At 45.0% G+C, this 1,153,433-nt stretch overlaps 2 protein-coding genes across 5 annotated transcripts; both read left to right on the top strand.

Moving 5' to 3' along the window:
• The first annotated feature begins 108,955 nt into the window (after positions 1-108,955).
• Positions 108,956-263,095, top strand: CSNK1E (casein kinase 1 epsilon). Of its 3 annotated transcripts, none has more exons than XM_033929421.1 (11): positions 108,956-109,144; positions 206,246-206,333; positions 234,934-235,044; positions 236,300-236,448; positions 239,352-239,580; positions 246,186-246,356; positions 246,466-246,614; positions 247,910-248,102; positions 248,395-248,534; positions 248,766-248,829; positions 261,626-263,095. In XM_033929421.1, the coding sequence occupies exons 2-10, from the start codon at positions 206,258-206,260 to the stop codon at positions 248,796-248,798; spliced, it is 1,251 nt and encodes a 416-aa protein (XP_033785312.1). In that variant the 5' UTR covers positions 108,956-109,144; positions 206,246-206,257; the 3' UTR covers positions 248,799-248,829; positions 261,626-263,095. The 3 variants fall into 3 exon arrangements, with proteins under 3 accessions (XP_033785312.1, XP_033785313.1, XP_033785314.1); XM_033929422.1 differs by lacking the exon at positions 261,626-263,095 and adding an exon at positions 251,003-251,127; XM_033929423.1 differs by lacking the exon at positions 108,956-109,144 and adding an exon at positions 205,978-205,999.
• Positions 263,096-402,332: 139,237 nt separating this feature from the next.
• Positions 402,333-1,114,493, top strand: TNRC6B (trinucleotide repeat containing adaptor 6B). Of its 2 annotated transcripts, XM_033929420.1 has the most exons (24): positions 402,333-402,545; positions 455,700-455,787; positions 470,048-470,115; positions 550,148-550,235; positions 589,048-589,069; positions 638,657-639,001; positions 663,041-665,398; positions 730,365-730,526; positions 740,898-741,073; positions 760,226-760,300; positions 791,135-791,180; positions 830,048-830,196; positions 911,802-911,927; positions 918,655-918,786; positions 924,098-924,208; positions 961,415-961,589; positions 986,673-986,810; positions 993,179-993,355; positions 1,004,095-1,004,241; positions 1,024,988-1,025,083; positions 1,053,893-1,054,114; positions 1,074,201-1,074,271; positions 1,091,457-1,091,596; positions 1,098,174-1,114,493. In XM_033929420.1, the coding sequence occupies exons 2-24, from the start codon at positions 455,743-455,745 to the stop codon at positions 1,098,556-1,098,558; spliced, it is 5,454 nt and encodes a 1,817-aa protein (XP_033785311.1). In that variant the 5' UTR covers positions 402,333-402,545; positions 455,700-455,742; the 3' UTR covers positions 1,098,559-1,114,493. The 2 variants fall into 2 exon arrangements, with proteins under 2 accessions (XP_033785311.1, XP_033785310.1); XM_033929419.1 differs by lacking the exons at positions 402,333-402,545; positions 455,700-455,787; positions 470,048-470,115; positions 550,148-550,235; positions 589,048-589,069 and adding an exon at positions 873,121-873,291 and having other exon boundaries at positions 638,808-639,001.
• Positions 1,114,494-1,153,433: the final 38,940 nt, after the last annotated feature.

Here is a 1,153,433-nt window from a genome sequence, read left to right as displayed (position 1 = left end):
TCTACACTCTTCCCTCAATGTTCGTGGGGGTTAGGGGCAGAACCGGCCCGCGAATATTGAAAATTCACAAATAACTTTTGGGCTGACTCTGACCCACCCCCCGCCTCTCTCCCGCCTTCCCCCAGCATCCCAGACTTTACATGGTGGTCTAGCAGTCTTTTGGGGCAGGAGCAATCTTCCTATGCTCTTACCCCGTGCAGATCACTCATCCAAAATGGTTGCCGTGAGTTCCTGTACTCTAACCACTGTGTCACACATTCCACACACTTCATGCCAGCTCCAGCTTCAAAATGACTGCTGCAACCTCTATAGTTTCACGATACTAAATAATACGATGAATCTGTAGCCAGCATGGGCAGGAGCAACTAGGGATCACTCGTGCCTGGTCTACCTCCCCTAGACCACCAGGGATCCTACAGGTGGGTGGGTGGATAGGAGGGTGCTTCATAAGAAGCAGAGGATCAGCGAGAGGTCCGGGTGGGGACTGATGCTCATCAGGCCGACCAATGATCTTAGGGGGGTGCAAGAAAAGAGTATAGGAAGATTCAGGCCACTACCCAGAAGTTATGCAGGTGCCAGCACTAGGATAGCTAAGTTGTCAAAGATAGAGCAATCTTTTGTGTGGTCCTATCTGGTCACTTAGCTATGTGGGCACAGCACTGAATATCACCCAGTTCCTTCCTACCTCTGCACCCAGACCACCCCTGTACTGGCTGCATTTAGATTAGGCAGTATATACTTATATTTAGTGGCACTGCCTAAGTGCTGCTAAATATGTATTTATTTATTTATTTAATTTGTTTTCTATCCCATTTTCCCAAAAGAGCTTAGAAAGGGTTACAGGTTAAACATACATAATATAAAGTTAACAGGTTACAATTTGTACTGGATTTGACATAATTACAGTACAAGTTTATGATACAAGATTTTTTCCTAACGACACACACTAGGGGGTCTAATACTAATATACATAACATACAGTGTACAGGTTACAAATAGTGGTGGCTGGTCCACTCAGTGTGGTTTAAGCAGGGAAGAGCCCACTTACGGTAAACCATGCTGAATATTAATTCCATGATGTCCATTTATAACTTTTTATACGATCAGTCTGGGAGAAATCGTGTTGGAGTGATAAGGATTGTTGAGTTTATCCAGATCTTGAGGGTAGGAGCCTAGGGCCCTGAAAGATAATTGAGAGGAGCCAAGGCTGAAGTTTCACTGAGGACATTAATAAGCCTTGCACAGACCCTACCAAGAAGTAGGTGACTGTTGCGCTTCGCTAGGACCAGTTTCTTGGATCGCAATCCAACTGACAATGCCTGATGGTAAACTCCTGGGACGCTAAGTGCTGGTTCAAAACCATGAGAAGTGAGATCACTAACTCTCTTCCCCTTTCCATCAGTGTCAGTCGGTCTGGAAACGAAAGCCTTTGGGCATCTCCTGACCCCGCTGAGAGCCACCAGCAGCCTGCCTTGCCTTGACACCTGACTTCCCAAGCAGCAGACTTTGCATGTCCCTGCTGAAAGGTTCTGGTGGTACTTTCTTGTTAGGTTAATGAGTTGGTAATGTCTACTGTTTCCATGGCAACACCACAGCTATATTTATAGGAAAGTGGTAAGGTCACTGGGGGGGAGGAAGGGGGTGGTGAATTCCATTAAAGGAAAAAAGCAAACTCAAATTGTGCTTCTTATAAAAGCACAGATATAGTTTTTATCCCAGGACAAGCAGGCAGCTATTCTCACATATGGGTGACGTCATTGACGGAGCCCAGATGCAAAAGCCTCGCAAGCAGACTTGCTTGTAGAAACTAGAAGTTTCAAGTCAACCACACCGCGCATGCACGAGTGCCTTCCCGCCCAGCGTAGGGCGCGTCTCCTCAGTTCTCAGTTTTCCGCGGAGCCGAGAAGTCCGTCTTTGACTCTCTGCGTTTAACTTCGTTACTTCGTGCCTTCTCTGAACCGCGGTGTGTATTTTTTTTCGTCACAAATCGCTGTTCTTGCTTTATTTCTAGTTTAAAAAAAAAATAAAAATTTTCAATCCTTCTATGTCCCGGCCTGTCACGGGCTTCAAGAAGTGTAGCCAGTGCCAGCATGCGATTTCCCTTACGGACCCACACCATAGGTGCCTCAAGTGCCTTGGGCCGGAACATCACCCGAAGTCGTGCCTCTGCTGTGCTACGCTTCAACCTCGAGCCCTTAAACATCATCATCTTTTGGTGGAGAAGCTGTTCGGGATGGATTCTTCCTCCGATCCTTCGACATCGAAGGCGCCCTCGGCCTCACCTTTGACCAAGACTCCTCCTGCTTCTACTGCTTCCACCTCGAGCCTCATCAGACCTTCGTCCTTTGCAGCGGCTATCTCTTCGACGACACCTGCTGTATCTTCCCCTGTTTACTCAGGTCAGATAGCTCAGCAGAAAGTTCCAGCGGTGGTGCATAAAGTGCCTAAGACTTCCAAGTCGAAACACATTTACACTGCCTCGGTGGAACCTCCAGCCAAAGTAGGTGGTCCGGTTTCAGACACGGATCCATCCTTGCCGGCTTCTTTCCAGACCATGTTGGAGAAGCAATTCATTCAGTTCCTTACTAATATGGGACCGAAGCTTCTTCCTCTCATCCAGCCTGGCCATTCATCAGACTCCCGCGAGGTCAAGCCGCTTCCTTTGCCTCAGTCTGAGCTTACACACTCTTTATAGGGAGCAGAGTCTCTGCGAGTGTCTGGTCTGGCATCCAAGCACGTGAAGCAAAGTGCAAAATCTTTGCAACTGCCTCGGCAGGAATCCTCACACTCTATACAAGGAGCAGAGTCTTTGGGATTGCATTGAGGTTCCTCCATCAAGCCTCTGGACTTTTATCTACAGCCTCCAGTCCTATCCATTCTTTGGTGGCATTGGCTGCTTCTGTCTCCGAGGCGAAGTCTCCTCGATCTTCGAGATCTACTTCCAAGCACCGTTCTCACCGACAATCGAGGCCTTCATCGAGGCATACTTCCAGGCATAGTTCTTCTTCTAAAGAACGTCCCTCTTGAACTAAGCCTCGCTCTACTCCTACTTCGACTAGATCGCCGACTCCTCGCTCGAGGTCTCTACTTCCGAACCTCGAGGATGCAGCGGTTTCGATTGCTTCATCCAAGTCTCCATATTCTTTTGATGCCTTTTTTCCTGCCGAAGCTTCATCTTCGACCCAGGCTGCCTCGACGTCCTCGAGTCCTTCTCGAGGCAAAGCGTTGGTGGATCAGCTATCTTTCTCATCTTTTCTTTGTCAGATGGCTGTTACCTTGGATCTTCAATTAGATGCTGGTTCCAAATACTCTAAGGAGTACTTCGAAGTCATGCATCTCCCTCAACCTCCGGCAGAGTCACTTAAGCTTCCTCTTCACAAGCTTTTGTCTCAGATTTTTGGTCGATGCCTGGAGACCCCTTATACCATACCGGCTGTTCCAGGCAAATTGGACTCTAGGTATAAAACTGTACATCGCAAAGGGTTTGACAACTCACAGTTATCTCATCAGTCCCTGCTAGTCGAGTCCTCCTTGAAGAGGTCTCACCCTTCCAAGGTTTATGCCACCATTCCTCTTGGAAGGAAAGGGAAAACTATGGACAAATTCGGACGTCGCATCTATCAAAATACCATGATGTCCTCAAAAGTCCTCAATTATAATTTTCATTTTATTACTTATTTTGAGTTCCTCATTTCTCTATTACCAAAATTCTTGACTTATTTGGATACTCAAAAGCACTTTGAATTTCAAGAAGTCCTTGCTTCTTTATCACAACTCCGATTACATCTCCTCCAGTCATCTTATGATGCCTTCGAGTTGTCTGCCCGGGCAGCTGCTTGTTCTGTAGCCATGCATCGCCTTGCCTGGCTTTGTACCATTGACATGGACCCTAATCTTCAGGATCGCTTAGCTAATATTCCTTGTGCAGGCAATGACCTCTTTGATGAATCTATCGAGGCAGCCATCAAGAAATTGTCTGAACATGAAAAATCCTTTGCTTCTATTGTCAGACCTAAGCCAAAGCCAGCTCCTGCCAAATCTACATGCCCTACACCTATCTATCAACGGCGTTTTGCTCTGAGGACGGCTCCTTACAATCGCCCTCCTCTTAAAAAACAGCAGCCTCAGAAGCAACAAAAACCTCAACCTTCTGCTGCACCTAAGGCTACTCAGCATTTTTACCTGTTTAAAACAGAGCATAACCTCCAGCGTTCTGACTCTGCCTTTTTTTCCCCCTATAGGAGGTCGTCTCCACCTTTTTTTTACCATCGATGGAGGTCAATTACATCCGACCTCTGGGTACTGACCATCATCAGGGAAGGATACTCTCTTCATTTCACTCAGGTTCCACCAGAGTTTCCTCCAAGAGAGTATCCTTCCAATCCTTTCCAGACCACCCTTCTTCTTCAGGAAGCTCAAGCTCTGCTTCGTCTCCATGCCATCAAACCAGTTCCTCTGGACCAGCAGAACAAGGGGTTTTACTCCCATTACTTCCTTGTTCCGAACATAACGGGCGATCTGCGGCCCATTCTGGATCTCAGGGCTCTCAACAAATTTTGGGGTCAAAGAAAAATTTTGAATGTTGTCCCTGGCATCTCTTTATCCCCTTCTAGAGCAGAATGACTGGTTATTCTCTCTGGATCTCAAGGAGGCCTATACTCACATATCCCATTCATCCGGTCTCCTGTCAATATCTCAGATTTCAGGTGGGGAATCTGCATTATCAATACAGAATGCTGCCCTTCGGCCTGGCTTCCTCTCCCAGAGTATTCACCAAGTGCCTGGTTGTGGTAGCAGCAGCTCTAAGGAGCCATGGTCTTCAGGTATTTCCCTACCTCGACGACTGGCTCATCAAAGATTCAACATCCCAGGGGGTTATTTTAGCGACCCAATTGGCTACCTGGTTCCTACAAAGCTTGGGATTCAAAATCAACTTTCCCAAATCCCATCTTCAGCCCTCACAGAATCTACAATACATCGGAGCTGTTCTGGATACTATCCAACTCAGAGCATTCCTTCCACAACAACGTCTGGAAGCTCTTCTACAACTCTGTCATACATTGTCTTCCCGCTCTTCCATCTCAGCGAGACACATGATGGTACTTCTGGGTCACATGGCCTCCACAGTACACATGACTCCTTTTGCCAAACTTCACCTCAGAATTCCTCAGTGGACCCTGGCATCTCAATGCACGTAGTTTTGCGACCCTCTTTCTCCACACATAACAGTTACTCCTTCATTGAAGCAGTCTCTCCATTGTTGGATGCTCTCTTCCAATCTCTCCAGAGGCTTGCTTTTTCAAACACCCCCCCATCAGAAGGTCCTCACAACAGATTCTTCGACCTATGCTTGGGGTGCTCATCTCGAAAGTCTCCATACCCATGGCCACTGGACCAGTACGGATCGTCGGTGTCATATCAATCTATTGGAACTCAGAGCGATCCTCAAGGCTCTCAACGCTTTCCAACATCTTCTTCATGACCAGGTAGTCCTCTTTCGGATGGACAACCAAGTCGCCATGTATTATATCAACAAACAGGGAGGGACGGGATCTGCCTCCCTTTGTCAAGAAGCTCTGAAGGTTTGAGACTGGGCAATCTGCCACAATACCTTCCTCAAAGCTGTCTATATCCAAGGGGCAAAAAATTGCTTGGCGGACAACTTGAATCGTCTTCTGCAACCTCATGAATGGACACTCCATTCCTCGCCTCTTCATCACATTTTTTCACAGTGGGGAACACCTCAGATAGACCTCTTTGCAGCTCTGCACAACTACAAACTGCCTCAGTTCTGCTCCAGGATTTACTCTCCTCATTGCCTCGAGGCAGATGCTTTTCTCCTGGAATGGACGAATCTCTTCCTCTATGCATTCCCTCCATTCCCTCTCATTCTCAAGACTCTGGTCAAGTTAAAGAACGATCATGCCACCATGATTCTGATTGTTCCTCGGTGGCCTTCTACTTCAGCTCAACAGCAGTGAGCCCTACCATCTCTGCTTACACAGAGTCAGGGATCTCTGCTTCATCCCAACTAGCAGTCTCTACACCTGACAGCTTGATACCTCTCAACATGACTCCTCTGCAGTTTTCTCAACCTGTCAGAGACATTTTAGAGGCTTCTAGGAAACCTACCACTAGACAATGCTATCACCAAAAATGGACTAGATTTTCTATGTGGTGTTTTTCTCATGATAAGGAGCCCCAAAATTCCTCCTTATCTTCTGTTTTGGATTACCTTTTGCACTTATCGACTTCTGGACTCAAGTCTACATCGATCCAAGTCCATCTCAGTTTAATTGCTGCATTCCATCAGCCTATCGAAGGAAAACCTCTCTCTGCTCATCCGGTGGTTTCCAGATTCATGAAAAGACTTTTCAATGTCAAACCTCCTCTCAAACTGCCTCCTGTGGTTTGGGACTTCAATGTTGTCCTTTCTCAACTGATGAAGCCTCCATTTGAACCAATTGACAAGGCTCATCTGAAATATATCACTTGGAAAGTGGTGTTCCTCATTGCCCTCACTTCTGCTCGACGAGTCAATGAGCTGAAAGCTTTAGTTGCTGATCCACCTTTCACGGTGTTTCATCATGACAAGGTGGTCCTCCGTACTCATCCAAAATTCCTCCCTAAAGTGGTCTTGGAAGTTCATCTCAATCAATCTATTGTTCTTCCAGTTCCAGTTCTTTCTGAAGCCTCATTCTCATCCTGGAGAAGTAGCTCTTCATACTCTGGACTGTAAATGTGCTTTGGCCTTCTATTTGGAACGCACCAAACTACACAGAACTGCTCCTCAACTTTTTGTCTCCTTTGATCCAAACAAGTTGGGACATCCTATCTCTAAGCGTACCATCTCCAATTGGATGGCTGCTTGTATCTCATTCTGCTATGCCCAGGCTGGATTGCCCCTCCACAGTAGAGTCACAGCCCATAAAGTCAAAGCAATGGCAGCTTCCGTAGCTTTCCTCAGATCTACTCCCATTGAGGAAATTTGCAAAGCTGCTACTTGGTCCTCGGTTCATACTTTCACATCTCACTATTGTCTGGATACTTTTTCCAGACGGGATAGACAGTTTGGCCAAACAGTATTACAAAATTTATTCTCCTAAATTGCCAACGCTCCCACCATCCCATTCTGGTTAGCTTGGAGGTCACCCTTATGTGAGAATAGGCTGCTTGCTTGTCCTGGGATAAAGCACAGTTACTTACCGTAACAAGTGTTATCCAGGGATAGCAGGTAGCTATTCTCACAACCCACCCACCTCCCCTGGTTGGCTTCTTTGCTAGCTATCTGAACTGAGGAGACGCACCCTACGCTGGGCGGGAAGGCACTCGCGCATGCATGGTGCGGTCGACTCAAAACTTCTAGTTTCTACAAGTAAGTCTGCTTGCGAGGCTTCTGCATCTGGGCTCCGTCGATAATGTCGCCCATATGTGAGAATAGCTGCCTGCTGTCCCTGGATAATACCTGTTACGGTAAGTAACTGCTATTTTTCAGTGTGAGATCCTTTAACTCAGGTTTGTCCAATTTTTTTTATTTTTTTATTTAATCAGGGGACACATTTAATATTTCATAACATTCAGATGGCCAAGACACCTTTGTGAGCACACATACTTTCTCTTTCTCCCCTATGCACCCTACCCCTCCTGCCTTTTCCTAGGCATTGCTTCTCTCTCTCTCTCTCTTCCCTGCCATCCAGTATCTTCTGTCTCTCTTCCTCTCCCCTGCACCATTCAGCATTGCCTGTCTCGGTCTCTCTAACCCCCCACCCCCCCCCCCCCACACACACACACACACACATACACACACACTGTAGCAGAAACCTTCCAAACTGCCCCCCCCCCCCCCCCCATTTTTCCATAGACAACAATAGACTGTTCTCACAGTTAGGGCAGGATTAATTCTTCAGTGGGCCCTAGGCACCCAAGTACACTGGGCCTCGCTGGACCTGCCCCACCATGGCCCTGTCCCCTCCCTGCCTCTGCCCTCCTATGTCCTCCCCCAGCTCCGGAAGTCCAAGTAGCGCCTTCTCCTTCCTTCTCCATTATTCAATGCAGTCGAATTTGCAGTCTTCAAAAAGCCACGGGCAGCGGTTCCTACAAGCTGCCCACAGCTGACCCAGAAGCCTTCCCTCTAATACAAAATCCCAGCATCAGAGGAAAGGCTTCTGGGTCAGCTGCGGGCAGCGTGTAGGCACCGCTGCCCTTGGCTTTTTGAAGACTGTGTGTTCAGCTACGCTGAATAATGAAGAAGGCAGGAGGAAGCAATACTTGGACGTCTGAAGCTGGACACAGAGGCAAGTACACTGATGTCATCAGAGCAGGCAGTATTCTGGACCCCCTGAACACTTTGGGCCCAAGGCACGTGCCTACTTGGTCTACCCTTTAATCCTGCCCTGCTCATAGTTCTGTTGCAATACTTTTGGTACTGTGTCTGCTTCAGTTGAAAACAGCAGCTGAGAGATGGAGAAGATGGAGAGATGGAGAAGATCTCAGATAAGCATGAAATTTCACTCCAGATGTTTGTTTCTTTGGGCTGCTTGTCAGACCCTGAACGAGCCTAAGAACCCAGACCCCCACAGCTCCTCAAGGGGGAGAAAACATAGCCAGCACCTCATAAAGCCCTCAGGACTGGCATGGGGTCACACAGCCTTTGCTTAAGCTCCAGTAATAACCAGAAGTGAGTCTTTCTCCCAGAGGAATGGTCCCTTAGCCACCAAATCATTAGGGCAAGGTAGTCAGGCAGGTGCCCTTTAAAAGGGTTGCCCTACTGGCTACAGACCAGAAAGTCTGTCTTCTCTCAGGCCGAGTTGCCCCAGTAACACTGGGGACATCTAGAGCACCGCAAGCCTCACAGTTCGGCTAAAAACCCGAAAATTCAATTCAGAGCACATCAGAAAGACACCTTCCAATTCACTTGTCAAAGAAAAAACTGAGGAGATGGGGCAGGAGGTGGAGCTGAGAGAATAAGGTAGATGATGCCTTCTACAAACTCACAAGTAAAGGAGAATTACTACTACTATTTATCACTTATATATAGAAACATAGAAACATAGAAAGATGACGGCAGAAAAGGGCTACAGCCCATCAAGTCTGCCCACTCTACTGACCCACCCCATTAAGTCTGAGTGCTGCTCGACCCACGTAGGGATCCCACATGGATGTCCCATTTATTCTTAAAGTCGAGCACGCTGGTGGCCTTGATCACCTGCACCGGAAGTTTGTTCCAGTGATCTACCACCCTTTCTGTGAAGAAATACTTCCTGGTGTCACCACTAAATTTCCCTCCTCTGAGTTTGAGCGGGTGCCCCCTTGTGACCGAGGGTCCCTTGGGAAAGAATATGTCGCTTTCCACCTCGACACAACCTGTGACGTACTTAAATGTCTCAATCATGTCACCCCTTTCCCTGCGCTCCTCTAGAGAGTAGAGCTGCAATTTGCTCAGTCTTTCCTCGTATGAGAGACCCTTGAGTCCGGAAACCATCCTAGTGGCCATTCGTTGGACCGACCCAGCTCAAAGCACATCTTTACGGTAGTGTGGCCTCCAGAATTGCACACAGTACTTCAGATGAGGTCTCACCATGGTTCTGTACAGTGGTATTATGACTTCAGGTTTGCGGCTGACGAAGCTTCTATTGATACATCCCATCATCTGCCTTGCCTTGGATGAGGCCTTCTCTACTTGTTTGGCAACCTTCATGTCTGAATTGATGATTACTCCCAAGTCCCGTTATTCTGAAGTCCTAGCTAGTGTTTCTCCATTCAAGGTGTATGATCTGCATGGATTTCTGCTGCCGAGATGCATGACCTTACACTTCTTAGCATTGAAGCCCAGCTGCCATGTCGAGGACCAGTTTTCCAACTTGATCAGATCCTGCGTCATACCATCCGTGAGATTGCTTTCACCTACTATATTACACAGTTTGGCGTCGTTGGCGAACAGCGTTACTTCACCCTGAAGCCCTAGGGTCAAGTCCCTTATGAATATGTTGAAAAGGGATGGTCCCAGGACTGAGCCCTGCGGCACTCCACTAGGCACCTCCGATGTCTCAGAGAGGGTGTCATTGACCACCACCCTCTGAAGTCTTCCACTCAGCCAATCATTGACCCATGCAGTTAGTTTCTCACCTAACCCCATCGATTTCATCTTGTTTAATAGTCTACGGTGTGGGACACTGTCAAAAGCCTTATTGAAATCCAGGTACACTATGTCCAGAGACTCTCCCGAGTCTAGCTTTCCTGTCACCCAGTCAAAGAAGCTGATAAGATTGGATTGGCATGACCTGCCCCTAGTGAATCCATGTTGACAGGGATCCCTCAGATTCCCCTCATCCAATATCGTGTCTAATTTCCCTTTAAGTAGAGTTTCCATGAGTTTACACACTATTGATGTGAGACTCACTGGTCTGTAATTCGCAGCCTCCGCTCTGCAACCCTTTTTGTGCAGAGGAACAACGTTGGCAGTTTTCCAGTCCAGGGGGACTCTTCCCGTACTTAGGGAGAATTTGAAGAGCATGGCTATCGGTTCCGCCAAAACATCGCATAGCTATCTGAGCACTCTTGGGTGCAAATTGTCCAGTCTCATGGCTTTGTTCACCTTGAGTCTTGACAGTTCTCTGTAAACATCAGCTGGTGTGAACTCAAACTTCTGAAATGGGTCTTCCATGCTTTGCTTTGCTTCCAGCCGAGGCCCGTGCCCTGGTGCCTCGCAGGTAAAGACTGAACAGAAGTAATCATTTAGTAGTTTGGCTTTATCGGAATCTGTTTCCACATAATTCCCGTCTGGCGTTCTAAGGCGTACTATCCCGTTTGCGTTCTTTTTTCTGTCGCTAATGTACCTGAAGAAGGATTTGTCCTCTTTCTTAATGTTCTTCGCTAGAGTTTCCTCCATACGAAGTTTGGCCTCCCTGACTGCTGTTTTGACCGCTGCAGACTTTGTCCTGTATTCAATGTTTGCTTCCTTTTTCCCCCGTGCGTTTGTATGAGAGAAATGCTCTTTTCTTCTCCTTGACGAGGTACGATACCTCCTCTGTGAACCATTGGGGTTTCCTTTTTCTTTGTTGTTTGGTTATCGATTTTATGTAGCGGATAGTTGTCTCATGAAGGATCGATTTTAAGGTTGACCACATAGCTTCCACATTATCAGTTACTTCTTGAACCTGCAGCGTCTGGTAGACGAAATCTCCCATGCGTGCGAAGTCAGTGCCCCGGAAATTGAGTACCCTTGTTTTTGTTTGTGATCTAGGGAAGCCTTTCTTAAGGTTAAACCATACCATGTTATGGTCACTGGTGGCTAGCTATAGTGCTGAAAGGCTTAAGCAACACTGTACATTTTGGCATTTAATAGACAGTCCATGCTCGGAAGAGCTTACAATCTAACTTGGACAGACAGACATGACATATAGGATAACCCACTGGTTTAGGAAGACTCATATGCCTTTTGCACAAGAAGAGAAAGATTGAAAGGAAGGAACATAGGTAAGGACACTGGAGTACTTGGGGTGCAATGTTTTATTTTCAGGCCAGGAACTTTTGGAGGGAACTGTCCTTTGTTGACATACTTCCTTTCCATTTTTTGCTTTGGGTTGTTGTTGGGGTTTGTTTGTTTGTTTGTTTGTTTTGCTTTTATTGTACACCGTTGGATTAGACTTTTTGTCTTTTAGGCGATATATTAAGTAAAATAAACTTATAACCATCTAAGAAGAAGGAGGAAAGGCAGGATTAATGAATACTGGAGAAGGAAACAGATGGGCGTGGGGGAAGGGAAGAAGAAGGCAAGAGGGCAGATATCAGGGGCATGGGGATGCAAAAGAGTTTGGACTTGAGCTTAGGTGGAGACCAGATGAAGGACAGACTAATATTGACCGGGTATTTAGAGTGTAAGTAGGAACAAGGTTTGGATGGGATCGTGAGTGAGGATTCAGAAACTGGGAGAGGGATAGTTGAGACTAGGAAATAGAAGAACAATGGAGACTACAGTATGCTGGTTGGATGAAGGATCTGAGTATGGCTGCAAGACTGCAGAAATGTGAGGAGGGAGATGGTCTGAAGAACTAGGAAGGTTTTGGGAGGGATTGGAGGCAATTGAAAAGGACAAAAGTTTTGGAGTGATTGAAAGACAAAGGAAGGGAACAGATCTTTGAGAGAGGGGAGAAATGGGGGAGAAAAATGTAGACATTAAAGCCAGGATGGGGTAAGATAAAAGAAGTGGACTGGAGATGGCAAGGAGATGAGGGATAAGGAAGGAGCTGGGGCTGATTAGGGGATGAGAGACAAAATGGTAGATGAGGCCAGGAAGGAGACAAGAACAGAAGGAGATAATGGGAGACTAGAAAGTGGCTGGACAGGTGACTGGGAGGCTAGCAAAGGAATGAGACAGAGGGAGGATCAGGGAAAAAAGAGTAGGAAATGGAAATCCGGTGAATAAGTAAAAGGAGACTGAAGGCTTGGCAGGGAGAGGAGGAAAAATAAAATCTAGCTAAAGTTAGATTTTAAAAAAGCAGATGGAAGAAACAGAGAGAAAAGGTGGAAGGGATCAATGTCAGAGACCAATGTAAGGTGGGAAGGGATGGTAAACAAGACTAAGAATGTTATAATCCCTCTGTATCACTCCATGGTGCGATCTCACCTGGAGTATTGCGTGCAATTCTGGTCTCCATATCTAAAGAAAGATATAGCGGCACTAGAAAAGGTTCAAAGAAGAGCGACTTTTGTATTGCAGGAGCGGAGAGGCAGAGGGGAAGGCAGAAGGAAACAGCCAGAGCAGGCTGTTAGACCGGGGTCGCGGCGAGAGTTAGCTCCGCCCACCCCCACCCGCGTCAGAGGTTACATCGGGCCCGGGCTCCCCCTATAAGAAGAAGGGAGCCAACGGCGCCCAGCCGTTCGGCGCACGGCGAAGGCGAGCGGCAAAGGCGCTCGCCTTAGCGAGAGCGCCTTTGCGAAGGAGCCTTGAGAAGGAGCCCAGACAGCAGCAGCAGCAAAAATCTTTTTTCTCACTCATTACTCTCTTCTCTCTCTACCCTTTCAGCTAGCTGCACGCCGGACACCACTCATACACACCGAGGAACCAAAGGAGCAGGGAAAAAGAAATGGAGGCTGCAGGAACCCAGCGGAGCTACCCAGTGTACTGCATCGAGTGTCATATGTATGACTACCTCCCCTCCGGGAGGCAGGCGTACATATGCGGTCGATGTCAGGAACTGGATAGCCTGAGGAAGGAGGTCGGGAGACTGCAGGCCAAGGTCCAGGATCTGGAAGGACTGTGCACCTTAGAGGAACCATGCTGGACAACGGAGGATACCACCGGAGAGAGTCACGTCACGGAGCAAGTAAGAGAGCTCGAGAAATTCATCGAGGAGGCCTGCAGGATGGTGGCGGCTCAGGACAAACAGCACATCGGAATGGAACCAACAATTGGACAGAATCCACCAGACGCCATGAGAGTAGGACCTTGCGGAGGAGCTGGACAGACAGAGGAGATAGTGACCCAACCGAACCCAGAGGAAATTCTAACGGATCGCGACACGGACCTGAGACCAGAGAGACAACCAAGGAAGGGGAAGTCTGCAATTGTAGTGGGAGACTCAATCCTGAGAGAAGTGGACAGTCACATAGCAGGAGGGAGAGAGGACCGACTAGTGACATGTCTCCCGGGGGCGAGAACGAAGGACGTCATTGACAGAATAGAGAGAATCCTGGACGGAGCTGAAACAGAGGAGACAGCGGTGATAATCCACGTTGGAACCAACGACATCAGCAGGAGGAGCTACAACAGGACTACACTAACTGAGCAGTTCAGGATCCTGGGGAGGAAACTGAAGCTGAGGACAAGGAGGATAGCCTTCTCGGAGATCCTGCCAGTACCGAGGGCAGATGCTAAGAGACAGACCGAGCTGCAAGCAGTAAACGGTTGGCTGAGGAGATGGTGCGAAGAGGAGGGTTTCCAATTTGTACGGAACTGGACAACTTTCTGGGGGAAGAACAAGCTCTACAGGAGGGACGGACTGCACCTGAGCACGGTTGGGACGAGGTTGCTGGCACGCAACGTCCAGAGCAGCATAGACTTGGCTTTAAACTGAGGAGAAGGGGAAAGCCGACAGTCGACCTGACCTCGACACATCGGACCAAAGTATCAAACAAGGATACTGAACCAGAAATTTGTAAAAGAGGGCTCGGGACTGAGAGGGAACTTTTGGGAAAAGGATACATGGATGCAATGCAGGGAGCCAATGCACAAACGAACCTAGCAAGCAGAATTAAGAGAGAGCAACAGGAGCCAGAGGGTCATCCAAACATGGGGGAGCAGGCTGAGGACAACATATACACACCGCAAGATGGGGATGAACACAACAAAGCTCCGGGGCTGGCAACCCATGAGGAGGTTGGCAGGGGCGCCAAACCACGAGGAAAACCAGCGGAAAAGGCAAACAACCAGGACTTAAATTGCCTATACACTAATGCTAGGAGCCTAAGAGCCAAAATGGGAGAAGTCATAGCCAATACAAAGGACCTGGACATAATAGGAGTCACAGAAACGTGGTGGACTGACGACAACAAATGGGATGTGGCCATACCAGGGTACAAACTCTACAGGAGGGACAGGACACACAAGAAGGGTGGAGGAATAGCGCTTTATATAAAGGACTCCATACCTTCAACCAGGATAGAAACAACAGTAAGGGCGGACGACTTGGAATCACTATGGATTAAGCTACCTGGAGGAGCTGGAGCAGACATAAAATTGGGCCTGTACTATCGCCCACCTGGACAAACGGAAGCACTCGACCAGGACCTGGAGGCTGAGCTGAGGCAGATATGCAAAAGCGGAAGCGTGATGGTGATGGGAGACTTCAACTACCCTGGGATAGACTGGAGTATTGGACACTCAAACTGCACAAGGGAGACCAAATTCCTGGAAACCACGAGGGACTGTTTCATGGAACAGCTGGTCACGGAACCAACACGGGGGGATGCAACTCTCGACCTAATCCTCAATGGGCTAGGGGGACCTGCAAAGGAGGTGGCGGTGCTAGAACCCCTAGGAAACAGCGATCACAACATGATCCAGTGCAAGCTGGAAATTGGACCATCAAAGGTGAAAAGATCCACAGCGACAGCACTCAACTTCAAAAAAGGGAATTATGATGGCATGAGGAAACTGGTGGGAAAGAAACTCAATGGTAGCGAAAGGAAGATGGAGTCTGTAGAAAAAGCCTGGTCCCTACTCAAGGGCACGGTGCAAGAGGCACAGAACCTGTACATCCCCAGATTCAGGAAGGGGTGCAAAAAAAAACCGAACAAAAAACCCAGCGTGGATAACAACTGCAGTGAAAAAGGCGATAAGTGACAAGAAAACATCGTTCAAAAAATGGAAAAAGGACCAAACAAAGGACAACCAAATGGAACACAAAGAACACCAAAGGAAGTGTCACCGTGTGGTTAAAAAAGCTAAAAGGGAATATGAGGAGAGACTGGCGGGGGAAGCAACAAACTTCAAATCGTTCTTCAGATATGTGAAGGGGAAGCAACCGGCAAGGGAAGAAGTGGGGCCATTGGATGATGGAGACAAAAAAGGAGTGGTAAAAGAGGAAAAAGAGATAGCAGACAGGTTAAATAAGTTCTTCACGTCAGTCTTCACGAGGGAGGATACATCCAATATTCCGGAACCGGAGGACATCGTAAATGGGGATCGGGATGAAAAGCTGGTCCAACTAGAGGTAAGCCAAGAGGATGTCCTCAGGCAGATAGACAGACTAAAGAGCGACAAATCGCCAGGTCCGGACGGCATTCACCCAAGGGTACTAAAGGAACTAAGGAACGTAATAGCAGAGCCACTTCGCCAAATATGTAACCTATCCTTAAAGACTGGAGAGATCCCGGAGGATTGGAAAATTGCAAATGTCACGCCCATCTTCAAGAAGGGTTCAAGGGGGGACCCAGGGAACTACAGGCCGGTGAGCTTGACCTCGGTCCCGGGAAAAATGATGGAAGCACTGATTAAGGACAGTATCTGTGAACACATAGAAAACAATGGACAGCTAAAGACGAGCCAGCACGGCTTCTGCAAGGGTAGGTCATGCCTCACAAACTTATTGTACTTCTTTGAGGGAGTAAATAGACAGGTGGATAAAGGAGAATCCATTGACATCATTTACCTTGACTTTCAAAAAGCCTTTGACAAGGTACCGCACGAAAGATTGCTTAAAAAACTGTGGAGACACGGGGTGCAAGGGGAGGTCCACCGATGGATCAAAAACTGGCTGGCAGACAGGAAACAGAGGGTTGGAGTGAAGGGCCATTACTCAGACTGGCATGGGGTCACGAGCGGAGTTCCGCAGGGGTCGGTGCTGGGACCGCTCCTGTTCAATATATTTATTAATGACCTGGAGGCGGGAACAAATTGCGAAGTTATTAAATTTGCGGATGACACCAAACTCTACCGCAGGGTTGAAACCATGGAAGACTGCGAAGATCTGCAAAGGGACCTAACGACGCTAGAAGAATGGGCCAAAAAATGGCAAATGAACTTTAATGTAGGGAAATGCAAGGTCATGCATGTAGGGAAAAAGAACCCGATGTTCAGCTACAAAATGGGAGGATCACTGCTAGGGGTAAGTAACCTTGAAAGAGACCTGGGAGTGATGGTGGACACGTCTTTAAAGGCGTCGGCACAGTGCGCCACAGCCTCAAGAAAAGCAAACAAAATGTTGGGTATCATTAAGAAGGGTATCACGACCAGGACAAAGGAGATCATCCTGCCACTGTATCGTGCAATGGTGCGACCGCATCTGGAGTACTGTGTCCAATATTGGTCGCCGTACCTCAAAAAGGACATGGCGGTACTTGAGGGAGTCCAGAGAAGAGCAACTAAACTGATAAGAGGTATGGAAAACCTCTCATATACTGACAGACTGAAAAAGCTGGGGCTGTTCTCCCTGGAAAAGCGGAGACTTAGAGGAGACATGATAGAAACCTTCAAGATCCTGAAGGGTATAGAAAAAGTAGACAGGGACAGATTTTTCAGATTACGGGGAACCACAAGTACAAGGGGGCACTCGGAAAAATTAAAAGGAGACAGGTTTAAAACAAATGCCAGAAAGTTCTTTTTCACCCAGAGGGTGGTGGACACATGGAACGCGCTCCCGGAGGCTGTGATAGGCCGGAGCACGTTACAAGGCTTCAAAGAAGGTTTGGATAGGTTCCTAGAGGATAAAGGAATTGAAGGGTACAGATAAGAGTAGCGGTAGGTTATAGGGATAGTCTGGGACCATTGCTCAGGCAATGGGCCTGATGGGCCGCCGCGGGAGCGGACCGCTGGGCGAGATGGACCTCTGGTCTGCCTCAGCGGAGGCAACTTCTTATGTTCTTATGTTCTTAAGTTACAGGGAAATACTTTTAAAACCAATAGGAGGAAATTTTTTTCACTCAGAGAATAGTTAAGCTCTGGAACACGTTGCCAGAGGTTGTGGTAATAGCGGATAGCGTAGCTGGTTTTAAGAAAGGTTTGGACAAGTTCATGGAGGAAAAGTCCATAGTCTGTCATTGAGAGACATGGGGGAAGCCACTGCATACCCTGGATCGGTAGCATGGAGTGTTGCTACTCTTTGGGTTTTGGCCAGGTACTAGTGACCTGGATTGGTCACCATGAGAACATTAAGGCTATTCTTAACTTCTAAAGAAACAAACAAACAAAAAAAATGGAAATGAGATTCTGGAAAAGGATATAGGAGAAGATCAATGAGAAAAAGTGATAAAAATACAATGATCAGACAACAAAGGTACAAAAAAATTGTATTGTTATTTTTTAAAGAATGAAATATATCAGCTGTGAAACAGTGCATATCTTTAAAGTTTCCTCAGTACAGGAGAAAATGTTTATGTTTATTTTTGATATACAGCAATATGCCAGGCATCAAAGCAGTTTACAAACAAAGAGTGAAAAGAACTCTATATACCTAGACAGAACAGAGTAAGCAAAGTCTCAGTTATAGAAATCATCAACAATAGTTTCTTATTCTTTGCTAGGTGATGGTCTGGGTTTTGCCAAGGACAGATCTCAACGACAAGACGAAAGCACCCAACAAGGGAGTCATGAGGGCAGGATGTCCAAAGATCAGCCAAGGGTGTATTGTTCAAAAAAGTCACTTTATTGATGGATATGGCTCGATAGACTCAACACTGGCAGTGTTTCAGCATCTGTGCCTTTATCAAGAGTCTAAAGGACCATATAAAAATAGAATAAAACATAGATAAACAAAACATAACATGGATACAACCATGGTACAATTAAAAGCATGTTTAAAAACATATGTATAAACATATAAACACGAAAGCATATGTATTCATAGCTAAAATATGTTCTGAGCATAATGTGAATAAAACTATTGCATAATTAAAAACAAATGCATATAGCAAAAGCATATGATGAATAAAAACTAGAGATGAATGCAAGATAAAAGAAAACCATAAGGAGGCCAAGATGGCTTCGAATGCAGACGCCTGAGAGAGATGCTCCGTGCAGTTGACTCCCTACTCACGTCGTTGTCAGCGGCCTTTCCCGTATGTTATGGGAAAGAGGAAGGGAACCCCTTGCTTCAATCCTCCAGCGGTGGTGGCAGCCCCACAGCATTTGAGGCAGATGACTCTGCCAGCAGCTTTTTCTCCCTCTGGCGAACCTGTTTGCCCTACTTTGGGGGAGAGCCCGATGTCTTCTGGGGATCCTGGCTTCCACTCTGACCGGGCGTCTCTAAGCCCAGAGCAGCGGCTGGCCCCATCCCAACCAGGAAGCACACCAGTGCCTGGAGAGACTGAGCTAGCCGAGCCCAGAGTAGAGATCTCGGACCTCAGCATTGGAGGATCTCCCGCACCAACTTGAACAGGAGAAGGAGTGATAGGAGAGTCATTTCATCTACCAAGCACCGGAGCAGAGGTGAGAGGTGCTTCTGGTGTATCTTCCGTCCAGTTTGGGGTGCTTGAAAAGCCTAAAAAGATTGATATGGAAGCGTTATGGCAAGCCATATCAGTAATGGATGCTAATCTCAAACTATCTTTTTCAACTTTAAGTACTGACTTTGAAACTATTTTTTCCAAAGTTGAGCAACAAGGTTGAGCCCTTACAAAGGTAAATGAAAAGTTGGAGAAACAGGAAGAAAAGACATGAAGATAGTTGAAAATGAATTGGTAAAGGGAAGATCTTTTATGGCAAGGAAAATAGAATCTTTTGAAAATCAATTAAGAAAAAATAACTTTGGAGATGGTAAGACAATATTTTACAGAAATTCTTGCTATTCCAACGGACAATTTGCCTCCGATTGTGAGAGCTAATTACCTTCAAATGAAGAAACCCGCAAGGGTTTCTACCCCTAATGAGACTCAAGTTGACAAAGTGGTGGATATGAATTTAACAACATTCCTGGAAAGGTCACTTGAGGTTATAACGGAAAGAAAAATCTTGCTGATAATTCTTGCTTTGGAAAGTGATAGAGAATATGTTTTGTGTCTTTATTTCCAGCATATAAATGATCCGTTTTTAGGCTCTAATGTGCGAATATTTCCTGACATGTCTCAGAGGTCCCAGAGGTGAAGAAAGGAATTCCTGGCATTAAGGCCAAGAGTCCTAGCCCTGGGAGGAACTTTTTTGTTGAAGTTTCCCGTGAATTGTTTTATTACATATCAGACAAATAATTTCTTATTTTTGGAGCCTAAACAGCTGTTAGAATTTGTAGAATCTAGGGAGGGTGCAGTATCTCTAACTTAAGATATGTAACTTGTCATAATACCGGCTGTAGGATTAACGGGGTATTGCTGTTCTCTTGTTCGATTATAATATTCTCCATTTAATTCTTTTTTTATTTCCTGTTGTCCTCTCTCAAATTATTGTGGTCTATATAAATGAAAAGATATTTCTTTGTCCTTTCCTTTTTATTTCTTTCTTCTTGGAAATTATGAATCTGGTTCAAGTTGAAATTATTATACTTGATTGTAAATAAGAAATGCAATAAATAAAGAATTATAATAATAATAATAATAAAAAAAGGAAAACCATAAGGATGAATCAATATAAATATAAAAATACAGACATAGAAGCATAAAAAATATATAAACAGGGACATGGAAGCATAAAAATATATATACATATAACATAATTGACCAAAGCATGTTTAGAAGCATGTGCAACCAAGGTGATTCTGTTAACATGTAAGTTCTGTGTAGAAATCTGTAGCAGTCTAGCATGTTCTCTTTTCTGAATGGAAAGTGTACTGGTGTTCCAGAATATTTGAGTGGGGATTTTTTATAGGTAGTGTTGATGCAGCTGGGGTTCTAGGACTTAGGGCTCCTTTTACGAAGGTACGCTAAAGCGTTTTAGCGCATGCACCGGATTAGCGTGTGCTAGCTGAAAATCTACCACTTGCTCAAAAGGAGGCGGTAGCGGCTAGCGCAAGCGGCAACTTTAGCACGTGCTATTCCGCGCATTAAGTCCCTAGCGCGGCTTTGTAAAAGGAGCCCTTAGTGATGGTAAGGTATGCAAATCTGCTCAGTGTGAATTAGCATGGGGTTTGCGTCACTTCACGCTTGCAGGGCTGATGCTCAAAGCCGAGTGCAGAAGAGCATAACGCAGAAAGGAATGCAAAAAATACATTACATTAGGGACTTCTATTCCGCCTATACCTTGCAGTTCAAGGCGGATTACAAAAGAGCTAACTGGACATTTCCAGTGAAGTTACAACAGTTTTGGGGTTTTGTTTTGGGGTTTTTTTCGGTTACAAGGGAGGAGATTAATTCCGGAAGAATTTGCAAATTGGATATTAAATTGACTGTACGTTACTGTGTGATATAACAAATAGATTACAGTTAGAGTACAAAAAAGATTACGTTACATTTCAGGGATCTGAATACTTGGTTGTGTTTTGGGGAGGAAGAGATTATTTAAGTGGAGGCTTTGGGGGAGAATTTATCTAGGAGGAGGGGAAGGGTTGGGTTAAGATATCTGGATAAATTTTTTGAAAAGAAGGGTTTTGATTTCTTTTCAAAAAGTTTTGAAGTCGCCCGTTGCCGTCAACAGGTTGGAGATAGAGTGGTTAAGTTTTGCTGCTTGCGTCGCCAGAAGGTTATCAAACATCTTTTTGCGCTGAGTGCCCTTGAGTAGAGGGAAGGCAAAAGGGTTCGGAGTTCTTCTTTGTCTTGAGGTGAGGATCTGGTTTAGGCGGTTGTTTAGATAGGGGAGGGCGGAGCCGTTTAATGCTCTGAATAATAGACAGTAGTGAAGCAATGCTCAAAAAATCTTATGTGCAGTGCATTGGCACTACTAAACAAGGATGAAAGGGAGGACCATGCCTGGCACATTCACACAAAGGGTTTTCAGTAAGCACGGCTCTTGTGCAGATGCCCAGAGAAATCCTGAAGTACAGCACACATCGGCAGTGTGCTTCTGTACCTCTCAATATGAGCTTTCAAACACTATTTGAACTTAAATTTTTTTGAAATGCTCCTATTAGGGAATGCCACGGTGAGAAAATTCATCACTGTTCCCGCGGATAACCGTGGGAAACCATCCCCATGTCATTCTTTAAGGAGAGAGGGAAGAATCAGAGCCACTGACCCTCAAGCCTTGCATTGAAGAATGCTGGTGTAGAAGGGCTGAGGTTGAGATAGACACTAAAGAATGACATGGGATGGTTAGAACATAAGACCATAAGCGTTGCCATACTGGGAGAGACCAAAGGGCCATCAAGCTCAGTGGCCAACCGAGGTCCCAAGTACCTGGCAGCAATTCAAAGAGCAGCAACATTCCAGAACTGACTGTGATGTCATAATGCCTCATTCCACCAATGCCTCAGAGCCAAACTCATCAGTGATGTCACGATAGCTTCATTATCCTATACTTGGCTCACATAAGAATCAGAGTATGAATGGGCACAGCCACTGATCCTCAAAAGCCTTGCATTAAAGAATGTTGATATAGAAGGACTGAGGTTGAGATAGACACTAAAGAATGACATGGGATGGTTTCCTGCGGTTATCCATGGGGATAGGAACTGTGATGAATTTTGGCACCGTATTATTCTCTAGCTCACACTTGTCAAACACAAGGCCCAGGGGCTGAATGTGGCCCGCGGTGACTGTGCCACCTCTAAGTGCCTGGCTGGGCAGCCCCGGTCCCAGTGGCGCTCCAAGCACCTGAACGCACTGCCCTACTCCCAGCAGCGCTCCAAGCTCCTCACCACACTGCCTCAGTACCCATTTGCAGGCAGAAGGACCCAGTCCCAGTATAAAAGCTAGGTTGGAGCAGGGCGTTCCACAACAAGTGCCTGACCGTGCCACTGGTGTCTAAGGGTGAGGAAGGATCTATATTTCTACTAAGACTAAGTATCTTAATAAAATATTTGACCCGCGACTTAGCCTGTGTTTTGATTTTGGCCCCTTTTGTGATTGAATTTGACAACCCTGCTCTAGCTCATATATTAAGCACAGAAAAACAGGTGCCAATCTTTGCTTTCACTTTCAGTTTTCCTCGGGCTCATGCACAAGCTTGGTTCTGATTAGCAGTCTTCAAAACTTGTACTTCCATTTGCAAAAGAAAATAAAAACTACAGTGCAGTGTGAAAAATTGACAAAAAACTCTTCCCCTGAAAACCTTCTACACTACCCCTGAGCTGGCAGTACATTTTTGGCGTTCTGGGCCATCATTTCCTTCTGTGCTTTACAGCGCTTTCCTTGTTTATTGGGAAGGAATATAAACTGTGCACAAGGTACATGCAAATCAGGCACTAACCATTTAACATTGGTGTTAGATTTGAGCATCGGCACCTATGTCTGTTCGTGGAGGGAGTCTGTGTTGCTGTCTTTGATAAGACTCCAGAATTTGAGAACAGAATCTTTTTTTTGTATGTTAAGTTATAAAGAGAAACATTCAAGGTCTGTTCTTTACCTGTTATTAGAAGTTTTACTAGTTCATCTGGGAATGTTCCCTATGAATGAATAATTATACTGTACTTTTATCAGCAAATTATGCTTTTGCTAGTGAACAAGTAATTAACTGCTCCAGGATTTCCATAAATATACCGATATCGGGTCATTTACTTCAGAAGTTCCCAACCTATGGTATGCATACCTCAAGGGCTATTCGTGACATTACCAGGGGGTATGCACAGGGTTACCATATGGCTCCAGAAAAAGGAGGACGGATTGAAACATACGGGTTTTACTTCCATTGAAACTCGGATGTCTCAATCCGTCCTCCTTTTTCTGGAGCCATATGGTAACTCTAGATATATGCAGCACCTCTGCAACACACACCAAGCTAGCATCTCCCCCCCCCCCCTTCAGGTCCAGCAGCATATCTTCTTTTTTGTCCCCCATCCTCGTGATCCATCCTTGACATTGAGCTTGATTATTGCAAGTAGCAGCAGCAGCGCAGCGATTCAATCGGGCAGCCTGGGGGGGCAATGCCAGACTCAGACATAGTGAGGCCTTAAGCTATATAAAGCTCAGAGATCTCTTGTTAATTCGAGGGGGTACTGAAAAGTTCTCAGCCCAACCAACTTCCTATGTTATTTTGCCACTGTAGATGAAGAGTGTTAGTTTATTTCGCAAATTGGGACTTTGTAGTTTCTATGAGCATCAGAACATTTATCTCACTGGCCCACACTAAAAACATCTAGCACCGTTTATAACACCCAGCGTAAATTCATTACCTATGAAGCCAGATGAAAATAATTCCACCTCTCAAAACATTTAAATGTCTGATTAAAAAAACATAAAAATTTGAAAGCCACCTCCCCCCCCCCCCCCCCAAAATAAAAAAATTCTGAACTTTTGTGAGGCCTTAAGCTGCAGCTTATTTAACTTATAGGTAAATTTAGCACTGCTGGGGACCTTGTCTAGGTCGCACCCCACCTCCAAGGAAACAGAAATTGCATCAGAGGAGGTGGGGCATGACTTGGCTTAACGAAGGCCCCAAGGCTACCCTACTATTGTCACATATAATGATCATGGCAAGAGAGAACACACTGCTTGAAGGAGGATAGAAACGTAGATGTGTTGCTGGACTTGGGGGGAGTACAATAGGTTCTGCTGGAGTGGGTTCAGGGAAGGAAGGGAGATGGAAAGGTGCTACTAGACTTGGATCAGAGGAGGGAAGGAGGGAGAAGGAAAGGTGCTTCTTGACTTGGTTAGAGGAAAAGAAGGAGGGGAAAGTGCTGCTGGACTTGGTTTAGGGGAGGGAGATAAAGGTGCTGCCCGATGTGGGGTGAAAGGGAAATATTGCCCGACGTGGGGTGGTGGTGACGGGGAGGTGCTGCTGGACTTGGGTCAGAGGAGGGATGGAAGGAAGAAGGGAGGGAGAGAGAGAGAAGGAAAGGTGCTTCTTGACAGGTGGAGGAAACGAGGGAATAGAAAGTGCTGCTGGACTTGGTTTAGGTGAATGAGAGGTGCTGCTGGACAAGGGGTGGGGGGGTGAAGGGGAGGTGCTTCTGGATGGGGGGTGGAGAGGAAGAAAAAGAAAGAAAGTGAACAGACTGGGGGAGTGGAAGAGATGCTGTATGGAAGAGACTCGAGGGGGAAGAGTGGGGAGAAACAGGGAAGGAGAGATGCCAGATTGCCATGGGGAGGAAGGAAGAGAGAATGATAGATTATAACCCCAGGATGTAGATGAAAGGGAAAGAGAGAGGGGAAGGACAGAGGAGAGATGCTGGATATGACAGATAGGGAAACAGAGAGAAGATGAATGGTGGATAAGGAGAAAGAAGAAATATCCAATGAACAGGAGACCCGATAAAAGACCATAAAAAAAAAAAAGAAGAAGAAGAAGAAAAGCAGAAGAAACACACTGGGACTAAAGCTAAGGTTACCAGACATCCAGTTTTACCCAGACTTATCCTCTTTTTAGAGTTCACGTTCAATTTATTTAATATACCACAAATATAAAACAAAAGTTAAAATCTAAGCAGTTTACAATGAATGTAAAATGGGGAAATAAAACAATGCAAAACAAACTATTACAATTAAAGGAAAGAACAATAAGGATAAATTACAATAAAATTTGCAAAGGGATATTAGGGAAAAGGAAAAAAAAGGGAACCCATTTAATATAATAAAAACCCTAAGTGCGCATGCGCACTGTTACCTGTGTGTTCCATTTTCTGTGAGCTGTAGGTCTCTGGCAGGTAGGAGTGCGCATGCCTGTTCCCTGCTCGCCTTGTCGTACTGTATTTTTAAGTTGAAAGACGCGGTGGTGGTTTTTCAGTGCTGTTGCTTGGTCTGGCCTGCTCCCTGCTCGCCTTGCCATACTGTATTTTTAAGTTGAATCAGTGTATGAATTTACGGAACCTTGGATGAATAAAGACATTTGGTATTTAACAGATGAGTTGAAAGACAATCTTTTGGTGCACCGTTTGGTTTTGCGCTTTTGAGTTTTGTAGTTTTGTTTCCCCTGTCCTTTTGGCCCTTACTGAGGTGACATCAAAACTTTAATATAAATAATGTAATGTAAAATAGATAATTCTAAATCTAATAGATGCTGGCATTGTCATATTAATATAGGGACTTTGGATCATTTGTTATATTTTTGTCCTTTGATATTTGTATTTTGGAGGTCAATTTGGGGACAAATAAATCTTGTTCTTGAGGCGGATATTCCATTAACATATGAAGCCATTATATGTGGAACGATATTACATGTTAGGCCCACTTTAGACAAATATAAGAGCCGTCTTTTTATGATCATGACAGATATAGCTATCCAACTGATCACACGTAACTGGAAGAACCATGACAGACTAAATTACACCTTTTGGTGGGTGAATGTGTGTACTACGTACAAATATGAAAGAATGAACGCGGAGTGTTTGGGGTTTAGTAGCTCATTTAATAAAGTGTGGAGCCCATTGACTAAATTCGAGACTTTATAATAAAGTTTATTTATCTTTTCTTTTCTCTTATTATTAGATATCTTTACACATCCAGGGTAGGGGGGTGGGGGTTACACTTGGGTAATTTAATATTATCATTGCATATTATGTCCTATATTATAAATAAATAAATGAATGAAGAATGGGAGGATTTGATTGTTATATGAATTACCTGTATAGTTAATAGTGCAATGTATGCAGTATTTGTTGTTCTTTTATTTGTATTGCACTGTTTTAGTTTGAAAGTCAATAAAGATTTTTTTTAAAACTGTAATATAATTTTAGTTTTTCCAAAACCCTGCCTAATGTTATGACAATTTTACAGTACCTGAGATGTATTCAGGTGCAGTAGGGCTTGTTAATCTTGCAGCTTCCAATCTCAAGAGACAGTCAAACAAACAAGCTCTCAGAGAGAGGGAGGAAGGGAAGATTGGTTGAGGGCAGTTGTGATGTAAATGAGTGTATGCTTGTGTGAGAAACAGAGAGAATAAGCAAGTCACCCAAAGTACATACATCACCAGTAATCCTCCCACTGTGCTCACTGCTGCTCACACTGGCTTCCAAAGGAATCCTCCTTTCGATTTTCAAATCTTGGTCACACCGCCACTTCTGAATCTGGCCTCATCCTCCTCCTCTCAGTCACCGGTATCATGGCCTTTGGGGGACTCGGGCGGCTCACTAAATACAGGCTGTCTTCCCGCTCTAGCCTTGCACATGACACTGCCCAACCAATCAGCAGTAATGCAGTGAGCTCAGCACGTAGGCACTCTGAGAGTGCCTACGTGCTGAGCTCACTGCTCAGCATGGCTGTTCCTGCTGCGGCACCAGACCCAGACTGATCTCATCTTGAAAATTTCAACTGGATTGACATTAGGTAGGCCTCAGAATGGGAACTCCAGTTCCATCCCCATGGGAGTCCTGTGGGCCTGGGAGGGGTCCCCATGGGAGTCCTGTTGACCTCGGGGGGGGGGGGGAGGATTTCTGTGGGAGTCCCATAGACTTGGAGGGATCCCTGCGGGGGACCTACAGGATCCCCGCAATCCCCGTTCCCATGCAAACCTCTGCTATGAACACTTTTTTAATCTGCTTTAATTCAGTTATTGCTTTTCCTCTACCACAATGAAGCACTGTAAAATGAAGGCCTAGGAAATATTATAGCATTTAGGTAGAGACAGAAAAGAGAATATCTGCAGGTAACAAAATTGGCCTTTACAGAATTTTTGTTTCAATGTACTCATTTGAAACCAGCTTCTCTCATCTAACAGTAATCAAAACTAACATGAGAAACTGCTTGTGTCTGGAAAATGACCCTATTGTGGGAATCAGTGCACTGAAAATCAAGATTCAGAATGCTTATTAAGGTTTATTTACATGTGATATACCGTGTTTCCCAACGAATGGATCAACACAAGTTACATCCAATAAAGCCCAAATGTCTCATTCAAACTTTAAAAGCAAAATATAACCTCCTGTTTCTCCCAGAAGTTGGTTAGGGGCATGCAAAGTTATTTTTGTTTAGGGGAGACCTGAGCAGGAGCCAGCTTCCTTGGCTGGACTCCACAGCAAGCTGGTGCCAGACTTGCTCTCCCAATGATGGTAGACTACATCAGTAAGTTGCCGAATTACTCAAACCTTTACTTCTCCTTGGAACACAGAAGAGGCAATAGTCTTGAGCAGTAATAGTTTCTTTCTATAATTCCAACTTAGATACAAAGTCCCACTTAGATGTAAATAATTCGGATGCACAGAAATCCTCTTTGTTGGATGGATTCTATTTCAAGCCCAAAGTCCAGGTCTAAATAGTGGACGATAGACCCAAAATGAACATATAACATAGAAGCATGATGGCAGATAAAGGCTAAATGGCCCATCCACTCTGCCCATCCACAGTAACCATGATCTCTTCCTCTCTCTAAGAGATCCCACATTCCTATCCCACTCTTTCTTTAATTCAGACACAGGAGCGTACCATCTTATATCATTAAAAGTAGTTCAGTGCTCTCTATCTCCTCCTGTTGGTAGATGGACACAACCCACTCGTTTGGATTCATATGCTGGTGATGACAGGGAAGAATTAAATTTAAGATTCTCTTTTTTACTTTTAAGGCCCTACAATATGGCCTACCAGAGGATCTCCATTGCCTGACCATTCTATATATACCATCCTATAATCTCCTTCCTCTAGATAGACAATCATCGTTTAGTTCTACCTCCCTCCATGCAATGCCCATTTGAAATCAATTTATTGCCCCAGCACTTTGGAATTCTCTGACATTGTCCATCCATAGTGAATCCCTGTTAAAAATATTCAAAATTGCAGTTAAAACCTGACTAGTTACCCAGGCATTTTCGGTCTGATGGGATGGTCTTCTGGTTTCTGGCTGTAGCCAGTCCTGCTACCTTTGTTAGTTATGAATGGACTTGATTGTGACTGACTCTGTCCTATCTGCAATTGTAGTTCTTTCCCAATACTTATGGTACAGAATAGATTGTACACCGCCTTGCTCTGCTTATGCACCTAAAGGCAATATAGAAAGTCCTCCATAAATAAGTTAAGATTTAATGCTAAAAAATGCAGGGTTATACGATGAGCTGCAAAAAAAATAAGTGAGTTTAAGGAGTGAAGAACTTTTATGCATGACTTGGATGTGATTGTATGTAAGGTTTCAAGGTTTATTAAAAATTTGTTATACCGCTTAATCTAAAATTCAGAGCAGTGTACAATAAAATTTGTTATCAGCGTACAATGGCAGAAAAACAAATGATTAAAAACAGAACATATCATTACAGGGGATTTGTCAGTAAAAACAAAAATACATACACCAGACAAACAGAAGGAAAACAAGAGGAAAAAGGGGAGAACTAGAACATAAGAATTGCCACTGCTGGGTCAGACTGGTGGTCCATCCTGCCCAGCAGTCTGCTCACGCGGCAGCCACCAGGTCAAAGACCAGTGCTCTAAATCAGTGTTCTTCAACCTTTTTACACCCGTGGACCGGCAGAAATAAAAGAATTATTTTGTGGACCGGCAAACTACTAGGACTAAAATTTAAAAACCCCGTTTACGCCCCATCTCCGCAAGCTTGGTCCCTGCAAACCATCTGATCCCATCTGCACAAGCCGCAATTATGATTTTATATTGAACGTATTTTATTAAAGTATAAAAAGAAACAATATTCTGAACAATTGTGATTTTATAAATACAAATATACAGAGCACGGACCAACAAAACCCCTGTCTCCCCTCCCCTTCACATATATCCCCTCTACTATCAAGAAAACTGAACAAGCCAAGTTCATAGAAATATCATGCTAACAGAATACTGCAGTCCCCATTATGTCTCTAGCAGGATATATATTTCAAATCTGATATATTCTAATCACAAAATAGAAATAAAATTATTTGTTTATACCTTTTGTTGTCTCTGGTTTCTGCTCTCATCTTCTTTTCACTCTCTTCCTTCCAGCGTCTGTCCTCTCTGTCTATTCAATCCAGCATCTGCCCCTTCCATCTACTGTCTGACCTCTCCCCCTTCCCTATGGTATTTGTCTTCTTTCTATGCCCCTCTCCCCTTTCCATCCAGCCTATGCCCCTCTCTCCTTTTTATACGATTCACTCCAGCTTCACTGCTCTCTTCATTTTTATCTCTCCTACACCAGATCTAGCATCTTTGTCCCTCTCAATTTCTCTGCTGACCCCCCTTCCCATCTTATTCCTGTCTCTCCCCATCCCCTCCTCTAATCTCCCTGCAAGCTGTTTCCTTCCTTTTTTCTTCGCCCTTCCCTCCTCCCCCTGTCCAGCAGTAACTCTTTTCCCTTTCCTTTCCCTCCTCCCCTCCCAGCAGCATCTCTCCTTCTCCCTCCCTCCAGGTCCAGTAGCAGCTGTCCCTTTTTCCCCCCTTGCCCAGCAGCTTCTCAGACTCCTTTCCCTCCTCCCCTCCCAGCAGCATCTCTCCTTCTCCCTCTCCAGGTCCAGTAGCAGCTGTCCCTTTTTCCCCCTTACCCAGCAGCTTCCCAGACTCCTTTCCCTCCCCCCTCCCAGCAGCATCTCTCCTTCTCCCTATTCAGGTCCAGTAGCAGCTGTCCCTTTTTTTTTTTTTCACCATGCCCAGCAGCTTTCTCCCCTCCCAGCAACTCTCCTTACTTGCCAGCACTGCGATTCAGTAAGGCAGCCTCGGGTCCTTTGTTGGGTCTCACCGCCTCTGAGGAAAGCGGAAGTTGCATCATCAGAGGCGGCCCGACTCAGCAAAAGCTCCAAGGCTTCCTTCTTCAATCGCTGCGTTTGTAAGGAGAGCCGCTGGGAGGGGAGAAAGCACAGTGTGAGGCTTCCTATTATCTCTCCGGCCCTGCACAAAGGACAGCTCCTCGATCTTGCCGGTCCTGCGCAGACCGGCAGGAAATTGAGAAGTTGATCTCACCGGTCCTGCGTGGACCAGCAGGAATTTTCTGCGGACCGGCGGTTGAAGAACTGTGCTCTAAATGACACGCAGCACCTAATTGGTGAGGCCCGACTTTATTGCAGGAAAAGACGGTTGGAGCATACGAGTGATTTCCTTCACTCGCCGGCGCTCTGGCTGCCCTCTCCTGCCAGGTCATTCGAGGTCAGAAAATACCGCGAATGACCGGGACCACGAATCACCGATCACGAATGACTGGGGAAGTACTGTACTATTAAGCTGTATTTTCTTGTTGGATGTATTGCATTATTGCACAATAAAGTGACCTCTGAAGTTTTTTTTTTTTTTTTTTAAAGGCTGTCCCAACTTCATTAACGCTGGCTTTTACAAAACTGCGATAGAGGTTTCTACTGCAGGCCATCAAGATAGATGCTCCAACGCTTATAGAATTCCTATGAGCGAAGGAGCATATGCCTTGCCGGCCCGCAGTAGAAACCTCTATCGTGACTATGCAAAAGGAGCTCTCAGTTACTTATCCAAGTACTGAGCTGAATATCACTCGTACCTGGATAAAGATTACTTCACTACATCAAGATTTACAAAGACTAGGGGTCACTCGATAAAGGTACACAGTAATATTTTTAAAACCAATAGGAGGAAATATTTTTTCACTCAGAGAATAGTTATGCTCTGGAATGCGTTGCCATAGGGTGTGGTAAGGGCAATTAATGTAGCTGGTTTTAAAAAGGGGTTGGACAAGTTCCTGGAGGAAAAGTCCATACACTGCTGTTGAGACAGACATGGGAGAAGCCACTGCTTGCCCTGGATCGATGGCATGGAATGCTGCTACTATTTGGGTTTTTGACAGGTACTTGTGACTTGGATTGGCCTCCATGAAGACGGGATACTGGTCTAGATGGACCATTGGGTCTGATCCAGTAAGGCTATTCTTATGTTCTTAAATGCTTGGGGCTGGATTATCCCTGGATATTCACTGCCAATATCCAGGTAAGGGCCAGTGGTTAATACCCAGGTATAAAAACAGCCCTTGAAGCTGCGGTTTAAAAATACACTGTCCACACAGGCTAAATATTGCCTCCTATATATCACATTAGGTCTCAAGAATAGCAGATAGGCTGCATACTGAACACTAATTCTATAAAAGCATTTTGGCACTAAGATTCCATTATAAAATACCAAGGTAAGCTTACTTCAAAGCACTTACATTTAGGCGGACTCACTTATGCCAGGCCTATGTCTCTCATAAGCTGGTGAACCTATATTTTCTATACGGTGTATGCGCTCCATCAACTTGTATGTCCCTCCTTGCAGTTAGACGCCATGGTACTCCCATATTGAATAGTACTTAGTGTGCATATGCATGTAAGTGCCAAGGGTCCCAGTTATAGAGTTGCCCATTTAGGGTTACCAGATTTCTTAATTTAAAAAAAGAGGGCATATGGCCCCCTCCCTGTACTGCCCCCATCCACACACCAGCCCCGCCCCCATACAAACCATGTCTCTTCTTCCCTGACCTCATGGCTGCATCTGAAGGGCCTCTGAGCATGCGTGGATGTGATGCGATGACATCACATGTATGCTTGCATGCATGCGACATCATTGTGTCACATCCACGCATGCTCAGAGGCCCTCCAGACATGGCCCCGAGCTTGGGGCCTTCATTAACCTGGACAAACTGCTGGGTTTTGGAAATCTGTCTGAGCACACGGACAATCCTCTAAAAAGAGAACATATGGTTTTTCCCAGACATCTGGTTACCCTAGTCCCACTGTGTATACAGTGTAGGGTTATCAGATTTTCCCGAAGGAAAATCCGGATCCATGGCCCCGCCCAATTCCACCCATGACACTTTCTGTATCATCCCGCCCTCAGCCCAGCCCCCAGCTTCACCCCCTTAACCTCTTCGTGCGTTGGGACAGCGTCCGCTCATCCACGGTACCAGGGTAAAAATTGGCTTAAACTGATTTTAAACTTGCATAAAATTTGGGAATTTATTTTGGGAAAATTTTAAACTAAAAACAAAGCTTTCCATACTAAGAACTTTTTCATGGCATAGTCTCGCAGGGGTGTCCAACCTTTTGGTTTCCCTGGGCCGCATTGGTCGAAAAAAATGTTTCTGGGGCTGCACAAACGAGCAAACGCTGCAGCAAGACAGAGGAGGGAGCCGGCAAGACAGTAAGCACCTGGGGGCAGCAGAGGAAAACACTGCATCGCCCTCGACCGGGGCCGCGCAAAATACTCCACTGGGCCGCAGGTTGGACACCCATAGTGCTTGAGAAGCATTATTTTGTTAAGTGTATCTACTATAGCCACCTATTCCTACATTGCCATCTAATGGTCATATTGCATATTGCAGCTGTATGGACAACCCAAGTTTTTCATGCATGATTCCTTGCCATAGATAAATACGTTGTAAATTGCATGCTAGTCCAGAAGCATTGCAAATGGGCACATTTTGCTGGATGGGTAGAGTATGCAGCAAGGGTTTTAGCACACACAAAAATCAGCTCTAGTCATAAAGTGTTAACTGTAGCATAATTAGCATGCTAATGAGCCGCATGTGTAATTATTTCTGATTCAGAAACTGTGCTATAAGTTTAGCATACTTTATGGTATTTGAAAATTATAAGCAAGTACATACTTGTTTAGGTAATATAGAAGGAATCCTTAAAACAAGAATTTTACAGGAAAAAAGGAAAAATTTACAAGCTTCCTTAGACCTCAATCATAACATAGGTCGGAGGATCCAAGTGAAATTAAAGAGGAGAATAGTACAACTAGAAAACAAATATGAAGAATGGCTTAACAGTTATCCCACTTTCTATAAACTGTTCAATTACACTAAACATTTCCAGTGACCAATTTCTTCATATCAATGAATACCCTTAGTTGATCTGGGGATAAAACCATATATTTAACACCAAGTATCATATCATACATTTACAAGGATATGAGAGCAAAAATGAGGCACCAATAGAAACCACCTCAAGTCTCATGGCAAGAAATAACTTCCTTCTCTCTTGAGTTCGTCTTGAAATGTCCAGGAATATCCAGACTTTTTTCCCCCATAAAATGGTAACTGGGATTTTCTAAAGAGCATTCTAAAAATAGAATTAACATCCTGTTCAAATACGAAAGATACTAATAGGGTCGCTCTTTCAGTATTTTCGGTAATAGTTGAGTCCGTAACATTTAAAAGATCAAGAATATTTGCTTGTGAAGTTTAGCATACATTTTTAAATTCTAAAGTTTTAATTCCCTCCTCTTTCTCATGAATGCAAAAATTATGGCCTATCTGATAATTTTCTTTTCTTTAGATACAGCAGATGAATCCAGAGGACTAGTGGGTTGGAGATAGAGTAGGTGGAGATAGAGTACCGAAGTGAACTCTGTCCTATTGGATACACATTCTCCTGATCAACCAGTATTACTCGTAACAAAGCATGAGGACTTCAAATCTACTGTATGTAGAAAAACTCTTTTCCCATTCACCTAAACTCAAACTATTAACAATTCATAGCACAGAAGTAAGCCAACTGCTAACTCGGAGCTAGAGATTCCCTAAAAATTAACTCTGAACATGGAAATTGACACACAGGGTGGGACCCTGGATTCATCTGCTGCATCTAAAAGAAAGAAAATTAACAGGTAGAACATAATTTTTCCTTCCTTAGCACCTGCAGCAGATGAATCGAGAGACTAGTAGGATGTATTGAAGTAGGCAAGTACTGATTTAATATAGCATAACTCCTATTGTTTTATCCTTATTTGTTTTCTTTCCTATATCAAATTGTATTTCTTCCCTGATTTCCTGATGAAGTGCATGTCTGTCTATCCCTATATTGTATGTCCCCCTTATTTGAAAATTATTTATTATCCATCGCTTTGTAATCTTTGAAAAAAGCAATTTTTATCAAATACAAAATAAACTTGAAATGTCACAAAGCAGGTAGGGTGGGAGGATGCCACAGCCCGTGCAATTACAAATGCGCCAAAAACAGCATCCATTCTCGCCACCTCATCCAGTCAGTAATGTTTAGCAACCAGCAAACAGCACAAATAGATGATCCGTGCACCAGAAATCGTTGGAGACCAAAAGATATCTACAGAGCACCCCTGTACTCATCCAGAAGACACAGAGTGCATGCCATAATCTTCCTCTTTGAAGGCAAGAAAAGTGAAATATTTGATATGAAAGGCCAAGCCCACCTTGGGTAGAAAGGATGGAACCTCCAAGAAATGTAGAAATGGATCCCTGCAGGAGAGTGCTTGCAACTCTGAAACCCTGCGAGCAGAAAATAAAGCAACTAGAAAAATGGTCTTAATTGTGAGGTCATTGATTGTAGCTGTTCGCAAAGGTTTGAAGGGACTGTTCTGCAAGGACTTAAGCACAAGATTAAGATTCCACTCTGGGTATGGTCTCCTAAGTGGAGGTTTATGTCAATTTAACCCCCCTCAAGAATCTTATTATATTCAGCTGCGAGGCCAAGGATGTCATAGAAATCATTTCCTTAAGCAGGTAATTGCTGTCACTTGAACCCGTCGAGAATTATAAGATACCCCTTGGAAAGACCTTCTTATGGAAAGAAGAGAATCTGTGACAGAGTTGCCTGGAACAGGGAAACTTCCTGTTGACCACGCCAGGATTCAACACTCATGTATAAGCAGAGGAAGCAGAACGCTTCTTGGCATGCAGCAATGCAGCGATGATCACTAAACTAAACTAAACCTTAGGTTTATATACTGCACCATCTCCGCAAGCGCAGAGCTCGGCACGGTTTACAGAGGTTGAGAGGAAAGGAACTACAAAGAAGGGATATAGGAGAGGGACTGAGAAGATAGAAAGGGACAGGGTGCTAGAGAACGGGAGGTGATTAGATTTTTGAAAAGAGCCAAGTTTTCAAGTGTTTGCGGAAGGATTGGAAGGAGCTAGAATTTCTGAGCGGGGATGAGAGGTTGTTCCAGAGTTCTGTGGTTCTAAAGAGGAGGGATGTTCCAAGTTTTCCTGCGCGGGATATACCTTTTATAGATGGGAAAGATAGTTTCAATTTTTGGGAGGGTCTAGTGGAGAGTGGGTTTAAGGAATTCCAAAAGAGTGGGATAACGGGAGGAAGGACGCCATGTAGAATCTTGAAGGCTATGCAGGCACATTTATAGAGGACTCTGGAGTATACTGGGAGCCAGTGAAGCTTGGAGAGGAGTGGGGAGACGTGATCAAATTTGCCTTTTGCGAAAATAAGCTTGGCCGCAGCATTCTGAATTAGCTGAAGTCTATGGAGGTTTTTCTTAGTTAGGCTTATGTAGATGGAGTTGCAGTAGTCCAGTCTAGAGAGGATGGTGGATTGAACGAGGATGGCGAAATGAGAATGATGAAAGCAGGTTCTTATTTTCCTCAACATATGGAGGCTAAAGAAGCATTTTTTTACCAGGGAGTTGAGGTGATCATTAAAGGAGAGAGAAGAGTCTAAGATGATGCCTAGGACTTTGCTTGAAAATTCGAGCTGAAGAGTGGGGCCTGAAGGTAATGGGATGGAGGTGGGTAAATGATCTGAAATTGGGCCGAGCCAAAGTAGTTTTGTTTTGGACTCATTCAATTTCATTTGTACAGATTGGGCCCAGGATTGGAGGTTCGTAATACATGTGGATATGTTCTCAGCGAGGTTAGAGAGAGGTTCGAGTCGGTCTCGAGGAGGATGAGGATGTCGTCAGCGTAGGAGTAGAGAGTTTCTAGGGGAGATAGATGAAGGAGTTTCAGAGAGGACATGTAGATGTTGAAAAGGATAGGGGAGAGGGGTGAGCCTTGCGGGACTCCACAGTTTGGCTTCCAGGGGGGGGATGAGGTACCGTTTGTGTTAACAGTGTAGGAGCGGAAGCGAAGGAATTTCGAGAACCAATCTAGGACTGTGGAGCTTATGCCAATTTCGGAGAGTTGGAAGATTAGGATGTCGTGGTGGACGACATCGAAGGCTGCGGAGAGGTCGAATTGAAGAACAGCAAATTTGTTGCGAGAATGGAGTTGTTGCACCTTAGAGATTAGTGAGGCCAAGAGGGATTCGGTGCTGAAGTTGGGTCTGAAGCCAAATTGGTGGGGTAGGAGGATAGAGAATCTTTCTAGGTAGGATGAGAGTTGGGTGGATATGATGGATTCTAATAACTTGGTTAAGAGAGGGATATTTGCTATAGGACGGTAATTTGATGGAATGGAGGGATCAAGGTCAGCCTTTTTCAGTAGAGGGGACAATGAAATGTGTCCCATGTCGGGGGAGAAAAGGCCCGATGTTAGGGCAGAGTTTATGAGTTCAGTGAGGGAAGCGATGGCCTGTGTAGGGATATTCTCGAATAGATAGGAGGGGAAAGGATCCAAAGTGCACTTGCAAGTTTTTAGTTTGAGGCAGAGTTTGGAGACTTGCAATTCGGAGACAAGCTCGAAGGCGGTCCAGGATCTGTCGGCAGGGATGGGGGAGGATACAGGTAAGGTAGGGTTGAGGTCAGTAGAGATCAGGGAATTGTAGGAGACTGTGGGAGGGAAGGAGCGTCTTAGGGTGGTAACCTTTTCATTAAAGAAATTTGCAAGGGCATCGGCTGATAGAGATGGTGGGAGCAAAGATGGGTCTTTTTTTGTAGTTAGGGAGCGCCAGATGTTGAACAGCGCACTGATCTGGTTGTTGGATCTAGAGATCTTGTCTCCAAAGAAGTTTTTCCTGGCTTTTTTTAATGTTGAATTGTAAAATTTAATATTAACCCTCCAGGTCTGTCTATCAGAGGGGGATTTAGATTTTTTCCATTTGCGCTCCAAAGCGCGACATTTCTGTTTCAATTCTCTTTGTAGAGGTAGGTACCAGGGGGCCTTTCGGAGGTAGGAGATGGTTTTACTGGATAGTGGATCAAGGGAGTGGTAGGTGGACTTGGAGAGGGCGGTCCAGTTGTGCCAATGTGATTCGGGGTCTGTAGGTCTAGGGTTGGAGGAGAGTTTGTTGAGGAATTTGGACCAGAATAGGTTGCTCGAGGTTTTTTTGTGGAAGGTTATGGAATGAGAGGAGTGGGGTGGGGAGTCAAGATGTGACATGAAGATGGGGAGGCAGGTAGTCCCTAAGAAGTGGTCAGACCAAGGGACTTGTTCCCAGCGAGTGTCGTCGGTTGAGGTTTTGAAGGTGGTAAGATCAATGAAAGTGGTGAAGTCTAGGGTGTGCCCTTTTTCGTGGGTTGGGGATGGGGTGGGTGAGGGGAAGCCTAGAGAGGTAAGGAAGTTGTTGAATTCAGACGTGTCATTGTTATTGGTGTCGTCGAGGTGGAGATTGATATCACCAATGATCAGAAGTCTTTGAAATTTAAGGAAGGCATTTGTTATGGTCTCATAGACGAGATTGGAGGATTTGGTCCAAGGGGTGGGTGGTCGGTATAGTAACAGGATGCCCAATGGATGGGTGCGGAGTTCGTCATTGACTGAGGCAAGCAAATATTCTAGAGAAGCATGGGTGCATGTCTCAAGGAGCTGGACGTCAAAGAATGATTTGTAGAGGAGTGCCAGACCACCTCCTTTTCGATTGGGTCTGGGGGAGAAGAGGCCTTGGTAACCGTGGGGGAGAAGTTCGTTTTGTGTGAATAGGTCGTCTTTGGCGATCCATGATTCTGTGATGCACAGGAATCCAGGGTCGAGCTCGTCTAGAAGGTCTTTCAAGATTTGGGTCTTATTGCACGCGGATCTGGCATTGCAATAAAGTGTTGGGACTGGGGTGAGAGAGTCTGGGGCAGTGTTGGGAAGATTGGCAGGGGGCAGGGGCTTTAGAGAATCTTGGTTGACTTTTCGGGGGTTTTTCTTGGGAGGGGGGTTTCTGGTGCGTATCAGTGTGAGGATTCTGAGTCCAGGGCAGATGGTATTGGTGTTAGTGGGGTCGAGTAGGTTGGGGGAGGAAGGTTTCAGACAGAGGGAAGGATAGAGAGGTGAGCAGAGTAGGAGGAGAAGGATCCAGAAGGATGGGTTCATGGTGGGGTGGTTGGTGTGTGAGAGTCTGCAGCAGGGGGGGAATAGAGTTGGTTGGGCAGGAGCAGGGGAACTCAAATTAAGCTTGCTAAGTGCAGGGCCGAGAGTAGGGAGGAGAGCCTTTTTTTTTTTTTTTAATTAGGTCTAGAGGGGGGCTGTATCGGTGAGGACAATTAGCGGCTAAGCGCTTTCCATGTGGTGCCTAGAACGGAGAGACTTGGGGCAATAAATGGGTGATAAGGAAGATTGCACAGTTAGGGAATGTATGTAGCCCAGGATGTGCTGGGGAAGCGGGGCAACGGGAAATATCCTTTCAATAAACAGGCCGTAAGCCCAAAACAGGAGGGATCTTCCATTGGGCTGGGCCCCTGAGATAGCAGATCTTGTGTCATTGGGAGTCTCAATGGCTCGTCTACCAACAGATGAATGAGATCTACATACCATGGATGATGTGGTCAGTCTGGAGACATCAAAATCACTTGTCCTGAATGCTGACCCACCTGGTGTAACACTCAGCCAATCATAGGCCATGGGGTGAAGACATATAACAGAGACGCCGTCAGCCACTGTGCCTGCTGTAAAACCAGGGCACCTTGGCATTGTGTTTCATGGCCATGATATCTATGTGGATTAGGAATTGGTTATTGGCTAGAAAACAGAGGGTAGGGTTAAATGGTCATTTTTCTCAATGGAGGAAAGTAAATACTGGAGTGCCGCAGGGATCTGTACTGGGACCAGTGCTATTTAACTTATTTATAAACAATCTGGAAATTAGAACGACGAGTGAGGGGATTAAATTTGCAGATGACACTAAACTGTTCAATCCCAGAATTGCTTTAGTGACATTACAAAGACCAATTGCGGAGGGAGGGGTAAATTTTCCCAACTTCTATAGGTATCATCAAGCCTATATTTTACGTCAAGGTATGTATTGGATCCTCCCAGAGCCCACTGATAATATTCCAGATTGGTTCTGGGTTGAATGGAGACTCATGTTTCCTTTACGTCTCAGTCATGTAGTTAGTATCAAAATGCCAAGGCTATACAAAGAACATAAAATATTCATGGATACATGGAAAACTTTAAGATATATAAGTAATCTAACTCCTATTCCAATTAGTAAATCAACAACTTAAACGATTTGGTTAAACCCCAAGATCAAAATAGGCGGTTTCAAAATAATCTGGAAAAACTGGATGACAGCAGGTATTCGTATTTTAGATGATATAATAAAAAATGGAAAGTTGCTGGAGTTTTCACAATTGCAACATAAATTTGATCTTAAAAAAACACAATATTTTAAATGGTTGCAATTGAAGCAATCCATTCAGGTAGGGTTCCCTGAATGGAAAAATCTTACTAATTCCTGTGTTTCCAGATTAATTCAACAGGTCATGAAGCTGCACAGTGGTATAAATTAATATCCGATTATATAAATAAAAAACCAAAAAATGGTCTTAGAGACATTTGGAGCATTGAGATAAAGCACCAAATTAGTGCATCTCAATGGCCACGACTTTGGTCTTGGAGGCTAAAATGTACGGTATCAGCATCTATGAGACAAACTTGGTTTTTTCTTTTACATAGAGCTTTCTGGACCCCTGTTCGATTACAAAAAATAGATAGCTCTAGGTCAAATAGATGCTGGCACTGTCATGTTGAAATTGGGACATTAGATCATCTTTTATTCTATTGTCCATTCATCTTAACATTCTGGAAATCAATCTGGCCCCAAATAAATAGGATGTTAGAAAATCCGGTAGCCTTGACATATGATACCATATTATTTGGAACAACTATGAGAGCAAAAAGTCAAATATCATCAAGTAATAACAAACTTCTTTTTATTTTAACTGGAATAGCAATACAACAAATCACATTCAATTGGAAAAAACATGACAGATTAAATTATACATTCTGGTGGAATTCTGTATGTCATATATACAAAATGGAGCTCACTATAGCAACACAAAAAGGACATGTAGATAAATTTCAAAAAATATGGAGACCATTAACTGAATATTGTAAAGAATGATTAATTTTCCCATGTATAGAATTTGATTAGAAGAAAAAGAGATCATATCTCTAAATATTATATAATATAGTAATACTAGATTTATAATATGAAATATGGATAAAATAACATTTAAAAATTTTATTCATGTATTACTGAATAGAAGGGAGGGGGGAGGGGATGGGATATTATTATATTAACTAAGAATTATATAAATTTAGTTTTCTGAAATATTAGTATGAATTTATATTGTTGATGTAACATATGAAAATGAATAAAGATTTCTCATTCAATATTGATAGGGAGGGAGAGAGGGAGGGGAGATTATTATATTCAATAATAATTATATTAATTTAGATTTCTTACATAATATTATATTGATTTTCTAAAGAAATTTTAAATTTGATATTAATCTGTAAGTTAATCAAGTGTGATTATTCAAGTTTATAATGAATTTATTTGAAACACTTGTTGTAACATAAGAAAATGAATAAAGATTTATAAAACAAAATAAACTGTTCAACGTTGCTAAAATGCATGCGGATTGTGAAACATTGCAGGCAGACCATAGGAAATTGGAAGACTGGACGTCTAAGTGGTAGATGAAATTTAATGTGAACAAATGCAAAGTGTTGCATATTGGGAAGAATAACCCAAATCACAGTTACCAGATGCTAGGATCCACCTGGGGGGTTTTCGCCCAAGAAAGGGATTTGGGTGTCATTGTAGACAATACAATGAAACCTTCCGCTCAATGTGTGGCAGCGGCCAGAAAAGCAAATAAGATGCTAGGCATTATTAAAAAAGAGATGGTTAACAAGACTAAAGATATTATAATGCCTCTTTATCGCTCCATGGTGTGGCCTCATATTTGGAACTCAAAGACTTAAATACAATAGCAGTTTCACATCTAGGAAGGCTCTATGAGCTGATCCACCACCTGTATGTACAAACCTTGGAAGTGGAGAATGACACGGGGACTGGTTCCTGCGATTAACTATGGTAAAATCACGGGAAAAGGAAAAAATCCCAGGCAATTACTGCAAGTGTGGGAGCACCACCCCATGGGAGCAGTAAAATGCCATCTTCCCGTGGTGGAAAAACCCTACTGTTTATCACAGCTCTGAATCCTGACCCGAGTGAGCTCTCCTACCTCCACTTGCGTTGGCCTTGTCCTCCGCTTCCTCCCCTTGACTCCTCCCCCTCAGAGTGCAGCATCAGAAAGGCCGCCCAAGTGACCCTTGTTTTCTCTTTACATATTATTCCTCATTATTTATTGTTCATTTTTATCATTCATTTTGGCATTCATGTTTCTTTTAAGCTGATGTCACCACCCTTCAGCATTGGGTGTCAGATATTACACTGTTTTTGCTATATTGTGTTTATATACTGTATTGTGTTTATATGATGTGTTGTGGTTATATGATGTGCTTTATTACTACCTTTCAGCATTGGGTGTCAGATTTTATATTATTTATGCTGTATTGTGTTTATATGATATGCTTTATTACCATATTTCTCATTTCATGTTTGCACATTATATATGTATTCACATCTACATTCCACTGGTTCTAAATTAATATTTTATTGCACGATATTATGTGGTTCATCACTGTACCCCTTTTGTTTGCATATGGTACATGCATTTTCACACGCATTTCACTGTAGTCCTTTTTTATTGTGTTTTTATATGTTTATATGTGTTTATGCGGCTTTGGTTTTTATATGATGATGTGTACTATCATATCTCTTATTCCATGTTTGTACAATATACATGAATCCACTTTAGCATTTCATTGATGGATTCAATCTATAAGTCAATGACAGATATTGTATTTTACCTTTGTACTTTCCTTTTTATGTATGCATACTGTATATGTATTTTCAAACACATTTCTATATGTAATCATATATCTTTTATGTTTTTTTATGCCTTTTTAGCCACATGATATACCATGGGAATTTTAACAATATGTATTTCATCATCATCATTATCATTTTCTCATGTTGTTCAAGTCCTGTACTTTTCATGATTTTGATGCCAGTTTCAGCTACACGACAAGACCCACCAGTTCTCTTACATATCACGCAGTGCTAGCACATATCCATTGGTTCACTTCCCATCACATCATTCCCCTCCACCCGTTTTTCCAACAATTGTCAATCATTTCACACTTGCTCCTATTCTGTTTCATTCACCACATTCACAACGCACTATCGCTTTCACTTTTTTCACTATTGACCACTTGGTCAGCGATTCTCTAGTTTTTCCCTTCAAGTTTTTGTTTTGAGACGTCACCGGCCTACACGTCATTATGCTCTTTTTTTCCCGCCATGCGTCCTTCTTCTTATACCACAGTTTCCCACTGTGTTTTTTCACTTTCAGTCTCGCTGTCCGCAAGCACTTTGTGCAGCTGCTGTGCAGCTCTTTAAAAAGTTTTCTGCATAAGGATGCCTTTGAGATATAGGGCTCCTTTTATCAAGCCGCGCTAGCGGGGTTAACGCTTGCGACTTTTCATCACGCGCTAACTCCCATGCTGACCTAAAAACTACCGCCTGCTCAAGAGGAAGCGGTAGCGGCTAGCGCAGCTGGTGGTTTAACGCACGCTATTACGTGCGTCAAACCGCTAGCGCGGCGTGATAAAAGGAACCCATAGACAAGATGATCATTCTATGTTTAAAATTTTATATTTTAATTTCCAATTTCTAATCCGTCTTCATTTGCAGGATTCAATTTTTTATCTTCCCCCCTTTTTTATTTCTTTCACTTTTTGCCCCCCCCCCACCCCCGCCGATGTATTACCAATATGTGTTCTCTCTTTGCTTTAATTATTGTAGTTCATCCCCTTCTCCTTTTGAACCTGTATCGAATTTTGTATGTATATATTACTTTGTATTAATGTACTATATTGTTTTTCCCCCATTTTTAAATTTGTAATACGCTTTGAAATATTTGAGAATGCGTGCACATCAAATTTTAATAAAAACTTGGAAACTTGATTAGAGGATTCACCTGCCTTACAGGTATTGATTTCTCTTTTTTTCTATAATTTTTGCAAATCCATGTAGCAGTTCTTTGGGAGTTATGTTCTCTGCACAGTCTGTCAGTCTGCTTTCTCGCTGTGTCAAGGGCTGCCCGATTTGGTCGCTCCCGTCCTGTGCAGGTTTCATCTTGGCTCTTTCGTCAGCTGTTGTAGTGCAATTTCTCCTATGGTCCAGCTGCACTAGATTTCATCTGTGCCACTCTGGCTTGTTTTTAGTCTCCCAAATTTCACTAGTGCTCTCACGCATGTTTATTTGGGTCTTTCTTTTACATATTACTTCTACTGTCATATTTGATGTCCATTTTATTTTAAGCTTTATTTGGTTTGTCAGGTTCTCTGGGTAGTCGCATCACATTCCGGTATGTATTCCATGAGTATTTCCTCATCTTCTGCCATGCTATCTTTTCATATCACTCACAGACTCTTCCTTTCATTCCTTTTTTCACTTCATTTCATTTTCACAATGCTCACCTACCCTCTCTTTTATTTCATTTCAAAGTACTTCATTTCACAGTATTCCATTTCATGTTTTGATACAGAGCGTGTTATCATATTATATTTATATATGGTATACATTTCACATCTATGTTTTTTCTTCTTTGTCTCCTGATCATTCTATTTATCTATACTTCTCCATATGTTTTCACGTAGCGCCATTCTACACTAACTTTATTACAATACATTACATTGGTGTCTTCTATCCCGCCAATACCTTTCAGTTCTAGACGGTTTACAACAAGAGTTGGCCTGGGCATTTCCAAGGAGAATACATGGTTAATAGATGTGGTATGTGTCGGGATCTGTGGAGGGTCGATCAGGTTTAGTTACATCATTTGATAAATTTATTGAATAGAAAGGTTTTAAGTTCTTTCCTGAATATTTTGTAGTTGGGCGTCATAGTCAGCAATTTGGAGAGATGGCGGTCTAGTTTCACTGCTCTGGTGGCTAATAGTCTGTCGTATATTTTTTTGCTTTGTGTACCTTTGATTGGGGGGTGGGTAAAGTGTGCATAAGTTCTCCTTGGTCTGGATGTGTTTTTCCTGTTTAGGCGATTGCTCAGATTGCTTGGTCCATTTCCATTTAGGGCTTTGAATAGGGTGCAGTAGAATTTGTATTATATGCTTGTACTGGGAGCCAGTGTGAATCTCGGAAGGCGGTGGAAACGTGGTCATATTTTTTCAGCGAGTAAATCTTCACTTAGGACCCCTGAGGAAGGAGTATTTTCCGAAACACGGACAGTGTCAGGTCCAGCGGACTCACACCCGAGGGCCATTTTTTATACTTTTATTTGGTTTTATTTATTTTTTTGAATGCTAACACTGAGGGCTCCTTTTACTAAGGGGCGCTAGCGTTTTTAGCGCGCACTAAAGATTAGCGCGTGCTAACCACTCGCTAAATGAAAAATACTAATACAAGCTCTATGGAGGCGTTAGCGTTTACTGCGTGCGGCATTGTAGCGTGCGCTAAAACCGCTAGCGCACCTTAGTAAAAGGAGCCCTGAATCTTTCTTAATAAAGATTAGTTTTACACCTTGTACATCATATCTGCAGTTTTTTCTTTTGTTTTCGACTTTTAGCTGCAGTTAGTTTGGATATCACTTTTTTGCTTTTGCTCTCCTTGTTCTCGCTCCACCTCCTCCTCCCCTTGACTCCTTCCTCCAGTGTGGCATCACAAAGAAGAGAGAGCTGCCTGATTGCCCTTGTCCTCTCTTCATCTCCTCCTTCCAAATGCCAACCCAACACCGAAGAAAAGGGCCCAGTTGTCGCTGCCACACACATGCAAAAATCCTGGCAATGAGCACCATTTTGTGGGTTCTGGATGTTAAGGCGGTGGCAATTAGGAGCGTGTCGGAGACAAAGGTGGAGGTGAGCGAAGACAGAAGATCAGTCCTTGTTGAGAGTTCTCCTAATAAGGCTTCTTTTTTTTTTTTTCTTAAAAAAAAACCAAAACTTATTATCCTCTGCCTGCTCAGCTGATGCTGGCAGGTAAGAGTTTTTCTCTTTTTTTTTGTAGAGGGCTTGAGAGGAGGTGGAAGAGATGTGCTGCCAGTGAAGAAGAGCAGCCACTTTGGGTTAGGAGGATGGGGAGAAGCAGGCAAGCTGAAAAAGGAGAAAAATCGGGGCCCAGGTTTGGTTTTTGGTTTTTTTACCTGTGCAGACCTTCTTTTTTCTTTAAGAAATATCTCCCTCTTTAACTTAAAAAAAACCCGAGGGCCTTTGTTCCCTTTTCTGCTTGCCCATTTCTCTCCCAGCCCAACGTGACTGCTATTCCTCCCCTTCCCAACCCCCAGCCCCAAAGAGTGGATGCCAGTGAAGAAGAGCAGGCTCGGTCAATTAGACAAAAATAGGGCAAAAAGACTCTCTAAACTGCTGAGAGTAGAGTGATTAGAAGGATATCCATAATGCAATAAAGTAATCACTCACTAAAGCTCACAATAGCTTGATTTCAACTGTATACAACTGTTAGTGAATTAAATGCTCAGAGAAATGGAGGTGATAACAGGGGGGAAACCCCAACACTACCACCTCACCGCCCAATCATCGCATGTTCAAAAACTTGTCAGTTGTGCAACTATTTGAGATATTTTCGTTTGTGCTCTAAGGCTACACTTTTCGCTCTTAGAAGCTTTATATTATAAATCAGAACAGCAAACTTATCTTATAGACACGATGGGAGGAAGTTGGTAAATGAGCTGATGTATGCGCTAGAAGCGCTTAAACCTTTGAGTCTATCTCGCCGATACGTTGAGAAAATACACACTCCGTTGGTTCCCTGAGGCAGGAACGAAACGTGTCACGTCGGAACCAGCAAGCTATAAGATAAGCACTAGCACTTTATTTTTCATGAAGCAAATGAATATTATAATATAAGAACATAAAAAGTCCTAAAGAAGGGAAAAATTTCACCATATATATGCCCCTAAGAGGAAGGCTACCGCACTGTATACCTAAATACTTGACTGGGTTAGTGTGGCTCTCTGAGGAGCATGGTATTGTTACCTATTGGACTAAATTAAGGTGGTAACTAAAGAATTATTAAGTCGGTGGAATGAGAGGCCAGCATGACTCTTTTTTTTAATATGGATGGGGACAGATATTGTATGTGGGTAACACATGCACATCTGTGTCCATTTAAAAAAAAAGGTTTCCTGCCCTGATCAGCTGAGTGGCAGAAGGCTGCTTCAGAGCTTCCTCTGCCTCTCAGCTGTTCGGGCTTCCCCTGCCAGCTCTGTGCATGTGTGAGAGTCGCTCTCACAGCGATTTATCAGCGGAATCGTATGGGAATTATGATGAACCTCTGCTCAAATCATTTGCATGCAAATTTGTTTGAGCATCAATTACTCTTTTGAAATCAGCTAAAAATCAGACTTCAGCGGACCTACGCGGTCTTAGCTAGGGTTACCAGGCGTCCGGATTTCCCCGGGCATGTCCTCCTTTTGAGGACAAGTCTGGACGGCTTTTCAAAACCTGGCACTTTATCCGGGTTTTTAAAAAGCTTCTATCAAATCACCATCAGCCAGGAGGACATCTGCGCATGCGCAGATGCCCTCCTGCCCAATGAGAGCAGGCAGCAGGGGGGCGGGGCTAGGGCAGTCTTGGGGACCGGACTAGGGCATTATGGGGCAGGGATGGGTGGAACTTGGCAGGCCTGGGGGCAGGTCTAGGGGTCTGGATTTTCCAAACGGAAAATCTGGTAACTCTAGTCTTACCAACCCTGTTTAGTGCATCTAGCTCCAAAAGACAAATCGCTCACCCAAATCCAGTCCCTAAATCTCCTCTGGAGTGAGGTCGCAAACAGAGACACCCTCCAGAAAGTCCCAAGAACTGGCTGGGCTTCTCAATGGGTTTTCTCATGCTTCTGGAAATTGCTGAGTTCCCGGCAGTTTGCAGAGGTGCCTGTCTGTGTGAATGTAATCTGTGGTTCCCATGGAGACATTACATTACATTAGAGATTTCTATTCCGCCATTGCCTTGCGGTTCAACCCAGGTACATGAACATTTTTCAAACTCCATAGGTCACCAGGCAGCTCTAAACTGCATAGGGCTGCCCTTCATACACCAGTACTTGGCACTGATAATTTTAAACTACAAGCTTGCAGCTCTGAGAAGTACTGTAGATGCACCCCTAAGCTCCTCACTAGTGCACATTTACTGCCAATTCTTTCCCTCAGTCTGCAGCAGACCTTTCACAATTTTCCCTATTTTTCTTAAATTCCTATTTCTTTTCAACAATCCAGTTCCCCCAGAATACTCACTGGTTTCACAGCCCTCTCTAAAACTGGACACAGGGCTCCGCGTCCACCTGGCCTTCAGCCTTTGCTGCTCAGTCCCTCCTTCCTGTCACTAGAAGACTACCCCATTGACTGGATCCTACCACATTCTCTGCACTGGAAGGGGGGGGGGGTGAATTAGAGTGTTACAATGGAATAAACTGTGAAAAATATCCAGACACTTTAGCTATCATTCTGACTTTGAGCCTGGTAATTTACAAATTTGTAGAGTCCTAAAACAATCCAGCCAGTTGGCAATCAAAGGCTCCTGAGTACTCAGACCCCCCTAAACTTTTGGGCCTGAGTAGGGTTACCAGATGTCTGGGTTTCCCTAAACATGTCCTCTTTTTGAGGGCTCCATCAGGTATCAGGGTGACTTTTGAAAATTCTTTATTTTGTCTGAGTATCCAAAGTGCTCTAGTCCGCTAAGGCAAGCCTGCAATCTTCGGGTCGCTGGCAGCATCAGTCAGCTGCACACATTGCCTTCGGTGGCACAGAAGCTTTGCCTCTGTGAGGACAGGAAATTAACATTGAGGGAAAGCTTATGGGGCCGCCAAAAGCAGCATGTGCATCTGAATGACACTGCAGGCGGCCCAAAGATTGGAAGCAGAAGCTCTGCCCTGGAGGAGAAAATGGATAAGTACTCATCCTGGGAGAGCAATGTTGCACCCAACTGGAGGAAGGAAGTCCAGGGAAAGGAAGGGAGAGGGGAGGGAAAGTTGCCAGATCACAGGGTGAGGGAGGGAAGGGAAGCATAGGAGAGAGATTCTAAACCACAGAGAGAGATGGAAAGGAAGGAGACAGAGATGCCAGACCATGGGGTGGGGGCAGGGAAGAAAAGAAAAGGGAAGAGAAGGGTGAGGACAGAGAGATGCTGGACCACAGGGAACAGATGGAGAGGAGAGAGATGCATGAGGGAAGAGATGGAAGGAAAGGAAGCAGAGATGCCAACCATGGGGTGGGATGGGGTGGAGAGGAGAGGGAAGGGAAGGGAAGGAGACAAATATAACAGACCTGGGGAAAGTGAGAGGAGAGAGATGTCAAACCATGTGGGAGGGGAGAGACAGTTTGTGGAAGGGGCATAGAAAGATGGCAGATGCTGGATGGAAGAAAGAAAGTGAAGAGAAGATGAGGAAAGCAGAAACCAGAGACAAAAAAGGGTAAAAAATTTTTTTTTCCTTTTTTCTTTAGGATAAAGTAGTATTGTATCTGTATTGATTAACATTTATAAATAAAAAATGGAAATAAGGTGATCTTTCTATTGGACTAATTTTAATATATTTTTGACTTAATTTTGGAGACCCCCCCTTCTTCATATCTTGACAATTGCAGTGTACTGTATTGACCTGAAGAAGGAGATCTTGGCCTCTGAAAGCTAATTGAAAAATGTATTAATTCATCCAATAAAATGATATTACCTTATTTTCCATCTTTTGCTTTATTGCTATTTGTTAATTTATAAAGTAGTGATTGTCATTTTTTTTTTCAAGTTTACATATGCTATATTTTGCACAGAATCAGGGGTCATGCATCACTGTTTCTGTGGAGTCTGGTTTCTTGGTGGTTCAGTTTAACTTTTGTCTACATATTTCTTAATTTTAAGGACATAAGGACGTAAGCAGTGCCTCTGCTGGATCAGACCAGAGGTCCATCCCGCCCAGCAGTCCGCTCGCGCAGCGACCCATTCAGGTCAAGGACCTGCATAGTAATTCTCTATCAGTAACCCTCAACCCATTTTTCCTGCAGGAAATCATCCACTCCTCTATCTATACCCTTCAATCCCCTTATCCTTCAGGAATTCATCCAAACCCTTCTTGAAACCCTGTAGCTTACTCTGTCATATCACACCCTCTGGAAGTGCATTCCAGGTGTCCACCACTCTCTGGGTGAAGAACTTCCTAGTATTGGTTCTGAATCTGTCCCCTCTTAACTTTTCCGAATGCCCCCTCGTTCTTGTATTTTTTGAAATTTTGAAAAATCTGTCCCTCTCCACTTTCTCCATGCCTTTCATGATCTTGTAGGTCTCTATCATGTCCCCTCTAAGCCTCCGCTTCTCCAGGGAAAAGAGGCCCAGCTTCTCCAATCTTTCGGCATATGAAAGGTTTTCCATATCCTTTATCAGTCGCGTCACTCTCCTCTGAACCCTCTCGAGTATGGCCATATCTTTCTTAAGGTACAGCGACCAGAATTGGACACAGTACTCCAGATGTGGGCGCACCATAGCCCGATATAGTGGCAGGATAACTTCTGCCTTTCTGGTTGTAATACCCTTCTTGATTATACCTGTTCGCCTTTTTTGAGGCCGCTGCGCACTGTGCCAATGGCTTCATTGATCTGTCTACCATTACCCCCAAGTCTTTCTCAAGGCTACTCTCACCCATTACCAGCCCCCCCCCCATCAGGTTTCTATGTCCTACATGCAAGACTTTGCATTTCTCTACATTAAACTTCATCTGCCATTTATTCGCCCACTCTCCCAGTTTGTTCAGGTCCCTTTGTAAATCTTCACAGTCCTCTTTGCTCCTAACCCCACTAAAAAGTTTTGTGTCATCTGCGAATTTTATAACTTCACACTTCATCCCTGTTTCTATGTCATTTATGAAAACATTGAACAGCAGCGGTCCGAGTACTGATCCATGCGGGACACCACTCGTGACCCCTCTCCAGTCCAAGTAGTGGCCCTTCACTCCTACCCTTTGCTTCCTACCTGCCAACCAGTTTTTGATCCATCTATGTACATCCCCTTCTACCCCATGGCTCCTTAGTTTCCTTAGCAGGCGTTCATGTGGTATCTTGTCGAAGGCTTTTTGGAAATTCAAGTATACAATGTCTATGGGGACTCCTTCGTCCATTTGCTTGTTTACTCCTTTGAAGAAGTGCAATAAGTTCGTTAGGCACGATCTTTCTTTGCTGAAGCCATGTTGGGTTGTGTTCATCAGATTATTCCTTTCTAGATGCTCTTCGATGCTGTCTTATATCAGTGCTTCCACCATCTTCCCTGGCACCGATGTCAGACTTACCGGTCTGTAGTTCCCTGGCTCGCCTCTCGAACCTTTTTTAAAGATGGGTGTACCATTTGCTATCTTCCAATCCTCCGGGATCACCCCTGTTTTCATGGATAGATTACAAACCTGCTGCAGTAACTCCGCTATTTCCACTTTTAGTTCTTTCAATACCCTAGGGTGATTTCCGTCCGGGCCCGGAGATTTGTCAGCTTTTAATCTGTCTATCTGCTTGAGCACGTCTTCGAGGCTTACCTCCATGGATCTTAACTTATCTGCCTGATCACCTTTAAAGATCCTTTCAGGTTCTGGCACGCTGTATGTGTCCTCTTTTGTAAAAACTGATGAAAAGAACATGTTTAATCTATCCGCCATTTCTTTTTCCTCCTTCACAACTCCTTTCGTATTTCCGTCATCCAGCGGTCCCACCTCCTCTCTTGCCGGCTGCTTCCTTTTAACATATCTGAAGAACGGTTTGAAATTTCGTGTCTCCTTGGCTAGCCTCTCTTCATATTCTCTTTTTGCTCTTCTAACTTCGCGGTGGCATTCTTTTTGATGCTTCCTGTGCTCTTTCCAGTTTTCCTCGGTTTTGTCCTTTTTCCACTTCCGGAATGACTTTTTCTTATCTCCTATCGCTTTCTTCACTTCCTTAGTTATCCATGTCGGTTCATTTGTTTGGTCTTTTTTGCATCCCTTTCTGAATCTGGGGATATAGAGAATTTGCGCAGTGTTTATCGTGTCTTTAAATAAAGACCAGGCTTTCTCCACAGTCTGCGACTTCTTTAAGCTGTTCCTTAGTTTCTTTCCTACCATTGCCCTCATCGGTTCGTAGTTTCCTTTCTTGAAGTTAAAAGTTGTCGTTGTGGTTCTCTTCCCCTTTGATGTCCCTGCATCGACTTTGAATTGGATCATATTGTGATCAGTGTTTCCTAACGGTTCCATTAATTCCACTTCCTTTGCAGGTCCATTGAGCCCATTTAGGATCAGGTCCAGAGTTGAATTTCCCTCTCGTCGGCTCTCTGACCAGCTGCTCCATGAAGCAGTCCTGGATTGCCTCCAGTTTGGGATTACTTATTCCATACTGTGTGAGGGTGTATCTGTGTTCTGTGTGTATGAAAAAGATATGGTCTTCTGTTAGCATTGACTGTGCAGGATTCATCTGTACTAATCTGGCTTGTTTAGTTTTACAATGGGTTTATTGATGTTCTAGTGCCCACTGCAGTATTTAAGATGCTGCCTTTTCCTAGGTACACCCTAGTTATGTGACTCGTGGATTATTACTAAAAATACATTTTTCATGTATAAAATGTTTGGCTCTAGCTGTCAAATATACTAGGTATGCCACCTCAGTCACCTGATCTACCAGCATGTGTGTATGGCTCAGTTTGTGCATGGGTGGAGCCGGACAAGGTGGTGCCATGTGTCCTCTTTTTTATCTTCACAAATATGGTAACCCTAGGACTGATGTAACTAACCCAGAAATAGTGAAAACTTCAGTATCAACAGATAGAACCATCTTTTTTGTATTAGGAGACATGATTCAGCGTGCCTCGTTTTGAAAGCTCACAATCGGTTTAATAAACCCTGAGGCAGCATTATGTGAAATGCTAGTGTTCCGACCGGGCTTGACAAACGACTACATAGAAAAGATAAGTTTGAGTCATTTTTGCACTTTAATTTATGACTACTGGCTATTTATTGATATTTATATTGCACAATATAGAGCTTTATTAAGCCCCACTGGAGGTTTTTTGCCAATGAGGTTCTCCGCCTGAACACCTTGTACCAGTATTGTGGCGATGGGAGGGCTTTGTCTGAGGCTTTTCCTCCTAACAGTGGCTCTGCTGGCTCATGTTGTAGCAATACACATTCTCTTACATTTCATGTGAACGTGTTCTTTTTTTTAATATCATTTTTATTAAAGAGTCAACAAGAGAAACAAGCAGGGTACAATGATGAAATAGGAAATATGCAAACAAAGGCATCCAGTACAAGAACACAATATCCATCAACAAGAATATATAGTATGCCAGGAAAACACAGGACTGTCCAAGAGCAAAAACAGCCCGCTGTCAACTACTTGACTTTGTTGATGGTTAAACAAACGATCTTACAATATTGGACTCAGGAAGGGTCTATTCCCTTGGACAGTTGGATCACTCAGATGATTGAGCTGGCACGTTTCGAACTCTGCTATCATAAACGCTCCACCAACCCTGAGGTGTTGGCCTACTTGGCCCTCTAGAGGGTGTTTCTGCAACTAGAAACATAGAAACATAGAAAAATGACGGCAGAAAAGGGCCATAGCCCATCGAGTCTGCCCATACCAATGACCCACTCCCTGATTCTTACTCTTCTAGAAATCCCACATGAATATCCCATTTTTTCTTGAAATCTAATACGCTGCTGGCCTCAATCACCCGCTGAGGCAGCTCGTTCCAATGATCGACCACCCTTTCGGTGAAGAAGTACTTCCTAGCATCACCCCGAAATTTCTCACCCCTGATTTTCAGCGAGTGTCCTCTGGTTACCGAGGGCCCTGTAAGACTGAAGATATCGTCTTTCACCTCTATACGCCCAGTAATATACTTAAAGGTCTCAATCATGTCCCCTCTCTCTCTTCACTCCTCCAGCGAGTACATCCGCAGTTTTTTTAACCTTTCTTCATACGTGAGATCCCTGAGCCCCAAGACCATCCTGGTAGCCATTCGCTGAACCGACTCAATTCTCAACACATCTTTTCGGTAGTGTGGTCTCCAGAATTGAACACAATATTCGAGATGAGGTCTCACCATGGATCTGTACAGTGGCATTATGACTTCAGGTTTTCTGCTGACAAAACCCCTACGGATACAGCCCATCATTTGTCTTGCCTTGGACGAGGCCTTCTCTACTTGATTGGCAGCCTTCATATCGTCGCTAATGATCACTCCCAAATCACGTTCCACCTTGGTCCTGGACAAGGTTTCACCATTTAGTGTGTAAGTTCTGTGTGGATTTTTTTTGCCTAGGTGCATTACTTTACATTTTTTAGCATTGAAGCCTAGCTGCCAAGTTGATGACCACTGTTCAAGCTGTCTTAGGTCCTGCGTCATAAAGTCAGGCACACTGCTTTTGCCAACTATGTTGCATAGTTTGGCATCGTCTGCAAACAGTGATACTTTTCCTCTCAGTCCTTGGGTTAAATCTCCTATGAATAAACTACCTCTGGTCTCCTGGCTTGGGGGAGGTAGGGAGGGGGAAGACTGACTGGGGAGTGTGAGTGGGGTATGTCTGATTGTTTGACTGATTTGTGTTGCCTGGTATGCGTGCTGTCCCTCATGTGAACATGTTCTATCCACTATCCACTAACACATGCCCAGTTTGCCTATTGCCTATGCCTTAATCCAGCTCTAGTAAAACCAGCTCACCTTATCAAAAACTTTTTCAGCATCCAAAATTAGGATCAATCCATGTTCCATGGACAGAGCTGCAACTAGTTCATGACATGTTGAATTCCACTATGTCCCCACACAAACCCTATCTGGCCATACACAACCATGTCCAGAATTACTGCTTCCAATCTACTTGCAAAGACAAGACTTTAACGTCCACATTTCTAATTAGATAAAATCCTACCTCCTGTAAATCTCTTCTCTTTTTCTGCAACACCAAGTTTCCAAGTTTATTCGGCACTTGATATCCATTTATCATGAAAATACACTTCTCCCTCCGTGTTCGCGGCGGATGCGGGCGGACCATAGGCGCGAATATGGAAAAACCACGAATAATGTTTCTAATGTTATTCACGGGTTTTAGAAAAAGCCTTTGTTTTTATTATTGAAACCGCGAATAACTTTTCTACTGGGCTTGGATTAGGCAAGCCTGCTGGGAAGAAGCCTTTCTCTCTATGGATGCTGGGAAGCAGCATTTTTCTCAGTGTACACTGGGAAGTATGGAAGCAGCAAATTTGTGGGAGAAAGCATGGAAGCAGCGATTTTCAGAGTGAATGGTAAGCGCTAAACTTTTTTATCGGTACAGTAAAAGGAAAAAGAACTTTAGTGATGAAGTAATTTGGGGGGCCGGAGTCAGCATCCGAAAAATCACGAATAAACGAATCCACAGATACAGAAACCGCGAATATGGAGGGAGAAGTGTACCTAAACAACACCTGACCCATCTCCTCTAAGTGCCAGCTATTCTGTAAGGCAACATTGTACATCTCCTGCAGGGGGCCTACAAGCCAGAATCCTATAGAACTCTGCCCCAAATTTATCTAATCCTTCCACCTTCCCTAGAGTTAAAAATCCTTAGAATGGCATAGATTTCTACCTCAGTCAATGGCCCATAAAATTGTTTCATTTGCTGGAATTGCAGCCATACTGTCTGACTACAAAAATTGATTTTTGCCTCTTCCCCCACCCCCCACACACACACACTGCTTCCCATACAAGCTTGCATAGTATTCCACAAATCATTTGCTAATTCCTACTAGCTTGGTCTTTTATACTTGATTTATGTGTATGTATGTTTCCTTATGAGTGGTACAGTATATGCTTTGTTCACCGCTTTGTTTTAAAGTGGTTTATCTTACCCCACCCCCTTTCCCACCCATGGTGCCCCGCCCCTACCTCCTTTTCTGTCAATCCCAGTGCATAAGTTGGGCATGGATCCCCCAAATTCTATAACTGTACACATTTAAAAATGCCCCTGACCTACCCATGCCCTTCCCATGGTCACACCCCCTTTGTATATCTGTATGGAAACACTTAAATGCTTTTCTATAAATGGACACGTAAGTGTGCTTTCATAAGGATCTGCCATTTTTTGCCCCTTTCAGCATCTTGCATCCATTAGAATGTTTTTCCACACTGAAATTTTGGAAGTAGCACCTAACATTTGGTTCCTTTTATAGAATTTTCCCTATTATGCATAAATTATAGAATATTATGATTTTTACACACTCTTTCACAGTCTAGGCACAAGTATTTATACCAGCTCTTTGGCTGATATAAGATCTAATATTCTATACTTTTCTTTAGAGAATTTGCTCCAAACAGGTTCATTCTTGGTGCCTAAATAAAGCAGGTTGAGGCCGGTGCCATTTGCAGCACAAGTTTTTCCATCAGGGCAGGCAGCCTCTGCAGCAGCCCGACGCTAGCCAGCGTCAAGGAGAGGGGTCCTGGAGGACTCCTTTAAAACTCCATCTAACCGCAGCCCGCAGTCACAAGCCCGGGGCTGCGAGTCCTTAGGGGCGTGGCCCAAAGGGGCAGGACACGCCCATTTTTAGCCCCTTCGGAGCCTGTGAGGAGTCAGGAGAAGGCGCATACTATTTCCTTCCACTATGGGCAAAAGAAAGGCGAAATTACATTCTTTACCTTCAGGAATGAGACCTTTGGACCAGTATCTTTTGGCTCCTTCTATGCCACAGATGGAAAAGCAGGTAACTTTAAGTGTGCAGTCGGTCTTCCTCTCCTCAGGAGAGCCGTCACCACCTCCCCAGCCATCAACCTTTGCTGGAAGAGAGAAACACCCTCTAAGGTGGTGATTGTAGCCTCTTCCTCACAATCTTGTGATCAAACTGGACTTAATGTATTAGATCAGTCTGGGGGTGTAAGATCAAAAGGATTGACTCCTGTCCAAATGGTTACGGAGTTAACCCATGATGTTCTCCCCAAGGACAAAGTTATCACTTTAAATGATATATGGCTTCCTGTGAACAGAATTGAATCTTCATTGTAGAATACAGTTTTGAAACTGGGTCAGTTCTCCACAGATACTTCAGTTAAAGTAAAAGAGCATGAAAATCAAATAACAGAGCTAGGAAATAAACTAGATAAATTGAATCAACCTGTGGATAATTTACAGAGTACTGTTCTTGCTAATGTTAAAGATAGTATATTGTTTCATGCTAAGATGGAAAGATTGGGGAATTATATAAGAGTTAGGAATCTTCGTTTTCTCAATTCCCCTATTACACACCACCTATCTCCATTGGAACTAGTAAGAATGTATATGAAGGAAATTTTTCAATATGTTAATGTGGAGACATTTGAATCTGATAACCTTTACTAAATTCCGAGGACTTCCAAGGAAGAGGCAGATGAAGGGGAAATTGATAAATTTGTTTCACCTGATAGCTTGGACTTATCCCAATTCTTAGAGTCATCTAAAGACACAATTACAAAACGGGCTACACTCTTGGTGCTTTTCAAAAGGGAGCTAGAGAAGCAAACTATCTATCTTGAAGTTATATTTTACTAAAAAAAAACAAGCTCAGTTTTGTGGCCAGCAAGTGATGATTTTTCCTGATGTCTCTAAACAGACTCAGTTCAAAAGGAAGCAATTCCTAGCGCTCAGACCTAGAGTTTTAGCGGTGGGTGCGACCTTTTTTAAAAAATTTCCCTGTAAATGCCTTCTCATATTTAAGTGATAAATATGTCTTCACAGACCCAGTCCAGTTAGATAGTTTTCTAAAGGATAAACCAGTGCAGATAGTATTTTAGTTTTTCATTTTGTTTTCTTATCAGGGAGGATAATTGACGACAAGTAAAATTTATGCCACTCTTGGCATGTGGGGCTAGATCTTAGCTTCCTTAGACTGTAAATTACGCCAAGATACAAATGCTTGTATCTTGGCGTAATTTACAGACCCCCAAGACAACAGGATGACCTGGATATGGAAATAATCGAAGATATAGAAAATATCACCTTGCGTGGGGACACAGTATTGCTAGGTGACTTCAACATGCCTGATGTGGATTGGGTTACACTTACCTCTGCTTCCGGCAGCAGCAGGAGGCTATTAAACTCTATGAAAGGAGCAAGCCTCAGGCAACTGGTGTTGGAACCGACAAGGGATCAGGCAATACTGGACCTGATACTTACCAATGGAGAAAGTGTCACAGAGGTCTCGGTGGGCGACACATTGGCCTCCAGTGACCACAACATGGTATGGTTCAATATCAGGAAAGGTTTCACTAAATCTACTACACTAACCAAAGTCCTCAAATTCAAGGACACAAATTTCAAAGAAATGGGAGACTTCGTTCACCAGGCGCTACAAAGCCAAGAAGAAACCGATAACGTGGAAGACATGTGGTCGACTTTGAAAGCAACCATACAAGAAGCAACAAACCACTATGTAAAATCAGTAAGTAAACGGCGAAGGAACAAGAAGCCACAGTGGTTTACTGCGGAGATCTCAGACCTGATCAAGGAGAAGAAAAAAGCATTCATCTCTTACAAACAATCAGGGAAGCAGGACTCTAGAGCAGACTACCTGGCCAAATCAAAAGCCGTCAAAACAGCAGTCAGGGAGGCTAAATTCCTCATGGAGGAGTCTCTAGCAAAGAACATCCAGAAGGGAGATAAATCCTTCTTCAGGTATATCAGTGATAGAAGAAAAAACTCAGGCGGGATTGTACGTCTTAGGAAACCAGACGGAGACTATGTGGAAAAGGATTCGGAAAAAGCCCAACTATTAAATGAATACTTCTGCTCAGTCTTCACCCGAGAAGCGCCAGGGCTCGGCCCTCAGCTACAGACAAGGGTTGGCTCAGTTGACCCGTTTAGTAACTTTGAGTTTACGCCCAGCAGTATCTACGGTGAGCTGTCAAAGCTCAAGGTTAACAAAGCAATGGGGCCGGACAACCTGCACCCCAGGGTGCTTAGGGAGCTGAGTGATGTCTTGGCGGAGCCACTGTCCGCGCTCTTCAACCTCTCCCTTAGTACAGGCAGCGTCCCGTTGGACTGGAGGATGGCTAACGTCATTCCACTCCACAAGAAAGGTTCAAAGATGGAGACAGCAAACTACAGACCAGTGAGTCTAACATCGATAGTGAGCAAACTAATGGAAACTCTAATCAAACACCAATTAGATAAGATCCTGGATGAGGAGAATCTACGGGATCCCCGACAATATGGATTTACTAAGGGGAGATCCTGCCAATCCAACCTGATCAGCTTCTTTGACTGGGTAACGGGGAAGCTGGATATTGGGGAGTCCCTGGACATCGTGTACCTGGACTTTAGCAAAGCATTCGATAGCGTACCACACCGCAGGTTACTGAGCAAGATGAGTTCTATAGGATTAGGTAACACATTGACGAAATGGGTTGGGAGTTGGCTTGGAGGTAGGCTCCAAAGGGTGGTGGTGAACGGCACCCCCTCCGAAATGACGGAGGTGATTAGTGAAGTACCACAGGGCTCAGTCTTGGGCCCAATCCTATTCAACATCTTTATAAGAGACTTGGCAGAAGGGCTTCGAGGTAAAATAACATTATTCGCCGATGACGCCAAACTGAGTAATGTAGTGGGCAAATGCACAACAGACGAAGATTCAGTGCCCGACAACATGATGCATGACCTACTCCTACTGGAGCGATGGTCTAGGACATGGCAACTCAACTTCAATGCCAAAAAATGCAAAGTTATGCACCTGGGCAGCCAGAATCCATGCAAGTCTTATACCCTTAATGGCGAGATCCTAGCAAAAACGGTAGCAGAACGAGACTTGGGGGTAATCGTCAGTGAGGACATGAAGTCTGCCAATCAAGTGGAGCAGGCTTCGTCCAAGGCAAGACAAATCATGGGCTGCATACGAAGGGGTTTCGTCAGTCGTAAGGCGGAAGTCATTATGCCATTGTATAGATCCATGGTGAGGCCCCACCTGGAATACTGTGTGCAATTCTGGAGGCCGCATTATCGCAAGGATGTGCTGAGACTGGAGTCGGTGCAAAGAATGGCCACCCGGATGGTCTCGGGACTCAAGGATCTACCATACGAAAAACGGCTTGACAAATTACAGCTATACTCGCTCGAAGAGCGCAGAGAGAGGGGGGACATGATCGAGACGTTCAAGTATCTTACGGGCCGCATCAAGGCGGAGGAAGATATCTTCTTTTTCAAGGGTCCCACGACAACAAGAGGGCATCCGTTGAAAATCAGGGGCGGGAAACTACGAGGTGACACCAGTAAATTCTTTTTCACTGAAAGAGTGGTTGATCGCTGGAATAGTCTTCCACTACAGGTGATTGAGGCCAGCAGCGTGCCTGATTTTAAGGCCAAATGGGATCGGCACATGGGATCTATTCACAGGGCAAAGGGAAGGGAAGGGACAGTAAGGTGGGCAGACTAGATGGGCCGTGGGCCCTTATCTGCCGTCTATTTCTATGTTTCTATGTATTATTGAGCATTTTTATGCTAATGGCTGTAATTGATATTCATTTATGTTTGTTATATAATTTGTAGCAAATTAATAAATAAGGCAGGTTTAGCCGCTGGCTGAAACCACTCTGAGGTTATTTAGTCTCATTTGTGGTGATGCAGTAAAAACAGAGGATGTGTAGGAGCTTCACACTGGCTAAGGATCTGAAGCATGATATTCTCTAGTTTTGACAGTAGATGGCAGTGTGGGTCTAGGTAGGATTTAGCAGAAGCTTTTCTTCACTTTAATAATAATAATAATAATAACAGCTTATAAACCGCAATACCGTGAAGTTCTATGCGGTTAGGATTATACTGTATGATTCCTTGTACTATTAACATCTTGTACCACCGACTGTTGTTTATATACTTTTGAATGTCACTTCTTCTTTTCTCTATTTTGACTTGTTATCATTATGTATGATTCGGTCATGTATTTCTTTGCTATTAAACTGAAAATAAATAAACATATTAAACTTTAAAATACTGTATGATTCCATGTATGAAATTATCATGTAGATTTTTTTTTTTAAATTTACACACATATTTACCACCTACCTGCATCTAGGCAGCTTCTTATAGAAAACTAGCAGTTACTTGGGCAAATGTACACTTAAGCATATGTACTAGCAAAGTATTTGATGGCATTCTATAATGAGCATGCACAAAAATTTTAATGTGCAGATTTAAGTGGGGGGGGGCACTCATAAGAACATAAGAGCTGCCATATCGAGACAGACCAAAAGTCCATCAAGCCCAATATCCTATTTCCAACAATAGCCAACCCAGATCATGAGTACCTGGAAAGATCCCAAAGAGTAAAACAGATTTTATGCTGCTTAACCCAGGAAACAGCAGTGGATTTTCTGAAGTCCATTTTAATAATGGTTTAAGGACTTTTAGAAATTAATCCAAACCTTTTTCAAACCCTGCTACGCTAACTGCTTTCACCACATTCTTTGGCAATGAATTTTCCAGAATTAATAGAAAGGACCATGGATCAACATTTCTGCACATAACTTACAGAATACTGTAAGTTATGTGCTACATTTAGGCCTGCCCTTAGACCTAGATTAAGTGGGCCTAAATGTAAGCACGTGGATGCCAATTTACCCTAGCATTCTATAATAATAATGGGTCCAAAATTCAAAGGGATTGTAATGGGCAGGAGAGGTTCCTGTCCACTTAAATTGTGCTTAGCAGACCAGCCACCAATATTCAGGGGCCCTTAATCAGGCAGTGCTGCTAAATATTAACACTAGTCAGCCATTTTTAAAGTAGAAGCAGGCATGGAGGATTACACAAATAACTGTCCTAACTTTGCCTGGTTAGCTATGCAGGTGCCAGCACTGAATCACCAGGTCTGCAAAGCAGTGGTATAGCCAGACAGCCAATTTTGGGTGCAACCTGAGTCCAAGAAGGGCAGGCCTTTTTCTTTCCCTCTCTTCCCACCCCCTCAGCCTGTGGAATTGGGATTGGATATACTGCTTGGACAAGATGTATTGAGCTGTTTATAATCAGGTACTCAGGCATTTTTCCCTATCTGTTCTGGTGGGCTCACAATCTATCTAATGTACCTGGGACCAGTGGCATAACAAGTGTGAGAGGTGCCCGGGGTTGGAGATGTCCCTTCCCTTCCTTCTTCTTTGCTTCCCCACCCCCATCCGCTCCTTCCCACCCCACATCAGGCTCAGGCCCCCTCCAACTCTTTGGCAGCCAATACAAGGCTGGTGGGGTAGCTCAAGCCCCGCCAGCCAAAGAGTTTCTCTGACAGAGCCCAGCCCTCACTGCTTAAGCAGCAGGAAGTTGACAGGGTGCTCCAGTGACTGATGTGGCACTTCATTGCATGCTCAGTTCATGTATTTGAAACTCTTCAGATGGCAGGGTTTGAGCAACCCTACCAGCAAAGGTATGATGGGGGTATCCAGCACAAAATAGATCCAACTAACCTGAGAAGAAGAAAAAAGCTCCTACATGGGAAACACCTTAAGAGGAGAAGTAGGGGTGGACCAAATAACTTCCAGCAGCCAGGTATGAACAATCAAAAGTTTATTTCCAAAACACCCAAAATGCACTCAAGATGGAGCAATGTTTCAATGGTAAACTGCCTTCTTCAGGGGTCCAATATGGAATTGTGTTTTGGCAGAAAACCTCCTGCTTCAGGGGGTGCAACAATAGTGGGGGAGGAAAGAGGAGAGTAAGAGGACTTGGACCCCTCCCCTCAAATCAACTTCTGGCTATGCCAACTTAGGCTATAACGCAATCTGGGCACCCAGTTACTGTTATAGAATACTATCTTAGTACACAGATTTTGGGCGCCCAATTTTTAGAACTCTTTATATGAGGGTCATTTCATAAATAATGCACACTATTTTTTTATTTACATGTTTTGTTTTGGGTTGTTTTTTTTTTTTCAAGTATTTCTTTACAATCCTTCAATATACTGTATTTGCCGGCGTATAAGATGACTTTTTAGTACCTTAAAATCCTCCCCAAAGTTGGGGGTCGTCTTATACGCCGGGTACAGTTTACATGCCCTTACTTGCGGGGCTGGATGTACTCAGTCGCGCGGCTCTTCTTCTCCCTACCTTCTCTGCTTGCAGCACAGAGCCGAACGGAAGTCTTCCCGACGTCAGCGCTGACGTCGGAGGGGAGGGAGGGCTTAAACAAAGCTTAAACAAAGCCCTCCCTCCCTCCGACGTCAGCGCTGACGTCGGGAAGACTTCTGTTCGGCTCTGTGCTGCAGGCATGGCAGGTAAGGAGAAAGAGAGTAGCCTCGCGGTACCAAGAGAGAGGGGCGGCCCGCCCCGCCCCGGTTGCAGCACAGCCGGCCAGGTTCCCTTACTTTTGTGGCACTTCCCCGACCGACCGATAACAGCCCGGGTCCGACAATCCTCCCTGCCCTGTAGCCGCGAATCTAAATACCTTCTTACAGCAGCTGTAAGAAGGTAATTTAGATTCGCGGTTAAGGGCAGGGAGGTTTGTCGGACCGGGGCTGTTGTCGGTTGGTCGGGGAAGTGCCACAAAAGTAAGGGAACCTGGCCGGCTGTGCTGCACCCGGGGCGGTAGAGAAGGTGTGCGGAAGAAGGGGTCGTCTTATACGGCGAGTATAACACAAAACTCTATTTTTTAACTAAAAGTTGGGGGGTCGTCTTATACGCCCAGTCGTCCTATACGCCGGCAAATACGGTAGTCTCCCTGCTTTGCAATGACTGAGTCCCACTGTCCGGGAAGCTTCATTATTCCATCCAAGACACTGTTTTTGTTCAGTTGCCGAATGGCTCGGGTACCGGCGAAAAAAAGCTCTTCAGAGATGCAAAATGATGTCCACACATAGGTTGTTTCAACTGTGGAAAAAGGTCAAGTCTGGTGGACTTATGTCTGGACTGTAGGGAGCATGAGGTAACACCTCCCAGCTGTATTTGCGTAGCTTTTCAATGACGAGTGGAGAGCTCCATCTTTCCCATTGCCAAAAAAATTTCGAAGAGCTCAATCAAAAGTCAAACAAATGATTATTTTTGCTTATGATCATGAAGGCATCATCATTACAGACAAAGTTCCAAAAAATGCACAAAACCTGACCTCAGTTGCTCTTGGCTGGGCTACTTATTCTTCACAACGCTCGCCCGCACATAGGGAATACTGTCATTGAAAAACTACGCGAATACGGCTGGGAGGTGTTACCTCATGCTCCCTACAGTCCAGACGTGAGTCTACCAGACTTTGATCTTTTTCCAAAGATGAAATAACCTATGCGTGGACATCGTTTTGCATCTCTGGAAGAGCTTTCTTCCGCCGTTACCCGAGCCATTTGGCAACTGAACAAAAACGGTGTCTTGGATGGAATAATGAAGCTTCCCGGACATTGGAACTCTGTCATTGCAAAGCAGGGAGACTATATTGAAGGATTGTAAAGAAATACTTGAAAAAAAATAAAATAAAACGTAAATTAAAAAAAAAAAAAAGTGTGCATTATTTATGAAATGACCCTTGTAGAATTACCGTTCATTGCATGTAGATGTGCACACAATGTTATTGAATTAGAGGCGTGTGCACCCTGATCCTGGACTGGTTTAAAGCCTTTTTCAAAAAAGCTTGCACTGTAACTGAAGCCTGAATTACATATTATTTCACAGCCTGCAGGGTGTAAAAGCCAGATCCTTCCTGAATTACAGCTAATATGTAAATAAAACTTTACTGAGATGCTGCCGCTGACTGTGACTTGTCACTCGGGGGGTCCCAACCTAACATTAGCTGAGACTCAATTAGGATTTAGAAGAGGAAAAGGAGCATGAGATTGTATTTGTTTATTACAAATGATATCTGAGAGCATATTTCTAAAGAAAAAGACCTGTTTGTTCTGTTGATAATGAGAAATCTTTTGATAGAGTGAATCACAGTGAACTGGCAGCAATAATGTAGGAATTACCTAAGGGCTCCTTTTACACAGCCATGGTAGAGGTTTTACCGCAGGCTGTTTCAAGGGAAAAAATTAAGAGAAGATAAATAGATTACATGTGACCTGTAAGGTCTAGGGAATGAGCTCGAATGTGATGAAAATAATGATCATTACAAAAAAATTACACTCCTGCCTCAATATTCGCAGGGGTTAGAGACAGAGCCGGCCCGCGAATATTGAAAATTCGCGAATAACTTTTGAGCCAGCTCTGACCCACCCCCACCTCCCTTCCGCCTTCCAGGACCTTACCTGTGGGTCTAGCGGTCTTTCGGGACAGGAGCGATCTTCCTTCGCTCCTGTCCCATGCAGATCACTCATACAAAATGGTTGCCGTGAGTTCCCGTAGTCATCATGCATTATGGCAAATGCATATCCATAGCTGATACCCAAATTTTCAGCCAATTGAGACACCATTATCCATCAGTCTTCTCTAATCAAGGCATCCACCGTGGTTTATATGTACTTGAGTTTTTCCTGGGACAGTCTACATCTTTCTATGGTAGAAAGGAGGTAACCTGCTGAGAAATTCAGAAAGTATGGGGCTCATAATCGAAAGAGAAAAATGTCCAAAAACTAGCCTAAGTCGGCACTTGGACGATCATCAGTTAAAAACGTCCAAGTGTGATAATAAAACCGGGTTTTGGATGTATTTATAAATGACCTAGGCCTTCCTAGTGCCGCTGAATGACCTTAGCTAAATGGGGCGTGTCAGGAGGAGTGTTGAGGGTGGGATTTGGGCGGGACGTGGGCAGGCTTAGACTAAAGTGACCAGATAAGACTCTGATTGGCCCAGGTTGTAAAAGGCCCCTCCTAGGTTCCCTCCTAGAGGTTCCATCTTCTGTCTTCAAGCTGATCCCTAATGTTTCTTCCAATCCCCAAGACTCCTGTATTTCAGCTGCTTTAATATTTGTTTTCAGATGTAGTGCCACTCCTCCATCTTTTTGGCCATGTCTATCCTTTCTAAAAAGGTTATATTCTGCTATGGTTACATCCCACTCATGGAAATCATTGTCTCTCTGATAGCAATGATATCCAATACAGTACAGAAAAAGGGATCCAAATACACCAGTCAGTAGCACCCACAAAGAAGTGTACACGCCTGGTAACATACTGTCTGAATTTCTCAGCAGGTAACCTCCTTCCCACCATAGAAAGATGTAGGCTGTCCGAGGAAAAACTCAAGTACACATAAACCACGGTGGATGCATCAGGGAGGGGAAGGCCCATTTTGGAAGAGGCAGACCAGCTGATAAGGGAGTAGGCATCCCTCTGGTCAGCTATCTAAAGGTACGGAGAAGAGGGGTCAGAAGAGGGGGGTGTTGTGATGCAGCGGGAGAGAATGGACATCTTTCCCGTTGCTGAAAGGGAGGGAGCACTTGGCAGCGAGAGAGAGTAAGTCTTACTCCTGCTGCTGGGGGGGGCTTGTTTGCAGTGGGAGAGAGGGAGCATCTCTCCCACTGCATGGGGGAGACATTGTGTGACAGCGGGAGAGATTGAAATCTCTCCCACTGTTGTTGTGGGGTTTTTTTGGGGGGGGGTTTGCATTTTTTCTGCACATGTGCCCATTGCTATCACCAGCAATGGGCACATGCAAATTTAGCGAGTCTTCGTTACTCTCCGCCAACCTCATGAGCATTTTTTTGAAGAATGACTTGCTTTTTTAAATTCACTATCGGAATGGCTGCTATAGCAGACTGTCGCTTTTTAATACGTTTTTTTGAGAATCTAGGCCTGAGTCTGAAAGGGGAAGTGATGTTACTAGATTTCAACCTTCCTGATGTGGACTGGACTGTCCCAACTGCAGAATCAGAAAGAAGCAAAAAGATTGTGGATGCCTTTCAAAGCGCTCTGCTCAGACAAATGGTGGTTGAACCCATAAGGCAGGGGTGTCAAAGTCCCTCCTCAAGGGTCACAATCCAGTCGGGTTTTCAGGATTTCCCCAATGAATATGCATGAGATCTATTTGCATGCACTGCTTTCATTGTATGCTAATAGATCTCATGCATATTCATTGGGCAAATCCTGAAAACCTGAGTAGATTGCGGCCCTCGAGGAGGAACTTTGACACCCCTGCCATAAGGGAAGGGATAATGCTGGATCTGATGCTCACAAATGGAGAAAGTGTTTCAAATGTCCAGGCTGGCACCCACCTTGGTATCAATGATTATCATACAGTATGGTTTGATGTAAGAGCTACAGCAGACAGTGGACACACAAAACTCACAGTCCTGGATTTCAAGCATGCAGATTTTTTTTTTTTTTAATAAAAATAAAAAAATAAAAAAAAAATGTTATTAGGATTTATATACCACCTATCAAGGTTATCTAAGCGGTTTTTACAATCAGGTACTCAAGCATTTTCCTTATCTGTCCCGGTGGGCTCACAATCTATCTAACGTACCTGGGGCTATGGAGGACTGAGTGACTTGCCCAGGGTCACAAGGAGCAGCGCGGGGTTTGAACCCATAACCCCAGGGTGCTGAGGCTGTAGATCCAACCACTGCGCCACACACTCCTCCATTTCAGTAAAATGACAGCGATCCTGAAGAAAGAACTGGTGGGATGGGAGGATATAAGGGAAGTGGAAAAGACTGTGGTCCAAGTTAAAAAGAGCTATACAATTGGCAACTGAACTCTATTTAAGGAAAGTTTCCTTTAAAAGCAAGAGGAAAAGGAAACCATTACAGTTCTCTAAACAGGTGGCTGAAAAAATAAAGGCAAAAGAGGTTGCATTCAAGAAATACTGTACAAAGGAACTTAAGAAAAGAATACCATACCAGATAAAACTCAAAGAAGAGAAGAGAGAAATGCGATTGACGGAAGTACAGGTGGAAAAAAACATGGCTAGAGATGTATAAAGAGGAAACAAGACTTTTATACTGGAGAAAGGAGGAAGACTAAAATATACTGAGAACTGCTATGTGGAAAGTGATGAGAAAAAAGCAGATGTACCAAACAAATACTTCTGTGTTCACAGTAGAAATGTCTGGAGAACGTCCACTATTGGTTGGCAAAGTTATAAATGAGAATGGAGTGGATACCACACTGTTCCTGGAAAAATTGTTTATGAAAATCTGAAGGTGGACAAAGCCATGGGACCAGGTACATCCCAGGATATTGAAGGAGCTCAGAGAAGTTCCGGCGGGTCCTCTTAAAGATTTGTTCAATAAATCCTTGGAGACAGGAGATGTTATACAGAATTGGAGAAGAGTAGATGTGGCCCCTCTTCACAAAAGTGGTCACAGAGATGAAATGGAAAACTACAGGCCGGTAAGCTTCACTTCGGTTATTGGAAAAATAATGGAAGCAATGATGAAGGAAAGGATAGTGAATTTCCTAGAATCTAATGCAGGGGTGCCCACACTTTTTGGGCTTGCGAGCTACTTTTAAAATGACCAAGTCAAAATGATCTACCAACAATAAAATTTAAAAAAACACAAAACACACTGTACACAGAGAAAATGTTAATTATTTATATTTTCAAAGAGGTCAAGGCAGATGACTTTATGCAATGTCACTTCAGTAACAACTATACAAAAATAGACAAATATACCCCCTCCCTTTTTACTAAACCACGATAGCGGTTTTTAGCGCAGGGAGCTGTGCTGAATGCCCTGCGCTGCTCTCGATGCTCATAGGCTCCCTGCACTAAAAACCGCTATTGCGGTTTAGTAAAAGGGGGCCATAGTGCAAAATATAGACAGCAGATATAAATTCTGATTTTGATCACTAAATTGAAAATAAAATCATTTTTCCTACCTTTGTTGTCTGATGATTTCATGAGTCTCTGGTTGCACTTTCTTCTAACTATGCATCCAATATTTCTTCCCTTCTTTCAGCCTCCTGAATGCTTCCTCTCCTCCAGACCTCATTCCCTCCCCCAACTTTTTCTTTCTCTCTCCCTGCTCCCTCCCCTTTCTTTCTTTCTCCCTGCCCCCTTCTTTCTTTCTCCCTGTCTTTCTCTCTCCATGCTCCCTTTCTTACTTTGTCTGTCTTTCTCTCTCCATGCCCCCTTTCTTTCTTTCTCTATTTTTTTCTTTCTTTCTGTTCCCCCTTTCTTTCTGTTCCCTTCTTTCTTTGTGTCTCCCTGCCCCCCTTTCTTTGTGTCTCCCTGCCTGATCCCTTTCTTTCTTTGTCTTTCTTTCTCCCTGCCCTCCCCCATGCCACCGCCACTGCCATCGGGGAACAGGCCCCCAAGCCACCGCCACCGAGTTCTGCTCTCCCTGCTTCCCAGTGCCATAAAGAGGACGCAGGAGCTCCGGGCCGAACAACCTTCCCCACCCAACGTCAATTCTATCGTCGGAGAGGAAGTTCCGGGCCAGCCAGGCAGCGATTGGCTAGCCCGGAACTGCCTTCCGACATCAGAATTGACATCGGGTGGGGAAGGCTGCTCGGTCCGGCGCTTCTGCATCCTCTTTACAACATCGGGAAGCAGGTAGAAAGCGAAGGCAATGCGAGTCTATCACGGAGCCTGGGATGGGCTCCGCAATCGACTCGCGTTGCCTTCGCGATCTACTGGTCGATCACAATCAACCTTTTGGGCACCCCTGATCTAATGGATTACATGATCTGAGGTAACAAGGTTTTACTAAAGGTAAATCGTGCCAAATGAATCTGATTGAATTCTTTGACTGGGCAATCATAGAATTGGATCAAGGGCATGCACTAGATGTAATTTACTTAGATTTCAGCAAAGCTTTTGACATATGTCATCATAGGAGGCTCTTGAATAAACTTGATGGGCTGAAGTTAGAGCCCCAAGTGGTGAAATGGATTAGAAACTGGTTGACAGACAGATGCCAGAGGAATTCACTCAAGGATCGGTGCTGGGGCTGATTCTGATCAATATGTTTGTGAGCTACATTGCCAAAAGGTTAGAAGGTAAGGAAGGAGTAGCAAACATGAAAAAAGATCTGCAAAAGTTGGGAAGAATGATCTAATGTTTGGCAACTAAAATTCAATACGAAGAAGTGCAGAGTGATGCATTTGGGGGGTAGAAATCTGAGGGGCATGTATATGCTGGGAGGCAAGAAGCTGATATGCACGGGCAGGGAGAGAGACTTTGGGGTGATAGTGTCTGAGGATCTGAAAGTGATGAAATTGTGTGACAAGGCAGTGGCTGTAGCCAGAAGGATTCTAGGCTGTATACAGAGAGGCATAACTAACAGAAGAAAGGAGATGTTGATGCCCCTGTACAAGTTGTTGGTGAGTCCCCACTTGAAGTATTGTGTTCAGTTTTGGAGGCCATATCTGTCTAAGGATATAAGAAGAATTGAAGTGGTCCAGAGGAAGGCAGCAAAAATGGTAGGGGATTTGAGCCAAAAGATGTACGAGACTGGAAGACCTGGATATGTATACTCTAGAGGAGAGGAGGGATAGGGGTGATATGATACAGACATTTAAATACTTAAAATGTATTAATATAGAACCATATCTTTTTCAGAGAAGGGAAAATGGTAAAACTAGAGGGTATGAATTGATATTGTGAGATAGTATACTTAGGAATAATGATAGGAAATTATTTTTCATGGAGAGGGTGATTGATGCCTGGAATGGCCTCCCGAGGGAGGTGATGGAGAGGAAAATGGTGATGGAATTCAATAAAGTGTGGCATGAACACAGTGGATCTTTAATTAGAAAATGAATGGCATTAATTAAAAAACAAAGTCCAGTACTAGGCAGACTTGCTTGGTCTGTGCCCCTTATATGGCAATTCAGTTTAGGATGGGCTGGAAAGGGCTTTGATTGGAACTCCAGTCATTTAGAACACACGAGGAAAGTGCTGGGTGGACTTTTACGGGCTGTAACCCACAAATGATGTGGAGTGAGCTTCGATTGCAACTCTAGTAGTTGGAAGTGGAACCCAAGGTATCGAGCTTTGACAGTAACTCCAGTAATTCCAGGCAGCCTTCTACAGTCTAGCACCCAATAATATCAAATAAAACTTTTTTATTTGCTAAACATTTTGAAAATTAATCCTCTTGTATTTTAGCTTATTTTTTTTAACTTATTGTTAACCGTGTCGAGCTTCTTCTGGTTGAAGACCCGGTATGTAAAGTTAAGCTTTAGTTTAGTTTAGTTTAGTTTAGTTGGGCAGACTGGATGGACCATTCAGGTCTCTATCTGCCGTCATTTACTATGTTACTCTAGGTAAGTACCTTGCTAAACATTGAACTTTGGACCTCTCCTCATTCTATCGCTTGTCATAAGGCACAAGGAAAATCCAAAGATTTATCAAAGTCAGGAAAATTCACAAACATTCTCAAAATCCTAACTCACTGTCTGCTCAGTCCTTCACAAGTCAGTGTTGTTTCTAAGACAAGTTTCGGCTTTTTTGATATACTGACTATGAAACAGTGATAATATTATAGTTATTTTTCTTATGCTTTTCTTATGTACTTTAGTTTTTAATTAGTAGTTCCTTCTCCTATGTTTTCTGCTATGTACTCTAGTCTTAATTATATGTGAACTGAGTCGAGCTCCCCTGGGAGATGACACGGTATATAAACCAAAGATTAGATTAGATTAATTCTTGCGCATCAAGTTTTTTATTCATAAGAATTGCCACTGCTGGGTTAGACCAGTGGTCCATCCTGCCCAGTAGTCCGCTCACACGGTGGCCCCCAGGTCAAAGACCAGTGCTCTAAATGAGTCCAGCCTCACCTGCGTACGTCCCAGTTTAGCAGGAACTTGTCCAGCTTAGTCTTGAAACCCTGGAGGGTGTTTTCCCCTACAACAGACTCCAGAAGAGCATTCCAGCTCTCCACCACTCTGTGTGTAAAGAAGAACTTCCTTACGTTTGTACGGAATCTATCCCCTTTTAACTTTAGAGAGTGCCCTCTCGTTCTCCCTACCTTGGAGAGTGTGAACAGTCTGTCTTTATCTACTAAGTCTATTCCCTTCAGTATTTTGAATGTTTCGATCATGTCTCCTCTCAGTGTTTAGGCTCTTTACAATTCAATCAAGTATAACATAGGCCACATAAACTCTCTAAGTCTCATTAACCTCCCCAGATATCCAAAACCTTAGGTAGCTTGAAATCTTCAGAAACACCTGGAGTGAGTCTTTTCTATGTCTTTTTACTATGAATACCTGCTGTCCCTCTATGGTCTGTATAGCTCTCGAACTCCTCTTTCCTTGATTAGGTGGTCCCACGTGGGCAGCCTGGTCTTCCTAGTTCAACTCCTAGTCAGCCACGAAGAGAGGCAGCTCCCTCTGCTTTTCAGCAACCTTGGTCTCCCTGGGCTCTAACAGCTCACTGGGCTCAGAGCTGGCAAATCCTTCCAAGCACAGATTAATAGGAGTTTTTTTTATAGATCCTTCCAAAATACACACAGGGAAATTCCACTAGCAGTGACAGACATGTTGGCCTATCTTTTATTACATCACACTATTACTACAGTAAGCACATAGGAAGAGGGGCTCCAGAAATGCCCTCATTATAAAGTTAGAGGAACATTTTGTGCCCCTGCTACATAGGTACAAGCAATGAGGACAAGGAGAGTGTTTGTGCAATCCTATGAAAATGTATGCCAGTGAGGGAAAAATACAAGCCAGCGGGTGGAGAGAGGTGGTACAATTGCACCAGGCTGACAAAACTCCTGGAGACACCTGCACAGAGTGGCCATTGTAACAATCCTATCAGTATTAAGCTTTCAAGAAGGCTGGAGTAATGATCATGGTGCAGCCATGGTTACAACTTTAATATCAGCTATATGACTGCATTAGGGTTCATAGACAAAATCGCGTGAGACAACGGCGTGCCGACAACTGAGCACAGACAACTGAGCGCAAGGTTGACGGCGCGCCGAAGAAAAGCACTATTTTAAAGGGTTCCGACGGGGGGTGTTGGTGGGGAACCCCCCTATTTTACTTAACAGATATTACGCTGGCGTTGGGGGGGGTTTGGGGGGTTGTAACCCCCCTCATTATACTTGAAACCGAACTTTTGCCTGTTTTTTTAGGGAAAAAGTTCAGTTTTAAGTATAATGTGGGGGGTTCCACCCCCCAAACCCCCCACAACGCCAGCGCAATGTCTGTTAAGTAAAGTGGGGGGTTCCCCCCCACCCCCCCCATCGGAGCCCTTTAAAATAGTGCTTTTCTTTGGCGCGCCGCCAACCTTGCGCTCAGTTGTCTGTGCTCAGTTGTCGGCGCACCGTTGTCTCGCGCGATTTAGTCCCGTCACCCTGCATTAGACCTCCAAGAAGGCTGGGATTAGAAAATGACACAGGGACAAATTTGTCCCTATCCCCGCAGGAACTCAATTTCCCCATCCCATCCCCATGAGTTTTGTCGCTGTCCCTGTCCCATTCCTGGAAGCTCTGCCTTAACCACACAAGCCTCAAGCCCTTATGATTTAAAATGCATAAGGCTTGTGTAGATGAGGACAGAGCTTGCAGGAATTGGGCATGGACATGAAAAGAACTCGCGGGGACGAGACGGGAAAATGAGTTCCAGCGGGGATGGGGGAAATTTGTCTCCGTGTCAATCTCTAGCTGGGATAACCAGCATGGAATCACCATATGAACAAATGTTGCACCTGCAGCTGAGCACTTTGGACAGGAAATCCTGTTGGTCATCTTGCAAGATAAGCCTATCATGGAGAAATAGTTGATTGTGTGCTCCTTTTTAAATCTTTCATAAGCAAATGAAGTCTTTACCCACTAATTTGTCCCTGCCCCTTAAAATTTCTATTCCAGAGTTCCACAGTACTATCAACATTGCTTTTTATTCCTGCTAGTATGCACCTTTTTTTTCCCCTGTCTTCCAAAAATGTCTTATCCATCCCTTTATATTTCTCATTCAAAATCTTACAGCTTGGTTTTTCCCCCATTGATGCATTTGCCAGCCTTGAACCTGTGACCTTCAGATTCAGAAGCACCCTAACATCAGTGGTGCAAATGAAAAGATTTCCAAGAAGATTGACTAATGTAATGTAATTTATTTCTTATATACCGCTAAATTCCGTTAGGATTCTAAGCGGTTTACAGAAAATAGACAATAGGGTGCATTAAAATTATAAGTAAGATAGGTACTTAGAAATTCCCTTACTGTCCCGAAGGCTCACAATCTAACTAAAGTACCTGGGAAAATGACAATTAGTAGAGTAATGAAGAAATAAAAATAGAGATAGATGAGAAAAATAAGAAAATAAACATTCTAATAAGACTACAATGATCTAAAGGACTTTGAAAGGTTGAAAAGAGGGGAGATAGGAATAGATGCAGAAGGGAGAACCGTTAAAACTATAGAATTCTGGGGAAATTTAAATGAAATTTAAATAATAAAATAAAAACAAAAACAAGTGGCAAAACAATGAATGAGATTTAAAATATATCATAAACTAAAAAGAAAGTGAAAAATAAAAAACAAAAACAGCCAAGACTGAAGTCCAGCTTGAAATGACTTCACTGCTTTGGCTGCCAAACTTCTCCAGATGTCATCCGATCCTTGTCAGCAAACCGGAAGCCCCAAATCCAGTGTCTCTGGTCATCAACTCGTCTAAAACATTCACACTCGCCTCCTGCATACCAAATTTGCTGAATCTGTCTCCTTTGTGGACAGGCACCGCCCGCGCCTCTCTGACCGTTTGCGGCGCCTCGATGACTGTGTCGTCCGGACCAACCATGGCCTCCCGATGGCGGTGGTGGTCGTGGGGGTCGCTCCTATTCATGGCCGAAGCTAGCGGAGTGTTCCCGGCTGCTACTGGGGGGCGGAGCTTGCACTCACACCGAGCCCCGGAGGAAGAGAGGTGACCTGGGAGCCCTGGAGATGTTAGCTGTGGTGAGAGCAGGCAAAAGGCAGACTAACCTGCACAAAGAAGCCATGGCTACAGCCCTATCAGCAGTTGGTACAGTGGCAAAGCAGCCGCAAAACACAAAGAAAAAGACCTGTGTTCCACGACAACAATAGTAAATCCAAGACAACAAAAGTCCCTGGATGTGACAGGAGTTGTAAAACTTCAAAGTTTATTATCATCGTAATTTAAAAAGAGTCTTAAATGTAGACAATACAAATATTAAAAATTCTCACAATACACCAATTGCTCTCAGAAATAACAGTGGCAAAGGGCATCCAAGAAAGCATAAGAACAAACTGAGACACTCAAAGGTTCATCAAGCCCAGTATCTTGTTTCCAATAGTGGCCAAGCCAAGTTACAAGTACCTGGCAAGATTCCAAAAGAACAAAACAAATTTTATGCTGCTTATCTCATGGACTTTCTCATGTCCATCTTAATAAAGGCTTATGGATTTTTCTTTAGGAACTTGTCTACATTTTTTTTTTTTTAAACCCTTCTATACCGACTGCTTTTACCACATTCTCTGGCAATGAATTCTGGCAATGAATTCCAGAGATTAATTACACATTAAGTGGAGAAATATTTTCCTCAATTTGTTTTAAAGTTGCTACTTAGTAGCTTCATTGTGTGCCCCTAAGTCCTATACAGTGGAACCTCGGTTTGCAAGTAACCCGTTTTGCGAGTGTTTTGCAAGACGAGCAAAACACTCAGCAAACTTTCGTCTCGCAAAACGAGTGTTGATTCGCTACACGAGCTCTCTCTATGGTGGCCCAGGGGTGGGTACCTGCCTGTGAGTGCTGCAGCCCTTGTAGTGTGGTGGCTTCCTTTCCCCGGGGTCCCCGTGCGGCTCTCCTCCCTCTTCGGCCGATGCCTCCGCCGTTCACCCTGCATGCTTGTATGTGGTGCACGTGTTGTTGGAGCGGTGCCGGCTTGATGGGGGAGTTCAGAGGTCCTGCACATGAGTCAGAAGGATGGCGGCCGGCTTGAATCAGAAGCCGGGAGGCGCTGGTGAACGGTGGAGGCATCGGCCGAAGACGGAAGAGAGCCGCACGGGGACCCCGGGGAAAGGAAGCCACCACGCTACAAGGGCTGCAGCACCCACAGGCAGGTACCCACCCCTGGGCCACCATTGTAAACCTTGGTTGTGGAACGAATTGTTTCAGTTTACATTGTGGCCTATGGAGACATGTGCTTTGATATACGAGTACTTTGAATTACAAGCATGCTTCTGGAACGAATTATGCTCGTAAACCAAGGTACCACTGGTATTTGGAATGAGTAAACTAGCGATTAAGGTCTACCCATTCCATTCAGTATTTTCTAGACCTCTATCATATCTCCCTGCAACCTATCATCTCTTCTCCAAGCTGAAGAGCCCTAGTTTCTCTAGACAAGGGGTGCCAAAAAGGTCAATCGCAATCGACCAGTAGATCACAAAGGCAACGCGAGTCGATCGCGGAACTCCGAGATAGACTCGTGTTGCCTTTGCGTTCTCCCTGGTTCCCAACGCCACAACAGGCCAGCAGCAACTACAGAAGCACCGGGCATGCCAGCCTTCCCCCTCCCCCCTGAGCATGGGTATTGGACGCCAGTGCACTCATAAAGCTGCAGTTACCAATTACGCTGCTAGCTTTCACTCAAGGTGTGAAAAATAACAAAAAACATGGAAAATGATGCTAACGCAAGATTTACCAAAATATTTCATTTTATTATTTCTATTTTTCTATCATGGACATCAAAAGGCTAATTGCGTTAGTGGGAGGTCGTTATAGTTGCAAAAATGCTGGCCTTCTGATAATGAACTCAGCTCAATACTTCGAAACTCTTCATTATATACCTTTGGCCCAGTGTGACATCATTGGCTTGTCAGCCAATAAAACTAACAGAGGTGGTGTTTAAAGTTAGACAAAGAAAATTCCTCTACGTTTAAAAGTTTCAGAACTCATATTTGTTTTGTTTACATTCATTTCTGAATATACATTAACATTTTATTACATATCCAATATTCTTTTTGTCATTCTTAAAACTTATTTCAGATAATCTGTCTAGTATCAGGCAAGGTACTGAAATGTTCTAAGCCTGCTTTGAACAACTAAGTTTCATGTTACACCTACAAACAGTGCTGAAAATTGGTCAGCCTTAGAGGAAAGGAGGGGCTGTCTCCCCCTCTCCCTGAGCTGACTGCTACAGATCTCTGATTCTAACTTAACCATTTCCAGATGTTGTGTTCAGGATTTTTTCCTTGGTATTCTTCCATTTCATTTTTAATACAAAATTCCTTCATCCATCCATACTTGAGCCCAACATTCATACATTCATAGCTTGGTCATTCATATTTCATACATGTTTGGGATATGTAATCTCATATACTTTTTCTAGCCAGCCTAAGGCACATCTGGTATCAATTAGAACCACGATGTTTTTTTAGCAGCGGGAAAACTCTGAACAAAGACAGGGAAAAAGTTGAACACAAAATGGAGTTCAGCCAAACAGATACAGAAAGACAGAGAACAAATGGAGTCCATGTATATCCTGGTTTCCTTTATGATCTAGCCTAATATGCTTTCCCTTAATATTAATCTGTAGTGTGTTTTTCTGGCCTTGGCTACATCCATATTCAAATTTTTATTCACTAATTTTTCGTACGCTTCTATTGGGCGTGGCCTTAACTAACACATACGCTTATATCTAACTAGAGTTACCCAGAATCATACGAAAAACAGGCTCTTTTGTAGAAACATTCCACAAAAATACTGCACTATCATGTCCTGACGTCCATTCCATTACCATCCCATAGACATCACCCCCTACTGGCCACGATCCACTACTGCTCACCCCCCCCCCCACCCCGACATCAATTCTGATGTTGGAGAGGAACTTCTGGGCCAGCCAATTGCTGCCTGGCTGACCCAGAACTTTCTCTCCGATGTCAGAATTGACATCGGGAGGGGGGGAAGGCTGCTAGCCTGTTGCGGTGTCAGGAAACAGGGAGAACTCTGCGGCAATGGCAGTGGATTGAGGGCCTGTTCCTAGATATTGGTAGTAGCTTGGAGGCCTGTTTCCAGACGACAGCTCCAGTGGTGGCTTGGGGAGACAGAAAGACAGACAAAGAAAGAAAATAAGAAAGGGGAGCAGGGAGACAGAAAGAAAGTAAGAAAGGGGGCAGAGAGACAGAAAGATAGACAGAGAAAGAAAGTAAGAAAGGGGGGCAGGGAGACAGAAAGAAAGTAAGAAAGGGGGCAGGGAGACAGAAAGAAAGACATAGATAAAGAAAGTAAGAAAGGGGGCAGGGAGACAAAGAAAGTAAGAAAGGGGGGCAGGGAGACAGAAAGAAAGACAGAGATAAAGAAAGTAAGAAAGGGGTCAGGGAGACAGAGAGAAAGAAAGTAAGAAAAGGGGGCAGGGAGATAGAAAGACAGAGAGAAAAAAAGTGCAGGGAGCCTATGAGCGTTGAGAGCAGCGTGGGGCAATCAGTGCAGCTCCCTGTGCTAAAAAATGCTATCACGGTTTAGTAAAAAGGGAGGGGGTATATTTGTCTATTTTTGTAAAGTTGTTACTGAGGTGACATTGCATATTTTAAAGTCATCTGCCTTGACTTCTTTGAAAAAAAACCCTAATGTAAATGATAATTAATATTTTTTCTGCATACAGTGTTTTTTTGTGTGTTTTTTGTCTTTTTTAAAATTTTATTGTTGGTAAGAACATAAGAATTGCTGCTGCTGGTTCAAACCAGTGGTCCATCGTGCCCAGCAGTGCACTCATGCTGCGGCCCTTAGGTCAAAAACCAGTGCCCTAACTGAGACTAGCCTTACCTGCATACGTTCTGGTTCAGCAGGAACTTGTCTAACTTTATCTTGAATCCCTGGAGGGTGTTTTTCCCTATAACAGCCTACGGAAGAGCGTTCCTTTTTTCCACCACTCTCTAGGTTAAGAAGAACTTCCTTACGTTTGTATGGAATCTATCCCCTGTTAGCTTTAGAGAGTGCCCTCTCGTTCTCTCTACCTTGGAGAGGGTGAACAACCTGTTTTTATCTACTAAGTCTATTCCCTTCATTATCTTGAATGTTTCGATCATGTCCCCTCTCAGTCTCCTCTTTTTAAGGGAGAAGAGGCCCAGTTTCTCTAATCTCTCACTGTACGGCAACTCCTCCAGTCCCTTAACCATTTTAGTCACTCTTCTTTGGACCCCTTTGAGTAGTACCATGTCCGTCCTTCTTCATGTATGGCGGCCAGTGCTGGACGCAGTATTCCATGTGGGGGTGTACCATGGCCCGATATAGCAGCATGATAACCTTCTCTGATCTGCTCATGATCCCCTTCTTAATCATTGATCATTTTAAAAGTAGCTTGCAAGCCAAAAAAGTGTGGGCAACCCTGCTCTAGTCTAGACTTTCTTCACAGTAAAGTTATCCCATCCCCTTTTTCATTTTCATCACCTTTTTATGTATCTTTTCCAGTTCCACTCTTTTTCTGAGATGGGCTGGAATGATGTGCATGGAGCAGCCATAATTACAATCCTAACATCAATTAATTCATGTTTACATAACCAAAACATCAATTAGTATGCTTGGGACAGATACAGAGTGATGGGAACAGGGTTGGGAGATTGGGTAGAAGACAAACAAAGAAGCGCTTGTTGGTTTAAGTGGGTTAATTTATATGTTGCTGCTGCAGTGGCAGCAGGAGGGGAAAGAGAAAATACCTAGCTCCATCAGTCTACCTTTGCCACCCCCCCCCCAAATGGATTTTAAGCTTTACCCCTGCTTACGAGACACTTCTTCCATTTTCTAATGGTTCAATATATCAAGGCTTCCATGATGAATACAGATATTAGATTCCACAGATAAAGTAGAAAGTCCATAGCGTCTTTCAATTAATTATTGGTCAAGCAAAGAGAAATCAGAAATAAGCTTCAAGCAGCTTTCTCCAGAATAGAAGGTAGATGTTTTGTGGCACTCAGAACTATCATAGATTCCAATATTGCAGGACTCTAGTTTATTATTAGTCTCCCTCTTATACGTCTATAATTAAAGAGGTAAACACATCATAGGTCAGAAAAACTTCATTCTTATATTAATATATTGTTGAGATGTACACAGTATTCAAAAATTCTTGCATATTAATAATTCCTATTTCTAGTGCAAAAATAGTCCTAACGTTCACTTATCTTAAAGAAAAGTCCATAGTTATAAAAGTGGCAGAAATAATTTTGTTTTCTCACGGCACAATACCGCTAATCCTCAGTATCTTCACTCATTATATGAATTCCTGACAAGGGCCCCTGTTTTGCTGACACTGCCTGAGGGGAACAGCAGAAAACTGCCCTCAAAAAAATCATTCAATGAACATATTTTTAAAGTGATATTACCAAAGGGGCTGTCTAGTAAGGTTTGCCTCTTTGCAGTGATACCCCTAACGGAATGGATAACAGGAGGAAGAACCTAACAAATCTTAACAAATAGTCCAGAATGTGGCAGCTAAAATTTAATGCTACAAAAATGCAGGATCTTGATGAAGGCCAGAGGTCTTTATCATAAAGCTTATGGGGAAGATTTAAAACTCTCAATTTGTATACTCAGGAAGAAAAGCAGAAGAGAGGAGACAAGACAATGAAGCCGTCGGCACAGTGCACAGTGGCCTCTAAGAAGGTGAACAGGATGCTAGGTATTATCAAGAAAGGTATTACAACCAGAACGATAGAAGTTATCCTGCCGTTGTATCAGGTGATGGTGCGCCCGCATCTGGAGTACTGCGTCCAATATTGGTCGCCGTACCTTAAGAAGGATATGGCGATACTTGAGAGGGTTCAGAAAAGAGCGACACGATTGATAAAGGGTATGGAAAACTTTTCATATGCTGAAAGATTAGAGAAACTGGGGCTCTTTTCCCTGGAAAAGCGGAGGCTTAGAGGGGACATGATAGAGACTTACAAGATCATGAAGGGCATAGAGAAAGTGGAGAAGGACAGATTCTTCAAACTTTCAAAGACTACAAGAACGAGAGGGCATTCGGAAAAATTAAAAGGGGACAGGTTCAGAACCAATGCTAGGAAGTTCTTCACCCAAAGGGTGGTGGATACCTGGAATGCGCTTCCAGAGGGTGTGATAGGACAGAGTACGGTTTTGGGGTTCAAGAAGGGATTAGATAATTTCCTGAAGGAAAAGGGGATAGAAAGGTATAGATAGAGGATTACTATACAGGTCCTGGACCTGATGGGCCGCCGCGTGAGCGGACTGCTGGGCATGATGGACCTCTGGCCTGACCCAGCAGAGGCACTGATTATGTGCTTATGTACATTTGAATACCTCCAGGAGAAAAGTAGAAGGAAGCATGGGTAGAAGGAGGTGAGTCTCTTTCAACTGAAAGAAAGCTCTCTGGAAAGAGGGAGCATAGGATGAAGGTGAAAGAGGCAGACTCAGGAGTAATCTGAGGAAATACTTCTTCACAGAAAGGGAGAAGAATGTATGAAATGGCCTTCTAGTGGAAGTGGTAGAGATTAAAATTGTATCTGAATTTAGGAAACTTGGGACAAAACATAGGATCTGTAAGGAAGAGACTGAAGATGCCATAGGTGCTCCTTCGTTTTTCTCTGGTTTTCAAAGTTTCTATGGATTTCCACCACAATTTAAAATCCCTTCAACTGATACAAAACAGGGCAGTTAAGATTTTAACCCATGCCAAGCATTATGATTATGTCCTTCCACTATTAAAAGGGAGTTTATTCTTCCTTTGACCTTTAGGACACTTCAATCAGGATTTCCTATTTATTTGATCAGTAAGCTTAGTGATTCTAGCCCTAAATCCTTAAATTCTCAATCTCTGCTTGTGAGAGCTCAATGGGAGTATTACCTGCCATTCAGATTTTTAATGGAGTGGAAGAGTAGCCTAGTGATTGGTGCTGGTGGACTGAAAACCTGAGGAACTGGTTTCAATTTCCGCTGTAGCTCCTTGTCACTCTGGGCAAGTCACTTAACCCTCAATTGCCCCAGGTACAAAATAACGTAAACTGCTTTGATTATAACCACATGTCATCTGTCAGATCATTCTGGTCACTTGATTCCTCTCTGTAAAGGGTCCTTAGACTTGCTCTGGCCTCATTAGTTCAGGTTTACTGGGAGTTAGACTTATGTCTGCATTCCTCCTCCCTTTTAGAGTCAGGGTGGGTCCTATTCCCCTACCTATACAAACCCCCTCCCCCTTCTCTACTGTTGAGGAATCCATTATTCATCTGTGGTCAGGTACACCTCTCCTCCCCCTATTAAATGTCTTTTATCCTCTCAAAACAGTCAATTTTGTACAACTAATTCATATGCAAATTGGATCTTTTGCTAGGGATCTTGGTCAAACCCAGGTTGTCTTCTGAAACTAGATTCCTGTGAGCCCCCTAGTGGCCAGTGACAGAAAATACACCCCATCACACCACAGAAAGACAGTATTTCAAGTCCCATTCCCTTTCCCTTAATGTTTAACTCCCCTTTTAGAAATTCCTTACTTCATACTTGGTTGTCTCCATCAGTGACATAGTTTAAGGACCAATTTTTTTCATTAAAGCATTTGATGTTCATTAGGAATGTTCTGGCGGTGATGGTGGACATGGGGATATAGGAGGTTGTTGATATGAAGATTATTTTCTCTTTCCTTCTTTTTCTTATTTCTTTTATTTATATAGTTTGCATGATTGTTAACTGCATTGCAAAGGCCAGTATATCAAGTTTAAAGAGACAGGAGACTGTTTAAAAAACCAGGAATTTCTTTTAACTTACAACACTCTGGCTCTTCTAACTTCTCCTTGAAATCCAGTTCTATATTTCCAAGTTCATTCTATATATAGCCCAGCATCCACATACAAATCAACTCTTATCGTGGCATTTTCCTGTTTTAGAAAACAGTATAATAGCAGTCAGACAATAAACCTTGCAGTGTCATTGTTCTTTTCCTTTCCTGTAGACAAACAGTCATTTCTATAACAGGTTCTATAGATGAAACCTCAGTACAGGCTTCATTTTGCAACCTGAATGGATGACATTTGGAATCATCAGAACAATGCAATTTCCCTTCACTGTTCTATCATGGGCAGGAACTGGGAAGGTTCGAGTTCATTGCAAGACTCACAGCACCAACATCATCCATTTCCTTGTCCACTTTCACCACCAGAATATCCCTAATGACCAAAAGCTTGTGTGAAAAAAAATAGGTCCTTAAAATATGTCACTAATGGAGATAACGAAATATGAAGAAGTATGATACTGTATTTCATAAAAGCATTAAAAAGCTTAATAGAAAGTATGAGGGATCTTCAAAACGTTTCCACACTTTTATTTTTTTATAACTATTTATTAAATATTTCAAAAGCAAATTATATCTCTTATCCACTGGCTTGCCTGACTGATTAATCACATGACATTCTACAGCATTCTACGCCCCAACCATTTCCCGCAAAAATATGAAAGTGCTGAAACGTTTTGAAGAACCCTCGTATATTCCCATTGAGCTTTCACAGGCAGAGATTGAGAGCTTAAGGATTTATATAAGGCACCATCATCATATTTGACAATTAAACAAGAAATCTTGAGTGAAGTGTCCTAAAGGTAAAAGGAATAATTTTAAATGTAATACCATAAGGAACCAGAAGCCAATAAGCCCTCTTTAATAGTAGAATGGCATGAGCATAATGTTTGGCATAGGCAATTTGATGTCTTATACTTAGTATTTTGTATGTTTGAGGTTTTATTGTTGACTATTCACCCCTTTTACAAAAACCGCGATAGCGGTTTTTAGCGCAGGCCAGAATGCTCTGCGCAACACTCATAGGGAGCAGCGCAGAGCATTCAGTGCGCAGACCTGCGCTAAAAAATGCTATCGCAGTTTTGTAAAAGGGGGAGTATATGTTTTAAATTGTGAGTGTGTTCCTGTAACTTACTCAGAATTGTAGGATGTCAGCGAGAGAGAAAAATTTTAAATAATAATAATTTAAAAAAAGGTTAGAATCTTTACTGACCTCTTTTGTATCAGTTTTTTGTATCAGTTGAAGGGGTCCAAATTGTGGTGGGAATCCACAGAAACATTGAAAAACAGAGAAATATTAAGGCAAATAAAAACCATATGGCCTATCCAGTCTGCCCACTCATGCCATCTACTATCCCTTCCTCTCCCTTAGAGATCCTTCATACTTGCCCCAAGTTTCCTAGACTTTAGATAACAGTCTTTATTTCTACCACCTCCACTGATAGTCTATTCTACACATTCCCCACCCTTTCTGTGAAGAAGTATTTCCTCAGGTTACTCCTGAGTAGAGAATGACACAGGGATGGGTTCCCTCAGTTAGCCCATGGGAATGGAAAAACAATGCCAGTTTACGGCAGGAATGGGAGCAAGGCCTTCTATTGCCCTACAGGAGCGGTATAAAGCCTTATTCCCATGACAAAAAAAAACAACAAAAAATTGCACCAGGGTCAGTAATAGGGGCAACAACCTCTCTCCCCACAGGTCAGCATCTCCTCTCAGCTACTCTTGCGACTACTTTATCCGAATGAGACAGCCACGCCATGCTGAATTCAGAGGCCTGTTCCAAGGCCTTCCTTCTGCCGAGCCCCTTTTTGATAGAACTTCCAGTTTTAATAAAATAATGTAATGTAATGTAATGTAATTTATTTCTTATATACCGCTACATCCGTTAGGTTCTAAGCGGTTTGAAGAAAATATACATTAAGATTATAAATGAGAAGTAAGAAGGTACTTAAAAAATAAGTTCAATATAAAATCATAATTATTCAAGGCTTGTGCAGATAGGGCAGGGACTGAGCTCGTGGAGACAGGGTGGGGACGGGGACCAAGCTTCTGGGGACAGGGCAGGGACAAATTTATTTCCCTGCATCATTCTGTACTGAGCCTACCTCTTTCACCTTCATCCTATGCCCCCTCATTTCAGAGCTCCTTTTCAAATGAAAGAGACTCACCTCCTTCTACTCTTGCATCTTTCTAGCTTTCTCCTATTTGGCTACCTTCAGATCATCAGATACAATCACACCTAAGCCCTGCTCCTCCTTCATGCACAAAAGTACAGTGGTACCTCGGTTTACGAGTGCACTGGTTTGCGAGTGTTTTGCAAGACGAGCAAAACATTTGCCAAATCGGCGCCTCGGAAACTGAGCGTGGCTCAATTTATGAGTGCCCCCCCCCCCCGCGAACCGGCACCCTCCCCCCGCGATCCGGCACCCCCCGATGCGATTTGGCACCTCCCCCCGCCGCGATGGGGCACCCCCCCTCCGTGATTGGGCACCCCCCTGCCGCTTCTTACAATCATCTGGGCACCGGCACCGGCACCGGCATGTCCTGTGATTAGTGCCGGTGCCCGAAGATCGTCCTCCTCCTTGCTGGGCTGCATGCCGGTGCCGGTGCCCAGATGACTTTAAGAAGCGGCGGGGGGATGCCCAATCGCGGCAGGAGAGGGGTGCCGGATCGCGGCGGGGGGGGGTGCCGGATCGCGGGGAGAGGGTGCCGGATCATTGGGGGGGTGCCAGATCGCAGGGGGGCCTTCGGGGGGAGCAATGCCGGTTCTCGGGGGGGGGGAACATATCAAAGCGAGTTTTCATTATTTCCTATGGGGAAACTCGCTTTGCTAAACGAGCATTTTGGATTACGAGCATGCTCCTGGAACGGATTATGCTCGTAATCCAAGATACCACTGTACTTCACTCCCTAAACCAGTGTTTCTCAACCCTGGGTTTTAGAAGCTCAAAATGAACACCCAAAATCTGCAAAGAAGATGTGAGCTTAATGCCTGCCCACTCAACAAAGGAGGTATATTAGGAGTTTCCTTGCAACCTGTAATTTACAAGCTTACATTCAGAGGGATTTAATTTTAGGCCATCGTTATCTAACCAAACATTTTATACCGATACGTAAGATCAGAAGTTAGTGGATGTGGTTGTAGCACCTGTTCCTCCACATGGGGTTCTCAACCCAGTCTTTGAGATACACCCACCTAGTAGGGTTTTGAGCATCTCAAATATTTATACCTCAGAAGTAATAACTGAATAATTTATATGCTCAAACCATAAGAAGAAAAGAGGCTTTTATTTTAATTAAACATCATTTGTATATTGAATTACAGATCAGTTAAAAATTATTGCAAAAATGGAAAAATTACATTCAAACTACTATATATACAACAGCACACCAAAACTGCAACTTTGTGTGATGAGCACTATAAAAAACAGCAACCCATGAGTACTACTACTTATACGTGACATTCATCAAGAATTAGGCCCAGATTCAGTATAGGGCGCCTGTTCTCAGAAGCCACCCTAAGCTGTCTAACCACCTCTCTAACCAGCGCCCATATTACAGGCACCGGTTAGAGAATTACGTTGCCGCTGAACTGATGGTGGCAAGGGATCTCCCTGCCACGATCAGTTTAGTGCCTACAGTCTGTCCCCTCCCCCCCCCGCGAAGACTACCAGAAGGAGGAGGGATGCCCAGTCCCTCCTGCTGGGACCCCCGAAGTCGGCCCCCCCCCTGAATGTCTCCAGCAGGAGGAGTGCCCAATTTCTCCTGCCACCACCCCGCTGACACATACCCATAGGAGGGGCCTAAGGGATCTGGCCAATCTTAGGCCACTCCCAGCGCATCCCACAATGCACTGGGAGACAGGCCTAAGATTTTGCTTGGCACAGGTGCCTAATGCCCCTACTATGGGAGGGGCCTTAGGCTCCTGGGTCAATCAGCCCCTTAGGCCCCTCCCCGGTGCATCCCACAATGCACTGAGAAGGGGCAGGCCCGCCATTCAGATGAAGGCAGACGGACAGACGGACAGAGGAAACATCCATCCGTTTGTCCAACTACTAAAGGTAGTTTAGATGGGCTGAGGAGGAGTTGGTCCCCCTGGGCTAGGCAGGGGAATTTTTCGACTGGGTCTGGGGGGGTTCCTGCTAGGGGGGTGGCAGCCTACTTTTACAGGGGGGTCCATCCTGGGTCATTACAGGGAGGTGGGTGGTGTACAGCAGGAGGGACTAGGCATTCCTTCTGCGGTCATTATGGGGGGTGTCCAGCAGGAGGTATTGGACATCCCTCCTGCCGCATTCATTAAGGTGGGATGGGGTTGTGTCCAGCAGGAGGGACTTGGCATCCCTTTTGCAGGAGGATATGTCAGCAGGGTGACAGCAGGAAGAATTGTGCACTTCTCTGCTGCAGACATTTGGGGGTGGGGGTGGCCGGCTTCAGAGGGGCATCCCTTCTGCCGGTATTGGGGGGGGGAACAGGTCCATGCTGCAGCCACTAAACTGATCATGGCAGGGAGGTTCCCTTGATGATCACTTCAGCAACCGCATATACTTGAAGGCTGGCCTACATTTCAGATGCCTTCCACTGGCCTAGGGAGGCGCCTAGGGCCACCTAAGCTCACCTAAGGCCACTTCCAGGCAATACCATGCCTAGCCTTAGGCGATGTTAGGCGGCCTTATGCACCTCACTTGGTTCCCAGAGGTACCTACAATGTAGGCAGCCTGCCTCGTGAGTTATTTTTTCAAAAACATGCTTCCCAATTGGACTCCATTTATAGAATTTGCTCCTAGGAGTCTTACAAGACAAACATTACAAGTTAATTTAACTGTGTGTTGAGTAGGGTCTCTTATAGACTATGTCGATGACATACAGCTGTTTTTCCCTATTGAAGAAAATTTTGAAGGGGCAGTGGAGCAGTTAAAGATGGTAATGATAGGGGTAAAGGGCTGGATGAATCACAACAGGTTAAAACTGTTCAGAAAACAAAAGTTATGAGGGGCATAATCAAAAGAAATTTCTAAGTCCATTTTGGGCCTAAGTCGCTAGTCGCCCAAAGTCGGCAGTGTCTAAAGTCCATTCTCAAAAAATATGTCCAAAATATTTTGTTTTTCGAGAGTTGTCTAACTGTACATCCAGCTGTTTGATCACCCAGACCGCTAAGTCATCTATCTCTACACCCCATTCTCGTCCAAAAATTCATCCAAATCAATAACACCTAGAAAAGGACCTTTTAGACATGGGAGGGGCAGCAAAGTAATGGACTGGACACCCAGACATGGCAACAGAGTAGTGGGGCACCTTACAAGGCACTGCTGCAAACTTCATAGAAAGGGTGCCACAAAAACATCTCACCATAATTCCCTTATAGGTCATGGTGAGCCCCAAAAACCTACTAGACCCACCTGTCTACCACCCTAATAGTCCTCACGGCTTAATAGTCCTCACGGCTGCAGATGGCATGGCTGTAGGGTTGGGGGGGCTGGGGTGTGCACATGTTCCACCATAAATGCAGTGGTTAGAGTGGCTTATGGGCCTGGGTTCTCCTCTCTATGGTTCTCTAGCCCACCACCCCCACAAACACACACTACTTAAGCCACCTCTATTCTGCTCTACTAGGCTTTGCTATGCCAGGTGCTAATGTTTTGGAGGCAGGTATGTATGTTTTTATTCCAATTTTTATGTTGTTGGGGGGGAGTCAGTGATCACTGGAGTAGTGTGTGGGGGTCTGTACTTTGTGTCTGCAGTGCTTATCTAGTCACTTTTGATACCTTTTTGGCACTTAGACCTGGTTTTCCATGGCCTAAGTCACAACGTACAAGTTCCGTCCAGGCAGCCTCATTAAAGTTTCGGTTATACTTGCAGTACAACTAAGTTTAGATCAACCCACATCCTGCCCAAATTCCGCCCTCACCACTCCTCCTACAACACCCCTTATAGCTCTGGTTGTACAGCAGCACTGAAAAGGCCTAAGTCATTTTTATTTTTATTTTTTTTATTTTATATTTATCAAATTTTACATTTTATAAATCAAGTATCCACTTGTACAGAAAGTTGAAGAAAAGCAGAAAAATAATACTCATAGGTAAAATACATAATAATCAACTAAATAAAAATAAATGTTTAGCTTAAATTCAGCTCAAGTCCTCTAAATTAGATCCAAGATGGATGAGGCGGACATATTAACAGATGCTGACAAATATCAAATCAAGTATTAGGAAAACAAAGTCCCTTAGCTGAGGAAGGATATCATTTATTCAATTGCACCTCGCTTGATTTCCCTTCATCCAGTCGAAGGCCTAAGTCATTTTTAGATAAGTCTAAAACCCCGTTTGATTATCAGCACTTGGCGACTTGTCTTACTGATCGTCCAAGTGCCGATTTAGGCCGATTTTTAGACTATTTCCATTTCGATTATAGTAACATAGTAACAAGTAGATGACGGCAGATAAAGACCCGAATGGTCCATCCAGTCTGCCCAACCTGATTCAATTTAAATTTTTTATTTTTTCTTCTTAGCTATTTCTGAGCAAGAATCCAAAGCTTTACCCTGTACTGTGCTTGGGTTCCAACTGCCAAAATCTCTGATAAGACTTACTCCAGCCCATCTACACCCTCCCAGCCACTGAAGCCCTCCCCAGCCCATCCTCCACCAAACGGTCATATACAGACACAGACCATGCAAGTCTGCCCAGTACTGGCCTTAGTTCAATATTTAATCTTATTTTCTGATTCTGGATCCTTTGTGTTCATCCCACGCTTCTTTGAACTCAGTCATAGTTTTACTCTCCACCACCTCTCTCGGGAGCGCATTCCAGGCATCCACCACCCTCTCCGTAAAGTAGAATTTCCTAACATTGCCTTTGAATCTACCACCCCTCAACCTCAAATTATGTCCTCTGGTTTTACCATTTTCCTTTCTCTGAAAAAGATTTTGTTCTACGTTAATACCCTTCAAGTATTTGAACGTCTGAATCATATCTCCCTTGTCTCTCCATTCCTCTAGAGTATACATATTCAGGGCTTCCAGTCTCTCCTCATACGTCTTCTGGCGCAAGCCTCCTATCATTTTCGTCGCCCTCCTCTGGACCGCTTCAAGTCTTCTTACGTCCATCGCCAGATATGGTCTCCAAAATTGAACACAATACTCCAAGTGGGGCCTTACCAATGACCTGTACAGGGGCATCAACACCTTCTTCCTTCTACTGACTACGCCTCTCTTTATACAGCCCAGCATCCTTCTGGCAGCAGCCACTGCCTTGTCACACTGTTTTTTCACCTTTAGATCTTCGGACACTATCACCCTAAGGTCCCTCTCCCTGTCCGTGCATATCAGCTTCTCTCCTCCCAGCATATACGGTTCCTTCCTATTATTAATCCCCAAATGCATTACTTTGCATTTCTTTGCATTGAATTTTAGTTGCCAGGCATTAGACCATTCCTCTAACTTTTGCAGATCCTTTTTCATATTTTTCACTCCCTCTTCGGTGTCTACTCTGTTACAAATGTTGGTATCATCTGCAAAAAGGCACACTTTTCCTTCTAACCCTTCAGCAATGTCACTCACAAACATATTGAACAGGACTGGCCCCAGCACTGATCCCTGAGGGACTCCACTACTCACCTTTCCTTCCTTCGAGCGACTTCCATTAACCACCACCCTCTGGCGTCTGTCCCACAGCCAGTTTCTGACCCAGTTCACCACTTTGGGTCCTAACTTCAGCCCTTCAAGTTTGTTCAACAGCCTCCTATGAGGAACTGTATCAAAGTCTTTGCTGAAATCCAAGTAAATTACATCTAGCATATGTCCTCGATCCAACTCTCTGGTCACCCAATCAAAAAATTCAATCAGGTTCATTTGGCACGATTTACCTTTTGTAAAGCCATGTTGCCTCGGATCCTGTAACCCATTAGATTCAAGGAAGTACACTATCCTTTCTTTCAGCAACACTTCCATTATTTTTCCAACAACTGAAGTGAGGCTCACCAGCCTGTAGTTTTCTGCTTCATCCCTGTGACCACTTTTATGAATAGGGACCACATCCGCTGTCCTTCAATCCCCAGGAATCACTCCCGTCTCCAGAGATTTGTTGAACAAGTCTTTAATAGGACTCGCCAGAACCTCTCTGAGCTCCCTTAGTATCCTGGGATGGATCCCATCTGGTCCCATCGCTTTGTCCGCCTTCAGTTTTTCAAGTTGCTCATAAACACCCTCCTCCGTGAACGGCGCAGAATCTACTCCATTTTCTTGTGTAACTTTGCTAGACAATCTTGGTCCTTCTCCAGGATTTTCTTATGTGAACACAGAACAGAAGTATTTGTTTAGTACATTCGCTTTCTCCTCATCACTTTCCACATATTGGTTCCCAGCATCTTTTAGCCTAGCAATTCCATTTTTCATCTTCCTCCTTTCACTAATATATCAGAAAAAATTTTTGTCTCCCTTATTTACATTTTTAGCCATTTGTTCTTCCGCCTGTGCTTTCGCCAGACGTATCTCTCTCTTGGCTTCTTTCAGTTTCACCCTGTAGTCCTTTCTGCTCTCCTCTTCTTGGTTTTTTTATATTTCACGAACGCCAACTCTTTCGCCTTTATTTTCTCAGCCACTAGGTTGGAGAACCATATCGGCTTCCTTTTTCTCTTGTTTTTATTGATTTTCTTCACATAAAGGTCCGTAGCCATTTTTATCGCTCCTTTCAGCTTAGACCACTGTCTTTCCACTTCTTTATGTCCTCCCATCCTAACAGCTCTTTCTTCAGGTACTCTCCCATAGCATTAAAGTCCATACATTTGAAATCTAGGACTTTAAATATCGTGCGGCCGCTCTCCACTTTAACCGTTATATCAAACCAAACCGTTTGATGATCGCTACTTCCCAGGTGAGCACCCACTCAAACATTAGAGATACTCTCTCCATTTGTGAGGACCAGATCCAATATTGCTTTTTCCCTTGTGGGTTCCGTCACCATTTGTCTGAGCAGAGCCTCTTGAAAGGCATCCACAATCTCCCTACTTCTTTCCAATTCTGCAGACGGAACATTCCAGTCCGCATCCAGCAGGTTGAAATCTCCCAACAGCAGAACCTCCTCTTTCCTTCCAAACTTTTGGATATCCACAATCAGATCCTTATCAATTTGCTGCGATTGAGTCGGAGGTCTGTAGACTACACCCACATAGATAGAAGTTCCATCTTCTCTTTTCAAAGCAATCCATATCGCTTCTTCCTCTCCCCAGGTCCCTTGCATTTCGGTCGCTTGGCTATTGATTTTTACATAGAGAGCTACTCCTCCACCTTTTTGACCATCTCTGTCCTTCCTAAAAGATTATATCCCGGTATGTTTGCATCCCATCCATGTGATTATGAGCCCCTATGTGTTTTAGAAGGAAACAGCGGGATGATATTCCAGATTCGGTTGAATTTCTAGATACAATAAGGATCTCAACTGAGTTCAAGTATTTGGGTGTCCTTGTAGATTCCTGCTTGACATTTAGAAGCCATGTTCAAGTAATGATACGAAAAATATTTTTTAAGCTGCATCTCTTGAGCAACCTTAGACTGTATTTGTCAGGCAGCATTTTTAAGATTGTCTTGCAAACAGTAGTCTTATTAGGTCTTGACTATTGTAATCTAGTTCTTTAAGGCATACCTGCGTCAACACTATGTGCTTTGCAGGTTGCGCAAAATTTGGCTGTCAGGACACTTTTCAGATTAGGGAAGAGTGAACATGTGTCAGAATACTATGTAAAATTATATTGGCTGAAATTGGAATACAGGTTATGTTATCAACTGTTGTTGATTTATCTTTATGTGCATGGATTAGCTCTGAAGTGTTTAGTAGATAGTATTCTGTCATATATTCCGCTTCAAAAATTGTGTTATGTGAATCGTGCTGATCTGTATATTCTACTGTTCAAGCAATTGAGGTTGAAAGTGTCTAGGACTAGTCCGTTATTGAGAAAGACATGGGGAAGCCACTGCTTGCCATGGATCAGTAGCATGGAATGTTGCTACTCTTTGGGTTTTTGCCAGGTACTAGTGACCTGGATTGGTCACCGTGAGAATGGGCTATTGGGCTTGATGGACCATTGGTCTGACCCAGTAAGGCTAATTTTTTTTCAGAAACATATTTTATTGAAGAGCAAAAATAAACAGGCAATAATGACCAGAGTTCAACACCAGAACAAAAATAGAGAATTTGCAAACAAACAATCCGGTTTAGGTATCTCTCCACCCAACCCAACAAAAAGCAAGCAAGGATAGGCATGGAGGTAAAGACAGCAAAACTATATAGATTCATAAGTTCAACAGTCTACTGTGAGCAGATGGAGTCAAAGAATTCCAAAAGGGTTCTCACACAGACTGAAACTTACAACCATTAGGAGAGTCCAATGCGGACACCCGTCGTCATTCCCTCTGCAATTGATGAATGAAAAGCACCCTCCATTGTGCCAAGGTGGGAGATTTCAGGATAAGCCAATGCAGCAATATAGCCTTAACACCAAGGAGAGAGGCAAGTTTTTAAAAAGCCCTCATGCCTTTAGGTACCAGGGCTATGACAGGACTCTGGGCAAATAGTATATGCGGAGACAAGAGACAACGAGAATGCCATAGAAGAGATATGTGATCAAGAATATTCTTCCAGAAACGATGAATCACCAAACAATGATAGAACATATGGCCCAAAGTAGCACCACCAGAATTGCCACATTTAATACAAACAGAATCCATGTGGAGAGTCATAAAGTAAGCTCAAGTAGGCGAAATATGGTAATACATCACCCAGTAAGGCTATTCTTATGTTTTCCTGCATAGGGCCTTGAGAATGGAATGAGATTCCAATGTACATATGCCAGCAGGAAAATCTGCTTAATTGTAAGAGATTATTGAAGAGGTACTTATTTTGTAAGATGAAGTATGAGAATTGAGCCCTCTGTGGTATATCTGAGTACTGGCCACTGATAAGTTTATTAATTTGTGTTTAGTCTGTTGTGCATGTATTGATGTTTTTAATATTGTGTATGTATTTGTACAAAGCAGGATACAAATAGAAACATAGAAACATAGAAAGATGACGGCAGAAAAGGGCTACAGCCCATCAAGTCTGCCCACTCTACTGACCCACCCAATTTAGTCTGTGTGCTAATGACCCCATTCTTTAACTTGATCTTCGTAGTGATCCTACGTAGGTGTCCCATTTATTCTTAAAGTCAGGTACGCTGGTGGCCTCAACCACTTGCACCGGAAGCTTGTTCCAGCGATCTATCACTCTTTCCGTGAAGAAGTACTTCCTGGTGTCGCCATTAAATTTCCCTCCTCTGAGTTTGAGCGGATGTCCTCTTGTGGCCGAGGGTCCTTTGGGAAAGAAAATGTCATCTTCCACCTCGACACGTCCTGTGATGTACTTAAATGTCTCAATCATGTCGCCCTCTCCCTACGTTCCTCAAGAGTGTAGAGCTGCAGTTTGTGCAGTCTCTCTTCGTATGAGAGACCCTTGAGCCCCGAGATCGTCCTAGTGGCCATCCGCTGAACCGACTCGACTCTGAGCACGTCTTTGTGGTAGTGTGGCCTCCAGAATTGCACACAGTATTCCAGATGAGGTCTCACCATGGCTCTGTATAGTGGCATTATGACTTCAGGTTTCCGGCTGACAAAACTTCTTTTGATACAACCCATCATCTGCCTTGCCTTGGATGAGGCCTTCTCCACTTGTTTGGCGGCCTTCATATCTGCACTGATGATTACTCCTAAATCTCGTTCTACTGAAGTCCTAGCCAATGTTTCTCCATTCAAGGTGTAAGTTCTGCATGGATTACCGCTACCAAGGTGCATGACCTTACATTTCTTAGCGTTGAAGCCCAGCTGCCAGGTCGAGGACAAGCATTCCAATGTAAGCAGGTCCTGCGCCATACTGTCTTGCAAGTTGCTTTCACTTACTATATTGCATAGTTTGGCGTCGTCGGCGAATAATGTTACTTTACCTTGAAGCCCTCGAGTCAAGTCCCCTATGAATATGTTAAAAAGGAGTGGACCCAGGACCGAGCCCTGCGGCACTCCGCTGGTCACCTCCGAAGTCTCAGAGAGGGTGCCGTTGACCACCACCCTCTGACGTCTGCAACTCAGCCAATCGTTGACCCATGTAGTCAGTGTCTCGCCTAACCCCATCGATTTCATTTTGCTTATCAGCCTGTGATGTGGGACGCTATCAAAAGCCTTACTGAAGTCTAAGTACATGACGTCCAGAGACTCTCCCGAGTCTAGCTTTCCTGTTACCCAGTCAAAGAAGCTTATGAGATTGGATTGGCAGGACCTACCCTTGGTAAAACCATGTTGACTGGGATCCCTTAGGTTCCCCTCATCCAAGATCGTGTCTAATTCACGTTTAAGTAGTGTTTCCATGAGTTTACACACTATTGATGTGAGACTCACCGGCCTGTAATTCGCAGCCTCTGCCCTGCAACCCTTTTTGTGCAGAGGGACGACATTAGCTGTTTTCCAGTCCAGGGGGACTCTCCCCTTACTTAGGGAGAGATTGAAGAGCATGGATAACGGCTCCGCCAGGACATCAGCCAGCTCTCTGAGCACTCTTGGGTGCAAATTGTCCGGTCCCATGGCTTTGTTCACCTTGAGTCTTGACAGTTCGCTGTAAACATCAGCTGGTGTGAACTCAAATTTCTGAAACGGGTCTTCCGTGCTTGGTGTTGCTTCCAGCTGTGGCCCATGCCCTGGTTTCTCGCAGGTGAAGACTGAGCAGAAGTATTCATTCAGTAGTTTGGCTTTATCAGAATCTGCTTCCAGATAATTTCCGTCCTAAGGCGTACTATCCCGTCTGTGTTCTTTTTCCTGTCACTAATATACTTAAAGAAGGATTTGTCACCTTTTTTGATGTTCTTTGCTAAAGTTTCTTCCACTCGAAGTTTGGCCTCCCTAACCGCTGTTTTGACCGCTGCAGACTTGGTCTTATATTCAATGTTAGCTTCCCCTTTCCCGGGATGTTTGTGGGAGAGAAATGCCTTTTTCTTCTCCTTGACGAGGTACGAGACCTCATCTGTGAACCATTGGGGTTTCTTATTTCTTTGTTGTTTATTTACTGATTTTATGTAGCGGACAGTTGCCTCGTGTAGGGTCAATTTCAGGGTTGACCACCAATCCTCCACACTATCAGTCACTGCTTTGTCCTGCAGCATTTGATGGACGAAATCTCCCATGCGTGCGAAGTCAGTGCCCCGGAAATTGAGTACCTTCGTTTTTGTTTGCAATCTAGGGAAGCCCTTCCTAAGGTTGAACCATACCATGTTGTGGTCACTGGTGGCTAGCGTTTCTCCTACTGAGACCTCCGATACGCTTTCCCCGTTTGTGAGTACCAGGTCCAGGATCGCCTGGGCCCTAGTGGGCTCATCAGACTTCTCCTACCTGTCAACAGAGTCTTTCCTTCAAACAAGGCCTCCTCTCTAAGTCCCCCCCCCTACCCCTTTAACCCTCTCTGTAAGTCGCCTAGAGCCTGAATAGGTATGAGCAACACACAAATGGAAGATTAGATTAGATTAGATTAGATTAGAACAATCCAATTTTTTGAGTTATACTAGTTTTTTTCCGACCAATGGATGATGTGTATCTACTACACTTGCTTTGCTCTAGCAGAGGATGCCTAGCTAATACTAGCTAGTACTGAGGGCTTTTATCTGCACTTTTGAGTGTACTGTATACTCCATTCTATGGTACCAGTTGTTTTCTTCCTACATTGGAAGAAAATGGATATCGTGTTGCATATTTTGATTTTTTTCTACTCTGCCCCTTTTGTTTGTATTTCTTGTGTGAAGTGGTAATTGAAATCACCCATTATTATACTGTTGCTCAATTTGCCAGCTTTCCTAATCTCTGAAAACATTTTTGCATCTGTCTGCTCATTCTGTCCCAGAGGAAGGTAGTATAACCCTAGCCATATGTTCCTTCCCTTCACACATGGAATTTCTATCCATATGGATTCCACACTACTATCTATGTCATGCAGAATGCTTATTTTGGTTTGATTCAATTCCCTCTTTAACATATAGCACAATCCCCCTCCAATTGGATCTACTCTATCCTTGCGATATAATTTGTACCCAGGTTACACAGAGGGGCATTTTCAATAGAACATTCATATCCACAGGCTAGACATCCACCACAAACAGGTCATAACGGAGCAGCATTGATTATAAGAGAACTGGACGTCCAAAATCTAAGTGCCAAGGGATGACTATATTGGAAGTCCAGACCCAAACAATAATACGTCCCGCTAGATGTATAAGTTATCTATTAATTGTTCAGGCAAAGTCCCAGATGATCTCAAAATGTTCCCGCACAGGTGTGACTAGCATCCATATATAGCCCTGCATGTGGAATGGCGATTCTTTGTGGGTATAGTGGAGAGGAGTTTGGAGTTGTGGTGAGGCGGTTGTTGGACAGAAAAAATATCTGAGTTCTGATTGAAGGAGTGAGAGAGAGAGATTCAGAGAGCGCCAGGGTGAGAGAAAGTGAGAGAGACTGTGAGAGTGGCAGTCAGGAGAGATTGAGAGAGTGAGAAATGTGACGTGAGAAAGTGTGTGATAGAGTGTGACTACCAGAGTGAGTGTGTGAGAGAGCTAGAGTGGGTCAGAGTAAGAGAGTGTAGGATTGAAAGTGGGCGTGATGATGAAAAGGTGTGAGCCTTATTACTCCCTAAGGGAGACACAGGATCTAGTAGAGATGTGCCTGTGCCATGAGAGTTGTGTGTCCGGACACCATAACCGCAGACCACCCCATAGCATCTCCATATGACACCCTCTGTAACACCTTCCATAGGTGAGCATCAGCCACTGCCCTCCACTATGTAGGCCCACACAGGTAACCTGTGCTCTTTAAGGCCCAAGAGCTGTCAGGGGCTAGATAATATCAATGGCCTTGTGAGAGATTCTTGGCTGGGTTTTCCAGGAACCCTGCACATTCACCTAATCAGCACACATAAACCCCTTTAGAAGGTGCAACAAAATGTTTTATTGAAACATCTACCTCAGCCTATTCCCTCATAGGCTCAGGCTTTTAACTTTTATATCTCATGTCTAGGACAACAGCCTGTACACTTTAGGCAGTTAGCCACATCACATTCAGTCCAGCAACCTTAGCAACCTGATCAATTTCCCCAGTTCTCATAGGTTTAAAGCACCATAAGTCTGGTTCCTACTTCACTTATTAAATAGTCCAAATAGAAGAACATTTATGAGAAACACCTTTTCTCCAACAACAGTGTCAACTCGCTTCAGCTCAGCTGCCGCACCCCAAACCAGAGGCGTACCTAGGGTATGTGACACCCGGGGCCCATTGTTTTTTGACACCCCCCTGCCATCATTTTTTACACTCCCCCAATGTAAAAAAAATATTTTTAGTAATGTTCCCCCCCAGGTGTCAGCCTAGGAGTCATGGCCCGGGAACTTCCCTTCTCAAGGCCCGGTGCCAAGTCTCTGGACAGTCCCCATGGCCCAGCATGTTCCCAGCCTTCTCTCCCTTTACCTTATGTGAAGTTGAAAAAACTGCCAGCCTCGGCAGTGATTCAGCTATGTCGCCTGTGGCTCCCCTTCCTGCTTTCCCCTTGGTACGCCACTGCCCCAAACACAGGACAGTCACCTTTAAACAAGCGGGTTCAGTTTACAGAGGTCTTGGATCAGAAGCTCATCTCTCTAGTGTTTTCCTCGATGGGTTTTTGGCTAGCTTTCTCACTCCAGTCCTCCCCAAGTCTTGAATGCAGCCACAGCTAGGGAAGGTTTCTCTCCTTCGGGATCCTCTCACTCTGGTACCTCCCTGAATGATTCTCATCTATGGCAGATAAACACCTCCCTGTGAATCCTGCCCCCTGACTCAACAGGGTTACCTTGTTAAGGTGGCTCAGTACTGAACTGTAAAGTCCAGTGCGGTCTGGGACATGGAGTCCACTCAGTCTTAGGCTAGCAGCCCCTGCTGTATGGAGGTGGAATGATAGCATTAGTGGAAGATGACCCCTTACTCTTCCACAACCCCTCCTCCTCAGCTCAACACTACAGGATTGAGAGCCTGCTTCTATTTGGGGACTCTCCCCCAAGGGCTATGGAATACTTAATCTAAGGGCATCTAGAATCCCCCACCCACAAATCTCCAAGACTGCCCCTGGATTCTCATCACACATACACCAGCTTCCACCCTCCATTCCACACACATACTTATGTGAGCGGGGCACAGTAAGCATTGCAGCCATTGGGCCCCATCACGCCAATGACCTTGCGGTTTGGGATCTGGATTGCCCATACTGCTCCTGGAAATCGCCTTCTTGGCCACCAGGTTCTCCAGTGTCTTCATTGCAGCATCATGCGTTTTCTCTTCAGGCGCCCCCACCAGTACCATCGTGGCCCTTGATAAACCCATTTATTCTTTTTCCTGTAGCCTCTAGTCCTGTAGCCAGTAGTCCTTGGGTTACTGGCTGTCATTTTCTGGATTCCCTCCACCATTGGAGAGTCCTGGATGAACGCCCTCTTTGGCATCGGGCACACGACCTTTGGACACTTTACCACCTGGGTCTGTAGACTTGGATTTTGGGTTAAGGCAATGGTTGTTTACATCAGAGTCCTTTCCCCAACTGGTTTCAGTCTTCTCTCAGTTCTTTTTCCCAGAAGTTGAGAGTTTAATTTTCCTCCGAGTGGGTCTCCTGCCCCTTCTTTTAGTTTTGGCCTTTGAGGCTACCATAACTGTTGCACTAGGTTCAGTAGCTGTTAAGTTCATTTTAGCCCTAAAGCTAGTTTCTTCCACTGGCATCCACTTATTACAGTCAAGTTGTACTTTGTCTGGTAAGAAATCCATAGGAACAATATCATTCTGACAAACTACACCTTCTCCCCTGGTATTCAGTCTTTTTGGGGGGAACTTCACTTCATCCAGGGAGCATGTTTAGACAGGGATTTCTTCCCATCCATTGCCAATGTATTGGGTAATAGTGAACAGCAAACCCCAGGGAGTATCCACTTCTGGAGAACTCCACTGTGGCACTGTTTATCCTCTTCCCACCACCAGGCATGCATGCCTGCAGTACCTCTTTCCAGCACTCTGTGGATGCCAAGTCCCCCTCTTTAGGGTCATCCCAGTTATCCATCTTCTGGCTGGCCTTCCTTAGCCCCACCAGGGCATCATGAAGCTCGTACTCTGGACCTTGGGCTTGGTCATCTTACATTCATGGGACATCTCTCTGCATCGGTTGCTCCCGCACGCTCTTTCTGTGAAGCCTCTCCTAGGCTGCCTTTAAATCAGATTCCAAAGCAATAATCCTGGTTTCCATTTCTTCGGAAAACCTTTGCTTCTCATTGAGAACTTGAAGAGTCTTTTTTAAGTTCTTCTAGTTGACTCATTTTCTCAACTTTCAGTCATACTGGCAGATGAGGGTTTCTCTTTCCTTCTTTAATTCCTCAGTGGTTTTCTTCAAACCTTTGTCCCTGAACCAGATTCCCTATAAATCCTGCTCTGTTCCCCAAAGCCTGTGGTTTAGCATATCAATTTCCTTTTCCAAAGTGACTTTTGATGCTGCAGTCTTGTCACTTTCAGACTGAAGCACCTGGCAGCCACTTTTAACTAGTAGCACTGGTATAGTTGCTCTTTTATTTGATTAAACTGTTAGTTCAGAGTTTTGAGCTGGCATTGTGCCTCCAGCAGTTGCTAAAATACCGCATTATTTCTTTCTGTGAGGTTGCCAACTTCTTCCTCCAGTTCCTTAACAGCTTCGGTCAACTCTGTGTTCCTAGCTTCAGAGTCCTTGGTGGCACTCTTGTATAGGTCAGAAAGGTTGACATGAGCACTCAGCTCATCCTGGAACCTTGCTTCCAGACATGACTGCTGTTCTTTTGTCTCATTTAACTGAGCAAGCAGGTCCATGGCCTCCTTCTGCAAACCATCATTCAATAATATCAGTCTGGTTACTTGCTCCCTCATTTGAGTGATCTCCTCTTCCTTGTTGACCAGACTGCGCTTTAATTCACAAATTTCCTTTTCTTTTCCTCTAGTCAGGGATAACACTTTCTCTGTTTTAGCCAACCAGGTACCAGGAACCAACCATGTATTCTGGATTCTGCAACCATTCTTTCTCCTGTTGCAGCTGTTCCACTTTGGCACCTGCAGCCTCAGCTTTGGCCTGGAAGTCCTCCCTCTGGACTATTAACAGGCTGATTTGGGCTTGCAATTCCTGCAATCTCAGGTTATTTCTTCCTTCGCTTTTCCCCAGCTGGCTTTCTCTTCCACCAGTGGGCAATAATCTGCCTTAAACTGAGCTTCCTTACAGCACAGTTTTTCAACCAGCAGTTCTAGCTGCTTGCACTGTTCATGTGTCTGGCTGACTTTAAGCAAGGCACCCTCCCGTTGCTTTTCTGCAACCTGGGTGAGCTCTTTTGCCTTCTCTCCTTCCACAATTACTTTGCTACCTGCATCTGCAGTGTTGCATTTGAGAACTTCACATAGATTACCTGCTCCTGCAGCTGGGTAACCTCCTCTGCTTTCTGCTTCAGGCAGTCTTTAACATTCACCAGCTCTTGTATCTTGGCTTTCAATTGGGCTTGTAGCCAGGTATTCTCTGTCTTTCTCCAAATGCTCCTCTCAGTAGTTGACAGCAAGCTCTAAGGAGTGGAGCTCCTCCAGCCTGACTGGTATTTCTATTATTGCCCCATCCCCCTCCTGGAACTGGGTATTCTCCTTTATCACCTTAGACTTTTGATCTAGGGCAATCTGGAGTCTGGTCATCTATTATATATTCAATAAAGTGGTTAGCTGCCTCTAGTCCCATAGCTAGGTCCCAAGGCTGGCATTGAACCTCTACCTGGTGATGTTTCAGGGTTTCTCTTTCTTCACCTGACATTGATAACATGGCATAAAAAGAGGGGGGGGGAAACAAATATATGATTCAATAAATAATAAATTTTAATGAAGTTTTAAACTAATTTTAGCCATTGTAGCAACTAATAAACCATATTTGAATAAATAAATTCATGATATATGTTAGTACATCTACTTCAAAGACAATATCAACTAATTTCCTTGAGTATTAAGGTGAAGTAGTGGTGGACATATCATCAATTATACAGACGTCAGTCTTTGGAACCTCTTATGATGTATACCATTCCAAGTTCCTGTCTTGTATTTCGTTATAATCATCTATGTCCACCACCTCCTACCAAACTAATTGATTATTAAACTTTATCATCAATCAACCTTATTTGAATATATACTATGTAAATTAATTTAATTTATTAATTCATTTTTAATATTTTAATCTTTTAATTAATTTTAATACCCTATGTTCATCTTCCATTAAAACTTAATAAATGTAAGAAAACATGTTAAACCCATGAAATTCATCTAACTAAGAGATCTTAGAGATATAATTAATCGTATTCGAATTCCAGCTCTAAAGGAAAGGCAACACTTAGCTTTAGGTGGATCCTGCCACCATCAATGTTGATGTTATGAACAACTCCCGACGCCCTCTCCTTTATTGGGCGTTTCAACCCTCACCGGGTCTTCCTCGGGGGATAATGAACATAAGCTGCCTCTCTAATACTTGTGGAACTAGGCACAAATATCCAATGTGTATGCTAGTGAAAAAATCTAAATCACAGGTCGTGAACAATGTGGCTTACGAATTTTAAAAAATGAATTGATAAATTAAATTAATTTACATAGTATATATTCGAATAAGGTTGATTGATAATAAAGTTTAATTAATAATCAATTAGTTTGGTAGGAGGTGGTGAACATAGATGATTATAACGAAATACAAGACAGGAACTTGGAATGGTATACATCATAAGAGGTTCCAAAGACTGACGTCTGTATAATTGATGATATGTCCACCACTACTTCACCTTAATACTCAAGGAAATTAGTTGATATTGTCTTTGAAGTAGATGTACTAACATATATCATGAATTTATTTATTCAAATATGGTTTATTAGTTGCTACAATGGCTAAAATTAGTTTAAAACTTCATTAAAATTTATTATTTATTGAATCATATATTTGATTTCCCCCCCTTTTTTTGCTATAAATTATTTGAATATATAAGATTGATATATTTTTAAGGCCTTACTATGTAATATCTGATTGATAACATGGCAGACAACTAATTAAATTCTTCAGTCTCCCCAAAATCATCAAGATTGTGGTTCTCCCCCCTCACGGGCTGTACTTGAGACCAGCACTTAACCTCTACCTGGAGACCATCCTAGCTCCCCTTTTCCTTCTTGGATTATTTTTTCCTGTTTGACTTTGCAGCACTCCTGGGATCACAAATTGCTTCTCTCTGTGGCCAAGCCTCTTGGCTCTTTCTTGCTTGATTACCAACTCCAGGATACTTAACCTCTTGTGCTTCTCTGGGTTTGCCAGGACCCTGTTGCAAGAGCAGCTAAGCTTCCTGCTATCCTAGCTCCATAAACCCATTATGGAGTCTCTTTTAAAACAGTGTTTCCCTGCTAGAAGTCCACTGATTTTATTCCACTCTTAGGCAGCAGTCACAATTTCTACAGTTTCTGGAGGAAGCACTTTTTTCTGGCCTTTCCAGTATACCGGAGCACTGATTTTACCAACTAAATCCATACCAGGATTTCCAGAAACCCTGTTTTATATTTTGGCTCTCTCTGTAGAGTCCTTGTAGCTCTCCAGCTGTCTTCAGTGAGGTAATTCTCTCACTGCTGCAATGCATGGAAAGGCTGCTGGCTGAGCAGGTGTCCACAGTGGCTTAATTAAGCCTGTCACCACTTTCATTTTTCTGTCTGCCTTGGTTAAAGCAGAACTCAAAATAAAGCAAATAACCCAAATAAAATCCTGCTTATCCAGCCCTATACAATATTCCCCTGAAATTTGCGGGGGTTCTGTTTCAGGAACCCCCACAAATTTCAAAAAAACACAAATGCAGTTTTTCGCCTGTCAAAAGGCAGGAGAGGGCAGCTGGAGCACCGGCAGGTGCAGAAAATCACTCACGGTATGCTCCAACCGCCTCTTCCTGTTACTAAAGTAAGGCTACACCAATCAGGGGCTGTTTTGGCATGCAGCTCCTGATTGGTGTAGCCCGACTTTAGTACAGGAAGAGGCGATCAGAGCATACCACGAATTAGTGAGTCCGCGATTCGTGAACCGTAAATTCACGGGGGAACACTGTATACCTGTTATAATGTTCTTTACTATCCTTGCCACAGGGGCTAGTCCCCTTTGGCTGTTCCAGCAAAAGTTAAAAAGAACTTTCTATATTGAGGTCCCACCATCTAAAGGTGTCTGGATCAGCTTCTTTGTGGCTCTGGGTTTCAGCACCATAGGTGAGAAATTCCTGGCTGGGTTTTCCAGGAGCCCTGCACATTCACCCAGTCAGCACACATAAACCACTTTAGGTGCAACAAAATATTTTATTGAGACATCTATCTGAGCCTATTCCCTCAAAGGCTCAGGAAAGACAAAAATATGCTCTTAACTTTTATATCTCATGTCTAGGGCAACAGCCTGTACACTTTAGGAAGTTAGCCACATCACATTCAGTCCAGCAATCTCAGCTTTTGATCAATTTCCCCAGTTCTCTCAGGTTTAAAGCACCATAAGTCTGGTTCCTACTTCACTTATTAAATAGTCCAAATTGAAGAACATTTAGGAGAAAGAAACACCTTTTCTCCAACAACAGTCTCAACTCGCTTCAGCTTAGCTGCCACACCCCAAACACAGGACAGTCACCTTTAAACAAGTAGGTTCAGTTTACAGAGGTCTTGGATTAGAAGCTCATCTCTCTAGTGTTTTCCTGGATGGGTTCTCAGCTAGCTTTCTCACCCCAGGCCTCCCCAGAACTTGTAGCCATGGCTAAGGAAGGTTTCTCTCCTTCGGGATCCTCTCACTCTGGGACCTTCCTGAATGATTCTCCTCTGTGGCAGATAAACACCTCCCTGCTGAGTCTTGGCCTCTGACTCAGTAGGGTTACCTTGTTAAGGTGGTTCCAACATTGAGCTCTAAAGCCCAGTGTGGTCTGGGATATGTAGTCCGCTCAGTCTTGGGCTAGCAGCCCCTGCTGTATGGAGATGGAATGGTAGCATTAATGGAAAATAACTCCTTACTCTTCCAAAGGCCTTCTAATATGGTTGGCCCCAATGATCCCGGCCTCAATTAGCCCCCACTAACCTTCCCTGCAAGAAGCTTCTTGCTATATGTCTCTAAGGCCATGTGTGCAGCATTACACAGCATCTCTGCAATTCAAAAGGGACAAAGTCAGAAAACCACCTGCATTGCACAGGATTACATAATTTTTGTCAATATATTATTATGTAAATAGATCATCAAAATATTCATGAGAAATATTGTATAATGTGCTCAGTACCCTCATAACCCTGCATACTTTTGATTGGCGGAATCAAAGACCTGTCACCTGACCCCATTCTCCACAACTTGTGTCTTACAGGTGCTTTGAGATATACAGGGACCTCAAATCCGTCAGGCGGCGATGCAGGAGGGTGCGCTATGACAACCCAGGCCTCATCTGGCGTCCACAACAGCTCTATTCCAATTCATAAATCCACGTGTCAGTCCCTTTGGCTGAACTCCAAGATTCAAATTGGCGGATTTAAAATCATTTGGAAGCATTGGATGAAGGCGGACATTCATATGTTGGATGATGTGGTATTAGATGGAAAGCTGCTTGACTTTTTACAACTACAGCACAAATTTGGTATTGCTAAATCTCAAACTTATAGGTGGCTGCAGTTAAAGCAGGCCATTCAGGAAGGGTTCCCTGAATGGCGAACTTTTAAAAATTATTATAGCTTGCAGATCTTATGCTTTCAGATAGATTTCCTGGGTCACCAGTCCGCGCAGTGGTATAAATTAATATCTGACCTTTTGATTAAGAAACCAAAGAATGGTCTTCGTGACATTTGGAGCTTTGAGATAAAGCATCAGATTAATGTGACTCAATGGTCACGAATTTGGACTTGGAAGATAAGATGTACGGTGTCGGCATCTATGAGACAATCTTGTTTTTTTTTTCTATTACATAGAGCAGTATGGACTCCTGTTAAGTTACATAAGTTGGATAGTTCTAAAACTAATAGATGTTGGCACTGTCATCTCGAAGCAGGGATGTTAGATCAGTGTTCTTCAACCTTTTTACACCCGTGGACCGGCAGAAAAAAAAGAATTATTTTGTGGACCGGCAAGCTACTAGGACTAAAATTTAAAAACCCCGTTTCCACCCCATCTCCGCGAGCTCGGTCCCCACAAATCATCTGATCCCATCCACACAAGCCTCAGTTATGATTTTATATTGAATGTATTTTATTAAAGTATAAAAAGAAACAATATTCTGTAGAATTGTCATTTTATAAATACAAATATTTCAGAGCAAGGATCAACAAAACCCCTGTCTCCCCTCCCCTTCACATATATCCCCTCTACTATCAAGAAAACTGAACAAGCCAAATTATTACAGAATGCTACACAGAAATATCATGCTAACAGAATACTGAAGTAACACATGACAGGAATAGTTTTAGGGGAGTGCAACTAGGGCAACTGCCCCCTGGTCAGAGAGCGCCCTAAGCCAGCTGGAAGCTAAAGAAGCACTGCCTGGGTTTTGCAGTCCCCAGTTATGTCTAACACCAGCTCTAGCAGGATATATATTTCAAATCTGATATATTCTAATCACAAAATAGAAATAAAATTATTTTTTTCTACCTTTTGTCGTCTCTGGTTTCTGCTTTCAATCTTTTTTTCACTCTCTTCCTTCCAGCGTATGCCCTCTCTGTCTCTTCAATCCAGCATCTGCCCCTTCCATCCACTGTCTGTCCTCTCCCCCTTCCATATGGTATCTGTCTTCTTTCTATGTCCCTCTCCCCTTTCCATCCAGCTTGTGCCCCTCTCTCCTTTTTACATGATTCATTCCAGCTTCACTGCTCTCTTCATTTTTATCTCTCCTACACCAGATCTATCATCGTTGTCCCTCTGCTTATTTTTCTGCTGACCCCTTCCTATCATCAATCTCTCTACTTTCTCATGCCTGTGTCTCCCCTTCCCCTCCTCTAATCTCTCTGCCAGCTGTTTCCTTCCTTTTTTCATTCTCCCTTCCCTCCTCCTCCTGTCCAGCAGTAACTCTCTTCCCTTCCTCCCCTCCCAGCAGCATCTCTCTGTCTCCCTCTCCAGTAGCAGCTGTCCCTTTTTTTTCCTTGCCCAGCAGCTTCCCAGATTCCTTTCCCTCCTCCCCTCCCAGAAGCATCTCTCCTTCTCCTTCTCCCTCTCCAGTAGCAGCTGTCCCTTTTTTTCCTTGCCCAGCAGCTTCCCAGATTTCTTTCCCTCCTCCCCTCCCAGAAGCATCTCTCCTTCTCCTTCTCCCTCTCCAGTAGCAGCTGTCCCTTTTTTTTTCCTTGCCCAGCAGCTTCCCAGATTCCTTTCCCTCCTCCCCTCCCAGAAGCATCTCTCCTTCTCCTTCTTCCTCTCCAGTAGCAGCTGTCCTTTTTTTTCCTGGCCCAGCAGCTTCCCAGATTCCTTTCCCTCCTCCCCTCCCAGAAGCATCTCTCCTTCTCCTTCTCCCTCTCCAGTAGCAGCTGTCCCTTTTTTTCCTTGCCCAGCAGCTTCCCAGATTTCTTTCCCTCCTCCCCTCCCAGAAGCATCTCTCCTTCTCCTTCTCCCTCTCCAGTAGCAGCTGTCCCTTTTTTTTCCTTGCCCAGCAGATTCCCAGATTCCTTTCCCTCCTCCCCTCCCAGAAGCATCTCTCCTTCTCCTTCTTCCTCTCCAGTAGCAGCTGTCCTTTTTTTTCCTGGCCCAGCAGCTTCCCAGATTTCTTTCCCTCCTCCCCTCCCACATGCATCTCTCCTTCTCCTTCTCCCTCTCCAGCAGCAGCGGTCCCTTTTTTTTCCTGGCCCAGCAGCTTCCCAGATTCCTTTCCCTCCTCCCCTCCCAGATGCATATCTCCTTCTCCTTCTCCCTCTCCAGTAGCAGCTGTCCCTTTTTTTTTCCTAGCCCAGCAGCTTCCCAGATTCCTTTCCCTCCTCCCCTCCCAGATGCATCTCTCCTTCTCCTTCTCCCTCTCCAGTAGCAGCTGTCCCTTTTTTTCCTGGCCCAGCAGCTTCCCAGATTCCTTTCCCTCCTCCCCTCCCAGAAGCATCTCTCCTTCTCCCTTTCCAGTAGCAGCTGTCCCTTTTTTCCCCTGCCCAGCAGCTTCCCAGACTCTGATAGTGGTTTTCTCCCCTCCCAGCAGCTCTTCTTACTTCCCAGCGCAGCGATTCACGAAGGCAGCCCCGGGTCCTTTGTTGGGTCGCGCCACCTCTGAGGAAAGAGGAAGTTGCATCATCAGAGGCAGCCGCGACTCAGCAAAAGCCCCGAAGCTGCCTTCATGAATCGCTGCGCTGGGAAGTAAAGGAGAGCTGCAGAGAGGGGAGAAAGCCACTGTCGGAGGCTCCCCAAGATCTCTCCGGCCCAGCGCACGCTTCCGATGCTGATCTTGCCGGTCCTGTGCGGACCGGCAGGAAGTTGAAATGAGTCAATCTTGCCGGTCATGCGCGGACCGGCAAAAATTTCCTGCGGACCGACACCGGTCCGCAGACCGGCGGTTGAAGAACTGTGCGTTAGATCATTTATTGTTTTACATTATTACAGAATGCTACACAGAAATATCATGCTAACAGAATACTGAAGTAACACATGACAGTAACTCAAATTTTGGACATCTATTTGGGATCAAGTAAATAAATTATTGGAAAATCCAGTTGCTTTACCGTATGACACTATATTATTTGGCACAATGATGAGAGTTAAAAGTCAAATTTCATCTCACAACAATAAACTCCTTTTTATAATGACAGGAGTTGCTGTACAACTAATTTTGAGAAATTGGAAAACCAAGGATAGGTTAAATTACAATTTTTGGTGGGAATCATTATGCCATACTTTTAAAATGGAACGGATGTTGGCTGTACAACAAGGCTGTAAAAAATTTTTGGTGGTTTGGGAGCCATTGATAAATTATTGTAAGGAATGATTTTATTATTGGTCATTTATTATACACATCCAGGGGGGGAGGTTTCCATGGAAATTTTAAAATGGTCGCACTAACTGTCATGTATCTTTCCTTGTATTTGATTTTCTTACATATCCAGGGTAGATGGGTGGGGGGAGGGAATGTATTTGGATTACTAAAATTACTTAATTATAATATTGTAATTCCATAGTATGTCTTCATCTATTAATTATGGGGAGGGGGGAAATGATTGTTTTATGCATTAATTGTGTATTTAAAGTGCCTTATTTGTAGTGTTTATGTTTACATTAATTGTTTGGCATTGTTAAAGTTTGAAAATTAATAAAGATTAAAAAAAAAAGAATCTGGGAATAAATTTAAAAAAAATAGGGGTGTACATCAGTCACACATGTAGCTAAATATTACAGAAAATCAATATTGCCAACAGTGTGCCAATTTAGCATCATTCATTAAATTGTAGGTGCAACTAGTGCTATTCCATAGTATAACTACACACACCTTACAGAAAATGAGCACTTTAGAATACAGCTTAAACGAAGGGAGCTGAGATCCTGATGGAGCAAGAGTTTCTGTGTCTTTCTTTAATTTGGAAGATGCTTTGAAAGAAACGTCACCACTATCCCACTTGACAGAATATGTTGTTTGTACATCCCAAGGTTAAAAAAAAGCAGAAAACTAAAATAAGTAAGTTTAATTTTTTTTTTTAATAATCAGTGCAGCTTCTTGCTTGTACCTGTACATCCGAATTCAACCACAGACTCAAAGGTTAACAGCATTATAAATGTAGGGGCGATACCTTTTCAGGGGACTGACTTTAATCCATTTCTTTTTCCAAAGCTAACGCCCTCTTGCTGCCGAATTATTTTTTTTTTCGGGGGGTGGGTCTGACGATTTCCAAAGCGGACCTGCTCATTTTACAGGATGCACGTATATTCCCCCTCCGAAACGCAGGCACTCGCCCTACAGCTGTTTCCGAGAATATAGCGTTTTTATGTTGAAAGCACCGCCTGAAAGGTGAGTCGGGAGAGCAGTCCCTAAAAGCTTTCAAGCCGTCTGAGGGCACTGCTTAAAGAGGGTGACGTCACTGGGCTCGGCCCTTCGATTCAATGGGAGAGAGAGTGTGTGTCAAAGCGAAAGAGGGAGTAACACAGAGCCCGTCACACACACACACGCGCACACGCAGTGACTGGCTGCAGGGGGAAGGAGAGGCAGCGGCAGCAGCAACAGCAGCAGCAGACGGAGGAAGAGGAAGCTCGGCGCTGCCAGGTAGGACCCGCTCTCCCCAATCCCCCGTCATCCTGCCCTCCCCGCCGCCCCCGGCCCCCGCCACCCCCGGGAGCACAAGCAACGCACCCCCCTCTACCCGCCCAGCCCCGTATTTCGGGGATCGGTGCTCTTTTCGGGGTTGAAATGTAAGGGGAAAGCGAGCTGGTTCCTCTTTGTGTTGGGGTGTTTTGTTGTTTTTTTTTTTCCCGTCTCTTCCTTTGCTGGGCGGGGGAGGGGAGGGGAGGCCGGAGAGTGACAGGGGTGAGCTCGCAGGCTGTCCGATCGCCGCCTCGATGATCGGGGGTTGGGGGTGTTAGCTTGGGGGGGGGGGCTCCCGTTTTGCAACCCCTGGGAACTGAAGGGCTTGTGGATACGAAGCCTCGCTAAAGGAAGGGGTTAAAATAGCACTTTGATCGGTACCCCCCCTCCCTCTAATTTCAGTTGGTGGTGAAGGTGAGAGACTCCCCTACCCCACCCCATACTTTTGGGGCCTGATGGGTGAGTTTAGGGGGTTTGGTATTAAAAAATAAATGGTTTTGTGTGTGTGGTGAGAGCCAAACAGGGAGGCTGAGTGCAAGTCAGCTGTTGAATTGATTGATATCTCTCCCTTTTGTTCTCTTGGGGGGGAGGGAATCCTTTTCGTTCGTTATTTTAGGTATTTCGTTTGACTATTATTCTTTCACCTATATAGCAGGAAAAAAAATCGCGATTAAAAGCTAATAGAAATACAGGTTTTGCTCAGCAACAGAAGCTCTGCGATTGGTTGGAAAGAGAAAGCAATTGGGCCTTCTTCTTTTTGGAAGGGGGGGGGGGTGTTATTTTTCTTATGTAATGATCAAAACGGTGAATTTGATTCTTACGCTTTTATTGTCTTCCCTGTTATGATTTTTGTTAGCAACGACGTAACAAACGAGCTGTACCCGAGCTGCCTTTGGGATAACTTTTATTTGTTTATTTGGGGGTTTTTGGGGGGGGGGGGTTTTCCAGCTCTTGAGTTTTTATTTTCCGTTTGCTTCCTGTTGCCATTGTGTCATCTTGATGTATATTTTGAGGAGACCTGTGTGAAGCTGGGGGACGAGGAGGTGTTGCATCTAGAAATTAAACCTTATCAGCCAGGAATGAAAACGGCCTTACTATACTGTATGCAGTTGATGTGAAAGAGAAGGCCTCCTTTACTTGCATTGTACTGGGCAATGGCTGTCCTGACCCCTCTGTTCTGTCTGCTCTTGCAACCCATATATAAGAGACTAGGGAGCTCTTAGGGCAAGGGGGTACTACATCGATTGCCACAATGCACGTGTGTGTCTGGTTAAGGACCACTGCAGGCCAAACGGGATGGCATATTTAGATGTTTGTTGTGAAGTCTTAATTTGGATAATTCTTCTTGCTGCATCTGTTCTTGGGAGAGTTCTCCCACTGGTATTTGCTTCGTTTCCTGTCTCATCCAGTGTTTGGTATCTTCTGGGTTAAAATAGATGATAGGATAGGAAGGTGAAAGGGTGGCCTACTTAAACCCTGGGATTGAATTATACACCTGAATAAATGTTGAGTGCACCTGTCCAACTAGATAAATGGTTTATTAATTTTCCCAAGTAATACTGGTCCTATTGCAGTTGAAAAAAATGTAAAATTCACCGGTTGTAATGGCTGCTAGTACTGAATTTTAATGCAGATTTTCCTTTGGCCAGGTGTGTACACTTTTCTACTAGGGCTGTACCAGGCTTTAACTGTGCCCTGTGGGACTCGCCCACTGGCACCCCGACCTGCTTCGCCTCTGCCATTGGGACTGGGAGCAGCTCTTGCACCCTTCTAAATTTGCACCCTGTGCAGTCTCGCAGGCCTTGGTGTGACGTAGTTCTGTAGTGACACTGAATTTTTCCTGAAACCTCCATCTCAGGAGAGCTAATGCTAAGGATATTTGGTACCAAAAGTAGAATAAATATTTTATTTACATATTGCAGGGCTAGACTTTGTGGAGTGCATTACCCCATTAATGCCAGCTACTAGTGAATAGGTCCCATTGTCGGAAACAAGGCCTGTGGTAAAATAATGCATATTAACATAGTAATAATAATAATAATAATAATAACAGTTTATATACCGCAATACCGTGATAGTAGTGCGTGTTAAATCTGGCCTCTTGTGTTTTGGGATCAGAATGTACAGTACAGTGCTGTGTTTTGGTAGAAGGCTCTGAGGTGATCATGTAATCTGTCTTTGAAAAGAGAAACTAGGTCATTTTTCTCTCAGTCTATGTCGGGTACTTAGTTATGTTGACCCAGAAGAAGGCAGAAAGCTTATAGAACTTTTGCCAGCTATGTTTTGCAGATAAAAATATATTTTTAAAAGCTCATCCAGTTGGTAAGGTGACATTTGGACCGGTGCCTGTCATAATCTCACACTTAGCAGTGCTTTTAGATTACTGAGAGAAGTGATCTGCACACATTCAGCCTAGCTATAGATCACATTGGCATTTAAATAAAACAGCTGAAGAATGAAGAAAAAAAAAAAGAAATTGCAGGCATAGTAAATTCATTTTTTTGCTTTGATATATTTTTAATTCAGAAAGATGAGGCAATAAATCCAAATCTATCAAATACTTTATTAAGATCTAATGTTCATGATGGTGGATTTCATAATTTAGGTTGTGTTTGTGGTTGGTTTGCTTTTTTTGCTGAAATACTTAAGTGGAGATTGACTAGCTGCTTCTGGTTCCCCCAAGTTTAACTGGAACAGCATTGCATGAATAACTTAGTGACACTGTTGCCAGCTTTTGTGACAGCTGCTCTCTTCAGACTTGACTTTGTAATATTGCTAATCAGGTTGAATGGATGACCACGGTTCTGTATTCCAGCACCCCAAAGCATTGTGACCTCTGTGATTGAGGCGTGAAAAGCTTAAGTGCTGCCTGGTGCATTAATAAATAAAAACCTGTTTAGGTGGAAAGACTGTTAGAAATGTCCTCAACTAGCTCATGCCTCTGATACTGCATGTTTAACTGTGAACTTCACGGTATAGCGGTATATAAGAAATAAATTATTATTATTATTATTAAATGTTGCTTTGTTGACTGGAAAGTTCCTGACTCTTTGCCTCACTTTTTGCATTTTTTTTTCTGATAATTGGGGAGCAGTCACTGATTTCCTGTTTATGGTTTATCCTGGGAAAAGACAAGTATTTGTCAGCACCACTGGGATGCAGCATATTTACAGCCTTGCTGGGCAGTAATCGGTGGCAGCAGAGCAGTTTTCCTGGTAGTTGATGACATCACAGTGCAGCAACGCCAAACTTCAAGCTCGCAGCTCTTTTTTTTTTTCTTTTTAATCTTGGCATGAGTTTGCAGAGGAGGATAACTAATGGGTCTTAAATACGTAACTACACTGTACAGACAGATATATAAAACACGACTCATCTGATGAGAACTCCCTGTTCTTGGCTGTGGTCCCTTCAGCATTGCTTGGGATGTTATGAAGGCCCACGGGTAGCATGTTTAAAAATTTTTTTAGCTGTCCACCTTAAATAAACCTGTACAATCTCCTTCACTGTAAATATTTACATCTGAAGATAGCGTGACCAGTCACTGACACCATGTGAATGTTCAGCACCTCCCTCTGACAGAGATTTTTTTTTGGTCCATTGATAATGAGACCAATCCTGGACCCACATAGGAGAGTGCACGTGAAAACAGGATGTTAGAAGTTGCTGTTAACCTGTTCTCTTGGTTTCCAGATTTTGGGTGGCCGAGTGACATAGCTGCCCCAGGGTCCTCCCCCCCAGATGTGGAGATTTAGCTTGCAGGTGTTAAGATTCCAGATTTAAGGGCAGCCTTAAACACAATGCGGTCTGCCCAGTAACATTTATTTAAATATAGTCCAGTCTGGGAAGCAACTTTAGGACACAAAAGGCTAAGCGGTTAGTTCTACTCACATATTCGTAGAGATTTTGTAGTTCCTTGCCCAGTGGGGGAAGACCAGGCTGAGCCAGCCACAGCTTTGTGTGTAGGGAGATGTTTGGCTTTGAGGATATTGGAATGATATCTTGCTGCACTCAGTGGGGCAGACTCGGCTTTGCATCAACTTGACCCCTTCACACAGACCCATCTGCTCAGCCTGTATCGATGTGATGTCTGCTTGTGACGTACTCATTAATATTTCTGTAGGTTTAGTCAGTGGGCTCTGGCTACATGTGATGACCAGCTAATCTACTGAAGCATGATGATATAAACAGCTTTCCTAGAACAGCATATCAAATCTGATCTTTGCAACCTTCAGCGGAGCTGAGTTTTCAAGATAATCGGGTTATGCAGATTAGGAATTTGACACACACTAAGGGTTATTTCACAATGAGGACACCTATGTCAAATGTCCTGAAAGGCATCTGCTTTCAAAAAGCAGCACAAGCGTCTGTGCCCTGATAAAATATGCTCCTACATCGACACCCATTCTCCCCTCCCCCCCCCCCCGTCCCACTCAAATGCTCTTCCATAAGTGTGTAAAAATCAGATGGATTTCAAAACTAATACAAATTAGGAGATTATTTCAAACTTTAAATATAACAATGGTTCTCCCAATATCCACACGATTGTCAGCACGTATAGCATTTGAATAATCAATGTTCTTCAAAGCCTCGGTGCCCCCACTCCACCGATTAGAGATGAGTCTGATGGTGGTGGCTCTGGGAGACCCTTGAGACAGCGGAAGCGAAACATGACAGGTCTAATGGTTCCTGAGCTGAGCTAAAGAACAAGATAAGTTAAATTCCACTATTTATTCTTTATAAGATTATAAGGGAATTCAATAATAAATTCAGAAATTTAAAAAAAAAAATTAAAAATTTTTTAAAATTAAACTATTTTAAGAGTGAGCCGATGAGGAAATACCCCTTAATGCTTCCCGCAATCAAAAGTTTATAAGGCGGTGGAGTGGGGGCGCTGAGGCTCTGAAGAACATTGATTATTCAGATGCTATAAGTTACTAGTGCTGACAATCGTATGGATATTGGGAGAACCATTGTTATATTTAATCTTTCATAAGTGTAGGCATGTATTTTATCTTTGTGTATTTCTAGATAGTCACCCCCCATGGAGGGTAATTATAGGGGACACCTAGTTTAAGAGGGAAAATAGATGCCCATTTAGCTATTTTATAAAGACACATAACTCTGAATTTTATATAGGGCGTTGAAGTTTCAGTATGGAGTAGAGATGCGCATGCAAATAAATTGTTTAACAAGCCATTAATTAGCAGTTCAGTAATGTTAACAATTATTGCACTTAATTAGCAATAATTGAGACTTGCGCATCTGTCTGCATGTTGTTCAACAAAATCAGGCGCCTAGCGTGCAACTTCAAAACGGGACGGGGTATTCCAAGACGCTGCACAAGGTTTTATAGAGTGGTGCCATTTTTTTTTTTTGCACCCAAATGCCATAACTTGGGCACTGACGTTTATACCAGGTTACAGCTGACCTTAATACCGGCATCCCAGCGTTTGGTGCAATTCTATAAGGTTACTCGACCTGCAGCTCCTTGTATGGAATAGTACCTAGCGCCAATTTTTTTTCAGCGCCACTTAGAAAATTCCCTCAAAGTGACTTCGACTGTAAGTAGGTGCCTGTGTCTTTATACATAATAGTGTAAGCAGCAGAAATTGTGCCTACCTTGACAGTGCAGCCAGTGACCCGTGCTGTCAAGATGATGTAAAATGTCCACACCTAGATTATTCCAGTAGACATGTAAATTAGTGCAGTTCACAAATGTGCATATTTGCAAATTGCCCTTGGTCTGTCCTGACTACATCTAATGGAAAAGTATTGTTTCATGGCACTTAATTTAACTACAGCTGTAAAATTATAAGAGCCATTTACTCACGTATGTGATCCCTTACAGGTGCAAATAACTTTTATTTTTTAAAAAAATAATAATAATGATAATTCAAGTCCATACTGGAATATTGTAATATATCTGGGATCTCATAAAAAGCTGCAAAGGAGATTGAGACTCGTAAAGAACACTGCAGTCCGTCTAATTTTCGGGTTAAAAAAGTATGACCACATTACTCCATCTAGGGCAGGGATCTCAGTCCCTCCCCGAGGGCCGCAATCCAGTCGGGTTTTCAGGATTTCCCCAATGAATATGCATTGAAAGCAGTGCATGCACATAGATCTCATGCATATTCATTGGGGAAATTTTGAAAACCCGACTGGATTGCGGCCCTCAAGGAGGGACTTTGAGACCCCTGATCTAGGGGTAGGGAACTCCGGTCCTCGAGAGCCGTATTCCAGTTGGGTTTTCAGGATTTCCCCAATGAATATGCATTGAAAGCAGTGCATGCAAATAGATCTCATGCATATTCATTGGGGAAGTCGTGAAAACCCGACTGGAATACAGCTCTCGAGGATTGGAGTTCCCTACCCCTGTTATAGACAGTTGCATTGGTTGCCTTTTGAGGCAAGAATATTATTTAAATTTGGTTGTACTTGTTTCAAAGTATTGTTTGGCATGGCACCTGCTTACTTGTCTCTATGCTTTGAACATTATAAACCTAACAGAATCACTCGAGGGCAATATTTATTTGTTATTCCAACCATAAATCTTGTCGATACAAGAGATATTTTGATAAAATGCTTGGTTTTCAGGCAGGTAAAATGGACCAATGGCTAAGTACTACTATCTCCCAGGCCTACTCTTATATGTCCTTTAGGAAATTACTAAAAACGGATCTATTCGATAAATTTGAAAACTGATGTTCCAGAATAATGACAGGCAAATAGCATATTGATCTTATAGGCAGAAGGTTCTTGAGGACTTTCATTGTATTTTAGCAAATTGTATCTTATTCTTCTTTTACTGCATAATTTTAGAATTTTTGCTGTATAATTTTAGTATCTTTATTTTATAATTTTAGTACTATTTAGAGTACTATATTTTTATCATTGTTTGTATAAAGTTATTATTGTACTAGTATTTAAGCCCGTTACATTAACAGGTGCTAGAATAGATGTGTGTGTCTGTCTTTCTCTCTGCTTGGCTGCTTTCTGTCTCTCTGTCTTTCTTTCTTTCTGTCTCTCTCTTTCCTCGGCTGTCCACCACCACCCCTTGCCTGCTCCCCCTGTTCAGCAGTAGCCCTTCTCCCTTCCTTTTACCTCCCTCGTGTCCAGCAGCACCCCTTCCTTGCTCCCCCTGTCCAACAGCACCCCTTCTCCCTTCTTTTTACCTCCCCCCTGTCTAGCAGCACCTCTTGCCTATTCCCCCTGTCCAGCAGTAGGCCTCCCTTCCTGTTATCTCCCCCCTGTTCAGTAGCACCTCTTCCTTGCTCCCCCTGTGCAGCACCTTCTCCCTTCTTTTTACGTCTCCCCCTGTCCAGCAGCAGCCCTTCTCCCTTCGTTTTACTACCCCCTGTCCAGCAGTACCTCTTCCCTGCTCCCCCTGTCCAGCAGTAGGCCTTCTCCCTTCCTTTTACCTCCCCTCCTGTCTAGCAGCACCTCTTCCCTGTTCCCCCTGTCCAGCAATAGGCCTTATCCCTTCCTTTTATTTCCCCCCCTGTCTAACAGCACCTCTTCCCTGCTCCCCCTGTCCAGCAGTAGGCCTCCCTTCCTGTTATCTCACCTCTTCCCTGATTCCCTGTCTAGCAGCACCCCTTACTTGCTCCCCCTGTCCAGTATTTGACTTCCTGATTGTTCGTGTCTGCCCTCCTCTTCAAAAAAGCCTACTGAGGATTGCAGCCGGCTATAGTAAACATTGCAGGCGCTATGCATCTCGGTAGCACGTTCCCTCTGACGTGATCCGGTGCTTCGGAGGGAACATGTACTGAGGTGCAGAGCGGCCTGCGAGATTTGGTACTGCCGGCCGCTATCCTCAGTAGGCTTTTTGAAGAGGAGGGCAGACAGAAAAGCCGCTTTGGTGGACTGGATGGAGGACTGCCGCTCAATGCCTGGAGGAGCTGGAGAGCATGAAGGTCTGCACTTTACAATTTCTCTGCCAGTAGCACGCATGCGCACTCCTGCCTGCCACAGGCATACAGATCATGGATCACGCAAGAAGGAGTGCGCATACGCGCTTAGCGTTTTATTATTATAGATGTGAACCGCCTAGAACTTTGCAGTAGGGCAGTATATAAATAAATTAGTATTTGTATTAGTATAGATAACTTTATAACTGGACGGCTCTGTCAATGTCCAGAATAGTGTTGCCCGATTCAGGGAAAAAAATTTGATTCGATTCAGCCTATTGGATCGATTTTTCGATTCGATTTTCCTGCCCAATTGGGTGGTGTTTTTTTTTTTTTGTTGTTTTTTTTTTAAACATCCTGGTGGGTTTATTTTATAGCCTCTTCACCCCCTTTGCCTTTTCCTAACCACACTGGCACTGTGATGTAAACAAAATAAACAAACAAAAAATACTTTTCCTCTCTCTATTAAATCCTAGCTCACGTTTGTGGTCCAACACCAGCTCTAGAAGGATACACATTTCAGATCTGACATATTGTAATCACAAAACAGAAAATAAAATTATTTTTCCTTCCTTTTGTTGTCTGGTCATTTTTCAAATGGTTGTCTTCTGATCAGGCTCTCCTTCTTCTTTCTCTGTGCTAACCATCCATCTTCCATCTCTGTCCTCCCCTTCTGTTTCCCTTTCTTCCCCAGAGGTCTGGCATCTTCCCTTTTTTTCATTTCCATTCCCCCGCAGCTGCAGCGATGGACCCCCACCATCCACAGATCCACCATCTCTCCTTTTCTCAACTACCCTTTCATCCAGCATCTCTCTTAGAAGAACTGTGTCCCTGTCCCTAGTCTCCTCTCCAGTACTGTCCCCGTTCCTATGCTCCCTCCATGCCCAGCATCTTATCTCTTCCTATATCCAGCTTCTTTCTCTCTTCCTTACCTCTTGTATCCCCCTTCCCCAGGTACAGGCTTTCTCCTACTATCGCTTCTGCACCCTACCCACCTACTTTGGAGCAGTATCTGTCCCTCTTGTACCCTTCCCCTTGTGGTCTTGCATTTCTCTCTCCCTCTATCCCCATTAGTCCAGCACCTCTCCTCTGCTTTTCTCCCCCTCTTTTTGGTTTGGTCTCTCTCTTCCCTTCATTTCACCCCAGGTCTGGCATCTCCCCTCCCCTCTCTTACTCCTTCCTTCTCCTCCCTCTGCACAGGCCTGCCTCCCTGCCCTGAAGGCCTGCTCCCCCCAGGAAGGCACTTTCTTTCTTCCCGCGCTAAGGCCTACTCCCCACCTGCCACGAAGGCACATTTTCTCCTCCTCCCCACCATGTAAGATCCTTACAAACAAAGAATGATTAGAGTTAGATAGCGACGGTGTTGGGTAGACCCCTGAAGAAACTTTTGTGAAACATGTCGGGTCTTACCGCCAGTCTCCCTTGAGAACTGAAAATTCGCCATTACTAAGATAAGTAAATTTAAGCACAAAAATTGGAAGAATGGTACAATATTTAAATTGAATAGACCGGTGAGGAGTACACCACTTGCATCTCCCCGTTATTACACTTTTGTGGGACGGAGGAGTGGTGGTTCTGAGGTCTATTAAATAGATTAGAAAATCACTAAAAGCACTTATTAAGGAGAAATAAGATGTTTATTGCACCTTAGAAACCATTTATTAATATATTGAGCATTGATTAGTCTAAGGTAATATTCAAGCCAAACAGTTTCAGTCAGAACAGAGCTATTCAAAGCAAAAGCATTGGAGCTTAAAATTCTGTTATCCACAGGAAAAAAAAAAATCAAAATTTTGCGAAGTCTAAATAACTTTTAATTTTGTAAACATTTTTTTCTCCCTGAGGACTCCTGGCTTTTAACAGACACTGTCCATGTCTAAATGATGGCATGTCGCTTAGGGTTTTATTTTGGGTTGGGTTTTTTTTTTTTAAATTTTTACTAAGCTGCAGTAAAAAGTGGCCTCAGTGTGGCGTAGTAGTTAGAATTAGAGCCTTAGCACCCTAAGGTTGTGGGTTCAAGCTTCATGCTGCTCCCTGTGACACTGAGCAAGTCACTTAATCCTCCACTGCCCCAGGTACATTAAACAGATTGTGAGCCCACTGGGACAGAGAGAGAATGCTTGAAGTAAGTAAACAGCTTTGAGTGGTTGTATGTATGTATGTATTTATTTTAAAATTTCTATACCGTTTAAACCTAAATGGTTTACATATCTTTACATACATAAATCAGTAAAATAAATAAGATCAAACAAACATAAACAAATAATCCTCAGATCCCTTTCCCTTATAGTGCCCTTATGTCTTTCCTCTGCACTCAAACCATTTTTACCACAGTACTATTTTGAAACCTTCTTTATTTATTCACTGGTTTTAGTTACGGAGGATTGAATGATATATTATGATTTTCCTGCCAACATTTGCAAATCTATTATTGTTTGTAGTTTGTGATTGATGGTTTATGAATTTTATGATAATATCAATATTTAAATGTAATAATATGAATTAAAACAAATTTTGTTACTACATTAATGAATTTGGATTCTCTTGTAATAATATGGTAGTGAAATACAACCATATAATACAATAGTATTAAAAAAATTGCTGCGTGCCATTTTGTAGGCAGTAAGGCTCTGATTCTGTATAGGATGCCCAGGAGAGGTGTCCTATACAGAATCGGTCCTACACTAAACCCCGATTCTGTAACCATCGTCCATGGTACAGACGCCGGTTAGAGAATCGGGTTAAATTAGACACAGTCGCTGCACTTATCGCTGCAAGGGATCTCTCCCTGCTGCAATAAGTATAGCGGCCGCGGCCGCCTGGCCCATTACCGGCAGGAGGATGCCCAACTCCTCCTGTCAGAACCCCGAACCCCCCTCCCCCCTAAACTCGTAATGGCCAACAGGAGGATGCCCAACTCCTCCTGTCAGAACCCCGAACCCCCCTCCCCCCCAAACTCGTAATCGCCGACAGGAGGATGCCCAACTCCTCCTGCCGGAAAGCCCGACGACCAACCGCCCCAACTAATCTCCCTCCCCCAACTAACCTTTAAATGTTGGTCGGCTGGACGGGTCTTGCTGCCGTCCAGCCGACAGGCCCGCCTCGTGGAAATGAGATGGGCCCGCCCCTTCCCGGCCCATCCCCACTAAATCTAAGACCTGATTGGCCCAGGCTCTAGAAGCCTGAACCAATCGGGCCTTAGGCATAGCGGGTCCGCCCATCCCCACTAATCCTGATTGGCCCAGCTGTGAGGTTGTGCGGTTCGCCAAATAGATAATTTATTTATCGAACGTTAAACTTTGTTGGGCAGTACTAATATCGCAGTATGTGGAGAATAAATTTTGACGTGTGTGGAAAGGTTTAGGTGGAGGGCTCCAGATATGTTTTTTGAGCACAGTTGAACGAGCCGATGCCTTCCTGCGCGCGGGAGGCGCGAGCTTGTTCTCATGCATGGGCGGGAGAGTCCTAGCATTTACAGCTTGTTCACTGAGGCTGCCCTTTGCACAGCGTGTGCCGCAGCTGTGTTTGAATTAATAAGATGGACACTGTTTGTGGAGCCCGTGCCTTTCAGCGATCTGGAGGTTCGCGGTTGTACTCCGACGCTGGCGGGAGCGCCGGGGCGTTCTTGGAGTCTTTTTCAGCAACTAACATGCATGCCGCGGGTTCCCTGTTCCTGGAATTAGCTGTGTCTGCGGGTTGCAGCTGCAGTTGCCTATAATGCAGCGGTTGGTATTACTTCAGAGGCTGTTAATTGGGCATATCTACTTTTGCACCACAAAACTGGAGTTTTCTCAGGGCAGTTCTTTTCTTTCATCCAGGACTTGCACCTCTCATCCAGTCTGTTCCCCAACCTCCTGTGTGTAGTTCGCAAGGGGTCTGATAACTCATTAGGTTTTCTAGCGGAGGGGGGTGGACGAAAAAATGTCTGATCAACTTTGATTCCTCTTCTCCCTTTTATGATTCTTTCTCAGACTCGCTGTATTTTGGGCTCGCTGTATATTGAACAGCCGAAGGTCATATGGGTGCAAGGTCCCTTTCAAGGCTTCCTGGAACAAGAGACAGTAGTTCCAGTTCCTTCAGAACATGGGCGCAAAGGATGTTATACAGTTTTCTTCGTAGTGGCCATGACGGGGGGGGGGGGGGGATCTGTCGGTCAGGGGCTGAATCTCCTATGGGTCGATTGGTTTCTCAAAGTTAAACTTTTCTGAAAGAAAATTGTGAGATTGGCCATTACAGCGGGACATAAGTGAGAGTTCTTGTCAGCGCTTGGTCTCATACATGTCTACTTACATTTCCCCTATGGCCATCCTGTCACCAGGATATTCGCTGTGACATCCTTGGCACAGCCAGGTCAATTTGTCAGACACAAATGGGTGATTTCTGTTATTTGAACTTCTTTCCTTCAATTTTTTGGATGTGAATCTTCAAATTTCCAATGGGCTCTCTTCTCCTATGCTACTTCTTGGACTATCAGGTTTCCCTTCTTCAGTCACCAGAAACTAGAGTATGGGATTCTGTGCAGGTTCTTGAATCTATGGTGGTGACTCCACTGGTAACTTCGGCTACAGTGGTTGCTTTTGTTCCAGTGGTTCCCTGTATCTCAAGGCTCCACTTGTAGTGTCTGGTAGGCTCCTCATGCATTGCTCAATATAATGTGGTGACTCAGCGAGGTTACTCTGTTCAGAGGCATGCCTCAGTCTTTGCTGGACTGGCTCAAAGTCGCCAAACATTCCAGGCTTGTCAGGTTGGGGGGCTCAGTGCCTTCAATCCTCAGCGCAAGGAGTCGGTACTCGTTCATTCTTCTGGACTGAAGCACGGTCAGGCTACCGTTTCAGGAGTTTCAGACCTTTCTTCCGGAATAACGATAAAGGTCTTTCAGGAAAGTGTTATGACAGGGGTATTTCTCTACTGCCGGGATAGTACGTGATGTACTGGCAAATGAAGTCATGGTTCTACTTCAATGGGTGGAATCTCATTTTCCTCTTCTGTCAGCCCATCATTTTACAGGACAGGAAGTGGGTTTAAATAGATTTTCTCACCACCAAATCTGAGCATGGACCATCTCTGGATTGTTAAAATGTACAGCGCTGGGTGCGCCTTTCAGCGCTTTAGAAATATTACATAGTAGTAGTAGTAACATCGTTTTCCATCCTGGAAATTGGGAACTATTTGCTCAGGCGTTCCAGCTCTTTGTATAAAGGTGCGATCTCCTGGAACTAGACCTCATGGCCTCGTCTCGAAATTCAATGCTTCCTAGCTTCTTCGTTGGGCGCAGGGACTGGCGGTCAGAAGGGGTAGCGGTGTTGCTTCTTTCTCACCTCTGGTTTCTCTCTTCCTGTGTTTTCCCCTGGTGATACTTGGATGGATTTGCCATCTCCCGCTCGCTTTCAGGGCACAGTAACTGGAGAATCTCCATATTGGCTGCGCCCTCCTTGCTATGCGGATCTGATGAGTCTTTCGTGGGCTGACCTGTTGAGATTCCTGGTGTCTCCGGATTTCCTCACCTAGGGTCCAATCCACATGGATATTCATCCTACTTTGATATTACGACCTGGCTTTTGAAATGTCATAGCTGCCATGTAAGAGTTATGGGAAGCAGGTTTTTCTTCTCTTCTCCAGGCGATAGACATCTTCACCTGTGGCTTATGCTTCCTTTTGGAAGCTTTTCCTTTCTTGGGTACTTCTCAATGTTGGCACCCTTCATGAGTTCTATGTTTTATATTTTTTCTTTTGTGGAACAAGCGTATTGCCAGGGGCTTGGTTTTCAATTCCCTTCAGCTTCAAGTGGCAATCTTAGTGTGTTACAAGGGCTAGGTATCTTGCTCTTCGCATACTTTTCAGCTTCATGTAGTTCTATTCCTAAAAGGAGTACAGTATATTCATACACCTCTTAAGAAACCCTGTCCAGAGTGCAGTCTTTGGTACTTCTTCGCAGTTTCCTGAAGGATTCATTTCAACCTTGTCTTCTGAGACTCTAACAGGCTGTGACGTTCAACACAGTGTTCCTTGTGGCTATGACTTCAGCTCGGTGGTTTTCTGAGTTGCAGGCCTTGTAAGGCGGGGATTCTTATTTCTGATTTACAAATTCTGGGGTTTTGGTTCGGGCGGTACCTCAATTTCTTTCTAAGGTGGTGCCATCCTTTCTTGGATGCCGCTCTCACTTTTCCTTCCTTCCGGGAGGAGGAATGGGGAGGCGAGCTTATCTTCACTGTATTTTTTAAATGTGCATAGCATTCTCCGCAATCTGTAGGCTTCTAATGACTTTTAGTCGTTTGGATCACCTCTTTGTATTCTTCAAGGGATGCGACATATGTATGGCAGCATCCACAGCCTCCCTTGCTTGAAAGGTACAGAAGGACATTCTTTCCACTTACTTGATGGCAGGGAAACGGTTGGCAGAGGAACTTCATGTTCTTTCAGCCAGAGCAATGGCGGCTACATGGACTCCGTCCATAGGTTTGTTCCTTGGAGGAGTTTTGTCACTTGGTCTTCTGAGAGTGCTTTATCTCAGCATTACCGGTTGGATGTGAGGGCGCATGCGGAGGATGCGTTTAGTGCTTCAGTTGTTGCGGAGGCAGCGTTTGCTTCCCACCCAGATTGAGGATTGCTTTGCTACATCCCATTGGTCTCTGGATTCATCTGCTGCTGTTGCTAAGGAAGGAAAAATTATGTTTTTACCTGTTAATTTTCTTTCCTTTAGACGCAGCAGATGAATCCAGAGCCCCACCCTTTCTGGATATTGACTGTTGGTTTTTTTCTTTTGCAACTTTCGAAGTTTGTTGTTTTGTATTCTGTATTATTACCTTTTGATATTTGTTATGGAAAAGAAGTTTTTTACATGCTATGCCTATTGTTGGTTACGGATGCTTGGGCAAGGAGCTATACTGAAGGTGCAGGAGGAGTGCCAGCCAATAGGACCACCTGTTAATCAGTTTCTCTATCTCCGCCTGCTGGTAGATGTGGGCTATCCCATTGGTCTCTGGATTCATCTGCTGCGTCTAAAGGAAAGAAAATTAACAGGTAAGAACATAATTTTTCCTTCCTTTCTATTTTTATTGTAATTTTGTAAACCGCTCTGTTATTGCCTAAGGAAAGGTGATATACTAAATAAAATTAAACCATATGTGAAATACTGACCACTATTTGAGCATGAACAGTATTGTTTAAAATCTGGCATGTTCAAAATAAGTTTAAAGGCTTCACAAATTTTGATGGAAGGTTTTGGGGGTTTTCGGCTGCTGCTGATAGAATTTTAAGCTCCAATGCTTTTGGGTTGTTTTTTTTTTTAAAATAGGTCTTTCTAATATAAGACAATAACATTTTCTACAAATATAAAGGTTGAAGATAAATGTTCTTTCATATATCTGTAGTTTGTAAAAGCAACATAGCGTACAGATGGCTCTTAAACACCTATATATACCCTTTCTGGAGACAGAAGGCATGAGTGCTTGTGTGTATTGTATCTGCGTTCGTATGCATTTTATAAAATGTATATATTGCAGTTTCACCCAAACTGTATCCTGGAAATGCCTGGGGGGCAGACTGCATAAAGGTAGGCTCAGTCTGGCAGTCCACCCATGCTCAGTTTCATAAGAGACCGTTTCTGCATGATACCTGCTTTACTCTAGGAAAAAGCTTTATAAAATGATCCCAGTAGTGTTCTAATAGTTCTCATACATTTTCATGCTGGATCAACTGCAAATCAAATCTTATGTGGGCGCTCCAATTGTGTGTTTGTATTTTCTTGGGGGTTGGGTTTTTTTTAGAAGTTGGTGTGGACTTGATTGCACCGAAGGCATATTTTCTAGCTGGAAAAACATGTAAAGAAGTGTGAAATGTCTGCTGATTAAAATATATAGCAAGAGCTCCTGTTTGTCAGGGTTGGTTGTTTTTGGGTTTGTTCTGGGTTTTGTTTTGTTTTTTTTAATGTTGCATAATCCAGGACCAGAGTGTATCTCAAACTCATTGAACTAATATGGAGCTTTCTGAGGAAGAAGAGCTGTGTAGTGGCATGGCCTGTGTGCTGTTTTCTCTTTCATATACGTGTGGTCCGGGTCATTGCTGGCTGCTCAGAAGTCCTCTGCTTTTAGATGCCTTCAGTGAATATTCAGTGGGTTGTTTTTGCTTACACTTGGGCCTGAGAGCCAGATTAATTTGCACAGGTTGGTAATCGGAAAGCAAAATCCTAGGTTTTGGCCTTTGAGACAGAATGATTGTGCCTACTGCTTTCTTGTGAAATCTAACATGCAGAGATGAAAACTAATGAATAGCCATCTGAGGTGCTAGCCATTATAAAATGCAGCTTCTCATCCTGGTAGGTCATGTGACTGCTGAGGTCTTGTGATGTAACTGGTCCCTTTGCTTTTTTTTTTTTTGGAGGGGGAGTTCCTTCATCTTTTTAAAAAAATTAGTTTTATTTAATAAAAAGTAAAGCAATACAGAGAAAAACATAACACACATCAAGAAAAGGCAGGAACACATGGACTCTTAAGTGCTCCCACCCTAGTATACAAAAACAGTGCATCAATATTCCCCTCCCCTCCCTTAAGCTAGTAGTAGTCTGAATTGTTCTCCAATGCTCAAAGCTACACCAAATACGGTGAAAACGTCCCAGTTTATCAGATTTACAAGCTGTCAGATAATACAAAGTATACCACTCATCCATCTTGGTAAGCCCCTTAGTAGAGTTAAGGGACTGCGGCAACTTCCACGAAGCAGCTAATACAAGCCTGGCAGCAGTCAGAAACTGTTTACAAAAAATGATCTCTTCCTCTTCAAAGTCAGAAGAATAAAGATGTAAAAACACTAAAGAAGGCTGAGGTGAAACCCGCCTCCCAAAGATAGAAGATAACTAACCAAAGATGGTAGTATAATAGCCCCTCACCACCCTACAGTCCCACCACATGTGATAGTAAGTCCCCTTTTCATCACAACCTCTCCAACAAAGTCCCATACCCCTACCCCAATGCTCAAACCTAACTGGGGTATAATACCAACGGAGCAAGGCTTTATAGCCATTTTCAGTGATGAGGATAGCTAGGCCCAGAGCCTTTGCATGGCTCCAGGTGGTCGTCCAGTCCCCCAACGTTGGCTGTCGGTCCAAATCCCTCTCCCATGCTGCTATATAAAGAGAGTGAACTCCCCTTCGAGTTATGAGGCACTTGTAAATCCACGTTAGAGCCCCTTTATGCAGGACAGGACCCAGAAGGAGTTCAAACTGTGTCTTACCCTGAAGCAAAGCACTCAACAAACCAGACTGAGATATGTAATGTTTAACCTTTAGGTAAGGATAAAGGTCTCTAGGCTCCAAATCATACTTAACATGGCATGAGGTTGACATGGCAAATGAGGTTCAACGTGGATAAGTGTAAAGTGATGCATGTCGGTAACAAAAATCTCATGCACGAATACAGGATGTCCGGGGCAGTACTTGGAGAGACCTCCCAGGAAAGAGACTGGGGAGTTCTGATCGACAAGTCGATGAAGCCAACTGTGCAATGTGCGGTGGCGGCGAAAAGGGTGAACAGAATGCTAGGAATGATTAAGAAGGGGATCACAAACAGATCGGAGGTTATCATGCCACTGTACCGGGTCATGGTGCGCCCTCACCACTGTATCCAGCACTGGTTGCCATACATGAAAAAGGACATGGTACTATTCGAAAGGGTCCACAGAAGAGCGACTACAATGGTTAAGGGGCTGGAGGAGTTGCCATACAGTGAGAGATTGGAGAAACTGGGCCTCTTCTCCCTTTGAAAAGAGGAGACCGAGAGGGGACATGATCGAAACATTCAAAATACTGAAGGGAATAGACTTAGCAGATAAAGACAGATTGTTCACCCTCTCCAAGGTATGGGGAACAAGAGGGCACTCTCTAAAGTTGAAAGGGGATAGATTCCAGTCAAACGTAAGGAAGTTCTTCTTCACCCAGAGAGTGGTAGAAAACTGGAACACTCTTCCGGAGTCTGTTATAGGGAAAAACACCCTCCAGGGATTCAAGACAAAGTTGGACAAGTTCCTGCTAAATTGGAACGTATGCAGGTGAGGTTGGACTCATTTAGAGCACTGGTCTTTGACCTGGGAGCCGCGGTGTGAGCGGACTGCTGGGCACAATGGACCACTAGTCTGATCCAGCAGCGCCAATTCTTATGTTCTTAATCTGTAGGTCCCCAAATCTCCTTATTAAAGAAATCGATAAATTGCCCTACACAAACCAGCCCCTTGCGGGCCCAGGTCTCAAAATACTGCCCCATCCCTGCCCGGGGAAAATTCCCAATTATATAGTAGTGGGGTAAACCATGAGTATTTTCTACCCCCCAGTAAGAGAGATCGAGTATCCCTCCATACCCATAGGTCAGATCAACCGTCAGTAGGCCACCCCATCTAGGTCCCCCATACATGCCCAGGGGCGATGCAACAAGGCACCTTGTCCCAACCCATCCTGTTCTATGGCAACCCAAGACTTACAAGACTGCGCTTGCCATTCCACCAAAGCATGCAATTGAACTGCCTGATAATATTTAAGCAAATGGGGCAATGCTAACCCCCCTTCAGGGACACTAAGATATAAAGTCTGTCTGTTAATCCTAGGAGAGGCATGTCCCCAAATAAATTTCCAGAGGGAACGCTGAGCCCTAACAAAAGAAACTGCTTGCCTATCCAAATGGGCAAAGCTTGAAAAAGGAACAGAAAGTGGGGCAAAATCATCATTTTAATAATGGCGATTCTCCCTAGCCAAGAAAAAATCCTACCCCTCCAGCGAGCCAGGTCTCTCTGCGCCCTCCTGAGGACTGGGAGTTAATTAAGCTCAAATAACTATGTCCCTGGGGGTCCAAAGTAAACACCCAGATTTTTCTTCATCTTTTTAATGTTGAACACTGCAGGGGGAATGAGGATTTTGACTGTATGTGCAGTTTGGCTCCCAAATCTATGAGGGATGGTGAAGAGGAGACAGAGGAAGACGGAAGGGTGGCGCAGTACATCAAGAGCTGAAGGTGGGGATCCCTCCGTGTAAGGCCAGGGCTTTTTCTCCATCTCATACTTTCTTATACAGAGCCACTGCTGGTATAAGCAGACTTCTGCCTGGTCTCTTTGCTTTTCATCTTAGTGTGCTATTATTTCAACAGTTGGGCCTTTTTCCTGCTTGCTGCCTCTGACTTGCTCAGTTAACTTGAATCCCAAATAAGCCATTTAATAACAGCATTTGGGCACTTCAGAGGATGAATCTAAATTGATTATTTGAACACCTTTCTCTCTTGTCCCTTGAGCATCACTTTGATGTATTTGTGCAAAGGAGGGAGTTCAGAATACCATGTCCATCAGCTGTTCGTTCTTACCTAAATAGCTTCTGCAGTCCCTTTTTTGTTTTTGCCTAGATGTGTTCTGTTTCACTTGCAAGCCTCGTTACTCTTGAACTAAATGTGACTAAACAATCGATTTGGCTTCACTTGCTACCTCCCTGTTCTGTTCCCAGAGGAGATCTTCTCTGGGATATTAAATTTGGACATGTTAACACTGATGGTTAGTCTTGGAATCAATTCTGTTACTGTTTACATCCATTTAATTCTATATTAGCTGCACTTGGAATTAGTCATTCAAATGTGAATCCACCTAAATGAATGAAATTCGTTAGCTTGGGATTGATGTGGGAGCTCTGCCTGAGCCTGAAGTGAATGCGCATCCAGGACCAGATTCTCAAAACTTTAACGCGGTCACTAAATTGGTTTCTAACAGTTTAGCCTACATGCATTTTAGCGGTGGATTATCAAAATGGCTTATCTCTGTCTTTAGTGAGCTTTCTAGCAGTCTCTGACACTGCCATGCAAATGGACTCTTCAAGATTGAAATGAACACTCCGATGGATTCTTTAAAATCGCCGAGCCATTCTTCAAAAAGTGACGTCAGCTTTTGCCGGCAAAAATCAGCAAATGTTCCAGGGGTGCCGGTACAGTTACAGCACTGTTTCAAACCCCGGCAGTGGGAGAGATGCCCACTAAGTTCCCAAGTTTATGTAATTTTTGATATACCGTTTAACAAAAACATACCTAAACGGTTTACAAGTAACAGAATTTTGTTAAGATATAAGCTTAAAAGTAAAAAGTGGGTGGGACGACAATAAAAATAGACTTACTGGAATAAAAGGGAAAGTGGGGAAAAGGGAAGAGCTTAAATACAATGAAAAAATAAAATCTTAAAAGGGAGGGAAGGAACGGAGGGGCTTTAGCACACTAGAAGAATCAAACCGAGAAGGCGTCTTTAAAAAGGAATGTTTTTAGTTTAAATTTAAATTTTTTAAGAGATGTTTTTGCCTAAGATCGGACGGAAGGGAGTTCCATAGCGTGGGAGCAGTGGCTGAGAAAATAGTATTGCAGGTAGGATGCAGAAATAGTTCACGAATAGAGGGGACAGAAAATAGGTTTTGAGTGTGGAACGCAGATTCCGGGAAGGGGCATATGGAATGAGAAGTTTGTCGATGAATGCAGGTGAATTGGACTGCTTGGTTTTAAATGTTAGCAGAAGTGTTTTGTAAGTGATACGATGAATGGGTAGCCAGTGAGTTTTGAGCAAGAGGAGAGTAACATGATCAAATTTTTTGGTTTTGTAGATGAGCTTGACTGCGGTGTTTTGTAATAGTTGAAGTCGGTGAATTTCCTTTTGTATAATTGCTTGATACAAGGTGTTGCAGTAGGCAGTGTTGGAAATAACAAGGGAGTGAATTAGGATGTTGATGGAGGGGGGGATCCAATAAAGAAAGAATAGAACGAATAAGTCTTTAATTTGTAAAAGCATTTCTGAGTGATATTGTTGATTTGGTGATAAAAGTTAAGATCTTCGTCAATAATAACTCCTAGGAGTTTGATTTTATTGCCAAGTTGAATAGTGCATGAATCAATGCTGATTGGATGGTTCAGAGTACTTTTTGGAAAAGTAGAGAAAAATACGCTCCTGGATTTGGAGATGCTTAAGGAAAGCTTGTTTTGCCGAAGCCAAGAGTTTTATCTTGTTGAGTTTATTATTGATTTCTTCTATTTCTGCTGATATAGTAGAGTTCATGGGGTGAAGTAATTGGATATCGTAGGCATATGCAAAGATAGTAAAACCTATAGATTGTGCCAGAGTAAGAAGAGGGCTCATAAAGATATTGAAAAGGAGGGGAGAGAGAATGGATCCTTGTGGAATATCATAGGTTTGAGTTATTGTTGAAAGATGTGGTATTATTAACTTGAACTTTGTAATTATGATTCTGAAAGTATGATGTGAACCATTGTAGTGAGGTCCTTGTGATGCCAATGGATTGTAATCTTTTAAGCAGTAAAGTATGGTCAATGGTATCAAAAGCAGATGTTGGGTCAAATAATATCAGGAGGACTGACTTGTGGTGGTCTTGGAAGTAGCAAATGTTTGTAACTAGCCCGATTAGTGAAAGTTCAGTGGAGTGGTGAGCTCGAAAACCTGTCTGTATGTGTGGAGAGCGTTGGTTTTTTTCTACAAAGTTAGAGAGTTAGTTAAAAACCAGCTTTTCAGTTAATTTGGCCAGAAATGGTAGATTAGCAATGGGTCGGTAGTTGCTAATTTTTTTTTTTTTTCAGAGATATTAGGTTGTTTGATCCTAGGGAATACTACTGCTGATTTCCATCGATTGGGCAAGAAACCTATAGAGAGACGACTTGTTGATCATTTTGTGGAGAAAGGGCCAAATATCGAGAAGTGTTTTTTCAGGATGTTAGGAGGTATGGTTTCTAGCAAATTGTTTGAGATGTTTAGAGTCTGGATGGTTCTCTGAATTTCATCAAGTGAGGGTTGGCAGAACTCAGAGTGAACTGAAAGGGAGAGATTCTCTGGGACTAAGATTGAATAATTCATGTTCAGTGTTTTTAGAGGTTTTTTTTCATGTACAAAACTGATTTTATTTTTGAAATAATTTGCAAGATCCTGAGCGGTAGGTTGATTAGTATTTGGGGTTGGTTTTTTAGCACATGGAGAAAGGGCCCCCCCCCCCCCAGCAGCAGGAGAGAGTCCATTCTCTCTCGCTGCCACACAACATCCCCTCTGCCTCCGGCACCCTCTTCCCCTTACCTTGATTTAGATGGTTGGCGGGAGGGATGTCTACTCCCTCCTGCCAGCTAGCTGACCTCTTCAAAATGGGCCTTCCACTCCCTGGTGCATCCTGGGATGCACCGGGGAGGGGCCTGAGGCTCTGATTGGCCCAGACACATAAAGTCCCTCCCATAGGAGAAGCCTTAGGGATGCACCAGGGAGGGGCAGGCCCATTTTGAAGAGGTGGGCCAGCTGGCCAGAGGGAGTAGGCATGCCTCCGGTCAATCATCTAAATCAAGGTAAGGGGGGTGGGTGCCAGGTGTTGGTGGCAGGGGAGGGGTGTTGGGTGGCAGCGGTAGAAAATGGGCATCTCTTCCACTGCAGGGGGAGGGGGGTTCGCTTGGCAGCGGGAGAGAATGGGCATCTCTTCCACTGCTGGGGGGGGGGTTTGCTTGGTAGCAGGAGAGAGTGGGCATCTCTTCCGCTGTGGGGAGGGTGGGGTTTTCTTGGCAGCAGGAGAGAGTGGGCATCTCTTCCACTGTGGGGAGGGTGGGGTTTGCTTGGCAGCAGGAGAGAGTGAGCATCTCTGCTGCTGCTGGGTGGGGGAGGGGTGTTGGTTGCTAGCGGGAGAGATTGAACATCTCTCCCATTGTTTTGGTTTGTTTTTTCTTTTTGCGTTCTGCACATGTGCCCATTGCTATCGCCAGCAATGGGCATATGCAAATTTAGCAAGTCTTCGCTACTCTCCACCACCCTCATTTGCATGAGCCTTTTTTGGAGAATGACTCGCTTTTTTTAAATCACTACCAGAACAGCTGTAATAGCAGCCCGTTGTTTGTTTGTTTGTTTTTTTGAGAATCTAGTCATCTGCCCTTAAACTACAAGGGCATGTGAGAACTGTATTGGGTGTGACCAGGGCAGGATTTGAAAAGACCCTGGTCTCTCATAGGGAAGATGGTATTTTTTTCTTTTTTTAAGATTTAGCTCATGCCTTTTTTTCAGTTACACTACCTGGGAGGTTACGTTCAGGTACATTATGCTTTCCTGTTCTCAGAAGGCTCAACGCCTAACATAGAAGAGTTTCTCAACCCCAAGCTAGACAGGTTTTTAAAATAAATTTGCATGCACTACCTCCTATTATATGCAAATACACTCCTCTCTCAATATTCACGGGGGTTAGGGGCAGAGCCGGCCCGTGAATATTGAAAATTCGTGAATACTTTTGGGCCGACTCTGAACCACCCCTGCCTCCTTCCCGCCTTCCCCCGGCATCCCAGACCTTATTTGGTGGTCTAGTGGTCTTTCGGGGCAGAAGCGATCTTCCTACGCTCCTGCCCTTGCAGATCGCTCATCCAAAATGGCTGCCGTGAGTTCCCGTAGTCTCTTGAGACTATGGGAACTCACGGAAGCCATTTTGGATGAGATCTGCAAGGGGCAGGAGCGTAAGAAGATCACTTCTATCCTGAAAGACCACCAGGTGAGGTCCGGGAGGGAGGAGGGGGTGATTTCCGGTTTTCGGAAATCACGAATAATCAAAATCGCAAGTCCTAAAACTGCAAATCAGGAGGAGGAAGTATCCACAAAACATGCATGAGATATCTTGGGGCAACCCAAAAGGACTGGGTTGAGAAATTCAGCCCGCAGCAGTCGTTGGCATTTTCAAAACGCCAACCAGTGTAGGTGAATTTAAGACCTGATATTCAGCACCAACCTTTGGTCTGCTTTCCTGCAGAGGATGCTATTTTAACAGCTCTTTTCTGGAAAAAGTTTGAGGCTCTGAAGATATGAATTGGGCCTTCTACTTTCAGAAGATTCCTCTTCCTACTACTATGCATTCTGTAGCCCTGCTAGACTTATGCAGTGCTGTACACAAACAGTTAAGAGATGGTCCTTGCTTGACAAGCATTTAGAATCTATTCTAGACAGATGAACAGGACAAATAAAGGGTTAGGGAGTCTATTTTGTTATGGGAATAATTAAAACATGAATATTGAACAGGTGAATTTTTTTTTTAACCCCCTTTAGTTACAAATTGCATCATTGTTTATTTTAGCGTCGAAAGGCACCCTGGAGTTCTTCTAACTTGCCCACATGGTACATTAAATTCCCAGAGCTAAATGTACAGAGAACTTGGAGAGCCCCTGCAAGGTCTTGGAGGCTTGTGTAATGGCTGTAGTGGAGCAAGCTGGGGTTTTTTTTGTGCTGGCGTTCTGTCTGTTTTATTAGGTTCCCTTACCTGGAAGCTGTGCAGTGGATGGGTTTCAGTGGATCCATGAGGGTCAATTAAAAATTAACATTTATATTCAATATTAAAAATTAACATTTATATTCAATATACAGCCCAGTACTGTGTTTTCTCGCAGATAATGAGAGTAGTAGAAGTAGTAGATCTGTTTTAATTTGCACAAGATGATTGTATTTCATAATTATGAGTGGCCATTACTTTTTGCTTAAAGGAGTGGGTTTTTTTTTAGATTGTTTACTTTAAAAGTTTAATACTTTGTGTATGTCATATGTATGAGACAATCAAATCTCAATTAAATAAAGGACATTATATTCATTGCATGCAAAGTTTGTGTTTGTGAATATTTCTGGTGAAGGTGGTCCATAGCTTTCATCAGATTCTTAAAGGGGTCCATGACTCAAAAAAGGTTAAGAATCTCTGATCTAGATGCTTGGAAGTGAAAGCCAAGCCTCCAAGAAAATTTGTATTCAGTCAACCCTCTCTTAAAATAAAGCTCTTATAAACAAAACAAAAACACTCCCTCAAAAATCTCAACTAGAATTTGCCGCAGTCATATTTGTATTTTCTTTTGACAAGCTGCTGTCTTTTCCTGAGTCATCATGGAGGGACATGGTGTTTCGAATGAGCTGATTCCCCCCCACTCCCACACCACCCACTGGCTGCTCTTAGAAAATAAATCAGTATTTGGCTTGAAGATCTGTGAAATTTTAAAAAAAGAATTGGAAAAATATGTTCAAGCCAAATGAGGTTCTATGTTAAAAGTACAGTACTGTATATATTTTTTGAAGGTTTCATTATAATTAACATTTTATTGTGTTGTCCAGTACTAAACTGTAGGTAACCTTAAATTTACAGCTATTGAGGCTGAGGCTGTAACTAGCTGGGAGCAGGTGGGTGAAGCTGTCTTTGTTCTGTGTTTTTCTTTTCTTATTTTTTTTTTTTTCTTATTACGGTACTGTGCTCTCCCAGCTTTGCTCTGGCTGAATGGTAGCAATAGTTATGAGCTCTGTCAGGGATGTGGGAAAACAGGATGTCGGAAGACAGGGATTTTCTCTTGGACTGCATCATGGAAAGAGAGAGGGATGACTGGTCTGACTTTTTTTAACATTAGGAACATTTTTTTAATATAGTGCTAGAGCTATTGGTTGGAACACTAATAATGATCTTTGAGGTGTCTGTTGGATTTTGCTTTTAAACTAAGCTGAGAAATTACTGCCTTGTCTCTTACCCCCCCCCTCTCTGCTATAGACTGGCCCTATTGATAGGGCGTGATATCAAACTGGGAGGGGGAAGAATGTGCCTTTAGGGTGGAGAGAGAGGAGGAGGGAGAGGGAATACTAAGCCCCAGGATTGGTTGCAATGCTCCCATTACCTGCTGGTTCAGGCGTTGCCACGGCAACCAGCCCAGGTGGTGACAGCAAAAAATAGTTTAGAAAAAAACCTATTTGTGAGTGTGCTTATCGCTGAATGTTTGTTTTTATATAGGACTGGTACTACCAGTCTCTGGGAATATTTTCTTTCTCAGTGGAGCATTTCTACTTGCCTACAGCCAGCTATTTGATAAGCCAAATACCGTAGTACCTTTATGGTTTTTACAACACAGATGAAGAAAATACCAAATCTGAATAACATTTTGAAATCTGCTGCACTAGGACTGTGGCATTTAGCTTTTTCATTCTTCCCTTCACTTCCCCTCAGAGTGGAGTGTAGTTTCTCCTGGGAATGTGAATACCTTGAAGTACAGGTACTCGTCGAATTACGACCGCAATTGGTTCCGACTGACGGGTCGTAAGTTGATCAGGATGTAAGTCGGCCTATGATAAATTAAGGCAAGAATATTAGACTGGGTAATATTTTAATCATCTTAAAATAGCGAGACTTGGTAGTGCGGGAGACTGGCGCTGCTAACAGCTGGCAGGGTAAACTGTCAAAACGCATTGTAAAGTAGAACAGTCGTAACTTGCATAGGTCATAAGTCGGCTAGTATCTGTATAGGGAAATCAAATCTTTGGATTTTTTTTTTTTTAATTTTTGCTAGGAAAATATATTTTTACATTTTTAAGGTTTTTTTTGGTAACGGACAGGCCAGACTGGTTACAATAATGGTTCAAAGGGTGCAGGAGTCTGCAGTGTACTGTGAAACCTCAGCTAGGGTTACCATATTTGAGAAATCAAAAAAGAGGACACATGACCCCCGCCTCTCACTAGTCTCACCCCTGCCCTGCCCCCCACCTTTCACTCATTTCCTTAGTGTCATTTCCCATCTTCTTTACACTTTTAGTGCTTCTCTCTTTCCTGTCTTCCAACCCTCCCCCTGTAGGTTCTTTTCTCTTCCTCTCCTGCCCCCCACTTACCTCCTCACTGAAATTGCAACAGCAGCGAGGTGAGTCTACTGCCATCGGCATGCCCTGGCAGCCTTCTGTAAGGCGCATCCTGCCTATGTGAGAACAGGAAGTTGCTCTAGAGAGAAGGCTTCTGGGGCAGATGAATGGCGGCAGGCTCACCTCGCTGCTGCCGCCAGCCTGCCCGCAGATTCAGTTTCAGCGGAGCCGGAGGTAGGTGGGACAGGTTTGGGCTCTAGACACTTTCTCCTTTGATAGGGAAGAAAGCTGTCCGGATACCCAGACAGTCCTCTAAAAAGAGGTCATGTTCAGGTAAATCTGGACAACTGATAACCTTAGCCTCAGCTTTTCACATGCACAGCACAGTTGAGCAGATTGTTGAAAGATCACATTGCAGGCCTCTTAAGGTCAATATTTTGAAACAACAGTCTGCATTTATCTTAAAAGCCAGCCATGATGATTAAACATTTACACAGATATCCAGATTATCAGCCATAGTTAAATATTTCTCTTGAATATTAAAATACATAAAGGAGCAACCGCTGCCATTATTTAGATCACAGGCAGCAAGCAGTCAAGTATAGTGGATGAAAACAAGAAGCGGTGCTTCAATTCAGAGGCTGCAAAATTTATTGATGCACCCAACATGGCCTGCATTGGGAGGTCATACAATAAAAGCATCTTAGAGCTTCTCAGGTCAAGACATCCAAGTATAAAACGATGACAGTGTCACATTCACCTCTCCTAGGTTGAAGTGCCACTTGTTTCCATCCAGGCCCTTTATTTATTTAAAAACACTTTTATTCCACATATCCAAACAATCTATGTGGGTTACAGAAGTACATGCACAAATCAATAAACAAACATAAAATACAATTTCTTTAAAAAAAACCCCAAAAAAACCGCTAAAATCGTATATGAAAAAAAGCAAAAGCTAATGATCCAACAGCTCAGTTGAACAGAACTCCATTTCCAAAAGCTTTCTGGAAAAAAAAAAATAAGCCTTCAACGACTTTTGGAAGGATAATAGCACCGGAATCTGACAAATATTAATAGGTAAAGCATGCCACATACACGGACCAGCAACACTAAATATTCTTGTATTGTGGTTTTGGCAACAGACTTCAATGAAGAAATTCCCAACAAATATTGTGACTCCAACCTAAGCGATTGAGAGGGCATATATGTAGATACCAGAATACTAACTCCCTTTGGCAGAACGTCTTGAATGGCTTTGCTTGACTGTGCTGCCTGTTTGGTTTGTATTGCTGTTTCCCTCTGGTTTTGCTTTTTTTCTGTTGTTCAGAAAAATCTACTTACACAGACAGCAACCCCCAGATAATGTCACTAACACTGTTAATAGGATAGCTTAGGATAGCTCTTTTGCTTTCCCAAGTTATCTGAGTAGCATTGAATGTCACTGCACTAGAAATGGGATTAGCACATGGGATAGCTCTTTCCCTATCAGTAGTAACAGACAAATTCAGATGCATTAGAAATCCCTAATGTAATGTAATGCATTGGTTAAGTCCACCCACCAGCAGGCAGAGATGGAGAACAGCAGAGTTGTTGTTAACTGGTACGGATGGCATGTTGCATACCTCTCCAGTATACTCTATCTCCAATAGGCCGATGGATAGACTTTTCCATGCTCCTGGATCACACTGCAGGCCTTTTAAGGTCAAATCTTTTGCCTTGGTTGCAGCCTCAAGGGTTTAGAGGTTTAGTTGTGCCTATGGGATATACCTGGTGGAGCCAGGTCAGTACCTCTCCCCCCTTTCTTTGTTTCTCCCTCCCTACCTCTGTTGCTGCTCAGACTTCCTTCTCATTACAAAAAAAAAAAAAAAAAAAGCATCCGACTTGAGCACAGTGCTTGCCAGGATTTACTATTTGTGCAACCAGTAAGCAGAGTGCCAGGGGTTTCCCTCTTTGGCAGGCAGTGTGGGTGAGTTTCTGTCTCAAGCCATGGGTGAGGGAGAGAGTCAGAGGTGTTTGTCATGGCTGGGGCAGAACGAAGGTTGCAATGCAGCTCCTTTACCAGCGCCTCGTTTCCTGTGCAGCCCTTGCAATTAGACAGCACCTGACACTTGCATGGCTATCACATGCTCCATTACCTGCCGTGCGCTCTTTTAGGTATGATCCAGCCTTTAGCCTCATCCGCATGGCACGCATTTATTCCAATTTTTTTTTTCCACTTATGGCAGAGACTGCCAAGCACTGTTCCCACTGTGGTAAGTGGTGCACAGCCGAAGGGACCTATAAGGGTTGCAGACAGGATGAACGTGCTGTAGTTTCAATCCTGGCTTGGGATTTGACCTCTGACTCTGCTGCTGGCCTAGTCTCAGCCCCCACTCCCACCCCACTCCCAATATGACGGTTTTTCCTAATACTACTACGGAGATGCCTCAAGTCTTGTAGTCGGGGCAGGATCGGCCTGCTACAAGGAGCATTTTTCTTTAGGAGCCTGCAGTTTAGGGTACTGATGCAGGATAGGGGGCTCTGGCATTACCTTTTCATCTTGCTCCTCCACCAGGCCTTTTTGTTGAAGTAAGCTCAACTTTCTACGTCCTTTCTCGGTCCAGTGACTTTATGTTAGACTCGGGACGCCTCTTCAGCACCTTTACCTGGTGATACCTCCATTCCAAAATGGCGTCAGCTGCAGGGTGCTGGGGACAAAGTGGCCTCTCTCCATCTTCGCCAGATCCTTCTCTTTTAGGGTTACTGCTTCTGGCCCTCTACTGATGAGTTGGAAGAAGGCGAGCTTCCCCTGGGATCTAGCGGATGATCCCATGGCAGTGCAGGTATTCCATAAGGAAGAGCTCCTTTCCCTCATTCTTACAGCACTGGAGGCCCTTAATATCAAGTTTGCTGATGCTCCTTCTGAATCTACCATGAACCCCAAAATGGTGAGCACGAAGAGATCCTCCTGGGCTTTTCCCGTTCATGCGACCATTCAGGAGCTTGTTTCCACTCAATGGGACTCTCCAGATTCAGAATGGAAGGTGTCTCGGGTGATGGCCCACCTCTACCCATTGCTGCAAGAAGAGTTGGATAGGCTTCACTTGCCTAAGGTGAATGCCCTTGTCACTGTGGTGACCAAAAAGACCACTATCCTAGTTGAGGGAGGGGTGGCTCTGAAAGATTTGCAGGACCGGAGGCTAGAAGCTATCCTTAAGCTATTGTATGCGGGGTCGGCATTGTCCTTTCTGGCTGCCATCTGCAGTTCCTGTGCAGCCAGAGCCTGCCTGACTTGGGTGCAACAGCTAGCTGATTCCTTTGAGGAGCAAGACTTCTCTGACCCTCCTCTGTCAGCAATGGAGTCTGCCTTTGCTTATGTGGCGGACTCTTTGTATGATCTGGTTCAGACATACATCAAACAAATGGTGTCCATAGCTGCCTAAAGTTCTCTCTGGCTCCTGAATTGGGCTGCAGATTTGGTGTCCAAATAACTCATCTTTCGAGGTAAGCTCTTTGGTGAAGAGCTGGAGAAAACTGTTAAGGATTTGGGTGAAGTCAAGCCTCAGTGGCTGCTGGATGACAGGCCCTGATTTTCATCTGCATCAACGGCAACCCAGAACACAGTTCTGGGACTCCAGATGCTATCGTCCTGGTAAATCTCAGTTCTTCCAGAACATAACATAAGATCATATTCTATACCGCATAACCATAAGTTTAATGCAGTTTACAAAATTACATAATCTACAAAATAGGGCCATAGATAACTACTCAGACAAGTAATTTCAACCCAGGTCCTCCTTTCATTCTGATAGGAAATCTTAGGGTCACCAACCCCCGTTACTTCTCCAGTGTCCGTTCCACCCAATGATGGGTGGCTGGCCCACTTCCCAGAATGTTGTCGCATTGGGGGGTGGCTGTCCCTCTTTTACAAGGAGTGGGCCAAAATCACTTCAGACCAATGGGTCCTAATATCATTCACGATAGTTACAAATTGGAGCTCGCCTCTCACATCACAAATTCTTTTATGAAGTCCATTTGTCTCTCCCCAGGGAAATGAACAGCGATTGCTGCCACTCTCGAGGTGCTGAAGGATATTGGCGTGGTGGTATCAGTCCCTCCTTCTGAATTCAGAATGGGCAGGCATTCCATTTATTATATTTGTTCCAAAGAAAGGTGACTCCGTCCACCCGGTTCTGGACCTCAAAAAGGTCAACGAGTTCTGTGAGTTCAGCACTTCCGAATGAAAACTCCTCAGTCTGTCATTGCAGTCGTTCAACTGGGAGAATTTCTCACCTCCCTAGACCTGACGGAGGCCTATCTGCACATTCCAATTTGGCCCCCCAGCATTATCAATTTCTCAGTTTTGCAATTCTCAGCCTTCACTTCCAGTTTGTCCCCATTCAGTTCGTCCTCTCCACCATCCCCAGGACATTCTCCAAGATCTTGGTGGTGATGGCGGCGTTTCTGCGCAGAGAGGGAATCTGGGTACATCCATATCTAGATGGCTGGCAGATTCGGGCCAATTCAGTGCAAGATGCCATAGTAGCCCTTTGCAGTGGCCAAGAGCCACCTCGAGCCGATTCAACATCTGGAGTTCTTGGGAGCATTGTTCAAGGGCTGGTCATTCTTCCAGACGCCAGGATTGCCAAGCTACAGAACCAGATCCGCCACTTGCTGTCAGATCTGTGCCCCTCTACCTGGGACTATGCACAAGTACTCTGCTCCATGGCGGCAGCGCTGGATATGATCCCCTGGGCCAGAGCCCACATGAGACCCCTGCAGTGGTCGCTTCTGTGCCGCTTTTTGCCTTTGTTGGTCCACAAGAGGCCAGGGCCAGCATGACATGGTGGCTCTGCGCGTCCAATCTCAAGAAGGGTGTGCCTTTCCAGCATGGGAACTGGTGACGACCAATGCCAGCCTCCTGGGTTGGGTGACTCACTTCTGTTATGGAGCGGCTCAGGGGCAATTGAGCATGACATAGAAACATAGAAAAAGACGGCAGAAAAGGGCTATAGCCCACCAAGTCTGCCCACTCCAAATACCCGCCCTCTGATTTCACTCCCCTAGGGATCCCCTGTGAATATCCCACCTTCTCTTAAAGTCCGACACGCTGTTGGCCTCAATCACCTGCAGTGGGAGTTTGTTCCAATGATCCACCACTCTTTCAGTGAAGAAGTATTTTCTGGAGTCGCTATGGAACTTCCCTCCCCTGATTTTTAGCGGATGCCCCCTGGTGTTCGAGGGTCCCATGAGGTAGAAGATATCTTCTTCCGACTCGATACGGCCCGTGATGTACTTAAACGTTTCAATCATATCACCCCTCTCTCTTCGTTCCTCAAGTGAGTACAGCCTCAGTTTATTCAGTCTTTCTTCATACGTGAGATCTTTGAGCCCCCAGACCATCTTTGTGGCCATTCGCTGAACCGACTCGATTCTCTGCACATCCTTCCGGTAGTGAGGTCTCCAGAATTGAACGCAGTACTCCAAGTGAGGCCTCACCATGGTCCTGTACAGCGGCATCATAACTTCAGGTCTCCTGCTGACAAAACCTCTACGAATACAACCCATCATTTGCCTTGCCTTGGAGGTAGCTTTCTCCACTTGATTTGCAACCTTCATGTTATCACTAATGATCACCCCTAGATCTCGTTCCGTCGTGGTCCTGGCCAAGGTCTCACCATTTAGTATGTAAGTTCTGTGCGGGTTTTTCTTTCCCAGGTGCATTACCTTACACTTTTTAGCATTGAAGCCTAGCTGCCATGTTGCTGACCACCGTTCCAGCAGCAGTAGATCCTGTGTCATATTATCAGGCATGGTGTTTTTACCTACTATGTTGCAAAGTTTGGCGTCGTCGGCGAACAGTGATACCCTTCCTCTAAGTCCTTGGGTCATATCTCTTATGAATAGGTTGAATAGAATCGGGCCCAAGACCGACCCCTGCGGCACTCCACTGATCACGCCTGACATTTTGGACGGGGTACCGTTTACCACCACCCTCTGAAGTCTACCACTCAGCCAATCCTCAACCCATGTAGTTAGAGTGTCCCCTAATCCTATCGACTTCAGCTTGTTCAATAACCTTCTGTGTGGGACGCTATCAAAAGCTTTACTGAAGTCTAGATATACCACATCCAATGACTCTCCGGCATCCAATTGTCTAGTAACCCAGTCGAAAAAGCTGATTAGGTTAGATTGGCAGGATCTGCCCTGGGTGAATCCGTGCTGGTGGGGATCACGTAGGTTTTCCTCGTCTAGGATTGTATCAATATTTTGTTTAATCAGTGTTTCCATGAGCTTGCACACTATAGATGTGAGACTCACCGGTCTGTAGTTTGCCGTCTCTGTTCTGCAGCCCTTTTTGTGGAGTGGGATAACGTTGGCGGTTTTCCAGTCCAAGGGGACTCTTCCTGTGCGTAGGGAAAGATTGAAAAGAACAGATAGTGGTTCTGCCAGGACTTCTCTCAATTCCCTGAGCACTCTGGGATGTAGGTTGTCCGGTCCCATGGCTTTGTTCACCTTGAGTCTTGATAGTTCGTAGTAGACGCTACCGGGCGTAAACTCGAAGTCCAGAAACGGGTCATTCTGGCTGTCTCCCGCAGAATCTGATTCTACAAGGTTACCGTCCGATTTCTTCAGGCGTTCTATCCCATCTTTGTTTCTTTTCCTGTGACTAATATAGCTGAAGAAGGATTTATCCCCTTTCTTAATGTTCCGTGCTAGATCTTCTTCCATTTTGAGTTTGGCCTCCCTGACTGCTATTTTGACAGCTTTTGACCTGTCCAGATAGTCTTTTTCCACCTCTTGTTTTCCTAAATGTTTGTAGGTGATAAATGCTTCTTTTTTCTTTTTAACGAGGTCCGAAATTTCTGCGCTGAACCATTGGGGTCTTTTGTTCCTCCTGCGCTTACTTACTGTTCTTATGTAGCGGTTTGTTGCTTCGTGTAGGGTGGACTTCAGAGTCAACCACATATCCTCTACATTGTTAGGTTGTGCTTGTTTTTGCATCTCCTGATCGACAAAAATTCCCATGCGGTCGAAGTCTGTGCCTCTAAAGTTGAGAACCCTCGTTGCTGTGTTTGACCTTGAGAAACCTTTCTTAAGGTTAAGCCATACCATATTATGGTCGCTGGAGGCCAGTGTGTCTCCAACTGAGACATCTGAGACGCTATCTCCGTTGGTGAGTACCAGGTCCAGTATCGTTTGGTCCCTGGTGGGCTCCAACACCATTTGCTTGAGTCGTGCACCCTTTATGGAGTTCAGAATTCTTTTACTGCCACTCGTAGTCGCGGAGAGTGTGTTCCAATCTGCATCGGGCATGTTGAAGTCCCCTAACAACACTGTGTCTCCCCGTAGAGTGATGTTCTCTATGTCCTCTATCAGTTCTAAGTCTTTGTCTTCTTGTTGTTTCGGAGGTCTGTATATCACACCAAGATATAGGCATTTTTCATTTCCTCTGGCCAGATTCACCCAGAGGGATTCCCCAGTGTATCTAATATCCGTAATTCTGGTAGTTTTGATGTTATCCTTAGTGTATAGTGCTACCCCTCCCCCTAACTTGCCCTCTCTGTCGCGACGTAGTAGGTTGTAGCCTGGTATAACCATATCCCACCCATGTGAGTCCGTGAACCAGGTTTCTGATATTGCTACCACGTCTAGGTCAGCGTTTATTATCTCAGTCTCTAATTCTAGAATTTTATTGCCCAAGCTGTGTGCATTGACGTACATAGCCCTCCATATCTGTGAAGAGATTCCCTTTTGGGTTAGAGTGACTCCTAAATTTTTATTGATAATTCCCTTTAAATTATCGTGGATAGCATGAGTACTTACCTTAGACTTAGAAGTGTGGGTGTGACTCGCCTCCTCAGGGTGGTTACTTACTGCTCTGGGATATAAATAAGTGCCCTCCCCCAACTTACCTAGTTTAAAGCCCTGCGGAGTAGGCGGGCCAGGCGATGTCCGAATACGTTCTTACCTCTCCTGGTTAGGTGTAGTCCGTCGGGTCCCTGCAGTCCCTGGAGTGTCTCACCGTGGTCTAGGAATCCAAAGTTCATCTCTGTGCACCACATGCGGAGCCATTCGTTAGTCCGTCGGATATGCTCTTCTCTAGCTCTGCCTTTGTTTCTTACTGGGAGGATCGATGAGAAAACCACCTGCGCTTCTATCTGCTTCAGCTTCTTTCCCAGGGCTCCAAAGTCGTCGGGAATGTTCTCCGTGGTACTTCTGGCAGTGTCGTTTGTACCTACATGGATGAGAAACATGGGAAAATGATCATTGGGCTTTATAAGTTTGTCTAGGCTGGTGGTGACATGACGGAGGCAGCATGGTCTATAAACCAGCTAGAACTTCGAGTGATCTGTCTTGCCCTACTGGCCTTCGCCGAGCACCTTGCAGGGAAGCCAGTCCTGGTCCTGTCGGACAGCATGACAGCGGTGGCTTACATCAACAGGCAATGGGACACAAGACGTGAACGCATGTCAGAGGAGACCTCTCTCTTCCTCCAGTGTGCAGAAAGGACAGTGTCTCCTGTCTGTGGCCCACATTGTGGGTATCTCCAATCTTGTGGTGGGCTTCCTCAGCAGGAATACATTGGATCAGTCAGACTGGGAACAGACTCCAATAGTATTTCGGCTCATCTCTCAGCGCTGGGTCCTCCCTCTGCTGGTCCTGATGGCATCAAGATGCAGCTCCAAAGTTCCCAGGTTCTTTAGCCAGAGGAAGGCTCTGGAGTCCGAAGGTATTGATGCTCTCTAGCTCCCTTGGCCTCCCGACTGTCTCTCCTATACGTGTTTCCACCATGGTCACTGATCGGTAGAGTCCTCAACAGAATTCGTCGGTACTGGGGCCAGGTGATTCTGGTCACTGGACTGGCTGCATGGTATGCCAAGCTAATCTGGATGCTAGAGGACAATTTGTTGCACCTTCCGGTGTCACATGAACTCCTTTGCCAGGAGCCAGTACACATGCCGGACCTGTCCTGCTTTGGTATTATGGCCTGGCTCTTGAGCGGACCTGCTGGAGGAAGAAGGACTTCTCAGAGTCTGTTATTTCTACCCTCCTCCTGGCCTGTAAGAGCTCCACATCAGCATACACCTGTTTGTGGCTTGGTGTTCCACTTCGGCCATTTCTCCTTTCCAGACTCAGTTGCCCACACATTTTGGCCTTTCTGCAGGATGGCTACCAGAAGAATCTTTCTGCCTGTTTGTTGCAGGTTCAGGTCGCAGTGCTGACTTGCTTCCTCAGCCACCTTAACAATTTCTCTTTGGCGACTCACCTGGTTGTGGTGCACTTCCTTAAAGGGGTAGGCTGGTTGCGGCCTCCTCTAAGTCACCCTTGTCCAGAGTGGCATTTGAATTTTGTTCTCCAGCGACCTCTCTTCAAACCTCTCCGTCGAGCTATGGTCGAAGACCTTACCTTGAAGACAGCCTTTTTGGTGGCTATCTCTTTGGTGTGTCAAGTGTCTAACTTGCAGGCTCTCTCATGTTGCAACCCCTTTATATGCTTCACTGAGGCGGAGGTCTCGATTCACATAGTTCCTTCCTTTTTGCCGAAGGTGTTCTCTGTGTCCCTTCTTCTGGGAGGAGGACTACCAAAGGTTTTCAGCAGTTGCATCTCCTTGACATCAGACACACTTGTTTTGGCATTTGGACCATATTTTTTTTTTGTCCTCTTTGGGGGATCCAACAAAGGGGCTATGGCCTCTAAAGCTACGGTGGCTCATTGGATTTGGGAAGCAGTTTCCTCCAATTTATGTCCTCAAGGTCAAACCCTCTACGCTTCACTTGCGGGTTCATTCTACCAGAGCATTGGTGGTGTCTTGGACTGAAATGCATGCTTTTTCCTTGGAAGATGTTTGTTGGGCAGCCACTTGGTCGTCTGTCCATATATTTGTTCATCATTACAGAGCGGATGTTGCGGTGCGGGTACGGGTCAACTCTTCCTTTGGGACGTTGGTTCTTGAGTCTGCGTCTGCCCACTCTGCTTGAGGACAGCTTTGCTATATCTCATGCATCTGGATTTGTCTGCTGCTGCTGACAGGGAAGGTAAAATGTCTTACCTGGATGATAATTTTCGTTCTCTTAGTTGCTGCAGATGAATCCAGAGCGCCACTCTGCATGTCTGTAGATGGGGGATCCCTCTGCACCTTGTTCCCTGCTTTTACATTTGCTTTGTTCTCATTCTTAATGTTTTAACCGGAGATTCACTGATGTGAGCAGCCTGTTCACCACTGTTGCTGTTTCATGAGGCCTAAAAGTTGAGGTCTCAAGGGGAGGGGGGGTTCGATCAGGAAGTGCTGCACAAAGGGATTGGAAGGGAGAAATGGAAAACTACTGCAAAGGGGTATGGGAGGGAGGAATGGAATTCCCTTTTCTCAAATATAATCTTGCTGCTGCCAGATACGTTGGCATCGAATCTTGTCGTGTCATGGTATCGGCATCAGTTCCCACATGCTGCCTGCCACTGACCTGGAAGTCTCTTCACGGCAAAGGGGGGAGACTTATGGGTTAGCGGCAGGCAGCATGTGAGAGTTATGCCGAAACCACAACCCAAAGAAGCAAACCTTGGAGAACAGGGGAAGAGAGGAAGGAAAGTTTGTGGCCCACGGAGAGGGAAGAGGGGTAAAAGGAGCTTCAAGATGGAAAGCTGGTGGCACAGGGAGTGGGGAATAGAAAGTGAGAGGAAGGAAAGATGGTGGCACAGGGGGAGGAGAGGGAGACATACATGGTGAGGGGAGATGATGAAATTGCACATAATGAAGGGGAGGAAAGGAGAGATGGTGCATGGAGGGGGGATAGAGAGATTTGACATAGGGCACAAGCAAGGGATAGAGAGAGGTGTTGGACATGGAGGTAAATGAGAGGGAGAGAGGTGGAAGGGGGGAAGGAGGGAGATGTTGGATCCAGGAACAGATGCCTGGAAGTGGGAGTGAGGGAAGAGAGTGTGAAAAATGCTGTACCATGGGGTAGAGTGCAGCAGGGAAGAGATAGGGAGATGTTAAGCTATAAGGATGGAGGAAGGAAGATGCGGAGAATGGTAGAATCCTGAGGGGGAGGAGAGGGTGGCAAGGAAATGGATAAGAGGATAGATATAACAGAGGGTAGAAATATGATAATGGAGGTATATTGAAGATGAAAGGGAATGGAGGGTTGAGGAAGGAATGAGATGGGGAATGAGAGAGAAGATGGAAATTTGATAGCTGAAAAATGAAAAAGAGGAGAAGGGTAGGAGAAGCAGAAAAAAGCTAAAAAGGAATGATGAATATGTCTGAGGCAGGTGTAATGAGGAAATAGACAAGAGAGAGTAGAAAAGACAAATTGATAGCAGCCACTTGAAGTAGACTTGGCAGACAACAGGAAAGTAGAAAAAAGAAACTGGAACCATCATGATGGAAAAATAAAACATCCAGACAACAAAGGTAGAAGAAAAACATTTTTATTTTAACTATTGTTTTAAATGGAATATGGATAATAATTAACAAAAATATTCTTTAAATTTTGACAAACTTACAGAATTTGCTAATTTTGTGCGCTGAATTTTGATTTTGGTTTTTTGCACAGAATTGTACCTGGAATAAACAAAGAGGTGGGGTGAGAGGGAGAAATCTTGCATATGGTGGAGGGAAGGGAGATATGCGTAGATGAGAGAGAGAAATGTTGGGCATAGGGTGGAGGGCAAGGACAGATGGTGCATGGGGAGAAAGAAATGTTGCACATCATGGAGGGGAGGAAGAAAGATGCTGCATGGAGGAGAATAGAGAGGTTTGACCCAGGGCACAAGGCAGGGAGAGAGAGAGATGGTAGATAGTGGGAAGGAAACACAAATGTTGGATGTGGCAGAGGAAAGTGCAGAGCTAAAAGATGAATGAGGAGCACGGGGAAAGAAGAAAATTTCAAATGGGCAGGAGACCCTGGTGAACAAGTTAAGAGAAGATAAACAGAAACTATAGTCTGGGACCAACATGATTTGAATAATAAGATGAGATAAACAGAAACTAGAGCCTGGGACCAACATGATTTGAATAATAAGATGATCAGACAACAAAAAGGTAGAAAATTAATTTTATTTTCTATTTTGTGATTACAATATGTCAGATTTGAAATGTGTTTCCTGCCAGAGCTGGTGTTAGCGAGCATGAGCTAAGACCTAACAGAAAGAGGAAAAGTCTTTTTGTTGTTGTTTTGTTTACACTACAGCACCGGTGTGGGGTTGGAGAGGGCAAAGGAGATGAGGTGGTGAAGAGGCTACAAAAATAAAACTGCCAGGCCGGTTAAAAAGCCCAATTGGGCAGGAAAAGTGAATCGAATCAAAAAATCAATTCCAATAGGCCAAATCGAATTGAAAAATATTTCCCTGAATCAGGCAGCATTACTAGACACCACCCTTTAGCAGGGGACATAAACCCAGCCCCTTTCCCACGTGAGCTGTACGCACTTCCTCTTTAGTATTCATACGTACATGTAACTCTAGCCAGCTTGGGGAGCAGAAAAACCGGTTCATAGACAACCCCGCGAAAGACAAAGGTGCGCGCCGACAACTGAGCGCAAGACGGAGGCGTGCGCCGAAGAAAATTACAGTTTTTAGGGGCTCCGACGAGGGGTTTTGTTGGGGAGCCCCCCAATATACTTAATAGAGATCGCGCCGGCGTTATGGGGGGTTGTAACCCTCCACATTTTACTGTAAACTTAACTTTATCCCTAAAAACAGGGAAAAAGTGAAGTTTTCAGTAAAATGTGGGGGGTTACAAACCCCCACAACGCCCCCACAACGTGGTGCGATCTCTATTAAGTAAAGTGGGGGGGAGTCCTAAAAACAGTAATTTTCTGCGGTGCGCGCCTCCAAGCTGCGCACAATTGTCTGCGCGCGCCTTTGTCCCGGCACGCTTTTGACCTGACACCGAAAAACCAGGATTGAACCAGAGACCTTCTGCCTTGTAATGCCCGGCACTTGACCCTGAGCCACCTGGCCAGATCTTTCGTAATTTCTTTTGAGTGCTGCGGCTTTTTTCATATTCTAGTCATTCGATCTAACCAGAATACTTTAAATGAGAGAACCTCTTGTTTCTTATTTTATCAACCTTGGAAATTACACAAGGGAAACGCCTCACAGAAATAGCACATATGGTAAGTAACATAATATTTTTAACCCAAGTCCAGATAGCAATACACCCTCTAAAGGGTGTGTCTCTTTTCTGGTAAACCCCCTCATTAACTGTTTAACACACTACATAAGGAATGATTGAAGTATGGTGAATGCACTTTCTGACAGTGACCCATCTCCTTTGTATGTTTGAACTGTTAAGTCTCTTCTTTGGCATGGTGATTAGGACTATGGCGTGTAAATGAAACAGTTTGAACAATATAATCTACTTTACTACAGGAATGTGCATGGCATATAATAGATCAGAGAGACAAAACATACACACCTAGTATAGGGGGCTTTGTGAGCTAACGGTGATATGTGGGAAATTCTGTGTCTAGAATTAAAAAAAAAAAGCAAACCAAAACCCTATGGCTGTTCTGCAGTATAACATGCAGTATGGAATACATATATGCTTGGAAAGGAAACCGGTTTTTACGATTAGATTTTTGTATAATAAGCATGTGACAATGCTAAACCTTATTTGATGCTCTTTATATTATATCATAGTTTTCTTAATACTACTGGTGCTGCTTGACATGCAGTGCAAATGTGAAACTCCCCATCTCCCTAGCAAAAGGGAACCCTCTAGTCTGACTTATATTTTTGGTGATACTGTACCCTGCAGACATTTCACGTGTTTGTACAGTTCTCACTTCCTGCTGTCTGAAAAAAATATGGTGTGAAAGGCACTACTATAAGAGTTTGGTCTACATGACATAATCTGTACTTTTAATGTGAGAGAACAATTATAGAAGTAGTCAAAGTAATTATGAATAAGAAAACAAGTAGTATTGTGGAAGGGCTGTCCAGTAAGGTTTGCCTTTTTGCGAATGAAACTATATAGCTAGGTAGACATTCCTGCTGGTAGGAATAACATTAAGGGGGAGGCTTAGCGAATATTGAAGAATGGTCCAGAATTTTGACAGTTAAGATTTAATTCTAAAATATAAGGTCGTGCATATTCTCCCAGATTGAAGCCTCAGAGATAGGCCCTCTTTCCATATCGGACCATTGCCCGATATGGATGGACATACTTACAGAGATATCTCATGTTTCATGTGGGTGGCGCTTCCCATCTTATTTAATGGATAATCAAGACTTTATAACGTACTTAATGGAGAAGTGGGAGGACTACCTTCGTTTTAATGCTCAACATCGGGAGACACCTCTCCTATTTTGGGAAGCGGCCAAGTCAGTCCTTCGAGGAGACATTATCTCCTATGTAGTGGCTTATAGAAAACGCGTGGCACAGGGCATTATACACCTTGAGCGGCAATGCATGACGCTTAAAAAACAACACCTAGCACATCCTACACCACGCTCTAATGAACTATTGACTTCAGCCCAGGTCGCCCTAAATGCTCTGATTCATGAGCGCACTAAAAAATATTTATATTATGCACAACACAAATACTATAGATACGGGAACAAACCGGGCAGATTACTCGCTTCGCTCACTAAATCAAGGAGGCCTGATAGATATGTTCCCTGTTTGCATTTGCCTGATGGAACGAAGGTGACGGGAACAGGGGACATATCTGATAGTTTTTTGCGTTATTATAAACATTTCTACTCTTCGGTGGAGGGTGATCAGGGACCAGAGGCAGAGGACTTTTTAGAGGATGCGGGGATGCCAAGATTGTCCTCTCCTATGCGTAATTCCTTAAATAGGCCAATACAGGGGAAGGAAATACAAATAGCTGTGAAACAACTAAAGAACCAAACATCCCCGGGCCCTGATGGGTATTCCCCGGAATTTTATAAACTCTTACTCACACAACTTTGTGGACCCTTGGAGGCGTATTATCAAGCGGCAGAAGAGGGGGGAGCATTTCCGGAGGGTGCTAATCATGGATACATAACATTAATTCCAAAACCAGGGAAACGAGAAACAGATATAGAATCCTATAGGCCTATCTCTCTACTTAATGTAGATATTAAAATATTGGATAAGGTATTAGCCAATCGACTGGCTACACTGCTTCCCCAATTGATTGTTTCTGAGCAGGTTGGCTTTGTCAAGCAGCGCCATTCGGTCCTCAATGTTCGAAGATTATTGACGGCCATACACAGAGCTCAAGTAACACGTACGGATGGAATATTGGTTAGTCTAGATGCGGCAAAAGCTTTTGATAAAGTCAACTGGAATTACCTATTTTCAGTACTTTCCTACATGGGTTTTACCGGTTGGTTTTATGATATGATACGATTGTTATATACGTCACCTACTGCTAGCATTTTAGTGAATGGTACGAAGACGCCATCTTTCCAGATAGCGCGAGGGACGAGACAGGGCAGTCCTCTCTCTCCCTTGTTGTTCTTGCTCTATCTGGATCCCTTTCTGCGATCGCTGCAGAGAGATGATGGAATATTGGGTCTTCCGGAAGGGGACTCACAAGTACGTGTCTTGGCATATGCTGACGATATGTTACTGACTTTACCAGACCCACAGGCTTCCCTGAAAAGAGCATTAGCCATCTTAGATGAATTTAGCTTATATTCCGGATTGATACTCAACCTTCAAAAATCATTGGTACTTCACCTGTCTCGAGAACTCCCTGCTAGGTGGAGGGGGCCTTTTCCCCTAAAATGGGCTACCACTTCCCTGACGTACTTAGGTATAAAAATCCAATAGACATCACCAGCCTATATTCAGAGAATGTCCTACCACTCTTGACTCTTACACGACAGAAATTGTCACTTTGGAGGGACTTTCCTCTATCATTAATGGGTAAAATTGCTTTATATAATATGTTGTTGTTGCCCCAGTGGCTATATATATTTCAAATGCTCCCTCTCTTATTGTCCTCCAAACATGAGAAAGAGGTGGGGAAATACCTAACTTCTTATTTATGGAATGGCAAACAGGCTAGGATTTCACTGTCTATTTTGATGCTTCTTAAGGTGCAGGGGGGACTGGGCCTTCATAGCTTACGATTGTTCTCTCAGGCGTGCCAAATGAGACACCTGAGTGATTGGTTCCGGGGGACTAGCCATTTTTCGGCAACTTCTTCAGAACTAGTCCTATGTTCCCCATACCACTTTAGTTATTTGTTGCACACTTTACATCTCCCTGGGGGACCACCACCAGTTGGAAAATTTCTTTTTCAACCGTTGCGTCAAGTGTGGAGACGTTTATGTAAAATGCTAAAGATTAACCCCACAGCTACAGCTTACCTACCTTTCCTGGACAATAAAGACTTTCCACCTGGGACTTCCAAATTTCCGGTATCTGTGTGGAGAATGTCAAATTTGCAATATATCTCACAGTTGGTAACAGCACAGGGCACGGTACCACCATTCACGGTGATGCAGACTGAATATCATTGGACACCTCGGGACTGGTTGGCGTATGCTCAGATGACATCTTACATTCGATCTCTCCCACCAGCAGGGCTCACAAACCATTGTCAGGAGACGACTTCGGAAGCGTTATGTTTAACAGCACAGACCCAAATCCCATTGAAATTTCACTTACGCTTCTTACGTGAAAGTTTGGGGTCAATTTCTTATGAAGCCTATGCGGCCCGCTGGTCAGGGGATTTGCCATGTGAGGTGACTGGTCATCACATTCAACAGGGTCTTAAAACTATTCACACTCTTACCTCTCAAGTGACCCTCATCGAATTGAACTATAAATTCTACCTACGTCTTTACAGATCACCAACATACCTGTATCGTGCTAACCTCAGTACATCAGATGCGTGCATTAAATGCGCTCAACCAAGAGCAACACTGGGTCACCAGTTTTGGTCATGTCCACTGATATTGGGCTTTTGGATACAACTACAGCGGCATATCGCCTCCATGTGGCAACAAGGTTATGTTAACTGTCCGGAACTGTTGTTCACGATGGAATCACTCCCCCGGGTGTCCCCGAAAGGCTTCCGAGGCTTTTTGGCCCGGACTTTCCTTATGGGAAAGAAAACAATACTACATTGCTGGATTGTATCGGACCCACCAACGTTGTCATTTTGGAGAATTCTGATGCTTCGTCAAGCATCGATGGAACGTATGTCCTTAACCTCTTTGGACTCTCCTAGAGGCCGTATATTTTGCTCTGTTTGGGAACCCTTTTGGTTAACGTTGACTCATAAAGCATGTAGTCACTTGTTGAACCCGTAATAAATTGATTGCTGGAGGATGATCATTGTTATAGAGGGACCTGGGGAGGTGGGGTGTTGGGGATAGGGAGGGGGAGGGTGGGGGGATGCTATTAGTTTGACTTGTGTATTTCTGCTTTTCTTGCAAAATCAATTAACATATTTAAACATAAGGTCGTGCATTTGGGCTACAAAAACCAGAGGGAACAGTACAGTGCATGGAAAAAGAGCAGGACGTGGGGGGTGATTATATGTGATGATCCTAAGGTGGAAGATTTATAACAATGGAAACCATTCTGTATACGACATGTGTCAAACAAAAGGCCTGCGGGGCAAATCCGACCAGCCTGGCCTTTTTATGTGGCCTGCGGTAATGCTCCCGAACTTCCCCTTCTCAGAGCCCAGCATGTCCTCCCTCTTGCGCCAGTCCGATGTAACCGTCATGCTGGAAAGTCTGTCGGCTTCGGCAGCAAATCGGCAGTGTTGTTCGTGGCTCCCCCTCCTGCCTGCCATCTGCCGCAGTCCGCCCGGGCTCCCTAATCACTGAGGCCAGCAGATTCCTCAGCTTGGCGGTGACATCAGACCGGCGCCGGAGGGAAAGACACACCGGACTTTGAGGAGAGAGGGACCAGTGCTGGAGGGAAAAGCAAGCTGGGCTGTGAGGAGAGCAAGATGAAGGGAGAAAGGTTGGACCTGGGCTAGTGTGGAAGAAGAGGGAAAAAGATACTTGAAGGGAGAACTATTGGGAAGAGAAAGGGAGAAATAGTGGACCTGGGGGGAGGGAGGGAGGCAGACAAGGGGAGAGATGGGATGGGGGGCAGTTGGGAAGAGAAAGGTAGAGAAGTTGCATCTGGAGATGGGAAGGAGGGAGAAATGTTAGACCTTGGGGTGGAAGGGAGAGAGAGATGCAGCATCTCCTTTTTTTTTCCCCCCCCCCCTTCCATCTCATTGTTCAACATCAAGAGGGGAGGGAAGAACAGAAAAGAGAGGGAGCAAAATGTTAGACCAAGAGGCGAGATAGAAGGAAATGGGAGGCTGGGAAAGGAGTGAGATGGGAGAGCTACAAAATAAGAGAAGATAGAAAATTGATAGGTAGCTGAAGGAGAAAGAGGACAAGATTTGAGTGGACAGAGGCAGAAAAGAAAAAATGAGAAAAGTTGAAAGGGAAAAATCAATATTTGGAGACAGGGACAGGAGCAAGAGAGAAGAGGAGGAAAAAAATGGACAGCAGGCACTGGAAAGAGAATTAGAAGATAGACACAATCAGAAAGAGAAACTGGGACCAAAAGCAAAATGACCAGACAACAAAAGGTAGAAAAAATGGAGGATAGTAGTGTTGGGATTGTGCGACGTGGCAGAGAGAGTAGGTATCTCCCGCTTCCAGGGGTGGGTGTCCAGAGGTTGTGAGAGTGGGCATCTCTCCTGCCAATCTTCGATTTGGCTTTTTTGTGTTTTGTTTTTTTTTAATTTGCATTGGGGGGGGGGGTCTGAGTTGTCAAACCTTACTTCCATGTCAGTGCCTGAGCCAATCGGCGCTCGGGTACTGATCAGAAAGGCTACAACAGCTCGGACCTGTCAGCAAATTTTAGCTGCAAATGTGGCACAATGAGGTTAGGGAATCGCTCTGAGTGCGATTAATATTAATGGCAACCTACTACATTTGCGTGGCATTATCAGAGACTGCTAGGAAACTCAGAAAAGACCACGATAAACTGTTTTGGTAATCCGCCGCTAAAATACATGCACGCTAATCCGGCTGGAACTGTTTTAGCGAGCATTTTAAAAGCACACATTTAAGTTTTGAGAATCTTCCTCTTAAGTATCTACCAGCTCTCTACAGCAAGATAGTGCTGTTCTTTTCCAATTCTTTTCAGCAGAATAACTTTCAGGTTGGCTGGAGATGATCTACGCACTGCAGTCTTCAAGACTAGCCACAGATTTTCTATTGGATTCAGGTGTTCACTGGGCCACTCGGGGACATTCACTTTCTTCTTGCTCTGCTGCTCCGTTGGTTTTTGCTTTGTGCTGAGTATCTCTGTGCCACTGAAAGGTGAATCTTCTCTCTCCAGACCCAGGCCTTTGGCAGACTAGAACAGGTTTTTCTCCAGGATTTTGAACCATCAATCATCTTCATAAGTTTCCTTACTACTTATCACTTATATAGCACTGAATGCACATTTTGACATTTATAGATGGTCCCTTCTCCAAAATGCAGCAAAGCATCCCCACAACATAATGCTCCTGCCACCAGCATGCTTTATTCTAAGGAGATGTTAGCAGGGTAATATCATGTTTGGGGGTTTTTTATACATTGAAATCAATGGACTTATCGAACCACAAACTCTCTCACATGCTTGCAGTTTCAGTTTTTCAGGGGCAATTTCTCCAAATGGGTTAATTTTGTGTATAATCCAATATAAAAGGTAGCAAAAACTAATGTTGCAGCTATACTTAAATTGTTACCAAGCCAGGACATAGAAGGAACCTACAGAGTATCTAGCAATTGCAAACGTGGAGAAAAAAGCCTCAAACTTTAGTGGCATAAATACGTAACCTTGTGGCTGCCTTAAATTTTATCACTGGCATATAAAAACTCCACAGAGAACTTGCTCTATATCTCAAAAAGGTCCAAGTACAGGAAAGTTAGAATATCACTTAATCTTCAGATGGATACCACAGGCTTGATAAAAAAGAACTTCCAAGAGCACCTGGAAAAACAGCGCCTCTTATGAACTCCAGAATAGAGAATGACATGGTGACTGTTACCCGCGGAATGGGGAGGAAAAAAGACTGGTTGCTGTGGGTACGGGGACAAAGCCATTCACCGCCCCATGGAGCAGTTAATGGCCTTGGCCCTGCAGTAAAGTATCCACTGGGTTGCTTCCCTTCTCACCCCTCCCAAGTCAGCAGCCCTCCTCGCGATCACGACGCTCCCTCCCAATCGCCAGCAGCAAAAAACAACCAAACCTGCAATTCTCCTGGGCTATGTTGGTCCCTTCTCGGCTCCTAAGGTGGGCCTACCAGCCTCTTTGAAGCTTCCTGCAGGCAGGGCTGCTCTGACTGGAACAGTCTTACCGCCGCTAAGTCCCTCCTTCCTGCAGGAAGCTTCAAAGAGGCTTAGTCCCACCCCGGGAGCTACGAAGGGACTGACACAGGCAGCGCCAATGTTAGGGGAGGACAGCTGCCTGGGCCCCACAGCTCCAGGGGGCCCTGTGGTCCGGGCATATTATCCCCTCATCGGGCTATCTCCCTCCCTTCCCCTCACTTTTGCGGATGCTTTTCAGAGTTTTCTCTTTCTGAGGTGTTTGGATGTGGCAACCATTCTCGCAAGTCCAGCGTGACTGCCCTGAAGCTTCTCCTCTGACGCGAGCCGCCCAGGTGGAAACAGGAAGGTGCGTCAGAAGTGTAGTTTCGGGGCAGTCATGTGGGACTTGTGAGAGCAGTTGCCACGTCTGGATACCTCAGAGTGAAAAGCGCCCGTGAATGTGAGGGGAAGGGAGGGAGATGGCCTGACGAAGGAAAGAGGTTGAGTGGCACTAAAGGGAAGTGGGCGGAGAGTTCATGGAGACGGGGACAAATTTTCCCCGTGACATTCTCTACTCCAGAAGAAAGCTCTTTGGCACAAGGCAAGTTGGAGAATGACATATGGGGAAAAATTTGTCCTTTTCCCTGTGGTTAACCACGGAAAACCAACCCCATGTCATTCTTTAAGGAGAGAGAGAAGAATCAAGTATGAATGGGCCCAGCCACTGACCCTCAAGCCTTGCATTGAAGAATGCTGGTGTAGAAGGACTGAGGTTGAGATGGACATTAAAGAATGGCACAGGATGGTTTCCACAGGTACGGGAACAAATTCTAAACTTCAGACACTGAGATCATACTCCTCTTGCCCTGGCATAGGAGTGATGTTCATTCCTGTCATGGTATGCACAAAACTAAAATTGTTTTCAAGCCAGGCAATGGAAGGAACCTACAGGTGGAGAAAAAAAAAAGCCTCAAACTTAAGTAGTGACATAAATAAAGCAACTTCAGTTGCCTTAAATCTTAAGCTGCACATCTGTCACAAGAGTGTCAGTGATGTGATATTATGCAAGAAGGGGCTGAAATACGTATTCTTGGTAGATGGACTGTGCATTTAAGATTCTTTACTGCATGTACTTCCTCAAATGTAATTTATGTACTATATGTAATGTAATTTATTTCTTATATACCGCTATATCCGTTAGGTTCTAAGCGGTTTACAGAAAATATACATTAAGATTAGAAATAAGAAAGGTACTTGAAAAATTCCCTTACTGTCCCGAAGGCTCACAATCTAACTAAAGTACCTGGAGGGTAATAGAGAAGTGAAAAGTAGAGTTAGAGGAAAAATAAAAATAAAATAAACATTTTAACAAGACAGCATTGATCTAAATACTTTGGAAGGTAGAAGAGAGGAGAGAAAGGAATAGAACAGTAGAATTCTGGAGAAATTTAAATGATAGAAATAGAACAAAACAAAGACAAAAGGCAAAACAATAGATAAGATTAAAGATAAATCATAAGCTGGAAAGAAAAATAAAATAAAACTTTGTCTTCAATCCACGGTTTCAGCGTCAGTGATGAAGTGGAGCAAGTAAGTTTAGGAGGAGCGATTGACGTTTCCAGAAAGGACTTCTTCAGGGAAGAGAAATAGCGTGCTCATGTCAACTGGAAAATCAAACACACTGTTCATAGTCCCCAAATGTTCATAAAATCTTAAATTCTTTAAAAACTCCAATAATTCAAAAAAGTCACTGCTCTAGCAGAAGAATACATAATTCCTACAAGGGTTCTTGTTTCGCCAGATTACCTGGCTGCATCAGGGGAAATCTTTCAAAGCCGAGCATTGTCTGCTTTCAATATGGCAAGCCATAAAATGTGAAACACCTTTGTATCTGCTTCCGGAGGAACTATTTCTGGGACACCACCACAGTCAAAAAGTTCCCAAAATGCATCATGCCTTAAATCACAGAATGCACCATCCATACCTCAAAACCATTCCACTTTTTGATTTAAACCACGACCATATTGTATTTAAAGGAAAAATTCATTTCTGTTCTGGCTGATGTACAGTAATCTCTTAATATTGTGTCAACATGGAGATGATAGTCTCTGTCTTACTCATCTTGTGAGCAGCGCTTTTCTCACAATACATAACAGTCCAACACGTGCGAGTTTTAGTATATGTTTATTTGAACATGCAGGTGCATGATTTTATAAAAGCCCTTTTCTGTGTAGAAAAAGGTTTATAAAATTGCTCCCTTAGCATATCTGTGCAAGCAGGTCCTCTGGGTTTGTATCTTGCTTGGTTTTATTTCCTGGCCGCCTTCAGATAGTGCTAGTGTTTTGCAGTGAAGGGGTGACACTTCCCTGCACTGTTTGACCAGAGTCTTGTGAAGCGATTGGGTGTCAGTTGCTTTCTTTGTGAGCTGGATTTGGGGGAAGTGCTTGCCTGTAAAGTTCAATTTCTGCCATGGTTGCTTGCTTAGCTGTTCTCACTTCCTGTTTTCAAGTCTGTATGCAGCGAATGGCTTCCTGCAGGGTGTACCGTCTTGGTCTCCTTTCCTGCTTATTTTAGCATTCCCAGTGCATTGAATTTGCAGAGGAAAGTTGTTTGAGCATGCTTAGGTAACCAATGAAACCAGAGTTCTTGTTTTTTATGGATCCATTTCTGTGTGTGAATGAAATCTTGGCTTCAAATACAAAGAGGCTGCAAACTTGAACATCTTGGTTTGAGACTACATCCTTTAACTGTTCTTTTTAATTTAAAAAAAAAAAAAAAATCTCCCTTCCCCCCCCTCACCCCAAAAAAAAAGCCCCTTAGTGTGCAGCAAACTTTGCTAAGGCTGTGCTGATAAACTGGTTTCACAAGTAATTACTTGGCGGTTTGGATACAAACACATGCATACACACCCCTTTTTGTGTTTTTACATTTGAGACTGCGCTTAAACCATAGAGCCTCTCCTTATATCTGAGATCAGGGTTTCCTTGTAGAATGAAGGGCTCTAATCGGTTAAATGACCTTTCAAAGCATGACCTGGGCCTGTGGATGTTGCACAAGGTGGCAGATACTTGCACGGCTGAACTGATTGTTACTTAAGTCTGTGATGTCATATGATTGCATCACAGTTGCTATAGAATTTCTGGCATCTATTGTGAGCTTACTTGACGGAATTTCTGTTGGATTGATCTTCTGAGGCTGGTTGTCAGCTCTCCGGAAGATGCAGTATCAGGCAATACATCAACCAAACTCATCACAATGGGGCAAGTAGTTCACAATACCTAGCGCCCCCCACTCAAGGGAAAAATGTAACAGCCAATCAGAAGCCAAGGAGTGTGTGGATTCAGATACCCCCCTGACCTACAGTCGGCTAATCTGAAGACAGCACGAATAGCAAATGTATGCCAAGCTTAACCAGAACTGGACACGGTGTTCTCAAGACAGGCACAAAAATGCACTGGCTAATGGGAAGTACGATGCCTCCTTTCACATTCGAGTTCCGTGGCCGAGATTGGACAGCGTGGAAGCATTAGCGTCCCAGAGTGCTTGTGCAAGGAACCGGCAGAGTGGGGGTAGGGACTTGCAAGACTTGTCCGATAGTGTAAGTGCTATTTCCCTGCACATGGAGTTCTTGGATCTGGTGGGTGGGTAGGGGAGGGAAGAAGGATTATTAGTCTATACTACTATATGACTGACAAATGACTTATCAGATGGCCTGAGCCACTCCTCTAATTTTAACATCTATCCCCTTCTTGAATCATATGACTTCTAATCCTGGTATTCCCCAAGAAGAGCTGGGTTACTAATCTTTGGCCAGCTCCATTTCTCCTGGATAACCTGTCAATCCTGTCACCTGGGTCATTGTGTGTGTGTGTGTGTGTTGGAGGAGGGGTTCTGTTTTCAAAATGTTAGCTTCCATTCTAAAACACCTTTATGTTCAATGTTTCCTTGTTCAGAAACATACTGTACTATACCATAAGAGCTGTGATTTAACTGCTAGACTGGAGGAAATGAGGTCTACGGGCAAGAGGACTTCTGGAGATTGAGCCATAGAAACTTGAGATACGGTAGAATTGTTGACTGTAGCTAGTGTCCAATCTTTATAGTGTTAGAGGAGGCAAGCTTGGCAGGAAGTGACATCATACAGCCCGCTGCTTAGAGCAGAAGTGCGCAATCCTGGTCCTTGAGGTGTTTTTTTAGGATATCTGTGACAAACATTCATCGGGTATATCTTGTATACATGGGTCCTGAGAACCAGGTTAATCTACTTTGGTTACTAGGAAAATGACACGTCTGTGGTCCTCGAGGATCAGAGTTGTTGGGTCGTTGTTATAGGTATCCCATGATGACCTTTTTAACTAGCAGGAGTCAAAGTGTGGCTACTGATAGATAAAGGAGGAAATGCATCAAGGTTTCTTAAATAGACTTGGTGAAAGATTAAATGTTAGATTTACTTATTTGTATCACTGTTACTGCAAGCTAACATATTTAACCCATATTATTAAGTAATCCTGCTGCATAAAGGAGATCAGCAGTTTAAATAAGTGCACAGTAATGCAGTCTAGGCCAAAATTCTGTAAAATGCACTATATTTTGAATGCCTAAGTGAATGTATGGTATAGTATGTCTCTCTGCATGTAATCCTGGTGCTATGACATTATAGTTGAGCATTTCTTACTTTTTGGGGCCACAGCTCCTCGTATACAATACGAGAACTGCTTTAAACAGATTTCTGCAGTAGATTCTTGAAGCATAGACTACAGTGGCAGGTAAAGGACTTGATGTCCATCGGGACTGGCATGGAGGCGTGGCCTAGTGGTTAGAGCAGCTGTTTCAGCTCCCTGAGGTTGAGAGTTAGATTCCCACTGCAGCTTCTATTGACTCTAGGCAAGGCACTTGACACTTCATTGCCCCAGGTACAAAATATGTAAACCACTTTGATTGTAACCACACAGAAAAAATGGTGTATCGGGTCCCATCCCCTTTATCCTATTTTTGGTCCTCTGTCATAGATCCCAGTTTGTTTTTATCTACCGAATATACTCTAATATAAACTGATCTGAATATAAACCGAGGTAACTGTTTTCCCCCCAAAAGGGGGGTGGGGGAAATGGTTGACTCGAATATAAACCGAGATTAGAAATTTGGGTGAGCATGGTGTGGCCTCAATGTCCTATCAGCTTTTGGCTCCTACATAGCATGAGCAGACTCCGATACTGGGCTGCCATTGAGGTTGGGAGGAAGAAGAGTACTGGTATGGATAGGAAAGGGGTGAGTATAGGAGACCAAGGATTTAGGGAAGATACAAAAAGATAGAGAGGAAACATCGGAGATTTGAGTGCATGTGATCTCGTATCCAAATCATATAATTACACACTCTTGAAAATTTCTCTGATCACCAAAAGCATCATGAGAAAAAGGACTGTACCAAAATCTCATGTGTTCCTCAGCCCAGATACCATTCATAAACCATGAATTGGTACAGACTTCTTCCTTCTAAAAACAAACATACACACACAAATAAGACAACTCCATCTCAGAATCAGAAGTAAAAAAAAAAAACCCAAAACACAAACACCCTACCTGGAAAAAAAATAATAGGAAATTCGGTAAGATTTCCAAGAATTTCTTACTATTAAAAAAAGGGCTATGATTTATTTTTAAGCAAAGAATTAAAGGGTTAATTTTATAACTGTATGTTTATGCAAATAGTATGTGTATACTATTCCCTGTCCAAGTACCAACACATCTTTTAAAGTATGGATGTACTTTTAACTTTGAACACTACCCCTGCAAATTTATGCAAGCTGCTTCTTTCCTCCCCCTCCCCCCCAAATGGCCAACACTATCATCTTCCACAAACCCAACTCCTTCCTCAATGAAAGGTGTTACTTTCCTCCACAGACCCCCTCTTCCCCGATGACCGGCGCTACCGTTTTCGCCCCACCCAGCTGATATTATTAGACTTTTATCCTCCCCACCTGATCTGATCATCAGTGGCACTTGGAGAGGGCGGGAGCTGAGAGGCTCTGAGTATCCACAAAAGCTCAAGTCTTTACTCCGGCATGGCATGGAACATTGAAGTCAGCTTCTTTTGATCACGGGAATGTCGAGCCTAATGCTAGCTGGGTGGGAAGTAGCGTCAGGGAAGAGGAGTTTGTGGAAGAAAGGGCTGAGACCCGCTGGCTGCCGCTGTTCCCAGAGGTTGTGAGTAGAGAATGACACGGGGACAAATTTGTCCCATCCCGGAGGAACTCAATTTCCCTGTGAGTTTTGTCGCTGTCCCTTGTCCCTGCCCCATTCCTGTAAGCTCTGCCTTAACCGCACAAGCCTCTGAACACTTATGATTTTAAAGTGTTTGTGGCTTGTGCAGATGAGGACAGAATTTTCAGGAATGGGACGGGAAAATGAGTTCCCACGAGGAAATTTTGTCATGTAATTCTCTAGTTGTGAGATCAAATCCCGGTGCTGCGCCTTGTAAACTTGAGCAAGTCATTTAATCCTCGAGTGCCCACCACTTTAAATGTCGGCTTTGAAATGCCAAAGTGATAAAAAGTGGTGTATACAAGTCCCCGTTCCTTTCCCTTTGTGGAAGATGGTAGTGTTAGTCATTGGGGAGGAGGGGGGTTGTGGAGGACAGCAGCACTACTGGATCTGGTGGAGAGGATAAAAGCAACAGTCATCAGTTGGGGGACTCGAATATAAACTGAGACACACACACACACACACACACATTTTGGGGCCATTTTTTGGCCCAGAAATCTGGGTTTATATTTGAGTATATATGGTAATCCCCCCCCCCCCCCGCTGACCCATCTTGCCATCTCTTTCTCCCATCCGAACCTCGCCGACCGCAAGACCTACAAAGAGCAGCGTCAGCAGCACTCTAAACAGGCTGTTTTGCAGCCTTCTCCCACTGGGGCATTCCCTCTGCCGCATCACTGATGTCATCAGTAACACGGCGCACGGAAGACCCTGGCGGGAGAAGGCTGCAAAGCAGCCTGTTTAGAGTGCTGTCGATACCCCTCTTGGAGGGAGGTATGTATACAGTAGGTCTCGCGGGGTTTGGATGGGAGGGAGAGATTGAAGGATGGGAGGGTGAGTGGGGGTTCTGCTGAAGGGTTCTGCTGCATGGAAGGGAGAGCTAGAAGCTGTGCAAGAGTTCTGCTGCACGAAGGGTAGGAGGGAGGGATAGAAAGATACTGTGCACAGTGCAAGGGTTCTGCTGCACAGGGGTATGGGAGAGAGGGAGGGATAGAAAGATTCTGCAGAGGAAAAGCATAAGGGGATGGGTGAGAAGTGGGATAGAGAAAGGAAAGAGGAAGAATTGGGATGAAGGAGAGGAAGGGAGAGATGATTATGTACATGAAAAAAATAAGACCTAACCCGAAAATAAACCCTAGTGCAATTTTGGGCCCAAAATTAATATAAGACACTTGTCTTATTTTCGGGGAAACACAGTAGCAGTAAATCAAAATATAAGCAACTAAAAGATAGCCTAATAAAACAAAACTGTCAATTTACAAACCATTATGATAAAAGCATGAAAAATAAGCCACAAATGTCAGGTAAAATCAAACCAGCAAGTAATCAACATCCCGTAGTAAGGGTTGGTTTAAGGAAAAAAATGTCTTCCATTGGTCTATACGGTAAATAGGATATATCATCTCTAACTAGGATGCAATAGGATTAAGAGTTCCAAAGGCATGGTGCTGCATAAAAGAACGTACAAGATTGGGATCCAACCAACTTCTAGTCCCTTGAGGAGAACTTTTAAATTTTGCTTGGGTAAGTGCTTCGGAAGGTGATCCTTAAATAGACTGGACCAAGATCATTTAAAGGGCAATTCACCAGTTACATGCAGTGTTCTGCCTCAAATGGGAAGATATTTGGTGGCTCTCCTTTGGTTCATTTGGATCCAAAGTGGCCCAGGCTTAAAAATCGGTGAAGACCACTGTTAGAAGGATGGGGTAACCAAAAAGTTTAAGAACACCCACTCTAGGGCTAGACTGGCCAATGTGATGCAAAGGAGAATGCATAGGGAACAACTGGAGGAGCAAAGCCTGTAGCAGTTATCTGCATGTGTGCACTTGTCTGATTCTTTCTCTATCAGTTTGAACTTATTAGACACAAAAACTGGTAGTAAGGGGGAGCCATAAGAAGAGCTTTCTTATCTAATGCAAGAGCATCAGTTTCCAAAGCCACTGAAATGCTGCACTGTGGGTCTCTCACACTCACTCTCTCTCTCACACTCACTCTCTCTCTCACACTCACTCTCTCTCTCTCTCACACACACTCTTTCTCTCTCTCTCTCACACACACTCTTTCTCTCTCTCTCTCACACACTCACTCTCTCTCTCTCACACACTCTCTCTCTCTCTCTCTCTCTCTCAGAATATGTACGAGTCACTTGGGTCGTGAGTCATTCTGGACAAGTGTATTATTTCCCTCAGACTACAAGCCACTGCAGAAGGAATCCACTCTGGGGGTTTTGTTTTTTTTTCTGTAACCCTCCTACTTCACTGAGAGCTCCGCTGCCACCTACAGTTTTTCCCTTTTGCATGCGAGTGTTTCTGATCTGGTTGTTATTGTATTAGAGTTATTTTAAGCTGCGATAGGCATGCGCTAGTATTTACCACAGCTTAATAAAAGGAGGCCTTAGTAAAGAAACTCATTACCGTATTTTCACGTAGATAACGTGCACCCGTGTAAAACGCGCAGACGGATATAGCGTGCGGGAAACCGAAAATATGTTTAAAAAATTTTGTATACCGCGCACACCCGTATACCGCACATGCTGCCCCGACTCTCCCCTCGCCGCCCGACTCTCCTTTCGCCCGCCCCGACTCTCCTCTGGTCACCCTGACTCTCCTTTTGTCCGCCCCGACTCTCCTCTCCCCCTTGAAGTCCTGTCCCCACCCTGAAAGCCTGATGCCCCCCTCCCCGACGTCCGATTCACCCCCCCCGCAGGACCGCTCGCACCCCCACCCCGAAGGACCGCTCGCACGCACCCGCACCCCCACCCCGAAGGACCGCTCGCACGCACCTGCACCCCCACCCTGAAGGACCGCTTGCACCCCCACAGCCTCCCGACCCCCCCCCCATCATGTAGACGCTCCTACCGGTGTCCTGCTGCTTCCTCTTGGCGGTCCTGGCCCTTCTGTGAGCCCTGCGCCTGCGCTGCTTCCTCTTCCGGCGGTCAAAGGGCGGGACCGCTGGAAGAGGAAGCAGCGCAGGTGCAGGGCTCACAGAAGGGCCGGGACCGCCAAGAGGAAGCAGAAGGACACCGGTAGGAGCGTCTACATGATGGGGGGGGGTCGGGAGGCTGTGGGGGTGCGAGCGGTCCTTCAGGGTGGGGGTGCGGGTTGGAGTGCGTGCGAGCGGTCCTTCGGGGTGGGGGTGCAGGTGCGTGCGAGTGGTCCTTCAGGGTGGGGGTGCGAGCTGTCTGCGGGGGGGTGAATCGGACGTCGGGGGGGGAGGAACTATGTAAAAAAAAAATTTGTACAACGCGCTCACGCGTATAACGCGCAAGGTTTGTAAAATTGTGTATAACGCGCACGTTATATGCGTGAAAATACGGTAGTTTAGTTTATTTGCTTATAGTCTGCTTTTTCCAAAGCGGGGTCCAACAAAACATATACTGTAAAATCAACATACATACACAAAATTACACAACCCATAAAATACATGTAACATATGGTAGATTACAACACAATCTTAAATCTTCACCACCCTAACAGCTTCAATACAGCAATGTCACATCTTCCTCCTTAAGATTACACTACTATTCTGGATACTTTATATGATAAAATAAATACCGCCTCAATAGCTTTTAAACATAAGAATGTTCTCTTGCTTTCTGATATAAAATGGGAGTTAATTCCATTCCTGGGACCCTGAACAGGAAATAACCCCTGATCTCACTGATTGTAGTTTTAGCTCTTTCCTTGTTGGAATTGACAAATTATTATGAGTGGCAGAGTTTATATTGGAAGCATAATGTTTCACACCACTGGCATCATGTGAAGGACTGTTTAATGTGGATCAGGAGTTATTGACAAGGCCATCCTTGGCTTTCTTTTCAAAGTCTGGATAGAAGAATGCAATAATGTGTGCATGTCACAATTTCTGGTCTCCCTGCAAGGTAACCAAATATAAAACTGGGATAGAAAATAACCATGTGGGTGATAACGTGCAATAGATAAAAATATGCAAACACCCACTCTATGCTTTAATATAAAACAGCTAAGCTTAACGTGGTTTAAAGTGTTCAGAACCAACCATCTGATTGGTTCTGAGCACTTTTAACCACGTTAAGCTTAGCTGTTCTATATTAAAGCAGGGGTGTCCAACCTGCGGCCCAAGGGCCGCAAGTGACCCGGTGAAGTATTTTATGCAGCCCCGGTCGAGGGCAATGCAGTGTTTTCCTCTGCTGCCCTCGGGTGTTTACCGTCTTGCCGGTTCCCTCCTCTGTCTTGCTGCAGCGTTTGCGCATTTATGCGACTCGAGAAACATTTTTTGGGAGGCCAATGCGGCCCAGGGAAGCCAAAAGGTTGGACACCCCTGTATTAAAGCATAGAATGGGTGTTTCCATATTTGTATCTCCCTGCAAGATAAGGGGAAGAAAATGGTTTCCCTTCTGGGGGACCTGCTCCTCTTTCTCTTTTTCTATTTTGATAATTTTGAGATTGCTTTATTTATTTCGATTTCTATCCCATTCTCCCAGAAGCTCAGAAAGGGCTACAAGTAGACATTCACAATCGTTTGAAAACAGACTAGTCATGACAACAAATAGGTTACAGTAGACAATAACAGAGCTTAGTCTAGAGACCAGACTGGATGTCCCTTAGATATGTCCTTATCATTTTCCCAGTTTTTCAATTCAGATACTCTGCCTTAGGACCATATCAGCCAGGTGATTGTTTCCTTAATATTTTTGTGGCTTTTAGAGAGAGTTTTTCAGTTGTATAAAACACTATAAGAAATCCATACTTTCTGTCAAATGTAAATATATGACTTAATTGGGATTTCTGAGCAAACAAATCAATGACACTTGGGTTCTAGATTCAGCAATATATGTTTAAGTGCTTGCTATCATGCAACTTACATACATCTACATCATTGGTCTCAAACTCGTGACCCGCCAGGTACTATTTTGAGGCCCTCGGTATATTTTATCATAATCACAAAAGTAAAATAAAACAATTTCTTGATCATATGTCTCTAGCTATAAATGACAATATTATTATTATTATTAAGACTTAGCCAAAAGGAAAGATTTATAAACTATAAAGAGTTTTACCTCATGCGAAATTGTTGTTTCTTTAATAAGATATTAACTATATTTTCTGAGGCCCTCCAGATACCTACAAATCCAAAATGTGGTCCTGCATAGGGGTTTGAGTTTGAGACCACTGATCTACATCATAATTCTATCATTTTGTATAAATGTATAAGGAGTGAAACCCCATTGTGCCGATGCGAAGAAATGGGTACATTTGAACGTGTGTTAGGAGTGCAAGGAAGTCGAGGAAAGTTGCTGAATGAACGGTTCATAAGACGATTTCATTGCTTATGAATTTTGAGATATTTGGTTGGGATCAAGCACTTCAGTTTTCTAAACATCCTGTTTGTCTTGGCTGTTTAGATTGTAAGCTCTTTCGAGCAGGGAGTGTTTTCTTCTTTGTGACTGCACAGCACTCCGCGCTTTGGCACAATCTCTCCTGTTGGCAGCATGTTGTGCCATCACTAAGTTTTGGAAGCGATAGTGGGTTCTTGCTCAGGGGGAATGGTTTTAGTAAATCTGAGATGCTGTAGTTACAGGTGAGAGATCTTATATGCTTAAAGGAAAAATGGCCGCCTTTGAGAAAATATGCAGCCCCTTTTTTCAACAGATATAAAATGCCATATAATTTACTTTTTTCTCTAGATTTTAATGGGTGGGGAACCCCATTTTTTTTAAATTTAAGACTGGATCTGGTTGAATGAAGGGGGGAGGTACAACTGTAGACTAAATGCTTATATAATGGGGTATCTTTTGGGGTATAGCCAATATTATGTTGACATTTGATTCTGTGGTACTTTATGAATGCAAGATTGTGTGATGATCTTTAGATATATTTTTGTATTAAGCTTGAGTAGGGCAAATCTCGGCTATTTTTTTTTTTTTTTAATTTATTTTCTTTGTGGGCGAGACTGATGCGTTTCCAAATTTCTTTTTGCTTGAATTATGATGTAAGCTGAGGGATGGACTTCAGGAAATTTGTTTTGATGTTTCTATAATTGAAATGGTTTGGAATGTAGATAATAATCGATGGATATTGTCACATTAACACCCCCCCCCCCCCCCTTTTTACTAAGCCGTGGTAGAGATTTCTACTGCAGCCCGGAACACTAACGGCCTCTTTTACAAAGCTGTGTGGCAACAGCCCTGAAGCTCTTTAAATCTCTATGGGCTTCGAGGCCGTTAGCGCAGCTTTGTAAAAGAGGCCGTAAATGCTCCAATGTTGATAGTATTCCTATGAGCGTCAGAGCATTTAACATCCCAGGCCAAGGTATAAACCTCTACTGTGACTTAGTGAAAGAGGGCCTAAGTGGGTTCATTGATTTATCTTGTTTAAAAATGTAATTTATTTTATTGCGAAACCGTGTGCGAGAGAGATGACTGGGGCTTTCAGTGCTCCCCTTGCTGCTCTTTTGGCCGTATGAGTTCTCTTCATGATGCTGGTGGCCACACAATATTCCTGTTTTAATGTAGGCATATTTTGGCTTGACGCTTAAGACACATTGGATATACATATTTAGGTCTCTTGTACCATTTTTGGTAGCTTTTTTTCAGGACAGCCTCTCTATTTATATCCATTTGGAGGTATGGCATGCAGATTTCGGAGAAGTACAGAGGCAGAAGGTGATTCAGTGACCTAACAGGAGGTCGTTTCATCTCCTTGGGCTAGATTCACTAACCTGCCCCATCGTGACCGATCCGTGTCCGATCCGGGCAGGTCCGATGGATTCAGAAAACAGTAATATTCTAAAGGGGTCGATCGGAGGAATGTCCCCATCTGATGACACGGATTGCTAGTGTGCGATCCCGACACATGCGCAGACCATCTGTAGATGGTCTGCGCTGCAACTTTTTTTTTTTACTTTACTTTTTAGCCCAGCGAGCCCGTAGTTTTTATGTGCTTTAAACCCATGGGTTAAAACCACAGGCTCGCTTTGCGGGGAAGGGCAGGAGAGATTCGGGGGAGAGCAGGGCGGCAGGCAGGAGAGATTCGGGGCAGCAGAGAGCAAGGCGGCAATGGAGCTAGAGAGTCGGAAAGGTCATTTGTGACTGGTCCCCAGCAGTCGCTTCTTGGGTTGATTGGCCAGCCCAGTCGGATTGCAAAATTTGTTTTGTGAATCGTATCTCTGCCTACTTTGCATGCCGTTCCCCCTCATTTGCATGCACAGATCGGAATCTGATCAGCAGAGAGGTAAGTGAATTGGGCCGGAGTAAAATCGGATCGCAAACCGATCTGTACACGATCAGTTTGCTTAGTGAATCTAGCCCTTTGTGTCTTAAGGATCTAGTTAAAAATTAAAGTGAGAGAAGAAGAGAGATGTGCCACACACATGCTGTTGTCTCACTCATTGATGTGGTTAGTTTCCTTATTAGCAGCAGATGAATCCAGAGACGTATGGCTTATAATCAGATCATATTTACCTGCAGGTGGAGATAAGAGAGAATCAAATTGAGCTCTGTCTTAACAGTATTCTGGGTCATTCCATGTCAAGTGATCAGATTCTTGGAAAGTGCCCTACATGACCATCACAGATTTTGATGAAACTTCATATGCAGAGTCCACCATGTCTCAAACGAACTTTGGTAAAGTTTTAGTTTCGCCTGTGGAATATTTGTGGAGATATAGCCATTTCTTGACAATGACATTCTGACAACTTTGAGACACAATATCTCCCGAGCTGTGTTTCCAAAAAAACTGAAACTTAGCTACCCTGCACAACTTTTTGAGCTCTGTTCATTGCTACCAATAACAATTTTTGCCAAGCACTGATTGAATGCCTGAATTACAGTAAACTTGGCCGAAAAAATTAGTGCTCCAAAAAAAGTCAAAGTTTGACATTACTTAGCTCCCACAATAATTGAGTAATAAATGCGAAATTTGGCACATAATGTCTCAGTACAACGTTGTTTTCAAAAGTACAATTTCAACCTCCAAGCTCTTTCCATTAGTTTACAAATTAAGTGTAAAGTTGCTAATTTGAGTAAAAAGGCCAAAAATAGGGTATTTTCAGCCTGCTTTTACAGAAAAATACCTTTTAGAAACTCTTTCAAATCAGTCTCATTAGAAAGAGCATATTTCAAACCCCCTAGAAAAGTGGACTTCATTTTTCAACACAGGTTAACAATGGCTGAAAAAGGGGGACAAAATTGGGAGATGTTGCCACGGCAACAACCTCTATTTCAACATAGTTCTGTCATTTTTAAAATTACAGTTTTGTATTGACGTAGTATTACTATTACTCTATTGCGTTGGTCCATGGTGACATTGTCACTACCAGTTCAAGAGTTTGAACTGGCAACCCCATCGCCATAGGGGTCACGCCCGATAGCTGTGCAATACCAGCCACGGGTGGGCCACTTCGTCCAGGTTCCCAAGCCTCGCATTTGGTTTCTTTGTCAAGGTTCCAAAGCCTTTTGTTGGTATCTTTCTGGTTCCAAAGCCAATGATTAGGGTGTCTTATCCTAGGTTCCCAAGCCTAAATTGGGTATCTTATATGGTTCCCAAGCCGAAGTGAAGTCCACTTTGATTTTAACTGCCAGCAATCTTTATAACATTCTGTTAAATTTTTGAGCCACTTTCTTCAATGCAGTTTCTGGAAATTGATATTGGCGGCCGGATGATGTAACTGAAGGGGCACAAAGCATGCAGATGAGGTGTTGCTCTGGAACCCAACAAACGTCTTGCCTTTCTGGCCAATAAAACGAATGAGCTGGACCGTGAGGATGCATAAATTTTATCAATGCATCATTTTGTTCAATTGAGACTTCAACAACGTTGCCTATCCACCATTGATTATCGTAAGTACAGGCAACGTAGCAACCAGGAAAGATTTCGGACACTTTCAAATTAGGAATGGCAGTATCAGAAATTTTGGCAACAAAATTTAATTGTGTCATTTGAAACTTTGCTGACACGAACCGAGTTTGAGTCGACTGGTACAAATTGGTGGTACTCTCTGGTACCGGCTACTGTGCTGCTTTCATGCCATCTTTCTTCTTGAAACTTTTTGCTTTCTTCAATTTCTTCTTTTGGAACATAAATGTATTTAACTCCGTGTATATTTTGGTCACAAAAGTTAAATAGATCCTTTGGCGTCAATATTTGATCCGTTGATGGTCTTTGGAGGCTAGCCCTGGCAGCCAGTCGTTTAGTTGTTCCACCAACTCCATCGCAGGGTGATTTTCCGTGGCTAGTTCCAAAAAAATTCCATTCAGCCTCAATGTTGAAATCATTTCTGTGATTGCACAAATTCACAAAGTTCTTGTAGTTTTTATATTGTGCAGCTGAGCCGTCACTGAAGTAGTATATTTTGGTAATGTTTGTTTGAGTTACCAAAAATTTGATCAACTTTTGAATAAACACGTGTACAGATATCGTATCATGTTGCATATGATCAGAAATAATGCAACAGTTTACAACTTGCAATGTGCCCACTTCATTGAGGTAATATGCAACAAAAGGATGTACTGTAGCTTGTGAATTTTCCCAGTGAAAGCCTTGGGCGGCATCCTGTACAACAAATGAGTAATTTTCAGCGAAATCCATCAAAACGATCATTTCCGTTTCTTTTAAGCCTGTCTTCAACATCTTCAAATATTCACTTTGATGTTTTGAAATGAAATGGTGGCTTGTCAACTTCCAAATCTTGCTTGCAAGTCTTTCAATAAAGTTGTCCATGGTTAGTACGCTTGTTTCTAATGTTTCACGGTCAGCGTGAACCCATTGCTTAAATTCTATTGATTCTTCTGGATCTAAATCCTTGAATATTTCTTCCAGGTATGCTGTTAGTGCTTCTTCACCAGGGCAGTTTTGACATCGTTGTAGCATACAGTCCTTGACATTTAGGTCGCACACAGTTTTTTCCATAAGAACTTTGTAGTTCTCTTTGACATTGGCGCCTTGTAGCATGAGCTTTACATTTTGATGTATCGTGCAGACACACACAGAGTGTGCATCTGATGCACCAACGGTTACACACCACTTTGGCCTGAGCTCACATAATTTGGAAAAACCAATTTCAGTTCCGTATTTGTTACAGTACGCCACGTACAGCTCTTTTAAATTACACAACAGCAGCCGCTTTTGCTTTTGTACTTTTAAACCATTGAGGCGGACTGAAATGCAATCTTTTTTGCCAGGACATATTCTGCTGAATTCATCGTCTTCGTAAAAATCTTGAACTCTATTTGCAATTTCTTTTGGAAGGGACTTGCCAATTTTTGCATCAGGTATAGAACAAATGCCTTTCTCTTTCTTTACTTTTTGGGCTGTTCTGACCATGCGCTCTGAAACGCCAAACTTCATTGCTGTTTCCTTTATTGACCAACTTTTTGGGGCATTCGTCAATAATTGAACTTTCATTGACCTGTTGGATATTGCAATTTTCGTTTTCATTTCTTCAATGAGGTCAGTGTAATCTTCGCATAACTTGCATTCTACAGACTGACGAGACGGCCCAACTTCTTCAGCTGAAACTCCAGCAGCAGATGTAATCTTCTTGGCTATCACATTCTGCACACGTTCAATTTTTCGTATCACATAGCCGGCTTTATCTCTACTAGCTAACCTTCGAATTTTCAATGGAGAGGTTCCTAAAGCAGTCAAGCTTTGATCAACTGCATTGGAGATGCTGATATCAAAATCGTCTGAAGATGAAGATGCTGCAGTAGCTTCACTCATTGAAACGTATTGGGCTTTGCACCTACTGCAAAGTTTCTGACCTGGCTTGATATTTATTTTTGCCACTTTTCTAAAATCATTAGACATGGCAAGATCGACTTTTAACAATCCACTTTGAACAATGTGATTTTTCTTTTCAAATGGATTACAACACGATGTTTGCTTTAATTCGTATTTGTCGAGATACTTTGCTTTGTGGTGGAGGCAGATTTGGTCTTTATCCATCAGTTCAACTTCAGAGCGCCGAGTGATAAGCAATTTTTCATCAGTTGACAAATTATGTAAAAAAATGAGCCCACATTTTTTAGAATAAAATGTGCCATCATGACACTTTGACAACAATTTTTGCCCAATGGCACAGTCTGGCAGAAAAGGATTATTATTAGTCGATTCGTTGGCATCCATTTTAAACTGAATTAATAATAATGTGGATCTGAAAAAGAAAACAAGTTGTAATTTGTGATCTGCATGCAACAAAATTATCACCTCAATTTCTAGTTAGGAATAATCATTAATTAAGAACACTATAATTGTACCCAAAGCTTGAGTAAAAATAAACAGGGAAAAACAGTGTGAAAAGTGACATAATTTAAAACATAGGCCGTAGCCATGGTGACATCTCCCAACTTTGTCCCCCTTTTTCGGGCATTGCTAACCTGCGTTGAAAAATGAAGTCCACTTTTCTAGGGGGTTTGAAATATGCTCTTTCTAATGAGACTGATTTGAAAGAGTTTCTGAAAGGTATTTTTCTGTAAAAGCAGGCTGAAAATACCCTATTTTTGGCCTTTTTACACAAATTAGCAACTTTACACTTAATTTGTAAACTAATGGAAAGAGCTTGGAAGTTGAAATTGTACTTTTGAAAACAACGTTGTACTGAGACATTATGTGCCAAATTTCGCATTTATTACTCAATTATTGTGGGAGCTAAGTAATGTCAAACTTTGACTTTTTTTGGAGCACTAATTTTTTTCGGCCAAGTTTACTGTAATTCAACCATTCACTCAGTGCTCGACAAAAATTATTATTGGTAGCACTGAATAGAGCTCCAAAAGTTGTGCAGGGTAGCTAAGTTTCAGTTTTTTTGGAAACACAGCTCGGGAGATATTGTGCCTCAAAGTTGTCAGAATGTCACTGTTGTACTGTATGTCATTGCAGTATGGGGTCAAAGAAATGGCTATATCTCCACGAATATTCCACAGGCGAAACTAAAACTTTACCAAAATTCGTTTGAGACATGTGGGACTTTGTGCATAAAGTTTTATCAAAATCCGTGATGGTCATGCAGGGAGCCCTTGATCACTTGACATGGAATAACCCTTCTCTATCTCCAGCAGGCAGTTGCTCACATGCTACTGTTCTCTTATCATGAAACTTCATTTTTGAAATAGAGAAAAAACATTTTGTGGAGATCAAGTTTTGATCTTCCCTGATGTTTCAAGAGCTACACAGCTTAGGAGGAAAGTCTTTTTGGCACTGAAACCTAAAGCTATCGAGTTGGGAGCAGCTTATTTCCTTAAATTCCCTTTCAAATGTCTTCTACATATCCAAGATAAAGATTACGTTTTCTGGGACCCATTACAGTTAGAATCTTTTCTTCAGGGTAGGAAAACCTAGCTGATTTTGTATGATTTTTTCAAATAATGGGGTGCTAGTATATGATACCGCTTTTTGATAGTAAGGAAAATAGAGGGGGAAGGGTGGTCGTCTTTCCTCCTCCCATACTGGTTTTCTTTTTGATTTCCAAGATGTTTCTAGTTTCAACAAATGAAGGTTTCCTCCCAAAATTGTTGGGCTAAATGGATTTTTCTTTGTTGATTTATTTTAAACATTGTATTATTATTTCTTACTATTATGTTTAAATGATCCATGTCTTTACTTTGTTTGTAACATTGTAAGAAATATTTTCAATAAAAAAAAAAAATGCATTGCAACTGTTCTGGGTTTCCCAATTCAGTTGAGCAGGGGGTAATTTAGGTTCCATCTGCCTATTCTCGGGATCCACCTGGTGGTGCCAGGTCCCTCCCCACCCCTCCCTCCCCCACCCCCTCCCAGCTACTACTGCTTCCTTCACCCTCCTCACCAAAAATAGATTGAGCAGTATTCCTGCTGCAGCTTTATTAGAGTGGAGAGTTTGCCTGCACATGGACAGTGCTTCCTTCAACAGAGCACCAACTTTAGGGACCCTTGCTTTTGTTTGACTAGAACAGGGGTGGGTACTCCGGTCCTCGAGGGCCGGAATCCAGTCGGGTTTTCAGGATTTCCCCAATGAATGTGCATTGAAAGCAGTGCATACAAATAGAGCTCATGTATATTTATTGGGGAAATCTTGAAAACCCGACTAGATTCCGGCCCTCGAAGACCGGAGTTGCCCACCCCTGGACTAGAACCATAAATGGGCACACTTTATACTATGCTTATTCGAAGTACATTTTTAGAAGCGACATGTCCATCTTCTATCTAGTATTGGATACCTGAGCCGGAATGCAGCAATGTTGGGGGCCCCCACACACATACATAAAACAAACATCCATCCCTTTTTTTTTTTTTAGTTTATTGGAATTTATTAACCACTTATTATGGAGGTTCACCCAAGGAGGGTGTAGAGCAAATTTAGTTTAATGTGAAACTTTTTTTTTGTCAACCTCATAATAGTAAAAATGACCAAATATACAGTAAACATAATAAATGGCACATTCAAACATAAAATGCAGTGCTGCAGTGTTGTTAAACATGTATATTTCTGATAGTTTCATTATGACATAAATATGATACCATAATAGACAACATGGAGGAACATTCAATCAGAGATATAATATGATACACTTGATAGAACATTCAAATAACAGAGTTATGATGTTAATGCTGTTCCTACATTACAAGGAAACATCCTTACCGGGAGCCGAGGAGCCAAGTGCAGATATATAAAGTCAGTTGGGAAAAATTAGGAAAGGGATTGGGACTTGATAATACCACCTTTCTGCGATTACAATCAAAGTGGTTTACATATTATATGGAGCAGTGGTCTCAAACTCCAACCCTTTGCAGGGCCACATTTTGGATTTGTAGGTACTTGGAGGACCTCGCAAAAAAAAAAAAAAAAAATGTCTTATTAAAGAAATGACAATTTTGCATGAGGTAAAACTCTTTATAGTTTATAAATCTTTCCTTTTGGGTAAGTCTTAATAATATTATTGTAATTTATAGTTAAAGAGACAGAAACATAGAAAGTGACGGCAGATAAGGGCCAAGGCCCATCAAGTCTGCCCACACCAATGACCCTCCCCTACCTCCCTTTGCGAAGAGAACCCACCATTCAATCCCATTTAGCTTTAAAATCAGGCACACTGCTGGCCTCAATCACCTGTATCGGAAGACCATTCCATCGATCTACCACCCTCTCGGTGAAGAAGTATTTCCTGGTGTCGCCATGCAATGTCTCTCCCCTGATAAGATCAAGAAACTTTTTATTTTGCTTTTGTGATTATGATAAACATACCGAGGGCCTCAAAATAGTACCTGGTGGGCCGCGAGTTTGAGACCACTGATATAGAGATACTTATACCTGGGGCAATAGAAGGTTGCAGTCACAAGGAACTGCAGTGAAAATTGAACCCAGTTTCCCCAGAGTTCCAAGCCGCTGCACTAACCATTAGGTAGCTAAACTTAAACCAAATTATACAGTATGTGCAATTAAATAAGAGAAGGAACTGGTCCAAGTTACAGAGCGTGCAGCAAGCTAGTCTGGGTACGGAGTAGTGCTGCCTGATTCACGATTCGAATCAGGTGAATCGATTCGAATCAATTCAATTTTTTAAAAAATCGGCCTCAATTCAATAGCCGACCCTTCCCCCATGCCTTCATAAAAAAGGAGCTGCAGCGCTGCCTCTTGCTGGCCATCCGCTGCTGCTCCTGCTTGAGGGGGGAGGGTCGATCAGAAAGGCCTCCCCCAGCTTGCCCGCTTTTGCCTCCTCCAGCTTCCCCACTCTTACCTCCTTTATACTAATAGGGCAGCTTGCAGGCTCGCTGGTGTTATAGCGATCCCTGCAACTGCCCATGGTCCTCAGTGGCATGTTCTTTCTGCTACGTCCTGCCCCTGCTCTAACATCAGGGGCAGGATCACGGCAGAGAGAACGTGCTGCTGAGGACCACGGGCAGCTGCAGGGATCGCTATAACACCAGCGAGCCTGCAAGCTGCCCTATTAGCGTTAAGAAGGTAAGAGCGGAGAAGGTGCAGGCTGCAGGGGGAGCAGGCGTTCGTTCGCGGTGGGGGGGAGGAGAAAATGTGCCTTCGCGGCGGCAGGGGCAGGCGTTCGTTTGCCGGGGGTAGCAGGCCTTCGTGGCGGGGAGGAGGAGAAAATGTGCCTTTGGCGGGAGGGGGGAGAGCAAGCCTCATGGAGGGAGCAAGCCTTCGCGCGGGGAGGAAGAGAGAAAGTGCCTTCGTGGGGGGGAAACAGGTCTTTGTGGCGGGGAGCAGGCCTTCAGGGCAGGGAGGCAGGCCTGTGCAGAGGGAGGAGGAGGAAGGAGTAAGAGAGGAGAGGGGAGATGCCAGACCTGGGGTGAAGTGAAGGGAAGAGAGAGACCAAAAAGAGGGGGAGGAAAGCAGAAGAGAGGTGCTGGACTAATGGATAGAGGGAGAGAGAAATGCAAGGGTACAAGAGGGACAGATACTGCTCCAAAGTAGGTGGGCAAGGTGCAGGATGGCAAGAGCGATAGTAGGAGAAAGCCTGTACCTGGGGAAGGGGATATAGGAGGTAAGGAAGAGAGAAAGAAGAAGCTGGATATGGGGAGAGATAAGATGCTGGGTATGGAGGGAGCATAGGAACAGGGACAAAGAAGAGAGATGCTGGTTGAAAGGGTAGATGAGAAAAGGAGAGATGGTAGATCTGTGGATGGTGGGGGTCCATCGCTGCAGCTGCGGGGAGATGGAAATGAAAAAAAGGAAAGATGCCAGACCTCCAGGGGAGGAAAGGGAAACAGAAGGGGAGGACAGAGATGGAAGATGGATGGTTAGCACAAAGAAAGGAGAGCCTGATCAGAAGACAACCATTTGAAAAATGACCAGACAACAAAAAGAAGGAAAAATAATTTTGTTTTCTGTTTTGTGATTACAATATGTCAGATTTGAAATGTGTATCCCTCCAGAGCTGGTGTTGGACCGCAAACGTGAGCTAGGATTTAATAGAGAGAGGAAAAGTATTTTTTGTTTGTTTATTTTGTTTACACCACAGGACCAGGGTGGGTAGGAGAGGGCAAAGAGGGTGAAGAGGCTATAAAATAAACCCACCAGGATGTTTGGAAAAAACCACCCAATTGGGCAGGAAAAATTGATTCAATAGGCTGAATCGAATCGAAATTTTTTTTCCTGAATCGGGCAGCACTAGTACAGAGGAAAGGGATAAGTTGGTCACCGCATGTATTTAAGGCTTGGGAGAAGAGCCACTCTTAAAATCACACCCCCAACCCACACTTCTCTGTTTATAGAGCAAAACGTATGGAGAGAGCCTTCAAAAATATCCACCGTAATAGCCTTGTACATGAAAAACAGTACGATTTAACTGTTGCAATGAGTTCATTTTCTGGAGATAGCTGCAACTGGTGCTGGTTTAGTGTGGTGTGCACAGAGGTGCTTGCAGTTGAGCTGTATGCAGTGTCTTAACATAGAAACATAGAAAGTGACGGCAGAAAAAGGCCAAGGCCCATCGAGTCTGCCCACTCCATTGACCCACCCCCCTAGTTAATCAATGGTTTTCAACCCTGTCCTCGTTGACCACTTGGCCAGTTAGGTTTTCAGAATACCCTAACTGAATATGCTTGAGAGAGATTTCCCTGCAGTGGGGGGAAGTGCATGCTAATACATATCTGGCTTATTCCTTGTGGATATCCTGAAAACCCACTGGCCGGGTAGTTCCCGAGGACTAGATTGAAAACCACTGTTATAAAGGACTTACGCACGTTTCCTGTTAGCAGCCTGAAAGTACAATATTACTTTCAGCTAGAATCCCGTCCCATGGATAACCGCAGAAAACCATCCCCATGTCATTCTTTAAGGAGAGAGAGAGAAGAATTGGTCTATGAATGGGCTCAGCCACTGACCCTCCAGCCTTGCATTGAAGAATGCTGGTGTAGAAGGACCGAGGTTGAGATAGACACAGGATGGTTAGCCGCGGTGATAGGGACAGTGACAAATTCTGTCACATTGTTATTCTCTAGTATGATTTATCTGTAGAGATAGATGGAGATTAGCTAGTGCTCCAGGGTAGTACGTGTGTGTGCCCTTTGGAGTTCTGTTCACTCCCCCTCCCCTGGTGAAGGGGCTGAGATTCCCCACTGACAGAAGGCGGGATAGCTGACTGCCACTGAAGCCAAGCCCTTTCATGCCCTCTTTGGTGGCATTTTAGCATGTTTCTGTCAGCCCCTTCTGTGCCCGAGCACATCCCTGCAGGAATGACTAATGACCTGTGGCATTTCGGCTTGAGGAGTGTAATTAAGACCAGACGCTTGAAACCGAAAGCTACCTCCTGCGACCTCTCTTCCTGCACCACCTTCACACAGTCATATTATCACAGATGGGCTTGCTGGTGGGGGTTAAGATGACCTCCTGGTTATGTTTGAGAGGATAAGATCAGTTCTCTAGAAAATATTTTTGAATCCCATAAAGCCCACATGGATTTATAATCTTGCTTTTTATCAATGAAAACCCAAGACTGAGTCCATATATGAGAAGGGGGTATTCCAAGACTGGAATCTGCCTCTCTTACCAAAATGGAGCCAACTCGTCACCCCTAGCCAGCTGCCCTTCTAATTGTGGAATATGACTTGCAGCTAAGAGGCGGCAGCCACCCCCATTGAAACAAACCAAATAGAAAAGCCCTCCTTCATCCAGTAGCTGAAGTTCAACTTTTGCAGTGTACCGGTATTTTAATTTTGGAAAACGGTGTGTAGCTGAGCTATTTTAATAGCTCAAGTCTTGCTTGTTGGCAGAGTTCGGTATGGTAAATTCTGTTCACTTCCTCTCACATAAGAGAAGTTATATGTTACCTGCTAGTGATGATAAGGTTGATACTGCCAAAGCTCCTGCGCACCTCTGTGAAGAATAAGCCACAGCAAAATGTGCTTTATCAGCTGGCTTTCCCTACTGCAGCTACACAGTTAAATTATCTGTTGCTCTTGTGCTGAAAACAGCTGCTGCTTCTCCTAACCAAGATTGTGCTGCAGGCTGATAATGAATTTGCTGTCAAACAGGCATAATTTGCTGCCTTAGTTTGTAGACAGAGGGGCAAAGAGTGGGGAGGCCATATTGATGGGAGGGGGAGATGTTGGTTTGGTAAAGTATAAGAGCATAAGAATAGCCTTACTGGGTCAGACCAATGGTCCATCAAGCCCAGTAGCCCGTTCTCAAGGTGGCCAATCCAGGTCACTAGCACCTGGCCAAAACCCAAGGAGTAGCAACATTCTAGAATCTCAATGATTAGCAAGATTCTGGAACCCCAAAGAGTAGCAAGATTCCAGAATCCCCAGAGTAGCAACATTTCATGCTACCGATCCAGGGCAAGCAGTGGCTTCCCCCATGTCTTTCTCAATAACAGACTATGGACTTTTCCTCCAGGAAATTGTCCAAACCTTTCTTAAAACCAGCTACGCTATCTGCTCTCACCACAACCTCTGGCAAAGCGTTCCAGAGCTCAGTTGTTCTCTGAGTGAAAAAAATGGTTTCCTCCTATTGGTTTTAAGTAAGGGAGCAATGGCTCTGAGTACACTCGCTTTGAGTGCTGTGGTGCCTAGCAGCCAGTTGTCGCGCTGTTGATTTCACTCAGGGTGGTGGCACTATGTTTTTCAAATGGAGAATGCTGTTTTCTCTTCCCTCTATCCTTGGGCCAGAATGCACTGCATCTGTGGGACATCCCCTTGCCCTGTAGCTCAGAGCTCTGTGTGCCTGGATCAAGATGTGGGCTGCAAAATATTTTCAGATTTTACAGTGCCAAAGAGTCACTATTTCATCATTTGTTGGTAAAAACAAAAAACAGATGTCTATATAATTTTAGAGCAGTTTGATAACATATAAAGCTTTGAATTTGTTTCAATGTGACATTGAAACTACAGTGAGCACAATTTCTAAAAAGGTACCTATGTGCCCTTTATAAAGCAGAAGGCTGTAATGAGCTCCAGTTGTGTGCAAATTATGGCAGTTCTGGAAATGTTCGTTACACAATTCTGCCCAAACCACACCACTTGGAATGGCCTGTGCAGACCAGAAAACTTGAAATAGTCTCACTTAAGTTTTTTTTAAGAGCCCTTTTAATAAAACTATGCCTAGTAAGAGTGTGTGTATATGTATATAGATATAGACAAACATTTCTCCCCCCCCATCAAATACTTCAGTTTAACTGCTTGAAACAACTTTTGAGACAGTGTGGGGTGATTTTTTAAATTATGTAGAGCTTTTCTTGCATAATATATAGGTCAGACTTGGGAGGAGTGAGCAATTTGCCATTGGTGTCTTCTGTGAAGGTGATGTTGAAATGCTCCTAAATCCACCCCATAATAAACTACAGTGGCTGTTAGCCTAATATACAAATAGGTTGACACTGGTATTTAACTTTTCCAAAGAATTTTGAGAAGATATGTATATTGACATCCTTGGCTCTCATCTCTGTTATATTAGTGGGAGGTTTATTTTTAGCTTTTATTCAAGGGATTCATTATACCCCAAATGTGTTTGTCAAAAGAGACAGGATGGCATTTATAGATTGTGTGAGGTATAGGGAATCTGCTGTGAATAGAAAATGTTGCTCCTTGTTTTGTTACCATTTTTTATTGATTTTATTGGTAGTTATAAAAAAAGTTTAAAATCAATAAAGAAATGTCTGAAAGTACTTGAATATAAACAGATTTTGGGGTTAAACAAATGGCCCAAAAATGGGGGTCTCGGTTTATATTTGGGTCAGCGCTGGCCCGCCCCCTCCCAAACCTGCCTGGCCTCCCATGAGACCTGGTGGTCCATCAGTAGGCCAAGACAAGTGGGTTCCCTTCTGTCTCCTGTCCTGACCGACTCTAATAACTTTTACCTCCCTCTCCCTGCCCGGCGTACCTTGTAAGTCCCCGGTGGTCCAGCGGTGGGTCATGGCTAATCAGCTAGCGGCTCTGCACAGGTAGGAGTAAAGGAAGGTCGCTCTTGCTACAGTTCACCGCTGAACCATTAGGGATTCTAAAGGTAGGTAAGGAAGGCTAGAGGAAGGTAAAAATTCTTAGAATCGGCTGGAACAGGAGGCTGAAGGGAACCCTCCTGTCTCGGCCCACCACTGGACCACCAGGACTTACGGCAAGCCCGATGTAGGCCCACAAGGCATCAGGTGGGAGGGGGGCTGGGTACAGAGACTGGCAGGGGAGGGAGTAAGTGATGGGGCAGGATGCTGAGCCTGGCAGAGCAGGGAGGGAGGAGGAATAGAGTGCAGAGCTTGATAAGTCACTGCTCTTGAATATTAACTCCCTGGTTTATATTTGAGTCTTTTATCCTCCTTTTTTTTTTGGGGGGGGATAGGTTACATCGGTTTATGTTCGGGTCAGTTTATATTTGAGCAAATATAGTATGTAGGTCAAGTAAAATGCCAGATTAGATAACGGATCTGCGTAGACCATAGTAAAACTTTTAAACACTTAACAAGTATGGCATTTTGGATTGTCCAGAATATAAGTATTACATTATATGCAATGGATCAGAGAAGGTTATTATGCCGCTGTACCGCGCCATGGTGCGCCCTCACTTGGAGTACTGCGTCCAGCACTGGTCGCTGTACATAAGAAGGACACGGTACTTTTCGAAAGGGTCCAGAGAAGAGCGACTAAAATGGTTAAGGGGCTGGAGGAGTTGCCATACAGCGAGAGATTAGAGAAACTGGGCCTCTTCTCCTTTGAAAAGAGGAGACTGAGAGGGGACATGATCGAAACATTCAAGATACTGAAGGTAATAGACTTAGTAGATAAGGACAGGTTGTTCACCCTCTCCAAGGTAGAGAGAACAAGAGGGCACTCTCTGAAATTAAAAGGGGATAGATTCCATACAAACGTAAGGAAGTTCTTCTTCACCCAAAGAGTGGTAGAAAACTGGAACGCTCTTCCGGAGTCTGTTATAGGGGAAAACACCCTCCAGGGATTCAAGACAAAGTTGGACAAGTTCCTGCTATACTGGAATGCACGCAGGTGAGGCTGGACTCAAAGCACTGGTCTTTGACCTAAGGGCCCCCACGTGAGCGGACTGCTGGGCATGATGGGCCACTGGTTTGACCCAGCAGCGGCAATTCTTGTGCTCTTATGTTATTATCAACAGCAGATGAATCCAGAGACTAGTGGGATTACATCCATCAACCAGCAGATGGAGGTAGAAAGCACTGAGTTGTCCTCAGGTATATCTTGGTTACACAGCCTCCTGGCCAACCAGTATACTCTATATCCAGCAGGCTGATGGATGGGTTCCTCACAGCTCCTGGATTCTGCAGTGGATTTCGAGCCAGCCTTGGCTATTGGAAAGAGGGGTGTTCTAGCTGATGGTGCCAGCTTTGGAGGTATACCTGGGCCCTCCCAGCGTCCCTACCTCACCCTCTTCAGGGTACCACCTGGACCCTCCTAGGTCCCTTTCCCTATTGGACGGCTGAATGGATGGGTTCCTCTCAGCTCCTGGATTCTGCGGTGGATTTCAAGCCATTCTTGGCAGCTACTGGCTTCAGTTTCCTAGATCAGAAAAGAGACAAATTCCTGGTTCTGTGGCTCAGGCCTCAGTTAAGCTGCGGGATGTTGGTTGTATGGTGCCAACTTTGGGAGGCACACCTGGGCTCTCCCAGGTTCCTTCCCTACCCTCCTCACCTGTAGAACCCATAAGCTCACTCGTTCTGTGGGCGTGGAGCTACAGAGGTCGCCGTTCTCTTCGGAGAGGCACCAGTAGGAGGAGTTTTGTTATGCCTTTCATGCATAGGGAAGGGCTACGAGGCCCAAGTTGCTCTTCATGAGCTTCGGCAGGGCGGGTAGTCACGGTTCCCAGTGCAGGTGAGTGGAAGACTGTCAGTATGCTGCGATGTTGCTTCCTGCTCCCTGCTCCGGTCCAGGTTGACTGTTGTGGTATGGGTGAGTGGTGTCATGGCACCTGTGCTTTGCCAGAGTCCACTTGTTGCAGCTAGGTTGGGTAGCAGCGGGCAGTAGGAGGCCCTGAGGACAGTCGGGCCAGGACCTTCCCTCCTGACGCAGCTTGGGGGGGGGGGGGCTGGCACCGCCGCCGTCAGACCTTCTCTTGAAGAAGGGATGCTGCCTCTAGCAGTGCTGCCTTTACTGCCTCAGACCAGCTGGCCCCAGTCGCCACCGCACGGTCGGTGGGTTGACTTTGGGCAGGGCTCCATTTCACTTACGGCCTGAGTGTACCTTGTTTAGTCCTGGCCGGCTGACAGCTGTGGCTAAGTTAATTGCGGGCTATTTTTCAGCTCTTTCTCTCTTGCTCAGAGTTTGTTCTTTCCACTCCTTCTTGGTTCATCCATGTGGAGGTGGACACTACAGGTTGGACCAGCTATCTCAGTGCCCTGAGGTTGCCACTGTATCTATCTCCTTGGGACTCTAGGAAAGCCACTTGACATTTCGTTGTGCAGGTACAGAATAGTGTCTGGCTACAAGGGGATGCCTTGCCTCTCCTCTGGCATTCATCTTGACTTTGGTCAGCAGTTTGCCTCCTGTGAGAGCCCTATGGTCTTTGTTCTTTGAGAGGGCTTCAGTTAGATGGAGAGTCATCTCTTGTCACGATGGGATGCTGCTTGGTACTCATACTATTCGTGGAGTGGCACTGTGCCTCTGAATTCCATTGCATGGTGCTCTCAGGTGAGGATTGCTCCTGCTCACATGTGCTATGAGGGTTAGCTTGTTTATTTCCCTCCCTACGTTTGGACTGCTTTTGTACATCCCACTAGTCTCTGGATTCATCTGCAGTCGATGACAAGGAAGGTAAAATTATGTCCTTACTGATCATTTTCTTTCCTTTAGTCATAACAGATGAATTCAGAGCCCCACCCTGTTGGAGGGTTTGTTGCTCTCAGGTGCAGTTTGGGCATTCTCGATTTTAAAGCATCAGTGGTTCAGGTAGCACATGTGAGGGAGAGGAGTTTCATGCCTTTTAAGTGCTTAGTTCAACTGTTCTGAGAAGACCTATACTGGTTGGCCAGGAGGCTGTACATCCAAAATGTACCTGAGGACAACTCAGTGCTCTCTATCTCCACCTGCTGGCTGATGGATGGAATCCCACTAATCTCTGGATTCATCTGCTGTGACTAAAGGAAAGAAAATTATCAGGTAAGGACATAATTTTACCTTAGTAAATTTTCTAGAAAGCCTTTTCACAAAAGTTACCAATTCAGAATGTTCCAGAAAACTCTGCTATATATAAGTATAACACATATTTAGCATAAATAGACATTTTGGATGTCATTTTTATAATAGAAGTGCAATTTTTTATATGCCTACAATTCGGGCACAAGCCATAGAGCCGATTTAAAGCTCTCTAGGCTTAAGCATTTATACAGTAGTAAGTACTCTGTAACATGCAAGAGCACTCCACCTAGACTTCACCCATGTGCTCCCCCTTCAAAATTCATACCATGTTATAGAATAGAATATTGGTATTTACATGATGATTATTGTGGTCATTTGTGTTTTCTTGGTCATTTGTATTTTCTTGGCACCTTCCTTATACAATTATCTCCCAAAATGCACAATCTCAAGAAAAAAAACATGGCCCCAGTTACCCGCAGCTAATCATAAGCTGGACTGTATAGCTGTAGCTTGTTTTTCAATTTTTAAACACTTGAAAGTACATTAAAATCCTGTCATTATAAGAAGTTCCATGAGAGAACCCTCTCATTTCAAGCCACTAAATTGAATGTATGGCTTGGAAAAATTATGTTAGAGGTCTCTTCCTATCTTGATTTTAGAAAATTGTTAAAGACTCAACTCTTTGATAGGCTGGTATCTTAATGCATTCTGCTTCATTTTTTCAATCAAGTTTTTTACATTTAACTTGATGTATTTTATCTGTTCTATGTATTACTTCTTTCCCTGCCATGCTGGTATTTTTTGCATTATAAATGTTTTCTGTCTTTATAATAATAATAATAATTTTATTCTTATATACCGCCAAAGCCATGATAGTTTGAGGCGGTTTACAACAGGAGGTGGTGGACAATCAGCAAAGTGGTCACCATACAAAGTCATCGAATACAAGCTTACAGAATGGAAGAAGTGAAAAACTATAAAATTCTCTGTTTTTAAGTCCATCATTCTAATTTGTATTTTATCTGTATCCTATGTATTAGCTCACCTTGTTGTGAACCGCCTAGAACTTTTTCGGTATGGCGGTATATAAGAATAAAATTATTATTATTATTATATTTCAGTCTGCAGGAAGTCTATGAAATTTTAGTTTAGTTTTGAATTAGAAAAAAAATTCTCTTTTCGATAAATTTATGTATTCTAGATCTTCGTGGCATCTGTAGAATTTGTTAAAAGTACATTGTAAAAAAAGAAAAAAGAAATTTTAAAGGTAAACTTATTCATACTAGGGGCTAGATTCACAAAGCAAACCAATCGTGTACCGATCGGTTTGCGAGCCCTTTGCGACCCGATTTCCCTCCGATCCGATTCACTAAAGTGTTTAGCGATCCCATCCCGATCTGTGCATGCAAATTTGGGAGGGCAGTGATTCACTAAACACTTTGGCTAACACCGATTGGGCTTGCCAATCGGAAAAGAAAGTGACTGCTAAAGACCAGTCACTTCTAGCGGACTCTCCTGCCCTCTTCTGCCCTTTAAAACCACGGGCTCGCAATGCTTTTTAGCAGAGCAAGCCCATGGTTTTAACCCAAAATCCGCTGCTGCCAAAGGGCCCAACACTGCCCACCCCATCCCCGCAAATATGGCAGGAGGGATGCCAACTCCCTCCTGCCATTGCAAAACCGCCATCAGCCTAGCCAGACCCGGCCCACCCCTCCCCGTACCTTACTCCGGGCTCTTAAAATTATGGCAGGAGAGTTCCCACTCCCTCCTGCCATCTCTACTACTTCTAAGCTCCTTCCCCAAACCCCCCCAAAAATTTGCCCTGCAGCCGTGTTTAAAAAAAAAAATGATAGCCCTCCTGCCATTGGTCCCACCCAAAAACTAACGTAACGGCAGGAGGGATGCCAACTTCCTCCTGCCACACACACACCCGGACGCCACCTCCCCATTCTCGGTTCCCTCCGAGAGCATATTCAGCAGGGTAAGCAACTATGAGCCAAATGTGGCCCATAAGACTGTGGGATGTATACCCAGAAAATGTCATTGCATTGGAGTTTTGTTAATACTGTATATTTTCAGAATAGCCACTCTAGCAATTCCCATTGTTTTTAGTTAAAATTTTACTTATCACTGAAAGTCTGTGGAACTCTCTGCATTTTTGATTTTTACATTACATAATGTTATATATAGCCCGCCAAGGATAGAAGTGACATTCATGCAGCTGTTTGTGTATACAGCTTTCCCTCCCCTAATATTCAGCCTGTGTAGCCATAACTTGCCCAGACTGCTTGGAGACATTCGTGGGGGTGGATTTTGAATTTATGTGCATACACTTCTCCCTCCGTATTCGCTGTGATAGGGGATTAACAGAACCGCAAATACAGAAAAATCATGAATAACTTTTTCATATTGTTTTCTATTAAAAACCATCGTGAATATGGGTGAAACCGCGACTAACATGGTGGGAGACCTGGCCTGTTCCTGAAGGAGAGGCAAAACACGGTGAAGAAAGTGCTGGGAATCAGTGATTTTCTCTGTAAACGCTTGGCATCAACAATTTCTCTATGCAAGCTGACGTAATTGGGGGGGAGGAGCCAGCAAGCTAAAAACCGTGAATAATTGAAACCGCGAATGCTGAAACCGGGAATACAGAGGGAGAAGTATAGTCTAAAATTTATTTATTGGGATTTATTAACTGCCTTTTCATGAAGTGATTTACCCAAACAGTTTATAATACACTGACTAGTAATCGGGTACTCTTTTTAAGTACTTTCCCTATCTGTCCCAGCTCATGATCTAACTGTGGTATCTGGGGCAATAGAGTTAAATAGCATGCCCAGAGTCACAGGGAGCAGGCTAGGATCAAACTCACAACATCAGGATGTTGAGGAAGCAGCTCTAACCACTAGGCCACTTCTCAATTCCACTCCTTTTGAGGACATAATGAGTAAATGAACCCTGAAAATTTGTTAATGAAAGTTGCAGGTGTAACTATATAAAATTTCTCTGAAGTAGTCTTCAGCTTTTTTTTTCCCATTTTGAAATTCCAGCCAAATCAGCAAAGATTAAACTATGCACTTGCTTTATACAGATGTATGCAAGGTAGAGTTACCTACCACCTGGGTGTGCCTGTGTGTGTACTCTTATTTAAAGATGAAGAATATACATGTTTTGGATGGATGAGGACCCTTCTAGCAGTGCTGGCTCCTGGGCAGGTTTAATCTCCAGATTCTTTTTTTGTTTGTTTGCTTACAAAACAGTTTAATAAAACCCTGATTCCAATGCAAAAAACACACGAGTCCTGGACCTGTAGGTAGTGCATCTTCACATGTGAGTACACTTCTCCCTCTGTATTCGCGGGTTTATTACTCGCAACTTCAATTATTCGCTGTTTTTTGCTTCCCAAACGATAGTAATTTTTTTTAAAAAGCTGCCTCTGATCCATCCCTGCCTCCCTCCTGCATCCCGGACCTCTCCAGACCTTACCTGGTGGTCTAGTGGTGACGCGGGGCAGGAGCGATCTTCCTGTGCTCCTGCCCTGTGCAGAGCCATCAACAAAAATGGTTGCCATGAGTTCCCGTGGTCTCACAGCAGCCATTTTTGTTGACGGCTCTGCATGGGGCAGGAGCGTAGAAAAAGCGCTTCTGCCCCACTTCACCGTTAGACCACCAGGTAAGGTCTGGGAAGGTCCAGGATGCAGGAGGGGGAGGCAGGGTTGGGTCAGAGTTGGCCCTAAAAGTTATTTGCGATTTTCCATATTCACGGGCCGGCTCAGCCCCTAACCCCCATGAATACAGAGGGAGAAGTGTACTGCAGAAGGAATAATCTACATTTTCAAATCCGCCTCCCTGCATCACTGGGCACTGCCCTATCTCCTCAGTTTTTTCTTTCTGCAAGCAAGTGAGAAGGTGTCTCTTCATTTGCTCTGTTATAAATTATTTTGGGGTTTTATCCAACATTTGTTTGAGACTTTGGGTGTAGTAGAGGTTCTCGGTAGTCCTGGGACAACTTTGCCTGGCAAAAATTATGGAGTCAGTGATCTGAGATCTCTAGCTGAGCGGGCCACCCTTGCTACAGGGAACCTGTCTGGCCAGCCTGCCCTAACACGTGATCAGCTTGGGGTTCAGCCCTGGGGAGTCTTCTCACCTGGATGTCTTTGAGGCACATGAGCGCAGGCTGAAATTGGCCCTACACTGGTCTGGAGACCTTGCGGTTGCCAGCTGAGTTCTCCCCACCCATGAAGAATTGTGTGGAGACTGATGGAGTAGAGGGTTTCTGCCTTTTCAGCCTGTGTAAAAGGCAGCTTGAAGAGACAAGCCTCTGAACATTCTGCTTGCAAAAAGCTTTTCCTTTCTCCAGCTACAGTGAGAGCTGATGCAGGCATAGCCCATGGCAGCACTATGAGTACATCCCATTAATGTCTTTGGGAGACATTGGGGTGGAGTAGATGTGGGCTTTTTAAAAGTTACTGGGGCTTCCTAGAGACCAGTGAGAGGATCCAACTCTGTGCAGGCTTTTCGAGCCCGCTGACTTAAATGAAGTCATTGCAGACTCTCTATAGCAGGGGTGTCAAAGTCCCTCCTGGAGGGCCGCAATCCAGTCCCCAATGAATATGCATGAGATCTATGTGCATGCACTGCTTTCAATGCATATTCATTGGGGAAATCCTGAAAACCTGACTGGATTGTGGCCCTCCAGGAGGGACTTTGAGATCCCTGCCCTATAGGAACTAGATTTAGAGCTTCTGCAATCTGCTCGTGCACATGATATGGAGAGAGCATTGGGAAGCACCATAGGGGCCCTTGTGAGGGGCTAGGGCAACGACAAAGCTATACCCCATGGCTCCCAACTTCAGCAATTGTTTATGCCACCTAAGGTTGCTTCCTTGGTGGTACAGGTTACTAAGCGAACTTCTCTTCCCAGTGAAGGTGGAATCGTACTGAAGGATGTGCAGAACTGCAGGCTGGATCTGATCCTCAAAAGGCAATTTGAAGCTTTGGCGTTGGATATTAAGGCAGCAGCACTGGCTTCCTTTGTGGTATGCAGTCCAATTGGGTTTTCAGGATTTCCCCAATGAATAAGCATGAGATACATTGTATGCAAATAGATCTCATACATATTCTTTAAGGAAATCCTGAAAACCCAACTGGATTGTGACCCTCATTCTCCACCCCTGCTCTATATACTCTCATCATGCCAAATAAAGATTCAGACAACTGGCGTAGAGAATGACACAGTGGCTGTTACCCGCAGCTAACCCGCTGAAATGGGAAGAAAAAATAAGTGATCGCCATGGGTACGAGGATAATAATAATTTATTTTCTTATATACCGCCCTAGTTCTGGGCGGTTTACAACAAGAAAAAACTGAAGCATTTCAGTGAAGAAATACAGTTCAATAAAATACTTATACCTATTTAAAATACAACATCACTAATATATTGTTAAAAGTTAACATAAAAATTTGTCGAATAAATAAGTTTAGGAAATTGTTGAAAATTTGAAGTCCCATGGAGCGGTGAATGGCCTTGTCCTCCGCAGTTAAGTGAAGGAACGTGTGCTGTCAGCGATCACGGGGTCCATCAGCCTCCTTCCTCCCGATCGCCACCATCTGGGCATCTTCCTCCCTCATCTTTGCACAGTCCAGCAGCCTCCTCCATCCCTTCTCCTCACCATCCGGGCATCTTCCTCCCTTCTACTCACCTTTGCTGGCAAGTTTCATTTTTCTTGTCTCCGAGACACTGCTCGAGCCTTTAAACAAGTTGCACATGGCTGCTTAAAACTTCTCCTCTGACGCAACTGGAAACAGGAAGTTGCGTCGGAGGAAAAGTTTAGGGCAGCCTCACGCGACTTGATGAAAAGCTCGGAGACAAAAAAAATAAAAATCATCAGCAAAGGTGAGGGGAAGTGAGGATACCCAGACCGCGGCGATTGGGAGGGAGGGAGCTTCTGGTCTGCGCAAAAGGCACTTAAAGGGAAGTGGTGGGAGAGGGGGAGGGAAGTGGAGAGAGAGGGGGAGGAGAGAGAGGAACAGACGCTGAAGGGACATGACTAGGAGAGAGAGGGGAACAGAAGCTGCATGGAAATGGGTAGGAGAGAGAGAGGGGAACATGCGGAAGGAAATGGAGAGAGGGGGAAGGGAGGAGCAGATGCTGCATGTTAGTGGGTAGGAGCTCCTGATTGGTGAGGCCCAACTTTAGTACAGGAAGAGCCGGTCTGAGCATACCGCGAGTGATTTCCTTCACTCGCCGGCCCTCCATCTGCCCTCTCCTGCCTCCCCTTCGTGGTCAGAAAATACCGTGAATGACCGGGACCGCGAATTCGTGAGGGAGCACTGTAATGCCCTTGTATAGCCGCACCTCAAATACTGTGTGCAGTTCTAGTTGCCATATCTCAAAAAAGATATAGGGTCGACTTCCCTATATGGAGAGGATAAATTGGCTAGGGTTCTTCAGCTTGGAGAAGAGATGGCTCAGGGGTGATATGATGTGGAGTGGAAAGAGTAGATGTGAATCGCTTGTTCACTCTTTCCAAAAATACTAGGACTAAGGGACATGTGATAAAGCTACTAAGTAGTAGATTTAAAACAAATCTGAGAAAATATTTCATCACACAACATGTAATTAAACTCTGGAATTCATTGCCGGAGAATGTGGTGAAATCAGCTAGCTTAGCTGGGTTTAAAAAACATTTTTGGATAATTTCCTAAAAGAGTTGTCCATAGGCCATTACTGAGTTGGCTTGGGGAAATCCACTGCTTATTCCTAGGATAAGCAGCATAGAATCTGTTTTGCAACTTGGGACCTGGGTTGGCCACTGTCCCAGTATGGCAATTCTTATGTTCTTATAAGCTTTATATACCAATTTGTTACAAGTCTTCCATGGTATGGCATTATCTATAGTTATTGGAGTGTGTGGCAACAACAGTAGGCAATAGCTCATCTCTGACATCTCCAGAGCACACTTTGGCCCCACTGGTCACCCCAGACAAACTCCCTTCAGATGCCTTCAATTTGGACTTGTTAGGACAAAGAGGATCTGAAAGTCAGAAATCATTTGTCACTTCTAGGTAATGAAGGCTTAACCTTCCGACATCTAGCTGTACCAGTATTTTGTCCTGCTTTGCCTGTGGCTTGAAATGCAGGCAGTCGGACTTCCTGATTCACATGGAATAGTGCCGACAGCACCTTCACGAGGTGGTGGCACTTTGAGCCCCTGAAAGGCACACTTGGAGAGCCAAGTCAGGATTTTTACAGTTGGTGGGGCTTGGAGATCCCTGCCAGCTATAGAAAGGTGCATCTGGCTGCTGGGTGGGCCTGAGGTAAAGGTAGATGGGCCTAGGCTAGCTCAGACCCACATGTGGCTGCGCTCCTACTCTGTAATATCTGTTGTGGGCCTGCCCTGCAGTTTACTGCAGAGAAGACACGATACTAAGTGGTAGTAGGGGGACAGAGCTGCAATTTTCCCTTCTACTTTGTTCCTCACTGGTTTCTGTAACTTGAGTTAGCTGGTTTTAAGAAAGGTTTGGACAATTTCCTGGAGGAAAAGTCCATAGTCCTGTTATTGAGACAGACATAAGAACATAATAATAGCCTTACTGGGTCAGACCAATGGTCCATCAAGCCAGGTAGCCCAGTTCTTACGGTGGCCAATCCAGGTCCCTAGTATCTATCCAAAACCCAAGGAGAAGCAACATTCCATGCTACCTATCCAAGTCAATCAGTGGCTTCCCCCATGTCTTTCTCAACAACAGACTATGGACTTTTCCTCCAGGAAATTATCCAAACCTTTCTTTAAACCAGCTACACTATCCGTTCTTACCACAATCTCTGACAAAGCGTTCTAGAGCTTAACTATTACCACAACCTCTGACAACGCGGTCCAGAGCTTAACTATTACCACAACCTCTGACAACACGGTCCAGAGCTTAACTATTCTCTGAGTGAAAAAAAATTTCCCCCTATTGGTTGTAAAAGTATTTCCCTCTGACTCTATAGAGTGTCCCCTAGATTTTGTAATTTTTGATGGGAGTGAAAAATCGATCCACTTGTACCCATTCTACTCCACTCAGGATTTTGTAGACTTAATCTTTGCCAAACTGAAGATCCCTAACCTTTTTAGTCTTTCCTCATACAAGAGAAGTTCCATCCCCTTTATCGTCTTGGTCGCTCTTCTTTGAACCTTTTCTAGCACTGCTGTATCTTTTTTGCAATAAGGAGACCAGAATTCAACGCAGTACTCCAGATGAGGTCGCACCATGGAGCGATACAAATGCATTATAACATTCTTAGTCTTGTTAACCACTGCTTGCCCTAGATCGGTAGCATGAAATGTTGCTAGAAGAGGATATAGTACGGAGACCATCCTGACTTCAATGCTTGATTATCTTCATGGTGTATTTAACATAGTAGATGACAGCAGATAAAGACCCGAATGGTCCATCCAATATGCCCAACCTGATTCAATTTAAAAAAATTTTTCTTAGCTATTTCTGGGCAAAAATCCAAAGCTCTACCCAGTACTGTTCTTGAATTCCAACTGCCGAAATCTCCGTTTAAAACCTACTCCAGCCCATCTACACCCTCCCAGCCCATCCCCTACCAGACGGCCATACACAGACACAGACCGTGCAAAAGCACTTGTGCTTTAATTCTTTATCTAGATTTTAGTAGTGCCTTTGATCTAGTAGATCATGAAATATTGTTGAGTTTAGACACAATACGACTTTCAGGAAGGGTCTGGAACTGGTTTCAAGGTTTTTTGAAAAAAAGAGCTTGTCGAGTGATTTGTGACGGTAACTGTTCTCATTCATGGAGCAACCCATCCGTTGTGCCCCAATGTTCTCTGCTATCACCTACCTTATTCAGCATCTACATTTCTCCTAAAGACCAAACTTTTCTTGGCTAGTCCCAACGACAAAATAACAAACTTACTGCTTCATCTTAATGGTCATGACTATCCAATTATTAATCTATCAAAATTCTGGGAGTCGCACTAGACTGACATTTAACACTAGCAGAACACACAACTTAGGGGTCCTTTTATCAAGGCACGGTAGGGGTTTAACGCACGGAATACCGCGCGTTAAACCGCCTGCCGTGCTAGTCGCTAACGCCTCCATTGAGAAGGCGTTAGTTTTTTGACTTGCCGCAGGGGTTAGCACATGATGAAATGTCCGACGCGCTAACCCCCATAGCATGCCTTGATAAAAGGAGCCCTTAGTGGTACAAAAATGCATTTTTACATTGTGGAAATTAAGAACCATAAAAAAATATTTTGATCCTTTATCGTTCAGGCTATTGGTGCAGGCATTACCGTATTTTCACTCATATACCACGCACACGGGTATAGCGCGCGGGAAACTGTAATTTATGTAAATAAATTTTTATATAGCACGCACACCCGTATACCGCGCATGCCGCCACGACTCTCCCATCACCGCCCGACTCTCCCATCGCCGCCTGACTCTCCTTTCGCCCGCCCTGACTCTCCTCTGGCCGCCCTGACTCTCCTTTCGCCCGCCCCGACTCTCCTCTCCCCCTTGAAGTCCTGTCCCCCCTTGAAGTTCTGTCCCCACCCTGAAAGACTGATGCCCCCCCCAACGTCCGATTCACCCCCCCACCCCCGCAGGACCACTCGTACCCCCACCCCAAAGGACCACTCGCACCCCCACCCCGAAGGACCGCTCGCACCCCCACAGCCTCCTCCCCCCCCAATCATGGAGAAGCTGCCTACCTTTGTCCTGCTGCTTCCTCTGCCAGCGGTCCCGCCCCTTCTCTGAGCCCTGCGTCTGCGCTGCTTCCTCTTCTGGCGGTCCCGCCCTTTCTCTGACGTAGTAGTTGTAAGTGGAGATGCCTTTTATCAAGATAAATGTTTTTGGACTGTTACCCAGGGAAGGGGCTTTATACTAGTGCTGCCCAATTCAGGGGGAAAAAATTTTGACTATTAACCCTGTTGAATCGATTTTTTTTGCTTTCAATGACAAAGCTTTTTATGATTAAACATTTTATTTAACCAAGGCAATATCATGAAAAAATTGGAACAAACACTTTCATTGGGACTTCTTTTTTCGGGGGAGGGGTTGTCAAATCACAAAACCAATACTGTTTGTTATTGAATTTACTATCCTAATTATCGAATAGAGTGTCTATGCTGCTTGCATATTGGTTTGACCCAGTATGGGTCTTCTTATCTTTGACCCAGTGTGGCTCTTCTTATCTTTTTCTTTTTTCTACTCTTTCCACTCAAATGTAACTCTTGCTTTATTCCTTTTCACTTTTAATCTGTCAACTTTCTATCCCCTAGCTTTCACATTTCCCATCTTCTTATTCCCTTTTATCTGCTCCCCATTACCACATTTCTACCCTCCGTACTCATTATTCTCTTCTCACTCATCTCCTTCACAACTCTCCCATATGGATCCACCATTTTTAGCATCATCCTCCTTGTCCTTTACCCTTGTAACCCAACATTTCCTTCCTCTTTCTTTCTCTCTCCCTCTCACAATTCTAACATCTCTCCTTACTGCCCTTTTACCCCCCTCCTCCCAAGACTGACCGCCCTCTTCCTTTCTGGTCCTGAGTCCATATCCCTTCCGCCTTTCCCTATCTGTCTCTCTTTCCTCCCCCCTCTCCTATCTCTGAGTTGTTCATATACCCTCCTCCTCAATCAAGTCTATCTCTCACCTTTCATACCCTCTATCATCTCTCCATCTCCCAAATCTATCTTTATTGAATTTTGCCCTTTATTCTTTTACTGGTCGGTTCTCTCTGCTTCCCGGCATCTAATTCCTTCACTCTTCTCCCCCAAAACAGCATTTTCCCAATTCAACACCCCCCCTCCCAACTTCCCATTTTCGCTGGGGTGGGCCACAGTGAAGAGAAGACTGCGGTACTGGTGGCAGGGTAGCTCTGTGAATCACTACCGCTGCCCAGCAGCCACTCTTACAACAACTTAAAGGTAGATGGGGCAGGAGATTGGAAAAAATGCCGTTTAGGGAAAAGGATGAAAGAATTACATGCCAGGAAGCGGTGCAGCAGAGAGTGCCAACCAGTAAAAGAATAAAGGGCAGAACTCGATATAGAAAGCCAGGGAGATGTGGGCTTAACTTTGCCGCAAATCTGCGCACACATGCACACTCAAGCATTCCCTCTGCTGAAGTCCTTCCTTCTGATATAACTTCCTGTTTTGTAAAACAGGAAGTTACATTAGATGGAAGGATTCCAGCAGAGGGAAAGCTTGAGCGGGCCTCTGCAAAATAGATTGGCGACGAGGGGGCTGGTGCCAGTTCTAATGAATTGGTGAGTCTGTTTTTTTGTGAAAACGAATCGATTCAAATCTTCACTCAAAATGAACTGATTTGAATTGAGCACCTCTACTTTATACCCCAAACATCTGCATGTTTTCTAAAGTGTGCCTTGCCTTTTTATTGTAAGACATGTCAATCTTCTAAAACTTGTTCTCTGCTTTTTGTTTTAAAACTTTTTTTTTTTTTTAAGAGCTAGCTTTATATTTATCTCGGAGAAAACTAGAATAAATTGGATGATTTTTGTTGTTTTTCATTCCGCTGAAGTGTTTCCTTAAACTGGATTTAGTTTGTATGATGAAATAAGCTCCTGAGTAATTGGGTTGGGGACTTTTTGTCTCAAGATAGCTTAGCCAATGTGGTGAACATTATATGCTTTGAAAGAGGACCTCCCAAAGTATTGTGGGATACGGTTTATTAAAACAATGCAATAACTGTGAAAGGAAGGAGCCCAATGGGGGGGAGGAAGATATTACCAGCAGTTCCTTCCACCTCCTTTTAGAATCGGAGCTTGGATCAAATGCTGCATATCTTCTTTCATAAATGTCTGGAGACTTATTTATTTATTTTCTCTTTATATTTCCTTCCAACTGGTTTTAGTCTAAGCATTGGAGTGAAAGTTCTGGGGGTGTGGAAGACAATTAATATACCATGTCTCTTACTGCATAAAGGGCCTTTTAAATCCAGTCACTAAATGTCGCCATCCTGATTAGGCTTCTTTCCCCAGTGAGTGAGTAAGTGCTGTTTCTGAGCATCCCCAGCCAACCCAAGGAACAAAAATCTTACCCTAAAATCAAATTCAGCCCTTCCAGATCTGCTGAGGTAGGGTAGCCCTATTAATATGTTTTAGCAGGCTCTGCCTCTGGTGTCAAGCTGCCACCAAGATTCCCTGCTGCTCAAGTGTTTGAGGATTTTTTTTTCCAGTATTTTTCTTTGTGTGTGTGTGTGTTTTGGGTTTGTTTGTTTTTTTCTTGGGATTTCCTTACTCCTGTCATGTCCATTGCAGACATGCCCAGGCAGCTCACCCCTACAGACATTGATTGGCAAACAGAACTTACAGATCTGCTCACACACCTTTCACTGGTCCATTATTCTGCCCGGTAGAGAGCAGCAGAGGTACCAGCGATCTGCAGACTTCACACAAGAAGTAAGAAGGATTGAAAACATTCAGTATAGGGCATTTAGGCTAGGATTCGGGCAGGTCCGACAAATTCATCAAACTCCAACATGCAGATGAGGGCGATCGGAGGAATGCCCCCATCTGCAGGCACGGATTGCGCCATAGCAATCCCTGCGCATGTGCAGACCATCTGTAGATGGTCTGAGCATGTGTGGGACCTCCGGGCCGTCTGAGTTGGGATTTATTTTGTTTCTTTTTTTTACACTGAGCAGGAACTGTTAGGCGATGGAGGAAATAGGGGAATTAGGCGGATCGAGGAACTTTTGGGAGCCTGTGGTTTTAACCCGCTTAAGCCCACGGGTAAAAACCACGGGCTTGCAGTGCAGGGAAGGGTGGCAGAGTTGGGGCAGGCAGGTAGGGTGTTTGGGTTCAGGGATGGAAGGCAGGTGTGTTCAGGGCAGGCAGGCACATTCGGGGCTGCAGGAGGCAAGCATATTCGGGGCTGCAGGAAGCATTCGGCGCAGCAGGAGATCGGGGCTGACAGAGCAGAGAGCAGGGCTGCAGCAGGCAGGGCAGTTGCAAAAGGCTTCAGCGACTGGTCCTCAGTAGTCGCTTTTTTTTTTGATCAGCCAGCCCAGTCGGTGTTAAAGGGTTTTGTTTAGTGAATCGCGTCCCTGCCTACTTTGCATGCCGTTGCCCTCATTTGCATCCGCGGATCGGAGGATGGTCGGAAGACAGGTAAGTGGATTGGGCCGGGGTCGCAAACCAATCGGTACACGATCGGTTTGCTTTCTAAATCTAGCCCTTAGTAAGTTAGTTTTCTATCCCCTTGTCCCTAAAGAGCTCAGAACGGGTTACAGATTAAACACTTGCACTGGATTTGCCATAATTTCAGTACAAGTTTTTATCCTAACTTCACTCATACTAGGGGTCTAATACTAATATACATAATATACAGTTTACTGGTTACAATTTCACTGTGCAAGATCTGTGCCAAACAAATGTTTTGAACTCTTTATATGATCTCCTTTTGACCCCTTGTGTGCAGGTCTGCAGGTCTCTCCCTCTTTCTCAACTTCCAGTTCAGGCGGACGCTAGAGCCCCACTAAACTTAACTCGGCACACGAACACGGTGCTGGTCTTGGCTCCTAAGCACATTTGTACACCCTGTTTCCAAAAAAAGGGCTTGGCGTATACAGTAATCAAACTTGGCTTATAAATAGATGTATGGCTATAAAATGATCATACATCAAATTTGTGGTATTAAATATTCTTTGAAAATCATAATATAATTATGGCTTCGTTATTTATAGTAGGTCAATGTGGGTTTTGGTATATGTTTTATTATGTCTGTTAGTCATAATTATATGTATTTATATTCTTTGTATATTGCTCGGAATTTTGATAAACGATTCAATCAAATTTTAAATAAAGACTAGGGGACACTCGAAGTTACAAGGAAATAACTTTTTAAAAATCAATAGGAGGAAATGGTTTTTTTCGGTTTTTTTTTTTTCATTTAGAGAATAGTTAAGCTCGGGAATGCGTTACCAAAGGTTGTGGTAAGAGCAGATAAAGTAGCTGGTTTTAAGAAAGGTTTGGACAATTTCCTGGAGGAAAAGCCCATAGTCTGTTATTGTGAAAGACATGGGGGAAGCCACCGCTTGCCCTGTACCGGTAGCATGGAATATTGCTACTCTTTTGGTTTTGGTCGGGTACTAGTGACCTGGATTGGCCACCGTGAGGTTGAGCTAATGGGCTTGATGGACCCTTGGTCTGACCCAGTAAAGCTATTATGTTCTAAACTTGAAAATAAGCACATAATGAAGCATAATGTTCTGGAGTGAAAAGCTTCTTAAAATGCTTCCTGGGAGGACAGTGGTCACTTGGTTGACTGAAGAACACAAAAATAGCTATATTGCGTCAGACCAATGGTCCATCTAGCCCAATATCCTGTTAACACAACAGCCAATCCAGGTCACAAATACCTGACAAAAACCCAAATAGTAACAACATTTCATGGTACTGATCAGGGCAAACATTGAGGCCCTTCTAAGCTGTGTTAAGTATTAACATGCGCGAAACACAGCTTAAAATGGTTTACTGTGAGATGCCATCCTATAATAACTACATATGCTTAAAAATGTTTGGAGATTTTTGTGGGGGGTTTTTTTTAAGGTTTCTGCCACATCCTGTAGGGTCCCCCCACCTCTAAAATCCTGTTTTCTGAGTTTACTTTTAGGTTGTTTTTGAGCTGTTTTTTGGCACCAAAATGCTGCCACAGTGGCCATCTTGGATTTCTCAAAGCTCTTTTTCCCCCCCAAAGTTCTCCAGATCCTTCAGATCATCTTGTTTAGTCTCAGAACTAGCAGGGATGGAGTCCTCAGGTTCTTTTACCCCTAATTTATGCCAGATTTGCGCTGATTGGATGCCAGAAGAGCACCTTTGTGCCACATATCGCACAGCACATGAAGGGTGGGTGAGCACTTCAGACTTAGCCTCCCCTTTGGTCTCTAGAACTGAGGAACTTTGGGGGTGGGGTCTGTCTACTGGGAGAAAATTCCTTCCAGAACTTCAGAACAGCGGCGTACATTAGCATAAGACTGTGGAAGCTGCGGAGCCCAAGAGACGTAAGGTGGAATTACCTAAAGGTGACTCTTTGCTGCCTAGTAAAGCCTTTTCTCCTAAATTTAATTTGATATGGAAAGCTTATTTGGCTAGCCAGGATCCTCATATGAGGTCTGGCAGCAAGCCAGGGGTTGCGCAAGGGTGCTTAGGCTCCCAGGGCTCTTCTGTGTCATTGGCACAGACTGACCAGGATCCTGTGGACCTTTCTGACAGGGACTGGGAAGGCGAGTGGTCAGTCAGTATGCACTTGCTGTCACAGAGTGATTCTTCCCTGCTGGGCGATAAAGGGTCACAAACGGGAGCAAGTATGCAAGAAGCAGTGGTGGCCCTCAACCAAGGGGAGGATCCCACAGTATGCCAGCTGTTCAAGCCTTCAGTGCTATTAGAGATCATTACTGGCTTTCTGCAGGAGTTACAATTATACTCCCAGCAGACCCCTTCCACTCGGTGTTCTATCCTGAGGATAGTGAAAGTGCAGCCCACAACTTTACTCTGGTATCCTGATAAGAGAGTTTTTTTAGTCACGGAGCTCCTGAAGGGCTCTTTAAAGGTAGCCATTACAATGACTAGGTTGTAGCCTATTTGCCAGAAGTGGCAATAGATGTTCGCTCAGCCTAAGATGGATTCCTTGGTAGCTCAGGTAATCAAGTGCATGTCCCTGCTGAGTGAGGGAGGTGTAGTATTAAAGGATCCGTAGGTTCGCAGAATGGATGTGGCCCTAAAAAGGTAGTTTGGAGCTTTGGCCTTAGGGATCAAAGCAGCAGCAGCAGCTTTTGTGGTATGCATTTGTCATACCAAAATGTGTGGGCTTACCCTGGCAGAGTGTGAGTCTTTGCCCTATCTGATGCTAACAGGGGTAGATTATGTGGCTAATGCTTTCTAAGAAACCTCTCTGTTTCAGAACACAATATCAATATCAACCTTTTTCACAATTATATTTTCTTTATTTTTATTAGTAATAAAAATTAAAAAAATATAATCGTGAAAAAGGTTGATATTGAAGTGAATAATGCTTTCTACGACATCAAAGTTATAAGCCAAGTCTCATCTATTTCAGTCTACAGAATACTCTGGCTCAGGCAATGGACAAGAGATTCCACCTCCAAAGCTACTTTCAGCAGATTCCTTTTCAAAGGACAGATGTTGTTCGGAAAGGGTCTGGACAATCTGATGGCCAGCATGGCAGATAGCCAGCCAAAGTCTCTGCCTGACAGCAGATGGCATACCTCTAGAGGTTCTGGGTGGTCCAATTTCATAATTCCAGTTGCTTTCAACAGGATCTCTGAGATGAGGCTCCTCTGAGTACTATTAGGGATCAAGACAGATTTACAGGACCTAGGCACATCAACCTTCAAGAAAGTGCAATGATGCCAAGGCTGAAATCTTCCCCGTGAGGATAGGAGGAAGGCTTTTGGCATATGCGGAGGTCTGGGCACAGATTTCTTCAGACTATTGGGTGCTGGAGATCGTTTGGGGAAGGTGCAAGCTTGAGTTTACCTATCCCTTAACATGACTGGTTTATGGACTCCCCCACTGGGGCACCCAGAAACGTCATGCAGAGTCTGGGCCGCAGTGCAGAGACTTGTAGTCATTCAGGCCATACAGTCAGTGCCACCAGAAGAATTGGGCTCAGGCAGATACTCCATATTACAGTATATTACATTACATTGCATTACTGATTTCTATTCCGCCTCAACCTTGCAGTTCTGGGCAGATTACAAAAGAAACAACTGGACATTTCCAGGATAATTACAGAGAGAATTATGGTAATTTCCAGGAGAAGTTACAAGAATAATAGAGCTATATATTTCAAGAGCTACAAGATGCTGTACAAATAGGAAATAATGCAGATCCAGTATATATACCGTTAGGGAACAGTTGACATGCTTGAGGCTAAAGAGAAGGGAACTGGAGGAGGGGGGAGTTGTCCAAGAAAGGCTCAGAAGATTGGAGACCCAGTCTGGATCTCGCACATGTCAGTGAGGCCCTGAAGGTTCCACGCTTTTGCATGGAAACAATGCGGTCAGTTATCGTAGTGGTAGCTACAGGCAATTTCTAGCTTCTCTAGACTTTGACAGAAGCCTACTTGCATGTTCCTATATATATAACACTTCCCCCCTCTTAGGCCTCTCACCTTCCCCCTTTACACCTAACTCTTTAATCTCTCCACTGTAGTTCTTCTCTCATCTTCCTGTAAACCGTGCCGAGCTCCGCATTCGTGGAGATGGTGCGGTATATAAACCCAAGGTTTAGTTTAGTTTAGTTTAGGAGATAGAGATTCCATGTGCTGGAGAGACATTATCAGTTCTCTGTACTTCTCCTTGGATTGGCAACAGCACCCGCACGTTCACCAAGGTGAGGTGGTGGTGGTAGCGTATCTCTGCAGGGCAGGAATGCAAGTGCATCATATTTGGATGACTGGCTAATCAGAGCTCCATCATTATCAGAAGGGAAACGAGCAGTGGCTCAAGTGGTCCAGGTCTTGGTAGAGAATTTTTGAAAGAGTCAACTGATTCTGTCCCAATACCTGGGAGTACTATTCAACATGGCAGAAGGCCAGGTCTTATCTTCCAGAGGCACGCAGACAGAAGCTTTGTACTCAGATAACAGACATGATGACCAAGCCAGCTCCGTCTATGTGGCATTACCTCCAAGTATTAGGCTCCATGGCAGCCAATATAGATATGGTCCCTTGGGCAAAGGTTGACATGTATCCTTTCCAGAATGCACTACTGTCTTGGTGGTCTACACAAACGGACTCTCTTCAAATGACTCTCCCGTAGATTCCGGAATCCCACCATATTATGATTTGGTGGCTCTGGCTACAGTTGTCATTATGGGGCATACCCCTCAGAATAATTTTGAGGGGGTGATTCTTACAACAGATGCTAGCTTGTTTGGCCTGGGAGGCCATTGCAGTGGATACTCAGTCCAGGGGCAGTGGTCGTCGTCCTAAAGAAAGTGGTCCATCAACAGACTGGAACTTCTGGCCATTTGATTGGCATTACAGAAGCTGGAGAAAAGTCTGAATGGCAACAGATCAATGGAACAGAGCAAGTCTGGTCTTAAAATCACACTTTAATAGCAACCAATAAAATACTTGCAAAAAAATGTCTTGTCAATCATAAAAAAATCTTGGCGATGTTTTATGCATGTGTGTTACTATTCGTTGCTATTAAAATGTGATTTTAAAGACCAGGCTTGCTCTGCTCTGTTCCATTAAAATGTCTGGAAGGATAGGCGGTCCGAGTCTTCTTGGACAGTGCTACAGCAGTGGTGTATGTATGTCAATTGATAAGGAGGCACCAAGAGTGTGTAGCTGAGCCTAGAAGCCCACTTATTGTTCCGGTGGGTAGAGCTACACCTATAGGTGATCTCCGTGGCACATGTAGCAGGAGTGGGCGATGTCCAGGCATTTACTCGGTCTGACTACTGTCTCAATCAAGAAGTTTGTCAAAACTGATATTTTGATGTCAGTCAGACCTTAAGGGTATGAAGAATAATTACATTACATTACATTAGGGATTTCTATTCCGCCTGTGCCTTGCGGTTCTAGGCGGATTACAATAAAGATGATATCTGGACATTTCCAGTAGAATTACATTACAGGAGAAGAGTAGATTACAAGTAACAGTGAAGAGTTACAATACATTCAATATCGCAGCAGATATAACGTAGCCACGGATTACAATAAGGAAGATATCTGGGCATTTCCCGTAGAATTACATTGCAGGAGAAGTGTTAATTACAGGTAATAGTGAAGAATTACAGTACATTCAATATCACAGGAGATGTTACATAGCATAATCTTTTGCTATAACACATTGGGGGAATGTTTGAGCTCCATAAATATTTCTGATGTTTTGATTGTTCAATTAAAATGTTCAATATGTTTATTATACTGTCAGAACAGAGCAGATTTATAGTTAAGAAAGTCTCCCCATACCCCTCCTTCTTATGTGTTCCTATATAGTGTCATTGCCTGCTTTGGTACAAACTGAAGGGGCAGCAGAGCCCTCTGGAGAAGGAGGAGTTGAAAACCTGGAATGGATTCCTTCTGCATGGCTTGTGAGCATGGGGAGAATACCCTACTATCCAGAATGACAAGAACCTTCTCTTTTTTTTTTTTTTTCCACAACTTAGTAAAAAGGCCCCTTTTATTTGCAAAATTGGTATTGCTGGCACTTTTCAAATACTGCTCCAGTAGCGTTTGACGGCGATGCGTGTGCTTTGGGGTTATTGACTAAGTTGAAGATCTGATGTTAAGTCGGGAAGACGCTCTGCAGACCTGCTCCATGCACTTTAAACTGTCATGGCAAATAGCTTAAGTTCAGCAAATATTCATTTTCAAAAACAATTTGCATACAATGTTCTTAGTATTCCACCTATATATCGGTTTCATTTGCTCACATATCATTTTGATGTATTAATGTGAAGGTTTGCAAAGAATGATTTCTGGGCTTGTAAATCGCAGGGAATTCAGGTGACCGTGTGATGTCACAGAATGCAGAAGCAGAGTTGTGCAAAGACTTGCAGTATTTACTCCTGAAGGAATTCTTCACAATGCGGAATTCCTCACCTGCACAGACACAGGATTGGAACTAGTAGCTCTTCTCAATCTCTCTGCCACGCAGAAAGGTGATTGCACAGCAAGAAGGGGGAAGTGAACAGCTGCACATTGAGCCACCTTCTCTATAAGTCTAGGCCCAGTGGTTTGTTTGAATTCTATGACTGTGGACTGTATGGAGGTCTGCATTGTTCATATAAATAGCTGGACCTAGAGCTGCACAGGAGATGGTGGTGGCCTGATGTGCAGTTATGCTTCGCCTCTTCTTACCACATAATTGAGCAGGGCAGGGAGGGAAGGCAGCCCAATCTCTAATGGGGTAAGTACCAGAGAGAGATAGGGTCACTGGAGCAGGTTGTTGGAGGTAGGGGGGGGAGCAAGGTTGACTTCATGCCATGAGAATGAAAGGGGGCAGGCAAGATGAATGTGCCATGGGGATTGAGGTGGGAGGAGAACAAACTTAAGTGTGTGCCATGGGGGTGAAGATAGGGCAGATGGAGTTAGAGAGAGAACTTTAGTTTAAAAGTGAAAGAGAGAGCTGGAGAGGCTGGATCTGAGGTAAAAGGTGGGAGGGGATTTCAGGTCTTAGCATGGAGTAATTCTGCACAAAAATACTACAAGGAATTTTAAAATATGATGCAGAGAATTTGTAAATATTTTGTGCAGATTTAAAAAAAACAAACAAACCTGTAGAATTCTCCTAGGAGTAAAAAATTTTCATAATGCTGATAAATTTTGCTAAAATAAAACACCAACAGAGGGATAAAAAAATGTTAATGAAGTTCAGAATAGATAGAATGTTAGAAAATGTACAAATTGACTGTAAAAGTTGTGGTTTTTATAAGGTTCTGATTTAAAAAACCAGGATGTAATCCAATGACTTGATTTTACCAAGACTTCTTTTTGTGGTATGTAATAATGTAAACCATTAAACATTTTTAATACCCAAGAGTCTTGGTTTTTCTTACCCCCTCGGACTTCTCTAACCCTTAGCACCTTGTGTCTCTGGGAAAAGTCACTTGACCTTCAGTTGCCTCGTACAAATTATGTACCTGTATTTGATAATGTAAAACATTTTGGTTGTAACCTCAGAAAGGCAGTACATCAAATCCCATCCCCTTTCTCTTTCCCTTAGATATTTATCCTTGTTAATACTTCTGAAAACACAGACTGCGGGTGAGTGTTTCTCTCCTGACAAAAGGCAGCATTGCTTCGTTCTTGTATTTGAACATTTACTTCCTGCACAGGGAGTCCTTGGTTACTTGTCTGGACAAGTTATATAATCGGTTAATTTACATGGGTGCAGTGTGGCAGCTGCTGTGGAAAGAGGGGAACTTGATTTCTGAGCTGAGCATCTGCCAGTTTTTGAGTCTGATGTTGATGGGTTTTGTATATATTTAATTTTCTTTGTTCTCTTTGCAGAGAGATTTAACCATGGAACTCAGAGTGGGGAACAAATACCGGCTGGGGAGGAAGATCGGCAGTGGGTCCTTTGGGGATATCTACCTTGGTAAGTGTGCTGGAACTGGGGAGATATGGAAATTGTGTTTGGGGGGAGGGGTCTGCTGTTTTCCTGCCTGGCTGTCCAGAAATGGCACAGTTGTGCCCCCTTCCCCGCCTTCTAAATTTTGGGAGCCACTTGGGCCCAGATGCACTAAAAAGGATCGGTAAGACTGTGTGGGTCTGCTCCGATCTGATTTTTGGCCAATTCAAAATGAGCTATTCATACACTAAAATGTTTGCATGCAAATGATTCACGTGGAGGTTCATCATAATCCCTGACTCTCCTGTACAATTCATCGCTGTGAGAACAACTCACACATGCGCAGAGCAAGCAGGGGAAAGGCTCCTGCCATTCTGTTCAGGGCAGGAAACCATTTTTTTTTTTTTAATGGGCACAGATGCTGTGCGTGTTACACATGCGCAATATCTGTCCCATTTATATAAAAAAAATTTTTTTAAAAGACAAAGCCTCCACCCCCCCAGCCGATGACCACCCTCCCGGACAAGCCCCAACAAAGCCTCCACCCCCCCAGCCGATGACCACCCTCCCGGACAAGCCCCAACAAACGCGGCATGGAGAATCTCCTCCTCCCCGCTCTAGCAAAAATCGGCAGGAGGGATGCCCATTCCTTCCTGCCATGCCAAACTCCTCCCCCAGTGGGAGAAAAAAAATGGTAGAAAGGATGCCCACTCCCCCCTGCCTTGCCGGCCACCTCCCCTGTGGAAACGAAATGGCAGGAGGGACGCCGCCACCCCCCCATCAAAAAAAAAAGACAGGAGGGATGCTTACTCCCTCCTGCCACTGGATGCTCCCTCAAACCCTTCCCCTATACCTTTTTTCAAAGACAGAAACAGGAAGGAAGCAGTGATTCCACCTTCAAGACCCACTGATCCAAAAATGACAGGCTTTCCCTCCTTGGCACATCATTTGAAAAGCATGTTATAAGAAGGATAGCTCCATATGGAGTTTGTGATACAGAACTGTAGGTGCAGAGTTCATATTGAAATCTGAGATTCTAATTCTCTAGAGAATCCAGATTCCCACGTAGCATCATTCAACTTTCTTCTATCAGTTATAATGCCAATTTTACAGAGTAATTGAAACTGGCTGGAGGGGGAAGGGTCTCTTTATGCAGTAAAAGATCTAGTATCTTATATTCATTTTAAAAAGGAGGAAGGAGGAGTTTGATGGGGGGAAACGTTGGTTTGACTTGCCCCCACCCATTGCTACCCCAAATATTTGTTCAGGGACATCACTGTCTTTTTTTTTTTTTTTTTTCTCTACCCTTCCAGTCCAGTGAAACTGGTTCTCACCATTCAACTCCCATTGTTTTTAAATTCCACAAAGTAGCTATGCTTCTTGAGCATTTGGACATCATTGTTTAGCATCTTTGCTACCTTCATGGAAGGGAGAGCAAAGATGTACATAATGGGAAAAGCTCCATCAACGCTGAGGAAAGAGAGGGAGCTCTGTGTGACCTTTGTGGCTTGTAAACATCGCACATGGACTCTCCAGGAAAGGAAAAATAGACCCTGTTTTGACCTTAATTGAGCAAGTGGTAAAGGAAAACTTATTACAGTGGTACCTTGGTTTGCGAGTATAATTCGTTCCTGAAGTATGCTCGTAATCCAAACACTCGTATATCAAAGCAAATTTCCCCATAGGAAGTAATGGAAACTCGGACGAGTTGTTCCACATCCCAAAAACATGCCTATGTTGGACTCAATTTCAGTGACTTTAGATAAACCAAAAGTACATCTCTCCTCCCCCCACCCCCGACCCATATCCCTTCTTCTCTGTGTCTTCTTGTGGTCCAACACTTCTCCCACTTCATGTTTCAGCATTTCTCCCTCTCCAACTAGATCCAGCATTTGTACTCCCCTCTCTTTCCATCCCCACAGACCATCTTTCCCTTTTCTTATTCCCTGTCCATCATCTTTTTTTCTTCGCTTTCCCCATCCCTCCTTTTTTCTTTCTCTCCTCCGCGGTTCACCTTCAAGTCTGCCTTCAACTGAACAGTCACAGTCGTACAATTAATCCAAGCTATCTCCCGCCAGCATCGCAAGCATTCCCTCAGCGAAGCTCCACCCCCTTATGATTCCACGTCCTGTTTCCGGCGGAGCTGGATGCGGCATAGGCAAAGCGGTGGTGCTGGCGTGAGTTAGTGGTGCTGTTTGCCGATGTCTGCTAGAGGTAAAGATTTTGAAGGTGAACCACAGGGGAAGAGAAGCCGGTTCCTGGGGTGGGGTGGGGCTGAGGTGAGGTGAGGTGGTGGGAGCTCGGTTTGGGGAGTGATGCACACGTACGCGCTCGTTTTATTGAGACAGTGCTTGTTTCGAGAGTTAAAATTTGCTGGAGTGTTTTGTTCGTCTTGCAAAACACTCGCAAATTGTGTTACTCGCAAATTGAGGTTTCACTGTATATGAGACAGAGAGAGGGTATTTCTCTAACATACACATATGGGGCTTGATCTTATAACAGTCCAAAAAGGTGTCTTGTATAAAGACATATTCTTACGTAAATGTCTCCAGACACAGAATTTTTAAATATATACCTAGCTTTAAATCACTGTTTAGAGCCTCAGCACCACCACTCTACTGCTCAATACATTCTCATAGCGGCTAAGATTTATGCCGCTATGAGAATGTATTGAACGGTGGAATGGTGGTGCTGAGGCTCTAAAACAGTGATTTAAAGCTGGGTAGATATAAAAATTCTGTGTGTCTCTGGGAAAATTATTTTGAAGCAATTATCATCTAGTCTGGAACATATTGTATAAAGGCAACATAGGCTCCCAAATCCAGCCTCAATATGGCACAGATGTTATTCACTAATTTACATCTGCTCTGAAAAAGAGCTAAATGTGCCCTAGTACTTGAATATTTTATTATACAGTACTTGTATATGTTGCAGCTAGAGAAACACCTACATGCAGATACCACTGTGCAATTATGTAAATTGACTTTTCTGCATATGTAAAACAGGCCTTTACGCATGGGGTAATTTTATAGCGATTTCTCCATGTGCCTGTTTGTGACCACATCTGGGAAAACATGACCAAGGTCTAGTCATGTTTTCCAGAGATGTTCACATTTCATCAAGGCAAACTTCAAATTCCACCTTGATGTCAAAAACATTTTTATCCAAACTGTTTTGAAAAATTATTATTATTTTTTTTTTTTTTTTAGAATACTTGTGCATGAAAAAAATCTGTAGAAGTGGATTCCTTTGTCTCTTGGCCTTTCTTTCCCTCCCCTTCTCAGCTGTTCCCATCTGCTCTGCTGTGGTCATGCTTTTCTGTCAGAGAGCCAGTGAAGTGCAGTCCTGCTCCTGTCAAATCTTTGTGGAGGGCTTTTGTTAAATAGAGGTTAGCCTCTAGGAGGAAGAGAGTGACAAAATTGAGTCTCTGTCTAGGTTGGGTGGGGGGAGGGTGACAGTGACATTCAGATCAAGCTCCTCCTCCTCTCTTGTTCCATTTTAAGATGGTGAGTAACTAGAGAGAAAAAATGGGACACTGTGGTACTTTTATAAAGAACCTTTACAGTGTCTCTTAAAGCCTTCTAGGACTTGTGAACCTTTTCTGAGAAATAGCTATTTATTCATTCTCAAGATGCTTTGGGTTAGTACTTGAAAAATCTAAGACTGGAGGTCCATCCTGAACTGTGTGGTTACCCCCGTATAGTATCCCTGCAGAAGGTGTACACAACTTTGTTTATTCTAAGTTTTAGACTTAAAATATTACATCAGAACCTCTTTGGGACAGCAGTATTGCACTGACATGCCTGAAGGTAGATGAACTGTTATGTACTGTGTAAAGCAGCTGGTAAGTCCCTCCAATCTGTACCCTTCTCTTCAGCTGCCAACTCCAGACTCCGTTCCTTCTGCCTTGCTGCACCATATGCTTGGAACAAGCTGCCCAAATCCAAACAGCGGGCTCTGTCTCGAGCAGTGTTCAAGTCCCAGTTAAAAGCTTACCTCTTTGAGATTGCTTTCGACTCCTAACTCCTCTCACCTTGGGTTCTGCATCCCCAACCCTATATGTCATGTCTGTCTGTCCATGTTAGATTGTAAGCTCTTCTGAACAAGGACTGTCTATAAATGTCAAAATATACAGCGCTGCGTATGCCTTTCAACGCTATATAAGTGATAATTAGTAGTAGTATTGTTGTAGTATAAATTCTGGAATATTCTTTCTTACTAGGCTCTGATTTTCTTTGGGGATTCCCTTCCATGTATTCCATGTCCAAAAAGCACATTGGGATTTGTAGTCCTCCTATTTCCATGGCTTTTAGGTTGCGTTTTTATTCATTTAGGACAAGAATAAAAAGTTGCAGTGTTCATAGTGACTGCTAGTAAATAGATTGGTGAAAGAATGTTGCTACTATTTGGGTTTTTGCAAGGTACTAGTGACCTGGATTAGCTACCATGAAGATGGGCTACCATGAAGATCTACCTATCTCTTTCCTTCCCATCTATCCATGAACAGCATCTCTTCTCTCCCCCATCCATGTGCACCATCTTCATCCTCTCTCTTCTCTTCCCCTCTACTCCACCCATGTGGACCATCTCTAACTTCTTTCTTCCCTTCCCCTTCTCTTTCCATCCATGTGCACCCTTTGTCTCCCCTCCATTCATGCACACCACCACCTCCCCCTTGTCTCTTCCCTTTCCATCCATATGCACATTTCTTCTCTTCCCTTCTTATCCCCTCTATCCATGTGCACATCTCCTCCCTCTTTTCTTCATTTCTCCTTCTATCCATTTATGTGTACCATTTCCTCCTCCACTTTTCTTCCCTTCCCATTCCCTCCATCCTTGTGCACCATCTCCTCCTTCTATCTTCTTTTTCCTCACCTCCATCTATATGCTCCATCTCCTCCATTCATGTGTACCATCTGGGCTACATGGACCATTGGTCTGACCCAGTTCTTCTGTTCATATATACTAGTTCACAACATGTGCCACTGGAACCTTCAGGCTTGTCCAGACTTGCGATTACTATAATTCCCTGTTTGGGACGGGTCAGCAGAACTGAGGAAGAGAAGAGTGAAGGGTCTCATTCATATATAGAGCATTTTCTAAATTTAATTGTATGTCTTGATTGTGATCTTGATTTCTGTTAACTATGCTTCTGTATAGCATCGCTGTCTTCTAGAATATAACGTGTTCTATCGGCATCTTGAGATGGGTAAGAAGGGGGTGATGGTGGCAGCATTAATCCAGAGAAGAGGCTAGGGTTCTTCATGAAGGATGGGAATGATTATTGAGTAGACTAGTGGGGATATTAGGCCGGAATAGTCTTTTTAAATTATAATTTATTTTACTACTTGGAGTTTTTAGTTGGGATGATAAATTATCTGATGCCACCCTCCCCCCCCCACACACACTTCCCACCTTTACTGGATTTCTCTTCAATAATGACTTTACAGCGGTTCTTTCTGATTTGTACCAGTGTTAGTAATATACAAGCTTCTGGACATGCAGGTCATTTTGATTGGCTGAACAATTGTAGTTGATCAATTTTTCTGGATATTGAAGAGAAGCATTGCTTTTTTTTAATTATATGAGAAGGAAGTAGATAAATGATTACAACTTTCCTGTTAGGTAAATCATTTTCTATTAGTCAAGTACAAAGAAATACACTTAGCATATTAAGACTTTGCTATTCTGGGTTCTTGTTAGTACTTTTAAGTGTCAAGATATATAAGGTTTCTGCAGTAAGTGAAGCTTGTTTTGCAGCTTGGGTTGCACTGGTGGAAAACAGTTCCCTGGACATTATTTAAATTAGTTGCTAACTTACAGAAGCTCCTTGATAGCATCCACAGGCTGTCAAACTTACACTGGCTTCAAAAAATGGGTACATACTTGCATATGTTTTGTGATCTCTAGATGTAGAGCATGGCTCCACTGGCATTCTGGGCACAGTGCCACCTCTGGAGGTAGAATTTGGCTTCTCCTGCCTCCTTTTCATTCCTCCATCTCTGGATGTAGCCGCCGCTCCAGAAGCCTGCTTGGCACGACACCATCTCTAGATGCAGGCTCAGCCCCATCTCTGGACGTACAGCAGCAACCTGGATGCCAACCTGCCACTGCTCCATTTCTTGATGTAGGATGCTGATTCCGAAGGCCTGCTTGCTACATCTCCAGCTCTGGAGGTATAGAGCCACTCTGGATGCCTGCTTTCCCTAGTTCCATCTCTGAAGGTAGAGCACTGCCCCAGATGCCCAGGTGGTCTACCTCCATCTCTGGTGGTCCCCGCGCTACTACTACCACCATTAATAATAATAATAAATTTATTTATATACCACAGTACCTCACGGTTCAGTTCGGTTTACAATAAGAGGTAAGAACTGTAAAAACACAGCGAATTTACACCACAAAACACAGTACATTCAGTATATATAAAATATAACATTAAGAAACTATTAATTTATCTAGATTATAAATATTTATTAAACAGATAAGTTTTTAACAATCTTCAAAAGGCCTGGTAAGAAAAAGAATTTAAGATCAAACCACTAAAACTTTTGTTCCAAAGTCCTGCCTGAAAGGATAGGGTTCTATTAAGAAATCTTTTGTATTCACCACCTTTTATTGAGGGTGAAAAAAAATAAGATTGTGTTTCGTGAAGAACGTCTGTTTTCTACTAGTTTAAAATGATCTAAAGGGTAACTTGGTATAAGACCATATAATGTTTTATAACAAATACAGGCAGATTTAAAAATTATTCTTGCCTCTATCTGAAACCAGTACAACTTTTGTTAGTATGGTGTTACATGTTCTGATTTTTTTAGAATGAAAATTAGACTCACAGCCGTATTTTGGATGATTTGCATCCTTCTAATGATTTTTTGATAAGAACCTAGCTAAATGATATTACAATAGTCTAAAGTACTCAAAACCAAGGACTGCACAATCAATCTAATTGGACATAGGGTGTGACTGCGTTACTGCAATCGGTGCCAAGCAAGTCCCTCATTGGGCTGTTAGGCACAGCCCCTTCACTCAGGTGCACATTATTTGCTAGCTGCTGAGCAACGATGAGGTCCCTTCTTTGGCTCTCGAATCCATATCCATGGCGCAGCTCCACCCTGGGGAAGGGGGATGGGTGCACTTCCTTATCTGAAGTCTGGATTTTCAACTCTGTTCACCGTTTGCATCTCAAGAGGCCATTCTCTTGTCTCCTCTAACCACCCTGACAGCCTAGATTTGGTGTATTTGATGCCAAGCTCTTGTAGGATTTTCCTGCCAATCGAGTTCTTGGCATCAGGCAAACAGATTTTACTCATTTAAGGCTTGGGATGCAGCCTGTGGGCATTCCTCAGTAGGGCAGCTAGTGCTGTCCAGGGTGGATCTCCTTCAGATCAGTGACCTTGGATTGCTTCTTGGAGACTGAGGTCCTACTTTGTTCCCTCCTCTCATTCTTCAGGGGATGGCGAATCGCGTGGCTTCATATATCCTTCTATATTCTATTCTCTTGTCCTGCCCTACTGGTCACTGTTTTGCTACATCCCACTCGTCTCTGAATTCATCTGCTGCTGATGATGAGAAATGAAAAATTATGTTCTAACCTGATAATTTTCTTTCCTTTAGTCACAGCAGATGAATCCAGGGTCCAGCCCTTTATGGTGGGGGGAGGGGAGGGTTTACCTTTTCTCTAAAGGATTTGACCTGGTTGTTGGCTCAATGTGGTGGCAAGTAGAGGAGGGAGTCCTTTGCTAAATGGCCTGTTTGGTTGATCCTACTGCTTGGTTATGAGGAATACTGGATTGCTAGTGAGCATGCCATCCTATATATGACGCATTCTCTATCTCTGCTTGCTGGTGGATGGACTTAACCCACTCATCTCTGGATTTATCTGCTGTGACTAAAGGAAAGAAAATTATCAGGTAATAACATAATTTTTCATAATGTATTCCCCGTTCTAGGTCTCAACTGATTTGCAAGTGGAACTGTGTATTAATTTAAAAATTCTTTACTGGGTCTTTCAGCCCTTCCTTTTAACGGCTCTGCATTTGTGGAAATTATTGAAGCCCTATGAACTATCAAGGAGCTTGAGGTCCTTTAAGACAATTTTTGATGTGGGTCCTGAATGGCATTTGGTCTCGGCACGCAAAAGTGAGGGCCTTCATGATCTTAAGACTCCCAAATAAGAAGTTATCTTCCTTCAGATCTGCAACTTGAAAGGTTTTTTCTTATTTTCATGAGGACTGAAAACTTGGCGTTAGGTTTTGGGATAATCTATAGTGGGCTGGGGTTATCTTGTGTATCTAATATAATAAAATGCTAAGCGCGCATGCGCACTCCTGTCTGCATGTTGCCTGATCTGTATGTCCATGTAGGAAGGAGTGCGCATGTGCGCCTACAACTGAGGAGAACAGAGATTCCTGCACATGGACAGCAGGAGTTGGGTGGTTGAGACTGAAAGCATGGAGGCGGCCACGGAACGTACCCGGGACTAGAGGTCGCCTCGGGAACTCACCTGTCTGCAGTGTCCGCGGGATTCTCTTCCGTACAGGGTCTCGAGCCCCGGATGTGCTTGCGGCTGTGGACACTGCACTGTCCCTGCAGAGCGGACCAGCTGAGATTTACCCGCACCATTGTTTTTCGGCCGCCGCCAATCAGCAGGAGAGAGAAAGAGCGAAACATGTTCCCGCGGTGGCTTCTTAAGTGAATTCCAAGTTCATTCATTTCCCCGATACGATTCATTAGCTACCGTCAGCTCTTTCTCGCCATCCTCATGCTTTTTTAGGTCTCTCTGTTTCCCTACACTGCCTTCCTTTAGTTTTCTGTCTACCAGAGGTCCATTATTTTCGAGGACTCCCATTTATTTTTAGATAATTTCAATAATTACATTACATTAGGGATTTCTATTCCGCCATTACCTTGAAGAAGCAACATAAGTTCCTCCAATACATACCATGGAACGTTTGAATTGAGGTGTATTAATAGGGGGAGGCCTGGGGGGGGGGACATTCTAAAGATTATGTAAGAATGCCAACTAGCTCCAGGTTTACTCATTAGGGTTGATCTGTGTTATATAATATAATAAAGCCCTGAAGTCTATCTCTCCCGGTCCCCCTAGTAGCCTCTCTGTCCTTCTCATCCATCTGTCTCTGTCTCTCTCTCTCCTCACCTCCTGCCTCTGCGTAGCTCTCGCAGCTCCTCCTCGTCCTCCTCCAGCCAGGCTTCAGCCATCTTCCGCCGCGGCCTTCAGCCGCCGACAGCCACCGCGGCCGATATCCGGCTCAGGGGATTCTCGTGCATGCGCACTCCCACCTGCGTGCTCCCGTTTTCCGTGTGCTGTAGGGCACCGCAGGTAAGAATGCGCATGCACGAGAATCCCCTGAGCCAGATGTCGGCCTCGGCAGCTGAAGGCCGCAGTGGTGGCTGTCGGCGACTGAAGGCCGCAGTGGCGGCTGTCAGCGGCTGAAGGCCGCGGCGGAAGATGGCTGAAGCCTGGCTGGAGGAGGAGCTGCGAGAGCTACGCAGAGGCAGGAGGTGAGGAGAGAGAGAGACAGAGACAGATGGATGAGAAGGACAGAGAGGCTACTAGGGGTCCGGGAGAGAGAGACTTCAGGGAATGTGGAGGGGGCAGGAGAGAGAGATGGTCTTGGGGAAGGACAGAGGGGGACAGGAAAGGGAAAGATGGCAGAATCGGTGAAACAGGGTCAGAGAGAGATGGTAGAGGGTGTGAAAGGGGGAAAGGGAGAGATGGAAATGGTAGGACCACTGCTGCTTTGGGGCACTGAGGGAGGAAAGGTTGGTACGTCAGGACTGCTGCTGCCGCCTCGGGTAAGTAAAGACCCTGTCAGGAGGGCCAAAAGGGTACAAAGGAAATGGTGAAAGGTGAGGTGGTGGGATTGGGATCAGTGGGAGGCAGGGTCTGGGCATGATAGAGGTGGGGCATGGATGGGGTCAGAGTCAGGGTATAGGTGGGGCTATTCTAGCACCCGTTACTGTAACGAATGTAACGGGCTAAAACACTAGTCTGGCTATATTATTTTGAGGTGGAGAAGGTAGGTGACAAGCTGGGTCAGATGTTTTGTGGATTGTGCTTGTGTTGTATAGGGAATCCTGGTATATTTCATTATTGTAATCCTGGTATATTTCATTATTGGAGATGACTTTCAAATTTGTACCACACTTCTTGGGTTTGTCTGGTGAGATGTTTAATCAAGTGTTAGAATAAAGAAATAAATAAATGGCCCTCTTACTAAAGCAACACTGCAACAATATTCATCACCTTAACTGAATGGCCCTAGCTGCATCCGGGAAATAACTGCAATTTTTGTAAACAAAAATTTTTTATAAACATTTCTTTTTCTTCTTAAAGGAATTTTAAGACAGTAATTTTATTGATGCCAGAGATGAAAATAACAAAAAGGGTGGCATGAGATGTACTGTAACTTCATCCTGTGAAGTTCAATTTAAGGTTACAATCTAATATAGACATATCCACGTTGTTATGCCACACCACCTTCTGCTGCCTTAAAACCTTTAAATATTCAATGTAAGGATTTGTTCAACATTTCATAGCAAGAGGACTTGTATTTTCTAATAAAATGTCTGGAGATAGTCTTATACCAGGAAAATTAAGAATGTGTAAATTTCTGGACTTAGAATATCTCTCCAAATTCTCTTTCTTAAGATGCAAGAGCAGTGTCCTTAATCCCTGAGGAATTTGGTGGCCTGTAAAGTCAATACTTGAGGGTCCAAGGACCCAGCTTTGTTATTATAATGGTATATCAAATAAAAATAACCATATAATATATAGTCTAGGGTCCACATCCTGAAGCTGTTGGTTATTTGTTTAGAAAAATAGCACTGCTGAGTTATTGAGCTCAACATATTCTCCAAGCAGGCCTCCAAACATCCAGCAAATAAAAGTCCAGTTTATATTGTTCTTCATATATCTCACTTCACCCACCAGTGTTAGGAACAGGCATAAGTACTGATATTCTAGGAGCCAAATTGCCCATCAGAGAACAGATATTGGGGGGGGGGGAAGAACCCCTCCTTGGGCAGAGCATCCATGAAGGAGGTGGGGCAGGGCAACCCTCAAAACTAAGAGAGGGACCAGTCACCAGACTCAGCTGGAGAAGTCGCAGTATCTGCAGGTACCAATGTCCTACTATAAATTGGCTGAATGTTTGTTTGGTGGGCTCTGAATCATTGTTGCCACAGGAATGGAGCGTTTACTCTTGTCCTTCTGTCTTCCTGTTTAAATAGTCCTGGGTTATATTCAGCCAGCCATCCCATTTAGGTCTCTTCTCTTTCTCTTTCTCTTTTTTTCTCTCTCTCCTCTAAAGGGGCAAGAGATGCAACTTTGGATATGCTCCTTCAGACCATGCGTCTGTATCCATACACCACAACCTGCCCAAGTTAAACTCTTCTAGCAGTTGCTTTGATGTCCACAGGATCTTCAGAATTCCTGAGTAGCTACCCAGAGACTTCCAGCACAAGCAGATGGTACTACAGGCCTCCATGAAATCGCAGCTATGGCCCTCACAGCTATCTAACTCAGCCACAGCTGGCACAGGTTAAATACTGTCAGCGGCTGCTTTTGATACCAGAGGGGTGTTCAAAATACTCAAGGAGCTGTCCAGTGATAGCTGGCAAAAACAAATGGTAAGACGACACGAAGTTATTCAGAGTAGTGAAGACGCAGGGGGATTGCGAAGATCTACAACGTGACCTAATCAGGATCGAGAAATGGGCATCGACATGGCAGATGAGGTTCAACGTGGATAAGTGTAAAGTGATGCATGTCGGTATCAAAAATCTCAAGCACGAGTACAGGATGTCCAGGGCGGTACTTGGAGACACCTCCCAGGAAAGGGACTTGGGAGTTCTGATAGACAAGTCAATGAAGCTGTCTACACCAGTGGTTCCCAACCCTGTCCTGGAGGATCACCAGGCCAGTCGGGTTTTCAGGATAGCCCTAATGAATATGCATGGGGCAGATTTGCATGTCTGGCACCTCCATTATATGCAGATCTCTCTCATGCATATTCATTAGGGCTATCCTGAAAACCCGACTAGCCTGGTGGTCCTCCAGGAGAGGGTTGGGAACCACACAATGTGTGGTGGTGGCAGCGAAAAGGGCGAACAGAATGCTAGGAATGATAAAGAAGGGGATCACGAACAGATCAGAGAAGGTTATCATGCCGCTGTACCGAGCCATGGTGCGTCCTCACCTGGAGTGCTGCGTACAGCACTGATCGCCGTACATGAAGAAAGACACGATACTACTCAAGAGGGTCCAGAGAAGAGCGACTAAGATGGTTAAGGGGTTGGAGGAGCTACCGTACAGCGAAAGATTAGAGAAACTGGGCCTCTTCTCCCTCGAACAGAGGACATTGAGAAGGGACATGATCGAAACATTCAAGGTACTTAAGGGAATAGACTTAATAGATAAGGACAGGTTGTTCACCCTCTCCAAGGTAGGGAGAACGAGAGGGCACTCTTTAAAGTTGAAAGGGGATAGATTCCGTACAAACGTAAGGAAGTTCTTCTTCACCCAGAGAGTGGTAGAAAGCTGGAACACTCTTCCAGAGGCTGTTATAGGGGAAAACACCCTCCAAGGATTCAAGAATAAGTTAGACAAGTTCCTACTGAACAAGGACGTACGCTGGTAGGGCTAGTCTCAGTTAGGGCGGTGGTCTTTGACCAAAAGGGCCGCCACGTGAGTGGACTGCTGGGCATGATGGACCACTGGTCTGACCCAGCAACGGCAACTCTTATGTTCTTATGACACGCCTCCTTGAAATCTCAGCTGTGGCTCTCAGCTCTCCCTGTTTTAATATTGTTTTATGTGATTGTAATGAGTCTGTTGATTTGATTGGGTGGCACTAACAGCTCTCTAGAGTTGCTATTTTGTTAGGTAGGGTTTAGGGTCTACATTAACCAGGGTCCAGTAGGAGCCTGGTTGGGTCCTCAGCCAAATCATATTATTATAATACTTTTTAGCACTACTAAACATACAGTATTTATCCTGAATATGTATAAGGATGCTGCTATGTTCTTTCCCCAATCCAGGATCACAAGGAGTCATAATGACCTGGTTTGAACTGAGTGTGGGATATACAAACAGGAAAACTTCCCTCATCCCTCCGGCAGATAATTGAAAATCCAAAGAAACTAATGCCGATTCAGTTAGAAGTCTAGCAAAGTAGAAGGAAAATGGCCAGGCCCCCCTAAAAATATGAAAGTGAATTTTAAGTAATGGAAGTGCTCACAAGAATACATCGTGTCCAGGGTGAAAAAAAATTGTGACACATGGTGCTTGCTTACCTTCTGATATTTGGCATGCTGCTAAGAAACGTTCTGACTTTTTATTTTCTTTAAATAATATATTATGAATACACCAGTTTATTTATATTCAGTTTCCTCCTTAATTATCACCCAAAACATTGCATGAAGTCATGTGTTTATCCCTTCTGCTACTCCTGCCTAGCAAAACTGTCTGAAATGCAGCTCCTGCTCTCCTAGCTCTGTTGGGGGAACAGCAGTGACGCCTGAAAACAGGGACTAAGGATTTCAGGGAAGGATCTACAGGAATGGAAGTACTGTGATGAGGGCTGCCCTGGCAATGAATGAATCTGAATCCGATAAGGGGATTTATTCTGGCTGTATGGGTGATTTGTCCCCCTTCCCCCATTTCTCTCTGCCTGTGAAATTGGAGACTTTAAAACAGGTTTGGGGCAGCGTGTAGGAGGTTTTTTGGTGTGTGGGTTTTTTAGGTTTTTTTTTTTTGCAAGTGTGACCATTGGCGATGGGGTTGTGACTTTTGACATTGCTATGCGACTGCTCAGCCTGAATAGTGATAAGAGCGTGTCAAGCTGGGGCTGTCTCTTATGTGTTTGTGCACAGTGCCGTCGAGGCCTGCTCCAGAGACTGGAACCCTGAGCCAACTTTTGCATTGATGCCTCCCCCTCCTGCCACCTGTTTCTGTCGCTTCCCCCTCCGCCTGTGATCTCGTATCTCCCCTTCTCTCTCAAGTCTTCTCCTGCAGGACCAGGTGAGGCACTGGGTTAGGGCACTGATAAAGGATATCAAAATCCCAGTCTGGCACCTATCCCTCTAGGAAATTGAAAGTAGACTAGACTGGAATTTTGGTGCTTGGGCCAGGGCCTCACCTGCTCCATAGGTTGAGCTGCCCTTGAGTGCTGTGCATGTCCTGTAGCAGTAGGGTGTCAGGTCAAAAGCGCACCGGGACAAAGGCACGCGCAGACAATTGAGCGCAGCACGGAGGTGCACGCCGCAGAAAATTACTGTTTTTAGGGCTCCGACGGGGGGGGGGGGGGGGCGGGGGAACCCCCCCCACTTTACTTAATAGAGATTGCGCCGCGTTGTGGGGGCGTTGTAGGGGGTTTGGGGGTTGTAACCCCCCCATTTTACTGAAAACTTCACTTTTTCCCTGTTTTTAGGGAAAAAGTTAAGTTTACAGTAAAATGTGGAGGGTTACAACCCCCCAAACCCCCCACAACGCCGGCACAATCTCTATTAAGTAAACTGGGGGGGCTCCCCAACAAAAACCCCCGTCGGAGCCCCTAAAAACTGTAATTTTCTTCGGCGCGCGCCTCCGTCTTTCGCGGGGTTGTCTATGAACCGTAAGTAGTACAAAAAAAGGTGGACTAACCCAGGGCTTCCAGTCCCAGCTCTCAGTGGCCTTATTTATTCAATTCATTTTCTATCCTGTTCTCAAAGAGCTCAGAGGTTAACATACATACAGTTAACAGGTTACAATTTGCTATAGTTAACAGTACAAGTTTGTTTTTTGATACAAGTTTATATCTTAACTCGACACATACAAGTGATCTAATACTAATATGCATAGTATACAGATATTTTTCTTCAGTACCATGGATTAATCTGCTTCCCCAACCTGAATGAGTTGAGATGCACAGGGCAGGGCGTGAGGTCTGTTGCCAGCTATAGGGTTGTTAACAGGTCCACTACATTCTGGCTTTTTACTGCTTCCTGCGAGCCAGCAGAGCCAGCCAGCAGCAATGTGCTGACTCAGACCTGCTTATCCATCAGATCTGGCTGAGTCATACAGTGACATGGAATCCTCTTCCTGGCATGCGTCAGCCACTGCCAGGCTGCTGCAGCTGTGTTCAGTCCGCACCCATCACCCTAGGCAGTTTCTTAAACAGCAAAGCGTTGGTGGCTTTCTCATTCATTTAGTGGATTTTATTTACTGCCCTTTTGAAGAAATTCTCTCCCCAAGGCAGTGTACTGCGAGCGTAACAGGACACAGGCAATTTACAATTATAGTGATAGTGAGACCATCATGTCTAAGAGATCAGCATTAGAATTGCAAAATAAACTTGGGCGTATTTAGAATTAAATAAGGTATAAGCTGCTCCTATGTGACAGTTTGTTCTGTAACTGGATGTGCTGTACATGTACAGCAGACTGGAATTCACTACTGCTAAAAGATTACTACCACTTGCAGGTGGTGATTTGTGTACATGAATTTATTATTTATCATTATTGAACATTTCAAAAATATTCTCTCTCCCTGCCCCCCCCCCCCCTTTTTTTTTTTCTTTAATTTAAATCTAATGGAGCTAATATTGCCTTGGTTTATTTGGGGAATTTTTTCCCTTTAAAACTCTCCCTCCCCTTCTTAAACTGCCCAGCCCTATATTCCTGGGAGGGGAGGGCTGTCTCTCCCATACCCGTAACTGGGGTTGCCTAACAGGTGACTGACTATATGAATGTGGTAAAAATGTACATTCATGCTCCTGTTCCATATTGCCACACACGGGACACAGGCTGTAGAAGTCCACCTGGCATCAGCCACACTGCCCTCCAAGCTAATTGCCATCCAAGCTAATTTCAGCCTATCCTGATCTGTTTTGCCACACATATTAGACCCAGACTATAGAAGACCGTCCAGCATTGGCTTCACTGCTGGGGCTGTCATTTTGCATGCTCCAGTTCTTTATAGCTCTTGTTCTGTAGAGTTTTCTGTCAATACTATCCTCTTTTTTTATTCAAGGATCCTTTGTGTCTATCCTGTGCAATTTTTTTTTTTTTTTTTTTTTTAACTCCATCGCTGTTTTTGCCTCTACCACCTCTCCAGATCCCAACTCAGGACTGGGATAAAGGTTGCAGTATAGGAACCAAATGAATATATATTTCAGCACTTAAATCCAGATTACTCTTTCTGGTAGGCTGCCCTAGTGGTCCAGGCAATCCCAAACCTACCCATCTTTTGGGATTGGGTGGTGAGAACAATGCCCAGTCACTGCAGCTTCTAGCACTGCCACAATGCAAAATGTCAGTGCTTGACACCCTAGAGGACTGCTTTTATAGAATTTGCACTTGTCATCTAGACTGCACCATTCTGGTCAAGTGTGTTATCCCCTCCTACCAGCAGATGGAGCTAGAGAAAAAGCTGACCTTTACAGTGAACTCACTGGTATACTGGAACATTGAGAGTTCCAGTATCTTTCTTTACCTCTAGCAGATGATAGGTTGCTTAGGCTGGTGCTTCTGTTTCCTGGCCTAGCTCCCTGCTCTGCTGCACACTGAGGTTGAGCCTTAGTTGCTTTCAGGTATCGGTGACATTTAGTGAAAGAGGACCGAGGGGGCAGTCCTCCTTAGGCACCGCACCTCTCCTCATTACCCTCCCATTTCTTCAAAAATCTTCACCAGCAACATATAACTGCTGCTCGCACCAGCCTTTGCTTTCCCTCTGATGTCACTTCCTGGTCACAGGACCCAGGAAGTGAAGTCGGAGGGAGAGCCGAGGTTGGTGCAAGTGGCAGATACTGCACACTGCTGGCAAAGATTTTTGAAGAAAGTATGCGGGGCCGAGTGTGACCAGAAAGAGTGTGGGGGATGGGAACCTGGCATGGTGATACCTGGTGCCACCGCCCTGGGCACCGCCTCCTCTTGCTGCACCACTTTATCCAATCGAACCTAGTTGAGGGTGGCATCTTATCCCACTGCCCCGAGTTAGTGCTTTTAGCGTCTCCTTGTAAAATGATGGTGTCTAATCCGTAGTGGACTACCTGCATAGAATTTGTGCTTAGGCACTGGATCAATGCGCAGTAACTTTTGGTGACCATTACTGAATTCCTCTTACGTGTCTATGGTGGGGCTTCAGTCGCACCCACAGTCATGATCTTTAAAAGGCAGTGATAAAATTAGGGTGAAAATCTATGAAAATAGAGGTTCCTAACCATAAATATGCCTTATTGTTGCTATGTGGCTTCTGCAGTATATGGTCACATAAGACAGTGTTTTTCAACCTTTTTTGGGCAAAGACACACTTGTTTCATGAAAAAAATCACGAGGCACACCACCATTAGAAAATGTTAAAAAATTTAACTCTGTGCCTATATTGACTATATATAAAGTAATTCTCTTGAATAGGAATCAAATAAACACAAAGAAAGTATTTTATAATTACTTTATTATGAAATATTAAGTAAACAGAATAGTGAAAAATTATAAAATACTTTATTCAGTGCGAAACCTGGGCCTGTTTGGCTGAACACAAAGCTGATATTCTGGCTGGAATCGAAGAAAGACACACACGTAGCTCTTCGTCAACAGCCGTCACCGTCACCGCCATCCCTTTCACCGCCCCGTCACCGCCACTGCCATTCCATTCACCGCCCCGTCACCATCCCCGCTGCATCCATATAAGCCTTAGTACTGTAATATTTAGCTTATTCCTTTCTTATAAATCAAAGTTCCTGCTGCTGAACTAGAGAAAGAGATGTTCAGCTGGCAGGGCTTTGTTTATAAATTTTTATCAACACAACTAATATACTATTTTATCCTAAAGCAAAAAATAAATAAATAAATATAATTTTTTTTTCTACCTTTGTTGTCTGGTTTCTGCTTTCCACATCTTCTCATTCAATTCCTTCCATCCACTGTGTGTCTTCTCTCTACGTCTTCCATTTGCTGTTACTGTGCCTCTCCCTTCACCCCCCCCCCCCAATTGGTCTAGCACCCATCTTCTTCCCTCCGCTCCCCCATAGTCTGGCATCTGTCTTCTTCCCACTCTGTCTTCCACATTTCCCTTCGGGGTCTGTTCCTCTCCACCCTCCTTCAATGTCTGTCCTATTCCTTTCCACCACCACCCTTCCCTCCCTCCTTTACCATCTGTTCCTTTCTATTACTCTTCAGCTCCTCTCACGTGGCTTATCTATCTACCTTCCTCCCTCTTATTTTCATGGCACGTTACAATGTAATTTGTGCAAGCCACTGGGGCCTGCGAGCTCGATCCCTGTCCCATCCCCACAAACCATCTCGCTTCTGTGCTCCTATTTTCTCCATTTCTAATATCTCCCCTATGTATCTGTCATTGCCCCCCCCCCCCGTGTACATATACCATCCCCATGGCATGTCCCCTTTATGTCTCTGTCCCTATGCCCCATGCACATAATTTCCCCTCTTTCTGTTACCTTCCTGTGTCCAGATTTCCCCTATCTTCCTCTTCCATACCAGTGTGTCTCTTCTTTTCAACCCCATCTAGCTTTTTTCCCTCTTTCTTCCCCCCCCCCTGCTTCTAGCATCTGGCTCACCTGCCTGTCCTTCCCTTTCTTTCCTGCTGTGGGTTTTTCTTTCCGTCTTCATCCCCTTGGCCCAGAATCCTTTTCCCTTTCACTCCCTCCTTCCAATTTGAGCCGGGAACACGAGCGATCGCACGGTCCCGGCAGCCACCACTCGCCTGCCCAATCAATCCTACTGTTTAGCCAGCTCTCTCCCTTCGCATCACCTTAGTTTGTAGGTTTTGTTTTTCGGCGACATGCACGCTTTCCCAAAGAGTCGCGCACGCGCGGCTGCTCAGTGTTCAATCTTCTGCTCTGCTGCAACTTCCTGTTTCCAGTTGCGTCAGAGCAGAAGATCGAAACTGAACAGCAGCGGGGACCGGGGGAGTCTCATGGGAGCGCGTGCGGGACCCGGCCTGAGGCCTAATCAGTGTCTGCACCGTCTAATCTCCCTCAAGTAGTAGTCAAATTTTAATTGGCACTATTGCTAAAAAGCCCTACCACCATAGATCTAAAAGAGCTTCCCCCCCATCAATTCTAGTACCACTTGCCCCATGAATTAATCTGGTTTGTCATCTAAAAATTTTAACTCCATAGCATGAGAAATTTACTTATTCTGTACAAGAGTAATTGAAATCCCTTATTCTATTGCTAGTTTTGTTGTGGAATGCTAATAGAAGTTAGGAAAATGTTTTTTCTTCACCCTGGCTAGGTGGATGGTAGTATACCTCCATTTCTGTTCTCTCCCCTGGCATGTGCTCAACTCCCCAGAACAGATGTTAGTTAAGTTGCTGACCCTTTATATATGCCAGCTTGCTTAGAGAAGGTTTTTTGTTTTTTTTTTTGTAACTATCCCACCCTCCACCTTGCTTGAGGACTCGAGCACAGTCACTGAGAGCAGTATGCACAAACACTCCGACATCATGGTAAAAAAATACAGTGGTGAGAGTGATTTTGTTTTTACTGGGTGATGCTCAGCACAATGGCATGCAAATTATACATATGCTATTTGTGCAGAGCAGCACCGGTTAAAGGGGGAGGAATGGTGCCTGGTGCCTACTCAGAAGAGCAGTTGCTAAGCATAGCTCCTTCCCCACATCCTTCCTGTCAAAAACCCAAAAATCTTTCTGCCACTGCTGTTTGATTATCCCTGATCAGCTGAGCTGACAAGGCTCTCTGAAGCCAAGAGGAGAGGCGGGGCATCAGGCGCCTGAGTCAATCGGGGCCTTAGGCCACTCTCAGTGCATCCCAGAATGCACCGGGCAGAGCCGCCATTTTGAAGAGGCGGGCCCTGAGACATGAGGGAGTGGGCATCCCTCCAGCCATTTTTCTATTTAAGTTGCAGAGGGGGGCAGGGGGGTGTTGGCTCGTTCAGACAGTTTGGGGGGGAAGCAGGAGGGAGTGGCCATCCCTCCTGCTGTTCTTCTATTTAAGGTATTGCGGGGGTGTCAGCTGATATGGTTAGGTGGGAAGGTTGGCCCCTAAGCAGAGGAAGGCGGCCCAGCCCACTAGACCACCAGTTTTAAAGCTGTAGGGGGGAGTTTGGCAGCGACGGGAGGAGTGACAGGGAGCTAGACCTGCTCTCCTTGCAAGCTTATCTGACTTAGGCTGGTTTTAAAGTTTTGATTATAAGCCCCTTAGTGTATATTTTACAGGTAAGCATCGTGAACATAAGAAAATAGGGTGAAGAAAAGCGGTCGCTTCCCCTTCCTAATCTTTATAAATGTTGATTTTCAAATTTCACTGTTTCACTGGAGGAACGAACCTCGGACACCCTGCTTGTTACGCAATTATGCTAGAAGCAAAGGGTTGTAATTGTATATGGCAATCATCAGTCAAAAACCTCCAGTATTTGTTTTAATGAAAATTATGCTGGTGCTAACAAAAATCAAATCAAATGTCAACCCCTCCCCCCCCTCCAATTTAAAAAAGTACTAGTCTTGAATAAGAAAAACCTAATGAGGCCATCGTTTCACAATGGCTTCATCAGAGGTTTATTATCTTACTATCACTTAACTTCAATTCAGTGTCCGGCTTGATTAATGCCTCAGATGTCTTTTTACTCTACAAAGCTGCCAACCAATGAACTTCACTCTCACCCAAACTTGCTTGCATTTACATATACTTTCTCAGTTGTGAAGCAGTGGCCTCACTGTGTTTTTCTTAGTCAAGATAAGGGTTTAAAAGTTTTGGGGTACACATGGTTTGATTTTTGTTAGCACCGGCATAATATTCATTAAAAAAAATACTCCAGGAAAATAGTGAAATATTTGAAAATCAAATTTTATAAGGTTAAGAAGGGGGAAGCCAACTGCTTTTTTTTTTTTTTTTTTTCACCTTGCTATTTTCTTATTTATGTAATTCATAGAACTTTATAATATGTTAATTTGCAAGTGTTTTCTAGGTAAATGTACAATAAGGCAGAGTCTGAACAGGGCACATATTTACACATCCAACTCATAGAACACCAGTTAACTTGTATACCCATCTTTTTGTACTTTTACAGCCACACTCAAAGCAGTTTACATACAGGTACTTCAAGCATTTTCCCTATTTGTCCTGGAGGGCTCACAATCTGTCTAATGTACCAGGGGTACTGAAGGATTAAGTGACTGACTTGCCCAGGGTCACAGGGAGCAGCACGGGGTTTGAACCCACAACCTCAGGGTGCTGAGGCTGTAGTTCTAACCACCTCATCACACATTCCTCAAATGCATATGACCAATGCTTAGGTGTTCACACTTATGTCAACTCTTTGGCTGATGTAAGTGTTCCCGCCTAAGCCTGTGGGCATGTACTGTATATATCTGGGTATACAGTCAAACCTCGGTTTGTGAGTAACCCGGTTGCGAGTGTTTTGCAAGACCAGCAAAACATTCTCGCAAAACTTGTCTTGCAAACCAAGTGTTGACTCGATTTGCGAGCACACCCCCCCCCTCCCGAGAACCAGCATCGCTCCCCCCCACGCAAACCAGCACCCCCCGCCCGAACAACTTGAAACTTAACACCCGTCTGGCACCGGCACGCAGCCAACAGGAGAATTAGAAGGCCTTGAGCTTGCACAGATGCATGCTTAAGGCCCAGCAGAGGCAGGAAGTTCTTCAAGCGGCACCGGCACGTGCCGGTGCCAGATGGGGGGTAAGTTTCAGATTGTTTGGGCTGGGGGGGGAGAGCAGCACCACTGGCCTCGGGGGGTAGGGGGGGTGGGAACGTTTCAAGCGAGTTTCCATTATTTCCTATGGGGAAACTCGCTTTGATATACGAGTATTTTGGTTTACAAGCATGCTTCTGGAACGAATTATGCTCATAAACCAAGGTTCCACTGTACTAGTATTCCGTAAAGGAAGGTAGATACCCTACCTTATAGGATATGCACCTAATAGTGTTCCATGTGTAACTCTCGCATGTAAATGAGATGCTAATTTTGTACCTGACATGACTTGACTTTCCCAAGCCCAGAAGGGACAGAAGGAGAATTTAATTTAGAAGAAGCATTTAATTTAGAAGAAAACCTGTTGTCTTTCCTCTTCATCAGTGCTCTAGAAGCCTGCCACTTCAGGATGGGAGAAGGATCTGAAGCTGCCAGACAGTTTCATCCTCCCTGTTCGTTTGCCCACCATTCTCCATTTGGAGCTGGGAGTCCAGACCAGCTGAGTGTGTTCTCACACTGAATACCACCTAGAAATGTTAATTGTTTAAGGACTGAGATTTCCCTGCCCCCATCCCTAGCAACTCTGTTAGTTAGGAGCAGAGATTCAGTCTGGGAATTTAATCTGGGTCTTGGCCACTAGTGACTGTATTTATTGGCCTAAAAGAGGTATCTCTCTTGCATTTCAAGAACATAAGATGGTCCATCTAGCCCAGTATACTTAATGTGACCATTTTTTTTTTTTCATCAAAACGGGACATCTTTTAATTGTCAGTCCCTAGCCCCGCCCCCAATTTCTTCCATTCAATTTTCATGTACACATAATAGCTTATTAATTCATAATGATAACCATAAAATTAAAAAAAACAACACAAAGCACACTATACTTGGAGAAAATGTTAATTATCATTTATATTTGGACGGTTTTCAAAGATGTCAAGGCAGATGACTTTAAAATATGCAATGTCACCTCAGTAACTATAGAAAAATAGACAAATATAGTGCAAAATATAGACAGCAAGATATAAATTCTCAAAACTGACACATTTTGATCACTAAATTGAAAATAAAATAATTTTTCCTACCTTTGCTGTCTGGTGATTTCATGAGTCTCTGGTTGTGTTTTCTTCTGACTGTGTATCCTTTCTTTCATTTATTTCTTTCTTTCTGCACTCAGGCCCAACAATTGTCCCTTTCTGTTCCCTCCCTCCTTCCTTCCCATGTCCTTGGTGCCGCCTTCCCATGTCCTTTGTGCCCCCAGTGCTCCTTTCTCATGTCCTTAATCCCCCCAGTGCTCCTTCCTGTGTCCCCCTCACTGCCTTCCAGCCTCTCTCACCCCCTTCCCCTAAGCCAGCCAGCCTACCTCCCTCCCTTCTGCGCTAAACCCAGCTTGCCTGTCTGCCTCCCTCCAGCGCTGAAGCCTGCCACCCCACCCCCCCGGACCAGACCATCTGCTGCTACCTACCTGCCGAAGCCTAGCCCACAGCCGCTTCAACCCCAGCCCCCCTCGGCCCACCACAACTAAAAAAAAGGAAGGTCTAGGCAGCGGCCCATAAACCTCCTTCCCGACGTCAATTCTGACATTGGAGAGGAAGTTCCAAGCCAGCCAATCGCTGCCTGTCTGGCCCAGAACTTCCTCTCCGACGTCAGAATTGACGTCGGGAAGAAGGTTTATGGGCAGGCACCTGGACCTTCCTTTTCTTTAGTTGTGGCAGGCGGCAGCGGTGGCGAACTGGGGGGGGGGGGGTTGAAGCGGCGATAGTCCAGGCTTTGGCGGGTAGGTAGCAGCAGTGGAGTCCGGGAGGGAGGGGAAGCGATCACCTGTCCCGTTGTCCCTACGCATATTTTCAGGACGCTGTCTCTGAAAACGTTACATTTCGGCATCCCTAAGCTGTGCATGGGGACAACGGGACAAGGGATCTAAAAACGGGATGGTCCCATTCAAAATGGGACGTATGGTTACCTTAAGTATACTGCTCTCAACAGAGGCCAGCCTAGATCATAAGTACCTAGCAGAATCCCAAAGAGTAGTCTGTTTCCCTGCTTCCAATCCAGGGATAAGCAGTGGCTTTCCCCATTAATAGCAGATTATGGACTTTTACTCAAGGAATTTGTCCAAAAGTTTTTTAAACGTAACACTATCTGCTATTACCAAATCTTCAACAATAAGTTCCAGATTTTAACTATTTGAATATAAAAAAAATTTTCTCCTATTTTGTTTTAAATTTATTATTATATAATAACTTCATGGAGTGTCTACTCATCTTTGTGCTTTTTGAAAAAGTAAACAACTGATTTTACAGCCACTTTTGCTGTACTAGTCAGGATTTTGTAGACCTCTATCATATTCCCTTCCTTCAAATGTCTCTTCTCCAAGCTGAAGAACCCTAACCTCTGAAGCCATTCCTCATATGAAAAGAGTTCATTTGGTCACCTTTCTTTGAACCTTTTCTAATGCTGTATCTCTTGAGATATGGCATCCAGAATCATACACAATGCTCAAGGTGAGGTCAAACCATGGCACAAGTAGAGTCGTCATAATAATCTTTGTCTTATTTTCTATCCCTTTCATAATAATTCCTAGCATTCCATTTGATTTATTTTGTGTGTGTGTGTGTGTGTCACTTCCCTCATGCTTGTACTTTGTTACCTATCAACAGAAGAAGGTAGCAAACAAACCAATATTCACTGGCAGAACAGGTTTCATCCAACATAGGGTCAGATGTCCTTTCTTCACACACTCACTCCGCTTACCTATTGTTTGAGCTTCAGCAACTAACATGTTCTGGTTGGGTTTGTTCACACATAGCCCCCAGGTCATATTTCCTCAGACCAGTGAGGGGGAGCAGCCTAGTAATAAGAACAGTCACGCCAGTGAAGCCAGGGTTCAAATCCCGCTTCTCCTATGGATCCTTGGGCATGTTACAGCTTGAAGCCAAATTTATTATTTATTGTGTTAAAAAACATTTGTATCCCGCATATCCAAAAATATATTTACTAAAGTGCATTAGCTCTGGCCTCATTGTCATCAGTGGGACCTAACTGTGTACATAACGTACATTAATTAAATTAAAGTCTTTGATTGTAATTCTGGGTATAGAGGAGTAGGTAACTCACATTGACTGCTGATTTCTGAGACAGTCTGCTTTTAACCATGCTGCCAGCTTCGTTCTACTATTGAACACTGTACCATTTGGTCGGGGGACCAAGTATATTAGGAGTGGGGGCTTTATGGTGTCTAGTAGTAGTCATTTTTGTTTCTTGGGAACCATATGCAAGGCTGTACCAGTTTGAGCATACCTGTAGACCACGTGCTTGTGGTTTGTATTAATGGCCGACATATCTTTACAGAAACCAGGAGTAATCATCTCAGGGAATATGAAAGGAGGCTTGCACCAAGGCACTTCTTGTCTAGGAGGCTTCCAGAAACAGGATCTTTGTTATCAAAGAAACCTGGAGGAGGGTATACTCGCTATTAAATATGAATTTTTCCCATTGATCCATTTTGGTCATTGAGGCCTAGATTCTCAAAAAGTTGAGTTAGAAACCGAAAGACCGCTGTTATAGCGACAGGCTCCAAAAATATGCTCCTGCAAATTAGGTTGGCAGAGAGAAGCGAAGATTCACTAAATTTGCATGTGCCCATCACTGATGATGGTGATAGGCACATGCGCAGAATACACACAAAAAAGGAACCCCAACAAATCGAGCTGCCAAAGTCAAGCAACCCTCCACCCAACAATGGAAGAGATGCCCACTCTCTCCTGCTGCTAAGCAACACCCTCCCTGGCAGTGGGATAGATGCCCAATCTCCTGCCAATTAATGTACCCCCAACACCTTCTCAGCAGCAGGAAAGATGCCCACTCTCTCCTGCCACCAAGCAACACCCCCCCCTCAACATCCCCGCAGAAGTGGGAGAGATGCGTACGCTCTCCTGCCGCAAACATCTCCCCCAGTCACATGAGAGATGCACACTCTCTCCCGCTGCTAAGTAATGCACCCCAACACTCTCTCAGCAGCAGGAGAGATGCCCATGTTCTCCTCCTTCCGCCACGCAACCCTCCCCCCTCCCCCCCGATGCTTACAACAAACCCCACCCTCTCCCCCTTAGCTTACTTAGATGGCTGGCCAGAGGGATACCTACTCCCTCCAGCCAGCAGGCCTCTCTCTTCAAAATGGTGGGCCTTCCCCTCCACAATGCATCCTAGGATGCACCGGAGAAGGGCCTGAGACTCTGACCCAGGTTGTTTAAGGCCCCTCCTATGGGTGGGGCTTTAGGTGTAATGTAATGTAATGTAATTTATTTCTGGTGTCTGGACCAATCGGAGCCTTAGGCTCCTTGCTGATGCATCTGGGGAGGGCCTAAGGCTCTGATTGGCCCAAATGCATAGGAGGGGCCTTAAACAACCTGGGCCAATCAGAGCCTTAGGCCCCTTCCTAGATGCATCACATAGGAGTGGCCTTAAGCAATCCGGGCCAATCAAAGTCTCAGGCCCCTCCCTAGTGCATCCTGCTGCTGAGGGGGGCTATAATACACGTGCTCAAGACTATAATTTATGAGAATCATGTAATTTTTTTTTTTTCTTCCATTAGCCACAGTCAAAATATATGCCACAAGATATACTTTTTTTAACAGTGCTGGCACTGTACCGGCACCCCTGGACCAGATGCTGATTTTTGTCGCCAAAAGCAAATGCTGCTCTTGGAGAATGACTCAGTGATGTTTAAGAACCAATCGAAGTGCTCGTTTCAATATTCAAGAATCCATTTGCATGCAGTGTCAGAGACTGCTAGAAAGCTCACTAAAGACCGTGATAAAGCCATCTGATAATCTGTCGCTAAAATGCATGCAGACTAGACCATCTAGAACAGGGATCTCAAAGTCCCTCCTTGAGGGCCACAATCCAGTCAGGTTTTCAGGATTTCCCCAATGAATATGCATTGAAAGCAGTGCATGCACATAGATCTCATGCATATTCATTGGGGAAATCCTGAAAACCCGACTGGATTGCGGCCCTCAAGGAGGGACTTTGAGACCCCTGATCTAGAACCAGTTTAGCGACCACGTTAAAGGCAACATTACATTTTGAGAATCTGGTCCTGAGTGACAATATTAACTAGAAAATTTAGGGCTCAGTTTTCAAATGGCCTTACATTTTCACTGACAGCCAGTGAACATATAAGCCTGCAATATATAGATTTTCAGTTGCTAAACAGATGTGGGGTTTAAAAAAAAAACAAATAAACCCATCTAACTAAAGACCACCAATATCTCTGTAGTGAAAGACTGAAGGGAAGGCAGTATGGTAATATTACTCAGCTACTATGAAGATAGGTTTAGTCCTGTTGTTCAATAGGCCTCAACTAAACAGATAGTGGCCAAGTTCAGTACCACTACAAATATAAATATATAATGCTGCTGAATATGAATGTTAATTTAAAACTTGGCATTTAAATGAAGCTGCTCGCTGCAGCTGCTGAAAATTACTCTCTTTTGTAGAACTGAGTGAAGTACCTTTGAACAATAGCCTTCAATGGTTCTACTATCAAAAGGTGGTTGTGAAACTTGTATTTCACCAGAAAATGTGGATTCTGAGCTTCCCTTACTGGAGACAGACAGCTGCTGCTGCATCCGGTGTTTCAGTTCCACAGGCCTGAGAATTCAGTGCTGGCCAGTTGCACAAACCCATCCTTGGCATCTTCATTTTAAATGATCAATTCTTTGGGTCGCAGAGACCTTTCTCCATAATTAAGGAAAACATATATATACACTTATGGATTCTGAAGTTGCTCCTAGGAACTGCCAAAAAAGAAGCAAACAGGGCCAGAATGTGAAAATCACTTCTGGGTTATTTTCAAATCCTGCCCAATATATTGAAGGTACAGATTCTGCCCTTTTGCAAAAAGAGTCTGATGTCCAGCTAGGGGCCAAAGCTCCAAAAATGTAATTAAAATTGTAGTGTTGCTGAATATCTTGACTTGTCTTGGCATCATCCAGGCAGTTAACCAGATAGTGGTGATATTCAGCCTGCTACCCAGGTACTTAATGAAAGAGTTAGTTTTGCCAATGCCCCTTCCTAAAGCCCTCCCCCCTCAGTAAGCCCCCTAAGCCTACCTTAATGATGCTCAGATGATATATGATAGGACAAATAGGAGTGATCCTCCACTTCTGTCTTTGCTGATTCCAAGTTCAAAATGGCAGTCACAAAATGTAGCAGTAGTCTTACAGCACTGCCACTAGGAATCAGCCTAGAACTAGAACCACAAGCTGTTGTTTTGAGCTCAGCCGCCAGAGCCGAGTGAGGGCTCTCTCGTGTCTGTCCTACTATATACCACCAGGGCATCGTTAAGACAGGCCTAGGGAGAAAGGGACACTGGGGGGGGATGCAAAGGTCATGGTGATCATCATCAACGATGTTAACCTGGAAAATAACAACAGGTAAAGACCAGAGAGGTGACCAAAGTTGAACATGTGACTCATGCAGGTTAACCGCCCCCACCCCCAATGCTTTAATGCGCATTGGTGATTAATTGCAGCTAACAATTTTAATTAAAATTAATCAACAGCACGAATAAATTTATACCTTTATGGGCTGGTGTGTCTAGGTCTATATAGCTATATATATCTATATCTATATCTATCTATCTAGATAGATAGATAGATAGATAGATACACATACATACATACATACATATATATACCCAGGTGTTTTATGTGGAAGTGCACTTATGCATGTCTGTACATGATTGGGTGTGTTAGAATATGTATGTGTATATGAACCTGCTTACCCCATTTGTTAATCTTGTAAACCATTGACAAATGTGTGTATTGAAGAGTCGAATCCTGACACAATAGATAGTTATTGGCAGGTATAATTATTGTTGGATGATATTGAATATAGATGGTAATATCATTTTATTTTTTATTTTTAGGTGCTAATATTGCCACAGGAGAGGAGGTGGCAATCAAATTGGAGTGCGTAAAGACTAAACACCCTCAGTTACACATAGAGAGCAAGTTTTACAAGATGATGCAGGGAGGAGGTGAGACCTGGTGTGCATGGCGTGGAAGGGAGGGAAAGGACCATAACTCATGGCGCAGTGGTTGCTCAGTACTGTTGTTGGAGGCTTTCAGGGCTGCTAAAGAATAGGGAATGTCAACCTCTCCATGCACACAAACAGCCAGTCCAAAGGAGCAGAGCAAGAGCAGTCCAGGACTTCAAAACAAAGGAAATTTAATAAAAATTGTACACAGCAATATCGTGACTCAACTTGACTCGACATAGGCTGTGTTTCAGCTGAAAAGCCTACCTCAGGAGTCTGCGATTAAAAATTGTAAAATTATATTACAATAAATCTCTAGACATCAGATGTAGCAGCGCAATTTTTTCAAGGTTTTTTTTCCCTCTGTTTACAGTTTTATTTTCACATATTGGGCGTACTTGTAAAACTTCACTTGTCTCTTTTAACATTTGCAAAAGCAATTTAATCTTATTGGCTTGTTATGTTATTTTAGTGTTTTATTTCTTCGTGAATTGATTCAGCTCATGAGGTATGTTTTTAGTCTTTTTAATGTTCATTTTATGTTTATATTTTATGCATTGATGTCTAGAGATTTATTGTAATATAATTTTTAAATTTTCATTGCAGACAAGAATCCTGAGGCAGGCTTTTCAGCCGAAACACGGCCCAAGTCAGAGTCACGATATTGCTGTGTATGATTGTTATTAAATTTCCTTTGGTTTGAAGACCTGGACTTCTCTGCTCCTTCGGACTGTCTGGCTTTCAGGGCTGTACATGCAGCCCTTGTTTGAACCATTCATCCTCACTTGTTCAGCATAGTTATCTACCTTGATGCACAGCTCCTCCTCATATCAGAATCTGGGAAAGATGTTTAACTTTAAATTAAAAATGAACCTGCCAAACAAAGTAAAATGATAGATGTGCAGGGCTGCTGCCTGGCTTGCTGCACAGCGCTAAGGCTCCAATAGATTACAATCTGAATTTTCAGAGTGTTGGTGTGGAGACCACCATAATGGTGTTGCGCTCCATCCCAGCCGAGACAATAGCTGTCACTGCTGCTGTGACCTTGCTAGCTATGAAGTATTGACTTGAAGGCTGCTTGCTTCAGCCCTCAGGGTCCCACGTAGGATCTTGTAAGATTGCTATGGCCAAAAGACAAATTTTGTTTTTATCAGAAAAAGGAATTCATGAAATATTGAATAGATGGAGTAGTTAATGTTTTACGTGTGTTTTGTCTTCTTTCTGTCTCTGAAAACCTTTTGTGCTCATTGACTAGTGGGGATCCCATCTATTAAGTGGTGTGGGGCTGAAGGTGACTATAACGTGATGGTAATGGAACTGCTCGGACCCAGTCTGGAAGATCTCTTCAATTTCTGCTCCAGGAAATTCAGCCTGAAGACTGTGCTGCTCTTGGCTGATCAAATGGTAATTTGCCTTCTGTGGGGGATGGATATTGATTTGTGGTAATGCTGTGGAACTTCTAATCCAGTCCATTTTCATGTCAGCATGCTGAAATAAATGTTAACTATGTACAGTAAAAATTTTAAAAAATTGTTCTGAACCCCTCCCCCCAATCCCATTTCAGTTACTAGGTTGGTTTTAGGTGGGTTTATTTTCAAGTATAATTGTGCAGAAGTTCTCAAATACCACCAACGCTGATTTTAATCCTGTGTATGTTCTCATGTAAATATCAACTGGAGACACAACTCTTTAATCTGCCTGGTATTTGTTAGCAACAGGGCTAAAGAATGAAGGTGGGGGGACGGAAACCAGTGTCCAAGTTGTCACATCATTAAAACCTGTTAAATTGTTGATCTGGTTCTGATCCTTCAATCACAAAATCTTAGGGCTAGTTTTGCAATCGTTCCCTGACCCTGACCTGATTCAATAAACAGCTTCCCGATCAATCTCCTATTCGATCCACCCATGCAAATGAGGGGAAATAATAATAAACTTTATTTTTGTATACAGTAGACCATTGCGAACCGTGGACTCAGTCATTTGCGGTATTTTCTGACTGCCTCTTCCGGTCAGAAAATACAGGGAATGACTGAGTCCGCGAATCAGCCTTCTGCACAGCCTATTCCTCCTCCTCCTCCTCTCCCCCTCCTCGGTCAGCCAATCAGCCTTCTGCACAGCCGGTTCCTCCTCCTCCTCTCTCCCCCTCCCCGGTCAGCCAATCAGCCTTCTGCATAGGCGATTCCTCCTCCTCTTCCCCCCCACCCCTGCCCGGTCAGCCAATCAGGTTTCTGCACAGCCAATTCCTCCTGCTTTCCCCTCCGGTCAGCCAATAAGGTTTCTGCACAGTTGATTCCTCCTCCTCTCCCCCCCCCCCCCCCCCGGTCAGCCAATCAGCCTTCTGCACAGCCTCCTCTGTTCCCCGCCCCCATCAGCCTTCTACACAACCAAACTGCCTGCCAGCCTAAATATTGGGGTTTTTTTTAGCATCCGCCACCGCCCCTGCAGCCCTCTATTGCCTCTGATCCGCTCCTAAACTGCATTTGCAGTTTTTTGAAATTCGCAGGTGCTCCTTGAACTGTACCCCCGCAAATTTCAGGGGAGTACTGTACCGCCATACCAATGAGTTCTAGGCGGTTCACATCAAGAAAAGCTGAACAATCAGCGAATCGTATAAATACACGGCATATACATGTTAAATGCAGTACTAAACGATCAAGGTATAAATTTATCACACAAATAGGTTTTCAGTACTTTTCTAAAAGAATGATAAGATTGTGCTTGAGTAATTAGAGTACTCCACCAGGTGTTCATTTTATTAGCCTGGAATGCAAAAGTTTGATCAAAAAATCTTGTATAATGACAAGATTTGGGTGATGGAAACACATGCAAAAAGTAGGAAGTGATTGATTCACTAAGCAGAAGAAGAAACACCGATTGGGTTTGCCGATCCGAAAAGAAGCAGTTGCAGAGAACCAGTTGCTTACTATCCTTACCGACTCTCCTGCCCAGAAATATTAGTATCGAGGTTACAACCCCATATAAAACAACCATTAAAAATAAAACACCAAAATAAACTTTGCATTTGCGTAAGAATTCATTCCTGTTTTATATATTCTGTAAAAAGTGCATTGTGAGCCCGTGGATTTATCCTGCGGGTTTAAAGCATGTTCTGTTTGATAAATGTCCATAGTCTGGCTACACAAAAATCCAATTCACTGCGTCGGTCACAAATCATTCCTTTTTAAAAATGTCCAGCAAGTAGGACCAGCAAAAGTAAACTGCAGCCATCCCTCCCCCTTTCTTTTGAGCTCGCTTGTGCTTTGCGGGCAGCGCATTTGACACCCGCCAATGACGTGCAGGAATAAACCCCACCCATTAACTACGTAGTGCGAAGCGCATGCGTAATTGCATCGGTAACCTACAAAGATACTCTGCACATGTATTTCGATCGCTTTTACAGCAATCCATGGGATCGCTATAGGGTGTGCATCCGATCAGATCATTTGCATGTAGAATCGGTTGTGAATCGGTCGCTCAGCAAAAATCAGCCAAGAATCGCCCAATGATTCAGTTAGTAAGTTTTAGTGAATCGGTCCCTAAATCGGCTGAAGCTGTTCTGAGTTTCAAGTTTATTAAAAATTTAAAATACCACCTAGGCACAGTTCAAGGCTATGTACAGTTAATGAAAAACAGCTTAAAATAGACATAAATATATACATAATCCATGGGGGGAAAAAATACCCACAAATAAAGTTTATTACACACATTAACAGAAGCAAAGGGAGGCAGGGATAAAGTTACAATGATTTTAAAGAAATTGAGGGACCTGTAACACTTGCCACACTACTTTGGAGTGGATTAAGTCTTTTAGACTTGGGTTAGGTTGGGGTGGGGCATGGTAAAGTTCTGTTAACCAAGCTGAGGGACTCATCTCCTAGAAGGACAGAAGACATCTTCAAAATAAACCAGCAAGAGACAATGCAGTGGTTTGTGGGTGCTTTGTACATGTAGAACTTTATTCTTCTGCCTTGTTGGCCTGTTGGTTTTGAGGATGATGTAATAGTAGCATCCACTCTGGTATAAGAATGGACCAGTCTCGGGGATGTGATTGGTCTCTGATTGCAGTCCATTTGACTGATTAAAGGAATGCCCCTATAGGACTAAAACCAGGTGGGGAGAAGGTTTGATGGGAGGGAAAAGCCCAAAATTTTTCCCAGGTGGGAATCTGTGGATCCAATTTTTGTAACCTTTGTACCATCTTGGTGGTCTTCAGAGCTGACTTGAAAGCTTGGAAAGGAATGCTAAATGGTCTGAAATCTTAAACTCTCACCATTCTTCACACACAGATTATTTATGTTTCGTTGTAGATCAGCCGCATTGAGTACATTCACTCCAAGAATTTCATCCATCGAGACGTGAAGCCAGACAACTTCCTGATGGGGCTGGGCAAAAAGGGGAACCTCGTGTACATCATCGACTTTGGGCTTGCTAAGAAGTACCGTGACGCCCGGACACACCAGCACATCCCTTACCGGGAAAACAAGAACCTGACGGGGACTGCTCGCTACGCCTCAATCAACACTCACCTGGGGATAGGTATGCCAATACTTCTAATACACAGAAATTCACATAGCAGTTCTCAAACTACCTGAACATCTCCAAAGTCTGTGCACAATATTTCATTCTGGGGGCTTTTGCAGTTCTTTTCCACTGCAAGACCAGTTTGACTTTCATATTGAAAACTGCCTGTTGGAAAAGAAGAATCTGCCCTTATTTGCACCTCTGTTTTTGTGTGGATACTTTTTCCAAGTAGATTAATGAGCATACGTTTGAAAATATAAACGTGTGATTTACATTATCAAATGCCATCCCAGCCATGCCTCCTCCTACTGCATGTAAAATTATACATACGATGATGGGACAGTTTTTACAAAACTTTTTTCCATATGTAGCGCATGTTTTTACACTGGAAAAATTGCACAGGTGATTTCTTTAAGAGGGTGCATATTGTATGTTGTCCTTATATTAATGCTCCTAAAGGCTGTGTTTGAAAAGTGCTGGCATGGCACACAATTATAATTTATAAAATATACACAGAGTGCATTGAAACTACGTTAATTCCCACTTATGCGCAAACTTTTTTGCGTCCTCTGTGTACAAGCAAATTTTGCACACACAAGCTAATCCATCCATAAAGCCAGGATAGACAGAACAAAGCACACTTAAATTCATCCTAATGAAGCTTTAAGCCAATGGTCTCAAACTCAAACCCTTTGCAGGGCCACATTTTGGAGTTGTAGGTACCTGGAGGGCCGCAGAAAAAATAGTTAATGTCTTATTAAAGAAATGACAATTTTGCATGAGGTAAAACTCTTTATAGTTTATAAATCTTCCCCCACTCCCCGAAGGCTTGCATGTTCCCCCCCTTCTTTGCGGCATACTCCAGCTTTCCCCCCTGGCCTCAGTTTCAGCTAATTATCACAGCCTGCAGAGAGAATCGCCGGTGCTGTAGCGTTCCTTGCAAGCTGCCATTGGCCTCCACAGCACATTCCCTCTGTTGCAGTCCCACCCCTCCTCTGACAGGGGTAGGATCGCAGCAGAGGGAACATGCTGCTGAGGACGACGGCAGCCTGCAAGGATCGTTACAGCACCGGATATCCTCTCTCCAAGCTGAAGGTAAGAGCGAGAGGCCAGGGGGGAAACCGGAGTAAGTTGCAAAGAGCGGGCAGCACTAATACAGACCGCAGGCCGCAAAATAGTACCTGGCAGGCTGCATGTGGCCCTGGGCCACGAGTTTGAGACCATTGCTTTAAGCTATTCTGCAAAAATGCAGAGAAGTACATAGAAGACGAGAAGGCTGAGCCCAACGCCGGGTCTTTAACACAAGATCTGAGGTGATGTAATAAGTTAGCTTATTCTTCGGCTTTGTTCCTTTCTTCTCTTTTTACTGTCAGCATGGTGATATCGTACTAATCCTCTTGAGTGCTGATCCTGTGCTTCTGCAGGTGCATCTTTTATGCAGAAACATATCAGAAGTGTCTTTTCAAGCCACGATAAGCATCTTGATTTGCGATTGGTCCATGCCTAATTATTGCTAAATTGCTTTGAATATCAACTCTCAATATCTTTAAAAGGCCAAGGGAGGCTCCTGGGAGAGTGTGGGGCAGTGCTTAAAGCTACAGCCTCAGTACCCTGAGGTTGTGGGTTCAAACCCACACCGCTCCTTGTGACTCTGGGCAAGTCCATTTCCCCAGTTACCACAGTTATTAGATTGTGAACCTGCACAGACGGGGAAAAATACTTGAGTACCTGATTAATATTCAGTGTATTTTAACTGCTTTGGGTGAATCTCTTCATGAAAAGACAGTTAATAGATCCCAATAAATTATTTATTTATTTCTTTTAAAAAACTTGATAGACCGCCCAGCTTTCTCAGATCAGGGTGGTTTACAAAAATAAATATCTAGAATAATAAAACGCTAAGTGCGCATGCGCACTTTTAGCACGTGCTTCCCTGATCTGTCGCGCTGTGCCGGCAAGAGTGCGCATGTGCGCTTACTACGTCGCCACAGCCTCCCTGCTCTCCACCTCGCGCCGCTGCAGTAACGGCCACACACTCGCGACTCGCCTTCGTTCTGGAGCCGGCAAAGAAGAGCTCTCCCCAATCGGAAAAGCTACAGCACAGATCGGGAGGGAGGCTGTGGCGGCCTTCCTACGCCATTACCCAGGCGCACCTACCCAGAGTAGCCCAGAAAGATAGCCCTTCTAATGATCCCACCAAAAAATTTCCTCTAACCCCTTCTCTGTCTTCTGAGAGCCCACTGGGGTGGAACTTCAACTCAATGCAGTGCTCAGTATTCCCTGTACAGCCCCGTGGGTTCCCTTCAATCAGAAGCAGTGCAGCAGCATCCTGACAGAAGGCAACAAGTCTCAAGCAGCTTTGTGGGGGAGACTTGATTTTAAGAAGCAGCCTGATGATGTCAAACTGGGGTGTGATTTCTACTCGATGTAGCATTCAGTGCTCCAGAGCAGCCCAGCAGACTCTCCTCAATCACCAGCAGCGTAGCCGAGCCCAGACAGAAAGTAACACGCCTCAGTTTCAGTATTCTATATTGAATAGATTCAAGTGCTATTGTATTTCTCCCCATTTCTTGGATTCAGTTAGGGCCTCTACTAAACAAAACATTCACTGTCTCTCACGGTAGTATTCAAATGGCCAAAATCATTAATGATATTTTCTTAGATCATTAGATATATTAAAAATTGTACTAATAAAAAAATGAAAAACTTAAATAAAACAAATTAGAAAATAATGAAGTAAACAATCCAAACAGAACCCAAAACAGAACAATAAATAATATGAGTAATGTAGATGACATCCTGATTGGATGTCATCTTGAACAAAAAATATATGGAAGGGAGGCCTACTGCTGAACAGGGGGAGCAGGAAAGAGGTGCTGATAGACAGGGCATAAGGTGCTGATGGACGGGGGGGGGGGAAGGGAGGCCTACTGCAGGACAGGGTAGGTAAAAGGAAGGGAGAATGGACAGGGGGAGCAGGCAAGGGGTGGTGGTGGACAGCCAAGGAAAAGAAAAACAGAGAAAAAGAAAGACAGAAATACAGAAAGCAGCTAAGGAGAGAGCGAGAGAAAGAAATAAAGACAAGACACACACACATATATTCTAGCACCTGTTAATGTAACGGGCTATAAGACTAGTAAATTAATATTAAAAGAAAAGAACTCTTATTAGTGACATCAATAACATGTTATTGATGAAAAGCTTTACTTGAAAGATGAAATTTGACCTTATCTATAATAATAAAACGCTACGCGCGCATGCGCACTCGCGCCGCGTGTTCCCTGATCTGTCGCGATGTGGCGGCACAAGTGCGCATGTGCTAGATGGCGCGGAGTGAGGGGCCGGGACTTAGGGGAAGGAGAGCAGGCCTGGAATTTGGCCGGGCCCGGCCAGGCAAGACCCCCCCCCTTCCTCGCCGCACCCAGGCCCTGGCGGTCCCCGCCGGCAGAGGCAAAAAGACAGCGGTCGCTTTCTGTGCGGACATGTTTCCTTAAATCCCGATCCTTTCCGTCGTCTTCGCACCCTTCCCCCCCCAGCGCACCCGAACTCCCATCTGACACACTGCTTGAAAGGAGCCTGGTGAGGATCGCCCTGTGTCTCTGGAGCTTCCCCCCCTCCCCCACCCACTCACCAACCGCTGCCGACGACGCGAGTCCAGAGCCACTTGCTATCACCACGGCGGCCACTCCCAATCTCTCTCTGTCTGCCGAAAAAAACCAAAAGAAAATAAAACAATCGCTGGCACGTAAGGGGAAAGAGGCACTTATGGGTACAGCAGGGAAGGGAAGGGCTTCTCTCTCCCCCCAAGCAGCAAAAAAACCTCCCAATGTCCGCGGCTGTGACCCCCCCTCCCAAAGTGGTAACCCACAGAAGAAAATCATGAATGTCTTTGCAGACTTAGTAACAGAATATAACTAGAATACCGAGTTTAGTCTGCTGAATCCTGGAAGCTGTGGTGTTGGACATTTAAAAGGGGTCCAAACAATGTGGCCAGTTTTTGTCTTCAACCTTCAAACGTCCATCAATACCAACATCATCTACCACCATGTCCCATACTTAGAAATAAAAGGCAGATCGATTGTATGAGACTGCCACAGCACTTCCCCCTGACAAGGAGGAGAATGATATTTGGGTGGGGGAGTTGGGATTGGAGTTGGGGCCTGGGTTGGTGAGGAGAAGAAAAACATGAGATAGCCACTAGAGAGAGAGGCTTTGGGTGGGTGAGAGAAGCAGGCATTTGGAGGGTAGGTAGGAGAGAGAGAATACATGGATGGGGTGGGCCGCCAGCACCTCGGCAAGCGAAGGCTAAAGGAGCCCTCCCCCCTGCCCCAGAGAAAGTGAAAGCGCGGAGGAGTGCAGAAGTGCACGCTGGGGCTCGGTTTGGCTCGCCATAGCCCAGCAGTTCGCGAGCTTCCTGCGGAGCAGCATCAGGCGGTGATCCAGCAAGGTAAGTGTATCATAGGGATAAGAAGGAGGAGGGGGGAGAGAAAAAGGAAGGGAGGCCTACTTGCTGGACAGGGGGAGCAGGAAAGAGGTGCTGATGGACAGGGGGGGTGAAGAAAAAGGAAGAAGGCCAGACCGCGGGAAGAGAAGGGGGGGGGGGGAAATGCTGCTGCTGCTGCTGCACAGGGGGCAGGGAAAGACACAGAAAGACAGACTAAGAAAGGGGGTCAGGGAGAGAGAAAGACAGAGAGAGACAGAAAGAAAGACAGACAGACAAACATATATATTCTAGCACCCGTTAATGTAACGGGCTAAAAGACTAGTATAAGCATAAAACAGTGACTGAAATTTAAAGAAGGTATGAATTTATAAGAAATAATATGAATAAGAATTTATGCTGCTTTCTATAGTGGGAAAGACATTATACTGCTATTGAGGGACATCGTTGAGATCCTGAAAATAATATAAAACTGACTTAATTTTTGTAAAGTTTTTAATTGTTGATATAGTTTAATTTAATATAGTATTCTACTATATTGATATCTAATAATTTTAGAGCCATATTCTGTAGTATCTGAAAACGTCTCTGATTCAAACATGAAATACCTACATAGTCTACAGTAATCAATTTTTGATGTGTAAAAAAAAAAAGCTTGAATTACTGTACAACAATTATAGACATTATCAAGTTGTAACTTGGATCAATTTTGGTAACTAAGGGCTCCTTTTACGAAACCGTGTTAGCGGCTTTAGCGCATGCAGCTTTTTAGCGTGCGCTATACCCGCGCTACGCGGCTAGAACTAACGCCGGCTCAATGCTAGCGTTGGCGTCTAGCGCAGCCGGCATTTTAGCGTGCGCTATTACGTGCGTTAAACCGCTAACGCGGTTTCGTAAAAGGAGCCCTAAAGCTTGCTAACTGATTTAGCGCACGCTAGATGCTAAGGCGCCCGTTATATTCTATGGGTGCCTTAGCATTTAGAGTGCGCTAAATTGATTAGCATGCCTTAGTAAAAGGACCCCTATCTTTATTTTATTTTCTATATCGTTCTCCCAGAAGAGCTCAGAAAGGTTTACATGAGTTTATTCAGGTACTCAAGCATTTTTCCCTGTCTGTCCCGGTGGGCTCACAATCTATCTAATGTACCTGGGGCAACGGGAGGATTAGGTGACTTGCCCAGGGTCACAAGGGTTTGAACCAGGGTGCTGAGGCTGTACCTTTAACCACTGCCACACTCTCCCCACTATCTTAATCCCAAATTCTTGTATTATTGTTAATATTGGAGCTATAAAAATGTTGGGGACAATGCAGATCCCTGTGTGATATTGAGCTTGCCACTGAAAAACTTCTTCCGTTTTGAAGAAAAGATGACAACCAATCAAGACTCTTTCAGTTATTCCTATAGAAACGAGTTTCTTTATCAAAAGGTGATGATCAATCAAGTCAAAACCAGAAGTGTGTTTAGCATGACCATAATTTTTTTTTTTTTTAATAGCAGACTTCTGCCCTAATGCTAGCCAAAAGAAAGCCCTTTCCCTGGTAATAGCCATTCTAAAATCTTGTAGTATATTTAACTACACCAGGCATTTCCCTGTCCCTGGAAGGTTTACAACTTAAGGGGCCCTTTTACTAAACATGCTAACGGGCATCTAACGCGACTTAAAATGGCATACCACGGGACATGCCCTCCCCAGATCCCACTGCATTGGGAGAGAGAGTGTTTTAGGGGCCTATCTTAATTTTTCTGCCTGGGGCCCATTCAATCTTGGCTTTGCCATTTCCAACGATCATGGTTGACACTATTTCAGGAGGGGCTCCTGCTCCCTCCTTAGGCCATTATAGATCACTGACTCACTTTTGAAGTCCCACTGCCTTTGCTGCCAGCCAGAACACCACCACCTTTTATAATTTACTGTCAGGGCATAGGCCTGAAGGGGCTTGGGCCCCCTAACCTTCAGCTCGGGACACCTCTACTTTCATGGTTGGCTGAGAAGCCACACCCTTCCAGCCAAAGACATCTCCTGCCTGGGTTGTACCTGCAGCAGCACTTAATTCAGCTGCTAATGCCAGCTCTCCTGATCATGCTCAGTTAGACCTGGGCTGGATGGACCATTGGTCCGACCCCGATTGGCTATTCTAATGTTCTTACATTTCCCTTTGTATTTTCCCTCTCATTAGAGCAAAGTCGTCGAGATGACCTGGAGAGCTTGGGCTACGTCCTCATGTACTTCAACCTGGGTTCACTGCCCTGGCAAGGGCTGAAAGCAGCCACAAAGCGTCAAAAATATGAACGGATCAGTGAGAAGAAAATGTCCACGCCCATTGAGGTCCTTTGCAAAGGGTATCCTTGTAAGTAATGGTCACCAGGCCTTTGACTGTGCTTAACACATTTCTGGATATGCCTTTGTGTACCTCTGAATCAGTTACTTACTGGCTTTGTCTCTCTACTTGTCTGCAGCTGAGTTTTCCACATACCTGAATTTCTGCCGTTCCTTGCGGTTTGACGACAAGCCTGACTACTCATACCTGCGACAGCTTTTCCGGAACTTGTTCCACCGACAGGGCTTTTCGTATGACTATGTCTTTGACTGGAACATGCTGAAATTCGTAAGTAACATACAGCCAACCTCCTTCTGTAGGGGGATACTACGAAGATCCTTTTATTGTCTGGTATAAAGAAGAGTGTCTGACCCAAACCCTACTTTGGAAAGGACAGCATTATCAGCCCTGTTTGCTGTTTTGAAACCCACTAGCTAGGGCTAAGAAAACAGCTCTTCTTAATGTTGTACACTTCCCCCTCCGTATTTGCGGTTTCCATATCTACGGATTCACTTATTTGCGATTTTAAATCTAAAATACCTTTTTCTTTTTTTCAAGCTATTTTAAGCCCTGTAATCCCACCTCAAGCCTTACCTGGTGGTCTAGCAGGTTTTTGGGGCAGGAGCGATCTTCCCACGCTCCTGCCCTGTGCAAATCGCTCACAGGAAATGGCTGCCTTGAGCTCCCTTAGTCTCTCGAGCCATTTCCTGTGAGCGATCTGCACAGGGCAGGAGCGTGGGAAGATCGCTCCTGCCTGAAAACCCGCTAAACCACCAGGTAAGGCTTAAGGGGCGGCTTTCAGGGCTTAAAATAGCCGGGGAAGCGGGGTTAGGGGCAGAACCGGCTGAATATTATTCGCGTTTTTTTTAATATTCACAGGCCGGCTCTGCCTCTAACCACCGCAAATATGGAGGGGGAAGTGTAGTTCTTTGGAGGGGCTCCAAGCACAACAGTGTGAGCAGTACTGTGCTCAACCATCTAGCCAGGATCTGAGAATTTTGGCCAGCCTTGGAATTAGGAGTTGAATTGGGCCTGGAAACTGAGGCTCAAAGGTCTTCCGGGATTTGTTTGTGTTTTTTTGGGAAGGGGGTCAAATTTTATTTTACTGTTCCCCCTTCTCCCTTCCATCTTGGAGTTTGTTAATGTTCTTCTTTGATTTTTGTTGCTTGGGTGGATGGCGATGGTTGTACTGTGGGCTCTGCATCACAAGCATGTATTCTCTTTCTAGCTAAACTAACATTTTGGGGCGGGGAAGGTGTCGGATGACTGTTCCAGCACTCAATGTGAACCTTCAAGTCCATTGTACAGGGAATTAATTTAAAGAACAAATTAATTCTTACCGTTTAGAGGAGATCTTTTGTGAAGTTTACCAGTGTCTTTGTACATTCTACTGATCACACCAGATATAAAGTTTATGAGTTTAAGGTTTATATGTTGGGGACATTGCTGTCTCCAGCTGCAGGTGTTCCAATCTGGGTAAGGGATTTGGAGCTTTGGTGGTTTTATGCCTATTGAGTGCTGGGTTTTCAGGCGGGTAGGGCCTCTCTGCATCTCTCTCACTGGGAGGGTGTCTCTTTCTACAGGGAGCAGCTCGAAACCCAGAGGACATGGATCGAGAGAGGCGTGAGCATGAGAGGGAAGAAAGGATGGGGCAGCTGCGTGGTTCAGCAACACGTGCCCTCCCCCCAGGACCTCCCGCAGGAGCCACTGCCAACCGCCTGCGGAATGGCGCTGAGCCTATGACAGCCACACCAGCATCACGGATCCAGCAGACTGGTGAGTAGAGGGACTCCAGTGAATGTGCAGCTGTGTCTTCTCTCTCTGCTACCAGTGGGAGGTTCCCACTGCAGGCCCTACTATCTTCAACATCCCAGGACTAAAAATGCCATGATTGTACACCAAAGTTGTCTTTTTCAAAAGTTTTTGAAGCCCCTGTGCATTTGTGATAGATGGGGAAGGGTATATTTGTATCTGCATATACTTGGGTCAAGGTGGGGGAAAAGTTAGGAGGGGCAAGAAACCAATCCCCTGTAGTAGAATGAAGTCCTATTTATCGTTCCCTCCATAGGTAACACATCTCCTCGTGCAATTTCTCGGGTGGACAGAGAGCGGAAGGTGAGCATGAGGTTACATCGAGGAGCACCAGCCAATGTGTCATCTTCTGACCTGACAGGGCGACAGGAAGTGTCACGGATTTCAGCATCACAGGTAAGTGGTCAGTCTCTCCCCTCCTCCCCACCCTCAGGTTTGGTTTAACTTTCCTGCACTATACAATGTTAATCACACTTGCATGCAGTGATGCAAATAGTGATGGAGTCTGAGATCTTACAGCTTTGCATCACATTGTCTGTGCCAGTCTTTTGTACTTCCTTAACTCCGACTCTTCTCTTTCCGTACATCCACCTGCGTTTCATGACTGTCATTTTGATCTCTCCCTAGGCTAGTGTGCCATTTGACCACCTTGGGAAGTGAACTGGATGCCACTGGACCAATGTTTGCTTAGGTAAGTACCCAGTTTCACTACTGCCATCTGGTGGCAGGTGTTAAGTATTTATGTACATTAAGGCCTGATATTCAGGCACAGAGATCAGCGTTTTGCAGTCTGCTGCTAGCGTTATACCCAGAAATTCATTGCCCAGCCATGTTCAAGATAAAACGTTGAATTTCCAAGTATACAGGAGTGGTGTAAGTATAGCTGGTTAAATTTTGATATTCAGCTCTTAATCGACTCTGTGATCTGCATAGAGATAGGACTTTGTTTTATGCGGTTATCTTTGCTGGTTAAGTGCTAAATATTTGCACTTAATTGACCAAGCATTGACTCTGAAATTGCCAGTTTCAGGTTGGGCACTAAGTGGACATTTTCAGCAAAACCATCTGATTAAGTGTCACTGAATATGCCCAGTTAGCCCCAGACAAACGATTAAACAACCATTATCCTCTCCTGGTCATTTAAATTGCTTTTAAATATTGGGCTCTTTGTAATCCACCCTGGGATTTATAGATCAGGTAAATAATCAAAATAATACATAAGACTTAAAAACATATGAAAAGAAACATTATTACAAAAAAAAACCAACAAACCTACCAATGCTGTGTGCATGCTTGCCCTTCCGTCTGCACGAAATGCATCCTTTTTTTTTTTTTTGAAAATCATTTTTATTAAGAAGGGAACAACAACAAATGCATCCTGATAGCACCTTGGGCTGCCTCTGGCTGGTGGTATTTTGGAGGAATAGCCAAGTGCAGGGGTGTCAAATGTCGGTCCTCGGAGGGCCACATTCCAGTCGGGTTTTCAGGATTTCCCCAATGAATATGCATGAGATCTATTTGCATGTGCTGCTTTTCATTGTATGCTAATAGATCTCATGGGGAAATCCTGAAAACCCAACTGGATTGCGGCCCTCAAGGACTGACATTTGACACCCCTGGCCTAGTGGTTAGCGCAGCAGCCTGAGAAGCTGGGGAACCGGGTTTGATTTTCCGCTGCAGCTGCTTGTGACTGGGCAAATCACTTGACCCTCCATTGCTCCAGGTACAAAGTAAATACCTGTGTATAATATATAAGCCACTTTGATTGTAACCACAGAAAGGCGGTATATCAAGTCCCATTCCCCTTTACCAAGAGAGAGCTATGTATTTGTGTAGTTAGTTTCTGAATTGGTAGCAACGTAGAGAAATGATTAGGAAGAAAACCTGTCCCCTTGTCTTCAAATAGGGTGCAGTGGCCAAAATAACCAAAGGAGCACTGTGGGTCTTGTTTGGAAGGATGCTTGAGTAGTTCATGTGTTCTTTTTTGGTACCGGGGTTTGTTTTAACCCTTTATTTGGCATTGTTGCTCAGAAGCAACATGTGCTTTCTATGGTTCTTATGGGAGATCTGGATCTCCAAATGCCTGTTTGCTTGGCACTGTTGTTCTTGTTCAACATCAAGTTACATAAAGTAGCCATATCACAATCTGCCAATTAAAGGGTCAAGAGGAAAAAAAAGAAAAGAACCCCCCCCCCCCCACACACACACACACACACTTATAAAGATCATTTTCATTAAGAGGTGATGCTGTCTGGCCTTCAGATCCTCTGTTTTACTCACCAGTCCCACAGCATGGTGCCATTGGTCCTATGTGGGATTGCTTTTAGCAATGAGCACGTGACCAGATCAACATGTCCTCATCCTTTTAGTCCTGGAGAACACTAAACATCTTCGCTGGTTGCAATTCATTTTCTAAGATCAGCGCTCTCTTTTGATGTTCGTGAACTTTCCAGACCTCTTGTTTCTCCTCTTTGATGTCTTCTACTTTCGAAGAAGGGCTCTGTGAGCCATTTGTGTTATTGGATAATGTATGCTAACTTTTGAGATATCTTTGGAACCTGCAAAGATATGCCTGCTAATTGGGATCTGAATTAAAAAAAAGCATTTTCCATTGGTGATCTTCATTTTAGAAATTAGGGTACCAAAGCACAATATTTTCTCCAATTTTTAAATACATTACATTTTGGATATCATTGTGTGGGCTTGGGATGAATCCCAAAATATCTGGAATGTTGCTTGGTTTTTAATTTACTATTTATATACCTAGGCATTTTTTTTGTGTGTGGATTTTCATTTTTATTTATTGTTTTTTATTTTTTTCTCACGTTGGTTCTAAATAAAATACTGATTTTGTTGCTTGTCAGATGCAAAATCAGGATTGAATGAAGACAGAGATATTACGTGTGGCGTTCAGTATTCAGACACTACCCAAGGACGGCCCTGCAAAAAGTTCACCCCAAAAATGATGCATCTAGCTTGCAGTTTGTATGTAGGAGTTTACTTAGCTCTTTCTGGATTAGTGATACCGCCCAGCTTTTTTTTCCCAGCTATTACTTTGATTAAAATTTCTTTGGCACAGTCCAGCAACCAAGTGTCTCTCCTTTTTAAGAAAATTATGAGTTTATATATTTTTTTTTGGTGGGGGAAGGATTAGCTCACACCTATTCAGTAGTACCTTAAAATAATTACATTCAGGTACAGCAGGTATTTCTCTGTCCTGTAGGTTTATATATCTAGATCAACAAAGGATTAAGGACTAGATTCTCAAAGCTTTAACACCATCGCTAAACTGTTTTCTGGCAGTTTAGCCTGTACAAAGTTTAGCGACGGATTATCTCCCTCTTTAGCGAGGATTCTAGCAGTCTCTGACACTGACATGCAACCATTGAAATGAGCCCTCCAGTGGATTTTAAAAAATTGCTGAGCCATTTTCTAAAAGCAGCATCGTCTTTTAGCTACGAAAGAAAGCTAGTGGTCCAGGGGTGCCAGTCAATGTCAGAGACTTCTAGAAAGCCTTGCCTAAAATTCCGGCTGTGACCCACCCTGCTGCAAGAGATGCCCACTCTCTCCTGCCTGCAGCACTAGTAAAAAAAAAAATCCTGTCGTGACTGCGCCCCCCCTCCCCCCAGCAGCAGGAGAGATGCCCACTCTTTCCTACTGCAGTAAACTACCAGCAGTGACCAAACCCCCCTCCCCCTTACCTCAAGAGCTGAACCAGAAGGACATGGACATCATCTTCCCAGCAGCTCCTGCTGCTGCGTCATCTAAAATGGTAATTTCCTTCCCTGGTGCATCATGGGATACATCAAGGAGGGGCTTGAGGCCCCTCCTATGGGCGGGGCTTTAAACACCCTGGGCCAATCAGAGCATCAGGCCCTTCCCTATGGGGTCAGCCTAATGCCCCACCTGTGGGGTGTCCAGGTCAATCAGAGCCTTAGGACCCTTCCTGATGCATCCGGGGAGGGGCCTGAGGCTTTGATTGGCCCAGGGTGTTTAAAGCCCCGCCCATAGGAGGGCCATAGGCAGGGCCTTCAGAACCTCAAACCCCTCCCCATTGTATCCCATGATGCACCTGGGAGGAAAATTACCATTTTAGACGATGCAGCAGCTTTTGGGAAGATGATGTCCACGTCCTTCCGGTTCAGCTCTTGAGGTGAGGGGGGTCCAAGGTCCGGTCACGACAGGTAGTTTACTACAGTAGGAGAGAGTAGGCATCTCTCCTGATGCAGGGGGGGGGTCGCAGTCAGGGGGGGGGGTCGTATCAGGATTTTTTTTACTTGTGCAGCAGGCAAGAGATAGTGAGCATCTCTACTGCTGCAGTGGGGGGGTCGCAGCCGGGATTTTAGGCAAGGGGTGTTGTAATGCAATGGAAAGAATGGGCAGCTTTCCTGCTGCATCACAACACAGGGGCAGTGGGAGAGTGTGGGGTGTCTCTCACGCTGTTGTTTTGTGTTGGGTTTGGGTTTTTTAATGGCGTTGACAGCACATTTTTTCTACGCATGTGCCCAACAGCGATGGTCATAGGCAAATTTAGGAAATCTTCGCTGCTGTCCGCCGACCTTATTTGCATGTGCTTTTTTTTTTTTTTAAAGAATGTCTCTGGTTTTTACATTCGGTATTGGAATGGCTGCGTTAGCAGACCATCGCTTTTTAACGTGGTTTTTTGAGAATCTTCCTCTAAAGTGATTTGATTAAAGTCATAAGGAGTGGCAGCAGGATTTGAAACCTGGCTTTTTTTTTTGGGTCTTAATGCTCTGTTAAATCCACTGGGCTACTCACCTACTCCACACATATTAATCAGTGGTACAGATAGATTAACTAATCTTATATTGAGTTATGATATTTTTATGCAAGATAAGCCATTTTTTGGCTCAGTCACTTATGAGAAGGGAAAAGTAGCTTTGAGTATTCCTATTTGCCTTGGTACCCTAATAGCTGAAATAGCCAGTTTGGTGGGTTTTTTTTTTATTTGCATAGAAAAGAGAGCCCTTATTTAGCGATTGCTGAGTACCAGCTTTCATCCTGAAGGGACTTGATATGCTTAAATTAAACCAGGTCTTCAAGAGTTGTGGACAGGTCTGATTATACGAATAACCAACTGTTCGCACTATTTTTATTTGATGGGGACAGGGTTTCTCAGTCCAAACATGCTAATATGTCTGATAAAATGTACTGAAAACCAGACCTGTTTATGGCTCTTGGGGTTCATATTTCCTGATATTTTTTTTTTTCCTCATTGTTTTCATTTGAGCTGTAAAACCAATAATCACCAGCTCTGGTATGCACATAGCATATGAATAAACCTCTAATACTGAAACAATCCCAACCATAAGTAATATGTATAACAAAATCTTGCCCTAAGCTCTCCCACCATCCCTCCCTCTGTTGTCAAACTAAACTAAACCTTAAGCTTATATACTTACTGCATCTTCTCTATAAGGATAGAGCTGAACACAGTTTACAAGAGTTTAAGAAAGGAAAATATAATAAGAATTAGTGGTTATATAGAGAGCAGCGGAATTTACATTTTTGAAAATAGCCACGTTTTCAGATGTTTTCCAAATAATTGGAAAGAGCCCAAATTGCGCAGCTAGACAAGAAAGTTATTCCAAAGCTCAGTAATTTTAAAGTAGAGAGATTTCCCCCCTCTCCCCACCCCCATCTAAGATAAGAGGACATGGACATGGATACAACAGTTTAGGAAAAGCATTCCCATCCATAAGTTTAAAATGCAAAATTCCTTTTCAGATTGAGATTAGATAGCATAATACTCCTTTATACATTTATCTCGTTAAAAAGCTGTGGCCCGAGAGCAATATTTGGGTCTCGTGTCTCCGATATGCATGGAAAATGCTTGGGCACCTACAAGGCTGCTCAGTCATAGCCTTAAGCACTGGGTACCAGAAAACATAGCCAAAAAATGACTTTTAATCCACCAGAGCTTACTAGGGACTAGAGAGCCTTCTACAGAGAAAAAAAAATACATTGTGAACATGCTAAGAAGATTCCCATTTGCAGTGTCCCTGGGTGTCAGGTCAAAAGCGCGCCGGGACAAAGGCGCGAGCAGACAACTGAGCGCAGGGCGGAGGCGCGCACCGAAGAAAAAGACTGTTTTTAGGGGCTACAACGGGGAGTGGAGGGGAACCCCCCCCCACTTTATACAGATCGCGCCGTGTTGTGGGGGCGTTGTAGGGGGTTTGGGGGGTTGTAACCCCCCACATTTTACTGAAAACTTAACTTTTTCCCTGTTTTTAGGGAAAAAGTTACGTTTTCACTAAAATGTGGGGGGTTGCAACACCCCAAACCCCTCACAAAGCCGCCGCGATCTGTATTAAGTAAAGTGGGGGGGGCTCCCCAACAAAAACCCCCGTCGCAGCCCCTAAAAATAGTCTTTTTCTTCGGCGCGCACCTCCGTCTTGCGCTCAGTTGTCGGCGCGCGCCTTTGTCTTCCGCGTTACTGTCTATGAACCGTGTCCCTGCCACCAAACAGCTTGACATGTAAATGTGAATGCAGGAAGGGTTCACAGCAAGGGATGGAGAGTGGGAGGATGGTGACTGATCAGTCAGACCGGAGGTTGAGGTTCAGCACCATGAACAATGGCCCAGAGCATCCCCCTTATTCCAGAGTTCTCCTCATCTGGAGGTCATCAGCCATGGTTATTTTCAGAGTCTGAAAGCAAGGACCCAAACTCTGGACCACAGGTATCACTGGTCAAAATGATGGCTGGAGGGGCCTTTTTCTCCCTTCCTTCCTTCAACAGCAAGAAAGATTTCATTCTGAGAATTAGTTACCAGCCTGTGTAAAGAGAAAAATGCTTGTGATTTGCCCTAAATGCATTTTTTTAACAATAAAAAGTATGGTTAAGTAATGAAATGCAGAGTTGAGAATAAACATTATATAAGGCTTCAAAATAGCAGCATCTCTTCTCCCCAGGAGCATTGAACTGCTAGTCATGGCCTGCGGTTCCCAAGGACCTTCTTTAAGGGGCTGGTGCTGAAAAGAATTAACGCCCTCACCAAAAAAAAAAAAAAAATCATCCCCATCTGCTACCCTGGCCCCTGTGGCATGAGTGGTCCTCAAAAGCTCCTGCCCCAGTGGTTCCTGTCTCTTAAATGACAGCCAAAACCCCTTTGCACTAATTTCTCTTACCTTAAAATGGGATACCAAGTTTAATAAAAAGATACCAAACAGCCCCCTCCTCCCTAGTAAGATTACTCCTGATGCCCCCTCCCTCAATTTTATTCTGTTCTGCTTAGCTCTTTTTAAAAGATAGTGGGTCCCTAGTAGGGCTCACTATCATTGTGTTGCTGCAGGCAGGAACACTTGATGTCCCAGCTGTAGCAGTGCAAAAATTCTGTTTATCACATACGTACCAGCAAATTAGAGCTTTGCATGGTAAATTTCACTGCAACTTAGTAACCCCTCCTTAACCCCCTTAGAAAATCAATAAATGGTTTTCCTGTGCAAAAAGCACATGAGTCCTGAACCTGTGGGTAGTGCATCTTCACCCGCAACATATGCAGATGGCATCATCTATATTTTCAACTCCACCTCACTAGGCACTGTCTCCATATGCTCTACCTAATTTCTTATTTTTGGGTATTATCTGACACTTTTTCTTAGAGGCTATGGGTACTATAGAGGTTCCCAGGAATCCCGGGACAGCTTTGCTTGGGAGAAGTTGCAGACTCTGTGTTATGTAGCTGAGTGGGCCACACTTGCTGCAGAGCACCTGTCTGGCCAGCCTGCCTAACACTTGGATCAGCTTGGGGTTCAGCCCCTGGAAGTCTGCTCATCGAAGTACATGAGCACAGGGTGTATTTAGGCTCTGCAGTGGACGGGAGACCTTAAGGGTGTTGAACATACACACACACACGATGGGGGCACAGCATAGGGCAGTACAGTGAGTACAGTCCATTACTGTCTGAGACACATTGAGGTGGAGTTGATTTAGGAGTTTTCAAAGAGTTTCTGGGGCTTCCTTGAGGGCCCCCTCCCCTAAAATCTGACTTTGAAATTTTTTTCTCCATTTTTGGTGCCAAAATTGCTAACACAGCAGTCTCAAAACACCTTGTTTGGGACCACTAAATCATGTAAATTTTGCACTGGATGAGCACCTGTGCACTGTGTGCCATGTCACATGAGGGGGGGGGTGAGCTTTGGGCTTAGCCCTCATTGAACTTTCCAAAGACATAGAAGGCTCAAGAAGTGGGACATAAATCACTACTAGAGCTCTCCACTGGTGATAGGTAATGCCAGCAAAGGGAGAATGCACAGAGGCCACTGCATCAGGAAAGTCCATTGGAATCTTAAAAAGATCTCCTGGTGACTCGGGTCAGGTTTTGGATGCTGATTTTGTGGCTCTCATGCTTAATGCCTATGTAAAATACAAGCAGTCCCTAGGTCCAGCTGACGCTATGCCAGTTAGCATGCAGAAGGGTTTATCCCTGCAGTCTCTGGCTCCTTTACAAGAAGAGGATCCCCAGGAAACTGAGGTCCAGTCATAGGACTGGGACAATTGGGAATCCAAATTGATGCCTGTTCTCTCCAGAAGTGCTTCCTTTGTAGGAGAAGCAGGTTCTCAGGGTGAGTACAGCCAGGATGCTGTAGCAGTCCTGGACCAGGGAGAAGACCTGACATTGTGCAGGCTGTTTAAGCCAATTAACTTAAATGAGATCATTGCAGTCTCTTTGTTGGAACTATATTCTGCAAGCTGCCTAGACACAGTGGTCACTGCTGAGCAGCTCCAAGACTCAGTCCACATTTTTTCAGCCACATTCTGAGATCACTATGATGCAAACGGAGCATTGGGAAATGCCAGAGGGGCCCTTGCATGGGGCAATGACTAAGCTGGCTCCCGATTTTCCAGCAGCTGTTTACTCCACCTAAGGTGGATTCCTTGGTGGCACAGGTCACAAAACATCTCTTCCCAATGAAGGCGGTGTGGTTATGAAGGATGCACATGACTTCAGGCTGGATCTGATTCTTAAAAGGCAATTTAAGGCCTTGGCTTTGGATCTTGAGGTATTTGCTGATTTTGGAGATGAGAGCCTACCCCCAGATGGTTCTGTTAGAAGTGGATTATGTAGCAAATGCCATGTATGATGTGTTTCGAGTCATGAGCAAAGTGTCTGCATACTCTATTTCTGCCTGCAAGATGCTTTGTGTCAGACAGACAGTGGGCGAGAGTGTTGGTTTGTAAAGCCACACTGCGCAAACTGCCTTTTAAGGGGGAGATGCTTTTTGGCAAAGGGCTAGACGACCTTGGTAACCAGTGTGATGGACAAGCATCCTAAGTTTCTTCCGGATAACAAGCCACATGTACCTCAAGGGGCAAGTTGTGGTTCTTTCAAGGCTACAGGTGGCTTTGGCAAACTTCTCTTCACAGAGGTCATTTCAAGAGTATAGGCAGAGGTTTAGTATTTCTGGCAGAAACTGCATCAGGTACCTGCTCAGTATCCAACTTCAAAAAGTTCCAATAACACCAAATCCCTCTTATCTTCCTCATATAGGAGGGAGACCAGTGGAATATCAGGAGGTCTGTGAAAGGATTTGCATGGACCAGTGGGTGCTAGATATCATTCGAGAGGGGTACAAACTCAAATTTTTTTCAGCCTCTCGAGATTTTTTCATAGATTCCCTGAGTACGAGCAACAATGAAACCGCTGCTACAGATCCAAGTGGTGGAAGAAGTCCTGGCTCAGGTAAATACTCTATATACTTCATCATGACAAAGAAAGATTTGGACGGCTAGAAACTCATTCTGAATCTCAAGTTGGTTAATGCAGCCTTAAAAGTACCCAAGTTCCATATGGAGACAGTAGGATCAGTTATTTCCTTGGTTGATCCTGGAGAATATCTAGCCTATCTGGATCTGACAGAGGCTTACTTGCATATCTCCATTATTCCAGTTCACAGGTTTCTCAAATACCATGTACTGGAGAGACATTTTCAGTTCTCATCACTTCCATTTGGACTAGCAACAGCGCCACGCATGTTTACCAAGGTAATGTTGGTGACAGTAGCACATTTGCACAGAGCCGGGATTCAGGTTCATCCGTGCTTGGACATTTGTCTCATCAGGGTGGCATCCCAAGCAGAGGGCCGTAAGGCAGTGATGCAAGTAGTCCACCTATTGCTGGAACCGGGCTGGATCATCAATTTTCAAGAGAGTCATCTGGATCTTTCGCAAACCCTGGAGTACTTGGGGATTATATTCAACACGGCAAAGGGCCATGTCTTCCTTATGGAGGCTCGCCAGCAAAAGTTGAGATGGCAGATTTTTTTTTTTTTTTAATTCTAGCAATGCCAATCCCCTTGGCATGGCAGCATCTTGCAGGTATTGGGGTCAATGGTAGCAACAATAGAAGTGGTACCTTAGACAAAAACTCATCTTCAACCTCTCCAGAATGCATTATTACCCCATTGGTCACCACAGTTGGATTCCCTTCAGATGCACTTTCAGTGGAAGCCCATCACAGTTTGTGATGGTGGCTAAGCCTGGAAACACTGTCCAAAGGATTGCCTCTACACATAGCAACATGAGTGATCCTGACTACGGATGCCATCCTTTACGGCGGAGAGATCATTGCAAAGGTCATCCGGCCAAGGGCTGCTGGGAGCCTTCACAGAGAACATGGTCCATCAACAGATTGGAACTGAGAGCCATTTGAACAGCATTATGTGTTTTCCAGGAGACCTTGGAAGGGAAAGCAGTCAAGAGTTTTCTCGGACAATGCCAAAATGGTGGTGTATATCAACAGAGAAAGAGGCACCGAGTACATAATTAAAATTGGAGGCCCAGCTGTTTTGCTGAGCAGGAAACCATCTGCTAGCTATTTCAGCAACAAATGTAGCAGGAATGAACAATGTTCAGGCCAACTTTCCAGTCGACAGACGCTGGATCTGGGGAGAGTGGTCCTTGTCCCAGGAAGCATTTGACAGGATTGTTCAGCACTGAGGGCATCCGATGTTCGACCTGATGGCATCAGCCTGAAATCTAAAGACTGTGATACTCTAGATGAAGGAGTGAGCAAGGAAGCACCAGTGTAGATGCTCTAGTACAGCCTTGTCCCACCAGGGATCTCTTGTATGTGCTCCCTCCTTGGCCAATGATAGACCGAGCCATCCAAAGAATAGTGATGTATCAAAGGCTAGTGATCCTCATGGCTGCGTCACCCATAGTATGTGGATCTAGTCTGGCTACAGAGAGACCAAAGTCTGCAATTCCTTCTCCATCCAACGCTGCTCTCGCAGGACCCAGTCGCCTTAGAGAATCCAGAATGCTTTGGGCTTATGGCATGGCTCGTGAGTGCAGTGCCTTAGTACAAAAAGAGTACTCGGAGGTGGTCATAGCCACACTCCTTCTCTCCAAGTAACCAACCACAGTAGCAACTTATGTGAAACCCTGGAAATTATTTCAGCACTGGTGTTCGGAAGAGTAGATGGAGCCAGTGAGGGCTCCAATAGCAGAAATCCTTTCATTCCTTCAGGAAGGTCTAGAGAAAGACTTGGTAGTTAGACTGGCTACCTGGACCTTTAAGGAACTATCTTGTTTTCAAGCTCAATTTGAGAGAGGTTCCTTGACCTCTCACTAGATAGTTCCAGGATTTTGAAGGGAGCAATGCTGTTGTGTCCCACCTGTGCGTCAAACTTGTCCTTCATGGAACCTTAACCTCATGTTGAAGGCCCTAATTAAGGCCCCTTACAAAATCCTTACAAGAGGCCATGCTGAGGGACCTCACTGTAAAGATGGTTTTCCTGGTAGCAGTCATTTATGCTAGAAGACTTTCAGAGCTTCAAGCCTCGTCATGCAGGGAACTATTTCTCAGAATCACAAAGGCAGAAGTGTGTCTGCGTACCTTTCTACCAAAGGTGGTGTCTGCATTCCATGTGAATCAGGAAGTCCAACTACTGGCATTCCAGGCCACAGGTATAAAGAAGTAGGACAAAATACTAGTACAGCTAGATGTCAGAAGGGTTCTCCTTCATTACCTGGAGGTGACCAATGATTTTTGGTTGTCGTATCATCTCTTCATCCTAATGGGCTCTGGTCATAGAGGAAGGCTAGCTTCAAAGGCCTTGATTGCCAGATGGATATGGGTGGCAGTTTCCTCTGCTTACCATAGGATGGGGTAAGTTACCACCAATTTCCTTGAAAGTGCATTCCACCAGAAGTGTATTATCTTCATGGGCAGAGTCCAGAATGGTTTCGCTCGAGGAGATCTGTAGAGCAGGTACATGATCCACTCTATTTATATTTACTAAATTTTTTACATGGTGGATGTGGCAGCAAAAAGGAACTTCGCTTTTGGGTCTGTGGTGCTAGCAGTAAGCTCTTCTATCCCACCATAGGCTCAAGGAACTGCTTTGATACTATCTCACAGGTTCAGGATTTGTGTGCTTTTTGCACTAGATTGGAAGATTAGGTTCTTACCTCGATAATCTTTTTTTCCAGTAGAAAAGCACACAAGTCCTGAAGCCCCGCCCTTTCAGTTTTGAGTATAGCCTACTTTTAGCCTCAAATAGGTATGTGACTGCAAAAGCTAGTCCAATCACACTCAAATAAGACTAAGCCATACAAAGCTACAGCTTTACAGGGACAGGAATGTCTATATACAGGGCTGCTCCTGATAGTCAGAGATGAACAAGTGTTAATGCTGGTTGAACTCAGGTGGTTTTAGTTTCGCCTTGATGCTATGTGCATTTGTTAACAAGTTGTGTTTTCTTGCAGATCAAAAGTATTTGATTGGGGAGGTTCCCTGTGCCCCAACTTTGTTGTTTTTCTTCTTTTTATCTGTGCTTTAGAACAAACAGAGGGCAATGCTCAGTGATGCACGGAGGTGAAGTTGAAAATGTAGATGATGCTTTCTGCATAACTCGCAGGTGAAGATGCACTACCCACAGGTTCAGGACTCGTGCTTTTCTACTGGAAATAAAATTATCGAGTAAATCTAATCTTCCATTTTCTCAGGCTGATGCTTGTTTTCTTCTGTGTTCTTGATAGATGTTTGGGCGTCACACATGACTGCCCCACCATTAGAGCTGATTTGGCCGGTGTTGAAAATCATAAATGGCATTAACTAGTCAAGTACCATGGTATGCAGTAATCATTTGTGACTCTTGCACTGTTTCTATACTCTTTTTAAATAGAAGGGCAAAAACTTATTCAGTCCATTTTACTGCTCTTTAGTCACTGAAAGGAGGTTGACAAGTAAGTTCTACATTAATTCTGAAATAACTCATTGCAGATGCTATGTATGTTGCTGCCAGCATGTCTTAACTGGCTACTCCTCATAGGAGAGGGTCACGTTATCTCTTCTCATGATCCCAGCCAAACCTGTGCTCTGTGCCTTTTTTAAACGTTACTACTGCAATAACATTTATTAATTTCTAGAAGAAATGTTATATTAAATGAAGCAAATGTTTGATAGTTTGAAGTATTTCTGAACTGTTTCTAAATTTCTTTTTTTTTTTCTTTCCTCAGTGTCTTCACTGTACTTTTTTCCCTTTTTTTGAAGAAATTTTTTAAATTTTTTTTCTTTTTTTTTTTTTAATTTTGTTTTTTTTGGGTTTTTTTTGCCAACGGATGGAGGCGAGTCCCTGTGTGTATGTAGACTTTTTATCGCTGTGTTTTGGAAACAGGGCAAAAAAAAAATACAAAAGGGGGTAAGGGGCCTCAGAAGAGCCATGACTGATGACGACGGAGGAGATACCTGACATCAGTGACACCGCTGCCTCTGATGATTCCATATACACGGCCCTCCTGTTCCCCCCCCCTGCTTACTTGGACACCGGCAGGCTGCCAGCGTCTAAACATGCTCATCTTACTACACTCCACACATCTGTTTGGGTGGTGGGTCCCCCCCCCACACCTTTTTTATTTAAGGTTTTGGGTTTTTGTTTGTTTTTTTTATTTTTATTAAAACAAATAGTTTTAACTGTATATGATCGTTTCTTGGCTGGCAGGGCATGATGGAGAGGAAAGGTGTTTGGAATAAGCATTGGGATAAATGAGAAACCAGTAATGATGAAAAGAAAGGTGTGGAACTGAAGGACATGGAACATTTAACGAAACAAAGTTGAATTAAATCAAATTTTAAAAGAAGCCAAACATGAAAGCAGATCCATTAAAGTTTACTGTTTTGGGAGGCATGTAATAGTGCAGAGTTTTTCTAGCAAATTTAAGTATATCCTGGGTTGGGGAAGAGGGGAAGACTGGCAGGCAACGAGGGAGAAATCCCTGAGCAAGAACAAGTGTGATTTCTTGGAAAATGGGGGGTTATTTTACTCTCTTGTTCAAGTTTTACATGGGTGGGGCTGGAGGGAGTGTGTGGGATGGTATTGAAGGACCTTTGATTGCTTTCTGTACCTTGAGGGAGAGCTGAGGAGAAGAGGAGCTCACAGTTTACTATATGTTAACACCTGTGACTCTAGCCTTAGAGCTGAAAGAGGGATTTGGGGTGTTATGTTTGGATTTATTTTTGACCAACGGTGTGGCCACTGCATTTTTTTTAAAGCAAAACATGTTTAAGGGGAAACTGATAATTAAAAGGAACAGCAACAAAGCTATTGCTGGTTATTCTGTTTTGTTTAAACAAAACAGAGTAGCTGCAATGTTGACCTTTTTTATGTTACTTTTTAAACCTCTAGTTGGCGCACCAAGGCCCTCGCTCAATCTCAAAGCCATTTTTTTATATTGAATGTTCACTGTTTTGTTTTTTTTTCCTTAATTTATTTACCTCCCCCCCCAATACATACTTTATTCTTTTTTTTTTTTTTTTTTTAATTAACCGTAACTTTTATTACTTCATAACTGAAAACAAAAAAGAGAGCGAGCAACTTTTTTGGGGGGGATTTTGTACTTCCTGTGTAAATATTGACTTTTTTCAGCTTCACTGTGACTGTTCATTTTGAGGTAATAAAGTAGAAAACAAGTGATTACAAAAAAAAAAAAGACCACTTATCCCATTTTTGGGTGTGTGAATTTTATATCTAATTTGTTGTCGTCCCTTCCTTCCCTGCCTTTATTGAGCTTTTCTACCACTGACCTTATCCTCTAGTCAACTACCTTATGACTCAAGGCTGCTGGCAGCTGATTGATTTTTATTTCTCTGGGGCCCTTTTACTAATGTTTAGCGTGCGCTAACAAAATGCTAAGAAGGTCATAGGTACAAAATATATACATATATTTTCCAAGATTAGTATTTCATAGGAGTAAAGATATATTATAGAGGAAATAGATTCAAACATGCTTAAAATGTTTCTAAATTAGGATGATTAATAGTTCCAGGTCATGAGGGACAAGGTGAGCAGTGCCTGGTTTTATTGACGTTGTATGCAGGATATTGTATTTCTCATTTTCATAAAATGTAAAGAACTGTGGGGCCTTTTATGAGCTGTGGGCTGGTAACCTTGGAGTCATCTGGTGATATTTGATATTGGATTTATTGTATTGGTTTTTACCAAGACTCTGTAGAAAAGGAGTTGATTAGAGGAAAAAGCTCCTGGGGCCCTTTTACTCAAGTGCACTAAGCAGTTACCACCCCCCCCCCCCCAAATTCTATAAATGAAGTTAGACAATTGCACACTTTGTTACAGAATAGATTAAGTTACACATTTAATAGTAATAGGCACTAATTATCAGTTGTACACATAACTGACTTATATCCCTATTCTGTAAATTGAACATGTAATGTCTCTCACATGGCATGTAACTGCAAAGGGGGGTGTTAACATGAGAAGGGAATGGGGGGCATGTTTTAAAGCCGTGATCTCCAACCTTTTTCATGTAAAGGGCCACAGTGTGAATATGAGAAAGCTCTGAGGGTCACCAAAAGATTTCAAGCTTATACATACAGTTGTGCTCACATACCCCTGGCAAAATTTGTAAGATGTGTACCATTTACAGAAAATGAGTGATCCTGCAAAACATCATTCTTTAAATATAGGAATGTTGGTCGAGTGAAGCTATTTATCATCACAGAATTGCGTGTCCTTTAGTAATCATCACAACTGAACTCGCACAGATTGCCCTATTCAAAACTTAGCATACCCTTAGGCCCAGATTCTCAAAACAGCTCCAGAATCAGCCAGCATCTAGAAAAAATAGCACCGGTCACACATCACTAAAAACTACGGTGCCGTTCTGAGAATCGTGGTCTGCAACAAAGATAGGCGCCTGAAATGTAGGCCAGGGTTTTACAGGGGTCCAGCCATTTAAACTGCTCATAAGCATTATAAGATTGAGCTAAGTTAAAAAACATATTTTTAAAAATTCACAAATTATTTAAAAGATGAAATTATTTATAAAATTATTTTTTTGTGTGTTCAATATTTTTTATTAAGTTTTTCACAGAAAATAACAGAACCAAGAAAAACAGTAACTGTAAGTGAAAACATGTCAATGCAGTATATGCCAAAACAGGGACAGTCCTTTCATTACCATGTTATGTTATTGACATTATAATATGGATTATCCCAGGACAAGCAGGCATGATATTCTCACATGTGGGTGACGTCATCTACGGAGCCCCGGCGCGGACAGCTTTTCAAGCAAACTTGATAGAAGTTTCAAGTTTGCACACTGCACCACGCATGTGCGTGCCTTCTCGCCCACTAGAGGGCGCATCCAACCTCGTGGTCCTCAGTTCAAATTTTTCCGCGGAGCAAGAAAGCCCTGTGGATCTGAGCTCCAGTGTTTTTGCCTTCTAGCTGCCGCGTTTAGTTTGTTTTTCCATCGAATTAGTTCGCGGTGCTGCCTTTTTTCTTTTCGGTTCTTTTCAAAAAAAAAAAAAAAAAAAAGTATTTCGTTTTCGTCTGGCTCCGGGGGCTCCCGGAAGCCGCGGCCGGGGACGTCGGTACGTTCCCGGCCTTCTTCTTTTTCTTCGTGGATGTCCCGTCCTGTTACGGGATTCAAAAAGTGCAGCCGGTGCGAGAGGTTGCTTTCCATCACTGACCCTCACCGGTGGTGCATTGTCTGTCTGGGGCCCGAACATCCGACAGAGTCGTGTGATCGCTGCTCTACCTTCCAAAACAGGGCCCTACGTCGCCGCAAGGCCAGAATGGCGGATTTGTTCGCCGTCGACGCGCCGCCTAAGGCCTCGACGTCGGCCCCGGCTTCGGCCCCGGCCTTGACCTCGGCCTCGGCGTCCTCAGGGGCCTCGGCCTCGCCCCGACCCTCATCCTCGAAGGCGTCGTCAGTGAAGCAAGCTTCGGGTAAGTCCTCTGTTCCATCCCCTTCAGCAAAGAAGCCATCCTCGAGTCAGGCCAAAGCGGGTGGGTCGACCCCGGCCCCGCATCGGACCTCGACTCCGCACACCCCGAGGGAATACTCGAGACCGAGGTCGCCCTCCAGGGAGTGTGCCCCGGACTCGGAACTCCCCACCTTCGTGGGGATTCCGGCCTTCCAGGATCTCCTCCGGGCTCTGATCTCATCGGAGCTATCGGGAGCCCTGGAAGTGTTACAGCGTGCTGCGGTCCCGGCAGCCTCGACCTCGGCCGGAGCGCCTTCGGTCTCGGAGGCCCCGGCCTCGGCCCCCTCGACCGCGGGAGCCCCGGCCTCGGCGACCTCGGTCTCGGGTACAGTGACCCCGTTCACCTCGGTCTCGGCCCCGCCCCGGACCTCGACCTCGGGGGAACCCCCTGAGCGGAGTGTAAGGCCCAAAGAAAAGTTGCGCAGAGTGCGCCGTCTTTCCTCCTCTTCCTCCGGGTCTTCCAGACACGCCTCGCCCTCGACGCGACCTCGGACGGGGCGTCGATCGAGGAAGTCTAAGCGACCTCGAGGCTCGCCTCGGCGCGACCGTTCCTCGTCGTTCGGGGGCGAGGCGCTGCAGGTGTCGGAGTTGCGCCTCGACAATCCGAGGCTCCTCCGCTCACCTCGTGGGAAGTTTTCCCGGGCCGCCTCGCCGAGAAAACGGGAGAGTGTCCCACGAACCCCGGGGTCCTCACCCAAGGGTTCTGCGAGGAGGACAACTTCCCCTTCCCCCTCGAGGGCCCTCGAGAGGGGATCCTGGGATTCGGGATCGGTTAGGGATCCTCATTATTCCCATGAGGCCTCCCCCCTCTCCTCGGTGGGGCGGTCGAGAACCCCGTCTCCCCAGGCTAGGCCGTCCTCATTTTCATCCTTCGTTCAGGACATGGCCCAAGCCCTGGGGATTGACCAGATGGTATGTTCTCGGTATTCCAAAGAATTTTTGGAGGAACAGGACCTCCCCACTCCTCCTAGAGAGGTGCCTAGACTCCCTCTCAACAGCGTCCTTCTGCAGACCTGGCTGAAGAACTTGTCAAACCCTCTTACAGTCACGTCTGTACCTTCAAAAATGGAATCGAAGTATAGAACGATTCCCCCTAAAGGGTTCGATAAGGCGCAGCTCTCACACCAGTCCCTTCTGGTGGAGTCAGCTCTTAAAAAATCACAGCCCTCACGGGTTTCTGCGACGGTTCCACCAGGCAGGGAAGGGCGGACCCTGGACAAGTTTGGCCGTCGCCTCTATTCAAATTCCCTGATGGCCACCAGGGTTCTAAATTACGCCTTCACCTTTTCCTCCTATTTGCGGGGTATGGTGAAGGATCTTCCTCAATATCGAAACTCGTTACCGGACTCCCAAAGAGCAGGATTCGACAAGTTTATGTCCAACCTGTCTCAATTGCGATTGTACCTATTCCATGCAGTGTACGACGCCTTTGAGCTGGTTTCGAGGGTGTCGGCCCTCGCGGTGGCCATGCGCCGCTTGGCCTGGCTTCGCACCCTCGACATGGACCCAAACCTGCAGGAACGCCTGGCAGACTTGCCTTGTGTGGGGTCCGAGTTATTCGACGAGTCATTGGATGCGGCGACCAAACGCTTGTCGGAACAGGAGCGCTCTCTAGCATCCCTGGTCCGCCCCAAACCTAGGCCCCCGCCTCAGAAACCCTTTCGGCCTCCGCCGCGCCGATACCCTCAGAAGTCGACCCCGGCTTTCTCGAGACCGCCTCCGAGACGTCCGTCTCAGCGAGGCAGAGGGGGACAAACCCAAGCCCCGGCGCAGGGCCCTTCTAAGCCAGCGCCTTCCTTTTGACGGGCTGAGCGGACGGGGCGGGTTCCCCTCCGCACTTTCACAGGAATCCCTTCCTATCGGGGGCCGTCTCCGGTCCTTCCGGGAGGCATGGACCGGGATTACCTCAGACGCTTGGGTGCTCCGGATCGTCTCCGAGGGCTACTCGCTCAACTTTGTGTCCTCGCCGCCGGACAGCCCCCCGAGTTTAGTCCCCTGCAACCGTTCACAGCTACCGACCCTTATAACCGAAGCCAAAGCCCTCTTGAAGCTTCGGGCGGTCGAGCCGGTCCCCAAGGACCAGTGGGGTACGGGGTTTTACTCCCGCTACTTTTTGGTCCCGAAAAAGACCGGGGACCTGCGCCCCATATTGGACCTCAGGAAGCTCAACAAATTCCTGGCCCGGGAGAAGTTTCGAATGCTATCTCTCCCGGTTCTGTATCCCCTCTTGGAGGAAGGGGACTGGATGTGCTCCCTCGACCTGAAGGAAGCATACACCCATGTTCCGGTGCACCCCGCCTGTCGAAGATTCTTACGATTCCAGGTGGGGGACCTCCACCTCCAGTACAGGGTACTGCCCTTCGGCCTGGCCGCGTCCCCACGAGTATTCACGAAGTGCATGGTGGTGGTTGCAGCAGCCCTCAGGTCACGGGGACTCCACGTGTTCCCTTACCTGGACGATTGGCTCATCAAAGCCCCGACCAGGGAGGGGGTTATCTCAGCGACCCGACAGTCTATTACCTTCCTGCAAACTCTCGGGTTCGAGATAAACTTCCCAAAGTCTCAGTTGAGGCCGTCGCAGTCTCTTCAATTCATAGGTGCGGTGCTGGACACGGTGCGCCTACGCTCCTACCTGCCGACCCAGCGGTTGGAAGCCTTGGTACGGATGAGTCGCCAGTTCTCTCAACTGTCGAAGGTGTCGGCCAAGCACATGATGATGCTGCTGGGCCATATGGCCTCGACGGTACATGTCACGCCGTTTGCGAGGCTACACCTGAGGATCCCCCAGTGGACCCTCGCATCCCAGTGGCGTCAGGAGTGCGACCCGGTGTCTCGCCTCATTTCGGTGACTCCGCTTTTGCGGAAATCGCTACGCTGGTGGACAGACTCTTCAAATCTGTCCAGGGGGCTATTGTTCCGCACTCCGCCTTTTCACAAGGTCCTGACCACGGACTCCTCGGAGTACGCGTGGGGAGCCCATCTCGACGGTCTTCGCACGCAGGGCCTGTGGTCGGCAGAAGACCGGCGGTGTCATATCAACGTGCTAGAGCTGCGGGCCATCTTCCTAGCACTTCGAGCCTTCGTTCACATGTTGCTGGACCAGGTGGTCCTCGTCCGCACGGACAATCAGGTGGCAATGTATTATGTGAACAAGCAGGGAGGAACGGGGTCATGGCCCCTCTGCTCCGAGGCTCTTCGCCTCTGGGAGTGGGCGGCCTCCCGGAACATCTTCCTCCGGGCGGTCTACATCCAAGGAGAACGGAATTGCCTGGCGGACAAACTGAGTCGACTTCTGCAACCGCACGAGTGGACTCTACACTCAGCAGTTCTACGCGAGGTTTTCGCTCGCTGGGGAACGCCACAGGTGGATCTGTTTGCCTCTCCGGAGACACACAAACTACCACTATATTGTTCTCGGATGTACTCGCAGGACCGTCTGGAAGCGGATGCCTTCCTACTCGACTGGGAAGGGAGGTTCCTGTATGCATTCCCTCCGTTCCCTCTGATCATGCGAACGTTGGTACACCTAAAATCGTCCACGGCCACGATGATTCTCATAGCACCTCGGTGGCCGCGTCAGCACTGGTTCTCCCTGCTGCTCCAACTCAGTGCCAGGGAGCCTCTTCCCCTGCCTGTCTCTCCTTCTCTGCTGTCTCAGAGTCAAGGATCCATGTTACATCCCAATCTGCAGTCATTGCACCTGACAGCCTGGTTTCTTGTTCCCTGACTCCTCCGGACCTGTCTCAATCGGTGAAGGAGGTGTTGGAAGCCTCCCGCAAGATCTCGACAAGGCTGTGCTATGCGCAGAAATGGACCAGGTTTTCCACCTGGTGCTCGTCTTTTCACCTGGATCCGGTATCAGTTCCGGTATCCTCGGTTTTAGAATATTTGTTTCATTTGTCGCGCTCCGGCTTGAAAACCACTTCGGTGCGAGTTCACCTCAGTGCGATTTCTGCTTTCCACCAACCTCTGGAGGGACGCCCTCTGTCACTCCATCCCTTGGTGACACGCTTCATGAAAGGGTTACTCAGGGTTTGCCCCCCTCTCAAGCCTCCGCCCGTCGTGTGGAATTTGAATGTGGTTCTGGCTCAACTGATGAAACCCCCGTTTGAGCCACTCAACAAGTCCCTCTTGAAATTTCTGACTTGGAAGGCGGTGTTTCTAATTGCCCTCACCTCCGCCAGGCGGATTGGGGAGTTGCAAGCCTTGGTTGCGGACCCTCCTTTCACTGTCTTTCATCACGACAAGGTGGTCCTCCGCACCCATCCTAAGTTTCTACCTAAAGTTGTTTCTGACTTCCACCTCAATCAGTCCATTGTCCTTCCTGTGTTCTTCCCGAAGCCCCACTCCCATCCAGGCGAGACGGCGCTTCACACTCTTGACTGTAAGAGGGCGTTGGCATTTTATCTTCAACGCACCAGGCCTCATCGAAAGGTTCCTCAATTGTTTTTGTCCTTCGATCCCAATCGATTAGGGCACCCAGTTTCCAAGCGCACTCTGTCTAACTGGTTGGCCGCTTGCATTTCCTTTTGCTACGCTCAGGCTGGCCTTCCTCCCCCGGGTCGAGTCACGGGGCACAAGGTCCGAGCGATGGCAGCTTCAATAGCTTTCCTCCGATCCACCCCGATGGAGGACATATGCAAGGCTGCCACTTGGTCTTCGGTTCATACATTCACCTCTCATTACTGTCTGGACACCTTGTCCAGAAACGATGGCCGGTTTGGCCAGTCGGTATTACGTAACCTGTTTTCATAAATTGCCATCCTCCCACCTACCCTTTTTTGGTTGGCTTGGAGGTCACCCACATGTGAGAATATCATGCCTGCTTGTCCTGGGATAAAGCACAGTTACTTACCGTAACAGGTGTTATCCAGGGACAGCAGGCATATATTCTCACAACCCGCCCACCTCCCCGGGGATGGCTTCCTTGCTAGTTATGGAACTGAGGACCACGAGGTTGGATGCGCCCTCTAGTGGGCGAGAAGGCACGCACATGCGTGGTGCAGTGTGCAAACTTGAAACTTCTATCAAGTTTGCTTGAAAAGCTGTCCGCGCCGGGGCTCCGTAGATGACGTCACCCACATGTGAGAATATATGCCTGCTGTCCCTGGATAACACCTGTTACGGTAAGTAACTGTGCTTTATTCACCCTTGCAATAATCTAGTACAGGTAACCAGACTTTCCGAAAAGTTATGAGGGAATTAGTTTTATCCCAGGACAAGCAGGCAGGTATTCTCACTAGTGGGTGATGTCATCAGACAGAGCCCCGGTACGGACGTCTCACAAGCACGTGTTGCTTGTAGAAACTTAAAGTTTCTAGATGCCCGCACCGCGCATGCGCCGGTGCCTTCCTACCCGGAGATCCGGGCGTGTCTCCTCAGTTCTTTCTTTTCCGCGGAGCTGAGAAGTTCAACTTCATCATGCGCTAGCTGAATTCAGTTAAATTTGCCTTCCTTGTCCGCGTTTTCGCTTTCTTTTAATTACAGTTAACAGTTCTTTTCTTTTCGTAAAAAAAAAAAAAAGAAGATTATTTCCTCCGGCGGGTCGAACGGGCCGGCCACGTGGCTCAGGCCCACTGGCTTCGACCTCGCGGCGGAGATTTTCCGGCCTATGTCCCGGCCAATCACCGGTTTTAAAAAGTGCAGCAAGTGCCAACGCGCGATTTCACTCACGGACCCTCACTGGCGCTGTTTGCAGTGTTTGGGCCCTGACCACATTCCGAAATCGTGCAGGCCTTGCTCTACCCTTACGGCACGCTCATTCAAGCGGCGTTGCCTATTGTGGGAATCGATGTTCAAGATGGACGCAGCTAAGGATCCCTCAGCCTCCACTTCATCCGATACCTCCCCGGTTCGGGCAAAACCGGCATCGACCCCTCCTGCATCGAGCGTGGTGAAACTGGCATCGCTCGCCCCGACACCATCCACGAGCTCGACGTCGGTGCCTGCCCCGGTCTCCTCGGTTCAGGTACCTCTTCCTTCCACAGTGCCACCAATGGTCATCAAAGTGCCGAAAGCTACTAAGCAGAAGCACTCGGCCTCGAAGGAGCGCGATGTCCGTGCAGGAGGACCCCCTTTCGGTGCGGATCCCTCCTTATCGGCTTCGCTACGGTCCGTGCTGGAAGCTCAATTCGTTGAGCTCATGCAGACCATCGGACCCGGGCTCATCGCTGCCATACAGGGTGACCTCCCGGCACCGATCCAAAGGGGCGGCCCGCCCCCTCCCCCTCCCCCACACCGTTCGACCTCGACAACCGACGAGAACGAACGGGGGAGGGCGGCGATGCACACGCGGCAAGCCTCGCTTACCGATATGCCGCCATTAGAACCCATTACGCCTCCGCGCCAACATGGGACCAGACCTCCGATCGATACTCGAAGCCCTGGGCATAGTCAGGAAGAGTTCTTCCGTACTCCTTACCAGACTTGGGTAGCATCGCAAGAACCCGCATCGCAAACCCAGTTACGATCCACCGCTTCCAGCCCTATCCACTTGGGGGCCTCGGGAGACCATGCGATGCACAGACGATCCCGATCCCCGTCCCGCCACCGAGACGGGCACCGATCGAGACACTCATCCTGGCACTCCTCACGCCATTCGGAAGTGTCACCGCAGAAAAAACTGCAACGTAGGGGATACTCCTCATCAGAGGTGTCCCCTCCGAGGGGCCCGGAGTACGAGGAGACACCGGTGTCTGATTCTCCTTGTCACTCCCCGATGTCCACAGACCTGGAGGCCTCATCATCCTCCAGCCCGTCCCACAGACCGACGCTGGCGGAACAATTGTCCTTCTCATCATTCCTCCGACAAATGGCGGATGATCTGGATGTGACCCTTGACACGGGCTCCAGATACTCCAAAGAGTATCTGGACACCATGCATTTACCTAACCCTCCAACGGAGTCGCTTCGGCTCCCCTTGCACAAATTACTGGACTAGACCTTCATGCAGTGCTTCGAAACGCCGTATTCCATACCGGCGATCCCCAGCAAACTCGATGCTCGATACCGCATCGTGCACCATAAAGGGTTCGAGGGCCCTCAACTCTCCCACCAATCCCTACTGGTCGAGTCCTCCCTTAAACGCTCTCACCCCTCCCAGGTCTACGCCTCTGTACCGCCGGGCCGAGAGGGGAGAACGATGGACAAATTTGGTAGAAAATTCTACCAAAACTCCATGATGGCGTCACGGGTGCTGAACTACAACTTCTTTTTCTCTTCCTATCTGGAGTTCTTCTTGCCGGTGCTCCGCAAGTTCACTCCGTTCATAGACAACCAAGCTCGATTCGAGTTCGAGGAAGTAGTAGCCTCCCTCTCCCAATTACGCCTCCAGCTGATGCAATCCTCCTTCGATGCATTCGAACTCTCGGCACGCGCCGCCGCAAGCGCGGTAGCCATGCGTCGCCTGGCATGGCTCCGTACTATCGATATGGATCCCAACCTACAGGACAGACTCGCCAACGTACCATGTGCTGGAGCTGACCTGTTCGATGAGTCTATCGAAACTGTTACCAAGAAGCTGTCGGATCATGAAAAATCTTTTCAATCCATCCTACGGCCCAAACCCAAACCTCAACAGTCTCGACCATCCAGGCCACCCCTGATTTACCAGCGGCGTTACATGCCCAGACAAACGCCTGCTGCGAGACAGCCTGCGAAGAGACAACCTCCCCAGAAGTCTCAGCAAAAACCTCAGCCACCGGCTGTTCCTAAGGCTCCCCAGCCCTTTTGACGCCCCTCCCGGGAGCATAACCTCGGCCTCTCCCATAGGGGGCCGCCTCCATCTTTTTTACCATCGATGGGAGGCCATAACCACGGACCTATGGGTCCTCACCATCATAAGAGAAGGATACTCTCTTCAATTCCATCGGGTCCCCCCGGACCATCCTCCAAGAGAGTATCCTTCAAGCTCGACGCAGACCGCCCTTCTTCTTCAGGAAGTCCAAACCTTACTTCAGCTTCGGGCTGTCGAGCCGGTCCCGTCAGACCAATTGAACCGAGGGTTTTACTCCCGGTACTTCCTCGTCCCGAAGAAAACGGGCGACCTGCGACCCATTTTAGACCTTCGGGCCCTCAACAAGTTCCTGGTCAAAGAGAAGTTCCGCATGTTGACCTTGGCTTCTCTATACCCCCTCCTCGAGCAGAACGACTGGTTATGCTCCCTGGATCTCAAGGAGGCCTACACTCACATCCCCATTCACCCGGCCTCCCGAAAGTTCCTCAGATTTCGGGTGGGAAATCTGCACCTACAGTATCGAGTGCTACCATTCGGCCTATCTTCATCCCCCAGAGTCTTCACAAAGTGCCTGGTGGTAGTGGCCGCAGCACTCCGGGACAGGGGTCTACAGGTATTTCCATACCTCGACGACTGGCTCATCAAGGCCCCGTCAGCCCCAGAGGCCACTTCGGCGGCCTTGGCTACAACCTACTTCCTCCAGAATTTAGGCTTCGAGATCAACTTCTCCAAGTCTCATCTACAACCCACCCAGTCCCTCCCCTTCATCGGAGCGGTCCTGGACACCACCCGACTCCGAGCATTTCTGCCCCAGCAACGCATGGAGTCCCTTCTTCATCTCTGCCAGTCGGTGGCTACTCGCCAAACCCTACCGGCGAGACAACTGATGGTGCTCCTGGGCCATATGGCCTCCACAGTACACGTGACACCCTTTGCCAGACTCCACCTCAGGATCCCCCAGTGGACCCTGGCATCACAGTGGAATCAGACATTCGATCCGCTGTCCAAACGCATCGTAGTCACACCTGCTCTTCGGCAGTCTCTACTTTGGTGGATGACCTCTTCGAATCTATCCAGAGGTTTGCTGATGCACTCTCCCCCCCATCAGAAAGTTCTCACAACCGATTCGTCGAATTACGCATGGGGGGCCCACCTGGAGGGTCTCCGCACCCAAGGATTCTGGACCAGTGCGGAAAGACTACACCAAATCAATCTATTGGAACTCAGAGCCATCTTCAATGCGCTCCAAGCTTTCCAACACCGACTCCACGACATGGTAATCCTCATTCGCACAGACAATCAGGCCGCCATGTATTATATCAACAAGCAAGGAGGCACGGGCTCGGCCCTCCTTTGCCAGGAAGCTCTACGAGTCTGGGACTGGGCGGTGCGCCACAACGCCCTACTCAGAGCAGTATACATCCAGGGGGAGAACAACGTCCTAGCAGACAAACTAAGCCGTCTGCTACAACCGCACGAATGGACTCTCCATTCCAACCCCCTTCACCAAATCTTCACGCAATGGGGGACGCCTCAGATAGACCTCTTTGCGGCTCCCCACAACGCCAAACTGCCTCAGTTTTGCTCCAGGATCTACACTCCTCATCGCCTCGAGGCAGATGCTTTTCTACTGAACTGGGGGAAACGATTTCTATATGCGTTCCCACCATTCCCGCTGATCCAGAAGACTCTGGTCAAGCTGAAACTCGAACGGGCCACCATGATTCTAATAGCTCCTCGGTGGCCCAGACAACCTTGGTTCTCCCTCCTACTTCAACTCAGCAGCAGGGAACCAGTACCACTTCCAGTGTTTCCTTCACTACTTACTCAACATCAAGGATCACTACTTCATCCCAACCTGCAGTCTCTCCACCTGACAGCTTGGTTCCTCTCAACGTAACCCCTCACCAATTCTCACAAGAAGTGAGGGAGGTCTTGGAAGCTTCCAGGAAGCCCGCCACTCGACAATGCTACTCCCAGAAATGGACCAGATTCTCATCATGGTGCGTTTCTAAGTCAAAGGAACCTCAGCGAGCTTCCTTATCCTCCGTGCTGGACTATCTCCTACACCTATCTCAATCTGGGCTCAAGTCCACATCCATACGAGTCCACCTGAGCGCTATTGCGGCGTTCCACCAGCCTCTACAAGGGAAACCCCTCTCGGCCCATCCGGTGGTCGCCAGATTTATGAAAGGACTCTTCCATGTTAACCCTCCTCTCAAACCACCCCCAGTAGTTTGAGACCTCAATGTAGTCCTTTCCCACCTCATGAAGCCCCCGTTTGAACCACTCAACAGGGCCCCTCTGAAGTATCTCACCTGGAAAGTGCTTTTCCTTGTAGCCCTTACGTCCGCTCGCAGAGTCAGCGAACTCCAGGCATTGATGGCGGACCCACCATTCACAGTATTCCACCATGACAAGGTGGTCCTCCGCACTCACCCGAAATTCCTGCCTAAGGTGGTCTCCGAATTTCATCTCAACCAATCCATTGTACTTCCAGTATTCTTCCCTAAGCCTCATTCTCACCACGGAGAATCGGCCCTTCACACTCTAGACTGTAAACGTGCCTTGGCTTTCTACCTGGATCGCACCAAGCCACACAGAACCACTCCTCAACTTTTTGTCTCCTTCGATCCTAACAAGTTGGGAAGACCCGTATCAAAGCGCACCATCTCTAATTGGATGGCGGCTTGTATCTCTTTCTGCTATGCCCAGGCTGGATTATCACTTCCTTGTAAGGTCACAGCCCATAAGGTCAGAGCAATGGCAGCCTCAGTAGCATTCCTCAGATCAACACCAATCGAGGAAATTTGTAAGGCTGCCACCTGGTCCTCGGTTCACACATTCACCTCACATTATTGTCTGGATACTCTCTCCAGACGGGATGGACAGTTTGGCCAAACAGTATTGAAAAATTTATTCTCTTAAGTCGCCAACTCCCCCTCCATCCCACTGAGGTTAGCTTGGAGGTCACCCACTAGTGAGAATACCTGCCTGCTTGTCCTGGGATAAAGCAATGTTACTTACCGTAACAGTTGTTATCCAGGGACAGCAGGCAGCTATTCTCACGTCCCACCCACCTCCCCTGGGTTGGCTTCTCAGGCTAGCTACCTGAACTGAGGAGACACGCCCGGATCTCCGGGTAGGAAGGCACCGGCGCATGCGCGGTGCGGGCATCTAGAAACTTTAAGTTTCTACAAGCAACACGTGCTTGTGAGACGTCCGTACCGGGGCTCTGTCTGATGACATCACCCACTAGTGAGAATAGCTGCCTGCTGTCCCTGGATAACAACTGTTACGGTAAGTAACATTGCTTTCTCAGCAGCAATATGCTCATACTTGGAGTAGAGACATACTGTGTTCCACCACATAGTGTAATTAAGTGAAGAAAAATCTTTCCAACAAGAGAGTATGGTTTTTATCACCAACAGCAATAAAGATTTGAGTAATTTTGCTTCATACTTATCTAGAGGTACCTGCAGTGCACAAGATCCAAAAATGACAATCGCATAGGACAGCTCCTCTGAAATGGGGAGCAACTTACATATCATAGACCAAACTTCACCCCACAATAGTTGTAAATGAGGGCAATAGTAAATCATATGACTCAGCATGCCTCTTTCCTTAAGACAAGACCAACATCGATCAGAAACAGTGTCATTTATTTTAGAGAGTCTGACAGGTGTCCAATAAGCCCTATGGCATAAATATAAGACCATTTGTAGAATAGCAGAGGACTTTAAGGCTTTAAAGGACAATAACCAGTTATCAACCCAGACTGTATGATCAAGATCCATTTTGGTTTCATAAGCCCAAATATCATATAGAGCAGGTGAGGGCACAAACTTCTTGCAATGAAGAAACTTGTACCAATAGGAAGCCTGACCAGGTTGTGATATTATAGCTGAGGCCCATACAAGTAGGGAGGGTGGTGCTGACACAAGCTTGTTCAATTTTAGATGAGCTCTGACACTATGTTTCAATTGTAACCACTGATATTGCTGGGAAAGTTCCAGTCCACGAGAGGAACAGAGTGCAGTAAAATCAATAAAACCGGTAGATGACAGCAGGTGATGAAGAGCCCAGAGTCCACACTTACGCCAAGATTTCCACTCAATGTACTGTCCCTGAATCTGCACTTGAGGGTTTCTCCAAAGGGGCGTATGTAAGGTAGTATTCCATTGCACGGGGGTAAGGTAGTCAATTTCGCGTAGAGCCGCCCTAGTAGAAGCCAAAATTCGATGTTTTTTGATCAGAGTATCAGGAGTAGCAAATGGAATATAGTGCAGGTAGTTTGTATCAAATAGCTTACGTTCCAGTTTGAGCCAAATCGGACAATGTATCTCAGAAGAGTCCAACAGCCAATACGATCCTTGTCTACATAGGAAAGCCAAGTGGTACTCATAGAGGCTAGGGAAGTTAACCCCCCATTTTCTTTAGAGCATTTCAGCTTCTTCAAGACTATGCGAGGCACTTTGTTGTTCCATAAAAACTGTACCATCAAAGACTCAAACTTCTTATAATCCGAAGCAGGCAGCAGAAATGGCAACATTGACAGAACATATGCAAGCTTGGGTACCAGAACCATCTTTATTGAATCAAGCCGGCCCCACCAAGAGAGTTTCAATGGCGTCCATCTGGTGGTAGAGCGGATTATCTGTAGAATATAGTCAACATTGTACAGCAGCATCTCTTCAAGGGACGTTCAAAAGAATACACCCAGGTATTTCATTTTAGTAGGAGTATACTTAAGATGAAGGTCAGTTATAATATCACTACATGGAAAATCACCAAGCGGCATGATCTCTATTTTAGTGGAGTTGAGTTTGTATCCCAACACATGCGAGTAAGACTCAATACAACGTAGAACTGACAGTAGGGACTCAACAGTGGTATAGATTTGGATATCATCCGCATAAGTGGACAATTTAATCGTGAGATCCTCTATTTCCAGGCCCAAAATGGAGGGAGTAGATCTAATACTGATGAGAAGAGGTTCCAAGGCCAAGTTAAAAAGGAGCGGCGACAATGGGCAACCTTGTCTTGTGCCTCTAGTTGGTGTAAAGGCAGCAGAAAGTACATTGTTGATTCGTAGTCTAGTAGTTGGACTAGAGTGAAGAACTTTGAGCATTTGAAGAAAAGTTTCTGGAAAGCCAAACCAACTCAGAACGTGAAACATAAATGACCATTCCACGCGGTCGAACGCCTTCTCGGCATCCACCGCCATACTCACAAATGATGACATTGTAGAGGGGACACAAGATAGTATATGAGAGAAAAGTCTGGTATTATCATTGGCTAGCCTCCCCTTCATGAAGCCATTCTGGTCAGCACAAATAATTTTAGGTAGAACATGTTGCAATCTGTTAGCCAGGACCTTGGCAAAAAATTTAGCGTTAACATTTATAAGGGACAAGGGACGATAGTTTTGAACTAGTAGAGGATCTTTGTCAGGTTTCAGCAGGACTATGATCAGTGCTTCTGTGAAGGTACCACTTGCAGAGCCTTGAGAAATGAGATGATGAAGATAAGACAGCAGAATAGGCAATAGTAAGGCCATCTGGTCCAGGTGATTTGCACTTGGCCATGGATGATAAGGCCTCCTTCAGATGCTCCAACTGTATCGGTTTATTTAAGACTGTAACATCTTCCAAGTCCAGCTTGGGACCCTCCAGATCATGTAGATATTCAATTATGGAATTCACATCAGGGGAGTCCGTGGAATAAAGATCCACATAAAAAAAGCGAAAATAGTCACAGATCTCTGAAGTGTGAACTAATGTGACACCAGTGGAGGTACATATTGCCGGTATGGTGGTTCTTTCAGCCTTTACCTTTAGATAGTCAGCTAACTGGTGCCCAGCTTTATTTGAGGTGGCATAGTAATGCGCAGCTTGTAGAAAGACTTCGGAAGCTGCAACTTTGCAGAGTTGCAAATTATAATCATACCACAATTTTCTCAGTAGTTCCTGCAAGGGCAAGTTAGTCATGTTTGCTAAATGAGCCGCTTCAATACCAGCTATCTTATCCTGTAGTTATTGGAGTAGTAATCTATCCATTTTGCGTTTTTTAGATGCATAGGAAATGATGATTCCCCTGATATAGGATTTAAAGGCATCCCAGGTATTTTGCCAATAAGTCTGGTCAATCTGGTTAATATTAAAGAATTCCACTATATGCGAGCGAACACAGTCAATGAATAGTTGGTTGGACAGTAGTGCAGAATTAAAATGCCAGATACATTTTGCCTGAGGTGTAACAATACCCTGAAGTGACAAGAGAATTGAGGCATGATCAGAGATTAATATTTGGTGGAGTTCAGCAGAAACCAGTTTGTCCACCAAGGAACGGCTTACCAGGAAGAAGTCAATCCACGAGTATGATGAGTGAGGTAGTGAAAAGAAGGTAAACGCCAGCTCGTCAGGATGTAGCAATCTCCAGGGGTCTAACAATTTAAATTGACACATCAAATCCTGAAGTGTAGACCATGAGTTTGATTTTTTAATAGTATGCCCTTGACTTCCTATCTTTATCAGGATTAATTATTAAATTGAAGTCTCCTCCTATAATGCAAGGTTGGTCACCACAACCCAAGATCTCGAGCGCCAGGAAGTCAAAAAAGGATGGGCAGTCTTGATTAGGAGCATAGATGTTGAGTAGATGAAGAGGTTTGTTTGCTATGGTGACAGAGAGCTTAATCCAGCGACCTTCAATGTCAGTAGAAGATGAAATTATGGAGAAATCAGGACGACTTCTGAGTAATGTTATAACTCCATTCTTTTTTCCAAGCGATGTTGAGATCAAGGGTGGAAACGCCCAGGAGGGTGCAATTTTGATCGCTTCAGCTATAATAAGGTGGGTCTCTTGATAGAACACTATGTCTGGGGTATATTGGTTAGTATAATTTAATATTTTGCATCTTTTCACTGGATTATTAAATCTCTTCACATTCAGCGACAAGCATGTTATAGACATATGATAAGATCAGAAAGTGATATCATCAGTACATACATTAAGTTAGCAAGGTGTGGAAATGTCCCTAATAAGACAAATAACATAACACAAAAGCATGTAAATAATGTTGCTATCCTGAGCAGAAGCATCATTAAAATCATGGACTGCGGAGACATAAACAACAGTGTAAACAAAGCAAGTGACCCCGTGGGTCTAAAGGCTGACAGGAAAAAGAAACACACTAGGCTGCTCTCCGGTGTCTAATGAGAACATTGGGAAAACGACCTGAAACAAGAAAGTGTTAGTTCATAAAACCCAGGAAACAGTGCATCTAAATAACAGTAACCTCAAGTATTATAAAACAGTACATGGCATACATTTAACACATTCATTCAGAAAGCAAGTAGAAACCTCAGGTTTTATCAATAGAGGTAGGCTTTACACTCTCTCTGAAATCAGCAAGTTCTGTAGGACTAATAGTCCTTGATAGCATTATTGTATGTTACCCTCAGTAGGGCTGGATATAGCATCCCGAAGCGTGCCCCCAGATATTTAAGTTGGGGTCTGTAGGATAAGAGAAGCTTCCTCCGTTTAGCGGTTTCTTTAGTGAGATCAGGTAGGATGATTAGTTTACTACCCTCAAATGTTATTGGAGCGTGCATCTTAGCGTGCTGCATAATCTGCATGACTTGCTGGTGTCGCAGCATTGTCACCAGAATGGGTCTGGGAAATTTTTTGTGCAGGTTATTAGGTTGTGGGAGACGGTGCGCGCTGTCGAATTCCAGCTTGATATCGTCATTCATCTGTAGTAGTTGAGGTAAGAGCGCAGCAAAGAAGTCAACCAAATCGCAGGCTTCCCACCCTTCCGCCAGGCCCAGCAGTCGGAATCCATTTTTCCTTGCGCGGTTGTCCGAGTCTTCCAACGCACGCTCTAACACTGTGATGCGAGCGGATTGCCGGTGTAATTGTCTGATTGAGGTTTCAGCTACAGTGACCCTAGCATCCAGGGCGTCTGTTCTGGACCTTGCCGAGCTGCAAATTCCTTGTTCAGGGCGGCTAAATCAGATTTCACATCAGTGATTTCCTGCTTCGTTTCCACCAGCAGCTCCTTGATCGAACGGAACTCCTCCAAGATGGCGGACGAAGCAGTTTCGTCGAGCTTAGCAGAGCTGTTCTTTGTAGGTGATGAAGGCTCAGCGCTTTTTCGTTTACTCGGCTTACCCGAAGCCATATTGAGCCGAGTGCAGGTGACAATTTTCAGTCGGGTTCGCGACAGTAGGAACGTTTTCTTGAGTTTACAGCGAGTCAGCACACCGGAGCTCGTGCCTATGGCGTCTTATCCCATTGGGCTCTCTAGTGCCCCCCTATTTATAAAAAGAAAATTTATTCCTAGACCTATGAGGAGTTAACACCTAAATCTCTCTGCTAAGAAAAATCATATATTGGGCGGTGGAGTGGTGTTTCTGAAGTCTCTGGTTTATTAGGTTAGTCAATTGAATTGAATGAAATCTGTTCTAACTTGAAGTGAAGATATTAGGGGATTGTATTTATTGCTCTAAGTATAAATAGTGATCAGGGCCATTTAAAGAAGAACTAGGGTTTTACAGGCCTACATTTCCGGTGCCTATCTTCAATGTAAAATCACGCTTAGTGGTGCCAAACGTCAACTCCGCCTCTTTTGACGTTAAGCGCTGGTAATAATAATAACTTTTTTTATATACCACAAACAGAGCAGTTTACAGAGGAAGAGACTGTATACAGACAGCAATATTACAAAAAACTTTCATTACATTAGCGTGGTAAGATTAATCAAATTTACCAAATTTATCAAAGAGATAAGTTTTGATTGACTTCTGAAAGTTTGATTAAGAAAGTGTGTTTCAAATTAAGTTGGTTATACATTTATTCCATTTGCCTGCTTGGTAAGTGTCTGTATAGATGCGATTCAGACACCCTTTTTTTTCCTTGGTGCCTACCTTTTTTTTTTTCTGTCTTTAATGGCGCGGTCAATTACTGCACCGTTAATGGCCAATTAAAACACTTAGGTACCATTCGGGTGGCTACCAGTGCCTTCCGAATTATGCCATTTTGAGACTCTGGGCCTTAGTTCTTATCACCTATTGCTCCCCTTTTATGTTAATTTTTCTGATATTTGTTAATGAGGCCCTTTATTTTTTCATGTGGTCAAGCTGCCCATTCTTGACAAAAAGCCTCCAGATCATGCTGTAAATTTTTTGCTTGTCTAGCATGAAATGCATGTTTGAGTTCTGTCCAAAGTTGCTCAGTGATGTTGAGGGTAGGAAACTGTGATCGCCACTCCAGAACCTTCATTTCATTATGCTGCACCACTGAAGGGTCAACTTGGCCTTACTTTTCAGACCATTGTCATGTTGGAAAGTCCAAGTGTGCCCCGTGTGCAGTTTACTGGTTAATGAAAGCAAATTCTCCAATATTTTCTGATAAAGATGCTACATTCATCCTGTCAACAATTTTCACTAAATTCCCTGTGCTGCTGTAGCTCACATGCCCCCAAAACAGCAGAGATCCATCTCCATGCTTCACGATGGGGGTGGTGTGCTTCTCTTCATAGGCCTTGTTGACTCCTCTCCAAACATAGCGTTTATCGTTGTGACCTTTATAGTTCAATTTTGTCTCATCACTCCAAATTGTTTTGTTCCAGAAGTATTGAGGTTTCTTTAGGTGCTGTTTGGCATTGGTGCAGCAGTGGCTTTTTTTCTGGCAACTATCCCATGACTAGAAATCGGCTGCAAGTAGTACCGTATATACTCTAATATAAACTGAGGTAACCTTTTCCCCCCAGAAAGAGGGAAAAAGGTTGACTGGAATATAAACTGGGATGTTATATTCAAATGCCCTGCCTTGCCAGGCTATGCACCCTGTCTCCCCTCCCAATGCCTTGCAGGCCTGCTGTAAGCCATGGTGGTCCAGCGGTGAGCAGGGACAGGAGGGATCTTTTCCACCTCCTGTCCCGGCTGACGCTTTAACAATTCTCAACTCCGTCCCATTTCCCCAGTTTAGTAAAAAGTGTACCTTTAAAATCCCTGTTGATCCAGCGGTGAACCGGGGTAGGATCGATCTTCCTACACTCTTGCCCTGTGCGTAGCTGCTATCTGAATGGCTGCCACAAGTTCTTGCAGCAACCTCACAAGACCACGGGAACTCACAAGGTTACTGCGAGAACTCGGGCAGCCATTCAGATAGTGGCTCTGTACAAAGCATAGGAAGATCGCTCCTGCCCCGGTTCACCGCTGGATCACCAGAAATTTTAAAGGTACACTATTTACTACTCAGGGAAGCAGGAGGGGCCCCAGTTCCAGCCCACAGCTGGTTCACTAGGTCTTACGGCAGGCCCGGTGGAGGCCTGTAACATGTCGGGAGGGAGCAGGTGGGTGCTGACCCAAATATAAACTCAGATCCCCCGCTCCTCATTTTTGGGACAATTTTTTAGCATGCAAATCTTATAGCAGGCAACTCAAAAGAGGTGTAGCCATAGGATGTAATGTAATGTAATTTATTTCTTATATACCGCTAAACTCCGTTAGGATTCTAAGCAGTTTACAGAAAAAATAGACAATAGGGTACATTAAAATTATAAGTAAAATAGGTACTTAGATATTCCCTTACTGTCCCGAAGGCTCACAATCTAATTAAAGTACCTAGAAAAATAACAATTAGTAGAGTAATGAAAAAATAAAATAGAGATAGATGAGAAAAAATAAGAAAACAAACATTCTAATAAGACTACAATGGTCTAAAGGACTTTGAAAGGTTGAAAAAAGAGGGGAGATAGGAAATAGAAGCAGAAGGGAGAACCGTTGAAACTATAGAATTCTTGGGAAATTTAAATGAAATTTAAATAATAAAGTAGGATGGGCATGGGCAGATAGGAGCATTTGTCAAAGGTGCATACAGTATTATGGAATACCAGGGATCCATGCCTAACTTGCACACCAAAAAAAAAAAAGGTGCAACACAAAAAAAAACAAAAAGGGAGACCCAGTGATCCACAGTAAAAACAATCGAAAGATTAAAAACAGACTGGATGTGAATGCCCTGAAAGATGATTTTATTCGCTCTTCACAATAAAAATACAAGTTAAAGTCTGAATTAGTAATACACGTATGATTGTCCTGACAGACCCTACACGGTCCGTGTTTCGGCGAGACTGCCTTCCTCAGGGCTCCGGATGATGTAGGGTACAAAGATAAAAATATGAGCAAAACTATGTGTCTTTGAGCATAAAATCTGAAAATGGCTTGAAACAAGCAGAGTGGCGTGTAAAATCGCAGTATTACTAATTCAGACTTTTATTTGTATTTTTATTGTGAAGAGCGAATAAAATCATTTTTCAGGACATCCACAGTCTGTTGTTTTTAACTTAACACACCAGGCTTCAGTTGGTATAAATCCTCATGTCCAAAGATTGGTATGGAAATTGGCTCTAGGCACTGTTCTGTGAACAGTGCACAACTTAGAGCGCTGTTTATAGAATAGGTGTCTGAGCTGATTTTTTTTTTTTTTGGGGGGGGGCACAATTTTTCAGTATCATTTATTAAATCTAGTCCTAAGGGCATGTTGTGTTAGGTCATAGGTGGAGGATGGATGTGGACTGCATTCTACAGTTACTCCCCTCCCCTCTTTTACAAAACCATGAAAGCGGTTTTTAGCGCAGGCAAGCGCACTGAATATGCTGCTCCCGCCACTCATAGGAACTGTGAGTATCGGGAGCAGAGCATTTAGCACACTGGCCTGTATTAAAAACCGCTCTAAATTTGCCACACACTGGCCATCAATTTTGTAGTTGAGGTTCACTTGGTACCTCTGTGCTAATTGTTTATGCATTAGTGTAGTTTTCAGTGTGGTAATTGCTGCGAACATGCTGGGCATGTGCTCAAGAAGCACTACACAGCTTTTGCACTTGGCATGTTTTAATCTTCACTGTTAAGGTGCTGAGTACAACACTCTTTAGTAAAAAAGCCCCTGTAGTTAACATTTAAAAATGGCTCTCAAAAGCACATTCTTACCTAGAGGCTTTATATGGTGAGAGAAGGTTGTTTTTGGCTTTTTTTTTTTTTTTTTGGGGGGGGGGTTAAACCCATGCGTGAAAACAGTATTGAAATATATTTAATATCCCTCAAGTCCATAAGTTCAAACTATCCCAAAAATATTGTGAAAATCTTTTTTTTTACCTTTACCATGACACAACTTCCAAACTCCCATAATTCATGTTCCAAGATATTTTATAAAAAGAAAGATTTGAAGATAAGTGTGTTATCAAGAAGAAATGAAAATTATTACTGTATAAGGAAGAATTAGGGACTGTGAGTGCTATGATGGTCCCTGTTGTACAACCGGCACTTGTACTTTTAACAGTACTTTATGCACAGATCGGTTGGTGACTGAGCGCTTCACTTATATTAATGAATATTTATTACTAGTACACAGCATATTGTGTTTTTTAGATATATATTGGTTCTATAACTTGTGGAGTATTTTCATGAAATTGACCTATTAACACAAGTAATTACTATTTACTGGACGGATTCCTGAGGGATAAAGGGATCATGGGATACTGAAGGAGGAGCTGGGATGTAACACAAGTATAGAAAGTTAACCAGGTAATGAGTAAAAACCAACCAGGTCGTGCATGTGAAAGACCGGAGGGCTAGGGCTTCGATAGGAAGGCAGGACTTAAATGGGAAACCAAGGTGGCAAAGGAAGCTCCTTCTGATGATTCTGACAGGTCGTGACCTGTTTGGGCCGCCGCGGGAGCGGACTGCTGGGCAGGATGGACCTGTGGTCTGACCTGGCGGAGGCACTGCTTATGTTCTTATGTTCTTTAACTCCTTCATATTATTGAGTTTGATAAAAAGAAAAAACCTGAATGCTCAAAAGCCACAAGATATGTCATTCATAGGGACAACTCCCAACCGTGGTATTTGTTCACTCATCACCTTCATTCAAAAAAAATCTAAATCCTTAGAAAATTAGTGCCAAATAACTTCACCAAAAATGGTACATACAATATGTATAAGCAAATCGTATAACAGACATTTATCCAAAGGAAACCCCCCTCCCAAATAAAGGCCCCTTTTACAAAGCCATAGTAGCACTGTTGCCATGGTAAATGCACCAAAGCCCATAAAAATTACCCCTCTCATCTTTATTAAGCTGTACCAGAGGTTTATTTTTTTGCACAGGGCCAGCAAGGGAATTCTATGAGCATTGAAGCATTTACCACTCTGACTTGTGCTAAAAACCTCGAGCAGCTTGATAAAAGGGGCTGTAAATGAGCTTCAGTGCATTTACCATGTCAGCATTGCTACCGCAGCTTTGTAAAAGAGGCCTTAAGTTGCTTAGCTCACTGACAGTGCTCTTCATATGTTTCTAAAGTCCTCTCCACTATTAAGGCCTCGATAGGGCTTCCTCTGACTTGCTTCAGATACTTAAAAGTGGAGCAAGTGTGCAGGAACCACCATTGGGGTTGTTTCTTGTGGTTTCTGTATATTGCGGTTTTTCACCTATAAAAAATATCTTGGCACACAAGTAATAGGACTTTGGATGTCGTGTTTTTCTTTTTTTTTTTTCTGTCTTTTTTAAATTCTTCATTTTCAAAACTGATAAAGTGCCATCAAATACACATGCAATATTATAGAAACACAGCACTTATACTCTTACTTACATACATTAGAAAATCTATTAACCCCACCTCACCCCACCCCTCCCTGGATGTGTGTAGGAATTAGAAAACATAAATTAAGGATGCAATCAATCTATTGTCTAACAAAAACTTCTAATGGACTCCAAATATCCTTAAATCTTTTACTAGTCCCCAATTGTTCTGATAACATCCTTTCATACCTATAATATTGACAAAGAGTTTCCCACCAAAAAGCAAAGTTTTGTTGTTGTTTTTTTTAAATCTTTATTACTTTTCCATTCGAAAACAGTGCATGAAATATACCTACAATTGACTTCAAGACAGCACGGACAATCAAAGAAGTACTACAAAACATTTCCCCCTTCCCACCCTAATTCAAGAACAAAAACAAAGTGCATTGTTGCATACATACAATTAAAATCATAAAAAGCTCTTTCCATTGGTCAATTAATACAACAGAACATAATACCCACCCTCCCTGGATGTGCAAATCAAATAGTAAATAAGGGGATAGTCCAACTAATCATTGTTAACAAAATTTGTCAATGGACCCCATGTTAATTTAAAAAGCTTAAAGCAAAGTTTAATCTGTCCCAGTTCTTCCAATTTCTTATTATTAACTGCATGTTTTTCTGAATATACAAAATGATAAAACTTCCACAATGTTCTTGGGATAGTAAGAAACAACTTTGCCAGGCTACCTTTTTCATTTGTGTTGGAGATATGATTTGGAAAATCATGCTTTTGTGGTCTGAAAATTTTGTTACATTATCATGAAGGTGAAGCTGTCTTGTTCTAACTTACATAAAGAGCAATAGAAACAGCTTTGACAAAAAAAAAAAAAAGGACGACTCTGAACTGCCAAACCATAACAGTACTGGGCTGGTACTAGAGCAAAATCACCTCGCTGCATCCCAGTCTCCAATCCTCTTCTAGTATATCTCCCAGAACTGTTAAGTCATAAAACCATACACTGGCTTCTTTGTTGAGCTAACAAGATTTCCATCGCCACCTTCTCCAAATCTCTGAACACCTTTAATTGCAGTTAGGGTGGTGTGGTGAACTCACTTGAGGTGTACAAAGACAAGTGTTTTTGATGACATTCAATACATTTTGAATTGACACTGTTAAAGACATTTGGGGGGTCATACTTCTTGAAATGCTACAAGCACTGTCCTGCTGTTGCATTTGTCTCCAAGAGAAGTGCAAGACTACCCAGCACAGGTTGTAAGTCTAACCAAGCAGGCTCTTGGGTGTAAGATGGCCTCAACATTTTTAGATTTAACTCATCAGGACCTGTATACTATCCTGTGTCCTGTTGAAAATCCCTGCTGGCACTATGACGGAACCATGAAACTCATCTCATTAATAAATTACTTTTGGTTACCACTTGGAACCGTTGTCCTCTTGCTTTTAGTACATAAATGTGATGGTATTATGTGGCACGTCTGCATGTAATTCACAAAGCATTTGTTTAATTGGAGAGATTTAAAATCATTGGAAAAGTGTATGCTTCAAGCGTAACAAAGTAAACAAGTATGTCCGGAATTGTTTTGGGGTTCAATATTGGTCTGCCAGCAGGGTTCTACAGGCACTGCACAGTGTGGGTGGAGTCCTAGGTAGAAAGGGAGGAGCCAGCATTGTGACATCAACAAGATAGACGTATAAAGCATGACTGGAATTAGCACAAAGGCAGGGTGGAAGCAGTAAGGACCCAAGGCAAGTACTATTCTGCATATACAATTTTAAGAGGCATTTTTTACTAAGGTGCAATAAGGAATCATTAGCACTAGCCAACACTAATACCTTGCTCATGTTAAAACAGCCTGTGCACTAAAAGTCTGGCATTAACGACTTAGTGGGGGATGAGGTGAGGACCAGACTTCACATTGTAGTTAGTGTCTAGTAAGTAGTCTGCACAGGCAAACGTACAATTAACGCAAGTTCACTTACTACCACTCCATTTATGTATTGATTGTCCAAAGTTGGGTGCAGATAGCAGATCCGTGCATAAGCTTGTTGGCTAACAGTTATTAGTGTTAACAATTGCTGATTGATGGTAGTTACACATGGATCTGCCCTGTACACTGTTTTATAACCTGTGGCCCTGATTCTATAAACGGCGCAGACATGTAGGCACTGAAGAACACAAGTGTCGGTCATAAGTTAGGCGCTGTTTAGAGGTGCCAGAAGGCGGCGAAACCTTAGGCACACTCTATGCCAGGGTTTTCTTGGCATAAATGAGTGCACCTAAGTTTTGTCGGCAGAAGAGTGGCCATGTTCCTTACGGGAGGAAGGGGCGGGAGCTTCGGACTCTGGCACCGAAGTAAAAAAAATGCCTATAATGCACCTCTAAATGCAAAACACACCCATGATCCACCCCATAACCAAGCCTACTTTCTGGTAGGCATCTTAGAGTAGGCACCTTGAAGTGGTAGGTCATTACTAAGGCACCTACCATCTAATTGCAATTTTCAATTAACAGCCAATTAAGGCTTTTTAAATAGTTATATGCCTAGATAATAATAATAATAACTTATATACCACAATACCGTGAAGTTTTATGCGATTTACAAAGATTAAGCAAAGGTACAAATTGATTGACTTCAAGAGGGGAGGAAGAAAGAGGGTTAATAGGACAGGAAATCCATTTTTGAGGAGAGAGTGATCAATAGAACAAGTTAATCGCTATAGAGGGGAGAGAGAAGAGAGGATCAGTTGTCTAGATACTTTAGGAACAGGTGTGTTTTCAGACGTTTCCTAAATTCCTCATAAGTAGTGGGCGAAAGCAATTGTTCTAGGTCTTTACCCCATGATGCTGCTTGGTGCAAGAGAAGATGTTCATGGTGTTTTTTCAGTTTACAACCTCTCACTGGGGGGAAAACGAAGTTGGAATGTGAGCTTCTCTTGTGTCTGTTGGATGATATAGCCAAACAGAAGTATATACACAATTGCTAAGGATCAAGTGATGACATAAAAACAGAGGGGAAGGAATTTGTATTAGCAATAACCCTTAAGAAGGCCTTACCAGGCAGTAAATACCTCTACCCAGATGGCAAAACTGCTATCCAGCTCAGATCATTTTATGCCCAGTTCTGACCTGGCACAGGCTCTGCGACATGACTGTACAATGGGAAAAGAGGGTGTTAATGTCTCCACACCAGCCAATCAGATGATCTATAGAAAAAGCAAGTCTTCTGTTCATTACTATTGCACAGGATTCTGGGATGCAGGCAGATGGTACAGGACAAACTGGTATCATTCAAGTTTTGATTTATATTTGCCAAAGCCAAGAAAATGGCCTTTTCTTCCCCAATACTCGGTCTGATGCTTTGTATACATGGTAAAGTAAGAATATAGCTTTAAAATAATAGCATGTTTTCTTTCTTGTAATGTAATATAGATGTTGGTCAGCGGCATACTGCAGTGTATGCATTGTCATGCCCAGGTTTCTGCAGAGCAGATCAGCTAGCTACGTGAATCTGTGCACTTTAGGTGCCTTATAGAATCTTGGCCTGTGGGCCTAACTTATCTTGCATACACTCCAAAGGGGGCATGATCGGGTTGTGGGTTTTCCTGGGGTTTAAGAACATGGTTATAGAATACTTGCATTTCTGTATCTTAACAGACAGTAGTTGGGCACATGCAATTATGCTGATCTTTGGCTTGCACCCAAGGTTAGGTGCAAAATTGTGCACTTAACTAGGAAAGACAGTTCAATGCAGAACTATGTTTATAGAATCATTCATTCTTAACACATATCATCTTAATGCTTAACTTTCTGATCTTTGCAAAATACCTCCCCACCACCACCACCTTGTGCCTAAAATGTTCAATAAGGGAGTTGCACTGTGCATTTTTTTTTTTAGCAAATAATTACAAGTTACACCACTTGTTAATGCAATACAGTGCCTAACACAGTACTAGAACTCAACATTTTTAGGAAAAGTTAAAAACAAAAACATAGACATTTCCTCAGGCCACAACAATAGAGAAAAAGGGAACTAAGAAAAAGATTTGGGAGAATCATTACTAAACTAACATCAATAAAGGGACATGGCAAAGACGGTTAAACCTTGGGCCTTCATTTCTCTTTATACAGTGTTTAATGTTATCTTCTCAGATGTTCAGGCTGGAAAAACATATCTTAAGCTAAAAGTGTAATCGCAAATTTGCATGGCTATGCACTTGTGACTGCTTGACTGTTAACACACAAGAACTAGAGAATCTGTCCCCATCCCTACGGGATTTCAAAATTCCCGTCCCTTCAAGTTCAGTCACTGTCCCACTCCTGCAAGCTCTGCCTTAACCGCACAAGCCTCAAACACAAAGTGTTCGAGGCTTGTGCAGATGAGAGCAGAGCTTGCAAGAATAGGACAGAGCTCATGGGGATGGGACGGGGATTTTGAGATTCCATGAGGACAAATTTGTCCCCGTGTCATTCTCTAGTTTTTTTAGTAAACATGCTTTCTCAATGTGGATAGCGCTTCTCGGCTAGTATGTTATCAAAATTGCTGCAAATCTGTCCCCCAAAAAATGTGCAAACCTGATTGAGGAGCAGTTGAACTGCTGAAAAATGTACATTTTCATCCATTTATGAAGGGTACCTAAAAAGTTATTACTAAGTCATGTCCCTACTGTACTTAAATCTTCAAGCCTCAAAACAGCACTGTGATTCATGGTAAGGAGAAGAGCTGAAGAGTAATAGAGGGAAGTAGCAGAGGAGAAGTTTGCGTGAAAAGGGAGCAGTACAATTGCTGTGAAAAAATGAAGCTGGCCAGTTGAAGGTTACCTCAAGAAGAGGGTGCAAACTGACTAATCTAATCTGGTATTTGTGTGTCACGCATACCTGTGCAGGCTCAAGACAACTTTACAGTGTAACGTCCTCTACTGCAAGAAGATGGAACCTCATTCTAAATGAACTGTAAAAGGAGGAGAGACATTTGGATTGCAAAACTAGTTTGAATCCTGCTTCTCTCATGGACACTTGGGGCATTCAAGTTGAGCTGCTACTGAAAACCATGAGCTAGAGCTAAATCCAAATTCTAGTGCAATGTGTCTAGTAGTCCTGAATGGCAGGGTTTCGTCCCTGAACCCACAAGTTGCTGCAGAAGGATGTTGTATATCTTTTGACTCTGCCTCCTTCCCAGAGGGCTGTGCCATCCTCCCTCAGTTTTCCCTTCTGCAAGCAAATTGAAAAGGTGTTTTTTCTGATCTGCTTTGCTTTTTTTTTTTTCACATCTGAAGATCCAGGCTTTCGTGCCTAGAGGTTCCCATGTGATGGGATCTCTGCCTGAGAGAAGATGCAGACTCATACAGTAGAAGTCTGCTGCTAGCATGATCAGCCCTCAGGGACACATGTCTAGCTAGCCTGCTTTAATATTTTTGGAGCTCAGAGTCCATTCCTCATTAGCTTGCATCCCTGATTTATCAGGAGCTTGATCTCAGGCTGTTTAGCTCCATGTCCGGCTATTTGGGTTGTTAGCTGTGTTTTTTCTCCTCCCCCCCTTGTCGCCATGCAAGGACTGTAGGGGGTTGAGTCTCAGTTTGACATTTGGTCAGACTGACAGAAGATCACACTTTCTCTAGAATTTGAGGCACAGTCTTCTCCAGCTTCCCAGCTGCAGGTTCATAAACAGGCTCCACATGACACTGTAAGTAAGGCTATGATAGACTATGGGAAAAATTGGGGGAGGGGGGTCTAACTTTTGTGGTTTTGGAGGTTTCTGGGACCAGGGATAGGATCCACCTCCAAAAACCCTTTTTTAATTTTCTCTCCAGGCCATTTTTTAATGCCAAAATTGCTGCTGCGGCAGACATCATAGATTTCCCAATTTATTTTTTAAAAGCCTCTTTGCTTCAGTCCCCCTCGATTTTGCTTAAAATCGATAGGGTTGATTCTTCAGGCCTTTCTATTCCTATATTATGCCAGGTTTGAACTGGATGTTCAGTTGAGCGTTTATGTACCGCATGCAAGGGAGAGGACAGAAGCAATGTACTCAGCCACATCTGAGTCCTTTAGGACAGGGGATCTACAGGAGACTCGTTTTTCAGGGGAAAGAACCCTTCTGGAGTCATATGACAATGAATTGGCGAAATACAGTTGCATATTCGCTGTAGAGCCCAAGAGGAGAAAGAGTGCATCCAAGGATCCTTTAGCTTGGTCAGGGGTTTACTCCTGATTTCATGAATCTGATGTGGAATGCATATTTAAATTGTCAGGGTTGGCCTGCATCCTCTGCAGGCACATCCAGGAATGAGAAGGTAGGGGACTTCCCCCAGGTGGTTTCCTGATCGAAGGCAGGCCTGCCACTGGAACCGGAGGCCCAGTCAAAGACTGGAATGAGGGGTTCTGGATCCATGGCCTTATCCCAGAGAGCTGCTGCTTTCCTGGATGATTCTGGCTCGCAGCATGACGCCAGCGGGCAGGAGGCATTGGTTGCCATGTACCAAGGAGAGGCTCAGACAGTGCGCTGCCTTGTTTTTAAGGCAGCAACACTTCCTGCCCTTATTGCAGATTTGTCATGGGAATTGAAACTGGAATCCCCACAAGCCTCCACTTCTCAGTGCTCGGTTATGAGTGGCTCCATAGCTCAGACCATGTACTTTCCCTCTCATCCAGACATCACAAAGCTCATCACCATGGATTACTGGGAGGCCCTGGAGGACTTCCTGAGGATACTTAGAACTATGGCAAAGCCTAAGGTGAATTCACTGATAACCCAAGTTACCATGCGGACCTAATTACCCAGTGAAGGGAGTGTGATGTTAAAGGGGACACAGGATCGTAATCCTTAAGAGGCAGTTTGAAGCATTAGCCCTTGTGGTGGTGGCTTCATTTGTGGCTTGTGCTTGCTATACTTGGCTTAGCCATCTTCCAGTGTCGGATGATAAGGAATCCTCCCAAATGGTTCTATTGAGAGTGAATTATGAGGTGGATGCTCTTTATGACATTATTAGGGTAATTGAACAAAGTTTCTACTTTTTCTATTCCACCCACCAAATGCTCTGGATCAGGCAGTGGGTGGGAGAATTGGCCTTAAAGGCCAAGCTTAGCAGGCTATCTTTTCAAGGACAGATGTTTTTTTGATAAGGGCTTCAACAACCTTTATGGCTAGAGTGTAAGATTGACTGAAAACCTGACTGGATAGTAGACCTCAGGCTGCTCCAGACGAGGGAATTTTCAGGTCTCAAAGATTTCACTTCATACTCAGGCAGTTATGCCCCCCAGAGACCTTTTCAGGGGTCCAGACAGTGATGTGGGATCTGACAACTACAATCCTCTGGCTCTCACTCAGCCCCAGCCTCCAAGAAAACACAATGATGCCAGGGAAGGCTGGGAGCAAATTTGCTCAGATTGCTGGGTTACAGAGATCATTCAAGAGGGTTACAAGATGAGCGCTCTCACCCTCTTTCAGACCTTTTCGTACATTTAGTGGTTAGCCAGAAAAGGCAAGCAGGGTATAAGCAATAGTAAAGAGACTCTTGGATATCCATGCTGGATGAAGAATTGAGTTTGTGCAGATATTCCATATATTTCATAGTGCCAATATTGTATCTGTAATCCATCAATACAGCGCTGAAAGTGCCTCATTTCCGCATGGATACCGGTCAATTATTGCGGTTGTGGCACCGGAAGAATTCTTAACATCCCTGGATTTGACGGAGGCCTACCTTCATCTTTCCAACCCACAGAAAGTACTTAATAATTTTATGTCTTGGAACATTTTCAGGCTTCCATATTGCTGTTTGGACTAGCCATGGCACCTTGCATCTTTACCAAGGTGATAGTAGTGGTGCAGATCATAAGGTGGATGTGGTTCTTAAGAGGCAATTTGAAGTATTAGCTTAAAGCTGTGGTAGGGGCTCCACAAGGCAGGGATCCAGGTGCACCTGTAATTGGACGACTGGATGATCCAAGCCCCATCCAGAGAGGAAGTAGAATAGGCGTCATAAGTGGTCAATCTTTTGAAGAATCTGCACTGGATAGTAAATTTCAAGAGGAGCCATTTTGGTTCCAACCCAACAACTAGAGTACCTGGGAGTTTGGTTTGACATGGCAGTGGGTCATGTTTTTCTGCCAGAGCCATGCAAACAGAAGTTTCAAGTTTTATTTAAAATTTGATAATCACTTAATCATACTGCTACTTACTGCTACTGCTCCAGCAATCAACATAGAGATTTAGCATTTGCTAAAAATCCGGATAGTTCTGCTCTCTCTGACCCCGACCCTGAAGAAAATCTTGAAACGTGTCAGTGAGGAATGAAGCAGACCCGGTTTAAAGCTAAGTTATTTACTATGCACTAAATAGAACTATAGAGACCATTATGCTTTATAAATAATGCACTGACACTTTATAAATTTTTATAACTTATTACAAGACATAACAAGAAGTTGCACATTAGTTCAATATTCACAAAAAAATGTTCCAGTGAGGACGGCTACCACACTACCTTATTGTGTGGCATTCTGAGGAACTATTGTGATTTGAACATATATATAGTGGAGATCTGACTTTGGTTTACATTATTTTGATATCTTTGTGCAAGTTTGCGATTTTGCATGTTCAGTCATTGTGCTTTTGTCATTACATCAACGGGCTCTTCAACAGTTTGTCACAAGTGCATTGTCCAGATGCATGGCATCCATTGATTCTTCACAGAGAAGCTTGAAGGCAGTGTTACTACACAATGGAAATTCCAAACCAGGTATACCAATTGCCCATTCTGCTCATCTAAAGGAGTCTTATGAGAATATGAAGAATTTACTAGAAGCAATCGGTTATAAAACACACCAGTGGAACATCTGTGGTGATCTGAAGGTCATTGGCATGCTAATGGGAATGCAAGGAGATTCACTAAATACTGCTGTTTCCTGTGCTTGTGGAATAGCAGTTCTACAGCTGAACATCATGTCAAGTGTGTCTGGCAGCTGAGGGATTCCTATAACCCAGGGACAAGCAGTGTGAAATTTATGCTATTGGTGGGCCCTCGTAAAATATTTCTTCCACCTCTTCATATCAAGCTGGGGTTAATGAAGAACCTGGTAAAGGCCATGGGTAAAGCAAACGCACCATGTTTTCAATATCTTGTTAAGAAATGTCAAAAAATCAGCACTGCAAAACTGAAGGAAGAGATATTTATAGGCCCACAGATCCAAGTCCATTATGCAAGATGAAGATTTTAAGCAATCACTCTCAGCAGCTGAGCTTGAAGCTTGGGAGGCATTCAAGTGGTTAGTGGAAAACTTTCTTGGCAACCATAAGTCTCCTTCATAAAAGGAAGCAGTTCAGAATCTCCTTGACTCATATCAGAAACTTGGCTGTTGCATATCATTAAAAATACACTTTTTGCACTCACATCTTGACTTTTTTTTCTAGAAAATCTTGGTATGGTGAGTGACAAGCAAGGAGAACATTTTCACCAGGACATTCAGTTAATGGAGCCTCGCTACCAAGGTTTCTGGAATGAGAGTATGATGGTCGACTACTGCTGGATGTTGTGCTGTGACAATCCAGACACAACTCACAAAAAGAAATCATACTCTAAGCATTTTTGAAGAAATATTGTTTGCTAAGTGATGCAGTCCAGTATAATTCTGCTATGCTATGTGCTTATTTAACTGTGGACCGAAGATACTGCTTCATTTCTTTAAGTTGATGCTTAAACCCCTATATGCTAAAGCGTGAAAAACTGATTTAGAAAAATGTGCTGTTGTCATATGATTCCAGAAACAATTTTTTTGTTATCTTATATTACCTGTTTCATCCCACAGGGTCAGAAAGAAAAGATCAGATGATGAAACTCCTGGATGTTCAAAGAGCTCTTCTCCATTATCTGGAGGTGGCAATGACTTTCGGGTCTCAGATCTCCTGTTTGTGCTCAATAGTCAGGCCAAGCACAGTAAGAAGACATCTAAGGCTTCTATTTCTAGATGGATCAAACTGACAATATCTTTGGCATATATTAAACTGTGGTAAACAGCCATCGATTTTGGTGTAAGCGCATTCTACCAGAAATATAGCTTTTTTATTGGTTAAGTCATGGGTGGTCTCACCTGAGGAGATCTGTAGGGTGGCTACATGGTTCACTCATCATACTTTCACCAAGTTTTATAGAGTGGATGTGGCAGCCAGGAAGAACACCTTTGGGTCCTCTGTACTGAAGACAGAAATGGGGGTCCTACCCTAGATTCATACATTCCTACTAAACACAATGCAGTAGAAAGAAAGATTAGGTTCTTACCTTGATAATCTTTCTTGTAGATGTGCTTAGTAGTTCTGATGCCCCATGCTGTCATTGTTTTGAGCCTGCTTTCTAAGAGTCAGACTCTGTTGAAACTGGAAATTGCTTCTGCCACTCAGCTAGGTTGAATCTAAAAAAAAAAAAAAAGAAGGCATTTTTACCTGATAAATGGCTTTGTGAGTAGTTCCAACCTCCAAGAATATTAATGCTGATCTTTGTTAACCTTGTTAGTTATACTCCATTACAGAACTGGACAGTCAGGGATATCCCCTGTACCCCTCCTTATGTCTTTCTTTAAGAGTATTTTCCACTGCTTTCAGACGAACTGAGGCCCGGATTCTCAAAACTTTAACACGGTCACTAAACTGATTTCCAATGGTTTAGCCTGCATGCATTTTAGCGGCAGATTATCAAAACAACTGAACTTGGTCTTTAGCGAGCTTTCTAGCAGTCTCTGACACTGCCATGCAAATGGGCTCATCAATAATGAAATGAGCACTCCTGTAGATTCTTAAAATCGCCAAGCCGTTCTCCAAGACCAGCGTCAGTTTTTGGTGACAGAAATCAGTGACTAGTCCAGGGGTGCCAGTACAGTGACAGCACTGTTAAAGTGAATCTTGTGGCGAGTGTTTTGATTAATGAAAAAAATTACATTAATAATCCTGAATTGTAGTCCATTTTATTTTTTAGTGGGAGTAGTAAAAGCACATTTCTTGAGCACATGTATTATCCCAGGACAAGCAGGCAGCATATTCTTTACGCATGGGTGACGTCACCGACGGAGCCCTCGGTACGGACCTTTTTACTAGAAAGTTCTAGTTGGCCGCACAGCGCGTGCGCGAGTGCCTTCCCGCCCGACGGAGGAGTGCGTGGTCCCCAGTTTCTTCGTTTCCGCGGAGCGAAGAAGACGTGCGTTTTTCAACTCCGTTGAAATCCTCTTTTTGCCTTCCCGCTCGCGTTCTTTTTCGTTTTTATTCACCTTCGGGTGCTTTTTTCTTTCACTTACAAAAAAAAAAAAAAAAAATATTTTCTTTTTGCTTCGTTTTTCGTTCCTGCCCCGGCGGGGCCTGTTGTCACGATCCAGGCCTCGGGGTTTGATTTTGCGGAGGCCGTGTTTCCATTCATGCCCCCGCAGCCCGGTTTTAAGAAGTGCCAGCGGTGTGCACGCCCGATCTCCCTCACTGACCCACACAATTGGTGTTTACAGTGCTTGGGACCGGAGCATCGGGCGGACTCCTGCACCCGCTGTGCCACTCTTAAAAAACGCACTTTGAAGAATCGTCAAATCCAGCAAAGTCTACTTTTCGGCACCGGCCCGACTATGGACTCGACTTCTTCACCTGCGGCACCGTCGAAATCGGCACCGACCACTTCGACACCGCCTGAACCGACATCGGCGCCACCGGCGCCAGGTAAGCCGGCTAAGAAGCCTTCCACCCTTGAGCGCCCTCCCACCTCGGTGGCGACACCAGCCCTTTCGGTTCCACGCCGAACCAAAAAACGCTCCGCTCCGATATCGGTGAGTGCCTCGTCATCGGCCTCCTCATCGCCGGAGCGTAGAGCGGCACCCATGGAACCAAAGCAGAAAAAAGTGGTTCCGGTGCCACTCCTGGATGACCGCATTGCGGCCATCCTCCAGGATAAGTTGCAGGAACAACTCCAACAGCAACTTAAGCAGCTCTTGCCCTCTATCCTGGCACCGCTGCTTTCGGTACCAGACCGGCCCGAGCCCCGCACCGTCCAACCGGTATCCACGCCATCGGTACCTATGGACTCCTCCATGCCCATTCTCTCGGCGTCACATCTCCATACCCATGCCGAGACTGTCACCTTGACGACGACCGATCCTCCTCGGGACCGAACGGGGCACCGGTCTTCCCGCGAACCTGACCGGCACCGTTCTTCCCGGGACCGAGACAGACACAGGTCTTCATCCTCCGGTACCGTCTCGGTACGCTCAGGCAAGTCTCGGTCTAAAACTCACCATACCGAGCCTTCCACTCCGGTCTCTCGACACGCGCACACCGATGTCAGAGACCCGGACCTCTGGGAAGAATCCCCTCTCGGTACCGAGGAGGATGCATCGTCGTCGGACGAAGAGCCTTCGGCCCCCGATACCACATCTAAACCTGAGCAATCTTCCTTTTCTAAATTCCTCAGGGAGTTATCGGGGGCCTTATCTTTGCCTCTGGAATCTGACTCTAAGAAGTCACAAGCTTTCCTGGAGGCATTAGATTTCGATCAACCCCCTAAGGAGTTCCTGAAGTTGCCCGTGCATGACATCCTACGGGAAACTTTTTATAAAAATTGGGAGAATCCGCTGACTGTCCCTGGGGCACCCCGTAAACTGGATAGCCTTTACAGGGTTATTCCAATCCCGGGATTTGATAAACCCCAGCTGCCCCATGAATCTCTCCTGGTAGAGTCCACTTTAAAAAAGACTCAGGGCTCTAGTGTTTATGCCTCCACCCCTCCTGGCAGAGAGGGCAAAACTATGGACAAGTTTGGTAAGCGGCTCTACCAGAATGCCATGCTTGCCAACAGGGCAAACAACTACTCTTTCCATTTTTCATTCTACCTGAAACATCTGGTAATGCAACTCTCCGCCATGCAAAAGTACATGCCGGAGCACAAGGTTCCACTATTCCAGCAGCACATCTCCAGCCTGCTTCAACTGAGAAAATTTATGGTGCGCTCTATCTATGACTCTTTTGAGCTCACCTCCCGTGCATCTGCCATCGCTGTGGCTATGCGCCGTCTGGGCTGGCTCAGGGTCTCTGATCTGGACGTCAACCATCAGGACCGACTAGCCAACGCCCCATGTCTGGGAGACGAATTATTCGGAGAGTCCCTGGATACCACCACACAGAAACTCTCCGCCCATGAGACCAGATGGGATACTCTCATTAAACCAAAGAAAAAGGCTCCTCCTGCTCGTCCTTACAGACCACAGACCTCATATCAGCGCAGGTTCTCCGCTAGGCCGCTCAACCCACCTTCACAGCAACCTAGGCGGGCCCGCCAACACCAACACACCCAGGCTCGTGCCCAGTCTAATCAACCTGCCAAGCCTCTTCCTCCTGCCAAACCATCTCAGCCCTTTTGACTCCTCTCTCCAGGGCTTAGCCAGTCTTCCACCCTCATTGCCTCTTCCTCAGCCGTTGGGAGGTCATCACATCGGACCAGTGGGTCCTCAACATCATCCGCCACGGCTACTCTCTCAACTTCCAGACTCTTCCACCAGACAATCCTCCCGTAGAGTCTGCTTCTCATTCAACTCAAACCCCCCTCCTCCTGAGGGAGGTCCAATCCCTCCTTCTTCTCAATGCCATCGAAGAAGTACCTCCGGAACAAAGAGGCCGGGGATTCTACTCCCGTTACTTTCTAGTTCCAAAGAAGACAGGAGACCTACGTCCCATTCTCGATCTCAGGGACCTCAACAAGTGTCTAGTCAAGGAGAAATTCAGAATGCTCTCCCTTGCCACGCTTTACCCTCATCTCTCTCAGAACGACTGGCTATGTTCCCTGGACCTCAAAGAGGCCTACACTCACATCCCAATCAATCCAACTTCACGTCGCTACCTACGATTCCAGGTGCACCATCGCCATTATCAGTACAAAGTGCTACCTTTTGGCCTCGCTTCATCACCCAGGGTGTTCACCAAATGCCTCATTGTGGTGGCGGCCTTCCTCAGGTCTCACAACCTCCAGGTGTTTCCCTACTTGGACGATTGGTTGGTGAAAGCACCTACGTCTCCACTTGTGCTACAAGCCACTCATCATACCATCTCTCTCCTCCATCTTCTGGGGTTCGAGATCAACTACCCCAAGTCGCATCTGCTTCCCACACAGCGCCTTCAGTTCATTGGAGCAGTTCTCGACACCACACTAATGAGGGCGTTTCTCCCCTCCAACCGTCAGCGGAATCTGCTCCGCCTGTGTCGTCAGGTGCTCCTTCATCACTCCATTTCTGCCAGACAGATGATGGTCCTCCTGGGCCACATGGCTTCGACGGTGCATGTGCTTCCCCTGGCACGACTCCACCTCAGGACACCTCAATGGACTCTGGCCAACCAGTGGTCACAGACCTCGAATCTTCTTTCTCATCCCATCTCTGTGACATCGTCTCTTCAGCGATCTCTACAATGGTGGTTGAACTCCTCAAATCTTTCCAGGGGCCTTCTTTTTCATCTGCCCCCGCATTCCATGATCATCACCACGGATGCCTCCCCTTATGCATGGGGAGCTCGCCTGGGAGACCTACGCACCCAAGGTCTTTGGACCCCACAGGAGCGGCTACATCACATCAATTTCCTAGAACTACGAGCCATGTTCTACGCTCTCAAGGCCTTCCAGCACCTTCTTTGTCCTCAGGTTCTGCTCCTGTGCACGGACAACCAAGTCGCCATGTACTACATAAACAAACAGGGCGGCACCGGATCTCGCCTCCTTTGTCAGGAGGCTCTTCGCATTTGGACCTGGGCCACGGCCCGCAGTCTCTTCCTCAAGGCTGTCTATATCCAGGGCGAACAGAACTCCCTGGCCGACAATCTCAGTCGCATCCTGCAACCTCACGAGTGGACTTTGGATCCTCCCACGCTCCTCTCCATTTTTGCTCGCTGGGGCACTCCGCAAGTGGACCTATTTGCAGCCCCTCACAACCATCAGCTGCCCCAGTTCTGCTCCAGACTCTTCTCTCCTCACCGTCTGGCCCCGGATGCATTCCTTCTCGACTGGACGGATCGGTTCCTCTATGCCTTTCCTCCTCTACCTCTGATGTTGCGGACTTTATCCAAACTCCGCAGGGACGGAGCCACCATGATCCTCATAGCTCCCCGGTGGCCTCGTCAACACTGGTTCTCCCTCCTGCTTCAGCTCAGCTCCAGGGAGCCCATTCCTCTACCTGTGTTTCCTACTCTACTTACACAGCAGCATCAGTCTCTACTACATCCCAATCTGTCTTCGCTCCACCTGACAGCTTGGTTTCTCTCGGGCTGACCTCTCCAGGAAATCTGTCTCAGCCTGTCCGTCTCATTTTGGACGCCTCCAGGAAACCGGCCACCCTCCAATGTTACCATCAGAAGTGGACCAGGTTCTCCTCTTGGTGCCTCCGTCATCATCACAATCCCACCTCTTTAGCGGTGGAAACTGTTCTGGACTACTTGCTCTCCCTGTCCAACGCAGGCCTCAAGTCTACCTCAATCAGAGTCCATCTCAGTGCCATCACGGCATTTCATGAGCCTGTCCTAGGAAAACCTCTCACGGCTCACCCTCTGGTTTCCCGATTCATGAGGGGCCTCTTCAACATCAAACCACCTCTGAAGCCTCCTCCGGTCGTCTGGGACCTGAATGTGGTTTTGTCTGCCCTCATGAAACCTCCTTTTGAGCCACTTGCCACAACTTCGCTCAAATTTCTGACATGGAAGGTGCTTTTCCTCATTGCCATCACCTCTGCCAGGAGGGTTAGTGAGCTTCATGCACTGGTTGCCGATCCACCGTTCACTATTTTTCACCATGACAAGGTGGTTCTGCGCACCCATCCAAAGTTCCTCCCCAAGGTGGTCTCAGCTTTTCACCTCAACCAATCCATTGTGTTGCCTGTTTTCTTCCCGAAACCTCATTCACATCCCGGGGAACAGGCATTGCACAGTCTTGATTGCAAGCGTGCCCTGGCTTACTATCTTGATCGTACAAGGGCTCATCGCTTGTCCCCTCAGCTCTTCCTGACCTTCGACCCGAATCGGTTGGGTCGACCGGTCTCTAAACGGACGCTATCCAACTGGCTTGCAGCTTGCATCGCGTTCTGTTATGCTCGGGCCGGTCTGTCACTGGACGGTGCTGTCACGGCCCACAGGGTGAGAGCTATGGCCGCTTCTGTTGCTTTCCTCCGTTCCACACCCATTGAGGAAATCTGCAAGGCGGCCACCTGGTCCTCAGTTCACACATTCACTACTCACTACTGTCTGGATGCTTTCTCCAGACGGGATGGGCACTTCGGCCAATCTGTACTTCAGAATTTATTTTCCTAATGGCCAACCATCCCTCCTCCCTCTTTGTTAGCTTGGAGGTCACCCACGCGTAAAGAATATGCTGCCTGCTTGTCCTGGGATAAAGCACAGTTACTTACCGTAACAGGTGTTATCCAGGGACAGCAGGCAGATATTCTTACGTCCCACCCTCCTCCCCGGGTTGGCTTCTTAGCTGGCTTATACTAACTGGGGACCACGCACTCCTCCGTCGGGCGGGAAGGCACTCGCGCACGCGCGGTGCGGCCAACTAGAACTTTCTAGTAAAAAGGTCCGTACCGAGGGCTCCGTCGGTGACGTCACCCATGCGTAAAGAATATCTGCCTGCTGTCCCTGGATAACACCTGTTACGGTAAGTAACTGTGCTTTATAGCCACCTTTGGCAGCGGGAGAGAGACCCAGTCTCTCCCACCCAACTGACACACACCCAGGCATGCCCACTGCCAAGGGGGAATTGGAGGGTGTTGATTGGTGGCGAGAGACATTAGTTATCTCTCCCATAGCCGGGGGCTGTGCATCGGTTGGCAGTGGGCAACATTGGGCATCTCTCCCGCTGTTATGGGTTTTTTTTTGGGGGGGGGGGTTGTTTATTCTGTGCATGTGCCCATCACTATAGCAATGGGCACATGCTAATTTAGCAAGTCTCTGCCAACCTCATTTGCATGAGCTATTTTATTAGAATGACTCACTTTTTTAAAATCACTACTATAACAGCTGCAAAAGTAGCCTGTTGGTTTTTTACGTGTTTTTTTTTTTAAATCTAGCCCTGAGAGCGCATAGCAAAGCCCTCTGGGAAGGAGGCAGTCAAAAGATGTGTGACATCTTTCTGCAGCAACTTGTGGGTTCAGGAACAAAACCCTACTGTTTAGGACAGTGGTCTCAAACTTGCGGCTCGGGGGCCACATGCGGCCCGCCAGGTACAATTTTGAGGCCCTCAGTATGTTTATCATAATCACAAAAGTAAAATAAAACAGTTTCTTGATCATATGTCTCTTTAGCTATAAATTACAATATTATTATTAAGACTTAGCCAAAAGGAAAGATTTATAAACTATAAAGAGTTTTACTTCATGCAAAATTGTAATTTCTTTAATAAGACATTAACTATTTTTTCTGAGGCCCTCCAAGTATCTACAAATCCAAAAAGTGGCCCTCCAAGAGTTTGAGTTTGAGACCACTGGTTTAGGACTACTAGACACATCTACAAGAAAGATTATTATCAAGATATGAACCTTATCTTCCTTTCTAGCCACCTTGGATAGGTCCCTTCATTTTCTGATGCCTCAGGTGCAACTTGCATTGTAAGCTCAGTTGGACCTGGAAATAATTTGTGCAACACTTAAGACTTCTTCTATTAAACTGCGCTAGCAGTTTCTAGCGCGGGGAGCTGCGCTGCTCCCGACACTCATAAGAACTCTAAGCGTCGGGAGCAGCGCGGGCCATTCAGCGCAGCGTTCTGCGCTAAAAACAGCGCAGTTTAATAGAAGAGGGAGGTATGTTCAGAATTGGACTTTTCGTTTGTTCTTGGTGCCTTAAGATGGACACCACTTTAGCAAATTACCCTCTCTGTCTACAAAATAGACTCTTTATTGTAGAAGCATCTCTACATGCAAATAATGGTGCTAACACGTGTAGATTGCATACATGTGTGCGTGGCTGGTGATTTCAGAAAGCTGCTCTTTACACTTTTACAGATAGGGATTTCAAGGAGGGGTTGTTTGGAGCATGCCTTAGGTGGGACAGAATTCTACATCCTATTACAAAGAGAATATACTCTCCTAAGAAATTGCCTCAAAGGTTTTATGCTGACTCAAAGGTACACAGATTAAGTGCTCATTTGGCTGTGGCTTAACATGAAAGATTATCAAAAGGTGGTAATTATCAACACTACAGCCAGTGTTTTCTTAGCACAGGTCCTATTTTACATATACAATGAGACCTAGGGCCTCTTCTCTCAAACTGCGCTGGCAGTTTTTAGCGCAGAGAGCCGTGCTGAATGGCCCAACGCTCATAGGAAGTCTATGAGCGTCGGGAGCAGTGTGGGCCATTTAGCGTGGCTCACCGCGCTACAAACTGCCAACGCAGTTTGATAGAAGAGGCTCCTAGTTACTAATAACTGGAGTTGAACAGTAAAATAGCATTTCTTAACGGTAGCCTATATTGGTAACACCCACCACCACAATAATATAATTTTCATTACACAGCTAGAAGTCGCTTATTATACTGATATACTCACATGATTTGTTTGGTGGTGTGGCTGTTCCTGGGGAGGATGGGGGTGGGAGTGGTTGGTGGGTGGGTGGGAAGGATTTTGTTTGTTGTGTATTGCCTTTTTTTCGAGTGTTTGTACACTGGTTGGTTCTTGAGAATTTAATAAAACAGATTTAAACATAATTTTCATTAATACCCTGTTTTCTGCCTTCAAAATTAAAGGCCTCGCTATTTAATTATAAGCACATCTTTAAGCTTGTAAAATTACATTTGGGATTTCTATTCCGCCATTACCTTGCGGCTCAAGGCAGCTTACAAAAGATTTATAAATGGGGGTTACAAAGGGAGAACAATTGATTTATTAGAGTAGTAAAGAGTAGGTCTTTTGACAATTCTCGGATTGTTGAGATTAGAGGTGGTTTACAGGAGATTTATGAAAGGGGGTTATAATGGAAGCAAAATTATCATAACTAGGGTAGTAAAGAGTAGATCCTTTATCAGTGTTTGCGTTGTTAAGAGTACGTGAGGTTAGGGTTGTTTCAGGAATTTCTTGAAAAGTATTGTTTTTATTTCTTTTTTGAATGACTTGTAGTCTGGGGTGGTCATCAGAAGGTTGGAGATCTGGTTGTCTAGCCTTGCGGCTTGAGTGGCTAGGAGGCCGTCGTGTAGTTTAGATCGTTTTACTTCTTTGATCGGGGGAGGTATGAATGGGGAATGCGTTTTTCTGTGTCTGGTTGTGGATGCTTGGATGAGGATGGCTACACATGGTAGTAGTGCTTTTCATATGTGGAATTTGTGAAACTAAGTGGAAGTGCTGGCATTGATTCAACTGCCGGGTTCAGGTTGAGTTAGTTTGATTTTTTTTTTTTTTTTTTTTGTAAAATGGCCGCTCCTGCTACACCTGCAAGGAAGCTATATTTGCACTCCTCTATATCATGTTATGTAGTTTAAAAGAAACCTAAATAGAACCTTCATAACACACCATGAAATTGAGTACATCCTGACCTGTTCTCCATTCTGATTTTCATGTTCTATGTAACATTGGCTTTTGTGGGTGGTTCTAGAATACTAGGGCTAAACCAGCAGAAATCATGGCTGAATTAAGTTGCAGACATTTGTGCCCACTTCAGGAGCAGGCATAAAGTATGTAAATATGAATAAGGGTTGGTTGGGTTGGTTTTTTTTTTTGTAAAGTACATGTGTAAAGCCTACACACAGATAAGACCAGAATAAGACCCCCTTTTACAAAGCCATGCAGCCAAATGCCACGCAACAAATGCCCCAGCGCCCATTCTTATGCGTATCAAAGCATATACCGTACCAGTCCACACTGCCAGCTGTAGTAAAAAAAAAAAAAAAAATTGGTAAATTTATGTTCAAAGATAGGCACTGTTAAGATCCACACTGAGCACTGATTCTATAAAGGTCACTTAGAGCTAAGCAATCTTTATACAATAACAGCATGGATTCCCAGGCTCTACTTTGGGCATGAGAGCCTGCATTTTCTCAGCACAATTTAAGGTTCGCCTACAAAATTTCAAACAAGTGCCGAGTCCAGCTATACGCCATTTTAACATCAGAGAGCGGGGGGCTGTCGGTTCTCACGGCCCCTGCGGTAAATGCAAGAATTGTGACATCATGGTGAGATGTAGCGAGTTCATTCATCCATTTGATGGCATTTGTCACCAGCTAAAATTTCATACTTATGAGTTTGATTTTGTCGTCTTGTGCTGTGTGCCCCTGTAGGCTTGGGTACGTGGGACAAACATCACGCCCCTTGAGATTGCACTTTCGAGCATAGGAGCGCATTGAATAGGGGTTTAATTGCTGCCCCCATGGTACAGCATTGTGGCACACACAACCATGATTTTTTTCAGTTACAGTGTTTGGTGTAGGTTTTTAGGCCTTTATGAAAGTTTTGGTAGGAGGAGGAGAGATATTTCTTAATTGTGCAGGTAGAAGATTCCACCATTTTGCTTCCAGGTGTGGAAAAGTTGTAGCATGTATAGTTTTGTATTTGGTTCCTCTAGGATTTGGGGATCTTAGTCTCGTATAGTTGCTTATCAGGTTATATATGTCATTGAGTGGCATTTCTATTAAATTCAACATGTAATCTGATAACTTCCTAAATGAATAGTCCATAAGCCATTATAAAGATGGACTTTGGAAATTCCACTGCTTATTCCTAGGATAAGTAGCATAAAATCTGTTTTACTTTTTCGGATCTTGCCAGATACTTGTGACCTGGGTTGGTCATTGTTGGAAACAGGATATTGGGCTTGATGGACCTCCTGTCTGTCCTAGTATGGCAACTCTTATGTTCTAACATTGTATCTAACTTCTGGGAATCCCCCCCCCCCCGCCTATGCCCCCTTTTAAGCTGCAAGCGATGAAATATGGGTGCACGTGATATGCTCACATCTGCCCTACACCTTATTCTATAACTTCTAATTACTGCCAATTAAGTGCCAATCTACTATAATGCCAATAGTTTAGTGACTAATTAGTTTACAAGCACATCTGGGATCAGTGACACACATCATCTTGTTACCACACGTAACTCTTGGGCTAAGTTCTAAAAGCCTTTTTATGCATGGAAAAAAGTTTATAAAAGTACCTGTGATAGGAATGTATCCAAGTGTGAGAGGTGAGGTGTTTTTCAGTGAAAGAGTCCAATTTGAAACACAAGGCATGAGGCTGAGAGAGGACTAGATTCTGAGGTAAAGAAAAGCATTTTCCATTAAAAAGCAGCAGATGCTTGGAACAGAATAAATGGTGGGGATAAAACCAGGCAGGGGGAGGATCCAAGATGGCCACGGATGCAAGCCGCTGAAGCAGGTCGCCGAACAGACGCTACAGCTGAAAGTTTCTGAGCTCTACTGAGCTGTTTTGTTTGGTTTTCTTGCATTCTAAAAATGCCAAAAAGAAGGGGAAAGAGCACCGGTGGGGCCTCCCTGCGCTCTGGAACACCTACCTCCGGCAACATAGAAGCGCTGTTTTGGCGATTCCAGGGCACCATGATGACGTCGAGATTGCAGTTAGAGACGCCCCGTGGGAACGGAACGGAGGTGTCTCACCGAAGTCTTGAGACCACTCTGAGCCCCCGACGTAAGACCTCCTCCTCTGCACCCCCGTGCAACCAGCTCCCCAGGGGTTGAGAGCTCACCGGAAGTCGGGATGAGCTCTCCCCTAGAGGCTGCGCGGAGCTGTGTTGAGGAAGCCGATTCAGGCTCACAGGTTTTGCAGGAGAGCCTGAATATGGTCGGGAGTGCTGTAACAACTGAAACTGGACCTACTCAAGCGGAGGGAAGTGGAGGAGAGCGGTCGAATGGTGAGCACAAACTTTTGATTACTCATTTACAAATTCCTACCATAGTTAAGCCCCAAGAAGTCACTTTAGATGCCTTGTGGGACCTGGTGGCAAATATGGCGAAAACAATTAATGTCCAACAAGTGCAAGTGGAGGGGAAAATGAAAGACCAAGAAAAAGAAATTACCTTAATAAAGCAAGATATTGCTGACTCAAATACATCTTTAGACAGTATCAAAAATGAATTAAAATCTTCCAAACAGCTTCAAGAGACTTTAATTAAGGACAATGTAAACTTAAGAAGGAAGATTGAAACATTTGAAAACTTTTCAAGAGGCAACAATATCAGATTAATTAATTTTCCACGAATTACAACAATTACTCCGCGAGAGATGTTAAAACGATACCTGACGGAAATATTAGAAGTTCCTGAGGGTTCATTACCTCCATTTACACAGGTGTACTACCTTCCCAAGAAAAATCAAATTCAGCAACAGGAAGATAGCCATGGACCAATAGATGTATCAGCATTACTGGAACTATCAGATAAAGAAATGGCTACTCCTGCAACATTAGTGGCAACTTTAGCTCTAACAATGGACAAGAATTGGATTTTGAGACTTTTCTTTAAAAAATAGAGCAAAAGAATTTATGGGACTCAAAATACAAATGTTCCCAGATTTAGCCAGGGACACACAACGGCGAAGAAAAGAGTTTCTTATGTTAAAACTGGGAATTATAGCTCTTGGAGCAACTTTTTTCCTACGATATCCATGTAAATGCGTTATACAATATAATTCCCAAAAATATGTTTTCTTTGAGCCTTACCAGTTGACAACTTTCCTTTCTCTTTCTCGGCTAGAGAAGGAAAAGAATGGAGGAGTATAGAATATTTAAGATGTCCTTACCAGCTGACTTGCATTATTTTCTTTAATAATATTTCTTTGTTTTTTCCGTTTATAATTACATTTTGGATCTTTTGTGGACTTGAGCTGATTTAAGTTAATTGGTATTCCTGAATTTATAATATTGTTGTGGTTTTATTTTCTTGACTTATAGCTTTCTGTACAAGTTAATCTTGAATTGTATTTTGAAAATTGAATAAATAAATAATAATAATAAAAAAAAACCAGGCAGTGGAATGTAAGAAACAGGAACCAACTCTTGGGTACTGAGTAGAAAATGGCACGGGGACAAATTTATCCCCTTCCCTGCAGGAACTCAATTTCCTTGTCCGTCCCCACGAGTTTTGTTGCTGTCACTGTCCCTGCCCATTCCTGTAAGCTCTGCCTTAACCACGCAAGCCTCAAACACTTATGATTTTAAAGTGTTTGAGGCTTGTGCAGATGAGGACAGACCTTGCAGGAATGGGGCAGGGACAGGAAAAGAACTCGCTGGGATGGGAAAATGAGTTCCAGCAGGGATGGGGATAAATTTGTCCCTGTGTCATTCTCTAGTACTGAGCATCCCTTCCAACATTGAGCAAGCTCCTTCATTGTGGCCAGAGAGGGGTAATTGTATTATGCTGGGCACCCCCAAATCATTTTTAAAGTTTGGCATGTATGGTAAAATAACCTAAAACAAGTGCACCTGAATGCAAGTTACATGGCAGCCAGTTGGAGAATCTGAATGGCAGTGTCTGTACATGCTTCCCAGTGCCCTTTTGTGAGCAAGACATGATAGTCGGAGTGCCTCGGTGGGAAGTTTGTGGATTTTTAATGTATAAAAGTGCGGGAAAGTTCTGACATTTTTTATTGTGAGGCTGATTTGTCTACTGGAGAACATTATATGAGAATAGGGTTATACATATATAGACATATACGAGGTTCTCTTCGAAAGGTTTCAGCACTTTCATATTTTTGTGGGAAATGGTTAGGGCAGGAAAAGTGGAAAGAGAACGTGTTGTAGACTGTCATGTGACTAGTTGGGCAAGCCAGCTCACCTGTGGAAATTTTATGTCATTTGCTTTTGAGATATTTAATAAATAGTGTTCAAAAAGTTTACACACTTTTTTTTTTTTTTTTTAAAGATCCCTCATTTGTGTGTATGGATATATATAGATAGAATAGTTTCCCAGACTCTCCCCAAAAAAGCCAGTAGAACTGATTTAATACTTGGAGATTGTGGACTTAAACAGGAAAATATATCGATGAAAAATAATGTGGAAAAAATAGATAAAAAGATAATTGAAGTAACTCAAATCCAAACGACACTGATTAAGGATAATCTTAACCTTAGGAGAAAGGTGGAAATGATGGAAAATAATATGCGATTGAATAACCTTAGATTTTTGAACTTTCCAAAGATCCCTTCTTTATCAGCAAAAGAAGTTTTGAAAAAGTACTTTTGTGAAGTTCTTAATGTTCCTAATGATGCCTTTCCTCCCTTTTCCAAAATTTATTATTTACCAACATCAAAAAATTTGGAAGAACAGCGACCACCAGAACAACAAGGTCAGGGTGAACAAATGGATATAACATTATTATTGGAATCTTCAATGAGGGAGGTAGCTATTCCAGCTACCCTATTAGCTACGGTGGTTTTATCACCAGATAAAAATTGGATATTACAGCTTTATTTTAAGAACAGACATAAAGAATTTCTTGGACATAAAATTCAAATATTTCCAGATGTGACAAGGGAGCCTCAGAAACGAAGGAAGGAATTTTTGCTTCTTAAGCCTGGGGTCACTGCAATGGGGGCATCATTTCTTTTACGATATCCTTGCAAATGCATTGTAAAGTATAAATCTTGTAATTATATTTTCTTTGAGCCCTCTCAGTTGACAGGATTTCTCTCCAGGAGGGGCCTTGAAGGGGATAAAAAAGATCTCAATGTATAAATTTACTCTTGGTCCACTCTCATCTGACCGCCTAATTGCAATTTGAATTTATTCTTTTTCTTTTAATAATTCTCACTCAGGAACATCTTGGATCTCAATTTAATTTTGGGACTTTAATTTTGATGAGTAAATAGTAATTTTGTCATATAATTGTTACTTCTTTTGTTTTATATTATGTTGACTCAATCATATTCTGTACAAGAAGATTATTCTTGATAATATGTTTAAAATATAAATAAAGATTAAAAAAAAAAAAAATACTTGGAGATTGACAAGCAGTTTTGCTAACTTTTCAATGCGCAATATGATTCTGAAGACTCTTGCCCCCCCCCCTCTTTTATGAACGCATAGCGTGGGTATTAACGCCGGCAGTGGCGGTGACGGCTCAGACGCTCATAAGAATTCTATGAGCGTCAGAGCAGTTACCAGCGCTAAAACCCACGCTATGCATTCGTAAAAGAGGGGGTTAGCTTTGCTTTGGAGCACCAGTTTATTTTTTACACTTCACTGTGACCTTCTGTATGTATTTTTGTAGATTTGGCACTGAACAATTTCAACCCCTGACGAAGCCTGGAAGTGAAACAGGCATTAAGAAATAATGTGTGATGTTTATCAGAACGATGTTATATCAAAATTGTATTTAAATGATTTTTATGGTAGGCTTTTAAGACTAATGCTTTGATCAATTTAGCCCATTTGCTCTTGTTGAACACTGAGGCTTTTGAAGTCTTTTTCCTCCATTTTAAGATTCTTTTATTGATTTTTAAAAAATAACATTTAACATTCAAAAGTTTACATAGGCATGTATATTATATTTTTTGATTAAAAAAAAATGTTTTGCTGAAAGTCAATATACTGTATACCAGGGGTCTCCAAAGTCCCTCCTCGAGGGCCGAATCCAGTCGGGTTTTTGGGATTTCCCCAATGAATATGCATGAGATCTATGTGCGTTTACTGCTTTCAATGCATATTCATTGGGGAAATCCCGAAAACCCGACTGGATTCGGCCCTCGAGGAGAGACTTTGGAGACCCCTGCTGTATACAGTGCATCAAACTGTTTGGTTGAGGCTCTAGCGGCATTTGGAAAGAGTAAGCTGCCTACAAAAGTGGTGGCAATGATATACCAGGTTTGGGTTTGTTTTTTTTGTTTTGTTTTGGGTGTTTTTGTTTTTTACTGTACACTGATTCTTGAAGGCTTATCTTCAACAATAGAGTGGAGTAGCCTAGTGGTTAGAGAAGAACTGAGCATCAGGACGCCAGAGTTTAAATCCCACAGCTGCTCCTCTAGACCTTGGGTAACTCACTTAGAACTAGATTCTATAAATGGTGCCAAAACCTAGCCCTGGGTATAGAACAGTACTTAAAGCTAGGCACTGTGTCTAACTAGCTCTGGCCATTTACACCAACTGAAATGTGGTGTAAATCCTCATGCCTAAATTAGGTGCAGATCGTCCCTTATTCTATATGTGCATAAATTGCAGGAATGCCTCTGATATGCCCATAACCCTCCCATCACCATGCCCCCTTTTTGGATCCACATAATAAAATTTAGGCACGAGTCCCTTGCCTAAATTTACATATGTAAATTTTAATTCCAATTGGCACCAATAATTGTCATAATTATTGGTGCTAATGGCAATAATGACATCGGTTTCAAAATTGGTGGCCGAAATATAAACACATATTTGCACTATGCGGATGATACAACGCTCATCACCAACAGCAAGACATTCTATATCTATTGAGAAAAGTCAAAGCTGTACATAAACAAGACAAAGATAACGAACACAGATTTTGACCTTGAGGATGATAGAAGTTGTAAAGGATTTCAATTGCCTGGGTTCTTTTGTAAATAAGCAACTAGCAGGGAGGAAATTCTCTGCAGAATAGCACTTGGTCGCTCTTCAATGAAGGCTCTCGACAAAGTATTCAAAGTCAAGGAGGTAATGCTCCAAACAAAGATCAGATTTGTCCACATGCTCATTTTCTCAGTGGTCAGTTATGGATGCGAAAGCTGGACACTGCAGAAACGAGAGAAAAAAGATTGACTCATTTGAGCTTTGGTGCTGGAGAAGGATTTTAGGACCACCAGAAGAACTAACAAATCAATTCTGGAAGAGATCAAACCGGCTATGTCGTTCGAAGCCTAAATTATTAAGTTACGACTGTCTTATTTTGGTCACACCATCAAAAGAGAGATCACTGGAGAAGCACATCCTGTTTGGAAAGATCGAAGAAACTAGATGAAGAGAGGGTGACCTGCAATCAGATGGCAGGAAACAACCATGGGGATGACGCTGAAGGACCTTTCCAGACTAGCACAAAACTGATTTCTTTTTAGATCCACAATTCAAGTCACTAGGACTTGAGCTCAAGTCGATGGCACCAAACAACAACAATGGCTCGTTAATCAATTAAGTTGTACATACCCAAATTTGTGAATGTAATTTTTAGAGCTTTTTAAAAAATTCAGGGGTCAAAGCTCTATTGTCTTAGTTACAAACATAGGGGGCTTGTGTTATAAGCTCTGCACACATTTAGTATAGCAATATACTTTATATTTTATTGTGCTACAGAGAAAAGAGTTGCATGTGGAAAAATATAAACTTGTACAATTTTAAAAGTATTAATTTTTAACTGTATGTGTACTTTATTATGATTACATTTCTCCTTATGTAATAATTTTTTCAGCTCAAGGACTAAAGTGCAGATTTTTAGAGGTTTTTACCACAGCCCAGAGCGCTAAATGATCCAACACTCGTAGAATTCCTATGGGACCTGGTTTTGATGTAAGGTGGATGCTGCTGTGGGTGTGTCCAGAAAGAAGTTCTTTTTGGGTTAATTCTAGTTAGAACTTCTGAATGTTTGGGATTTAAGGGGCTTTGTGTGAGGAGCTGCCTGTGTGAATTTAAACAGATTCGGTGGTGGTCTTGAGGGAGAGTTTAAGGAACTAGGCTTGCAGAGGGAGAGAAGTTCCTTTGCCTGAAAAGTATTTTTTTACCTGTTTTTGATAATTTTTTTTGTATGATTTTGGGGCTTATGGTGGTAGACTGTCTGGCTCCTGTGAGGAGTGCCTTGTTTTATAGCCTGGTTCTCCATTTCAAATAGCCAGTAAGGGTTATCTTAGAAAAGAGAGGATATTTTTATTTTTCCTCTGGGTGACATTTTTGGTTGGTGTGGACGCAAGGGAAAGGAGAGCAGCCATGAAACCCTGAAGCAAAGGCTTCAGCACTACTTGAAAGTGAGGAGTTTAAATTTGATAGTGCTGAATGATGATAAAAAGGTATAAAGGGATGTGCTTGATTAATACTGAGCTTGAATGACTGGCTTGGAATTTGTGAATGTATTGATATTTAAAAGGGATTTAGGACTCCCTAGTTAGGGTTTACTCTCAATTATATTTTTGTGGGAGTAGCTATAATCACTTTAGGTTACTGCAGAAGAAAGGCATACTGAGACATCACTATTAAGGGAGACAGGGTTTTACTTCCTTTATTTTTTCAAAGATAGGCAGTGGATAGATCATGCCACCAAGTTGGCCACCGCCTCATGGCAACACGCATAGGCAACAGAATACTTTTTTGTTTAAGGGGTTCAAAAGCTCCATTGTTAACCAATACATCCGTTATGAAATGTTCAGTGGCCTAGTGGCGCATAAAGTGGATTTAGGTACCAGTAGGCATCCTAACCTTAGGCACCCCCTATTTATGCTGGGGTTTTCTTGGCTTAAATACCAGCACCTAAGTCCAAAACAGGCACCTATATGCTAAACTTATTATCTGCCCTGTCTTCTTCCTGCTAGGCACCTTGAACTAGGCGTGTACCTGAAAGTGGTAGACAGCTACCATCCAATTAATTTTAATTTAAGCCAATTATGAGGTGTGCTTTTTAATGACACCGATTAATCTTTTTAAATAAGGCATTGGCTAGGCATGACGATCTAAGTGCCTAACTTTAGGCATCTTTTATAGAATCTGAGCCAAAGTACATTAAACATAATATAGGACACGTAAGATCTAACTATTAAAACAATAAGTGTGCCTAATTCTTTAGCTCCCAACCTGAGACATAGAATCCTGCACACTGTACTCGTCTACTGAGACTTTTTTCAACTCATTTATAATCGCAAGCAGCACAACTCAACCTGCCGATTCAAAGCAACCTTCATCTCCAGCTCTCAAAAAGCCTAAACAAGATTTCTCTCCTATACATAGCATGGCAGAGGTAAATGCCGCTGAAGAAATCACTTTATAATGCATTATGGCCGAAATCTTATCTATAAAAGGAATGCTCCAAGATAACCACAGCTCACTCATTTAATTAAAAGAAGAAATAGTTTTGATTTTATATTATTTATCACAGGCAGACACACATATTGATATGCTAACCCAGAAATGTGAATCTAATGCCAACAAAATTTCATCACTGCAGCAAAAATCAAAAGAAATTAGCATCCTGAAAAAATAACTAGAATATCTTAATCGTGCTCAACCAGAATAATATCACAATTCTTGGAATTGGAGAAGGAGCCAAAGGGTCAGACCCAGTCAAGTTCTTAGAAAAGTTACTACCTTCTCTCATAGATCTCTACTTTGGAGAGCCATTTGAAATTGAGAGGGCCCATAGGTTTCCCTCGGGTAAACCCACCAAGCAGCAACTCCCGTGACTGTGCTCCAGATCCTGTGTAATCCTCAGGCCCTCTCCGTTTTCCAAAAGGTCAAACTCAAATCCTAACCTATCATAATGGGATGAAGATTCTCATATTTCCAGACTTGAACAAGACGACAGTCCATAGAAGGAAGCAGTTCTTGGCCATGAGAGACCATCTAAAATCACTCCAAGCCTAATATGGTTTAATGTACCCAGCGAGGATGAGAGTTACAATCCATAACTTGACCCAATTCTTTCAAAATTCTCATGCTTTAAAACAATTTCTGGACAATATTTGACCCCTTTTAACTAACCAGGTTGGTCTCTTCATCTGCTTATATATGCCACCTGTAATCTCCATTAATAATAACCTTATACAGCTCTTATTGGTTAATTATTGTTGCTGATCGCAATTATATACTGCACCTGCTTGTATGCTTTATTCCATTGCTATAATCCTTATGCAATTACTAGCAATCTGCATAGATCTTTATTGATTATTATGGCTGGTAATCTTTCTGGCTACCTCATCCCACTTATTAATATTTAATTACCCGCAAGATGTCCTTTTATAGTTCATAGGCATTAATTTCTCCTTTGTGTTTTACAGGTTCTGTCATTTGTGTGCTGAAATAATTTCTACCCTAGATGAAAACCTTCTAATTACACTCTCCTATTATGAATCCTTTAACATAAAGAAGCTGAACAACCCTATTAAAAAAGGGAAAAAAATATATTTTTATATCTGTCTAATCTTAATGCAGAGACAGCTGTTGTTCAAGAGACTCACTTGAATGAATCGGGCTTCAAACATCTCGACCCTGTCCTAGGGGACCCCCCAACCAGTCGGATTTTCAAGATATCCCTAATGAATATGCATGAGAGAAATTTGCATACCTGTCGCTTCCATTATATGCAAATCTCTCTCATGCATATTCATTAGGGATATCTTGAAAACCCGACTGGCTGGGGGGTCCCCTAGGACAGGGTTGAGAACCACTGCTTTAGTGGAGGCTACCTTCTAACTGCTCTACTACTACTATTTATATAGCGCTGAAAGGCATGCACAGCGCTTTATATTTTGACATTTAATAGACGGTCCCTGCTCGGAAAAGCTTACAATCTAACTTGGACAGCCAGACATGACATATAGAATTGGGGATGCAGAACCCAAGATGAGAGGAGATAGGAGTTGAAAGCACTCTTCAAGAAGTGGGCTTTTAACTTGGTCTTGAACAGTGCCAGCGACAGAGCATACCATAGGGATTTGGACAGTTTGTTCCAGGCATATAGCACAGCAAGATAGAATGGACAAAGTCTAGAGTTGGCAGGGGAGGAGAAGGGCATAGATAGGAGGGACTTATCAGCTGAAAGAAGCTTGCAGGGGGAGGGGGAGATAAGTGAAGAGAGATAGCGAGGGGCAGCCGAGTGAATACATTTGTAGGTCAGTAAGAGGAGTTTGAATTGTATTCGGAAATGGATGGGAAACCAATGAAGTGACTTTAGGAGAGGAGTAACATGAGTATAGTGGCTCTCCCAGAATATGAGTCATGCGGCCAAATTCTGGACAGATTGAAGGGGAGAAAGATGAGAGAGCGGAAGACCTGAGAGTAGTGAATTGCAGTAATCTAGGTAAGAGGTTGAGGGCGTGAATAAGGGTTTTGGTAGTATGCTCTGAAAGGAAAGGTTGGATTTTGGTGATAATATAGAGGAAGAAGTGGCAGGTTTTAGCGATATGTTGTATCTGGGTAGAGAAGGAAAGAGGAGTCGAAGATGACCCTAAGATTGCAAGCAAACAAAACAGGGAGGACGATAGCACTGTCCACAGTGACTGTAAATGGGGGAAGTGGGGAGGTGGGTTTAGGCAGGAATGTGATAAGCTCCGTTTTAGCCATATTCAGTTTTAGATGGCGGTGAGACATCCAAGTGGTAATGTTGAACAGGCAGGCTGAGACTCCGATCTGGGTTTCAGTAGAGATATCTGGTGTGAAGAGGTAGATCTGGGAGTCATCAGCATAGAGGTGATATTGGAAGCCTTGGGATGAGATCAGCACTCCAAGTGAACAGGTGTAGATTAAGAAAAGGAGTGGACCCAGATCAGAGCCTTGATAGCAGGATGGCTGTGGAGGAACCACTGTTGCATACACCGAAGGTGCAATGGGGGAGAGAGGAAGAAAACCAGGAGAGAGCACAACCATGGAATCCTATCAAGGACAGTGTATCAAGAATAAGGTGGTGATCAACAGTATCAAAAGTGGCAGACATCAAGAAGGATGAGGATAGAGTATAGCAGTGTTTCTCAATACGCAGTATGCGGGCCGCCTGTTGGGGGTATGTGGCCTGACCACCACAAGGGATCCCTGCCTGCCCCCTCCGATGAAAACGCTGCTGCTGATGATCCCTGCCTGCCTCCCTATCTGCCCACCTGCTGCACAACCCCCCACCCCCGAAGCTGACCCTACCACCTTGATGGAGCCAACATGCTCCATCCCCCAACTCTGTGCAGGGATGGAACACGGGTGTGTGCAGTGACTCTCACACTGCATGTGACCAGCCCACAAGCCTTCCCCTCAACGTCAATTCTGACATCAGAGAGAAGGTTCTGGGCTAGCCAATCGCTGCCTGGTGGCCCAGAACCTTCTCTCCGACATCAGAATTGATGGGGAGAAGGCTTGTGAGCCAGCCATGTGCAGCTTGTGAGTTTCTGTATGCGCCTGGGCCCGTCCTTGCACGGAGTTGCTGCTGAGGGAGAATGGAACATGGCTCCAGCGAGGTGGCAGGGTCAGCTTCGGGGGTGGGGGGTGGTGCAGAGGGCGAGCAGACAGGGAGGCAGGCAAGGATCTCCAGCAGCACCTGCGGCTTCTGTGGACAGGTCGGTTTTGGGAGAGGGGGCTCGAACTCGACACAGAAGGAAGGGAGGAAGGGGGCACTAACTTGGGACATAGGAAGGAGAGAATAGAAAAGGAGAATTGGGCATGAGTGGGTGAATGAGAGATGGTGCACATTGGGAAAGGAAGAAAGGAAAATTGGACATAGAAAGAGGAGTGAGGTAGAGATGCATAGGGAATAGAAGAATGAGAGGAAGAAATGTTGGATATGTTGGTGGAGAAGGCAGATTGAAGGGGATGCAAAACGGAGGAATGATGGACATAGTGATGAAGGGAGAAATGTGACATTATGTTGGAGAGGGAAGATAGAAAGAGAAATGGGCATGGGGCTGGTGGGCAATGGTGAAAAATGCTGCACATGTTCGGGGGTTGAGTGAGGGAGAGATGTGGGAAAGATGCCTGGATCTCTCAAGACAGATGGACAGTGAGAGAGAGGGAGACATGTTGCCAATAGGGGTGGAAGAAAGAGGAAGAAAAGTTGGACTCATGGAGGGACAGAGAGAGATGTTGGTTGGGGAACAGAATGAGGTCTGGATGAGAGGAAGCATGCGGGAGGCAGAAAGAAAAAATATTGGAAATGCAACCAGAGACTCATGAAATCACCAGACAACAAAGATAAGAAAATAATTTTCAAAAATGTGTCAGTTTTTGTGAATTTATTTCTGCTGTCTATATTTTACTCTATATTTATCCATTTTTCTATAGTTGTTACTGATTGCATATTTTAAAGGCATCTGCCTTGACCTCTTTGAAAAAAACCCTGAATATAAATAACATTTTCTGTGCATACACTTTGCTTTGTGTTTTTAAAATTTTGTGGTTACCATTATGTATTATGTATTAATAAGATGATTTTGTGTATAAGAAAAATGAATGGAAGAAATTGCGTTACAATTAGTGCTATTATTATGGGGGTGGGGGTCAGGGGCGGAGCTTGGGTGGGTCTAGGGTGGAACTTGGGCAGGGGTACTCAGTTGGTATTTATTTGGCTTAGGGGGTACTTGGCTTGAAGAAGTTGAGAAACACTGGAGTAGAGGCCTGTGGATTTGACCAAGAGCAGATCTTTGGAAACTCTAGTAAGGGTAGTTTCTGTGGAATGCAGTGGGTGAAAGCCTGACTGAAATAGATCAAGAATAGCTTAGGATAAGAGGAAGTCCAGGCAATGGCGGTGAACAAGCACGTTCACATGTCTTGGATATGAAGGGAAGAGGGAGATATGGCAATAGTTGGAGGGGCATATGGGGTTCAGTGAGTTTTTTTGAGAAGGGGTGTGACAACAGCATGTTTGAATGCATTAGGGACAGTTGCAGCCAATAAGTTGAGAATGTGACAGATAGGAGGGATGACAACAGGCGAGATCATGCTCAGAGGTGAGTGGGATTTGGATTGGAGGAGCAGGTAGTCGGTTTGGAGGATGAGAGAAAATGTGTGGTTTCCTCCTCTGTGATTTCAGAGAAGGAAGGATAGGGTGGTAGGTGTTGAGGTGTTAGCAGAAGGGATAGATGGAGAGAGGAGAGGGGGAGGCAGTCTGGCTGAGAGCTTGAGGTGAATCTTTTGGATTTTTTTTGTAGAAGAAATCTGCTATAGTTTTGGGAGAAATTGAAAGGGAGATAGGAGGTGAGGGTGCTTTGAGTAGGGAATTTAGTGTGGTAAAGAGGCGGCGAGGTGGTTAAATAGGTGTGGTTTATTTTATTTATTAATTTTTCTATACCATTCTCCCAGGAGAGCTCAGAACGGTTTACATGAATTTATTAAGGTACTCAAGCATTTTTCCCTGTCTGTCCCAGTACACTCACAATCTATCTAATGTACCTGGGGTTAATGGAGGGATTAGGTGACTGGCCCAGGGTCACAAGGAGCAGCATGGGTTTGAACCCACAACCCCAGGGTGCCGAGACTGTAGCTTTAACCACTGCGCCCCACTCTCCCCCTTTGTAGTATTCTTGTTTGACCAGCAAGAGGGAAGACTGGAATGATGTCTGCATGAATTTGAAGTGCATGAAATCAATGTGCACATGGGATTTAAGCCAGAGATGTTCAGTGGAATGGGCACAGGAATGCAGGCAACGGATGCAAGGAGTCAGCCAGGGTTGGCATTTGGCATGCTTAACAGTGTGTGAAATTGAAGGAGCCAGGGTATCTAGAGCAGAAGAGAGAATGATATTGTAGGGGAGGACAACTATGTTGGGGAAGGCTCTAGGATCAATAGGCTAAAAGTTCCTGAATGTATTGGTGGCAATTGGCCGAGTCTGGGGGATGGAGTGATGGACTGTGAACATTAACAGATGATGGTCAGAGGGGGGAAGGGTAGTATTGCAGAATTTGGAGGCCGAGCAATTAGAGAAAATGATTAGGTCCAGGCAGCGTCCTTTCTGGTGTGTAGGGTTTGTGGAGCACAGCTAGAGATTGAATGAAAATGTTAAGGCGAAGGAGCTGAAGGGGTCATCGACATGGATGTTGAAGTTGCAGAGGAGGAGGACTGAGGAGGAGAGCTTGAGGAAGGAGGAGAGCCAGGAGTCAGTTGGTGAGGAAAGAAGAGCGTGACGTATAAAGGGGTCAGTAGTTTACTACTCACTCTGCATCTCTTAATCAGGAAAATAGTGTAGCAATTTTATATTATAAATCTATACCATTAACTAACCAAACAATCTCATGATAGAGGGTAGATGGATTACTGTATATTAAAGATTTCCATAAATAACTTTCCCTTAGCCCTCTGCAACTTGTATCCCCCTAACAAGGACTCATCTGAATTTTTCCACATCTTAGCATCTGAAATCAGTAATTGCACTTCTAACATAATTTTGGACAGCGACTTAAACCAAATCCAAGATCATATCTTAGACAAACATTCCTCATGTAGATTTCATTAAACCAAATCTAGTATTGCCATAAACAACATCAAACAACCCTAGGATTAGTTGTCCATGGAGACTCATTAATCCCACTGGGAAGGATTACACTTTCTTCTCCCCTCCTCCTCACCTAAATTTTATTCCTGGATAGATTAAATTTCTGGTCCCTTTAATCACTCAATCCCAAATTCATAGTATGACTATTTTTGATCTTTCAGCAATTTCAATAGCTCTTTCAGATATAAATCCCCCACCAAAGAAATGCCACATGGAGATTTAACCCCTCTTTACTAACTGGATTATTTTGTCCAAAACAAACCAATCCATTGAAGAATACTACAGTCATAATCCTATCAAAACTACCCATTTGGTGGGATGCCTTTAAGGCATCAGTCCGAGAAGAAATTATAAATTAATGATGTATATAAACTTGAAAGAAATTAACCTTTTTGAACACAAAAGTAAAGCTCTGGAAAATTTGTATCTAATAACTCCAGCACTTATCAAAAACTTCTAGCCAAAAAATCTATAATAATAAAACCTAAGCGCGCATGCGCACTCTTACCTGCGTGTTCCGTGATCCCTGATCTGTAGGTCCATGGCTGGCAAGAGTGCGCATGCACGCTTACAGCTGCCCCATACTCACGGACCTCCAGATATTTCCTCCACATATTTATTGTTAAAAAATGCCCACACTCGCGGACCTCCAGATATATACATCGGAGTCAGACGGAAGGGGGGAGGCAAAAAGCTCGGCATCAGAGACACCATCACGTCTTTATTTACAGCTCCAAGCTGCTAAAGACTCCCCAAAGCCCTGGCGGAGGGTTGGGCACTGCCCCCACGCAGGACTGGCGAGCTGACGGTGTTCCGGGCAGCAGCCACCGGGGGCTCGAACCTGCACAAGCAAAAATCCCTCGCCAACTTCTCCTTCCTCAATGACGCTGAAAGGAAGCCCCGCTGCACCTCCTTGGCCCCTGCCCCGGCCCCATGCTCCCTCTCACGCTCCGAGCACTCACTCCACATAGCTGAGAGGAACGCCTGGAGGGTGTCGTGCCAGTGCTGCAGGTGAAAGGGGTCTGCTTTTGGGGGGAGGGGTGTGCTGGAGGGCAGTCAGCTTTGCTCTGGGGGGAAGACAGAAGGGGGCCACAGAGAGTCAGGGAGAGGGAAAGGGGGCTGCTTTGGGGGGAGGGGTGTGCTGGGGGAAGACAGAAGGGGGCCACGGAAAGACAGGGAGAGGGATAAGGGCTGCTTTGGGGGAGGGGTGTGCTGGGGGGCAGACAGCTTTGCTCTGGGGGAAGACAGAAGGGGGGCAAAGAGAGACATTCAGGAAGAGGGAAAGGGGGCTCCTTTGGAGGGAGGGGTGTGCTGTGGGGAAGGCAGAAGGGGGGACACTGAGAGACAGGGAGAGGGAAAGGGGCTGCTTTGGGGGGGAGGGGTGTGCTGGGGGCAGACAGTTTGTTCTGGGGGGGAAGACAGAAGGACACAGACAGAAAGAATGACAGACAGACAGAAATGAAGACAGACAGACAGCGTCCAAGGAGAGATAGACAAAGAAAAAAAGACAGACGGTGACCAAAGAGAGAGAGAGAAAGAAAGAATAACAGACATACACAACTATTCTAGCACCCGTTAATGTAATGGGCTAAAAGACTAATATAATTATAATACAATTTTAATCAAAGAAGCAGGTATTTTTTATTGTTAGCCTCTCACCAGTGGACAGTTCTAGGTCTGTGCTCGGCAACAAGTTGTAATCTCCAAACCATAATATTCTTGTCTTAGGGCTCCTTTTACAAAGACGCGCTAGCGGTTTTAGCGCACGCTAAAATGTCCTGCGCGCTAGCCACTACTGCCTCCTTTTAAGCAGGCGGTAATTTTTCAGCTAGCGCACGCTATAGCGCACACTAATCTTCTGCATGCGCTAAAAACGCTCGCACACCTTAATAAAAGGAGCCCTTAGATTTGTTCAGTTTAAGAAAGTTCCTCATCATCCAAGTACTTGGGTCGTTGATGGTATTTTTCAGGTATGTTATGCTGCGATTGAAGGATTCTTTGGCTGTGCAGAGAATGAAGATATCATCTGCATGATATCGTGGCTTGAGGAAATGTTATTCCCCAGTGTTCTTAAGCAGAGGTTAAATAGCGCAGGAGATATTGGTGAGCCTTGTGATCTTTGTCTTCTTTCCAGACTTCGTAAATTCTATTTCTTAGGAATTGAACACCACTGCAGTACTGCACCCTACTTTCCAACTTCATTTAGTTTGCAAAGTAGGAGAGAGTGATCTACTACATTGAATGCTGTAGATATGTCAAATTGTAATAGAACGGATTGTTTGCCTTAGCTGAGTTGATATCTATCTTTAGATGTTCGTTCCAGTAGTTAAGGATTCAGTGCTGTGTCTAGCTCTGAAACCATGTTGTGATCTGTGGAATCCATCTGATCTATGAATTTAGCTCCTTGTGTACTTAAGCAGAATTCTAGGAGTTTGGCAGGCCATGGGATACCTGCTATGTGGCTTTAGGTATAGGTGTCGGTGCTATTCTTGATACTGTTTTGGGGTAGAGCCCTTCCTCTAAGCATCTGTTAACTAGTTCATTAGCCAATTCCAAAAGTTGGGAGGAGCATGAGTTAGTAGATTAGCTAGACGCAAATCCAAACAGCATTTCTTGGATATTTTCTTCAGCCAATCTGTGATCTCTTGAGTGGTTACTGGGTTGAACTTCGACCAGCATCTTTCAGCTGGGGATTCCTTTTCTCTCATTATATTCAGTCGGGTATGGACCAATTATGTCTTCTAGGCTATTTGTAAATGATGCTCTCACTTTCTGATTTTCTCTTGAAAAATGGTGTGCTAGGCAGTGGCATACCTAGCATATGTGACACCCGGGGCCCATCATTTTTTGACACCCTCCCCATCTGTATGAAAAACATGATTTTTAGTAACAATCCATGTCACACAAGACTGAACCTAGGAAAAGGCAGCATCTTACATACTGCAGTGAGCAGTACGTCAATAAACTCATTGTAAAACTAAACAAGCCAGACTAGGGAAAAATGATTGAGTACCTGAATAAATTAATGTAAACCATTCTGAGCTCCCCTGGGAGAACGATATAGAAAATTGAATAAATAAAAAAATAATAAATAAATAGTACAGATCAATCCTAACAGAAAACCATGTCTTTTCGAACACAGAAAACACCTTCACCTAGTATGTAATCACAAACTAACCCCTCCCCCTTTTACAAAACTGTAGTGTGGTTTTTAGCCATGGTGGTAACAGTTCTGATGCCAACGCTAAAAAACACTCTACAGTTTTGTAAATGGGGAGATAGAATAAAAATACGTAAACAAAGGTTAAACTGAAGCACCAAGAAGCTGGACTCTGCATACAATGCAACATCACAGAAACAGCGATGCATCTCTCCTAAAGGAAAAAAATAAATAAATAGAATTTTTTCTACCTTGTCTTCTCTGGTTTCTGCTTTCCTCATCTTCTTGTCAATCTCTTCCTTTCATCCACTGTCTACCCTCTCTACCCCTTCTATATGGCATCTTCTCTCCTTCTATTCCCCTTCCAGAAACTTTATGCAGCCCCCTTCCATTTCTGCCTTCACTCCCATTAGTCTGGCATCCATCTGCTTACCTTCCCTCCTCCAATGGTCTGGCATCTCTCCTCTCCTCTTCTTCCCTTCCCTCTCTCACACCCCCATGGTCTGGTATTTCACTCTTTCCTCTCCCTTCTCCCCACTTCCATCAGCATCTGCCCCCTTTCTCTCCCTCCCCCACGTTTCCATACCACCCTGACCCCCTTTCTCAGCCTTCACCATGAGTCCATACCACCCTGACCCTCTTTCTCTCCCTTCACCACCCTTCCATACCACCTTGACCCCCTTTTTCTCCTTCAACCACCCTGCTATACTCCTTTCACTCTCCATCCAAATCAGCAAGGTCCCGCGATGACTGCTTCTGCTGCCTCTGCTCCGGAAGAGGTAAGTTACGTCGGAGGGGGCTGGGCTGGCAGATGCAGGGAATTGCGGCAATGTCCCACGATGACTGTGGCTGCTGGTCCACACACCCCCCCCTCGTCACTTACCTCTTCCAGAGCAGAGTGGTAGAAGCAGTCATCGCGGGACCTTCGTGCACTTCAGTGCAGCTGCTGACTCTGCTCTGGAGTAAGTATGACCATCGCGCTGAGGTGCTGTTTAGAGCAGCGCGAGAAGTTCCGGACCCGGTTGGCTGTGCACCCCCTTGAAGTGTGCACCCGGGGCAAATCTCCCCCCTCCCCTTGATACGCCACTGGTGCTAGGTTGTCTGTGTCCGGTTGTTATGATCCTGGTTCTTCTGTTGTATCTTTTGTAGAGATCAGTGAGTTGTAGGTTCTGAAGAGACATTTAGAGTTTTTAAGATTGGGTAATCAGATTATCGTAGTATGAGGTTTTCACTTCTGTTTCTGCTACTAGGCATTTTATTTTTTTTCCTCCAGTTGACGTAGAATTCTAGACTTTGTTCTTTTATCCAGATTCTTTCCTCTCTTACTTCTTTTCCTCATGCTTTTTAACTGTTCTGTGAACCATGGATTATTTTGTTTGATTTTTTTTCTTTCTTTTAATGGTTCAATTCTATCTAGAACTGTGTTTGCTAGATTTTGCCAGGTTGTAATGTTGTCTGTCTCCAATAGCTGTCTGTGTGTATTTTACTACATTTTGTAGTGTATTATGTTTGTTTTGGTTTTTTGTATCACTGTTTTTGAGTATTCTTTAGAAAGAAACTCAGAAGATAATGATCTGACCATATAACTGGCTCCCACACTATGAGATCTATTAGTTTGTGGTCTGTTTTGTGTGCTGAGGGTACGATAAAATCAAGACAATACCCACCTTTGAGTGTAGGGACCTGTGGGGAGGTAGTGAGTTCTAGTTGTTCCATTAAGCTTTGGAAGTTTTATACTTAGATCATCATGTGTTTCTATGTGTAGATTTAGATCTCCTATAACTACCAGGTTGGGCAGTTAGTGGCACAGTGTGAGATCAGGTAAGTGATTTTATCCTCTACTGCGTCCCTGGTGGCTGCTATATTACAGTACCTAAGAGAGAGGTTGCATTGATACTGCCAGAACAGAACCTTTAGATCAAGCCAGGGAACTTTGCTCCCCTCTGTTGCATAAGATTCAACAAACAATATTTAGAAAAAGGGCCCTTCAACTCTGGAGCAAAGTACAATTAGATTTAAGAGTTGAACAGAGGCTCATTTCAGGGGAAATTTTTTTCAGTTTTTTTAACTGAAGCAATTGCTTGAATTTATAGTAGCTAGAGAAGGGGGGAGGGGTGATTATTGGTTCAATGGCTATGTCTGCAGTTTAACGAACCAGCTGTCTGGGGGGAAGATCATGCCTTCTGATCTGTCCAATTGAGATTTTATAATTTTCCTTCTTTTTCTTTTTTGTATAGGTTTCATTGTTCTTGGATCATATTTGTAATGTAATGTAATGTAATTTATTTCTTATATACCGCTACATCCGTTAGGTTCTAAGCGGTTTGAAGAAAATATGCATTAAGATTATAAATGAGAAGTAAGAAGGTACTTAAAAAAAATTCCCTTACTGTCCCGAAGGCTCACAATCTAACTAAAGTACCTGGAAATTAATAAAGAAGAGAAAATAAAGATGGTTGAAAAAAGAAAAATTCTGTGTGAATTTATAGGATGGAAATTAAACTGACTGTGAAGAACTGTATGAAAAATACATATGGAATGCAGTTAGAGAGGGTAGGTTACAATCTATTTATGGTATTTGTTTAATTGGAAGGTGTTAAGGTGGGTAATTTGGGGGAAGGTTATCTGAAGGTAGGTGAATCTTCTGGAGGTAAAAGAGGAGGGGTTAAGATATTTGGATGAATTTTTTGAAAAGCAGGGTTTTGATTTCTTTTCTGAATGTTTTGAAGTTGTCTGATATTGTCATAAGATTGGAGATGGAATGGTTGATTTTTGCTGCTTGTGTTGCTAGAAGGTTGTCAAACATTTTCTTACGTTGTGTGCCTTTGAGTGGGGGGAAGGCGAAAGGGTTCGAGGTTCTTCTGTGTCTTGAGGTGGAGATTTGGTTTAAGCGGTTATTTAAATAGGAGGGGGAAGAGCCGTGTAATGCTTTGAATATCAGGCAGTAGAATTTGAATTGGATTCGTGCTTGTATGGGTAGCCAGTGAGAGTCTAAGAAGGCAGTTGTTATGTGATCATATTTTTTGAGTGAGTAGATCAATCTGAGGGCGGTGTTTTGTATGGTCTGGAGTTGTTTTATCATAGTGACTAAATAGTTTATTTTCTTATTTCCTGTTTAAAAAAAAAAAAAATTCAACCTGGAATAATCATTGTGACTTAGGGTGTTAATTTTTCGCAAGTTGTTACTTGTTTGATATACTTAAAAGTTTGACTAAAGATAAAATAAAAAGTTGAACAGAGGCATCTGGTTTATAGAAAAGTTGTTGGGAAGTGGCTACTTGACCAGTGAGGGGCTTAAGTAAGAGGGATTCGGCTCACAACTTTTCCGAAAACAACTGAAAACCTGGCTTTTCTCTAACATATAACATCTCTTCTCCTGTTTACATCCCCTCTATTTATATGCTCTTGTAAATCTTTCTCCTCTCTCTTCCTATATTTTTAAGCTTTGTAAACCGTGTCGAGCTCCACTTCCGTGGAGATGATGCGGTATATAAACTTAAGGCTTAGTTTAGTTTAGTTTAGTTCAGTTGTAGTTCAAGGTGATTTATATTCAGGTACACCAGGTATTTTCCTGCTTACAATCAGTCTATTGCTGGAGATAATAAAAAGTTGGGTAACTTGATCAAGATCCCAAAGAGCATCTGACCTCCTTCATCCTCGGCCCACTGATATAACTACTAGACTAGACATTTTGATTGAGACTTACTTGCAGATTGAATATATGTGCTACAAATTTTGAAATAGAGTCAAGGGACTGATAAATAGGACTCATGTCTTAACCTTCTGCTATCGGTGGTTTATTTTCTCTTCAAATAAATGTGTGTATTGTGTTCACTTAAAATAATTGGATTATATTGTAATTTTGTTCTATATTGTGTATTGTAGTTTTATGTATGCAATTGCATATCAAAATGCTGAATCTGCTATGAAGGACTTTGCTGAAATGGCAGAAAATACATATCAATATGAAACTAAATTACAATTAAATCATCATAGATGGTGAAGAGAAATTAAGCCTGATGCTATAAATAGTTTTAAAAAGGTATCTGGGGTGGGGTTAGCAGCAGAGCTGCAATTGATATATAATTAAGCTAAAACTGCTATGTCCTTTTGCAAACTACAGAAGAAAAGTGCAGAAAAGAACTGAGATATTAAGGAAGAAAGTTGCTTGCGTAGGCAAAGCAACATTAAAATATTAAAGAACACTAAAATTGTTTACAGCTGCTTTAATGCCTTGTATTATAACCCCAGGATTCTGTAAACTGCAGCCAAAGTTGCATGTGTAGATCTGTGTGTATTGCTAATTTGCACATGCAACTCAATTATTTAGCAAGTCAATCAGTGCTAATAATTGCCAATTAACAAGCAATTATTGGCATTAATTAGAATTTATATGCACAACTTTCTAAGCATACAGGCAGTCCCTGGATTACAAACATCCAATTTATGAACGGGGTTCCTGCTTCTCCCTTCTGTGTTGCAACACACCCCTTTCCCCCCATGTCCTAATGCACTCCTCTCTCTCCCTCCCTGCCTCCTGTCCTAAGTTTGTGCTTCCTTCCCATGGATCTTTACCTTTTTCTGGCTGGCTCCCTCCTCCTCCTTCTTCCAGCCACACTAATTTCTCTTCACAAAGCTGCAAGCAGTAGCTCCTACATATGGCCCGTGGCTGATCCAGAAGCCTTCCCTCTACTGCTTGTATTCTATAAAATGGTATACATACATTCTAGTGTATGGATAATGTGACCTTATGTCCCGTTTTGAACGGGACCGTCCCATTTTTAGATCCCCTGTCCTGTTGTCCCCACACACAGCTTCATGATGCTGAAATGTCCTGTTTTCAGAGACAACGTCTTGAAGCTGTGCGTGGGGACAACAGGACAGGCTATCGCTTTCCCTCCCTGCCATGCCAAAGCCAGCCTTGCTCCCTCACTCCAGCGCTCGAAGCCTGGCCTACCGCCAATTCAAACACCCCCCCACACCCCAGGTCCACTGCCGCTGCTTGCCGCCCACTGCAACTGAAGAAAAGGAAGGTCCAGGCACCGGCCCACAAGCCTCTTCCCGACGTCAATTCTGATGTCAGAGGAGAAGTTCCAAGCCAGCCAGGCAGCGATTGGCTGGCCCGGAACTTCCTCTCAGACGTCAGAATTGACGTCGGGAAGAAAGCTTGTGGGCTGGTGCCTGTACCTTCCTTTTTTTCAATTGCAGCGGGCGGCAAGTGGCGGCAGCGGACTGGGGGGATTGAATCAACAGTAGGCCAGGCTTCAGTGCTGGAGGGAGGAAGATGGGCAGGCAGGCTGGCTTTGGCGCGGCAGGGAGGTAAGCAGGCAGGCTGGCTTTGGGGGAGGGGGTGGGACAAAGGCTGGAAGACAGTGAGGGGACATAGGAAGGAGGGAGGAAGGAAGGAGAGAAAGAGGCAGAGAAGGGGGGGGTTGTAAGCAGACAAAAGACTAGAGAGAGAAAGGCCTGGACCAAAGGGGAAAGAGAGGAGGCAGATTCAGGACTATGGGAAGTGCAGACAGGGGGGGAGTCCCTGAGGTAGAGCAGAGAGAGGCAAGATCATAACAGAGGAGGAAGACCTGGAACAAAGATACAAAGAAGAACTGACACTGGATCTGGGGAGGGTAACAGAGGGAAAATAGATAGAGAACTGCATTATATATACAGTCAGAAGGAAGTGCAACCAGAGACTCATGAAAGCACCAGACAACAAAGGTAGGAAAAATGATTTTATTTTTAATTTAATGATCAAAATATGTCATTTTTGAGAATTTATATCTGCTTTCTATATTTGTCTATTTTTCTATAGTTACTGAGATGACATTGCATATTTTAAAGTCATCTGCCTTGACATCTTTGAAAACCCCCCAAATATAAATAATTAACATTTTCTCTGCGTACAGTGTGCTTTGTGTTTTTGTTTTATTTTATGGTTACCTTTATGAATTAATAAGATGTGTACATAAAAAATGAATGGAAGAAATTGGAGGCAGGATTGGGGCGGGGCTAGGGCAGGATTGGGGGTGGGACTGACAATTAATAGATGTCCCGTTTTGATGAAAAAAAAAAATAAATGGTCACGTTGTATATGGATCTTAAAAGAGAGGTGTGGCCATGGGAGGAGTATGGGCAAGATGTAGTCATTCCTAAAACTTAGCACACTGTTATAGAATGCACCCGATCCATGTAACTGGTGACGGGATTAGGGTATTAGAGTGGGGATGGGCAGAACTGTGCGAGGCAGGGCTAGGGGGTCTGGATTTTCTGATTGGAAAATCTGGCAACCCTAAATAAACGGCACCTAAGTGCTGACCTTTTCTTTAGGCAACATATATAGAATTTACCCCTAAGCCCAAATAGAAGAAACATTAAGCCAATTATCAATTCTGCCCTGAGAAATGATCTTGATGTATCCTTACATGGGTCCTTCTGCATTCTAAGCCCATTTCTAGTGCGGCTGTAAATTTGGCCTTTTTCTCTCATCTTTTGGCAATTACTGCCTCCTATTTAGGATACGGTAAGGGCTCCCTTGTTATGCATTATCTAACCAGTCGGCGTACAGTGATGTCAGCATGCTGATTAGTGCATTCACACCGATTCTCTGTCCCTAACACACATACTCCCCCAAAAATGCAAAAAATAAATACCTTTGCTCAGTGTGTGCAGATGGCAAAACTAACACAATTCCACTGATTCTCCCCCAAATCAAATATAAGAAGATTCAGTGATGTTACTTTATAGTTAGTTATATACCACTTACCAGTATATCCTAAGTGGGTTTACATTTGATCGGGTACTAGGATTTTCCCAGTCTGTCCCAGTGGGCTCACAATCTAACCAGAGTTAAAGCAGCAAAGAACAAGACTACACTAGGCATCATTAGTGGGAAAATTCTGCAGAGGCAGAAGTGACAGCATTCCTTGACCCTTACTGCCCATAATCGCTATTACAGGACAATAGGAGGCGGTAAACAGAAGCCAATTGGGTTACATCCTCCTTCTTTGCTTTCCTGGATCCAACTGCCTATTTGAACCATGGTTCTATATGGAGTCCCACGCACAGGGCCGGATTTTCCTATAGGCTAACTAGGCTTCAGCCTAGGGCCTCAAGATCAAGAGGAGCCTACTTTCAAATTGTTAGCAAAATTAAAATTACACTATTCTAAAAACAGTGAACACTAAAACACTGAACCGAAAATAAGGAGAAATTCTACGCTTCGGGATCGGAACAGGCTCTGGCCGCAACGGGGCGCCGACTCGGCTTCTCCCTTTCTTTTTCTCGCCCTGGGAGGAGGATCGGGGAGGGAAAGACGTCAGTCCGGAAACAGCTGGGCAAAGCCCAGCCCCGCGGGGAGAGAGGCAAAACGAGGATCCGTCAGGACAGGGCAGCCCAAACTGGCATCTGAGGGGGGGTGGGGGGGTTTAATGGAAGGCAGGCAGGCAGGATGGCATGGGGGGGGTGTTCAATGGAAGGGGGATGGGAGGCAGGCGGGCATCGGAGGGGGGATGAGGTGAGGAAGGACGCACTGGGGGCTTTATGGACATAGGAAGGGGCAATGTTGTGTGTTATGTTTGATTAGTTATTGTTACAAGTACTATAATAAATGTCCAAATAAGTGTTCTCGACTTTTTTTTATTTATTATCCGTGTCACATTTTTTATAAAGGTTAGTACCAATAACAACATGTTTCATTTAACATATTGATATATATATATCACAGTAATGATGTATTTTATTATCTCTCATGTAATTTACAAACTTAAAAATGGGAGGTGAAAGGGCCTCATAAGTGGAATAGCCTAGGGCCTCTTTTCATCTAAATCCGGCCCTGCCCACGCAGTTCAAATGAGAAGTCTAGCCTGGGGAATAAGACAGCACAATGAACAGCAGTTTGCTACATTCTCTTACCACACAATGGGGAACAAGCAAGGGTATGTGCCACAGGGAAATGGACAAGGAAGGAAGGAAAAGGGAGAATTTGACGGGACAGACGGAGCTGGTGGTCTTGCTGGGAGTTGGGGAAAGAGAACTGCAAAGGACACAGAGAATGTGTTGGATGGAAGGGAGAAAAAGAACAGGAGGGGTTGAAACAAAAGTAAGGGTGAGAGAGCTGGGGAGGGTCATCACTCAGAACGGTGAAGGTTGAGAAGGGAAAAGGCTGGGGGCTGAGTCAAGCCTTATGATGGAAGAATTCTGCACAAAAAATTACAAATAAAGTATGCAGAATTTTGAAATATTGTGTACAGAATTTTACTTTTTTTGTGCAGAGTAGAGAGGTAATTATCCAGTAGCAATTTGAATGTGATGGTGATAAGGCACACGGAAGCTGTGCTCTCCTGCTTTGCTTTTCATTTGGGAAAACCTTGGAAGTAGGAGGGCTGCAGGCGCTCACTTGGCAAAGGGAGAGTTATTAGAGGGCAGGCCCTAGCGGCGAGAAAATTCAAACCAGAGGCCCACAGATTTTTTAACTTATTTTCAACTTTAGGTGTGATAGGAAATCATGTGCTACAGATATTAACTTTTCTTAGTAAAGACAAAAGATAAGCCAGGATCCAACAAAATGAAGCTATACTACAAGCTACCGGCAAAACTAATTAAGTAGGGGCCGCCTTTCTCTCCTCTCTCCCACACCTGGATCTGGCATTTGCCCCAACTTACCAACCCACAGTCTGGCAACTTCATGGGCATAGCCAGTGGAGTGCAGTTGCACCCCCCCCCCCTAACTGACTAAAATCGAATGCAATGCTAAATGGTTGCGACCAGCCCCACCAGGGCCTTTCTTCTGCAGCGTCTCTTTTGCAAGCAGCCTGTTTACAGCTGGCCAGCTGCTACTGCTGCTTTGGGAGAGTCCGTGAATAAGAAATACCAGCTCCATATGGGGTGGGGGGGTCAATTGGAAGCCAAACCCACACAGGGGAGAGAGGGGGTTGTCGGGTAAGGAACAGGATAGCATGGAGATGCCACAGGGGAGGCTGAGAGAGGGCAGACCCACAGAAGGAAGAAGGGAGGGGAGGGAAAGGAGACAGGTGGTGAACCATAACTTGGGGGAGGAGGGGCATAGATGGCAAACCCACAGCATTGAAGAGGAGAGGATGGAGATGGATGTTGGACCTGTAAGTGAAGAAGGAAGGAAGAAAGTGACCCATACAAGAAAGAAGATCGAAGGGTATTATCCCAAATTTTAATCTGATCACATAGATTAAGGTCCGGAAAATCAGCAGGAAATGGGTCACAATTTTTGAAAACTGTATCTGCAGTTAAAGGCTGGAAATTTATGTTTAAACAATTTTTATTGATGACAAATGTAGCAGCAAAAACAAGAACAAACACTACCAACAAAATATAGGGCTCCTTTTGCAAAGGTGCATTAGGACCTTAACACATGGAAGAGCGTGCGCTAAAATGCCCCACACGCTAGCCGCTACCACCACCTCTTGAGCAGGCGGTAGGTTTTTGGGTAGCGCACGCTAATCTGGTGTGTGCGCTAAAAACGCTGGCGCACCTTTGTAAAAGGAGCCCATAGACAAATGCAAACAGAAAAGCAGCTAATTCCAGGTCATCAAATTTTTCCATAATAAGAGAATAGAATATCCCCCTTCCCACAACCCCCCTCCCTTGACATGTTTTATGTTCAAATCTGTTCTAATCATGGATCAGAAACAAAACGGAGAAGAGAGCAAAGTCCATCTAGATCAGGGGTCTCAAAGTCCTACCTCGAGGGCCGGAATCCAGTCTGGTTTTCAGGATTTCCCCATTGAATATGCAAGATCTATTAGCTTACAATGAAAGCAGTGCATGCAACTAGATCTGATGCATATTCATTGGGGAAATCCTGAAAACCTGACTGGATTCCGGCCCTCGAAGAGGGACTTTGAGACCCCTGATCTAGATCAAGATCCAACAATATACAATTTTGTGTTTCATACAGGCCTCCCCTTCCCATCCAAACCCTTCCCCAACTAATCAGTTCACCCTGTAAAACCAAAACTAGAATATGAGAAAGAGAAAAATAAAAAAAAACATCACAGAAGGTGACCAAAAGGTCACAGCCCTGCCAGGGGTCCGTACTCTTGTGACTCCTGGCATTATTGAGAACTCTTCCCCAGCTAAAATTTAAAATGGTTCAAACCCACGCTGCTCCTTGTGACCCTGGTCAAGTCACTTAATCCCCCCCCCCCCATTGCCCCAGGTACATTAGATAGATTGTGAGCCCTCCGGGACAGACAGGAAAAAATGCTTGAGTATCTGAATAAATTCATGTAAACCGTTCTGAGCTCCCCTGGCAGAATGGTATAGAAAATTGAATAAATAAATAAAATATATAAAGCAGTATCTGATCCTAAGGAACAACTTGATGCCCGCATGACTTTAAGAGATAGTGTTCAAGATTAAACTACGACCTTGAGGTGACAAGGAAGCCAAATAAGTCCCCCAAATAAGCAGATAGTATTTACATCTGCGAATAAGGCCCACTGCTTCTGCACCAGTGATCTCCATCTCCAAAAAGATGGGGGTTCTGAGGCAGTCCAAGATTGCAGTATACATTTGCGAACAAAGAGGTGCACCTTATGACATCACTGGGGACCCCTCTTAGGAAGGCCTCAAAAAGCTCCCGGCATATCAAGTACCAATTGTTCCACAGTGCTCGGAAGTGTACACTTTAGTAGACGTTGTGTCTATCTCACTATAGATGTCTAAAAGGAACGAATAGTCCAGCAGTTCCAAAAGGAATGGGTGAAGGTCTTAGGTTCTCTACCACAATTAAGACAGAGAGGAGAATCAATACCCCCAATTCTATGCAACTGCACTTGTGTATAATAGGCCCTATGTAGCACTCTGGCATAACACTCCTGTAATATCACTCCCGTTATCAACCTAGGGATCCCTTGTACAGTATGGAGCTCAAAATATTCCAATTACTGAGTTGCTTGAAATGTAACAGAAAAGGCAAGTGAGATGTCCAAATCAACCAGTGGAAATGTTGTTGAATATATAAAGTCACTATAAGGTTGTTTGCTTCGTCAATTAGAGTGAGCAAACTATGGTCCCGACTAGAATCCAAGTTTCAGCAGTGTAAACTGCCTTCCTCAGGGGACTTACAAACAACAATTACATGCTGGCCAAAAATGCAGATCGCTTAGAAAAAAGAAACGAAAGTGTGTCAGTGTCTCATAACTTTTTGCGCGCCAAAAAGAAGTTGGGAGACACTGAAAAGGATTTAGGTCCCAATTCCTGCCCCATACTTTCTCTGTCTCTGTCATTTGGAAGTCAGGTACCTGGGGACACATCTTAAAGACCAGAAATCGTCTTCCAAAACATGTCCAAATTTTATTATGAGTTTCACATCTTTTATATGAATCAGGTTTGTCAGCATGTGACGGCATGTGACGTAAACACAAACCATATATGGACACAGGTCACATGAAACTTCAAACACATCAGCATTTTTCCTATCTGGAGATTGAAGTCCACAGAGGGTCAGAAAAAGCCTTAACCAGCAGAGACCCTAATCTAAATCTGTCTGTAAATACGGCTTAACAAAACAATTGAATTCACTTTACAGCATCTCTGTTTAAACATTCTTGTCCTTGTATTCTCTTCAAGGAAGGGAAAGACAAACAACCAGGGCCTGGTTTTCTTACAACTTTAAACAACAAATGCCTAAGGAAAATTATCAAGGTTCATGATACGTGTCCCTTCAAATCCCCTCTTACGTCATGAAAATGACGTCATGAATACACAGCATGTCTCTCAAGGAGGGGTTTTTTAGGAGCTGTAATACGAATAACACAGTACATGAGCAGTCAAGACAAGAGTGCAAATAATAAGAGATTATAACAATTACCCAACCCTGCATTCAACTAAAGTGTTGATCCCAAGAATTAGATAAATCAGATAAATCAGAGTTACATTTGAGCTCAGCAAAGAGGTCTGCTAATTTCTGAATGTCCATAGTAGGACCTATATTGTCAAAAAGAAAAGTACAACAGCATAAAATACTGAGGATAATTTAACAGAATTCTCAGCTAGAATCATATCTAGGGCCATATGATTTTGAGAACCATCTGAGAAGTGGAGCCTAATTGACCTTGCAAGGCGTCCCTAGAATAGTTCACAAAGCGTTGCTGATTATAATAATTTTAACTAATCCGATCAACATTCTTATTAATAGTAATAAAGGGAATAAGGAATTCAAACCCAGCCTTAACCTGAGCTCGGGCCTTAAATTCATCTGGGACCCCTCTTGGGACCCCTATAGCATCTATGTATACATGCGATCAGATTTATATCAAGACAAATAAAAGGAAAAACCATGTGAATAGGAAGGATGCCTATCAGAAAGAATATGCAGAAGCATAGTAACCTTAACTAAAGTGCACTGGCCTATCCACTGGCTGGGTAGCTTAACAGGGAGCCAAAAGTCTCCATAAAGCCAGTAAATATCAAATCTGATGCAGCAACAATGGGACATACCTATGAGCCAAGACAGAACAATAACCTGGGGGTAAATTACCTACAAAACTACCCTGTGTCAGATTAGAAACATGACATGTGTAATTGCCCTTATAGATGGTAACGGCAATATCAAGCTTTTGCTGTTCTGGCAACAAAGGGTATTTAGAACACTACAGTGCACAAAGAGGATAGGTAAAATTAGAGGAGATACTGATAAATATCCCAAAAAAGCATGGTTGGATACCAAGAGGGAGGTCCAGATGTACGGTTCCTAGATGGGGTCTAGCTTGAGCACATATGTAACAATTACTCTTATTATGTTGATCAGCAGTGAATTTCATCCATTCTAACCAAAGGTTAGGTTCTGAAAACCCTACCTCAACAGCCACAATATCTTCAAAAGTGGGATTGGCAATAGCCATCATGTCAGTAAGTTTATTGAATGTAGGGGCCAGTGGGTTAGTATTTTTTGGGGCCCCCACAAAATGGCGGGAGAAGATGAGTGGAGGTAGATAGATCCCGTAAGAAAACTGATGGGTCGGATAGCTAGACCCACCCTTAAACCTCATGTCCATAATGTACATACCTTCATCAGTAGGTCTAGGGTTGTCAATAGTAAGAGAAAGCTTAATAATTTGTGCAGGAACACTTTTCCTATAACAGTGTCCAACCTTATGAAGGGTCATACAAATAAGCAGTGATTTACCATTTTGGTCCACTATATTTCAGAGTACTTTCTAGTTTATAAACCTAGTCAGTATCAATATTCCACCCTACCACTCCCCAGAATGCACACTTAACCCCCCCAACGTGAGTCAGTAACATAGTTTTAGGAATTTCTGAGGACCAATGGCACAGCCTTGGAATATCAATTGATGAACAGTCCGCAATGTCACAATACTCAAAGGAGAAGGTGGCAACTTGCACACTGCTGGAAATGTACCAAAGGGTAGCATACTATCGGTCTTTTCTGGATTCCAATTGAAGGACAGCCTTTGCGAGGGAGTAGTCCAGCTTGACGTCGTGTTCGCAAAGAGGTGTCGGGGGTGCTGTTTACAGTAGGAGTGTCATTTACAATTGGGTATGGGCAGAAAGTGTCGTGGACCCAGAACACATCATCCCTGTAGACCCAGTTAGAAATGATCCATACAGGGAGAAAAACTAGCAGCAGCGGTGCCAGTAAGAGAATGATAAAGTTGGTAGAATGCTACAATGAAATCATCATGTTGTTACACTGGAGGAGGTGAAATCTGCGCAGGGAAGACTTGCTTCTGGGGTTTTAGGTTAACCCTCTTCAAGCGACTTGTGTGGATCCAAACAGGAAACTCCTCAGTGAGTGCAGCGGGCCTGGTCACAGCGATCACAGTAGTGGGAAGGCCAAAGGGGAAATCCGTCTGCTTCCGATCCTTGGAAAGCTGCTGGATAATCACCAGGCTGGAAAAAATGGGTAGGAATCTGTGGAGAGAAAGGAGAAGTGCAAGACACGTTTCTTTGAACAAGCCCTAATATTTCAATTAGCTTTTGGACGTATTCCTCCTGTATCAAGGGAAAATCCACCCATGGGGCGGGGAAAGGTCATCCCGTGAGAATCTCAAAGAGAGAGCAGCCAGATGTCTGTGCATACAGAAAGAGATACTTGGAAAGCATTCCAAATATCATTCAGCAGCTGTACTCCAATGTGATCCAAATAAGAGATAGAAAACAAGAGAAACCATGTTGCCTGTACTGAATGTGGCAACATGTAACAATACCAATTCATGTATTTGATATAGCTATGGCAAAAGAGAGACAATACTCAGTTACTTAAGGTTCTTAATTGAACAATCCAAAAAGATATGTGTTTTCGTGCTTCATATAACTATTATGCACTTCAGAGAGACCATACTGATGTACTGAATGTATTCAGAAATGTATGGATCATATGTAGGGAACACCACGAAATAAACGCTGCATAAAGTAAAACTTTTTCTTATAACCCCTAACTAAACTATATTCAGAATATAAAAGCTAAAAGTAAAAGAACATTGCGCAGTTAGGCTAGTAAGAAGTGGAAAAAGAGCTCTAAAAATGGCCAATGTTATGTATCCTGGGGTACCCACTAAACTAAAACAAGTAGACATGACACAGACAAAACATAAAGTTTTAAGCGTGGAGCTATTTCTCCATCTGTCAAGTGTGCAGGGCTGAATTTAACTCTGCAAATAAACACATTGATATAAAAAAACCAAAACTACAAATAATGTATATCATAACCATCTCATATTTGGAAAAAGGGCATAAAGCTAATGTCTCTTTGGAGCGTCTCTATCTCTGCAGTGATAAAGAGGACCCATGGAAAACATTAGAAATATCTGTGCCAAAACTGATCTGGGATGGCTATGTATAAATCCGGAAAAAACATTTTAAATTAGCAACATCCTAATTTCAGCTAAAACAATAGAAAGGAATTGTATTTTCCAATTTATTTTCAATTCACAACCGTGCCAGCTGTAATTATCGAGCTATATATATCTGTATCAAGGAGCAAAAGGTCAAGAATGAAAATATCACTAGCAAGAAGTTAAAATGTCGAGCGAGCACTACGATAACCAATACCATGATATTGGGCAATGAATAAGGGAGAGCTAGCAGCTGGTATCCAGGGTTTCCCCTCTTTGCACCAAAGTCCGTCCAAAGGGGCGGCTTTGGGCACCTGCCAAACGCCAGGCATCAAATTCAGAGGAAGCTGTGAAAAAAGAGAGGAAGAGAATCCTGTTCACCCGTGAGACCCAAAAGCCCATTTAAAAGAAGGGCTTGTACATCGTAAAGAGTGTGAAGGGTAATGAGGTGACCAAGGGTCAAAGAAGTAACCATCTCTACCACCATAGCACAAGCAGCCAGGGCTTTCTTGAACAGGAGTGACTATTAAAAAAAGGCAACAGAGCGTAACTTACCGCCATGTTCTCCCTTCATGGTGTTACAATAGTTCCAAACAAAGAGATAAAACATGTGGGCATAAGCAGGGAAACCCAGACTTGAGCTAGAAACCAAAGCACATCTTAAATGTCCAACATTTCATAAGTCCATCTGATAAGAGCAGTCATTTCAGAAACCAGGGTCTGTCTCAAAATCTGGTCATAGAAGGAACAAGCAGAGATCCATTGGCGGCAGTGACCAATCATAGCAAGAAAAGTAAGCATGTCTTTCTTGGTAGCTGGGCGGGGCAGACCCAGAATAGCAGCAATGCAGAAAGTGCAGATTTTCCTCTGACCATGAGACAGGACAAAACCCAGGTATTTCACTTCAGATGTACACCAGTGCAGTTTATTTCATGACACCTTGTGACCACACACAGACAACCATTATAAAAGGTGCAAACTATCAGCCTGACAGGTCTCCTGAATTATGGAACACAAAAAGTTGTACAAAATGAGAATAGGACCATGAGGGGCAGTGCATGACTTGTAGAATAGCCCGAAGGACATTCCACACTAGGTATACTGTTGCTTAAAGGTGAAGGCAGCCTCACCAAAGGGACTAAAAATAAAACATTCTTTAGGACAATGACAGAAAAAAATCATTGGCTGCCGGTGGAATGGTGGAAGAAACATAAGTGCAATGAGAATTACCAAAACACTAACAGCCCTAAAATCTAGGACGAAACGGAGAATGCCATCAGCTTTGACGACAAGAGCGATGGGCGTATTATAAGAAGAGATGGTGGTTTTGATAATGCCGGAGAAAAGTCAAGAGACAAGCAGTGGAATCTCACCTTACTGCTTGATAAAACCAAGAATGAGTAACTTCAAAGAAGCACTATAGGGGGTCAGTGGAAGCCCAAACAGAGAAGTCTGGGGGAAGGGACAAAAACATTCATGCACAGACCCTGATAATGAAAGCAAAGAACAGATTAGCTTTGCTCTGCACAAGAAAGAAAACCTTTAAAACTGAATTTTTTCTTTTTCTTGTTTCTTTTTGTTTATGATCCAGCACAGAACACAAAGGAAGCAGCCGTAGAAGAAACGCACAAAATTAGTCAGGATCAAAAGGAAGACAAGAAATAGTGCTTGTGTACAAACTACAAGGGAAAGATCTTAGACTGATTCAAACAGCGCTTTCACTTCATTCCACATAACAGCATGTCCTACCTCAGTATTAAACATTGGTGACACAGAAAGATGTAAGCTGAAGGAAAAGATGTCATACATACACACAGCCGTACAAGTCTCATTTGTCTAGGAGTAACCTAAGTGCCTTATGACTCATTACAAAGCCAATATAACAATGCAAAAATATTCGCTTATCTTACCTTATAAGCGAGGTACAGTAATAAGAGACAATAAAATCTTATACTCTATAAAAGTTTTAACCTTACAAATGACAGAGTGGGCAGGGGGGTTCTATAAATAATTTCATTCTTCCCGAAAGAATGGCAGCTGCTTATATTTATGAGGGGCGCTTACCGAAAGTACCCCGAGATTTTTCCCAAAAAAACTCCATAATAGAACCCAAAGCTTGAACTTAAAATAAAGGGTGGGTACAGGTCACCACTACCCAGTGAGTATTAAAGAACAGAAAAAATTCAGAAATACTCACAAAATATTGGTGATATCATCTGCCCATCGCGGACGTGCCCCCAACTGAAAAGGATTTAGGTCCCAATTCCTGCCCCATACTTTCTCTGTCTCTGTCATTTGGAAGTCAGGTACCTGGGGACACATCTTAAAGACCAGAAATCGTCTTCCAAAACATGTCCAAATTTGATTATGAGTTTCACATCTTTTATATGAATCAGGTTTGTCAGCATGTGACGGCATGTGACGTAAACACAAACCATATATGGACACAGGTCACATGAAACTTCAAACACATCAGCATTTTTCCTATCTGGAGATTGAAGTCCACAGAGGGTCAGAAAAAGCCTTAACCAGCAGAGACCCTAATCTAAATCTGTCTGTAAATACGGCTTAACAAAACAATTGAATTCACTTTACAGCATCTCTGTTTAAACATTCTTGTCCTTGTATTCTCTTCAAGGAAGGGAAAGACAAACAACCAGGGCCTGGTTTTCTTACAACTTTAAACAACAAATGCCTAAGGAAAATTATCAAGGTTCATGATACGTGTCCCTTCAGACACTGACACACTTCATTGCTTTTTTCTAAGAGATCTGCGTTTTTGGCCAGCATATAATTGTTTGTAAGTCCCCTGAGAATGGCGGTTTACACTGCCGAAACTGGGATCCTAGGTCGGGACCTTTATTTGCATACTCTAATTGATGAAGCAAACAACCTTATAGTGACTTTATATATTCAATAAAATTTCCACTGGTTGATTTGGACATTTCAGTTACCTTTCCTCTGATGTAGTAGGTACAACAAATTTTGTTTGTGAATCGCAGTGGAGCAAAGACCAAAAGTATGACGAGTCTCTATGAGTTGATGAGACAAACTTAGTCGCTCAAGGTCTCAAATTTTCCTAACACGACTAACATAACTGTTGTTTTTTCAAAGGGGAAGGAAAAATTTAACAAGGAAAATTGTTTGAATGGAAAATATATTGTAGTATAAAAAACATTGAACAATCACCTTATTTTCCGTTAATTTTGTTGTTTGTTATTCTAGTACAGCTAACTAACATCTAGAACTACTGAGACCTTAACCTAACACTATTTCTAACCTTTCCCTTTAAGGTTTGTCCATTTCATTCATACAATTCTGAGATGAAAATTTCTTCCATTTCATTCATAGAATTCTGAGATGAGAAAATTTGAAAAAAAATAAATCAATCTCATTTAAAAGCTAGAAACGTTTCTTCTAATAGGATTTATCAATTCCAGCCAGCAGGGGGCATGATCAGATCACACTATCATAACCAAATCTCAATATTAATTACATCTTTATAAGCATGGTCTATTCCAGTGTATCTCAAACTGTGTGCCCCCTGAGATTCCAAGTGTGCCGCGGCATACTGAGGAGGAAGAGAGGCGCCTGCCAGCTGACTTCCCTATGCGGTACAGCGCCAGCACTGCATGATTCGCCAAAGGCCTGCATATTTCTCCCTTCTCTCTAGTGTCCTCTGGCTTCTCCCCTGGCCTCCCGATCTCACCTTTAAAGCTAATTACAGCAGCCTGCAGAGGATCGCCGGTAGGTAAAATGATTTTATTTTCAATATAGTGATTGAAATGTGTCACTTTTGAGAATTTATATCTGCTGTGTATATTGTGTGTTTATGAAAAATGAATGGAAAAAATTGCATTAGTAAAGGGGATGGGATTTGGGGCAGAGCTTGGGTGGGCCTAGGGAGGTCTGTGGTGGCGTATTCAGTTGAGATTTGTTAGACTTAGGAGGTACTTAGCTTGAAGTAATTGAGAAACACTGTTGTGGGCATTGGGGTACTCAGTAGAGCTAGTACATTCAGCAGACTTTATCATTGCCGAGGCTCGGAGGGGGTACTTAGCTTGAAGTAATTGAGAAACACTGCTGTGGGCATTGGGGTACTCATTTGATATTTGTTAGACTTAGGGGGTACTTAGCTTGAAGTAGTTGAGAAACACTGCTGTGGGCATTGGGGTACTCAGTTGATATTTGTTAGACTTAGGGGGTACTTAGCTTGAAGTAGTTGAGAAACACTGTTGTAGGCAATCATCTGGTACCAGTGCCTCTCCTTCTCTCTGGCCCTCTTCCCTGCTGGCACCCCCTACTGGTGTCTCAGGTCTCATCTGGAGGGCCTCTGCACATGCGCGAACATCAACATGATGATGTGACGCATATGTGTGATGTCATCACGGTGACGTCCGCACACATCTGGGTGCCTCAAGCCATGGCCACTACCTTTAGTGTGCCCCGGCTCAAGAAAGTTTGAGATACACTGGTCTATTAATTGAAACTGTGGCCTACACACAAATACCCAGAATGAGTGAGAGAGTGGACAATTAACAGAAATATCAAAACTTGAACAACAACAACAAAAGTTTAGGTGACAACCAGATCTTCAAGTAAATTTACACAGAGCTACAAAGATATTGATCTGGGCCCTGAAAATATACTAAGCTTTAAAGCAGGGGTCTCCAAAGTTCCTCCTTGAGGACCAAATCCAGTCAGGTTTTCAGGATTTCCTCAATAAATATGCATTGAAAGCAGTGCATGCACATAGATCTCATTCATATTCATTGGGGAAATCCTGAAAACCCGACTGGATTCGGCCCTCAAGGAGGGACTTTGGAGACAAGCAATGCCTCCGCTGGGTCAGACCTAAGGTCCATCGCGCCCAGCAGCCGGCTCAGCGGCCCAACAAGTTCAGGACCTGCACAGTAATCCTCTATCTATACCCTTCTATCCCCTTTTCCAGCAGGAAATTGTCCAATCTTTTCTTGAACCCCAGTACCGTACTCTGCCCTATTACGTCCTCTGGAAGTGCATTCCAGGTGTCCACCACACATTGGGTAAAGAAGAACTTCCTAGCATTTGTTTTGAATCTGTCCCCTTTCAGCTTTTCCAAATGCCCTCTTGTTTTTTTATTATTTGAAATTTTGAAGAATCTGTCCCTCTCTACTCTCTCTATGCCCTTCATGATCTTGTAAGTCTCTATCATATCCCCTCTAAGACCCCTGCTTTAAAGCCTAATTTTGCTTAGAGTTCCTAATAGGAATTAAGGCATCCAGATAGGTAGAATTCCCCAAGTATTTTTTCATAAGGCTCTGTTGAACAGAGCATTTTTGAAAAATAAATACATATGAAAGTTTAGCATCCCTAAAATGATTGTCACTGGATATGCCAAAGTCAGAGAAGTCTGAATTGTTATGCTTTTCAGATGTGTATTGCTGTTGTGTATATTCACTGCTTCCTTTTCACAAAGGATGTCATATTGACCCTTAGTACATACATTCATAGAAAGAACAACTTTGCATTGGCATTGGGACGTGTAAGTGCCAGAACTGCACCTGGTTCTTGCCCTGTTCCTGGTTGCTTCAGTATTTGCTGAACTCCTATTCCTGGCCCCCGTCTAAAACTTCTGGTCCTTTCAGCATCCTGCCAATAGAGGGCAAAAGTACCCCTCTGGCGAGGACAAGCCCTGATAGCTCCCTCCCTATAATGCCATGATTATGCTATAATGTATAGCAGTTCTACAAGTTTTATTTTCAGCATACTGGTGTTTTAGGTCTGTTGTAATACTTGCAGTAATTAATTTTCATGACTAAGTTTACAACTGTTGGAATTCTGTTGTCAGTAATTCCCGTTTAATTAGCTTTGGGTATACCAGTTACTGGGCAGACTTGTACGGTCTGTGTCTGTGCATGGCCGTTTGGAGGAGGATGGGCAGGGGAGGGCTTCAATGGCTGGGAGGGTGTAGATGGGCTGGAGTAAGTCTTAACAGAGATTTCGGCAGTTGGAACCCAAGCACAGTACCGGGTAAAGCTTTGGATTCTCGCCCAGAAATAGCTAAGAAGAAAAAAAAAAATAAAAAATTTAAATTGAATCAGGTTGGGCAGACTGGATGGACCATTTGGGTCTTTATCTGCCGTCATCTACTATGTTACTATGTTTAATGTGAGGAATTAACTTCACCTATAAGCCAAGATAGGGCTACTATATGGCTCCAGAAAAAGGAGGACGGATTGAGACATCTGGCTTTTACTTCCATTGCTTTCAATGGTAGTAAAACCAAGAGTTACCAGATTTTACACCTGTAAAATCCGGACCCATAGCCCTATGCAATTCCACCCAGCTCTACCCTGTTACTCCCAAGTCATGCCCTGCAACCTATTCTCACCTGGGAAGAATATGTACAATTTAATTATAATGATAATACTCATCTATTCACTTTCTGGGATGCTGGGAAAGCAGTACTATATGGACACATATTAAAGATATCTTCAGATATTAAAAAAACAAAACAAGCTGCAGCATATTTAAACTCGTTACATAACTCTTTGCCAATTCTGGAAGCTAAACATAAACAAACTTGTAAGAAACATCTTTTAAAAGACATACGAGAAATTAAACAACAAATATTTTACAGACTGAAAAAACAGTGTACTATCTCAATTTGACCAAAAGTTTCCTTTTTGAGGGGTCTAATAAATCCCCCAAACTCTTAAAATGGCAGTTACGCCAAATTAAACTAAAAACACGCATTGAAAAGATCAAATTGTCTAATGGTACTGTATCGTCTAATACTTATGATATTTTAAATGGCTTCACTGTTTTTTCAGGACATATATAAATCTCATTCTACGAGTACATCAGAACACATTGATGCCTGGCTGCATAATATTGACTTGCCTAAGTTAAAACCTTTATTTTAATTAAACATCGATCATCCATTTACTATCCAAGAGGTGTAACATAGTAACATAGTAGATGACGGCAGATAACGACCCAAATGGTCCATCCAGTCTGCCCAACCTGATTCAATTTAAATTTTTAAATTTTTTTCTTCTTAAGCTATTTCTGGGCAAGAATCCAAAGCTTTACCTGGTAATGTTCTTGGGTTCCAACTGCCGAAATCTCTGTTAAGACTTACTCCAGCCCATCTACACCCTCCCAGCCATTGAAGCCCTCCCCAGCCCATCCTCCACCAAACGGTCATATACAGACACAGACCATGCAAGTCTGCCCAGTACTGGCCTTAGTTCAATATTTAATATTATTTTCTGATTTTAAATCCTCTGTGTTCATCCCACGCTTCTTTGAACTCAGTCACAGTTTTACTCTCCACCACCTCCCTTGGGAGCGCATTCCAGGCATCCACTACCCTCTCCGTAAAGTAGAATTTCCTAACATTGTCCCTGAATCTACCACCCCTCAACCTCAAATTATGTCCTCTGGTTTTACCATTTTTCTTTCTCTGGAAAAGATTTTGTTCTACATTAATACCCTTCAAGTCGTCTGAATCGTATCTCCCTTGTCTCTCCTTTCCTCTAGGGTATAAATATTCAGGGCTTCCAGTCTCTCCTCATACGTCTTCTGGCACAAGCCTCCTATCATTTTTGTTGCCCTCCTCTGGACCGCCTCAAGTCTTCTTACGTCCTTCGCCAGATACGGTTTCCAAAACTGAACACAATACTCCAAGTGGGGCCTTACCAATGACCTGTACAGGGGCATCAATACCTTCTACTGACTATGCCTCTCTTTATACAGTCCAGCATCCTTCTGGCAGCAGCCACTGCCTTGTCACACTATTTTTTCGCCTTTAGATCTTCGGACACTATCACCCCAAGGTCCCTCTCCCCGTCCGTGCATATCAGCTTCTCTCCTCCCAGCATATACAGTTCCTTCCTATTATTAATCCCCAAATGCATTACTCTGCATTTCTTTGCATTGAATTTTAGTTGCCAGGTATTAGACCATTCCTCTAACTTTTGCAGATCCTTTTTCATATTTTCCATTCCCTCTTCGGTGTTACAAATCTTGGTATTATCTGCAAAAAGGCACACTTTTCCTTCTAACCCTTCAGCAATGTCACTCACAAACATATTGAACAGGATTGGCCCCAGCACCGATCCCTGAGGGACTCCACTACTCACCTTTCCTTCCTTCGAGCGACTTCCATTATCCACCACCCTCTGGCGTCTGTCCGACAGCCAGTTTCTGACCCAGTTCACTACATTGGGTCCTAACTTCAGCCCTTCAAGTTTGTTCAACAGCCTCCTATGAGGAACTGTATCAAAGGCTTTGCTGAAATCCAAGTAAATTACATCTAGCATATGTCCTCGATCCAGCTCTCTGGTCACCCAATCAAAAAATTCAATCAGGTTCATTTGGCATGATTTACCTTTTGTAAAGCCATGTTGCCTCGGATCCTGTAACCCATTAGATTCAAGGAAGTACACTATCCTTTCTTTCAGCAACACTTCCATTATTTTACCAACAACTGAAGTGAGGCTCACCGGCTTGTAGTTTCCTGCTTCATCCCTGTGACCACTTTTATGAATAGGGACCACAACCGCTCTCCTCCAATCCCCAGGAATCACTCCCGTCTCCAGAGATTTGTTGAACAAGTCTTTAATAGGACTCGCCAGAACCTCTCTGAGCTCCTTTAGTATCCTGGGATGGATCCCGTCTGGTCCCATCGCTTTGTCCACCTTCAGTTTTTCAAGTTGCTCATAAACACCCTCCTCCGTGAACGGCGCAGAATCTACTCCATTTTCTCGTGTAACTTTGCTAGACAATCTCGGTCCTTCTCCAGGATTTTCTTCAGGTGTGATCAGCCATCACCAAATAAAATAAATAAAGCTGCAGGACCTGATAGATTACTGGCTGAATTATATCACAGTCTAGTGGCCTACTTTGCCCCCTATTTAACAGAGGTGTTTAATAAAATAACCACAGCCCACCGCTTACCTGAAGCATTCTACTCAGCTGTGATCATGGTCATCACAAAGGAAGGAAATAATTCCACTATTTGTACTAACTATCGACCTATTTCTTTATTAAATATAGACTGCAAAATATTTACTGCAATACTTGGCAACCGTATAAAATATTCTATGATGGAGTGTGTTCATCCGGACCAAACAGGATTTATTAACAATCACTATGATTCAGATAACTAAAGACGTTTAATTAATGTTCTTTTCCATGCCTCTTGAAATTCCAAAGATTTGATGATTCTTTCTTTAGATGCTGAAAAAGCATTCGACAAAGTTGAGTGGCCATACCTATTTTGTGTTCTACAGAATTTTGGTTTTGGTCCTAACTGTCAGTTGGGTACAGGCCATTTATCTTAGACCTTCAGCATCTATTTCTGTAAATGTTACCCTTTCTTTGTTACCTGCCAGGGGTGCCTCCTCTAACCCCTACTGTTTGTGTTAGCACTCGAACTTTTGCTATTGTGCTTCGAACTTTTGCTATTGTGCTTCGTACATCTAATATGTTGCAAGGTATAAAAACTGGAGCAGAAACTCACAAAATATCTTTATATGCTGATGATACTTGAGTAAGCTGACCTCTGGGTGAATTTGGCCTGGGGGAATGACAAATGCCTGTATCTTGGCATAATATACAGATCTCCAAGACAACAGGATAACCTAGATATAGAATTAATCGAAGATATAGAGAATATCACTTTGCAAGGGGACACAGTATTGTTAGGAGACTTCATTATGCCTGATGTGGATTGGAACAAACTTTCCTCTGCGACCAGCAGCAGCAGAAGGCTATTAACCTCTATAAAGGGAGCAAGACTCAGGCAAATGGTATTAGAACCCACTAGGGACAGACGAGTCTGGACCTGATACTTACCAACGGAGAAAGCGTCACAGAGGTCTTGGTAGGTGACATGTTGGCCTCAAGTGACCACAACATGGTATGGTTCAACCTCAGGAAAGGTTTCACTAATCAACCACATTAACTAAGGTCCTAAACTTTAAGGACACAAACTTCGAAAGCATGGGAGATTTCATCCATCGGGCGCTGCAAAACCAAGCAGAAACAGATAATGTAGAGGTAATGTGGTCAACTCTGAAAACAACCATACATAAGGCAACCAACCGCTACATAAAATCAGTTAGTAAACAGTGAAGAAATAATAAACCACAGTGGTTCTTTGCGGAGATCTCAGACCTCATAAAAAAGAAGAAGAGAGCATTCATCTCCTACAAACAAACAGGGAAGCAGGAATCTAGGGAAGACTATCTGGCCAAGTCAAAAGCAGTCAAAACAGCAATCAGAGAGGCCAAATTGTGAATGGAGGAGAATCTAGCGAAGAACATCAAGAAGGGCGATAAATCCTTCTTCAGGTATATCAGTGTCAGAAACAGAAACACAGATGGGATAGTATGCCTTAAGAAACCCGACGGGAACTATGTAGAATCGGACTCCGATAAAGCCAAAATCTTAAATGAATACTTCTGCTCAGTCTTCATTTGTGAGGCGTCGGGACAAAGGAAAGCTCGGAAGACCCTTTTCGAAATTTCGAGTTTACACCCAGCAGTGTCTACTGTGAGCTATCAAAACTCAAGGTGAACAAAGCTATGAGACCAGACAAACTACACCCCAGGGTGCTCAGGGAGTTAAGTGACGTCTTGGCGGAACCGTTATCCGCGCTCTTCAACCTTTCCCTAAGTACAGGAAGAGTCCCGTTGGACTGGAAAACGGCTAACGTCATTCCACTCCACAAAAAGGGATGCAAGACGGAGGCTGTGAATTACAGACCGGTGAGTCTCACATCGATAGTGAGCAAACTAATGGAAACTCTGATCAAACGCCAATTGGACACAATCCTGAACGAGGAGAATCTACGAGATCCCCATTAACACGGATTTACAAAGGGAAGGTCCTGCTTATCCAATCTGATCAGCTTCTTTGACTGGGTAACAAGAAAGCTGGATATAGTGGAGTCCCTAGACATCGTGTACTTAGACTTCAGCAAAGTATTTGATTGCATCCCACATTGCAGGTTATTGAACAAGATGATTTTGATGGGATTAGGTGACACATTAACTGCATGGGTTAAGGACTGGCTTAATGGTAGACTTCAAAGGGTGGTGGTAAACAGCACCCCCTTCGAAATGACGGAGGTGATCAGCGGAGTGCCGCAGGGCTCGGTCCTGGGCCCGATCCTATTCAACATCTTTGTAAGAGACTTGGCTAAGGGGCTTTGAGGAAAAATTGTTATTCGCCGATGACGCCAAACTATGCAATATAGTTGACAAGAGCACAACAGACATAAGCACAGTGCCTAACAAAAGCTCAATGCCTGACAGTATGACGCATGACCTACTCCTACTGGAGCATTGGTCCAGGACCTGGCAACTAAGTTTCAATGCCAAAAAATGCAAGGTCATGCACCTCGGCAGCAAAAATCCATGCAGGACTTACACCTTAAATGGTGAGACCCTAGCAAGGATTGTAGCAGAACGAGACTTGAGGGTGATCATTTGTGAAGACATGAAGACTGCCAATCAAGAGGAGAAAGCTTCGACCAAGGCTAGACAAATCATAGGTTGTATCCGTAGAAGTTTCGTCAGCCGTAAGCCCGAGGTTATAATGCCATTGTACAGATCCTTGGTGAGACCCCATCTGGAATACTGTGTACAGTTCTGGAGGCCACATTACCACAAAGATGTGCTGAGAGTTGAGTCGGTTCAGCGAATGGCCACCCGGATGGTCTCAGGACTCAAGGATCTACCGTATGAGGAACGGCTGGATAAGTTGCAGCTATACTCACTCGAGGAACGCAGAGAGAGGGGAGACATGATCGAGACGTTCAAATATGTCATGGGCCGTATTGAGGTGGAAGAAGATATCTTTTTTCTTAAAGGTCCCGCGGTTACAAGAGGGCATCCGTTAAAACTCAGGGGTGGGAAATTTCATGGTGATACCAGAAAATATCTCTTCACCGAAAGGGTGTTTGATCGCTGGAATAGTCTTCCACTACAATTAATTGAGGCCAGCAGCTTGCCAGATTTTAAGAAAAAGTGGGATTGGCATGTATGATCTCTTCACGGAGGAAGTTAGGGGGTGGGTCATTAGTGTGGGCAGACTAGATGGGCCGTGGCCCTTTTCTGCCGTCAGTTTCTATGTTTCTATTTATAACCCAATAGTTTTAACATCATTACAGAATTTAGTTCTCTTTTGGGTTTCACTATTAATTTTGGGAAATCTGTTAAGCCTTGTAACCCTAACTCGCGAACTATAGCACAATTTCCCTTACCGTATGGATTAAACTGGACTTCACAATTTCGGTACTTAGGTATACAAATTTCTAATTGGCTGGACCACCTTTTTGCGCTTAATTTTTACCACTGCTCCATCAATTACTATCCAAGGATTTGGCAACCCAATTTCCAGATCATTTTTTTTCTCTTGGCTTGGAAGAATCAATATATTTAAGATATTCATCTTTCCTAAAATTCTTTTTCTATTCATTAACCTGCCCATATTAATTCCTCGCTAATTTTTTTCTACACTACAGTCTTGCAATGTGCATTATATATGGTATAATAAAAGACCATTAATTAAGGCTCCTATACTATTTCTTCCTAAAATATCTTGTATTGCCAAATTTACAATGGTATTATTGGTCAGCTTGTCTTCAAGCACTACATTGCTGGGACAATAGTTTTAATAAAGACTTTATCACTGGTTGAAAAGATGTCTCCCTTGCCTTTTGTAAGACTGTCTATATCCTACGGCGAGGTGTTCTTCTTTTTGCATGTCTGGATAAATCCTATGGCATATTCTACCTGAGTAAGACTCGAAGAAACACTTGTTCATCCGTACACTCTGCTTCCTTTTCTGACACACATAATTAGTCTCGGGAATTGAAACATCATCTTTTTATTTCACCAGCTCTGTGCAGCTAGAAGAAAATTTGCTCTTTGAAGGCTATATTTCTAATTTCACTCCAATTACACCTCTTTTGGCCTACTCTCCATTTCAAAAGACACAAACATAAAGGCAGTAAATAAGTCAATAGGTTCTGAGAGTGGTATTCAATACCACCTCTCTTTCTGCTCCCGTAGTTCCCCACTGCTTGGACAAGGGCCATGAATTTTATGAACTAACTTGGTTTGTCCTGGAACAACTTCCTGGGGATTTTAGAGGGGACAAGATGTCTCGCATCCAACTAAGAGAACAATTCTGGATTTTCCACTTGCGTTCTGTACAACCCCATGGACTGAATGATAGCATTGAGTGGAACACTATCATGTAGTGCTGTCATTTTTTGCTTTGTTTTTTTTTATTGGTTCTCCTCTTCATGACGTATTTCCTGTTTGGCTTTTAAGCACGGCGTGCGTTCCACTCTGTTAGCTCCGCCCTCTTCCCAGACAGCTTGGATTGTTAATCTGCATGGCCATTGATTATTTTTATATATTTTTTTCCAGCTATTCAGTACCGATGGGTTCCTGATAAAGGGACGCTGAGTTACTGAAACCGGGCTTGGTTGAACCCTGCCATAAGGGAATCTTTGAATGTGGTGATTCCCTGGACTTTCCTATTAAGCTGAAGGAAATTGTTTTCATCTAATCCAAGCTAAGTCTGAGTTTATTGTGGGAGTTGGTTGGGGGGTTCTCAGAGTAGTTTTTCTGCTTGATTTTAATTGTGTGATTATTATAATTATTTATTACACTGTTTTTCACTATTTCTGTTGAGGTACACGTGAGGTATCCGATAATGGTGTGCTGGTAGGGGTTTGTTTAGCCTTTGCCTTGCTGTTCAAAGCGCTGGAGGTTCTCCTCCCTTCGCTGACCTCTCACTGAGCATATCCCGTTTCACAAAAATTTTATATACTGTATATATATAAAATATTCTATTTATTGCCTTGTGTCCACACAATTTTCTAATCTTCAGAATACCACTCTCAGAACCTATTGACTCATTTACTGCCTATGTTTGTAACATAGTAACATAGTAGATGACGGCAGATAAAGACCCAAATGGTCCATCCAGTCTGCCCAACCTGATTCAATGTAAATTTTTTTTTAATTATTTTTTTATTTTTTTCTTCTTAGCTATTTCTGGGCAAGAATCCAAAGCTTTACCCTGTACTGTGCTTGGGTTCCAACTGCCGAAATCTCTGTTAAGACTTACTCCAGCCCATCTGCACCCTCCCAGCCACTGAAGCCCTCCTCAGCCCATCCTCCACCAAACGGCCATACACAGACCATGCAAGTCTGCAATTCTAGATCCTTTGTGTCTTTTTAAGTTCTTCTGGCAGTCTTTTTTTTTTAGTCTTTTTGTGCTGCTACTCTCCATTTCAGCAAATGTCCTTAGATACTGACTTAGTCAACTTTCCTCTGATTAATCTACTATAAAATAATCATCTTCGCTCAATGGCTGGCTTTTCATGATTCCAGTATTTCCAGATTCGCCATCACATCATTCCATTTCTCTTATGTCCTCCCATCCTAACAGCTCTTTCTTCAGGCACTTTCCCATTTTATTAAAGTCCATACGTTTTAAATCTAGGACTTTAAGTATTGTGCAGCCAATCTCCACTTTAACCGTTATATCAAACAGTTTGATGATCACTACTTCCCAGGTGAGCACCCACTTGAACATTAGAGATACTTTCCCCATTTGTGAGGACCTGATCCAATATCACTTTTTCCTTCATGGGTTCCATCACCATATGTCTGAGCAGAGCCTCTTGAAAGGCATCCACAATCTCCCTACTTCTTTCCGATTCCACAGACTGAACATTCCAGTCCGCATCTAGCAGGTTGAAGAAATCTCCCAACAGCAGCACTTCCTCTTTTTTTCCAAACTTTTGGATATACACAACCAGATCCTTATCAATTTGCTGCGATTGAGTCAAAGGTCTGTAGACTACACTCTTAGAAGAAAACATAATTGACAAAGTAGCTCGACTCTTACATCACTGAGGAAATTCTTTTTAAATATATTTCTCTTAAGAATTTCATCTCGCTGTTTATTAAAAATACTTTTCATACTCTTACCACCTCCTCGCTTTCAATATATGACTACATGGGAACCTTTGTTGGGAAACTGTAGTTTGGATACTTTCTGGACTGAGATTTGGGCTTATTGCTTCAGGTCCTCTTTATCTCTGTCACATGTTAATATATAGTTGTGCATATTATATAATGTATATCTTAACTCCCCAGTGTCTCCACCATTGGAATTCTGATATTTCACCTTATTGTTAGTGGGGTTGTAAGCTACCTGGAGATATGATTTATATGTGGTTGGCTTGTCCACGAATTCAAATTTTTTGGGAAAGCTATAATGAGATATATCTCAATTCTAGTTCAAAAGGAACTTCTTCCAAACCCTGCTCTTATTTTATTGGGTAAACCACCAGATCAATTGAGCTCTTTTGCACATTTTGATTTTATACAAAAACTTTGCATTGCACAAAAATAGAAAGATCCTACATTACCCTCACAGCATTTCTGGCTGGATAAAGTCTGGAATGGAAAAATTAATATGGCCTCAAAAACACAAATTATGTAAACATTAACTGTTTTGGGCTTCTCTCTTTCAAATTATTGCAATGTCTCTAAATTCCTCTTAAATCTCCCGCATTATCTGCACTCTCCTTCAATCCGCTATACAGAACAGCAGCCCTCCCCCGCACAGAGCTGGATGGGTCAGGTCAGCACACAGAGAATTTGAAGCCTGGAAGCCTCAGTTGGAAAGGCAGTCCAGGGAAACAGACACATTTGGAGAGGCTCCTGATTCACTGCAACCTGAAGATGTGGTAATGCAGGAACCTGAGGAGAACCAGCAATTCCTCTGGTATATCTCAGAGCCTCAGAGAGATAACTCAGGTCTCAATACATTCACAGCCCTAAGCTTCACATGTTAACTCTTAACTGGTTCAATCCATCAATATAAATACTTTAGAATAATTTATAAATAACAACACTTATCTTTGTGGTCTGAAAAATCAGGGAGCAAGCAAACATGTTTTGCTTCCTGCTTTTTCAAGGCTTTCCCCTTTTTACCATTGACCATCATTCTTGACCACTTCCTCAATTAACCAGAGGAATCAGTTATCCAAGGTATTATAAATTAATATACTGATTTATTGCCTTGGATTTAAAATAGAGCCTAAAGGTAAGAAGGAACCTGAGGAAGAGAGAGATAACCCAGGATAGTGCTGGAGAGCCTATGGAGATTTTGGACTCACCTGAACCACTTTGAGGAGACAATGGAAGTGAGTTGATTTCCTGAATGGAACAGAACTATTTGTGTGTTGCTAAAGTCAAAGGCTTTTCTAAGTTTGGTGTGAAAAGCTGAGTTTTTCTTTTTGTGAAAAGGTCTATGGACAAATGCAGAGACAGGGAAACTGACTGGCAGGGTGTGGCTCAACAGGAATGGAGTTTTTTTTTAATACTAAAAAGCATATTTTTGGTTTCACTCTGTCTGCTGAACAGTGCATAATATGGCTGTCATAAGAGAAGGCAAGTAATGAACTCTGCCAGCACAATTTGAAAGCTAGCTGATGAACTGTTGTTATTTGAAGCATTTATTTTATGGTGTCTTTTTTTTTTAACTGTTTATCCCAACACCCAGGAGACTTGAGGGAATTGGGGAGGATTTGCCTATCATCTTTTGGAGTGGGGATGTGAGCTGCATTTTTGATAAAGTACTGATATTTTGGCAAATCCACTAATTCTCCTTCCTGCAGCTTTGTGGAAATGAGATTCAGCTGTGATGTAGCTTTGGGCACAGTTATAGGAAAGACCAATGTAGTTTAAAGTGAAAAATTTCCTGTATTTTTTGTTATGTGTTTTCTGGTCTGTTTTTGAAAGACTATGTATTGCTTGAACTCTCATGTGAGGAAATGTTTCATGGACTTTGAAAAGGATTAAACCTCCTTTGTACTGAAAGAAAACTCTGAGGGTGGCAAGTGAAGCCCAGAGGTCCTGCTAGGCCAGGGCACTGAACCTTTGGTGAGCATCCTGAATATTTTTGATTTTGACCAGTTTGCTTTTCCTGTTAAAATTGCAGTATCAAATAAACTTGACCCTGTGAAATGCTTACTTCTTGATACTGCCTGAATTGATATTGAAATAAAGAATTCCATCTTAACAGGGACTTCCATCTTGGGGAAGCACACCGGGGCCTTTTTGAAATGGTGTGTGTCAGTCCCTAACATTGCCTGAGGGATGGCTGAGCTACAATATATATATTTGGGTTTTTTATCTTTCTCTTCTCTTCTTTTCTTTCCTATGATCTCTGGAATATTGTTGCTGTTCTAATATCTTCATGTGATCTTTTTATGGTCCATTTCCTGGTTCCTGAGCTTGTTGCTCGATTATGGTTATTGACTTGATAGCACAGTTACTTACTGTAACAGTTGTTATCCATGGACAGCAGGCAGTTATTCCCACATATGGGTGACGTCATCCACGGAGCCCGGATGTGGACAGCCTCGCAAGCAGACTTGCTTGTAGAAACTCAGAAGTTTTAAGTCTGCCGCACCGTGCATGCACGAGTACCTTCCTGCCAAGCACAGGGCGAGTCTCCTCAGTTCAGATAGCTAGCAGAGAAGCCAACCAGGGGAGGTGGGACGATTGTGAGAATAGCTGCCTGCTGTCCCTGGATAACAAGTGTTACAGTAAGTAACTGTGCTTTATCCCAGGACAAGCAGGCAGCCTATTCTCACATATGGGTGACTTCCAAGCTAACCAGAATGGGATGGTGAGAGTGTTCGCAACTTGGGAGAATACATTTTGTAACACTCTCTGGCCAAAATGGCCATCCCATCTGGAGAAAACATCCAAACAATAATGAGAGGTGACTCGGAAAAAGCTCAACTGTTAAATGAATACTTCTGCTCAGTCTTCACCCGCGAGGCGCCAGGACTCGGCCCTCAGCTACAGACAAGGGTTGACGCAGATGACCCGTTTAGTAATTTCGAGTTTACACCCAGCGGTGTCTACTGCGAGCTGCCAAAGCTTAAGGTTAACAAGGCAATGGGGCCTGACAACCTACACCCCAGGGTGCTCAGGGAGTTGTGTGATGTCTTGGCGGAACCGCTATCCGTGCTCTTCAATCTCTCCCTTAGTACGGGTAACGTCCCGTTGGACTGGAAGACGGCTAACGTCATTCCACTCCACAAGAAAGGCTCCAAGATGGAGACAGCAAACTACAGACCGGTGAGTCTCACATCAATAGTGTGCAAACTAATGGAAACTCTAATCAAACGCCAATTGGATACGATCCTGAACGAGGAGAATCTACGGGATCCCCGTCAACATGGATTTACTAAGGGGAGATCCTGCCAATCCAACCTGATCAGCTTCTTTGACTGGGTGACGAGGAAGCTGGATGTTGGGGAGTCCCTGGACATCGTATACCTGGACTTCAGTAAAGCATTCGATAGCGTACCACACCGCAGGTTGCTGAGCAAGATGAGTTCTATAGGATTGGGCGACACATTGACGAAATGGGTTGGGAACTGGCTTGGAGGTAGGCTTCAGAGGTAGTGGTGAACGGCACCCCTTCCGAAAAGACGGAGGTAATCAGTGGAGTGCCGCAGGGCTCGGTCCTGGGCCCGATCCTATTCAACATCTTTATAAGAGACTTGGCAGAAGGGCTGCGAGGTAAAATAACATTATTCGCCGATGATGCCAAACTAAGCAATGTAGTGGGCAAAAGCACAACAGACATAAATTCAATGTCCGACAACATGATGCACCACCTACTCCTACTGGAGCGCTGGTCTAGGTCCTGGCAACTCAGCTTCAATGCCAAAAAAATGCAAAGTCATGCACCTGGGCAGCCAAAATCAATGCAAGACTTACACCCTTAATGGCGAGATCCTAACAAGAACTGAAGCAGAACGAGACTTAGGGGTGATCATCAGTGAGAACATGAAGACTGCCAATCAAGTGGAGCAAGCTTCATCCAAGGCAAGGCAAATCGTAGGTTGCATACGCAGGAGTTTCGTCAGCCGTAAGCCTGAAGTCATTATGCCATTGTATAGATCCATGATGAGGTCCCACCTGGAATACTGTGTGCAATTCTGGAGGCTGCATTACCGTAAGGATGTGCTGAGACTGGAGTCGGTCCAGAGAATGGCCACCCGGATGGTCTCGGGACTCAAGGATCTCCCGTACGAGGAACGGCTGGATAAGTTGCAGCTGTACTCACTCGAGGAACGCAGAGAGAGGGGAGACATGATCGAGACATTCAAGTATCTCACGGGCCGCATTGAGGTGGAAGAAGATATCTTATTTTTCAAGGGTCCCACGGCAACAAGGGGGCATCCGTGGAAAATCAGGGGCGGGAAACTGCATGGGGACACCAGAAAATTCTTTTTCACTGAAAGGGTGGTTGATCGCTGGAATAGTCTTCCACTTCAGGTTATTGAGGCCAGCAGTGTGCCTGATTGTAAGGCCAAATGGGATAGACACGTGGGATCTATTCACAGAGAAAGGTAGGGGAGGGTCATTGAGGTGGGCAGACTAGATAGGCCATGGCCCTTATCTGCCGTCTATTTCTATGTTTCTATGTATGAACTGAGGACCAGGTGGCAGCTTTGCAAATTTCCTCAATAGGAGTGGATCTGAGAAAAGCTACTGAAGCCGCCATGGCTCTGATTTTGTGGGCTGTGACTCAACTCTGTAGATGCAGTCCAGCCTGGGCATAGCAGAAAGAGATACAAGCAGCCATCCAGTTAGAGATGATACGCTTAGAAATTGGATGTCCCAACTTGTTTGGATCGAAGGAGACAAAAAGTTGAGGATCAGATCTGTGTGGTTTGGTGCGTTCTAAATAGAAGGCCAAAGCACATTTACAGTCCAGAGTATGAAGAGACGATTCTCCAGGATGAGAATGAGGCTTTGGAAAAAAAATACTGGAAGTACAATAGATTGGTTGAGATAAAATTCTGAAACCACTTTAGGTAAGAATTTTGGATGAATACGTCTTATGTGGAAAACTGTGAAAGGTAGATCAGCAACTAAAGCTTGCAGCTCACTGACTCTTCGGGCAGATGTGAGGGCAATGAGAAACACCACTTTCCAAGTGAGATATTTGAGATGAGCCATAGATATGGAGGCTTCATCAATTGAGCAAGAACAACTTTGAGATCCTAAGCCACTGGAGGTGGTTTGAGAGGAGGTTTGACATTGAAAAGTCCTTTCATAAACTTGGAAACCACTGGATGAGCAGAGAGGGGTTTCCCTTCAATAGGCTGATGGAAAGCAGCAATTGCACTGAGATGGACTCGGATAGATGTAGACTTGAGGCTAGAGGTAGATATGTGCAAAAGATAATCCAAGACAGAAGCCAAGGAGGAGAGATGCACCATGTAGAAAATCTAGTCCATTTCTGGTGGTAGCATTGTCTAGTGGTAGGCTTTCTAGAAGCCTCTACAATGTCTTTTACAGGTTAAGAAAACTGAAGAGGAGTTATGTTGAGAGGTACCAAGCTGTCAGGTGTAGAGACTGCAAGTTGGGATGAAGTAGAGACCCTTGACTCTGTATAAGCAGTGATGGAAAAACTGGTAGAAGGTATGGCTCCCTGCTACTGAGTTGAAGTAGAAGGGAGTACCAAGGTTGTCTCAGCCACTGAGAAGCATCCGAATCGTGGTGAAATGATTGTTCTTCAGCTTGACCAGAGTCTTGAGAATAAGAGGGAATGGAGGGAATGCATACAGGAATGCATATTGTCCATTACAATAGAAAAGTATCTGCCTCGAGGCGATGAGGAGAGTATATCCTGGAGCAGAACTGAGGCAGTTTGGTAGTTGTGGAGAGGTGCAAAGAGATCTATCTTAGGAGTTCCCCACTGAGAAAAAATGTGATGAAGAGGCGAAGAATTGAGGTCCATTAGTGAGGTTGCAGAAGACGATTCAATTTGTCCTCCAGACAGTTTTTCTCCCCTTGAATGTAGACAGCGTTGAAGAAGGTGTTGTGAAGGATTGCCCAATTCCAAACCTTTAGAGCTTCTTGACAAAGAGGAAGCAATCCCATTCCTCCCTGCTTGTTGACATAGTACATGGCGACTTGGTTGTCCGTCCAAATGAGGACTACCTGGTCGTGAAGAAGATGTGAAAAGCTTTCAGAGCATTGAAGACCACTCTGAGTTCCAACAGATTGATATGACACTGATGATCCAAGCTGGACTAATGGCCTTGAGTACGGAGACCGTCGAGATGAGCCCCACAAGCGTAGATCGAAGAATCTGTCGTGAAGACCTTCTGATGAAGTGGTGGCTGAAACAGTAAACCTCTGGAGAGAGCATCCACCAGCGGAGAGACTGTCTCAAGGAAGAAGGGACTGTAATGTGTTGAGAGAGTGGTTCGCAAGCCTGCGTCCACTGAGGAATTCTGAGGTGAAGTCTGGCAAAAGGAGTCACGTGAACTGTGGAGGCCATGTGACCTAGTAGTACCATCATGTGTCTCGCTGAGATTGAAGAGAGGGAAGACACTTTGTGACGGAGCTGAAGAAAAGCATCCAGACGTTGTTGAGGAAGGAATGCTCTGAGTTGGATAGTGTCCAGAACAGCTCTGATGAATTGTAGATTCTGAGAGGATTAGAAGATGGAATTTGGGAAAGTTGATTTCAAATCCCAAGCTTTGTAGGAACCAAGTAGTCCGTTGGATCTCTACAATAACCCCCTGAGATGTTGAATTTTTAATGAGCCAGTCGTCTAGGTAGAGAAACACCTGAAGACCATGGTTCCTTAGAGCTGCTGCTACCACCACTAGGCACTTGGTGAACACTCTGGGAGGTGATGCCAGGCCAAAGGGTAGCACTCTGTATTGATAATGCAGATTCCCCACCCGAAATTTAAGGTATTGACAGGAGGCCTGTTGAATAGGAATGTGAGTGTAAGCCTCCTTGAGATCTAGAGAAACATAACCATAGTTCTGATCTAGAAGGGGATAAAGGGACGCCAGGGGCAACATGCAAAAATTTTCTTTGGCCAAAAATTTGTTGAGAGTCCTGAGTAGAGAGCTGAACGGGAACGGGGATGACGGGCATCCCGCGGAACCCGCGGGCATCCCGCGGGTTCCCCCTTCGGGTCGCGGGGATCCCATGGGATCACCTCCGAGGGTCGCGGGGTTCCTGCGGGGCTGGATGTACTAAGTCACGCGGCTTTTCCCCCTACCTGCTCTGCTTGCAGCACAGAGCCGAACGGAAGTCTTCCTGACGTCAGCGCTGACGTCGGGAAGACTTCCGTTCGGCTCTGTGCTGCAGGCAGGGCAGGTAAGGAGAAGGAGAGTAGAGTAGCCTCCGGGCTCGAGTGGCTACCAAGGGAGGGGGGCAGTCCGCCCCGCCCCGGTGCAGCACAGCCGGCCAGGTCCCCTTACTTTTGTGGCGTTTCCCCGACCGACCGACAACAACCCCGGTCCAACAAACCTCCCTGCCCTTAACCGCGAATCTAAATTACCTACTTACAGCAGCTGTAAGAAGGAAATTTAGATTCGCGGTTAAGGGCAGGGAGGTTTGTCAGACCGGGGCTGTTGTCGGTCGGTCGGTCGGGTGGGGGAAGCACCACAAAAGTAAGGGGACCTGGCTGGCTGTGCTGTACCTGGGGCGGGAGAGAAGGAGGGGGGAGAAGGACGCTGAAAGCACTGGGGAAGACAAAGGGGTGGAGAAGGACGCTGAAAGGCCATGGGGAAGACGGGGGGAGGAAGGTCACTGAAAGCACGTGTGGAAGACAGAAGGGGAGAAGGATGCTGACAGGGCATGGGGAAGACGGGGGGGAGGACGCTGAAAGCACATGGGGAAGACAAAGGGGTGGAGAAGGACGCTGAAAGGACATGGGGAAGATGGGGGGGGTGGAGGACGCTGAAAGGACATGGGGAAGACAGAGGGGGGATAAGGACGCTGAAAGGACATGGGGAAGACATAGGGGGGAGAAGGACACTGAAAGGACATGGGGAAGACAGAGGGGGGAGAAGGACACTGAAAGCACATGTGGAAGACAGAGGGGGAGAAGGATGCTGACAGGAAGATGGGGGGAGAAAGACGCTGAAATTGGGAAGAGAGATTGGGGAGAAGACGCTGGCAGGTAAGAAGACAGAGATGCCAGACTATGGGGGAGCGGAGGGAAGAAGATGGGTGCCAGATCAATTTGGAAGGGGGGAGAAAGGGAGAGGCACAGTAACAGAGCAAATGGAAGACGCAGAAGGAAGAGAGACAGTGGATGGAAGGAACTGAATGAGAACATGAGGAAAGCAGAAACCAGGCAACAAAGGTAGGAAAAGAATTCTATTTCTTTTTTTTTTTTTTGCTTCAGGATAAAGTAGTATATTAGTTGTGTTGATAAAAATTTATAAACATTAGAGGCTCTGGTAGAAACCCGTTTACAAAGTATGTATTCTTCCCAATTAATATTTCCAAATTAATAAAGTCTTTTTGCTTATTTGTAAATGGGTTTCTACCAGAGCCTTTAATTCAGTAGCATAATTAAATGAAATAACTATTTCTGAAGTTTATAGGGACGGGCGGGGACGGAGGGGATTCCTCACGGGGACGGGTGGGGACGGAGGGGATTCCTCGCGGGGACGGGTGGGATTCCTCACGGGGACGGGTGGGACTTTGGCGGGGACGGGTAGGATTTCTGTCCCCGCGCAACTCTTTAGTCCTGAGATCCAGTATGGGTCGGAGATGAAGCAGAGCTTTAGCTTCATGAAAAAGAAGGGCGGTCTGGGATGGATTGGAAGGATATTCTCTTGGAGGAAGCTCTGGTGGAACCTGAGTGAAATGAAGAGACTATCCTTCCTTGATTAGTGACAACACCCAGAGGTTGGATGTAATGGTCTTCCATCAATGGTAAAAATTTTATACACAACTTCCTATGGGGGAAGGGAGGACAGAGACAGAACGATGGAGGTTATGCTCTGTTTGAGACAGCCAAAAAGACTGAGCAGCCTTAGGTGCAGCAGAAAGCTGAGGTTTTTGTTGCTTCTATTGCTGCTGTTTCTTGGGGGGGGGGGTGCTCAAGTGTATGGAGCCGCCCTTGGAGAATAGCGCCTCTGGAAGAATGGAAGAGGTTGAGAAGGTTTTGCAGGGGCTGGCTTTGGCTTTGGTCTGACAATTGAAGCAAAAGATTTTTCATGCTCAGACAACTTCTTGGTGGCGGCCTCTAAGGATTCATCAAAGAGGTCATTGCCCTCACAAGGAATATTAGCCAGACAGTCCTGAAGACTGGGCTTCATATCAATGGTATGAAGCCAGGCAGGCACATCGCTACTGAGAAAGCAGTGACCCTGGACGAAAGTTCAAAGGCATCATAAGATGACTGGAGAAGATGTAACCGAAGTTGCGCCAAAGTAGCAGAAAGCTCTAGAAACTCCACATGTCTATGTTCATCCAAGTTCTTCATAAAACTTGGAAGATGATCAATCAAGAACTTAAAATAAGTTGTGACGATAAACTTGTAGTTGAGGACTCTGGAGGCCATCATGAAATTCTGATAAAGGCAACGGCCAAACTTGTCCATGGTCTTTCTCTCTCTTCCAGGAGGTACTGTGGCATAGACTCTGGAAGGATGGGTTCTCTTCAATGAGGATTCCACAAAGAGGGATTGGTGAGATGTGAATTCTCAAACCCTTTGCAATGTAGAGTTCTATACCTCGATCCAATTTGCCTGGAACAGCAGGTATAGCATAAGGAGTCTCTAGATTTCGTTTGAAAGTTTGACACAAAAGCCAGTTAAGAGGAAGCTTGAGTGACTCTGCAGGAGGTTGAGGCAGATGCATTTCTTCTAAATACTCCTTAGAATATTTAGAGCTAGCGTCTAACTTAATATCCAGGTCATCAGCCATTTGACGAAGAAAGGAGGAAAAGGACAATTGATCTGCCAGAGCCTGGCCTCGAGAAGGACTCGATGACCTTGAGGCATCTCGAGTGGAGTACGAAGGCGAAGCCTCTCTGGAGTATTGATAACCCAAGGAATAAACAGACTTGGAGGAGGCATTGGAATCAGTTGAATCCTTGGGGTCTGGAATTGGAGACCTCGATCGAGGAGTTGGAGGCTTCGAAGAACTGGAAGGTCTGGATTGAGGCCTGAACGAGGAAGGCTTTTCTGTGGAAGAAGACCTGTTCCTCGATGGATGCCTCATTGAGGGCCTCGATCTATGACGAGAGTGCTGCCTGGAAGTAGGTCTGGGGTGAGATCAAGGAGACTTCGCCCTATGCCTGGAAACGGGCAGTGCTGCTGGTGAATGAATAGAGCTAGAAGCTGTAGATCGAAACCCCATAGACTTAGTGGTTTGGATCGAGGAATCTCGAAGCACTCCCAAAGACTTGGCTCCTTGTATGGAGTGTGAGAATTCCTGTCGAGACACTCGCAAAGACTCAACTCCTTGCATAGAGAGCATAGTCTTGGCTCGAGGCACAGGCAGGAATTTGACCTCACGGGAGACTGCCGATTGCCCAGGCTGGACTGCAGGAGGCACAGTCGAGGCAGGACCATATTTGTTCAGTAACTGAACATATTGTCGCTCTAACATGGTCTGGAGAGAAGCCTGCAATTGTGGACTGAGTCTGAAACTGGACTACTTGCTGAGGCTATATAGGCTCCGAGGTGGAAGTAGAAGCATGCTTTGACTTGGATTGATGCTTGGATAACTTGAGGACCACCGCAGGAACCTTCTGCTTAGGTATCTGGCCTGAGGGAAGGTCAGGGGAAGATAAAGCAGGTGTACTCGAGGCCAAAGACGATCCAAATGAGGAAGGTCTGATGAGACTCGAGGTCGGAGTTGTGGAAACAGGAGGACCCTCAGTTGAAGTCTGGACCGAGTCAGAAATCGAGGTCGAGGGTATAGCTGAAGAGTCCGTCCTGAACAGCTTTTCCACTTGAACCCAATGATGTTTAAGGGCTCGAGGTTGAAGAGTAGCACAGTGCTCGCACGACTTCGGACTATGGTCAGGCCCAAGACAATGCTGCTAGGGTTTGTACATGAGGGGATTACTGGTAGTTATAAATTTTTGCCCAGTAGGTGGATGACTGCCTGGTGCACCCCACACTCTTTTTTTTATCCTTATTGCATGTGTCACCCCAGGCTGTGTCCAGGGCTGGTCCTCGGTTCCAATCTTTGAAACCTTTCCGTCTAGTTTGGTGGTAGTGGTGGAAATGGCAACGGCGTTCACCTCAGGCATCCCCTTTCCTCCCTTTGTTGGGGAATGTGGCCTTTCCTCAGGGGATGGGCCTCTTGAGGTTCCAGTTGTGGGAGTCCCGGGGCTGTGTCAGTCTGCGGCATCTTGCCAAGGGGGGCATGGAGGTTTTCCCCACTTTCTCTCAATTACAGGCCAGATGGGAGCTCCCAGCTACGCATTTTTTGGCATATTTACAAATATGACATTATTATTTATCCCTGGTACACAAATGGGAGGAACAGTGGTCCCTTTGGCAGCTTAGACGCACAATTGGTGCTGGTTCCCTCACAGCTGAACAAGTTGGCCACATGGTATAGAATTCTTAAGCTTATCCCCAGGGCCTTATGTCTAGAACGAGTAGTTGGCCAGTGGTCCAGGGACCTGGCGGTCGACTTCACCAGAGCTCAATTTCTGGACCTCTTTGCTAATCTCTCTCTTTTAGTGGGTTCCACAGACTTTAGAGAACCACAGTTTAAAATCCTGCATCGTGCTTATGTCTCTAGAACCCAGAGAAAGGCTATGGGTCTATGGGAAGATGCCACTTGCTCACACTGCCAGAAGGCAGAGGGTACCCTGGTCCACATGTTTTTGGAATACCCTCATTTGGCTCTTTGGCTTCTGGTCCTTCCCTTTCTAGATGACTTGGTGGGGCTCCGGGTGCCACGGGACTACGGCCTGCTGTAGTTGGGTGATCAGAGGGAATTGCTACACGGCAGATTTACTCTCCCACCCTGGAAGTTTTTGTACATAGCTCTCTTGATGATGAAAAAACTCTTGCTCAGGCATTGGGTGGAGTCGACACTGGTCTCCTTTCCACAATGGCTATAGCTGATGAAGGAGGTGGCTATTTTTGAAATACATACCTACCAGACTGCATTCTCTCTTGATAAACGCCTTTATGTTTCTTTGTGGAAGGCGCTCCAGAGGGCGGCTGAAGGGGCCGCCCCACGGGTCCGTGAGTGATCTTGATTGGCTGGATCTTGGGGGCACCATACCTTCTACTCTCAAGCCGGGATGTTTGGTGTGTATATGGCTGGTGTATGTGGGGGGATGTGTGGGGGGTTCACATGGTGTGGCTATTATGGTACACCTGGCTGGTTGTTGCCTGTAAGACTTGGATATGAATGTATGTGTGGTGTCTGTTCTTTCTATTATACAATTGTTATTGCAGCCTTGGTTAGTTCACCAAGGGGATCTCTGCCATATCATTCCATGGAGTCTGCTACAAAACTTGCTATTATATTCTTGCTTTCTGTGGGTATTCTGCTGGCAGGCAAGGCCTTGCAGATTCCTCTTGATTGTTTACTGTTCCCTTTCCTGGACTGTTTGCACTGTACTTGTATAACATTGTATTACAAATTTTGTTTCTTGTTATGGCTTTGGCTGCATTATCAATAAATTAAAAAAAAAAAAAAAAAAGAACATAAGAATTGCCACTGCTGGGTCAGACCAGCGGTCCATCGTACCCAGCAGTCGGCTCACGCGGCGACCCCTAGGTCAAAGACCAGTGCCCTAACTAAGACTAGCCATACCTGCGTACATTCCGGTTTAGCAGGAACTTGTCTAACTTTGTCTTGAATCCCTGGAGGGTGTTTTCCCCTATAACAGCCTCAGGAAGAGCATTCCAGCTTTCCACCACACTCTGGGTGAAGAAGAACTTTGCAATCCCCCTGCATCTTCACCACACTGAATAACTTCATATCATCTGAAAATTTAATCACCTCACTCGTCGGATCAATTTCCAGGTCATTTATAAATATATTGAAGAGCACGGGTCCAAGCACTGAACCCTGCGGCACTCCACTCGTGATGTTTTTCCAGTCTGAGTATTGTCCATTCACCCCCACATTCTGCTTCCTACCCGCCAGCCAGTTTTTGATCCATGTGAGTATTTCACCCTCATTTCCTGGCTCGCAATTTTCCGAAGTAGTCATTCATGTGGAACCTTGTTGAACGCCTTCTGAAAATCCAAATATACAATGTTGACTGGGTCACCCTTGTCTATAGAAACATAGAAACATAGAAGATGACGGCAGAAAAGGGCCACAGCCCATCAAGTCTGCCCACTCCAACAACCCTACCCCCTTGAATTTACCCCCCTAGAGATCCCACATGTGTATCCCATTTCCTTTTAAAATCCTTCACACTGCTGGCCTGAATCACCTGAGGTGGAAGTTCATTCCAACGATCGACCACCCTTTCGGTGAAGAAGAACTTCCTGGTATCGCCATGAAATTTCCCACCCCTGATTTTCAGCGGATGTCCTCTTGTGGCAGAGGGGCCTTTAAAAAAGAAGATATCATCTTCCACCTCAATACGGCCGGTGATATATTTAAACGTCTCTATCATGTCTCCTCTCTCTCTACGTTCTTCAAGTGAATATAGCTGCAATTTATTCAGCCTTTCTTCATACGGGAGGTCTTTGAGTCCCGAGACCATTTTGGTGGCCATTCTTTGAACTGACTCAACTCTCAGCACATCCTTTTGGTAATGTGGCCTCCAGAATTGTACACAATACTCCATCTGCCTATTTACTCCCTCGAAGAAGTGCAGCAAGTTCGTCAAGCAAGATCTTCCTTTGCTGAAGCCATGCTGGCTGGTCCTCTTCAGATAGTGTCCGTCAAGGTGATCAATGATGTGGTCTTTTATCAGCGCCTCTACCATCTTTCCGGGTACCGAGATCAGACTCACTGGTCTGTAGTTTCCCGGATCTCCCCTTGAACCTTTCTTGAAGATTGGTGTAACATTCGCCACTTTCCAGTCTTCCGGAATCCTTCCTGATTTGATCAACAGATTGACTATTAGTTGAAGCAGTTCAGCTATAGCCCCTTTAAGTTCCTTGATTACCCTCGGATGGATGCCATCTGGTCCCGGGGATTTATCATTTTTAAGCCTATCAATCTGCCTGCATACCTCTTCTAGACTGACCATCAACCCAGTCAGTTTCCCATCTTCATTTCCCACGTATAGCATGTTGCACTCAGGTAGGTGGCCTGTTCGTTCCACCTTGTTTCAAGGTTAAATGTTTCATGTTTATATGTTGTCATATAAGCAAAACAGACTTGTCCCCCTATCCCTCCCTGTTGTGTTTCCTCTCTAGGGCTGACCATTTGCTTTGATACAACCTGAGGAGTTAACAAGACAACCCAGAGCGAGGAGAGGTGGAGCAGAATAATGTAAATGAGGTTTGCAACCCATCTGTTTCAGAATTATGTGTCTATTTACTAGAAAGAAGAATATCAAGTTAAGTACCTAATCTTTCCATAAACTCCAAGGCAGTTTTTCTATAGCAGGCACTGTAATTTTCTGGTGATATTTTGTCCATGTATAGAGATGTCTATTCACAGGCCTAGACTGGAGGAAGGGTATGGGGCGGGGCGGGGGGGGGGGGGGACGGACACCAGGTGTTATTACTGAATTTGCTATACTTGCCTCCTCAAACTAATCAGGGAAACTTCACAGATGCCTTCTTTAGGAGCTATTATAATTGACCTGCAGAGCTGAAGTGATTAAAGGAGACTCTAGAAGTCATTAAAGAGTTAATCTTTCTCCCTGTAGCAAATAACCCCAGTATTAAATTTCTTTCATGTATGCCTATGACCAAATGAGCTCGGTAGTAACTGAAAAACCCAGAGATCTGGCATTTTCTTTCCTTGGATAATTCAGTGTCTACAGGCATCTCTCCTTTTCTATAGCATTAATGCCAATAGGTCAGAAAGAAGTCAATTTTATTCCCTTCAAAGTTCCCAGAGTTCTCACTTTCAACATGACTTGTTCTTTAATATGATTAGTCATGCAATCATGCTATGCCTCAGAGTCTGTCATTCCATGAGGGTCCTAGTGACCAGTATGCACTATTTTTATATTCCTGGTCACTGATCCTTCTTCCTTGACATTCAAAACAGCTCCATAAAGCTTCTGAAATATTTGCTCACAGGGTACTTGCTATGCTCCAGTACACACCTCACATGCATTATTTTCCCTTCTAATGTGATTTTCTAGTTTCTATACTTTGTATAGTATTTCCCTCTTGTTATCAAAAATATAAAAGTAGACAGTTTCAGCTATCTCCATGTTCTCCACACAGCAATATTCATATCCCCTTTAGGTAAAAAGTCAATGAATATTGCTGTTTGGAGGAAGTCTTGGATGCTGTGGTTCCCTCAGGAGTGGTGCCTCCCACATTAATGCAAATGCATATAAATAGAAGATACATCAATGTAAATTTGCCAGTCTTGCTTAAGTAGGCCCAGCCTCCCTTTACTCCAAAGTAGAAGCACAGGGAAAGTTCTTGGGGAGTAGACAGTGAATATCGAGGGAAGAAAAAAATGTTCCAGGCCCCGTGACAGCCACTGCTGCTACACAAATTCCAAAGACAGTAGGAGGGGCCAAGAAGAATGCAGCAGCTCCTCTTCCTGCCAGGGGCATAGCCACAGCGTGGGCGTAGGTGGGCTTGGGCCACCCAGCCATCACAGGCTGCCACAAGTGTTTGTACATTTGTGTTATGCGTCAGAGGGAAGGCTTCTGGGTCAGCTGCTGGCAGCATGATGCCAGTGACCTGAAGAGAAAGAAAGAGGCTACATGGGCTGGGGGTGGGAAGGGAGGGAGAGGTTTCACAGGCTGGAGGGGGTAGGAAGGGAGGGAAAGAGAGAAGCTGCATGGAATGGGGGTAGGTGGGAAGGGAGGGAAAGAGAGTGGCTGCATGGGATGGGGGGGAGAAGGGAGGGAAAAAGAGAGAGAGATGCTGGTCCACTTTGGGCTGAGGCCTGTCCAAAATTGGCTATCTGGCTACGCCATTGCTTCCTGCAGCAGTGACTTATCCTTGGCCTGGTAGCAGCTAGAGAGTTAGCACTGGGATAGAAATCAAACCTATCCCCGCCTGACCCTGCAAGTAATCTCTTCCATTCCCACCGGTCGTCTCATAAACTTCAGAAGTAGTAATTTAATTTAATTATGCTACTGAATTACATTAGAGGCTTTGGTAAAGACCTATTTACAAATAAGCAAAGAAAAATACTTTATTTTGAAATATAAATTGAGAAAAATACATGTTTCGTAAATGGGTCTCTGCCAGAGCCTTTAATGTTGAATATAAAATATAAATACTCTAGCTGATGATAATCCTCAAGCTATGTTAGCTGAAGACGTTCTCTGAAGGTGGCCAAAACTCCTTTTTGCCAAGTTTAGCAGGCAGCAGCAATGTCCCTAAGCCACAGTGGCTCAAGGATGCTGCCAGCAAGTGCCACACTTGGTAGAAGGGAGTTCTGATCAGCTGGCGGTACTTGGGGATCACCACCAGCTACAGCAAGGGTCAGGGCCAGTGTTAAGACATGCTAGTGCCCAAGGCAGAAAATAAAGGAGGGCCCCCTGATCCCTTTTTCTCCAAACTCCCCAAGTCTTTCATTACTATCATGCTGACAGACCCTCACCAAATACAGAACAAGAGATCACAAATTAGAAACAAAAATAAAAAGACAAAAATTGAACTGGGAACCACCAAAAGTTAAACTCAGCGAGTACTTCAACACTGGAGAAATAAAAATAGAAATACATTTCCTTTTCTAATGAACACAATACAAAGACATCTGCTATATATATTTCCCAAAGCTAACATATTTCAGTAAAAAAATTCAAAATAACATTTTTTTAACCTTTGTCTGGAGATTTATTTTTCCATCAACTTTATTCCAGTTTCTCTTTTATCTGTCTTCTGCATATTCTTCAAGCAGTTGATGTCCATTGGTCTTTTCTTCTTTCTCCTGTATTGTTCCATTTCCTCACTACAACTGCCTCTGACATATTAACCTTTCCATTTAGCTTTTCTTCTTTCCTCCCTGTCCACTCAAATTTCACCCTTTCTCCCTTCTCTTCACTCTTCAGCTACCTATCAAAATTTCAACTTTTTCCACACCCATTCTTCCTTTCCCTTTTATCTTCAGTCTACTCCACATTACCATATTATTTACCCATTGTAATCACTATCCTGTTCTCATTAAGAACATAAAAAGTTGCCTCAACTGGGTCAGACCAGAGGTCCATCGCGACCAGCGGTCTGCTCCCGCGGCGGCCCATCAGGCCTATGACCTGTGAAGTGGTCCCTGACTATTCCTTTAACCTACCTCTACTTCTATCTGTACCCCTCAATCCTCTTATCCTTTAGGAACCTATCTAAACCTTCCTTGAACCCATGTAGTGTGCTCTGGCCTATCACAACCTCCGGAAGCGCGTTCCATGTGTCCATCACCCTCTGGGTAAAAAAGAACTTCCTAGCGTTTGTTCTAAACCTGTCCCCTTTCAATTTCTCAGAGTGCCCCCTTGTACTTGTGGTTCCCCACAGTCTGAAGAATCTGTCCCTGTCTACCTTCTCTATGCCCTTCAGGATTTTGAAGGTTTCTATCATGTCTCCTCTAAGCCTCCACTTTTCCAGGGAGAATAGCCCCAGTATTTCCTACCTGTCAGCGTATGAAAAGTTTTCCATACCTTTTATCAGTTTAGTCACTCTTCTCTGGACCCCCTCAAGTACTGCCATATCCTTCTTGAGGTACGGCGACCAGTACTGGACACAGTACTCCAGATGTGGGCGCACCATTGCACGATACAGCGGCATGATGACTTCCGCTGTATCGTGCAAATGCAAGCAGTGTCTCACTTCCGGCTCACCACACAATTGTTTCCCACGTACTCACCTTTATAGGACACCCAGGGACCCCTGAAGAAGACCTTTTGTCGAAACGCGGACCATGTTGGGTCCTGTATCCCTAGCGGACTAGGTCCTTTAAGGCTCTTATGTGGATGATTTACTTTTATGTGGATGGAATTATTTTATGTGGATGATTTTAGTGTACCTTTGGAACTTTGATACTTTCAAATAAAGTCCATTTAGGAACATCGTCACTCCACAGAGTTTTTTTGGTTTTCTCTGGATTTTCTTCTTTGTGGATATTTTAGGGTCAATTCCTTTTGTTTTTTGGCTTGTGAGAATAGCTGCCTGCTGTCCTGGATAACACCTGTTACGGTATGTAACTGTGCTTTTTCCCAAGACAAGCAGGCAGCCTATTCTCAACATGTGGGTACCTCTAAGCTAACCAGAATGGGATGGTGTTGGCAATTCAGGAGAATAAATTTTGTAACACTCCTGGCCGAAATGGCCATCCCGTCTGGAAAAAGCATCCAGACAATAATGAGAGGTGAAGGTATGAACCGAGGACCAAGTGGCAGCTTTACAGATTTCCTCAATAGGAGTAGGTCTAAGGAAAGCTACTGATGCCGCCATGGCTCTAACTTTATGGGCTGTGACTTGACTCTATAGATGCAGTCCAGCCTGAGCATAGCAGAAAGAGATGCAAGCAGCTAACCAGTTGGAGATGGTGCGCTTGGAAATCGGATGTCCCAACTTGTTTGGATCAAAGGAGACAAAAAGTTGAGGAGCAGATCTGTGTGGCTTAGTCCTTTGCAAGTATAAAGCCAAAGCATGCTTACAGGTCAGAATATGAAGAGCTGTTTCTCCGGGATGAGAATAAGGGCTTTGGAAAAAACACTGGAAGTACAATGGATTGATTGAAATGAAATTCTGAAACCACTTTAGGTAAGAATTTAGGATGAGTACGGAGGACCACCTTGTCATGATGGAATACTGTGAAAGGTGGGTCTGCAACTAAAGCTTCTAGCTTGCTGACCCTGCGAGCAAATGTGAGAGCAATGAGAAAAATCACTTTCCAAGTGAGATACCTGAGATGAGCCAAAGCCATTGGTTCAAAGGGAGGCTTCATCAATTGAGCAAGAACATTGAGATCCCAAACCACTGGAAGTGGTTTGTCATTGAAAAGTCCTTTCATAAATCTGGAAACCACCGATAGGCTGATGATGAAAAACAGTAATTGCACTGAGATAGATTCGAATGGATGTGGATTTGAGGCCTGATTGAGACAAATGGACCAGGTAATACAAAACTGAAGACAAGGAGGTAAATTGAGACTCCTTGTGATGAATGGTACACCAAGCAGAAAATCTAGTCCATTTCTGATTGTAGCATTATCTAGTGGTAGGCTTCCTAGAAGCCTCTAAAATGTCCTGTACAGATTGAGAAACTGTAGCGTGGCAGTTAGGTTGAGAGGTACCAAGCTGTCGGGTGTAGACTGCAGTTTGAGATGAAAGACAGACCCTTGATTTCTCTGTAAGCAGAGAGGGAAAAACTGGTAGAAGGTATGGCTCCCTGCTGCTGAGTTGAAATAGAAGGGAGTACCAAGGTTGTCTCGGCCACCGAGGAGCTATCAGAATCATGGTGTCATGTTCCTGTTTGAGTTTAACAAGTGTCTTGAGAATGAGAGGGAATGGAGGGAACGCATAAACTGATTTGTTCATTCCAGGAGAAAAGCATCTGCCTTCAGTTGGTGAGGGGAGTATATCCTGGAGCAGAACTGAGGCAGTTTGTTGTTGTGGGGAGATGTGAAGAGAACTATCTGAGGAGTTTCCCACTGAGAAAAAATGTGTTGAAGAGGCGAGGAATTGAGTGTCCATTTGTGAAGTTGTAGATGACTCAATTTGCCGCTAGGCAGTTTTTCTCTCCTTGAATGTAGACAGCTTTCAGGAAGGTGTTGTGAAGGATTGCCCAATTTCAAACATTCTGAGCTTCTTGGCAAAGAGGGAGAGATCCTGTTCCTCCCTACTTGTTGACATAGTACATGGCGACTTGATTGTCTGTCTGATTAAGGATTACCTGGTTGTGAAGATGCTGAAAAGCTTTGAGAGCATTGAAGATTGCTCTGAGTTCCAACAGATTGATGTGACACTGATGATCCGTGCTGGACCGATGGCCTTGAGTACGGAGAACACTGAGATGAGCCCCCCCCCAAGCGTAGGTCAAAGAATCTGTCATGAGAACCTTCTGATGAGGGGGTGTTTGAAACAGTAAACCTCTGGAGAGATTAGAAGAGAGCATTCACCAGTGGAGAGACTGTCTCAACGAAGGAGTCACTTTGATGTGTTGAGAGAGTGGGTCAAAAGCCTGAGGCCACTGAGTTGCCAGGGTCCCCTGAGGAATTGAGGTGAAGTCTGTTAAAAGGAGTCACATGAACGGTAGAAGCCATGTGACCTAGAAGAATTATCATGTGTCTTGCTGAAATCTAAGAGAGGGAAGACACTTTGTGGCAGAGCTGAAGAAGAGCTTGAGCTTCCTGAAGAAGGGTGGTCTGCAATGAATTGGAAGGATACTCTTTTGGAGGAAGATTTGGTGGAATCTGGAGGAGAAACGAAGAGAGTATCCTTCCCTGAGGATGGACAGCACCCAGAGGTCTGATGTAATGATCTTCCAGTGTTGGTAAAAATGATGAAGACAACTTCCAATGGGAAGGGGAGAGGACAGAGGCAGAACGATGGAGGTTAAGCTCTGTATCAGATGGTCAAAAAGGCTTAGATTAAACTTGAAACTTGAAACTTAGAGGCCTTAGGTGCAGGAGTCTGAGGTTTTTGCTGCCGTTTCTGTTGTGGTTATTTCTTAGGAGGCGCTGATGTATAAGGAGCTGCTCTCTGTGGAAAATGCCTCTGGTAAGATGGAAGAGGCCTGACGCTTTTAGAGGTAGAAGGCTTAGGCTTAGGTCAAATGATGGAAGCAAACGATTTCTCATGTTCAGACAATTGTTTAGTAGCCTCGATGGAGTCATCAAACAATTCATTGCCCTGACAAGGGATGTTGGCCAGACGATCCTGAAGATTGGGGTCCATGTCTACAGTGCCAGGCAAGCCGGTGCATTGCCACTGAGAAGGCAGTGACACTTGAGGAAAGTTCAAATGCATCATAGGAAGATTGAAGAAGATGCATTTGGAGTTGAGCCAGAGTGATAGTCACATGCTGAAACTCAGGAAGACGATGTTGAGGAATATATTTGAAAAATTCAGGCAGGATGTCAACCAAATGCTTGAAATAAGAAGTGAAAACAAAATTGTAAGTCAAAACTCTAGTTGCCATAAGAGAATTTTGATACAAGCGACGACCAAACTTGTCCATAGTCCTGCCCTCTCTTCCAGGAGGGACAGTGGCATAAACTTTGGCAGGATTGGTCCTTTTCAGAGAAGACTCCACGAGAAGGGACTGATGGGATAACTGAGATTTCTCGAAGCCCTTGCAGTGGACCATCCTGTAATGAGACTCCAGTTTTCCTGGCACAGCAGGAATGGAATAAGGTGTTTCAAGATTCTGCTTGAAAATTTGAGAAAGAAGTCTATTGATGGGCAATTTAAGAGACTCTGCAGGAGGACGAGGCATACCCATTTTCTCTACATACTGCATAGAGTATTTGGAATCAGAGTCCAAAGTAATATTGAGGTCCTTACTCATTTAACGTAGGAACGAAGAAAAAGATATCTGCTCTGAAGAAGTGCGACCTCGAGGGGAAGAAGGTGACCTTGAGGCACTTCACAAGGTAGAGAATGAAGGTGAAACTTCTCTGGAGTACTGATACCTGAGGTCTGAATATGCAGGTATAGATGACTCACTGAGAGAATGGATAGAATCCCTCGCAGGAGAAGAAACACAGATGTAAGGCTCTGGAGATGGTGTCCTCGACTTTGGAGTTGGAGGCCTCGAAGTCTTGAGGCCTGGAGAAACGAGGCCTGTCTCGAGAAGAGGACATGTGCCTCGATGGATGCCTCGACTGATGTGGAGAACTATGCCTTGAACCAGGCAGGTCCCGCTGAGAGGAACGTCAAGAAGTCTTTGCCCTATACCTCGGAAAGGGCGACGCCTTATGCGAGGAAGGAGGGCTGGAGATCGAAACACCAAAAAGGACTGGCAAGGACTCGGCTCCTTGAGTAGCATGCTTATACTCCAGAAGAGACACTTGCAAAGACTCAACTCTTTGCATAGAGTGTGTAGAATCCTCTTGAGGCACTCCCAAGGACTCGACTCCTTGTATAGAGTGGGTAGATTCAGCTCGAGGCACTGCCAAGGACTCGACTCCTTGTGATACTGCTAAGTGCTCAGACTGGACTGCAGGAAGCAGAGTTGAGGTAGGAATATGTTTGGCAAGCATATTACCAAACTCCTGAGCCATAATGGTCTGGATCATAGCCTGAAAATGTGACACCGAAATTTGAGGATCTGGTACATTTGGTGTGGCTATAGTCACACCAGGAGGAAGAGGAGGAAGAATGACTCTTCGACTTGGAGACATGCTTCTTGGGCAGCTTGATAACCACTGCTGGTACATGACCTGAGGGAGGCAGCGAGGAAAGTGGCTCCTCAGGAGAAGACTTAGCAGATTTGCCTGAGGACGAGGACCCCCCAAACAAGGAAGGTTTGATTAAGGTCAAGGTAGAAGGCGGGAGCCCCATAGAAGACTGAGTTGAGGTCGAGACTGGGGTTAGTGGACCCATACTGTCGAAGATTTTCTCCATCTGAACTCAACAAAATTTAATGTCGAGGTTGAAGGGTAGCACAGAGGGTACACGACTCTGGACGATGGTCAGGTCCCAAACACTGAACACACCACCTATGTGGGTCAGTGAGGGAGAATGCGCGCTGGGAACGGCTACATTTCTTGAAGTCTGTGACTGGCCGGGACATGACTGAAAAATAGCCATGGCAAACTCAAAGCCCGCAGGCTAAGGCTGCAAGGCCCGCCGTGACACGAAGAAAATAAAGGAAAATTAAAGTTTTTTTTTTGTTTTAAATTGAAATGAAAACACACAGAGAATACAGCGGCCCTGTAAGAAAATATACGAGCCACAGTGAGAGAAGGTATGAAGTGAACTGAGTCTAGTGCAGAGCGTCGAAATAGAACTTCTCGGCTCCGTGGAGAGCTGAGGAGACGTGCACCCTGTGTCAGGCGGGAAGGCATTTGCGCATGTGTGGTAGTTGCGAACTTTCTAAGGTTCTTCAAGCAAGTCTGCTTGCAAAGCTGTCCATATCCGAGCTCTGTGGATGATGTCACCCACATGTTGAGAATAGGCTGCCTGCTTGTCCTGGGATAAAAAAAACTTATTAATTTTTATAACCATTTTTTTGTAGATCAATTCCTGATAGTCATAGGTTTCTTTAAAGTGTGGTCGAGTTGACAATGCAATGAGTGAAAGCAATAAAAAGCAAGGGTAACTAAATCTTCTAGTGCATTGTATCTAGTGGTCCTGAATGCTTGGGTTATACAACTGAACCCACATGTTGCTTGCAGAATGCTGTCAATCATCTTTTTAACTCCACCTCCTTCCCAGGCAGCTGCTCTGCAGTTTTAGTATTTTTGGATATTTTTTCTTAATGTTCGGTTGGAGGCTCAGTGCCCCGTTTTTCCACATGTTGGGACCTCTGACTGGGAGAAGACAGACTTGTGTTGTGGAATTCTGCTGCTAGCAGGAGCAACCGTCAGGAACACCTAGTTAGCCAGACTATTTTTGTATTTTTTGTTTTTGTAAATTCTTTATTGAAAAATTGTTCTGAACCAACAGAGAGACAAGTACATCACAAAACAGTTGTAACATGACTCTTTGAAACAAGGCAACCAGCTCAGCAGTAGAAAGTACTAGAATTTCCCCCTGTGCTTTTGTATTTTTTTTAGCTCAGGGGCCATCCCCTGTGTAGCTGCTTGCATGTACTGGGATTTGAACCCATGACCTCTAGAAAATGAGCATAGGGCTTTTACTCACTGAGCCACAGTAGCTTCTTTTTAGTCAGGGGTTTCCTATCATGAGAGCTTAGGATATCCTAGTCATGTGATGGTACTTTAGCATATCACTAAGCTATATCCCAGGGCAGTCAGAGACACCTGACTAGAAGCCGCTGTGGCTCAGTGGATAAAAGCCCTATGCTCATCTTCCAGAGGTCATGGGTACAAATCCCTAACAACTTCCCCCAGCACATGTTCCTATTTTAATTGTGGTATTCTATCTTGTAGGTGCACCTTGATAATCTCACAATTAGGTCAGCATTATGCAGCTGCACACCTCCATTTGCAATGAACTAGAAGCCATGCTAAGGTCTGTACCTCTTTTTAACCTTTTGCAAATGAAGTTATCTATGCAATATATAAATTAATTTAAAGTGGTTTGCTTGCTGAATGTACCTGTTTCAAGAATCAGCTGATTGGAGCACTGTTCAATGAGAAAAAAAGGGTTGTTTTTTAGTAAGAAGCATAAAGTTGTGTTTTTTCATGTGCTGTAATTAGCAAATAACATTGCTGTTTGGCCAGAAAACTTGTAAGTTAAGCATGCAATATGTTTGTATTGATGTGCCCTGTTTATGTGGTGCCTTATTAAATGTATTTTGAGCTTAATAAAGCAAAAATAAATCTCTAAACCCTATTTACAAGATTGCATCAACATTGTCCAAAACATGCCTATCAAACTCGGTGTCAGGTCAAAAGCGCACCGGGACAAAGGCGCGCGCAGACAACAGCGCAATGTGGAGCTGCGAGCCGAAGAAAATGACTGTTTTAAAGGGTTTTTGTTGGGGAACCCCCCACTTTACTTTATACAGATTGCGCCGCATTGTGGGGGCGTTTAGGAGGTTGTAACCCCCCACATTTTACTGAAAACTTCACTTTTTCCCTAAAAAACAGGGAAACAGTTAAGTTTCCAGTATAATGAGGGGGGTTACAACCCCCAAACCCCCCAATGCCGCCGCGATCTGTATTAAGTAAAGTGAGGGGGGGGTTCCCCAACAAAAACCCCATCGGAGCCCCTAAAAACACTCTTTTTCTATGGCGCGCGCTTCTGTTTTGCGCTCAGTTGTCGGCGCGCGCCTTTGTCTTCGGTGGTTTTGTCTATGAACCATCAAACTCACGTCTATCTGAAGCCCAAACTATGCTCAAAGGTACACTTCCTTACAATGCATATAAGTCCTAGTTTTACAATTACTATGCAAATTGTTAGCTTCCTCTGTTGCACACTGGTTAAAGCTACAGCCTACACTGATGTTCCAGAGATCGAATCCAACTCTGTACCTCTAACAGAAAATAAATAAATAAGAACATTAAACTAAGCAGATTTAAAAAAAAATGGTATGTGCTAACATTTTACAATTATATTTTTAAAAATAACATAAATTTGCCATTCTAATAACAACAGAATTATAACGTTAAGGACACTGATTGGACGTCTAACTCCCACCTAAAAAAAAACCCCATTCTGTAAAGGACGTCTGACGTCCATCTGATGCTGAGCACGACTCAGCATTCTTAGGCACGATTCTGCAAAGTGTGTCTAGTGAGGATGTCCAAACTACACCCAAAGTTAGACGCACTTTGCATAATCAGGGCCTTGATGTTTTGTTTACTTTTTGTTTACTTTCGCAGCTATTTTCTATAAGTATTCTGCTGTATGTGCATTTCTTGAGGTATCAATTGTTTCTGCAAGAAAGACATTCCCGTCTTGTATTGTACAAGCAAATACAACAGGATCATTGTGGACATTACTCTACCCTTCAAGACTTAGGTTAACAATTTTACTCTCGAGACCTTTTGCACATTGCTCCATTTCTCTGTCATACATTTTATGCGGCAGTTTGCCTGCAACATCTGCTTTGGTGGGTGGACTGTATCCTGATGTCAGTGAACCATATTAATGAAATGTGGATTTTTAAATCAGACAGAAGTTTGTTGCATAAACAAACTGGGCAAATTTTTTTTCATCAGTTACCTCTTTTTCTAATCTGCTGGCTTTTACTCACAAACCTATGGTGCTTCTTCCTGTATGTTTGGATATTTTTTCCTTTTAGGTGATATACTGTGGATATGTGATGTATATGATATGACTGAAACACTAACTGAAACTGTAGAACAGGAGGATGGTGATATCAAAGGTGGATAGTTTCCAGAATCCTTCAGGTTGATGATAGGTTCCCTTAAACAAAAAAGTCAATACTGTTATTTTATTATTGATACAATTTCTTATATAAGAACATAAGACTTGCCATGCTGGGAAAAACCAAAGGTCCATCAAGCCATCTAGTATCCTGTTTTCCAACCGTGGCCAACCAAGGTTCCAAGTACCTAGCTAGATCACAAGTAGTAAAACAGATCTTATGTTGCTTATCCTAGGAATAAGCAGTGGATTTTCCCAAGCAATCTCAAAAATGGCCTATGAACTTCTCTTTTAGGAAATGTTCCAATCCTTTTTAAACCCTGCTAAGCTAACTGATTTTACCCTATTCTTTGGCAGCAAATTCTGAGTTTAATTATATGTTGTGGGAAGAAATATTTTCTTCAGTTTGTTTTAAATCTAATACTCAATAGCTTCATCATATTTTCTCTGGTCCTAGCATTTTTGTAAAAAGTACATAAGTGATTCACATCTACCCTTTCCACTCCACTTCGTATTTTATAGACCTTCTATCATATTGCCGCTGAGCTCTCTCTTCTCCAAGCTGAAGAGCCCTAGTCACTTTAGCCTTTCCTATTAGGAAAGTCGCCCCATACCTTTTATCATTTTTGTTGCCCTTCTCTGTACCTTTTCTAATTCCGCTATATCTTTTTAAAAATATATACAGCAACAAGAATTACACACAGTATTCAAGATGCAGACATACCATAGAGCAATATAACATTTTCATCTTTGTTTTCCATTCTTTTCCTATCATTCCTAACATTCTATTTGCTTTCTTATCTGCCACTGCACATTGAGCTGCAACGATGACACCTAGATCCTGGTCCTGTGCAGCGACTCCTAACGTGGAACCTTGCATCATGCATCACGTAGCTATAGTTCAGGTTCCTCTTTCCCATATGCACCACTATGCAGTTACTTACATTAAACATCATAAGCCATTCTGATGCCTAGTCTCCCAGTTACAGAAGATCCTCTTGCAATTTAACAACTTTGTGTCATTGGAAAATTTAATTATCTCACTAGTTATTCCCATTTCTAGATCACTGATATATGTGACAAAGCAGTGGTCATTGTAACATAGTAACATAGTAGATGACGGCAGATAAAGACCCGAATGGTCCATCCAGTCTGCCCAACCTGATTCAATTTAAATTTTTTTTTTTTTTTTTTTTTTTTTTCTTCTTAGCTATTTCTGGGCGAGAATCCAAAGCTTTACCCGGTACTGTGCTTGAGTTCCAACTGCCAAAATCTCTGTTAAGACTTACTCCAGCCCATCTACACCCTCCCAGCCATTGAAGCCCTCCCCAGCCCATCCTCCACCAAACGGCCATATACAGACACAGACCGTGCAAGTCTGCCCAGTAACTGGCCTAGTTCAATATTTAATATTATTTTCTGATTCTAAATCTTCTGTGTTCATCCCACGCTTCTTTGAACTCAGTCACAGTTTTACTCTCCAACACCTCTCTCGGGAGCGCATTCCAGGCATCCACCACCCTCTCCGTAAAGTAGAATTTCCTAACATTGCCCCTGAATCTACCACCCCTCAACCTCAAATTATGTCCTCTGGTTTTACCATTTTCCTTTCTCTGGAAAAGATTTTGTTCTACGTTAATACCCTTTAAGTATTTGAACGTCTGAATCATATCTCCCCTGTCTCTCCTTTCCTCTAGGGTATACATATTCAGGTCTTCCAGTCTCTCCTCATACGTCTTCTGGCGCAAGCCTCCTATCATTTTCGTCGCCCTCCTCTGGACCGCCTCAAGTCTTCTTATGTCTTTCGCCAGATACGGTCTCCATTCACTGCCACCCAGTACTGCCCAAAAAAAGGAATATCTGCTTGTTTTAAGTCTTTATTTCTTAACTGTATCAAATTGACAGTAACATGCAGTAATAACAAATATACTTTTGCTCAAATATGACAATTACTCAAAAGCAATCTTTAAGGAACATGATGAAATCCATACTATATACGTTCTTCTATGCCACAAGTTTCAAGGATTCAATGCGGTTTACAAAAAATTTATAATTAGCAGTCATGAGCAAGGAGCTGCAGGATTGAAGAAACAGAATGGAAGATTAGGTTTTCACCTTCGATAATCTTCTTTCTGTTAGTACCTGTAGGATTCAGTACGCTAGGTGTTCAATCTCAACCCGCAATCTGGGAGTTGCAGAAAGCCACACACTTTTCTTATCATATGCTCCTCCTCCTTAAAGACAGAGTTTGATTCAGTTTGGCCCCAAAGCAAGCAACATACCTGAACTCCATGACAACAAGGGGTTACGGGGAAGTTCCCCAGCAACATAACAATTTCTGTACAGGTCTGCTCTGCAGAACATGAAAAAAAAATAATTTACAAGCCCAAGAGCAACACACACAATATTGATGAACAATGTAAAACTATGCTGCTGTGTGCAACGAACACCCACATGAAACAGCCTTCGGTAACTTGCATACTCACAGAAAGGCAAAAACTCCCCACAGGATCTGTCAACTGACTGGAAGGCCTCTGCCTACAAGGAGAATAAGCGAGGCAAAAAGCAGGCAATTCAGAACAATTTAAGTTACAGAGAGGGCAGGTTGTACTGAATCCTATAGGTATTAACAGAAAGAAGATTATCAAAGATGAAAACCTGATCTTCCATTCTGTTACGTACCTTCTGGATTCAGCATGCTAGGTGACGTATCAAAGCAATGGCAGCATCTAGGGAGGGACAGAAGAGCCTGCCCGCAATCGCCAGGTTCCCCCCGAAATCTTTATCTAAGTGAGCCGCCCCATGCATCCAGAAAAAAACAGGTAAAAATAGGAAAATAGGACCAAGGAGCTGTCCAGCAAAGTACCTGGGAGGAAGTGTGTGAGGCTTCACCCATGAAACAGCAACACTGCTAGCCCAGTGGGCCTCGAGGAAACTGTTGGCTACTAGCCACGGGAGACAGCAGCTGCAGAAATGGCCCAAGAAACCAAAGGGCAATCAAGGTCTGAGATGCCAGCCTACCCCGCCAAGGCAGAGAAGATAGAATAAAGATGATCAGACAACCGAAAATCAGGCACCCACTTCAAATAGTGGAGCAAAACGTTCTTGACACCCAATGTATGGAAGAGATAAGCCATCTGCATGGAGTGTGAGGAATGAAACTCAGGCAAATGAACCCCATAGGTGAGAGGAGAAGTGGAAACTATTCACTGTAGAAAGGAAGGTACAGTGCAGAAAACTACTTCTGCATCCTGAATACAGAGAAAAGGTTCCCAGCACGAAAGAGCTTGAATCTCCAAAATATGCTGTGCTGAGACAATGGCAACCAGAAAGACAGTATAGAATGTCAGCCCCATAATAGTAGCATCCTTCAGTGGCTCTAATGGGGCTTTCAAGAGGCCCTGAAGAACAATGTTAAGATTCCATGAAAGGCAAGAATGGATCATATAGGGCATCTGCCACATAATCCACACCCTCTGGTACCAGCAGAGGACAGGCATGTACCTTCACAGAGGATGCACTGTGCAATCTCATACGACAGATACGCCTCATAAAGGAAGTGGCCACCGCCGCATTGATACCCACAGACGCCACTTCAAAACTTTTTTTCAACATAATGTCAACTCTGCGATCCTGAGAATTCTTAATCATCACTCCCCTATCCCTAGGGAGGGCTGTGTGCTGGATAAACTTGTGCCATGGCGGAATCTACCTTAGGCTACAAAGACCTGCTGAAAATCAGTAGCCAGCGAAAAAGATTAGACATAGCTTTAGAAAGGGCTTTCTGGGATATCCCATTGTTCTGTAACCAAACCAAGAAGCTGTGGATGGAATGGAAAAAAGGAAGATGGCACATTAGAATGGTTCATGACCAAAGCCTGAGATGTGGAAGACAGAGAATCCAATTTGCGCTCTTTGAGAACATCAGCGATAAAAAGATGGACAGGAGCCATGCTTAAAGAGTTTGCGGACAGAAGGGTAATCATCCAAATCCGGACTCTCAGGGCGGCTAAGGTGACTAGTCCCGGCAAGGGTATCAATGGGATCCAATATAGAAGCAGTGTCAGGATACAGACGAGGCATAATATCTGAATGGCAACTACTGCAATTGAGGTCTGTCACAACCAGATAAGAGGGCTCCCTAATAGGAATCTCTGCCACCGCCACCACTGGCTGAGAAAGACCAGACATGCCCAGCAGATGTGTCAAACTAGCAGGGTTTGAAGAATACGCTTTCCAGAAGAGCTGAATAAAGTCTGATGAAATGTCATACCCCACAACCATGCCAGGGCTTTGTTAAGGCACATGCACTGTGCCAAGTGTCCCCAGCCTCGGAACTCAGGCGTTTTGTGCCAGACTTCAGAATGGCAGCTGGGCGAGATTTTTTCCTGAAGTCATGGACTAAGGCCAACTCCCCAGCCCTAGACTACCTGAAGGAGGTGAAGTCCAAAGCGCGCACCCCCGTCCCCCAGTACGCTATGGCATGCGGTACAGTGTCACTAACCCAGATACTAATCCGGCGCAATCAATGCACACAGTCAACAGACTGGGGTTGGGGAGTCCATACCAAATGATTTTGAAGCAAATCGAGGGCTTTTGAGGCAGAAATAAAAACTTTGGAAAAAAAGATAATTTAAAATTCAAGATGGACACCACCAGTGAATTTGTACCAAAAATGGCAAAAATAAATAAAATCTGAAAATAAAAAATAGCGGTGTGGGGAGGTGGAGGTCCTGAACCCTACCCTCAGAAATTGTGAAAAATGACTTTTAAATCGTTGAACAAGCCACCTCTGAAGTTCCCATAAGATCTCTACATTCCGAGGATTTCCAAAGATCGGAGAACAAAGAGCAAAAGAGAACCGGCATGGCTTACCATACAGGTGAAGGAAGCCATAAAAGAAAAGAAGGACTCTTTCAAAAAATGGAAATGCATAAAGACAACCGAAGCCTGGAACAAACATAAAGATGATCAGAAGAAATGTCACAAGGCGGTGAGGGATGCCAAACAGGATTATGAGGAAAAAATAGCCCAGGAGGCCAAAAACTTCAAGCCCTTCTTTAGATACGTGAAAGGGAAAAAACCTGCAAAAGAGGCAGTGGGACCCCTGGACGACCAGGGAAGAAAAGGGTACATCAAGGAAGATAAACAAATCGCAGACAAACTAAATTCCTTCTTTGCGTCTGTCTTTACGAAGGAAGACACCTCAACAATACCTGAAGCAGAGAAAGTGTTTCCAGGAGAAATAGAGGACAGCCTCACCACAGTTGAAGTGGACTTAGACCAGATATACTATCAGATCGACAAACTTAAAAGTGACAAATCCCCTGGACCGGATGGAATTCACCCGAGAGTCTTAAAGGAATTGAAGGTTGAAATCGGAGAGTTATTGCACAAACTTGCAAACCTGACAATCAGAACTGGACAGATACCGGACGACTGGAGGATAGCGAACGTCACGCCAATTTTCAAAAAAGGATCGAGAGGGGAACCGGGCAACTATAGGCCTGTGAGTCTTACGTCGGTCCCCGGCAAGATGGTTGAAGCACTGATCAAGGATAGCATAGTCCGGCACTTGGACGCACACGACTTGATGAAACCCAGTCAACATGGATTCAGGAAAGGGAAATCATGTTTGACGAATTTACTCCAATTTTTTGAGACTGTAAACGAGCAAATTGATAGTGGGAAGCCTGTGGACATAATATACTTGGACTTCCAGAAAGCGTTCGACAAAGTTCCACACGAAAGACTTCTCAGGAAACTACAAAGCCATGGCATAGAGGGAGATATACAAAGATGGATAGGCAAATGGCTGGAAAACCGAAAGCAGAGAGTGGGCATAAATGGGAAGTTCTCCGACTGGGAGAAAGTGACTAGTGGTGTACCCCAGGGCTCGGTACTTGGGCCGATCCTTTTTAATATTTATATCAATGACCTGGAGGAAGGAACATCCAGTGAGATCATCAAGTTTGCAGACGATACAAAACTATGCCGGGCAATCAGATCGCAGGAGGATAGAGAGAAACTCCAGAGCGACTTGTGTCGGTTAGAAACATGGGCGGAGAAATGGCAGATGAAGTTCAATGTGGAGAAATGCAAGGTAATGCATTTAGGCAATAAGAATAAGGAATACGAGTATACAATGTCAGGTGCAACTCTGGGGAAGAGTGAACAAGAAAGGGACCTGGGTGTACTGATAGATAAGACCCTGAAGCCGTCGGCACAATGCGCGGCAGCGGCAAAGAAGGCAAATAGAATGTTGGGCATGATAAAGAAAGGAATCTCGAGTAGATCGGAGAAAGTTATAATGCCGCTTTATAGGGCAATGGTCAGACCACACTTGGAATACTGCGTCCAACATTGGTCTCCCTACCTAAAGAAGGATATAAAACTGCTGGAGAGGGTGCAGAGACGAGCAACAAAACTGGTGAAGGGTATGGAGAGACTGGAATAATAATAACTTTATTCTTATATACCGCCAGCAATCTTGCGACTTCTAGGCGGTTTACATTAAATAGAAACTGTAAATACAATAAATAATAGCTGTAGATACAATGAATAGAGCTGTACATACAACGAATTGAAGAGAATAGCAGTGTGCATCTGATAATGTCATCATTAATAATAGTACCAACAGTTTGTGTGTAGGGTTAGGGTTAACATTTTACAAGTTCTGGTATATGATGATGTTACAAGGGGGGTTGATGGCCTGGTTCGTTGTCTAGGTATTTCAGGAACAGGTAAGTTTTTAGGTGTTTCCTAAATTCTCCATAATTGTTCGTGTGTGCAATTAGTTTTTCTAGGTCTTTACCCCATGTTGCTGCTTGATACGATAGCAGTTGTTGATGATATCTTTTATATTTGCATCCTCTGGCCGGTGGGGAGACAAATTTCAGGTGTGTTTTTCTTTCGTGTCTGTTGGTTGGGAATGAGAAGAGGTCTGTGATGTATTTAGGGGTTAGCCCATTTAGTACTTTGAAGCAGAGACATCCTAGTTTGAACTTCGTGCGTGCCTCCATCGGCAGCCAGTGTAGGAGTCTGTAGGAAGGGGTTATGTGGTCGGATTTTTTTAGCCCGAAAATCATCCTGACTGCTGCATTTTGTATCAGTTGTAGTCTTTTCTTTTGCTTCTGGGGGATTGTCAGATGGGTGATGTTACAATAATCCAGATGGCTCAGTATTAGGGATTGTACTAGAATTCTGAAAGCTGAAGTGTGGAAGTACGCCTTGATGGACCTAAGTTTCCAGAGAGTGAAAAACCCTCTTTTGATTAGGGAGTTTATATAGTCTTTCATGGTTAGACTTTGGTCTAGTATTACTCCTAGGACCTTCATCGTTGATTGAATGGGGTAGTCAAGATTGTTAATGTGTAGAGATTTTGTCATGTTATGCGTTTGTGGCGAGGCTATAAAGAATTTAGTTTTATCCGAATTGAGCTTCAATTTGTAATCTGTGGTCCATTGTTCCATCATGTTTAGCGCTTCAGTTGCTTTGGGGGTGATTTCGGAGGGAGACGCAATGAATGGGATGATGATTGTGAAGTCATCTGCGTAACTGAATACTTTGATACCTCGTTGGGACAGCTGCGTACCTAGTGAAGCTATATAGACATTGAAGAGTAGTGGGGATAGTGGGGACCCCTGTGGTACGCCTGATGGGTTTCTCCATGTTTTAGAGAGATTGCAGTTGAAGCGAACTTGATAGGTGCGAGTCGTGAGGAATCCTCGGAACCAGTTCAGCACCTCGCCTCCAATGCCAATTGCGTCTAAGCATTGTAGTAACTTTTCGTGGTCTACCAAGTCGAAGGCCGAGCTCATGTCGAATTGCATGATTAAGGCTTTATGACCTTTGCTGAATAAGTTACGTAGGAATTCTAGAATCGCTGCAATCACTGAGGATAGACTTATAACACTAGGATTGTTCTCCCTTGAGAAAAGGAGAATGCGTGGGGATATGATCGAGACCTTCAAAATACTGAAAGGAATCGACAAAATAGAGCAGAGAAGATTATTTACACTGTCCAATTTGACACGGACTAGAGGACATGGAATGAAGCTGAGGGGGGACAGGTTCAGGACTAATATCAGGAAGTTCTGCTTCACTCAGAGAGTGGTTGACACCTGGAATGCCCTCCCAGAGGAGATTATTGCGGAATCGACCGTCCTAGGCTTCAAGAGCAAACTAGACGCATATCTCCTTAAGAGAGGCATATAAAGATATGGTGGACTATAAATTACGCCAGGTGTACACCTGGTGGGGCCTCCGCGTGTGCGGATCGCCGGACTTGATGGACTGAAGGTCTGATCCGGTGATGGCAGTTCTTATGTTCTAAATAATGGAGGGTTGCTTACCATCACTGAACTGCCTTGTCTGTCAGCATTTTCACACAGCAGCTGAATGGAGAAAAGGATTTTCTACCTCAGAATAGCTCCAAATGGACCAGACTTTAAGATCTTTGGAATTCCAGTTGGCTGGCCACCGACTGACCTCCGCTCTCACAGATCTTTGTCACACGCTCAGGGGAGGAAAATGCAGCCTGCGCCCTGAAACCTGGGGAGTGGGGTTTCACTTCAGACGCATACAGCCTGCGCTTAAACCCATGACAAGGTCAGCGAGCAAGCAAACTCCCAGGGGAATGGACCCAGAGTCTAAGAAGGGTAGCACACTGCAGGCTAGCTCCACAGATCTACCAAAGTTTCTCAGAGAAGCAGCAGTCTGGCTCTGTGGGACTGCGTTCTTTCCTCTGACCGGGGACCAGCGGAAAGGGGTTTCAAGGCACTGAAGCCAGTGAAAAAATAAGATAAGAAAGCAGAGCAATTCAAACAACTTCTGCACAGATTGCTTGCAGAAATTGAATCTATCTTTGTCTGTAAGGGGAAGGTGCATCTCATGTGTTCAGAAAAACGTGGCTTTCTGTAACTGCCAGATTGCAGGTTAGGATTTAACACATAGTGATGGAATCTGGAAGGGACATAGCAGAAATGCCTGAGACGCATGCTTTTGAGATTTTTTTTTTCCTCTATTATACAACTATAATTGGTGAATGCAGTATTTTTAAAAAACATTTTTATCATGAGCCACAGCCAGACACACACGCCTGGCATGTGATTTTCACAGTACAGGCAGCTCCGGCACAGCTGGTAATTTTTGGTCATCAAAAGCCGGAGTGCTAATTTAAATATTAATGAGTCCATTTTATTACCATTTTATTATTTATGGCCTCATTATAATACATTTGCATGGCAGATTTGGAGGTTGCTAGGAAGCTCGGAAAAGACCATAATAATAATTAATAATTTATTTTTTGTATACCTCTATACCAAGAGTTCAAAGCGGTTCACAACAGAAACAATATATACAATCAATATATGTAATATACATAATAAAACAATCAATAAAAGGTGTATCGTAAAAGGTGTTATCCAGGGACAGCAGGCAGCTATTCTCACATATGGGTGATGTCATCGACGGAGCCCGGATGCGGAAGCCTCACAAGCAGACTTGCTTGTAGAAACTAGAAGTCTTGAGACAACCGCACCGCGCATGTGCGAGTGCCTTCCCGCCCAGCGCAGGGTGCGTCTCCTCAGTTCAGATAGCTAACAGAGAAGCCAACCAGGGGAGGTGGGTGGGTTGTGAGAATAGCTGTCTGCTGTCCCTGGATAACACCTGTTACGGTAATTAACTGTGCTTTATCCAAGGACAAGCAGACAGCCTATTCTCACATACGGGTGACCTCCAAGATAACCAGAATGGGATGGTGGGAGCGTTGGCACTTTAGGAGAATAAATTTTGTAATACTCTCTGCCAAAATGGCCATCCCATCTGGAAAAAACATCCAGACAATAATGAGAAGTGAATGTATGAACTGAGGACCAGGTGGCAGCTTTGCAAATGTCCTCAATAGGAGTGGATCTGAGGAAAGCTGCCATTACTCTGACTTGATGGGCTGTGACTTGACTCAGTAGTTGTAATCCAGCCTGGGCATAGCAGAAAGATATACAGCAGCCATCCAGTTGGAGATGGTGCGCTTAGAGATTGGATGTCCCAAATTGTTTGGATCAAAGGAGACAAAAAGTTGAAGAGTTCTGTGTGGTTTGGTGCGTTCCAAGTAGAATGCCAAAGCACGTTTACAGTCCAGAGTATGAAGGGCTGATTCTCCAGGATGAGAATGAGGCTTTGGAAAGAACACTGGATTGGTTGAGATGAAATTCTGACACCACTTTCGAGAGGAATTTAGGATGAGTACGGAGGACCACCTTGTCATGATGGAAGACACTGAAAAGGTGGGTCAGTAACTAAAGCTTATAGCTCACTGACTCATCAAGCAGAAGTGAGGGCAATGAGAAACACCACTTCCCAAGTGAGATACTTCAGATGAGCCGTAGACATTGGTTCAAATGGGGGCTTCATCAATTGAGCAAGAACAACATTGAGATCCCAAACCACTGAAGGCAGTTTGAGAGGAGGTTTGACATTGAAAAGTCCTTTCATGAATCTGGAAACCACCGGATGAGCAGAGAGGGTTTTCCCTTCAATAGGCTGATGGAAAGCAGCAATTGCACTGAGATGGACTCGGATCGATGTAGATTTGAGGCCAGATGTGGATACGTGCAAGAGATAATCTAGAACAGAAGATAAGGAGGAATATTGAGGTTCCTTAGCGTGAGAAAAACACCACATAGAAAATCTAGTCCATTTTTGGTTTTAGCATTGTCTAGTGGCAGGCTTCCTAGAAGCCTCTAAAATGTCTCTTACAGGTTGAGAAAACTGAAGAGGAGTTATATTGAGAGGTACCAAGCTGTCAGGTGTAGAGACTGCAGGTTGGGATGAAGCAGATACGGAAAAACTGGTAGAAGATATGGCTCCCTGCTGCTGAGTTGAAGTAGAAGGGAGAACCAAGGTTGTCTAGGCCACCGAGGAGCAATCAGGATCATGGTGGCATGAGTGTTCTTCAACTTGACAAGAGTCTTGAGAATGAGAGGGAATGGAGGGAATGCATACAGTAGAAAAGCATCTGCCTCGAGGCGATGAGGAGAAAATATCCTGGAGCAGAACTGAGGCAGTTTGTGGTTGTGGGTAGCTTCAGAGAGATCTATTTGAGGCGTTCCCTACTGCAGTGATTCCCAACCCTGTCCTGGAGGAACACCAGGCCAATCGGGTTTTCAGGCTAGCCCTAATGAATATGCATGAGAGAGATTTGCATATGATGGAAGTGATAGGTATGCAAATTTGCTTCATGCATATTCATTAGGGCTAGCCTGAAAACCCAATTGGCCTGGTGTTCCTCCAGGACAGGGTTGGGAACCACTGCCCTACTGTGTAAAAATGTGATGACGGGGCGAGGAATGGAATGTCCATTTGTGAGGTTGCAGAAGATGACTCAAGTTGTCCGCCAAGCAATTGTTCGCCCCTTGAATGTAGACAGCTTTGAGGAAGGTGTTGTGACAGATTGCCCAGTTCCAAACCTTCAGAGCTTCTAGACAAAGGGAGGAAGATCCTGTCCCTCCCTGTTTATTGACATAATACATGGCGACTTGGTTGTCCATCCGAATGAGGACTACCTGGTCATGAAGAAGGTGTTGAAAAGCTCTGAGAGCACTGAAAATCGCTCTGAGTTCCAACAGTTTGATTTGACACTGATGATCCGTATTAGTCCAGTGGCCTTGAGTACGGAGACCATCAAGATGCGCGCCCCAAGCATAGGTCAAGGAATCTGTTGTGAGGACCTTCTTATGAGGGGGCATTTGAAACAATAAGCCTCTGGAGAGATTGGAAGAGAGCATCCACCAGCGGAGAGACTGTTTCAAGGAAGGAGTGACCGCAATGTGTCGAAAGTGGATCTCACACCTGTGTCCACTGAGATGCCAGGGTCCACTAAGGAATTCTGAGGTGAAGTCTGGCAAAAGGAGTCACGTATACTGTGGAGGCCATGTGACTTAGTAACACCATCAAGTGTCTCGCTGAGATAGAAGAGCGGGAAGACACTGCATGACAGAGTTGAAGGAGACTTCCAGAAGTTGTTGTGGAAGGAATGCTCTGAGCTGGATAGTGTCCAGAACAGCTCCGATTAATTGTAGATTCTGAGAGGACTGAAGATGGGATTTGGGAAAGTTGATTTCAAATCCCAAACTTTGTAGGAACCACGTAGTCCATTGGGTCGCTACAATAACCCCCTGAGAGGTTGAATCTTTAAGCCAGTCGTCCAGGTAGGGAAATACCTGAAGACCATGGTTCCTTAGAGCTGCTGCTACCACTACCAGGCACTTGGTGAACACTCTGGGAGATAAAGCCAGGCCAAAGGGTAGCACTCTGTATTGATAATGCAGATTCCCCACCCGAAATATGAGGTACTGACGGGAGGCCGGATGAATGGGGATATGAGTGTAGGCCTCCTTGAGATCCAGAGCATAACCAATTGTTCTGATCCAGAAGGGAATAAAGGGACGCCAGGGACAACATTCAAAATTTTTCTGACTATAAATTTGTTGAGAGCCCTGAGGTCCAGAATGGGCCGCAGATCGCCCGTCTTCTTCAGAACTAGGAAGTAACGGGAGTAAAAACCCCTGTTCTGCTGTTCCAAAGGAACTGGTTCGATGGCATGGAGACAAAGGAGAGCGTGAGCTTCCTGAAGAAGGGTGGTCTGGGATGGACTGGAAGGATACTCTCTTGGAGGAAGCTCTGGTGGAACCTGAGTGAAATGAAGAGCATATCCTTCCCTGATGATTGACAGCACCCAGAGGTCGGATGTGATTGTCTCCCATCGGTGATAAAAATGATGCAGACGATCTCCAATGGGGAGAAGAAAGGGCAGAGACAGAACTGTGGAGGTTATGCTCTGTTTTAAACAGTTAAAAAGGCTGCATAGCCTTAGGTGCAGCAGAAGGTTGAGATTTCTGTGGCTTCTGTTGCTGCTGTTTTTTAAGAGGAGGACGAGTGTAAGGAGCCGCTCTCGGAGCAAAACGCCTCTGGAAAATTGGAGGAGGGCGTGCAGGCTTGGCAGGAGTTGGCTTAACCTTTTCCTATTGTAATAAATTTTACGTTATGCTGGTTCCAATTGCAATTATTTTAGCAAAGTTTTGTATTATTCACCGTTATCATTTACGGCTATTGTATACACAATGGCCCAATAGATGGAACAAATGATAAGTAGAAGGTGTACTGTATGTCCCATGCCATGGGACATACGATGACAATGACATTTTTGGGAATGTCCTGTCATCCAGGACACACGATAGGAAAAGGTTAAGCTTTGGTCTGACAATAGAAGCAAAATATTTTTCATGTTCAGACAATTTCTTGGTGGCTGTCTCGATAGAGTCATTAAAGAGGTCATTGCCTGCACAAGGAATATTGGCCAAGCAGTCCTGAAGATTAGGGTCCATGTCAATAGTGTGAAGCCATGCAAGGTGGCGCATCAGAACAGAACAAGCAGTTGCTGTAGCAGACAACTCAAAGGCATCAAACGAAGACTGAAGTAGATGTAATTTGAGTTGTGATAGAGTAGCTATGACTTCTTGAAACTCGAAGTGCTTTTGAGTGTCTAAATAGCTGAGAAATTTTGGAAGGAGATCAATGAGAACTTGAAATAAGTGACAAAATGAAAATTGTAATTTAGGACATCATGGCATTTTGGTAGATTTGACGGCCAAACTTGTCCATGGTTTTCCCTTCCCTTCCAGGAGTAACAGTAGCATAAACTTTGGAAGGATGGGATCTATTCAAGGAAGACTCCGCAAGCAGGGACTGGTGAGACAACTGCGAATTCTCAAATCCTTTGCAATGAAGAGTTTTATACCTGGAGTCCAAGTTGCCTGGAACAGCAGGAATTGCATAAAGAGTCTCCAGGCATCTTGTAAAAGTCTGAGACAAAAGCTTGTGTGGAGGAAGCTTAAGTGACTCTGCAGGAGGCTGAGGAAGATGCATGACTTCAAGATACTCCTTAGAGTATTTAGAACCAGCATCCAATTAAAGGGCCAGATCAGCAGCCATCTGCCGAAGAAAAGAAGAGAAAGATAGCTGATCTGCAAATGTTTTGCCTCGAGAAGGACTCGAGGACGTTGAGGCAGCCTGGGTCGAAGATGAAGCTTTGGCAGGAAAATAGGCATCAAAAGAACCAGGAACATAAGCAATGCCTCCGCTGGGTCAGACCTGAGGTCCATCGTGTCCAGCAGCCCGCTCACGCAGTAGCCCAACAGGTCTAGGACCTGAGCAGTAATCCTCTATCTATACCCCTCTATCCCCTTTTCCAACAGGAAATTGTCCAATCCTTTCTTAAACCCCAGTACCGTACTTTGCCCTATTTCTTCCTCTGGAAGCGCATTCCAGGTGTCCACCACACGTTGGGTAAAAAAGAACTTCCTAGCATTTGTTTTGAATCTGTCCCCTTTCAACTTTTCCGAATGCCCTCTTGTTCTTTTATTTTTTTGAAAGTTTGAAGAATCTGTTCCTCTCTACTCTCTCTATGCCCTTCATGATCTTGTAAGTCTCTATCATATCCCCTCTAAGTCTCCTCTTCTTCAGGGAAAAGAGACCCAATTTCTCCAATCTCTCAGTGTATGAAAGGTTTTCCATCCCTTTTATCAGACGTGTCGCTCTCCTCTGAACCCTCTCAAGGAACGCCATATCCTTCTTAAGGTACGGCAACCAATATTGGACGCAGCACTCCAGATGCGGACGCACCATCGCCCGATACAACGGCAGGATAACTTCTTTCGTTCTGGTTGTAATACCTTTCTTGATTATACCTAGCATTCTATTCGCTCTCTTAGCAGCCGCTGCACACTGTGCCGTTGGCATCATTGTCATGTCCACCATTACCCCCAAGTCCCTTTCTTGGGTACTCTCATTCAATAACATCCCTCCCATCGTATAGTTGTACCTCGGGTTTCTGCTTCTCACATGCAATACTTTACACTACTCAACATTGAACATCATCTGCCATCTTGTTGCCCATTTCCCTAGTTTGTTCAAGTCCCTTTGCAATTCTTCGCAGTCCTCCTTTGTCTGAGCTCCACTAAATAGTTTGGTGTCATCCGCAAATTTTATTATTTCACACTTCGTCCCTGTTTCTAGATCATTTATGAATATATTAAATAGCAGCGGCCCAAGCACCGAGCCCTGTGGAACACCACTCATGACCTTCCTCCAGTCCGAGTAGTGGCCCTTCACCCCTACCCTCTGTTTCCTATACGCTAACCAGTTTCTGATCCATCTATGTACGTTTCCGTCCACCCCATGGTTCTTCAGTTTCCGGAGTAGACATTCATAAGGCACCTTGTCAAAGGCTTTCTGAAAATCTAGGTATATGATGTCTATGGGGTCTCCTCTGTCCATCCGTTTGTTAATTCCCTCGAAGAAGTGCAATAAGTTAGTCAGACATGATCTCCCCCTGCAGAAACCATGTTGGCTGGTTATCAGAAGTTTGTTTCTTTCAAGATGTTCATCGATGTTTTCTTTTATTAGTGCTTCCGCCATTTTCCCCAGAACCGAGGTCAGACTCACCGGTCTGTAGTTTCCCGGGTCACCTCTTAATCCCTTTTTAAAGATGGACGTAACATTGGCTATTTTCCAATCCTCTGGGATCATGCCTGTTTTCAGGGATAGGTTTCAAATTTGCTGCAGTAGTTCCGCTATCTCCTCCTTTAGTTCCTTCAGAACCCTTGGATGGATTCCGTCCGGACCCGGGGATTTGTCAATTATTAGTTTTTCTATCTGCCTGCGCACATCTGCGAGGCTCATTTCCATGGATGTTAATTTTTCTGCTTGATTTGCATTGAAGAAGTGCTCAGGTATGTTGGTTGTGTCTTCATTTGTAAATACAGACGAGAAGAACATGTTAAGTCTTTCAGCTAGCTCTTTCTCCTTCATCACTTCCTTCCTGTCTCCGTCGTCCAGCGGTCCCACCTCCTCCCTAGCCGGCTGCTTACCTTTAACATATCTAAAGAACGGTTTGAAATTTCGTGCTTCCCTGGATAGCCTTTCTTCATACTCTCTTTTGGCTCTTCGAACCACACGGTGACATTCTTTTTGATACTTCCTGTGCTCTTTCCAGTTTCCCTCAGTTTTGTCCTTTTTCTGAATGAATTTTTCTTATTGCCTATCATTTCCTTCACTATTTTAGTTATCCATGCCGGGTCTTTTGTTTGACTCTTTTTGAACCCCTTTCTGAATCTGGGGATATACAGATTTTGTGCCTCGCTTACTGTGTCCTTGAAAAAAAAACCAGGCATGTTCTACCATTTGCCATTTTTGGAAGTGTTCCTAAGTTTTTTCCTTACCATTCCCTTCATTGCTTCGTAGTTTCCTTTCCTGAAGTTAAAAGTTGTCGCTATGGTTCTCTTTCCTTTCGGTATTCCTACCTCCATCTTGAACTTGATCATATTATGTTCGCTGTTTCCCAACGGTCCCACTACTTCCACTTCCTTTGCAGGTCCCCTTAGCCCATTTAGGATTAGATCCAGAGTGGCATTTCCTCTCGTCAGTTCTCTAACAAGCTGCTCCATGAAGTAATCTTGTGTAGTCTCCAGGAATTCTGTCTCCCTAGCGCATCTTGAGCTTCCAAGACTCCAGTCTATCCTGGGGTAGTTGAAGTCTCCCATGATAACCGTGTTAGCGCTTTTGCATTCTCTCTTCATCTCGGCTTCCATTTCTTCATCGATATCTCCAGTTTGCCCAGGTGGACGATACTATAGGCCCATCTTTATTTCAGGCCCTTTCCTTCCTGGTATTTTAACCCATAGCAATTCTAGCTTGTTGGTTGTCTCTGCTGTGTCCATTCTTGTTGATTGTATGCTTTCTTTTATGTAGAGTGCTATTCCACCTCCTTTCTGTCCTGACCTATCCTGGCGATAGAGCTTGTACCCCGGCAGTACTGTATCCCATTTGCTTTCCTCATTTCACCATGTTTCAGAGATTCCAATGATGTCTATGTCCTCTGCATTGGCCATGGCTTCTAATTCCCCCATTTTGTTTCTTAGGCTCCTTGCATTAGTATATATGCAATTTAGATCCTGGTATTTTGTTGTCTTCATTTCCATTCCCTGTACTTCGGTCCTTAGGTTCTTCTCTTTTGCTGCAATCTTTCTAACCTCCTCATCTGGGTTAGTCAACTCCTGCAATTTGTCCCTTGTTTCTTCCCAGCCTTTTTTCCCCTTAGTATCTTCACAGGACACCTTCTTCCGAATCGTCGACGCTTGGTTGACTGTCGGCTTTCCCCTTCTTAGTTTAAAGCCTGTTCTATTCCTCTCTTGACATTGTTTGCTAGAAGTCTAGTTCCCGCCGCGCTCAGGTGCAGTCCATCTCTCCTGTAGAGCTTGCTCTTGCCCCAGAACGTTGTCCAGTTCTTCACAAAGTGGAATCCTTCTTCCTCACACCATCTCCTCATCCACACATTTATTGATTGTAATTCCTCCTGCCTTTTCACATCTGCCCTCGGTACCGGTAGGATCTCTGAGAACGCTATCTTCTGGGTCCTCATCTTCAGCTTCTTTCCCAAAATCTTGAACTGTCCTATCAGCGTGCTTCTTTTGTAGTCTCTCCTACTGACATCATGCATCCTGATGTGGATCATTACTGTGGTCTCTTCCGTCTCCGCTCCTTCCAGGATCTTTCCAATTTTGTCCACGATGCCTCCCACGATGCTCGCTCCTGGGAGGCAGGTCACCAGTCGATCCTCTCTCCCTCCTGCTATGTGGCTGTCCACATGTCTCAGGATCGAGTCTCCCACTAGGATCGCTGACTTTCCCTTCTTCAATTTTCGCTTCGGTCTCAGGTCAATGTCCTCGGTGTGCTTCGCTCTTTCTTCTTCTGGGCATCGACTAGCCAATTCCTCCCCCTCATGCAGTATTCCTCTGTGGGTGTCTTCTTTGAGGTCATCTGTTTCTTGTTCTCCCTTCCATGTTGGTGTTGGTATAACTTCATCTTTCATCTGAAGTTCGTTCTCTTCCACCTTCCTCCTGTATGCTTCCTCAATGAATTTCTTGAGTTCCCCGACTTCCTCCTCGATGTGTCTCTCACTCATGAAGTCTTCAGCTGTCCTGATTGGGTCCTCCGTGGTGTAAAGTCCTTCTAGCTCCTGTATCCTGTCCTCTAGTCGGCTTGACTTCCTTCTTCAAGGTTTTCAGCTCCTGACACCGACCACATACATATGACTGTCTCCTCGAGGGGAGGTAGTCATACATATGACAGTCTGTGCAGAACACTGGAAAGCTCATCTTCTGGCTTCCCTCTGCTTCCATTGTCGTTCCTACTTTAAGATAACAGTTAAGATTACGTGTTCCTTGTGTGCCCGCTTCCTTCTGTGCCTACTTCTTGTCTTGCTGCCTTTTTGTGAGTGCTGCCTTCGCTCTAACTCACCTTACTTTTGCTTGTGCGTTTGTTCCTTGTGTGCCTGCTTCCTTCTGTGCCTTGCTGCCTTTTTGTGAGTGCTGCCTTCGCTCTAACTCACCTTACTTTTGCTTGTGCGTTTGTTCCTTCTGCCCCTGCTTCTTGTGTGCTGCTTTCGCTCTACCTTACCTTACTTTTGCTTGTGAGTTTGTTCCTTGTGTGCATGTTTTCTGCGCCTGCTTCTTGCCTTCTTCTTGTGTGTGCTGCCTTTGCTCTACCTTACCTTACTGTTGCTTGTGTGCGTGTTCATTCCTTCTGTGCCTGCTTCTTCCTTACCTGTCAGTCTTTCCCAGGGTGTAGTGACTTAGCCCTTCGCAAAGGCGCTTTCGTTAAGGCAAGCGCCGTAGCCGCTCGCCTTCACTGCGCGTCGAATGGCTGGGCGCCGCTGGCTCCTCCCCTTTTAAGGGGAAGTCCGGCGCTGCCTCTGACGTGGTGGGGGTGGGTGGAGCGAACTCTCACCACTTCCCCGAGCCTTCTGTTTCCTCCTGCCTTCCTTCTTCTGTGCTCGGCACTGACGCTGCTCTTCTCCTCCCGGAACAAGGAACCCCTAGGTACGCTGCTCCTCTCCTCTCTTTGGCACCACGTGTGCCGTGCTGGCTCCTCCCCTTTTAAGGGGGAGTCTGGCACTGCCTTTGATGCAGTGGGGGTGGGCGGAGTGAACTCTTGCCGCTTCCCCGAGCCTTCTGTTTCCTCCTGCCTTCCTTCTTCTGTGCTCTGCACTGACGCTGCCCTTCTCCTCCCGGAACAAGGAACCCCTAGGTACACTGCTCCTCTCCTCGGAGACTTGGACAAAGCAATAGAAATCGCTGAGTCCTTGAGGTCTGGAAGCGGGGACCTCGATCAAGGAGTCGGGGGTCTCGTAGGGGTGGAAGGTGTAGATCGAGGCTTAGTTGAAGGACGCTCTTTGGAAGAGGAGCTATGCCTGGAAGTATGCCTCAATCGTCGGTGAGAGTGGTGCCTGGAAGCAGATCTCGAGGATCAAGGAGACTTCGCCCCGGAGATCGAAGCAGACATTGCTACCAGGGAATGGATAGGGCTAGAAGCTGTGGATCGAAGCTCAGGAGGCTTGGTGGAGGAATCTCGATGCACTCCCAAAGACTCTGCTCCTTGTATGGAGTGTGAGGATTCCTGTCGAGGCACTTGCAAAGAAACTGCTCCTTGCTTCAAGTGCATAGATGCCAGACCAGACACTCGCAGAGACTCTCCTCCCTGCATCGAGTGTGTAGCCTCAGCTGGAGGCATAGGAAGAGGCTCGACCTCATGGGAGTCTGCAGAATGCCCAGGCTGGATTAGAGTAGCTAGCTTCGGTCCCATATTAATAAGGAACTGGTCTGGAAAGAAGCTGGCAAGGATGGATCCGCATTTGAAACCGGACCACCTGCTTTGGCTGGAGGTTCCAAAGTGGCTGTGGAAAGGTGCTTCAACTTGGAAGTCTTAGCCACCTTGATGACCACCGCTGGGACCTTCTGCTGAGCTATCTGACCTGAGGGTGCAGGGGAAGATACAGCAGGTGTATTCTAAGCAAGAGCCGCTGCAAATGAGGAAGGTCTGATGAGGCTCAAGGTCGGAGTCGTGGAAGCAGGAGAACCTTTGGTCGAAGGTGGGCCCGAGGTCGCTTTCGAAGTCAAGGGAGTGGTTCAAGAATCCATCCTGAAAAGCTTCTCCACTAAAATCTGACGACGTTTAAGGGCTCGAGGTTGAAGAGTAGCACAGCGCTTGCACGACTTCGGTTGATGGTCTAGCCCAAGGCACCAACGGTGTAGGTCCGTGAGAGAAATCGCATGCTGGCACTGGCTACACTTCTTGAAGCCGGTTGTTGGCTGGGACATAGGAGGAAAGATAGCCGCCGCAAAGTCGAAGCCCATGGGCTGCGGCCAAGCAGCCTGCCCCGGCAGACGAACGGAAGAAATAAAAATTTTTTTTAACGATAAAATAAAAGAACACAGCGATTCGTGAAAAAAAGAAACACAAACCGCGGTGAGAGAAGGCACGAAGTAACAAAGTTAAAAGCAGAGAGTTAAAGACGGACTTCTCGGCTCTGTGGAGAACTGAGGAGACGCGACCTGCGCTGGGCGGGAAGGCACTCGCGCATGCGTGGTGCGGTTGACTCGAAACTTCTAGTTTCTACAAGCAAGTCTGCTTGCGAGGCTTATGCATTCGGGCTCCATCGATGACATCACCCATATGTGAGAATAGGCTGCCTGCTTGTCCTGGGATAAAAGAAAACATCTGTTAAAAAACAAGAAGTTAAAAACAGTAGCACAACTAAGATATAAACATATCAAAGAGGCGTGTCTTTAAAGATTTTCTAAAATTAAAATAAGAAGTGGCCTCAAGTATAAGTTTTCCAAGCCATGCATTCAGTTTGACAGCCTGGAATGACTACATTTAAATCTAATAAATTGTAAATTTGGCATAGAACTCCACCCTTAGATGATGAGAAACTGATTAGAGTTCAACAGAATATGGCTGCCCACAGACGTACAGTATATTTAAAAAACAAAACAGGATGACTAGAATAGAAATCAATCGTATTGACCCTAGGGTAAACTTAAAAGGAGGCAGATCTCGAGTCTAGTCCACTCCACAGTGCTCTTTAACGTACAAAAAAGCATTAGGAATACTGTTCAGGCCCACTGCCAGATACTACTCCAAAAAAGCAGTACTCATTCACTTTATGGTGTAATACTTTAAAAACAGCACTCAAGAAGATCACCAACACTATGGATAAAAAAGGAGGACATTCCACCATAAAGCAAAACTAAACGCTGCTTTACAAGCGTGCCACTGCAGCAGTGTAAACTCCCTCCACCACTGCGAGGCTTGAACAGCAGCAAGCCTGTCCAGAAAAGGAAGTGGACAACTTCCTAAGTTATTTTCATACGTCTGCTGTGTCTGACGAAGAGTTCTAGCGACCAATCGGAGTAGAGAGTCCTATTTGGCAGGACTGGCACGATTGACGGCAAAAGTTACCCAATAGCCTTCCAGATCTTGGATGACAAACAGCTCACAGTCCAATTGAAGGGAGGAATGAGAGCAGAAAGTGGGGTGTTATGTTTGGTCGCCAGTGAGCGGGGTGGTTCCTGTGGCGTGTGTGTATATGTTTGTGTTTTGGTTAGTTGGGGGAGGGGGGTGGGCCAAAGAAACAAGACGGATTAAAAAAAAAGTTTATTTTTTGATTTACTCTCGTATTTATAGTGTGACACGATTTAAAAAAAAAAAGGGGAGGGGGGAGAATCATAATAGAATTACTACAACATTATCCGGAGGTAAACAAGCCACCTTCCTAGAAAAAGGAGAGCCAACATTGGAAGGAGATAAAATACCAGAGTTTTGTTAATTGACGAGAAAACCAGCCAGGATCAGACCTTGGAGAGGTTGTTTCGGTGAGTAAAATCGTCACCCTCCAATATTACGCCCCCTCCCTCCCCCCCCCGAAAAAAAAAAAATCTCCAAGACATATCCATACTTAATTTTCTTATGGAGGGATCAGAAGAAGACGAACAGGTTGGATTGCGGGAGAGCATTATGGCTCGCTGAGAGGAGTGGTCGCCCTTTGCCGTGGTAGCCGGGGTCGGAGCAGCCGATGGATTTGTGCTGTTCAGGTTGTCTAGGTTAGGGCTCGGTGGGCGGTTGGTTGGTTGCTTCGTATTCTCTTCACCCCTCCTCCGCGCGGCGCGTCTCGCGCTCCCGTTAGGCGGAGAGGGAGCGTCGCGTGGACCCCAGCGCCCCTCTGTGGAAAGAGAGCGACGAATGCGTTGGCGGATATTTTTAATCGCTTATATATATACTCTGACACAAGTTGGGCTACTTTTTGCCATGAGTTTGGCTGGAAATTTTTTTTGCCACCTGGCAACCCTAGTTAGAAGAGCCATGACTGCTGTTTTTCCTAGAGAAGCTCAGAACAAATCAAGAGAGCCTAATCGCCTAGGCTTACTGGGTCAGACTATAATATAGTTCGTTTTGCTGTATAATGGGAATGATTTATAGGCTATCTTTGGTTTTTTAGGTTGGGCAGGCTGTTATATGGTAAGAGCGGATAGCGTAGCTGGTCTTAAGAAAGGTTTGGACAAGTTCCTGGAAGAAAAGTCCATAGTCTGATATTGAGACATACACGGGGGAAGCCACTGTATCGGTAGCATGGAATATTGCTACACTATATAATATAGTTCGTTTTGCTGTATAATGGGAATGATTTATAGGCTATCTTTGGTTTTTTAGGTTGGGCAGGCTGTTATATGGTAAGAGCGGATAGCGTAGCTGGTCTTAAGAAAGATTTGGACAAGTTCCTGGAAGAAAAGTCCATAGTCTGTTATTGAGACATATACGGGGGAAGCCACTGCTTGCCCTGTATCGGTAGCATGGAATATTGCTACACCTTGGGTTTTGGCCAGGTACTAATGATCTGGATTGGCCACCGTGAGAACGGGCTACTGGGCTTGATGGACCATTGGTCTGACCCAGTAAGCCTAGGTGATTAGGCTCTCTTGATTTGCTCTGAGTTTCCCTAGGAAATGCAGCAGTAATGGCTCTTCTAACTAGGGTTGCCAGGTGGCAAAAAAATTTCCAGCCAAACTCATGGCAAAAAGTAGCCCAACTTGTGTCAGAGTAGCCCAAACAATTGCCGCTGGAAACGCCTCTAATTTATTAAACAAAAGAGTCATACAAATACAAAATGTTTATTTATACACTGCATATATCCCAAATGCACATGTCCTGCAAGAAAAATCTTACCCACTGGCTTTTTACCCCTTGTAGATATTAGTCTCCAGCTTTGGGATGAGCCCACTCTTTGGCATCTTGAAAATCCTATTGACATGCACTTTCAACAAATATTTTTAAAAGACAAAAAAAACCCCTTGTATAAAAAAATAAAAACAGATAGTTGCTCTAGTTAGATTATTGCTGATTGACTAGAACAGTGTTTTTCAACCTTTTTACACCTGTGGACCAGCAGAAATAAAATAATTATTTTGTGGACCGGCAAACTACTAGGACAAAAATTTAAAAACCCCGTTTCCACCCCATCTCCGCGAGCTCGGTCCCCACAAATCATCTGATCCCATCCACACAAGCCTCAGTTATGATTTTATATTGAATGTATTTTATTAAAGTATAAAAAGAAACTATTCTGTACAATTGTCATTTTATAAATACAAATTCTACAGAGCAAGGATCAACAAAACCCCTGTCTCCCCTCCCCTTCACATATATCCCCTCTACTATCAAGAAAACTGAATAAGCCAAATTATTACAGAATGCTACACAGAAATATCATGCTAACAGAATACTGCAGTCACACATGACAGGAATAGTTTTAGCGGAGTGCAACAGCCCCCTGGTCAGAGAGCGCCCTAAGCTAGCTGGAAGCTAAAGAAGCACTGCCTGGGCTTTGCAGTCCCCAGTTATGTCTAACACCACCTCTAGCAGGATATATATTTCAAATCTGATATATTCTAATCACAAAATAGAAATAAAATTATTTGTTTCTACCTTTTGTCATCTCTGGTTTCTGCTTTCATCTTCTTTTCACTCTCTTCCTTCCAGCATCTGCCTTCTCTGTCTCTTCAATTCAGCATCTGCCCCTTCCATCCACTGTCTGTCCTCTTCCCCTTCCATATGGTATCTGTCTTCTTTCTATGCCCCTCTCCCCTTTCCATCCAGCCTGCGCCCCCTCTCTCTTTTTTACATGATTCACTCCAGCTTCACTGCTCTCTTCATTTTTATCTCTCCTACACCAGATCTACCATCGTTGTCCCTCTCTCCTTATTTTTCTGCTGACCCCATCCCATCATCAATCTCTCTACTTTCCATAGCAAAGCAGCAGATGAATCCAGACTAGTGGGTATAGCTCACATCGACCAGCAGGTGGAGATAGAGAACTGATTAACAGTTGGCCTTAAAGCCTGGTGTTCTTTCTGTTGATTCAGTTTTGCTCTATCTCCCAGCAGGGACTGAGCTAGCCCTCTAGCTCTTGGATTCTGGATGCTGCCGGAGATAGTGATGTTCAGTGGACTTCCTCTGTTGAGACTATGTCTCTTCAGTAGGATAGGGGTGCCTGGCTGAGTGGTGCCGGCTTTAGGAGTTACACCTGGGCCCCCTCAGGTCCCTACTCCACCCTCCCCTCCGGGTGATTGAGGGGTTGTTGGTCCTGCAGGAGTCGTCTTTCTTCATTCCAGTAAAAAAAAACCAAAAAAAAAGAGAATCGGCTCCCTGTTCGTGCTGAGCTTGGCAATTTGTGCTTTTGCTTGCAGTACACTTACCAGCTGTGTCCTGGCGTCTAGGATCGCGGGAGCAGAGGGGTGAGTGTTTTCCCTGCCTCGGGGCTTGGGTGTCGCGTTCCCGACTGTAGGGGCGGTTGGGGGCGGAGTCGGGAGTCGGCGGCGTTTGCCGCGTGTGAAAAAAAAAAAAAAAAAAAGAAACAGCAGCCGCGCTGAAAACGCGGCATGGCAACGGAGGCCGGTCAGAGGTGTTCGCGCTGTGGAGCGCGCAGGACACCGTCGGGCCTTTGCTCGGCCGAGTGTGAGCTGGCCCTGGCTGAAGGGGCTTTGTTGCAGGCTTGTGAGCTGGCGATTTCCCGGGTAACAGAGGCACGGGACATGTCCCCGGCACGCAAGGGTGAGTCAGAGCGGCGAGGCTCTTCCTTAGCAGGGGGGAGTTCAGCGGCGGTGGGGGAGATGGGAGCAATGGCGGAAGTCGCGGCCCCGCTCCCCGGCCCGGAGCAGGGCGGTTCAGCAGCCCTTCAGTGGGGTTCTTTTTCGCCGGAATTTGTGATGCTGCTGCACAGGGCATTTTTGTTACAGGGTGCGCAGCCCGCCCCGCCGGTGCCAGTGGTCGAGGTGTCCCTTCCGGTGCCCTCAACGTCGGCGGTGGTGCCTGGGGAGACAGGCAAACCTGCTGAGGGCACGGTGGGGTCGCCAGCGAGGGCGCTGGGTGCAAAGAAGCGCAGGCTCGCGACCGTGGAGGCAGAGGATATTCTGACTAGATCCCCTTTTTCTCTTCCAGAATCGTTGGAGGAGGGGGAGGTCCTGGATTGGGATGCAGGGGATCCCCCGGGTCAAGAAGTGGATGACCCGTCCGCTCTACGGTTATTTCATAGGGAAGAATTGTCTTCCTTAATTTCAAAGGCTTTACAGGGGCTGAATATTTCTCAGGCTGATACTGTAGTATCAGGTAATCCCCTGATGGCGGGCACACGGAGACCACCTAAGTCTTTTCCGGTGCATGAAGCCATGCAGGAGCTGATCTCGGCGCAATGGGATACGCCGGAAGCCAGTTTAAGGGTGGCAAAAGCCATGCGGCTCTTGTATCCGGTGGACCCGGCTGAACTGGATAAGTTTAGATTGCCCAGGGTGGATGCTTTGGTGGCCGCGGTAACCAAACGGACTACCTTACCGGTGGAGGGGGGAGTGACGTTGAAGGATGCGCAGGATAGGAAGATTGAATCTTCCTTAAAAATGTCCTTTGAGGTCGCGGCACTGACCTTGCAGGCCGCCATATGTAGTTCTTATGCGGCACGAGCATGTCTGCAGTGGTCGCAAGTGGTGTCAGATAATTTATCGGAGTCTGGTGGTTCTGTCCATGCGGAGCTGGCAGATTTGGAGTCCGGCTTGGCTTATTTGGCAGACTCCTTATATGATATTGTTAGGGCGTCTGCGAAGCAGATGTCTCTTTCAGTGGTATCTCGCAGATCCCTATGGCTACGGCATTGGGCGGCCGATGCTGCTTCTAAGCTTCGGCTGGTACGGCTCCCTTTTAAAGGGGGTTTCTTGTTTGGAGAAGATTTAGATAAACTGGTGAAGGATTTTGGGGATACCAAAACTCAGCGTTTACCGGAGGATAGGGCTAGGCCCCCGGTGAGGCCCTCATCGTCGAGACCGCGCTTCAGGGATGTTCGGAGATCCAGGTCTGGTAAGCCTTTCTTCAGAGCGGCTGCTGGTTCGTCCTCTGCTTCGAAACCAAGGTTTCAGCAGAGGGGTTCCTTTCGTACGATGAGACCCTCGTCGGGGCAGTCCACGCGTACCCCAGCCACTCGCACTCCACAATGACGGGGGCGTGGCTCCCTCCGCTTTTCCCTTAGGGGGCCGGCTTTCGGAGTTCCGGGCGGAGTGGGCCACAATCACGTCAGATCAGTGGGTGTTGGACATTGTTCAAGAAGGGTACAAGTTAGAGTTCGCCTCTCCCGTCGTAGATTCTTTCTTGGTGTCCCCGTGCAATGGGGCGGCCAAGGGAGACGCGGTCCGGATGACTCTTCAGGGGCTGCTCGAGCTAGGGGCAGTGGTACCGGTGCCCCCGGAAGAAGTAGGCACCGGTATATATTCCCTTTACTTCATTGTGCCAAAGAAGGGGGGGTCCTTCAGGCCGGTGCTGGATCTCAAAAGAGTCAACAAATTTCTCAGTGTTCGCCATTTCCGGATGGAGACGGTGCGCTCGGTTATTGCGGCTGTACGACCGGGAGAGTTCCTCACGTCCCTCGACCTCAAGGAGGCATACCTCCATATTCCGATCTGGCCTCCGCATCAGCGGTATCTGCGGTTTGCGATTCTCGGCCAGCATTATCAGTTTCGGGCAATGCCCTTTGGCTTGGCAACGGCCCCCCGCACCTTTTCCAAGGTCATGGTGGTGGTAGCCGCCTTCCTCCGCAAGGAGGGGATTCGGGTACACCCTTACCTAGACGACTGGTTAATCCGCGCCTCGTCCAGCCAGGAGAGTGTGGCGGTTACTCAGCGAGTGATTTCGCTCCTACAGTCGTTGGGGTGGATTGTCAACTTTCCCAAGAGTTTTCTGTCCCCGTCGCAGTCGTTGGTGCATCTGGGGGTGCGGTTCGACACGGCTCTGGGGAAGGTGTTTCTACCCCGAGACCGGGGGGAGAAATTGCAGGCTCAAATTCGCCTACTTCTCGGGACGGCCAGACCGCGAGTTTGGGATTATGTACAAGTGCTGGGTTCCATGGTGGCGACTCTGGAGGTGGTCCCCTGGGCGCGGAGCCACATGAGGCCCTTACAACAGTCTCTGCTCTCTCGCTGGTCCCCAGCTTCTCTGAACTACAATGTGCGTCTCCCATGGAGTCGTCGAGCAGCTCGCAGCATGCAGTGGTGGCTCCACGAGTTGCATCTGTGGAAGGGCATGCCGTTGGCCACGCCAGACTGGGTAGTGGTTACCACGGATGCCAGTCTGCGGGGTTGGGGGGCCCAGTGCCTGCAGGCGTCAGTGCAGGGGATGTGGTCCTTCCAGGAGGCCCAGTGGCCCATCAATTTGTTGGAATTAAAGGCGGTCAGGCTGGCGCTGTTGGCTTTTCAGACACTAATTCAGGACAAGCCGACCAGAGTCTTTTCGGACAGTGTCACGGCGGTCGCCTATGTCAATCGGCAGGGGGGCACCCGGAGTCCGCAGTTAGCAGAAGAGGCGAGAAATTTGTTTCAATGGGCGGAGAGGCATGTGCCGCTTCTCTCGGCGGCATACATTGCAGGTCACGAAAACGTGCAAGCGGACTTTCTCAGCAGAAATCTTCTGGACCCAGGAGAGTGGGAGTTGTCTCCTCGAGCGTTCAGCCGGCTAGTCAGTCGGTGGGGCTTGCCGGAGATGGATCTCATGGCCTCGTCCCGCAATGCGAAGTTGCCTCGGTTCTTCAGCAGACGCAAGGAAGAAGGTTCGGAGGGGGTGGACGCGTTAGCTCTCCCATGGCCTCCGAATTCCCTTCTGTATGTGTTCCCGCCGTGGCCCATGATAGGGCGAGTGTTACAGCGCATCTCTCGCTTTCGCGGCAGAGTCATCCTGGTGGCTCCGGATTGGCCGCGTCGGCCGTGGTACGCAGATCTGATTCAGCTGTCGGTAGGCGAGCGGGTGACGTTCCAGGTAACGCCGGACTTACTGACGCAGGGTCCGATATGGATAGAAGATCCGGCCCGCTTTGGTCTTACGGCCTGGCTATTGAGCGGGCAAGGCTAAAAAAGAAGGGCTATTCAGAGAGGGTGATCGCCACTCTGCTTAAGGCCAAGAAGCTTTCGACGTCAGCCTCCGATGCGAGAGTCTGGAGGATTTTTGAGGCATGGTGCGGTCGCCAGGGAGTGGCGCCCTTCAAGGCTTCTCTGCCGGCTATTCTTGCTTTCCTGCAGGAGGGCGTCGAAAAAGGGTTAGCCTATAACTCTTTAAAGGTTCAGGTGGCGGCCATTGCCTGTTATAGGGGCCCGGTGGATCGATTGGCTCTCGCGTCGCAGCCAGACGTGGTCCGTTTCCTCAAGGGGGTGAACCATCTCCGCCCGCCGGTCAAGCGTATTTGTCCAACGTGGAATCTTAAGCTCGTCCTTGGGAAGTTGCAGGGGGCACCTTTTGAGCCCCTGGCAGCGGCCACGTTAAAAGATGTCACACTGAAAACAGTTTTTTTGGTGGCAATGGCTTCAGCGAGGCGAGTATCGGAGCTGCAGGCGCTTTCTTGCAGAGAACCCTTTTTGCGTTTTTCGGAGACTGGGGTGTCGGTGCGTACAGTGCCGTCCTTCCTGCCGAAGGTTATTTCTGCCTTTCATGTGAACCAGGGTTTGTTCCTTCCATCCTTTCGGAGGGAGGATTGGGGGACACGATTTTTGTCTTTACGGCTGCTAGATGTACGCCGTGTGCTTCTCCATTATTTGGAAGTGACGAATGACTTTCGTCGGTCGGACCATCTCTTTGTCGCTTTCGCGGGGAAAAACAAAGGGATGGCGGCGTCTAAGGCGTCCATTGCGCGTTGGGTCAAGGACACTATTGCTTCAGCGTATGTGCTGTCAGGGAAGAAAGTACCGGAGCACCTTCATGCTCATTCCACTCGGGCTTTGGCAACCTCTTGGGCGGAGTCCGGGGGGATGTCTTTAGAGGAGATTTGCCGAGCGGCCACTTGGTCGTCGACAAATACTTTTTCACGGCATTATCGTTTAGATGTGGCGGCCCGTTCAGAGGCGAGTTTTGGCGCGGCAGTGCTGGCAGAGGCGGCATTGGCGTCCCACCCAGTTTGAGTTTGCTTTGCTACATCCCACTAGTCTGGATTCATCTGCTGCTTTGCTATGGAAGGTAAAATTATGGTCTTACCTGTTAATTTTCTTTCCTTTAGAAGCAGCAGATGAATCCAGAGCCCCTCCCCAAAAGGCACTGGTTGTGTGTAGGGTGTTTAGTTGATTGGGTTAGTTGGGGCTATGGTTGGTAAGTGTATTATTTCATTGCTGAAAGAAAAAAAAAAAAAAAAATTTTTTTTGGTACAAAAGAGAAACATAGGATAATATCAAGAAGAGAAAGACACATTTTCTACTGGAATGGAGTTTTGTTGCGGCTCATTCTCCTTTCGGGATGCTTGGGCAGAGTGCATAACTGAATCAACAGAAAGAACACCAGGCTTTAAGGCCAACTGTTAATCAGTTCTCTATCTCCACCTGCTGGTCGATGTGAGCTATACCCACTAGTCTGGATTCATCTGCTGCTTCTAAAGGAAAGAAAATTAACAGGTAAGACCATAATTTTACCTTCTCATGCTCGTCTCTCCTCTTCCCCTCCTCTAATCTCCCTGCCAGCTGTTTCCTTCCTTTTTTCCTTCTCCCTTCCTTCCTCCTCCTGTCCAGCAGTAAATCTCTTCCCTTCCTCTCCTCCCAGCAGTATCTCTCCTTCTCCTTCCCGCCAGGTCCAGTAGCAGCTGTCCCTTTTTATCCCTTGTCTAGCAGCTTCCCAAACTCCTTTTCCTCCTCCCTTCCCAGAAGCATATCTCCTTTTCCTTCCCTCCAGGTCCAGTAGCAGCTGTCCCTTTTTTTCCCTTGTCCAGCAGCTTCCCAGATTCCTTTTCCTCCTACCCTCCCAGAAGCATCTCTCCTTCTCCTTCCCTCCAGGTCCAGTAGCAGCTATCCCTTTTTTCCCCCTTGCCCAGCAGCTTCCCAGACTCTTTTCCCTCCTCCCCTCCCAGCAGCATCTCTCCTTCTCCATCCCTCCAGTTCCAGTAGCAGCTGTCCCTTTTTTCCCCTTGCCCAGCAGCTTCCCAGACTCCTTTCCCTCCTCCCCTCCCAGCAGCATCTCTCCTCCCTCTCCAGGTCCAGTAGCAGCTGTCCCTTTTTTTTTTTACCATGCCCAGCAGCTTCCCAGCCTCTAACAGTGGCTTTCTCCCCTCCCAGCAACTCTCCTTACTTGCCAGCGCAGCGATTCAGGAAGGCAGCCTCGGGTCATTTGTTGGGTCGCACCGCCTCTGAGGAAAGCGGAAGTTGCATCATCAGAGGTGGCTGCGACTCAGCAAAAGCCCCAAGGCTGCCTTCCTGAATCGCTGCGCTGATAAGTAAGGAGTGCCGCTGGGAGGAGAGAAAGTGCACACTCGGAGGCTCCCCATGACTACAGCTCGTCGATCTCGTCGGTCCTGTGTGGACTGGCAGGAATTTTATGCGGACCGGCACCAGTCCGCGGACCGGTGGTTGAAGAACAGTGGACTAGAAAATGCCAGACAAGCCTCTACTGATGAAACACCCCCCTTCATCAAACATGAACGTTGTCGATGTGTGTCATGCACACCTAAACAGGCGCTAGGCGACTTGAGGAAAGGAAAGAAAAAGGGTTAGGGTGGGCGGAAGGGGGATAGGAAACATAAAACTTAGGCGAATTGAGTAAAAGTCAGGTGCTTATGATGATCCTAGAAGAATTAATTGTCAAAGAGTGGAGTTTTCAGTTTCTTTCGGAATAGGATATAGTTGGTTTCTGTTCCTATAGTCTCTGTGAGATCATTCCAGATTTTGACTCTGAGGAAGTTGAACATGGACTGGAAGATTCTTTTGTACTTGAGATTTTTTTGTCGAGGGGAGGTTCAGTTGGATCCTGTTGAGAATTCTGCGCAAGTTGGACTGTGCATCAGTTAAGAGTTTGATGAGTGGGACTGCTGGGTTGCCATAGATAATGTGATGCATGATACTGGCTGGTTTGAATTTTATACGAGATGTGATGGGTAGCCAGTGGAGTTGTTTGTGATAGGTTGAGATGGAGTTGTATTTTTTTCAGACCAAAGATGAGTCTTACTGCAGTGTTTTGGATAAGTTGTATTTTTTGGGTGAGGGTGGCTTTGATTCCCAGGTAGGCGGAGTTGCAGTAATCCAGTTGGGATAGAATCATCATCTGGACAAGGGTGGCAAAGTGATGCTGGTGGAAGTATGGCCTGATGAGTCTTAGCTGTTTCGTGGTGAAGAGGGCTTTCTTTCGAAGATGGGATACTTGAGGTTGTGGAGTCTAGTATACAGCCTAGAATTTTAGAGGTTTTTTTACACCAAGTATGCTACCCGATTGGAGCACAATGCTTGTTGGTGCTGTTTGTTGGACATTATGGAAATAGAAGACCTTGGTTTTGGTGGTGTTTAGTTTTAGTTTTTGAGCGGTTGCCCATGCTTGGATATTTTCTGTATTATCAGAGATTTTCTTGGGAGTGTCAGCCTGATTTCCTACCTCTGGTATGAGGAGTAAGATGTCGTATGCATATGACATTATGCTCTCATTTTCAAGTTGGTGATCCCTGCGGAACTCCACAGAAGGCCCTCCAGTTGTTGGAGTAAACACCGCACCATCTTTTCTGTTCATGAGGAAGTCGGTGAACCAGTGCAGTACCGTCTGTATCTTGTTACCGCTATCTTAGAGAGTTTTGTTAAGAGTAATTGATGATTGACTGAGTCAAAAGCTGCGGATATGTCGAATTGAAGGAGTATGGCCTGACGGTCTGTACTTAGCAGTTGTTTGATTTTGGTTAGTAAGGTCAGGATGAGGAGTTCTGTGCTGTTGTCTGAAACCGAATTGTGACTGATGAAGTCATGAATGTTGTTCTTTGTATGCTGTTAGTTGTTTGCTTATGTGGGTTTCAAGTAGTTTGGTGAGAATGGGGATGCCAGGGATGGGCCTGTAATTTGAGGGAGTGGCGAGATCTGTGTTACAAGATTTAAGAATTGGGGTTAAAACTATTTTTCCCATTTCTTCCGATAGGCATCCTTGATTTAGGAATTTGTTCAGAAGGGACTTGATTCATATGATTTCCTTGGACGCTGATGTGAGGAGGTGGGGGGGGGGCAATTGTCTAAGGGGCTGCATCGGGTGACCAGTTTGCCTAACAGTTTTTATGTGTCATAGATGGACAGGGTAGTGAATGTGGACCAGATGAGATCGGCCTTACTGGTTTCTGTGGATTGTTTAGGTGCCATTCTGGGATGTGTTTGTGCTGGTGATTTGCTGGCTACTTCTGTTTGCACAATTTTGATCTTGTTCAGGAAGTAATCTGCTAGCTCTTGTGCTGTGGGTGTGTTGAGGTGATCTGTAGTGTTTTGTTTGGAGGGGGTGATAAGCTGTTTTACCAGGAGGAATAGTTTTTTGTGGTTGGTGGTTCCGGTTCCTATTATGTTGGCGTAGTAGCATTTCCTGGCTTCTGATATATTGAACTTATATTTGTTGATTGCTGCTCTCCATAACGCTCTGTGGTTTGGCGCTTTGTTCTTTTGCTATCTGTTTTCTAGTTGTCTGCATAGTTGTTTTTCTGCTCTTAGTGATTCAGTGTACCAGGGGGAGGTCTGGCTTTGTTTTCTCTCAGTTGAGGGTGGTGGACCAGCTCTTCATTGACACTTGAAGCATGAGGTTCTTGCTCGCCGTTTGTGTGTAAGTATGCATGCCTGAGCTTACCACCACTTTACTCCTCCCCCCCCCCCCGCTCCTCTAGCCACCACCTCTTTGGCTAGTGGGTGTCACGCACCCCTCCCATCCCCGGAGTGACCGCATCTGAAGGAAATATGGGGAGACCTGGGGGTGCCACGCAGCGAACAATAGAGTGAGTGAATTCTGAGAAAAAATTGGGAAGGTACCTGGAAATACTGACCTTGGGGGTGCAGTGGGCAGTTCAAGTTCGTAGCTGGTGTGCCGTGTTGGTTATTTTTTTCTCTGTACGAGAGCACAGAGAGGGGACGTGCACTACAGGTTTCTCCTCCCTTCAGGCCAGCCCTGCGTGTGTTGTTCCCCCTCCTCTACCAGAGTGGGGTCCCCGCTGCCTGTAAGGGAACATCGGCCCCTCCTCAGCTGCTATTTAAGTCTGCTCATTTGCGGTGAAGGTGGGTCTCGACTTGGGGCTCGGATGGGCGACAGTGAATTTTGTGCTGCGGCGCCGGAATTTGATTGGCTCAGCTAGGTGCCCAATGGACCAATCACAAACGACCTCAGAGTTCTAAGGTCATTTGTGATTGGCCTGTTGTGCTGCAGCTGAACCAATGAAAAAAAAACCCCTCAGCTATAGGAGATCCGAAACATAGCCCATTTGCCTCAAAGTAGCCCAAAAACCCACCACACACCAAAGCCTTTTATTTCCTGCCGAGGGCTTTAAAGAGTAGCCAAATTGGGCGGGAAAACCGCCAAACTGGCAACACTGCTTCTAACCGCAGATAAGAAAAGACAACCCTTCCATCTTGGCTGCCACCATGTGGTGGGAGCAGGAGGTTATTGTGCTTGAATATCTCGGGTCGGTGCTACTTTTTAAAACATACTGTGACCTTCAGAAATAATTTAAGATACCTGTGCTAAAAAGTCGACATAAGAAATTCGGGATGGGGAGACAGAAAGTTTTGGTTTCCATCTTTTTTTCCTCTCTTTTAATAAATGAATGTTAATAATGTGCATTTTTCAAATACTGCACACATTTCACGCTTTTTAAAATTATTTATTGAATTTTTAAATTATTACAGTGCAAAAGATTCATAAACAAACATATCAAGAAATGTATAGATGCTTATATGGAAAAGATACTGTACCAAGAAAATGAATAAAAATGTTCCTGAATTATGAAAGAAAACACTCTCTTGACTTCCATTTTCTGAGTTTTAAAGAGTAATTTGGAGAGTTATGAGAAAGGTTTGTCTTTAAATTTTTTGTACAGTGATATCCAGTTCCACCACATGTGCAAAGATAAATGGGAATTATCTTTCTAGTTATTAATGATAAGTTTTAAAGCTATGGAAATAAGTCAAAAAAGCTTTGTCTTCATCTGAAAGTTGTGTGGTAAGAGCCAGTGACTTGTAGAGTATATGACCAGGGGAGAGAGAATCTGGAAATTTAAGAATAGCTTGCATTTTAGACTATATGTCGGTTCAAAAATTTTGAAGATTGCCGCAGTAATAAATTTGATGCATAAGAGTGCCAGCTTCCTTGACATGACCAGCACAAGTCAGTAGGTGCGGCAGAAGAGATTGGGCATCTCTCTTGTCGGCGATCATTTTGAGGGGGGGTTCATAGCAGGTTCCGGCAGGAGAGATTGGGCATCTCTCCTGCCGCGATTGTTGCCGGGGGAGTGGGGGGGAAGGTTCCACGATTCTCTAACCGGCGCTTATGACATACATCGGTTAGAAAATTGTGCTTTTAGGTAAAGGACTGGTCCCTCCCACACCTAAAAGGTCTTGTTTTGGGCATTTGGGACTTGGACGATTTTTTTTTCGTGAATAGGGCTTAAAGGTAGATGTAGTGGCGGTCTGGGCAATTAAGCGCCTGAATGTACAGGTAGGCCATTCTCAAAACCCTACACACACATTTTGAACGTTTTTTTTGAGAATGGACATTTCCCTGCTGCTTACTTGGGTGCTTAAAGCCTTAGGACAAAAAGGGACAGACATTTTTTTTTTTTTTTTAAATTATGCCCCTCCACATGTTTTAAGAACACAAGAGTCGAGTAAACTCACATTTATGTTATGTTATTAGGTAAATTTTGAATTAGCAGCACATGTGAAAGTTGATACAACTGAAAAAATTGAGTCTGGTAGGAAGAATTCCTTTTTCAGCTGGTCAAAGGTTTTTAAAATACCATTTGATAATAATTGACTTAAGTACCATATGTCATACTTTTTCCATACAGACCAATTAATTGGAGATTTGTCAATTAGAACAGAGGAATTGTTTTAAACGACCCTGTCATAGAAAGTGTCAGAAGGGACAGGCAAACATTTGCTCAAGTATGTAAAAGAGAAAATGGTAGCAGGTATAACATGAGAAATAGTAGATTTAGATAAGGCAGACTTTAGAACCAATAAAGGAGTATCCCGATTTAGGACATTTTCTAAAGATACCCAGGAGAGAGTATAATCCTTATAGTGCTTGGATATCAGTGGAAACCTTTACTGTGAATATAAGCAGTTTGGTAGTTTTTAAAGTCGGGAAAATTAACTCCTCCAGAGAATTTTGGTAATTTCAAAATTCAAGCAGCAATTCTGGGAGGTTTGGAGTTCCAAATAAATTTTAGGTGTATAATATCTATCTATTGACTTATAAAAACAATCAGGAAAGGGAGTATAGATGATAAATAATTAACTCGAGGTGCCAGAGTCATCTTTATCCCTGGACAAGCAGGCAGCATATTCTCCCATATTTATTTATTTATTTATTCGATTTTTTTAGTCCGTCCTCCCAAAAGAGCCCAGAACGGGTTACAATGAATATATTGGTGCATTAAAATTATAAGTAAGATAGGTACTTAGAAATTCCCTTACTGTCCCGAAGGCTCACAATCAAACTAAAGTACCAGGAAAAATGATAATTAGAAGAGTAATAAAGAAAGAAAATAGAGATAGAGGAGAAAAATAAGAAAATAAACATACTAATAAGATTACAATGATCTAAAGGAATTTGAAAGGTTAAAAAGAGGGGAGATAAGAATAGATGCAGAGGGAGAACCGTTGAAGCAATAGAATTCTGGGGAAATTTAAATGAAATTTGAATGATAAAATAAAACAAAATAAGTGGTAAAACAATAAGTGAGATTAAAAAATATATCATAAACTAAAAAGAAGTGAAAATAAAATCAAAACAGTCAAAACTGAAGTCCAGCTTTAACGGGCCCCCGAGCCAACCGTTGGTCCAATGGCCGGACTGCAGCCCTCCTCCGTCGGCTCTCCCCTGCTGGAATGGGGGAGGAGCGAAGACAGTGTCGGGTGTCCCGCTGGAACGGGCCCCTGAGCTGACCTTTGGTCCGATGGCCGGACTGCAGCCCTCCTCCGTCGGCTCTCCCCTGCTGTAATGGGGGAGGAGCGAAGACAGTGTCGGGTGCCCCGCTCGAACGGGCCCCCGAGCCGACCATTGGTCCGATGGCTGGACTGCAGCCCTCCTCCGTCGGCTCTCCCCTGCTGGAATGGTGTTAGATGGTGTTACAGGGTTTGGTTTTGGTCTTTTACTTTTCCCATCTGTAGCAAATACAGTATCCAATGTAAGTTGTTTTCTTGAAGCCATCTGAAATCACTTTAGTTAAACTGAAGGGATTAAATAGTTATAAAATCTTTAGTGAGAATGTCCAGGGAGAGGAGCTCTGCACTCAAACTGTCATCCTCCTCGCCTCCAAGTTCCGGAACCTATGGGTGACGTCACTGACGGAGCCCCGGTACTGACCACTTTAAAAGTGCATCGCCACTTTAAGAGTTTAGAAAGTTTACGATAGCCCGAACCGCGCATGCGCAAGTGCCTTCCCGCCCGATGCAGGATGTGTGGTCCTTCAGTTTCTTAGTTTCCGTGGAGCTAAGAAGTCGTGTTTTCAACCGCTGTTGAAAATTTTTTCACTGCCTTTCCGTTCTCGCGGTTTCTGACTTTTCAGTCAGTTTTTTCTTTATTTTAATTTTAGTAAAAAAAACCCAAACCCAACAATATATAGTAAACCAATTTTTTTTTTTCTTTTGCCGTCATTGGTTTAACTTCGGTGAGGCCTTATGGGTCGCCATATTGTTATGGCTGTTTTTCCATTCAGGACACTCCTGATAATTTTTTATCTGGGCGGTTGCTTTACTGGGGTAGTTGTCTTCGCCAACATCCTCCAATGGTTCTCGCAGTGTCGGGACCTTGGCCTTGCCACTTTCTGCTTCCCCTGCTCTTCTCCTTGTCAGTGCATTCTCATGTAGGTTCTTCAGAAGCAGTTTCCCTTTGGCGCCATCAGTAATCCGGCACCCACCGACGTCTGTAATCCAGTGCCCAGCGTACTTCCGGCACCGTTACTCCAGCCCGCATCTAGATTGAAATCGCTGCTCGTGCCTGCTCCTACCTAGGTAAGTTGGCTCACAAGTTTCTTCTTTGGGCTTCAGGTCATTGTAGCAGTGAGTCAAGTCCTGCCAACCTCGATCAGCCCCATCTCTGGCTCCGCTTCGATATCGATGAGTGCCTTGATATCGACATACTCATCTTCAGAGCGGCACCGATGGTACCGGTTAACAGGCCAATGGTATCGGTGTTTTTTCTTTCCTGCTGTAGTTTTTTCAAATCCGCTCCTGTGTGCGCCTTGATACTGCCATTTTCATCTCTGGAGCGTAGACCCGCACCGATGGTACTGGTGTTTTCCTCTTATGTAGTAGATTTCACAGTACTTCAAGTATATGTCCAGCTATATTTTCAGTTGTTCGTGCTGACGCCTTTGTCGACGCTGATTCCTCCGGTGCCGGTCAGGTTTGAGTTCTCGATACCGGTAGCACTTGCCAAGGAGTCTCCAACGGTTCTGACAAATCATATGAAGCGACAACGGTCCTATTCAGTTCCTCATACATTGCTGAGAGCTCATCACCTTAGCTCTCTGGTTTCTCACCTTCATAGGGCAGGGTTATATACTCAATGTTTTCACTCTGCTCTCAGACCCTTTTTTTCCAAGAGAGTCTGTTTTGGATCCTGCACAGTCCTCCCTTCTTCTCCTGCTGATTGCCATCGAAGGGTCCTCCTTGATTAGTGGAGTCAGGGATTCTAATCCCGTTTCTACTTGATTCCCAAGAACACCTGAGGACTAAGATTTTTCCTGGATCTCAGAGCTCTCATCATTTTTCTACTTGAGAGGTACTTCAGGACTCGTTTCTCCTCATTCAGAACTACTGGCTATGCTCCCTTGATCTCAAAGAATCCTTCACTCATATCCCAATTCCTCCGGCTTCCAGAAAATACCTCCGATTTCAACTCAATTGCTGCCATTACCAATACAGGGTCCTTCCTTTCGGTCTGGCATCTTCTCCCAGAGTCTTCACGAAGTGTCTGATTGTGATGGCCGCATCTATTCGATCACAGGGCCTTCAGGTCTTTCCTTTTCTGGACGACTGGTTAATCAAGGCTGTTTCTTTTCAGGAAGTGGTTCAAGCAACATCTCAGACCATCTCCTTTCTTCTGGTTCTCGGCTTCAAAGTCAAATTCCCCGTATTCACGTCTACAATTCATTGGGACAATCCTAAACACCACTCTCATGAGAGCGTTTCTGCCTTCAGATCGCCTTCAGGCTCTCATCCGTCTGTCAGCAGTTGCTTCCTCTTCAAACCATCTCTGCCAGTCACATGATGGTTCTTCTAGGCCACAGGGCTTCAACTGTTCATATCCCACTAAGGGCAAGACTACATCTTCGCATCTTGCTCCCCAGTGGTTTCAGGCAACGGATTGTCTCTCAAAGCATATATATCTGTGACATCGTCTCTTCTGCAGTCGCTTCAATGGTGGATGACCTCCTCTAATCTATCCAGAGGTCTCCTTTTTCATTTGTCCCCCTCATTACAAGGTCATCATGACAGATGCATCTTCTTATGCATGGAGGGCTCATATGGACGATCTTCAGGCTCAGGTCTTTGGACCCCAGGGAACGGAAATTTCACATCAATTTCCTAGAATTCAGAGTAATGTTTTATGTCCTCAAGGCTTCTACTCTGTTCACTCAGACTCAGAAATCACTGATTAATCCCAATCTGCAATGCTTTCTCCTGACAGTTTGGTTTATCTCGGACTGCGTCCATCTCACTTACATCTTTCTCAGCTTGTTCGTTAACTTCTGGATGTCTCCAGGAAACCAGCCACTCAACAATGCAGTGTTCTCCCTAGGGCCTTTTAGCAGGGCGTTCCGCTCAGCTAATTTAGATGAGCACCCGGCTGTCATTTCGGTTGCAAATTCGCCTAAGCCTGACTTTTTTTTTTTTTAAAGCCCAGCAAGCGGGTTTTCAGCTTTACTTTTTTTTTTAATTTCCTACTGCTGGTTAGTTTTTACAGTTGCAGTTGGAGGCAGGGACTGCAGGCTCATTATGACGAGTGCGCCTCTTTCTGCTGCTTATCCTGCAAGACAGGCTGGACATTGGTTCTTCAGAAAGAGGAGAGGCGGAAGCTAGTAGCTGCGCTTCAGTAACTGCTGCTGGCACACAGAAAAGGAGGGAGAAGGTGCCTAAGAGGTAAAAAGCAGGTCCGAGAAATAGATTCGCTACAGGCTAAGACGGGAGATAGGTCAGCGATGGAGGGAAGCTTGCTTTCTTCAGGCCTTGCTTTCTTCAGGCAAAAACTACACCATCCCACTGTGCAAAATTAGTAGACACCTATTATACTAGTACAGAACTCAGAATAACCTCCCACATTTTATTACACTGGCCCTTAAGGATTGATTGCTGGAAAAGGATGAAAAATAATGAGTATGGCACAAGTCTAGGGCAGGGAAGAACAAGGGAGAATTCTGCTTAAGAATTATTACAATTAAAACATACAGGATTTTACACAGAACTTTTTTTTTTGCATAAAATCCCCAGGAATATTCCTTGCACAGCTGTGACCTTAACACAAAATGTCATTGTGAGGTGGCATACTGTATCGACCCAAGATAAATCAAGGCATTGTCCCATTTCAACTTCATTTTCCTACCCTTCTGCTGCTAACCTACTCAGACTCTCAAGTGTAGCCCGACCTGATTACACCGGTGAAGACAGAGCAAAAATAGTAAATGAAATAATAATTAAAAAACAACACATTTAAGACGACGATGGAAATAATATTCCAGCAGCTACAGAATTTGATATGACTAACAGCCTGCACGTTTTTCTACTGTTCTTGAGGTGTTTTGTTTTTTCCCTTTTAGCTTAAACAAGATACTAACGTGTAAGAAATAAATAATTTGATTCATCAGATTGGTACACTGGATAATGTTTTAGCCCTGCCAAGTTTAAAAGCTTCTTACTTTCCCACAGGTTTCCAAGCTTCTTTAGTTTTCCAAAGATGCTGTAAAATACCGTCATATGAGCAAGTGTCCTCCTTCCTTCCTTTCCCCTGGTCTGGCATCTTCTTCTCTCCTCCCCCCCCACCCCCCGGTCAGCAGATTCGCTACAGGCTAAGGCGGGAGATAGGTCAGCGATGCAGGGAAGCTGGCTTGCTTCAGGCCTTCCTCGCTGCCGGGTCCTGCCTTCAGGGAAACAGAAAATAGGCAGGACCCGGCAACGAGGAAGGCCTGAAGCAAGCCAGCTTCCCTGCATCGCTGACCTATCTCCCGCCTTAGCCTGTAGAGAATCTGCTGACCGGGGGGTGGGGGGGGAGGAGAGAAGAAGATGCCAGACCAGGGGAAAGGAAGGAAGGAGGACACTTGCTCATATGACGGTATTTTACAGCATCTTTGGAAAACTAAAGAAGCTTGGAAACCTGTGGGAAAGTAAGAAGCTTTTAAACTTGGCAGGGCTAAAACATTATCCAGTGTACCAATCTGATGAATCAAATTATTTATTTCTTACACGTTAGTATCTTGTTTAAGCTAAAAGGGAAAAAACAAAACACCTCAAGAACAGTAGAAAAACGTGCAGGCTGTTAGTCATATCAAATTCTGTAGCTGCTGGAATATTATTTCCATCGTCGTCTTAAATGTGTTGTTTTTTAATTATTATTTCATTTACTATTTTTGCTCTGTCTTCACCGGTGTAATCAGGTCGGGCTACACTTGAGAGTCTGAGTAGGTTAGCAGCAGAAGGGTAGGAAAATGAAGTTGAAATGGGACAATGCCTTGATTTATCTTGGGTCGATACAGTATGCCACCTCACAATGACATTTTGTGTTAAGGTCACAGCTGTGCAAGGAATATTCCTGGGGATTTTATGCAAAAAAAAAAGTTCTGTGTAAAATCCTGTATGTTTTAATTGTAATAATTCTTAAGCAGAATTCTCCCTTGTTCTTCCCTGCCCTAGACTTGTGCCATACTCATTATTTTTCATCCTTTTCCAGCAATCAATCCTTAAGGGCCAGTGTAATAAAATGTGGGAGGTTATTCTGAGTTCTGTACTAGTATAATAGGTGTCTACTAATTTTGCACAGTGGGATGGTGTAGTTTTTGCCCATTCTTGGCAGAATAGCCCAGTCTTGTTCAATTTGATTGAGGATTATAGCAATCTTGCAGTCTTGACACTGATTTTCTGTTAGATTAGGTGTTATGACTGGGCTATCCAATGACATTCACTTATGACCTAAGGGCCACCACACGTGCAGACTGCTGGGCACGATGGACCACTGGTCTGACCCAGCAGAGGTAATTCTTATGTTCTTATAAATAAATGGCTAGATTGAACCTAATGACTTCATTAACGTATTTCCCTTTTTTAAACCTCTATACGTGTTCTTCAACTGCCAGTCCATGGACCGGTGCCGGTCCATAGGGCCGGCACATGCATCAAGTCTCAGACAGTGCGATCGATGCGGCGTTGTCTTCGGGCCGGCTCCCTCTTCCTCAGTGCTGCTGTGCACAAAGCCTTGGACAGAGGCTCCTATGCGCGTCCTGTGCCTGAACTGGAAGCCTTCTCTCTGAAGTTGCAACGTCAGAGGGAAGGCTTCCAGATGAGGCGCAGGACCTGCGAGAAGCCGCTGCCCACGGCTTTGTGCACTGCAGCACTGAGGAAGAGGGAGCCGGCCCGAAGATAACACCGGGGAGCAGACCAGAAAGCAAGGCACAGCAGGGAGGGAGGGAGACAACAACGGTAGGGGGAATGATTTTATTTTTGAATTTAGTGATTGATTTACATCTGCTGTCTGTTCAGGAAGAAATGCATTTGTTTCTTTTTCTCTGGGGTTGTACTGCAGGCAGAGTCTTGCATCTTAGGGTTTGTTTGTATATATTAGTACTTTTAGTTTTTTATCTGTGTTCTGGTAGGAATTAATATTGAGAAGCATATAGTGTGCTTTGTGTAGTTTAATTTTGTGATTAACCATTATGTGTTGTTAATATGATTATATTGTGTGTGTGTATATATGAAAAATGAATGGAAAAAAATGGTGTTACAATTAGTACTATTATGGGGGCGGGGTCTGGAGCGGAGATTGGTTGGAGATAGGCGGGGTCTGGCCCACGACTTAGCCCAGTGTGCTTCAACTGCCGGTCCGCGGACTGGTGCCGGTCTACAAAATAATTATTTTATTTCTGCTGGTCCATAGGTGTCAAAAGGTTGAAGAACACTGCTTTATACCATTTGTAAGAGGGTAAATATCTAATTATTCACTTCTAGAATTGGATACTTCTTAAATTTAATAAAAATATTCTGGCACAAGTGTCAAACCTTAAAAAAGGAAGTCATATTGAGCATTGGAAAATAATTAATAAAAATTAACTAGTAAAATAGTACACATTTAATTTTCCCCACCACCAAATTTCCCCGTCCCGCCCCACCTGGCTACTTTTTCATGCCACCCGGCTGGAAAAAATTTCTGGGGAGAACACTGCAATGTTACCATCAAAAGTGGCCTAGGTTTTCTTCCTGGTGTCTTCTTTATCTTCATGTTCCACCTTCCTTGACAGTGGAATTCATCTTGAAATATTTTCTTCTTTTGTTTGACTCTAGTCTCGAGTCTATATCTCTCAGACTTCTTTTAAGTGCTCTTGCAGCTTTTCCTTTGTCAGTCAAGGGTCAACCTCTTCCTGCTTATCCTCTGGTTTCCAGATTCATGACAGGGATTTTTAATGTGTAACCACAACTCATTCCTTTCCCTGTCGTTTGGGTTGTAGCCTTTTTTACTTGGTTTCTGGTAGGATTTTTTCCCTGTGAAACCACCTCTACAGTCTCCACATGTTGTCTGGGACTTTACTGTAGTTCTTTCCAGTTTTTTGTAGCCACCATTTGAACCAATGGCCACAGCTCATCTTAAGTTTCTTGCCTGGACAGTGATCTTCCTTATTGCTCTCACCTCTGCTAGGGGGGTCAGTGAGTTACAAGTATTAGTAGCAGATTAACCCTTCACAGTTTTTCATCATGATAAGGTGGTTCTGTGTACACGTCCAAAGTTTCTTCCAAAAGTTGTCACTTTTCATCTCAATCAATCAATTGTTCTGCCTGTGTTTTTTCCTAAACCTCATTCTCATGCTGAAGAAATTGCTTTGAATACTTTGGACTGTAAGCGGGCTTTGGCCTACTACATTGACTGGACAAAGCCTCGGCGAACTTCTTCCCAACTTTTCATTTCTTTTGATCCAAACAAGTTAGAGCATCCTGTATTCAAGCGAACGTTTTCCAACTGGCTGGCTGCCTGCATCTTGTTCTGTTATACTCAGACTGGACTGGCACTGGAAAGTCGTGTCACAGCCCATAGAATTAGAGCTATTGCAGCTTTTGTTGCTTTCCTTAGATCTACACCATTGAGGAAATCTGTAAAGCTGCCACCTGGTCCTCAGTTCATGCCTTCACTTCTCACTACTATCTGGATTCTTTCTCCAGATGGGATGGGCACTTTGGCCAATCTGTATTTCAAAATGTATTTTCTTGGGCAAACACTCTCACCATCCCATCTCTGTTAGCTTGGAGATCACCCATACGTGAGAATATGCTGCCTGTTTGTCCAGGGATAAAGCACAGTTATTTACCATAAAAGGTGCTATCCAGGGACAGCAGGTGGATATTCTCACAAGGACCGCATGCCTTGCATCAGGCGGGAAGGCACTCGCGCATGCACGGAGGGGTGTTCTTTCCTTGCTACTGAGTTTGGTTGAGCTGATTCCAGGGAATCAGCTGATCTTGGATTCTCTTGCGATCAGCTCAACTGGACACTGGAGCAAAGAATGACCGCCCCCCCCCTCCCCCGGGAACCCTGGGCAGGCAAGCAGAATGTATGGGGATGCGGCCCACCTTACCCAAGTTTCCAGGGAGCAGGGAAGGATGCAACAATTTCTCCCTCGATCAGAGATCCACCACGCCACGTGTTGAAACTGGAAAGCAGTGTGTATATCCAATCCATTCCCATGGGTTACATACTGAACACGTGCTGGATTCCTCCATTCTTGCAGCACATGGATACACAGCACACTACTACACTAGTACTCGGATAAAAAAAAAAAAAAAGAACCAGCTCCCAGCTCAGTCAGTCTCCAACCGGTCACCGGAGCAAAGAATCCCCCACCCCCCCGCCGCCGGGAACCCTTGGCAGGCAAGCAGTAGGAAAGTGTGCACCTTACCTCTACTTGCAGTGCCGAGCTGACAAAGTTTTCAATGGTATTTTCAGCTCCTCCAAGTCTGCAGCAGTGATTCCTCTCCAATCTAGGCAGCGACTCCAGCGACTCCAAAAAAATCCTGGGCTCTCAGCTCTGAAATCCCGATTCCCAATCGCTACTGCAACCCATTAAATATCATGTGTGGCTAGTAGCGATTGGTCCCCTTCTTGAGCAAAAAGAACTGACTAATGAGGAGCCAGAATATTGAAGGGGGCAGAGTCAGGCAACATGCAAGTCGGGTGGAGACGAGTTGAAGGAGACAACATGGCCGAGACAAGCATGGCCGCTGGAAAAATCAGACACCTGAAGTGAACCGAAGACACACGGTGAAGACCCGGTAAATCGTGGTACATAGAAGGTTGTACATTTGCCTGCGGGGACAAATCTTTTCACCGTTTTTGTGTGCGGTGAAAACTTTTGTCCTCGTGTCTGCGGCGATTTGGCTATGGAGTCTCCATAGCCCGCAGCCAAACCGCAGCCATGCCACGGCTCCCCGCAGGGATTGCTCCCTGTGGGGATCGCTCCCCGTGTCATTCTCTAGTATAAACTATCCTTCCCCTCTCTATACGGTATTCGCTATGCAGGCAAACTGGGAAAATCCCTTCTCTTCAGAATCACAGGTCTTTGGAATGACCTTACTACCCCGCTGCAGAACCTGGGCTCCCTCCAATTATTCCGCAAGCAACTGAAAACCTGGCTTTTCACTAAAATGTAATTCTATCCCCCCTTACTCTTCTCTTCTATATATAAGTTCATGTAAACCTTTTTTTCCTTCTCTTCCTATATTTTAAGTTCTTGTAAACCGTGCTGAGCTCCACATCCGTGGAGATGGATGCGGTATATAAACTTAAGGTTTAGTTTAGTTTAGTTTGTGAGACGTCCGCATCCGGGCTCCGTCGATGATGTCACCCATATGTGAGGATAGCTGCCTGCTGTCCCTGGATAACACCTGTTACGATAAGTAACTGTGTTATCAGCCGATCTCCAGGATCCGGACCCATGTGGAGCCCATGATTTTAGGGGAGGACACCATGGTGCACGGATTCTTTAAATCCACGCACCTTATGGATTTAATCTCTGAATTAGAGAATGACACGGTGACAAAATTCATCACTGTTCCCGTCCCTGCGGATAACCGCGGGAAATAATCCCATGTCATTTTCTAGTGTCTATTTCAACCTCAGTCCTTCTACCCCAGCATTCTTCAAAGCAAAGCTTGTGGGTCAGTGGTTGTGGCCATTCATACTCTGATTCTTCCCTCTCTCCTTAAAGAATGACACGAAGATGGTTTCCCACAGTTATCCGCGGGGACGGGAACGGTGATGAATTTTGTCACCGTGTCATTCTCTACTCTGAATCTCTGCAGGAATTGAAGATACAGTCAGAACAGCTGGTCTCTGCTGAATGTTCTCTCATGAGTGACCAGAAGCCACAATCTGCCTCTTTTCCTGATCATAGTGACGTTGTTTGAATTCTTATAGATATCTGGGACACTCCATAGGGTCCTTTGAAATGTGCTCGGGCCATGGCATGGCTTTATCTCATGGCAGATGGATTTAACAAGCGCTTTGTTTCCCCAAAGTTGAATTCTTCAGTGGCACAGGTCACCAAGCGCTCATCTCTCCCCAGTGATTTTTTTTTGGGGGGGATGTCTTGAAGGATGTCCAGGGCCAGCAAGTGGATTTCATCCTTAAGCGTCTGTTTGATTTGGCTGCAGCTGGTGTTAAGGCAGCGACGGCCTCTTCCTTTGTGGCACAGGCATGCTATTTCAAGCTGTGCCATGATCCTGACACTGTAGTGCTTCGTGATTTGGATTTTCTTATCTCTGGAGTGGATTGCATGGCTAATGGCCTTGTACAACATCTTGAAAGTTTTTGCCAAGTTGGGCGCCTATTCTGGATTTAGAAATGGTCTGGTGAGTCCTCTTCTAAGACCACGTTGAGTTAGTTGCCCTTTAAGGATCAGCTTCTGTTCTGCCACGGTCTGGTTGACCTTATAACCAGTGTTCAGGATTGTAAACCCAAGGCTTTGCCTGGGAGCAGGTCCCGCCCTTCTAGGAATTCGCACCCCAGCCAAATTCAGTCATCCCTCATAACCCCCATCCCCAGCCCCCCAAAACCCAAAAGTAACAAACAAGAGCAGCCCTTAAAAGAAAAGGCAAAAGGGCTCCTCTTAGAATAGCGAGGATGGACCCCCCCCCATGTCTCACCCCACATGCAAAATAAAAGTTTCTGTCTCAGCATCGTCAAATCAGACTGAGCCAATTAGGTAGTACCTCTATAAATTAACATTGAACCACATAATATCCTGCTAGTTCAAAAATCCAGTTAAGCAAACGGTAAAACGGAAAAAAAAGCACCAAAGCCTAAACAGCTCCACTAAGCAGTCAAGAATATCGAGGAGCATAAGTCTTGCAGCAAAAAGAAAACTAATCAAATATAAAAGTCTCAAATGAACTGCTGCCCACTCATGCTCTGCTAGGAATGCCAATTCAACAAAAGATACTTAGTCCAAACATTGAAGCCGGAATAAACCAGCTATATTCGAAGCCAGACATCCGTCACTGCCAGCACCAGGACTGACAGTCATTACCCTGTGGCAGGATCCACCAGTAGATTGTCTTGTCAATCTGCCTCCCCTCTGAGCCATCTTGAATGGTGTCCTCTCTGCTTACACGGCTGAGAGCTCTGTTGTTTATTTTTATTTATAATTCTTTATTCATTTTCGTATGTTACAACAAGTGTATCAAATAAATTCATAAAAAAACTTAAATATACACACTTGATTAACTCACATATTAACATCAAATTTAACATTTCAGAGGGAGAGGAGGTACGTGCAGTAAATGTCTCTGACGGAAATATCAAAGCTGCTTCCTCCAGGGAATGAACTGTGCAGAGTTTGCCCTCCAAATAAAATAAAAGAGTAAAGGGGTGTCTCTAATGATACTTAATATTAAGCCACCTGAGATGAGCTAGCAGAGGTCTCAATCTGCTCTCCTTTGTGTCCGCTGCAAGATTTTGATAAAGCTCAATGCCATAGATGTCCCACATTATAGTCTCATGCTTCATGGCAGATAACATAAGCGCTTCTTTAATTTTAAAATTTTGAAAACAAGCAATAATGTCCCTCAATTTATTTCTGTGGGGAGCCACTGGTGCTCTATGTGCTCGCTCAATACAAATAGATTCTGATAGAACCAGAGAGGTCTATGTTGAAAGCATAGTAGCAATCTGTTGCACAACAGACTCGTATAATTGGCCAATTCAGGAATACCCCTAATATGAAGATTAGAGTGCCTCCTCCAATTTTCAAGGTCTTTCACCTTATCAAACAAAAAGGTTTGTTGAGCAAGCAGTTCCTTCGAGCAAGTGTCTAAGTCGAGCAGTTGATTTTGCTGGTCTTCCAAGCATTCTTCCGTGTCAGATACCCTGTGGCCCAATTGAGCAATCTCCTCCTGCAGGTCCGCTGCCAATGCTGCGAATTCTTCCCTCACTGATTTTACATCTCCACTTATGGATTGTAATAACAGCTTTACCTCCTGCATCGGCTCCACCGATGCGAGAGCCAAATTGCCAGCGGGGATGTCTTGCTGGGGCACTGCAGGCCACGTCTAAGTAGCACCCTGCGCCGCCATCTTGGAAACTCTGGGGACGCTAGGCTGGTAAGCAAAAAGTAGTAGATTCGGATGTGCAGGCTGTGCCATTCATTTCTTCAACAAAGCAAACTGCGTTTTTCCGCTGAAGCTCACAAATAGAGGTGCTGTACGCCACTTATAAATGCCGAAGAGACATGCTTTTTCGGCGAGACACGTGGCGCTTGGCACTCAGCCGTCCATGCAGGCTGGTGATGTTGCTTCCTCTTTTCTTATCAGGTTTTAAGTATCAGTAGAACAAGTGTGTAAATGGATGCAGTTATCAGGAGTAGGGATGGGGTACTGGAAGAGATGCACTTTTAAGTAGCTGGGATACCATCTTGGGATTTGAAAATGAAATTACATATATCGCAAGAACTATGTTGTTAATCTTAATTCTTTTACTTCCAGAATAAATTTCATAGGTTATTTACATTTTTTTGCTTTAATCCCCAGGACACCAACCAGTGGTATATATAGCGAGGGTAGGAGATGCCCAGAGTGGTGGCACCCCCTGTGCCCTCCTCTCTGCCTCTCGCCGCTCTTTCTGTGCCACCCTCCCCTGCTCCATCCGCACCACACTCGTGCCCTCCCTTCCGACCCCCATACCTCTTAAAATCTTTGCCAGCGCAAGCAGCTTCTCCAGCCTGCTTATCGTGCTACTTTCCCTCTGATGTCACTTCCTGGACCCATGAAGTAGAAGTGATTTCAGAGGGAGGCAGGGCGGCGCAAACAGCAGGCTAGAGTACTTGCTTGTGCTGGCAAAGATTTTAAAGAGGGGCGGAGAAGGGAGAGCATAAGCTTAGCATGGGGTGGCAGAGAGGTACTGGTGCCCCCACCAAGACGGCGACTGGGGCGGTGTGCCCCCCCTTACTACGCCACTGATACCAACACAATTGCCTAAAAATTGTGCTTCCTTCCCAGCCTATCTTTTCTGGGACAATCGCATCAGCTCACATCACCAAATCAGGTCTGTCTTCCCCCTCCCACATAATTCTCTTACTCCCTCCCACCCACCTATACTATTTAGTCCACAATTCCACAAGCACAGACTTGTGTTAATTCATTCTCTTTATTTTAGAAATTTCAACTTTGAGAAACTTCTCTGGTAATTCATTAAAGTATTGCATTTGAAGAATAGTTATGGCAAGTAATCATTTGTCTTATGGGGCAGGTCTATACATTGGCACCTCAGTTTAGGTGCCCCAATTCTGTGCACATATCGCAAAGTCTGTAATGGTGTCTTGGCATAAAGATGCCATTAGAGAATACATGCAAATTCAGTGTTGCCTGTTAAATGGCAGTTTCAAGTTGGCATGCTAAAGTGTGCCAAGTGATTCACATAAAATTTATAGTATATAAGCTACATGATATAAATAGGAGACGTGCCTATGGCCTGTCCCCACTCTACCCACATGTACTCCCTTCTCCTCCCCGCAGTTGGGCATTATGGCACTTAGGCAGTACCTCTAAAGAATAATATCTAGTGTGCACAGGTACCTAACTTATCAAGTAATGGTATCTTTGATGTGCATCTCTAGGCATCAGTTTATAAAATTGCCCTATTAATGTTTTCTCTAACAATGTAATGGCTGATAATTTCCTTTTTATTTTTCAGGATTTTTTTGTGTTGTTTTTTTTTTGCACTGAATGTAGCCAGAACTAATCCTGGGCTTCCATCATCCTTGGAGCCTATCACAAGGTAAACAAGATCCATAATACACAAAATTATTTGTCATAACAGGGAGAAGTACTGTAATTAAATCTAGCTTAATTTTTTACCTACATGCTTGTCTGAACTTTTGGCTATTTCTCTTATGAGTTGGAGTGCCTTTTCCAAGGTCAAAGCAGAATACCAGTTCACACAGATGGGTAACATAATTGGACAGACCCAGAGTTGGAGCAGCAACTTTAAAGTTACTAAACAGGAATAGGTAATTCCATTGCTCAATTACTACAAGCTGATCAGGTTTTCAAGATATTCCTATTGACTATGTACAAGATCCTTAATTATTTATTAGCATCCAGAATCTGTGGGTTATGTCTGTCGACCAGAAGACTGAGACAGAAACAAAGTAGTTACTATTATTAATTATTTCTAGAGCACTACCAGACATATGCAGTGCCGTATAGGGTCATGGAAGAGAAAGTCCCTGCTCAAATGAGCATACAGTTTAATCCAATCAAGACAGACAAACAGGATGCCAGGGTAGGGATTATAGTTAGCAGGGGATGGTTAAACTGCTGGCTAGGGTGATGGGCAGAGAGTTATGAGTTGAAGGCAATCTCGAAAAGGTGAGTTTTCAGCCTATTTTTGAACAAGGGAAGGGAAATGGTGAGACATGTGGACTTGGGTTGACTATTCCAGCATACAGGGCAGCGAGGTGAAAAGAACAAAGTCTAGAATTAGTAGTAGAGGAGAAAGGTATGGATAAAAGTAACTTATCTGAGGAATGGAGTTCTCGGGGAAGCATATAAGGGGAGAGATACTGAGGGTATGCAGAGTGAACATATTTATAGATTAGTAATAGGAGTTTGAACTGTATACGAAGGTGGATAGTGAGCCAGTGAAGTGATTTGAGGAGATGGGTAATGTAAGTGTAGCGAAGTTGTCAGAAGATAGTTGTGCAGCAGAGTTTTGCATAGATTGCAGGGGGATGAGGCAGTTCAGTGGGAGACCTGTTAGAAGTAAATTGCAGTAGTCTAAGCATGAGGTTATGAGGGTGTGGACAAGGGTCTGGGTAGTGTGTTCAGAGAGGAAGGGGCAAATTTTGGTGATATAGAGCAGAGTTTCTCAACTTCTTCAAGCCAAGGACCTCCTAAGTCTAACAAATATCAACCGAGTAACCCCACCTAGGCTCCGCCCCAGACCCACTCAAGCTCTGTCCCGATCCCCGCCCCAATAATAGTACTAGTGGCATACCTAGCATATGTGACACCCGGGGCCCATCATTTTTTGACACCCTCCCCCCATCTGTACAGAAAGCATGATTTTTAGTAACAGTTCACACATCACACATGAGTATCTAGGAAAAGGCAGCATCTTACATACTGCAGTGAGCAGTATAACATCAATACACCCATTGTAAAACTAAACAAGCCAGACTACTACAGATCAATCCTGCAGTCAAGCCTAACAAAAAACCATGTCTTTCCAACACACAGAACACAGAAAACACCTTCGCCTAGTATGGAATATGTAATCACAAACTAATCCCTCCCTCCTTTACAAAACTGTAGTGTGGATTTTAGCCACAGTGGTAACAGCTCTGACGCTCATAGAATTCTGAGCATCAGAGCTGCTACCACCACGGCTGGCGCTAAAAAACGCTCTACAGTTTTGTAAAAGGGGGGATAAAATAGAAATACATAGACAAAGGTTAAATTGAACCAGTAAGAAGCTGGACTCTGCATACAGTGCATCACAGAAACAGTAACACATGTCTCCTAAAGCAATAAATAAATATAAATTTTTTTTCTACCTTTGTCTTCTGTGGTTTCTGCTTTCCTCATTTTCTTGTAACTCTCTTCCTTCCATCCACTGTCTGCCGTCTCTCTTCCCCTATATGGCATCTTCTCTCCTTCTATGCCCCTTCCAGAAATTGTATGCCTCCCCCTTCTATCTCTCCTTTCACCCCCATTGGTCTGGCATCTCTCTCCTCTCCTTCCCTCTCCCTTTCCCTTTTTTCCCTCATTTTCCTTTTCAATTTATTTTCTGCATCTGTCTAGATTACGTTCTTACTACCCTCTCATCAATGTCCTTTTTTACTGTCTACCAAAAGCTTGCCACCTCTTTCTCTCACCCCTTCCAGTATCTAACTCTATCCTCGTCCCTCAATCCAGCATGTGCCCTTTTTTCTTTCTCCTTCCCACTTCCTTCCAGCGTCTGCTCCCCCTCTCCCTCACACTTCCATTCAATGGCTGTCCCTCCTCTCCCCCACACTTCCATTCAGTGTCTGTCCCTCTCTCTACCCCTTCCATCTACTGTTCACCTTCTGTCTCGCCCCTTCCAGTCACTGCCCTCTCTGCCCTTTCCATCCAATATCTGCCTTCTCTCTCTTCCATACAACATCTTCCTTCTTTCTGTGCTCCTTTCATAACTATCTATCCTGTGCCCCTTCTCTCCTTTGTACATGATTGATTTCAGCTCTGCCACCTCTCCATTTTTTCTCTGTCACCAACCCATCCCCTGTGCTTTGGCATCTCTCTCTTCTCCTTTCTTTCCTTCGCACCCCACAGTCTGGTATCTGCCCTTCCCTGATTCTCTGGCATTTCTCTCCTTTCCTTCCATCTTTCCCTCCCCCTCCATGCTCTGAGATCTCCCCCTTCCTTTTCCCTTAGTCTAGCATACCTTCCTCCTTCCCTCCAAGCCCTGGCATCTCCTTTCATTCCCTCCCTCATCTTCCTTCTCCTTCCAGCTGGGTACAGCTACACTCTTCCCTGCAGCTCTGGACTTCCCCACACCTGCTCCCCCCAAATTGCCAATGCTTCGGTTACTCTTCTTTCTTCCTCCCTCCCCCCAACGCAGGACCCTGCGGCACCATCAGCTCTTAGTCCCTCTAACGCTGGCCCTGCAGCTCCAGACTTCCCCCCCCCGATCGCTATTATTTTAAACATTATGGCAGCCGCGGGTCTGTATCCATCGAAGGAGACTTCTAACCTCGGCCGGCCCCGGAACTCTTCCTGCAGCCACCGCCCGCCTAGGCGGGAACAAGAAGTTGCTGTTGCAGGAAGAGTTCCGGGGCAGACCGAGGTTAGAATTCTCCTTTGATGGATACAGCGCCGCGGCTGCCATAACGTTTAAAATAATAGCGATCGGGGGGGGGGGGGTGGAGCAGGTGTGGGGAAGTCCGGAGCTGCAGGGCCAACGTTAGAGGCAGTGAGAACAGCCGACTGTGCACCTCCCCAAGGTGTGCACCCGGGGCGGAGCGCCCCCCCCCCCCCCTTTGGTACGCCACTGAATAGTATTAATTGTAATGCAATTTCTTCCATCCATTTTTCATATACACACAATATAATCTTATTAATACATAATGGTAACCAGTGTTCTTCCCAGAATATTTTTCCAGATGGGTGGCATGAAAAAGTACCTGGGTGGGGTGGGGCGGGACAGGGAAATTTGGTGGTGGGGAAAATTAAATATGTACTATTTTTATTAGTTAATTATTATTATTTTCCAATGCTCAATACGACTTCCTTTAAGATTTGACACTTGTGCCAGAATATTTTTTCTAAATTTAAGAAGTATCCTCTTTCAAATGATATAGAGGTTTAAAAAAGGGAAATGCGTTAATGAAGTCATTAGGTTCAATCTAGCCATTTATTTCTGCATGAATTTAAACAACTAAAAAATAGATAAATATAGCTCATCCAATCATACAAGAAACGGCTCTACAGCACCTCTAATAATGTTTTGATCACTAGGTTCCTTCCTGAGGCCTCACTGAGGATATGAAATAGATGCCATCCCCACTTCCAGACCTCTTCCACATAATTTATGGAGAGGTGTTACTGAGCCTTGAAGGAGACCTGTGTGATTGCACTACAGCAAAATAAAAAAAGTAGCAGATAAAGATCAAAGTGAGAGCTAGGGCAAAACAGTTTAGATAAAGATGCAGGTAATAATTAGCAATGTATTAAAAATATTTTATTTTTATTTGCTTATGTCACTAGTCTTTAAGCCTGTTACATTAACAGGTGCTAGAATAGATGTGTGTGTGTCTTGTGTCTGTCTTTTTTTCTTTGTCTCTCTCTCCTTGGATGCTTTCTGTCTGTCTGTCTTCCGTTCCTTTCCCAGAGCAAAGCATGATTGCTGTCTGCCCCCCAGCACACCCCTCCCTCCCCAAAGCAGCCCCCTTTCCCTCTCCCCCTGGCCCCCTGTTGTACCATGCCTGCCTGTTCCGTGGCCCCCTTCTGTTCTCCCCTCCCAGAGCAAAGCATGATTGCTGTCTGCCCCCCAGCACACCCCCTTCCCCTCTCCCCCGGCCCCCTGTTGTGCCTGCTCCATGGCCCCCTTCTGTTCCCCCCCAAGAGCAAAGCATGATTGCTTTCTGGCCCCCAGCACACTCTTCCCCCAAAGCAGCCCCCTTTCCCTCTTGCCCTGGCTCTCTGCCTGTATTGCTCCCTCTTTATGCTCCACGGCACGAACCGGTACTGCTGCTCCTCTTCAAAGCAGCCTGCTGAAGATCACCGGCCAGCTGTAGCGAACCTCGCAGGCTGCTCTCCACCTCGGTAGCATGTTCCCTCTGATGCACGGGATCGTGTCAGAGGGAATGTGCTACCAAGGTGGAGAGCGGCCTGCGAGGTTCATTACAGCCGGCCGGCGATCCTCAGCAGGCTGCTTTGAAGAGGAGCACCAGCAGCGGCGGCAGAGGTTTGTTGTCTGGGTGTGTGAGGGCGGGAGTGGGGAGTCGACGGCTTATTCCCTGCCTCTGTGTTCGAAAATGGAATTCAGCCGCACTGCGCATGTGCGAGTTCCTTCCTGCCCAGCACAGTGCGCGTCTCCTCAGTTCTCAGTTTTCTGTGGAGCTGAGAAGTCAGTCTTTGACTCTGTGTTTAACTTTGTTTCTTGTGCCTTCTCTCACCGAGGTTTGTGTTTATTTTCTTCGCGAATTGCTATGTTACTTTCTTTCTTTACAGTTAAAAAAAAAAAGAAGACTTATTTTAATTTTTAATTTTTTCTTCAGTGACTAATTGGCGGGCCTGGCCGCGTGACCGCAGCCTGCGGGCTTCAACTTCACAGCAGTTCTCTTCCCTCCTATGTCCTGGCCGGTCACGGGCTTCAAGAAGTATAGCCACTGCCAGCGTGCGATTTCTCTCATGAATAGGGCCTGCCTATAATCCAAAGTCGTGCGAGCGCTGGGCTACTCTTCAACCTCAAGCCCTTAAACGTCATCGAGTTTTCTTGGAGAAATTCTTCAGCATGAACTCCTCGGTGACACCCTCGACCTCGAGTGCTACCTTGGTCCCGCCTTCCTGCGAGGGTCCTCCTGCTTTCACCGACCTCGAGCCTCATTAGACCGTCCACGTTTGGATTGTCTTTCGCCTTGAGTACACCTGCTTTATCTTCCCTTGAGCTCCCCTCAGGTCAGATACCTCAGCAAAAGGTTCCTCTGCTGGTCCTCACCACTGCCACCTTCGAGCCTTTAGCCTCAGCAAGTGGTCCGGTTTCAGACGCGGATCCACTTTTGCAGGCTTCTCTCCAGACCATGTTGGAGCAGCAATTTGTTGAGTTATTGAGCAAATATGGTTCTGCCTCGACAATGCCTCCTGTAATCCAGCCTGGGCAATCAGTCTCCCGCGAGGTCGAGCCCCTGCTTAGAAACATAGAAACATAGAAGATGACGTCAGATAAGGGCCATAGTGCATCAGGTCTGCCCACTCTACTGACCCACCCCAAGTCTACTATCCTAGGGATCCCACTCCTGGTGGCAGGTTCCCTTGGCTTAACCCTCTAAGGGATCCCACATGGGCATCCCATTTGCTCTTAAATTCTTGCACGCTGTTTGCCTCGATCACCTGCACTGGGAGTTCGTTCCAAGGATCAACCACTCTCTCGGTGAAGAAATATTTCCTGGTGTCGCCTTGAAATTTCTCAGGGGCGGGAAATTTCAAGGCGACACCATTGTGCCTCGAGCTAAAGCTTCACACTCTATGCAAGGAGCAGAGTCTTTGCGAGTGTCTGGTCTGGTATCTACACACTCGATGCAAGGAGTAGATTCTTTGCAAGTGTCTCGATTGGAACCTTCACACTCTATGCAAGGAGCAGAGTCTTTGCGAGTTTCTGGTCTGGCATCTACACACTTGATGCAAGGAGTAGATTCTTTGCGAGTGTCTCGATTGAAATCGTCACACTTTATGCAAGGAGTAGATTCTTTGCGAGTGTCTCGACAGGAATCCGCACACTCCATACAAGGAGCAGAGTCTTTGGGAGTGCTTCGAGATTTCTCGATCCAAACCACCAAGTTTCGATCTACAGCTTCGAGCCCTATCCATTCACCAGCAGCGTTGTCTGTTTCCATACATAGGCTGAAGTTTCCTCGATCCTTGAGACCTGCTTCCAAGCACCACTCTCATTGCCGATCGAGGCCTTCATCGAGACATCCATCGAGGTGCAGATCTTCTAAAGAACAGCCTTCTTCATCTGGGCCTCATTCCAGACCTTCCAGTTCTTCGAGGCCCCAACTCCTTGCTCCAGGTCCCCCCTTCTGGACTCTGAGGAATCAGCTATTTTCATTACCTTCTCCAAGTCTCTATATTCTAAGGATTGCCATTTCTCCAGAGAGGCTTCACCTTTGTTCTCCGCTCGAGGCATTGAGCCCTTCTTGAGGCAAGGCCTTGGCGGATCAGCTGATGATCTATTTCGAGGTCATGCATATCCCTCAACCTCCTGCAAAGTCACTTAAGCTTCCTCTTAACAAGCTTTTATCTCAAGCTTTCAAACGTTGTCTGGAGACTCCTTATGCTATACCTGCTCTTCCAGGTAAATTGGCCTCAAGGTAGATCTCTATCTATATCAAGTTCCTTATTGATCTTCTTCTAGGTTTTCTGAAGAACCTAGATTTACTTCGACATATCGAGTTCTAAGACATCACTACTACTCTGTCACAACTCGGATTGCATCTTTTCCAGTCATCTTATGATGCCTTTGAACTGTCGGCTAGAGCCACTGTTTTTTCTGTAGCACTGTGCCACTTGGCCTTACTTCGCACCATTGCCATGGATCCTAAACTTCAGGACCGTTTGACTAACATTCTTTGTCAGGGCAATGGCCTCTTTGATGAATCCATAGAGCAGTGGTTCCCAACCCTGTCCTGGAGGAACACCAGGCCAATTGGGTTTTCAGGCTAGCCCTAATGAATATGCATGAAGCAAATTTGCATGCCTATCACTTCCATCATATGCAAATCTCTCTCATGCATATTCATTAGGGCTAGCCTGAAAACCCGATTGGCCTGGTGTTCCTCCAGGACAGGGTTGGGAATCACTGCCATAGAGGCTGCAACTAAGAAGTTGTCAGATCATGAAAAATCTTTTGCTTCCATTGTCAGACCAAAGCCAAAGTCAGCTCCTACAAAACCTTCACACCCTACTACAGTTTTCCAGAGCCGTTATGCTCCAAAGCGGCTCCTTACACTCGAGCCCCTTCCAAGGAACCGCAGCAACAGAAGCAACAGAAACCTCAGCCTTCTGCTGCATCTAAGGATTTGCAGCTTTTCTGACTGTATAACAGAGCATAACGACCTTTTTCAAGAACCTCAAGCTCTGCTTCGTCTCCGTGCCATCTAGGAAGTTTACTCCCGTTACTTTCTAGTTCCGAAGAAGACGAGCAATCTGAGACCCATTTTAAATATAGATCAGAACGATTGGTTATGTTCTCTATATCTCAAGGAGATTTCTACTCGCATCCCCTTCCATCCGACCTCCCGTCAGTATTTCAGATTTCGGGTGGGGTATCTGCATTATCAATACAGAGTGCTACCCTTTGGCCTGTATTCATCTCACAGAGTATTCACCAGGTGCCTGGTGGTGGTAGCAGCAGCTCTAAGGAACCATAGTCTCCAGGTGTTTCCCTACCTAGATGACTGGCTCATCAAAGATTCAATATCTCAAGGGGTTCTTGTACCGACCCAAAGGACTACGTGGTTCCTATAGAGTTTGGGATTTGAAACCAACTTTCCTAAATCCCAACTTCAGCCCTCTCAAAATCTACAGTTCCTCGCCTCTACATCACATTTTTTCACAGTGGGGAACGCCTCAGATAGATCTCTTTGCAGCTCCCCACAACCACTGCCTCAGTTCTGCTCCAGGATCTATTCTCCTTATCACCTCGAGGAAGATGCTTTTCTTCTGGAATGGACGAATCTCTTCCTGTATGCATTCCCTCCATTCCCTCTCATTCTCAAGACTCTTCTCAAGTTGAAGAACGTCTATGCCACCATGATTCTGATTGCTCCTCGGTGGCTGAGACAACCTTGGTACTTCCTTCTACTTCAACTCAGCAGCAGGGAGCCATACCTTCTACCAGTTTTTCCATCTCTGCTTACACAGAGTCAGGGATCTCTGCTTCATCCCAGCCTGCAGTCTCTACACCTGACAGCTTGGTACCTCTCAACATAACTCCTCTTCAGTTTTCTCAATCTGTAAGAGACATTTTAGAGGCTTCTAGGAAGCTTACCACTAGACAATGCTATCACCAAAAATGGACTAGATTTTCTACGTGGTGTTTTTCTCATGATATGGAGCCTCAACATTCCTTCTTATCTTCTGTTTTGGATTACCTTTTGCACTTATCCACCTCTGGCCTCAAGTCTACATCGATCTGAGTCCATCTCAGTGCAATTGCTGCTTTCCATCAGCCTATTGAAGGAAAACCCCTTTCTGCTCTCCCGGTGGTTTCCAGATTCATGAAAGTTTCAAGTTTATTGAGATTTTGATTTAAACGCAATATCAAGTATTTTCAATGCTTATAACAATAATAATTTGGGGGGGACAAATAAAACAATTTAAAACCATAAACATACAGTTTTATCCATAGTTACATTAAAGATACGGAAGGAATGAAAGGTTAAATTACATTTGATTTAAAATAAACAATTAAAAATAAAATAACAGTTAGGGAAGAACAACTTTAGGAGAGGTATTAAAGAGAAAAGAAAAAAAAAATTTTTTAATGAAGATTTAGTCTGAGTAATTGTTTAGGTAAGACCTGATCCAAAAGTAAATAGGAGAGTCAAAAGGATTGTCTGATCTAAGATTCATAAGCATCTTTATAAAGATAGCTTTTAAATTTTTCTAAGGAGGTTTCAGCGCGCAAATAGATTGGAAGTTTGTTCCAAAGCTGGGGTCCCAAGATAGAAAAGGTTGTGGTTCTTCTGGTGCCAATTACTTTCAGTGATGGAATGGTCAACAAATACTGATCTGTTGATCTAAGAGATCTAACTGGGGAATAAGGTATTAAATATCGATATAAGAATATTGGAGTATTAGCTTTCTAAATTTTGAATGTTAACAATGCGATTTTATATGTTATTCTATGTGAAATAGGTAGCCAGTGTGCTTCTTGCAAAAGAGGAGTGACGTGATCATATTTTTTAGAGTTAGTAATAATTTTTATTGCTGTATTTTGTATAATTTGTAGTGTTCGTATTTCTTTCTGTGTTATGCCTTGGTATAATATATTACAGTAATCTAGCTTAGAAATTATCAAAGAGTGAATTAGGACATTAAGAACTTTTGGTTCTAAGACTTTGGCTAAAGATCTAATGAGGGTAGTTTATAAAAACAACTTTTAACTACAGAACTGATATGATCATGGTAGGATAGTTCATGGTCCAATAATATTCCCAATATTTTTGTCGTTGTCACTTTTTGTAGTGGAAAATTGTCCAAAAAAATTTGTGCTGCAAATTTAATGTCCTTTTTCCATGGTAGGAACATTATTGAAGATTTAGATGGATTTAGTGCTAGCATGTTATCTTTTAACCATTGACTAATTAGTTTTAACTTGTTATTTATGTTCATTATCTCAGTAGAATCAGCAGTGTTTAATGGATGTAATAGCTGGATATCGTCTGCATAAACATAAACAGAAAATCCTATGGACTGGCTTAGTGTGAAAAGAGGAGGAAGGAAAAAGACTTTTCAATGTCAAACTTCCTCTCAAACCGTTCCAGTGGTTGTTCAATGTTGTTCTTACTCAATTGATGAAGCCTCCATTTGAACCAATGTCTACGGCTCATCTGAAGTATCTCACTTGGACAATGGTGTTTCTCATTGCCCTCACTTCTGCTCAAAGAGTCAGTGAGCTGCAAGCTTTAGTTGCTAATCCACCTTTCACTGTGTTCCATCATGACAAGGTGGTTCTCCGTACACATCCTAAATTCCTACCTAAAGTGGTTTCGGAATTTCATCTCAACCAATCCATTATTCTTCCAGTGTTTTTTCCAAAGCCTCATTCTCATCCTGGAGAATCAGCTCTTCATATTCTGGATTGTAAACGTGCTTTGGCCTTCTATTTTGGAACACAACAAACTGCACAGAACTGCTTCTCAACTTTTTATCTCCTTCAATCCAAATAAGTTAGGACATCCTATCTCTAAGCGTATCATCTCCAACTGGATGGCTGCTTGTATCTCTTTCTGCTATGCCCAGGCTGGATTAACCAACAGAGTAGAGTCACAGCCTATAAGGTCAGAGCAATGGCAGCTTCGATAGCTTTCCTCAGATCTACACCTATTGAGGATATTTGCAAGGCTGCTACTTGGTCCTCGGTTCATACTTTCACTTCTCACTATTGTCTGGATGTTTTCTCCAGACGGGATGGCCATTTTGGCCAGAGAGTATTACAAAATTTATTCTTCTAAGTTGCCAACACTCCCACCATCCCATCCTGGTTAGCTTGGAGGTCACCCATATGTGAGAATAGGCTGCCTGCTTGTCCTGGGATAAAGCACAGTTACTTACTGTAACAGGTGTTATCCAGGGACAGCAGGCAGCTATTCTCACAACCCACCTACCTCCCTTGGTTGGCTTCTCTGTTAGCTATCTGAACTGGGGAGACGCGCCCTGTGCTGGGCGGGAAAGCACTCGCGCATGCGCGGTGTGGCTGACTCGAAACTTCTAGTTTCTACAAGCAAGTCTGCTTGCAAGGCTTCCGCATCGGGTCTCCATTGGTGACGTCACCCACATGTGAGAATAGCACCCTGCTGTCCCTTGATAACACCTGTTACAGTAAGTAACTGTGCTTTATGGCAGTGGTTCCCAACCCTGTCCTGGAGGACCACCAGGCCAATCGGATTTTCAGAATAGCCTTAATGAATATGCATGGAACAGATTTGCATGACTGTTATCTCCATTATATGTAAATCTTTCTCATGCATATTCATTAGGGCTAGCCTGAAAACCTGATTGGCCTAGTGGTCCTCTAGGACAGGGTTGAGAACCACTGCTTTATGGTATCTTGTCCTGACCTGAGGAAAGTGATTTAGTCCAAACGATACAGAATCCTCACTTAACAGGATAATGGTTCAAAACAGAAGAACAAACCAACTTATGTCGTTCCTCATATTTCTTTATTAAGAATTCTTCATATTTCTTTATTCTAACATTCTTGCTCCAATGCTAAAATGCCCGACGGGACCCGTTTCGCCAACACTGGCTTTTTCAAGGGTTCCAACAGGGAGCAAAAGTAAAATCAAGTCCACTAAGAAATCATTACTTCATTTGATGTTCTTATAATGTCAAATTCTCAACATCCATTGGCAATACCCCTTATTTTGGCTTCCTCTTACTTCCAGGACTTCCTCTTACTTCCTCTTACTTCCACGGCCTGGCATCTCTATCTCCTTCCCTTCTCTCCCCCCATGCCCTGGCATCTCTCTCTTCTCCTATCTTTCCCTCTCCCTCCTTCTCTGGTACCTCCTCTCCTTTCTTTCCCTCTGGCCTGGCATTTCATGTCTCCTTAGTTCCCCTTCCCTCCTCCCATGCCCTGGGATCTCTCTCCTCTCCTCTCCTTCCATCTCCCCCTCCCACTCCATTATCTGGCATATCTTCTCCTTCCTTTCTTCCTTTCACCTGGTCTGGCATCTGTATCCTCCCCCTCCCCCATATGCCCTGACATCTCTCCCCTCCTCCATGGTATGGTATCCCCTTTCCTTTCCCTTCCTCCCATGGTCTTAGCATCTCTTTCCTTTCCTCTCCTCTCCTGGTCTTTCTTCTCCCGTCTCTCTCCCCAATTGGGTGCAGCAGCAGCACTTCTCTTCCCCCTCCCCAATTGGGTGCAGCAGCAGCACTTCTCTTCCCCCTCCCCCTCCCTAATTGGGTGCAGCAGCAGCATTTCTCTTCCCATCCCTCCCATCTCACAAACCTGTCGGCAGAGTCGCTACAGACTAAGGGAAGTTGCAAGCTTCCCTCCATCGCTGACCTATCTTCCATAGGTCAGCAACGGAGGGAAGTTTACAACTTGCTGCTCTTACTTGCTTCGGCCCTTCCTCGTTGCCAGGTCCTGCCTTCGCGGAAATAGAAAGTAGGCAGGACCCAGCAGTGAGGAAGGCCCGAAGCAAGCAAGAGCAGCAAATTGTAAGCTTCCCTCTGTCGCTGACCTTTCTCCTGCCTTAGCCTGTAGTGAACTCATACTCCGGGGCTCTAACGTATGCATGCTGACTTCCCTTGTCTTCTCTCCCCCCCCTCATGACGTAACTTCCGGTTTTAAAGGGAAGCCGGCACGCACACGTTAGAGCCCCATAGCATGGGTTCAAGTTGGTTGCTGGCGTTAAAAAAAAAAAAAAAAAGTCAGGTAGGAGTCAAACTCTTTTGGTATTCAGGTTGTGCCGAGTCAGCCCGGGAAATCTCCAAGCTGGTGAGAGGGTTTAAAAAAAAAAAAAAAAAATGTTGAGCAGCTACGGCAGCAGCAGGATTCGCAATCGAGATGACAGCCAGGCGGTCATCTAAATTAGCTGGGCGGATCACCCTGCTAAAAGGCCCTAGGGAGAACAACAAAATTAACAAAGCACACTGTACGCAGAGAAAATGTTAATTACCAAATTTTTCGCTTCATAAGACGCACTTTTTTCCCACCCAAAATTGGTTGGAAATTTCAGTGCGTCTTATGAAACAAAGGTAACTTTTATTAAACACCCCTCTCCCACCCCGGTGTACTTTTTTAAAATGACCCACTTATTGAGGGTACGCGGGCTGACTGCTGCCCACCGCTGCTTCTGCTCCCTGCTGCTGCACATCGCCGGCCCACAAGCTTTCTCCCGACGTCAGAACTAATGTCAGTTCTGACATCAGGTGAAGGCTTGTGGGCCGGTGACGTGCAATCGCTGCACGCTGACCCTTCCCTTGTTTGAGTTGTGGCACAGAGGCAGTGGACCGAGGCAAGAGAAAGAGGAATCGGCGGAGGATAGGCAGATTTCAGCACGCAGGGAGGGAGGAAGGCAGTTTCTGGCTCAGAGGCGGCGGACCGGGGCCAGAGGAAGAGTAATCGGCAGAGGGTAGGCAGGTTTCAGCGTGCAGGGGGGTGGAAGGCAGTTTCTGGTGCAGCAGGGAGGGCGAAGGACAAAGGCTGGAAGGCAGTGAGGGCATGGGAGGGAGGGAAGGAGAACAAAGAACAAAGGCTAGAAGGCAATGAGGGGACACGAACTCGGGACATGGGAGGGAGGGAGAACGAAGGACAAAGCCTAGAAGGCAATGAGGGGGCACGAACTCGGGACATGGGAGGGAGGGAGGTCAAAGAACAAAGGCTGGAAGGCAGTGAGTGGGAGGGGACACGAACTTGGGACATGGGAGGGAAGGAATAGAAAGGGACAATTCTTGGGCCTGAATGAAGAAAGGAAGGAAGGAGACTCTTGAAATCACCAGACAACAAAAGTAGGAAAAATTATTTTATTTTTCAATTTAGTGATCAAAATGTGTCAGTTTTGATAATTTATATCTGCTGTGTGTGTATGAAAAATGAAATGAACAGCCTAGCAGGGAAGGGTAGACAGGGTGCAGAGCCTGGTATATATTAGTACACAATTTGGTTCATAATTTTTTTTTTCTGGTTTTCCTACTCTAAATCTAGGGTGCGTCTTATGGTCCGGTGCGTCTTATTGAGCGAAAAATACGGTATCATTTATATTCGGGGTTTTTTTCAAAGAGGTCAAGGCAGATGACTTTAAAATATGCAATGTCACCTCAGGAACAACTATAGAAAAATAGACAAAATATAGTGCAAAATAAATATAGACAGCAGATATAAATTCTCAAAACTGACACATTTTGATCACTACATTGAAAATAAAATCTTTTTTCCTACCTTTGTTGTCTAGTGATTTCCTGAGACTCTGGTTGCACTTCCTTCTGACTTTGCATCCAGTATTTCTTTCTTTATGCCTCCTGCAAGCTTTCTTTCCTCATTCCCTTCACCCAATCAACATCTCTCTGTCCCTCCATGAGTCCAACTTTTCTTCCTTTCTCCTCCACCCCCATGGCAACATGTCTCCCTCTCTCTCTCACTGTTGTCCTCTCATTCCCTCCCTTGCTGCAAAGGGAGTTGTGAAAGAGAGAAAGAGATCCAGGGTTCATCTCTCCCACTCCCTCTACTGCCACATCCAACATTTCTCCCTCTCTCATCCCCCGGATCATGTGCAGCATTTTTCACCACTGCCCACCAACCCCATACCCATTTCTCCTTCTATCACCCCTCTTCAGCACAATGCCACATCTCTCCCTCCATCACTATGTCCAACATTCCTCCCCCTTGCTTCCCCTTCAATCTGTCCCTCTGTTTCCTCTCCACCACCATATCCAACATTTCTCCCTCTCATCCTTCTATTCCCCATGCATCTCTGTCTCTTTCCTCTCTCTATGCCCAGTTTTCCTCTCTTCCTTTCCCCATGTGCACCATCTTTCCCTCTCAATCACACACTCATGCCCAACAATTCTTCCTTTTTGTTCCCTTCCTTCTGTGTCCCATGTTCATGTCCCCTCCCTTCCTTCTGTGTCCCGAGTTCATGCTCCCCCTCCCTGCTTTCCAGTCTATGTCCAGAATTGTGCCCCTCTCATGTCCCAACGTGCTCCTTCCCCCCCCCCTTTCTCCCTTTGTCCCAGATCATGTCCCCTCTCTCCCTTACTTGCTCAAGCTGCACTCGCTTCCTTCAGGGCCATCCAACTGGGCTGTTCCTTCTGCCTTCAGCGGCACTTGTTGCAGGGATGTGCAGATAGCGGTTCATATACGACATGTGGCTGATCCACAGCCTTCCCTCTGACGTCAGCTCTGACATTGGAGAGAAGGTTTCCGGGTCAGCTACATGCAGCGTGAAAGAGCTGATGATGCATCTTTCCAACAAGTGCCACTGAAGACAGGATCCCCCGCTGATCCGGAAGGCTTTCCTCCAATTTCGGCTCTGACATCGGAGGGAAGCCTTCTGGATCAGCTTCGGCGGAGGGGGGCGGGCAGGAAGGAGGTATCCCCGGCGGCAGCTTTGGCGGAGGAGGGCAGGCAGGAAGGAGGTATCATCAGCGGAGGCAGGCAGAAAGGAGGGGTCCCTGGTGACAGCTTCGGCAGGGGGGGGCGGATGGGCAGGCAATATCCTTGATGGTGGCCAGTGCCGTGTACCCCCCTCACAAGCGGGTACCATGTGCTGAGAAACACTGATGTAGAGATAGCTATTGCATGTGCATAGAAAATGAGAGGTCAGAGTCTAAGACAACTCCAAGGTTATGAGTTCTGTGTGATTTACGCTTAAAAGCCCAGTGCAATAGGTGAGTCATTCTAGACATGTGGGTAATCTCCCAATGGCTGTGAGCCATCTGCAGAAGGGAATCCACTCTGGATTTTTTCTGTGTCCCTTCTCTACTTCATTGGGAGCTCTACTTCCACCTGTACTTTTTTCCTTGTGCGCATGAGCTTGAAGGAGTATTTCTGTTCTGCTTTCTCTTTTTTCTTTTTCTGTATGTTCCCCTGTGGTCCCCCACCTGTAAAATCTTAAAATGCCATTTTTAGACTTTGATTTTTATGTTTAAATTGTGATTTGTGGGCCAAATTTCTTTGCGGCAGCCATCTTGGATTTTAGCAATCTTTTTTTTTTTTTTTTTTCCTAAAGTTCCCTGCACTTCTAGAACTGCAATTTTTGCCTCAAAACATGTTGGGATAGAGTACTTGGGCTCTTCTACACCAGATTCATGCCAGGATTGCGTAAATCTAGTGCCTTGTGTGGTGCAGCCAGAAGAGGCAGCAGTGTAGCGCTTAGCCTCTCCTCGACTAAGGTGACAAAACAAGTGGCCTTTCCTCTTTTCAGTGCCCAGTAATGCTGACAGTTCTTGTTGAAAGAATGTGGATGCCCCTCAGCCTGAGAAACGTAAGGTTAAGTCATCTAAGAGTGACTTTATACTCCAAAGACCGAAGGCATTTTCAGATTTTATGAATTTTCTGTGGAATGCATTTCAGGACAACCGTGCTTTGCCTGTGCAGTCCCACTCTGCCTCGGACTTGTTTCTCAGTGACTTTGCCTTTTCAGACACATTTTATTCTTTGACAGCTGCTGGTTTTGATCTGGCAGACCCTGATCTGGGCAATGCATCTGATAATGATCAGTTGCTGACCCCTTATTTTCTGGGGATGCTCTACCCTTGGCTGGGGACCTGGGACAGTATGCTGGATCTTCAGCTCCTTCTCTGGCTTTGGAACCTAGGGACAATCCCATGGTTCTACGTTTCTTTTAAGTCTGCTGCCTTACTAGATCTCGTTTTGGAGTCTGCATAAGTTGAAATTGATCGCTCAGCCAGCTCCTTCTCCTTCTCTCTCCTGAGTGGAATGTGAACTCAATCTTCAGTATTTCCCTGGCATCCTGATATGAACATTCTGATCTTGGAACAGTGGGACTCTCCGGAAGGTGCTCTCAAAATGGCAAGAACTATGTCCTGTACCCTGTGGCACAGGAGTGCCAGCAGCTTTTGTGTCAGCCTAAAGTGGTCTCCTTTGTTGGGCAGGTGACTAAGTGCACCTCCCTTCTCCACGAGAGTGGTGTGGTGTGGTGCTCGAGGACATGCAGGACTGCCATGTGATTGTGCTTCTCTGGAGACTCTTTGAAGCTGTAGCTTTGGGAGTCAAGGCTGCCTCGGCGGTGTCCTTTGTCACTCATGCTTGTTTGTCCAGGCTGCTCACTTTAGAGAATAAGGATGTGGAGTCTCCTTCTCAGCTTCTCTTGTCTAGTGTGGATTATGTCACTTGTCATTCTGTATAGCCTTATGCGGGTCCTGGGTAAGGCATCAGTATATTCAATTTCTTCTCGCAGAATGCTCTGGATCAGATAATGGGTACATTTTTTTAAAAAACGTGATTCTACGTCTAAAGCTATTCCTGTGAGGCTCCTCTTTAAGGGGCAGTTATTATTTGACAAAGGCCTGAATGGCCTGAAAAAATTCTGTGGTGGACCGTTATCCTAAGACCCTTCTTGACAACAGAAACAGAACCTCGAGAGGTTCAGGACTCTCTAAAAGAAAGCATACAATCGACAAAAATGGACATAGCAGAGACGACCAAGAAGCTGGAATCGCTATGGGTTAAAATACCAGGAAGGAAAGGGCCTGAAATAAAGATGGGCCTATACTATCGTCCACCCGGGCAAACCGGAGATATCGATGAAGAAATGGAAGCCGAGATGAAGCGAGAATGCAAAAGCGGTAACACAGTTATTTATTATGGGAGACTTCAACTACCCCGGGATAGACTGGAGTCCTGGAAGCTCAAAATGCGTTAGGGAGACAGAATTCCTGGAGGCTATACAAGATTGTTTCATGGAACAGCTTGTTAGAGAACCAACGAGAGGAAATGCCACTCTGGATCTAAATGGGTTAAGGGGACCTGCAAAGGAAGTAGAGGTAGTGGGACCGTTGGGAAACAGCGATTATAACATGTTCAAGGTTGAGATAGGAATACCGAAAGGAAAAAGAACCATAGCGACAACTTTCAACTTCAGGAAAGGAAACTACGAAGCAGTGAGGGAAATGGTAAGGAAGAAACTTAGGAACATTTACAAAAAAAGGGCAAATGGTAGAACATGCCTGGTCTTTTCTCAAGAACACGGTGAGCGAGGCGCAAAATCTGTATATCCCCAGATTCAGAAAGGGATGCAAAAAGAGTTGAACAAAAGACCCGGCGTGGATAACTAAAATAGTGAAGGAAGCGATAGGCAATAAGAAAAATTCATTCAGGAAATGGAAAAAGGAGAAAACTGAGGGGAACTGGAAAGAGCACAGGAAGTATCAAAAAGAATGTCACCGAGTTGTTCGAAAAGCCAAAAGAGAGTATGAAGAGAGGCTAGCCAGGGAAGCACGAAATTTCAAACCGTTCTTTAAAGGGAAGCAACCGGCTAGGGAGGAGGTGGGACCGCTGGACGACGGAGACAGGAAGGGAGTGGTGAAGGAGGAGAAAGAAGTGGCAGAAAGACTTAACATGTTCTTTTCGTCTGTATTTACAAACGAAGACACATCCAACATACCGGAACCTAAGCAATTCTTCAATGGAAATCAAGCAGAAAAATTAACATCCATGGAAGTGAGCCTTGAAGATGTACGCAGGAAGATAGAAAAACTAAAAACTGACAAATCCCCGGGTCTGGACGGAATCCATCCAAGGGTTCTGAAGGAATTAAAGGAGGAGATAGCGGAACTACTGCAGCAAATTTGCAATCTATCCCTGAAAACAGGCATGATCCCGGAGGACTGGAAGATAGCCAACATTACACCCATCTTTAAAAAGGGATCAAGAGGTGACCTAGGAAACTACAAACCAGTGAGTCTGACCTTGGTTCGGGGGAAAATGGCGGAAGCACTGATAAAAGAAAACATCGATGAACATTTTGAAAGAAACGAACTTCTGATAACCAGCCAACATGGTTTCTGCAAGGGGAGATCATGCCTAACGAACTTATTGCACTTCTTTGAAGGAATTAACAAACGGATGAACAAAGGAGACCCCGTAGACATCATATATCTAGATTTCCAAAAAGCCTTTGACAAGGTGCCCCATGAACGCCTACTCCGGAAACTGAAGAACCATGGGGTGGAAGGAGACGTACATAGATGGATCAGAAACTGGTTGGCGGGTAGGAAACGGAGGGTAGGAGTCAAGGGCCACTACTCGGACTGGAGGAAGGTCACGAGTGGGGTCCCGCAGGGCTCGGTCCTCGGGCCGCTGCTATTTAATATATTCATAAATGATCTAGAAATAGGGACGAAGTGTGAGATAATAAAATTTGCAGATGACACCAAACTATTTAGTGGAGCTCGGACTAAAGAGGACTGCGAAGAATTGCAAAGGGACTTGAACAAACTAGGGAAATGGGTGATGAGATGGCAGATGAAGTTCAACGTTAAGAAATGTAAAGTATTACATGTGGGAAACAGAAACCCGAGGTAGAATTATATGATGAGAGGGATGTTATTAAATGAGAGTACCCAAGAAAGGGACTTGGGTGCAATGGTGGACATGACAATGAAGCCGACGGCACAGTGCGCAGCGGCTGCTAAGAAGGCAAACAGAATGCTAGGCATACTCAAGAAGGGTATTACAACCAGAACGAAAGAAGTTATCCTGCCATTGTATCGGGCGATGGTGCATCCGCATCTGGAGTACTGCGTCCAATATTGGTCGCCGTACCTTAAGAAGGATATGGCGTTCCTCGAGAGGGTTCAGAGGAGAGCGATGCGTCTGATAAAGGGGATGGAAAACCTTTGATACGCTGAGAGATTGGAGAAACTGGGTCTCTTTTCCCTGGAGAAGAGGAGACTTGGAGGGGATATGATAGACTTACAAGATCATGAAGGGAGTAGAGAGGGACAGATTCTTCAAACTTTCGAATTATAAAAGAACAAGAGGGCATTCAGAAAAGTTGAAAGGGGACAGATTCAAAACGAATGCTAGGAAGTTCTTCTTTATCCAACGTGTGGTGGACACCTGGAATGCGCTTCCAGAGGGCGTAATAGGGCAGAGTACGGTACTGGGGTTCAAGAAAGGATTGGACAATTTCCTGCTGGAAAAGGGGATAGAGGGGTATAGAAAGAGGATTACTGCACAATGTCCTGGACCTGTTGGGCCTCTGCTTGAGCGGACTGCTGGGCACGATGGACCTCAGGTCTGACCCAGCAGAGGCATTGCTTATGTTCTTATGTTAGTTTCTTATCATATTCCAGTTCCACGATTAAGAAATTTTCCCAGTGATACAGGCAGAGTGTATCACTGTTATCAGTCTTCCACTTCCTGTACTGCTTCATCTGCAAGAAGTCACAATGACGCCAGGCCGAAAGAGCCCCCTTTGCATATAGGGGTTAGGCTTTCAGTGTTTCTGCAGGCCTGGGTTCAAATTATGTCTGACTGGTGGGTTCTGGACATTATTCATACCAGCTGCAAGCTGAAATTTGCATGTCCTCTGACAGATTGGTTGGTGGATTCTCCTGAGGGGCCCAGACAAGGCGGTCAAAGTGCAGGCCTCTATATAATGCTTGTTGGACATTCTGGCCATAGAACTAATGCTAACGGAAAACTATGGCTCGGGCAGATACTTCATATACAGTGGAACCTTGGTTTACGAGTATAATTTGTTCCAGAAGCATGCTCGTAAACCAAAGTGCTTGTATATCAAAGTGAGTTTCCCCATAGGAAGTAAGGGAAACTCACTTGATTCGTCGTCCCCCCCCTCCCAAGTTCACCGGCCCTGCTCCACCTCACCCACAACCCCTGAGGCCAGTGGCATTCCCCCCTCTCCCGAGAACCAACATCACCTCCCCTCGGCCCACAAACTCTTCCCCGAGAACCGGCATCGCCCCGCGAACCGGCATCCCCCGCCTAAACACAAGCCCTTACCCTGATCTGGCACCGGCATGCAGCACCAACCCACATGACGTGCCAGTGCCCGAAGATCCTGCTTCTTGCTTGGACTGGTCCTTGAGCATGCACAGATGCTCAAGGCCCAGCCCAAGCAAGAGGCAGGATCTTCAGGCACCAGCATGTCCTGTAGGTTGGTGCTGCGTTCCGGTGCCAGATCGGGGTAAAGGCTTGTGTTTGGGCGGGCAGGGGATGCTGGCTCGCACGGTTGGGGAGTGGCGGTGATGCCGGTTCTCGGGGGGGAAGGGGGCTTGCAAATCAAGTCAATGCTCGGTTTGCGAGGCATGATTTGCTTGAGTGTTTTGCTCATCTTGCAAAACATTCGCAAACCGCGGTTTGACTGTACTTTATCATGCCAAAGAAAGACTCTGACTATTGGAGGCCCATCCTAGACCTTACGCATGTCAATGCAGCAGTCGAGATCCTGCGCTTTCACATGGAACTAGTGCAATCTGTCATAGAAGCAATGGCCCCAGGAGAGTTTCTGGCCTCTCTGGATCTTACAGAGGCTTACTTGCATATTCCATTTTTCTCCGGAGACAAGCAGAGGATATGCAGACACATTTGTTGGTCTTTTGACTGAGCCTGTGTGCCGGTGCTCTCCCTTAGCTAGGTAAGCTTTTGCCTTACTAGGCATGTCCAGGAGTCCCTACACCTAGAGCCCCTCCCCTTTGCTGTAAGTATGTCTCTAGCTATGAACAGGAATGAGACAAGGGGATGGAGGGTAGGCAAGTGTGGCTGCATTCCCCTGATGTCTATGGAGAACACCTGTTACAGGTAACCAACTCTACTTTCTCCAGAGACAAGCAGGGGATATATGCAGGCATACTTGTTGGCGAATCCCAAGCTGAAAAACTGAGATGGGTGGTGCTGTCAACTATAATTTCTATTTTTCCTGCTATCTGAAACATCTCATGAAGCAGTTTCCCACGTATCAGAAATATATTCCCTCTCGAAAGTTTGAAGGGTTTCCAATATCTTATGAGCACTACTCTTCAATTAAGAAAGTATCTGGTTTGCTCAGCTTATCAAATGCAAAAAATTGTTAAGTGTCCCTGCAAAACCAACACTGGAATAGAAGATGCACCACAAGTTCAATCAATGAATGAACTTAATAATTCAATAAAGGGATTTCAGTACGGGCTCAATTATCCCTACGAGTAACCAAAAGCTCCGGGCAGGTATTCATGAGTGACTAGCTCTTAGACCAAAGGTCTAAATAAATCCTGCCCAGTACATCATAATGCCTTTATATTTTTGTGATAACCTTAATCAATAAATATAAAGTGCAAACGTGCATCCAGTGTGGGAACAAGGAAACTATAAGAATGTTTAAAAAAAAATCCAAAAAGGAATTGAGAACAAAAAAATTCAAAAACTAAGTGAAAATAACATCCCCTAATCCATAAATAGGTGAATAAATAGATAATTTCAAAAAATTTCAAAAATTCATATAAAGAGTTCATATAAAAATTCAACAATTCATGTCAAAGTTCATATCCAAGCACCATTGTATCACCGGTATTAAATAAATAGAAAATCAATAAGAAAAAATAATGAACTATATGTGTTTTGGCTGAGGCGCATGGAGATAACCCGGATGCTGATTCTCCCTAAGTATTTATATTTTTTCAAGTTTTGCCTATAGAAATCCCTTGGCAGTATTTTCACCGGTGGCAGCGCAACCTGCTACGGTTTGTGTGGGGAGGCAGATGTCCCCAGGTGGTGCGGTGGGCCAAGTTTAAGTTTAAGGCGGAAGAGGGTCTGGGTATCCCTCACCTGGAGCATTATTACCGTGCGGCACAGTTAAGGGTGGGAGTGGAGTGGCATGTGACCTCTTTAAAGCTGTGGGTGCAGGTGGAGCAGGGTGTGTTGGGCAGTTCCTGGGGGGCATAGACACTTGGGTCGCTCATGTGGGGGGAATTGGGAAAAAGAGCTGGGGACCATCTCTAATCCGTTCACTAGGTGGATGCTGCGGGTTTGGAAAGGAGAGGCCCGCAAATTGCTAGGTAAAAGTAAGGGGCTGTATCATTTGCCGTTGCGGTATGCTTCTGATTTTATGCCTGGTAGAGATGGGGGGATATTTGTGAAGTAGGCAAGGAAAGGGCTGCAGTACTTTGGCCAATTTCTGGAGGGGGAGTCCATTCGAGCTTTTCCTGAGCTTCAAGCTCTTTACCAGTTAGACTCTAAGGATCTCTTCCCGTATCTACAAGTGAAAAGTTATTTACAGAAGGCTAAACAGGCTGACGCTGCAGTTTATAGTTGTTCAGAATTTGAGCATCTGTTGAGAACACAAGTACAGCGAGGTTGCATTTCTTTGTTGTACAAGTGGGTACATCAGGAGCGAGGCCAGAAACCTTCATACCTATTGGCTTGGGAGGTGGACTTGGGGCAGGTTTTTGATGATTCTACCTGGTAAACCATCACATTTAGGATACATCACATAGCGGTGGCTCCAGTCTTGGTGGAGAATGCTCTTAAACTGCTGGTTCGCTGGTATATTACCCTGGTTATTTTGAGCAAGATGTCTGCCACAGGCATAGATTTATGCTGAAGGGGGTGTGGACAGCGGAAAACATTCTTTCACATGTGGTGGATTTGCCCTCAGCTTCAGGATTTGGGGTGCCCACCGTGGAAAGGGCGGAGGTGGCCTTACTGGGGTTTCCCACGGGAGGGGAGGATAACACCCACAGGAGGGGAGGATAACACCCAGGATAGACTGGCTCGGCTGGCGTTCACAGCAGCTAGGCTCACTGTGGCTCGCTACTGGCAAGGTACTAATACACCTACTTTGACCTTAATGAGAAAGAAATTGGGAAGGGTATGTGAGCGGTACCAGCTTTCGGCCTTAGTGACTAGAAAATGGCAGCAATATCATGATATTAGGGGAGATACCTGGAAGTGGAGGGATTGGATTTGGGGAGGCCTGCTGTGGGATGATTTGATGGCATTGGGTATGATCTGGGGGCACTGCTTATTATTTGCTATTTTCTCACTTTTGCTATTTCATTACTTCTATTTCCAACTCCTTGGTTGCTGAGCTACATATTGGTTTGCGGTGTTGTATGAATCTTGGGGGTTGAGCATCTGTACTTGCTGTTACAGGAGGGGGGAGGGGAGGGTTTTTTGGGAGTTCTGCTGCTTGTATTACTTTTGTGATGTACTGATCGTTTTTTGTACTGTTTTCTGTTATAAATAAATAATTACAAAAAAAAAAAAAATCTTACCTGGAAAGTTGCTTTTCTCATTTCATTTACTTCTGCCAGAAGAGTAAATGAACTTCAGGAATTGGTGGCAGATCCACCATTTACTATGTTCCATCATGACAAAGTGGTTCTTCACACACATCCAAAATTTCTGCCGAAAGTTGTCACAGAATTTAATCTCAATCAGTCGATTGTGCTACCAGTGTTTTTAAATAAGCCTCATTCTCATTCAGGAGAAGCGGCTCTTCATACTCTGGACTGCAAATGAGCTTTGGCCTACTAACTCGACAGAACAAAGCCGCATAGATGATCTCCTCAAATTTTCGTCTCCTATGATCTCAACAAGTTGGGGCATCCTATTTCCAAGAGAACGAATTACAATTGATTAGCTTCATGTATATCGTTCCGTTATGCTCAGGCTGGGCTGCAACTGGAGAGTCGTGTCACAGCTCATAAAGTTAGAGCTATGGCAGCTTCAGTAGCTTTCCTTTGATCTACCTCTGTTGAGGAAATATGTAAAGCTTCCACCTGATTCTTGGTTCACACATTACTGTCTGGAATCTTTTTCCAGATGGGATGGGCACTTCGGCTAGTCAGTATAACAAAATTTATTTTCCTAAGGCCAACTCTCCCACCATCCCATTCTGGTTAGCTTGGAGGTCACCCACATGTGAGAATATGCTGCCTGCTTGTCCTGGGATAAAGCACGATTACTTACCATAACAGATGTTTTGCAGGGACAGCAGGCAGATATTCTGACAACCCATTCATCTCCCCTGGTTGGCTTCTTAGCTGGCTTTCTGAACTGAGAAGCCGCGCGCCTATGTTGGGTGGGAAGGCACTCACACATGCGCGGTGCAGTCAGTCGCAAACTTTCTAAAGTTCTTAAAGTGCAAGAGCGCTTTAGCAGTTATATCTGTACCAGGGCTCCGTGGATGACGTCACCCATATGTGAGAATATCTACCTGCTGTTCCTGGACAACACTTGTTACAGTAATAACTGTGCTTTTTGTTCATCTAAAATGTGTCCTTAGTTGTTTGACCTAGTTTCTGCTAATGTATTTTTGGGTATGTATGTATTTAATTTTCTTTTCTGTTATGATCATTTACCCTTGTATGTTTCAGGCAGTATTTGTACGTTTCTGCAGTTTTTGCACAATCCTGTCTCATGCAGACGGATGAGGACAAGATACTTGAGGAAAACAATCCCAAGGTGGGTTCTAAAACATTTTATTGTTAAATTCAGGACAATATCTATTAATAGAATAACGCGTTAAAAGGATATACTAGAGTAGTGGTCTTTGCAAATTTTTAAGTTGAAGCTGCATTGAATCCAAAAGGGCTGATATAAAGCTGACAAATATCTTCCCATCTGAGCCACAATACTGATTAGTGTGTGTCTGTCTCAAATGCCCCCTTCCCTGTCATCAGCAGCAAAATAATCCAGATGAAGGTTTCATTTTTCTGAAAAATAACTTTTCAGATAAGTTTTATGATTATATAAAAAAAATTTTGATTTGGTTCTACTATTAGAAATACATAGATAAATAATTATGAAGTTATTGCAAGGTGAACTATCTCCAGGTTAATAAGTTAATCATTCATATTGGGACAACTTTTCTGCTCTTTATTGAAATGAGATCATTACCATATATACTCGAATATAAATTGAGATTTCTGAGCCAAAAAATGGTCCAAAAGGGCAGGTCTTGGTTTATATTCGAGTCAGTGTCCACTCGCCTCCTCCCGGACCTGTTGCATACCTCCCCCATGCCTGCAGTAAGCCCTGGTGGTCCAGCTGTGGGCTGGGATGGGAGATCCGTTCTACCTCCTGTCCTGGCTGACTCTGACATATCCTACCTCCCTCCTAACTCCCAGACTTTTAAGAGAACCTACCTTTAAAACTCTGGTCATCCAGCAGTGAATCAGGGCAGGAACGATCTTCCTATGCTCCTGCTCCATGCAGAGCTGCTATCTGAATGGCTGCCACGAGTTCTCATGGCAACCTCACGAGAACACCGGCAGCCATTCAGCTAGTAGTTCTGCAAGGGGCAGGAGTGTAGGAGAATTGCTCCTAACCTGAGTTCACCACTGGACCACCAGGGCTTTAAAGGTAGGTTTTTAAAAGTCTGGGAAGTGGAGGGAGGTAGGATGTGTCAGAGGCAATCCCTCCTGTCCCGTCTCATTGCTGGACCACCAGGGCTTAGAGCAGTCTCGGGGAGGCCTGCAAAGCATCAGGGATGGGATGGAGGGAGGGAGGGAGAGGGTACAGGGTGCAGAGGCAGGGAGACTAGGTGCAGAGCCTTGCAGGGCACTTGAATATAAACCCCCCTGGTTTATATTAGTCATTCTTTTTTCCTTCTTTTTGGGGGATAAAAGGTCACCTCTGTTTATATTTGGATTGGCATATATATGAGTATATACAGTAAATAGTTTTATTTAACCAAAATATTAACATAGCAAATGTATTCTTGTATTTATTTAAACATCCATGTTAACTGATGTGGTTAAACAAAATATCTTAAAAGAAAACAACTGTCAGCCAGGTTCACACATGAAAAACTTAAAATACTGTCTTCTGTAGCTCACTCGTCTTCATCTTCTTATTTGTTCATAATCTGGAAATGAAAATAAGCTTTTTTGCTTTATCAGGTTCCAAAACGATTTCTCAGTTTAGAATGAATTAAGTTCAAAGGAAGAGAATAATAATGTAGAGCGCTACATACATCTAGCAGTACTATAGAAATGATAAGTAGTAGTAGAATAGTCTTTCTATGTCAGTAGAAGAAGCTACTTCTGTTAAAAGTGAAATCATTACGTCAGCAGTCTCTAAATCCCAAGTACATAAGTGACCTCCACCAGTTCTCTGGTCACTGGTGTGACTTCCTTTAAAACATCATAGGTAAACATATATTTCGTGAATATTTCCCTCTTAGATCTGAAGTTTATTATAATTTGCATTATCCCATGACAAGCAGGCAGCATATTCTCACATAAAGTCATGTCATCTACAGAGCCCCGGTACGGTCAGTGCAAAAGTGTATTATCACTTTAAACTTCTTCAAAGGTCTCAAGACTTCTGGTACTGCACATGCACTGGTGTCTTCCTACCTGACATCAGCTCACGGGACCATCAGTTCTCAGCTTACTGTGGAGCTGAGAAGCTGAGTATTTTTGGATTCTTCACAGCATATCAAGCTGTTACCTTTTTGTGCCTTCCTGAGTGTATTTTATTCAGTATTTCATTTTTCTTTTAATTTTTTTGTTTTTTGGGCCTTCTGGCTCCATGGAGCCTGATTTTAGGCGGGGGAAATTGCTCAAAAAGGCCCAAACTCCTACCATCACAGAACTGAAAATAAAAAATACCAAATACCCAATACAACCCGAACTCAAACTCCTAGGAGTAACGATAGACAGATGCTGCACAATGCCTTCCCAAATCAACAAGACAACCCAGAAAGCTTTTCTAACTATGAGAAATCTACGTAAAATCAGAAAATTTTTCAATCCAGCACAATTCAGACTAATTGCCCAATCCCTAGTCTTAGGTTTGCTGGACTATTGCAACTCCCTCTATCTACCTTGTCCTGCCATGATGATAAAACAACTTCAGACCATACAAAACACCGCCCTCAGACTGATCTTAGACTCTCACTGGCTACCCATACAAGCACGAATTCAATTCATATTCTACTGCCTATTATTCAAAGCGCTAAATGGCTCTTCCCCCTCCTACCTAAACAACCGCTTAAACCAGATCTTCACCTCAAGACACAGAAGAACCCCGAACCCTTTTGCCTTCCCCCCACTCAAAGGCACACAATGTAAGAAAATGTTTGACAACCTTCTGGCAACACAAGCAGCAAAACTCAACCATTCCATCTCCAACCTGCTGACGACAACGGGCGATCTCAAAACATTCCAAAAAGAAATCAAAACCCTGCTTTTCAAAAAATTCATCCAAATATCTTAACCCCTATTCACCTACCTCCAGATAATTCTCCCCTATAAAATCCTCCCCAAATCACCTACCAAGTAAACAGATCCCTGAAATGTACTGTAATCTTACCTACTCTAAATGTAATCTAATTGTTTATATCACACAGTTCTGCACTGTCAATTTGCTATCCAACTTGTAAATCCCCTCGGAATCTTTCCAACTATATCTCCTCTGTTGGGGGAAAAAAAAAAAAATTGTATCTTCACTGGAAAATGTCCAGTCAAATCTTTTGTAATCCGCCTTGAACTGCAAGGTATAGGCGGAATAGAAATCTGTAATGTGGGGGGGGGGGGGGTGGGTGTCACATGATGGCTGGTTCCTGAACGGACGCCTGAGCACGGAGCTCCGCTCTGCCTTCCCCGATTTCCTCCCCTAAAAGAGCGTTCCTGACCGGCAAATGAAAATTTCTTAGAAGCGCAGCCGTTGCTAGGCACCGGGAACCAAAGAGCGTTCCTGACCGGCAAATGAAAATTTCTTAGAAGCGCAGCCGTTGCTAGGCACCGGGAACCGGCGGTGAGTTGGAGGAATGCGGATTGCTTTAATTAGCGGCGGGGCATGCCGCCAAAAGTTTCACGGCCGACGAAAGTCAGTGGGAGCCCGGCGCGCAAGATGGCGGAGACACAGACAGACGCTGTGGCGGCCCACTCCCCGGATGAGGTGCTGCAGGTCTCCATGAGGCACCTCTCGCAGCTGCTAGATGACAAACTGGCCAAGCTGCATGCCTCTATGGACGACCTTAAAGATTCCCTGGTGGGGCAGGCTGCACAACTACAACAGGTAGAGGAGAGACTATCAGCCCAGGAAGATAGAGCTGGAGTGGCTGACGGCAGGCTTGCTTCTCTGGAGGCCCGTGTCTGCCAGTTGGAGGAGAAGGTGGAAGACCAGGAGAACAGGGCTCGTCGGAAGAACCTTAGAATCATTGGAATCCCGGAGAGTGTAAAAGATTCGGAGCTCCGGCACTTGGTTGAACAATGGCTACCCAAGGAGCTCGGCTTGCTGGACACTGAGGGCCCTGTGGTGGTGGAGCGTGTTTATCGTGTGGGGCAACGACGTGATTCTGATGGCAATGGCAGACCTCGAGCTGTGCTGGCCCGTTTCCATAACTATGCTGTTAAGGCTCGCTTGCTTGACCTCTTTAAGAAGTCGCAACATCTGCTCTATGGGGGCGCTAAACTATTGATTTTTCAGGACTTCTCTACTAAAGTGGCGGAGCAAAGAAGAACCTTCACGCCTTATTGCTCTCAACTGGTCTCTAGAGGAATTCGATTTGCCTTTCTCTACCCGGCTAAGGTGCGCTTGACCTATGAGAACCGCACCTTTACGGTGTCCAAGGCAGAAGAGTTGAAGCGCTTCATTGAGAGCCTCCCTGCTCAGTAATGTGACTGCTCAACTGGGGGGCAATTCCTGCCGGAGGAAGAGGAGAGTTCTGGTCTGGGGGTGAGCTTTTGGGCCTCCCGTGCTTCCCAGGGGTTTCATTTTGGACATGGACCAATACTGCCTGTCTGGAATCCTCCGCTGCCCTTTGGTTGGAGCTTCTCTGCTTGGACATGCTTGACATGCCTCCCGATCCGGGGAGGGGGAACCTTGGCAGCTTGCAGAGAAGGTATTTGTGGAGGGGATGCCTCTCCGAACCGGCTTTAGAGCAGGCCTGGACATCTGATAGACATTTTTTGGACTCTCTTTTTGACTTGATCAGGAGAGCTGGATGCCTTCTTTTGTTGAGAGGGTCTGGCTTCCTTTGTTTCTCTTTTGCTACTTTCTGACCTTTTGCTTTTAGTCCTTCTGTCTAGAGTTCTGGACGTCTTCTTGTCCTTAGTTCCTTAATGTTTTATTTTACCTCGGTCATGGACGAGACTGGTATCTGATGTTGGACTTGTTTATGGGAGGGGGAGATTGGGGGAGGGCGAGGGGTGAGTGTGAGTATCTGTGTTTGCTTGAAGTGGGAGTTGGTGATATGGGGGTGTGGTTGCCAGTATGGATGGGGGTTGGGGTGGTGGGGCTGCTGGGAGGGAGGAGGGCGGGTCACTTTGATTGTGAGGGGGGGATTGTTTGGAAGAGTTGGTAGTTGAGTTGGGGGGATGGGTTGCATCCTGGGAATCTGGCTCAGTTTGAGTTTCTGTCTGAGTGGGCTGAGCACCGGCTCGGCTGGGAAGCCGGTGCTGCCGTCTCGTATGATCTTTGGTCTTTTTTGTGCTTTATGAACATATCCGGTAATTATGTCCGGGGTTAGGGTTGCTAGCTTTAATGTAGATGGGTTACACTCTCCTGTTAAGCGTAGTAAGGTACTTCAGTACTGTAGGAAACTGCAGGTGGATGTTTTGCTTCTTCAAGAGACACACCTCAATGCTACTGAGCACGCTAAGCTCCGCAGGGACTGGGTGGGTGAGCTTGCCTTTGCTTCCTTTAATAGTAGGCAGAGAGGTGTAGCTGTGATTTTCCATAAGAAACATACTTGTACTGTACATAAAGTGATTTTGGACTCTGAGGGCCGGTATGTAATCTGGGCAGGGGTGTTTCTGGGAAAGAAATATGTTTTTTGCTCTCTATACGCCCCTAATGTGTATTCTCATCGTTTCTTTTCTGTTTTGGTTGCTGCTCTTGCTCCCTTCTCTGAGTACCAATTGGTGCTTGGCGGAGATTTCAATATTACTGCTGATCCTCTTATTGACTGTAAGCCTCCTAAGCCTCGTTTGCATCAGGGGGAACACAAGGGGGTCAACTTTGTTAATTCGCAATTGGGCCTTGTGGACCTGTGGCGAACGCTCCATCCAGACGAATCTGATTTTACTTATTATTCCCCAGTGCACAAAGTACATAGTAGATTAGACTACTTGTTAGTTGCCCCACCCCTTTTGTCTGGAGTCCGGAGAGTGATGATTGAGGATGGGGTACTTTCCGATCATCATGTGGTCTGGATGGAGCTCCTTGATCAACAGGCGCCCCAGAGGACCTTGTCTGGCTGGAGAATGAATCCCACATTGTATGAAGATAAGGACTTCTGCACTTTCTTGGAAGACCAATGGGATTTTTATCTAGCCGATAACTCCTCTTCTGATGTTTCCGAGGTGGTATTTTGGGAGGCCAGTAAAGCTGTGTTACGGGGTAAAATTATAGCTTACACCTCCCATAAGCGGAAGGTACAAGATCAGGCACTGGTTGATTTGGCCCGTCAACTAGGTCTGGTGCGGGGGGAGTTACATAGGAAGGGGTCCACAGCCCTCAAGAGCCAATACATGGAGCTGCGATGGCAAATTAATGACTTACTGGCGCAGAGGGCCCTAAGGGATATTCAGCTGTATAAATATCGACTACATCGGTGGGGAAATAAGGCAGGGAAACTGTTGGCCTCCTTGGTTAATCACAAGGCCCGCAGGCGTCATATTCCTAAAATTTGGGCTCCTGATGGCTCTGAGGCGACTTCGCCCGCGGCTATTCAACACAGCTTTGTAACGTTCTATCGGGCCCTATATGACCGGGGGAGCTGTGACACTGAGCAGAGGGCAGAGTTTTTTCGTGACCTTCCTCTTCCTGCTTTGACCCAGGCCCAAAGAGATGCGCTTAATGCTCTGGTACGGGGAATTGAGATTCAGAGAGCTATATGGGCTTTAAAGCTTGCGAAAGCACCTGGCCCAGACGGCCTGGGCCCTGAATACTACAAAATGCTTGGAGATCGGGTGATTGGTCCTTTTCAGGCTCTATGTCAGGCCTTATGTGTGGGGGGTTTGCCTCCGCATCGACTTACTCATGCTCATATTGTTGTGTTACCGAAGCCGGGGAGAGCGGAGGACCGACTGGGGTCTTATCGGCCTATATCTCTGTTGAATCAAGACATCAAGCTTTTTGCGGCCATTATGGCTGCGCGTCTTGGCCAGGTTTTGCCCCTTCTGGTTCATCCGGATCAGGCCGGTTTTGTCCCAGGTCGGTATTCTTCTGCTAATGTTTTGCGAGCACTTTCTGTGTTGCAGAACCCTGCACTGTTACGGGAACACCCGGGTCAGGAGAATGCCCTTATTGTTAGTCTGGATGCTGAAAAGGCATTCGATAAGGTTCTCTGGGATTATTTGTTTTGGATTTTACCTCAGATGGGTATTATGGGGCGCTTTCTGGCCGGGATCCGTTCGCTTTACGAGCAGCCGACTGCACAGATTTTGGTGAATGGGATGCTCACCTCTTCCTTTTCCTTGGCTCGGGGTACGCGTCAGGGATGTCTGCTCTCTCCCATGCTGTTCGTGTTGGCCCTTGAACCTCTAGCGGCTAAGATCAGACATATGGGGGAACTTCGGGGTATACATTTGGGGACGCAAGAATTTAAAATCAATCTATTTGCAGATGATATGCTTATATTTTGGGGGGGATGCAACTACGGGAGTGCCTGTGTTAATTAAGCTTATCCAACAATTTGGTGCGTTCTCAGGTCTGAGTATTAATTTTGATAAGTCGGAAGCTTTAGCGGTCCACTCACAGTGTGCGGCACATCATGATTCTTCCTTTCCACTAAAATGGTCTGGGGGCACGCTTAAATACCTGGGAGTTTTTCTACATGCGTACCCTCGGGTAGTCTATAGGAAAAATGTGCTGGAAAAACTGGATGCGGTTAAAGTGCTCTGTAAGAGGTGGATGGACTTTCCGATTTCTTTTCTCGGTCGTATTGCTCTTATTAAGATGGTCCTCTTGCCAAAGTTGCTCTATCCTCTGCAAATGGTGCCTATGTGGGTCACATGTAGAGATATAAAGGTTTACAAAGGTATTGTTTCTTCTTTCATTGGGCGATCTAGAAGGGCGCGAATTGGTTACCTTAAGCTTATTAGAGAGCGGTCTCAGAGGGGTGTAAATCTTCCAGATCTTCGTCTTTATAACGTGGCAGCTCTGCTCCGCTGGGTGCATGAAGCTTACACGGGTGCGACCAAGTTTGCTCCGCCGGGGTTTTGGTCCTTGTTGGCAGCTCCGGTGTCGGTGTTTAACACCTTGAGACCCGGGGCTGACTCTTGTGCTTCCCTGTTACGACCTTTGCGCAGCGCTTGGGGATGGTGGCGCAGGGAAATGGGGGGCTTGTCGGGCCCCTCGCCATTCCTGGAGTTCGTGGCTAACCCTGCCTTCCCTGCGGGTGAGCATGTTTTCTTTGTGCGGGCTAGTCAGTCCGGGTGTCGATTTGTTGGTCAGATTATCGAGTTGGGTTCGGGGCGGCTGCCAGGTTTTCTTTCCTGTCAAGATCAATGGGCGTGGAGTGTAGGGTCCGTACTGTTCTATCTACAACTACGCAGTTATTGTTCTTCGCTTTGGTTGCCGACCGGGCAGTTGCCCATTTTTTCCCCGTTGGACAGGGCTTTTCTTTCCCTTTCGCTTGAATTTAATTCGTTATCGGCTTGGTACAAGCTAGGGAGGGATTGGAAACCTGCTGAGGCTTTTTTGTCCCGGATGGCAGAGGGATGGAGCTCTGAGTTGGGAGAGGAGGTCACGGTCGATGAGTTGTCTAAGTGTTTTGTGGACGGTGCTGGGGCGACTCCTAACGTTGCTTTACATGAAATTCATCTTAAGATCTTACATAGGGCGTATATAACCCGCTGCGCCGGGCACGCTATAGGCCTGTGGCCTGATGCCTTTTGTACCCGGTGCCCTGCTCTTAAGGGGACGATGGTGCATCATTTTTTGGAATGCTCTTTAGTGGGGCCGTTGTGGGTGCGTGTGCTTCGAGAGTTGGAAGAGGTTTTGGGGCGCTCCCTGGAGTGGTCGTACAAGACTCTGCTGCTCGGTGTCACGGGTCCCCTGGCTGAGGCGGGTATTAGTGAGCCTTTGCGACGCTTTGTGTTATTGGCTCTAGGGCTTACTAAGAAGCTTATCTTGCAGCACTGGGTAGGGAGTGTGTGTCCTACGTTCCAACAATGGAGAGCTACTATGTCCCAGATGGCGGTCTGGGAAAGGAAACGCAAGAAGGGTGCCACTAGCTGGCAATCAGTGGCTTATCTGGAGTGCTGGAACTCTTTCTAAGCTGGGTCGGTTCTTTTAGGAGGCAGGGGGGTTGGGTGGGGGTGAGTTTGGGAGGGTGGGAGATTTGTTTTCTTGCTGTTCTGTCTAAAAAATGAAAATTTTGGACTTTCATGAGAGAGCTTTGTTTGATTGTTTGATTTCTTGCCTAGCTGTATTGCTTATTTGTATTATTGTTTCTACAGTGTTGTTCCCTTTTGGCTTGGTTGCTGATTGTGTCTCTTGTGATTTGTTCCTACAATAAAAACATATTCAAAAAAAAGAAATCCGTAATGTAATGTATTGTAACCTTTTTCAATACATCATCTGCTGGACCCCCGTTGGACCATTGAGTCCTTCAACTTTGCATCAGTGGTTTTTCCCACAATGTCCAAGGCTTCCAAGGGTTTTAAACTGTACACGTGATGCAATAGGACCTGCACAGTTGGTTCCTTCAGTGTTTATGCCCTGACCACCGGGTAGAGTCTTGTAAACACTGCCACCAGTTGTAAAAAAAGATCCCTGATGGCTGGACAGCTCCAGCACGAAAAACTCTGATTCATCGTCGGGATTAGAGAATGACATGATGGATGTTACCCGCGACTAGCCACAAGTAGCCACAGGTAACCCGCCAAAACGGTGGAGGGGGGAAAGGTGCTCACCGCAGGTACGGGGACAAGGCCATCCACCGCCTCGTAGAACGGTGAATGGCCTTGTCCCCGCAGTTAAGGGAGGGAATGTGCGCGGTCACCACCCTCCTTCCTACCTACGCACCTGAATCTATCTATCTCCCTTCCTCCCCCTTACCTTTGTGGCGTGGTTTAAAGTTTCAGACTTGTTGAAAGCTTCCGGAGCATACATACAGTCGCGTGCGTGTGTGGGCAGAAGCTTCTCCTCTGACGCAACTTCCGGTTGCGTCAGAGGAAAAGCTTCCGCCCACACACGCACGCAACTGCACAAACACTCCGGCGGCTTTTAATAAATCTGAAACCTTAAAACATGCCGAGAGGGTAAGGGGGAGGGAGGGAGATGCACAGACTGCGCGAGGGGTGCTGAAGGGCAGTGAGGTGGCGAGAGGGAAGGGTGTATGCTACAGGGATGGGGGCAGTAAAGGGGACGACGGGGACGGGGTGGTGAAGGGGACGGCGAGGATGGGGCGGTGAATGGGACAGTGGTCCGGTGACGGAGACAGATTTTTTTCCCTGTGTCATTCTCTAGTCGAGATCATTAAGGGATATCCACCCCTTCAGACACTGAAGCCACATTGGCATTGAAGCCAGTATGGCACCTCGCTTGACATCGGCTTCATCTCCTTTGGCTTCGTCGGGAACGCGAAATAAGAAAGCTAAGATGCGCAAGCATGCTTCACCTCCCCTATGGGTCCGGGTTCACCAACCTTTGTGGATACAAACTGTTTTATGATTATATTTATGATTAAATATGTTTGTTCATTACAGGGCCCTCGGTCACCAGAGGGCACTCGCTGAAAGTCAAGGGAGGGAAATTTCATGGTGATGCCAGGAAATACTTCTTCACCGAAAGGGTGGTCGATCATTGGAACGAGCTACCTCAGCAAGTAATTGAGGCCAACAACGTGTCAGATTTTAAGAGAAAATGGGATATCCACGTGGGATCTCTAGGGGAGTAAAAGTCAGGGAGTGGGTCAATGGTATGGGGCAGACTTGATGGGCCGCGGCCCTTTTCTGCCGTCAATTTCTATGTTTCTATGTTTCTAAAGACTTGGCTTCTTGTACACATTTCCTTCAGTTTTTTCTTTTGTTTTTCGATTTGATATATCACTGCAGTTTTATTGGGTTCCTTGCTTGTGTTCACTTCCCCAATGAGCATCGGAGTCTTCTCAGATGTCCACTCCATCGGCTTACTCCAAATGTCAATGCCAAGAAACTCGCTCTCCTTCCCTGCAAGTGGTGTCCTTGCAAAGGCGTGCCTCTTCATCAAGGTCACCAATGCCTAGACACTTTCTGGCACTTATTGTACCGATGACCACCATGGTACCGGTGCCTCGATACAGGAGCAGATTTGAGAGCTACTGCATGGAGAGTTGGCTTCTATGCTGCAGACACAGGCAGCTCATGCCACCACTGTGACACTGCTGGTACCGGCCCAGCCTGAGCAATTGCTCATTATGGGTCTCGAAAACTAGATCATGCACTCCCCATTGACACCAATCAACAACCGTAGCATCGCATTGGAGCTCATCTACTCACTTGACATTGGACCGGCACTATCGGTGCTCTATGAGTGCTTCTAGACACACCATTGACACAGCTGACGTTCCCAGCACCGATCATCTTGAAGATCTTCCAATGCTTCCACAAGGTATTGAGAACTATGACTCGGATTTATCCCACCACACCTTGTCTGAGGGCCTAGACCTCTCGGCAGAAGAATCATATGGCCTTTCTTCTAACTCATCACCATCACCACCACCACCATGCAGATCACCTCTAGAGAGTTTGTCATTCACAAAATTCATATGTCAAATGGGTCAAGATCTTCCAATAAAAAAGGAATCAGAATCTGATGTTTTCCATTGTGAATGTTGGCTTGTAACCCTTTCTGAGCTACTGGGAGGACGGGATAGAAATCAAAATAAATAAATCTGCTACTAAATCCACTGCTAAAAATTATAGGCCTCCTCCATCCTATCAGAGGCGTTACCCTCCAAATTCAGCACCGTATTCCAGGCCACCGCCTAAGATACAACAGCAACAACAACAAAGGTAGCGTAAACCTCAGATTCCTGCTACACCAAGTCCACTCAGCCTTCTCACGTAGAGCATAACATCAATCGTTCTGCCTCTGTCCTCTCCTATTCCCATCAGGGGACGGCTCCATCTTTTTTTTTTTTTTTTAACAGCGATGGCATCTAATTACATCTGACCTCTGGGTCCTCACAATAATCAAGGAGGGTTACTCTCTTCATTTCCTTCAGGTTCTACCAGATCTCCCCCCAAGAAAGTATCCTTCCAATCAGTCACAGAACTCCCTTCTTCAGGAAGCCCAAGCTCTGCTTCATCTCTGTGCCATCGAGGAAGTTCCTCTGGAACAGCAGAGCACAGGGTTTTACTCCTGTTACTTCCTTGTCCCGAAGAAGACAGGGGATCTCCGTCCTATCTTGGACCCCAGAGGTCTCAACAAATTTCTTGTCAAAGAAAAATTTCAGATGCTGTCTCTAGCATTCTTGTATCCCCTTCTGGATTACAACGATTGGTTATGCTCTCTGGATCTCAAAGAGGCTTACACTCACATTCTCATTCATCCAGCCTTCCACAAGTTTCTGAGAATTTGGGTGGGAAATCATCATTTTTAATACAGAGTGCTACCTTTCGGCTTGGCCTCATCTCCCAGAGTTTTCACCAAGTGCCTAGTGGTGGTAGTAGCATCAGCTCTGAGCTGTCTTCAAGTTTTCACGTACTTGGACGACTGACTCATCAAAGATTCAACTTCTCAGGGGGGTTATTGTAGTGACCCAATGGACTATTTGGTTTCTCCAAAGTTTGAGGTTTGAAATAAACTTTCCAAAATCCTAGCTACAATCCTCTCAAACTCTACAGTTCATTGGAGCTGTACTGGACACTGTGCAACTCAGAGCATTCCTTTCTCAACAACGTTTGGATACTCTCAAACAACTTGTCGCCCCTCACCTCTCTTTCAGCGAGGCACATGATGGTTCTTTTGGGTCGCATGGCTTCTACAGTTCACGTGACTCCTTTTGACAGATTTCACCTCAGAATTCCTCAGTGGATCATGGCTTCTCAATGGGTACAGGCTTCCGATCCTATCTCTCAACATATTGCACTGACTCCTTCGGTCAAACAGTCTCTCCACTGGTGCATGCTTTCTTCCAATCTCTCCAGAGGTTTGCTGTTTCAAACGCCCCTTCATCAGAAGGTCCTCACGACAGATTCCTCAACTTAGGCTTGGGGGGGCTCATCGCGATGGTCTCTGTACTTAAGGGCATTGGTCCAGCACAGATCGTCAGTGTCACATAAATATGTTGGAACTCAGAGCGATTTTCTTTTCAGCATCTTCTTCACGATCAAGTAGTCCTAATTCGTACAATCAAGTAGCCATGTACTATGTCAACAAGCAGGGAGGAACAGGATCTCTTCCCCTGTGCAAAGAAGCTCAGAAAGTTTGGAATTGGGCAATTTTTCACAACATCTTTCTGAAAGCCGTCTACATTCAAGGAGAGAAAAACTTCCTGGCGGACAAATAGTCGTCTTCTAAAGCCTCACGAATGGACCCTCAAATCCTCGCCTATGCATCACATTTTTTCTCAGTGGGGGACTCCCAAGTAGATCTGTTTGCGTCTCCCCACAACAACAACAATCTACCTCAATTTTGTTACAGGATCTACTCTCCTCACTGCCTGGAGGCAGATGCCTTTCTAACAAATTTCTGTATATGTTTCCTCCATTCCCTCTGATTCTCAAGACACTCATCAAACTCAAACATGACCATGCCACCATGATTCTGATAGCTCCTCGATGGCCCAGACAACCTTGGTTCTCCCTTCTACTTCAACTCAGCAGCAGGGAGCCACTACTTATACCAGTTTTTCTGTCTCTGCTTACACAGATTTGGTGCTGCTTCTCGGCGCTGAGTGGCTTCCTTACTGGGAGTGCTGAAGTTAAGTGTCCATTCATGGCAGTGATATTTCATTCTTTGCTGCAGTTGGATCAATTTTGCTGGAATCTAAACCAGGTTGCACTTTAAATTTGAGCTTACTTATGGCAAAAAACAGCCGTTAATCAATGTAAGACATGACGATAAATTCTTAATAGCTGCCTTCTGATCAATGTGGAGCTGAATAGTGAAAGCGTAACAGAGAACTCCAGATAGCTGGATTATCTCTAGTAATGGTGTCAGATGTTCAATAAAATAGATGAAAGCGCCATGCTATGAGGAATTCCCCAATGATAAGGCAAGAGAGCAAATATCGAAGTTCTCCAGTACATTGGAAATATTCTTTCTTACAAGGACTCAGATCACTGCAAAGCTGCTCCCCTGATATCAGTGACTTGTAGACAAGCTAAATAGTAAATGGTGAACCATGGTATCAAAAGCATGCTTTACTTTTGGCCTGTCAGCTGTCTCACTAAGACTGTCCACAAGAAATGGTCTTAAAAGTGTCACTTTGTGCTCTGTCACCCTTGTCTTCTGCCCAAAATTAATATCACCACCTCCCCATCTTTATTTCCTCCCTGATCCTATCCATAGTGCTCAGCATCTGTCATTTCTTTATATTTAGTCATGATTTAGTGAGAAACTGGATGAGAAGAGAGGAAATACCAAGGGATGTATCTTGTTTCCCTTTAAGAAATGGTTTTGATCAACAGATTTACTTGTATGCGTGTTTATGCAGTCAAGAGTGCATTTTCTTGATATACTTCTATTCTTTCACTGAAAATGTCATGCCTTTTATAATGCTTTGAGCATTTTTCATGCTTTGAGTATTGCTGACCTCCCATTCTTGTATTAACAGGTGGAACAGGAGGATTTTGTAATGGAAGGTCATGGCAAGACACCACCTCCAGGGGAAGAAAACAAACAGTGAGTAATTTATTTATTTAAAATACCAGATTTAGGACCAGATTCTCTAAAATCACCATGCATTTAGTGATGGCGCTATATACCAGTGTTTTTCAACCACTGGACTGCAGAAATTTACTGCCGGTCCAACTGCTGGACTGGTGCTGGTCTGCAGAAATTTACTGCCGGTCCACAGAGCTGGCACGTGCATCGGGCCCGAGATAGTGTTCTTCAGCTGTCGGTCCGCCGTGCGATCGATGCAGCGTTATCTTCGGGCTGGCTCCCTCTTCCTCAATGCTGCAGTGCACAAAGTAACGGGCAGCGGTTCCTATGTGCGTCCTGCGCCTGAACCGGAAGCCTTGTCTCTGACGTCGCAACATCAGAGGGAAGGCTTCCAGATGAGGCGCGGGACATGCAAGGAGCCACTGCCCGCATCTTTGTGCATTGCGTCAGTGAGGAAGAGGAAGCTGGCCCGAAGATAACACCAGGGCAGCATAAAATGGCCAGGCGGGAGCAGGCCAGAAGGTAAGGCATAGCATGGAGGGAGGGAGACAACAAAGCTAGAGGGAATGATTTTAGTTTTAAATTTAGTGATTGAATTGTGTCAGTTTTGAGAATAAGAACATAGAATTGTTGCTGCTGGGTCAGACCAACTGTCCATCGTGCCCAGCAGTCCACTCACGTGGTGGCCCTTAGGTCAAAGACCAGCACCCTATTTGAGTCTAGCCTTACCTGCGTATGTTCTGGTCCAGTAGGAACTTATCTAACCTTTATCCCAGGACAAGCAGGCAGGTATTCTCACTAGTGGGTGATGTCATCCGACAGAGCCCCGATACGGACATCTTGCAAGCATGTCTTGCTTGAAGAAACTCAGAAGTTTTGAGATGCCCGCACCGCGCATGCGCCAGTGCCTTCCCGCCCGATGGTCCGGGCGTGTCTCCTCAGTTCTTTTTCTTCCGCGGAGCTGAGAAGTCTATCTTCAATTTGCGCCCATTGAATCTCTTTTTTTTGCCTTCTATTTTGCCGCGGGTTGAGTTCTTTTGGCTCTCCTGTGCATTTATTTCTTTCTTTGATTTCTTTTTTCAAAAAAAAAAATAAAAAAAATTTTTCCTTCCGATACCGGGTCGGCCGCGTGGCTGGGGCCCCGCGCCTTCGACCTTGCGGCGGAGCTTTTCCGGCCTATGTCCCGGCCGATTACCGGTTTCAAAAAGTGTAGCAAGTGCCAGCGCGCGATTTCGCTCACGGACCCTCATCGACGCTGCTTACAGTGTCTGGGACCGGATCACTTCCCGAAATCGTGCCGGCTTTGCTCCACTCTGACGGCGAGAGCGTTTAAGCGCCGCTGTCTACTGTGGGAGTCCATGTTCAAGATGGAAGCTTCATCGGATCCTGCAGCTTCGACATCGACGGGTGCTTCGACTCCTTCAGCGAAGCCCTCTGCCTCCCCGGCTGCTTCGGGCCTCCTGAAACCGGCATCTTTCACACCGGTTTCGGCCCCGGCTTCGGCGCCGGTGCCTTCCTCCTCAGAGCAGGTATCGACCCCTACAGTTCCACCGGTGGTGCTCAAGGTGCCGAAGACTGGCAAGCAGAAGCACGCAGCACCGAAGGAGCGCGGAGACCGTGCGGAAGGGCCCCCTTTTGGTGCGGATCCCTCCATAACGGCTTCGTTGCGGTCCCTTCTGGAGGCTCAGTTCGTGGAACTCATGCAGACCATGGGGCCTCAACTGATTGCCACCATCCAGGGTGACCTCCCAGCTTCGGCTTCGAGGGGCGGACAGCCCCTCCTCCTCCTCCTCCTCGCCGCACGACCTCGTTGCTTGGCGAGGAGGAGCGGCGAGCGGTGTCCGGGTCCTCGAGGAGGTCCTCCGTTAGTGCTGTGCCTCCTTTGGAACCGATTCCCTCGAGGAGGGCCTCCCTTAGTGATATGCCTCCCTTGGAGCCCATCCCCTCGAGGAAAGCCTCGTTTAGTGACCTGCCTCCCTTGGAACCGATTACTCCGCCCCATGACTCAGTGTGGCGTCCACCTTCGGGGCCACCCAGTCCTGGGCATAGCAGGAAGCAGGACGAGTTCTTCCGAACCCCCTATCAAGCCTGGGCGGCGTCAGGGGAGGCACAGACTCTTCCGCCTCTGCGATCGACGGCATCGAGTCCGATCTGCTCCTTGGAGGCGTCTGACCCAGTTTCTCACAGATGGGCTCGATCCCCTTCCAGGCATCGATCCAGACATTCTTCGAAGCATTCCTCTCGGCACTTGACCGTCTCGCCTCAGAAGAAATTGCCTCGGTTGGGGTATGCTGCTTCGACTGGGTCTCCTCCTCCAGGCCCGGAGTTCGAGGACCCCGAGGTTTTCTACTCGTCCTGTTGCTCGCAGGCCTCTCTGGAGCCTGAAGCCTCTTCTTCTTCTAGTCCGTCTCGCAGACCGGCGACGGCGGACCAACTGTCCTTTTCATCGTTCCTCAGGCAGATGGCAGATGACATGGACATTACTCTCGATGCTGGGTCTCGATATTCCAAGGAGTACCTCGATACCATGCACTTGCCTCGTCCTCCGGCAGAGTCCTTGCGGCTTCCCCTGCACAAGCTCCTCGACCAGACCTTCATGCGATGCTTCGAGTCTCCTTACTCTATCTCTGCGGTCCCTGGCAAATTGGATGCGCGGTACCGCACGGTGCATCATAAAGGCTTCGAGGGTCCTCAGCTTTCTCACCAGTCCCTCCTGGTCGAATCCTCGCTCAAGCAGTCTCATCCTGGCCAGGTCTATGCTTCAGTGCCTCCGGGCCGCGAGGGCAGAACCATGGATAAGTTTGGTTGACGCATCTATCAGAATTCAATGATGGCGTCTCGAGTCCTGAATTACAATTTCCACTTTGCAGCCTACTTGGAATTTTTTCTACCTGTGCTTCGGAAGTTCACACCATACATCGAGTCCCAGGCTAGGTTTGAGTTTGAGGAAGTGGTTGCTTCGCTGTCCCAACTTCGGCTTCAGTTAATGCAATCTGCCTATGATGCGTTCGAGCTCTCAGCCCGAGCGGCGGCCTGCTCGGTGGCGATGCGCCGGTTGGCCTGGTTGCGGACCATTGATATGGACCCGAATCTTCAGGACCGCCTGGCGAACGTCCCGTGTGCTGGGGCGAATCTTTTTGACGAATCCATCGAGACTGTCACGAAGAAGTTGTCTGACCACGAAAAGTCCTTCCAATCTATCCTTCGGCCGAAGCCTAAGCCTCAGCAGTCTCGACCTTCTCGTCCGCCGTTGATTTATCAGAGGCGTTATCAGACGAGGCAAACTCCACCTGCGAGGCAACCGGCGAAGCGTCAGCCTCCCCAGAAGGGACAGCCTAAGTCTCAGTCGCCTGCTGTCCCTAACACCACTCAGCCTTTTTGACTGTCTCGTCGAGGGCATAACCAACCTCGTTCTGCCTCCCCCTGTTTTTCCCATCGGAAGGCGCCTCCATCATTTTTATCATCGCTGGGAGGCCATAACAACCGACCTCTGGGTCCTTACTATCATCAAGGAAGGATACTCTCTTCATTTCCATCGGGTCCCTCCGGACCACCCTCCAAGAGAGTATCCTTCCAACTTGACTCAGACCGACCTTCTTCTTCAGGAAGCTCAGGCTTTGCTCCGGCTTCGTGCCGTGGAGCCGGTTCCGACGGACCAACTGAACCAGGGGTTTTACTCCCGGTACTTCCTTGTTCCGAAGAAGACGGGCGACCTGCGACCCATTTTGGACCTCAGGGTCCTCAACAAATTCCTAGTCAAAGAGAGGTTTCGCATGCTGACACTTGCTTCTCTCTACCCCCTCCTCGAGCAGAACGACTGGTTATGCTCTCTGGATCTCAAGAAGGCCTACACTCATATTCCCATTCATCCGGCCTCTCGCAAGTTCCTCAGATTTCGGGTGGGACATCTCCATCTGCAGTATCGAGTGCTTCCATTCGGCCTGTCTTCGTCCCCCAGAGTCTTCACCAAATGTCTGGTGGTGGTGGCTGCGGCCCTCCGGAACCAAGGTCTTCAGGTATTCCCCTACCTCGACGACTGGCTGATCAAGGCTCCCTCGGCCTCGGGGGTCCTCTCAGCGACCCTGTCAACGATTCTGTTCCTGCAGAGTTTGGGATTCGAGATCAACTTTCCCAAGTCTCATCTACAGCCGACCCAGTCTCTTCCCTTCATCGGGGCTGTCCTGGATACCGTACGTCTCAGAGCATTCCTTCCTTCTCAGCGCATGGATGCTCTTCTTCATCTCTGCCAGTCTGTGTCTTCTCGCCAGACCATCTCAGCGAGACACATGATGGTCCTCTTGGGCCACATGGCCTCTACAGTTCATGTGACGCCGTTTGCCAGACTCCACCTCAGAATTCCTCAGTGGACCCTGGCATCTCAGTGGACTCAGGTGTTAGATCCGTTGACTTGACACATCACAGTCACTCCTGCTCTTCGGCAGTCTCTGCTCTGGTGGATGACCTCTTCGAATCTATCCAGAGGTTTGCTGTTTCATTCTCCTCCCCACCAGAAGGTTCTCACAACCGATTCCTCGACCTATGCCTGGGGAGCGCATCTGGATGGGCTTCGCACTCAGGGATTCTGGACCTGTGCGGACCGACTCCATCAAATCAATCTTCTGGAGCTCAGAGCCATCTTCAATGCTCTTCAAGCTTTTCAACATCTGCTTCACGACATGGTGGTCCTCATTCGCACCGACAATCAGGTCGCCATGTATTATGTCAACAAGCAAGGGGGCACGGGCTCGGCCTCCCTCTGCCAGGAAGCTCTCAGAGTCTGGGATTGGGCGGTTCGCCACAACACCTTCCTCAAAGCTGTCTACATTCAGGGGAGGGACAATGTCTTGGCGGACAAACTGAGTCGTCTTCTCCAGCCTCACGAATGGACACTTCACTCCAAGCCCCTTCATCAGATCTTTGCTCAGTGGGGAACGCCTCAGATAGACCTCTTTGCGGCTCCCCACAATTTCAAGCTGCCTCAGTTTTGCTCCAGGATCTACGCTCCTCATCGCCTCGAGGCAGATGCTTTTCTGCTGGATTGGGGAAATCGCTTTCTGTATGCGTTTCCGCCATTCCCTCTCATTCAAAAGACTCTAGTCAAACTGAAGTCCGAACATGCCACCATGATTCTGATAGCTCCTCGGTGGCCCAGGCAACCTTGGTTCTCCCTTCTACTTCAACTCAGCAGCAGGGAACCGTACCTACTTCCAGTGTTTCCTTCACTGCTTACTCAGCATCAGGGGTCTCTGCTTCATCCCAACCTGCAGTCTCTCCACCTGACAGCTTGGTTCCTCTCAACGTAACTCCGCACCAGTTTTCCCAGGCGGTGAGGGATGTCTTGGAGGCTTCCAGGAAGCCTGCTACTCGTCAATGCTACTCCCAAAAATGGACTAGATTTTCTTCATGGTGTATTTCCAATTCTAAGGAGCCTCAGCGAGCCTCCCTATCCTCTGTTTTGGACTATCTTTTACATCTGTCTCAGTCTGGTCTCAAGTCGACATCTATACGAGTCCACCTGAGTGCTATTGCGGCTTTCCATCAGCCTCTACAAGGGAAACCTCTTTCTTCTCATCCTGTGGTTTCCAGATTTATGAAAGGACTTTTTCATGTCAATCCTCCTCTCAAACCGCCTCCAGTGGTTTGGGATCTAAATGTTGTCCTTTCTCAGCTTATGAAACCTCCTTTTGAGCCTCTGAGCAAGGCTCCACTAAAGTTTCTCACTTGGAAAGTGGTTTTTCTGGTGGCCCTCACATCTGCTCGCAGGGTCAGTAAGCTTCAGGCCTTGGTGGCGGACCCACCTTTCACAGTATTCCATCATGACAAGGTGGTCCTCCGCACTCACCCGAAATTCCTGCCTAAAGTGGTCTCTGAATTTCACCTCAACCAATCCATTGTGCTTCCAGTGTTCTTTCCAAAGCCTCATTCTCATCCTGGAGAATCAGCTCTTCACACTCTGGACTGTAAACGTGCTTTGGCTTTCTACTTGGATCGCACCAAACCACACAGAACTGCTCCTCAACTTTTCGTCTCCTTTGATCCAAACAAGTTGGGACGACCTGTATCGAAGCGCACCATCTCCAACTGGATGGCGGCTTGTATCTCTTTCTGCTATGCCCAGGCTGGATTACCCCTTCCCTGTAAGGTCACAGCACATAGGGTCAGAGCAATGGCAGCCTCTGTAGCCTTCCTCAGATCGACACCTATTGAGGAGATTTGTAGGGCTGCCACTTGGTCCTCGGTTCATACGTTCACCTCTCATTATTGTCTGGATACTTTCTCCAGACGGGATGGGCAGTTTGGCCAAACTGTGTTACAAAATTTGTTCTCCTAAGTTGCCAACTCTCCCTCCATCCCATTGAGGTTAGCTTGGAGGTCACCCACTAGTGAGAATACCTGCCTGCTTGTCCTGGGATAAAGCAATGTTACTTACCGTAACAGTTGTTATCCAGGGACAGCAGGCAGCTATTCTCACGTCCCACCCACCTCCCCTGGGTTGGCTTCTCTGCTAGCTACCTGAACTGAGGAGACACGCCCGGACCATCGGGCGGGAAGGCACTGGCGCATGCGCGGTGCGGGCATCTCGAAACTTCTGAGTTTCTTCAAGCAAGACATGCTTGCAAGATGTCCGTATCGGGGCTCTGTCGGATGACATCACCCACTAGTGAGAATAGCTGCCTGCTGTCCCTGGATAACAACTGTTACGGTAAGTAACATTGCTTTCCTTGAATCCCTGAAGGGTGCTTTCACCTATAACAGCCTCTGGAAGAGCGTTCCAGATTTCTACCACTCTCTGGGTGAAGAAGAACTTCCTTACATTTGTACGGAATCTATCCCCTTTTAACTTTAGTGAATTTACATCTACTGTCTGTATTTTGCACTGTTCAGGAAGAAATGCATTTGTTTCTTTTTCTCTGGGGTTGTACTGCATGCAGAGTCTTGAATCTTAGGGTTTCGTTTGTATATATTAGTAGTACTTTTAGCTTTTGGTCCTGTATTTGCATGGGGTTATCTGTTTTCTGGTAGGACTGAATGTTGAGAAGCATACAGTTTGCTTTGTGTGTTTAATTTTGTGGTTAACCATTATATGAAAAATGAATGGAAAAAATGGTGTTACAATTAGTACTATTATCCCAGGACAAGCAGGCAGCATATTCTCACATGTGGGTGACATCATCCACGGAGCCCCGATGTGGTCAGCCTCGCAAGCAGACTTGTTTGTAGAACTTTAGAATGTTTGCGACTGCCGCTCCGTGCATGCGTGAGTGCCTTCCCGCTCAACCTAGGGCGCGTCTCCTCAGTTCCCAGTTTTCCGCGAAGCCGAGAAGTCCTCTATTTGACGCTCTGCACTAGACTTAGTCTTTTTGTGCCTTCTCTTACCGTGGCTCGTGTATTGTTTTTCTTACAGGGTCGCTGTGTTTTCTTTTTTGCGTCTTATTTAAAAAAAAAAAAAAGATTTAAATTTAACTTTTCTTTCGTGTCACGCTGGGGCCTTCTCCCCGGCCTCAGCTTGCGGGCTTTGACTTGGCCATGGCTATTTTCCCTTCTATGTCCCAACCGGTCACAGGTTTTAAGAAGTGTAGCCATTGCCAGCGCGTGATATCCCTCACTGACCCACATAGGTGGTATGTTCAGTGTTTAGGGTTTTTAGAGCCTGACCATCGTCCAGAGTTGTGTACTCGCTGTGCTATTCTTCAACCTCAAGCTATTAAACGTCGAGTTCAGGTAGAGAAGATTTTCGGCAGTATGGATACTCCAACACCGGCTTCGACTTTGACCCTGAATCCGGTCAAGTCTTCTACGGGGCTCCCGAGGTCTACCTCGTCCTCAGCCTTAATTAAACCTTCCTCGTTTGGAAAGTCCTCGTCTTCAAGCAAATCCTCTCCTGAGGAGCAGCTCTCCTCACTGTTTCCCTCAGGTAAGGTAGTTCAGCAGCCTCCTTCGGACATGCCACCCTTAGAACGGGTAGTCATGAAGCTGCCCAAGCAACATGTTTCCAAATCAAAGCGTCATTCTTCATCATCTTCCTTGGAGTCTATAACTGCTGCAAATGTACCAGATCCTCAAGTCTCAGTGCCCCATTTGTAGGCTATGATCCAAGCTACTATGTGTCAGGAGTTTGGTAGCATGCTTGCTAAATACTCTGCTTCCAGCAGTAACACAAGGAGTCGAGTCCTTGCCAGTGCCTCAATCTGAAACTACTCACTCTGTACAAGGAGCCGAGTCCTTAAGAGTGCCGCGATCTGAATCTACACACTCTACAGTGTTCTCCCCAGGGCCTTTCAGCCGGGCGCTCCGCCCAGCTAATTTAGATGAGCGCCCGGCTGTAATCTCGATAGCAATCCTGCTGCTGCTGCCCCCTTCTGCTCAACATTAAAAAAAACAACCTTCTCACCGGCTTGGAGATTTACCGGGCTGACTCGGCACAGCCTGAATCACAGGAGCCTGACTTTTTTTTTTTTTTTTAGTTTTTAACGCCAGCAAGCGACTTGAACCCATGCTCCGGGGCTCTAACGTGCATGCCGCTTCCCTCCGAAACCGGAAGTCACGTCCCGAGGGGGGAAGAGAAGGGAAGTCGGCATGCAAACGCCCCGGAGCATGGGTTCGCTATAGGAGACAGGTCAGCTTATAACTTGCTCTTGCTTGCTTCGGGCTTTCCTCGCTGCCGGGTCCTGCCTACTTTCTGTTTCCGTAAAGGCAGGACCCGGCAACGAGGAAGGCCCGAAGCAAGCAAGAGCAGCGAGTTGTAAGCTTCCCTCCGTTGCTGACTTATGGAAGATAGGTCAGCGATGGAAGGAAGCTTACAACTTGCCCTGCACAACATGCGGCCTAAAACGGATCTCACTGCCGATATGGCTCTCACTCTGCTCTCCTTTGAAGATTAGCTCAGGAGGCAAGATTTAGCCCGAGATCAGACGAACATTAAAGGACATCTGAGCAGATTGAGGAGAACATGTCCTGTTTTTCCTTGCCTAAAAATACCACCTTGTCTAATGTAATCTCTGATCAGATCCTTAAGAGTGATGCAACTATGTATGCTGGACAGTCTCCTCCAGTAAACAGAGCTTTAAAGCCTGCAGCCATACAGAACCAGATGGTCAAAGGGCTCCAAAGTGTAGTATTGCCAAGGGATCTGTCTCACAAGTTTCTGCTGCTGGCAGATGTAAACACAGCACAAGAAATAGAGACTTGTGGCATTCTGTGTGGAAAGCTGATGCATAATGAATTTACTATTACCCATGTAATAGTGCCAAAGCAGTCTGCTGGACCAGACTACAGTACAGTGATATGGGGAATATGGAATAATTATTCAGTGTTCAAGATCAACATGATCTCCTCACAGAAGAAAGACGGAGAGAAAGAGAGAGGCAGATACTGGAGAGGGGGGGGAGAGAAGGGAAGGAGATAGAGATGTCAGACCATGGGGTAGAGTGGCAAGGAAGGAAGGAAGGAAAGGAGAAGAGAGAGATGCCAGAGCATAGGGGAGGGGTGGAGACAAAAAATGGAGAGGGGTTGAAGGTGAAGTAAATCATGTACAAAGGAGAGAAAGGGCACAGGATATAGAGTTTACTGAAGAGACATAGAAAGAGGGAAGATACCATATGGAACAAAGAGAGGGCAGACACTGGATGGAAAAGGCAGAAAGGGTGGACAGTGAATGCAAGGGGCAGAGATAGGGTGGACAGTAGATGGAAGGGGTAGAGAGAGGGTAGAGGCTGGGTGGAAGGGGCAAAGAGAGAGGACAGATGTTGCATGGAAGGGAGCAAGGACAAATGCTGAATAGAAAGAAGTGAAGAGAAGATGACTAAAGCAGAAACGACAAAAGGTAGAAAAAAAAATATTTTTTTTGCTTTACGTAGAATCAAGTAGTATCGTAACTGTATTGATTAAAATTTATCAATAGGAAATGGAAATAAGGCAATTTTGGAGGGGACTAAACCCCTTTCCTCAGATCAGGACAGGATACCATAACAGCTGTATACTGTACTGTCTTGAAGAAAGATTTGGCCTCTGAAAGCTAATTGAAAAATGGATTAGTCCAATAAAATGGTATTTTCTTATTTCTCTTTATTTGTTTTATTTCAATTTGTTAATTTGTAAAGTGGTGATTGTTATGTAGCAGTTTTTTCAAATTTACATCTACTGTCTTTATATTTGCACAGTATTAGAGGACATGTCACAGTTTCTGTGGTGTTGCATTGTATGCAGAGTCTGGTTTCTTAGTGGTTCAGTTTAACTTTTGTCTACATAGTTCTATTTTTAGTTTGTGATTATTCCATATTGGGCGAGGGTGTATCTCTGTTCTGTGTGTACGAAAAGAACATAGTTTTCAGTTGGCATTGACTACAGGATCAATTGACTGTGCGGGATCTGGCTTGTTTAGTTTTACAATGTATGTGTTGGTGTTCTAGTGCTCACTGCAGTGTTTAAAAAGCTGCCTTTTTCTAGGTGCACCCTTGTTGTGTAACTCGTGGATTATTACAAAAAATATCTTTGTTATATAGAGGAGGGGGTTGTTAAAAAAAATGATCAGCAATGGCTGTTATATATAGTAGGTATGTCACTGGATTTAATGACCCTATTCTAACATTACAGTTGGTTTTGACACACACACACACCCCCTACACCTACACACACACACACCTACCCCTACACCTACACACACACCCCTATATCTACACACACACCCCTACATCTACACACACCCCTACATCTACACACACACCCCTACATCTACACACACACACACACACCCCTACACCTACACACACCCCCTACATCTACACACACACACACACCCTACACCTACACACACACCCCTACATCTACACACACACACACACACACACCCTACACCTACACACACACCCCTACATCTACACACACACACATACACCCCTACACCTACACACACACCCCTACATCTACACACACACACCCCTACACCTACACACATAGTAACATAGTAACATAGTAGATGACGGTAGATAAAGACCCGAATGGTCCATCCAGTCTGCCCAACCTGATTCAATTTAAAATTTTTTTTTTTTTTTTTTTCTTCTTAGCTATTTCTGGGCGAGAATCCAAAGCTTTACCCGGTACTGTGCTTGAGTTCCAACTGCCAAAATCTCTGTTAAGACTTACTCCAGCCCATCTACACCCTCCCAGCCATTGAAGCCCTCCCCAGCCCATCCTCCACCAAACGGCCATATACAGACACAGACCGTGCAAGTCTGCCCAGTAACTGGCCTAGTTCAATATTTAATATTATTTTCTGATTCTAAATCTTCTGTGTTCATCCCACGCTTCTTTGAACTCAGTCACAGTTTTACTCTCCACCACCTCTCTCGGGAGCGCATTCCAGGCATCCACCACCCTCTCCGTAAAGTAGAATTTCCTAACATTGCCCCTGAATCTACCACCCCTCAACCTCAAATTATGTCCTCTGGTTTTACCATTTTCCTTTCTCTGGAAAAGATTTTGTTCTACGTTAATACCCTTTAAGTATTTGAATGTCTGAATCATATCTCCCCTGTCTCTCCTTTCCTCTAGGGTATACATATTCAGGTCTTCCAGTCTCTCCTCATACGTCTTCTGGCGCAAGCCTCCTATCATTTTCGTCGCCCTCCTCTGGACCGCCTCAAGTCTTCTTATGTCTTTCGCCAGATACGGTCTCCAAAACTGAACACAATACTCCAAGTGGGGCCTCACCAATGACCTGTACAGGGGCATCAACACCTTCTTCCTTCTACTGACTACGCCTCTCTTTATACAGCCCAGAATCCTTCTGGCAGCAGCCACTGCCTTATCACACTGTTTTTTCGCCTTTAGATCTTCGGACACTATCACCCCAAGGTCCCTCTCTCCGTCTGTGCATATCAGCTTCTCTCCTCCCAGCATATACGGTTCCTTCCTATTATTAATCCCCAAATGCATTACTCTGCATTTCTTTGCATTGAATTTTAGTTGCCAGGCATTAGACCATTCCTCTAACTTTTGCAGATCCTTTTTCATATTTTCCACTCCCTCTTCGGTGTCTACTCTGTTACAAATCTTGGTATCATCTGCAAAAAGGCACACTTTTCCTTCTAGCCCTTCAGCAATGTCACTTACATACATATTGAACAGGATTGGCCCCAGCACCGAACCCTGAGGGACTCCACTAGTCACCTTTCCTTCCTTCGAGCGACTTCCATTAACCACCACCCTCTGGCGTCTGTCCGATAGCCAGTTTCTGACCCAGTTCACCACTTTGGGTCCTAACTTCAGCCCTTCAAGTTTGTTCAACAGCCTCCTATGAGGAACTGTATCAAAGGCTTTGCTGAAATCCAAGTAAATTACATCTAGCATATGTCCTTGATCCAGCTCTCTGGTCACCCAATCAAAAAATTCAATCAGGTTCGTTTGGCACGATTTACCTTTTGTAAAGCCATGTTGCCTCGGATCCTGTAACCCATTAGATTCAAGGAAATACACTATCCTTTCTTTCAGCAACACTTCCATTATTTTTCCAACAACTGAAGTGAGGCTCACCGGCCTGTAGTTTCCTGCTTCATCCCTGTGACCACTTTTATGAATAGGGACCACATCCGCTCTCCTCCAATCCCCAGGAATCACTCCCGTCTCCAGAGATTTGTTGAACAAGTCTTTAATAGGACTCGCCAGAACCTCTCTGAGTTCCCTTAGTATCCTGGGATGGATCCCGTCTGGTCCCATCGCTTTGTCCACCTTCAGTTTTTCAAGTTGCTCATAAACACCCTCCTCCGTGAACGGCGCAGAATCTACTCCATTTTCTCGTGTAACTTTGCCGGACAATCTCGGTCCTTCTCCAGGATTTTCTTCTGTGAACACAGAACAGAAGTATTTGTTTAGCACATTTGCTTTCTCCTCATCACTCTCCACATATTTGTTCCCAGCATCTTTTAGCCTAGCAATTCCATTTTTTATCTTCCTCCTTTCACTAATATATCTGAAAAAATTTTTATCTCCCTTTTTTACATTTTTAGCCATTTGTTCTTCCGCCTGTGCCTTCGCTAAACGTATCTCTCTCTTGGCTTCTTTCAGTTTCACCCTGTAGTCCTAAATCTACACACACACACACCCCTACACCTACACACACCCCTACACACACAACCCTACATCTACACACACACACACCCTCCTATACCTACAAACGCCCCTACACCTACACCCCCGTACATCTACACCTACACCCCCCCCTACACCTACACACACACCCCTACATCTACATACACACACACCCTCCTATACCTACACACACCCCTACACCTACACCCCCCGTACATCTACACACACAAACCTACACCTACATACCCCTACACCTACACACACCTACACCTACACACACACACACACACATCTACACACACACACACACACCCTCCTATACCAAACACCCCTACACCTACACCCCCGTACATCTACACCTACACACACCCCTACACCTACACACACCCCTACACCTAAACACCCCCCTACACCTACACCCCCCTACACCTACACCTACATACACACCTACACCTACACCCCCCTACACCTACACCTACATACACACCTACACCTACATACACACCTACACCTACATACACACCTACACCTACACACACACTCCTACACCTACACACCCCTACATCTACACACATCCCTACACCTACACACATCCCTACACCTACACACACAACCCTATATCTACACACACACACACACCCTCCTATACCTACAAACACTCCTACACCCCCGTACATCTACACTTACACACACCCCTACACCTACACACACTCCTACACCTACACACACCCCCTTACACCTACACAAACACCCCTACATCTACATAAACACACACCCTCCTATACCTACACACACCCCTACACCTACACACCCCTACACCTACACACACACACTCCTACACCTACACACCCCTACATCTACACACATCCCTACACCTACACCCACACATACCTACACACACCTCTACAACTACACACACACCTACACACCACCCTACACACCCCTACATCTACACACATCCCTATACCTACACCCACACATACCTACGCACACCTCTACAACTACACACACACCTACACACCACCCTACACCTTCCCCCCCTACACCTACACACACACCTACACCCATACACACTCCTACAAACACACACACAAACCTACACACATACACACCCTACACCTACACACACACACCTACACCCGTACACCTCTACACCTACACCCGTACACCTACACACCTACACTCACACACCTCACTACACTACACTACACTACAGTAAAATAAAAAAGTAGCAGGTAAAGATCAATCACACAGGTCTGAGACCTAATTGAACCTAATGACTTCATAAACGCATTTCCCTCTTTTAAAAATCTCTATACCATTTGAAAGAGGGCAAATATCTAATTATTCCCTTCCAGAATTGGATACTTCTTAAATTTAGTAAAAATATTCTGGCACAAGTGTCAAACCTTAAAAAAGAAGTCATATTGAGCATTAGAAAATAATAATAATCTAATATAATAAAATGCTAGGCTGCGCATGCGCACTCAAAAGTCGTGTTCCCTGATCCGACGCGATGGCACGAGTGCGCATGCGCGCCAAACAAGCTTCCCTGCTCTCCACATCACAATACGGAAGTTTCTTTACACGCTGACGCTCGCCTCCACAAGCCTGCTCCCAGCCAGCCGACGATCGCCTCCACAAGCCGGGACTGGGATACAAAGAGCGCCTCCTCCCCCCCCCCCGGGACGAACCGAAAAACTGACCCCACCGCCCGGGACCCGAGTCCTTTGCCACCCCACCATTCCCTTCCCGCAGACCCGACTACGAACCTTGCGATTCCAGCGTGTGCAGCAGTCTTCACACGCTGCTTCGGGCCCTTCTACTGCCCTGATTTGCTCTGCTGCGTCTCTGATGATGTCATCAGGGACGTGCCAGAGTAAATCAGGGCAGTAGAAGGGCCCGAAGCAGCGTGTGAAGACTGCTGCACACGCTGCTGGAATCACCAGCTTTGTAGTCAGGACCGCGGGAAGGGAAAGGGGGTAGAGGAAACGCTAATGCTACTGCATAGGGCACCCGTTAATGTAATGGGCTTGCTTTCGGGAGGGGGTAGGGAGACAGAAGGGGGCCACGGAGAGACAGTCAGGCATGGAACAACAGATAAATACAGGTAGGCAGAGGGCCAGGGAGAAAGACAGAGAGACATACAGAAAGAAAGGCAGGGGGCCAGGGAGAGAGACAGACATAAAGAAAGACAAACAGACAGGGGGCCAGAGAGACAACAGATAAATACAGGTAGGCAGGAGGGCCAGGGAGAAAGAAAGAGAGACATACAGAAAGAAAGACAGGGGGCCAGGGAGACAGATAGAATAAACACAGACAGCAGAGAAAGAGAGAAAGAAACCTCCCCCTCCCCAGACAAACACTAGCCAAGGATATAGAGAGAGAAAGAATGACAGACAGGGGGCCAGAGAGACAGACAGAAAGAAAGACAGACAGACATCTATTCTAGCACCCGTTAATTTAACGGGCTTAAAGACTAGTTAACTAATAAAAATAGTACACATTTAGGTCTCCTTTTTCTAAACTGAGATAGCGGTTTTAGTGTGCGCTTAGTATGTGCATAATTGCCGCACGCGCTGGACACTAACGCCAGCATTGAGCTAGCGTTAGTTTTCCTGCTAGCGTGGGGGTTTGCGCGCGCTAAAAACACTAGTGCACCTTAGTAAAAGAGGGGGTTAATTTTCCCCACCACCAAATTTCCCCATTCCGTTCCACCTGGCTAATTTTTCATGCCACCTGGCTGGAAAAAATTTCTGGAGAGAACAATGAATTTCATCTCAATCAATCCATTGTACTTCCAGTGTTTTTTTCCAAAGCCTCATTCTCATCCTGTAGAAACATCTCTTCATACTCTGGACTGTAAGTGTGCTTTGGCTTTCTATTTGCAAAGAACTAAGCCACACAGTTCTGCTCCTCAACTTTTTGTCTCCTTCGATCCAAACAAGTTGGGACATCTGATTTCCAAGTGCTCCGTCTCCATCTGGTTAGCTGCTTGCATCTCTTTCTGCTATGCTCAGGCTGGACTGCATCTACAAAGTTGAGTCACAGCCCATAAAGACAGAGCCATGGTGGCATCAGTAGCTTTCCTTAGATCTACTCCTATTGAGGAAATCTGCAAAGCTGCCACTTGGTCCTCGGTTCATACCTTCACCTCTCATTATTGTCTGGATTCCTTTTCCAGACGGGATGGCCATTTTGGCCAGGCAGTTTTACAAAATTTATTTTCCTAAATTACCAACACTCCCGCCATCCCATTATGGTTATCTTGGAGGTCACCCACATGTGAGAATATGCTGCCTGCTTGTCCTGGGATAAAGCACAGTTACTTACCATAACGGGTATTATCCAGGAACAGCAGGCAAATATTCTCATAACCCACCCACCTCCCCTGGCACGCGCGCATGCGCGGTGTGGCAGTTGAGAACTTTCTAAAGTTCTACATGGAAGTCTGCTTGCGAGGCTGTCTGCATCGGGGCTCCATGGATGATGTCACCCACATGTGAGAATATCTGCCTGCTGTCCCTGGATAACACCCGTTACGGTAAGTAACTGTGCTTTATGTGGGCGGAGTCTAGGGCTGAGATGGGCGGGGCCTGACCCACGACTTAGCCCAGTGTTCTTCAACTGCCGGTCCACGGACCAATGCCAATCCACAAAATAATTATTTTTTTTCTGCCGGTCCATAGGTGTCAAAAGTTTGAAGAACACTGCGCTTATACCATAATTAAATGTACGTATTTTACCTCCTGATTCTCAAAAAGCCTCACCATGGTCTTTTCTGTTCTTTCTAGCAGCTTCTGATTGTATTATGGAAATGTAGTACAACAAAGTCACTAATATTAAAAAGGTAGTACAATGAGGTCATTAATATTAAAATGAGCTATCCTTGTGATTCTGTAAAAGGAATGCCCCTCCTTTTATGAAGATTCAGGGCTCATATTTATTTTCAGGGTTTGAGCTGTCATAGCTTTAGTTTCCTGTCGGTGCCTGAGCACTGATTGGCTCAGGCATTAACAGGAAAACAAAGGAGCTCGGACCCGCCACTGAAAACAAATGGCCCTGATTCCCTCCCCTTCTTCAGAGCCCAAAAATAAGCCTGGTGGTCTAGTGGCCTTCTGGCAATGCTCCCCCCCCCACTGAACTCCATGCGGAAGATTGTCTGGAGGGATGCTCACTCCTTCCTGCAGTCAGGCCCCCCACCCCCTTACACCACATACCAAAGATTGGCAAGAAGGATGCCCACTCCCTCCTGCCAAAGGGTTTCCCACTCTGGTGGTATAGTGTGGCCTATGACACTGCCCTCCCTCCCCCCAGCCTCATACCTTGTTAAGAAGGCCAGCAGGAGAGATGCTCAATCCTTTTTTGCAGCAGACCTACCTCTTGAAAATGGCAGGCCACCTAGCGCATCCTGGGATGCACGGGGAGGGGCCTAATGCCCTGATTGGCCCAGGCGCCTATGACCTTTCCCCCTGGTGATTCTTTGCACAAATAGCATGCATATAATTTGCTTCTTTAGCACTCTCCAGACCGGTATAGGATTAATCTTACAAGTGGGTATATATCTCTCATCATGACCAGCAGGTGGAGACTGAGACAAAACTGTGGAACTGTACATATCATGTAACCCCTCCCTAATTACTTCAGTCTTCTCTCAGTCTCCAGCAGGTGTGGTGGTGAGCTGTACCCATCTCCCTTAGTAGGGCTGTTGGAATTTATTTAGGAATTTTTGTCGCCGGATTGAACTTGGGTGGACCCTGTTTGGGGGTCTGTCAGACCTCAGGAGTGTCAAACTCGGCGGATCTTGAACAGGGTCCCTCATTCCACCTTCCTCCACCACCCCATATTTTTGTAGAGGTGCCTCAACAGTAAGCCTTACCCCCTTGTTATAAGACATATTGTTTAGAGAACCAGTGGAGTCTGTTCTGTGGAAAAAAAAAATCCTGAGGCAGTGCTGGTGTAAAGGGTTGCTTTCCCTTTAAATATGCTATAAATTGCTGTATTTTTCAACTAACCGGCACTTTCTCAGGGGGAGAGGTGCACAATTTGGTTCAGACACAAGGCATTCGCGGCCTGCCTGAAAACAGCTGTTCGGGCCGGTGCGGTTGTGAAAGTCTCATCAGCATTGGTTGCTGGTGTCCAAGGCTCCCCACCACTAGTGCCTCGTGGCCGGCAGAGCTTTGCAGGGAAGCCCGGTCTTTTCCTGCCGGCCACGGAGGGATTTCATGTCAGCTGTTTTTTTTTCTCTCAGCTGATGCTGGCTTTTGCCTGCTTTAGCAGCTGGGACGGTTCAGTCTTCTCAGCCGCTACAGGCCCTGCAGGGGCTATTTTTGGTGCATTTTTTTTCTGTTTTTCCTTAGATAGCCCCTCCATCTTGTATTTAGCCTCAGATGCCTTCTCCCTGTTTTGACATAACAGGGACCGGTTACAGCAGGGTCCCCTGCTGGGGCAGGGAGTCCCATGGGGTCACCGGGGGGAGTTCCCCCCCTCATTTTCCAGGGGTGTCCAGGGGGTCTCAGGGATTTGTTCCCTCTGTGCCCCCTGATGTTTTGACCCCTTAATTATTTTCGCATCCCCCCTCCTCCTCCCTCTTCCAGACGCCCGTGTACCGCTTCGGACGAGGACTTGTTGTCTGAGGAGAGTTTTAACTAATGCATGAGGACCTGGACCCTTGGGGACACCTCCAGGATCCTTTCGAGGGGACGGCCACTGGTACTGGGGACTTGTTTTATTTCTGTCTACCAGTGAGGAGGCGTTTGAACATAAGAACTGCCATCTCCGGATCAAACCTTCGGTCCATCAAGTCCGGCGATCCGCACACGTGGAGGCCCAGCCAGGTGTACACCTGGCGTAATTTTAGTCACCCATATCCCTCTATGCCTCTTGTAAGGAGATGTGCATCTAGTTTGCTTTTAAATCCTAGGACAGTCGCTTCCGCTATAACCTCCACTGGGAGAGCATTCCAGGTGTCCACCACTCGTTGCGTGAAGCAGAACTTCCTGATATTTGTCCTGGACTTGTCCCTAGAGAATGACACGGGGAAAAAATCTGTCCCCGTCACTGTACCGTCCCCGGCCCACCATCCTCTGCACCGCCTTTCCCTTCACCGCCCCGTCACCGTCACCGCCATCCCTTTCACCGCCCCATCACCGCCACTGCCATCCCATTCACCACCCCGTCACCGTCCCCGCAGCATCCATATAAGCCTCAGTACTGCGAAACACCATGAAGACAGAAGAGAGTTCTGCCACTACTACTACTGCACTGAGAATCTGTTTCAGTGCCTCTGCCCTGTAGTAAAAACCGAACATAAAATAAATCAATTAACTTGTCCTCCCTTTCAATGACGTGTCCTCCATGTTCACCTATAGCTCAAATCAGGTCAATTGTGCACACTAAAAATGCAGGAGGATCTGGAATATGAGCGCAGGCAGGCAGTGATACAAAAACAGCAGACACCCGACCGACTGCAGTGTTCCGCCATCTCCCTCCCTCCATCTCACCTTAGATGTAGAGTATGCCGGCTTTCTTTTTCGCCCAGCCGCATGTGCGGGTGCTCATTTGTTCAATATTCTCCTCTGAAGCAACCGGAAACAGGAAGCTGCAAGAGAGGAGAAGATTGATCAACGCGAGTGCGGCTTGGCGAAAAAGAAAGCCGACATACTCTACATCAGTGGTTTTCAACCTTTTTACACCCGTGGACTAGCAGAAATAAAAGAATTATTTTGTGGACTGGCAAACTACTAGGACTAAAATTTAAAAACCCTGTTTCCGCCCCATCTCTGCAAGCTCAGTCACCTCAGTAACTATAGAAAAATAGACAAATATAGTGCAAAATATAGACAGCAGATATAAATTCTCAAAACTGACACATTTTGATGGCTAAATTGAAAATAAAATCATTTTCCTACCTTTGCTGTCTGGTGATTGATTTCATGAGTCTCTGGTTACATTTCCTACTGTCTGTGTATCCTTTCTTTCATTTCTTTCTTTCTGCACTCAGGCCCAAGAATTGTTCCTTTATATTCCCTCCCTCTTTCCTTCCTATGTCCTTAGTACCCCCGATGCCTCCTTCCCATGTCTTTAGTGCCCCCGGTGCCTCCTTCCCATGTCCTTAGTGCCCCTTCCTGTCTTTAGTGCCCCCGGTGCCTCCTTCCCATGTCCTTAGTGCCCCTTCCTGTCTTTAGTGCCCCCAGTGCCTCCTTCCCATGTCTTTAGTGCCCCAGTGCTTCCTTCCCATGTCCTTAGTGCCCCTTCCTGTCTTTAGTGTCCCCAGTGCCTCCTTCCCTTGTCTTTAGTGCCCCAGTGCTTCCTTCCCATGTCCTTAGTGCCCCTTCCTGTCTTTAGTGCCCCCCAGTGCCTCCTTCCCATGTCTTTAGTGCCCCCAGTGCCTCCTTCCTATGTCCTTAGTGCCTCTTCCTGTCTTTAGTGCCCCCAGTGCCTCCTTCCCATGTCTTTAGTGCCCCTAGTGCCTCCTTCCTATGTCCCTCTCACTGCCTTCCACACTTTGTCCCACCCCACCCCTGAAGCCTGCCTGCCTGCCTGTGCCTGTCTACCTTTCTCCCTAACTAGCCAAAGCCAGCCTGCTGCCTCCCTGCCGCTCAAAAAAAAAAAAAAAAAAAAAGCCTCTGTCCTTTTCCCCTTCTCTTACCGCCATGCTGCAGCTGCTAAAGCCGGAAGTCTTCTTTCCGATTCAATTCTGAAGTCGGAGAGGACGTTCTGGGCCAGCCAGGCAGCGATTGGCTGGCCCAGAACGTCCTCTCCGACGTCAGAATTGACGTCGGATAGACTTCCTGTCGGTTTTAGTAGCTGCAGCATGGCGGAAGGAGCAGGAGAAAAGGAGAGGCTTTTTTTTTTTTTTTTTGTGCGGACCGGCAGAAATTTAACCGGCGGTGCTCTTCCAATTCAAAGGTGAGGTGGAGGGAGGGAGATGGCGGGGACCGCGCGATCTTGATTGCCTCACTGCGGGGACAAGTCCATTCACTGCTCCACGGGGCGTTGAATGGCCTTGTCCCCGTCCCGCAGAGGCCACTATTTTTTCTTCCCCGTTTTGGCGGGTTACCCGCGGCTAAACGCGGCTAGCCGCGGGTAATCGCCACCGTACCATTCTCTATTTGTCCCCCCTTAGCTTCAATCCATGCCCTTGTCCATGTCACATTGGACATTGTAAATAATTTTTTTTTCCTGCTCTATTTTGTCGATTCCTTTCAGTATTTGAAAGTCTCGATCATATCCCCTCCCAGTCTCCTTTTCTCAAGGGAGAACAATCCCAGTCTCTTAAGTCGTTCCTCGTATTCCAAGTTCTCCATATCTTTTATTAGCTTCGTTGCTCGTCTCTGCATCCTCTCCAGCAGTTTTATATCCTTCTTTAGGTTGGAAGACCAATGTTGGACACAGTATTCCAAGTGTGGTCTGACCATTGTTCTATAAAGTGGCATTATAACTTTCTCCGATCTACTCGTGATTCCTTTCTTTATTATGCCTAACATTCTATTTGCTTTCTTTGCTACTGCCGCGCATTGTACCGACGGTTTCAGGGTCCTATCTATCAGTACACCCATGTCCTTTTCTTGTTTGCTCTTACCCAGAGTTGCACCTAACTTTCTATACTCGTGTTCTTGTTCTTTCTGCCTAAATGCATTACTTTGCACTTTTCCACATTAAAATTCATCTGCCATTTCTCCGCCCATTTCTCTAACTGACACAAGTCACTCTGGAGTTCCTCGCTATCCTTCTGCGATCTGATTGCCTGGCATAGCTTTGTGTCGTCTGCAAACTTGATGATCTCACTTGATGTTCCTTCTTCTAGGTCATTGATGAAAATATTAAATAAGATGGGCCCAAGTACCGAGCCCTGGGGCACACTGCTAGTCACTTTCTCCCAGTCTGACAACTTCCCATTTATGCCCACTCTCTGCTTTCTGTTCTCCAGCCATTTGCCTATCCATCTTAGTATATCTCCCTCTATTCCATGGCTTTGTAGTTTCCTGAGAAGTCTTTCTTGTGCAACCTTGTCGAACGCCTTCTGGAAATCCCAAGTATATTATGTCCACCGGTTCTCCACTATCAATTTGTTTGTTTACGGTCTCAAAAAATTGAAGTAAATTCATCAAACATGATTTCCCTTTCCTGAAGCCATGTTGACTGGCTCTCATCAGGTCGTGTGTATCCAAGTGCCGAACTATGCTATCTTTAATCAGTGCTTCAACCATCTTTCCAGGGACAGATGTAAGACTCACAGGTCTGTAGTTGCCAGGTTCTCCTCTTGATCCTTTTTTGAAAATTGGCATGACGTTCGCTATCTTCCAATCATCTGGTATTTGTCCAGTTCTAATTGACAGGTTGGCAAGTTTTTGCAAAAGCTCTCCGATTTCAACCTGCAGTTCTTTTTTAAGACTCTCGGGTGAATTCCATCAGGTCCAGGGGATTTGTCGCTTTTAAGATTGTCGATCTGGTAGTATATCTGGTCCAAGTCCACTTCTACTGTGGTGAGGCTGTCCTCTATTACTCCTTTGAACACTTTCACTGCTTCTGGTATTGCTGCGGTGTCCTCCTTCGTAAAGATAGATGCAAAGAAGGAATTTAGTCTGTTTGCAATTTGTTTGCTTCCTTGATGTACCGTTTTCTTCCCTGGTCATCCAGCGGTCCCACCGCCTCTTTTGCAGGTTTTTTTATTTTTACATATCTAAAGAAGGGCTTGAAATTTTTGGCCTCTTGCGTTATTTTCTCCTCATAGTCCTTTTTGGCATCCCTCACCGCCTTGTGACATTTCTTCTGATCATCTTGTTCCAAGCTTCGGTTGTTTTCGTGCGTTTCGTGCATTTCTTCTGATCATCTTGTTCCAAGCTTCGGTTGTTTTCGTGCGTTTCTATTTTTTAAAGGAGTCCTTTTCTTTTATGGCTTCCTTCACCTCTCTAGTAAGCCATGCTGGTTCTCCTTTGCCTTTAGTTTTCCTTTCTTTGGAAATCCGTGGAATGTAGAGATTTTGTGCTTCCGTGATAGTATTTTTCAGTAGGGACCATGCCTGATCTACCATTTTAACTTTGTCCATCTTTTTCTTGAGCCATTGTTTCACCATGGCTCTCATGCTATCGTATCTTCCCTTTTTAAAGTTTAAGGTTGTGGTTAAGGTTTTGGTACGTTTCCCTTTCCCGATGTCAAGTTTAAAGTTGATCATGTTATGATTGCTCGTCCCCAGCGGGACTGTGATTTCTACTTCTTTTGTCGGTCCCGTAATGCCATTTAGGACCAAGTCCAAGGTGGCGTTTCCTCTCGTCGGCTCTCCCACCATTTGTTCCAGGAAGCAGTCCCCAAGCGCTTCCAGAAACTTGGCCTCCTTGCCGCAGTTCGAGGTTCCCAGGTTCCAGTCCATCCCCGGGAAATTGAAGTCTCCCATGATTATTACATTACCTGTCTTACATTCTTGTTTAATTTCCTCTATCATTTCTGAGTCTGTCTCCTCCGTCTGTCCTGGGGGTCGATTAGTAAAGGCCAATTTTTGTGTCTGCGCCATTGTGTCTAGGAATCTTGATCCAGAGGGACTCCAGCTTCTCTGTCCTTTCCGTCATAGCCTCTCTAACAGTTTCTACTCCATCCTGAGTTGCGCCTTTTTCAGAGGGACAAGCTCTTGGATCTGATTCAGTAGATCTCCTCGGTGTTGCGCTTTGAGGAGGCGCCGCCTGCGACCCCGAGTGTGGAGGACCCTCTTCTTTGGTTTCCCCGCTGTCCGTCCTGCCCAATGACTCAGTGCCCGCGCCCCCTCTGATTCCGGTAGGTGCTCAGCTGGAGGTGATTTGGGTACGGTTCTGCTCTGCAGTTTGCCCGTTCCCTGCCAGATCATTTTCTAGCTTCTCATTATCATGCACCGTGGAAGAAGCAGGTTTTCACCAGATCCTTAAAAGATTGCAAGATCTCAGAGATGTGGTTCAGGTGCCCCCTCCGGAGTCAGGCACCAGCAAGTACTCAATTTACTTTGTGGTGCCCAAGAAAGAGGGGACTTTTTGGCCCATCTTAGATTTGAAGGGGGTCAACAGGGCTCTCACAGTTCCGCCTTTTCGCATGGAGATTCTGCAATCGGTGATTCTGGTGGTTCAGCTGGGGGAGTATCTAACCTTTCTCGACCTGATAGAGGCCTACTTGCACATTCCAATCCAGACCTCTCATCAGTGCTTCCTTTTTTTACAATCTTGGGCCAGCACTTTCATTTCTGTGCGCTCCCTTTTGATCTGGTCACGGCTCCCCGGACGTTCACTAAGGTTATGGTAGTTATCGCGGCAGCCTTGCGGGACAGAGGACATTCTGGGGCATCCTTACCTGGACAACTGGTTCATTCGTATAATCCTTCCATGAGAGCACCCGGGTCACGGCTCGGGTGGTGGAGTTCCTGCAGTTGCTGGGATGGGATGTTAACTTTGCCAAGAGCCGGTTGGCCCCATCGCAGTGCCTGGAGTATCTTGGGATGGTGTTTGACACCTCCTTAGGGAAGGTCTTCCTCCCAGAGGCCCGGGTAAGCAGATTACACTCTCAAATTCACCTGCTTATGGCGTCCCGGTGTCCGCGGGCGCAGGATTTCTTCCAAGTCTTGGGGTCAATGGCGGCTTCCCTCAACATGATGAGGTGGGCTCAGGCCCACATGTGTCCTCTTCAGTATGCCCTACTTCGGAGGTGGTCGCCCCAGACCCTCAGTCTAGATCACCCTGTTCCTCTAAGGGGCTTGGCTCGCTCAAGTCTTCGTTGGTGGCTCCAGACCTCTCCCATCTTGTTCAAGGAACGAGTCTGGATCAGCCACAGTGGACGGTGCTTCTCACGGATGCTGGTCTTCTCTGTTGGGGAGCTTAATGTCTAGGTCACTCAGCTTAAGGCACCTGGTCCACGGGAGAAATGTCCTGGTCGATCAATGTTCTGAAAACCAGAGTCATCTGTCTGGCGTTGTTAGCCTTCCACTCCTTGTCAGGCAAATCGGTCCGGGTTCTGTCAGACATTGCCACGGCAGTGGCCTTTGTCACTCGTCGGGAGGGAGGGCACCAAGAGCACGCAGATGGCGCAGGAGGTGATGCTCTGGGCAGAGTCGCATCTTCAGGACATCTCGGCCTCCCACATGGCCGGAGTGGAGAATGTTCAAGTGGACTTCCTCAGTCGTCACATATTAGATCATGGAGAGAGGTGTCTAAGCCACATGGCCTTTCAGTTGGTAGTGCAGTCTTGGGGTCAGCCCCTAATGGATCTGATGGCCACAGGAGTTAACTCCAAAATTCCCCACTTCTTCAGTCATCGCAGAGATGGTCAGGCCAAGGGTCTGGATGCTCTGGTTCAACCATGGGCAACGGAGGAGCTGTTGTATGTATTCCCTCCGTGGCCATTAGTGGGCAGAGTTCTACTCCTCATGGTTCGTCACCTGGGCCTGGTGGTTCTGGTGGCTCTAGATTGGCCCAGGCGACCGTGGTACGCGGATCTGGTAAAGCATCTGGTGTCCGATCCTCTGCCTCTTTTGCACGATCTTATGACTCAGGGCCCCATTCTCATGTTCGATCCAAGTCCCTTTTGTCGTACGGCTTGGTTCTTGAAAGGTCTCGCCTAAGTAAGAAGGAGTAGTCAGACAAAGTGATCTCCACTCTCTTGGGGTCACGCAGACTTTCCACTTCTCGGGCTTATGTGCGAGTTTGGCGTATATTTGAGGAGTGTTTGCTTTTTGTGCTTTCCTACCTAACATTTTAGAGTTCTTGCAGGATGGCCTGACAGGGGCTTGGCTTGGTCTTCTCTCCGGGTTCAGCTTGTGGCCCTTTCAGCCTTTCGTGGATTATTACGGGGTCAGCGTCTGACTACCATTCTTGATGTCGGTCCTTCTTGCGGCTAAGTTGCTCAAGCCTTCCGTGCGACCGTCTGTTCTCTCTTGGGATTTGAATCTGGTCCTGTCTGGGCTTGTGCGCCCCCTCCTCCCCCCAAGTTTGAGCCTTTGGGTGGCAGCATGTTGAAGAACCTTACTCTTAAAACGGTCTTGGTGGCTATTACTTCTACTAGATGTGTTTTGGAGCTGCATGCTCTCTCTTGTCGGTCTCCCTTCCTCGAGTTTTCTAAGGAGCGGGTAGGGAGTGGCCTATCCCTTCCTTGCTGCCAAAAGTAGTTTCTCTTTTTCATGTCAGTCAGTCAGTGGTCTTCCCTGTCCTGGGTAGTCAGGCAGATTCTTCTGAGCAGAAACAGTTGCGCAAATTGAATGTTGGACGGGTCCTTCGCGCCTATTTGCGCAGGACCCTGGAGATCAGGAAATCAGATCATCTTTTTGTCCTTCTAGCGGGTCCTTGTAGGGGGGATGGCGCTTCCAAGGCTACCATTGCGCGTTGGATCAAGGAGACTATTGCTTCTGCTTATCTTCTTCAGAAAAAGACTCTTCCAGATTTTCTCAAGGCTCATTCTACTCGGGGTCAGGCAGCTTCTTGAGCTGAGTCTTTGCTGGTGCCTCCTGTGGATATTTGTAGGGAGGTGGTCTGGTCTTCCCTACATTCCTTTGTCAGTCACTATCGTGTGGATGTTCAGGCACGTCAGGATGCAGTGTTCGGTATGTGTGTTATGATGTCTGCCTTTCAGGGGTCACACCCTTGATGGGGTCTGCTTGTAATATTAATCCTATTTCGGTCTGGAGAGTGCTAAAGAAGTAGAAATTAGGTTCTTACCTGCTAATTTACTTTCTTTTAGTTTCTCCAGACCGGTATAGGAACCAACCTGTTCTATTGTCGTGTTCTTGCGTGCAGGTTTTCATTTTTCGATCAGTTTCTAGTATTTTTCTATGGCCGGGGAGATTAAGAACAGCAGCTGTGGCTTGGCTGGCTTAGCTGGCGAGCTGTGGGGACCTTTGCTATTAGCATTTGTTCCTTTGCATTTTCCAACAGCATTTCTGTTTTTATTTGTTGATTCTCCTGTTCGGAGTCTAGTTTGTTTTTTCTGTATATAGTTCTTAGTTCTGCTTGGCTATTCTGCAGACAGGTAATTAGGGAGGGGTCTCATGATATGTACAGTTCCAAAATTTTTTCTCAGTCTCCACCTGCTGGTCATAATGAGATATATACCCGCTTGTAAGATCAATCCTATATCGGTCTGGAGAAGCTAAAAGAAAGTAAATTAGCAGGTAAGAGAACCTAATTTCTCCATACTATTGTGCTGAGAATTGGCTGTAAAACAAAATCGCTCTCACCCGGTATTTTTTTACCGTGGTGTCAGAGCTTAGAGAATCTGGCCCTTACTGGTACAAGCAGCATTCTGGTGAGCTTGGCTTTGGACTACCACTTTCCATTTTGCTTTTCTCATTTATGGTTTGTTTGTTTGGGGGTTTTTTTTTTTTGGGGGGGGGGGGGTTTGCACTTTTCTCACTAGGGAAAATCCCTTGTGTCTTACATTTGTGACATTCCAACTCAAATCAACTGTTTACCCTTACTAGCTTACCATGTCACATAATATTTTTTGTTATTGAATGACCTTTATTTGTGGTTCACAAACATTTTTTTTTTATTCTTTCAAATGTCCCTTCTTAAATCTAAGTACATTCAAGAGCCTCCTTCATTGGATGCTGTAATTAGACACATTGGAGTGCTTGATTCATTAAGAATGGAAGAAAAGCCTATTGAATCAGGTGATAATTGATTTTCCAGTGTAATAAGTGAGACATTCTAGACATGTGGGTTATCTCCTAATGGTCACTTCTTGTACAATCCCCCTTTATGCTGGGAACAGGTGGGAAGTAGTGTTCCCCTGTTGCAAGGGGCTGTAGGAACTTCAATTAATTGAAATTCAGCCCCTCCCACTGTGCTAATCTCCTGGACATGCTCCCTGGACATCAGTTTTGTATTCCTACAAGCCAAGCTGTAGGAGCTCTTCTCTTCTGCTCATGTTCCGTTTCTTAAATATAGTGTAATTTTAGTCTTTTTTTGCGGGTTTGCCCTTGTGCTGTGGAAATACCCTGTGGGGACATCCTTTCAATGGGAGATCACAGACTTTGGAGTAAAGTCTGCCTCTGGGGGGTTACTTCCACTGCAGTAAGCCCCCCAGACAGCCAGCATGTCAAATCGGGGCTCCAGAATTGGGAGCTAGCTCACCCTAGATTTGTCTGCTAGTGGGTGGAGCACACTGTGCGGTATAGAGAATGACACAGTGGCACAATTTAATTAATGACACAATTTAATTTTAAAACTAAAGTGGTGCATGATTGTTTATTCTTATATCTCCTTCCACCTCCCTCCCAAGACATGATTACATTACTTCAGTCCACAATCTTTGACTTCTGTACTTCCTCTAATAACCCTGAAATTCTTGGTGAATTTAACATCTAAATAAATTTCTAGATCTAAATAACACATGCATCTCAGATATGAGGACATGCTGTAATGACCTTAACTTTCTTCCATTAATATCTTCATCTACTCATAAAGCAGGCCATACTCTTGACATGGTCTTGGTATCTAATACTGCCGCTCCTAATTTTTTATTGATCTCAAACACCGGTTCCCTGGTCCGACCACTTGCTGATTATTGTTTCCCACTATTGGTCAATAAGTACTTCTTGTAAGAACTCCAAACAAATAAGCTTCTGAGACTACTCAATATTGATGCCCCAATTATTTAATCTAATTTTACCTTCTGTAGCAATACTAGCCCAGATGCCAATATTGATGACCACCTTGCAGCATGGAATAAGTCTGCACTCACTTTCCTGGATAAATTTGCTCCTTGCCAAACCCAACTTATTTCTCACCATCATCATAAGAACCCATGGTTCTCTCCTGAACTAAGTCTACTACTAATTAAAAAGCAACTCCATTCTTTGGAAAGGAAGTGGAGGCATAACAAATCCTCCTCTGACCTGAACAACTACAAAGAACATGCAGCCTACTACAAATCAAAAATAGTCAAAGCTAAATCACTCTATTATTCCAAACAAATCTCTAGTGCCAAAAATATGTCAACACTATATAGGATTGTTTGCTTACTGACCACATATCATTTAAACCATTCAGACTCATTACAACTCCCTTCTGCTCAATCCCTGGCAAATTACTTTACACATAAAATCCAGAAAATCCAAGCTTCATTCCACTCTTCTCCTCAACCCTCTTTTGCTACCCATTCTCCCTTTGATACTCAAACTTCTTGCCTATTACTTTCCAAATGCTCTAATTTCAAAATTCCCTCACTCTGAGATTCAGCAAATTATTAACTCTGAACATCAAAGGTTCCAATACAGATGCCATGCCCCCATTCATTCTCAAACTATATTTTGCAACCTTCGGACCCCATATTCTGAACCTAATTACCACTAGCCTTACCACAAGTTCTATCCCAAAACCTTGGAAAGAAGCGATTATTCTCCCGATCAATAAGGATTTCAAAGTGAGTGCCGCTGAAACTGTAAATTATCGTCCCATTTCTGGCTAAAATCACGAAAAAAGGTAGTCTTCAATCAAATTTCTGACTTTGTGGAAAACACTAATGCACTTCACCCAAATCAAACTGGATTTAGAAAACTCCATTCTACTGAACTCTCTCTCATAGATCTTCTAACTATCATTTACCATTTGGACCATCATAACTCTGTCTTACTCATTTCTCTGGACCTGTCCTCAGCATTTGATACAATTGATCACCACTTAGGGGACCTTTTATCAAGCTGTGGTAGGGGTTTAACGCGCATAATACAGCGCATTAAACCCCCTGCCGCGCTAGCCACTAACACCTGCATTGAGCAGGCGTTAGTTTTTTAGCCGGCCGCGGGGGTTAGCGCATGATGAACTGTCCGACATGCTAACCTCGCTAGCGTGGCTTGATAAAAGGACCCCTTACTCATCAATCGATTATAGGAAATAGGAATATCAGATCAAATACTAAACTGGTTCATCTCATACTTCAAAAATCTCATTTAATGGTTTTGTATCTGCATTTACTAATGATTTCGGCATTCCACAGGGTTCCGACTCCTCTACTCTTTAATATATTTCTGGCCCACTGATCACACTTGGACAGTCAATTGGATTTACTGTTTACACCTACGCCGACGATATCCAGTTAATCCATCCCATCAATTTGGAAAATTCAGAATATATCACTACCATCAACGAAAAACTGGAGAAAATAGGTGACTGGCTTAACTCTAATATGTTGTCACTCAATGTGAATAAAACCAAAACTGATTTTCCCAACCAAGACAGGTTCTTCTCTACTCTCTCCCATAAAATTCAAATCAGCACTGCTTCAGTCAGTCAATTCACTCAAGCTTCTAGGATTTACGTTTGATAAGAATTTCACTTTCCATGTTCACATAAGTACAGTTGTCCTTAAATGCTTTTATTGCCTTCGCATGATCCGTTCGCTAACTAAACTCCTCGACCATTCTGCTCTTAATATTCTCATTCATTCTCTGGTCATCTCCTGTCTGGACTATAGAAATGCTTTATATCATGGAATCACCAAGAAAGAGATCAGACGCCTTCAGATAGTCCAGAACACTGCTGTTAAAATCATCTTCAAAGCCAAGAAGTTTGACCATGTCATTCCTCTCCTAATTAGAAGTCATTGGCTCCCTATTGATCACCGTCTTACTTATAAAACATTATTGCTGACATTTAAAACAAGGAAAACGGGACAGCCAGAATTCATCAATAGACTACAGTGTTCTCCCCAGAAATTTTTTCCAGCCGGGTGGCATGAAAAAGTTGCCGGATGGGTGGGATTGGGAAATTTGGTGGTGGGGAAAATTAAATTTGGACTGTTTTTATTAATTATTATTATTATTTTCCAATGCTCAATATGACTCCCTTTTTTAAGGGTTGACATTTAGGCATTGTTCCAGTAGCATTTAAGCCAACCTTGTAAAAAAGTAATGCAGATCCTTTTATTCCGAATAACTACTGGCCAGTATCAAACCTTCCATTTCTTTCAAAGCTACCGTACTTGAGAGAGTGATATTCAACCAACTTCAAACTCATGTTGAATCAGTTAATGCTTTGCATCCCCGGCAATATGTTTTTTGTTTAAGACATAGCACAGAGACAGTAGTTCCTGCCTTAGGGCTCCTTATACAAAGCTGCGATAGCAATTCTGCCACAGCAAATGCACTGAAGCCCTTAGGAATTGAATGGACTTTGGTAAATTTGCCATGGGAAAATTGCTACTGTGGCCTTGTAAAAGGGGCCTTTACTGCGTGAACTCCATAGTCACCTAGACCAGTGTTTCTCAACTTTTTCAAGTCAAGTACCCCCTAAGTCTAACAAATACCAACCAAATACCCCAGCCCAAGCTCTGCCCCTTACCCCACTCCCATTTATAATAGTACTAATTGTAATGCAATTTCTTCCATTCATACACAATATAATCTTATTAATTCACAATGGTAACCACAAATTTAAAAAAAAAAAAAACACAAAGCGCACTGTATGCAAAGAAAATGATAATTATCATTTATATTTGTTTTATTTTTCAAAGCGGTCAAGGCAGATGCCTAAAATATGCAATGTCACCTCAGTAACAACTATAGTTTAAAATATAGATAGCAGATTATAAATTCTCAAAACTGACACATTTCGATCACTAAATTGAAAATAAAATCATTTTTCCTACCTTTGTTGTCTGGTGATTTCATGAGTCTCTGGTTGCACTTCCTTCTGACTGCATACAATATTTCTTTCTTTCTGCTTCCTGCACGCTTCCCCTCCTCGGACCTCATTCCTTACCCAACCAACATCTCTTTCTGTTCCTCCATGAGTCCAACTTTCCTTCCTCTCTCCTCTACCCCTATTGGCAACATGTCTCCCTTTCTCTCCCTCCTCTGTTATGATCTTGCATCTCTCTGTTCTTCCTCAGGGTCTCCCCCCCCCCCCGTCTCTTCTCTGTCCGCACCTCCCATAGTCCAGCATCTGCCTCATGTCATAGAAAAATTATGGCAGATAAAGACCAAATGGCCCATCCAGTCTGCCCCTTTGGTCCAGGCCTCTGTCTCTCTGTTGCTTACAAATTCCCTCCATCCCCAGCATTTGTTCTCCTTTCTTCCAGGTCTTTCTCTGACTCAAAAAGACATGGGGTATACACACAGCATCCCCCATTTGAGGATAACTTACATGGATCGGCAGGTTCAACTCTAGAGAACTTTACAAAACCCACTGAACCACTGAGGCTGTCCCGCAGGATTAAATAAAGGGGATGGCTGACAGTTTCACTGCCATAGCTCCTCCTCCTCAATTATCTTCCATTCGACCCCTCTACATACAAAATAATAAAAAGGGGGGGGGGTTGAACAGAATTAAAATAAATGCAGGATTGGACTTAGAAGTAAGTGGCCCATCAGTCTGCCTTAGGAGGCCTGCATTCCATCTTCAGCTCATCTCCCTCTCCTTTTCCCTTACAACTTTCTTTTTGGCTTCCCTATGCTGTGAATTTCGACTTTTAAAAAAAATTTTTTTTTTTTTTTTTTACCAAAACTGGTGGGAGATGGGAAAAAAAGACTGTACAAGAAAAATCTCTCCTGGCGAGGCAGTTAGTAACAGGGATCTGAATCGCCAGCGCATTCTCTCATTACATAAAGGCTGTCACCGTTCAGGGAAGGAAACGCAGACGGTACAGTTGGCGGCAACATGTGCACACACACAGACACCTACACATGCTTCTCATATTGATGAAAACTACTGGTAAAAAATAAATAAATAACCCACCGGTTCATCTCCAAACCTCCTCCCTCACTCTTCAGGCTCCTACCCCAGCTGTCCTACGTCCGCCCCAGCACCTCTCCACTCCACGTGTTGTAAATTAAGTGCTTCCAGTCGGCGCAGGTCTGCCCAAAGGTTTTTTGCTCTCCTCTTTGGCCATGGTGGGCTCGCTAGTGTTGGCGCTCTTCCCGTACCGACGGCGGCACGGCTTTTTCTCAAAGTTGAAGCTCCTGCTGCGGCGCCGGAATTTTCATTGGCTCAGCTAGGGCACAACAGACCAATCACAAACGACCTCAGAGTTCTAAGGTCGTTTGTGATTGGTCTGTTGTGCTGCAGCTAAACCAATTAAAAAAAACCCTCAGCAATAGGCGGTCTGGACCCAGCCAAAAAGTAGCCCAATAAAGCGGAGAGATTTGTGAGCTCTTGTAATGAGAACCGCTAGTACTGTCCTGTCAACTAGATTTTGAAGGGTAGTTGTGGTTTCAGTATTTAACAAGTGCCGTTCCAGACTGTCTGTCTGAAATTCACAGCCGGGCGCTCACTTAAATTAGCTGGGCGGAGCGCCCGGCTAAAAGTCGGGAGAACACTGGACTACTTATCCCATACTCCCCATCATGCACCTCCGTACAACTGATCAAAATCTGTTAGCAATTCCGTCATTGAGACATATTAATACCAGGAGAAATTCTATTTTTTCAGTTGTCGCCCCCTCTCTTTGGAATTCTGTTCCAAACTCTTTAAGAGAGACAACATACCTAGAGAAATTTAAATCCTTCCTTAAAATGTTCCTTTTTAAGGATGCTTTCCAAGTTTAACTGTCCTTGTAAGGATATTTTAAACTTTACTTAGTCCATACTTTTGGACGGATCTGTTGTTTCCCCTTCCATTTGTGTTTCCCCCCTTTCCTTTATTTCCTTTAATTATATTGTGGTTCTTCCCTCCCCCTCTTGTTCCAGTTTGTTTAATTCTGTTTCATCTGACTTATTGTCTTGTTAGATGTTCAGTTTTTGTGTTCTCCCTTTGATTTTATTGTACATTCACCTTGAAATCTATGATAAGGTGATATAAGAAATCCTTAATAAACTTGGAAACCTGTTCGATTCCTGTCTCAGCCTGACTTTTTTTTTTTTTTTAAGCACCAGCAAGCAACTTGAACACATGCTCTGGGACTCACGGTAACACTATGCATGCCGGCTTCCATTTTTCTCCTTCAAAACCGGAAGTTATGTCCCGAGGGGGGGAGGGAAGAGAAGAGAAGCTGGCATGAACAGTGTTACCCCAGAGCCCTGGAGCATGGGTTTAATTCGCTACAGTTTAAGGCAGGGGATAGGACAGCAATGGAGGGAAGCTTACAACTTGCTACTCTTACTTTGCTTCGGGCCTTCCTTGCTGCCGGGTCCTGCCTACTTTCTGTTTCCGCGAAGGCAGGACCTGGCAGCGAGGAAGGCCCGAAGCAAGCAAGAGCAGCAAATTGTAAGCTTCCTTCCATTGCTGCCCTATCTCCCGCCTTAGCCTATAGCGAATTGTGAATGATGCACTGCCGATGGATATGTGAGATGGGGGAGGGGGGGAAGAGAAATGCTGTTGCACCCAATTTGGGAGAGAGGGGGGAGGGGAGAAAGAGAAATGCTGCTGCACCCAATTGGGGAGAGAGAGGGAAGGGGGGGGGTCAAAGAGAAATGCTGCTGCTGCACCCAATTGGAGAGAGAGAAAGGGAAAGGGGGAATAGAAACATTTTCTTGGCCCCTCTGATCACCCTTGGGCAGTCTGTCAGCTTCTCCATCTTTGCATATGCAGACGACATACAATTAACACACCCGATTGATCTCACTAATCTTGATGACATTCTTACTATCAACAAAAAATTGGAAAAAATAAGCGACTGGCTCAACTCTAGTATGCTATATCTCAATGTAAACAAGTTCAAATCTATGATCTTCCCAATAAGGCACAGTCAATCACTACTTTCACTCATAGAATTTAGGTCTATTCCAATTCAGTCAGTTAAAACCATAAAGCTATTGGGAATTATTCTAGATGAGAAACTTCCATTTCATGGTCTTATCAGTTCAGTCATAAGGAAATGTTTTCACTGTCTCCGCATGATTCGCTCTCTTGCAAAATTTCTAGATCAAGCTTCGCTTAACATTCTCACTCATTCTTTAGTAATCTCTTGCTTAGACCAGTGGTTCCCAACCCTGTCCTGGAGAACCACCAGGCCAATCAGGTTTTCAGGATAGCCTTAATGAATATGCATGGGGCAGATTTGCATGCCTGCCATTTCCATTATATGCAAATCTCTCTCATGCATATTCATTAGGGCTAGCCTGAAAACCCGATTGGCCTGGTGGTCCTCCAGGACAGGGTTGGGAACCACAGGCTTAGACTATGGCAACGCCCTATTTAAGGGAATTACAAAAAAGGAAATTCGACGCGATCTTTGTCAAATGATCTATGTCAAAATGATCTTTAACGCAAAAAAATTTGACCATGTAACAACTCTGATGGTCAAAGCACATTGGTTGCCTATGCCCCATTGTATCACCTATAAAATACTGCTGTTAACCTTCAAAACTAGACAAACAGGGCAGCCTGAATTCATTAATAGACTTTTAATACCCCTCACTTCTCAACGTTCTCTCTGGTCATCTAATCATCTGCTAACAATTCCATCACTAAAAATTATCAATACTATATGCGATAATATTTTCTCTGTTACTGCCCTCACATTCTGGATTTCAGCACCGGCTTATTTATGAGAGATTTACGTGTTAGATAATTTCAAGACCAGCTTAAAAACAATGCTTTTTAAAGATGCATTTGCAGTATGACTGAACTTATAATGACACCTTAATTGATCACTAGCCCAGTTTCCCTGGCAATTATAGCAGTTCAGATTAAAATCTTAGTATCCCTTACCTTTTGTTGTTTCCTTAATTGTTCTTATATCTCATCTTATTGTAGTTCTACCCCTTTCCTTTCGTATCAGTTTGATATGCGAGTCTTTGTACTTGTCTTTACTGGACACTAATTAGCTATTAATTTTAGTGTATCTGTATTACCCTGTTATCCCAGGACAAGCAGGCAGCATATTCTCAACAGTGGGTGACGTCACCGACGGAGCCCCGCAGCGGACAGCCTCGAAAGCAGACTTGCTTGAAGATCTTTGTAAGAGCTTCCGGGTGCTGCACTGCACATGCGCGAGTACCTTCCCACCCGAGTTAGGGCATGCATCGCCTGTGAGGTATCTCAGTTCAAAGTTTTCCACGGAGCCGAGAAGTCCTCTTCACTTTAGCTCTGCAGCCTTCGTTGCCTTCTCTCACCGCGGCTTTCTTATTTTTTGTTAGTCGCTGTGTTCGCATTTCTTTTAATCTTTCTTTTCTACAAAAAAAAAAAAACCCAACACTTTTTTATTTTTATTTTTAACTTTCTTCCAGCCAGGGGCCTTTTGGCCTAGGACTGGCCGCTTACCTCGTTCGTTATGTCGGCCTTTATTTTTTCTATGTCCCGGCCTCTTACCGGGTTCAAAAAGTGTAGCCAGTGCGCCAAGGCCATCTCAATAATTGATCCTCATAGTCGGTGTATTCCTTGCCTGGGTTCTGAACATTGCCCCGACGCCTGTTCGCGCTGTGCTACCCTTCAACCTCGAGCCCTTCGCAGACACCATGCCAAGCTTCTTCAACTATTTGGCACCAAGGAACCATCTGCTGAGAGGGTCTCGGCTTCGGGGACGGCCTTGACCTCCAAGACCCCGACCCCGACAACCCCATCTTCCTCCACCAAGGCATCGACCTCGACACCTCCGGTCTCGAAGGCCTCGTCGGCAGTTCCTCAGAAATTTTTCTCGGTGGGTAAGTCTCCTGTCTCTCCTTCAGGTACCACTCCTAAGAAGCCTCCAGAGTCTCAGGCATCCCAGGCCGTGTCTGCGGTCCTGCCAGCCTCTTCGAGACCTCCAGCTAAGCGTGCCTCCAAGCATCGGGAATACGCATCCTCGAGGTCGCCCTCCTTGGAGCGCACTGCTGCACCTTCGAGACTTGATCCTTTTGTCTCGGTGCCCATGTTTGAGGACATGTTTAAAGCCATTCTGACCACTCAGATTTCCTCGGTCGTGGCTCAGCTCCTCCCGGCCTCGACCCTGCTTCCTACAAGCCAGCCTGAGCGTCAGTCTGAGACCCCTGTGGAAGCACCTCGAGGCAAGCCTCGGAAAGTCTCAACGTTTCTCATCCAGTGACTCTTCGCCTACTCCTCGGACACAGTCTCCTCAGCCTCGATCGAGGCATCGCTCAAGGCATTCGAGGCATCTCACTTCCAAGCTCAGTCAGGAGACATTTCTACAGCAGAAACCCTCTCCTCATCCGGATATTGAGTCTTCTATGCCTCGTTTATCAAAGGCTACCGAGACTTCTACTAAATCTAAACATAAGTCTCACAAGGCTATTACACCGGCTGCTTCTCCTCACAGTCCATCGAGGTCGAAGACTCCTCCATCGAGACAAACTCCAAGGGAGCCTTCTCCTCCTGCCTCGAACCCCGGGAACTTCACCATCGAGGTCTTTGAAGCGCAAGCACTCTCTAACTGCTCCTGTTGTGGGTAGTGGAGCTTCTTCAATCACTGTATGTCTGGATTCTGCGCCTCCTTCTCAGTATTCCAGAGAGGCTTCTCCTTCCTATTCGGTGGTTCCTAAGTCTCGCACTTCTTCTCCTGAAAGTGCCTCAACTTCGAAATCTGCCTCTTTTGCTAGATTTGTCTCCACTCTGATTCCAAGTACACTCCTGAATACTTGGCCAACATGGAGCTGCCTCATCCACCCAAGGAGACCTTGAGGCTTCCTATGACTCCAGTATTAAAGCAAACTTTCTTCAGGAATATGGAAACTCCTTATTCCATTACCGCCATTCCATCCAAGCTGGAATCCAGGTATCGCACAGTACCCTGCAAAGACTTTGAGAAATCTCAATTGTCCCACCAGTCCTTGGTTGTGGAATCTTCTTTAAAGAAAGCTCAACCATCTAAGCTCTATGCTGCGGTCCCTCCAGGCAGAAAGGGCCGTACCATGGACAAGTTTGGCCGCAGGCTATATCAGAATTCCATGATGGCTAACAGAATTCTAAATTACAACTACACTTTCACTGCTTATTTTAACTATTTCCTTAAATTGATGCCTAAGTTCTACCCTGCTCTTGAGGAGCAGTGTCTTCCAGAATTCAAAGATTATCAGAACTCTGTCTCAACTTCGACTCTTCATGCTACAAGCCACATACGACGCTGTTGAGCTTTCTTCCAGGGTCTCTGCTTTTGCAGTAGCCATGCGTCGCCTAACTTGGCTTCGCATTGTTGATATGGATCCCAATTTGCAAGACCGTCTAGCCAACTTACCTTGCCAGGGAAATGAACTTTTTGATGATTCTATTGAAGCTGCTACAAAGTGTCTCTCTGAACATGAGCGCTCTTTTGCTTTCTTGATTCGGCCGAAGCCTAAGATTCCTCCTGCTTGGCCAAACAAACAACCACCACGTCGTTATCCTCAAAAAATGACGCCAGCTTTCTCCAGGCCTCCACCTCGAAGGCCTCCACAGCAGCAACGATAGCAGAAAGCTCAGACTCCTGCTGTGGCTAAACCAGCTCAGTCTTTTTGACATTCCCAGTCTGAGCATACCAACCTCCCTTCATCAGACTTCTCTTCTGCCAATAGGAGGTCGTCTTCACCATTTTTATCACCAGTGGGAGATGATCGCCTCAGATCTCTGACTTCTCACCATCCTTCAGGAGGGATACTCACTTCTCTTTCTTCAGGTGCCTCCAGATTACCCTCCAAGAGAGTGTCCTTCAAATTTGTCATAACTTCCTCTTCTTCTTCAGGAAGCTCAGGCTCTTCGCCTTCGAGCTGTCGAGGAAGTTCCCTTAAACCAATGGAACATGGGCTTTTACTCCTGTTATTTTCTAGTCCCAAAGAAGACGGGGGATTTGCGACCCATTCTGGACCTCAGAGCCCTCAACAAATTTCTAGTCAAAGAGAAGTTTCGGATGCTTTCTTTACCAATTTTATATTCCCTGATGGATCAGGGAGATTGGCTATGCTCTCTGGATCTCAAAGAGGCTTATACTCGTATCCCGATTCATCCAGCCTCTCGCAAATATCTTCGATTCTGGGTGGGGAATCTTCATCTACAATACAGAGTTCTTCCTTTTGGCCTTGCCTCATCCCCCAGAGTCTTCACGAAGTGTCTGGTGGTGGTGGCTGCAGCCCTCCGCGTCCAGGGTCTTCAAGTTTTTCCATACCTGTACGACTGGCTCATCAAGGCCCCCTCTCAACAAGGGGTTATTGCAGCGACCTAACAGACTATTATGTTCCTCTAATGTCTGGGGTTCGAAGTCAACTTTCCAAAATCCCAGTTGACCCCATCTCAGTCTCTTCAGTTCATTGGGGCCACTCTGGACACTGTCCAACTTAGAGCGTTTCTACCTCCACCACGTCGGGATACCCTCATTCGCCTTTGCCATCAAGACAAATGATGGTTCTCCTCGGTCACATGGCTTCTACAGTTCACGTAACACCTTTTGCCAGATTTCACCTTCACATACCTCAGTGGACCCTGGCATCTCAGTGGCAACGAGCTACCGACCCACTTTCTCAACAAATTACAGTAACTCCTTTGTTGAAGCTGTCTCTCCACTGGTGGATGCTCTTTTCCAATCTTTCCAGAGGTTTGCTGTTCCACACTCTCCCTCATCAGAAGGTTCTCACAACAGACTCGGCAACCTATGCAAGGGGAGCCCATCTAGGCGGTCTCCGTACCCAAGGTCATTGGTCTCCTACGGACCGTTTTTGTCACATCAATCTGTTGGAACTCAGAACGATTTTCAATACTCTCAAAGCTTTTCAACACTTTCTTCACAACAAGGACTCTCTTTCTCTATTTCTGAGAGGGCCTGTACTTCAGATTTCCATGTTTATCACGCTGGTTTCTTCTCATGGCACATGCTAGATGGACCCCCCGACCAGACAGGAAGGGCTGTGCAGCTCCTTCTAACCAGGAGCCAGTTACCTAATTTATCAAACCCACGGAGGAGCGCGCGCTATGTGGCAGTTAGCCTCATCCCCGAAGCTCTCATTAGCGATGTGAGCTTTGTCTGCTACCTGTTAGGATGCTGTTGTTTTCCACGGGGCGGTAGATGCAGCATCTTGATTGCGTCTAGTACGTATTCACTTTAAAGGCATACCTATTTCGCTCACATTGCATGGAGTTAGTACTGTTTTCATGGTTCCAGTATATTCCTCTTTACATTGCAAAACTTGATTTTTCCTAGGAGAATTTCTTTCTTCTTACAGATCCTTCAGTTCTCATCCTGCCATTCCCTGACCTTCTGCACTTCATTCTGAGGGGATCTTGACTTCTTCCAATGACTCTTCAGGCTTTCTCATGAGGGAGAAAACGCTATAATGTCAGGTCAGGGGGCTGTGAACATTTTTCAGGATGCTTGCAACTTTGCATCCTCCTCAGGTTTCCGGTTCATTCTTGGAGTCTCTATGTTTTGTGTTTCCCTTTTAAGTGTTACTGGTTCTCAGGGTAGTTCTTCAGGAACTAAGGGACGTTGTTCCACTTACTGCATGGTGCCCAAGATGGGGGCATTGGGCAGGCTGGATCCCATTCTGCTGAATTAGTTTCTCAGGGTTACATATTTCTGCAGAAAAACTGGGAGAATATTTACATTTTCACTATGGACTCTGAATCTGCACTAGGTTTGCTTGCCTCTCTTGGAGCAGCGCTTTCAGTTTTGGCACATGCCATTTTGCCTACCCAAGGCTTCACGAACATTTTAGAAAATGTGGGCAGTGGTACCGTTTTGGTGCTACCAGGCGATTCGCCTAATTTCTTCTTGACTGACTGCTTGATTCAAACGTCTTCCATTCGTGCCATTTGACTGACATGAAAAGGGTGGTTTCTTTTCCTCAGTTCTTTGGACGTGAATCTTCGAATTTGCACAGCGCTCTTTTCTCCTGTACTATTTATAGGTATATCGGGGAGATGTTTTTATTCATATAGGAGAGAAATGTGTTTCTTCCCAGAGACTAGGGCGATGAGTCACAGTCTCAGGTTTGCATTCTTCTTCGGTCATCATGACCAAGAGAATGGGATTCTGTACAGGTTCTATGATCCATGTTGCTGACTGCACTGGGAACTTCGGCTTGCTTTCCCCTTATAACGCTACAGCAGTCGCTTTTTGTTTCGGTGATTCCCGATATCTCAGGGCTCTAATTATTTGGTAGGCTCCTCAAGCATTGCTCTGTATGATTTGGTGGCTCAGCGAGATTTCTCTTTTCAAAGGCATGCCTCGGTCTTTGCTGGACTAGCTCATGGCCACCAATAATCCCGTGCTGTCGGGTTGGGGGGCTTCCATCCTCAGCTCCAGGAGTCTGGTCTTAAGAAGTGTTCATTCTTCTACTCTGGAGCATGGTCAGGCTTCCGTTTCTGGAGCTTCAGACCATTCTTCCAGAAAGACGCTGAAGGTCTTTTCAGTCAGTATTACGATGGGGGTGTTTCTCTACAGCCAGGGCAGTAGGTGATGTACTCAGTTGACAGGTAAAGTTGTGGTTCTACTTCAATGGGTGGACCCTTATCTTCCTCTTCTGTTGGCAGATCATTTTATGGGTTAGGAAGAGTTTGGATAGACTTTCTCTCCGCAAAATCTGTGCATGGCCCATTTATTGTATGTTACAGTGTACAGCGCTGGGTACGCTCTAGAAAGTGTAAATGTTAGTACTAGTGAAATCTTCTACATCCTGGATATTGAGAATTTTGGCTCAGGCGTTCCAGCTCTTTTTATGGAAGTGAGATCTCCTGGAACTAGACCTCATGGCCTCGTCTCAAAATTCTAAGCTTCCTAGCTTCTTTGGCGGGCACAGGGAGTGGGAGTCAGAGGGGGTAGCTCTTTTTTCAGTGTTTTCTCCTGGCTGATGATGGCTTGGATTTGCCATCTCAAGCTTGCTTTCAGGGCACAGTATTTGTAGAATATCTGGATTGGCTGCGCCATCCTTGCTATGCGGATCTGATGAGTCTTTCGACAGCCGGACTGTTGAGTTTCCTGGTATCTCTGGATTTGCTCATCTAGGGTCCGATCAACATGGATATTCGTTCTACTTTGGTATTGCAACCTAGCTTTTGAAAAGTCAAGGCTGATGTGTAAGGGTTATGCGAAGCAGGTTGTTTCTTCTCTTATCCAGGCGATACAGACGTCTTCACCTGTGGCTTCTGCTTCCTTTTGGAGGTTTTTCCTTTCTTGGGTACTTTTCAACATTTGCATCCTTTCAGAGTTCTTTTTTGGCACAAGTGTATTGCCAAGGGCTTAGTGTTCAATTCCCTTCAGCTTCAAGTGCCTTTCTTAGCTTGTTACAAGGGCTAGGTATATTGCTCTTCGATTACTTCTCAGCTTCATGTAGGTCAGTTCCTAAACGGAGTACGGTATATTCGTACACCTCTTAGAAAGCCCTGTCCGGAGTACAGTCTTAAGGTACTTCTTCGCAGTTTACCGAAGGCTTCATTTCATGCTTGTCTTTTGAGACTCTAAAGGGATGTACTGTTGAACATGGGGTTTCTTGTGGCCATGGCTTCAGCTCGGCAGTTTTATGGGTTGCAGGCCTTGTTTGGCGGGGATTCCTATTTCTGATTTACAAAGTCTGGGGTGTCAGTTCGGCCGGTACCATAATTTCTTTCTAAGGAGGTGTCATCCTTTCTTTTATGACACTCTCACTTTTCCTTCCTTCTTCCTGGGAGGAGAAATGGGGAGACGTGCTTTTATTCACTGTATTTTTTGAAAGTGCATAGCGTTCTCCGCGAGCTAGGTTTCTAACGACTTTGAGTTGTTTAGATCACCTTTCTGTATTCTTCACGGTACGCCTCAAACGTATGGCAGCGTCCAAACCCTCCATCGCTCGATGGGTCCAGGAGGACATTCTTTACGCTTTCTTGATGGCAGGGAAGCAGTTGGCGAAAGAACTTCATGACCATTCCGCCAGAACGATGGCCACTTCTTGGACTCGGTCCAGAAGTTTTTTCCTTGGAGGAGTTTTGTCTTGTGGCTATTTGGTCTTCCGATAGTGTTTTCTTTCAGCATTACTGGTTGGATGTGGGGGCACATGCGGTAGATGCGTTTAGTACTTCAGTTGTTGCGGAGGCGGCATTTGCTTCCCACCCAGATTGAGGTTTGCTTTGCTACATTCCATTGGTGTCTGGATTCATCTGCTGCTGTTGCTAAGTAAGGAAAAATTATGTTCTTACCTGTTAATTTTCTATCCTTTAGACGCAGCAGATGAATCCAGAGCCCCACCCTTTCTGGATATTGTCTGTCGTTTTTTTCTTTTTCAACTTTCGAAGTTTGTTATTATTGATGGTGGTATTCTGTATCATTGCCTTTTGAGATTTGTTATGGGAAAGAAGTTTTTCCATGCTATGCCTATTGATGGTTACGGATGCTTGGGCAAGGAGCTATACTGGAGATACAGTAGGAGTGCCAGCCAATAGGACCACCTGTTAATCAGTTTCTCTATCTCCGCCTGCTGGTAGATGTGTGCTATCCCCCTTCCTCCCGCAATAAACCGACACCCTCTACCCTCCACCCCCCCTTACTGCTCTCCCCTTCCCCCTGCCCCTATCTGGTCTCTCTCTCTCTCTCTCTCTCTCTTTTTCCTTCCTACCTCACCCTCTTCATTGCCTGCAACTCTGATAACTATTGTAAATCCGCGTGCCATCTCGGATCTTAATTAATTGATGTGAACCGCCTAGAACTCCTTGGGTATGGCGGTATACAAGAATAAAATTATTATTATTATTATTGGTCTCTGGATTCATCTGCTGTGTCTAAAGGAAAGAAAATTAACAGATAAGAACATAATTTTTCCTTTTTAGCTCGCGCTGCCCCTCCGCGCTATGTGTAAAAACTAACGCTAGGTCAATGGTGGCATTAGCGTCTAGCGCGCATTAAAACCGCTAGCGCAGCTTAGTAAAAGGAGCCCTTAATTTTCCCTACCACAAAATTTCACCATCCTGTCCCCCCCCCCTCCCCGGCTACTTTTTCATGCCACCTGGCTGGAAAAAAATTTCTGGGGGAACACTGAATATAATGTTGGAAGAGGGTGTGATTTCCGATCTATTCAAAATATCAACAATTACCGTATTTTTCGTTTTGTATAGATAGACACCTATCTATAAGAACGCACCCCCCCCCGTAGAGGAGGAAAAATCAAGGAAAAAAAGTTTCCTCCTCTACAGGGGTGTGCGTCTGGTGGTCTGGTGCGTCTGGTGCTGGGAAGCCTGAAGCAGCCCGCAGCCGAAGGAGCCCACCCATAGCCCACAGCTCGAAGCCGCCCGCAGCCAAAGCAGCCCACAGCCCGAAGCCGCCTGCAGCCCCCAGTACCTTTTTAAAGTTGCGGTGGTCTAGCGCACTCTCCTGCTGGTTGGCTGGCTTTGGTTGCAGAGCGGCGCAACACAGGAGCATGACCTTTGCGCTTCCTGACTGGTCCCGTGCCACTCAGTGATTGGCTGAGGTACCGGGGGGGGGGGGGGGGGGGAGAAGGTGTATTCATTCCATAAGATGCACCCAATTTTCCACCTTCTTTTTGGTGGTGGAAAAAGTACATCTTATGGAGCGAAAAATGCGGTAAACCACTGATGAAGGATAAATTGGGGAATAAAATAGATTTGTAATTTTCGACCAGTCACCTGTGGTTGTGAAAATAATGGAAAAATTATTGCAGGGTCACCACATCCTTGATGACCATCAGTAAGCATTTAGGAAGCATCATAGTACAAAGATGTTGATGTGAATGCTTGATGAAATGAGAGAAGGACTAGATGAAGACAAACATTTTGTGGTGGTTTTCTTGGATATCTCAGTGCCATTTGATACCGTGTAGACCATTCTGGAGAAACAGCTCTTCATACTCTGGAGTCTGGACTGTAAGCGTGCTTTGGCTTTTTACTTGCAACGTATTAAGCCACACAGATTTGCTCCTCAATTTTTTTGTCTCCTTTGATCCAAACAAGTTGGGACATCCAGTTTCCAAGTGCACCATCTCCAACTGGATGGCTGCTTGCATCTTTTTCTGCTATACTCAGGCTGGACTGCATCTACAGGGTCGAGTCACAGCTCGTAAAGTCAGAGCCATGGCGGCATCTGTAGCTTTCCTTAGATTCCTAATGAGGAAATTTGCAAGGTTGCCACTTGGTCCTCGGTTCATACCTTCACATCTCATTATTGTCTGGATTCTTTTTCCAGACAGGATGACCATTTTGGCCAGACAGTTTTACAAATCTATTCTCCTAAATTGTCAACACTCCCACCATCCCATTCTGGTTAGCTTGGAGGTCACCCACATGTGAGAATATGCTGCCTGCTTGTCCTGGGATAAAGCACAGTTACTTACTGTAACAGATGTTATCCAGGGACCGCAGGCAGATATTTTCACAATACACCCACCTCCCCTGGTTGGCTTCTTAGCTAGCTATCTGAACTGAGGAGATGCTGAGGAGACGCATGCCCTATGTCAGGCGGGAAGGCACTTGCGCATGCGCGGTGCAGCAGTCGCAACCTTTCTATAAGGTCTTCAAGCAAGTCTGCTTGAGAGGCTGTCTGCATCGGGGCTCCGTGGATGACGTCACCCATATATGAGAATATCTGCCTGCTGTCCTTGGATAACACCTGTTACAGGTAAATAACTGCTTTTCTGGAGATGTAATAGTGTCCATCTAGAATTCTAGACCTGAGTAAAATGTTATCAGCCTGACATAAAAGTAGGAGTCAGTATATTCAGTTTCCAGAACACCTTGTGGAGGAAGAAGTGTGCTATAGGAAAACAAAACAAACAAACATCTGTGATGTAATACTGTGTTAGGTAGAAATGCAAATGTTTTCTACTTATCAATTTAAAGAAACTAAAATGTAACCCTTAACAATATTGTGAATCGTTATTCTGTATTTCTTATCACATTTTAAAATTAAGAAGCAGGATTTAGTATTGGGGATTTTGATATGAGTAGCTGATTTGTTTCTTTTCAATCTTTGATCTTGCTTGTCTCACAAAAGAATTGTGAAAAGAGCTCTGTTTGATTGAGGTGAAAAATAGTGGTTTCCCCTTTAAGGAAAGCTCAACCCTTCCTCACTTGAATGACAGTTTGCCCTAAGTCACATGATCTGCCTCTATTTGAAGGTCACAAAAAGCAGCTTCCTTTAGCGAGAGAGCGAGGGGGGGGAGGAAGGAGTGAGAGAGAGACGCGACCAGAGCTAGTGAGCTCAAGCCAAAATGGCCGACGGTCTCGTCTGGTTCCTGAAGAAAGATATTTAAAAAGGAAACACAGATATATAAAAAATTTGTTTTGAAGGTTAACCTCCACTCCTATTTCGATTTTACCTTACATGCCTCAATTTGCTGGATATAAGCACTGCTGCACTTTATAAGGTTAGTAAGATGTTTCAAATCTGCAGGCGATTTTATAAGCGATTTCTGGCATTATGACTACTTTAACTTGTCTCTTTGCTGCTGCATCTGGTTCAGCTTGGGGATGTAATTTAATGATTAGCAGACTTCTCATTTTGTAAGCTGTTTTCAAGCATTTATTACTCTTTCTGCTGTCCGTTATGCATGTTTAAAGATGGTTCTGACTGCTTTTGGATGCTAACGTGTTTTTTTTTTCTAAGCATAATGGTATGTATTCCTGAAAATACCTTGTTTTTTTGAAATCTTGGTCACTTATTTCAAATAAGATCATTTTGCACCTTTTACTAAAATCTCTGCAAAGATTTGCATTTATATAAATGGCTTTGAATTATTTTGGCTGCTAGGACCTAAGAGAAGGGGGAGGGGAAGCTTGCAAAGCAATGGGGGGTTGGGAATCTATTGCTTGAGCTACGGGAATATGTAGTAGCTGCTGCAGTGGTCCTCTCTTTCAGATATCAGTTTTGGGGGAAAGTTGGGGAATGCTGTTTTTAAACTACTGTAATCTTCAAAACTTCCAGTGTTCTGTTTTTGTTAGTACTGTGCAGAAAGTGTTTTCTCTTATCCCCACCTCTTGTGAAACGTATATATAAACAGATGAAGTCCAGGTTCTGTCCCTTTTAGGATGGCATACTGCTGTCCAAGAAATGTTCAATGGATAGTAATTAGGTGATGATTTTTATGATATCTTTAGAATATTTTTAAAGGTCCTTTTATTTGTAGAGATTTGTGAGAAGCATTCAGTTCAGAATGGTTTTAAAATTTGTAGCAGGTTGTAGAGCTACCTCTGTTTGTTTTTCATCTTTCCAGTGAATTTTGTAATTTGTAATTGTTTAAAGATTTTTTAATGGGGTTTCTTATTTTTTTTAAATGCCTTGCTTTACTGTGGATTAGTTTCATTGTCCAAAAATTATACTGTTAGGTAGGAGATAGTACCAAAGGTGCCAGCTTTGTAGGTGCTGAGCACAGCCACTGTTGAAAGCTCTGTCACTGTGTCCAGGGAGGGGCGATCTGTGTTGTGTTCCACTCCCAATTGTTTTGAAAAGTGGACACCTGTGGATAGTACTGAAATACAGTACAGTTTAATACAGTACTTACTTTTTACATTAGGTAGAATGGATTGAAAATACTTATTTTCTATTGTAGATTTGAAATGATCTGAAGAAAAAATGTTGGATATGGTATGCAGGTGTATAACCAGCTGAGAGTTGGTTGAATGTTGTTTAGACTGGATTAAGCCAAATCAATGTTGCAAATAAATTGTAGTTCACTATAGTTTGTATACTTGATGATTTATATGTTACTTGTAGTTTTGCGTGGATTACATGATACTAGAAGAGTTTTGTGGTTTCCATACTGGAGAAAACAATTGTATGTTGGAAAGAAATTCAGTTGTTGCTGTATTCCTGCTTTCACTTTTATACTGTCATTTTGTTTATCCTAGGACAAGCAGGCAGCATATTCTCACATGTGGGTTGATGTCATCCACGAAGCCCAGTATGATCCGTCCTAAAGTGTAGTATCACTTTAACTCTTGAGATAGCCCGTACCGCGAGTGCCTTCCTGCCCGATAGGGCTCGCAAAGACTATGAGTTCTTTTTATTTTTCCATGGCACTAAGAAGGCCTATTTGGCGCTTAATCCAAAGTGATTTTTTTCCTCTATTTTTGTGCCTTCTCATTAGTTCCCTTCATTATTTTCTTTCTTTGTACTTATTTCTTTTAAAAATGTTGAATTTTTCATCTTTTTATTTCTTCTAGAGTTAGGCTCCATGTCACCTCTCAAGCTGGGGTCCTGGCGGGGTGCCTCAATCAACTTTCAATCTTTTTATCATGTGACCCTCGATAGCGATTGAGTCCTTTGACTTTGTGTCGGCGGCTTTCCCGTCCATATCAAAGCTTTTTAGAGGTGTTCAAAAGGTGTTCTTGGTGTAACAGGACCATTTCAGACACTGACCCCTATAACTGGAGTCTTCAGTGCCTTGGTCCTGAGCACCCAGTCCTTGAAGGCTCGATGTTTACAGCAAGAAAAGTTGTTCGAGTCTCCTCTAACTTTTGTGATGTTGACTACATTGGACATCGATAAAGCTGCATTGATGCTAGTGTCTGGACCTCGTTCAGTGTCTGCCTCATCTGTGCCGGCTCCTTCTGGTAAACACCAGCTCATTCTTCTCACCATTCGGTGCAAGCATCTCGAATAAGTCGTTCCCTAGCAACAGCAGCAGATGAATCCAGAGACCAATGGGATAGCCCACATCTACCAGCAGGCGGAGATAGAGAAACTGATTAACAGGTGGTCCTATTGGCTGGCACTCCTCCTGTTTATCCAGTATGCTCTATCTCCCAGCAGGGGAAAATCGCTATTCAACTAGCTCCTTTATTCTGTCTGTGGCTGGAAACTCATTTTCTCCTGTTGAGATTTTCTCTTCAGTGAGCTTACGATTCTATCTCTCCTGTTGAGATTTTCTCTTCAGTGAGCTTACAATTAATTCTATTTCTCCTGTTGAGATTTTTCTCTTCAGTGAGCTTACAATTAATTCTATTTCTCCTGTTGAGATTTTTCTCTTCAGTGAGACAGGGGTGTCCGGCTGAACGGTGCCGGCTTTAGGGGTTACACCTGGGCCCCCCCAGGTCCCTGCCTCACCCTCCCTCCTATGATAGAGGGTCTGTCTGGGTCTCTATTTTTCTTCTTTCCTTGACAAAAAAAAAAAAAAAAAAGAGAGACTGCATTTGCTTTCCATGATTGGGTACTCTCAGTGGTGCTCAACCTGTTCCTGCCAGCGTCTGACAGCCCTGTAAGCCGGGTTGTGAATATGCCTTTTTTTTTGCCTTGCAATTACAAGTTATATTTTCTGGTTGTTGGTGTTGTGTTTGGTGCTTCGGGGGACACGGTGGCTGTGTGGTTGTGTGGTTTGCCTGCTGTTTAATTTATTTCTCATCTGCTAAGCTTTGGTGAGCGGTACATATTTTGCAGTTTGTGGAGGCTAATTTTCTTTTTTTGCATATGTTTGAGTGGAGTGAGCCCCCGCGTTATAGTTTGGGCTCGGTTGGAGAAGCCGCTGTCTTCGCAGGGGGGGGGGGGGTTCTCGCGTTTGCAGCCTGTTTCGCTGAGGCTGCCCTTCGCTCGGCATGTGCCGCGGCTGTGGTCGGGGTGCTACAGGGTGGACACTGTTTGTGGAGCCCGTGCCTTTCCGTGGGCTGGTGGATCGCAATGGTGCTCCGATGCTGGCAGACGCGCTGTGGCGTTCTTGTGGTCTGTTTCAGCGGCTTCTTTCTCTCTGCGCCTTCCACGGTCTCCCTGTTTTTCCCTAAACAGTTGCATGGGGCCGGCGAAACAGGCAAAGGCTTGTTCTCTTGCTCGGCTGAGCGCGTCACAGCGTGGCTTGAGTTTCCCGCTTGCCGCGACTGTGTTTGATTCTCCGGCTGAGAGCCGCGGTCTTTCGGTGAACAACAGATTAGCGCTCCTGCACTGGGGGGAGGGCACCATAGCGTTCAGTGGTTTCTCTGGTAGCTGGCTTATATGGGCTCTACCGTGGCTTCTATGCCTTCGAGGTCAGATGCAGCAGAAGTTGCTTGCAGTTTTCTCCTGCTTTCATGAGATATTGGGGCCCAGTGTGTGGAGGTCTCCCGAGTTGATTGATTTGCCGCGCTGGTGTTATCTCCTGTGGGAATCTCTGCAGACCCATTAGAATGCGGTTTGGCTCTATACTTCACCACCCAGTTTCGGCTTCCCTCCGTACTGGGTTGATAGAAGCCGTGTCTCAAGGTACTACTTGGGTCAGTCGCAGGAGAGTTCCCAGATTTTTTCTTTTGGGGATCTCTTCATCTCTCTTGAGGTCTCCAATGGGTGACACTATATAAGTTTGGCGGTTTCCTTACTATTGGTGCCATTGATGCTGCGCTGACTGTGTCTGGTAGCGCTATTGAACTGCTTCCTGCCCTTTGAAGCAGTTTTAGGGGCATATTGGATATTTCCGATTTCCATCAGGCGTGACTATCTTTTTCTGTATAGCGTTCCAGGGTCTACGGCCGGGGTGTCCCATCGTTTGCCTTCCCTGGGCCACATTGAACTGCACACACGCTGTCAGCTCTTTCAGCTTTCTCATGGACAGGGAGCTGTCATATGGGCAGGTCACGACGCTTTTGTCTGATACCTGTTAAGTTGCTGTTGTTTTCCAAAGGGCGGTAGGTACAGCATCTTGATTGCATCTAGTACGTATTCCCTTTATAGGCCATACGTCTTTCGCTCCTGTTGCATGGAGTTAGTATTGTTTTCATGGGTTACATTACAAACCTTGATTTTTTTTCCTAGGAGAATTTCTTTCTTCTTCCAGTTCCTGCAGTGCTCATCCTGCCGTTTACTGTCCTCTTGCGCTTCATTCTGAGGGCATCTTGACTTCTTCCAAGACCTCGTCAGCCTTTCTCATGAGGGAGTAGTCGCTATACTGTCAGGTCAGGGGGTTGTGCACATTTTTCAGGATGCTTGCACCTTTGCATCCTCCTCAGGTTTCCAGTTCGTTCATGGAGTCTCTCTGTTTTGTGTTTCTCTTTGAAGTGTTACTGGTCCTCAGGACGGTTCTTGTAGATCTTAGAGAACCACTTAATGCATGATGGCCAAGACGGGGGCATTGGGCAGGCTGGATCCCATTCTGCTGCATTAGTTCTCAGGGTTATATATTTCTGCTGGCAGCCTGGGAGTGTATTTACATTTTCTCTATGGACTCAGAATCGGCACTAGGTTTGCCTGCCTCTCTTGGAGTGGCGCTTTCGGTTTTGGCACATGCCATTTCGCCTACCCAAGGATTCACAAGCGTTTTAGATGCTATGAGCGGTGGTACCGTTTTGGGTGCTGCCAGGCGATTCATCTAATTTCTTCTTGACTGCCTGCTTGATTCGGACGACTTCCAGTCGGGCCATTTGACTGACACGAAAAGGGTGGTTTCTTTTCCTCAGTTCCTTACACGTGCATCTTCGAATTTGCAGCACTCTTTTCTCCTGTACTATTTATAGGTATATCGGGATGATGATTATTCATATAGGAGAGACATATGTTTCTTTCCGGAGACTTGGGCGTGGGGTCTCGGTCTCAGTCTCAGATTGGCATTCTTCTTCGCTTACCATGTCCAAGAGTATGGGATTCTGTACAGGTTCTAGGATCCATATTGCTGACTCCACTGGGAACTTCGGCTTGCTATCCCCTTCTGATGCTACAGCTGTCACTTTGGTTATCCCAGGACAAGCAGGCAGCTATTCTTGACTGATGGGTGACGGCACCGACGGACACTTTTAGAGTGATTGCACTCTAAGAACTTGGAAAGTTCTGGTAGGCCGCACCGCGCACGCGCGAGTGCCTTCCCGCCCGACAGAGGCGCGCGGTCCCCAGTTTTCTTGTTTCCGCGGAGCCAAGAAGACGCACGTTTCAACGGCTGTTGAACTTTTTCTATTTTTTTCGCCTTCCCGCTCACGTAAACTTCTTGGGAAATATTGTTTCCCTCTTTTTATTTATTTATTTTCTTTAAAAAAAAACAAAAAAACCCCGAATTTTGGTTTTCTTATTATTTTTTCGTTTTGCCCGGCGGGGCCTGTTGCCACCATCGAGGCCTCGGCCTTCGATTTGGCAGAAGCCGTGTTTACGTTCATGCCCCCCCAACCCGGCTTTAAAAAGTGCCAGCGGTGCGCGAGGCCTATTTCTAACTCTGACCCGCACAACTGGTGTTTGCAGTGCCTCGGACCTGACCATCGGGCATCCACCTGCACACGCTGTGCCACTCTTCAAAAAAGAACCCTAAAAAACCGTCAAATTCAGCAACGGTTATTATTCGGTACCGACATGTCGGACACGGCGGCACCGGTCCCTACTTCGATCCCGACACAGTCGGCACCCGTCTTGTCGACGCCGCGCGATACCGTGTCGGCGCCGCACCAGTCAGGTAAGCCGGCTAAGAAGCCTTCCCCGCTGGAGCGTCCTCCGGTCAAAGTAGCAGAGAGCCCAATCCTGCCGACCGCGAGGTGCCCACGGAAGCGCTCCGCACCGATAGAGGTAAGCCCCTCGACATCGGGTTCCTCTTCGGAGTGTAGAGCGGCACCAAAGGTACCGCAGAAGAGAAAAGCGGTACCAGTGCCTACTTTAGACGAGCGCATTGCTGCCGTCTTACAAGTGCAATTGGAAACTCAGCTAAAACAAATCCTTCCTGCACTCCTGGTACCGAACCTTCCGGTACCGGTCCGGTCTGAGCCATCGGTGCCGATAGTTACACAGCCTATGTTCTCGGCTTCCTCTTTGTCGGCACCGACACAGTCTACTTCCATGCCAGTCCTAGCACCAGAGTCGACTGCTCAGCATCAGGCTGTTCAGACTGCGGCACCGGTGCAACGGCAATCTCCCGGTACCGTCTCTATGAGATCAGGAAAATCGGTACGCAAGTCCCGACACCTTGATCCCTCCACTCCAGATTCTCGACGCAGTTTTCAAATTCGAGATCCTGATCTGTGGGGTGATTCAGAGGACCCTATGCTCTCTGAAGGGGAATGTTCATCTGGTGATGAGGATCCTTCTACTTTAGATCCATCCTCTAGACCAGATGTATCTTCATTCTCATCCTTTTTAAAAGAGATGTGTGACTCTCTCTATCCCCTTGGAGGCTGAGTCGAAAAAATCCAAAGCTTTTCTTGAAGCACTGGATTTTGACCAACCTCCAAAGGAATATCTCAACGCTACCCCTCCATGATATCTTGAGAGAGACCTTTTACAAGAATTTGGAGACACCCTTGACTATTCCTGGAGCACCTCGCAAATTGGACTCCTTATATAAAGTCATCCCAATTCCTGGGTTTGACAAACCACAGCTCCCACATGAGTCCCTCTTGGTTGAATCCACTCTGAAAAAATCCACGGGAGCTAGTGTGTACGCCTCAGTCCCTCCTGGCAGAGAGGGAAAGGCCATGGACAAATTTGGCAAACGGCTATACCAAAATGCCATGTTAGCCAACAGGTCAGGGAATTATGCATTCCACTTCTCCTTTTATCTTAAACATCTAATTCAAGATCTCACTACTTTTGAGAAGTACCTCCCTGACCGTAAAAAATCTGCTTTTCGCCGCACTACTTCATCACTGTTGCAGCTTAGGAAGTTCATGGTCAGGTCGATCTATGACACCTTTGAGCTGACCTCTCGGGCTACAGCTATGTCGGTGGCTATGCGTCGACTGGCGTGGCTCAGAGTGTCAGAACTAGATGTCAATCATCAAGATCGACTAGCTAATACACCGTGCCTGGGGGATGAGCTGTTTGGAGAATCCATGGACTCCACCACTCAAAAGTTGTCGGCACATGAAACTAGGTGGGATACTCTCCTCAAAACCAAAAAGAAAACCCCACCTTCCAGGCCTTTTCGCCAACAGTCGGCCTACCAACGTCGATTTGTTGCTCGCCCTTTGCCACAAGCTCAGCAACAACCCAGACGTCAGCGACAACAACAGAGGCCAGCTGCTAGACCAGCACAGCAGCAACAACAGGTGAAGCCTCCCCCTTCACAAAAATCCACTCAACCCTTTTGACTTAGTTCTCCAGGACATAGCCAGTCTCCATCCTGCTACCCATCTTCCACAGCCCATAGGAGGACGCCTTACTCTCTTCATCAGCCGTTGGGAATCCATCACCTCGGACCAGTGGGTCCTCAACATCATCCGCCACGGCTACTCTCTCAACTTTCGCACTCTTCCGGGCCAAAGTATTCCAAAAGAGTCTGCTTTGAACTCTCCTCAGTCCTCCCTCCTTCTTCAGGAAGTTCAATCCCTCCTCCTTCTGAACGCCATAGAGGAAGTTCCTCTAGATCAAAAGGGGCAGGGATTCTATTCACGTTATTTCCTGGTCCCCAAAAAAACAGGAGATCTCAGACCTATTCTAGATCTTCGGGACCTCAACAAATGCTTGGTCAAAGAGAAATTCAAAATGTTGTCTCTGGCCACTCTTTACCCCCTTCTCAATCAAGGCGACTGGCTATGCTCCCTCGATCTCAAAGAAGCATACACTCACATACCGATCGATCTAGCATCCAGGAAGTATCTCCGCTTCATGATCAATCGTTGTCACTACCAGTACAAGGTTCTGCCCTTCGGTCTTGCCTCCTCTCCAAGAGTGTTCACCAAATGCCTGATTGTGGTAGCTGCTTTTCTTCGTACCCACCACCTTCAGGTGTTTCCTTATCTGGACGATTGGTTGATCAAGGCCGATGCGCCTCAGACAGTTCTCACGGCCACCAACCAGACCATTCTGTTTCTCCGTTTGCTGGGATTCGAGATCAATCTACCCAAATCTCATCTCATTCCCTCTCTGAATCTTCAATTCATTGGAGCAGTTCTAGACACAGTCCTAATGAGAGCGTTCCTACCCTCCAACCGTCTTCTCATGCTTCAATTTCTATGTCAACAGGTACTTCTGCAGACGTCCATCTCTGCCAAGCAAATGATGGTTCTCTTGGGTCACATGGCGTCTACAGTTCATGTCACCCCTTTTGCACGTCTTCACCTACGCACCCCTCAATGGACCCTAGCCAACCAGTGGTCCCAAGCGATGGATCCCTGCTCACGACACATATCTGTAACATCATCTCTTCGTCAGTCTCTACAATGGTGGTTGATATCCTCAAATCTATCCAGAGGTCTTCTGTTCCATCTACCTCCTCATCAACTGGTTATTACTACCGACGCCTCCCCTTATGCCTGGGGGGCTCATTTGAACGAGTTCCAAACTCAGGGTCTTTGGACACCCCAGGAAAAGAAACATCAAATCAATTTCCTGGAACTCAGAGCGATGTTTTATGCCCTCAAGGCCTTCCAACATCTCCTCTTTCCTCAAGTTCTCTTGCTGTGCACAGACAATCAGGTGGCGATGTACTACATCAACAAGCAAGGTGGGACGGGCTCTCGCCTCTTGTGCCAGGAAGCCCAGAAGATCTGGACTTGGGCCATAAATCACCATCTATTCCTGAAGGCTATCTACATTCAGGGAAAACAGAATTGTTTGGCGGACAAACTCAGCAGAGTTCTCCAACCTCATGAGTGGTCACTCGATCCTCTCACTCTGCAGTCCATCTTCACTCAGTGGGGCACTCCTCAGATAGACCTCTTTGCAGCCCCTCTCAATCACCAGCTGCCCCTCTTCTGCTCTAGACTCTACACTCCTCACCGTCTGGCAGCAGATGCATTTCTCCTCGACTGGTCCAATCTGTTTCTATATGCTTTCCCTCCTCTGCCTCTCATTCTGAGAACCTTGTTCAAGCTCAAGAGGGAACGAGCCACCATGATTCTGATTGCTCCAAGGTGGCCCAGGCAACATTGGTTCTCCCTTCTACTTCAACTCAGTTCCAGGGAGCCCTTTCTTCTTCCTCTGTTTCCTTCTCTGCTTACACAACAGCAGGGGACCCTTCTACATCCCAACCTCCAGTCTCTGCACCTGACAGCTTGGTATCTCTCGGGCTGACTTCCCATGATACACTTATCTCAGCCTGTTCGTTCAATTCTGGATGCCTCCAGGAAACCTGCCACTCTGCAATGTTACCATCAGAAGTGGACACGTTTCTCTTCCTGGTGTTTCCTCCGTCAACATAATCCCACTTCCCTTGCAGTGGAAACTTTATTGGATTATCTACTTTCTTTATCTGACTCTGGCCTCAAGTCTTCTTCTGTCAGAGTCCACTTAAGTTCTATTGCGGCATTTCATGAGCCAGTCCATGGAAAGCTCCTCTCAGCTCATCCCCTGGTGTCCAGGTTCATGCAGGGTCTTTTCAATGTTAAACCACCGCTTAAAACACCTCCTGTTATCTGGGATCTTAATGTGGTTCTTTCCGTCTTAATGAAGCCTCCATTTGAACCTTTGGCTACTGCCACTTTCAAGTTTCTCACTTGGAAGGTACTTTTTCTCATCGCCCTCACCTCTGCCAGGAGGGTCAGTGAGCTACATGCACTAGTTGCAGATCCACCTTTTACGGTCTTTCATCACGACAAGGTGGTTCTGCGTACTCATCCAAAGTTTCTCCCTAAGGTTGTCTCTGAATTCCATCTCAACCAATCCATTTTTCTGCCTGTCTTCTTTCCAAAACCTCACACTCATTCTGGAGAACAGGCTCTGCATACTTTGGACTGTAAGAGGGCTCTTGCTTACTATCTTGAGCGCACAAAACCCCACAGATCAGCTCCTCAGCTATTTCTGTCTTTTGATCCGAATAAATTAGGACGTCCTGTTTCTAAACGTACGTTGTCTAATTGGCTGGCAGCGTGCATTTCATTCTGTTATGCTCAGACCGGACTGACACTGGAAGGTTCGGTAACAGCCCATAAAGTCCGAGCTATGGCAGCGTCTGTTGCTTTCCTCCGGTCCACGCCCATTGAGGAAATCTGCAAGGCTGCCACTTGGTCCTCAGTTCATACTTTTACATCTCATTATTGTCTGGACGCATTTTCCAGACGGGATGGACACTTCGGCCAATCTGTTTTGCAAAATTTGTTTTCCTAATGGCCAACCTTCCCTCCATCCCTCTTTTTGTTAGCTTGGAGGTCACCCATCAGTCAAGAATAGCTGCCTGCTTGTCCTGGGATAAAGCACAGTTACTTACCGTAACAGGTGTTATCCAGGGACAGCAGGCAGATATTCTTGCGTCCCACCCACCTCCCCGGGTTGGCTTCTTACCTGGCTTATCATAACTGGGGACTGCGCGCCTCTGTCGGGCGGGAAGGCACTCGCGCGTGCGCGGTGCGGCCTACCAGAACTTTCCAAGTTCTTAGAGTGCAATCACTCTAAAAGTGTCCGTACCGGGGCTCCGTCGGTGCCGTCACCCATCAGTCAAGAATATCTGCCTGCTGTCCCTGGATAACACCTGTTACGGTAAGTAACTGTGCTTTCCGGTGGTTCCCAGTATCTCAGGGCTCCAATTATTTGGTATGCTCCTCCTACATCGCTCTGTCTGATTTGATGGCTCAGCGAGGTTTCTCTTTTCGAGGCGTGCCTCGGTCTTTGCTGGACTAGCTCATGACCACTGACCATTCTGGGCTGTCGGGTTGGGGGGCTCGATGGCTTCCTTCCTCAGCTCCAGGAGTCTGGTCTTCAGAGGCGACTCAGTACTTGTTCATTCTTCTGCTCTTGAGCAGGGTCAGGCTACCTTTCTGGAGCTTCAGATCATTCTTCTGGAATGCCGCTGAGGGTCCTTTTGGTCAGTATTAGGATGGGGGTATTTCTCTACAGCTTGGGCAGTAGGTGTTGTACTCGGTTGGCAGTTGAAGTTGTTCTGCTTCAATGGGTGTACTCTCTTCTTCATCTTCTGTTGGCAGATCCTTTTCTGGATCAGGATGTGAGTTTGGATAGACTTTATCTTCGCGGAATCTAAGCATGGCACATATCTTGTATGTTACAGTGTACTGGCGCTGTGTGCGCTCGGGAAAGTGTGCATGTTAGTAATTGTGTAATCTTCTGCATCCTGGATGTTGAGATTTGTGGTTTGGGCGATCTAGCTCTTTTTATGGACGTGAGATCTCCTGGAACTAGACCTCATGGCCTCATCTCTCAATTCTAAGCATCCTAGCTTCTTCGGCGGGCCCGGGGAGTGGGAGTTAGAGGGGGTTGCTGCGTGGCTCCTTTTTCGCCTCTGCCTTCTCTTTTTCAGTGTTTTCCGCTGGCTGATGACAGCTTGGATTTGCCATCTCGAGCTCACTTTCCGGGCACTGTATTTGTAGAATCTCTGGATTGGCGGCGCCATCCTTACTATGCGGATTTGATGAGTCTTTCGACAGCCGGACTAAGAAGTTTCCTGGTATCTCTGGCTTTGCTCGCTTAGGGTTCGATCTCCATGGATATTTGTACTACTTTAGTATTACGACCTAGCTTTTTGGAAAGATCTTGGCTGACGTGTAAGGGTTATGCGAAGCAGGTTGTTTCTTCTTTTATCCAAGTTCTATGGACGTCTTCTCCTGTAGCTTCTGCTTCCTTTTGGAGGGTTTTCCTTTCTTGGGTGCTTCTTAGCGTTTGAACCACTCCAAAGTTCCTTTTTGGGCACGAGTGTATTGCCGAGGGCTTAGCGTTCAATTCCCTTAGGCTTCTTTTTTTTTTTCAATTATCTTTATTAACAAAGGAACATACAACCATGAGCAGAACAAGCAAAAAATAAAGCATCCAGAATCAGCACGGAAGATAATGACAACAAGTGGTGCTCAGTACAAACCCCCATGGGTGGATGCCCATCACAATTGACATTTTGAGATATCAGACCCCTCCAAACAAACACACACAGACCCCAAGCCCTCACCACAGACCACAACAAACACTCCGCACTCGAATCTCCAGACATCCATACTCCCAGATGCGCACTCCCCCACACACACCGATGCAGCTACCCAGGGAACAAAAACAGAAAGACAAAAGGAAGGAATAAGAGAGAGCAGCAGCCCCTCTAGAAGAAAAAATCAAGGGGAGGATTCCGTGCCCACTGTCTCCAAGCTGGAACAAATCTTCAACGCCCGCTGCCACAGATCTCGATAGCATCGGTGGGCCAGAGTCCCAGATCCAGGGACACGTTGAAGCTCGTACCGCCCCACCTCTACCAAACGAGCCCTCCACTGCGGAAAGGATGTCACAGAATCATCCACCCAATGCTGCAACAGGAGCTTTTTTACTACCAAGATAGCCATGTAGAGAACCCTGCGTTGGGGAAATGTGAGCCCTCCCTCAATCAATTCACGTTGATCTCCCAAAATCAGGAAACCATAAGACCAGGGCACAGCTCGTTGGAGAATGCGCTCCAAAAAAGGGAGAGCTTGCAGCCATAAGGCAGAAGAAGGGCATTCCAAAAAATGGTGGGTAAAGGTACCTAAGAAACGATTGCAGTTGGTACAAACTGCGTCCTCCCAAAGGCCCATACGAGCTCCCCAAGCCCGAGATATATAAGCCCGATGCAAAATTTTAAATTGCATTTCCCTGAAATCCGTGGAACCTTCCAAGGCATGCACAGTGGCAAAGAGATCAAGAAAGGCCTTACGATCCAGGGTAGTGCCAAGCTCTAATTGCCACTGGGAAGCCAGTCGATCAATAGGTCCCAGGTCTGATGCGTTCTTCAGAATCCGATACCAGGTAGCTAATTAATTAGAAGCGGGAGATACCTGAAAAAATTGAACATCCAAGGGACCACAGAGCCAAGCCTCCCCCCAGCGGTGGTCCAAGGACAAGTAATAATGCCGGGCCTGAAGGTAAGCCAAGAAGTGAGTCCGAGGCAGTTGCCAGTGAGTCTGCAGCTGGGTAAAGGAAGGAAAATGACCCCCCCCTCACCGTAAGAATATACTGAAGAGTTCTACCCCCCTCACTGCTCCCACTGCCGAAACCAGGCATGACCCACTCCCTGGGGAAAGTCAGTATTGCCATACAACTGTAACAAAAGGGAAGCTACCGGAGTCTTCCCCTGCCGCCGCCGCCACCACCGCCACACACGCCGCAGAGGTAAAAGATATGCAAACTTAGCCCCTCCCCCCGGTACAGCCGACAACGGGGCATGGAGAAGGGAAAGGACCGAGTGAGGGGCACACCAGGACTCCACCCAACCCTGTGAAGAGAATTTATAACATCCCGACCATCCTTCATGAATAAAGCGAAACAGAGCGGCGACATTATAATAGCGAAGATCGGGAAGATTCAAGCCACCCCTATATTTATCCAAGGCCAAGGTGGCATAGCTAATTCTGGCCCGCTTATGATGCCAAATGAAAGAGGAAATAATCGAACGAAACAGACGCACCGCTTTATCAGTAACCCAAAGGGGCACAGCCTGCAACGGATACAAAATCTTGGGAAGAAGTACCATCGTAGTCAAAGCCACCCGCCCCCAAACCCCCAGCGGAAGATCTCTCCATTTGTCACACAAGTGCTGAATCGCCTCCAGATGACGGGTCACATTGGAGCGGTACAGAAGCTTGAGGTCTGGGCTTAAATATACACCAAGGTAACGCATCGGCCCCTTCACCGGTGGTATCTCGAGACTCGCATGCCAGGGCTCCACCATAGTGGACCGTAAGGGAAGAAGTTCAGATTTATCGCATTTAACACGCAGACCAGAAAGATCTCCAAAGGAACGGACTAGAGCGAGAACCCGCCCCAAATCCCGTTAGGGCTGATCCAGATAAAGGAGAATATCATCAGCAAAAAGATTAATGCGACTCTCCAGGCCCCCAATACGAATACCATGAATATTCGGATCACCGCGAATCCGAGCAGCCAGTGGCTCAATAGCTAACACAAAAAGTAACGGGGACAACGGGCACCCCTGTCTCGTCCCCCTACCCAAAGCAAACGGCGCAGTAAACTGACCATTGACTAGAAGTCTAGCCTGCGGCTGTATATATAAGCTACTGATCCAGTGATGAATAGAACCCTCTATGCCAAACTGACGCAGAACCCAGAAGAGATATTGCCAAGAGATACTATCAAATGCCTTCTCCATGTCCAGGCCAATAGCCGATTTGCCCTCCAGCCCCCGCCTGGAGTGAAGGGCCATCAAAGCTCTGACCAGATTCATCGACGCATATCTGCCCGGTACAAAGCCTGCCTGGTCCTCATGGATCAACAGCGGCAAAAAGGCATTCAATCTTTGCACCAAAATCGCAGCAAAAAGCTTAGCATCATGATTAAGGAGGGAAATAGGCCGATAAGAACCCACCTGGGCCGGGTCCTTACCAGGCTTAGGCAACAGCACAACGTGGGCCATATTAGGAGTCCCCAATCCCCGAGTCTCCGAGAGCGCATTAAACGCCCCCGCCAAAGCAGGAGAGATCTGATCCGACAAAATCTTGTAATACTCAGAGCCAAACCCATCTGGGCCCGGTGCCTTTGTCAACTTAAGCTTCTTAATACCAGTCTGTACGTCCTCGGAACTAATAGGAGCATTCAGTTGCTCCAACTGTGCTGCTGTCAACCTAGGGAGCTTGAGCCCCTGAAAGAAAGCATCCCTATCAGCTTCCGCGAACGGTCGGTTAGCATACAGATTCATAGAAATGAACAAATTGCTGTTGGATCTGCCGGTCCTGCGTGTAACAAGTACCCTTCGGGTCCTGGATGGACAGTATGACCTGACGAGTACGTGGAGGCCGGACCAAATTGAAAATAGATATCGTGGGAAGCTCGTTGCGTCAAGATGGTATCTATCTGCTGCCGGACGGTCATCAAACGGAGTTTATCAGCCGCCGAAAGAGAAGTACAGTGGCGTGCTCTCAACTGCCGAAGCTCCCCCGATAAAGCCAGTAACTCCGCATCCAGGGACTTCCGCTTGCGAGAGAGATAGGCAATAATGAACCCCCGCAGAACCGCCTTGGAAGCCTCCCAGTAGGTCACGGGATGAACATCGTCAGTGTTATTATGAGAACTATACTCCAACCACTGTTCCTGGAGATATTTATGAAAGTCAAGATCTCTATACAGTTATCACGGAAATTTCCAATGGCGCTCCTCAGGTTCCGGCGTACACTGAAGCTCCATGACAACAGGCGCATGGTCCGACAAAGGAACCTCCTCGATAGCTATCCCAGATACCTTGGGGAGCAGAGAGGGCGAAACCAGCAGGTAATCCAACCTAGCATAGACATTATGGGGGTGGGAATAAAAGGTATAAGTGTGTTCCATGGGATGCAAAATCCTCCAAATGTCCAACAGCTGCAACTGACTAAGCAGAAAATTTACTCCCTTAGCTTCGTGGTCCCCGGCCACTGTCTTTGCCGGGCTACAGTCCAGGGCAGGATCCACAGTGATGTTAAAATCCCCTCCCACCACCGGTTGATAAACAGGATACATGGCTATCTTGGCTAGCAAAGCTGAAAAAAATTTATGATTATACACAATAGGAGCATACAAATTGCAGAATAACCAGTTGTGCCCCCATAGTTCCCCCAACACTATAACATAACGTCCCTCCGGGTCTTGGAGGACCTTTTGAAGGTGGAAGGGCAGTTGTTTATGAACATGGATTGCAACCCCGCGCTTCCTAGTATCAAATGAGGAATAATAGACCTCTCCCACCCAATCCCTGCGAAGATGAGATGTTCTGCCGAGGAGAGATGGGTTTCTTGCACAAATGCAATATCCGTTCCCCTCCGTTTGAACCAGGTCAGAACCTTCTTCCGCTTAACAGGAGAGTGGATCCCATCCACATTTAAAGTGGCTATAGTCAACTTAGTCATGGAGGAAAGAGACTTCCAGACTTCTTAGTGAGAAACCAAACTATAGAGTAGGTAGAAAGCCCCCCAGCTAGGCCTCCCACCCAGATGAACTGAGACACCAACACCCCAAAAAAGCCCCATAGACTCAAGATCAGAACCAAATCCTCCCAAAGGTAAAGCACCACCACACATCCATTCCGCCCCCTCAACCACATACACACCCACCACTCACACCAACAGACATACACAGCTATCAAAACCCCCTACACCATTCCCGGACCCCTCCCTCCCTAGTCCCCAACCAACCCCACCCAACCCCCCAGAGAACCCCATCTCCAAAGGCCCCCCCAAAACTCCAGCCCCCCCCCCCATAACAGAAAGAACAAAGAACTGCACTCCCAAAAAAAGGAGCATCCAGGCCAGGGCTGAACTCTCATAGACCCTCAGTCTCCCGCAAAAACATTCTGTGCCATTTCGGGGGACCAGTCAGCCGTCCCCGAAACCCCCGCTGATCCCACCAGCAGTCCAGACCCACTAGGAACCAGTCCAAAAAAACGTGCAGAAGGCATGGACTAAAATCACTGTATCCAGGAGCAGAAAATCCATCTCCCAGGACCAGAAACAAACCAATGGCCCAAGCGGAACACAAGGTCCAAACAGGGCAACGAATGCTGATCAAAACTATCCTTAGCGGTCCGACGAGAACCAGGAACTGTCGCACATAGAACAGCATGGTTGACAACAGAGAAATTTAAACAGCTGGATCCGCCGCCGGGGCCCCGCCATTCGCTCTTACTGGCAGGGAGTCCATAAATCGCTGTGCTGCAGCTCTGTCAGTGAAAGTTTGTGGCCTCCCATCTCTCCAGATGTGCAGAGACGTCGGGTACACAAGCGCAAACCTCATTCCCCAGCGATTAAGCGTGGAGCAAAGTGGCGCCATTTCCTTGCGAAGAGAAGCCACATGCAAGGAATAATCATTGAACAGCAATAACTTGGTGCCTTCATATTCCAGCTGCCCAGATTTTCTAAAGGCTTGCAGGATACGCTCTTTGTCTTTCCAATTAAGGTAGCGAGCAATTGCTGCTCGGGGACGGTTGTTATCCCCCACGCTCCGGCCTATGCGGTGTGCCCGCTCGCAGACAAACCCAGCTGCCGGCATCTCCAAACCAAGCCGCGTGGGGAGCCACACTTGAAAAAAGTGATAGAGATCCTGGTCCGCCCGCAGCTCAGGCAACCCCACAACTCGTAAATTATTCCGCCGCTTGCAATTCTCTTGGTCATCCAGCCGGTCCATCAGTGTAGTCACCTGGGACTGCAGAGCAGCCACACTCGCTCGGTCCTGCAGCGCAGCATCCTCCCCATCAGACACCCTCTGCTCCACCGCCGCTATTCTCCCCGCTTGTGCCTCAAAGCGCTCATGGATGCCGTCTACAGCCGACTGTAGTTTATGGAGCCTGTCCTCCAGGGCCGCGGTCACCATACGTGATATCTCCTGGGCCCATTCACCCCAGTGCGCCGGAGCGGGAGTCAGGGACGCCGCAGAGAAACCGCTGGCTTATGCTTCGGCGTTTTCGCCAATATGACCGGCATTCCGGACCGAAAGAAGCTGTCCACACACACCCTCCCCTGCGCGAAACGGGCCGGGGAGCGCAGATGCTGAAGAACAGTGCAAAAACATGAGTTAAGCCGGTGTGTGAAGACTGAGGGTCGGAGAGCTCACAAACTCACGTCTGCTCAAGTCAGACGCATCACATGACCCCCTCTCTTCGGCTTCTAGTGCCGTTCTTGGCTTGTTACAAGGGCTCGGTATATTGCTCTTCGCTTACTTCTCAGCTTCATGTAGTTCAATTCCTACACAGAGTGCGGTATATTCATGCACCTCTTAGGAAGCCCGGTTTGGAGTACAATGTTCACGTACTTCTTCTCAGTTTTCCGAAGGCTTCATTTCATCCTTGTCTTTTGGGACTCTGAAGGGCTGTGCCGTTGCTCATGTTGTTTCTTGTGGCCATGGTTTCAGCTCTGCAGATTTCTATGTTGCAGGCCTTGTTCAGCGGGGATTCCTATTTCTTATTTCCGAAATATGGGGTATCAGTTCGGATGGTTCCACTATTTTCTTCTGTGGGGGTGTCATCCTTTCTTTTCTGTCATGCTCACTTTTCCTTCCTTCTTCCTGGGAGGTGAACTTGGAAGCAGTGCTTTTATTCATTGCATTTTTTTAGTACGTACGTAGCGTTTTCCGCGAGCTCGGTTTCTAATGACTTTTAATTGTCTATATCTCCTTTTTTTGTATTCTTCAAGGGACGCCTCAAACGTATGGCGGCGTCCGAAGCCTCCATCGCTTGATGGGTCCGGGAGGACATTTTTTATGCTTACTTGCTGGCAGGGAAGCGGTTGGCGAAAGAACTTCATGACCATTCCGCCGGAGCGATGGCTACTTCTTGGGCTCGGCCCAGAGGTTTTTTCCTTGGAGGAGATTTGTCTCGCGGCTACTTGGTCTTCTGAGAGTGCTTTCTCTCTGCATTTCTGCTTGGATGTGGGGGCGCATGCGGTAGGGGCGTTTTGTGCTTTGGTTGTTGCGGAGGCGGCGTTTGCTTCCCACCCAGATTGAGGATTGCTTTGCTACATCCCATTGGTCTCTGGATTCATCTGCTGCTGTTGCTAGGGAAGGAAAAATTATGTTCTTACCTGTTAATTTTCTTTCCCTTAGATGCAGCAGATGAATCCAGAGCCCCACCCTTTCTGGTTATTGTCTCTCGGTTTTCTATTTTGCAACTTTCGCAGTTTGTTATTTTGGCGGGTTGTTTTCTGTATTATTGCATTTTGAGATTTATTATGGGAAAGAAGTTTTTTACATGCTATGCCTATTGATGGTTACGGATGCTAGGGCAAGGAGCTATACTGGATAAACAGGAGGAGTGCCAGCCAGTAGGACCACCTGTTAATCAGTTTCTCTATCTCCGCCTGCTGGTAGATGTGGGCTATCCCATTGGTCTCTGGATTCATCTGCTGCGTCTAAGGGAAAGAAAATTAACAGGTAAGAACATAATTTTTCCATGCATGCCAAATGGTGTTGCAAGCAGTCTCGATTGCAGCCATACAGCAGTTGTCACTTTTGAGGCGTGCCTCTACATCGAGATCCACAATACCTCAACACCCTGTTGCACTAGAGCAGGGGGCTCAAAATCCCTCTTTGAGTGCCGTAATCCAGTCAGGTTTTCAGGATTTCCCCAATGAATATGCATGAGATCTATGTGCATGCACTGCTTTCAATGCATATTCATTGGGGAAATCCTAAAAACCTGACTGGATTGCGGCCCTTAAGGAGGGACTTTGAGACCCCTGCACTAGAGGTACTTTTGGTATCCTTGGTACCACAATTATCCATTCAGGATCAGCTTGAGAATTGCTCCACAAGTTGGCAGTCATGCACTGAAACGAATCAGCACCAGTTAAGAGCAAAAAACCAGCATTCTTATTGCGATGCCAACATGGGCCCATCATCCCTCCCTGCCTATATCCCACGTGCAAACCATCATGAAGCCCCAGGGCCAATCAGGTGAGCACGGGCAGAGAACTTTTTGGTGTACAACAGATTCGCAGGCAGTGAGCAGGCCACGTGAACAGCACGGGGTTCATTCTTGGTGTGCACCATTTAAAATGGCCCTACCTCTTCCTGTCCTGATTTGGCATCAGCATCCGGGTTCTCTTGATGACCGTGCTAGGTAGGCATGAACTCCAGCAAGGGAGCATAGCTGGGGATCAAGGTCTACTTCATGGGACCATGGTCCGCTTCCCTTGTAGGAGTTTTATTCATTGCCGCAGTTCAGGCTGGCTACCTCCTGCAGGTCCAGTCAAAATCCATGCAGGACTTACACCCTTAATGGCGAGATCCTAACAAGAACTGAAGCAGAGCGAGATTTAGGGGTGATCGTCAGTGAAGACATGAAGACTGCCAATCAAGTGGAGCAAGCTTCCTCCAAAGCAAGGCAAATCATAGGTTGCATACACAGGAGTTTCGTCAGCCGTAAACCTGAAGTCATTATGCCATTGTATAGATCCATGGTGAGACCTCACCTAGAGTACTGTGTGCAATTCTGGAGGCCGCATTACCGTAAGGATGTGCTGAGGCTAGAGTCGGTTCAGAGAATGGCCACCCGGATGGTCTCAGGACTCAAGAACCTCCCGTACGAGGAGCGGCTAGAGAAGTTACAGCTGTACTCACTCGAGGAACGCAGAGAGAGGGGAGACATGATCGAGACGTTCAAGTATCTCACAGGCCGCATCGAGGTCGAAGATGATATCTTCTTCTTCAAGGGTCCCACGGCAACAAGGGGGCATCCATGGAAAATCAGGGGCGGGAAACTGCACGGTGACACCAGGAAATTCTTTTTCACTGAAAGGGTGATTGATCACTGGAATAGTCTTCCACTTTAGGTCATTGAGGCCAGAGTGTGCCTGATTTTAAGGCCAAATGGGATAGACATGTGGGATCTATTCACAGTGACAGGTAGGGGAAGGTCATTGGGGTGGGCACACTAGATGGGCCGTGGCCCTTATCTGCCGTCTATTTCTATGTTTCTATGTTTATTGGCTGCAATGCTCTTTCTTGTGGACGTTGGCATTGGAGAGGTTGTGAGGTTTTCTCTGTCTCCGGCAGTGATTTTTTTGCCCCATCTTCAAGTGGTGGCTTCTCTTCCACAGGTCACAAGATAGGATGGGAACCGTTGTGATCCGTCCTCCTTTGGATTCGCTTATGGCTCACTAGAGTGCCTGCTCACATGGTACCATTGCATCTGTACGCTGTCTTGTTCACAAATGTTCGCAGGTCATGCTGCTGTACTGAATTCCTTTGGTCCGTTTCATTTGGTCACATCTTGGACCATGTACCATTTGTATAGGTGGCGCCTCTTTCCTTTTTCTTGCGTATCCATTTCGTCCTTCACTTTTCTGGGAATTCTGGAAGAGTCTCCTTCCTTCCAGTGCTGTTCTATCAATGGCTTCTTTTCCAATTCTGGGGCAGGATGCATGCTTCTGGTGTCCCAGATTCTCCCATAGTTCCCACCATTTCTGGGATTAGGTTGTAGCACCTTGGTGTAGTGCCTTACGCATGTTCGCAGTGCTCCATCTCTGGAAGTTGTTCAGGGCGACTGTGGCCTATTTGGTATGGCCCCCATAGCGTGTAGGGGGCTACGGCTGTGACTAGGTAGAGGCCACATTTTTTTCCCTGTTAATAGAGTGTAGCTCTGGAAGTAGGTGATACAGTTCCTTTGGACTTGGGACGCAGATGTGCCAAGATTCCATTGTTGGGATGTGAAGTACAGTGCCTACTGCTTGTGAAACCTGGCTCCCTCACTGTTATTGGAGCGCAGATCCAACTATCTCTGTGCCGGAGTGCAGTTTCAGTTGCATCTGTGCCTTGGCTCTATTGTGGAGCACATCTTATGTTGCACCTGTGCCAAACTGTTTCCCCGCAAATAAGACCTAGCATGATTTTCGGGGTAGGTCTTAATATAAGCCTTACCCCCCAAATAAGTCCTAGTTCCTGGATTCACTGCCGGCAGCAGCGCTTCCCCCGCCCACCTCCCCCCTGCTGACCCTCCATCCTTCCCACCCATCCGAACCCTGCTGATTGTCCTTGTGAGCCATAAATACCTTCCTCCAGAGCAGCGTTGGGCCAGTAGCATTCTAAACAAGCTGCTTTGCGGCATTCTCACCGGAGAATTCCCTCTGCCGCATCACTGATGATGTCATTAATAACGCAGCACATGGAAAGCCTCGGCAAGAAGGCTGCGAAGCAGCCTGTTTAGAGTGCTGTTGGTCCGACGCTGCTCTGGAGGAAGGTATTTATGGCTCATGGTCGGTGGGGTTCAGATTGGAGGGAAGGATGGAGGGTCAGTGGGAGTACGGTGGGGGGGTGCTCAAGAGTTCTGCTGCACAAGGGATGAGAGGGAGGGGAGGGAAGGATATAGAAGCTGGGCAAGGGTTCTGCTGCACAGAGGATGGGAGGGAGAGAGGGATAGAAAGATGCTTCAGAGGGAAGGCACAAGGGGTTGGGTGAGAGGGAAGGAAAGATGTTGCACATGTGGGGGAGAGAAAAGAAAAAGGAAGAATTGGGGTGAAGGAGAGGAAAGGAGAGATGATCATGTATATGAAGAAAATAAGCCTCATCTCGAAAATAAGACCTAGTGTGTGTTTTGGGCCCAAAATGAATATAAGACAGTGTCTTATTTTCAGGGAAACATGGTAGATACATTGCTGGACATCAGGAGCAGTTCCAACTGTTCCATCTGTGGTTTGATCTACAGCAGGGGTGTCAAACTCAATCACATTAAGGGGCCGAAATCCAAAACACAGGCTAAGTTGTGGGCTAGACCCCGCCCATCTCTGCCCCAGACCCCACCCCCATAATAGTACTAATTGTAATACCTTTTTTTTTTCCATATAGACATAATAGAATTTTATTAACATAGTAACATAGTAGATGACGGCAGATAAAGAACCGAATGGTCCAACTAGTCTGCCCAACCCGTTTCAATCTAAAAATTTGTTGGGTTTTTTTTTTCTTCTTAGCTATTTCTGGGCAAGAATCCAAAGCTCTGTCCGGTACTGTTCTTAGGTTCCAACTACTGAAGTCTCTGTCATAGCTCACTCCAGTCCATCTACACCAGTGGTCTCAAACCCGTGGCCCCCCAGGTCCTATTTTAAGGCCCTCGGTATGTTTATCATAATCACAAAAGTAAAATAAAACAGTTTCTTGATCATATAAATGACAATATTATTATTAAGACTTAGCCAAAAGGAAAAATTTATAAACTATAAAGAGTTTTACCTTATGCAAAATTGTTATTTCTTTAATAAGACATTAACTATTTTTTCTGAGGCCCTCCAAGTACCTACAAATTCAAAATGTGGCCTTGCAAAGGGTTTGAGTTTGAGACCACTGATCTACACCCTCCCAGCCATTGAAGCCCTCCCCATCCAATCCTCCACCAAACGGCCATATACAGATGCAGACCGTGCAAGTCTGCCTAGTACTGGCCTTAGTTCTTCAGTATTTACTATTATTTTCTGATTCTAAATTCTAGATCCTCTGTGTTCATCCCATGCTTTTTTGAACTCTGTCACTGTTTTCCTCTCCACCACCTCTCTCGAGAGCGCATTCCAAGCATCCACCACCCTCTCCGTAAAGAAGAATTTTCCTACATTGCTCTTGAGTCTACTACCCCTCAACCTCAAATTATGTCCCCTGGTTTTACCATTTTCCTTTTTTAGGAAAAGATTTTGTTCTATGTTAATACCGTTCAAGTATTTGAATGTCTGGATCATATTTCCCCTGACCCTGCCTTCCTCTAAGGTATACATATTCAGGACTTCCAGTCTCTCCTCGTATGTCTTTTGGCACAAACCTCCTGTCATTTTTGTCACCCTCGTCTGGACCACTTCAAGCCTTTTTGTGTCCTTTGCCAGATATAGTCTCCAAAACTGAACACAATACTCCAAGTGGGGTCTCACCAACGATCTGTACAGGGGCATCAACACCTTCATTCTTCTACTGGTTACGCCTCTCTTTATACAGTCCAGCATCCTTCTGGCAGCAGCCACTGCCTTGTCGCACTGTTTTTTCGCCTTTAGATCTTCGGACACTATCACCCCAAGGTCCCTCTCCCCATCCGTGCATATCAGCCTCTCACTTCCCAGCATATATGGCTCCTTCTGATTATTAATCTCCAAATGCATTACTCTACATTTCTTTGCATTGAATTTTAGTTGCCAGATATTAGACCATTCTTCTAACTTTTGTAGATCCTTTTTCATGTTTTCCACTCCCTCGGTGTCTACTGTGTTTCAAATCTTGGTATAATCAGCAAAAAGGCAAATGTTTCCTTATAACCCTTCAGCAATGACACTCACACAAACATATTGAACAGTATCGACCCCAGCACCGAACCCTGAGGGACTCCACTACTCACCTTTACTTCCTCCGAGTGACTTCCATAACCATCACCCTCTGGCAGTCCGTCAACCAGTTTCTAATCCAGTTCTCCACTTTGGGTCCTAACTTCAGCCCTTCAAGTTTGTTCAAGAGCCTCCTATGAGGAACTGTGTCAAAGGCTTTGCTGAAATCTAAGTAAATTACATTAGCATGCTCTCTGGTCACCTCATCAGAAAATTCAATCGAGTTTGTTTGACAAGATTTACCTTTAGTAAAGCCATGTTGCCTCGAAATCTGTAACCCATTAGATTCTATGAAGTTCACTATCCTTTCTTTCAGCAACACTTCCAATATTTTTCCAACAATCAAAGTGAGACTTACCAGCCTGTAGTTTCCCGCTTCATCCCTTTGACCACTCTTGTGAATAGGGACCACATCCGCTCTTCTCCAATCCCCAGGAACCACTCCTGTCTCTGAAGATTTTGTTGAACAAGTCTTTAATAGGACCTGCCAAATCCTCTCTGAGCTCCCTTACTATCCTGGTATAGATCGCTTACTATCCTGGTATAGATCGCTTACTATCCTGGTATAGATCAGTTTTTCAAGTTTCATAAACACTTTCCTCCATGAACAGTGCATAATCTACTCCATTTTCCCGTGTAAGTTTGCCAGACAATCTCGGTCCTTCTCCAGGATTTTCTTCCGTGAACATAGAGCAGAAGTATTTGTTTAGCATGTTAGCTTTGTCCTTATCACTCTTCATATATCGGTTCCTAGCATCTTTTAATTTAGCAATTCCATTTTTCATCTTCCTCCTTTCACTGATATATCTGAAAAAATTATTGTCTCCCTTTTTTACATGTTTAGCCATTTGCTCTTCCACCTGCGCTTTTGCTAGACGTATCTCCCTCTTGGCTTTTTTTAGTTTCACCCAGTAGTCTTTTCTGTACTCTTCTTAAGTTTTTTTTTATATTTCAGGAATTCCAACTCTGTTGCTTTTATTTTCTCCGCCACTAGTTTAGAGAACCATGTTGGTTTCCTTTTTCTCTTGTTTTTATTTATTTTCTTCACATAAAGTTCCTTAGCCATTTTTATCACTCCTTTCAGCTTAGACCACTGTTTTTGCACTTCTCATATGTCCTTCCATCCTAATAGCTTTCTTGAGGTACTCTCCCATTTTATTAAAAGTCCTTACGTTTGAAATCTAGGACTTTAAGTATTGTGCGGCCGCGGTCCACTTTAGCCATTATATCAAACCAAACCGTTTGATCGCTACTTCCCAAGTGGGCACCCACTCGAACATTGGAGATATTCTCTCCATTTGTGAAAACCAGATCCAATATCGCTTTTTCCCTCGTGAGTTCCATCACCATTTGTCTGAGCAGAGCTTCCTCCTGTATCTCCAGTATTCTCTATCTCCCAGCAGGAAATGGTCGCTATTCAACTAGCTCCTGAATTCTGGCTGTGACTGGAACTTTATTTTCTCCTGTTGAGGTTTCTCTTCAGTGAGACTGCCATTCTGTTTCTCCTGTTGAGGTTTCTCTTCAGTGAGCTGGCAATGCTATTTCTCCTGTTGAGATTTTCTCTTCAGTGAGACAGGGGTGTCCGGCTGAACGGTGCCGGCTTTAGGGGTTACACCTGGGCCCCCCCAGGTTCCTGCCTCACCCTCCCTCCATTGCTAGAGAGTCTGACTGTCGCGATTTTTTCTTCGTTCCCTTCTCTGTTAAAAAAAAAAAAAAAAGAGACCACAGTTGCTACATTCTGCCCTGCTTTTGCTGCACTGCTAGCTCTAACTGGCTTCAACCGGCCCTAACAACAAGCTTGTGAGTATGTCTCTGTTTTTTAATGTTGGTTGAACTTCAGGTTCTGTTTGGGAGTCTTAATAATGTGGGTTCGGTCAACGTATGTTTAAGGAATGGATATTTTATTGAGGCTAAGTTTTATGACTAGAAATCCGTGGAGGGAGCCGGGACTTCCCGCCCTTTGCATGCACGCTCTTGGTTTCCTTGTTGGTTACAGCGCGGCAGTAACGGTGCGATTTCATGCTCGCAATTGTTCTCCTTGTTGGGTTTCAGTGCAGCAGTTGTAGTCCTGTTTATTCTGAGGCTCTCTTTCATCGGTGTTTGTCACGACCATGTGCAGCTGATTGTGCAGGTGCCGGTTTATAGCAGCGCGCATGAGATGGGACATGTTTTTTCCGGCGCTGTGGGTCGTTCTTCTGGTTATTCCCCGAGTCTGATTTTCTTTCTATGCATGCCGCGGCAGGGTAAATTTTGCGGGGCTTGAATCCGACTATGTTTCTAGGAGCGTTGATGCAGCGGCCATGTGTCAGCGAGAATCAGGCGTGCGCTTGGGTCTCCGGCGATGGCGGGAGAGCTGCAGCGTTCCAGTACTTTGTTTCCAGCTGACTTTGGTCAGGGTATGCCAGGGCTTCTCTCCTTTCTGGTTCAGACAAGTTGTATATGTTTCACCAGCTTTGGGACAAGCTTGAGTAGATTTATATGTCTATGTTCCTGCTGTACTCCCTTAAAGGAAGCTGCTTGTTTAATCGGACTCTGGGATTAGCAGTCACTGGGTTTACTAGAGAGACTCTGTGCTAGGTCACCCAGTCTCGGTTTGTCTCCGGACTGGGGCGACATATGGCAACTCACGGCACTGTGAGATCAGCAGTAAGATAGTGCCCTGTATTTCACACAGGTAGAAACATAGAAAAAGACGGCAGATAAGGGCCGCGGCCCATCTAGTTTGCCAACCCTAATGACCCTCCCCTATTTAACTCTGTGTAGAGATCCCACGTGACGATCCCATTTCTTCTTAAAATCAGGCACGCTGCTTGCTTCGATCACCTGAAGTGGAAGTTTATTCCAGCGATCAACCACTCTTTCGGTGAAAAAGTATTTCCTGGTTTCGCCGTGCAATTTACCGCCCCTGATTTTCCATGGATGTCCTCTTGTCGCCGTCGGACCTTTGAAAAAGAAGATATCCTCTTCTATCTCGATACGGCCCGTGAGGTATTTGAACGTCTCGATCATGTCTCCCCTCTCTCTGCGTTCCTCGAGTGAGTATAGACGTAATTTATCCAGCCGTTCCTCGTACGGGAGATCCTTGAGTCCCGAGACCATCCGGGTGGCCATTCGCTGGACTGACTCAAGCCTCAGTACATCCTTGTGGTAATGAGGCCTCCAGAATTGTACGCAGTTCTCCAGATGGGGCCTCACCATGGATCTATACAACGGCATAATGACTTCAGGCTTACGGCTGACGAAACTCCTATGTATACATCCTATGATCTGCCTACCTTAGATGAAGTCCGCTTCACTTGATTGGCAGTCTTCATGTCTTCACTGATGATTACCCCTAAATCCCATTCTGCAACAGTCCTTGCTAGGATCTCGCCATTTAGGGTGTAAGTCTCGCATGGATTTTGACTGCCAAGGTGCATGACTTTGCATTTTTTGGCATTGAAATTCAGTTGCCAGGTCCTAGACCATTGCTCCAATAGGAGTAGGTCGTGTATCATATTGTCCGTTGTGCTCTTACCTATTATATTACATAGTTTGGCGTAATTGGCGAATAACGTTATTTTACCCCTCAGCCAAGTCCCTTATAAAGATATTGAAAAGGATCGGGCCCAAGACCGAGCTCTGCGGCACTCCGCTGATCACTGCCGTCGTTACGGAGGGGGTGCCGTTCACCACCACCCTCTGAAGCCTACCACCAAGCCAGTCTCAACCCATTTTGTCATAGTGTCACCTAATCCTATAGAACTCATTTTGCACAACAACCTGCGGTGTGGGACACTATCAAATGCTTTGCTGAAGTCCAAGTATACAATATCCAAGTATACTCTCCAACATCGAGCTTCCCCGTCACCCAGTCAAAGAAGCTGATCAAGTTGGATTGGCAGGATTTCCCCTTGGTAAATCCATGTTGACAGGGATCCCGTAGATTCTCCACGTCCAGGATCTTATCTAATTGGTGTTTGATTAGAGTTTCCATTAGTTTGCTCACTATTGATGTGAGACTCACTGGTCTGTAGTTCTCAGCCACCGTCCTGCAACTTTTTTTGTGGAGTGGAATGACGTTAGCCGTTTTCCAGTCCAACGGGACTCTACCTGTACTAAGGGAGAGATTGAAGAGCGCGGATAGTGGTTCCGCCAGGATGTCCCTTAACTCCCTGAGCACCCTAGGGTGTAGGTTGTCTTGCCCCATTGCTTTGTTAACTTTGAGTTTTGACAGCTCACAGTAGACACTGCTTGTTGTAAACTTGAAATTTCTAAACGGGTCTACTGAGCCATCCTTTTTTTGTAGCTGAGGGCCGGAACCCGGCGCCTCGCGGGTGAAGACCGAACAGAAGTATTCGTTTAACAGTTCAGCTTTTTCCGAGTCTGCTTCTACATAGTTCCTGTATGGTTTCCTAAGGCGTACTATCCCTCTTGTGCTGCGGTTTCTGTTGCTAATGTACCTGAAGAAGGATTTATCGCCCTTCTTGATGTTCTTTGCTAAAGTTTCCTCCATTTGGAATTTGGCCTCTCTAACTGCTGTTTTGACGGCTCTTGCCCTAGTCAAATAGACTTCTCTAGAGTCCTGAGATCCTGTATGTTTGTAAGAGATGAACGCTTTCTTCTTCTCTTTTATGAGGTTCGAGATCTCTGCAAAGAACCATTTGTGGCTTATTGTTCCTGCGCCATTTACTCACTGATTTTATATAGCGGTTGGTTGCCTCCTGAATGGTAGCTTTCAGAGTTGACCACAGTTCTTCTATGTTATCTGTTCCTGCTCGGTTTTGTAGCGCTTGATGGATGAAATCCCCCCATACCCTCAAAGTTGACGTTCTTGAAGCTAAGGACCTTGGTCAATGTGTTAGTTTTGGCGAAACCCTTCCTGAGATTGAACCATACCATGTTGTGGTCACTGGAGGCCAACTTGTCGCCCACTGAGACCCCAGTGACACTTTCGCCATTGGTAAGTAATAGGTCAAGTATTGCCTGTTCCCTTGTTGGCTCCAATACCTGTTGCCTCAGTTTAGCTCCCTTCATAGAGTTCTCAATAGTCTCCTGCTACTGCTGGATGCAGAGGAAAGTGTGTTCCAATCCACATCAGGCATATTGAAGTCTTCTAATAACACTGTATCCCCACGTAAGGTGATATTCTCTATGTCACCGATTAATTCCATATCCAGGTCATCCTGTTGCCTTGGGGGTCTGTATATTATGCCAAGATACAGGCATTTGTCATTCCTCCTGGCCAAATTTACCCAAAGGGATTCCCCTGTGTACCTGATATCTGTGATTCTGGTGACTTTAATATCATCCTTAGTGTATATTGCTACACCTCCTCCTATTCTGCCCTCCTTGTCTTGGCGAAGTAGGTTGTATCCTGGTATGACCATTTCCTACCCGTGGGAGTCTGTGAGCCAGGTCTCAGATATCGCCACCACATCCAGGACTCTCTTGGGGTCCCTGCAGATTGAGCCTTTGTCTGTTGGTAACTGTCCTTATTTGGGCCTCTGTGCTAAGTTGCATGTGTCTAGTAGCGGCACAGGATGTATATGCCTAAAGGTAGTACAAACAGTTTCCAAGTTCGGGCTGTCTCTATGGGCATAATGACACTGCGCATCTTCCTGCGGCCAGGACTCTCTTTCTCTATTTCTGAGGGGGCCTGGACTTCAGATTTCCATGCTTATCACGCTGGTTTCTCCTGTCGCCATTTTCTCATGGCACATGCTAGGCGGGCCCCCCGACCAGACAGGAAGGGCTGTACAGCTCCTTTTAACCAGGAGCCAGTTACCTATTCTATCAAACCCGCGGAGGATCACGCGCTATGTGGCTGTTAGCCTCATCCCTGAAGCTCTCATTAGCGATGTGAGCTTTGTCTGATACCTGTAAGGATGCTGTTGTTTTCCACGGGGCGATAGATGCAGTATCTTGATTGAGTCTAGTATGTATTCACTTTAAAGGACATACGTATTTCGCTCATGTTGCATGGAGTTAGTACTGTTTTCATGGTTCCAGTATATTCCTCTTTACATTGTGAAACTTGATTTTTCCTAGGAGAATCTTCTTGCAGATCCTACAGTTCTCATCCTGCCATTCCCTGACTTTCTGCACTTCATTCTGAGGGGATCTTGACTTCTTCCAATGACTCTTCAGGCTTTCTCATGAGGGAGAAGACGCTATAATGTCAGGTCAGGAGGCTGTGAAGATTTTTCAGGAGGCTTGCAACTTTGCATCCTCCTCAGGTTTCCAGTTCGTTCTTGGAGTCTCTATGTTTTGTGTTTCCCTTTTCAGTGTTACTGGTCCTCAGGGAAGTTCTTGTAGCTCTTCGGAAACTAAGGGACGTTGTTCCACTTACTGCAGGGTGCCCAAGAGGGGGCATTGGGCTGTCTGGATTCCATTCTGCTGAATTAGTTTCTCAGGGTTGCACATTTCTGCAGAAAAACTGGGAGAATATTTACATTTTCCCTATGGACTCCGAATCGGCATTAGGTTTGCTTGCCTCTCTTTGAGCAGCGCTTTCGGTTTTGGCACATGCCATTTCATCTACCCAAGGCTTCAAGAACATTTTAGAAAATGTGGGCAGTGGTTCCGTTTTGGCGCTACCAGGTGATTCACCTAATTTCTTGACTGACTGCTTGATTCAGACGTCTTCCAGTCGGGCCATTTGACTGACACGAAAAGGGTGGTTTCTTTTCCTCAGTTCTTTGGACGTGAATCTTCGAATTTGCATAGCACTCTTTTCTCCTGTACTATTTATAGGTATATCGGGGAGATATTTTTATTCATATAGGAGAGAAATATGTTTCTTCCCAGAGACTAGGGCGATGGGTTACAGTCTCAGGTTTGCATTCTTCTTTGGTCACCAGGACCCAGAGTATGGGATTCTGTACAGGTTCTAGGATCCATGTTGCTGACTCCACTGGGACCTTCGGCTTGCTTTCCCATTATAACGCTACAGCAGTCGCTTTTGTTCCGGGGGTTCCCGGTATTTCAGGGCTCCAATTATTTGGTAGGCTCCTCATGCATCGCTCTGTATGATTTGGTGGCTCAGCGAGGTTTTTCTTTGCAAAGGCATGCCTCGGTCTTTGCTGGATTAGCTCATGGCCACCAAACATCCCGGGCTGTCTGGTTGGGGGGCTCGGTGCCTGCCATCCTCAGCTCCAGGAGTCTGGTCTTTAGAGGCGACTCAGTACTTGTTCATTCTTCTACTCTTGAGCATGGTCAGGCTACCTTTCTGGAGCTTCAGACCATTCTTCCGGAATGCCGCTGAGGGTCCTTTCAGTCAGTATTATGATGGGGGTATTTCTCTACAGCTTGGGCAGTAGGTGATGTACTCAGTTGCCAGGCACAGTTGTTGTTGTTCTACTTCAATGGGTGGACCCTCATCTTCCTCTTCTGTTGGCAGATCATTTTAAGGGTCAGGAAAAGAGTTTGGATAGTCTTTCTCTCCGTGAAATCTGAGCATGGCCCATTTATTGTACGTTACAATGTACAGCACTGTGTACGCTCTAGAAAGTGTAAACGTTAGTAATAGTGAAATCTTCTACATCCTGGATATTGGGAATTTTGGCTCAAGCGTTTCAGCTCTTTTTATGGACGTGAGACCTCATGGCCTCGTCTCACAATTCAATGCTTCCTAGCTTCTTCGGCGGGCACAGAGAGTGGGAGTTAGAGGGGGTAACAGCGTGGCTTCTTTCTCACCTCTGGTTTCTCTTTTTCAGTGTTTTCCCCTGGTTGATGATGGCTTGGATTTGCCATCTGAAGCTCGCTTTCCGTGTACAGTATTTGTAGAATCTCTGGCTTGGCTGCGCCATCCTTGCTATGCGGATCTGATGAGTCTTTTGACAGCCGGACTAAGAAGTTTCCTGGTATCTCCGGATTTGCTCACCTAGGGTCCGATCAACATGGATATTCGTACTACTTTGGTATTGTGACCTAGCTTTTGAAAAGTCATGGCTGACGTGTAAGGGTTTTGCGAAGCAGGTTGTTTCTTCTGTTATCCAGGCGCTACAGACATCTTCACCTGTGGCTTCTGCTTCCTTTTGGAGATTTTTTCTTTCTTGGATACTTCTCAACATTTGCACCCTTCCAGAGTTCCTTTTTGGCACAGGTGTATTGCCGAGGGCTTAGCGTTCAATTCCTTTCAGCTTCAAGTGCCATTCTTAGCTTGTTACAAGGGCTAGGTATATTGCTCTTTGATTACTTCTCAGCTTCATGTAGTTCAGTTCCTAAACGGAGTACGGTATATTTGTACACCTCTTAGAAAGCCCTGTCCGGAGTACAATCTTCAGGTACTTCTTCGCAGTTTACCGAAGGCTTCATTTCCTCCTTGTGCCATTGAACTCGGGGTTTCTTGTGGCCATGGTTTCGGCTCTGCAGTTTTCCAAGTTGCAGGCCTTGTTCAGCGGGGATTCCTATTTCTGATTTCCAAAATCTGGGGTATCAGTTCGGACGGTACCACACTTCTTTCTAAGGAGGTGTTATCCTTTCTTTTATGACACGATCACTTTTCCTTCCTTCTTCCTGGGAGGAGAAATGGGGAGACGTGCTTTTATTCACTGCATTTTTTGAAAGTGCGTTGCGTTCTCCGCGAGCATGGTTTCTAATGACTTTTAGTTGTTTAGATCACCTTTTTGTATTCTTCAAGGGACGCCTCAAACATATGGCGGCGTCCAAAGCCTCCATCGCTTGATGGGTCCAGGAGGACATTCTTTATGCTTGCTTGATGGCAGGGAAGCGATTGGCGAAAGAACTTCATGACCATTCCATCAAAGTGATGGCTACTTCTTGGACTTGGTCCAGAGGTTTTTCCTTGGAGGAGTTTTGTCTTGCGGCTACTTGGTCTCCTGAGAGTGTTTTCTCTCAGCATTATTGGTTGGATGTGGGGGCGCATGCGGTAGATGCGTTTAGTGCGTCGGTTTTTGCAGAGGCGGCATTTGCTTCCCACCCAGATTGAGGATTGCTTTGCTACATCTCATTTGTCTCTGGATTCATCTGCTGCTGTAGCTAGGGAAGGAAAAATTATTTTCTTACCTGTTAATTTTCTTTCCCTTGGACGCAGCAGATGAATCCAGAGCCCCACCCTTTGTGGATATTGTCTGTTGTTTTTTTCTTTTGCAACTTTCAAAGTTTATTATTATTGAGGGTTGTATTCTGTATTATTGCCTTTTGAGATTTGTTATGGGAAAGAAGTTTTTTTTTCTCCATGCTATGCCTATTGATGGTTACGGATGCTTGGGCAAGGAGCTATACTGGAGATACAGGAGGAGTTCCAGCCAATGGGACTATCTGTTAATCAGTTTCTATATCTCCACCTGCTGGTAGATGTGTGCTATCCCATTGGTTTCTGGATTCATCTGCTGCGTCTAAGGGAAAGAAAATTAACAGGTAAGAACATAATTTTTCCTTACTGTAGGATATTCATGCCTGATGAACTTTCCAACCCCCTACGTGTCGTGTTTGTCTGTTGATTAGATTGTAAGCTCTTCTGAGCAGGGACTATGTCTTAAATGTTCTAATGTATAGCGCTGCGTATGCCTAGCAGTTATATAGAAATGATAAGTAATAGTAGATCGTACATACAATCTTGGAGCAGGTTCTCCAGTTGCTTTTCTGAGATACTGCTGTATTACGCTTAGGTTTAGGTATCTAATAAAGTTTGTGTTTGATTTTTGACACAGAGAGAGAGAGCAAGAAAAGGAAGAACAGTTAATGGAAGACAAGAAAAGGAAGAAAGAGGATAAAAAGAAGAAAGAAGCTGCTCAGAAGGTGGGTTGAATTTGCATGTGTTTATTCTCTTCCTGTCTTGTTGAGATGCATAATGTTGATTATATCCAACTATAGTTTCCTTAGCAACAGCAGCAGATAAATCTAGTGATCAATGGGTTAGCACACATCTACCAGCAGGTGGAGATAGAGAAACTGATTAACAGGTGAACCTATTGGCTGTCATGCCTCCTGCATCTTCAGTATGCTCTATCTCCCAGCAGGTGATGGTTGTTACTCAGTTAGCACCTGGATTCTGGCTGTGACTGGGCAATTATTTTCTCCTGTTGAGGTTTCTCTTCAGTGAGACAGAGGTGTCCGGCTGAACGGTGCCGGCTTTAGGGGTTACACCTTGGCCCACCCAGATCTCTGTCTCACCCTCCCTCCAGTGATAGATGGTCTGACTGGGTCTCGATTTTTCTTCTTTCCCTTCAGTGTAAAAAAAAAAAAATAATAAAGAGACCACAGTGACTATTAAACATTTCTGCCCTCATAGAGCTGAGCAACCGGCATCTTCTGGCACTATCAACAAAATTGTGAGTATATGTTTTATTTGAACTTCTTTTCTGGTTTCTGGTTGTGGTGAAGGTACGGGCTCGGTGTGAGTCTACAGAAGGAATATGTTTTTATCAAACGCTATCTTTTGTAGAGTTGTGGAAATGGTTTAGCGACTGACAAGTAAATTTACATTTGTATAAAGTTTATTCAGTAAAGGGCTTCGGGTGTATGGATAGAGCTCCGTTGACGAAAATGGTTCCCTCCTGCGCGTTGTAGGCGCGCACTTGTTTTCATACTCTGGCAGCAGCGCCACAGCGGTAGTAGGATTTCTCCACGAGGTGGACTCTGCTTGTCAGTTCCTGCGGTCGGGTGGAGGTGAATATTTGGACGGCTCCGGGTATGTTCTTCACATAGCCGATTCCTGACTGTGCGCAAGAGGTGCACACTTATTTTCCTAAGTTGAGGAGAACGAAGCAGCATTCATTTATTTCTCTCCAATGTTCATTTTATGCCATGACAGTGGGAAAAATATTTTAATGGTTGGCTCCGGATAGGTTTTTAATGCATTTTTGATAGAGCTGGCTCATTTCGGCATGAAACAGGCAGGTGCTTGGGTCTCCGGCGCTAGCGGGAGCACCGCAGCATTCACGGGGTTTATTTTACAGCTGACTTAGGTCACTGTATCCCGAGGTGTGCCTGTTTTTGAGGTTCTACGTGTCGGGAGTGTTTAAACAGCTTTTGCCACTGTTGCAGTGATACACCTTGTGTGTGTTTCCTCACTCTCTCTACTTGTAAAGACTTAACTACTTTACTCAGTACTGTACTGTTACACCTCACGGTGCTTAAGAAAGAGATTTTGCCCTGTGCTCAGCCGCTCAATCTCGGTTTTTTTTCATTATGTGTCGGCAGAAGGCAAATTGCTGCACAGCGGCATGAGAGTACCCTGTGTTTCATATAGGTATCTTCTTGTCTCTCTCGGAGTCCCTGAAGGGTGAGTCTATGGAGGTTTAGAGGTTTTCTTATTCTTTGTGCCTCTGTGCAGCGCTGTGTGTGTCTGGTAGCACTAAAGTGCTGTGTGTTTCTGGTAGCACTATAGAATTGATTTCTGAATGTAGTACGAATAGATTATGAATTGGGGGGAGTCTCTAGGGTCATAACAGCATTTCACATCTTTCTGTGGGCAGAACTGTCTTTTCTATTTCTAGGGTGCCAGGGACTGCAAGTTTCAAAGCTTCTCGCACAGATTTCTCAGGTCGCCATCTTCTCATGGCACCTGCTAAACAGTCCCTCAAAACTTGCAGGAAGAGTTGTTTGGCTCCTTCTAACCAGGGACAAGTTACCTATTCTCCCAAACCCACAGAGTAGCAAACGCTATGTGGCTGTTGGAATCATCCCTGAAGCTCTCTTTAGGGATGTGAGCTTTATCTGATAATAATTAGGGTGCAGATTGTTTCCCTTGGGGCGATCAATGCAGCTTCTAGAACATCTAGTATGTCTTCACTTTAAAGGCAGTAGGTTTTTGGCTAACATTGCATGGAGTTAGTACTGTTTTCAGAATTCCAACATACTTCATCTTGCATCGCAAAGCTGGATTTTTTTGTGGGAAAGTTCCTTCCTTCCTTCCAGGATTTACAGCTCTCGTTCAGCTGTTCCTCGACTGCTCTTAATTCTGAAGAGGTCTTCACTTCCTCTGGTAACTCTTTATGCTTTCTCATTGGGGGGGGGAGACACTATGATGTCAGGTCTGGGGACTTTGGGCATTTTTCAGGATGCTTGCAATTATGAATCCTCCTCCCATTTCAGATTCTTTCTTGGAGTCACCGTGTATTGAGTTTCCAAAGGTTACGTTTGTGCAAGACCCCCTTTTAAGTGTTACAGGTACTAAGGGAGGTTATTTCATTTACTTCATAGTGCCTAAGACGAGGGAATTGGTCAGACTGAGGATGGATCTCATTCTGGTAAATTAGGTTCTCAGAGTTAGACATTTTTGGAGAAAAACTGTGAGAATATTTACAATTTCCCTATGGACACCAAATTAGCACTATCTTCGCTTGGCTCTCATCGAGCAGTGCTATCAGTTTTGGCAGATGCCATTTGGCCTAGCTACGGCTCCACGAACATTTTAGAAAATGAGGGCAGTAGCGGCATTTTGGCGCAAACAGGAGATTCAGGTACTTTCATTCTTAGATGACTGCTTGATTCGGATGTCTTCCACCCAGGTCAATTTGTTAGACACAAATGGGTGATTTCCTTAGCAACAGCAGCAGATGAATCCAGAGACCAATGGGATAGCACACATCTACCAGCAGGCGGAGATAGAGAAACTGATTAAAAGGTGGTCCTATTGGCTGGCACTTCTCCTGTATCTCCAGTATTTTCTATCTCCCAGGAGGAAATGGTCGCTATTCAACTAGCTCCTGAATTCTGGCTGTGACTGGAAAATTATTTTCTCCTGTTGAGGTTTCTCTTCAGTGAGCTGACAATGCTATTTATCCTGTTGAGATTTTCTCTTCAGTGAGACAGGGGTGTCTGGCTGAAAGGTGCCGGCTTTAGGGGTTACACCTGGGCCCCCCCAGGTCCCTGCCTCACCCTTCCTCCATCGCTAAAGGGTCTGACTGTATCTCAATTTTTTCTTCTTTCCCTTCTCTGTTTAAAAAAAAAAAGAGACCACAGTTGCTACATTCTGCTCTGTTAGTGCTGCACATCCAGCTCTAACTGGCTTCAACCGGCCCTAACAACAAGCTTGTGAGTATGTATGTGTTTTTTACTGTTGTTTGAACTTCAGGTTCTGTTTGGGAGTCTTAGTACTGTGGGTTCGGTCAATGTATATTTAAGGCATGGATGTTTTGTGACTAGAAATCCGTTGAGGGAGCCGGGACTTTCCCGCCCTTTGCATGCACGCGCTTGGTTTCCTTGTTGGTTACAGCGCGGCAGTAGCGGTGTGATTTCATGCTCGCACTTGTTCTCCTCATTGGGTTTCAGTGCAGCAGTAGTAGTCCTGTTTATTCCAAGGCTCTCTTTCGTCGGTGTTTGTCACAGCCATGTGCAGCTGATTGTGCAGGTGCCGGTTTTAAGCAGCGCGCATGATATGGGACATGTTTTTTCCTGCGCTGTGGGAAGCACAGCACCGTTCTTCTGGTTATTCCCCAAGTCTTTCTTTCTATGCAGGCTGTGGCAGGGTAAATTTTGTGGGGCTTGAATCTGACTGTTTCTAGGAGTGTTGATGCGGCGGCCACATGTCAGCGAGAATCAGGCATGCGCTTGAGTCTCTGGCGATGGCGGGAGAGCTGCAGGTTTCCAGTAGTTTATTTACAGCTGACTTTGGTCAGGGTATGCCAGGGCTTCTCTCCTTTCTGGTTCAGACAAGTTGTACGTGTTTCACCAGCTTTGGGACAAGCTTGGGCAGATTTTTATGTTTATGTCTGTGTTACTACTGTATTCCCTTGAAGGAAGCTGCTAGTTTAATCGGACTCTGGGGTTAGCACTCAAGGGGATTACCAGACAGACTCTGACCTGTGCTAGGTCACCCAGTCTCAGTTTGTCTTTGGACTGGGTCGACATAAGGCAATTCACGGCACAGTGAGATCAGCAGTAAGATAGTGCCCTGTATTTCACACGGGTATCTCATTGTCTCTCTTGGGGTCCCTGCAGATTGAGCCTTTGTCTGTTGATAACTGTCCTTCTTATTTGGGCCTCTGTGCTGCGCTGCATGTGTTTAGTAGTAGCATAGGATATACAATGGTACCTCGGTTTACGAGTGCACCAGTTTGCGAGTGTTTTGCAAGACGAGCAAAACACTCAGCAAACTTTTGTCTCGTAAACCGAGCACTGTCCTGATAAACGAGCACTCAGCAATGATGGCCCAGGGGTGACTACTTGCCTGCGGGTGCTGCACAGCGATTCCAAAGTGGTGCTTTCCTTGCCTCGGGGTCCCCATGCGGCTGCCCTCCTGCTTCAGCGATGCCTCTGCTATCCGTCAGCGCTCTCCCGGCTCCCATCAAAACTGGCCATCCTGAATGAGCATGCGCGCGACTTCTCTCTCCTCTCCTAAGTCAGCCGCTGCCCCGACAACACGCTCACCAGGTACAAGCACGCAGGACATCCCTGTACGTGGTGAGCGTGTTGTCGGGGCAGCGGCTGACTTAGGAGAAGAGAGAGAAGTTGCCCGCATGCTCATTCAGGATGGCGGCCGGTTTAGATGGGAGCCGGGAGAGCGCTGACGGATGGCAGAGGCATCGCCGAAGCAGGAGGGCAGCCGCATGGGGACCCTGAGGCAAGGAAGGCACCACTTTGGAATCGCTGTGCAGCACCCGCAGGCAGATACTCACCCCTGGGCCACCATTGCAAACTTCGGTTGTGGAACGAATCTTCTGAGTTTGCATTAAAGCCTATGGGGAACTTTGCTTTGAAAAATGAGCATTTTGGATTACGAGCATGATCCTGGAACGGATTATGCTCGTAAACCAAGGTACCACTGTATATGCCTAAAGATAGTACTAACAGTTTCCAAGTTCAGGCTGTCTCTAGGGGCATAATGACACTTCGCATGTTCCTGCGGTCAGGACTCTCTTTCTCTATTTCTGAGGGGGCCTGGACTTCAGATTTCCATGCTTATCACGCTGGTTTCTCCTGTTGCTATCTTCTCATGGCACATGCTAGACGGACCCCCCGACCAGACAGGAAGGGCTGTGCAGCTCCTTCTAACCAGGAGCCATTTACCTATTCTATCAAACGCGCGGAGGAGCACGCGCTGTGTGGCGGTTAGCCTCATCCCTGAAGCTCTCATTAGCGATGTGAGCTTTGTCTGATACCTGTTAGGATGCTGTTGTTTTCCACTGAGCGGTAGAGGCAGCATCTTGATTGCGTCTAGTACGTATTCACTTTAAAGGACATACGTATTTCGCTCACGTTGCATGGAGTTAGTACTGTTTTCATGGTTCCAGTATATTCCTCTTTCCTTAGCAGCAGATGAATCCAGAGACCAATGGGATAGCACACATCTACCAGCAGGCGGAGATAGAGAAACTGATTGACAGGTGGTCCTATTGGCTGGCACTCCTCCTGTCTCTCCAGTATGCTCTATCTCCCAACAGGTTATAGTCGCTATTCAACTATCTCCTGGATTCTGGCTGTGGCTGGATAACTATTTTCTCCTGTTGAGGTTTTCTCTTCAGTGAGACAACAATTTTATTTCTCCTGTTGAGGTTTCCCTCTTCAGTGAGACAGGGGTGTCCGGCTGAACGGTGCCGGTTTTAGGGGTTACACCTGGGCCCCCTACAGGTCCCTGCCTCACCCTTCCTCCGGTGATAGAGGGTCTGCCTTGGTCTCTCATTTCTTCTTTCCCTTTAGAAAAAAAAAAAAAAAAGAGACCACAGTGGCTAAATTGCATTTCTAGCCTGCTAGTGCTGAAAGACCGGCATTTACAGGCATCTACCTGCACTGAAAGCGAAGTTGTAAGTATTTGCTTGCTCACTTGGTTGGAGCTGTGCAATTGCGGGTTTTGTCCTTTCGTGGTGTTGCACGGCGGCCTTGTGGTTTCTTGATGCCATGCTGAATTTGGTGCGGTAGTGGCATTGTTTTCTTTCATGTAATTTATTACGGATTGTGTGTATTTTCTTAAAGGAAGGGCTCAGGGTATGTATTTCGGGTTACTTTAAGGAGCTGTTCCCTTCCTGCGCGTGGGAAACGCCCGTTTGTTTCCTGCTCTGAAGAGCACGTCGTGGCTCCGCGCCGTTGTGTTTACTGCACACTCCGGCGGTGTTGAATTGTTTGGAGGTTGGCTCCAGGGGTGTTTTTACGGCATGGTTCTATGGAGCAGGCACATTTCTCCGTGATCACATGCACACGCTGGTTCTCAGGCATTGCCGGGTTCATCGCTGTGTTGCTGGAGTTCTCATCGGACCTGCCTTGCGTCCGTGTGTGCTGCGGCTGGGTTTACATGATTCAGCCGGTAAGTTATTTTTTACAGCATGCTGGGGCTGGTGTCTTATTGCGAGCATGGGGCTCGCGCTCGTGCTCCTGTGCTGGTGGGAGCGCCACAGCGTTCAGTGAGTTCCCTTGGCAGCTGACTTTGCTTCCGGACTGCCGTGGCCTCTGTGACTTCAGGGTCGGTTGCATGGGCGGTTTCCAGAAGCTCCTGCATTGCTGAGCCGTGTGAGCTCGGGTTGTGTTGTTCTCCCGAGTTGTTTACTTGCCTCGCTAGTGTTTTGTCAGTTGGGGGCCTCTGCAGGTGCTTATGAGAGAGGAGCTACTCCTTGCTTGACCGCCCAATTTCTGCTTCCCTCTGTGCTGGGTCAGTAGGGGGCAAATCGCTGTGCAACTTTGGTAGGTCGCAGGAGGGTACCCGGTGTTTCATTCGAGTATGTCCTCGTCTCTCTCGAGGTCTCCAATGGGTGAGACCATGTCATTTTGGATGTTTTCTTAAGTTTGGTGCTTTTATACATCGCTGAGTGTGTCTGTTAGCGCTTTAGTGGTTATTAATGCTCTATGGAGCAGTTCTATGGGGCATTATGGCTATTCACATTTTCCTGTGGGCAAAACTGTCTTTTTTTTTCTGTTTCTAGCATAGCAGGGATGTCCGACATTTGGCCTTCACTGGGGCCCGTTTTGAAAAAACCCCCCAACAAAAACAACAACAACAACAACAACCAAAGAAACCAACAAAAACCACAGGGATACGTTTCATATTCCTCCAAGCCCACAGGATGCCATCTGCTAGGGGGTTGTTGGCTTCGCCCCTGAGGTTCTCTTTCGTTCTGGCGGTCTTTTTTTATAGCTCGCTAGGTGTATCTTATTGCATCTAGTGTGTTTTCTCTTTAAGGGCAGTTGGTTTTTGGAGAAGCTTGCATGCAGTTTTCAGTTGACACAGGCTGCCTAAGCTTCCTCTTGTTTCAGATTTCCTTCGTATTCATTATTTCATTGCAGACCTGGTCTATTCTCTGGAGATTCCTTTCTTCTATTCCGAACTTATAAATCTCCTCCAGCTCGTTTTCTGCCCTCTGTTTCACCTTGAAGGGATCTTTGCTCCCTCTGACGGCTCTTTCTGCTTGCTCACGGTAAGGGACTTATGTTATGGACAGGTCACGGGACTTTGGATGTTATTCTGTTGATTGTTTCATTGCATTCTATTCTCACATTTCATATTCTTTCTTGGTGTCGCTGTGTCTCGAGTGCCCTGAGGTTCCACTGGTGCGAGATCTCCTTCACGGGTTTCTGGGTCTGGGGACAGTAGTTTCGGTTCTTCTGGACCTAAGGGGTGTTCTTCCTTTTACTTCATAGTGCCCCAGATAGGGGACTTGGTTACTCTGGCGATGGATTCCGTGTGAGTCACTTTGTTTCTCAGCGTTGGCTTTTCCCAAAGGGAAACTGTGAGATTCTTTACATGTTCACAGGTGACCTCCACATCAGCGGTGTCTTAGCATGGTGGTTTTGGAGCAGTGCTGTCAGTTATACAGACGAAGTTTGGCCTCGCCACGGTTCCACGAACATTTTGGAAGTTGATAGTGGTGGTGCTGGCTTTTTTTTGTCGTAAAGAGGTGCTTTCTTTCTTGGACGCCTGGTTGCTTCGGTCATCTTCCGGCTGGGTCACTTTATCAGACACAAGTCGGGGATTTATTTTCTTCATTCTTTGGATGAGGGTAATCAAGGTTCCGATGATTTCTCTTGTTTTGTGCCATTTTCTGGGGATGTTGTTTGTCCTGCGCATGAGGGATGTGTTCTTCCCTGAGATGGGGGCGACGGATTACCAAGTTTCCAAGTTTATTAGTTTTTAATATCCCGACCATAAAACAAATATCTGGCCGGTTAACAATATAATTTAAAAGAGGGAGTAAAAAGGGAAGAATGTATAAAATATTTAAGTGAGACATAAATGACAAAAACCAGACAGACTTGACTGTGAGGATAGTAAGGGAGGAGGGGAAAAAGTTACATTTAATAAGAAGAAAAGGGAAGAGTGGGTAGGGAAAAAACGTGAAGGTGAGGGCATATTGTAGTAGTAATTGCTTGCAAGAGGAGAGAAAATAGAAATAAAAGAGAAGAGAGAGAAGATAGATAGTAGAAAATCTAGGTTAGGTTAAAAGCGTCATGAAATAAGAAAGTCTTTAGACAAGATTTAAATTTAACAAGTTGTTGTTCGTCGCGGAGGTATTGTGGCAAGGAGTTCCATAATGTAGGGGCAGTTACAGCAAAATTTGTTTTACGAGTATAATAGAAATCTTTTAGAGGGGGGATGAAAAGAAGTTTTTGATCAGAGGATCTTAGAGTGCGGGAGGAGCATTGAGGTATCAGGAGTTTGTCAAGGAATGAAGGTTGATGAGATTGTTTAATTTTAAAGCAGAGTAAGATGATTTTATAGGTGATACGGTGGGTGATAGGGAGCCAGTGAGCTTCTTTTAAGAGTGGAGTAACATGGTCAAATCGGCCTTTTTTATAAATAAGTTTTATTGCAGTATTTTGTAGTAATTGAAGGCGACGTAATTCTTTTTGGGGAAGGCCATTGAGAAGGGAGTTACAATAATCTAGGTGGGAGATTACTAAAGAATGAGTCAATACAGTAATAGAGTCAGTGTCCAGGATAGAAAGTAGGGATCGAATAATGCGCATTTTGAAGAAGCAGACTTTAACGATTGAACTGATATGATCATGGTAAGTAAGATCTCTATCAATAATAACACCTAAAAGTTTAATTTTACTTTCCATGGGAAGTGGAATAGATTTAATAGAGATAGTTCCTAATAGAGATTCAGAAGTTTTAATTGGAAGAAGCAGACCACAGGATTTCTCGATGTTGAGAGAAAGCTTGTTTGTGTAGAGCCAATCATATATGTTATCTAATTTATTGTTTATGTCTTTTATTTCTGAGATGTTGGTGGTGTTGATTGGATGAAGGAGTTGTATATCGTCTGCGTATGCAAAAATCGTAAATCCTATTGATTGGGCTAATGTAAGAAGGGGGGAAAGAAAAATATTAAATAGCAAAGGGGATAGAATTGACCCTTGAGGGACTCCGAAAGTTTGTGGTAGGTTTGTGGTAGGTTCTTCTTCTTCGTCTTCTGTCGCCAGGAGCAAGTGTATGAGATTATGTACAGGTTCTGGTGTATATGGTGGGAACTTCAGCTCGCTTTCACGTGAGCATGCTCCGGCAGTCACTTTCGTTCCGGTGGTTCCTGGTTTCTCGCAGCTTCGCTGGTTATTTCTAGGGTGCCCCTCGAAACTCGCTTAATATGCTTTGGTGGCTCAGCGAAAGTGTTCGTTTCTGAGGCATGCCTTGGTCTTTGCTGGACAGGCTCTTGGTCACCAAACATCCCTCCCTGTTGGGTTGGGGGGGGGCTCAATGCCTTTCGTCCTCAACGCAGGGAGTCTGGTGTTGAAAGGAGACTCAGTGCTCGATCGTTCTTATAGGCTGAAGCATGGTCTTGCTCCCTTTTCATGAGTTGCATACTTTTCTTCAGGAATGGCGTGACAGGTCTTTTAGGACAGTGTGTTACAGTGGTATTTCTCTACAGCCAGGGAAGTACGTGATGTTCTCAGTGGGCGTGTGAAGTCCTGATTCTACTTCAGGGATGGTATCTCATCTTCCTCTTCTGTCCACGCGTCATTTTCATGGTCAGGAAATGGGTTTAGATAGCCTTTCTTTCCAGCTGCATTTGAGCTGGGCCTGCCTCTCGTCTGTTGGAGTGTACAGCGATGCGTACGCTTTTCAGCGCTTTTGAGAAAATATATGGTAGTGGTAGTGAGATCTTCTACATCCTTGAATTTGGGAACTGTTCGCTCAGGCATTCCAGGTCTTTGTGTGAGGTTGTGTTCTCCTACATCTCGTCTTGGAATTTAAAGATTTCTAGTTTATTCAGCAGACGCAGGGAGTCACAGTCTGGTGGGGTAGCAGCTTTGCTTCTTCCTACTTCTGTTTTATCTTTTTCTATGTTTGGCCCTGGCAGAGGTTTGGATGGATTTGCCATATCAAGCATATCAAGCTTGCTATGTGGATTTCTTGAGTCTTTCGACGGCCATTCTGATGAGATTCCTGGTATCTCCGGATTTCCTCACCTAGGGGCTGTTCGACATGGATATTTATACTACTTTAGTATGGTGACCTCGCTTTTGAAATGTCATGCGTGTCTTGTAAGGGGTATACGAAGCAGATTATTTTTTCTCTTCTCCAGGTGCTACCCCTGTGGCTTGTGCTGCTATTTGGAAGCTTTACATTTCTGGGGTACTTCGCACTATTGGTACTCTTCCAGGCTTCTATGTTTTCTGTTCTTTCTTTTTGGCTGAGGCGTCATGCCAGGGGCTTACTGTTCACTTCCCTTCCGCTTCATGTGGCAATCTTGGCTTGTTACATGAGCTTGCTATCTTGCTATTCGCTTACTGCTCGGCTGCATGAGGTGCTATTCCTTACAGGAGCGAAGTATATTCCTTCGCCTCTTCAGCAGCCCTGTCCGGAGTGTGGTCTTTAGGTACTTCTTCGCTGTTGCGGAAGGTTCCGCTTCACTCTGGTCTTTTGAGCCTCTAAGGCTGGGACTTTGTGCACGGGGTTTCTTGTGGCCTTGGCTTTGGCTCAGCGGTTTTCTGAGTTGCCGGCCGTGTATGGCGGGGATTCTTATTTCTGAGTTATTGCTTCTGGGGTATCAGTTTGGACAGTGCCACCCTTTCTTTCTGGGGTGGGGTCATCATTTATTTTATGCCGCTCTCACTTTTCCTTTCTTCTTCCTGATAAGGGGATATAGGGAGGCGAGCTTTTCTTCACTGCGTTTCTTAAAGGGGCGTAGCATTCTCCGCAATTTGTTGGTTTCTCATGGCTTTTGGTCGTTGAGATTAGAGAATGACACGGTGGCGGTATACCCACGGCCACCGCGTTTAGCCGCGGGTGACCTGCCGAAACGGGGAACGAAAACTAGCAGTCGCTGCGGCGACAGGGACAAGGCCATTTACCGCCCCGTGGAGCGGTGAATGGTCTTGTCCCCGCAGTGAGGCATGAAGGATCGCGCGGTCCCCGCAGCCCACACCCGCCTGCCCAATCGATCCTAGTGATTAGCCAGTTCTCTCCCTTCTCCTCACCTTAGTTTGTAGGTTTTCTTTTTCGGCGACCCGCACGCTATCAGAGAGCCGCGCACCCGCTGCTGCTCAGTTTCGATCTTCTGCTCTGACGCAACCGGAAACAGGAAGTTGCAGCAGAGCAGAAGATTGAACACTGAGCAGCCGCGCGTGCGCGGCTCTTTGGGAAAGCGTGCAGGTCGCCGAAAAAGAAAACCTACAAACTAAGGTGAGGAGAAGGGAGAGAGCTGGCTAAACACTAGGATCGATTGGGCAGGCGGGTAGTGGCTGCGGGGACCGTGCGATCGCTCGTGTTCCCGGCTCACACTGGAAGGAGGGAGTGAAAGGGAAAAGGATTCTGGGCCAAGGGGATGAAGAGGGAAAGAAAAACCCACAGCAGGAAAGAAAGGGAAGGACAGGCAGGTGAACCAGATGCTAGAAGCAGGGGGGGGGGGGAAGAAAGAGGGAAAAAAGCTAGATGAGGTTGAAAAGAAGAGACACACTGGTATGGAAGAGGAAGATAGGGGAAATCTGGACACAGGAAGGTAACAAAGAGGGGAAATTATGTGCATGGGGCATAGGGACAGAGACATAAAGGTGACATGCCATGGGGATGGTATATGGACACAGTGGGGGGGCAATGGCAGATACATAGGGGAGATATTAGAAATGGAGAAAATAGGAGCACAGAAGTGAGATGGTTTGTGGGGATGGGACAGGGACCGAGCTTGCAGGCTCCAGTGGCTTGCACAAATTACATTGTAATGTGCCATGAAAATAAGAGGGAGGAAGGTAGATAGATAGGCCCCGCGAGAGGAGCTGAAGGGTAGTAGAAAGGAACAGATGGTAAAGGAGGGAGGGAAGGGTGGTGGTGGAAAGGAATATGACAGACATTGAAGGAGGGTGGAGAGGAACAGACCCCGAAGGGAAATGTGGAAGACAGAGTGGGAAGAAGACAGATGCCAGACTATGGGGAAGCAGAGGGAAGAAAATGGGTGCTAGACCAATTGGGGAGGGGGTGAAGGGAGAGGCACAGTAACAGCAAATGGAAGATGCAGAGAGAAGACACACAGTGGATGGAAGGAATTGAATGAGAAGATGTGGAAAGCAGAAACCAGACAACAAAGGTAGAAAAATAAATTTTATTTATTTATTTATTTTTTTGCTTTAGGATAAAATAGTATATTATTTGTGTTGATAAAAATTTATAAATAAAGCCCTGCCAGCTGAACATCTCTTTCTCTAGTTCAGCAGCAGGAACTTTGATTTATAAGAAAGGAATAAGCTAAATATTACAGTACTAAGGCTTATATGGATGCAGCGGGGACGGTGACGGGGCGGTGAATGGGATGGCAGTGGCGGTGACGGGGCGGTGAAAGGGATGGCGGTGACGGTGACGGGCGGTGAAGGGAACGGCGGTGACGGGGCGGTGCAGAGGATGGTGGGCCGGGGACGGGGCGGTGACAGGGACAGATTTTTCCCCCGTGTCATTCTCTAGTTGAGATCACCTCTTTGTATTCCTCAAGGGTCGCAATTAGAAAAAAATAAATAACATAAAATAAAAAGGGGCAGTTGCCCATGCCTCCTTCACTCATGAGGTCCAGGAGGACATTCTTCTGCTTGCTTGATGGCAGGGATGTGATTGGCAGTTAGGTTTTTTGGATATTCCGCCAGAGCGTTGGCTACTTCTGGGACTCTGTTCAGGAGTTTTGTCAAGTAGCTACTTACTCATTTACGAATGCTTTATTTCGGTCTTATTGGTTGGATGTGGGGGCGCTTGCGGAGGCTGCGTTTCGTGCTTCGGTTGTAGCGGTGTCGGTGTTTGCTTCCCACCCATATTGAGGATTGCTTTGCTACATCCCATTGGTCTCTGGATTCATTTGCTGCTGTTGCTAAGGAAGGAAAAATTATGTTCTTACCTGTTAATTTTCTTTCCTTTAGATGCAGCAGATGAATCCAGAGCCCCACCCTTTCTGGATATTGTCTGTTGGTTTTTTCTTTGCAACTTTCGAAGTTTGTTATTTTTGATGGTTGTGTTCTGTCTTATTGCCTTTTGAGATGTGTTATGGGAAAGAAGTGTTTTCCATGCTATGCCTATTGATGGTTACGGATGCTTGGGCAAGGAGCTATACTGGAGAGACAGGAGGAGTGCCAGCCAATAGGACCACCTGTCAATCAGTTTCTCTATCTCCGCCTGCTGGTAGATGTGTGCTATCCCATTGGTCTCTGGATTCATCTGCTGCATCTAAAGGAAAGAAAATTAACAGGTAAGAATATAATTTTTCCTTACATTGCAAAACTTGATTTTTCCTACGAGAATTTCTTTCTTCTTACAGATCCTTCAGTTCTCATCCTGCCGTTCCCTGACCTTCTACACTTCATTCTGAGGGGATCTTGACTTCTTCCAATGACTTCTTCCAGGCTTTCTCATGAGGGATAAGACGCTATAATGTTAGGTCAGGGGGCTGTGAACATTTTTCAGGATGCTTGCAACTTTGCATCATCCTCAGGTTTCCAGCTCGTTCTTGGAGTCTCTATGTTTTGTGTTACCCTTTTAAGTGTTACTGGTCCTCAGGGAAGTTCTTGTAGTTCTTCGGGAACTAAGGGATGTTGTTCCACTTACTGCATGGTGCCCAAGATGGGGGTATTGGGCAGGCTGGATCCCATTCTGCTGAATTAGTTTCTCAGGGTTACACATTTCTGCAGAAAAACTGGGAGAATATTTACATTTTCACTATGGACTCCGAATCTGCACTAGGTTTGCTTGCCTCTCTTTCAGCAGCGCTTTCGGATTTGGCACATGCCATTTCGCCTACCCAAGGCTTCACGAACAATTTAGAAAATGTGGGCAGTGGTACCGTTTTGGTGCTACCAGGCGATTCTCCTAATTTCTTCTTGACTGACTGCTTGATTCGGACGTCTTCCAGTCGGGCCATTTGACTGACACGAAAAGGGTGGTTTCTTATCCTCAGTTCTTTGGATGTGAATCTTCGAATTTGCACAGCGCTCTTTTCTCCTGTACTATTTATAGGTATATCGGGAAGATGTTTTTATTCATATAGGAGAGAAATGTGTTTCTTCCCAGAGACTAGAGCGATGGGTCACAGTCTCAGGTTTGCATTCTTCTTTAGTCACCATGACCAAGAGTATGGGATTCTGTACAGGTTCTAGGATCCATGTTGCTGACTCCACTGGGATCTTCGGCTTGCTTTCCCATTATAACGCTACAGCAGTCGCTTTTGTTCCGGTGGTTCCCGGTATCTCAGGGCTCAAATTATTTGGTAGGCTCCTCAAGCATCGCTCTGTATGATTTGGAGACTCAGCGAGATTTGTCTTTTCAAAGGCATACCTCGATCTTTGCTGGACTAGCTCATGGCCACCAATAATCCCGGGCTGTCAGGTTGGGGGCTCGATGCCTTCCATCCTCAGCTCCAGGAGTCTGGTCTTAAGAGGCGACTCAGTACTTGTTCATTCTTCTACTCTGGAGCATGGTCAGGCTACCGTTTCTGGAGCTTCAGACCATTCTTCCGGAATGACGCTGAAGGTCTTTTTAGTCAGTATTATGATGGGGGTATTTCTCTACAGCCTGGGCAGTAGGTGATGTTCTCAGATGTCAGGTAAAGTTGTGGTTCTACTTCAATGGGTGGACCCTGATCTTCCTCTTCTGTTGGCAGATCATTTTATGGGTCAGGAAAAGACTTTGGATAGACTTTTTCTCCACGAAATCTGTGCATGGCCCATTTATTGTATGTTACAGTGTACAGCACTGTGTACGCTCTAGAAAGTATAAATGTTAGTACTAGTGAAATCTTCTACATCCTGAATATTGAGAATTTTGGCTCAGGCGTTCCAGCTCTTTTTATGGAAGTGAGATCTCCTGGAACTAGACCTCATGGCCTCGTCTCAAAATTCTAAGCTTTTTAGCGGGCACAGGGAGTGGGAGTCAGAGGGGGTAGTAGCGTGGCTTCTTTCTTGCCTCTGGTTTCTCTTTTTTCAGTGTTTTCCCCTGGTTGAAGATGGCTTGGATTTGCCATCTCAAGCTCGCTTTCAGGGCACAGTTTTTGTAGAATCTCTGGATTGGCTGCACCATCCTTGCTATGCGGATCTGATGAGTCTTTCGACAGCCGGACTGTTGAGTTTCCTGGTATCTCTGGATTTGCTCACCTAGGGTCCGATCAACATGGATATTCGTACTACTTTGGTATTGTGACCTAGCTTTTGAAAAGTCATGGCTGACGTGTAAGGGTTATGCGAAGCAGGTTGTTTCTTCTCTTATCCAGGTGATACAGACGTCTTCACCTGTGGCTTCTGCTTCCTTTTGGAGGTTTTTCCTTTCTTGGGTACTTCTCAACATTTGCACCCTTCCAGAGTTCTTTTTTGGCACAAGTGTATTGCCAAGGGCTTAGCGTTCAATTCCCTTCAGCTTCAAGTGCCATTCTTAGCTTGTTACAAGGTATATTGCTTTTCGATTACTTCTCAGCTTCATGTAGTTCAGTTCCTAAACGGAGTACGGTATATTTGTACACCTCTTAGAAAGCCCTGTCCGGAGTACAATCTTCAGGTACTTCTTTGCAGTTTACCGAAGGTTTCATTTTATCCTTGTCTTTTGAGACTCTAAAGGGCTGTGCCATTGAACATGGCCATGGCTTCAGCTCGGCAGTTTTCTGAGTTGCAGGTCTTGTTTGGCGGGGATTCCTATTTCTGATTTACAAAATCTGGGGTGTCAGTTCGGACGGTACCACAAAGGATTGTCATCCTTTCTTTTATGACACTCACTTTTCCTTTCTTCTTCCTGGGAGGAGTAATGGGGAGACGTGCTTTTATTCACTGCATGTTTTGAAAGTGCATAGTGTTCTCCGCGAGCTAGGTTTCTAACGACTTTTAGTTTTTTAGATCACCTTTTTGTATTCTTCACAGGATGCCTCATACATATGGTGGCGTCCAAAGCCTCCATCGCTCGATGGGTCCAGGAGGACATTCTATACGCTTGCTTGATGGCAGGGAAGCGGTTGGCGAAGGAACTTCATGACCATTCTGCCAGAACGATGGCTACTTCTTGGACTCGGTCCAGAGGTTTTTTCCTTGGAGGAGTTTTCTCTCATGGCTACTTGGTCTTCCAAGAGTGCTTTCTCTCAGCATTACTGGTTGGATGTGGGGGCGCATGCGGTAGATGCGTTTAGTGCTTCGGTTGTTGCGGAGGCGGCGTTTGTTTTCCACCCAGATTGAGGATTGCTTTGCTACATCCCATTGATCTCTGGATTCATCTGCTGCTGTTGCTAAGGAAGGAAAAATTATGTTCTTACCTGTTAATTTGTTTCCTTTAGACGCAGCAGATGAATCCAGAACCCCACCCTTTCTGAATATTGTCTATAGTTTTTTTCTTTTCCAACTTTCGAAGTTTGTTATTATTGATGGTTGTATTCTGTATTATTGCCTTTTGAGATTTGTTATGGAAAAGAAGTTTTTTACATGCTATGCCTATTGATGGTTACGGATGCTTGGACAAGGAGCTATACTGGAGATACAGGAGGAGTGCCAGTCAATAGGACCACCTGTTAGTCAGTTTCTCTATCTCCGCCTGTTAGTAGATGTGTGCTATCCCAATGGTCTCTGGTTTCATCTGCTGCGTCTAAAGGAAAGAAAATTAACAGGTAAGAACATAATTTTTCCTTTTTTTATCCCAGGACAAGCAGGCAGCATATTCTTTACATGTGGGTGACGTTATCTATGGGGCCCCGATCGGACACTTGCAAGCAAACTTGCTTGCATCTTCAAGCTTGCAAGTGTACCACGCATGCACGTGTGCCTTCCCGCCCGAGTCAGGGTACGCGTCGACTCAGCGTGGCCCAGTTCTTCGTTTTCCGCGGAGCCAGAAGCTCTGTTCCTCTGCTCTGCGAGATCAGAGTGCCTCTTGCACCGCGGCTTGCTTTGTTTTTTGATTTTGGATGAGTCGCTGTGCGGCGTGTTTCAAAAAAAAAAAGAAAAAAAAAAAAAGGCTTTGCTTTAACTTTTTAGTCATTGACCTGGGGCTCCAGGTCCGACTAGTCCAGCGAGCCTCGCGCAGTTGCAGCGACGCTCTGACTCTATGTCCCGGCCGATCATTGGATTTAAAAAGTGCATACAGTGTGGTCGGGTGATCTCTATTACTGACCCCCACCGTTGGTGTATCGAGTTCATCGGGGCCGACTATCAGACTGACTCCTGCCCACCCTGTGCTACCCTCCAGTTGCGGGCGCTTCGATGGAGACGGCGTGGGTCCTTGAATTGTTTGGAGCCATGGATCCTGCGGCCAGGGCGACCTTGACCTTGACACCGACTTCGGCCTCGAAGGCTTCGACGTTGTCCAAGTCACCTTCTTCTATCAAGGCTTCGGTGGTTGCCCTGACGAAACCGGTGGCCTCGGGTAAGTCTCCTCTTCCTCCCTCAGGTTCGCTAGCGAAAAAGCCTTCCCTGGAGTCTCAAGGGAGTGTGGTGGATTAGGGCCCATCGAGACCTCCTTCTAAGCGTTCCTCCACACAACGGGAATACTCTTCATCGAGATTGCCCTCGTTGGAGCGTAGTGCTGAACCTGTAAGGCCTGATCCTGTGGTCTCGGTGCCGATTTTTGAGGACATGCTGACGGCCATCCTGAAAATGCAGATCTCCTCGGTTCTGAGCCAGCTGGCTCCGGCCTCGACCTCGCTCTCGGCAGGCCAGCCTGAGCGCCTGCTGACACCCCCAGGGGCGGTCTCGACGGTCTCGTAGGCTCTCTTCTATTGGCTCTTCCCCTGCTACTTTGAGTCTTGGGTCTCCGGCCCATGCACCTCGATTGAAGCATCCCACCGAAGCCACTTCTTCAAGGCATCCACCCTCGAAGCGGCTGAGGGACTCGCCTCACCAGAGTAGGTCTCTGGCCCCGCGGACCTCGAGGCGCTTCGAGGCTCCGGTGCGGTCGAGACACACCTCGCATTCTCATTGGGGGCCTTCCCTGTCAGTCTCCCCGAGGCGGGGTTGTTCGAGGTCGAGGACTCCTCACTCGAAACCGTCGGGCAGTTGGTTTCTTCTGCCTCTCCAGGACTTTGGAGCAAGACATCCTCTTTATCCTTCTCTCGAGACTTGGACATGCCTGCTCTCTATTCTAGGGAAGCGTCCCTGTCCTTTTTTGCGGCTCGACGTTCCGGATCCTCCTCGCATCACGAGGTCCTTTCTTCCTTGTGGACCTCTTCCTTTGCGAGGTTTGTCTCGGACATGGGTAAGACTCTTCAGCTGGACCTCCAGTCTGAATCCCGGTACACTCAGGAATATCTGGATGAGTTGGAGCTCCCTCCACTCCTATGGAATCTTTGTGTCTTCCCTTGAATCGAGTTCTGAAACAGACCTTCTTCCGCAATTTGGAGACACCTTATGCCATTCCTGCCATCCCTTCCAAAATGGAATCTCGATATCGCACGGTTCTGTGTAAGGGTTTCGAGAAGTCGCAGCTTTCCCATCAGTCCCTGGTTGTGGAATACTCGCTGAAGAAGTCTAACCCCTCCAGGGTCTATGCTGCCATCCCCCCGGGTAGGGAGGGTCGGATGATGGACAAGTTTGGTCGCTGGCTCTACCAAGATCTCCATGTTGGCAAACCGTGTCCTTAATTATAATTTTACTTTCACTTCTTACCTCAAGCACTGCCTGAAAGTTCTGCAGTCTTTTCTTCCTGACGTTCCCTCTCGCCGTCAACCGGCGTTCTGTCACCTTCTTGAGATGCTATCCCAAATTCGCCTTTATATGCTCCAGGCCGCGTATGACGCTTTTGAGCTGTAGTCCAGGGTCACGACCTTTGCAGTGGCGAAGTGTCACTTGGCATGGCTGCGCATCGTGGACATGGATCCCAATTTGCAGGATCGTCTGGTGAATCTTCCCTGGGTGGGGGACGAGCTCTTTGACAACTCGATCGAGGTGGCTACGAAATGCCTTTCGGAGCATGAGAGATTCTTCGCCTATCTGATACGTCCTAAGGCGAAAGCCCCTCCTGCTAAGCGATATAAGCTTCCTCTGCGGCGCTATCCACAGAAGTCCACCCCACCCAGTGGCGTACCAAGGGGGGGGGGGGCGGTCCACCCCGGGTGCACGCCCCAAGGGGCTGAACAACTGGCCACCCACCGGAGAATAGGCTGCCACTCCGCCATCGGGAACAAGCCGGTGCCGAGTTCTCCCTGCTTTTCTTTCCCGCAGGGCTGACCAATTCTGACCAATTCTGACGTCGGAGAGGATGTTCTGGGCTAGCCAATCGCTGCCTGGCTGGCCCTGAACGTCCTCTTCGACGTTAGAATTGACGTCGGGTGGCGACAGTTGGTTGGCTCCGCGGGGAAGAAAAGCAGGGAGGGAGAACTCGCCGCCGGCCTGTTCCCGATGGCTGCAGTGGTAGCCTTTCCTCGGCGGCGGTGACAGCAGCATGTTTCCCAATGGCGGTAGCATGGGGGAGGGCAGGGAGAAAGAAAGAAAGGGGGCAGGGTGAAACAAAGAAAGAAAGAAAAAAAATGGGGCACGGAGAGCGAGAAAGACAGACATAGAGAAAGAAAGGGGGCATGGAGAGAGAAAGAAGGGGGCAGGGTGAAAGAAAGAAATGGGGCATGGAGAGAGAGAGAGAGAAAGAAAGGTTGCATGGATAGAGAAATAAAGAAGGGGCAGGGTGAAAGAAAGAAAGAAATGGGGCACAGAGGGAGAGAAAGACAGACATAGAGAAAGAAAGGGGGCATGGAGAGAGAAAGAAGGGGGCAGGGTGAAAGAAAGAAAGAAATGGGACACAGAGAGAGAAAGACAGACATACAGAAAGAAAGGGGGCATAGAGAGAAAGAAAGAAGGGGGCAGGATAAAACAAAGAAAATGTTGGGGGAGGGAATGAGGTCTAGAGGAGAGGAAGCATACAGGAGGCGGGATGAAATATTGGATGCACAGTCAGAAGAATAAAGTGCAACTAGAGACTGATGAAATTACCAAACAAAGGTAGGAAAAATGATTTTATTTTCAATTTAGTGATCAAAATGTGTCCGTTTTGAGAATTTATATATGCTGTCTATATTTTGCACTATGGCCCCCTTTTACTAAACCGCAATGGCGGTTTTTAGCGCAGGGAGCCTATGAGCGTTGTCGTAACCCGCAGGCTCCTGATCACCGCAGCGAACCGGGTTCACTGCGACGGTAACTACTCCCAGCGCGTTCCCTTCAACTAGGGAATCCTTCAGGCTATCTAGGCAAACGCCTAGGGTGAAAACAATAAGTTCAATGTTCACAGTGAAGACAAGCAAGGAAATCACACACACACACAACAGGTTCAAAATTAAAGATGTACTTTTATTTCTGACCCTGGATCAGAAAATTCTGGTATTTACCAGGAGGTTGTAATATACTACAGTACATTCTTTCAAAACTCAAAGTATACAAAACAGGGACAATCTGGCCACCTTGGCTTTACCAGCACTAGAATGAATGTGTTATCAAAATCAAGAAAAATAAAGAAACCACAAGAATCATGGTTGGACTTCAGTCCCCTTAGCATAGTCCTCTTCACCAGCCTTCAAAGACAGTGGTAAGTTTTAGCAATGTTCTTGTCAATGGTGAAGCAGTGAAGAACAAAACACAAAGTTCATGACAAAAAGACTTTTCAAAATTATAAAGTATACTATCCACACTGACACTCGGGTGCAGGCTGCCTGCAGCTAGGGAATTATGCAAACGGAGCTCCTCTGTATCAGCTCACGTTCCCTGCAGAGCCTTATCAGTGGTAATTATTCTCCAGCTGTGTGGAGGGAAATGGTTCCAGCAGTTTGGAGCCAAAACAATATAACAAAATGCTTCAGGGGTTAGTTTTTCAAAGTTAGAAAGTTCTGCTGTACACTCATAAAGCTTAGCCTCAGGATTTCACCAAGCCAGAACAAACAGGTAAGAAACAGTAACAAAATTCTTCCCACCTCTCAGCTTGTGTCCATAATCTCTAACCTCTCCCAAGGTTCACTGGTCAAACCAATATCCATCACAAACTTCCAACTGGTTCTTAATGGTGGATTCAGATTCTTCTGAAAGATACACCATTTCACATTCTTCTCCCAATTCCCCAGCATTCAGCCTGGGAGAGAAATCACGCTTCCAGTTCCTCTGCACCTACATAGGGGTTTCCTGCTCTTCCTATCTAACCCTGAGACAAAGCTAGCAGGAGAGCTAGATTTGTCACAGCGTTGAGAGCAGCGTGGGGCATTCAGCGCAGCTCCCTGCGCTAAAAAACACTCGTGGTTTAGTAAAAAGGGAGGGGGTATATTTGTCTATTTTTGTATAGTTGTTACTGAGGTGACATTGCATAAAGTCATCTGCCTTGACCTCTTTGAAAACCCGCGGAATATAAATTATAATTAACATTTTCTCTTCTTACAGTGTGTTATGTGTTTTAAAAATTTTATTGTTGGTAGATCATTTTGACTTGGCCGCAAAGGTAAGGGGGAGGGAGGGAGGGGAGCTGCTGAAAGACATCTAGTAATCCTTGCAGGCTTGACTGTGCAGGGAATTATTTTTGTAAAATCATGTTTTGTTATGTGACTGGCATTATCTAGGCTTTAATTTCTATGAATGAATAGAATGAAAATGATATAAAATTACTTGCTTGTTTTTATGTGCGTGCGCTGAAGGAAAGTGGAAAGAGAGTGGGCTGAGGACGCTGAAGGGAAATGGGGAAGAGAGAGTGGGGAGAAGACGCTGATTTATAAATTGACAATTGTACAGAATATTGTTTCTTTTTATACTTTAATATAATAAGTTCAATATAAAACAATTCAAGGCTTGTGTGGATGGAATCAGATGGTTTGCGGGGATGGGGACCGAGCTTACAGGAATTAGTCAAATAAAATGGTATTTTCTTATTTCTCATTATTTGTTTTATTTTTATTTTGTTAATTTGTAAATTGGTGATTGTTATGTATCAGTTTTTTCAAATTTATATCTACTGTCTTTATATTAGACAGTAGATATATTAGAAGACATGTGTTACTGTTTTTGTGGTGTTGCATTGTATGCAGTCTGGTTTCTTGGCGGTTCAGTTTAACTTTTGTCTACATTTTTATTTTTAGTTTGTGATTATTCTATATTGGGCGAGGGTGTATCTCTGTTCTGTGCGTATGAAAAGAACATAGTTTTCAGTTGGCATTGACTGCAGGATCATTTGATTGTGCGGGATCTGGCTTGTGTAGTTTTACAATGTATGTGTTGGTGTTCACTGCAGTGATTAAGATGCTGCCTTTTCCTAGGTACACTTGTGCGATATGTGGAGTGTTCCAATCTTTCCAGAGGTTTGCTGTTTTACATCCCCCAGCGCAGAAGGTCTTGACAACAGACTTGTCTGCCTACGCTTGGGGGGCTCATCTCGACGGCCTCTGGACGCAGGGGCCTTGGTCCATCGAGGAGCGGCACTGTCACATCAATCTGTTGGAGCTTCCTCCATCTACTTCGCAACCAAGTGGTCCTCGTGCGGACGGACAATCAGGTGGCCATGTATTATATGAACAAACGGGGGATTTGGAAACGGGTGATCCGTCACTCACAACATCTTTCGCAGAGCGGTCTACATTCAGGGCCAGACGGAACTGCCTGTTTGCTTCCTCCCTAAACCACGAACTGCCTCGATTCTGCTCCAGAATCTATTCTCCACACCGACTCGAGGCAGATGCATTCCTCCTGGACTGGACGGGCCTGTTTCTCTATGCATTCCCGCCATTCCTGCTGATTCTGAAGACTCTCGTCAGGCTCAAGTCCGTTCACGCCACCATGATTCTGATAGCTCCTCGGTAGCCCAGGTAGCCCTGGTTCTCACTGCTCCTTTGACACAGTGCCGGAGAGCCTCTTCTTCTTCCTTGTTTTCCTTCTCTGCTTTCTCAGAGTCAAGGGTCTCTTCTGCATCCCAACCTGCAGTCCCTACATTTGACAGCTTGGTATCTCAGCACCTAACTGCCTCGTTCCAGTTCTCCCAATCTGTTCGGGATGTTCTCGACAGTGTTATTCTCAGAAGAGGACCAGATTTTCCTCTTGGTGTTCAGCTCTGCATCTGGAGCCGAGTTCTGCCTCCTTGTCTTCCGTGCTGGACTATCTGTTGCACTTGTCTTGGTCTGGCCTCAAATCTACTTGTATTCGAGTCCACCTCAGTGCCATTGCTGCTTTTCACCAGCAGCTGGAGGGGAAACCTCTCTCCGTTCATCTGATGGTTTCCCGGTTGATGAAGGGTCTTTTCAATGTTCATCCTCCTCTTAAACCTCCTCCGGTGGTTTGGGATCTTAATGTTGTCCTTACTCAGTTGATGAAGCCTCCCTTTGAACCTATCGATCGGGCTCATCTAAAGTATCTCACTTGGAAAGTGGTGTTTCTTAGTGCGCTCACGTCTACCCGCAGGGTCAGTGAGCTGCAAGCTTTGGTTGCGGATCCACCTTTCACCGTCTTTCATCAGGATAAGGTGGTTCTCCACAGCCATCCTAAATTCGTGCCTAAGGTGGTTTTGGATTCTCACCTCAACCAATCCATTGTTCTTCCTGTGTTTTTTCCTAAGCCCCATTCTCTTCTAGGAGAAGTGATTCTCCACACTCTTGACTGTAAGAGGGCGTTGGCTTTCTACTTACATCGCACTCAAGCTCATCGGACTGCTCCTCAACTCTTCATACACAACCAAAAAAACCGAAAAAGCCCTACATTAGAAACCCCCTCCATCCATCTCCTATATCATACATGCAATTCCAGTCACAAGTAGGAGCCCCCCCAGGAACTCTGGCTACAATTAACAATTATAATCATAGATTCTAGCAAGATTATAACCCCCTTCCATGGCAAAAAGAAAACCCTGGTATACAATTCCTTATCTCCCCAAGATGCCCTCCTCAGTATGCAGGCCCCATAACTAAGAGGCAAACAAAGATAAAGAACAGAAGAGAAAGTACAAAAAAAACAGAAAACAAGGAGCTGCATAGGATAAATACAAAATAATCCAGCTTAGATCCTAACCAATATCCCAGCGGCCCCAACTATACATTGCAAAGTAAACCAGCCCGGCCTGTGAGAGACGACCTCCCAAGGAAGGTCTACCCAGCACCTACACAAGCCTGCCAGCCATACTACAGTTGCAAGAAGCATGAAAACAAACCAATGCTATGCAGTAGGGAATAGCAGCAGAAGCAGTCTCAATCCTTGCAAGTCAATAAATTTAGCCATCAGTCCGCTCTCCCTCACTGCTCCCCAAGTCAGGCAGCCGTGACAAACAAATCAGGAAAGTGCCTTTCAGTCCTGGGAACACTTAAATCTCCGACTCCAAACTCAGAAACAACTCAAAGCACCCCTGCTTCCTCCGGCAGCAGAGCCTTGAGATTCTTTGGCTTGTCAAATGACAATATTTTCCCCTGATAGGTCAAACGCACCCAGGCTGGGTACTACAGAGTTGCACGGAAGCCACATTGGTAAAGGGTCTTACAATAGGGAACCATCTCCTTGCGCTTCGCTGCTACCGCCGAAGAGAAGTTCTGGATCGGGCACTGCGCTCCTGATATTTCCGCAAGACTTTCTCCTTTTCGACAAAGTTTATAAACTTCATTATCCCAGGACAAGCAGGCAGCATATTCTTGACTGATGGGTGACGGCACCGACGGAGCCCCGGTACGGACAATTTTAGAGTGATTGCACTCTAAGAACTTTAGAAAGTTCTAGCTAGGCCGCACCGCGCGTGCGCGAGTGCCTTCCCGCCCGACAGAGGCGCGCGGTCCCCAGTTTTCTTAATTCCGCGGAGCTAAGAAGACGCGTGTTTCCAACGGCTGTTGGAAGATTTTTTCTATTTCACTTGCCTTCCCGCTCGCGCATATTTTTCTCTTCATATTTTATTTCTTTCCTTCTTTTTTTTACCTTTTGTGTAAAAAAAAAAAAAAAATTCTTATTTTTCATTTTTTTTGTCGAATCTGACCCGGCGGGGCCTGTTGGCACCATCGAAGCCTCGGGCTTCGATTTTGCTACAGCAGTATTTCCCTTCATGCCCCCGTCACCGGGTTTCAAAAAGTGTCAGCGGTGTGCACGCCCTATCTCCCTTTCCGACCCACACAAGTGGTGCCTCCAGTGTTTGGGTCCGGACCATAGGGCTGAAACCTGCACCCGCTGTAGTTCTTTACAAAAAAGAACTTTAAAAAATCGACAAATTCAGCAGCGGATCCTTTTCGGTACTGCTATGGAAGTTGCACCGGTATCGACGTCGACGACTTCCTCCAAATCGACTCCGACTACCTCGGCACCGCCAGATCCATCGTCGGTGTCGACTCCTGTAGGTAAGCCGGCTAAGAAGCCTTCCCCTACTGTTCTAGGCCAGCCAGTCGAGCATGCAGTGAGCCAAGTCCTGCAGACTGAGCGCCGGCCCCGTAAACGCTCCGCTCCCATTGAAGTCTCTGCCTCGTCATCGGCATCGACTTCACCCGAGCGTCGAGCGGCACCGAAGGTACCGAGCAAGAAAAAACCGGTACCGGTGCCATCTGGACCAACGTTGGATGAGCGCATTGCCTCTATCCTCCAGGTCCAGCTTCAGCAGCAACTCCAACAGTTGCTCCCGGCTCTATTGTCTCCGAACCTTCCAGTGTCGGTACCGACTGAGCCTTCGGTGCCGTCTGTCGAACAGCCTCTGTTATTGGCATCGACTGTTTCGGCACCACATAAATCTTTGTCCATGCCTGTTCTGTCAGCAGAACCAAAACGGCGTGCTATTCCTACGGGGTCGGAACCGGTACCGTTCTCTGAACCCCGTACCGTACTACATTCCCTTGGTACCGTCTCCACTCGGTCTGGTAAATCGGTACGCAAGACTAAACATGCTGATACATCGACTCCACTTTCCCAGGGCCGTTTACAATCGGTACGGGACCCTGACTTGTGGGACGATTCGGATGATCCCCTCGGTACCGAGGAGGATTACACATCTGATGAGGAGGAACCATCGGTGCGGGATACTACTGCTAAGCCAGAGCACTCCTCCTTCACAAAATTTTTAAAGGAGATGTCAGACACCCTGTCTATTCCTTTAGAGTCTGACTCTAAAAAATCCAAGGCATTTTTGGATGCCTTGGATTTTGACCAACCTCCTAAAGAGTTTTTAAAGTTACCCCTCCATGACATCTTGAGGGAAACTTTTTATAAGAATCTTGAAACTCCTTTGACAATCCCAGGAGCCCCAAGAAAACTAGAATCTCTATATAAAGTGATTCCAATTCCTGGATTTGACAAACCCCAACTTCCCCATGAATCCCTGTTGGTAGAGTCAACCCTAAAGAAGACTGCAGGAGCCAGTATGTATGCCTCTGTCCCTCCTGGTAGGGAAGGAAAGGCCATGGACAAATTTGGAAAGCGTCTTTACCAAAATGCCATGCTGGCCAACCGTTCGAGTAATTACGCTTTCCACTTCTCGTTTTACCTGAAGCACCTCATTCAACAGGTGACCTCTTTTCAAAAGTATATTCCGGACCGTAAACTTCCTGCTTTTCAGCAATGTACCTCTAGTCTTCTGCAACTCAGGAAGTTTATGGTCCGGTCTATTTATGATACTTTTGAACTGACATCTCGAGCTACTGCTATCTCTGTAGCAATGAGAAGGTTGGCATGTCTACGGGCCTCAGAACTGGATGTAAACCATCAGGACCGGCTTGCCAATGCTCCTTGCCTAGGGGATGAGCTGTTTGGGGAGTCCATGGATACCACCACACAAAAGCTCTCCGCCCATGAAACTAGATGGGACACCTTGTTGAAAAACAAGAAGAAACCTCCTCCTCCTCGTCCATTCAGGCAACAACCTTCATATCAAAGGAGGTTTTCTGCTCGACCGGCTCAGCCTCATCCTCCTCAACCTCGCAGACAGCGTCAGCAGCTACAACAGGCTCGTCAGCAACAGCAGCCTGCTGTCAAACCGGCTACTCAACCTAAGTCGACACAGCCCTTTTGACTCCTTTCTCCAGGACATTGCCAGTCTTCCTCCCTCGTGTCCTCTACCTCAGCCCATAGGAGGTCGACTACAAGTTTTTCTATCTCGATGGGAAGCAATCACCTCCGACCAGTGGGTACTTGCTATCATCGCCCACGGCTACTCCCTAAATTTTCAGACTCCTCCACCTCTAAGTCTGCCAAAAGAGTCTGCTTCCAACAAGGCTCAATCCCTCCTCCTCGCTCGGGAGGTTCACTCCCTCCTTCTTCTCAATGCCATCGAACCAGTTCCTCTGGACCAGCAAGGCCTGGGATTTTACTCCCGGTACTTTCTTGTACCCAAAAAGACCGGAGATCTCAGACCAATATTAGATCTCAGGGATCTCAACAAATGTCTGGTCAAGGAGAAATTCAAGATGTTATCTCTTGCCACCCTATACCCTCTTCTTTCTCAGGAAGACTGGCTATGTTCCCTCGATCTCAAGGAGGCGTATACTCACGTTCCAATTCATCTGATGTCCAGACAATATCTTCGCTTTCTTGTCAATCAACATCATTACCAATACAAGGTGCTACCCTTCGGCCTAGCCTCCTCGCCCAGGGTATTCACCAAATGTCTGATTGTGGTCGCAGCTTATCTCCGCTCCCACAACTTTCAAGTCTTCCCTTACCTGGACGACTGGCTCATCAAGGCTCTTTCTCCTCAGTCCGTTCACAAAGCCACGGATCAGACCATTTGCTTCCTTCGACTGTTGGGGTTCGAAATCAATCTACCCAAGTCGCACCTCATTCCAACTCAGCGACTTCAATTCATTGGAGCCATTCTGGATACTGTTCAGATGAGGGCTTTTCTTCCTCCAAACCGCCTTCACACCATCCTTCATCTCTGTCAGCAGGTGTTCCAGCAACCTTCCATCTCTGCGAATCACATGATGGTGCTCTTGGGACACATGGCCTCCACAGTACATGTCACTCCCTTCGCACGTCTCCACCTGCGTACTCCTCAATGGACCCTAGCGACTCAGTGGTCACAAGCGACGGATCCTTGTTCACAACACATATCTGTGACCTCGTCTCTTCGACAGTCGCTTCTTTGGTGGTTGAAATCATCAAATCTATCCAGAGGTCTACTGTTCCATTTACCTCCTCATCAACTGGTCATCACCACGGATTCCTCCCCCTATGCTTGGGGAGCTCACTTGAACGAGTTCCAAACTCAGGGATTTTGGACCACCCAGGAAAAGAAACACCACATCAATTTCCTGGAACTCAGAGCGATGTTTTATGCCCTCAAAGCTTTCCAACATCTCCTTTTTCCTCAGGTTCTTCTCATTTGCACAGACAACCAAGTTGCAATGTACTACATCAACAAACAGGGAGGGACGGGATCCCGTCCCTTATGTCAGGAAGCTCAAAAGATTTGGACCTGGGCGACTGCTCGTCACTTATTCCTGAAGGCAGTCTACATCCAAGGGGAACAGAATTGCTTAGCAGACAATCTCAGCAGAATTCTTCAACCTCACGAATGGACTCTCGACCCTTCGACTCTCCAGTCCATTTTCTCTCAATGGGGCACACCTCAAGTGGATCTTTTTGCAGCTCCCCACAACCATCAACTGCCCCTGTTTTGCTCCAGACTTTACTCTCCTCACCGTCTGGAACCCGATGCATTTCTCCTAGATTGGACCAATCTCTTCCTTTATGCATTCCCTCCTCTTCCGCTCATGCTGCGCACCTTATTCAAGCTCAAGAGGGAACAAGCCACCATGATTCTCATCGCTCCACGGTGGCCCAGACAGCATTGGTTTTCCCTTCTACTTCAACTCAGTTCCAGGGAACCCATACCTCTTCCTCTGTTTCCTTCACTGCTTACACAGAATCAGCAAACACTGCTTCATCCCAACTTACAGTCTCTGCACCTGACAGCTTGGTATCTCTCGGGCTGACTTCGGCTCAAGCTCTCCTTTCTCAGCCTGTCCGTTCTATTATTGATGCCTCCAGGAAACCGTCTACTCTTCAATGTTACCAACAAAAGTGGTCTCGGTTTTCTTCCTGGTGCCTGTTACATCACCATAATCCCATGTCTTCAGCAGTGGGACTGGTGTTGGACTATCTTTTGTCCTTATCTGACTCTGGTCTTAAATCCTCTTCGATAAGAGTTCACCTTAGTGCTATTGCAGCTTTTCATGAGCCGATTCATGGAAAACCCCTCTCAGCTCATCCCTTAGTTTCAAGGTTCATGAAGGGTCTTTTCAATGTGAAGCCACCTCTTAAGGCCCCTCCTGTTGTATGGGATCTTAATGTGGTTCTTTCTGCGTTAATGAAGCCTCCTTTCGAGCCTTTGGCCACAACGCATTTTAAATTTCTAACTTGGAAAGTGGTCTTTCTTATAGCTCTCACTTCTGCCAGGAGGGTCAGTGAGCTCCATGCACTGGTGGCTGATCCACCTTTCACTGTTTTTCACCATGATAAGGTCGTCCTCCGTACACATCCGAAATTCCTTCCTAAGGTTGTGTCTGAGTTTCATCTTAACCAATCCATCGTTCTACCTGTTTTTTTTCCCAAAGCCTCATTCTAATCCAGGTGAACAGACTTTGCATACCTTGGATTGTAAACGTGCTCTGGCGTACTATCTTGATCGCACCAAACCTCACAGATCATCTCCTCAACTGTTTTTGTCCTTTGATCCTAACAAGTTGGGTCATCCTGTATCTAAACGCACCCTGTCCAATTGGCTTGCTGCTTGCGTTTCATTCTGTTATGCTCAGTCAGGCCTGACACTGGAAGGTTCTGTCACGGGCCACAAGATTAGAGCTATGGCAGCGTCTGTAGCTTTCCTCCGTTCCACTCCTATTGAGGAAATCTGCAAGGCTGCTACTTGGTCCTCAGTTCATACTTTTACATCTCACTATTGTCTGGATGCATTCTCCAGACGGGATGGACACTTCGGCCAATCTGTTTTACAAAATTTGTTTTCCTAATGGCCAACCTTCCCTCCATCCCTCTTTTTGTTAGCTTGGAGGTCACCCATCAGTCAAGAATATGCTGCCTGCTTGTCCTGGGATAAAGCACAGTTACTTACCGTAACAGGTGTTATCCAGGGACAGCAGGCAGATATTCTTGCGTCCCTCCCACCTCCCCGGGTTGGCTTCTTAGCTGGCTTATCCTAACTGGGGACCGCGCGCCTCTGTCGGGCGGGAAGGCACTCGCGCACGTGCGGTGCGGCCTAGCTAGAACTTTCTAAAGTTCTTAGAGTGCAATCACTCTAAAATTGTCCGTACCGGGGCTCCGTCGGTGCCGTCACCCATCAGTCAAGAATATCTGCCTGCTGTCCCTGGATAACACCTGTTACGGTAAGTAACTGTGCTTTATTACCGGGCGCGGTCATTGGTCTCCGTCCTTGCGCTGCCCCAGTCGGTGTGCATGCTCCAGGCACAAGCACAGGAGGTCCTCGCCCATCTCTAGTACCGATGGTAGCCATATTTCTAACCAGGACCGGAGATACCCCTCCTTGATAGATTCAGGGACCCCTATAGCCCGCAGGTTATTCCTGTGGGCTCGATTATAGTGATCCTCCTTTAATTTTTAGGCTGTATGTTCCAAAACTTGGAGCCGGTTCAAGTGAGAATCCGTTTGCACAAGGCACTCTTCCATGTGCATCACCCTGGTGTTATCCATTTTTAAGCTCCTGAATTACTACCTTCAGGCCAGACATTTTATTGTCAAATATAGCGGTTAAATGCTTTTTGAGTTCCAGCACCGCTGCCTCCCCAAGAATTACCGTGAGGTCTGCGGCAGGCCTGTCTTCTGCCCCCATTTTGCGTACAGGCTTACTTTGTGCTGTACGATGACTTCGGGCTCCTTTATGTGGCATAACATGCTCAAATTTTCTGCTGGAACATGGATGATATTCGTCTGCTTTGAATCGCATAGATCGTGCTAGTTTGGGAAAAATCTGTTCACCAAAAAGCAGAGAGACTTGTAAATTTTATAGCACGGTTCCCGGAACTGCTCCTCAGGGCATCTTGTTTAGACTGTGCACATCACGTGACCCCCCTCCAAAAACATTTTGCTCCGGTTCTTCCTGTAATAGAGCCGTTTTTGAAAGCGTCATTTCCACCAGTTCGCCTGCATGAAAAGCAAAAGCTTTGAGATTTGGTCTAGTTTTTTTGTTTGCCATATTTCCAAGTCTGTCTCAATTAAAGTCTAATTATAATGTCCAATTCCTGCAACCCAGGACAAAAGAAACAGTCCTCTCTTGCTGGTAGGTCTCTTTATTGAGGGCTAGTTCTAATCCACATACAGATTGTATTCTTTCCCTTCTTGTTCACAGTAATTCCCTCATTGAGAGGCAATAATTATGTCCCAAAAGAAAGCAGTTGCCAGTTGTTCAAGCATATAAACTACTTTCAAACCAGTGTCGCTTTTATCACTGATTGTTTTCATCAGTCAATTCAATTCTTATCTAACAAGACATTTCACCTCTCACCTCCGAGTTGCCAGTATATTCTCCAGAAAACATTGTTAATTTTATCTCGAGGGTAATCTCAGCAAGCAGCAAATCCCAACAGCATACAGCTCACCTTTTCACTCTACCATACCAGCAGTTTAACTGAGAGACATGGGGCTAGATTCACTAAGCAAACTGATCGTATACCAATCGGTTTGCGAGCCCTTTGCGACTAAATTTCCCTCCAACCACAGTCACTAAAGCCTATAGCGATCCAATCCCGACCCTCCTATGCAAATTAGCAAAACCCCATGCAAAATAGCCAAGTGATTGATTCACTAACAATTGCTTGGCTATTTTGAATTGGGTTTTACTATTGGCAAACCTGACTGCTGCAGACCTGTCGGTAACAGTTACTAACAGGCCTGCCTGTCTTTTTTTTTATTCATTTTTTTTCCATGGCACAGATATTTTGCATGTGTTACACACACAAAATATCTGCCACATAAAAAAAAAAAAAAAAGACAGGCAGGCCTGTCAAAAAGCGGCTGAGGGCCCCCCCCCCCCGGCGACCCTCTCCCTCCTGCCCCCCCTGACATTGCCCTCCCCATGGGCTCCCTGCATGACAAAAAAGTAAAAAGTAAAAAAAAGTCGCGATGCCCCCCCCCCCCCCCCCCCACATGCCAGTGCCCCACAAAAGGCACGAGGGATGCCAACTCTCTCCTGCCATGTTAAACCCCTCCTGGTCTGGCTGGGCAGGGCCCGGCCCACCTCCCTTCATGTTTTAAATCTAGTCTGGCTCGGCCCACCCATCAAAATCCAAACTGCAGGAGGGATGCCAACTCCCTCCTGCCTCCCCCCCCAGACACCCCTTCCCCATTATAGGCCCCCTTTCCACCTCCCTCCCCATACCTTTAACGGAGCAGGAAGGATGCTCAACCCCTCCTGCTCCAATGCCTCCTACGATGACTCTGAGGCCTTAGGCCCCGCTCCGGCGCATCATGTGCTGCACAGGGCGGGGCCTAAGGCCCTGATTGGCTCAGGCTCTTACCTTGGGAGGGTCCTGAGCCAATCAGGGTCTTCCTTAGGGCTGAGTCTTAGGAAGTCTCTGATTGACTATTGCTTTGACCAATCAGGGGCTTCCTTAGGCTCAGCCCTAAGGAAGTCCCTGATTGGCTCAGGCGTCCCAGGCCCCTCCTATGGTGGGAGCCTGAGCCAATCAGGGCCTTAGGTTCCTCCCCGTGCATCACATGATGCAACAGGGTGGGGTCTAGAGCCTCAGAGTGTCGCTGGAGGCATTGAAGCAGGAGGGCTTGAGCATCCCTACTGCTCTGTTAAAGGTACGAGGAGCGAGAGAGGAAAGGTGGCCTGGAATGGGTAGGGGGTGTCCCAGGGTGGGTGGATGGGTAGCAGGAGGGAGTTAGCATCCCTCCTGCAGTTTGTTTTTAGATGGGTGGGCCTGGCCCGGCTAGCCGGTCGGACTAGATTTTGTAACAGGGAGGGAGGTGGACCCGCCCCAGCTAGGCCAGGAGGGGTTTAACATGGCAGGAGGGAATTGGCATTAGCACGGGGGGGGGGAGGGGGGGCATTGCAACCTTTAAAAAAAATTTTTTTTTTACTTTGTGTAGGCCAGGGAGCCCGTGGTTTTAACCCGCTTTAGCCCGCGGGTTAAAACCACGGGCTCCCAGTACGGGAAGGGCAGGAGAGATTTGGGGCGAGAGTGAGAGAGTCGGGGCAGCAGAGAGCAGGCTGCGGGGCAAATTTTTTGTGGGGTTTGGGGAGGGAGGGAGGGGTGTCGGGGCAGTTGTTGGGAGGGGGGATTAATTTTTTTTTTTTTCAAATTGGGCAGATATTTTGCATGTGTAAAACACGCAAAATATCTGCCCGATTAAAAAAAAAAAAAAAAATTTAAAAGCCGGCAGAAGACCTGACAGCAGTGACAGGAAGCTGTTTCTCCTGTCACTACTGTCAGGGCTTTAGCGTTCTGTGCAGTTGGCTAGGGGCATGCCAATGATCGTCTTCATTTGCATGTAGGCCTTTAGTGAATTCATCGGCCTGCATGGAAACAGAAATGAATCGCACATGGATTGGAGGGTTAATGAATCTAGCCCATGATCTGTCAAACGATGCTTCCCGGACGTTGGGACTTGGTCATTGCAAAGCAAGGAGACTATATTGAAGGATTGTAAAGAAATACTTGGAAAAAAAAAAAGAAACATGTAAACAAAAAAAAGTGTGCAATATTTATGAAATGACCCTCGTATAATAGGATATTACCTCCTGTCTCATGACTTGCCATTTGAAAATCCAAATACACAATATTAACCGGTTCATCTTTATCCACATGTTCATTCATCCCTTCAAAGAAATGCAGTAGATTGGTGAAGCAAGATTTCCTTTGACTAAATCCATGTTGGCTTTCTTATATATATGTTCTGTCATTTTGTTCTCTATAATAGTCTCTTATCATTTTTCTTGGCACCAATGTTGGACTCACCGGTCTATAATTTCCCGGATTATATATGGAACCTTTTTAACCCAACTGACCGCTTCTTTTTGCTGGCATAGTAGGTTGTGTCAGAGTTGGAGAGAAGCTCTTCTTGCTTGGAGCAGGTCAGATGGCGATGAGGAGCCTCTACTATTTCCCACTGGTGGGGTAGAGCCTTGAAAGCCCTGCTCAGCATTTTTGATGTCAGCCCGGATGGCTCAGCTTGGCTTTATGGTTGTGGTCCTGACCAGTGCTCCGTTTCTCCAGCGGCATTCAAGGGTTGAGCTGCATGTTACTTTTTCGCACCAAAACTGTTTCTTGATGGCAGAGATTGGAAAGTGCTGTTCTTGCTGCAATAAGTGGCGATCAGCTAAGGGGAGATGTAGCGGTTACTGATATGGCAGGGGACTGGATCGGATCCCGGCTCCTCCTGCCTTTGCAATTATAGTTGTGTTGGCGTCCTTGTCAGTGTCATCTGCTCCAATGTTCTCCTCAGATGCTCTTCTCGCATCAGCTCCACATGGAGATGTAGGCCCTCGGTTGCAGGCACGGCCTACTCATAGGGATACGGCAGTATGTGGGGATGCAGCACCTCTGCTGCAGGTGCTGCCTACTCACAGGGACACTCAGCTTGCTGGTCAGCCCTTCTCTCCCAAGTTTGTTCTGCTGCTTCAGGCCTATCTACTTAAACAGTTTCATCCTGCTCTCCCATCAGGCTTTTGTGGGTTTTTTTTTGCAGAAACTTTAAATTTATCTGGCCTGGGTGACATGGCGCTGTTCCAGGACGCCTTAGCATTGGTGCTGGCTGGGGGCACTGTACCCAAGCATAGGCGCCTGGCAGATACAGAGACACCGGACTCCATCTTCACTGTTTTCTTCTCTTGGGAGAGGACTGGTTTCCTCCCTTTCTATGGGATTTCTCAAGAACCTGGAAGAGGTGGAACTTCCTCTCAATGTAGTAGATGATCGCACAGCCAAGAGGTTGTTCTGGAAGGAGGAACTACCTTCTTTAATAATTATGGCACTAGTGGCTCTCAATATTGAGTCTCCTGAAACTCCCTCTTCTGCCATTGTGAACCCCCAAATGACTAGCACTTGGAAGACCTCCAGGACATTCTTGCTCCACACTGCCATGCAGAAACTGATCTCTGCGCAGTGGGTTCTTTGGACACAGGTCTTTAAAGTTTGTAGGGCCATGGTGCGTCTCTACTTCCAGAGGAGTTGGATAAGTTTTACTTGCCTAAGGTCGATGCCTAGGTTACCGTGGTTACAAAGAAGTTACCCTTCCCTGTTGAAGGGGGCATTGTGCTGATATACATGCAGGACAGAAAGCTAAAGGCACTGCTAAAACATTCCTTTGAAGGGGCATCCTTGTCTCTCCAGGGCACTGTTTGCAGTTCTTATGCTGCCAGGTCATGCTTTACTTGGCTTCAGCAGATGGCTGTGAAGTGGAGCAGGGTTCTGCTTAGACACTTCTTTTTCCTTTCATGGAGTTAGCACTTGCCTATTTTGTGGATTCTTTGTAAGACTTGGTCAGGTCATCTGCCAAGCAAATGGCCTGGTCAGTAGCAGCATGACATTTTCTATGGCTCAGGCATTGGGCTGCCGATGTGGCTTCCAAATGTTGTCTCATTAGCTGCCCTTTAGGGGTAGAATCCTTTTTGGTGAAGACCTGGACAAGATTGTTAAGGACTTCTTCAAGGTTCACCCATAGTGTCTGCCTGAAGACTGACACTGGAGCCAGCCACGGCAAGACTCCTCCAAGACTAAGCACTGGGACTCAAAGTTCCATGTTGGGAGGTCTCAGCCCTAGCAATAGACAAAGTTCCAGCCCAAACATTCCTTTTGCTCTGACGGGAAGCCCAGAGGTCAGTTCTCCCATGCTCAGGCTGGGGCCCAGACCGCCCAATAATGAACAGCAGATCTGCTCCCTGGAGTCTCATTGCATAGGGGGATGGCTGTCTCTCTCTTATTGGGAGTGGGTCAAAGTGACCACAGATCAGTAGGTACCATTTGCGACGGATGCCAACTATAATTTGTCTCCCCAATCTCAAACTCCTTGGTTGAGTCCCTGTCACTCTTGGGCCAAAAGGGAGACGAAGGTGGCTGCACTCTTTGTTTTGAGGGAAATAGAAGCAGTGTCCCCTGTGTCACAGTTCAAGCTTGGAATGGGTAGGTACTCAATCTATTTTATCTGTTCTTTCCTTTTTGGCATTTGCGTTCTGGAAAGGGTTTTGTGTTCAATTCCCTTCCGCTTCAAGTGGCCATCTTGGCTTGTTTCCAAAGCTCGGTATCTTGCTCTTTGCTTACTTCTCAGCTTTGTGTGGTGCTGTTCCTGGATGGAGTACGATTTATTCGTGCACCTCTTAGAACCCTATCTGGAGTACAGTCTTCAGGTACTTCTTCGCCGTTTATTGGAGGCTCTGTTTCAAGCTTACTTTTTGAGCCTCTTACAGGCTGTGACTTTGAACACGGTGTTTCTTGTGACCATGGCTTCAGCTCGACAGTTTTCTGTGTTGCAGGCCTTGTATGGCGGGGTTTCCTATTTCTGATTTCCAAAATCTGGGGTGTCAGTTTGGATGGTACCACGATTTCTTTCTAAGGAGGTGTCATCCTTTCTTTTATGACACTCTCGCTTTTCCTTCCTTCTTCCTGGGAGTAGAAATTGGAAGACGTGTTTTTATTCACTGCATTTTTTGAAAGTGCATAGCATTCTCCGCGAGCTAGGTTTCTGATGTCTTTTAGTTGTTTAGATCATCTTTTTGTCTTCTTCGTGGGATGCCTCAAACGTATGGCAGCGTCCAAAGCCTCCATTGCTCGATGGGTCCAAGAGGACATTATTTCTGCTTGCTTGATGGCAGGGAAGTGGTTGGCGAAAGAACTTCATGTCCATTCCACGAGAGCGATGGCTACTTCTTGGACTCGGTCCTGAGGATTTTTCCTTGGAGGAATTTTGTCTTGCGACTACTTGGCCTTCCGAGAGTGCTTTATCTCAACATTACTGGTTGGAGGAGCATGCAGTGGATGCGTTTAGTACTTCGGTTGTTGCAGAGGCGGCGTTTGCTTCCCACCCAGATTGAGGATTGCTTTGCTACATCCCATTGGTCTCTGGATTCATCTGCTGCTGTTGCTAAAGAAGGAAAAATTATGCTCTTACCTGTTAATTTCTTTCCTTTAAACGCAGCAGATAAATCCAGAGCCCCACCCTTTCTGGATATTGTCTGTTGGTTGTTTCTTTTGCAACTTTCGAAGTTTGTTGATGGTTGTGTTCTGTATTATTGCCTTTTGAGTTTGGTATGGGAAATAAGTTTTTTACATGCTATGCCTATTGCTGGTTTCGGATGCTTGGGCAAGTTATACTGGAGATACAGGAGGAGTGCCAGCCAATAGGACCACCTGTTAATCAGTTTCTCTATCTCCACCTGATGGTAGATGTGTGCTATCCCATTGGTCTCTGGATTCATCTGCTGCTTCTAAAGGAAAGAAAATTAACAGGTAAGAACATAATTTTTCCATATGCAATGTAGCAAATGCAACTCTATTGTGTTTTGCTCACTTTGTTGTTATTGTAGCTGCAGTGGTTGATGGGGGTATGGGTGCATTACACAAAGGGATCTTCGATCCTCGCAAAGGTTGCCATGAGAACTTGTGGCAGCCATTTTTTTCCCTACGGAAACTGCCTGGCAGGAACGTAGAAGGATTGCCCCTTCCCTGCTTTACTGCTGGACCACCAGGAAGGTAGGCTTGAAGGGAGGTATGGTGAGGGGATTGGCTGGCTAGCTTCTTGCACAAGCAAAATAGCCGTGAGGGAGGAATTGACAGCAGCTCTGATTTCCCCCACCACTGGATAACCAGGAAGTACTGGAGGCCCATTATGGGTTCGGAAAGGGGGGGGGGGGGGAGATTTGGACTGTTTTCCTTCAGCCAGCAGACTGAACACCAGGGAAGTGAGTAGGGGTTGCTTCTGCTCTGGTACTTGAATATAAACCATTGGTTTATATTTGAGTCAACCGTTTTTTTGTTTGATTTTTTTTCTTTTTTTTTGGGGGGGGAGGGGGGTTGGCTACCTTGGTTTACAGCATGTTAGAGTATATATGGTAATTTCCACTTTGTTATCATAGTTGCTCTCATATGTTTTGGGGATTTTAAGGAAAAATCTTGAAGGTCTGTAATGTTTGATTTTAAAATATTTTCAATTTTTTTGTGAGGTAAATATTATCAACTTGCCATATGACCTTTTGAAATCTGCTCTGTACACATTTACTACTAAGGGGATCCTTTACTAACAGCATGTACTGTATGTATCATTAGTGATTTATTTATGGAAAAGCCCATTTTGTTTTTACATACTGTTAGAAAATGGTTTACTGATTGCAGATGGGACTAAAATTTTATTTTCTTTATTTTATTCATAGGTCACAGAACAAAAAACCAAAGGTAAATAAGTATTTTCATTTTCATATTGGGATGGTGATATTTATTTAAACAGAAACAAATGTTTTATTTTATTAGCTTCAGCAGATCACACATGAACAGCCTTGCCAAGGATATTTTGCACATTAAGATACTTTCAGCATTTAAAACTAATTTGAAAGGTACTAGCACATAAAATTGAAAATATTGTTATTAAATACCGTATTTTTTGCTCCATAAGACACACTTTTCCCCCCCAAAAAAGTGGGTGGAAATAAGGGTGGGTCTTATGGAGCAAATATAACAACACCCCCTCCCCGGGAGGGACAATCTTCGTCTTATCGACCTCCTCAAAACGCTATCTTGGTTGCTGGCATTGCTGCCGTTGCCCACTGGCCAGGTCCGTTTGGAGTGCGCTCACAGACTGGGCAGGCAGACGAAAGACAAATAGCGGCCGAGAGCAGTCGTCATAAAAATGCACAATTATGCTTAAACAGTACAAAATGTGCAAGGAACTGCTCTGCTTTGAGAAAGAACCTGTTCCAAAGTCTCAAAGGATCACCACAAGCTAGACTTCATGAAAACTTTTAACACAGAAAGGTACAGCAGCATAAAACGTTGCCAGCGCATGTAAAGCTCAGAGCAGATCGGGGAAAAACTGCGGTGCTTTTTCAAGAGCGCAGCTGAGTAGTCCTGAAATAGCCGAACAGGTTCTCTCCGATCTGCTCTGAGTTTTACATGTGCTGGCAATGTTTTATGCTGCTTTACCTTTCTGTGTTAAAAGTTTTCACGGAGTCTGGCTGGCGATCCTTTGAGACTATGGAAGCAGCGCGGGATTTTCTGAACACCCTGCATAAAGAGCCTGCTCGATCTCTGGACACCAGCTGGAATGATTTTTTATTCCTTCCAAATGCTAGCGAGTGCCTTTGTTTAAATGGCTTTTTATGCTGTTCCTCGCGTGTCCTTAACTTCTCTGGTTGTCTTCAGCGCAGACTTTTGCTTTTTACATTCTGGAGAGAGACCCGTTGTGTTTTGAGTGGACTGAGCAGTATATTTTCCTGTTTTGTTATTCTTACTGGTTAATCTTGAATGCTATGGATGTTTTGGCTTGCTGTATGTCTGGCTATGATTGATTTTGGGAGAGCGTATGTGGTGTGGCTGAGCCTGCAGACTGCTTTTGCCAGTTCGATAGAGATGCCGTATCTGTGAACTATTACTGTTTCCTCCCACACTGATAGGCCTAGTGTATATTTAAGGCAGATCAACAGTTGGATGGTTATATGGCTGTTGAGCTTCTGTTTTGGGCCCACAACAGAAGTAGTGTTGCTATCTGCTTTTCTATTTTCTCCTTCCTTGCTAGACACTGCTTTGGGACCTGGCAGTATTGGTGACTATTCTTTCTTTCTACAGAATGAGTGGTGTAACTTTCTGTTTAGTAGTCCATTAGGATGGCTATTGAGCAGTGTGGGTGTTTGGGTGTGCTGTTTGATTGTGGGAGTGTGATGTGGGTTGACTATGTGGGAATAAAAAAAGGTAAAGGGGGGGGGGAGTGCTTGATTGTGTGCTCTGTTCTGGCCTGCCACTAGACCTGCCCTGTCTTGGCCTACCACTAGACCACCAAAGAGGGGACAGGGTACACCATTTGGTTCAGAATTTTTTTTCTTGGTTTTTCCTCCTCTACAGGTACGTGCATCTTATGGTCAGGTGCGTCTTATAGAGCGAAAAATACGGTACATCTCCAAAGTTTAGGACCATGATAGTTCTGCATGTGACTGAATTTTGCTTTCATTCTTGACATAGTTAATAACAGATTATCCCAGGACAAGAATGCAGCCTATTCTCACATATGGGTGACGTCATTGACGGAGCCACGATGCGGAAGCCTCGCAAGCAGACTTGCTTGTAGAAACTAGAAGTTTCGAGTCAGCTGCACCGCGCATGCGCGAGTGTCTTCCCACCCAGCACAGGTTGCGTCTCCTCAGTTCTCAGTTTTCCACAGAGCCGAGAAGTCCCTCTTTGACTCTCTGCAGTCAACTTACTTCATGCCTTCTCTCACCGCGGTTTGTGTTATTTTTCTTAATGAATCGCTGTATTTAGTTTATTTCTTTTATTTCTCGTTAAAAAAAAATAAAATTATTTCTTCTGTTCGGCTGCCGGGGCAGGCCATTCGGCCGCAGCCCAGGGGCTTCGACCTTGCAGCGGCTGATTTTCTTCCTACGTCCCAGCAAACAACAGGCTTCAAGAAGCGTAGCCAGTGTCAGCATGCGATTGCTCTTACAGACCCACACAGTAAGGGCCTGATTCTCTAAAAGTGCGTCCCGATTTTAGGCAGCTGTAGGCGTCCTACAGCTATCTAATCAGCCAATCGGGATGCATTTTTTTTTTTTTTTTTAAATGCTCCCCAGGCAGGCCGCCTATATTGAAGGCGAGGCCTGCAAGACACCTAGGCCCTGATTCTGTATAGGACGCCCGGGAGAGGCGTCCTAAGAATCGGCCTAAACTAAACCCCGATTCTGTAACCGGCGTCCATGTTACAGACGCGGGTTAGAGAATAGGATTAGATTAGACACGGCCCACTACTCTTATCCCGGCAAGGGATCTCTCTGCCGCTATAAGTATAGCGGGCCGTGGCCCCCTGACCGATCGCTGGCAGGAGGGTGCCCAAACCCTCCTGCCCGAAGACGCACCCCCCTCCCCGACACTACTGACCGCCCCCCCCCCCGACACTACCAACCGCCCCCCCGACATTACCGATCTCCCCCCCCCCGACAATATCGATTGCTGGCAGGAGGGTGCCCAATCCCTCCTGCCCGAAGACGCACCCTCCCGACACTACCGACCGCCCCACCCCCGACACTACCGACTGCCCCCCCCCCCCGACATTACCGATCTCCCCCCCCCCCACGGACAATATCGGTCGCTGGCAGGAGGGTGCCCAATCCCTCCTGCCCGAAGACGCACCTCCCCCCCTGGCGCTAACAACCCCCACTCCACCAAACCTGTTCTTACAGATGGGTCTTGCACGTCGAGCAAGCAGGCAGGCACGCCTCGTCGAAATGAGGCGGGCCCACCCCTTCCTGGCCCATCCCGCCGAAGCCTAAGGCCTGATTGGCCCAGGCTCTAGAAGCCTGGACCAATCAGGCCTTAGGCATAGCGGGTCCACCCATCCCTACTAAGTCTAAGGTCTGATTGGCCAATCAGGCCTTAGATTAAGTGGGGATGGGCGGACCCGGATGGTATCCTTCCAGTCTATACCAGACTGTCCTTCTTCTTCAGGAAGCTCAAGCTCTGCTTTGTCTCCATTCTATCGAACCAGTTTCTTTGGAATAGAAGAACAGGGGGTTTTACTCCCGTTACTACTTTGTTCCGAAGAAGACGGGCGATCTGCGTACCATTCTGAATCTCGGGGCTTTCAACAAATTTTTAGTCAAAGAAAAATTTTGCATGTTATCCCTGGCATCCCTTTATCCCCTCCTAGATCAGAACGACTGGTTATCCCAGGACAAGCAGGCAGGTATTCTCACAAGTGGGTGACGTGATCCAACGGAGCCTTGATGCGGACGTCTCACAAGCAGCCTTGCTTGAAGAAACTCGAAGTTTCGAGTCGTCCGCATCGCGCATGCGTGAGTGCCTTCCCGCCCAGCTTAGGGCGCGTCTTCTCAGTTCTTTTTTTTTAATTTATTTATTTATTCAATTTTCAAAATACAATTCATGATTTACTTGTACAGAAAGCTTTTTTTTTTTAGGTGAAATCTGTTTTTTATTAAGCAACAAACCACAACAGGTACAAACAGCAGGCAAAGTCATATGTAAAAACAGGGCTCCCCTCCCCCAAGAGGACTGGACTCTTATGTCCTCTCAGGTTACAAAACGACCCACCCTCCTAATCCCCTCCCAAAAGCAGACCCCTCCCAACACCCCCCCAACACCCCAAACCCCAGGTGAAAGGGAATACAACTGTAGTCTATTCAAGATACGACTACGAACCCGGGGAGACAAACTGTCCAAATAAGGAGTCCAAATATGAACAAAGTCTCTGCTCCGTCGACGGGAGGAAGAAGCCAGCGCGGCCTCCCATCCTAGAAGAGCATGTAATTTATTCCTCCAGTACCAGAAGGAGGGAGGGACATCCGCCAGCCAGAAATTCAATATACACTTTTTCCCCAAAATATAACATTTGCTCAAAAACAGTTTTTCCGCAGAGGTATACACAGAAAACAAAGAAAAATGAGCGAACAGCATATGGTATGCAGAGACAGGAACAGAAACCTGTAGGAGACCCTGAAGAAAGGAAGCCAGAGCCCCCCAAAAGCTCTGAATACTCTCACACTCCCAGAGACCATGAAAATAAGAGTTCACCTCCGCATGACAGGTGAGACAGTATTGGGTATCAACACATCCCATATGGTAGGCCCGGCTCTGGGAGGCATACGCTCTCAACAAGGTCCTGAAGTGGCACTCTCGAAGCTCCGCACTATACACCAAAGTAGGGATACGGCGAATAGCCCGAAGCAAAAAACCCACCCCGAGCTCCCGCCCCAAATCCCTCTGCCAAGCCCTCAGCACCAAGGTAAAATCCCTCGGAGGCCCAAGAGCCCCAAGCTGTTTATGATATAAGGAGACCGAGATCCCCGAGACAGAGTCCTCCCCCCCCTCCAAAAAGGCGCGAAAACTAATCCCAAAATCCAAAGAAAGAGAACTCCGAGGAAGGGACTGTAAATAATGCCGTAGTTGACAATGAGCAAAGATAAGACCCGAAGAAGGCAAACCACATCGCAGCAACTCATCGCAAGAGAGCAACGTCCCATCATCCCGTATCATATGAAAAAGAAACTCAAACCCGCGAGCCCGCCAGCGCCCGAAGATAGAGGGAAGGAGCCCTGGAAGAAAGGAAGGATTACCAGTCAGAGGCAATAACACACTAACATGAGGATCCTGCCGCCAAAAAGGCAGCACCTGTCGCCACACTTCCCAAAGGGGGCGAAACAAAACACTACGGCGACAGAAAACCGGCAGAGCCGCCAACCGAGACTGCAATAGAGAGAGAAGATGAGAAGGATAAAAATAATCTCGCTCCAGGAAAACATCAGTATAAAGGGCAGTACCCAAGACCCAGTCCCTGACGTGGCGTATAGACACGCCTGATTATAAAGAGCAATATCCGGCACCCCAAAACCGCCCCGGCCCCAGGAGCCCACCAGCAACTGCCATCGCAACTTAGGTCTCCGACCTCCCCAAAAGAACCTGGACAACAAGGAGGAGAGAGCCCGGATATCCTTACGCAAGAGAAACAAAGGTAAAGTCTGTAAAACATAAAGCCACTTAGGGAATAAAACCATCCGAAAAAGTTGCACCCTCCCCATCAAAGAAAGAGGCAGATTACGCCATGCGGCCAACACGGAACCTGTAGTGGAGAGCAAACGAGCGACGATCAACCGGTAAAGCTCCCGAACATCCATAGATAGCTGAACGCCCAAATAGCGAAAGGAGGAATCTGCCCAGTGCAAGGGAAAGGCCCCCCTCCAAGAACGCCGCAGACCCTCGTCAGAGGCCAACGCCTCCGATTTCTTTAAATTTAAGGTGAACCCGGAAAAATCCCCATACTCCCGAACACTCTCCAAGAGAGTAGATAACGAATGCTGCGGGTCAGTCAGAAAGACCAAAAGATCATCGGTGAAGGCTGCAATCTTAAAATGAGAGGCACCCAGATGAAGACCACTAATGTCTACATTGGATTGCAGCTCCCTGATCAAGGGATCCATCCAAGGAAAGCACAAACAGCAAAGGCGACAGGGGACAGCCCTGACGGATCCCCCTATTAATGGAAAAGGGCTCCGAAAAGCCACCATTCACCGAGATCCTCGCCACCGGATCACTATAAAGCGCTAAAAGGGCGTTAAGAAAAAAAGGGCCAAAGCCATAGGCCCGCAGCGTAGCAAAGAGGAACCCCCACCACACCCGATCAAAAGCCTTTTTGGCATCAAAACTTACAAGTAAAGCGGGGGTACCATCCATTCCAGACTTCTCCAGGGCCAGCAAGATACGACGAAGGTTCTTAGATACCGGCCGATCACGCACAAAACCTACCTGCTGGTCCGACACTAAGGAAGGCAGCACACGGGCCAAGCGATTCGCCAAGACCTTAGCCATCAATTTCGTCTCAAAGTTCAGCAGGGAAATGGGTCTATAGGAGTCCGGCAGAGTGGGGTCCTTACCCAGCTTAGGAAGAACAATGATCTGAGCTGAGTTCAAGTAACGGGGCAAAAACCCCTTCGCCACATTCAAATTAAAGATTTCAGACAACGGAGCGACCTCATCCACCAGCAACTTATAAAATTCACCACAGTAACCATCGGGTCCCGGAGCCTTGCCCAACGGGCTAGCACGAATCACCCACGCCACTTCCTCCGCCCCCACAGGGCGCTCCAACAACGCCGCGTCAGCAGGAGAGAGATGGGGCAAATCCAAGCTGTCCAAATAGACCTCCCCAGCAAGATCATCCGGGCCCGGCGAAGCATACAAGTCAGCGAAAAAGTCCCGCAAAATACGACTAAGATCCTCAGTCTTATGGTGAAACGTGCCCTGTGCATCGCGCAAAGCCGTGACCCCCGCGGATCCACGAGAGGAGCGAGCTAAACGCGCCAACATCCTGCTACTCTTATTGGCGAACCGGAAAAGCTGAAAGTGATAATGTTCCCGAGATCTCTGAGCCCCCCTATGCAGGAGTTCATTCAAGGCCTGTTGCGCCTCCAAAAGCTGCGTCTTAAGCGCCAATGTGGCGGCGCTAGCAAAACGGCGCCGCAGAATCCGAACCCTATGCTCCCAGGCCAGAATCTCTCTATGACGCGCTCTAGCCTCAAAGGCAACAAACGACACGATTTCCCCACGCAACACGGCCTTCGCAGCCTCCCAATAGAGGATGGGATCCTCTCGATGCTGCAGATTTGCGGTTTGGAAATCCCTCCATTTAGCCAACAAAAAGTCGTGAAAGCGGGTATTACGGTATAAATGACAGGGGAACCTCCAAGAAACACCTCCCCCCCCCGAGGCGCCCCCCCAAAGCCAACGCAGGCCCACCCATGCATGATCCGAGATCTCAATCGGACCCAAGATGGCTTCCTGAACCATAGGGAGGAGATCCCTGGAAAGGAGAATAAGATCAATGCGTGAAAGCGTCCCACGTGCGCGAGACAGATGGGAATAATCCCGCTCCACCGGATGAAGAACCCTCCAAACATCCAATAAGTTCAAAGAGGAAGCAAGCAGGCCAGCCCCAGTACAGGCCCTCAATGACTCCCGTCCCACCGAAGAAGAACGATCCAGCCATGGATCAGGGACCTCGTTGAAGTCACCCCCAAGAATCAAAGGAATATCCCAAAACGGCAACAAAAGGTTACGCAACTTCTGAAAAAATTTGGCAGAGGGATTTTTAGGAGCATACAGATTACATAGCAATAAGGGTTTATTGTTAAGAGAGACAGAAGCGATAAGGTACCGACCTTCAGGATCCCGAAGCACCTTGCGAGTTTGGAGGTGAAGGCCCTTGCGAAAAAGTATCACCACCCCTCCCTTCCCCCCCAGAGCCGGAGCCTCCAAATGTGTACCCACCCACCAAGAACAGAGCTTAGCATGCTCCACAGAGGACAACCTGGTCTCCTGGAGAAAAGCAATAGAGACCCTCCTACGATTCAAGGCTTGCAAAATTTTATACCGTTTAATCGGTGAGTGTATCCCCCCCACATTCCAAGAAAAGACTAAAAAAAGAACCAAAAGCAGATACAGAATATCCCATCTGAAAAGGCCAGAGGAGCATCCCAGCCACCACCCCTCTAACCACACACTCAAAAAACACCGCCAATCCCCCACCTGTCGAACCCAAAAAAGATCCCGGTCCCCCCCGATCCCCCCACCCCTCCCCCTGGTCCCCCCAACCGCCCCCCACCCCCCCGTAACCCACACCAAACCATATACCGCACCCCAATTGGTGCCACTTCCACACACACACACACAGCAAAAGAGAACAAACTCATAATGCAGGAAACCCAACAAGTGAAAAACTGTGTGCAATGTGCGGTGAAATCAGCAAAAGCCCCCACATCCAAGGGGGAAGGCCCTCGAAGGAGACAGCGCAGCACTCTCGAAGCCTAGAACCACAGCATCCAACTCCCAGCGGGGACAACTCTACCAACGAAGCTCAGCTGAAGATCACGGCGCCACCTCCGGGAACTTCTCCTCCACAAACCGCTGAGCCGCCTCTGGAGTGTCAAAATGGTGCGGCCTGCCGGAGTGTAACACCCGCAACCGTGCAAGGTATTGAAGAGAGAAAGGAATATTGCGCCGGACAAGACTGGAACAAAGGGGAGAAAACTTGCGTCGAGCCTGCGAAACCTCCGCTAAGTAATCCTGGAAACAGAGGACCGGTTTGTTGTTGTAGAGCAGCTTCTTCCCCTGGCGCAGCGCCCGCAGGACCGCAATTTTGTGGCGATAGTTGAGCAGGCGGCAGATAACCACCCGCGGACGCTCCACTCCATCTCGCCGGGACCCTAGACGATGCGCCCGCTCAATATAGATGGGACCCAATTGTTGCGGAAGGGCCAAAGACTCCAGCAGCCAGCTCTGCAGAAAGTCCCCCAAATCAGTGTCCCCCAGAGACTCAGGCAAGCCCACGAACCTCAGGTTATTCTGGCGGGACCTGTTCTCCAGGTCCTCCACCTTGGCCCGGAGCGCCGCCAGAGAAGTAGAGTGGTCCACCTGTTCCTGCGAGATCCTCTGCACCGCATCCTCAGTAGAACTGACCCTCTGCTGCGTCTCCCGAACATTCGAGGTCAGGGCTGCAAACCTCTGGTCCAATGAGTCCAGCTTGTCGAGAATACGCTGCAGTTTATCTCCCAGCGTGCCCTCCAGCGCGGCCTGCACCTCAGCAGTGACCTCCGCGACCAACAAAGAGCTGGGGGTTTCGGGCGATTCTGGCAATGCAGATGCCACGTGCGCCGCCATCTTGTGATCGGGCTGTTTTCGGCGCTGACGGTCCGTGGCTCCCTGACGCGCGGCCATCCCCCAGACAGCCGCGAGATCACTGCAGGAACGCCCGACCGCACTCCCCTGCACACCGACACCGGAAGCTGAGATCTTCAAGGCTGATTATCGTTCGAGTCTGCAGCGGGCGCACCGGAGCCACGAGCCTGTCCTGCTCACAGCCCCATGCTTCCGCCGGAAGTCATCGTACAGAAAGCTTTTTAAGTCTTCTCAGTTCTTACTTTTCCGCGGAGCCGAGAAGTCCGTCTTCGACTCTCTGCATGAAATATTTTCACTTGCGCCTTCTTAAGTCCGCGGTTTTGGTTGATTTTTTCTCAGAATCGCTGATTTTCGTCGCTTTGTCATTCGGTGTCCTCTCGTCCGTCCATCTCGGCGAGACACATGATGGTTCTTCGGGGCCACATGGCCTCTACAATACACGTGACTCCTTTTGCCAGACTTCACCTCCGAATTCCTCAGTGGAATCTGGCATCTCAATGGACGCAGGTTTCCGACCCTCTGTCTTGACACATCCAGGTCACTCCTGCTCTGACACAGTCTCTTAGCTGGTGGATGCTCTCTTCCAATCTATCCAGAGGTAAGTGTTTCACACTTACCCCCATCAGAAGGTTCTCATGACCGACTCTTTGACTTACGCTTGGGGGGGCTCATCTGGATGGTCTCCGCACTCAAGGCTATTGGACCAGTACAGACCACCAGTGCCACATCAATCTCCTGGAACTCAGGGCGATTTTCAGTGTTCTCAATGCTTTTCAACATCTGCTTCACGACCGTGTAGTCCTCATTCGCACGGACAACCAAGTCACCATATATTATGTCAATAAACAGGGAGGCACGGGATCGGCCTCTCTCTGTCAGGAAGCTCTGAAAGTTTGGGATTGGGCAATTCGCCACAACACCTTTCTCAAAGCTGTCTACATTCAAGGGCGGACAATGCCTTAGCGGACAACTTGAGTCGTCTTCTGCAGCATCACGAATGGACTCTTCATTCTAAGCCCCTTCATCACGTTTTCTCTCTGTGGGGAACACCTCAGATAGACCTCTTTGCAGCTCCCCATAATTTCAAGCTGCCTCAGTTCTGCTCCAGGATCTACACTCATCATCGCCTCGAGGCGGATGCTTTTCTTCTGGACTGGACAAATCTCTTTCTATATGCGTTTCCTCCATTTCCTCTCATTCAAAAGACTCTAGTCAAGCTGAAGTCCGATCAGGCCACCATGATTCTGATTGCTCCTGGTGGCCCAGACAACCTTGGTACTCCCTTCTACTTCAACTCAGCAGCAGGGAGCCTTACCTTCTACCAGTTTTTCCCTTGCTGTTTATGCAGCATCAGGGATCTCTGCTTCATCCCAACCTGCAGTCTCTACACCTGACAGCTTGGTTCCTCTCAACATAGCTCCTCTCCAGTTTTCTCAAGCTGTGAGGGATGTTTTGGAAGCTTCACAGAAGCCTGCTACTAGACAATGCTATCACCAAAAATGGACTAGATTTTCTACTTGGTGGTTTTCTTATCATCAGGAGCCTCAGCACTCCTCCTTATCTTCTGTTTTGGACTATCTTTTGCACCTTTCTCATTCTGGCCTCAAGTCTACTTCAATACGAGTCCACCTTAGTGCAATTGTTTCTTTTCATCAGCCTCTTCAAGGGAAACCTCTCTCTGCTCATCTGGTGGTTTCCAGATTCATGAAAGGACTTTTCCACATCAATCCTCCTCTCAAACCGCCTCCAGTGGTTTGGGACCTCAATATTGTTCTTTCTCAGCTTATGAAACTTCCATTTGAACCCATTGACAAGGCTCATCTGAAGTATCTCACTTGGAAAGTGGTGTTTCTCATTGGCCTCACTTCTGCTTGTCGAGTCAGTGAGCTCCAGGCCTTGGTGGCGGATCCACCTTTTACAGTGTTCCATCATGACAAGGTAGTTCTTCGCACTCATCCGAAATTCCTTCCTAAAGTTGTCTCGGAATTTCATCTCAACCAATCCATTGTTCTTCCAGTGTTCTTCCCAAAGCCTCATTCTCATTCTGGAGAATCAGCTCTTTATACTCTGGACTGTAAATGTGCTTTGGCTTTCCATTTGGAACGCACCAAGCCGCACAGAACTGCTCCTCAACTTTTTGTCTCCTTTGATCCGAACAGGATGGGACATCCTATCTCTAAGCGTACCATCTCCAACTGGATGGCGGCTTGCATCTCTTTCTGCTATGCCCAGACTGGATTGCCCCTTCACAGTAAAGTCACAGCCCATAAGGTCAGAGCGATGGCAGCCTCTGTAGCTTTCCTCAGATCGACACCAATTGAGGAGATTTGTAAAGCTGCCACTTGGTCCTTGGTTCATACCTTCACTTCTCATTATTGTCTGGATACTTTTTCTGGGATGGACAGTTTGGCCAAACAGTATTGCAAAATTTATTCTCCTAAGTTGCCCACTCTCCCACATCCCACTTTGGTTAGCTTGGAGGTCACCCACTTGTGAGAATACCTGCCTGCTTGTCCTGGGATAAAGCAGAGTTACTTACCGTAACAGTTGTTATCCAAGGACAGCAGGCAGCTATTCTCACATCCCACCCACCTCCCCTGGGTTGGCTTCTATGCTAGCTATCTGAACTGAGGAGACGCGCCCTACGCTGGGCGGGAAGTCACTCTCACGCATGTGTGGTGCGGGAGACTCGAATCTTCGAGTTACTTCAAGCAAGACTGCTTGTGAGACGTCCGCATCGGGGCTCCGTTGGATCACGTCACCCACTTGTGAGAATAGCTGCCTGCTATCCCTGGATAACAACTGTTACGGTAAGTAACTGTGCTTTATGCTCTCTGGATCTCAACGAGGCTTATACTCATATTCCCATTCATCCGGCCTCCAGCCAATATCTCAGATTTTGTGTGGGGAATCTGCATGATCAATAAAGAGTGCTGCCCTTTGTCCTGGCTTCATCTCCCAGAGTGTTCACCAAGTGCCTGGTAGTGGTAGTCGCAGTTCTCAGAAACCATGGTCTTCAGGAATTTCCCTACCTGAACGACTGGCTCATCAAAGATTCAACATCTCAAGGGGTTATTGTAGCGACCCAATGGGCTACATGGTTCCAACAAATAAACTTTCCCAAATCCCAACTTCAACCCTCTCAGAATCTACAATTCATCGGAGCTGTTCTGGATACTATCCAACTCAGAGCAAACTCTGTCATACAGTGTTTTCCCGCTCCTCCATATCAGTGAGACACATGATGGTACTCTTGGGTCAAATGGCCTCCACAGTACACGTGACTTCTCAGAATTCCTCAGTGGACCCTGACTTCTCAGTGGACGCAGATTTGCGACCCACTTTCTCGACACATTGCAGTCACTCCTTCATTGAGTCAGTCTCTCCGCTGGTGGATGCTCTCTTCCAATCTCTCCAGAGGCTTGCTGTTTCAAACGCCCCCCTCAACAGAAGGTCCTCAGAACAGATTCCTCGTTCTACGCTTGGGGCGCTCATCTTAATGGTCTCCGTACTCACGGCCACTGGATCAGTACGAATCGTCAGTGTCACATTAATCTATTGGAACTCAGAGCGATTGTCAGTGCTCTCAGAGCTTTTCAACATCTTCTTCAAGATCAGGTGGTCTTCATTCGGACGGACAACCAAGTCGCCATGTATTATATCAACAAACAGGGAGGGACAGGATATTCCTCCCTTTATCAAGAAGCTCTGAAGGTTTGGGACTGGGTAATCCGCCACAACTTCTTTCTCAAAGCTGTCTACATCCAAGTGACGAAAAATTGCTTGGCGGACAACTTGAGTCGTCTTCTGCAACCTCACGAATGGACACTCCATTCCTCGCCTCTTCATCACATTTTTTCACAGTGGAGAACACTTCAGATAGATCTCTTTGCAGCTCCTCACAACCACAAACTGCCTCAGTTCTGCTTCAGGATCTATTCTCCTTATCGCCTCGAGGCAGATGCTTTTCTTCTGGAATGGACGAATCTCTTCCTGTATGCATTCCCTCCATTCCCTCTCGTTCTCAAGACTCTTGTCAAGTTAAAGAACGACTATGCCACCATGATTCTGATTGCTTCTCAGTGGCCGAGACAACCTTGGTACTCCCTTCTCCTTCAACTCAGCAGCAGGGAGCCATACCTTCTACCAGTTTTTTCATCTCTCCTTACACAGAGTCGGGGATCTCTGCTTCATCCCAACTTACAGTCTCTACACCTGACAGCTTGGTACCTCTCAACATAACTCCTCTTCAGTTTTCTCAATCTGTAAGAGACAATTTAGAGGCTTCTAGGAAGCTTACCACTGGACAATGCTATCACCAAATATGGACTAGATTTTCTACGTGGTTTTTTTCTTACGATGAGGAGCCTCAACATTCCTCCTTGTCTTCTGTTTTAGACTACCTTTTGCACTTATCCACCTCTGGCCTCAAGTTTACATTGATCCGAGTCCATCTCAGTGTAATTGCTGATTTCCATCAGCCTATTGAAGGAAAACCCCTTTCTGCTCATCCTGTGGTTTCCAGATTCATGAAAGGACTTTTCAATGTCAAACCTCCTCTCAAACCGCCTCCAGTGGTTTGGGACCTCAATGTTGTTGTTACTCAATTGATGAAACCTCCATTTGAACCAATGTCTATGGCTCATCTGAAGTTTCTCACTTGGAAAATGGTGTTTCTCATTGCCCTCACTTTTGCTCGAAGAGTCAGTGAGCTGCAAGGTTTAGTTGCTGATCCACCTTTTACAGTGTTCCATCATGACAAGGTGGTTCTCCGTACTCATCCTAAATTCCTACCTAAAGTGGTTTCGGTTTTCATCTCAACCAATCCATTATTCTTCCAGTGTTCTTTCCAAAGCCTCATTCTCATCTTGGAGACTTAGCTCTTCATACTCTGGACTGTAAATGTGCTTTGGCCTTCTATTTGGAATGCACCAAACCACACAGAACTGCTCCTCATCTTTTTGTCTCCTGCGATCCAAATAAGTTAGGACATCCTATCTCTAAGCGTACCATCTCCAACTGGATGGCTGCTTGTATCTCCTTCTACTATGCCCAGGCTGGATTACTTCTACAGAGTAGAGTCACAGCCCAGAAGGTCAGAGCAATGGCAGCTTCAGTAGCTTTCCTCAGATCTACACCTATTGAGGAAATTTGCAAGGCTGCTACTTGGTCCTCTGTTCATACTTTCACTTCTCACTATTGTCTGGATGTTTTCTCCAGACGGGATGGTCATTTTGGCCAAACAGTATTACAAAATGTAGTCTCCTATATTACCAACACTCCCACCATCCCATTCTGGTTAGCTTGGAGGTCACCCATATGTGAGAATAGGCTGCCTGCTTGTCCTGGGATAAAGCACAGTAACTTATCGTAAAAGGGACAGCAGGCAGCCATTCTCACAACCCACCCACCTCCCCTGGTTGACTTCTCTGCTAGCTATCTGAACTGAGTTGATGCGCCCTGTGCTGGGCAGGAAGGCACTCGCGCATACATGGTGCGGCTGACTCGAAACTTCTAGTTTCTACAAGCAAGTCTACTTGCGAGGCTTCTGCATTAGGGCTCCATCGATGACGTCACCCATATGTGGGAATAGCTGCCTGCTGTCCCTGGATAACAACCGTTACGGTAAGTAACTGTGCTGTTTCTCATAATCTACAGCCAGTAAAGTTTGCAAGTTTCAAAGATTGAGTGCAGTAACAGAGCTTGTGTGAAAGCAAAAGTATCATGACGATATAATACAGTATTTTATATACCACAATTTTTTGCAAAGAATTTGTTTGGTTTACAATAAGGTTATTTGGTTTAAGTTTATTTGGTTTACAATAAGATTTGGATCAAGTTCTTGGAGATGCATTGTTAGAAGGAAGAGTTTGTTAAAAAGGAGATTTGAAGGATAAGAGAGCGGCTATAGAAAGAAGAAGTATGTCATAGGTTGCTTCTGGATATCAAGGTAGGTGATGAGTTGTCTTAGGTATGTTGACAGTTTGTTCCAAATGAGAGGTCCTTGATATTCAAATGTAGCTTCAAACATCTTCTTCCGCTGAACTTGTTAAGATAATGGGAAGGATAGTTTGAAAGGTTTGGCGATATACATGAATTGAAGGGGTGTGGGACTTAAATATCTGAAATTAATCCTACTGAGATAAGTTCCTGTTTTTTTGTGAAATTTACCATAAATTGAAAAGATAGTTGGTTGATTTTCAATCTGATTGCAGATTCTCCGTGAACTACATGAGAAATTATCAGCAGTATAATTGACTTTCAATTGAAATTTGATAAAATAAAAGAAAAAATATAAAGCGAATTGAAAAAGAAATAAATAAAATTAGAAAATTCACTTAAACTAAACAGAGGTTTTTGATGGTGATAGTACCCTTAAACCCCTAAATGGTGTCCTGCAATTGATTTTGGCACCTGGAGTTCTTTGAGGTATTTTTACCTCTGTTTAGAGCACAGGTGTCAAACTCAAGGCCTGTGTGCCGAATCCGGCCTGCCTGGCTGTTTTATATGGCCCATGGTGCAATCGATGCGGCATTTTCATTGACGCCCCCTGTGTTATCTACTGGCGTACTCCCTCCTCCTCACTGCCGCATTGCATAAAGGTGCAGGCAGCAGCTCCTACGCCTGAACCAGAAGAATTTTGGATGAGGTGTGGTATGCGTGAGAAACCACCGCCTGTTTTGTGTACACTGCGGCAGTGAGGAAGAGGGAGCCAGCCAGAAGATAACACTGGGGGCGGCAATGAAAATGCGCATCGCACTGTGGGCAGCATAAAACGTCCAGGTGGGAGCCGGCCAGAATGTAAGACACCTGCCAGAGGGAGGCACTTAACTGAGGCATAGCATGGAGGGAGGGAGACAACAAAGGTAGGGGGAATTATTTTATTTTCAATTTAGTTGAATTGATTGAATTGTGTCAATTTTGAGAATTTATATCTGCTATCTATATTTTGCACTGTTCAGGAAGAAATGCATTTGTTTCTTTTTCTCTGGGGTTGTACAGCATACAAAGCCTTGAATCTTAGGGTTTGTTTGTATATATTAGTTCTTTTAGTTTTGGTCCCGTATTTGCATAGGGGTTATTTGTGTTCTGGTAGGAAGTAATGTTGAGAAGCATACAGTGTAGAGAATGACACGGTGGCTGTTACCTGGTTAGCCGCGGGTAACCCGCCAAAACGATTGGGGGGGGGGGAGTGCTCATTGCAGGCACAGGGACAAGGCCATCCACTGCCCTGTGGGGCGGTGAATGGCTTTGTCTCTGCAGTTAAGGGAGGGAACGCGCGCGGCCTTCTCCCTCCTTCCTACCTACCGAATCTATCTCCCTCCCCCCTTACCTTTGCGGTGCATTAGTAAAGTAACTTGGTGAAGCCGTCCGAGCCTGCCTGCAGTCGCATGTGTGGGCAGAAGCTTCTTCTCTGACGTAAGCTTCTCCCTCAAGTGTGACATCCCTCCTTCCCACCCCCAGTCCATCTCTCCCCAACCACACTCACATGTTTTTCTGCATGCCCAATTTCTCCCGCTCCTCACCATGTCCATTTCTCCCTCTCTCATCACTCTCTCATCCTGCAACAATTTTCCTTCCTTACTTCCCCCATCCCCTCACAGTTAATATGCTCTCCCCATGCACATCTCATCCTTCCCTCCAGCATGCAGCACCTTTCCTTTCCCTCCCCTTCTTCTTCAAGTCTAGCCACACTTTTCCCTTCCCCTCCCCTCCCATTCTACCAGGCCCAGCAGTACCTCTTCTCCCTTTTTACTCCCCCTTGTCCAGCAGCACCTCCCTTCCCTTTCCCTACCCCTCCTCCTTGTCCAGCAGCACCTCTTCTCCCTTCCCTTTCCCTCCCCCTTGTCCAGCAGCACCTCTTCTCTCTTTCTTTCCCTTTCCCTCCCCCTTGTCCAGTAGCACCTCTTCTCCCTTCCCTTCTCCTTTTCCAGCAGCACCTCTTCTCTTCCTAACGGCTGCTCACTGTGTACTTTTAACTTCCCCACACAGCTGCCACTAGCGTTAATTTAGCTGTGGTTCCATCAGGCAGCCTTGGGGTCTTTGCTAGGCCGGCCCACCTCCAATGATGCAACTTCCTCTTTTATCGGAGGCAGGCTGGCTTAGTAAAAGCCTCGAGGCTGCTTGATGGAAACTAGCACTAGCGGCAGCTGTGTGGGAAGTTAAATGCATGCAGTGAGCTTCCGCTAGGGAGAGGAGAGGTACTGGTAAGCCGGCGATTCCATCAGGCAGCCTCAGGGCCTTTACTAGGCCGTCCTGCCTCCGATGATGCAACTTTCTCTTTTTTGGAGGTGGACTGGAGCTGTCTGATGGAATCTCTGGCTAAACTAATGCTGTGTGAAGAACTATCACTAGCGGCAGCTGTGTGGAGAAGTTAAAAGTATACAGTGGGCTTTCGCTGCTCTTCCTGGGGGGTGGGGGTGGGGGTGCTGGTGAGAGAAGACAAGGAAGGTGAGAGATATGTGATGGCAGAAGGAAGTTGGGAGCCTCATACCTTCTGACAATGGTGCGCGTGTTGAGAAACATAGCTCTAGTCTAGATAGTGTTATTGGCTCCATCAGGATATTGTATGTGCAAGACCAGTGCACTGTTATCCCAGGACAAGCAGGCAGCATATTTTTAATGCATGGGTGACGTCACCGACGGAGCCCCGGTACGGACCTTTTTAACTAGAAAGTTCTAGTTGGCCGCACCGCGCATGCGCGAATGCCTTCCCGCCCGACGGAGGAGAGTGTGGTCCCCAGTTTTTTCGTTTCCGCGGAGCTAAGAAGACGCATGTGTTTTCAACGGCCGTTGAAAAACTAATTTTTACCTTCCCGCTCGCGTATTTTTTCACTTTTTCCTTTTTTCTTATCGGATTCCCTTTATTTTTGTTTTAAAAAAAACAAAAAAAAACTCGTCGAGTTTTCCTTATTTTTTCAGGCTGGCCCCGGCGGGGCCTGTTGCCACCATACAGGCCTCCGGGTTCGATTTTGCGGAGGCCGTGTTTCCATTCATGCCCCCTCAACCGGGTTTTAAGAAGTGCCAGCGGTGTGCACGCCCGATCTCCCTCACCGACCCACACAATTGGTGCCTCCAGTGCTTGGGTCCAGAGCATCGGGCTGACACCTGCACCCGCTGTGCTACGCTTAAAAAGCGCACTTTGAAAAATCGGCAGATCCAGCAAAATATTTTGTTTGGTACCGGATCTGCCATGGAACCGGCTGCGACGTCGACAGCACCACAAAAGTCGGCACCGAAGACATCGATACCACCGGACCCTTCCTCGGGGTCGTTGGGCCCAGGTAAGCCGGCTAAGAAGCCTCCCACTTCCCTTGAGCGCCCTCCTGCCACGGTTGCGACACCGGCCCTCCCGGCATCGCACCGGCCCCGCAAACGCTCCGCTCCGATCTCGGTGAGTGCCTCCTCATCGCCGGAGCGTAGAGCGGCACCTATGGTACCGAAGAAGAAAAAAGCGGTACCGGTGCCTCCCTTGGACGACCGCATCGCGGCCATACTCCAAACACAGTTACAGGAGCAGCTGCAACAACAGCTCCAACAAATGTTGCCGGCGTTGCTGGTACCGCACCTTCCGGTACGGGACCGGTCCGAGCCTCACACTGTCCCATCGGTGTCGACCCCCTCGGTACCGATTAGTACTTCCATGCCGGTGCTCTTGGCAGAAACACCTATAGTACATACCCGTGATGCTGCCAACCCTGTCCGGTCCCAGGAACGACATCGGTCTTCCTCACCCGGTACCGCCTCGGTGCGCTCAGGCAAATCTCTTTTAAAGACCCGCCATGCCGAGCCCTCCACACCGATGTCCAAACGTACGCACCCCGACGTTAGGGACCCAGATTTGTGGGAAGACTCCCCTCACGATACCGAGGAGGACGCTTCGTCAACTGAGGAGGACGCTTCGTCAACTGACGAAGAACCCTCCATGACCAACACCATCTCCAAACCAGAGCAATCCTCTTTCTCCAAATTCCTTAGGGAGATGTCAGCAGCTATTTCCATTCCCTTAGAGTCCGACTCTAAAAAGTCTCAGGCTTTCCTTGATGCCCTAGACTTTGAGCAACCTCCCAAAGAATTTCTGAAGTTGCCCGTCCACGACATCTTACGGGAAACTTTCTATAAAAACTGGGAAGCTCCCCTCACGGTTCCTGGAGCCCCTCGTAAATTGGATAGCTTGTACCGGGTTATTCCAATCCCAGGATTTGATAAGCCTCAATTGCCCCACGAGTCCCTCCTGGTGGAATCTACTTTGAAAAAATCTCAGGGTTCCAGTGTATATGCCTCCACCCCTCCTGGCAGAGAGGGAAAAACCATGGATAAATTTGGTAAGCGCCTTTTCCAAAATGCCATGTTAGCCAATAGAGCCAACAACTACACCTTCCACTTCTCCTTCTACATGAAGCATCTGGTGCAACAGCTCTCCTCCTTACAGAAATACCTTCCTGAACGTAAGGTCCCTCTTTCCCAGCAACATATTTCCAGCCTCCTCCAACTCAGGAAATTGATGGTTCGCTCCATCTACGACTCATTTGAGCTGACCTCTCACGCATCTGCGGTGGCCATGCGACGTTTGGCATGGCTGAGAGTCTCTGACCTGGACATTAACCACCAGGACCGCCTGGCTAACGCACCTTGTCTGGGTGATGAACTCTTCGGAGAGTCCCTGGACTCAACAACCCAGAAACTCTCAGCACATGAGACCAGGTGGGACACTCTGATTAAACCTAAAAAGAAGACTCCACCTGCTCGCACCTACAGACAGCAGTCTTCCTACCAGCGCAGGTTCTCGGCCAGACCTCTCAACCCGCCTCAACAGCAGCCTTGCCGACCTCGTCAACAGCATCAATCTCAGGCTCGCTCACAGTCTCACCAACCTGCCAAGCCTCTCCCTCCGTCAAAACCATCTCAGCCCTTTTGACTTTTTCCTCCAGGGCATAGCCAGTCTCCCATCATCATTGCCTCTTCCTCAGCCTATCGGAGGTCGCCTCCAAATCTTCCTCAGCCGTTGGGAGATCATCACATCAGCCCAATGGGTCCTCAACATCATTCGCCACGGCTACTCTCTCAACTTCCAGACTCTTCCACCAGACAATCCTCCCGTAGAGTCTGCTTCTCACTCCTCCCAAACCCCCCTCCTCCTGAGGGAGATCCAATCCCTCCTTCTTCTCAATGCCATCGAAGAGGTGCCTCCGGACCAAAGGGGTCAGGGATTCTACTCCCGCTACTTCCTGGTTCCCAAGAAGACCGGAGACCTTCGTCCCATCCTCGATCTCAGGGACCTCAACAAGTGTCTGGTCAAGGAGAAGTTCAGAATGCTCTCCCTTGCCACGCTTTACCCTCTTCTCTCTCAACACGACTGGCTATGTTCCCTGGACCTCAAAGAGGCCTACACTCACATCCCAATCAATCCGACTTCACGTCGCTACCTACGGTTTCAGATACAGCACCGTCACTATCAGTACAAAGTGCTACCTTTTGGCCTCGCTTCATTGCCCAGGGTGTTCACCAAGTGCCTTATTGTGGTGGCGGCCTTCCTCAGGTCTCACAACCTCCAGGTGTCCCCCTACTTGGACGATTGGTTGGTGAAAGCACCTACGTCTCCACTTGTGCTACAAGCCGCTCATCACACCATCTCTTTCCTCCATCTCCTGGGGTTCGAGATCAACTACCCCAAGTCGCATCTGCTTCCCACACAGCGACTTCAGTTCATTGGAGCAGTTCTCGACACCACACTAATGAGGGCGTTTCTCCCCTCCGACCGTCAACGGACCCTGCTCCACCTCTGTCGTCAGGTGCTCCTTCATCACTCCATTCCTGCCCGACAGATGATGGTCCTCCTGGGCCACATGGCCTCGACGGTCCATGTGCTTCCTCTGGCGCGACTCCACCTCAGGACACCTCAATGGACTCTTGCCAACCAATGGTCACAGACCACGGATCTTTTTTCTCATCCCATCTCTGTGACATCGTCTCTTCAGCAATCTCTTAAATGGTGGTTGAACTCCTCAAATCTTTCCAGGGGTGTACTCTTTCATCTACCCCCTCACTCCATGATCATAACCACGGATGCCTCCCCCTATGCATGGGGAGCTCACCTGGGAGATCTACGCACCCAGGGACTCTGGACCCCGCAAGAGCGTCAACATCACATCAATTTCCTGGAACTCAGAGCCATGTTCTATGCTCTCAAGGCCTTCCAGCACCTTCTCTGCCCTCAGGTTCTTCTCCTGTGCACAGACAATCAAGTCGCCATGTATTACATAAACAAGCAAGGCGGCACTGGATCTCGCCTCCTTTGTCAGGAGGCTCTCAGCATCTGGACCTGGGCCACGGTCCGCAATCTCTTCCTCAAGGCTGTCTATATCCAGGGCGAACAGAACTCCCTGGCCGACAATCTCAGCCGCATCCTTCAACCTCACGAGTGGACTCTGGACCCTTCCACACTCCACTCCATCTTTGCTTGCTGGGGCACTCCGCAGGTGGATCTCTTTGCAGCACCTCACAACCATCAGCTGCCCCAGTTCTGTTCCAGACTCTTCTCTCCTCATCGTCTGACCCCAGATGCATTCCTGCTCGACTGGACGGATCAGTTCCTCTATGCCTTTCCTCCACTACCTCTGATGTTGCGGACGTTATCCAAACTCCGCAGGGACAGGGCCACCATGATTCTCATCGCTCCTCGGTGGCCTCGCCAACACTGGTTCTCCCTCCTGCTTCAGCTCAGCTCCAGGGAGCCCATTCCTCTTCCTGTGTTTCCTACTCTACTTACGCAGCAACGTCAGTCTCTACTGCACCCCAATCTGTCTTCGCTCCACCTGACAGCTTGGTTTCTCTCGGGCTGACCTCTCCAGAGAATCTGTCTCAGCCTGTCCGTCGCATTTTGGATGCCTCCAGGAAACCGGCCACCCTCCAATGTTACTATCAGAAGTGGACCAGGTTCTCCTCTTGGTGTCTACTGCATCATCACGATCCCACCTCATTAGCGGTGGAAACTGTACTGGACTATTTGCTCTCTCTGTCCGACGCTGGCCTCAAGTCTACCTCAATCAGAGTCCACCTCAGTACCATCACTGCGTTTCATGAGCCTATCCTCGGAAAACCTCTCACGGCTCATCCACTGGTTTCCCGGTTCATGAGAGGCCTCTTCAATGTCAAACCACCTCTGAAGCCTCCTCCTGTCTCTGGGACCTGAATGTGGTTTTATCAGCCCTCATGAAACCCCCTTTTGAGCCTCTTGCCACAACTTCGCTCAAACTTCTCACATGGAAGGTGCTTTTCCTCATTGCCATCACCTCTGCCAGGAGGGTTAGAGAGATGCATGCACTGGTCGCCGATCCACCGTTCACTGTTTTTCACCATGACAAGGTGGTTCTGCGTACCCATCCTAAATTCCTTCCCAAGGTGGTCTCGGCTTTTCACCTCAACCAGTCCATTGTGTTGCCTGTCTTTTTCCCTAAACCCCATTCTCATCCTGGGGAACAGGCGTTGCACACGCTGGATTGTAAGCGTGCCCTTGCATACTTCCTTGACCGTACCAGGGCTCACCGCTCGTCCCCTCAGCTCTTTCTGACCTTCGATCCTAACCGTCTAGGTCGTCCTGTCTCTAAACGGACGCTTTCCAACTGGCTTGCTGCCTGTATTGCGTTCTGTTATGCTCGGGCCGGTCTCTCACTGGAAGGTGCTGTCACGGCCCACAGGATCAGAGCTATGGCTGCTTCTGTGGCTTTCCTCCGTTCCACGCCCATCGAGGAAATCTGCAAGGCTGCCACTTGGTCCTCAGTTCACACGTTCACTACTCACTACTGTCTGAATGCCTTCTCCAGACGGGATGGACACTTCGGCCAATCTGTGTTACAAAATTTATTTTCCTAATGGCCAACCATCCCTCCTCCCTCTCTGTTAGCTTGGAGGTCACCCATGCGTTAAGAATATGCTGCCTGCTTGTCCTGGGATAAAGCACAGTTACTTACCGTAACAGGTGTTATCCAGGGACAGCAGGCAGATATTCTTACGTCCCACCCTCCTCCCCGGGTTGGCTTCTTAGCTGGCTTATCTTAACTGGGGACCACGCTCTCCTCCGTCAGGCGGGAAGGCACTCGCGCATGCGCGGTGCGGCCAACTAGAACTTTCTAGTTAAAAAGGTCCGTACCGGGGCTCCGTCGGTGACGTCACCCAAGCGTTAAGAATATCTGCCTGCTGTCCCTGGATAACATCTGTTACGGTAAGTAACTGTGCTTTTTCACCAGAAAATATCTGTAAATGTGAGCCACTTTTTTTTTGTCAAGTGATGGTAAATGTGCATTCGAGCGTTTTTACATGTTACCATATGATGCTACTTATCCTAGGACAAGCAGGCAGCATATTCTCACATGTGGGTGATGTCATCCATGGAGCCTGGTAAGAACAATATGAAAAGTGTACTGTCACTTTAAGTTTTAAGAAACTTTGACTGTCCACACTGCGCATGTGCAAGTGGCTTCCCTCTCAATGTAGGCTCGCGGTACCTCAGTTCTTTGTTTTCCATGGAGTAAAGAAGTAGACTGGATTCTGTTAAGTCTGTGTTGCCTTCCCACTTTCACATTTTTTTTTCATTTTAATAATTTATTTTTCATTATAATATTTTTTGTTTTGTTCGTATTGTAGAAAATAAAAAGTATATTATACTTTTTTTCTTTTCGTTCATTTCCGGACTTTGACCTCTGGGGCTTTTTCTTCGGTGGGTCTTTCGTTCATTTCAAAAATTGAGTTTAATCTTGCCAACAAAATTTTTCCTTCCATGTTGGAACCTTGAACAGGTTTTAAGAAGTGCTGTAGGTGTCAGCGGTCTATTTTCAGCACCAATCCTCATAGTTTGTTTCTGCTGTGTTTAGGCCCTGAACACCATGTCGAAACTTGTGCTCAGTGTTCCACCTTACAAAAGTGCTCTATCAAAGCCCATGACATTCAACAGGAGAAGCTGTTCGGCTCGGCCATGGACTCTGGCAAGTCTTTGGAGCCATCAACATCGAAAACTACTGTATCGACATCAGAAGATCTTACAGCATTGGGGAAACCATCCACTTCCCAGCAAATGTTGCAGGTTTCAACACCATCGAGTCCCTTGCTGCAGACCAAACAGCGACGCCATCGTTCTCTAGTTTTGCAGCTTGTCTGTCCTTCATGGTGTGCATCCTCTTTGAGGTCACCCATGCTGAGACAACCTGCTACACCGATGGTACCGGCTGATGAGCCATTAGTACCGGTGTGTACTTTCAGGAGAAACTCGATGAGTTCTTCCAGAGGGAGCTTGGTGATATGTTCAAATTTCACTGCAAGCCCGTGCTAACTGACTCCCTTGGAACCGACCCAACCTGAGCATAGCACTACGAGGCCTCAAGGTACTGATGTCAGCTGTCTGTTGGAACATCGACGTACTTCTCATGGATCTTCTACGAGGCATCGTCAATCCTTATTGCATCGATCTTATGCTTCGAAGCGAAAAAGGGATACTCATAGATCCTTGTCATCGTCTTTATCGGATTGGTACCAAAGATGTCGTGAAACATCTCATAGACATTGTTCTCCTCGACGCTCCAATTCTTCTCTATGATTTAGATTTGAGATCTGATTCGGAGTGTGAATTTGCTTTATTTGCGACTGAGTCTTATGATTCATCTTCAGAACAGTCACCACAGAAGATGTCTCCCAGAACTAGATCCCCTCCTGAAAGACTTTCCTTTACTAAATATATTAGGCAGTTGAGCAAAGCCCTACCTGTCAAATTGGAAACTGATATTGGACCAAGTGCTGAATACTTGGACTCCTTGGACTATGATCATCCTCAAGTTACCATTACATGGCATTCTTAAAGAGATGCTTCTCAAAAATTTGGAAACGCCTTTAACTATTACAGTAGCTCTAAGGAAATTAGATTCCATTTACAGAAACATTCCATTTACAGAATCATTCTTGTCCAAGATTTGATAAACCACAACTTCAGCATCAATCATTACTTGTGGAATCAACCCTTAAAAATCTTCCAGTGCAAGAGTTTATGCTTCAGTCCCACCACGGTGTGAAGGCAGTAGTATGGACAAATTTGAACGTTGCCTTTATCAAAATTCTATGCTGGTGAGCAGGGTCCTTAATTACAATTTCTACATATCCTGTTATCTAAAACAACTGGTAAGGAAATTTCCTAGCTTTGAGAACTTTATTCCTTCACAACACCTTGCAGAATATCAGCAAACCATTTACAATCTTTCACAAACTAGAAAATATATTGCAAGGACAGCCTACAATGCTTTTGAGATGTCATCTAGAGCAGTGGTTCCCAACCCTGTCCTGAAGGTCCACCAGCCAGTCAGGTTTTTGGGATAACCCTAATGAATATGCATGAGAGAGATTTGCATTTAATGGAGGTGACAGGCATGCAAATCTGCTCCTTGCATATTCATTAGGGCTATCCTAGAAACCTGACCGGCTGGCGGTCCTCCAGGACTAGGTTGGCAACCACTGATCTAGAGCATCTGCTTTGTCGGTTGCTATAAGATGCCTAGCTTGGCTAAGAGTCTCAGATATGGACATTAATCTCGAAGATAGATATTCCATGTTTAGGAGAAGAACTTTTTGGTGATTCAATAAACATAGAAACATAGAAATAGACGGCAGATAAGGGCCCACGGCCCATCTAGTCTGCCCACCTTAATGTCCCTCCCCTACCTTTGCCCTGTGAATAGATCCCATGTGCCGATCCCATTTGGTCTTAAAATCAGGCACGCTGCTGGCCTCAATCACCTGTAGTGGAAGACTATTCCAGCGATCAACCACTCTTTCAGTGAAAAATAATTTCCTGGTGTCACCTCGTAGTTTCCCGCCCCTGATTTTCAACGGATGCCCTCTTGTTGTCGTGGGACCCTTGAAAAAGAAGATATCTTCCTCCGCCTCGATGCGGCCCGTAAGATACTTGAACGTCTCGATCATGTCCCCCCTCTCTCTGCGCTCCTCGAGCGAGTATAGCTGTAATTTGTCAAGCCATTTTTCGTATGGTAGATCCTTGAGTCCCGAGACCATCCGGGTGGCCATTCTTTGCACCGACTCCAGTCTCAGCACATCCTTGCGATAATGCGGCCTCCAGAATTGCACACAGTATTCCAGGTGGGGCCTCACCATGGATCTATACAATGGCATAATGACTTCCGCCTTACGACTGACGAAACCCCTTCGTATGCAGCCCGTGATTTGTCTTGCCTTGGACGAAGCCTGCTCCACTTGATTGGCAGACTTCATGTCCTCACTGACGATTACCCCCAAGTCTCGTTCTGGGCGACCACGCAAAAATTGACACAACAAGAAAAGAATTGGAATTCTTTGATCAGAACAAAGACTAAGCCTCAAGCTTCACAGCTGTCTGCTAAATTTTCCAATTCATATCAGAAGCGATATTCTTCTAAACTTTCTGCTTCTAGGCCACTACCGCAAAAGAAGCAAAAACAACAACCTTAGAAAGCTCAGGTGGCAGCATCTCAAAAACCTGCTCAGACCTTTTGACGTATTTCTAGAGAGTATAGCTGCTGTTCCTTTATTTCAGCCTCTTCCTCAACCAATCGGAGGTCGTCTTCAATTCTGCCATCAACATTGGGCTCTGATAACAACCAACCTGTGGGTTCTCAAAGTCATCAAGGAAGGTTATTCTCTTCATTTTATCACTATAGCTCCAAATCATCCTCCAATATATCACTTCTTATTCGGGAAATAGAGGCTCTACTTCAACTAAATGCCATAGAGGTAGTATCCCCTTCTCAGAAAAATCAGGGGTTCTACTCCAGGTATTTTCTCATCCTAAAGACGACAGTTGGTCTATGTCCAATTTTCGACCTCTGAGACCTCAACAAATTCGTAATCGAAGAAAAGTTCCGAATGCTTTCTCTGGGAACTTTATATCCTTTAGATCAAAATGATTGGCTACTCTCTCTAGATCTAAAAGAATCTTATACCCATTTACCAATTCATCCTGCTCACAGAAAGTTTCTGCAGTTTTGGATAGCCCATCAACATTTCCAATACAAAGTTCTGCCTTTCGGCCTGGACTCCTCTCTTAGTAGTAGTGGTTCCAAGTGTTTCCCTGACTCAGTGATTGGCTCATAAAAGACGCCTCTCCTCAAGGTATGCTCTCAGCAACACAGTCAACAATCCTGTTTCTACAACAGGGTTTGAAGTCAGCTTTCCAATATCTCAACTTCAACCGTCTCAAACTCTACAATTCATAGGGACCCTGCTCAAAACCATTCAACTCAGGGCGTTATCCCAGGACAAGCAGGCAGGTATTCTCACTAGTGAGTGACGTCATCCAACGGAGCCCCGATGCAGACATCTCACAAGCATACTTGCTTGTAGAAACTCTTAGAAGTTTTGAGTTGCCCACACCGCGCATGCGCGAGTGCCTTCCCGCCCGATGCACCAGGCGTGTTTCCTCAGTTCTTTCTCTTCCGTGGAGCTGAGAAGTTTGCCTTTGAAACTCTCTGCGCAAAGTTCCTTTATTGTGCCTTCTGTGCCCGCGGGTTTGGGTTTTTTTTTGGGTGTTCATTCTCGTTGGCTCACGTTGCGTTTTGTTGTTTAAAAAAAATAAATAAATTAATTTGATCGTTCGACTGGGCAGGTTGCGTGGCTGCGGCCCCGCGGCTTCGACCTTGCGGCGGAGCTTTTTCGGCCTATGTCCCGGCCTATTACCGGTTTTAAAAAGTGTGTCAAGTGCCAGCGCGCGATTTCGTTGATGGACCTGCATCGACGCTGTCTTCAGTATCTTGGGCCTCAACACCTTCCGAAATCGTGCCGGCCTTGCTCCATGCTTACAGCATGTGCGTTTAAGCATCGCTGTATTTTGTGGGAGTCGCTGTTTAGCATGGAGGCGTCCCCAGTGCTGCCCTCTTCACAGAGCGCCACGCCTTCGACTTCCGATTCTACATCTTCAGCCTTGAGTCTGCTCAAGACTGCCTCGTTCGTGCCGGCTTTGACTCCGCATGCTGCTGTGCCTACCGATGTCTCTTCAGGTCAGGTAGCGCAGCCTCCTATCCCTCCAGTGGTGCTTAAGGTGACCAAGGCCTCTAAATCCAAGCCCCCTGGTGGCCCAGTGACCGATGTCCGTGCAGGAGGTCCCATTGCTGATGCGGATCCCACTTTGCCGGCGTCGTTCCACGCCCTGATGGCGAAGCGATTTGTCGAGCTCTTTACCAAAATTGGGCCGTCGCTTCTCTCCTAGATCCAGCCTGGGCACGCGGAAGCCTCCCGCGAGGTCGAGCCGTCTCCGGTGCCTCCTCGGCGCACACTCTCGCTACTGGGAGCAGAGTCTCGGTGAGTGTCTGGTCTGGCTTCGGGGCATGTCTCGCAAGGAGCAGAGTCTTTGCCCATGCCACCTTTGGAACAGATACCCTCGATGCATGGCTTGTCTGGCATGGACCCTTCCTCCGTGATGCCAGGCCTTGAACTTTGGGGAGCGCCTCGGGGAGCCTCATCTCAGCCTCTGATGCTTCGATCCACTGCCTCCAGTCCCATTTACTCGGTGGCTGCCTCGTCTGGGCGTTGCTCGCCTCGTCGCTCGAGGACTCCTTCTCGACACAGCTCCGGTCGTCGATCGAGGCATTCATCGAGAGACGCCTCACCTCGTCGGAAGCAACCTTTCCGGGAGTTTTCTCCGGAGTATTCGCCCCCTCCTCCTATGCCGGACTTGAGGACTGCGGGGGTTCGTTCTCTCCGTGCCAGTCCTCGGCATCGGTGGACCAGGTGGCCTCATCTTCTTCGAGCCCGCCTCGAGGCCCGGCCCTGTTGGACCAGTTGTCATTCTCGTCCTTCCTGAGGCAGATGGCGGTGGATCTGGATATCACCCTGGATTCGGGTTCCAAGTTCTCGAAGGAGTATCTGGAGACGATGCATCTTCCTCAACCTCCTGCCGAGTCTCTACGCCTGCCTCTACATAAGCTTCTGGACCAGACTTTCATGAAATGCTTCGAGACCCCATACTCCATCCCGGCAGTCCCGGGGAAGTTGGATGCTCGATACTGCACGGTGCACCATAAGGGCTTTGACGGGGCAAAGCTCTCGCACCAGTCCCTCTTAGTTGAATCCTCTCTGAAGCGGTCTCATCCCTCCCAGGTCTATGCTTCCATTCCTCCTGGCCGGGAGGGCAAAACTATGGGCGCATCTACCAGAACGCGATGATGGCTTCTCGAGTCCTGAATTACAGCTTTCATTTTGCAATCTTCTTTGAGTTTTTTCTATCCATTCTTCAAAAGTTTTTACCCTATCTGGACTCTCAGGCTCGCTTCGAGTACTCGGAGGTGCTGGCATCATTGTCCCAACTCCACCTGCAGATGATGCAATCATCTTACGACGCCTTTGAGCTCTCGGCCAGAGCGGCTGCTTGTTCGGTGGCCATGAGACGCTTGGCGTGGTTTCGCACCATTGATATGGACCTGAATCTCCAGGACAGGCTGGCGAACGTTCCCTGTGCGGGAGTGGACCTTTTCGACGAGTCCATCGAGGTGGCAATGGAGAAGCTGTCCAAACATGAAAAATCTTTTCAGTCTATTCTCCGTCAGAAACCCAAGCCTGCTATCTCTCGTCCTCCTATGATTTATCAAAGGCGCTACCCGCCGAAGCAGGCCCCCGCCATTCGGCCGCCAGTAAAGAGGCAGCATCAGTAGAAGCCCCAGCAAAAACCTCAGCCTTCTACTGTCCCTAAGGCTCCCCAGCCTTTTTGACTGTCTGGTAGGGAGCATAACTTCCATCGTTCTGCCCTCCCCGCTTTTTCCCATCGGAGGTTGTCTCCATCATTTTTACCATCGATGGATGACTATTACCACCAACCTCTGGGTCCTTTCCATCGTAAGAGAGGGATACTCTCTTCAGTTCCATCATGTTCCTCCAGAACATCCTCCAAGAGAGTATCCTTCCAACTTAACCCAGACCGCCCTTCTTCTTCGGGAAGCTCAGGCTTTACTCCGGCTTCGGGCCGTCGAGCCGGTTCCTGTGGACCAACAGAACAAGGGTTTTTACTCCTGGTACTTCCTTGTTCCGAAGAAGACGGGCGACCTGCGTACTATTTTGGACCTCAGGGTGCTCAACAAGTTCCTCGTCAGGGAGAAGTTTCGCATGTTGACCCTGGCTTCTCTCTATCCCCTCCTCGAGCATAACGACTGGTTATGCTCCCTGGATCTCAAGGAGGCCTACACTCATATTCTCATCCATCCGGCCTCCCGTCAATACCTCAGATTTCGAGTGGGACATCTTCATCTTCAGTACAGAGTGTTTCCTTTCGGCCTAGCTTCGTCTCCCAGAGTCTTCACCAAGTGCCTGGTTGTGGTGGCCGCAGCACTCAGGAACCATGGTCTGCAGGTGTTTCCCTACCTCGACGACTGGCTCATCAAGGATTCCACGTCTCTGTGGGCCGTCCGGGCCACTCAGAGGACAATCTGGTTTCTACAGAGTCTGGAATTCGAGATCAACTTTCCCAAATCCCACCTTCAACCTTCATAAACTCTCCCCTTCATCGGAGCTGTTCTGGATACTATTCAACTCAGAGCGTTCCTTTCTCCTCAGCGCCTGGCGGCTCTTCTTCATCTTTGTCACTCGGTCTCTTCTCGCCCTTCAATCTCGGCAAGACACATGATGGTGCTCCTGGGGCACATGGCCTCTACGGTTCACGTGACTCCTTTTGCCAGACTTCACCTGCGGATTCCTCAGTGGACCCTGGCTTCTCAATGGTCGCAGATCTCCGACCCTCTGACTCGTCACATTCAGGTCACTCCTGCTCTGCTGCAGTCGCTTCGCTGGTGGATGCTCTCTTCCAATCTTTCCAGAGGTTTTCTGTTTCACATGCCTACCCATCAGAAGGGCCTCACGACTGACTTCTCGAACTATGCTAGGGGGGCTCATCTGGACGGTCTCCGCACCCAGGGCTATTGGACGAGTGCGGATCGTCTGTGCCATATCAATCTCCTGGAACTCAGGGCGATTTTCAATGCTCTCACTGCTTTTCAGTAATAATAGTACTCAGGATACCTTATACACTCCAATGGGAATTCAGATTCCACTGTACTCAGAACAAGACAGTGGTGTTGGAATTCTTCACCATTCCCTTTACATGGAGAGTAATAAATATCTTTTTATGGAGATAAATATTTTTTCTTTTTTCATTTCTAATTCTTTTACATCCTTATATATTCTTACATCCAAATAACTTCTTATAGCTTAAATAGCTTATAAATCGAAAAGGAGTTAAAAGTGTATCACTTAACTTAAGATCCTTATCGGTTCCCCTTCCCGACGCGTTTCGGAGTTCTTTTTCAAGGTCGGGGGAACTGAAAAACAGCACATATAGCATAAGTGAACACACCAAAATAACATAAAGAACTTAAATCATTCTAAATCTGTCACTCACCAAAAGATAAGGTTAGTCCTTAACCGTACATTATCTGCCACTGGCTATCCAACAAGATGGCCGCGGTGTTCACTGAGGGAAATATATAGTCCCTCCCCCCTCCGTATCCTAGCAACCCAGACGAGCCGAAAAAAAATTCACCACAAAAGTCCCTACTTGTAAACCTCAACAATCCACTTGGGCCATCCAATCCGAAGCTTCATTTAGTCCGGATGGAGCCATAGTTTGAAGTTGGAACATCCAGCGCAACTCCCGCAAATTTAAGGTGCGCTCAATGTTCCCTCCCTCCCACCCCACAGTGATCTTATCTAATATTCTCCATTTCAGGTCCTTCAAACTATGTTTACATATCTTCCAATGTCTAACTAGAGGAGAAACTTCACAGCTAGTATTCACTCTAGATTTGTGCTCTGTAAGGCGGATCTTAATGGCCCTAGTGGTCCGGCCCACATACAATTTGGGACATGGGCACTGGATTAAATATATAACATAGTCTGAATTACAATTGGTGTTATGTCTAGCATTGTATTTAGTTCCTAAAATGGGATGAGTCCACGTCTCCCCTGCCATCACAAACGGACACCACTGGCATTGACCACACGGTTCATGACTACCCTTGCTTATAAGTGGAGAGTCTCTAAGGATATAATGTCCTAAACTTTCCCCTATATTTTTCCCTCGGCGATACGAGCATATTGGATATTCAACCAGGGTAGGGATGGCAAGTTGAACTATGTGCCAGTGGTTACGCACAAGACGGGCAATTTCAGGAGCAAGGGTGGAAAAGTTCTGAACAAATGTTACTATTTCAGAATCTTCAGTGGAATTCTTAGTAGAAGGTTTCAGCAACAATTCTCTCTGAGCAAATTTAGCTCTTTTATAAGCCCTTTGGACCACCTCAACAGGGTAACCCCTTTCATAAAATCGTTGTTTCATTGCTCTGGCCTGTAGCCTAAACTCATCCAAGGAGTGACAAATTTGTCTCAATCGGAGGAACTGGCTAATAGGGAGACCTTGTCTCAATCCTATAGGATGGAAACTGTGGAATCTCAAGAGACTGTTCCGATCAGTTGTTTTACGATAGATGGTGGTGATTAATTCACCATCCCGTTTCATGATGTTAAGATCAAGAAAATTGATTTGATTCTGATTGGTGGACATCGTAAACTGAATATTTCTATCCACTTGATTTAGCCAATCTAGAAACTCATTCAAGTCCTCCAATGAGGATGACCATAGGCAGAGGATGTCATCCAGGTAGCGTTTCCAAATCCGCACATGTTCAAAGAGTGGGCTTTTATAGATATATTCTTCTTCCAACTGTGCCATGTACAGGGATGCCAAAGACGGAGCTAATGATGCTCCCATTGCTATCCCATGCGTTTGGAGAAAGAATTGCTGGCGAAACCAAAAATAGCTCTTTGTTAGAACTAGATTGGCTAGTTCCATTAGAAATGAGGCCGTGATGTTAGATCTTATTTTTTGGCGTTCGAACACCCCCTGAAGCAATACCAAAGCCCCCTCAGTGGGTATCATTGTGTATAGAGCTGTTACATCGAGGGTAACGAACCACCATGAGGGCTCCACCCCCTTGATCTCAGCTAACATGTCAAGCATATGGGTAGTGTCCTTGACCCGTGACTTAATTTCCAGAACCTCCTTTTGTAGGAAAATATCCAAAAACTTCGATAGAGGTTCAAGAGGGGAGTCCCTCATAGAAACAATCGGTCGACCAGGCTTATAAAAGAGCAAAATTTGCTCAGAGAGAATTGTTGCTGAAACCTTCTACTAAGAATTCCACTGAAGATTCTGAAATAGTAACATTTGTTCAGAACTTTTCCACCCTTGCTCCTGAAATTGCCCGTCTTGTGCGTAACCACTGGCACATAGTTCAACTTGCCATCCCTACCCTGGTTGAATATCCAATATGCTCGTATCGCCGAGGGAAAAATATAGGGGAAAGTTTAGGACATTATATCCTTAGAGACTCTCCACTTATAAGCAAGGGTAGTCATGAACCGTGTGGTCAATGCCAGTGGTGTCTGTTTGTGATGGTAGGGGAGACGTGGACTCATCCCATTTTAGGAACTAAATACAATGCTAGACATAACACCAATTGTAATTCAGACTATGTTATATATTTAATCCAGTGCCCATGTCCCAAATTGTATGTGGGCCGGACCACTAGGGCCATTAAGATCCGCCTTACAGAGCACAAATCTAGAGTGAATACTAGCTGTGAAGTTTCTCCTCTAGTTAGACATTGGAAGATATGTAAACATAGTTTGAAGGACCTGAAATGGAGAATATTAGATAAGATCACTGTGGGGTGGGAGGGAGGGAACATTGAGCGCACCTTAAATTTGCGGGAGTTGCGCTGGATGTTCCAACTTCAAACTATGGCTCCATCCGGACTAAATGAAGCTTCGGATTGGATGGCCCAAGTGGATTGTTGAGGTTTACAAGTAGGGACTTTTGTGGTGAATTTTTTTTCGGCTCGTCTGGGTTGCTAGGATACGGAGGGGGGAGGGACTATATATTTGCCTCAGTGAACGCCACGGCCATCTTGTTGGATAGCCAGTGGCAGATAATGTACGGTTAAGGACTAACCTTATCTTTTGGTGAGTGGCAGATTTAGAATGATTTAAGTTCTTTATGTTATTTTGGTGTGTTCACTTATGCTATGTGTGCTGTTTTTCAGTTCCCCCGACCTTGAAAAAGAACTCCGAAACGCGTCGGGAAGGGGAACCGATAAGGATCTTAAGTTAAGTGATACACTTTTAACTCCTTTTCGATTTATAAGCTATTTAAGCTATAATAAGTTATTTGGATGTAAGAATATATAAGGATGTAAAAGAATTAGAAATGAAAAAAGAAAAAATATTTATCTCCATAAAAAGATATTTATCTCCATAAAAAGATATTTATTACTCTCCATGTAAAGGGAATGGTGAAGAATTCCAACACCACTGTCTTGTTCTGAGTACAGTGGAATCTGAATTCCCATTGGAGTGTATAAGGTATCCTGAGTACTATTATTATTGAGGCTACTATTTCTTCAGAAGTGAGTCATAAAAGTTTGGTAGATGGCTCACTGCTTTTCAGCATCTGCTTCACGACATGGTGGTCCTCATTCGTACGGACAATCAGGTTGCCATGTATTATGCCAACAAGCAGGGAGGCACGGGATCGGCCTCCCTCTGTCAGGAAGCTCTGAAAGTTTGGGATTGTGCGATTTGCCACAATGCCTTCCTCAAAGCTGTCTACATTCAGGGGGCGGACAATGCCTTGGCGGACAACTTGAGTCGTCTTCTCCAGCCTCACGAATGGGACACTCCATTCCACGCCCCTTCATCAAATCTTCTCCCTGTGGGGAATGCCTCAGATAGACCTCTTTGCAGCTCCCCACAACTTCAAACTGCCTCAGTTCTGCTCCAGGATCTACAGCCCTCATCGTCTCGAGGCAGATGCTTTTCTTCTGGACTGGGGGAATCTCTTTCTGTATGCGTTTCCTCCTTTTCCTCTCATTCAAAAGACTCTGGTCAAGCTCAAGTCCGACCGGGCCACCATGATTCTAATTGCTCCTCGGTGGCCCAGACAACCTTGGTACTCCCTCCTTCTGCAACTCAGCTGCAGGGAGCCCTTCCTTCTGCCAGTGTTTCCATCTCTGCTTATGCAGCATCAGGGATCTCTGCTTCATCCCAACCTGTAGTCGCTACACCTGACAGCTTGGTTCCTCTCAGCGTAACTTCCCTTCAGTTTTCACCAGCTGTGCGGGATGTTTTGGAAGTTTCGAGGAAGCCTGCTACTAGACAATGCTATTCCCAGAAATGGACTAGATTCTCTACTTGGTGTTTTTCTCATCACAAGGAACCTCAACATGCCTCCTTGTCCTCTGTTTTGGACTACCTTTTGCACCTGTCTCATTCTGGTCTCAAGTCTACATCAATCAGAGTCCATCTTAGTGCAATTGCTGATTTCCACCAGCCTCTTCAGGGGAAACCTCTTTATCCCAGGTCAAGCAGGCATGATATTTTCACATGTGGGTGACGTCATCTACGGAGCCCCGATGCGGACAGTTTTTTCAAGCAAACTTGATTGAAGATTTAAGTTTGCTCTGCTGCTCCACGCATGCGTGCCTTCCTGCTCCACTAGAGGGCGCATCCCCTCCTTGTGGTCTCCAGTTCAAATTTTTCGGCTGAGCCTAGAAGTCGTTTTTTTCAGGCTCTGCCCCAACTGCCTTCAAGCACCGCGATTTTTTCTTGTTTTTTCGATTAAGTCGCTGTGCGCATTTTTTCCTGTTCAATTATTGTTCCTGCTTCGTTTTGATTGACCCAGAGGCTTCCGGGTCGCCACGGCCACGTGGCTACTTGGGCCGCGGCCAGTTTCATTTTCTATGTCCCGGCCTTTGACCGGCTTTAAAAAGTGCACCCAGTGCGAGCGGCTTCTTTCCATCACAGACCCACATCGCCGGTGCATCCTCTGCCTGGGGGCCGCCCATCCAACCGACTCCTGCCCCCAGTGTGCTACTTTTCAGAACCGGGCCCTCCGTCGAAGGAAAGCCCGCATGGTGGACCTTTTCACTGCCGACCAACCCACTACTTCAGCCTCGAGGTCGGCCCTGGCCTTGGCCCCGGCCTTGACCTCGGCCCCGAATACCTCGGCACCACCTCGAGACTCGACCCCGAAGTCCTCGGGACAGCAAAAAGCCTCGGCTCCGGGTAAGACTCCTCTTCCTTCTTCAGGTTCTGCACCGGCGAAGAAGCCAGCCTCGGGGACGCCGGCGATGCATGGTGGAAGTCCCATGCTTTCAGCCCCGGCGAAGTCTTCCAAGCCTTCGGGCCGTGCCTCCACCACATGGGAATACTCTGATACGAGGTCGCCCCCGGTGGAGTGCACCGAGGCATCGGACATGCCTTCAATGCTGTCCATGCCCGTTTTCCAGGACCTGCTCCGGGCGATGATCTCGTCGGAGCTGTCCGCTGCGCTGGCCCATCTACAACCGGCCCCGACCTCGACCCCGCGTGCGCCGGACCAGCCTGAGCCTCGCGTCGAGCCCCCTTGGGGCAAAGTGCGCCAGCTTCGCCGCATCCCATCCTCCTCGGATTCCTCGCCGAGGCGCCCGAGACGCTCTCCCTCTACGGACCGCCGCGGGGCAAAGCGTCACGCTAAAACGACCGAAACTTCAAACCGCCGTACCTCTAAGAAGGCCCGGAGTTCTCCCACACTACGAGGCCGTTCACCGACGCCTCGTGCAGGACCGCTGAAGGTGGCTGAGTTATCACTCTCCAACCCTCACATCCTCCTAACTCCCCCTCGGACCGGGGCTCCGAACCGAGGTTCCAGGCTTTCGCCGAGGGAGTCCGGGTCGAGGTCACCGATTCGACATCGATCGGTACCCCGTACCCCGGCATCGTCTCCGAGGGGCTCCTCGAGACGACGTAGGTCCTCGACCCCGGAACACTGCCACAGTGTTTCCCCGGTCTCGGAGCGCGGGTCGGAGCATGAACCTCGATACTCGAGGGAAGCCTCCCCGTCCTTCTCCGCCCGATAGAGGTCTCGTTCACCGTCCCCACACGGGGCCCCGGGAACGTCCCGCCCCTCCTTCACTCGCTTTGTCCAGGACATGGGCCACGCTCTGGACTTAGACCTCCAATCCGACTCAAGATACTCTAAAGAGTACCTGGCGGAGCTGGATATGCCGTCACCGCCCAGAGAGTCCCTTCGCTTACCGCCCAATCCGGTACTCCAACAGGCTTTCTTCAGGAATCTGGAGACCCCCTATATGGTAACAGCTGTCCCCTCCAAAATGGAGTCCAAGTACCGTACAGTACCCTACCCGGGGTTTGAGCAACCGCAGCTCTCCCACCAGTCGCTGTTGGTAGAATCTTCCTTGAAAAAGGCTCACCCCTCCCAGGTCTCAGCGGCGGTCCCCCCAGGTCGAGAGGGTCGGACCCTTGACAAGTTCAGCAGGAGACTGTATCAGAACTCTATGATGGCCTCTAGGGTGCAAAGTTACACTTTCACCTTCACGTCCTACCTGAAACATCTCATTGGACTGATGGGATCCTTTGCGACTGACTGGCCAGCCTCCCGCCAAGGAGCCTTTGGCCTGCTCCTGGAGGTTTTCTCCAACCTACGCCTCCATTTGTTCCACGCGGCCTATGATGGCTTCGAACTTTCCTCCAGAGTGGCAGCCTTCGCTATCGCCATGCGCCGCCTAGCTTGGTTACGCCTCGTCGACATGGACCCCAATTTACAGGACCGGTTGGCTAATCTCCCCTGTGTGGGCAAAGAACTTTTTGATGACACTATCGAGGCAGCTACGAAACGCCTTTCGGAACACGAACGCTCGTTTGCCTCCCTCGTTCGGCAAAAGCCTAAACCGCCAGCGTCCAGGCCGTTCAGGGCCCCTCCAAGCCGCTACCCTCAAAAATCTACCCCTGCCTTCTCACGGCCTCCACCCCGATGCCCGCAAGTTCACCATCGGGCCCCGCCCAAGTCCCAGCCGCCTGCGACCGACAAACCATCCCCGTCCTTTTGACGGGATACGCGGATGGGGGCTGGCCTCCTCCGCCACAGTCCCAGGCCCCCTTCCCATCGGGGGTCGCCTCAGAGTCTTTTAACCGCGCTGGGAACAAGTCACGTCGGACGCATGGGTCCTTGACGTGATCTCATCAGGATACTCTCTCAACTTTCGGGAAATTCCTCCAGACAGCCCTCCAAGGGTGTGCCCTCCCAACCGAACTCAGTTACCCCTCCTTCTCTCAGAAGCTCGAGAACTGCTTCGCCTACGGGCAGTGGAGGTGGTTCCCCCCGACCAACTGGGGAAAGGGTTCTACTCCCGTTACTTCTTGATACCGAAGAAGACGGGAGACCTGCGCCCAATTCTAGACTTGAGGCGACTCAACAAATTTCTGGTGCGGGAAAAGTTCCGGATGCTTTCCCTACCGATTCTCTACCCTCTCATCGACGAGGGCGATTGGCTCTGCTCCCTCGATCTGAAGGAAGCCTACACACATGTTCCAGTGCACCCCGCTCACTGCAAGTTCCTGCGCTTTCAGGTGGGGGACCTGCACCTACAATACCGAGTCCTCCCCTTTGGCCTGGCATCGTCACCTCGGGTCTTCACGAAGTGTCTTGTGGTGGTCGCAGCTGCCTTACGCTCTCAGGGTTTCCAGGTATTCCCCTACCTGGACGACTGGCTGATCAAAGCCCCGTCCAGGGAGGGGGTTATCTCAGCGACCCGACAGACTATTATTTACCTTCAGGGTCTGGGGTTCGAGGTAAACTTCCCAAAATCCCAGCTGCGCCCCTCTCAGTCCTTACAGTTCATCGGGGCCATGCTGGATACGGTTCGCCTCCGCTCCTTCCTCCCCCCTCCACGTCAAGAGGCGTTAGTAAGTCTGAGTCGAAGGATTTCGCTGCTGACCTCGGTATCAGCTTGGCAGATGATGACCCTTCTGGGCCACATGGCCTCTACCGTCCACATCATACCCTTCGCCCGCCTCCACCTGAGGATTCCTCAATGGACCCTGGCCTCTCAATGGCGTCAGGATCGGGACCCAATCGACCGTCCCGTGACAGTGACTCCTTCCTTGCAACGATCGTTCCGCTGGTGGGCCGACTCTTCAAATCTTTCCAAAGGTTTACTTTTTCTCGCCCCTCCACACAGCAAGGTACTCACCACGGATTCGTCGGAGTACGCTTGGGGAGCTCATCTGGATGGCCTACACACTCAGGGGATGTGGTCAACAGAGGACCGCCGCTGCCACATCAACGTGCTGGAGCTTAGGGCCATCTGTCTCGCCGCTGTGGCTTTTCAACATCTGCTCCACGACCGGGTGGTTCTCGTCCGAACCCACAACCAGGTGGCAATGTACTACGTAAACAAGCAAGGGGGGACGGGGTCTCGGTCCCTCTGTCGGGAAGCCCTGCGTCTCTGGAAGTGGGCAATCTCCAACAACATCTTCCTTCGAGCGGTGTACATACAAGGAGAACGGAACTGTCTGGCAGACAGACTCAGCCGCCTCCTCCAGCCCCACGAGTGGTCACTGCACTCTCAGACCTTACGACAGGTGTTCGAGAAGTGGGGGACACCTCAGATCTGTTCGCCTCCCCCCTCAATCACAAACTCTCTCACTTCTGCTCCCGGATGTACTCCCCGGACCGCCTCGAGGCCGACGCCTTCCTCCTAGATTGGGAGGGAAGGTTTCTGTACGCGTTTCCGCCGTTTCCTCTGATTCTGCGGATGCTGGTCCATCTCAAACCGGTGCGAGCCACGATGATCTTGATTGCGCCTCGGTGGCCACGCCAGCCTTGGTTTTCCCTCCTACTTCAACTCAGTACCAGAGATCCTCTGCCTCTGTTTCCCTCTCTGCTATCACAGAGTCAGGGTTCGCTGTTACATCCCAATCTTCAGTCTCTTCATCTGAATGCTTGGTTTCTCTCCCCCTGACTTCTCTCCCTGTGTCGCAATCAGTCAAGGAGATATTGGAAGCCTCAAGGAAGGCATCGACAAGTACCTGCTATTCCCAAAAGTGGACCAGATTCTCGTCCTGGTGCTCCTCGCACAGCCAGGACCCGGTGTCGATCCCCGTCTCCTTGGTCCTGGAGTATTTGCTTCATCTATCTCACTCCGGCCTGAAGACCAACTCCATTCGAGTACTTCTTAGTGTGAATGCTGCCTTTCATCAGCCCCTGGAAGGGAAAGTCCTTTCACTCCATCCCTTAGTTTCTCATTTCATGAAAGGTCTTTTGAATGTCCACCCCCCTCTCAAACCTCCCCCGGTGGTTTGGGACCTTAATGTGGTCCTGGATCAACTCATGAAACTTCCATTTGAGCCGTTAGACAAATGCCATCTGAAATTCCTCACTTGGAAGGTGATCTTCCTGCTTGCACTCACTTCCGCTCGGCGGGTTAGTGATCTACAGGCTCTGGTGGCGGACCCACCTTTCACTGTATTCCATCATGACAAGGTGGTTCTCCACACTCACCCTAAGTTCTTGCATAAAGTGGTGTCTGATTTTCATCTCAACCAGTCCATCGTTTTGCCAGTATTTTTTCCCAAGCCCCACTCTCACCCCGGAGAGATGGCGCTCCACACGCTTGACTGTAAGAGAGCGTTGGCCTTTTACCTCCAACGCACTCAGTCTCATCGGACAGTTCCACAATTGTTTTTGTCCTTCGACCCTAATCGGTTGGGTCGCCCAGTTTCCAAGCGCACCTTGTCCAACTGGTTAGCTGCTTGTATTTCTTTTTGCTACGCTCAGGCTGGTCTTGCGCTGCATGGTCGAGTAACGGTACATAAGGTCCGAGCGATGGCAGCCTCCGTAGCTTTCCTCCGGTCCACACCCATTGAGGAAATCTGCAAGGCTGCCACGTGGTCTTCGGTTCATACTTTCACCTCCCACTACTGTCTGGATACATTGTCCAGGAGCGATGGCCGTTTTGGCCAATCGGTATTGCGTAATCTATTTGCTTAAATTGCCAACTTCCCTCCATCCCTTTTCAGTTAGCTTGGAGGTCACCCACATGTGAGAATATCATGCCTGCTTGTCCTGGGATAAAGCACAGTTACTTACCGTAACAGGTGTTATCCAGGGACAGCAGGCATATATTCTCACAACCCGCCCGCCTCCCCGAGGTTGGCTTCTTTGCTGGTTAGGTGAACTGGAGACCACGAGGAGGGGATGCGCCCTCTAGTGGAGGAGGGGATGCGCCCTCTAGTGGAGCAGGAAGGCACGCATGCGTGGAGCAGCAGAGCAAACTTAAATCTTCAATCAAGTTTGCTTGAAAAAGCTGTCCGCATCGGGGCTCCGTAGATGACGTCACCCACATGTGAGAATATATGCCTGCTGTCCTGGATAACACCTGTTACGGTAAGTAACTGTGCTTTCTGCACATCCTGTGGTTTCCAGATTCATGAAAGGACTTTTCCATGTCAATCCTCCCCTCAAACCGCCTCCAGTGGTTTGGGACCTCAATGTTGTTCTTTCTCAACTTATGAAGCCTCCATTTGAACCTCTTAATAAGGCTCCTCTGAAATTTCTCACTTGGAAAGTGGTGCTTCTCATTGGCCTCACTTCTGCCCGTCAAGTGAGTGAACTTCAAGCATTGGTTGCGGATCCGCCCTTTACAGTGTTTCATCATGACAAGGTGGTCCTTCGCACTCATCCTAAATTCCTCCCCAAGGTGGTCTCGGAATTTCATCTGAATCAATCCATTGTTCTTCCTGTGTTTTTTCTGAAGCCACATTCTCATCCTGGAGAATCAGCTCTTCACACTCTGGACTGTAAGCGTGCTTTGGCTTTCTACCTGGAACGCACCAAGTCTCACAGAACTGCTCCTCAACTTTTCATCTCCTTTGATCCGAACAAGTTGGGACGCCCTATCTCTAAGCGCACCATCTCCAACTGGATGGCGGCTTGTATCTCTTTTTGCTATGCCCAGGCTGGATTACCCCTTCACAGTAAAGTCACAGCCCATAAGGTCAGAGCAATGGCAGCCTCTGTAGCTTTCCTCAGATCGACACCGATTGAGGAGATTTGTAAAGCTGCCACTTGGTCCTCGGTTCATACCTTCACTCACACTATTGTCTGGATACCTTCTCCAGACGGGATGGACAGTTTGGCCAAACAGTGTTGCAAAATTTATTCTCCTAAGTTGCCAACTATCCCACCATCCCATTGTGGTTAGCTTGGAGGTCACCCACTAGTGAGACTACCTGCCTGCTTGTCCTGGGATAAATCAATGTTACTTACCGTAACAGTTGTTATCCAGGGACAGCAGGCAGCTATTCTCACATCCCACCCACCTCCCCTGGGTTGGCTTCTCTGCTAGCTATCTGAACTGAGGAGACACGCCCGGTGCATCGGGCGGGAAGGCACTCGCGCATGGGCGGTGTGGGCAACTTGAAACTTCTAAAAGTTTCTACAAGCAAGTATGCTTGTGAGATGTCCGCATCGGGGCTCATTTGGATGACGTCACCCACTAGTGAGAATAGTTGCCTTCTGTCCCTGGATAAGAACTGTTACGGTAAGTAACATTTCTTTCCTGCCTCAACAAAGACAGGACAATTTGATTCAACTTTGCAATCAAGTCTGTCATCTCAGCCTGACAAATAATTGGATCACATGGTGGCTACAGTCCACGTTACCCTCTTCGTGATATTTCATCTCAGGATATCTCAGTGATCTCTGGCATCTCAAAGGTCTCAAGTTCTTGATCCATTCTCACAGAAAATTACAGTCACGTCATTGCTTAATCAAGCTCTTCAGTAATGGATGTATTCCTCAAATCTTTCCAAAGAGCTGCTGTTTCAAATCCCTCCACATCAGAAAGTTCTGACCACAGACTCATGCAAGTATGCTTGGGGAGCTCACCTGGATGGTCGTCGCATACAAGGTCACTGGTCTGCTCAGGAACAGAAGCTCCATATCAACCTCTTGGAACTCGTAGCGATTCATAATGCTCTGAAGACTTTTTAAAACAGTATATCCATTCAAGACCTTCTAGTATGCATGGGCAATCAAGTTGCAATGTATTACATAAACTAGCAAGGAGGTACAGGTTCTCTGACACTGTCAAGAGGCCGAGAAGTTTTGGAACTGGACAATTGCTCAAAACATATTTCTAAAAGGTTTATGCTCAAGGAGCGCAAAATACTCTCACCAACAAACTCCGCAGATTTCTTTGACCACTCTAGTGGATGCTGAACTCCGCAATTTTGCATCATGTATTTTGACTTTGGGTGACTCCTCAGATAGACCTATTTGCGTCCTCTCACAATCACAAACTACCTCAATTCTATTCCAGACAATACTCTCATCATTGCCTAGAGCAGGGGTGTCAAAGTCCCTCCTCGAGGGCCGGAATTCAGTCGGGTTTTCTGGATTTCCCCAATGAATATGCATTGAAAGCAGTGCATGCAAATAGATCTCATGCAGATTCATTGGGGAAATCCTGAAAACCCGACTGGATTCTGGCCCTCGAGGACCGACTTTGACACCTGTGGCCTAGAGGCAGATGCCTTTCTCCTGGAATGGACTAACAAATTCCTTTATACGTTTCGACCAATTCCCCTCAAAACGGTAGTCAAGCTCAAGCGACAGTCATCCACCATGATCCTCAAAGCTCCTCAGTGGCCCACACAACTATGGTTCTCCCTTCTACTTCATCTCAATATCAGTACCCCTGCAGATCTTTTCATCCTTTTTCACGCAGAATCAAGGGTCTCTTTTATATCCCAATGTACAGTTGTTCCACCTGACAGCTTGGTACCTCTCTCGATGACCTCAGCAGATGCTGATCTTTCTGATCCTTTCAGATTCATTTTAGATGCATCCAGAAAACCATCTACACAGCAGTACTACCAACAGAAGTGGACATGATTTTTAACGTGGTGTACTTTTTATCAAGATGTTTTATCCTCCTCTATATCTTGGGTGTTTGATCACCTTCTCCATTTATCCAATTCAGGTCTTAAAACAACTTCAGTCAAGAGTTCACCTTAGTGCTATTAGTGCTATCAGCGCTTTCCATGTGCCAGTCAACAGTAAATCTCTGACTGCTCATCCTTTTGTTTCCAATGTCGTCTACTCATCTTAAATATCTCACTTGGAAAGTGGTATTTTTAATCTCCATCACTTCTGCACGTCGAGTGAATGAACTTCAAACATTGGTGTCGGACCCACGTTTTAGTTTTCCATCATGATAAAGTACCGTATTTTCACGTAGATAACGCGCACCCGTGTAAAACGCGCACACGGGTATAGTGCGCGGGAAACACAAATTTATGTAAAGAAATTTTTATATACCGCACACACCCGTATACCGCGCGTGCTGCCCGACTCTCCTTTCGCCCGCCCTGACTCTCCTCTGGCCACCCCGACTCTCCTTTCACCCGCCCCGACTCTCCTCTCCCCCTTGAAGTCATGTCCCCACCCTGAAAGCCTGATGCCCCCCCCCCCCCCGTGGGGGTGCGAGCAGTCCTGCGGGGGGTGAATCGGACGTCGGAGGGGGGGAGGACTATGTAAAAAAAACTTTTGTACAACGCACTCACGCGTATACCGCGCAAGGTTATGCACGGTTTGTAAAAACACGTATAACGCGCGCGTTATATGCGTGAAAATACGGTAGTTCTCTGCACCCAACCTAAATTCTTGACGAAAGTAGTCACAGAAGTTCATCTGAATCAATCGATTATGCTTCCAGTTTTCTTTCCAAAGCTTTATTCTCACCCTGGAGAAACAGCTCTTCATATTGTACACTTTTCCCTCCATATTCATGGTGGATGCGGGTGGACCATAGGGGCGAATATGGAAAAACCACGAATAACTTTTTAACTGTTATTCACAGTTTTTGAAATAAGCTACTATTACTACTATTGAAATTCTCAAATTTTTATTATACAACAATACATGTACAATTATATTCTCAGTGCAAACAAAAAGTTCAATACAATATAGTGTACTGTACAGTCGTATTCTATCTAACATCCCCTTTTTAGCAAAATTAATAGAAAAAATTGTTTTCAACCAAATTTCAGAGTTTGTAGAAAAAACTAACGTGTTACATCCGAATCAAACTGGTTTTAGACAGCACCATAGCACGGAACACTCCCTGATTGGCATGACAACTTCTATTCAATATTTCTTAGATCATCATCAATCGGTGCTGTTAATTTCTATTGATCTTTCAGCAGTATTTGATACGATTGATCATCAACTTCTTCTTAGCAGACTCCAATCTATTGGGGTTACAGATGAAGTTCTTGCTTGGTTTACATTTTATTTCTGTGATCGCACAACCACAGTTCTTTTCAAGGAATCTTCCTCCAAACCTTCACAGATTGCACATGGGGTCCCCCAAGGATCTATTCTTTCACCCTTACTTTTCAATATTTTTTTTGCACCACTAATGACATTATGCCAATCTGTAGGCTTTCATGTTTTTGCCTATGCTGACGACATTCAGCTACTGCATCCTCTAAGTAATAATAATATAATTGAAATCTCGGCTATTAATGAAAAACGACCAAATTTATCATTGGCTGGATAAAAACAGATTGGCACTTAATATAAAAAAAACTAATGTCATGCTTTTTCCACGGAAGGATAGTTTCCCTCTTGTTACTCCTATCTCTATTCAAAACGTCCCCCTACAATCAGTCAAAAATATTAAAATTTTAGGGGTAATTTTCGATAATAAACTTAATTTTCACGACCATATTAGTAACATCATGAAAACTACCTTTTACAGGTTACGTAAAATTTGCTCTATTTCTAAATTTCTATGTCCCAAATTACTTAACATCCTGATTCACTCTTTGGTGATGTCTAAAATCGACTATTGCAATTCTCTATTTAAAGGAATTGCTTTACATGAAATAAAATGTCTTCAAATTATACAAAATGCATCAATTAAACTAATAACCAAATCCAGAAAATTTGACCATGTAACACCACTTCTAAAAAATGCTCACTGGCTTCCAGTTATTCACAGAATAACTTATAAACTTTGTATAATCACCTTCAAAACCCTATATAATATGACCCCCACTTTTTTATTCAAGTTATTAATTCCATATTCTGCAAGGAGAATTTTAAGATCTAACGAACAAAACTTATTGTCTATTCCTTCGCTGAAAATTATAAACACAAGACGACAATTTATTTTTTCATGTACTGCACCATAGACTTGGAATGCCCTCCCTATTTCTTTAAGGGAGGAGAAGGAATTTGGAAAATTTAAAAGTAACTTAAAAACTTTTCTTTTTAAAGATGCCTTTGCAAACTAATTTTATTATCTTACTACTCCACTTCACTTTATTATATTTTTTATCTGTTACCCTCTTGTATTTTCCCTTAATGTCTCTTCTTTACTTTACTGAATTGTATTTCATCCCTCCTTACCTAATGTTAAGAATATGTTAAATTGAGTGTAATTTAGTCCTTTTTAAGTATTCGTATGTATTGTATTGTCACATAACAAATGTAAATTTTAATGTGTACATCGCTTAGAAGTTTGATTAAGCGATTAATCAAGACACCTAATAAACTTGAAACTTGGCAAACAAAAAGTTCAATACTGAGAGTTCAATAAAGTATTGAAAGTTCAATACTGGAATACCTGTATTGTACTGTACTGTACTATTGTACTATTGTATTGTACTGTACTATTGCACAGTACTAAACAATACTCAGGCAGTGTCTTCATCCTCATTGTCCTATACAAGTATTACAGGAGGAGGAGACGAAGAAGAGGATAAGTGAGCACCAGGGGCCTCCTCATGCAGTGGAAGTAGGTCTTCAGTAGGAGGAAGATGAAGAGACAAAGGGGATGCCTCCTCATGGGTGGAACAAGTGGATTGTGAGGCAGTGGATGGAGAGGCACTGACTGTCTGGGTCTTCTGCTTCATCATCTCTTTGTATATATTTTTGTATGTAGAAATCGCTGCTTCTGCTAACTCCCTCACCTTTTTAACGCACGTACCATGGATGGGTCGATGTCATAGAAAAAAATCAATCGCACCATTGAGCCTGCGTATACCCTCTGAAATATTATCCAGTGTAAACTTGTCTTCTAGCACTTCTTTTAATCCTCCTTCCTCCTCTTCATCTGGTATTGCCTCTCCTTCAGGAGCAGTCAGGTCAATGAGATCATCTACCGTTAGTTCATTTTCTCTGGTGTCTATTAAGTCTTGACTATCCTCCATATCCATATCTTCACAGCCTTCCCCACCTACCTGCTTTGCTAAATCAATGATGTTTTCCATAATTTCTTGGCCTTGCTCTATTGATAGTGTTATCCCTTTTTACACATTCAGGCCCAAGATTCTTCCAGCACAAGTTCACTGATTCTGGCTTGACAGCTTTCACCGCTCTTTCAATAATATTTATGGCATCCGCAATAGTGAATTCCAATTTTTCATGATGTTATCAACTTTGGGGCCTTCATCCATAGCATGGACAATCCTCTCTAATGAATACCATGTATAGTGTGCTTTGAAGGTCCTTATTACCGCCTGGTCGAGAGGCTAGATGATAGATGTTGTGTTGGGGGGCAAGTAGACGATCTCAACACCCTCAATGTGGAACTCAGGTGTGTCTGGGTGGCCAGGGGCATTGTCCAATACCAACAGAACCTGAAATTCAATTCCTTTATTGGCCAGGTATTTTCTTACTTCTGGCACAAAATAATGATGAAACCACTCTAGGAACAGAGCTCTGGTTGTCCAAGCCTTCTTGTTGTTCATCCAGTAAACAGGCAGCTGGAACTTATGTTTTCGGCTGTCACTTTCACATTTCGCAGGCCATACCTATGATGGAATTTATCAAACCACCTTTTACTGGCTAGAAGGTCGGTAGATTGCGACATTTCACCTTCTATGTTCTTCAAGTAGTCATATATAGACTTAGCCTTTGCTCTTATCATCACAGAGTCTAGGGGGATTCTCTTTTTGTAGCAATCCTGCACCCACAGAAATGTTGCAGCTTCTGTACGGGAGAGATTGGCATCGCACACAACATGTAATGTCTTCGCAGCTGCTGGTGCCGCTGCCGCAACAGCTTCACGGATTTGTTTTTCATTCTTTTTTATGTACCTAACAGTTGACTAATTTATGCCATAATGTCGAGCAACAGCGGAGGATGACTTTAGTCTCTGAAGCATATTCAGTAATTCTACCTTTTCTTGTAAGGTTTTCACTTTTTTTCCCCTTTTGGGAACACTATCGATACCACTTGAACTCTTGCGCTTTGTAGCTATGGTGGGATCTGTTCCTGAAGGAGAGGCAAGCAGTGATTTCTGGGCTTGGATTAGGCAAGCAGCGATTTCTGGGCTTGGATTATGCAAGCATGCTGGGAAGAAGCCTTTCTCACTATGGATGCTGGGAAGCAGCATTTTTCTCAGTGCACACTGGAAAGCATGGAAGCAGCGAATTTGTGGGAGAAAGCTTGGAAGCAGTGATTTTCAGAGTGAATGGTAAGTGATAAACTTTTTTTATTGGTTCAGTAAAAGGAAAAAGAACCTTAGTGATGATGTAATTTTGGGGGGTGGAGTCAGCATCTGAAAAATCGCGAATCCGCAGACCCGGAAACCGCGAATACGGAGGGAGAAGTATAGACTAAACGAGCCTTGGCATATTACTTACAACTTACTAAGTCACAGAGATCATCTCCTCAACAGTTCATCTCCTTTGATCTCCCTCCATCCCTCTGTAGTAAACTAGGGATTCCTATATGTGAGAATATACTATCTGCTTGTCCTAGGATAAAGCATAGTTACTTACCGTAACAGGTATTATCCAGGGACAGCAGGCATATATTCCCACATCCCACCCGCCTCCCCTGGTTGGCTTCTTAGCTTGCTTACGGAACTGAGGTACAACGAGCCTACGTCTGGCGGGAAGGCACTCGCTCATGTGCGATGCAGGCAGTTGCAAAGTTTCTTAAAACTTAAAGTGACAGTACATTTTTCATACTGTCTGTTCTGGGGCTCCGTGGATGACGTCACCCACAAGTAAGAATATCTGCTTGCTGTCCCCGTATAACACCAGTTAACAGTAAGTAGCTGTGCTTTCCAAGTTGGCTATGTTTTCTTGTTCTGCATAAATGACTGAACAATCTTTTTGACTATGGTGTTGAGCTTAGAATTAGTGCAGAAAATAATTTTACTTGAATGTGTTGCATATTATTGGAAATTTTTATTTGCTGTTTTGAGAAACATCTCCATTTTCTACCTCCATTAGACATTCTGATTATGCGGTTTACCTGGATGCTAAGGTAGATGTAGCTTGTTCTGCCCATAACACAGATCAAATTACTGTACTCTCTGCACTGCAACTCTCAACACACACATCATATATTGAACAATTTTTTCAGAGCAAATTGATGAGCAAACCCCCCCCCCCACCTCTGTCACCCCATTGCTGCAAAACCTGCTGTTATTGTTCATAATTGGAATAAATGTTAAATGGAATAAATCTTTGAGTAATAAATGTAGTTTTTGGTTTGAAGATAAATGAGTAAATGGCACCATTTTTGCTATTTAAGAAGTCAAGTAGTGTTAATTGTATTCTAGACATCATGTTGTAATAGAGGTATTTTAAATACGTATGTACAACATGAGGCAGTTGGGAATGATTGTGATCTTATTTCTTCCTCTCCTTGCTTCCTAGTGCCCGAAGTGACGAAACCAAGTTTAAGCCACCCAACGGCCGCCAGCCCAATTGGCAGCTCTCCATTGCCGCCAGTCAATGGTGGCAGCAATGCCAAACGGGTGGCAGTGTCGAACGGACAACCGCCAAGCGCCGCCCGCTACATGCCTCGGGAAGTGCCGCCGCGATTTCGTTGCCAGCAGGACCACAAAGTATTACTGAAACGCGGGCAGCCTCCTCCGCCATCCTGCATGCTCCTGGGCGGTGGGGCAAGTCCTTCTCCCTCCCCAGCATCTGGAGTAAATCCAAACAACGCACAACCAGCAACAGGAGCACTGCAGCAGGGTGACAGTGGGACTGCACCAGGTAATGAAGTATAGGTGGAAAAGAACCATTCTGTGGTGCTATGTTTTTTTGGTTTTTTTTTTTAATGTCTGCAAACTAATAAAATGAAAGCTATTCCTTAAAAAAAAATGGCAGCTAGTTGAGTGTAACATGTTTTTTTGTTTTTTTTACATATAGAGCTGATCATAGTTTGTGACCCCTATAGAATGGTCTATATGTTAACACATTTTATATTAAAAAATGATTAGATGCTACTGTAACCCCTTATAAGGGGTTTATGTTCACAATGTAACACTGGCATTAGAGCCGACTAGCGCAGTACTAATGCTGGCATTAATATGCTCAGAGGGCTTTAACGTAGGAAACAACGTGTACTAGAGATGGCCGAAAGTTCTATTTAAATGTAGTCAAACAGATGTTAATGAGGTCATTTGCTGTGTCCTCTCAATGCTCAGAGAACAGTCTACAAACAAACCCTGCTCTTACTGCTGGAAAAATAATGCCAGCTCAGAGCTGGCATTCACGGGGGTTTAAAGAGAGGATTTCTTGTGATTTCTCTTTAAAATCTGCTGGTTTTCATTTGTTTTGGAAGTGAAAGAAAGCTTTTAAGCTCTGGTACTGAAACAAATTGATGCGAGTCTGAGCAAAAGAGAGCACATGTTAGTGCCTGTTTTCTGCATTTAAATATAAGCCTGTTAAGTGGGCAATACATTTTAAAAGCAATTCCTTAGCAACAGCAGCAGATGAATCCAGAGACTAGTGGGATAGGACACATCTACCAGCAGGCGGAGATAGATAAACTGATTAACAGGAGGTCCTATTGGCTGGCACTCCTCCTGATTCTCCAGTATGATCTATCTCCCAGCAGGGGAAAGTCGCTATTCAACTAGCTCCTGGATTCTGGCTTTGACTGGAACTTTATTTTCTCCTGTTGAGGTTTCTCTTCAGTGAGACTGCCATTCTGTTTCTCCTGTTGAGGTTTCTCTTCAGTGAGCTGGCAGTGCTATTTCTCCTGTTGAGATTTTCTCTTCAGTGAGACAGGGGTGTCCGGCTGAACGGTGCCGGCTTTAGGGGTTACACCTGGGCCCCCCCAGGTCCCTGCCTCACCCTCCCTCCATTGATTGAGGGTCTGACTGGGTCTCCGTTTTTTTCTTCTTTCCCATCATTGTTTAACAAATAAAACTTAAAAAAAAAAAAAAAAAAGAAAAGAAAAGAGACCTCAGTTCTTCTATTCTGGCCTGTTTGTGCTGCAAACCGGCTCTCACCGGCTTCAACCGGCACTATTCAACAGCTTGAGAGTGGCTTTGTCTGTCGGTGTTTGCAATGCAGGTTCGGCGTCCTGTGAGTACTGCATCTGTTATTTTGTGTTTTGTGCAGTTAGGTTTCAGTTCGGGCCGTACTAATGTTTGGTATTTCCAGTGTGTGATTATGTTTTTTGGCGGGCTCCGGTTTTGTGTTTTGCAAGCCGTTGCATGCCTGCCATATTTCCCGCGCTCGGACAGTGTGCACTTCTTTTATTCTGCTATCGGCTGGGTCTTTATGTTTCCCGCGGCTGTACTTTTCAGCGGGAATGAGCTCTTTTGCTGTCGGCAGGGCCGCAGCGTTTTCTGAGGCCGGACTTGCGGCAGGACCGAGCTCCTTAGCTGTTGGCAGAGCCACAGCGTTTTCTGTGGCTGAAATTTTCAGCGGGCCCAACTTCTTCGCTGACGGCAGTGCCGCAGCGTTTCTCGAGGCAGTTGTTTTCAGCGGGCCAATCCCCTTTGCTGTAGGCAGGGCCGCAGTGTTTCCCGGGCTGTCATTTTCAATGGGCCGATGTGTCTGGGTTTTCAGACTTCGCTGAGTTGGCTGTGAATTTTTGTTCTGCATTACAAAAAACAATACGAAAAAAAAAATAAAAATAAGCATCAACAAACTCATGATAATACTAATTTGGCAGGTATTCTCACTAGTGGGTGATGTCATCCGACAGAGCCCCGACACGGACATCTTGAAAGCATGTCTTGCTTGAAGAAACTTAGAAGTTTCGAGATGCCCGCACCGCGCATGCGCCAGTGCCTTCCCGCCCGATGTACCGGGCGTGTCTCCTCAGTTCTTTTCTTTCCGCGGAGCTGAGAAGTTTGTACTTCATTCTGCGCTGACTGAAATTCAGTTTTTGCCTTCTAATTACCCGCGTTTCTGTTTCTTTCTTTGATTTTATTTCAATTTTACTTTATTTTTCTAAAAAAAAAACAAAAAAAAACAACTTAAAATTATTTCTTCCGGCGGTTCGGCCGTGCCGGCCTCGTGGCTGCGGCCTAGCGGCTTCGACCTTGCAGCGTCGATTTTCCGGCCTATGTCCCGACCAATCACCGGTTTTAAAAAGTGCAGCAAGTGCCAGCGTGCGATTTCGCTGACGGACCCACACCGACGCTGCCTTCAGTGTCTTGGTCCGGAACACGTTCCGAAATCGTGCCGGCCTTGTTCCACGTTCACTGCGCGCTCGTTTAAGCGGCGCTGCTTGCTCTGGGAGTCGATGTTCAAGATGGAGACTGCCAAGGACATCTCTGCTACTGCGGCTGTTGAGGTTTCGCCGGTCCGTTCGAAACCTGCATCGACGACTCCTGCATCGAGCATCGTGAAGCCCGCATCGTTCACACCGGCTTCAGCATCGTGTTCAGCATCGGCGCCTGCTTCCGTCTCCTCGGTTCAGGTACCGCCTTCCACTGTTCCTCCGGTGGTCATCAAAGTGCCTAAAGCTAACAAGCAGAAGCACTTGGCCACGAAGGAACGCGAAGACCATACTGGAGGACCCCCTTTCGGTGCGGATCCCTCCATATCGGCTTCGCTTCGTTCCCTGCTAGAAGCTCAGTTTGTCGAGCTTATGCGCACTATGGGACCCCGGCTTATCGCCAACATTCACGGTGAGCTTCCGACCCCGGTTTCAGAGGGCGGTCCGCCCCCTCCCCCTCCTCCTCGTCGTTCAATCTCTCTACTCGACGAGGGGGATCGGCGGAGGGCGGCGGAATCCTCCAGGGGGGCTTCCCTTCCTGAGATGCCACCTTTGGAGCCCATCACACCTCCACGCCAACAGGGTGCTAGGGCGGCTCCTGATAATCGTAGTCCTGGGCATACTGCATCGCAGGAGGAGTTCTTCCGCACTCCATAGCTCCTCGGTGGCCCAGACAACCTTGGTTCTCCCTTCTACTTCAACTCAGCAGCAGGGAGCCCATACTTCTTCCAGTGTTTCCTTCACTACTCACTCAACATCAAGGTTCACTACTTCATCCCAATCTGCAGTCCCTCCACCTGACAGCTTGGTTCCTTTCAACATAACTCCTCACCAGTTTTCTCAAGCAGTGAGGGAGGTCTTGGAGGCTTCCAGGAAGCCTGCTACTCGACAATGCTACTCCCAAAAATGGACTAGATTCTCTTCCTGGTGTATTTCCAATGCCACGGAACCTCAGCGAGCTTCCCTTTCTTCTGTATTGGACTACCTTCTACACCTATCTCAGTCTGGTCTCAAGTCTACCTCCATACGAGTCCACCTGAGTGCTATTGCGGCTTTCCATCAGCCTCTACAGGGGAAAACTTTGTCTGCTCATCCTGTGGTTTCCAGATTTATGAAAGGGCTTTTCCATGTCAACCCTCCTATCAAACCTCCTCCTGTGGTTTGGGATCTCAATGTTGTCTTGTCTCATCTCATGAAGCCTCCGTTTGAACCTCTCAACAAGGCTCCACTTAAGTATCTCACCTGGAAGGTGGTTTTTCTGGTGGCTCTCACGTCTGCTCGCCGCGTCAGTGAGCTTCAGGCCCTAGTGGCGGATCCACCGTTCACTGTATTCCATCATGACAAGGTGGTTCTTCGTACTCATCCGAAATTCCTGCCTAAAGTGGTCTCTGAATTTCACATCAACCAATCCATCGTGCTTCCAGTGTTCTTTCCAAAGCCTCATTCTCATCCTGGGGAAGCTGCTTTGCACACTCTGGACTGTAAACGTGCTTTAGCTTTCTACTTGGATCGCACAAAGCCTCACAGAACTGCTCCTCAACTTTTCGTCTCCTTTGATCCAAACAAGTTGGGACGACCTGTATCGAAGCGCACCATCTCTAACTGGATGGCGGCTTGCATCTCTTCCTGCTATGCCCAGGCTGGATTATCCCTTCCCTGTAAGGTCACAGCCCATAAGGTCAGAGCAATGGCAGCCTCTGTAGCCTTCCTCAGATCGACACCGATTGAGGAGATTTGTAAGGCTGCCACTTGGTCCTCGGTTCATACATTCACCTCTCATTATTGTCTGGACACTTTTTCCAGACGGGATGGACAGTTTGGCCAAACAGTGTTACAAAATTTATTTTCTTGAAATTGCCAACTCTCCCACCATCCCATTGGGGTTAGCTTGGAGGTCACCCACTAGTGAGAATACCTGCCTGCTTGTCCTGGGATAAAGCAATGTTACTTACCGTAACAATTGTTATCCAGGGACAGCAGGCAGCTATTCTCACGTCCCACCCACCTCCCCTGGGTTGGCTTCTCTGCTAGCTACCTGAACTGAGGAGACACGCCCGGTACATCGGGCGGGAAGGCACTGGCGCATGCGCGGTGCGGGCATCTCGAAACTTCTAAGTTTCTTCAAGCAAGACATGCTTTCAAGATGTCCGTGTCGGGGCTCTGTCGGATGACATCACCCACTAGTGAGAATAGCTGCCTGCTGTCCCTGGATAACAACTGTTACGGTAAGTAACATTGCTTTTTTGTCCAGCCGTTTCCTGACCTTCTGCTCTTCATTCTGAAGGGATCTTGGCTTCTTCCACTGACTCTTTGGGCTTTCTCATGTGGGGGAACACGCTATGATATCCAGTCAGGGGGCTTTGGACATTTTCAGGATGCTTGCCTCTTTGCATCCTCATCCGCTTTTGGTTCGTTCTTGGGGTCTCTATGTATTGCGCTTCCCTTTTTATAGGTTACTGTTCCTTGGGGCAGTTCTGTCAGTCCTTCCGGAACTACGGGGAGGTTCTTCCTCTTACGTCCTGGTGCCCAGGACGAGGGAATTTGGTCAGCCTGGGGGCTGGATCTCATTGTGCTGGCTTAGTTTCTCTTTTCTGGCGTGTCACTGGGAGAATATTTCCATGTTCGCTATGGACATCAAATCTGCCCTAGGTTCGCTTGCTTCTCTTTGAGCAGTGCTTTCAGTTTTGGCCCTTGCCATTTCGCCTGGCCAGGGCTTCCCGAACCTTTTGGATCGGGTGGGCAGTGGTGGCGTTGTGGCACGAACTGGAGCATCACCTCCTTTCTTTCTTGGCTGACTGCTTGATTTGGGCATCTTCCGGCCGGGTCAGGTGCCGTACACCTCGAGAGTGATTTCTTTTCTTCAGTTCTTTGGATGTGGCTCCTCACGTTTGCATGGCGCTCTTTTCTCCTGTGCTGCTTATTTGGATATCGGGCTGCTGTTCTTATTGTTCTTGGAGAGCGATGTGTTTCTTCCCAGAAACTAGGACAATGGGTTTCGGTATCCTGTTTGCCTTCTTCTTCAGTCACTGAGACCAACCGTATGGACTTCGGTTCAAGTCCTGGGCTACATGGGGCTGCCTCCACTGGGGTCTTTGGCTTACTTTCGCATTGGACCGCTTCGGCAGTCGCTTTTATTCCGGTGGTTCCTGCTTTCTCTGGGACCTAGTTGTGTTATTTCATCAGCTCCTCCAGCGTCACTCAGTATAATTTGGTGGCTCGGCGAGATTACTCTTTTCAAGGGCATGCCATGGTCTTTGCTGGCCTTGCTCGCTGTCGCCGAACAGCCAAGGCTGTCGGGTTCAGGGGCTCAATGCCTTCATGCCTCAGCTCATGGAGTCTGGTCTTAAGAAGCGCCTCGGTACTTGTTCTTTCTGCTACTCTGCCTCCTGATCAAGCTACCGTTTTCAGAGTTTCAGATCATTTTTTCAGAATGCTGCTGACGGTGTTTTCGGTCAGGATTAGAATGGTGGTTGTTCTCTACGGCTGTGGCAGTTGCCGAGTGATATTGTGGTTCTACTTCAATGGGTGGAATCTCATTTTCCTCTTCTTTTAGCGGATCATTTTATGGGGCAGGAAATGTGTTTGGATGGACTTTCTCGCCACATACTCTGAGCATGACCATCTATTGTAGGTTTCAATGTGCAATGCTGTGTATGCCTTTCAGAACTTTCACTATACTATTTGGTAGTGGTACTGCATTCTTCTGCATCCTTCTCTCTGTATAAGGGTGAAATATCCTGGCCTTGTCTTGATATTCAATGTTTCCTGCCTTCTTCCGCAGGCGAAGGAAGGGCCAGTCAGAGGGGGTAGCAGGGTTGCTTCTTTCTCCTTTGTCAGTATTTTTCCCTGGCTGATGATTGGATGGATGTGCCATCTCATGCTCACTTTCGGGGCGCAGTTCTTAGTCCTTACGGTGCGGCTCTGAGTCTTTCGTCGGCCGAGCTGTGAGCTTCCTGGGTTCTCTGGATGGATTTCATCGGGTCTGATCGACCTATGGCTTCGACCTACTTTGGTGTTACGACCTCGCTTTTGCACAGTCATGGGTGACGTGTGAGGGTTCTGTGATGCAGATTCTTTCTTCGCTTATCCGGGCCATACAGACGTCTTCCCCTGTGGCTGATACTTCCCTTGGGTGGCTTTTCCTTTCTGGGAGGCTTCTCACCATTAGCTCCCTTCCTGAGTTCCAGTGAAACAACCTTTGATGACAGATCTGGCTGCTCATTTAGCGGGAGCTATGGCTGCTTCTTCGGCTGAGCCTCGAAGGTTTTATGTTTGGGGAGATATGTCTTGAGGCTAATTGCTCTTTTGATCATTCCTTTTCTATGCAATCCTGGTTGCATGTGTCAGCGCATGCTGAGCCTGATGTTGCTCCGCTCGTTGTGGAGATGGGGTTAACTTCCCGCCCAGATTTAGGATTGCTTTGCTACATCCCACTAGTCTCTGGATTCATCTGCTGCTGTTGCTAAGGAAGGAAAAATTATGTTCTTACCTGTTAATTTTCTTTCCTTTAGACGCAGCAGATGAATCCAGAGCCCCACCCATTTCTGGTTTCTGTTTCGTGAGTTTCAGTAGTTTAATTGTGGTTGTTCGTGGTCTTCTGTGTTGCTACCTTTGCATTTTCTGATGGGAAAGAAGTTTTTTTTCTTACATGCTAAGTATATTACTAATTCCGGATGCTTGGGCAAGGAGCGATACTGGAGAATCAGGAGGAGTGCCAGCCAATAGGACCTCCTGTTAATCAGTTTATCTATCTCCGCCTGCTGGTAGATGTGTCCTATCCCACTAGTCTCTGGATTCATCTGCTGCATCTAAAGGAAAGAAAATTAACAGGTAAGAACATAATTTTTCCTTTGAAAGGCTCAGAAGAACAGCACTGATGTGTGCTTTACTTTAGGATTTTTCTGGCTCACATGGACAAGAGCTGCACTTGCGGGACTTTTGCACACCACTGTATCACTTGGCTTGTTTGATGCATTATCTTATTTAATTTTCCATTCTACTATCATATGTTCAGTTATCCTAGGACAAGCAGGCAGCATATTCTTGACATGTGGGTGACGTCATCCATGGAGCCCCGTCAGGGACAGCTTTTCAAGCAAACTTGATTGAAGATCTCAAGTTTGCTAGTGCTGCACCGCGCATGCGTGTGCCTTCCCACTCAGCTAGAGGGCGCGTCTCCTCAACGTGGTCTTTAGTTCTTAGTTTTCTGTGGAGCCAGAAAGTCCTGTCTCTCTTCTCTGCGATCCTAAGTGCCTTTATTGCACCGCAGCTTCTTTTCTTGTTTTCGAGTCGGAAGTCGTTGTGCTTTGCATCTTTATTGTTTTATTGCCTTTTCAAAAAAAATAAAAATAAAATAAAAATAAAATTTTTTTGTTTTTGTTTTTCACTTCTTACGCGACTTGGGGATCCTGGTTCTTCTGTGGCCGCTCGGCCTCGAATGTGCCATGGCCCTCATTCCATACCTTATGTCCCAGCCTCTAACCGGGTTTAAGAAGTGCACGCAGTGCAGTCGGGTCGATCACCCTACGGACTCCTGCCCTCGTCGTGCCACCTTTCAGCCCGGGCTCTTCGTCGGCATCGGGAGAACATAACATAAGAACACAAGCAGTGCCTCTGTTGGGTCAGGCCAGAGGTCCAGAAGTCCGCACACACGGCGGCCCATCAGGTCCAGGACCTGTATAGTAATCCTCTATCTATACCCTTCTATACGACAAAGAAACAATAAACCCCAATGGTTCACCGCGTAGATTTCGCACCTCATTAAGGAAAAGAAAAAAGCGTTTCTCTCCTACAAGCTCATGGAGAAAAGAGAGGCAAAAGTAGAATATAGGATCAAATGGCAGTTAGGGAGGCAAAACTTCGAGTGGAAGAAATTCTGGCAAAAAACATTAACAAGGGGGACAAATCCTTCTTCAGGTATATTAGTGACAGAAAAAGGAACACAGGCGGGATAGTACGCCTTAGAAGACCGGACGGAAGTTACGTGGAAGCAGATTCCGATAAAGCCGAACTACTGAATGAATACTTCTGCTCAGTCTTCACCTGTGAGGCACCGGGACACGGTCCGCAGTTGAAGGCAACACAAAGCACAGAAGACCCGTTTCAGAATTTTGAGTTCACACCAGGTGAAGTTTACAGTGAACTGGCAAGACTCAAGGTGAACAAAGCCATGGGACCAGACAATTTGCACCCAAGAGTGCTCAGAGAATTGAGCGATGTCCTGGCGAAACCGTTGGCTGAGCTATTCAATCTCTCCCTAAGTAAGGGGAAAGTTCCCCTGGACTGGAAATTAGCTAATGTCGTTCCTCTGCATAAAAAGGGTTGCAGGGCAGAGGCTGCGAATTATAGACCGGTGAGTCTCACATCAATAGTGTGCAAACTCATGGAAACACTAATTAAAAGCAAATTGGACACGATCTTGAATGAAGGGAATCTTCGGGATCCCAGTCAGCATGAATTCACCAAGGGTAGGTCCTGCCAATCCAATCTCATCAGCTTCTTTGACTGGGTAACAAGAAAGTTGGACTTGGGAGAGTCTTTGGATGTCGTGTACCTGGACTTCAGTAAAGCTTTTGACAGTGTCCCACACCGCAGGCTGCTAAGCAAGATGGAATCGATGGGGATAGGAGAGACACTAATTGCATGGGTCAATGATTGGTTGAGTGGCAGACTTCAGAGGGTGGTGGTTAATGGTACCCTCTCTAAAACATTGGAGGTGACCAGTGGAGTGCCGCAGGGCTCGGTACTGGGTCCACTCCTTTTCAACATATTCATAGGGGATCTGACTCCAGGGCTTCAAGGTAAAATAACACTATTCGCCGATGACGCCAAACTATGTAATATAGTAAGTGAATGCAGTTTACAGAATTATATGGCGCAGGACCTGCTTACATTGGAAAGTTGGTCCTCAACCTGGCAGCTAGGCTTCAATGCTAAGAAATGTAAGGTCATGCACCTCGGAAGCGGAAATCCATGCAGGACGTACTTCTTGAATGGAGAAACTTTAACTAGGACTTCAGCAGAACGAGATTTAGGAGTAATCATCAGTGCAGACATGAAAACTGCCAATCAAGTGGAGAAGGCTTCATCTAAGGCAAGGCAGATATTGGGTTGTATCAATAGAAGTTTCGTCAGCCGAAAGCCTGAAGTCATAATGCCGTTGTACAGGGTCATGGTGAGACCTCATCTGGAGTACTGTGTGCAATTCTGGAGGCCACATTACAGTAAAGATGTGCGCAGAATTGAATCGGTTCAGCGGACAGCCACCAGGATGATCTCGGGGCTCAAGGGTCTCTCGTACGAAGAGAGACTGAACAAATTGCAGCTCTACACTCTCGAGGAACATAGGGAGAGGGGAGACGTGATCGAAACATTTAAGTACCTCACGGGACGTGTCAAAGTGGAAGATGATATTTTCTTTCTCAAGGGACCCTCGGCCACAAGAAGGCACCCGCTCAAACTCAGGGGAGGAAAATTTCATGGCGACACCAGAAAGTATTTCTTCACAGAGAGAGTGGTTGATCATTGGAACAAGCTTCCAGTGCAGGTAATCGAGGCAGACAGCGTGCCAGACTTTAAGAATAAATGGGATACCCATGTGGGATCCCTACGAGGGTCAAGATAAGGAAATTGGGTCATTAGGGCATAGACAGGGGGTGGGTAAGCAGAGTGGGCAGACTTGATGGGCTGTAGCCCTTTTCTGCCGTCATCTTCTATGTTTCTATGAATTTATATCTGCTGTCTATATTTTGCAATATGGTCCCCTTTTACTAAACCGCAATAGAGGTTTTTAGCGCAGGGAGCCTATGAGCGTCGAGAGCAGCGCTGGGCATTCAGCGCAGCTCCCTGCGCTAAAAACTGCTATCGTAGTTTAGTAAAAAGGGAGGGGGTGGGTATTTGTCTATTTTTGTATGGTTGTTACTGAGGTGACAGTGCATAGAGTCATTGCTTTGACCTCTTTGAAAAAAACCCCGGAATAGGAATGATAATTAACAATTCTATGCGTACAGTGTGCGTTGTGGTTTTTTTAAAATTTTATTGTTAGTAGATCATTTTGACTTGGTCATTTTAAAAGTAGCTCGCAAGTCCAAAAAGTGTGGGCACCCCTGGTCTAAGGCTACTAAGTCGAAGCACACTCACACTGCCTCGAAGGAACCTCAAGCCAAGGCAGGTGGTCCGGTATCATACGCGGCTCCCACCTTACCGGCTTCTTTCCAGCTTCAGTACCTTACTATTATGGGTCCTAAACTGCTTCCTATTATCCTGCCTGGGCATTCAGCAGACTCCCGCGAGGTCGAGCTGCTTCCTATGTCCCAGTCGGAGTCACACTCTTTGCAGGGAGCAGAGTCTCTGTGAGTGTCTGGTCTGCCACCTAAGCACGAAAGGCAAGGAGTAGATTCTTTGCGAGTGCATCGACAGGATTCCTCATACTCAGCAAGGAGCAGAGTCTTTGTGAGTGCATCGAGGTTCCTCCCCAAGCCTCTGGAGCTTCAATCTACAGCCTCTAGTCCTATTCATACATTGGCATCGGCTGCTCCCGTCTCCGAGGTAAAATCTCCTCGATCCTCGAGATCTGGTTCTAGACACAGTTCTCACCATCGTTCGAGGCCTTCATCAAGGCATTCTTCCAGGCATCGTTCTTTGCAGGATATACCATCTTCCTCGAAGCCTCGCTCTACTCCAACCTCGACCAGACCACCGACTCCTCATTCGAGGTCTCTGATGCTGGACCTCGAGGATATTCCGGTCTCGATTGCCTCGTCCAAGTCACCAGGTTCCTACGAGACTTTCTTCCATGCCAAAGCTTCTTCTTCGACATATGCTGCCTCGATGTCTTTGAGTCCTTCTCGAGACAAGGCATCGCCGGATCAGTTATCTTTTTCATCTTTCATCCGACAGATGGCTGTGGATTTCGATGTACAATTGAACACTGGCTCTAAATATTCTAAGGAATATCTCAAAGTCATGCGTCTTCCTCAACCTCTGGCAGAGTGTCTCAAGCTTCCACTTCACAAGCTTTTGGACCAAACTTTTGCTCGATGCATGGAGACCCCCTTTTCCATCCCAGCAGTTGCTGGAAAATTGGACTCGAGGTATAAAACGGTGCATCGCAAGGGATTTGACAACTCACAGTTATCTCATCTAGTTGAATCTTCCTTGAAGAGATCCCATCCTTCCAAGGTCTATGCCACAGTCCTTCCTGGAAGGGAGGGGAAAACTATGGACAAATTTGGACGTCACATCTACCAGAATGCTATGATATCCTCTAGAGTTCTTAATTATAATTTTTATTTCATTACTTATTTTGAATTTCTTCTTTCTCGTCTGCTGAAGTTTTTGACTTATATGGACAATCACATGCATTTTGAGTTTCAAGAAGTCATTGCTTCTTTTTCTCAGCTACGTCTCCATCTCCTGCAATCAATTTACGATGCCTTTGAGTTATCTGCCCGAGTGGCTGCCTGCTTTGTGGCTATGCATCGTCTTGCATGGCTTCGTACCATTGACATGGACCCTAACCTTCAAGATCGAATGGCTAACATTCCTTATCAGGGCAATGACCTCTTTGACGAGTCCATCGAGGCAGCCACTAAAAAATTGTCTAATCGTGAAAAATCGTTTGCTTCCATTGTCAGACCTAAACCTAAGCCAGCTCCTGCTAAGCCTGCACGCCCTGCTGTCATCTATCAAAGGCGTTTTGCTCCAAAGCCGGCTTCTAACACTTGCCCTCCTCTGAAAAAACAGCCATCTCAGAAGCAACAGAAATCCCAACCTTCTGCTGCACCTAAGGCTTCTCAGCCTTTTTGACTGTTTACTCCAGAGCATAACCTCCACCGTCTGTCTCTGTCTTCTTTTCCCCCTATTGGAGGTCATCTCCATCATTTTTACAACAGATGGATACTAATAACATCCGACCTGGGTACTTTCCATCATCAGGGAAGGATACTCTCTTCATTTCTCTCAGATTCCACCAAAGCTTCCACCAGAGCTTCCTCCAATCCATCCCAGACCGCCCTTCTTCTTCAGGAAGCTCAAGCTCTGTTTCGTCTCCATGCCATCGAACCAGTTCTCTTGGAACAGCAGAACAGGGGGTTTTACTCCTGTTACTTCCTTGTTCTGAGGAAGACGGGCGATCTGCGACCCATTCTGGATCTCAGGGCTCTCAACAGATTTCTAGTCAAAGAAAAATTTTGAATGTTGTCCCTGGCATCTCTTTATCCCCTTCTCGAGCAGAACGACTGGTTATACTCTGGATCTCAAGGAGGCCTACACTCATATTCCCATCCATCCGGCCTCCCGTCAATACCTCAGATTTCGGGTGGGGAATCTGCATTACCAATACAGAATTCTTCCCTTCAGTCTGGCCTCATCTCCCAGAGTGTTCACCAAGTGCCTGGTAGTGGTAGCAGCAGCTCTACGGAATCATGATCTTCAGGTATTTCCCTATCTCGACGACTGGCTTATCAAAGATTCCACATCTCAAGGGGTTATTGTAGCGACCCAACGGACTACCTAGTTCCTACAAAGCTTGGGATTCGAAATCAACTTTCCTAAATCTCAACTTCAGCCCTCTCAGCATCTACAGTTCATTGGAGCTGTTCTGGACACTGTCCAACTCAGAGCATTCCTTCCACAACAACGCCTGGATGCTCTTCTTCAACTCTGTCGCACTGTGTCTTCCCGCTCTTCCATCTCTGCGAGACAATGATGGTGCTTCTGGGTCACATGGCCTCCACAGTACACGTGACTCCTTTTGCCAGACTTCAACTCAGAATTCCTCAATGGACCCTGGCATCTCAGTGGACGCAGGCTTGCTATCCTCTTTCTCGACACATCAGTCACTCCTTCTTTGAAGAAGTCTCTCCATTGGTGGATGCTCTCTTCCAATCATTCCAGAGGCTTGCTTTTTCAAACGACAGACTCTTCCACTTACGCTTGGGGCGCTCATCTCGATGGTCTCCGTACTCAAGGCCTCTGGACCAGTATGGATCGTCAGTGTCATATCAATCAGTTGGAACTCAGAGCGATCCTCAAAGCTCTCCAAGCTTTTCAACATCTCCTTCACGACACAGTAGTCCTCGTTCAGACGGACAACCAAGTCGATATGTATTATGTCAACAAACAAGGAGGGAAGGGTTCTGCCTCCCTTTGTCAAGAAGCTCTGGAAGTTTGGGACTGGGCAATCCGTCACAACACCTTCCTCAGAGCTGTCTACATTCAAGGGGCACAGAATTGCTTGGCGGACAACTTGAGTCGTCTCCTGCAACCTCACAAATGGACTCTCCATTCCTCCCCTCTTCATCACATTTTCTCGCAGTGGGGAACGCCTCAGATAGACCTCTTTGCAGCTCCCCACAACTACAAACTGCCTCAGTTCTGCTCCAGGATATACTCTCCTCACCGCTTCGAGGCAGATGCTTTTCTTCTGGAATGGACAAATCTTTTCCTCTACCCATTTCCTCCATTTGCTCATTCTCAAGACTCTGGTCAAGTTGAAGAACGATCATGCCACCATGATTCTAATCGCTCCTCGGTGGCCGAGACAGCCATGGTACTCCCTTCTACTTCAACTTAGCAGGAGGGAGCCATACCTTCTACCAGTTTTTCCTTCTCTGCTTACACAGAGTCAAGGATCTCTGCTTCATCCCAACCTGTAGTCTCTACACCTGACAGCTTGGTACCGCTCAACATAACTCCTCTTCAGTTTTCTCAATCTGTAAGAGATGTTTTAGAAGCTTCTAGGAAGCCTACCACTAGACAATGCTATCACCAAAAGTGGACTAGATTTTCTACATGGTGTTTTTCTCATGATAAGGAGCCTCAGCATTCCTCCTTATCTTCTGTTTTGGACTATCTTTTGCACTTATCCGATTCTGGCCTCAAGTCTACATTTATACGAGTCCATCTCAGTGCAATTGCGGCTTTCCGTCAGCCTATTGAAGGGAAACCCCTCTCTGCTCATCCGGTGGTTTCCAGATTCATGAAAGGACTTTTCAATGTCAAACCTCCTCTCAAACCGCCTCCTGTGGTTTGGGACCTCAATGTTGTCCTTTCTCAACTCATGAAGTCTGCATTTGAACCAATTGATAAGGCTCATCTGAAGTATCTCACTTGGAAAGTAGTCTTTCTCATTGCTGTCACTTGTGCTCGACAAGTCAAGTTTGAAGGAAGTTTATATAGATTTGATAAATCACTTATCTATAATTTACTAAGCGAGTTAAAATAAAATATAAAATAAACATTCAATTCAACGAACTGTTTAAAATGGATTAGACGGACAAACATACAGACAAACTAATACATAAGGAAAAAGGGAGAAAGTTACGAAGTTAATGTTTTTTAAAAAAGAGATAAGAAAGAGCCATGAGTGGAAGGAACATGAGGAAAGATAAAGAAATTTTTTTATTTTTATAAATGGTGTTTGCTGCGCTGTGAGTATGTCAGTTAAAGATTAAAAGCGTATCTAAAAAGAAAAGTTTTCAGGTTGTTTTTAAATCGATTAAGGTCCTTTTCTTCTCTTATATGTTGTGGCAGAGTATTCCAGGTCTGAGGGGCCATCACCGAATATATGTCATGATGTCTAGTACCAATAACTTTTAAAGAGGGAACCGCCAACAGCCTTTGAGCTGTGGAACGGAGAGAACGTGATATGTTATATGGAATAAGCATTCGGTTTATAAATTGTGGTTCGTTAGTGGACAATGTTTTAATTACTAGAAGCAGGATTTTATAGGTTATACGGTGATTAATGGGGAGTCAATGTGAATCAATCAAGAAGGGAGTTATGTGATCATATTTTTTTCTGTTGTGGATGATTTTAACAGCGGTATTTTGGATTATCTGTAAACATTTCTTTTCCTTTTGAGTGATATTTAATAATAAGGAATTGCAATAATCGAGCTTAGCAATGACAAGTGAGTGTATTAAAATATTTAACAATTTAAGTTCCAGAAATTTGGAAATAGAACGAATCAAACGTAAGCAATATAAGCAGCATTTGACAACATTACTTATGTGTTCGTGATACGATAGTTTGTCATTGATAATAATCCCAAGCATTTTTAACGATGATACTAAGTCTAGATGTATGTTATTAATGGTAAATGGAGCACCCAAATTTAACCCCTGTTTCCATGGAAAAAGTAGAGCTTTTGTTTTTTTTATATTTAAAGCTAATCTATTTAAGGTAAGCCAGTTTTTAGCTTTAGTTGCTGACCTACCATTCACTGTGTTCCATCATGACAAGGTAGTTCTTTGTACTCATCCGAAATTCCTACCTGAAGTGGTTTCAGAATTTCAACTCAACCAATCCATCGTACTTCCAGTGTTTTTCCCGAGGCCTCATTCTCATCCTGGAGAATCAGCTCTTCATACTCTGGCATGTAAACGTGCTGTGGCCTTCTACTTGGAACGCACCAAACCACACAGAACTGCTCCTCAATTTTTTGTTTCATTCGATCTAAATAAGTTTGGACATCCAATTTCTAAACGCACCATCTCCAACTGGATGGTAGCTTGTATCTCTTTCTGCTATGCCCAGGCTGGATTTCCACTTCACAGTAAAGTCACAGCCCATAAAGTCAGAGCAATGGCAGCTTCTGTAGCTTTCCTCAGATCTACACCTATTGAGGAGATTTGCAAGGCTGCTACTTGGTCCTCGGTTCATTCCTTCACTTCTCACTATTGTCTGGATACTTTCTCCAGACGGGATGGACAGTTTGGCCAAACAAATTTATTCTCCTAAGTTGCCAACACTCCCACCATCCCATATGTGAGAATACCTGCCTGCTTGTCCTGGGATAAAGCACAGTTACTTACCGTAACAGGTGTTATCTAGGGACAGCAAGCAGCTATTCTCACAACCCACCCACCTCCCCTGGTTGGCTTCTCTGCTAGCTATCTGAACTGAGGAGACACGTCCTGTGTTGGGCGGGAAGGCACTCGTGCATGCGTGGTGCGTCGATTCAAAACTTCTAGTTTCTTCAAGCAAGTCTACTTGTGAGGCGTCCGCATCGGGGCTCCCATACGTGAGAATAGCTGCCTGCTGTCCCTGGATAACACCTGTTACAGTAAGTAACTGTGCTTTATGGGTTAAGTTACCAGGAAGAAATGGACCTGACATAAAATTGGGACTTTACTATCGTCCACCTGGACAAACAGAAGCAAAAGACAAAGAACTGGAAGCAGAACTAAGGCGGTAATGCAAGAACGGAAATGTCACGGTAATGGTGGACTTTAACTACCCCGGGATAGACTGGAGTATTGGAAACTCAAACAACGCAAGGGAAATGGAATTCCTAGAGGCTGTGCGGGACTGCTTCATGGAACAGCTCGTCAAGGAACCAACGAGAGGGAATGCAACTCTCGACCTACTACTCAACGGGCTGGGGGGACCTGCAAAGGAAGTGGAAGTAATAGGACCACTAGGAAACAGAGATCACAACATGATCCAGTACAAACTAGAAGTAGGAGCATCAAAAGGGAAAAGAATCACAGCGACAACGCTCAACTTCAAGAAGGGGAACTATGATGCTATGAGAGCAGTGGTGAGAACGAAACTCAGGAAAGGCTCAGGAAAAACATAGACTGTGGAGCAAGCATGGTCCCTATTCAAGGACATGGTACAGGAAGCACAAAACCTGTATGTCCCCAGATTTAGAAAAGGGTGCAAAAAGAATCAAACAAAAGACCCGGTGTGGATAAGCAATGCAGTGAAGGAAGCGATACGGGACAAGAAACAATCGTTCCGGAAGTGGAAAAAGGACAAAACCGAGGAAAACCAGAAAGAGCACAGGGAACATCAAAAAGAATGTCACCGAGTGGTCAGGAAAGGAAAAGGAGAATGCGAAGAGAGACTGGCCAAGGAAGCAGGAAATTTCAAATATTTCTTCAGATATATTAATGGGAAGCAACCGGCGAGGGAGGAAGTGAGACCGTTGGACGATGGAGACATAAAAGGAGCGGTAAGGGGGAAGAGGAGGTGGCTGACAGATTAAACATGTTCTTCTCGTCAGTCTTCACAAGCGAGGACACATCCAATATACCGGTATCCGAAGAAATCTTTAAGGGAGACTAAGAAGAAAAACTATCGACATTAGAGGTAAGCCTCCAAGATATCCTTCGACAGATAGACAGATTGAAAACCGACAAATCCCCGGGTCCAGACGGGATCCACCCAAAGATATTAAAAGAATTGAAAACCGAAATAGCGGAAATACATCAAAAAGTTTGCAACCTGTCCTTGAAAACAGGGGTGATCCCGGAGGATTATAAAATAGCAAATGTCACACCTATCTTCAAAAAGGGATCGAGAGGTGATCCAGGAAACTTCAGACCTGTGAGTTTGACCTCAGTGCCGGGCAAGATGGTAGAAGCACTGATAAAAGACAGTATCTGTGAGCATATAGAAAGGAATAGGCTAATGAAAACAAGCCAACATGGCTTCTGCAAAGGAAGATCAAGCCAAACAAACTTACTACACTTCTTTGAAGGGATAAACAGCCAGATGGACAAAGGGGACCCCATAGACATCATATATCTTGACTTCCGAAAAGCCTTTGACAAGGTATTTCATGAGCGACTACTTAGGAAACTGTGGAACCACGGGGTGGAAGGGGACGTACATAGATGGATCAAACACTGGTTGACAGACAGAAAGCAGAGGGTTGCAGTGAAGGGCCACTACTTGGGCTGGAGAAGGGTAACGAGCGGTGTCCCACAGGGGTCTATTCTCTGGCCACTGCTGTTCAATGTATTTATAAATGACCTGGAGGCAGGGACCAAGTGCAAAGTTATAAAGTTTGCAGATGACACTAAACTGTAGCAGGGTTAAAACTATAGGGGAATGTGAAGAACTGCAAAGAGACCTTACAACATTGGAGGAGTGGGCGAATAAATGGCAGATGAACTTCAATATAGGGAAATGCAAGGTCATGCATATAGGGAAAAAGAACTCGATGTTCAGCTACAAAATGGGGGGGGGGGGTTTGGTACTGGGGGAAAGTAACCTTGAAAAAGACTTGGGAGTGTTGGTGGATATAACAATGAAACCAACGGCGCAATGCGCGGCGGCCTCAAAGAAAGCAAACAGAATGTTGGGTATTATCAAAAAGGGTATTACAATAAGAACGAAGGAAGTCATCCTGCCGCTGTATTGGGCGATGGAAGGATATGGCGATACTTGAGAGGGTCCAGAGAAGAGCAACACGAATGATTAAGGGTATGGAGAACCTTTCATACGCTGAAAGGTTAGAGAAACTGGGGCTCTTCCCCCTGGAAAAGCGAAAATTCAGAGGTGACATGATAGAGACTTACAAGATTATGAAAGACATAGAGAGGGTGGGGAGGGACAGGTTCTTCAGTGTACTAGGAACAACAAAAACAAGAGGGCACTCGGAGAAATTGAAAGGGGACAGGTTTAGAACCAATGCTAGATAGTTCTTCTTCACTCAGAGTGTGGTGGATACCTGGAACGCACTTCCGGAAGATATAATAGGACAGACTACATTAAAGGGTTTCAAAGAAGGACTAGATAAATTCCTGAAGGATAAGGGGATTGAAGGCTACAGATAAATTGAGGACACAGAAGCAAAAAAGGGCATAGATAAAAGGGAAAAAAGGGGTTTTTCAGGATATAAGGGAGTAGGAATCAACGGGTTAGACAAGAGATCACTCTACAGTTCATGGACCTGATGGGCCACCGCAGGAGCTGACCGCTGGGCTCGATGGACTCTTGGTCTGACCCAGCGGAGGCAAATTCTTATGTTCTTATGTATTTAACGTTGCTCCGTTTGAGTGAGCAATTTGTCTAGGTCGCCACCTCTCTTACTTGGGATCACCCTGTCAGTAACTATAGCTTTGAAACAGCTAAAGCCATGTCCTGTATCTTGGCAATGTTGCACTAACGGAGCCCCGATTTTGTGTGTGTGGATTGCCGACCGATGTTCTGTGAACCTGACGTGTAAAGTCCTAGTGATTTTCCCAACGTAAACCCTGTTGCAAAGGCAAATTAAAATGTATACTATTTTGTTGGATGAACAAGTGGTAATATGTTGTAGACGATATTCCCTGTTATCATAGGGATTGATAAAATTGTCTCTTTCTATCATAACTATGCAGGATTTACATGTGCCGCACTTGGAATGTGTGCCAGATGGCAGTCCATCAGGGACAGAAGGTAAAACTGCCGGGCTTAACAATTCCAAAAAAATAAGGAAAAGTCACTCTATATTCTTTTATAGTCAAATATATTTATTGAGCTCAAGATAAACAACAATCATGAGGACAATGGTAACAGCAGATGTGCTCACATTTTGGCTTAAACATATCAATAACCCCACCCCCCAACTGAAGCACCCTACCCAACTCCCCCCCCAACCACCCAAACCCCCCCTCCTTTGGTGGGTCCTCCTTCAAATGGTACAATAATAAACAGATAAGAAACCAATAGAACAGGCATATCGGGTACATGAAACAGTGCAAAGACAAAAGTCAGCAATTAAGCAGACGGCTGCGAGCCACTGAAGTCATAGTAGTCCAAAAGGGTTCCCAGACATATTGGAAAGTACGGCCTGAGAGGGAGGAAAAGTCCTGCACATCACGCCTCTCCCACATCAAGAGAGTAATCATCCTGCAGCGCCAAATAGTATAATCAGGTGCGTCCCCCTCAAGCCACTTCAGTAGAACACACTTTAGGGCAACAAGGACAGTCCATTTAATAAAGGTAGCAGCCCCCCTCGGGTGAGGGCAATAATGAGGAATAGCTCCAAACAACAGTAAAGGCGAGCGTTGAATCGTAATGTTCCAAATACGCTCCACAAATGTAAACACAGCATGCCAAAAGGTCTGTATATGGGAACAAGTCCAGAACATGTGACCCAGGCCTGCATCAGGAGCGTGACAGCGGGGGCAGGCAGCGGTGTCACGAAAGCCTGAGAGATACGCCCTCCTAGGAGAAACGTACAAGCGAAAAATCAGCTTATAATGTTGCTCCCAAAAGGTAGTATATTTTCGAAAGGCAGGTAATCTACGGACTGCCTGGTGAATCACATCATCAGGCAAAGCAATTGCAAGGTCACTTACCCAAGCTTCCCATGGGCCAGTGAAATCAAACATGGGGGACTCATCTTTCAAGTGGCGATGATGGAATTTAAGGGGAACAGAAAGTTGGGAACTAATGGTAAATGCCGTGGATAATAACTCATGGCAAGAGGCCTGTAAAAATCTAAAAGGCAAAGAAGAAAGGTAATGATGAACCTGCATATAAGCAAAGTAATCAGTGGGCGGGAGACCAAATTCCTCGCTCAAATTAGCGAAGGATTTAATTTTACCAACATCATCAACTAGGTGAAATACATAATGAATGCCCCTTGTTTCCCACTGAGCAAAGCTCATCCCATCAATCCCTGGTAAAAAGGAAGGGTTAAAACGTATAGGTAGAAAGGGAGTGACGGAGGCAGAAAGAGAGTGAAACTTACAGACCCAGCGCCAAACCTTCCGCAAGGGACGATGCAGCACCTTTGTTGAAAGAGATTCAGGCTCAGTTGAGGGAAGCGAGTGGAAATAAGCACTAAAATGAGTAGAGCGAAAACAATAAAGTTCCAAGTGGGTAGCAGTGAAAATAGAAGTCCCTCTGAAAAAATCATTGATGTGGCGCATTCCACAACCAATGGTGAGATAGCGAAGATTCAGTAAACCCAATCCGCCCTTGTACCACGGTATCGTCGCCCGTTTATAAGGGAGATGGGGCTTCTTCCCTCGCCAAAGAAAGCGTTGGACTAGGCGTTCTAAGCGGTGTTCATCCCGAGATGTCAAGAACAAAGGAAGAACCTGGAAAACATAGAGCCAACACGGAACAATAAGCATATTGTACAAATACACACGGCCCAAAAGAGAAAAGGGTAGATTTCCCCAAAGTTGCAACTTATTTTGAAGAGCCAGAAATAAAGGCTCTACGTTCAATCGATATAAAGTGGACAAATCCAAAGGAAGGAGCACTCCCAAATATTTCAAAGAAGAATCAGCCCATTGAAGGGGGAACACCCCCCTCCAAGAGCGACGAAGGTCGGGAGAAGAGGGCAAAGCGAAGGACTTATCCAAATTAAGTGTAAGACCAGAATAAAAACCAAACTCAGAAAGAAGATCTAGCGCAGTAGGCAGAGAAACCTCAGGTCGAGTGAGGATTAAGAATAAATCATCGGCAAAAGCAAGAGTCTTCAACTCGATCCCCCCAATTTGGAGGCCCTGAACAGCAGCAAATCCCCTAAGAGTACAAAGCAACGATTCCAGAGCAATCAGAAAAAGAAGGGGGGGAATGGGGGCAACCCTGCCGAGTACCCCGAAAAATAGGAAAGGAATCAGTCCTGGTTCCATTAATCAAAAGAGAAGCCCTCGGGTTACAATAAAGTGATCTAATCGCATCAAGATAAAAGCCACCCAAATCTATTTTCTTTTATAATGAAATGAAAGCAAATGTCCAGCAACTGCTGTAAAACTAATGCTCAGAGACATGAAGGCAAATAAAACCGCCTCACCACCCAATCATCGCATTGTTCAATACAGTGTCAGAACAGTGACAGTGGTAGGTATTCAACTTGCAATTGCCTGAATGGCTATAAGCTCTACATCTTGAATCAATTACTTGAAAAAATCAGACTTAGCTTGAAATTAACTGGTACCAACATGCTACATTTCGGTACTGCTTCAGGGAACCGACATTGCACTGCTAAACCACCTCAAACTTTGAGTGATGAAGTTTTTTGGCTCTGTTGTTCTTACTAGAAGTCTGGCAAGTGCACAGCCCATCTTTTATGAACTTGCCAGACTTCTATTTGAGTTCCAATTGATAAATTTTGAAATCTTCATCTATATATGATTAAACTGCTATTTTTGCACAGAATTGCCGTTTTGCACAAAATTTCCATGTTGCACAGAATTTTTTATATGACCTCATACAACACTATTATTAACTTTGACAATCACAATAACTTATTTACACAAAATTATAAAGTTTATTGAAATTTTTTTAAAAAAATATCAATTATAGCATTTAATGAATTATTGCATTCATATAAAAAAGATGGAGGCGGACCAATGATTGAAACCATAACATTGCATTTGTCAATAGCCTTTGGCTGTTACACAGCAATATGGTCTGAGGTTTTGCATTCTTCCATTTATGATCTATCAGTGCAATTGAATTGACAAAGTTAATTTTTGTTTCATTCCACTTGTTTTGATATTTGGTTATGGAATTACTGCTTTTTTGTTTTGTTACTTGAGAAACAACATCCATGGAAGAGATTTGCAGGGCTGCAGTGTGGACATCAGTTCAATAAGTCACATCTCTTTATTGTTTGGCTTGTCTGCTCTCCAAAGCTTCTTTGTGTTTTTTAATCTAATAGAGAATGACACGGGGAGAAATGTGTCCCTGCAGGAACTCAATTTCCCCATTCTGTCCCCGCAAGTTTTGTCGCTGTCTCTGCCCCATTCCTGTAAGCTCCCTTAGCCGTACAAGCCTCAAACACTTAGGATTTTAAAGTGTTTGAGGCTTGTGCAGATGAAGTCAGAGCTTGCAGGAATGGGGCAGAGATTGGAAAAGAACTTGGTGGGGATGGGATCGGAATATGAGATCCTGTAAGGACTGGGAATAATTTATCCCCGTATCATTCTCTAGAATCTAACTCTGCCCCCCAGGTCCAATTTTCTAAATTTCCAGGCTGTTTTCTGAAAAAAAGGCATATTGCTATCAAACATGTCTCATTCTGTGTAAAGCAATTTATAGCTACAAAGCCCCATCTGTGAGGGATTGAGATCTTGGTTGCACTATGAGAAAATTGAGTTTCTTATCCTGTAGCAGTTGATCTATGAACAGCAGCATAGAAGTTCTCGCATTAAACTATTATAAAGAAGGAGATTGTCCTATGAAGCAGGAAATTGTTTGTATGCATGGTAAAGCTTTTCAAAAGCTTCTATAATTTTTCAAAGCTGGAAATGTGCTACACATGCTCTGTTTGATATTATCTTTCTGGAAGGACTTTTATCCTGGTGTCCATAGATAACATCTGCTACACGTTAGGAAATTGGTCTTCTTAAACAGCAGTATCTCACACAGCCCATCTGCCTCTTCTTATGGAATCATATACATATTGCTATGGCATTTGCAACAAAAAAAAAAAAAAAAAAATTTATATGAAATCACACAGTGCCTGATTGTCTAACTGATCTCAGAAGTTTGCTTGTCTAATTGTGAAGCTTTTTTAAAAAAAATTTGGTTTGGTTGTTCCTGAAATAAAGGAGTTTGCCACAGCTCACAGTATTTTAATTTATTCAGTTGCAGCAGCTGGTGTTTGTGCATGAGACTCCTTCTTTTTATAGTAAGATGATATCTTATAAAGCATGTTGAAGGTGTCTAGTTGTTTGATGCCACTGTTCCAGCATGTGCTACAAATTGTAGGCATTTTGAGGAATGGAACATTATAATGAACTGTATGTGTAATAATTTATGCATAATATCGGATCTTTTTAGAAAGTTAACTAAGGAGTATAACTGACCACTTTATTTTTTAACCTAGATTCAACGACTGGTGGTGCTGCTACTTCAAATTATGCAAATTCTACTTGGGGCCCTGGAGCTGCCTCCAACAATGGCACCACCGCCAACTCTCCTCACATCTGGGACAAGGTGATTGTAGACGGGTCTGATATGGAAGAGTGGCCTTGTATCGCCAGCAGAGACACTGAGCCACCTTCTGAAAACACCGACAGCAACAACAGTGCCTCAAACTCCAGTTTGGAGAAAAGCTCCTTGTCGGGAAGCACCACTAGTAACAAAGGAAAAGGAAGCCAGTGCCAGTCTGCAAACACTGGGAATGAATGTACTCTTGGGGTCTGGAAATCTGACTCCAAAGCTAAATCTGTTCAATCTTCCAATCCTACTACCGAAAGCAACAATGGACATGGAAACTGGAGGAACATAAGTGGACAGGACAAAATTAGTCCAGGTTCTGGTTTCAGCAATTTTAATCCAAATAACAACCCATCTGCCTGGCCAGCTTTGGTCCAAGAAGGCAATTCCAGGAAAGGGATTTTGGAACCTGAAAATGGAAACTCTAATGCACAGCTTAGCACATTAGGTCAAACCTCTAGGGAACTGCAGTCAAAGATGGAAAATGCGGGTGTTAATTTTGTCTCGGGCAGAGAGCAGGCTCAACTTCATAACACTGATGGACCAAAAAATGGAAACACTAACTCTTTGAACTTAAGCTCACTTAATCCTATGGAGAATAAGGGAATACCCTTCGGAATGGGCTTAGGGAACCCTTCCGGGAACCCTTCCAGGAACACTGATGCCCCCTCTCAATGCACTGGAGACAGGAAAACTCCAAATGTTGGATCCTGGGGTACAATTAGGGGGCCTTCTGGAACTGATATGGTCTCTGGGCAGAATAATTCTGGAAACAATGGGAACAATGGAAAAGATAGGGAAGACTCTTGGAAGGGACCTTCTACTCAAAAATCTAATGGGTCAAGAAGTGAGACTTGGGATAATAGCAGGTGTACAGGTGGCAGGTCTTGGAACCTTGGACCTCAGGACCCAAATGAAAACAAGTGGGGTGAAGGCAGCAAAACGGCACCTAGGGTGTCTCAGGGAGAATGGAAACAGCCAACTGGGTCTGATGACCTGAAAATTGGAGAATGGAATGGTCCGAACCAACCAAATTCTAGCACCAGTGCATGGGACAATCAAAAGGGCCATCTCCTTCCAGAAAATCAAGGCAATTCCCAGGCTCCCTGTTGGGGAAGAGCTTCTAGCTCTACGGGAAGTGAGGTTGGAGGTCAAAGCACTGGAAGCAATCACAAAGCAGGAAGCAGTGACAGTCTCACTTCTGGCCGTAGAACTCACCGGGTTCCACTCCCTGATTGTCAGGCAGTCTTGCAGTCTATGCTGAACAGAACTGACTTGGACCCTCGAGTGCTTTCCAACACTGGTTGGGGCCAAACTCAAATCAAGCAAGACACAGTTTGGGAGACTGAAGAGTTGCCAAGGTTGGAGGTGAAAGCTGATAAAGGGACTGAGGGATGGGAGAGCTCCACCACACAGACAAAGAGCTCAGGGGGTTGGGCTGATGTACCCAGCCAGTGCAATCAAAACAAGTCTGGATGGGGAGAGCCCAGTACTCCAACAGAATGGAAAGACTCCAAAAATACAGCTGGGTGGAGTGATTATAAAAATTCCTCCAGCTGGGGTGGGGGTATGGGTGCTGGTGCTGGTGGAGGAGGAAGACCAGATGATAAAACATCTTCTTGGAATGACAGTACTTGCAACAAAGAACAAAGTTGGAGTGGACGACAGCCAAATCAAGGGTGGTCTTCTGGAAAAAATGGCTGGGGAAATGGAGAAGACACAGACACAGTGAAAAGTGGTAGTGAATGGGATAGTTCAGGAAATAAAACTGCACCAAGTTGGGGTGATGGTGGACAACATGAGATTGGGACTTGGGGCAATGGGCCTAACAACAATTCTGTTCCAAAAAGTGGTTGGGATGACTGCAAAAGATCCCAGGGCTGGAATGAGTCAAGTAGGCCAGCAAGCTCTTGGAATAAGCAGCAGGAAGGTGCTGGATCTTGGACTGGACCCTCACAGCCACCTCCATCAGGCAGTAGCCGACCAAATTCAAGCTGGAAAAGTGGGCCGCAGCCAACTATCCTAAAAAATGAGGAGCCTAGTGGCTGGGAGGAACCATCCCCTCAGTCAATCAATAGAAAAATAGACATTGATGATGGAACTTCTGCTTGGGGAGACCCTAGCAGCTATAACTATAAGAACGTGAACTTGTGGGATAAGAATTCGCAAGGCGGGCATGGACATATTGCACGAGAACCGAACCTGCCCAGCAGTGCTCAAATGGCTAACAAAGCAACACCATCTGGTATTTTTTTTTCTCTTTTTACTTTATTCTTAGCTGTTGAATAGATTGATAACGGATGAATTTGTTATTTTTGGTTTAAGGATTTAATTGTTGTTTGTTGTACAAAATACATTACTAAGAGAAAAGTATCATGTCTACAATGTAATTAAAATATACCACAAGGCAAAACTTTTTTTGTTTCTCTGTAGAAGTAAATTTAAAATTTAGGGGGGTGGGGGGCATTATCAAAATGTGCTACTGTTAAGTTGGGTATTATCTTACCACTAACTCTTGCTATTGCAATACAGGTCCCATTTTCTGCAATGAGACATAGTTACGCAGGTAAGGCTAGTCTCGGGGCACTGGTTTTTGACCTAAGGGCCGTCGCATGAGCAGACTGCTGGGCACAATGGACCACTGGTCTGACCCAGTAGTGGCAATTCTTATGTTCTTATGTAACCAGGGTTAACAGTTAAATAACCCTTCTTCTGTTACATCCTCTCTGGAGTCTGTACCTATGCCCGCGAACCAGGACTTGCAGAAATCCACACATTTTCTTTATCTGCTCCACTCACATGATTGAGGAACACAGAGCCCCCTGCAATTTTCATTTCTGGAAGCGAACCATGCAGAAGTCTTTCTGATTTGCTCTGCTTTTTTTTCTTATTTTTTCATCTTAAGTTCGTTTGTTTGTGTTTGTTTCGGTGGCGTGAGATCCCCTTTGAAATGGTTCTCTGCCCGGGAAAGGAAGCAGTTTCTGCTGAACTGGACTACAGCTTCACAGTGCAAGCTCTGCATGAACCTGTGGAGCCAGCCTGCAGTGTGCCACCTTTTGGGCTCGGGGCCCATCCTCCTTGGAGCTAGCTTGCCTTCTGACTTTGCCAGAGGCTTAAGCACAGGCTGTTTGCATTCTGAGTTACAGCCCTTGGGGTATCAGGGCATAGGCTGTGTTTTCTCGCCCCTGGTCATGTAGAAAGGTTTCAAGGGGGTGGAGGTTTCGGTCTGGGTCCGTCTGACTGGCAGTCCGAAGATCTTGAAGATTGGACTGTCTGGAGCACTTTTGAGGCAGAAATTCATTTCTCTTCAGCTGCAGTCAATACACCTCCATTATATCCCATGGGAGAATCGGTGTAGTCTTAAAACAGCATTTTTTTTTTTTTTTTTACAATTTCTGGGGGTAGAGTTCATGTCTCCCACCTCCAGAACCCCAGTTTTGGTGTGTTTTATTTTTTCAAATCAAATTTACTGATGCTGGCCATCTTGGTTTTTATTGATCTTTTTTTCAAAGTTTTTATTTTCTGCCTCAATACCACTTGATTTTGCATAAAATCATTAGGGATAGACTCTTCAGCCCTTAATCTATGAAATTCATGTGAGGATTGTGCCTGTCTGCCAGCAGAGAAGTGTCTTTGTACTGCATTCTGCAACTCATGAGGGGAGGGGGTGGGAGCTTTGAGCCTCATCTCCTCTGGGTCCTCTAGGGCTGAGGAGCCAAAGTGAGTCTAGAATTGAGAAAATATCCCACCTAGTGCCCGTTTTTGGTAGTAGTGCGAAATGCAAGCACTCCAAGGACTTTTTATAGGCCTTGTTGGAGATCCATTGAGACACTGCTTCTGCCCAGGTGTGTGGCCTTTCCCTGGGCTTGATCCAGCTCATGTGGAGAGCTTATCTTATGGACCCGGCTCACATAGTGCAGCCAGCGGGCTTGCCACATTCTTCCAAGCCGGTGCCTTTTTTTGCTGGGGTCCTTGCATGAGTCCCTTCTGCCCAGGCTCCTATGGACCCAGAGTGCCTTAGTTGGCACATTGATACTCTGCCTCTTTTGTGGTCAGTCACTGCCTCCATCCTGGATGATATTGGTACCCTTTGTAGAATGGTTCAGCAGGATACCTAGGGGAGCCATGATCTAGGTAATGACCCTCCATACGCTGGCTCTCAGTCAGTGTCCACCCACTATGTTGTGGATGCCATAAAGGTACTAAAGCTGGAGATTCAGCCCTCCACATCTCAGTGTACTGTCATGAGTCACTTTAAGACTCTGGCATATTTTTTCCTGCACATTCAGTTCTCACTGCCCTAGTCTTGGAACAGTGGGACACTCCTGAGAGTTTTTTTTCAGACTGATCTATGCTATATCTAAGCCTTATTCTATTAATAGAATTTCAGCAGCTGTTTGAGCAGCCCGAAGCTGATTTGGCAGTGGCTCAGGTCACCAAGCGCACAGCCCTCCCTAGTGTAGAAGGGAGTGCTGTTTAAAGACTTCCAGGATCACAGGGTTGACATGGTTTTAAAGATTTTTTGAGATGGATTCTTTGGGCATTAAGGCAGCAGCAGCGGCCTCATTTGTGGCACGTGCCAGTCACATGGGAGGACGCCCACCCACAGCTAGTGCTGGAGGGCATAAATTATGTGGCGGATGCCTTGTAATCCTACAGAGCTCTAGTCAGGTTTTTGACTTATGCAGTGTTGGGCTTGCAGGACGTTTTGAATCTGCTACTGGGCTGGAGATTTGGCCTGTAAGGTGATGTTGAGCAGGCTTCCATTCAAAGATCCAGAGTGTTGTGGACTGCCATTCTAACTCTTTTTCCAGATAGCATACATCCCTCACGCAGGTTTCTCTAGAATTCAGCATCATCTGCCCTGTGGTAATCGCACAGTGCTTTAGTATCTCAATCAGGGCAGCCCCTCTTCTAAGAAGTCCCTATGTTGCCTGGTTTTCAGCTGCCCCTCCTTGTATTGGAGGTTGATTGTTGGGGTTTCTCTAGGACTGCGAGACACCAGGAGTACTCTCTTGAGTTGGGAGGCTCAGATGCTGTTCCATTGGATGGAGCTGCACCTTCAAGCTCTCTCTGGTGCATGTGTCTGGAGTGAAAACTGGGCAAGCAGTCTTTCTGAGTCACTGAGAGATCACCTCTCGCAGGGTGCATTTTATCTCATTGTGTGTTGTTTTGGCTAGCTGAAGATAGACTTGATGGTTTCAGTCAAGTGCTTCTTCAGTTGTTGAACAGAGCCAGGAAGCTTATGCTTAGATGCCTTGGTTCAGCTCTGGCCAAATCTGGATCTCCTTTACATTTTCCAGCCTTGGCCCCATGGAGTGTCAAGTCATTTGCAGGATAGCCTAGCCACTCATCTGGACCTGGTGATCCTTGTGACCTCGGACTTGCATCGCCATTCGTAGAATACAGATTTTGTCCGATTTCAGAGGGATGGAAAACTTAAGCTCTCTCTTCATCGTGACCTCCTCATTCAGTGTCCAGTTCCCATGGAAAGCCTCCAGCGCATGGCTCTTGAGCGCCAGGTCTTGATTCGGAGGGGTTACCCTGCCATGGTCATTGCTATTTTGTTGAGGTCCAAGAAGCCCTCTATTATAGCAACTTAAGCCAGGACTTGGAAGGCTTTCTAGCTATGGTGTGCCAGGGCACAAGTGGAGCCCATTATATGGTCTCATTCTGGTTGTCTTGGCTTTTCTCCAGGCAGGTCTAGAGAAGGGCCTAGCGGTAGTTTCCCTCATGTTACAGGTGGCAGGTTTTTCCTGATTTAAGAGCGCACTACGGTTCCAGCGTGCTTACGAGTCATCTAGATGTGATTAGAGAATGACACGGTAGCTGTTACCAGTGGCTTGCCGCGGATAACCTGCTGAAATGGTGGGAGGAAAAAAAGTCATTGCCGTGGGTACGGGGACAAGGCCATTCACCGCCACGTGGAGCGGTGACTGACCTTATCTCCCGCAGTTAAGAGAGGGAACGCGCGCGGAATCACCGATTGGGCATCTCCCTCCCCATTACCGTGACGATTTTCTTTTTGTCTTCCAGCTGCCTGAGCCAGCTTTCATCAAGTCACATGTGGCTGCCGAAACTTCTCTGATGCAACCGGAAACAGGAAGTTGCATCAGAGGAGAAGTTTCGGCAGCCATACGCGACTTAGCCGGCTCGGGCAGTTGGAAGACAAAAAAAAAAAGAAAAGAAAATCGCCACAGTAATGTGAGGGGTGGGGGGGGGGGGGCTGCTGAAAGACATCTAGTAATCCTTGCCGCAAGGAAAGCCAACAAAATGTTGGGTATCATTAAGAAGGGTATCACGACCAGGACGAAGGAAGTCATCCTGCCACTGTATCGTGCAATGGTGCGCCCGCACCTGGAGTACTGTGTTCAGTACTGGTCGCCGTACCTCAAGAAGGACATGGCGGTACTTGAGAAAGTCCAGAGAAGAGCAACTAAGCTAATAAAGGGCATGGAGGACCTCTCATATACTGACAGACTGAAAAAGCTGGGGCTTTTCTCCCTGGAAAAGCGGAGACTTAGAGGAGACATGATAGAAACCTTCAAGATCATGAAGGGAGTAGAAAAAGTAGACAGGGACAGATTTTTCAAATTATGGGGAACCACAAGTACAAGGGGGCACTCGTAAAAATTGAAAGGGGACAGGTTTAGGACAAATGCTAGGAAGTTCTTTTTCACCCAGAGGGTGGTGGATACATGGAACGCACTACCGGAAGATGTGATAAGCAGGAGCACGCTACAGGGCTTCAAAGAAGGTTTGGATAGGTACCTGGAGGACAAAGGGATTGAGGGGTACAGATAGGAGTGGAGGTAGGTTTAGGGCTAGGATTAGAGGTAAGTTACAAAATTAGTCTGGGACCACTGTTCAGGCAGTGGGCCTGATGGGCCGCCGCGGGAGTGGACCGCTGGGCAGGATGGACCTCTGGTCTGCCTCAGCGGAGGCAACTTCTTATGTTCTTGTGATTTCACCACTTTTTTATAGCACCCAACTGTCCCTCCTAGTCCCATACATCTACTGTATTTCTACTTAGTGTTCAGGAAACCCTGCGACCCCGGTGTGCCTTGTGGGACGAGGGAGGGAGTGGAAAGAGGAAAGGAGGAGCAACATCGGTTCCACCGCCAAGCATGCAAAGAAAACTGCGAACCCCTCCTTTCATATTGGACAATATTTCCCGCCCATCATAATAATAATAATAACAACAGTTTATATACTGCAGTACCGTGAAGTTCTATGCAGTTTACAAAAGATTAAAAGAAGGTACAAATTGATAGAACTTAAAGAGGTGAAAGAAAGTTGTTAATAGGTCAAGAGAACCGTATTGAGGGGAAAGAGATGTACGGGTCAGCTGTCTAGATGTTTAAGGAACAGATATGTTTTAAGGCGCTTCCTGAATTTCTCACAGGTAGTGGGCGAAAGCAATTGTTTTAGATCTTTACCCCATAATGCTGCCTGATGTGAGAGAAGGTGTTCATGATGTTTTTTCAGTTTCATCCTCTCACTGTGGGGGGAAACGAAGTTCGAGTGTGAGCTTCTCTTGTGTCTGTTGGCTGAAAAGGAGTATTTAGGGGCTAGTCCGTATAGTACTTTAAAGCAGAGGCAAGCGAACTTAAACTTTACGCGTGCATCCAGTGCAACTGCTGGTAGTAAGGTATCACGTGATCAAATTTCTGTAGCCCGAAGATTAGTCTGACCGCTGCATTTTGCAATAGTTGTAAACGTCGCATATTCTTTTGGGAGATTGCTAAATAGGCGATGTTACAGTAATCAAGTCGACTTAGTACGAGGGAATGTACTAGGATTCTGAATGCTGATGTATCAAAGTATGATTTGATGGATCTAAGTTTCCAGAGAGTGAAAAAACCCTTTCTGATTAAGGAGTCCACCTGGTCTTTCATGGTTAGGCATTGATCCAGAGTTACACCCAATATCTTCATGGTAGACTGAATAGGGTAACTAAGTTTATTGATGCATAATGGTGTTTTGGTGTCAAGCAGGTGTGGTGAAGCAACAAAAAATTTGGTATTTTCTGAATTAAGTTTGAGCTTGAAGTCAGTCATCCATTGCTCCATCAGATTTATAGCATCTGATGCTTTGGGAATAGTTTCCGAGATAAAGTTTGCAAATGGGATGATAATCGTAAAGTCATCTGCGTAACTGAATAATTTTATCCCCAGCTGTGTTAATTGCACACCCAGTGAGGACATGTAGACATTGAAAAGCAATGGGGATAGCGGTGACCCTTGCGGCACACTGGATGGATTGCTCCAGGTATTGGAGAGATCATAATTAAAACGTACCTGATAAGTACGGGACATAAGGAAGCCACGAAACCAGTCCAACACCTCATCCCTAATACCAATAACGTCTAGGCATTGTAGCATTTTCCCATGGTCTACTAGATCAAAGGCAGAGCTCATATCAAATTGCATAATCAGGGCATTGAGGCCCTTGCTAAACAATAGATGTAGATTATCTAGGATAGCCGCAATTACTGTCTCTGTACTGAATAAAGGTCTAAACTGGGATTGAGTTTCACGTAGAAGAGAGAACTGATTAAGATATTCCATCAATTGGGCGTGCACCAATCCCTCCATGATTTTCACAAAAAATGGAATGGATGCTACTGGTCTGTAGATGGGTACTAGAGCTGATGATTCCTTACTGTTTTTTAGGATTGGGGTTATTATTATGTGACTGTTGTTAGTGAGGAACTTCCCATTTTTTAGGTTATGGGCTAAATAATGTAGCAACGATAGTTTAAATTCTAATGGTGCCGCTTTCATAATTTCCGGGGGACATGAGTCTAGAACGCAATATGATTTAGAGTATTTGTTATATAGTGTGGTATAATCATTCCATTCTAAGTCTTGAAAGGAACTCCAGTCCAGATCATATCTGCTGGTATTTCGTTTCCTTGTATGTTAGCTATTTGATGATCACTGGGGTCATTTGTTGAACAATTGTTTCTTAGGTTTTTAATTTTTGATTCGAAATGTAGTGCTAAATCATTTGCAGAGGGTAACTTAATGTTGTGGACGGGTAGAGTGTAGCGAGTGGTGTCAAATAAATTTGTGATCAAGTTGAACAGCTCTTTTGTATTGATTCCTTGTGAACCATTGCAAGATAAGTTGATTTTGGTAGAGTAGAATGCTTTATGTTTATCTTATATCAGTTGTTTGTAGCTTTTTATGTTGGCTCTCCATTTGTTATGGTCTGCCAATTCTCCTGTTTTTTCCCAAATTCTTTCCAGTCGTCTAGCTAGTTGTTTCATTTTTAGAAGTTCGGTGTCAAACCATTTCATACTGATAGGCTGCTATTAAATGATATTTGCCATAGAATGGGTTTCAATCTTTCTATTGGATCTCTATCCTGTCGCTCAAAGCTGGGCTTTGCCCCACCCATAGACTTAGGTCATGTGATTTCACAAGAGCAGTTATGTAAGTACAATTCTAGGTGTATCGATTCTACTAAGGACCCGAAATTAACAATTAAAATTAGTATAAGGGAATTATTTTTGTAAAATCATGTTTTGTTATGTGACTGGCTATATTTAGACTTTAATTTCTATGAATGAATAGAATGAAAATGATATAAAATTGCTTGCTTGCTTGCTTTTGTGCGCTGAAGGGAAGTGGAGAGAGTGGGCTGAAGATGCTGAAGGGAAATGGGGAAGAGAAGTCGCTGAAGGAATGAGGATAAGATGCTGAAGGGAAATGGGAAGAGAGTGGGGAGAAGACGCTGATTTATAAAATGAAAATTGTACAGAATATTGTTTTTTTGTATACTTTAATATAATAAGTTCAGTATAAAACTATTCAAGGCTTGTATGAATGGAATCAAATGGTTTGTGGAGACGGGGACCGAGCTCACTAGGACGGGGCAGAAACGGGGAACAATTTTTTTTCCCCATGTCATTCTCTAGATGTGATCAAATTTCTCAAGTGGGTGCTTCGTTTGTGGCCACTCCTACAACAGCCTTTTCCTATGTGGAATCTCAGGGTTGTGCTGAAGGGGCTTGTGGAAGCTCCTTTTGAGCCACTTAAAAATGTATCCCTTCTGAACCTTACAGTTAAGATAGTGTTCCTCATGGCAATTGGTTTGGCGAAGCATATTTCTGAGTTGCATGCTATCACTTGTAGGAAGCCCTTTCTCTGGATCATGGAGATGGGGGCTTTCCTCCATATAGTAATTTAATTTCTTCCAAAAATGGTTTCGGGTTTCCCTGTCAATCAGTTTGTCTTCCTGTTTTTTGTTCCACAGGGTCAGAGCCTATAGATATGATCTCAAGGAAGTTGAACATGTGGAAAGTCTTTCTTCATTACTTAGGGAGAACCACCGAGTTACGTCTTTCTGCCCATCTGTTTGTCCTGACGAGGTAGTCCAGTGTCCAAGGCCTTTATTACCAGTTGGATTTGCATGGCCTTTTCATCGACTTACATCGCCTGTGGTAAGCAACCGCTGGTTTCTCTTAAAAGCTTACTCGACCAGAGGTGTTGCAGCTTTATGGGCGAAGTCTCATTTCATTCATCCAGACAAGATTTGTTGAACGGCCACTTGGTCGTTTTTTCATCTCTTTACACGGTTTTACAGAGTGGTTGTGGAGGCTCGGTCTTACGCCAATTTTGGGGCCTCTGTATTGCAGGCAGGCACTTCTATCCCACATTAGTCGTTGCCATTGCTTTGGTACGTCACCTACTGTACAGACTCTAGAGTGGATGTAACAGAATGAAAGATTAGGTTCTTACTTTTGATAATCTTCATTCTGTAAATTCACAGAGGCGTCTGTACATCCTACCCTCTGTCTCTTATGAATTTTTCTTTATTGCCTGCATTTTACTTAAATGTTTCTCCTTTCAGGCTGAAGTATCTTCCAGTCAGCAGGCAGATCATGTGGGGAATTGAGTACCTGTTTTTACTGCTGGCTTTGTTCCAGCTTGTGCTTGTTGCATGCAGCTGGTTAATTTCCTGTTACTGATATGTTCTTGACTGTTTTTCATGTTGCCTGTTTATTGTTTCTTCTTTATCCTAGGACAAGGAGGCATAATATTCTCACATTTGGATGACATCATCCATGGAGCCCAGTACAGAGAGTCTGAAAAGTGATATCTCACTTTAAATTTTAAGAGCTTCACGACTACCTGAACCATGAATGTGTGACTGCCTTCCCGCCCGAAAAGGCTTGAGATACCTCAGTTCTTCGTTTTCTGCTGTACAAAAAAGTATCTTTTTGACTGAACTCTGTTCAGTCGGTGTTGCCTTCCCGCTTTGTGTAATTTTCTTTTATTTCTTTTTGTTCAAGTTAAGAAAAACCTTTATTTTTTCCCTTATGTCGGGGTTTTTTTACTCGGCGAGTTTCATGCTTCGAAATTGAATTTCATAACACCGAGATAATTTTTCCATCCATATCGAAACCTTTGATGGGTTTTAAGAAGGGCAATACGTGCCAGCAGTCTATTTCTGTAACCGACCCTCATAATGGTTGGTTTTAGAGTTTAAACCCTGGATTCTGTATTGGAACTTGTACTCGGTGTTCCTCATTAAAATCGCTGTCACTTAAGGCCCATTGAGCTTAGCAGGAGCAGTTCTTTGGTGCAAACATGGATATTGCCAGATCTTAGCAGTTGACATCGACAGCTTCTGCATTGGCATCAAGTTTGAACTTCCAGCATCAGAGGAACTAACTCAGAAGCATCCACTCCCCAAAAAGCATCGAGTCTCTTGATGTAGACCAAGCGATGACGCCAACACTCCCCAGCTTCGCAGGTTGTCTCTCCCTCATGATATGCATCCTCATCGAGGTCATCCACTTCGAGACACCTTGCTGCACCGATGGTACCGGCTGTTGAGCCATAAGTACCGGTGCATTCTTAGGCGTAGTAGGTCAAAAATGTTTATTCAAACTCAACATGATACGGTCCCTTTTGTCAATTCTAGAATCAAAATCTCTTAATATTCTTATTCATTCATTGGTCATTTCCATTTTAGACTATTGTAATTCTCTTTATTATGGAATCACCCAAAAAGAGATCAGGAGATTATAAATTATTCAAAATACTGCCGTAAAAATTATCTTTAATGCAAAGAAGTTTAACCATGTAACTCCTCTTTTAAAAAAGGCCCATTGGTTGCCCATCTCCTATAGAATTACATTTAAAATTATTTTTCTTGCGTTCAATGTTCAGACCAATCATTCCCCTTCATTTGACAAGACTTCTGATACCATACCATAGCATTTTTTTGCTATTTCAGCTTGTCTGCGGTGTTCTTTGCTCACACGTTTAAAGACAATAGACTGTTTTCAGTCCAATTCTTTATATGTGAGTTTGCAAACCATTGGACCCCTGAGGAAGGCGTTTGCCGAAACATGGACCGTGTAGGGTCTGGGTGGATTTTTATCAACATATTTTTTAGCATTGTACTTTTTAAATTGAATTTTCGTGGTTTTATATGTCAGTGTTTAATAAATTATCTCTAGAACATCTGTATCCACGGTTTTTGTTTTTGCAATTATACATCAGACATTGTATCATACCCCCCCTTTTTGTTCATTCCTTTTATGTTCTTCTTTCTCTCCTATCAAAACATTGTAACTTTCTCCCCACTTACCCACACAATTCTTGTAAGTTTTAACCCACAATATAAAAGTCATTTTGTATGTCAACACCAATATTTTATCTGTACATTTTATTATGTTGTACATTGCTTAGCAATTTAAATAAGCGATTCATTAAGAACAAATAAACTTTAACTTGAACTTACAAGAATTCTTCCAGATCTATAAACCGAGAAGAGAGCTTGGAGATGTAAATGGAATGAAATTAAGTTTGGAGGGTAGAATGTTGAGTATGCATGCTAGGATCGGAGCATCAATGATATCTGTGGCTGGCGTAGAACTATGGAATGCCTTGCTTGGTGTCCTGCGGTTTTGTATGGGGAGGATGAATTTTAAGAAAATGCTGAAAATTCAATTAAACCCTCTGTAACATCATTTGTAATAATAATCATGCTTTAGAATACAATGGCACAGTTGATCACATGACTTTCTTTCCAAGAATGCCTTACGTCAATGTTACATTTAAATCCTTAATTTTAATGTTAAGTCCATTTAAACCCAGTAGGTGGAAGTGTTTCACTTTTTCTTTCTAAATCACTTTTGATCTCTGACCTTTTCAGACACCAATCATGTTAGTAAAAGGCCGGCATCCTGCAGACACATCCTGACTTCTGTATGACCTCCCAATTTGCATTGTATGTTCTAATCTATAAGGAATAGATTCTCTCTGTAAAAACCCCAAGTTTTCTGCTCCTCTGAAAACCTTATCTATAAATCCCAAATATGAAGAATGGTACATAAATTTACTCTTGTCTTAAAGAGTCACAAAGTCAAACTAAACTTTTGAACTTCCTTAGCATACTAGAGTGTTGAACTTTCTTAACTTAGCTAGAGTGCTGATCCAGCACTTTAAACTTTTCAATCTTTAATTACAATGCCTCAGACTTTTCCACTAGAGCTCATTTTAATTCCCTAAATTTTAATATATATACTCAGTTTTGATTCATTCACAAAGTCTAGTAGTTTTCATATGATCTGTGACACCTATCACACCTGTAAATTTCAGGAAATCTTCTACAGCACCGACAATTCGCACTGTGTTTCATAAACAATCAAGGAAGGATGGGCTGTCTAACTCTCTATGAAGAAGCTGAGGAGATTTGGAATTGGGCAATTACCCAAAAAGTTTTCCTCAAAGCTGTCTATGTTCAAGGAGCACAAAATATACCTGTCAGTAAGCCCAGCAGATATCTTTGGCTCCCTGAGTGGACACTTCACTCTATAGTCTGTCTTCAGAATATTTTCTCTGAGGGGACTCCTCGGATAGACCTATTTACGTCCCCCAGCAATCACAAACTGCCTCATTTCTGTTCATCATCGTCTGGAGGCAGATGCTTTTCTTCCGAATGAGGTGGACAAGTTCTACTCGTACTCAAAAAGTTGATCATGCTCACTCAGAATCGGCCACCGTGATCCTCAAACCTGCTCGGTGGCCCAGACATCCGTGGTTCTCCTTTCTACTTCAGCTCATGGTCAAAGATCCAGTAACCCTGCAGATCTTTCCGTCTCTTCTCACTCAGAGTCAGGGGTCTTTTTTGCATCCCAATTGACAGTCGTTACATCTGACAGCTTGTTACCTTTCAGCTTGACTTCAATAGATGCTGATCTCTCTGATCCTTTTGGTCTTTTTAGCTGAATCCAGAAAACCTTCCACACGGCAGTGCTACCAATAGAAGTGGACATGGTTTTCAGCATGATGTGATTGTAAGTATCTTCATGCTTCATCCTCCCCCATATCTTCAGTGTTGGAATATTCCTTCTTTGCTTCTCCAACTCAGGTCATAACACCATTTCAATCAGATTCCACTTGAGTAGTATCAGTGCATTCCATGTTCAGATCACCAATAAATCTGGCTGCGCATCTTCTTGTTTCCAGGTTAATGATAGGCCTTTTCAATATCAAACCACCTTTTAAGCTGCTTCCGGTGGTATGAGATCTTACTGTTGTTCTCATTAGATTGATAAAGCCTCCATTTGAGCCAATGTCTTCTAATTATCTTAAATATCTTACTTCAACAATGGTATTTTTAATTTCCATCACCTCTGCATGTTGCGTGAGTGAGCTTCAAATGTTGGTGTGGGATCCACCCTTTACGGTATTTTACCATGACACAGTAATCCTACGCACCCATTCTTAATTATTACCAAAATGGGCGCAGAATTTCATTTCTATCACTAGCTTGTGCTTCAAGTTTTTTCTAAAACCTCATTCTCATCCTGGTGCAACAGCTCTTCATACCTTGGTCTGCAAATGAGCCTCGGCTTATTACTTACAAAGAACTCAGTCTCACAAAACATCTCCTCAACTGTTCATCTCAATTGATCCTAACAGATTTGGCTGCCCTGTATCCAAAAGAACTATTTCCACATGGTTGGCGGAGGCAGCACATAATGTCTGAGCTATGGCAACTTCAGTTACATAATTGCGTTCCACTCCCATTGATGGAATCTGTAAAGCAGCTACTTGGTCCTCTGTTCACACGTTCACCTTTCATTACTGTCTGGAATTCCATTCCAGGCTGGATGTTCACTTTGGCCAAGCAGTATTACAAAACTTATTCTCTTAATGCCAACTCTCCCTCCTTCCCATTGCAGTAAGCTAGGGAGTCCCATATGTGAGAATATGCTGCTTGCTTGACCTAGGATAAAGCACAGTTACTTACCATAACAGGTGTTATCCAGGGACAGCAGGCATATATTCTCACATCCCACCCATCGCATCTGGTTGGCTTTTTAGCTTGCTTACAGAACTGAGGTACCTTGAGCCTCTTCGGGCGGGAAGGCAGTTGGATTGCATGGTGCGGGGAGTCGCGAAGACTGTCCATACTGGGCTCTTTGGATGACTTCACCCATATGTGAGAGTATTTGCCTGCTGTCTCCGGATAACATCTGTTTTGATAAGTAACTGTGCTATATTGTAGAGCAGAACAGAATTCTGTTGTGTGATGGGGAAGTTCCTCGTGCCCCCTTTCTATATATGCTTTGTTTCAGTGCTATTTGGTTGCTTTTGGATATAACTGCAAGAAACTCTGTGTTCCTTAGTCATGTTGGAGGAGGAGATGAAGAAAATATGTGGATTTCTGCAAGTCCCGTTGTGCGGGCATGGATTGAACATCTACTGTACAGATTCCTCTGTGGATTTACAGAATGAAGATTGTCAAAGGTAAGAACTAGAGAATGACACGGTGGCTGTTACCGGCGGCTAGCCGTGGGTAACCCACCAAAATGGGGGAGAGAAAAGAAGTGGTTGCCATGGGTACGGGGAGAAGGTCATTCATAATTGCCGTCACCTGATCGCTGCCGCCCAAACATCTCCCTCCTTCCATCTTTTCTGATCGCTGCCGCCCGATCACCACTGCCGTCTGAGCATCTCCTTACCTTCACGGCAGGCAATTCTCTAAAAGTGCTTCCTACCAGCAGCCCCGGAGCGTTGAAATCACGTGTGGCTGCCGTAAAGGTCATCTCTGACGCAACCGGAAGTTGCATCAGAGACAACCTTTCCTGCCGCCACATGTGATTTTATCGCCCAGCTGCTGGTAGGAAGCACTTTTAGAGAATTGCCTGCTGTGAACTTAAGGAGCAGGAAGGGAGGAAAGATGGGGTTGGGGAGGAAAGGTGGGGTAGAGAAGAACAGATGCTGAAGGGACCTGGGGAAGGTGGGGTGGAGAAGAACAGACACTGAAGGGACCTGGGGAAGGTGGGGTGGGGAGGAACAGATGTTGAACGGAAATGGGGAAGAGAGAAATTCCAGACTATGGTGGGGAGCGGAGGGGAGGAGAAGGGTGGCAGACCAATTGTGGTGGGGGTGGAGGGAGAGATGGAAGGGAGAGGCATGGTAATAGAGCATATGGAAGAAACAGAAAAGGCAGACAGTGGATGGAAGGAAATGAATGAGGAGAAGATGAGGAAAGCAGAAACCAGACAATAAAGGTAGAAAAAACATTTATATTTATATATTTTTTGCTTTAGGATAAAGTAGTATATTAGTTGTGTTGATAAAAATTTATAAACAAAGCCCTGCCAACTGAACATCTCTTTCTCTAGTTCACAGCCAGAACTTTGATTTATAAGAAAGGAATAAGCTAAATATTGTAGCACTGAGGCTTGTATGGATGCTGCGGGGATAGTAGTTGCGGGGATGAGGCGGGGACAGTGGTTGCGGGGATGGGGACGGGGCTGTGACGGGGACAAATTTTTCCCCCGTGTCATTCTCTAGTTAGAACCTAATCTTTCATTAATGGTGACACAGGTTGATAACCTCTTCATCCCCCACTTATCTGGATTTGGTATGAATATGTTATCTTGAGACGTAAACATTTCATTTACAACAAATCAGGTTTTGTCTTTAAACAGTGGTTTAAAAAGAGCAGTTCTGCTGGTTCTAGTTTTCAGTAACAAACTTCAAGTGATAAGTACTGCCTCAGTGCCAAACAACTGTTCTCTATTTAGTGACATTATTTTGTAATTTGAGTTTGTTTGGCTGCATAATGTGCACAGATGACATATTAGCATCTGCTTATTACAATGCTCATTTCTTTGATTTCTAATTATTAGTTTATAGGAAAAATATTTAATTTATATATCTTAGCTCCTAGTAGAACTATGTATAATCTTTAAACTCCTCACCCTTACTTTTAAAGCTATTAAATTGGCCCCCATATTTAACAACGTTTATCATCTCTTTATTTCTCACATTGTTTGCTCTGTTCTCTCGATGACTATTGGTTAGATCTCCACAGTCCAAAGCTCGTTCCTTTTATCTGGAATTCTGTCTCCCTCTATTTGCATGGAAATCTCATTTAAAAATGTCAGATATGCAATGAAAACCGTTTCCAAGAATGAGGACAGTTACTGTTACATTTGGCATCACTTGCTTTTCTCCCCCTCTTATATCATATCCCTACCCCTTTTCTCCCTATTTCCATCTGTCCTCCACAATATACCCTTGGAATGACTGTTTATCTTTTTCCTATCAGTTGTTCCAGTGCAATAGGGATGATATAGTGAACTGTAGGTAGTCTATCTGTGCTCGCGAGCTACCCCCTTCAGTTCTTTCTGCTGGCGAGCATGAAGGTGTCATTCTAATTTGCTCCCTTTATTTCTTAATTTTGCAGTGTTTTTATGCAACCTAAGGGACGGTTGTACCTGCTTGGAGAGGAGCAGACTTTAGTTTGCAGCTGGCAGGTGAATGCTTAGGGTACCTGTGCAGCTAGCTTACTGAACTTTTGTGCTCAGGGTTCCGGGCTCTCAGCACTTGCTTGCTTGACTTTGTCAGGAGCTTGAGTGAAGGCTGTTAGGCATCAATAGCATCTTTTGGGGTACTCACGATGCCTGCTGCAATTTTGCCTCCCCATCTTCCTTTCTGCAATTGTCATGGCCTGGGAAAGTGGCAGCTCAGTCTGACTAAGATCCAACTGATAGCCCAGTCTGACTAAGGTCCAACTGATAGTCCGAAGATCTCGGTGTGGCAGTTGACTGGCTGCTTGAGCCAGAGAATCTCTCTAGATTCAGCACCATTTCCCTAAATTGTGACAGCCTATTTGGGGGAGGGGGTCCTCCAGCTATTTCTTTGTTATCTACATTTTAAAATTGTAGTTTTGGATGATTTAGATCTTCCCTTAAGCATTTTTATGCTGGTTTTGGTGCCAAAACACAGCTATTGCTACTATTTTGGATTTATTTCTTTGTTATCTACATTTTAAAATTGTAGTTTTGGATGATTTTGATCTTCCCTTAAGCATTTTTATGCTGGTTTTGGTGCCAAAACACAGCTATTGCTACTATTTTGGATTTCCTGATTTTATTTTTTTTATTTTTTCTTCCCCCCAAGTTCTCAAAACTTTTTTTTTAAAAACACTTTGTTTTGCCTCAAAATTGATAGGTTTGGAGTCCTCAGACCCTAATACCCCTATTGTGCCTTTCTTACAGTGGATGAGCAGCTGAAGAGTGCCCTTGCGCCATGTGCTGTGTGGTATGGGATGGAGGGGCAGGAGCTTCAGGTTTAGCCTCTCCACAGGCTTCTAGGACTGTAGAATTTCAGATAGCCCCTTTGGGAGGAATGAAACAACTTCCAGAACTTCTGGAAAAATAGCTCTGTGAACAGTAAGGGTTTAGATGCTTCACAGCTCAATAATAGGTGTTTCCTCCGCCGTAAAGGGCAATGAGACTTGTCCTCTCATGCCTTTACCCCAGAGTTCATTAATATCCTCTGGTAGGTGTAGGCACAAGTCAGAAATCCACCAGTCATATCCGCAGAGAGTCTTGCTGGAGACTCAAGGTGATTATGTGAGCAGAGGCTATTTGGACTAGAGGTTTGCACAGGAACGTGGATCGCAGGAATCCCGCGGGTCCCATGGGGATCCCCCCTAGGTCTACAGGACTCCCATGGGGACCCCTCCAAGGCTGACGGGACTCCCATGGTGATGGACCCAGAGTTCCTATCCCGAAGCCTATCTAATTTCCAGTCCTGGTCCAGCGCTGAACTGAGCTCCCAAGTCCTGACGAATCAGCAGCAACAGTCTCTGTCACGTAGGCAGTGATCTCAGCACGTAGGCACACAGACTCTGTGCCTACATGCTGAGCTCCATGCCTACGTGACAGAGACTGTTGCTGATTCGTGGGGAGGTGTCATGTGCAGGCTAGAGCGGGTGGACAGAGTCATCCTCCTCCCTCCCCCGGAACACTCACGCTTAACTCCCTCCTTAGTATCCAGGCGTGCATGCAGCTGCTGTAGGAGATGGCGAAGGGGAGAATGCCCCAGAAAAGTTTGCAAAGATCAAGAATCCTTTTTTTGTTGTTGTTAAAAAAAGAAAATAAAATCACATGCTCTTTTCCTGTACGCAAACTGAAATGCAATGAGGAGGAGGGGCCAAGGCTATAAAGACTCAGGGCTGCTGACTTTAGGAGGGGTGGTGGGAATGAATGTAGGGTAGGGTTTTTGTTTCCTGCTGGAACTCTTGGAGGGAGGTTGCTGTAGGCGGAGCGTCTCACCTCTGCTGCTCACCCTATCTTCCAGCCTGTAATGATGTCTCCTCCCAGCTCCTTTCTGGGGTGATTTTTTTTTTCCTGTTTTGTAAACCAGAAGCCCATATTGACAACAGGCCTAGGGAAGGATGCAAATAAGATTTTCGCATATTCACGAAAGACGTCTTCTTGGTATGCAGGAAATACATCTCAGAATTCAACAGTAAAAAATAAAATCTACTGTACGCTGTCAAGGTAAAATAATAAAATTGTGTGGAGGCAGGCAAGTAAACCGTGGTTGTTTTCCTTGAATAAACACATGGGTGGGTACATTGCTATCGATTTGGCATCTATACAGTGAGGAGAAACCTGTTCTGCCCTGGTTGTGGGAAGAGAAATTTTTTACTGTTCTTGAAGCATATGTTAACTGAAGGCTGGGCAATAAGGTGGCAGAGCTACTAAGATACCAGAGTTGGGCAAGTTACTTTGTAACAAATGAGTTCCTCTGTGAGAATGAGGTATACAGGCATCCATGAGCCACTGAGGTGTCAGCATTTGTGACTCAGGGACACTACTTCTGCCTGCCAAGCTTGGCAAAAGGGACCCCCCGGCCAACTGCAGAGGAAGTGCTCAGCTGAAAGCTTGGGGGTCCTCATCAGCTGAGTATTTCTATTTTATATTTACATTAGAGGCTCTGGTAGAAACCCGTTTACAAAGTATGTATTCTTCCCAATTAATATTTCCAAATTAATAAAGTGTCTTTGCTTATTTGTAAATGAGTCTCAAACAGAGCTTTTAATTCAGTAGCATAATTAAATGAAATAACTGTTTCTGAAGTTTATAGGGACGGCCGGGGATGGAGAGGATTCCTCATGGGGACGGGCAAGGATGGAGGGATTTCTCACGAGGATGGGCAGGGACGCAGGGATTCGCGGGGGACAAGTGGGATTTTGGCGGGGACAGATGGAAACGGGTCGGATTTCTGTCCCCGCACAACTCTGTTTTGGACTATGATGGTCCCATTGGATAGGGACTCAAAGGATGAGGGTTTAGATTGGATTCCTTTACTGTCCAAGGTGAGGCTTCCCTAATGGGAGAAACAGCCTCTTGTTCAGAGGATCAGGAAGTATTGGCTATATATTGGGAAGAGGATCCCTTCTAACGTTGATAGTTTTTAAGTCCTCTGCTTTACTGGTGATCATTACAGAGTCCCTCTGAGAACTGAAAATAGACCCTCCTCAAACACTGTCCTCACAGTGTTCTCTTCTGAGCGGGTCCATGCTCAATCTGCCTCTTTTTCTTGGAACCCAGACATGAGGGTTCTTGTCATAGAGCCTTGGGAGACCCCTGAAGGCTCCCTGAAGGTGTCAAAAGCCATGACTAAACTGTGTCCCATGGATCAGGAATTCTAGTAAATGTTTGCTGTGCTAAAAGTTGACACTGATAGCTCAGGTGACCAAATGCACTAACCTAGCTCTGAGACTAAGGCCATTGATTCTAGACTTGTTTCCATCCTGGAATCTTAATATAGTTTTAGAACACGTATCAAACACAAGGCCCGCGGGTCATATCTGGCCTGCCTGACCTTTTTATGTATCCTGTGGTGACTTTGTGCCTGACACTACACTGTAGTGAAACCCTCTCCAGGATCCTTCTAGAGTCCCAACTCCCCCACCTACCACGTCCCCGCCACTGAAATTCAAAATCTTCAGACAGCCAACAGCATATATTGGCCTACCCCTGAAATGTTCTTTCTGATGCGTCCTATCTATGTGGGAATAGGAAGTGCTATAGAAAGAACACTTCTGGGGCAGGCCGATGGTGGGAGGCTGGCTTTGTTGCGCTGTTGGCTGCTCGAAGATTAATTTCAATGGAAGGGAGGTGGAGTCGGGAATTGGGGACAGTACTAGAATTTGGGGACTGCTTAGGTTCAGCAAACCATCCCTATGGTACTGGAAAAAGATTAGGTTCTTGCCTTGATAATATCTTTTATCCCAGGACAAGCAGGCAGCATATTCTCACGTGTGGGTGATGTCCCCGATGGAGCCACGGTACGGATAGTTTAAAAGTGCTCTGCCACTTTAACACTTCAGAAAGTTCATGATAGCCTGCACCACACATGCGTGAATGTAGGTGTGCAGTTCCTCAGTTCTTAGTTTTCCGTGGAGCTAAGAAGTCGCGTTTCAATGGTCGTTGAAATTTTCTTGCCTTCCTGCTCTCGAATTTGTTATTTATTATTCTTTATTTTCTTCGTTGTATAGAAAATAATTTTTAAAAGAAAAAAAAATATATTTTTTCTTTTTCTGCCGTATGCAGGTTTTGGCCCAGCGGGGCCTTTGGTCAGTGTCAGCCATTGAGTTTAATTTGGCTGAGGAGTTCTTCCCATCCATGTCACGCCCGCTGAAGGGATTTAATAAGTGTAGTTGTTCTCGCACTATTTCATTAACTGACCCTCATAGCTGATGCCTGCAGTGTTTGGGTCCCGAAGACTGTGTTCAAATTTGTAAGCGCTGCTCTTCCTTATAAAAGCATACCGGTAGTCGTATTCTTCAACAAGAAAATCTCTTCGGTGCCACCATGGAAGATGTACCAGCGACGCCGTCTACATCGAAGTCACCGGCATTGAAGACTTCGGCACCGCTAGAGGCGCAAACATCGGCATCGCAGCATATCACACCTAAGAAGCCATCCCCTTCCTCATCAGGGATGTTGGTCATGAAGATATCAAGCTAATTCATGCCAACCAAGTACAAGTCCCTACAGCGGCCAATTCCATTATCGAGGCGTGCTTCGTCTTCGGCCTCATCTTTTCCGGAACGTGTCACAGCACCTGTGTTACTGGCGACAAAGCCCCAAGTACTGGTATTTACTTTGATGCTTTGCTTCGAGAAGAGCTCGGGGACCAATTTTAGTTGCTACGCCCGACACTGGCTCCTCTGGTACCAGTCCAGCCTGAGCCTAACATTGCCAAGATCCCCAGCACCATTGATGCTCCATCGGTGCATCCCAGGGACTCGACATGTCAATCCAGTTCTGCCACTCCGGCACCAAAGCATCAATCTTCCAAGCATTGGTCCCCATCTGCTCATCGTCATACATCCTTTTCCAGGCATTCTGACAGGAGCTCCATTAAGTCGGGGAAAGTGTCTTGAAAGAGAAAACATTCTGAGACCCCGACACTGGACCAACACCGGTCGAAGCACCATTTGCCTTCCCTGCTGCAGGACTCTGACTTGCAGGAAGACTTTGACCCTGATCAGTCTCCATCTACTACCGATGCTGATGATTCTCCTCCATCGAACTCTCCTAGATGTTCTCCTGCTAGAGCAACTTCTCCCACCGAAAAGCTCTCTTTCATTAGATTTATACAACAAATGGGAAAGGATCTTTCGGTACAATTTGAGGCTAATTCTAAGTACAGTAAGGAGTATCTTGAAACTTTAAATTATGATCATCCTCCAAAGGAAATGCTAAAGCTCCTTTTGCATGGGATCTTAAGAGAGACTTTTAACAAGAATCTGGAATCATCATTCTTGGTACCGATGGTTCCTAGGAAGCTGGAGTTTCTCTACAAGATAATTTCTCTCCGAGGATTTGATAAACCTCAACTCCCTCATCAATCCCTTGTAGTAGAGTTTACTTTGAAAAAGTCTACTTCATCAAATGTTTATGCGTCAGTTCCTCCTGGTTGGGAGGATCACACTAAAGACAAATTTGGTCAACAGCTCTACCAGAATTCCATGTTGGCTAAAAGAACTGTCAACTACAATTTCTACTTCTGCTACTTTAAGCATAGTAACATAGTAGATGACGGCAGATAAAGACCTGAATGATCCATCCAGTTTGCCCAACTTGATTCAATTTAAATTTTTTTAATTTTTTCTTCTTAGCTATTTCTAGGCAAGAATCCAAAGCTCTACCCGGTACTGTGCTTGGGTTCCTACTGCCAAAATCTCCGTTAAAACCTACTCCAGCCCATCTATACCCTCCCAGCCATTGAAGCGCTCCCCAGCCCATCCTGTGTCTGTATAAGTCTGCCCAATACTAGTTCAATTTTTAATATTATGTTCTGATTCTAGATCCTCTGTGTTCATCCAACGCTTCTTTGAACTCAGGCACAGTTTTACTCTCCACCACCTCTCTCGGGAGCGCATTCCAGGCTTCCACCACCCTCTCCGTAAAGTAGAATTTTCCTAACATTGCCTTTGAATCTACCACCCCTCAACCTCAAATTATGTCCTCTGGTTTTACCATTTTCCTTTCTCTGGAAAAGATTATGTTCTACGTTAATACCCTTCAAGTATTTGAACGTCTGAATTATATCTCCCCTGTCTCTCCTTTCCTCTAGGGCAGTGTTCTTCAACCTTTTTACATCTATGGACTGGCAGAAATAAAAGAATTATTTTGTGACCGGCATCGGTCCGCAATCCAGCAGTTGAAGAATACTGGGCTAAGTCTTGGGCCAGACTCTGCCTATCTCTACCCAATCTCCACCCCAGACCCTGCCCCCATAGTCCTAATTGTAACACTATTTTTTCCATTCATTTTTCATATATACATACAATATAATCTTGTTAACAACGCATCGATCGCACCCCAGACTGGCAGTTGAAGAGCACAGTTTTGAGCCTGATGCACATGTCGGCCCTGTGTACCGGCAGGAAATTTCTGTGGACCGGCACCAGTCCATGGACCGGTGGTTGAAGAACACTGCTCTAGGGTATACATATTCAGGGCTTCCAGTCTCTCCTCATACGTCTTCTGGTGCAAGCCTCCTATCATTTTCGTCGACCTCCTCTGGACCGCTTCAAGTCTTCTTACGTCCTTCGCCAGATACGTTCTCCAAAACTTAACACACCACTCCAAGTGAGGCCTTACCAACAGGGGCATCAACACCTTCTTCTTCTACAGGCTACGCCTCTCTTTATACAGCCCAGCATCCTTCTGGCAGCAGCCACTGCCTTGTCACACTGTTTTTTCGCCTTTAGATCTTCGGACACTATCACTCCAAGGTTCCTCTCCCCGTCCGTGCATATCAGCTTCTCTCCTCCCAGCATGTACGGTTCCTTCCGATTATTAATCCCCAAATGCATTACTCTGCATTTCTTTGCATTGAATTTTAGTTGCCAGGCATTAGACCATTCCTCTAACTTTTGCAGATCCTTTTTCATATTTTCCGCTCCCTCTTTGCTGTCTACTCTGTTACAAATCTTGGTATCATCTGCAAAAAGACACACTTTTCCTTCTAACCCTTCAGCAATGTCACTCACAAACATATTGAACAGGATTAGTCCCAGCACCGAACCCTGAGGGACTCCACTACTCACCTTTCCTTCCTCCGAGGGACTTCCATTAAGCAGTTTCCTGCATATAACAAATAGATTCCAACACCTCGTCAGCACTATTCTGCAATTGAGGAAGTATATGGTACGTTCAGCTTATGACACCTTTGAACTCAAGTCCAGAGCCTCTTCCATATAAGGATGCTAGCTTGGCTTAGAGTCTCTGACATGGATGTAAACCATCAGGATAGACTAGCCAATGTGTCTTGCTTGGGAGACAAGCTTTTTGGGGATTCAGCGGATACTGCAACTCAAAAACTCTCGGCTCATGAAACTCAATAGGACACCTTGGTTAAACCCAAGAAAAAACCCTCATTGAGACCTTTCAAGCCTGCTTCGTCTTATCAGAGGTGTTTTTCATCCAAAGCCTCTGCTCCAATACGGCTTCAGCAGAAGATGCAAAAGCAGCAACATTCTCCCAAGACCTAGCCTGCTGCTCCTGCCAAATCAAATTCAAGTCTTTTTGACATGTTACTGGAAAGCATAGTTTCAATCCCCTTAGTTTCAAACCTCTTCCTCAGCCAATCAGAGGCTGGCTGTAACAATACCGTATTTTCACGCATATAACGCGCGCGTTATACACGATTTTACAAACCGTGCATAACCATGCGCATTATACGCGTGAGCACGTTGTAAAAATTTTTTTTTACAGTTCCCCCCCCCCCCCGACGTCCGATTCATCACCCCGAAGGACCGCTCGCACCCCCACAGCCTCCCCCCCTCCCGCATGGAGAAGCTGCCTACCGTTGTTTCCGGATGCCAGTGAGCCCAGCTGCTTCCTCTGCCAGCGGTCCTGCCCCTTCTCTGAGCCCTGCGCTACGCTGCTTCCTCTTCTGGTGGTCCCGCCCTTTCTCTGACATCAGAGAAAGGGCGGGACTGCCGGAAGAGGAAGCAGCATAGCGCAGGGCTCAGAGAAGGGGCGGAACTGCTGGCAGAGGAAGCAGCTGGGCTCACTGGCATCCGGAAACAACGGTAGGCAACTTCTCCATGCGGGAGGGGGAGGGGAGGAAGCTGTGGGGGTGCAAGCGGTCCTTCGGGTGGGGGTGCGAGCGGTCCTTCGGAAAGGAGAGTCGGGGTGGCATGCGCGGTATACGTGTGTGCGCGCTATAGTAAAATTTTTTAACATAAATTTCTGTTCCCCGCGCGCTATACCCGTGTGCGCGTTTTACACGGGTTAAAATACGATAATTATATCCATCATTGGGAGCTCATCACCTCCAATCTTTGGGTGCTGCAGATCATCCGAGAGGGCTACTCTACATTTCACTACCCTTCCTCCAGATCAGACTTCAAGAGAGTCTGCTTTCAAACCTCGTCAGTCCTCTCTTCTTCTTCAGGAGGTTCAATCCCTTCTTCTCAATGCCATCGAAGAAGTTCTTGTAGATCAACAAAACCTAGGTTTTTACTCCCACTATTTTCTTTTTAAAAAAAATTCATTATTTATCACATTTCTTATTAACAATCAGGTATAATAAATGCCACTTGAATCAGATCAATAATTTCCAAGGAAAAAAGAAATATCTATTCAGTTATATAGACCACAATATTCTGAGAGTGGACAACAGGAAATGAAAAAGAATATACATTAATCAAATGAGAAAACAGCAATGACCTGTTAGTCCTAGAGCCAGAATTATGACAAGCTACATATCTTTAAGTTACAGATGCTGCACCGTCTCTAGATTCTACAAATTCTAACAGCTGTTTAGGCTCCAAAAACAAGAAATTCTTTGTCTGATGTGTAATAAAACATTTCACAGAAAATCTCAACAAAAAAGTTCCCCCCTTGGCTAGGATTCTTGGCCTTAATACCAGGAATTCCTTTCTACGTCTCTTGGACCTCTGAGATATATCAGGAAATATTTGCACATTATAGCCCAAAACCTGATCATTTATATGTCAGAAATAAAGACGAAGTACATATTCTTTATCACTTTCCAAAGCAAGAGTTATCAGCAAGGTTTTTCTTTCTGTTATGACCTCAAGTGAACTTTCCAAAAATGTAGATAAATTCATATCTACCACTTAATCTACTTGAATCGCATTAGGGGTAGAAACCCCTTGCAAGTTTCTTTATTTGAATGTAATTGGCTCTCACAATCGGAGGTAAATTGTCCGTTGGAATAGCAAGAATTTCTATAAAATATTTTCTTCCCATATCCAATGGAGAAATCAAAGGACACTTAGGGAAATTCAGAAGTCTCAAATTATTTTTTCTCAATTGATTTTCAAAAGATTCCATTTTCCTTGCCATGAAAGTTCATGCCTTTACCAATTCATTTTCAACTGCCTTCAAGTCCCGAATCTTTTCTTGCTATTTCTCCAACTTTTCATTTACCTTTGTAAGGGTTAAACTTTATTGCTCTACTTTTGAAAAAATAGTTCCACAATCAGTACTTAGGGTTGAAAAGAAAGTTTGAGGTTAGCATCCATTACTGATATGTTTTGCCATAATGCTTCCATATCAATCTTTTTAGGCTTTTCAAGCATCCCAAACTGGATGGAAGATACGCCAGAAGCACCTGTCACCTCTGCTCCGGTGCTTGGCAACTGTCCTGCCTCTCCTTCTCCCGTAGAAGTTGATGCGGGAGGTCCGGAATCTCCATTCTGGGCTCGGCTAGTTTAGTATCTCCAAGCACTGGTGTGCTTCCTGTTTGGGGTGGGACCAGCTGCTGCTCTGGGCTTAGAGACACCCAGTCAGAGTGGAAGCCAGAATCCTCCGAAGTCGTCAGGCTCTCCCCTGAAGTAGGGCAAATCGGATCGCTGGAGGGGGGAAAAGGTTGCTGGTAAGGTCGTATGCCTCAAACGCTGCGGGACCGCCACCGCCACTGGAGGATTCCTCTTTCCCATAACAGACAGGAAAGGCTGCTGGAAACGGCGTGAGTGGGGAGCGACTGCTCAGAGCCTCCCTCTCAAGCGTCTGCTCTGGAAGCCATCTTAGCCCACTCGCAACTCCCTCTATTTTCTAGTGCTGAAGAAGACAGGAGGTCTGCGACCAATCTTAGATCTCAGAGCCCTCAACAAGTTTGTGGTCAGAGAAAAGTTTAAAATGCTATCTCTAGCCACTTTATATCCCCTCTTGGCTCACAACGATTGGCTATGCTCTCTGGATCTAAAGGAAGCCTATACTCATATCCCAATTCACCAGGCTTCCCGGAGATATCTCAGATTTCAAGTGGCTTCTCACCACTATCAGGAAGGATCCTACCATTTAGCCTGGCATCTTTTCCCAGAGTCTTCACGACGTGTCTGGTTATGGTAGCAACGGCCTTGAGATCTCCAGGGTCTTCAGGTTTTTCCTTATCTGGACGACTGGCTCATCAAAGACCCTTCATATCAAAATGATGTTCTAGTGACAGATTGCACCATCTTGTTTCTCCAGAACTTGGGATTTGAGATCAGCTTGCCCAAGTCACAGTTTTTTCTGTCTCAAAGGATTCAATTTATAGGAGCTCTTCTTGACACTACTCAAATAAGAGCATTCCTTAAAATTCTCAGGATGCTCTGATTCAGCTTTGCCATGAAGTGGCCAGCTCCAGTCGATTATCAGCCAGGCGAATGATGGTTCATCTGGGCCACGTGACTCCTCTGGCAAGGCTTCATCTCAGAACACCTCAATGGGCCCTAGCCTCTCAGTGGTCCCAAGCGACAGATCCTCTCTCACAACACAGTTCTGTAACCTCGTATCTCCAATGGTCTCTACAGTGGTGGATGATTTTATCCAATCTCTCCAGAAGTCTGCTTTTTCACATGCCTCCTCATCACAAAATTTTGAACACAGATGCGTCAACTTATGCCTGGGGGGGGCACATTTGGATGGTCTTCAGACTCAAAAGTCATTGGTCCACCAGGGAGAAGAAGTTTCATATCAATCTTCTGGAGCTCAGAGTGATTTATTATGTTCTCAAAGCTTTGCACAGACAATCAAGTAGTGATGTACTATGTAAACAAGCAAGGAGGCACAGGATCTCTCCTTCCTTGCCAGGAAGCTTAAAAGATTTGGCTTTGGGCAACTGCTCGGAATATCTACATACGTTCAGTCTACATTCAAGGGGAACAGAATTGCTTAGCGGACATGCTAAGCCTCACGAATGGACACTCAACTCTGCAGCTCTCCATTCCATCTTTGCTCAGTGGGGCACTCCTCAAGTGGATTTGTTTGCATCTCCCCACAACAAGTTGCCCCAGTTCTGCTCCAGACTTTACTCACCTCACTGCCTGGAGGCAGATGCATTTCTAATGGATTGGACATGAAAGTTTCTCTACGTGTTTCCAACTACTCCTCTCATTCTAAAGACTCTTTTGAAGGTCAAGCAGAAGGCTTCCACCATGATTCTCATAGCTCCTCGGTGGCCCAGGCAGGCTTGGTTCTCACTTCTACTTCAGCTCAGTACCAGGGAGCTAATGCCTCTGCCAATATTTCCATCTCTTCTTACGCAGAGTCAAGATGTATCCCAACCAGTCTCTACACCTGACAGTTCGGTATCTCTCAGGCTGAATGCAGATGAACTCTGCCTCTCTCATCCAGTGATACTTATTCTAGAAGCTTCCAGGAAACCAGCCACTCAGCAGTGTTATCAGCAGAAGTGGACTCGTTTTTCCTCCTGTGTCTTCGTCATCATTATGATCCACAATCCATTTTAGTTTCATTGGTTCTGGATTACCTTCTCATTTGTCTGATTCAGGACTCAAGTCTACACCCTTTGGTCTCCAGATTTATGAAAGGTCTTTTCAATGTGAAACCAACCCTCAAGCCTCCTCTAATAGTGTGGGACCTTAATGCAGTTCTTGCTAAATTGATGATGCCTCCATTTGGACCAATGTCTATGCCTCATCTCAAGTATCTTACCTGGAAGGTTGTTTTTCTCATTTCACTTACTTCTGCCAGAAGAGTAAGTGAACTTCAAGCATTGGTAGCAGACCCAACATTTGCTGTGGTCCTTTGCACACATCCAAAAGTGACATCCACATGACAAAGTGGTCCTTTGCACACATCCAAAGTTTCTGCTGAATGTTGTCAAGGAATTTCATCTCAGTCAATCAATTGTGCTTCCAGTATATTTTCGTAAGCTTCATTCTCACTCAGGAGAAGCAGGTTTTCATACTCTGGATTTCAAGCGAGCTTTGGCCTATTATCTCAACAGAAGAAAGCCATATAGATCGTCTTCTCAACTTTTTGTCTCCTATGATCCTACCAAGTTGGGGCATCCTATTTCCAAGAGAACGATTTCCAAATGGTTTGCTTCCTGTATATTGTTCTGTTATGCTCAGGCTGGACTGCAACTGGAGAGTCGTGTCACAGCCCATAAAGTTGATCTACCCATGTTGTGAACATAAGAACTTAAGAATTGCCGCTGCTGGGTCAGACCAGTGGTCTATCCTGCCCAGCAGTCCGCTCATGTTGCTGCCCTTGGGTCAAAGACCAGTGCCCTATTTGATTCTAGGCTTACCTGCATACGTTCTGATTCAGCAGGAACTTATCTAACTTTGTCTTGAATCCCTGGAGGGTGCTTTCACCTATAACAGCCTCTGGAAGAGAGTTCCAGATTTCTACCACTCTCTGGGTGAAGAAGAACTTCCTTATGATTGTACGGAATCTATCCCCTTTTAACTTTTGTGAGTGCCCTCTCATTCTCTCCACCTTAGAGAAGGTGAGCAATCTCTCTTTCTCTACTAAGTCTATTCCCTTCATTATCTTGAATGTTTTGATCATGTCCCCTCTGTCTCCTCTTTTCAAGGTAGAAGAGGCCCAGTTTCTCTAGCCTCTCACTGCACGGCAACTCCTCCAGCCCTGAACCCTTTAGAGCAGTGTTTTTCAACCGCTGTTCCGCGGCACACTAGTGTGCCGCGAGATGTTGCCTGGTGTGCCGCAGGGCCGCCGGGCCCGGAGCTGACAGGGGGCCCGAGGCAGGGGCGCCAGTAGCTCGCCAAGGCAAAGTGAGTCGATCACCCAGGACTCACTTTGTCTTGGCGATCTAATCTATGGAGCCGATAAGTCTTCTTCTCCCCGACGTCAATTCTACAGTCGGAGAGGAAGTTCGGGCCAGCCAATCGCTGCCTGGTTCGGGCCAGCCAATCGCTGCCTGGCTGGGCGGAACTTCCTCTCCGATTGTAGAATTGACGTCAGGGAGAGCATGCGTCGGCGTCGGCTTTGGGGCCTGTTATCCATTGGTGGGTCCTGTTCCCCGATGGCAGCGGCAGTGGCAGTGGCTTGGGGAACGGCAGGGAGAAAGAAAGAAAGGGGGCAGGCAGGGAAACAGAAGGAAAGAAGAGAAACAGAAAAAAAGAAAGAAAGGTCAGGGAGAGAGGAAGATAAAAGTTGGGGGAGGGAATGAGGTGTGGAGGAGAGAAAGCATACAGGCTGATAGAAGGGAAGAAAGATTGGATGCACAGTCAGAAGAAGAAAGTGCAACCAGAAATCACCAGACAAGGTAGGAAAAATGATTTTATTTTAAATTTAGCAAAGTGGAGGCAGTATTACCACAGTTTTCAAAGGAATTTGCCCAAATAACTTAATAGTTAACTGGGTAAATTCCCAGAGATGAAAACTTCCCTTCACTTACTATGCACAGTTCTGAATTTATATCTGCTGTCTATATTTTACAATATGGTCACCTTTTACTAAACCGCAATAGTGGTTTTTAGCGCAGGGAGCCTATGAGCGTCAAGAGCAGCGCTGGACATTCAGCGCAGCTCCCTGCGCTAAAAACTGCTATTGTGGTTTAATAAAAAGGATGGAGGGTATATTTGTTTATTTTTGTATGCTATAAAAACCAAATACAGAGAAAGACTGAGAGCTGTTGACGAAGAGCTACGTGTGTGTCTTTCTTCGATTCCAGCCAGAATATCAGCTTTGTGTTCAGCCAAACAGGCCCAGGTTTCGCACTGAATAAAGTATTTTATAATTTTTATTTCATAATAAAGTAATTATAAAATACTTTCTTTGTGTTTATTTGATTCCTATTCAAGAGAATTACTTTATATATAGTCAATATAGGCAGAGAGTTAAATTTTTTAACATTTTCTTATGGTGGTGTGCCTCGTGATTTTTTTCATGAAACAAGTGTGCCTTTGCCCAAAAAAGGTTGAAAAACACTGCTTTAGAGTAGTACTATGTCCTTTTTCATGTATGGTGACCAGTGTTGAGGAAATTTATAAAGCTGACAACTTGTCTTCGGTTCACACATTCACCTCACATTAATGTGGAATCTTTCTCCAGATGGGATGGGTACGTCGACCAGTCAGTATTACAAAATTCATTTTCCTAAAGGCCAACATTCCCACCATCCCATTCTGGTTATTTTGCAGGTCACCCACATGTGGGAATATGCTGCCTGCTTGTCCTGAGATAAAGCACAGTTACTTACTGTAACAGGTGTTATCCAGGGAGTTCAGGCAGATATTCTCACAAACCACCCACCTCCCCTGGTTGGCTTCTTAGCTGGCTTTCTGAACTGAGGGACCATCTGCCTACATCGGGCGGGAAGGCACTCACGCATGGGCGGTGCAGGCTATCGGGAACTTTCTGAAGCTTTAAAGTGGTGATACATTTTTAAAGTGTTGCACTTTTAAAGTGTCCGTACTGGGGTTCCGTGGATGACTTCACCTCAAGTGAGAATATCTGCTTGCTGTCCCTGGATAACACATGTTAGGGTAAGTATCTGTGCTTTATCATTAGAATAGCAGGTAGCATATTCTCAGATATAAGTGATGTCATGCGTGGAGCCTGGTACGAACAGTGATAAAAGTGTATTATGCAGGATAAGCAGACAGCATATTCTCAGATGTGGGTGACGTAATCCATGGATCTTCGCTACGGACAGCTTTGAAAGTGCATCGTCACTTTATGAATTTGAGAAAATTCTCAAACTGCCTGCACCGTGGATGCGCAAGTTTCCTGTTGCCTGATGCTGCTCGCAGCTCCTCAGTTCTTAGTTTTCTGCAGAGCTAAGCAGTCGTGTTTTTTAAATGTTGTTCAATTTTTTGCCTTTGCCTTCCCGCTCTCGTGTCTTTTTTGTTTCCCTTTTTCTACAAAAAAAAGGGAACTTTTTTCCTTCGCTATTTTTGCCTCATGGTCTTTGCCCATCGAGGCCTTTTCGTTTGGCTGAGGTGGTTTTTCAGTCGATGTCCTGACCACTAACCGTTTTTTTGGGTTTTTTTTTTTTAATGTTTAAATCATTTTTATTAATTTCAATAAAGGAGATCAAAAAATATACAACAGCAGTATATCAAACTCCAAAAACACAACAGTCCCTAACCCAGACCGACTCCCCCCTCCCCTCCCCCCGGGAACAGCAGCAACTATGAGTTTGCTAGAGGGAAAAGCTATAATGCAGTACAGGAAAACATGAAATACCTAATCAAATCAGTACTAAATTCGTCCTCTAACATAGGATGTTAGTGTATTACTAAAAGGAGTCCAACACTGAGCAAAAAAATGAGCAGCATGTGAATCTAAGTCTGGAATATCTCGGCGCTCCAATAAGACTTGTTGTATTATGAGTGCTCTTTATTGTGATATGGTTGGTTGACACGGAGACAGCCAACAGGCCAAAATGCTCTTTCTTCCAAACAGAAGGCTTTTGCGGAGAAACGCCTTACATCCCGGTTTAATGGGATGCAGGCGTGCAGACAAAGTAAAGAGAAAACTTGGATGTATACGCCAAGTACATTCTCACAGGCTCGCCACATAAGCCACTAACTGTGTCCAGAACTGAGAAATATGAGGACAAGTCCAGAACATATGTCCAAGCATAGCATGAGCCTGAAGGCATTTACTGCATTGGTCAGTAGCACATAGTCGCATCTTGTAAACGCTGTTTGGTGCACAATAAGCTCTCAACAAAAATTTATAATTCCGCTCCTTCTCTGCTGCTTGGAAAATATGCTTAATTCCAAGCCGTATGCCTTACTTAATCATGTCAGCAGTGATAGGAACATGTAAGTCAGTTGTTCACTTACGAGCAAGGTCCTCATAATCTAAGTCTCCTGCAAATATTTATGGTGATAACACAGTGGGATGGGAACCTGTGCTGTGAGACATAACACCTCCCTCATCTTTTCCTGTATCTCTTCTTTTAATACATCCAGTGTTTAAGTTGTTAAGTAATGATGTAACTGTCTATATGCATACCAGTCTGCAGCGGATATGCGATAGGATCTTTGTAACTGCTGAAATCCAAGTGGAGTTCCCTCCGCGGTTACCACCTGTGACACATAATGCAGTCCATTGTCTGCCCACATTTTGAAAGTTGCTTGAAGCAAGCTAGGACCAAAGTAACCATTACCCACCAAAGGTAAACAGGGTGTAGCATATGGAGAAACATGTAAAAGTTTGCAAAGTCGTTTCCAGGTCAAGCGCATAGCTGGTAAAATTAAATCAGTCTGCAGAGGAGGGGAGTCTGGTAGCTTCTTAGCATGTAATAGGTAACTAAAATGATAAGGGCTATAAGCAATGCATTCTACCTTGGGGACTGAAAAATGAGCAGTATTACAATACCAATCATTAATGTGCCTGAGTTGACAAGCCATATTAAATCTAGATATACTTAGCAAACCCAATCCACTATGATCTTTAGGTAACATCAGAATGGACATAGGTATACAGCCACGTCTACCCTGCTACAGAAAAACAGACAGTGCAGCCATATGTTGGGCAATATGGCAATTAGTCAGCTTAAAAGGAAGCATTTGCAGTAAATAAAGCCATTGAGATACCACCATCATATTATAAAGGGCTATACGACCCAATAAGGAAAGTGGGTAATCCCACCACGCCCGTAATTTAGCTATGGTCTTATCTAATAAAGGAAGCAAATTCAACTTAGACAAATGTGTCAAGTCCCGTGGAATCTCAACCCCTAGATATACTAAATGTTGATCCGCATACTTTAATGGGAATTCCCCCCACCCACCCTGCTTGAATTAAAGGGTCTGTAGGAAGTACCATGGACTTCTGTCGATTTAAAGTCAGCCCAGAGTAAATCTGAAATTCGTCCAGAAGTTCCAAGGCCCGAGATAATGAGTGCCAAGGGTTCCCCAGAGTAAGCAAGAGGTCATCAGCAAAAGCTAATACACAAAGTTGGGATGCATCTTCTGGTAAGCCCTCAAGCTCATCATCTCGCTGTAATGTGCGAAGAAGGGGATCTAGGTATAATATAAACAATCAGGGCGATAATGGATTACCTTGTCTCGTTCCCCTACCTACAGGAAATTTCTCCGTACGGATCCCATTAATTAATACCGAGGCCATAGGATCTCGATATAAAGCCATCAAAGAATGATAATACCACCCAGTGAACCCCAGATAGCTCAGCAAAGAAAACAAATAATGCTAATTATCCTTATCAAAGGCCTTAGCCGCATCAAGTCCTACGAGAAGCCCAGAATGACCACTATTCTGTGCCCTAGAATAAGCCGTCAGCACCCCAGTAAAGTTTGGAACGGAATGGTGCGTCTTCACAAACCCCGCTTGTTCCGGTGTCACTAAGGTAGGTAATAGAAAAGCCAAACGATCTGCTAGTATACGGGCAAAAATTTTTATATCCACATTTAGGAGATATATTGGCCTATATGAATCCAATTCTAATTTTGGCTTGTCTGGTTTCAGAATCAAAGAAATTAATGCCTCATTAGCATAACATGGCAATGTGCTGTTTTTGATATGGACTCATAATAGGCCAATAGTGGACCCCCAATAGACAGAGACAAAATTTTATAAAACTCTGGGGAATACCCATCTGGTCCCGGTGACGTACAAGGCTTTTGTGACTTTATTGCTTGTAGCACTTCCTGTAATCGTTGGGGTCTATTCAAGAGAGCCAGCTGTGCCTCTGATAACTTTGGCATACCAGTATCCTCCAAGTACTCGGACACATCAGGACCAGAATAAGTATCCGGAGCTGCATAGAAAGTCCAGCCCTGCCTTAAGAGTTGACTCCAGAAAAAAGTAAAATTCATAGTAAACCTACCCGCTACATGGAAAAACAAATTGCAAAACTCAATAATGCCCATACATAACAAACCTAATAATATAGCTGCTATTCCCAACAATTAAACACCCCCTCTTCACCCTAAACCAAGTTCCCCACATATCCTTACCATGAAGGATACTAAAGAAGTTGCCCACAGACACAAGAAAAATGGAGCAACCCGGCCTATTAGCCAGCCAGCCATATAACTACTGTAACTTTCTCAAATGGGAAACACATCACCAAGTTAAGTACTCCACAGGAAAGTTCCAGATCATGGAAGTCAGGTGGATCCCGAAGTAGGGGTTTCCTGAGTATTAATATAAATGCCAGCTACCTCCGGGGTATCAAAAGCTTTCCAAACTCTATTGATATAAATCTTCAATAGCGCTGTATACTGGAATTGGAATATCTGTTTAAGTTCCACCATTTTATTGCAAAGTGGATAATAGGGTTCACATTTGTCCTGTAGTGCCATCAAGAAATCCTGGCTAAGATGATCCTGGCTAAGATGAATGGATGCTCCATCGTACTGCAGTTTCTCAAATCCACCTTATGTCAAATTTAACAGTTTCACAATTATCACACGAGGACGAGTATCCCGAACTGTCTGGGGCCTAAGACGATGTGCGTGTTCGAGGCAAATAGGGCCCAGAGACAGAGATGGCGGAAACTCATCCCCCAGCCGGCGTTCCAGCACCTCCAATAGTTGGCGGTCCGGAACTACCTCTGGGAAACTCAGGATTCGCAAGTTGGATCGTCAGGATCGATTTTCAAGATCCTCAAGTTTCACCGCCTGTGCCTGAATGTGCTCTTGTAGGGCCATCAATTCCGCTTTATGCGTAGTTGTGGTATCTTCCACGGAGGCCACCCTTTGTTCTAGTTCGGCTGTGTGCATCGCTGCTTCTGACAAGATCTGCTCAAGGTGAGTAATTTGGGAGATAGATGTTCTACCTGAGGTCCCAGTACCTGAGCGACAGCGGTCTTAATATCGCTCAGGGCTGCCTCTGTCAGCTGAGACACTGTCGCTGGCACTATGTTAGGGTCCTGTAGCCTCACTCGATCGCGATCTTTTTTGGCGGATTTAGCCAACAGGAATTTGAGAGCATGTGAGGTATCTGTCCATATAATCCAAAGAAACACCCATAGAGCGAGTCCCCCAAATACTGCTGCAAAAGCAAGAAAATTAAGCTGTATGGCCAGGTAGCCCCGGAGCAAGCAAAGCACCCATCTTTACCCACTCATTGCGTCATGTGACTCCCCACTAACCGGTTTTAAAAAGTGTTGCAGGTTCCAACAGCAAATTTCAATCACTGACCCACATAGTTGTCCCTTACAGTGCCTTGGCCTGGAACACCATGTTGAATCCTGCCACGGTGTTCTACCCTGCAAAAACGTACCATTAAGAGTCTAAAATTGCAACAAGAAAAGTTGTTTGACACCGAGAAGATATCACAGTCTTCCACATCGAAAGCATCTACTTCGACGTTGTCATCAGGGGACATTGCACCATCGAGTAAGCCAGCTAAAAAGCAGCCAGCTTCCCAACAGGTCTCGCAGGTCAGCATTGCATCGAGTCCCTTGATGCCGACCAAGTGACGACTGCTCATGTGTCTGGCCTCTCCTCCATTGATGTGTGCATCCTCTTTATGGTCACCCTCTCTGTGTCCAGACAAGGCACCGATAGTACTGACAGAACGCCAAATGGTACTGGTTCTCTCATACTTTATAAAGCTCAAAGGGCTTTTCCAAGTCGATGACATGTTCAATTTTCTTACTGTGACACTGACTTCATCAGTACCGGCCCGTCCCAGCCTGAGCATAAGACCACCAGGTCCTGCAGTACCGATACATCCAAGCACTGCTCGTCTCATCGCAGAGCCCGTTCTCCATCAGGGTGTCAATCCAGTTCTTCGAGGCATCAGCATTCTTCGTCATCGTGTCGACTATCCAAGTCCGCTCAGCATCGTTCATCCTCAGCTACTTTGAAGCGCAAACATCGCTTTCTTTCCTGCTCTACAAAGTGTAAAAGGAAATCACGTCATACATCATCATCGGATCGACACCGGGCTCGAAATCACCATTGATCTCAACGCACTCCTTTGCCAACAGACTTTTATGACTCAGACTTAGTCTGACTCAGCAGATGATGTTCCTAAGTCCACTACAGAGGGTTATGACACTCCTTCTGACAAGTCTTTTCAAAGGTTTCCACAAAGAGCTAAGTCTCCTACTGAAAGACTTTCTTTCACAAAATTTATTGGGCAAATAGGCAAAGAGCTCCCTGTCAAATTAGAAGCGAATTCTGCCTATAGTGCTGAATATTTGGAGGCTTTGGAGTATGATGAGCCTTTTAATAAACTTCTTTGACTATCATTACATGGTATTCTCAAGGGAACTCACTATAGGAACTGGGAGAACCCCCTTACTATTACTGTGGCTCCCAGAAAATTGGACTCTTTATACAAAATAATTTCTTTTCCTTGTTTTGACAAACCACAACTCCAGCAACATTCACTGGCAGTAGAGTTGACTTTGAAATAATCTACTCCATCCAGAGTCTATGCCTCAGTGCCAACAGGGTATGTAGAGCACACCATGGACAAGTTTGGCCGTTGCCTGTACCAAAACTCCATGTTGGCTAACAGAGTCCTAAACTAAAATTTCTATATTTCCTTCTATATCAAGAATCTAGTTAAGAAATTGTCATATTTTGATAGCTACATCACTTTACAGCAAATTACTGGATTTTCGTCGTATCTCTCGACCCCTTGCCCTGGCTAGAAGGTACATGGCGAGATCTGCTTATCTTCCAGAACCTTAGCTATCTCAGTGGCAATGAGACATCTTGCATGGCTCAGAGTCTCTGACATGAATATCAACCTCAGGATAGATTGGCTAACATTCCGTGCTTGTGTGATGAGCTATTTGGTGATTCTATTGAAAATTCTACCCAAAAGCTCACTGACTGTGAGAAACATTGGGATGCTTTGGTTAAATCCAATCTTAAGCCTTCAACTTCTAAGCCTTTTTCTTCCTATCGGAGGCATTTTTCTTCCAAACCTGCTGCTTCCCCTAGAATGCAGCAGATGAAACAGAAAAAAAAGTATCCTCAGAAAACTCAGACAGCAGCTCCCCCAAAAGCCTGCTCAGTCTTTTTGACGTGCTTCTCAAGAGCATAGCTGCTGTTCCTCTTTCCTAGCTTCTCCCATCAGAAGACAGCTTCACAACTGTATTATCCTTGCTGGGAACTGATTACCACAGATCTCTGTGTACTAAGAATCACACTCTTCAATTTATCAACATTCCTCCAGATCATCCTCCAAGAGAGTTTTCTTCCAACCCTCAGCAGATGTACTTTCTTTTTTGGGAGATAGAATCCCTTCTCCTTCTCAATGCCATCGAAAGGGTTGCTCCTGGGCAGAGAAACTGGGGTTTTTACTCCTGGTATTTTCTCGTCCTGAAGCAGACGGGAGGTCTTTGTCCAATCTTTGATCTCAGGGGTCTCAACAGGTTTCTAATGGAAATGTTTTGGATGTTATCCCTGGCAACTTTATATCCCCTCTTTGACCGTAATGATCTGGATCTGAAAGAAACCTATACTCACATTCAAGTGCATCTGGCCTCCATTTTCAGGGTGCTCATCACCATTATCAATACAAAGTACTACCCTTTGGCCTTGCATCCTCTCCCTGTGTATTCACCAAGTTCCTGGTTGTAGTGGCAGCAGCACTACGGTCTCAGGGCCTCCAAGTCTTTTCTTACCTGGACGACTTGCTGATCAAGGACCCTACCTTGCAAGGGGGTGACAGTGGCGACTTGTATGACAATTCTCTTTCTTCAAGAGTTGGGTTTTGAAATCAATTTTTCCAAATCACAACGTCAGCCATCTCAGACTCTACAATTCATAGGAGCTCTGCTTGACACTTTTCATCTCAGGGCATTTCTACCACAGCAAAGACAAGACAGTTTGATTCAGTTTTGCACTCGTGCTTATCATCTGCCATCAATCTCAGCCAGAAAAATGATGGTACTCCTGGGCCACATGGCTTCCCCAGTGCATGTTATTCCGTTTGCGAGACTTCATCTTGGGATACCTCAATGGACTTTCACATCTCAGTGGTCTCAAACTCTCGAGCCACTCTCTCAACATATTACAGTCATGCCTTCACTTCGACAGTCACTGCACTGGTGGATGAACTCTTCCAATCTATCCAGAGGATCTTCATCAGAAAGTTCTGACCATGGATTTATCCACTTAGGCTTGGGGAGATCATCTGGACGATTTTTGCACGCAGGGTCACTAGTCTACCCAGGACCGCCTTTGCTTATAAATCTGTTGGAACTCGGAGCGATCTACAATGCTCTCAAAGCTTTTCAGCACATTGCGACCAACACCGTCCTTCTCAATCTGGTCACAATGTATTACATAAACAAGGAGGCACGGGTTCTCTCCGTCTTTAATTGGAGGCCCAGAAAATTTGGACCTGGTCCATTGCTTGCAATATATTCCTGAAAGCAATATATATTCAAGGGGAACAGAATTCACTTGCACACAGACTCAGCAGGTTTCTTCAACCACACGAGTGGACACTCATCTCTGCAGTTTTGCGTCCAATTTTTTCTCATTGGGTTTCTCCTCAGATAGACTTGTTTACGTCCTCCCCACAACCACAAGCTGTTCCAGTTTTGCTTACTGCAGTACTTTCCTTACCGTCTGGAAGTGGATGCTTTTCTGCTGAATTGGATTCATAAGTTTCTCTACGCCTTTTCTTCAGTTCCTCTCATCCTCAAGACGCTTGTCAAGCTCAAGCAGGAATCAGCCACCATGATTCTTATAGCCTCTCGGTGGCTCAGACAACCCTGGTTTTCCCTTCTGCTTCAACTCAGTATGAAGGAACCAATCCCTCTTCAAATTTTCCCATCTCTTCTCACACAGAATCTTCTGTATCCCAATCTTTCAGCTTTGCACCTGACAGCTTGCTACCTTTTGGCCTAACATCGGCTGACCTTCATCTTTCTTAGCCTGTCAGATTAATCTTGGAAGCATCCAGGACACTGTCTACGCAACAGTGCTACCAGCAAAAATGGACACGTTTTTCCGCTTGGTGTGCTCTTTATCATTATGAGGCTAAATCTACCTCTGTATCTTCAGTATTGGACATTTATGCAATTCAGGTCTCAAAGCCACTTTGATTTGAGTTGAACTCAGTACTTTCAATGCTTTTCACAGATTAGCTGATGCTAAACCTGTCACTGCTCATCCTCTTGTATCCCGATTCATGAAAGGATTTTTCAGTGTCAAACCACCTCCAGTGGTTTGGGTTCTTAATGTGGTTATTGCTAAAGTGATGAAGCCTCCTTTTGAACTAATATCTATGACTCATCTCAAATATTGTATGTGAAAAGTGGTCTTTTTCATTTTCCTTCAGCATGACGAGTCAGTGAGCTTCAAACGCTGGTGGTGGATTTCCCTTTCACAGTATTCCACCATGATAAATTGGTGCTTCACACTCATCCTAAGTTTCCTCCAAAGGTCGTTATGGAATTGCACCTTAATCTATTGTACTCCCAGTATTCTTTCCTGCTCCTCATTCTCTCTCTGGGGAAACGGCTCTTCACACTCTGGACTGCAAACAAGCATTAGCCTACTATTTGTAGAGAACTCAACCACATAGAACTCTCCTTTGATCTTATCAAGTTGAGACGTCCAGTATCCAAGAGATTTCCACATGTTGGCTTCTTGTATCTCCTTCTGTTTTGTTCAGGCTAGGTTGTCACTGGAGAGTTGTCACAGGCTCAGCCTCAAAGTCAGAGCTATTGCAGCTTCAGTTGCTTTCTTTCTCTTAACTCCTATTGATGAAGTCTGTAGAGCTGCTACTTGGTCCTCAGTTCATACATTCACATCACACACTGTCTGGAATCTTATTCCAGATGGGATGGTCACTTCGACCAAGCAGTATTGCAAAATTTATTTTCCTATTGGCCAACTCTCCCTCCATCCCATCATAGTAAGCTAGGGAGTTCCACATGTGAAAATATGCTGTCTGCTTATCCTGGTATAAAGCACAGTTGCATACTATAACAGGTGTTATCCAGGAACAGCAGGCAGATATTCTCACAACCTCCCTTGGTTGGCTTCTTAGCTTGCTTACCAAACTGAGGAGCCTTGAGCGACGTCGGGTAGGAAGGTACTCACACATGTGTGGTGCGGGCAGTTTGCAAATTTTCTCAAATTCTTAAAGTGGCGATGCACCTATAAAGCTGTCCATACTGGAGCGCCGTGGACGTCACCAACATGTGAGAATATCTGCCTGCTATCACTGGATAAACACCTGTTATGATAAATAACTCTTCTTTACCACTTTAAAATTTTTAGAAAGTTTGTGACTGCCCACATTGTGCATGCACGAGTGCCTTCCCGCCTGATGCTGGCTCTCGAGGTCATCAGATTTTCATTTTTCACAGAATGAAGAAGACGTGTATCAACTTTGTTCTCTCAAATTTGCTTTCCTGCTTTTTTTTTTCTATTATTTTCATATTTTTGTTGTTTATTATTCTACCACCATTACAAATAAATTAATGTTTTGATGTCAAGGGGCCTTCAGACAATTTTCAAACCCTTCCCTCTATAGTCGCGTCGATGGTTTTCAGCCGCCTTTCTACACCACCATGTTCTTGTCCTTTCCAGCAGGCCCTCTCTCGTTGGTTATATATATAAATAAAGATCTAAAAAAATAGGAGAAAAACAATAATAACAAATATCAGAATGTGTTTTTCCTCTCTTTTAGAAATATTAGGTCTGGAGTTGAATTTTCAGCGACTTGGACTTTTTTGTATTGCAAATCCCTTTCGGTACCAGTAGACATCGATATCAAATAGCGTCATGGCATATTCAGCATTGAGTCTATTTGATGCATGCCTTTCATTGACGCCATCGCAAAGGACAATAACTTCGAATAGTGTCAGTGGCATATTCAGCATCGAGTCTATTTGATGCATGCCTTTTATCAACACCATCGCAGAAGACATTGATTTTGAATAGCGTCATTGGCATAACTCTCATCAAGACTTTGCATGCTTTTCGTTGACGTCGTCATTCTTCGATACATGCTGTCAATTCTGAAACGCATTACCTATTGAGGCAATTATGCTTCGACGCCTGCTGCACCTTCTATACTGGCTAATGGTATATGGTACCAGTGTCTCCTCTTCATACATCGACGGCTCATTTCTTCATTTTTTTTCAACATCAAAGGAGCTACATTGAGTTAGCCATGACAGCATTGTAGGTACTGGTGGATGAGAGATATGCCAATGACGCTATTCGAAATCAATGTCTTCTGCGATGGTGTCGGTGCACTCTTTCCACGATCAACTGATGTCTAATTCCTCGGTACCGGCCCATGCTAAACGTAGCATATACAGGACAAGGGTACCAACTCCAGTTTGTTCACCGCAGCATTGAACATCAAGATCTTAAGAGAACATCATCACGTTACAATTTTCCTTTCCCTTGATGTCATCAATCCAGTGCTGCAATTGCTGCACCAATGGTACCAGCTGTTCACCATAAGGTGCTGGTGCAAATCTTCAAGAAATAATTCAATGAGTTTTGCCGAAGGGAGTTTGGTGACATAAATTTCACTCAATACTGGTGCTTACATTGCCTTCCTTGGTACCGGCCCAGCCTAAGTATAGCACTTGGATGGTGTATGGTACTGATTCTAGGTCTATACCAATACACCGCTATCAATGCTCTTCTAGGTCTATACCAATACACCGCTATCAACGCTATTCCAATAGACCAACGCTCCCCATCAAAAACTTGAAAGAATATTTCTCGATGCTCTCAATCCCAAACATCTGGGATTCAACTTATGCCTTCTGACCTGTCTTCAGGTCAGAAGGCACTAAAAGCACTCTGTGAATCTACATTATCTGCTTCAAGATCCCCATCCATCGTATCTTCCTCCTCCCCCCTTTTTCCTTCTGTATGCCAGGTGCCTCAGGAAAGCTCTATAATGATCAGATATGGAGCCCAGATCCTTGATCCCTTTGATTGTGATAGACTTTTTCATTTCCTCTGTACCCTCCTTCCTTAATGTTGCTCCCAGCATATTTGTCTGTATCGACCTTCAATTGAGTTTCCTGATTTCTTGCTCTAACATACTGAGCTTCCTGGGCATGATCATCGTTTCTCTGTGATCTCCACTTTGAAACTGGAAGTTTTACTCATGATTCTCCACTGCACATATTCACATTCTCAGCACCATTGATTAGATTAGATTAGGCTTTTTTAGGGATCCACCTTGGGTATACAAACTTAGTTTGGACCCTATTAGGCATGGCACAACTCGCCTGTTTGTTACTCCATCATGATCATATCCTGTAGAACGGCTTAGGATGGATCATCTATATTCCATCTATCACAACAACTGTGCTATATTATATCACCGAGATTCTAATAGAGGCATCCAATCTGGTGTAGAGCTGTTAAGTTGGATCCCCTTTCACATTTGCCATTGTTAAAAAGTACCACTGTTGGGGTCCAATCTCTCATGTGGATTGCCTTCTTTTCCTTGAATATGTTTCATCCATATTCTCCACTGAGGCTTGAATATGGAAAATATATTATCCCAGGACAAGCAGGCAGCATATTCTCACATGTGGGTGATGTCATCCACGGAGCCCCAGTACGGACATCTTTAAAAGTGCATTGCCACTTTAAGAACTCAAGAAAGTTTGCGAACTGCCTGTACCACACTTGCGCGAGTGCCTTACCGCTCGATGCAAGCTCGCGACTTCTCAGTTCTTAGTTTTCCACAGAGCTAAGAAGTCGTTTCTCTGAACGTTGTTCAGTTTTTTGCCATTTGTCTTTCCACTCAAGCGTTTTTTTCTTAATTTGTGTTTGTTTATTTCTTTTTTAAAGAAAAAAAGAGGAGGAACATTTTTTTCTCCTCTTTTTTCCTCAGTGGCTTTGGCTGCTGAGACTTTCATTTTTCCTCAGCCATTGATTTGGCTGACATGGTCTTTTCAACCATTTTTCAGGCTGCTAATGGGCTAAAAAAAGTGTTGCAGGTGCCCAAGGCCTACCTGTATTCCTGAAGGTGCTTCAAGTTCCTTTGCCCAGACCACCAGGTGGAACTTGTACCCGGTGTACTGCCCTGCAGAAATGTTCGAGAAACTTCAACAGGAAAGATTATTCGGGACCGGCATCGGCATCGATCAGAAATCTTCGTTGCCGAAGACATTGACATTGACACTGGTTTCGGGAAACATCACTGCATCTGATAAGCCACTTCAGAGGCCACCAGCTTCCCAATCAGCATCAAAGGTCAATTTGCATTGAGTCTCTTGATGCTGACGAAGCAGCGATGACCACTTTCCGGCTTGCCTCCTTATTAAGAGGTGTGCTTCCTTATGAAGGTCACCCTCTTGAGGCAAGCCACGGCACCGATGATACCGGCAGATTAGCCAGAGGTACTGGTGCTTTCTTTCTGGGTACAGCAAGATGCACTGTTCTGAATGGACTTTGGTGATGCATGTAAACTGCTTACCCCAGTATTGACTCCCTCGTTACCGGTCCAACCTAAGTACATGGCTACCAGATCCTAAGATACCGCAGCTGGTTTCTCTGGAGCAACATCGACAGGCAATGTCTAGGTATCGATCCTCTCATCATCAGTCCAGTTCTTCAATGACACTCCAATGAGCATCGTTTTTCCTTGGATGCTTTAAAGAGAAAACATCGCTCCCTCACGTTCTTCAAAGAGAACAATAGCTTTGCATCATACATCTTTCTAACATTGGACCGGTACCGGTCTCAAAGTAAAAATCAGTCTTCTTGATGCATTTCGTCATCGAGGCCTTCATATCCCTTGTGCTTAGTCTGATTTAATTCAGGACTTCTGAGTTTACAACAAAGTTTCCACTCAACTGTCCACCAATCGCTAAATCTTCTTCTGAAAGACTTTTTCTCACTACAGGTAGTCGTCGACTTACGACCGCAATTGGTTCCGACTGCTAGGTCGTAAGTGGATCAGGACGTAAGTCGGCCTATATTAAATTAAGGCAAGAATATTAGACTGGGTAATGATATTTTAATCATCTTAAAGCAATCTGTTAGCAACATTTATTTTCAGAGAGCAGAAGTCACCTCGTAAGGTCGAGCAGTCGTAACTTGGATAGGTCGTAAGTCGATACCTACCTGTATATTTATTAGGTAGTTGGAGAAAGAGCTAGCACTCAACCTACAAGCTAATTCTGTCTACAGTACTGAAATCTTAAGAGGATTTAGATTGTGATAACCTCCTAAAAGAACTCTGCTGTTGCTATTTCGCAGCCTGTTCCTCAATCACTTGGACTCTGCTCCAACTGTATTATCCCCGTTAGAAACTGATAACCACATCTAGATTCTAAAGGTCATTTGAGAGGGATATTCTCTTAATCAGCTTGGAAACACCCCACCATTATGGAGGCTCTCAAAGACTTTGACTTTATATATAAATACCAATCACTCGTGGAAGAGTTGATTAAAAAAATAAAACAACCCAAAAAAAAACCACTACTCAATTGAGACTCTATGTCTCAGTGCCACCAGTGCATAAAAGACGCACTAAGGACACATTTGGCTGTCCTTTCTACCAGTACTCCATGTTTATGATCAATGTGCCAAATCTCAATTTCTATATCTCCTGCTATGTGAAGCATCTTGTTCAGAAATTGCCTTTTTGTGATGGATTCTTTCCTTCTCAACGTCTTCAGGAATGTCATCATATCTTTCGATCCTTTCCCCTACCTAGAATGTATTGGGCTGGATCTGCTTATCCATGATCTAAGGAGGACATGGGTGTAGAATCTTAAGATGGGTGTAGAATCTGTAAAGTTAGATTCCTCCATCATGCATACATCAAACGACTTGCAGCTGCTTCATATTTCCACCATGGGGCATAGAGCTTGTAAGGTGACTCTTTCCTGTTTTGATACAATTATACATGAAATGGCGGGATCTAACAGGGGGTGTAGCACCTGTAAGTTAGATTCTCGCCATATTAGAACCTTTCACTGTTTTATCTGCGAAGCAGGATTAAACAGGTGTTTTTTTCTTGCAACGTCTTACACTGTTCCATCAATGTTTATACAGTACCCTTTAGAAGATATCCGTTTGCTTTAAGTCTTTTTCCCTATATCTATTCCTTAATGAACATTTGCCACACTGTTACTCCAAAGTCTGGAGGTTTGGGAGTGATTGTAGGGGAGGAGGAGGCCAATATATTAAAAAATGAAAATCTTTTTTGAGAATGACTTTCTTTTCATGTAATTATTTTGTCTCTAGACCTCCAATAGATTCTCTTTTCAAGTCGACACTTCTTCTCATAACACAAACATAAGAACATAAGCAATGCCTCCGCTGGGTCAGACCTGAGGTCCATCGTGCCCAGCAGCCCGCTCACACGGCGGCCCAACAGGTCCAGGACCTGTGCAGTAATCCTCTATCTATACCCTTCTATCCCCTTTTCCAGCAGGAAATTGTCCAATCCTTTCTTAAACCCTAGTACCGTACTCTGCCCTATTACATCCTCTGGAAGTGCATTCCAGGTGTCCACCACATGTTGGGTAAAGAAGAACTTCCTAGCATTCATTTTGAATCTGTCTCCTTTCAACTTTTCTGAATGCCCTCTTGTTCTTTTATTTTTTGAAAGTTTGAAGAATCTGTCCCTCTCTACTCTCTCTATGCCCTTCATGATCTTGTAAGTCTCTATCATATCCCCTCTAAGTCTCCTCTTCTCCAGGGAAAAGAGTCCCAATTTCTCCAATCTTTCAGCGTATGAAAGGTTCTCCATACTTTTTATCAGACGTGTCGCTCTCTGAACCTTCTTGAGTAACGCCATATTCTTCTTAAGGTACGGCGACCAGTATTGGACGCAGTACTCAAGATGCGGACGCACCATCACCCGATACAGTGGCAGGATAACTTCTTTCGCTCTGGTTGTAATACCCTTCTTGATTATACCTAGCATTCTATTCGCTCTCTTAGCGGCCGCTGCGCACTGTGCTGTCGGCTTCATTGTCATGTCCACCATTACCCCCAAGTCCCTTTCTTGGGTACTCTCATTCTGTAGAGGAACCGGTGTTCTTACTTCTAGTATTTCCTCATTCCAAAAGGGAAGGGAGGTCTACGATCAATTTTAGACCTCAGGACCCTGAACAAATTTCCTCTAAGGGGAAAACAAGTGTCATATGTTCCCTCTGGTCACAATGACTGGCTTTGCTCCCTAGATCTGAAAAGAAGTTTCTTATATTCCAGTGCTTCTGAACTTCTGGAAATTACTCAGATTTCTGATAGTGCAGCAGTATTATCAATATAGAGTCCTGCCTTTTGGCCTTGCATTCTCTTGCAGAGTAGTCATCAAGGGACTGGTTGTAGTGGCAGTAGCGTTGCAGACAGGGTCTCCAGGTTTGTCCCTGGCTGTTTGATTGGCTCATCAGTGACCAAACCTCGTAATAGGTCCTCACAGTGACTCAGTTCACAATTTTCTTCTTTCTGCACTGGAGATTTGAAATTTTTTTCCCAAATCCCAACTTTAATCTTCTAAAAATCTGTGATTTATCAGAGCTCTGCTACATACCTTTTTATTTCAGAGTGTTTCTCCCTTGGCATTGATTCAGCTTTGCAAGCAGACTTATCTTCTTCCATCAATCTTGGCCAGATATATAATGGTACTCCTGGGTCACATGGACTCCACAGTGCATGTTATTCCATTTAAGAGACTTCATCTTAAGACTTCTCAATAGACTCTTGCATGTCAGTGGTCTCAAGCTCGTGACCCATTGTCTCAACACTTTACACTTTGGCAATCTCTGTAGTGCTGGATGATCTCTTTCTAGGAGGGTTTTGTTCCACTCACCTCCACATCAGAAGGTTCTGACCAAGCACTTGTCCTCCTAAGCTCGTGGGGTTTATCTGGACGGTATTCGCACTTAAAGCTGCTATTCTACTGAACCTGGTTGTTTTTTTAAAATCTATATCTTTTATAACTCAGAGCAATCTATAATACTCTCGAAACATTAAAGCATATTGTGACTGATGTTCAGGTTGCAATGTATTACATAAAAAAGCAAGGAGGCACAGGTTCTCTCCTTTGTGAACACGCCCAGAAGACTTGGGACTGTGCATTTGCTCACAATATATTTTTGAAAGCATAATGCATTCAAGGGAAGCAGTATTCTCTCACAGACAGATTCAGTAGCTTTTGGGAGTCCTGCCAACTCAGCTGATTGTGGGGAAAATACTTCTGCTGCAATCAGCTGAGTTGGCAGTGGCAAATGACGCCCCCACCCCAGACATTCGCATCTGCAATAAGTAGGAGGGATGTCCACTCCCTCCTACCTAATGCCCCTGACATTTCCACTTATCGCGCTCGGCAAAATTTATTTAATTTATTTATTCATTTTTGTATACTGTTCTCCCAGGAGAGCTCAGAACGGTTTACATGAATTTATTCAGGTACTCAAACATTTTTCCCTCTCTGTCCCGGTGGGCTCACAATCTATCTAAAATACCTGGGGCAATGGGGGATGCCAACTCCCCTCCCCAATCCATTTGGCATGAGGGATGCCCACTCCCTCCTGCCACTAGACCCCCTTGATTCCCCAAACCCATAACACCCTAATATGCCACCCAACCCCCCTCTGACATCCCAGCATCCCACCCTGATACCCCGAAACCCCCGTACTTTTGAATACCAGGAAGAGGCATGACAACTCCCTCCTTCCTGCCGGTTCACCACTTCCAAAATTGCAGACATGCCACTTCCTGGTGCTTTCTGGGATGCACTAAGGAGAGGCCTAAGGACCTGATTGGCCCACATACCTAAGGCCCCTCCCATAGGAAAGGCTTTAGGCACCTTGGCCAATCAGGACCTTAGGCTCCCTTACTTGTGCATTCTGGGATTCTGTGGGAGTGGCCTAAGACTGGTCCAGATATTACTCCCATGGGTGTGGCTTTTGGTATTTGGATCAATTGAAGTCTTAGGACACTCCTAAGTCACCCCAGGATGCACAATGTGAGTGGTCTTTGGTATCTGAACCAATAGGTGTAATAGGCCCCTCCCAGGGAATCCCAGAATGCACCAGGAAGGAGGCCTAAGGCCCTTCCTGTAGAAATGTTTCTGACAAGAGTGCGGCGTAGTGGTTAGAACAACAGAGTTAGCACCCTAAGGTTGTGTTTTCAAACCCCACACTGCTGTCTTTGACCCTTGGCAAGTCATTTAATCCTCCATTGCCCCAGGTGAGCCCACCAAAATAGATAAGGAAAATACTTGAAGTACCTGTATGTAAACCACTTTGAGTGTGGTTGTAAAACTACAAAAAGGTAGTATGCAAGTCCCAATCCCTTTCCCTACTATATATAAAAGCAAGCTTATATGTTTGCTTTATGGTTGTTTAGTGAGTGTCGGTGGTTATACGGATTTGCACAATTGATAGCGTGTAACAGGATCTGTCCCCATTCCCACCCTGTCCTTGCAGGCGATGTCCTCATTTGTACAAACCTTAAACAGATCTTATATTTAAATCTTTTTATTGCAGTAAAAAAAGGGACAACATTCTATAAAGCTTTTCGATTTGGTTTTTGTAGAGCCTTCCCAAAGATTCAGTTGTCTTATGTTTTTGCATCATGTTAGAAGGTAATTGGATTGTCTTTCAGACATGAGTGTAGAAGAGAACCCAAATTGTAATGGATGAACAGGAAGTGCTCATTAAATGTTGGAAATGTTCCTTGATGTCAAGCATAATGCATGAATCTATTGCAGTAATAGTAATCAGAAGTTGTAAAAATAAAAAAAGAAACTTGGATCATCATCTTAATCATGGCCACTGTGCTAGCATTAGACTTCCAGGAATTCAGATCAGTTTTACTAGAGTTTGTCAATATTCCATAATTTAAGCCAAAAAAATTTCCACTTTGCTAAAGATTACCACTCCCAAGTATTGCATTCCTCTTTGTGCAATCTTAAATGGAAAAGCTTGTGCTAGTTTCTGTTGGACCATATTAAATACTAAGACCTTCTCCATCTTACCTAGGTTTCGTTTAATCTTAGACACCAGTCTGAATCTATTTAGCTCATCCAACTTGTGACTCCCTCATTTACTATAAAATTATTATATGCATATTGTAGTATATGATATAGCAGCACTTTGTTCCTCCCCCTAGATTATTACTGAAGGTCAGCATATTCACTCTGAGCCTCGTTTTGAAGGTTCTATGGTGAAAGCAAAAAGTAGTTGTTATACTGGTTCTTATCCCAGGACAAGCAGGCAGTATATTCTCATGTATGAGTGACATCACCGACAGAGCCCCGGTACAGACCACTTTAAAAGTGCTTCGCCACTTTAAGAGTTTAGAAAGTTCACGATAGCCCGTACCGCACATGCATGAGTGCCTTACCGCCCGATGAAGGTGCGTGGTCCCTTCAGTTTTATAGTTTCCACAGAGCTAAGAAGTTGCTTATCAACGACCGTTAGTATTTTTTCGCTGCCTTCCTGCTCACACGGCTTTTTTTCTGACTTTTTTGTCAGTTTTCTTTTTTATTTTCCTTTCGTGTCAAAGTAAAAAAAAATTTTTTTAAACTTTTTCCCTTTCACGGCCTGGCAGAGCCTGTTCCACGCCCCAAGCCTTGACTTTTGATTTTGCTGAGGCCATTTTTCCATCAATATCCCGTCCGCAAATGGGTTTTAAAAAGTGCGAACGGTGTGCTCGCCCTGTTTCTATTACTGACCCGCATCGCTGGTGCTTCCAGTGTTTGGGGCCAGACCACAGGACTGATTCCTGCACCCATTGTTCTCTTCAAAAAAGGATCTTCAAGAACCGACAGATTCAACAGCATATTAATTTTCGGTTTTGCTATGGAGGGAGATTCGGCACCTGTACCGACGTCGGAGTCTACACCGAAGTCAACGTCGCATCACTCGACGTCGCTGGAATCCACCTTGGTGTCGCATCTAGTGGGTAAGCCGGCTAAGAAGCCTTATCCTACCCCTTCGGGTCCTCAGGCCACTTCAGCAGTGAGTCAAGCCCTGCAGACCTTGAGGTGCTCTAAGAAATGCTCCACTCCGATTGAGGTGAGTGCAGAGCGGGACCAAAGGTACCGGCGAAAAAGCCAGCGGTACCGGTGCAGACTCTTAAGCAGCAAATTCAACAAGTGCAGCGCACGGAGTTACAGGAACAGTTACAACTCTTACTCCCTATCATGGCGACACCGGCTCCTCTGGTGCCAGTCCGGTCTGAGCCTTTGTTATCGGCATTGACCCTTATAGCACTGGTGTCTGCTGTCTCGGCACCGGATTCCCGGAAGCCGTCATCGGTGCTGTCGGGCTTGGTTCAGGGTTTGATGTCAGATGCAGTTTGACATCGTTCTTCTTCACATACATCTCCCGAGACATTGTCGGTCAAATCGGGTAAATCTTTGAAGAAGATGAAACATCTTGAACCATCCACACCCAGTTCTTGACGTCTTCCACCGACATGGGACTCTGATCTCTGGGAAGATTCTGAAGAGCCTGTTCTGACTGATGATGAAGCAGGCCTCTTCTAATGAAGACTCTCAAGTTTCTTCTTCTCAAGAGCCTACTCAATAACCAGATAAGGCTTCTTTTTCCAAGTTTTTGAGGGAAATGTCAGAGACTCTTTCTATATCTCTGGAGGCTGACTCAAAGAAATCAAAAGGTTTTTTGGATGCATTAGATTATAAGCAGCCACCTAAGGAGTTTCTTAAGCTCCCTCTCCATGATATTTTACGGGAGACTTTTTGACCATCCCTGGGGTTCCTAGTAAGCTTGATTCCCTTTATAGATTGGTTTCAATTCTGGGTTTTGACAATTCTCAGCTCCCTCATGAATCTCTCCTGGTGGAGTCCACACTTAAAAAATCTGCAGGGGCCAATGTTTACGCTTCTGTTCCTCATGGCAGAGAGGGAAAGACCATGAACCGCTTTGGCAAGCGTTTGTATCAAAATGCCATGCTTGCCAACCGGTCCGAAAATTATGCTTTCCATTTTTCTTTTTATTTTAAACACTTAGCTAAACAAGTGTCTACACCAGTGTTTTTCAACCTTTTTTGGGCAAAGGCACACTTGTTTCATGAAAAAAATCACGAGGCACACCACCATTAGAAAATGTTAAAAAATTTAACTCTGTGCCTATATTGACTATATATAAAGTAATTCTCTTGAATAGGAATCAAATAAACACAAAGAAAGTATTTTATAATGCTGCCACCGCCAACAACACCGTTGGCGGCGGTGGCACTCAAGTGGCTAAAGAGCCGCAGTTTGCCGGCCTAGGGACAACACTGGAGGGTAGCCAGCTGTGCACCCCCTTGGGACGTAAACCCGGGGTGGGGCAGACCGCCCCCCACCCCCACCCTGGTATGCCACTATCTGTACCTCACTCCCTCCCTATGACCAAAAATTCTCCTTTCTTCTATTCCCTGTGTACACAACCATCTCTTTCCCTCCCTTCCTCTCTCCAAAGTCCATGCCTTCTGTGTCCAAACACTCATTCCCTCCCCCACCTCAGCATCTCTTTCCCTCCCTTCCTCTCTCCCAAGTCCATTTCTTCTGTGTCCAAAAACGCATTCCCTCCCCCACCTCAGCATCTCTTTCCCTCCCTTCCTCTCTCCCAAGTCCATTTCTTCTGTGTCCAAAAACGCATTCCCTCCCCCACCTCAGCATCTCTTTCCCTCCCTTCCTCTCTCCCAAGTCCATGCCTTCTGTGTCCAAAAACCCATTCCCTCCCCCACCTCAGCATCTCTTTCCCTCCCTTCCTCTCTCCCAAGTTCATCCCTCCCCCCTTTTGTGTTCCGTGTTTGCCTCCCAGCCCATCTTTGCAACTTTCTCAGCAAAACGAAGCTCAAGCCGCGAGGCTTGTCTTCTGCTTCCTGCCTGCCCTGCCGCGCACAAATAGCCGAACGGAAGTATTCTCCGACGTCAGCGCTGACATCGGGGAACGCTTGCGATCGGCTATATGTTAGCTGCAGGGCAGGCAGGAACAGAAGACGAGCCTCGCGGCTCGAGATGTATTGAACTCCGCGGGTCTCCCGTCCAGCTCTCTCCTGTCCACGTGGGGCGGACCGCCCCTCTCCCTAGACTGGTGGTACTGCCCTGATGGCGGCCCTGACCGTACGGCACACCAGGCAACATCTCACGGCACACTAGTGTGCCGCGGAACAGCGGTTGAAAAACACTGGTCTACACTACAGAAATATTTACCTGAGCGTAAGGTATCTCTTTTCCAACAGTACATTTCTAGTTTGCTGCAGTTGCAAAAATTTTTAGTAAGCTCTATTTATGACACTTTTGAGCTCACTTCTCGAGCTGCAGCTATGTCTTTGGCTATGCGGTGCTTAGCCTGGCTTAGAGTAACGGAGCTGGATGTCAATCACCAGGATCGTGTGGCCAATGCTCCTTGTTTGGGCGATAAACTTTTTGTAGATTCCTTAGATTCCACCACCAAAAAGTTATCATCTCATGAAACCAGGTGGGAGGTTCTGGTGAAAAACAAGAGAAAACTTCCCCCGACTCGTCCTTTCAGACCACAGTCTTCATATCAGTGTTGTTTTAACATAGTAACATAGTAACAAAGTAGATGACGGCAGATAAAGACCCGAATGGTCCATCCAGTCTGCCCAACCTGATTCAATTTAAAATTTTTTTTTTTTTTTTCTTCTTAGCTATTTCTGGGCAAGAATCCAAAGCTTTACCCGGTACTATGCTTGGGTTCCACCTGCCGAAATCTCTGTTAAGACTTACTCCAGCCCATCTACACCCTCCCAGCCATTGAAGCCCTCCCCTGCCCATCCTCCACCAAACGGCCATACACAGACACAGACCGTGCAAGTCTGCCCAGTAACTGGCCTTAGTTCAATATTTAATATTATTTTCTGATTCTAAATCTTCTGTGTTCATCCCACGCTTCTTTGAACTCAGTCACAGTTTTACTCTCCACCACCTCTCTCGGGAGCGCATTCCAGGCATCCACTACCCTCTCCGTAAAGTAGAATTTCCTAACATTGCCCCTGAATCTACCACCCCTCAACCTCAAATTATGTCCTCTGGTTTTACTATTTTCCTTTCTCTGGAAAAGATTTTGTTCTACGTTAATACCCTTTAAGTATTTGAACGTCTGAATCATATCTCCCCTGTCTCTCCTTTCCGCTAGGGCAGTGTTTTTCAACCGCTGTTCCGCGGCACACTAGTGTGCCGCGAGATGTTGCCTGGTGTGCCGCAGGGCCGCCGGGCCCGGAGCTGACAGGGGGCCCGAGGCAGGGGCGCCAGTAGCTCGCCAAGGCAAAGTGAGTCGATCACCCAGGACTCACTTTGTCTTGGCGATCTAATCTATGGAGTCGATAAGTCTTCTTCTCCCCGACGTCAATTCTACAGTCGGAGAGGAAGTTCGGGCCAGCCAATCGCTGCCTGGTTCGGGCCAGCCAATCGCTGCCTGGCTGGGCGGAACTTCCTCTCCGATTGTAGAATTGACGTCAGGGAGAGCATGCGTCGGCGTCGGCTTTGGGGCCTGTTATCCATTGGTGGGTCCTGTTCCCCGATGGCAGCGGCAGTGGCAGTGGCTTGGGGAACGGCAGGGAGAAAGAAAGAAAGGGGGCAGGCAGGGAAACAGAAGGAAAGAAGAGAAACAGAAAAAAAGAAAGAAAGGTCAGGGAGAGAGGAAGATAAAAGTTGGGGGAGGGAATGAGGTGTGGAGGAGAGAAAGCATACAGGCTGATAGAAGGGAAGAAAGATTGGATGCACAGTCAGAAGAAGAAAGTGCAACCAGAAATCACCAGACAAGGTAGGAAAAATGATTTTATTTTAAATTTAGCAAAGTGGAGGCAGTATTACCACAGTTTTCAAAGGAATTTGCCCAAATAACTTAATAGTTAACTGGGTAAATTCCCAGAGATGAAAACTTCCCTTCACTTACTATGCACAGTTCTGAATTTATATCTGCTGTCTATATTTTACAATATGGTCACCTTTTACTAAACCGCAATAGTGGTTTTTAGCGCAGGGAGCCTATGAGCGTCAAGAGCAGCGCTGGACATTCAGCGCAGCTCCCTGCGCTAAAAACTGCTATTGTGGTTTAATAAAAAGGATGGAGGGTATATTTGTCTATTTTTGTATGCTATAAAAACCAAATACAGAGAAAGACTGAGAGCTGTTGACGAAGAGCTACGTGTGTGTCTTTCTTCGATTCCAGCCAGAATATTAGCTTTGTGTTCAGCCAAACAGGCCCAGGTTTCGCACTGAATAAAGTATTTTATAATTTTTATTTCATAATAAAGTAATTATAAAATACTTTCTTTGTGTTTATTTGATTCCTATTCAAGAGAATTACTTTATATATAGTCAATATAGGCAGAGAGTTAAATTTTTTAACATTTTCTTATGGTGGTGTGCCTCGTGATTTTTTTCATGAAACAAGTGTGCCTTTGCCCAAAAAAGGTTGAAAAACACTGCGCTAGGGTATACATATTCAGGGCTTCCAGTCTCTCCTCATACGTCTTCTGGCGCAAGCCTCCTATCATTTCGTCGCCCTCCTCTGGACCGCCTCAAGTCTTCTTACGTCTTTCGCCAGATACGGTCTCCAAAACTGAACACAATACTCCAAGTGGGGCCTCACCAATGACCTGTACAGGGGCATCAACACCTTCTTCCTTCTACTGACTACGCCTCTCTTTATACAGCCCATCATCCTTCTGGCAGCAGCCACTGCCTTGTCACACTGTTTTTTCGCCTTTAGATCTTCGGACACTATCACCCCAAGGTCCCTCTCCCCGTCCGTGCATATCAGCTTCTCTCCTCCCAGCATATACGGTTCCTTCCTATTATTAATCCCCAAATGCATTACTCTGCATTTCTTTGCATTGAATTTTAGTTGCCAGGCATTAGACCATTCCTCTAACTTTTGCAGATCCTTTTTCATATTCTCCACTCCCTCTTCAGTGTCTACTCTGTTACAAATCTTGGTATCATCTGCAAAAAGGCACACTTTTCCTTCTAACCCTTCAGCAATGTCACTCACAAACATATTGAACAGGATTGGCCCCAGCACCGAACCCTGAGGGACTCCACTAGTCACCTTTCCTTCCTTCGAGCGACTTCCATTAACCACTACCCTCTGGCGTCTGTTCGACAGCCAGTTTCTGACCCAGTTCACCACTTTGTGTCCTAACTTCAGCCCTTCAAGTTTGTTCAACAGCCTCCTATGAGGAACTGTATCGAAGGCTTTGCTGAAATCCAAGTAAATTACATCTAGCATATGTCCTCGATCCAGCTCTCTGGTTACCCAATCAAAAAATTCAATCAGGTTCGTTTGGCACGATTTACCTTTTGTAAAGCCATGTTGCCTCGGATCCTGTAACCCATTAGATTCAAGGAAATACACTATCCTTTCTTTCAGCAACACTTCCATTATTTTTCCAACAACTGAAGTGAGGCTCACCGGCCTGTAGTTTCCTGCTTCATCCCTGTGACCACTTTTATGAATAGGGACCACATCCGCTCTCCTCCAATCCCCAGGAATCACTCCCGTCTCCAGAGATTTGTTGAACAAGTCTTTAATAGGACTCGCCAGAACCTCTCTGAGCTCCCTTAGTATCCTGGGATGGATCCCGTCTGGTCCCATCGCTTTGTCCACCTTCAGTTTTTCAAGTTGCTCATAAACACTCTCCTCCGTGAACGGCGCAGAATCTACTCCATTTTCTCGTGTAACTTTGCCAGACAATCTCGGTCCTTCTCCAGGATTTTCTTCTGTGAACACAGAACAGAAGTATTTGTTTAGCACATTTGCTTTCTCCACATCACTCTCCACATATTTGTTCCCAGCATCTTTTAGCCTAGCAATTCCATTTTTTATATTCCTCCTTTCACTAATATATCTGAAAAAATTTTTATCTCCCTTTTTTACATTTTTAGCCATTTGTTCTTCCGCCTGTGCCTTCGCCAAACGTATCTCTCTCTTTGCTTCTTTCAGTTTCACCCTGTAGTCCTTCCTGCTCTCCTATTCTTGGGTTTTTTTATATTTCATGAACGCCAACTCTTTCGCCTTTATTTTCTCAGCCACTAGGTTGGAGAACCATATCGGCTTCCTTTTTCTCTTGTTTTTATTGATTTTCTTCACATAAAGGTCCGTAGCCATTTTTATCGCTCCTTTCAGCTTAGACCACTGTCTTTCCACTTCTCTTATGTCCTCCCATCCTAACAGCTCTTTCTTCAGGTACTTTCCCATAGCATTAAAGTCCGTACGTTTGAAATCTAGGACTTTAAGTATCGTGCGGCCGCTCTCCACTTTAGCCGTTATATCAAACCAAACCGTTTGATCGCTACTACCCAGGTGAGCACCCACTCGAACATTAGAGATACTCTCTCCATTTGTGAGGACCAGATCCAATATCGCTTTTTCCCTTGTGGGTTCCATCATCATTTGTCTGAGCAGAGCCTCTTGAAAGGCATCCACAATCTCCCTACTTCTTTCCGATTCCGCAGACGGAACATTCCAGTCCGCATCCGGCAGGTTGAAATCTCCCAACAGCAGAACCTCCTCTTTCCTTCCAAACTTTTGGATATCCACAATCAGATCCTTATCAATTTGCTGCGATTGAGTCGGAGGTCTGTAGACTACACCCACATAGATAGAAGTTCCATCTTCTATTTTCAGAGCAATCCATATCGCTTCTTCCTCTCCCCAGGTCCCTTGCATTTCGGTTGCTTGGATATTGATCTTTACATAGAGAGCTACTCCTCCACCTTTATGACCATCTCTGTTCTTCCTAAAAAGATTATATCCCGGTATGTTTGCATCCCATCCATGTGATTCACTGAACCATGTCTCTGTGATAGCAACAATATCTAGATCTGCCTCTAATATCAGGGCTTGCAGATCATGAACTTTGTTGCTTAGACTGCGAGCATTTGTGGTCATCGCTTTCCAGCTATTTTTCAGCGATAATCTCTTTTTTTGTATGGATTTTTGTGTCGTTTCACTTTCCTTTGCAATTTCTAAGAAATGAGTTGCTGATATTGCTTATGTTGCAGCCTTTACTACTATCACATCTTTTCTTTTACCGGGGGTGGTCTCTATAATTGTCCTTCGTACATACACCACCCCCACCTTCTAGTTTAAATGCCTAGAAAAATATTGTCTAAATTTCTCTGCAAGGTTTCTTTTTCCTGCTGTAGTAATATGTAGCCCATCAGTGCAATATAGCTTCTTGTCCTTCCATGTATTTCCCCATCCTCCTATGTACCTGAAGCCTTCTTGATGACACCAGGCTCTGAGCCATCTATTAAAGTCCTCTGTGTTTTTCACTCTTTGCTCTCCTTTTCCATATGCAGGCAGTATTTCAGAAAAAGCTAAAGTCTTTACAAAAGGTTTCACGCCCTCACCAAGCTCCCGAAAAGCTTTCTGTGCTGCAAGTGTGGAGTTGTTGGCCAGGTCATTTGTTCCCAGATGGATAACAACATCAGTGTTAAAATCCTTAGTTTCTTCCTTAATTATAGTCAGTATTTGCCTGGAACTCCTGGTAGCTGAGGATCCTGGAAGACATTTCACTATTTTGGACTCCTCGCCCTGTGTTCCAAGGTTAATGCCTCTGATGATGGAATCCCCCAACAGTAATAGTTTTCTGTTTTTGGCTTTTTTATTTGTACTTAGGGTGCGCTTGTTCTCTTGAGTTACCTTCATTGGTTCCAGTCCCACCTCCCTTCTGTTTTCCTGAGTATCGCAGTGCACTAGTGGAGCGAAGGAATTCTGTAGAGGTAATATTAGTGAAGGTGGATGTTTCTGTGTTACATGTCGCAGTCTTCCTGAGCCTACTGTGACCCATTTATTCCTGGGCTGTTTTATTCTTTGAGGTAGAGGTGGTAAGTTGGTATGATTTTGTGGAGTGATGGAAGCTGCTTTAATTGTATTCAATTCCTGTTTAAGTTTGCAGAGCTCCTCCTTAATACTGGCAAGTTGAAGACAGATGGGGCAAGCCTTAAGCCTCCAAATAGTATGTCTTGGAATTAAAGCACCACAGTGATTGCATAGAATAAAGGTCATCTTGATTGGTTGTGAAGTGACTTGATTTGAGTAGTCCTGATTATATGGGTCTCTATATATGAATAGTGGTCCCTGGGGTTGGTGGGACTATAAGTAAGACTACTAGTAAGGCAGAAATATAGGCTCTATACTACCTAAAACACAGTATTTTAAACAAAACTGCAGGTTCTATCAGTGCTACCCTAAAACACAGGATTTATAACAGATTTTCCCTACTTTAGTCACCCTGAGCCACAGGCACCAGAAATATAGGCTCTATACCACCTAAAACACAGTATTTTTAACAAAAATGCAGGAAGAGGAAATAAGATTTAACAGAGGAAAGAGAAGGATTTTTTTGTGCTTTTTTATATTTTTTTTAGTAAGAAACAGGGAGGAGAAGAGAAATTAAGCAGATATAATGCTGAAAACCAGTCAAAAGAGCAGAATATGAAATGCTGAGTAACTTATCTTTTAGATGTTTACAGGGCAGCCTTGTTCACAGCAATGTTTTGCTGCTAAGCCTCTGCAGCCACCACACTCTCAACCTCGCAGACAAAGGAAACAGCAGCAACAGGCACGTCAACAACAGCAAAAACAACAGGCTGTACCACCTAAGTGTAAACAGCCTTTTTGACCTGTTTCTCTGGAGCATAGCCATTCTCACCACTTCTCAACCTTTACCTGAGCCCATTGGAGGTCATCTTCAGTTCTTCATCAGTTGTTGGACACTCATAACAACGGATCTTTGGGTCCTCAACATCATTCGTCAGGGTTACTCTCTACATTTCCAGACTCTTCCATCAGACAACCCTCCAAGAGAGTCTGCTTTGGATCCTGCTCAGTCTTCCCTTCTTCTGCAGGAGGTGCAATTCCTTCTTCTGCTGAATGCCATCGAAGAGGATCCCCTCGATCAGCGGACCCGGGGATTCTACTCCCGTTACTTCTTGGTCCCCAAGAAAACCGGGGGCCTCAGACCCATCCTGGATCTCAGAGCTCTTAACAAATTTCTTGTCAAGGAGAAATTCAGGATGTTATCCCTCACCCTGTTCTATGCTCCCTAGATCTCAAGGAAGCCTACACACATATACCAATTCATCCGGCTTCCAGGAAGTATCTGCATTTTCAAATTAATCAATGTCATTAACAATACAAGGTGCTTCCCTTCGGTCTGGCATCTTCTCCCAGAGTATTCACGAAGTGCCTGATTATAGTGGCCACATCTCTCCAATCACACGGCCTTCAAGTCTTTTCTTACCTGGACCACTGGTTGATCAAGGCTGTTTCATCTCAGGAAGTGGTCCAAGCAACATCTCAGATCATTTAATTTCTTCAGATTCTGGGATTCGAAGTCAATTTCTCTGAATCACATCTCATTCCGACTCAACGTCTTCAATTCATTGGGCAATCCTAGATACCACCCTCATGAAAGCGTTTCTTCCTCCAGATTCCTTCAGGCTCTCATCCGTCTGTGTCAGCAGTTTCTTCCTCTTCAAACCATCTCTGCCAGAGAGGTTCTCCTGGGCCACATGGCTTCAACTGTTCATGTCACACCATTGGCAAGGCTACATCTTCGCACTCCTCAGTGGACTTTTGCTTCCCAGTGGTCTCAGGCGATGGATTGTCTTTCACAACACATATCTGTGACATCATCTCTTCTGCAGTCACTTCAGTGGTGGATGACCTCATCCAATCTTTCCAGAGGTCTCCTTTTTCTCTTGCCCCCTCATCACAAGATCATCACGACAGATGCCTCTCCTTATGCCTGGGTGGGCACACATGGACGATCTCTAGACCCAGGGTCTTTGGATAACCAGAGAGCAGAAATGTCACATCAATTTCCTAGAACTCAGAGCGATGTTCTATGCCATCAAGGCTTTTCAACATCTCCTCTGCCCTCAAGTCCTCCTCCTTTGCACGGACAATCAAGTAGCAATGTACTACATAAACTAGCAAGGAGGCACGGGCTCTCTCATGTTGTGTCAGGAGGTCCAGAAAATCTGGACTTGGGCGACAGCTCACAATCTATTCTTAAAGGCTGTCTACATTCAAGGGAAGAAGAATTCGCTAGCAGACAACCTCAGCAGGATTCTTCAGCCTCACAAATGGACTCTCGACTCCACAACTCTCCAGTCCGACTTTGCTCAATGGGGCACTCCATAGGTGGACTAAATCACAGCTCCTCACAGTCACCAGTTGCCTTAATTTTGCTCCAGACTTTACTCTCCTCTCCATCTGGCAGCGGATGCTTTTCTTCTGGATTGGATGGGCCTATTTCTATATGCATTCCCTCCACTGCCTCTCATGTTGAGAACTCTGTTCAAATTCAAGAGAGAAGCAGCTACCATGATTCTCATTGTTCCACGGTGGCCCAGATAACATTGGTTCTCCCTTCTCCTTCATCTCAGCTCCAGGGAGCCCATATTTCTTCCAGTATTTCCTACTTTGCTCACTCAGAATCAATAATCGCTTCTGCATCCCAACCTACAATCTCTACACCTGACAGCTTGGTTTCTCTCGGGCTGAGTTCTTCTCAGTTTCTCCTCTCTCAGCCTGTACGTCAGATTATTGAAGCCTCCAGGAAATCAGCCACTCAGCAATGTTACTAACAGAAGTGGACTAGGTTTTCTTCCTGGTGTCTTCTTCATCATCACGATCCCACATCCCTAGCTGTGGAGTTGGTCTTGGATTATCTACTTTCTCTGTCTGACTCTGGACTTAAATCTACATCCATCAGAGTCCATCTCAGTGCTATCGCTGCTTATCACGAATCAGTACAAGGAAAACCTCTTGCTGCTCATCCTTGGTCTCCAGATTCATGAAAGAGCTTTTCAATGTGAAACCACCTCTCAAGCCTCCACCTGTCATCTGGGACCTTAATGTGGTACTTTCCAGTCTGATAAAGCCACTATTTGAACCAGTGGCAACAGCTCATCTCAAATTTCTTACCTGGAAAGTGGTCTTCCTTGTTGCTCTTACCTCTGCCAGGAGGGTCAGTGAGTTACAAAAACTAGTAGAAGATCCACCCTTCACAGTTTTCCATCATGATAAGGTGGTTCTGTGTACACATCCAAAGTTTCTTCCAAAAGTTGTCTCTGAATTTCATCTCAATCAGTCGATTGTTCTACCAGAGTTTTTTCCTAGGCCTCATTCTCATGCTGGAGAAGCAGCCTTGCATACTTTGGACTGTAAACAAGCTTTGGCCTATTACCTTGATCGTACAAAGCCACACAGAACTGCTTCCCAACTATTCATCTTGTTTGATCCAAACAAATTGGGGCATCCTCTTTCCAAGAGAACGATTTCCAACTGGCTTGCTGCCTGCAACTCGTTCTGTTATGCTCAGATTAGACTGGCACTGAAGAGCCGTGTCACAGCCCATAAAGTTAGAGCTATGGCAGCTTCTGTTGTTGTCTTTAGATCTACTCCCATTGAGGAAATCTGTAAAGCTGCCACCTGGTCCTCAGTTCATACATTCACTTCTCACTACTGTTTGGAACTTTATCCAGATGGGATAGGCACTTCGGCCAATCAATATTTCAAAATTTATTTTCTTAAGGCCGACACTCCCACCATCCCATTCTGTTAGCTTGGAGGTCACCCATACGTGAGAATATGCTGCCTGGTTGTCCTGGGGTAAAGCATAGTTACTTACTGTTACAGGTGTTACCCAGGGACAGCATGCAGATATTCTCACAATCCACCCACCTCCCTGTGTTGGCTTCTTAGCTGGCTTATCATAACTGAAGGACCGCGTGCCAACTTTGAGCGGGAATGCATTCATGCATGCACAATGCGGGCTATCGCGAACTTTCTAAACTCTTAAAGTGGCGATGCACTTTTAAAGTGGTCCGTACTGGGGCTCCGTCGGTGACGTCACCCATACGTGAGAATATCTGCTTGCTGTCTCTGGATAACACCTGTTACAGTAAGTAACTTTGCTTTATATTCCACCTATACCTCATCAGTTCATAGACGGATTACAAAATAACTAAATTGGACCATTATGTCCAGGAATTATGTCCAGTTAGAATTAGTCAGTACTAGTGCTTCAGGGAAAAATTTTCAATTCGATTCAGCATATTGAATCGATATTTTTGATTTAATTTTCTTGCTCAGTTGGGTGTTTTAAAAAATAAAAAATTTTAAACATTCACTGCTGGTTTAATTTGTAGGCTCTTCACCCACCCGTTGCCCTCTCCAACCCTATGTTAGTGCTGTGGTGTAAATAAAATTAAAAAGATTTTTCCTCTTTGTTAGGTCCTAGCTCACAATCGCTGTCTAACACAAGTTTTGGAAAGATACATATTTCAAATATGACATTGTAATCACAAAATAGAAAATAAAATTTTATTTTTTTCTACCTTTTGTTGTCTGGTCATTTTATTATTCAAATCATGTTGGTCCCAGACTCTGGTTTCTGTTTGTCTTCTGTTAACTCGCTCACCAGGGTCTCCCATTTGACATTTTCTTCTTTCTCTGTGCTCACCATCCATCTTCCATCTCTATACCTTTCCTTCCACTAATGCTGCCTGATTTTCGATTCGAATCGATTCACCGATTCACTTCTGGTGAATCGATTTGAATTGTTTTAATTTAATTTATTGTTTTTAAATTGGCCTCCCGATTTGGTGTTTAACCTTCCCCCCCAAGCAGGAGCTTCAGCGCTGCTTCTTGCTGGCCTGCTGCTTCTGCTTTAGGGGTGGAGGGTCAGTCGGGAAGTGCTGCAGTGTCCTCCGGTTTCCCTGGCCTCCCGCTCTTATCTTACATTTACCTAATTACAGTAGCGGAGCAGCCTGCAGAGAGGATCACTGGTGCTGTAGCGATCCTTGCAGGCTGCCATTGGCCTCCGGAGCTGTCGTTCCCTCTGTCGCGATCCTGCCCCTGATGTCAGAGGAGGGGCGGGACTGCGGCAGAAGGAACGACAGCTGCAGAGGCTGATGGCAGCCTGCAAGGAAAGCTACAGCACCGGTGATCTTCTCTGCAGGCTGCTCCTCTGCTGTAATTAAGTAAAAGTAAGACCAGAAGGCCAGGGGGAAAAATGCAGGCCTTTCTGGGGGGGGGGGGGGGGGCAGGCCTTCGGAGGAGGGTGGTCCTGGTGTAGCAGTATACAGAGGGAGGGAGGGAAGGGGGGGTTTCAAAGAGATGTATATGCCGGACTGAGAGAGATGGTGGACAATGGGATTTAGTGAGGGAAGGATCAGAAAGAGAGAGAAGTTGGACATAAGGGATGGTGTAGAGGGGGGTGGGGGATAGAGATACTGGATAGGAGGTTAGTTGGGAAGAGAAATGGAGAACTCATAGACCCTGGGGTGGTGGGGAAGGAGGGAGAGATGCTGGATGAAAGGGTAGTTGAGAAAAGGAGAAATGGTGGATCTGGGGATGGTGGGATCCATCGTTGCAGCTACTGGGATGGAGATGAAAAAAAAGGAAAGATGCCAGACCTTCGGGGGAGGGAAGAGAAACGGAAGGGGAGGTCAGAGATGGATGGTTAGCATCGAGAAAGAAGAAAACGACAAATGGGTAGGAGACCCTGGCAAGCGAGTTAACAGAAAACAATGAGAGCTTGGGACCAACATGATTTGAATAATGACCAGACAACAAAAGGTAGAAAAAATAATTTTATTTTCTGTTTTGTGATTACAATATGTCAGATTTGAAATGTGTATCCTGCCAGAGCTGGTGTTATACCACAAATGTGAGCTAGGATTTAACAGAGAGAAAAAGTCTTTTTTTGTTTGTCTATTTTGTTTACACCACAGCGCCAGTGTGGGTAGGAGAGGGCAAAGGGGGTGTAGAGGCTATAAAATAAACCCACCAGGATGTTTGAAAGAAACACTCAATTGGGCAGGAAAATTGAATTGAAAAATCGATTCAATTGGCTGAATCGAATCGAAACTTTTTTTCCTGAATCGGGGAGCACTACCTTCCACTGCCATATCTAACATTTTCTTCCACAGTCTACCTTCTCTCTCTTTCTCTCTCTCTCTCTCTGTCTACCATCTCTCTCTCTCTCTCTGTCTACCATCTCTCTCTCTCTCTCTCTGTCTACCATCTCTCTCTGTCTGTCTACCATCTCTCTTTCACTGCCTTGTGCCCTGGGCCAAATTTCTCTATTCCCCTCCATGCAGCATCTGTCCCTTCCTCCCCTCCATTTTCATGTATAATATTTCTTTCTCTTTCCCCATGCACTATATCTCCCTGCCCTCCACCCTACGTCCAACATTTCTCCCTCTCTCTTCTCTGTTTATGTCTCCCTCCCCTCCACCATATGCAAAATTTCTCCCTCTCATCCCTTTCTACCTCTATGTTGCACTCCCTTCCTCTCCTCCACCCCATGTCCAACAATTTTTCCTCCTAGACCCCCTGTGCACCAGCTTTCTCTCCCTCCCATCCCCCTTCCTCGAGATCTGACATACTGTTGGGTCCCCTGATAGCTGCGGTGGAAAGCTAGCAAACAAAAGCTCTGAATGGGCTTGTTCACAGCCTATCCCACTAGGGCTTCTCTCTGCCACGTCATCAGTTATGCAGCAGAGGGAAGGCCCCGACGGGTAGGCCACAAAGAAGTCTGTTTAGAGCCTGTGTCTGCTAGCTGTCCACTGCCACTGCTGCTTTCAGAGGCCCTAGATGTATGTCAGGCCTCACCAGAGGGACTGTTCACCAAATCAATGAGTCCCATTTTTAGAGGAAATAAATCGATTTCAATCGAAGTGAATCGGTGAATTGATTTGAATTGCCAAATCGGGCAGCACTAGTTCTCACCCAGTATGGCAGTACTTATGTACTTAAATCTGTTACTTTTTTAAAACATGCGGTGTGTGTTTTTTTTAAACAGCAATTATGATTTCTTTTAAAACATGAATTTATCAGTTACACAGACACTTCTCCTCTTCAGCATTATTCTTCCCCTCGGGCCAAGCTAAATAAAGGGAACTGGGAAGTTTGGGGAAGCTATAAAGCTGTTGCGGTGCATGAGGCACTTATGATTTTCAGTGATTTACTTTCACATTAAGTTTTGTAAGATTTATGTCATCATCGATATGGTTACATGACCTGCCTCTGTGATTTCATGAGCTGTTGTCTTCAGTTAAGATGTTCTATAAGCCATTTTGCCTTTTTTATTTCCTTTAGATGCCTTTAAAAGTGGGCCTCTGTATGTTTATATAAATATGTATACAGAAATCTGTGTTGATAACTGTTGAATTATTGTCGTTCCCTTCCCCCCCCCCCCCCCGGTAGCAGTCTGGAGCAAAAGCAAACCACCAACACCAGATAATGGGACATCTGCCTGGGGCGAGCCAAGTGAAACCCCATCAGGATGGAGTGAATTAGATAATCCAGGAGCTTCAACTGCAGGATGGGGGAATGTACCCTCTAATGCGCCAAACTCCATGAAACCTGGTAAGTGTTGTCAAAATAAAATACCTTTAGAGCTTTTAAATGTTTGCAAATGAAGGGTACATGAGAATTCTAAGACTCTTTGTTGTGCTCGCTGTGTTAAGGAACAGACAGAATATTTTCCTTTATTGAGCTGACCATCATGTTCTTTGCTCTAAACCTTGAAATGAAAGCATAAGTGTTGCTGGTTATTTGGAAATGGTTCAGAGGAGTATTAAATAAGAAACAGAATTGATTTGGACTAAGCTCTGTAAGATGACATGCTTAAAGAGTTAGAGCATACTTAAGGTGACCATACGTCCCATTTTGAATGGGACTGTCCCCTTTTCAGAGCACCTGTCCCGTTGTCCCCATGCACAGCTTCGGGACGCTGAAATGTCCCGTTTTCAGAGACGGCGTCCTGAAGCTGTGTGTGGGGACAACGGGACAAGGCATCACAGGAGAATGGGCTGTCTCCCTGCCCCAGGACTGGCATTAGGGTGGGAGCAAAAAGAGCAGGGGGCCCCCCCGAATGTTTGGTGAGGTCAGCTTACCTCTCTTCTACTCCCTTACTACCCTCTCGCCTGCAAGCAAACTGAACTCAGGCTGCGGGGTTCTAACACTGCGCACCCTGGCTTCCCTTCGCATCCGAAACAGGAAATTACGAAATTACGTCATTCCTGTTTCAGAGGAGAAGGGAAGCCAGTGCATAGGCCCAGTAGGCACGTGCTTAGGGCCTGAATCTGTCAGGAAGGCCCGCTGAAGACTCTGTGAACTCCCTGCTCTCCCTTTCCCCTCTCACGGCATGTCTACCCGGTCTGGTTGAGAGAGCTATGCTGCACAGCACGTCGGAGGTGGTACGAGTTTTGGCAGGAAGCCCATTACGGAGCACCTTCCTTGTTGCTGGACTTCCTCAGGTCCCGGCCTTTGGCTGTGTCAGTGGAGGCTTTGAGTCCGTCCATAGGGGGAGTGCCTCTGTTTGGCCCTGCCTTCCCTCCATGTCAGTGTCGGTACCGGAGGCAGCGTCATTGTAGTCAGTGTGTGCCCCATTCGGGGCATTGGAATGGAGGCGATCGGATTCCCGCTTTTCCCCCCACTTTCCACATTCGGCTGGGCGGTCAGCCGTGAAAAAGGTAGTGTTTGGTCTGGCGTCGGGGGAAGTTCTGCACTAGCTCAGTGGTCTTGTCGGGCCTGTCACATCCTTTCCGCCAATGCAAAAACAAAATAAATGCCAGCAGCATGCATTATTATGGGGGGGGTAATCTTGTTTGATCTTGGCATTGCCTTCCCTCTTGGTTCTTGTGGCAGGGGAAGATATGTTCCTTTAGTGACCTCAATCTTTTCCTTCTTGGGGCAGATGATGGAAGTGGGGACTGGAAAAGGGGGCAGATGGAAGTGGGGGGAACTTAAAGGAGAGAGAGAAAGGCGCAGATGATGGAAGTGTTGAGAACTGAAGGGGGCAGATGATGGAACTGGGGAGAACTTGTGCCATCAGTGTCAGGCACATGTGAGAGGGCAGCAGCAGCAGCCAGGAGGTGAGGAAACCTCACCTCCTCACCATTGCTGCTATTTTCCCACATGCTGGATGGGGGTCATATGCTGGATGGGGGGGGGGGGAAGAAGACAGTGAGATAGTGGAAGGGTGAAGGAAAGGGGTGGCAAGCTGTGAGTAGACACAGTGAAAAGAGGGAAACAGGACTGAATAGTAGACACAGGCAGAAAATAAATTGAAAAGGAAGAACAGAAGGAAGGGAGCGGAGAGAGAGATGCCTGAGCAGGGCGGGAAGGGGAGGAGACAGATACCAGACCTGGGAGGAGGAAAAGAGGAAGGAGACAGATACCAGATCTGAGGGGAGAAAAGGAGGAGAGAGATATGCTAAAATCTGCTGGGAGGGAAGGAGGAAGGGAGGTGAGAAAGAGGCAGAGAAAGGAGGGGGGGGTTTGTAAGCAGATTAGAAAGACTAGAGAGACAAAGGCCTGGTCCAAAGAGGAACGACAGGAGGCAGATGCAGGACTATGGGAGGTTCAGACAGAGGGGGAGAGACTCTGGGGAACAACAGGGAGATTTAAAATCATAACAGAGGAAGGAGAGAGAGGGAGACCTGGAACAAAAGTATAAATGAGAACCAACACTGGATCTGGGGAGGGTAACAGAGGGAAAAGAGAGAGAGACCTGGACCCAAAGGGGATGGGGCTGGATTGTGAAAAAAATGTTGGATGAAAAAGAAAGACTGGACAGTCAGAAGGAAGTGCAACCAGAGACTCATGAAATAACCAGATAACAAAGGTAGGAAAAATGATTTTATTTTAAATTTAGTGATCAAATTATGTCCGTTTTGAGAATTTATATCTGCTGTCTATATTTTGCACTATTATTTGTCTATTTTTCTAGTTACTTAGGTGACATTGCATATTTTAAAGTAATCTGCCTTGATATCTTTGAAAAAAACCTGAAACTCGTAAATGATAATTAACATTTTCTCTGTGTACAGTGTGCTTTGTGTTTTATTTTAAATTTTATGTTTACCATTATGAATTAATAAGATATTGTATGTACATGAAAAATGAATGTATGAAATTGGGGGCGGGGCTATGTAGGATTGCGGACAGGGTTAGGGTGGGATTGGGGGTGGGGCTAGGGTGGGATTGTGGGCGGGGCTGAATATTAATAGATGGTCCCGTTTTCATGAAAAAAATAAATGGTCACATTAAACATACTTCTTATTTATAGGGCTAAATTCACAAAGCAAACCAATCTTGTACCGATCGGTTTGCGACCCGATTTTACTCCAGCCCGATTCAATTACGTCTGTGCCGATCCGATTCCGATCTGTGCATGCAAATGAGGGGAACGGCATGCAAAGTAGGTAGGGACGCAATTCACTAAAGACATTTTTGAAACCGACTGGGCTGGCCAATCAACACAGGAAGTGACTGCTGGGGACCAGTCGCAAACGTCATTTCTGACTGTCCTTGGGCCTGAAATCCCAGCCCTGCAGCCCATCTCTGCTCTCTGCCCCTTTAGCCGAGCTCTGCTCTTGCTGCCCCTACTCTCCTGCTCTCTGCCGCCCTTGCCCGCAGTATGAGCCCGTGGTTTTAAAGTGGGGCTGCACTGCGGGGAAGAGCAGCAGAGAGCAGGAGAGTCAAAAATTGCCTGCTTTTAAACGTCAGGGATCACCCTTTAATGGACTTCTTATTTTGTATCTACTAGGAATTCCAGAATGAAAAAGATAGGATTTCAGAAGTGCCCAGAATCTAGAATAAGAGAGTTCACAGCAAATCTCAGTAGGGAGAGAGTTCTATAAGATTGGAAATTTTGTCTTAAGAACTGATAGGCGAGAGAAGTAATGGACCACTGCAGTATTACAAAATGTGCCCGGTGCACACGTGTGCATGTCAGTCTGTCACAGGCTAAAGGGAACCAGCCTGATCTCAAAAGGAGAAAAATCAAGATCGATGTAGAGCAGGAGAGTCAGGGCCCCCCACCAAAAAATAACAACCCCCCCCCCAGCAAAAACGAACACTGAACGCATGCGCAGACCATCTACAGGGAAAGCAGATGGTCTGCGCATATGTCAGGATTGCACACTAGTGACCCGTGCAGTCGGAGGGGGCGTTCCTCCGATCGCCCTCATTTTAATTTTATTGTTTTGGGAATTGGTCGGGCCTTCACAGATTGGGCACAGAGAGTCAAGTAAGTGAATCTAGCCCATAGTGACATACCTGCAATGGAAACGCACCCTTTTGATGAATGGAGTGTTCTTTTAGATAAGATACGTTCTCTCAGAGTTTCTGCAGCTGGCATTGAGCTTGTAGCAGGTTTTTGGGTCTCACTGATAAGACATAGTGAGACCCAGAAACCTGCCACAAGCAAGATATTTTGTTGTTTTCAGAAAGGTGGTTAGGTTTTTAACTCACTACTTGCAGATTACCCTTTTTGCATTTATTTAGGAAGAGGATGGAATTTAAGTTTATCCCAGGACAAGCAGGCAGGTATTCTCACTAGTGGGTGATGTCATCCGACAGAGCCCCGATACGGACGTCTCACAAGCATACTTGCTTGCAGAAACTCAGAAGTTTCGAGATGCCCGTACCGCGCATGCGCCAGTGCCTTCCCGCCCGATGGTCCGGGCGTGTCTCCTCGGTTCTTTTCTTTCCGCAGAGCTGAGAAGTTCTACTTCAATTCTGTGCTAATTGAAAACCCGTTTTTTTGCCTTCTATTGTCGCGGTTTTGAGTTCTTTTACTCTTTATCGTGTGTTTTCTTCATTTGGTTTCTTTTTTTTAAAAAAAAAAAAATTTCTTCCGGTGATTCGACCGGGTCGGCCGCGTGGCTCAGGCCCCGCTCCTTCGATCTTGCGGCAGAGCTTTTTCGGCCTATGTCCCGGCCAATTACCAGTTTTAAAAAGTGTAGCAAGTGCCAGCGCGCGATTTCGTTGACGGACCCGTTGATTACAATATGTCAGATTTCAAATGTGTATCCTTCCAGAGCTGGTATTAAGACAGTGAGGAAAAACTTTTTTGTTTGTTTATTTTATTTACCTTACAACTCCAGCATGGGGGCTAGAGAGGGCAAAGGGGGCTGGGGGGGCTGAAGAGGCTACCAGGATGTTTGAAAAAACAACAACTCCCTAGTGGGCTGGAAAAGTGAATCGAAAAATCAATTCAATAGGCCGAATGAAATTGAAATACTTTTCTCTGAATTAGGCAGCATTACTGCCCACTCTGGCAGGGAAAGAGGTGCAAGTGTTCTCTGACAATGCCATGGCATATGTGAATTGTCAATGGGGCACTAGAGACGCTCCCTTGAACCAGGAAGCTCGCATACTGTTTGCTGGGCGGTGTTACATCTTCTGTCTATCTCTGCAGCTCATGTGGCCATAGTCAAAACTGTACAGCCAGACTCCCACAGTCGACAAGTCCTGGATCTGGGAGAATGATTTCTCTTGCAAAAAGCATTCCATATTATCATGTAGTGCTGCGGCCTGCCACAATTGAACTTGATGGCTTCAGCCAGGATGTCATAGCTCAGGCACTTCTTCAGTCAAAGAACAGAGCGCAGAAGTTTAGATCTGGATACCTTGGTTTTGCCCTGGCCAGCTAACAACCTTTGTGTGTGGCCTCTGATTGGTCAATTCATCTGTTGGATAGCATCACATCCTGGCATAATGATCCTAATGGCTCTGGATTGGTTTTGTCTTCCATGATATGTGGATTTCATACGTCTTCTGCAGGACCAGAAGCGAAAGCTCCCTCTTCTTCGTGACCTTCTTTGTCAGGGTCCGGTGCCCATGGAGACTCCACAATATTTTGGTCTTTCGGCATTGCTCTTGATTGCTCATCCTTGATGGAACGTGGTTATTCTGATGTGGGTGTTTCAACCTTTTTGGAGTCTTAAGAAAACCTCTACTTCGGCTTCTTATGCTACAGCCTCGGAGGCTTTCCAACAGTAGTGTGCCAAGGACCCGGTAGAGCAGACTCCCTTTCCAGTGGTTCTGTCTTTTCTTCCAGTGGGCTTGGATATGGGTTTAGTTGTGGCCTCCTTTTAAGGTTAAATTAGCAGGCTTTTCGTGCTTCTGAGCATATAGGGGTTTCAGCTCGCTTATTGCTGTTCTCGATGTAACCAGGTTTCTGAGAGGGGCGCTTTGCTTGCGACCTCCCTTATGTCTTTCTTTCCCTACGTGGCATCTTATCCTTGTTCTGCAGGGCCTTGCGGGAGCCCCATTTGAGCCACTGAAGGATGCTTTGCTTGTGGTTCTGACAATCTAGTCTGTCTTTCTGGTCACCATTATCTCGGCACGGTGTGTTTTGGAGCTTCAGACTCTTTTGTGCAGTGAACCCTTTCTAAAGTTCACGGAAGCGGGGGTGGTTCTCTGTACAGTACCTTCTATAATAACAAAGGTGGTTTCCGAGTTTCATGTTATCCAGGCCTTCTCCCTTCCTTTTACTTCATCCCTGTCCAGCAGTAGGTCTTCTCCTTTCCCTGCTCCCCCTGTCCAGCATCCTCTAGCCCAGGCAGCTTTGCGGCTTTTGCTAGGCCGTCCCATCTCGTATTATCGAAGTGAGCTGGCCTAGCAAATGCCGCACGGCTGCTGCCTTTGCTGGTCCGGGGGTGAGAAGAGGCGTCCCGGCAGTGCAGGAGTCAAACCGCCACTGCTGCTAAAATTGCTGCACGTGCTGCAAACCGCCCAAAGCGCCTCCAATCGAATTTGGCACGGAGGCACACAGCACGGTGGCAGGGTTTTATTATAGAGGATAGATATGATGACTACTTTTTGTTGGGTTAATATGATGCTCGTTGAGTGTACTCCTCCATATTCACAATATTTCTCCTTCGGATTATGTGTGTACTGACTCCAATATATATTACTTCATGTATGTTATTATATAATCATATGTATATACTATCATGATTTGTACAGTTAAATGGTAAGTTTGTTAATTTATATCATAACTAGTCTTTAAGCCCGTTACATTAACGGGTGCTAGAATAGATGTGTGTGACTGTCTTTCTTTCTTTCTCTCTCCTTGGCCGCTGTCTGTCTTTCTTTCTGTCTCTCTTTTTTCGGCTGTCCACCACCACTCCTTACCTTCTCCCCCTGTCCAGCAGTAGCCCTTCTCCCTTCCTTTTACCTCTCCCCTGTCCAGCAGCACCCCTTCACTGCTTCCCCTGTCCAGCAGCACCCCTTACCTGATCCCACTGTGCAATAGTGCACCTCCTTTGCATGCTCCTCCTGTCCAGCAACCGGTAGCCCGTGCAGCCTCGGGCCTTTTGCTAGGCCGGCCCACCTCCCATTATCAAAATGGGCCGGCCTAGCAAATGCCCTGTGGCTGCTGTGTTTGCTGGTCCGGGGTTAAGAAGAGGCGTCCCGGCAGCGCAGGAGTCAAACCGCCACCGCCGCTGAAATCGCACGCACGCCGTGTCAACTGTGCATGCGCGGGTAAGGGTTTTATTATAGAGGATATTAATAAAATCTATTTTTAAAAAAGGCTTCATTATTGCAGCAGTTTAGTATGCCATCAACTCCACAGCTCATCTACTAGAGCTACTGGGATTTTGCAATAAGCTACCAGAAGTCATACCTTCAACCTACACAAATCTTAAAAGTTCATCGTTGCTTTTCTGTACACTAATCAGAGCTGAGCTTTTCTACCACAACAGGGAGTTGACAATCTAATTCACCTATGTTAGAAAGTCTTGTCCCTGTCACGCATCTCTGCACGCTATATGTTAATCTTCTAGATTAGATGGCCTTTTTAGTGCACGTCACTCCATTTTCATTTCTATACCTCAGAGTTCCACAGAACCACTTGATCCTTATCTGCAGAACTTTGAGTGACTTCACCTCTTTATCGTTCCCTCCAATAGTGGGTGCTTCTATCCGTCCACTCCAGAGGCCTTCTCTTTCAGCCTCTTCCTCACCAGAAGCTCCTTACAACAGACATTTCCATGCTAATCTGGGGAGCTCATCTTGATGGCCTCCACACTCAGGGAGTCTGGAATAATCAAGAGAAGACACTTTATATCAATCACCTGAAGCTTTGGGCAATTTGCATTGCTCTATGAACTTTTCAGGATCACTTAACCAAGCAGGTAATCCTCATTCATACCAACAATCAAGCTGCCTTGCTTTACGTGAGCAAACAAGGAGATACTGGCTCTTTGCCCCTGTGCCATAAGGCAGTATAAATATGGAATTTGGCGATTGTAGGCAACAGACGCCAGAGGGTGGTGGTTAATAGAATTCGCTCGGAGGAGGGAAAGGTGAGTAGCAGAGTCCCTCAGGGATTGGTGTTGGGGGCCGATCTTGTTCAATTTGTTTGTGAGTGACATTGTTGAAGGGTTAGAAAGAAAAGTTTGCCTTTTTGCAGATGATACCAAGGTTTGTAACAGAGTAGAAACCGAGGAGGGAGTGGAAAACATGAAAAAAGATCTGCAAAAGTTAGAAGAATGGTCTAATATCTGGCAACTAAAATTCAATGCACAGAAGTGCAGAGTAATAAATTTGGGGATTAGAAATCAGAAGGAGCCGTATGTGCTGGGAGGTGAGAGGCTGATATGCACGAATGGGGAGAGGGACCTTGGGGTGATAGTGTTTGAAGATCTAAAGGTGAAGAAACAGTGTGACAAGGCAGTGGCTGTTGCCAGAAGGATGCTAGGCTGTATAGAAAGAGGCATAACCAGTAGAAGAAAGAAGGTGTTGATGCCCCTGTACAGGTCGATGGTGAGACCCCACTTGGAGTATTGTGTTCAATTTTGGAGACCGTATCTGGCGAAAGACATAAAAAGACTTGAAGCAGTCCAGAGGAAGGCAACGAAAATGGTAGGAGATTTGTGCCAGAAGATGTATGAGGAGAGACTGGAAGCACTGAATATTTATAACCTAGAGGAAAGAAGGGACAGGGGAGCATCCTTGTGCTGCTTGGTGGGGTGGGGGTAGGGGGTGCTGTGGTGCCCAAATTAATATTTCCCCCGCTGCATCAAGTGCTCAAATGGTTAGCCAGCCCAGCGGGGCAGCTGTTGCTGTTTTCGTGGCTTAGCACGGTTGATACTTCTATCTGGCAGGTTGCGGATCCTCCACAGCCCAAGAAACACAAGTGCAAGTATCTAAGGGTGAATTTATGCCCCAGGAGCCAGACACTTTCTCAAAGTTCATGAAATTTTTGTGGTCTTAAGTTTCAGGCCAAGTGTTCGCCCTTTGAATAGTCTCAATCCTTCTCTGTGGCATCTCTTAGTGATGTGGAGCCTTTGGGTGCATCCTCACTTCTGCCTGATGCTGCTTTTGTTTCTGTCTGATATTGATGTGGGAGACCTGGATGCTGATGTTTCCCTTACTGATACATTGTTTGCAGGTACAGCGCTTCCTGGAGTGGGAGACCAAGGGTTCTGTACTGGATCTGTGGATTCTACTGTATTGCACTTATTAAGTTTGCGGCACTGTCAGATCTCATTTCTGAGTCATTGCAAGAGTTGAACTTAGTTCCTCAGCCGGCTCCGTCCATCTCGTCTTCTTTGCTTTGTGGTTTGCGCTCGCAGTCAGCTACCTTTTCCTGGCACCTCACATGAGTGTTCTGGTTCTGGAGCAATTGGTCTGAAGGGGCTCCGAAGCCATGCAGCACTCCATTTATCTGCTGGCACCTCTCTGATGACATCACTGCAGAATCTAGTGCAGCTGGTGACTCTTGGAGAGTCCACTCCTCTTCCCTCACAATGACCTCTAGTTGGGTACAAAGTTCCTCTTCTCTTCAACACATCTGCCTTTATTTTATGATTTATGTGGTCAGATACTAAAGCTGCTGCTTTTTCTTTGTGGCTGTATGGTTATTGATGCTGTTGCTTCTTGGTTTGAGTCAAATTCAACGTGGTAGATTCAGAATTCTCCACAACCTGTTTTGTTGGTAGTAAGTAGCCTTTTGGCTAAATGAAAACCTCAAAAACTTAGTTTATGAAAATCAAAAATTCTGTAGACAGAGATCACACAGCTGCTCAAAATCTTTCATCTGTACTTCTTAAACATGTACTACCATTAGCTACCTCTCTAATGATTCTTGGCTTTACCTTTGATTCTCAACTTTATTTTGAGATGCAGATTTTCTCAGGAGTAAAGTCATGTTCATTGGTTATGAGAAACACTAGAACCATCAGCCCCTTCTTTGCATTGATGCCATCTTAATTTTACTGATCAGCATTCTGGATTATTGTATTGCCCAATATACAGTAATGTGATTTTGCTTGCATTATTGTGTTTTTCTTAAGCATGATTTTGTTGCTCGTATTTTTAACATAACATAAAAATGTACTTCTATACCACAATATGGTTAAGTTCTATTTGGTTTACAAAAGAAAAGTAGTTACAATTAAGTGAAGTAGTTACCCAAGTATCTAGTGAACAGGTATAGTTTCAAATGTTTATGGTATTGCATTGGTTACCTGTGTGGCTTTTCTTCTGCCACATCCTGCCCTCTCTACTGCAACTTCTATTTAGCAGTCAAAACAGGATGATACAGTAGAAAGGGTAGGACGCAGCAAAAGACTACAGAGCTGGCCTGTGTGAAAATCTGCCATGCTACAGGAACATGTAAGTTACAAGCAGCAGGTAGACAGAGATGACAAACCCATGATGAGGAGGATATAGGAAGGGAAAGAGATACTGGCTGGAACACAGGAGCAAGGCTGTTTTTTTTTTCTGCGAGTGGTAAAAAGTTTTATTTCTGATTCTGCAGTAATTCTGATTTCAATGTTAACAGTTAACTATGGATTTACTGTAGCTTACCATGATAAATCCACTGTAATGTCTCATTCTCTTGTAGCTGGAGATTTCAAAACAAACAAATTGCAACATATGAAGCTGTTTGTGAAACCTTCCATTGCTTTATTTCATGTGACTTCTTTTTAGGTACAAAATCTATGCAAGATGGCTGGGTAGAGAATGAAGGACCAGTAACGGGAGCACGGCATACCAACTGGGAAGAAGAAGAAGAGGGAGGAGTCTGGAATAGTGCAGGCTCTCAGGGAAGTAGTTCCTCCCACAACTCAAATTGGGGACAAGGAGTAAAGAAACCCCAAATAAAGGTAGTGTTTTCTGTTGCTGGACTTTTTAACCTTTTACTCTTTTTTCATTATGATTAAGAGCCAAAGATGAAGCGCCTTGGTATTAGAAAAAACCCTTACATTGTCAGTGAGTGCATTTCAGGTCTGATCCATAGCAAACCCTGTATCAGAGAAGAGGAATCGCATTCATAGCTTTTCATTTTACTTTATTTGTGGTCAGGAAATTAATTTGTCATGCATATTATTGGACAGCGCTGAGACAAACATTTGGTTCAATGTTTCTACTATAGTACTTCATATTAAGGTACCAGGCAAAATATTGATTTAAATTATTGTTGCCTTGCACCAACAGTATTAATTGACTATTGAAATATGTTTGTCAACAAGGCGATATCCGTTGGTAAATAGAGGAGGTCATTATCGAAATACCAGTTTAAATGCTGTATTCTGATTAGTGGTGTAAAGTATTAAATGGTTAAATACTAGGGCTGCAATAAATTAAAAATTTTAATTGCATGGTTAATTGCAATTAAAATTTTTACTTGTACAATTAATTGCATAGGGCCAGATTCTATAAACAGCCTGTACTTTATATTCGCCATCCGGCTCAGTTGTCAATCAATCACTAGGTTCCATTTATAGCAAGGTTAAATGGCCATTTTTCTCAATGGAGGAGAGTAAGCAGTGGAGTGCCGCAGGGGTCTTTACTGGGACTGGTACTGTTTAATTTATTTATAAATGATCTGGAAATTGGAATGACAAGTGAGGGGATTAAATTTGCAGATAACACGAAACTGTTCAAAGTTGTTAAAACGCATAAAGATTGTGAAAAATTGCAGACAGACCTTAGGAAATTGGAAGACTAGGTGTCCAAGTGGCAGATGAAATTTAATGTGGACAAATACAAAGTGATGCACATTGGGAAGAATAACCCAAATCAGTTACTGGATGCTAGGGTCCACCTTGGGGGTTAGCGTCCAAGAAAAGGATCTGGGTGTCATTGTTGACAATACGATGAAGCCTTCCACCCAGTGTGTCTTCAGGTTTTTCCCTATTTGGACGACTGGCTCATCAAAGACCCTTCATGTCATGAAGTCATTCTAGTGACGAATCGCACCATATTATTTTTCCAGAACTTGGGTTTCAAGATCAACTTTCCCAGTAACAACTTTGTCTCAAAGGCTTCAGTTCATTGGGGCTCTTCTCGATACCACACAAATGAGGGCGTTCCTTCTGCAGGATTGTCGGGACACTTGACTTCAACTTTTTCATCAAGTATGCCGGCTCCAGTCAATCTCTGATTCTTCTGGGCCACATGCCCTCTACAGTCCATGTGACTCCTCTTAAGTGACACCTCAATGGTCTCTGGCCTCACAGTGGTCTCAGGCAACCGATCCTCTCTTGCATCACATTTCTGTAACTTCGTCTCTTCGTCGGTTGCTTCAGTGGTGGATAACATCTTCCAATCTCTCCAGAGGTCTTCTGTTTCACATGCCTCCTCATCAATGAGTTTTGACTATGGATACGTCAACTTATGCATGGGGGGCACCTCTGGATGGTCTTCAGACTCAAGATCATTGGTCTACCAGAGAGCAGAAGTTCCATATCAATCTTCTGAAACTCAGAGCAATTTATTATGCCCTTAAAGCTTTTCAACATCTCATATCCAACCAAGTCCTCTTGCTTTGCACTGACAATCAAGTAGCCATATACTATATAAATAAGCAAGGAGGCACAGGATCTCAACTTCTTTTGGGCGACTACTCGAAACATCTATCTCAAAGCAGTTTACATTCAGGGGGAACAGAATTACTTAACAGACAAGCTCAGCAGAATTCTTCAACCTCACGAATGGAAGCTCAACTCTTCCATCTTTTTTCAATGGGACCCTCCTCAAGTGGATTTGTTTGCATCTCTCCACAACAATAAGTTGCCCCAGTTCTGTTCCAGACTTTAATTGCCTTACTGTCTGGAAGCGGATTCATTTCTACTGGATTGGACATGGAAGTTTCTCTATGTGTTTCCATCCACTCCTCTCATTCTAAAGACTCTTGTCAAAGCCAAGCAGGAATCAGCCACCATGATTCTCATAGGTCCTCGGTAGCCCAGACAGCCTTGGTTTTCCCTTCTTTTCAACTCGGTGTCATGGAGCCAATACCGCTGCCAATATTTCTATCTCTTCTTACGCAGAGTCAAGGTTCACTTCTACATCCCAGCCTTCAGTCTCTACACCTGACAGCTTAGTGTCTCTCAGGCTGAATGTAACTGAACTTCGTCTTTCTCAGCCTGTAAGACTTATTTTATTTGTTTATTTATTTTTTTAATATTTATAAATTTAATAATTACAATATCAGATGATACAAAGAAAAAAAGGATCTTTCTTAGATATTAACAATATTATTAATCATTCATACAAAATTCCTTTCTAAGCCCACAATAATGGGAAGACATGACACAATTCCACATAAAGAAATTATAAGGATAGAAAAAAAGGAAATAATTCACGATTCGTCCACACGAATCCTAAATCATTCCTTACTCTAATAGGGATTCTTGATTTAATCCTCTTATTCCTCAGTAGTGAAACTTAAACCTCTTAAATATAATTCATTTCTGTTTTTGAGCAATTAAAAATTGTTGCAATTGAATAGGATCCCAAAAAACATATTCAATGTCTTGTAACTTAACAAGACATTTACATGGAAATTTTAGGTAGAAAGAGGCCTCTACTTTTAATTTCAGAAATTCTTTCCTTCTTAATTGTGTTGCTCTAGAGACATCTGGAAAAATTCTAACCAAATCCCCACAAAATTTTGTTAACCTATTTTTAAAATAAAATTTCATTATTAACATTTTATCTATCTCACTCATGCATGTTATCACCAGAGTAGACCGAGGAGTGTGTGGCGCAGTGGTTGAAGCTACAGCCTCAGCACCCTGGGGTTGTGGGTTCAAATCCCGCGCTGCTCCTTGTGACCCTAGGCAAGTCACTTAATCCTCCATAGCCCCAGGTACGTTAGATAGATTGTGAGCCCACCGGGACAGATAGGGAAAATGCTTGAGTACCTGATTGTAAACCGCTTAGATAACCTTGATAGGCGGTATATAAAATCCTAATAAACTTAAACTTAAACTTATCACATCTTGACTATCTTCCAGAAATTCTGTCAAATTAATTTCAGTTGTAACCAAATAGTCTACCTCCTGGGCGGGTTCTATTTTCTTTTGAGGAACATAATAATAATTATTTATTGGAACATTTTCTGCATTGGGCAACCCCAGTATTTCTTTAAAATATTTCCTTAATAAGATTTCAGAGGATAATAAATGAGTTACTGGGAAGTTGACCAAGCGAAGATTTCTCGCTCTATACATATTTTCCTTTAATTCCATTTTAGAATGTATCACTGTAGAATTCTTAACAGCAGATACTGAGACAGCTTGAAGTATATTACTTTGAGTTTCCACCACATTTAATCATTTATCCAAACAACCTAAATTGGAATCAACTTTTTCAAACTTATGACACATAGAATGTAAAAAATCTACCGTTTGTTTCACAGTTAACCTGAGAAACCCTTCTACTCTAGAAATACCTAGCCACAAATCTTTAAGGGTAATATCTTGGTTTTCCACTGTTAGTTGTTGATCCTCCATTATACCTGAATATTCAAGTGATTTAGGTATTTCAGTAAAAACTAGTTTATTCATCTGAGTGGAGGTTACCACATATTCAGTGGAAATAGTAGGATTTATATTCCCATTATCACTTGATATTGGATGAAGGGGAGGAGTCCTTTCGAGGGGACTCATTGAAGCTCCCGAAATGGAAGAATTCATACTGAGTGGTACCGTTGATGGATTATCAGTTATTAATGTCAAATGCCTGTCCGTAGGACCAGATACAGCTGGTGTTAACTTTTAGGTTTAATTTTCCTTTTCCCCATATTCAAGCTATTAAAAAATATAGAGGAAATAATACAACCTTACATTCTAGTTCCGTGGCTCCAAGGGGCTCCCAAGGGGCAAAGCGTGCCCCTTTGGCCACGCCCTGCGGCTGCAACTGCGGCAACGGCTTCAATTTAAGGATGTTGGTGGAGACGGACCCAATGACGTCAGGGGTCCGTCTCTTCCTGTGCCTGCCCGATGGGCTGCCGAAGAAACAGCTGCGGCTGCTGCGAGAGGCACAGGGCAGCAAAGAAGTCATCTCTAGTTGATCCGTTGTAAGTATCAGCTCCCCTTTAAGGCTTATTTTAGAAGCCTCCAGGAAACCTGCCACTCAGCAATGCTATCAACAGAAGTGGACTTGTTTTTCTGCCTGGTGTCGTCTTCATCACTATGATTCAACATCCATCTCAGTTTCACTAGTCTTGGATTACCTTCTCCATTTGTCTGACTGGGGACTCAAGTCTACATCTTTTAGAGTCCCTATCACAGCTTTTCATCAACCAGTTGAGGGTATACCTCTAACTGCTCATCCTCTGGTCTGTAGATTCATGAAAGGCCTTTTCAATGTTAAACCATCTCCAGTAGTCTGGGACCTCAATGTGGTTCTTGTTAAATTGATGAAGCCTCCATTTTAACCAATGTCTACGGCTCATCTCAAGTACCTTACCTGGAAAGTTATTTTTCTCATTTCACTTACTTCTGCCACAAGAGTGCGTGAACTTCAAGCATTAGTGGCAGATCCACCATTCACAGTGTTCCATCATGACAAAGTGGTGCTTTGCACATATCCCAAGTTTTTGCCAAAAATCGTCACCGAATTTCATCTCAATCAGTACATTGTGCTTCTGGTATTTTTTTCCTAAGCCTCATTCTCATTCAGGAGAAATGGTACTTCATACTCTGGATTGCAAGCAAGCTTTGGCTTATTAACTCAGCAGGACAAAGGCTCATAGAACTTCTCAACTTTTTGTCTCTTGATCCTAACAAGTTGGGGCATCCTGTTTCGAAGAGAGCGATTTCCAACTGTTTGGCTTCCTGTATATCATTCTGTTATGCTCAGGCTGGGCTGCACCTGGAGAGTCGTGTCACAGCCTATAAGGTTCGCGCTTTTGCAGCTTCGGTAGTTTTTCTTCAATCGACTCCTATTGACGAAATATGCAAAGCTGCTACTTGGTCCTCGGTTCATACATTCACCTCACATTACTGTCTGGAAACTTTTTCCAAACAGGATGGGTACTTTGGCCAGTCAGTAATACAGAATTTATTTTCCTAAAGGCCAACACTCCCATATTACAGAATTTATTTTCCTAAAGGCCAACACTCCCACCATCCTATTATCCCAGCACAAGCAGGCAGGTATTCTCACATATGGGTGATGTCATCGACGGAGCCCGGATGCGGATGCCTCACAAGCAGACTTGCTTGAAGAAACTTGAAGTTTCGTGTTGCCCGCACCGCACTTGCGCGAGTGCCTTCCCGCCCAGCACAGGGCGCGTCTCCTCAGTTCTCAGTTTTCCGCGGAGCCGAGAAGTCCGTCTTTGACTCTCTGCATTTTAACTTCGTTCCTTTGTGCCTTCTCTCAACCGCGGTTTGTGTTTTTTCCTCACGAATCGCTGTTTTTAGTTTATTTCTTTTATTTTTAGTAATAAAAATAAAAATTTTCTTCTTCCGTTCGTTTTCCGGGACAGACCGCTCGGCCGCAGCCCGAGGGCTTCGATTTTGCAGCAGCTATTTTTCCTTCTATGTCCCGGCCTGCCACGGGCTTCAAGAGGTGTAGCAAGTGTCAGCGCGCGATCTCTCTTACATACCCTCATGGACGTTGCCTCAAGTGCCTTGGGCCGAAACATCATCCTAGGTCGTGCCTGCCTTGACAAACATTTCAGCCTCGTGCTTTCAAGCGTCGTTGTATTTTGGTGGACAAGCTCTTCGAGATGGAGTCTTCTACTGATCCCTCGACTTCGAAACCGTCTTCGGCCTTGACTCCCACCGAGGCTCCTTCTGCGCCTACTGCTTCCACCTCGAGCCTCATCAGACCTTCATCGTTTGCAGCGGCTCTTACTTCGACGTCATCTGCTGTATTTTCCCCTGTTTCCTCAGGTCAGATAGCTCAGCAGTCGTTTCCGCCAGTGGTGATTAAAGTGTCTAAGACTCCCAGGTCGAAGTACACTCACACTACCTCGAAGGAACCTCCAGCCAAAGCAGATGGTCCAGTTTCAGACGCAGATCCATCCTTGGCTTCTTTCCAGATCATGTTAGAAAAGCAGTTTATTCAGTACTAACATGGGACCCAAACTGCTTCCTCTTATCCAGCCTGGGCATTCAGCAGACTCCCGCGAGGTTGAGCCACTTCCTTTGCCCCAGTCTGAACTTACACACTCTTTGCAGGGAGCAGAGTCTCTGCGAGTGTCTGGTCTGGCATCCAAGCACATAAATCTAGGAGTAGATTCTTTGCGAGTGCCTCGACAGGAATCCTCACACTCTATACAAGGAGCAGAATCTTTGGAAGTGCATTGAGGTTCCTCCACCAAGCCTCTGGAGTTTCGATCTACAGCCTCTAGTCCTATTCATCCGATGGCATCGACTGCTCTCGTCTCCGAGGCGAAGTCTCCTTGATCTTCGAGATCTGGTTCCAGACACAGTTCTCATCGACGTTCGAGGCCTTCCTCGAGGCATCATTCCAGGCATAGTTCGTCTTCTCAAGACAGACAATCTTCGTCTAAGCCTCGATCTACTCCAACCTTGACCAGACCACCGACGCCTCGTTCGAGGTCTCCGATACCGGGCCTCGAGGATATTCCGGTTTCGATTACCTCATCCAAATCACCTGGTTCCTTTGATCCCGAAGCTTCATCTTCGACTCAGGCTGCCTCGACGTCCTCGAGTCCTTCCAGTAGCGCATCGAATTCAGTATAAACTAAATCTATTTACTTTCAAATCCCTGTTATATAAAACCCCATCTTTCATCTACAAGTTACTGATCCCTTATACCCCAATCAGATCACTGAGATCTATTGACCAACATCTATTAGTTATACCCTCACTTAAAGTTATTAATACACGGCGGCACTTTATCTTCTCTGTTACAGCTCCTCAAACTTGGAACTCCCTCCCTATTTATCTCAGAGAAGAAAAGAACTTAGATAAATTTAAAAGTAAACTTAAGAGCTTTCTTTTCAAAGACGCTTATGATATTTAGGAGTCCCAGCCTATTTTTGCTTATTTTAATAAGGCTACTTCTTTTATTTCCCTCCTATTGTTTTTTACCATAATCGTCCTTCTTTCTATCATTATTATTGAATTTCATTACCCTGCCTTTCCCTTTGTTTTCCTTTTTTGTTTATTCTGTTAGTCGTTAATTTAATATGTTTTGTTTAGTGTCCATCTGGTCTTTTATCACCCCTGTATTATCTGTAAATTGAATGATTTGTTCATCGCTTAGATATTTGAGTAAGCAATTAATCAAATACTTAATAAACTTGAAACTTGCAGATCAGCTATCTTTCTCGTCTTTCCTTCGTCTGATGGCTGTGGACTTGAATCTTCTATTGGATACTGGTTCAAAATACTTTAAGGAGTATCTAGAAGTCATGCATCTTCCTCAAACTCCGGCAGAGTCTCTTAAGCTTCCACTTCATAAGCTTTTGAATTAGATTTTTGGTCAATGCATGGAAACAACTTTTTCCATACCAGCTGTTCCAGGAAAATTGGACTCTAGGTATAAAACTGTGCATCGCAAAGGATTTGACAATACTCAGTTATCTCATCAATCCCTCCTTGTCGAGTCCTCCTTAAAGAGGTCCCATCCTTCCAAGGTTTATGCCACCGTTCCTCCTGGAAGGGAAGGGAAAACTATGGACAAATTCAGACGTCGCATCTATCAAAATGCTATGATATCTTCTAAAGTTCTCAATTATAATTTTCAATTCATCACTTATTTTGAATTTATTTCTTCATTGCCGAAGTTCTTGCATTATCTGGATACTCAAATGCACTTTGAATTTCAAGAGGTTATTGCTTCTTTGTCTCAACTCCGGTTGCATCTCCTCCAGTCATCTTACGATGCATTCGAGTTGTCTGCCCGAGCAGCTGCTTGCTCTGTGGCTATGTGTCGTCTTGCTTGACTTCGTACCATTGACATGGACCCTAATCTTCAAGACCGCTTAGCTAACATTCCTTGTGAGGGCAATGACCTCTTTGATAAATCTGTCGAGGCTGCCACCAAGAAATTGTCTGACCATGAAAAATCTTTTGCTTCAATTGTCAGACCTAAGCCAAAGCCAGCTCCTGCCAAGCCTGCACGCCCTACTCTTATTTATCAACGGCGTTATGCTCCAAAGCCGGCTCCTTACACTCGCCCTCCTCTTAAGAAACAGCAACCTCAGAAGCAGCAAAAACCCCAACCTTCTGCTGCACCTAAGGCTTCTCAGCCTTTTTGACTGTTTAAAACAGAGCATAACCTTCACCGTTCTGACTCTGTCTCATTTTCTCCCTATAGGAGGTCGTCTCCATCATTTTTACGACCGATGGATGTCAATCACCTCCGACCTCTGAGTGCTTACCATCCTCAGAGAAGGATACTCTTCATTTCACTTAGATTCCACCAGACCTTCCTCCAAGTATCCTTCCAATCCATCCCAGACCGCCCTTCTTCTTCAGGAAGCTCAAGCTCTGCTTTGTCTCCATGCCATCAAGCCAGTTTCTTTGGAGCAGCAAAACAGGGGTTTTTACTCCCGTTACTTCCTTTTTCTGAAGAAGACAGGCGATCTGCGACCCATTTTGGATCTCAGGGCTCTCAACAAATTTCTAGTCAAAGAAAAGTTTCGAATGTTGTCCCTGGCATCCCTTTATCCCCTTCTTGAGCAGAATGACTGGTTATGCTCTCTGGATCTCAAGGAGGCCTACACTCATATCCCCATTCTTCTGGCCTCCCATCAGTACCTCAGATTTCGGGTGGGGAATCTGCATTATCAATACAGAGTACTACCATTCGGCCTGGCCTCATCTCCCAGGTATTCACCAAGTGCCTGGTAGTGGTAGCAGCAGCTCTAAGGAATCATGGTCTTTAGGTATTTCCCTACCTCGACGACTGGCTCATCAAGGATTCCACGTCTCAAGGGGTTATTGTAGTGACCTAACAGACTACCTGGTTCCTACAAAGTTTGGGATTCGAGATCAATTTTCTAAAATCTCAGCTTCAACCCTCTCAGACTCTACAATTCATTGGAGCTGTTCTGGACTCTGTCCAACTCAGAACATTCCTTCCACAGCAACGTCTGAAAGCTCTACTTCAACTCTGTCATACAGTGTCTTCCCGATCTTCCATCTCAACGAGACACATGATGGTACTCCTAAGTCACATGGCCTCCACAGTACACATGACTCCTTTTGTCAGACTTCACCTCAGAATTCCTCAGTGGACCCTGGCTTCCCAATGGACGCAGGTTTGCGATCCTCTTTCTCGACACATCACAGTCACTCCTATGAAGCAGTCTCTCCGTTGGTGGATGCTCTCTTCCAATCTTTCCAGAGGTTTTCTTTTTCAAACGTCCCCTCATCAGAAGGTCCTCATGACAGACTCTTCGATCTACGCTTAGGGTACTCATCTCGATGGTCTCCGTACTCAAGGCCTCTGGACCAGTATGGATCGTCAGTGTCATATCAATCAGTTGGAACTCATAGCGATCCTCAAAGCTCTCCAAGCTTTTCAACATCTGCTTCACGACACAGTAGTCCTCATTCGGACGGACAACCAAGTCGCCATGTATTATGTCAACAAACAGGGTGTGTCTTCCTTTTGTCAAGAAGCTCTAGAGCTTTGGGACTGGGCAATCTGCCACAACACCTTCCTCAAAGCTGTCTACTTTCAAGGGGCAAAGAATTGCTTGGCGGACAACTTGAGTCGTCTACTGCAACCTCACGAATGGACACTCCATTCTTCGCCTCTTCATCACATTTTTTCACAGTGGGGAACGCCTCAGATAGACCTCTTTGCGGTTCCCCACAACTACAAACTGCCTCAGTTCTGCTCCAGGATATACTCTCCTCACCGCCTCGAGGCAGATGCTTTTCTTATGGAATGGACGAATCTCTTCCTCTATGCATTCCTCCATTCCCTCTCATTCTCAAGACTCTGGTCAAGTTGAAGAACGATCATGCCACCATGATTCTGATTGCTCCTCAGTGGCCGAGACAGCCTTGGTACTCTCTTCTACTTCAACTCAGCAGCAGGGAGCAATACCTTCTACCAATTTTTCCTTCTCTGCTTACACAGTCAAGGATCTCTGCTTCATCCCAACCTGCAGTCTTTACACCTGACAGCTTGGTACCTCTCAACATAACTCCTCTTCAGTTTTCTCAATCTGTAAGAGATGTTTTAGAAGCTTCTAGGAAGCCTACCACTAGTCCATCAAAAGCGGACTAGATTTTCTACATGGTGTTTTTCTCATGATAAGGAGCCTCAGCATTCCTCCTTATCTTTTGTTTAGGACTATCTTTTGCACTTACCAATTCTGGTCTCAAGTCTACATCTATACGAGTCCATCTCAGTGCAATTGCGGCTTTCCATCAGCCTATTGAAGGGAAACCCCTCTCTGCTCATCCAGTGGTTTCCAGATTCATGAAAGGACTTTTCAATGTCAAACCTCCTCTCAAACCGCCTCCTGTGGTTTGGGACCTGAATGTTGTCCTTACTCAACTCATCAAGCCTCCATTTGAACCAACTGCTAAGGCTCATCTGAAGTATCTCACTTGGAAAGTGGTGTTTCTCATTGCCCTCACTTCTGCTCAATGAGTCAGTGAGCTGCAAGCTTTAATTACTGACCCACCATTCACGGTGTTCCATCATGACAAAGTGGTTCTTCGTACTCATCCGAAATTCCTACCTAAAGTGGTCTCAGAATTTCATCTCAACCAATCCATCGTCCTTCCAGTATTTTTTCCAAAGCCTCATTCTCATCCTGGAGAATCAGCTCTTCATACTCTGGACTGTAAACGTGCTTTGGCCTTCTACTTGGAATGCACCAAACCACACAGAACTGCTCCTCAACTTTTTGTTTCCTTCAATCCAAACAAATTGGGACATCCTATTTCTAAGCGTACCATCCCAAATTGGATGGCGGCTTGTATCTCATTCTGCTATGCCCAGGCTGGATTACCCCTTCACAGTGAAGTCACAGCCCATAAAGTCAGAGCAATGGCAGCTTCAGTAGCTTTCCTTAGATCTACACCTATTGAGGAAATTTGTAAGGCTGCTACTTGGTCCTCGGTTCATACCTTCACTTCTCACTATTGTCTGGATACTTTCTCTAGACGGGATGGACAGTTTGGCCAAACAATATTACAAAATTTATTCTCCTAAATCAGTGTTTTTCAACCTTTTTTGGGCAAAGGCACACTTGTTTCATGAAAAAAATCACGAGGCACACCACCATTAGAAAATGTTAAAAAATTTAACTCTGTGCCTATATTGACTATATATAAAGTAATTCTCTTGAATAGGAATCAAATAAACACAAAGAAAGTATTTTATAATGCTGCCACCGCCAACAACACCGTTGGTGGCGGTGGCACTCAAGTGGCTAAAGAGCCGCAGTTTGCCGGCCTAGGGACAACACTGGAGGGTGGCCAGCTGTGCACCCCCTTGGGACGTAAACCCGGGGTGGGGCAGACCCCCCCCCCCACCCTGGTATGCCACTATCTGTACCTCACTCCCTCCCTATGACCAAAAATTCTCCTTTCTTCTATTCCCCGTGTACACAACCATCTCTTTCCCTCCCTTCCTCTCTCCAAAGTCCATGCCTTCTGTGTCCAAACACTCATTCCCTCCCTTCCTCTCTCCCAAGTCCATTTCTTCTGTGTCCAAAAACGCATTCCCTCCCCACCTCAGCATCTCTTTCCCTCCCTTCCTCTCTCCCAAGTCCATGCCTTCTGTGTCCAAACACTCATTCCCTCCCTCTCTCCCAAGTCCATTTCTTCTGTGTCCAAAAACGCATTCCCTCCCCCACCTCAGCATCTCTTTCCCTCCCTTCCTCTCTCCCAAGTCCATTTCTTCTGTGTCCAAAAACGCATTCCCTCCCCCACCTCAGCATCTCTTTCCCTCCCTTCCTCTCTCCCAAGTCCATGCCTTCTGTGTCCAAAAACCCATTCCCTCCCCCACCTCAGCATCTCTTTCCCTCTCTTCCTCTCTCCCAAGTTCATGCCTTGTGTCCAAAACGCACTCCCTCCCCCCTTTTGTGTTCCGTGTTTGCCTCCCAGCCCATCTTTGCAACTTTCTCAGCAAAACGAAGCTCAAGCCGCGAGGCTTGTCTTCTGCTTCCTGCCTGCCCTGCCGCGCACAAATAGCCGAACGGAAGTATTCTCCGACGTCAGCGCTGACGTCGGAGGGCAGGCTTTGCTTAAGCCCTCCCTCCGACGTCAGCGCTGACATCGGGGAACGCTTGCGATCGGCTATATGTTAGCTGCAGGGCAGGCAGGAACAGAAGACGAGCCTCGCGGCTCGAGATGTATTGAACTCCGCGGGTCCCCCGTCCAGCTCTCCTGTCCACGTGGGGCGGACCGCCCCTCTCCCTAGACTGGTGGTACTGCCCTGATGGCGGCCCTGACCGTACGGCACACCAGGCAACATCTCGCGGCACACTAGTGTGCCGCGGAACAGCGGTTGAAAAACGCTGTCCTAAATTGCCAACACTCCCACCATCCCATTCTGGTTAGCTTGGAGATCACCCATATGTGAGAATACCTGCCTGTTTGTCCTGGGATAAAGCAGTTACTTACCGTAACAGGTGTTATCCAGGGACAGCAGGCAGCTATTCTCACAACCCATCCACCTCCCCTGGTTGGCTTCTCTGCTAGCTATCTGAACTGAGGAGAAGCGCCCTGTGCTGGGCGAGAAGGCATTTGCGCATGCGCGGTGCGGGCGACTCGAAACTTCAAGTTTCTTCAAGCAAGTTTGCTTGTGAGGCATCCGCTTCCGGGCTCCGTCGATGACGTCACCGATATGTGAGAATAGCTGCCTGCTGTCCCTGGATAACACTTGTTACGGTAAGTAACTGTGCTTTATCCAGATACAGCAAGCAGATATTCTCACATCCCCCCTCCACCTCCCCTGATTGGCTTCTTAGTTGGTTTATTGAACTGTGGAGCCGCGCACCAACATCAGGTGGGAATGCAGTCGCTCATGCGCGGTTCAGGCTATCACAAACTTTCTAAATGTCTTAAAAGTGGCAATGCACATTTAAAGTGTCTGTACCGGGGCTCGGTTGATTACATCACCCAAATGTGAGAATATCTGCCTGCTGTTCCTGGATAAATATCTGTTATGGTGAGTAAGTGTGGTTTTTTGAACCAATTTCTGCGGCTCATCTCAAATACCTTACTTGGAAAGTAGTCCTTCTCATCTCTCTTACTTCAGCTCGATGTGCCAGTGAACTTCAAGCACTGGTGGTGAATCCTCCTTTCACAGTGTTCCAACATGACAAAGTGGTGCTTCGCACTCATCCAAAGTTTCTTCCTAAGGTTGTCACTGAATTCCACCTTAATCAATCTATTGTACTTCCAGTATTTTTTCCCAAGCCTCATTCTCATCTTAGGGAAAAAGCTCTTCACACTCTAGGCTGCAAAAGAATGTTGGCCTACTATTTACAGAAAACTCAATCTCCTTTGATCCTAGCAAGTTGGGATGTCCAGTATGCAAGAGAACAATTTCCTCATGGTTGGCCTCTTGTATCTCCTTTTGTTATGCTCAGGCTGGGCTCCAACTAGGTGTCATGTCATAGTACAAAATTCACAGGAAAGAGTACGTTTAATCACAAAAATCCACCTACATTCACACAACCACAATCTAAGTGCATAAAGAGGAAGAACAAAAAGAGAGGCCAATCACACACACAATCATTCAGAAAACAGAAAAGCAACACATTGAAATAAAAAAAGTGGAGAAAAAAAACCTCAGATGAGCTTCATGGGTTCAATTAAACTCCACTTTCTTAAATCATATACAAACAATGAACTATTTCTTCTTCCAATCAGGTAGTGCAAAGAGTCATTTCAAAATTTGCACGGAAGGATTCAATATACCACAAGGGCACAGTTAATAATCAGCAGTGTGTAGTCAAAAGCAAAAAATTGCCACAAAAAACACAAACACTTAGCTGTTGTAGAACGCTGGTTTTGCTTCCAGTATCCCCAAAAGCCTGGAACAATCAAAGGCTCAACTTTGTGCTAAACAAATGCCATTAGCACAAGACCCGACAGCTAACTTTCGTGTTTCGCCAGAGCTGCATCAGGGATCTTGTCTCAGCAATAGATAGCTGGTATTACCATTCAAAGGCAGAAACTGAAAAGACCGGGGATTCCAGACACCAGCGATCGTCAGCAAGAAGAACTGTAGAGGACTCTGCCCATAATCTCAAACAGCCAATCCACTGCCACTCCTATAAGCCAATCAAAAGAAAGCAGACCACTCCACTCGTACATTGAAGCCAGAAGGCTCCACTGATTGCATATGAAAAATCCAACGCTGTTCCTTCTGACGTAGGAGACTTCGCCAATCGTTCCTCCTGATAGATTTGGGGCAGTGTTCTAGCACACAACATCTGAGAGACCAGAAATCATGCTTCAGCTGGATACAATGGGAAACCAGAGATTCATCCATCCGCTTGGTAGTGAGGCATGAACGATGCTCTAATAGCTGGGTATTCTAAGCCTGTGAAGTTTGTCCAGCATACAGAAGGCCACAAGTTTCAAGTTTATTTAAAATTTGTTTAATCACCCTATCATATATTCAGGGCGATGTACAATTCTAAAAATATTTTATAACAGTAGACAGGGGAACAAAAAGTTCATATAACAAATAGATGACTTTCAAGACAGACGGGACTAGTTGGGTAACTAGTAGAGAAATACAATAATTGGAGGCAGATGAGACAATCAAGGAAAATTACAAAAGGAGTGATTGTTTTGTTTTTTTGTTTTGTTTTGGTTTTAATAAAAAGGATGGATTTTGCTTTAGTTTTGGTGTTTTTACGATGTCTAGCAGTCAAATGCATCTTTAAAAATAAAACATTTTAACTGACTCTTAAATCTACCAAAGTTTCTTTCCTCCCTTAAGTAGATTGGCAAGGAATTCCACAATTGGGGGGCCTGAATGATATATATAACACCAACCGATAAGCAGGTAGTATTGCTCTTCAAAACATAGGAACACATGGTTTTATGGTGTATAAACATCTGAGTTTCCATCATGATTTGACACATGGTACACCTCCCACATTTACCATGCCCTACAAGGGCCACCAACTCTGCCTCCCCAAGTGGCCGCAATTCATTAGGGCTTCTCAGGTCACATAGATTAGTATTTCTTCCAAAAGGAAATAAAAATCTGGTATCAGCAAAACAGGGATGAACCCGCAAGATATTTCAATGAGAGCGAACAGTCTTTTGAACTGGCCTCGATTGAGTAGTGTATTTAGAATCAAACGGCATGGCATCTTCCTGCTGCTGGGCACCACAGTATTGCAATAATTGACCCTGGGGTTGAAAAAGGGCCGCTTTATTGATCGCTGATTTTGGATATCCATGGTCCTCAAATTTTTTACGAAGCCCCTCAGCTCTAGAAAGATATTCCTGATTGGTACTGCACATCCTGTTATATCGCAGAAATTGAGCGTATGGAATACTAGTCTTCATAGAGAAAGGGTGCATACTGTGGAAACTCAGCAGGGAGTTCCTATCCGTTTCTTTTGAGTACACTGTTGTCACCGTTTGGCCCTCCTCCAGTCAAATCAGCATATCCAAAAAATGGATATGGGTAGAACTGTAGTTGACATCAAACCTCAAAGCAGGATGACAATTATTAATATTACTCTTGAAGTCTTCCAGCTCATTCAACGACCCAGTCCACACACAAAAAATGTCATCTATACACATGGCCCACCACCACATCTTATGAGCATATACAGAGGAATAGATGAACTTAACCTCGAATGCTGCCATATATAAATTTGCCACGGTGGGGGCAAAAGAAGCTCCCAACGCCGCCCTAAGCATTGCTGATAGAAACATTGCTCAAAAACAAAATAATTTTTCTCCATGTCAGTGGCACTTAGTTGTATCAGAAATTTGGTGGGGACCAGGTGAGTGCGGGGACGTTCATCCAGAAAGCTCCGAAGGACCAAAAGCGCTTCTGCTTGAGGAATTGTGATATGGCAGCTTCAGTTGGTCACTTCTGCCAAGCAGTATTGCAAAATTTATTTTCCTAATGGCCAACTCTCCCTCCATCCCATTCTAGTAAGCTAAGGAGTCCCATATGTGAGAATATGCTGCCTGCTTGTCCTGGAATAAAGCACAGTTACATATGTAACAGGTGTTATCCAGGGACAGTAGGTTGATATTCTTATAACCCACCCATCTCCCCTGGTTGTCTTCTTAGCTTGCTTAAATAACTTGAAGTGACGTCGCATGTGGCTGCTGGAAAAGTCTCCTCTGATGCAACTTCCTGTTTCCGGTTGCATCAGAGGAGACTTTTCCAGCTGCCAATGCGACGTGACTTCAAGGCTCCCGCTGTAATACAGTGCATAGCCTTATAGAAATTGCCAGTTTCACCACAAAGAGAAGGTAAGGGAGGGAGGGAACTGCTAGACCGCGCGAAGGGTGCTGGAGATGAGAAGACGCTGAAGCAGCCTGAAGGGAACTGGGGAAGAAAGAGAGGGGAGAAGACACTGGGAAATGGGGAAGAGAGAGTGGGGAGAAAACGCTGGGAAATGGGGAAGAGAGAGTGGGGAGAAGCTGGGAAATGGGAAAGAGAGAGTGGGGAGAAGACGCTGAATGGAAATGGGGAATAGAGACTGGGGAGAAGACGCTGGAAGGGAAGAAGACAGATGCCAGACTATGGAGGAGCGGAGGGAAGGATTGGTGCCAGACCAATTTGGGGGTGGTGGGGTGAAGGGAGAGGCACAGTAACAGAGCAAATGGAAGACGCAGAGACGGCAGACAGTGAATAGAAGGAATTGAATGAGAAGATGAGGTTAGCAGAAACCAGACAACAAAGGCTGGAAAAAAATTTTCTATTTATTTATTTATTTTGCTTTAGAATAAAGTAGTACAGTGGAACCTTGGTTTATGAGCATAATTCGTTCCAGAAGCATGCTTGTAAACCAAACTACTCATATATCAAAGCGAGTTTCCCCATAGGAAATAATGGAAACTCGCTTTGATATGTTTCCCCCCCTGCTCAAACCGGCACCCCCCCCCCTCCGTGCGCACTGGCACCCCCTGCCCGAACAACCTGAACTTATCCCCATCCGTCTGGCACTGGCACGCAGCCCACAGGACGTGCCGGTGCCGCTTGAAGATCTTCCTGCCTCTGCCGGGCCTTGAGCTTGCATCTGCGCATGCTCAAGGCCTTCTAATTCTCCCTCTCGGCGATACACTTGGATCGAAAACTTTGCCAGACAATTTAAAATAACATTTAAATACTGCAGTAAATGTGGTAAAGTATATCCAGACAGGTGCGTATCTTTCATGTTTTGTGCGAAGAAATCGGTGCTGTTCATACTGTGCTTCTTTATCTCACCGAAGTACGGTGGCTCTCCAAGGGCCACATGCTAAGCAGGGTTTTTGAATTGCGTGAGGAAACTATACAGTTTCTTACTAACCAAAATTTTGATTTAGTTAAAGTTTTTGAAAAAAAGAGAGGCAATACGTCAACTAGCCTACTTACTTAGCAGATGTATTTAGCCACCTGAATGAATAGACGGTCTTATTGAAATACGAGCCAATGCACGTATACATATGGAATTTGAAAAACTGGACGGAACAATTCTGGTGTACACAGTAGTGGCTGCCCAATTCAGGAAAAAGAAATATCGTTTTTATGATTCAATTTGATTTTCCTGCCCAATTGGGTGTTTTTTTCAAACATCTTGGTGGGTTTATTTTATAGCCTATTCGTCCCCTTTGCCCTCTCATACCCTCATACGCTTTGGTGTAAACAAAATTTTTAAAAAAAAATTTTTCCTCTCTTTGTGAAATCCTAGCTCACGTTCGGGGTCTAACACCAGCTCTGGCAGGATACACATTTCAAATCTGACATATTGTAATCACAAAACAGAAAATAAAATAATTTTTTCTACCTTTTGTTGTCTGGTCATGCTTCAAATCATGTTAGTCCCAGGCTCTGGTTGTCTTCTGATAACTTGCTTGCCAGGGTCTCCTTTCTTCTTTCTCCATGCTAACGATTATGACAGAGACCCTGCAAACCCTGAGCTTGAACCTCAGGAATATAAACCTAGTCCTACCAGCAGCCCAGGAAGGAAAGGTTTAGAACCCCTGAGAGAAAGGCAGAACCAAATTAAAAGTCCCAGATACAAAGCTGTCTCTTTAAAGTCTGCAAAAGCTGAGTCCCAGTTTGAGGTCAGGTCCCTTCAAATCTTCTCCTGTCCCAGCTAGAGGGAGGGGTTGGGGCCCTGGAGCATGGAACTTTAGAGAGCAGCTTTCCTTACCAATGCCATGATCTCCCCCGGGCTTACCGAGGTACCTGGTGATCCAGCAGGGGACTTTGTGGCAGGAGCGTGGCCCTCTCTCTCCTGCTTCTACACGGCTGCTTTCTAAAATGGCTATTGTCACCTTTCACAGCTGCTCCCGGTATTTCCTGTAGTACCGTGAGAAGTTTTGGCAGCCATTTTAGAAAGAAACTGTGAGACGGCAGGAGCTAGAGGGCCACCTGGTACTTCAGTAGGCCTGGGTGGAGTTGGAGGGGACGAGAATCGTGGGGTTTGCAGGGAGAATAAAGGGTCGAGGCCTGGTGAGCAGCAGCCACATTGCTGAAGAGCTGAATGTGGCTCGTGAGCCACTGGTTGCCAACCCTTGTTCTAGGCAAACTAGTTTTGTCCCTCTTCATAGCACACTCTGCTAGGTATAACTGACAATATCTATATCAACATAGACCAGGTAAAAACTGTCCACCTGAACTTGTTAGATATGTTATCTGTGTTTTATAGGTTCTGTGTTGGAGAACCATTTAGTTCATCTTGATCCATTGTTTTCCCTGCTCTGATGCTTTAAAATAGAGGTCCAAAAACAAAATGAAAGATACACACGCCTCTGTTTATGAATCAGTTTATGGTAATTACTAGTAACTTGATTAAACCAGTTTTGGAATTATGTTTTGTATATAATCATTGCAACTCTGATTTTTAGCCAAGTATCTTTGATATTTTTCTATTTTAGGGCTCCTTGAAAGGGGGAAACAGTGATTCTTGGATGAATCCTATGTCCAAGCAGTTTTCAAACATGGGACTGTTGGTGAGTTTCTTTTAAAATGGGGTTCTAGTGTCATAACAAGTATGCTATAAATGAACGCTATTGTGACAACAATGGGCTTCTGATTATTTTCTACCCAAATTTTTCCGGTTGTCCTTACAGGACATTTTTTTGTTCACACAATCTTCAGTATTCTGTAGTGTTGAGAAGTCATTTATGAGGCATATTTTAGAAGTATGTTTTTATAGTTAAGAACATAAGAATTGCCATACTTGACTAGGCTGAATGACTGGCTAGAGATCATGCTCCTGCCTATGTGAAGGAAAATACCCTTAATTTTTCCCAGGACAAGTTGGTAGCATATTCTCACGTGTGGGTGATGTCATCCATAAAGCCCCGGTATGGACAGCTTTAAAAGTGCATCACCACTTTAAGAACTTAAGTTCGCAAACTGCCCGCACAATGCATGCGCGAGTGCCTACCCACCCTGGCGTAGGCTCGCAGTACCTCTTAATTTTCTGAGGCGCTAAGAAGTGTTTTTGAATGCTGTTCAAATTTTGTGTATTTTTCCTTACTGCTCACATGTTGTTCTTTTCCTTTAATTTAAGGTTAACTTAACTTAAAATTTCCCTGCTTTTTTTTTTTCTCCTCTCTTTTCGCCTCACGGGCTTTGTCCGACGAAGCCTTTTCTTTTTCTCAGCCAATGAGTTTGATTTGGATGAGGTGGTCTTTCCATCGATGTCCCGGCCGTTAATAGGTTTTAAGAAATGCTGCAGGTACCATAGGCAAATTTCCATCACTGACCCCCACAGTAGGTGCTTGCAGTGCCTTGGTCCAGAGCACCACGTAGAGTCTTGTGTTCTGTGTTCTACCCTGCAGAAACGTTCCATCAAGAGCTGGAAACTTCAACAAGAAAAATTGTTTGGCACCGGCATGGACACAGAGAATACGTCACAACCTTCGACGTCAAAGGCATCCACATCGACATTGGCGTTGGGAGACATCGCTCTGTCTGGTAAGCCAGCTAAGAAGCCGCCAGCTTCCCAACAGTTCTCGCAGGTCACCCATGCATCGAGTCCCATGATGCCGACCAAGCAACAACCTCTCTTGCACCTTGCATCTCCTACATCGAGGTGTGCATTTTCTTCAAGGTCACCCTCTCCAAGGCAAGATGCAGCACCGATGGTACTGGCAGAAAGGCCAGAGGTACCAGTGCTTTCTTTTACCAAATTTATTTGCCAGTTGGGCAAAAAGCTACCAGTCAATCTAGAAGCTGATTCTTCCTATAGTGCTGAATACTTGGAGGCCTTAGATTATGATGAGCCTCCTAAAGAACTTCTCAGACTACCCTTGCAAGCTATTCAGGATGGATGGACTCCATCTCAGCAGAGACGGAACGAGGCTACTTGCAATCAACATTAAGAGAGAAATTGAGAAGTTTTAAAACTAGGAAGAAGGGGACAGCCGACAGAGTCGATGGTTCGGGAACCGGCATACCCAGAGGATACCGTGCAGGAAGATAGCGGGGAAGACTCACCGGATCATAGGCAAGACAGAAATCCTGACAGATCGAAAGGGACATGAGAGGGCAGGAAATGGGTGACTTCAATTATCCAGGGATAGAATTTGAACCTAGGCACCTCCGGCTGTGGTAGGGAGGCCAAGTTCTTGGATGCTGTGGGCGATTGCTTCCTGGAACAACTTGTCAAGGAAAATATGAGAGGAAATGCAATTCTGGACTTAATTCTAAATGGACTACGAGGATCGGAGCAAGATGTAGAAGTAGAGGGGACACTGGGAACCAGTGATCACAATATGATCCACTTCGACCTGGACACAGGGGCGAAACATTGATCCAGAACGACGGCCACGGCACTGAACTTCTGAAAACGGGATTACGAAGGGATGAGACTCATGGTGGGGAAGAAGATTAAGAAGAGGATAAGCACTGTAAAAACACTAGAGCAAGCATGGTCCCTTTTTAATGACACGGTCACCGAAGCACAAAAACTATATATACCACTTATCAACAAGGGATCCAAGTGGAAAAGAACAGGGAACCGGTGTGGCTCACTGTAGCGGTGATTGAAGCGATCAGAGACAAGAAGACTTTGTTTAAGGAATGTAAAAAGTCAAAAACGGATGAAAACTGGAAAAAGCACAAACAGCATCAAAGAAGGTGCCATAAGGCGGTAAGAGGGGCCAAAACAGACTATAAGGAAAAAATAGCCAAAGAGGCAAAAAACTTCAAGGCGTTCTTTCGATATATTAAGGGGAAATGACCAGCGAAGGAAGTGGTGGGGCAATTGGAAGACCATGGAATAATGGGAGTGCTAAAGGAGGATAAAGCCATCACCAACAAACTGAACACATTTTATGTGTCTGTATTTACCAAAGATGATATACACAGCATACCGAAAGCTGACAGGGTTATATGTGGGAAACGAAGACGGGAAACTGACTGGGTTGATGGTCAGTCTAGAAGAGGTATGCAGGCAGATTGATGGGCTTAAAAATGATAAATCCCCGGGAACGGATGGCATCCATCCGAGGGTAATCAAGGAACTAAAAGGGATTATAGCTAAACTGCTTCAATTGATAGCCAATCTGTTGTTCAAATCGAGAAGGATTCCAGAACACTGGAAGGTGGTGAATGTTACGCCGATCTTCAAGAAAGGTTTGAGAGGAGAACCGGGAAACTACAGACCGGTGAGTCTGACCTCGGTACCTGGAAAGATGGTAGAGGCGCTGATAAAGGACCGCATCATTGATCACCTTGACGGACACAATCTGATGAGGACCAGCCAGCATGGCTTCAGCAAGGGGAGATCTTGCTTGACAAACCTGTTGCATTTCTTCGAGGGAGTAAACAGGCAGATAGACAAGGGTGAGCTGGTCGACATTGTATATCTGGATTTTCAGAAGGTGTTTGACAAGGTAACATATAGTAACATAGTAGATGACGGCAGATAAAGACCCGAATGGTCCATCCAGTCTGCCCAACCTGATTCAATTTAAATTTTTTTTTTATTTTTCTTCTTAGCTATTTCTGGGCAAGAATCCAAAGCTTTACCCAGTACTGTGCTTGGGATCCAACTGCCAAAATCTCTGTTAAGACTTACTCCAGCCCATCTACACCCTCCCAGCCATTGAAGCCCTCCCCTGCCCATCCTCCACCAAACTGCCATACACAGACACAGACCGTGCAAGTCTGCCCAGTAACTGGCGTAGTTCAATATTTAATATTATTTTCTGATTCTAAATCTTCTGTGTTCATCCCACGCTTCTTTGAACTCAGTCACAGTTTTACTCTCCACCACCTCTCTCGGGAGCGCATTCCAGGCATCCACTACCCTCTCCGTAAAGTAGAATTTCCTACATTGCTCCTGAATCTACCACCCCTCAACCTCAAATTATGTCCTCTGGTTTTACCATTTTCCTTTCTCTGGAAAATATTTTGTTCTATGTTAATACCCTTCAAGTATTTGAACGTCTGAATCATATCTCCCCTGTCTCTCCTTTCCTCTAGGGTATACATATTCAGGTCCCGCATGAACGACTACTATGAAAAATTGCAAGCCATGGAATCGAGGGTGACATACTCATGTGGATAAAAAACTGGTTGGCAGATAGGAAACGGAGAGTGGGGGTAAATGGACAATACTCGGACTGGAAAAACGTCACGAGCGGAGTGCCGCAGGGTTTGGTGCTTTAACCCGTGCTCTTCAACATATTTATAAACAACCTGGAAATTAGTACGACGAGCTAGGTGATTAAATTTGCAGACGATACGACAGAGTAGTGAAGACACAGTAGGATTGCGAAGGCCTGCAACATGACATAAACATGCACGAGAAATGGGCTGCAACATGGAAAATGAGGTTAACGTGGATAAGTGTAAGGTGATGCATGTTGGTTACAAGAATCTTATACACGAATACAGGATGTCCGGGGCGGTAGTTGGAGAGACCCCCCAAGAAAGAAACTTGGGAGAACTGGTCAACAAGTCGATGAATCCATCCGGGCAATGCGCGCAGTGGCGAAGAGGGCGAACAGAATGCTAGGAATGATTAAGAAGGGGATCACGAACAGATCGGAGAAGGTTATCATGCCTTTGTACTGGGCACTTGGAATACTGTGTCCAGCACTGGTCGCTGTACATGAAGAAGGACACAGTACTACTCGAAAGGGTCCAGAGAAGAGCGACTAAAATGGTTAAGGGGCTGGAGGAGTTGTCGTACAGCGAGAGATTAGAGAAACTGGGCCACTTTTCCCTCGAAAAGAGGAGACTGAGAGGGGACATGATAGAAACATTCAAGATACTGAAGGGAATAGACTTAGTAGATAAAGACAAGTTGTTCACCCTCTCCAAGGAAGGAAGAACGAGAGGGCACTCTCTAAAAGGGGCTAGATTCCGTACAAACGTAAGGAAGTTCTTCTTCACCCAGAGAGTGGTAGAAAACTGGAACACTCTTCCGGAGGTGGTTATAGGGGAAAACACTCTCCAGAGATTCAAGACAAGGTTGGACAAGTTCTGCTGAACCAGAACATACGCAGGTAGGGTTGATCTCAGTTAGGACTCTGGTCTTTGACCTGGGGGCCGCCGTGGGAGCGGACTGCTGGGCACGATGGACCACTGGTCTGACCCAGCAGTGGTAATTCTTATGTTATCCCAGGACAAGCAGGCATGATATTCTCACATGTGGGTGACGTCATCTACGGAGCCCCGATGCGGAAGCATTTTCAAGCAAACTTGATTGAAGATTTAAGTTTGCTCTGCTGCTCCACGCATGCGTGCCTTCCTGCTCCACTAGGGGGTGCATCCCCTCGTGGTCTCCAGTTCAAAATTTTCCGCTGAGCCTAGAAGTCGTGTTTTTTCAGGCTCTGCCCCAACTGCCTTCTAGCACCGCAACCGATCCGAGGTTTCGGGCTTTCACCAAGGGAGTCAGGGTCGAGGTCACCGATTCGACATCGATCGGTACCCCGAACCCCGGCATCGTCTCCGAGGGGCTCCTCGAGACGTCGGAGATCCACGACCCCGGAACACTTTCACAGTACTTCCCCGGTCTCGGAGCTTGGATCGGAGCAGGAACCTCGCTACTCGAGGGAAGCCTCCCCTTCCTTCTCCACCCGACAGAGGTCTCGTTCACCGACCCCACACGGGGCCTCGGGAACATCCCGACCATCCTTCTCACGCTTTGTCCAGGACATGGGCCACGCTTTGAATTTAGACCTCCAGTCCGACTCCAGATACTCTAAAGAGTACCTAGCGGAACTGGATATGCCATCACTACCCAGAGAGTCCCTTCACTTACCGCCTAACCCGATACTCCAACAGGCTCTCTTCAGGAACCTGGAGACCCCCTATATGGTCACAGCCGTGCCCTCCAAAATGGAGGCCAAGTACCGTACAGTACCCTTTCCGGGATTTGAACAACCACAGCTCTCCCACCAGTCGCTGTTAGTAGAATCCTCCTTAAAAAAGGCTCACCCCTCCCGGGTCTCAGCGGCGGTCCCCCCAGGCCGAGAAGGCCGAACCCCAGACAAGTTCGGCAGGAGACTATATCAAAATGCGATGATGGCCTCTAGGGTGCAAAGCTACACTTTCACCTTTACATCCTACCTCAAACACCTCATTGGACTACTGAGAGCCTTTGAGACTGACCTACCGGCCTCTCGCCAAGGAGCCTTTAGCCTGCTTTTGGAATCCCTCTCCAACCTACGCCTCCATCTATTCCACGCAGCCTACGATGGCTTCGAACTCTCCTCCAGAGAGGCAGCCTTTGCTATCGCCATGCGCCGACTAGCTTGGCTACGCCTGGTCGACATGGACCCCAACTTACAGGACCGGTTGGCTAACCTCCCCTGCGTGGGAAAAAGAACTGTTCGATGACACTATCGAGGCGGCTACAAAACGCCTCTCCGAACACGAACGCTCATTTGCTCCCTCGTCCGACAAAAGCCCAAACCGCCCGCGTCCAGGCCGTATAGGGCCCCTCCGCGCCGCTACCCACAAAAATCCACTCCTGCCTTCTCGCGGCCTCCACCCAGGCGTCCGCAAGCCCACCACCGGGCCATGCCCAAGTCCCAACCGCCTGCGACTACCAAACCATCCCCGTCCTTTTGACGGGATACGCGGAAGGGGGCGGGCCCCCTCCGCCATAGTCCCAGGTCTCCTTCCCATCGGGGGTCGCCTCAAAGCCTTTTACCCTCGCTGGGAACAAGTCACGTCGGACGCATGGGTCCTTGGCGTGATCTCATCAGGATACTCTCTCAACTTTTGGACCATTCCTCCGGAAAACCCCCCAAGGAATTGCCCTCCCAACCGGACGCAGCTACCCCTACTTCTCTCCGAAGCTCGAGACCTGCTTCGCCTGAGAGCAGTGGAGGAGGTTCCCCCCGACCAACGGGGGAAGGGCTTCTACTCCCGTTACTTCCTAGTACCGAAAAAAACGGGAGACTTACCCCCTATACTAGACTTGAGACGCCCCAACAAATTTCTGATACGAGAAAAATTTCGGATGCTTTCCCTACCGACCCTCTACCCCCTGATCGACGAGGGCGACTGGCTCTGCTCCCTCAATCTGAAGGAGGCGTACACACATGTCCCAGTGCTCCCCGCTCACCGCAAGTTCTTGCGTTTTCAGGTAGGGGACTGGCACCTACAATACCGTGTCCTTCCCTTCGGCCTAGCATCGTCACCTCGGGTCTTCACCAAGTGCCTCGTGGTGGTCGCAGCAACCTTACGCTCCCAGGGCCTCCAGGTATTCCCCTACCTGGACGACTGGCTGATCAAAGCCCCGTCCAGGGAAGCGGTTATCTCAGCGACCCAACAGACTATTACCTACCTACAAAGTCTGGGGTTCGAGATAAACTTCCCAAAATCCCAACTACGCCCCTCCCAGTCCCTACAATTCATCGGGGCCACGCTGGACACGGTTCGCCTCCGTTCCTTCCTCCCCCCTCCGCGTCTAGAGGCGTTAGTAAGCCTGAGTCGAAGGTTTTCCCTGCTGACCTCGGTATCAGCTCGGCAGATGATGACTCTTCTGGGCCACATGGCCTCCACCGTCCACGTCACACCCTTCGCCCGCCTTCATCCGAGAATTCCTCAATGGACCCTGGCCTCTCAATGGCGTCAAGACCGGGACCCGATCGACCGCCCCGTGACAGTGACGCCTTCCTTGCAACGATCACTCCGCTGGTGGGCCGACTCTTCAAATCTTTCCAAAGGTTTGCTCTTCCTCACCCCACCCCACAGCAAGATACTCACCACGGACTCGTCGGAGTACGCTTGGGGAGCCCATCTGGACGGCCTACGCACTCAAGGGATGTGGTCAGCAGAAGACCGTCGCTGCCACATCAACGTGCTAGAGCTTCGGGCCATCTATCTCGCAGCTGTAGCTTTTCAACATCTGCTCCACGACCGAGTGGTTCTCATCCGAACCAACAACCAGGTAGCAATGTACTACGTAAACAAACAAGGGGGAACAGGGTCTTGGTCCCTTTGCCGGGAAGCCCTGCGCCTCTGGAAATGGGCAATCTCCAACAACACCTTCCTTCGAGCGGTGTACATACAAGGAGAACAAAACTGTCTGGCGGACAGACTCAGCCGCCTCCTCCAGCCACACGAGTGGTCACTGCACTCTCAGATCCTACGACAGGTGTTCGAAAAGTGGGGGACGCCTCAAATAGATCTATTCGCATCCCCCCACAACCACAAGCTGCCTCTCTTCTGCTCCCGGATGTACTCCCCGGACCGGCTCGAGGCCGACGCCTTCCTCCTCGACTGGGAGGGAAGGTTCCTATACGCGTTCCCGCCGTTTCCTCTGATACTGCGGACGCTTGTCCACCTGAAAACAGTACAAACCACCCTGATCCTGATTGCTCCTCGCTGGCCACGCCAGCCTTGGTTTTCCCTTCTACTTCAACTCAGTGTCAGAGATCCACTGCCTCTGCCTCTGTTTTCCTCTCTACTATCACAGGGTCAGGGTTCGCTGTTACATCCCAATCTTCAATATCTTCATCTGAATGCTTGGTTTCTCTCCCCCTGACTGCTCTCCCTGTGTCTCAATCGGTCAAGGAGATATTGGAGGCCTCTAGAAAGACCTCGACAAGAACCTGCTACTCCCAAAAGTGGACCAGATTCTCAACCTGGTGCTCCTCCCACAGCCAGGACCCGGTGTCGGTCCCCGTCCCTCTGGTCCTTGACTATTTACTTCAATTATCTCATTCCGGCCTAAAGACCAACTTCATTCGAGTACACCTCAGTGCGATTGCGGCCTTTCTTCAGCCCCTGGAAGGGAAAGCCCTCTCGCTCCATCCCTTAGTCTCTCGCTTCATGAAGGGTCTTCTGAATGTCCACCCTCCTCTCAAACCTCCCCCGGTGGTTTGGGACCTTAACGTGGTTCTGGCTCAACTAATGAAACCTCCATTTGAGCCCCTAGACAAATGCCACCCAAAATTCCTCACTTGGAAGATGATTTTCCTGCTCGCGCTCACTTCCACCCGGCGGGTTAGTGAGTTACAAGCTCTGGTAGCGGACCCACCCTTCACGGTATTCCATCACGACAAGGTGGTACTCCGCACCCATCCAAAGTTCTTGCCTAAAGTAGTGTCTGATTTTCACCTCAATCAGTCCATTGTCTTGCCTGTGTTTTTTCCCAAGCCCCACTCTCACCCCGGAGAGGTGGCGCTCCATACTCTTGACTGTAAGAGAGCGTTGGCCTTTTACCTCCAACGTACTCAGTCACACCGGAAAGTCCCACAATTGTTTTTGTCCTTCGACTCAAACCGGTTATGTCACCCAGTCTCCAAGCGCACCTTGTCCAACTGGTTGGCCGACTGCATCTCCTTCTGCTACGCTCAGGCTGGTCTCACGCTGCATGGTCGAGTAACAGGACACAAGGTCCGAGCGATGGCAGCCTCCGTAGCGTTCCTCAGGTCCATACCTATTGAGGAAATCTGCAAGGCTGCCACGTGGTCTTCGGTTCATACCTTCACCTCCCACTACTGTCTGGACTCACTGTCCAGGAGCGATGGCCGGTTCAGCCAATCGGTTTTACGAAATCTATTTGCTTAAATTGCCAACTTCCCTCCATCCCTTTTCAGTTAGCTTGGAGGTCACCCACATGTGAGAATATCATGCCTGCTTGTCCTGGGATAAAGCACAGTTACTTACCGTAACAGGTGTTATCCAGGGACAGCAGGCATATATTCTCACAACCCGCCCACCTCCCCGAGGTTGGCTTCTTTGCTAGTTAAGTGAACTGGAGACCACGAGGGGATGCACCCCCTAGTGGAGCAGGAAGGCACGCATGCGTGGAGCAGCAGAGCAAACTTAAATCTTCAATCAAGTTTGCTTGAAAATGCTTCCGCATCGGGGCTCCGTAGATGACGTCACCCACATGTGAGAATATATGCCTGCTGTCCCTGGATAACACCTGTTACGGTAAGTAACTGTGCTTTATGTACTCAGAGATGCTTCACAAAAACTGGGAAATGCCCTTAAACATTACAGTGGCTCTCAGAAATTTGGACTCTTATATATAAAAAAATTTCTTCTCCGTTTTTGACAAACCACAGCTTCAGCACCAGCCCCTAGTGATAGAGTCAACTTTGAAAATATCTACTCCATCGAAAGTCTATGCCTCAGTGCCACCAGGGCATGAAAGACACACTATGGACAAATTTGGGCGTCGCCTGTACTAAAATTTCATGCTAGCGAATAGTTCTAAATTATAATTTTAAATATTTACTCCTGTATAAAGCACCTTGTTAAGAAATTGCCTTCTTTTGATAGATACATTCCTCAATAACATTTGCAGGAATTTCATCTAATCTCTTGCCCCCTTGCCCTAGCTAGAAGATATATGGCAAGATCTGCTTATGATGCGTTTGAATTATCTTCCAGAACATCAGTTATGTCAGTAGCAATGAGACGTCTTGCATGGCTACAAGTCTTCAGGACAGATTAGCGAACATTCCGTTTGGGAGATGAGCTGTTTGGAGACTCTATTGAAAATGCCACAGAAAAGCTTACTGATCATGAGAAATATTGGGATGCTTTGGTTAAATCCAAGCCGAAGCTGTCAACTTCTAAATCTTTTAATCATTCTTCTTTATATCAAAGGTGTTTTTTTTTCAAAACCAGCTGCTCTTCCTAGAAAAAGCAAAAACAGTGCCCTCAGAAATCTCATTCAGCAATTCCTCAAAAGCCTGCTCAGTCGGGGACGTCACGTCACTGCTTACAAGATGGCTGTTTAGTGTTTTCTCTCCGCTCCAGCCCAAGTTATTAATTCCTTTTTTAGCCCCTTACCGAGATATTTCAGGTCAGTGCTATACTTCTCTGTTACCAGTAATGACGTTGTAAGTCGCCCAAAACTGCAGAATCTCCTCAAATCGGCACTACGCCATCACACAACGCATCGAAGAGATCCAAGCACGAGCCCCCGTCTCCAGACAAGGCCGCCTCTTCTAAAGATCTTGGAGATTCCATTTCGGCAGATTTACAAATACTGAGAAGCCTCATTCAGGAAAACCTGGCAGCTACTGCCTATATCAAATCAGAAATAAGTAATATTATGCTACAGATGAAGCAGCATAGTGCGCGCATTGATCTTACCGAAGAAAGGCTGTCAGCACATGACACCCAGTTTCTGGATGTTCAGCGGGGCCTAAACAAAATGTCTGTTTTACAGCGCGAAGTCGAAGATCTATCGAACAGAATGCGCTGCAATAATGTGCGCATAATCGGGCTCTGTTAGGGGGCTGAGGGGAAAGATATTATCTCATATCTGTATTCTTTTATTCCGGAGTTTCTGAAAATAAAATTCAAACCCCCCCCCCCTTAGAATTAGAGCATGCGCATAGAGTACCCTCGGGCTCTCCATCCCCGTCAAGACCACCAAGACTGATCATTCTAAAAGTCCTGAGGTACCCGCAAACATTACAAATTCTGCAATCTGCCAAATCTCTATCCTCATTACTTCTGGATGGTAAGAGGGTACTGTTTGTTCCTGACCTCTCGAAATCCTCTGCGCAAAAAAGAAAAGCTTCCCTCTCCATGCGCCTTCAATTAAAAAGCATTGGCACACAATATGGCTCGTTCTACCCAGCCAGAATGTGGATTATTTATTGCAACACCACGAAGAACTTTAATGAACCAGTTGATTTGCAGAAATACCTAGAGGAATGACCTGAAACACCAGATCCTGTGCTCTTGCATTCCATTTCTTTTGCAGGGGCTCAAGACTCTTGCTCGTTTCAATGGGCTGGAGAGGGTTATGCTGAACACATCTTGTCAGCATGCAAAACCCCATGGTTGGTTCATTGTTTTTTGCTCAGTGTTCTTTCATATCAGCATGAATACCTCATTTTTTTGAACTTTTTTCCTTTTTCTTTTCAAGTTTGTACCCATAAATTATGGAGCTCTACCTACTCTTTTGCATTTATTTTCCTGCAAAACTGTGACTGACTCTGCTGTCTCTACTGCTGTGGATACAGAAAGAAATCACCTCCATGGCTCTGCTGACTAACTCTTCGCCTATTTCTTTTAAATGGTTAATATAAACATTGTCTCCCTTAATGTTAAAGGCATTAATAACCCCATCAAAAGGAAGAAAATACTACATTACTTCAAACATCTTAGAGCCGACATCTGCCTAATACAAGAATCTCATCTCAGTGTGGAGGAGGCACAGAAGCTAGCTGGCGGATGGGTTCAACATTGTTTTTATATCATTTAAAATACTGGTTCAATCATCAATTCTCTCAATGCTGGATTACTGTAATGTTGTTTATTTTGGTGCTCATAAAAAAACAACTTATAGGTTAAGATTAATTCAAAAAACAGCAATTCGTTTGATTTTTAAAATAAAAAAACATGATCATATCAGCTCATATTATCAAAGGCTCAACTGGTTGCCGTTTGAGGCTAGAGTGTTGTTTAAATTTGGATGTATTTGCAACAAAGTCTTATTTGGGTTGGCCCCATCTTATCTTGTTGCTCATTTTAGATTTTTTATATGTAAAAAAAATATACGTAGAACTGGCTGGTTTTATTTTCCTTCAGTGAAAGCGTGCCGTTTTAAGAAATTTTTAGATAGGACTCTGGCTTTTCAAACAGGAATAATGAATACATACTTGAATGCTCTTATTGCTCCAGCCCTCACTTATCAGCAATTTTGTAAAGATTTTAAGACCTATCTATTTAAACAGTACAGTACTTAATAGATATCAATATCAATTTGATAAATTGATTTTTATTATTTTTATGGAATAAGGTTTACAGAAGCTTATCTATTTTAGTATAAATAATCTATATTGTGCATACTTTGTTTGAATAAGTTAGGGTTGTACTTTGTCAGTTAGTATCTTTTATTGAATTGTGTTATTTCCTTTTATAAGACACTGTTATCTGGCTCTGTATCTTAAATATTTTGTAATTTATTGTGTAAACCACCAAGAACTGATGGTGTGGCGGTATACAAAAATAAACTATTATTATTATTACTGCCCTAGCGCTTGTGAAAAAAAACGGTGTCATCACGTTGATAAGAAAATCACTCAACTTCCAACTCTCCTCACACAAATTTGACCCTAATGGCCGATGGTCATTTCTTGAGGGATCCATTGAAGGGAGACCACTGAATATCTTCAATATCTATGCTCTATTACATTACCTGTCTTACATTCTTGTTTAATTTCCTCTATCATCTGTCTCCTCCGTCTGTCCTGGGGGTCGATAGTAAAGGCCAATTATTGTGTCTACGCCATTGTGTCTAGGAATCTTGATCCAGAGGGACTCCAGCCTCTCTTTCCTTTCCGTTGTAGCCTCTCTAACAGATTCTACTCCTTCCTGAACATATAGGGCAATACCTCCACCTTTCTGCCCTACTCTGTCTCTTCTGTATAGTTTGTATCCCTGTAGTACTGTGTCCTATTTGTTTTCATCATTCCACCATGTTTCTGTTATGCCAATGATTTCCAGTTCATCGTGTCTCGCTATTGTCTCTAATTCTCCCATTTTGTTTCTCAGACTTCTAGCATTCGTATACATAATTTTGAGTTCCCTTTGTGTTACCTTCTTGGATTTTCTAAGCTTAGCAGTCTCTACTGTTTCTTTCACGGTATCTTTTTCTGCTCCTGTGTTATCTCCCTTATTTGCTTTGTGGTTGTCCCCTCACGTGTCTGAGTAGTTGTCCGTAGTTCCTTCTTCAGGGCATCCTGTCTCCCAGACCATCGACTGGTGGTCGACTGTTAGCTTTTCCCTGTCCTTTAGTTTAAAGCCTTCTCAATGGCCTTCTTCATGTTGCCTGCCAATACTCTTTCTCCTTCCTTGTTGAGGTGTAGTCTGTCCTTTCTGTAGTACTTGCTTTTTCCCCAGAACGCCGTCCAGTTGCGCACAAAGTCAAAGCCTTCCTCTTCGCACCATCGTCTCATCCAGGTTTTGATCGTTTGCATTTCCCCTTGTCTCTTTCCATCCACTCTTGGTACCGGGAGGATCTTAGAGAAAGCCACCTTCACCTCCCTGATCTTCAGTTTTCTTCCGAGTGAGCGGAGCTGGCCCTTCATCTCTTCCCTGTCATACTTCCGTCCGCTCACATCGTTGGTTTCCACATGGATAAGCACAGCACTGTCCTCTCCCCCTGCGCTGTCTATGATTCTGGAGATCCTGTTGGCCGCATCCTTCACTCTTGCTCCATGCAGGCAGATGACGATTCTATCCTCTCTTCCTCCTGCGGTGTGGCTGTCCACATAACGTATAATGGAGTCTCCTATGATGATCCCCATCTTCTTTATTCGGGGGTTCCTTGGGGGTTGTAAATCCACGTCCATGGTGTAGGGCCAGTCTTCTTCCTCCTGTCATACGCTTGAAGTTGTTATCGGCTCTTTGGGGGGGGACGTCTTCATGCGTTCTTTCCCTTTCTCCTGGTGTACAGTCATCCCCTATCTCAGCTTCAGTCTCTTCTGAGTTTGTAAGGTTGCCTTCTCTCCTCTCGTCCAGGCCATCTTCCTGTATTGCTCGGGTACAGTTCTCCAGCCCTGGGATCTCCACATGTTGCTGGTGAGCTTCCTCGATGAATCTTTCTAGCTCCTTGACCTCTTCGTTTGCACTGAACTCCACTAGAAACTTCTCCTGTTCGCGGATTCTATCTTCAAAGGTGAGGAGTTCTTTTAGTTCCATCACTGTCTCCTCTAGTAGCCGGACTTGCCATTTCAAGTTATCAAGTTCCATGCACTGACTGCAAATGTATGCCCAAATCCCCGAAGGGAGGTAGTCATACATATTGCAGCCGGTACAGAAGACTGGAAAGCTCATTTTCTGACTTCCTTGAGCTTCCATTTCTTGCTTCCTGGATCCCTTTGCATCTATCATGGTGGGGTAGATTTGACACTATAAAAATGATGGTGGCTCCCAAAATTACATACACATTAAATATGTTTCCCATTTATTCCCAGCCCACTTTTATAAACAATTGGAAAAGTTGTTGCTCGCCTTCCTTTGGAATGATAAACCGCATAGAATTTCATTGCAAAAACTAAAGCCCCCAAAACTCATGGGTGGAATTAATTTTCCTGACCTTACTCATCACAAAGCATTCATTTTATGTCAGGGTGCGGAATGGCTTTCGTCCAATGACTCCCTTGATATACCCAACTGGTATATCAAGAAAAATAAGAAAGTTCTTTACCAAAGAACACTACAAGATCATTGTACAATCCCTCACACTCAGTACCTTGGATTACTGCAACAGCCTCTACCTACCATGCCCAAACAACATGATAAAACAACTACAGACCGTTCAGAACACAGCCATCAGACTCATCTACTGTCTCAGCAAATTTGACCACATCACTCCCGCCTATGTAGACTCTCACTGGCTTCCGATAAAAGCAAGAACTCAATTCAAGTTCTATTGTCTACTATTTAAAGTAACCCATGGAACTGCCCCCTGTTACCTAAAAACCGCCTATACCGCTACCACTCATCCAGATCAAGAAGAACTCAAAACCTATTCACCTTCCCCCCTCATAATGGAACCCGACGTAAGAAACTATACGACAGCCTTCTAGCGACACAGGCAGCGAAAATTGACCCCACCATCACCAAACTAATGATCAACACAACAGACATCAAAGTGTTTCGAAGAGAAATCAAAACATTTCTATTCAAAAAACACGTCCTTACCAACTAATATCCTCCCCTTTCGCACAAGCTCTCCCTCTATTGAATAACACATTAGTCTTCTCCTAGAACCTGTCCTTCCAAACATATTCTGACTCCTATATAAGCATTTACCTCACTATCCAACAAACTTCTTACGTCATTATTAGGTAACTTCTAGTCTGTAACCCGTACATACTGATATTCTCTACTGTATCCTGTTATCACTTGATTCTCTGCTATGTAATTCTTACAATTGAATCCTCTACCACACCATGTAAAGTACATGAATCACTGTTATGTAATTTCTCTAGATAATCATTGTTACGCAATTCTCTCGGTAATGTCCAGATCTCTTATAATTTGTAATCCACCTAGAACCGCAAGGCACAGGCGGAATAGAAATCACTAATGTAATGTAATGTTACTCTTCGAGAAAGTTTACTGCTATCCTATTCTTCTCATCCGAATAATAGGTACCTCTCACATTCGTCGATTCCCCCATAATCCCCTTATCCAAACCACATATAAAATCCTCCATGAACTGGACAAAATCCTGGATCATCCTTGGCTGAAGTCCAACTTATGCCCCTTATGATGTAACAGTCAGTTTATGATTGACAAGAAACCAATATTGTGGCCTCAAAGGTTACAAGAAGCAAATATGGGACGTCGTCTCCCTTTGTCACACTGATGGCTCCTGGTTTTCCTTCCATGATATGATGGTCAAATACTCACTCACCGATTCACAATTTTACCAATGGTTACAATTAAGATCCTCTATCAAAAAGTCGGGTTTTAATTCTGCTTCCTCAAATTTGAACCCACACTCCTTACTTTGTCTAAACAATATTTGGCATTAGGACATACCGACTCTAAATTTTATAAACTCCTCAAATCTACCCTCCCTAGTCCAATAACCTCTTTAAAACAATCATGGGAAGCTGATCTTAATTCCTCTATTTCAGATGCTGCTTGGTCTCATATTTTACGATCCACTTTTCATACCTCTAGACCAGCCTCAATTATGCATAGCATGTTCTTCCTCATAGGGCTCAATGAACCCCTCTCAAATCCCATGGGATTAATCCCTCTTTTCCAAAATCCTGTTGGACCTGCACCTCTGAGACCAGAACTTTACAACACCTCCTGTTTTCTTGTTCCTCCATACATAATTACTGGGATTCCGTTTGGGATACTATTTGTATGATTTTTCATATTAATGTCTCCTTGAATTATCAGATGTTATTGCTGAAATCCCTTGGTTGGTAATAAGGTTGTATATTTACTGCATTTCACTAATGTATAATAAACATTGCCTGCATCCTGTACATAGTCTGCAGTTTTTGTCTTGTTTTTTGAATGCTGCTTGGTTTACTGCAGATTCCGTTGGATTCCTTTTTTGTGCTTTTCGATTGCTGAAATCCTCTGCATTTGAGAATGAACGATCTTCAGATGATGCTTTTCTTATGGATATTTTGTTAACTTTAGCTCTGAAGACTCTTCTTGGCTCTTGGAAAAATTTAACTAAAGCCTCACACTCTCAGTGGTGGCAACTAGTGTGTATGAATTATAGATTTGAAGCATACTTAGCCAAATCTTGCAACCACTCTCTCCAATTCCAAAATACTTGGAACTCTCTTAAGACATACCTATGAAGCTCCACATCTTAACTTTTGTTTTCTTTTATTTATTTTCTCCTTTATCCTTTCTTGCCAACCCTATTTCTACTGTATTCTACTGGTCTATTATATTTCTATTATGTTATATTTAGATATATGTTATCCCTTCCACTTTGTTTCCGTAAATATTTGGATTCATGCTGCTTTGTATCTAGCTGACTCGGCACACCTTTCGTGAGTTTTACTCTTCTTGTCTTATCCTTATTGTTCCTATGCTATTTTTCATGTTGACATATGTATTGGTTATGTACCTTATGCTATATGAGTATACCTTTCGATTTCTAGTTCCTATGTTTGTATATTTGCTATATTTGAAAAATTTTTAAATAAAAATACATTGACTTAAAAAAAAAAAGCCTGCTCAGTCTTTTTGATGGGCTTCTAAAGAGCATTGCTGCTGTTCCTATTTTTCAGCCTCTTCCTCAACCAATCATTGGTCAGCTCCAGCTGTATTATCCCCATTGGGAACTGATAACCACAGATCTGGGTGCTAAAAGTCATTCGAGAGGGATACTCTTCACTTCATCAATATACCTCCAGATCATCCGCCAAGAGTCTTCTTTCACCCCTCAGCAGATGTCCTTTCTTCTTCGGGAGATAGAATCCTTCCTTCTCAATGCTGTAGAGGAGGTTCCCACCTGTGCAGAGAAACAGGGAGTTTTACTCCCAAAATTTTCTCATCCCAAAGAAGACGGGTGGTCTGCATCAAATCTTAGACCTCAGGGGCCTCAGCAAGTTTCTAGTGTAGGAAAAGTTTTGGATGTTATCCTTGGATACTGTCACCTGCCGGGTCCGCTAGGAAACTGCGGAGGACCACCGACAGGTGGCAGCACCACCGACAGGTGGCAGCACGTACCTGGCGTGGATCCCAATGGGGGAGACCCTAAACGGTGACCAGGTTCTTTGGCTTCACCATAAGCAATAACAAGCCAACACCTACTCAGACATCTATCAATGGTTTAATTTCATCAAAATTAATAAAAACAAAAATACAAAACTGCTACTCTGGCTTTTTTCTTTTCAAATAAAACAGTTCTAGTAACCAGATGTAGTCCAGTAAGTAAACTAAGATTATGTCTCAGGTAAGTAGCACAAGTCCCGGACACTATTCTGGCAGCTTCATACAGCTTCAAACCAAAAAGGAAAAAAAAACCCCACAAACAAAAGAAAACACTTTCCCACGTCTTCTTGCAGACCTGGGCTTTTACCAAAATCGTCCTGTTCTTCACCAGGCTCTCTGCAACACAATCCCCAAAATCAATCTTTAGAAAAAAATGAAGTGTTGTAGGCTTTGCTTCCTTAAGTAGCAGCAACTCTCCAGCCTTTGAAGACTGGGCACAGAATTGCTGGGGCCCCTTTTATAAGGGCTTTTATAAGCACCTGCAAAGACCCAACCCTAGCTCTTCGGGGCACCCTCCCCAATTCTGAAAGTCACAGGGTTTTCATATAGCAACAGCAAAACACAAACAGCAACTTGCACCAGCTTTCTCCTGGCTTAATCACAGCTGGTGTGGAGCAGATTAATCAGTGTTGAGCACAGCTACAGCACTGCTCTTCATCCCAGCCCCCACTGCTGTGTAACCCAAAAATACCTTTTGTAAACAACAGTTCTTTGCAAAGATTGTCCCAGCAAAATTTCCACAAAAAGAAAAACTCAAATCATTGGCAAGCAACTGCCAGACTCGCGTCCATGGGTTCCACACTTTCAACTAAAGGTATTCCACATTCAACTATGTCCATGCTTTCCTCAGGGACTGTTAGCGCTGTAGAATCCTGGACTGCAGAACCTTCCCATTCCATGGGTTCTTGGGCGGGTCCTTGCCTTTGCTTGGTCAGGAGAGTCCTATCAGCTAGGTCCTCATGTGCTGCCTGCTTTACTGACTTTGAGAGCTGTTTTAACAAGTTACGGCCACACCCCAGCTTACGTGGCTGGGGCACCAGTTTGAGTGCTCTCTGGCTCCCTCTCAGGTCACTAGTAACTTTGCTTCTAAGGGAGCTTATTCTCATACTAGGCTCTGGCTTCACAATGGGTTCCAGCTCATGGTCGGGCTCAAGCCCCTCAGGATAGGCAGCCTCTACACTCTCCGAGTTACCACTCACAACTGGTTTCTGGTATCGGGGCATGGGTTTTATGCAGGATTTAACCCTGACATGTTCATCGCTAGGGATGGAAATGTCACAATACTTTATATCCCCTCTTAGATTGCAACATCTGGCTATGCTCTCTAGATCTCAAAGAGGCTTTTACTCACATTCCAACGAATCTGACCTCCAGAAAATTCCTCAGATTTCAGGTGGCATAGCACCATTTTCAATACAAAGTTCTGCCCTTTGGCCTTGCATCCTCTCTGAGTATTCACCAAGTGCCTGGTGGTAGTGTCAGGAGCATTGTGGACTCGGGATCTCTAGGTATTCCCCTATGTGGATGATTGGCTGATCAAAGATCCAACCTCTCAAGGGATGATTGCAGCAACTCGCTTCACAATTCTCTTCCTTTAGCAGTTGGGTTTCAAAATCAATTTTCCAATATCCTAAGTTCAGCCCTCTCTGAATCTGTAATTTATCGGAGCTCTGCTAGACATCATTCATCTCAGAGCGTTTCTACCTCAGCAAAGATTAAAAAATTTGATTCAGCTTTGCACTCAGACTTCAAAGAGAAGCCTGATGTCTCTTTAAGCTGGAGTTTGGCGACATGTTCCAGATGGTCACTCCCATTGAACTCCTGCGGTACCGGCCCAGCCTGAGCGTCGCTCCATGTGAGATGCAGGTACGACCACTGCCATGACACCAATCATCTTCATCAAGCCATGCTTCTCGGCACCGGTTTTCAAAATGCCGATCTCCTCCACCAGGCACCAGTCTCCTTTACCGAAGCGTAGCTTCCTAAAGCATTGGACACCTTCACCCAAGCATCTTGCCTCAAGGTACTGATCAACTTCTTTGGAGTGAATACATAAGAAGCGTCATTCTTTTGGACAAAGATCCCATTGCTCCAGACATTCGATTCCATACAAGCATTCTTCCAAGCCTAAGTGTATTTCTCCTACATGCTCGGATAAGCGTAAGCAATCTGTGTCACCAACTTCATCGGGTTGGTTCTGAGAAAAACGAAGGTATTGTTCCCCTTCTATTCCTGTGGATTCAGATCTACATCTCCAGTCTGTTCATGAGATGTTTCCCTCTTCTAAAGAAGCTTACGATTCCCAGTTAGAACATTCTCCTCATTCTACTTCTCATAGGGAGCCTTCTCCTTCTGAACCAGTCTCTTTTATCTGTTTCATTAGACAGATGAGTAATGACCTGGCAGTAAAATTGGAGGCAGATTCTAAATATTCAGTAGAGAACATGGAGTCCGTGGATATCAATAATCCTCCTAAGGAACTAGTCAAGCTTCCTTTATATGGTATCCTAAAAGAAACTCTTTATAAGAATTGGGACTCTCCTTATTCTGTACCGGCTGTTTCCAGAAAGTTTGATTCTTAATATAGAAGATCATCTCTATTCCTGGTTTCGATAAGCCTCAACTCTCTCACCAGTCTCTTTTAGTGGACTCCACTGTTAAGAAATCTGCTCCGTCAAAAATCTACACTTCTGTTCCTCCAGGTCATGAAGATCGAACAATGGACAGGTTTGGTAGACGTCTCTACCAGAATTCCATTCTCACTAATCAAGTCATAAATTACAACTTTTATTTCACTTGCTATTTGAAGTATTAGGTCAAAACTATGCCAGCATACTTCAAGTATCTGCCATCACATCGGAAATCAGAGTTTTAGCACATGTTTCAAACTCTTCAGCAGCTCAGGCAACATGTGGTACAATCCTCTTACGATGCCTTCGAGCTCTCTTCTAGAGTATCTGCAATCTCAGTATCCATGAGGAGGCTTGCATGGTTAAGAGCGGACATGGATCCTAACCTTCAAGACCGGTTAGCTAATATTCCATGTCTAGAAGATGAACTTTTTGGGGACACCATTCAGAATGCAACTAAAAAGCTTTCAGAGCATGAAAAATCTTTTAATTCGCTGCTGAGGCCTAAGGCTAAGTCATCTGTGTCTAAACCTTACAAGCCCACCTCCTCATACCAGAGGCGTTATATTCCTAAGTCTGCTCCTCTTTCCAGACCACAACATAAAAAACAGCATTAGCAGCGTCCCCAAAAATCTCAAACCTCAGCTGCTCCAAAGTCAAATCAGCTTTTTTGACCAACTACTCGAGAGCATAATCTCAGTCAAGCTGTCTCTCTCTCTCCCTCTTCCCATTGGAGTTTGCCTGCTTCATTACCATCCTCGTTGGCAACTCATCACCTCCGATCTCTGGGTTCTCGATATCATTCGAGAAGGTTATTATCCTAGGACAAGATATTCTCATATGTGGATGACGTCATCCACGGAGCCCGGATGCGGACAGCCTCACAAGCAGACTTGCTTGTAAAACTTTAAGAAAGATTGCAACTGCCGCACCACATATGCGCGAGTTCCTTCCCGCCCCAGGTAGGGCGCGCATCTCCTCAGCGTCTCCTCAGTTCTCAGTTTTCTGTGGAGCCGAGAAGTCCTATTTCGAAGCTCTGCGCTAGACTTAGTTCTACTTTGTGCCTTCTTTCACCGCGGCTCGTGTAAATTTATTTCTTACAAGGTCACTGTGTTTTTCTGCGTGTTTCATTTCTTTTTTTTTTCTTTTTTTTTTTAGTTTTTAGTTTCTTTTTTTTTTTTCTTTGTCACGGCAGGGCCTACCCGCGACCTCAGCCTAAGGGCTTCGATTGTGCCACGGTTATTTTCCAGTCTATGTCCTGGCCGTTCACAGGCTTTAAAAAGTGTATCCACTGCCAGCGCACGATATCCCTCATTGACTCACACAAATGGTGTGTTCAGTGTTTAGAACCTGACCATTGTCCGGAGTTGTGTGCCCATTGCGCTACCCTTCAACCATGAGCCATTAAATGTCATCGAGTTCAGGTAGAGAAGATATTCGGCGGTATGGATAGGCCTTTACCTAAAGTCCTAAAACCGACTCCAACCCCGGGCACATGGGATCTCTTAGGGAGAGGAGGAGATAATGGATGCTGTGTATGGGCAGACTGGATGGACCATTTGGCCTTTATCTGTCTTCATGTTTCTAGATTTTTGTACAATCAGTGCTTACCATCTACATGTTGAGAGATTAACCCACCTCTGTACAGTTTCTTCATGTAGTTGTTCGATTCATGAATTGGGTTTGTTATTAATAAAACTGGTCAGATCTCCAAAGTTCCTGTTACCTAGCAGATGAAATCTCTTTTTGAGCCACTGGATTTGTGTCATCTGAAGTATTTGACCTTGAAGGTTGTATTTATGGTGGCAGTCACTTCAGGTCAGAAAGACAGTGAGCTTCAATCTCTAGTTGCTGATCCACCTTACACAAATTTTCTCCCCCCCCCCCCCCCCTAAGTTTCTTCCTAAGGTAGTGTCCGATTTCCATCTTAACTATTCAATTGTTCTGCCAAGAGTTTTCCTAAAACCTCATGACCATCCTGGTGAAAGATCCCTGCATACCTTGTACTGGAAACAAGCCTTAACTTTCTACTTGGAGTGGACTAAAGCCCATAGGCAGTCCACCCAGCTTTTTGTTTCCTTTGATCAACAGTATAGAAGTAGCCTTTGGCGAACACAGTCAGTCGGCTAGCAGATTGCATCTCCTTTACTTTTCCTCAGGCTGTGCTGACTATTAACAGTTACATGATCTTCAAGAATGTCACAGCAATGGCTATGTCAGTAGTCCACTTGAGTTCAGCCTCCATTGATGAGATTTGCAAAGCTGTGACATGGTCTTACCCACTGTTTGGTCTAATCTAATCTAAATTTATATTACAGATCATCCCTAAAGATATAGGGCTCGACTTGGTTTACAATAAAAATATGTTTACAAAGATGTATTGATTTTAAGATAGATCATTAGGAATTACATTCTAGGTGTAAACAATTTTTTTATTGATGATAAAGAATTACAACAAAGTGCAGGTTGTTTTGCCAAGGTACATATAATAGGCTTCAACAATATCAACAACAAAACCATAGAGATATCATCCAAGTTTGTTACTGAAGAACATCAACCCACCCCCAACCCCATAAACAAACCCCCAAATTTCATCTCCCTCCCCCCATTCCAGAAATCCCAGCAAAAGCTACAATCTAATCCTGCTGAGGTTTTGGGTTCTTATATACCATTCTACAAAGAATAGAAAGGGAGAGAAGAACACACCAAACAAAAGATAACGAGAAAGAAACCAGAAGAAGAAAGAGAAAGAAAACCCACACGGAGTTGGTCGTCAGCCTGTGAAGGCATAGGGTATCATTTGCATCTTCTACGGAAACTGCCCATTCAAAATAACGAACCACTCGCTTCTAAAAATCCTTAATCACCAGACAACTCCAGAAAGCATGAAAAAAGGATTTCACCTCCCTTTGATATCTCTCACATTGAGGAGAGTCTGAACTTTCGTGAAGTAAGCTCTGTGCAATACTCTAAATTGACATTCTTGTAAGCCCAGTGAGCTCATAAGAAATTAGGGATCATACTACATGCCCTGTGGGGTAAAGAGTAGATATAGGATCCCAATATCCAGAGAAATATCTTTTTCTGTTGTAAGAAGCCGCATACTCGACCTCCTTATAGGAACATTAAAGCATATAAACAGTTATGCCACATCCAGAAAGATGGGGAAGTCGAAGTGGTCCAAAACCCTAGAATGGTCTTTTTTGCTAATAAACCAGCTTTCCGAATAATAAACCTGGGGAAACTAGCAGGCACCAGGAAGGCCTCATATTTGTCCAGAAGGAAGCCTGCTAGAGACGAGGGTATAGTCCCCACCCCCCCAGAAGACGCTTCAAATAATGAACCACTCGCTTCCAAAAAGCCTTAATCACCGGACAACTCCAGAAAGTATGAAAGGATTTCGCCTCCCTATGATATCTCTCACATTGAGGAGAGTCCAATAAGCCGGATTTAATAATAATAATAATAACTTTATTTTTGTATACCGCTATACCACAAACAGTTCAAAGCGGTTTACAGAGGAAGGGACTGTACATATACAGCGAAGATACAAAGAGTAATTGTCAAGTGTATTGGTAACTAGTTTTCAATTACAAGGAGGGACGGGAAAAGGAGGGGAGATGGTTAGAGCTTGGTAGTTTGGCTGGGAGGGAAGGGGTTAGAGAAATTTATCAAAGAGGTATGATTTGAGAGATTTCCTGAAGGATAGGTAGGATGGAGCATATGAAATGAGGATGGTCAGGCAATCATTCCATCTGCCAGTTTGGAATGAGAGAGTTCTGTCAAGGAATCTTTTGTAGATGCATCCCTTTGGCGAGGGGTAGGCAAACAGGTAGGCATTGCGTGTGCGGTTGGTGCCGGGAAACACGAAGTGGCGTGACAGGTATATCGGGGATGAGCCAGTTAAGGTTTTGAAGCAGAGGCAGGTGAATTTGAAGATGACCCTTGCTTCTATTGGTAACCAGTGAAGTTTTCTGTAGAAAGGGCTGATATGGTCTGACTTTTTGAGGCCATAGATGAGGCGGATGGCGGTGTTCTGAATGATTCTCAGGCATTTAATGGTTTTCTTGTAGGAACCCAAATATATGATATTACAGTAGTCCAGAGTGCTTAAGATTAGGGATTGGACCAGCAATCTGAAGGAGGGGAAGTCGAAGTAATGTTTGATAGTACGGAGTTTCCAAAGAGTGGAAAAGCATTTTTTGACTAGGGCATTGGTATGGTCTTCGAAAGTGAGGCAGCGGTCCAGGATGACTTCGAGAATTTTAATGGTGGAATTGATTGGATAAGTTAGTCTGTTAAGTTGCAGGATGGTAGTCATTAATTTGTGGCTGGGACTTGCAAGGAAAAACTTGGTTTTATCTGGATTTAGTTTCATTTTGAACCGTGTGTTCAACCATGGTAAGTACAGATGCGATGTGTTGTTCTGTCTCTTGTGACAGTGAGGTAATAGGGATGATGATAGTAATGTCATCTGCATAAATTTAGGATTTCAGATTTCGGTCTGATAACATGTGGCCCAATGATGCCATGTAAATATTGAACAGAGAAGGAGATAGTGGGGAGCCTTGGGGAACTCCACAGGGGTTGCTCCAAGTATGGGAGAAGGTTCCATCATTGTGGACTTGGTAGGTACGGTTTTTTAGGAAGCCTGTGAGCCAAGTTAGTACCTGACCCGAAATACAAATAGAATCGAGGCAGCTAAGCAGTATGTCATGGTCTACAAGGTCGAATGCACTGCTAAGGTCAAATTGGAGTAGCAGTGCGCTATTTCCCAGAGAGAATAATTAGAGGAGGTGGTCGGTTAGTGAGGCTAGGACGGTTTCCGTGCTGTAGTTAGTGCGGAATCCTGACTGGGAGTCATAAAGAATGTTAAACTTTTCTAGGTATGACATGAGGTCCTGATTAACAAGACCTTCCATAATTTTGAGGAAGAGAGGTATGTTGGCAATGGGTCTGTAGTTGGTGGCTGAAGAGAGTGGTTCTTTGGAGGTTTTGATAATTGGAGACACGAGGATGTGACCGAGTTCCAGCGGGAAGTAACCGGTTGACAAGCAGAGGGTGACCCAGTTAAGAGTTCGGCTTTGAAGGGGATGGGGGCTGTTTCATGATGGGAAGTGGGCAGTTATCTAGTAGGCAGTTGGATTTAGAATATTTGGAGTACAGCTTAAGGAATAAGTTCCAATCAGGGTTTTCAAAGTGATTCCAGGTCATGTTGGCAGTTGAACCTTCATGTTCTAGAGTGGGTAGGTAGATTGATGGGCTGGAGCTTGTTGTTGCGAGAGATGTCTTCAGGTTATGAATTTTTTTGGCGAAGTGGTCGGCTAGATTTGTCGGGGAGGGTGGTAATTCTGTGGGGGAGCTTTTATGTGGGTCGATGTCAAATAAGGAGTTGACTATAATGAAGAGTTTTTTGCTGTTCAGGGATGGGGTATTGATTGATTGGGAGTAGTATTTGCAACGCTTTTCTTTGATCATTCTTTTGTACTCTATAACTTTTATTCGCCAGGAGTGTCTGTCAATATCCGTGCCTGATTTGCACCAAAGTCTTTCTAGTTTGCGTACTTCGCATTTCAGGGCTAGTAGGTCGGCGTCAAAGCAGTTGGCAGATAAACGGTGTTTTTTTCCTGCATAGTTTCAGTGGAGCAATTTAAACAACTAAACTTTCGTGAAGTAAGCTCTGTGCAATACTCTAAATTGACATTCTCGTAAGTTGGCAGATATCGAAAGCGTAGGAATACGCTTGATAAGACAGCCTGCATCTAAGTCCTGTGGAGACAAGCCTACATCTGGCGCCCATCATGTACACAGAGCTTCCCACGATTTACCAGGAGAATGAGAATACAAAACCTTATGTAATAAGGTAACAGTAAGCCCCTCCTCAATGAACTGACCAAAAAATTCCTTGAACTTAGTACCCAGACCAAAACGCAACCCAAGCACATTCAAAGAGTGCATATTGTGGCTCAATTGCAGATATGCATAGTAGTCCTGGGCTAAAATCTCTTCTATTTGTTGAAATTCCAACCATGGCTTTAAGGAGCCATCCGCTTGAAGAACCTGTGATAACTTAGGCCAAGTTGGGCCCACCTCAGGAAGCCTAGATTCTCCTGTCCTGACAGAAATTGGAGATTACCTTGAATTAGTAGCTGGCCCAACACCCCTGACATGCCACCGAACAATGCCATCAACACTCTCAAAACATCCCGTATGGAGCCTAATAGCAAACTAGAGCGGGGTGAACAGGAAGGAAAGACCTAGGTGCCTGAAGAAGAAAATTCATGTGCCAGGGAGTATAGAATGCCAATTCATACTCAAAACATGTATCGGTCCCTTGATCCAAAATCAAGTCTCCAAAATAGTGAAGCAGACAAGCTTGATTATAGGATTGCATGTCTGGAACACCCAGACCACCGGAGACCCAAGATCCCAACAAAAACCGGAAGGGCTTGCGAGGTTTCACTCCTCTCCAAGTAAAAGATGACAAAATTCAATATAAAACACGTAAATCTTTTTTCATTAACTGAATGGGAAGATTATCATTTTAAATAAATGGATTATCCTATGAAGAGAAAAAGGAAAACATTTCCAACTGTCCAGACGTTGGCGAGTATAATTCATTAACAAAGTCAAGTTAGCCTCCTTAAGTTGAGAGGTGCAGGGTGTCAATTGAACCCTAAGATATCAGAAAGAGTGATCAGCCCATTTCAACAGAAACCTCCCTTTCCAACTCTCCCGCAGTGCTCTAGTTGTGGCGAGAGCCAATGATTTATCTAAATTCAGTTTGAACCCCGAGAAATCCTCATACTCTCTGATGATCTCTAACGTGGCACACAAAGACGACTCCAGGTCTGTAAGGTGAACCAACAGGTCATCTGCAAAAGCTGACATCTTAAACTCAGATGCATCTATATGCATGCCACGAACGTCCATCATCTGTAGGATATAGGCATTACATTCTAAAAAACATTGAAACGTCGTAGTTTTTTAAAATTTTATGCAAAAACTGAAAAGAAATACATGATCGTAGCTGCAGACAGTAGGAAGGAAAAAGATCATGCAATTTTGCCAGTTGATCAAGAACCTTTGACTGAAGGAAAAGATAACTTTTGTGTATGAATAGTTTTACAACCCAAAATGTTTGAAGAGTATCAGAGAGTCAAACAATCCGTGAATAATTTTATAAGTAACAATACAAGCACATTTAAACTGAACTCTGTAATGAAATGGGAGCCAGTGTAAGTTTTTAAACAATGGAGTAACATGCTCAAATTTTGACTTTCCAAAAATTAATCGTGCTGCAGTGTTCTATATTAATTATAATCAAAAAACAGCAAGGGAATATATTTATCCAAGGTGATACTTATAAATCACTGTTGTACTAATCACCTTTGTTTTACTTCAAACACAAATTACAACACAAGTTGATGTGGTTAAGTGAACACTCAGACCCGCAGCTGAGGTCCGGTGAAACAAGTTCACGGAGCAGCTGTTAAGGAGACCATCATTGTTGTTCACAGTCTCCTCCACCAAACAAAGACTAAATAACAACACATAAACTTGAAGAAAATAAAATAATAAATTTAACAACAACTTAACTTTGAATGGTGTGGATGATACACATAACTGCTCCGGGCTCCTCCTTTTATTCACAATACCGACCCCCCAACCTAGGTTTCACCCGCTGGCTTCTTCAGGAGGGGTACTACAATTACAAGATGACTCAAATCAGCACTGCACCACACAGCTTGCTAACTTAATAAGCAATACATTTTGAAATACTCAATATAAACAGCCAATGTTAAGATATAATCAAAAAACAGCAAGGGAATATATTTATCCAAGGTGATACTTATAAATCACTGTTGTACTAATCACCTTTGTTTTACTTCAAACACAAATTACAACACAAGTTGATGTGGTTAAGTGAACACTCAGACCCGCAGCTGAGGTCCGGTGAAACAAGTTCACGGAGCAGCTGTTAAGGAGACCATCATTGTTGTTCACAGTCTCCTCCACCAAACAAAGACTAAATAACAACACATAAACTTGAAGAAAATAAAATAATAAATTTAACAACAACTTAACTTTGAATGGTGTGGATGATACACATAACTGCTCCGGGCTCCTCCTTTTATTCACAATACCGACCCCCCCAACCTAGGTTTCACCCGCTGGCTTCTTCAGGAAGGGTACTACAATTACAAGATGACTCAAATCAGCACTGCACCACACAGCTTGCTAACTTAATAAGCAATACATTTTGAAATACTCAATATAATCTTTTCTGATTCCCTGTACTTAAACCAACATAGATAGAATTGCAATAGTCCAGCTGAGCTAAAAATAACTGACTGGACCAATACTGCAAAATGATGTTGATAAAATAAAAGGCGGACACTTTTCAATGTGTGTAAACTAAAAAATACATTTCTTAATCAGATGATTTACCTGTTGTCTAGAATCCAACTTTACTAGACCCAATTTTGTTCTTTTCCAAGCGGTACCTTCACTACCAGTTTGTATATAGTTTTAAAGGCCTTGACGTTTTGAGTCTCGTTTGTCCTAGCACTGTTTTTGGTGAGCTTGGTAGCTAGGGATTACTGCATGTGAGAATACATTGGGCCTTCTTGTTCTCCAAGAAACCAAAGTCACTCATCTGTAACAGGTGTTATCCCAGGACAAGCAGGCAGCATATTCTCTACATGTGGGTGACGTCATCCACGGAGCCCCGACGCGGACAGCTTTTCAAGCAAACTTGATTGAAGATTTCAAGTTTGCTGGTGCTGCACCACGCATGTGTGTGCCTTCCTGCTCCACTAGAGGGCGCATCCCCTCCTCATGGTCTTCAGTTCTTAGTTTTCCGCTGAGCCAGAAAGCCCTGTCTCTCTTCTCTGCATTCTTCTAAGTGCCTTTCTAGCACCGCGGCTTCTTTATTTTGTTCGGGAGTCGCTGTGCGTTTGTTGATTGATCGTGTATTTTCTTTGTTTCAAAAAAAAAAAAATGGACTTTTTGTTGTGTTTCTGCTGGTTTTCCACCGGCAGGCCCTTCTTGGGCCTCAGCCATGCTGGCATCGAGTGCAGTCGTGCCAGCCTCTGAGACCTTCAAGCAATACTCATCCTCGAGGTTGCCCTCTATGGAGCGCACTGCTGCACCTTCATTACCAGTTTCATTGGCACGGTGCCAACTTCCGACCCTCGATGGACTTCGATGTGCCTCGACGTCGACTGAGGCTTGGTGCCTCGACGTCGTCGACTGAGGCTTGGTGCCTCGACGTCGCCTGAGGTTTGGTGCCTTGACGTCGCCTGAGGTTTGGTGCCTCAACGTCGCCTGAGGCTTGGTGCCTCGACGTCGCCTGGGGCTTGGTGCCTCGACGTCGCCTGAGGTTTGGTGCCTCGACGTCGCCTGAGGCTTGGTGCCTCGACGTCGCCTGAGGCTTGGTGCCTCGACGTCGCCTGGGGCTTGGTGCCTCGACGTCGCCTGGGGCTTGGTGCCTCGACGTCGCCTGGGGCTTGGTGCCTCGACGTCGCCTGGGGCTTGGTGCCTCGACGTCGCCTGGGGCTTGGTGCCTCGACGTCGCCTGGGGCTTGGTGCCTCGACGTCGCCTGGGGCTTGGTGCCTCGACGTCGTCTGGGGCTTGGTGCCTCGACGTCGTCTGGGGCTTGGTGCCTCGACCTCGACTGGGGCTTCGACCTCGACTGGGGCTTTGTGCCTCGACCTCGACTGGGGCTTTGTGCCTCGACCTCGACTGGGGCTTTGTGCCTCGACCTCGACTGGGGCTTTGTATTCTCACATACCCTCTCTCTTTCCCTAGGAGTTTTCTTTTTCTGCTCTATCATTATACTGGGGCTTGGTGCCTCGACGTCGACTGGGGCTTTCTTGCCTCGACCTCGACTGGGGCTTTCTTGCCTCGACCTCGACTGGGGCTTCGTGCCTCGACCTCGACTGGGGCTTCGTGCCTCGACCTCGACTGGGGCTTCGTGCCTCGACCTCGACTGGGGCTTTGTGCCTCGACCTTGACTGGGGCTTTGTGCCTCGACGTCGACTGGGGCTTTGTATTCTCACATACCCTCTCTTTCCCTAGGAGTTTTCTTTTTCTGCTCTATCATTATACTGAGGGACCAGTATTCACATGGTGGGCGAGAAGGCATCTGTGTATTTGCATTGGGGCACTGCCAGAACTCTTTTTAAGCTATGGACACTAGGCAGTGTCTACACAAGGCTCCATTGCATGATGTGAGAATATTGAATCTATTGACCTCGGAGAATGCTTGCTACAGGTAAGTAACTTCTCTTTATTGTAGTTGTATTTTCTTCAAAGAAATGATTCTACTCCCTTCCCCCCTTGGTTTTGTCAGTGCTTTGCTAGATGTGTATGAAAGATGTGTTCTGAAATTTTCATTTTGTTTTTAGTCTTCAGCCCTTACAGCCTTTCTCTCTTTATATTCTATAATACTATTACACTTAACCTAAGTGTTTGTTTTTTTCTTTTGGCAGACACAAGCAGATGATTCGTCTAACAGTAAGATGGACTTGCCTATAGGTGTGTATAACTGATATAATTGAACAATGGTATTAGGTGGGTCACATTTTGACTTCACTGGCAAAGAAAAGACTGTTTGTACTTGCCATACAAGGTTCCTCCTTCATTTCCTTTTAGATGTTTCAGAAGAAATCAAAAAAGATCTATAAGGTAAAATAGAAATTAGAGAATGACACGGTGGCTGTTACCTGTGGCTAGGCACGGGTAACCCGCCAAAATGGTGAGGAAAAACCTGTGTCCACCATGGCTACAGGGACAAGGCCATTCACCGCACCATGGAGCGGTGAATGGCCTTGTCCCTGCAGTTAAGGGAGGGAACGCGCTCAGTCACCTATTGCGCTCTTCCCTCCTGCTGCCGCCGAGTTGAAACAGCTCCATTTCTCTTTCCCTGCCTCTTACCTTCGTGGCCGCGAGTCTAAATTGTCTTCTTACAGTAGCCAGAGCGTTGAAGCTGCGTGTGGCTGCCATAAAGGTCATCTCTGAAGCAACCGGAAGTTGTATCAGAGACAACCTTTATGGCAGCCATATGCAACTACAACGCTCCGGCTGCTGTAAGAAGGCAGTTTAGACATCGCCGGCCATAAGTAAATAGCAGGGAGGTTTGTTGCACCAGTCCTGTTGTCTGGGGGGGGGGTGAAAGCACTACGAAGGTAAGGGGCAGGGAGGAGGAAATGTGGGGTGGAGAGGAAAAGACGCTGAAGGGAAATGGGTAAAGCAGAGTGGGGAGAAGGACGCTGAAAGCACATGGGGAAGACAGAATGGGGAGAAGGACGCTGAAAGGATATGGGGAAGACAGAGGGGGGAGAAGGACGCTAAAAGCACAAGAGGATGACAGAGGGAGGGGAGAAGGACGCTGAAAGGACATGGGGAAGACAGAATGGGGAGAAAGACTCTGAAAGCACATGGGGAAAACAGAGGGGGGAGAAGGACGCTGAAAGCACATGAGTTTGACAGGGGAGAGAAGGACGCAGAAAGGACATGGGGAAGACAGGGTGGGGAGAAGGACGCTGAAAGCACATGGGGAAAACAGGGGAGAAGGACGCTGAAAGTGGGGAGAAGATGCTGAAGGGAAATGGGCAACAGAAAACAGGGAGAAGATGCTGCAGGGAAATGGGGAAGAGAGAGTGGGGAGAAGACGCTGAAGGGAAATGGGGAAGAGAGAGTGGGGAGAAGGACGCTGGAAGGACAAGGATGCTGAAAGGACATGGGGAAGACAGAGTGGAAGAAGACGCTGAAGGGAAATGGGGAAGAGAGAGTGGGGAGAAGGACGCTGGAAGGACAAGGATGCTGAAAGGACATGGGGAAGACAGAGTGGAAGAAGACGCTGAAGGGAAAAGGGGAAGAGAGAGTGGGGAGAAGATGCGGGCAGGGAAGAAGACAGAGATGCCAGACTATGGGGGGGGAGCAAAGGGAAGAACGGTGCCAGACCAAATTGGAAGGGGGGAGAAAGGGAGAGGCACAGTAACAGAGCAAATGGAAGACGCAAAGAGAAGAGAGACAGTGGATGGAAGGAATTGAATGAGAAGATGAAGAAAGCAGAAACCAGACAACAAAGATAGAAAAAAAAATTCTATTTCTTTTTTTTTTTTTTTTGCTTCAGGATAAAGTAGTATATTAGTTGTGTTGAAAAAAATTTATAAACAAAGCCCTGCCAGCTGAACATCTCTTTCTCCAGTTCAGCAGCCAAAACTTTGATTTATAAGGAAGGAATAAGCTAAATATTGCAGTGCTGAGGCTTGTATGGATGCTGCAGGGATGGTGACAGGGCGGTGAATGGGATAGCAGTGACGGTGACAGGGTGGTGAATGGGATGACGGTGACAGGGCGATGAAGGGAATGGCAATGACGGGGCGGTAAAGGAGACGGTGGGCCGGGGACAGATTTTTTCCCCGTGTCATTCTTTAATAGAAATGCATACTGTGGTACCATGTAAATGGCATTCTTTTCTTTTTCTAATTTTGATTTGTACTGCCTTGCTATTTTACTAGAAAAGAGGGTATATTGAATTCAGTAAACCATAAACACTAATGGCCTCAATCTTGAAATTTCTCTTTTATGTTCTCTGTCAATAAACAGGATTAAATCAGGCATGCAAGTAGATAATATCATATGGTAGTACAGGGACAAAGCATCTCTTCCAAAGCTCAGAATTGTAAAGGTCTCAGCATGAGTGACCCTTTCTATACACCAGGGGTGTCAAACTCAGTCACATTAAGGGGCCGAAATCCAAAACACAGGCTAAGTCATGGGCCAAACCCCTCCCAAACTCCGCCCCATAATACTAAAAGTCCTAGATTTCAAATGTACAGATTTTAATAAAATGGGAGAGTACCTGAAGAAAGAGCTATTAGGATGGGAGGACATAAGAGAAGTGGAAAAACAGAGGTCTAAGCTGAAAGGAGCTGTAAAAATGGCTACAGAACTTTGTGAAGAAAATAAATAAAAACACGAGAAAAAGGAAACCGACATGGTTCTCTAAACTAGTGTCAGAGAAAATAAAGGCAAAAGAATTTGCGTTCCTGAAATATAAAAAACCCCAAGAAGTAGAGTACAGAAAGGACTACCGGGTGAAACTGAAAGAAGCCAAGAGAGAGATACGCCTGGTGAAAGCACAGGCGGAAGAGTAAATGGCTAAAAATGTCAAAAAGGGAGAAAATTTTTTTTTCAGATATATCAGATATATTTTTCAGATATTTCAGATGTATCGGTCCCAAAAGGACCGATAGACCAAACAGCCAACTATAGACCCATTGCCTCTATTCCACTCTACGTCAAAATAATAGAAGGACTAATTGCCAAATTCCTCTCCAATTACCTAGAAAATCATAACATACTCCATCCCACACAATCCGGCTTCAGAAACAACTTCAGCATGGAAACACTACTAGGATCTCTCTTGGACACAGCCAGACAACATCTCAGCACAGGAAAAAAAATGATGCTCATACAACTAGACCTTACCACTGCATTCGACTTGGTGGACCATAACATTCTACTACAAATCCTGGATACAATAGGTATCACAGATAAAGTATACACATGGTTTGAAGGATTACTTAAATCAAGAACCTATAGAATAAAAAACAAAAATCTGAACCTTGGTCAAACCCCTGCGGAGTTCCCCAAGGATCCCCTCTATCCCCGACTCTCTTCAATCTCTATACAGCCTCCCTCAGCTCTCAACTGGACAAACAAGTCATAACCTCCTACAGCCGATGACATTACCATTCTCATACCCTTCGATCAACCTGAGCTCTCCATGACAAACACAATATACCAAACACTAAAATCAATAGCAACCTGGATGAAAGATCACAAACTGAAATTGAACCCAGATAAAACGAAATTCATCCTCCTAGAAAACAACAAAATACCAACCATAACCAACATTGAAATCAACGCAATCAACTACCCCATACAAACCACCCTAAAACTGCTAGGAATAACTATCGACAGATGCTGCACCATGCAACCGCAAATCAATAAAACGATACAAAAGTCATTCTTAGTCATGAGAAACTTAAGACAAGTTTGGAAATTCTTCAAGAAAACTCAATTCCAGCTCATAGTTCAGTCCTTAATACTAGGCCTACTTGACTACTGTAATATCCTCTACCTCCCATGCCCTACAACCAAAACAACTACAAACTATCCAAAACACAGCACTAAGACTCATCTACTCATTAAAGAAATATGATCACATTACAGAAGCATATCTCCAATCGCACTGGCTTCTGATCCCAGCAAGAATACAATTTAAATTCTACTGCCTACTATTTAAGACTTTATACGGAGACAGTCCAAACTACCTGAATAACTGCCTCATCCACAACACCACAACCAGACATAGGAAAACTCACACCCCATGCTCATACCCCTCAATTAAGGAGATCAAATGGAAAAAACTATATGATGGCCTCCTGGCCACTCAAACAGCCAAACTAGACAACCAAATTGCAAATCTACTGACGGCATCCTTCGACTACAAGACTTTTAGAAAAGAAATAAAGACCATACTCTTCAAGAAAACTCTGAAAAAAGAAATAATACCGCAAGTGTCAAACTCCACCTCTCACTAAAGCCAACTACCCCAAACAAATAACCTTACCCATTTCTTACTCTTTTTGAAAATGACCAATTTTTTTTTTTTTTTTGTAAGTTCTTGTTGTAATACATCTTGGATAATTCTTTTGTAATCCGCCTTGAACTGCAAGGTAATGGCGGAATAGAAATCCCTAATGTAATGTAATCAGTGAAAGGAGGAAGATGAAAAATGGAATTGCTAAACTAAAAGAAGCTAGGAACTGATATGTGGAGAGTGATGAGGAAATAGCAAACATGCTATACAAATACTTCTGCTCTGTGTTCATGGAAGAAAAACCTGGAGAAGGGACCGAGATTGGCAAAGGTTTTTGGGGTTTTTTTTTGTAATATCATGTTTATTGAGGCAGAGGATAACCAGGTACAATAAGGAGGAAACAGTTGAGCAAAAGTACAAAGCAATGAGCAATGACCAAAACCAGCACAAAAGTGCAGGAAAGACAGGAAGTGCGATTATACTTACAAAATACATACACCCCATACAGTAGAAAAGAAAATAAATAAAAATAAAACAAGTGCAACCCTAAAGGGAAAATCTCCAAAGGGTTCTAGAAATAGAAAGTGCCCAACGAAAAGAAGTATAAAAGTACAGGCACCCCGGGTATCTCTGTCATATTATCCAAAACTCTAACAGAATCCCCAAGTGATTCAGACCATCCAAACTCCCATGTGCACTACAAACACTCACATGCACACACACATACAAACAGACTCCATACTCCATCCGAGCCCCGGGCAGAAAGGTACAGCTCTACACAGCAGGTGCTACAAAGTAAAAAGCAAGGGAATCGGGGAATCCCAGCCTCCCTGTACAGACAGGAAAGACAACGGGACAAAAGAGCAGAGCATCAGAGAGTCAAGCAGATGTCCCACAGGCCACAATACACCTTCCAATGATCCTGGTGTCGAGAGGAGTAGGAGTCCAGTTCATAACGGGCCTGCTTCATCAAAGCAAGCCACATAGAGTAAGTGGGAGTATCTTCAGAGGCCCAATATTGTAATATAAGCTTTTTCTCCAGCAAGATGGCATGCAAAGCAGATTTCAAAGAGGGTGGGTCCAAGCCATGTTGGATCCACTTCTGTACATCCCCCAGTAATAAAGCAGGAGCATTCCATGCCATAGCACAATGAAGCAGGTATGCACCGGAGTCCAGAATTGCAATTTAGTACAGTCAATAAAGAAATGCAAAAATGTACCTCGCTGGAGCCTGCACTTAAGACAGAGACTATTGTCCCAGAGGCCCATGATATGCCCCTGTGAGTGGGTGAGATACGCTCTGTGCAGTATTTTAAATTGGGTCTCCTGAAGGGAAACTGCTTTTACGTAAATAAAGAGATTGGAGGAACTGATGGAGATCATGGGTTGTGACCCCTAACCCCAAGTCAGTAGACTACTCCCGGGCCAGATAAGTCAAACAATCCTCCCCCCATACACATCCTACCCGCTGCATACCACGTGGAGATTCTATTGGAGGAGGCAGGGGTAGACAGAAGAATCTCATACCCAATTTCCATCGGTCCCCTTAAGCCCTGTTTACAAACTGATAATAATGGTGAATTTGAGTGTATGTGTAAGAATGGGCAGAAGGTAAATCCCAAGCTTCTCTCAATTGTGTAAGGGATGGGTAGAAGCCCTCCCCCAGCAAGGGCGATGCTAAAGTGACATCCCTCTCCACCCGACCCCACAATCCTGCAAGTCTGTGCAACCCAGGGGCGAAGTCAGGATTACGGATGAGGGACGGGAAAGGGGAAGTGGTGGGCAACCGACCCTGCCGCAAGCGCCACCACCTCCAATCCTTTTGAAAGGGTAGCAAATAAGAAAAGAAGTCTGTACCAGCTCCCCCAGGGCCCTGCCCTCCCCTATGGAGAAAGTAAGAAAAGGAGTAGGGCAAACAGCATTCTGCAAGAAGAGCCAGGGGGGAGTATCGCTGCATGGACACCATGTGTTCATGTATCCATCGAAACAGTGCCGCAGCATTGTAAACGCGAATATCTGGGAGACCGAGACCACCCTGCTCCCTACTCTGAGATAACTTCAAAAAGCTATTGCGAGCAGCCCTACCACCCCAAACAAATGCCTGAATAACCAACCTGTTGAGCTGTTCATCAGCGTGTGTAAGCCATACTGGGATGGTCTGAAGGGGATATAACAACTCGGGGAACAAGACCATCTTGACCAATGCGACTCTATTCATTAGGGAGAGAGGTAGGGAACGCCATTTGTGACAAAGAGTTTTAATTTTTCCAAGAGTAGCAGTAATGTTTGCAGCATATAATTTACTTGGGTCAGTATATAACATGATGCCCAAATATTTAAGTTTTCCAGGAGTAAGGCCTATACCTAGATGTGCACACCAAGAGGCTGAGGTGGAGGAACCCAGAATCAGAGCATCCGTCTTTGTCGAAGTTAATTCTAAGGCCAGAGAAAGTACCATAGAACTTAATAAGGGACCCAAGAGCTGGGACGGTCCAATCGGCATGCCTGACATAAAGCAACATATCATGAGCAAACATGCTGATATGGAATTTGTGGGTGCCCACCCGCAGACCCTCCAGATCGGGATAACAGCATATACAGATCACCAAGGGCTCCAAGGATAAGGAAAAAGAAGAGAGGAGAAAGGTCATCCCTGGCGACTACTCAAAGGAAAGGGATCAGAGATTCCGCCATTCACCAGCAGTTGCAACTTAGGATGGGAATACAGGGCACGCACCCAGGCAAGAAAGTCACCCTGGAAACCAAAACAATCCAGAACCTCAAAAAGGTGTGCCCAAGACACTATATCGAAAGCTTTTTCGACGTCCAGGCTCGTAATCAAAGCCCGGTCATCAGGAGCGTGAGAAGATTGTAACACTGTCAGCACCTTCAATAAGTTCATAGAGGCATGCCTAACCGTTACAAAGCCTACTTGATCTTCATGAGTGAGCACTGGTAGAAAAGAATTGAGATGGGTGACCAGGATACTCGCCAGGAGCTTAACATCTTGGCTCAAAAGAGAGATGGGACGGTAGGACCCCATGGCGTCTTAATAGTCTGCCTGGTTTCGGTAAGATGATGATATGCACCCGATTATGAGTATCCCCGGGCAGGGTCTCCAAGCGGAATCCCATAAAATAAGCTTGTAAAGGCAAAAGTGCCCCGGGATCTAAAAGCTTATAAATTTAGGGCCCAACCCGTCAGGGCCCGGAGTTTTGGCTAGTTTAAGGGTCTTTATAGCTGCTTGAATCTCACCACCCATGATAGTGCCATTAAGGACACCCTGTTGTGCGTCAGTCAGTTGTGGCATGGCAAGGTCACGGAGAAATAACGCTCTGGCTCCAGTATCATCTGGCGCCGCCGAATAAAGATCGGTATAAAACTGCACAAATTGTTTTGTAGCAGCCTGAGGATCGGTGTGGAGCTGCCCCGTTTGTCCTTAATAGAAGTGATGATGTGTCTGGCCTTGGGTGGTCGCAGCAGATTAGCTAAGAGGCGTCCCGATTTGTGTCCCCAGCAATGCAACTTATATTTGTAACAGTAAATACTGCAGTTTGCATGTTGATTCAACAAATCATTAATTTGAGTCTTTAAAAGGCCCATTGCGCGCCTGGTAGCATCATCCATACCTGCAACGTGTGTTCTGTGCAGTGCGTGCAATTCGCTGGAGAGAGATAAGAGTTTCTGATCACGGTTCTTCCGCTGCGCCATGGAATAAATAGGGATATGGTCTCGCATTACTGCTTTAGCGGCCTCCCAATATATGACTGGGCCGACTTCTTCGACCGAGTTAGTCTGAACGTAGTCCTCCCATTTCTGTTGAAAGAAGGTGCGGAAGCGAGCATCCCGGTAGAGTTGCGGAGACATCCGCCAAATAAGGGCGGCAGAGGAGGAGCTATATTACATTATATTATAGATTTCTATTCCGCCATTACCTTTCGGTTCAAAGCAGATTACAAAAAGAGTTATGGAAGAAGGGTTACAAAGTTAGATCAGAGATCGTTTTCAAGAGAGGGATAAGAAGGATCAGGGGTTGGGGAAGGGACGGTAAGAAGGGGTATTTCATGGTATTAAGCTTTATTAAGGGATTTCTTGAAGAGTATAGTTTTTATTTCCTTTCTGAACATCTTGTAGTCTGGGGTAGTTATCAATAGGTTGGAGATTTGGTTATATTGCAAGGATAAGCGTAAGAGAGCATGATCAGAGACCAAGGGCTCCAAAATCTGCGCTGCCAACAGTTTGGGAAAAAGCGCTTCCGAGATAAGAAGATAGTCAATTCGTGAGTAAACTGCGTGTGGGTGCGAGTAAAAGGAGAAATCATACTCAGTCAGATGCAGAAGATGCCAAGAGACCGAGTTCTTTCATTAGAAAATTTACCCCTTTGGCGAAATGATCCTTCGGTGATTTGGCCAGTTTGCAATCCCTAGTGGGGTTAGCTATGACATTAAAATCTCCCCTACTATAAGAGAGTTGGAACCCAGTGGTGCCAAAAGACCCACCAGAGAGGAAAAGAAGCCATGAGAGTAGATGTTAGGGGCATAGATGTTAGAGAGTACAAATGGGTAACCCCATAGCTCCCCTATTAAAATAATATACCGACCCTGAGAGTCTGCAATTTGCTGATAGGTATGAAAGGGTATATTTTTATGCACAAGAATGGCCACACCACATTTACGAGCTGTGAAAGAAGCATGCCCCATCTTGAGCTTAGCATATTCAAGGGGAGTCAAATGGGTCTCCTGTAAAAATGCTATATCAATACGCTCCCACTTGAGATATGCCAAAATCTTGGTTCTTTTAACAGGCGAGTGGATTCCATCTACGTTTAAAGATTTTACATTCAGCTGTGCCATAACATTAAAGCGGGTATAGGTATCAAAAGCCAGCAATAGAAATCATAGTATGGAGTGGAGGAGGCTGTCCTAGCCAATGCCCCCTCTAACTCACAACCAAGAACTGCCTAAAACCCAAAGAGTAAAAGGAAAGCCATAACAACACTAAGAGTCACACACACCCACTTGCCCAGCGCACAAACCCACACATACAGTCATACATACCCCCATGCACTCTTGTTCAACAAATCTCTGGAGATGGGAGTGGTTCCTGGGGACTGGAGAAGAGCGGATGTGGTCCCTATTCACAAAAGTAGTCACAGGGATGAAGCGGGAAACTACAGGCCGGTAAGCCTCACTTCGGTTGTTGGAAAAATAATGGAAGTGTTGCTGTAAGAAACAATAGTGAACTTCCTAGATTCTAATGGGTTACAGGATCCGAGGCAACATGGCTTTACTAAAGGTAAATTGTGTCAAATGAACCTGATTAAATTTTTTGATTGGGTGACCAGATAACTGGATCGAGGACATATGCTAGGTATAATTTACTTAGATTTCAGCAAAGCTTTTTACACGGTTCCTCATTGGAGGCTAAACTTGAAGGGCTGAAGTTAGGACCCATAATGGTGAACTGGATTAGAAACTGGTTGACAGACACCAAAAGGTGGTGGTTAATGAAAGTTGCTCGGAGGAAGGAAAGATGTGTAGTGGAGTTCTTCAGGGCTCGGTGCTGGGGCCGATCCTGTTCAATATGTTTGTGAGTAACATTGCTAAAGGGTTAGAAGGAAAGGTTTGTCTTTTTGCTGATGGTACCAAGATTTGTAACAGAGTAGACCCAAGAAGGGAGTGGAAAACATGAAAAAGGATCTACAAAAGTTAGAAGAATAGTCTAATATCTGGCAACTAAAATTCAATGCAAAGAAATGCAGAGTAATGCATTTGGGGATCAAATCGGAAGGAGCCGTATATGCTGGGAGGGGAGAGGCTGATATGCAGGAATGGGGAGAGGGACCTTGGGGTGATAGTGTCTGAAGATCTAAAGGCGAAAAACAGTGCGATAAGGTGGTGGCTACTGCAAGAAGGATGCTAGGCTGTATAAAGAGAGGCGTAACCAGTACAAGAACGAAGGTGTTGATGCCCCTGTACAGGTCATTGGTGAGGCCCTACTTGGAGTATTGTGTTCAGTTTTGGAGACCGTATCTGGAGGAGGACACAAAAAGGCATGAGGCAGTCCAGAGGAGGGCGACAAAAATGTTAGGAGGTTTGTGAGAAAAGGCATATGAGGAAAGACTGAAAGCCCTGAATATGTATACCTTAGAGGAAAGGAGGGATAGGGGAGAAATGATTCAGATGTTAAAAAATGTAGAACAAAATCTCTCATGATCGCAGGTCCAACAGCCCCTCTCTCGCGAGTCCAGCAGCCCCCCTCCTTCCTTCCCCTATCATGGGTCTAGCAGCCTCCCTCCCTCACTTCTGATCGCTGTTTAAATCAAATAAAAAATCTGCCACTTCTGTGGGTCAGCCCCTTTGTGCCTTCTGCCAAGGGCTTACCAGCCTCATAGAAGCTTCATCAACAAAGATGCAACATCGCAGGCGTGCTCCGAGACCTTCTTCCAGCCGAGTCCCTCCTTCCGATGTAACCTCTGGTTTTGTTTGGGCGGGGACAGGGACCAAGCTCACGAGAATGGGAACAAATTTATTCCCCACATCATTTTCTATGCTACCTTGAGAATGCTGAACAAGGGGGTTCCTGGAAAACCCTGCCAGGATCTCCCATATGGTCCTTACGGTGCTACTATTTATTGGTAATCACACTTACAGTATTGATTTCTTGATTGCATATATGCTCAGGGGGTTCTGAATCTATTAACTACAGGTATACTTACTTTTAATTTAAATTAATTCTTTTCATGTTTTAGTGTCTTCTAACTTGTTCATTGAGGGCAAAATTTGTTTACTTTCTGACCTTCTTAATTTGCAGATGGTAGTGTGCATTACACTCAAACTCATTTTTAGCTTTAATAATAGTACAAAAGGAAGTGGGAATGGACAATGAACACTCCACTGAAGATCACCGATGTAAAACCAACTTGTTTATTTCAGAAAAAGAACCAAGCAGAAGCTGTGGTCCTGACACAGCACTGTGTTTTGGCGTCTGAGGAATGCCTTTATCAGGGGTCACTGTGGCGTATATGTTCACAGATGACAGGTCTGGGATAAAACAAAACTCAGTCCAACTAATATGCCAGAGTTTAGAGGCGCTAGAGGGCGCATTGAGGAATGGCGGCGTAGTAATAGTGCTCCGGCCACTTCAATCAAATAATCAATAAATCATCGGTGTTTTGTCCACGGACAAAAGTATATTTTGGTTACAAACCTGTGCAAGCACTGATACTAACTTATGGCTGCTTCCAAGCTAGGCAAACGTCACAAGCCTGAGCCTGCATCCCTGTTGAAGTTGGCGGAGGATAAAACTGATCCCGACGCTATCCAGACTCTAATTACAGAGGTGCGGGCCATGAGGGATACCGTCAATGAAACAAAAGAAGACACTACTGAAATTAGGAATGATGTAGCCGCACTAAAGCAAGAACTCGGCCAGCTTTCCAGCAGTGTAGATGAGGTGGAAATTAAACTAAATACTTCACATGCGCTATCGAGCCACTTAAAAAACAATATAAGAAAGTGGTTCAACTCGAAAAAGATATTGAAGATCTTAATTTGCGATTGAGACGTAATTTTATTTTTTTTTTTTGTAAGTTCTTGTTGTAATACATCTTGGATAATTCTTTTGTAATCCGCCTTGAACTGCAAGGTAATGGCGGAATAGAAATCCCTAATGTAAAGTAATGTAATACTTGGTGTCCCGGAGGGGAAGGAAGGCGCAGATACAGTTAAATATATGGAAAAATTAATACCTGATCTTCTGAATCTGCAAATCACCAGAGATTTTGAGCTAGAACGGACGCACAGAGTTCCATCATTTTGTCCTGCCAATACACGATATCCCAGGGCCATAATAGTTTGCTTCCTTCGATATGCGCAATTGGTAGAGGTGATGCAGAAGGTGAAGTTTAAAGCGCCACTCAAGCTGGACACTCACACTATATTATTTGTTCCTGACTTAAGCAAAAATGCAGCTCAACAATGGAAACAGCTACTCACCTATCGGCCCAAGCTATGTGAGCTTAAAGCACAATTTGGAATGTTGTACCCAGCAACAATGAGGGTCACCTTGAATAATCAAACCAGAAATTTTACAGATCCCAAGCTACTGTTGGATTTTTTGGAGGAGCTTCAACCAACAAGTGTCAACAGGGTGTGAACACTGCAGTTCGGCTTGTTTCGGTAGCTCCCTGGTGTTCCAGTTCCATTGAAAAGTCTGGCGGCCATATTCTTCACTACACGTGGTGCCTCAGTTCAGCAAACCGACATGTTTGAACTAGTAACACATATCTTTCTTGCTGGCCTGGTTCGAGCATTCTTCTTATATCTCTTGTTGGTGCTCTTCAGTTACTCAAATCGGAACAGTTGTGTGATGTTTCCAATGAACTATACAACAGTGTTTATATTGCTTGTGTTGTCTGTCTGACTTTTCATGCTGCAGCACTTATTTTATTTGTCCGTTAGCATTGGGTATGCCACTCTTTCTTCTACCTTGCACAGAATACTTTATTAAATAAAGCAGCCCCATATCAGTACATGAAATTAGGATATGCGGTCCTATATTTTCTTTTTCCTGAACAATTTACTGTCCCGGTCAATTAGATTAATTCTCTTTCATGATGGATTCTTTAGGAATGAAATGTCACTATTCACATTTTTATATCTAACTCTTTGCAGACTCTTTTATTTTTATGAATTGTTTTCTTCAGTGCGTGCATATGAATTGTATAAATTTCTGTTGCGCAGGCTATTGCTTTATTTATTTTTTGCTATTCGATACTGATGGTTGTATTACCGAGACTTGACCAGCCATTTGCCTGTATCCCGGTTCCTATCAATATACTCATTTTCATAACTTGTTTTTATTTAAGCACAAGAATATCAATTAAGCATTATATGGATTGTAGCACTGCTCATACACATATAATTAACTCATATTCTTGGATTAATTTTAAAGCGCTGGGCACAGTATAAAGTTTAGCTTTTATCATTTTGACTTACTCCATTAGTGATTAATTTGAATATGATTGGTTGAGTAACTGGTATTAATCATTGTATTTGTTCTCCATCCCGCTTCAATGGTCATCATGTTATCCATATATTTTAATTTATGAATTCAGGGCTTTTGTAGAGCACTTTCTAACAATGCGGCACCATTACTTAATATTGGGACCATCAGAATGTTTAAGATTATTGTGGCAATGTGCCCGCATATCTACGCTGTTTTACTATTAAGTATTTACCACCAGATACTATTATTTATTTAGCTTTTGTATTTCTTTCTTGCAAATTGGTCCGATTCTTTAATTCACTATATACTAACTTATTAAAGGGGCTGATAGGACATCATTGCAGGTTTATATTCTAGTTTGCTGTACTACTATGACAATTGTCACTAAATGCATGTTTACCCAAATGCTGATTTTCTTTCTGTAGCACTGCAGCGTGTATTTTCCTATTCTTTTACAGCATAAATATTCTATTGAGGTGCTGTTTAATTCGTTTTTTCAGAAATATACATTTATCTAGATTGACTGATTGTTTACTGATTCTGATGATATACAGAATTGTTGTGACATATTGCCGGAGCTGTTGCTATGCTAACCTTAAGCACTCTCTTCCCATAGGGGTTTTCTGTTCCATGTCTTTTTTAAGACGGAACAGCCTTGTGGTACATCTGTCTGCTATTCTATACTATGTAGACCTTATGTGTTACTTTCTGGTGTTATGATGTACATGCAGGGGTTCTTATAATGTCAGCGCTACCATGTGCATACCTTACCAATATTGCTAAATGGTGAAAATATTATCATTAAATGTCAAGGGGTTTAATAATCCTATCAAACGAAAAAAGATTCTAGACTATGTCTCAAAAAAATCCCCTGACTCATTTAAGTATGTTAGAATCAGCCAAACTAAAAACTAAGTGGTCACTACCGGTGATTGCTTCGCCTGCCCAGCAAAAGAAAAACGGTACTGCTATTCTTATCAGAAATTGTGATAACATCAAATTGATAACCCAATCGACTGGCACCGAAGGTCGGTGGATTAAACTCCATTTACTGATTAATCAGATTGAGATGTCACTGCTTAATGTTTATGCCCCTAACCAAGATAAACTGGAATTCTTCAATGGGCTATTGGCAACTATACTGGAAGATAAAGTTCAAGCCCATATCTTAGTGGGAGATTTTAACCTAGTGTTAGATCCAATTAATGATAGAAAATCAAATGCCCAGTACAAACCTTCAAATGCATGGAGAAGCTTACATAATTTGATCACTCAGTTGAAATTAGTGGATGCCTGGAGACTCATGCATGGTAATGATAAACATTACTCATTTTATTCTGCCCCACATAACTCATACTCTAGAATAGACTTTTTTCTGGTGAGTAATAATCTTATTAATAGTTTATCACGCGCTACAATAAATGAAATTTCAATATCTGATCATGCTTCCATTGAACTCACCATTGATGGATCTGCCTTGACTAAGAAAGGGTCTACATGGAGATTCAATAATGCATTGCTACAGGAACCCACATTTGTAGAGACCATACGTATAGCAATTGCTAAATACTTTGAACTCAATATGATTGAAGATACTAGTTGGCTGACCTTGTGGGATGCTTTCAAAGCCTACATTAGAGGGGTGATCATATCCTACCAAGCTTGTAAAACGAAGAAATTAAATCAACAAATGAAAGACTGTGAAAAATCCATAAAAGACTTAGAAACTTGTCTTCAAACCAATCCAGCAGACATGGTGGTGTTGAAGAAATTGCACCAAGCTAGGGTTGATTATAATCTTTTGCTTAGTCAGAGAGCAGGCAATGCAATTTTCATGCAGAAAACAAACTATTAATGTGCTAACAATAAAGCGGGACGTGCATTAGCAAGATATCTGAAAGTTCAGGAGGAAAGACTCAACATATCAACGATAGTAGAACCTAATTTAATTTTAATTTAATTTAATTCTTATATACCGCTAATAACCGTGAGGTTTCTAAGCGGTTTACAAAAATGATGCATTAAAGATACAATAAATAAAAACTAAATAAATAAGATAGGTACTTGGAAATTCCCTAACTGTCCCAAAGGCTCACAATCTAACTAAAGTACCTGAAGAAACAGTATGAAAAATAAAAAGACAGAGATAGAGATAGAAATGAAATATTCCAACAAGTAATGAATAAATAATTTAAAGATAGAATAAAATAATAATTAAAGTAAACAAAATAGAGAGAAAAATAAGCATAGAGAGAAACAGAAACACACTCCAAAAAAGCATCAAGATCTTTGATTTGTAATTATTATGATCATTTAACACCAGATCTTAAATGCCTTTCCGGAATACATCATATCCCTCTCCATACCCACCTCCATCTCCACCCCAATTCACTTCAACCACCATTCACATGGTCAGCTTACTACAGGCCCTACTAAAATATCTCAAACATTTCAAAAATTTTATGAAGATCTTTATACATCTGAAATCTCCTCTCCGGACACCTCCATTATCTTGTCTGCTTTACCTCATCCCAGCCTTACAAGAGAAGATAATGATATCTTGTCTTCGATTATTAGGAATGAAGACATTGAATTGGTTTTGAAAAAATGGCCAAAAAAAAGCACCTAGCCCGGATGGCCTTGCGTCTGAATTTTACTCCACTTTCCAGGATTTCCTGACACCGCACCTTCTTAACCTATATAACTATTTTATACAGACAGGACAAGTAAAGGGTTCATTTACGGAGGCCAATATAATAGTATTGCCTAAACCAGGCAAAGACCCTCTGTATGTCGCTAACTATCGACCACTATCACTCATCAATGTTGACGCAAAGATATACGCGAAGATAATAGCTACTCGCTTACAGACTGTACTCCCCAAATTTATAGGCATGGAACAAAATGGTTTCATGCTGAATCGCCTATCTAGTGACAACTCTCGAATGTTTGCTAATATAATTCACCATGCAAATATCATCAAAACTCCACTACTGGTGCTGGCTAAAAGCATTTGACCGTGTGGAATGGCAATATCTGTTCGCGGCCTTGAAATGGTTTGGATTTGATGAGCTCTTCATGAACATGATTAAAATTCTATACACAGCTCCAACTATTAACATACAGATAAACGGTGTGTTGTCGTCTTCATTCCACCCATCTAGAGGCACAAGACAAGGTTGCCCTCTATCTCCACTCCTCTTCACTCTTGCACTTGAGCCGTTTCTTCACGCTATACGCAATAATTCTAGCATCAAAGGTACTAAATGTGGCAACATGGAAGTGAAGTTTTCAGCTTATGCGGACTGTAGAAGGATTTATGGTTCACTTAGCAGTATTATAAACACGTTACGTCTCTGTTAAGTGGTCTAGAGAAAACCATAACCTTTTATTCAAGTTCAAATATCATGGTCTAATTATACGACACAAACCCAGGCTAATGAGAAATATCTTTATTATGAAAATAGAAAAATATAATTCACAAGCCAGCTGCAGAATCTAAGTATTGTTCAAAATATCTAATTACACAAATGAAACTCAGTACATGATTGTCACAATCTAATGGTTAGACAACTAAGTAAAACTTCTTGTTACACACACACTATTCCTTATAATAATAATCCCTGATTAGCAAATGATTATATTATCACCCAGGTAACTTTTCAACCCTTTACCTTTATAATTGATTCCTATCTAATTCCCAAGCTAATAAAAGTAATTTCCGTATGCTCACCCTTAATTAGCCTCTCCGGCACGATTAGGTGGAAGAGAAAACTTTTTGTCAGCTGGAAGACGTCAGGAATACCGTTGTAAAAGTTACACGTGTTGAAGATCCTTGATGAGGCTATAAATCATCAGCAATAAGTTCCGTTTATCTGTGCTAAGTTCAGAACAGTTTTTAAATGTCCGAATGTCTATCTCTTTGGCAGAGAATCACACGAGGTAACTTACAGGTCTAATTATTGAAAGAAAAAGTTTACAATTAGAACATCTGTGAGCAGATCTGAGCTTCCCCGGACCTTATCACAGACTAACTAATTATTAATTAATTAGCACCTTTCTTTTCTTGAATCTCATCAGATGACTTCCTCGGACCAATCCAGAAACAGAACTTGATGAATAGCCTTTCTGTATAAAGTATCATATATGCTGGAAGACCCAGGGCCGTTAGACAGATAAGAACAGAATAATTTCTTCAAGATTCACACTGTCCCATTATTAAAGCACAGATGAATGCCCTTGAATAGCAACATTCGGGTACATCCCCATAATGCATCAGGCAGAAACTGTAAAGCAGTGTACTTCTTACTTCTAGCAAAATTCATGCTTGAAAGTTGCTTGCAGAGAGAGAGATTCTTGAAACAATGGTTCAGGCTTGATGACATCATAGAGGCCTAACCTCAGGTGTGAATACGGAAATATCCCTACAGTCCCCCCTTTTGGAGGAGAAATAACTTCAATGGAGTCTATTTCACCTTCAACCTAACTAAGTAGGAAAGGATCGACAAGACCCAAGGTGATATAAAAATGCATAAACATAAGCAATACCATATAAATCAGCAATAAATCAAAGATATCAATAATCAATGGATAATAATCATAAAGGCAAGGGCAAAATATAAACCCAGCCAAATAAATGATAATAAAATCACTGAATAATGGCAATATATGATAAAATCAAAAATCATAACTACTTAGCAAGGCACAAAAGGTATGCCAAAGCAAAAGTTAAGACAGAAAGATCATAATCAAAAATACGGCTAGCAAAATTACTCTTTCATAGCCGCAATGAAATCATGCATTCTTAAGTCTGTATGTGATGGTTTCTGTTGAATAAGACGTCTAATCCGGATGGTCTCATAGAGTGCAAAAACAGAGAACCCAAATAAGAGAACCCACAGGATGGCAAAAATTGGAATAACAACAGTGATAAAAAGATCAATACTGCGGGTATCAACAACTTCATGTACATTGGAGGAGCCAATATGAAAGTCCTCGATATGAAGCTTATCATTATCAACTTTCAGTTCAATGGTGTGGGAAGGTTTTGTCATCAAATATTGTTCCACTTCAAGGGTAAAGTTGATGGAATGTCCACGGAAAACATCCAGGATTTCCAATTCAGTTTCAGTAGGAGTAGAGTCCAAATGGAAAAGAGAAACATCGAAAGAAGATGTTCTGGAGCAGGATCTGGAACGGGAAGAGGAAGAAACCAGGAGAATCTTGAAGGACAACACGGGACTGCGGACCAGGATCGATTACTTTGGTACCAACGCCAATCAGCAGGACAACCAGGAACATCATCGGCAGAACTCGTTTCGCCATCTGAAAAACAGAAAAGAGAGAGAACAGCCTAGGCTGTTGCTAGGTTAATGTCATTCATCACAACAATGGTTTCATCCTGGGCAAATTTACTGGGATGACATGGTCTCAGTTGATTAATGTGGACCCATTTAAGGACATCTGCACCTGGAGAATTTGATTTGATGCGAATTTGATAGGCCACAGGTGAAGCTTTTTCCACTATAGGGAATGGACCATGCCAACTTGGCAAAAATTTACTTTCTTTGGCCTTGGTTTTGCCAAAATTGTAATAGAATACCTTGTCGCCAATTTGGTATTCCTTTGTGGTAGTCCTATGATCATAATAGGCTTTTCTACCTTTAGCAGCAATTTCCAGATTTTTCTGGGCAAAAGAAAATGCACCCTGTAAATGTTTACGTAAATGGGTGACATATTCATGAGCAGTAGTAGCACTAGAAAGATTTACATCATTAGTTCTATACAACAAATGAATTGGTAATATCATTTCTCTACCTGTCATCATTTCAAAAGGCGTCACCCCCGTAGAACGGTGAGGCGTGGCACGAATAGCCATCAGAACCAAAGGTAACTTCATGTCCCAATTCTTACCAGAGGTAGACACGTACTTCTTCAGGATAGTGATGATGGTACGATTTGCTCTTTCCACTTGTCCCGATGATTGAGGGTGGTAAGCTATGTGCAATTTACTTTTCACTCCGAGTATCTTCCACATATGTCGCATCACCTCCGCAGTGAAATGTGATCCTTGGTCTGAGTCCACTCTCATGGGCAAACCCCACCTACTGAACACATGATTCAGTAACAAGGTAGCGGTAGTCTCTGCCGTACAATTGGGTGCAGGCAAGCACTCAATCCACTTTGTAAACAAACAAGTGACAGTCAACATATACTTATTACCTCGGGAGGAACGGACCACTGGGCCAATCCAGTCAATCTGGATGTCGGACCAGGGCATGACCAAACCCATCTTTCTCAACGGTGCTCGGTGAAGTGGTGTAGAGGGTTGAAATTGACAACAAGTCAAGCAACCTCTCGTATATAACTGCACATCTTGCCGCATATGAGGCCAGTAGGCCACTTGCTTCAGTGTCTCATAGGTAACTTCTTCACCTCTATGTCCAGCACAAGGTTCATCATGGGCATGTTGCAACATGATTCCTCGATATGCACGGGGTACAACCCACTGCACAATACCGTGCTTACTCGTCCGAGTGAGCAGGTTCTGATGAATCGAAAATTTCTCTCTGGAGGTGTAGAGTATCCTGAGTTCTTCATCCTTCTGGTCGTCTTCAGACAATGGATGATCCTGTGGATTCTGTATGAAGTTATAGAACTTTCCTAGGATAAGATCGGTCTTCTGAGCGGTTACAAGATCAAAGGAAGGAATATCATTACCCCACTGCACTACAGGTGTTTCAGCTACCTGTTTAGCTTGGCGTCGAGTAATAGCATGTACCATTGAAAACAACTCTTCAGGGCATTGCCATAGTTCACCTGACAAAGCACCTTCTTTGGCCAGTTGATCCGCAAGGTCATTTCCGATCTTGTCAGAACTATTAACTTTAGCATGACCTTTCACTTTCTTCCAGTAGATGGTCATGTCATTGTCTCGTACCAATTGATCTAAGGCTAGAATCAAGTCACCATGATGGACAGGCTTTCCTTTGGAATTTAACATGTCCTTCTTTTTCCACACGGGTAAGTGAGACACAAAGTTTTGACGCACATAATCAGAATCTGTACAGATAATCAGTTCTGGGATCCCCTTCTGTACCGCAGACTGTACAGCGACCAAGGCTGCTACAATCTCTGCGTATTGGTTGGTTTTAGCACCCAATCTATACTTCAAAGTTTCCATAGGTGTGTCGACATTCCACACTACACCTACTCCTGCAACCAAATTATGGGTCGAGGTATGGTGGAAGGCACAGCCATCTACGTAGACTTGAGGTATATTGGCACATAGCTGTTCATCGTAAAGATGATGACGATGGGGTTCCTCCTCTTCTGGTGGAACATCAGGTTCCGGTATACCTGTAAGAGAATCTTGTTCTGTACAATCATGCAATTCTGCTATCCCTTGGGCTACTGTATTTCGATATTTCAGGGCATACTTTACCTGTAAAGGCCATCCTTGGAGAGCCAAAGTCCATGAGACTATTCGGCTATTGGAGACACGACCAGTCTTGATCTTGTCACTACCCAAGAAACTAATGGGTTGATGACAAGTCTCTACAATGAGTTTTTCTCCTTGGATATAACTCCGAAAATGTTGAAGAGCCCAAACAGTTGACAGTAGAGCTTTCTCACATTCAGAATACTTCTTCTCTACATCGGTGAAGCCTTTGCTTGCATAGGCCACCACACGCTTGTCAGAGTCGTATTTCTGGTACAGGATAGCACTCATAGAGTGTTTGGAGAATCCTAGGTCGATGAAGAATTCACGACCACTCTCGGGGTAGGACAAGCAAGGAAAGCGACTAAGTTGATCTTTCATCTCTTGCATAGCATCTTCCTGTTCAGGACCCCACGTCCAAGGTACATCCTTCTTTAGTAAGGCAACCAAGGGTCTAGAGATCTCTGCATACTGATCTATGAACTGTCGAGAATAATTGCATATCCCTAAAAATGAACGAAGTTCCGTCAAATTGGTAGGTTTCCTCAACTGTTGTAGGGCCTGTATCCTTTTCTTCTGTGGTCGAAGACCTTCAGAGGAAATGTCATACCCTAAATAATTCAGAGATGTTCGGCACCATTGACCTTTGGCAAGGGTCAATTTAGCTCCTGCATTTTGCAATTGTTGGAACACATGTTCTACCTCTTCCAGGTGTTTCTGAAAGGTGGGACTCTTGATCAGGATGTCATCCACATAGACTAGAGTTCCTCGAGCTTCCGCATCTGGAAGGGCTTTATGGAGAAATATGTTGAACTCAGCTGGAGAGTTCAGAAAACCAAAAGGTGTTCTATTCCACGTGTACTGTTTCTTCCCAAAGGTAAATGCTAGTTTGTATTGATCCGGTGGATGTACAGGAACTGTCCAAAATCCAGAAGCTAAATCCAAACTGGTAAAATACTTAGCTCCTTTGATGGTAGTCAAGCTCTGGTCAAGATGGGCCATAGGCCACCTAGACAAGGGTACCCGCTTGTTTAGCTGTCGGTAGTCCAAGGCAATTCTCCAACTGTTATTCTTCTTCAGGATTGGCCACAAGGGTGAGTTGTATGTACTGTTGCAAAGCCTAATGATACCCCTAGTTTCCAGGGTATCAAGTATCTCTTGCACGGACTCATACGAGGCCAAAGGAATCTTATACTGACGTACGAAGACGGGCTTACTGTGGAGATCCGTAGGAATCTTGGTCACATGTAGATCAGTCAGTCCAGTGTCATAAGAATCCACTGCAAAAAGGTCTCGATACTTGTACAACAACTGTGTGAACTGAGCCTTTTCTTCATCAGAAGAGCACGCATCAGCTAGGTCCACTTGTTCCTTTACCATAGCATCAAACTTAGAAAAAGGTTGATTGGAAGAGATTTCCACTTGGTCTTCAATCTGTTCTTGCAAAAATGAAGAATCAATGGCATTCACCGCTTTGGATTGGTCAGACAGAGCTAACTTCCTGGATAAAATCAAAAAATCATTATCCACTGTTACATGGGAAGTCGTTGCATCATATGGCCACAGGAAGTCCAGTGAAATGAGTCCTTTAGGTGAGGTAAAAATATGGTCCAGTATATCCCCCCCCTGGCAGGGGTCAACAATGGAAGACAAGCTGCCAATGATAGGCAATGTTACCTCAACATCAGGAAAAGATTCACCCACTAGAAAACCCAAATGTTCTCCAGCGGAGAGAAAGACTTCCGTAGGTTGAGCATTGACAATCAATACATGGAAAGAAGAGGTAGGTACTTCAAGACATGGTAAAGCACCTAGAGAAAGACCATGCTCGAGAAAAGAGGAATTTGGGTTGAAAAAGCCAATATCATCGAGCATGCGTTGACCATGGGCCAAACGAAGAGGCAGAGCAAAATCCTGCACAAGGCCAGGAATCTTGATGTCTTCAGCACAAACCACTTCACAAACTTGAGGAAGAAGTTGTCCAGCCTTCAGACCATCCATCAGGTCCACATTTTCTACCGGGGTGCCTTGCAATCTGCTCCAAAGCACACCGTTCACCAAATCAACGTAGACTCCTAGACGAACAAGACATTCTGATCCTAAACACAAGGATGTGTATAGGCCTTTCACCACAGAAAAGTGATGAGTGAAAGTCTTAGAACCCAGGGTCAGCGAAAGGCTACAAACCCCAACAAGAGGCTTGACCCCCTGACCTGGTATAGGTAGGTGAGTAGAGTGGCGCCGAACAAACGGAACTGATGTGGTTCGCTGAAGTTGACAGTAAAAAGATTCACTAATCATGGAGATGTCACTCTGGAGTAGCAGTTGAGCTTGAACTGGGACAGAACCGTGCAGGTGAACATCAACAAACAAGTCAGTATCATCCTGGTGAAGTACAGCCAGTAGACGAGGATGAGAGGTCAAAGAACTGGAAACAGATGAGGTCGGGTCTTGGACAGTCTCTTGAGGTGGATCTGGCACGGGGAACGTAGACTTCAGAACAATCTCCAAATGGTCAGCCTGGAGAACAATGTCAGATATTTGTTCCTTGGGAACGCTGACAATCTCGCGGTCTGTGGGACCCCCTTCTGGAACATTGGCATACCGTAGCTCCAAAATGTGTGGATCCGCTGAACGCAGGAAATTTATTCGAATTGAAGTATCGTTTCGTTCCACAGTACTGGTAACCTGGGGAAGGCGTGTAGTTGGTACCTTTCCAAAAGGAAGGGGACGAGTCACCTGAGCCCAGACCACTTCTTGGACGTAATCCAAAATAGGCCGCAATCTCTTCAAAAGATCGTTTCCAATCAAAAACTCCTCTCCTGGACTAGTGGTAATAATCACTGGGTGTTTAACATTCATTTTGCCTAACTGCAAGGTTAGCCAAGTTTGACCAACTGTCTCAATGTTCTGATGTCCATATGCAACCAAAGACAAATCACTGGGAACAATCGACAGTGTATTCTGGGTACCCAGGGTAGTCTGCAAACGTTGGAATAGTCCCTGAGTGATCAAAGTCACTTCGGAAGCCGTATCAAGTAAACCGGGACAAGACAAAACCTGTTGGAGAAACAAAGGTAAAGTGTACCGTTGACCCATAGGCGTTAACCTACCCAAGAAATACTTGTGTGACTTAATGGAATCCCACGAAGGAAGCCACTCGGTGTTCTCAGATAATTCACTGGATTGTACCAGATCTATGTCTTGTGTAGCATCAGGAGATGTTGTTTGGACAGAAGATACAATAGTGGGTGGAGAAATTGGTTCTCGGACTAGTCATGCGGTATCATCCTCTAACAATTCGGGTGTGTCATCCAGGTCGTCTACTATGGAAGCATGGGTATCAGTTACTACAGACTTGACCACTCGAGTTCCGGAAGGCCTGTAACTGATATTGTTATCCATTCTCCTTGAGGTCTGTTCCTTTCTCACGGGGACAGATGCTGCCAATTGTTTAGAAGTCAATTCCAGGGCAGAAATACGATCTACCACCTGAGCCAATTGTTCCATTATCACACTGAGGTCACTCTGCTTCTGTTGCTTATTGGGCCGTCTCTTCTTCTGTGTCTTGGGTCCATCCCTATTGGGTGGTGCATCAGAAGAGGAAGTCTGGTCCGCTGGACGAGATGGAACAGGTCCTGGAGTGGAAACTACAGAGCTACTAGGTTCCAAAGCAAGTGAAGTCTGAACTGCGCATACACTCAGCTTAGGTTCCTTCGATCGTGCTTTGGGCACCGGTTTCTCAGATGGGCCTGCAGGAACCCTGACTTTATGATCATAGAAATCCTCGGCTACGGCTAGGATCGATGAGTAAGAGGCCTTTTTCATACCAGCCACAACCACACTCATATATTCAGGCAAGGCTTTTGCAAAGAGAGATCGGAATTCTCCATACTCCAGTTCGTCTTCAGAAGGAGTCCTGTCTGGAAAGAAATGTCGTTTCAGACGGAAAGCAAATTCACGGGGATTTCCTTGGAGTCCACAACGCAAATGGAATGCAGCTTTGCGAGATTCAATGGAATCAGCGTATGTACCATAACGTCTTTTGAGTTGTTGTTCCACCTCTAACACATCCGAAGTACCAGTGATGATGGATCGCAACGTCTCAGAACACTCAGAAGCAAAGGACCAACGGAGTAAACGAAGCATATCACTGTCCTCTGTCACTGCATAAGTCTCAAAGAACTCATGTATTGAGGCCAAATGTGCTTCAATAGTTAGCTTAGTTCCCTCTCTAAAAGGTTCTATCATTTGTTTAAACATCTTCATTATCTGTACGTGATAGGGTGGTATAGTATAACTACCTCCTTTCTTTTGAGTTTCTTTCCCTGTTTCATTATTGTGCTGTGACCTTTGTGGAGTATGTTGTGAAATGTCTGGTGCTTTGGTGCCATCTGGTGGTTGTTTAGGCTCACTGTAAACTGACCTTACCGGGCGTGGTTTAGAGTCAGAAGGTTCAGTGACGTCACAGGAATTTGAGATAGACCTTACAGGGCGTGGTTGCTGCACTGGGCGTTCAGCTAGTGTCACTAATTTCTCAGGGCAGGGTTTGTTACTAGGCAACAAGTCATCTGCAGTAGAATCAGAACACTCCTGCGAATTCCTGTTACTACCTTCCTCCCTAGAGCTGTAAAAAGAACGAAAGACGGTCCTAGGAGCCGGTGTAGGAAAATGAAGAGGCGACATAGGAAGAAAGGGAGCTGGAATATCCCTCTCACTACAAAAAGTAGCAACCTTGTCTTGTAAAACTTTCACATCAGAAGCTAACGAAGTTCTTTGAAAAGATATATCTTGAACATTCCGGCGCAGAGCCAAATTATCGGCATCTGCCTGACATAACGAGTTAGTTAGCTTTTTGACCTGTAACTCGCTTTCGGAAAGTCGTTTCTGAGACTCAACAAAGTCCGCTTGTAAGGCACATAATTGTCTGTCAGCACGGGCTGCCTTATCATTAGACAGACGTTCGGTAGCGTTTAACTTTTCACCCAGACAAACATAAGCAGAAGTTACGTCTGCAAGTTCATTCTGCAACCTGGAAACCTCAGCATGATTTTTCTGACAAGTAGATAAAGAAAGCTGTAAATCTGCCTTCTGAGCCCGGACAGTATTAAGTTGCGTCACTAAAGATGGACACTTAACACAAAAGATATCCACTGTACTTTTTTTCTGACTTTCAAGTTCAGCATTCAACTCAGAACATCTTCTTTCGATGTTTCTCTTTTCCATTTGGACTCTACTCCTACTGAAACTGAATTGGAAATCCTGGATGTTTTCCGTGGACATTCCATCAACTTTACCCTTGAAGTGGAACAATATTTGATGACAAAACCTTCCCACACCATTGAACTGAAAGTTGATAATGATAAGCTTCATATCGAGGACTTTCATATTGGCTCCTCCAATGTACATGAAGTTGTTGATACCCGCAGTATTGATCTTTTTATCACTGTTGTTATTCCAATTTTTGCCATCCTGTGGGTTCTCTTATTTGGGTTCTCTGTTTTTGCACTCTATGAGACCATCCGGATTAGACGTCTTATTCAACAGAAACCATCACATACAGACTTAAGAATGCATGATTTCATTGCGGCTATGAAAGAGTAATTTTGCTAGCCGTATTTTTGATTATGATCTTTCTGTCTTAACTTTTGCTTTGGCATACCTTTTGTGCCTTGCTAAGTAGTTATGATTTTTGATTTTATCATATATTGCCATTATTCAGTGATTTTATTATCATTTATTTGGCTGGGTTTATATTTTGCCCTTGCCTTTATGATTATTATCCATTGATTATTGATATCTTTGATTTATTGCTGATTTATATGGTATTGCTTATGTTTATGCATTTTTATATCACCTTGGGTCTTGTCGATCCTTTCCTACTTAGTTAGGTTGAAGGTGAAATAGACTCCATTGAAGTTATTTCTCCTCCAAAAGGGGGGACTGTAGGGATATTTCCGTATTCACACCTGAGGTTAGGCCTCTATGATGTCATCAAGCCTGAACCATTGTTTCAAGAATCTCTCTCTCTGCAAGCAACTTTCAAGCATGAATTTTGCTAGAAGTAAGAAGTACACTGCTTTACAGTTTCTGCCTGATGCATTATGGGGATGTACCCGAATGTTGCTATTCAAGGGCATTCATCTGTGCTTTAATAATGGGACAGTGTGAATCTTGAAGAAATTATTCTGTTCTTATCTGTCTAACGGCCCTGGGTCTTCCAGCATATATGATACTTTATACAGAAAGGCTATTCATCAAGTTCTGTTTCTGGATTGGTCCGAGGAAGTCATCTGATGAGATTCAAGAAAAGAAAGGTGCTAATTAATTAATAATTAGTTAGTCTGTGATAAGGTCCGGGGAAGCTCAGATCTGCTCACAGATGTTCTAATTGTAAACTTTTTCTTTCAATAATTAGACCTGTAAGTTACCTCGTGTGATTCTCTGCCAAAGAGATAGACATTCGGACATTTAAAAACTGTTCTGAACTTAGCACAGATAAACGGAACTTATTGCTGATGATTTATAGCCTCATCAAGGATCTTCAACACGTGTAACTTTTACAACGGTATTCCTGACGTCTTCCAGCTGACAAAAAGTTTTCTCTTCCACCTAATCGTGCCGGAGAGGCTAATTAAGGGTGAGCATACGGAAATTACTTTTATTAGCTTGGGAATTAGATAGGAATCAATTATAAAGGTAAAGGGTTGAAAAGTTACCTGGGTGATAATATAATCATTTGCTAATCAGGGATTATTATTATAAGGAATAGTGTGTGTGTAACAAGAAGTTTTACTTAGTTGTCTAACCATTAGATTGTGACAATCATGTACTGAGTTTCATTTGTGTAATTAGATATTTTGAACAATACTTAGATTCTGCAGCTGGCTTGTGAATTATATTTTTCTATTTTCATAATAAAGATATTTCTCATTAGCCTGGGTTTGTGTCGTATAATTAGACCATGATATTTGAACTTGAATAAAAGGTTATGGTTTTCTCTAGACCACTTAACAGAGACGTAACGTGTTTATAATACTGCTAAGTGAACCATAAATCCTTCTACATTTACAAGACAAGACAAAGATAAATCCTTCTAATTTACGGAGGCCAATATAATAGTATTGCCTAAACCAGGCAAAGACCCTCTGTATGTCGCTAACTATCGACCACTATCACTCATCAATGTTGACGCAAAGATATACGCGAAGATAATAGCTACTCGCTTACAGACTGTACTCCCCAAATTTATAGGCATGGAACAAAATGGTTTCATGCTGAATCGCCTATCTAGTGACAACTCTCGAATGTTTGCTAATATAATTCACCATGCAAATATCATCAAAACTCCACTACTGGTGCTGGCTAAAAGCATTTGACCGTGTGGAATGGCAATATCTGTTCGCGGCCTTGAAATGGTTTGGATTTGATGAGCTCTTCATGAACATGATTAAAATTCTATACACAGCTCCAACTATTAACATACAGATAAACGGTGTGTTGTCGTCTTCATTCCACCCATCTAGAGGCACAAGACAAGGTTGCCCTCTATCTCCACTCCTCTTCACTCTTGCACTTGAGCCGTTTCTTCACGCTATACGCAATAATTCTAGCATCAAAGGTACTAAATGTGGCAACATGGAAGTGAAGTTTTCAGCTTATGCGGACGACGTACTCATATATACAACTCCCGATTCTCTTCCTGCTCTACTGTCCACAATACAAGACTACTCTAAAATGTCGGGCTACAAACTTAACATCTTCAAAACTGAACTTATGCCCCTGAACTACTTAGTTCATCATTTTGAGGTTAAACATCATAACTTCCAATGGTTGGATAATAAATTAAAGTATCTGGGAATATATTTTGGTAACTCTATTGACTCTACCATAGAACTTTGCTCTTCACATATATTACAGAGCATTAAAGACCAAGTCAATAGATGGACACCATTAAATCTATCCTGGTGGGGGCGATTGGAATCCATTAAAATGGTGTGTAACTCCCAAGATCATATATACATTAAGTATGTTACCAGTGCTTCTCCAGTCTTCTCTGTATAAAAAAATTGACTCGGCTTTATCTCATTACTTATGGAATAATAGAACTCCCAGAATAGCGCTCCATATAGTAAAACAAAGTAAGAAAGATGGGGGAGTTAACTTTCCTGACTTCTTTTATTATCACTGTGCTTTCTTACTAAGACAAGGTTCTCGCTGGATTCTTTGTGACACCTCGCCTCAAATTGATAATTTATGGTTGCCTTTCGAAAGAGGCCGGTTTTATCCTCATCATTTGCAATGCTTGCCGTTCATGGAATTACTCAATCCTGAGAGTGGTAAGGATTTCCTTCTCTCAACCATGAGAACTGTATTCAAACAAATAGAAGGTCTGCTTGTCTGCTCCTGGATGGATACTCTTCACTCCCCTCTGTGGAGAAATGACTTGATTAGAATACAAAGAAATATGGTTGATTGGAAATCTTGGCAAAGGGTTGGTATTTGGCAGATAAAACAATTATATAATGAGTCAGGCTGGATCACATTCGAAAGTCTATGCAGTAATACAGGCTTGCCACACATCCAGTACTTCCAATGGATTCAACTCAAACACGCAATACAAGGACTGTTTCGCTCTACACCATTGGTTGCTGATATTCCGGGTGTTCTTTCTCTGTGTATCTCCATCACTCATAAACCGAAAGAGGCATCCCAATGGTACAAGTTCATATGGTTCAAAAAATTATCCAGACCGCGAGAAGTAGAGAATAGATGGAATTCTGAGCTGCAATTGGATCTAACAGAGGAAGTGTGGCAATCTTTATGGTCACGTACTTCATCAGTGTGTAGAGCTGCATCCTTCCTTCAAACATCTTTTTTTCTTCTACACAGAACTTATTGGCTCCTAGTAGACTATCTAAACTCAGTCCCAACATGTCAGACAAATGTTGGTCCTGTGGTACTACAGGTGGTACACTTCGTCATATGTTGTTTGACTGCCCGATGCTTCGAACCTTTTGGTCTAAAGTTTGGACGGACATCTGCTCCTTGCTTCACATATCTTCCCCCTTGGACTTTAATACCATTATTGTTGGTGGTCGAGATTCTTCACTGATATTCTCCAGGGACTCTGATAGTCTGCAACATATATTAATCCTCACAGTTATAAAACTTATCCTATCCATTTGGAAACATCTGGAATCTGTGGATTATAATGTATGGTGGAACACAATTTGCTTGACTGCCAAATTTGAACGCATCGCAGCAGAAAGATCCTACTCATTAAAAAAGTTTGAACGCATATGGGCCCCTTTGTTGGATCTTGCTAAACTGCCTTATCCTCTCACGGATTGATTTGTCATGGTTTAGGGCAGGGATCTCAAAGTCCCTCCTTGAGGGCCGCAATCCAGTCGGGTTTTCAGGATTTTCCCAATGAATATGCATTGAAAGCAGTGCATGCACATAGATCTCATGCATATTCATTGGGGAAATCATGAAAACCCAACTGGATTGCGGCCCTCAAGGAGGGACTTTGAGACCCCTGATTTAGGGTCTCTTGATTGACATATATGGTTATATAGCTCTGACTATATTTGCATATATGGGTAGAACCTGCTGCCAACTTATTAATGATTGTCTGTAGTAACGCTGTAGTATGCTTCTTTTACTGACACACTGATGTTACCTGAGTTTTGTACTACTGTATTCAGGTCTTTCTGCTTAGACTTTTTCTGTTTGCTTTCCTTTATCTTCTTTACCTTCCTTCTTTTTCTTTTTAGTTGTTATTCAGAATGCACATTTTCCCAGAGGCATTGTATGTTACTCAACTTTATTAATCTGATTTGTATATGTTTATTATGATGCCACATATATTTCTATGTTCTGTAACTGAAAAACTTTTAATAAAACTTCTTGAACTTAAAAAAAAACAAAAAAACATGCCAGTTTTATCCCAGACCTGTCATCTGTGAACATATACGCCACAGTGACCCCTGATGCAGGCGTTCCTCAGACGCCGAAACACAGTGCTGTGTCAGGTGCACAGCTTCTGCTTGGTTCCTTTTCTGAAATAAACAAGTTGGTTTTATATCGGTGATCTTCAGTGGAGTGTTCATTGTCCGTTCCCACTTCCTTTTGTACTGTTTTATACCCGTGGGTTCTCTGTCTTGTTTGACTTTTTGGGTTTTACTTAGCATTAATAATACCCATTTCTAGTGCAAAAGGCATGTGAATCTTGAACCAGTGGGGGGGGGGGGGGGGGGGTTCTCCTTTACTCACAAGTTTGTAGAAGGCATCATCTACCTTTTTCTCTCAGTTCTGCGTCCTTCATTTCTGGACTGTGCACCATCTCTTCAGTTTTTCTTTCTAGAAATGAATTGGAATGTTTCTTTCTGATTTGCTCTGATTTAGATTTTTTGTATTTTTGGGACTTCATCTGAACTGTGAGACTTGTGGTGCTCCAGAGATTCTTAGTTTGACTGGGACAGCTCTGCCTGGAATAAGATACAGACTCTGTGGTCAGAAGTCTGTAGCCAGGAGAGCTAAGGAGAGGGATCCTGCCTGGCCAGCCAGCCCTAACCCTTTGGTGGCTCGAAGACCATTCCCCTTGGAGCACAGCTTGCTCCTTTTGTTTTTGGGAGTTTGAGCACAAGCTGTGTGGCCCCATGTCAGTTCTGAAGGCTGTAACAGGTACCGGCTGTTCCACCCCCCCCCCCCCCCTCCAAAGAAGGTGCTTGAAGTGCTGTGTGGGTCTGGGGTCTCAGGTTTGTTCAGGTCTGACTTGGAAGTCCAAAGAAACAAGCATTTGAAGTGGAATTTCATGCTTGTCTGAGGGAACTTTTTTTTTCTCCATTATCCTGCAGCGGGTAATAATAGATCTACCAGCAGATTCAGTTACTTTTTCGTTTTCAAATTGACTGAGCTATGGAATAACTTACTGCTTGTACTAAGAAGTTTGGGATCCTTCTTTCCTTAGCAACAGCAGCAGATGAATCCAGAGACAAATGGGATAGCCCACTTCTACCAGCAGGCGGAGATAGAGAAACTGATTAACAGGTGGCCCTATTGGCTAACACTCCTCCTGTATCTCCAGTATGCTCTGTCTCCCAGCAGATGATGGTCGCTATTCAACTAGTTCCTGGATTCTGGCTGTGACTGGAAACTTATTTCTCCTGTTGAGATTTTCTCTTCAGTGAGTTATCAGTACTATTTCTCCTGTTGAGGTTTCCTCTTCAGTGAGACAGGGGTGTCTGGCTGTACAGTGCCAGCTTTAGGGGTTACACCTGGGCCTCCCCAGGTCCCTGCCTCACCCTCCCTCCAGTGATAGAGGGTCTGACTGGGTCTCTATATGTATGTATATTTTTATTCTTTCCCTTAATTAAAAAAAAAAAAAGAGACCACAGGGAATATATACAATGTCTGCCCTGCTAGTGTAATGTAATGTAATGTAATTTATTTCTTATATACCGCTACATCCGTTAGGTTCTAAGCGGTTTGAAGAAAATATACATTAAGATTATAAATGAGAAGTAAGAAGGTACTTAAAAAATTCCCTTACTGTCCCGAAGGCTCACAATCTAACTAAAGTACCTGGAAATTAATAAAGAAGAGAAAATAAAGATGGTTGAAAAAAGAAAAATTCTATGTGAACTTATAGGATGGAAATTAAACTGACAGTGAAGAACTGTATGAAAAATACATATGGAATGCAGTTAGAGAGGGTAGGTTACAATCTATTTATGGTATTTGTTTAATTGGAAGTGCTGAGCAACCGGCAATAACCGGCTTCAACCGGCTCTTGCAAGCCCTGACTCAGAGTTTATTGGGAGTATGTTTTAGTTAGGCTTCTTGTTTGCTGCAGGTTCGTTAGTCACGGGTATATGTTTGTGAGGGAGCCTTTCCTCTATGGGTTCCGGCGTCACGGGTGAGTGACTGCTGTGAACAATTTTATTTCTAGCCGCATACGTTGTGAGGCTGGGTTTTGGGTGGTGTTCAATGCCTAACTCCTTTCGGCACAGGAGTGTCTGTTGGCTGTGGGGAGCTCCGGGTATGTGTTTACCGGAGCATGAAGGAACGGTTATTTCCCGCGCGCTTCTTTCTTACGCTGTCGGCAGTGCTGTAGCGTTCAAGCACTTTTTCCCCGAGCTGTTTTTTTGGGTTTTTTTTTACTTCACTTTTGTGGCAGCCTAGGTTGGCAGGGCAGTGCATGTTTACTGAGAGAGTTCTGGGTTTGTATTTACCGGAGCATGGAATGAACAGTTATTTCCCATGCGTGGGAGCCATACACTTATTTTCCTACACTGTCGGTGGTGCCACAGCGTTTGTTCTCCTCCAGACTGTTTTTTCCTCCACTTTGGTGGTGGTCTGTTTGTTCATGTTGGCTGCATTACAATAGTGTCAAAGCTGCGTCTGTCAGGTTTGTTTTCTCCCGAGTGCTGCTTCTCATTTCATATGCGTTCGGCTGGCATGGGGCCCATCTTGAACGGCCTGAGGACGTTTCAGGGGGTGTTTTTCACTCAGTGCTCTTCGGTTTCGGATGGTCTGACCTGGAGCGGCAGGAGGCTCATTGTAGCACGAATTGCTCAATGCCAGCAGAGTACCCAGCAGCGCTGCAGCGTGTAGGCTATTATTTAATAAGGCCTCCCTGTTGTTTGAGTTCCACACGTTGGAGGTTGTGCAGCCCCATTTTGCAGCACTTGGGAGCTTGGTGAGTGTTTGTGCTTCTTGTAACTTGGGGGTCATGCTTATTAGGCCTGAGAGCGTATTGGAGGGAGACTTCAGTTTGTTTCACTGCCCAGTTCAGCTTTTCTCTGCACAGGGTGGCCAGAAGGTGCATTGCTGCAGGTTGCTGTTAACAGCTAGAGATTACCCGATTCTTGGTGCGGGTTTCTCTTTCTTTCTCTCAGGATCTCCCTAAAGAGAGCATATACATACTTGAATGTTTTCTTTTCGGCTCTCTGTGCAGTGCTTTGTGTGTGTGGTAGTGTTATAGAAATAATTTCCAGTTCTGGTGTTGTGATAATCTATTGAGGCGCAGTTTGGAGCATAGTGGCGTTTTTCTTTTTCGTATGGGCAGGGCTGTCTTTCTTTCTGAGGCAGCGGAGCCTCTATGGTGCACAGCCTGTCGCACAAGATTTTACCACTGCCATTTTTTCATGGCAGGTGCTAGACAGAATTGGCAGTCAGCATTCTACAGCTTTTGGCCCTGGGTAAGCCACTTACTTCTATAAGCCCGTCTCCTTGCCTGCCTCAGTTAATGAAACAATAAGTTTTTTGCTCACATTGCATGGAGGTAGTACTGTTTTCATGGTTCCAGTATGCTCCTCTTTCCCTGGCGAGCCTTGATTTTTCTTAGGCTAGTTTCTTATGGACCCTATAGTGCTCCTCCTGCTGTTCCCTGACCTTCGGCACTTTGTTCTGAGGGGATCTTGACTTCTTCCACTGACTCTTCAGGCTTTCACTTGAGGGGGAAGACGTTATATTGTCAGGTCAGGGGGCTGTGAATTTTTTTTTCAGGATGCTTTCAACTTTGCATCCTCCTCAGGTTTTCGGTTCGTTCTTGGAGTTTCTATGTTTTGTGTTTCCCTTTTAAGTGTTACTGGTCCTCAGGGTTTTTGGGATTTCTCCAGTGAATGTGCATGAGATCTGTTTGCGCCCACTGCTCCCATTGAATGCAAATAGATCTCTTGCATGTTCATCGGGGGAATCCCGAAAACTGGATTGCGGCCCTCGTTCCCCACCCCTGTTTTAGGGCATGCAATGTCAAGGGGCATGGAGCTGGCAGGGGTGCGGGCAGGTCGTGGATGTGCCAGGCAGTTGTGCGCGTGGTTTTAGAACACTAAAGTTGGGTGTGTAAATACAGACGTACGCTAGTATTCTATAATGCCGGTTGCGTGCGTAACTGCCATTATAGAATTTGCAATTACCCCCCAAATTCTGTATATGGCACTTAAAGTTGGGCACATACATCACTGCGTATCGTCGATGTGCACGTACAACTTAATTGATTAATCGGCCTGGCCAGCACCAATAATTGGCAATTGACATCTCGTAATTTGACACTAATTGGGACTAATTAAAAGTTACATGCGCAACTCGGAAAGGGTGATACTGTAAAAAAAAAAGTATCTACCAGTTGCAATGGGCTAATCTGAAAAGGGGATGTGGCCGGGGTGACATTCAGGTTCTTCAGGAACTAAGGGACATTGTTCCATTTACTGCATGGGGGCATTGGACAGACTGGGGCTGGATCACATTCTGCTGAATTGGTTTCTCAGGGTTACACATTTCTGCAGAAACAATGGGAGACTAGTTACATTTTCCTATGGACTCCTAATCGGCACTTGGTTTGCGTGCCTCTCTTGGAGCAGCACTTTCGATTTTGCCTCATGCCATTTCGCCTACCCTAGGCTTTAGAAAAATGAGGGCAGTGGTACCGTTTTGGCACTACCAGGCAATTCTCCTACTTTCTTCTTGACTGGCTGCTTGATTCGGATGGCGTCCAGTCAGGCCATTTGTCTGCCACGAAAGGGGTGGTTTCTTTTCCTCAGTTCTTTGGAAGTGACTCTTCGAATTTGCACGTGTTTCTTTTCTCCTGTACTATTTATAGGTATATCGAGAAGCTGTTTTTCTTCATATAGGAGAGAAATGTGTTTCTTCCCTGAGACTAGGGCGATGAGTCACAGTCTCAGGGTTGCATTCTTCTTCAGTCACCATGACCAAGAGTATGGGATTCTGTACAGGTTCTAGGATCCATGTTGCTGACTCCACTGGGAACTTCGGCTTGCTTTCCCATTGTAACGCTTCAGCAGTCGCTTTTGTTCCGGTGGTTCCTGGTATCTCAGGGCTCCCATTATTTGTTGGGCTCCTCAAGCATTGCTCTGTATGCTTTGGTGGCTCAGCGTGATTTCTCTTTTCAAAGGCATGCCTCAGTCTTTGCTGGACTGGCTCCTGGTCACCAAACATCCCGGGCTGGCAGGTTGGGGGGCTTGGTGCCTTCCGTCCTCAGATCCACGAGTCTGGTCTTTGGAGGCAACTCATTGCTTGTTCATTCTTCTACTCTGGAGCATGGTCAGACTACCATTTCTGGAGCTTCAGACCTTTCTTCCGGTATGACGCTGAGGGTCTTTTCAGTCAGTATTATGATGGTGGTATTTCTCTACAGCCTGGGCAGTAGGTGATGTACTCAATTGGCGGGTAATGTCATGGTTCTACTTCAATGGGTGGACCCTCTTCTTCCTCTTCTGTTGGCAGCTCATTTTAAGGGTCAGGAAGAGAGTTTGGATAGGCTTTCTCTCTGCAAAATCTGAGCATGGCCCGTTTATTGTATGTGACGGTGTGCAGTGCAGTGTGCACTCTAGAAAGTGTAAAGGTTAGTAATAGTAAACAACAAACAGACTGCAGACAATGTACAAGATGCAGGTGTTGTTTATTAGTAAATGCAGTAACATATACAACCTTATAGCCAACCAAGGGACCCAACACGGTCCATGTTTCGGATAACACGCCTTCCTCAGGGGTCCTAATGAATTTAATGCTTAAATTCATTAGGACCCCTGAGGAAGGCGTGTTATCCAAAACTATTGAGTTTCCTGGTCTCTCTGGATTTGCTCCCATGGGGTCCGATCAACCTGGATATTAATACTACTTTGGTAGTACGGCCTAGCTTTTGAAAAGTCTTGGCTGGCGTGTAAGAGTTATGCGTTGCAGGTTGTTTCTTCTCTTATCTAGGCGATACAGACATCTTCAACTGTGGCTTCTGCTTCCTTTTGGAGGTTTTTCCTTTCTTGGGTACTTCTCCACAGTTGTACACTTCCAGGGTTCTTTTTTGGAACAAATGTATTGCCAAGGGCTTGGCGTTCAAGTCCTAGCTTCAAGGGCCATTCTTAGCTTGTTACAAGGGCTAGGTATCTTTCTTTTTGCTTACTTCTCAGCTTCATGTAGTTCAGTTCCTAAACTGAGTACGGTATATTCGTACACCTCTTGGAAAGCCCTGTCCGGCTTATAGTCTTACGGTACTTCTTCGCAGTTTACTGAAGGCTTCATTTCTTCCTTGTCTTTTGAGATGCTAAAGGGCTGTGCCATTGAACATGGGGTTTCTTGTGGCCATGACTTCAGCTCGGCGGTTTTCTGAGTTGCAGGCCTTGTTCGGCGGGGCTTCCTATTTCAGATTTACAAACTCTTGGGGGGGAGTCAGTTCTGTCTGTTCCTTCATTTCTTTTTAACGAGGTGTCATCCTTTCTTTATGCCGCTCTCACTTTTCCTTCCTTCTTCCTGGGAGATGAAATGGGGAGGCGTGCTTTTATTGATTGCATTTTTTCAAAGTGCGTAACGTTCTTCCCGAGCTAGATTTCTAACGACTGGTGGTTGTTTAGATCACCTTTTTGTATTCTTCAAAGGATGCCTCAAATGTATGGTGGTGTCTAAAGCTTGATGGGTCCGGGAGGATGTTATTTACGCTTGCTTGATGGCAGGGAAGCGGTTGGCGAGAGAACTTCATAACCTTTCTGCCGAAACGATGGCTACTTCTTGGACTTGATCTAGAGGTTTTTTCCTTGAAGGAGTTTTGTCTCGCGGCTACTTGGTCTTCCGAGAGTGCTTTATCTCTGCATTAACAGTTGGATGTGGGGGCGGATGCGTTTAGTACTTCGGTTGTTGCAGAGACGTTTGCTTCCCACCCAGATTGAGGATTGCTTTGCTACATCCCATTGGTCTCTGGATTCATCTGCTGCTGTTGCTAAGGAAGGAAAAATTATGTTCTTACCTGTTAATTTTTTTTCCTTTAGACGCAGCAGATGAATCCAGAGCCTCACCCTTTCTGGATATTGTGTCGGTTTTTTCTTTTTCAACTTTCGAAGTTTGTTATTATTGATGGTGGTATTCTGTATTATTGCCTTTTGAGATTTGTTATGGGAAAGTAGTTTTTTACATGCTATGCCTATTGATGGTTACGGATGCTTGGGCAAGGAGCTATACTGGAGATACAGGAGGAGTGCCAGCCAATAGGACCACCTGTTAAATAGTTTCTCTATCTCCGCCTGCTGGTAGATGTAGGCTATCCCATTGGTCTCTGGATTCATCTGCTGCGTCTAAAGGAAAGAAAATTAACAGGTAAGAACATAATTTTTCCTTCATTTCCGGAAAGCTCTGATGACTTTCCTGTTTGCTAAACATTTTGAAAACTAGCCCCTTTTGTTAATTTAGATTTTCTGCTTTCTGTCCTCTTAAAGTATTATGTTACCATTTACTGTTAACCGAGTCAAGCTCCATTTGGTTGATGACCCGGTCTATAAAACTAAGTTTTAGTTTAGAGCACAGCCTAATGTAGCCTAAGATGGGAGGAACCATAAACAACCTTAGAAATTTTCATTCACAGTTTCATTAGCACCAAAGTCTTCATCGGTCTATTTTGTATAGTTATATATATATATATATATATTATTTTTTTTTTTTTTTTATCCATTTTTATATGTAACTCTATTTTTATTTATTTATTTATTTTTAAGTTCAAAAATTTTATTGAAGATTGGGGATAACAACAAGTAGAAAATATACAATCCAGAAAGAACAAGGATGGTCATATAACTGAGACAAGTAACTGAGCCAGAATATAAAAATCAGAACAAGAAACCATTATACCTGAATCATATAAATGACATTAGAAGCAAAATAGAAAAAAGGGAGAAAGAAAAAGGGAAAACAACAAGAGAGAAGTCAGAAATAGTAGCAGGAGTGATTAACTAGCATGATTGCATATATCTGTCAAGAAATTTCCAAGTAGAGATAGGAGCAGAAGAACGTGTTGATAGGGCAGAAATACATCGTTTTTCAAAAGCATAGGATTCATATTTATGATATAAACATAGGGAATTCCACCAGAAGGTATAATCAAGGAGAGAGGCTGACTTCCAATTTTTTAAAATATGCATAATTGCAGTTACAAACATAGTATCAATCAGTTTGGGAGGACAGTCAGAGTTAACAAAACATGCGTGTTGGGAATGAATAATAATGATGTCAAAAGACAAATCGGAGGAACAAGACGTGATGTCTTTGATAGGGGGGACACAATGGGAAGGTTTTGAGCAGACTGCTGGGCTTGCTGAGCAACCAGTTTAAAATCTTAAATTCAAAACTGCCAGTTGAAGAAGCTGTTTCAAGTCAGCACAAACTGGTCATATAACCTATGTGAATCTTTTGTACTGGTAGAGAATCCTAATTACATGTAACAGTTCCATGTGGTTTGTTTGTTTTTTCTTCCTGTATGGTGTGGGATGTAATTTGTGTGAATACCAAAGCTTATTCTTTCTAAATCTCTCTTGATCTCTCATCCCTTTTCAGGAAGTCTCCCAGATAAGAAGTTTGAGACTGAGAAGAGAGGCATGAATCTTGGTGATTTCAATGACATGATAAGGAAGGATCGATCTGGCTTCCGTCCCCCCAATTCCAAAGATATGGGATCCACAGATAGTGGGCCTTATTTTGAGAAGGTGAGTTGTACTGACCCAATTTAGAATTAGTTATAACATATTTGAATTTTCAGTAGCATGTTTCTTACACAGAATTGGAGGGTATATTTTCCAAGATAAATTGACCTAGCTTGAAGTTTATTTTCCTGAGTTGCTTGGCAAATTAAGCTGTGAAGACAAAAGGAGTACCTGGTAACTTAGACAATAATATATGCACTGCAGGGAGCTCAGTTGACATCATAAACTGAGAATAAAGGACAAGATACCAGATTCAATGATGAAGTGGAATAAAGAGGAATTATTTATTTTTCATCTTGAAAAGAGTCAAGATTTTCTACATTTCATCCTTTTCATTGACAAAGTATCAATGCATTAAGAATAAGGTTTGTCAGTTATAGCAGGATATGTATGTACATCTAGCAGAGATCTCAAGCCACCTGATCTCAAGCCACCTCACTGACTAGCAGCGAGTCCCATCATTTACAAGACAGCTTGCTAACTTTGGTGGTAGCACAGGCTGCAAAGAGGCTCCAAATGGCCCAAGGATAATGGGCTTTATCCCAGGATAAGCAGGTAGCATATTCTCAACATGTGGGTGATGTCACCGACGGAGTCCCCTAGCGGATGTTTTCGCAAGCAGACTTGCTTGAAGACCTTCAAGCTTGCGATTGGCCCGCGCATGCGTGCGTGCCCCTCCCGCCCAACCTAGGGCGGGAGGGGCCCCTCAGCGTGGCCTCAGTTCTCTGATTTCCGTGGAGCCAGAAGCACTGCTCCCTTGCTTCGTGCGATATCGTTGTCCCTCTTGCACCGCAGCTTGTTTTGTTAGTTTCAATCGAGTCGCTGTGCCAGTGTCTTTGTTTCCTTTCTTTTTCATTTTTTTCAGTTCGTATATTTTTGACCGGGTTTCCGGTCTTGCGCTGGCCGCCTGGCCTCGCAGGGCCGCGGCAGTATTTTCTTCTTATGTCCCGGGCTCGTTCCAGGTTTAAAAACTGTACTCAGTGCAACCGGGTTATCTCCATCACCGACCCTCATCGTTGGTGTGTGGAGTGCCTGGGTGCAGAGCACCGCGCTGAGTCGTGTCCCCATTGTGCAACTTTACAACTGCGGGCTCTTTGTAGGAGGGTGGCCATGATTCTCCAACTCTTTGGCTCTATGGATCCTTCGGGACAGGCCTCGAGCTCGGCCTCGGAGCCCTCGTTGGGTGCCTCAGCCTCGAAATCCCCGTCAGCCTCGAAGGCTCCGGCCTCGGCTCCTCCTGCTACTCTGTCCTCGGATAAGTCCCTTCTTTCCTCATCAGATGTGCCGGCAAAGAAGTCTACCTCGGAGTCTCATGTCAGTGTCGCCTCATCGGCATCTTCGAGACATCACTCTAAGCGTGCCTCCTCACATAGGGAATACTCTTCCTCGAGGTTGCTCCCAAAGGAGCGCACTGCTGCACCTAAGACCCAATTACCTTTGGTCTCGGTGCCTATGTTCGAGGACATGCTTAAGGCTATACTTAACCACGCAGCTTTCCTAGGTGGCGAGCCAACTGGTCCCGACTTCGATGCCTCTGACCTCGGTCTCCACCCAGTCTCGGTCTGACCAGCCTGAGCGTCCCCTCGTATCTCGAGGCCATGCCCGCAAGACTCGTCAGGTTCACTCGAGTGATTATTCATCCCCCGAGTCACCTGTGACTTTTCGAGGGTCCAGGCCAGGGGGCCGTTTTTCCTCCGCTACTATGTAGAGGCTTGCCCCTCCTAAAAAGCCCCGGTCTTTTCCGCCCCTTTGGGGCAGGTCTCCGACTGTGAAACCTTCCAAGCACATGCTTGTCCTCGAATTGGACTCTAGTGTATGTTCCCCATCGAGGCGGCTGACAGCCTCTAAGGGGTCTTCTTCGAAACCGGTGGAGGAATTTTCCTTTGCCCAGTTTCTCCGACGCTTCGCCAGCTGTTTCCTCGGACCCCGGGGTCTTCCCCGGTCCATCTTGCATGGGGTTATTCCTAAACGCTCCCCAGACACTTTAGTCGAGCCTCTTCGGTCTCCCATTCGCAGGACTCCGAGACCCCGGCTTACTATTCCAGGGAAATTTCTCCCTCTTTCTCGGCTGCCCCCAGATCTCGCTCGGGGTCTCCTCAGGAGGTTGAGTCTTCTTTTCGAAACTCCTCCTACTCCACAGGGCTTTAAACTAGGTAAGTCGGGGGAGGGTACAGGCACAAACAACATACCAGGCGAACTAAAATGCCAATACATTTATGAGGCTGAGGAAAGTAGACACCGAAATTCTGGGTCAGGGGTGAGTGCACACACTTGAGTCGGGAGTAGGGTCACATCATATTTATGGGTCACATTGTAATTCCGGATCTAGGGGGAGTACACACTGTAGTTCTGGGTATATGGAGAGTACACATTGTGGTTCTGAGCCTCAGGAAAGCACAAATAACACAAACAATGCTAAAGGTGTTCAAATAGCTCAAACAGGAATATCCCCACTGAGACATAACAAAAATATAACATGGAGGTCTATGTACGTCAATGCACACAGTTTAGGAAACAAGATCCTGGAATTGGAAACAGAAATAAGGAATGCCGACCTGGATGTGGTGGCGATATCCGAAACTGGCTCACAGACTCCCACGGGTGGGACATGGTCATACCGGGTTACAACTTGCTTCGCCGGGACAGAGAGGGTAGGATGGGAGGGGGTGTAGCATTATATACTAAAGATGACATTAAGGTCACGAGAATCTCAGATGTCCAGTATACTGAGGAATCCCTTTGGGTTAATTTGGCCAGAGGGAAGGACAAATGCTTGTATCTTGGCGTAATTTACAGACCCCCAAGACAACAGGATGACCTGGATATGGAAATAATCGAAGATATAGAAAATATCACCTTGCGTGGGGACACAGTATTGCTAGGTGACTTCAACATGCCTGATGTGGATTGGGTTACACTTACCTCTGCTTCCGGCAGCAGCAGGAGGCTATTAAACTCTATGAAAGGAGCAAGCCTCAGGCAACTGGTGTTGGAACCGACAAGGGATCAGGCAATACTGGACCTGATACTTACCAATGGAGAAAGTGTCACAGAGGTCTCGGTGGGCGACACATTGGCCTCCAGTGACCACAACATGGTATGGTTCAATATCAGGAAAGGTTTCACTAAATCTACTACACTAATCAAAGTCCTCAAATTCAAGGACACAAATTTCAAAGAAATGGGAGACTTCGTTCACCAGGCGCTACAAAGCCAAGAAGAAACCGATAACGTGGAAGACGTGGTCGACTTTGAAAGCAACCATACAAGAAGCAACAAACCGCTATGTAAAATCAGTAAGTAAACGGCGAAGGAACAATAAGCCACAGTGGTTTACTCAGACCTGATCAAGGAGAAGAAAAAAGCATTCATCTCTTACAAACAATCAGGGAAGCAGGACTCTAGAGCAGACTACCTGGCCAAATCAAAAGCCGTCAAAACAGCAGTCAGGGAGGCTAAATTCCTCATGGAGGAGTCTCTAGCAAAGAACATCCAGAAGGGAGATAAATCCTTCTTCAGGTATATCAGTGATAGAAGAAAAAACTCAGGCGGGATTGTACGTCTTAGAAAACCAGAAGGAGACTATGTGGAAAAGGATTCGGAGAAAGCCCAACTATTAAATGAATACTTCTGCTCAGTCTTCACCCGAGAAGCGCCAGGGCTCGGCCCTCAGCTACAGACGGGTTGTCTCAGTTGACCCGTTTAGTAACTTTGAGTTTACGCCCAGCAGTGTCTACGGTGAGCTTCAAAGCTCAAGGTTAACAAAGCAATGGGGCCGGACAACCTGCACCCCAGGGTGCTTAGGGAGCTGAGTGATGTCTTGGCGGAGCCACTGTCCGCGCTCTTCAACCTCTCCCTTAGTACAGGCAGCGTCCCGTTGGACTGGAGGACGGCTAACGTCATTCCACTCCACAAGAAAGGCTCAAAGATGGAGACAGCAAACTACAGACCAGTGAGTCTAACATCGATAGTGAGCAAACTAATGGAAACTCTAATCAAACACCAATTAGATAAGATCCTGGATGAGGAGAATCTACGGGATCCCCGACAACGTGGATTTACTAAGGGGAGATCCTGCCAATCCAACCTGATCAGCTTCTTTGACTGGGTAACGGGGAAGCTGGATATAGGGGAGTCCCTGGACATCGTGTACCTGGACTTTAGCAAAGCATTCGATAGCGTACCACACCGCAGGTTACTGAGCAAGATGAGTTCTATAGGATTAGGTAACACATTGACGAAATGGGTTGGGAGCTGGCTTGGAGGTAGGCTCCAAAGGGTGGTGGTGAACGGCACCCCCTCCGAAATGACGGAGGTGATTAGTGGAGTACCACAGGGCTCAGTCTTGGGCCCAATCCTATTCAACATCTTTATAAGAGACTTGGCAGAAGGGCTTCGAGGTAAAATAACATTATTCGCCGATGACGCCAAACTGAGTAATGTAGTGGGCAAATGCACAACAGACGAAGATTCAGTGCCCGACAACATGATGCACGACCTACTCCTACTGGAGCGATGGTCTAGGACACAGGTGTCAAAGTCGGTCCTCGAGGGCTGGAATCCAGTCGGGTTTTCAGGATTTCCCCAATGAATCTGCATGAGATCTATTTGCATGCACTGCTTTCAATGCATATTCATTGGGGAAATCCAGAAAACCTGACTGGATTCCGGCCCTCGAGGAGGGACTTTGACACACCTGGTCTAGGACATGGCAACTCAACTTCAATGCCAAAAAATGCAAAGTTATGCACCTGGGCAGCCAGAATCCATGCAAGTCTTATACCCTTAATGGCGAGATCCTAGCAAAAACGGTAGCAGAACGAGACTTGGGGGTAATCGTCAGTGAGGACATGAAGTCTGCCAATCAAGTGGAGCAGGCTTCGTCCAAGGCAAGACAAATCATGGGCTGTATACGAAGGGGTTTCGTCAGTCGTAAGGCGGAAGTCATTATGCCATTGTATAGATCCATGGTGAGGCCCCACCTGGAATACTGTGTGCAATTCTGGAGGCCACATTATCGCAAGGATGTGCTGAGACTGGAGTCGGTGCAAAGAATGGCCACCCGGATGGTCTCGGGACTCAAGGATCTACCATACGAAAAATGGCTTGACAAATTACAGCTATACTCGCTCGAGGAGCGCAGAGAGAGGGGGGACATGATCGAGACGTTCAAGTATCTTACGGGCCGCATCGAGGCGGAGGAAGATATCTTCTTTTTCAAGGGTCCCACGACAACAAGAGGGCATCCGTGGAAAATCAGGGGCGGGAAACTACGAGGTGACACCAGGAAATTCTTTTTCACTGAAAGAGTGGTTGATCGCTGGAATAGTCTTCCACTACAGGTGATTGAGGCCAGCAGCGTGCCTGATTTTAAGGCCAAATGGGATCGGCACATGGGATCTATTCACAGGGCAAAGGTAGGGGAGGGACATTAAGGTGGGCAGACTAGATGGGCCGTGGGCCCTTATCTGCCGTCTATTTCTATGTTTCATTTCATCTCTGACATGGGTAAGGCCTTTGCACCAGGTTCTCCAGCAAACATTTCTCCAAAACCTGGAGACCCCTCTATGCGGTCACGGCCATTCCTTCCAAGTTGGAGTCCCTCTACCGGACGATCCCGCTTAAGGGGTTTGAGAGTTCTCAGCTTTCTCACCAGTCCTTGGTGGTTTGGTCTTCCTTGAAGAAGTGCAACCCCTCGACGGTTTACTCTGCTGTCCCTCTGGGCAGGGAGGGCTGTACGATGGACAAATTTGATTGCCGTCTTTATCAAAATTCGATGAAGGCGAACCGTGTCCTCAACTATAGTTTTATCTTCACGTCCTACCTCCGGTTCTGTGTGGATGCCTTCTGCTCGTTCCGGGAGGATGTACCGGATTCTCGGTGTCAGGAGTTTCGTCTCCTCAAGGAGACCTATCTCCCAGCTCCGCCTCTATATGTTTCAGGCGGCCTATGACGCCTTCAAGTTGTCCTTGAGGGTCACGGCGTTTGCGATCGCCATGCGTCTCCTCGCTTGGCTCAGGATTGTGGACATGGATCCGAACCTCTAGGATCGTCTAGTCAATCTCCCTTGCATGGGAAATGAGCTGTTTGATAATTCCATTGAGGCAGCCACTAAGCGCCTCTCGGAACACGAACGGTCCTTCCCGTCTCTGGTGAGACTTAAGCCGAAGACCTCTCTGGCTCGGCAATACAAGATTCCGCTCCGGAGGTATCCTCAGAAATCTACTCCTGCGTTCTCTCGGCCTCCTTCGAAGCGGCTGCAACAGCAGCAGCAGCAACAAGCTAAGGCCTAGCCGCCAGCTCCGGCGAAACCTGGGCCATCCTTTTGACTATTCCAGTGTGAGCCTTCGAGCTCCCTTCCTCCTGGAGCCTTCCCCCCTCCCCATCGGGGGTCGTCTCCATCATTTCTATACCCATTGGGAAAGTCTTTCAACCGACAGTTGGGTGCTTTCCATCATCCGAGAAGGGTACTCCCTTCACTTCATTCAAGTGCCCCCGAACCTTCCTCCTAGAGAGTTTCCTTCTGCCCGGTCTCAGCTGCCTCTCCTTCTGCAGGAGGCTCAGGCTCTTCTTCGCCTTCGGGTGGATGTGGAGGTTCCTCCGGACCAGTGAATACTGGATTTTATTCCAGGTACTTTCTGGTACCCAAGAAGACAGGGGATCTGTGTCCAATCCTGGACCTCCGGGCTCTGAACAAATTTCTGGTCAGAGAACGGTTCAGAATGCTCACCCTTCCTACCTTGTACCCCCTCTTGAATGAGGGGAACTGGCTGTGCTCACTAGACTCCTCAAGGAGGCATACATGCACATTCCCATACACCCAGCCTCTCGCCAGTATCTGAGATTCTGGGTGGGGGATCTTCACCTCCAATATCGTGTCCTTCCCTTCGGCTTGGCGGCCTCTCCAAGGGTTTTCACGAAATGTCTAGTTGTGGTAGCTGCGGCCCTACTTCTCCGTGGCCTGCAGGTGTTTCCCTACCTCGACGACTGGTTGATCAAGGCATCCTCACGTCACGAAGTTTTGCGAGCGATGAATCAGACCATCTTGCTCCTGCAGAGTCTTGGCTTCGAGGTGAACTTCCCCAAGTCCCACCTCTGTCCGTCCCAGTCTCTGGAATTCATCGGAGCGGTCCTGGACACGGTTCGTCTCCGCTCCTTCCTGCCTCGGCCTCGTCAGGAGGCCCTTGTTCGTTTATGCCAGAGGGTGGCCCATCTATCCTCTGCCCCAGCTCGGCTCCTGATGGTCCTCCTGGAACATGGCCTCTATGGTTCACGTGACTCCTTTTTCCAGACTTCACCTCCATATTCCCCAATGGACTCTTTACAATGGAACCAGGATTGAGGCTCTGTCTCTCGACTCATTCTCATGACTCCTTTGTTGAAGAAGTCTCTCCGTTGGTGGATGTCTCTTCCAATCTTTCCAGAGGTTTTCTGTTCATGCACCCCCCCCCCCCCCCCCGCAGAAAGTCCTCACGACGGACTCGTCGACCTATGCTTGGGGGGCTCATCTGGACGGTCTTCGCATTCAGGGTTTTTGGTCCAGTGCCAACCGTCTTTGTCACATCAATCTGCCGGAGCTTTGGGCGATTTTCCTCGCCCTGAAGGCTTTTTGTCACCTGCTTCGTGACCGAGTGATGCTGATCCGCACGGACAACCAGGTCGCCATGTATTATATCAACAAACAAGGGGGCACGGGGTCCCTGTCCATGTGCCAGGAGGTGATGCAGCTCTGGGATTGGGCCATCCCCCACAACATATTCCTTCGAGTGGTCTACATTCAGGGCCAGCACAATTGTCTGGCGGACCAGTTGAGTCGTCTTCTGCAGCCTCACGAGTGGTCCATCCATTCCTTGACCCTGTGTCAGGTGTTTGCTCATTGGGGGACTCCGGACATCGATCTGTTCGCATCTCCCCTCAATCACAAGTTGCCCCGCTTCTGCTCCAGGGTGTTCACCCCTCTCAAGCTCGAGGCGGATGCTTTTCTGCTGGACTGGATGAACCTGTTAATGTATGCGTTCCCTCTATTCCCTCTGATTCTGATAGCTCCTCGGTGGCCCCGACAGCCGTGGTTCTCCCTTCTGTTGCAACTCAGTTCCAGGGAGCCTCTTCTTCTGCCTGTTTTTCCTTCTCTACTTATGCAGAGTCGAGGTTCTCTGCTTCATCCCAACCTTCAGTCTCTGCACTTGACGGCTTGGTTTCTCGAGACTTAATGCCCTCATTCCAGTTCTCACAGCCTGTGCTGGACGTCCTGGAGGCGTCTCGAAAGGAGTCCACTTGCCAATGTTACATCAGAAGTGGACCCGCTTGTCTTCCTCGTGTGCTACTTGACAGCAGGAGCCGCTGTCCGCTTCCTTATCTGCTGTCCTGGATTATTTGTTACACTTGTCTGGCGCTGGACTCAAATCCTCTTCGGTTCGAGTCCACTTAGTGCCATTGCTGCTTTTCATCAGCCGATTGACGGGAAGCCTATCTCTGTTCATCCTGTGGTTTCCCGCTTCATGAAAGGACTTTTCCACGTTCACCCGCCCCTTAAACCTCTTCCTGTGGTTTGGGATCTTAACGTGGTCCTTACTTTCTTGATGAAACCTCCATTTAAGCCGCTAGCGTGGGCTCATTTGAAGTTTCACTTGGAAGGTTGTGTTTCTTGTTGTTCTCACTTCTGCCCATCGGGTCAGTGAGTTTCAAGCCTTGGTAGCGGACCCACCTTCCATCATGATAAGGTGGTTCTCCATACCCATGCTAAGTTCTTGCCTAAGGTTGTTTCTGAGTTTCACATCAACTGAGCCATTGTTCTTCCTGTTTTTTTTCCGAAGCCCCATTCTCACCCTGGAGAAGTGGCTCTGCATTCTCTTGACTGTAAGCGTGCGCTGGCCTTCTACTTGAAATGCACCGCTCCTCCTCATTCTGCTCCCCAGCTGTTCCTCTCTTTCGATCCTAATCGCTTGGGTCGCTCTGTTTCTAAGCGGATCATTTCTAACTGGTTGGCCGCTTGTATCTCTTTCTGTTACGCTCAGGCTGGTCTCTCCATGCCGGGTCAAGTCACGGGCCACAAGATCAGAGCGATGGCGGCATCTGTTGCTTTCCTCCACTCTACTCCACTTGAGGAAATCTGTAAAGCTGCCACTTGGTCCTCGGTTCATACGTTTACCTCGCACTACTGTCTGGATACTTTCTCCAGGCGTGATGGCCATTTTGGCCAGTCCGTTTTGCAAAATCTGTTCTCCTAAATTGCCAACCCTCTCTCCATCCCATTTTGGTTAGGTTGGAGGTCTCCCACATGTTGAGAATATGCTGCCTGCTTGTCCTGGGATAAAGCACAGTTACTTACCGTAACAGGTGTCATCCAGGGACAGCAGGCAAATATTCTCGCAACCTCCCCACCTCCCCGTGGTTGGCTTGTTTGCTAGCTATCTGAAATGAGGCCACACTGAGGAAACGCATGCCCTAGGACGGGCGGGAGGGACACACACGCATGCGCGGGCCAATCACAAGCTTGAAGGTCTTCAAGCAAGTCTGCTTGCGAAAACGTCTGCCTGGGGGCTCCGTCGGTGACGTCACCCACATGTTGAGAATATCTGCCTGCTGTCCCTGGATAACACATGTTACGGTAAGTAACTGTGCTTTGTGGCTGATGGGGATTATTCTATTTGGTGATGGCTAGTATTATTTAAGTGCTTTTAGTTTATCATCTTATTATTAATTCAAAATGAAACTTCTGGCTTATATTATAAAATAGAAACATTCCATGAACTAAATTTCTTTGTTCTTCTTACTTCAGTTAACTTGCAGCCTTGTTCTAGTTGCAGTATGGAATTATCTAAGAATGCAAACTAAAATATTCAAAATAATTATTTTGCAAAGGAGATATGTTTTGTGGATCTGAATGCACATTTCTGTTATGTCCCTTCCAGATTCCATACGCTAGGTGTTCAATCCCAATCCGCAGTCCCAGTGTTGCAGAATTCACATCTTTTCAGAACACATGCTACATTCCCCCTAGAGCAGTGGTCTCAAACTCGAACCCTTAGTGGGGCCACATTTTGGATTTGTAGTACTTGGAGGGCCGCAGAAAAAAATAGTTAATGTCTTATTAAAGAAATGACAACTTTGCATGAGGTAAAACTCTTTATAGTTTATAAATCTTTCCTTTAACAGTTAAAGGAAAGATTTATAAACTATAAAGAGTTTTACTTTATGGAAAATTGTCATTAACTATTTTTTTCTGCGGCCCTCCAAGTACCCTATTTTTTCTGCAGCCCTCACATTTAAAGTTAAATATCTTTCCTTTCTCAAAACTGACACATTTCAATCACTATATTGAAAATAAAATAATTTTCCCTACCTTTGTTGTCTGGTGACTTTATTTTTCTGTGCATTTAACTATGTTTCCAGGGTCTTCCTGTCCTTTTACTGTTTTTCTCTCCATCTTCACTTTCTGCTTGCATCCATCTTTGGCATTAACTGCTTTCTTTTCAAAATCTACGTTTCCATGTCTTACCTTCCCTTCTGTCTCTCTCTTCTTCTGTCCCTATTTCCATGGTCTGACATCTCTTTCTTTCCTTTCTCTCCCCGCCTTCCTTTCCCCTGGTCTGGCATCTGTCTCCTTCCCTCCCCCAACTTTTTATTTCTTTCACCCTGCCCCCTTCTTTCTTTCTCTCTCTCTCTCCATGCCCCCTTTCTTTCTGTCTTTCTCTCTCCATGCCCCTTTCTGTCTGTGTTCCGGCTCCCTTCTTTCTTTCTGTCTCCCTGTCCCCACTTTCTTTCTTTACTTCTCCCTGCCCTCCCCCAAGCCACTACCATCGGGGAACAGGCTGTGCCGAGGTCTTAACTCTCCCTGCTTATCTTCCCCAGCACAGGGCCGACCAATTCTCGCCACCCGACGTCAATTCTAACGTCGGGGAGGGATTTCCGGGCCAGCCAAGCAGCAATTGGCTGGCCCGGAACTCCCTTCCCGACGTTAGAATTGACGTCGAGTGGCGAGAATTGGTCGGCTCCGAGCTGGGGAAGATAAACAGGGAGAGTTAAGATCTCGGCACAGCCTGTTCCCTGATGGTAGTGGCTTGGGGAAGGGCAGGGAGAAGTAAGACCTCGGGCGCTGGCCTGTTCCCCGATTGCGGTGGCTTGGGGGAGGGCAGTTGGAAGGGAAGTAGATTGGAGACCCCTGCTTTAGTCGAGGACAGATTACGGGCCGCAAAATAGTCCCTGGGGAGCCGCATGCGGCCCGTGGGCCGCGTGTTTGAGACCGCTGCCCTAGAGGTAGAAACAGTTTCAATTTCTGCAAGAAGTCTGGGCATAAATCTTTTGCTGTTACTCTGCTCCTGTTTCTTATTTTTTCACTTACTCACTTAAACTTCATTTCTCAGTGATTTCAGTGCCTTGAGACTCATTCCTGGTAGACCGCTGTAAGAAAAAAGGATGCAGTCCTGTGAAGCAGGATAGCAGCTTCACAGAGAAATTTTGGTGGATCTGTGAAGCCAGCCTGTTGTGTGCCACCTTCTGGAAGTCCCCGGAGTCCTTCCCATGGAGTTTGCCAACCGGTGACCCCACAGTCACAGGTTTCTAGCACCGACTATGTGCGTTTGTACAGAAACCCACTCAGGTTTCAGGTGCAGGTTGCCTTTTCCGCCCCTGACCGCATAGCAGAGGATCTGTGGGGGCGGAGGTTGGGGTTGGTCTCTGGCCAGCTGGCAGTGCAAAGATATTCATTCCTGGCAATTTGAAGCTGTTCTGAGGCAGAAAAGTCATTTTTTCTCCACTCAGCTGCTGTAAACGCTGACAGGCAAAAGGCACTGCAGGAACTGTGAGTAAATCCATTGTTTCCTATGAGAACTTCGGTGGTGGCTTGGAAAACGTTTTAAAATCCGTTTTTCACAATTTCTATGGATATGATTCAGGTCCCCCACCTCCCCAGACCCCAAATTGCTATTTTTTATTTTCAGGTTTTGGGAGGGGGGTTGCCTTTTTTGGCGCAAATTCGTGATGGCCATCTTTTTTTTTTTTCTAACTTTGAATTCTGCTTCAAAAACCCTTTGATTTGACTCAAAATCGATTGGGATGGACTCCCCAGCCCATAATCTATTGGATTTGGACATTGATTGTGCCAGAACTGACGGCAGCCATTCACGGAACGGTGCAGGACCAGGCAGGAAGCAAAAAGCTCCTGCCTTATTCGTTGCTCTGCAACAACAAAGGAGGCAACCGTCCAGCAGGAGCGCAGAAAGCTCCTGGTGAGACTGCGTTGGACCACCGACATTTTTTTTAAAAGGTGTGGGGGGTGGGGGGGCTGCGGTCTGCCGGCCACCAGATGCACCTACGTGTAGAGGGGAAAAACCCAAGAAAAAAAAATTCTGAACCAAATTTTTTTTCTTGGTTTTTCCTCCTCTACACGTAGGTGTGTCTTATGGTCTGGTGCGTCTTTATAGACTGAAAAAAATACAGTATATTGTTATTTTTACAATGTTGGTTGATTTTAGTGTGAGCTAGATACTAGACACTACTGCAGATCCATGCTAGCTGCTTAGCCACATGGCCCTTAGCATATTGCTTAATACAGCACTATTTCTGACTAAATGTCTTGGAAATATAAGAAACATGTTCAGTTGTGTGTTTCTATCATATGGTTCTTTTTTTGCTATTTAAAAAAGACTTTGAACAGGGGGTTTTCTTGTTTGGGGAGGTTTCCCTTGTTTGTTTGTAGTTAGTTTTTTTTTTTTTGGGGGGGGGGTTTCTTGTGTAAATTGGAGACTGCAGTTCTTAGTTTGAGGAATATGTAACTAATTAGGGATTGTACCAGGCAGGTGCTAATCAGGTATTCCATATCTGTATGACACTTACCCTATATTTATGAGGTAGTATCTGAATGGCAGTTTAAAATTAGTTTTGAGAGAGATACTTGATTGATGGTTTTCTACCAGTTTCGTCAGGGTAGGACTTTTGCATCTCCTATTTTAAAAGTTGTCATATTGTGCTTTTAGTACAATGTGCTCTTTGAAGTCAAGTTGACAGGTTGTGAAGATGACAGTGATGAATGATTTTGCTTTTGGAGTTCTTCTAGAGCAATAGCTACCACTGTGTTTCCCCAAAAATAAGACACTCATATTAATTTTGGGCCCCAAAACACTAGGGCTTATTTTGGGGGATGTCTTATTTTTTTCCATGAACAACAATCTACATTCTCTAATTGTTTCTTTGAGTCTTTCATATTCTTTTTGAAGCAGTTTCTACTGATTCTCTCATTGTTTCTTTGAGTCTTTTATATTCTTTTTGTAGTGATTTCTTCTAATTCTCTCATTCTTTACAATCCCTCTGGAGGCTGAACTTGTGGGTTCTTGTATATCTGGTAGCTTCTACTGCAGGGCTACTAAAACTTGATCCATCCCCTTTGGCTACTTGCCCGGGAGTTTCCTGTCATGCTCAGTTTTGTACCTGTAGCTTCTTTGCATGGTTGAAATCAGTCTTCTGCTCGTTATTTGTTTTCAATTCCTTGTTTTTTATTTATTTCGCGAATTTGCCTACGTGCTGCGGATCAACTCTCTGCAGCGGGAGGGTTCTCTGGCAGCGGGAGGGTTCTCTGTAAGCTTAACCTGCAGTAAGCCCTCTGGACAGCCTCTAAGCTGCAGTAAGCAATCTGGACAGCCTGCAGATTGGAGGGTGCTCTGTAAGCTTAACCTGCAGTAAGCCCTCTGGACAGCCTGCAGATTGGATCGGGTCTCAGGGATTGGGAGCCATCTCTCCCCTGGTCCATCCACAAAGGGGTAGAGGGCAGGCTGCTGTGGTTCCATGGAAGTATGCCAGGATCAGAACTGGACCGTGTGTCTTCCCTAAACTCCCTGAGGGGTCCTGGTGGTCATGATCTGTGGTGACAGGGAAGGTGAGGTGGTCAGAAGACCTGAAAAATCCAGTTTAATCAGCTCCTGAGGTACTGATCTTGTTTGTACTGTGTATTGCAGGCTGACGTAGACTTTCATTGCAGCACACGTCTCTGTGGTGTCCGAGTCACAGAGTTTGCTGATTTTTGGGGGGTGCTCTAATCAGGGTTTTGGGTGGTTTCCCTGCATTCCCTGGTTCCTCTCCCCCCCCCACCTGTAAAATCCTAAAATTGCCATTTTTTGCATTTTCCTGCGTTTTTAACAGGCGTTTTTCAGTCAAAATCGGCATCCGCGGTGGCCATCTTGGATTTTCTTTAAAGTTTATAAAACTATATTTTTGGACATAGAAACCTCGTTTTTGCTCCAAACTTCACAGATGGCCACCTCAGGACAGGATGGCATGAATTCATGCCGTAAATGTGGCAGATGGCTTGTTTTCTGTGCACCACTGCCTGTGAGGGGCGTGGACCGTGTGTGGATTCCACACTATCTTCCGGAGAGGCCCTGCTTTCATCCAATTCCGCCAGAGACGCGATTCCAGTGTCCAGGACGCCAAAATTGGGCGAAGAGGGCGCTTTCGCGAAACACAAGCTGGAAATGCAGCGGAAAGCGGGAACTTAGAACTGATGGAACATTCTGCCTGAACCATCGAGTCTGAATCAAGTTTCAGGGGGAAAGTCTCATAAGTTTTAAAAACATTCCATATCTGAGTCCTTCAGATCAGCTCAGGCCGCTGGGGACTATTTTCTGCTGGAATTTGTGGATATGATGTATCAAGCTTTCATGAGAAAGCAAGCTATGCCTGTGTCTCCTTCTCAGACTCCAATGCTGCTGTCTGTTCAACCTTTGGATTCCAGTATGAAAATCTGCTCCCTTGCTGGTCCGCCTGAAAGCCAGCGGCAGCTTCCCACTATTGCCTTGGTGCCTGCGTCAATTTCTATGCCGTTGCTGTCGCATGGCTCTTCAGCGGGCTCCGCTGACATGGCTAGCCGAACGGATCTCGGGAATTCCCAGAACACTGATTTCCGCGATCTGATAAGAGGATCAGATGGTGCGCAGGCTCTTTCAGTCCAGTCGCCTTCCTGATTTTATCTCTGAATCCCTGTGGACATTGAAACTTGATTCAGACTCGATGGTTCAGGCAGAATGTTCCATCAGTTCTAAGTTCCCGCTTTCCGCTGCATTTCCAGATCACACAGATCTGACGTAAATGCTCTTGGAGGAATAGGAGGTCCCGGAGGGTCCCCTGAAGTGCGCTAGAGCCATGGCTAAATTGTATACCATGGCATTGGAATTTTCCAAGCGCCTAGTCCCACTAAGGATTCGGCGGTGGTTCAGGTCACTAAACATACCTCTTTGCCCTTGGATGGAGGGGTTATTCTTGGAAGGATGTCCAAGAATGAAGACTAGATTTTGTCATAAAGCATTTTTTTTTTTTTTTTTTTAAATTCCGCTGCAATTAGAGTGCAAGCTGCAGCGGCCACTTCCTTTGTGGCCCGGGCATGTCATACTAAACTTCGTCAGGATCCTGAGGAGGTTGTCCTTCGGGATCTCAACTTCCTGGTTTCTGGAGTGAATTGTTTGGCAAATGCACTCTGATATTTTGAAAGTTTTTGTTAAGCTGTGAGCATATTCAATTTCTGTTAGGAGAATATTATGGATTCGCCAGTGGTCAGATGATTCTTCATCCAAGGCTACGCTGAGCAAATTGCCTTTTAAAGGTTTGCTCTTGTTTGGCCAGGGTTTGGATGACCTGATGGCCAGTGTGCAGGACCGTAAGCCTAAGACGCTTCCTGACTCTAGACCTTGTATGACCAGGGGGACGGGACAACTGAATTTTCATTCCTTCAACAGAACCTCACAGTACGCCAGACCCCTGCGGTGGAATAGCGTTTTGGAGTGTCCTACAGACCTCACTTTGGAGGTGCAGTGCACCAACAGCCTTCCAATTCTCGACCTGTCCCTTTCAAGAGAAAATTATGACGCCTGGTCTCTGGTGAGGCACCCCCGAATCGGGGGGCAGCTTTTGGCTTTCCTTCCAGAATGGTTAGAGATAACCTCGGACCAGTGGGACGGTCTTCGACTGCAGTTCTTCCGGTCGCCGCCAGACTTCCTGTCCTCTTACGAGTGAAATCTGGAAAGGGCCACCAAGGTGTGCGCTATAGTGCGCCAGTTACTGGATCTGGAAGTCATATAGCTGGTCCCAAGATACGACTTGGGCTCCGGGAGATACTCAATTTACTTCATCGTGCCAATGAAGGACTCTGACAATTGCAGACCAATTCTGGACCTAAAAGCAGTGAACGCATTCTTGTGAGTTCTGCATTTCCGGATGGAAACCGTGCGTTCTGTCATAGCAGTAGTGACACCCGAGGTCTTTTTTTGGCTTCCTTGGATCTCATGGAAGCGTATCTCCACATCCCGATATTCCCAAATCATCGGAGGTTCCTGAGGTTTCATGTTCTCGGGAGGCATTTCCAGTTCGCGGCGCTCCCTTTCGGTTTGGCTTCGGCGCCCAGATCTTTTACCAAGATCATGGTGGTGGTGGCTGCCCATCTGCAATCTCTGGGTGTGCTCGTGCATCTGTACCTTGATGATGGCTGATCAGAGCTCCCTTGTAGGCGCAGGGCTGCTTGACGGTTCACCAAGTGGTATCTTTGCTGGAACGTCTCGGATGGGTGATCAGTCTGAAGAAGAGTTGTCGCGAGCCGACCCAGGACTTTGGAGTACCTGGGAATCCAGTTCCACATCGGTCTGAACCAGGTATTTCTTCCAGAATCAAGAAAACTCAAACTCAGGAGTGTGATTCGGAACGTGTTAGCAGGCTCGGCCCCAATGACCTGGCAGTACCTACAGGTGTTGGGTCTCATAGTGGCAACCATAGATATGATTCTGTGGGTGAGAGCTCGCCTGCGTCCTCTTCAATTTTCACTTCTGACACAGTGGAATCCCCAGAGAGATGTGCTGGGGGTGAAGCTGCCTTGGTTGGCATCAGCGCGCAACAGTATGTTGTGGTGGTTGAACCCGGTCACTCTGAACAAAGGGCTCCCTCTGAGGGTCTTGGAATGTGTGATCCTGAACACAGACGCGAGTCTCTTCAGCTGTGGTGCAGTTTGCATGTCGGTCCCAGTCCAGGGCCTCTGGACGGCGCGGGAGAGCAGATGGTCCATCAATCAACTGGAGCTGCGAGTGATCTGGTTTGCTCTGCTGAGATTTCACGGGTGTCTCCGCCGGAAGGCTGTCCGTGTGTTCTCGGACAGTGCGACGGCTGTTGCCTATGTCAATCATCAAGGGGGTACAAGGAGTCCCCCTGCTGGGCTTGGAGGCTCGGTTACTCTTTGCTTGAGTGGAACGACATCTGTTGGCCTTGTCCGCAGCTCATGTGGCTGGCGTAAACAACGTTCAGGCAGACTTTCTCAGTCGTCAGGCTTTGGATCAGGGAGAATGGTCCCTGTCCGGTCTGGCGTTCGAGACCACAGTGCGCTGCTGGAATCATCCTACCTTTGATCTGATGGCATCTTCTCAGAACAGGATGGCAGGAAGATTTTTCAGCCGACAAAGGGAGGTCAGCAGGGAAGGACTCGATGCTCTGGTTCAACTGTGGGCCGAAAGGGAACTTCTGTACGTCTTTTCCCCTTGGCCTTTGATAGGGCGAGTGCTGCACCGAGTATCCTCTCACAGTGGTCCGGTGATTCTTGTGGCTCCGGACTGGCTCAGGAGACCTTGTGAGGTAGTCTTCTTTGCCATCGGAGGTTGGTCACGCTGGAGCCGATTGCACTTCAAGATTCGGACTGCTTTGGTCTTATGGCCTGGCTCTTGAGAGGGCAGCCTGGGCGGACAGGGGTTATCGCCACGCTCCTGCAGAGCAAGCGGAAATCAACTGTATCGGCCTACACGAAAGCCTGGAGGTGTTTTCAGGCTTGGTGTGCAGGGGTTCAGGTGGACTATTTGGTACCATCAGTGGCTCATGTTCTGGACTTCCTGCAGGCTGGCCTCAGGAAGGGTCTGGCGGTCTCTTCTCTACGTGTTCAGATTGCGGGACTCTCCAGTTTAGGTCCTTCGTTCAGGGGTTCTCTGGCTTCTCTCCCAGATGTTGTCTGGTTCTTGAGGGGCCAGGTGGCTGAGGCCTCCCTTGCAACTGCCTTGCCCATCGTGGAACCTGAATTTGGTCCTACCCTCCCTGATTTGTCCGCCCTATGAACCCCTGGATGGGATCTCTCTGTAAGATCTTACCATTAAGACCGTCTTCCTGGTGGGCAGTCACATCAGCATGGCGAGTGTCAGCTTCAGGGATTGTCGTACAGAGGTCCCTTTCTTCGCATCATGGAATCTGCAGTGATTTTGAGGACTGCATTCTTCTCTTCCGCAAGTGGTTTCCACTTTCCACGTCAACCAGGAATTTCATTTGTCAGCCTTTGTTCCTTCAGGTTCCAAGTCTCAGGACCATGTTTTGCGGTCTCTATATGTATGGCATCTCTTTTTGAGATACCTAGAGGCCACTAACGACTTCCGTTTGTCAGCCTATCGGTTGTCCTGGCAGGCCCCACGCGTCGGGGTTGGCCTGCTTCCAAGGCTGCCATTTCGCGTTGGATATGTGGTGGCCTATGTGGCGGCGGGGAAGAAGACTCTCCTTAGGGTGAAGGCTCACTCTACCAGAGGAATGGCTTCCTCATGGGCTGAATCTCATGCAGTCTTGCTTGAGGAGATTTGTCGGGGGGAGGCCACATGGGCTTCTCTTCGTACCTTTTCCAGGTTTTACCGGCTTGATGTGGCGGCTAAGAGTGATACGGCCTTTGGCGCTTCTGTTCTGGCGGTGGGCTTATCGGGCCCCCCTGAGATTTGGGACTGCTTTGATACGTCCCAGGAGTTCACCTCCAGAGGGATTGTACAAGAATGAAAGATTAGGTTTCTTACCTCTGCTAATCTTCCTTGTAAATCTCCTCTGGAGGCTGAACTCCTGCCCATCTGTTTTGTCCAATTTGCAGGTCGCCTCTTCAGTAACTGGTAAGCTGCATTTCTGTCTTTGACCAGCCTCACTAAGAATTACATGTATATGTCTTTTGGTAAGGTTTAGAGGTTTTTGGGGTCCCTGGGTAGGGTGCCCCTTCTGCTCTTCAGGCTGTGTCTACGTTCATAAATTTCCTATGTTTTGCAGCTTTATAATGTTTACATTATATGTTTGATTACAGTTGGCCTTTTTTGGCCGTGGTTTTTAGTGTAATAATTTCTTGAGCAGAATTGACTGGTAGCGGGAGTTCCCGCACCCTCGCTTTCTTTTCTTTTGTTTCCTGTTGTCATAGATCTACCTGGCTTTGCTACTACCTGAGCATGACAGGAAACTCCCAGGCAGGTAGCCCAAAGGGGAGGAATTAAGTTTTAGTAGCCCTGTAGCAGAAGCTACCAGACATACAAGAACCCACGAGTTCAGCCTCCAGAGGAGATTTTTTTTTAAGAATGAAGATTAGCAAAGGTAAGAAACCTATTCTTTCATTGTTTATTTGAGTCTTGTACATTTTATTCTAGTTGTTATTTAGATATCATATATACCTACTCTCCTGATTCAATCATTATGTCCTGTTACCAATCAACTATCCTACCTGGGTATAGCTGTAATCCAGAAACAGCCATCTTCCTTCTCTATTCAAGCCAGCTTAGCTGTAAAACGGGAACATGTGAAGCAGCCGAGAATGTGGTGCAGCATTATGACAACAGCTGATAAAATTGATTGTCCTGCTCCCTGTCGGCAGTGGAGACAATAACCAGGACACGCGCAGGTTGGAAGGATGTTCAGCAGCCACAGGGAAACTTCCGTGCAGCTGCTATAATTGCTTTTCCCGCTCCCTGTCGGCAGCGGAGAGAACATTGGGGACACGCGCAGGTTGGAGGGGGCCAAGTCACGCTGCTTCATAACTAGGGCTTATATTAGGACTTACACTGAAAATCATGCAAGGGCTTATTTTCGGGGTAGGTCTTATTTTTGGGGAAACATGGTATTAGCTGCTGTTTGTGGTGGTAATCTTTAGATTTTGGACTGCTAATTTTCATTCAAACTTTTCTTTAAAGTTTGGGTTAAAGGCCAGATAAAACAAAAAATTTGCATAGTCATTTGGTACTTTTGGTGTGCTTTAGCCATGGTGTCCCAATTATAAGATTAAGCATCATTGACTCTTAATACCAGAGCCTGTGACCAAAACCAGCTAATGGATGCCTTTTATATCACCCTCAGCAGCATCATGTGTCTTGGCCCTCGGCATTTCTAGATGTTTTCTTCCTGATCCCCTCCAACTGCTTTTTTTCAATATCATTGTGCTATGATCAACTTTTCTAGTGCTGCTGACCAACCTCCTGGAATTTCCAGCATTCCATATGCAGACAATGATGCTAGCATTCTAGATGTAGAGGGAGCCTGAGCCAAAAGTGAAGGAATCCATCCCATCAAGACACACCCCTTCCACCATGACTACACTATTGCTTGCATTAATACTTAGCATATGGAGGAACTAGGATTTTAAAACCTGCATCACGATGAAGTCCAGTATTAATGACACATCTGATTATATAGGAAGCATATTAACTCACAAATTTAATACAGTCCCTACCTCATAAAACAGGACAAGTTTCAAAAACTAACTAATTTTGTGTTGGCACCTGGTAAAATTCCCATTTGTGTTTCATTCCCTGTAGAGTTAATACGAAAGGTGTTTTATCTGAACCCGTGAACTGAGTCTTCCAGAAAACCACACATTTTTTTCCAGTTTCTCCAACAAAGCTGAGGAACATAGAGCACTCTACAGTTTTTATTTTTACAAGTGAACCATGCAGAAGTGCTTCTGATCTGCTCTGCTCCTTTTTCTTATTTTTGCACAAGTTTGTCCTTTTTCATTGGTTTTGGTGCCTTGAGACCCCTTTTGCAGGGGTTCTCTGCATGTGGAAATGAAGCATTTCTGCAGAGCTGGTCTGCAGCTTCATAAGTCAAGCTTCGGGTGGGCCTGTGTGCTACCTCTAGGCTCGGGGCCTGTTCCCCTGGGAGCACGCTTGCCTCTTGCTCTTGTCAGAGGCTTAGGCGCAGGCTGTATGCATCCTGAGTAAGAGCCCTTGGGGTATCGGGGGCACAGGCTGCAATTTCCCTCCCCGGTCACGTGGCGAGGTTCCGAGGGGGCAGAGATTTTGGTCGGGTCTGTCCAACTGGCAGCCTGAAGACTATTTGGAGAAAACTTGAGTCGGAAAGTCTTTTCCCTTCACTTAAGTTGTACAGACAGAACTGACAGGCTGACATATTGGAGACTGTGAGTATGGGAGAATCGGGGGTGGGGGAGTTTTTAGCTGTTTCTGGAGGTAGGGTTAAGGTCTCTCACCTCCAACTTTCAACTTTTTTTTATTTTCCTAAATTGTCTCCATGGGCCATTTTGGTGTGAATTTTCCGGCATCAGCCATTTTGATTTTTATCAAATCATTCTCTCAACTTTTTTCTGCTTCATTACCCCTTGATTTTACTAAATATTGTCAGGGATGGTCTCGTCAACCCCTATTCAGATGAATTCATTTTTGGATGTTGCTGGACTTTCAGCAGAGGAGCATCCATGTACTGTGTACTGAGGGAGCTTCGGGCTTCACCTCCTCCGGGCCTCTACAGCTGGGCAGCTGATGTGGGTCCGGGAAATGGACAGAAAGTCCCATCCAGTGCCAGATTTTTTGCAGTGATGCATAACATAAGCATGCTTAGTCCAGGGACACCCACTCTCCACGCTAGTCATTTCGGGTCCATGAGGAGTTGTCTTCGGCACTGATGTGTGACTTTTCCTGGGAATTTGTTCAGTTCATATAGAGAGCCTACCTTACGGATTCAGCTCATGCGGCACAACTGGCAGACGCGCCACAAGCTTCAAAGCCAGTGCATTCTTTTGCAGAGGTAACTGCTCAGGTTCCCAGTTCCTAAGGTCTCAGATTGCCTTAGTTGGCACACTGATACTATGCCACTTTTATCACCGAATGCTGCTTCCATCTTGGATGACACTGATTCCCTTGTCAGAACAGTTAAAGATACCTTGGGAATCCCTGACCCGGGTGATAACCTCTCCATCCGCCGGATGTTTAACTCTGTCCACCATTTTATTTCAGATGCTATGAATGAACTGAAGTTGGAGGGTCAGCCCTCCAGAACACAATGTACAGTCATGAGCTGTTCCAATGCTCTGATGTCCTTTTGTCCGGCACATCCAGATCTCACAGCTCTGCTTACAGAGCAGTGGGAGACACGAGAGAGTTCTTTTAGAGTGACTAAGGCTATCTCTAAGCTTTATCCTATGGTGCCAGATTTTCACCAGCTATTTGAACAACCAAAGGTGGATTCAGCAGTGGCTGAGGTTACTAAACACACTGCCCTCCCCAGTGAAGGGGGGAGTAAGACTTAAAGATTCCCAGGACTACATGGTGAAAATGGTCTTGAAGAAGCTCTTTGAAGTGACTTCTTCAGGCATTAAGGCAGTGGAGGTTGCCTTGTTTGTGGCACATGCATTCGAGATTGTGCTGAGATCCTCCAGCGGAATAGGACACCTGCCCCCAGCTGGTGCTTGAGGGGGGGTAAATTATGTGGCAGATGCAAAGTCTCAGTCTATGTAGTGTCAGTTCGCAGAACGCTTTGAAACCGCCACTGGGCTGGAGATCTGAACTCTAAGACGACCCTAAGTAGATTCCATTTTAAGGACAAATGCTTTTTGGCAATGGCCTGGAATATCTTATGACTAGTGTGGCAGACTGCCGTCCTGAGTCTCTCCTGGATAATGAGTGTTGATGTACCTCTGGGGGGGGAGGAGTTATAATTTTCATCCCTTAGGTTTTACCAATATTCGAAGGGCTCGTCCACCCAGAGATATTCCGAGGGCTACAGACAATGCTATAGTAATCCCAGATGCCAGCAGGCTTTGGGTTCTTACACTAGTCCCTCCTCCAAGAAGTCTGATTGATGCCAGGACTTCAGCCATGTTCCTCCTATTGGAGGCTGGTTGTCAGAGTTCCTCCAGAAATGGGAATGGATCTCCATGGACCAGTGGGTGGTGGACATCTTTCAGGAGGGACACAAGATAGATTTCTTTTGTCCTTCTTTTGTCCTCCACCAGATTTAGTTTTGGATTCTCCAGCAGAAAAACCAGAAAATACATTAAAGGTCCAGGCAACACTTGTGCCAAAGAGAGGCGTAGAGGACTGAAGACCCATTTTGTATCTCAAGTCGGTCAATGACTTTCTGTGGATTCCATACTTTCTCATGGAGACATTACGTTTGGTCATCACAGCAGTGGCTCCAGGGGAATTTCTTGCAACTCTGGATCTGACAGAGGCTTATCTTCATATCTCTATACTCCAAGGATACTGGAAGTATCTGAGATTTCATGTTCTCCATCAGCATTTTCAGTTTGCAGCCCTCCCCTTTGTGCTGGCGACACCTCCCCGCACCTTCACCAAGGTGATGGTGATAGTGGTGACACATCTCTGCAGAATGGGGGTGCCAAGGTCATCCCTATCTGGATGACTGGTTGATAAGAGATCCATCCAGACTAGAGTGCAAGCAGACTGTGGTGTCACTCCAGTTCTTGAGCTGGATTGTCATTTTCAAGAATAGCCAGATAACGCCATCTCAGATGTTGGAATGTCTGGGAGTTCATTTTGACATGATCCAAGGGTGTGTTGTCTTCCCAAGCCACACAAACAGTAGCTTTTTGGAAAAGATCATGGATCTCTTAGCACTGTCGATCCCCACTGCTTGGCATTACCTTCAAGTGTTGGGATCCGTGGCAGCCTTGCTGGAGGTTGTTCCTGGGCCAGGGCACACATGCGGCCTCTATAAGAGTCTCTCCTGTCTTGGTGGTCCTTTCAGGGTTATCCCTTTGAGATGTCCCTTTCCTGGACTGAACAAGCACAGAACAGCCTGCGCTGGTGGATTCGGGAAGAAGCTGTAGTGCAGAGCATGTCTCTTCGAGTCATGGAGTGAATTATTCTCATGACCGACACCAGTCTTTCAGACTGAGGCGCTCAACGTGGGGATCGCTCCATCTTGGACTTCCCATGAGATGGATTGGATAATCAACCATCTAGAACAAGGCTTCCCAATTCCAGTCCTCGACATCTACTGGCAGGCCAGGTTTTCAGGATATCCACGATGAATATGCATGAGAGAGATTTGCCTGCACTGCCTTCTTGGTATGCAAACCTCTCTCTCGTGCATGTTCATTATGGATATCCTGAAAACCTGGCTTCCCAGTAGATCTCAAGGACCGGAATTGGGAAGCCCTGATCTAGAGCTTAGAACCATATGTTTGGTATGGCATACGTGAATCGACAGGGAGGCACCAGAAGTGCACACTTGAATCTGGAGGCTCTGATGTTATTCTAGTGGGCGGAGCTACACCTTCAGGCTCTCTCCGCAGTGAGCATGGCTGGAAAGGAAAATGTGCAAGCCGACTTTTTCATTCGCCAGGTCTTGGATCCGGGAGAGTGCTCTCTTTCACAGAGAGAGTTTCATTTCATTTTGTGTTGTTGGGGCAGGCCAATGATGGACTCGATGGCTTCTTCTAAGATCTCGAAAGTCGCAGAACAGAGATAGGAAACTTGGGGTTAAGCGCATTGGTTCAGTCCTGGCTCATTCAGGAACTCCTTTTCATCTTTCCACCTTGGGTCAAGTCATCTAGAAGATAGCAACTGATTCAGGTCTGGTGGTACTGGATTGGTCTCGCCATCTGTGGTATGTGGATCTGGTCTGTCTTCAGCGGGACAGGAAACTCGGGCTCTCTCTTCATCGTGACTTGCTTAGTCAGGGACTGGATCCAATAAAGAACCCCAGTGCTTTGGTCTTACAGCATAGCTCGAGCGCCAGGCCTTGACTCTGAGGGGTTACACTGACATGGTCATTGCCACTCTGTCGAGGTCTAAGATGCCCTCTACTATGGTGACTTACACCAAGACTTGGAAGGTTTTCCAGTAGTGGTGTGCCAGAGACCAGGTGTAGTCGTTGCGGGCTCCCATTCCAATGGTCCTAGCTGGGAAACAGTGATCACAACATAGACACAGGAGCAACAAATCGATCCAGAACAATGCCACGGCACTGAACTTCCGAAAAGGGAACTACGAAGGGATAAGAGTCATGGTGAAGAAGAAGATTAGGAAGAGGATAAGCACTGTAAATACACTAGAGCAAGCATGGTCCCTTTTTAAGAACATAGTCACAGTGGCACAGAATCTATATATACCACATATCAACAAGGGTTCCAAGAGGAAAAAGAACAAGGAATTGCCGTGGCTCACTGCAGCAGTGAAGGAAGCGATCAGAGACAAGAAGACTTCGTTTAAGGAATGGAAAAGAACAAAAACAGACGAAAACTGGAAAAAGCACAAACAACATCAAAGCAAGTGCCATAAGGTGGTAAGAGTGGCCTATGAGGAAAAAATAGCCAAGGAGGCAAAAATTATAAGCTGTTCTTTCTATATGTTAAGGGGAAACGACCTGCGAAGGAAGCAGTGGAGCCGTTAGATGACCATGGAATGAAGGGAGTACTAAAGGAAGACAAAGCCATCGCCGACAAACAAAACGCATTTTTTTGCATCTGTATTTACAGAAGAGGATATATCCAATATAACAGAAGCCAACAGGCTATACACAGGAAATGTAGATGAGAAACTGACATGGTCGATGGTCAGTCTAGAAGAGGTATAGAGACAGATTGATAGGCTTAAAAATGATAAATCCCTGAGACCGGATGGCATCCACCCGAGGATAATCAAGGAACTGAAAGGGGTTATAGCTGAACTGCTTCAACTAATAGCCAATCTGTTGATCCAATCAGGAAAGATTCCGGAAGACTGGAAAGTGGTGAATGTTACGCCGATCTTCAAGAAAGGTTCGAGGGGAGATCCAGGAATCTATAGACCAGTGAGTCTGACTTCGGTACCAGGGAAGATGGTACAGGTGCTGATAAAGGACCACATCATCGATCACCTTGATGGACACAAACTGTTGAGGACCAGCCAGCATGGCTTCAACAAAGGAAGATCTTGCTTGACAAACTTACTGCACTTCTTCGAGGGAGTAAATAGACAGATAGAAAAGGGAGACCCAGTCGACATCGTATATCTAGATTTTCAGAAGGCGTTCAACAAGGTCCGCATGAATGTCTACTTTGAAAAATTGCAAACCATGGGATCTTGGATGATAACACTCACATGGATTAAAATAGGTTTGGCGGATAGGAAACAGAAAGTGGGGGTAAATGGACAATACTCAAACTGGAAAAGCGTTTTGAGTGGAGTGCCGCAGAGTTTGGTGCTCAGGCCTGTCCTGTTCAACATATTTATAAAAAACCTAGAAATTGGCATGACAAGTGAGGTGATGAAATTTCTAGACGATACAAAGTTGTTCAGAGTAGTGAGGACACAGAAAGATTGTCAAGACCTATAACGAGACATGAATACACTCGAGGAATGGGCAGCGAAATGGCAAATGAGGTTAAACGTGGATAAGTGCAAGATGATGCATGTCGGTAACAGAAATCATATGCACGAATACAGGATGTCCAGTGCTATACTCGGAGAGAGCCCCCAGGAAAGAGACTTGGGAGTACTTGTAGACAAGTCAATGAAATTTTCGGCACCATACATAATAAAGGACATAGTACTATTCAAAAGGGTCCAGAGAAGAGCGACAAAAATGGTTAAGGGACTGGAGGAGTGGCCATACAATGAGAGGCTAGAGAAACTGTGCCTCTTCTCCCTTGAAAGAGGAGACTGAGAGGGAGACTGTTTACGAGACTTTTTGGTGCTGCAGAGGATCCCTCTTTTGGGACAGCTCTGGCTGCAGGAGTGCACAGACTCTGAGGTCGAGGGTCTGCAGTATATCAACTTGGACAGCCTGCACTTAACAGTTCAGGGGCTTAGGGATGGTTCCCTTGTCATTGGGCTTGAGCGCAGGCTGAGTGGCTCTGTGGCAGTTTTTCCAGGATCATGGCCAACTGCTCTGTCCCCCACCTCCCAATTTTTATGCACGTGATCCATTGGTGGTTGATGTCTCCGACTGGTTCATTGGGCCCAATAGGCAGTCAGAAGGTACAAGTGGTCCAGATTTTAGGCTTGTTGAGGCAGATGTTCTTCCTGTAAGCTTTTTGCAGCTTTCACACTTGCTGCTTCCAGCAGGCAGACGACTACTACTATTAATTATTTGTATAGCGCTACCAGACGCACACAGCACTGTACAGAGTCGCAAAGAAGAAGAAAACAGTCCTGAATGAAGTCTGCAATTGGCAGTGGAGGAGAAAAAGGGTACAGGTAAGAGTGGCTTATCTGAGGAACGTAGTTCTCTGAGAGGTGTATAAGAGAGAAGATATTGAGGGGCAGCAGAATGAGCACACTTGTAGGTCAGCAATAGGAGCTTCAACTGTTTGCGATGACAGAGAGGGGTGACATGAGTGTAGCGAGGTTGGTAAAAGATGAATTGTGCAGCAGAGTTTTGCACAGATTGCAAGGAAGAGAGGTGACACTGCAGGAGATCAGTTAAAAGTAGATTGCAGTAATCTTAAGCATGAGGTTATAAGAGTATGGACAAGAGTCCAGGTAGTGTGCTCAGAGAGGAAGGGGCGAATTTGGTGATATTGAAGAGATAGAAGTGGCAGGTCTTAGCAGCTTGTTGGATGTGCGTATAAAATGAGGTTGGAATCAAAGATGACTCCAAGGTTGCGAGCAGAGGAGACTGGAGCAATGACAGTATTATTTACCGAGATGTAGAGAGGAGGAGAAGTAGAGGGTTTAGGAGGGAAGAGGAGCAGTTCTCTTGGACATATTTAATTTCAGATGACGGCAGGACATTCAGGCAGCAATGTCTGCCAAACAGGCAGAGATTTTTCTTGGAGTTTTGGTGAAATTTTGGGTGTAGAGAGGTAGGTCTGGGAGTTAGCCTAAAGGTGTTACTGGAAGCCATGGGAGGAGATCAGGGCAGCTGCAAAACTTCAGAAAGATGCTCGTGAGCATTTGCAGGGACCATCTAGACATCCTGGTTTCCTCCTTAATTCATCAATGTGATGCTTGAAGCTTGCATGAGGGCCATATGGAACCCTTGGGGATCACAGCCCTGCTGGAATTGGTGGTACCCTCCCCCCCCCACCCCCCGAAGATCACAATTCCCAGCAAGTGGCATGCATATGATGTGAATATTTAATCTGAGGATGACTGGGACAAAATGGGCTCTATTTCAATGTCTTTACTCTCCTAGGGTCCTCAGGCAGAATATGGTGCTTCATCTTTTAGGGGTCCGGATTTGATGTAGGCCCCTGATCTTGGGCCCTGACTGGGCGCAGGCTGTTTAAGCCTTCAGCACTTTTGGTGGTGATCATGGAATTCCTTCTGGAATTAAAGATAGTGACTCCACAGTCCTCTTCTACACACAGTGCTCGCTTAGACCTCCTGTTTTCTCTCTCATTAAGACATTATCAAAATATTCATGGACATTTGAGAGGTCCCGAAGGGGCCCCTTCGGGTAGCTAAAGCCATGGCAAAGCTCTATCAGATGGATGCAGAATTTAATCAGCTTTTTGTTTTTTTGAAAATGGATTCACTGGTGGTGCTGGTTACAAAGTTTATCTCCCTTCCCTTTGAAGTCGGCATGGTATTGAAGGATGCCAAGGACCGCAGGCTAGATTTTGTTCATAAAATGCTCTTTGAATCCGCAGACTCAGATTTGAAAGCATTTGCAGTGGCATCTTTTGTCACCCGGGCTTGCTGCTCCCAAGTTGAGCTGTGATCCAGAGTATATTGTCAGGAGCAATCTCCATTTTTTAGTGTCTGAAGTGGTTTATGTAGCTGATGCTCTATATGACCTTTTCAAGGTCATGAGCAAAATGTCTGCTTATTCCATTTCCACTCTCAGAATGCTATGGATCAGACAGTGAGCAATGATTCCTCCTCTAAGATGACTTGGAGTAAATTATCATTTAAGGGACATTTACTCTATGGGAAAGGTCTGGATGATCTTATGGCCAGCGTGCGGTATCGTAAGCCAAAGTCTTTACTGGAGAGCAGACATCGAGTCCCTAGGGCACAGGTGTCAAAGTCAGTCCTCGTGGGCTGCAATTCAGCTGGGTTTTCAGGATTTCCCCAATGAATATACATGAGATCTATTAACAGTGCATGCAAATAGATCTCATGCATATTCATTGGGGAAATCCTGAAAACCCAACTGGATTGCGACCCTCAAGGACCGACTTTGACATCGCTGCCCTAGGGGATCAGGGTGCGGTAATTTTCGGGTGTCCAGATGATACTTCAAATTTTCGGTAGGGCCTTTGGGCCAGAGATCCTTTCAATGCTCCAGACAAAGATTGGAGGTGGTGGGGGGTTTGGCAGGCACCCTCAATCTTCAGGATCTTGTTCTGCTACAACTCTCAAGAAGCAGTTATGATGCCAAGCTGTCAGCTGAGACTCCACATATCAGAGGAAGTTTATTGGCCTATTGGGGAGCATGGGCGGAGATCACCACAGATCACTGGATGTTGGACATTATACTGGAGAGGTACAATGCGAGTTCTTTCATCCCCTCCCGAACCTTTTTCTATACTCTCCAGCAGGGAGGCCAGAAAAAGCAGCCAAAGTCAGAACAACATTCCAAAGGTTGCTGGATCTGGATCCATAGAGCCCGTACTAGAGGAAGATTTGGGCTCCAACACATACTCAATATACTTAACTAGTGTTTAAGCCCGTTACATTAACGGGTACTAGAGTAGATGTCTGTCTGTCTGGGGGGTTTTTTTTTTCTTTGTCTCTCTTTCCTTGGACGCTGCCTGTCTGTCATTTTTTTCTGGCTGTGTCTCTCCCTATGTCCTTAATGCCCTCAGTGCCCATTTCTATGTCCTTAGTGTCCCTTCCTATGTCCTTAGTGCCCCCAGTGCCTCCGTCCTGTGTCCTTAGTGCCCCAGTGCCTGCGTACTGTTTCCTTAGTGCCCCCAGTGCCTCTGTCCTGCTTAGTGCCCCTTTCTATGTCCTTAGAGCCCCCAGTGCCTCCTTCCTATATCCCTATCACCCAGACTTTGTCCCACTCCACCCCCCCCAATGCCAGCTAGCCTGCCTGCCTGCCTCCCTCCAATTCCCCTGAGCAGCATGTTTCCATTTAACCCCCTCCCCACCCCCCAAAGCCTGTCTGCCTTCCTCCCTCCCATTCCACTGAGCAGCATGTTTCCATTTAACCGCCCCCGCAACTACCGCCGCCGCGCAGCCAACCCCACTGACCCTCCCACCGTTAGACAGCTGACAAACCTCCTGGCTCTAGCAGCGTCCGAGACACAGTAAACATGCTGCTTCGCTGCCTTCTACTGCCCTAATTTCCTCTGCCTCGTCTCTGATGATGTCATCAAGGACGCGGCAGAGGAAATCAGGCCAGTAGAAGGATACGAAGCAGCATGTTTACTGTGCCTCAGACGCTACTGGAGGTTTGTGTTCATCTCGCTGTGAGAGGTTCGGCTGGGAGAGTCAACGGGGGTTTCGAGTGTGCCGGGTAGGGTCGGCGCCGGGGGGGGGGGGGATTCAAAGCGTGTTACCTGCCGGCGGTCGTATTTCCTAGAATAGAACCCTAACCGTGCATGCGTACTCTTACCTGCCACGGACATACAGATCAGGGAACATGCAGGTAAGAGTGTGCATGCGCTCTTAGCATTTTATTATAGTAGATTGTTCCTAAGGGAGGCTTAGAAGACTGGAGGCTAATTCTAGACCTCCGAAGGGAGATGTTGAGGTTGGTGATTGTGTCAGTGGCGCCGTTAGAATTTCTCGCTTCCCTGGATTTCACAAAAGCCTATCTGCACATTCCCATTTTTCCAGAGCATAGGAAATTTTTGCGATTCCATGTGCTGGAGCAACACTTCCAGTTTGCAATCTTGCCCTTCGAGCTGGCCACAGTGCCATGTACCTTCAAGGTTGTGGTTGTAGTTGCAGCACACCTGCGCATACAAGTCCATCCATATCTGGATGATTAGCTAAAAGAACCCAGTCCGAATCTGATGGCAAACTAGCAGTTCGCAGAGTGATTCAACTGAAAACCATCTCAGAAAATGCCAACTCTGTATTGTAGCAACTTTACAGAAGCTCATGTAAACAACTTTGAATTGGCTCCGCAGTCATTAGTAGCAGTATAGAAGGTTTGTTGAAAGTAAACTGCTACAGAAGCTGGGCTGGGTGGTCAATTTTCATAAAAGCCACCTGGAGCCAACGCAGATCTTGGAGTATCTGGGAGTGTGATTTTGACCCAGGAAAACAAAGTGTTCCTCTCTGAAGCCCGCACAGAGAAGCTTGTGCATCAGATATAGGAATTTCAGAGCAAGTCTGCTCCAACTGCCTGGCATTATTTGCAGGTATTTGGATCAGTGATTTTAATCATGGACCAGGTTCTTAGAGGGCATGTTATGTCTCTGTCCTCCAGTGCAATACCCTTTTCTGGCATGGAAGCTTAATCCCTGTCCTCAGGGCACTAGTGAGAGTGCCCTTAATTCCTCTGGAGCAATCTTCCCTGATGGACCTCACCATCAAGATAGTGTCTTTGGTGGCAATTACCTCCGACCGATGATTCTCAGAGCATCAGGCTTTGTCATGCAAAGATCTGTTTCTCAGAATTTTGAATTCAGGGAAGTGAGGTGGGGGAAAGGAAATGCTGCATAGGGAAGTGAGGTGGGGGAAATGCTGCTGCACAGGGAAATGGAGGGAAAGAATGACAGACAGATAATGGGAGGGAGGGAGACAGGAAAAAAAAGAAGAAAGACACAGGGGCAGGGAGAGCGACAGAAAGACATACAAAGAAAGGGATGCGGGAGGGAGAGAAACGGAAAGAAAAAAACAGACAGACATATATTCTAGCACCCGTTAATGTAACGGGCTTAAAGACTAGTACAATATAAAGCAGTAATGATTTGCCATCAAGTTTTGTATGGAACCGTAACCAAATTGTTTAAGAACAATGTGTCCTATTTACCAAATAGATCATTACGTTCTGCGAACTTAGCTCTAGTGAAATCAAATGCTAACCCAAAGCTTGTGGAGACTGGCAAAATGACCTTCTGTTGTGCAGGAGTTAAAATATGGAACTCCTTTGTGGGCCAAAAACGAAAATGCCATGAAAAGAGTAGTTTTAGAAAATTACTCAAGACACAATTATTTGTTGATGCCTTTTTCTAGTCAATAATTTTTTTATTATTGTTGATGAATCATTCATGATCCTTTGTATAAGCCTTTGGTGTTACTTTGTAGATATGTTCTCTGAGGATTATTTGTTTGTTTGTCTAATTATGTTTTTTACAATTTTATGTATATAAATTATATAAACCGTTTAGTTTTAAATGGTATAGAAATTTTAAAAATAAATAGAGTAATCAGGTGTTGAAATTGTTGTATGTGCACAGACTCTTACTGCGATATCTAGAAGTCACGAACAAATTTTGATTGTCGGATCATGTTTGTATTGGCGGGGGCTGCCCGTAAAATTCAACCAGCCTCAAAAGTGACCATTTCAAGACTGATCCTTATGGCCGTTTCTTCAGCCTATATCGGAAGTGGATAATATCCACCTATATCTATAAAGGTGCACTCTACTTGAAACGTAGCTTCCTTATGGATGGAATCTTCAGCGGTGTCTCCAGAAGAAATATGGAGAGCTGCCACTTGGTCTTCTCTCCATACATTCACGAAGTTTTACAGGGTGGATGTGGCAGCCAAACAGTACTCCACATTCAGTTCTGATAGTAGGCTTATCTGTCCCACCCTAAGTTTGGGGGATTGCTTTGATACGTCCACACGTTCAGGAATGGAGTGTCTGTCACACTAGAAGGAAAGTTTAGGTTCTTACGTTGATAATTTTCTTTCTAGTAAACAGACACTCCATTCTTGAAGTTCACCCTATCAAGTTTCAAGTTTATTAGGTGACTTGATCAATCGCTTAATCAAATATTCTAAGCGATGTACACTTTAAAATTTACAATTATTAAATATAAAAAAAATAAAACAAACAATACAGTACATACAATTACTTAAAAAAATGGGTAAGAACTCTAGATTTTAACATTGATAAACATGGGAAAGGAGGGATGAACTACAATTCATAAAGTAAAGAAGAAACATTGAGGGAAAACACAAAGGGAAATAGTTAGCATAGGGCTCATATAGGAAAACATGATACTGAAACTAAAATTATGTTGTTCATTTGTTCATTTGCCTGCTTACTGCCTCAAAGGTGCCATATAATCTAGACATCTTGTTTCTTGCCTTGACAAGGATAGTGGACATGACTGCTGCGTTGAAGTTAGGGGGTATGTACCGTGTTTCCCCGAAAATAAGCCCTACCCCAAAATAAGGCCTAGTCACTAGATTTGCCGGCAGCAGCACTGCCTCCCACCGCTGCCAAACCCCCACAGACCCTCCATCCTTCCCTCCCATCCGAATCCTGCCGACCACGAGTCCTACATACCTCCCTCCAGAGCAGCATCGGGCTGGCAGCACTCTAAACAGGCTGTTTCGCGGTCTTCTTTCATCAGGGAATTCCCTCTGCCGCATCACTGATGATGTCATCAGTAACATGACCCACAGAAGGCCCCGACGAGAGGCCATGAAGCAGCCTGTTTAGAGTGCTGCCAGCCCAACACTGCTCTGGAGGGGAGGCATGTGTAGGGCTTGCGGTCAGCGGGGTTCAGATGGGAGAGAAGGATGGAGGGCCAGCGGGGGTTCGGCTGTGCGACAGTGGGGTGGGTGTTCAAGGGTTTGGCTGCACAAAGGGAGGGAGGGAAGGATGGAATCTGGGCATGGGTTCTGCTGCACAAGGGATGGGAGGGAGGGAATGATGATGATTTGTTAGTTTTTCATCTTATGTATTGTATATGATTAAGTTTGCTTATCTGTTACATGTTTAATGATATGAACAGAACAGATATGTTTCTCGGAGAGTATCCCCATACCCTGCCCTGTTCTATTGCCTCTCCATGGCTGACGTTTGCTACAAACTGAGAAATTGGAAAACAGTCCAGAAAGATGGGAGGTGGAGCAAAAGAATGCTAATGAAGCTCCCTACAAGAATTCTTGCAAGAAGGGATTGACTATCCACATGTTCAAGAATGGATTGCATCTACCAGAAAGAAGATTACCAAAGTAAGAATCTAATCTTTCCTTAGTGTCACACTATAGGGCAGGGTGTTTGAAGGGCAAACTATCACATTGTTCCACTATGCTTTTAAGATATCTCATCTGATATAATGTATAATTGTAGATACTAATTCTCTGGACTGTCCCGCACCCGCTAAATGTGTCTGTTAAAATTGTTCAGTAATCTAACTAATACCTCCAGTGCAATAGGAGTGGTATGCTGAACCGTAGGGTTGTCCATTCCTGCGTAAGCATTCTGCAGAAGATGCCAATCACAGCTTTTCAGCTCCTCCTCCCCTGCCTCTGCTGCCCTCTTCAGTTCTTCCTTCTGAAGGTGAACATGAAGGTGTCATTTGATCTGCTGCCTTTATTTCATTATTTTTGCAGTCTTTTTCAGTTGTCTGCATTTTTGTGGTTCCATGACTGGCTGTGCCTTCTTGGAAAGGAGCTGATTGCCTTTAGCTGGCAGGTGGATCCTTTGGGGGACCTGCTCAGCCATCCTGTTGAATATTTGTGGAGCTCAGGGTTCTGGACCCTCAGCATTTGCTCTCATCCTTGACTCGGTCAGGATCTTGAGTGCAGGATGTTTGGCATCAATAGTATCCTTCGGCATGCTCACTGTGCCGGCTGTGGTCCCCCCTCCCCCTTCTTTCAACAGTCACTGTGACCTAGAGGGTGGAGGTTCAGTCTGAGTGAGATCTGATTGGCAACCTAAAGATCTTAGCATGACACCTGACTGGTGGATTGAGGCAGATAATCAATCCCTCTAGATCCAGCTACCTTTTTAAGGAGCTGAGGAAGGCTGCAACACCTTTTTTCCCTACACAAGGTCTGTGAGTACAAGTTGTGACAGCCTATGGGGAAAATAGAGGGGAGATGATCAGAAAAAACTGTGATTTGATTGCTTTTACAGATAGGATTTTAGAGGGGGGAACAAAGCTCTATTTTTAGTGAATTATGTTCAGCCATAAAGCGTTTTAAAACCACATTTTAACACCAAAATGCTGCCATGGTGGCCATCTTGGTTTTCCTTTTTTTTTTCTAAGGTAACTGGTGAGATTCATCTCTGACCATCTTTTCATGTTAACTAATCGAGCAAGACTAGGCAGACCTGCCTCCAAGGCTACCATTTCTAGATGGATTCGTAGAGCTATATCCTCTACCTATATCGGTTGTGACAAACAACTGCCTGTCTTCTTAATGGCACATTTGCCCAAGGGGAGTGGCCTCCTCTTGGGCAAAACCTTGGACGATTCCACCTGAGATTTATAGATCAGCAACCTGCTCTTCCCTTCATACTTTCACCAAATTCTACAGGGTAGACATAGCAGCATGACAGGATGCCGCTTTTGGGTTACGAGTCCTACGTGTTGGCTCCTCTATCCCACCCAAGAGTTTGAGGATTGCTTAGGTATGTCGCTACAGTTCAGCATACCATTCCTATTGCACTTGAAAAAGAGATTAGGTTCTTACCTTGATAATATCTTTTCCAGTAGATAGAATAGTATGCTGAACCCCCGCCCAGCAATTATCTGATTCGTCTGCTTTCTCTCATAAGCTTCATGGTCAGCTTCACAGTTAAGATTTTCCTGTCAGTCAGACTATGGGATCATAAAGTCTTTGTATATACTTAAAAGGGAGGACATTGCATTGATTCCTTATAGAGAACTGTGATATATAAGATAATGTATTGCAGGCAAGTCCAACAGGTAGGTCGCGATCTACCTGTAGATCACGGAGGGGTCAGAGGTAGATCGCCAGCCCCACTTGGCTCCATCTTTCCTGCAGCTCACCCCATCGCTAGGAGAGAGCTTGTGCCGGCGGGTCATCTGCCGAGGGCTTGGCACTGCTGCTGATCCTTTGCCTGTCTTTTTTCCCAACTGCAGGAATCTTGCCTGTGGGTGTATTGGGCGCTTGTTTTCATGCCAATAGTTTGTCGGTACCCCAGGGGCTGCTGCCTGTGCCCCGCAACGATATGCCACAGGCCAGCATCATACCTGGTCTACTGCCTCTCAGAATCACCCATTCCTGTCACTGCCCCAACACTCCTTACCGGGTGATATCCATTTGACCAGGCTTTACCTGGATACACGTACCATGTTAGTTGTTTTGTGTGCTGATCATTGGTTGCTTTATAGTTTACTTTCATTAAACGTTTTTGGGCAGACACAACAACGTGTCAAGAATTTGGTGATTTTAGCAGGCTTTTCCAATTTTGTTCTAACTTTATACCTTGCCTTCGAATTGGTTCAAACCACTGTGACTTTTGCTTGCCTCTGCAATTTTATTGTGCCTAGCCTTTGCATTGATTCTACACTGCAATTTTATTTTGCCTTGTGTGGCTAGTGATGGGACTTACTCTAACCCCTGGATAAAACCCCTAGGGGGTACCCCAGGGCTCCCTACTATCACCTACATTATTCAACATCTATATATCATCCATAGGACACCTACTGCAAAAGTTAAATTTAACTGATGATATTTCTATTCTAATCCCCTTGAATAGCATAACAAAACGAAACTCTAGAATACATTTCACATATTATGACCGAAATCGAACATTGGACAACCAACTTTAAACTGAAACTAAACACAGAAAAGGCAAAAATTTTCTTAGCAAGCCCAAAAGATAAAATTAATAGAACATCACCATATCTAAAAGATCATGACTACCCGATTTCAGAAACCATAAAAATATTAGGAATCACACTAGATACACACCTGACCATGGCTGAACACATAAATCTAGTGGTGAAGAAGTGCTTTTTTGCACTGTGGAAATTAAGGACCATTAAAAATTACTTTGACCCTTTATCATTTAGATTATTGGTGCAGTCTTTGGTATTATCTACCTTGGACTATTGCAATATCGTTTATCTATGCATACCTAAAAAAAAGTGAGAAAATTAAGAATAGTTCAGAACACGGCTGTCCGCTTGATATTTGGATTGAAGAAAAGCGACCATGTTATTCCCTACTACAAGCGGCTGCACTGGCTGACTATAGAGGCACGAATAATGTTCAAGTTTTCCTGTATTTGTTTCAAACTGGTATGGGGACCAGCTCCCACTTATCTTCTATCTCAGTGATTCCCAACCCTGTCCTGGAGGAACACCAGGCCAATCGGGTTTTCAGGCTAGCCCTAATGAATATGCATGAGAGAGATTTGCATATGATGGAAGTGATAGGCATGCAAATTTGCTTCATGCATATTCATTAGGGCTAGCCTGAAAACCCAATTGGCCTGGTGTTCCTCCAGGACAGGGTTGGGAACCACTGTTCTATCTCATTTTGCACTATATAGTCCAACAAGGACAAACAGAAATTGTAACCTTTTTGCACACCCAAGCATCACTGGCTTTAAATACAAATCATTTTCAGATAGAACTCTCATGTATCAAGCAAGTAAACAGCAGTCGTGGTTAGGCAATTACATTAATGGAGCTAGGTTGACTTACGGCACCTTCAGGAAAGAAGTTAAAACTGCATTGTTCGATAGATTTATCTCCTAAACAGAAGCTATACTAAAAATACCGACAATTGTATTATATCTATTCTTGTATAACATGTCGTACTCTTATAATCGTACAATCTTATAATGTGTACATTATAATTTGCTAATTGTCCAGCTCTCTTCGTTGTGAACCGCCTAGAAATCGTCTGACTATGGCGGTATAGAAGAATAAAGTTTATTTTTATTTGATTTTATCTGGTTTGCTGGACAGGTGTTTCGAGTTTTTTTTGATGATTGTTTGGTGGTATTTGATTATTGTTGCCAGTATGATGAATTCTTATTTTTACTTTTAGAACTGCATGTGTGGTTTTGGCATCTCCAGTCCTTGTATTGCACATCATCCAGAGGACTTCAGTTCCTGTTGATCTTTAATATTTTGGGAGAGTGACAGTTTTGGACCAGATTCAGCCAGTGTTTATACTAACTTAGCAGATTTAGCCTTCTTACATTCAGCCACCCCACTATAACGAAGATGAGTGTTCCAAAGAAGAGCAAAACCTACCACTTTCATGATGAATTGGAAATAATAATTTATTTCTTATATACCGCTATACCGTGAAGTTCGAAGCGGTTTACAATAAAGATACATTTGACAGTACATGGGGTAGAAACGGTTTACAATAAAGATACGTTTAGTCAGTACATGGGATGCAAGTGGTTTACATTAAAGATTCATTTTGTCAGTACATGGATACAAGTGAGTTATAGTAAAGATATATTTTGTCAGTACATGGGATGCAAGTGGGTTACAATACAAGTGGTTTACTATCAAGGTGCATTTTGTCAGTGTAAGGGATACAGGTGGGTTACCATAAAGATACATTTAGTCAGTATATGGGTTACGATAAAGATACGTTTTGTCAGTACATGGGGTGCAGGTAGGTTACAATAAAGATACATTATGTCAGTACATGAGATTCAAGGTGGAAAGTATAATTAGTTTCGGGCCTTGGAATTAGGGGACGAGGTGGAAGGGTCATGGCGAGGAAGTTTCTTCATCTTAGTGAAAGACAAGTGGTGTTGTCTAATTTGTAATGCCCCAGTATCCTTGCCCATAAAGGGTAATCTGGAACGTCATTATAAGGCTCTGCATAGCAATAAGTTTGATACTGATTTTCCACCCAAAAGTGAAATTCATAAACTGAAGCTCAAAGAACTTAAATCAAAATTGGCTACTTAGCAACAGTTGATGGCGAAGCCAAGGTCATATTTGGTCAATGCAACCATAGCATCCTTCAAGGTCAGCAACCTGATCGCAAAGAAATGCAAACTTTTCACTGAAGGGGAATTTGTAAAAGATTGTTTTCTTGAAGCAGCTGACAATCTTTTTGAAGGATTTAAAAATAAGAAAGAGATCATAGCTGCTACTCAAGATGTACAATTGTCAGGAAACACCGTTGTGCAGCGAATAGAAAAGATGTGTGGAGACACAACTGAACAATTGTTAGAGGATGTTTCAAATTGTGTTGCTTTCTCACTCCAACTGGATAAATGTACAGACATAAGAGACATAGCCCAGTTATCTGGATGGTTTTTGAAGACTTCAGTGTTAAAGAACTACTTGGAATTATTTATTTAAAAGGGAGAACTAGCAGTCAGGAAATATTCAGTTCTTTCCATTCTTTGAAAAAGTGTAATCTTCCATTGCATAGACTTGTTTCCATCACTACTGATGGAGCAAGAGCAATGACTTGTGAGGTTAACGGTTTCATAGCCCTCTGTAGACAGCATGACGACTTCCCAGATTTCCTTTCTTACCACTGCATCGTTCACCAGCATGTTTTAGCAAGCAAGAGATTCAATACAAAGACTGTCATGGACATCACTTTCAAAATTGTAAATTCAGTTCGTGGAAGATCACTTCAAAGATGGCTTTTCAATCTTACTCTTGATGAAGAGGCGTCGGAAATCATTTTGCACACAGATGTAAGGTGGCTAAGTAAGCACAAATTTCTGCAAAGATTTTGTGATTTGCTGAATGAAATAAGTTTTTTTGAAGGAGAGGGAAGATGACCAAGCAGAGTTGGAAGATGAGGAGTGTTTATGTGATCTGGCATTTCTCGCTGACTTTACAGGCGAACTAAGTGATACGAACCTTGAACTACAAGGTAAAAACAAATGCATTGGCGAGATGATGAGTACAGTTTCATCCTAGAAGAGCAAATTTGAGCTAATGATGACTGACTTTGCAAACAAAACTTTTGGTCATTTTCCTAATACGCAGGACCATCTGGGACAATATCCAAATTTTGTTTTTCAGAACAAGAAGTATGTGACAGAAATCTGTTCTGTTATCCAGGAATTCGAAAATAGATTCTGTGATTTCCAAAAAATTGGAACAGTTGTGGAGTACTTTTTATACCCATTCAAAGTAGATATGGACATTAAAGAAACTGTAGCTGCTATCAGTAAAAATTACTCATTGAATAAGCCATCTCTTGAAAATGAAATATCAACCCTTAAAAATGACATTTTTCTTAAGACCCGTGCTGAGTAAGAATCATTTTGGAAGCTAGTGCATAGAGACAAATTTCCCAACTTCAGAAGATGCAATGAAGCTGTATATTTCTTTCGGTTCAACTGATTTGTGTGAATCTGCGTTTTCTCATCTGAAAATGACAAGAGTACACAACGTTCCAACATATGAAAATCTCCAGGATTCCCTGAGACTGGCCCTCACGCAATATTCACCCAACTTCAAAAACTTGGTGGATAAAATGCAGGCTCAGACGTCTCACTAATGAGCAAAATCAGCCTGGATCAATACTTGACCTAAATTTAACACAAATTACTCAATAAAAGTTAAAGAAAGTTATTAAGACAGTTAAAGAATGTTATTACTCAATAAAACTTTAAGAAAAATGTACTTTCCATTTCCCCTCACAGTTCTTACTGGATCTTTGACTCTCTGTTTTGTTTTTGCTTAACAGCTGATCACATCCAAGTAAATGACAGAAGGTTCATTAAAAATGGGGGGGGGGGAATCCTCCAACTTTATTGGGTTAAAATTTAATTTGAAACAACAGTAATTTGAAATTTAATTTTCATGGTGTTAGATCACCGGTACTTTTGGCTGGAGAAAGTAGCTCACAACCTGTTCATAGTTGGTCATGCCTTCTGTATTGTATTGAATGTTTGAGCTCCATAAGAGTTTAGGCTGTTAAATTCTTGTTTAACATGCTTCTTCTCAGAGACTTGTTAGTTTACTTGCATTACTGTTTATTCGGTGATTATTTTACATTTAACTGAGCAGATCAGACACTTAGTTTTGGGGAGTTCCCCATCCCCCTCCTTCTCGTTTCTATTCCTGTAGGACTGTTGCCAACTTTGGTACGAACTGAAGAGGGCAACAGAAACTGGGGAAAAGGAGGGAGGAGCTTAAAGCTGTGAATGACAGCATCTGCAAAATGCTCACGAACAGGCATGAACAGCCCTACGGTTCAGCATGCCATTCCTGTCTACTGGAAAAGATATTATAAAGGTAAGAAGCTAATCTGTTTTTAGAGATAGCATGTACAAAAACATCTGTTCGTATTGAAAAGTGTTTTTTTAATACATTATACACATATCTTGGAAAACCAGAATTTGAACAGAGGGTTTTCTTTGTTTGTGGGGGGTTTTCTTGTATAAATGGGAGACTCTGCAGCTCTTAGTTTGAGAAATATATGACCAAATAGGAATTATACTAGGCAGGTGTTAATCAGGTAATCTATATATTTGTGAAACTTACTCCTGTATTTATGAGATAGAATCTAAATGACAGTTGAAAATTGGTTTTGATGGTCTTCTACCATTATTTTTTCAAGTATACTCTATATGAAAACTATTTTAAAAAGATGTCATGTTATGTTTTTAGTGCAAGGTGCTTTATGAAGACAAGATGACAGGTTGTGAAGATGATGGTGAGGAATGATGTTGTATTTGAAGGAGTTCCATTCGAGTAATGACTACTATTAGATTCTGTTTGTGGTGGCCATCTTTAGATTTTGGACTGCTGAATTTAATTTTAAAACTTTTCTTTAAAGTTTGGGGGAGGCAGGACTAAAAGTTCACATAGTCATTTGGCGTTTTTGGTGTGCTTTAGCCATGGTTCTCCAATTATTAAGATTAAGCATCCTTGACTTTTAATATTAGAGCCCTTGTGCCAAAACCAGGTGATGGATGCCTTTTATATCATCCTCAGCAGCACCATGTTTCTTGGCCTTCAGCATTTCTAGATGATGTTGCTTCCTTACCCCCTTCAACTTCTTTTTTTATTTTTTTTATTTTTTAATCTCATTGCCAAATGATCAACTTTTCTAGCGCTTGTGGGGTTTCTGGCATTCCACAGATAGATGACGATGATAGTGAAAGTCGGGCCTCTGGTGATCTTAAAAAAAAAAAAAATAAGATCGACTGATCTTAGTCCTAGCAGAAACAATTAGGGAGGGGGAAGACATACGATTAGCTTACAACTACCTGAGCCACAGTCTTTCTTCTTAGAAATAAGGGGATGGAACTAGTTCTTACCTCTCTAGGGCATATAGCTTTCTCCTTTAGAGTTTTGAGAAGGATATCTGTGGTTTTCCAGCAGAGCTCTTGAGAGGAGAGCCCTCTTAACCCTTAGTAGCCCTGTGTAAATATTTCTAATAAGATACTTGATGCATGGTGATATTTATAGAAGTTAATAGGATGTTGGATTCTGGATTAGGTTTAAATGAGATTGTTTTGCTTTTTCTGTGTAACAAATAGAAGAAAAAAAATTGCACAGGCATATTTCTCTGAGGGTAGGGGGAGCTTTTTTTCATTATCAGTTTAGGGATCACAACTGAAAATGAGGACTTCCTGACTTTATTTGAAAAGTCAATTAGTTATTTTCCTTTGTTTTGCAATATGTCTTCATGAAGCAGATTTAGTATTGGATTTAAGTTTGGGTGAAAGTGAGAAAAGAAGTATGGAGAGCCTACAGGTCAAAACTTGCTAAATTTTGCAAAGTGGCTTATTTCTGTAGCTAAAGGAATGGAAAAATCTACAGGAAGAAATGTGCAAGCAAGAACTTGTGCAAAAGACACTGTGGAGTTCTTGTCTGAAATGCTGAATTCAAAAATTGTTCCATGGTATATATATCCAAAGTGTAAATCTTAGCAAAATTCTGAAGTCTACATATACCAGCCAAAATTGAGAAATTCATAAATGTATAAAAAGTAACTAGATGTTAGCAATAATGCGGTTAATGTTCCTTTACTAGATCTCTTCAGATTGCATTTGTTCATAATGTACTATAGACTTCATCACAATATCAAATTAGAGTACAGTTACAGAGTACCAGTCACTCACAGTAGTCTTTGTTTCTCCTTCCTTCCCACTTGCACTGTTGCTTCACTAACCATCACCTACTGACTGACTTAACTACTACTTCAGCTGACTTTGCCTTTCTCCAATCAAGATGGGTGCCTTGGGGATGAGGCTCCCTGCTCTCCCTTCTCCCCTTCTCCCAGCTACAAGCTTTCTCCTTCTGGTTCCACACTACCCTCCATAGGCCTTGGGGCAATCGGCTCAGGGCTCAGTTCCCAAAACTTCGCTGCTAGACAAGTAAGAAGGCTGTTTCTACTTGGCTTCATCTCTTCATTCTCATTTCTCTAAAATGGAAATTGAAGAATCAGATTATTTTAATCATTGTCTGAAAACTCATGAAAAATTCTGAGTTTCAGGCATACCATATCCAATAATGACATTGTATCATGATAGCTTATATGGTTTTGCTTTGGGTTATTTTTGTTGTTTCCTTTCTTTTTGGTTTAGAAAGTGCATTCCTTCAAGAACATGCAAGATAAGTTATATGGGTGATGTCATCTGACAGCACTAATACAGTTCATCTGCCAGTTCTGAGTCTGCATACGGTTTCCCATGCAGTTTGTCTTATAGAACCCCTGAAATCCATTTTTGTCCACAGTATTATTTGGATATGTTTTCCTATTACATTTTCTCTCTTACTACAGTATTTTGGATTTCACAGTTTGGGTCTATATTTTTTTTTCAGCTTATGTAATGTAGACATGTTGTCACATTTATTAAGCTAATTCAGGCTTAAAAGATATCTGGATAACTCTCTCAACTGAAAGAATATCCAGCTTAGTTCATTTGAATATTCTGGTAACTTTAACTTCATAACTTTCAAAAATACTAAATATGTTTACTTTCAGCTAGCTGCAAGTGATCCCTGCACCGCTATACTCGTATTTTAAAAAGGAAACCTCAAAACTCCTGGGTGTAAGTATACATTACTTTTACCACCCGTATTGGAGTAACAGTACTATTACAGGTATCGGCCTGGAAAAAAAAAGGAACACTTGGGGGAGAAAAAAAGGCCCTAATTTTACCACTGTACTTTTAAGAGAAAAAACCCTTTGTTCCCAATACAAGTGCAGTAGAGCAAACAAAAACCAAAAGGTTCCACATAAAACCTCTAAAACTGTGCACAGTAATATAGAAAGTTCAGTCCTGAAGTCATTCCACTGTTGCAGCAAACTCTTGCCAAATTATCAGAGACAAGTCCACAGTTAACCTTCCTTCAGGGTACAAACTTAAAATGTCAGAAAGAGACAGCACTGGAATCAAGTGCACTGCCTTCCAACAGTGAAAACCTCTATAAGAATCTCTTGTTTCACTGTTGTTCATTAGAAAGTGGAACTTTATAAGCAGAAAAAGGCACCAAGATGATAGGGGTTAAATAGATGCTGAAAAAGAGAAACCAATGTGCAACTTCAAAAGATTTAAAGAACTAGTAACGGAGAAAAATGTACCATAACTTTGCCATTTGCTGATTATGGACCTGTGTAGATTGCGTAAGGAAATCTTCACAAAGCAAAGGACTGGTATCTTCTCAAAAGTATTGAAGACAACATTTTCAAATAAAAACCCAGGCATTTTATTGATTGCTGGCTCTAACATGCAAGCCCAGGAGCAGGGAAACTTCCTGCTCTTCAACTCTCAAGAAGGAAACCTGAGTGCCAGTATTGGACACAAAGAGAATCAACATTTAGCAGAGGCACCAGAAGCTCAGTACAAATCTTCATCAGCACTGGAGTCTGAGAGCAGGAAGATTGACACTTGCTTTGTTCCTTCTTAAGTGCCTCTTTCAGAAAGTGATCTCTGAGTTCTAAATCACAGATACAAGTTCATATCTTTTGCTGAGACTTCCTCAGTTTAGTCACTAATTTTTGAGAAGGAAATGAACAGAAAAATCCTCAAAACTCTCAACTTCTTCTGGCTCAGAGCACATCAGTGCTGTTCTTGACATTTAATGAACCAGATTTTGTCTATTTATTTGGATTTGGCTCATGCCTTTTTCAGTTGTTGTTTAAGGCAAGTTATATTTGTGAACTGTAGGTATTTCCTTATCCCTGGAAAGCTTACAATCTAAATTTGTCCCTGAAGAAATGCAGAGTTAAATGACTTGCCCAAGATCACAAGAAGCCTGTCCTGTTCTTCAGCCCATTTTTCTAACCATTAGGTTACTTCTCTTCAGACCAGAGTTGGGAAGTTTAGCTTATATGTCAGAAGAGTCATATTCTGAAGAGAAATATTCTTCTGACCACCCATATACCTTCCTCCTCAGTTGAGGGATAGGTATCCCCTGAGGACCTATCCTTTCCCATTTTCTTGCACAGAATGGCTAAGACTGTTGTCTTTCAATTCAGAGATGAGCCCAGGAAGCCACTTATAGGCTTCTTAAACATAACCATACCCTAGTGCAGGGGTGGGCAATGAGGACCACAATCCAGTCGGGTTTTTAGTATTTCCCCAATGAATATGCATGAGATCTATTTGCATGCATTTCCTCCATTGTATGCAAATAGATCTCGTGCATATTCATTGGAGAAATGCTAAAAACCTGACTGGATTGCTGCCCTCATTGCCCACCCCTGCACTAGGGTATGGTTATGTTTAAGAAGCCTATAAGTGGCCAGCATAGTGCCTCCAGCATAGTACTAGAAGACTGAAGGGTGGCCAACGTGATGCTGATTTTTAAAAAGGGTTCCAGAGTTGATCCGGAAAATGATAGACCAGTGAATCTGAAGACGGTGCTGGGCAAAATGGTAGAGACTATTATAATGAACAAAATGACAGAGCATATACATAGTTTTCACAGTTTTCTTGAAGTTCTAAAGACTGTCTAGTGATTTAATGGAGGGGGGGATGATGTGCCACATTCTGGGTATGTAATGAGAATATGAGCGTCTTCAGGCTGTCTCAGATGTGAGTGACCAGGTGGTAGGACCAGCCGTTTTTCTTTTTGGGATCTCAGTGATTGGTTGGGGACATAGATTTGTAGTTTTGATGCTATGTAGTTTGGTGTCATTTTGTGAAGTATCTTGAAGGCTAACACCAAGGCTTTAAAGACGCATCATTTTTGGATAGGCAGCCAGTGCTAAGGTGACATGGTTGCAGAAGCCCAAGTTTTTTAGAAGTTGGATTGCGGCATTTTGCACACCTTGGAGACTGGAGAGTGTTTTTGTGGGAAAGCCCACTAGTAGAGTGTTGCAGTAATCTAAGCAGGTTAATACAAATGTATATAGTAGCTGGGCGAAATCACTTTCTAAAAAATAAGCACATATGCATTTTAGTTGACGTAGATAATAAAAGGATGAAAACACTAATTTTGATACATGGCCTGAGAGTGACAGGTTTGAGTCAAGAATCACTCCTAGGCTGCAGATGTTGTCTTTGACTGTAAGGGTGTCATTTCCCCAGGAAAGAGATGGGCGTGGGTATGCGCCGGTGTCCTTGTGTATCCAGAGAAGTTCTGTTTTTGACGCGTTGAGCTGTAGTTTATTTGCAGTCATCCAGTTTTTTATTTCTGTTAGAGAGCAGTGAAGTTTTTTTTATTTATGCATCTCGGTGTTGACCTAGGGGAAGGTAGAGCAGCTGTATGTCATCTGTGTATGAGTGTATTTTGATTTGGTATTTTTCTGCAATGTCGAGTAGAGAATGACACGGTGACAAAATTCATCACCATCTCCGTCCCCGCGGATAACCGGGGGAAACCATCTTCATGTCATTCTTTAAGGAGAGAGGGAAAAATCAGAGTATAATTGGGCACAATCACTGACCCGCAAGCTTTGCTTTGAAGAATGCTGGTGTAGAAGGACCGAGGTTGAAATAGACACTAGAAAATGACATGGGATTATTTCCTGCGGTTATCTGCGGGGACGGGAACGGTGATGAATTTTGTCACCGTGTCATTCTCTAATGTCGAGTACTGGTTTGACATATAGGTTGAAGAGGAGAGAGGATAGTAATGCACCCTGGGGCACTCCGTAGTAGAGAGATTTTAGTTCTGATAAGGATGGTGCCCATTAGGACTTTCTGAGACCTTTCATCTAAGAAGGAGGAGAACCATGCCAGTGCGACATCATGGATTCCAATAGAGTGTAGTCTGGATAGGAGGAGTGAGTGATTGATAGTATCGAAGGCAGCGCTCAGTTCTAATAGGACAAGCAGTGTGTCTTTCCCCTCATCAAGGATTTTCCAGCAGTCATCTAGATATATAGAAGCACTGTTTCTGTGCTGTGGTGCTTCCTGAATCCTGATTGGAAGTTGGAGAGGGTGGTGTTTGTTTCCATGAAGTCTCGTAGTTGTGTGAGTACTATCTTTTCTAGTATTTTTTTTAGATAAATGGGAGATTTGAGACTGGTCTATAACTGCTTGGATTGTCCAGGTCCATGATGGGTTTTTTATGGAGTGGTCTTACTACAGCAGATTTCCAGCTCTGTGGTATTATGCCTGATTGTAGGGACTTGTTAATTAGAGGTAAGATGGAGTTCAGGAAAGATTTGTTGGTAGCTAGAAGTGTGGTGGTGGGCATGGGTCTAGGATTGAAGTTGTGGGGTGTAAGGAGACTGTTGACTGTCATCAATGGAAACTGGTTTGAAGCCGAAAGACTTCTGAGGAAATTAGAAAATCATGGGATAGGAGGTAATGTCCTTTTATGGATTAAGAACTGGTTGAAAGACAGAAAATAGAGAGTAGAAATAAATGGTTAATATTCTCAATGAAGAAGGGTATAGTGGATTTCCCCAGAGCTCTGTGCTAGGACCTTGGCTTTTTAACATATTTATCAATGATCTAGAGATGGGAATAACTAGTAAGGTAATTACATTTGCTGATGACACAAAGTTGTTCAAAGTTGTTAAATCGCACGGGGATTGTGAAAAATTGCAACAGGACCTTGGGAGACTGAGCATCAAAATGGCAGAGGATATTTAATGTGAGCAAGTACAAAGTGATGCATGTGGAAAGAGGAACCCAAACTATAGCTACGTGGTGCTAGGTTCCATGTTAGTCGCTGCCCAGGAAAAAGATCGAGGTGTCATCGTTAATACGTTGAAACTCTCAGCTCAAAGTGTGGCGCGGTTAAGAAAGCAAATAGAATGCTAGGAATTATCAGGAAAGGAATGGAAAACAAAGATGAAAATGTTATTATTATTATAATACGGCTGCACCTTGAATACTGTGTGAAGTTCTGGTTGCCGTATCTAAAAAAAGATAAAAAGATATAGCAGAATTAGAAAATGTGCAGAGAAGGGCAACGAAAATGATAAAAGGAATGGGATGACTTCCCTGTGAGGAAAGGTTAAAGCGGCTAGGGCTCTACAATGCTGATTTAATAGAGGTTTATAAAATACTGAGTAGAGTGGAAAGGGTAGATGTGAATCGCCTTTTTACTCGTTCCAAAAATACTAGGACTAGAGGGCATGTGATGAAGCTACTAAGTAACAGATTTAAAACAAACCAGTGAAAATATTTCTTCACACAACATGTAATTAAACTCTGGAATTCGCTGCCATTGAACATGATGAAAATCAGTTAGCTTAGCGGGGTTTAAAAAAAGTTTGGATACTTTCCTAAAAGAGAAGTTCATAAGCCATTATTGAGATGGCTTGGGGAAGTCCACTGCTTATTCCTAGATTAAAGAGCATAAAATCTGTTTTACTACTTTAGATCTTGCTAGGTACTTGAGACCTGTGTTGGCCACTGTTGGAAACTGGATGCTGGGCTTGAGGGACCTTCGGTCTGTCCCAGTATGACATTTCTTGTGTTCTCTAAGGAGTTGACATTTCCAGGATGTGGTTGATATATTTTGGTTTTCCATAGGAAAATCACTCTTCAGAATGCTGCACTGTCTCATAGAATTTTGTGAGATCTACAAATTCATATTTATTCATTTTGTTCTAGAGGAAGCACAAAAATTATTTTCTCCCTCAAACACAGGAATAATTTGTTTGCTTATTCAGTGAATCAGATGTCTTTCACATAATATTTCTGAAACAATACAAAGGTCCTCTGCTATAGCTATTGGTGTCCTAAAGTTCTCAGGATGGTGAGGTTCAAGCCTGAGTGAAAACATGCAGGAAAGGCTTATAGTAGAAGGAACATGTGGACAAGCTTAAAGAAGCACTAACCTCTGTCCGCATACTATCCCTTCTCTGCTGCTATCTCTGAACCACTTTTCATATAAAGGAGGTATCAGGATGAACCACAGAGAAAAAAAATTTCTTTCCTCCAAATCTGTTTTGTTTTTTTTAATCCATCTACTTATCCCTGTCAACAGCTTAATGGAATACAGTGGCAGAAGTTGAAAATCACATAGCATCACCCAGTTAAAATCAGGGTACAGTTTCAGAATTCTATTCTCCATTCTGGTCAGTGTACGTCTTAGATAGAGGTTAAAGATTTCAAGTGAACCGATGGCTCCTTATAAGCTCAAGCAACTGGGTTCTTAATATAATAAAGAAAGATATAAATTACCACTTTTGAAAACACCACACGTTGCAGACCAGTGATATCATTTCATCCATTTCTTTCCAAGAATTGTTAAAAATGGATCATTCCTTCCACCTACAAACTAAAGGGATTGAGTCTATTTAACCAGAGTAAATGGGGCATAGTGCTTATTCCAGTGTAATAGATGAGTCATGCGGGTTCTCTCCCAATGGCCTTGAGCCATTTATAAAAGGAAACCCACAATGGATTTTTTTCTCTTAAGGGAACTCTGCTTCTACCTGCAGTTTTCTCCTTCTGCTTTTGAGCTGGAAGGAGGTGTGTTTTTTTTTGTTCTGCTTTTAGTTTTCTTGTTTTCTTTGGTGTTTTTCAAAATCTCAGTATTTAAGTGCTCGGAACTTTTCCATTTAGCTCTGCCTGTGGAGAGATCTCATAGACTTCAGTCTGCAGCTGACAAGCCAATCCATGGTGGTACCTGTTAACCAGCCTGCCTAAAGACCTTTGGAGCCCAGGGCCATCTTCATGTTTTTTCTCCTCCACTGCAAGGCAGGGTTTTGAGCAGAGGCTCAGCGATGTCTTGCAGGGTGCTGGCTGCATCCGTCAGTTCATGGGGGTGGAGGCATCGTATCTGACCAGCAACCCAAAGATAGACTTCAGTGAGGCATTTCCAGCTGGAGACAGTGATTTTTCTCTATCCAGCTACTGTTTAGAACTGAAGCAGGCTGCAGTACAGGTTACAGTGAATAAGGCTGTTGCAGCCTGTGAGGTGATTCAGGGTGGGATCTGAAATTTGCAAATCTGAGGTTTGATGCACGTTCTTCTGTGTTCCCCTGCCTCTAAATTCCCAAAATCGCTGTCTTTGTACTTTTATATAAGGGGTTAAATTTGCATTTTTTTGACATGAAAATTATAGCAGCCGCCATCTTTGATTTTAGCAATGTTTTTTTTCAAAAATTTGCTGCTCTTTAAAAACTGCAATTTTTGCTTCAATTCTTATTGGGCGCTAATGTTGTGATGCTGACAGTTCCGCCGAAAGGATGCAGACACCCTGTAGCCCAAAAAGCATAAGGTTAAGTCAACTGGGGGCAATTCTAAGCTCCATGCATCAGATGCCTTCTCAGATTTCATGAAAGTTGTGTGGAATGCCTATCATGAACGTTGTGCTTTCCCTGTGCAGTCTAGCTGCACCTTGAGCGTGTCTACCAGCGTCCTTGCCTCACAGGGCATGTCTGTGTCACAGTCTGCCACTGTTTCTGATTTGGGAGACCATGCTCCTGTGGATACTTATGATGATGTGCCCTCTCGTTTTCCCTGCCTTGCGGAGGGTGAACAACCTATCCTTAGCTACTAAGTCTATTCCCTTCAGTACCTTGAATGTTTCTATCATGTCCCCTCTCAATCTCCTCTGCTCAAGGGAGAAGAGGCCCAGTTTCTCTAATCTTTCGCTGTACGGCAACTCCTCCAGCCCCTTAACCATTTTAGTCGCTCTTCTCTGGACCTTTCGAGTAATACCATGTCTTTCTTCATATACGGTGACCAGTGCTGGACGCAGTACTCCAGATGAGGGCGTACCATGGCATGATAACCTTCTCTGTCTCTTCAGTCCAGCATCTGCTCCTTTCATTCACTGTCTGTCTTTCCCTGCCATCTCTCCTCCTGCCCCCCCCCCCCCCCCAATTTGGTCTGGCATCCATCATCTTCCTTCTGTTCCCCTCATGGTCTGGCATCTCTGTCCTTCCCTCCCCCCTGTGGTTTTTAGCATCTCTCTCTTCTCATTTCCTCCACTCAGATCTGATATCGTTCTCTGCTCTCTCTTCCCTTTTCTTCTCTGGTCTTCCATCTCTATTTTCTGCCTCCATCTAAATTAAATTCTTTCTTACTATTTAGTCCCGTTTCCCTCTTTTCACTGTGTCTACCCACAGCTTGTCACCCCTTTCCCTCACCCCTCCATTATCTTATTATTTTCTTCCCCCTTTATTTAACTCCTCCTTCCATCCAGTATGTGTTTTTTCCCCACTTCCATTCAGAATCTGCTCTCCCCTTTCAACTGACATCCATCTCCCTTCTTCTCACTTCCATCATCTGTCCCCTTCTCTCTCTCATCTCCTCCATTCTATCATCTGCCCCTTCTCTCTCTCCCCCCCCCAAACTTTCATCATCTGCCCCCCTTCCCCTCACCTTTGCTGGTCACTTTCTTTCCCCTGAGGGTGGCTCATGTCAGAGGGGAAGCTTTGGCTGAGCAGAACCGCTTGCAAGGAACAGTGGAACTTACTTGATTGATGTCGATGCTGGGGCCCGTTGCCGTTTGAAGGAAAAAAAAAAAGGGACCTGCAAAGGCGAGAGGAAGGGAAACCTCTAGGACAGCTGCTCTTTGCCCTCCTTCAGCGGCTCAAGAGTCCAGACCACCAGCGGCAGCTCTGTGTACTTTTAACTTCGGCACAGAGCTGCCCCTAAGCAGTAGTTTAGCGCGGTTTCATGAGGCAGCCTCGGGGCCTTTGCTAGGCCGGCCCGCTTTGATGATGCGATGTGGGCCTGCCTAGCAAAGGCCCCGAGGCTGCCTCATGAAACCGCGCTAAACTACTGTTTAGGGGCAGCTCTGTGCCGAAGTTAAAAGCATACAGAGCTGCTGCTGGTGGTCTGGAGGTGCGGAGACAAGGCAGGAGGCAAACGCGGTGGAAGGCAGGAGTTCGGCGAAGGCAGGAATACCGGCACAGCGACTGCAACAGGAAGTTGCAAGTCAGCTGACGCCGGCCTTTCGTTGCGGCAGGGACCGAATCCTTTGCGGACCAGCAAGATTTTTTTGCGGACCGACACCGGTCCACGGACCGGCAGTTGAAGAACTGTGCCCTAGAGTATCGGTATAATCCTTACATTTACATTACATTACATTTATTGACTTCTATTCCGCCTTAACCTTGCAGTTCTAGGCGGATTACAATAAGGAAAAAAAATTGGGCATATCCAGTGAGAATACAAATTCAGTACTTGTAGCACAGTTTTTACACATCCTGGTATGTTGCAGAATTTCGTATACACCTGTTGTAGAGCAGAATTAACACATCCCAACATATTTCCTGAATAGCAAGGTTTTTATTTCCTTGCTGAAAGTTTTATAGTCTTGACACCATGAATAGAAGTCTAATACTATCAGGGTCCAGTTTAGCTGCCTGGAATGACAATAAACCCTCAAACATTTTCTGTATCTTTATACCCTTAGTTGAAGGGTAAGTAAATGAATTCTGAACTCCTTGATCTAGTCATGTTTATCATGATGAAGAGCTCATTCAAGTAGATTGGCGCAAAATCATTCAAGACTTTAAATAGTAGTCCTTCTGGGAGGTACAGCTTAGAAATTAGAACTCAGCCGATTCTATGAAATTTAGTGTGTTATGTCCTGAATGAAGTTGATGTAAAATGTAAATATTTTCATAATCTTGGATCTTTAATTGAGGACTCGAGATAGATTCAGCATATAGTTTTAGTTTCCTTTTAGTTTGATGTACAAAATCTGAAAATCTTTGCTCAATCTACCTTTCTGTACAAGTGTGTTATGCTTGGAAATTATTGCGAAAAATTATAAATAAAAAAAAAAGTAAATATTTTCTACCACTCCACTACCTTGTGAAAATGAATTGTTGCACAGAAGCAGATGATAATTTGTAAACAGTTTCTGTATCAAAATGGTTTTCACTACAGTAGACTGAATTCTGATAAAAGAACGTGATAGTGCTAAAAGGTTACAGTAGTTGACAATTGTTGAAAGAGTTCCCACAGAAGGATTGGAACAAAATCGGCCTTGATGTGCTGCTACGCAAGATCCGAGCAACGGGCACTATGGATCGTAAGCCAGGCAGTGGACAACTGTGCTCAGTTCGCACACTAGAGCACATTGACGTTGTATACGATCTTGTACTGAACCAAGAGGACACACCGCAAACACACCGAACAGCTCGCTTAAATAGCAAGAGAAGCAGGAATAAACCAGACAACTGTAGTTAGGATAATTCATAATGATCTGAAATTAAAGTGTCTTAAAAAGTGTTGTGCCCAAGTGTTAACTTTACACAACAAAGACACACCTGAAATGGTGCAAGCAGCTTTTAACCAAGTACCCAGAGCACAGTGTCAACTTCATCCGGTTTATAGATGAAAAGATATTTACAGTAACTCCACCAATTAACACACAGAATGATTGACTGTACATGCCTTTAACAACACTGAAGCATGAGGTTAATGCAAAAAGTCTACTACAGACCCACCTAACCTTCAGCCAATCAGTTATGGTCTCGGTTGCAATCTCAAAACTCTGATTCATAGATCTGTTCTTCATTGATTCTGGGGTTAAGATCAATGGCGCGTACTGCCGGGACATCCTCTTGATGCGGAAGCTGTTGTCAAAGATCCATTGCATGTCAGGAGACTACATCATCCAACAGGACAATGCTCCAGTACTTTGGACAAAGGACATCATAGAACCACTACTACATTTGGAGACCCCAGACTTCATTGATCTAGACCTCTGGCCTGCAAATTCAGCAGACCTAAACCCAGTTGACTACCGGATCTAGGGGCTGATATAGGAACTCGTCTACCAGACAGTGATTTCTGACATCAAAGAGCTTAAACAGCACCTCATCTTTGTTTGGGCTGAGCTGAAGCAGAGCATCATTGACAAGTTAATAGACCAATTATGGCCAAGGTTGAAGGCGTGCCTTCGTGCTAAGGGAGCACACTTCGAACATCTGTTTAAATGAAGCATTACTTTTTGACTACATTTTTCTGCAAGATATGCCATAAAATTTTTTGATGTGTTTTTATTCAGTTCACAATTAATTTTCACAAGGTAGTGTGGTATGGTGGGAAATATTTACAACATTTTACATGAACTTCATTCAGGACATGATGCACTAGATTTCATAAGAATCAGCCGAGTTCTGTGGAAGATATGACAAAAAACATTATGGTATGGTTTATTTTTTTGGTTCACAGTGTACCAACTCCTTTGTAGAGGAGATCTGTTGTGGAGCCTCACCATTCTCATCAGTCGAGTTCTTCTGCAAGGTTTTCTTCACCAGCTGGTTCTTCAAAACGACAATGTTAGGCTTCTACGACTCATTCCAGAAGTGGGCGTTTGTCTTCATCTTTGCCTATGTATTCAGATCTCAGGTATCATTACTCCAGAGAGGCTTCACCTTCGTTCTCTGCTGTAAAAGGTACCTCGAGGGGTTCTCATTCACCTTCTCATCAACGAAGTCATACCTCTTCAGATCCAATGTGCTTTACAAAATTTCTATGCCAAATGAGTAAAGATCTTAACATCACTTTGGAATCTGACTCAAAATACAGTGGTGCCTCGCATAACGGACGCCTCGCACAGCGAACGCTGCGCACAACGAACTTTATGTCTTGATTCGTACAACGAACTTCGTTTCACACAACGAAGTCGCCCGAGCTGCATCCTTCCGCGCAGGCACTGCGCTTAACTGCCCTCTCTCCGCCTGGCTCCCTCTTGCCCCCCCCGACTCCCCGACACGATCGGGGCAAGAGGGAGCCCAAGCCCTCTTGCCCCCCCGACTCCCCGACACGATCGGGGCAAGAGGGAGCCCAAGCCCTCTTGCCCCCCCGACTCCCGGACACGATCGGGGCAAGAGGGAGCTCAAGCCCTCTTGCCCCCCCGACTCCCCGACACGATCGGGGCAAGAGGGAGCCCAAGCCCTCTTGCCCCCCCGACTCCCCGACACGATCGGGGCAAGAGGGAGCCCAAGCCCTCTTGCCCCCCCGACCCCCCGACACGATCGGGGCAAGAGGGAGCCCAAGCCCTCTTGCCCCCCCGACTCCCGGACACGATCGGGGCAAGAGGGAGCTCAAGCCCTCTTGCCCCCCCGACTCCCCGACACGATCGGGGCAAGAGGGAGCCCAAGCCCTCTTGCCCCCCCGACTCCCCGACACGATCGGGGCAAGAGGGAGCCCAAGCCCTCTTGCCCCCCCCGACTCCCCGACACGATCGGGCCAGGAGGGAGCCCAAGTCCTCCTGGCCACGGCGACCCCCTAACCCCACCCTGCACTACATTACGGGCAGGAGGGATCCCAGGCCCTCCTGCCCTCGACGCAAACCCCCCCTCCCCCCAACGACCGCCCCCCCCCAAGAACCTCCGACCGCCCCCCAGCCGACCCGCGACCCCCCTGGCCGACCCCCACGACACCCCCAACCCCCTTCCCCGTACCTTTCTGTAGTTGGCCGGACAGACGGGAGCCAAACCCGCCTGTCCGGCAGGCAGCCAACGACGGAATGAGGCCGGATTGGCCCATCCGTCCCAAAGCTCCGCCTACTGGTGGGGCCTAAGGCGCCTGGGCCAATCAGAATAGGCCCGGGAGCCTTAGGTCCCTCCTGGGGGCGGGGCCTGAGGCACATGGGCCCAACCCGACCATGTGCCTCAGGCCCTGCCCCCAGGAGGGACCTAAGGCTCCCGGGCCTATTCTGATTGGCCCAGGCGCCTTAGGCCCCACCAGTAGGCGGAGCTTTGGGACGGATGGGCCAATCCGGCCTCATTCCGTCGTTGGCTGCCTGCCGGACAGGCGGGTTTGGCTCCCGTCTGTCCGGCCAACTACAGAAAGGTACGGGGAAGGGGGTTGGGGGTGTCGTGGGGGTCGGCCAGGGGGGTCGCGGGTCGGCTGGGGGGGCGGTCGGAGGTTCTTGGGGGGGGGCGGTCGTTGGGGGGAGGGGGGGTTTGCGTCGAGGGCAGGAGGGCCTGGGATCCCTCCTGCCCGTAATGTAGTGCAGGGTGGGGTTAGGGGGTCGCCGTGGCCAGGAGGACTTGGGCTCCCTCCTGGCCCGATATTGTCGGGGAGTTGGGGAATCGGCGGGGCAAGAGGGCTTGGGCTCCCTCTTGCCCCGATCGTGTCGGGGAGTCGGGGGGGCAAGAGGGCTTGGGCTCCCTCTTGCCCCGATCGTGTCGGGGAGTCGGGGGGCAAGAGGGCTTGGGCTCCCTCTTGCCCCGATCGTGTCGGGGAGTCGGGGGGGGGGCAAGAGGGCTTGGGCTCCCTCTTGCCCCGATCGTGTCGGGGGGTCGGGGGGGCAAGAGGGCTTGGGCTCCCTCTTGCCCCGATCGTGTCGGGGAGTCGGGGGGCAAGAGGGCTTGGGCTCCCTCTTGCCCCGATCGTGTCGGGGAGTCGGGGGGGCAAGAGGGCTTGAGCTCCCTCTTGCCCCGATCGTGTCGGGGGTGCCAGGGACCACACGGAGTCACCCACCGTACCACCCGATTCGGGTAAGCGCAGGTATCGGTGGGTGGCTTATTTGCGGGGGGGTGCCTTATTTTACATTTTTTTCTAAAAAGGGGGGGCTGTCTTATTTGATGGCCCTGCCTTATCATCGGGGAAACACGGTAGAAAAAAAAAAAAATGAACAGTTAAGTCCCAGTTTTTGCCGCTGAGACTCTGCCCTCTCTCACTGTAAAATTAGACTCTACTTAGTCTGTCTTTAAATTTAAAAAATGTGTGTTGTTTTAAAAAACAATTATGTTTTTAGATGTATCTAAATAAAAATAATAACCAAAAATTTATCTTTTTTTATGTCATCTTAGCATATTTTATGCTGCAGAACGAATTATTTTTTTTTACATGTATTCCTATGGGAAAACGCGTTTCACATAACGAACGTTTCACATAACAAACTTGCTCCTGGAACCAATTAAGTTCGTTGTGTGAGGCACCACTGTACTGAGTATTTGGAAGAACTGGGTATGTCTCATCCTCTAGGGATTCTCTCAAATTACCCATGAATGACATTCTTTCTCAAACTTTCAAAAGAAATCTTGATACAAAATATTCCGTTCCCGCTGTGCAAGCAGGGAATCGCGATATAAGGTGGTCCATTGTAAGGGATTTGAGAAGGCTCAATTATACCATCAATCTCTTCTCGTGGAGTCTTCTTTAAAAAGAACCAATCCTGCCAAAGTTTATGCCACCGTCCCTCCTGGCCTAGAGGGCAGGACGATGGACAAGTTTGGTCGTCGGCTGTATCAAAATTCGATGATGACAAACCGAATTTTGAACTATAACTTTGTCTTTACTTCTTATCTGAAGCATCAATGCCATGCCTGATTTTTTCAAGTATCTTCCTCAACATCGACTTCCAGAGTTTCAACACATGCATCATACTCTGGGTGAACTTCGCATGCAACAACAACAAGCTGCCTCAGTTTTGCTCCAGGATATACTCAAGTTCAAGTTTCAAGTTTATTTATTCTTAATGAATCGCCTATTTTAAATCACTAGGCGATGTACAAAACTTTAATACATACAGATTGATATCTTAACACGTGCAAATTAAATGTTATTGACAATATAAAGTAAAATTTTCTTAAATATTAAACATACTTAATTATATACGTATATTAAAATGTTAGTTAGGGTATAGAGACATACTTGAATTGTGAGGATAAATAGGGAAGAAATTACAATAATTGGATAGGAAAGGAAGAGTAATAACAAAGGGAAAAACAAATAGGAAGGGGAAATAAATTTATAGATAAATAAAAAAGCATGATAAACTATTAAAAATCATATGCATCTTTAAAGAGAAATGTTTTTAGTGTTTTTTTAAAAATGGATAAATCTTTTAATTCCCTAATGTGTTGCGGTAAGAGATTCCAAGACTGAGGGGCAATGACAGAGAACATGTCGTTATGCCTAGTTCCAATCACCTTCAGCGAGGGGACCGACAAAAGGTTGGAAGAAGATGAACGAAGTGAACGAGTCGTGTTATACGGGATTAACCATCTATTAATGAATTGTGGCTCGTTGAAAGTGATGGTTTTAAAAACTAAGAATAAAAGTTTAAACGTAATACGGTGTGTAACCGGTAACCAATGAGATCTGATAAGAAGGGGAGTAACATGATCATATTTTTTTGCATTATAGATTAATTTGACAGCTGTATTCTGAATTAGTTGTAGTTTTTTTTTTCCTTTAGTGTAATATTAATGAAAAGGGAATTACAGTAGTCCAATTTAGATATTATTAAAGAATGAACCAGAATATTTAAGGATTCAGGCTGAAGGAATTTGGAAAGCGAACGAATGAGACGCAATTTGTAAAAACATGTTTTAACAGTATTACTAATGTGGTTATGGTATGTAAGTTTATCATCAATCAAAATGCCTAAAATTTTTATGGTAGTAACCAGGTCTAATACGGCGTTATTAATAGAAATTGGAGCAGTTAATTTAATATCATTTTTCCAAGTAAACAACATTGTTTTTGTTTTTTGAAGGTTTAAAGCTAATTTGTTTGAGAAAAGCCAGTTTTTTATCGAAAGAAGTTTATTGTTTATACTTGTTATATGGTCTAAATTTTCAGGATCCAAAGGATGAATTAGTTGTATGTCATCAGCATAAGCAAAAGTGGTAAAACCTAAAGACTGTGCTAAGTTTAAAAGTGGAGAGAGAAATATATTGAAGAGGAGGGGTGAGAGTATTGAACCTTGTGGAATTCCATAATTTGTGGAATAACTTTTAGAAATATTATTATTAAAGCTGATGACAGTGGATCGATTTGTAAGAAAAGAGGAAAACCACTCTAAAACTTGGTCTTTGACACCAAAAGAGTTTAGACGATCTAATAAAAGGTTATGATCTATGGCAGGGGTGCCCAACGCGTCGATCGCGATCGACCAGTAGCTCAGGAAGGCAACTCGAGTCGATCGCACTCGTGTTGCCGTCCTGATCTACGGGCCGATCAGCCTTCAGTGTTCTCCCTAGGGCCTTTTAGCTGGGCGGTCCGCCCAGCTGTCATCTGCCGCTGCTGAACATTAAAAAAAACCCCAAAAAAACCGGCTTGGAGATTTCAGCCCCTAGCGAACTTATGCTCCGGGCTCTAACGTGTGCGTGCAGGCTTCTCTTCTCTTCCCTCCGAAACCGGAAGTTATGCCTGGGGAGGGGGGGAGAAGGGAAGCCTGCACGCACATGTTGAGAGCCCTGAAGCAAGCGTTCGCTACAGGCTAAGGCGGGAGACATGTTAGTGAAGCATTTCCTCTTCTTGCTGCCGGGTCCTGCCTACTTTCTGTTTCCGCGAAGGCAGGACCCGGCAGCATTTCCCCCAACAGTTCCTCGCGATGCTGGTCGGCCGAAGCAGGGAGAGGTTGGGGCGGCGTCGGCTTTTGGGCGTGTTATTGGCGTCGGCTTTCGGGCCTGTTATTGGTGGCGGTTTGGGTCCTGGTCCCCGATGGCAGTTTGGGTCCCCGATGGCAGTGGCAGTGTCTTGGGGGAGGGCAGGGAGAAAGAAAGAAAGAAAAAGGGCAGGCAGGGAGACAGAAGGAAAGAAGAGAAACAGAAAAAAAGGAAAGGGAGGCAGAGAGAAAGAAAGGGCAGGGAGAGAGGAAGGAAAAGTTGGGGGAGGGAATGAGGTGTGGAGGAGAGGAAGCATACAGGCTGAAAGAAGGGAAGAAAGACTGGATGCACAGTCAGAAGAAGAAAGTGCAACCAGAGACTCATGAAATCACCAGACAAGGTAGGAAAAATGATTTTATTTTAAATTTAGTGATCGATATGTGTCTCAATTTATATCTGCTGTCTATATTTTACACTAAGGTCCCCTTTTACTAAACCGCAATAGAGTTTTTTAGCGCAGGGAGCCTATGAGCGTCGAGAGCAGCGCTGGGCATTCAGCGCAGCTCCCTGCGCTCTAAAAACTGCTATCGTGGTTTAGTAAAAAGGGAGGGGGGTATATTTGTCTATTTTTGTATGGTTGTTACTGAGGTGATAGTGCATAGAGTCACCTGCTTTGACCTCTTTGAAAAACCCTGGAATAGGAATGATAATTAACATTTTCTATGCGTACAGTGTGCGTTGTGTTTTTTTTAAATTTTATTGTTGGTAGATCATTTTGACTTGGTCATTTTAAAAGTAGCTCGCAAGCCCAAAAAGTGTGGGCACCCCTGATCTATGGTGTCAAAAGCAGCTGTTAAATCTAGGGAGATTAAGATAACCGATTTATGATGGTCTAAAAAGTAGTGAATGTTGTTGATTAGACCATTCAAGGTATATTCTGTACTATAGTATTTACGGAAACCAGTTTGATGAGGGTGGAGTACATTGGTTGTTTCTATGAAATCCAAAAGTTGTTCAAAAACTAGTCTCTCTGTAAGTTTGGCTATGAAAGGAATATTTGCGATAGGACGATAATTAGAAGTTACATCTGGAGAAACTTTATAGTCCTTCAAGATTGGAAAGGTAATGGATTTTTTCCATTCCTGGGGAAGGGAGGCCGTGGATAAACTGTGTTGTACTAAAGCTAGAATAAAAGGGTCTAGACAAGAAAAGAATTTTTTAAGATAATATGGAGGTATTATTTCTTCGCGTGTTCCTTTTAAGTTTGTTTTATTTAATATAGATTCTATATCACTTAATGATGGAATTTTAAATTTTGAGCATTTGGATGTGGAAATGTATTGAGATTTGTCATTGTCTAATGATTGAAAGGGAGAGATTGGTTGAAAAGTATTACGAATCAATTCAAGTTTAGTGGAAAAATAATCCGCAATATCTTGAGATGAAAGAGCACATTTTTGAGTCATATTATTATTATTAGCCAAAGGGGAAATAGATTTTACTAAAGAATATAAAGCTGATGGGTTTCTGGCTTCTACTATTTTTTTGTTAAAATAGTTACTTTTGGCAAGATTGATTTTTTGTTTGTAAAATAAAGCGTGTTCCTTGTATTTATGTAAGTTAGTGATGGATTTATTTTTTCTCCATTTCCTTTCTAGGGATCTCTGCTGTTGTTTTAATAATAGAAGTTCATCTGTGTACCAGGGATGTAAAAATTTACGAAAAGTCGGAGTTTTAGATATTAGAGGAGCTTTAGAATTAATGAGTTCTTTTAGTGTTGAATCCCAGATACGTAACTGTTCATCAAAGGTAGAAGAAGAGAAGAAATTTAAACTAATAGAATTAAAGATGATTGAAACATCCTTCAAATCAATTTTAGAGAAATCTCTATATGTGATGGTTTTACGCTTTGAAGCTAACGGGTCAGGAATACTTTGTTTAAATGTAAGATCACATGATATAAGGTAGTGGTCTGACCATGGAATTGGGTAGATTAATGGTGTAGAATAGGTAAATTTTGAGAATTTAGGTACTAGTAACATGTCAATTGTGTGTTTGGCAATATGAGTTAGTTGGTGTATGATAGTGGATAAATTAATAGAGTTAATAAAGGTAAGCATATCTTTTGTAATTGGATTTGTTTGATCTTCAAAATGTATGTTAAAATCACCCAAAATCAGGGGATGGGTAGAGGCAGTACAATGATCCAATATTAAATTTTGTATAATGGAAATATTATTTTGTCCTATAGGAGGTGGGGCGTAGAGCAATAAAAGGTCAGTTTTGGGGTAAAGGTTTATTTTGACATGTAGGTATTCTCCTCATCGCCTCGAGACAGTTGCTTTTCTTCTGGAATGGACAAACCAGTTTCTGTATGCATTTCCTCCATACCCTCTCATTCTCAAGACACATGTCAAACTGAAACATGAACATGCCACCATGATTCTCATAGCTCCTCGGTGGCCCAGACAACCTTGGTTCTCCCTTCTGCTTCAACTCAGCAGCAGGGAGCCACTACTTCTACCAGTTTTTCCATCTTTGCTGACACAGAATCAGGAGTCTCTGCTTCATCTCAACCTGCAGTCTCTGCACCTGACAGCTTGGTACCTTTCAACGTAATTGCCAATTTCCAGGCCATCAGTACGCAGATCCTAACTGGTGGTTGAAAGCAGCAGTTAGGATCTGTGTACTGATAGCCTGGATTTGACACTAAGGCCCTGAAGCAGTGGTTACCGGCCACGAAACGATCGTCGGCCAGGCCTGTTTGTGTTCAGTAGTTTGTACCATTAATCGTTCTCGGCTAATTTTTTGCTCTCACCTGCCAACTTTAAACTTGTATGAAAGTTTTTTGCCTATGATGCTTGGGTGGAAGAGTGTGGGTACCCCTCTCCGTTTGTCTGAGGCTTTTCTATCGCTTAAGTAATAAACTAGCTTTCTTGGCTTGTGTGGTACTTTTGTCTTGGAGTGATATTTTTGGATTATACTTCCTTCCATTCCTCCCTGTTTTTTGTGGTTCTTGGTAAGGTGGCAGTATTAGTATTTTACTTTATCCCAGTGCAGGGGGCGCGTCTCCTTAGTTCTCAGTTTTCCGCGGAGCCGAGAAGTCCTATTTTGAATCTCTGCGCTAGACAGTTCTACTTCATGCCTTCTCTCAACACGGCTCGTGTTTTATTTCTTTTCAGGATCGCTGTGTTTTTCTTGCACATTTTATTTATTTATTTTTTTTAATTTACTTTGTTTTTTCTTCCAATCACGGCAGGGCCTGCCTCGCGGCCTCAGCTTGTGGGCTTTGACTTAGCTGCGGCTAATTTTCCATTTATGTTCTGGCTGATTACAGGCTTCAAGAAGTATAGCTGTTGCCAACGTGCGATCTCCCTCACTGATCCACATCGGTGGTGTATTCAGTGTTTGGGACATGACCATCATCCGGAGTTGTGTATCCGCTGTGCTACCCTTCAACCTCGTGCCCACAAACGTCGTTGAGTTCAGGGAGCCACTGCTTCTATGAGTTTTTCTCTCTCTGCTTACATAGAGTCAGGGGTCTCTTCTTCATCCCAACCTGCAGTTTCTACACCTGACAGCTTGGTACCTCTCAACTTAACTGCCCCTCTACAGCTTTCTCAATCTGTACAGGACATTTTAGAGGCTTCTAGGAAGCCTACCACTAGACAATGGTACAATTAGAAATGGACTAGATTTTCTGCTTGGTGCACCATTCATCACAAGGAGTCTCAATCTACCTCCTTGTCTTCGGTTTTGAATTACCTGTTCCATTTGTCTCAATCAGGCCTCAAATCTACATCCATTCAAGTCCATCTCAGTACAATTACTGCTTTCCATCAGCCTATCGAAGGGAAACCCCTTTCTGCTCATCCAGTGGTTTCCAGATTTATGAAAGGACTTCTCAATATCAAACCACCTCCAGTGGTTTGGGATCTCAGTGTTGTTCTTTCTCAATTGATGAAGCCTCCTTTCGAACCAATGGATTCGGCTCATTTTAAATATCTCACTTGGAAAGTGGATTTTCTCATTGCTCTCATGTCTGCTCGTAGGGTAAGCGAGCTACAAGCTTTAGTTGCAGACCCAACTTTCACAGTTTTCCATCATGACAAGGTGGTCCTCCGTACTCATCCTAAATTCTTACCTAAAGTGGTTTCAGAATTTCATCTCAATCGATCCATAGTACTTCCAGTGTTTTTTCCAAAGCCTCATTCTCACCCTGGAGAAACAGCTCTTCATACTCTGGATTGTAAGCGTGCTTTGGCTTTCTACTTGCAACTCAGTCAATCACATAGATATGCACCTCAACTTTTTATCTCCTTTTATCCAAATAAGTTGGGACATCCGATTTCTAAGTGCACCATCTCCAACTGGTTAGCTGCTTGCATCTCTTTCTGCTATGCTCAGGCTGGACTGCATCTAGAATCGAGTCACAGCCCATAAAGTTAGAGCCATGGCGGCATCAGTAGCTTTCCTTAGATCTATTTCTAGGCAGTATTACAAAATTTATTGTCCTGAATTGCCAACACTCTCACCATCCCATTCTGGTTAGCTTAGAGGTCACCCATATGTTGAGAATAGGCTGCCTGCTTGTCCTGGGATAAAGCACAGTTACTTACTGTAACAGGTGTTATCCAGGGACAGCAGGCAGCTATTCTCACAACCCACCCACCTCTACTAGCTATCTGAACTGAGGAGACGCATGCCCTGCACTAGGCAGGAAGGCATTCACTCTTGCGCGGTGCGGCAGTCCCGAATTTTCTAAAGTTCTACAAGTGTTCTTGCTAAGCTGTCCGAATCCGGGTTCTGTGGATGACATCATCCATATGTGAGAATAGCTGACTGCTGTCCCTGGATAACACCTGTTACATTAAGTAACTGTGCTTTTTCCACTATTTTAACTTCTGTATGAACTTTTCCTAATTAGCTTTGTGTTTTAATCTATAAGGAGCAGATTTCCTTTTTAAGGCCTCTCTGTAAAAGCCTAAGTTTCCTGTTTTTCTAGGAAAGTTATCACACCTTGTTTCGTTTCCTGAAAATTCTTAACATAAACTTCATTATGCTTGTCAGCATATTTTCTCTGAGAATTTCAGCTTATAAACGTTAATATTTTCATTTAGTTTGATTCTATCAGAGCCAATTTAAAATAACCTTTTACAGACAGTTCCACAATTCACCTGTCTCATTTATCCCAAATAATTTCAAAGTTAATCTCCTTGCATGCTTTTATTTTCCATCTTTAATTATTAATAGCAGCTGGGCACGCCCATGATGTCTAGTTGTCTACATATCTTCAATATTTAGCACATGGAAAGTCTTTTATAAAATTATTTTTTATGTATTTCTTTGTGAATACATTTATTACCCAGGACAAGCAGGCAGCATATGCTCACATGTGGGTGACGTCATCCACGGTGTTCAGTATAGACAGTGTTACAGTGTACTGTTCAAAAAATTTTCAATGTCTCGAGACTGCTTGTGCGCACTGGTGCCTTCTTGCCTGATATCAGATTGCGGGACCATCAGTTCATAGTTTTCCACAGAGCTAAGAAGCAATGTTCATGGAATCTTTTCAAGTGTGTCAAATTTTTCCCCTTCTTTTTGCCTTTCCGTTATTTTTTTCCTCAGTATTTTTTTCCTTCTTTCTTATTCTTTTATCCCAGTAAGTTTTATTTAATTTGAACAAAGTTTTCATTTTGGGCCTTCTGGCCCTTTCGTGCCTTTTTTTGGACCAGGATCATCAAGCTTTTTTCGGGTTCACTGTTACTTGACCTCCCTGGGACCATTTAGGCCTTCAATCTAGCTGCAGCAGCCCCTCCATGTCCAGGGCTTGGAGTGGTTTAACTGGTGTAACCGGACCATATCGTCACTGACCCTGTCGGTGCCTGTGCCCCCAACATCAACCAGATTTCTACACTCACTGTCCCTACAAAAGGTGGTCCCTGAGAGCTCACCAATTGCAGTTTGAAAAACTGGATCAACATTGAGAACATCATCTATGTCTGTTGATTTGGACATCAGTACTAATGTTCATCCTTTGGTGTTGGCTTCAGTAACGGCGACACCCACTCCTTGCCATGCATCCTCACCAACATTGCCTCCATCCGGAGAAGTAGATTAAAAAAAACCTTAGAAGCACAAACATCCTTCTCCCTCCATGCATACCTCTATCATCACAGGTCTCTATCTCTACAGCTGGTGTCTCCCTTGGTGAATGTCTTGAAATCGAGGTCATCAATGCCTCGACACCATGTACAGCCTGCGTCATCCCTACTGCTAGCTGCTCTGGTACCAGCATTCTCCTTAAAAGAACAAATTTGAGAACTCTTATGAAAGGAGTTGGTTGAGGTGCTGCAGAAGTCTATTATGCAGATATATTTCTCGACACCTTCTGTACCAGTCCAGTCCGAGCAGAGCTCTCACCTGCTACCTAGGGCAAGGTCTCGGATTCTACATCGTCAGCGCTTCGACGATCATGCAGGGAGCAAATATTATCTTCACGCTCCAGACCTCGGCACAACACTCTGTATGAAGGACATCTTAAATTACCTCAGCTCAGCTCCAGGCAGGAGCAAGGATAGCTTGCTCATGCCCAGTACACTGCTGGGCCTCAGGAACTTGAGGTGGCCATTCAGGGAGGGATTCAGCACGGGACAGGAATTTGGAAAGCTTGCTTCTGCCCGGTACACAGCTAGACCACCAGGGATTCAAAAAGGTACACATGGGGAGGCGGGAGGGAGGTAAAAAATTGGCAGGCAGCTGGGACAGGAGATGGGAGAGATCCCTCCTGTCTTTTCTCACCCCACCAGGCCATACAGCATTTCCGGCGGAGTCCTACAACAAGTCCAGGAGGTGTATGATGATTCCAATTTTGGGGCCTTTTTTTGGCCCAAAAATCTCATTTTATATTTGAGCATATATGGTATCTCTTCTAGAGAATGTTCAAGGGTTTTAGTATTTCCTCATACCGAAAAAGATTGGATGACTGTCCAATCTTAGATCCCCATCCACTTGACAAATTCTTAGTGAAGGAAAAATTTTGCATTCTTTCTCTGGGAACTCTTACCATTGTTACAGACGAATGACTGACTGACTGACTTTGCTTCCACCTTGGCACACAGAAAATATCTGTGCATTCGAGTGAGATGCACCATCTCCAATACAAGGTGCTCCCATTTGATTTTGCATTGACACCTTGAGTGTTTATAAAATGCTTGGTGGTGGTGGCTGCGTGCTTCCTCTCTTACAATTTCCATGTCTTCTATCTGGACAATCAGCTGATCATGGGTCTGATGCCTCATCAAACTCACAAGACCATTACTGCAACAATACAGATGTTAGAACTTCTGGAATTTGCAATCAACTATCAGAAATCCTATCCACAAACGACCAAAACTTTTGAATTCATAGGAGCTCTTTTAGACACAGCTCAATCTCAAGCATTTCTACCACAACAGAGACTAAAAAATCTGATTCACATCTGTCAACAAGTTTCCTCTCTTCAGTACAACACGGCGTGTCAGATGATGCGCCTTCTAGGTCACATGGCATCCATAATCCATGTGGTTCTGTTTGTTCATCTAACACCAAAGGGGACCTTGGTGGACCCTTTCAACTCGGTGGTCTCAAGCCACCGATCCATTATCCCACCACATACAAATAACCTCACTACTTTACCTGTCTCTCCAATGATGGGTATCATGTGCAACTTTTCCAAAGGTCTTCTCTTTCACAATCAGCATCAAAAGATATTGACGACAGATGCCTCTTTACTAGGTTGGGAAGCTCATCTCAATGGTCTCTATACTCAAGGTAGTTGGAATCACCAAGAGAAGTCTCTCCATATCAACCTCAAAGTTCAAGCAATTCGAAATGCCCTCATCACATTCCAAGAATGCCACCTCAGTCAAGTTGTACTTATTTGGATGGATAACCAGGTGGCAATGTACTATGTAAACAAATAAGGGGGCACAGGATCTTGCCTCCTCTGTTGGGAAGTGATGAAGATTTGGTCCTAGGCAATCTCACACAACATATTCTTCATAGTGGCATATCTCACAGGAAAACAGAACATCCTAGTGGACAGATTAAGCAGGCTACTACAATCTCACGAATGGTCACTCAACTCAGCTGTGTCACTTCAAATATTTTGAAGTGGGAGACCTCAGAAGTGAATTTTTTTTTTGCTTCCCTCCACAATCACAAGCTCCCAGCTTACTGTTCAAGGGTCTGCACTCCCAATCACTTGGGAGTCTGATGTTTTCCTCCTGGACAAACTGGATAAACTGGACAAACAGATTTTTGTATGCTTTCTCTTTACTACATCTGATTGGGAAAACTATTCAAACTTCACCAGGAGCACACCACCCTGATCCTCATAGCACTTCGGTGACCATGACAACCATGGTTTCCTCTTCTACAATTTAGCATACGAGACCCCATTCCACTTCAGATCTTTCCAACACTCCTGACACAAAACAAGGGTTGTCTTCTCCATCCCAGCCTACGCTTGTTAACTCTCACAGCATAGTATCTCTTTCTCAACGCCTAGATACTTTTGCACTCACAGCTTCAGTATCAGGTATACTTGAGAAAACCCTCTATACAGCGCTGCTATCACTTTAAATTGATTTACTTCACAGTGTGGCATCACCTCAACTCTTTGGATCCAATATCTTGTCCTCTCCCATTGGTTCTAGATTACTTATTACATCTCTCATATTCTGGCCTCAAATCTTCTTCAGTCACCTGAGTGCTATTGCAGTTTTTCATGCCCTTTTGGATAAAAGTCCTTTGTCAGTGTATCCTCTGGTCTCTGTATTCATGAAAGGTCTGTTGCTTACTAAGCCACCAATCAAGTCTCTTCCAGTTGCTTGGGATCTAAAAATTATACTTTTAACCCTAATGAAGCCTCCCTTTGAGCCACTTGTTACTCCATCGTTAAAGCATTTCACTTGGAAAGTGATATTCTTAATATGTATCACATCTGTATGCCGAATCATTGAACTTTAGGCACTTGTGGCAGAACCACCTTACACAACTTTCTACCATGATAGAGCAGCTGTTCATACTCATGCCATGCCTGACACTATGACGCAGGACCTGCTTTTACTGGAACAATGGTCCAGTACTTGGCAACTGAATTTTAATGCCAAAAAATGTAAGGTGATGCACCTTGGTAGCGGAAATCCATGCAGAATATACATCCTGAATGGTGAAAACTGAAGTAGGCCGCTGTCCAGGCCTACCTCAAAGGAGACCTCACACGCTATATACTGATTTCAATAAGTATGTATTTATTTATCCAATCAATAACAGCTTACAGAAATAAAGCATTCAGCATATAGCGTAACAGAAAATGTGATCTTCAGGCCTGAGGATCCTCTGATGTCTGTTCTCTTCACTTCCTCCTAAAGGCCTGTTTTATACATTTCTTGGTGGCCAACACCACGTTGGCCTAAATCACCTGATACATCTTTATTGGCTATTTTCCTAAGCATCACTACCTAACTAAACTCATTTATTGGCTGGTTTACTTGCGTCATGATATACGTTTGCTCTGTTTACCGTAAGACCTAACCTTTTCCCGTAAATGCCTCTTCCTTATACCATATAAGCAATTCCGAGCATCAAACCCCCTCCCAGCTGTGGTGTCCTAACACATTTCTGGCATCTGGTGTTGGATGATAATTCTTGAGAATTCTTATCTTCTGACCATGGGCTATGTTCCTCTTTCTTGAGAATTCTATCTTCTGACCATGGGCTGTGTTCATCTTTGCATGATATCTGGCTGGGTGCGGCCCTAATGCCAAACCTCAGCATTAGGACCTGTTATTTTCTCTCAAGTTTCACTGACACAGTAGCTAACTTAGCTTAAAGACAGGGTATTTCCCCATCCTTGTATGCCTTCTGGTAAATGGTGTGAAATATCTTTTCACAGTTAATCTACTGTTTTTATCAGCTGCAGAGATAGATATCAGTTGCAGGGAGAGAGAGAGAGAGAAAAGTTTCTGTGAGCTCTGGTTGCTTTTTATCCTGCTTCACCTGTTCTATATCAGGACTTACAAGGATTTTTCCATACCAGAATTTTCCATGATCTTCCTTCCTTCCATTTCCCTCCTCCTCTCAAAACCTAACAAGAACTGTAGCAGAAAGGGACTTAGGAGTAATCATCTGGGAAGACACGAAAGCTGCCAGTCAAGTGGAGAAAGCTTCAGCAAAGGCTAGACAAATGCTGGGTTGCATCAGAAGGAGTTTTATTAGCTGAAAACCTGAAGTTATACTGCCGTTGTACAGATCCATGGTGAGACCTCACCTGGAGTACTGTGTTAAGTTTTCGAGGCCACATTATCAAAAGGATGTGAAGAGAATGGAGTCGATTCAGTGAATGGCCACCAGGATGGTCTCAGGACTTAAAGATTTCCCATATGAAGAACGTTTGAGCAGACTTCTTTGACTGGTTGACGCGGAAGCTAGATGTTGGAGAGTCCCTGGACATCGTATACCTGGACTTTAGAAAAGCATTCGATAGCGTGCCTCATCGCAGGTTGCTAAGCAAGATGAGTTCCATAGGATTGGGCGACACATTGACGAAGTGGGTTAGGAACTGGCTTGGAGGTAGGGTTCAAAGGGTAATGGTGAACAACACCCCCTCTGAAATGACGGAGGTGATCAGCGGAATGCCCCAGGGCTCTGTCTTGGGCCCGATACTGTTCAATATCTTTATAAGGGACTTGGCAGAAGGGCTCCGAGGTAAGATAACATTATTTGCCGATGACGCCAAACTAAGCAATGTAGTGGGCAAAAGCACAAAAGATAAAAATTCAATGCCCGACAATATGATGCACGATCTACTCTTACTAGAGAACTGGTCTAAGACATGGCAGCTCAGCTTCAATGCCAAAAAATGCAAAGTTATGCACCTGGGTACCCAAAATCCATGCAGGACTTATACCCTTAATGGCGAGATCCTAACAAGAACGGTAGCAGAACGGGACTTAGGGGTGATCGTCAGTGAGGACATGAAGGCTGCCAATCAAGTGGAGCAAGCTTCTTCCAAGGCAAGACAAATCATAGGTTGCATACGCAGGGGTTTCGTCAGCCGTAAGCCTGAAGTCATTATGCCTTTGTATAGATCCATGGTGAGACCGCACCTGGAATACTGTGTGCAATTCTGGAGGCCGCATTACCGTAAGGATGTGCTGAGGCTGGAATCGGTCCAGAGAATGGCCACCCGGATGGTCTCTGGACTGAAGGATCTCCCGTACGAAGAACGGTTAGATAAATTACAGCTATACTCGCTCGAGGAGCGCAGAGAGAGGGGAGACATGATCGAGACGTTCAAGTATCTCACGGGCCGCATCGATGCAGAGGAGGATATCTTCTTTTTCAAGGGTCCCACGGCAACAAGAGGACACCCGTGGAAAATCAGAGGCGGGAAACTGCACGGTGACACCAGGAAATTATTTTTCACCGAAAGGGTGGTTGATCGCTGGAATGGTCTTCCACTTCAGGTGATTGAGGCCAGCAGCGTGCCTGATTTTAAGGCCAAATGGGATCGACACGTGGGATCTATTTGCAAAGTAAAGGCAGGGGAGGGTCATTAGGGTGGGTAGACTGGATGGGCCGTGGCCCTTATCTGCCGTCAATTTCTATGTTTCTATGTAGACTGTGCTTATATTCTCTCAAAGAGTGCAGAGAAAGGGGGGGCATGATGGAAACATTCAAATACATCACAGGCCGCATTGATGTGGAGGAAGAAATCTTTTTTTTTCTTACCGGTTCCACGGCGACAAGAGGGCACCCGCTAAAGCTCAGAGGAGGAAGATTTCATGGGGACATTAGGAAATACTTCTTCAACGAAAGGGTAATTGATCGATGGAATGGTCTTCCACATCAGGTAGTCGAGGCCAGTAACACGCTCAACTTCAAGGGACGATGGGACAGACAGGTGGGGGTCACTCAAGAGAAATGCTTAATAGATGGATTCTCGAGGGAGGGAGGGTTCTTGAGTGGGCAGACTTGTTGGGCCGTTGGCCCTTTTCTGCCGTCATACTCTATGTTTCTATCCCATGTTCCTCACCCAGGTTGTCTCAGAATTTCATCAACCTATAGTTCTCCCTATCTTTTTTCCAGGGCCTCATTCTCATCATGGTGAAATTGATTTTCACATATTGGACTATAAATGGGGCTCTGGCTTATTATTTGGATTGCACCAAACTTCACAGAACTTCTACTCAGCTCGTTTTTTAGTTGTTTTTTTATTTTATTTTAAGCATTTTTTATTCAATAAAGCAAAAACAATGCACAGGCTGAATGCCAACTGCAAATGAGCAACCCTCAACAACCCCCAACCCCCATCCGAGTAATACACATATCAGGAAAAACAAAGCCAGGAATCTAAAAGTAAGAAAAATGGCTGTACAAAAAATAAGCTGAAACAATCATGTAATACCTCTCCAACATCCATAGGAATGCCAGATGCAACGAAAGGAACTACAGGAGTCATTCCTCAAAGCAGTCAACTTAGACATTAAATAAACATGGTCCACCTTGAGCAGAAGATCAGATTGTGCAGGCAGGGTTGACTGTTTCCAGTAAACAGCTACACAAAGCCTGGTCGCCATAGCAACCAAAGCCACAAAATAGGCCTAATCACGGTCCAGTCCCAAGGCAGGTTGATTAAGGAAGAAAGCATCCATTTACAACAGAACATGAGTGCGCAAAATAGTAGACACCAATTGTTGAACCTTCACCCCAAACCGGGCAACCCCAGGACAATACCACCAAACATGCCTAAAAGTCCCCAGCCCCCCCACAGGTTCGCCAGCAGAGGCCATTCCCATGTGCAAATAGGCAAAGCAATTTTTTGGGTGTGTAATACCACTGAAATAAAATCTTATAGCCCTGTTCGATCAGCTGGGTAGCCAGGGAGACCCGGAGCAACGTACCATAAAGCTGCTCCCATTGAGGGAACTCCAGAATCCTCCCCAGAAGTACCTCCCATTTATACTCATAGGATCTTACCTGGGGGCGAGTATACAAGTGGGGTTTATATAAGCGAGAAATGAGTCCTACACCCAACCCCATATGGAACACTTGAAAGGCTGAGTCCACCCCCTCCCACTCAGGAAGCACCTTCTTTTTCAAAAAATCACTGAGCTGAGTATAAGCAAAGAAGTCCGCCGCTGGGAGGTCATAGGCATCCCATAAAGCCTCTAAAGGGACCAGTTCCCCTTGAAGAACTAACTGACCTAGCACCCAGAGACCACCCCTCTCCCAGCGCTGGAAGATCCCAGTATCTCTAGCTGGTAGAAACCCAGGGGGAAACCGAATAGGAGTAGCGTAAAAGTAACGGTAGCGCGAGAACCAAGCCCACCTAATCTGTCCCCAAATCTGCAAAGTACAGGTCATCCCACAGGGGGCCCCCTTCTGCACCTCCCAAATAGTCTCCAGGGATATCCACGGTAATGCTGCCAGAGGAAAAGTAGTCTGTAGTTCTTGTTCTAGAGAAGCCCAGCACTGAGATGGAAAAGACCAATGAAATAAAACTATAGTTGGGCAACATAATAATAGTTAAGGAAATCAGGAACCCCCATGCAACCTATCCCAATATATATGCTCCATCCGCATCCTTGGGTCCAGATATAGGCAAAAGCCCTCCTTTTGAAGTCGAAGCAAAAACTGCTTAGGAACTAAGAGAGGCAAACAGGAAAATTAAAAGCGGGACTACACATTCATGCACAGAGCACTAATCCGGCCCATCCAAGACAAACGTAAACCCTCCTAGCGATCCAAATCAGCATAAACCGTCCGCAATAAAGGTGGACATTTGAGATGAAAAAGAAATTCCGAGAAATATGAACCCCAAGGTATTATATCGACTTAGCGGCCTATCGAAACTGAAAAGCCCCTTGTAAGTCAAATAAGGAATCAGCAGGGAGAGAAATATTAAGCAACTCAGACTTAGAAACATTCATTTTAAAGCCGGCTATATTACCATACTGCTCTAGCACCTGAAGCACTGTTGGCAAAGATTGAAGCGGGCAACCAAGCGTAAACAGAATGTCATCTGCATAAACGAGATCTTATGTTCCTGTGCACCCACCTCAATCCCACTGATATTAGGATTAGCCCCAATAGCTGTAGCCAAAGGTTCCATTACCAAAGCAAAAATAAGGGGCAACAATGGACACCCCTGTCTGGTCCCGCACCGCACTGAAAAAGGGGCCGTATACCGCCCATAAACAGGCCTCCGGGATGGTATATAACAGTAACCCAATGCAAAAAATTCCCCCAAATCCCTACCCGATGAATGACGGCTTGCATAAAAGGTCAGAAAACCCTATCAAAGGCTTTCTCGGCATCTACCGAGAGCAGAACCAAAGGAATAGAAAACTGACGAGCCACCCAAATAAGGTCTAGCACTTTGCGAATATTGTCGCCAGGATGCCATCCAGAGATGAATCCACACTTATCCCCATGGATCAGGTCCGGCAAAAACCGCTGCAAACAAATGCCAAAATATGAGCAAACAGCTTATAATCTATGCCCCACAATGATATTTTATTTATTTATTTATTTATTTGGATTTTTATCCCGTCCTCCCAGTAGCTCAGAACGGTCTACAAATGAACATACACAGTGGGGAGTAACTAGACATATAAGTAGTACAACAGGTTTAGTGATTGGATTTATAGATTTTGGAGAGAATTAAATACAGGGAGAGTATAGCAGAAAGAGAGAAGGGGAAAATACAGTAGTTTAGTTTAAGGAAAGTTATATGCGTTTAGGTACAATTTGTTAGTGGAGAGAGTAAGAGAGGGTTATACTGGAGTTCGGGAAGGTGATAGGAGAGTGGAGGGGTGGGGCGTAAGGGGGGGAGAAGACAGAGGAGATCTTTAGTTGAAGAGGAGGGTCTTTACCGATTTACGGAATGTTAATAATGAGTTCTGTTGTCTAAGTTGGGGGGGGAGTTGGTTCCAGAGGTGTGGAATGAAGTGGCTGTAGGATCGTTTGTGGGCAGTTTCTGTGAGCAGGGATCTTCCGGGGGGGGTGCATAGGCGTATCTCTGACTTAGAGCGGAGGGTGCGAGTGGGGTTGTAGATGGGAAGCTTGGATTTTATGTAGGAGGGGGTGGTGGAATAGATTCTCTTGTGGGCAATTGCCAGGGCTTTGAAAGTACAGCGTTGGCTAATTGGGAGCCAGTGTTCAGCATGGAGTGCCGGGGAGATGGAATCGTGGTAGTTGAGGTCATGTAGGAGGCGGATGGCTGCATTTTGGACCCGTTGGAGGCGTTTGATATTATTTTTGGTTAGTCCATTAAATAGGGAGTTACAATAATCCATTCTGGAGAGGACATATGCGTATAGGAGTTGGGCGAGGTCTGGTGTGGAGATGTAGGGTTTGATCCTTTTCAGTTGGCGGAGGTAGTAGAAGGAGGTGGAGACTACTTGGGATATGTGGTTAGATAGGGATAGGTGTCCGTCTAGGGTTACTCCCAGGCTGCGAACTTGATCTGCTGCCGTTAGTAGAGTGGAATCCCATGTTAGTGTAGGTCGTAGGTATTTGGTGTTTTTGTTTCTGATCCATAGGAGTTCGGTTTTGGAGGCGTTAAATTGAAGCTTGTTGTTTGACATCCAAGTTTTCATGTCAGTGAGGCAGAGTTTGAGGTTAGCAATTTGGGATGGCCGGTTTTCGCCTAAGGGGAGGAGCAGCTGGATGTCATCTGCATAAGAGTGGATTTTGATTTTATATTTTTGCGCTATATCGATGACGGGTTTGATGTAGAGGTTGAATAGGAGGGGGGATAGAAGGGCGCCTTGAGGAACACCATATTTGATAGGCTTAGGGGTAGATTTATGTGTCCCTAGTAGGACAGTTTGGGTCCTTTGGTGAAGGAAGGAGGTGATCCATTGGAGGGCTGTGTCTTTGATTCCGAGGTCGTGGAGTCTAGATATGAGTAGGTGGTGGTCAACTGTGTCGAAGGCAGCGCTAAGGTCAAGTAGGACTAGTAGGGCGTCATTGCCTTTGTCGAGTATTGACCAGCTGTCGTCGATGATATCAAGGAGTACTGATTCTGTGCTGTGGCCTTTACGGAAGCCGGATTGGGCTGGGGATAGGGCAGCTTGTTCTTCAATGAAAGGGTGTAGGCGGTGGAGCACAATTCGTTCAAGGAGTTTGGAGACAATTGGGAGGTTGGAGACTGGGCGATAGTTGCCAGGTTCATTAGGATCAAGGGAGGGTTTTTTGAGAGTGGGCTTGATAATAGCTGATTTCCAGCTGAGGGGGACAGTTCCAGTAGTTAGAGAGGTGTTAATGATGGGGAGGATGGATTCTGCCATGGCGTCTCCGGCAGACAGCAGGAGGCTGGACGGGCAGGGGTCGAGGATGGTGTTGGAGGGTTTGAGTTCTCTCAGGGTTTCGAGGACCTCCGCATGAGTAGCTAAATGAAATTGGGAGAGAGTGGCGGAAGGGGGGGTATATGGAATTGGTTGGAGCTGAGTAGGAGTGGGTTTGGTGTTGAGGTCAAGGTTAGCTCGGATGTTTTGTACTTTGGACTGGAAGAAGTCCGAGAGAGTTTCGCTATCGAGTTCTGTTTGGTTGATTTGATTATTCCTTTGGGCGTTGGTGAAGAGATGGTTGGTGAGGGTGAACAGTTGTTTAGATCTAGAAGGGGCTTGTTGTAGGAGACGAGAGTAGTAGGTCTTTTTTGCTTCTAGAATGGCAGCTTTGTATGTGGTGGATATGCTTTTCCAGTGGGTTTTGGTTTCATTGTCCGGATGTTTGGCCCAGATCCTTTCTGCTTTTCTCAGGGATCGTTTTATGGATCGGAGGTCATTAGTGTACCAGGGAGCAGGTGCTTTGTTGGTGATTATTTGGGTTGTTTTTGTCTGGACCAGGTTATTATAGAGGGATTGGATGTTAGAGTGCCATGTGGCGGCTGCCAGGTCAATTGATAGGGGATGTTGGGTACAAGATTCGTTTAGGGTGCGAATACCTGCGGCCATATCTTGAGGGTTGACCGAATTAGGGAGTTGACGTAGGGTGGGGGGGGGGATCTTTACGTGGGGTTAGGGCAGTATCGAGTGGGAGTTCGAATTCAATGAGGTGGTGGTCTGACCATGGGACAGGTGTGGAAGTGGAAGTTTGCTGGGGCTCTGTCGTTGGGTCTTTGAGGGTGAAAAGCAAGTCTAAGATGTTGCCTGCTGAGTGCGTGGGGGTGGTTATAGTTTGGTGGAATCCTAGGTCGGAGAGGGAGGAGAGGAAGTTGTCAATTTGTCCTGAGGTGTTGGGGTAGTCTGGGAAATTGAAATCTCCTAGGATTGTCATGTGTTTGTGTGAGATGGTTAGTTCAGTGATGAATTCGAGGAGGGTTTCTAGGGTATCTGCTGGGGAGTTGGGTCTATAGGAGCCACAAAGGGTGAAATCCTTTCCAGGTTTAAGAAGTGAAACCGCTGCTTGACAAAAGAATATGGTAAATTCTCCTCCTCCAAAAGAGAGTTAAACAGACGGGTAAGAGGCTCCACAATATACGCCTCCATTTTTAAATAAAATAAAGACGAAAAACCGTCAAAGCTGGGGCCTTACTAGCAGACAGGTCGAATAGCCCCCAGAACCTCTTCAGCCTGAATGGGTGAAGAAAGCCAGTCCGCGTCAATCGCTGCCAGCTGGGGCAGATGCACCCCAATAAAAAATGCCTCAATTTCCAGCTCCGATGCCACAGTCTCTGGAGTATACAAAAATGCCCAATGAACAGCAGTGTCCTCCAATTGAAGCTGTCCCATTGTGTCCTGGACCTGCGAAATAAGATGGCGAGCCTGAGTCTGCTGGAGCTGTGAGGCCAGTAAGTGGCCAGCCCTGTCCCCCCATTCAAAGAACTTCTGTCTCCGCCGCTGAAGAATCCAAGTCATGCCCTCTAAGTCCAGCTCCTGCAAATCCTGTCTACACCCAACCAAGGTCATACCACCCCCCACCGTAGAATTCTGTTTATGATGGTGCTCCAATCGTCGAAGGTGAGCTAACAATTCTAATTACCGGGCAACCCAACACTTGTTCAGGTAGGAACCCCCGTGAAATGCAACAACCCCGTAGGGTCGCTTTAAAACTCTCCCATAGTACACTCGGACTGACCTCCCCCATATCATTCAAAGCAAAGAAGTCCTTAACATCTCCCTCCAACAAATGGAAAGTATTAGGATCACGGAGTAGAAAATCATTCATCCGCCACATACGGGAGTCCTCCCAATCCTGTCCCACATTCAGCACCAAAGAAAGAGGAGCATGATCAGATAATACTTGTGGTTCAATGGTAGAGCCAAAAACCCATGGCAGAGTAGTTCGAGTAACGAACCACATGTCAATTCTGGTATAGAAGTTATGCAAGGTTGAATAGAAAGTATAGTCCCTATCCCCTGGATGATGGTAGCGCCAAACAACCACCAAATCCTGCCTGCAGAAAAAACTAAGAAAAGCCTGCCAATCACCCCTAGCATAGCGGATTGCTGAATTAGAATTATCCTCCTGGGGATAGCTGGTGAGATTGAAATCCTCCCCCCAATCAGGACTGTACCCTCCGCATGGTCCAACAGTAAGCGTTCCAGAATCGCATAAAAGGCGCATAAACGTTCAGCAAACTATACAGTTGCCCATCCAATTCCGGCTTAATAAGAGTGTTTCGCCCCTCTGCATCCCTGATCATCTCTCTCAGTGAAAATTGGACATTTTTGTGTATGAGAATACCCACCCCCTGTGTCTTTTTGCGAACTCTTAGAGGAAAGAAAAACATGAGGATAATTGTGTGCAAGCAACTTTTCATATCTGGATTGAAAATGGGTTTCTTGAATGAACCCCACCACTACTTTCAAGCGACTCAATTCTTTATAAATAATAGACGCTGCTTTTGCGGGGAGTTCAAACCATGAATATTATAAGATAACAAAGTATGCTTAATCATAAGCTCCCAGGGAAATACAGCCTACCCAAGCCAGAAGTACCCTCCATTCTGTCACAAGGATCCCACAAAACATACATACATGTCCCCATCAAGTAAACAACACCCAACCACTCACCCAAGCTTTCACTTTCCAAAACACTTGGTCCCAATGCCCCCAAACCCCCACCTACCTGCCCACCCACACCCCACATGGCCCAACTACCAAAGCACCTGGAAGCCACAGTCACAGGAAGTGTAGAGAAATAGCCCCAGAAAGACCTCCCCATGCAACTCAAGAAAAAGCCTCCCGCCTTCACCACCCCTAAGAAAATCAACATAACAACCCCATAAACAAGCTCACAAATGACCCCAGAGGCCCCAAAGTTTACTGAGAAACCAGTGCTATGGACGGTGGACCTCCGCAGACCTAGTTACTTTTTGCCAGATCAGATGCTGCACTGTTTGCTAGCTTGAGAGGAGCCAACTCTGATGCCTGTAGCACTCCTGCCTCCATCAGGCAAGCCCGCACATCTATCACTGTGACAGTCAAGTAGTTTTTGCCAGCATACATGAACGCCAAGCCAATAGGGTACAGCCAGCGATATCGAATATTCTGCTCCTGCAGAAGAAGGGTGCAACCTGATATGTGCGGCAACGAGCCAAAGTCGCTGGTGCCACATCCGGGTAGATATCAATATCTACATCCTCTAATTTAACCATGCCGAACTGCTCGCAGCACATGTTCCTTGTCCAAATAACGATGGAAACAGGCCACAACATCGCGGGTCCGATTAACATCACGCGGTCCTGCAATCCAATGAGCCCGATCAAGTAGAGGTTTCCCCACCTCCACCAGGGTGCCAGCTGTTTTACTCGGCTGTTTTTCTCATTCAGTCCAAATAGACTGAGCTCCTGTCACCAAGAGAACCATTTCCACATGGTTGGTAGACTGTATCTCTTTTAGCCATGCTCAGTCTGGGCTGTCCCTGAAAGATCAGGTTACTGTACATAGGGTTTGAGCAATGGCAATTTCAGTAGCTCATTGTTTAAAACTATTAACATACCATTAATATATCATCTTCAAAGCTGCCTAATATTTCTATCCATGTATCAATATTAATATGAATGGAGGCTTCCAATTCAATCTCTCTGGCTTATTTAATCTCTTCGGCTGGTTTATTTATTGCCTCTATGTCTTCTATTCATCATCGCCCTTCATCGTTTACTTTTCTTTAGGCACAATACTTCCATGTGTTCAAAATCATGCCTTAGATAAATATTTGATTGCTGCCATGGAGCCTTTGCTTGTGTTATGCTTTAGTTATGCTCTGATATACCTTTTAAGCTTAATGTCCCTGGTTTCATTGATTTTTATTCATCTTTAAGGTTTCTAGTTAGCTCAACTCATATGCTTGTGTTATGTTTTAGCAATTGTTTTTAAACATGCTTTTATTTACGTAATAATTTTATTTTTATGGGTCCTTGATTGTTTTTGTATTCGCCTCTGTTCACATGCTTTTGATATATGTTTTAGCTTTTGTTATATGTAATTGTTTTTAACCTTGCTTTTATTCTTGTAATGTTTTATTCACATCATGCTTTAAATATGTTCTTATATACCATTATTTTTAATTTTGATTTCAATTTTACCATGAACACAAATTCATTCATATGCTTTGATGATTTTATGTTTGCACATGTTTTCCAACATGCTCCTAATTACATTATGTCTGTATTTGTTTCATTTTGATTATTTGATGCTCCATATATTTATTTGTACTCATGTCTTATTCTATTTTTACATGGTCCTTTTAGGCTCTTTAAAATGGCACAGACACCGAAACACTGCCTGTGTTGAGTCTATTGAGCCATTGCGGCACATTCATCAATAAAGTGACTTTATGAACAATACCCCCTTGGCTGATCTATTGACATCCTGCCCTCACGACTCCCACAGCGCCAGTGTGGGTAGGAGAAGGCAAAGGGGGTGAAGAGGCTATAAAATAAACCCATCAGGATGTTTGAAAAAAAACAAAAAAACACTCAATTGGGCAGGAAAATTGAATTGAAAAATCGATTCAATAGGCTGAATCGAATTGAAATTTATTTTCTAAATTGGGCAGCACTAGTTCAGATTCAAGAATAAGATACTTTAAATCATCATCCCTGCTTCTTACCCCTTTCAGTACTTAGAGCCTCCAGCATAAGCTAAAATTGTCCTGGGCTACATAGAAGGAGATTGTTTAAGGTATCATTTTAATTTTAATTGTTATTGTTACTGGTTACTTTACCCTGGTTAATCTGACTCTGCATCTTCGCTGTAAATGTACAGTCTCTTCTCCTGTAAACCGCTCTGAACTGTTTTGTGGTATTGCGGTATACAAAAATAAAGTTATTATTATTATTATTTGAACCTCCTTACTCTGATTCTCAAGATGAGAGTTTTTTCAAAAGGGGAATTAGTAGGGGGGAAGAAGATTGGAAAGAAAAAAATGGAGTTGTGAATGAGAGTGAATGAATCTGGAAGGGGTTGATCCCGTTTGTTTAAAAGATGAGATGAAGCAGGGAGGCTTGTTTTGTGTTCAATCCAACATCAAACTCTTGCTTTGTCAGGGAACATCAGTACCTAGCAGCCTGCTGTGAGCATCAGATGTTTTGAGTGCTCTCATATTTGTTAAGGAAGGCCATATTTTCCATTGGTCTGTTGCTAGTAGAATCAACTTCATCCAACTTTATATTCCATTTTATTGTTAAAAGTTGCATTTCTTGTGAAATAAAATAATGTTATTAGCAGTTTTGTTAATGAGTTCAGTTCTCTTTATTGAAAGTATCCTTTAGAGATTCTCTTCTCACATTTGTGATAGCTAGGTATTTCTGCATATTCCTCCTCAGAGAAAGCATAGTTAGTAACTGGTGGGTTCTGTTCCATAGGGTTCTTTTCTAGAGAATACTCCATGGGACAACTGAGGAGAAAATCCTGCAGATATTTAGAAAAACTTGAACACTGTTCTGTTGAGATGCGTCTCGGTGCTGTCAAATGATATTGCCCACTCTATTATGCTGCTGTCTTTGGAGAACATATGTTAACTTGTAAACAGATATGCTTTCTTCTCTTTACTTTTCCTACAGACACCTGAATAATGCTTTGAAATTTTGACAGCATTTAAAAACTATCTCCCTCTTACTGCTAACCATGTTGCCAAAGGGTTGTCGTCTTGTCTACTCACTTAATAAATAAAAAGTGTTATATCAAAATTATTTTTAATACTGTTTTGCAGGCTGGCAATCATGGTCTGTTTGGGAACAGCGCAACACAATCCAGAGGCATGCATACTCCGGTGCAGCCTTTAAATTCTTCCCCTAATCTCCGGGCGCAAGTGCCTCCTCAGTTCCTTTCTCCCCAGGTATGCAAGTTCAGCAGGATATATGATGCATTATTACATGAATGCTACTTCTATTTTGCATTTTGTCTTACAGCCACCCTTTTCCATATGTGCTGATGAGCACAGGTAGGGGTTGCCAGAAGAGTGGGAGAGTAGGCAAGGCTATGCAGTTAGGGTGGGAAGAAAGCTGGAGAGGCATGTGAAGTTTGTTAGAAAACTTAGAAGGCGTATGGGAATATTCAGAAAAAGCTATGGTGGGGTCACACCAACTGATTTCCAGATTTATGAAAGGACTGTTACACGCTAAACCCCCAATAAAGCCTCCTCCGGTTGCTTGGGACCTCAGTATTGTACTGTCTACTCTCATGAAGCCACCATTTGAACCACTACCATCTTCATCCCTCAAATATCTCACGTGGAAAGTAGTCTAGCATCACTTCAGCTCGACGAGTCAGTGAACATCAAGGACTAGTTTCAGATACACCTTATACCATTTTCTATCATGACAGAGTGGTCCTTCATACTCATCCCAAATTCCAACCAAAGGTAGTTTTGGAATTCCACCTCAGCCAGTCTATAGTTCTGCCTATCTTCTTTTCAAGACCACATTCCCATCCTGGTGAAGCTGCATTCCACACATTGGACTGTAAACATTCTTTAGCTTATGACCTAGATAGAGCGAAGCCTCAGAAAGCCTCTACTCGGTTATTCCTCACATTTGATCTTAACAGATTGGGAACTCCGGTTACCAAGAGAACACTCTCTACATGGTTGGCGATCTGCATCTTCTGCTTTGCGCAGCGGTGGCGAAAAGGGCGAACAGAATGCTAGGAATGATTAAGAAGGGGATCATGAGCAGATCAGAGAAGGTTATCATGCCGCTGTACCGGGCCATGGTAAGCCCCCACCTGGAATACTGCGTCCAGCACTGGTCACCATACAAGAAGAAGGACACAGTAAGACTCGAAAGGGTCCAGAGAAGAGCGACTAAAATGGTTAAGGTGCTGGAGGAATTGCTGTTCAGTGAGAGATTAGAGAAACTGGGCCTCTTCACCCTTGAAAAGAGAAGACAGAGAGGGGACATGATCAAAACATTCAAGATAATGAAGGGAATAGACTTAGTAGATAAAGACAGGTTGTTCACCCTCTCCAAGGTATAACATAAGAAGTGCCATCTCCGAAACAGATCCTAGGTCCATCAAGTCCGGCGATCCGCACACGCGGAGGCCCCGCCAGGTGTACCCTGACATAGCATTAGTCCCCATATCACTCTAAGCCTCTCATAAGAGATGCGCATCTAGCTTACCCTTAAACCCTAGAACGGTGGATTCCACAATTACCTCTTCTGGAAGAGTATTCTAGGTTTCTACCACTCATTGCGTGAAGCAGAACTTCCTGATATTTGTCCTGAACCTGTCCCCCCTTAGCTATAATCCATGTCCTCTTGTCTTTGTCACATTGGACATTGTAAAATAGTTTTTTATCCTGCTCTATTTGGTCGATTCTTTTCAGTATTTTGAAAGTCTCGATCATATCCCCTCGCAGTCTCCTCTTCTCAAGGGAGAACAATCCCAGTCTCTTAAGTTGTTCCTCATATTCCAAGTTCTCCATGCCATTTATTAACTTCATTGCTCGTCTCTGCACCCTCTCGAGTACTTTTAAATCCTTCTTTAGGTATGGAGACCAATGTTGGACGCAATATTCCAAGTGTGGTCTGACCATCGCTCTATAAAGCGGTAGTATTACTTTCTCCGATCTACTCATGATTCCCTTCTTTATCATGCCTAGCATTCTATTCGCATTCTTCGCTGCTGCCGCGCATTGCACCAAAGGTTTCAGGGTCCTATCGATTAATATGCCCAGGTCCCTATCCTGTTCGGTTTTGCCCAGAGTTGCATCTGACATACTTGTGTTCCTTATTTTTTCTGCCTAAGTGCATTAAACTTCATCTGCCATTTATCTGCCCAATTTTTCAATCGGCTCAAGTCGCTCTGGAGTTTCTCGCTGTCCTTCTGCGATTTGATTGACCGGCATAGCTTTGTGTCATCTGCGAACTTGATGATCTCACTAGATGTTCCATCCTCCAGTTCATTTATGAAGATATTAAATAAGATGGGCCCAAGTACCGAACCCTGGGGCACCACCGCTAGTCACAGTCTCCAAGTCTGAGAATTTCCCATTTATGCCCACTCTCTGCCTTCTGTTCTTCAGCCATTTGCCTATCCATCTTAGTATGTCTCCATCTACTCCATGGCCTTGCAGTTTCCTGAGGAGTCTTACATGTGGAACCTTGTTGAACGTTTTCTGAAAATCCAAGTATACAATATCCACCGGTTCTCCGCTATCAATTTGTCTGTTCACTGTCTCAAAAAATTGAAGTAGGTTCGTCAAACATGACTTCCCCTTCCTGAATCCATGTTGGCTGGCTCTCATCAGGTCATGTGTGTCTAAAGTGCCGGGTCATGCTATCCTTGATCAGCGCCTCAACCATCATCCCAGGGACCGACGTGAGACTCACAGATCTATAGTTGCCCAGTACTCCTCTTGATCCTTTTTTAAATATCGGCGTGACGTTCGCTATCTTCCAGTCGTCCGGTATCTTTCCTGTTTCGATTGGCAGGTTGGCAAGTTTTTGCAATAGTTCACCGATTTCCACTTTTAGCTCTTTCAAGACTCTCGGATGAATTCCGACCGGTCCAGGAAATTTGTCACTTTTGAGTTTGTCGATCTGGCGGTAAATCTGATCTAAGTCCATTTCTACCATGGTAAGGCTGTCCTCTTTTGCTCCTTTGAACACTTTCACTGCTTCTGGAATTGTTGCAGTGTCTTTCTTTATAAAGACAGATGCAAAGAAGGAATTTAGTTTGTCTGCGATTTGTTTGTCATCCTTGATGTACCCTTTCCTTCCCTGGTTGTCCAGTGGTCCCACCGCCTCTTTTGCGGGTTTTCTCCCTTTCACATACCTGAAGAAGGGCTTGAAGTTTTTGGCCTTCTGCGCTACTTTCTCCTCATAGTCCTTTTTGGCATCCCTCACCGCCCTGTGACACTTCTTCTGATCATCCTTGTGTTTGTTCCAAGTTTCAGTTGTTTTCATGCGTTTCCATGCTTTGAAGGAGTCCTTTTCTTTTATGGCTTCCTTAACCTCTTTAGTAAGCCACGCCAGCTCTCTTTTGCCATTTGTTGTCTTTGCTTTGGACATCCGTGGAATGTAGAGGCTTTGTGCTTCCGTGATAGTATTTTTCAGAAGGGACCATGCCTGTTCTACCGTTTTGACTTTGCCCATTTTTTTTCTTGATCCGTTGTTTCACCATGGTTCTCATGCTATCGTATCTTCCCCTTTTAAAGTTTAAAGTCGTGGTTGAGGTTTTAGTGCCTCTCCCCTTCCCAACATCGAGTTTGAAGTTGATCCTGTTGTGATCGCTCGTCCCCAGCGGGACTGTGACTTCTACATCTTTAGCCGGCCCCGTAATGCTGTTTAGGACCAAGTCCAAGGTGACGTGTTCTCTTGTCGGTTCCCCCACTAATTGTTCCAGGAAGCAGTCCCCTAGCACTTCCAGGAACATTGCCTCCTTGCCACAATTTGAGGTTCCCAGGTCCCAGTCTATCCCTGGAAAGTTGAAATCCCCCAAGATTACAACATTACCTGTCTTGCATTCGAGTTTAATTTCCTCTATCATTTCCGAGTCTGTTTCCTCCTCCTGTCCTGGCGATCGGTAGTAAAGGCCAATCTTTGTGTCAGCACCGTTGCGTCTGGGACTCTTTATCCAGAGGGATTCCAGCTTCTCTTTCTCTTCCATCATAGTCACTCTCACAGATTCTATTTCTTCACGAACATATATGGCAGTGGTCTCAAACTCAAACCCTTTGCGGGGCCACATTTTGGATTTGTAGGTACTTGGAGGGCTGCAGAAAAAATAGTTAATTAACTATTTTTTCTGCGGCCCTCCAAGTACTCTATTTTTTTCTGCAGCATTCACATTTAAAGTTCAATATCTTTTCGTTCTCAAAACTGGCACATTTCAATCACTAAATTGAAAATAAAATCATTTTCCTACCTTTGTTTGGTAATTTCATCAGTCTCTGGTTGCACTTTATTCTTCTGACTGTGCATCCAATACTTCTTCCCTTCTTTCAGCCTCCTATATGCTTCCTCTCCTCCAGACCTCATTCCTCCCCCAACTTTTTCTTTCTTTCTCTCTGTCTTTCTCTGATTCCGTGCCCCATTTTTTGCATTGTTTCTGGTTCCCTGTCCCCACCCCACCTTCTTTCTTTCTTTCTTCCTTCCTCCGTGCCCCATTTTTTGCTTTTTTTTCTGGCTCCCTGTCCCCACCCCACCTTCTTTCTTTCTTTCTTCCTTCCTTCCTGCCCTCCCCCATGCCACCGCCGCCGCTATCGGGAACAGGCCATCTCCCTGCTTCTCTTCTGCACGGGGCCGACCAACTCTCGCTGCCCGATGTCAATTCTAATGTCGGAAAGGACATTCCGGGCAGCCAGGCAGCGATTGGCTAGCCAGAATGTCCTCTCGACGTCAGAATTGACGTTGGGCTGCCAGAGTTGGTCGGCCCTGCAGGGAAGAGAACAGTGGACCGCCCCCCCCCCCCCTTGGTACGCCACTGGAGCAGCAGCGTGTCTGGCCGGCTCGTTCGTTCAAAGCCGCAGGTGGCGGCTCCTTGCGAGATCCGCGTCTGAAGCCTCTCTGATGTTGTTCTCATCTCATCTCATCTGTTCTCATCTTTGTTTTCACTTCTTATTTTAATGTATTTTTTTTCTGGGAACTTATCAGTGTTTTTTATAATGGGAACAAAAATGGAAGAGAATTAATGTGTGTGGAATGGGGGGGTAACTAATTTCTTCAGCTAAATAATTCAATCCACTTCAAACAGACATAGGAGAACTTGTGCACCATTCACACACCCTCCAACCAAAAACGTCAAAAGAAAAAAACTGTTCGACAACCTCCTAGCCATTCGAGCTGCAACACTCGACCCTCAACTCTACAACCAATTGATATCAACCACAGACTGCAAAACCTTCAAAAAGAAATAAAAACCCTTCTATTCAAAAAACACATAAAACCGAACTAACACAATCAGAACTGTCCCAAGCATCACCTGCAACTACTCCATATGTACTTCTAATGTCATGACAATTTAGACATAATTTATGTTATGTTATGTTTGGAATAATGGTTACATATATGAGGTTCAATAAAAGAAAATTTTCACTGCCTGTTTCTATTCTGACCATTTATTCCATTTCATGGTTATTGCAAAAAAAAAAAAAAAAATTTTTTTTACATGGGGGGGGGGGGGGGGGTGTCAAAAAATGATGGGCCCCGGGTGCCACATACCCTAGGTACGCCACTGGCTGGAGGACCTTTCTGGACTAAAACAAAACCGTTTTCTTTTTAGATTCGCAATTCATCAAGTCACTAGGACTCAAACACAAGTCAATGGCACCTAACAACAAGAATAGAGTGCATGTGATGTAGCTACTAAGTAGTAGACTTATTAAAACAAACTGAAGAAAATATTTCTTCACTCAATATGTAATTAAACTCTTGTATTCGTTTCCAGAGAATGTGGTGAAAGTAGTTAGGGTTTTAAAAAAGGTTTGAATAATTTCCCAAAAGAAAAGTCCATAAGCCATTATTAAGATAGACTTTAGGAAATCCTCTGCTTATTCCTAGGATATTAGGATAATCAGTATAACATGTGTTTTACTCTTTGGGACCTTGCTAGTTACTGGGATTGATGAACCTTTGATCTGCCCCAGTATGGCAACTGTTATGTATATGTACAGTCTCGTCTCTTCTGTAAACTGCTCTGAATTGTTTTGTGGTATTACGGTATACAAAAATAAAGTTGTTATTATTATGTTCTAATAGCAGCATAAATCTCTGCACTACCAGGTACTTTATGAAATAACACAAAAACAGAAAAAGATCTGAACTGAACATACATGTTGCAAATCTACCTTAAAACAGTAATACTGATTCCTATGATTTAAACAAGAACCCTACTCCCTGTCTTCCCACCCCTCTGTCTTCTCTTTGCTTGTGGTCTCCCCCCCTCCCCTTTTCCACTTATGGTCCAGCAACACTCCTTTTCTGCTCATCCCTAATGGTCCAGCATTTCTTTGTCCCATCCCTTTTCCCTCTGCCCTGTTCCACCCTTTGACACATCTTCCTGTTTTTATGTGAGGGTTGGGTACGGCAAAAGGAAAGGATCTGGCACCAGCCCTGGCAGCATGTTAAGTCAGGTGTGACAGCCTAAGATAGGGTAGAAGAGGAATTAGATGCTAGACATGTGAGGGAGGGAGGAAGAAAAAGAGGGGAATGGTGGTGGATTCATAATGTAAGGGGAAGAGGGACAGACCACAAATTTTAAAAAAAGAATCCCACCCCTGTTGCTGTGTCAGCCGTGCAACACACTGTTCTAGATATATAGAGGAGACTCCAGTCTGAGTGCCACAAACTGGTCAGATATTCAGTTACGAATATGTAAGAGATGCATATGCTTGCAGTGGATGCCCATGTATGCAAATGTTTTATATGGCTATATAGTACAGATATCTGCTAAAGCTGACTTGCTTTTGTGGCACCTAAGAATTTGTTTACCTACTCTTGTTCTGAACTGTTCTGATGAAGCTAGATATGTTATTATGTAAACAGTATTTTCCTTTGGTTTTTATATATAATGTTTGACATTTAATACATTTTTGGGGGTGGGGGATTATTTCAATATAGGTTTCAGCTTCCATGCTCAAACAGTTTCCAAATAGTGGCTTGAATCCAGGTCTCTTCAATATGGGACTCCAGCTTTCTCCTCAACAGATTGCCATGCTGAGCCAACTGCCCCAGATCCCCCAGTTTCAGCTGGTAAGTAGTATCTAGCACATTATTAGCCATATGCTGTCTTTTTGTCTGTAGAGATCAGCTTACTAAAATATACATTGTGTTCTGGTTTGACATTATAATGTAAAAAAGTGTTCTTGTATAATCCCACTTTATTCCAGGACCAGTTGGTTATGAATCTCTAGCCTCCAGGCACTGTAGAACGCTTCAAATAATTGAAGTCATAACCCCTCCCCTCTGCTAGCATATCCTGGAGCTTGCTCAGTAGAATCCAGTTTATGCTTTCTACAAGCCAAGCCTGTAGGAGCTTATTTCTTCTGCTCATGTTTTCTTTTGAGGGGGGCATGAGGGGTGCCCCCCCTCTCCCCCCCCCCCCGAGCTCCATTTTCTCTATCGCTGGACGGACAGACTCCGGATTGCTCTGTCTGCAGCACACATGGCAGGAATAAACATAGAAACATAGAAATAGACGGCAGATAAGGGCCAAGGCCCATCAAGTCTGCCCACTCCAGTGATCCTCACTATCTATCTTTGCGGATAGATCCCACATGTCTATCCCATCTGGCCTTAAAATCTGCCACACTGGTGGCCTCAATAACCCGAAGTGGAAGACTATTCCAGCGATCAACCACCCTTTCAGTGAAGAAGAACTTCCTAGTGTCACTGTGCAGTTTCCCGCCCCTGATTTTCCACGAATGCCCCCTTGTTGCCGCGGGACCCTTGAAGAAGAAGATGTCTTCTTCCACCTTGATGCGGCCCGTGAGATATTTGAATGTCTCAATCATATCTCCCCTCTCTCGACGCTCCTCGAGTGAGTAGAGCTGCAAATTCCCCAACCGCTCCTCGTACGGGAGCTCCCTGAGTCCCGAGACCATCCTGGTGGCCATTCTCTGGACCGACTCCAGTCTCAGCACATCCTTGCGGTAATGCGGCCTCCAGAATTGCACACAGTACTCCAGGTGCGGTCTCACCATGGATCTATATAGTGGCATAATGACTTCAGGTTTACGGCTGATGAAACTCCTGCGTATGCAACCTATGATTTGCCTTGCTTTGGATGAAGCTTGCTCCACTTGGTTTGCCGACTTCATGTCTTCCCTGACAATCACTCCCAAGTCTCTTTCTGCTACAGTTCTTGTCAGGATCTCGCCATTTAGGGTGTAGATCTTGTCGGCGTTTGGGCAGTTTGGGCAGTCTTTCTCAGTTGTAAGAGACTAGACCCAGGACAGTGTCTCTCTCTAAGAGGGCGGTAGAGGGCATTGTGCCCTTCATGGCAACTGTGGCAAGGCTGGCAATGTCGCTCTGGTGCAGTTCTGACCGCAGGAGGGTCTTTACACCTCCCCTTTGTGACCCATGTTAGGATGCCTGATGCGTCGCATACAGAGCACCCAGGAACCATGATCTTGGTGGTTTCCGACTGGCTGAGACTATCATGGTATGCTGCCCTGGTGCAGCTCTGGCAGAGCTAAGGGGGTGGCTGAGTTTGGCCTGTTCCCTCGGTTCCTCTCTTTCAGGGACTGATCACTTTGCAGGACCCGGGTCTCTTTGGTCTTGCGTCTGTCTTATGAGAGTGTGGCCTTGTCGGCCAGGGGCTGTTCTAGTGCAGTGATAGCTGTGCTGCTTCACAGCACATGGAAGTTCACGGTGGTGATCTACACGGAAGTTTGGCGGTGTTACCAGGTTTGGTGCACTAGCCGTCAAGATGATTATAATTCTTCCTCGGTTCTTCGGGTGTTGGAGTCTTGGTAAGATGACCTGAGCCAAGGGCTTTGCTGTGGTTTCCCTAAAGGGTCAGATTGCAAGTGTCCCTATTGCCTTGAGAAGATCTTTGTCGTTTCTTTGGACATGGCCTATTTCCTAAGGGATGCAGCTCATCTGAGGCCTTCTTTGTGCCTCCCTTGTCTAATTTGCAATCTGCATCTGGTCTCTGTTCCCTGTCTCGCTCGCCTTGTGAGCCTGTGGAACTGGTGTCCTTGATGGGTCTCTCTCTATCTTTCTCCCTCCTCCTCCTCCTCGCACTAGATGCTAACGCCAGCATTGAGCTGGCTTTAGTTTTCCCACTTAGCGCGGGGCTTTGCGCACGCTAAAAATGCTAGCGCACCTTAGTAAAAGAGGGGGTTAATTTTCCCCATCCCACCCCACCCTGCTACTTTTTCATGCCACTCGGCTGGAAAAAATTTCTGTGGAGAACACTGACGTGGAGTCCATTTATCCTAAACGATAGACAGCCTCGCTTTGTTTCCCGAGGAGGTTTCCTTATTGACTTAGTTTCTGTATCTCTGTGGTGGACGCTAATTTCCAGCCCTTACCAGCCTTGCTATTGCTTGTTCGTATTATTTCTACACAAACTATACTCGCTGGGGTTTTGTATTGGTCTTTACATGGTTGAGTGTTCCTATTGCCCTCCTAGGGCTGCTTGTTTTGTTCTTTGTTGTTTGTTCATTCATACTGTTGTGCTGTAGCCTATGGTTTCTTATTATGGTGCTGGCTGTTTTTTCCAATAAAAATTATTTCAAAAAAAGAACCTGGTCCCTCTTCCCCACTATACAATGGGCAGACTTCAACAAACTCTACAAAAAAATACAGTCACGCAGCCTGCGACCTAAACCACTGTTCTTCATATCTACTAAAAAACACCAGCATCAAATTCCACTCTCTACTCCTACAATGGATGCAAACAATGCTCACAGACGGCCTTTTCCCACAAGACTTCAGCGAAATCATCGTCACCCCCAATCCTAAAAGACCCTAAAGGAGCAACATCAACCATCCAACTACAAACCCATAGCCTCAATACCACTTTATGTCAAAATAATGGAAGACCTAGTAACCAAACTCCTCAACAACTGTCTAGAAGACAACAATATACTCCACCATACACAATCTGGCTTCAGAACCAATTATAGCACTGAAACACTACTAGGATCCCTCCTGCACACAGCTAGACAACACCTCAGCACAGGCAAAAAAAATGCTCCTCATACAACTAGATCTCACCGCAGCATTTGACCTGGTAGACCATAACATTATTCTACAAATTCTGGATACAATTGGAATCACGGACAAAGTACATGCATGGTTTCAAGGATTCTTAAAGTCCAGATCCTACAGAGTAAAATCAAGCAATGAAAAGTCAGAACCTGGTCCAACTCTTTCAGCATACCCCAAGGATCCCCTTTATCCCCCACACTCTTCAACCTCTACATCGCGTCCCTCGGCACCTATCTAGACAAATTAGACCTAATCTCCTACAGCTATGCAGACGACACTACCATTCTTCTCCCTTTTGATCAATCAAAACCCTCCATGAAAGACACTCTGCACAAAACATTAGAAACAATAACAACATGGAGGAAAGACCACAAACTGAAACTAAATCCAGACAAAATAAAATTCATTTTCCTGAAAATGGTAAAACCCCATCCATAGCAAACAGTAATTAACTCAACCACATTCCCCATGCAACCCACTCTAAAACTACTGGGAATGACGATAGACCGGTGCTGTACCTTGCAACCACAAATCAATAAAACAATACAGAAATTTTTTGCAATCATGAGAAACTTAAGACAAGTGTGAAAATTCTTTGACAAAACACAATTTCAGATCTTAGTCCAGACCCTAGTGCTGGGTCTTCTAGACTATTACAACATTCTCTATCTCCCCTGCCCTGCAACCATGATCAAACAACTACAAACAGTCCAAAACACAGCTCTAAGACTCATCTACTCGCTGAGGAAACACGACCACATCACTGAGGCTTACCTCCACTCACACTGGCTACCAATACAAGCAAGAATATAATTCAGGTTCTACTGTCTACTATTTAAAACCATGAACGGCGACAGCCCAACCTAACTGAACAACCACCTAATCCAAACCACCTCAACCAGACAAAGGAGAACCCACACTCTATTCGCATACCCACAATCAGAGAAGTCAAACGGAAAAAACTGTACACACAGGCAGCAAGATTGGACCACCAACTCTCCACTTTGCTGATAACGACCTCAGACTACAGAACATTCAGAAAAGAAATAAAAACCATACTATTTTAAAAAACCTGCTACCCAACTTGAAATCAACCTAACACCATCTCTTTTCTCTAAAATGATCTAACGCCACAAGAACCACCTCATCTCTTTGAACCAACCTCTCTATTCTCTAATTCCTCTGGAAATGGCCAGATATATCCTTATGTAATCCGCCTTAAACTTCAAGGTAACGGCAGAATAGAAATCACCAATATAATGTAATGTAAAATAAGCTTGTGCTGACTGAGGTAATTTAATCTGAGATTCCACTTTCTCAAGATTTTTCTCTACAGTGGTTAATCTAGTTTCTTGTTCTACAAATTTGTCTGAAACCTCCTCAGTAAATTTGTAGCAATAGGTTGTGATGAGTTACACGTCTATTTATTGCTAACATAATGTCTTTTAAAGAAATATCATTTTTTTCTGAGGAAGAGTCATTCAAGAAATGATAATTAAAAGAAACAGGAACCGATACCTTGACTATTCCAATTACAGAAGACTCCAAGTGCTGAGATTTTTCAAAGGATTTTTGATCTTTGGATCCTTCCTGTGGAAAAACCAACTTCCTTAGATCAAATTTCTGACCAATAGGTTGTGGGGGCAGGGTAGGACTCCAATTTATTGGGAAGTTTCAAGAGGAGGGGAAGATCCAGCACCTGATGATGCAGTTGTCGAAAGTAAATATTTATCAATCGGACCCTTAATCTAAATTGGTCCTGTCTTCCCCTTTAATCCTCCCTTTCTTTTCCCCATCAACAAGAAGAAGACCAGAATTCCACAATCCGAATAGCTCTGAAAGTACGTGCCCCTTTGGGCATGTGCCTGCGGCCGCATTCCACAAAGCAAACACCCAGATATCCTGGTCTGTTAAGAACCCTCTCTGGAGTGGCACATTGAGTGGGGCATTCAAACAAGTGCCTACTACACAAAAGTTCTCCTTCCGAGCTCTCGGTGTTTGGAGGAGCAGATGCCCAGATATCCTAGGCTGTTAAGACCCCTCTCCAGTGGGGCATTCAAACAAGTGCCTGCTACACAAAAGTTCTTCCCAGCTCCCGATGTCTGGCGAAGCAGGCGCCCAGATATTTTAGTCTGTTAAAATCTCTTTCCGGCGTGGCACGGTGAATGGGGCGTCCAAACAAATGCCTGCTATATTAAAGTTCTCCATCCGAGCACCCCGTTAACCAACTTGTTTTATGTTATAGCATATACAGTATTAACCTTCTATTGATAAACAAATTTTACACTGTACAGAGTGTTGACAGGTTTAATTTTTCTCCCTCTTTTGTTTGCATGTCATATAGGCCTGTCAACTGCTTCTCCAGCAGCAGCAGCAACAACAACAGCAACAGCAGCAGATGTTACAGAATCAGAGAAAGATCTCACAGGCTATGCGGCAACAACAGGAGCAGCAGGTAATTCCTTGTCTCAGTTCTGTTCTGTTTAAAAAGTGAGGTGTATCTGTCAATTTAAGATGAAGGAATGGAAAACCTAAAAAAGAAAAATACTTTTGCTTCCTATGTAATTTGCTGATTGTCTGAGCCATGTTAGATATTTTTAATGAAAGTACAGAAATACAAATGGAGGGACTGTAGTGATTAAATTTAAAACTGTGTTTATCCCAAGACAAGCTGGCAGCATATTCTCGCATATGGGTGATGTCATCCATAGAGCCCCGGTATGGACACTTTAAAAGTGCATCACCACTGTAAGATTTCAGAAAGTTTGTGATAGCCCGTGCATGAGTGAGTGCCTTCCCACTCGATGTAGGTGCGCAGCTCCTCAGTTCTTAGTTTTCCGCGGAGCTAAGAAATCACGTTTTTTCATCGGTCGTTGATTTTTTTGCCTTCCCACTCTCACGTCTCTTTCTTTCTTTAGTTAATTTTTATTTTTTTTTTTCGCTGTCCGCTGTTTGTCCCAGTGTGGCCTTTATTCACGTCTCAGCCATCGAGTTTAATTTGGCTGAGGCAGTGTTCCCGTCGATGTCACAAAAGTGTGGTCAGTGTTCGTGCACTATATCCCTAACGGACCCTCATAGCTAGTGCCTGCAGTTTGGGTCTTGAACACTGTGTACAATCATGTAAATGCTGCTCTTCTCTTCAAAAGCATACCACAAAAATTATAGCCTCCAACAGGAGAAACTTTTCGGTGTCAGCATGGAGAGAGATGCGCTGACACCATCTACATCAAAGTCACTGGCATCGAAGACATCGACACTGCCAGAGGCACCAGCATCGACACCGGTGTCACAGCACATCGCGCCCTTGGGTAAGCCAGCTAAGAAACCATTCCCTTCCCTATCGGGCATGCAGGTCACAAAGGCATCGAGCCAATTCATGCTGATTAAGTGTAAGTCCCTGCAGCGACTGGTTCCAGTATTGAGGGGTGCTTCGTCATTGGAGTCATCCTCTCAGGAACATGTCGCAGTATATACGGTACAGGCGTCAAAGCCACAGGTACCGGTGCTTACCTTCGAGAAGAGCTTGGGGATCAGTTTGAATCACTTCTCCTGACGCTCTACTCTTTGATACCAGCCTAGCCTGAGTTTAACATTGCCAGGACTTCCAGTACCATCAATACTCTATTGGTGCATTCTAAAGACTCTCGGCACCGTTCCAGTCCAACCACCCATGTTCTTCCAGACACTGATCACCATCTGCTCACCATCACTCATCGTCTTCCAAACGCTCCAACAAATGCAGGACCAAAAGTACTAATATTTACAAACAAACCCTAAAATGCAAGATTCTGAAAGCAGTACAACCCCAGAGGAAAAGAAACAAATGCATTTCTTCCTGAACTGACAGCAAACATAAATCAATCACTAAATAAAAAAAATAAAAGCTTTCTCCCTACCGCTGTCGTCTCTCTCCCTCCATGTGCCTTGCCTTCTGGCCTGCCCTCAGGTGTTATCTTCGGGCCGTCCAAGGTGGAATCAATGCAGCGTCTTCGGGCCAGCTCCCTGAGTGCTGCATTGCACAAAGCTGTGGGCAGCGGCTCCTCATCTGGAAGCCTTCCCTCTGACGTTGCGACGTCAGAGAGAAGACTTCCGGTTCAGGCACAGGACGCGCGTAGGAGCCTTTTCCCATGGCTTTGTGCACTGCAGCACTCAGGGAGCCGGCCCAACAACATCGCGTTGATCGCACCGTGGACCGGCGGCTGAAGAACACTGTGTTCTGCCCAATGGACATGCCAGCCCTGTGGACCGGCAGAAAATTTCTACGGACCGGCAGTTGAAGAACACTGCCCTAAAGTGTTACTCTCTAGTACGCCGACCCTTCCAGGCCCTATAGAAAGACATCTTGTACTGGCTACTAAACCTCTCTCTTCCTCTCCTATCGCAGGATATTTATCGGCGCCTCATTTCTCCGGGTCCACCCATCTCATGCTTCTCTCCGGGGGAGACTTCCCCAAATGGTAGTCTCCCTATAGGAAAGAAGATGGCTTCTGACCAAATATTACAGAAACCACATTTGGAATCATCATTAGATAATAAATTATAGCCAGTTGAGTTTCCTATTTGTATTTTGAATAATGAGGAGATACCTCGGAATGTAACTCTTATGGATGTATGGAAAGTGATTAAGAGGTCTGAGGCTTTACTACAGGGACCAGTACAAAAGCTTTGTGCTTTTTCAGATCAAGTAGTGTCTAAAATGGGCAGCACAAGTGGACTTCTGATGATGTAGCCAAAGCGGATGGCGGAGTAGCTTGTGAGCTCAGGCTTGACCGCACTGAAATTGGCAAATTTAGCTCCCACAACTACCCTAGTAGAGTCTAGCCTGGGAGAGGTCCACTTGCTCCTAGAGAAGAAGCTAACATAGCGAGTAAAAAGGCCAGACCGGACCTTAAGGTTTTTGCTTCTCGACTGAGAGAGGAGACTGGCTCCACACCTGCTAAGATGGTGACGCAGCAGGGATATGTTGAGCAGAACGCTCTTGACAGAGAATCGATTGAAATGCTGGAATCACTCCCCTCAGAAGTTACACTGGCAAGTAAGGATGATCTTCAGCAATAGATGGGTGATATTAAATTAGCCTTTACACTTTTCACGACAGATATAAAAGTGAATATTGATGGTTTACATAAAAAGATGGATGATATGGGACAGAGCCTTCAAGATTTGAAGAAAGAGTTATTCACATGATCAGGAAATAGTTGAAATCCAGAAACATTGTAATCAGCTGGACTCAATGACGGAGGATTTACTTCTCAAAATTGAAGATGGGGAGAATAGGGCAAGGCGGAATAATATACATTACATTACATTGGTGCTTTCAATTCTGCCAATACCTTTCAGTTCTAGGTGGTTTACAACAAGAAATTAGCCTGGGCATTCCCAGGGAGATTACAAGGTTGATAGCTATAGTTTTCGTCTGGATCTGGGAAGGGTTAATACGGTTTGGTTAGATCATTTGACAAATTTCTTGAATAGTATGGTTTTCAGTTCTTTCCTGAATGTTTTGTAGTTGGGCGTTGTGATCAGCAGATTTGAGAAGTGGTGATCTATTTTCGCTGCTCTGGTGGCTAGTAGACGGTCATATATTTTTTTGCTTTGCGTGCCTTAGATTGGGAGGTGGGTAAAGTGTGCTTGAGTTCTCCTTGGTCTGGATGTGTTTTTCCTGATTAAGCAGATGTTCAGATAGCTTGGTCCATTTCCATTTAGGGTTTTTAATAGGGTTTTAATAGTAGAATTTGTGTTGTATGTGTGCTTGTACTGGGAGCCAGTGTGAGTCTTAGAAAGCTGAGGTAATGTGTTCATATTTTTTCAGCGAATATATTAGTCTTAGGGCTGTATTTCAGACTGTTTTTAATTGTTTTAGCATGTTGGCGAGGCATGACAGGTAAAGTATGTTACAGTAGTCCAGGAGTCCTAGGATTAGTGCTTGTACTATGAGTTTGAATTGTTCGTTGTTGAAGTATTTTCGGATTTGTCTTAAGTTGTGCATGGTTACGAATGCCTTCTGAACCGTTTTGCTGATTTGAAGTTGCATGGTGCAGCCTTTAGGCATGATAAAAAAGGGAATCTCGAGTAGATCGGAGAGGGAATCATGAGTAGATCGGAGAGGGTTATAATGCCGCTTTATAGAGCAACTAGTCTTATAGCCCGTTACATCTGTCTTTATTTCTTTTTCTCTCTATCCTTAGCCGCTTTCCGTATTTCTGTCATTCTTTCTTTCTGTCTTTCTTTTTCCTCGGCTGTCCACCACCACCCCTTGCCTGCTCCCCCTGTCCATTCTCCCTTCCTTTTACTTCCCCTGTGTCCACCACCACCCCTTCACTGCTCCCCTTATCCAGCAGCAGCCCTTCTCCCTTTGTTTTACCTCTCCCCTGTCCAGCAGCACCTCTTTCATGCTCCCCCTGTCCAGCAGTAGGCCTCCCTTCCTTTTTCTCTCCCCCCCTGTTCATCAGCACCTCTCCCCCTGCCAAGCAGTAGGCCTCCCTTCCTTTTTATTCCCCCCTGTCCATCAGCACCTCTTACCCTGTCCAGCAGTAGGCCTCCCTTCCTTTTTCTTCCCCCCTGTCCATCAGCACCTCTTTCCTGCTCCCCCTGTCCAGCAGTAGGCCTCCCTTCCTTTTTCAAGTTTCAAGTTTCAAGTTTTATTACTTTTGATATACCAACCATCAAGTTAATATCTGGCTGGTTAACAATATGTTTAAAAGAAAGAGAAGTTATACAAAACTAAAAGAAAAAAAAAAAAAAAAAGAGGCATTGTGTATCTACATATAACATCACAAGACGAACTAGATAGTGAGGGTATAAGGAAAAGGGAGGGTAAGTTACATATTTGAGAAGAAATTGGAGATAGTAGGGTGAGGATAAAACATGATGGAGAGGGACGCTTTAAAGAAAGCGGTTATTATTAGAATTTTTTGTATTTGGTAATTAGAGAAGATGTCTTTAGTTGAATGAGAAGGCATCGCGAAATAAAAATGTTTTTAAGTCTGTTTTAAATTTGTCAAGTCGTGATTCGTCACGGAGTTGCTGTGGCAGGGAATTCCAGAGAGTAGGGGCAGTTACTGCGAAATTTACTTTACGTGTATTGTAGAAGTCTTTGATAGTGGGGATAAATAGAAGTTGTTGATCAGTTGATCTTAGAGCGCGTGAAGAGCTGTATGGAATGAGAAGTTTGTCAAGAAATAACGGCAAATGAAAGAGCTCCCTGTCCATCAGCACCTCTTCCCCTGTCCAGCAGCACCCCTTACCTCCGTTCGCGTCTGCCGACAGCCGCCTCAAGCCGCGTCGGCCTGCAGGCGCCGACAGCCGCCTCGGTAACGTTTCCGCCATCCCTGCCACCGCTGCTGCTTGAGAGGCCCGCGGGACCGAAGGCGATCATCGTGTCTGGGGTTCGGGAGGAAGAGTCCTGGTGTTGTGCATGCGCACTCCTGCCAACCACTGACTACAGATCAGGGAATACGCGGGAAGAGTGCGCATGCGCGCTTAGCATTTTATTATTATAGATGGTCAGACCACACTTGGAATACTATGTCCAACATTGGTCTCCCAACCTAAAGAAGGATATAAAACTGCTGGAGAGAGTGCAGAGACGAGCAACGAAGCTAGTAAAAGGTATGGAGAAACTGGAATACGAGGAACGACTTAAGAGACTGGGATTGTTCTCCCTTGAGAAAAGGAGACTGCAAGGGGATATGATCGAGACCTTTGAAATACCGAAAGGAATCGACAAAATAGAGCAGGAAAAAAAATGATTTACAATGTCCAATTTGACACGAACAAGAGGACACAGAATGAAGCTAAAGGGGGACAAGTCCAGGACAAATATCAGGAAGTTCTGCTTCACACAAAGAGTGGTTGACAACTGGAATGCTCTCCCAGAGGAGGTTATAGCGGAATCGACCGTCCTAGGATTTAAAAGCAAACTGAATGCACATCTACTTGTGAGAGGCTTAGAGGGTTATGGGTGACTAAAAATTACGCCAGGTGTACACCTGGCTGGGCCTCCGCGTGTGCGGATCGCCAGACTTGATAGACCGAAGGTCTGATCCGGAGATGGCGCTTCTTATGTTCTTATTATTCCCAGCTATTTTAGGATGGGTTGTAGGGGATATGTGATGGAGTTTATTTCTAGGTTTGTTATGGTTGGGGGGTTGTTTCTTTCTAGAAGTAAGAATTTGGGTTTGTCTTGGTTCAGTTTTAATGTGTGGTCTCATCCATTTTGACAGTGTTTCTAGTGCAATGTGTAGTTTGTTCATTGGGGGTGGTTTGGTCAAAAGGCAGGAGGATGGTGATATCATCAACGTAGCTGTATGACATTTTGCCTAGTTTGTCTAAGCATGTGCCAAGTGTGGCTACGTAAAGGTTGAAGAGTATTGGCGATAGTGGGGAGCCTTGGGGGACTCTGCAAGGGTTATTCCAGGATTCTGATTGTTCATTGTTTGCTTTTACTCTGTATCTTCTTGAGCGGAGGAATCCTTCAAACCAATTGTAGACTCTGCCTGTGATTCCTATTGCCTCCAGTGTTTGTTGTAGGATGTCGTGATCAACTAGGTCAAATGCCGCTGTGAGATCTTTTTTTGCCTTTGCGTATGTGTTCTTTGCCTGTGTCTAGGAGAGAGACCAATAGTGTTTCTGTACTATAGTTGCCTTTGAAGCCTGATTGTGAGTGGTGGAGTATGTTGTGGGTTTCTAAGTATTCAGTGAGAAGTTTTGCAATGAGGCCTTCCATTAGTTTGATATATAGCGGTATTGAGGCTATAGGTCTGTTGTTTGATGGCTGGTCTGTTGCTTCCTTTGGGTCTTTCAGAATAGGAGTTATGATGATTTCTGCGTATTCTTGTGGAAATTGGCCCTCTGTGAGCATGTAATTAATCCACTGCATGTAACTAATCCATGGGGTCCGGGAACAGGAGGAAGCTAAAATTATGATGGATTTGATGCAATCTATATGCCATAAATTTTTGTAAGCGGTGGACCCAGAGGCAGAACTACCTACTATAGAATTTGAACGTGTTCATCGAGCCCTAGGTCCCTGCCAATCTGGTAGTCCCTGGGACATAATAACCTGCTTTCTTCATTTTCCCCAGAAGGAAAGGGTATTACAAGCTGCCCGGAAAGTTGGACATCTCACATTAGAAGGAGCCAAGGTTGAATTATTTGCTGATTTATCTGCAATTACCCTACGACGTCGGAAAGAGTGTCGAAGTTACTAAATGTTTACAACAAAATAATATAAGATACAAATGGTACTATCCATTTGGTTTATCCTTCATGATAGAAAATAAGCTGCATAAAGTAACATCTGTAGGGGAAGCACAATACTCACCTGGACAAATCTCTAGCCTGAAGAAGAAAAAAAGCAACAACATGGATAATCATATTTGTTAACAAACGGTACACTGAATCAACAATGGTATCTGGCTTATCAAAAGAAAAAGGCTGCAGAGATAATCGGACCAGCAATAATAGGAGTGATATCTGGACCTGCTGAACAATGAACAAATCTGGTTTGATTTAGATTCTGTTATAAGGAGAAATCTTATAAAGATTTTAAAGGGTGGTTGAAGGATAATTTTGAGCTTGGTGCGGGGCTACTTAGTGATATGTGGCTATGTTAAGTGAAGTCAGGTCTTCGTTGTAGTTTCAGGATCAAGACAGGAGGTAGGGGAGGGAGAGGGGAGTTTATGTAATGATTTGTATGAATGTAGGGTTTTGGGGATGGGGAATGGGGAGAAGTCAGGAGGTGATTTGTTTGTGTGTTGGGGAGCAGAAAATCTGAGTGATATGAATGAGATGAGATTTATTGATCTTAGATTTGTTTATTATTTAATCGAATATGACTTTTAAATATCAAAATTGTGTTTCAATAAATATTCGTGGGTTGAACTCACCAAGGAAGCATCAACTTTTTTTTAAGAAGCTGAATGTATTTTTCTTTTGAAGATACATCATTTAAGGAAGGGTGGGGGGGAGGGTTTGTACACTTGAAGAGAGGGTAAAATGAATTAAGAAGAATAGTGTTGGGAGGGAGGGTGGGTTATGGGTTTATATATATACTAGTGTTTAAGCCCGTTGCAATAACGGGTGCTAGAGTAGATGTCTGTATGTCTGTTTTTTGTTTTTTATTTGTTTCTCTCTCTCTCCCTGGACGCTGTCTGTCTGTCATTCTTTGTGTCTGTGTCTCTCCCTGGTCCCCTGTCTGTGCGTTTTTTTTTCTGTCTCCTTTCCCTCTCCCCCTGTTGTGCAATGCCTGCCTGCTTCTTGACCCCCTTCTGTTCCCCCTCATGATTGCTGTCTGCCCCCAGAACAAACATCACCCCAAAGCAGCCCCCTTTCCCTCCCCCCCTGGCCCCCAGTTGTGCCATGCCTGCCTGCTCTGTGGCCCCCTTATGTCCCCCCCCATGATTGCTTTTTGCCCCCAGAACAACCATCACCCCAAAGCAGCCCCCTTTCTCTCTCCCCCTGTTGTGCAATGCCTGCCTGCTCCATGGCCCCCTTCTGTTCTCCCCCATAATTGCTGTCTGCCCACAGCACAACTCTCCTCCCAAAGCAGCCCCCTTTCCCTCCCCCCCTGGCCCCCAGTTGTGCCATGCCTGCCTGCTCTGTGGCCCCCTTATGTCCCCCCCCATGATTGCTTTTTGCCCCCAGAACAACCATCACCCCAAAGCAGCCCCCTTTCTCTCTCCCCCTGTTGTGCAATGGCTGCCTGTTCCATGGCCCCCTTCTATTCCTCCCCCCCATGATTGCTTTCTGCCCCCAGAACAACCATCCCCCCAAATCAGCCCCCTTTGCCTCTCCCCCTGTTGTACAATGCCTGCCTGCTTCGTGGCCCCCCTTCTATTCCTCCCCCCTCCCTGATTGTTGTCTGCCCCCAGCACACCCCTCCCTCCAAAGCAGCCCCCTTTCGCTCTCCCTCTGGCCCCCTGTTGTGCCATGCCTGCCTGTTCCGTGGCCCTCTTCTGTTCCCCCCATGATTGCTGTCGGCCCCCAGCACAACCATCCCCCCAAAGCAGCCCCCTTTGCCTCTCCCCCTGCCTGCCTGCTTCGTGCACTCAGCACAACCCTCCCACCAAAACAGCTCCCTTTTCTGCCTGCTCCATAGCCCTTCTTTTTCGGCTTCCCCTCCCGTTCTTACCTCCCTCCATCCATCCATGGTTCCTGCCGCTCCTGTTCAAAGCAGCCTGCTTAGGTTCATGGGCGGCTGTATTGAACCTCGCAGGCCGCTCTCCATATGGTAGCATGTTCCTTCTGACATCATGTGGAGAGTGGCCTGCGAGGTTCGCTACAGCCGGCCGCGAACCTCATCAGGCCGCTTCAAACAGGAGCGGCAGCGGTTGGTGCGGGAGGGGGGAGTCGTCGACTTGTTCCCTACTGCTGCGGCACGAAAGTTGCTGGGCTCCTCGGTGGGGGTGCTGAGTTGCCGCGATCCCTCTCCTCCCAGACCCCCCCCCCCCCCCCGGAGGAACGGAGATCGGCGGTGTCTTCTATCCACTGCTGAATTACCGAAGAGCAGGGAGTCCAGCAATGGCGGCCAGTGCTGCGAGTGTAGGTAGGAGCTGGGGACTCGCACATGCGCACTCCTGCTTGGCCACAGACCTACAGAACATGGAACAGGGATTACAGATCACGAAAGTTGGAGTGCGAATGCGCGGCTAGCGTTTTATTATATAGGATACAATTGTTATTGTCTTGATGGATTTATCAAGTGTTGTTTTTGAGCCTATGTATGATTTTTCTTGTACACTTGTTGAATGATTAAAAAGGAATAAAGAATAAAAAAAAAAAGAAGCTGAATGTATGCACATGTCAATAGGATTTGTTCAAGAGACTTATTTACTCCCAAGCTGTGAAAAACTTTTTATCCACAAAAATTACTCTCAAATTTTTTTTGCCTCTGATAAAATGAAATCTAAATCAAACGGTGTTGCTATCCTCTTGGCAAATTCACTTTCTCTCGTTGTGGAAGATGATATCAGAGATAGGGAGGGAAGATTTCTATTATTAAAGGTGAAAATGGGAGGGAAATTATATACCCTTTTGAACATATATGCCCCTAATTCTAATCGAGGGATATTTTTTGATAAATTGAGTGATTTATTAAAATCTTATTCAGAGGGTAACTTGATAATAGGAGGAGATTTTAATCTGACCCTACAACCAGAGAGAGATAATTCCTCCTTCGTCGCCTTTTATGGCAAAAAGGATAGGAAACATTTGAAAAAGTTTTTGGAGGATTGGGATTTAATTGATATTTGGTGTCTTCAACATCCATTTGATCAAGATTATACATTTTATTCAGAGCTTCATGATACTTTTCCTAGAATAAATTATTGGCTGGTGAGTAAGGAACTTATTCCTCAGATAGGTAGAGCAAATATAACTGCTCGAACATGGTCGGATCATGCTCCTGTAGGTATCAATGTTTGGATTTTGCAAAGGGAAACTGGAGTTAAATATTGGAAATTGGATGATTCTTTATTGTTAGATCCACAAAATGTAGAACAAATAGGAAAAGAATTGTAAGATTTATATAGATGATTTATATAGATGGGAGGTCAAGTCCCTGATAGCCATTTGGGAAGCTTTGAAAGCTTTATTAAGGGGGAAACTTATTTCACTAGGATCCTTTAAATATAAGACAAAAGTGCAAAAAAGGAGGGATCTTTTATCTCAGATTTATCAAATGGAATTTGAGTATAAAAAAGGGATAAATAATAAAAGAAAATCTATAGATCCAAAAGTGTTAGAGAAGCTTAAAAAATTAAGATCATATTTACAGGAGATGGATTTGCTTGACTTCAATATAAAATTGCAATTACTACAAGAATAGTTTGAATCAGCTAATAAGTCAGGGAAACTGTTGGCTCATAAATTATGTAAGAAAGCTTTAAGAAATTATATTACCAAAATAACTGATCAAAATGGTAAACAATCTACAACTTCATCTCAAATCCAAGATGCTTTTCTACATTATTATAAAAAATTGTATACTCCTGAACATGAAGAATTACCAGGGACTCTCTTTAAATTCTTTGATCAACTGAATATTTCTTATCCCAGGACAAGCAGACAGTATATTGTCCACATGTGGGTGACGTCATCTACGGAGCCCCGATCGGACACTCTCGCAAGCAAACTTGCTTGAAGATCTTCAAGCTTGTGAGAGTACCACGCATGCACGGGTACCTTCCCGCTCGAGCTAGGGGGCGCTTCTCATGGCCTCAGTTCTTCGTTTTCCACGGAGCCAGAATCCCAGTTCCTCTGCTCTGCGAAATCGAAGTGCCTCTTGTTCTGCGGCTTACTTCGGTTTTTTATTTTCGGGTGAGTCACTGTGCGGCGCGTTAAAAAAAAAAAAAAAAATTCTACTCTTAAAACAGTTTTTCTTCTGACTTCTGTCATTGACCCGGGGCTCCGGGTCCGACTTGGCCGATGAGCCTCGCGCGGCTGCAGCATCGCTTGGGCCTAAGTGCCGGCCGGTCTCTTGTTTCAAAAAGTGCACTTAGTGTGGTCGGGTGATCTCTGTCACTGACCCCCACCGTCGGTGCATTGAGTGCTTCGGGGCCGACCATCGTTTGGACTCCTGCCCGCGTTGTGCTACTCTTCAACTGCAGGTGTTTCGGAGAAGAAGGGCCAGGATCCTTGAACTGTTTGGCATGGATCCGGCGGCGGGACTGACCTTGGTCCCGGTGGGGGTCTCGCCCTCGAAGGTCTCGACTTTGTCGAAGTCACTCTCGTCTGTCAAGTCCTCGTCTGCCTCGACGAAACCTGTGGCTCCGGATAAGTCTCCTCTTCCTTCCTCAGGTTCCTTAGTGAAGAAGCCTACCCCGGGGTCTCAGGGGGGTGCGACTGCCAATGCCCCGTCCAGACCTCCTCCAAAGCGTGCCTCCATTTAACGGGAATACTCTTCATCAAGGTCACCCTCGTTGGAGCGCACTGCTGCACCTCCTCGACCTTATTCAATGGTCTCGGCGCCGATGTTCGAGGACATGCTGAAGGCCATCCGCAGACACAGATCCCCTTGGTCTTACGCCAAACAGGTTGAAAAGGTGTCGGTGAAAGCTATAAAGATGCTAGGTTGCATAGAGGTATGAACAATCAATTGAAAAATAGAGAACAGGATTAACCAAAGACAAATAGATCCACGAAAGAGGTTAATCAAAAAAGCAAAAAGTCATCAGATTAAATGACCTGCATGACTAGATCAACATGAAGGAAAAAGATCTCAGATTTGCCACTCCTGCGGATTATATTGTTATAGCCCACATATGGAATAGTGGCGTGGTTGTCTTTCATTGATCTAAAAAACCTTCATGATGAACATATGACTTAATTCGTCAAAAGTTTAAATATATCTTTTCACTACTCTTTGTAATTTAAAATGTCTATCCTATATTTTAAGTTAAATAATTTTTATGAAATTTTTATTTTCTTTTTTATATGTAAAGACTGTGCAAACTTGCAAAAATATAAAATGACAACTGCCTAACAGTAACTTGGAATGTGCAAATAAGCAAAAATTCTACTGTGCAAATAAGCAACAATTGAACTGTGCAAAGATACAAAGCACAGAAAATAGCAGCAAAACTGGTGCAAATAAGCAAATTAAAGCAAAGACATATCAAAAAAGCCAAAAGGCACTTATCTTGTGTTGTCGTATTACAAGATAGAAAGCTTAGTTCCCATTGCTAGTATCCAACGGGAACCCGTTTCGCCGTAACATGCGGCTTCATCAGGGTGGTGGAGACAGAGATTGTGTCTGAATTCAAAAGAGCCTGGGATAGGCACTTGGGATCTCTCAGAGAGAGAAAGAAATAATGATTATTGCAGATGGGCAGACTGGATGGACCATTTGGCCTTTATCATACTAAATGACGGCAGATAAAGCCATGGAATCAAGGGTGAAATATGTGGATTAAAAACTGGTTGGCGGATAGGAAACAGAGAGTACTCGGACTGGAAAAACGTCTCGAGTGGAGTGCCGCAGAGTTCGGTGCTCGAGCCCGTGCTCTTCAACATATTTGTAAACAACCTGTACAATGGGTGAGGTGATTAAATTTGCAGACGATACAAAGTTATTCAGAGTAGTGAGGACACAGAAGGATTGTGAAGACCTACAACAAGACAAACACTTAAGGAATGGGCCACGAAATGGCAAATGAGGTTCAACGTGGATAAGTACAAGGTGATGCATGTCGGTAAGAAAAATCATATATGTGAATACAAGATGTCCAGTGCTATATACTCTGAGAGCCCCCAGGAAAGGGACTTGGGAGTACTTGTAGACAAGTCAATGAAGCCATCTGCGCAACAGTAGCGAAAAGGGCAAACAGAATGTTAGGAATGATTAAGAAGGCAATTACAAACAGATCTGAGAAGGTTATCATGGTGCTGTACCGGGCCATGGTGCACCCCTACTGGAATACTACATCTAACACTGGTCGCCATACATGAAAAAGGACATGTCCAGAGAAGAGTGACAAAAATGGTTAAGGGACTGGAGGAGTTGCCGTACAATGAGAGGCTAGAGAAACTGGGCCTCTTCTCCCTTGAAAAGAGGAGAGTGAGAGGGGACATGATCGAACCATTCAAGATATTGAAGGGAATTGACTTAATAGAAAAAGAGACATTGTTCACCCTCTCCAAGGTGGAGAGAACGAGAGGGCACTCTATAAAGTTAAAAGGGGATGGATTCCGTACAAACATAAGGAAATTCTTCTTCACCCAGAGAATGGTAGAAATCTGGAACGCTCTTCTAGAGGCTTTTTTATTTATTTATTTATTCAATTTTCTATACCGTTCTCCCAGGAGAGCTCAGAATGGTTTACATGAGTTTATTTAGGTACTCAAGCATGCCGCAGGGCTCGGTGCTTGGACCTGTGCTCTTCAACATCTTTATAAACGATCTGGACATTGGGACGATGAGCGAGGTGATTAAATTTGCGGACGATACAAAGTTATTCAGAAGATCTGCAACGTGACATTATCAGGCTCGAGGAATGGGCATCGACATGGCAGATGAGGTTCAATGTGGACAAGTATAAAGTGATGCATGTCAGTAACAAAAATCTCATGCACGAATACAGGATGTCCGGGGCGGTACTTGGAGAGACCTTCCAGGAAAAAGACTTGGGAGTTCTGATCGACAAGTCGATGAAGCTGTCCACACAATGTGTGGCAGTGGCGAAAAGGGCAAACTGAATGCTAGGAACGATGAAGGGAATCACGAAGAGATCGGAGAAGGTTATCATGCTGCTGTATCGGGCCATGGTGCGCCCTCACCTGGAGTACTGCATACAGCACTGGTTGCTGTACATGAAGAAGAACATGCTACTACTCGAAAAGGTCCAGAGAAGAGCGACTAGGATGGTTAAGGGGTTGGAAGAGCTGCCATACAGCGAAAGATTAGAGAAACTGGGCCTCTTCTCCCTCGAACAAAGGAGATTGAGAGGGGACATGATCGAAACATTCAAGTTACTGAAGGGGATAGACTTAGTAGATAAGAACAGGTCGTTCACCCTCTCCAAGGTAGGGAGAACGACAGGGCACTCTCTAAAGTTGAAGTGATAGATTCTGTACAAACGTAAGGAAGTTCTTCTTCACCCAGAAAGTGGTAGAAAACTGGAACGCTCTTCCGGAGTCTGTTATAAGGGAAAACACCCTCCAGGGATTCAAGACAAAGTTAGACAAGTTCATGCTGAACAAGGACGTATGCTGGTAGGGCTGGTCCCAGGGCGCTGGTCTTTGACAAGAAGCCGCCACGTGACAGGACTGCTGGGTGTGATGGACCACTGGTTTGACCCAGCAGCGGCAATTCTTATGTTCTTTCCCTGTCTGTCACGGTGGGCTCATAATCTGTCTAATGTACCTGGGGCAATGGGGGGTTAAGTGACTTGCCCAGGGTCACAAGGAGCAGCGTGGGTTTGAACCCACAACCCCAGGGTGCTGAGGCTGTAGCTTTAACCACTGCACCACACTCTCATTTATAGGGGAAAGCACCCTCCAGGGATTCAAGAAAAAGTTAGATCTTGCTGAACCAGAACGTATGCAGGTAAGGTTAGACTCAAATAGGGCACTGGTCTTTGACCTAAGGGCCGCCGTGCGAGCAGACTGCGGGGCACGATGGACTACTTGTCTGACCCAGCAGCGGCAATTCTTATGTTCTTATCCAGTCTTCCGATAAGTTATACTCATTAAAAAATACATGTTTAGATTAACTTGTCTCTTCTTTGATATTTCTGAGCCATAGACTGTAGTCTGGTATTGTCCTAGGTTCCAAATTCTGAAGTTGCCATCCAAGCTCACTCCAGCCTATTCAATCATCCTGTTGTTTGCAGGACATCTATCATAAAGTCTGGCCAGTAACAGCCTCCTGTTGCATATTAGTGTTCACATTGTTACCAGCCTTAGTTCTTTACTTTACATCCTTCATGTTCTAATTAGAGATCCTCTATTTTCATCCCATGCTTTTTTAAATTCAATCACTGTTTTCCTCTCCACCACTTCCCTCTGGCGTCTGTCTGTCAACCAGTTTCTGATCCAGTTCACCACTTTGGCAAACTTCAGCCCACGGAGTTTAAGAACCTCCTATGAGGAACCATGTCAAAGGCTTTGCTGAAATCTAAGTAAATTGCATCTAGCGCATGACCTTGATCCAATTCTCCGGTCACCCAGTCTAAGAATTCAATCAGATTCGTCTGTCACGATTTACCTTTAGTAAACCCATGTTGCCTCGGATCTTGTAATACATTAGATTCTAGGAATTTCATTATCCTTTCTTTCAGCAATATTTCTGTTATTTTTCCAATAATTGAAGTGAGATTTACCAGCCTGTAGTTTCCCGCTTCATCTCTACAACCACTTTTGTGAAGAGGGACCACATCCGCTCTTCTCCAGTCCCGCGGAACCTCTCCCATCTCTAAAGAGTTGTTGAACAAATCTTTTTGGAGTATCCGCTAGAACCTCTCAGAGCTCCTTCAATATACTAGGATGGATCTCATCTGGTCCCATAGCTTTGTCCACCTTCAGTTTTTCAAGTTGTTCATAAACACTTTCTTCTGTGAATGGTGCAGTATCCATTCCATTCTCAGGTATAACTTTGCTGACCCATCATGGTCCTTCTCCATGTTTTACTTCCGTGAACACCGAGCAGAAGTATTTGTTTAGTACATTTGCTTTTTCCTCATCACTCTCCACATAGCAGTTCGTACCTTCTTTCAGTCTCGTAATTCCATTTTTGTCTTCCTCTTTTTACTAATTTACCTGAGAGAAATTTTGTTTCCCTTTCTTGTATTTATAGCCATTTGCTCTTCCGCTTTCGCCAGACATATCTCTCTTGACTTCTTTCAGTTTAATCCAATATTCCTATCTGTACTCCTTGAATTTTTTTATATTTCATGAACGCCAATTCTTTTGCCTTTATTTTTTCTGCCATTAATTTGGAGAATCATATCAGTTTCCTTTTTCTTTTGTTTTTCTTTATTTTCTTCACATAAAGGTCAGTTCTATTTATTGCACCTTTCAACTTGAACCACTGTTTTTCCACTTCCCTTATGTCTTCCAATCCAATCAGCTCTTTCTTCAGGTACTCTCCCATGCTGCTAAAGTCCACATGTTTGAAATCCAGGATTATCCCAGGACAAGCAGGCAGGTATTCTCACTAGTGGGTGATGTCATCAGACAGAGCCCCGGTACGGACGTCTCACAAGCACGTGTTGCTTGTAGAAACTTAAAAGTTTCTAGATGCCCGCACCGCGCATGCGCCGGTGCCTTCCCGCCCGGAGATCCGGGCGTGTCTCCTCAGTTCTTTTCTTTCCGCGGAGCTGAGAAGTTCAACTTCATCATGCGCTAGCTGAATTCAGTTAAAATTGCCTTCCTTGTCCGCGTTTTCGCTTTCTTTTAATTACAATTAACAGTACATTTCTTTTTCAGTTTTAAAAAAAAAAAAAAAAAAAAGAAGATTATTTCCTCCGGCGGGTCGAACGGGCCGGCCACGTGGCTCAGGCCCACAGGCTTCGACCTCGCGGCGGAGATTTTCCGGCCTATGTCCCGGCCAATCACCGGGTTTAAAAAGTGCAGCAAGTGCCAACGCGCGATTTCACTCACGGACCCTCACCGGCGCTGTTTGCAGTGTTTGGGTCCTGACCACAATCCGAAATCGTGCAGGCCTTGCTCTACCCTTACGGCACGCTCATTCAAACGGCGTTGCCTACTGTGGGAATCGATGTTCAAGATGGACGCAGCTAAGGATCCCTCAGCCTCCACTTCATCTGATACCTCCCCGGTTCGGGCGAAACCGGTATCGACCCCTCCTGCATCGAGTGTGGTGAAACCGGCATCGTTCATCCCGACAACATCCACGAGCTCGACGTCGGTGCCTCCCCGGTCTCCTCGGTTCAGGTACCTCTTCCTTCCACAGTACCACCAGTGGTCATCAAAGTGCCGAAAGCTACTAAGCAGAAGCACTCGACCTCGAAGGAGCGCGATGACCGTGCAGGAGGACCCCCTTTCGGTGCGGATCCCTCCTTATCGGCTTCGCTACGGTCCATGCTGGAAGCTCAATTCGTTGAGCTCATGCAGACCATCGGACCCGGGCTCATCGCTGCCATACAGGGTGACCTCCCGGTACCGGTCCAAAGGGGCGGTCCGCCCCCTCCCCCTCCTCCACGCCGTTCGACCTCGAAAACCGACGAGGACGAACGGGGGAGGGCGGCGATGCCCATGCGGCAAGCCTCGCTTACCGATATGCCGCCATTAGAGCCCATTACGCCTCCGCGCCAACATGGGACCAGACCTCCGATCGATACTCAAAGCCCTGGGCATAGTCAGGAAGAGTTCTTCCGTACTCCTTACCAGACTTGGGTAGCATCGCAAGAATCCGCATCGCAACCCCAGTTGCGATCCACCGCTTCCAGCCCTATCCACCACTTAGGGGCCTCGGGAGACCACGCGATGCACAGACGATCCCGATCCCCGTCCCGACACCGAGACGGGCACCGATCAAGACACTCATCCTGGCACTCTTCACGCCATTCGGAGGTGTCACCGCAGAAAAAACTGCAACGTATGGGATACTCCTCATCAGAGGTATCCCCTCCGGAGGGACCGGAGTACGAGGAGACACCCGTACCCGATTCTCCTTGCCACTCCCCGATGTCCATGGATCCGGAGGCCTCTTCCTCCTCCAGCCCGTCCCACAGACCGACGCTGGCGGATCAATTGTCTTTCTCATCATTCCTCCGACAAATGGCGGATGATCTGGATGTGACCCTTGACACGGGCTCCCGATACTCCAAAGAGTATCTGGACACCATGCATTTACCTAACCCTCCGACGGAGTCGCTTCGACTCCCCCTGCATAAATTGCTGGATCAGACCTTCATGCAGTGTTTCGAAACACCGTACTCCATACCGGCGATTCCCAGCAAACTCGATGCTCGATACCGCATCGTGCACCATAAAGGGTTTGAGGGCCCTCAACTCTCCCACCAATCCCTACTGGTCGAGTCCTCTCTTAAACGCTCTCATCCCTCCCAGGTCTACGCCTCTGTACCGCCGGGCCGAGAGGGGAGAACGATGGACAAATTTGGTAGAAAATTCTATCAAAACTCCATGATGGCGTCACGGGTACTGAACTACAATTTCTTTTTCTCTTCCTATCTGGAGTTCTTCTTGCCGGTGCTCCGCAAGTTCACTCCGTTCATAGACACCCAAGCTCGATTCGAGTTCGAGGAAGTGGTAGCCTCCCTCTCCCAATTACGCCTCCAGCTGATGCAATCCTCCTTCGATGCATTCGAACTCTCGGCACGTGCTGCCGCAAGCGCGGTAGCCATGCGTCGTCTGGCATGGCTCCGTACAATCGATATGGATCCTAACCTCCAGGACAGACTCGCCAACGTACCGTGTGCGGGAGCTGACCTGTTCGATGAGTCTATCGAAACTGTTACCAAGAAGCTGTCGGATCACGAAAAATCTTTCCAATCCATCCTGCGGCCCAAACCCAAACCTCAACAGTCTCGACCTTCCAGGCCACCCCTGATTTACCAGCGGCGTTACATGCCCAGACAAACGCCTGCTGCGAGACAACCTGCGAAGAGACAACCTCCCCAGAAGTCTCAGCAAAAACCTCAGCCACCGGCTGCACCTAAGGCTCCCCAGCCCTTTTGACTCCCCTCCGGGGAGCATAACCGACACCGTTCTGCACCCCTCAGCCTCTCCCATAGGGGGCCGCCTCCATCTTTTTTACCATCGATGGGAGGCCATAACCACGGACCTATGGGTCCTTACCATCATAAGAGAAGGATACTCTCTTCACTTCCATCGGGTCCCCCCGGACCATCCTCCAAGAGAGTATCCTTCAAGCTCGACACAGACCGCCCTTCTTCTTCAGGAAGTCCAAACCTTACTTCAGCTTCGGGCTGTCGAGCCGGTCCCGTCAGACCAATTGAACCGGGGGTTTTACTCCCGGTACTTCCTCGTCCCGAAGAAAACGGGCGACCTGCGACCCATTTTAGACCTTCGGGCCCTCAACAAGTTTCTGGTCAAAGAGAAGTTTTGCATGTTGACTTTGGCTTCTCTATACCCCCTCCTCGAGCAGAACGACTGGTTATGCTCCCTGGATCTCAAGGAGGCCTACACTCACATCCCCATTCACCCGGCCTCCCGAAAGTTCCTCAGATTTCGGGTGGGAAATCTGCACCTACAGTATCGAGTGCTACCATTCGGCCTCTCTTCGTCCCCCAGAGTCTTCACAAAGTGCCTGGTGGTAGTGGCCGCGGCACTCCGAGACAGGGGTCTACAGGTGTTCCCATACCTCGACGACTGGCTCATCAAGGCCCCGTCAGCCCCAGAGGTCACTTCGGCAGTCTTGGCTACAACCGACTTCCTCCAGAATTTGGGCTTCGAGATCAACTTTTCCAAGTCTCATTTACAACCCACCCAGTCCCTCCCCTTCATCGGAGCGGTCCTGGACACCACTCGACTCCGAGCATTCCTGCCTCTGCAACGCATGGAGTCTCTTCTTCATCTCTGCCAGTCGGTGTCTACTCGCCAAACCCTACCGGCGAGACAACTGATGGTGCTCCTGGGCCATATGGCCTTCACAGTACATGTGACACCCTTTGCCAGACTCCATCTCAGAATCCCCCAGTGGACCCTGGCATCACAGTGGAATCAGACGTCCGATCCACTAACCAAACACATCTTAGTCACACCTGCTCTTCGGCAGTCTCTACTTTGGTGGATGACCTCTTCGAATCTATCCAGAGGTTTGCTGTTGCACTCTCCCCCCCATCAGAAAGTTCTCACAACCGATTCGTCGAACTATGCATGGGGGGCCCACCTGGATGGTCTCCGCACCCAAGGATTCTGGACCAGTGCGGAAAGACTACATCAAATCAATCTACTGGAGCTCAGAGCCATCTTCAATGCGCTCCAAGCTTTCCAACACCTACTTCACGACATGGTGATCCTCATTCGCACAGACAATCAGGCCGCCATGTATTATATCAACAAGCAAGGAGGCACGGGCTCGGCCCTCCTTTGCCAGGAAGCTCTACGAGTCTGGGACTGGGCGGTGCGCCACAACGCCTTCCTCAGAGCTGTCTACATTCAGGGGGAGAACAACGTCTTAGCAGACAAACTAAGTCGTCTGCTACAACCGCACGAATGGACTCTCCATTCCAGCCCCCTTCACCAAATCTTCACACAGTGGGGGACACCTCAGATAGACCTCTTTGCGGCTCCCCACAACTCCAAACTGCCTCAGTTTTGCTCCAGGATCTACACTCCTCATCGCCTCGAGGCAGATGCTTTTCTACTGAACTGGGGGAAACGATTTCTATATGCGTTCCCACCATTCCCGCTGATCCAGAAGACTCTGGTCAAGCTGAAACTCGAACAGGCCACCATGATTCTAATAGCTCCTCGGTGGCCCAGACAACCTTGGTTCTCCCTCCTACTTCAACTCAGCAGCAGGGAACCAGTACCACTTCCAGTGTTTCCTTCACTACTTACTCAACATCAAGGATCACTGCTTCATCCCAACCTGCAGTCTCTCCACCTGACAGCTTGGTTCCTCTCAACGTAACCCCTCACCAATTCTCACAAGAAGTGAGGGAGGTCTTGGAAGCTTCCAGGAAGCCCGCCACTCGACAATGCTACTCCCAGAAATGGACTAGATTCTCCTCATGGTGTGTTTCTAAATCAAAGGAACCTCAGCGAGCTTCCTTATCCTCCGTGCTGGACTATCTCCTACACCTATCTCAATCTGGGCTCAAGTCTACATCCATACGAGTCCACCTGAGCGCTATTGCGGCGTTCCACCAGCCCCTACAAGGGAAACCCCTCTCGGCCCATCCGGTGGTCGCCAGATTTATGAAAGGACTCTTCCATGTTAACCCTCCTCTCAAACCACCCCCAGTAGTTTGGGACCTCAATGTAGTCCTTTCCCGTCTCATGAAGCCCCCGTTTGAACCACTCAACAGGGCCCCTCTTAAGTATCTCACCTGGAAAGTGCTTTTCCTTGTAGCCCTTACGTCCGCTCGCAGAGTCAGCGAACTCCAGGCATTGATGGCGGATCCACCATTCACAGTATTCCATCATGACAAGGTGGTCCTCCGCACTCACCCGAAATTCCTGCCTAAGGTGGTCTCCGAATTTCATCTCAACCAATCCATTGTACTTCCAGTATTCTTCCCTAAGCCCCATTCTCACCACGGAGAATCGGCCCTTCACACTCTAGACTGTAAACGTGCTTTGGCTTTCTACCTGGATCGCACCAAGCCACACAGAACCACTCCTCAACTCTTTGTCTCCTTCGATCCTAATAAGTTGGGAAGACCCGTATCAAAGCGCACCATCTCTAATTGGATGGCGGCTTGTATCTCTTTCTGCTATGCCCAGGCTGGATTATCACTTCCTTGTAAGGTCACAGCCCATAAGGTCAGAGCAATGGCAGCCTCAGTAGCATTCCTCAGATCAACACCAATCGAGGAGATTTGTAAGGCTGCCACCTGGTCCTCGGTTCACACATTCACCTCACATTATTGTCTGGATACTCTCTCCAGACGGGATGGACAGTTTGGCCAAACAGTATTGAAAAATTTATTCTCTTAAGTCGCCAACTCCCCCTCCATCCCACTGAGGTTAGCTTGGAGGTCACCCACTAGTGAGAATACCTGCCTGCTTGTCCTGGGATAAAGCAATGTTACTTACCGTAACAGTTGTTATCCAGGGACAGCAGGCAGCTATTCTCACGTCCCACCCACCTCCCCTGGGTTGGCTTCTCAGGCTAGCTACCTGAACTGAGGAGACACGCCCGGATCTCCGGGCGGGAAGGCACCGGCGCATGCGCGGTGCGGGCATCTAGAAACTTTTAAGTTTCTACAAGCAACACGTGCTTGAGAGACGTCCGTACCGGGGCTCTGTCTGATGACATCACCCACTAGTGAGAATAGCTGCCTGCTGTCCCTGGATAACAACTGTTACGGTAAGTAACATTGCTTTTTGAGTTTTGTGTGGCCATCCTCCTCTTTGACTGTTATATGGAACCAAACCGTATGATGATCACTACTTCCCAAATGGACCCCCACTCAGACATTAGAGACACTTTCACCATTTGTCTGAGCAGAGCTCCTTGAAAGGCATCCACGATCTCTCTACTTCTTTCCGATTTCGCAGAAGGAACTTTCCAGTCCGCATACAGCAGGTTAAAATCACCCAGCAACAGCACCTCTCCTTTCTTCCCCAATTTTTGTATATCTGTAATCAGATCTTTGTTAATTTGCTGCGATTGAGTCAGAGGTCTGTAGACAACACCCAAGTGGATAGAAGTTCCATCTTCTCTTTTCAAAACAATCCATGTCGCTTCTTCCTTTCCCCAGGCCCCTTGCATTTCAGTCACTTGGATATCTGTGTTTACATAGAGAGCTACTCTTCCACCTTTTCAACCATCTCTGTCCTTCCTAAAAAGATTATAGCCCGGTATGTTGGCGTCCCATCCATAGGAATCGGTGAACCATGTCTCTGTGATAGCAACAATATCCAAGTCCGCCTCTAACATCAGGGCTTGCAGTTCCTAATTTTTGTTGCTTAGACTCTGAGTGTTTGTGGTCATTGCTTTCCAGCTACTATTTCGCAGCACTTTCATATTTTGTATAGTTTTTAATTTCAGGTCATTTCCTGTTGCATTGCTAGGAAGTGAATTGCTAATGTTGTTTTCATTGTTATCTTTATCATCAAATCTTGTTTTTTTGCTGGGGGTGGCCACCAGAAATAACCTCCATACATACGCCATCCCCACCTTCTAGTTTAAATGCTTAGAAACATATTATTTGAATTTCTCAGCCAGAATTCTTTTTCCTGTGTTCCAAGGTTAATCCCTCTGATGATGGAATCCCATAGCAGTAATATTTTTCTGGTTTGAGCTTTTTTATATGTGCTTTGGGGATGCTTTTCTTCATAAGTTATCTTCACTGATTCTAGTTCCTTCTCAGTTCTTTTATTTTGAGCTTTTTTATATGTGCTTTTGGGGGTGCTTTTCTTCACTGCTATCATGTTTCTATGTATGGGTAAAAGTTTAAATTACATCGAAGTTAAAATAAAATTTAAAAGGGAGGTAAGAAGGTGGAGGTTTGAAAATAAGGCGGTGGCTTTAGGAGTCAAAGCTGCCTTTGCAGTGTCATTTGTCACACATGCCTAACGTGACAATACGTCTCATTTTGAATGGGATCATCCGTTTTTAGGCAGCCTGTCCCATTATCCCCAACCACAGCTTCTGGTCGCCGAAATGTCCCGTTTTTGAGCAACCCACTACAGTGTTCTCCCTAAAGCAGAGGTGCCCAAAACATTGAAGGCAACACAAGTCGATCGCACAGGAACAATGCAGATGCAGGAACAGATCAGGTGCATGCAGCGACTGCACAAGCATGCCCCCCCCCCCCCCCCATGTCAATTTTGACATCAGAGAGGAAGTTCTGGGCCAGCCAAGAAAGGGGGCAGAGAGAAAGAAAGAAAGAAATTGAGGAGCGAAACACGCCTACTCGCCCCAAAGCATCGGAGGAGCTGTTGGTGGCTAGACCGGCTCGGGATGGCCCAACAGGGCAGAAGTCCCAACCCTGAACAGAGTCAGGAGGTGTTTTCTTTATCATCTTTGCAGTCGGCGGGGGGTCTGGAACAAGCTCATGTTTTTTCAGTGATTCCTAATGTGTCACCAGGTACTTTGATATCTCTTTGGGTCCCAGAACTGAGTTTGCTCCTTTACAGAGGCTCAAGGTCTTTAATATGAAGTCCATTTGGGAGGCTATATCTAATTTACAAATCTCTCTTGGAAACCAAATGGAGCAACTTTCCTCAAAGTGTACAATAGTGCTTTCACAAAATCAGCAATTAAAGACTAGAATATTAACTTTGGAAAATAAATCAGAAGATGTGGAAACTAGAGTAAAAACTTTGGAAGCACAGGGTTTGACTTGGGTTTTTAACAAGAAATGGTGGAAAATTTCATCAGGAGAGGTAATTTTCGGATTATTAATTTCCCAAAAATATTTACGATAATTGCAATAGTTATGTTTAAAAGATATTTGAATGAAGTTCTGAAAGTAAAGGAGTCTTCATTTCCACCTCTCTCCAAAATATACTATTTATCTAGAAGAATTAAATCTCAAAGTCCTAACCAGCAGAATCTATGATAGTTTGGATTTAATAAGTTCCTGGAGAAGTCGGACACTGAGACTCAGGTTTCTGTTACATTATTGGTACAGTTTGCAATTGACTGACAGGGAACGGATGCTTTAATTTTTTTTCAACTATAAAGATATTCCTTTTTTGTCTAATATAATAAGAATGTATCCTGTGTCTCATCCCACCCAGAAGAGAAGGAAACACTTTCTTATTTTGAGACCCCAGGCACTTCAGTTAGGCGCAACCTTTGCTCTGAGATACCCTTGCAAGTGTGTCCTGGTATTAAAAAAAACAAATATGTTTTCTTTGAGCCATAGCAGTTATCAAAATTTATTTCAGCTAAAAGGCAATGTACAGTGGTACCTTGGATTATGAGCATAATCCGTTCCAGGAGCATGCTCGTAATCCAAAATGCTCGTTTATCAAAGCAAAGTTCCCCATAGACAATAGTGGCAACAGCAATGATTGGTTCCAGAACCCGTGGTATGTACCTGTCGGGGCCGGGTGCTGCAGCGCCATCTCCTCCATCTGCCTCCTCGTCCGCCTCCTCCGTCCATCATGAAGAACAACCCCACAGTGCCGCTTCAGGGGGATGCCTTTAATGTGCCAGCCGCCGGAGAACCCGCAGTGCCGCTTCAGAGGGATGCCTCCTCCATCCGCCGGCCAGCCCTCCACGTCGGATGCCCCTTGAATGCTGGAGAGCCCCCACTCGAGCCCAAGCAGCCGAGCGCTGCCCTACCTGCACGCCGCGCATGACACGCACAATGCCGATGATTGACGCTGTGTGCGTCACACGCAACGCGCAGGAGGGGACGGCATCCAGCTGCGCAGGCCCAGACAGAGGTCCTCCAACCTGCAGAAGGCACCCGACTTGGAAGGCTGGCCGGAAGATGGAAGAGGAATCCCCCAAAGAGGCGCTTCCTGGACTGTAAGTGCTCGTTTATTGGGGCAGTGCTCGGTTTGCGAGTCAAAAGTTTGCTGAGTGTTTTGCTCGTCTTGCAAAACACTCACAAACCAAGGTTCCACTGTATTTCTACTTCATGAGTTAAGTTACAGCCAGTCAGTTCAGTGAGGTAAAGTTCGTGAGCCACTCAACCTCATATTTAGTTTTACTTTGTAATATTTTCTTGATGTTAAATTTCAGCTATAGATCAGCTCTGTCTATATATTGTGGACTAACTACAACTTGCGGTTTGATTTATTTTACTTTTTGCAATTATTAAAAGGTAATGGAACTTATACCTATACAACATTCTGTTCACAAGGTATTTTTTTTCCTTTCTTGACTTGTAAAATGGTCAAAATGTTAAAATTGATAAATAAAGAATTATAAAAAAGAAAGAGAAAGAAATAAAGGATGCACAGTCAGAAGGAAGTGCAACCAGACTCACCAGACAACTAAGGTAGGACAAATGATTTTATTTTCAATTTAGTGATCAAAATGTGTCTTTTTTGAAAATTTATATCTGCTGTCTATATTTTGCACTATATTTGTCTATTTTTCTATAGTTGTTATTGAGGTGACATTGCATATTTTAAAGTCATCTGTCTTGACCTATTTGAAAAAACCCCAAATATAAATGATAATTAACATTTTCTCTGCATACAGTGTGCTGTATTTTTTTATTTTATGGTTACCATTATGAATTAATAAGATATTGTGTGTACATGAAACATGAATGGAAGAAATTGGGGGCTGGGGTAGGATTGAAAATTAGTAGATGTCCCGTTTTGAGGAAAAAAAATAAATGGTCACATTACACATACCTGTCTTTCCAGGCTGCATCCTTTGGAGCATGAGAGTGATATCCATCCTCTCAGCTCCTTTTATCTGGTGTGGATTATGTAGCAGATGCTCTTTATAACATTATTCGTGTCCTGGGTAAAGAATCAGCTTATTGTGTCTCTGCTCATAGAATAGTCTGCATCAGACAATGAGCTAGAGATTCCACCTCTCTCAGCAGACTTCCTTTTAAGAGACAGCTATTATTTGTTAAGGGCCTGGACGATCTCATGACACTGCCTGACAGCCAACCTAGAGCCTCTCAAGGCTCAGGGCACTCTTTTCGTGGTTCCAGGCGCTCTTGACAATATTCCAGTTCCACATCCCAGAGATTCTCCCAGAGCTACAGGCAGAGGTATTCCGGATCCAAGCATAGCCAGATCTCAGCTCCCCATGCTGTTCCCTCTACCAAGAAATCACATTGACGCCAAGTTGAAGGAGGTCCCCCTCCAAATTGGTGGCTGACTCTCGGCATTTCTGCAAGCTTTGGTTCAGATTTTATGCAACCATTGGGTTCTGGACATCATTCAGTCTGGCTACAAGATGGAATTGCCCAGCCTCTTAACAGATTGTTTTTAGACTCTCCCGCGGGGTACCCATAAAAGGATGTCAAAATACAGGCCATCGTGAGAAGGTTGCTAGATATTCATGCCATAGAGCCTGTACTACCTGAAGACTCAGGCTAAGGCAGATACTCTATCATGCCAAAGAAAGGCTCTGACAATTGGCGACCTATTCTGGACTTTACATAAATGCAGCATTCAGAGTTTCACTCCCTGACAAGGGGTGGGTATACAACTGGACTTGAATATAAGCAATCAGTTTTTATTTGAGATAACATTCTCTCTTCCTCCCTCCCCTGGAGAAAAATTTTCTCAAAAGTATATACAGTATTTTTCCTCCTTTCCTTTGCCCTTCCCCACCTTTCATATCTCCTTCCTTTCTAGTATCTCCCTTGGTTCTGCTGGCTTCTTGAAAAGAGAGCATATTGTTACAAGCCTTGGAGGCCTGTATTTCTCTTCCCCCATTAATAGAAAGATTAAAGCAAACCTGTATAAATTCTAAGTCTACAGTTGGGGACCCTTTATAATCTGAGACAGGCTTTGGCTGAGATTAAGGGATTGGTGGTAACGCAGATAAACAAGGCTTGTTGCTACTGGTTCACAAGCTTTTCTGTTCCAGGGCATACCATTTGGAATTACAATTTAAAGATTTTTAAATCTTTTGTACAAGGTTTTTAGTGAGAGATCCAGCTTTTAAGAGTATGTTATGTTCAGTAATATAGCTGACTTGTTTGGGTGGGTTAGTTTTTCTAGGGAGTGGTTGGGTAGGTCGGGTATGTTATTTTTGAATCCTGCCAAATGGAAGAATTTCTTGGACTGGCAGGTTTGTTAAATATTTTAGGATCATTTATATTTGTCCTCCCTGTAAAAAAAATTCACCTGAACCACCTCAACACTTTCTGGAGCCTCTCACAGGCATAGTCTGTCCTTTAACACTCCATTACATTACATTTGAGATTTCTATTCTACCATTGCCTTGCGGTTCAAGGCGGATTACAAAAGAATTACAAAATACGTATTACATGAAGAAGATATATGGTAATTTCTAGTGGAGATAAGGAGTAGATGAGGTTGCTTTGGGGAATCGTGAAGGTATTAGGAAGTGGGAAGGCGCTAGCGGTATTAAGTTGTTTGCAGGAATTTCTTGAAGAGTAGAGTCTTTTTTTCTTTTCTGAATGTTTTATAGTCTGGGATCATAATTAGTAGATTGGAGATTTGGTTGTCGAGTTTTGCTGCTTGTGTGGCTAGGAGGCCATATAGTTTTTTCCGTTTGACTTCTTTGATTGGAGGGTACGTGAATGGAGTGTGGGTTTTCCTATGTCTAGTTGATGTAGTTTGGATGAGACGGTTGTTCAGGTAGGTTGGGCTGTCGCTGTTTATGGTTTTAAAAAGTAGACAGTAGAATTTGAATAGTATTCTTGCGGAATTGGAAGCCAGTGTGAGTTGAGGTATGCCTCTGTGATGTGGTCATGTTTCCTCAATGAATAGATAAGTCTTAGTGATGTGTTTTGAATTGTTTGTGATTGAACAATTCTGAACTTTCCTTCAAGAGCTAATTTAAAAGCAGCTCTTTCTCCACCTCTGTTTTAAGTGGAGCATATCTTGTTGAAATAGGCTGCCTCATATTATTTCTGTCTCATGCATGAACTGACATTTCTGAGTTCAGCTTGCCTCAGGTCTTGTGTATGAGCTGAAAGCATTTCTTTAGAAGCATTCATGTCTGGTGGTGCTTGTGACTAATGCAGCTGCAAAGCATTTTGTTCTCAAAAGTTGGTAGTTGAAGCCACTCTTGAGGTCCATGAAGCTGAAAATGCAAGCTTTTAGTCCTCCCTGTAGAGTACTGTGCTTTAGTTCTGCGAAGTTAGCTATCAAATTCACATGAGCAACAACTACTTGCATTTGTTTTAAATGGATATGTAAAATGTTTTCTGCATCTCTTCACAGTCCAGCAGAATGGATTCTATATCATTATAGAAAAGAAGAGCAGAGCGAGATGCACATAATAAAATTGATCTCTGCTTTAAAGACTTCTTTGAGGGCCTTTACTATTGGGAACTTACTCCCACAGACTTCACAGGCTATGAGAGGAGATGCCCAGTTGAAGCTTGCTAATACTGTTTCATCAAGAACATGTTCAGAGAGAAGGTAGAGACTTTTGTAGACCTTTCTATTGTTTGAAATGTCAAACAATACATAACATTTTTCTATGCTAGTATTCTAAGATTCATACATTTTGAGAAGATATTATGGTTTATTTATGACAGTTATTTCTTAGTGAGGTTATAACTACTCCTATGGGGATTTTGTGTAACCAGACACAAATGTGTGAGGTCCAGAGTAAAGAACTTAAGTTGGTTTGATCCACCACATTCCTGGGTTTAGAGTGGGTTTAAAGCAGGTTAAAACTACAGGCATGCGAATTCAAAAAAAAAGCAAAAATAAAGTTTCCTGCTCTGTCAGGCACGGAGGGCCAGCACATGCACAGACCATCTATAGATGGTCTACACATGCATCAGGATAGAAACATAGAAAAGTGACGGCAGAAAAGGGCCAAAGCCCATCAAGTCTGCCCACTCTATTGACTCTCCCCCCTAGCTACCCTTTGAGAGATCGCACTCTGATGACCCATCCCCTTAACTCTACCCTCTTAGAGATCCGACATGACCATCTCATCTGTGCTTAAAATCTGGCACGCTGCTGGCCTTGATCACCTGTACTGGAAGCTTATTCCAATTGTCAACCACTCTTTCGGTGAAGAAGTACTTCCTGGTGTTGCCATGAAACTTCCCACCCTTGATTTTCAGCGGATGCCCTCTTGTGGCCGAGGATCCTCTAAGAAAGAAAATATCATCTTCTACCTCGATACGACCAGTGATATACTTAAAAGTCTCAATCATGTCTCCCCTCTCCCTGCGATTCAGTCGGTTGGGGGCGTGATTCCGATTGCCCTCATTTGCTTGAGGACGATTTGTGAATCAGCCCCCTGGCCATGGATCTGGATCTGGATCTGGATCATAGTATAGTAAGCCATTGTGCAACGCTGATATTGTAATAGGATTAAATATCCGAATTATTTCATTTTTTTTTAACTCTTTTATTCTTCAAGATTAGGTAATAACTTCTCTCTTAATGAGGGCTTGATGGATTGCTTGTAATGTTTTTCTTTTGTTGTACATTTTAATAATAATAATAATAACTTTATTCTTATATACCGCCAGCAATCTTGCGACTTCTAGGCGGTTTACAAAATGAGTGACTGTAAATACAATAAAGAGAAACTGTACATACAACGAATTAAAGAGTATAGCAGTGTGCATCTGATAACATTGATAATGTTTACGACAGTATGTGTGCTGCAGGCCAGGAAGTGCCAAGCTGCTTACACAGAAGTAGAAATATTCCGTAAATTGAATAGAGTGTTCATGGTTAGTGATTAGGGGTTGAGGTTAACAGTTTATAAGTACAGGTATGTGATGATGTTACGAGGGGGGTTGATGTTCCGGTTCATTACCTAGGTATTTCAAGAATAGGTAAGTTTTTAGGTGTTTCCTGAATTCTTCATAGTTGTTTGTGTGTGCAATTAGTTTTTCTAGGTCTTTACCCCATATGGCTGCTTGATACGATAGCCGTTGTTGATGGTGTCTCTTATATTTGCACCCTCTAGCCGGTGGGGAGACAAATTTCATGTGTGTTTTTCTTTCATGTCTGTTGGTTGGGAATGAGAAGAGGTCTGTTATGTATTTTGGGGCTAGACCGTTTAATACTTTGAAGCAGAGACATCCTAGCTTGAACTTCGTGCGTGCCTCCATCGGCAGCCAGTGTAGGAGTCGGTAGGAAGGGGTTATGTGATGGGACTTCTTCAGTCCGAAAATCATCCTGACTGCTGCATTTTGTATTAGTTGTAGTCTTTGCATTTGCTTCTGGGGGATTGTCAGATGGGTGATGTTGCAATAGTCCAGGTGGTTTAATATTAGGGATTGTACTAGAATTCTGAAAGCTGAAGTGTGGAAGTACGCCTTAATGGACCTAAGTTTCCAGAGAGTGAAAAACCCTCTTTTGATTAGGGAGTCTATGTGGTCTTTCATGGTTAGTCCTTGGTCTAGTGTTACTCCTAGAATCTTCATCGTTGGTTGAATGGGGTAGTTTAGATTGTTAATGTGTAATGATATTGTCGTATTATGTGCGTGAGGCGAGGCTATGAAGAATTGAGTTTTATCTGAATTGAGTTTTAGTTTGAAATCTGTGGTCCATTGTTCCATCGTGTTTAGCGCTTCAGTTGCTGTGGGGGTGATTTCGGAGGGAGATGCAGTGAACGGGATTATGATTGTGAAGTCGTCTGCATAGCTGAATACTTTTACGCCTCGCTGGGTTAGCTGCGTACCTAGTGAAGCTATATAGACGTTGAAGAGTAGTGGGGATAGTGGGGACCCCTGTGGCACGCCTGATGGGTTTCTCCATGTTTTAGAGAGATTGCCATTGAAGCGAACTTGATAGGTGCGGGTCGTAAGGAAACCTCGGAACCAGTCCAGCACTTCGCCTCCGATGCCGATTAAATCTAAACATTGTAGTAGTTTTTTGTGGTCCACCAAGTCGAAGGCCGAGCTCATGTCGAATTGCATCACTAAGGCTTTGTGTCCCTTGCTGAATAAGTTACGTAGGTATTCTAGGATTGCTGCAATCACCGTCTCGGTACTAAACAGAGGTCTGAAGCCTGACTGGGTTTCGTGTAGCAGTGAGAATCGGTCTAGGTAGTCCATCAGTTGGGTTTGTACCAAGCCTTCCATTATTTTTACAAAAAATGGGATGGATGTTACTGGTCTATAGTTGGTTGCTGATGTTAGGGGTAGTTTACGATTTTTTGGGATTGGGGTGATTATAATGTGACCATTTTTTGATAGGAATTTTCCGTTTTTGAAATTGTTGGACATATGAGTCCATAGTGTGATTTTAAAGTCTAATGGGGCTGCTTTCATTATGTTGGGTGGACAGGGATCTAGGATGCAGTTTGATTTAGTATATTTGTTGTAGAGTTTTATGAAGTTGTTCCATTCTAGGTCCTGAAAGGAGTTCCAATACATGTCCACTGGTATTTCATTTTCATGTATGTTGGCTATTTGCTGTTCATCTGTGTTGTTTGTTGGGCAGTTGTTCCTTAGGTTCACAATTTTTGAGTCAAAGTGTTGTGCTAGATTGTCTGCTGATGGAAGTTTTATGTCGTGCGTTGATTTACTGTGGCGTGTGGTGTCGAATAAATTTTTAACTAGATTGAACAATTCATGAGTGTTGATTCCTTTTGAACTTGTATTGGATATATGTATTTTGGATGAGTAGAATGTTTTCCTTTTTTCTTTTATCAGTTGTTTATATTCCTTTATGTTTGATCTCCAATTGTTCCTATCGGATATTTCACCTGATTTGTTCCAGATCCTTTCTAATCGTCGTATTGATTGTTTCATTTTTAGTAGTTCGGAGTCGAACCAGTTGTTATATTTATTTGAGCGGTTTGCTCTGTTTCGTTTAGGAGCTATTTTGTCTAGGATAGTTGTGCATGTTTTTGGCCACTGTTCCCAGAATTCTCCTTCTTCATTTGTCTCCTCGCGCGCTTCGTAGTGGGCCCAGTATTCCTCTGGGTTAATGTGGCCCCTTGTGAGATGTTCTTTTTTTTCTATCCTTGGGTTAGTTTTTTCTTTTGATTGGTTCCAGTTTAAATTAAAGTAATAGGTGTAGTGGTCGGACCAGATGTCGTGGTTCCAGATGTCGTTTGATATGGAAATAGTGGGATTTAGGATTTCTTTTGAGGACATAGCTACCAAATCTAGCTGGTGGCCTTTTTCATGGGTTTGTGTGGATGAAGGGAGAATGAAGTTGAGTGAGGATAGGAAGTTTTTTAAATCTTTTGTGTCGGGATTGTCCTCGTTTTCTAAATGTAGGTTTGCATCTCCTGCTATAATATTGTAGGACGGAGTGATTGAGTTGTGTAGGATGAATTCATAGAAGTCTTCTCTGGCCTTTGACCAGCATTTTGGCGGTACATAAAATAGAATACAGGAGAGGTACTCTTCTAGGTTCTTATTGCTAATTTTGCATGCTAGTATTTCTAGTTGGTTGGTTATCTTGGAGTCAACTAATTCAAGTTCGAGTTCTTCCTTGAGGATGACTGCTAGTCCTCCCCCTCTACGGTCTTCACGGTTTAACATGTGAATTTTGTAGTTATCTGGTATTAGGTCATTTAGTATTGGATCCTCTTCTGATAGTAGCCATGTTTCCGTTAGAAAGAGGCAGGCTAGCTTCTTGCAGACGATCCAGTCTTTGATTAAGAAGGTTTTGTTCCTCACTGATCTAGTGTTAAGGTAGGCGCAGGGAATGGAGGTAGTTGTGGTGGGTGTATTGATTTTGATGAGTTTTATCTCCCTTGGTCTTTTTTTGAGGGTACGGTGAGTTCTATTAGTACTTGTGATTATTTTAATATGATTTACTCTTTCTTCCTGTTGGTTAGTTAGGAGCCTAATGGGTGTGTCAGGGTCGTGAACGGAGTGTAGCTTTGGATAGAGTGATATAACGTTTTTCACATTGTTGCATAACAAATATAACAGTAGGATTGATAAGAGCTTCATGATTGCTGGTTTTTGAAATCCTTCTAGTATTGACTTATATGGTTTTCTGTCTATGCAGGTTTTCTGTCTTTATCAATAATACACTTGTGAAGGATTGCGAATAAATTATTGTAGGACTGTGGAGGATTTGAATGGGGTAGTAATCAGTGCTGGGAGGGGGGAGGAGCGGGAGTCCTGCGCTCCCTACCTTGTGTTGGAGGTCAGCGGAAGGTCCGGTGGAGCGGTCTTTAGGGCGTAGGTGTTCCACGCAAGTGCTCCCCTCAGGTGCTCCACGAAGGCGCTCACTAAGGCGCAGGCGCCTTTGTCGTGCGCCTTCGGCGGCGCGCTGAACGGCGGCGCGCCGTTGGCGCTGGATCTTTTTAAAATGGTGTTCTCCGGCAGGATCGGGGGGGCGGAGCAGGGCTCCCAGGCCGGCCCGGTCTGGCTGGCTTGTGAAGGTGCTGTGCGCTGGATCTTTTTAAAATGGTGTTCTCCGGCGGGATCGGGGGGGCGGAGCAGGGCTCCCACGCCGGCCCGGTCTGGCTGGCTTGTGAAGGTGCTGTGCGCTGGATCTTTTTAAAATGGTGTTCTCCGGCAGGATCGGGGGGGCGGAGCAGGGCTCCCACGCCGGCCCGGTCTGGCTGGCTTGTGAAGGTGCTGTGCGCTGGATCTTTTTAAAATGGTGTTCTCCGGCAGGATCGGGGGGGGCGGAGCAGGGCTCCCACGCCGGCCCGGTCTGGCTGGCTTGTGAAGGTGCTGTGATATCAATTTTAGTGATTTCAATTTTCTTTGATTATGTTTTTTGTATTGTGTGTAACAATTGAAGAGTCAATTTTAAAAAACATAGCATAGTAAGGAGAGAATGGAAGGAAGATAGTAAAGGCAAAAAGCAGGATAGAGAGAGGGTAAAGGGGTAAGAACTCCATTATCTGCATCTGTCACCTTCATAACAGAAACCTGGCAGAAGAGGAAGGTGGGCAGAGAGAGTGGTTAGAAATGACAAGAGTGCCTCCTGTAGGCCTCTGATGGGTGCTCAGAGATTCGCCACATCTAGCATGGGCCCTGGCTATGTTTAACAACTAGCTCATAAAATTAATGAAAACTTAACAACCAGCTCATTAAATCCAGTTCCAGCACATCACTAGGGAAGGGTTGGTTTTTTTGTTTTGTTTTTTTTGGGGGGGGGAATGATAAAGTTCCAATTTGAAAAAGATGACATGGGTTATACATAATGTGACTATTTATTTTTTTCATCAAAATGGGGCATCTATTAATATTCAGTCCCACCCCCAATCTCGCCCTAGCTCCGCCCCCAATTTCTTCCATTCATTTTCATGTACGCACAATATCTTACTAATTCATAATGGTAAACATAAAATATTTTTTAAAATCCACAAAGCACACTGTACGCAGATAAAATGTTAATTATCATTTACGAGTTTCAGGGTTTTTTCAAAGATGTCAAGGCAGATTACTTTAAAATATGCAATGTCACCTCAGTAACTATAGAAAAATAGACAAATGTAGTGCAAAATATAGACAGCAGATATAAATTCTCAAAACAGATATATTTTGATCACTAAATTGATAATAAAATCATTTTACCTACCTTTGTTGTCTGGTGATTTCATGAGTCTGGTTGCACTTCCTTCTGACTGTGCATCCAATCTTTCTTTCTTTTGCATCCAACATTTCTTTCACAATCCAGTCCCATCCCCTTTGGGTCCAGGTCTCTCTCTCTTTTCCCTGTTACCATCCCCAGATCCAGTGTCAGTTTTCCTTTCTACCTTTGTTCCAGGTCTCCCTCTCTCTGAACCTCCCATAGTCCTGCATCTGCCTCCTGTCTTTTCCCTTTCGTCCAAGCCTTTTTCTCTGTAGTCTTTCTAATGTTCTTACAACACCCCCCTCCCTTTCTCTGCCTCTTTCTCTCCTTCTTTCCGTCCTCCCTCCTTTCCTCCCAGCAGTTTTTATCATATTTTTATCCTCCTTTTTTCCCCTCAGATCTAGTATCTGTCTCCTTCCTCTTTTCTTCCTTCCAGGTCTGGTATCTGTCTCTTCCCCTTCCCCCCTGCTCAGGCATCTCTCTCTCCGCTCCCTTCCTCCAGTTCTTCCTTCTCAATTTATTTTCTGCCTCTGTCTAAATTCTTTTTTACTATTCAGTCCTCAATTTCCCTCTTTCACTGTGTCTGCCTATAGCTTGCCCCCTCTTTCCCTCACCCCTTCCAGTAACTAACTCTATGCTCTTCCCTCAATCCTGCATGTGCCCTTTTTTTCTTTCTCCTTTCCACTTCCTTCCAGCGTCTGCTCCCCCTGTCCCTCACACTTCCATTCAGCGGCTGTCCCTCCTCTCCCCCACACTTCCTTTCAGTGTCTGTTTCCCTCTCTCTACCCCTTCCATCTACTGTTCACCCTCTGTCTCGCCTCTTCCATTCACTGCCCTCTCTGCTCTTTCCATCCAGTGTCCGCCCTCTCTCTCTCTTCCATATGGCATCTTCCCTCTTTCTATGCTCCTTCCATAAACTATCTATCCTGTGCCCCTTCTTTCCTTTGTACATGATTGATTTCAGCTCTGTCATCTCTCCATTTTTCTCTCTCTGTCACCACCCCCTCCCCTATGCTCTGGCATCTCTCTCTTCTCCTTTCTTTCCTTCCCTCCCCACGTTCTGGCATCATCCCTTCCCTGATTCCCTGGCATCTCACTCCTTTCCTTTTCTTCCATCTCTCCCTCCCCCTCCATGCTCTGACATCTTCTCCTTCCTTTTCCCTTGGTCTGGCATATCTTCCTCCTTCCCTCCATGCCCTGGCATCTCTTCTTCCCTCCAAGCTCTGGCATCTCCTTTCATTCCCTCCCTCATCTTCCTTCTACCTCCAGTTGGGTACAGTAACATTCTCCCCAATTCTCTCCCCCTCTGCTCCCTTTCCTCCTTCTGTCACCCAAGGCCTGGTGTCCTGAACTTCATCGGGCAGCAGCAGCATTCACATTTCGCTGCTGTTGCCAGCTTCAGGCCTTCCTCTCTGTTGGGTCCTCTCTTCATGAAAACAGGAAGTAGACAGGACCCGGCAAAGAGGAAGGCCTGAAGCCGGCAACAGCAGCGAATTATAAATGCTGCTGCTGCCCAAAGAAAGTAATGGTGCCAGGCTTTGGTGCACCCGAGGCAGACTACTTCTCCCCCCTCCCAGCCAAACCACCGCTGACCCTCCTATCTCTCCCTCCCATGTGAACCCTGCCAACCTCCCCACCCAGCTAGATGACCCAGCAACAAACCTCCCTCCATCAGCATTGGCAGCTGCAGCACGCTAAACAGGCTGCTTCGCGGCTTTCTCCTGCCGGCGAGTCCCTTTGCCACGTCACTGGGACATCTCGCTGGGAGGGTCGGCAGGGTTCACATGGGAGGGAGAGATAGGAGGGTCGGCAGGGCCGAGTGATGATGCTGCCGCTGCCGAATCCAGGCTGCGATCCCCTGTCCCGTTGCCTCCACTAACAGCTTCGGGACGCCCTCTTTGAAAACGGGACATTTCGGCATCCCGAAGCTGTGAGTGGGGACAGGGGATCTGAAAAAGGGATTGTCCCATTCAAAACAAGACGTATGGTCACCTTAGTTATACAAGTCCAGACCTCTTTTTCTTCTGGCATCATTGTATGAAAGTTTTCATTTCTAAGGAAACTGTGTAAGAAGGGAAATTTGTAGAGAGGGGCATATTTTGTTGATGGGAAACAGAAAACCAAATTTTGTAAAGTTTCATTGTTTAAAGTTAATAAATAAATAAATAAATGAAAAGACCTTAAAATTTTTCATAAGAAAAGATATCTTTACTATTTGCTTTGTGTACTTTACTTTTAAAGTGTACAGATAGGGTACCACTTTTTTTCAGATTTTAAAATTTTGGTGCAAATGTTTGATCTTAAGCTTTCAGAATTAGTTATAAAGCCAGCTTAAAACCCATAAGGACTGCACTGCTTGTTTTTTGTATAGCAGATAAGTCTGCTAGCGTTTGAGGGGAGGTGTTGTGGGTTTTTTTTACTCTTGACTATTTTGTGTTCACAGATTGCCCGTATGGTAAATGCTCTTCAGCAGCAGCAGCAGCGACAACCTGGCATAAAGCATTCACCATCTCATCCCATCGGGCCCAAGCCACACATGGATAGCATGGTCCCTAATGCTTTGAATATTGGACTCCCAGATTTGCAAGCCAAAGGTCAAATGCCTGGATATGGAGCTGGTAGTACTGTCCATTAATTCTAAAGTATTGATGTACATAATACTGTATTTATCAGATGATATTAGTTTATCTGTAAAGTAGCAGTGTTCAACAAGTGCAAGCGCCTGGGAGGTGTGTTACTTGGCCAGTATACAAACATAGCAGTGGATGGGGTAATTTGTTTGTTTGTTTGTAAAACTTGCAGCATGTCTCTCTCTCCCCCTCTAGCACCTCTCCTTTGCCCACCAACACATATCCTTCATCCTCCCTCTGTCCCCCCAATCCTGGCCTTTGCCAACAGTAGCAATTACACAATGCCCGGGCCAATCAGAAGTCTTTCCTCTGCCGCATTCCGCCCCTCTGAAACAGCTCCCTGTTTATGCATGTGCAGGATGCAGCAGGAGAAAGGCTCTGGGTTGGCCCAAATAACAAGTTGTCATTGCTGACAAAGACGGGATTGAAGGACTATGAGGCTGTGGCTGAAGATGAGGGATAGCTGCTAGGCTTATGAGGCTGTGGCTGAAGATGAGGGATAGCTGCTAGGCTTATGAGGCTGTGGCTGAAGATGAGGGATAGCTGCTAGGCTTATGAGGGAGGAAAGCTGAGGGAAGAAGAGGGAGAGGTGCTGGATATGGTGGGGGGAGGGGGTTGCTTGACCTACATGTGGAGGAGGACATGAGAGATGCCAGACTAGGGAGATACTGGACTTAAGGAGGGCTGAGAAGAGGGGGAAATCTCAGACCATGGGTGGAGGGAGAAAGTGAGTAGGTGGAGATATAATGGATCCATAGGAGATGTGGCTACACAATTCCTGATGCTGTTCTCCTTCCAGGGTTATGTAGGCAGAAAACCATGCACCAGAAGTGAAATCCTACTAAGTATGATTTACCACTTACAAACCTTGAAGGAGCACAGCATCAGAGTTTGTGAAGCTGCATCTCCTGTCACTAGGTTATGCTTCCTGCAGCTGCTCTCCACTCTGAACTACTTCCCTTTTGTTCATTGAAGCTTTTTTTTTTTGGTGGGGGGGGAACAGGATATTATCCCAGGACAAGCAGGCAGCCTATTCTCACATATGGGTGACGTCATCCACAGAGCCCGGATGCGAACAGCCTTGCAAGCATACTTGCTTGTAGAAAACTTCAGAAGTTTCAAGTCAGCCGCACCGCACATGCGCAAGTGCCTTCCCGCCCAGCACAGGGCGAGTCTCCTCAGTTCGCAGTTTTCCACGGAGCAGAGAAGTCTGTACTTGGATGGTCTGCGCTGAACTTCTTTCACTTCATGCCTTCTTTCACTGCAGTTTGTGTTCTTTTTAGTCGCGAATCGCTGTTACTTTCTGTAGCTATAAGTCGTGCGAGCGCTGTGCTACTCTTCAACCTCAAGCTCTTAAATGTCGTCGGGTTTTAGTGGAAAATCTCTTTAGGATGGACTCTTCAGAGACACTCTCAACCTCGAGTGCTGTCTCGGTTCCACCTTCCACCAAGGGTCCTCCTGCTTCCACGAATCCGACCTCGAGTCTCATCAGACTTTCCTCGTTTGGATCATCTTTGGCCTTAAGTACACCTGCTTTATCTTCTCCTGAGTTTCCCTCGGGTCAGATACCTAAGCAGAAGGTTCCGGCGGTGGTCCTCGAGCTCTCCAAGTCAAAGCATATCTCAACTGCCACCTTGGAGCCTTTAACCTCTGCAAGTGGTCCAGTTTGAGATGTGGATCCACATTTGCAGGCTTCTCTCCAGACCTTGTTGGAGCAGCAATTTGTTCAGTTATTGATCAAATATGGTTCTGCCATGACTCTGCTTCCTGTAATCCAACCTGGGCAATCAGCAGCTTCCGTGAGGTCGAATCCCTGCTTGTGCCTCGAGCTGAAACTTCACACACACTGCAAGGAGCCGAGTCTTTGCGAGTGTTTGGTTTGGCATCTACTCACTCTGTGCAAGGTGTAGATTCTTTGAGAGTGTCTCGACAGGAACCCTCACACTCCATGCAAGGAGCAGAGTCTTTGGGAGTGCGTCGAGATTCCTCGATCCAAACCACTGAGTTTCGATCTACAACTTCTAGCCCTATTCATTCACCAGCAGCACTGCCTGTTTCCATACATAGGGCAAAGTCTCCTCGATCCTACTCGAGACCTGCTTTCAGTCACCACTCTCGTCGTCGATCGAGGCCCTCATCGTGGCATCCATGCAGGTCTTCCAAAGAACAGCCTTCCTTGTCTAAGCCTCATTATCCCAGGACAAGCAGGCAGGTATTTTCACTAATGGGTGACGTGATCCAACGGAGCCCCGATGCGGACGCCTCACAAGCAGTCTTGCTTGATGAAACTCGAAGTTTCGAGTCGCCCGCGCATGCGCAAGTGCCTTTCCGCCCAGCACAGGGTGCGTCTCCTCAGTTCTTACTTTTCCGCGAAGCCGAGAAGTCCGTCTTCGACTCTCTGCGCAAAGTTTTCTTCACTTGTGCCTTCTAAGTCCGGTTTTGGGTTTATTTTCTCATAATCACTGATTTTCATCATGTTTTGTTGTTTTAAAAAAAAAAAAAAAAAAAATTTTTTTCCATCCGTTTGGCCAGGCAGGCCACGTGGCCGCAGCCCCGCGGCTTCGATCTCGCGGCGGAGCTCTTCCGGCCTATGTCCCGGCCTGCTACCGGTTTTAAAAAGTGTTCCAAGTGCCAGCGCGCGATTTCACTGACGGACCCTCATCGATGCTGTCTTCGGTGTTTAGGGCCTCAACACCTCCCGAAATCGTGCCGGCCTTGCTCAACACTTACAGCCCGTGCTTTCAAGCGTCATTGCATCTTGTGGGAGTCGCTGTTCAGCATGGAGTCTTCAAGGGAGGTATATCAGCCTATCCCGAGGCTCCCCAGGCTTCCACATCTTCTACTCCGAGCCTCATCAAACCTGCTTCATTTGTCCCAGCTCAGTCTTCGACGCAGGCTGTGGTGCCTTCCTCTGTCTCCTCAGGTCAGATTGCGCAGCAGCCCATTCCCCCCAGAAGTGCTCAAAGTGCCCAAGGCTTCTATGCTCAAAGTGCCCAAGGCTTCTAAGTCCAAGCACTCTCACACTGCCTCGAGGGAGCACGAAGCCCGTGCAGGTGGTCCCGTTGAAGACGCGGATCCATCCTTGCTGGCTTCGTTCCAGACCTTGCTTGAGAAACTATTCATTCAGCTCTTTACCACAATGAGGCCGAAGCTTCTTTCTCAAATCCAGCCTGGGCATGCGGAGGTCTCCCGCGAGGTCGAGCCGCCCCCCGGTGCCTCAGCAGTACGCACACTCTCTACAGGGAGCAGAGTCTCTGCGAGTGTCTGGTCTGGCATAGATACATGCATTGCAAGGAGCAGAGTCTTTGCCCATGTCTCCATTGGAACCGATTCACTCGATGCAAGGAGTATATTCTTTGCGAGTGCCTCCATTGGAACCTATCCACTCGATGCAAGGGCTCGAGTCTTTGCGAGTGCCTCGAGATGCTTCTAGCCATCCTCCTCTGCTTCGATCCACCACTTCCAGCCCCATCCACTCTGGGGGCCTCAGCGAAGACACACTCGCCTTGTCTATCGAGGCCTGCTTCCAGGCATAGCTCGCACCATCGATCGAGGCATTCTTCGAGGCATTCATCCAGGCATGCCTCGCCTCATCGGAAGCAGCCTTTTCTTCAATATTCACCACCGGCTACTTCACCTCCTCCTATGCCGGAGCTCGAGGACACGATGGGATCTTTTTCTCCACCTAGATCCCCATCCTCATTGGATCAGGAGGCCTCGAAGTCCTCGAGCCCATCTCGAGGCCCTGCTTTGGCTGACCAGCTGTTGTTCTCTTCTTTTCTCTGTCAGATGGCAGCTGATTTGGATATCCAACTGGACACAGGGTCCAAATTCTCTAAGGAGTTTCTCGAGACAATGCATCTCCCTCAACCTCCTGCTGAATCCCTCAGGCTTCCTCTTCATAAGCTGCTGGATCAGACCTTTGTCCGCTGTCTGGAGACTCCCTATTCCATCCCCATTGTTCCGGGCAAATTGGATGCCAGGTACTGTACGGTTTATCATAAGGGGTTTGACGGTGCCCAGCTCTCTCATCAATCCCTGTTGCTGGAGTCTTCATTGAAGCGGTCTCATCCCTCCCAGGTATATGCCACTGTTCCACCTGGCAGGGAGGGCAAGACGATGGACAGATTTGGCAGGCGAATTTACCAGAACTCTATGATGACATCCAGAGTTCTCAACTACAATTTCCATTTTATTACATATTTTGAGTTTTTCCTGTCTGTCCTTCCTAAGTTCATGGTCTATTTGGATCCTCGGGCCCACTTTGAGTTCCAAGAAATCCTGGCCTCGTTGTCCCAACTCCGTTTGTAGCTGATGCAGTGGGATCTTCTGTATCTGGTTGAGGAGGATTGATTTAGTCGGTTATTCCAGTAGGTTGGGCTTTCTCCATTGAGAGCCTTGTAAAGTAAGCAGTAGAATTTGAAGTGCACTCTCGCTTCTATTGGAAGCCAGTGTGAGTCATGGTATGCCTCTGTGATATGGTCATATTTTTTTAGGAAATAGACAAGGCTCAGGGCTGTATTCTGTATTGTCTGCAATTGCTTCATCATGGTCGCAGGACAAGGTAGGTATAGTATGTTACATTAGTCTATCATCCCAAGGATAAGAGATTGTACCAATAGTAGAAATTGCTTCTTTTTGAAGAATGTTCAGATTTTTCTTAGATTTCTCATGGTCATGAACGATGCCTTTATTATTTTGTTAATTTGGGGTTGCATGGTGCAGCCTCTGTCAGTTTTGACTCCTAGCAATTTTAGTGTAGGTTGTATTGGGTATGAGATCGAGTTTATTACAAGATTAGTTAATGTTGGAGCTTTGTTGTTTTCTAGTAGGATGAAATTTGTTTTGTCAGGGTTAAGTTTTAATTTGTGCTCTGTCATCCAAATTGCAACTGAATCGAGAGTTTTGTGTATTGTGCTTGTCATGACGGTTCTGGTTGGTCGAAGGGTAGGAGAATAGTGATGTCATCTGCGTAGCTGTATGAAATTATGCCATGATTATCTAGGTAGTAGCTTAGGGAGGCTATGTATATATTGAATAATCTAGGTGATAGGGGTGATCCTTGGGGAACTCCACAGGGGTTAGACCATGGTTCTGATTTTTCTTGCCTTGTTTTAACTCTGTAAGTTTTAACTCTGTAAGTTCTTGATTGTAGGAATCCTTTGAACCATGCAAGTACTTTGCCTGAGATTCCTATTGAATCGAGAGTTTGTAGAAGCATGTCGTGGTCTACCAAATCGAAGGCTGCAGAAAGGTCTAGTTGTATCAGCAGTATTTTCTTGCCTGTACAGAGGTGTTGTCTTGCAGTGTCCATTAGTGTTCCTAGTAGTGTCTCCGTGCTGTATTTGGCTCTGAATCCCGATTGTGTGGGGTGGAGTATGTTGTGATTCTCTAGGTAAGAGGCTAAATTTTTTGCTACAAGACCTTCCATCAGTTTGATGTACAATGGGATTTAGGCAATGGATCTGTAATTGGATGGTTGGTCTTTTGCTCCTTTAGGGTCCTTTAATATCGGAGTTATTATGATTTCACTGAGTTCTTGTGGGAAATAACCCTCTAGTAGTGATGAGTATATCCATTGTAGAAATAGGGAGCGGAATAATATGCTAGAGTTTTTCAGTAGGTATGGGGGGCAATGGTTGAGTTCACAGGCTACATGGCTGTATTTATTATAAAGATTGTTGAACTCTGCCCATTCTATAGGTGAGAAATGGGACCAGGTTCTATCTACTGCGATTGAGTCTTTTTCTATTGGTGGAAATGATTTCTCTATGTGTGAGGGTGTTGAAAGAGGCTCTGATATTTGCGATTTTGTTTTTGAAGTAGGTAGCTAAGAGGGTGGCTGTAGGTGGGGGCAAATTGTTGTTCTCTATGTATGGTGTTGTGTTTGTGAGGACGTTTAGTAGCTGGAATAGCTTTTTTGAGTCTTGGGGTCCATCTCCAATTTGTTTCGAGTAGTATGCCCTTCTTTTTCTTTCAGTTTTTGTTTGTACTTTCGGTTTGTTGCTATCCATGCTATTTTTGTGGATTCTTGGTCGCTTTTTCTCCATTTTCTTTCCAGTTATCTACATTGTCTTTTGAGTTGGAGTAGTTCATTGTCAAACCATTTGTTTGATTTTCTGTGGATTTTGGTTTTAGGTTTTACTGGGGCTAGTTCGTTTAATGTGGTCCTACTTAGCAGGTTCCATTTTGAGATGAAGTCTTTAGATGTGTAGTGTTGGATTATGGTGTCTGTTTTTGTCCAGAATACTGAGGGATCTATATGTTTGCGTGAGAGGAAGGTAGTCTGTTGAGTAGTTGGAGTGTATTTGTTACAAGACCAATTGATTTCAAAGGAGTAGGTGTAGTGATCAGACCAAAGGGAACAGTTCCATTTTCCATTTAAGGTTTGAATTTCTGGGTGTGAGGTCTGTTGGGACATGTATGCTACGATGTCCAGCTGGTGTCCTTTTTCATGTGTAGTTTGGGGATCTAAGATTTTATATGTTAGGGCTTCTAGGTATGCTAGCTAGTACGATTTCAGCATTTTTGTAGGAATGGTTTTCAAGGTGAAGGTTGAGGTCTCCTAGAAGGAGGTTGAAGGTAGTTGCTAGGGAGTTTCGATAGATAAATTCTTCAAATATTGGCTTGGCTGTACTCCAGTTACTTGGGGTTATGTAGCATAGTATGCATGTGAGTGTTCCTTTAAGTGATGTGCTTGAGAGTTGACAGGCAAGTAAATCCATGTATTGGTCTGTTATTTTGTGTCTCTGGCTATGATGGCATTATCCCAGGACAAGCAGGCATGATATTCTCACATGTGGGTGATGTCATCTACGGAGCCCCAATGCGGACAGCATTTCAAGCAAACTTGATTGAAGATTCAAGCTTGCTGTGCTGCACCACCACGCATGTGTGCCTCCTGCTCCACTAGAGGGCACATCCCCTCCTCGTGGTCTCCAGTTCGTTTTTTTCCGCTGTGCTAAGAAGACACGTTTTTTCTTAGCTCTGCCCCAGTGCCTTCTTTGCACCGCGATTTGTTGTTTTTTCTTCGTTAAAAGTCGCTATGCGTATAAAATTTCTTTCTTCTTCCTGCTCTTCGCGCTTTTTTCTCGCGATCCGGGGGCTCCCTGGTTGTCGCAGCCGCGTGGCCTGATTGGCCACGGTCGCCTGGACTTCCTATGTCCCGGCCCGTTTCGGGCTTTAAAAAGTGCACCGGGTGCGAGCGTCTTCTATCACTCACAGACCCGCATCGCTGGTGCATCCTCTGCCTGGGGGCCGATCATCCAACAGAAACTTGCCCCTGGTGCGCAACCTTCCAACACTGGGCGCTCCGCTGATGAAGGGCCCGCATGGCGGACCTATTTGCCGCCAATCAACCCTCGGCCTCGAGATTGGCCCCGGCCTCGATCTCAGGTACCTCGGCCCCGCCTCGGGACTCGACCTCAAAGACCCCGAGCTCTCAGAAGTCTTTGGCTCCGGGTAAGTCCCCTCTTCCTTCCTCAAGTTCCATACCTCCAAAGAAGCCAACCTCGGGGACAATGGCCGGACAAGGGGGGAGTTCCTTGCCCACGGCCCCGGCGAAACCCCCGAAGACCTCGGGACGTGCCTCCACCACTTGGGAATGCTCTGAATCGAGATCGCCCCCAGTGGAATGCACCGCAGCCTCGGACATGCCGTCGATGCTGTCTGTGCCGGTATTCCAGGAGCTGCTCCGAGCAATAATCACAACGGAGCTCTCCGCTGCCATGGCTCACCTTCAACCAGCCTCAACCTCGACCTCGCGTGCGCCGGACCAGCCTGAGCAACGTGTCGAGACCCCTCAAGGCAAAGCACGCCGTTTTCGCCACCTCTCTTCTTCCTCGGATTCCTCTCCGAGGCACTCGAGGCGCGCGTCCCCGGCGGAGCACCGCGGGGCGAAACGAAAATTGAAGTCCCTCTCTAAAAAGGCCCGGAGTTCGCCTCCGGTTCGAGGCCGCTCCCCCTCGACCTGATCGAGGGGACCGCTATGGGTTACTGAGCTGTCTCTCACTAACCCACAGCTCCTACTGACTCCCCCTCGGACCGGGGCTCCGGTCCGAGGCTCCAGGCTTTCGCCGAGGGAGTCCGGGGAGGGGTCACCGACCCGACATCGGTCGGTACCCCGTACCCCGGCGGCGTCCCCGAGGGGCTCCTCGAGGCGACCCAGGTCCTCGACCCGGGAGCGTTTCCATAGCGCTTCCTCGGCGTCGGATCTAGGGTCCAAGCGAGAACCTCACTATTCGAGGGAGGCTTCCCCTTCCTTCTCGGTGAAACGGAGGTCTCGGTCACCGTCCCCGCAAGGGGCCACGGGATCCCACCGACCTTCCTTCACGAGGTTCGTCCAGGACATGGGACGTGCCCTTGACTTGGACTTACAATCCGACTCGAGGTACTCCAAGGAGTACCTGGTGGAGCTGAATATGCCTTCCCCGCCCCGGGAGTCCCTCCAGCTACCGCTGAACCCGGTACTCCGGCAGACCCTCATAAGGAACCTCGAGACCCCCCTACATGGTGACGGCGGTCCCATCGAAAATGGAGTCTTACCGAACAGTGCCTTGCCCGGGATTTGAGCAACCACAGTTGTCCCACCAATCCTTACTGGTGGAGTCTTCTCTGAAGAAAGCTCACCCCTCTAGAGTGTCCACGGCGGTTCCTCCTGGACGCGAAGGCCGGACACTAGACAAATTCGGACGCCGTTTGTATCAGAACTCTATGATGGCCTCTAGGGTCCTGAACTACACTTTCACCTTTTCCTCCTACCTGAAACACCTCATTGGGCTGCTGACTTCCTTCTCGGGGGACCTACCTGCTCCTCGCCAGGCAGCGTTTGGCCTCCTCCTCGAGGATTTTTCCAACCTCCGACTGCACTTGTTCCATGCCGCTTACGATGGCTTTGAACTGTCTTCCAGGGTCGCAGCCTTCGCGGTGGCCATGCGCCGACTGGCGTGGCTAGGGCTCGTCGATATGGACCCTAACCTGCAAGATCGGTTAGCTAACCTCCCTTGCGTCGGGAAGGAACTGTTTGACGACACCATCGAGGCAGCTACGAAACGGTTGTCGGAACACGAACGTTCCTTCGCATCCCTTGTCCGGCAAAAACCTAAACCGCAAGCCTCTCGCCCCTTCCGGGGATTGCCTCGCCGCTACCCCCAGAAGTCTACTCCGGCCTTTTCCAGACCGCCGCCGCGACGCCCCCAGGCTCACTCTAGGGCTCCACCAAAATCACAGCCCACTGCGCCTGCGAAGCCGTCTCCGTCCTTTTGACGGGATGAGCGGACCGGGGCGGGCCCCCTCCGCACCTCCACCTGGTCTCCTTCCCATCGGGGGCCGCCTACAAGCCTACTACCCTCGCTGGGAAGACATCGAGGACTCATGGGTCCTTGACATGATCTCATCAGGGTACTCGCTCAACTTTCGGGAGGTTCCTCCCGACAGCCCACCGAGTACATGTCCTCCCAATCGAGCGCAGCTGTCCCTCCTCCTCTCCGAGGCACAGGACCTCCTTCGCCTGCGGGCGGTGGAACCAGTTCCCCAAAATCAAAGGGGCCAAGGGTTTTACTCCCGATACTTCCTGGTACCGAAGAAGACGGGAGACCTGCGCCCGATCCTGGACTTGAGGCGCCTGAACAAATTTCTGACGAGGGAAAAGTTTCGGATGCTTTCCCTTCCGATTCTTTACCCCCTGATCGACGAGGGCGATTGGCTCTGCTCCCTTGATCTGAAGGAGGCCTACACCCATGTTCCGGTGCACCCTGCTTATCGCAGATTCCTCCGCTTTCAGGTGGGGGACCTCCACCTACAATACCGGGTCCTCCCCTTCGGCCTGTCCTCGTCCCCCCGAGTCTTCACGAAGTGCCTCGTAGTGGTCGCGGCTGCCTTGCGCTCCCAGGGTCTGCAAGTATTCCCATACCTGGACGATTGGCTGATCAAAGCCCCGACCAGGGAGGGGGCTATCTCAGCGACCCGACAGACTATTACTTCGCTTCAGTGTCTGGAGTTCGAGATAAACTTTCCAAAATCCCAGCTGTGCCCCTCTCAGTCCTTACAATTCATCGGGGCCGTGCTAGACACGGTCCGTCTTCGTTCCTTCCTCCCCCCTCAGCGGCGGGAGACGTTGGTAAATCTGAGCCGACAGGTATCGAGATCAACCTCAGTCTCGGCACGACAGATGATGACGCTCCTCGGCCATATGGCCTCCACAGTCCACGTTACCCCGCTTGCTCGCCTTTACCTGCGGTTACCACAGTGGACTTTGGCATCACAATGGCGTCAGGATCCGGGACCCGATCAACCGCCATGTGACAGTGACTCCTTCCTTGCAAAGATCGCTCCGTTGGTGGACCGACTCTTCGAATCTTTCCACGGGTTTGCTCTTTCTCCCCCCCCCCACATCACAAGGTCCTAACCACGGACTCGTTGGAGTACGCTTGGGGGGCTCATGTAGACGGTCTACACACTCAAGGTCTGTGGACCACAGAGGACCGTCGCTGCCACATCAACGTGCTGGAGCTTCGGGCCATTTACCTCGCCGCGGTGGCCTTTCAGCATCTGCTTCACGACCGGGTGGTTCTCGTCCGCACAGACAACCAGGTGGCGATGTACTACGTAAACAAGCAAGGAGGGACGGGGTCTTGGCCCCTCTGCCAGGAGGCCTTACGGCTCTGGGAGTGGGTGGTCTCCCAAAACATTTCCCTTCGAGCGGTTTACATACAAGGGGAACAAAACTGCCTGGCGGACAGGCTCAGCCGCCTCCTCCAGCCACACGAGTGGTCCCTGCATTCTCAGGTGCTGCGACAGGTGTTCGACACGTGGGGGACTCCCCAGATAGATCTGTTCGCCTCCCCCGACAATCAAAAACCGCCTCTCTTCTGTTCAAGGATATACTCCCCGGACCGTCTCGAGGCCGATGCCTTCCTCCTAGATTGGGAGGGAAAATTCCTCTATGCGTTCCTGCCGTTTCCTCTGATTCTGAGGACGCTGGTCCATCTAAAATCTCTGAGGGCCACTCTGATCTTGATCGCTCCTCGATGGCCCCGCCAGCCTTGGTTTTCCCTACTACTTCAACTCAGTGTCAGGGAACCTCTGCTTCTGCCTGTCTTTCCCTCTCTGCTATCTCAGAGTCGGGGTTCACTGTTACATCCCAATCTTCGGTCTCTTCATCTGACTGCTTGGTTTCTTTCCCCTTGACTTCCTTCCCTGTATCTCAGTCGGTCAGGGAAGTGTTGGAGGCTTCTCGGAAAGTCTCGACTAGACTCTGCTATTCTCAGAAGTGGACTAGATTCTCGTCCTGGTGCTCCTCTCACCGCCAGGACCCGGTGTCGGTCCCTGTGTCTTTGGTTCTGGAATAGTTGCTCCATTTATCTCACTCTGGCCTGAAGACCAATTCCATTCGAGTCCATCTCAGCGCCATTGCTGCCTTTCATCAGCCCCTGGAAGGGAAGGCTCTTTCACTCCATCCCTTGGTTTCCCGTTTCATGAAGGGGCTTTTGAATGTTCATCCTCCCCTCAAACCGCCCCCGGTGGTTTGGGATCTTAATGTGGTTCTAGCTCAACTGATGAAACCTCCATTTGAGCCTATGGATAAGTGTCATCTTAAGTTCCTCACTTGGAAAGTGATCTTCCTACTCGCTCTCACTTCTGCTCGGAGGGTTAGCGAGCTGCAGGCCTTGGTGGCGGACCCACCTTTCACGGTATTCCACCACGACAAGGTGGTCCTCCGCACTCACCCTAAGTTTTTGCCTAAGGTGATATATGATTTTCATCTCAACCAGTCCATTGTTCTGCCTGTGTTCTTTCCCAAGCCCCACTCTCACCCTGGAGAGGTGGCGCTCCACACTCTTGACTGCAAGAGGGCGTTGGCTTTCTACCTTCAACGCACTCAGTCTCATCGGACAGTTCCACAATTGTTTTTGTCCTTTGACCCTAATAGGTTGGGACGCCCAGTTTCCAAGTGCACCTTGTCCAACTGGTTGGCTGCTTGCATTTCTTTCTGCTATGCTCAGACTGGTCTCGCGCTGCATGGTCGAGTTACGGGACATAAAGTCCGAGCGATGGCAGCTTCGGTAGCTTTCCTCAGGTCCACGCCTATTGAGGATATCTGCAAGGCTGCCACGTGGTCTTCGGTTCATACTTTCACCTCTCACTACTGCCTGGATACACTGTCCAGAAGCGATGGCCAGTTCGGCCAATCGGTATTACGTAATCTGTTTTCTTAAATTGCCAACTTCCCTCCACCCCTTCGTTATTAGCTTGGAGGTCACCCACATGTGAGAATATCATGCCTGCTTGTCCTGGGATAAAGCACAGTTACTTACCATAACAGGTGTTATCCAGGGACAGCAGGCATATATTCTCACAACCCGCCCACCTCCCCGGGGTTGGCTTCTTTGCTGGATATGTGAACTGGAGACCACGAGGAGGGGATGCGCCCTCTAGTGGAGCAGGAGGCACACATGCGTGGTGCAGCACAGCAAGCTTGAATCTTCAATCAAGTTTGCTTGAAATGCTGTCCGCATCAGGGCTCTGTAGATGACGTCACCCACATGTGAGAATATATGCCTGCTGTCCCTGGATAACACCTGTTACGGTAAGTAACTGTGCTATTCCTCCTCCTCTCTTATTTTCTCTGCATACCAGTGTCATTTTGTGGCTTTGAGGACACACTTCAGTTATTCTGGGGTCTGTTTCAGAGGTGAGCCAGGTCTCTGTGAGGAAAAGGCAATCAAGGTTATCTTCTTCTATTCAGTTTTTTATGCGTTCTGTTTTAGGGCCAATGTTCATATAGGCGCATTTGAGAGGGATGTATTCTATTGGTGAGTTGCTCGTTGTTTTCCGGTATATGAGTGATCTTTGGTGGGGTAGTATTGTGGTATTGTATGGATTTGTTGGTTTTCTAGTTGTTAATTTTGGGGAGGGTTGATATGTGAAGGGCTGATAGTATGTGTTTCTGTTTAATATGAGATGCCAGTTTGGCTGGGTAATTCCTCTGGAGTACGCTATGATGGGTATTGGATATATGTTGTGTGTAGTTGTTTTCCAGTCTGTTAGGAGCAGGAGTATCAGAAGGATTGCTTATGTATAACTTAAAAGTGTGGTTCTTATGGTGGTGCAAGATGCGAAGCTCATTGTACCTAACATATCTAGTTTGGTATAGAACCCTGCTGGATCGGGTGAGGGGTGGAGCTGTGCTCCTAGGTCCCCGCCGCTGCTTCTGCTGTCTGCCGCTGGCTTCGGTGCGGCCACGGCGTCTCCTTGTGCTCACCGTTATCCCCTGCTGGATCGGGGGAGGGGCGGAGCTGTGTTCTTAACTCCCAGCCGCTGATTCTGTTGCTTGCCGCTGGCTTCGGTGCGGCCACGGCGTCAACTTGTGCTTCCCATTATCCCCTGCTGGATCGGGGGAGGGGCGGAGCTGTGCTCTTAAGTCCCTGCTGCTGATTCTGCTGCCTGCCGCTGGTTTCGGTGCTGCCCCAGCGTCTCCTTGTGCTCACCGATATCCCCTGCTGGATCAGGGGAGGGGCGGAGCCGTGCTTCCAAGTCCCAGCCGCTGATTCTGCTGCCTGCCTTTGGCTTCAGTGCGGCTCCGGCGTCTATCTAGTTCAGGCTTCAGCTTCACTATTCTGCTCGTCAGTATCTGTGCTTATTTTCAACTAGCAGTCAGATAAAGTTTTCAGAGTGGGAGAGAACTGTACCAGGCTGGAAAAAAACAAACATCAACCTACAGCCAGTTCACCAGCCACTGTCAGCACTCCAGTTAGCAGACAACAGCCACATAGCCCCCGCCAGCTCGGAAGACGAGTGGATCAAACCATCTATCTAAAGAAGCAGGTTGCTTCCTCTGGTGGTCTCAAGCTGCTGGATCAAAGGATCACTGTCAGTCGTCGTCAGTTAACTCAAAGCACCGATACTGCTTCAATCCTCTGCTGGTTAGTATTTGTGTTGATTTTCAATTAGCAGTCAGATAAAGTTTACAGAGTGCAAGAAAACTGTATTAGGCAGGCAAAAACAAACATCAGTTGACAGCCAGTTCACCAGCCACTGTCAGTGATTCAAAACTCAACTGCCAATAACTCGCAATCGGCCAAATTGCACTTCTGACCTACTTCTCAATGGCAGGGAGGATTAACCAGCAGTCAGCTCTCATATTTTCTCAGCAAAAACTGCCACACTGCTGTGAGACAAATATCAAATAATAAGCAGTAAGTGTGCCCAAGGGAGGAGCTCAGTAGTCACACAGCCATCCCTGTTACCACCAAGTAACGTCCGTCGTTCTGCCCTTCCCCGTTTTTCCCCCTATCGGAGGTCGTCTCCATCATTTTTACCATCGATGGACGACCATTACCACCGACCTCTGGATCATTTCCATCGTAAGGGAGGGATACTCTCTTCAGTTCCATCAAGTTCTTCCGGAACATCCTCCAAGAGAGTATCCTTCCTCCTCTGCCCAGACCGCCCTTCTTCTTCAGGAAGCTCAGGCTTTGCTCCAGTTCCGGGCTGTCGAGCCGGTTCCTTTGGCTCAACAGAACAAGGGTTTTTACTCCCGGTACTTCCTTTTCCAAAGAAGATGGGCGATCTGCGTCATATTTTGGATCTCAGGGTGCTCAACAAATATCTGGTCAAAGAAAAGTTTCGCATGCTGACCCTGGCATCTCTGTATCACCTCCTCGAGCAGAACGACTGGTTATGCTCTCTGGATCTCAAGGAGGCCTACACTCACAATTGCATTCATCCGGCCTCCCATCAATACCTCAGATTTCGGGTGGGACATCTTCATCTTCAATACCGAGTGCTCTCTTTCGGCCTGGCATCGTCACCCAGAGTCATCACCAAGTGTCTGGTTGTGGTGGCCGCAGCGCTCAGGAACCATGGTCTTAAGGTGTTTCCCTACCTGGACGACTGGCTCATAAAGGATTTCACGTCTCAGGGAGTCGTCCTGGCAACTCAGCGCACTATCTGGTTCCTGCAGAATCTGGGATTCGAGATCAACTTTCCAAAATCGCATCTGCAACCTTCCCAGACTCTCCCCTTCATCGGAGCTGTTTTGGATACCATCCAACTCAGAGCGATCCTCCCTCCACAACGTCTGGAAGCTCTTCTCCGTCTTTGTCATTCAGTGTCCTCTCGCCCGTCCATCTCGGCGAGACACATGATGCTTCTTCTGGGCCACATGGCCTCTACAGTACACGTGACTCCTTTTGCTAGACTTCACCTCAGAATTCCTCAGTGGACCCTGGCATCTCAATGGTCGCAGGTTTCCGACCATCTGACTCGACACATCCAGGTCACTCCTGCTCTGACACAGTCTCTTCGCTGGTGGATGCTCTCTTCCAATCTATCCAGAGGCTTACTGTTTCACACGCCCCCCCCCCTCCCATCAGAAGGTGCTCACAACCGACTCTTCGACTTACGCTTGGGGGGCTCATCTGGATGGTCTCCGCACTCAGGGTTATTGGACCAGTACGGACCGCCAGTGCCACATCAATCTACTGGAACTCAGGGCGATTTTCAATGCTCTCAATGCTTTTCAACATATGCTTCACGACCGTTTGGTCCTCATTCGCACGGACAACCAAGTTGCCATGTATTATGTCAACAAGCAGGGAGGCACGGGATCGGTCTCCCTCTGTCATGAAGCTCTGAAAGTTTGGGATTGGGCTATTCACCACAACACCTTCCTCAAAGCTGTCTACATTCAAGGGGCGGACAATGCCTTAGCGGACAACTTGAGTCGTCTTCTGCAATCTCACGAGTGGACTCTCCATTCCACGCCCCTTCATCACGTTTTCTCTCTGTGGGGAACGCCTCAGATAGACCTCTTTGCAGCCTCCCACAACTTCAAACTGCCTCAGTTCTGCTCCAGGATCTATACTCCTCATCGCTTCGAGGCAGATGCTTTTCTTCTAAACTGGACGAATCTCTTTCTATATGTGTTTCCTCCATTTCCTCTCATTCAAAAGACTCTAGTCAAGCTGAAGTCCAACCAAGCCACCATGATTCTGATTGCTCCTCGGTGGCCCAGAAAACCTTGGTACTCCCTTCTACTTCAACTCAGCAGCAGGAAGCCCTTCCTTCTGCCAGTGTTTCCATCACTGCTTACACAGCATCAGGGATCTCTGCTTCATCCCAACCTGCAGTCTCTCCACCTGACAGCTTGGTTCCTCTCAACATAACTCCTCTCCAGTTTTCTCAAGCTGTGAGGGATGTTTTGGAAGCTTCACGGAAGCCTGGTACTAGACAATGCTATCACCAAAAATGGACTAGATTTTCTACTTGGTGGATTTCTCATCATCAGGAGCCTCAACATTCCTCCTTATCTTCTGTTTTGGACTATCTTTTGCACCTTTCTCATTCTGGCCTCAAGTCTACATCGATACGAGTTCATCTGAGTGCAATTGCTGCTTTCCATCAGCCGCTTCAAGGGAAACCTCTCTCTGCTCATCCTGTGGTTTCCAGATTCATGAAAGGACTTTTCCATGTCAATCCTCCTCTCAAACCGCCTCCAGTGGTTTGGGACCTCAATATTGTTCTTTCTCAGCTTATGAAACCTCCATTTGAACCTATTGACAAGGCTCACCTGAAGTATCTCACTTGGAAAGTTGTGTTTCTCATTGGTCTCACTTCTGCTCGTCGAGTTAGTGAGCTTCAAGCATTGGTTGCGGATCCACCTTTTACAGTGTTCCATCATGACAAGGTGGTTCTTCGCACTCATCTGAAATTCCTTCTTAAAGTTGTCTTGGAATTTCATCTCAATCAATCCATTGTTCTTCCAGTGTTTTTTCCAAAGCCTCATTCTCATCCTGGAGAATCAGCTCTTCATATTCTGGACTGTAAACGTGTTTTGGCTTTCTATCTGGAACGCACCAAACCGCACAGAACTGCTCCTCAACTTTTCATCTCCTTTGATTCGAACATGTTGGGACGTCCTATCTCTAAGCGTACCATCTCCAAATGGATGGCAGCTTGTATCTCTTTCTGCTATGCCCAGGCTGGATTACCCCTTCACAGTAAAGTCACAGCCCATAAGGTCAGAGCAATGGCAGCTTCTGTAGCTTTCCTCAGATCGACACCGATTGAGGAGATTTGTAAAGCTGCCACCTGGTCCTCAGTTCATACCTTCACCTCTCATTATTGTCTGGATGCTTTCTCCAGATGGGATGGACAGTCTGGCCAAAAGTATTGCAAAATTTATTCTCCTAAGTTGCCAACGTTCCCACCATCCCATTCTGGTTAGCTTGGAGGTCACCCATTTGTGAGAATACCTGCCTGCTTGTCCTGGGATAAAGCACAGTTACTTACCGTAACAGTTGTTATCCAGGGACAGCAGGCAGCTATTCTCACGTCCCACCCACCTCCCCTGGGTTGGCTTCTCTGCTAGCTATCTGAACTGAGGAGACGCGCCCTGTGCTGGGCGGGAAGGCGCATGTGCGGTGCGGGCGACTCGAAACTTTGAGTTTCATCAAACAAGACTGCTTGTGAGGCGTCCGCATCGGGGCTCCGTTGGATCATGTCACCTATTAGTGAGAATAGCTGCCTGCTGTCCCTGGATAACACCTGTTACGGTAAGTAACTGTGCTTTCCAGACCTTCCAGCTCTTCTAGGCCTCACCACTTCCAGATCCTGAGGAATCAGCTGCTTCCATTCCCTCTTCCAAGCCTCCATATTCTTTGGATTGCCACTATTCCAGAGAGGCTTTGCCTTCGTTCTCCACTCGAGACGCCTCGAGGTCATCGAGCCCCGCTCGAGGTAGGGCCTTGGCGGATCAGCCGTCTTTCTCTTCCTTCCTTCGTCAGATGGCTGATGACCTGGAAATTAAATTTGTTGGTGGTTCTAAATACTCTAAGGAATATGTAGAGGAAATGCATCTGCGTCAATCTCCTGCAGAATCATTTAAGCTCCCTCTTAACCAGCTTTTGTCTCAAACTTTCAAATGATGCCTGCTATACCCGTTGTTCAGGCAAGTTGGACTCAAGGTATAGAACTCTACATTGCAAAGGGTTTGGGAATTCACAGTTATCTTACCAATCCCTCCTTGTGGAGTCCTCGTTGAAAAGAACCCATCCTTCCAGAGTCTATGCTGCAGTTTCTCCTGGAAGAGAGGGTAAGACCATGAACAAGTTTGGACGTAGTTTTTATCAAAATGCTATGATGTCCTCCAAAGTCCTCAACTACAATTTTGTCTTCATTACTTATCTCAAATTCCTCATTGATATTTTTCCAGGCTTTCTGAAGAACCTGGATCAACATAGGCATTTCGAGTTCCAAGAAGTCACTGCTACTCTGTCACAACTCAGATTGCATCTTCTCCAGTCATCTTATGATGCCTTTGAATTGTCTGCTAGGGCCACTGCTTTCTCTGTAGCGATGCGTCGCTTGGCCTGACTTCGCACCATTGACATGGATCCTAATCTTCATGACCGTCTGGCTAACATTCCTTGTGAGGGCAATGACCTCTTTGATGAATCCATAGAGGCTGCCACTAAGAAATTGTCTGAACATGAAAAATCTTTTGCTTCTATTGTCTGACAAAAGCCTAATCCAGCTCCTGCAAAATCTTCACGCCCTCCTCCAGTTTTCCAGAGGCGTTGTATTCCAAGGGCGGCTCCTTACACTCAAGTACCTCCCAAGAAACCACTGCAGCAGAAGCAACAGAAACCTCAGCCTTCTGCTGCACCTAAGGCTGTGCAGCCTTTTTGACTGCTTAAAACAGAGCATAACCTCAATCGTTCTGCCTCTGTCCTCCCTTCCCCCATAGGCAGTTGTCTCCATCATTTTTACCATCGACTGGAGACCATTACATCCGACCTCTTGGTGCTGTCAATAATCAGGAAAGGATACTCTCTTCATTTCACTCGGGTTCCACCAAAATTTCCTCCAAGTGAGTATCCTTCCAATCCATCTTAGACCGCCCTTCTTCTTCAGGAAGCTCAGGCTCTGCTTCGTCTCCATGCCATCGAAGAAGTTCCTCTGGAACAGCAGAGCAGGGGGTTTTACTCCCGTTACTTCCTAGTTCCGAAGATGACGTGCGATCTGTGACCCATTCTGGATCTCAGGACTCTCAACAAATTTTTAGTCAAAGAAAAATTTTGCATGTTGTCCCTGGCACCCCTTTACCCCCTTCTAGATCAGAACGATTGGTTATGTTCTCTAGATCTGAAGGAGGCTTATACTCACATCCCCATTCATCCGACCTCCCATCAATACCTCAGAATTTGGGTGGGGAATCTGCATTACCAATACAAAGTGCTACCCTTTGGCCTGGCTTCATCTCCCAGAGCGTTCACCAAGTGCCTGGTGGTGGTAGCAGCAGCTCTAAGGAACCATGGTTTTCAGGTGTTTCCCTATCTAGATGACTGGCTCATCAAATAATCAACATCTCAGGGGGTTATTGTAGTTACCCAACGGAGTACGTGGTTCCTACAAAGTTGGGATTCAAAATCATCTTCCCCAAATCCCAACTTCAGCCCTCTCAGAATCTACAGTTCATCAGAGCTGTTCTGGACACTATCCAACTCAGAGCATTCCTTCCTCAACAATGCCTGGATGCTCTTCTTCAACTCTATTACATAGTGTCTTCCCGCTGTTCAATCTCAGCGAGACACTTGATGGTTCTTCTAGGTCACATGGCCTCCACAGTGGACGTGACTCTTTTTGCCAGACTTCACCTCAGAATTCCTCAGTGGACCCTGGCATCTTAGTGGACGCAGACTTGCGAACCACTCTCTTGACACATTACAGTCACTCCTTCATTTAGACAGTCTCTCCACTGGTGGATGCTCTCCTCCAATCTCTCCAGAGGACTGCTGTTTCAAACGCCCCCTCATCAGAAGGTCCTCATGACAGATTACTCAACCTACGCTTGGGGGCTCATCTTGATGGTCTCTGTACTCAAGGCCACTGGGCCAGCACGGGTCATCAGTGTCACATCAATCTGTTGGAACTCAGAGTGATTTTCAATGCTCTCAATGCTTTTCAACATCTTCTTCACGACCAGGTAGTCCTCATTCGGACAGACAACCAAGTCGCCATGTACTATGTCAACAAACAGGGAGGGACGGGATCTCTCTCCCTTTGTCAATAAGCTCTGAAGGTTTGGGACTGGGCAATCCTCCATAACACCTTCCTGAAAGCTGTCTACATCCAAGGGGCAAAAAACTGTTTGGCGGACAAATTGAGGCATCTTCTGCAACCTCACGAATGGACACTCAATTCTTAGCCTCTTCATTGCATATTTTCTTGGTGGGGAACTTCTCAGATAGATCTCTTTGCATCTCCCCACAACCACAAACTGCCTCAGTTCTGCTCCAGGATCTATTCTCTTCATCGCCTCGAGGCAGATGCTTTTCTTCTGGAATGGACGAATCTCTTCCTGTATGCGTTCCCTCCATTTCCTCTCATTTTCAAGACTCTTCTCAAGTTGAAGAACGATCATGCCACCATGATTCTGATAGCTCCTCGGTGACCGAGACAACCTTGGTACTCCCTTCTACTTCAACTCAGCAGCAGGGAGCCATACCTTCTACCAGTTTTTCTGTCTCTGCTTACACAGAGTCAAGGATCTCTACTTTATCCTAACCTACAGTCTCTGCACCTGACAGCTTGGTACCTCTCAACATAACTGCTCTTCAGATTTCTCAACCTGTAAAGAGGCTTCCAGAAAGCCTGTCACTAGACTATGCTACCACCAAAAATGGACTAGATTTTCTACGTGGTGTATCTCTCATGATAAGAAGGAGCCTCAGCATTCCTCCTTATCTTCTGTTCTGGATTATCTTTAGCACTTATCCACCTCTGGCCTCAAGTCTACATCTATCCGAGTCCATCTCAGTGCAGTTGCTGCTTTCCGTCAGCCTATTGAAGGGAAACCCTTCTCTGCTCATCCGGTGGTTTCCAGATTCATGAAAGGACTCTTCAATGTCAAACCTCTTCTCAAACTTCCTCCAGTGGTTTGGAATCTCAATGTTGTTCTTGCTCAGTTCATGAAGCCTCCATTTGAACCAATGTCTATGGCTCATCTGAAATATCTCACTTGGAAAGTAGTGTTTCTCATTGCCCTCACATCTGCTCAAAGAGTTAGTGAGATGCAAGCATTAGTTGCTGATCCATCTTTCACAGTTTTCCATCATGATAAGGTGGTCCTCCGTACTCATCCTAAATTCTTACCTAAAGTGGTTTCAGAATTTAATCTCAATCAATCCATTGTACTTCCAGTGTTTTTTCCAAAGCCTCATTCTTATCCTAGAGAAACAGCTCTTCATACCCTGGACTGTAAGCAGCTTTGGCTTTCTACTTTGCAAAGAACTAAGCCACACAGATCTGCAACTTTTTATCTCCTGTGATCCAAACAAGTTGGGACATCCAATTTCCAAGCGCACCAACTCCAGCTGGTTAGCTGCTTGCATCTCTTTCTGCTATGCTCAGGCTGGACTGCATCTACAGAGTCGAGTCACAGCCCATAAAGTCGTTGCCATGGCTTCAGTAGCTTTCCTCAGATCCACTCCTATTGAGGAAATTTGCAAAGCTGCCACCTGGTCCTCGGTTCATACTTTCACCTTTCATTATTGTCTGGATGTTTTCTCCATACGGGATGGCCATTTTGGCCAGAGAGTATTACACAATTTATTCTCCTAAGTTGCCAAAGCTCCCACTATCCCATTCTGGTTAGCTTGGAGGTCACCCATATGTGAGAATAGGCTGCCTGCTTGTCCTGAGATAAAGCACAGTTACTTACCGTAACAATTATTATCCATGGACAGCAGGCAGCTATTCTCACAACCCACCTCCCCTGGTTGGCTTCTCTACTAGCTATCTGAACGGAAGAGACTCGCCCTGCACTGGGCGGGAAGGCACTCGCGCATGCGCGATGCAGCTGACTCGAAACTTCTGAAGTTTCTACAAGCAAGTATGCTTGCGAGGCTGTCCGCATCTGGGCTCCGTGGATGACATCACCCATATGTGAGAATAGCTGCTTGCTGTCCCTGGATAACAACTGTTATGGTAATTAACTGTCAGTGACGTACCAAGGGGGAGGCGGGGGAGGGTGGGGGGGTCCGCCCCGGGTGCAGCCTTCCGGGATGGGCTCCGCGATCGACTCACTTTGCCTTGGCGATCAACCATTTTCCAGACCTGGCCAGCTGTGCACCCCCCGTAAGGCTGCCGTCGGAGAGGAAGTTAAGATTCCTGCTCAGGGCTTTACCCCTGGTTTTGTGAGTCTCATGTGGAAAGCTTGAGGTGGTCCTGCTCCTGATGCTGTGCCCCAAAACATACTCCCCCTGGCGAGGGTTTCTGATCAGGAACCAGACGACCAGTCAGAAAAAAGATTGGAGGTCAGAGTCCATGCCTTTACTGCCCCAGAGTGAATCTTCATTCTTAAGAGAGTCGGGATCTCAGGCAGAGGCCATTAATCAAGAGGCAGTGGTGGCCCTTAATCAAGGAGAGGACTAGACTATATGCTGCCTTTTCAAACCGACAACATTGCTGCAGATTATTATGGTTTCTCTATGGGAGTTAAAATGTAGAAGCCCTGCAAACATCGGCTGCACAGTGCTCTGTTATGAGCAGCTCTAAGACTCGTACTATGTTTTTTTTCCCGCACATCCTGACATTATTATTCTAGTCCTGAAGAATTGGCAGATCCCATAGGGCTCTTTACGAGTGTCTAGGACGATGTCAAAGCTGTATTCCATGACTCTTTAATTTCAACAGCTGTTTATTCAACCTAACGTGGATTTTTTTTAGTAGCAGAGGCTACCAAACATATTTCCCTGCCTAGCAAAGGAGATGTCATTTTAAAGGATGCACAGAACTATAGGGTAGATGTGATCCTCAAAAGGCAATTTGAGACCTTGACCTTCGGACTTAAGGCATCAGCATTGGCCTCATTCGTGGTACACGCTTGCCATATCAAATTGTGTTGTACTCCCAGGTTAGATGATTTTACCCCCAACTGGTGGGGATCGAGTATGTTGCAGATGCTCTATATCATAGTTTCTCAACACGCATCACTGCACGGGCCTTTTGCCTCCCTTCCTCCTAAAACCGCCGCTGGGGATCCCATGCCCTCCTTCCTGCCTGCCAGCCTCCACTGAAGCCGCTGCTGCCAGTGGGGATCCCATGCCTTCCTTCCTGCCCGACCCCCCCTCCCCAAAGCTTACCTGGAAGGTTTCCCTCCGATGTCAGAGCTGACATCAGAGTGAAGCCTTTCGGGTCAGCGGGGGAATCCTAGTTACCTCCTCTGAACCGGAAGCCGCCTCTCCGACATCAGAGCTGATGTCAGAGGGAAGGCTTGTGGGTCAGCCACGTGCAGTGTGTAAGAGCCGCTGCTTGCGTCACTGCAACAAGTGTCACTGAAGGCAGGAAGGAGCAGTCCAGCTGGATGGCCCTGTAGGAAGTTAGTGCAGCCCTGTAGGAAGTTAGTGCAGCCCTGTAGAGAGGGGTCATGATCTGGAATAAAGGGAGAAAGGAGGGGAAGGAGCGCATTGGGACACGGAGGGGAAATGGCATGAACTTGGGACACAAGGGAGGGAGAAAAGGGGCACTAACTTGGGACATTGCATAGAGAGAATAGAAAGGGAGAATTGTTAGGTGTGAGTGTGTTGAGTGAGAGGGAAAGAGATGGTGCACAAGGTGAAAGGAAAAAAGGAAAATTGATCATAGAGAGAGAGGAGTGAGATATAGATGCATGGAAAATAGAAGGATGAGAGGGGAAGATATTGGATATGGTGCTGGAGAGGGAACAGAGGGACAGATTGAAGGGTATGCAAGGGGGAGGAATTTTGGACATAATGATGGAGGGTATTTTGAAGCAGTTGTAAACTATTCCTTTAATTCAATGTAATACTGTCAAATAAAGAATTGCAATAATCCATATGAGGCAAAATTATAGCCTGAACCACTGCTTGAAAACTTTAAGAAGAAAAATATGGATGAATTGCACGCAATTGAAAAAAAAATCTTCCTAATTAGTTCATTTATTTAACATCATCTATTGACTCTCTTTAGCTCAGGTTGGGGTGGGGTCTCCCAATTGATTGACTTCTTTTTTTATACCAATGTTTCTTCAAAGTGACATAGACAGCTGCCAAAGAGTGGAGGGAGACGTTAAATCTTATTGTGGTACCTATTGACAAGATTAGTGATAACTTGAAAGGTCCCTTCAATAATTTCTGGTAAAAAATTAGGAAAAATTTTTGAAGCTTTGTAAAAATAGAAAAGGTGGGAGGGGGTGGGGGTTATATCTTTGTGTTGTATGATATGGTAGATTTTCAAGTGATATTGTATTCTAATTGATATTTACTGTACACTTGCTGTGAATTATAAAATGAGCAAAGAATTTAAAAAAAAAAAAGAAAAGATAATCCTTGCAGCAGTAGTCTTTTTAACATTGTCTAGTCCTGTTTACAAAACAGTAACATAGTAGATGACGGCAGATAAAGACCCGAATGATCCATCCAGTCTGCCCAACCTGGTTCAATTTAAATTTTTTCTTCTTAGCTATTTCTGGGCAAGAATCCAAAGCTTTACCCGGTACTGTTCTTGGGTTCCAACTGCCAAAATCTCTGTTAAGACTTACTCCAGCCCATCTACACCCTCCCAGCCATTGAAGCCCTCCCCAGCCCATCCTCCACCAAACGGCCATATACAGACACAGTCCGTGCAAGTCTGCCCAGTACTGGCCTTAGTTCAATATTTAATATTATTTTCTGGTTCTAAATCCTCTGTGTTCATCCCACGCTTCTTTGAACTCAGTCACAGTTTTACTCTCCACCACCTCTCTTGGGAGCGCATTCCGTAAAGTAGAATTTCCTAACATTGCCCCTGAATCTACCACCCCTCAACCTCAAATTATGTCCTCTGCTTTTACCATTTTCCTTTCTGTGGAAAAGATTTTGGTCTACGTTAATACCCTTCAAGTATTTGTACAATATTATTTTACATCTAGAAAACAGTGATGACTTTGCAAGCACATAGCTGATTTCTCCCTGCGGAGATCCAACAGTCTGAGCTTTCTTCTGCTGTTTCTCCTAAGAGAAAAACAATTGAAAGACAGGGAAAATAAAATATCTTCCTGTTTTTCAGGGTTTGGACCAAGCAGCATGGATTACGGCATGGTTGGTGGAAAGGAAACTGGAACAGAGTCTCGATTTAAACAGTGGACGTCTATGATGGATGGCCTGCCCTCTGTTGTGTCACAAGATGCCAGTATGCATAAAAATGGTAAGAGAGAGCCCATCTAGGAGCTGCTTAATCAGGTTTTCAAATGATATTTAAAGTCTGATAAAATAGAAACCAGAATAGTATTTTTATAATACTTCTGAAAATTCATGTAATTTTTATTTTGTAACCAAATTACCTGGAAATTTGAAGGGGATTGGCTTTTATGAAGTGGCAGCATTTCCTCTAAGAAATATATTATTAAGTAAACATTTAAAATGTTGCAGATAACCAAAAAGCAAATGTACAAAATATGTTAAAACCTACTTATTTTTCATGAACAAGCCGAGCAAGTCTGTATAGATTAGTTCAGTACAAAATATATGACAACCTGCATTTATTCATGAATTTTTTTTATCATCTATAGATCCATAATACATACATATTTAGACTACTACTGTTAAATTTCAGGTTTTGAAACCCTGCTTTCTCCTCTGCAGTTCCATCATCTTATATTGCTATGGTGATTTATACCACAGGGATCTTGAACGCTGCTGCCATTCGACTCTTTGGTTTCATTCCTCTGAACTTTTCTCTGTAGTTGAGCTTAGAAGGTGCTTAGAGGTAACTGATATCACATGGAATTGTCAGTAGTCTAAAGAAAAAACAGAAAAATATATATGTATATTTTTTTATAAAATCCAGCTGCCCATTTCCTGATGCTGCATAGTTTTGAAAATTCTGAATAAAATTCAGAAGATTTTTTTTTTTAGATTCCTGTTTATCAGGGACCTGATTTTATTGCAGGTATGAAATAATAAAATGCACAATGTTTGGTGTCTGATAACTAAAAGCCAATTTATACTGTGTATAGATGCACCTTCTTGTCCAATTTGACTGTCTTGACTAGATTGTAAGCTGTTTTGAGCAGGGACTGTCTCCTCATTGTTTTGATGTATAGCACTACATAGGTCTAGTAGCACTTTGGAAATGATAAGAAGTAGTAATAGTAATAAATTGACAGCAATTGTAGATATGAACCAGAGAAGGAGATGACAGCAGATTGGTGTATAGGAGGGGAAGAGGAGGATGTTTGTGAAAGTAGATGAGGTTCATGAAGATAGCTATCCATTGTTTTTCTTTCTGAAATTTAACAGCATTTCATCCTTGTTGCAAGATATCAATGTGTTTTAAATGTCCTTACAGGGCCTTAAGACAATTATCTGTAAACAGAAAAAAAAATCTTCCATTTTAAAATAATCTTTGTGATTTGGAATTTATGCGATGTGTCCTTGGCTCAGTTAGCCATTCTTCCTGATCAGCTTGATCCTGGTCTTTATGCATATGAGCAACTTGCTGATCCCTTATTTCAAGGTGCAGCACTTCCAAGGATGAGGAACAGGGATTGTATGCTGGATTTTCAGATCCTTCAGGGGCTCTAGGACCTGGAGACAATCCCACAGTTCTGCGCTTATTTCAGCCTGTGGCTTTGCCAAATCTTATTTCTGAGTCTTTGCAGGAATTGAATTTGACCACTCAGCCAACTCCGTCCTCTTCCTCCTCGCTGTCTGGCACGCACTTGCAATATTCCATATTTCCCTGGTACCTTGATATGACCATTTTAATATTGGTGCAGTGTGACTATCTGGAAGGTGCTCTTATGTTAGCAAGGGCCATGCAGGTTCTGGATCAACCTAGAGTGGATTATTTGGTTACGCTGATGCCTGACTGTACCTCTCTACCCAGGGAAAGTGCTGTAGTGCTTACACATATGCAGGACCGCCATGTGAACATTGTCCTCTGGAGGCTTTTTGATGCAGCTGCTTTGGGCTTTCAGGCTGCTTTGGCAGCATCTGTTGTCACACGCACCTATCTGTCTCACCTGCACACCCTGGAAAGTGAGGCTATAGATTCTCCTCCTCAACTTCTTTTGGCTGGGTCAGCTTATATGACTGCCATTTTATATGCCTTATACAGGTTTTGGCATTTTCCATTTCTGTACTTAGAATGCTCTGGATTACACAATGGGCTGGTGATTCCACTTCCAAAGGTTTCTTTGGTGAGACTTCCGTTTCAGAGCAGTTGTTTGGCAAGGGCCTGATCGACCTCATGGATTCTGTGGTGTTCCGTTGCCCTAAGACCCTGCCTGATAGCAATCCCAGACCCTCTAGGGATTCTGGTTGCTTTAATTTTCATGGCTTCAGGCATTCCCACTCGTATTCCAGCACCATATCTCAGACCAGAACTCCTGGCAGCGGTACTTTGGCTGTAGACATGCCCAGCCATCTGAATCCTTTCCTGCGCCCCCTGCCAAGAAAGCACAGTGTGCCAGGCTTGGGGACCCCCCCCCCCCCTTCTACTGATAAAGGGAAAGCTGTCAGCTTGGGTTTGCATTATGTCTAACCTGTGGGTTGCAATTGGTTTTCACCTGGCCTCTGTCCAGTTGGTTTGTAGAATCTTCCGCAGGGTACCCAAACAAGACGCTTCAAGTGCAGGCCACTGTACAGCGCTTGCTAGATATTCAAATTCTAGAGTGGGTGCCGCCCAATCTTTCAGGCTCCAGCAGATACTCTTTATACTTTATCGTATCACTGAATGGCTCTGACAGATGGAGGCCTATTCTGGAGCTGCAGCATGTAAGTGAGGTTCTCAATATTCCACACTCTCACATGGAAACAATGCGATCTGTTATAGCAGCTGTGGCCGTGGGAGAGTCCCTTGCCTCTCTGGATTCATGGGGGCATGCTTGTACATTCTGATCTTTCCAGTCCTTCACAATTACTTGTGATTTCACGTCTTGCACAAATATTGCCAGTTTTTGGCTCTGTCCTATGGACTAGCAATTACTCCTTGTTTTTTTGCTAAGGTGATGGCGGTTGTAGCAGCTTACTTAAATAACATGGATCTGCAAGTACACCCTGTCTTGGTCAACTGTCTTGTCAGAGTTCCCTCGTTGGCCGAAGGTCAACGCACAGTGGATCAGGTGATCCAGGTGCTAGAGGACCTTGGTTGGATTGTGCATTACAGACAGGGTAGTCTCTCACCCAAGCAACCTTGGAATACCTGGATGTTCTCTTCAACATGGCTGCGGGCCACTTCCAGGGACACACAGACTGATTCTGCATTCCCGGATTACTTCCCTTTTCCAGCTCCTTCAGCATGGGACTATCTTCAGGTCCTGGGATCCATGGCTACCACGTTGGATGTGGTCCAGTCTTCTCTGGAGGTTTGGGCCCAGCCTTATTAGTCGCTTCTCCCACTATCGCTATGCAAGGTCATACCACTGCGGATCACCTCCTGGGGCATGGTGCTGACAGATGCCAGCCTTCAGTGTTGGGGAGCCCGCTGCACTCGGCGTCCCATTCAGGGGTATTAAATGCCCTCTCATTGGAAATGATTGCTCAACCAGTTGAAACTCAGAGCCTTCAGCTGGCTCTAGTGCACCAGCAGAAGACTCTGGAGGGTCAAGCAGTCTGAGTCTTCTCCAACAATGCAACGGTAGTAGCCTATGTCAATTGCCAGGGAGTGCCAGCATCAATTCTCTGGCTCGGGAAGCCCATCTTTTCTTTTTTCTTTCTGTGGGTGGAAAACCACTTCTGAGTGCTCTTAGCAGCGCATGTGGTGGGAGTCGACCATTGTTCAGTGTGACTTCTTCAGCAGACAGTCCTTGGTTCAGAGTGAATGAGCGTTATCCTCGGCAGTGTGCTGAGCCATTGTGTGGGGCTGGGGTCAGTCCCACTTAGACCTCATAGCCACGGCAAAGCATATGCTAGCAGCTCGATTCTTCAGTCGAAGGTCTGAGCTCGGAAGTGAGGGTTTTGACACTGGTGCAACAGTGGCCTCAGGAAATTCTCCTGTATGTCTTCCTCCCTGGCCCATGCTAAACCTAGTCTTTCCGTGGATCAAGGTCCATTCGGGACGTGTCATTCTGGTGGTTCCAGACTGGCCTTGCAGGCCATTGTATATAGCTCTGCTGCTTCTTCACTAGAGTAGTGGCCTTCGGTTGTGCATCCCTCCTGGCCTCCTTAAGCAGGGTTCAATCTGTGTGGAGGACTCCGGTTGTTTTCTCTTCTGGCTTGGCTCTAGAGCATGTGGTCTTAGTCTGCAAGGGTTCTTCTGCAGTGGTCCTTGGCACTCTGCTCAAATCTACGCAGTTATCTGCTGTATCTGCTTACGTGGGAAACTTCCAGTATTGGTGCGCTCAGGACCAGGCAGAGCCGTATTCTGATCCACTTTCGGTGGTGCTCACTTTGCTCTAGGTTGATCTTGATAAGGCCTTTCTGCAGCGTCCCTTCAGGTCCAAGCAGCTGGGTTTTGTTTTCATGCCCTTGGTCGTCCTTCGTCTTTGGCGTCTTGCCCTAATGTTGCCAAATTTCTGACAGGGGCTCTTTGCATTGGACCACCGATTTATCTACTGTTACCTTTCTGGGATCTCACCCTGGTGCTATATAGTCTATCCAAGACTTCATTTCAGCCCTTTTAGGATGCTTTCCTCTTGGCCTTGATTCTCTAGATGTTTTTTTTTAATCGCTGTTCTGTCAACGAGCTGTGTCTCCGGACTCCAGGCTCTTTCTTACAATGAACCATTCCTCCAGATCTCGGAGACAAGGATTTCCTTGTGCATGGTTTCTTTCTCTTGCCGAAGATGGTTTTGGCTTTCCATGTTGATCGGGCAGTACATGTTCCTATTTCGCAGCCTACTGGTTCAAACATGGAGTGCTTCTTCGCTATTTGGTGGTCACAAATGAGTTTATCTTTCTGACCATTTGTTTAGGTTGACTTAATCTGTCCAGCGCGACACTCTCATTGCTAAGGCCTCAGTTTCCAGATGGATCCGTGAGGCCCTTTAATCAGCTTACATGCTTTCTTTTCCATCCAGGTGCATTCTTCGAGATATGTGGCTTCTTCGTGGGCTGAAGCTAGAGCTGTCTCCCCTAAAGAGGTTTGCGCGGCGGTATTGTGGTCCTCTATTCACCCGTTTTGCAGAGTGCATGTGGCGGTGAGACAAGACTGCCTTTAGAGTCCTCGGGCTTGAGGGTCGACGCAGTTAGCCCATCCTAGCTTTTTGGGGACAGCTTTTGTACATCCTACTTGTCGAGAATGTCTCACCTATTGCACTGGAAAAAGAGATTATGTACTTACCCTGGTAAGCTCTTTTCCAGTAGATAGGTAAGACATTCTAGACTTCCACCTATCTACTGGAAAAGAGTTTACCAGGCTTAGTACATAATCTCTTTTTCTACTTGTGTAAATTGTCCGTACCCTCTTTCTTTTTATGGAATACTTTCCAAGTTTGAATTCTTTCTACTCTTATTTGTTTAACACTTATCACATGGCACAGAGTTATATGAGCTGACCACTTTTTTCTCTCTCTAGGATTTTTCATTCTTCTTTGTGGGAATGAGGGGAAAAGTTGGAAGGATTTAGTTTCTAAAAACATGATATCCCAACATAAACACTGTTACCAGCATCAAAGCAGCTCACTATTAGTTAAGGCACAAATTTAGCATGCTTTCAGGTATAAACTTTAGATATGTGCCAGAGCACCACTTTTCCTTGTAGAATTGGAGAAAAGGTGAATCATTCACTGTGGCCTGCAGCTCATCACTTTATGTCAAGAGACCACTACTAAATATATAATATCCAGATCAGACACTTAAGTTCAAGTGAATTGATTGCCTCAGAGATAGGTGTGAAGAGGAGGAATTCATTTGTTAGGAGTTTGTAGCAACTGGCATTTGTGAAACCTATAATTCCTGAATAAGAACTAAAGAAAACTAAACTAACTAAACTAAACTTTGGGTTTGTATACCGCATCATCTCTACATTCGCAAAGCTCGACACGGTTAACAAGGGTTAGGGTAGAAAGGAACTCCAGTGAAAGGAAAAGACAAAATGAAGAGAAAATTTAGGACAGAGGAAAAGTTACATTTTTGAAAATAACCAGGTCAGATGTTTACAGAAGATTTGGAGGGAGCTCAGATTCCTAAGAGGGGAGGTAAGATTGTTCCAGAGCTCAGTGATTCTGAAAGGGAGAGAGGAACCTAGTTTTCCTACAAGGGAAACGCCTTTTCGAGATGGAAAGGAAAGTTTTAGTTTTTGGGTAGATCTGGTGGAATTGGGGTTAGAGGAATTCCAAGAAAGAGGAATAAAAAGGGGGAGAATGCCGTGTAGGATCTTGAAAGTAAGGCAGGCACATTTGAAGTGGACTCTGGAGATTATCAGGAGCCAGTGGAGCTTGGACAAAAGTGGTGAGACGTGGTCAAATTTACTTTTTGCAAAGATAAGCTTAGTAGCGGCATTTTGATTCCGCTGGAGTCTTTGAAGGTTTTTCTTTATTAGGCTTAGGTAGATAGAGTTGCAATAGAAAAGATTTAAATGAGTGTTAATTAATGGCAGTGTTTAATCTCTCTGGTTCTGCTTTATCCCAGGCACTGTAATGCCCCCTGGAAAAACCCGAGGAGGATCACCCTACAACCAGTATGATATGATCCCGGGTGATCCACTGGGCAGCCACGTTGGTCCTGCAGGTGACAACTGGTTACCTGCCAAATCTCCACCAACAAGCAAGATTGGAAGCAAATCCAGCAATGCTAGCTGGCCTCCAGGTACTCCCACAGCAATATGGATCATCTTGGTGGCAATAACATTAATAGAGATACTTGCCTCTAGTTTCATAAGAGTAGTATGCAGTAGTTCCTGAAGGTCATATAAGATGACTAGTCTCACCTGTGAAAGATATTGTCTGACAACACAGACATAAAGAGGGGCATTTTCAATATGATATATAAATGTGAGTTTGGATGTCTTGGGAAAGATGTCCAGAAATCCAGTAGAGAAAATTGTTCATTTTCAAAATTGCAAGATATCTATCTTTTTTTTTTTTTTTTTTGTTTAAAAATGTATTATCTAGATGTTTGGGCCTTTAGTACGTCTATCTTTTTTGGCCATTCTTGAATATAAAGATGTTAGCATGAAAACGCTCAAAAGCAATCTTTATCCCAGGACAAGCAGGCAGCCTATTCTCACATATGGGTGACATCATCCACGGAGCCCGGATGCGGACAGCCTTGCAAGCATACTTGCTTGTAGAAAACTTAAGAAGTTTTGAGTCAGCCGCATCGCACATGCGCGAGTGCCTTCATGCCCAGCACAGGGTGCATCTCCTCAGTTTTCTGCGGAGCCGAGAAGTCTGTACTTTGACGTTCTACGCTGAACTTCATTCGCTTTGTGCCTTCTCTCACCGCAGTTTGTGTTCTTTTTAGTCTCGAATCGCTGTTATTTTCTTTACTTTCTAATAATAAAAAAAAGACTATTTTATTTTCTTCGTCGATTGACTGGCGGGACAGGCCGCACGGCCACAGCCTGCGGACTTCAACTTCACAGCGGCTATATTCCCTCCTATGTCATGGCCAGTCACGGGCTTCAAGAAGCCAGCATGCGATTTTCTCAGGGACCCACACTGCTGGTGCCTAGGGCCTGACCATAGTCCTCAGTCGTGCGAGCGCTGTGCTACTCTTCAATCTCAATCCCTTAAACATCGTCGGGTTTTAGTGGAAAAACACTTCAGGATGGACTCGTCAGTGACACCCTCGACCTCAAGTGCTGCCTCGGTCCCACATTCCACCAAAGGTCCTCCGGCTTCCACAATTCCGACCTCGAGTCTCATCAGACCTTCTTCGTTTGGATCATCTTTGGCCTCGAGTACACCTGCTTTATCTTCTCCTGAGTTTCCCTCGGGTCAGATATCTAAGCAGAAGGTTCCGGCGGTGGTCCTCAAGCTTTCCAAGACCTCCAAGTCGAAGCATATCTCCACTGCCACCTCGGAGCCTTCAGCCTCTGCAAATGCTCCAGTTTCAGACGTGGATCCATATTTGCAGTTTTCTCTCCAGATCTTGTTGGGGCAGCAATTTGTTCAGTTACTGAGCAAATATGGTTCTGCGTCGAGTCCCTGCTTGCGCCTCGAGCTGAAGCTTCACACTCTGTCAAGGAACTGAGTCTTTGCGAGTGTCTAGTCTGGTATCTACATGCTCTATGCAAGGAGTAGATTCTTTGCGAGTGTCTCGACTGGAATCCTCACACTTCATACAAGGAGCAATGTATTTGGGAGTACTTCGAGATTCCTCAATCCATACTACTGAGTTTTGATCTACTGCTTCTAGCCCTATTAATTCACCAGCAGCATTGCCTGTTTCCATACATAGGGCAAAGTCTCCTCGATCCAACTCGAGACTTGCATCCAGACACTACTCTCGTCGTTGATAGAAACCTTCAGCGAGGCATCCATCGAGGTGCAGGTCTTCTTCCAAGAACAGCCTTCCTCGTCTAGACCTCATTCCAGACCCTCCAGCTCTTCAAGGCTCCAACTCCTTGATCGAGGTCACCGCTTCCAGACCTTAAGGAATCTGTTGCTTCCATTGCCTCATCCAAGTCTCCCTATTCTTTTGATTGTCACTTCTCCAGAGAGGCTTCGCCTTCGTTCTCCACTCGAGATGCTCCCGAGGTCATCAAGCCCTTCTCGAGGCAGGGCCTTGGCAGATCAGCTGTCTTTCCCTTCCTTCCTTTGTCAGATGGCTGATGACCTGGAAGTTAAATTAGATGCAGGTTCTAAATACTCTAAGGAGTATCTGGCGGAAATGCATCTGCCTCAGCCTCCTGCAGAGTCACTTAAGATCCCTCTTAACCAGCTTCTGTCTCATACTTTCAAATGATGCCTGGAGACTCCTTATGCTATACCCGCTATTCCAGGCAAGTTAGACTCGAGGTACAGAACTACATTGTAAAGGGTTTGAGAATTCACAGTTATCCCACCAATCCCTTCTTGTGGAGTCCTCGTTGAAAAGAACCCATCCTTCCAGGGTCTATGCTGCAGTTCCTCCAGGAAGAGACGGTAAGACCATAGACAAGTTTGGATGACAAGTCGCTATGATGTCCTCCAAAGTCCTCAACTACAATTTTGTCTTCATTATTTATCTCAAGTTCTTCATTGATATTCTTCCAGGTTTTTGAAGAACCTGGATCAACATAGGCATTTTGGGTTCCAAGAAGTCACTGCTACTCTGTCACAACTCAGATTGCATCTTCTCCAGTCATCTTATGATGCCTTTGAACTGTCTGCTAGGGCCACTGCTTTCTCTGTGGCAATGCACCGCTTGGCCTGGCTTTGCACCATTGACATGGATTCTAATCTTCAGGACCGTCTGGCTAACATTCTTGTGGCGGCAATGACTTCTTTGAGTCCATAGAGGCCGCCACCAAGAAGTTGTCTGAGCTTGAAAAATCTTTTGTTTCCATTGTCAGACCAAAGCCTAATCCAGCTCCTGCAAAATCTTCATGCCCTCCTCCAGTTTTCCAGAGGCGTTATACACCAAGAGCGGCTCCTTACACTCAACCACCTCCCAAGAAACCACAGCAACAGAAGCAAAAGAAACCTCAGCCTTCTACTGCGCCTAAAGCTGCGCAGCCTTTTTGACTGTTTAAAACAGAGCTTAACCTCCATCGTTCTGCCTCTGTCCTCCCTTCCCCTCATAGGCGGTCATCTCCATCATTTTTATCATCGATGGGAGACCATTACATCCAACCTCTGGGTGCTGTCAATCATCAGGAAAGGATACTCTCTTCATTTCACTTGGGTTCCACCAGAGTTTCCTCCAAGAGAGTATCCTTCCAATCCATCCCAGACCGTTCTGCTTCGTCTCCGTGCCATCGAGGAAGTTCCCTTGGAACAGCAGAGCAGGGGTTTTTACTCCCGTTACTTCCTAGTACCGAAGAAGACAGGCGATCTGAGACCCGTTCTGGATCTCAGGGGTTTCAACAAATTTTTAGTCAAAGAAAAATTTTGCTAGCATCCCTCTATCCCCTTCTAGATCAGAACAATTGGTTATGTTCTCTAGATAATCTCAAGGAAGCTTATACTCACATTCCCATTCATCCGACCTCCTGTCAGTACCTCAGATTTCGGGTGGGGAATCTGCATTTTCAATAGAGTGCTACCTTTCAGCCTGGCATCATCTCCCAGAGTGTTCACCAAGTGCCTAGTGGTGGTAGCAGCAGCCCTAAGGAAGCATGGTCTTCAGGTATTTCCCTACCTAGACGACTGGCTTAACAAAGATCCAACATCTCAGGGGGTTATTGTAGTGACCCAACAGATTACGTGGTTCCTACAAAGCTTGGGATTCGAAATCAACTTTCCCAAAGCCTATCTTCAGCCCTCTCAGAATCTACAGTTCATCAGAGCTGTTCTGGACACTGTTCAACTCAGAGCATTCCTCCCTCAACAACGTCTTCAGCTCTGTCACAAAGTGTCTTCCCACTCTTCACTCGCAGCGAGACACTTGATGGTCCTCCTAGGTCACAAGGCCTCCACAGTGAACGTGACTCTTTTTGCCACACTTCACCTCAGAATTCCTCAGTGGTCGCAGGCTTGCGAACCACTCTCGACACATTACAGTCACTCCTTCATTGAGACAGTCTCTCCACTGGTGGATGCTCTCTTTCAATCTCTCCAAAGGTTTACTGTTTCAGACGCCACCTCATCAGAAGGTCCTCACGACAGATTCCTTGACCTATGCTTGGGGGGCTCACCTCAACGGTCTCCGTACTCAAGGCCATTGGTGTAGCACAGATCGTCAGTGTCATATCAATCTGTTGAAACTCAGAGCGATCTTCAGTGCTCTCAAAGCTTTTCAACATCTTCTTCACGAGCAGGTAGTCCTCATTCAGACGTACAACTAAGTCGCCATGTACTATGTCAATAAGCAGGGAGGAACGGGATCTCTTCCTCCTTGCCAAGAAGCTCTGAAGGTTTGGGATTGGACAATCCTTCACATCACCTTCCTGAAAGCTGTCTACATTGAAGGGGCGAAAAACTGTTTGACGGACAAATTGAGTTGTCTTCTGCAACCTCATGAATGGACTCTCAATTCCTCGCCTCTTCATCGCATTTTTTCTCAGTGGGGAAATCCTCAGATAGATCTCTTTGCATCACCCCACAACCACAAACTGACTCAGTTCTGCTCCAGGCTATACTCTCCTCATCGCCTCGAGGCAGATACTTTTCTATTGGAATGGACGAATCGCTTCCTGTAAGCATTCCCTCTTATCCTCAAGACTCATGTCAAACTGAACAACAATCATGCCACCATGATTCTGATAGCTCCTCGGTGCCCGAGACAACCTTGGTACTCCCTTCAACTTCAACTCAGAAACAGGGAGCCATACCTTCTACCAGTTTTTCTGTACTCTTCTTACACAGAGTCACGGGTCTCTACTTCACCCCAACCTGCAGTCTCCACACCTAACAGCTTGGTAACTCTCAACATAACTCCTCTTCAGTTTTCTCAACCTGCACGAGACATTTTAGAAGATTCTAGAAAGCCTGCCACTAGACAATGCTATCACCAAAAATGGACTAGATTTTTACGTGGTGCATGTCTGATGACAAGGAGCCTCAAGATTCCTCCTTCTCTTCTCTTCTGGCTTATCTTTTGCACTTATCTACCTTTGGCCTCAAGTCTACATCTGAGTCCATCTCAGTGCAATTGCTGCTTTCCATCAGCCTATTGAAGGGAAACCCCTCTCTGCTCATCTGGTAGTTTCCAAATTTATGTAAGGACTTTTCAACGTCAAACCTCCTCTCAAACTGCCTTCAGTGATTTAGGATCTCAATGTTCTAGCTCAGTTAATGACGCCTCCATTTGAACCAATATCTACGGCTCATCTGAAATATCTCACTTGGAAAGTGGTCTTTCTCATTGCCTTCACATCTACTCGAAGAGTCAGTGAACTGCAAGCTTTAGTTGCTGATCCACCAATCACAGTTTTCCATGATGACAAGGTGGTCCTCTGTACTCATCCTAAATTCTTACCTAAAGTGGTTTCAGAATTTCATCTCAACCAATCCATTGTACTTCCAGTGTTTTTTCCAAGGCCTCATTCCCATTCTGGAGAATCAGCTCTTCATACTCTGGACTGTAAAAGTGCTTTGGCCTTCTACTTAGAACACACCAAATCACACAGATCTGCACCTCAACTTTTTGTCTCCTTAGGTCCGAACAAGTTGAACATCCGATTGCTAATCAACTGGATGGCTGCTTGTATCTCTTTCTGCTATGCCTAGGCTGTCCTGCATCTACAGAGTCGAGTCATAGTCCACAAAGTCAGAGCCATGGCGGCTTCAGTAGCTTTCCTCAGATCCACTCCTATTGAGGAAATTTGCAAAGCTTCCACTTGGTCCTCGGATCATACTTTCACTTCTCATTATTGTCTGGATGTTTTCTCCAAATGAGATGGCCATTTTGGCCAGAGAGTATTACAAAATTTATTCTCCTAAGTATGCTCCCACCATCCCATTCTGATTAGCTTGAAAGTCACCCATATAGAAGAAACATAGAAAAATGACGGCAGATAAGGGGCATAGCCCATCAGGTCTGCCCACCCAAGTCTACTTTCCTAGAGATCCCACTCCTAATGACCGATCTCCTTAACTTAACTCTCTAAGGGATCCCACATGGGCATCCCATTTGCTCTTAAAATCTGGCATGGCATATGTGAGAATAGGCTGCCTGCTTGTCCTGGGATAAAGCACAGTTATTTACCGTAACAATTGTTATCCAGGGACAGCAGGCTACTATTCTCACAACCCACCCACCTCCCCTGGTTGGCTTCTCTGCTAGCTATCTGAACTGAGGATACTCGCCCTGTGCTGTGCAGGAAGGCACTCGCGCATGCGTGGTGCGGCAGACTCAAAACTTCTGAGTTTCTACAAACAAGTCTGCTTGCGAGACTGTCCGCATCCGGGCTCTGTGGGTGACATCACCCATATGTGATAATAGCTGCCTGCTTGTGCCTGGATAACAACTGTTACGGTTAGTAACTGTGCTTTCTTTTTGCCGTCGCGTATTACACAGATGGCTTCATTGACTTGTCAACCAGTACTCCCAAGTTTCTTTCCGGGGGGGGGGGGGGGGGGGGGTCTCTCCAAGTACTGCACCGGACATCCTGTATTCGTGTATAAGATTTTTGTTACCATCATGCCTCACCTTACACTTATCCACGTTAAACCTCATTTTCCATGTCGCAGCCCATTTCTCAAGCATGTGTATGTCACGTTGCAGGTCTTAACAATCCTCCTGCGTCTTCACTACTCTGAATAACTTCGTATTGTCTGCAAATTTAATCACCTCACTCGTCGTACCAATTTCCAGGTCGTTTATAAATATGTTTAAAGGCATGGGTCCAAGTACTGAACCCTGCGACACTCCACTTGTGACGCTTTTCCAGTCCGAGTATTGTCCCATTTACCCCCCCCCCCCCCCACTCTCTGTTTCCTATCGCTAGCCAGTTTTTAATCCATGTGATTATTTCACCCTCGATTCCATGGCTCGCAGTTTTTCGAAGTAGTCGTTCATGCGGGACCTTTTCGAACACCTTCTGAAAATCCAGATATACAATGTCGACCGGGTCGCCCTTGTCTATCTGCCTGTTTACTCCCTCGAAGAAGTGCAGCAAGTTTGACAAGCAAGATCTTCCCGTGCTGGCTGGTCCTCATCAGATTGTGTCTGTCAAGGTGATCAATGATGCAGTCCTTTATCAGTGCCTCTACCATCTTTCCCGGTACCAAGGTCAGACTCACCGGTCTGTAGTTTTCCGGATCTTCCCTCGATCCTTTCTTGAAGATCGGCGTAACATTCGCCACTTTCCAGTCTTCTGGAATCCTTCCTGATTTGAACGACAGATTGGCTATTAGTTGAAACAGTTCAGCTATAGCCCCTTTCAGTTCCTTGATTACCCTCAGATGTATGCCATCCAGTCCCGGTGATTTATCGTTTTTAAGCCTATCAATCTGCCTGCATACCTCTTCTAGACTGACCGTCAACCCTGTCAGTTTTCCGTCTTCGTTTCCTGTATATAGCCTGTCAGCTTCCGGTATGTTGTGTATATCCTCTTAGGTAAATACAGACACAAAAAATGTGTTCAGTATGTTGGCGATGGCATCGTCCTCCTTTAGCACTCCCTTTATTCCATGGTCATCCAACAGCCCCACCGCTTCCTTTGCGGGTCGTTTCCCCTTAATATATCGAAAGAACGGCTTGAAGTTTTTTGCCTCCTTAGCTATTTTTTCCTTGTAGTCTCTTTTGGCCCCTCTTACTGCCTTATGGCACCTGCTTTGTTGTTGTTGTGTTTTTTCCAGATTTTGTCCATTTGTGACCTTTTCCATTCCTTAAATGAAGTCTTCTTGTGTCTGATCGCTTCCTTCACCGCTACAGTGAGCCACGCCCGTTCTTTTTCCTTTTGGATCCCTTTTTGATACGCGGATATATAGATTTTGCGCCTCGGTAACTATGTCCTTAAAAAGGGACCAAGCTTACTCTAGCGTTTTTACAGTGCTTATCCTCTTCTTAATCTTCTTCCCCACCATGAGTCTCATCCTTTCGTAATTCCCTTTTCGGCAGTTCAGTGCTGTGGCCTTCGTTCTGGATCGATGTTTTGCCCCTGTGTCCAGGTTGAAGCGGATCATATTGTGATCACTGCTTCCCAGCGTCCCTTCTACTTCTACACATTGCGCCTGTCCTCGTAGTCCATTTAGAATTAAGTCTAGAATTGCATTTCCTCTCATATTTTCCAGGAAGCATTCACCTACAGCATCCAAGAACTTGGTCTCCCTACTGCAGCTGGAGGTGTCTAGATTCCAGTCTATCCCCGGATAATTGAAGTCACCCATGATAACTGCGTTACTTCCTTTGGAGTTGCATTTAATCTCATCTGTCATTTCTCATTCAATTTCTTCGGACTGCCCTGGGGGTCGATAGAAGATGCCAATCTTCGTTTCCATTCCATTTGTTCCCGGAATTTTAACCCATAGAGACTCTACCTTATTTTTCGTTTCCAGTGTGTTCTCTCTGGTAGACTCAATTCCCTCTTTTATGTATATGACAATACCCCCACCTTTTTGACCTACTCTGTCTCTGCAGTATAACTTGTATCCCGGTAGCACAGTGTCCCAGATGTTTCCTTGTTCCATCATGTTTCCATGATGCCGATGATGTCAAGGTTATCTTTTTGTGCTATAGCTTCCAATTCCCCCATCTTATTCCTTAGGCTCCTTACGTTCGTGTACATACACTTGAGTTTACAGTCTGTTACTTTCTTGCATTTCCTTCCCTCTTGTGTCCCTTTCGATACGTCAGGATTTCTGTCTTGCCTGTGATCCGGTGAGTCTTCCCTGCTATTTTCCTGCATGGTATCCCCTGGGTATACCGGTTCCTGAACCATCAACTCTTGGTCGACTATCCCCTTCTTCATAGTTTAAAAACTTCTCAATTTCGCTCTTGATGTTACTTGCAAGTAGACTCGTTCCATCTCCGCTGAGATGGAGTCCATCCTTCGTTAATAGCTTTCTCTTCCCCCAGAATATTGTCCAGTTGCCTCACAGCAGCGCCTCATCCATGCATTGACTGCTTGCCGCTCCATCTGCCTCTTCTCGTCGGCCCTGGGTACCGGCAGGATCTCCGAGAACGCTACCCTCGGCGTTCTGGTCTTCATCTTCCCTCCTAGCATCCGGAACTGGTCCTTCAGTACTTCCCTGCTGTAGTTCCTGTTGCTCACGTTGTTTGTCCCCACCTGGATCACCACCGCCGTATCTTCCTCTTCCACGCTGTTGATGATCCTGTCTATGCGGCTCACTATATCTTCTACCTTGGCTCCCAGTAGGCAGGTCACCAGCCGATCCTGTCTTCCTCCTGCTATGTGGCTGTTGACTTGTCTGATGATGGAGTCCCCCATGACGATTGCTGTCCTCTCTATCTTCTCTTGCCTCTCTAGCCACAGGTCCGTGTCCCTGGTGTATGACCATCTCTCCAGCCATAGATCTGTGTCCTCTGTGCACTTCCATCTTCCCTCATCCAGGCGTTGGCTTGCACCAGACTTATCTTCCTTGTGGTTGTCCTCCAGGTGGTCCTCGCTCACTGTAGGTGTATCTTAGCAGCTCCACTGTTGTTGGTGATTTTCCACAGCCTCCCTGTATGTCTGTTCGATGAACTTATGGTTTCCTCTGTCATGAAGTTTTCTGCCTCTCTGTCCTCTTCCACTATTTGAAGTGCTTCTAGTTCCAGTATTCTGCCCACCAGAAGTCTGACTTGCTTCTTCAGGCCCTCCATTTTCTCCCATCGAGTGCATACACAAGACCGCCTCCCAGAGAGGAGATAGTCAAACATATGGCAAACGGTGCAGAAAACTGGGTAGCTCAAGATCCTGCTTCTGTCTGCTGCATCCATTGCTGTCCACTTGCCGTTCTGTCGTCTGAAGTGGCTTCTCCTTGTGTAGGAATCTGTGTAGTGTCCTCAGTGTTACCGTAAAGTCCTTTTCTTGATTTTAAACCTGCTACCCCTGTTGCTTGTGTGTTTCCTCTGTGTCTGCTGTGATTGCCCTCTGCTACTACTGTTTATCTTCTGCTTGTCTGTCCTGTTGCTCTTGTGGTACTTGCCTGTGTAGGTGTCCTTCTTTAGTGTTTCTTTTTTACTCGTCCCTTCTTAAGGCCCTTTGCAAAGACGCTCTCGCTAAGTCAAGCACCTTTAACGCTCAACTTTGACTCGCACGGAATGGCTGAGCGCCGTTGACCCCTCCCCTTTTAAGGAGGAACTCCGGTGGATGACGAGGGTGAGCGGAGCTACCTCTCACCGATGCCCCTTGCTCTCTCCTGCCTTCTCGTGCTCCTTCTTCCCCTTTCCTGTTCTCTTCTCTGCTTTTCTCTCCTGCTTTCCTGCCTCCTGCTTGCCTGTCATGTCAGTTATTTCCTGCACCTGCCTACTATTTCATTAAGAATGTTCTTCTCCAGGTCTAATACTTGAAGGCCAGTAAGCCCTTTGGGTCATGAAGAGTAGTCAATTGCTAGTTACTATTTGAGCTTCTTTAATGCTTCTGCTGTCATGTTTGTTGTACTGTTTGTTTATAGTTCATATACTATTTTTTTTGAACAGATTATTTAGTTGGAAGTTTTTTTCCCCATATCTCTACTTCACCTAATTTCAGTAGAGCTCTTGCTTGCTTGGAAACTAACTGTAGATGGCTTTAGAGCTCCCAGTGAAGTAGGAGGGTTACAGAAAAAATCTAGAGTGGATTCTTTCTGCACAGGTGTGCAGCCATGGGAAGATAACCCACTTGTCCAGAATGACACATCTATCTACTAGAAAAAATATTAGCAAGGTAAGAATCTAATCTATTTTTTTTTGGTCCTAATATAGGTGAAATAATTTAACATTGTTTGTATGACAGATTCTAAATCCTAACTAATGAGAGATGTTTTGAAGGCATTTCCCTTGTTTTATAATTTCTTTTATTCTTATCCCAGAGTTCCAGCCAGGAGTGCCATGGAAAGGTATCCAAAACATTGACCCAGAATCTGATCCTTATGTGACCCCTGGAAGTGTACTAGGGGGTACAGCTACATCTCCTATTGTAGATACTGACCACCAGCTTCTAAGGGACAACACCACAGGTAACAGGAATCAAGAGAAATTGATTGAGGTAGTTGTAACCTTATTTTCAGCTTCATTACAGTCTGAAGTCAAGAATAATGTGGAGGACTTGAGTTGGATTACTTTGGAGATGGCAAAACCTTTGACCTCTCAGACTGAATAGCTCAGGAGACTGTTTCAGATATGCAGATCATTTCTGTTCACAGAAGCTTGACCCTAGAATAAGGTGATAGGATACAATCATTGATCATAATTCAGTAGAAACATAGAAGATGACGGCAGAAAGGGGCTATAGCCCATCAAGTCTGCCCACTCTGCTTACCCACCTCCTGTCTATGCCCTAATGACCCAATTTTCTTATCTTGACCCTTGTAGGGATCCCATATGGGTATCCCATTTTTTCTTAAAGTCTGGCACACTGTCTGCCTCGATCACCTGCACTGGAAACTTGTTCCAATGATCAACCACTCTCTCTGTGAAGAAATACTTTCTGGTGTCTCCATGAAATTTTCCGCCCCTGAGTTTGAACGGGTGCCCTCTTGTGGCTGAGGGTCCCTTGAGAAAGAAAATATCATCTTCCACTTTGACACGTCCCGTGAGGTACTTAAATGTTTCGATCATGTCTCCCCTCTCCCTACGTTCCTCGAGAGTGTAGAGCTGCAATTTGTTCAGTCTCTCTTCATACGAGAGAGTAGGATCTGTTGATTTCCTAGTGAGAAAACTCTTCTTGTAACTAGAGCTGTTATAAATATTTTGTATTTTAACAGATTCAGCAATGAATACTGTACCAAATATATTATTCATATTTAGCCAAATAATAGCCTGAATGCAGATACAAATAGTTACACTATAAAAATTCCATGCAAGATTCTCCAGTGTCTGTTAGGCTAGTATGAACTTTTCTGTATACGTCTGGCAATTAACACAAATTTGGCTATTTTAAGTAATATAATTTCAGTTTAGAGTTCAATTGCATAAGTTTTTTGAGAAGTTAAGGAGTGACATGCTTCAGTCTCTGAATTATACTGAGGTTTACAACAGGTGTCGCCACCTAAGAATTTTGAGAATTTATGTATTCGATGGATGAAATTAAGTTTGCCACAGAAATCTGAATTTTTAAAATTAATTAAACACATTCCAAGTTTGTTGGTGAGTGCAGACTTGAAAGAGTGCTAGTTTTCCATTTACACAGTCCAATGCAAATAACCAAAAAAACGTTTTTGTGAGAGATTCCTTGTAAGATATATGATTTAAAAAAAAACTGTTCTTGTACAATCCCCCTTTATTCTGGGACCAGTAGATTTATTCAACTCTTGCCGCCAGGCACTGAAGGAAGCCTCAGGTGATTGAAGACTTAATTCCTCCCTCTGCTTGCATATTCTGGAGCATGCCCCTTGGACACCAGTCTTACTTTCCTACAAGCCAGCCTGTAGGAGCGTATCTCTTCTGCTTGTTTTTCTTTTGCTAGTTTTCAGTATTTTTTCAGTATTTCCTTCGCTGGTTTGCCCTTGTGCTGTGGAGGTTCCCTGCGGGGACATCCTTGCGACGGGAGATCGCAGCCTGTTGTAGAACGTCTGCTTCTGGAGAGTTCCCTGCACTGCATTAAGCCCCCTGGACAAGCCTGCAGGTCAGATCGGGGCTCTGGGATCAGCAGCTAGCTCACCCCAGGCTCGTCCATTAGTGGGTGTAGCACAGGCTGAGCAGTTCCGTGGAGGTGCAACTAGGATCAGAGCTGGACTGCGCAACGTATCAATGGGTGGCAGAGGTCACCTGCCGTGGTGGTCAGGTCGGTGGGGTAGTCGGACTCAGTACTTATCTGCCAATGACGCTTGTCCAGGCACCACTTTCCCACTGTCAATACCTAGCAGTTAAGGGCGCATTCCTATAGCCAAGGCAGAAAAATCACAGAAGCCTCGACAGGGAACATCATTGTTTCGCCGAAGCTGCGTCATGGGTCAGTCTTCACCATTCCATCTTGCCGCACACACATTAACCAAGCAAAAGCTGAAGAAAGCAAACTGGTGCTGGGACAACAAACGTCAGCACTAGCCGTTGCTGATATCAGGGCAGGCTCTGCCCCATCCAGAGAGCCAACCAATCCAGAAGTGAACTCATCAGGAAGCAGTCCAAAGACATTCGACAGCACTTGAAAAAAACACCGCCCATTCAAGACATGCATTCAATCCCATAGGCTTTATTGATTGCAGCTGAAAGATCCAGTGTTACTCCTGACATAGGAGCTACCGCCATTCTCCCCTCCGGATTGGACGGGGACAGTATTCCAACACACAATACCGCAGGGGAAAAAATCATGCTGATGTTCCAGGCAGTGAGCCATCAAAGGCTCTTCCAAATGTTTAGTAGTCAGGCATGACCAATGCTCCAAACACGCGAGATGTTTGATCCACATATAGGTAACAGCAGGGACACTGGATGGCATATACAACCCCTACTGAAACACAAGAGGTATTACTTTTCAGAGGGAACACATGTTTCATACCAGGATGCACAAAACTTCTTGGTCTCCATCATAAGGGGGCACATCATACTCCTGCCACGTTTCTCATGACCCCTGATAGGTAGTTTGCTCACTGTTACACATGATTCTCAGTACATTAGGGCAAAGCAGATCACGAAGATTGTTGTAACATCCAAAAGCAAATAAAAACCGTGTCTCAGCAAAACACGGGTACACTATCAGAATATTCAAATGAAATTAGGTAATCCGCGGAACTTGACGGGACTTACTAGTAAACTTAGACACAAATGGCAGGACATCCTCTTGCTGCTCAGAGACCCAATTGTCTAGCAAATGTTCTTATCCGTTGAAGTAGGCACGATCTTCAAACTTTCTCTTCAAACCCTCAGCCCATTCCAAGTACTCCTGATTACTGCTACAAATCCGGTGATAACGCAGAAACTGATCATAAGGAATACTCGTCTTCATTGCAAACATGTATACTCCAAAAGTCAAGCAAAGAATTCCTGTTGGTGTCCTTCACATATACAGTGGTCAAAAATTGTCCATCGCCAATCTGTACTGAAACATCCAACAAATGTATACAAGTGGAGCTGTACGTGAGATCAAAGCTTAAGACAGGATGACAGGTATTGAGATAGACTCTGAACTTCTCCAAATCCACCATGGTTCCAGTCCATAAATAAAAAACATCATCTATAAATCTGGTCCACCACAACATGTGCTGAGCAAAAGTAGATTCACCATGAACAAATTGGCCTCAGAAGGGGAAAAAGAAACCCCCATAGCAACCCAAGAACATTGCTGAAAGAATTGTTTCTCAAATATAAAGTAATTTCTCTCCATGGCGATAGAGCTTAGCTGTACAAGAAAATCTGTGGGGACCAGATGAGGACGAGGGCACAGATCCAAACATTTCTGTAGGACAAGGAGAGCTTCAGACCCGAGGGCTGGAGGTGTACAGAGAGGCCACATCAATGGTAATCAGAAGAGTGACCTGTTACACATACTCCTCATGTTGCAACAAACCCTGCAAAAAATAGTCTGTCTCAAGAGGAATTGAACAGCCCCCAACACAGGGCTACAAATGATGGTCACAAACTTACAGACCCTTTCCAGCAGTGAATCACAAGCAGACACAATAGGTCTACCTGGAGGGTTAAGAAGATTCTTACGTATTATAAGAAGTAGGTAAAAGGCTGGCACCTTGAAATGTTGATATGTAAAGAAAATTGAATTAGTAACATATAGTAACATAGTAAATGACGGCAGATAAAGACCCGAATGGTCCATCTAGTCTGCCCATCCTGATTCAATCTAAAAAGTTGTTGGGGGTTTTTTTTTTGAGGGGGGGGTTTCTTCTTCTTCTCCTTAGCTATTTCTGGGCAAGAATCTAAAGCTTTGCCTGGTTCTGTTCTTAGGTTCCAACTACTGAAATGTCTGTCAAAGCTCACTCCAGTCCATCTACACCCTCCCAGCCATTGAAGCCCTCCCCAGCCCATCCTCCCCCAAACAGCCATATACAAACACAGACCATGCAAGTCTGCCCAGTACTGGCCTTAGTTCTTCAATATTTACTATTATTTTCTGATTCTAGATCCTCTGTGTTCATCGCTTTATTAAACTCCACCACCGTTTTCCTCTCCACCACCTCTCTCGGGAGTGCATTCCAGGCATCCACCACCCTCTCCGTAAAGAAGAATTTCCTTACATGCACAGTGAGAAACCTGCCTTTTTACCCTCCATAGCAACATGCACCACCATGACATAAACACAATCAGAGAGGTCACTATCTAGAGGGGACATAGTTATTAGTATTTAATAGCTTGTAAAGGGCCTCTGCTACATATTGATCCCACACCACAACAGCACCCCCCTTATCAGCTTGATGGATCACGATGGACTGCTCAGATTTCAACCTACTGAGAACACTCTCAGATAGATTTCTATTTCAATTCCCTCTATCTACCTTGTTCTGCCAACATGATAAAACAACTTCAGACTATACAAAACACTGCCCTCAGACTGATCTACTCCCTGAGAAAATATGATCATATTACAACTGCCTTCCTAGACTCTCACTGGCTACCTATGCAAGCACGAATTCAATTCAAATTCTACTGTCTATTATTTAAAGCATTAAACGGCTCCGCCCCCCCCCTATCTAAACAACCGCCTAAATCAGATCCTCATCTTAAGACAAAGAAGAACTCCGAACTCTATTTCCTTTCCTCCACTCAAGGACACTCAGCGCAAAAAGATGTTTGATAACCTTCTGGCGACGCAAGCAGCAAAACTTAACCACTCCATCTACAACCTGTTGATGGCAACGGGCGACTTCAAAACTTTTCAAAAAGAAATCAAACCCTACTTTTAAAAAAATTTATCCAGATATCTTAACCCAACCCTTCCCCCTCCTCCTAGATAAATTCTCCCCCAAAACCTCCACTTAAATAATCTCTTCCTCCCCAAAACACCAACCAAGTATTCAGATCCCTGAAATGTAACGTAATCTTATTTGTGCTCTAACTGTAATCTATTTGTTATATCACACAGTAACGTACAGTCAATTTAATATCCAATTTGCAAGTTCTTCCGGAATTATTCCAGCTACCTCTCCTCCCTTGTAACCAAAAAATCCCCCAAAACTGTTGTAACTTCACTGGAAATTTTACATTACATTACATTAGGGACTTCTATTCCGTCTATACCTTGCAGTTCAAGGCGGATTACAAAAGAGCTAACTGGACATTTCCAGTGAAGTTACAACAGTTTTGGTTTTGTGGGGTTTTTTTGACATCAGAGAGGCTTCCGATGCAGGAGTGGATAGCGCGAGGAGCCGCCAACCCACGGCTTTGAACGGAACGAGCCGGCCAGACACGCTGCTGCTCCAAAAGGAAGGGAAAGGGGAAGAGAAATGCTGTTGATCGCGTCCAGACCGTGGGCTACAAATAACACCTGGAGAGCCACATGCGACCCGCGGGCTGCGTGTTTGAGACTGCTGGTATAGGACATTTTAGAGGCTTCTAGGAAGCCTACGACTAAACAATGCTACAATCAGAAATGGACTAGATTTTCTGTTTGGTGCACCATTCATCACAAGGAGCTTCAATCTACCTCCTTGTCTTCAATTTTGTATTACCTGTTCCATTTGTCTCAATCAGGCCTCAAATCCATTCAAGTCCATCTCAGTGCAGTTGCTGTTTTTCATCAGCCTAGCGAAGGGAAACCCCTTTCTGCTCATCCTGTGGTTTCCAGATTTATGAAAGGTCTTTTCAGTGTCAAACCACCAGGATCTCAATGTTGTTCGTGCTCAATTGATGAAGCCTCCTTTTGAACCAATGGCTTTGGCTCATGTGAAATATCTCACTTGGAAAGTGATTTTTTGCATTGCTCTCACGTCTGCTCGCAGAGTCAGCGAGCTACAAGCTTTAGTTGCAGACCCACCTTTCCCAGTATTCCATCATGACAAGGTGGTCCTCTGTACTCATCCTAAATTCTTACCTAAAGTGGTTTCAGAATTTAATCTCAATCAATCCATTGTACTTCCAGTGTTTTTTCCAAAGCCTCATTCTCATCCTAGAGAAACAGCTCTTCATACCCTGCACTGTAAGCAGCTTTGGCTTTCTACTTGCAAAGAACTAAGCCACATAGATCTGCAGCTCAACTTTTTATCTCTTTTGATCCAAACAAGTTGGGACATCCGATTTCCAAGCGCACCATCTCCAACTGGTTAGCTGCTTGCATCTCTTTCTGCTATGCTCAGGCTGGACTGCATCTACAGAGTCGAGTCGCAGCCCATAAAGTCAGAGCCATGGCTGCTTCAGTAGCTTTCCTCAGATCCACTCCTATTGAGGAAATTTGCAAAGCTGCCACCTGGTCCTCGGTTCATACTTTCACCTTTCATTATTGTCTGGATGTTTTCTCCATACGGGATGGCCATTTTGGCCGGAGAGTATTACAAAATTTATTCTCCTAATTTGCCAACGCTCACACCATCCCATTCTGGTTAGCTTGGAGGTCACCCATATGTGAGAATAGGCTGCCTGCTTGTCCTGAGATAAAGCACAATTACTTACCGTAACAGTTGTTATCCAGGGACAGCAGGCAGCTATTCTCACAACCCACCCACCTCCTTCGGTTGGATTCTCTGCTAACTATCTGAACTGAGGAGACGTGCGCCCTGCATCAGGTGGGATGGTAGTCGTAAACTTTCTAAAGTTCTTCAAGCAAGTCTTCTTGTGAAGCTGTCCGCATCCGGACTCCATGGATGAGGTCACCCATATGTTGAGAATAGCTGCCTGCTGTCCCTGGATAACACCTGTTATGGTAAGTAACTGTGCTTTTTCTACTAGCCATACCTCTTTCTATGCACCCTAGCATCGTTCTAGCTTTCGCCGTCAACTTTTCAACCTGTTTGGCCATCTTAAGATCATCACATACAATCACACTCAAGTCCTGCAATTCTGTTGTGCATAAGTTCTTCACCTTCTAAACCAGGGGTCTCAAAGTTCCTCCTTGAGGGCTGCAATCCAGTCGGCTTTTCAGGATTTCCCCAATGAATATGCATGAGATCTATGTGCATGCACTGCTTTCAATGCATACTCATTGGGGAAATCCTGAAAACCCAACTGGATTGCGGCCCTCAAGGAGGGACTTTGAGATCCCTGCTCTAAACTGTACTGTTCCTTTGGGCTTTTGCAGCCCAAATGTATGACCTTGCATTTCTTAGCATTAAATTTTATCTGCCAAATTTCAGACCATTCTTCAAGCTTTGCCAGGTCTTTCTTCATGTATTCACACCATCCGGGATGTCCGCTCTATTGCAGATTTTTGTATTATCCACAAAGAGGCAAATCTTACCTGACAGCCCTTAAGCAGTATCGCTTATAAAAATGTTGGAAAGAACACGCCCAAGAACAGAACCTTGAGACACACCATTGGTATCATCCCTTTCCTGAGAACAATCTCCATTCACCACTACCCTCTGTCATCTTCCACTTGACCAGTTTCTAACCCAGTCTGTCGCTTTGCAGCCCATCCTGAGGGCACTTCATTTATTTATTAGACGTCTGTGTAGAACATTGTCAAAGACTTTTCTAAAATCTAAATACACCACATCTAGTGCACTCCCTCTATCCAATTCTCTGGTCACCCAGTCAGAGAAACTGATCAGATTTGTCTGACAAGACCTACCTCTAGTGAATCCATGTTGCCTCTGGTCCTGTAATCCTCCGGATTCCAGAAACTTGACCATTCTCTGTTTTAAAAATGTTTCCATTAATTTGCTTACCACCGAAATCAGACTTACCACCCTGTATTTCCCTACTTCTTCCTTACTTCCATTTTTATGGAGAGGGACCACATCCTCCCTTCTCCAGTCCTCAGTTACCACTCCCGACTCTAGAGACTCGTTGAAATGGTCAGTCAGTGGAGCTACCAGAACTTCCCTAAGCTCCTTCAGCATCCTCGGATGTACACTATTTGGTCCCATCGCGTTGTCTACCTTTATTTTAGCTAGCTCCTCACAAACATAACCCTCTGAAAGTCGTTCAGGGTCTATTACTCCTCCATCCCTATTCACATTTGTCTTCTGCGGTCCCTCTCTCTGCGCTTCAGCCATGGTCACAGAACAGAAATATTTGTTAAGCAATTTGGTCTTTTCTTTATCAGCTTCTACATATTCCTCCCCTTCTCACAATGCCACTTTTGCACTTCTTCCTAACATTGATATATCTAAAAAAAAGTCTTCTCCCCCTCCCTGTTTTACCATGTCTGCTATTTTTTCTTCCATTTGTATCTTTGCGTTTCTAACTACTCGACCAGCCTCTCTTAACCTGTATTCCACTTTCTGTGATCTTATATAGTTTATGAAAGCTAATCTCTCATTCCTTACCTTTTCAGCTTCTATTTTTGAGAACCAAAGCAGCCTTCTGTTATGTCCCTTCCAGATTCCATATGCTGGGTGTTCAATACCAACCCGCAGTCTGGATATTGCAAAAATCTACAACTTTTCTGAGCTCATGCTCCACTCCCCTTAGCTTGAGAACTGGTAACCAAATCCAGTTTCACTTTCTACAAGCAGTCCATGCAGAAGTTCTTGCAGTTGTTCTGCTTCTATTTTTTATTTTTTCACTTAAAGTTTGTTTCTCAGTGGATTCAGTGCCTTGAGACCCCTTCACAGTGGTCCCCTGTCAGAGGAAAGGATGCAAACCAATGGTGCCAGACTGCAGCTTCACAGAGAAGCTCTGGTGGATCTGTGGAGCCAGCCTGCTGTGTGCCACCATTTATAGATTTGGCGTCCCTTCCCCTGGGAGTCTGCTGGCTGGCAACCTTGTCACAGGTTTCAAGTGCAGGCTTTATGCATCTGGAACGAGACCCACCTAGGTTTCAAGGCGCAGGCTGCCTTTCCCGCCCCCAACCGCGTGGATGAAGATCTGTGGGGGCAGAGGTCATAGTCGGTGTCCGGCTGGATGGCAGTCCGAAGATCTTCCACTCGGTCATTTGGAGAAGTTTCTGAGGCAGAAAGCCCTTTCTCTCCACTTAGCTGCTGTTAAAATCACTGACAGGCATGGCACTGCAGAGACTGCGAGTACCTCCATTATTTCCTATGGGAACTTCGGGGGTTGCTTGTAAAACGATTTAAAAGTTTTTCAGTTTCTGAAGGTAGGGTTCAGGTCCCCACCTCCTCAGACCCTAAATCACAATTTTTTTTATTGTTGGAGTTTGTTTATTTTTGCCGTTTTTGGTGCAAATTTGTGGCGGCCATCTTGGATTTTAAAATCGATCTTTTTTTGTAACCTTTATTTCTGCCTCAAAATTGATTTGGACGTCCCCAGCCCCTAATTATGTTGTGGACATTGATCTGGCTGATGCCTTTGCTGAGACTGTTCTTCTCGACCAGCCTGAATGTCCAGACATGGTGGTGCTGATCCTTCTTCAATTTGCAGCAGGCTGCTGTCCGCCTCTTTACAGCTCCACTTGAATTTTCCATAAGAACAAAAGAATAGCCTTACTGGGTCAGACCAATGGTCCATCAAGCCCAGTAGCCCGTTCTCATTGTGGCCAATCCAAGTTACTAATACCTGGCCAAAACCCAAGGTGTAGCACTATTCCAATGCCCCTACAGTAGATTTCTTTTGCGATGTTACTCCCGGCATCACCTCAAATTTGATCACGTTATGATCACTGTTTCCCAGCATACCTAACACAGTTAATTCCTGTACTATGTCTTGCATTTCACTAAGGACCAAATCTAAACTAGCACCCCTTCTTGTCCATTACAGGACCAGTTGCTCCAAGAAACAGTCATTTATGACATCTAGGAATTTTACCTCCCTAGCTCTCCCCAATGTTATATTTAACCAGTCAAATATTGGGGTAATTGAAATCACACATTATTATAGTGTCGTCCATTTCTCCAGCTTTCCTAATCTCCATTATTATAGTGTTGCCCATTTCTCCAGCTTTCCTAATCTCTGAAAACAACTTCCAATTCTCTGGCTTCGGTCCTGGGCCATTCTCCTGTGCCTTTTTCCATTCAGTCCACAGCAACTTAGTATGATTTCAGAATAATGTGTTCCACAGAAAGCTCTTTCCGATCTGCCAAAGCTATGTCTTCACTTTATCACCTGAATCTTGATTTTTGGCAGGTCTGACCAGCCTGAGGTAGATTTTGCCGTGGCGCAGGTTTTCCAGTGCACAGCCCTCCCTAGTGATGGTGGAGTGAAGTTTCAGGACTCTCGGATCTCAGGGTGGATTTTACGTTACAAACTTTTTTTTTTATCTAGCATCCTCAGATAGCCAGGTGGCAGCATCCACTTCCTTTATAGCGCATGTCTGTCATTCTGTCCTGTGTGATGCATCTTCTGTGGAGGTGCATGCCTGTCCTCCGCTGGTGCTATTTGTTTTGGCTGCAGTGCCAGGCGCCCTTTATGATCTCATTTGAGTTCTGAGTACATTCTCTGCTGGTGCAGTGTCTGAGTGCCGAAGTCCTTGGATCTCTCTTTAGATGAGGTTTCTGCCTCGATCACCTTCAGCGGCCATCTTTATAAGAACCAGATTCTTGTTGGTATAGGTCTGGCTGACCTCTACTAAGGTGTTGCTCTCTGTGATCCAGTTTCGCTGGATGTCGGGAGGAGATTGTCGTCCTCTTTGTTCCTCCCACAGGAGTCGTCAGGAATACTCAGGTTTTTCCTCCTAGAAACATGCCCACATTACCACGTTTCCAATTCTAGGTGTCCTCAGATTCCTGTGCAGTGACTCTGCCTCACAAAAATAAAAGAGAGAAGAAAGTGCCAATGTTGCCTGGGTTCGGGCGTGGCTTCCTCCCTCGTAGGCTGTCTTCTACAGTTTTGTCAGGAGTGGGCTCAACTTCATCGGACACTTATTAGTCCCTCTTTGCCCACCTCCGGCTTGGTTTCTGGACTGTAGCAAGTCGACCGCAACAGAGTCTGCGATATTCTGGAATATCTCTTAGTCTTGATACTTCTTCATGCCAGAAAGGCTCAGAAGATTGGAGAAATATTTTGAATCTACAATTGTTCACCCACTTATTGCGAATCCCGTTTTTCTGAATGGACAATGGAGTATACGGTGCTAGCTGTCTCCAGGGGAGTTTCTAGTGTCCTTGGATCTCACAGAGGTTTTCCTCCATGCTTCCATCTACCCAAAGCATCTCAGATTTCTGCATTTCCATGTTCTGTAACAGCATTTCAAATTTGCAGCTCTGCCTCTTGGGCCTCGCGATGGCTCCTGCATTTTCGGCTTTCCACTTGCAGGAGTTACAAGTCCACCCTTCCTGGGATAGCGGGTGATATGAGCTCCATTTTGGGGGCAGTAGTGTCCGCTGCAGGCGTTGGCAAGTTCAGGAAGAGACGCTTAACATCCTCCCAATCCTTAGAGTTTCTGGGGCTTCTCTTTGTCTCAAGACAGTTATGTGTTCCTTCTCAAGGACAGTGGACAGAACCTCCATCAACAGATCATAATTCTTTTGGACAGTCTGGCTCTCTTGGCCTGGTTTTGTCTGCAGGTTCTGGGGTCTCAGACATCCTCCTTGGAGACGCTCCCCAGTGCCGGAGCACCCATGCACCCTTGACGGGAGTCCCTCCTGTCTTGGTGATCTCTGCTGAGTTTCTCCCTTCAGATGCAATTCTCCTGGTCGGAGCCAGATAGCAGCAATTTGAGCTGGTGTCTTCAGGGGCTGGCTCTCAGCTAGGGCTGGCTTCTTCGGTTTTGTGAGTGGATGATTCTTATGAAAGATTCTAGCTTGTTATGTTGCTGGCTCACTGCGGGGTTTGCTTCATTCTGGGGCAGTGGACTCCTGATCCGCAACCTTAATTGACCAATTGTCTGGAGCTTCGGCAGAAAGACTAGCGGTGCAATTTTCTTCGACGCCACAGCAGTGGCATATGTACATCATGAGGGAGCTCTAGTGTTCTTGCTCTCTCTTGGGCCAGAAAGATCGGCAGAGTTCCACTGGGAGGAAGTGCATCTTTCTCTGTGACCCATGGGGCTGGAGTTGACAATACTCTGGCAGTCTTCTTCGGCCAATAGTTCCTGGTCACAAGATCTTACAAGAGCTGGGGGTTTGCCCCAGAGGATCTTGTTGGCTTCAGCCGGGCGTCTTTTCGGTCAATGACTTACGAGAAAGCTGGGGCTTGATGCCTTGGTTTGGCCCCAGCTCATGAGTGCCTGAATGATGATCCCTCTGTGGCCTCTGGTTGGTCGGGTCATCCACCGGACAGTGAAGCATCCTGGCTTGGTGTCTCTAGTGGCCCTGGATTGACCTCAGCACCCATAGTATGCGGTTCTCATACATCTTCAGCAGGATGAGAAGCTTCAGTTCTCATTTCATTGATATCTTCTGTCAGGGAACACTGTCCATTGGGTCAGGGACCATGGCATTTGGGTCTTGCGGCATGGCTTTTGAGCACTCAGCCTTGATGATGCACAGTTATTTGGAGGTAGTTATCTCGACTCCTTTGCATTCGAAGTAACCCTCTCCTATGGCTGCTTCTGCCAAAGCCTGGAAGGCGTTCCCACAGTAGGGTGTTAGGAATTAGGTTGAGCCTGAGAAGGGTCCTAGTTAGATAGTCCTGGCTTCCTTCAAGAGGGCTTAGACAAGATTCTGGCAGTAACCTTCCTGCGAATTCCAGTTTCAGGTCTTTCATGTTTTCAAGCACGCAGAGGCGCTGGTTTATTTACTGCTCTTCTAGATGTCTTCAGATGTGCTTCGTTTGCGTTTTCCTTTCCCTTTGTGGAATCTTACCATCGTTTTGCAGGGTCTTGGTGAGGCCCCTTTTAAACCACTATAAGATGAATTTCTTCTGGACCTAATTATCAAGACGTTAGAGGAGGGGCAGGACCGCAGCAGAGGAAACAGCTCAAAGCACTGCAACCGCGATCTTCAGCTGCAGGCTGAAGCTATAAGGTAAAGAGGTGCAGCGAAATAGTTGTTCGATGTTGGTATGGATGAACAAGAGATCCAAATTTATAATAATATGGACCCAGGGCTAGGTGCATAAGCTTATCAAAATCTGCATTGTTCCTTTTGTATTTCCCTAGACCCCAGTGAATCAGTATGTCAGTAGCCCATTTGCACCATTCATTTATGTTAAAAGGCATAGGGCCCACTTTTTCCACTATTCTTTCAATGTCACTGTCTTTCATATGTCCCTGCAGTACTACTGTTACTGGAGCTGTGTCACTTATAGGGGTACTATTGGTATTGCTCTGGCCTGGTAATGAATTTTCCTCACTTTCGTTTGTCGGTTCTTCTTCCTGTTCTACATCTGTAGCTAGTTTACCTTTTCTCTGGCCTGCTACAAAAACAGTGTTCTGTTTCTCTATAAACTGACTACATGAATTATATGGTGATGGTGGCACAGGTGCAGACGGCAGAATCTGTGAGGAGACAGCATTAACCTGTCCCTGTGAGGCACATTTTGACTTTAAATACTTTAATTCTGCCTTGGCCTCTTCTAATTGTTCATTTACAGTTAAAAAGGAATTTGTGGCTTGAACAATTTGGGTTCTTAGCATGGATATATTAATTTGTGCCTCATCTAAGTCTTTGGACAGCTGATGGCGCTGAGTGTTCAAGTCAGTGTTTTCTTGTCTTATGCTAATAAGTCCTCTACAGAGGAATGAAAAGGCATTTGCGTTTATCTGTTTTCTTTCTAAACTCCTGAGAATGAGAAACCATTTGTTTCTGAATATCGTGCCATGTGTGTTCTGGAAAATTACCCTCATATGGACCCCCTTTCTTGTCAAAATATTTGTGTACAATATCTGTGAGTTCTTGAAAATCAAAAGGGTTCATATTTGAGGCTGCAGAAGTCTGCCTTGGTTCGTGGGCCTTGCTCATATATTTCATGAGAGAGAATGGGTTTCTAAATGTCCCTGTCTGTGTGTAGCCTTTGAGATTGAAATGCTCCCACTTATGAAGGAGGGAGACTTTAGTTAATAGGTAGAAAATCGAGGTAAAGCGTGTTAGGCAAGAGTCATTGGCATAAATAATACACTTATGCCTACACTTGCCCCCACTGGTTACTACCTGAAATTTACAGGCAGAAGTTTAGCAGGATAAAATATAGAAGAGCAGAGGTGTCAGCTGCCAGTTCCAGTCCAGTGTGCACTGGGCCTTTCACCAGGGCAGAGACTGACAAGAAATAGAATTAAAAGCACAAGGTATAAAAGTAAAAGTTATTAGTACAGATGTGGCGTGTCTTAATTGAGTGACTGTTTTCACTTTGAACCCTGCTTTTCTTCAGAGCAGCTCAAATATTCTTACATGCAACACCCTAGCAAGCATATAATAGCAAATCATACAATGCAAACTGGCACATGTAAACTACAAAGACTTTTGATAGTAAAATCTCACCAAATATAAAACCCAAAATATTACTGAAACTTTTCACAATTGTGTCATCCAGTCTAAAACAATTTAAGGGTTCCAAAAGGACTTTTGATTTCTATCTCTCTCTGTCTATCAATCAAAAATAGAAATAAAATCTCACCAAGTATAAAACCCCACAATATTACTGGAACTTTTCAACAGTGTGTCTATCAATCAAAAATAGAAATAAAATCTCACCAAGTATAAAACCCCACAATATTACTGGAACTTTTCAACAGTGTGTCATCCAGCCTAATGTATAATCAATCTAAGGGTTTCCCAAGGGCTTTTGATTCTATCTCACTCTTATACATAAAAAAATTTATACTTACCCAAATCATCAGGAAGGACCGAGACAAAGCCCCCAAAATGTCAGTTTCAGTTAGTAGCCCCCCCAATGTATGGTGGTAGGGGTTAAGTGAAATGCGCACTGACAGACGCCAGGTCCCAGGTTCAGTTCCCTCACAGATGACTCACCAGGAAGTAGAATAAACGAGCACAGCCAGAGGTGATTGCAAAAGAATATATTATAGAAATAGTCTTACAGAAAAGCAATATTCTGAAGCATTACAATTAAGTAGAGAGCATTACACTTAAGCAGAGAGCAAAGCAGTTTCTGCCTTACAGAGTCCAGAAAGAAGCTTGCAGTTCTAGGGAGAGCCAGAGAAAGAAAGAAAGAAAGAACCAGAGAGCCCAGAGATAGATAGATAGATTGATAGCTCGATAGAAAAAGAGATAGATTGATAGAGAAGAGAGCAGGCTTTTATACCTTGGAATCTTATTCTGAATAAAGAAATTATTGTATCTCCCAGTATCTTTCTGTTTAGAATTTGTAAACTGTTTGAAACAATGGTTAATTTAATTGCTAAGGAGGGTGTGATACTTGCAAGCATGGTGATGGGATTAGCCTCTGGCTTCTTTGTCCCATTCAAGCAGGCCATTGTCCTAAGCACCCTCTTAATCAGACATTAACACCTTTTAGCTAGTCATGATTCAATCAGGGCAACTTAAAACATATCAGGGATACTTAACACAGTCTCCCTGCCTTACAGAGTCTATCTGCATTCCCATGCCAGAGTTAAATTGATATAATTTCCCATAGGCCTTCGCTGACATAAGTAATAGCTAGGCTGACAGACACCATCCAAGTATCCACGCATTCATCTCCAGGATGCGTGCTTCTCTTCCTTCTCCCTTGACAGGGAGAATACCATCTGCGCACCTGACTGCTTCGCCTTCTCTCCAAGAGCCACAAAGTCACTTTTAATATGTTTGCAGAGGTATCTGGCAGTATTAGTAGTGCCAATGTGGATGAGCAGCGTCGGATAATAGTCATCAGGCCTGATGAGTCTTGGCAATCTTTCTGCACCATCTTGGATTTGGCACCAGACAGGCAATATATCTTCCAGGATATCATGTCAGGTCTGCAGATGGATGCTTCTGTACCCTGCAGAAGAGAATCGCCTACCACCACTACCTTACGCCTCCTAATGGTCATGGATTTTTGGGATTTCAAGCTTTGGTCCTTTCTCTCGCTGAGATGCTCTCATCTCCTCTAGTTCCAGGGCAGTATACTGGTTCTTCCGTTCAAGAGCGGGTGGAGTCACAGTACCAATTTTGTAGGGTTCCATAATCTGAGTCCACCTGTCTTCCCTCACCACAGCCTCTTCTTCCCCACTGCTGGAAATCTTTGATGCCTCATGAACCATTTCATCGATTTACCTCTCATTCTCACGGATGCTTCTCAGTCTAGCCACCTCCTCTGTTTCAAGTTTTCTTTATTTTTGATTATACCATTTATCAGATGGGTATCTAAATTGTTTACAATAAAATGAGAATTTAAAAATAAAATGTCAAAATAAAAGAAATATTATATCCTAAGTTAAAAAGTACGGGGGCATAATCACACTGACCTACATGAGACGAGGGAGAAATAGGGAAAGGTAAGATTGTAAATACATCGAGATAAAAAAAAAAGATAAAGGAAGGTAAGTGGAAAAGAGAAATACATTAGGGTAGGGCTCGCTTCAAAAGTTCCTTTACTTCCTTCATAAGGGATTAAAGCTGAAGACAGCTGGCACATGGAACCACTCCCTCTGCCTGGGTAACATTTTCTGTCTGCACAGACACAAGCTGTAACCTAAGCAGCAACTTTGGTGACACGATGTTTCCCAGCCATACTGTGGTTGCAGAAGTACTTACACCTGGAAGAAAATAGAGAGAGCAGAAAAATCCTACCAAAGCAATGCCCTGTTCCTGGTTGGCTGAAGAGCCAAAAAAGCTCCATCTTGGGGTGGATGGGAAGAAATTAACCTGAAGGGTCACCTGTGAAGTCTGATCTCTAAGAGAGTCTTCAAAGTTCCCATCCTGAAGAAGCAAGCACTTCTATGCGAATGGTATATAGAAACCAGAAAATATATGTAGCACTCTACATTTGATGCTTTTGATAACATTCTCACATTTCAGCAGTCTCTGTTGCTATGCACAGATGGGCATGGTTTTGAATTTTGGATCTAGATGCCAACGTTCAGGACTAGCTCTCCAACATATTCTATATAGGAGGCAACCTCATTGGAAATGGTATAGAAAAACAATATAGAAAATCAAAGCAAACACTGACTGCTTGACAACTCTATCCTCTACCAAGTCAACACAGTCAGAAACATCAACATCAAGATATCCCAGTTCTATGTACTGTTCTAAATGGAAGTATAACCAACCTTCTACATCAACCTGCTCAACAAATCAGAGGTGTCTTAGATAGCAGAAGACTCAATCCAAATAACAGTAGTCTTTTTGACTCCCTAATAGGAGAGCATTACCAGTATATCTCTCATGCTTCCTCAGACTCTACACATAGGAGGTTGAATCATCCATTTTTACCATCAATGGACCCTCATAACTAGAGCTCATTAGGTCCTCCAAGTGGTGAGTCAGTACTATACCCTTCATTTACAGCAAAAATCTCCAAATCATCCTCCAAAAGTCTCTCTTTTGAACTCCCTTCAACAGGCTTTTCACCAAGAGCTCTCGGCTCTCCTCCAACTAAATGCCATAGAGTAAGTTCTGCTGCAGGAGAGGGGCTTGAGGGTTCTACTCCAAATATTTCCTGATACTGAAAAAGACTGAAGGTCTCTGTCCAATTGTGGACAACAAATATTTAATGAAGGAGGCATTTTGTGTGGTCTCTCTGGAAACCCTCTTACCATTACTAGGGAAGAACTGGCTCTGCTCTCTAGACCCCAAGAAAGCATACACGCATATGCCCATCTAACTTGCCTACAGGAAATTTCTTTGCTTTTGAATGTGTATATGTGTCAGCTCCAAGAGTATTCACAAAATACTTGCTAGTATTAGCTGCAACCCTGTGCTTGTGCAGGTTTCATGTTCCCTTACTTAGACAACTGGTTAATCAAGGCCTCATCATCGTAACATGCTCACCAAGCCATCAGTTCCACGGTTTGTCTATTGGAACTTATGGGATTTGCAGTCAACTACCAGAAATCGCATTTTCAACCCACTCAACCCTTAGAATTCATTGGAGCTTTCTTAGACACAACTCAAGCTCGAACCTTTCTATTGCAACAGAGACTTGACACTTTGATTCACATCTGTTGAAAGGTTTCCTCTCTCCAATGCATCACTGCACGCCAAATGTTGCATCTCCTAGGCTACATGGCATCTACAGTTCATGTGTCTCCATTTGCCTGGCTACATCTCAGGGATCCTCAGTGAACTCTCTTGACCCAATGGTCGAGCACTTTCCCAACAGATACAAGTAACCTCAGACCTTCATCAGTCCCTCCAGTGGTTAATACTACCAACCAGTCTTTCAAGAGACCTTCTTTTCCAGACTTGACCACATCAGAAATTCCAATATTGGATGCCTCCATGCTGAGTTGGGGCACTCAGCTCGGCGGCCTCCAAACCCAAGGAAGCTGGATTCCTCATAAGTAAACTCTCCACGTCAATCTCTGCGCCTTCCAGTATCACCTCCAAAACCACTTAGTCCTCATTTGCACATACAATCAAGTCCCCATGTTCTAATTGAACAAACAAGAAGGCATAGGGTCTCACCCACTCTGTCAAGAAGTCATACAGATAGAGACCTGAGCAAATGCTCATAACATATTCCTCAAAGCAGTTTACCTAGCAGGAAAATAGGATATATTAACAGATTCCTTCAATCTCATGAGTGGTTACTCAACTTGACCATTTTACATCATATATTCTCATATTGTGGGACCCCATAATTAGACCTGTTTGCTTCTCCCCCAAAAACCACAAACTTCTGCTCTTCTGTTCCAGACTCTACACTCCTAATCTTGTGGAGTCGGACGCCTTCTTCCTCAACTGGCAGGACAATTTTTTTAGTGCTTTCCCTCCAATTCCTCTAGTTGTGAAGGCTCTATGTAAATCACTAAGAACAGGCTGCCATAATTTTCATATCACCTTGGTGGCCACTTCAACCATGGTTCCCTCTCCTCCTACAACTCAGCATATAGGAACCTATCGCACTTCAAATCTTTCCAACATTGCTGACACAGAATGAGGGTTCTCTCCTCCATCCCAATATATGTTTGTTAGCACTCACAGTATGGTATCTCCGACCAAGTAGATGCTTTCGCACTATCTGCACCAGTATCAGCCATCATAGAAGCTTCCAGGAAACTTTCCACGCAGTGTTGCTACCGTTTAAGTCTGAATCATTTCACACACTGGTGTCACTGACTATCATCACTTCCGGATACATGTCCTCTGTCATCAGTCCTTGACCATCTCCTACACCTACCCAACTCTGGTCTTAAAACCACTTTTCAAACCTCCTCCAGTTGCTTGGGATCTTAATTTTATACTTTCAACTTTAATGAAACCTCCCTTTGAACTGCTTGTGTCTTCATCTCTCAAACATCTCACCTGGAAAGTAGTTTTCTTAATCTGTATCATATCTGCAGTCAGTGAACTTCAAGCACTTGTGTCAGATTGTCTTTATACAATATTGTACCACAATAGGATAGGTAGTTCTTCACATACATCACACGTTTCTCCAAAACGTTATCTCGGAATTTCATTTGAATCAGTCTATAGTTCTACCTGTCTTCTTTCCAAAAATGCATTCTCACCCTGAAGAGGCTGCACTCCACACATTGGACCGTAAACATTCTACCTGAGACAAACCAGGCCTCACAGAACTTCCACTTAAACTGTTCTGTCATTCGATCCTAACAAACTTGGAGCTCCTGTCACCAAGAGAACTATCTTCACATGACTGGCGGCTGTATCACATTTTGGCAGGTCATATCACAGCACATAAAGTTAGAGCCGCAACCTCAGTAGCTTCCATTGAGGTCATCTGTGTACTAGCCACTTGGACCTCAATTCATACCTTCATATCCCACTACTGTTTAGAGAATCATTCCAGATGGGATAGTTGGTTCAGCCAAGCAGTTCTACAAAATGTATTCTATACTTAAATACCAACTTCCATCCAACCCTTTTGTTTTTGCCAGGTTCATGGTAGTTGTCAATAACCTCTTCTCAGAGCCATGACCCTGGCAGCTTGGGAGTTCCACATGTGAGAATATAATGCCTGCTTGACCTCGAAAAAAGCATAGTTACTCACCTGTAGCAGGTATTCTCTGAAGACAGCAGGCATATATTCTCACAGCCCTCCTACCTCCCCTAGTTGGCTTTCTAGTTTTGTTACTGAACTGATGATCCTGCGAACCAACAACTAGTGGGAAGGCACCAGCACACACATGTTGTGAGTGGTGTTAAAGTTTTAAAGTGACAGTGCACTTTTTGACGCTGCGTGCTAGCTTCCATGGGTGACATCACCCACACGTGAGAATATATGCCTGCTGTCCTTAGAGAACATCTGATACAGGTAAGTAACTATGCTAAATACATGGTACAGTGTAATTAGGTGATGCCTATACACAGTCTTGTCAGCATGCTTGCTTGTACATGTATATTGGATTGTACAATTTTATGAGTGTATGTGGAAAATGCTTTATAAAATAAAGACTGCGTATGTCCAAATTCTGGAGAGTACTGCAACCTGTAGCTCTTGCCAATGAATTACTACTATAATAACTAAGCTAGCTAAAGAGGAAAGGTGGTTAAAAATAAAAGTTGGAGATACCTCAGAGGTAGTTAAGAGCAGTCATGGTACTGCATTTATAATAGGGGCTTGTTCCTGTTGAGTTAAAAGCTCAAGAGTGAAAAAAACTGAAGAGTCAGAATGTAGGACATCTGCTTTCCCAAAAATACCAGATTGTTCCTGTTAAACATTTCCTTCTTATTTCTGGTATTTTTGGAAACATGAATTTTTCTATCCCGCTTTTGCATAATGTTTTCTTTCCTTCATCTATTTGTTCTGTTACAGGATCTAATTCTTCCCTCAACACCTCGCTGCCTTCACCTGGTGCCTGGCCCTACAGTGCCTCTGACAACTCATTCACCAATGTTCATAGCACTTCAGGTATATGGGTATTTCCATTTTGAGCCTCTGAACAAGAATTCTAGCATATTGAGTACACTGATAATTCAGTCTCTTTTCCCTTTATAATTTGTTGGGGTGTTCCTTCCTATTTCTTATTGCCACGGAGGAGGCACACAGAGAGAAAGTCCCCAGGGCTGGCCAGAGGTAGCTTGGCTGAATCGCTGCCAGAAAGACAAGCAAGTTGTAAGAACCTCAAGTGAGAGAGAGGTAGGCAGGGAGAGATGCCAGAACTGTAAAGGGGGAAGGAGACAGAGAGCGGGAGGGGGGAAGAGAGAGACCCAACCAGGCAGACAGATACCAGATTCAGAGAGAGAGGAAGGGTCAGAGTGAAAGATACTGGGGAGGGGGATGATGCGTGCTTAGGGATGGAGGTAAGGAGAATGGGATGGGAAAAGAGAGGGAGGAGAACTTGCATATAGAGGGAAGAGAGGAAAGGGAAAGTGATCCTGGATGGATGGAGGGGGAAGATGCTCATGTATGGATGCAGGGGAAAGGAAGAGATGGGAAGAGAAGATGCTCATGGTGGAAGGGAAGGTTGTGATAGGGTATAGTTCCTGTTCCAGGCCAGTGGAGGGAGCCTGAACCATTGGAAGAAAGAGCTAATCTGCATACCATCCTGCAAGGGCTACTGGGAGCTGTCTGCTCACCCTGAGGGGACAGTGGGGCTGTAAAGGACAGGTCCCAAGCAGAGAGCAAAGAAAACCAAGCGCTCCTTCGGGAGCTGGGCGACCCTCAGGAGGAGGAATGCTGGTATCGGCCTAACTCCCTGTCACCAAGAGAACTATCTCCACATGGCTGGTGGACTGTATCACTTTTTGCTATGCTTGGGCTGGACTGCCGTTGGCAGGTCATGTCACAACATATAAAGTTAGTGTGAAATAAAGACTGGAATGAAGACCTATCTTCAGTGTTGTGAGTTGAGAACTGCCTGACAGAGCCCCTTTTCGGTCCGTTTTGAGGGGCAAAAGTGGCTTCACAATGTCTACTGAGCCTGAATTGATTTGGAACAACTTGATTAAGCTTGACAGGCTGTAAAAAAGGAGGGGATTTTTTTATTTTGACAATTTATTCTTTTTATTTTACTAGCAGCCATTCCACATACTCATTTAACCCATGAGAGCTAAACAATTCCAAGTGAAATATCCAGTATTGTTCTCATGATAGGAACTGAGACAAATTGTCACCATTGAATGTACATAGAAGGAATTTGTTCAATGATACACCATCTCAATTGGGAGAAACTGTGATTGAATTCAATGTAGTGAACCACCATAGCAGCTGTATATTTGAGTGTTTAAACAGCTGCAATGTTCAATTAGTCTTGTTCTGACAGAACGTGAAGTACAACCTACATATCACAACTTACATGGGCAAGTAATTACATAAATTACAAAGGTAGATGAGCAAGATATGTCAGCTTTTAATTTTATAATCTTTTTATCCCAGGACAAGCAGGCCTATATTCTCACTGATGGGTGACCTCGGTACGGACCATTTTAAGAACTTAGAAAGTTCTTGAATCCCTACCGCGAGTGCCTACCCGCCCGCCGTAGGTGCGCGGTCCGTCAGTTATTTAGTTTCCGCGGAGCTAGTCAGTTGTTCTTTGTGCTTGTTCGTTAATCGCTGCCTTTTCGCTCGCACGTTATACATTTAAATTGAATTTTGATAGGAATTTTTCTTATCTTCTTTTCTTTCTTTTCTTTTGTTTAAAAAAAATAAATAAATTTTTTTTTACTTTTTTGCTTTCGTGAACTTGGCCCGGCGGGGCCTTTTACCAATCTCAAGTCTCTGCTTTTGATTTGGCTGATATAGAAATTGGGGACAAGTTACACACAATGTAACAAGAGTGAAAAGGTGCATATATCAGATAGAAAAAATCACTCTATGGACCTGTTCAAAGAGTAAAGTTGATTGAATGATGTAACACAGTTCACCAAAACTTGCTCAGAATCAAGGAGGGGAAAACTGGGGCGAGCCCCAGAAAAACCACCTCACAGCCCAATCATCGCATGAAGGGTAAACGGTATCATTATATCATTCCATGTATGCTTGTATGTTGAAAAAATGAGCACTATAATGATTAGATAGTTTTTAAGTCCAAGAACTAAGCAAACTTAACTTGTACAAGTTAAGTTTGCTTAGTTCTTGGACTTAAAAACTATCTAATCATTATAGTGCTCATTTTTTCAACATACAAGCATACATGGAATGATATAATGATACCGTTTACCCTTCATGCGATGATTGGGCTGTGAGGTGGTTTTTCTGGGGCTCGCCCCAGTTTTCCCCTCCTTGATTCTGAGCAAGTTTTGGTGAACTGTGTTACATCATTCAATCAACTTTACTCTTTGAACAGGTCCATAGTTTGATTTGGCTGAGGCTGTTTTTTCCTCGATGTCCCGACCATCGACGGAATTCAAAAAGTGTGAACGCTGCGTTTGTCCGATTTCGTTGACGGATCCGCATCGTTGGTGCCTTCAGTGCCTCGGGCCGGATCATCGGGTGGAGACTTGCGCACGCTGTTCCACTTTACAGAAAGAACATTGAAAAATCGTTGACTTCAGCAACAATTGTTATTCAATACCGGCATGGAAGGCGATTCTGCATTGGCCCGGGTAGCGGAGGCTACGCCGAAGTCATCGTCTCAGCATTCAACATCGCAAGATTCTCCGTTAGTGTCAGTGAGTAAGCCGGCTAAGAAGCCTTCCCCTTCCTTTTCAGGGTCTCAGGTCACTAGTGCAGTGAGTTAAATTCTGCCGACCTCGAGACATGCTAAGAAGCGCTCCGCTCCAATAGAGGTGAGTGCCTCGTCATCGGCCTCCTCATCTCAGTAGCGTAGAGCGGCACCGAAGGTACCGGTAAAGAAACAAGTGGTACCGGTGCAGTCTGGAATCCCTCTGGATAAAGATTCCCAGACACAATGGAGCTGACACAAAGATTGGCATTTACTTCGACCGCCAGGACAAATGGAAGAAACAGACGTGGAAATGATAGAGGAAATTAAACACGAATGTAAGACAGGTAATGTCATAATCTTGGGGGATTTCAATTTTCCTGGAATAGACTGGAACCTGGGAATTTCAAATTGTGGCAAGGAGGCAATGTTCATGGAAGTGCTAGGGGACTGCTTTCTGGAACAATTGGTGGGAGAGCCGACAAGAGGAAACGTCACCTTGGACTTGGTCCTAAACGGCATTACGGGGCCAGCAAAGGAAGTAGAAGTCACGGTCCCGCTGGGGACAAGCGATCACAACATGATCAACTTCAGACTCGATGTCGGGAAGGGGAAAAGTACCAAAACCTCAACCACAACTTTAAACTTCAAAAGGGGAAGATATGATAGCATGAGAGCCATGGTGAAACAACGGATCAAGAAAAAAATGGGCAAAGTCAAAACGGTAGAACAGGCATGGTCCCTTCTGAAAAATACTATCACGGAAGCACAAAGCCTCTACATTCCGAAGATATCCAAAGCAAAGAAAACCAAAGGCAAAAGAGAGGCGGCGTGGCTTACTAAAGAGGTGAAGGAAGCCATAAAAGAAAAGGACTCCTTCAAAGCATGGAAATGCACGAAAACAATCGAAACTTGGAACAAACACAAGGGTGATCAGAAGAAGTGTCACAGGGCGGTGAGGGATGCCAAAAAGGACTATGAGGAGAAAATAGCGCAGGAGGCCAAAAACTTCAAGCCCTTCTTCAAGTACATGAAAGGGAGAAAACCCGCAAATGAGGCGGTGGGACCGCTGGATGACCAGGGAAGGAAAGGGTACATCAAGGAAGACAAACAAATCGCAGACAGACTAAATTAATTCTTTGTGTCTGTCTTTACAAAGGAAGACACTGCAACAATTCCAGAAGCAGTGAAAGTGTTCAAAGGAGTAACAGAGGATAGCCTTACCACAGTAGACGTGGACTTGGACCAGATATACCGCCAGATCGACAAACTCAAAAGCGACAAATCCCCTGGACCGGATGGAATTCATCCGAGAGTCTTGAAAGAGCTAAAAGTGGATATCGGAGAACTATTCCAAAAACTTGCCAATCTGTCAATCAAAACAGGGCAGATATCAGATGACTGGAAGATAGCAAACGTCACGCTGATATTCAAAAAAGGATCAAGAGGAGTACCGGGCAACTATAGACTTGTGAGTCTCACGTCGGTCCCTGGGAAGATGGTTGAGGCGCTGATCAAGGATAGCATAACCCGGCACCTAGACACACACGACCTGATGAAAGCCAGCCAACATGGATTCAGGAAAGGGAAGTCATGCTTGACGAACCTACTTCAATTTTTTGAGACAGTGAACAGACAAATTGATAATGGAGAACCGGTGGATATTATATACTTGGATTTTCAGAAAGCGTTCAACAAAGTTCCATATGTAAGACTCCTCAGGAAACTGCAGGGCCATGGAATAGAAGGAGATATAGTAAGATGGATAGGCAAATGGCTGGAGAACAGAAGGCAGAGAGTGGGCATAAATGGGAAGTTCTCAGACTGGGAAAATGTGACTAGCGGTGTGCCCCAGGGCTCGGTACTTGGGCCCATCTTATTTAATATCTTCATCAGTGACCTAGAGGATGGAACATCCAGTGAGATCATCAAGTTTGCAGATGACACAAAGCTATGCCGGGCCATCAAATCGCAGAAGGACAGTGAAGAACTCCAGAGTGACTTGAGCCGATTGGAGAATTGGGCAGATAAATGGCAGATGAAGTTTAATGTAGAAAAATGCAAAGTGATGAACTTAGGCAGAAAAAATAAAGAACACAAGTATAGTATGTCAGGTGCAACTCTGGGAAAATCTGAACAGGAAAAGGACCTGGGAGTATTAATCGATAGGACACTGAAGCCGTCGGTGCAATGTGCGGCGGCAGCGAAGAACGTGAATAGAATGCTAGGCATGATAAAGAAGGGAATCACAAGTAGATCGGAGAAAGTCATAATGCCGCTTTATAGAGCGATGATCAGACCACACTTCGAATACTGCGTCCAGCATTGGTCTCCATACCTAAAGAAGGATATACTGCTAGAGAGGGTGCAGAGACGAGCAACAAAGCTGGTGAAAGGTATGGAGAACCTGGATTATGAGGAAAGACTTAAGAGACTGGGGTTGTTCTCCCTTGAGAAAAGGAGACTACGAGGGGATATGATCGAGACATTCAAAATACTGAAAGGAATCGACAAGATAGAGCAGAAAAAAACGTTATTTACAATGTCCAATGTGGCACGGACAAGAGGACATGGGCTGAAGCTAAGTGGGGACAAGTTCAAGACAAATATCAGGAAGTTCTGCTTCACACAACGAGTGGTGGATACCTGGAATGCTCTCCCAGAAGAGGTAATTGCGGAATCCACCATTCTAGGATTTAAGGGTAAGTTAGATGTACATCTCCTTATGAGTGGCATGAAGTGACATGGGTAGGGGTAGGCTAGATGCACTTCTCTTTACGAGAAGCTTGGAGCGATATGGGGACCAAAACTATGCCAGGGTACACCTGGCGGGGCCTCCGCATGTGCAGATCGCCAGACTTGATGGACCTAGGGTCTGTTCCGGAGATGGCGCTTCTTATGTCTCTCGAAGATACAATTGCTTCGTTGGTTAAAGAGCAGTTAAGGGAGCAGTTACAATTTCTGCTTCTTGTTATGTCAACACTGGCGCCTCTGGTGCCGGTCTGGTCTGAGCCCATGATATCGGCATCGACTTTGACGAGGTCGTCTAGATCGGCGTCATCGATGCGGGCAGCTTTCCATACTCCGACACCGTCAAAGAAGGATTCCTCGGTACCAAGTAGGATCTCTTCTGGCGCGATGTCGGATTCGGCTCGACATCGATCAGCGGTGTCACCGGAGTCAGTGTCGATGTCTCTCAAATCAGGCAAGTCTGTTAGAAAGACTAAACATGTTGAACCCTCGACACCGGTTTCTTCTGTTCCTCAGATGAAAGATTCTGATTTCTGGGAGGATTCTGAGGAGCCTATTTTATCAGCAGAGGAGGCTTTCTCGGATGAGGATGATTCCTCTAAGGTTCCTATTTCAAAACCTGAGCAGACAATTTTGAGGTAGATGTCAGAGGCACTTTCTATTGCCCTCAAATCTGATTCTAAGAAGTCTAAAGCGTTTTTAGATGCTTTAGATTTTGATCAGCCACCAAAGGAGTTTCTCAAACTTCCCTACATGACATATTTAGGGAGACTTATTATAAAAATTTAGAAACTCCATTAACTGTTCCAGGAGCACCCAGAAAGTTGGATTCTCTTTACAGTGTAGTAGCTCTTCCTGGATTTGACAAACCACAATTGCCTCATGAGTCTTTACTGGTTGAGTCTACTCTTAAGAAATCTTCAGGGGCCAGTGTGTATGCTTCTGTCCTTCCTGGCAGAGAGGGCAAAACTATGGATCATTTTGGCAAACGTTTATTCCAGAATTCTACGCTTGCTAATAGATCTGGTAATTATGCTTTTCATTTTTCATTTTATCTTAAGCATTTGATTCAACAGGTATCTGCTTTTCAAAAGTATTTACCTGACCGAAAACATTCTATTTTTCAACAACATATTGCTTCTTTATTGCAATTAAGGAAATTCTTGGTCCGCTCAGTTTGACACATTTGAGTTTACTTTCAGGGCTACTGCCATGTCTGTTGCTATGAGATGGTTGGCTTGGCTTCATGTGTCTGAATTAGATGTCAATCATCAGGATCGCTTGGCCAATGCTCCTTATTTGGGAGGTGAGCTTTTTTGGGAGTCTTTGGATTCCACAATTCAGAAGCTTTCAGCACATGAGACCAGGTGGGACACATTAATCAAGAACAAGAAAAAACCTCCACCTTCTCGTCCTTACAGGCCTCAGTCTACATATCAACTTAGATTTGCTGCAAGACCTCTTCAGCAAACTCAATCTCAACTTCGGAGGCCGAGACAACCTCAGCAACAGCAGCCTCGTCAGCAAAAACAACCAGCTGCTACGCCTAAACCTCAGCAGCCCTTTTGACCTGTTTCTTCGGAATATAGCCAATCTTCCAATTTATCATCCGTTACCTCGGCCCATAGGGGGTCGTCTTCAGTGGTTCATCAAGCGTTGGGAACTCATCACTACAGATCATTGGGTTCTCACCATCATTTGTCAGGGCTACAATCTTCATTTCCAGACTCTTCCTCCAGATTGTCCTCCAAAAGAGTCTACTTTGGACCCTGCACAGTCCTCTGTTCTTCTTCAAGAAGGTCAATCCCTTCTTCTGTTAAATGCCATAGAAGAAGTTCCTCTCGACCAACAGGGGAAGGGGTTTTATTCCCGTTACTTCTTGGTTCCCAAGAAGACAGGGGGACTCAGACCCATACTAGATCTCAGAGCTCTCAACAACTTCCTGGTCAAAGAAAAATTCAGGATGTTGTCGTTAGCTCTCCTATATCCTCAACTCGATCTCAACGATTGGCTATGCTCCCTAGATCTCAAAGAAGCCTACACGCATATACCTATGCATCCGGCCTCCCAGAGGTATCTTCGGTTTCAGATTTATCAACATCATTACCAGTACAAGGTTCTTCCATTCAGGTTGGCTTCCTCTCCCCGAGTCTTCACAAAATTCCTGATTGTGGTAGCAGCTTGCCTTCGGTTGCACAGTCTCCAGATTTTTCCTTATCTGGACGATTGGTTGATAAAGGAGATTTCAGCTCAAAGAGTGGCTCAGGCGTCAACTCAAACCGTCTCTTTTCTTCAGCTTCTGGGATTCGAGACAACTTTCCCAAATCTCATCTCATTCCAACACAACGTCTTCATTGGAGCGATTCTGGACACTGTGTTGATGAGGGCATTTCTTCCACCAGATCGGCTTCAGAACCTCATCCGTCTTTGTCAGCAGTTGTTTCTTCTTCAGACCATTTCTGCCAGACACATGATGGTTCTTCTAGGTCATAAGGCTTCCATGGTTCAGGTCACACCTCTGGCCAGGCTCCATCTGCGTACTCCTCAATGGACTCTAGCGTCTCAGTGGTCTCAAGCAAGGGATTGTCTCTCGAAATGCATATTAGTTCAGTCGTCTCTTCTGCAGTCTCTTCATTGGTGGATGAAATCCTCCAATCTTTCCAGAGGTCTTCTTTTTCATTTGCCACCTCATCAGAAAATCATTACCACAGATGCCTCCCCTTATGCTTGGGGGGCACATATGGACAATTTACAAACTCAGGGTTTTTGGACGGCCTAAGAGAGAAAATTTCACATCAATTTTCTGGAACTCAGAGCAATGTTTTATGCCCTCAAGGCTTTTCAGCATCTCCTCTTTCCTCAGGTTCTACTTCTTTTCACAGACAATCAAGTAGCGATGTATTACATCAACAAACAGGGAGGCACAGGGTCCTTCCTGTTGTGTCAGGAGGCTCAAAGGATTTGGGCCTGGGCGACAGCTCGCAATCTGTTTCTCAGGGAGGTATACATTCAGGGCGAGAAGAATTCTCTAGTAGACAATCTCAGCAGAATTCTTCAACCTCACGAATGGACTCTCGATGCTGTCACTCTCCAATTCGTCTTTGCTCAATGGGGCACTCCACAAGTGGACTTGTTTGCAGCTCCTCACAATCATCAGTTGCCCCAGTTTTGCTCCAGACTTTACTCTCCTCTCCGTCTGGCCGCAGATGCATTTCAACTGGACGGGTCGGTTTCTTTATGCTTTCCCTCCACTTCCTCTCATGTTGAGAACGCTGTTCAAACTCAAGCAGGAGTCAGCCACCATGATTCTCATTGCTCCACGGTGGCCCAGACAACATTGGTTTTCCCTTCTTCTACAACTCAGTTCCAGGGAACCCATACCACTTCCAGTGTTTCCTTCTCTGCTCCCGCAGAATCAGCAGTCCCTTCTACATCCCAATCTGCATTCTCTGCACCTGACAGCTTGGTTTCTCTCGGCTTGAGCTCTTCTGATATTCCTCTCTCTCAGCCTGTTCATAATATTATTGATGCTTCTAGGAAGCCGATCACTTTACAATGCTATCAACAAAAGTGGACTCGGTTTTCTTCCTGGTGTTTACTTCATCATCATGATCCTTCTTCATTGGCAGTGGAGTCAGTGCTGGATTATCTTCTTTTTCTGTCAGATTCTGGTCTTAAATCTACATCCATTAGAGTTCATCTCAGTGCTATTACAGCTTATCATGCTCCAGTACAGGGTAAACCTCTTACTGCTCATCCTTTGGAATCCAGATTTATGAAGGGGCTTTTCAATGTGAAACCACCTCTCAAGCCTCCGCCTGTAGTCTGGGACCTTAATGTGGTTCTTTCCAGTTTGATGAAGCCTCCGTTTGAACCAATAAACACGGCTCATCTTAAATTTCTTACCTGGAAAGTAGATTTTCTTATTGCTCTCACCTCTGCCAGGAGGGACAGTGAGTTGCATGCACTGGTAGTGGATCCTCCTTTTACTGTTTTTCATCATGATAAGGTGGTTCTCTGTACTCATCCTAAGTTTCTTCCTAAAGTTGTCTCTGACTTTCATCTCAATCAATCTGTTGTTCTCCCAGTGTTTTTTCCAAAACCTCATTCTCTTCCTGGGGGACAAGCTTTGCATACTTTGGACTGTAAGCAGGCTTTGGCTTACTATCTGGAGTAGAGAATGACACGGTGAAAAAATTGGTCCCCGTCACCGCCCCGTCCCCGTCTCACCATCCTCTGCACCGCCCCGTCACCGTCATTCCCTTCACCTCCCCGTCACCGCCACTGCCACCCCATTCACCGCCCCGTCACCGCCACTGCAACCCCATTCACCGCCCCGTCACCGTCACCGCTGCATACATAAAAGCCTCAAACGGGTACGATTTTATATACTTTTCTAATATCTCCCCTATGTATCTGCCATTGCCCCCCCCTGTGTCCATATACCATCCCCATGGCATGTCCCCTTTTTGTCTCTGTCCCTATGCCCCATGCACATAATTTCCCCTCTTTCTGTTACCTTCCTGTGTCCAGATTTCCCCTATCTTCCTCTTCCATACCAGTGTGTCTCTTCTTTTCAACCCCATCTAGCTTTTTTCCCTCTTTCTTCCCCCCCCCTGCTTCTAGCATCTGGCTCACCTGCCTGTCCTTCCCTTTCTTTCCTGCTGTGGGTTTTTCTTTCCGTTTTCATCACCTTGGCCCAGAATCCTTTTCCCTTTCACTCCCTCCTTACAGTCTGAGCCGGGAACACGGGTGATCGCACGGTCCTCGCAGCCCCCACCCGCCTGCCCAATCGATCGTAGTGATTAGCCAGCTCTCTCCCTTCTCCTCACCTTAGTTTGCAGGCTTTCTTTTTCAGCGACCTGCACGCTTTCCCAAAGAGCCGCACACGCGCGGCTGCTCAGTGTTCAATCTTCTGCTCTGCTGCAACTTCCTGTTTCCGGTTGCGTCAGAGCAGAAGATCGAAACTGAGCAGCAGCGGCTCTTTGATAGCGTGCGGGTCGCCGAAAAAGAAAATCTACAAACTAAGGTGAGGAGAAGGGAGAGAGCTGGCTAAACACTAGAATCGATTGGGCAGGCGGGTGTGAGCTGCGGGGACCGCGCGATCCTTCATGCCTCACTGCGGGGACAAGACCCATTCACCGCCCCGCGGGCGGTGAATGGCCTTGTCCCCGTCGCCGCAGCGACTGCTAGTTTTCTTCCCCGTTTTCGGCGGTGACCCGCGGCTAAAATGCGGTGGCCGCGGGTAAACCGCCACCGTGTCATTCTCTAATCTGGAGCACACAAAGCTTCATAGAGTTTCTCCCCAACTTTTTCTTTCTTTTGATCCGAATAAGTTGGGACATCCTGTTTCTAAGAGTACAATTTCTAATTGGCTTGCCGCCTGTATTTCGTTCTGCTATGCTCAGACCGGACTGGCACTGGAGAGTCGTGTCACAGCACATAAAGTTCAAGCTATATCAGCTTCTGTTGCTTTTCTCAGATCTACTTCAATTGAGGAAATCTGCAAGGCTGCCACCTGGTCCTCAGTTCATACCTTCACTTCTCACTATTGTCTGGATGTTTTTTCCAGACAGGATGGGCACTTCGACCAATCTGTATTGCAAAATTTATTTTCTTAATGGTCAACCTTCCCACCGTCCCATTTTGTTAGCATGGAGGTCACCCATCATTGAGAATATAGGCCTGCTTGTCCTGGGATAAAGCACAGTTACTTACCGTAATAGGTGTTATCCAGGGACAACAGGCATATATTCTCACATCCCTCCCACCTCCCCGGGTTGGCTTCTTAACTGGCTTAACTTAACTGATGGACCGCGCGCCTCCGGCGGGCAGGAAGGCACTCGCGCATGCACGGTAGGGATTCAAGAACTTTCTAAGTTCTTAAAGTGGTCCGTACCGAGGGCTCCGTGGTGACGTCACCCATCAGTGAGAATATAGGCCTGCTGTCCCTGTTACGGTAACACATGTTACTTTAAGTAACTGTGCTTTCCTGTCCTTGTGCTGGAGCATTTGGCATCAGCTTCAGGAGACCCCAGAAAGGTCAAGGAGCTGATACATCCTTATCCTCCAATTTTAGACCCGTTTCCAGAATATGTCTACTCAGAAAACATTAGTATGTAAAAAAACTTGCAGCCAACCTACTTGCACCTTGTTTACACCCCTCTCAGTATGGTTTCAGTCCCCAGCATAGCACTGCATTACTTCATTAACCACCAATATCAAACAGATGCTCAGTAAAGGACATCAGTCAATTCTGCGATTTGACATATTAGCTGCATTCGATTCAGTTGATCACTAGCTCCTTCTAAATGGAACCATTCTTAATTTGTTCAGAGTTCCTCATAGAGAATACTGTGCCTGGAAAAGATGGCATCTCCTGAAGGTGGAAAGCAATATGTGGAGTACCTCAAGGGTCACCACTTTCACCTGTGCTTTTCAACAAGTTTATGAGTTTCCTGGGCAACCTCATCTTCTCAGATGGCGAATGAATGCTATCCTATGCAGATGACATTTTCCTCTTGATCCCATTCTACACAGATAATAAGGATCTTCCTAAAATAGTTTCCAAAAACATAGACAAAATTTACTGTTGGACTCTCATCAATAAACTACCACAAAAAACAAACTACTCTGGTTCCACTGTGAAACACAGTCTGTCCCTACAAGCCTGACCTTGCCCTCTGGTTCTTCACTAAAAGTTGAAAAAACTTCTAAAGCACTTGGAATCCTGTTGGACTCTACACTATCCTATGTGTAGGATAGTGAGAAAGTCAGGTATTTTCCCTCAATGATGATGATATACCACCAGGTAGCAGGGGGCGCTAAACAGAGAGAGAAGGAACTATGACCCCCAGGATGCAGCTTAGGCCTGAGCTATCTGAGAAGAGGTGGAAGAGCTGCTAAGTCACGGGGGCGGGACCTAGGCAAACATGAGTATATCTTTTCCAGTTTAGAATTAATTCAGGGAGGTCCCAGAGTGAGAGGAGGCTTCTAAATCTAGAGGTTGATACAAACCTCAAGAAACAGACTTCCCAGGAAAGTTCCATGAGAAAAGGAGTCCCTGAGAGAGGTCACGTGCTGATACATAGCTCTGGAAACAGACTAATACTTATCCCAGGACAAGCAGGCAGGTATTCTCACATATGGGTGACATCCTCCGACGGAGCCTGGATGCGGATGCCTCACAAGCAGACTTGCTTGAAGAAACTCGAAGTTTTGAGTTGCCCACACCGCGCATGCGCGAGTGCCTTCCCACCCAGCACAGGGCGCGTCTCCTCAGTTCTTAGTTTTCCGCGGAGCTGAGAAGTCCGTCTTTGACTCTCTGCGTTCAACTTCGTTCACTTTTTCCCTTCTCTTAACCGCGGTTGGTGTTTTTTTTCTTCACGAATCACTGTTTTATTTTGTTTCTTTTCATTTAGCTCCAAAAAAAAAAAATTTGTCGTCTTCCGTTCGTTTTCTGGGACAGGCCGTTCGGCTGCAGCCCGCAAACTTCGACTATGCGGCGGCTATTTTTCTGCCTATGTCCCAGCCTGCTACATGCTTTAAGAGGTATAGCAAGTGTCAGCGTGCAATCTCCATGAATTTTATTATCTCAACTACCATGTTTTCCTGAAAATAAGACTGTCTTATATTCTTTTGGGGCCCAAAAAAGGCACTAGGTCTTATTTTCGGGTAGGGCTTATTTTTTTCATGTACACTATCATCTCTCCCTTCCTCTCCTTCATCACAGTTCTTCCTCTTTGCTTTCCCCCACGTGTGTAACATAGTAACATAACATAGTAGATGACGGCAGATAAAGACCTGAATGGTCCATCCAGTCTGCCCAACCTGATTCAATTTAAATTTTTTAAATTTTTTTCTTCTTAGCTATTTCTAGGCAAGAATCCAAAGCTCTACCCAGTACTGTGCTTGGGTTCCAATTGCCAAAATCTCCGTTAAAACCTACTCCATCCCATCTAAACCCTCCCAGCCATTGAAGCCCTCTCCAGCCCATCCTCCCCCAAACGGCCATATACAGACACAGACCGTGCAAGTCTGCCCAGTACTGGCCTTAGTTCAATATTTAATATTATTTTCTGATTCTAGATCCTCTGTTCATCCCACACTTCTTTGAACTCGGTCACCGTTTTCCTCTCCTCCACCTCTCTCGGGAGCGCATTCCAGGCATCCACCACCCTCTCTGTAAAGTAGAATTTCCTAACATTGCTCTTGAATCTACCACCCCTCAACCTCAAATTATGTCTTCTTGTTTTTACCATTTTCCTTTCTCTGGAAAAGATTTTGTTATACGTTAATACCCTTCAAGTATTTGAACGTATGAATCATATCTCCCCTGTCCCTCCTTTCCTCTAGAGTATGCATACTCAGGGCTTCCAGTCTCTCCTCATACGTCTTCTGGCGCAAGCTTCCTATCATTTGCGTCGCCCTCCTCTGGACCGCTTCAAGTCTTCTTATGTCCTTCGCCAGATACGGTCTCCAAAACTGAGCACAATACTCCAAGTGGGGCCTTACCAATGACTTGTACAGGGGCATCAACACCTTCTTCCTTCTACTGACTACGCCTCTCTTTATACAGCCCAGCATCCTTCTGGCAGCAGCCACTGCCATGTCACACTGTTTTTTAGATCTTTGGACACTATCACCCCAAGGTCCCTCTCCCCGTCCGTGCATATCAGCTTTTCACTTCCCAGCATATGTGGTTCATTCCGATTATTAATCTCCAAAGGTTTCGGTGGGAGATACATTGGCCTCCAGCGACCATAACATGATATGGTTCAACCTTGGGAAAGGATCCCCTAAATCAATTACAAAAACAAAGGTACTCAATTTCCGGGGCACCGACTTCACACGCATGGGGGATTTCATTCATCAAACGCTGCAGGACCAAGCAGAGACCGGCAATGTGGAAACTATGTGGTCGTACCTGAAATCATCCATACACGAAGCAACTAATCGCTACATAAAATCAGTAGATAAACGGCAAAGAAACAACAAACCCCAATGGTTCACTGGAGAGATCTCGCACCTCATTAAGGAAAAGAAAAAAGCATTTCTTTCCTACAAACGTACGCAAAAAAAAGAAACTAAAGTAGAATATAAGACCAGATCTGCAGCAGTCAAAACAGCAGTTAGGGAGGCCAAACTTCGAGTGGAAGAAACTCTGGCAAAAAACATTAAAAAGGGGGACAAATCCTTCTTTAGGTATATCAGTGATAGGAAAAGGAACACAGACGGTATAGTACGCCTTAGACAACCGGACGGAAACTACGCAGTGGCGGACTCCAAGAAAGCAGAACTACTAAATGAATATTTCTGCTCAGTCATAGAAACATAGAAATAGACGGCAGATAAGGGCCACGGCCCATCCAGTCTGCCCACCGCAATGACCCTTCCCCACCTAACTCAGTGAATAGATCCCACGTATCTATCCCATTTGGCCTTAAAATCAGGCACGCTGCTGGCCTCAGTGACCTGAAGTGGAAGATTATTCCAGCGGTCAACCACTCTCTCAGTGAAAAAGAATTTCCTGGTGTCACTGTGCAGTTTCCCTCCCCTGATTTTCCACGGGTGCCCCCTGGTTGCCGTGGGACCCATGAGAAGGAAGATATCTTCTTCCACTTCGATGCGACCCATGAGATACTTGAACGTCTCTATCATGTCTCCCCTCTCTCTGCGTTCCTCGAGTGAGTAGAGCTGTAACTTATCCAGCCTTTCCTCGTAAGGGAGATCCTTGAGCCCAGCGATCATCCGGGTTGCCATTCTCTGCACCGACTCTAGTCTCAGCACATCTTTTCGGTATTGCGGCCTCCAAAATTGCACACAGTACTCCAGGTGTGGTCTCACCATGGATCTATACAATGGCATAATGACTTCAGGCTTACGGCTGACGAAACTCCTGCGTATGCAACCTATGATTTGCCTTGCTTTGGAGGAAGCTTGCTCCACTTGATTGGCAGCCTTCATGTCCTCACTGACGATCACCCCTAGGTCACGCTCTGCATTAGTTCTTGTTAGGATCTCGCCATTTAGGGTGTAAGTCTTGCATGGATTATGGCTGCCCAGGTGCATGACTTTGCATTTTTTGGCATTGAAGCTGAGTTGCCAGGACCTAGACCAGCGCTCCAGTGTAGTAGGTCGTGCATCATGTTGTCGGGCATTGAGTTTTTGTCTGTTGTACTCTTGGCCACTACATTGCTTAGTTTGGCGTCATCAGCGAATAATGTTATTTTACCTCGGAGACCTTCTGCCAAGTCTCTTATGTAGATGTTGAACAGGATCGGGCCCAGGACGGAGCCCTGTGGCACTCCACTGATCACCTCCGTCGTTTCGGAGGGGGTGCCATTCACCATTACCCTCTGAAGCCTACCCTCAAGCCAGTTCCCAATCCATTTCGTCAGCGTGTCGCCCAATCCTATAGAACTCATTTTGCTCAGCAACCTGCGGTGTGGTACGCTATCGAATGCTTTGCTGAAGTCCAGGTATACGATGTCCAGGGACTCCCCAACATCCAGCTTTCTCGTCACCCAGTCAAAGAAGCCGATCAGGTTGGATTGGCAGGATCTCCCCTTAGTAAATCCATGTTGACGGGGATCACGTAGATTCTCCTCGTTCATGATCGTATCCAATTGGCATTTGATTAGAGTTTCCATTAGTTTGCTCACTATTGATGTGAGACTCACCGGTCTGTAGTTTGCTGTTTCCATCTTGGAGCCTTTCTTATGAAGTGGAATGACGTTAGCCATTTTCCAGTCCAACGGGACGTCACCTGTACTAAGGGAGAGATTGAAGAGTGCGGATAGCGGTTCCGCCAAGACATCACACAACTCCCTGAGCACCCTGGGGTGTAGGTTGTCAGGCCCCATTGCCTTGTTAACCTTGAGATTTGACAGCTCGCAGCAGACACTGCTGGGCGTAAACTCAAAATTACTAAATGGATCAGCTGAGTCAACCCTTGTCTGCAGCTGAGGACCAAGTCCCGGCGCCTCGCGGGTGAAGACTGAGCAGAAGTATTCATTTAACAGTTGGGCTTTCTCCGAGTCCGTTTCTGCATAGTCTTCACCTGCGAGGCACCAGGACATGGACCACAGTTGAAAGAGAAACAAGACGTGGATGACCCGTTTCAGAATTTTGAGTTCACACCTGGGGACGTCTACAACGAACTGGCAAGACTCAAGGTGAGCAAAGCCATGGGACCGGACAATCTACACCCAAGAGTGCTCAGAGAATTGAGAGATGTTCTGGCAAAACCGTTGGCAGTGCTCTTCAATCTTTCACTAAGTACGGGGAAAGTACCGTTGGACTGGAAAACTGCCAACGTCGTTCCTCTACATAAAAAGGGTTGCAAGGCTGAGGCTGCGAACTATAGACCGGTAAGCCTCACCTCAATAGTGTGTAAACTCATGGAGACACTGGTTAAGTATAGATTGGATACGATCCTAAACGAGGAAAATCTCCGGGATCCCAGTCAATATGGATTCACCAAGGGTAGGTCATGCCAGTCCAATCTTATCAGCTTCTTTGACTGGGTAACAAAAAGACTGGACTCAGGCGAGTCCTTGGACGTCGTGTACCTGGACTTCAGCAAAGCGTTTGATAGCGTCCCACACCGCAGGCTGCTGAACAAGATGAAATCAATGGGGTTGGGAGAAACTCTAACTACATGGGTCAAAGATTGGCTTAGTGGCAGACTTCAGAGGGTAGTGGTTAATGGTACTCTCTCTAAAATGTCGGAAGTGACTAGCGGAGTGCCACAGGGTTCAGTCCTGGGCCCTCTCCTCTTCAACATATTCATTAGGGATCTGACTCAAGGGCTTCAAGGCAAGGTAACCTTATTCGCTGATGATGCCAAACTATGCAATATAGTAAACGACTATAATCTAAAGGATGCTATGGAGCAAGACCTGCGTACTTTAGAAAGCTGGTCCTCGATCTGGCAGCTGGGCTTCAACGCCAAGAAATGTAAGGTCATGCATCTCGGAAACAGAAATCCTTGCAGAACTTACACCCTGAATGGAGAAACTTTAACCAGAACTACGGCAGAACGAGACTTAGGAGTAATCATCAGTGCTGATATGAAAGCTGCCACTCAAGTGGAGAAGGCTTCATCTAAAGCACGGCAGATGATAGGTTGTATCAGGAGAAGCTTCGTCAGCAGGAAGCCTGAAGTCATGATGCCATTGTACAGAGCCATGGTGAGACCTCATCTGGAATACTGTGTGCAATTTTGGAGGCCACACTACTGTAAAGATGTGCTCAGAGTTGAATCGGTTCAGCGGATGGCCACCAGGATGGTCTCGGGGCTAAAGGGTCTCCCGTACGAGGAAAGACTGAGCAAGTTACAGCTCTACTCTCTCGAGGAGCGTAGGGAGAGGGGAGACATGATTGAGACATTTAAGTACATCACGGGACGGGTTGAGGTGGAAGATGATATCTTTCTCCTGAAGGGACCCTCGACCACAAGAGGTCATCCGCTCAAACTCAGGGGAGGGAAGTTTCGTGGAGATGCCAGGAAGTACTTCTTCACGGAGAGAGTGATTGAGCATTGGAACAAGCTTCCAATGCAGGTGATAGAGGCACACAGCGTCCCAGACTTCAAGAATAAATGGGATACCTATGTAGGATCCCTACGAGGGTCTGCCAAAGGATAGGACTTGAAAGAGCGGGTCAGTAGAATGGCATTCTTACAATTCTACTTAAATGGGACATTAGACTTAAAAGGGAGGGTCGATGGTGTGGGCAGACTTGATGGGCTGTAGCCCTTATCTGCCGTCATCTTTCTATGTTTCTATGTTTCTAAATGCATTACTCCTGCATTTCGTTGCATTGAATTTTAATTGCCAGGCATTAGACCATTCTTCTAACTTTTGCAGATCCTTTTTCATATTTTCTCCCTCTTCGGTATCTACTCTGTTACAAATCTTGGCATCATCTGCAAAAAGGCACACTTTTCCTTCTAACCCTTCAGCAATGTCACTCACAAATATATTGAACAGGATCGGCCTCAACACCGAACCCTGAGGGACTCCAATACTCACCTTTCTTTCCTCCGAGCGACTTCCATTAACCACCACCCTCTGGCGTCTTGTCAGACAGCCAGTTTCTAACCCAGTTCACTACTTTGGGTCCTAACTTCAGCCCTTCAAGTTTGTTCAACAGTCTCCTATGAGGAACCGTATCAATGGCTTTGGTGAAATCTAAGTAAATTACATCTAGCATATGTCCTCGATCCAGCTCTCCGGTTACCAATCAAAAAATTCAATCAGGTTCATTTGGCACGATTTACCTTTTGTAAAGCCATGTTGCCTCGGATCCTGTAACCCATTAGATTCAAGGAAGTACACTATCCTTTCTTTCAGCAACACTTCTATTATTTTTTCAACAATCGAAGTGAGGTTCACCGGCCTGTAGCTTCCTGGATGACCAGGGAAGAAAAGGGTACATCAAGGAAGATAAACAAATCGCAGACAAACTAAATTCCTTCTTTGCGTCTGTCTTTACGAAGGAAGACACCTCAACAATACCTGAAGCAGAGAAAGTGTTTTCAGGAGAAATAGAGGACAGCCTCACCACAGTTGAAGTGGACTTAGACCAGATATACTATCAGATCGACAAACTTAAAAGTGACAAATCCCTGGACCGGATGGAATTCACCCGAGAGTCTTAAAGGAATTGAAGGTTGAAATCGGAGAGTTATTGCACAAACTTGCAAACCTGACAATCAGAACTGGACAGATACCAGACGACTGGAGGATAGCGAACGTCACGCCAATTTTCAAAAAAGGATCGAGAGGGGAACCGGGCAACTATAGGCCTGTGAGTCTTACGTCGGTCCCCGGCAAGATGGTTGAAGCACTGATCAAGGATAGCATAGTCCGGCACTTGGACGCACACGACTTGATGAAACCCAGTCAACATGGATTCAGGAAAGGGAAATCATGTTTGACGAATTTACTCCAATTTTTTGAGACCGTAAACGAGCAAATTGATAGTGGGAAGCCTGTGGACATAATATACTTGGACTTCCAGAAAGCGTTCGACAAAGTTCCACACGAAAGACTTCTCAGGAAACTACAAAGCCATGGCATAGAGGGAGATATACAAAGATGGATAGGCAAATGGCTGGAAAACCGAAAGCAGAGAGTGGGCATAAATGGGAAGTTCTCCGACTGGGAGAAAGTGACTAGTGGTGTACCCCAGGGCTCGGTACTTGGGCTGATCCTTTTTAATATTTATATCAATGACCTGGAGGAAGGAACATCCAGTGAGATCATCAAGTTTGCAGACGATACAAAACTATGCCGGGCGATCAGATCGCAGGAGGATAGAGAGAAACTCCAGAGCGACTTGTGTCGGTTAGAAACATGGGCGGAGAAATGGCAGATGAAGTTCAATGTGGAGAAATGCAAGGTAATGCATTTAGGCAATAAAAATAAGGAATACGAGTATACAATGTCAGGTGCAACTCTGGGGAAGAGTGAACAAGAAAGGGACCTGGGTGTACTGATAGATAGGACCCTGAAGCCGTCGGCACAATGCGCGGCAGCGGCAAAGAAGGCAAATAGAATGTTGGGCATGATAAAGAAAGGAATCTCGAGTAGATCGGAGAAAGTTATAATGCCGCTTTATAGGGCAATGGTCAGACCACACTTGGAATACTGCGTCCAACATTGGTCTCCCTACCTAAAGAAGGATATAAAACTGCTGGAGAGGGTGCAGAGACGAGCAACAAAACTGGTGAAGGGTATGGAGAGACTGGAATATGAGGATAGACTTATAACACTAGGATTGTTCTCCCTTGAGAAAAGGAGAATGCGTGGGGATATGATCGAGACCTTCAAAATACTGAAAGGAATCGACAAAATAGAGCAGAGAAGATTATTTACACTGTCCAATTTGACACGGACTAGAGGACATGGAATGAAGCTAAGGGGGGACAGGTTCAGGACTAATGTCAGGAAGTTCTGCTTCACTCAGAGAGTGGTTGACACCTGGAATGCCCTCCCAGAGGAGATTATTGCGGAATCGACCGTCCTAGGCTTCAAGAGCAAACTAGATGCATATCTCCTTAAGAGAGGCATATAAAGATATGGTGGACTATAAATTACGCCAGGTGTACACCTGGCGGGGCCTCCGCGTGTGCGGATCGCCGGACTTGATGGACCGAAGGTCTGATCCGGAGATGGCAGTTCTTATGTTCTTATGTTCCTGCTTCACCCCTGTGACCACTTTTGTGAATAGGGACCACATCTGCTCTCCTCCAATCCCCAGGAACCACTCCCGTCTCCAGAGATTTGTTGAACAAGTCTTTAATAGGACTCGCCAGAACCTCTCTGAGCTCTCTTGGTATCCTGGGATGGATGCTATCTGGTCCCATTGCTTTGTCCACCTTCAATTTTTCAAGTTGCTCATAATCACTCTCCTCCGTGAACGGCACAGAATCTATTCCATTTTCTTGTGTAACTTTGCCAGTCAATCTCGGTCCTTCTCCAGGATTTTCTTCTGTGAACACAGAACAGAAGTATTTGTTTAGCACATTTGCTTTTTCCTTATCACTCTCCACATATCGGTTCCCAGCATCTTTTAGTTTAGCAATTCCATTTTTCATCTTCCTCCTTTCACTAATATATCTGAAAAAATTTTTGTCTCCTTATTTTACATTTTTAGCCATTTGTTCTTCCGCCTGTGCGTATCTCTCTCTTGGCTTCTTTCAGTTTCACCCTGTAGTCCTTTCTGCACTCCTCTTCTTGGGTTTTTTTATATTTCACGAACGCCAACTCTTTCACCTTTATTTTCTCCGCCACTAGTTTGGAGAACCATATTGGCTTCCATTTTCTCTTGTTTTTATTTATTTTCTTCACATAAAGGTCCGTAGCCATTTTTATCGCTCCTTTCAGCTGAGACAACTGTCTTTCCACTTCTCTTATGTTCTCCCAACCTAACAGCTCTTTCTTCAGGTACTCTCCCAATGCATTAAAGTCCGTACGTTTGAAATTTAGGACTTTAAGTATTGTGCGGCCACTCTCCACTTTAGCCGTTATATCAAACCAAACCGTTTGATGATTGCTACTTCCCAGGTGAGCACCCACTCGAACATTAGAGATACTCTCTCCATTTGTGAGGACCAGATCCAATATCGCTTTTTCCCTCGTGGGTTCCATCACCATTTGTCTGAGCAGAGCCTCTCGAAAGGCATCCTCAATCTCCCTAATTCTTTCTGATTCTGCAGACGGAACATTCCGGACCGTATCTGGCAGGTTGAAATCTCCCAACAGCAGCACCTCCTCTTTCCTTCCAAACTTTTGGATATCCACAATCGGATCCTTATTAATTTGCTGTGATTGAGTCGGAGGTCTGTAGACTAAACCCACGTAGATGGAAGTTCCATCTTTTCTTTTCAGAGCAATCCATATCGCTTCTTCCTCTCCCCAGGTCCCTTGCATTTCAGTCGCTTGGATATTGATCTTTACGTAGAGAGCTGCTCCTCCACCTTTTTGTGTAACATCTTTCCTCCCCTCTCACCCATCCCCTTGTGCCTTCTCTCTTCAGCATCTTTCTATCCCTTCACTTTTCCCATCCCCTGTGCAGCTTCCATCCTTCCCTCCCTCCCTCCCATCCCCCTGTGCAGCAAAGAAGCATAGAGTATGACGGCAGAAAAGGACCGACGGCCCAACAAGTCTGTCCATTCAAGAATCCTCCCTCCCTCGAGAATCCATCTATTAAGCATTCTTCTTGAGTGACCCCACCTGTCTGTCCTATCGTCCCTTGAAGTCGAGCGTGTTACTGGCCTTGACTACCTGACGTAGAAGACCATTCAATCGATCAATTACCCTTTCAGTGAAGAAGTATTTCCTGGTGTCCCCATGAAATCTTCCTCCTCTGAGCTTTAGCGGATGCCCTCTTCCTCTTGTCGCCGTGGGACCGGTGAGAAAAAAGATTTCTTCCTCCATCTCAATGCAGCCCATGATGTATTTGAATGTTTCTATCATGTCCCCCCTTTCTCTGCGCTCTTCGAGAGAATATAAGCGCAGTCTGCTCAAACGTTCTTCATATGGGAGATCTTTAAGTCCTGAGACCATCCTGGTGGCCATTTGCTGAATTGACTCCATTCTCTTCACATCCTTTTGATAATGTGGCCTCCAAAACTGAACACAGTACTCCATGTGAGGTCTCACCATGGATCTGTACAACAGCAGTATAACTTCAGGTTTTCGGCTAATAAAACTCCTTCTGATGCAACTCAGCATTTGTCTAGCCTTTGCTGAAGCTTTCTTCACCTGATTGGCAGTTTTCATGTCTTCCCAGATGATTACTCCTAAGTTCCGTTCTGCTACAGTTCTTGTTAAGTTTTCACCATTCAGGGTATATGTTCTGCATGGATTTCCGCTACCAAGGTGCATCACCTTACATTTTTTGGCATTAAAATTCCTGGTTCTGTGGACTGTGTCTTGCACCCTGGTTTGTTTCTTGTGCTTGCTTTTGTTCTATTTTTTGTATGGATTTCCTGTATTTTTACCTGGTCTTCATTTGAATTTATTTCCTGCTATTTGAACTTTTGATACTTCTCCACGTCGATGACTGTTACTGTGATTTTTTGAACTGTTACACCATTTTTCACGCTGGTTTTGTATTTGTGTTGTTGTCTATATTATTATTACCATTTTTGGATTATTCTTTTGGACTGTTTTTAAGATTGAAAATTTCCTGGTTTGTTCATATTTGACCTTATGCTTATTTTTTGGGAGGAATTTTTCTTTTGGGATCCCTTTTTGCTTTTCATGATCATGAAGCCTTTGTTTTTGTTGTATGGTTTGTTCTACATGTTTATATGTTGATGGTAATTGATTTTATATTAATCTAAATTATATTGTGATATTTTGACATGAATAAAAGTTTTGATAATTATTTATAAGATTATTTAGATATACTTTTCTGTTTGTTATCAACACTTGCTATATTTATACTGTTTATGTGATTAAATATGAGGGGTTCTTTGTTTTGATTTTCTATACCCCCTTTTTTTGTATATACTTTTTTCTCTCATTATTTTTGGTAGATTAGAATTCAGTTGCCAAGTACTGGACCATTGTTCTAGTAAAAGTAGGTCTTTAACCATGGTGTCGGGCATGGTTGCGCCGTTAGGTTCTGCTGTGCTGCCCACAACATTGCAAAGTTTAGCGTCATCAGCGAATAGTGTAATTTTGCCTCGAAGTCCCTGAGGCAGATCCCTTACAAAGATATTGAATAGTATCCGGCCCAAGACCGAGACCTGTGGTACTCCACTGGTCACTTCCGATATTTTTGAGGGAGTACCGTTTACCATCACCCTTTGAAGTCTGCCGCTAAGCCAGTCTTCTACCCATGTAGCCAGTCTTCTACTCCTAGGCTCATTGCATTCATTTTGTTCAATAACCTACGGTGTGGGACATTATCAAAGGCCTTACTGAAGTCCAAATACACGATGTCCAGGGACTTTTCCCCCATCCAGTTTCTTTGTTACCCAGTCAAAGAAGCTTATCAGATTGGATTGACAAGATCTTCCCTTCGTAAAGCCATGCTGGTGTGGGTCCCTTAATTTTTCATCATCCAGAATTGCATCAATCTGTTTTTTATCAATGTTTCCATGAGTTTACACACTATTGGTGTAAGGCTCACCGGTCTGTAATTTTCAGCCTCTGAATATCCCTTTTTATGGAGCGTAATAACGTTGGCAGTTTTCCAGTCCAGGGGGACTTTTCCCTTGCGTAGGGAAAGATTGAAAAGCTCAGCTAACGGTTCTGCCAGGACGTCTCTCAATTCCTGAAGTACTCTGGGGTGTAGATTATCCGGGCCCATAGCTTTGTTTACTTTTAGCTTTGATAGTTCGTAGTAGACATTGCTCGCGGTAAATTCAAGGTCCCGGAATGGGTCCTCTGAGTACCCCTGTGCCTGTAGCTGAGGACCGGACCCTGGCGCTTCGCAGGTGAAAACCGAGCAGAAGTAGTTATTGAGTAGTTTTGCTTTGTCTGCGTCCTAGTCTACGAAGTTTCCGTCGGGTTTCTTTAGGCGCACGATACCGCTTGTGTTTTTTTTCCTGTTGCTAACGTACTTAAAAAAGGATTTATCCCCTATTTTAATCTGTTTTGCTATACTTTCTTCCATCCGGAGTTTGGCCGCCCTAACTCTTGTTTTAACATTTCTAGATATTGTCAGATAGTTTTCTTTAGCTTCCGGTCATAGTGATTGTTTGTATGTTACGAATGCTTTTTTCTTTTGCTTTACTAGTTCTGAGATCAACACAGGGAACCACTGTGGTCTATTTTTTCTGCGCCATTTGCTCACAGTCTTTATGTATATGTTGGTTGCTTCTTGCAGGGTTGATTTCAGAGCCGACCATAGTACCTCCACACTGTCCTTCGCACTTTGGTTTTGAAGCTCTTTGTAAGCATATTCTCCCATGCACTGAAAGTTAGCTCCTTTAAAGTTTAGGACCTTAGTCGATGTATTTGACCTAGTGATTCCTTTTTTCAGGTGGAACCACACCATGTTGTGGTCGCTGGAGGCCAAAGTTTCTCCTACTGATACCTCTGTGACACTGTCCCATTGGTGAGCAGCAGGTCCAGGATCACCTGATCCCTGGTGGGTTCTAATACCATCTGTTTGAGGTGTGCTCCTCGTATGGAGATTAGTAGGCTCTTGCTGCCACTGGTTGTAGCGAAAAGTTTGTTCCAGTCTACATCAGGCATATTGAAGTCTCCCAACAGCACTGTGTCTCCTCGCAGAGTGATGGTCTCAATGTCTTCAATTAGTTCCTTGTATGCCTCGTCCTTTTGTCTTGGTGTTCTGTACACAACGCCAAGATACAGGCTTTTGTTATTGCCCCTGGCAAGGTTCACCCAGAGAGATTCTCCCGTATACTTGATGTCTGTGATTTTAGTAACTTTGATGTCCTTTCTGATGTATAGAGCCCAGCTTCCATCCTTCCCTCCCTTCCTCATGCAGCAGAACCCTTGAGTATCCACCACGCAGCTGAACCACCGATGACCCTCCATCCTTCCCTCCCAACCAATCCCCACCGACCACGACCATAAATACCTTGCTGCAGAGGAGCGTCGGGTCAGCAGCACTCACAGGATGCTTCGCAGCCGTCTCACTGGGGCCGTCTGTGTACTGATGAATTTACTATTTTCCTTCAGGGTTCTTGTACAAATATTTTTACATTGAGAAATAAAATGGGTGCGTTCAAAAAGAAGCTGGCTCTTAGGGTAGTCAAATACATGAGAAAGATGTAGAAATGTTTCCACTTTTGACAGAATTTTTGATTGCAGCTGATGTCAACCAGAAAGTCATATTCAAGATAATACGTGAACATTTAAGGGTGTTAGCTGAAAACTATTTCCCTGAAAATGAGGATCCTCGTAAGGGTAACCTTTGGATTAATAATCCCTTCTTAGATTTGGAAGATATAAAGTCATGCGCACTTGATTCTCATGATAAAGAAAAGATCATCGAATTATCTATTGATGTCACTCTGGTATCGAGACATAAAATGATGTCATTGTCTCAAGTTTGGATATCACTAGAAAAAGAATATCCAACATTGAGTGATAAAGCAATAAAATTTTGTTTTATTGAGTACCTATTTGTACGAGAAGACTTTTTCAGCCATGTCAATAATAACATAGTACCAACATTCTAGAAGCGGCTGCTAAGGTTTCAGTTACATTGCACATTCATCAGCTGATACAAAAACAGTGCTCAGAGATTCAATTGAATTTGTCAGACCAAACGCTGCAAAACCAGATGTTTAAACAAGCTGAAACTTCTTTCTCTAATCATTGCACATGTTTTTCAAAGTTTTAAAATTTTATATTTGCAGATAAAAATTGTCAAAAGCACCACTTATCTGAAATGTATGCACTGGTGTCACATAACTTAGAAGTACTTTTTTGGAGAGCTCTGGGCTTGACGAGTTTCACCGAAGCTCTATCATAAAGCCCTTAGTTTTGCAAGCTGCCCTAAAGGTTCAAAAAGAAATTGGTCTGTAAAACACAAAAAACAAAATTAAACTCATAAAACAAAAATACACAAAATCACCAAACAAAGGTTAAAAATCCATCATTGCAACTCAAAAATGAAAATGTAATATGTGATGAAAATGACATTAAGCATGGTGCAATAAAGCCCACCACTCTACTTCCTTATTAAGTCCCCATGGAACGACAGTCTCCCACCGATAAATCCATTTCTGCTCTTTCCTGCACAAAACCTCCTTCATATTTTCTCCAATGGGTGCTTCCACACTGTGTATTGAAGATCAGATATCATATGGCACTCGTGGAGGAAATATGAAGGAGGTTCTATGGAGGAAAGAGCAGAAGTGGATTTATCAGTGGGAGACTGTCGTTCCATGGGGACTTAATAAGGAAGTAGAGTGGTGGGCTTTTTTGCACCATGCTTAATATCCTTTTCATCACATATTACGTTTTCAATTTTGATTTTTATAATGACCTGTCATTTCAGGTTTTTCTTTTTTGATTCTGCCGGGTCAAATGTCGTCATTTCAGGTAAGCAGCCCTTTAAATACAAGGAGTTCTGAATGTACGTTGTCTGCAGTTGAAAGTGTGGTTGGGGTGAGACAGGTACTTCTGAATTGCCATGATGAAACCTTAGCCGCTTCTTGAATTTTGGCATTCATACTTACCTTTGAAGTTTAGAAGTTATATAGTAATTTTTCCCCTTTCTCGTGTGAATAATAACATAGTAACATAGTAGATGATGGCAGATAAAGACCCGAATGGGCCATCCAGTCTACCCAACCTGATTAAATTTAAATTTTTTAATTTTTTCTTCTTAGCTATTTCTGGGCAAGAATCTAAAGCTCTGCCCAGCACTGTTCTTAGGTTCCAACTACTGAAGTCTCCGTCAAAGCTCACTCCAGCCCATCTACACCATCCTAGCCATTGAAGCCCTTGCCAGCCCATCCTCCACCAAACGGCCATATACAGACATAGACCGTGCAAGTCTGCCCAGTACATTCTTCAGTATTTACTATTATTTTCTGATTCTAGATCCCCTGTGTTCATCCCATGCTTTTTTGAACTCCATCACTGTTTTCATCTTCACCACATCTCGGGAGCACATTCCAGGCATCCACCACCCTCTCTGTAAAGTAGAATTTCCTAACATTGCTCTTGAGTCTACCACCCCTCAACCTCAAATTATGTCCTCTAGTTTTTTACCATTTTCCTTTCTCTAGAAAATATTTTGTTCTACGTTAATACCTTTCAAGTATTTGAACGTCTGAATCATATCTCCCCTGTCCCTCCTTTCCTCTAAGGCAGGAGTAGGCAATTCTGGTCCTCGAGAGCCACAGGCAGGTCAGATTTTCAAGATATCCACAATGAATATGTATGAGATGGATTTGCATGCACTGCCTCCTTGAGAGGCAAATCTATCCTCTAACCCTTTTTCATGTTTCCAACTCCCTCCTCGGTGTCTACACTGTTACAAATCTTGGCATCATCAGCAAAAAGGCAAACCTTTCCTTCTAACCCTTCAGCAATGTAATTCACAAACATATTGAACAAGATCGGCCCCAGCACAGAGCCCCGAAGGACTCCTCTACTCACCTTTCCTTCCTCCGAGCGACTTTCATTAACCACCACCCTCTGGCGTCTGTCTGTCAACCAGTTTCTAATCCAGTTCTCCACCTTGGGTCCTAACTTCAGCCCTTCAAGTTTGTTCAAAAGCATCCTATGAGGAATCGTCTCAAAGGCTTTGCTGAAATCTAAGTAAATTACATCTAGCATATGTCCTCGATCCAGTTCTCTGGTCACCTGATAAAAAAATTAAATCAGGTTCATTTGGCACGATTTACCTTTAGTAAAGCCATGTTGCCTTGGATCCTGTAACCCATTAGATTCTAGGAAGTTCACTATCCTTTCTTTCTACAACAATAATAAAAACCAAACAGAAATTGAATGGATGCAGCACTTTGTCTCTCAGAACCAAAACTGCAGCCATGTATATCTGATTTGCTAACAAAGAAGCAACAGCAGAAGTCACACTAAATAATGTCAATTACTATAAATTTACATTGTTATTTTAATTAATAAATAAAAATACTATCTTCATTGGTTTTACAAAATAATTCTATTATTTCCGCCGGTCCATAGGTGTAAAAAGGTTGAAGAACACTGCTGTAGATCATAAGGGAACTTGTTTATACATTAGTTGTTAGAGAAATACTGGAGACTAGAAATGACTTCTGGAGGTGAGTTAGAAGAGGAAGGAAGAAAATAAAAGCAGAGAAATGAAAAGTATGTACTCATTTCTGTTTACCTCTCTCCCTCATCTCTTTCTCCTATTTTCTCATCTTTCAGCAAAGTTCAGTGATTACAAATCAACATGGTCACCAGATCCCATAGGACACAATCCTGCTCATCTCTCAAACAAGATGTGGAAAAATCAACTCTCAAGGAGTACTACCGGACTGCCTCGCCCACCCCCTGGCCTGACCAATCTCAAATCATCCTCTCCCTGGAATAGCACAGCTTCCCGATCTGTTCGTGGGTGGGGAGTCCAGGATTCAAGGCTTGCCTCTGGTGAGGAAATTTTTTATTTTTTTTTAGGGGGAGGGAGTTTGAGTGAGGTGTATTAAAATCAGTCTTTTTTTGCTTGTATAGTGCAATCATATAATGATACTTTTAACACTCAAAATAGTTATTTCAGGAGAGATGGGGAAATGCAAGAGGGTCATCTTCTGTTTAGTGTTTTCTTAAATTTCTTTTTTAGGGTTTTGAACATCTTTGATTATAAAAAGAAATTCTCCATCAACAAGTAGGATAAATCAGTCACACAGATTGCTAATCTATAATAATCAAGTTTATTTAAAATTTCTTATACCACCTAATCAAACCTTCAAGGCGGTGTACAGATAAAAAATATACCAAAACAACATACCAAAATAAGTTACAGAACAATTAAAAACAAACTGGGGAAAGTAACAAGTTTTTAGTAACGTGGACAAACGAAAAATGAGGGAAGAAGGGTTGTAACTACAATTGGTAGAGAGAAAAAGAACATTTAAGAAAAAAAAACAAAAGGAAGGGAAACTAAAGATAAAAACCATTACCAAAAACTGGTTCGCCCATAAAAGGGCAGTTTAATTATCAAAAGCATCATGAAATAAAAATGTCTTTAACTTCGCCTTAAAGTTAGCAAAATTTGTTATTTCATGTAAGTGATTTGGAATACTGCTAAGGGGCACTGACAGAAAAAATTATTGCCCTCATTGTGTTGATATACTTCAGCGAGGGAATAGTAAGGAGGTTGTGAGCTGTGGATCTTAAAGTCCTAGTTTGATTGTATAGGATAAGTAAATTGTTAATGAATTCAAGTTGGTTGTTTGCTCTGGTTTTATAGGTAAGTAGTAGAATTTTGTAAGTGATCTTGTGTTCTATTGGAAGCCAATGAGCTTTCTGTAAAAGAGGAGTGACATGATCGTATTTTTTTGCATTAAATATGATTTTTACTGCGGTATTTTGTATTATTTGATAATGATGTCATCCAACAACACAATGATGGAATACTTCTCTAAGAGCTCAGAAATAACTGGAAAGTTTGCACATGTGTGTACATTTCCCACAAATCATGCTACTTCCTGAACAGATGTGTTCAGATAGCTATCAGCTCTTAATACTTTTTTGTTAAAAGACCGTTTTTTAGTTTCTCACAAGAGCTATTCCTTTTAGTCTTGCTGACTACAACTTCTTTTTGTTCAAAGTTAACAAAAATGCAGTACAGTATGTAAACAAACAACATTATTCATATATGTATTTATAATCAATCAAAATCCCCACAGCAAGATTTTTAAAAAAACCCACCCAACCCAACCAAACCAATACCTTGCAAGAGAATAAAACCATGACATAAATATCCTTCTCCCACCCTCCCTCCCCCTGGGTGTGTGCAATATACCAACAGGATCAAAGGGGGAAAAAAACCAATTACAACGCATCCATAAAAGATATCAAAGAGCCCCATATTAACTTAAATCTCTTAGTATGACCCATTATATCTGCATTCATTTTTTCAAATCTATAAGTTATTATTCCTGTATTATGGAAATTCAAATAAGGCGGGAAGATTACTGGCAAATTATCTTAAAGCAAAGAAAAGAAGAACAAAAATTATAGCAATAAAGGATGAAAAAGGAAATATACACACTCGGAACGGAAATATTTTAATTCAATTTTTAAATTTTTATAAAGATCTGTATTCTTCCGAGTCTTATGCTGATAAAGAACAAGATGGTTTGGAATTTTTAAAACTTATTGATGGTCCGAAAATTCCTGATCACATAAAAAAAAGTTTAGAAGAACCTAATATCATTAAAAGAATTAGAAACAGCTTTGAAGTCTCTTAGAGTTGGATCCGCTCCAGGTGGGGATGGTTTTACAGTGGAATTTTATAAATCATTTCAAACTTCTCTATTACCCCAATTATTAATATCTCAACTAAGTAAGGGTTGCATTACAGGTACTATGGCAGAATCCTTGACTATTGTTTTGCCAAAGCCAAATAAAGATCCTACTTTGGTTTCAAATTACAGGCCTATTTCTTTAATTAATGTGGATGGAAAATTATTAGCTAAAGCATTGGCAATGCGGTTGGCTAAGACTCTCCCTTTTATTATTGATATGCATCAAACTGGATTTGTTGCGAACAGACGTTCATCTAGTAATACCAGATTGGCTTTTCACATGCTAAATTTAACAAAAGACATGAATGGATCCGGCTTTTTCTGTATCTTTAGATGCAGAGAAAGCCTTTGATAGAGTGGAATGGACATTTATGTATCAGGCATTGGAATGGTTTGGTATAGGTTCGGGATTTATACAAATGATTCAAACTTTGTATAGCTCCCCTATTGCAAGATTATATATTAATAATAATTTATCAGAACGTTTTAATCTACATAGGGGAATTAGGCAGGGTTGTCCACTATCTCCTTTGCTCTTTGATATTGTTTTAGAACCCTTATTATTAGCTATTCAACAGGCAAAGGGGATACAGGGTATTCCATGTACAGATCAAGAATATAAGATCTCTGCATATGCAGATGATATATTACTTCATTTGAGAAATCCAAGAACAACCATTCCATACTTGTTAGAATTGATAGAAAAATTTGGAAAATTCTCAGGATATAAGATAAATTGGAGTAAATCTGAAATTCTTCCACTTAATGTGCATTGTACAAAGAGTTTGTTTGATACATTCTCATCTGTATGGAAGGAAGATGGATTAAAATACTTAGGTATTTGGATTAAAAACACACTAGAAGATACTGTGAAAGAGAATGAAAAATTTCTATTAAAAAAGATAACAGAAATGTGTGAGCAATGGAATCCTTTGCATCTGTCTTGGTGGGGGAGAGTTCAAACTGTTAAAATTATGATATTGCCTGTAGTTTGTTATCAAATGGGTATGATACCAGTTTTTTTTCAGGGGTCTTTTTAGTATAAATCATGTTTTATTGGTGCACTGTCAGTAAATACATAATATAACACAACAGTACAACAAGGTCGAGATCACCAAACGTACAACCAAACAATTTTTACCCCCCAATGAATCCCTCCAATCCCCCCCACTCCTAAGCCCAAACCCCCAACCCAACCCCAATCCACATCATAATACCCAGCCCATAACCCAAAACCAGCAAGAAAGGAGTATGCTGAGCAAGCTGTTTTCTTATGCCACTCAGCACATAGCAAACCAGACAACCAATTCCCATCCACCCCCCCACAGAATGGAATCCCCTCCCATCCAACTAACTCCACAGACATCCAACCAATCATACCCTCCAGTCACACTCATCCAAACTCCCACCAACCATCCCGGGGAAACCGCAGAGAGCATAGGGTATCATCATCGAAATGAGTTTAATACCAGACTTCTGGCCCTAGGGGAAAGCGAGGAAATATAGGGGTCCCTGGTCTGCAGGAAAATCTTCGTCCGCCTGACGGATAAACGAGCATGGCGCTGCTCCAAGAGCATCAAATTATGAAATTGATTCTTCCAAGCCCAGTAAGCAGGTGCGATGGCTTGCGTCCAAACGCTAAGAATGATCTTCTTTCCTATAACAGCACCTTTCCGGATCAGCAACCGATGTCCCCGAGCAGGCACTCGCAAAGATTCATATTTATCCAAAAGCAAGCCTACCGGAGACATCGGAATAGAGTGACCCACAAGCCGCTCCAAGAAGCGGAGTACGGCTCTCCAAAAAACTTTCACTTGAGGGCATCCCAAAATGCATGAAAAAAGGAGTTGCACCCCAACGTACACTTAGGGCAGATTGGAGAAGAAATGTCCCCAACCTTATGGACTCGCTCCTGGGAAAAATATGCTCGATATATCACTCGAAATTGGCATTCCCTCAGTTCTGCACTAATAGAAATAGAAGAGATACGACTAATAAGGGAAGGAAAGTTCAAGGATGCACCAGGTATGCCCAAATCTCTCCCCCAGCGGCACTCCAAAGCCGCATAAGACTTCGGAGGAGTAAGACTACGCAAAGCCCCATGCAACGCAGACACCGTCAAGCCACTAGCATAAAATTGAGCAAAAAAAAGACGAAATTGGTCACCCAATCGAAACCGTAAGCCCGGGCGAGCCAAAGACCTCACATAATGATGAATTTGCTGATACGCAAACAGACCTCCCACACCCAAAGAATGAAGCATGGGAAAATCTACCCAAGGTCTTATAGCACCCTCCGCGTCCAATAAATGCTCAAGAAGAAGCAACCCCTTCCCAGTCCAGTGCACAAAGACAGGGTTATCGCAGCCAGGCAGGAACTGTGGATTCCCCCGTATAGACAACTGATCCAAAACCTGATGGTACCCCCCCCCAGCAACCCGACCAAGGCCTTCCAGCAAAAGCGCCACGACCGAAGAAGAAAACTGGATCGGATCGCGGGGGGCAAGAGACGAACAGGCAACTGAGACAACGAAAACAAGTGCCAAGGAGAGAAAAGAGCAGTTTCAAAGTCCCGAAAAAGATAGTCATCACTCCGAGGCACCAGTCACCCAAGAAGCGCAGCAAGCAAGCCAGATTATATAGGCCCATATCCGGGAGTCCCAAACCGCCGATCCTCCCTGAGCCGAACAAATAAGCGATCGATATCTGAGACTTCTTGCCTTGCCAGAGGAACCGGGTCAGCTGCCTATGAAGCCGTTGAAGATCGCGACGGCGAAGACAAAGAGGCAGCAGCTGGAGTACATACAACCAGCGGGGAAAAATAACCATCTTATACAAGTGAACCCTACCATAAAAAGAAAGAGGCAGAGACATCCACTGTGCAAAACAACCCTCCGTAGCGGCCAACAAAGCATCTACATTAGCACGATATATCCGACCCACACAGCTCGTGAGTTGCACTCCCAAATATTTGAACACACCATCCGCCCACCGTAAAGGAAACTGCCCCGGCCACTCCAATCGCACCGCGTCGGCAGTAGCTAATGCCAAAGATTTATCATAATTCAGTTGAAAGCCAGAAAAATCACCATACTCCTTAAAAAGCGACATAAGAGCAGGAAAAGAAGCCCACGGGGAGGTCAAATGAACCAACAAATCGTCCGCAAATGCCGAAATCTTAAACTTTCGGCCGCCGAGACGAACACCCCGAACCGCCGGATTAGCAGAAATCTCACGAATTAAAGGATCTAAGGTGAGCACGAAAAGAAGAGGAGATAAGGGGCAACCCTGTCTAGTACCCCGCTGAATCGGAAACACCGCCGAAGAAACTCCATTAACCAGCACCCTGGCCTGCGGATTATGATACAACGCAGCCACCGCATCACTAAAGAAACCACCCATACCATAATGTTGAAGAGTACAAAACAAAAAGTCCCACAAAACCCTATCGCCTTATGGGCATCAAAACTGACCAACAAAGAAGAAACCTTCTCCCGCTCCACCTATTCCAGAGAAGCAAGAATAGTACGTAAATTGCGAGTGGACGACCGACCTTGGACGAACCCAACTTGAGGATCCGCCACCAGTGAGGGCAAGATCCCCGCCAGCCGGTTGGCCAACAATTTAGCAAAGAATTTAGCTTCAGCATTCAACAGGGAAATGGGGCGATACGAGGAGGCCCTTAACGGGTCTTTCCCGGGCTTAAGCAAAACCACAATCTGAGCAATCTGAAGGGAAGGCGGGAGAGCCCCATCGCGGACCGCACTGTTAAACACATCAACCAGAACCGGGGCCACGTCCGCAAGTAGAAGTCTGTAAAATTCATTGCGAAAGCCATCGGGCCCCGCCGCCTTTTGCAACGGAGAACTACCAAGAACCAACGATAGCTCTTCGACTGTAAAAGGAGCCTGCAGTCGCGCATTCTGAGCATCAGTCACCACCGGGTGAGAGACCTGATCCAAATAAAGATCCCCCGCCAACGAAGGAACCAGTGGAGCAGCATACAACTCCTGAAAATAATGGTGAAACACCGCCGCCATATCCTCATCCCTGTGGACCAGACCACCATCTGCCCGGCGAAGATGTAGAATTGGGGAAAACCCCTTAGCACGCCGAATTAAGTTGGCCAAAAGCTTACCGCTCTTATTAGCATGCAAATACAGTTGAAATTTATAATATGCCAAAGATTTCATAGCCCGATCATGTAAAAGTTCCCGCAACGACAACTGCGAGGCCAACAATAACGCTCTATTGATTCCGGTGGGATAAGCCCCATAGCGGCGACGGTCATCCTGAACCTGGCGCTCCAACCGGAGCACCTGACGGTCGCGCTGTTTTTTCTTCCGGCTTGAGTAAGCAATGATCTCACCCCGCAACACCACTTTAGCAGCTTCCCAGTAAAGAAGTGAGTCACCTCTATGAGACGCATTATTAAAAGCATAGTCCTTCCATTTGTCTACCAAGAAAGTATGAAACTCCTGGTCAGAATATAGCGAGAGAGGAAACCGCCAGTGAAAGCCCCCAGGGGCATCTCCAGGAAACTCTAAAGTAAGAACAATCATAGCATGATCCGAAACATCATATCCCCCAATCTCCGCCGAGCTCACCTGCGAAAACAGGGAGTCCGTGAGCAACCAATAATCAATACGGGACTGCGTTGCATGGGCGCTAGACGTATGAGTGTAGTCGCGGTCTCCAGGGTGTAACACCCGCCACACATCAATCAAAGACATAGAAGAAGCAAATAAGGGAAGGCCTCTAGTCGGGGCATACCTGTCATGAGGAAGGGGAGTAGACTTGTCAATAGTGGGATCAAAAACTTGATTAAAATCTCCCCCCCCCCAACACCACTGGGAGATCCTGATGAAGGAGTCTGGTGAGGGAATGCATAAAGGGCCCATCCCAAGTGTTAGGAGCATATATATTACACAAGAGCAAATCCTGCCTATTAAGTGTGACTTTAGCTATCAGATAACGCCCCTTCGGGTCAGACCATACCTTATGGGTAGTCAGATGCAGACCCTTGCGACATAAAATGACCACCCCTGCCTTCCGGTGCAGACCCGGAGACTCCAAAACCTCGCCCACCCACCAACGGCAGAGTTTAACATGTTCCGCAGAAGAGAGGTGGGTCTCCTGCAAAAATGCCACATCCGCCTTTTGTCGATTCAACGCACTAAGAATTTTTTGACGTTTAACCGGGAGATGTGATACCATGGACATTCCAGGAGATAAACTTAATTACCATGAGTAAGAAAAGCTAAGGTAAAAAGAAAGATAGCTGAATAGACATCCGGGGGAACCGTCCCAGCCAGCGGATCCTTCCCGGAATAAAAGATCACCCATAGTCCCAAAAAAACAAACAAAAACAAACTCCAGCACCCCGGGTCTCACAACCACCTCCATTCACACCCAAATACACCCATCCAAACACTCCACACATACAACCCCCCCCCCCCCCCTAGCCCAGCCCCAGCCCACTTAACCCCCCCCCCCCCCCACCCACCCAGCAACCTCCCAAGCTCCAAACCCCAAAATCCCATGCACGGATCTGGGAGAACCCAGATACAAGTCACGCTGAAAAGCCCTCCCGAGCCCACCCCCCAACTTCCAGATCAACTAAACACCAGCCCACAAAGAGGAATTACAGGAAAAATAGAACTAAAGGAATAACTCAACAAATAAAATAAGAATAAAATAATTACTGAGGAGGAACAGGCAGCTATGTGGGAGAAACTCTCCCATTACAAAACCCAAAGAAGACAGCAAAGCAGAAAATAAAATAAACATGCATTATGTTGAGAGAGAACAGAACGAGACGCTATATCAAAAGCACAAGGAACACCATGGCAGGAAAACAGTCTATCCACAACGGAGGATCAGTGCCATGAAATCCAACACACAGTCAAACAACGACAGCAGAAACATAACCAAAGGGCTGGAGTCCTCGTACATGGGTCAGGCGGAGAAGATGTCAGCATCCCCCAAAACTCCAGCAACGCCGCTCCACCGGCAGCCCATGGCAAAGTCCCGAGGCTGCATGCTGGCAGCAGCAAAACAGCGAGAAAGCCAGCCTAGTACAGTCCAGGAACCAGGAACTATGAAGAAGCAAAAGGTCAAGGGCTATGTGCCGCTCCCGCTAGGCGTTGCACAAAAGCCAAGGCAGCGGCCGCGGATTCAAAAAAGTGAGAGCAACCCTCATGTTGAACTTTGAGACGTGCAGGATAGAGAAGCGCGAACTGGATGTGCAGCTCATGGAGTTGACGGCAAACAGCGGCAAACTCCTTTCTCCGGGCAGCCAATTGAACTGAGAAGTCCTGGAAACACAAAATCTTCTGATTTTCATAGGTGAGGGGACCCTTCGCCCGGATAGCCCGCAGGATCTCCACCTTGTGGGCATAATTCAAAACCTTGAAGATTACCACCCTAGGACGGGTAGCATCCTGGCGGCGAACTCCCAGACGATGCGCTCTTTCAATCCGCAGGGGCCCCGCAGTCGAAGGAAGCTGAAGAGACTGCACCAACCAGGATTCCAGAAAGGAATGCAGCTGCCCATCCAACACCGACTCGGGAACGCCAACAAGTCGCAAATTGCTGCGCCTGGATCGATTCTCCAGATCCTCCACCTTAAGTTCCAGCTGGCGTATTTTCGAGTCTGCCGCTGTCTGTGCCTCCCAAAACTGCCCAGCCGAATCCTCCAAATCAGACACCCTTTGCTGAAAGGAGCCAAACTTCGCTCTTAGATGGCTCACAGAATCATCCAATCCATCCAGTTTATCAGAGAGCTTTTGGAGCTGGGAGGTAAGGGTGTCTTGAATTGCTGCCCGCACCTCCGTAATAATATCCGCCACCCACTCAGAGCGAGGCAAAGAAGGAGACACGAGGGCCGGCTCCGCCATCTTGGAATCAGCAACCCGAGGCTTCTCCCGATCTTTGCGGGTCACTTTAGCCGCCATAGCTCCCCAAACAGAGCGCTAAACGCTGCCGGGACGTCCCCTCCGAAACCGGAAGTCGGGGAAAGCAAACCACGCCGATAGCAACGCCAGCAGAGCACTGCAAAAGCGAGCGGGCCCAGGAGCTCCCTTCACACACGTCGGCTCACCAAGACGGCATCACATGACCCCCTCAGGGGTCTTTTTATAAAAAATTGAATTCTATTCTTACAAAATTTGTTTGGCTAGGTAAAACTCCCAGAATCGCTCTAGTATCTTTACAAAAACCAATTAAGGAGGGTGGGGTAAATTTTCCAAACTTTTATATGTACCATCAAGCCTATATTTTACACCAAGGTATGTATTGGGTCCTCCCTGAGCTCATTGAAAACACCCCAGATTGGTTATATTTGGAATGGCGACTCATGTTTCCTTTAAATCTTTGTCATGTTCTTAGTATCAGGATGCCTAGATTATATAAAGATAACAGAATATTAATGGACACATGGAAAACATTACGTTTTGTCAGCAATTTAACAACTATTCCTATTAGTAAATCAACAAACCAAACCATATGGCTAAACCCCAAGATTCAAATTGGCGGATTTAAGATCATCTGGAAGCATTGGATGATTGCAGGAATACGGACTTTAAATTATGTTATTTCAAATGGTAAACTGCTTGATTTTACACAGTTGCAACATAAATATGATCTTAATAAATCACAAAGTTTTAGGTGGTTGCAACTGAAGCAGGCCATTCAGGTAGGGTTCCCTGAATGGAAAAATCTTAGTACGCAATATAGTCTGGAATTTTTATGCTTTCAGGTGGATTTTCTGGGACACCAGGCCGCACAGTGGTATAAAACTATAAATGAATCTGTTAAAAAGAAGCCTAAAACTAGTCTTAGGGATATTTGGAGCATTGAGATTAAGCATCAAATTTCAGCATCTCAATGGCCACAAATTTGATCTTGGAGGATGAGATGTACAATGTCTGCTGCATCTATGAGACAAACTTGGTTTTTTCTTCTGCATAGAGCATTTTGGACCCCAGTTACATTACAAAAGTTAAATAGTTAAAAGTCTAATAGATGTTGGCATTGTAATCTTGAAGTAGGGACTTTAGATCATCTTTTGTTTTATTGTCCCTTTATCTTAGCCTTTTGGAATTCAATTTGGGATCAAGTAAATTGTTTATTGGAAAAGCATATGGCATTATCTTATGATACAATACTATTTGGTATGTCAATGAGGAAAAAGAGCCAAATATTATCAAATAATAATAAACTTTTATTGATCATGACAGGAGTCGCCATTCAACATATCACAAATAATTGGAAAAATCACAGTAGACTTAATTATAATTTCTGGTGGAACTCATTATGTCACATCTATAAAATGGAAAGAACAATAGCTATATAACAAGGGAATTATAATAATTTTAATAAAATTTGGGAGCCATTAACATCTTATTGTAATGAGTAGACACCATTTTCTATTGGAATATACACCGTTTAATGTTAGGAGGGGGAGGTTTATATATTATTCATGTGGGGAAAAATAATAGCGGGAATGATGGGAGGGAAGGGAGGTAATTTTATGTATTATAAGATAAATTAGAAAGATTGTCAAGTGATATATTTAATTTTAATGTTTTGATGTTTGTATACTTGATGTAAGATTGAAAATGAATAAAGATTTAATTTAAAAAAAAAAAAATCTATAAGTTAAGCATAAACTTGACCACCAAAATTTAAAGTTAAGGCGATCCCAGTTCTTCCAGTTACGTGTAATCATTTGTATGGCTACCCCGATCATGATAAGGAAATGCCGCCCTCTATATATGTCCAATGAGGGCTTCAGATATAACATCGTCCCACATATGACTGCCTCATATGTCAAAGGAATCGATGCCTCAAGTATAGCATTAATCTGTCCCCATATCGACTTCCAGAACTTGAGTATTAAAGGACAATAGAACAACAGATGATCCAGTGTCCCTATATCAAGATGACAATGCCAGCATCTATTAGACTTACAACTATCTAACTTTTGTAAGCAAACAGGGGTCCAAAAAGTTCTATGCAATAAGAAAAACCATGTTTGTCTCATAGATGCTGACGCTTTACATCTCATCCTCCGAGTCCAAATTTGTGGCCATCAAGATGCAGAAATGTACTGCTTTATCTCAATGCTCCAAATTTCTCTAAGACTATTTTTTGGTTTCTTATTCAGAAATTAATTTATACCACCTGGGGGCCTGATGTCCCAGCAAATCTGTCTGGAAGCATAGAACCTGCAAACTATAATATCAGAATCTAAATAGTTTCCTACCTGTAAAGAGACTGTCTTTATATCTGCCTGTTCTACCTTTACCCATTTAACTAGAAAAGATGTTATAGCTACACCAAGACATTGAGCCCATTTATCCAGGACACACAGACTGGAGGAAGCTCAAGGATGTGTGCGGGGACCACTGCTTTTTAACATATTTATTAATGATCTAGAGATGGGAATAACTAGTGATGTAATTAAATTTGCTGATAACACAAAGTTGTTAAATCGCAAGAGAATTGTAAAAAATTGCAAAAGGACCTTGTGAGACTGGAAGACTGGGCATCAAAATAGCAGAGGGTGTTTAATGTGAGCAAGTGTGAAGTGATGCATGTGGGAAAGAGGAACCTGAACTATAGCTATGTGATGCTGGGTTCTGTGTTAGGAGTCACTGCCCTGGAAAAGGATCTACGGTAGGTGTCATTGTTGAGGGTAAGTTGAAACCTTCAGCTCAATCTGCAGCGGCTGCTAAGAAAGCAAATAGAATGTTAGGAATTATCAGGAAAGGAATGGAAAACAAAGATGAAAATGTTATGTCTTTTTATCATTTTATGGTACGGCCGTACCTCAAATATTATGTGCAGTTCTGGTCACCATATCTTAAAAAAGATAGGCTAAAGCGGCTAGAGCTCTTCAGCTTGGAGTAGAGACGGCTCAGGTGTGATATGATAGAGATCTTAAAATGATGAGTGGATTGGAAAGGGTAGATGTGAATTGCTTGTTCAGTCTTTCCAAAAATACTAGAACTAGGAGACATTTGATGAAACTACTAAGTAGTAGATTTAAAACAAACCAGAGAAAATATTTCTTCACACGACATGTAATTAAACTCTGGAATTCGTTGCCAGAGAATGTGTTAGCTTAGCGGGGGTTTAAAAAAGGTTTGGATAATTTCCTAAAAGTGAAGTCCATAGGCCATTATTGAGATGGCTTGGGGAAATCCACTGCTTAGGGATCTGGCTAGGTACTTTGGATCCGGGTTGGCCACTGTTGGAAACAGGATACTGGGCTTGATGGACCTTAGGTTTGTCCCAGTATGACAATTCTTATGTTCTTAAGGTCTTCAAGGTGATATTCAGCCTTGAAGAAGCAAAAACAGTTGCATACTCAAGTTCTTCACACGCTAAGGAGCATGATGTTAGTTCTGCATGCATTGGCTTATGTGGTGTGACAAGAGTCGAGGATCAGTTGAGATTCAAGAATAATCTATGGTGGGGGGACAAGATGGCGACTGAGCATGATGGGTAGCTGAGAACTCCTAATCTGCGGGATCTATTTCCAGAAATATTTTCTAAAAAACTATTAGTTCAATGCCCAAAAGAAGAGGGAGGCAGAGGATAATCCCTCCAATCATTCCTGCTATTTCATCTCCACATCAGCCTGTAATAATAGTCTTTACAATAATGTTGGGCTTTTCTGCTGTTGCATTGGGGGAAGAACGCAGCTTGAACGATGAATTATCGTTGAGCCCAAGAGGACCCAATACACCCTCAATTCCAAGAGAGGCCGCAGTAAATCAGTTGCCCATGGAGGGCCCTCTGAATATTCTAGGTTGGGTGCCCACTGATCCTGCGATAGATCCGGAAGTGTTAGAACAGCCGTCTCTGATGCCAATGTCAGCGGTGGCACATTTTGGGGAATCTATGCTGGTGGGAGCAAGTGGTGGTGTGAGAGAGGACCTTCTTGGCCTGGCTGCTTGATAAGGGAACCAATAGAAATCAGGCACTTGTATCCCCCCGCACTTGTATCCCCCCTCAAGCCACTCGAGAGACCATGGGCGATTATGTTAGGTTCACTCTGGAATGCTATTGAAAACTTTCATTCGGTATATACAAATTTTGTGACAGTTACTTTGTCTGCTGAGGTGAACCATCTCTAGGCAGTAACTGAGCAACATGCAATAGAACTGGCTAAAGTGGAGAAATTTTTGACTGAGATGAAAAGTTTAGTAACTCAACAGACATCAGATAAGTCTTAATTTTGAGGAACATTAAGAATCTAGAAAACCAAAATAGAAGCTTGACCTTAAGAATTTTGAATTTTTTTGTTACTAGATTTGTCTACTTAAGAACTTTTCAAAAATTTTATGACTACAACTTTAAAGATTTCTGAATCTAATCTTCCCCCATTATAGAGGATTTATTATCTTAAAAGATTCAGATGTGGATAAGAAGGAAATTGACTTATCTACTATGTTGGAATCATCAGAGATAGAACTTTCTGAGCGAGCAATGTGAATTAAAAGGCTATTTACTTTTCCTCACTAGGGGTCCGTCGTGAAGGAAAAGAAAAACCAAAAAATAAAAACCCACAAGATTACATTGTATATTCCAAAGCAAATAACTTTTTATTCTAGTAATTAGTATTATAACAGCATTTGTCAAATCAGAAATAAATCAGTTTGGACATATACAATGGAGAGAACAAACCTCATATGAACAGTACCAGCATTTTTTCTGTAAATATGGCACAATCTCTCTAAAGAAAATCTGCCACAGCATGGGTGTTTTATACAGAAAGTATCTGTCTATTAGACCCTTCCCCTAGCTGGTAATATGTATCACCCTATTAGAGAGCCAAATGCCTATCTAACCCTCTCCTAGTCCACGCCTCCATTCTTCCCGGGGGGGCCCTGGACAGGCATAGCTTTTAGAACTTTCTTCTTCTAGAAGTTTCCATTCTTCACATGGGTACATTAATATCAGTGCCTGAGCTCATTAGCCTGGCATCACTTTATCAGTTCTTAGGTTCCCAGATGGAATGTTCTGCTGACTGGCATTTTTGTTTCTTTCAGTACTGCTAAATAGCTCATTGTCTTTCCAGCACTGGTTGGTGTCCTTCAGAAACTTCACAGCAAGAAATCCACACACTCACATGCCACACATTAGCATCTCAAGCATATCAATCTATGGCTATAAAAAGTTATTCCAACCACCGTATGCAAATATCTCAATGAAATGTGATTAGGGTTGGATATGTTTATTTTATTATCTCAATCCATCTTGCTTTTACCAGGAAGCCTCAGCCCCATCACTCCACCGCTGTATATCTTGTAACTGCGGGAAGAATTATGTGGTGCCTCATCATTGGCTATCCCTTCTAGTATTTATAAAGTGCCATTGTGCCAATATTTATAATAAATAATGAATAAACATCTCAAATATAGCGATTTATAAAGGTAAAGTGCTTGAATACTTAGCTTATCTCTGCTAATTATCTCAGCCAAAGAACCTGGGAGTCTGACCCGACATGTTTTGCTCACAAGGAGCTGTATCAAGGGTCTCCCTAAACAAATATAGAAGAAGAAAGTTGTAAAACCAATATTCATATACAACTCCCCTCCCATTAAAACTCGATATCTTTTTCTCTCTTCTATCTTAGACTTGCCAAGTACGCTGCCGTCATCCGACTCCAGTAATCTGTGCTGCTTAGAGAAAGATGGCGGCGGCGTCTTACTCGAGTTTAAATCCTCCTGCTTGACTTGAATCTCAAAACACGCCCCCTGTGTCCCATTCGCTCGAAATTCAACCAATCACAGTCAACCATTCAATCTCACAATTCAACCCCCTGGGTTCTACTGTATCAAGAGTAAAAATGTATCGTTGCTCACATTCATTCAGTTTAATTTGGTCTTTCCCTCCATCCCGCCCAATCACTTGATCAGTGACACGCCAACGTATCTCCTCAACAGCGTGGTTTTTAGTCAGCCAGTGTTCTACCAGGGGGGCTGAACACACCTTATTAATAATGCGTGATTTGTGTTCTGTTAGTCTATTACGTATCTTCCTGCTCGTGCGACCTATGTATATTAAGTTGCAAGGAAGCTCAAGCTCTGCTTCATCTCCGTGCCATCGAGGAAGCTCCCTTGGAACAGCAGAGCAGGGGGTTTTATCTTGTATCTCAGAGCACTCAACAAATTTTTAGTCAAAGAAAAATTCTGCATGTTGTCTCTGACATCCTTATATCCCCTTCTAGATTAGAACGATTGGTTATGTTCTCTAGATCTCAGAGGCTTACACTTTCATTCCCATTCATCCATCCTCTCGACAGGTCCTCAGATTTTGGGTGGGAAATTTGCATTTCCAATACAGAGTGCTACCCTTTGGCCTGGCATCATCTCCAAGAGTTTTCACCAAGTGCCTAGTTGTAGTAGCAACAGCTCTGCGGAACCATGGTCTACAGGTGTTCCCGTACCTGGACGACTGGCTCATCAAAGATTTAACATCTCAAGGGGTTATTGTAGCAACCCAAAGGACTATTTGATTCCTTCAAAGTTTGGGGTTCAAAATCAACTTTCCTAAATCCCAGCTACAGCCCTCTCAAACTCTACAGTTCATCGGAGCAGTCTTAGACAATTTGCAACTCAGAGCATTCCTTCCTCAACAGCGTCAGGATGCTCTTCTTCACCTTTGTCACAAAGTGTCATCCCTCACTACACTGTCAATGAGACACATGATGGTTCTTCTAGGTTACATGGCCTCTACAGTTCATGTGACTCCTTTTGCCAGACTTCACCTCAGAATTCCTCAGTGGACCCTGGCATCTCAGTGGGTTCAGGCTTTCGACCCACTCTCTCAACACTTCAGAGTGACTCCTTCGTTGAAATAGTCTCTCCACAGGTGGATGCTCTCTTACAATCTCTCCAGAGGTTTACTGTTTCAAACACCCCCTCATCAGAAGGACCTCACGACAGATTCTTCGACCTACGCTTGGGGGCTCTTCTCGATGATCTCCGTACTCAAGATCATTGGTCCAACATGGATTGTCAGTGTCACATCAATCTGTTGGAACTCAGAGCGATTTTCAATGCTCTCAAAGCTTTTCAGCATCTTCTTCATGACCAGGTAGACCTCATTCGGACAGACAACCAAGTCGCCATGTATTATGTCAACAAGCAGGAAGGGAAAAGGGAAGAGAATTGCTGTTGATCGTGTCCAGACCGTGGGCTACAAATAACACCTGGAGAGCCACATGCGGCCTGCGGGCTGCGTGTTTGAGACTGCTGGTATAGGACATTTTAGAGGCTTCTAGGAAGCCTACCACTAAACAATGCTACAATCAGAAATGGATTAGATTTTCTGCTTGATGCACCATTCATCACAAGGAGCCTCAATCTACCTCCTTGTCTTCAATTTTGTATTACCTGTACCATTTGTCTCAATCAGGCCTCAAATCCACATCCATTCGAGTCCGTCTCAGTGCAATTGCTGCTTTTCATCAGCCTATCAAAGGGAAACCCCTTTCTGCTCATCCTGTGGTTTCCAGATTTATGAAAGGTCTTTTTAATGTCAAACTTCCTCCAGTGGTTTTGGATCTCAATGTTGTTCATGCTCAATTGATGAAGCCTTCTTTTGAACCATTGGCTTCGGCTTATCTCAGATATCTCACTTGGAAAGTGATTTTTCTCATTGCTTTCACATCTGCGAGCTCCAAGCTTTAGTTGCAGACCCATCTTTCACAGTATTCCATCATGACAAGGTGGTCCTCCGTACTCATCCTAAATTCTTACCTAAAGTGGTTTCAGAATTTCATCTCAACTAATCCATTGTACCTCCAGTGTTTTTTCCAGAGCCTCATTCTCGAGAAACAGCTCTTCATACTCTCGACTGTAAGCGTGCTTTGGCTTTCTACTTGCAAAGAACTCAGCCACACAGATCTTCACCTCAACTTTTTGTCTCCTTTGATCCAAACAAGTTGGGTCGTCCAATTTCCAAGTACATCATCTCCAACTGGTTAGCTGTTTGCATCTCTTTCCGTTATCCTTAGGCTAGACTGCATCTACAGAGTCAAGTCACAGCCCATAAAGTCAGAGCCATGGCGACATCAGAGGCTTTCCTTAGATCTACTCTTATTGAGGAAATCTGTAAAGCTGCCACTTGGTCCTCGGTTCATACCTTCACCTCTCATTATTGTCTGGATGCTTTTTCCAGACAGGATGGCCATTTTGGACAGGCAGTATTACAAAATTTATTCTCCTAAATTGTCAACTCTGCAACCATCCCATTCTGGTTAGCTTGGAGGTCACCCATATGTTAAGAATAGGCTGCCTGCTTGTCCTGGAATAAAGCACAGTTACTTACCGTAACAGGTGTTATCCAGGGACACACCTGGCAGCTATTCTCACAACCCACCCACCTCTCCTGGTTGGCTTCTCTGCTAGCTTGAACTGAGGAGAAGCCGTCTTGCCGGCTCCCTCTGTCTTGCTGCAGCGTTTGTGCGGCCCCAGAAACATTTTTTTGGGCCAATGCGGCCCAGGGAAGCCAAAAGGTTGGCACCCCTGGTTAAAGCCTGGATTAGCCACAAGGCCTCCTCCTGTCTGGAACTGAGCACCTTGGCAGCTATGGGGGGGGGGGGTTGGTATTAGAAATGATGCCAATGGAAACTTATTTCTGATGCTTTTAATTTTTTTTTTTTTAAAGTTGAAAAATACCCAAGCATCACTTAGGGGATCTTTTACTAAAGATTAGCACAAATTACCAGCAACAGAGCCCTTAGGAATAAAATGAGTTATGTAGCAAATAAATTGTGCTAACCTTGAGTAAAAGACCCCCTTAATATGAGCTGGCCTGACCTTGTTTTTTAAAGAGCTTTAAAGCTAATGAAAAATATGTTTACCAATAGAATTTGTATGAAAACATTTTGTTGGTACCACAATTGCAGGAAGGACTGTGGAAGAAAAGAGAACTACACTGAATCCTGAGATTCTTGATGCTTTGATTTTTAATTTGTGGATGAATGTCAATTATGAGCAGATGGATATCCCTCTAACCACTATAGTCAGACCTCATCAGCTTGTTTGAACCAGTCCTTTTGAGAAAGTGTGATTTTGGTTGACCTTGTACTCAGTAATTTACAATACTTCTCAACTCTGCAGGGGTGGGAACAAACTTTGTCTCTGTGTCATTCTCTACATACAAGTTTCAAGTTTATTTTAATTTGATGAATCGCTTATTTAGGTTTACTAAGCGAGATACAACATTAATAAAAAATATAATCATATATTTAGACATACAATTTAAAAATGATGGGTTAGACCAACAGACTTACAGTCTAATCAATACACAAGGTAAGAAGGGACAGAACTACAATTCAATGCTTTAAAGTACAGTGGAGAACCATAGATGGAAAGAACAATAGGGAGGGAAAAATGTTACATCTTACGGACTTCAGAATCAAGCTTTCTTTGACACAATGTAAATAGTACAGTAAGAATTCTCTATAAATTTGAGAGACAGATCATATTTTATACACCCTGTCTTGGGATTGAGGCTCTTCAATATTATAGTATATGTAAAACTAACTGATTTGAAACATTGTCACTAATGCAGAAGGATTGGAAAAAATTCCATGAGCCATAATCTACTTGCTTTTCTCACTTGTTCTAATTGTTTCTGAGCTCTGGGAGAGCTGTTCAGTCCTGGAGCCATCTGATATTTATATGGATTTTGGCTCATGCCTTTATTTTAGTTATAGTTTAGGGCAAATAACTTTCAGGTACAGTAGATATTTCCTGATCCCTGGAGGCCCACAATCTAAGCTGTTCCTGAGGCAGTGGTTAATTTAATCTAATCTAATCTAAACCTTAGGTTTGTATACCGCATCATCTCTACATTCGTAAAGCTCGACACGGTTAACAAGAGTTAGGGTAGAAAGGAACTCCAGTGGAGGGAAGAGGCAAAATGAAGAGAAAATTTAGAAACTAATTTAGAAGACTAGAATAACCAGAGAGGGAGGAGGAGTTACATTTTTGAGAATAACCAGGTTTTCAGATGTTTACGGAAGAGTTGGAGGGAGCTCAGATTCCTAAGAGGGGAGGTAAGGTTGTTCCAGAACTGAGTGATTCTGAAAGGGAGGGAAGAACCTAGTTTTCCTACAAGTGAAACGCCTTTTAGAGAGGGAAAGAAAAGTTTCAGTTTTTGGGTGGATCTGGCAGAATTGGGGTTAGAAGAGTTCCAAGAAAGAGGAATGAAGGGAGGGAGAATACCGTGTAGGATCTTGAAAGTGAGGCAGGCACATTTGAAGTGGACTCTGGAGATAATCGGAAGCCAGTGGAGCTTGGATAAAAGCGGTGAGACGTGATCGAATTTGCTTTTTGCGAGATCTCGGAGAGAACGAGAGCCAGAAGGCCTTGAGCATGCGCAGATGCTCAAGGCCGAGCCCAGACAAGAGACGGAAGATTTCTTTCAGTCGCACAACTGGCAGATGGGGTAAGGAGCATGTTTGGGAGGAAGGACGGGCGGATGCCGCTTTCAGCACGGGGGTGCGATGCGGTTCTCGCGGGGGGGGGAGGGGTTCACGGAGGGGGTGCGATGCCAGTTAGAATGGGGGGAAGGGGGTGATGGAGCAGCGCCGGTAGCTTCGGGGGGGGGGAGAGGAGGAGGTAGAATGAATCAAAGCGAGTTTCCATTCATTCCTATGGGGAAACTCGCTTTGATTTACGAGTAACTTGATTTACGAGCATGCTTCTGGAACGAATTATGCTCGTAAACCAAGGTTCCACTGTACTTGTATATAAATGAACCATTTATTTCCATTGAGAAGCTCTTTATACAGAGGGGGAAAGTTTAAATACTGTCACAAATGCCAAGATGCAATTATGCATCCTGTGAACTCAAGCAAGGTTAAAAGTTTGGCATGGAAGGGTAGTTCAGCACTTAGAAAAATAAGTTACAAATCTGGGAAGCCAAGGTTCATATTTCCTGTATTCTACAGACACTGTGACATGGGGCAAGTCACTTCACCTTCAGTTGCCTCTGGTATAACTGGATGATCATTTAGTTTGGGCACAGAAGTAACTCATGTACTTAATTATGTAACTTACTTTGAGACTGGAGTGGAAAAGAGTGTGTAGTAAATTTTTTAAAAGTGGCAGTTTTTAAAAGGGAACCATTTATTTTAGTATCTCACTTATGTGACTTCTCCTGTTTTCAATGCTGCAGCCTCAACCTGGAGTGATGGGGGCGCTGTACGACCCAGCTTCTGGTTAGTTCTTCACAATCTTACTCCACAGGTATGTTTGCTTTCTATTGTTATTATAAAGGAGAAACAGAAAAGATCAAATTTTGGAAAAGGTTTTACTTATGTTTATATTGCCCCTTTCTGTAGCGCCTAGTAGACTGGTATAGTCCTTACGAATGGGTTATATACCTCACTGCTACCAGAAGGTGGAGACTGAGAACAAACTTGTATATCAGGATAGCTTCCCCTCTTGCAATCCAGTCTTCCTCAGTCTCCATTAGCAGGTGGTAAGACTAATTCGGCTCTCCTCTTAGTACTGTTGGAATTTTGTTTTGGACTCCTAGGTTCCCCTTTTGTGCCGGATAGAGCTTGGGCGGGTCCTGTTTGGGGATCCGTCCAACCTCGGGGGGTTAAAGTCGGCAGGTCTCATGCTGGGTCCCTCCCTCCACCTCCTCACATTTTTGTAGAGGTGCCTCTGCCGGCAGCCTGGCCCCCTGGTTGGTCAGGCTTCCAGCTTTGAGAGCCGTGGAGTCTGTTCTGACTAAGTTTAAAAAAAAAATCCTGAGGTGTGCCGGTCGAAAGGACTCATTTCCCTCTAATACTGCCTTTATTTCTGTGTTTTCTCATCTAACCTTGTTAATGAGCTAATGGGGTTACCTGATTTCATAAATTCCTTTATTTATTTGATTAAAATTGGCTTCCTCGTGCCTATCAATTCATAAGTAGTTTTTTAATTCCACTAATAATTATATCTTTTCCTACACATAACACAAAACATATCTGGATGTCTTAGGTGATAAACTAGGAGGAGGGTATATCATATATTGTTTGTTGTTGATAACTTTCAGTGCATCGTACTTCCCATAACCTACATCAGGTAGGGTAAGATATAATTATTAGTGGGATTAAAAAACTATTTATGAATTGATAGGCATGAGGAAGCCAATTTTAATCAAATAAATAAAGGAATTTATGAAATCAGGTAACCCCATTAGCTCATTAACAAGTTTTTCATTGGGTTTGATTATAGTTAAGAAGATCCGCTTTCTGTATTCTTTTTTTTTTTTTTTAAATCTTTATTCATTTTCAAATCAAACAATAAGTGCATAAAAATGTATCATAAAAATAATTTCAATATAGCACTGTAATTATCTAACATATGAACTATAATAATGTAAAATTCCCACCCTCCCCCCTATGCTCAATTAAAGTAGAATATGCAATATTATACAATAATATTATAACATCTCATATTTAATACATTCAAAATCCACCCTCCCCCCTTGAGTGTGCTAGATAAAACTAAGAAAGAAAAGAAAAGGAACTTTCTGTATTCTTAATTTTCTCATCTAACTGGCACTTTTTTGCAGCTAGGCGGTTTTCAGCACAATGAGCACTTTTAAAGGGAAAAAGTGTTCATTGTGCTCCAGACACGAGGTACTTGTGGCCGTCCAGTGCAAGCGTTGTGCAGGCCGGAGCAGTGGAGGAGTCTCGTTGGCAGTCTCGAAGGCGGTGCCGAAGAGAGAGGAGAGAAGGGAAGCAGGAAGCAGAGGAGACAGGCAGCGTTGGTGCCGGGCACCGAAGCAAGCAGGAGGAGGAAGACAGTAGGCTCGGGGTAGCGGCGAGAGTTCGCTCCGCCCCCCCCAAGCGTCACAGGCAGCGCCGGACTCCCCCTTGAAAAGGGGAGGAGCCAGCGCGGCACACGCGGTGCCGAAGAGAGAGGAGAGAAGGGAAGCAGGAAGCAGAGGAGACAGGCAGCGTTGGTGCCGGGCACCGAAGCAAGCAGGAGGAGGAAGACAGTAGGCTCGGGGTAGCGGCGAGAGTTCGCTCCGCCCCCCCCAAGCGTCACAGGCAGCGCCGGACTCCCCCTTGAAAAGGGGAGGAGCCAGCGCGGCACACGCGGTGCCGAAGAGAGAGGAGAGAAGGGAAGCAGGAAGCAGAGGAGACAGGCAGCGTTGGTGCCGGGCACCGAAGCAAGCAGGAGGAGGAAGACAGTAGGCTCGGGGTAGCGGCGAGAGTTCGCTCCGCCCCCCCCAAGCGTCACAGGCAGCGCCGGACTCCCCCTTGAAAAGGGGAGGAGCCAACGGCGCCCAGCCGTTCGGCGCGCGGCGAAGGCGTGCGGTAAAGGCGCTCGCCTTAGCGAGAGCGCCTTTGCGAAGGGCCTTGCAAGGGACGAGCGCTACTCTCAAGAACACCAGAGGAGAACAGACCGGTAAGGAACCGACAACCACAGAAGGTAAGGAAGAGACAGACACAAAAGAAACCAACCCGCACATACAATCAAGGTGAGGTAGAGCAGAGACAGCACACACAAGAGAGACAACAAGGCAAGCAACACAAGGAAGCAGCAGGCAAGGGACACAAGCACACAAAGGCACAGGCACTGTAACACAAACAGACTCACTCAAATAGGAAGCTTGCAGTCAGGAAGTCAGAAGGTAAGGGGGAGGTAGGATCAGTAGGAAAAAGAACAGCAGTAGGTCACAACAAATCACTCAGACAACCCACGAGTGAAGCACGAAATGGAAGCCCAAGGAAGTCAGAAGATGAGCTTTCCTGTCTTCTGCATCGACTGCAATATGTATGACTACCTCCCTTCGGGGATCCAGGCATACATTTGCGATCGATGCATGGAGATGGATAGCTTGAAATGTCAGGTAAGACTATTGGAGGGAACAGTGATGGAACTCGAAGACAGAATCCGAGCACAAGGGAAGATTCTAGTGGAGTACAGCCCAAACGACGAGGTCAAGGATCTAGAAACGTTCATAGAGGAAGCCCATCAGCACCACGTAGAGATCCCAGGGCTGGAAAACTGTACTCAGGAAACACATGTGAGGAGAGAAGACATCCATGCAAACACAGAAGAAAACGAAGACGAGATAGGAGACAACCGCACAACAGGAGGAATAGTGAGAGCACAGGAAGATGTCCCCCCACCCAAAGAACAGGAAACAATTTCAAGAGTATCATTGGAGGAAGATGACTGGCCCTACTCCAAGGACGTGGACCTACGCCCCCCAAGGAACTCCCGAATAAAGAAGATGGGGATCATCGTAGGCGACTCCATTATACGACACGTGGACAGCCACACCGCAGGAGGAAGAGAGGACAGAGTCGTCACCTGTCTGCCTGGAGCAAGAGTAAAGGATGTGACCAGCAGGATCTCCAGGATCATAGATGGCGCACGGGGAGTGGACACCGCTGTGCTTATCCACGTGGGAACAAATGATGTGAGCGGGCGGAAGTATGACAGGGAAGAGATGAAGGGCCAGCTCCGCTCACTCGGAAGACAATTGAAGATCAGGGAGGTGAAGGTGGCCTTCTCTGAAATCCTCCCTGTACCAAGAGCAGATGGAAAGAGACAAGGGGAATTGCAAGTGATCAACGCCTGGATGAGACGATGGTGCGAAGACGAAGGCTTCGACTTCGTGCGCAACTGGACGGCGTTCTGGGGAAAAAGCAAGTACTACAGAAGGGATGGACTACACCTCAACAAGGAAGGAGCAAGAGTTTTGGCAGGCAACATGAAGAAAGCAATAGAGAAGGCTTTAAACTGAAGGACAGGGGAAAGCCGACAGTCGACAACCGGTCGATGGCACGGACAACAGGATGCCCCGACGTAGGAACAAAGGACCACTACTCATACACAAGAGAGGTCGACCTCACAGCCAACAAAGGAGAACAAGCAGGAAAGGACAACTCAGACACAGGAGGGGATGACCACACAGCAAACATGGGAGATAACACAGGAGCAGTAAAGGATACCGTAAATGAAACTGTAAGGACAGCCAAGAGTAGAAGGTCCAAAAAGGTAACACGAAGGGAACTTAGATGTATGTATACAAATGCTAGAAGTCTAGGAAACAAAATGGGAGAACTAGAGACGATAGCAAGACATGAGAACATGGATATCATTGGCATAACAGAAACATGGTGGAATGAAGAAAACAAATGGGACACAGTACTACAGGGATACAAACTATATAGAAGAGATCGAGAAGGGCAGAAAGGTGGAGGTATTGCCCTATATGTTAAGGAAGAAATAGATTCTGTTGGAATGAGTACAACAGACAGTAAAGAGAAGCTGGAGTCCCTCTGGATCAAAATTCCTGGTCGCAATGGCGCAGATATAAAAATTGGCCTTTACTATCGTCCCCCAGGACAGGCGGAAGTCACTGACTCAGAAATGATGGAGGAAATCAAACAAGTATGCAAGACAGGCAATGTAGTTATATTGGGAGACTTCAATTTCCCAGGAATAGACTGGAAACTAGGAGCCTCCAACTGCGGCAAGGAGGCCAAGTTCCTGGAGGTGCTAGGGGATTGCTTCCTGGAGCAAATGGTAAAAGAGCCGACAAGAGGCGACGCCACCTTGGACTTGGTCCTAAATGGTCTCACTGGACCGATAACAGAAGTAGAAGTCATGGTTCCACTGGGAACGAGTGATCACAATGTAATCAACTTTAAACTTGACATCGGGAAAGGGAAACATGTCAAAACCTTAACCACCACCTTAAACTTTAAAAAGGGTAAATACGATTGCATGAGAGCCATGGTAACAAAACGACTCGAGAAGATGGTGGACAAACTTGAAACAGTAGATCAGGCATGGTGCCTATTGAAAAATACTATTGCAGAAGCACAAGATCTCTACATTCCGAGGATTTCCAAAGATCGGAGAACTAAAGGCAAAAGAGAACCGGCATGGCTTACCATACAGGTGAAGGAAGCCATAAAGGTAAAGAAGGACTCTTTCAAAAAATGGAAATGCACGAAGACAACCGAAGCCTGGAACAAACATAAAGATGAACAGAAGAAATGTCACAAGGCGGTGAGGGAAGCAAAACAGGACTATGAGGAAAAAATAGCCCGGGAGGCCAAAAACTTCAAGCCCTTCTTTAGATACGTGAAAGGGAAAAAACCTGCAAAAGAGGCAGTGGGACCCCTGGACGACAAGGGAAGAAAAGGGTACATCAAGGAAGATAAACAAATCGCAGACAAACTAAATTCCTTCTTTGCGTCCGTTTTTACGAAGGAGGACACCTCAACAATACCTGAAGCGGAGAAAGTGTTTGCAGGAGAAATAGAAGACAGCCTCACCACAGTTGAAGTGGACTTAGCCCAGATATACTATCAGATCGACAAACTTAAAAGTGACAAATCACCTGGACCGGATGAAATTCACCCGAGAGTCTTGAAGGAATTGAAGATTGAAATTGGAGAGTTATTGCAAAAACTTGCAAACCTGTCAATCAGAACTGGTCAGATACCAGACGACTGGAGGAAAGCGAACGTCACGCCAATTTTCAAAAAAGGATCGAGAGGAGAACCGGGCAACTATAGACCTGTGAGTCTTACGTCTGTCCCCGGCAAGATGATTGAATCACTGATCAAGGACAGCATAGTTCAGCACTTGGACACACACGACTTGATGAAACCCAGTCAACATGGATTCAGGAAAGGGAAATCGTGTCTGACGAATTTACTCCAATTCTTTGAGACCGTGAATGAGCAAATTGATAGTGGAAAGCCGGTGGACATAATATACTTGGACTTCCAGAAAGCATTTGACAAAGTTCCACACGAAAGACTTCTCAGGAAGCTACAAAGCCATGGCATAGAGGGAGATATACAAAGATGGATAGGCAAATGGCTGGAAAACCGAAAGCAGAGAGTGGGCATAAATGGGAAGTTCTCCGACTGGGAGAGAGTGACTAGTGGTGTGCCCCAGGGCTCGGTACTTGGGCCGATCCTTTTTAATATTTATATCAATGACCTGGAAAACGGAACATCCAGTGAGATCATCAAGTTTGCAGACGACACAAAACTCTGCCGGGCAATTAGATCGCAGGAGGACAGTGAGGAACTCCAGAGCGATTTGTGTCGGTTAGAAAAATGGGCGGAGAAATGGCAGATGAAGTTCAACGTGGAGAAATGCAAGGTAATGCATTTAGGCAGTAAAAATAAGGAATACGAGTACAGAATGTCAGGTGCAACTCTGGGGAAAAGTGAACAAGAAAGAGATCTGGGTGTACTGATAGATAGGACCCTGAAGCCGTCGGCACAATGCGTGGCAGCGGCAAATAAGGCAAATAGAATGTTGGGCATGATAAAGAAAGGAATCTCGAGTAGATCGGAGAAAGTTATAATGCCGCTTTATAGGGCAATGGTCAGACCCCACTTGGAATACTGCGTCCAACATTGGTCTCCCTACCTAAAGAAGGATATAAAACTGCTGGAGAGGGTGCAGAGACGAGCAACTAAACTAGTGAAGGGTATGGAGAAACTGGAATATGAGGATCGACTTAAAACACTGGGATTGTTCTCCCTTGAGAAAAGGAGACTGCGTGGGGATATGATCGAGACCTTCAAAATACTGAAAGGAATTGACAAAATAGAGCAGAGAAGATTATTTACAATGTCCAATTTGACACGGACAAGAGGACATGAAATGAAGCTAAAGGGGGGCAAGTTCAGGACTAATGTCAGGAAGTTCTGCTTCACACAGAGAGTGGTTGACATCTGGAATACTCTCCCAGGGGAGATTATTGCGGAATCGACAGTCCTAGGTTTCAAAAGCAAACTAGATGCATATCTCCTTGAGATAGGCATATAAAGATATGGTTGGCTATAAAATAAAACTTATGAGTGGCAACCGTTCCTTTGAACTAGTTAAAATTTCTTGTTATGACAGCTGACAGGGTGGTCTGTTTAATTGCCGATGTTTGGCCTATCACGCATCACGCTTTGTGATGACGTCATGACGCCCAGTTCGTTTGATATTCGAACTGGGCGCGTCTCACAGTCCCGACTCCATTTTGAGAAGAGCCAGCGTTTGTAGGGATTGCAGGAAAGAAGGAGACACCTGAAGATGGCAGATATCCCCTGAAGTAGCCAGTTGAGGCGAAACAGAAAGTCTTTTCTGTCGGGATTAGGAGCGGATGGTCTCCTTGGAATTTTTCACCTCTTCAGATGAGTGTTCTTTTCCCTTTAGTGTGGTTTTGTTGCATATTGTGCCTCTGAAAATTCCTGCACAAATGAAATCGAGCTGTAGCCTTCATTACTAATTAGTTAAGTTTGGGGTTCATATCATTAAGATTTTGACATTCGGACAGTTGCTTCACCTATAATGAGACCTTTTCTAAAAAAATAATTTGAAAAATGGAAAAAAGTGATCTTGAGTGAATGAAAATTTTGTCTATATGAACGTAAACGGAGTTTTTTTATAAACCTGTGATGATGTGCTGAGGGCTGGGTACTTGTGTAGTCCCAACCTCCCACAATTGAGGTTTATTTTTCTCCGTATTCTTCTTATTATTATTATTATGATTTCCATATGTTCTCAGTGATATCAATGCTTCTGTCGGATGCAGTTTGAATGAGCCTCTGCTATTAACTATACTTTACAATACGTATTAAATATACATTTATTAATTATTACGATTGTATTCCAAAAAATTGCTAGTTGGCTATAAAATAAGCCAGGTGAATACCTAGCAGGGCCTCCGCGTGTGCGGATCGCCGGACTTGATGGACCGAAGGTCTGATCCGGAGATGGCGCTTCTTATGTTCTTATGTTCTTATGTCTCGTTGGGAGGCCAGGGCACCCCACTGCATGTACCTCACGAGTCAGCTTCAGATCGTGGGGAAACCCGAGCTTCCCCCGACACCCACACAGAGGGTTCCTCAGCCGCCGACAGTCAGGGTGAAAAGGATTCCCTTACCGCCGAAGCGGCTAGGGATTCTCTTTTCGCATCGGTCAGTTCCTCAGCCTCAGCATCAGGAAAGTCCCCGGCTTTTCAGACGTGACAGGCTGCAGGGGGCTCCAATTTTGGCAGGAGCCTCCTCCTTAATTTCCATTACCTCAGGTGACCTTCCCCCTGTTCTGGAAATACAGGGCAGGGAGTCCCATGGGGCCGCTGGGGGTTTTTCCCCCCAGAATTTATGTTGGCACTATGTAAAGCTTATGTGCTGGCGGCTGGAGGTTCCGTGTCCACTCCAGGGGTCTCGGGGGGTGGGGGGATCGCGCTTCCATGCCTACCATCTTAGAGTTCTTGCAGGATGGCCTGGATAGGGGACTGGCTTGGTCTTCTCTCCAGGTTCAGCTTGCGGCCTTGTCAGCCTTTCGTGGGTTGTTGAAAGGTCAGCGTTTGACTGCCATTCCTGATGTGATTTGTTTCTTGCAGGCAGCCAAATTGCTCAAGCCTCCTGTATGATCCTCTGTTCAGATCTTGGGATCTGAATCTGGTTTTGTCATTTCTAGTGTGTCCACCTTTTGAACCGTTGGGTGACTGTTCTTTAAAGGACCTCACTCTTAAAGCGGTCTTCTTGGTGGCCATTACTTCAGCTAGACGTGTTTCTGAGCTGCAGGCTTTCTCTTATAGGGCTACACTTATCTTCTGAAGAAAAAGTGTGTTCCAGAATTTCTCAAGGCTCATTCCACTCGGGGTCAGGCAGGTTCTTGGGCTGAGTCTTCTCTAGTGCCTCTAGTGAATATTTGCAAGGCTGCAGTTTGGTCATTCTGCATTCCTTTGTCAGACACTACCATGTGGATGTTCAAGCGCGTCGGGACACAGTATTTGATGAACATGTTCTGGTGTCGGCCTTTCAGGGGTCCCACCCTTGATGGGTACTACTTTGGTACATCCCATTTGTAAGGACTATACCAGTCTACCAGGTGCTACTGAAGGAGAAATTAGGTTCTTACCTGCTAATTTTCTTTCTGTTAGCCTGTAGACTGGTATAGTCACCCACCCTGTCTGTCTTTGAATGGTGATTGCAAGTTTTTGTTTTGCTCAAAAAAAAAAAGGCAAAGGAGTGCTTGCTGAAATACAAATGTTACAAGAAGCATAGCACACATTACTTCTTCTTGAGAATTTTCTAATACATTTGAGATGTCCAAAGCTGTTACCTGAGGAATAACCTCAGGTTCAGAAGAAACAAGTTTTTTAGGGAAAACAAGCAAAAAATATATTTTAGGCAGTCCTTCGTCCAAATACTTAAACACTTCTTTCAGGAACTTATAGAATATTTATTTGAGTGACATTGTCAATGTTTTGGGAAAGTTCAAAAGCCTTAAATTCAATTGTTTTGTGAAATTCTCCACTTTCCTCAATATAAGTAGTTTATCCTGAAGATTGTAAACTTTGAATTGAATGTTCCATAGTTTTAATTTTATCTCCTTGGGACTTTAATTCTTCTTCAAATTTATTTAATTTGGAAGTTTGAGCTTGAACAAGAGGAAAGATTTCTTGGCATACCTGATAAAGGGAGTCCAATGCAGTCCAGATAGAATCCAATGTAATCTCAGCAGGTCTTACGAGAGGTTGAATAGTTGGCATTTCACCTCTCTCCCCTGAGGTACCGACATCCGCCCTTGCCAATGTTTCTCCAGCCAGAGTTTCCTGGGAAGCCAGCACGCCCATCAGCTCCGAAGGCAGCGTTTCTCTCACCACCGACATCGTCACTGAGATTCCCCTCTCTCTAGGCTGCAAGGGAGGCGCTGGTCCCGAGGGGCTAAGCGAGTTCTCGCTTCCCAGAGCTGACGCTTCCCTCACGTCCAGCTCTGCAGGAGCGCCCCCAAGGCGAAGATAATATGAAGCCCATAAGAACTCCTGCCAAAACAAGGTAGGTTCCGGTTGTTGGGTGGAAACATCCACCCTACCTCTTCTTTTTGGCATAATTTCACAACTTAAACAAGCCGCAAATAGAGGAAATTTTTCCGGGGCAGGAGCAGACTCTCACAGCATCTTGCCGCTGCAACGCCATCTCGGCTTTAGAAAACTACTCAAAACCCGCCTCTTCCAAGACCAGGATCCCAACGCCCCTTCTATCTAACATCCACTCTCCCCTCTACATCCTTCCCTCACCCCCCCCTGGCAACTTTGATCAATTTGTTTTTGAACCGCTCATAACCCCGCTCAACTGCTGTAAACCACTTGTAACCTTGTTTAATTGATGTGAACCGCCTAGAACTCTTCCGGGTATGGCGGGATACAAAAATAAAGTTATTATTATTATTGTCTCTCCCTCTCCTTTTCCATTTCCAGCTGCATTAGAAGCTGATGTGAATTCAGCACATGACAGGTCTGTGAGTACAGCTCATTACTGTTTATAGAAAAATTGGGGTAGATCTGATTTAGGCAAAACTAGAGGTTTCTGAGGGTGTCCCAAGGGTCCCCCACCTCTAAATTCCCTTTTTGAGTGTTTTATACCTTTTATTTTTGCTCTCACGAGCTGTTTTCTGGTGCTAAAATGCTATCGATTTTTATTTTTAGAAGCTGCCTCAAATTTTTATTTTATTTTTTTTACTTTTTATTTATGAAATTTTCAATTTAACAATCAAGCATTTACATTTACCACTTGATACAGATCACAATAGTAACAAATAATAATAATAACAAGGAAATATTCTAACTCCTATTTAGCCCACCATATAGGAGATCAAGAAAAGAAATTAAACTTCAACTCTTTGTAACAAACTTATACTAGAGTGACAGCACTAGATGATCCGTCTTGCAGCCAGATGGCAGGACATAAATCATAGACTAAGATTCCAACCTTTCTTTTGGCCCTATAAATTCCAAAAGTTGTTTAGGCTTAAAAAAAAAAAGAAAGTTTTTATTTTGGTAAGTTACATAGCATTTCACAGGAAATTTGACAAGACATGTACCCCCAAAGGCCAGGACTCTTGGCCTCAACGTCAAGAACTCCTTCCTCCGTCTCTGGGTTCTCTGAGCAAGATCTGGAAACATTTGAGCCCAAAAACTTATCATTAATATGTCAAAAATACAGACAAAGAACATATTCACTGTCACTTTCCAAGACTAAAGTTACCAACATGATGAAGAGAACTACCTCAAGGGAACTTTCCAAGTATGAGGACAAATTCATGTCCCCCCCCCCTCATTATCTATAGGCAATTCGACCGGAGTAGATTCCCCCGAGGCCTCTTTAATATTCAAGTAATAAGCTCTAACAATTGGAAGCAGATTTTCAGGTGGAATGGCTAAAGTCTCACGAAAATATTTTCTCGTCATCTCAACTGGTGAGATGACGGGACATTTAGGAAAATTCAGAAGTCTTAAATTATTCCTTCTCAGTTGATTTTCAGAGTTCTCCATCTTACGGGAAATAAATTATTTTTCTTTAACCACTTCCAATTGTACAATTTTCGTTTCTTTTAAGTCTTCTTCTTGTTTCTCCAACTTTCCACTAAATTAGATAGTTGTACCCCTTGTTGCTCTATTTTGGAATAGACAGTTCCATAGTCAATTTTTATAGTTGAAAGGCTCAGTTTAGCAATGAAGGATATGGCCTGCCAGAGCGCTTCCATATCAACTTTATCTGGCTTTTTTAACTCCCCAAAAGAGATGGTATTCCCATCCGAAGCACCTCTCACTTCGCCTTCTACAGTGCTGTTAAATATCGCCAACTCCTTCGTCCTTAGAATCCTGAAGTGGCGTCCTTCCACTGTTGAAATGTAGTCTGCCATCACAGGGCATCTGAGCCCCAGCATCTCCCTGCACCAATTCACTTCCGGATTGGGGAGGAACAGATCTCTGTTCCGGGCTCAGTGAAGCTCAGGCAGCTCCCACGCTGAGATATCCCGAGAACTCTGGGTTTTCCCCAAAGCAAAATGGGTCTCCTCACCAGAGCGAGCAAAAGCGTTCATAATCGTAGGTTGGATAAAGCACTGGGGGATTAGGGCAGGAGGTTCCCTCTCTGTTTCCCATTTCAGCTGGGAAAGAGGCACAGTGCTGACAGTGAACGATACTGACAGCAGCGCCCGCTCAGGCATCCATCCTCGACGCCATCTTGATCTCGACCAAATTGCCTCAATTTTTATAAAAATCAAGTCTTATGGACTCGGGGTGAGGGTTAAGCCCCATATTATGCCAGTTTTGAACTGGATGATTGGCTGAGGAGCATCCTGTCCCGCATACCATGAGTAACGTGACCATTTATTTTTTCATCAAAATGGGACATCTATTAATTTTCAGTTCTGCCCCCAGTCAGTTCTTCCTATGTCCATAGTGCCCCCCAGTGCCTCCTTCCCATGTCCTTAGTGCCCCCAGTTCCTCCTTCCTGTCTTTAGTGCCCCTTCCTATGTCATTAGTGCCCCCAGTGCCTCCTTCCCATGTTATTAGTGCCCCAGTGCCTCCTTCCTTTGTCCTTAGTGCCTCTTCCTATGTCCTTAGTGCCCCCAGTGCCTCCTTCCTATGTCCTTAGTGCCCCTTCCTATGTCCTTAGTGCCTCCTTCCCATGTCCTTAGTGCTCCTTCCTATGTCCTTAGTGCCCCCAGTGCCTCCTTCCCATGTCCTTAGTGCCCCCAGTGCCTCCTTCACATGTCCTTAGTGCCTCCTTCCCATGTCCTTAGTTCCTTTGTCCTTAGTGCCCCTTCCTTTATGCCTCCTTCCCATGTCCTTAGTGCCCCCAGTGCTCCTTCCTATGTCCCCCTCACTGCCTTCCGGCCTTTGTCCTACCCCCGAAGCCAGCCAGCCTACCTCACACCCTGCCGTGCTAAAGCCAGCCTACCTGCCTCCCTCGCTCCAGCACCGAAGCCTGCCTGCCCCCCCCCTGCCGGACCGGCTCCTGCTGCAGTTACCTACCCGCCAAAGCCTGGCCTACATCGCTTCAACCCCCCCCTCCCCCAGGTTGGCTGGCCCGGAACTTCCTCTCTGATGTCAGAATTTACATCGGGAAGAAGGTTTGTAGGCCGGCGCCTGGACCTTCCTTCTCTTTAGTTGCGGCAGGTGGCAGCGTCGGCAGACCTAGGGGGTGCTTTTGAAGCGGCTGTAAACCAGGCTTCTGTGCGTAGGTAGCAGCATCGGGGGCCGGTCTGGGGGGGCAGGCTTTAGCACTTGAGGGAGGGAGGGAGGGAGGCAGGCAGACTGACTTTGGCGCGGCAGGGAGGGGAGGGGATGCGATCACCTCTCCCAATGTACCCCCACACATCTTCGGGACGCTGTCCCTGAAAACGGAACATTTCAGCATCCCGAAGCTGTGCATGGGGACAATGGGACAGAGGATCTAAAAACGGGACAGTTCCACTCAAAATGGGACGTATGGTCACCTTAGCCATGAGTCACATGAGGTGGGGAGGGAGCCATGGGCTTAGCCCATTTTTGGTCTCTCCATAGGTCAGGAGGAGCAGAAAGCTGAGATCTGGGTCATAAAGCCTTGTAAGAGCCTCTAAACTGCGATTCGGCATCGCCAGTGAAGCACTTTTGCGCAGATGCTCGTGACCTTGAATGGAAATGTGATAGACCAATAGAGATCCTCAAACGTTCCAGGTCAAGTCTTTGACCTAGATTTTGTGACTTTGATGTATTCAGCTTACCGGAAGCATAAAGGGTTTTCAGTTCTGTCTGTGAGCCAGTCGGGCAATGCTCAGATACCCCATTATTTCTCAGTAAATTCTTAACACCCTATACTCCGCCTCAAACTCCTAAGATCTCTCAATCAAAATTGCCTAGTAGTTCCTACTTTTAGAGCAGGGGTGTCAAAGTCCCTCCTCAAAGGGCCAGAATCCAGTCGGGTTTTCAGGATTTCCCCAATGAATATGCATGAGATCTATTTGCATGCACTGCTTTCAATACATATTCATTGGGGAAATCCTGAAAACCCGACTGGATTGTGGCCCTCAAGGACCGACTTTGACACCTGTGCTTTAGAGAAATATTCCTTGATTCTATACGTAATTCAGTTTTCTCTGTTCAGGATCCAAAATTATTGAACCTTCTTCCAAATCATCTCAGACTTCAGACATCTCTCAGTATTTTAAAGAGAGATCTCAAAACTTTTTTATTTGCTGATGCTTTTTCCTAAACATTTCATTTTATAACTAGTACTATAGAGCACACCAGTTGGAGTATATAGACAGTTCCTTGACCTCGTATGTTACCCTTCCCCCCGCTTTTCTATTACAAGTTGTACTTCATTCTGTTTATCCTACTGTATTGTACTGTGTTTTTATCTTATTATTTTATGGTTTACTGTATTACTTTTTTTTAATATTATTAGTTATTTGTACCTATATTAATTTTATTTTAAGCCGCTTAGTTGTAATACGATTTGCAGGATATCAAGAATAAATAAACTTGAAACTCAGAGTAGTTTACCTCCACAGAGCTAGGTCTTGCGGCAGCCATTAGAGCTGCAGGAGCCACAGAACCAGTCAGAATGGGGCTAAGATGATTTGGGGTCATATGTGATTCCGCTGCTGTCCCTTGGATCTCAGCTTGGACATCATTCAAGAGGGATACAAACTCGAATTCTGTCGGCCCTTCAGGGACTTTTTTCTGGACTCTCCAGCAGGAAGACCAGAGAAAGTGCACAAGGTCAGAGTGACTGTACAAAGGCTGTTGCAAATTGGAGCCATAGTGCTGGTGCCAGAAACAGACTCGGGGACAGGAAGATACTCTATATATTTCATGCCCAAGAAAGACTCGGAAGACTGGAGACCAATTTTAGATCAGTGTTGAAGGTGCACAGTTTCTGGCTGGAAAACTGTGTAATCGGTCATTGCCTCAATAGCACTGGGCAAATTTTTTGCCTCTTTAGATTTGTCAGAGGCTTTTTGGCATATCCCCATCTTTCCAGATCACAGTAGGTTTCTTAGGTTTCATGTGCTAGAAAGACATTCTTGGCACTGCCATTTGGTTTGGCAACTGCACCTCGCACCTTCACCAAAGTAATGATGGTAGCAACACATATAGACAAATCAGGCATCCAAGCACATCCATATTTGGACGATATGTTGATCAGAGCACCGACTCCGATGGAATGTCGCCGGGCAGTGTCACAGACAGTCCAGCTCATGCAGGAGCTGGGGTGGATTATAAATTTCAGATGGATCTTCTGAGTTGGACTTGAAGGAGGACTGGGGGGTGGGGGGTGCTATTTGAGTCTCTACTGAGCTTGTTCTATTTGCTTGGTATAATTTTTGTTGTTTTTTGTTCATGGTTTGCTCATTATAATGTATTAGGCATTTTGGGGATTAGGGGGATTGGGGGTTGTGAGGGTGGGATTGATGGGGGTTGTATTGTGTTTCTATCTACCAAAAAGTGAGCTTGTGTTCTGTATTTCAAAGTACTTCTGTTTTTCAGTTTTGTTGAGCTCAATAAAATATATTTAATAATAAATTTCAGACGGATCCACTTGGAGCTAACCCAGTGTCTGGAGTACTTTGGGGCTTCTGTCCATTACAGAGGAAGACTGGGTTTTTCTTCCAGAGCCACACAAACTGAAGCCCATAGTCATAGAACATCTGGAACACTTTAAGCTTACAGCATGGCTTTAGAGCATGCAGTCTTAGCACAAACATGATTTTGGGAATGGTAATCATGACTTTTATATTTGAGGAAGCCAGCACCTGTAGCAGCTTATACAAAATTGTGGAAACTTTCAGCCCTGGTGTAAGGAGAAACAGTTAGATCCCTTCCAGGTTCCCATTTATGAGGTCCTGACCTTTCTGCAGGAAGGTTTAAGGAAGAGCCTGGCAGTTAGATCTCTAAGAGTGCAAATAGCCAGTCTTTCGGGTTACAGAGCTCAAGTGGTCAGAAGGTCATCGGCCTCTCATCCAGATGTTTCCAAGTACATAAAGGGAGCTCTCGGGCTCCACCCTCCAGTATGGCAGCTGGTCCCTACATGGAATCCCAACATTGTGTTGCAGGCATTCATTAAAACTCTATATGAGCCTCTGTTGGAGGTATCTTTCATGGATAACTGTGAAGATAGTCTTCTTGGTCATGACCTCTTTGGCAAGATTGTTGGAACTGCAGGTATATCTTCCAAAGAGCCTTTCTCCAGTATTCTTGGTCATGACCTAGAAAATTGTTGGAACTACAGGTGTTCTCTTCCAGAGAGCCTTTCCTCAGATACATGGAAGCAGGGGTGTCTTTGTGCACTGTACCTTCCTTTCTACCGAAGGTGGTTTCAGCATTTCATATCAACCAGGAAGTGTGGCTTCCTACTTTTCAGCTCATGGGCAAGAAGAAACAGGTCAAAATATCTCGGTGCTAGATGTCAGGAGAGTCTGTTATCTTAAGGTGACAGGAGTTCCACCTATTTGTCATGACTAGTGCTGACCATCTGGGAAGACTAGCCACTAAGGCGTCTATGTCTCGATGGCTCCTCTAATAGGAATGGCTATTTCCTCAGCGTACATTGGCTGTGGCAAGCAGTCACCAATTGCAGTGAAAGCTCATTCTACCAGAAGTATGGCTTACTCCTGGGCATAGTCCAGGGCAGTGGCAGTATCACGCTGCCTGATGAAATTTGTAGAGCAGCCACGTGGTATACTCTTCATACCTTAACATTTTCCAGAGTGGACGTGATATCACAGGAGGATGGGGCTTTGAGGTCCTCAGCATTAGTCACAGGCTCTTCTGTCCCTCCCTAGACTCAAGGGACTGCTGTGGTATGTCCCATCCATAAGGAATCCTATGCTGTTTGCACAGGAAGGAAAGATTAGGTTCTTACCTCAATGATCCTCTTTCCTGTAGAACAGCATGTGATTCCTTATGCCCAGGCCTGTCAAATATCTGTTATGCCTGCATTGGCTAGTAAGCTGGAAAGTGTGTCCAGCGGCTTGTCTCAAGGCAGCCAAGGAAGAGAGTCAGAACATTTTGAATGACGATGTATTAGTGCCAATATCAGCACATTTTATTTTTCAGAGCTATACAAGTGTTAGTACCGGTTGCATATAGGTAGGTGGTTTCTTTCTCCACCATTAATTGTTGTCCTGTTGGGCAGTTGTTCATTAACTCTTAGTTGCTATTGCAGAGCAGATCGAATTTATTTGGGTTGGGGAGTTTCCCAAGTCTCCCCCCCCCTGTTGTTATTTCCTCTCCTAGAGGTTATCACTTGCTTTGGTAGAGTGAGGATAGAGGGTGCTGCCAGGAGAAAAGAAAATGATTGATGTCTTCTGCAAGCAACTCCTGAGTTGGAGTGTTTATCCCATCCGTAGGGAATCATATGCTGATCTACAGGAAAGTGGATTATCAAGGTAAGCACCTAATCCTTCCTTATTTGTTCAAGATCCTCTGTGTAATATTAATATTGCTATCAATTTGTTCAGGTCATACAGGCTTTTATACATGGTCAAATCCCAGGATTAATACTTTTTTTGTTGTTGTTGTTCTTTTGGAAGTTAAAACCCTTTCTGAGCAGAAAGGATGTGGGACTAGCAGTAAAAATAATTTTTTTAAACTTCTGTTTTCTTTGTACAGATTGATGGCTCAACCCTGCGAACAATCTGCATGCAGCATGGCCCATTGCTGACATTCCATCTGAACCTGACCCAGGGAACTGCCCTGATTCGATATGGCACCAAACAGGAAGCAGCCAAGGCCCAAACTGCACTACACATGTGAGCACAGCCATTATTCATACATCCACTTCACATGCAAGCTTGCACTATACACTGGCAAAAAACATAATTAAACTTAATTAATTGCCATCCTGGTAACCACATAGATCAGGGGTGTCAAACTCGGGCCCGCGGGCCAAATTTGGCTGTTTGAAGGTGAGACCATGCAGGCTGTTTGAAGGTGAGACCGCACAAGAAAGAAGATGCAGGCCTTTGGCGGCAGCGGACCCTGGTGTAGAAGTACAGTGAGGGAGTCGGTGGGCTCTGGTGTAGAAGTACATGGAGGGAGGGAAGGAGAGGTCCAAACAGATGTGCATATGCCAGACGGAAGGTGAGGGAGGGAGGGAAAGAAATAATGAATCTAAAAACAGAGGAGAGGGAGAGAGATGGTGGACAATGGAATGGAGGAAGGGAAAGAACAGAAAGAGAAAGAAGTTGGACACAAGGGATGGTGTGGAGGGGGGTTTAGAGATACTTGATAGGAGGATAGTTAGGGAGAGAAAGGAAGAGATTGTGGACCCTGGGGTAGTGAGGAAGAAGGGAGAGATGCTGGATGAAAGGGTAATTAAGAAAAAGAGATGGTGGTTCTGGGGATGGTGGGGGTCCATCGCAGCTGCGGGGATGGAGATGAAATAAAGGAAAGTTGCCAGACCTCCGGGTGAGGGAAGGGAAACAAAAGGGGAGGACAAAGAAGGAAGATGGATGGTTAACACAGAGAAAGAAGAAAACGAAAATGGGCAAGAGACCCGGGTAAGCGAGTTATCAGAAGACAACCAGAGTCTGGGATCAACATGATTTGAATAATGACTAGACAACAAAAGATAGAAAAAATAATTTTATTTTCTGTTTTGTGATTACAATATGTCAGATTTGAAATGTGTTTGCTAGCAGAGCCTGGTGTTAGACAGCAAGCGTGAACTAGGACCTAAAAGAGAGAGGAAAAGTCTTTTTTTATTTATTTTGTGTACATCGCACAGCCGGTGTGGGGTTGGAGAGGTTGTAACCCTATACTTCTTCTAAAACTAAATCGGTTAGCGTACCTTAATAAAAGGACCCCTAAATATCTTAAATAAAAATTTGGCCCACGACTTAGCCTATGTTTTAGATTTTGGCCTCTTATGTGATTGAGTTTGACACCCTGATGTAGATGAACATTCTTTAGAACATTCTGTCTTCTATTTGTGTGCAGAGGCTTTTTAGTGGAGTATTCATTATTGTGATTGTGTCAGTTCCTCTTATTGCTGGCCTTTCACACCCTTTTTTACATTCAACCTTTTCTAATATTATTGAACCTGATTGAATTTTTTGATTGGGTGACCAGAGAGCTGGATCGAGGACATATGCTAGATGTAATTTACTTGGATTTCAGCAAAGCCTTTGATACAGTTCCTCATAGGAGACTGTTGAACAAACTTGAAGGGCTGAAGTTAGGACCCAAAGTGGTGAACTGGGTCAGAAACTGGCTGTCGGACAGACGCCAGAGGGTGGTGGTTAATGGAAGTCGCTCGAAGGAAGGAAAGGTGACTAGTTGAGTCCCTCAGGGTTCGGTGCTGGGGCCAATCCTGTTCAATATGTTTGTGAGTGGCATTGCTGAAGGGTTAGAAGGAAAAGTGTGCCTTTTTGCAGATGATACCAAGATTTGTAACAGAGTAGACACCGAAGAGGGAGTGGAAAATATGAAAAAGGACTGCAAAAGTTAGAGGAATGGTCTAATGCCTGGCAACTAAAATTCAATGCAAAGAAATGCAGAGTAATGCATTTGGGGATTAATAATAGGAAGGAACCGTATATGCTGGGAGGAGAGAAGCTGATATGCACGGACGGGGAGAGGGACAAAATAATTGGATCAATGGAAGCTTGTGTCACCTGCTGTACCAACAAATTTGAAACCAAAACTAAACTAAATCTTAAGTTTATATACTGCTTCATCTCCACAGAAGTAGAGCTCAGCACGGTTTACAAGAACTTAAAAATGAGAAAGGGTAGGAAAAGGTTTACATAAGTTTATAAGTTGAGTGGAAAAGTAAGGGAAAAAAGAAATTACATGTTAGAGAAGAGCCAGGTTTTTAGTTGCTTGCGGAATAAATGGAGGGAGCTCAGGTTCCGCAGCGGGATGGTAAGGTCATTCCAGAGACCTGTGATTTTGAATAGAAGTGATTTTCCCAGTTTACTTGTGTGGAGAATACCATGTAGGGAGGGGAAGGATAGTTTTAATTTATGGGCGGTCCTGGTGGAGTCAGGGCACGAGGAGTTGAAGGAAAGTGGGATTAGGGAAGGAAGGATGCCGTGAATAATCTTAAAAGCCAGGCAAGAGCATTTGAATTGGATTCTGGCCAGGAGTGGGGAGACGTGGTCAGATTTACGTTTTGCAAAGATCAGCTTGGCTGCTGTATTCTGAATAAGCTGGAGTCTTTGGAAGCTTTTTTTTGTTAAGCATAGGTAAATGGCATTACGGTAATCAAGTTTGGAGAGGATGATGGATTGGACAAGGACAGCGAAATGTTTTTGGCGGAAGCAGGGTCTTGCTTTCCTTAGCATGTGGAGGCTGAAAAAGCATGATTTTGTCAGGGAGTTGAGGTGGTCGTTGAGGGAGAGAGAGGAATCAATAATTACGCCAAGAACCAGCCACGAAAAGTGAATCCTCAGAAAATCCCAATGATGGCAAGGGAATCCCCAGTGCCTGTGGTGGTAAGGGAACCCTTGGCCTCCCCACCAGCAGCAGCCGCAATGACTGGGGAAGCGGAATCCCACGCCTCCCCACCGCCCACAGTAGACTCTCCCTTTGCGGCCGCCGGGGAATCCCTCCTGCCAGTTCGTGAATCCAGCCCCAACAAGGATTCCCTTCACCTGGCCATAAACAAAAAGAACAAACCCCAGCTACATTGAGACATCAGCAGGGCACACTTAAGACTTCTTAGACCGAGAAGTGGTCATTGTGAACCACGAGGCAGGCTCAATTCAGACGCCGGTTAGCTAGAAGGGAGAAAAATTAATGAATGAAAGGCTTCCATTCAGTTCGTAACTAAGAGAAATCAATGGCTCCGCCTCAGGTTTGTTTGTTTTTTGTAAACTTTTTTTTAGCTTATAGCTTTTATTTTTTGCCAAGGCACATTATTCAGAACAAACTATGCAGAAGCTCAATAAACATAAAAACAATAGAACTGAAAGACATATAAACAGAATGACCATTATGATACAGTAAGTAACCAACAACAGTAATTCTCCTCCCCCCCCCCCATAACTCACATACAATTCACCTTCACTGTACAGTTTTCTTCCACATTTCATAATATTGCCATCCTGTGATGCATCAAGGCCGTCAGCCTGTACAAAGTCGTCTAGTTTAATCAGCATTAATTGCATATCTGGAGCAGCAGACTATTTCCAGCTGACTGCTCGCACCAGGTGATTCGCCATTAGGAACAGTTTAGTGAAGTAGATTTCCCTCTCCTCCCAAACATTGTCATAATGATGCAGAAATACTAAATGGAGGGCTCAGGAGCCTTATGCAGAATATATGACAGGGTTCTGAATACTGAGATCTAAAACCCCTGAGTCATTCTACAATCCCACCACATATGCAAATAAGTTCCCAGGAGCCCGCAGCCCCTCCAACACTGCCCATCCCTCCCTCCTGAGAGTTTTGCTAGGAGAATGGGGTTGTAGTACCAGCACAAAAGTGCTTTGTACTCATTTTCCTCCATCACAGCATTTCTCAAAGCTGCATGGCTGACCGTTTACTGGCCACCTCATCCCTGGTTAGGAGCAGGTCAGGGTCCAGATAGATTTCGCCCACCCAGTTTACTCAGTAACTTGGCGATAAGGAAAGAGTTTAACAGTGCAGCTGCATTAACATTGACTGTTTTGGTTTGCAGTGCTCAGTGAACTCTTTGCATCCTCCTTGCATTCCCATTAGCATGTCAATGACCTTCAGATCACCACAGATGTTCCACTGGTGTGTTTATAACTGATTGCTTCTAGTAAATTCTTCATATTCTCATAATACTCTTTTAGATGAGCAGAATGGGCAATTGGTATACTTGGTTTGGAATTTCCATTGTGCAGTAACACTACCTTGAAGCTTCTCTGTGAAGAATCAATGAAGAGACACCATTCATCTGAACAATGCACTGTGACAAACTGTTTAAGAGCCTGTTGATGTCATGACAAAAGCACAATGAGCCATTTACAGTGAAGAATATTGTTAAGTTGTGATTTCTTTTTCTGTAATGAGTTATATTAGCATCTTTTGCAAGAAAGTGCTTTTGCTTAAGCCTTGAAGCAAGAAGTTCTGGAGGTACAGGGACAGGCAGTTAATCATCATGAGGAACACGCCTAATAGCAGAATCCAGGATATCACCTTGAGTTTGTATAGATTTGTACGACTCACAAATGGAAGATTAGATTAGATATATAATTTTGTGCTTAGTTTTTGCTGAGAATCTACTTGTGTTCACAACGCAAAAGTAGCAATCTTTAATGGTCTCGCGGTTCTCTCCATATCATTGGTATTGCAATGATATTGCTGCCTTTCATCGATTGAGCCAGTCACGAAGTCTGTTGGAACAATTGGTACAGATAATACGTGGAGCCCAAGACTTATCCTGGTCACCCAGTGGACAGCCAAAGTACAATTTGTATACCTTCTTCAGATCTACGGTAATTTGGCAATGACGTGCTTTCATCATGAATGAACCATAAACGTAACAGAAACTATCTGGATGATTAGTAGAATGTCTTGGCATGATAAAGACTGATATTAATCACTTTAAATAATGTCTATAGCATAAAAAAACAAAGACAACTGTCGTTAACCCTCCTTATCCTATAAACGCATGATATATTGGCCAATTAACGTTTATCATTATATATAATGAGCCTCATTACAAAAATGTGACGTACTAGTGAAAAACTAAACACAGATTTGAAATCAGCATGAAAAATACTACAAAACCCACCCATCATTAACTGATGAAAATGATGTGTTGACCTGTGTTATTAGTAGCAGCTGGGTACGCCCATAATGTCCACATATCTTCAATATCTGCTATCATGTAATATAGTAGAATCCCAGTTATCCAGTACTCAAGCAATTGGCACTCTCACCCTACCGTCAAAAAAAACTTCTCCCTCCAGCCCCCGAAGCAACAGTAGCAATCCTGAACCAACAAATCCCCATTATCCTTCCCTCTCAGCTCCCGAAGCAGTAGCAGCAGGGGTCCTGATACACCAAACCCCCTCCCTCACCTGAAGTGGCAGCCAGTCAGCAGAGGCAATTCTTTAAACAAGCTGCTCGCAGCCAGCCCCAGTAGGGCCTTTCCTCTGTCCCATCACTTCTGACACAGATGAGGAAAGGCCCTGTTTACAGTTGCCTCTGTTGACTGGCTGCTTTGGGTAAGTGAGGGGGGGGTCCAGGAGGCCAGAACCATGTGGAGGGAGGGAGGGCAGACTCAGGGGGAGGGGGATGCACCAGAAGTGGTGGTGGGAGGGTCCAGCAAGGGTGAAAGGGAGAGGGGAGATGGATAGATGCTAAACACATAAGTGGAGGTGGGGGTGGAGAGAGAAGAGAGAAAATGACCCAGACATAAAGAAGGGTGGGAAGGGAGGAACAGATGCTGGACCTACAAGCGGGGTTGGGGGAGATGATAAGAGAGTGAGGTGGGAAGGGAGACAAAACTATTTTTAGAGTAACTCTCTAGCAACCAGAAGCTACAGTTATCCGCATCTATTTACTTATTTATTTTTTCAATTTTCTATGCCATTCTTCCCAGGTAGCTCAGAACAGTTTACATTAATTTATTCAGGTACTCAAACATTTTTCCCTGTCTGTCCCGGCAGGTCACAATCTATCTAATGTACCTGGGGCAATGGGGAAATTAAGTGACTTGCTCAGGGTCACAAGGAGTAGCATGGGTTTAAACTCACAGCCTCAGGATGCTGAGGCTGTAGCTTTAACCACTGCACCACACATTCCCCGTGGGTGCAGGATAACTGAGAGTTTACTGTAGAGAATGATACAGGGACAAATTTGTCCCCATCCCTGCAGGAACTCAACTTCCTCGTCCCCATGAGTTGTCGCTGTTCTTGACCCTGCCCCATTCCTGTAAGCTCTGCCTTAACCGCACAAGCCTCGAACACTAATGATTTTAAAGTGTTTGAGGCTTGTGTAGATGAGGACAGAGCTTGCAGAAATGGGGCAGGGACAGGAAAATGAGTTCCCATGGGGGCGAGGAAAAATTTGTCCCTGTGTCATTCTCAGTTTACTGTAGTTAGATACCTGTATATTTGAAGTAATTTTTGAGCCTTGCAAACAAGGTAATCTTATGTTGTTTAGAAGTAACTTTACAAAAATTGCAGCTGCTGATATAATTTATTGTATATTTTTCAAATATTGTACAGTACAAAGGGTTACAGATTTAATGGTTTGACTCATTGTAAAGGAATCGGATATACAGGTAGTTGGATCATTGTATATAATCTTTTAATCCAGACAGAATTTCAGTGTATTAAGATTTTCTCTCTGCCTAATGTAAATGATTTCCCTCTGTTCCATTCACTTGCTCACTTTCGCCCTTAGGTGTGTGTTGGGAAATACTACCATCCTGGCCGAATTTGCCACAGATGAGGAAGTCAGCCGCTATCTTGCACAAGCTCAGCCACCGACACCTGCAGCCACTCCAGGCACCCCTACAGGAGGCTGGCAACCCCTGGAAACAGGACAGAGCCAGGCAGATCCTGTTGGGCCAGCATTGAACCTTTTTGGTGGTTCAACAGGGCTTGGCCAGTGGAGCAGTGGTGGAGGCAGTGGTGGCAATGATCTAGCTGGAGCTTCATTATGGGGAACTTCGAACTACTCTTCTAGCCTATGGGGTGTGCCAAGTGTGGAGGACCCCCATCGGATGGGCAGCCCCGCCCCTTTACTACCTGGTGATCTCCTGGGAGGAGGGTCGGATTCCATCTGAACTTTGAACTTTCAACTCTGACCTCGTGACCTTTTGGAACAGCAGCAGCACTAACTTGACTTTTTTCCTTTTTTTTCAACTTGCAATAAATACATTTTTAAAAAAAAAAAAAGAAAAAAAAAGAAAACGCAGAGAAAGAGAGAAAAAGGTGGGTCACTAACAGACTTTGTCTATCTGAGCACATAGTTGCCTCCCTTCTATAACTTTCAGTTTTCCTTTGTTTTATTGAAATATAATCAAAAAGAAAAAAAAAACATATCACTCTTGAAAATACTTGAATCATGAAAGCCAATCCAGAGAGATAATGTGAAGAAAGATACACACATACCATTTGAAAACAATTTAAAACATTGGGCAAAGGGGGGAGGGTGATACATGACATAAATTAGTTTATAGTTTTTCACTTTTTTTCATGTTATAAAGAAGTTGTTGCTAAGAAACATATATACTGAAAAGAAAAATAGCTTTTTAACATGGTTTGCACTGGGTGTGTTTCCGTCCTTTAGTCTGTTTTGTTGTTAGGGAGGGAGGGATTGAAATTGAAAAAATAATTGTATGTGGGATGGGATAAAAGGGTGAGTTGGGGTGGGATGTTTTATGAATGGACTTGACGGAACCTCACTTTAAAACAACAACAAAATATGGGGATAAAACACTTTGTGTGTTCATGTGTATGAGTGGCTGACAGATGCACACCAGCATGGACTGGTACAAGTTGCTATGAATGAATGTTTGTGTGTGTGCTCATGTATTTCTCAAAGCTGCATGGCTGACTGTTTACAGGCCACCTCAACCCTGGTTAGGAGCAGGTCGGGGTCCAGATAGATTTCGCCCACCCAGTTTACTCAGTAACTTGGGGATAAGGGAAGAGTTCAACTGTGCAGCTGCATTAACATTGACTGTTTTGGTTTGCAGTGCTCAGGATAATTGCTTCCTGAACCCTGGTAATAGAATGTAGTAGGATTCAGTGTGAACTCTTTTTGAGTATGCAAACTGAGCTCCTGCACATTACTTACTATATTGCTATTTATCAGTGTGAAAATATGACTTCAAGCACCAGCGGATTAACCCTGTTTGAAGTGATTTTTGTTAAAAGGATTTTCTGGCAGTGTCAAAAATGAGTTCAGCTAACTGACTTCTACAAAATCTGTATCTATCCAGTGTATATTTTTATTGTAAATATTTCCTTTCAGCAGGATAGGGACAGAGGTTTGCATTGTGTATGGTGGTACCAGAACTGTAAACCAATTAGGTTACTTGGCAAGCTGGCAATGTGTACCAATAACATTATTTGGTTCTACAGGGTTCAGAAGTTAATTATATATCATGCTCCTGGAGTTGCCAGTTTACTCCAGGGCTTTAAGGTAGGTTTCCCCCTCGCCAATTTTATTCCAATTGGATTTTGACCAAAAACATAAGCAGATAGAAACAGCAATCTTGTCCAGATTGCCCTTGACTTCCTTGAGCTATCTGGTAGTCCTCTATTCATTGTAGAGAACAAGGCTTAACAAACTGAATTTTAAAAAGTTACTTGAAAAATCTATGGGCAGAATGTCCTTTAGTCAAAAATTTGGACTGATAATTTCAGAAGAATAGGGTAAATGATGGCCTACCCAGTTCTAGAGAGTCCCATAGTTCAAGAAAATTTTGTGCAAATGGCTTGCTCTGTATGCACCTCATACATAAATTGTGCCCTAACAAAGTTCTCATCTTAAATGTCTTCAACTCAGGGCTCAAAATGCATCATATTCTGTACCTCTTATACCCATCAGTTCAAGCCATGCCACCAGTTTTTCCTTTTGTGCTGTGCTCAGCCCAATTTTTAATCTTTAATGGCCCATTCCCTATTGCAGTGGTTCCCAACCCTGTCCTGGAGGAACATCAGGCCAATTGGGTTTTTAGGCTAGCCCTAATGAATATACATGAAGCAAATTTGCATGCCTATCACTTCCATCATATGCAAATCTCTCATGCATATTCATTAGGGCTAGCCTGAAAACCCGATTGGCCTGGTGTTCCTCCAGGACAGGGTTGGGAATCACTGCCCTATTGAGCAAAACACTGAAGAGTGAAAGATTCTCAAGTGTGTTATTCCACAACTGATGGGATTTCCTATCATTCCTAGTAGTAAAATAAACTGTAAAAATGTTTATGAAATCTAGAAGTCCTGCAAAGCCATTTGTTGCCATCATGGTATCCTGGAAGTAAGAGTAGCTCAGCTGCTGCTCTCTTTGTCTTCAGCTCAGCATTATCTGTGCCAGGCCTGGCCCATTACAGCCACCAGACTGTCACTGACAACCAAAAACGTTTACAAAACTTATGAATGTTCTTTAAAGAGAAAAAAAATGTGCGTACTGCAAATTGTTTCCTTCCAATTTCTCTGTTGTTTTTAATTTGTGCATGCATTATTCTTTCGCTTGGATATAACTAGCAAATAATTTTTAATGTGCACTTTTCTTTAACATATTTTTTTTTATTTTTCTGTACAGTTTGCTTTTTCATAGTATTTTCATTTTTTTTTTTTTTTTTATTTTGATTTGGTATTATAACAGGCATTCTGGACAGAATAGAATGTCCATTTTGAAAGATAGTGATACTGATAGCTATTATAAAGTATGCTTGCAATGATACTAGAGACAACTAAACACACTTGGATTAATTCTGCATGTAGGCTCATATTGGGCATTGCAGCAGTGATGACATTTTGTCCCCTCCCCCTTTTTTTTAAAGAACACAGTGAATCTTAGGGCCTGTTTTACAAAGCCGCAGTAACGGCCCCGAAACCCATAGAGATTTAAAGGGCTTTGGGGCTGTTGCCGCACGGCAGCCGCTAGCATGACTTTGTAAAACAGGCCCTGAGTTTTGTCCATCTCTTTAAAACAATTCTTAATTGTTTATTTTCTTCTGTATTATGTTAAAACGGAACTAATAATGGGAGCCAGAGTAGGTCAAAAGGGGTAGAAGCTAAAATCAGTGGCTGTAAAGTAAAAACTTCTAAGGCCCTTCTTTTTTAAAATGAATTTTTCAGGAATTTGGTTTTCATTATTTTAAAATAAAAATGTGTGAGATTCTTTTAATACTTTGCACCTCTGTGCAAAGACATATAGTGATATATTAATGAAACAGACAAAACACAAGAATGATTTTGGTAGAAGAAAGTTATTCAGAAAATGGAGTTAGAAAAGTAGTAGAATCCACAAATGTATTTTATAAGTAAAAATAAGATTTAAATGAAGGGCCTTAGAAAAAGTTATGTGAAGTCAAACAGACAGTTGTGACTCAAGCTTTGTTTTATGTTCTGTAATGCTTTCATGTGCATCTCAGAAAAAGCTGATGTGTAGTAATAAAAGTATGAGTCCTTTTTGTTCAGGATGGTTTACTAGCTAGTGACATTTTACCCAATAATACCATTGTTTTCTCTAGTCTCATTGCTTTATTTCATTTGTAAGCCCAATTGTTCTCTGCTAAACTAGATGACAAGTCCCTGCATGTACTGGGATGCAAATTATAAAACCAAATTGAACAAACTTGCCCTTCTTCCTATTACTTAGCATCAGTTAATAAATGGGGGCAGAGCAGGACTCTGCTGTTTGTGCATACTTAAAGAAATTTAAGGGAAGGTGTGAGTTTACTGCAGCATGTGCAGGGATGCTAAATCTGTTTAGCTTTGTGCTGAAATATATACTTGTATATGCAGAGGAGAAGATTAAATGTAATGAGTGACCATTTGAAGACGAGGAAGGCTGGTTTGTACTATGCTTAATCTATTAAGGCCCCACAGGAGTAATAGAGATGCAGATCTGTTGTATTTTTTTTTTCTTGTTTTAAATTCCCTCAAATAGTTTTGAGCCCTGCGTTTCTGAATGAAAAAATAAAATCCTATGCAAATACATTAGGACAGAAGTTTAAAAATAAAAGGAACAGCCCAGTAGCCTGGTAGTTTCTATAGGATCGATTCCTGTTTTTGGTTCACATGGGCGTTTCTCGATCTTGAGAATTTCTAGGGCTAGAAATACTGCTGAATATCTTTAGGAGTCCTCATTTTTGGTGTATGGGGGGAGTAATATAGATTTTGTTGGCTTTGATAATAAGAACAGCAGTTCATACATGTTAGGCCAGGTTCTACAAAATTTAGAGGAGCTAAAGGAAGATGCATGATTACTCCTATAATGAGGGTAAAATCAAGGAGAGTAACCTATATAGATCAGGGATCTCAAAGTCCCTCCTTGAGGGCCGCATTCCAGTCGGTTTTTCAGGATTTCCCCAATGAACATGCATTGAAAGCAATGCATGCACATAGATCTCATGCATATTCATTGGGGAAATCCTGAAAACCCGATTGGATTGCGGCCCTCAAGGAGGGACTTTGAGACCCCTGCTATAGATGGAGAAGATTGATACATAAAGTGAAAAGGTGTGACATGATCTGAGTGCATGAATGTTTAGATGTAAATCTTTAAGACATAATTAGCAACAGGTTCATTTACCCTTTGTTATAACTGTCTTGACGCCTTCCCTTATCTCTTTAACTACAGAGCATTCTAACACTGCACTTTTATCAGGCATCTTTCTAGACATACTCTGCATCTGAGACATCAGCAAAAACAAACATAAAATTGGCATCAATGTATTGTTTTTATGTATGTTTAGAATTTAGCAAGATTGTTGCCGCTTCAAGACAGAGAATAGTTGAAGGAGTCCATTTATGTTAGCATATAAGTTTCACTTGCTTAAGGGATCCTCTGTGCCATGTCTTTATAAAGCATCTCACTTTATTTACTTAATTAAAATTTTTTTTGCTTACAGAAGTTGGCTAAGTAGGCCTTCTATATTTATCTGTGGAGAAGAACAAAGATTCATCCATTACATCTGAGGATATAAAGATAATTTTGTGGCATTCACTGCACCGTGAAAAAGTTGTCTTGCATTCTGTAGAACTGTGATTTGTTCTTTGAGTTGAGAGAGAGATCAGATATTTTTTGTTGTGTGTTGCCAAAGATGAGAGGCTCTGTAACTGTAGGAAAAGCTTAATAGGCCAATCTAATTTAACTGATTTAACCCACTACAAAATGAACCCCCAAATTTATTCCTGATGGTTTACAAAGACTTGGCTCCTGGGAAAGCTACAGCAAGTGCTGTAACATTACTGTTCTTTCTCTTTCTTTGAAGCACTGCACACTTGCCTGTGTGTTCTCAATCTCCACGTATTTGTGAGTTGCCTCTTGACTCATCTCTACCTCTCAGCTTTACGGCTTGCCCACTTTTAGGTCTCATCCCCATTTACCTCTGCTTCTCTTTAGTATTCTTATTTTTTTGCCTGCACTTTGGGCTTTTTTGTGTTCATTGGGGGAAAACCAGTGAACACTGGGTGCTAAAAGACCCTCTTGTTTACAAAATATAAATGAGGGAATTTGAGCTATTTAGAAAAAAGCAGAAAATCAAAAAATTTAAAATAAACTAGTTCTTCCATTGCAAGTTTAAATATTAAAGCAGATTTATAATTTTAAGGAAAAAGAATGACCAAAAACGTTCTTGTGTACATTTTAGATGAGGATTAACTCGGGGAGCATTTAACAGTGTTGTTAAATTGTGTATGTGTCTTGTAACATTTGATTTTCATGCTTTCCATCCGGGAGACCTCTCAGGAACTCTAGGGTAGGAGTTCAGTGTTGGAAGGTACTTCAATATTGTTAACAGGCCTTATCCTAGATAAATGACTTAAATTTCATTTCTTCTCTCTTGACAATATAATAATTGTTGAGCTTTGAAAAAAAGCAAAAATGTTAATATTTAAAAAATTAAATACATTTATTTTAAAAAAAAATCTTAATGTCAGAAATAACTTTGGGCTTGGGATCAAACATGTTAAGGACTTGCAAAAAAAAAAAAAAAAAATCCATCTGTCTTCAAAAACAAGTTAGAAACTTTAGAGATGGGAAGGTAAATCTTTTCTAAGAGCTGTTTTTAATACAGTGTGTTTGTGCAGATTTGTAGTGCATTCTTTCCCTATATGTAGTACATTAGATTCAAGATAATGAGGAACTCAGGGTATTGATAGTAGAGTTCATGTATCAGAATGTCAGTTTTACATTTCAGATGGTCTGCATATTTGTTCCCATAAGCATGTTCTACAGTTCTTGCACAGAACAAATGCTATATTCCCCTGCTTCTGGTAACATAAGACCATCACTAAAACATTTCCTATTAATTTAAATGGAGAACACAAGTTGTCTTATAAGCCATTTTAAATGAGCCGAAGTCTTGAGGGAGTTGGGGAGAGGACAACAATAGAATGTTTACCTAGCAAACTGTGGATATCTGAGGTCATAGAGCAACCATACAGCATCAACCATAGTGGTGTTTTTAGGCGTGACTTACCTTACAAGAGCACCTTCCATATACTGTGTGGGCAAGTTACTTCTTTCTCTCCTACCAGCCAGTTCACTCAAGAAGAACATGCTTGATGTGTGGGCTTGTGAGTTGTAGCAGTACAATTAGTGCACTTAATCTTTAAAATAACTACATTGCTAGGGACAGATGCTTTTGCATTGTACAGTTATATTGCATATATGATTACATACCCAGGGAGTGAATTGTCATTCTTAAACTGTACCTATGAAGCATGCATATGAGTGGAATTGATTGCACATGTGTGTATATAAAATTATTTGCATTTTTATTCGTTTATTCAACTGAAATCCCTCTGCGCTTTTCAGTATTTGCATGCATATATAGATGCAGCCATTTCTAAGGTGGATAGCTGTGCATGCTGGCTTTTAAATTGCTTGCTAGAGAAGGAAAAAATTATATCTGAAATTGATGTAAACCAAGGCACAAAAGCTTTTGATGGCTTGTAAAATGGACAGGAATCACTGCAAAACAAACATACTTACTAATGATGGTTTTATACCTGCCAAGTGTTGGTGTATTACTGTGTAAACAGAAAAGTGTTTTCTTATGTTCTTGGAATTACTTTAATCATTCCAAACTCATAAGTTGAGTGTGTTAATCCCTTGCCAAACAAAAAAAAAAAAAAAAATCAAAAACATGGGTGAGGGTTTTGTATTCTCTCTGCTAATGCCTCTGAAATGATTGAGTTTACTGAAGACTTTGATTAACACTGCATTAGCTTTGAAGAGATTTTGCCCAGTTCCTCCCATTACCTCATTCAGTTTCATTTATAATACCTGATCCTGTGTCATTGTAAACTAAGTTGATATTGCCTGCTGTGCCTGCTGTCCACAAGTGTTTATTATTTGTGGGAGGTTAGCATCACAGGATAGGGCAAAACAGAAGTGATGTATGAGCCATCTCCACTCACTTCATAAATGATTTCTTACCAGTCCAAAGTATCTGACAGAAGCTGTTACCTTTTTTACAGTGCCTTCTGGCATATGCCACTTGTCCAATGAGAAAGGTTATGTGAACATGTGCAGAATGCATGCCAAACTGCCTTAGCGGTATGTCTGATGTGACCTGAAAGATGTCAGAACGCATTAGGGGAACCTGTGTAAACATTTAGCAACTTTATATTTTTTGTGCATGAAGTCAATCAGATCTCTGGACCTCCCTTAAACTGATCTCTCTATTAAATTTGAAAAATGGCATCTCCAGTTAAAATAGACTTTAAAAAAAATCCAGGTTCCAGACACCCTGTATGGTCACTTACTTTCATGGAACACATAGAAAGTTGATTTCTTAAATTAATAATTTCATACCAGAATATGTTCTGTAGGATAGTAGCGGACCAAGAATTTATCCATAAAGTACAGATGTGTTGTGATTATAGGAATGATTGTGTGTAACTGAGCTCCCCTCTGCCTGCTCCTAGTAGTGCTTCTGCCATCCCGTCCTTCCCCTTCTGACTAATGCATTGCCGCCTTCCTACAGTTCCTCTTGTCATTATTACATGCATGCATTTCTGATTGAAGTGTCATAATGTAGGGGTACGTAACTCTCTTGCTTTATCAGCTCATGTAACCTGTAACGAGTGAGATAGAAACTTGATTGTGTTTTTGGCAAAGTAGTATGTTTTGGTGCTGCTTAGAAAAGCATATTCTTTAAATGTAAAGCTAATGCACTGGTTTCTGTGGGACTAGACATGACATTTCAAAAAATGCTTTGGTTCTTGTTTTCATTTGGGAAATGTGAAGATTACCTGTGCATGTATACCTGCAATGTATAGCTACATTACTTACATGTTAATTCCTCAATAGGTGCTTTTTTTTTTGTACTGATCATCAGTGTACATTTACTTCATTTTTATCCTTCTGCCTTAATACTCCTGCTCTTCCCCACTCTGTCAGAAGCATCATTGATAAGCACAGAGATAGTTATCTGACATTTAAACACGCTCTTCCCTTTAAGAAGTTCATGGGCTGTCTCCAACTAGGAGGAACTTAGCTAGTTTTATAAAGATCAGGAAGCCTCTGTCTAATGTAGGAAGAGCACATTCTATTAAATAGAAACATGGGATTCTTTCCTTGATCTATATTGGTTCCTCTGCCTTTACCAGTTCCAATGTCACCAAATTGACATCCTTCTCTCTTTTTTATTTTTTTAATTTTAACTTGAGTTTGATTTGAAAAAGAATGTCATCACTTAGAAATCCATCTACAGGATATAACAGTAGCACTGAGCATTAAATTATCAACAGATATAGAAATGCTAAATTAGTACATGCCAACTTTATGACAAACACATACTATATTGTTTATAATTAGAGCACCTCAGAAACATGACTATAATCTCTTCTAAAGTAAATGTCAAGGCAACCTTCTGCTATGGGTGGATCAAGTATGCCAAGGCATGATTTCAGACAGATTATTCTTTTAGAAAGATAGAAATGGGAAACTTGGAAGTCTTTATGATCAGTCTTTCCCATGTACCTCAGTCAGAACTGGCAAAGACCATAAGTATTAAGGCTTCTCTCTCTCTAGTTTTTTGTTTTACTGATGTATTACCATTCTTAGTATTTTTGAAAGTAAAGCTTTGGACTCTAAACCTCTTGTAAGCAGTTGTAGAGGGGCATGAATTGCAGGCAACGAAGCTGAATCTTGGTACCCAGGCTAGATGCTATATTTTCCTTCCTGTTATTGAGAATAGCATTTAACTTCAGAAAAGCAAACTTGTCTCAAGCACTTAGCACTCTTAAATTAAAGCATGCTAAAATAGACAATGATTTGGAATGTGAGGTTGGTTGAATGTTGCAGAAAACCTTTTTCTGAAAGTATTATGGCATTATAATGGACTGTTCCTTTGCATTATGGAATGGAAAGGACTGAAGAGCATAAGTGTATTTTGGTGAAAGAGTAAACAAAAGGAAAATTTTTCAGTGTATGCTTTCTAATATGTGCGAGTTGAGGGAAGCTTTTATTTGAACTGAGTGTTAAATCTTGCAAAAGATGGCTTATTTCTAGGAAGGGTCTCATTCTAGAACAGTTATTAATTAAAAGACCAAACAATATGTCTACCATAAATGAAATTTGGTGTATATGTGTTATAGTTTTAGCTCTTTGGTGATTTGGGGTTTTTGGAGGAGGGGTTAAGAAGTTTATCCTAGCCATCTGCTAGAGAGGATAATGAGACCTTTTTTTCTTTTTGCCTGTTCTGACCAAGGCACTGAAGGTTTTGGGGAGTAACAGTAACATTTATTCATACTGCAAGTTGAAAGTAGAATACTGGACAGTATGAATGTTTTAACATCCAATTCTTAATATCTTGTCTTGCAGTGCAACATTGACGGGTGGAAAATTTTTCTAGAAAATTTAGATGCCACCCACAATCTTCATAGGAATATGAGACTTTTATTTCTATTTTCATTTTGTTGTGCCTCTTTTGATGTTTATTTTGCTGTTGTCTCTTTTTTTTTTAGGCTTCTTTCCTTTCTATTTATAATTATTTTTTTCTCTCCTCCACCCTCTCACTTCCATGTAGTCTCCCCATCTCTGTTTGCTTCTTCTACTTCCTTCAGGCCCCCTGTTACCCTATACTCACCTCTCTTCCCATTGGCGTACTTCAAAAATACTAGTACAGGGCCTAGAGATAGAGAAAAGCAGTAGCAGTTCCTTAAGTCAGACCCTTAACATTTGGTGGCAGTAACTGCTCAGATCAGGCTAGACACTCAACATTGGCGGTGTACTCTTCTCGCACATCCTGACTTTGTAGTAGTTACCAAGCATCAAAGTCTAGCCACCTGGATTTTTTCCAGGCCTACATACATATTTTGCCAGGGCAGTAGCATTTAAGGTTGTGTATTAATTATGACAGAAGCTTTTTAATAAAATAACTCTGTATGCTGGAAATGTGGTTTCCTGTAGTGTACATTTGCTATGTTTTCATGTCTCCTCACCTGTTCCATGAATGTCACTAAAGTACTAAACTCAGCATTGCCAGCACTAAGGCTGTACAGAAATGGGCTTTACGTTCTAGAGCAAGGAACAAGATGTCACTGCTACAAGCCACTCAGCTGCAATTGTGCAGCCAGTTTGGTAATGTTAGCTCTTTGTAAAATTGTCTAGATATGTTGACAGTGTGTTACGTCCCTACTATGAAAATGTAGTGATGATCCACAGTCTGTTTGCCATTAGCATGATTAGCAGAACTGCAGCATAGGTGGTAAAGTGCCATTTCTAGCAGAAAAATAGCTGCCAGGTGGAAATTTTCAGTCTTTACATAAACCTTTGTACCTTAATACTTTACCTTCCTGCCTAAAATCACTTCAGTTGAAATGCTGTAATGTTTTCAGCTTCAGAAGCTAATTGCATGTAAAATGACATTCAGCTTTAAAAGTTGTAGATTGGAGAGCCTTACTACAGCACGACAGAGCTTTGCAACAAAAAGGGTACATAGTACTCTAAAACCATACAACACGCACATGCCAAAAATATACAGAATTAATTTATGCAAAATAAATAAATAAGTCAGATGAGACAGGAGAGCAGAAATGGTTACATGATGCAATGGATAAGGTCTTCCAGGAGATAAAATTTTGGAACAGCAGTACGCATTTGCTAAAGTTTCAAGGATAACAAAATCATTGCTGTTAAATATTTGTACTGTAATAATCAGTAGCATGAGAAAATAAATAAATGTTAGTGTAAGTCAGGCACCAAGACCAGATCTGTTACGTTGAAACTCTAGCATTAGGGACAAGTCAGGATCTTTTTCAACCTTGTTTCCTTTATAGCATAGTTCTGGCTCTTGCCTATTGCATGGAGAGCAATTTGGAGAGAAATGCTATCAGCACCCAAAGACTGGAGTCCCTACTTTTTTATTTCTTTTTAATTAGACAAGTAGAAATTGTGGGAATGGTGGATGAAGAGAGTTGTCATGTTGTAGAAGAAAGATCTGCTAGTGCTGTGCAATTTCAAAAATAGTTTTGCTGAATGAAAAAAATAAGTTAGCTTCTCTACTGCTGCTTTTAAAAGAGAGGTAGGAAGAAACACATATAGTGTGTCATGACTTTACTGGACAGGGTGGGAGCAGTATTTCAGAATGTGCCTTTTTATGTACAGTAGTAGTGTGTGATGCTTATTGGAGGGAAGAGCAGCCATATTTGCAACCTAGTAGTTTAATCTTTCCAATCTGATGACTGGTAAGGGAATGAAGGGCAGTAGGTCTGAAGTGAAGTTTGGATGGTGCAGAGAAACTGGTGGCTTTATCTTTATGCACCCCATAATGCAGGAATTCATATAGTTGATTTTTTTTTTCCTCATGCATTAGATAAGGGGTTCTGTCTGTACACCTTGTTTCTAGTTTCTGCTCCCACCCCTCCTACCCTGTTTCATTTGAAATCACTAGAGAACTGAATCATGGTTCACATTATGGCAGCTCCTGCTATTTTTTGCATGTGGAGATGACACAGCGCATGTGTTCCTCTGATAATACCACTGTGATATAGTAACAGCAATCCATATGTAAGAAGTAGGCATAAAATAGATACTACTACTACTACTAAACATTTATATAGTGCTACCAAGTGTACACACAGCGCTTTACAGACACACAGAAGAGATACAGGGCAATATTTTTAGTTAACGCTTCAGCTTCCAACACAGGGAAATAAATGTTGCCATTTAAATGAACAGGGTATTATAAATGAAGAGAAGAGCTTTTGAGAAACAGTAATGTTGAAATGTAAAAAAAACCTGAAGTAATTGTTTTGTTGCTACTAAGCTGTTTATAGCAAACATGGGAAGCTGTAGCGTCTCCTTTCATTTGTCACCTCTTCCTCTGGTTCCCTACCCACAAAGGTGCACAGTGCAACAAAGCCAGGCCTTAAAATTCGTGGCATACTCAACCCCCCCAATCTTCTGTTTTGCACACCAGTTCTTACTCTGGGTTTCTTGGTCTCTGTTTGGCTCAGACCCAGTTGCAGGATCTAGGCCAGGAGCTGAGGACGGTCCTGTTTGGTCTGTTGGCCAAAACTGAGAGGCCGTACCATATTAGGGAGTTAATTCCCTGCTACCTGACCCCAATAAAGACATGTGATTGTCTGGACCTGTGGCCAAACCAAGAGGATTAAACCTCCCGTAAAAAAAAGTTTACAGTTTTGTATCCTGTAGTAAATTATCTACATTTAAGATGAGGATAATATGCTTCCTGATTTTCGTATTGTAGGTGAAATCAGAAGGTGTGAAATTTTCTGCTGCAAATAAATCAGTGATGTATGAAACTATGTAATTTATCACAGGGCATTCCCTTTTGTAAAAATACTCAGAAAATGTGTAAATATATGTCCCCTTCCATCGCCTTTGTTGCACAATTCATGAAGACACAGGGAAGTGAGACGCTGCAGTTCACCCCTGCTCTGTGCTCATTCCTACTCCGATGGCCTTGAAATGTATTATGCAAATGTGAAGTTTTGATACTGAACTATATATAAAAAAAAGGTTGTTGGTGTGTGTGTGTGTGCATGTGCACATGTTTTGGGGAGTTTATTGTGTTTTGGGGGTTTTCAAAGGAAAAAAAAAACTTCCAATATGTGGTTGTGGCCTCATTTACATTTTAAACATGAATTGAAAAAAAGAAAAAGGACATAGACTATGCATTGTCAAAGGAGGGGAGTGTCTACATATGAATGTGCAGCTATTTCTGTGTCCAGGTAACTTCCAGGTGAGAAGACCTGGAAAATACAATGTTCAGAAAGGATTGGTGTAGATTTAAGTCCTGGAGCCTCTTCATGGTGCCAGAAGTAGAACTGTTAAATTCACATGCATTGTGGAGCAAATTAAAATTTCCACAATTTCCTTAAAGCATTAATGTGGTAAATGTTCTCAGGATAAATTTATGGAAACTTTAGCCAATAAGCTCATTTGAGTTCAGTAACTTTAGTAAATACAGACATACGTTATCATTAACAAGTTATCACATGCTCATTGGATTCTATTGAAGAGCTTTTATGCGTCTATAGATAGCTTGTGGGAAAGAGCAAACCTACTACAGCATTGTTCTTGTTTAAATCAATCTCAGTAAAATGCTAAAGAAGACAACAGAAGAAAGTTGTTTGATATTTGTTTTCACAACTACTCATCTGTCTCATTTCTAAATTAGAGGTTGTGTATCAGCTGCCTTGTTTTCACATGCTCAATTAAGCATGCCATTCCAAAACCAGAGGTTCAGCCATGCCAGTCATGATGCCTGTTCCTGTTTGAGCACTGATATGTCCAGATTCTGAAGAGCTCTCAAACACAGACATTTCTTGTTTTTCTATTTCAGAGTGTTTGCTCTGAATACACATCAAATCTTGAATTTAATCTTGATGCATTATCTGAACCAGAGAAGGTAAAGGTTTAGGATACATCACACATTTCCAGTACTTATACATTTTCACTCAGATTAGAAAATAGATAAGAGCAACAAGGCCATATCAACTGGCCAGTATTTTTCAGCTGGCTAAGATTCTGTCAGTATATGTGTGTGGTCCTGCCAATTTATTTTAAAAATACAATGTTAAATTCATTTATTCAATAACTTATTTTCATGGAGTTCGCAGATTCTTCATATAGCTTTTTATCAAAACTAAAGCTGCTGTTTGGGTAGTTTTCCAGGTAGTTAAGTTGCTGCCATTGTTTTTGAGGGAGGGTTTTGTGCTGCTCTTTAATTTCTACTGATTGTTAAAGTTGCCATTTTTCAGTAGAATTCTTTACTCTAAAGTGCCGTGCACTGCTATTTAATACTGTACACACCTACTGGCTGAATATGGGCTAGCTGAAACGTAGTAATCTAGAAGATTAATAAAAGTGACCAGTTTTTGCCTACCCCGTACATCTAGATAAAGCAGTTTTGGATTTAGCAGGCGTAACTGTTGATTGCAGTTGAGGATCTATGTGAGCCTAGACAGCAGTGGAAAAAACTGCCTTCTTTCTCCCATCTGATTTAGATGGCCCAACTTATGCTCACTTCCCCCCGGGGCACTCAAAGAAGGAGGAAAGGTGGATTCCCTACACCTGTTATCAGATCTTCCAATGTGAATACCTTTTAGGTGCTGAAATATTTTCTTGGCATCTCTCCCTCAATTTATACTTGTACCACTGCCACTCTTCTTTAAAATACATACTTAAAAAATTATTTGCCAAATTCATCATACCTAATTCACTCCCACTACTACACTGTGACTCACTTTACTGTATATGTGTGACTTGGGTTATTTTTTTTGGGGGGGAGTGGGAGGTTCAGTGAGAGAGATGTTTGCTTTCATTTGCCCCCATTATCTTTATCTTGGTTAAAGAAAAGTAGTATGATTTTTATTACTTCTAAATTATTGATGATGAATATAATTGCCTTTTTTTTTAGTTTAGAAAAAGTAACTGTTCATGTCATCAGTTTTCCTTATGGATGTTGCTTTTTTTCCAGTGTATTACAGTAATGACAGTGCTCTCTGACTTCTTATTTTCAAAATGTCTCAAAAACAATTTGTTTAAAGACTTTTTTGAGTAAGTTGGCTTTAAATTTGTTAGGAAAAAGCTAGGCATACCAAAATATATAGAAAAAGATAATACCACTTTTAATTAAATTTGTGTTGCTTATTGACCTTTCTTATGTACTGTATAAGCAAGCCATAGGATATATATATATATATATATATATATATAAGTACTCATCCTTAAACTTGCCAAAATCCAACATAGCTATAACTGTGATATTCCATCATGCCGACATGTGAAGTAGAACAAATACTTAGCATTTCTTTAATCCAACTGTCAAATCAACATTGTTACAGCTACCTACCTACTGAATATTTGTAATGTACTGCATAGAAAATTATTTATTGGTAAGCTCAGAGAAAAGTAATGGATGTGTGTATATCCTGTGATTTGCTGATACTGTAATCCTGAAGAAGGTCTAAATAGAGAACTGAAGCACTGATTAATGTATATTCATTTTTTTATCATATTTTGATGATTCTGGCTTATGTGCTGATTATTTTGCTTGGAAATGTGGAACATCAAGTAAGCTCTAATATGTAGCTCCCTATTCTACATACATAAATGTCAGGCCAGCAGCAGTTGAAGACACATTTGTTTTATATGAAAGACCGAACGCCTTTCAAAACACATATAGTAAATGCCTTCTTTTCCCCTCCTGCAGAAAGTTTTTCTGGAAAATAAACACTATTTTTATAAGCTAGATAAGTAGCTCATGTTTGATTCTGTCTTTATTTCTGATGAAATATGAAGCTTTCATTGTTCGTAGCTCTCATCATTCCTAAATGTAGCAATTTCCAAATGATTCCTTTAGCGATGTTTCAAAGAGAGGCAAATGGATATTTCATAGTACCTGTTCTTTAGGAGCAGCAGTTTGAGGCTGAAAACCCAACAGTTTGGGAAAGTGCAAATTCTTTTACATATACTGGTAATTCTTAAAAAAAAAAAAAATTGTTTATACAGTCCAAATTCAGATACTGTGATAAGCTTAAAGATTATTTCTCACATTCAGTTTGCTTCACAGCTTAAATAGTATTTTCTTAATAAATAAAATCTTGATATTTTGACACATTACTACAGAGCAGAATTTTTTTTTAATTTGCTATGTTATCCCTTATAAGCAAATATCAAGGCTATTTGCCATCTTAATTAGTGAAAATGAAAGTAGAACTCTACTTAATCTTCCTTTCAGCTTTCCTATTGTGATAGTGTCCTAATAGAACAACAGTTCAGAGGGACCAAAAAAAGTCACATCACGCTCCTTTTTGCTCTTAAGTGCAGCTATAGGATAATTCTCCAGAGCCTGCCCTCTTTGAATAATAATGCCAATATGCCTTATGATAGTTGTGCACAATTGTGAAACAGGTAGACGTGACCTCTGATTAAAAGTAGGTCATCCATGGAACTATGGTGACATGCTTCATATGAGATCATAGCTTGACAATCTAAACTGTGGTGGATCTATTTGCTTCCAGGCATAAAGGATTTTCCAACGTAACCTGAGACTACATATGCCAAGGGCAGAAATAGTAAATGGTCTTGCTAGAATTTTATCAGTACTGCTGTATTTAAATGGAAGGAGATTAAAGGCCTGACAATGACCCCTGTATAGTTGCTCTAAATTCTGGTGGAAACATTTAGATTTCTGAAAAGTAATTTAATGTGATTCTGGTCAGTACATTAAAATAAAAATCATCACTGTGCAGTGCTTTCTGCTAGATTTTCCTTTTCTCACCCCCCCTCCTCCATACTTCCCCTCCAATATGTAACCATAAATCTTGTAATAACCTGAGGATGAGCAGAGTAACTGTAGAGCAGTGGTTCCCAAACCTGTCCTGGGGGACCCCCAGCCAGTCAGGTTTTCAAGATATCCCTAATGAATATGCATGAGAGAGATTTGCATATAAAGGAAGTGACAGGTATGCAAATCTCTCTCATGCATATTCATTAGGGATATCTTGAAAACCTGACTGGCTGGGGGTCCCCTAGGACAGGTTTGGGAACCACTGCTATAGAGTGACCAAGGTTGTAGCTCCTTTTACTATGCATTTACATCATTCACTATTCTAAACACTGCCGCCACTGCATAATCCAGCTTTTACTACTACTTATTTGGAATGTATCTTAAATTCAGCCTTCACTATTCTGAACAATGTAATTGACAGTATTCCATTCCCTCGTCTTGTTTTACATGCTGGTTATCAAACTAATTTTCTCAGAGCTTTTCAGCTAATCTTGTTTTGCTCTTGAAGTTCCCACTGACTAGTTGAGGATTCCAAGCTTTTGTGTGCCTCCCATTTCCACACGACAAGTCTTTAGTGAGCCAGATATATTGATCCTCCTTGCTCTCTTGTAAATCCATTGTCCTAACTCATTCTCTGGGTAAATTTGTGAAATATGTTTCCATATCACCCAGTAAGAATGATAACATGACCCTGTACCAGTAGCATAAAATTTCAGGTAGACATGGCCAACAGGGTCCCTGATTGCCATTTAGGGATGGTACTGAAAGACATACAGTTCTTGGCCACTTTCCCCTTATATATAAGACCTTTCTAGGGTTTTTTGTATTTTTTTGTCAATTCTTATATTCTCAATATTATTTTTTTCATTTTGCGAATTTGTACTTTTAAATTCAGTAACTACAAACAAAGCAACATATTTAAGGTAAAATTATTCGGAGCTGTTTTGGTTGAGAGAGAATGAAGGAGGACTGGGGGAGGCTATCAAAAAGATGTTAATTTAACCTTTACAAACAGAAATACATCCACCAGAAAACTGGGTTTTCCCAACACTTTTCCTTGCCATCTTTATTTCCTTTGTTTCCCTCATCATTATCTGAAGCTGCCAAGTGTGCTACATATACCTTATTTGGCTATGTTTGCCATAAAATTATTTGTACACGTTTCAGAATGGAAAGATGTATGTGTAACATAGCCCATTGCACCATTCCATCAGTAAGTAAAGAGAAAATTATTTGGGACTTGTAGACAGAAAAGCTTAATAGAAACATCTAGCTTTCATCTTTTCAGGGAGATAGGGCACACATCTCCTGTGTATCTTAAAAGACCAGCAACAGTTTTGAAATAGAAATAGCAGCAGTTTTTTGTTTTAGTAGTTTAGTTAATATAGTGCTTTGTTTTCTATATTTAAAGTCACCTTTTGTATGGGGAGTGCAAGGGAGTACATAAGACTACTTTGGACTTCCAGAATTCGAAAGCTAGTAAATGTTTTGTTAAGCAAGACTTACTGTTAGCCTCCCAGGGGCATTATCAGACAAGGTGAAATTTTTGAAGGGCCATTACAAATAACCACAAAAAAGGGAAAGATTATTCTTTAGAAACATCTGGGAACTCCTGATGCATACTTCGTCTTATTGGCTCAGTGAGGTGGTAACATGGAGAAATCAAGAAAATAATTCCATTAAAGTTTGTGGTAGTGATAGATCCAGGGAAGAAAACTATTAGCTAGTGAATGACATCTTCATAACAATGGAGCAGAGACAAAGAGTGAAGAAGCTACCACAGGAGCTGAATGTTAATATAGGTTTTCTACAAAGTTCCAGTAGTAGCTTCTTCTCTCTCTTGCCCTCTCCCACTCCCTTGTCCTCCAAGTGTGTTCTGCAGAGTTTGGTTGCTCTTGTTTTCTTCACTTTCATAATAGCATCCAAAAGGTATAAGAACAAGAGTCTACATCATGTGCAGTTTCATGGAACAAATACCTCAGGGAAAGGAAAAGGCATAGTTATCACCAGAACCACAAACGGAAACAGCCTTATGTTCCTGAATTCCTTTTCTAGGCACTGGGGCATTACTTGGACACAGAAATATTTGCACATGAGTAGTACGGGTGTTTACGATCCGCTGAGACCACACCTTTTTTTTTTCCTTTTAAATATATTTGTATTATTTTAGTGTAGTGGTACTATCAAAACTGAATAAATCACTGGTTCACTTAAAAATGTTTAAACTCTACTAATGTACAAATAAGCTCCGTTTCATTTTATGTGTATTTCTGTTTGCCATAGCAGGTACTGTATTTTTTCTCATGCTGGATTAAAATAAAAAGGGGCTGGGGAGAAGTTTTACTGGAGTGCGAGTGTAATAAAGAGTTCATAAGGATAACAAAGTCATTAGCATTTCATGGGGGGAACCCTGTATGATGAGGATTATACATATAGAAAAGTTTTCTGAAGTTTTTGTTTTGTTTTTCTGTTGTTTTTGTTTCTGGGTTTAGTTTCGTTTTGTTTTTTGCCTTTAACAGCTTTTTAATTTTTTTTTTTTGTTTTCTTTCTGTTTTAGAAAAACTTGATTGTATTATGTGCAACTCAGTTGCTTGCGTTACAACTATGATATTTGGGTTTCTGGAAAAAAATAATAAATGTGTTTGGCTGCTATGTATTTAATACAAAAGTTTCCTGCCTCATTTTTTCATCATTGTATGTTGCTTGGATTTTAGCTGAAATTGGTTTTAGCTTTTTGTTTAAAAAAATAATACATAAAATGCTAGAGGGCACTCCCTGAGTTTACAAGGTAAGCAGTAGCATCTAAATTACAAAAAGAATTGGCATTGTTACATGAAGAAACATTTTCAAAAGGACATCCAATTCAGAAGGTCCCAAACAGACTTCTATCTTGCACATATTTTCGAACAGGACAAAGCCTGTTTGAAATTCCATGAGGTGAACGTCCATTTGCTGGAAATGTCCAGCAAAAACATCCATTTTACAAACTGAAAGGTCTACATTTTAAACAGAGAAAAACAAGGAACATGAATGTTTGTAAAGCAGCATTATTAGAAAATGGCCACACATGTCCATGCAGTGCAGAAGGTCAGCTTAGTACAGTGAACTGTAAACTAAGGGACATATGGTAGGTTCAAATCCCACTTTCCCTCTTTGTTTTTGTAATTGTGAACTTTACTGAACAGAAAAATACCTACTGTACCTGAATGTATACCAATAGCCTTAGGTTTTCAGGTGTCTTACATATTGTGGGACAAAGATCCTGGCTAGGCCAAATGGCTTCGCTGAATCCTAGTCCTGAGTTTAAAATGAGGATAGTGGAACACAGGTTTCTTATTGTATCCCAGAAATTGTACACAAAAGGTCCAGGTTGTTCAAATAAAACCACTTTAATGAAATATCCAAAAGTTTCAAACAACAAAAAAAATGTCAGGATTTTGGCACGAGTGGAAAACAAACTTTCAAGAATTTCCTTCACTCTTAAGGAAGCAAATAAGTCCCGCTCCAGCACAAACCGTGCTTTCAGAGTTAGTCCAGGCTAGCGATACAAAAATCCTAAATTTAGTTTTCAGGCCATACTCATGGCTTAACAAAACAGTCTAAGCACCTAGTACCACTTTCTTGTAAAAGGTTCTCTCTGGCTCTGACTGTGTCCCTGTTGGGTGGAGCCAAAACCCCAACAGGTTGGGAGAAGAGGAGTCTGTTCACCACAGGTGTTGCCGCCCTCCCAATAGACAAGCTCTGGTGTAACTTCTGCACTCCCAGCACAAGTCAGAGCAGCGCACAAGCTGCTCCAAAACACAAATTCAAAAGTTCAAAAAAAACCAAGGAAAACTTCTGGGCTTAATAGCCTACTCACACTCCATCAAGTGTTCCTCCCAGTTAGGCAGGTCATAGTCCACCTGGCATTCCATGTCTTGTTCCTCAGGCTGGACTTCTGGTTCCTCCATTTCCCAATCTGCAGGGAAACTTTCTTGTGCTGGCCATGGTTCAATTGGAAGGACTGGCTTCCTTCCCAGCTTCTCTTCAGCTTCCTGTCCCAGCTACCTCTCCTCTCTATCTGACCAGGAAAGCTCTGTAAAAGGGAGCCTCGGTAACAAGCCATGCCTCCCTCCTAGCAGGGTTAGCCAAATTCTTAAGGGGCCCTGTCCCTTCAGTAACAGCCTGAGCTTTGGATGCTCTTAAAAGGGCAGGCACCTTCCTAAAGCTGTTCACAGGATTTTCACCTCGCTCAGGATGTTTCCTAGACCTGGTCACTGGGTTTTTACTGGGGCTTACAGGGACTTTCTCTTTGGATTCAGCAGGACTAGCCAGATCCCTGTCACTATATGTACAGTGGAACCTTGGTTTACGAGCATAATTTGTTCCAGAAGCATGCTCGTAAACCAAATTGCTCGTATATCAAAGCGAGTTTCCCCATAGGAAGTAAGGAAAACTTGCTTGATTTGTTCCACCTCCCCCACCCCTGAGGCCACCTGCGCTGATCCCCACGATCCGACGTCCCCCCTTGATCTGACATCCCCCCCGCTCGCGTCCCCCCTCCCGCTGCGATCCAGCATCCCCTACTCACCCACCCAAACACAATCGCTTATCCCGCTCTGGCACAAGCACCAACGCACAGGACATGCCGGTGCCCGAAGATCCTCCCTGTTGCTTGTGCTTGGCCTTGAGCATCTACGCATGCTCAAGGCTTAGTTCTCGCAGGAAGTGGCGTGGGACCAGGCAGGCAACCTGGTGCGCCGCTAAGCTGCAAGAGGAAGCAACCGCGTCAGCCATCAGTTCTCGTGGGGAAACGGCGGGGACCAGGCAGCCGGCCTTGTGCGCCGCGTCCAATGAGGGAGGGCGGCAGCATTAAAATAAGGTAACGGAGGGGAGGCCCGCTTTGGGTATTCGCTCCATAAGACACACCCTTATTTCCACCCACTTTTTGTGGGGGGAAAAAAGTGCATCTAATGGAGCTAAAAATACGGTACTCATCTGTAGTAGATGTTCTCCAAGGACAGCAGGCATTTCCTTAGCAACAGCAGCAGATGAATCCGGAGACCAATGGGATAGCACACATCTACCATCAGGTGGAGATAGAGAAACTGATTAACAGGTGGTCCTATTGGCTGGCACTCCTCCTGTATCTCCAATATGCTCTATCTCCCAGCAGGTGATGGTCGCTATTCAACTAGCTCCTGGATTCTGGCTGTGACTGAAACATTGTTTTCTCCTGTTGAGATTTTCTCTTCAGTGAGCTGACATTTCTATTTCTCCTGATGAGGTTTCCTCTTCAGTGAGACAGGGGTGTCCGGCTGAACGGTGCCGGCTTTAGGGGTTACACCTTGGTCCCCCCAGGTCCCTGCCTCACCCTTCCTCCATTGATAGAGGGTCTAAATGGGTCTCCAATTTTTTTCTTCTTTCCCTTCATTGTTAAAAAAGGGAGGCCCCAGGTACTACATTCTGCCCTTTTTGTGCTGACAACCGACATTTGCCGGCATCAACCAGCACTTTCAGACAGCTTGTGCATTTTTTGGCTGTGGTTGTATGCAATGCGAGTTCAGTGGCATGTGAGCACAGCAGCTGTTATTTTGTGCTCTGTTCACTACAGTTTCAGTTGGGCAGGCCTGTAGTTGAGTAATTCGGGTGTACATGTGTGTTTTTTGATGGGCTCCAGTTTGGTTTTATGCATGCCGTTGAATAGCAGCCATTTTTTCCCGTGTTCAGACGGTGTGCACTTCATCCTTTCTGCTGTCGAATGAGTCGTTGAGTTTCCCGGGGCTGTATTTTCAGCGGGACTGAGCTCTTTTGCGGTCGGCAGGGCCACAGCATTTCCTGGGGCTGTACATTTCAGCCGGACGGAGCCCCTTTGCTGTCGGCAGGGCCATAGCATTTCCTGGGGCTGTACATTTCAGCCGGACGGAGCCCCTTCGCTGTCGGTAGTGCCGCAGCGCTTCAAGAGGCAGTTATTTTTGGCGGGCCGAACTCCAGATGCGGGCGAGAGCGTCCTTGCATTTCTGAACTTTTCACTGCGGCTGCCTTTGCTCTGCATGGCCTGTGGCTGTGTTCGAGTTGCACTGAGGGTCGCTTTGTGGAGCCCGTGCTTTTCAACAAGTATGAGGCTCGCACTTGTGCTCTGCCATTGGCGGGAGCGCTGTGGCGTTCTTGGGATCTGTTTCAGCAAATGGCTTCTCTCTGCGCTTGCCGCAATCCCATTTTTCTAGCTTGGGAGCCTTCCGTCATGGGTCAGTGGCAGGAAATTTGCCGGGTTTTGGTTCGGTTCTCTCCTCCTCTCTCCCGGTGTTACTGTATGGCGAGGATTATGCATATTCTCTGTTTTCTTCTTCTTTGCACCTTGGTGCCGCGCTGCTGATGTTTGGCGCTATGGGATTATTTCCTGTGATGGTGGGGGCGCCACAGCGTTCGGTGCGTTTCTTTTTAGCTGGCTGTTATTGGCATCTGCCGCAGCTTTCTATGCCTTCAGAGTCAGATGCGTCGGCAGTGCTAGCAGTTTTCTGCATTAATGAGATAGAGCTCGGTGTGTGGAGGTCTCCCAAGTTGTTTGATCTGCCGCGATAGCGTTATCTCCTGTGGGAGTCTCGGTAGGCACTTAGAGGGAGAATATGCTCTATGCTTAACCACCCAGTTTCAACTTACCTCTGTACTGGATTGGCGGAAGGTGTCAGTCGCAGGAGAGTTCCCAGTGCTTCATTCGGGGATCTCTTCATCTCTCTCGGGCTCTCCCAAGGGTGAGACTATGTAAGTTTGGATGTTTCCTTAATATTGGTGCTATTTATGCAGCGCTGCATGTGTCTGGTAATGCTTTAGACCTGCTTACTACACATTTGGAGCAGTTCTAGGGGCATAATGGCTATTCTCAATTTCCTGCGAGCACGACTGTCTTTCTATTTCTAGCGTAACAGGGTCTCCTGCAGGGGTGTCCGATCTTTTGCTTTCCCTGGGCCGCATTGAACACTCCCAAAAAAATATATATATACATGAAAATTAAATAAGAATTTTCCCTTTAAGGGCAGTCGTATTTTGGAGAAGCTGGCATGCGGTGTTCCGATCGCACAGGCTGCCACAGATTAATCATACTCGTTCTTGCATTGCATGCCTAGTATGTTCTCAGGAGAGTTCCTTTCTTCTATTCAGGACTTACAACTCTCCTCCAGCTAGTTACCTGTTATCTGCTTCTCTTGGAAGGGGTCCTTACTTCCTCTGATTGCTCTTTCGGCTTCCTTGCAGAAAGGGAGATATGGTAATGTCAGGTTGCGGGTCTTCGGATTTTTCTTTCAAGTTGTTTGCACCTTTGAATTATTTTCTCCCATTTCAGCTTCTTTCTTGGTGTCACTGTGTATTGGGTGTCCAAAGATGACGCTGGTGCGAGATCCCCTTCCCGGGTTGCTAGAACTTGGGACTGTAGCTTCTGCTCTTCCGGAACTAGGGGTTGTTATTCCATTTTCTTCGTAGTGCCCAAGAAAGGGGGACTTGGTCAGACTGGCGATGGATTTCATATGGGTCACTTAGTTTCTCCGAGTTTGACATTTCATAAGGGAAACCGTGAGATTATTTTTATGTATTCTCATGTGACCACCACGTCAGCAGTTTCTTCGCTTGGTTGTTCTCGAGCAGCGCTTTATGTTTAAGCAGACATTATTGGGCCTAGCCACGGTTCCAAACATTTTAGCAGATGGTAGTAGTGCTACCGTTTTGTCGCATAGAGGTGTTTTCTTCCTTGGTTGATTCGGACATCTTCCAGCTAGGTCAATTTACCAGACGCACTTGGGTGATTTATTTTCTTCATTCTTTGGATGTGGATGTTCACATTTCCGAAGGGTTCTCTTGTTCTAGGCCACATATTGGAATTTCTGGGGATGTTGTTAGTCTAGTAGGAGAGGAGTGTGTTTCTTCCCAGAGACTGGGGCGACAGATTTCAATCTCAGGTTCCCCTTCTTCTTCTTCAGTCACCCAGTGCAGGTTTATGGGATTCTGTACGGGTTTTAGGATATATGGTCATGACTCCCCTGGGAGCTTCAGCTCGTTTTCATGTGAACTAGAGAATGACACGTCACTGCACCGTCCCCGGCCCACCATCCTCTGCACCGCCCCGTCACCGCCATCCCTTTCACCGCCCCGTCACCGCCACTGCCAACCCATTCACCGCCCCGTCACCGTCCCCGCAGCATCCATATAAGCCTTAGTACTGCAATATTTAGCTTATTCCTTTCTTATAAATCAAAGTTCCTGCTGCTGAACTAGAGAAAGAGATGTTCAGCTGGCAGGGCTTTGTTTATAAATTTTTATCAACACAACTAATATACTACTTTATCCTAAAGCAAAAAATAAATAAATAAATATAATATAAATAAATATAATATAAATATAATATAATATAAATAAATAAATATAATTTTTTGTTGTCTGGTTTCTGCTTTCCACATCTTCTCATTCAATTCCTTCCATCTACTGTGTGTCTTCTCTCTGCGTCTTCCATTTGCTGTTACTGTGCCTCTCCCTTCACCCCCTCCCATAATTGGTCTAGCACCCATTTTCTTCCCTCCGCTCCCCCATAGTCTGGCATCTGTCTTCTTCTTTCCTTCCAGCGTCTTCTCCCCACTCTGCCTTCCACATTTCCAAGGAAGAGAAACTTTTCCCTTTCACCTCCTCCTTCCTTGTGTGAGCCGGAACACGCAGTCCCCGCAGCCCCCACCCGCACGCCGGCTCGATCGTTTAACCAGCTTTCTCTCTCCAGCTCTTCTTAGTTTGCCGGCTTTCTTTTTCGGTGACGGCACACTTTCAAAGAGCCGCGCACGCGCGGCTGCTCAAAGTTCAATCTTCTGCTCTGCTGCAACTTCCTGTTTCCGGTTGGGTCAGAGCAGAAGATTGAATACTGAGCAGCCGCACATGCGCGGCTCTTTTGAAAGCGTTCCGGTCGCCAAAAAAGAAAGCCGGCAAACTAAGGTGAGGTGGAGAAAGGAAGCTGGTTAAACGATCGAGCCGGCGGGCGGGTGGGGGCTTCGGGGACCGCACAATCCTTTATGCCTCACTGCGGTGACAAGACCATTCACCGCTCCACGGGGCGGTGATGGCCTTGTCCCCGTCCCCGCAGAGGCTGCTAATTTTCATTCCCTGTTTTTGGCGGGTTACCCGCGGCTAAAAGCGGTAGCCGCGGGTAAACCGCCACCGTGTCATTCTCTAATGTGAACATACTGCAGCAGTCACTTTTGGTTCATGGTCTTTTCTGGACTGCAACATGGTATGGCTACCGTTTCCTGAGTTTCAGGAGTTTCAGACCATTCTTCCGGCATGGTGGTCCGTGTCTTTTAGGAACGTGTTCTTGTGCTGTTTCTCTACGGACAGGATGGTACATGATGTGCTCATTGGGCGAGTATAGTTCTGGTCTCCTTCAATGGGTGGAATCTCATCTTTCTCTTCTGTCTACGTGTCCTTTTATGAGACAGGATTAGGGTTTGGATAGCCTTTCTCACCTCATACTCTGAGTGGAGACCGTCTTTGGTATGTTACATTGTCCAGCGTTGGATTCACCTTTCCGCACTTTGCAAGTAGTGGTTATACCGTCTTCTACATCCTGGAGATTAGGAACTCTTCTGTCAAGCGTTCCAGCTCTTTGTATGAGGGTGAGCTCTCCTTGACCTAGACATCATGGCCTCGTCTCAAAATTCCTAGTTTTCTAATTCCTTCGGCGGACACAGGGAGTGGCAGTCAGAGGGGGTAGAAGCATTGTTTCTTCCTCTCTGGTTTCTCTCTTTTGGGTGTTTCCCCTGGCAGTTGATTGGATGGGTTTGAAATCTCAAGCTCGCTTTCAGGGTACTGTCAGAGAATCTCCGGCTTGGCTGCGCCCTTCTTGCTATGTGGATCTGATGTGTCTTTCAATGGCCAGTCTGTTGGGATTCCTGGTTCTTCCAGATTTGATCTCCTAGGGTCTGACCACCATGGTTATTTGTCCTCCTTTGGTATTCTGACCAGGCTTTTGATAAGGACATGGGTGTCATGGCCCACTGCCTGGCTTCTATGTTTTCTGTTCTTTCCTTTTTGGCATTTGCTTTCTGCCAAGGGCTTTGTGTTCAATTCCCTTCCACGTCAAGTGGCAATCTTGGCTTGTTTCCAAAGCTCGGTATCTTGCTCTTCGCTTACTTCTCAGCTTCATGTGGTGCAGTTCCTGGATGGAGTACTGTTTATTCGTACACCTCTTAGAACCCTATCCGGAGTACAGTCTTTCAGGTACTTCTTCGCCGTTTACTGGAGGCTCTGTTTCAAGCTTACTTTTTGAGCCTCTTACAGGCTGTGACTTTGAGCACGGTGTTTCTTGTGACCATGGCTTCAGCTCGACAGTTTTCTATTTCTGATTTACAAAATCTGTGGTGTCAGTTCGGACGGTACCACAATTTCTTTCTAAGGCGGTGTCATCCTTTCTTTTATGACACTCTCACTTTTCCTTCCTTCTTCCTGGGAGGAGAAATGGGGAGACGTGCTTTTATTCACTGCATTTTTTGGAGATGCATAGCGTTCTCCGCGAGCTAGGTTTCTAACGTCTTTTAGTTGTTTAGATCACCTTTTTGTATTCAAGGGACGCCTCAAACGTATGGCGGTGTCCAAAGCCTCCATCGCTCGATGGGTCCAGGAAGACATTATTTCTGCTTGCTTGATGGCAGGGAAGCGGTTGGTGAAAGAACTTCATGTCCATTCCGCCAGAGCGATGGCTACTTCTTGGACTCGGTCCTGAGGTTTTTTTCTTGGAGGACTTTTGTCTCGCGACTAGGTCTTCCAAGAGTGCTTTATCTCAACATTACCAGTTGGGGGAGCATGCAGTGGATGCGTTTAGTGCTTCGGTTTTTGCGGAGGCGGCGTTTGCTTCCCACCCAGATTGAGAATTACTTTGCTACATCCCATTGGTCTCTGGATTCATCTACTGCTGTTGCTAAAGAAGGAAAAATTATGTTCTTACCTGTTAATTTTCTTTCCTTTAGACGCAGCAGATGAATCCAGAGCCCCACCCTTTCTGAATATTGTCTGTCGGTTGTTTCTTTTGCAACTTTCGAAGTTTGTTATTGTTGATGGCTGTGTTCTGTATTATTGCCTTTTGAATTTAGTATGGGAAAGAAGTTTTTTACATGCTATGCCTATTGCTGGTTTCAGATGCTTGGGCAAGGAGCTATACTGGAGATACAGGAGGAGTGCCAGCCAATAGGACCACCTGTTAATCAGTTTCTCTATCTCCGCCTGCTGGTAGATGTGTGCTATCCCATTGGTCTCTGTGAGAATATGGAAAAATTATGTTCTTACCTGTTAATTTTCTTTCCTTTAGAAGCAGCAGATGAATCCAAACGCCCCATCACCACCTTCTCTAGTTGATTTTTTAACTATCTGCACCTGCGAGCTGACGGGCAGGAAAGTACCAGCACATGCACAATACAGGCAGTCTTAAAGTTTTAAAATGACAGTACACTTCGGGACTGTCCAGGGTTTCATGGATGATATTACCCACATGTAAGAATATATACCTGCTGTCTTCATAGAACATTTGCTACAGATGAGTAACTTTGGTTTTTTGCTCCCAGGCAGACATTGTCAATCCCTTATGTATAATTTATTTCCAGCATTTATTGAGTTGGAAAGAATAAGTAGGAAAACAGTAATATTATTTCATAAGGTTGGTTTGAAAAGTTTGGTAAAAAAGCAAGTTAAACAACGTAGTTTACATGAAGTGCTATACAGCAAGTTCCCATTTTTATCATAAGCCACATGTATTTTTCCTAAGTTACAAAAAAAAAGGAAACTCGCTGGACTAAGTATATCCCTTGATGGAGACTAAGTTGTTTAATTTGCTTTTTTACCAAACTACGGTTTTTTAGCTTGCATTTTTACCAAATCTTTCAAACAACCCTTCTGAGCACTCACATGGGCTTTAAAGTAAGTGACTAGATTAAAAAATAGTTGAGTGGGAGTGTGGTAAGAATATAAGAATAGCCATACTGGGTCATACCAATGGTCCATCTAGCCCAGTATCTCATCTTCACAGTGGCCAATCTAAGTCACAGGTACCTGGCAAAAACCCAAGTGATAACATTCCATATACTACTGATCCAGGGCAAGCAATGGCTTCCTACATGTGTTTCTCAATTTATCCAAATCTTTTTTTTTTTTAACCAGCTACATTAACTGCTTTTACCAAATCCTCTGGCAACACATTCCATAACTTAACTAAGTGAAAAAATATTTCCTCCTATTGATTTTAAAATAATTTACCTGTAACTTCGAGTGTCCAACTAGTCTTTGTAATTTTTGATAGAGTAAAAAAAAATCCATTTATACTCATTCCACACTACTCAGAATAAGGTGAGCAACAATTAGTCTTTTGACCCACTAGCGATTTGGTTGTGTTGGAGAGTGGAGAATAGAAGCAAGCGCTTTAATCACTGGGCAGTTGCTGAGTGGTGTACTGCTTATTTGTCCAGGTAGGGGGGACCGCCCCGGGTGTCATCTTAGTGAGGGCACAGGCACACCATCCTCCCTCCCCCCCCCCCCCCCCGGCCACGTCTAACATTCCTGGCGCGAGCAGCGACCCTCAACCTGCTGTTGCACCAGCATCTGCTTTTCCTCTGATGTCACTTCCTGGACCCCTGCGTCTAGCAATGATGTTAGAGGAAGTGCTGATGCTGGCACGACAGCAGCTTGTGGGTTGCTGCTTGCGCCAGGAATGTTACAGAGGTATGGGAGAAGGGAAGTGGTGCATGCAGCATGAAGGGGCGGGGAAGGAGCGTGTGCCGGGGGAACAGAGGAAGAGTGCCACTGCCCAGGTACCTCTCACCCTCGCTACGCCACTGTCCCTGTCTCAAGCTTCACCTAATCTGCTTCTCTGACCTGACCCCTCTCTCATCCACCCCAAAACCCCCACCTACTTGCCTTTCCTCCTCCCCTTCTCATTGCAGTCTGACTCACGCACCTTGTTCTGTGTCGCTGCACTGTCTCAGTGAGTGCTGATTGTCTCATCTGTGTCTGCAATGTCTGAGGAAGTGGGTTGACTGAGGACTGCTGTTGCTGTGTCTGGGGGGTGTCATAGGAACACTTATGTTGGCTACACACAGTGGTGGTAGTTAGTGGGAATGGGTGCACCTGTGGTGAAACGTAGAGCACCTCAATGCACTGGTAGTGATGGAAGCTATATTGGAGGCAGAAGAGTGTGATCAGGGAGGGTCCCACAGGAGATATTCCTGCATCAGGGTCTTCATGGTCCATACCTGCTTCCTAGACTTCACTGACCAGGAGTGCATTCACAGCTACCGCTATGACAAGACAACCATACATGACCTCTGTGAGCAGCTCAAACCCCTCCTCCAGGCCCATATACACAGGAACAACCTTATACACACCCATGTCAAAGTCACTGCTTCCCTCACTATCTTGGACAACCATCAGTTTCCAGTTAGTCCTAGCAGCCAGCATGGGACTCACTCAGTCATCTCCAACTGTTTCACCCATTTCCTACAAACCTTGCCCCACACCCAAGACTACCTTACCTTCCCCACCACCCTTCAGGCCCTACAGAACACCATGGGTGAGTTCTAAACTATACCCTGCTTCCCTTGGCTCATAGGAGTGATTGACTGCACTCACGTCTCATTTGGACCCTCCAATTTTGTGTAAAGGTTATTGGTGCATTATACGTGGATGTTCTTTTTTCTCTTTTCCATCCTTAACTCTATCTTTCCAAACTGGCAAATGGAGTACAACACTAAGTGGTTTAATTGTGGCTTCTAATTCCTATCAAATTTTTAGGAAAAATGTTAAAACTTATCTTTTTGATAAATTTGTCTGACATCATTATGAATCTTGATATTATTGCTGTACTATTTCTGTTTTCTTTCAGCTTTTAGGCAAAATGTTAAATTTGCTGGCTTTTATGAATTTTAATGCTATTGCTGTTTTGTTCAGCTTTTTATTATTGTTAACCACATAGAACTGAGAGATACTGCGGTATAAAAATTTTTATTATGATTATTATTATAACTCTCAGAAATGGCAATCCCATCACCAAGGTATTAGGAACCGATTTTATTTGTCTGTGTGGCAAGCTAGTCCTGGCGCAGAATGAGTGTACTGTATAGTCAATCACCTTATGCATTAAAGACTTGAGCAAAAAGCCAGGCTTTCACCTGCTACCTAAAGTAGAGGTAATCTGTAGTTAGATGTAGCCCCTCTGAGAGTAAATTTCAGAACATGGGGGCCACTCCTGAGACGGCTTGCTGCTGGGTATCACATTGTACAATTTATTTTCATGAGGGTACAGATATTGATGCTCCTTGAGAGGACTTGAGGTCTTGAAGGTGTATAAAGGGTTAGCTTGTTCTGTAAGTATTCTGGCCCATTTTGTCTGAGGCCCTTGAAAATAAAAAATAGAGATTTCAATTTAGTTCTGTAAGGTACTGGTAGCCAGTGTGATTTTTTTTGCCAGGAAGGGTGTAATGTGATGCCTTTTGCAGCCTTCTATCAGTCATGCTATGAATTACATGCAGTTGATGCAGTGGCATAATAAAGGAGGTGGACTGCCCGAGCGCCGTCTACACGGGGGCACCTTGCCAGTGCCTCTCCTCCTCTCTGTTCCCCCATGTACCTCTTTAAACGTTCGTCGGTGCAAGTAGCATCTTCCCCCTGCTGTTCCCACTAGCCTCGGCTCCCTTCTGATGGGTCCTGTTCGCCAAAAGGGAGCTGAGACTGGCGTGAGCAGCAGGTAGAAAATGTTGCTTGCACTAGCAAACATTTCAAGAGGTACGCGTAGGGTTACCAGATGTCTGGGGGTCCGGATGACTTTACAAAACCGGTACTTTGTCCAAATTTGGAAAGCCTCCTCTCAATTGCGTCGGGCAGGAGGCAGTCCATGCAAGCATGGGTGCCATGCGATGATGTCACGCACATGTGCGGATTACCTCCTGCCCGAGCAAAGCAGGCAGCAGGGGGCGGAGATGGGTGGGCCTGGTGGCGGGTCTAGGGTGTCCAGATTTTACAATCGGGTCATTCCATGTCAAGTGGACCAGGAGCTCACGCTCAAACCCCTTGAAATCCAACCAAATTTTACAGGGGTGTTGTCTAGGGTCTCAAATTAAACTGCAAATTTTTTGGGATCTATCTCAATTTGGTCAGGAGCTAGGGGTGGTTAAACAAAAGCAATCGATTCACTCCCATGCCTCGTATGACTTAAAACCCCAACTTTGCTTAAGCACTGCGGCAGAAGAAAATTACCTAGGAGTCTTAAATTTTGCAGTTTGATACAACACCTTGGGGCAAGTTTCCTTGTCAAGTTTGAAATCTTTTGCGAACGTGCTTCCATTTCTACAGGTCAATAAAGTGGGCAAAAAAATTCACAAACAAAAATTTTTGGCACAGTTTGGTTTCATACTGCTGCTGGTAGTAAGTCAGTTGAGGGTACAACTTTACCAGCAGACATGTACCATGAGGTACTTCCAAGATTTGCAATATGAGCTTTTACAGTCAAGTGAAGCTGAAGATATGACCATCCAAAAAATATAGCTTTATGCATTTATGCAAATTTTCACTGGTTTTCAGATTCAAATATCTCTAATGTGTATTTTTTTTGTTTTGTTTTTTATATTACAGTGGTACCTCGGTTTACGAGTGCACCGGTTTGCGAGTGTTTTGCAAGACGAGCAAAACATTTGCAAAATCGGTGCCTCGGAAACCGAGCATGGCTCGATTTACGAGCACCCCCCCCCCCCCCCCCCGCAATCCGGCACCCCCCCTGCCTCGAACTGGCACCCCCCCCCGCCATGATCCGACCCCCCCTGACACAATTGGGCACCCCCCGACACGATCTGACCTCCCCCCGACACAATTGGGCACCCCCCTGCCGCTTCTTACCCTCATCTGGGAACTCTAGAAGATCGGACTCCTCGTCTGCTGGGCCTTGAGCATCTGAGCATGCTCAAGGCCTGCGAGCTCACGTTCACGTTCATGTCCACCATGACATTCTAATCTTCCTACTCTCCGAGATAGGCATTAGTTCTACAGTCCTTGACTGGTTCTCGAACTTCTTACGTTCTCGCTCTTACACCGTCACCAAACATGGTTCCTCTTCCTCCCCATGGAAACCGACTTGTGGAGTCCCACAAGGCTCCCCCCTTTCTCCCATCCTCTTCAACATTTATATGTCCTCCCTGAATCTTCTCCACCTATCCCCCCTAGAAACACTCTACACTTACGCCGACGATATCCTGGTCCTCATCGAGACCGACGCGAACCTCACCAATCTCGCAGCTAACATTTCTTCTTGCATAACCAAACTTCAATCCTGGGCTCACACTGTACAAATGAAATTGAACGAGTCCAAAACTAAACTACTTTGGCTCGGCCCTAAACTTGATCAATTACCCACTTCCATCCCACTGCCCACAGGCTCCTCTCTACAGCTGGAATTCTCTAGCAAAGTTCTGGGCATCACCATAGATTCATCATTATCCTTCAACGACCACCTCAACTCCCTGATAAAAAAATGCTTTTGCAGCCTTCACATGCTGAGGAAAGTGAGATCCTGCTTCCACCAAAAACACTTTGCCGTCCTCGTACAATTCATTATCCTCTCCAGATTGGATTATTGCAATTCCATTTACCTAAGCTTAACAAAGAAAAGCCTCCACAGACTCCAACTAATCCAGAACACCGCGGCCAAACTTATCTTCTCAAAAAGTAAATTTGACCATGTCACACCGCTCCTATCCAAACTCCACTGGCTTCCCGTTATTTCCAGGGTCTACTTTAAATGTGCCTGCCTAACCTTCAAGATCCTCCACGGTATCCTTCCTCCTTTTATCCCTCTATCCTGGAATTCCTCAAATCCAACCTCCACTAGATCCACTCAAAAATTAAAACTATCCTACCCCTCCTTAAAAGGCATCTCCCTTGTTGGTAAACTTGGCTCTTCCCTCCCTTTCAGAATCACTCAGCTCTGGAACAGTCTCCCTTCCCCTCTCCGCAATTTGAGCCCCCTTCTACCATTCCGTAAGCATCTGAAGACCTGGCTCTTCTCCAGAACGTAACCCCGTCCCGCTCCTGGCACTCTCACACCAACCTCTCTTCTCTCATACTTATATAATTCCACTGGAGTTCCGTTCCTTCCCTAACCATGTAAACCGTGTCGAGCTCCATCTGCGGAGATGATGCGGTATATAAACCCAAGATTTAGATTAGATTAGATTAGATGCTCAAGGCCCAGCAGACGAGGGCCGATCTTCTAGAGTTCCCAGATGAGGGTAAGAAGCGGCGGGGTGGTGCTCAATTGTGTCGGGGGGATGTCGGATCGTGTCGGGGGGGGTGCCCAATCGTGTCGGGGGGGGGGGTCGGACCGTTTCGGGGGGAGTGCCCAATTGTGGCAGGGGGGGTTGGATCGTGGCGGGGGGTGCCGGTTCGAGGCAGGGGGGATGTCTGATCGCAGGGGGGGGCCTTTGAGGGGAGCAATGCCGGTTCTCGGGGGGGGGGGGGGAACGCATCAAAGCGAGTTTCCATTATTTCCTATGGGGAAACTCGCTTTGATAAACGAGCATTTTGGATTACGAGCATGCTCCTGGAACGGATTATACTCGTAATCCAAGGTACTACTGTATTTGAAAGAGCATGTTTTTTTGCTACAGAAGCTATCCTGTTTCATCTTAGACCCGATCTTTCTTTGGTGAGAATTAAAGCTTCAAAGATAAGCATTAGTTGTATATATGCACAAATGTTTAATATTGAAAAGCGGCATGTTTAACACAAACCATGTTGTATGCAAATGAACAAGGTACATGAAGTTTCACAGTTAAGTTTTTAGAATGTTACTGTTTTATGATCCCCTTCCCTGTATCCATGCATTTTCATATACCCATTGCCACTGGTTGTGAAGATCATGACAAGTGTATTATACACCGAGACCACATATTTATCGGTTATTGATCCGTTGTCTGAAAGACATTCCCAATCGTCAGATACCATATAAATTTCTAAGTTTTATTAAAGACAAAAAGAAAAATGCAAAAACCACACTTATTTAAAGTATGCATACATACTGACAAAAATGGTTTTGAAAGTTTGGTCAATGTTTGCCAAAATAGCTTGTAGATAAGTGTACTGTCTGCCTGATGAAGTGGTCATAGGTGCATTAAGGCCTGCAATAATATGCTGTTCAGAGATCCAGCATATGTCTCTGCGGGGAGGCCAGTGAAATGACTGTGCAGGACCTTGTGGATGCAAAAAATTAACCAGGATGTCGCATTCTTCCATTGAAATTTCACATACATGACCAATCTACCAAAAATTATCATATATGCAAGCTAAGTATTGTCCAGGTTGAAAGCTGGATGCTTGAAAGGTAGGGACATGTTCAGGACTCTAAGACATTGGCAATGAATGAGCTAGTGTTACTTGAAATTTTGCTAATGCAAAGTCTAGTAGTGTCTATGGGCTTAAATTGGTGATTTTCTCTTGTTCCAGCCACTGTGTGGCCCATACTAAACCTTTGCTCCTGAGCAGGTCTTATTACTTAAATATTTTCCTTAGCAATGAAGAAAAATTTGATTCCCGAGACAGATTTATCAAAGTAATTCAAATAGACCCCTTGGTGTCAACATTTGATTATTGCGAGGATGTTGTAAGCTGGCATGGGCAGCTAAACGCTTGGCTGTTCCCCCAATCCCATCACATGGAGATTTGCCATGGCTGGTGCCAAAGAAGTTCCACTCAGCAGTAATTTGAAAGTCAGTATCATGGCTGCAGAGATTAGTGAAATTCTTGAAGTTTTTATATTGCGCAGCATAACTATCACTAAAGTAGTAAATATGTCTTAAAACAGTTAAAACTGCCTTCAGATGCAGAATAAGCTTCCTCAAAAATGCATGAACAGCAATAGTATCATGACGCAAGTAGTCACTGATCATGCATATGCATAGGCTTTGGATATCAGGATTGCAGAAGTAGACAACGAAGGGGTGTAATGTTGCTTGGCTATTTTCCCAGTGAAACCCCTGTACTGCATCCTGTATGATGAAGGAATAATTTTCAGCGAAGTTCATCAAAACAATAGCATGCCCTTCCTTTATATTTGCTTTCAATTCCTGGAATGACCTACCAGAAGTTATCAGGAAAGAGACAAACTACACTACATTCTTAAAAAAACCAGAAGACTTACCTCTTTGACAACTAACTGTCTCAATTTCTGTATAGCACCCCCTTCTAAGTCCCTTCTCTTGTTTGTCCATGCCCCCTTCTCCTACTACTCTCCCCTTCCTCTTTGATCTGTCACCTTGAGCTTATATAGGTATGTGCAACTTACAAATGGAAGATTAGATTAGATAAGCACTTTGGTACTTGGAAATAAAATGGTGGCTGGATTAGAAATTTTTCCAATAAATTCAGAAGTGAAGTCCTCGATGGATAACTGTCGTGTTTCCAGTGTATCCCAATCGGTGTGAATCCACTGCTTAAATTCAATGATATCATCCGGATCATGTTCACCAAAGAACTCAGTAAAATATTCCTCCAGAGGGATCTGCCCAGGACATATTTCACACCATTGCAACATGCAGTTTTTTCTAGTTCATATCACAGACAATTTTATTCAGAAGCACCTTGTAGTCATCTGGCACTGCAATTGCTGAAAGCATAAGTTTCACATTCTGGTGGATTGTACAGACACAGACTAAATGAGTCCCTGATGAACTGACTGTGACACACCACTTTGGCCGAAGCTCACAGAACTTTGAGATACCAATTTCAGGCCCATGCTAACTGCGATAGGTGGTGTACAATTCCTTCAGATTGCATAATAGCAATCTTTTCTGCTTTTGCACTTTTTCACCACTGATCCGAACAGAGACATAATCTTTTTTTGCCTGGGCATATTCTAGAGATTTCATCATCTTCAGAAAAATCCAAGACGTTCTGTGTAATCTACTGAGCAAGCACTGTTCCTCTCTTTGTTGCTAGAACAGCAAGAATGCCACTCTGCTGTTTCAGCTTCCTGGCCTTTTTAAACCATTTTTGTTGAAATGCCAAATTCCAAAGCAGTTTTCTTAATAGTCCAGCTGGCTGGAGCAAGAGTGAGAAATTGTATTTTCTCCCTATTACTAGATAGTTCCAACTTCTGCTTCAGTTCAGTCAATAGAAGGTCATAGTCAGAACACCTTTTACATTGGCCACTTTCTGGTTCTGCTTTGATATCAGCTGGAGTTAAGTCACCAAAAACTGCAATTTGGTCTGCAATTGCATTATGAGTTTCAGTTTGGTCTGCAATTGCATTATGGGTTTGCGTTTAGCATAACTTAAGGAATTTTGCTTGCTAAGCCATTGAATCTTTAGAGGAGAGATTCCTAATGATGAAAAGCTGGCATTGAGGTTTTCAGATGCATTGGTAGGGTCATCACTGTCAGAATCAGACTTAGGGCTACTTAGATCTTGCAGTTTGACACGCAAGTCTTGCCTGCATCTTGGGCAAAGCTTTTAGCCTGGTTTAAACTCGTGCTTTGTGATAGCTTTTAAATGATCAGCTGTAGGAAAATCAATTGAGCGTAGACCTTTGATATTGCTGTGATTCTGTTTTCTGAATGGATTACAGCAGTTTTTCTGTAGAAATTCAGACTTCGTCAGAATCAAGGCTTCATGATGAGTACAGATATTAAGTTCCACGGACAAAGTAGAAAGTCCAGAGTGTCTTTTAATTAATTCTTGGTCAGGCAAAGAGAAATCAGAAATAAGCTTCAAGCAGCTTTCTCCAGAATAGAAGTTAGATGGTTTCTGGCACTCAGAACTATCATAGATTCCAATACTGCAGGGCTCTAGCTTATTATTAGTCTCCCTAAGATAAGAGTCACCTAAAAATACAGAATAAAAGTAAGGTGAAAATATCAGTGTGAGAACACAATGAAAATAGAGCAAAGCAAGTTGTACATGTCAGCAAGTGCAAAGTAAGTTTCTGAAAATCCACACAGGCATAGCCTAGTTAACTAGGGAAAGAACCAGATGCTAGACAGAAAGCAACACACCAAAGGCAAGCTTTGTCAAATAATAAAGTCATATGGTGTTATAAGGTCATGATGAACCTTAAAGCCTGACATGTTCATACAACCACTGTACTGTGAAAGTTGCAAGTCAGAACATTTTCAGAAAAGCTGTATGTTATCAGACATACTACTATAGCTATGCGTACAATCTTGTGAATCACATGATTATGCGTTTGGGCTTGCATGTAGTAAGTAGTTTGTGCAAGCCAATGCATGTTTTGACTGTCATCTTGCAAAAGTGCACAGTAAGTTTGTCAAACCTGAGCATAGTACGAGACGAGTACTTGTGGCTGGCAAAGCTTGGTTATGAGTTTTCAGATTAATATAGTTCCACTGCACATTCACAATGAAGTGCCAATGACCCTTCAACATAACATGTTTATGCAAGCAAGTAATGCTTATCTTTTAAACTTTAATTCTCACCAAAGAAAGGTCGGGTCCAAGATGAAACAGGATAGCTTCTGTAGCAAAAAAACATGCTCTTTCAAATGATATAAAAACAAAAATTAGAGATAGTTGAATCTGAAAAACAGTGAAAATTTGGATAAATGCATAAAGCCATATTTTTTGGATGGTCATATCTTGTAATGTAATGTAATTCAGCTTCACTTGACTGTAAAAACTCATATTGCAAATCTTGGAAGTACCTCATGGTACATGTCTGCTGGTAAAGTTGTACCCTCAGCTGACTTAACTATCAGCAGCAGTATGGAGCCAAACTTTGCCAAAAATTTTCATTTGTGAATTTTTTTGCTAACTTGTAGAAATGGAAGCATATTCGCAAAAGATTTCAAACTTGGTACATAAACTTGTTCCAAGGTGTTGTACCAAACTGCAAAATTTCAGACTCCTAGGTTGTTTCCTTCTGCCACAGTGCTTAAGCAAAGTTGGCATTTTAGGTCACATGAGGCATGGGAGTGGATCGATTGCTTTTGTTTAACCGCCCCTAGCTCCTGACCAAATTGAGATAGATCCAAAATTTTTTTTGTAGTTTCATTTGAGACCTTAGACAACACCCCTGTAAAATTTGGTTGGATTTCAAGGGGATCGAGCATGGGTGGTTTTCAGTATTGATCCAATCGTTAAATCTGGCAACCCTAGGTACACGGGGAGGGGGCACTCAAGGGGCAGAGGGATGCTCAAGCAGTGGGGTAGAGCAGTGTGGTGATGTCAGGGTGTCGTCATCCCAGGAGCAGTGTGGTGATGTCAGGGTGTCGTCATCCCAGGAGCCAACCTCCCTAGCTATTTTTGGTTAGGCCAGTGTACAGGGCACTGCAGTAGTTTATTTGTGATGATATCATGGCATGGACCACTGTGGTTAGATTTGTCTTTTCAGTACTGTACAGGAAAGGGATTTCGTAGTTGCCACAGATGATAGATAATTTTTAAAGATAGTTTGAATTTGTGGGTTCAGAATGAGCAATGAGTCTAGCAGTATCCCAAGATTCCTGACCTATGATTTTAAGGGGCATTCATACTTCCCAAAAGATAATTTGTCAGGTATTTGTCCACCTGTGTTAGGAACTCAAAAGAATGTCTGTTTTGCTTGGGTTCAGGCAGAGTTTATTGTTATTTGCCCATTCCTAATTTGTGGTTAGACAGGTAGGCAGAATATTTTTGTTCAGATGTCTGCGCTGGTGAGGAGTTGGAGATAAGTGATGTCATGGCTATATTTTTGGAAGGGGAAAGTACTGAGTGCAGCATTACATCTAGCCTTGCTTAGCACCTGTTAGCCTAGAATTAGTACACACAACAGTTAAACTTGTGCTGTTTTCTCATCCCATGGAGGCTGATACCCAAAGAAATCTAAGTGTGTTTTGAACACTCTGTTACAGAAATATATACAAGACGAGCAGCATGGTCTCTGTTCTGATTTCTAGTGCTAAATCATTATTTTTCTGAGTCTGAGGAGTTTCCCCTTCCCTTTCTGGCCCTGAGAGAAGAACGTGACACAAATACTAGTCTTATAGCTCTTCTGTAGGATGTCTTATGTGATACATTTTAGCTATGGCAACCATAATAGATTTATCATCATAGACATACCATAGTCCACTGTTCTTCAATGTAAGAACTACGAGTTAGTGGCGACCCTCATAGATCTCTTAGGTAGCCCGGACAATCTAATTTTTGTGTTTTTTTTGTCTGCCAAGTTTGTTTATTTTTCACATTTATGTTGGGCATTTCTCTCTTTCACCTTCCCACTTCCTGCAGTTCAGCATTATTTATTCAGGCCCCTCCCTCTCTGAGTCTGCCTACCTCCCACCCACTTGACAGTCATTTAAACTTGATCCTCTCCAAAACCTAAAGGGATTTGTGACACGAGTTTTTTTTTATCTCCTATCGCTTTCTTCACTTCTTTAGTTATCCACGCCGGGTCCTTTGTTCGGCTCTTTTTGCATCCTATTCTAAATCTGGGGATATACAGATTTTGCACCTCACTCACCGTGTCCTTGAATAAAGACCAGGCTTGCTCTACAGTCTGCGATTTCTTTGAGCTGTTCCTAAGTTTCTTCCTTATCATTACTCTCATCGTTTCGTAGTTTCCTTTCTTGAAGTTAAAAGTTGTTGCTGTGCTTCTCTTTCCCTTCGATATTCCTATTTCAACTTTGAACTTGATCATATTGTGATCGCTGTTTCCAACAGTCCCACTACTTCCACTTCCTTTGCAGGTCCTCTTAGCCCATTAAGGATTAGATCCAGAGTGGCATTCCCTCTCGTCGGTTCTCTGACAAGCTACTCCATGAAGCAGTCCTGTATAGCCTCTAGGAATCTGGTCTCCCTAGCGCATTTTGAGTTTCCAAGACTCCAGTCTATCGTGGGGTAGTTGAAGTCTCCCATAACAATCGTGTTACTGCTTTTGCATTCTTGCTTCATCTCGGCTTTCATTTCTTCATCGTTTGCTTCAGTTTGCCCAGGTGGACGATAGTACAGGCCCATCCTTATCTCGGGCCCTGTTCTTCCCGGTATTTTAACCCATAGTGATTCCAATTTGTTGGTCGTTGCCGCTGTGTCCACTCTGGTCGAGTGTATGTTATCCTTTATGTATAGGGCTATTCCTCCTCCTTTCTGACCTGTCCTGCCTTCGCGATAGTTTGTACCCCGGCAGTGCTATGTCCCATTTGTTTTCTTCATTCCACCATGTTTCAGAGACCCCAATGATGTCTAGGTTCTCTTTTTTGGCCATGACTTCTAATTCTTCCATTTTATTCCTTAGGCTCCTTGCGTTAGTATACATTAGAGAGCTGCACGGGAATGGGGACAACAGGGATCCCGCGGGTTCCCCCTTTGTATCACAGGGATCCCATGGGGATGCCCCCTAGGGTCGCGGGGATCCCTTGGAGACGTCTCCTAGAGTCGCGGGGATCCTGTGGGGTTCGATGCAACTCGAGCCACGAGGCTCGTCTTCTTTTTCCTACCTGCCCTGCCGCAGCACACAGCCGACCGGAAGTCTTTCACGATGTCAGCGCTGACGTCAGAGGGAGGGCTTAAGCAAAGCCCTCCCTCCCTCCGATGTCAGCGCTGACATCAGGGAATACTTCCGTTCGGCTATGTATGCTAGAGCAGTGCAGACAGGAAATAGAAGACGAGCCTCGCGGCTCGAGCTCCATTTTGCTGGTAATTTGCTTGTAGATGAGGGCTGGGAGACGGAACACAAAAGGGGGAGAGGGAGTGTGTTTTTGGCACAAGGCATGAACTTGGTAGAGAGGATGGAGGAAGGGAGGGAAAGAGGTGGGGGAGGGAGTGTGTTTTGGACACAAGGTATGAACTTGGGAAAGAGATGCTGAGGTGGGGGAGGGAGTTAGTTTTTGGACACAAGGCATGAACTTGGGAAAGAGGATGGAGGAAGGGAGGGAAAGAGATGCTGAGGTGGGGGAGGGAGTGCGTTTTTGGACACAGATGGCATGGTCTTGGGAGAGAGGAAGGGAGGGAAAGAGATGGCTGTGTACATGGGAATGGAAGAAAGGAAAATTTTTGGTCATAGGGAGGGAGTGAGGTACAGATGAGAGGGAGAAATATTGTGGTGGAAAGGGAACAGTGGGACAGATTGAAATGGATGCAAGAGGGAGGAATGTTGGACATAGTGGTGAAGGGAATGGAGGGAGAGATGTGGCATGGTGCTATAGAGAGGGGTGATAGAAGGAGAAATGTTGGGCATGGGGCTGGTGGGCAGACACGAAAGATGAGAAAGGGATAAATGATGGACCATGGTAGGAGGAACCAATTGACAGCAACAGAAGAATTTACAGAAGATGGGAAAGCGGAAAAAAGAAACTGGGACCAACTTTATGGAAAAATAAGTCTCCAGACAACAAAGGTAAAAAACGGAATTTATTGACTAAAATATGCTAGCTTTGGGAAATGTATATAGCAGATGTCTTTGTATTGTGTTCAAAAGAAAAGGAAATGCATTTCTGGTTTTATTTCTACAGTGTTGAAGTACTTGCTGACCCTTGCTGTGACCACCAGCAGAGGACCTCCTCTAGAGATGGCCAGAACTCCCCTCCACCAAGCACAGCAGTCACTGGCAGCATCCATGAGCCACTGAGATGCCAGCATTTGTGACTCAGGGACGCTATTGCTGCCTGCCAAGCTTGGCAAAAGGGACCCCCGGCCAACTGCAAAGGAAGTCCTCAGCTGACAGCTTGGGGGTTCTCATCAGCTGAGTATTTATATTTTATATTTACATTAGAGGCTCTGGTAGAAACCCATTTACAAAGTATGTATTCTTCCCAAATAATATTTCCAAATGAATAAAGTCTCTTTGCTTATTTGTAAATGGGTCTCTACCAGAGCCTTTAATTCAGTAGCATAATTAAATGAAATAACTATTTCTGAAGTTTATAGGGACGGGCGGGGACGGAGGGGATTCCTCGCGGGGACTGGTGGGGACGGAGGGATTCCTCGCGGGGACTGGTGGGATTCCTCACGGGGATGGGTGGGGACGGGGTGGGATTTCTGTCCCCGCACAACTCTCTAGTATACATGCAATTTAAATGCGAGTATTTTTTAGTCTTCTTTTTCTTTTCATAGAAACATAGAGTATGACGGCAGAAAAGGGCTGACAGCCCAACAAGTCTGCCCATTCAAGAACCCTCCCGTCTGCTTCTTCACATCTGCCCTCGTTACTGGTAGGATCTCTGAAAACGCTATCTTCTGAGTCCTCATCTTCAACTTCCCAGAATCTTGAACTGTTTGATCAGTGCATTTCTATTGTAGTCTCTCCTGCTGACATCATTTGTCCTGATGTGGATCATCACTGTGGTCTCTTCCGTCTCTGCTCCTTCTAGGATCTTTTCAATTTTGTCGACATTGTTTTTTGCTCTCACTCCTGGGAGGCAGGTCACTAGTCAATCCTCTCTCCCTCCTGCTATATGGCTATCTACTTGCCTTAGGATTGAGTCTCCCACAAGGATCGCAGACTTTCCCTTCTTCAGTTTTCGCTCTGGTCGCAGGTCTATGTCCTTGGTGTGCTTCATTGCTTCTTCTTCTAGGCATCGACAAGACCTTGCCTTCCCTTCCTGCGGGATGCCTCTGTGGGTTTCTTCCTTGGCGTCACCTTCCTCCTGTTCTCCATTCCATGTGGGTGTATCTTCATCTTTCCTCTGATGTTCATGTTCTTCCACCCTCCTCCTCTAGGCCTCCTCAATGAACTCCTCGAGCTCTCTGACTTCTTCCTCGATGTGTCTCTCTCTCATGAAGTCTTCAGCTGTCCTGATTGGGTATTCTGTGATGTAAAGTCCTTCCAGTTCCTGTATCCTGTCCTTCAGTTGCCAAACTTCATTCTTCAAGCTTTTCAGCTCCTGACACCGACAGCATACATATAACTGCCTTCCCGAGGGGAGGTAATCATACATAAGGCAGACTGTGCAGAACACTGGAAAGCTCATCTTCTGGATTCCCTCTGCTTCCATTGCTGTGCGCCTTTTTGGAGTACTTTCTATTATTGCAATGGTACTTTTTTGCTTGTGTGTGTGTTCTCTTCCTTGCCTGCTGCTTGCTACTTCCCTATTCCCTCTGTGTCTGCTCTGGCTTACCTCTGTGTCTGTTGTGGCTTCCCTCTGCATCTGCTCTGGCTTTCCTCTGCATCTGCTGCGGTTGTTCTTCTGCTTCTTGTGCAGTGGCTCGCCCCTTCTTAAGGCCCTTACAAAGGCGCTCTCGCTAAGGCGAGCGCCTTTTACGCTCGCCTTCGATGCGTGCCGAATGGCTGAGCGCCATTGGCTCCGCCCCTTTTAAGGCAGAGCTCCGAGGTCTGATGTCACAGGGGTGGGCAGAGCTACCTCTTGCTGCTGCCCCTTACTCTGCTTCTCCTGGCTGCTATTCCTCCTCTCCTCTCCCCTGCCTCCCGACTCTATCTCCTGCTCTGCTGCTGCTTACAGGCAAGCTGAAAGCAATTGCCGTTGGTTCCGCCCCTTTTAAGGCGGAGCTCCGAGGTCTGATGTCAGAGGGGTGGGTGGAGCTACCTCTCGCCGCTGCCCCTCACTCTGCTCCTCCTGGCTACTCTTCCTCTCCCCTGCCTCCTGACTCTCCTGTTGCTTACAGGCAAGCTGAAAGCAATTGCCGTTGGCTCCGCCCCTTTTAAGGCGGAGCTCTGAGGTGATGGAGGGAGAGGTGTGGCATGGTGCTGGAGAGGGGTGATAGGAGAAATGTTGGGCATGAGGCTGGTGGGCAGTGGTGAAAAATTCTGCACATGATCCAGGGGATGAGAGATGGAGAAATGTTGGATGTGGCAGTAGAGAAAGTAGGCAATATGTACCCTGGATATCTCTCTCATTCCCCACTCCCTGTACACAGGGGGAGGGGATCATAAAATGGTGAGATGATGAAGGCAGGGAGATGGACACAGGGGAAATACTAGAAAGTGATGTATAGGAGACACATGAGAAGGGAGATGTTGAACATGGGCAACAATACATACACAAAGATAGAAGATGGATGGTGAGCATGGAGAAAGAATAAATGTCAAATGGTCAGGAGACTCTGGCAAGTGAGTTATGACAAAAGAAAACAGACCAGCGCCTGATACTAACATGATTTAAAGAATAAAATGATGAGACGACAAAAGGTAGAAAAAAATAATTGTATTTTCCATTTTGGGCTTAGAATATATTAGATTTGAAATATATATCCTGCTAGAGTTGGTGCTAGACATAAAAGGGGACCGCAAAGGGCAGGTCATGCTTGTCTCCTAATATTGTGCTAAATATAAAGATAGCAGATGTAAATTTGAAAAAACAGAGAAATAGCAATCATCAATTTACAATTAACAAGAGCCTCCTTTAATGAAGCTGCATTAGGATTTCTTATTGCAGGCCACGGCAGAAAAACTCTGACGCTCATATGAATTCTAAAAGCATTGGAGCTTTTACCATTGTGACCGATAGTAAAAACCCTAATGTGGCTTCATAACCATCACCACCCCTGTTTTATTAAGCCGTGTTTGTCTTTTTCATCACCAGGTGTGGCAGTAAAAGCTCTGAGTTAATATCACTGTGACTAGCAATAAAAAAGCCTGCCTCTACCCCCACTCTTCTCCCCGCTTCCATAAAGCATCTGCCTCCTCTCTCCTCCCTGCTTCCATAAAGTGAGGGCCGTTTTGAGTCCAAAAGGGGTGAAGGAGAGCCAACAAATATGTTCCTACTTTGGGCCATGACACCAATAACGTTTTTCGGCATTCGTTCCTACCAGAACATCTGGCCTTGATCAGACATGCAGAACACAGATCAACCCTATGCAAATACAGGAACACAAATTAAAAGTCCTAATATACACAAACAAACCCCTAATGCCAGACTCTGCATACATATATTACAACACCAGAGAAATAGAAACAAATGCATATACAGCAGATGTAAATTCTCAAAAACAACATATTTAAATCATTAAGTTGAAAATAAAATAAGTTTCCTACCTTTGTTGTCTGGTGACTTTATTTTTCTACACATGTTTTCCCAGTCTCTGGTTGCACTTCCTTCTGTCTGTTCCCTTAACTCTATTCCCAGGGCCTTCTTATCGATGTATTGTTTCTCCTTCACTTTCTGCCCTCAATCCATCTTTGGCATTAACTTTAAATATTCAACTTTCTTAAATTTGTCGTCTTCTCAATTTTATCTACTATCCCCATCTATCCATGTGCACCATCTCCTCCCTCTCTCTGTCTTCCCCCTCCTCACCATCCATGTGTACCATATTCCCATCTTTTCTTAAACAGCATTTTTTCCATCTCTCTTCCCCCACCCCTCCTATCCCGGTGCTGCATCTCCTCCTTCTCTCTCCCCCTCTAGTGGTCTGACATCTTTCTCCTCTCCTTCCCCCCAGTCTGGCCTCAATCACTATCCCCTCCTTCCCTTCCCTGGCATCTCTCTCTCTCCTGCCCTCCCCCTCCAGTAGTCCATCTCACGCCTTCCTTTTCCCCCTTCTTGTGATCTGGTATTTCTCTCCTTCTTCCTCCCTACCCTAGTCTGGAATTTCTATCCTCCTTCCCTTCTCTGGGCTGGCATCTCTCTCTCTCTCTCCTTAATTTCCTCCCTTTTTGTGGTCGGTATCTCCTCTTCTTCTCTTTCCTCCTCCTATTGCCTACCATGGTCTGGCATTTCTGTCCTCACCTTCCCTTGAGGTCTGGTATCTTTCTTTTTTTCCCCTCTCAATCCCCTCGGTCCAGCATTTCTCTCATTATCACCCTCCCCCCCTGTGATCCGACCCTTCTGCATTCCTCCCAATGGGATCTGGTAAAGCAGTCACTCTTTCATCCTTTGGGCATCCAGCAGTGTGCATGAACATGCTACCTTTGGCGGCCCATAAGCTTTCCCTCTGCTACTGCTTCCCACCTATGAGGGAACAGGCGACAAGAAGCAGTAGCAGAGAGAAAACGTCCGGGCCACCAAAGGTGGTTGATGGAATCCCGGACTCCAGGGAGCAGCTGCTCAGCCTGCTCTAAAATACATTCCAGTGCCAGGAGGGAACTGGGAAGTGCTACGCCCAGTGCAGGGCAGCTAAAAGCTGGGCTCTGAGGTGAAGTACATTGCCGCGCACTTGTGCATCTTAGAGGGAACATCCACCCCAAATCCATCCAGTATCATGCCCCCTCACCTCCCAGTCCCTACTAGTGCTGCCCGATTCAGGAAAAAAATTTTTGATTCGATTCAGCCTATTGAATCGATTTTTCAATTTGATTTTCCTGCCCAAATGGGTGTTTTTTTTCAAACATCCTGGTGGGTTTATTTTATAGCCTCTTCACCCCCTTTGCTTTCTCCTAACCCAGGGGTAGGCAATTCCGGTCCTTGAGAGCTGGAGCCAGATCAAGTTATCAGGATATCCACAATGAATATGTATGAGATGGGATTTGCATACACTGCCTCCTTGAGATGCAAATCTATCTCATGCATATTTATTGTGGATATCCTGAAAACCTGACCTGGCTCCGGCTCTCGAGGACTGGAATTGCCTACCCCTGCCCTAACCACACTGGCGCTGTGGTGTAAACAAAATAAACAAACAAAAAAGACTATTCCTCTCTCTGTTAAATCCTAGCTCACTTTTGCAGTCTAACACAACTCTGGCAGGATACACGTTTCAAATCTGACATATTGCAATCAAAAAACAGAAAATACAATTATTTTTTCTAGCTTTTTGTTGTCTGGTTATTATTCAAATCTTGTTGGTCCCCAGCTCTGGTTGTCTTCTGATAACTTGCTTGCCAGGGTCTTCTTCTTTCTTCGTGCCAACCATCCATCTTCTATTTCTGTTCTCCCCTTCCGTTTCCCTTCCCTCCCCCAGCCACCAGAGGTCTGGCATATTTCCTTTTTTTCGTCTCCATCCACAGATCCACCTTTGCTCAACTACCCTTTCATCAAGCATCTCTCCCTCCTTCCCCACCAGCCCAGGGTCCACCATATTTCCCTTTCTTTTCCCAACTACCCTCCTATCCAGTATCTCTATCCCCCCTCTACACCATCCCTTGTGTCTAACTTCTCTCCCTTTCTGTTCCTTCCCTCCCTAAATCCCATTGTCACCATCTCTCTCCCTCTCCTCTGTTTTTAGACCCATTATTTCTTCCCCCCCCAAAAAAAAAGTCCAGCATATGCACTTCACTTTGAACCCCCCATTCCCTCCCTCTGTGTACTTCTACAACAGGGCCCTATTCCCCTGAAGGTCTGTCCCCTCCTGAAGGCCGGCACCCCCCCCCCGAAGTCCTGCATCCCCCTCAAAGGCCTGCACCCCTCCCAGAAGGCATGCGTGTTCCCCCTGGCCTCCCGCACATGATATACCTACTAGCAGCAGCCTGCAGAGAAGATCGCTGGGGCTAGCGATCTCTGCAAGCTGATATAGGTCTTCAGAGCTGTTTCCTCTGCTGTGATCCTGCCTCTGACATCAGAGGAGGGGTGGGATCGTGGTAGAAGAAACAGCTTTGAAGACCTATAGAAGCATGCAGAAATCTCTAGACCCAGCGATCTTCTCTGTAGGCTGCTGCTAGTAGGTAAATCGTGGACGGGAGGCCAGAGGGGAAGCTGGACACCAGCACTTCCCAACTGACCCTCCCCCCTCGCCCTCTAAAGCAGGTGCGGCAGCGGCTGGCCAGCAAGAGCAGCGCTGCCACTCCTGCTTTAGGGGGCAAGGGGGAGGGTCAGTTACCAAATCGGGAGGCCGATTTATTTTATTTTTGTTTTAAATCGATTCAAATTGATTCACTCGAAGTGAATTGGTGAACTGATTCGAATTGTGAATCGGGCAGCACTAGTCCCAGCATTGTAAATTTAAACATAGTCATCTTGGGACCTTCCTGCACCTCCCCACGGCTGCTGGCTCTGCTCCAGAACAAGGATGTGATGTCAGGGGGGGGGGGGGGAACCGGCAGCCATGGAGAGGTGCAGGAATTTCCCGAGATGACTAAGGTGACCATATGTCTCATTTTGAACAGGACCATCCCGTTTTCAGATCCCCTGTCCCATTGTTCCCACACACAGTTTCGGGACGCCGAAATGTCCCGTTTCAGGGATAGTGTACTGAAGCTGTGCACGGGGGAGGCGATCACTTCCTGTCTCTCCCTGCCGTGGAAAAAAAAACCTCCCTTAGAAATGGTCAGGGGGGCCCACTAGTGTGGTGCTTTAGGGCTGTTTGGGTCTTTGCATTTATCCCCACCCTCGCTGGATTTGCCGGCAACAGCATCGTGTTCATCCACCCTCTTGGCGCAGCTGAACCCCCATTGACCCTCCCATCCGACCCTCCCACCACGAAATGACCACAAACCTTCCAGCTCCAGCAGCGTTGGCTGCTGCAGCTCTCTAAATACGCTGCTTCGCAACATTCTACCACTGATGACATCATCAGTGACACGGCAGAGGGAATCACGGGCACTAGAAGACCGTGAAGCAGCATGTTTAGAGTGCTGCGGCTGCTGAAGCTGCTTGAGCTGGGAGGTATGTCGGTCGTTTTGCGATGGGAGGGTCAGTGGGGTTCGCCTGCATGGCGGCGGGGGTGGGGGGGAATGGAAAGATGCTGCTCAAGGGTTCTACTGCACAGGGGGATGGGAGGGAGGGATAGAAAAATGCCTTGCAAAGGTTCTACTTCAGGGGGCCATGGGAGGGATAGACAGATAATGCTCAAGAGTACAGTGGAACCTCAATTTGCAAATGTTTTGCAAAACAAGCAAAACACTCAGCAAACTTTTGTCTCACAAACCGAGCACTGCCCCGATAAACGAGCACTTACAGCTTCAGGAAGCGCCGCTTCAGGGGGATTCCTCTTCCATCCGCCGGCCAGCCTTCCACTCCGGGTGCCTTCCGCATATTGGAAAGCCTCTATCTGAGCCCATACACCCAAGTGCTTCCCACCTGCACGTTCCATATGATCACGCACAACGTCAATCATCGACGTTGTGCATGATCATAAGGAACGTGCAGGTGGGAGGCACTCGGCTGCATGGGCTCAGATAGTGGTTCTCCAACATGTGGAAGGCACCCTTAGTGGAAGGCTGGCCGGCAGACAGAAGAGGAATCCCTCTGAAGCGGCACTGTGTGGGCTCAGGGGTTCTTTAGCGGCTGGCAGACAGACGAGGCATCCCCCCCGAAGTGGCACTGCGGGGTTCTTCAGCAGCTGGCAGATGGACCATAACCCGGCACCCGACAGGTACAGACCCCTTGGCCACCCCTCGCCACTTCCTCGGCACATTTTGGGTTCTGGAACAAATTGTCAGCGTTCGCATTATGGCCTATAGGGAAAGTTACTTTGATATATGAGTACTTTGGATTACGAGCATGCTTCTGGAACAAATTATGCTCGTAAACCAAGGTACCACTGTACTTTGGGGGGAAGGGACAAAGTCTGGAAGGCAATGAGGAGGACATAGGAAGGAGGCACTGGGGGCACTAAGGACCTAGGAAGGGGCACTAAGGACATAGGAAGGAGGCACTGGGGGCACTAAGGACTTAGGATGGGACTCTAAGGACATAGGAAGGAAGGAAGGAAGGAAGGAGGGAGGGAATAGAAAGAGACAATTGTTGGGCATGAGTGCAGAAAGAAAGAAATGAAAGAAAGGATACACAGTCAGAAGGAAACACAACCAGAGACTCATGAAATCACCAGACAGCAAAGGTAGGAAAAATGATTTTATTTTAAATTTAGAGATCAAAATGTGTCAGTTTTGAGAATTTATATTTGCTGTCTATTTTGCACTACATTTGTCTGTTTTTCTATAGTTACTGAGGTGACATTGCATATTTTAAAGTCATCTGCTTTGACATCTTTGAAACCCTCCCAAATATAAATGATCATTAACATGTTCTCTGCATATAGTGTGCTTTGTAGGTTTTTTTAATTTTATGAAAAATGAATGGAAGAAATTGGGGGCAGGATTGGGGGCAGGACTGACAATGAATAGATGTCCCTTTTTGATGAAAAAAAATAAATGGTCACCTTAGAGATGACTGAATTTAAAGTTTACTGCTGTTGGCTCAGGAAAGCAGCAGTAGCAGAGTAAGGCAGGAGGTTCTGAACCTGGTGGGCTGGCTGTGCACCCCCTTAGGTACCCACTTTGTATCACAGCTGACAAAAACTGCATAATTTATTTAATTTTGGGCTAGCACCAACATAGGTGTTTTAATTTGTAACAGTCAGCAGTGGCATACCAAGGGGGGGAGGGGGGCAGTCTGCCCCGAGTGCATGCCCCAAGGGGGTGCACAGCCGTCCACCCTCCCTATTCTGACGCTGCTGTTTTCCTTGACCAGCAGCAGAGGCAGTAAACAGGGGTGTCCGTGGGTGCTCATCGGCGTTGCTCAGCTTCTGGCCGGCTCCCCTGCTGAAAGCCGTGGGCGTCCGCTCCTTGCGCGATCCACGGCTGCGTTGGAAGCCTTCTCTCTGACATCAGAGGGAACGCTTCTGATGCAGCCGTGAATCGCGCAAGGAGCAGACGCCCACGGCTTTCAGCACGGGAGCCGGCCAGACATACTGGGCAGGGGAGGGTAGACATGCTGGACAGGGAAGGGGGGAGGGTAGAAATACTGCACCAGCAAGGGGGGGGATGCTACTGCTGCACAGGGAAGGGGGAGGGTAGAAATACTGCACAGGGAAGGGGGGAGACATGCTGCACAGGCAACGGGGAGAGAAATGCTGCTGCTGCTGCTGCACAGGGAAGGGGGAAAGAAATAATGCTACTGCAGCACCCAATTGGGGAGAGAGAAGGAAGGAGGACAAGGGAGAGGAACCAGAGATGCCAAGTCCATGGGAGGGAGGGAAAGAAAAAAAAAGGAAAGGAGATACCAGACCATGGAGGGGGAGGAAGAGATGCCATGGCATGAGGGAAGGGAAGAAGATAGAGATACCACACCATGGTGTGGAATGAGAAGGAAGGAAAGGAGAAAGAGAGAGATGCCAAAGCATAGGGGAGAGGGTGGTGACAGAAAAATGGAGAGGGGGTGAAGCTGATATGAATCATATGCAAAGGAGAGAAGGGACCCCAGATATACAGTTTATTGAAGGGACATAGAAAGAGGGAAGATGCCATATGGAAGGGGCAGAGAGAGTGTGGACAGCTTGGGCAATAAAATTCTAGCATTACAGACTGAGATAACAAATGCCGATCTTGACAGCGATCTTGATAGCGATATCCGAAACCTGGTTCACGGAATCGCATGGGTGGGATATGGTTATACCAGGGTACAACCTACTTTGTTGCGACCGAGAGGGTAAATTGGGAGGAGTAGTAGCGCTATACACTAAGGAAAGCATCAAAACCACCAGAATCACAGATGTTAGATACACCGGGGAATCCCTCTGGGTGAACCTGGCCAGAGGGAATGAAAAATACCTATACCTTGGGGTGATATATAGACCTCCCAGGCAACAGGAGGACAAAGACATGGAATTAATCGAGGACATAGAGAACATCACACTGCGCGGGGACACAGTAATGCTAGGAGACTTCAACATGCCAGATGCAGATTGGAACACACTCTCCGCGACTACGGGTAGCAGCAAAAGAATATTAACCTCCATAAAGGATGCACGTCTCAAGCAATTGGTATTGGAGCCCACCAGGGACCAGGCGTTACTAGACCTAGTTCTCACCAACGGAGATAGCGTCACGGAAGTCTCAGTAGGAGACACACTGGCCTCCAGCGACCATAATATGGTATGGATCTCACGTATGAAGAAAGATTAAAAAAATTGCGGCTGTACTCACTTGAGGAAAGAAGAGAACGGGGAGAAATGATTGAAACATATAAGTACATCACGGGACGCATCGAGTCAGAAGATGATATCTTCTGGCTCATGGGACCCTCGACCACCAGAGGGCATCCGCTGAAGATCAGGGGAGGGAAGTTTCATGGCGACTCCAGGAAGTACTTCTTCACCGAAAGAGTAGTGGATCATTGGAACAGACTCCCACTCCAGGTGATAAAGGCCAGCAGCGTGACGGATTTTAAGAGAAAATGGGATACTCACGTGGGATACTCACGTGGGTAAATTCAGGGGAGGGGATACTTGGAATGGGCAGATTTGGTGGGCTATAGCCCTTTTCTGCTGCTTTTTTTCTATGTTTCTAGATGGAAGGGCTAGAGAGAGAGGGCAGAAGCTGGGTGGAAGGGGCAAAGAGATGGCAGATGTTGCATGGAAGGGAGAGAGGACAAACGCTGTATAGAAAGAAGTGAGCAAAGAGAAGATGATTAAAGCAGAAACAACAAAAGGTAGAAAGATTTTTTGTTGCTTTACTTAGAATCAAGTAACATAGAAACATAGAAGATGACGGCAGAAAAGGGCTACAGCCCATCAAGTCTGCCCACTCTGCTTACCCACCCCCTGTCTATGCCCTAATGACCCAATTTCCTTATCTTGACCCTCGTAGGGATCCCACATGGGTATCCCATTTATTCTTAAAGTCTGGCACGCTGTCTGCCTCGATCACCTGCACTGGAAGCTTGTTCCAATGATCAACCACTCTCTCTGTGAAGAAATACTTTCTGGTGTCGCCATGAAATTTTCCGCCCCTGAGTTTGAGCGGGTGCCCTCTTGTGGCCGAGGGTCCCTTGAGAAAGAAAATATCATCTTCCACTTCGACACGTCCCGTGAGGTACTTAAATGTTTCGATCATGTCTCCCCTCTCCCTACGTTCCTCGATAGTGTAGAGCTGCAATTTGTTCATTCTCTCTTCGTACGAGAGACCCTTGAGCCCCGAGATCATCCTGGTGGCCGTCTGCTGAACCGATTCAATTCTGCCAATACCAATACCAATTCTGCGCACATCTTTACTGTAATGTGGCCTCCAGATTTGCACACAGAACAGTACAGCGGAACCTTGGTTTACGAGCATAATTCATTCCAGAAGCATGCTCGTAAACCAAATTGCTCATATATCAAAGCAAGTCTCCCCATAGGAAGTAAGGGAAACTCGCTTTGATTGGTTCCACCTCCTCCCCCCCCCCCCCCCCGAGGCTACTGGCGCTGCTCCATTCCCCCCCCCTTGAGGCCATCGACGCTGCTCCATACCCCTCCCCATGATCCGGCATCCCCCTGCGAACCAGCATCCTCCCCCCCACTCGCGTTGCCACCCCCTCAACCGCGATCCTACATCCCCCCCCCCCCGAGCACGGCAATGACATCCCTTACCCCGACTGGGCACCAGTGCCGGTGCCCGAAGATCCTCCCTCTTCTGGCGCTGCCTGTGCTGGGCGGTGCATCGGAGATCCTCCCTCTTCTGGGCTGGGCCAGGCTGGACTGGCTTTGAGCGGAGAGAGCAAGACCAGAAGGCTTTGAGCATGCGCAAATGCTCAAAGCCAGTCCAGTCTGGCCCAGCCCAGAAGAGGGAGGATCTCCGACGCACCGCCCAGCCCAGGCCGCGCCAGAAGAGGGAGGATATTCGAGCACCGGCACTGGTGCCCAGTCGGGGTAAGGGATGTTATTGCCGTGCTCGGGGGGGGGGGGGGGGGGAGGTGCCAGATCGCTGGGGGGGGGCTCGTACTGCGAGGCAAGCTCGGTTTACGAGGCACCAAGTTTGCAAATGTTTTGCTCATCTTGCAAAACATTCGCAAACCAGTGCACTAGTAAACCGAGATACCACCACTGTAGTATTGTAACTGTATTAATAAAAGTTTATAAATAGGAAATGGAAATAAGGCAATTTTTTGGACTAAACCCCTTTCCTCAGGACAGGATACCATAACAGCAGTATACTGAAGAAAGATTTGGCCTCTGAAAGCTAATTGAAAAATGGATTAGCCCTTCCCGGCCCATCCCCGCTAAATCTAAGGCCTGATTGGCCCAGGCTAGGCACCTTGGCCAATCAGGCCTTAGGATTAGTGGGGATGGGCGGACCCGCTATGCCTAAGGCCTGATTGGTCCAGGCTTCTACAGCCTGGGCCAATCAGGCCTTAGATTTAGCGGGGATGGGCTGGGAAGGGGCGTGCCGTCTCATTTCCACGAGGCAGACCCGTCGGCTGGACGGCAGCAAGACCCGTCCAGCTGACCAACATTGAAAGGTTAGTTGGGGGAGGGAGATTAGTTGGGGCGGGGGGTCGTTGGGCTTTCCGGCAGGAGGAGTTGGGCATCCTCCTGTCGGCGATTACGAGTTTGGGGGGGGGAGGTGGTTCCGGGGTTCCGACAGGAGGAGTTGGGCATCCTCCTGTCGGCGATTACGAGTTTGGGGGGGGGAGGTGGTTCCGGGGTTCCGAC

Source organism: Geotrypetes seraphini, chromosome 2 (assembly GCF_902459505.1).
Source record: "Geotrypetes seraphini chromosome 2, aGeoSer1.1, whole genome shotgun sequence".
Lineage (NCBI taxonomy): Eukaryota > Metazoa > Chordata > Amphibia > Gymnophiona > Dermophiidae > Geotrypetes > Geotrypetes seraphini.
The sequence above is the reverse complement of the archived record's forward strand: the minus strand, read 5'-3'. Positions and strand labels throughout refer to the sequence as shown.

Bases quoted from the DNA above. Each gene is read 5' to 3' on its own strand.
- CSNK1E (XM_033929421.1), top strand. From the start codon at position 206,258: ATGGAACTCAGAGTGGGGAACAAATACCGGCTGGGGAGGAAGATCGGC. The intron at 246,357-246,465 runs GTAAGTAATGGT...ACTTGTCTGCAG, and splicing joins CCTTTGCAAAGGGTATCCTT to CTGAGTTTTCCACATACCTG. The intron at 248,535-248,765 runs GTAAGTGGTCAG...ATCTCTCCCTAG, and splicing joins CACGGATTTCAGCATCACAG to GCTAGTGTGCCATTTGACCA.
- TNRC6B (XM_033929420.1), top strand. From the start codon at position 455,743: ATGCAGACGGATGAGGACAAGATACTTGAGGAAAACAATCCCAAG. The intron at 470,116-550,147 runs GTGAGTAATTTA...TTTTTGACACAG, and splicing joins CCAGGGGAAGAAAACAAACA to AGAGAGAGAGCAAGAAAAGG. The intron at 1,025,084-1,053,892 runs GTATATGGGTAT...CTCATCTTTCAG, and splicing joins CAATGTTCATAGCACTTCAG to CAAAGTTCAGTGATTACAAA.